The 1,090,000-nt window shown below is 42.5% G+C and overlaps 38 protein-coding genes across 78 annotated transcripts in view; 18 read left to right on the top strand and 20 right to left on the bottom strand.

The window, feature by feature from the left end:
- Positions 1-11,813, top strand: part of tle2a (TLE family member 2, transcriptional corepressor a) — a 41,588-nt gene extending 29,775 nt beyond the window's left edge. For 2 of the 4 annotated variants that reach the window (XM_076726050.1, XM_076726049.1), the window contains exons 7-20: positions 324-537; positions 969-985; positions 2,498-2,593; positions 3,214-3,258; positions 4,436-4,597; positions 5,096-5,219; positions 6,205-6,401; positions 6,746-6,825; positions 7,507-7,756; positions 8,042-8,289; positions 9,673-9,820; positions 9,985-10,135; positions 10,357-10,433; positions 10,630-11,812. In XM_076726050.1, the coding sequence (XP_076582165.1) occupies positions 324-537; positions 969-985; positions 2,498-2,593; positions 3,214-3,258; positions 4,436-4,597; positions 5,096-5,219; positions 6,205-6,401; positions 6,746-6,825; positions 7,507-7,756; positions 8,042-8,289; positions 9,673-9,820; positions 9,985-10,135; positions 10,357-10,433; positions 10,630-10,737 (1,917 nt within the window). In that variant the 3' untranslated portion in view covers positions 10,738-11,812. Of the gene's footprint in view, positions 1-323; positions 538-968; positions 986-2,497; positions 2,594-3,213; positions 3,259-4,435; positions 4,598-5,095; positions 5,220-6,204; positions 6,402-6,745; positions 6,826-7,506; positions 7,757-8,041; positions 8,290-9,672; positions 9,821-9,984; positions 10,136-10,356; positions 10,434-10,629 lie in introns of all 4 variants that reach the window. The other 2 variants (XM_076726051.1, XM_076726052.1) reach the window with 2 other exon arrangements.
- Positions 11,814-13,447: 1,634 nt separating this feature from the next.
- tle2b (TLE family member 2, transcriptional corepressor b) lies at positions 13,448-94,350 on the bottom strand. Of its 2 annotated transcripts, none has more exons than XM_076726053.1 (20): positions 93,406-94,350; positions 80,584-80,681; positions 78,460-78,523; positions 63,101-63,145; positions 42,617-42,679; positions 40,532-40,606; positions 37,656-37,836; positions 36,322-36,338; positions 33,530-33,670; positions 31,728-31,781; positions 26,886-27,053; positions 26,234-26,384; positions 25,469-25,638; positions 24,700-24,776; positions 23,480-23,729; positions 22,941-23,188; positions 22,131-22,278; positions 20,688-20,838; positions 20,367-20,443; positions 13,448-16,973 (listed from the first exon to the last, which is right to left on the bottom strand). In XM_076726053.1, exons 1-20 carry the CDS (start codon positions 93,427-93,429, stop codon positions 16,866-16,868), a joined length of 2,310 nt encoding a protein of 769 aa, XP_076582168.1. In that variant the 5' UTR covers positions 93,430-94,350; the 3' UTR covers positions 13,448-16,865. The 2 variants fall into 2 exon arrangements, with proteins under 2 accessions (XP_076582168.1, XP_076582169.1); XM_076726054.1 differs by having other exon boundaries at positions 37,656-37,833.
- A 29,715-nt stretch (positions 94,351-124,065) lies between these two features.
- tle5 (TLE family member 5, transcriptional modulator) lies at positions 124,066-164,546 on the bottom strand. 2 transcript variants are annotated; one of them, XM_076726040.1, is made up of 7 exons: positions 163,611-164,546; positions 146,762-146,850; positions 142,161-142,224; positions 136,530-136,574; positions 130,301-130,363; positions 129,555-129,629; positions 124,066-127,991 (listed from the first exon to the last, which is right to left on the bottom strand). In XM_076726040.1, exons 1-7 carry the CDS (start codon positions 163,635-163,637, stop codon positions 127,764-127,766), a joined length of 591 nt encoding a protein of 196 aa, XP_076582155.1. In that variant the 5' UTR covers positions 163,638-164,546; the 3' UTR covers positions 124,066-127,763. The 2 variants fall into 2 exon arrangements, with proteins under 2 accessions (XP_076582155.1, XP_076582156.1); XM_076726041.1 differs by having other exon boundaries at positions 124,066-127,988.
- Positions 164,547-165,860: 1,314 nt separating this feature from the next.
- LOC143318080 (guanine nucleotide-binding protein G(q) subunit alpha) lies at positions 165,861-198,453 on the bottom strand. Of its 2 annotated transcripts, none has more exons than XM_076726039.1 (7): positions 197,196-198,453; positions 180,498-180,682; positions 179,632-179,786; positions 178,895-179,023; positions 174,883-175,012; positions 171,363-171,516; positions 165,861-170,820 (listed from the first exon to the last, which is right to left on the bottom strand). In XM_076726039.1, exons 1-7 carry the CDS (start codon positions 197,329-197,331, stop codon positions 170,630-170,632), a joined length of 1,080 nt encoding a protein of 359 aa, XP_076582154.1. In that variant the 5' UTR covers positions 197,332-198,453; the 3' UTR covers positions 165,861-170,629. The 2 variants fall into 2 exon arrangements, with proteins under 2 accessions (XP_076582154.1, XP_076582153.1); XM_076726038.1 differs by lacking the exon at positions 178,895-179,023 and adding an exon at positions 178,241-178,369.
- Positions 198,454-209,308: 10,855 nt separating this feature from the next.
- Positions 209,309-222,436, top strand: LOC143318392 (guanine nucleotide-binding protein subunit alpha-14-like). Of its 2 annotated transcripts, none has more exons than XM_076726678.1 (8): positions 209,309-209,568; positions 209,958-210,125; positions 212,318-212,502; positions 212,864-213,018; positions 214,850-214,978; positions 215,555-215,684; positions 216,568-216,721; positions 219,701-222,436. In XM_076726678.1, the coding sequence occupies exons 2-8, from the start codon at positions 209,975-209,977 to the stop codon at positions 219,904-219,906; spliced, it is 1,110 nt and encodes a 369-aa protein (XP_076582793.1). In that variant the 5' UTR covers positions 209,309-209,568; positions 209,958-209,974; the 3' UTR covers positions 219,907-222,436. The 2 variants fall into 2 exon arrangements, with proteins under 2 accessions (XP_076582793.1, XP_076582794.1); XM_076726679.1 differs by having other exon boundaries at positions 209,947-210,125.
- A 48,665-nt stretch (positions 222,437-271,101) lies between these two features.
- Positions 271,102-273,615, bottom strand: LOC143318643 (C2 calcium-dependent domain-containing protein 4C). Its single transcript, XM_076727086.1, has 2 exons — positions 273,504-273,615; positions 271,102-272,588 (listed from the first exon to the last, which is right to left on the bottom strand). Exon 2 carries the CDS (start codon positions 272,530-272,532, stop codon positions 271,279-271,281), a length of 1,254 nt encoding a protein of 417 aa, XP_076583201.1. The 5' UTR covers positions 272,533-272,588; positions 273,504-273,615; the 3' UTR covers positions 271,102-271,278.
- Positions 273,616-282,297: 8,682 nt separating this feature from the next.
- On the bottom strand, positions 282,298-293,580 carry cdc34a (cell division cycle 34 homolog (S. cerevisiae) a). Its single transcript, XM_076726978.1, has 5 exons — positions 293,109-293,580; positions 285,464-285,550; positions 285,247-285,344; positions 283,852-283,986; positions 282,298-283,704 (listed from the first exon to the last, which is right to left on the bottom strand). Exons 1-5 carry the CDS (start codon positions 293,289-293,291, stop codon positions 283,476-283,478), a joined length of 732 nt encoding a protein of 243 aa, XP_076583093.1. The 5' UTR covers positions 293,292-293,580; the 3' UTR covers positions 282,298-283,475.
- Positions 293,581-294,337: 757 nt separating this feature from the next.
- Positions 294,338-321,657, bottom strand: ap3d1 (adaptor related protein complex 3 subunit delta 1). Of its 6 annotated transcripts, none has more exons than XM_076726031.1 (34): positions 321,332-321,657; positions 318,256-318,351; positions 317,692-317,772; positions 317,261-317,341; positions 317,014-317,121; positions 315,978-316,107; positions 315,335-315,474; positions 315,034-315,107; positions 314,862-314,911; positions 314,324-314,373; positions 313,907-313,955; positions 312,018-312,163; positions 311,418-311,566; positions 311,067-311,297; positions 310,071-310,302; positions 309,788-309,933; positions 309,532-309,673; positions 309,024-309,095; positions 308,150-308,225; positions 307,721-307,920; positions 307,379-307,452; positions 307,023-307,046; positions 304,695-304,863; positions 304,298-304,441; positions 303,818-303,871; positions 301,926-302,036; positions 301,503-301,658; positions 301,026-301,073; positions 299,785-299,974; positions 298,922-299,010; positions 298,460-298,545; positions 297,812-297,933; positions 297,465-297,544; positions 294,338-297,343 (listed from the first exon to the last, which is right to left on the bottom strand). In XM_076726031.1, the coding sequence occupies exons 1-34, from the start codon at positions 321,425-321,427 to the stop codon at positions 297,248-297,250; spliced, it is 3,792 nt and encodes a 1,263-aa protein (XP_076582146.1). In that variant the 5' UTR covers positions 321,428-321,657; the 3' UTR covers positions 294,338-297,247. The 6 variants fall into 6 exon arrangements, with proteins under 6 accessions (XP_076582146.1, XP_076582147.1, XP_076582149.1 ...); XM_076726032.1 differs by having other exon boundaries at positions 301,503-301,655; XM_076726034.1 differs by lacking the exon at positions 303,818-303,871.
- A 300-nt stretch (positions 321,658-321,957) lies between these two features.
- hdgfl2 (HDGF like 2) lies at positions 321,958-328,997 on the bottom strand. The gene is made up of 16 exons (XM_076727077.1): positions 328,749-328,997; positions 328,163-328,239; positions 327,433-327,574; positions 326,781-326,960; positions 326,122-326,244; positions 325,859-325,927; positions 325,547-325,727; positions 325,338-325,422; positions 324,938-325,235; positions 324,673-324,806; positions 324,505-324,572; positions 324,297-324,367; positions 324,111-324,212; positions 323,531-323,684; positions 323,329-323,446; positions 321,958-323,095 (listed from the first exon to the last, which is right to left on the bottom strand). The coding sequence occupies exons 1-16, from the start codon at positions 328,818-328,820 to the stop codon at positions 323,002-323,004; spliced, it is 1,968 nt and encodes a 655-aa protein (XP_076583192.1). The 5' UTR covers positions 328,821-328,997; the 3' UTR covers positions 321,958-323,001.
- An 877-nt stretch (positions 328,998-329,874) lies between these two features.
- fh (fumarate hydratase) lies at positions 329,875-332,001 on the top strand. The gene has a single exon (XM_076726870.1). It carries the CDS (start codon positions 329,938-329,940, stop codon positions 331,435-331,437), a length of 1,500 nt encoding a protein of 499 aa, XP_076582985.1. The 5' UTR covers positions 329,875-329,937; the 3' UTR covers positions 331,438-332,001.
- Positions 332,002-332,117: 116 nt separating this feature from the next.
- fam32a (family with sequence similarity 32 member A) lies at positions 332,118-334,525 on the bottom strand. The gene is made up of 4 exons (XM_076726871.1): positions 334,395-334,525; positions 333,672-333,819; positions 332,511-332,564; positions 332,118-332,365 (listed from the first exon to the last, which is right to left on the bottom strand). Exons 1-4 carry the CDS (start codon positions 334,466-334,468, stop codon positions 332,297-332,299), a joined length of 345 nt encoding a protein of 114 aa, XP_076582986.1. The 5' UTR covers positions 334,469-334,525; the 3' UTR covers positions 332,118-332,296.
- Positions 334,526-334,669: 144 nt separating this feature from the next.
- On the top strand, positions 334,670-336,427 carry mrpl54 (mitochondrial ribosomal protein L54). Its single transcript, XM_076726410.1, has 3 exons — positions 334,670-334,869; positions 335,395-335,551; positions 335,655-336,427. The coding sequence occupies exons 1-3, from the start codon at positions 334,743-334,745 to the stop codon at positions 335,785-335,787; spliced, it is 417 nt and encodes a 138-aa protein (XP_076582525.1). The 5' UTR covers positions 334,670-334,742; the 3' UTR covers positions 335,788-336,427.
- Positions 336,428-336,535: 108 nt separating this feature from the next.
- On the top strand, positions 336,536-343,838 carry malt2 (MALT paracaspase 2). Its single transcript, XM_076726343.1, has 17 exons — positions 336,536-336,736; positions 337,133-337,286; positions 337,501-337,667; positions 338,106-338,236; positions 338,402-338,546; positions 338,634-338,821; positions 339,345-339,441; positions 339,695-339,745; positions 340,078-340,170; positions 340,283-340,486; positions 340,706-340,883; positions 340,992-341,066; positions 341,209-341,336; positions 342,087-342,236; positions 342,377-342,534; positions 342,707-342,844; positions 343,114-343,838. The coding sequence occupies exons 1-17, from the start codon at positions 336,718-336,720 to the stop codon at positions 343,534-343,536; spliced, it is 2,499 nt and encodes an 832-aa protein (XP_076582458.1). The 5' UTR covers positions 336,536-336,717; the 3' UTR covers positions 343,537-343,838.
- Positions 343,839-343,995: 157 nt separating this feature from the next.
- On the top strand, positions 343,996-351,942 carry safb (scaffold attachment factor B). Of its 4 annotated transcripts, none has more exons than XM_076726028.1 (21): positions 343,996-344,293; positions 344,625-344,715; positions 345,065-345,129; positions 345,277-345,477; positions 345,571-345,630; positions 345,728-345,767; positions 346,611-347,004; positions 347,368-347,411; positions 347,497-347,606; positions 347,731-347,880; positions 348,362-348,450; positions 348,743-348,792; positions 348,908-348,987; positions 349,120-349,262; positions 349,414-349,525; positions 349,700-349,896; positions 350,003-350,180; positions 350,429-350,511; positions 350,627-350,685; positions 350,821-350,875; positions 350,969-351,942. In XM_076726028.1, exons 1-21 carry the CDS (start codon positions 344,141-344,143, stop codon positions 351,084-351,086), a joined length of 2,472 nt encoding a protein of 823 aa, XP_076582143.1. In that variant the 5' UTR covers positions 343,996-344,140; the 3' UTR covers positions 351,087-351,942. The 4 variants fall into 4 exon arrangements, with proteins under 4 accessions (XP_076582143.1, XP_076582142.1, XP_076582141.1 ...); XM_076726027.1 differs by having other exon boundaries at positions 350,966-351,942; XM_076726026.1 differs by having other exon boundaries at positions 346,578-347,004.
- Positions 351,943-362,299: 10,357 nt separating this feature from the next.
- lpla (lipoprotein lipase a) lies at positions 362,300-370,141 on the top strand. The gene is made up of 10 exons (XM_076726912.1): positions 362,300-362,547; positions 363,483-363,688; positions 364,266-364,445; positions 365,068-365,179; positions 365,949-366,191; positions 366,848-367,090; positions 367,801-367,921; positions 368,159-368,341; positions 368,436-368,543; positions 368,766-370,141. Exons 1-10 carry the CDS (start codon positions 362,445-362,447, stop codon positions 368,815-368,817), a joined length of 1,551 nt encoding a protein of 516 aa, XP_076583027.1. The 5' UTR covers positions 362,300-362,444; the 3' UTR covers positions 368,818-370,141.
- A 6,652-nt stretch (positions 370,142-376,793) lies between these two features.
- lpl2a (lipoprotein lipase 2 a) lies at positions 376,794-382,923 on the top strand. Its single transcript, XM_076726289.1, has 10 exons — positions 376,794-377,034; positions 377,952-378,148; positions 378,487-378,666; positions 378,905-379,016; positions 379,134-379,367; positions 379,861-380,103; positions 380,657-380,777; positions 381,030-381,248; positions 381,355-381,462; positions 381,550-382,923. The coding sequence occupies exons 1-10, from the start codon at positions 376,935-376,937 to the stop codon at positions 381,569-381,571; spliced, it is 1,536 nt and encodes a 511-aa protein (XP_076582404.1). The 5' UTR covers positions 376,794-376,934; the 3' UTR covers positions 381,572-382,923.
- A 554-nt stretch (positions 382,924-383,477) lies between these two features.
- Positions 383,478-410,664, bottom strand: LOC143318214 (disintegrin and metalloproteinase domain-containing protein 10). Its single transcript, XM_076726288.1, has 15 exons — positions 410,495-410,664; positions 409,233-409,380; positions 408,872-408,990; positions 408,306-408,461; positions 403,107-403,192; positions 402,122-402,244; positions 398,992-399,084; positions 398,694-398,862; positions 392,758-392,921; positions 388,816-388,987; positions 388,511-388,655; positions 388,097-388,280; positions 385,614-385,713; positions 385,083-385,303; positions 383,478-384,036 (listed from the first exon to the last, which is right to left on the bottom strand). Exons 1-15 carry the CDS (start codon positions 410,553-410,555, stop codon positions 383,935-383,937), a joined length of 2,043 nt encoding a protein of 680 aa, XP_076582403.1. The 5' UTR covers positions 410,556-410,664; the 3' UTR covers positions 383,478-383,934.
- A 16,184-nt stretch (positions 410,665-426,848) lies between these two features.
- On the top strand, positions 426,849-448,348 carry tpm4a (tropomyosin 4a). Of its 4 annotated transcripts, none has more exons than XM_076726020.1 (9): positions 426,849-427,076; positions 428,663-428,788; positions 442,791-442,924; positions 443,049-443,166; positions 443,328-443,398; positions 443,486-443,561; positions 444,731-444,793; positions 445,147-445,216; positions 445,996-446,204. In XM_076726020.1, the coding sequence occupies exons 1-9, from the start codon at positions 426,963-426,965 to the stop codon at positions 446,076-446,078; spliced, it is 855 nt and encodes a 284-aa protein (XP_076582135.1). In that variant the 5' UTR covers positions 426,849-426,962; the 3' UTR covers positions 446,079-446,204. The 4 variants fall into 4 exon arrangements, with proteins under 4 accessions (XP_076582135.1, XP_076582134.1, XP_076582137.1 ...); XM_076726019.1 differs by lacking the exon at positions 445,996-446,204 and adding an exon at positions 446,913-448,348 and having other exon boundaries at positions 426,851-427,076; XM_076726022.1 differs by lacking the exons at positions 426,849-427,076; positions 428,663-428,788; positions 445,996-446,204 and adding exons at positions 433,310-433,871; positions 446,913-448,348.
- On the bottom strand, positions 448,203-449,734 carry LOC143318074 (small ribosomal subunit protein eS27-like). The gene is made up of 4 exons (XM_076726024.1): positions 449,605-449,734; positions 449,042-449,147; positions 448,839-448,949; positions 448,203-448,755 (listed from the first exon to the last, which is right to left on the bottom strand). The coding sequence occupies exons 1-4, from the start codon at positions 449,608-449,610 to the stop codon at positions 448,727-448,729; spliced, it is 252 nt and encodes an 83-aa protein (XP_076582139.1). The 5' UTR covers positions 449,611-449,734; the 3' UTR covers positions 448,203-448,726.
- Positions 449,735-450,303: 569 nt separating this feature from the next.
- Positions 450,304-457,937, top strand: LOC143318591 (ras-related protein Rab-8A). The gene is made up of 8 exons (XM_076727014.1): positions 450,304-450,480; positions 450,995-451,055; positions 452,513-452,573; positions 453,046-453,123; positions 453,858-453,947; positions 454,066-454,131; positions 455,352-455,402; positions 455,490-457,937. The coding sequence occupies exons 1-8, from the start codon at positions 450,357-450,359 to the stop codon at positions 455,577-455,579; spliced, it is 621 nt and encodes a 206-aa protein (XP_076583129.1). The 5' UTR covers positions 450,304-450,356; the 3' UTR covers positions 455,580-457,937.
- A 1,829-nt stretch (positions 457,938-459,766) lies between these two features.
- hsh2d (hematopoietic SH2 domain containing) lies at positions 459,767-463,425 on the top strand. Its single transcript, XM_076726962.1, has 6 exons — positions 459,767-459,777; positions 460,333-460,461; positions 461,423-461,512; positions 461,623-461,788; positions 462,092-462,346; positions 462,820-463,425. The coding sequence occupies exons 2-6, from the start codon at positions 460,334-460,336 to the stop codon at positions 463,282-463,284; spliced, it is 1,104 nt and encodes a 367-aa protein (XP_076583077.1). The 5' UTR covers positions 459,767-459,777; position 460,333; the 3' UTR covers positions 463,285-463,425.
- Positions 463,426-465,643: 2,218 nt separating this feature from the next.
- Positions 465,644-472,987, top strand: tax1bp3 (Tax1 (human T-cell leukemia virus type I) binding protein 3). Of its 2 annotated transcripts, XR_013077017.1 has the most exons (5): positions 465,644-465,838; positions 468,677-468,796; positions 470,208-470,285; positions 470,475-472,303; positions 472,559-472,987. XR_013077017.1 is itself a non-coding variant. In XM_076726963.1 (4 exons), the coding sequence occupies exons 1-4, from the start codon at positions 465,800-465,802 to the stop codon at positions 470,619-470,621; spliced, it is 384 nt and encodes a 127-aa protein (XP_076583078.1). In that variant the 5' UTR covers positions 465,653-465,799; the 3' UTR covers positions 470,622-472,987. The 2 variants fall into 2 exon arrangements, 1 of the variants encoding a protein (XP_076583078.1); XM_076726963.1 differs by having other exon boundaries at positions 465,653-465,838; positions 470,475-472,987.
- Positions 472,988-475,629: 2,642 nt separating this feature from the next.
- On the top strand, positions 475,630-487,477 carry slc1a6 (solute carrier family 1 member 6). 2 transcript variants are annotated; one of them, XM_076726956.1, is made up of 12 exons: positions 475,630-475,921; positions 475,992-476,066; positions 481,453-481,719; positions 481,808-481,945; positions 482,119-482,326; positions 483,174-483,216; positions 483,431-483,553; positions 483,657-483,841; positions 484,004-484,237; positions 484,350-484,544; positions 485,361-485,495; positions 485,763-487,477. In XM_076726956.1, exons 3-12 carry the CDS (start codon positions 481,497-481,499, stop codon positions 485,959-485,961), a joined length of 1,683 nt encoding a protein of 560 aa, XP_076583071.1. In that variant the 5' UTR covers positions 475,630-475,921; positions 475,992-476,066; positions 481,453-481,496; the 3' UTR covers positions 485,962-487,477. The 2 variants fall into 2 exon arrangements, with proteins under 2 accessions (XP_076583071.1, XP_076583070.1); XM_076726955.1 differs by lacking the exons at positions 475,630-475,921; positions 475,992-476,066 and adding an exon at positions 477,491-477,679.
- Positions 487,478-488,331: 854 nt separating this feature from the next.
- On the bottom strand, positions 488,332-491,966 carry ccl44 (chemokine (C-C motif) ligand 44). The gene is made up of 5 exons (XM_076721819.1): positions 491,744-491,966; positions 490,502-490,631; positions 489,616-489,763; positions 489,343-489,421; positions 488,332-489,218 (listed from the first exon to the last, which is right to left on the bottom strand). Exons 1-4 carry the CDS (start codon positions 491,805-491,807, stop codon positions 489,383-489,385), a joined length of 381 nt encoding a protein of 126 aa, XP_076577934.1. The 5' UTR covers positions 491,808-491,966; the 3' UTR covers positions 488,332-489,218; positions 489,343-489,382.
- A 7,512-nt stretch (positions 491,967-499,478) lies between these two features.
- On the bottom strand, positions 499,479-501,156 carry pole4 (polymerase (DNA-directed), epsilon 4, accessory subunit). Its single transcript, XM_076726787.1, has 4 exons — positions 500,789-501,156; positions 500,251-500,335; positions 499,920-499,961; positions 499,479-499,752 (listed from the first exon to the last, which is right to left on the bottom strand). The coding sequence occupies exons 1-4, from the start codon at positions 501,035-501,037 to the stop codon at positions 499,739-499,741; spliced, it is 390 nt and encodes a 129-aa protein (XP_076582902.1). The 5' UTR covers positions 501,038-501,156; the 3' UTR covers positions 499,479-499,738.
- Positions 501,157-502,494: 1,338 nt separating this feature from the next.
- LOC143314569 (serine/threonine-protein kinase NIM1) lies at positions 502,495-508,671 on the top strand. Of its 2 annotated transcripts, XM_076721633.1 has the most exons (4): positions 502,495-502,577; positions 504,447-504,749; positions 505,573-505,841; positions 507,112-508,671. In XM_076721633.1, the coding sequence occupies exons 1-4, from the start codon at positions 502,556-502,558 to the stop codon at positions 507,862-507,864; spliced, it is 1,347 nt and encodes a 448-aa protein (XP_076577748.1). In that variant the 5' UTR covers positions 502,495-502,555; the 3' UTR covers positions 507,865-508,671. The 2 variants fall into 2 exon arrangements, with proteins under 2 accessions (XP_076577748.1, XP_076577747.1); XM_076721632.1 differs by lacking the exon at positions 502,495-502,577 and having other exon boundaries at positions 502,753-504,749.
- Positions 508,672-512,743: 4,072 nt separating this feature from the next.
- On the bottom strand, positions 512,744-516,234 carry ccl25b (chemokine (C-C motif) ligand 25b). 3 transcript variants are annotated; one of them, XM_076761790.1, is made up of 5 exons: positions 516,037-516,234; positions 515,527-515,616; positions 513,579-513,696; positions 513,271-513,391; positions 512,744-513,184 (listed from the first exon to the last, which is right to left on the bottom strand). In XM_076761790.1, exons 2-5 carry the CDS (start codon positions 515,588-515,590, stop codon positions 513,176-513,178), a joined length of 312 nt encoding a protein of 103 aa, XP_076617905.1. In that variant the 5' UTR covers positions 515,591-515,616; positions 516,037-516,234; the 3' UTR covers positions 512,744-513,175. The 3 variants fall into 3 exon arrangements, with proteins under 3 accessions (XP_076617905.1, XP_076617913.1, XP_076617921.1); XM_076761798.1 differs by having other exon boundaries at positions 515,527-515,613; positions 516,037-516,183; XM_076761806.1 differs by having other exon boundaries at positions 515,527-515,613; positions 516,045-516,096.
- Positions 516,235-520,204: 3,970 nt separating this feature from the next.
- Positions 520,205-528,157, top strand: gclm (glutamate-cysteine ligase, modifier subunit). Its single transcript, XM_076727189.1, has 7 exons — positions 520,205-520,578; positions 522,512-522,574; positions 524,283-524,367; positions 524,892-524,948; positions 525,050-525,252; positions 525,704-525,818; positions 526,425-528,157. Exons 1-7 carry the CDS (start codon positions 520,441-520,443, stop codon positions 526,592-526,594), a joined length of 831 nt encoding a protein of 276 aa, XP_076583304.1. The 5' UTR covers positions 520,205-520,440; the 3' UTR covers positions 526,595-528,157.
- Positions 528,158-528,822: 665 nt separating this feature from the next.
- On the top strand, positions 528,823-538,279 carry dnttip2 (deoxynucleotidyltransferase, terminal, interacting protein 2). 2 transcript variants are annotated; one of them, XR_013076988.1, is made up of 8 exons: positions 528,823-528,937; positions 529,895-531,996; positions 534,083-534,221; positions 534,443-534,538; positions 534,739-534,903; positions 535,035-535,144; positions 535,836-536,018; positions 538,095-538,279. XR_013076988.1 is itself a non-coding variant. In XM_076725998.1 (7 exons), the coding sequence occupies exons 1-7, from the start codon at positions 528,863-528,865 to the stop codon at positions 535,927-535,929; spliced, it is 2,781 nt and encodes a 926-aa protein (XP_076582113.1). In that variant the 5' UTR covers positions 528,823-528,862; the 3' UTR covers positions 535,930-536,287. The 2 variants fall into 2 exon arrangements, 1 of the variants encoding a protein (XP_076582113.1); XM_076725998.1 differs by lacking the exon at positions 538,095-538,279 and having other exon boundaries at positions 535,836-536,287.
- Positions 536,280-550,891, bottom strand: spata6 (spermatogenesis associated 6). The gene is made up of 11 exons (XM_076726018.1): positions 550,694-550,891; positions 549,636-549,773; positions 549,079-549,127; positions 548,908-548,949; positions 548,642-548,766; positions 547,060-547,140; positions 543,733-544,098; positions 542,353-542,455; positions 541,556-541,596; positions 540,902-541,065; positions 536,280-538,158 (listed from the first exon to the last, which is right to left on the bottom strand). Exons 1-11 carry the CDS (start codon positions 550,775-550,777, stop codon positions 538,047-538,049), a joined length of 1,305 nt encoding a protein of 434 aa, XP_076582133.1. The 5' UTR covers positions 550,778-550,891; the 3' UTR covers positions 536,280-538,046.
- A 22-nt stretch (positions 550,892-550,913) lies between these two features.
- agbl4 (AGBL carboxypeptidase 4) lies at positions 550,914-813,552 on the bottom strand. The gene is made up of 13 exons (XM_076725999.1): positions 813,484-813,552; positions 811,736-811,858; positions 792,842-792,966; positions 711,633-711,727; positions 674,256-674,472; positions 636,991-637,030; positions 580,556-580,648; positions 579,079-579,193; positions 575,956-576,067; positions 563,619-563,771; positions 559,589-559,751; positions 551,808-551,904; positions 550,914-551,643 (listed from the first exon to the last, which is right to left on the bottom strand). The coding sequence occupies exons 1-13, from the start codon at positions 813,527-813,529 to the stop codon at positions 551,538-551,540; spliced, it is 1,485 nt and encodes a 494-aa protein (XP_076582114.1). The 5' UTR covers positions 813,530-813,552; the 3' UTR covers positions 550,914-551,537.
- On the bottom strand, positions 613,328-623,713 carry bend5 (BEN domain containing 5). The gene is made up of 6 exons (XM_076726017.1): positions 623,414-623,713; positions 622,120-622,250; positions 620,685-621,162; positions 618,435-618,583; positions 615,531-615,744; positions 613,328-615,314 (listed from the first exon to the last, which is right to left on the bottom strand). The coding sequence occupies exons 1-6, from the start codon at positions 623,595-623,597 to the stop codon at positions 615,118-615,120; spliced, it is 1,353 nt and encodes a 450-aa protein (XP_076582132.1). The 5' UTR covers positions 623,598-623,713; the 3' UTR covers positions 613,328-615,117.
- Positions 813,553-820,597: 7,045 nt separating the features above from the next.
- elavl4 (ELAV like neuron-specific RNA binding protein 4) lies at positions 820,598-892,979 on the top strand. Of its 15 annotated transcripts, none has more exons than XM_076726001.1 (9): positions 820,767-821,278; positions 821,987-822,127; positions 850,024-850,110; positions 854,132-854,378; positions 866,516-866,619; positions 870,341-870,494; positions 882,505-882,730; positions 888,181-888,219; positions 891,170-892,979. In XM_076726001.1, the coding sequence occupies exons 1-9, from the start codon at positions 821,231-821,233 to the stop codon at positions 891,495-891,497; spliced, it is 1,374 nt and encodes a 457-aa protein (XP_076582116.1). In that variant the 5' UTR covers positions 820,767-821,230; the 3' UTR covers positions 891,498-892,979. The 15 variants fall into 15 exon arrangements, with proteins under 15 accessions (XP_076582126.1, XP_076582120.1, XP_076582116.1 ...); XM_076726000.1 differs by having other exon boundaries at positions 821,101-821,278; positions 870,341-870,495; positions 882,497-882,730; XM_076726005.1 differs by lacking the exon at positions 821,987-822,127 and having other exon boundaries at positions 820,610-821,278.
- A 67,440-nt stretch (positions 892,980-960,419) lies between these two features.
- Positions 960,420-972,185, bottom strand: dmrta2 (DMRT-like family A2). Its single transcript, XM_076722000.1, has 3 exons — positions 972,143-972,185; positions 962,652-963,139; positions 960,420-962,189 (listed from the first exon to the last, which is right to left on the bottom strand). The coding sequence occupies exons 2-3, from the start codon at positions 963,109-963,111 to the stop codon at positions 961,303-961,305; spliced, it is 1,347 nt and encodes a 448-aa protein (XP_076578115.1). The 5' UTR covers positions 963,112-963,139; positions 972,143-972,185; the 3' UTR covers positions 960,420-961,302.
- Positions 972,186-974,954: 2,769 nt separating this feature from the next.
- faf1 (Fas (TNFRSF6) associated factor 1) lies at positions 974,955-1,034,450 on the bottom strand. The gene is made up of 19 exons (XM_076727018.1): positions 1,034,131-1,034,450; positions 1,031,362-1,031,430; positions 1,029,407-1,029,453; positions 1,026,520-1,026,785; positions 1,026,009-1,026,100; positions 1,025,297-1,025,388; positions 1,018,689-1,018,794; positions 1,013,742-1,013,828; positions 1,005,147-1,005,242; positions 1,004,850-1,004,973; positions 1,004,660-1,004,723; positions 1,004,479-1,004,560; positions 997,339-997,493; positions 992,505-992,641; positions 992,291-992,379; positions 987,917-987,997; positions 987,323-987,400; positions 983,204-983,419; positions 974,955-976,122 (listed from the first exon to the last, which is right to left on the bottom strand). Exons 1-19 carry the CDS (start codon positions 1,034,188-1,034,190, stop codon positions 976,039-976,041), a joined length of 2,025 nt encoding a protein of 674 aa, XP_076583133.1. The 5' UTR covers positions 1,034,191-1,034,450; the 3' UTR covers positions 974,955-976,038.
- Positions 1,034,451-1,044,245: 9,795 nt separating this feature from the next.
- cdkn2c (cyclin-dependent kinase inhibitor 2C (p18, inhibits CDK4)) lies at positions 1,044,246-1,053,535 on the top strand. Of its 2 annotated transcripts, XM_076725987.1 has the most exons (5): positions 1,044,246-1,044,415; positions 1,044,676-1,044,753; positions 1,045,997-1,046,129; positions 1,047,321-1,047,678; positions 1,053,411-1,053,535. In XM_076725987.1, exons 3-5 carry the CDS (start codon positions 1,045,998-1,046,000, stop codon positions 1,053,413-1,053,415), a joined length of 495 nt encoding a protein of 164 aa, XP_076582102.1. In that variant the 5' UTR covers positions 1,044,246-1,044,415; positions 1,044,676-1,044,753; position 1,045,997; the 3' UTR covers positions 1,053,416-1,053,535. The 2 variants fall into 2 exon arrangements, with proteins under 2 accessions (XP_076582102.1, XP_076582101.1); XM_076725986.1 differs by lacking the exon at positions 1,044,676-1,044,753.
- A 2,575-nt stretch (positions 1,053,536-1,056,110) lies between these two features.
- rnf11b (ring finger protein 11b) lies at positions 1,056,111-1,073,260 on the bottom strand. The gene is made up of 3 exons (XM_076725988.1): positions 1,072,677-1,073,260; positions 1,060,057-1,060,226; positions 1,056,111-1,058,556 (listed from the first exon to the last, which is right to left on the bottom strand). The coding sequence occupies exons 1-3, from the start codon at positions 1,072,797-1,072,799 to the stop codon at positions 1,058,385-1,058,387; spliced, it is 465 nt and encodes a 154-aa protein (XP_076582103.1). The 5' UTR covers positions 1,072,800-1,073,260; the 3' UTR covers positions 1,056,111-1,058,384.
- A 234-nt stretch (positions 1,073,261-1,073,494) lies between these two features.
- Positions 1,073,495-1,090,000, bottom strand: part of ttc39a (tetratricopeptide repeat domain 39A) — a 23,382-nt gene continuing 6,876 nt past the window's right edge. For both annotated transcript variants that reach the window (XM_076727072.1, XM_076727073.1), the window contains 17 exons: positions 1,087,581-1,087,685; positions 1,082,664-1,082,795; positions 1,081,752-1,081,792; positions 1,081,437-1,081,504; positions 1,081,243-1,081,307; positions 1,080,983-1,081,082; positions 1,080,177-1,080,242; positions 1,079,181-1,079,289; positions 1,079,028-1,079,095; positions 1,078,855-1,078,914; positions 1,078,197-1,078,358; positions 1,077,670-1,077,761; positions 1,077,237-1,077,357; positions 1,076,738-1,076,849; positions 1,076,528-1,076,642; positions 1,076,189-1,076,305; positions 1,073,495-1,075,861 (listed from right to left, as the gene is read on the bottom strand). In XM_076727072.1, coding sequence (XP_076583187.1) covers positions 1,075,747-1,075,861; positions 1,076,189-1,076,305; positions 1,076,528-1,076,642; positions 1,076,738-1,076,849; positions 1,077,237-1,077,357; positions 1,077,670-1,077,761; positions 1,078,197-1,078,358; positions 1,078,855-1,078,914; positions 1,079,028-1,079,095; positions 1,079,181-1,079,289; positions 1,080,177-1,080,242; positions 1,080,983-1,081,082; positions 1,081,243-1,081,307; positions 1,081,437-1,081,504; positions 1,081,752-1,081,792; positions 1,082,664-1,082,795; positions 1,087,581-1,087,685 — 1,648 coding nt within the window. In that variant the 3' untranslated portion in view covers positions 1,073,495-1,075,746. The remainder of the gene's footprint in view (positions 1,075,862-1,076,188; positions 1,076,306-1,076,527; positions 1,076,643-1,076,737; positions 1,076,850-1,077,236; positions 1,077,358-1,077,669; positions 1,077,762-1,078,196; positions 1,078,359-1,078,854; positions 1,078,915-1,079,027; positions 1,079,096-1,079,180; positions 1,079,290-1,080,176; positions 1,080,243-1,080,982; positions 1,081,083-1,081,242; positions 1,081,308-1,081,436; positions 1,081,505-1,081,751; positions 1,081,793-1,082,663; positions 1,082,796-1,087,580; positions 1,087,686-1,090,000) is intronic.

Genomic DNA, 1,090,000 nt, shown 5'->3' with positions numbered 1-1,090,000 from the left:
AGAAATTCAATGATTGGCCCGATCACATGTGCTGTATCATTTTCCAAATATCCCGAAATTCAAATATGATTCAGAGAGAATAAAAAACAGGGTTAAAATAATTCTTAAGTTCGAGTTATTTGTCGCTCCCATCATGCTGACTGGGCTGCAGAGCTTCCCCCCGTAGCTTCTCACGCACATCGCAGCACTTAGTTCCCTTTCTTTCCTTCCTTCTTTCTTCCTCTTGATCACTTCCTGGTGAGCCGCTTCCTCCGGTGCTTGTAAGTCACCCAAATCTTTCTTTCTTCTGTCTCTCCTTCTGTTTCTATTCTGCCTCTCTACAGCAGCAGCTCCAGGCCCAGCACCTCACCCAGCATGCCCAGGGTTTGCCAGTGGGCCCACACCCATCAGGACTGCCCCACCCAGGCCTGGCGCTCGGCGGAGGGTCCAGTCTGCTGGCCCTGTCCGGGGCTCTGGGGGCCCAGCTTGCTGCCAAGGATGAGAGGGCACACCTGGAGGCAGCGGCCGCTGCTGCTGCTGCTGCAGAGCACCACAGAGGTACTGGAACGCTTCAGATGATGCTTGTTTACTTCGTTTTTTCCAAGCTAAAAGTGTAAAACTGTAGATAAGTTTAGGGCCGAGGCGAGAGCTGGATTGCATTCTTAGAGATGAAAACAAACTGAGGTGGGAGTAGAGTAAACACCGAAGCTTGGCTCATTTGGATCCTGGTGATTGGCTTTGCTTTGGAGTTTTGGCAGGGCACAGGAGTGTTGCTGATAACGCTCCTCAGGGAGAGTTTTCCACTGAGTCATCAGCTGTAGATTGATGTGAAGTGATGGCAGATAATTCTGCATTGATGTGTGTGTGTGTGTGTGTGTGTGTGTGTGTGTGTGTGTGTGTGTGTGTGTGTGTGTGTGTGTCCGTGTCCATATCTGTGTTTGCTGGCCCGGTACCTGGATGTGTTGGATGCTTCCACCTGGCCTGAGCAGACCGTGAAGCAGGACCAGTGAGTACAAATTACTACACACTCATCACCTCTGTCAAGCACACTCACACTCGTCCACTCGTTTGTTGAGCAGTCTTTGATATTGTGAGCAAACTCAGTGTTTTACATGGATCTACTAAACCCTTTAAATATAATTATCGTTTCGTTTTGGGTTCTGAGGCTGTAAAAACTATAGAAAAGTCCAAAAAAAAGTTATAGATATGGATATAAGACAAACCTTTGGATAGCTCTATATTTTATATCTTTTGATATTGCATTTAACACTAAAAAGTAGAAAAAAATAAAAATAAAAACGGAAGTTACTCAAAATCATGGACCCGTCAAGTCAGACCTGTCATCCTGAGGTTCTCCCATATTTTATTTTTCTCTTCTGATGTCCTTTGGTTTAAATGTTTCCCTGTGAATATCCCATATTTTTAACTTATTTCTAAAATAATGATAATAATTCCAAACTACAAGAAAAAAAGGTTGGCTGTAATGTTGACGGGAAGCATAACCGCCTGTTTAATGTGTTTGCTAAATTCCCCTCCGCTACAACAGGTGGCAGTGTGTAGAAGATTAGTTTGAGATTAGTTTGTTTAAGTTTCTCAGTAAATAATAGGAGGCTTCCTCGTACTTAATGAAGAGGAACATCGTTCAAATTCATGCTTTTTGTAAAATATGCCACACAGATTTTAGTGTTTCACACAGAGGGAAAATGGATGTGAGGTCACTAAATCTGACAGACATAAGCACCGCCAAGAGGTGCAGAAAGATGCTCCACCAACGACTGCATTTAGAGGAAAAATTCAAGGAAAAATTCGCTTATTTTCAAATCTTAATGTTAACAGGTATGTGTAAAATACAGCCGTAATCTGTTTTTTCTGTTTACAGACTCTACTGAACAAGGTTTAATCAGCAATAGGTGAACACGCTTCCCCCTGCCGCTGCACTTACTTCAGTAAACAAAACTGACATGTAATTATTATATATAATGACACATAATTGTAGAAGTGCTGTTAGCTGCGGTCAGTTGCATGTGTGCTGGTTTTGGCAGCTTTTGATTGTTTTCTCTGAAATTAGCACAAAAACAACATCTTAATGACTTTTACACAGCGGGATCGACAGATGCTGGACCCTGTGCAACACTGAGGATCTCAGCACTGTATCGCTACCACTATAAACCTGTGACAACGTTGGTTAAAATAAAAAAAAAAAAAACTGCTCCAGTGCCAAACACTCCGGCTGCTCCACAGTCTTTTCTGCTGCCTTAAAGAAAACTTGAAGCATTCTCTTTCTTCCTCTCACTCCCACAGCGAGCCGGCCGATCGATGCCGGCTGATATTCTTTCACATTCATCTCTGCAGCTTATGAGCCTGACATGATTTATGCAGTCCCTCTCACCTCATTATCACCCTCTTCCGTCCTCTCTGCTCTCCCTCGCTTTTCTTCACTCCTCTCTCCTTCCTCCCTCCCCCGTGCACACGTCCCCTCCTCACCCCTCTGCTCTCCCTCTCTCTCCCCACTCCGCAGAGCTCTCTGTCTAATGGGGATAAGGGTCGCCCAACAGACTACCTCAGCAACGGCAAGAAGAGGAAAGCTGATGAGAAGGAGTTCATGACAGACTATGTGAGGCTCTTTCGTAACTCTGTTAAATGTTTAAGCAGCTGAAGGAAAGTTTCACCCAGCTCCACCAGTCCTCCTCAGATACACCAGTGACGTCTGTCCACTGGACTGCAGAGACCTGCCCCCTTTTTTACTTGTAATTAGAATATTGACACTCCCTGCTGTCGTCACTGCATTATTGTGGAAAAGCAGATACATTTAAGAACTGCAAGAGATTATTTTTACAGTGAGATAAATTCATCGTGGCTAGTTCAGCATTATCGCTTTGTTCGAGAAGACCTGCAATATTGAAAACAGCGGCGCCTCGGAGGATTTCACCTCTCCAAGTTAAACATCTAAAATTAATTACATTTGTACTGTCCATTGAATTCACTTCCAGCTATCTCATCTCAGGCAATAAAATGTCAAGATAAGATATTTCATTTTCCTCTATTTGCTTTGTAACAAATTACAGCTCTTGAGAGAGTGTGCAATGTTTTTTTTTTTCTAAAACTTTTTCAAGCACACCTCTATGTGTGTGTGTGTGTGTGTGCGTGCGTGCTGTATATTATTATATGTAATCTGCATACATCAGACAGCAGAGCAGGAATATCTAATCTCGCCTTCTCTCTGTTCCCTCACAGGGCAGCGATGCGGATAAGAGCGATGATAATTTGGTGGTGGATGAGGTTAGTAGGCAGCCGCCGGCCTCCGTTGGCCTCTCTTCACCGCTTTCATCTGCATACATCATGTAAACACACCCAGCAGGACCATCTGAATAATGATAATAACAATAATAACCCCCCTAATCCACCTCTGCATGCCCTTATTTCACAGCATACGCCGTAAAGTACACACACTTGCTCTCCACTTTTCTCTGCAGCTCTATAGGTGTGACTGTTGTATCGGTGAGTGAATGCTGGGAAAATACAAAATAAGGTTGTAAGATGCTGGAAAATAAAGTTTGTTTATCATGTTGATTAATAAAAGTTAAAGAGAACAAACTAATCAGAGCAATATTTATTTTTTATTATCTTTTCCATCTAAATGAATGCACATGTGTCCCAGTAACTGTGGCTGTACCCAGTTCCCGAAAGCTTTTACGTTGGGTGTGTTTCTGTTCGGAAAACTTCTCCGGTGCCAGGAAGTAATTAATTTTATGTGTTCATTGCAGTTAGTTTGGAATCAATAACAGAAGAACAATAGATGGCACGAGCAGTTCTTCAAGTGTGTTTGTAGCGCAGCCGTCAGGTGCCCGTCGGACCTCTGAAGCAGGTTTCACTCGCTGTGATCTTTCCTCGTACCGTGGCCGTTAATGTGCTCTCAGTGGACGTGATGCAGGATAAAACCCACACGATCCCTGTTCTGTGCAAAAATGTACAGAAAGCTAAAATGAGGCTTTGGCAAAGTCAGTATTTTTAGAATGAAACGACTTCTTTGTCCTTCCCCACATGGGTTGTAACATCAATCAGGAATTTCTTCCTAAAAACTCTTGGAAAACTCACAGTTGCTTTGATGAACTTAGAGTGCTGCAGCCTCACATTAAGTTCAGATAAACAGTTCTGCCTGTGCATTCTTTCTATTGGAAGCTCATTAAAAAAGTGGCTTCTTACTGGTGAGTATAAACAGGAGGGTGTCACGACATTCGTGCGGGCTGACTTGAAAAATTGTGGAACTGTCCTTTTAAAGTCGGCGCGGTTGAACAAACAAAGTAGTTAATCAACATGAGACACTGACAGATTTCCAGGTGATCCCTGTGGCCTTCAGCACTAACGCGCTGGATGAATAAATCAGACTGAATGAATAAATCACCATTACTTCTTATTACTGTCTTCTTTAATAAGGTTTTCTGTGTTTGGGATTCAGGACCCGTCGTCCCCCCGCAGCGTGCAGTCCTACTCATCCAGGGAGAACGGCCTGGACAAGATGCCCCCGTCCCGTAAGGATGGCCCCCCGCAGGCCAGCCCCACATCCTTGGCCTCCTCCAGCAGCGCCGCCTCCCCGTCTCGTGGCAAAGAGCCCCCGCAGGTACATGAGTCCATGTGCATGAGTGGACCACACAAAGACATAAAAAGACAGATATTTGGATGGTTTTCGCAGACTTCTATGCCGAACACACTTGGTGTATTTCAGTGTAGGACATCAGTGTTTCCGTGCTGTCAGCACACACTGTATTCTGCCGTTTTGTTTGGGTCAAAAGTTCATCTTGGAGTTATTATGCTGTATATTCAACATCCCACACATTCAGTCAGAGCTGCTGACATTCCTCAGCGCTCCTCAGGTCCCATCTGCCCTCCGTCATGCTTACTGTCACTCTCCTTTTGTTTGTGTGCTTTTCCTTCTTCTTCTTCTTCTTCTTCTTCTTCTTCTTCTTCTTCATCTTCTTCCCCCCTGCCTCCGTCCTTCACTATTAAATTGTTTTCCCCCCATTTATCTACGTTTAAAGGCAGCATGTTTATGTCACTTTTCATTCTCGGTCTATTTTCTTTTCCATCTTTATTTTCTAACTCTTCTCTGCTCTTCCAGAGGGAGAAGTCCAGCACTCCAGGTATGAAGCCAGGGACCCCCATGTCTCAAGAGTCCAACACTCCGGGGCCGAGCGGTCCTCCACAGTTCAGACCTGTCCCTGGCAAGCCAGGCGTCGACCTCGGTAAGAACATCCCATGTGCTTGCGTTTATTCCCTGAAGAACACATTGTCTGTTCCTCATTGTTAAGAGAGAGCAGTGGCCGTCAGAAAGCCTGATGTTGTTGTGAAGTGAAAACAATGGCATCTTGCTCAGGAGACCAAAAGACAAATGTCTCCGTCCTCCTCCTCTCAGGGACTCAAACCTCCTCTGCACACAGGATCAAGTAACAGTGTGATTCTGCCTTTGCAGAGGTGTGTTTTCAGCCTCTGCTCGCTTTGTTATAGGTATGATTCTATCAACATCAGGCCGCAGTAGTTGGTATGGGTGTCAGCCAGCCCCCCACCACCCACCACCATCTGGACTTAATAAGCAGCTGTGGGCAAAAATATTCAGCGCCCCTCACTTTTTAAATGGAAAGATTAGGAGAGGTGATGGACTGTGACTGTGAGCTGCTTCATAATGAGCCTCCATCTATTCCAGTGTATCTCTTTCTCTTTTTTTCCTTCACATCACCTGTTATTCCCCGCTCTGCGCACGCACACACACACACACACACACACACACACACACACACACACACACACACACACAGCATTATGCATGCATACGCTCTTAGATGCAGCTACATGCATAGAAAGTGGATGTAGAGGATGTGTATGTGAACACACACACACACACACACACACACACACACACGTACTGTCTCACTGCAGGGAGGAATGGTGGCCAGCAGGGGTCAGTAGTGGTCCAGTGCTGCAGTTAGCGATGTCCTGCCTTTTGCATGGCAGGCGGCAGCTTGTTCACAGCCTGTCAGTCACAACTGTCTCACACCCTGGGAGGCTCTGCAGAGGGAGTCACCTTAATAAAAGGTGGAGCTGAGTCTGGTCGGTGCTAAAACGAAGGATGCACCTGAGTGACTGACACATACTGCCTCGATCAATAATGTGTTTTCACTTAAATCACAACAAATGAACTCTCCCTTGTCTTTTCCTCCCTCCTCCCTCCAGCTCTGGGTCTGAGAAACCCCCTGGCGGTGCAGGGAGCATACCCCCCAGGGGCTTTCGGCCTGCCCCCTCCAGGGGTGAACGGGGACTTGCCCGGGGCGGCGGGCTACGGCGCCGGACTCCACTTGGTCTCCCCCCAGATGAACGGAGCTGCAGCTGCAGCGGCGGCAGCTGCCGCGGGCTACGGACGATCCCCTGTGGTGAGCCAGACGCTCGGCAGATAATCAGTCTTCCCGGTGTCACTGTCATGTGTAACAGCTCAGCATATAACCCCGTCAGAGGGCAGAAAGAGGGAAATATATATACGGAAAAGATGGGAGTGTTTTAGAGGGCGAGCAGCTGCATTGTCATTAATCGTGAAGAATCTATGACCTTGGCTTTGAAAAGTCTTTTATATGATCTCGTTTTATTCTGATCTTTTGTCTGATCCTGTCTCTGCATCACCTGTTTCTGGGAGTGAACTCTCTCCTCTGCTCCACATGAACACAGGGTGTTTTTTTTTTTTTTTTTTTTTCTTATATTAGGGTATCTCTTTCTCTTCCAGGTGGGCTATGAGTCTCCACACCCACATATGAGGGTCCCCGGGCTGCCTGCCAGCCTGCAGTCAGCGGCGTCCGGAAAGCCGTGAGTTTGCTCTTTCCTGCCTGCTATCACTCACATCTTCACCTGTTCACTATTAGCTGCACTCAGGTCCTCCTCAAATTTCAATTACAACGTCAGAAGAAAAGACGAACAATGGAAGATGTTGAAAGAAGAACTTTGCACCAAGGCACCGCTGTTGAAATCGACAATCTGTGTTGATGCATCAAAAACTTTTACCTGTAAAATGTTTTGAAAACAGTCGCTGGCTCCCATTCCCGGCTCCGCTTTGGGGTATTTCTCTAACATCTGCAGATGAATCGCTGATGTAGAGGACGTGAGCAGCTTCAACACACTCAAGCGGTTAAACGCAGGATTTTTCTGTTACGCAGACATCTTTAATAAATGTCAGGTTTCAGTCCTTCAGTCCGTCTGTCAAAAGCATTTTTTTTGGAAATGCAGAAATCACAAGTTAAAAAATGGAAGAGATGCTCTGCAACTTTTTAGCAGTCTTAAATGGAGCTCATCAAAGTTACACACTTATGTTTTTATTCCTCTTCGTTGAATAGTTCAACAGAGTCCTCTTTCAGAAACAAAGACCGAATAATGAAATGTTTGCCCTCTCCTCTCCCGCTCCGTGCTGCGTCTGACTGACTGTTTTTGCTGCAGCCTTTCATCTCAGTTATTCATCACTTCCTGTTCTCTTCCCTCCATCTTCCCCTCCAGCGCCTACTCCTTCCACGTGAGCGCAGACGGCCAGATGCAGCCGGTGCCCTTTCCCCCCGACGCCCTGCTGGGCCCGGGGATCCCACGCCACGCCCGTCAGATTCACACCCTGAACCACGGAGAGGTGGTGTGCGCCGTCACCATCAGCACCTCGACGCGCCACGTCTACACCGGAGGAAAGGGCTGCGTCAAGGTGTGGGACATCAGCCAGCCGGGAAGCAAGAGCCCCATGGCCCAGCTGGACTGTCTGGTGAGGCACGAGGGAGACACTTAGATGGATGTTTGGAGACTTTAAAGTTTGTCGTCCGTCTAATGATGCTGCTTTACCACCAAAAGTGATGCTCTTGTTTTTCCACACGTAAAGAATCACTTTGGATGATGAATCACCTTTGTGTTGTTGTCCTAAAGCCAAATCCTCCAGAGTCTTTGTTTATTGCTGTGATAGTGATGCAGCTGCATGTTTAACTCACAGAGCAATAGGACATATATTACAGCATCAAATGTTTCTATCTGTCGTTTTATTGTGTCCAATCAGAACAGGGATAACTACATCCGCTCCTGCAAGCTGCTCTCCGACGGGCGGACCTTGATCGTCGGCGGGGAGGCCAGCACGCTGTCCATCTGGGATTTGGCCACGCCCACCCCTCGCATCAAGGCGGAGCTGACGTCGTCTGCCCCCGCCTGCTACGCTCTGGCCATCTCCCCCGACAACAAGGTCTGCTTCTCCTGCTGCAGCGACGGCAACATCGTCGTGTGGGACCTTCACAACCAGACTCTGGTCAGGTAAGAGGACAGAGGAGAGCCGTCCTGACTGGTTTTAGGAGATGGATTCGGGTGAAATGGACAGATTCTCTTCAAGGAGCGAGAAAGGAGGAGAGAGTGATGAGAAAGGAGAAGTTAAGGGCTGGAAAGAAGAGAGGGACAGAGGGAGAAGTGCAGTTTCTGAAATCTCTACACAGTCAGTCAGAAAGCAAAGAGAGAGAAGCAAACATTGTCGATGGGCAACCAAAGCACGGAGGATGAACACGGCGTCGAGGAGGAGGACTTAAGCGTTCGAGCACAACCTGTCTGTGTGTTTTCTGACGGGGAGGAAGATGCAGCTTTTATTCTAGCAAGACGTTTGTTTCTGCCCGTCTCCCTTTAAAGCACCACATCAGTGGTTCCTTCATTCTTTCAAATGGAAATGTTCAGATGTTCGACTCACAGAGAGAGCACGACTCCTCAGCAGGGACCAGGTTAGAGTCCAACCCATGACCACCCCCCCACCCCCCCCACTTGCCTGTCATTCTCTAAGCTCAGGAAATAAAGCTGCAGCCAGCTCATACACAAATCTGTGTATGATATGTCAGGATGGGTGCTGCAATCTAAATGCCTTCAGTTTGGAGTCAGCTGGTGTGGGAGGCTAAGCGATGTACTGCTGTGGACGGGGCGGCAGCAACACGTATTTTAGCCACCCAAAAAAAAAAATCAATATCCGTTAAAGTGTGTGCCACATTCAGAATATTTTCCCCATTTTATCTTGCCGTCAGATGGCCCCTTCTCAGGAACTGAAGCCGTTATATTGCTGCTGTTTTTGTCAAAGGTGTGTGGTGGCATTGAAGAAAGCGCACACTTAAACTGATATTGATTCTTTTTTTTTTTGTGGCTAAAACACATATTGCTGCTGCCCCGTCCACCGCAGTGCATCGCTTAGCTTCATGTCATGTGTGCCTCTGCTGTAGATACGACACCGACTTATGGATGAGTGCATTAAACAGCTCAATGAACCCTTTAAATGTGTGTACGATGTAAGTTTAAAAAGCAGCTCAAGGTCACTTTTTTAGTTCTTTTTTTTGTCTTTAGCTTGATGTCTTTTATTTTGAAGCATTTTGTGTCGTCTCCTCTTGAAAGGTATAAATAAACTTTGTAGCTTACTGCTTATGAATGCTAAATAAGGGGACTTCAGGGAAAGTGTCGCCAAATAAAGATAAAAAAAAATAAATCTGCATTCATAAATCACCGTAATTTAGACTTTTTTCATAATGTCCTGGGACTGTTTTGTGGTGGAGACCTGCATACCTTGGATGTTTCAACACAAACGGCGATGCAGTAACTCCAGTCCGTCACGTATTCCGGACAGCGGAGATCAGAGAGGAGGCTGAGCTCTTGTGCGTCTCCTCCCTGCAGGCAGTTCCAGGGCCACACGGACGGAGCGAGCTGCATCGACATCTCCAACGACGGCACCAAACTGTGGACGGGAGGCCTGGACAACACGGTGCGCTGCTGGGACCTCCGGGAGGGACGCCAGCTCCAGCAGCACGACTTCACCTCGCAGGTAAAAAAACACACACATACACACACACACACATTTATGTGAGACTCTGCACTCCAGACTAACATGCATTCATGTGCTAACAGGCTGCTGATGATCGGTTCCCTTTTCCTGCTCTCGTCTCATTTCTTTCTCTCCTTCCTTTCACTCCTTTCTTCCGTCTCCAGATCTTCTCTCTGGGCTACTGTCCGACAGGCGAGTGGCTGGCTGTGGGAATGGAGAGCAGTAACGTTGAAGTCCTGCACGTCTCCAAACCTGACAAGTACCAGCTGCACCTTCACGAGAGCTGCGTCCTCTCCCTCAAGTTCGCCTACTGCGGTATGGACACACACACACACACACACACGCACACACACACGTACACGCAGACTCGGGAAGCAGAACCGGTCTCCTGCTCCTGCCTCTCATTATTCAGGAGCAGTTTCTTCCTTTTCACCTCTCCAGATATTTACAAAAGCGGCGCCTCCTCTCAGGCTTCTCCATATCGCACCTCCCCAGAGGCGTTATCTGTTGATGGCTGTGTGTGTTTCGTCCTGTAGGTAAATGGTTCGTGAGCACAGGCAAAGATAACCTCCTGAACGCATGGCGGACACCTTATGGATCCAGCATATTCCAGGTAGGCCAGAAAACACCTGAACTTTAAGCACACCTTTCTTTTTGGAGAGTTTTTGTTGAGAAAATAACAATGAAAAATGGGGACATGACGAGCATCTTGCATAAATATTAGAGTTATTCTGGGACATAAATACTTAAGTTTTGACTTGAGTAACATGTGATCATGTCTCTGTCTTCCTCACCGTCTCTCTGTCCAGTCTAAGGAGTCTTCATCCGTTCTCAGCTGTGATATCTCCCCTGATGACCAGTTCATCGTCACCGGCTCCGGGGACAAGAAGGCTACAGTCTATGAAGTCATCTACTGAACTCTGATTGGCTGAAAAAAATACCCTAATAATCAGGGGGCGGGGCCATGGCTCCCTCCTGCACCAATGACTGTACAGAGCGTCGGTGGCATGGAAAAACAAGAGACACTCAACTCCTACTTTGTTGTTTCGTTTACGTTTGTGAAAGAAATGAGAGAAAGAGAAGCAAGGGGGCACAAAGTCACATCTCTGGAAAAAAGACAAACTCTGAACTGTTTTTAATGCTCTGAGAACGCTGGTTAGTCTATAGCTGCGCAATTGTGGATTCCTCCAAAGAACTTTTGTTTTTGTTCCTTTTTTTCCCTTTTTTTAACAAAATAAAACCTCCGTAGTGAACAAGAAATTAGCCAAAAAAAATATTTTTTTAGCCTTTGAATTTTTCGCAAACAGTTGGACTGCATCGAGTGGAAACGACAGCGTGGGACTGAGGAAGTGTGGGAAGGGTTTGGGGTGGGTGGGTGGGCGGGGGGGCAGGGGGCGGGGGGACTGGAGGCTCTCCATGGAAAAATCCGGTCCATATTCTGTGCTGTGTTTAAAAGTCCCAGCCTGGGTCAGCTTGGCCCGGTTTGGCCCGGTCCGGTCCAGCTCAGTCGCAGCACGTGGCTGCTCCTCGGGGCAGCAGATGCGTGGCAGATGGCAGGATGGCGTGCTGTGAAGTTCCAGCTTTTTTTCTTTCTCCTGGTTAAGTTTCAGCAGCAACATGATTGTATCATCTCCAGCACATACATGACAGAACAGGGCTCGGTGTTCTCTAAAGTGTCTTTATTCCTTTTTGTTTGATTTTTTTTTCCTTCTAAAAGAACAGAGACAGACTTATTGTGGAGATGTTTTTGGGGAAACCAGCCTGGAACACAAAACCACAAACCAGAGGACAGAAAACTTCAAACAGCTCGCAACAGGTACTCGGCCTCTGGTGGCCTCTGCTACATCACCATCATCCCAAACACTCAACGTTAAATGTTTCTTTTCTATTGTATTTGTTAGGGCACATATAGGCAGACAGGTATTTTCACAACTGCATCATCAACCTTGCTATATATGGACATGTAAATAAAGTTCTCTAAAGGCAAACGAGGATGTTCTCTGTGACTTGGATTTACTTTGAGAAGACTGATGAGTGTCTGTGATCTGCAGTGTATTAGCTGTGTTTTTTTTTGTCTTTCATGAGCATCTTCTCTCCCAGGAAAACAGATTGAAACCACTCCTTACGTATCGACACAGGTGTGAAGAAAGGAGGCGGATTTGGTGTGTGTGTGTGTGTGTGTGTGTTGCCACATTTCTGGCTGTCAAAAAGTGTTTTAGAATCAGAACCAAATCAGGGTCTTGCCAGTTTTAACTTGGATGTTTTTAAAATTCAGGGAGGCGAGGGAATCAAAAGAAGCATTTGTTGAATATTTGTTTAAACCATAACAGCCAGAATAGCGTGTGCTCACTGCGAGCTGCCAGGAAGCATCTTAGAAATATTTTTGATTTAAAAAAAAAAAAAAAAGGAGGATGTGAGCAGCGCCCACAGCGTGGAGGAAGTCAGGATGCACAGCTCCTCTGTGACTGGAGCCCTCGGTGAATAACGCGGCCGTACAGTTGTTTTTGTGCTGCGCTGGCTCGAAGTGTGGCGAGACAAAGGTGATCTGCAGCACAGTAGGCTGAGGGATGGATTATTACAGCCATAATACCCAAGAGGGAGTTCTTTGCCGATTATGTGCGTAGCAGTGACTGTCCTGCCAAGACAAAACTGAGAGAAGTAAACATGAGGGGGAAAAATGAAAGTATTTATCTCCTGTCCAGAGTGAAGGATTATGGCGTGCAGGTGGATAATAAATCATTTAGTTTCTTTTGGTGCAAGATTGAAACTGTGGTTTTGACCTTTTTAAAATGCACAACACTGCTGTTAATACCTGTGATCACGCCACAGAACAGCCTCAAGGCTATTATCTCTTTTATACAGTGTCCAACTAGTGTGAGCAGCGGACTAAAGAATGAAGAAACAGAAAACAGCCCGCTTGGTGCTTTGGTCATATCGCTGCAGGATGAAGTCATTTTAGGCCCTGATTAAAGCAAACTAATCTTTTCTTACCGGCGTTATAGCACCATTGCCTCATTGGGACTTATTTATCACGCGAGATAGTCCAAAAACTTCGGAGCAGGTTTCAAAATATGCAAAGAATGATCTCAGCTGCCAATTAAACAACACAGCCTTTGAAGATATTTGGCATGCCTGTTTTCTGTATTTTAAATTTAGGCCCACCATGTCAGCATCTTTTTAAAATTCTACACATATGGAAATGTATGAAAATGAGCTCCACTATTTCTGCTTTACTTGATGTGTGCAACTTCTCTAAAGAGACGAGAGGAGGCCTCCAGCGCCGGTCACACTCCAGGAATCACAATGCAGTCGCTCAGCTGTGACCCGGTGATTTTTGCTGTTTATTGTCAGGAAAGAAAAATCAATCCCTAATTTGCTTTTTCTGTTCCTGTGATGGGATGGACAATGTCCTCCGTGTGTCAAAATTACTGTGAAAGAGAGCTCTTGTAAATTCAGTTTTTGCAGGTTAGTGAAAAGTTTGACATTTTTCTCACTGGATGAAATGTGTGTGATTTTCAACAGGACAAAACGTGGAGAGAATAATGGTCATTAGGCTTTTTCCTTCAGCATTTAGAATCTCGAGGGGGGGGGGGGGGGGGGTGCGAAGAGATGGACACGGCAGACACCTGAAAGGATGAACACAAGTTTGGTTTATTTTTCACACATAGTATTTTCTTGTACAGCACATGGGAAACGCATCAGGAGGGAAGAAGACACGGTGCATTTTAAAAAAAAAAGGTCCTTGGCTTTTTAAAAGAGAAACCAAACATGGGCTTGTAAAACTGAAATAAAAAGGGTTTACAGTGTTGGAACAGAGAAAGCACAGGCAGGAGGGGAGAGACGTTACTGACGGTTAAAGAAGAGTATCAAATACAATGTCCCAAATATTCACGGTATACCATCAAATGCATAGCCATTATACAGCGTCGTTCTGAGTAGTATACAAGCTTGTGTATGAGAATATCATTTAGGTCTGCTTGTGGCTGACAGGCAGAAAGGGAAAGAGGCAGGCAAAGGCATTAAACTGTACAGATGATCTCTGACTCCTCGCTGGTACAGTGGCCACTGCAGAAGTCCCTCATAAGTCTATCCTGCACTAGCGCTGCAGCGAGAAACACGGACAAATCTGGCTAAAAGTTTATACAATTGGAACTAAATTGCATACTGTAATGTAAAATTCATCCTTCTGTAAAACTGTGGCTGCGCCTCCTGAATCACATCAGCTTCGTCCCGTTCGATCAGCAGAAGTGGAGCTTTAGTGCAACAAGCATGCAGTAAAAAGTGGGACCTCTTCGATGGCTAAATCTGTATCGTCATGTCGCAGCCGACGCCTGCTGTACACTGACCACAGACTCAACAGAAACATAGTTTAGTTGCACAATAAGGACTGAAAACAGACTATAGCACATTTACTACCACTGTTGAAAAAAGGGGGAATAAAACAAAAACAGCAAACGTAAGACAGAGGGTCTTTTTTTTTTTTTTTTCTTGACACGGGACTGCTGATGCTGTACGCCCTCTGCCTGTCACCACCACCAAGGATAAAAAATACACTGATTAAAAAACAAAAAAGAAAAGAACAAACGTGTTTTCCCCGGCTGTGTTCCACTTGGTTTTGTATGTCTCCATGTGTGAGTGCGTCCCTTTCTGTTTGCTCCCCCGAAGCCCAAACGCAGTCACAGGCAAACCCCCATACATGAACATATCATTACATAAGACGAGCAATCACTAGTCATAAAAAATACTGAAATAAATGAGTAATAAAAGAAAAGCTTGAAATGTGCCTGTTTAGTCTACATGTTTGTGACGTATGTTCTATAGAAGCAGAGAGCTCTGATATACAGTTTGCCTGCCGGTTTGGAATATGATACAAGGAGGCCTGAAAAGTAAGAACCGGGCTTAAAGGAACAGTTTGAAATTTGGGGAAATGTGCTTCTCTCCTGTTGAGACATAAGCTGGATTTCCATCCGAATGTATCACAGAATTTCAAGAAAATCAAAAGAATTAGCAAATGAATGCTTGTTTTCATCCACTATGCGACTGTTTATGAGACATTATGTTACATGTTTGCTGTCTTTCCATCTCCATTAAGCAAAAAAAAACACCCAAATTTTTTGCGAGGAACTTTTGAGGAAGTGTTTCCATCAACCTTTTCTAATGTGACACTTAAAAATGTGCATCAAAACACTTTGATTGAAACAGCTTTAAAGATGAGAAGGTCGATGCTACTCTCACACCAGCTGTCGGTTAGCATAGCTTAGCATAATGACTGGAAACAAGGAGAAACAGCTAACCAGGCTCTGTCCAAAGGTTGCGAAATCCACCCACCAGCACCTCTTAAATGTGAACCATAACTGAAGTGTAAAAACCAGGAAACCAACAGGAAACCTGATTCAGACCAAGAAATAGTCGAGCACTTAACACTGGTTGTCGTGTGGATTAAACAAAGAAGCTGTCACATGTTAACTGGTGATCCTCAAAGGTGCTTGTAGCTGGATTTTGTTCCCGCTCTCCGTTTTCAGTCTTAAACTAGGTTAGCAGGCTGCTAACAGTAGCTTCATACTTAGCCCACAGAAGAGAGAGCAGTATCAATCATCTGAATCTCTGCAAGAAAACGAATAAGCACGTTTCCCAAAATACCAAACTTTCCCTTTCAGGTGTTAAGCGTCTCAGTTAAAAGCAATCAATAGCTTACCGAACAAGATTGAGCCAGAGCACTTTGAACACTAGCACATCAGCAGGCGGGCGCAGATGGAGATAATGACTCTGATAAAACACATAATCTCATCTGGTTTGCAAATGAAAACAGCAACTAGTTGCATAAAATTTGAAAGGATTCGGATTAGTCGCCGCTTAGTTGGCTGCTGATGATAGCGTAATCGGGTGGTGTTAATTTGCCCTCTTGTCTGCCTTACAGTGAAGTTGGCGTGCTGCTACTTCATCTAGCTGACAGTGCCTTTAATGAGAGTGAGTGCAGCGCCCGGTGTCAGGAGAACAATCCAGAGGAATTAAGGGGGAACAGCTCGGCTGATGTTCTCTGTTTGTGTCTGCCGGCCCTGGGAGAATCCCATTGACTCCGCTGCTCATTAGACGCTGCCTTTGTCAGACCAAAATAAAATAGATATTAAGCAGTGAGACGGGGAGCGCTGCGATGAATGTTTAATTGGGTGCTCTGTGTGTTGTGTGTGTGTGTGTGTGTGTGTTTGTGTCTTCCAACGATTACCTCAAGGGGGTGTATCCGAGTGTGAGTGTGCCTGTGTGTGTATTCTTGCCCGATGATGTGTGTCTTGTGTGTGTGTGTGAGTGTGTGTGTGTGTGTTTGTGAGCAGGTCTATGTTTCATGTTAGTGTATGTGGATATCTGAGGCGGCCCCCTCCATCTCGGAGCGTCATCATTCCCCAGCTCCTGACACCTCTCGCTGGGGAGAGCGAGCTGCGGCGTCAGCCTCATTAAGGCTTCCACTGTCTGGCTAATGAATCGATTGTGTGGTATCAGTGCTCCTGGCTGGCGCTCCCACAGTGCCGCTCCGCGCCTCCTCTGGGGGCCTCCCTTCCACTGAGCTCTTAATCAGGAAACAGCCCTAATTACCCTGCCTCCCTCCTCCTCCTCCTCTTCCTCCCTGTCATTTCTCTTCCTTCTCGCTTTCTCTCCTCCTTCTTGTCTTTCGCTCTTTTGCTTCCCGACTTTATCTTTATGCTCCACCACCCTTTTCCTTTGTCCTTCTTATCTTGCTGCTTCCCTTTCTGCCTCTCTCTCTGCTATCATGCCTCATCCTTGGGCTAAAAGTGGAAGGGGGGAGGAGGGAGGGGGCATTTGGGAGCTTCCACAGTAGCTTATATCACAGCAAAAAGGGGGGAGAGGGGTGATGTATTAGGGATGGGGGTCAGGAGGACTGAGATGGGGGTGCTGCTGTTGCTGAAGTAATGAGGATCAGGAGCAGTTGGCAGGGCAACTGGTTGCTCTTCCTCATCCTCCTTAAAAGAAAAAAAAAAAAACAAAACACCCCAAAATCTCCGCCCTGTCTCTTCCCATCTCGTCCCGGCCCTCAGTACACCACCTCGTACACCGTGGCCTTCTTGTCCCCGGAGCCCGTCACTATGTACTTGTCGTCCGGGGAAACGTCGCAGCTCAGCACAGACGAGGACTCCTTGGACTGCGAGCGGGCGAGAGACACAAACCCAGGAGCGAAAGAGAGAGAGAGAGAGAGAGATGATAGATGGATGAGACAGATGGAGAGACACAAACACAAAGAGAAAGATGTTAGAAAAGATATGACTCATCACTTAATACTCAATCAGACAAGACATATTTGCATTTCAAAACAGTCGGCAATTATTTCCAAACAGACAACTGCACAGCTCCAGGATGCTGACTCATTCGTCTGCTTCCATGTGAGACACGCGGCTCTCTTTCTCTGGAGAGATGAAGCCTCATTAACTGCAGGTTTAAACGTCACTAGCAGCACAAGTCCGACGGTGTGCACGAACTGGCAAAATGCACAATCCTCCCCCCTTCTCTCCTCCGTGTCTGAAAGCCAGACCTGGGCACCTGGCTTCAGATGATCTAAAGCTCCCTCTGCTCCCCCCCTCCTCCTCTCCCTCCCACTGCTCCATCATCATTTATCTTCCTTCCTTTCTTCCCAGGCTCTCTTCCTCCTTCTCCTCCCCCTCCTCCTCCTCCTCTTCCCCCTCCATCCTCTTAGGCTCCTCTTTCACTCTGTCTCCCACTGTTATGTTGACCCCTCCTCCTCTTCAAACTCCTCTCCCCTCTCCTCCCCTCCCCGCTACAGGCACAGCAGGACTGTCAATCATCAAGCCACCAGCGAGAGGCCATTTCACACAGGATCCCTCATACTGTACCAAGATAGCAGGTGGGGCTGGGGGTGTAATGACAAGCCAAAAAATGAGTTTGGAGGAGCCGATCCCTCAATCTGTTGCATTTTCATAAATGTATTAGAATGATTTCATGAAACCAAACCAAGTTAAAACACCAAGAACCATCAGAAAAGCATCAAATTAGCACACCTGTACCTGACCTGTCTATCAATAGGAGAATCTTGACAGATTTAGTGAAGATGCGACCGGATACCAAGAGAAGACAGGCTGTAATCTACGAGCAAAGCATCTTCTTCACCAAATAAGTGACTTAAGAAAACAATATTTACATGATACATTTTGGAAGAAATGATCAAAAAAGCATATTTGGGTTATATCGCACGAGCAAAGGGAAACCCTCTTCGTTCTGCTTTGGTCTAATGTTTTCTGTTAATCTACATACAGCATGTCTTTAGGATTAATTATTAAGACTACAACGATTGTTTTCATCATCATTTTCACATTATTTCTTCATCAACTAATCGGTCTTTGAAATGTCCACTATCACTTTGGACAAAAACAGGCAGAAAATGAAACTGAAGACAATTCAGCACGCTTGGTTGAACAATTCCAATCGATTGATTGATTATCAAAACAGTTGCAGATACCTTCCTGTTGACGGACAACAGGACTGATCCTCCAGCATTTCAAACACCAAGAACCACACAGACAACATCAAATTAGCACAAAATGTCCAGGCAGCTTATGGATGACCTTTTGGAGAGAAATAACCAAAATACCACACAAGCTCATTTGTTATTTGGCCCTTAAACACACAGCAGATGAACAGCTGAAGAAAACCTTGATGAAGAGAAGTCTGGTGGCTTCAGTGAGAGTGATTTAGCAGCTGAATCTCACTCTTAAAAGAAGGTCTTTTTCTCTAAGGTTTCGTTTCTATAATGTCACACAATTTGAATAACAATCTGAGCCTGTCAGTGGTTAAAACAAACACTTCTAGTAGACCTGGAGGGATTACATTACAGCCTAGTGCAATGTTCTCCATCAATACTCGAAAAATGTAAAAAATTGTTGTCCACGTTAGACACAAAAACAGGTGAAAATGAGGTCCACAAACAGGTAACATTTGGCCTTCATGTCTCCTATTTTGTCTGGGACATTGAAATCTTCCAGGACATGATTGACTGGCAGATGCAGTCCAGCTCAAAATGTTACCAGCTAATGGCCGTCTGCAAAATTAACCCAAACTGACATCCCTAAGGCCGATGCAGACAAACAAGTCTGTGTTCCCACTTTACGCAGAAAGCTTAGATATTCTTACACACAGACAGCATCACATGACCATAAACCTGCGTCATACAAGCTGCCTGTCACCAGCAAAGAGAAAACCTTTGCTCTGCTGTGCTCTTGTAATCCATCTCTGGTATTTATACCGTTTATATTTAATTGCATTCTGTAAGCAAGCAAAGACACAGACAGAGGGAGAGAAAGGACCAGTCAAAGGGCAGAAGAGACCGTGAATAAAGAAATGTGAAGGGGAGAGCAAGGAAAAAGGACTAAAAAATATGGAAGGGAAGGTGGAGAGGACAGTGATAAACCAAGAGACAAGGACGGACAAAGAACGTGAGGGTAGACATACAGATAGATTAGGAGAAAAAGATAAAAATGAGTAAGCACAGAGGGGGAGAAAGGACAACAATAAACAGACAGACAAGGAGAGAAAGAGGAAAAATGGGTGTAGAGGCAGGAGAGGAGCAGGGGGGCTTAAAGAATAGCAAGGAGACAGAAACTGGAGAGGACAGTGATAAACAGAGAGGAGGAAGAGGAGAGAGAGAGAGAGAGAGCGAGAGAGAGAGAGAGAGAGAGAGAGAGCGAGAGAGAGAGAGAGAGCAGCTCTGTGTAACGTGGTGACAGGAGGGAGCCGTTTGGCAGGAGAATCGTTTGGCATTTGGATAACAAAGCAGATAGCCAGCATTCTCCTTTCAGTCCACAGGGAGAGACAGGAGCCGCCAACCCTGCTGCCCACTGTAGCTTACAGAAATATGACAGCCACACACACACACGCGCACACACGCACACACAAAACACTCGCCTTAAATGTACATTCATCTCCCCTGGCTAGTTTCATTCACATCCAGATGAACTGGCTCAGCTAAAAATATTGCACCTTTGCATATCGACGGAGCAACTGAACATGACAGAATTACTACATTTGTTGTTGTCTGTGTTTTGTGTGTGCGTGTGCGTGTGTGTGTGTGTGTGTGTGTGTATGTGTGTTTGGCAATCTGCACTCTCTGATAAACCTCCACAAGTCACCACGGATCAACAAACCTGGAATTTAAAAAAATGTTTATCGTTTTCTCCCTCTGAACCCTCTTTTTTGCCTCTAGGGCTCTGTGTGTGTGTGTGTGTGTGTGTGTGTGTGTGGGTGTGTGTGTGTGTGTGTGTGTGTGTGTGTGTCCATGTATGGTAATGGTTATGATGAGGGGAAGTCACCAGGAAATAGATGTGAGTCTATATAATGTCCCCAAAAGTGACGTCAACATGACGTGTGTGCGTATGTGTGTGTGTGAGTGTGTGTTACAGGGACAGGAAGCAGATATAGTTTCAACAAGACTATCCACACCGGCTAACAGATGACTCTGCAGCCCCAAATACAGACAGACATACACACAGAGCATAAACATCCTCAGAGCAGTGCACTTGTCCCTCACCTGGAAAATACTAGCTCCATATGGTGTCCTCCATGCATTCAACAGATTGTCTTTTCCTGTGCTCACGAACCACTTGCCTGAAATAACACAGAGAGACACACAGACAGACACACACACACAGAGGTTGCTACAGGTTAAACAAAAGCAGAGGAGCGATGAAGGCACAATAATACTGCACATTAATAACACAGGGAGGAATGATAAATGTTTGTCAGTGGCTGCAAATATACTAGAAACATTTAGGAACCAATCCAAGTTATTGTGTGTGTGTGTGTGTGTGTGTGTGTGTGTGTGTGTGTGTGTGTGTGTGTGTGTCCATACCGCAGTAGGCGAACTTGAGGGAGAGGACGCAGCTCTCGTGAAGGTGCAGCTGGTACTTGTCAGGTTTGGAGACGTGCAGGACTTCCACGTTACTGCTCTCCATTCCCACAGCCAGCCACTCGCCTGTCGGACAGTAGCCCAGAGAGAAGATCTGGAGACGGAAAAGAAAGGCGTGAAAGGAAGGAGAGAAAGTGAAATGGAGAGAGAAAAACATGGAGGGATCGGAGGGGTGCGGGACAAAAGATAAAGGGACGGGAAGCAAGGGTGCAGAAATGAAAACAAAAACGGGGAATGGGGGAGAAGATGTTAGGAAATGGGGGATGAGGGAGGAAAGAAGATAAGGTTGATGAAAGACAGAGTACAAATGGAGGGAAGCAGGGAGGACAGATGAAGGAATTAAGCAGGAATGAGGGAATGAAGGATATCGAGAGAAAGATGATGAGTGAGAATAGAAAGGAGGAAAGATGGTGGAAATGTAAAAAAAAAGGAAAGAGAGGAACGACAAAATAAAGGTAAATATCGAGTGAATTAATACATTGGAGAAGAAAGAGAGAGAGGGAAAGTGGTAGACGGAGAGAGAGACGCAAGCGGGAGAGAAAGTCATTACACGGTGGATCGAAACTCATCTGACAACAGTGGTCAACTCTATAGCTCTGCTGTGACAGTGAAGAGCGAATGAGAGAGGCAGTGTGTGTACGAAGGCACCTGTGAGGTGAAGTCACGTTGGTGTTTGTCAATGTGTTAACTTGTGAGGTGAACTCTGTGTAGATGCAATGCGATGTGCTGTGATGACCTGGTAATGTACTGCACGTACCTGTAAAGTCAAAAAATCATGTGCACATATGTCTGCTGATGCTTATTTCTTCAAACGCGTGTGTGCGTGTGTGTGTGTGTGTGTGCGTGTGTACCTGCGAGGTGAATTTGTGCTGCTGTGTATACGTTTATGACCACGTGAGACGTGTGTGCACACACCAGTGTGTGAAGTATCTGGTATGAGGTGTCAAACGCCTCACTAGCGCCTACTTAAGACGTCTAAGATCTGACCAGACCTCTGGACACGCGCCAGCAATTTGCACAGACTCACAATGGAGACACGGGCGTAGACGGCTTTGGACCGTTGAACGCACACTACACCTGATTTAGTGCAACATATGCAACACCTACCTGTCCATGTAATCTCATATGCACGCATATGCCACATCAACACACTACACCTCACAGTTTGATAGCTCATCGCTGAGTTAACACGTGCCCCACTTCAAATGAGTACCTACACGCACGCCTAGACACCTTCAGCTCAGGTGCTGAGGTGGCGTTTGCTGCAGCTCGCCAAAGTATACACATATACAAGTACATACGGGTGAATGGTTTGATGCCTCATGTCTGAAAGTGTGTGCGAGTTTCTAAGTGTGTGTGTGCGTGTGTGTGTGTGTGTGTTTTTACCTGCGAGGTGAAGTCGTGCTGCTGGAGCTGGCGTCCCTCCCGGAGGTCCCAGCAGCGCACCGTGTTGTCCAGGCCTCCCGTCCACAGTTTGGTGCCGTCGTTGGAGATGTCGATGCAGCTCGCTCCGTCCGTGTGGCCCTGGAACTGCCTGCAGGGAGGAGACGCATCAAACACTCTACAGGACTCTGCATCCTGTGTGTTTCTCTGCTTTTTTTCTTCTTTCCTTGGAGGTGTCAGACCAGATATATCTGAATCCTTCCCTCCCCGTAGCACCCACCGTCCTCACCCCACCCATACCTGACTCTCCTCTCTCTCCTGTACTCCCCTTTCTTTTTCCTTACCACAGTAATTTCCTCCCCATCTCCCTCAATTCCTCTTTCTCCTACCCTGCCAGAATCTGTTTCATCCCACCCACATCCCCTATGGCTAATTCACCCCCCCCCCCCCCCCACACACACACACACACCACACACACACCACACACACACACACACACACACACACACACACACACACACACACACACACACACACACACACACACACACACACCTGACCATAGGGTTAGTTGAGGAAACCCCAGACTGCAACGATTTTTCCTCCCTCCTTTTTTCTTCTTCCATATTTTATCTCCTTTTCCTCGTCTCTCCTCAAGAAGCTCCTGAAATATTTCCACATCCTCCAGCCTTTCTCTCCCTCACCTTCCTCCCTCTCCCCGCTGTGCTCTCCCCTGGCTACAATCTATTTGTGGAGGTTTTTGTAATGTGCTTTGTCTCCTTCCACTGTCCTCTCCTCCCTCTCTCCTCTTACCTGACCAGAGTCTGGTTGTGAAGGTCCCACACGACGATGTTGCCGTCGCTGCAGCAGGAGAAGCAGACCTTGTTGTCGGGGGAGATGGCCAGAGCGTAGCAGGCGGGGGCAGACGACGTCAGCTCCGCCTTGATGCGAGGGGTGGGCGTGGCCAAATCCCAGATGGACAGCGTGCTGGCCTCCCCGCCAACAATCAAGGTTCGCCCATCAGGGAGGATTTTACAGGAGCGGATGTAATTATCCCTGTTCTGATTGAGAAAAAAAAAGTTAGCTTATGCCTGCTGTGGATCAAGGATAAAAAGAGTTTGCGGGACAGATGGTAACATGATTGGGCACATTCTGGAAACGAACGTGGGCATTTTGATGTCAGTTATCAAAATTGAAGAGGAAAGATGACAGAGGCAATAAACCAGCTCGGTGAATATACTGTGCATACATGTTTGTTTGGATGGCCCGATATGTGAACGTTTGTCAATGTGCCAATTTCTGCTTTTAACACTTGTGTGTGCAACTGTTTCACTTCCTCCCTCATGCCTCACCAGACAGTCCAGCTGGGCCATGGGGCTCTTGCTTCCCGGCTGGCTGATGTCCCACACCTTGACGCAGCCCTTTCCTCCGGTGTAGACGTGGCGCGTCGAGGTGCTGATGGTGACGGCGCACACCACCTCTCCGTGGTTCAGGCTGTGAATCTGACGGGCGTGGCGTGGGATCCCCGGGCCCAGCAGGGCGTCGGGTGGAAAGGGCACCGGCTGCATCTGGCCGTCTGCGCTCACGTGGAAGGAGTAGGCGCTGGAGAGAAGATGGAGGGAAGAGAACAGAGATAATTGAATACATCACAATTGCGGAGCTATAGCTAAAAATAAACCGACTTTCTGCTATTAGGTACTGCAAAGGAAATTGAAGCACTGAAGGAATGGGCCAAAGACAGGACAGACAAGACAGAATCAATCAATCAATGAGCAAGTGAAAGCAGAGGAGCTACAGGTAAATATACATATTGCAACCACGCGCGAGTCTGCGTGCAAGTTGTGAAATCTGACGACACCATAATGGCCTTGGGACTCGAGCCGCATTTGCCGAATTCTGGCAATTACTTGTCCCACTGAAGCTGTGAGTGGGAATGCATAATGGCAGATTGTGTTACGGGGCAGAGTCAGTGTGGCATTGCTAATGGCCGATCAATACTGTAGCAGTTGGAAGCCAAGGTGTTTTATGATTTCAAATTAGCGCCACAAGAATGAATTGCTACTCTGCAACAAATGACAAAAACAACAAATCTCCTCCGTCAGCAGAGCCAAACGGACGGAGCGCGAGTGTGCTGGAGAAGGTGGACACTTGAAATCTACAGTATTCAGGGCTTGCAGGTGTTAGACAGGGTTAATGTGCAGCCCTGAGTATGAAGACAGACACAAAGTGAGCAGCTTAGAGGAAGCATTACTCGTCTGTATCTATTTCCTTAGCCTGACATGATTATCGTGCTCAGCTTTCACATATTTCGTTTTTCCATTTCTATTAATAGGAAAGAAAATTAAATGTTTAACTGCACTGTTTAACTGGGGAGTATACAGCAAGTATCCGCGCTATGTACGCACTAATGGTAGTAAAAGGCTTTAAGTATGTGTCTACAAAAGATAACCTCCAATTTTCATTCCAAAATTTAATATCCACAGAGCGACTTTTACAAAATGACAAAGCATCAGATGTATTGAGATTCTCTACTCTGCGTGTATGTTCATGTGTTACAGAAATGCAAACTCACGGCTTGCCACCAGAGGAACCAGGCAGAGAAGAGGACAGACCTGGGGCCCTCAGGTGAGACCGAGAGTCATAGGCCACCTGGTGGGGACACAACAGCAGACAAACAATTAACAGCTTGACAAGGACTAACTTGAAAAATGCACCAACTGATTTCTGGACAACATTCATTAAAACGTGTGGCAAGTACAGACAACATGTGTGCAAATGGATCTATTTTTTAATAGATAAAGGTACAATTTAACAGTTGTAAGAAAACAAAGGCTTCTTACAACAGAAAATAGCAAAAAGTCTGCACTCTGAAAACTGTGTGAAGTGTTTGAGCGTGCTGACAGTAATATGTGATGTTGTGAGCATACTGCCGCTCCCCAGACTGATGACAGGGTGGTGAACAGGGCACCGCGGTGAACATCCTGCCTTAAGCCGGAGTTAGGCTGAAGTCTTGTGGGAGCTATGTGACGAGGCTACATACCAGTGGCTACATTACACGACGGTCCCGCGACAGCTGACTCGCACATCGACCAAAATGTAACTACACGTCGAAGCTATGTGGCCACAGGAGACTGTAAAAACTGAGATTGGCCTGTTTGGGCTGCTTTGTGTTTACATATGTTTCTGATGCTGGACAGAACATAATGAATGTACAGCAAAACCTGATAACACAGAGCACATTCATCTAATTTTTAACAGTGCTATGACAGTCAGGGGGTTAGATCAGATGCTGAACTATAAATCAAACCTTGACACAGAAGAATAATTTGGCCTTTGCTCACCATGGGGCTTCGGGAGTAGGCGTTGGCTGCTGCGCTGATTTGTGGGGAGAGAGTCAGAGCGCCACCGAAACCTCCTGGGCTGGCCAGCTCCCCATTCAGTCCTGCGTGGGACACCACGCCAAAATGAGCCGGGTATGAACCGGGGGGCACAGACATGGGACTGCGGAGAGCTGGGGAGGGAGGGAGAAGAGGAAGGAGGGGTTGAAGGATGGAAATAAAGAAGGGGAACAATACATAGCACACAAGCACAGTCACAGAGGGGCTGAGCAGAATGGAAATCCTTTTCCTTTATTAGACTTTATTAGTTTATGTTCCGCCAAAGTTTCAGACCAGGGATGTGTTAAGTATGACATAAGTCTTCACTGACGGCCACAGAGGAGCAGACAGCACTTAAGAGCCTTGCTCAAGAACACAGTGGTAATCGCTGAAGTCAGGGAGATCTCAGTGTTGTCTTATGGTTTTGAAATGTCAGTCCGATAAGCATTTGTTTTGTTTTACTGGGATCAAATTAAGAGATTTGGCACAAATTACAAGGCAACAGTCATTGCATAAACAAATGAGGAAATGGAAAAAAACGGAGGGGGCAAGAGGGCATGAAGGGCGGAGGTAGACTGGGCGCAAATCCCATCCAGCTCGTGACAGTCTGATTCAAGGAGCGACGGTCTTTGGTCTAACTGGTTCGGTTTGTTTTTAAACATATTTTATCTCTAGTCAAGCAAGTCAAACTTTTACTTTCTCAAAACCACTTTTTCATTTCAGTCTCACCCAGGGGGTCCGCACTGGATGCTGCTTTGCTGACCAGACGAAGGCAGGAGGTGCTGGGACCAGGGGCTCCTGGGGCTCCTGGGGTAAGGGCCTCACGGTGGGACGGGGATGGGGTGCCAGACTTGGACAATGGAGACTGGGACTTATCCATCTGTAGAGACATCAGACAAGAAATGTAACAAATAAAACAAATAGCTGATCCGTCATGGACCTACAATGCCGATCATGCTTCAGCCCTCCTTTATTACACTAACCTCAAGAATGACTTTTCAACTAATCTCAATGAAAAGAGAAGAATTGGCCTCGGTTGTACTGGCACAGCTATTGTAACTGTACTAGATATCCATGTAGCTTCTCAATAGAGTTTAATAGGACAAGGATTAGTTACTGTACAATAGTTATGGGTTGTACGAGTTTTAAGTGCTTTTATTCCCAAAGCAAAACACCATAAATGATGGCATAACATGTAACAGGAATGGACAACCTAAGGGTATTAAGTGAAAAAGAATATCATTTTATTACAAAAAAAAAAAAGCTGAATATCTTCAGTCTCATTAAACATGTTGAAAATTACAGTAATATATTAACATAAAGCAGACAGAACCCTCCCAGTCAGCAGAGTGCAGCAACTCTGAGAATCTGTCTGTCTCACCTGTGCAGGGTCCTTGGCTTTCCCTGGGGTGGGGCTGCGGGGGTTTGGGGTAGAGGGCGCCTCTCCGGTACTTGAGGAGCCCGGGAGCTCTTTCCTTAGGGTAGGAGCCCGGTCTAACCCATTCCCGTGGGGGGAGTGAGGGGGGCTGCCTGCAGGAGAGTTAGGCTCCTGCATGACAAAGAGAGATGAAAAACATTATCTGTAGTGTAACCTGGTGCTTATTTCTATCTTCACAGTTTCAGAGGGCCACACAGCGTGTCAACCATTTTGATGTTCAGTCTTGCCCCCAAGTCCATTTTACAGCATTTCATCACTGTGACATTTCCTCTTTAAAGACCTTAAGGTAGCATTCTGCTACTCTTTGATGAGAAGCAGTTCTACTACAGTGTTTTTGCACAGCGCTTCCTATACTTTACCACCTACAGAAATAAGTATATGTGTGTACGTAGTACCGTTGATATAAACACTGGCCCTGCTTGAATGTGATATCATCCAGCAGGGCACTGTGTCAGCCAATCAAATGTGTGCAACCACACGTTCCTGGTAGATTTCTTTTTTTACGCAAGCGCTGCTGCCTCACAGTCGATGCAAAGAAAGGTGAAATGATTGGCACCATGATAACTTTCCTCTGTATAATCCTTCCCGGTAATATTATAAACTGCTGTGCAGTGTTTCTGACTGATAAAGCTTCAAAGTTACCGCTCTATTACTCCACCGGGAATTCCTGGATCATATTTCGTTGTTTCACCAGAAACAACGTGCTCCCACTAACGCAGCCCTTTGCATTTTTTATGCAAAGCTGTTTCAGTCTGAACACCCCCTTATTGTCTTTCTCTTTAGAATATTTTGCTGTATTGTGTTTTTAGTCACCATGGGTACCATCCCTGTTCATAATAGCTGGCCTCTTCGTGCTTTACTTTGTCTTTCATCTTATATGTAAGACAACAAAAGCTGCTGTGTCTCCTGCAAAACACAAGCACATCTCTTCTCTGAGCCAGCAGTTGGTTAAAGAACCTCAAAACACATTACTTTAAGCAAAATACTGCAGATTCTCACATAATGGGTTCAACATGCCCTTTAGTGTCACAGTCTGCATTGTGATTTGTAAAGCAGCTCAGAGCTCAGGAACATTACATGAAACAGTGCAGATTGTCACCGTTGCCGGTACAGTAGTGTGTGGACTTGGAGATAATGTTGCTGTTACAGCTGCTTTCATCACTGGAGCCACTGTTGAGGCAACGCTGCCTCCCCCAGAACAGAGTGCTGGAGTAAGCACTTCTCACTGGGTCACAGTGATCAGCACAGACATTTTAGCGCGTATGCACACACAAGCACGCACGCACACAGACATTTACATGGTGTGTACACACTCAAGAGCAAATAGAGTTGCACACATACGCACAGGCTCGCACGTATGTTCAAACACATGCATGTACATTCTCTCAAAGAGACACGCACACACGCACACACGCACACAATTCACCAGAGAATTTCCCTCCCTTTTTCTGCCATTACCCACATTTGTCACATTTTTTTTCCTGTCTGCTTTTGTACCAATTTCCAAATCACACAAGAGACCGGTCCCACTTTTGTGTGCAATATCAAAATACATAGAGCTTAGATAAAACATATTTTGGTACACTGCGTGAAGTATTTAAAGAACTAAAATATTCCAGGGGCATAAACGGCTTTGCATATATTACATGAACCAGACTGCAGTTATCTAATGAGAGAAGGGAGGAGAAAATGGGGGAGGTGGAGGAGGGTGTGAGGAGAGGGAAGGAAGGAGTGAAAAGAATAGAGACAGTGGAAAGAGGGAAGAACAGACGCTTCAAAAGGTTGGAGGGAGAACAGTAACATACACAGAAGAGATAGATGAGAAGAGAAAGGTAGACCAAGTATTTGCGAACGTGTGTGTGTGTGTGTGTGTGTGTGTGTGTGTGTGTGTGTGTGGATAGACACAGTTCACAACACAAGCAGCGGCAGCTGATAATGAGCTTACATAGGAGCTCTTCCTATTTACAAGGAAACTGCAGCGGAAAGCTGAACTAGCTACATACCTGCTGAGTCGTTCCGCATTTCACAGATCCAAACGCAATACACACACAAGGCAAGGTTACTATCTGGGATTGGCATTAAAACAAGCATTCCTGCATGCAAAACAAAAAACTAAAAGACAGAGCCGTGTGTTTGTGTTCATTAGTGGAGAGCTGAAGCGATTTCTTGGTTTGTTGATCATCAGAAAATGACACTATTCTGCAGGTACTTTGATAATCGATTCATTTCAGATGTTTTTCAAGTAAAATGCCAAAATTGAGAATTTCCAGCTTCAAATGTAGATAATGTGCTGCTTCTCCTTGTCTTCAAAATGGGCTCTGGATGTTTTTTTGTCCAATAAAACAACTATTTTCTGACATTTACAGACCAAAGGATTCATCTATTGATCTGAAAAATAATTGGTAGATTATTCAATAATGGGAGTAATTATTAGCTTCAGCCCTGTTGGTGTGTGACATTTGGAGCGTATGAACTAAAATAACAGTCACTGCCTGCAAACGAACTAAAACAAATAATCAGAAATCAAATTATGATATTAAGTCTATTAAGTCTTTTAGTACAGACTATGCTTATTCTTCAGGCAATTACCGAAACGTGTCACTGTGGCTCTAAAACACAGTGAACATGAATAGTCAGGGTTACACTCCTTTTCCTCATCCAAGACTGTCGAAATACTCTAATTTATCCTCCAACTAAATGAGGCAAAAATAAAACTGAACAACTCTAAAAAAGAAAGAAAGAAATGAACACAACAGAGAAAATCTTGCTCAAAAAATATCAAAACAAAACAATGAATTTTTCAGGTAAAATCAAAATACAGTGAATTACAAACTGACCTCCCACACACACGGACACACACACAGGCACACACACACACACACGCACACAACCAGATAAGTGTGTTAAATTGACCTATCGACAGCCAGACAGACAGGGTTACACAGAGGACAGAGGGTGGTTCCAAGCTGTGACAAGTACATCTATAGTTATTCCCGCGAGCGACACTGGTTTCCCGACGTTGGATTCATGCCTTATTCATGTGTGGGCTGCCACACAGTGTCAGAAAGCTTCTGCTGGATAAAGAAAGCTTGTAACTTGTGGCTTTGTGAGGAAATCAAAGATATTTTCTGGAACAGGGATGTACAGCGCTTGCACAAGGACGTAGCTGTGAGGAGGATGCGGGAGAAAAAGTGAAGCCTGAGTTCTTTGAGTGAGTCAAACCTTTTCCATTGTGGAAATGGAAAACTGAGCAAACATTGGTGGTGAAGGTGGAATATTAATTTAAAGAGGTCAGAAGAAACTATTAACCACAAGTATTTTGCGATGGGGAAATTTCTTTCTGTGAGAAGTGTTGGCTGCGTTTTACTTTAAACTAGGTAACGATTAGTCGACTAATCAATTAAACGTCGCTTCCCTTGCTAGTCACCCTGGTTCTCTGATGTCCACCTTCTCTCTCACTCCTGCCCCCGAGTCGATGAGTTGAGGGTTTATTTTCACCAATCCAGAGTTGACAGTGATTGTTGGAACAGTGGCAAGACCAACCAAGAAGGTTTTGATGAGTTTTATGTCGCATTAGAATGACAGTGTGTTTTACTATGATAAAATTACTGTTTCTGTAAATGGAGTCTGGTGGCTTTGGCGAGAGCGATATTGCAGCTGTCTCGGCTTTTACAACAAGGATGTCCCCCTTTAACAAAAAGGGATCCTTTTCACAACACTTAGAATGACAACCTTAACCTGTCAGTAGCAAAAACAAACGCTTTTAGTGGACGTACACTGACTATGCGCAAACGCCCTGAGGGATTACATTGGCACCCATTTTTGCGGCAGCAGACCACAGCACTCTCATTCAATAATGGACCAATTTAAAAAACTGGTGTCCCAATTAGTCACTTAGATACAAAAACATGGGAAAATAGGGTCTATAAACACAGATAACATTTTCTCCCATTAGTCCAGGACATTGAAATCTTCCAGGACACGAATGACCAGTGCCACAAATTTCAGCTGCATTTAAAATTTGGCTATTGAAAAACGTGGTTAACGGTTTAATATGGGTCTTGTAATAAACACAATATTTTTTCAGACTTTTAATTTAACAGAATTAATATATTGACTGTTTTCTGAAACCTTTCTTACTTTTATAATAGTCAACTAGGCTAAGTTTGAATTAGTCATTAAGAGCATCCCTACTTTAAACCTGCAGTAACTGAGTATTTGGCTTCTTGGGCAGAGTGTCAACAGAACAGCGACATTTCATCACCTTTGAAACTGATGTGGCACACATTGAACAGATACTAAGCAACACTAGAGTTCAATTTAAGTCCAATATTTATTGTCCTTTTAGTTCTGCTTTGGTCTCCTGTGGAAAATATCTGGCTCTTTAGCTGCTAAATGATGCACCAAACTCACCAGCTAGTTGCTAACTCTGTCTGCCATTAGGTGCTGAGCAAGTACTGTGCGGTGGGTTTGTAAGATTTTTTTATTTTTTCATTTTTTTTTTTTTTACTGAAAACTTCTGCTTCTGGCAGCTGAACATGAGGTTGATGAGGGCAGCGAGAGAGAACCAAAGCAGTAAAGGTGTGGGATGTAAAAACACAAAGGAATGAGCTGAAAGTCTGTAGAGCTGAGGGGAAGAGCAGAGTCAGGAGATAATTCTCTGTGGGCTCATCACTGCAAGCCAGCAATTTCACAGTGATCCATTTTCAATATGAAAAATATTGATTATAGCCACTTTCAGTGTGAGGATGGCAAAAATCTTTTAAATACGGATCGGCCGCTTACCTCATTGGAGACGTCCACCACGAGATTGTCTTCACTCTTGTCTCCATCACTGTCCTGAGGAGCAAAGATAAGACGGCTGTTTTATTGGCTGGACTCTCTCTCCATCGCCCACAAAGACACACACTGTACTGTACGTGTATATGTACAGAACTTTAATAATAAAGATGGAAACACACACAAGTCCTCCCACGGATCGATATATCAATATCTCTGGCTGCTCTTTGCTTCCTTTGACTGGTTGTCCACCATGCAACATTTAACACAGAGATACTATATATTCTCACCCAACTTCTCCTTCACACAAATAACATTTCCATCTCTCTCATTCACACACACAGACACACAGACACACACAGACACACAGACACACAGACACACACACACACACACACACACACACACACACACACACACACACACACACACTGTTGCTCTTTCTCCATCCTTAGCACATTTTCACTCTTGGTCTAGCCATCTCTCTCTATTTCTCTCTCTACCCTTCTGGGGTGAGAACGATGGCACTTAGTCACCATAGCAACAGCGCTTTGATGTGATCATGGCCTGATATTCCTATTGACATCAGTGTGGAGTGACATCAGTAACTAATTATACAGAGCCGAAACAGGGCTATGTCTAGAGTCTATTCCGAGAACAAAAATACAGAAACAGACAGAGAGAGAGTGAGAGAGAGAGAGAGAGAGAGAGAGAGAGAGAGAGAGAGAGAGAGAGAGGAAATAATAAAAGAAGGAAGATGGAGAACACTTGAAAATTGAAAAGAAAACAGGAAGAAGACAGAGTGAGAAGAGGGAACAGTGGAGAAATTGAGAGACAGTGTTAAAGAGACAGAGAGAGATACAGAACAGCAAAAGGAAAGACAAACAGAGAGAAATAGGAGCCGTAATGCGGCTCGACAGACAGAAAAGAGAAGAAAAACATTCAGAAAGTGGAAACTAACTGTGCCTGTTCACGCTCTGAACTAATGGGAAGATTTGGACTGTTGTTGTTTTGGATGCCAAACTGATTTAGCTGGAGGCCATCTTGCACAGACTCCCAGTGTCAATCAATCCTCCAGACTGCAAACACACAGCCATCTAATTCATTACAGCTATCTGCCTTGGCTGTCCCTTTGCTGGCATTACATTGCCTATAGCTCCTTGCTCTTGCCCAGCGGACCAATCCAAACAAAACATGACTCTAATTGGCCACTGGCCTCCGACCTCTGTGTGACTGACGATATAAAGTCATACACACACATACACACACACACACACACACACACACACGGCCACACATGCACTTTGTGATGTCTTTGGTGTGTTTTGTCAAAATTATGCACACATGCACATCAATATCACACTAATAACATTTAATTTGAATTGTTCACTGCATGTTTATGTTGCTATTGTTCATTTTCATGTCATTTCTTGCTGTAGTCTATGTGAGCTGCTACAAACTTGTCAGTTTCCTCCCTGGCATCATTTAAAGGCAGAATGAGTGATTTGCCAGTTGTGGTTTGTAAAAACAACAAAGTTAGGCTAACTTTGTTGTGTTACTCCCGGGTTCAACGACACCAGAAGCACCCGGCCCCTCACTGCTTTTGCCAGAGCACACCTCAGTGAATCACCCACTGTTCAGAAACATGCCAAACATCGCAAATTAAGCTAACAAAGGCAAAGGTCAGGGTCACAGACATAGGTAATGACTGAGAGTCTATACAGTGTTTCTTAGGAAAGCCCTCATCATTCTGCCTTTAAAACTTAACTTATGCAATCTTGTACGGACAAGGACACACACAAACATACATAGGAGTGTGGCGCAAGGGGCTCTTTGTCGTCACAGCGCCTCCTCTTTGCCTCAGCTCCGCCCTGCGAGGAGGAGTAACCTCCTGATGGGCCCTGGCGTTCCTCAGTGGGCTGGCTGTCTGTTGATGACACTGACTTACTCTGGAGAAAGACAAGGACACAAATGAAAGTACTATGAACACACAAACGCTTAATACTGCCACAGACAGGTGACGAAAGCTTGGGTGAAGCCATCGAGAGAGACACCTGACACAGAAATGCAAAAACTGATAATTAAACGCGTCTTTTTACAAAGCCAGCACTGAACAAACACATAAAACATCCGCCAATGTACAGGTCGTGATGTGAAGGAACAGGCAATGCACACAATCACTTACCTGAGCTTCTATCTGCAATAGAAGCTCAGGTAAGACACAGAGGGCAGCAACACAAACATTAACAGAAACCATAAAAACACACATGATAACATCACACACACACACACACACACACACACACACACACGCAGAGCGAGAACAGCAGACGTAAGCGCAGGTTAAGACGTAGCCATAGAAGCACACAGACAGCCTATACAGCTAATTAGTGCTCTCCCCTCGACACTCCAGTCCTCATGTAAAATATGACTCTCATTATTGGGCAATAAAGCTGTGCAGGCATATTTACAGTAGAGCCCGGCCTGGTGCTCAGCACTCAGAAAAGCCGATCAAAGCATTGTGTTGTTTTTGCACCGGGGCAGGGGCCAGAGGTTCGGTGAGGGCCACTTGTCATTCTCTGTCCCCCCTGTGGGGAGGACAAGAACAGTGAGGGTTTAACACTCCAATGAGTCACACAGGAAGGAGCCCACAGGGCCGACAGGAAGGAGCGCTGGACAGAGGACTGGAGAAAACCACACAATGGACCTCAGTGTGGCTCAACAAACTTCCCTCTCTTCTTTCTTTCTTCTCCTCCTCCTCCTCCGCCTTCTTCCCTCTTCTCCTGACTTCCTCTCGCTGTCCCTTTTTTTTCCCCCTCAATTTAAAATTCCAACATGTTTTACTGGTGTGGTGCTCTCTGACAAACGACAATTGATATGCATCTCTCCCTCCCCAACGCCGTAATGCTTGGGTAAGTTCAGCACAAACCTCAACTCATAAGAGAAATATTTTCCTGGTGCTTAACAATCAGCATTGTGTTTAGCAATTAAATTATGCTAAGGGTTTCATTGCGGATAGAGAGAGAGCGGGAGGGAAAGTTAAGTCAGTAGCGCTCTTAAATCATTTTCATTTCGCAATAAAAGCCAGAACAAAGACTTGCTGGTATTTTTTAACAACCTCTCTCTCCCTATTTTTCTCCTATTCTCTCTCTTTTTCCTTTTCCAATTTCACTCTCCATCTCCCTCTAACCCCCCACTCCCCCTCTCTCTCTGTGTTATCAACAGTTACACTGATGAAGCCCAGCTGTCCATTGCAGCCAGTACAGTAAGGGAGTGTTCACACGGCTTCCATAAAGCAGCCAGAGAGAATAGAACAAACCATAGACGTCCACTGAATTTCAATCAGGCCATTTGCGCTGCATTAATTCTCCAGGCGATTAACAGGGACTTCTAACTACAGTGACATAAAATACTGTATGTGCAAAAACCTGCGAGGCGAGATGAACACTCATATACACTTCATGTTTCACTGCTTGTGGCATTTGCTCGGTTTTTCTAAGGACGGATTTTGCTTGTTTTTTGTGTTTTTTACCATCAATTATGACTGAGTCACAATCCTGTCACACGTCACCTTCATGCTTAATTAAAGGACGGCTGAACGTGGACTTCAAACAGCCCTGCGTGTATTATTGAACAACTTAATCTCTTCTGTGTACTTGCCTCTAATCTGAGAAGTCACTTTAATGTATAAATCTGTACAACAGCAACATGCAATCATGTTAGAGGAAAAATAACAAAAGAAAAACTGTAATATCATCACTGCTTATGTGTTTACTGCACCTACCGATGCACAGAACCAGGATTCATTAGGAAACAGCTGTACATAAGCAGTGTAAGAGGTCAGGGTACATGTTTCTGTCTTTGAAGTGACAGCGCTAGAACAAAACGCTTTGGATTGTTCTTCCATTCATCTTCAACAACATTTTTGTTTTTCTGGTGCAGTGGTTTCACCGGCTAAAAGAATGCACATAAACGACTCATTTAAATAGGCTTCTTCTCCGCCCCTCCGTGGTCCTCACCTCTCCTATCGTGGTGGCAGTCTATACCAAATATTAACAATACAACAGAGCCGGTTCTGTTGGGAAACACCTTTTCAAATGGATCTCTGTAGTTTCATCTTTAAAGAAATATTTGATGGTTCTTTGACATGGATAGCACACACTCAATTAAACATGTTCAAACAAGGGGCTTGCTCGTTTCCACGCTAACTGGTGCATTTTGGGCAGTCTGGGTTTTAATCCTTTCACTTGTTCTGTAAGTCTCGTAGATTACCAGAACATTTGCGGTGCTGATAAACAAGCAGTTGCTTGTTCATCCATTCACTCAATTTGTACTTTCTTCCAGATAACAGCGAAATGCTGTGAGCTCAGATGTTAGTGTGATGTAGAAAACCTTGAGAAGCTCAAGGTTGATAGCGCTGAGTGGCTATTGTGCTGGTTTTGAGCTGTGCTACTCCTGGCTGAGCTCCAGCAGCACGCAGCCTTTTTTAGAGGCCACTTTACAGTGTGTCTCCATTTCCCTCAGTTTATCACTGTCACACGCACACACATGCACGCGCACACGCACACAGAGCGCACACGCACAGTACATGACTACTCACCCTGCTGGGTGCTCCCTCTGGGATGGGGTGGAGAAAGGTAAGGAAAGGGAGCAGAGCAGAGAAAAAAAGAGGGAGTGAGAGAGAGGGGTAAAGGGGAAAAGAGAGAAAGTTTGACGTCAGTCCTGATAATAATAACAACAGTCCTCCAGTCAGCCAAGGTTAGGCTGAACTACGGCGGCTCCTCTCTAATAAAGATACAGACCTGCTATTGTGCCTGATTCCAGTCTCCACTCTATCTTTCCCTCTCTCTGTTCCCCAACCAGACAAAGCTTGCTGTCTTCCTCTGCTGCCTCTTTCAACGCTCACTATCTTTTCACTCATTCTTCCTCTTGTATGTAAGAACAGAAACACACACAGCTGAGGATATGCACAAGCTCTACCACAGATGCTTAACACACATATATGAACACATTGATCTCTCTATCTCTCTCCCTTTCTGCTCGCATTCATTCCTTCTCTTTTCTTTTTCTTTCGAGCTCTCGCTTTATTCATGAGAAAGTCTCTCTTGGCTCGGTGCCTGAAACAGAGCGCAAAGATAAGATATTCTATCGGGGTGAATGAGAGTTCGTTGGGAGAAAGCGTTTCTCCTGCATTTACTCAAGCGCCATGAATGCTTCTGTCCATATTATGACAGCAATCTAAACAAGGAAGTTCAAATTCAGTCCAAAAGGTGACTTGGCGTACAAATTATGCAAACGCCTGCCACAAATGATGCATTGTATTGCTTTACATTTTATCTGGTCTAAAATGATAAAATGATCTATTTCTTACTCTTTGGCTGTTGTCAGAGCTGCTGCCTTGTGGCCATTTGAGTATGAGACAACTAAAACTGAAATAACTTTACAAATGGACACATGTACATGAGGAAATACAAACATTTCATGAAGAAAACAGTCATTCTTGAACATGTGATATCTGATTGTTTCATACTGGATGATTTCCCAGAGTCTGTTACTCTACCTCTCTTGTATGAACTATGAAGGTTAACACCTTCTCTAAATGCTTAATAGTGTAACTGACTTTCATAATGAAGCCTTATGTAAACACTGGCCTGAAACAAAAGCAAGTACTCTGACTTTAACCGCAACTATGACATATTTGAGAGCTACACAGACAAAACTTTGTGTTTCTCCAATATCAATCAGAGCAATCTTACTTTAGGGCTAACTTTGGGTCTTAAAACTTAGACCTAGCTTATTTTCAGAGGCACAGTCTTTCATTGCATCAATGTATCTGATTTCATCAATTGGCTCCAACGTGTAAACGTCCCGTTGCTCCTGCTGAATTTGACTCTTGAAGACCAACAAACAGACGAAATTCAAAAAGGTCTCTACCTCTGAGATGTTCAGGGTCAAGGTGGTTTCGCTCATCTTTGGAGGCAAGGTGGGCTGACACCCCGAGGGCCCCGGTCAGCGCAAGAAGCCCTGAGCCCCCCGCGCCCAGGGACAGGCCTGATGGATGTGGCGTCAGGGGGATGCCAGGGGCGTGGTGAGACAGGTGTTGGAGCTGCTGCTGCTGTGGCCACAGGGAAAGATGGGAACGGGGAGGGAGGGGTGGGGGAGGGACGGTGTCATATAAGGGGGTGGGTGGTTAGAAAAAATGGGGAAAAGAGGAAATGGATAGAAAATAAGCAGGAGAAAGTGACAAAAAAAAGGAGAAGGAAAAAGTTAGAGGAAGTGGAGGTTGTGATTGGAATAGGGAAGGTGAGACAGGAGAAAGGGAGGAAGTTAAATGAAATCCAATCCACATGGCGAGGTCAACAGTGAGGAAGGAAAATAAGACGAGGGAAGACAGGATGTTAAAAAGATTAGTGGATTAAGAGGTGAGAAAGATGGACAGCAAGGACAAGAGAGAGGAAAAAGAAGGAAGGGGAAGAAGGATATTAAATGATGACAGTACGCAGGGAGAGGAAAGTAAGTAGAGATGGAAACCAGGAAGCGAAAACAAGACAGAGACAGAGAAAAGAATGAGGCAATGAATGGGATTTATTATGAAGGAAAGACCGGAGGAGGAAGGAGAAAGAGGCCAAGGGAAAACACAGAGCGGGTAAAGGAGAGGGAGGAAAATGTTTGAGTCAGAGAGTAAATGATGGGGAGGAACAGGGGGAAATCATGGAGGAAGCAGTGAAAAGTGAAGGAGAATGAGATGAGCAGGAGGGAGCAGATAGGTAGAGAGGGTAAATGAGCACAGGAAGAGGGAGGGAAAGTGTGCAGCAGAGAGAGTAAAAGATAAGACATATCAAAAAAAAAAAAAAAAAAAAAAGACAATAGGAGAGGAGAAATGAAGACAGGGCCATAGCAAAAGGAAGAGAATGATAAAAGATTACAAAAGGAGCAATGATTCTGGGTGAAATCCAGAAGGAAAATGAACAGAAAGACAAAGAGGAAAAAAAAGAGGATGATGGGGGACACAGAGAGTAGAGAGCAAAGGAGCAGCTACAGATAAAGGAAGGCTATTATCCTGAAGGAGGCATTATGATGTGCTTTTGTGTGTTGTTTTGTCGAGCTGGTGTGTTCGACACACATACACTTACACGAGCACACACCTTAGAGACAGCGGTGGATGTAGTGCTGGGAGGAACAAAGGGCTTTAAGTAGACGGTAATGTGATCAGTGCTCAGACAAGCTCTGGAAAGCCCCGACTACTAGGGCACTCAGGAGCATCACTGTGTCTGTGTGTACATACAAAGACATATATGTGCAGACAAGCATGTGCATGTCGCTGTTGGTCACGTGATCATACGCTATTAAATCCAAGGGTAGGTGTATTTGTGTAAAAAGACAGTCTGTATGTTAGTTTGAGTGCAATTCAAAGATGAAATGTCTGCTGCACACAGAGCGTTGATGAACTTAAGTGTCGCACGCAGGAACCTTGAAGCTGAGCTGTAATTACTGCAGTGTACAGCTTACAGTTGTTGCACAGTAAGTAGACAGTAATGTGATCAGGCTGCTGACAAGAATGGATGATATTAGAAATGAATTGATCTGTTTGCAATCACTGCTTTCTTTCTTTCTTTTCTTAATCATTTCTGAGAAGAGAGCTCCCATCTATCTACACACCAAAACATTAATATAAATCTCTACACTAATAGTTACTCATTTAAACTCCTCTATAAATCGCTGCTCACCGAGCATTTCGCTGGGAGCAGCGATTCATCACATCTCGGTATATTCAGTTGTATCTTGCACAAAATTCCAGTAAAACGGACTAAAACAGGACGCAACATCGCGGTTGTCGCTTATTTGTCGAGTTTATACAACAGGCAGCGGTGGGTAGAGTTCTGAAAATCTATAATCAAGTAAAAGTACAATTACTCCCATAAAAAGGACTCAAGGAAAAGTAAAAACAGTGCCTGGTTAATAAATTACTCAAAGTAAAAGCTACTTTCCATCTGAATGTTTTCAGTGTGTGTGTGGGCTGTAACATTTGGGTAAGTGCTTTCTAAAGCACGCAACTTAAAAGCCCAACAGACCTCAAGTTACAAGTTAAGTTAACGTCATTCTCTCAACACCAGAGATAATTAGACATGAAAAATTAACATGGCTAACTTTAGCTAGCTAACTGCATTTCACCTACAGTATGTGCAACTTACTTCAATGTGCTTGTGAGGATAGAAGAGGAGTTTTAATAAGGAGATCTCAGCGTTTTTCAGCAAGCACTTCATCGTGAAACTGTTGTATTTTTTAGATTTTGGGATAAAAAAATGCGCCCAAATGTGGCCGAGAATCATCTCCGGAAGCGGCCTCATGTTTTGGGTTTGCTGGTCAAAGACAGGTGTTTTTTCTTTATTCTGGACAGACAGAATCCTTAAAACATGGATACATAAACACAACAATTCTTCAAAGGCCCATTTCCATATAAAAACAACCCTTCGCCACATTAATTCATAGCATGCTATTAAAGCACTCGCTAGTAAATTAATACCTGCCTGACTAAATCAAGATTTAGCACAATCAACACCACCATCTGGGGCACCAACAGCAAACATGAACACCTTGAGTGATGTTTACATTAACGCCTCACCTATTTCATGAGAAATTCTTCTGATGTACATATTTATAGATCAGTGACGGAAGAAGTCAAACAGCTGACTCTCATCAGTGCCACCGTGTCAGATCGGTTGGAACACCCTGACTTAATGTGTGTATGTGTGGGTGTGTGTGTGTGAGTGTGTGTGTTTGTATTGTCATGAGGAATGGAGGTGACTCACCCCGATAATGGCGTTGAGTTCAGCCATGGTGACCTGCTTGGCCCTCTCCACTGCTTGGACCACCTGTTGCTGGTGCTACACACACACACACACAGGCACATACACACACAGTATATAAACAGACACATACACATTCAATAGCACACAGAGAAAGTGAGTGGAAAGGCAGGTTGCCTTGCGTTAGCATCCATGCTGTATGTTCCAGTTTATAGTGTCAAGTAAACATAATGTATATTGGAGGAACACAGCAGGAACCACGACAGGAACTGAACTCGAGAAAAGGTGTTACAATAACGACGCTCTGCTTGAACACGGTGTATAAATACGAATGGAACGGCCGACCATGCATTTGCACACGACTCAAGCACAGAAACACACATACTGTACATACAGCCAGACACGTAAACACACACACACACACACACACACACACACACACACACACACACACACACAATCGTGTTTCCATCATTTTTGTTGATATTACTAAGACTTACATTCAACCCAAGTCTTCACCCTAAAATTTCATGATTTATATTATGGGGACTTGCATTTTGTCCCCATAAGGAAGGTGAGTCCCCACAATATGAGTAATACACACACACACACACACACACACACACACACACACACACACACACGTGCTCAAAGTCACACTAACTAAAATCTCAGTTCTGTTTACACAAAATCCCTATGTAATCAGCCACACAAACGCAAATATGCATGTGTGCAACAGTGCTCTCTCTCTCTTTGTCTCACACACACACACACACACACACACACACACACACACAGTGTCAATATTGATCAAACTGACAGAGCTGTGACCATCCCGTCTCCAGGGAGCTCACTCATCAGCGCACACTCACATGACAGACAAAAAGAAATGTGTGTACAGCACACACCTGGGAACAGTGCACTCACACACATGCACATATACACACATGCACAATTGAATACTATTAATTTCAATAATCCTGCAATAATAATCCTATAAATTAAAATATAACTTTAAGAAGCAATTAGTGGAGGCCAAGCACACACGAGGAAATGGTGATAATGTTGCTAAATGATAAGAGGGCCCAAAGCAAATTTTTAAGGGTAGCTGTATTTAATTTAAAGATAATGGGATCTAAATGTTTTGGGAACAATAGAATTGAATATTACTCTTGAAGTGGGAGAACCTTCTTTACGCCTTTATGCTGCAGTTGGCTCTAATGCCATGACAAGCAGCTCTGTGTCCTTTCCAGTGACACTGATATCTGTGGGAATTCGTTTAACATCAGTACCTTTTGACCTTGTACACCTCATTTGGTACAAAACCACAGGACCGCATATGAGGATGTGCAGCTCACGGCACGTGTTTACACAATGAGACATCAGCTGATCATCAGCTGACACAACGAAAGCTGCTTCGATCTTAATGCAGAACTGAAAACTGTATCCACCACACGACTGAACTACAGTGTCAATGTTCTGATTAAAATATATACTGTACTGTTTTTGGCACAAGACACAAATAAGTCTCTCATTCAGATACCTTTGTGTCCTAGTTTTTATTGTGAGCCCTGCTTTCATTGTGTAACAAACAGAACTGAGCTTATTCAGCGAGTTTCAGACTAGTTTCACCCATGTGCAATCATTAACTGAATTTACATGTTTACTTTGATTTCTTCTGTTTCATGATGAGCCAGATGTTGTGTTTAATGAAGATGTATTTCATAAAATTGGGGTTAATGGGCTGTGTTGACATTAATGTGAAAAATGTTTAATAAGTGTTAATTGACACAACGTTATTCGTGTCAATTAACATTTCTACTCTATAAGAACTATTATATATAGCTCAAACAGTAATGTAATCTACTGTAACAGCACAAGCCTCACAGTGGTGGAAGAAATACTCAGATCTATGAAGTAAAAGTAACAGTATGTGTTTTTGTACACTTTATCCAACTTGAGCATCCGATTTATTTATTATTCTGACTGCAAAGGAAATATGATATAGGGCCGAGGTGTGAATAACGTCTCCTGATCATGTGTGTGCATATTTTGTGTGTCTGTGTGTCTGGTGTTTGTGACACTTACCTCTTGAGAGAGGAAAGGGATGATCTGAGCGCAGATGGCACTGAGACGCTTGACAATCTCCGCCTGTGATAGAGAGAGAGAGAAATGACAGAGAGGGGGAGAAGCAGGGAGAAATGTATATATGCCTGTGTTACATACCATATGAGAATTACACAATGAACATAAAATATGATACACCTTCATAGCACATTAAGCCTCTGCTGCGTTAAAACACCTTTCTAATGAGCAAGGCGTTCTCTCAGTGACAACTCCATTAGACTGAGGGCTTTTTCACACCTATAGTTCATTTTGCTATGGTCCGAATCAGTTGATGAGTTGAAAACTTGGAGTGTTTTCCCCTTTGTTCGCTTTCTTTTCACACCCACACAAAAATGAATTAAAAAATTAATCCAAGAGAACCAAAATGTATCTCTACACCCCACATGAGAACGTTGACTACGCCAATTGATGAGATGTGTTTGGAAGGGGGAAGCGAGAAAGCAAATACAGGAAGAGGGTCCTGTTGGAGGAAACGTCATGCAAACAATATACAGCTTCACGCTTTGCAAAGAAGACTGCTGCCTTCAGACAACTGAGCAGAACGAGGAAGCTAAGACTGAGCATGTACAACCAGACGTTTAGCTCAAACCTGTGGACTACCTGGTAACAGGGTCGGATCGAGGTCAGGTCACGTTCTCACCACAAATGAAGCGCTCCTGAGACCACCTCCTGTCGTGGGTCTCAGTGTGGTTGCTTTAGTTCACACCCCAGTGTGATTACTGTGTTCACACTTGCCCAAACGAATTGCACCATGCAGGAAAACGAACCAGAGGTCGGTTTAACTCGACTAAAAAGCACAGGTGAGAAAACACCCCCGAGAGAAGGACAATGTGGGGGAATGTCGGGGTGAGCAGCAGAGGTGGAAGGATGGAGGCAGCACTCCAGTCATCATCTGGTCTTTTAGCGCCATCACACTCTCATTTGGCTCGGCCTCACACACTCTTACCCACTTCAGTCTTCCTCTCTCACGCACACACGCACGCAAAAATATGAGCGGACAAACACACACTCACAAAAAAGCAGAACACCTCTAAGAATTCCTCTCTGAAGCTCTCCTCCTGCCACAGTGCACTATTCAGCGCCATTACGTTTGTCCATTTCCTAAAACTTGTAAAAACCATAAAAATGCTCTTTCTTGCCTCAACACACACAGAAACACACACACACACACACAAGCACACGCGGCAAACCTAGTAACCATCCACAGAATACAGCTGCCTGCACACACAAACACATAATAACATAAGCACGCACTCTCTGTGTCACACACATTCACGTGCACAAACACACTCTCACACATGTACACACTGAACCTCTGCGGTGTGTCTAATTCTATCTGTCTGAGTGCCCTCAGCCTCATTTTGTTCTCTTCTTCACTCAGCCGTTCTCTCTTTTTCTACAACAGCTCTCACACTGAGCCATTATTACCCTATTCATCCTCTTCCTCCCATCCCTCCCCCCCTCATCTCTCCCTTGCTCGCTTTGTCTCATTTTCTCCCATCTTTCTATTTTTCTATATTATTACTCTCTCTATTCTAATTTATCCTCCTTCCTTTCTCTCAGCTGCCCTTTTTCTTCCTCTTACATCAGTCGCTCTCTTGTGTGTTTTTCCTTCGTTACTTTGCTGTCACACATTACCGCGACCGTACGACATGCATACATTTCTCAGTTTTCCTCCGTCTACCAATTCTGCTTTCTCTGGCTCTCTATCCTCACTAACACATGTTTCTGGCACTTGAAGATACTGAAGTAGAAGAGAGAAAGACAGCAAAGGGGTGAGGGAGGGCAGTGCAATGACTGACAGGGCTGTATACACCATCATGAAAAGGCTTGCATGCGCACGCACGCACACACACTGACACATGTATGATGTGATAAGACTGTCTGTCCTTGGAACAGAGCTATGTGTAGGCCAGTTTATGAAGTCATGATGAGACTGTAACTGACAGGCTGGCTGATTGTGATAGTGTGTGTGTGTGTGTGCGTGAGTGTGTAGGTGGGTGGTTGTGCCAAAGCTCCTCAGTGTGTTTTGAATGATATGCATGTACAGTATGTGTGTCCTGACCACAGAGAGGAAAGTGACAGCCAGAGAAAGGAACAGAGATAACAGAAGAGAATGAATTCTTACAATGGGAAATTGCATCATTTCTTATTGCTGTATATTCTACTGATTTCATTCCTTTTCGAACCTTCTGTATGTTTGTCTGCTTGACTCGACTTAATCCCCTTGTTTCCTCTCTGTTTTCTCTACCTTTTCTGCTATATTACAGCTGGAAACGAAACGCAGTTCATACGCTCATTCTTACTACTGAACGATCCTGACAGAGCCTACTAATGGCTGCACGAGCTGGCCATGTTGGCTTTATCAACAGCTAACCTCAACAGGCTCTTTTCACAAATATATCTGTTTCCCTGTTCTCTCTGAATTGCAGCAACTTGTGAAATGGTTCAACATGGGGAACAAAACGATGGTTCACTAACCTACGGTGCAAAATATTCCATTCATGGACAAATGGTTAAACGCTGTACATGAAGGTCATACATTACACACATTCCCTTTAATTCACTTAAATAGACTGTATTATCTATTGTGCATCAACTGTCCTCCCGTCAGTTATATCTCTGAAACCACTGCCGCCTACTGAACCGCAGATTGTCCTCTGGCCAGGAATCTATTCAGACGACCTGGCTCAGTTTTGGCCAGATAAAAGACAATCTGACAGGACAGAATCGGACAGAACTGACCTGAACATGGTCGGTCTATGAAGCTGCTTTCACTGTATATTTCTAAAGAGGCCACGAGTTTGACTGAAAGCTACAACGATAGATGGAGCTGAAAAGAACCAGAAAAGAGAAGCTTGTCTTTCAGTGCAGTTAATCAGCAGTCAATATGGAATATATTTGTTACAAGAGAAGAAAAATCAGCCAGTTTGCATGGTCTTGACAGCTAAAATGTTATCCATAGACAAAGACATTACCCCAACAAGCTCTGCAGTGATTAGTTAATGGATTAATGGATCTCTGAGTGACCACTGATGATACTGATTAACGATTTTAGCCACATAGTGTGTCAAGCAAAGCATCAGAAATGTCAGGATTAGCTTCTACATCTGTGTTTCATACTTCATAAATATTTTGAGCTTTTGGCTGCCCATTTCACCAGGAAGGGAGGCACCATGGAAACCTGGGATGGGCATCATCATCGAACTGCAAACTTAAAGCTACCTAAAGCTGCATGAAGCTGCAACATGATCATTTACTATTGAAAACAATAAGAAGACAATAGAATTTGTACACATTTATATGTATGTTTTAAACAAGTTGGGACAGGAGCAACAAAAGACTGGGAAAGTTGGGAAAGCAAATAATTCTTAATGTTTTACAGACTGTCCCAACTTCTTTGGAAATTAAGGTTGTATGTACTACCCAAGTGCAATGTTGATGATCAACTTCTGCAACACGGCAGCATCCCACCAACTCCACATTCTGGCTGAGAGGCGGTGGAGGTGTTATGAGTGCAAGACGCCAAACAGCCGATGGGTTAACAACAGAGGGAAAGTGAGCCGGGCTGAAGCAGTCTGAGCTGGGCCAGGTGTCAGAAACAACACGGCACAGTCTCGTTCCACAGCCCTGCCAAAGCACAGCCACCAGGGAGCACTGGCAAGCAAAGACTGGCCGAATGGAGGGATGAACGGATGGAGGGATGAATGGATGGGTAGATACAAAGGAAGAGAGGGGGCTGGTCAATAAACACCTGAGGGCAGATAAGCTGCCAACTGGCATTGGGACAGAGAGAGACAGAAAAAGGAGAGGCTTGAAGTGAAACAGAGATAAAAACGTCAGTAAGAGAAAGGACACAACAGCTATTCATTTAGAAGAGCAAAAATGTCTTAAATTATTCTCTAAAACAGACAGAGATGAAGGTACGCAAATTGGAAGTAAGGTTAAAGGAAAGTAAACAGAAGCAGAGACAAAAAAAGGAGAAATGTACTGCAGGACAAGGACAGCCTGTTCCAGGGGCTGTGGTGCATATTAGCCTGTCGGAGCCTGAGGGACACACACACACACACACACGCACACACATACACACGCATGCACACGTACATATGCACGTTTGCACGCACGCACAAACAAACTGGCAGCGTGCTCAGACTTGTCATCTCGTCAGATCATTGACAGGATGATATTAACAGCCAGCAAAACGTTTATATGATCACAGTGCCTCGCTGCTGCATAATGATACAACCTGAAATGTGTGAAAAGGCAACACACACACACACACACACACACACACACACACACACACACGCACACGTCTAAAATACCAATACCTATACTAATACCATGTGCACATATTTTCTATGCTGACTGAGTATCCTGGGCGGTCGCATCGACTGAAGCATACCTACCAATTAAATGATTTAAAAAACAAAGTAATACTAAAAGCTTGCAAGTCACCACATGTTCACACAGCACTTAAAAATGAAGACTAAGCAAACTGCATTGATCCATTTCAAATGAAACAACAAAAAGCACAGTCACGGCCACTTAAGAGATCAGAGTCGAGCAACATTCTGCAAATAAGCAAATAAGTGATTGTTAAAGCCTATTGAAGGACAGGTGTGTCTCCATCTGTTTCTGTCAAATGACAAAGGCAAGAAAAGTTGACTGTAGCTCCACAGTCTATTAATAACAAAATCCTAAGAAAAAACAATACAGCATGGAGGGCAACAATCCCTGTCAGGTTTCATGAGTATATAATGAATGAATATGGACAATAATACTTCATATAACAATAAATAAAGCATCTGATGTGCACAGAATTGTCTGAGCTCGCTGCTGTTGGATGTTTTTTGACTCTGATGCGACATCGTGTTGAGAAACGTCGAACAATTCACCGCCGTGAAAAGTTAAAGACACAAAGTAAAGGTCGTATTTGGTGTGAATCTGCATTCAACTGTCAATCAGGAAGAAATCCATCAGAGCACGAGAAGCAGCGGAACCAATTTCTACAACAACACTCAGCTCAGCAGACCAGAATGCAATGCAGAGGCAAGAGCTGAGCTTTGCACAAGAGGCGTAATTCTCAATTTTTCTTGACTAGAAAAACTCATTCTCCTTCACTTACTTTGCAATTGGTATCGCTGTTGCTAGTGCTCTCTCTCCACCCACATGTTTAACCCACAACACAAATGCAAAACGCTCCTGCCTGTTCTGTGAGGGCTGTCAAAAGGCATTCTAGGAAATGTAGTAGATGACTAACTGAAGTAGAAATAGACGAGACAGGTGGGTAGATAAGGCGGTGGGCACACTAGAAAAGCAAATAATAACACTCACTCACAAAACAAGCCATCACAGACTGATGGTGTAACGGTGTGTCTGCACGTGGAATCTTCTTTGAATAATGAGCCGGCGCCTGACTGCTCTGACAAAGACTAAACTTGTCTTAGAGGGAGGGGGCCTATTGGAGTAAGATTTGCCCCCTAGCTATTTTTTTTTTTTCAAATGCTTGGAATGACAACACGTCTGGCGCTGTGTGACTGTAGCATATCGTGGCTCTTGGAAGAGGTACAAAGTGATATATGGAGGTTCATATGCGACACCCTCTCACCAAGACCAGAAATGCAGACAAGGATGAACCCACAGAAAACAAGCTCGTGTTTTTTTCCGTGTACACTTTTCACTCATGACACCAAAGTGAACTTGAACTGGATCGACGGGGAAGCCACTTCCCTGTGAAAGATCAGCATTGTATTTGTTCTCCCAGCATGACGGCAAGCAACAGTGACCGCGTTCATCTTGCCAATAAAGCTTGGTGAATTTGAATGTGATGAGCGTGGGTTGAGGTTGGCACGGGAGGAGAGAGATGGTGCCCAGTGTGCTCGGGCACTGCCAGCTGTGCCAGCCTCTGAGTCCCACTACGGCTGAGCGAGCCAGGTTTTGGGGGGGGGCGGGCGTATGTATGTGACTGATACCCCACTCCTCTATTCACTCTAATTGCTCTCAACAAAAATCTCTGCCCACCTCTCTTAGCTCCTGTTTTATTTCTATTCCTGGCACCTCTCTGGCTTGTTACCCAAATAGTTGCTGGTTTGAACCCTAAGAAGTACTTGAACAAACATCTTAACCTCCAACTGCAGAGGACTCCGGCTGTAACTGCCAACTTCAAAAGCGAATGTGTGCCACAGGGAGAACGTGATGCATGATGCTGATGGAAAAACTGATGCAGGCCCAGTCAACTTTATGATAGAAAGAAGGTTATACAAAATGGTTTATTAGTGACAGGCAGAGTGCTGAGGCTCTGACCTTTATACTTCCTGTGATTGGTTGTTCATAATATTGGTGTTGCAGAGATTAAGGCTTATTCCACTGATGCGCTGGTTAAATAAACGCCTAAAAATGGATTCAATGTGTGTGACAGTTTGGATGTAAATAGTGTGTATTCACTACGGTACAGCAATCAGGAGCTGCATCCAAAATTATTCCCTCATTCACTCACCATTTCCCACATAATAAACACAAAACAAGAGCTGAAAAAAGTGGTCGGTTAATTGGTTAGTCAATCAACATAAAATTAATGCTAACTATTTAGATAATCAATTGTTTATATCACTTTGCATGCAGACATTATGTACTTCCAGCTTCTCAACTGTGAGGTTATATGATATTAATCTGATTTTTTTAAAATATTTTATTCATTATTTATAATAATTTTATATTCATTTATGACACTTAATAAGCAAATGGAAGAAATGCACATAAGTAGTTAATGAAAACAATCCTTAGCTGCAGCCATACACTCAACAGCTCATTCTATACCGAGTAGTAAATAGAGGTTTTGGATGCAATCATCATCATCGAAGCATCGGATTGTAGGACTTTTTACTAAGAGAAGTGTACATGCTATGGACTGATTTTGGGGATATTGCATGTCACTCTGACTCACGGTCGGTGCACTGCATGTGCATGGCTGCAGAATACCCTCATTTATTTTCAGGAGTCAGAGGGTGTGTACATATCAAACACACACACAATCACAATCCTGGAGCTTATCTCTGTTCCCTGCTTTCTAATTGGACTGCTCTACCCTCTGTGAACAGTTTAAGGTAAATATTTGTAGCCAATGACATACTAATCACCACTGATTGGGGTTGCAGGCACAGAGCTGTTCAATGAAAACAGCCATTCCTGCTTCCTCTCTTTCAACCCCCCACCTCCTCCTCTCTTTCCTCTTTTACTCCATGCAATCAGCCTTTTTCTTTCTCCTTTCTGCTGGCTCATTTTTCTACTTCCACAGTATCTCTCTCTCTCTCTCTCTCTCTCTCTCTCTCTCTCTCTCTCTCTCTCTCTCTGTGTCCTCATGCTCCGTTTTCCCTCAGTGCACTTGGCCGTGCTCTTTTGCTCTCTCTCCCTGCCCTCCATCTCATTCTCTTTCATTTCGTTCTCCTTCTTGCTCTATCTCTCTGCCCTGCTTCTCTCCCAGAATCTCCCTCCGCCCTCCCTCTCTTTTCTTTTCTTGCTCAGTCTTGTTTTCTTCTCTCCGCCCTCCCTCTCTCTTTCTCTCTTTCTCTCTCTCTCTCTCTCTCTCTCTCTCTCTCCTCTGGGCAGCGTGCCAGCTCCTCTTCCCTGGCGCTAAGCCAAGTCCTCTCCTCCTCTTCGCCTCCTCCTCCTCCCCTCCCTCCCTTCCTCTATCCCTCTTGCCTCTGATTGATGGCCCCTCTATTCTGGAAGGAGAGGAAGGGAAACAGAGAGAGAGGCAGAGGAAGGGGAGCAGCAAAGCACACACGAACAACAAAACACACACACACGCTCACACAAAAAAACACTAAAATGCACACACGTGCACACATGCACTCTCAGGATTGTGCACACAAATACAACTACACACAAACAAAAGTCACCACAAACAGTCGTGTGCACGCTTGCACACACGCACACAAAAGCAACACAGCCACACAGAAAACCAATCCAAACAGAGCAGAGGAGAGCACACATACAAAGAGCTGTGTGCAGAGCAAGCAGAGCCTCCCAGCATGAGACCAACAAGCACGCACATGTGCATGCATGCGCGCGCACGCACACATACACACACACTTCCTCAGACACATACACACACATAAAAACACAGATTCAACCTTCAGTGCAGTAACAATACAAGATAGGCAGCGGACCAGGCAGCAGAAACATTTAGAATGAAAAATACAGACAGACATCTCACTTCTACCCCTCCAACACACACACACACACACACACACACACACACACACACACACACACACACACTTTTGAGTATAATCAGCACAGTTACCAACATGCACTATCAATTACTTCACACAAATGCTGCCGTGTATGGACACAAATGTATGGTCCACACACGTCTCCACAATATACAAATGCACATTCAGTTAAAAAAAAGAAATACACATACTGTACACACGCACACACATCTTTCTAGGGCATGTGACTTTGAGACACAAAATCTGTAGCTCAGTCGGGGTTGTAGTTTTACAACCAACTAGAACCATCTCTCTCTCTCTCTCTCTCTCTCTCGCTATATTATGCACTAGCTATTAGTCATATTCACACTGTGCCAGCTCACCAGCTTGCATTGACAGACTGCATACGGCTTCAAACTCATGTCGGCCGCAATGCAATCAGACACAAAGTAGCCAGAGTAGCTGGCTGCACAGTATACATGCATGCTAAGGCATGCAAAAATGTGCACATCACTCACAAACATCCGCATACACACAAGCTGGTGAATCTTGCTGTGACTACACATCTCTCTGGTGCAGAACAAAACAACCGGGCTGGTACACACTGAGCACTGGAACATCAGATTTTTGGTGCTCACACCTCTAATGGTATACATCTAAATATCCTTGTTTGAAATTGATCTTGAAAGACTGATGAAATTCTGTAAACAAAAAAGAGATCCTCACTATATTCAGCAAAGCTGCTGCTGTGACTTCCTCTGTTGCGAACCTCAGCTGCTCACTGCAGTGCAAATCACACCGAGGATACAGTTGGTACTATCCGTGATAACACTGAGCCTTCTCTCTTCATGCTCACCCACTATATTTCAAAATGACATTTCATTTGCCTTCACTGTTGGAGACATGACCCACATAGAGTCGTCTTGCCTACAGTGACAGTCGTTATTATGATAACTACCCCCAAGACCAACTGATAACATATTTTCAACTAAATTAAACTAAAACATCACAAGATGTGCAACTATAGTAACGCTAGCTGCTCTGTAAGGTTGCACAGAAATGCCTTACGGCAAATGGTAGCATCAGCATGCAAACATGCTCATGATGACAATGCTAGCATGCTGATCTTTAGCAGGTATATTTACCATGTTTATCATTTTAGATTGGTGTGTTAGCATGCTAAATTAGCAGTAAAGCAATTGACAATAACACAAAGTATTTGACAAATTAAAGAAATTTGTGCTGATGATGGTGCCAGAGAAAAGTTAAGGGATAACAGATTCATCTTGTTCATTCATGAATGTTTGAACCAAATTTTGTGACAATCCATCCAGTACTCTGGTAACTTCAGGGGCTTGCTCATGGTGAGAACTGTCGGATCTCTGAAAACAATATCATAAAGAGTGTGGCCTTGAGCCCTCTACATGAAAAACTCTGACCTGTGGATAGTGCTAGTGTAAATGTGAGCGGATCACCAAAGTCAGTAGGGTTCATCCTCTGGGGACCATGAATATCTGTGCAAAATAGCATGGCAATCCATCCATTAGTTGTTGAGACATTTCAGTCTGGACCTTTCATCTTAACAGCCATTTAACTATCTTGGCTAAATAGCTTGAATATTTTAATCATATATGTTCATTAACTTTGTACTATCAATGAAATTCACTACATCCACTGCATTGAAAAATCTTTTTTAAAAGAAATAACCACTTGAGCAGATGTTCCTTAGGAAGTTATTCATGATTTTATACACAAACAGATTTTACATGGGATGTGTAGCAGTCATACCTAGATAAAAAGCCACATGCTGTGCAGCTGCTCCTTCAAGGCACTGGCACCTTATTTTTTTCCAATTCAAGCACTGGTCACAGAACATGGTGACACATGCAGCTGGTATCACATACATGCATAAACACACACACACACACACACACACACACTCAGATAAGCCAATGCAGTCTGTGTAGCTACTCAGAGCCCTTCTGCTGGAGTGACAAAGCCATTACGCTAAAAGGCTAGCTCCCTGGGAATTTAATCACTCGTTTTCTCTCTCATCTCATCTTTCTCTCTTTTCTTTTTCCTTTTCTCGACTTTTTTTCTATCATTCCTAAAGGGTTATATCACACTCTGTCCCGCTCTCTATGCCTCATTATTCACAAATGAGCTCTATTACACATGTATGCACAGGCATTCACACACGGTATGAGAGGGAATGAGAGGGAGAGACATCAAAGCTGCACACATACAGAGCACAGATGCTACAACATGTGCAAAGAGGGACTGCATACACCAATGATCAGAGAGAGTGCAAACACATAGCATAAACACACACACACACACACACACACACACACACACACACAAAGTCATTTGACCTCTCCAAAGGCTGTTCTAGTTGACCCACATATGCAGGCTCGTCCTAATCCAGCCCTTTAAATAAAATCAGTTAGAAAAAAAGAAGAAAAACTCAAGCCACGACCGCAGGATTATCGACTGACTGGGTGGTGGGAATGACAGGGGGAAAAAAGAGGAGGCAGAAGGGATGGACGGAGTGAGATTGAGAAAGAAAAAGGGAAAAGAGAGAGGAGCCCAATCCTATTACGAACCAAAGCGGTAAGTTGAAAATGAAGGCATCTCTCGCTTGCACTCTTTCCCTCACTTTCTTTCTCATTCTCGTTCACTCTCTCCCAGATGAAATGAGGATTCAGGTCACAACTTCAGCCAAATATACCACCGTGTGCACGCTCACACACACACACACACACACACACACACACACACACACACACACGTGCACAAACACATGCATAAAAAGGCTAGACAGCTCGGGCTAATTAGGCGAGAGGATAAGCGTATGCACACACACACTTTTTTATACAACACAAACAGATAAACATTCTCTCATGTGATCTCCCTCTCTTGCTTGTTTGTACTCTGTCTTAATCTTCCTCAGCCCCTGTTCCTGTTTTATTCATTTTTCTCAGTTTATTTCTTCACTCTGTTCACAGTCTTTCCGTCTTTTTTCTCTCTCAGATTTCTCCCTCTCATTCAGCTCGATTCACAGATGTTTTTTGTTTTTGTTTTTTTTTTAAATTGCACTGCTGCTAAAATTGCCAATAATGCCAACACTGTTTGCCTCTATATACCATAAACTATCACATAACAGAGTGCAAAAGAACGACTGGGCTACTCACTGTTTTCTGTCACACAAAGACACAAATGTGCACACGCACACACACACACACACACACACACTCTCCCACACCCTCAGCCTCATATGTGTGGTGGTGAAATGAAAGGAAGGAGCAGGAAGGAAGGACAGCCAGCTGCTTCATCTGTCCTCAGGAGTCCACAGGGGAAACAGTCTGGCTGCCGAGCATCCTGACTATCAAACACAGCTTCCTATAATATCCTGCCTGGTGTGTGAGCCACGCTGTCCCTCTCTCTAGCATTCTGATACAGTACGTTAAGTCTATATATATATATATGTATATATATATGCTAACACTGATTCTTACGATATCCTGTCCACAGTGTGTGAACCTGGCAGTGTTTTTATTGTACTATAAAGAAAAAAGCTAACTTCAGTGATATCCTGATTAGTATTAATTACAGTGACTCATTGTGGAGGTCAGGACCCAAGGTTGCAAAGAGCTGCTGGAAGTCTGTCGACTAAGCAGTCTGTCGTATAATGTCCATTACTTCAATAGTGGGTTGGCGTTTGATGTTTGGCTTGCTCAGTTCCTAGCTGGTCATTTTTAGGCTTTTAACTCATGCTGCTATTATCTTAAATGGCTTAAAATTAGTAACCAGCTAGAGGTTCACCATCACTTCAAGGACACACTGACACCTTTCATGAACTGGATGCTCACTCTCATTTGGCCTGTTAAATTGTTATGGTGGATATTTTAAAAGTATTTAACATTTAAAGGCATTACAGCTCTCATTTTTTTCATCTTCTTCGTGATCAAACTATTTCAGGTGTCAATGTTGGACTCTCAGATGTCTCAGGTTGAATATTTGGTTCAAGGTAAAAATGTGTGAAAGAGCAACAGGAGAACTTTTGTTCTTTTGTACGTCTCACTTGTAATGTGAGTGCAGAGTATTTGAAACACTGCAAAACATGAAGTAATGTGGGCAAAAACATGGGAATAACACTTGTTAAATGATATTATCAAAGATTGCTTTTAAGCGTTCAGATATTTGCATCCTAAAAACATTTCTTACTTAATTTTTTTAAGGTTGGGCACCTTTATTTAAATACTGTGCAGTTGAAGTTCGGGCCCTTTAATATTTAGCATCTGTCTTCATGTTCGTTTTTATTTGCTGTTTTCTCCCGTTCCTTTGATCTGTTACTCCCCCATAACACTTGTGATAGGACTGTGAGCACTTCTATATCTGCTATTATGATTTTTATGACACCTTTAGCAAGCAGTGTACATTTTAATATTTGTGAATAAGATGTTGGGTTTTCATGACCTCTGTGAATTCTATCTTTGTGAGTTAAACTGAAAAGTAAAAGTATTTGATAAATAAGCACTCTGTTTTCATCCTCCAGTAACATGAACACTTTGTTTCTATCCTAGAAGGCTAGCATAGCGCAGCAAGAACTATTATAAAAATTCAATTGTGACCCAGCTTTCAACTACACAGGCCCCTCCAGGTTCCTGCCGTCTAATCTCTCATTAAGCACCCTCGATGCCCAGGAGCCTTGTTGCCTTGCATCCTGCTGAATTAGGCTACTAAAATGCAAACAAATATGCAACAAAACCAGCTTCCTAACATTAACAATTTCTCCTGCAAATCTAAACTGGCGTCACAGCATAATGCAGAACCTTATGTAGAAAGCACAACTTTGAAAGATCTCAAAGTTGAGCAGATAGTATTTCAATCAGCAGCAACGCAGGCTTTACTCAGACAGGCTGCTGCTTGGCTCCTTGGGATATCGATTTCTAAATAAATCAGGAAGACATTTATACACACCTAAAAGTGGTAATGATTGTACATGCATAATCATAATGGATTAACAACACTGAGTCATCCAAATTGGAGGATTTTCCTGTTTCCAGTGATATGATTGTGCAGTGACGGCTGAGGAGGAGAAAATATGAATGATGCAACATTAGCTAAGGCCATGTGTTTTTCATGCACTGCTGTTCCCTTTCCAGGTAGACTTAAGATGCTAAAACGTGGCGGTTATTTCTGGAAGGAAGTGGATATGGTGCACCTACAGTAGCAGTGTAAGGATGAACCCTTACAGTCATCTTTTTTGGGATGCATTGTCAGGTCCCAACACAGTCGTTCAGAAACACTTACCTAGGCTGTTATTGAAATGCTGCCACAGTAGCTTCCCCGCTGGCCCCCTGGTGCCTACTGGGGGACACTTACCCAGTCAAGAAATAATGGAACCTACTGCTAAAATCACCCATTACCATACTGAAACTGTGAAGATGCACAGTATAGGAGCACATGTCAAAACAGACATTTCACTGCAACACCGAAAACAAAGATGTAAAATGGTGTGTATCATACCTGGACATACAAACTGCTGGCTGTTTTCTGCCTAAAATCACTCCCTGTAAAAGATGCAGGCCTTTCCCTGCCATCAAAATACCTCTCTGTCAAGTTTAATGGCATTGAGTAAACAAAAACTCCATGTCTTTATGGACCAGTAAGATTAATAATAGGGTAGAGGTTGTTCTGCCCCAACAGGTGGAATAAAACTAACTGGAGAGTGAAGGGAAATGTCAGTCTGTGGGTGTGTAGAGGTTTTAATTGCAGAGCCTACAAATAGGAATTTTATCTCATCTAGAAAGCCCACTGAACTTGAAAACAGTCAAAATGTCTAAACTGCAATACAAATCCTCATTCGGAAAAGTCACAAAACAAATCAGGTTTCAACAACTACGGTATAATCACAGTATTTAGCAAGTTAATCGAGAACTTATCTTTATCAATAGACTCTTACAATTAGAGGTCTTCATGAGGAACAGAGACCTGACCCAGGACTTGAGTCGGGCCGGCAGGTCCAAGTTGCATTTCGTCTAATCTGATCTGGGTACAGTCCTGTTTTAATGCTGCAAGACCAGTGAGTTAATATGTGTTTTTCTTTGTTTAATGGCCCTTTGAAGTTAGCTGCTGATGGAAGGAAAGACATATTTCATTCACTTCCTGCCTTCTCTATTTTCATACTTTCCCAGGCTGCACTATGGACACAAGCTCTTGTGGGACCCAAGTCTAACAAAGCATCTATTCTTCTTCTCCTCCCGCCATCATCCTGTTGTCCTGCTGCTAGAATCAGCTGTCAATACAAAACCTGCTTCAATCCGTTCACCACACACCTTACAACAATACATACAGCACAGCATCATATCTGTAAGCTGCCCTGTGCCGACCGCTGTGAGTCCACAGTATGACTGAATTACAAAGTCACTGAATATACATGTTGTGCATCTGCACGTAGTGGGGGATACAGGCAATAACTATCCAGACCCCAGAAGTGCAATATCAATGAATATAGAACAACCACAGAGAGCAGTGTAAAGTCCTTATAGCCTCCCTCGCTCCTCCGGGGATACAGCTAGTATATATATGATATGATATGACATGATAATGGAAGTGAACCAAGTGAGATAATGTGAGAGCATGTGCGTGCATGTGCATGTGATTCAATGCATCCATACAGCTTAGATGAGGAGGAGTAGGAGGAGAAGGAGGAGGGGGCAGATGTTATCTTTTCTGTGCCTTCATATAGTTCAGATACAATCATCTGAGAAAGAGAGAGGCAAAGAGAGGACGAAGAGAGGAAGGAAGAGAAACAGAAAGGAAACGAGGGGAGATCAAGATAGTGACAGAGAGGGGAGGGAGGGGGTGAAGATGAAGAGTGAGAAATTTAAAGAGCGAAAGAGAGAGGGGGATGGAGAAGAAAGAAGAAGCAGAGGAGGCTAAAAGGAAAAGGTAGGAAGGCGCAGGAGGACTGTTACAGCTCAATTAATGCCGGGACATGCGATGGCCCTGCCACTGATAATGACAGAGCGTGTGCTAGAGAGAGAGACGGAGAGGGGAGGAAGGCAGGAGCAGTGATCTCGACAGGATGTTAGGAGGAAGCTGGAGGGGGGTGAAAGAGGAGGAGGAGGAGGAGGAGAGGAAATAAGAGCAGATACTGTTAAATCTATTCATGATTCATTATTTCTCACTGCAGCTCAAAGCTCCCCTCCCTCCCTTGATGTCTCTCTCTCCCCCTATCTCCGTCTTTCTCCTGACTGCCCTCCCCCTTTCTTTCCTTCTCCCTCCGTTGCTTTTCTTTTCTTGGCTCTAATTTTCATCTCCATCTCTTTTCTCCCCCTCATCTGTTCTCTGAGGTCTTTATCTGTCTCTTCTAAGGCTCCATCCTTCCTGTTTACCCTCTCCTCTTTCATCCGTTCAATTAATCTCTATCCCCTCTTTTCCTCTCATCCCCGCTCTCGCACTTTTTCCAACATTAGCTCTCCCCGCCATCTCTCGCTCTTTTTTCCCAGTTTCTCTATCTCCTTTGCTCTTTTTTTTCTGTGCTCTGCTCTCTCCTCTTCTTGCAGTCTCTCATATCTTCAAAGTCCTCATTTTTCTAAATTATCTTACTCTTACTTTTTTCATGCTATCCCACTCACTTTTCCATCCCCTCTCCCTTTGTAACACCCTCTACTCTACAACCCCTGCTTTTGTGTTTTATCCTCATCCCCTCTCTCTTTTTCTCTCAGATTCTTCATGCTATCTCTTTTTTCTATCAATGTCTCTTTCTGATATCTCTTTTCATACACGCTACTTCATTTTATACGCGCTCACTCTCTCCCATCCTTCTTATTTCTATTCTATTTCTGTCAATTTCCACTTCAGTTTCTTTTTCAATCTGTGACACTGTAAGGCCTCTTTTACTATCTGGCTCATATTTCTCTCTCACTGGCTCTCCTTCCACCTCCCTTGTTAAACCGTTTTACCAGCTCTCTTGTTTTTCCCTCCAAACCACTTTCTTTTCCTCCCCGTTGCTCAAACATATACTTTTTTCTACCTTTCCTCTCACTCGTATTCCCCCCGCTCGTTCACCGGTTCCTGATACATGGAACACCTTCTTCCTCTTCATTTATTCCTCTCTTTTTTACTCTCACTCTTGACTGTCTTTGGTCTCCTTCTGTCATCCCTACCCCTTCTCCCTCTCTCTCTCCTCCCGCTCTTCCTATTTGCAACACTCTCCCTCCTTGGCCTCCCTCTGTCATCTTCCCCACCTATCCCCCTCGTCCCTCCTCCTCCTCCTCCTCCTCTGTCCATCTCTCAGAGGTGCAGCCAGCACCCCAGTGCATTTCTTCTTTTTGGCGACAAGCGCTGACAGTCCAGTTCTGCCTGGCTTTGTTGCCAGCCAACTCTCCCTCTCTCCCTGCGCCTCCTTTTATCTCTCTTTATCTCTGTTCCTTTCCTGTGTCTTCACTGTTGGGTAACAGTGTCTCTTCTTGTAATTAAAGCACGACTTTTTCTGCATTTCGCTTGGTGGTTTAGCCCAGCAAAATATAAAAGTGGACAGTTCTTTGATAGCATATTAGAATTTTGGTCATTTGATCAAAATGGTTCAACTGAAACTCCTAATTAACAGAATTCATGCGTCATTTGTTTTAAGTATCATTATTGAAATCTTAAATTTCCCTATTTGAGAACAATAAAGTGCTACTTTATGTTAATTGTTAACTGATATTATGAACAGTGAAGATACATTACGACAGATAGACCTAATAACTATATTTCTTTTTTAAAATACAAAAGCTCTTTTCAGCTTCTTTCACTACGAAATAACTGGTAGCTTGTAAAACTATACTTCTGAAGTACTTTTCTAACACTCTGCCCTTTTTGGTCTCCTTACTCTCTTGTCTCTCTCTGATTTTGTCCGTCTGTCTCTCTCCCCCTCTTCCTGATTACTGCTCTGTCAATAGCTGTGTTTGCCGTGGGGGTTAGGAATCAATCCATCCCATCCATCCGTCACTTGTGTTGTTCACGTGTCCCTTTTTCTTTCTTTCTTCCTTTTTTTTTTTTTTTTTTTAACAGCAAAACAACTCAAACATAACGTCCTGCTGAGGTTTCCTGCTTTTGAATGTGGCTCACGTCTTTGGTCCATGAGACCGGGGCTCAGTTTGGATCTTGGAAGAATGTAGAATAAAACATGAGGAGCAGAGGGGACGATTTCAAACAACTCAAACACAACATCTTTGAGGCGAAGAAAGCTTTGCTGACACACTCCATATCTCGTTCTCATTTATATTAAATATTACCTGAGATCAAGGTGCGACAAGCTACAATATTTTCATGCAAAGTTTGATATGAAGATGATTTTAAGGATTTTAAGCTGATTGTAAGATTTTAAGTCCTGAATATTTGTATGACAGCAATGACCCATCTTTTTCTTATAGCCCTGACAGCTGACTCGAAACTGGGATGCAAGGTGATTTATACAGTAGCTGTGGAATCCCAAATAGGTGATCTATAGTGTCCCATGGTGTTTTGTGTAGTTTCCATGTGTTTGTCTGGAGCTATTTGGACAGAAACACTTTTGAAACACAGCTTCCAACCAATAGCAGCACTTTCAGCTGCGTTTCCACCAAACACTTTCAGTATAGTACCTGTGGAATCCATATAACACCCATACAAAAATGGACCTAAACCCGAGATCTGTTTTGTGTTTCCACCGCAGACAGTGTTCTTAAAGGTGGGCGGGGTTGTTACCGGGCCTTCAGGGCTAACACCCTTAATTTTTTCCAGCAGGTAGGAAACAACAGATGAGACTTTTCTTGGTCTTGAGCTGCAGAGTTTCTTAACTGACTATACATTTATGGCCAAATTGACAACTTACTGCTAACCTTTTCTTCTGCTCTGCTCTCATTTCACCGTCACTTTTCTGCTGCTCACTCTGTCTCGCTAACTCAACCACACGCTTGCTATGCACACACATTTCGTGTTCTTTCTCCTCGGTATGTGGTTGTTTATTACAACAAGGAGACAAGCTTTGTTTGAGAAAAGGCTGCGGGCAGCAAAACAAAAGGCTGCTGGAAAAAAAGAGTTCGGGAAATCCTCCATCAGAGCACAGACGACAAGACGACTCTGGTTGCTCTGATCCTCTCTGACCAATCAACGGACTGCTGTGTTCCTAGCTCCACATTAAGTGCTGGATCAGTGTGCTGGGGACCTCAACAGAGGGGTTACGAAGAACATGACTGAATGGAGAGGTCCTATTGGTACCATCCACAGCTTTTGACACTGGAAACGCAGAAATAATCCTTCTAATTCGTACTGAACTGAACCAGACTGCTTGGTGGAAGCACAGCTTTAGAGGGAAAGCACACCTGCAGCATTATACTATAAAACAGGAAAGAGAGGTTTGGTGTCATGTGGAAAATGCTGTCTGCCATATATTTCTTCATGCTGCTGAGAACAATGTGAATTAATTCAACAGGTTCCCGTGTTTTAACTGGATTTGTGTTTAATAAAGCCAGTGCCAATCAACTAAAATGTACCCAAATCGGCTCTTGAACTCATCATGCATCATCCCTAACTTCAACCGTTGGACATAACACCAGCCAGTACTGGAGACTGGAGTTAAGTATGTACACTGCACTGCACGTATTTGGACAGAAACCCACTGTTTGATGTCTCTGTGCTATAATTACCTTTGCTCATGAAAAGACGCAATGATTATGAGGTTAAAGCACAGAGGCTTTCATTTGAAGGAGTTTTTAGAGATTGTTTCAAACAATGAGCTGCTTTCTAAATGCATATGCCGGGTATGCTGGGAAAATGTGGGAAAAAAAAAAAAAAAAAATCCCCTCTTGTCTTATGACAGTGCCTGACTCCACTGCAGAGAGCAAGTTAGCATGACAGATAGATTAAGAGAGAGGGGGAGACACAGGCACCTTAAAGGAAGATATCATTCAACTGATGATTCTGTCTATCTGCATGCAGGTCTGTCAACACAGAAGAACACATCTCGCGTCTCCTATCTGTCTGTCTGCTTTTTCGTCTGTCTTCCTTTCCTGCAGTGTGACCCAGACAGCAAATTAGCAGCCAATGTGAGGGCTGACAAACCGTCACCGGCTCCTGAGAGCACACACTGCTCATCAGTCACATGTCTTCATTCGAGAATACCAGATCTCAGTGAGGATAAAACAAAATGATACACAATTTACCCTTTTTTTTTTTTTTTTAAATCACTTTCTACCTCAGATTTGGGCTTTGCATCATTCAAAAGACCCGGTGGGTGATTTCATACATCAGTCCTCACTATCCTATGCTGTAGATAACAGCTAAGCCTTGTCAGCATCTAGTGTCTGTCAACCTCAGTCTGTCACCACCAGTTCTGGAAAACATACATTTGCCATAGCTGTGGTACCATCTGCAGCAGCCAGACTAATAGTATTATTAATCTCACTTCAGTAATTGTTTCTTCTCTCACCTACAGCAGCCATCACTTGTTTTTCTTGACAGTAACCCAAGAAGAGACGGTCCACAAATAAACACAAGTCAACAGGGATGTCAATCATAATTGATGCTGGGATTTTACTTTATATTCCATAAGCAGGCCCAGAGAGGGAAACTACAGCGCTGTGCAGTGACCCTTATTAAAACTAATGAAATGTGTTGAAGCCACTTGTTGATTTAGCTGACTCCTTATTCATTTACCAAATAAAAGAAAGGGGAAAAAATTGCTATTGATTCCATTGCCCTGCTTTTGGTCCAATTTTTTTCTAAAGTGAGTCACCTCTTTTTTCCCTGTTCATCAGGTTTACACAGAAATTTAAGCTGGAACTGATTCTGTTATGTCCTGCCAACACATTATACACAAAGTGACCAGAAAAACAGAAACACGTGTACAATGTGATAAGTCTCAACGCTGCGGTGCTGTTTGAAGATATACTTTGTAGTGGTCTTGTACTGGGCAGCATTTAATAAAAGGTGCTTCTAATAATTTGTTTACCTTATTTGCATGTATGGAGGTTACATAGCGTAAATACAAAATGGAACAGGAGTGAGAAAATATAGTACAAAACCCACCCACACAAAATGTCACAATGGCATACAATGTTTGTGTGTGTAAAATAACACATTCACCTCTTCACGCCTACTCAATAAGTGCGACTTCCACTAAGAAAGCTTTGGGCAGAGACTGAAAAAAAAAAAAAAAAAAAAAAAAAAAAATACTGAGAACAGTCTTTCTTACCTGTTTGTGCATCTCAATGTTCAGACCGTAGGACATTTCATAGTACTGCGGAGACAAACACGAATGACAGCTTCGTTAGCATTTTACACACAGCACACATTAACATTCAGTCTTACACAATATCTCCCATTGAACATCTGTTGCTCGGTGTAGCTGCATATGCTGCTGTTTGTCAGTCTGGCTTTAATGAAAGCAGGAGATGAGAGAGAGAGAAGATGGGAAAGAGAGAGAGTGAGTGTGTGACTGCATGGTACAAGTTTGTGTGTATCTGTGTGTAGATAATGAGGTATTTATTTCTCTGAGCAAGTTATGTGCAATCACTGTCTCAGCATGTGCGCGTTTGTGTGTGTGAGGGAAGTTTACAGTTTCATTATTTGTCTCAATGCACGGCCGCCAAATGAGCACGACTTTGTGTGTGTGTGTGTGTGTGTGTGTGTGTGTGTGAGTGTGTGCCTCATGTTGTGTTCCTGCCTCTGCGATTGTGTGTATGCATGTAAGGCCTATGCACGGTGACCATTGGTGTGACTGTATCTGAACGCGTGCGTGTGTTTGCGAAGTGTGTGAAACTGGGCTGTGAAAACCTACTTTTGAGCCTTATCTTAAAGCAAAAATGGCAAAATCTCACTGGTTTCAGCTTCTCAAATATGACTAATCACCCTTTTTCTTATGACGAGTAACTTCGGATCAAGTACAAACCCACCATGATGTCACCCATTGGTTTGTGGGGAACTGTTCTGAAGCCTCCAGTGTGGCCATCAACATCTTGTTTTTTGAGGGCCAGAAGTGACCAAACTTGGACGAAAGGGTAGCGCTGGGGAGGATACACATTGCTAAGTCTCTGACCTGATTGGATGTGACTGAGAGGCCGAGGACATGGTGTGGGAGCAACTTGTCAATCACAAGGCAGCAATGCTGTAAAGCATTACCTGCTTCACTGTTTATTTCACTCTAAATGGTCATTTTAATTCCACTTTACAAATCATACTGTATTGAAGAAGAAGATGACTTGAAACCAGCGATTGAGACCATAAACTTGTTAAGAAACTTTTTACCGAGTTACTAAATCAAGTGAGAAGTAGGTTCATTTTCTCATAGGTTTACATACAAACTTACTGCAGCCAGTGGAGTTGCCCCCTGCTGGCTGTTGGAAAGAATGCAGGTTTAAGGCATCACCGCACTGGCTTCATTTTTCAGACCCTTTAGCTCCGTCCACTGTTTGGACAGTTTATGAATAAGTCAACGTGAGCAGACAAATCAAGAATGAGAATGAACATTATTTGCAGCCTTAATCCCGTATCAAGATCACATGATCAGTAACACAACACACCCTGCTTCTAACTGAACATCTGTGTGTGTACGTACGTGTGTGCACTCTGTGTGTCTTTGTATATTTGACACCAGCACGTATGCAAGTGTTTGCTAAATGTGTTGTCCTCCCTCCTGTGTTTCCCTGTGTGTGTGTGTGTGTGTGTGTGTGTGTACACCACAGTAATGTGCTGTAATGGTGTTGGTGGCGAGCGGCACACAGACAGCGAGGATCCGTCATGGTGACAAAGGCAGCCTCTGCCGCCGGATGAGCAACGCTCTGACTGATGAGAGCGAGACACTGCTCTCTCTCTTCCTCTCTGTATTCTCCTTCTCATTTTCGCTCTGTCGCTCTTTTCCCTCTCTCTCCATTTATTCCCCACCTCATTCAGTCTCTCCCTCTCACGCCTATCTCTATCTTTCAGAGGCTGTCAGTCCTTCTTTTCCATCTCCCCTCCTTCTCTCGCTAGTTATTCCCCTCCTTCTTTTTCTTGCTGTCAGATGTCCTTTCGCTCTCCGTTTCAGTCTATCTCTCTATTTCCTGTCTCATTTTACTCCTGTGCTGTCGTTGTCCATTTCAACCCATGTTTGTACCTCTCTATCTAAATTCAAATTTGCTTTATTGGCATGGACATAATTAAGTCCAGCACTGCCAGGTCACGTTGTACAAGGTTTACACTGCAGATGTAATAATTCAGAATTAAAAAAGAGAACAAATGGTTTTCACATTACTAGACTACATATACTACACAACACTATGTACATACTCTATGCTACTCACTATACAATTACTATACGTCATAGGATACTATAATGACACGAGTGCAGACTACTCATTAAAAAGACGAAGAAACATGGGATGAAGACAAACTGTTTCACAACTGAATTGTGGTGAGACAACCCACAAAAAAATTAAAAATCAAAAAGCAGATTTTGGAGAAGTTCAGTGCAGTTTCATGTGCGGTTTCACTGATTCTCTCTGAGGCTGCGACATGCTTTGACATATTTTGCCGCTTGAGTGGTAACGTCAGTATTTTCCTCAAGCATACGTTACATTCGAGAGCCTCAGCCTTCGAGAGAGCCTCATTCACATGTTGTTTCAAACACATTATTTTATATAACAATGATTCCAAAGAGCTCCACTTAGAAATAAACTGATTTTTAACTTAAATAAGAAGACTGGTACTGGATCGGTGCTCCATATCAGCAGATAACCTGCATCAAGGTAGCAGAATTAGTCTCAGGAAAGCAAAAGTCAGATTGGTGTGTTGCTGCCCAGGACTGTGTGAATTACTCCTGGTGTTTGTCAGGAGCAACGGCGGGCACAGAGTGACATCGTTATGGTAAAACATTTCAGAGGGGCTGAACATGTAGGCATGTCACTGACTGACAAAAGTAGCTTCAGGTCAGATGATGTTCATATGGGTTGTTATGAATATCTATATCTACCTATCTACAGTATATATGTACTGTATGTGTGTAAGTTTTACTCTGTTCCTCTGCTGTCACCTTCCTCCTCTCATGTGTTCTCTCTCACTCTCCTGTCAACACCTTTTCTGTGCCTCTTGCCAATTATCCTTCCTCTCTTTTTTACCCTCTTTCCCTCTCTCCTCTCAAACTTAGCGTCCCTCTTTTATCTCCCGTTGTTTTTATCCATCTGCTGTATCATTTTCTCCCATCTCTGTCCTTTACACCGTCTCTTTTCTACTCTCTCATTCTTTCTCCTTTAAGCCATTTCTATCAATCATATTTCTCCTTTATCTTCTCTCTATTTCATGCTCTCTCTCTCTCTCCATTGCCATTTTCTGCTCGGCTCGCTCTCTTTCTATATTTTCTCTCTTTCATTCTTGTCGAGTACTACACAGTATCTATATTTTCTCCTTGCTCCCCCCGTCGAGCTCACCTCCGCCGTGTATTTCGCTCCTCTTTCTTTCACATTTCTCTCATGGCCAAACTGACGCGTGTCTTCGTGCACACAGAAACATACACAATTGTTGCATGGAATCTCTTTCACATGTAAAAATGCGCTTCACACACCTGAAAGCACACACAGACATATTTTAAAGCGCACGCATGCACACACACAAATGTATTTCAGCTAGCTCTTTGTGTTTCCATGTCTGCCTCTCCTCCAGCCCTCTCAACATGAAAGATATGTGACATCTCTCTTTGTTCTCCCTCTCTCTCCCTCCATCTCTCATCAGCCTCTCTCGTCACCTCTCCATCATTACACCTCACCTCAGCCCTCCCCATCTTTTTAACTCAATTCCTGTCTTTCTCTCCTTATTAATTCTCCCTCCATCTCTCCCGTCGCCCTCTCAACCTCTCTGTCATTACTCTCTGTTTCTCTTTTTCACTCGCTCCCCTTTCATCCTCTCCTCTCTAACATCCTCTTTTCATTTAGTATCTCACTTTTTTCCCACTACACTAACAGCTGAGTGCAACAACCAGGGCCCTAGTATTTGAATACAACCTTGCAAGCAACAACACAGCTCTCTTCAGCAGCCGGCCTTAGCAGGAGCGCTGTGGTCTGGGCTAAAATGTAGCAGCAGAGTCTATATGTAAAAACAGCACAAGATTATGGGAAGGATTGGAATAAAGGTATGATGCTGCTAAAAGTTAAGGAGCCTTTGATGCTGCTGTCCATTCTTGAGAGTCTGTGGACTCAGTGGAAATGGTTTCAGGTCGCTTCTGTCAAGTTTCATAAAGACAGTTTAATTAAAAAGGCGATTCATGTGGATGCATTCCACATGAATCCACATGAAGAAGTTTTTCTTCAGCTATGTGTCGAGACAATCGAAGGCGAAAGGCTTAAGAAAAGTTACATAATCAATGATATCTTAAATCCGTAAGATATGACACACAAATCTTTTACACAGTAAACACAATGCCCAGCTGGCAGTGGTGGAATCTAAGTAAGTTTACTTTTGTAGTACTGCTTTGTGCAACTCTACTACATTTCAAAGGGAAATATTACACTTTTCACTCGACTACATCTACTAGACAGGTACAGTGACTAGTTATTTTACAGATTAAAACATAGGGAATGTATGAAATGCACACATCGTTTGAGATTAAACAACCCAACAGTATGTAAAGTAAACTAAACTTCACTTCCACTAATAAAATGCTTTTTACACATTAACACAAAAGCAATAAAATCACTCTGCATAAAGAGTGCTTTTGCTTTTGATACCATAAAGTACACTTTGTTTAACAAGACTTTTTCCACCACTGCCAGCCCTGCAGGATTAGACATGAACACAGACTGTATGAATTACCGTCCAACGTTTTAGGCAATGTACAAGTGAAAGCAAAACAAGCAAAGAAAGTCATCCTTCAGGGAGCAGGAGGTTATTCACCGCGTTACGCACTAATGCCTGTCATTGTATTCCACTAGAGAGCTGCACCGCTATCACTGATAACAATATTAAACTGTGATAGTTTATTTGTCTCTGCAGGATCATTTCCTCTCTGCTCGCTTCCTTTCGCTGAGGTCAGATAGAGAACAGTGTCACCTTCAGGACAGCTCTAAACAGTTTAGCATGCCGTTCATTTGCCAGGACTTCAACCTGACTCATTCAGTCTAGAGACAACAAAGCGGCGATTATCAGGCAGAAAGCAGCTCTAAAATCTCAGTACTTTAAGCATCAACAGGTGACAAAGAACCATGAGCCCGGAGCCACAAGCTGCTTGGTCCGTCACAACATCGCTCAGTTACAGTGATGGAAAAGTTGCTTAAGCGAGAGGTGTGTTCTTTTAACTGTACAACCAATTCAGTTCCACAATGAAGTGGTCCAGTCAGGGTTTCCTTTGGAGAGGCAGAAAGGAGAAGACTAAGTGACTGAAATGTGGTAGCAGTTGTCTGTGGGTGTAGGCTAGACAGCAGTGAATTGACTATTGTACTATTCGTGCAGCCTGCACAGCATTCTAGTGTCAACGCTCTATGGGAGTCTAGTCTGGACTGTAGTGTGGTAACAACTGTGCTTTGTACTCTGTGAATGTGTAAGTAACAACTCGTGACTGACAAATTGCATTTATTATTACAGTGTATGTATTAATTACAGTACGACTACCACTCCAAGCTTGTTCGAGTATAGTCTGCAAACCTAAGGAAGAAAAACTCTCTAACATTGTAGTGTGCATCATTGAGACTTGTGTACAGTACAGGTTCACTGTGTCTGTGGTCTGGAGTGCAGCACAGTGATAACCAGACTGTGTGTGCCATTGAAGCTGCAGTGGCACAGTATGTGTTATGGTGTTATAGTCAGCTTTTTAATAGGTTCATCCTCTCTTAACTGCCTGCCCCCCAACCACCAATTACACCCCCCACCCCCCAATGCCCGCCGTTCTGCTTTATATAATCCCTCTGTTGTGTCACTGCGTTCTCATTCAGCACTCTGTGTAAGATCTCTTGTCTACGTGGGTTGTGTGTATGTGTGTGTAGCAGATTGCAAGGCGCATGTGGTGAATGTGGATGTGTGTGGATGTGTGTGTGTGTGCGCGCGAGTGCGTGTTAAGCCCGGCAGAGGGGCACTAAGCCAACTGGCTGACGTCGCTTACCAAGAACACCCAGCACTGCCCACCCAGAGAGCAGGCAGCGTGTGTGTGTGTGTGTGTGTGTGTGTGTGTGTGTGTGTGTGTGTGTGTGTGTGTCTATTTGTATTCTATATTAGATGACTTTTTCAACTGAAATGTGAAGAATGCAACGTAAATGTCAAATAAAAATATGTTCTTACCATGAGACATATGACCATACATACACATACATGTGCATGTATGTGAGCAGTAAATATTACAAGTAGACCACCAGACAACAGAATAAATCAGCGATAGTGATAAAGTATATATTAGTATATATATAGCGTATATATTCCATATTTGTTACTGTAGATTAATATGAGTATCAGTACATCCTGTATTTACAAAGTAATCTACAATGCTTGTAGATTAGAATAAATCCATGTATGCTACCTTAAATGACATTTGCTGAGTGCACCTAATGAAAATGCCTGGCTATGTCATGACGTGGACATTGTTGTGACTGGCTGACAGCTGTTGAAAATGTCAGCGTCTATCTGCTACATGACACAAAATAACACAACTGAAATCAGAAATACAGCAAAGAAAATGGAGAACCAGGGGCAGGTTTGGTTTGTGAGGCTTTGTCACCTTGATAATGTTGGCATGCAGTGAAAAACAACCAGCCAGGTCATGTGGACACAGGCTGGGTGATTATTCAATGACTGGAGAGCATTATCCATTAGCATCAAGAATTTGAACCATACTGCCAAGTCTACAGGATGGCAATCATAACTTCTGTGCATAAGAAGTATTCATTCAAAAGTTTATGGTGAGGAGGTAATTCTGCTCTTTAAATATTGCTCTTTAAGAAATTACCATATATTTACTATGGTAAATGAGAATTGAGTTCCTGTTATCATGAGAGTTCTGACTTTTCTTCCAGAAAAAAAGACACCTATAAAATCGTGTCTGCAAGCTTCAGCATATAACGTTCTTAAAAACAGAAAATCACGCGTTAAACTGTTTACTGCAAACCCAGCAAGGCTTTGTGTACTTTTGAAAACTCTGTTTCCAAGAGAAGCTCATATGTAATTGAGGGGAGTTTCAAATTGTTTTCAATTTGCGGTGTAAACTTAACGTACAATGGAAGAAACTACATGCATACGTATCGTGAGACGTGCAGCAGAGTCTCCATCTCACTCACCGCCACTATCATGGCTCCATTTTTTTGCCTGCTTTTTGGCTCGTTATGTCCGTTCAGCAGGCGGGTTACTTTAGATAAATGAGGTTGCGTTGTAATTCTTGTTTATCTGATCGCACCGTATCGTTCCACTCTTCTGAACATCGTATCTAACGTCTGTCCGCCACTAATAACATACACGCTGCACTGTCATCATCTGGGCAAGACAGACAAAAAGCATTCCTGTATTTCTCTCAATGAGCTGCTCTCTCCCTCGCTTTCCGATTCTTCCCTTCTCCACTCTCGTGTTTCCCTCCCCTTTCCACTCTTCCATTCTTCGGGGAGTGTTTGCTCTTTCGTTACCCCCTCCCTCCCTCCACCCCCATGGTGTTGAGAGAGTGTCAGGCGATGGTGCCAGACTCTCTCTCTATCTCTTCTATGCATTCTGCAAAGAACGCTGGCAGACTTTAAAAATGAGCTTTAGGAAGTGGGTCTAATCCAAGGTGATTTATCTAAATGGGACATTTGTGTGTGTGCGTGTGTGTGCGTGTAAATCTACACGCGTCCATGCCTGGCTTTACAGCATGCTTGCAGTCATACATTATGTGTGTGTGTGCTACTTAAATGTGTGTGCAAGCAGCTTGTGTTTACTCCTGCATGTATTATTTGTGTGTATGTGTGGGGGTGTGGATGTGTGTAAAAACCTTAACAAAAGCATTGTTCATCGGTGTCTCTCGGGTGAGCTTGTCTCTTTCATCTGCCCGCCCACACACACACTCAGAGACACACACATACCAACGATGTTAAAACATTTATTAGCATGCTGCGCTAACCCACATCAGAGGTTAGGTTAGCAGGCTCTGACTTCTCCATTGTGTCCTGTCAGCGGGTGACGACTAAATCAGTCACGGCAGACATTCAGCATCACTGCAGCTTCTCTTGCAGCTAGTTTCATCAGAGGGAGAGCCAGAACAACTGGATAGCACTGACCTTGAATTGGAGGGGGTTTATAATCTATAAACACATGTGTACAGTATGTACCACGAGGGAGACCCAGTCCATCTTCATGAACCCTCCTGTCCTGTTTGCTTCTCCTGCTCCAGACAGTTCAGACAGGTTTAAGACTCTTAAAACAGACTCAATCCTTCCCTACATCTGGCCCCGCTTAAATCCCCTAGCCAACTCCCACTATCGGATGGCAGAGCGACGTTTAGCTCAGAGAGGAGCAATCTCTATTCAGATTCTGCCCTCTTCCTTCCTGCTATCTTACATCAATCTCATTTCTCCTTCTCTTTCTGCCATTCTTGGCTTTTCTCTTCATCTCCCCTGTCTATTCAACCCCTCCTCCATCTCCTTTCCTTTCTCTCTCATACTCTTACACACTCATGTCTTTGATGTGTTTCTTCTCCCTTTCTTTTCTCACTCTCTTTGCCAATGTCCTTGTTCTGTGTTTTCTTTTTTTTTACTTTTTCTGCTCTCTCTCTGCCAATGCCCTTGTGCCCTCTCTTCCTCATATTTCTCTTTCATGTCTGTTTTGCTCACCTTTTCTCTCTCTCTCACTGTCCCCATCTCTCTCTTCACTTCCCTTATTACTTCCATTCTCCCCCCTCTTCATTTCTTTCTCCCTTCTTCCCTTTTTCTGACCCCTCCCTCCTCCCTCCCCCCTTTCTCAAGCAGTCTGTAATGTTGCTGAAGAGAACACAGTGTGTCAGCCTGAATCAGACAGATGAGCTGGGAGGGGAGTAAGAGGCTGAGAGCACCGCATTAATCCACACACACACACACACACACACACACACAAACACACGCATACGTGTACACATACACACACACACACACATACACACACACACACACTTCATCTCTGCCTGAGGGGCTGTTGAGAACGGACAACGCACACAGATACACACACACGCACACACACGCTCACAATGTTCCAACAAATGACCGCATGGCAGGCATGAGACAAAACACTGAGGCCATGATACAACCCTGATACAGGCTCCGAGATGAAATATTTAGATGCAGGGGTTTAAAAAAAAAAAAAAATTATGGAATTTATGATGTAATAACAAAATCATGGCAAGCATTAAACAAAATATTTGAGAATATGTGTTGAATTAATTTGCTTATGAAAGTGATCCTGTTTAAACAAAAGAAATGACAGAACTAAGACGTATTTTGTAATAACTAATCTAACCAATTGAAATGTATGTGATGTGCCTAAATTGCAACAACTTCTGCAGGAGGCTTACGAGTAAAAGTCTTCCAACAAAGAGAACTAATTAAGACAATTATCACGAAGCAACAGCGGGAAGTTTAACGTTACAGTCACTCGCGACAGCTTAGCTTAGGTTATTTTTCAGCCAGTTTTTGGAGGAGTTTTACACATCAGACATGCAGGTACTTTTTACTCATGTTGGAATTTGAATGTTTGCAAAAACCTGCAGTAAGGGTAGGCCATCATTTTACTGTGGCGATGCTGTCCACTAGAGCTGTAACTTTTAAAAAATCCAGTCGAAAAAAGAAAAGAAAAATAACACATCATTCTTTTAATCCTAAACTACACTGAAGAACTGACAATCTGTGAATTTGTGCTGCCTTTGTTGCTATGACACACTGACAAGTTAGCCTGGTTCAAGACCCAGGAATCAAGGCAAACGTCTTATTCAGGGATTTGAAATTAAATGAAACAAAAAGGCAATTCATCACTTTTCTTTCCCCGATTGTTTTAAAAGCAGTTTGAATCTCCCTGCTCAACAACACACACACACTTAACAGCAATGAAAATATGGTCATCTGCAATTTATCACTCGTTTCATCTTGTCATTATTTTCCATCACGACATTTGAAGCAACAATATTTTGTCTTTTGCCAGCAGCATGGCCTTTCATTAACACCAGACCCCTGCAGCGCCTCTGTACCTCACTCCGACACACACACAGCAATGGAGAGGCCACCTAATTTGATTCCCGACTGTGAGCTGTCACCCTCAAGTAGACATGTCTTTTTTATACTTCATATTAAAGGGTCTGGGCAGTCCACTCTCCCATAAGAGCTTTGTCTTGTGTTTGACAGTAGGAAATGAGAGGAAGGCTGCAGAATAGTCAAGACTCTGGGGGAATAAAAGGGTTTCTGAGAACATTTTAATCCTAAATAGAAAAAAAAAATTGAGAAAACCAGCGCAGCGGCTGAACATGTTTTTGACTGTAAAAACTTTCAGTCCATCATCAAGGTTTTCCCACTTTAGGCAGCAAGTCTTAAACAGTCCACTACATTAAGATGTGGGCTTTTGGGGTTTTATGATGCAAGACCTTGTCTCTCTTCTTTCACATTCCACTGAGCCTGATGCTTGTGCGTCTGCTCTTTGCAAGATTCAACCTCAGGCCAGCAGGGGTGAACACGGCCCTGCAGGCGGGAGACTTGCTCGCACTATGTGTAAGCATGTGACCGGCACGTCTACGCCCCCTGATTAGCCGGGGCTACAATGCAACCTTATTTAAAAATACACAGTGGAATTCCAGGAGAGCAGTGAAATCTGAGAGCCATGAATTATAAATACAACAGGAGGAGAAGAAGCAAGACGCCCACAGACACTCTCAATGTGTGTGACTTGATGTTTGTGAGTTTGCAGCGACCACTAAAGTTACACACTGCCGGTGTCTCTCGACACATACAAAGACACGAGGCAGTCTAGCCGAGCAGCCAACATTACACTCCATCCAAAAAGACACAGGGAGCGGGTCTGCCAAACATACAAACACACTATATCCGAACCTGGCTCTGCCGTTTCACTGCAGCAACACTCCACGGACAGAAGCAATTCGAGAGGGTTATGGCATCATCTCTCCGAGCGTGAAACGTGTAAAACGTACCCATTGCCAGCTATAGAATTTAAGCAGCAAATGTGAGGAAAAAACAAATTCCCTGACTTTGAAAAGTTGCATGCCATAAGGAGATATCTAGCAGCACAGTAAGTCTAAAACCTTCTGTTAAAACATGATGGCTGGCGGAAAAGCGCAGCTCTTCAGCAAATACAATAGTGCCACACTGTTATTGGCTTATTTCAGCCTGTCCCTTTTTTTCTCTGTGACCGTCACATCCTCTCACATAGTTAGATGCAGAGGGGACGTTTTCAGTCTCTTAGTCTATTTCAGTATTATTACCTCATTAATCTACAGACCGCTGATATGTAAAACCTGTGTTTCTCACACGCACAGTGATGATCAGACAGAATGAGACAGTACAACCATCCAAAATCTGTTTCAATTAGCTGTTTAAAAAAGCAAAGAAAATCATTTATGGTTGCCTCATTATATTTCTGAAAACCACCTGTTCCGTCACCATCTTGAAATTTTAATGAGATTATTGATCTATAAAAAAAACTTATATACTCAGGCCGTCCTGGGAGCTCAGTTCTACTTCAAGATCAGGTTGGATCCCGAATGATGAGATCTGGAGCACACGGTTAAAGCAAGTGTTTTTAATAAGCTAATATGTCAACATAAAGCACGTCTTCATCAGATTTTTAGGTATTTGCCTCAGAGGAGAATCTACTCCTACAGCAGACGTCGTTTACTTGTGATGTATACAAGAATACTGTGTTAGTAAGCAAGCTGTGGTAAAAATGGCTGCTGATCCGACAGCACAGACGCAGTAACTCCACAAAACTCAAACTTTCTCTGAAGAAAATGCAGATACAGACCAAATGCGACAGGACTTCACAATAAAATGTCAAAATACATAATTTGTAACTGCCATCCAGCAGGACATATGGAAGCATTTTCTGCTCTGACAGGACATTTTTTTCTGATATGACACCACTGTAGTTGAGGTTTGGCTCAGATTAGGCCCAAAAATGGCTTGGGTAGCGTTGGGGAAGGATGGCGATATGGGTTAAAATAACTTCTTGGTTATGGTTAGGAAACAATCGTGGTCACGGTTAAAAGAAACCAACGCTGACTGTCAAAACTGAACCACCCAGACGTCTCATCCCTGCAGACTTTGCGGCCATATGACAACTTAACACTTCTTCCTCCTTTAGCCCCGACAGCCACGAGAGGTCATTGTCATTTCAAAGTAAACATGATGTTTTTAAGCATTTATCCTGCTGTTTTTCTTAAGAGGACAATCAAATAAAAAATTCAAAAGGCTGCCACCTTTCAGAGCAGAAATGCATGTTTTCTTAATCGTCACATTTCTTGGGCGTTACAGCGTTAAAGTTCACGAAGCACTCCACATGCATCAGCCCTGTATCACCCTGTATAACCAGCTCCCTACTTTCCAACCCCTCACCCTAGTATTTAAAGAGCTTAAAACTGATGAATAGTAAAGGCAGGAGCAGTGCAGCGTGGTGAGCACAGCCCCAGCCTGTGGAAACAGGCCTCAGTGTGGATGACAGGCCTAACGAGCTAAATATAGCCTTCTGGGTTATCTCCTCTGTGGGCGCAGCGAGTCCGTTGTTGCTTCACATTATTTACGTGTCTGTGCGTGCACCCTCTCGCTCTTTCCCTCTCTATCTCTCTTTCTTTCATTTCACGCCCCCCCACACAAACACATCACTATCTCTTTCTCTTGCACTCTATGTTGCATACTCTCTTTTTTCTCTCTCCCTCTCTCTCTCCATTTCATCCCTTCACGGCATCTTTTTTTTTCACCCTCCATCTCTCTCTCTCTCTCTGCAATTCTGTCCCCTGGTGTCTCTCTTTCCTCATTTCGTCTCTCTCTCTCTCTCGTTCATTTTCGGCATTTTTCACTCTCTCTCTCTTTCCCTCTGTATCTCTCTCCTGCCTCTACCACTCTCTCCCTCTCCTCTTTTATTCTCTTTATCTCTGCCTCCTTTTGGATCCTTCCCTCCCTCCCTCAGCAGCTCCCTGTTTTTTTTCTGTCTGACACTCTCTGAGCCTTTTTTCTCTCAAGCTATCTTTCCCTTTGAGCCTCTCTTTCACCTCCCTCTCATTTCTGAGCCATGCCTATGAAGAAGCATAGCACTGTGTTAGCCATCCACTACACTACAGTAAGCTCCAGTTCAGATAATATAGCCTAGAGTGCTAACCATCTGCCATGCTAACCTATATGGATATGACATCTGCATCTGCAGTCCCCTGACCTCCTGCCATGGGGAACCACTAAAGCCTTGTGTTGAACTTAAACACACAGCAGAAGACACTCTATTTCTCTCCCTCCTTAGTTTACCAATGCGGCAGTGGTCACAAAGGCCGTGACATTTAATATGCACAAAGTTCGATCAAATGTCATCCGTTGCCCCCGTCTAAGGAGAGACAGGGAACTGCATCCATGCTGGCATGCCACCCTTCCTATTGTATAAGATCGGGTGGCGAGGATTTCAAGGTGGATGTTTGTCTGGGCTGTTTGTTCCACACAGTAATTGTGTGAAACCACAGCTAAAATGGGGAGTGCCTGAGATTAGGGAAGTGGGTGTTTTTGAGAAGTGTGTGGTTTGCAGAGGTTTTTCTTTGTGTGTGTTCTGTACTGTATCATATTTATGTGCACGTTTCGTCTTGTGTTTTTTTACCACTTTGAAAAGCATAGCGAGGATATTTTTATGAAATGAGGTCAGTTTGAAAAATCCTTCTGTTTTTAAGGGACCAGTTGAGGGTTGGGGTTTGGGCAGTTTAAGATCCTAAACAAAACCTCAACAAGTTTTTGGCTTTGCAGTTGAATGGATATGTTATTATACAGTGCTTGATTTATTCAAAGTTGTATGGTGTTTGTGGAATATGCCAGAAAAAAACAATAACTTCAAATTGTAAAAAAATCAATTTATTGGGTTGAGGATGTAACGAGGAGATTATGTTGAAACTTAAGAGTACAGACTGACTAAATGAGCTTATGTAATGTTGCTGAACAGCTGTCACTTTGGTCCCAAGTATCAACTGAAGGACATTAAATTTCCCTTCACTGCTTAAGCTTGGCTTGAGACAGTTGCATTATAGACACCATAATAAGGCGACCAGACGAGCCAGAAACAGCACACAGGTCTCCTGGAGAGGTTTACTGTGCACTGTAGTGTAGTGAGAAGCAATTTTAGACAGTATTATCATTATGTAATCAGTAATAAAAACTTTAAAAACGCCTTGTGTAATGTAGCAACATGCTGGACCATCTTCCAGCAATTTATTTCATTATCGGGTAAATAGTTTGGAGGTATTTGGAGAAATATTGACAGGTTCTGACACTGTTAGGCACTTATTACATTGTCAGTTATTATAAGAATTATAATTAGGATTAGTCAGGGCCTCCTTAATGTAATGTCCTCATAACGACAGAAGAACAAAACGTGTGTAAGTGTAGAATGAATGAATGTGTGTGTGCTGTCTCCTCTGAGTGTTTGTGTGTTTATCTGTTTATCATCTGTCTGTCTGTGTGCTTCTCTATCCATTTGTCCGATTCCCTGTCTGCCTGCTCGCTTTCCTCTCTCACTCTCACTCTATCTGTCTGTCTGCTTCTTTCTCTCTCTCTCTCTCTCTCTCTCTCTCTTTCTGTCTATCCATCTGTGTGTCTATCTAGCTTACGGCCCTGATCCTGCCTGCTCTCCCAGGTTTATGAAATGCGAGCAGCTTAGCAGATGGTGCATATCGTATTCTGGTCGGCTCTGTGTGGGTTTTGTACCACAGACGAAGGCTTACGATACATGTGAGCCTTTAGTCGCACAGACACACCGACACAGTGGGAGCTCAGGCTGTTAGCGCACGAGAGAAAACAGAGAGAGGAAGAAGAGACAGAGGAACAGACTGAGGAAGATAGAGGGTCTGAGGGAGGAAAAAAGATGGGGAGATGCATGGGAAAGGACGTTTTAGAGAGAGGTGAGAAGTGAGCAAGATAAATGGCATGTAAGAAACACAGAGAGAAGATCATATAATGCTGGTTTAGTGATGGTTTGTGCAATTTATGGAAATTTTAAACTGTATTCCACTATTACATTTTTTCAAGATTATGTACGACTGCGAGTGATATATTTTTCAAAGTAAAAACTGACATTTAAAGATATCAACGATCACAAACTGACTGATGTTATTTTTGTTATATAAACAGCCTATTCATGTAAAAGAATGGGGACATAGGTGAAAACAAAGAGGTGACACGGAGACAAAAATGAAGGGAACATTTCAGGAAGAACAGCAGAGAAGCGGAGAGACAAGCAAAGCTTTTACTCCTGAATGACATAAACACTAAACAACGTCAAGCCAACTAATCAACAGCTAAGATACAACTCCCCTGATTGCAATTCCTATATAAGAACCCATCAGACTCTTGTCAGAGTTTCCGATTGACCCAGTCAGACTAACAAATCACCGTACAGCTCCGGTAAAGACCTGATTGGACTCACCATGATGTAGTGCCTCTGCATCTCAGTCTTCTCACTGGCCAGCTTCTCACACTCCAGCTTCAGGCTGCACAAGGACGAAAAAGGACATACACACACACACGCATACACACACACGGATTAAATGGTGCATTTGCATCCACTGAAATAAATTGTAATTTCCACAGGACTTAGATACTGCAGAGGTCAAACATGGTTTAAGGCCGTGAAAGGATACCAAAAATGATTCTTAGTCACACGGTCGGGCTACCTATTACTGCTGAAAGTGACACTGAAAAATATCGCCTTCGTGGTAACAACTGCCAGCAGGGTGTGTTTTATTCACCACTGCAGTTCATCACACCTCCATGTCTGTGGGAGCGTGTCGAGTTATGTACGTCACATGTACGCTGCCGTGTTTATATTAGAGTCCCACCGGTCCTGACAAAGTATCCTGGGTGTGATCCTGTCAGGTTTGTGCCTTTTGGCTGTGCTCTGCTTCAGTCTAGCATCAAGTCCAGGTCTGGTTATTTCCAAAGTACTTTCAAATGTGTTTCAAATACATTGCATTGGTCAACAATGAAGGAAGTTTGCAAATGTAAGCTTCTCAAAACCCCCTGGAAAGGCTTTAACATGGGTGCATTATGAACAAATATCTATTCTGGTGTGTTTAAATCATCACACTGAGGTGGGAAAGAGTGTATGAGTTTATCTGCTACTTTACCAGACCAGAATTCAGAAAAGGCGAAACAGATCTCAATATTGACTGACTATTATTTTGAAAAGCTACAGCAGCAAGCTGGTAATTGGCTGCCATTTGTGCAGCATTGCCAATAATCATGTAAACAGTTATAGTGCATATGGATAGATGTTTGTAGCCATTTGCAACTTCGTATGAGTGTGTGTGTGTGTGTGTTTCTGACTTAACCTACTCTCGAGGACACATTTCAGACTAAAGAGCAGTTAACTGGGAATGGCCAATACAAAAGACGGTCCCCAATTTGGAAAAAGATGAGTCGTTAATGTTAAGGTTAGAGTTAGGGTAAGTATCCAGGAAATGAGTATACATGTATTATTAATGCTGTGGGGACAAAAGACAAGTCCCAAGAACATAAATCATTAAATTTTAAGGTGGTTAAAGTTAGAGTGAGGGTGAGTTTCCTCAAAATGTATGCAAGTCGATGTAATGTCCTGTAATGCCCAATGTTAATGAAGTGATGGAAACACAACTGAGTGTGCGTGTATATGTCACTGAGATCCACCAGTCCAATGCCGAGCAGTATAGTCTGGCTGTATCGCAGCGGGGTGGTCCGCCTGCCCACTGAGGTGTGAGCAAGAGGCTGTGTGTTTTAACCTGCGATGGTTTATCTCTCTTGGCCAAGGTCACTTCTGGTCAGCCATATGTTGACATGACCATCAGTGACCTTCAGCTGTAGAAAATAAAAAAAAAAGCTAAATTGACCTAAATTGCATTAGAATTTGAATGAGACGCTGGAAATCTCAGTTATTCACAAAATTACATAAAGTTTCATTAATATCAGGAAAAATGGGAATCTCAACAATCACATTAAAGATGCTGAATGTAAAAAGGACATTTGAGGAACACAGAAAAAGTGAATTTAGGCAAAAGCTATGATCCCTCATTTATTTCCCAAATTAAATGTATACCTACTACAAAGAAGACAATGTACAGGTTTACATTTAAGATGATGAGTTAGAGCAGTGTGTCAAGCTTTCAGATGGTTGACACTGGATTCAGTATGAAGGGCTGTAACTCACTCAGTCTCCAGTATTTTGTACATTCAGTGTAGTAATAAAGATTAAAGGACAGCACAAGGCACGCTGTCATATTGTCTTTACTCGTTTATATATTCAAGAATTCATCACCACTTTGACTGAACTGAATTACAATGTGTTGTTTTTATAATTACTTCATTAAGTGCAGAGATTATACGATACTAAAAATGCGATTCTGTGATTCTTACCAGAAATCATACCATTCATACCAGACCTTCTGGATTAGAAAGAACTCAATGATAACCATTGACGTTTATGTCTTCATATTCATACATACCATGTGAGCGCGTGCATGCATGCATGTCTGTATAATGTCTTTGTAATGTGTGCAATGTAATATTGTGTGTGTACCTGTGATACTGAGCCTGGAGGAACTGGAATTCCTCCTTGATACGGTCCAGAGTTTCCAGGACTGTGAACTTGAAAGACTGGCCAGGTTGCAAGGGGACCTGCACAGGAAAAAGAGCAACAGAAGAAGAAGAGGAAGACAGGATGAAAAACAGATACTGTGTGTGTGTGTGTGTGTGTGTGTGTGTGTGTGTGTGTGTGTGTGTGTGTGTGTTCGCGTGTGTGTTCCTGCTCAAGAAAAGACATTGTATGCATTGTGCTTGTAATGTATTAGTGTAGGCACAAGTGCACCTGCATGTGCTGAACATTTCAGTGTGTGTGTGTGTGTGTATGAAACTGTGCATGTGTGTGTCAGGGAGCGAGGCATGGGGAGAAAAAAGCCAAGATGAAAGTGAGAGGGAAGGTCACTTCCCCTTCCCACACATCATGAAGCCGTGTCCTCTCTCTCTCTCTCTCTCTCTCTGTTCTCCTCCTCCTCTAATGACTGCCTCCTTCCCTCCACTGCCCCCATCCTTTTTTCCTCTCCCTCTTCCTCTCCCTCGCTTCCACATTAGCATCCTCTCCACTCTGCCAGGTTGCTAATGTATTCCAGCCTACAAAGAGCTGAGAAGGGAGGAAACGTCAAATGAATAACTTATAGGGAATCACGGCACCGTCTCTCACCTGCTAAAAGCTAAAGAAGGCCCAACAAAACAAGCACCTCCCTGGGGTCCACCCCCCACCACAACCACCAGCCCTCCATGTCTGTCTAAAGCGCTTTCGACAGCCGCTCTCCTCCTCCATGGTCTTCATAAACTTTTAGAAACAAGGGCACTGTGGATGTTTGTTGATGCTGTAGCTGTTTCTGTTTCTGTTTTGGGTTGGGGCTTAGTTTGTAGTCAGGCAAATCTTGAGTATATTTTTACATAAAAAGAAACAATTTTTTCCATTCTTCAGCCTTCTTCTCTCAAAAATATATATAATCGGATTGGCTGATTGTCCCTGCACAGGACAACTCCTGCTGTTCGCCTGGGGAGGATTCAGCCTGCCAGGTGTCTCTGCCACTTCTTTTCAGCCACTTCTTTTCACCTGTCAGTGATCAGCCTCAACAGGAGTATTGAGGTTCACACTATACAGCTCAGATGCCGCCTCCCTCTGCACAATCGCTCTAACGCCGCTGATACAGAGACGAGGACACCTCATCACCATCCTAGCCTGCTGCCCAGTGTGTCGATGAGTGCACCCAGCCTAACCTGAAGCACCTCAGCAGGGGACGGAACCCAGATCCCTGCCGTGGTGGACGTGTGATTCTTTCTCTGTGCCATCAGGATGACCTACACCCAACTTTCCAGCATAATTACAGACTGGTGCAGCAGGCAGAGAAAACTAAATTAGTTCAAGTTTACTGATATCGTATTACATGATTATGACTCCTGTTTTCCTCAAAATTAAGTTTCCTTTCACTATGATTTGGCACAAAAGATGCAAAATGCAGCTTTTATATGAGCGAGGATCAAATTTCTCAAATAAGGAAGGACATGTTTTGGTTGAAAAGATGCACTCAACTTTTTTTTATAATACGTCTGATGATGGTGACCTTTAACCCAGCACCTCAGGTCGTACAACAAATGGACTGTGTCTTTTCACTTTGTCATTAAACTATGAATCCATCCATGAACCCATTTGATCATCCGTTCACATATCCATCCATCCATCCAAACTAAGCAGCACAGTGCAGGCGCTACAGTGCAGCTGGGTGGCTATCGGCCTCTAGCTACGGCTAAAAGATTGGCGGTTTCAGTGGCGGGGCTTCATTAGTCTAGACAAGCACAATTCAATTAGATTTCAATTAGTCCGATGGTGGAGGTCAGAGACGCGGTGGGTTCCCCAGTAATTAATCCACGGAGCCGAGCTGAGCTGAGCTAAACTGAGCCGAGGCAGACATAGCAGGGACATCTAGCTGGCTGGATGGGCACCACACGCACACACCCAGAGGGTGTGTGTGTGGGAGGGAGGCGTGGAGGGGGTGGGTGGGATAGATGGGATGGGGGGTGTCTGCCAACAGATCCCCACTGACCTTGATTCACACCACACACACTCAGCAGGGGCAGGGGAGGGGTGGGGGGATAGATAGTGATCTGGCACACGCAGATACATACACACGCGCGCCCACGCCAAGAGCGCATTGAAAAACCCACAAACAAACAAACACACACTACCACACACGCAGATTCACACTTTAGCCACGCACGAGCACACAGACAACACACAAACCCACAGTGGGAGGATGGAGGGATGGACTGACAAGGGGGAGAGGAGGTGGAGGAGAGATAGATATTCATCTGACAGACAGAGGGATGGATGGACTGAGGGATGGAGGGAGTGATAGACCGGTTTGATATCCTTACAGAGGAAAGAAAGAACGAGCAGGGAGACAGATGATGAAAGAGTGGTGTGGCTGCTGAGTGAGAGAGATAGCCAGCCATTCATCCGTCTGACACAGAGAGGATGGGAAGAAGATGGAGAGAGAGAGAGAGAGAGAGAGAGAGAGAGAGAGAGAGAGAGAGAGAGAGAGAGAGAGAGAGAGCCATGCCGTCTTTGCTGTAGTCAACACAGGCCGAGTGGCTCTACCCGGTGCACTGTCCATCGGTCTGTGGTAATACTGCTCCCACCATCTGCTGCCATGAACACATGAACACACAGACACATACTCATGCGGATGCACACAGACAAAGTGCTGCTGGCGGGTTACATCAGCAGCACTGAGTCATATAACAAAGCCCATAGTCACAGATCAGGCTTATACAAGAGATCTGCGAGTGAAAACCACTGGTGTCAACATGGCGTCCTCTGTGGTGTGCTGATGAGAGAGATTTGAATTTCTTTTATCTGTTGGACAAAAAGTCCAAAATGTCTTCCTTTTGATTTGCCAGTTGCACCTTTTTGAATGAGTTTCATGGAGCCTGGAGCTATGAAACTTCTTATGAGCAAAAAGGAAATGAAAAATACACACACACCAAAAAAAAAAAAAAAAAAAAAAAAAAAAAAAGTTAGAAAATGTCCTCAGGCAAAAGGAGAAATATTCCCTGCCTGTGCTGAGTTCTGCCTGTCAGCATAAAGAGACAAGCATGGAAAGCTGGTATCAAATTAGCTCATGCTTATTAGAAATAATAAGAGACTCTGTGTCTTGCTAAAGGACACTTCAGCAGGCAACAGTAAAACTGAGCTATAAGTTATATAAGGGGATAAATGTGCATCCTCCTGCAGTGTTTACAAAGATGGTGGCATCATCAAGTCTTGCCGTATGTACACCAGAACAAACATTTGTTGTTGGAGTGTGTGTGTGTGTGTGTGTGTGTGTGTGTGTGTGTGTGTTTGGTCTCTCCTGTATTGTGACAGATGGCAGCCCAGACTGTTAGGGGTCCAATAGCGCGTCACGAAGGGCCAAAAAACAGCCTACCGCCTGTGTTTTCATGTGCATATATGTGTGTGTGTGTGTGTGTGTGTGTGTGTGTGTGTGTGTGTGTGTGTGTGTGTGTGAGTGAGAGAGAGAGAGAGCACCGTAGCAGCCAGCATAGGGGATCCTGAAACCCAAAACTGATCCGGTTAATCTAGGAGGTGGAGGTGGAGGAGGGGGTGAGGAAGGGAGGGAAGGGTCACTTGGGCACAAACAAAACACACACACACACACACACACACACACACACACACACACACACACACACGCTTAAGCACATACACATACACACCATGTGGGACAGCAGTCAATCACAATTTGGACGAGCTGGCACGGGCAAGCAGAGAATTAGGAAGGATTATCTATGGTGGGGAGGGAGTGAGGGGAGGGGAGGGGAGGGGAGGCGGGTGAAGCCCACTGCACTGTATCACATAACAGGACGAAGGCGGGACCCACTGGCCGTAACCATCACCTGTCTGTCAGTGCCTGCCTGCCTGTGTGTTCAACTGCCTGTCAGCCTGTCACAAGTTTGATTGTCCGACTCGATAAACCAGCAGTTTAAGTTCCTGCGATAACATGGAAACACGCCGATATGATAAAACGACGAAACGACACCCGGTATCACACGGCCAAAATAAATCAGCCAATGCCATCACTCATGTGGGACTTCTACAAGTGTCAATCAGCAGCTGCATGTAGCCAGTGTCACTGCTCACAACTGAAACCCGACCGATAACTGGATATTTGAAGCATTTGACATTTGAATCTGATAACAATATACTGGCTGGAATTAATTGTCACCATAAACACTTAACACAACTAAAATTATGATGAAGATCCTTTAAATTTGGTTATTAAAGAATCGTGATCGTACTGTACTGAGCGGGGCATTTTACAAGTGAAAAGCAGTCAATGCTTTGTGCAGCTATGTGCTGCAATTACCTGCTAATAATCAACCAACATACACTCAGCCGCCAGTTTAGTGCCAGACGCACCCAGCTAAAACTAATACAACAGTCCTGCAATATTCCTACCTTCATGAAAGCTTTTCAGTGAACATGTTTATATGGTTACTTTGGAGGCTGCAGCGAGGTGCTGCGATCAAGGCTGACTGACAGAAACATCTCTGTGTGATGCAATAAACAGCACCACAAACATCCTCTTGAGCTAGGTGTACCTAATAAACTGGCAACTGAGTGTATAAGCCGATACCAATATATTTCTGATAAGCTAGTATGAGATTTATCAGTGGGGGTCTCTGCCTAGCCCACACATGCGCGAAGATTTTTTAAAACGTAGCTCTTTCTGTGCGTTTTGACCTTCCGTCCACACACAGATGCAGTTTTAGGTCACTGAAAACAGACCTCTTGGAAAACTCCGTCCAGGGTGCAGGTATTCAGAAACTCAGTTTGCAGTGTTGACATGTGGACAGAATGTGCTATGAAGGTCACATAATAAGGCTACATAATCCAACACTCTCACGACACAGACCCCACCACAAACACTGCCAGCTTTGGGTGAGACCTTTTGTCAGGCTTCTGATTGGCCAAGCATGGCTTTAGGGGTCGAGTGTGGCATGCTCTTAACGGCTCTTCAGTTGGGGTTTTCGCATTTTCAAATGGATTTTTTTCTAAAACAGTGCTTTTGTGCACATAATTTTTTTGAGAACAAAGTAGGAAAAACCCAGTTGTACATGTGTACATGTGGACTAGGCATTAGTCACCACCAGTCACCAGGTTTTCTGGTAGATATGAGACACCGGAGAACATCATAAGTGCCTGAACAGTGTCCTGCTTGTTGTCCTAAATTTGTTACACAAATTTCAGTCACCTTTTTCCACCCATTCTGTCTGAATATTAGGTCAGCCTGGTTCTGTCTGTCTCTCTCTCAGTCTCTCCTGTCTGTTCGTCCATCACATGGAAGTCTTCTGTTCAATCAGCTGCCTGTTTTTCCACCACTGGCAGCGGCTACATGAGAGAGACGGCAACTGTGAAACAGATGCAGGTCTGGGAGTGATTGGGAAAGAAATGATTCTATCTGTCTGCTTGTCTTCCCCGTCTATCTGTTTAGCCCCTGGCACAGTTCCTACCAACGCATGAGGATTCACACGGTACAGCATAAGCAGGCATGTCTATGCATGGATGCATTCATTCAAATAAATACACCCACAAACAAAACAGTTTCTCTTTCTCGTGCCTTTTCTCTTGCTGCTCCATCTCATTCCTCCATCCGTTTTCTCTCCTTTCATTCTTTACTTCTCCTTCTTAGTCCCTTTGTTCTTCTTTTTGCCTGTGTGTCTCTGAGACAAGCAGAGACACATTCAGATAGCGCATGAAATAATAATTGGCTGGTGAAATATTTAGGAAAAAGGCACATGAATAGATGAGAAATACCAAGTGTGGCAGAGGAGTGTCAGTGCCCCTTGTGTGTGTGTGTGTGTGTGTGTGTGTGTGTGTGTGTGTGTGTGTGTGTGTGCGTGTGTGTGTGAAGTAAGCAGCAGTGAACATAAGCAACAGCTCATTGGTTTGGACTGTGTGGATGAAAGACTGAAAAAGAGCTGCAGGGAAAAATGGAAATGTAACTTACATGTCAGCCATCTTTTTATGACACCCTCACATTTGCCTCTTTCTTTTTGACAGTGTTGTCTGCATTTCCGCAGACCACTCAAAGGTTTTGATAACTTGGAGAGAGCCACGCTGCCGGTTTCCCAACAAAAGAGGCTCAATTAGAGTTAGTGCCCCTCTCATTGTGCTGCTGTGTGTATCTTTACCACTCACTCATTCTGCCAACTCGCCAGTCAGTCAGTCAGGCTGACAGTCAATTAACAAGAAAACGCTCAGCCAGTCAGCCATACAGCCAACTAACCAGCCAGGAAACCAAAATTCAGACAGTCAATCCACTAGTTAACCTGTCTGCAAGTCACTCAGTCATTCAGACAGCCAGACAGTTAATGCTGCAGCTCACCAGTCAGCCACTAAGCCAGCGGTGGATTACAAATCAGGGAGATTGGAAGCCAGAAGAGTCCCTGGACTCCATCCAAGCCTCGCTCTGATCATTTCTTTTAATGACAAAGAAAAGAACACAGAGCACAGGATTTGAGGACAGAAAATGGCCCTTTAAAAAAAAAAAAAATCAGGGCGCAGACTTAATCTGGATGGCTGATGATGAAGTTGTTGGTTGCTTGTACGACTTTTTGCTTGTTCTCTGGATCGTCTCGCTGCAGCTGTATTGTTGTTACTTGACTTTTTGCCATTTCACGGCCTCTGAAATGCTGTATGAAATTAAATGTAAACAAGATGAGGACAAAGGAAAGGAGGGGAGGATGCCATCTGTGGGAGGTGACAGCAATAAGCTGTGCTGTTTACCGTACATGGCTTTCATTACAGCCACAATTGTTGGGGAAAAAACAAACTGGCTGACACAGCTAGATGCCAAAAAAAGGTCCAGGGTGCACAAAAGCAAACAGCGCACAGTCGCATAGCCAAAATTCTCCGTATACACATTAGCAATAGAGATGGGAATGCGAGAACGGGAACCGCCAAGAACCGGTTCGTAATTGTCTCATGCACCACAATCCTATGCCTCAGAGTTTATCAGTCGCTTTTATCAATGCTGGCATGTTTTTCTGACACCTGAGCATTGCAAAGCAATGACGTCAAACAGTCCAAAGCGTCGGTTCACTTCAGGAAGAAAGATGAGAAGAGTGCTAGCTGTAATGTCTGTGAAATGATCATTTCAAGCAAGGGTGGAAACACCAGCATTACGTTAAAACATCTTTCAATGCAACACGGGCTTAAATTCCAGGAAGGACATGTATTTGACACTCTGTGCACAAGTGACGCTGCATCCCAACCCAAACAGCACGTCTGTTACTGAGGAGAAATACCCTATGGTTAAAATAACATCAGCAGGTTCAGCAGATTTTTTTTCTTTGACTAAGAAAGCCTCTGTGAAAATGAATGCAACACAAATATTCTCTCATTTCATCCATTTTTACTGCAGACGATGACAGACAAACTATTGCTATAGCTAGCTCTCACGCCACAGCCAGCTCCACTACAATTGATCGGGAATCGATGAGGGAATCGCTGAAGAATCGGGCAGAAAAGCAGAACTGATAATGGCACTGGTATCAGTGAAATCCCATCAATTTCCATCCCTAAGTGGCGAGCACTTACAGAATCAACATGCAGTAATGAGTAGTTAAGCATGTCCTACCAGTGCAACTACAAAGTTGACTCACAAATTCAATCTCATGCACATTGAAATGCAACCTTATCTAACACCCTTACCGTGGCTCTGCCCTCATTAATAGACCATATGTGATTTCTGTGGCAGTATATCTGGCACTGGTTTGTTTACATGGCCATAAAAATAAAGTGTTACCCTGCCCATGGCCAAAAGAGAAGGAAGCCCTGCTCTTACACACACACACACACACACACACACACACACACACACACACACACACACACACACAGATGATTATACATTTTGGCTGCATCAATTTTCCATCAGTTACTTAGATTGTACCACACACACTGGCACACTTGTGCTCCAATTTCGTCTTCAACATTTCTCTCTCTCTCAAACACACACACACACACACACACACACACACACACATACAGAGAGAGAGAGAGAGAGAGGGAGTGAGAAAGAGAGGGAGAGAGAGAGAGAGAGAGTCATGTTTCCATCACTTTTGGGGACATTAAACAGACTCACACTCATTTCCTGGAGACTTAACCTAACCATAACCATAACCACTGCTTGCTGACCGTAACCTTAACCCAAAACTTCACCCTAAAATTTAATGACTTACGTTATGGGGACTTGCGTTCTGTCCTCTTATGGAAGGCAAGTCCCCACAATGTGACTGCATAAACAGATTTATGTCCCCACAACATGAGTAATACACGTCCACGTCTGCACACGCATGCGTACACACACACATGCAGGATAATAATTCAACTGGTGCTTTATTTCACAAGCAGAAAGTGACTGAATTATGTTCGCGCATGATGCAATAATAACTATCAGAGCAGATCTGATTCGATATAGCACTGTTGCAACTGAGGGAAAACAGTCGACACCTTCAGCATCAAAACTGGAGCCAAGTCCAACTTTCCCTCTCTTTCTCTTTCATAGGCTTGCTAAATAAACTCTGTCTGATCTTAATCCTCTAGACAGCCATCAAAACTCCTAGCTCTGAGAAAAATTTGGTAGTGTACGCACATACACACAAACACACAGAGCGACAGCTGTAGGTGTACAAAAACACAACGGCCAAAGCTGCCCAGACTCTGGATTTTGAAGTGAACGTGCTGAGCGTACAACAGAAACCTGCATGTTTGAGAGGAGGTGAGTCTGTTTATACCTCCATGAATATATGTGTACAATGATGTAAAATATGAATGTGTGTTCACAGAATGTGTGCGTTACCTCTGATCGGTCTGAGCAGTTATGGATATCTTTCTTAACCATGAAAACACACAGTAAATCCTCTCTCTCGCTCTCTCTCCCTGGGGTGTGGCAGCCAATCAAGGGCTTGTACATTCACAGCAACAGTCGAGGTCGGACTGGAACATTATTTATTGTTATTGTTGTTGGCACACAGTGCACACATGCGCACACACACACACACACACACACACACACACACACACACACACACACAAAGCACTATCACTCTCCTTTCCCCTTCTCCCAGATTCGAACACAAACTCAAATACACACTTTAAGAGCTGAACACACACACACACACACACACACACACACACACACACACACACAAGCACTTTTACAGGAACAAGGACAAACACAAACACACGCGGTAAACACACAACAACGCATACATTTACTTACACACAAAGACACTTAAAACTTAAGAGCAAAGGCACACATAAAACAAAACTGAACCTCACACAGGAGATGCACACACACCGACACACACACATTTAAGTCAACGAACAAGGCAACACACGCACTGTTAATACAAAAACGCAGAGACCCACAAAGCACTTATGAGACACGGACAAATAAAAAGAAATCCCACACACGACAAATACACACATTAAACAAAAAAACAACACACACACACACACACACACACACACACATTAACACACCTCACACATATCCACGCGCACACGAACACATCACACAGTTCTGATAACACTTGCCACAAAAATCCAGTGGAACCAATTACAGCTCTGCTCGCCTGGCAAATCAGCCCGCGGTTTTAACCTTTTCCTGCCAGAGAGCGAGAAGAACAAAGTCGGACTTCTCATATAAAAAAAAACAACACCGCTCGAGCCTTGGCTATACGTTTTATCCATGTATACTGAAGACACCTTCGTTATCGTTTCAAAAAAGGGACACACAGAGGGGTTGAGAGGAGCGGCGTGTCCTGTCTGACAGGAAGTGGACCATGATGACTGACACCAGCAAGGGTGCATCAAGCCTATATATGTTATATCACTGCTGACCGTCTTCACACAAATGCTGCCATTTTTAAGCTAAGGGATGAGAATCAAGAACTGGAGACGTTAAGAACTGATACAAAATTGTCTGATCTGTCTGTTCCTTTACTCGATGCCGGGATGTTTTTCTGACAGTTGCACATTGCAAAGCAATGACGTCAAACTCCTGCATCTATGCTGCTGGAAACTTGCAAGGAGTCACGGTGGAGATGAAGAAACAGTCCCAAGTCAGGGTTCATTTCACAAAGAAAGATGAGAAGAGAGCCAGCTGCGATGTCTGTAAAATGATCGTTTCAAGTAAGGGTGGAAACACCAGCAATGTGCTGAAACATCTTTCAATGCAACAAGGGCTTGAATTCCAGGACGGACGCACAAGTGCCGCCTATATGAAACAATAGCAATACAAATCTTGTCTCATTTCATCTCTGAGGCCACAGGCAGCACGATTAAGATTGATCGGGAATCAATGAGGGAACTGATAAAGAATCAGACCAATAAGCAGAGTCGATAACGGCATTGGCATCGACAAAATCATATTTATTCTCATTTCCATCCCTAGAAGAAACACTGTTTGCTTCAAATTAACACTCTAAAACAGCGAACAATTCATCACACTCACTCTTATGCCAAAGTTGTCATCTTGCGGCGGAGCAGCAGCAAGAGGAGACTATTTCGAAAACTGTCACTGTTGGTGCAATTAAGAACGAGCTGACACCTGAAGTTTTCAAGTCAACCGCTGAAAAGCTCATATTGGCCTGTTCGTATCGTCCAAGCGTGCTTATGGTTGGGCTTCTGATTTTGTTTACTGGCAAGATAAATCAGCTCTTCGATGCGAGCGGCCAGCTTTGATTTTTGAAACACTGGATCTTCCTTGAATGCACCAGCAAGCAGAGTTTCAACAGCGGTTCTAGTCCAGCTGTGCTTGTGAGAAAAACAGGGTGAGCTACTTGACACGTAACCCTATTCTGAATTTATGAGGAGAAACACACACATGTACACAAGTCTATGTAAATGTACACAGTCTGTAACCACACACACACACACACACACACACACTGTTCTTTTCACCCTCACACCTCTCCACAGATCACATTTCATAGCAGCACCAGAAATAAAGTTCCACTGGCAAAGGAGGGCTGAAGAGGAGGAAGGACAGAGAAAAAAGACAGAGAGGGAGAAAAACAGAGGAGAGACAGAAGGAGAGAGCTAGAGGCTATCGATCGGTTGGAGTTGGCTCAATCTTGAATTGAACTTTATCACAAACGCAGAGCATCGCAGCAGGAAGCTCTCTGATACGCCTCTAAAGGAGAGAACAGAGGAATGCTCACACTCGATTCTTCCTTTGCATCTCTCATTCATTTTCATTTCTCTTTCCACCCCCGGCCGTGCCTTTTTAAAGAATTCTTTCTCACTCTTTTTTTCCCTTTCTTGGCTCTTACATCTTTCATTTTCTCCCTTTGTTTTTCACTTCTCTCTTGTTTCTCTCAGCATCTCTCTCTCCCTTCTATTCCAGCGGCTGGCTTATTAGCATTCTCTCTGTACATATAATTGATTCCTCATGCCTTCCTCTTGTGAAAATGTCATTCATAATTCTGTGTGATAGCTAGCTGGCTGGCTGGCTGGCTGGCTGGCTGGCTGGCTGGCTGGCTGGCGGACTGAGTGGTTGGCTGGCTGTCTGGCTGGATGGCTGGCTGGCTGGCTGGCTGGCTGTGAGGCAAAGTGGCCACTGACCCATTTGTACCAGATACAAAGAGACTGACAACCAAATCTGATTATAGCAACCGGACCAGGGCCCCGGTGAAACGAATGGCCTAAGCCCGACTGAGCCTAAGCTGTCATTCATCCTCCTGTGCTTTTTACTTTACATATTTAACCTTTATTTTAACCTGGTAGGTAAATTAACAGCACATTCTCAGTGCTGATGAAGGGCGAAACTGAAGGAGGGACTTTAGGAAGGTATTAAAGGGGAAGTGCTTGTGCACTCATGACCTTTCTTAGTAGTAATGGAAATGAATTAAGTGGAATTTAAGTATCAATTTAATGGTCTCTGTGTGCATGTGTGTGTGTGTGTGTGTGTGTGTGTGTGTGCGTGTGCGCGTGTGTGTGTGCGTGTGTGTGTGTGTGTGTGTGTGTGTGTGTGCGCGCGTGCACAAGTGTTTGCTTAGCAACAGAAATGAGCAAGTGGACAGCTGACAGATTTACTGAACAATTTACACACATGTACACACACACATAGACACATTAATACAGACAGATCTATTGTCACACACATGTCGCCACATATACACACACCTACAGACAACTTAACACTAATGGACATACGTACATGTGCACACGCAAATGTACACACACGAGCTGACAAGTGCAGATTCAGTTATATGCCACCTACACAGCCAACGATCCACGAGATCTCAAAGGCACCTGGTTGCAGCTGACAGAGAGGGAGGTGGTGTGTGTGTGTGTGTGTGTGTGTGTGTGTGTGTGTGTGTGTGTGTGTGTCTGTGTACACATAACAGGGAATCTCTTAGCCCAGACACCCCCCTCCCCTCATGTCTCGCTCCTCATGTTACAGTACAGTCCCTATAACTAAACAAGAGAGAGGGACAAGAGAGACCAGCTTAAAAAGGACAGAAAGACAAAGATGAGAAAAGACTCGAGGACAGACCAAGGAGCAGAGACACATAGGGAGAGACCAAGAGGAGGGAAAAGGAGGAAAGACACAGCAGAGGAGAAGCAGAGAGGCATGTGGAGAGAGAGAGAGAGCAATAAGGGACAGAGGGACACAGAGGTGACAAGGCGAATCTGAGACATAAATAAGCAGCAGAGAGATTGGAGTTGAGAGACAGACAAGGAGAGACAGAGAGGGAGTCAGACAGACAGGAGAAAGAGACATGGGGAGGTACTTACCGGATGCCTGCCCTGAGGGTACATGATCCCAGGAGAGGAGAGGCTGCCAGTCCGTTTGATGGCCAGGTTAGTCCCCTGGCCCTCCACTCCTCTGCCCTCCACCGGTTACACACACACACACACACACACACACACTCACAAACACACACGCACACACACGCACACACACACACTCTCTCTCACACACTCAGTAAGTCCAGTCCCTGCTCCTTAGCTGGTTTGAACACAGCAGTCTTTACTCTTCCTGAGTCTCTCCTTCTTTTCTTCCTGGCTCTCCCTCTCTCTGTTTTTAAGTCGAATTCCTGTTGACACACAACTGAAGAGCGCTCAGTCCGTCCGTTCGTTTATCCAACAATGTCATGATAAAACAGGAGCACCACACTTTACCTCCTTCTCCTCCTCCTTCCTCTTCTTTTCCCAGTGAAACCAAAGTCTCAGTTTCTCCTTGTGTGTCTCTCTCTCCACCTCCTCGTCCTCGTCTCGGTGTCTCTCTCCCTTTCCTTCAACCTGTGATCAGTCAAGGTCCACACGTAGTGACATGACACTGAGAATTTCATGCAGGCAGGCTCCCCTCTTCTCCTCCTCCTCCTCCTCTTCTCCTCGTGCCCCTTCACCCGGCCGTCCAATGGCGAAACATACAAACATAAACACACACTCAGCTCCGTCCAAACAGTCTTCTTCTCTGCTTTTTCCTCCTCTTCACCCTTTCTCTGACACACTGAAGCCTCTGCTTTGACTGCTGCCGCAGAAAAGAAGAGGGATAAGAAGGAGGAGAAGAAGGAGGAGGGAGGGGGGGAAAAGAGAGAGAGAGAGAGAGTGAGAGCTTTGTTTTTAATCTAAATGTGGAAAAAACGCGAGAGGAAAGCAGGAAAGAACAGCAGGTCAGTGGAGGATCCAGCGGGCTTTTCAGCAGCAAGCCCTAGACTGTAATATATTGTGCCTGTTGGCTTCAACACAAACACGACAGGCTGCTAAAGCTCCTCTTAAGGTGGAACTGAGTAGACAGAGACACCCAGTCACACATAGAGAGGGAGAGAGAGAGAGAGAGAGAGAGAGGCAGAGGGAGGGAGGCGAGAGCGGCAATGAGAGAGATGGATCCCTTTTCAGTTGTGGTCAGACAGACAAAGCAATCAGTCATGCACAAAGACTTCAGCTCAAACTGATATGAATCGAGATTCACACACACAAACGCTCCGACACTCATACACTAAGTCATGACAGTTCCTGTATGTGGACACACTTGTTACGCAGCACAAGCACAAGCACACACACACTTGCACATACACGCTTAACAGTTACTCGGAGTGATAAGTTTATTAGTCAGTTTACACGCTGCATTAAAATGCTTCTTGGATGATTGGACGGCGAGCCAGTCAAGCTTAATCGCGTATAAATCCAGGTGTAAACACACCGATGATTGCCACTGATCCGACTGCTCAGACCTCCTCAGGAAGTGGTCTGAGACGCACTGCATCCAGATGTTTGTCGAGTGTAAATACATCACCATGTTAAACCACTCCAAAGCTGGAGAAACTTCATCCAACGAGCAACAACCAAGTAACATCACGCCCAGTTAATCCGGTTGATGTCCGGTCCAAGCCGACAGCAAATGACACATCAGCAGCGCAAGACAGGAGAAAGAAAACGGAGGCGTTTAAATTGTCTGTGAGTTTGTTTGCATGGGTTTTATCAAGATTATTTTATTTTTAAAACACACCACGAAGCCGTTTGTGTATTGAAAAAGAACAATGAGACACCGATAGCACAGTCATTAGAAACATTAGTCACGTGTGCCAGAAGTACAGATTTATAAGGTGTTTTATCCAACACTTTGGCTGCTGATGAGAATCACAATTTACACACATGACAGTACTCTTCACCACCTTTACACATACTCCAAACATTCAACATACTTCCCAGTATGCTGAAGCAAGCTGTATCAAAATGCAGTACACTTATTCATGATACGGATAATTAAATATAAACGTCTTTATTGCTGCTGTATTGCTACATGATGTGATAGCAGATTGATATATCTCATACCATGTTCAGCTTTTACATTTGCTATTCTAACCAGCCATTGGTCGGTGGGCTTTTCGGGAAAAACCAGAGTAAGTGGTTCATTTCTCTTCGCAGCAACAGCGAAACAAAGAGAAGAACTGGGCAGTTCCTCCAAAAAATTAAATGATGAACAGCCACTAAGGCTGCCAATGAATATGTGATGGATTGAAAATGACACAGGGGTATGGGTTGTTATGTTACTTGTTTATTTTGCAATGTGGAGTCATGAAGATCTTTTAAAAGATTTGTTTATGTTGAAATAAGCAGTATGTCTCTCGTTGTGTTGGTTCTCCCTCTTAAGTTGATGTGCCAAAATACATATTCAAATAGATCGGACCTATGTGTCCTTCCTAGATGGAATAATCTAACATCACGTTTGGTCAGTTCTGACGGCCCTAACAGCCATCATGAAAGTGCTGTCTACAATAGAACATCTGAGGTAATGACTTTCAAAGCAAGGGCCACACTAGAGTAGTGAAATCTGGCAAAAGCTCAGTTCAGAAACACCACAGCAACGTCCACTTACCGCCAAAGATGTCATCAAAATCAATAAGTCGAGTATCTTGAGGATTACCACTGTAACACCCCACAAATATCCCCGCTACAGCGAGATAAAAATGTCTGCCTGCCTACTTTTGACTGCTGGCTCCAGTGCACATGTTATTTACAGGACTGCCACGAATGGACCTGGACCAACTAAGACCTGGTATTTAAAGCCTTTCCATGTACAGTGCACAGTCTGGCCTGGCCGTCTTTTGGCGCTGTTTATAATGAGTTTATCCAGGGCAGCTCTGCCTTTGAACTTGATCAAACAGCCATTAATCCGACACTGTAAAATCGGACACAGTCAGTCTTGGCATCCGTGGAGGGTTTCCAGTAAGACAGAAACTGCATTTGATAACAAGCGGGTTAGCCAGAGGGCAGCCCCAAAGCCTCAATTAAGGTCACATACAGACATCCTATTATCCAATGCAGTCTATTACCAAACACTATAGATCCTTTTGGGGAAACCTAATGCTGCCTTATGTTAACCTCACAAAGTGTGCTTGAATTTGCACTGTGACTGATTTAGCATTTTTCCATTGATCTGATGGTAAGAAACCATTGTGCTATTTTGAGTAAGGAACTGTGTTTGTAAAAATGCATCTGGGTATTAGAGGAGAAGGGCGAGGATGAGTATTTTTGGTTCATCTGGTGAACACAAGGGCAGGTCTTAGTGGACATTAGTGGACATTTAGAGGAAAAGAAAGTATTTATCCAGTACTGGATCACCTCAAGGTTGCGATGACAACAGTGATGAAGGTCTTGTACAAACAGCACGAGATCACTGATGTAAGCATACCCAGCAAGCAGGGTTTAAGAGTCAGTTTCCATAAAACTACACATTCATTTGTGGGAGGAGGCGCGTGTTGATTTCTCCAATGGTTTAGTATAACCTGTTAATTCGTTAACAGATTAAAAAACATTTGTATGGTAATTAATATTAAATGAGGAGAAATGAAACAGGTAATAAAAAAAAATCATATTGGTCAATTAATAGTTCTACTTCATCATTCAGACTTCAAATAATGAACAAATTAATGTTTTTTTTTTTAAATTAATTTGCAAAATGGCTACATTTGACTTGTTATTTACATTCACTATGGTGTCTTTCTGTCATATTCCATCTCACAGTTCATTTGTTTTGTGTTTTACTGTACTTAGACTCTATTTAATATGCTCTGTAACTAAAAATAAGCCTCTGATTAATTTAAAGCTAGACTACTATGACTACATTTAAAAGAACTAATGGCACATTCATCCTCTTACAAATGAAAATTTGCATTTATAACTAATGAAACACAACCGTATTCAATTAAATACACTCAGAGCTTTTGCCTTAATTGGTTTGGTATGACCTATAGCTTACAGCGGTTAATGTTAGCTCATGTTAGCAAACTTTTAAAATATACTTATTTACTTGTGCTAATGTCACGCTAAACTTTAGCCTGTCACAGATAAATATTTCAGTGAGTCAGTCACCAAAGCAAAACAAAAAGGTAAGACATTGTGCCTCACCAGGAGACATGTTGCTGCTTGTGATGCCGTTCCACTCGCTCTTACTCGTGTCAACTTACGATGACGTCTACAAAGCAACTAACGCAGTGGAATCCTTCAAAACGAAGGAAAATTCAATGTACCATTATCCTGCAATTTCCAGTCATGGCCACGTAGTGTTCACTTTTTAGCAAAAGTTTCTAAGACAGATTTGAAAGACAAACAAACAATAGTACAGCTCTCATTGGCCATCATTATTCTCAGTGTCTGAACCTCTGTCGTCTCCCTCTGTGAATCCTACATAACATCAGCCTTGCAGCATCAACAGGGTTGATGACATGATGGAAATCATGTGTGGAGTCAGAAGCCAACAGCTGGCAAAAACTTTGCAAAAACAGCACCACTGTTGGCCTATAAATTTCCACTTGTAAACATCGATCCATCCAAATTACTCACATCCAAAGCATTTGTCCTGTTCAGGGTCACACGGGGCTGCAGCCTACCCCAGCACACACTGAGGGAGCCCCTTTACAGGTCACCTTCACACCTGCAGTACAAGCAATTTCACCTGACCCACATGTCTTCAGACTATGCAAGGACATCCTTACAGACAAGGAGTGAACATGCTAACTTCACAAAGAAAGTCACAAGCTGTCTGAGATTGAAACCCAAGGACTTCAAGCTGTGAGGCAACAGTCATGTGCTCAAAAGAAGCATTGCAGTTCAACGGGTGGATTACCATGAAATTTAGAGAGGAACTTTGTGCTTCCTACAGGATGACTCCTTTCCGTTCTGGACACTCGAAAAGCTTTCTGCACATACTTTTGTCTCCCTTTCTTCCTCTTTCCTGCTCTTTTTACAATCTGCTTTCATTAAAAAAAATCTCTTTCAGCTGTCTCTTTCACACAAACACAGACATACTGTACTATTGGATGGAGGCCTCATAACCAACGGCACCCTTGCCCATGTAGCCTGTTGTACTAATCAGTATTATCTAATTGTCTAGAATGGATTATGCTGGTAATTATTCCCCCGACTCCTCACACTGGGTTTCAGAGAGACAGATGACAGGCATACAAACATGCAGATACACTCGAACATCAACACAGGCCAGAAGTTCAAAGCTTGCCATTGTATTTACCATCAAGACTTCATAATATTGCATGACTCTATAGCATCTTTCCACAGCGACACAGTATGTCGCGGGCCAGTTTGTCAGGTCGCATGTGTCCATGTTGCCAATGTGAATAGCTATCGGTAGAGTTTGAAGGTGCAGAACGACACAGATTTCAGGGGTAAATTTTAAAGTGTACATAAGACATCTGGATTTTGGGGTGGACAAATTATAACAGAGAGGAAGACATGAGTGGCAAGAGCAAAACAGCAACACACAGTCAGCTTTCGGCCCCTTCCACTTATTAAAAAAGATTTTCACTGCAAATGTTTTCTAGACCACCACAAGCTGGAAAAACAAAGGGAAAAAAATGATGTGCTTGTTTAGACTTAATTTTCCCAAGAGAAGCAGGAAAATGAACCAATACTCAAAAATCTGAAGGAGAGCTTTTTACTGACCTCTGCCTTTGCAATGCATGAGGAAGTTCAGGGTTAAAGACTGAGGGGATCCACAGCGGAGAGTCAGCACCTTCAGAGTGATGGTCAGCATCTAAACACAGGGAAACAGAGTCAGCTGCTGGCACAGGTACAGTAAAGACAGTATCATCTCAGCTCTGCAAGCCCGAAATAGCAGCACCAGATGATACCAGCTGACTACTAAAAAAATAATAAATAACAGCTAATAGCAGTAGTAAACATTTCTGGCAGAATAATAGCACTCAGGTTGCACCTACCCTAACCTCAAACGGTCTTCGTCAGGTTATTGTCTATAAACAACAAGAGCCATATTGTATATCAAGCTCACACTGACTGAGACAGTGGTTACCAAACGGAGGAATGAGGCCTACAGGCTCAAACTACCCTGGGCAGTTTTATTAGGCTAAAATTGATAAATTTGATATAGGAGGAGACATAAAAATGGCTGAAGTTATTATTATACTAAGGCCTTCAGTTCCTCCAGGCTAATGCAAATAAACCTTTACCAAATGGGACGCTTAGACTCGTGTTTCTCCTTAGCTGTAAACTGGTAATCCCTGTTTTCCAGAGTCGCCATGATGATTTTGTATATTTTGTTGTCGTAAACAAAATACCAAAACTCTGCTACAAAAACAGTTACCTACCGTTAGCTTCCTAAAGTTAGCCTAGCTAGTTTACAGAGTTAAGGACGTCTTTTAAACTAGTAGACAAACGAAAGAATATAATTCAAAACACAATCAGAGCAGCACTTTGTTCTTTTTTTCTTTTTTTTCATGAATTTAAACCTCGAAACCGGTAAATAATGGTGGTTGGAGACGATGTAACTTACATTCAAACCAGGTCACCTGTCAGTTAGGTAACTGTGCTTGCCTTGAACTTTTTCTTACATCAACAACAGCCTCTAAAGGCGAGGAAACTCAAGTTTAATGTGTTCACGTCTCAATTTAGACCGTAGAAATGGATACCTGCAACTCTTCGGTTCCACCTTAAAACCACTTCCTTGTCTGAGGGCTGCCTCTGTTGTCTGATTGGCCGAAGGGATGCTTTGCTCTAACCAATCGTTCTATGGGTACCCCACGTTGGGTCCTGATGTCATGGGACAATCAGACCAATCGCAAGCTGACCCGGCCGTTGAATGGGTGTAGGCGGCGGCGGGGGGCGGAGGGGAGTTGAGGAGTCTGTGGGGATTGTGGGCATTGAAGTCCCAATTATTCTACACATATACACACACATACACACAAGCACGCGCGCGCCCACGCACGCTGTCAGTCACGCTACATAAATGCTCAGTAAATTCCGCCGTTAATTTCAATCCCGCTATTTCTACAGAGCACACACACACACACACACACACACACACACACACACACACACACACACACACACACGGGGTGGGTAAACACCTCACTTGTCAGTGAAGTCCGGTTCGAAATTAAAGATCTTTTTTTCTTAACAATTTTCTTTTTTCCACTTCAAACACTGAAATCAAAATGAGTAAATGTGTGGCCTTCACATACCCAAATTAAAATAATGAGGCTTATGGAACAACATAAATCAGAACCTACAGGGATAGAAGAAGTCAGCCCGGGCATACAACCTGCAGTGTCTGTGTTTCTGCTTTGAAACACTGCAGTCACTTTACACTTTTACCTTTTCTTTCTTCCTTTCTTCCTTTCTTTGTTGATATCAGGAAAAGTAGCTCCGTGTTTCCAAATACACAAATACAAATTGCACAAGCACACACAGTCAGAGACACACAAGCAGTCGACCGTTCTGAAGTCCTCTACCTTATTGCTATCTATATCCTACTCTTTCTCTGTTATATGTTACACATATACAAACAACACTCCAGCTCGTTGCCTGTTCCATGCATCTCATTTCAGGGTGATATTGTGATATTCGGTGTGTCTCAACACGCCTCGCCCTGATAGCTCCCTTCACGAACCACATTTTATATCACCGCTGCTGCAGAATAAAAATAAAAACCTGCTGACTCCCATTTTACTCACTGTCTTTTCTTGTGTGGAAGGCTGATGTAAAGCTTTAAAGACAGTGTACATGCGTTTTTTTTTTCTCTCAAAGAGGATGCTGTCATATTCATGAATGTATGGCTGTGGAATGCAATATGCATGATGGGGAAAAGAGGTCCTGGCTGCATCTACTTATCAAAGGAAACATCCGTGCTGGGGCCCGGTGAGATCATCGGAGACTGCGATGTTCAGGGCATGAATACATAATTGTCATTTTCTGAATACCTGCTCCTCCTCAACCTGCCTCACCCACAGTGCATCTTACTCAGTTCGTGACTGTGGGTGCTCCTTGATGGTGGTGATAGTAAGCCAGAGTGTCTTTGACCTGATCTGAAGTGAGTCTTTCAGTGTGCTTAAACCACGTGTGTTGCTGCATTGCCTGCATGGTCTGCTGAAGCTGCCGTTAATGGGAAAACTGGCATCTCTGCTTCTTCTGCCGTCAGCTTATCCCTGATTTTGTCTGGAAACGATCAATTGCTGTTTGAATGTGAAAGCCTGGGACCAAAACCTGACATTTAGATTATATGACGTTTTAGATGATTAGAATTGAGGCGCATGTGACATGGAGCTGCTTCGTAGCTTTGCCTGCCATCAAAGTTTTTGCTCCGTTTGAAGTGTCTCATTTAAAGAGTGATGTCTGCACATCAAACCAAATCTGATTTTCAGTTGTATCATGCGCTATTTAACTTCTCCTGTACTTTACGTTACAATGAATTCTCTTGAATTGAGTTTTATTTTCTCTCGCCTTGTTCTGTTTCATTCTATTCAATTGACTGTGAAAGTACAGTCTTGATTTTGGAAATAATAGTTTGACAAAATAAAAAACCTCAAGGTCAATTTACAAGCTTTATCCAGACCTTCAAGCCACATCTCGCCATCATCAGCAGCAGATGGAGTTCGCCTGGTCGTCATCAGTGATGAACTGCTAAAGCTCAAAGAAAACGATCAATGAGGCCAAGAACAGCTGCTGACAAAGACTATGAGATGCGTTGGAAAGCTGTGGCAAAAAGCTAGTATGTGGTCCTTGAGTTCAGATTTGTTCATCAAAATCTCTGCTCTATTGTTGTCCTCTCCTTCTAAAGGATATTAAATACATCGTCAACTGACTACCTCACACACACACAGTTGTCACCCAGTGGTCGGTCAGTGAAATGGTCTGCAGATCTGCACAGACTGATCCAGGCAGTAATGGGAAAAGGCAGAGAGGGAAATTCTATCCCTGTGATGTGGGACTCTGGATAAATTCTGGTCTGGTCTGATGGTGGATAAATAGACACCTATTCACACACTGGCAAACACGCACGCACAACCACACACACACATACAGGCAAACACACACACAGGGCGAATAAAACTGCCATGTGTGTGTACCTGCAGTTTGTTACAAGTCCCTGAGCGCCTGCAAACACATGTGATCTCCTGACCTTGCAGTGCAAACATTTGGCTATTCTGTGTATGGATATATGTGCCCGTGTGTGTGTGTGTGTGTGTGTGTGTACGTGTGTTTTCTTTTGTGTGTCTGCTTGTGCGTGCCTTCACGTGTCTGGGTGTGATTGTGTATGTTTTTGCAAGATCAGTGTGACTTCCTGGCTGCGTGCGTAGCGAGTCCGTATGTGTGGGACATGTGCAGTAACACTCTGTGCCATAATTAGCTTCATCCAACTTATTTCCTGCTCCTGGCTGCAGGAAAGAACTGTGTCACTCTTGTGCGTGTGTGTGTGGACTGAAACATGTTCTGTTGTTCCAGCTCGGTCTTCGGGCACATTGCATATGAGTGTTATATTAGTGTGTAATATTTTTATACATTTTTAATACTATAGTGCAGCAGTTTTACGATAATGCAGCAGGGCAACAACCCTGAACAGGAAGCTAAAGCAGCCAGTGAGCTCTTCATGGACAAACCCTGTTCCAGATTGACTGAGGCAGTCAGAGGACCTCAGGCCAACTGATTATGTGTTGCACTGAACCCATTTCACCACACACAAACGTTGATACTGGATGATTCAGCAGAAACTCCCAAAACGTCTAATTGTTGTGCTCTATTAAAACACAAAACCTGCCAAAATGTAATTTAACATAACAATTTAAGTCCACTGCCAGCATAAAAACACTTAGTTTCTCCAATGTCTGCACATGGAAACTGTAGTATTGTTTAAATAAAGATTGTTGTCACGGCAGATAAGATAAGGCAGGGCTTGGGCAGCTAAAACAGCTGGTTGAGCTGAGGGAAAGACCAGGGTCACAGTTATTAGAAAAATTGCTGTTGAAACATAGAAGTGCAACATGGCGGACTCCATGGAGGAGGACTCAGTCCTGCTCCTACGATTTCTGGAACTGAAGCGCAACTGCAAATTATCTCGCTTTTGCTGTGAACTAGCGATGCAACAGACCAAACAACACATTTTCTTTAGACAGTATCGAGGTTGGAGTTACCCTTCAAGTTATTGTTCATTTGTCCAGTTCAGTTTGAGACCTTAAAATCTGCAGAATATCCACAAAAGGGCTCTAATTCCTTGATAAATTAAAGCTAAAAGAAAACGTTTTAACCTCATAGTCAGAATGATTTCAAGTGTGTCATAGTAAAAAGCCAAACAGCAGGAAATGTGCCCCCACCCTGCTTTTGATGACATGCCACACACACACACACACACACACACACACACACACACATACAGGTAAGGGTGTGAACATGTATTAAAAGCTGTACAGGTTGTTATGTGCAGTTGATGAGCTGTAATGTGTGTTTGCTTGTGTACACAGCGTTTTTGCATAAATGAGTGTGTGCGTGAGTATGTGAGGTTATGGTGTGTGTAAGCATGTGTGTTATGAATAAGTGTGGGTGAAGTACATTAGTATTGTGTGAGGGTGTGTGAATCATACATGTGCATGTGCCATATGTGGAGGGTCTGGGCATGAGTCTTTTTCTTTATGTGTGTGTGTGTGTGTGTGTGTGTGTATACAACATATGCTTGTTTGAGTCGGATGGTGTGTGTCTGAAAGTATGAGTTATTCTCAGAGCAGCTACGTATGTAAGCGTGTGTATGTGTGGTACAGCATGTATGTGTGTGTGTGCATTTTCATGTGTATAATTTAAGTAAGTGTGTGCGTGCGTGTGTGTGTGTGTGTGTGTGTGTGTGTGTGCCCCTCCAGGCTGTAGTCGACTGTGGTGTGATCAGCCTGCTTGGCACAAGACAATTGTGTGACTAATAGGGACTGAGGCAGACTGCAGTGAATAAAATACCTCCTCCTCCTCCTCCTCAGTAATCACCATCATCACCTCTCTCTGTCCCTGCTTGTATCCCTGCACAGAGCAGAAGATTTAATTCTTACGTTTGTGTCACACAAGCTCAAATGTACACATTCATGAAACACACAGAGATGCGTTACTATTTCTTTTCATTTGCTAAAAATGCTGCTTTCAAAGTGAACAGCATAAAACACAACCCCACTGAGCCCCCGCTGTCAGGGGGACAACATTGTTTCCTGCATGTGGGAGACCTCGTGTGTTATTTCATTTGCGCCTCTGCATTTTTTATTTTCGCCATCATTTCCACTGGCACCTGGTAAATAAATCCACGCAGCTCTTTACTGTGTGATAGCTGGCCATTTATCCAGCGGCAGCAGCACAGCACACAGTTGCTGTGTTTTGCTTAACATCTCTGCACGTTGATCTATACATCCTGCATACCAAAACGCTTTCCCTCGATTTTTCACACTCACACTTTTCATCTGACTCTCAGGTCTTTGTGCAATTCAATATGCCTCATTGGACTTGAAAAATGGCTTTATCAATATTGCTAATCAAACAGAAATATCAATATCTTTCTCTACCTGCACGCCTGACTTTGTTCTTTCCGTTTCCCTCTCACTTTTCCTCCTCCTCTCTCCACCTGTCTCCCTTTTGAAACATTTTGACAGTAGAATGCATTATGTAAGCGTAAAATGTACTGGCAGGGGTTCTTGTGACCAGATGCAGAGTGTTCAAAAACACACAGAGAGGAAGAGAGAGAGAGGTGAGACAGACTGAAAGAGAGCAGATGCATTTATGCGTGTGAGGAATGCTGGATCGGTGTGTGTGTGTGTGTGTGTGTGTGTGTGTGTGTGTGTGTGTGTGTGTGTGTGTGTGTGTGTGTGTGTTAGCCAAGGTGCAGATGGCGGATGTCAGTGTTGAAAAATTCATGATGCCATGTTTGGAGATTCCTGGGGGATATCTTCTTGTTCAACTGGCCTTACAGAGCAGGCATGCATTATACACACACACACACACACACACACACACACACACACACACACACACACACACACACGCACGCACACTGGACCTGTGAATCCTCTGTGTGTGTGTGTGTGTGTGTGTGTGTTAAGATAGGGAATCAAACAAAGAGTTAGATGTTAGAGAGATATGGAGGAACAGCGATACAGACACGGAGAAATGAAACATCTTTTTGTTATTTAGATTTTTTTTCTGGTTTTTTTTTCTTTTTTTTTCTTTTTTGGAGGTGTTTTTGTCAGCCTCTGGGGAATTTCTTTGTCTCACAAAGTTACCAGATATCACATTTCTCAGAGAATAATACGTTAGTTGTGTACATTTCCGACAAATATCACAAATATGTCGACTTCTTTAACTTCAAACTAAATCTATCGCCACAAAAGATAAGAAGGAAAAAAATCAATAGTAGTCAGGAGTTCTTCAGTGATATTCAGCAGTTTGTTGGTTCGATTTCATCCAGTACATGGAGGTGATAGTAGGCAGACATGTTTCATATTTTATGGCAACATTTCTCAAAGTCCAAAGCCCCTTTCACAGCAAGACTACACCACTGGAACAATTGGAGATGTACAATGTATATGCTCTATAAGAAGAATTATTAATCAGCAAAATCAGTCGTTAAGCTAATCCATGTTAGTTTCCATTCAAATATTATTATATTATTAAACACATCAATCAATCCTGATTAATCATAATCAATAGATTTGATAGGACAATAAAGAACGCTCTGCTCTGTGAGGCTGCACCAGCACATGCTGATGTTTAGCAGGTGTGATGCTGACTGTGTTCACCATCTTAGTTTAGCATGTTAGCGTGCTAACATTCGCTAATCAGCACTCAACACAGAGTACAGCTGAGGCTGACGGGAATGTCATTAATTTGAAAAGTACGATATTTTGGTCAGAAACAAAAGTATTGGGTGAAATTTTGAGCTGATGATGGTCAGATGAAAAAGTCAGAGGATCGCCAAAGTTAACAGAATTCATCCTGAGGGGAACATGAGTGTCTGTACCAAAGCTCACGGCAATCAATCCAACTGTCGTCAAGACATTTACTGAAAAGCCCAAAACTGAACATTTCCAGTTGTGCTACAGGAAAACTCATCCACCAAAATGAGAAGAATTCATCATCTAGACCCCATGAATGTCTGTCCAAAGTTTCCTTGCAATCCATCCATTAGTTGTTGAGATGTTTCAGCCGGGGCCAATGTGGTGGACCGTTCAGCAGACCCTGCAGCCAGACTGCTAGCGTGGCTGAAAAGCTGCAAACAAACAAAGAAGGTACAGAGGAAGAGACAGAAATAGAGCGGCGGAAAAAGGAAGACAGAGATGCTTTTCTTGCATAATGTAAAAGCTCCACAACTTTGAGCAATTTCTCATGGCATTTCAATGTTAGCACTTTTTTTTCCCCTGGTGTGATGTTTGTATTTATATACATGTGAAAGACGGATTCAGTGAGACACAGTGAGGGAAGCTGAGAGAAAACTATACATGCTTTCCTTGCATATGGGCAAAGTGATCCAAACTCCCCATTACACACATTACTCCATGGCTGCTCCCTTAACACAGTGTTTGTTGAGTGAGGTGTACTACACATTAGCGTGCCAAGACCATTTGAGCAAACAGAGCACTCCAAGCCCAAGTGGAGGGGGTTCGGACTCTGCACTAGGTAATGGAAACTGGCAGCGACTGGCGTGACAAACCCAGAGCCTCACACAGAGCTGAATATGAGCCAGAGTTCACATTATAGCCTTATTTTCTACTCTATTTCTACTTTTTTAAGTCACCCTCTGCAGCTTTGTGTGTACAGACAGAGTTGTTTACAACACATTGGCTCAACAGGATCATACAGAAGTCAGTGTAACGCTGCTTGCTTTGAATCTATTTGCGGGTCTTCTTGACTTCTTCATCTTGCCTCTCAGTACACAGATCATGACAGATTATATTTTACTATTGTTTTACTGGCTGTGACTTTTGTTGGCTGTGTCTTTCAAAACAGATATCGGAGGTTCAGCAGGATGTTTTGCTCCAGTAATGAATGTACTATTCGGCATATTTATGATAATGCTTTGTCTTGGAAAGTAAAGGTTAGAATACTTTTCTTCGTTGACAGTGTGGAAGACAGTAACTTCTCACAGTCAGCACAGCAGATTTTTGTTTCTAGATGTGGCGCCTTGATATACCCTGTCATCAGCAGGTGATTTTAGGGTGGAGAAGGGGGTTGAGGATTGGATGATGTCATCTCTTTTCTTAAGCTGCCATCCCTCCTCTCCATCCACTCATAGCAGAGACAGTGCAGGAGGAGTTTAGTTGAATGTTACTCTCGTCTGGCTGATTGATGCTTTATCTGATGAGGTTTGTCCAAGTAAGAATCTAAGGTTGCGACCACGGCTCTGAAATATCAGCAGGCTAACGATAAATCCATGGAGCTGTCCATGGTGCTGCAGGAGCAGACAGATTTGTAATTGTGCCTGTTTCCTCTCAGTCCTGCCCACCATCAGTTTCATCTTGGGTTTATATTATTCTCTAAACTATACACTAGAAATACTCAATTCTATACTACACTAGACATGTAGTAATGTGTAGTCACGGAAAAGCAAGAGGATCATAGAGACACAGTGCCGCTTGTAGTGTTCTTATATATGATATTTCTATGAAAATTCAGTAGCGTCTGTGATGCTGAAACCACCCAGATAAATCCACCTCTGTAACAAAACAGGGCAGGCATATAGATATGGTTTTTATTATAGGGTTGGACTTAGCATTGAGTTAGGTTAGAGTTTGGGCAACTCCACCTATTAAAAATTAACAAATCACAGACCGCCTGTTATGTGCACACACAGAGGCACACAAACTCTTACACATACGTATGAATGAGCTTACTTGCACACACACCAATAGATATATATATAAAATTTATATATACGACTAGAGGCACAAACATGTATACACACACATGGGTACATACAGACATGAACACATGTGTTTGTCATTGCAGGCAAATGTGCACACATATCAAAACAGGTGCACACTTCATTACACACATGAACACACACACACACACACACACACACACACACACTTGGCACATTGCCTGGGCCATGTCACGCCAATTAAGTTCAGAAACTAAAAGCCTTACACCTGGGATTTCCACCCCAACCCACATTATTAACCCCTGTCCTGAACTGGGACCAAACACACACACACACACACACACACACACACACACACACACACACACACACACACACATAGACAGTTTACCCCGCCAACAGAATGACCTTGGTAACACTAACCATCTGACAGACAGATCCACGCCATGCAAACCAGCCATCAGACTCACACAACTTACCTCCTCAAACATTAACCTAGTTTCCTCTCACTACGCCGCCTCACTGGCCTCAAACACACCTTCACTCCGACATTCCTGTTTTCGGTGGCAACCGTATCTGTAACAGGATAAAATGAAAGGAGGAAGTGGCATCAACATGAGCTTACAGTTATGAACTGAAAAGAACGTGAACATAGAGGAGGGAGAGGTAGGAGGAGGTGAGAGGGGAGTGCAGGAGCTGTAAGGAAACGTTGAACTTTCAGTTTTCAGCTGCTGGTTTGGTTTGTGGATTTTCCAGAGTAACTGGGAATTTCATGTATTTTCAAACATACATTTTCCATAGCTTTGAGGACAACATCTTTTTTATAATTTGGGTGAACTGACCCTTTAAACAACTTGTTAGGATTGACATTTTTGTAGGCAAGTGGAGCAGAGTAACCTTGTCTGGCCAAATGACACCATCTGGCAGGAAGCTGGGACAACATGGTCGGCCAGGGAATGTGTGTGTGCGTGTCTGTGCGTGCGTGTCTGTGTGTGTCTGCATTATAGGAATAGTGAGAGAAAGGTATACATATATACAAGTGTGCCTGCAAGAGAAGAAATAAGGTTAAGAAAGAGAGAAAGGGGAATTTTTTTATGTAAACATACATGTGTTTTTCTGTGTGTGTGTGACAGAAAGCGTTGCTGTGTGTCTGGCCGGATGAGTTTCTGGCAGCAGACATGCGACATCCAGCTAAAAATGGTTGTGCAATATGTTCCACATCCATCACTATGAAAAGGGAAACTATTAACAGATCTTAAAAGAGACATAAACTTTGGATTTTACTTTCAAACGGACTGGAAATCGTTAGATTCAGCCCACAAGTGACACATAAAAACATATAATATACCTCCTTGTACTGTATTGTATAATTGTGTTTGCGTTCACTGCAGAGAAAACTTGTAAAAATTTGCCTCCATTTTATGACACATCGTCCTCAGTGACAGCAGCGTTCCCTGGGAGAGTAAATGTCAAAGTGACATTGAGCGAGCATCAAGCCAGTCTGGGCTCTGTGTGTGTGTGTGTGTGTGTGTGTGTGTGTGTGTGTATGACCTAGTCTGAGCGTCCCCTGGGACTAGAGCTGGCTGGCTGACTGTTCCCAAGCTGTCACCAGACATTGACTCAGAACGCTATACACTCACCATCGACACACTGACTCACCGCGCTCCATCCATCCATCCATCAAAAAAACACAAACACACTCAGAGGAAGTTTGAATCCCACGCTCAACTGAATTAACTTGGTTTCCCTCAGCTGAAATGTTTGAAAGCAATATTTTCAAATCTCTCGCTTGTTACGCCTGGAATTGGATTTGTTTTCAGGAAATATTTGCTTATTGAACTCCCTACCAAGAAGCATTTGGTCCTATTAAGGCTTCAATGACTTCACTGGCAACACTGTGCACCCAAGCCACAAGCGACCACGGCTGCGCTGCTGTTCTCTCTGCCTGCATCTGCTGAAACACTGCCTGCTGTGGAGTTTCAGGGTAGAAGGGATATTGCATAACGCGTAGATATCGACCGGCTGCTAACTGTGCTGCGAACGCTCATCAAAAACAGCTAATATGTTTCAGATTCTGCTTTTTTCAGCCTCCTGCTCTGCATCTTGTTTTTGGGCCTAAGGATGCTTCAAACTAGTGCTTGTTAGATTTCTTAAAGGGTTCAGTATGCTTGAACCGAGCTAGCTTGTGCAATGTGTCATTCAAAGATGTCAATAAAGCAAAAAGCCGACCATCATAGCTTCCTCGTGGCCTTCCTGATCCCTCCCGGAGTTCAGGAAAATGGGGATAGGAGTGCACACAGAACGTTTTTCTCAGAAGCGTTCATGGTAGCTGTTCCCCTCTGCACACACTGCACAGTTTCAGAAAGTCTGAAAAATCCTCAGCTGCCCAACTCCAAAGTCAGAAAGGTGTTGTTGGAACGTGTGTCAGACACTGTTAGGGCCACTTTGCTTCAGACAAAGTGCTTGTTGGACTGTCTAACAGCATACAATGAACCACTTTGAGGAGACACCATTTTGTACACGCGACATGTATTGCATGTCTGTCCCTGATTTGTGATATTGGCCTATAAAAATAAATTGACTTGATTTGACTGTCTGACAGCATGCACCATTTGAACCATTCCCTGTGCCAAGACGTTAAAGACATGCAAAAGACGCAGAGCACAGGGAGAGAGATCAACCAGGAGGAGGCCATGATGGCAGGTTTGCCACCCCGCCATCAGCTGTGGCTGTTCTGGGCAGCAGTGTCCACTTTGTGCCTTTTAGACGATGACACAGACAAACTAGTTTATTCCGTTTGAAGCATTCTGAGGCCCTCACAGTCACTCACATAATTGGTTCCTGAAAACAGAAGGTGGAACAGCTGCTAAAAACAGTCTTAGTCAAAAGGAGAAGGGTTTACAGTCAGACCAGGTACTGCCGCTGCACGATGAGCTCATCAAGGCAAGTTCTACTCACGAAGCTCAAGTGAAGTCAAACAAAGCCAGAGGGCTGAGACAGACAGGCAGGTTTCTTGACGCAGCCACATGTCACAACCGCAGGTGCACGAGGGCACTGCAGAATAAATGACTAATTATGAACTGCCCATTATAAAAGCTGTGTGATGTGAACAAAATGTACTTTTACAAAAATTAACTAAAATTTCCAACAACTGGGGAGTGTTTCCTGTTGGTCAAACTGTCCTCCCCTGCAAGCGAACAGAAGATTCAGATGTGATCTTTTTTTCTGGCAGGATCAGCTCAAAACAAAGCAAAGCAGCCTGGACTGGACCGACAGCAACAAAACATGACCCACGAACACACACACCTGTCAAACAATGTTGTCCTTTGACTTTTGAATGTACAGGCTGGGAGGAGGCCTGTGAATTTATAGCAAATGTAAGCATGAGAGTTCAGTGCAAACACTGAATACATATGTCAATTTATATTTAATACTTACTCAACAGGGATGGATGGATGCTTTACATCCAGTCATATTTCATTTCTCAATGCAACCACAGACATCCAAATCATCTGTTGCTCCAGAGCTCAACGCCAAGAGCCAGAGACGAACCTTTCCTGTTCAAGCTCTGGCACATTCAGATGCATATTGATGATATTTTGTGCACTCTAATGTGTTTTATTGTATTTATACAGCGACTTTATTGTATGCTCTCTCTAATGTCGTCTTCTCCATCCTGCTGCACTATGAGCTCACCAAGGAAAGGAATAAAGTTAAGTGCTAGAAGACATTCTTGATGTTTACCCATCGCTCTTACTTTCTATGGTTATAAGAGTAGCACATTGTATTTCAAACTAATGGGCTATTCGTGCATCACTTTGTGTAAATTTCACTGCTCTGTGACCAAACACAAAGCTGCCAGACTCTTATTTTTAGCGCTGCTTCAAAATCTTATTTCTCCAGTTTGCGATAATGCCATTTATCTCTTCTTACTACATAGTGTATGTTGAGGTGTCAGCACCGAGCACAGGAGCAAACCAGGGACACGTGGATTAATTTGGCATCAGTGGCAATGGATAAACCGTAAAACTGACAAACAGAGCTAATCTCCCCAAAACCTAGGTGTATCCTTTTTAAAAGTGCTTTTCAGAGCCTAATCCCAGGCCTCCCGTTCTCCCGGAGATCTGTGTCGATGTTGTTAAAACTCAGCAGACAGCACTGTACAAATATAGCTGAGTAACTAGGCCTACTGCAAATAGAACAGAACTGAATTTAATCAAATCAACACAGCATGCTCTATGTTCCAACATTCACCCTCTGGCAGCACCCCTCCTCCTGCTTCCTCTCTGCCTCTCTGTCTGCTCGCTGTCTGACTGTTTCTCTTTCTTGCCTCCTTGCAGACGGTGAAACACACTTATACAAACACACATTTAAGCACAAAACATCACCTTATGACTGCACGTCCCCCCCCCCCACCCCGCCTTACCCAAAAACACTAACTTTATTTCTGTCTGGATATACAGTACATGCTTCATTCCTTTTCTGTTCATCTCCTTTGCTTTTGTTCATTAACCGCTTCATCGTATTCGGATCTACGGGACCTTTCTGATAGCTACATGCAGCTAAACACACACTCTTCCAGACACAGACTGCGCCTTCAGCCTCTCACAAATATATCATGGTTCCCATCAGCAGGACTAACACATAAAGTCCCATGAGTCATCACGTTAATCATTCTCAGCTTTATCACTGACCAGCTTTCTGCAGGTGGCAATTATTGGATGATGAACAGTGTTTGGTGGTATTGTCAGAGTATTTAGACAACAGGGAGCATTAAGCTGAGAACTGAGCAGCAACGGGACACTGATGGCTGGCCTGTGTCTCCAGTGACACACAAGGAAAGTTTATGGCAGGCTTGTGGTGGCGGTAGTGTGCATATGTCTGTGTGCATGTGTGTGTGCAAGCTTTGCGCTACCGCCTCAATTACGCAGCAGTCAGTCAGTCATCCATCCAGCCGGCCAGTCAGGCAGCCAGTCGGGTCCAGACAGGGTGAAGTAGCAGGCTGGTAAGCAAAATGAACCACAGTGGCAGTGCAAACAGACCGCAGCTAGACCACATCACAACCACACAGCACCCTGCCATTTGCAGCGCTGCATATGGCTGTCTGCAGGGAGGGAGGGAAGGCAGAGGGAGAGGGAAAGAAAGGAAGGAAGAGATCGCTTGATGGAAGGGAGGGAGAGCTGATGGGAAGTTTAAAGGAGGAGGAGTGAAAAAGGGAAGGACACAAGGGAGGAAGGACAAAGTTAAGGAGGAAGGACAGGAGGAGAATTGGCCAGAGGGATGAAGTGCTGTTACGAAGGTACGAACAGGCTGTCGAGGGAGAAAAAAAAAGGAGGAACGACAAGCAGAAACGCAAAGACGAAGGAGCTCGACATTTACACAGACCAAGGACCCAATTTAAGTATTTTCAAAAAATGCAGCTCTCCGTCTGCTTCATCTGTCTGAGGCCTGCTTTATTTACGACTGACAACTGAGTAATTCAGCCGACGGAGGATTCACTGTGGAGAAACGATTTATTTTAATAGCCACCTACATGTAATCCTGAGTGTTAGACTGCACAGGTAACCAGAGATAGCTAGCTACACGGGCACGCTACCAGTACATACATTTAAGGTTTCTGTTTCAGTCACACAGTGAAACAGTGGTTTTTAAAAGGCATGAGAGGCTGACAAAAATGCCAAATAAGTGGGTTAGATTTGGTTTGTCATGGATTTTAAAATATGTGCTGCAGGGTTATGTTCATACCTCAGCATCATTTCAAGTTGGCTTTATCATTCTTGCCTTCTTTCTGCCTTTACTGCCTTCTTTTCTTCGTGAATGTGGAACTTGTTTTGTTTTTAATAATGAAAATGACTAGAATGTCAGCCTTAGATCGTAATCTTTCGCAATTGCATGTCATTTTAGTTCAGGGTATGAAATTAAAATAAATAAATAAATAAATAATCCAAGTTAAGTAATCCATGCCCTTATTGAATGTTTTTGGTGGATTTTAACAAACACTAAACTGAAAAGCAAACTAACTAAACTTTAACCAAAAATTTATAAAGATGGGATGTGCTGGTGAACATAATGGATGATGGAAAGGTCAGGAAGTTAGGGTGATATATTTTATGTGCTGCTAAACAAGTTTGTCTAATGTTGTCAAAAATATTTTCAAAAAGATATCAAAGAAACCTTTAATCACAAATTGCACTAAATCACAGAAGCTTGTGTAGCAGCTGTTGCAGAGGTGATGGTGGTGACATTGGCTCTCGACTTCTTCCTTTTTTACAAGTTACTTTCTAACAAGAAGCTGCAGCTATGCTAGTGGCGGTATTTGAGTTAATGCTAACATCAGCATGCTAAATGCTTACAGTGACAATGCGAACATGCTGGTGTTCCAAAGGTATAGCGCTAATGTTAACTCTCTCAGTTTAGGGTGTGAGCATGCTAATATTTGCTAATTAGCACTAAACACAAAGCATGCTGAGGCTGATGAGGGCACCATTACTTTTGCAGGTATGTGCTCACAAAAAAGATGGTGACGGCCATAATGCCAAACTCGAGGCTTCAAAACAGTAGTCCACAAAGCAACTGGTTACGTCACAGCGGGTTTACACTTGGGTATGACAAGCCAGAAAAATGTCATTGCCTCAGCCGATAGATCACTGGGGCGCCCAAACAGTAAAATTAAAAAAAAAAAATGGATCTGATGATTGCGCTTAATGAAAACTCAGTGGGTCCAAAGTTGTACAATCCATCTTGAGTATGACATGAACACATGTACCAAATTTAAGGCAGACACACAGATAATGACATGCACATGTGGATTAAAACCCAGTGTGGACAGACTCAAACGGAGTCCTAAATGTTGGGACGTCGGCTGGCAAGCCAACACTGGGCAGCATATCTCAGACGACGGCTGAAAACACTTGTATCAGAGAGGAATCAGCATTCCAGTAATTGAGCAAACCTAACATTTACAGCCTCACAACCATGTATTTATGAAGTCATATAAAAGACTTTGAATGCTTTCCACAGACCATAACTGGCAAAAAAAAATAAAATAAAAAAAACAAAAAAAATTATCCTGATGTGAAAAAGTCTAAAAATCCAAACACGACTAAATGCCTTCCACTGCAATGAGCAGCAGTTCAGACTGTTTGTAACCTTGATCCCTGTGCAACAGTGCTGCAGAACAGTCATATAAATTTTTAATGCGAACAACAAAGGACAAAATACAACAAACAAAATTAGAATTCTGAAATACACGTTGGCAGGAATATATTTGTGATGCACACAGAAGGGCTGAGAGGATCTAACATTAGCATTACTGTGTTTAGGAGAGTAACTACAAACAGACCATTATCTTGTCATTGGCACTCATGGTAATGCTTGCTTTTAGGGGGGAGCTCGGATAAATGTAGCAAGAAGAGAAAAGCAGAGAGAGGGGAAAAGAAAGAAGCAAAAGATGTGCATATACAGAGAACGTAAGAGGCAGCAACAAAAGAGGGAGACGGAGACGGAGAGGCAGATTATTATTTTTTTTTGCAGGTATATCAGAGGAAAAGAAGCAGAGTGGGTTTCATGGCATGAGGAGGAAGTCAGGCCACTATTGTAGTGAGTTAGCCTGAGGTGTTTTCATACTTGAGCTAGCGCTGATGGATGGAGGTCGTAAGCGGATGAATTAGTGATGAGGATTGGGATGAAAGTGCTTTCCAGAAACTACAGGGCCGTCCAGACAGAGCCAGGACACATGGGATAGGTAGGCATGCCCGGGGTGTGAGGCTGGAGTGATAGACGGGACAAACCCGGCCGCGAACTCATGAGCTGTCAACACATATCATACATGGCAACAACACTTCAGTGCAATCTGTAGACCTGTCAGTGTCAATGTGAGCTCATTTTTGTACAATCTGTATTTCAGCTGCAGCTTTCCCTTTCTTACACCACCATATTCTTCAATTTAAGTATTTTGCTTCAAAGTTTTCAGCTTCACGCCGGCAGTTTGGTGCTTTTAACAGCGGAGAAAACAAGCTAATAAATTAACAAAGCTCTAATGAATCGGTTGTGGTAGCGGCCGTGGTTGCGCTGCGGATTCAAAGCACGTTCTGAGGATTAAAAACAAGATTGACAACAGAAGAAAAGAAGGCAAGGAATATAGAGGCAATGCAGGAAAGCCATAAGGGTGGGTAAGATTTAAATATACGGGTGGAAAAAGTGAGAGTTGCAGAAGTGATTAAAAAGTCAACAGTTTTTCTGACCTGAGCTCCTTGAGCAGTCTAAAGAGCCCTGATAGTGGCCTCTGGGTTTTAATCTTAACTCGGGTGCCTGACCTGACCGCAGACCAGAGAGTCCTCTCATCCCAGCAGGACTCCAAGAAAATAAACCCCACTATGAACTGAAGAAGACTTTTAAAATGTAACATGAAACTTTGAGGCAAACATCCTCTCTAATCCTTAGCTATCGCCAGATAGTGTGTGATATTCTAACAGTACCAGTTTGAGACTTTCAGACGATTCCAGGAGTTATTTTGGGAAGAACGTCTTGGTGTAGTACTCGGTTAGCGCTTGCCATGTTTCACAGAATAACTTTCAGCAGCACTCAGAGAGCAGGTGAGAAGGTTCCTGCTGGCTCGTTCGTCTTGCAGTGGGGCCTTTTTGATGCACGTGACTCTATTGTGTTCTGGTATTCTGAGGCTACTGTCAGTGACAGCGTCTTTGTATGACTGTTAAATATTGTCATCAACTGATGAGCTTTGACCTCGCTCATTGATTAAACTCAGCTGATGTCTGAGGTTTAGTGTTGACAGTTGAGGCAGCTGAAAAGAAATTTGCTGTCAAACTTTATAGTTGAAAGTGTTTAAAGGGCGAAGTGTTGTTGTCTGCACTCGGGCAGATGCCTGCAAACACGTCTTTTTTATGTTTGGCTATTGCAGGAAGACATAACAGGTCACCACAAAGACTAAAAGCATATTTAAAACCGTAGGTGGAAATAAATGAATGAATGAAAATGAGCAAGCACACACCAGAAAACATCAAGGACGGAATAAACACATAAATCAAGAATCCCAGCATCATTAAATACATCATCTGTAGCTGTAAAGCACCTTTAAAAACAACACACGCTGATCAAAGTGCATGACAATGTTGAGGGGAAGGTTACCAATCAGCAGGAGGAACAACAGCACAGATACAGAACACACACTGGGACAAAACATGTAGTTATGCAGGTCCACAGGCCAGAGAAGGAAATGGCTTTCATTGGAGGGGGCAACTGCTAATATTAAGAGGGAGGGGGCCACAGCAGCAAAGGCTTGAACCCCCTTTGAGTTTGTGTTTCAGAGCAGCCAACAGCCTCAGAGGACCTCAGAGTCCTGAATGAAACACGATGCAAGGAAACAATCAATCAAAACAATCTTCACTCAAGGTCTACTTACAAGCTTTTTGTGGAGCTTTCAACCATATCTCAGTTGGAGTTTGCTCAGATGAAAAATACACAGCCTCCGTGACAGGTGAGCAAACTCCATCTGTTGAGGGCAGCCATGAAACACAGCGGACAGCCTCAGAATTTGTTAGTAAGTGAACCTTGAGGTTTTTTTTACAAGAACGAACCTTCACACCCCGTTCAGACTTGTTTCATATAACTGTGAAAAGAGTGAAAAATGAAGATAAAAGACAGAGTGCAAGATAAAAATCAAGGCTCAAGGTTATCTTTATTGTGCCACTAGGGGAAATTTGTTGTGCAGTGAGGGTTCACATAATGACAGACAACAAAATGACATCGACAGCAACATCAACACCAAATCACTCGTCCAGGAAATGAAAATTCATAGCAAGCACAAATATGTAAGAGTGCAAATGTGCAGGATGTGACCAGCGTAGTGCAATGTGAAAAAAAATGAGTCTGAGAAAAAAGATGAGAAAAACAGAAGATAGAAGAAGAGGGAAAGAAGACCTGGTTTCTCCTCTGGCAGCCAAGAGATGAAGAGGAGGAGGAGGAGGAGGAGGAGGAGGAGGAGCAGTGTGGCAGGCTGTAAATAGAGCTGGAGGGAGAGAGAGAGAGAGAGAGAGAGAGAGAGAGAGAGAGAGAGAGAGAGAGAGGGCACTTGCTAAATGAATTTGGCTTTCAGCGATAGGGAGTCTACTTCACTGCTGTGCCCGGTAATGTGTGTGTGTGTGTGTGTGTGTGTGTGTGTGTGTGTGTGTGTGCAGGCATATGTGATTGCATGTTCATATCCTCATATATACACATGTATGACTGCCAGTATTTGCTGAAGTGTTGCCTCAGAGTGTGTGTGTGTGTGTGTGTCTGTGTCTGTGTGTATCTCCCTGCATGTGTGCATCCGCAGCTGAATGTGTGTCTCTGTGTGTCTGTGTTTGTGTGTGCACTTGTGTGTGTATCTTAATACGCAAATGGCTGTGCAAGTATGTGTGTGAAAAACATTAGTGTGCGTGTTTATGCATATCTTTTGGACAGGCGACTGCATAATGTTCCTAAACGATGGTGTGTCAGAAAAAGACAAGGTGTGTGTGTGTGTGTGTGTGTGTGTGTGTGTGTGTGTGTGTGTGTGTGTGTGTTTTAGGCACACTGTCACCAGGATTGGAAGTGACAGGCAGGAAGTATCAGAGGCAGCTGGGTAACAGCCCACTAACCACACAAGGGAGGGCTCTACACTGAACAACATTACCAGTGGGGGTCGAGAGACTATAGAAAGCATGAGAGAGAGGGAGAGGCTATGGAGGAGGGGTATTAAAAAAAACAAGAAAATAAAACAGAAAAAAAAGAGGATACAGGAGTAAAAAGGAAAGTTGTTATAGAACGAAGAGACTTCAGAGCATCTTTACATGCTTGCTTCCTTGCTTTCCTGCTTGGAGTTACATGAAAAGATTGACACCACCCTCAAGTCTGTGAGGTAGATATGAGCTAACGCCATCAGGCGGTTAGCTTAGCTTTACATAAAGTCTGGAAACAGGAAGAAACAGCCAGTCTGGCTCCATCCAACAGTGACAAAATCCACTGACCTGCACCTTTAAAACTTTCAAGTGAGATATTGCATGTTAGTGAGCTGTATAGGTAGATTAGCCAGGCTAACTGTTTCCCCTTGTTTCCAGTCTTTATGCTAAGCTAAACATCTGCTGGCTGCACTTTCATATTTAATGGACATGAGAGTGGTATTAATCTATGTACCACTCGGACAAAAGAAATTTGAGCGTGTTTCCTAAATTTATTTTGGAGCAGGAGTAAGGATGCATTTATCCTAGCTTAGCATACATTCGTTAAACTTGTACATAAATAGAAATGCACATGCTGGAACTATTTCTAGGCGAACACCAGGTGATGTAGTGACTCAACACTGCACTCAACAGAGATAGATGGTGATTAAAAGAGAAAAGGCAAGAGCCATTATGAGTCAAACACGAAGACAGGACGAGAGAGGAAAAGACAAAACTAAAGAGGAGGAGGAGGAGGAGGGAAAAGGGGGTGAGATGATGAAGAGAATAAATAATGAGAGAGGAGGAGAGAGAACAGAGGAGGAGAGACAGAAGGTTATGGTGAGTTTAAAAAAAAGATGAAAATATCAGAGGAGGGGAAGAGGGAGAAAGAGAGAACGACGAAGAGGAGGAAGGTCAGCGAAGGAGAGGACAGACAGAGCGGGTGAGGAAGGGAGAGAGAGGTTGTTTGTATCTCATATGACTCCATTAAAGTTTGAATAGTTCTCATCTCTCTTTCTGTTTCCTGCTGCTGGAGAAAACCAGCTGCTGCACACACACACACACACACACACACACACATTCAGATACAGTATGCACACAAGTTTTCACACACATGTGCACACAGCAAACATACATAAACTCATGCACACACACACACACACACACACACGCTTGCATATGCCTCACAAACACATAAACAAACACACGCTGAGAATGACGTGTGTGTGTGTGTGTGTGTGTGTGTGTGTGTGCAATGGGGAACTGCACAGAGAGAAGACAAGATTAGAAAAGCAGGCCAAGAGACGGTTTCCCATGGTGCATTTCTGGAAGCATCTGTATTAGACCGGGTTGTGTCAACAGTGACTGCTCCTCCAGCTGAGACTGAGAGAGAGAGAGAGAGAGAGAGAGAGAGAGAGAGAGAGAGAGAAGTAAAAATTTGTATGTTTGCTTTTGTTTCATCTCTGTGAGTGTGCCTGACAGACACACAGGGAACGACAGATCACTCCAAACACAGAGGAGGGGAAAAAAAGGGGGACGAAGATAAATAGAGCAAGCCTTTGAAGAGAGAAAGAGAGAAAATTTATATATAAAAGAGTCTCAAAGTGGCAGGAATGAATGAGACAGCGAGCAAAAACGAGGAAGGAGAGTGAAAAAGAGTGACAGTGATGGATGGGAGAGATAGGTGGATGGATGGAGGGATGGATGAAGGGACGAGCGGAGGGTTAGAGGATGGAGAGGCGGCAGACGGAGATTGACAGCCTCCTTTCCCGGGGACGGATGAATAAACCGGCGCGGGAAGAGGGGGCGGGGGTGGGGGGGGGGCGGATCGAGAGAGATGGAGAAAAGGAGTGAGGGATGGAGGAGGGGAGGTAATGAGAGATAGAGTACGTCTCCGTAATCAAGGCATAAAGGAGAGCAGGAGCGAGGGAGCGAGGGGGAAAAGACGAGTGGGCTCTGAATGAGTCAATCATGATTAATCAAGACGCTTCTCGGTCTCTCTCTCCCTCCCTCCCTCTCTCTCTCTCTCTCTCTCTCTTTTTGCTCAGACTCATCATCATCCTCATCATCCTCATCACCACTCAGACACAGAAAACCTTGTTTTCCAGTGCAGCCCCCCTCGTGCATACCTATCAGGACCTACTCACAGCACACGCGTTGCTCTATTTTCACGCCTTTAAAGCACGGGTTTGCTGGCTTGTGGTCCTTTAAAAGTGTTCAATCAGCCATCTCACATTGAAAGGCTTATCGTAATATAATAGCAGCGTATGTGCACCGCTGATATTTGGTGTCTAGGCTGCGACCTCAGCACTCCCCGTGAGGGAAGCAGCAGGCTCAGCACAGCGGGGAGTGGGGAGTGACAATAATACTCAGCCTACAGGTGGCTGGATGGATGCTGGGAGCGTCGACAAGAAGTGGCAGCACTGGTTGAAGGTGAGCGGTGTGAAGTGCATGATGGGAAAAGAGTGTTTGAGTAGAGCGCCGTTATTAAGAGGATGCATTGGATAAATGTTGCAGTGAGAAGAAGAAGCTGTGTGCTGCCTGAATCACATGAAAGGTTTCATGACTTGTGACCCTTCATCAAAGGTCGTGTCCTCGGTGTCGACATGCAAGCAACTTCAGAGTGATCTTCCCTCTTGGATGATGTCATTGGAAAGGTCTTCCGAGGTGAAAATGTGTAGTGTTTCATAGAAAAGCCAAAATTATGGAAAAGTGAAGAGGTTTAATCATCATTACCTTAAAGGAGAGGGATGGCAGTACTGTATTTTTATCATTAAGATTCAAAGTTCAAGGTTTAACTGCTCCAAAAACATAACATGAAACCATCGACAAAACCACATATTATTGCTGCGTTGACAATTTTGTTATTATCAACAAATCCCACGAAAAGACCCAAACCGACGAGGCGTCTCTCGAATATAATCTCACTGAGGGCGGAAATTTTTAAAAATGAGTCACATTTGGAAAAAAGAAGGCAAATAGTTTCCTGAAACAGATGGCAGACACTGTAGTTTTCAGCAAGCCTTACTCAAACAGGAGTAAATAGTACGCTGGGGACTATTTTCAGATGTGGATGAATACACGTTTGGTGCTTTCGTGATGACAGCAGCAGGCTGGTGGGAGTGGGGTTGACTCAACGACTTTCAATAAACTACAGTGCCCACGTTGATCGTAATGAAAGAACATGTCACCCAGTGTAACAGCGCGGCTCGCTGACGTGTTTTTAATAGTTTTACGGAAAAGAGTGGATGTCAGTGGCACAGAAGAACGTCATGCAGTCATTATTAGTTGGATAAACTCATTGTCTTTCCTCTTTTCATGGGATTTGTTGACAGTAAGAAAAATACATAATATCATCAGCTTTATCCTTTAAGTGCCACTAATTAAACAATTTGAGTGTGATTGTGGCACTTTTATCTTTTTTCCACAGGCTCTCGTGTGCTCTGTAGAAAAAGACCGGATGAGAGAAAACCTCCCCTCTGCTGCCTCTGCGTCGCTGCCTGTGAGGAGTGTGTGAATCCTCAGACAGAAAGAGAAAAAATAGGGCACTTTCATATTTATTCAAGTGTCAGATCCAGAGCTGTCTATAGGGAGAGAGAAAGAGAGAGGAAGGGAGGAAGAGAGGAAGGAGGGCTGCAACCACAGGAACTCTGAGGTTTCACAAGCCTTCCTCTTTCTCTTTTCTATTTGTGAACACACACACACACACAGTCAGGCATACACACTCATCTGCCTGCATGGACACACGGGGAAAGGCAAACAGAGGGAGGGAGGGAAGAAGAAGAAAGTTAGGAGATAGAGGAGGAAGTGCCATTCACACGCAAAAGAACAAAAAAAAAAAAACAACCTGCCATCCACTGCATGCGCATCAATCAGCGTGCATGTGTGTGAATGAGCTGCGAATGCAACAAACCACATCTCAGGACTTAATAGACAGAACATCTAAATGAGGATTATGTGCAGGTGCCAAACAGGCTGTGATCCACCGTCTCTGAGATGTCACATCAATTCGGGGTACATGCGGCGCTGAATAGATAAACCTTCATCAGCGCAGCCAAAAGAACAGGAAGCTCCCCGTCAGATGTGACACACAAACACTGAAGCGTATGCGAGAATACCTCAGAGCAATTACCTGCTGTCACCTTCGCTGGTAAACGTAAATCAACACTTCCTCCTGGTGGAGCTGCTGTGAACTACAGGAGCCCTCGGGCAGTCAGAGGGCAGCAGATCCTCTTTCACTTCCTTCCTGTGTCTGTTTCACAGAATCAGTGAAATCATGGATCTGTGAATTCACACCTTGATGGCGGCTCTAAAGGTGGACTAAGAGACGTGGGACGGGGAGAGTGGAGTCAGCATAAATCCAAGAATGATTGTTTGTTTGTTCTCATGGTGAGTTTAAGCCTCACAGTCACACAACATCATGCCAGCTCATGCTTATGCTCTCAGATTTAAGCTGACCAGGTTCTGTTTTTACTGCGCCGATCACCCGAGTGTCTGTACTGGGATGCTTGGATGTTGAGATTTGCTGTCTCTTTAAACTCCTGCAACTCCTTTTTTTAAAAATCACTCTTTCTGAAAAGTGACAGAATAACACTTCACTGCCACGTGAAGAGTGGTTTTAACACCGTCTCAGTGGCTTTGCACGTTTTACTCCATTCATTACAAACGCTATTGGCATTTTCCAAATCATTCTTTGAGATAAAAGTTAATTCTTTGAAGTTCAAACAAAACGTGCATGAGACGTCCTTCAAGTGCTCAGAAGAACTGACATTTCAACATCTACAATCCCATAACTCCATCTGCAGAGGAAGACTGTGTGATGATCAAAAGCTCCACAGTAGCCACTAAATGAGTCCTGTGATGAGTTTGTTTTTCATACTTTTAAGTATTTAGTTTCCTATATTCTTTGTTTGTTTTTTTTTTTTGTTAAAACTGAGATGCCCGCCCCCCCCTTCCCCCTTCCCCTGTTACAGAAATCAGCTGTGATTCAATATTCAGTCTGAGTAAAGGCTTTCTAACCATCCACCCCAATCAGGAGACAATCTGCACTTTGTCAAATTACAGATTTCCACACACTGAAAACGAGTCACAGAAGAGTGAAAAAAGTTTATGATTTGATTGACTTTATTTGTAAGGCACCAGAAGTCCTTCCTTACTGCAGAACATTTCATATTATTTATAGTAAATGTTTGTTGTACTTTTTATAGTTTTTTTTTTGTTTCAATGAAGCTATGATTTCAGACACAAAACATTTTTTTTTTTTTTTTGCCAAAGTACACACTTTCAGGTTTTACATTATGCACAAAATAAGTATTTAAAAAAAGACCTTTACAAAGCTCAAAACGCTTACAATGCTTCACGCTATGGGGGCAAAAAGTTGGGAATGTAGGACGTGGCATGGGAGTAAAGGGGGCTAGGGGGGTTAGAGAAAGGGATCAAAGGGCAAAAGGTCAATTTACTGCAGTTTCCCCCCTGGTGTCACATCAGTTTTGTAACACAACAGCACAAGAATCATCCAGGACAGACAAGAAAAGATGCAGCTATATACACATAAAGCTTTCTATGTATAACTGTATACAGAGGCGAGCGCCTCCAACTACTTTAACAAATACATAGAATTTCATTTGTATGTTTATAACGTCAGCTTTGTAATTCTCGTTCTAGTTCATATCGATTAATATTTCAAAACAAAGAAGAGGGAAAAAAACAAGTGCATTGATCACAGATAGTTTGAACCAAACATTCTTTTAAAAAAATGTCTCCACTAGAAAGAAATCAATCTCTGTTCCCCTGCAGACATGCACTGGTGTGTGTGTGTGTGTGTGTGTGTGTGTGTGTGTGTGTCTCGCTTTGTCTACACGCTCTGCATATCACTACAAGTACAGTATGTAGCTTGATACATACAGTATGTGGCTAGATGGGAGAACGATGTGCTGCAAGCTTATTTCACAAGCAGAGTAGCATGTTAGCTTCAGCTGTTCTACAGACAGGAATGAATTTCACCTCTGTGGTTCATCATCAACGACCAAACGCATCTGTACTGTACACGCCTTGTTTATGTATTCACATACATACACAGCAATGGGCATCACCCCATCGACAGTGCGCCATCTCAACCTTTAGACGCGTGAAGCGTTTTGTTCTGCTATTTGTATCCTTTTGCTTTCTGAATGACTAAAATGTGCTTTATCACCATCGTGCCAAAGATCATCCGGAGCCGTGTTTTTCCGAAAGAAAAGGATCCTTTGTATTAGGAAGAAACTCTTCTTCGTATCTCTTCGTTCTCACAGTGTAGCCATCAAACCAGAGGGAGGGTGTGTGTGTGTGTGTTTCTGTGTCTGTCTATGTGTGTGTGGGGGTTTGTATAAAACTACTTCATCCACAAATCAACGCTCAGACAAACACGGACCGCCACCGTCGACTCGGAGTCCATCAAACAATCTTTGTGCCAAGGTCAGGGGTTCCATATCGACTGAGGCTGCTTCTGCATGAATTATTTGTGTTTGTAAGTAAAACATCCTAAAAATGGAAAGTTCATCTCTGCTTGTAGAAAGAAGACGATTAATGGGGCCATTTTGGCCACTACTGACCCCGTTAAAGCCCCCCAAAACCCACAGTCCACCCACACCAGTGTTTTCACTTATGTTGCCTGATTAGACCTCTTTTTGGGACTGTGTGGGTGTTTGACTGACACCTCCCTCACTCTTCCAGTGGTAATTAGGACTGGGAAACTCTGATATTTATGAAACCTCTGATATATCTGACTTGGCCCTTAATTATACAGAAGTGCCTGAAAGCCAAATGAGCACGGATGCCTCACGTCAGCCAAAATTCATCGTTAAGTAATTAAACCCAAGTAATTAAATGGGGCATTAGCCTGTAACAAAGGTCTCCTGCTGGAATCAAACTGGGGACGCTGCCATGATTTGGTCGCTGTTTTAACCACTGGGCCATCAGGATGCCCCGAATGTGAGAATTTGGGGAGAGATTTTGAACACAGAGAGTTTAGTGAATTATTCCCAACATAGTTTCACCCAACTTGCACTTGACTGGAGGCCTAATCGGACAAGGTAATTGAAAACAGCGGAGCAGGTGTGCAGGGCCTGTGAGGTTGAGGGGGAGTTTGGGTTTTTTACTCATCAGAGCCGCTGTGGAGGACGCTTGTGCTTCATCTGTGTGATCTGCACTGATTTAATTTTGCTGGGTCATGGAGATTTCCCACTCAGTGTTGTATGGAGGTGTCCGATCATCTGTATAATGCAGTGTTAGTCTGATACGGGACAGACCTGAATATGTACAGTGAGTCAAAATATACAGTATTTAAATCTGAATTTACAGCACGGGTCCAGCTGTGTTTCTGGTTCACGCCGAGAGGTTCCTCAAAATAAACCAAAGACTACTTCTCGAGAACTGGATCATGACAGGCACCGGGACTGACAGCATGCAGAGATTAACGTCACCAGTCGAGTCTCTGTATATCAAGTCTGTACACACCGAGTGGATAAATAAGCCATTCCCCTTTGTGACACAGCCTGTGCTCTGTCATTGTCCTGTCCTTGTTCTGCTCAGGCCTGAACCCAGCGAGGAGGATTCCTCAAAGACACACACTGCCCTCTGCTGTCAAACACACAACATGCACACTCTCTCACCCCTGTGCCTGCTCTAATACTAGCGCACGTCTAAGATGAAAAAGGTGGTGGGAGGGTGCAGGAGTCAAGTGGTGTCTCTGTTCATTGAACTACTGATGAAAATGTTGCCTTTCAGTTAAGGTGCTGGGTGGATTTATCTGATGTAGTACCTCACTTGGTCAGGCAGGGATCGTTAAGTGGGGGGGGGGATTACTGACTAAGGTGGGTTTGTTATCTAGTCTGACAGCTCTCAGCATGAAGTTTGCTTTAAGAGGGTGCTTTTCCTTTCTGTGTTTGAATTTAGGATTATACACAACATCTCTAGTTTGTCCACTGGAGACGCCTTCTCATTACATTCTGCTCTAAACGGAGCAGTTTTTGGTCGGGGCGTGTGTGTGTAGCTTTAGGCATGTTTCTCTCTTTACCCGGGGCATGAGGGCTCTGTTTAAACACCGGATCTGATCCACAACAATCCACCGCTTCAAACTCAAAGCCAACGGTTAGCTTGGGATGAATGCATCCAATCTGAAGTGGCAAAAAATATCAACACTGCTGATCTTTCTTAGGAAAATGAAGTTTGTAGGAATCCTGCGTTGTGTCTGACAAGTTTTACAGCTTGCCAAAGAATCCCTGTGTTTAACGTTTAACCTGTTTTAACACCTACGGTACGGTGCGTTCAGTCTCACAGATCAGTCCTGCATAACAGGGACCCGCTTAGAACAGAGGAAAGAGATGGGGGCGAGTGGGAGGAAGGGAGGCATGGAGGACAAAAAGACAGAAAGTAAACAGGAATCAGAACTGAGAGGCAGAACGGCAGAGAGGAAGGAACAGAAATAGAAAGTAGTCCTGATGAAAAATAAACACAAAAACTGAAGCTTAATCACATACAAGAGAGAGACCTGAAGAAAAGACAGAGGGAGGGAAGATAAAGAAACAACCCAAGTACGGTAAATATGAAGAGATCGGGACTAGTCTGACATGAGGAGCAGGTGCCAAAGCTCTTCCAGTAATGGGAGTTGGTTATGGGTCTCTAGCTGGAGCTGTGGTGATGGGTTCAAAGCCCATGTTAGCTAAGGTCAGAGAGAGGGAAACCAGGGGAGAGGCTGTAGGCCAAAGGGGGCTCAGATCTGGGGATTCAGGTCTCTGGATAAAAGCAGAGCTGAATGGGGACACCATCTAATCAGACTTGTCTCCGTCCTCCTCGCGGTGGCTGTCAACTCCTTCACGTGATGCTTTCTCCTCCTTGGCCAGCTGGGCTTGGGAGGCCAGCAGAGAGGAGAGGGAGAAGAGCCCGGAGGAGGTGGTAACGGCAGGGAGGGTTGGCTGGCTCAGGCCCAGCGGCAGAGGGGTCATGGGCAGGGCCAGACCCTGGAGCTGAGACAGCTGGTGAGCCTGGAGCTGCTGCTGCACGGAAGACAACCAGACACAACTTAGGATAGATCCAGCACACAAATCACCGCAAAACACTGAGGGGAATGCAAAAATCTGCACTGCACAGACCCATTACACATCACAAATTATATTTAATACTGTATATAACCCCTGAGGCACAGTTTTAATAGCTCAGGCACAATAGGATAGATGAAAGGCGCATATCATGGCTAAAATACATGCTCAGCGGGAGACGGAAAATCTGCAGGACACATAACTTATTTATTAGAGATGCAATTTTCAGTATATAAAAACCCGAGAAAACAAGTAAGAGGGGAGAACACAGTGCAAAAATTAAAAAACGGTCTTGCAGAGGACAGAGATGAACCAAAGTAAAAAGTAGCATTTGCTTCATTTTAATGTATAGGATGAAAAAATGTTCCCGTCAAGCCTGTGTATTTTCATCACTCCCTGCACACACACTCCACATGACGACACATCAGTGGCTTGATTTGATGGCAATCTGGACTGACTTCTCATAAACAGTAACAGTTTGCACAGGCAACACCTACAAAGTCAACCGCTCTGCTTTACATTCAGAACTAGAGCTCAAATGCTCTGTGTCCTTTCAGTACATACGACGTATAAGTATGATATTAGCGTCTGATACACAGGCCTGTGCAGACCAGTGTCCTCTGTACCCCAAGCAGTAGACACAAAGACAAAGGCAAAGTGTCTCTTTGAATCATGAATCATAGTGATGGAGTGGCTAAGCTAGCTAGTACACAGCTTATGATGATAAAGTGTAAATGCTAACCATGCGCTAACATTAAAGCCAAAAAGATGAAGGATTGTGGTCAGCTGGCTAAAGCCCCGTCCACACTAATCTAACTAATCTTATACGATTGTAATTATTAAAATTGTGCCCATGTGGTATCATCCCTTGTATCCTGTAGATGGGAGTAACTACTGTGTTGACATTCAAGAAAAAGTAACATAATTTTAAAAAACTGTGAAACTGAAACTGTGAACTGTGAAAACAGTTCTATAGTGTCTTCTTTGGATCCGAAGCAGCTTCCTAAATATTAGGAATGACCCAGATGACGTCATTGTGATACTAAATCAGTGGAGTATGTCTTTAAATTTTCCATTGAGCTAATATAGATCAACAAACCCTTCTTACCAATTTTCTTTCACAAATCTGGTATTTATGCTAGCACTGTTGTATTAGACCGCATTTGTTCATTCATGCTAGTAACTTAATGTACTGTATATTTTAACGATTTCTCAGAATGTTGGGCCATATTAACATTTTTCAATCAATACTAATAACAGCTTCTATTTTAGCTTTTTGTTCTATCTTACATTGTTTATTTAAAAAAAACCTTTTATTAACCACTAAATAATGATTCTAGCCAAAGAAGCAGGGTAAACTTAATTAGCCCGGCCAATTTCAAAACATATACTTTAAATATTTTACAAACAATAAGCCAACAAAGAAAGGTAATTAAAGAAAACTACAGAATTACTTAGAATGATCAATAATTGTACTTTCTAGCCATCAAAAGACTTTACAGCAGGGCTGGAACATCATACCCTTATGATGGAGTTCATCTCTGGGGGGGTGACCTGCTTGGCCCTCTCTATGGCTGCCAGGACCTGCTGCTGGTGCTGGAAATGATGGGTGAGGGGTGAGGGGTGAGGGTGGGGAGTGAAGACAAGGGAAGGAAAGTGAGAGAGACAATAAAAGCGAGACAGAAACAAGGGGAGGAGAGTTTGGGTGGGGGAAAGGTGGAGAGGTTAGATCAATATCAATAGTCCCAGCAGAGAACTGACAACCCTCTCTGGTGATGCATCCCCCCCTCCAGCCATTCAGCTATTCATCTGATCTCACACACACACACACACACACACACACACACACACACAAGCCTTGTGTTACACCAGTGAATGGATGGTTGGCTGGTGTGCCGTAATGGGTGGAGGTCAACGGCCCTGGTGGGCAGATAAGAGCATGGCTTATCTGAATCACACAACCATTTATTACGCTGACACCCACAAACACACACACATGTATAAAGGAAAAGAGGAGTGGGATGGAGGTGGTGGTGGGGGAGGAGGGAGGAAGAAAGGGAAAGCGGGGTGGAGAGGGACACAGGAAGCGAGTGATGATGAATGATGGGAGACGGGGAGAGAAGAGGAAGGAGGGATGCTGAGTGAGGGGTCACGGAGGTGGAGAAGTAATGAGGCGGGAATGAGGGTGATCTCATTCCAGGATGTAAAGAATAGGGCTGAGGGTCAGAGGGTTAGTGACGTCTTTGTGTCAGCGTGTCTGCGCTTACCTCCTGAGACAGGTAGGGGAGGACTTGTGCGCAGATCCCGTTCAATCTCTTCACTATCTCAGCCTGCGGAGGGAGAGTTTTTTTTAGTTCAAGGATAATACTGGTGTTACTCTGATGTTTTGTTAATGTCACCAAATACCATGAAAAGACCAAAACCAACAGTGTGTTCATCAGTGTCAGTACTTCCAAACATCTGAGTGGCACTCAGCCCCAACCCCATTCATTCCTGCTGAGGATGTTACACATATAAACAGCTCAAATATAATTTTATTTCTAAAAAAAAAAAGTCAAAGTAATCTCCTTAATAAACAGGGCACTGCAGTTTTAAGAAAATGTTACTCAAACAGGAGTAAATAGGGTGTTTCTTGGGGACTATTTTCAGATGCGGATGAATACACATTTGGTGCATATGTGGGACTGACTCAAAATAAACACCCAGTGCAACACTGCAGCTCACCAATGTGTTTCTAAAGCATCTACACACCTTCAGTGGACCCACACCGTTGTTTTCACTTATGCTGCCTGATAGGACCTCGTGTCAACACTATGGGAGTGTGTACAGACCAAATGAACGCTTGCTATGTAGCAGCAAGGGTGGGGAAACCAAGACTGTGCAATTTAGGTCTTGAAGCGCAACCTTAGGCCTTTGTCAAGGAAGATGTTTTGACATGTCACAGTGGCATGGAGGTGGAAAAAAAATGAATTTAGCTGCTTGACTTTGAGGTTTGTGGTATTGAGCATGCTACCTCGCTGTCACACCGTCACGTCTCACTGGGACGCTTGAATAGACCAGAGCCATTGTTACTGTTATTGGTTACACCTGTTCTTTCCTATTATTACCAGTCAAATGGTTGCCTATTGATTACAATATCTAGCGACATCACGCTAGTCCTAGCATAGCAGCGTCCAACTCCAACCCGATTAAAGGTCCTATCAGTCAGAGTGTGTGAAAACAGCTGTGTGGGTGTGTCGAAGTCTGAAGCACCGAGGAGAGAATTATATCGTGGTTTGGCTTTACAGAGAAAACTTGTTAGTGGTTTTACTGTTGACTGTGCTCTTTTCATGGGATTTGTTGACAAGCAGAAAAAAATTATAAAATATCACCAGACTTCTCCCTTAAACACATGTATGGGAAACATCTGCTGTGACCTTCCCAAACTGGGGCACACACATCCTGCACCACACACCCACACATCAGACATATCAGACTCCCTTTATTCACCTCATTAATTAAGTTGCTTGTACTTAATACTCTCTCTCAAAACTCTTGCACGCATTCACACACACACACACACACACACACACACACACACACACACACACACACACACACACACACACGGTAACAATCACCCACGCAAGTACACATGCACACACGCATGCACACGCACCACACACACTTTGGTCCTCCTCCTCATGCACATTTCCTATCTTTCTCACATACAGGTCTATTATCATATTTGGTTGGTAATCATCCAATCCGTCTGAGATATGCAAAGCAGCAGTAATTGTGTTAGAGCGTAATTCGTGGCGCGATGAGGAGAGAGGGGCCCTCCTAACAGTCATTAGGCATGCAGAGCACAGCTCCCCATCAAGCGCTTCACTCCTATCCGCTCATCATTACACATACACACTCCCTGACATATCTAAAATGTCTCTCTAAAATGTCTCTGCGGGACTCGCTCCATGCTAACTATGGCTCTTCCTCTTTTTCAGTGCCCTTTATGCCACCTCTCCCTCTTTTTTTCTCAACCCAGCTTCTGTCTCTTCTTTTATCTGTGCTCTCTACTATCGTCCTCTGTGTCTCAGCTTTTTTTTTTTTTTATCCCAACGCTTCTTTCTCTCCTTTGTCCTCTCTTTACATTTTACTCCGCGTCTTTCTAGCTTTCCTCAAGTGCAACTGGAGCACACATTCACTGACAGGAGCATTGTATGTGTGGAAATAAAACGTACAGAATATAAAACTGGGCCCCGGCACTGGACAAATACATCAAGGATCTGCTGCAGACTGAATTCATTGCTGTTGGAGATGTCTTTGCTGCTTTTTGCCAATTTAAATACGCTTTATCTTTTGTCATTTGAAAATGTAGACGCAAAAGGGAAAGCAAACACAGAGACAAAAATGTGTTCTAGTTGATTTAAAACGTGTTTCAAGGAAGCATGGAAGGAAGCCTAAACAAACCTAACATTTCACAGACTTCCTCAGCGTGTCCTGCTTTTGTCCCTGAATGAGCTTCATATTTGAACTGAGCTTATTTCTGAATTTTTCTTGGTATAACTTTGACAATTAACTGTTTAAACACACCTGAACTGACAGATATCCCCCACTACCTCCAACCATGGTAACGTTCAGACTGTATACAATATATGAGTATTTGCTTTTCATGCTAGTTTATACTTCCCATACTACATTTCAGAGGGAAATATTGCACTTCTTACTGCACTACATTTATGCGACACTAACATGACTATTACTTTGAAAATCAAGATTTTACATAGAAAACATATGATGGTCGTAAAAAATATGATGCATTATTCTAGATGAAACCATCCAACTGTATTTAAAGTCATTCAAACAAGCTCCAACTCAACCAGCTACAACATTAAATTGCTGCTTCACATCAGTTATATGCTCCAATATCATAATATATGATACTATAACACTTTAATATGATCCATTCTGCATTATTTTACTAATACGTCTGCACTTTCACTCAAGCAAAATTCTGAATGCAGGACTTCACTTGTAATAAGTCTGCTGATTAACTGTCTGGTCTGTAAAATGTCAGAAAATAAAAGAGAGAAAATCCAGATTTGCTATAGTCCAAGATATCATCTTAAAATGTCTTGTTTTGTCTGACTTGAGAGTCCAGAGCCAACAGATATTCCATTTAATTGTCTGTCCATTGATTACTGGAATTATTACTATCACTTTTAGTCAAATCAAGATCAAGGCACTGCGTCCACCATGTCTAAGAAGAGCAACTTGCTCAGGGTTCCTCTACAGTTCAACTTATGGGCATAAGTCCCCTGAGCACGGATGAACGCATTGGGAATTTGCTATCCTGTACAGCACGTGTGATGAGAACTGCTTAACAAGACAATGTACATTATTTAAACACCCAATGAAAACTCCTATTACATACTACATGAACAAAACACAGACGCAAGAGTTATGTTGCGAGGCAGGACATGCAATTCAAGATTAAATGCAGAGGAAGAAAAACATGGTGAGAAATAAAAACAATAGAAAGACAAAGAGAACCAACAACGCAGAGCAGATTCATTCAACATATTCCCGGTTCAATCCACAACTCAACCTTGCTTCTCCTCAACAAGACAAAACAGAGAGAAAACAGACAAGGGAAGGGAGAGGGCGAGAGAGTGAGCACACAGAGTGGAGAGGCATTTTTTGAATTGAGTAGGACAGAGTGATCAAGAGGGAGCAATTGAATGTGTGAGAGTGCGAGAGAGAAAGAAAGAGGGAAATAGAGATGGAGGTGGAGAGGGGGAGGAGGAGGAGGAGCAGAAGAGGAGGAGGGGGAGGGACTGGCTGTGCACAATAGGCCTAGACATGAATGCTCCTCGACATTCGTTTCCACACATCCCCTTCAATTTCAACTCTCTAATAGAACTAGCGACTCTCCGCACCCACTCACACTGTGCACAAAGAAAGCACGTGCGCGCGCACACACACACACACACACACACACAGACACACACACAGGATAACAGGAACACACATGAACAGAAACACACACATTTGCTTGCAAACATGCGCGGCTAACACACACATAAATACAAGAGCATATGCACAAACAGAGGGGGCCACATGCACACACACACACACACACACACAAATGCTCGTGCAGGCAGTCTCAACCCCCACACACACATAAAAAAAAAAATTGCAGACAGCCAATAGGAAAGAATGTGAGCAAATGTACAATATCACTCTCTCTCTCACACACACACACACACACACACACACACACATTTGAAACAACACACACGCAAACACACAACCACATTCGTGACAGTGAATTTCATCCCTCTCAGATAAAGAAAAAGGGTGTGTTGAGCTGCCCACACACACCTCAGTGTTTGTGTGTGCTTGCTTGCTGACAACAGTGTATTTGTGTGTGTGTGTGTGTGTGTGTGTGTGTGTGAGCGAGCGTGTGTTTCTCCTGCATGCATCACAGTGCCTGTCTTGTGCTTCCTACCTCAGAGTTTGTGTGGGTGCATATATGTGACGGTCTTTAAATCATGGAAGCGGCTACTTCTGTGTAATTGTGTGTGTGTGTGTGTGTGTGTGTGTGTGTGTCCATTTGTCAAAGCATACTCGGTTTTCCCAATATGGCTGTCAGTGTGCGCCGTCAATCATGAGACTGCGTGTGTGTGTGTGCGTTTGTGTGGACGGGCAGCGCCAGACGAGGTCACCGATAAGGGCTGGCCCTTCGGAGGCTCATCGCTCTCTCCCTCCTACAGGCTGAGCATAAATTACTCCCCCAGCTTCAGCCACACAAACTGATGTATGGATATCGGCCTCTCACCCCTCCCCTGCCTGAATGAGGGCTTCCTTTTCTTTTCATTTTCAAAATGGCCAACTGATTGCTGATAAATGATGGAGCTGTTGCATAGGATACCACTATTAGAATTTAGGAGTTGTTGCCACATCAATATCCACATTGTGTGCAGTTAAAACTTAGTTTTAGACTTAATAAAAGTCTAAAATTCACATCCTTATACACAATCCCATCCTCACCATCACCACGGAGCACAGTGTGTAGAGTGAACTAAAACTGATTTGGCAACAGCAGAACAGCCAACCCCTCGGCGCCTGCATTTTACACACAGCCTCAGGTGACATCATTCAAATGTCTCTCAACACTCCCAAAGTGATGGGAGATTATCTCTGCAATTCACACCTGCCAATCAGTGAGCTGCAGGTGCACAGTGGGGGAATGGGGTTGGGAATGCACAGCTGTGTCTGTATCAACAGAATAACAAAGCGTGAGGAGTTATTTTGGACGTTCAAGGTTCAGGAATTAAAAAGTCTCCCTTTTCTTTATTTTTTTGACGTTCGCTGACTGGCAGCTGGAACATTTCCAAGGTTTTGGTAGCCATGAAACTCTCCCCAGTTGAATCATCAGTACGAACAACAACTGCAATGGTGGACTGTGATGAAGGGCTGGTAGACCTTGAGACTTTGTCCGATCACCAAGTTTAAAATGATGCTGTTTGCACCACTAATGGTGGGCAGAATGAGAAAAAAAATCCATTGTGTTCTAGATAAATGTCAGATGAATTCAACAAATTTGATGTGGTGAGTTTTTTTCCTGATTGCGTCAACAAATTGCTCTGAAATTTCTGCAGCTCGTATTTGTGGCTCTTGCTGGTTTCTCCATAGCTCATCAAAGAGAATATTTTCTGAAGCACGCCTGGTAGACAGGTGCACAAGAGAATGAAGTTATGCAAAGAAAAGTAGTAATTCCTGCTCTCTGCACCGCAGTGTTTCCCTCTTTGGCATCTTTCTAGCCAACAGCATCATAGGGACTGTAGTATTTACTGCCATTGTAAAAAGTTTTCTCTGAAACAAAGTTGAAATATTTTTGATGTCCATCACCGGAGTGTGTAGTTAAATGATCCAGGAGGTTCTCGTGTTCTGTTGAAAACAGTCACATAGGAATTAAGTATCACCTGCTCTGATTATTTGCTTATTTATTTACTATTTTCGTTAACTGGAAATCTGTGAACTGGTGCCTTCCAGATTCATCTAGTGAATCGTTTGCTTACTGGCTCTTTCAGCTTCAATACTTAACATGATGCATACAAAATGCATACAGAAATTACTCTCAGGCATACTGGTGCAGAGAAATATGGAAAATTTACCGTTTCCAATTTAATTTCATGGAACATCTCAAAGTCTACACTGGCACACAGTACAAGGAGGACAACAGACCAACAGCCATTATCAACTGCGGCAACATAAACACCTTTAAGACAAAAACGCCAGAAGACCGTAATGCTAATTTTTCTGGCATAGCTGCATAAACATGCAGCCCACCTCAGTTTGAATCCAGCCTGTGCCACAAGCAAAACAATGCATCCTTCAGCGTTCCAATAATTTTTGCACCAGCAATTTGCTGTTCATGGACAAACAGTTTTATATGTTATGTGATGGGAACAGAAGATTTTTTTCCCCTTAAAAGATAAAATGCAGACTCACCTGTTTGTGCATCTCAATATTGAGCCCATAGGACATCTCATAGTACTGGAAAGGGAGAGAGTGGAAGACAGAAAGAAGGAGTTATAACACAGGCATCAAATACATGTAACACTAACACCATTTACTCTGTGTGTGATGTGCATTTGCATAACACTGTGATGGGAAATCTGACTTTTTCAGCCGGCATTAGTAACTAAACTTAGTAATTGCTAAATTATTAAAAGACAACAAAACTGTGTCATAAAAAATCTATATAAAAAACACAATATGATTACAATCAAAGACGATGAAAAATAGTGACTTTTCCGAGGCCTTCCATGACTGCGAGCTCCAACCATAATCACATGGCATAATTTGCAAGATTTTCAGCCATGAATCTAAAATTGAGGTAATAAAAGTCCAGGCTGAGAATAAACAAAATTATCCTAACACACACAGTCAAACCAAAATGACACATCGCAGACTCCAACGACTCCTAAGGTCCCAGTGTTTGATTCTGCAAACCTATTCAAACCACAAATACGCCTGCACGTACTCGCTCAAAGAGAGGATGCACGGCTACTAATAGGAAAAGGAACTGAGAAAGAAAAGGAGACAGCAGAGAAAGAGCCTCTGTGTGAGCGATCGTGTGTGTGTGTGTGTGTGTGTGTGTGTGTGTGTTCAGTGTTAATGAGAGGGCCACCCTCTAGGCGTCAACCCTGTTAATCACCCACTCTGTCTGCAGGGGGACTGGCTCTGTCACTGGAAAACAAACACACAGATCCCTCACACATAAATGTGCACACAAACACCCACAAACGCACACGCATGCACGCACGTGCACACACACATTTCTGTCTCTGGCTTGGTCTCACTCATACAGCATTGTTGTTTTCTGTTCGATCTCACACTGACAATACCTTGTATGTGAATGCACGTGCACGCATGCTGCGCACACACACACACACAGATACACACAGTCCTTTTTTCTGTAGCTGCTTGGGCCCACGCTGAAGCTCCCTAAAGTAATTACAGCGCTGGGGAAATGGAGGTGCTGCCGCTGGCCGGGGGAGTGGGGCAACCTGATACGCTATTAGAGGAGTGTGTGTGTGAGGGGTGGGAGGGTCGTTGTGGGGATACAAGGCCGGGCCTGCCACTGATGGAGTGGAAGTGCGATTGAAAGCATACGCGTGTGCATGTATGTGCATTGTGTGTGTGTGTGTGTGTGTGTGTGTGTGTGTGTGTGTGTGTGTGTGTGTGTGCGTGTGTCTGTGTGTGTGTGCGTGAGTGAGTGGAGGAGGGAATGATAAGCCGTATTGCATTCATGGTTCAATTTTATCGCAACATTTTGAGCTGAATCTGAAGATGGTTTTGACTGACTATCCCCCATAAACTGTCTGACTGCCACCATAATTGTCTGCCACAACTGATTTCACATGCACACACAATCTGCACTATGCCACCAAATAAGCTGTACAGTTACACAGGGGTCCGCTCTCCTTCATTCTGTGTTACTGTCTGAACATACACTGACAGTGGCTGTAATTAATACCTCAGTTTTCAGGGATTCATACTTTCATCCACATTGCGTTTTTATGAAGACTCTACATTCCTGTACTATGCTGGTTCTGTTGTTTGCTGATTTACTGCTGCCGAACACTTTATTTTAGTTTATAATGTTCATTACTTACTTGACTGTATTGCTATTTCATCTTACTTACAGTTTTGTTTTTATTTTATCTATTGTTTTTATAGCATTGAGTTCAGAAACTGCAAACTTAATCTCATATTTGTGCAGTGACAATAAAGATCTTCTACTCTACTTGGAGAAAAACATCTTTGTATTTCAGAGGAAAACATACATAGCATTGCAAATCACAGATTTGATCACCCAATCTAATTACAATTAGATTAAAACCTGTGTTATAGTGCTGCATCAAAGTATCACAATCCCAGTTAGGGCTCTAAATCTTGGAAGGCTATCAGCCACACTGACAGGTAAATGTTTGTACCGAGACAGTCATGTAATAAATGACGCTGAGAGGCTCTACTGTGTTTTGGTGACATTTATGGGTGCTCTGTTTCTGGCTGCTGTCTGTGTCAGAGTTTGACACAGGGACAGGGACTTCATGGAGCATTCAGGTGCACCTCATAAACTCTGAAATCTTCATCGCATTGTATGGGAAAGTGTGTGGGCACCGACAGGGACGTCATTGCATTTAATTGTCCCTCGTAACCTCAGAAATCTATACTCGAACGGCCACAACGGTTGTTTCAAATTTCTATTTTTTTCTATTTTCCTTTGTTGAATTATATAGGCTGACATGCTGTCTTCACTTAGAGACTATTTTTGCAGTGGAGTACAGAGGACTGATAGGGAGCTTCATTGCATTGTGAAACGACAATCACCTGAAGCTCAGTGACAGCAAAACCAATGAGCTTGTGGTGACTACAATGCTTCAAATATGAATGCTGCTGCAAAGAAGCCACATATTCTAAAACATGGACGCTTCACACTCCTTCAACCCGGCAGATCTATACAATCACCATTCAGGGAGGGTGCTCTAGATTAGTGTCCAAGTTAGTAGTGACCAATTCAGTATTTGACCAAATGTGAATATGGTCACAATCTCTTCTTCTGATCCTGAGTTATGGCGCTGAATAATGGACTTTTGACCACCAAACTCTGATCCTCTCATCCTTGAGCCCAAGTGGATGGCATCCCTGAGACATTGCATTCACGAGAATGGGACGGACAGATTGGCAACCCAAGAACAAACTGCCTCTGGCTACAGCTGTCACCAGCATGGAAGCATAAAAATCTTATCAGGTCCACAAGTACCTCTGTTATAATATTCAAGTTGTTTCACTGCAGCCTTTTTTAATAATTAAAGGCTGAAGTCACACTCAAGATGTGCACATTTTGGCTGGTAAAAAAGGTGCATGTTCGAAATAATTTGCTTCATGTCTTGGGTATAGGCTATTCAGTGTTTGGGGTCTATTTTAGCAGTGCACCTAGGAACTGTATAGCTAATATGCACAGTTTAAAAATGTGTTTACTGCAAGTCATATCTTCATTGCAATATTGAACAATGTTATCACAGATTTTCCTCATATCAGGCAGACGCAGTTCTCAGGTGGTTTGATACAATGATTACCCATTTAGCATAGCTCACTTGCTTCTTCCATTTTATGTTAATCAAGAACAATATGCCAGTTTACTGATACAGCAACAGGGTATGTAATAGATCAGAGTAACAGTGCCATTGATAACCACACCCCGCTAGTGTACACCATAGGTGTGCTTGATGTAGGCAGCTGAAGAACAAGAAATGATCCATTCCATCAGTTTTGATTTTTTCTGTTCCTTATGTGGCTCTCCTCATGTAATGACAGCCACTCAGCAAACTGCATGATTGGTCTGCTTGGACTGCTTTGTATTGTCTCTTTCATGTTGCCCCTGCCAGTAATGTTTGCCGATAAGTAACACATCAAGAAGGAGGCTGATGAAAAGCTATGGCTTGTAATGCATGCATGACAAGGTGTTGCCACAACATTTAAGGGGTCAAATCCTACAGCTGAACTTCTCTTCACACTTTCAAATATTCTTTGCATATTTACAGCTTTGTCTGGTTTCTTTCAGTGTCTTGATTTGGCACATGCATGCATTTGGTCACAGACTGAACTGGAACCAAAGCCATGCATGTTCTTAAAAAGACCAACACAACAAAAACATCTGCAAGCCCTTATTTTTCCTTTCCTCTCTTTGTGATCATATCAGCCTGTAGGCTACCACACTTCCTGCCGGACATTTACCCGACCATCAAAGAAATCATGTAAACTTGGCTAACTGGGGAAGCTTCTAAACACTTAATTTGACTATTACCTTAATCTGGATCATTTACAGTAATTAACATAATAAACGCAAAAGAAAAAAATAATTGTAAATATCAGAGGATACATATTACAACACATCTTAAATGAGACACTTCTGAATTTAAAAATTTGTCATGATTTTTTCATTAGATCTATTTGCATAATCGTGCATTTCTGTCACAATGTGTGTGTTTATGTGTGTGCACAGCTGCTATCAGGCTGACAATGCCCGAGTGTGTGTGTGTGCATGAGCGAAATTGTATGCACTCACGCCTGCCTGAAATAAGCAGAGAGAAGTGTGTATGTGAGTGTGTGCAAAAGTGTGTGCCTGTTGGCTGGCTGATGGTGGAGAGAGCAGTGCGGCGGCACAGATTAGATGAGATTAAAGCCAGTCAGAGGATCAATTAGAGGCAAAACATCAGACGGCTACACAGCCACGGCCAGCAACAATGAGATTAGCCCCGAGGTGGAGCAGAGAGCGGGTGAGCACATGTGTGTGTGTGTATGTGTGTGTGTAGAGAGAGAGAGATAGATGGGGAAAGAGAGGAAATGAATGGGGTTGGGGAGAGAGAAATCACATATATGCAGGTAGTTCCTTCAGACAAATCCAATGTGTGTGTCTTGGGGTGGTGGGTGGGTTGGAGGGTAGATTCATTTAAGATATAAGACTGTGATTCTCATCTGCAACAATCTGCAACGTTCCAAAAATTGGCTCATACTAAGCGTTTATTACATTCTAGTTTCTCTTTGTTATGGTGATGGTACAGAAACCAACCAACCAGTCCTCTTGTGTTCGCCCACACATCTACCCCTGAACTATTCCCTCTGCAGACGTGGTGGCCGTATAATAACATCTCCCGACTGCTTTCTTTGCCCCCGATGGACAACAGTCTTCATCCCTTTGGTCTCTAGATGGCTTTTCACTTCAACATAAACAAAAGTAATTTTAGGGCATTTGTGATAAACTGAGTGCTGCTGTCATTTTTCTTGGCTGGACAGTCAGTGTAACTGTCCTGTGAGACCACAGTGCAGCAGACAGACACTGCAGTCATGTAGAGTTCATCTTCAATTAAGGCAACTGTTCAGGGGCATTACATTTGATTCCATTCCATTACCGCAGTGCAGTGGAGCACTCGTTCATAACACGTAGCTAAACTTCTGTTTCACCAAAAGACATTCCAGACAGAGTTGTGTGCCCTTTTCTGTTTATTTTATCAATACTTAATTTCGAATTGAGAAGCGATTGTGAATTGACTTGGAACACCAAACCTAAAAACGTAATTGTGAGATTCCATCTTGATGTAACTCTTTGTTCAAAACATATATGATTGTCTGACAGCTCGTTTTTCCTGCCCAGTCTGACTTGTGCGTTCCAAGATCTCAGCAATGTTCTTGTGTACAGTACACAGAGTACATAGAACAGATGGTCAAACCCATGAAAATAAGATTCAACTTGTAATAAAGCAGAATTACCTTTTAAGAGAAAAATTTCAATTAGCAACAAGAAAAGAGACATGACAGAGCAACTGCACTGCAAAGAGAAGGCGGTGGAGGAAAGACTATTAATGGGTTCAGACTGTTAATTAACCATGAGGGTGAAATATAAGAGCAACAGTAAGTAATTATTTGCATATACATCAACATCTGAAGCGCTGGATTTGCAACAACTGAAAGAATCAAATGCATTGGTCGAACATAATGTGGAAATGTGACACTTAAGGATAAACAAGTCATTATCTGTGCACAACACACACAAACACACATAGCTTCACTCACCATGATATAATGGCGCTGCATCTCTGACTTCTCACTGGCCAACTTGTCACACTCAAGCTTCAAACTGGGGAGAGAGGGAGACGAGAGTCAGACCTTGTTAGTCAGCTTGACAGTCTTCCTTCCAAAGTGCTGACACCAGGTGACTTCTGCCCCCTTCATCATCATTACCTCCACTTTCACCAATGGCACTGTCATCGCATTCATCATCACTTCAACCCTCATCACTGCCTTCACCTTCATCATCATGTGCACCACATCCATTGTCATCATCTCGGCCACCATTCCTATCTTTATCATCATCACAACCTCCATCATCCTCACCTTGGCTAGTCCGCGGTGGCCGTTTTTGCCGAGTTTGACAAGCTGTCGATCGACAGAGGGAGGTCAAACTCATTCTGAACGCCAGAGAAATGTGTCTGGCTAAAATGTCTGCTTTCTAAATCAGAGAAGAAGCAGTGAAGTACAAAGTCTAAATTTAGTGTTGGAGTATTTCCTGTGACCCAGTCCCTGCGACAGCCATTAGCTGTAATCATGTCAGTGCTGATGTCACGCGAGGCGACAGGACAAAGGAGGACGCGTCAACAAGTCACCCTGATCGTCAAATGAAAAAGACAGAGGGATGAAAAAAAGGGAAAAGAACTCCCCTAGATGCCTTTGATTGAACTAGTTACAACGTGCCAGTCTCAGAAGACATCATGCGATGTGAGGACAGGATAAGAGTCAGATCAAATAGAGATATGCGCCAGCACACGGTGCATGGTTTCAGATTTAGGATAAGTCTGAAACCTGTTTGATGGGGTGTGTATATTTATGCTGGGATGTTCTTCTCAGCTGTCTGCAGGAATGACAGCTCGATTACAGCGAGTACTGGCTGAATCTTCATCACTGTTCGTCTTAACTGGCAGACTGAAGGCAGTGTTACATACGGCCAATGATGTGAACTCGCTCATGCATGCAGTATTGTGCTTCTTCTATAATTATCGCAGCAGCTGCAGTGTTAGCTGGAGTTAGATTCAGTGCTCATTGTTGTTTGACTTGTTTTGCTATTGATGATGCCGTAAAATTGAAACCCAGCTTGAAATCATGATTGTTTTATATACAGTACAGTAGAGGGCAGCTCAAGGTGCATTTTCCTGTCTGAACCTGACCTGAGTACAGGAAAGTAGTATCCGAGCGAGACCAATGTAGCAATGAATTTGTTTTACCCTGTTGTTGTTAGGCAGCCTGCATTCTGCACCCTCTGTCCACACGCTGCTGCAAGGCTGAATTCCCAGTCTTCTTGCTGTCATATCTCATCAGAGCCCCACATGGTCTACATTTTACAGAACCATCTGCTTTGTTATTATCAGCACTGACAACGAAATCGAAATGCCTCCATACTGTCGATTTTCCTGCAGGGTTTTAGTTAGTTAAACTTCACAGATGACAAAATTTGTTTGACGTACTCCACCCTTAACTAGGGAACATGAATAGGCTATTTACCGCCTGAAATAGCCTGTGCTGTATCATGTGAATAACAAATCCCAGTACATAGCCCAACACAGACAGTAGGTCCTTCATTTTTATTTAGTTATACACTATTTTTTGCTAAAGGTGAAAAAACTAAAACGCACCACGTCAAGTAGGCTAGTCCAGCTGATGTAACCGAACCTGACCTGAACCTGTACATCACTTCTAAATTTTTAGTCGAACCTGGGTGGAACCATTGGGTCCCAACAGGTCCCACGGGGCTTAGGTCAGGTATAATCACTTTACAGCACAGGGCCACCATGCCACCCAGTTTAGAGACTACCGCTGTCTCCTCCCATTGTGCCCATTATTCAGTACACTCGGTACATAGAACCTCTTTCCAAATGTTTAAGTTAATAGCCTTATATCAGGTGCTCAGCATCCTCATGTCACTTTGATCAATTACCTTCACAGAGGTCCCAGGGGCTGTTTTTTTAATATACCTTTTCAAATGGATTGAAGACAAGGATAACCTCATGTGCAATTATCCTAAATTGAAATTATCTTTAATTGTGCTACATTAAAGTAAAAAGGTTTTTAACAATCTCAAACCATGCTGTAATCATTCTGCCAAGCAGTAATATAGAAGATACTTTTTTAAAAAGTGGTGATGTCATTGTTTTTAAGGTCTTATTACTGTGATGTTTCTGCACCGCGTTGGCCAGAGATGACTCGTCAATAAGGGAATATGAGTAGTACTGGGACATATTTACATATCATAGTCTACCGTTGATGCTCACAGCCTGTTTCTCTCTGTTTTTAATCAAACTGTTCTTGTTGCTTCTGAAAACATGGACTTCCCTTTGCAGGCATGACATTTCCAAAGAAACACCTAACGCTTCACGTATGAAGAATCTAAAGAAAACAGTATTCCACGGCAAGGATTTCACTGGAACGCAACAACACTAATTAGTTCACCCTGGCTAGCATCTAAAGGCTAACACCTTTTTCAATTGACACTGCATTTCCATCTAGATCTGCAGCCACAACTCAACTAGTTTGATGAAAATGTGCAAGTAACAGAGACTTGACCCTAATGTCCAACACATTATCAAGGTGAGGACATGTTCTGCTGTACGTAAACACAGACAGGCCACTGAACAGGATCATCATGGTTGTTTATGCAACGGCACGCAACAGATATCCAACCTGATCAACGGTCTTGGGGGGTTTCTTTGTCGGGGGTCATGGGCAGGTTTATTTTGCCACCTATTCCTGTGTGTGCAAGAGCAGCCTCCACTTATCCAAAACGCTCCCCTTTCCTCCTACATAAAACCCTTCCTGCTATCCCTGCGTACATGCGTAGGCCGTGTGGTGGGTTGTCATGACGACAGGCCTCCCTGCTGCCAGCCTACCTGGGATTGGCTTTGTGCCTCCTCTGATTGGTGCTCAGCAGCCCCCGGGCCTGCACCGCTGCTCTCAAACGACACTTTGATGGAGTTTTATTGCCGATTCTTCCGTCTCTAAATCGCTCCTGCTGTCATCTTTATTTTGATTTATGTATTCCCTGATCTATTTATGCATGTGAACGAGGGGAGGGGAGGAGAGGTGGGGGGTGGAAATAGGAAGACAGCGACAGCTACAATGCTTGCTACTATACCCAGGGGAACGCCTGCGGTACATTTGCCTTTTAAAGGCTTCAGCAACAGACAAGCACAGCACAGCAGCAGAGCGCTACAAAGCCTCATCTGTGGCTCCCAAGCACCCCACCCCATCTCAGCCCCCCTCCTGAGTCAATAGGCACTGTATGCATGTTCTGTACGCTCAGACAAAAAAGGTATTCTTTCAACTGCGCCCTGGCTCTCTGAAGAGGGTTAAACGGTGTTGTTCGCCGTTGTGGGAATTACAAAAACCAAAGGCAAGGAAAAAGACACGCGGGGTGTTATTGCTGCTTCAGAATCCTCCGCAAACAAGAGCGATCAGGATTTTGCACACAATTTGCCATGCTTTCATCTGCCTTCGCCTGTCTCTGAAACCGGCAAAGGCAAGCCTCTGGAAGGTTCTGGGAGAACAGGTACAGAGGAACAAACCAACCTCCTCAGGAAGGAAGGCGGGCTTCAAAAGACTCCACTCTCACAAAGAGAGGATCTCTCGCTGAGATGCAGACCCCGTGGCGTCCCCTCTCTTTATAACTGCTATCAAACGGATCAGTTGAGGTCGAACCAGGCACTTTGGAAGTGCCTCAGACTTCTGGCACTGTAGCGGTATTTAAGCAGAAAAGGGAGATCAATAGCCTTGGGTAAACGAGATTGATTTAGGTATGAGTCAATAAAGGATGTTTCCTCAGTGTGCAGTGTGGTGGTAGAGTTGAGGAACAGTGAAACAAAGGCAGACATCTTCACTATATCACAGTTGACTACAGAAGTGTCCCCCAAGTTAAAGCCATGTTTCTCTGCACAGCCTTATTTTATAGTTGGCCTAATAATATCCAAATCATTTCTTCGAGTTTTTTTTGGATCAAAAGCAGTTTGGTTTACAAATAGGGGAAATGGGGACTCAACTCTGACTGTTATTTAAGGTATTTAGTTAAACTTCTGATTTCCTTGAAAGATTTATTCATTATTTATTTATTATGAGAAAATGTATTCTTCAAACATGTTGAATTTTGTGCTTGCCTGTAGACAAACTGCACATTTTTGCATGTTCATCTGAGGTGCTGAGCACTCACCAAAAATTACAGTCAGTAGCTTATAATCTAATAGGAATTTCTTAATTAGAAGGGTACTAATTGAACTTTGTCTGTCTAATTAATGTCAAATTATATATTTATTTCCAGAGAACTTTCAAGGAAAGTATTTGAAATCTAAAGACCTCCAAGGGTATGTGACAACTGTATGTGAAATGAAGTTATATGGCAGGTTCTTGCAGCCACACTGCAGCACAATTCTACAGTTTAACATTGTAGCTACTAGCTACTGTTACAAATATGTTCAATAAAGAAAAGCGCTAAGTGAGACATGTATAGCCTGGAGATATACTCCTCATTACAAAGAGCAGCACTTATCAGGCTGGGGTATGTAACTGTTTCCTCTTTGTATTTGTGTGTGTTTGTGCGCCTGTGTGCCTGTGTGCATGTGTTTCTGTGTTTGCACCTGTGATATTGTGCTTGGAGGAACTGGAACTCATCCTTGATCCTGTCACAGGAATCAGAAGTTGTGAATTTCAGCTGCTGCGATGAAGCCTGCCAAAGAGAGAAGCACAAGAGAAGACAAGGTAAGAAAGGAGTGGAAAGAGTAAGAAAGATGAGAAGGGGTGAACGACAGAGAAAGAGCAGAGTGAGAGAAATAATTAAAAACATGAACATGAAATCAAGAAGTTTTCAGTTTGATGCAGTCCGATGGGTACGACATTACTAAGAAATTGGTTGCCAAGTATGTTTCCACACACAAGGGGCCAAATGCATAAAACCCAGTGTAGATTCAAGACTAAAACTGTGTATTCACAAAAGCAGAAATATTCATACCCACTGTTTCTGCCAGATTTCTGAACCCCTGAGTATGCGCTGTTCTGTTTTATATCTCAATCATTGTGAAATTATGCGCCTGCACACAAGCCTAACCCACACACAGCCACAATTAGCCATAAATGGATATTGACACACACCCCTATTTAACCTTCTATAGACATAACCCAGACTGTTTCTGTCCTTGGTCTGGCTCCGGCAGTGTCTTTACAGAGCTGAAGCAACCTTAAGAGTTATTACCCGTGGCCTCTTATGAACAATAGCATATGCCGTGAGCCATAACAGCGTATTGATTGATGACACATGACTGAGTCCAACTTATAATCTAATGTGTATTATTCGGCCCTTATTGTTATTCCAACATTCAATTTGGGTGACAATATGCAAACCTACTTAGTCATGCTGGAATAAATCTTGCAAGTATAAATAATGATGGTAACACACATTTATAAATATTATTATAGGGAACCTGGTTGAGACTATGTCGAGTCATTTAAGGTGTTGAAAAAATTTTGCTCCATTTAAAAAGTCTCTTAAATCCCCGCACTGATGTCATCCTTTTCCATGCCACTTTGAAAAATCACACCCAACTGTTAACTTGACTTCCTGGAACTAAATTTAACACGACCAAACGTGACCAAATTCGAGTTTGAGATATTTCAGGAGTTGCTGGTGGTGTTGCTGATTGAAATTGGACAAGCAGGTGGGTAGGTTAAGTATTTTATAAGCAATCAATAAATCAAATGCTGACAGAAAATAAATACAGAAATAAAAAATACGGTATTTGTAGCTGTTGCAGGTCTTCCACAAGGCTAGGCAGATGCATTGCTACAGCTATAGCAAGCTAGTCATACAGGAACAGTTGAGAAAGTGCAGCCAAAATTTCCCAATACTAACGTGCTAGCTTGATGGCTAGTACTTCAGAGTGAGTTCTAACAATAGCCATATTCGTTGTTTATGTTCATTATGATAATGTTTGGTGTTTTCTTCCATTACACACTGCCTGCGAGCACACAGACTCCCATTCAGCAGCTAGCACACTCACAGCAGTGAGCAGCAACTGCCAGGCTAGTAGCAGACGAATTCAGACCTAACTGCGTGTCCTTCATTTTTCCAGCAGTTGGGAAACAGCACAGGAGCTTTACTTTGTTCTTGAGAAGCTGTGGCCTTTAGTCTTTTATTTATTTAAAAAGGGTAGGCCATTTCGAGCAAGTTCTCTTTTGCAATGATATTATTATTATTATTATTATGATACTGTCGATTATATTATTCACTAACAAACAGTAGCCTATATAGTACATTCAGTGCTAAACAGACAGTGCTTCATTGCTAACCTTTTCCTCTGCACTGCTCGCATTCACCATCACCCTCCGCTGCTCTCTGTCTCACTTCCTCAACCGCACATTCACTATGCACACAGAGGAACTACGCTCCCCTTAAAACAGAGGATATTAAAGGACGGTGTGCGTCACCTTTTAGAATCCACTCAGCTCGCTTATCTGAGAGCAGTGGGTAAAAAAATCTTACAGTTGCTGTTTCTGGTAGCTTGGCTATTTAAAAATGTTGGGTTTGTGCAGCTTGTTCTGTGGTCCTGTGTCACACAAGTGACAATTCCCTCTGACCAATCTGTGGTCTTCAGTGTTTTCACATCACCGACTCAGCTCGCTCGGAACCTCAACTGAGGCCAAAAAAAAAATACCCGCTGCCAGGTGCTATCCACAGTGGAAAAAGACTAAATTAGAGTAAAGTCAAGCTGAGCTGTACCATGTGGTGGAAAAGCCCCATACATGGTCTTACCTGAAAACACTGTCCTGTGTAATCTACCAACAGCCTACCCGGGGTTGGTGTTCATTTCAGAATTTGGCCTGCCATACTATAAATGTTCACTGAAAGGCACTTTGGACAAGACTGCACCAAAAGGCACCTATATGATGGCAAAAAGGCTTTGTTTGGGCGTCATACAGCAAGCCACATCATCACTCTTTCACCTAGCCTGGATGCTGCTATTAGCCCTTATTGTAATTCTGCCCACACTACATTCCCCAGGCAGCGGTGGATGGCCTGGTTGTGTGTTATAGCACAGCAAGCATCAAACCCAAATAGGGACAAAATCTCATTATTTCTCAGCAGGCTGCATAATGGGTCAGGTGGGGGAAGAAAAAAAAAATCGACATTTTCCCACTACGATTGAGCAGGCATAAAAACCATCAGAAATCTGATTGCAGCACTTACGGGAAGCTAGCCCGCCACTGTTGGGAATGACCTGACGCTTTGTAGCCCGCTCCCCATGGCATGTCACTCAGCTTCATTTTTAACTACAAATAGGCTGCTTTGCATTCACAGAACCACGGCCAGAAAATATGCTAAGCAACAGGATTGCTTCAGGTTGTAGGAAGAGGCCTGCTTGCTTCAAAGGCTGAATTATTCTTTGGTTTGTGGCTCAGCAGGCAGTGTTTGGCTCTAACACAGTAAAAGGTTGGAGTTGAATTCTTACTAAAGCCGCCCAGGGTAAAGACAAGTCCACGAATGGTATTCAGTTTGGACATTAAATTAAGCATTTCAGATTATGCGCACACAAAAAACTATTAAACAGACACAAAACAGGAAAATCTAGAAGTTTTACGTTGGAAGGGAAAGACAGACAGTGAGGAGGTCATTCAAAGAAAAAAAAAAAAAAAAGCAGTCCTGCGTAACAGTGAAGAGCACAATAACCCCAGCAATTACACTTTCAAATGTCATGAGAAGTGCTGACATTATCATGCTGTCGCCACACACGGACACCCCCTGTCCACACACACCAAGCCACTGCTTGGAGACAGAGGCTCTGACTCTAAACCAGAATAACCTTTTCCATTATCTCTCCAGCCAGTATGGCATGGACCAAACAAACAGCAGCTTGGCTATATGGGCCTGTGCCACACAGAGCCTGTGTCAACACAAGGCACTTAGCTACAGGCAGCCATGCAACTCACACTGCAATAACTGTTCCCTGCACTGACAGGGTTTCTGAACACTGTGCGTGTGTGTGTGTGTGTGTGTGTGTGTGTGTGTCTGCCTACAGGTTACCCCCTGTGCCTGAGGGTAGAGTTGTTGCCCTAGATCTGATTTCCTCCCTGTGTAGCACAGTATGCAAACGTTTAAAATACCAAAGTTTCACTCAGTCAACAGCCCCAGGTAGGGCATCAAGTTCCACAGGGAATACAGAGGGAGACAGAGAAGACAGAAAATGACAAAGACAAGGGAATAGAAAGCAAGACAAGGAAGGCAAGAACTTTTTGAAAGCCAGAACGTCACAAAACAAACAAACAAAAGCCAAAAGGGACATGTTTTTTATCTCTTAGTGCTATGACTTAATCAGACTAAATTCCCAAACACTGCATAGGTCAAGTTCACCATGTTAGCAATTTCAGATGTGGCGGCAGCTCCGATAGGTACCTTCTTAGGAACCGTGGGTCTTTCATTTAAATGCCAATATCAGCATGCTGACATACTTACAAGGACAATGATATCTGACCATGGAATCTCACTGGCTTTGCAGGTTACAAACTAAAGTATTAGATTTAGCTGATCAAGAAAATTTTATCAAAAGTCAGAAGCATTTGTAAACTTACTGCATTGATGGCTTTGTCTGGTGGCGATCTTTTCACTGATATTATAAAAGTATGAACTCCTTGTTATAGTCAGTTGGCGACAGAGCTCTTAATCGTGGGGATGAGTTGGAGAAACCAGAACATTAAGCAGGACCCAACAAGACAGAAAGGTTCCTATATTTTAATACATAACTGGGATGATGATAGAGAAGTATATGCGTGAACAGTCGGCATAAGATGGATTTCAGTAAAAACAAGTGTCTCAATTTAAGTAACTTAAATTCAGATTTTGTATTTGTGCTAGTAGGGTAAAGCAGAATATTCCACTTCTGCAAGCCTATCCAGATTGTGTCAAATCAGAGCTGGCTTAGAGTTTTGATATGGAGATGCAGTGAACAAACAAAAACTGAAAAGTTGTCTTTGTTTTTGAGAATGGAGTACACTATGTTTTTTCAGGAGCCTGAATTGCTTTATTCACTTTCAGAGACATGATGCCCATTGTGTACCTGCTGCTCATCAGTCCTACTTTGACTCCACACTCTTGATGAGGTTTCTAAATGTTGTTTACTGTGGTTAATCTTATTTGCTATTGATACATCTGTCTCGTGGATTATTAATGCTCATCAGTTGTCATTTGGTCTTTCTCTACCATTCAGTTTTAGTCTACACTTTCGGTTTAGAGTAAATCATAGTGACAGCAACGCTCTCAGGCTGATGATTCTACACTAAGGGCACTGGATACAGGGGATTTTTTAATGTGGGAATGGTTGCCAACAGGGGCGACCAGACTAAAGGAAGTGGTTGGCAGCGGTCTACATCTGGTTGCCTGGGGGCCACAACATAACGGTCACACTTCACCTTCTACTTGAAATGTTTCACAGATTTCTAACTTAGATCAGAACTCAGTGAAAACGCTGTATTTACTGACTCCAGATCAAATGTTGCCACATTTGGCTGCTGGCTGGCAGTAATTTGAAAGTTTGGCTGGAGGCGATGTCAATATACACGCTAGCTTATGACCCTGCTAACAGGACGGGAAGGTAACTGGAACGATTTAGGGCATGGTTTTGTTATTAAAAACCACATCAAACACAGAACCCCTGCACCTGGGAGAAAGGTCCACCACATCAATCCTGCCTAATGGGTAACACACACAACTGGTGGCACAAGTGTTAGAATAGTCTTATGAAATATTTTTTCAGCAAAGAGGTAAAATATGTTACTGAGTACAGTCTAGCCGTAACTCTCAATTAAGGTCATCACAAACAACCAATCCTGGATTTTATCCTGGATAAAACATCCTGAAGTGCAGGAGTTTGAAGGATGTTTCTCACAGTGCTGTCCTGATACCTTTGCCATTGCACCACCAGACTACGTAGACCTCTCCTGGCTCCATGCAATATACACAGCTAACAATGTTTATTATCTCCCTCTCTGTCAGTGACCAAAACAAGGTGCTCTATGGGGGCCTGAGAGCCCACAACAGATGGATGCCCATAATGTTAATGAAATACTGCCGTAATATTGTGACACATGCCATCTGCTGTGACAAAAAAGGTACCTACACGCTGTGAGTGGAAATGTGTTTGTGCAAGAGAGAGGCTAGGCTAAGGTGTGTGTGTGTGTGTGTGTGTGTGTGTGTGTGTGTGTGTGTGTGTGTGTGTGGCGCGTGTGCACGCTTTTGTTTGTGTTATAGAGGAATAGCCTATACTGTGTGAATGTGACGGAGAAAGATACACTGAATAGGTGTGTGTGAGCGACAGATTTTGTGTGTGTGTGCATCTGTGTGTGGGGTGTGATAAGCCTCTATGTATGATGCTTGGCTGCCAGAGGAACAAATATTCACTGCCATGAATCATACACAAGGATACAACAGCCCACACACACACTCTCCCCGACATGCAAAATTTGCATAGTACACACACACACACACACACACACACACACACACACACACACACACACGCACAAACACACACGCGCAGCACCTAAATGTAGGACAATCTCTAATTTGATTCTGCCCTGCTCCTTTGAGACGTAATTAAAGCATTAAAAAGCTTTGTGCGCTGGTGAGGCAATTGAGACAGTCTTCAGCGAATAAATGGGATTCATCGTTTCAGGAAATTGCTGCCCCACCCCCATCCCCCACCCACCAACCCAAAGCCCACTCATCATCACCCCCCCAACACACACCCACCCACCCTTCCTGGCCTCATCATCTGGTCCAATCCATGTGAAATCTACTGTGAACCATAATGTCTATTTTAAATAAGAATCAGGCTCGGGCTGTTTCTGCTCCATAGATCGGTTGACAAAGGCAGTGGGAAGGGATGGAGATTACAGGGGGTGGGCCTCGGCTTCACACACAGACCACACTACAGTGATTAGACACACCAACCATACATGAATACAGTACATATATCCAGTAGAGTATTTAGGCACAGAAGCAGAGCACACACACATATACAATACACACAGACACACACAATAACAGCAGGATACATTGGAAAACATTCTCCTCCTATAAATCCTGCCTAAGGGTAGCGGCAGTCTGGGGATTGTATTTCCTGGAGCATTGCCTGACTGTTTACATCTCAGCTGGAGTGTGTTTGCGTGTGGTATATGCATGTGTATGTGTGCGTGTGTGCGTTGGGGGCAGGGATTGAGCCTTGGCATTGTAATCACTCACTAATGACTGGATGTTATCTCACTCCCACTTTTAAATGAATGCAGAAGATCTACACTGACGAGCAGTTGGCCTATTTCTCAATGCCAGGCTGTCTGTTTGCTCCATAGCAACAGTCCCAAGGATGCCATTTGAGCCCTCCACCTCCGCTGTCCATCACAGACTCCAATTGCCCATCTTGAGTGCGGAGGATAGGAGCAGACGCATTATTATTCAAAGATAACACAATGACGGGAAAGATGGGAAAGTATTCTGTTGAAAGCAAAATAATCATTTGCCTTTTTCAGTTGAGTTTGGTGGTGGGATTAGAAATTGCAGGGGTAAATTAAGGCCTCGATGTGAGTGCAGTGTGTGTGCAGTTTAGAAAAACGCCTTTGTGAAAACTGCTGAGTGCAAGTACACAAAGTGGTGTTTCGATGGGATGCATTATTGTGATACATTACGAGTAATTCAACAAGACTCTCCAAAAATATTCCCATTTTCTTGGCCCACTTCCTCTAAAATAGAAGTTTCTCCACAAAGCATTCACCCTACTGAAGGGGGTAATTATGTCCCACTGTGTGTACTGGTGAATACGACACATGGGGTATGTGTTTAACATGTAGGCAAACCACTCAGCAAAAATCCATCATGACATGAATCACCGAGCCAGACGTTGCAGGCTTAAGCCTTTTGCTAATACACCAGCACCAAACAGGATCACATCCTCCATCTAAGAATAGCTCCAACCAAACAATTCCATCTAAATATCCCAGATTAGTGTTTGGACTAAAGCGTATGTGCCCAGTGATCTGAGAGAGGGACAGGGCTAACTGGCCCGCGTCCAAGCTCACCCCGGCCAACTCTGTCTGGGCCAAGCGAGCCTTGCTAAGTTAGCTGCTGAGTGTTTGTGTGTGTGTGTGTGTGTGTGTGTGTGTGTGTGTGTAGGTGTGTGTGTGAGAGAGAGAGAGAGAGACACAGAGAGAGGCTGAGGAATAGGATTGTGTCTTCAGCCGCTCTGGACAGGGGCTTTAGAGCGCTGGGAGAGCCTAATCCTGTTTGGGCCAGGAATTTGATTTTGATTATTATCTCTCACGAACCAAGCCAAGGCTTACCCCCATTTCTGCAGCGTTATCCCCACAACACACACACACAAACACACACACACCTCCCCCTTGCAGCCCAACAGATTTGACCTCGTTAAGACGCTTTAAAGGGGATTATTCTACTTTTATCACTTCGAGTGAAGTGCCCTTGCTAACATAGGCTTGGCATGGCTCGGCCTCCCTCCCCACTCTCCAGAACTATCTTGACCCCCTGTGCAAGGCCAGCCAAGCGTGCAGTACAAACACACACAAACATGACACTTAAGGCACACTGCCCTGCAATGTGCACAAAAAAAGTGGTAGACTTTATCTGCAAACGCACATACACACGCACACGCACTGGCATGTACACAAGCATAGCAGACACAAGTTGGGGGCAGGCATACTAAAACACACCATACATACACACACACACACACACACACACACACACACACACACACACAGAGAGAGAGAGAGAGAGAGGAAAAATAGTGCAGAGATTGCAAAGCCAAGGGAAATGGGCAATTTGTCAAGAGTGGGGAAAGTGGTGAGGCCGACAGGGCTGTGGGTTTGGAGACCATGGCTGAGATTAAAGCCAGCCTCGCAGAAGGGGGGCTTTAAGATTACACCCAGTACGGTTGTACAGATGATTGATGCCTGCTTGTAAAAACCAAGGTTATTACTTACAACAGCCAGCAAAAGAGGGAAGACAGGGAGGGAGGAAGGGAAGATTAGTCCCAAAGTTCACAACAAATAAGTGGACAATGAAAACAGAAAGCTGGACTGGCGGCATGTGGCTGACACCAGGGAACTTCTGTTTCATCTGCTCGAGCGAGGAGCCGGCACTAAAGTTCTGATGTGTGCACATGTTAAAAGTTTTAATATGCAGAGCTATTTTTTCCCTCCAGACAAATAATTTTATTTTGAGTACCAGCTAATGTGTCCCAATCGAATCTTTATGTCTTAAACCAGGCTCCTCTTCCATTTCAATGACACTGGTGCATTGACAGTGTGCTCACTGTGTGTTAAGGCTTTAATATGCTTCAACCAGTGCATCTCGGATGGTCAACCAGCATCTGACTCCCCTCCCTGTCCAATTTTCCTATGTTGGAAATGGTGCAAATGCCTCTGACACCAATAATCCAACAAGTAAGATCCCTTCACACAGCAACTGGCCAGGATGGTACAGGTGAGACAGTACACAGGCACACACAAACAAGTGCAACACTGGGAATGATATAAAAAAAGTCACAAAGTGTGCACAGTTAGCTCCATATCTAAACAATTAGCACGTTTCGCCCCCCTCTCTGTGATGGCAGGCTTATCAACCCTCCTACCAGTGGCCATTTGGAACAACTATAAATGCTTTTGTCTTCAGACGTGGTTGGACAACGCACTGTAGGAACAAATTTGTTTCAAGCATCCCCAAGCCTTCAGCATGAGACACTTCTGCTGGTGTCAACACCAATGCTGATGGCACGAGCCAGAAAAACACAGGATCATCTGACCAAAAGTTGAACCTGGTTCAAGTTTTAAAACAACGCAATGGCACTCGATCCATCAACACACTGCACTGGCCAAGTAAACGCAGGTACACATTACTGGTAGAACACTTTGTGAGATGAACAGTGTAATTCTACAGTTTCCCTCTCCATCATTCACTGTCTACAAAGTGACTGTCACCATGGTAACTTTCCAGCTGTAAATTGTCTCATGGTATACCGCTGTGCAGTGTTTCGGTGTCTGATAATCAATCTGCTACCAAATCTGGACTTCCTGGATATTTTTTGTTTGTTCACTGGTACCTGTAGAAACACACCCACACTAATACAGACCCCAGTGATTTGTAAACGGTCCTATTTTCAGTCTGAATACCTGCTTACACAGAGAAAACTTCATTAGCCTGTGTGCCACGATTCACAGGGTGTCCTCTGGCAAATATCGAGCATGTTTAATAAGGATGGGACTGGTTGCACTCAGGACTAGTGGGGCGCCGACCTCACAGCAGGATGCCAACATGTATGAATACAATGCGACAGAAACCTGTCCTGTCTCATAGGAGACGGCTCCTGGACAAACAGACTGAGTGAGGGAGGTTTTCATTGCCTTGCTGTGAATCCTTATGGTGTCTGAACAAGACCTTGGTGGAGATGAGGCGACATATTGTTCCAGTCCAGGCCTTGCTGCTCTGAGGCACAAAAATAGAGGAGCTAATTCTCTTGTCTGAACTGATGTAGTGCCTTACATTTTGGCAAATCTTGGGGCCCTGGCCTGGCCGGGCCAATCAGGCAGCCCCCCGTCGCGCCACTTTGTTCCAGCACATCGCACGTTCTGCTCTGAGGAAGGGTTGCCCTGCCCACCACCACCACCACCACCCTCTCTCCCACCTCCCACACACTCCTCATAGGGAGCCACTGCTGAATACTGATGCAGACGCTACAAACCACATACCCCCCACCTTCACTCCCACACAAAAACACATACACGCCACCCCACGAGCTCTGGACGTCTCGTATGTGAACGTGCATGTTAACACACACAAGCACAAACTCATTACCATTTTACTTTTTTCTCTTCATGCACTACTTCATTCAGTGCATGCACAGACACACACACAAATCTGCACATATGCAGATCCTGCACATGCGTCCATAAATCCCACAGAGACACACACACACAAACATATTCACATTGGTGAATTCACATCGCTCCTGCAGGCTTGAGCAAAACCAAAAACATGGCACGACTCAGTTGACATCTGTTTTTATTTACAGTCACGTTCTTTCTGGTGATTTTGCGGCAGTACTTTGTGTAAGGCAAAGCGGCCCAAGCAGACAAAGAGGTACAGATACAATTCAGCTTGTAAATCTTATTTTCGTCAAGGTTTAGAGGGAAACCCTAGCGGGTAAAATTAAATATTTTTATTTAATTTGACAAATCATGGCAAGTTCAAATGCATGACACTGTGTACAATACTGAGGATCCTTGTTTCTGTCCTAAAATATCAATTCATACTAAAATAAATAACAGCTTGGTTATTTTTTGTGGTTTATTTTACACGATTACTATGAAAAACCACGCAATAAGCCGTCTTGTATTATTCTGACTTTGCCTGGCCTGTACCCTGTGAATATGAATATAAAGTCCTGTAACTGATTGGCCCAACAAGGAACTAAATCAGGCTTAAAACTGCATCTACTGTGATTACATAATTTTATTCATATTTCCCATTCCTATTTGGAGCTCTTAACCAGTCCAATAATTCCATGTTATTTCACACGTGAGGACACATATGCAGACAATGAAGTAGAAACAGAAGTGTATTCAGTGTATGTGTCCTTTTTGGACTGTATCTGTCACTCAAACACCAAATGTATTACTTTAACTGTACCGCATGAAAAATAAAACAAAATGCCAAAAAACGTGAGTCAAAATATCGAAAAGTAAAAGAGGTATATAGTCAGTAAGATTGTTTGAATGAATATCTGCATGTATCTTCTCTGCCTACTTGAGTCCAAGTCAGTGTGTGTGTTCGAGAGGAGAGGGGCTGCACCAGTCTACGCCCCTCCCTTTCAACCAACCCCAAAGCATTTTGACAATCGTCCACTGTGGCCCTTCACAAAAATCAACATCACCTGTGACCCATGGCCTCACCTCGGCCACTCAAAAGCAGGGCCTCCTGCAGGGTGGGGGTGTTTGGGGGGGCTGCGGGGCTCTGTTTGTCATGCTAATAAGCTGGCCTAACCTTAACGACCCAGACATCTGCTGCCCTGTATGTGTCAAGCCCCACATTCAATTTGTTCCCCAGATACAAAAAGCAGGTAAGACCCTTGAGGCTGGTAAGAATGTCTGCATGTGTGTGTGTGTGTGTGTGTGTGTGTCCTTGTTGTTGATGTTGTCTGGGTGAAAGGGAAAATCCTTTTATTTCTATGCATGTACTAGAGTAATAATTACCAGCATAGAAGAGAGCTAAAGTGTATGTTCGTGTGTTCTATGCCACACTCGTGCTTTGTGTGTGCATGCGTGCATGCCTGCCTGCACGCACGCACGCACACACACACACACACACACACACACACACGCACATGCACAGAGCCATGCTTGTTGCTCACACAGACAGAAACACACACACGTGTGTGTGCGCGCGTGTGTGTGTGTGTGTGTGTGTGTGCAGTAGAGCGACGGAGCAGGGGTGGGGGGAGTTTGTTTAATGGGCGAGACAGGGGACCATGGGGATTAAGCTCCCCCCAGCTGGAGGCTTTAGAGGAAAGACTGGGGGCTGTCCTGTTAATTCAAGTGGGCTTAATAATGCCTGTGCACCCTCTGCCCCCGACCCTCCCACCACTACATCAGATCTGGGAGGAAACGCATGATAAAGGGAGACAAGCAGGAGGAGGGAGTGTGAGTGTGAGTGTGTGTGTGTGTGTGTGTGTGTGTGTGTGTGTGTGTTTGTGTGTGTGTACAACCTGTGGCCATCTCTGCAGTCGAGCATGGGCTCAGGGGACTTGAGAGATTTCGCCTCCATATTACTTGTGCTACTCTCTGCACTGCTCTGGCACCAGGCCTTTCTGTTGCTCCACTTTCACGCCACAGCCAGCTTTGTTGAAGCTGCATTAGGATTAATCAACACCCAAACAATATGGCAAACGCCATCAACTGGGTCAGGCACTGTGCCACTATCAAATGAGGCTTTTTCCTCTTAAACCAATGAACTGTGCCCATAACCTGTGACACTGGATTAAAATGCATCAACATGAATCCCTGTTAAACCTTGGTCTTCTTTGCTTCTAAATGGTACAACTGAAAAATCTGAAATAAACAAAATCATTGTTCAACGTTTTTGTTCTCCAGATACAATAACAATATTGTTATTTTGCTCTATTCATTGTGAGAAAATAAATCCCGCTAAATGTGAACAGTGGAAGACAGCGGTGAACCTGCAATGAATTTAACTGCAAAGAGAGCAGCATCCATCCAAATGTGGAAACGATGGCCTGGCCCGTGTCAGGAATATCTTTCTCTTGTGTCTACATATGAAACAGCTAAAGTAAGGCTGGCTGATGGAACAATCTTGATAGGGGGATTGCGATAAAAGTTATGTCGATAACGATGATAAGCTTTGCACATTTTTCATCTATATGGATAGATCAAACAGCCTATCACACAGCAGAAATGAATCTGACAACAGCCGGTTAGTCTGCGGTTCTTTGCTTGCACATCAAAGTGCAGGCCCGTTTCGTCCCACACAGCACTGACTGAGCTACTGGTGAAGAAAGTGGGTGAGGATGTGGATGTCCTCTGGCAAGGAGGAAGCATAATGAGTTGGACCGAGAGGCACAAAAGCAACTTTTGCCTCTCTACCTGTGCTCTCTGTGTCGGCACCTGTCTGCACGAGGGCAAGGCTGAGCTCCTCAATACAGCGGAGGGGGTGGCGACAATGCTCATTGTCCATAAGTGTAACAAACGGGACACTGTGTTCAATTTATCAAGCACCTGTGGAACAGGCAGAACACAAACTTGCAGAAATGTCACGTCTTTGGCCACTCTGCCACAAGTAACTTGCAGTTCCCTCTTAACTCACGCCTGGTTTGTTTTAAACAGCTGTACTCACTGTTTAAGTCTTAAAAGTGACCTTGCTTTATCCTCCAAAGCTGGGGAAATTTTTGACAAAGAAAGGGAACACCACGTCAATTATACAAAAGTGGTTTGGATATCTCATAAGTGACAATAATGAGCTAAGACGGTCTGCAAAATTTGCCCTTGGTCTGTGTCAACCAAGGCAGGAAACATAACAAATCTTTACCATGTCCTGAAAAGGTCCCATCCCAGCGACCACACCATTATTTCAGTAAGCTACGAGGCAACCGAACCTAATGTATATGTTTACATGTTATTCAATATATTCTTATCATACAATATATTCTAAACCAAGCCCCGAGCTAAAAGCTGATTATCCTCTGCCATGTCACCATTGTCCACATCCGTAGTGGAAGTGGAAGGCTTTTGTTCTCAGTGTGAGACTTTACACTAATGTTACACCAGAGTGAACAAAAAAAAATAAAAGGAAAGCAGATTCAGTGGTGAGCGAGTCAGAGAGATCCATCATCTGTCATTATGAGGCAGTGCTGTTACTCTCTCATCCTCCAGCCCCTTATCTTTGACACTCATATCTATATGGGTGTCACAGATTCTCTCCATCCTCGGGCCCCTGTGACAGCAGCAGCTGAGGAGAAAGAGGATTTGAAGATGGAGGACGTGTGTGTGTGTGTGTGTGTGTGTGTGTGTGTGTGTGTGTGTGTACAGTACATGTATGCTTAAAGGCACAGCAGAGGGTGGGGGGTCAGTAGGCAGGTGTATTTGTGGGGGGCTTGGAAATGGCTTGTTGTAGCAGGTTAAGATGGAAGCAGCTGCAGCAGTGGTGAAGAGACACACTAAATTCCCAAACCCCAGTTTTAATCCTGTGTGTTGGGTTTTAATAGTCCAATCAAGTAGCATAAGGGCACTCAAGTGGATTAGAAAAATAACCTCCTATCAGACAGGCAGGCAGGAGTGGATTGGCCCAGCTGCTCTCACCTTGGAAAAGGTGAGTGAGTTCTCACCCCATCAGGAGGTGACTGCTCTGCCACTTCACCCAGAGGAAGGAGGGTGGTTTGAAAGCATGGCTCTAACGTGACACCCTGTCCCAGTAATTCCCTGAAAATTCTTAATGGCCATTTAGAAAGCATTTGAACATCAAACTAAATAAGTCTGTACTGCAAAAATTGCAGTCACACAGCCAGTTTCCTCCAGTGAAGACCCGCTGGGAGCGCACAAATTGCACGACTTCTCCGCCACCACTTCTCGCTTATTAGTGTGGGTGTGTCAACGCTGACAAGCTTACCAGTAGCTTGCTCGTTAGACAGCATTGTATAAATAAGCAACCTATGGCTCTCTCCAGTAATTTACATAACACTGTGTCAACCAGCACTTCATTTCTGTTTGCGTCTGTAATCAAAAGAGAAATCCACCATGCTACAATAATGTAGCAGACATTTATTGAGACTAAACTTCCTTTTCCAACGTTGCATCACTTTTTTCTGCAGGACATTGTAAAGCCTCCACGTGGATTTTGTCCAGCTGTTCACCTGCTATCCCATTTACTGAGCTATGCTCTGTCGTTTATTGACGTCTTGCTGTTAATTTACTGTGTGTTGTATTACGAAACGTACTGACATTTTATTTCTGGTGCGTTGTTGATTACTGTATGATCTTATCTTACATGATGTTAAGGTGACCTTCAGCAAAAAAATGTATTTTATCTTTACTATTAAAAATTTGCGATTATGCAAAGAGGTGAACCTGACTAGCACTGCATTCAGCCGGTAAATAAATACTGAAACGCTACAGTCAAAACATTTCAGCGCCCTGGTAGCTAGAGCATGCACCAAGGTGCCTCACAGGGACCCAGGTTTGATTCAAGCCTTTGCTGTATGTCATCCTCTCTCCTGTCTATCTTCAGCGGTCACTCTACAACAAAGGTAAAAAAAAAAAAACTGTGACATGGACCCAGACATGTAGATACGTCGGACAGAATCTACTGGTCACGTTGTCAGAATTTAAAGTAAATTGCTAATATGAACTGGTAACTGCTGAGTTGTTGAGAAGTATTAAAGTATTTGAAGTCCTTTTGTACCCAAATGACATTTGGAGAGTGACAGATATTTGACCGAGGATACGTCTACAGAGAACACAGCCAGTTAGCAGGTTTTTTGATTTGCAGCTGGACCTGTTGTAAAAAATTACACATCCTTTTTAGATCACCAGTTTCACAACACTTACACTGAACTCGGTGGGACAAACCACTTAGACAGGATTTCAGTCATCTGACAAGCCAAGCTGCGACCGGAGCTTCCCAAATGCTCACATCCTACTCGCTCGTCTGAGAACACACATCAGCAGCAGCAGCAGCACCACAGCGCAGCACAATCAGGCTGCCACACAGACTGACTGCCAAAGGGCAAACCATTCATGTCACAAAAGACATTCAGGTTCTAGCTTCAGCAAACAACTCCTTGCCTTTCAGCAGTAAAAGAACCACTGGTGGTGACAAGACGTTGCCAGGGAGAAGCAGAGGGCACAGTCTCTGGCAGCATAACAGTCCTGTTGCTGTTGTGTTTACCGCCGCCGCACTTACACAAGTGTCTTTTTGTTGGATTTGCCCTTGCAAGGGCAGGGTGAAACGGCAACCAAAGCTAGGAGGAGAAAATACAGGCAGGCCACCAAATCTGGGTTTCAGGCAGGTTTCTTAGGTCACTGTAAGACGCCGACTGTGATGGCCTCTATTTTCCTGAATCTGGGTCCCTGCCAGAGACACAGCTGTTTAATGCCTGAAAGAATCACAGCTCCAAAGCAGTACTGACACAACTGAATATTTCTGCAGTGAGACAAGTAAGACAATTCAGCCATCCCTTAACATACATGTTTGACCAATGGGCTGAGAGCCCTCATCACTGATGAATGCATGCCCTGGACTGAGTTTCTGTTACCATGGAAACTTGAGATTTAGGGGAACAGACGAGATGTTTGCTATTTCCAGTCATGAATACACCCACCTGCACAAAATACTGCACGGTGAGCTGTGATGGTTCAGTGGACACACGATGACAGAACAGACAACACGTCCACGTCAGTTTTAACGGGACTACACATGATAAATGTTCGGTTTTGGCAGGCTGGAGAAGGCAGGCAATGGGCACTGAACTGACACGAGGGTGTGAGAAATCAAATGGTTGTGATGTGTGACAGCATTCATTAAGACTTGTTTGATTTGGAGGATGACTTCAGTGTCATCATATGGAAAAAGTTTCCAGTCTAAGAGGCTTTCTCTCTGTTCTTCATACTTTTCTCTGAACGTCTCCAGAACCACACATCTTCTGCAGAACTTACCGGAACTTAACACCAGATATGTGTGACTACCGTCCAAAATCCCCCCAGTTTCTTATAACATCTCCATTTCAATTAAAACATGCTGCTAAAAAAACAAGTTGCACGCACAATTTACCCTCCTAACTAACCTGCCTGCGTAAATCACTTGGCGCTTACTGTGGAGCAAGTGCCTAATTTCTGAACAAATGTCAAATAAAAAAAAGCACTTACTGAGTGTCTTGATTGTGGAAACATCATGTCAATTCCTTGTTTGTTGCTGTCCTTCCCAAACGCGAACAACTGAGTGCCCTGTGTTTATGTTTTTCCTTGCGTTGGTCCTTTGTCCAAAGCTAGCCCAGCCTTAAACAGGAGCTGTCCAGCGTTAGCAGGATGACTAGCTAACGGCAACTTAGCTAGCGACCCCCCCTAAAAAAATTAAGCTGAATATGAGGAATGCACTTTTCTGTCGTCAGCGAGGTAAAAGAGTCGGCGTCTTGTCTGGGTGATGCAAGACCATTCAGCTGTACCTGTCCCGACCCCGTATTTACTGTGTCCGTGGACAGGAAACCACCATCAGCGCTGGTTCCTCACTGGCTAAGCTAGCTAATTCTTCAAAAGCTGTCAGTCAAAATGATCCATCGCTGTTGCAAGCTTTCCGCCTTAACGCACACGCGGCAGCGGCAGCGATGCGAGCTCGACGCATGTAAATTAATAACGTCGTGCACACAGCGCTGTTTGGATGTAGCTAGCGAGCGGCGGGTAATGGTCTCTGGCTTTGCCTTGTGGTGGTCCGTCTACGCTTCCAGTTCGCTCCCTTCAGCCAGCTGCGGCTACACTGGTGAAAAAAGTAAGAGGGGAAAAAACGGTGTGATACTCAGAAATAACAAAATGTCTGCGGGTTCGTTTAAGTTGAATCTCGTTTCGTCCAACGGCTACAAATAAGTCTCGCGAGTGAAAATTAAAATCACCAATTCTGCGTTGTCGTTTGGACGGAAAATCAACTTCTAATTAAAAATAAAGACGAGATTGAGTTGAACTCTTAACGTTTGTCCCTTGTACCGACGAGCGGTGGAGAAACAGTGGATTAGTCAGTGGTGGTGAAGCTGGAAAGTCAGTCCATTCCTGAAGCTGGCGGATAGACGCGGCGCTGCTGACTGTACGCCCCACAAAGAAACACAGCGGCTAGACGAGCGGTGAGCGCCGCGGTGCCGCGCAGATCTACACACCGCAGATCTACCTCAACAGCCGGCTGATGTCTGAGCAACGAGCGCCTCACGTGGACAGGTCCCGGCACAGGCTCACAGGGGTGCTGGTGGGGGTTCAGTGCGCTGTTTGCAGGGCAGGGATGGTCGTAGCTTCACCCCAGCCTCTCATCCAACAACGAACAGGATCCCAACTGCAGCATCTGCAGTAATACACACAACCCGTGGTTCTTTTCACAGTTTATGGTTGAAAAATAAATGTTATACATCAGATCACCTTTTACAAAAATGATGTGGAGAACCCACAACATGCTATTCTAGAAAAGTTAACATTTAAGTGAGCAAATAATTGCAGACTCTGTGTGTGTGACACAGTTTGCTAGTTAGCAGTATTAATAAACATATATATGTGAGTCAAAAACCATCTACTACATCTTTTGAGTATCTTAAAAAATCAGAGCATTGCATATTTTATAATTGATGTGTACCTGTTATTGTTGTTGTTCATGTTGTTACTACCTGCCATTATGGTTCATGTTTCCAAGTCTCTTTGCTGCTGAAACTGTGGTAAATAATACTAAATCCCCTTTTTGTTTAGATGTATTTTCGTCGCTTTAACATATTTAGCATGAAAAGGTATCAGGTAGTTTGTCTGTTCCTCTCGACATTACAGTCTGCACATTTCTGTATGTTGCAACTGCACTTTGCACACAGATGAACCTGCAAATGTACCTTTGCAGTAATAATTAAGAGTTTTTTTTTCTGATTCAAGTTGCTTCAGATGTATCTATGTCAGCGTAATTGGAGTTCACTTTCATTTACAGGCAGGTAGACTTCAGTGTCTCCTTCAAGGGCTACAGACATAACAACATGAGCTGCTACAGGGAACTGAACTGCTGGCCTCTCGTCATCCCTGCATCTATCCTGAAGGATCATACCAGTATTTGTGTCCATTTCATACAAACTGCACCTGTTCAGTGTTTATTACAGCTGCCGTTTTTCAAAGCATGCTGCTGTTTGTCAGATGCTTTTTCTTGTAGATCGTAAAATACGACCTTTCAAGAGGCAATTGATTTCAATGTCACAGAGGTCTGTCTGCTGTTGGTGTTATCTTAAGATTGTACTGAAATGAATGGAAACCAGCAGCCGAAGGCAGGTGGTCAGTAATCTAAAGCATACACAGCTGGTCATAGTGGACATAAAAGGGGACAGTCCTTTAATCACAATATGCAAGAAAACAATTCTGAAATATGGACAAAAATGTACAAGGATGCAGTAAGAGAGTATAGGAACATATTTTATTCCAATTTAAAACATTTAAAGGAGAAGGCTATGAAAATCATTTTCATGTTTGAATGAGGTTCAGGCAACAGTGGTTGAAATGAAACATACAAAAGAGAAATATGGCTAAAATACTGTAAATCAATAACCATTAGGACCCTTTTCATGAGGGCTTTGCATGAATACAGTATCTCACCCACCCACTCCCTCCCCAACCTGACAAACACATGCAATTAAAATGACATTTATCTTAAAAACAGCAGTTCATCATTAATCTTAAATATAGAATAAAATTGTCCTTTTTGTAATTAATTAATCACATACTTAAGTGTTTATTTGTTTTAAAAACTGGACCATGAAATTCACAGGCCCTCTGATTTTTCACAACATTGGCACTTGTTAAGAATCTGGCTTTACAAAGAAAGGGGATTGGCACACTCATTGTACATAATTTACATTTGGTATACTTAAAAAAAAAAAGAAGAAAAAAAAAAATCAAACAAAAATACATTACTTTCAATTTGTACACCACTACACAAAGTTTATTTGAACTCTTTTAAAAAAGTCTGTCATCTTAAGTGGTCCTAAATACACGTGTTAAGGTGTGTCAACCTTACAAAAGAAACAAAAAAAAAAAAAAAAAAAAGATGCAAAGATAGCTTTTAATATCACTGTATATCCATCCCTCTAATCAGAATGGATCTCAAGCATTAGCAATAGCCATCAAAAGTGTACACATACATACATACACACACACACACACACACACACACACACACACACACACACACACACACACACACACACACCTCAGAGTACCAACAAGAGCGCTCGAACGGACGTCTAAGTTGCATGAATGCAGGCCCATTGCAGTGGTGCAGCTTCAGTGCCTTCGACCCAGGGAAAGATACACAGTCCAGTCAAATGGGGGGGGGGGGGGGGGGGGTGCAGAGAGAGGAGAATGGCGTACATGTAAACACAGCATACTCGTTCGCTCACTTGCTGTTATAACCACCAACATATCAGAATGGCCGTTTCAGTACCTTCACTTTGCAGGTCTCTCAATAAATACGTTAATACTGAGGCTTGACACACAAGCTTCATTTGGGGGGGAAAAAAAGAAGAAACCATCATGTAAAAGTGGATTAAACATTTTAACACAGAGATCTGGGTCGGGTTTCTACAAATGATACATTTTTGATATCTTTTCAGTGGCTGATCGATGTTGTTTGGCACGGCGTTTTGTACTGGATTGTCATACAAAACCTTCTCTTAAATGCATTCTATGCAGAATCAATGGAAAGGACTTCAGGTAACGGCCCCAGCTCTGTTGTTGGCTCCGATCACTGGTAGTGTTGCCATGTGACTTCTCCTGTGTTCTGCAGCCGTGACCTGCTAACCAGACAAGGCATGAGGTCCAGCATGAGGAAAACTGACACAACAGTGTTTTTAAAGAGCTCGCCATCGTGTCAACACTGGTCCCTGGTCACCTTCATTTACTTCATCGTCCTCACTGCAGCCCATTCAAGTGCATCTGCTGTGCAACATCTCACCTACACGAGCATGAAGTGTGAGAGACCACCCGCCTGACCCTCGGATGGAAGCCTCAGTTCAGGGAGGTCAGTGTGTCTGCTGAAAGCTAAGCTGACCATTTAAAAACACACACAGGCCCATTTATCCCTGCAGTGAAGCAGGACACAATCTTTCTTTCCAACTACACTCAGGTAAAGTCTTAATTTATTCATCCACATATTAAAATGCACAAGTTCTTAATTTCCAAATTAAAAATGAGCTAAATTGTGGCGCCCACAATGTTAACTTGTTAGCGAGCGAGTGTGAAAAGCATCGCGCTGCAGAAGGGACAAACTGGTCGAGAAAAGGCCTTTAAATATTGGCTGAAGCACCAAAGATGAACCCATTACCACTACATGCTGGAAAAACAAGATCACAGCCAAAAGAACTTGACTTGTTTCAACTCCAGAAAAAAGTGTGGCACTTAGCATAAAATTACACGTCCCTTCTTCATGAAGTGTCATAAAAGGCTTAATCAACACAAGGTACACATCTGCACCAGAGGTGTGAAGACTACTCCCACTGGATGCATGTGGTGAAAATCAAGGCTCGGTAATACACAGGATGAGTAAAATCCCCTACAACTCACAGATCATGCTGCTTTTCTGTAGAAAATCTAAAGAAAATTTGACTTCTAAAGCTTTTGCCAAACAATTTCTGATAAACACAGGGAGTACGAAGGGATCTGTGCTTTCTTTGATGTTTAATCTGACCCTTCCAGCTCTTTCAAAGTGCACAAAAAGGTCAAAGTGTCCCAAGCACTCCCTTTTTTTTTTTCCTGACTCCAACATCGCCAAAGTCAAACATGGAAACACTACCAATGAGAAGATAAGCCACATATGCACAAGCACATAGTAAAAAAGCCAAGAGGATCAGCACATAATTCATAAGAGGATGGTTTGGAGCAACAGTCAGGACACTTAAAAAAAAAAGAAAGAAAGAAAGAAAGAAAGAAAGAAAAAAGAGCAACTGCTCCTTGGGACACCCCACTTCGTTTGACGTTAGCCATTCTCCTCCTCTAAAGGCAAAAAGATAGCAAACAAAGAGCCAGTCAGTGGACTTCCCTCAGGAATGTCATGTAGGCATCTGTGGACTGCTGCATTCCTCCCTCACTGAACCTGCAGCCATCACCCTCAACAGGATGTCAACACTCTCCATTCATAGCCCCCCTCGTTAATTAATTGCACCTTTTGCTCCATGCCGACCACAGAGTCCTTTCATTTCTATCAAAGCTGCTAGTAGTAGCCCTTGTGATGAGAGAGTTATGAAAACTTACCTGAATTACATTGTGAAGACAAAAAATAGCCATCTATCAACTTTCAGCTTAATGGAATATTTAAACAACTATCAGGCAAGAGACACGATATGGGATTGGTACCAACAGCCAACACATATCCTCAAAAATTACAAAAAAAAAAAAAATGCAAGCATCCTTGAACAGTAAATATTCAACCACTAAGTTTTTTGTCTGTTTTCGTTTTCCTATTTGCATAAAGCACAAACCTGACACGGAAACAGTGTTGTCCATTGTCAAGCATTTCAAAACAGAACTGCAACAACTAAATATATGAAGTATCATTAGAAAGATAGAACACTTGTCCATAAAATAGTTTTGATATTTTACAGCAGTATAAAATCTCCTCCTGTCTCCTCGGTTGGAAAAACGTTTGAGCTGAAACTAGGGAGGAAGTCTCATTTACTGTATCAACAATACGCAGATCTGATTGATAAATTAGACGTACAAAAAAAGAAGTATTTACCCTCTTGCTGTGACAGTTTATCAGATGTTGGCCGAATATTATGGCAAAACAAAGTTGATTAGAGAGAGAAGCCACAGGGACGATGGAGACCAACTTGTGACTTAAGTTAACTGGCAGCGCAACAGCTTTACTCATCTACAACTGACTATTGCACTGTACTAATCTGGTATCATCTCTCGCACATTGTGCACAGGAGGATTATTCTCACCATCAAAGGAAACAAAGAAAATAAATCACAGTACTAATACAAGTGTGATTCAGACAAAGGCCGACATGAAAAAAATGCCACACAGAGTGAGTTGTTATGCCATCGACATCTGAACGATCCATCAGAATCAGAGAAAACTTGATTTTGGTAATACCACTTTCCAAATATGTTAGTATCTGAACCACTGAAGAGATGAACAGGATACTGGCAACGTAAATATATTTACAGGAAAAAGCAGGTGGCTTTAATTTGGCAATGCGATACAGAATTACAGGGAGTTGATATACAGTATGTAAAAACCTGTAGTGTTGTTTCTTATTGGTCATGAAGTACGGTGACGCGTTAAAATGAGGGGCAGTGTAAAAGGAACACGTCGTGATTCTTTCTGGTGCGTTCCTTTGAGTAGTCATCTTCAACTCTAATTGGAGAACAATAGCAGTAATAATAGAACCAAGAGAAGAACATGAAAATACTTTAAAGTCTACAGAGAACATGTCGTCGTCTCTGTCAAGCCCTCACTCTGGGTGAGCAGCGTGAAAACTTTATTTACATTCAACAGAGCGTCTGTGCTCTGATTTTGGGGGGGGGGGGGGGTTTACAGGGGAACCAAGTACCTCACTGCACCCCAGCACTGCCTGATAATATATTCCCATCATCATAATTAGTTACCCTTCGGAGATGAGCAGAGTCCAGAGTCTGCAGCCTGGCCTCATGCACTCATGCTGTAGTGTATCGCATGCATGGGTTCAATAAGAAGGGGAGAGAGCCCTGTGTCCAAAAGCTTACCCAGAGAAGACCCTCTGCCCACCTCAAACACACAAACACTGGTCATAATGTAGTGTAAAGAAAGAAAAACACGTGAGCCAGGGCCACAGGAGGGCCAAGAGGGGCCCCGGAGCAGACCAAACCCCCCAGAGAGGCGGACAAATGGAGGGAGTGTTATATTTGTGTGTTTCATGTGTGTTCATACAAGAGGAGCAAATATTAGAACCACAAAACAGATAACCATTCTTTAAAAAAAAAAAAAAACCCAATAACAACCAAGGAGCTAAGCGGACAGCAGGGACAGAACGTGGATAGTGTTGGTCTGGTAAAGTATGAGGCAATGCTTAACTCTTTGAGCAGCCGTATGTTTCATGCACGTGTGTGTGTGTGTGTGTGTGTGTGTTTCTAGAAGTGGACTCTGCAGGTCTCTGTCTCGCTCTCTCTCTCTCTCTCTCTCTCTCTTCACACCAGGTTGTACTCTTTGAGGTTGAGCTGCAGAATGGTGTCTTTGACGGCTGCAAAGACGAAGCGGATGTTCTCCGTGTCGGTGGCGCATGTGAAATGGGAGTAGATGATCTTGTCACTGTCTGGGTTCAAGTCCACGAACATCTTCAAGATGAACTCCCGACCCGCTTGGGCGTCCCGCTGGGGACCTGGGAGCAGAACAGACCATTAGCCTCTTCTGAGCATTGTATGAGCACCCTCGAACCTTTCTTCCTTTTTTTTTTTTTAACCATTTTATTACTAATTAATTTCAGCATTTCTCAGTAATATTGAAACATGAGCATTTCTATTACACAAACAAAAAGTAACTGGTTTAACTGGTTTAAACATGTTCAGTCATGTACTTGTTTGCCCTGTAGTACAGCATCATAACCACTGGGTGTCAGTGTACAATAAAAAGTAAAAGTGTTTGCCTTGATAAAGTTGGAGAATGAAAAAATAAAAAACAAAATCAGCCTGCTAAGATAAAAAGCAGCTAGTTTGATATTTGTAACGGTGAAGGGCCTTTAAGAGCTTGACCTACGGCTCAACCTCTCACCTGTGTAGCGTATATGTGATAAAGTTACTTAAAGAAATCCTGGAACTGAATTCACTTCTGAGGCCTAGCTAACAAAATCGACAGGCAGACTGTGTCCCATTCACATTCTGGTTGAGATGTCTGATAAAGCAGAAGGCCAAGGATGAAAATCACCGTCAAACTCTGGGAAGTAATCAACCAGGTGAGAATACATGATCTTCTCCTCCAGCAGGTCCTTCTTGTTGAGGAAGAGGATGACGGAGGAGTTTTGGAACCAAGGATATGTGATGATGGTCCTGAACAGAGCTTTACTCTCCTCCATACGATTCTAAGAAGAGCCAGGGAGGACAGAGACAGAGAGAGACGGCATCGGACAACAAACACAAGGTTAGGACATAGACCTCTCCAAGTCTGCTGGACTCACTCTTCACTGTGAACGCAATTATTAAACAGGTTTTTCAGGCCCCTGCTGTGTAAACCGTAAATGAAACACAACGTGATAATTTGCTAAAGTTTGGGTCGGGGAACCGTGAAGGCCACGGCAAAACCTTCAGCTTGTGCCTCTTCAGGTAGTCCACTGTGGAATTTGAGGTGTGTTTTGAATCATTATCTTGTTGTAAAAGCCGTCCTCTTTTCAGTTTAAGCTTTTTAACAGAGTGTGATGTTTGCTTCCAGAATTTGTTGGTATTTCATTGAATCCGTTCTTCCTCCACCAGTGAAATGTTCCCTGTGCCACTGGCTGCAACACAAGCCCAAAGCATGATCAATCCACCCCCGTGCTTAACAGTTGGAGAGGTGTTCTTTTCATGAAATTCTGAACCTTTTTTGCCAAACATACCTTTGCTCATTGCTGCCAAAAAGCTCTATTTTAACTTCATTAGTACACAGGACTGGTTTTCAAAATGCATCAGGCTTGTTTAAATGTTCCTTTGCACACTGAAGGTCATATTTGTGACCTTCACTGTCACCTGAAAACGGTTTTCTTACAGGCTTCTCCTGCTTTGTGGGTACCAATTACTTTATTTTTCAGAGTGCTCGGCAGCTGCTTACAGTCTGCTGACTGTTGGGACAAGGTTTGAGGAGACAGAGTATTGTTAAAGCTTTGACATTTGCATCACTTGACCTTTCCTAACAATGACTGTGATCAAGTCATAACCAAAACGAGCTAACTACGGTCTGAGACCTTGGTAAACTTTTGTATGGTGCTACTTCTTCGGAATCAAGGTTTTATCGGGGCCTATGCACACATGCTACTCTTAATGTCAATCTTACAAAGTACACATTTAAGTTTCAGGATTATCTCTCAAAGTTTTTGGGCCAACATTCAGTCAGATGCCTGTTACTAAGTGTATATTTACCTGAAACTACAATAACATTACTTTCTCTTATTACATGGTTGCAAACATCGCTAGCATAGCTTAGCTGTGATCAACAGGCGGTTAGCAAAGCCAGTGCACTCACTGTTTCATCTGACCCGTCATGAATGTTCAAAGAAGTCACTGTTAGGTTACATTTGGACACTGTGTGTTTAGATTTGAGAAGTGCTTTTTCTGAGACAAAACATCAGTTTGCTAATAGAGTTGAACTGAAGCTGGATGTCATCATGGAGCAGCAGCTGGAAAGCAGCTTTTACGGTGAATAAAGGGTACTGTAGTAACGGATGAGAAACAGCCAGGGAACACTCAAGGTTGTCAAAACAACCGAAAAAAATGACATGAGATTTTCCCTGTTATGTTAACTGACCCAGGCACTGCCCAGCAAACGTGAACAGTGGAGGTAGTGGAGTTGGAAACGTACTCGTGTAAACTAGCAAAAGCTAAGAGCTACTGTCAAACATGACTCTTATTCCTCTTTCTGATCTAAATTTCTTGCCAGCATCACTCCCACAGTTTAGTCTTGGCAAGTCATAACATGATCCTGGCCAGACTTGACCCGATGAAATCAAAGATGTTTGAAAACAATCTCGTCAGGCTCTGACGGGTCTGAAGGGTCAAAGTCTCCATCTCGGGCCTGTCAACACAACAGGATAATCTCTGCAGACCGTGGTGGCTAAGCGCTGGCCTGCCTCGTCGCAGCCGTCGACCGTTTAGGAACAGAGCTCAATAATAGCACCAAAATTGTCTAGTGTGGCGTATTACCTGTGGCCATGTACACATTACAAGCAGGAAAAGCAAATAAAGAGCAACCTGCTGATGAAAACATATTCCTGTCTGTGTGTTCAATAAGGCCCCACACCCGAACAGGCCCAGTGAAGACACAGTACAGAATATGTGCGCAGTTAACAGACTGGTGTCAAAGTGGACAAACATCGACCCCAGTAAACTGTTGGCCATGAAGCTGTGGCGATGTACAGCAGATATAGTGAGTCAAGATGGCAGCTGTTTCTGGTTTATGAAACCCAGCTGTCATATGATCAGGTCAGAGAAAGGCTTTATTGTCAGCAGCGGAGCAGAGGGCATGCAGTGGCTGATCACATTAGCTTTATTAGCAATAATTCTATCTGAGCCAAGGAGAGTCAGAGCCGACGACACGGACAATCAAAATACTGTATCTGTGGAGTAAAGAGATAGAAGGTCTCTTCTCTGTCTGCTGTGAGAGATTTATCAATGATCATGAGTTTGTGCGTGTGTGTGTCAAGCGGCAAACTGTGGGACTGAAGAACGAATGTCAACGTGGAAGTGCCAAACCCTACAGTTCTAAGTGACACCTCTCACATTACAGATTTGATTCATTGTCAAAACAAATGTATCGACGAGTGAAACTTAACCGGCCAGATTTCAAACAATGCAGAGAATTCACATTGGTGGGAAATCAACCATCTCACAGAGTGCTACACAGAGAACAAGCGACTGCTTAACATCAATACAACAAAGGCGCTGATTGCTGATTTCAGAAAAAAAAGGAGGCAAAGACACACACCCCTGTCTACATCAGTAAAGCTGAGGTGGAGCAGGTGAACAGATTTAAGATCAGCATCACAAAGAAGCTGGTCGTCTCACATTTCAACCCTGGTAAAGAAAGCTGTATTTCAGGAAACTTAAGAAGCCAAAATTCCTGTGCCAAGTTCTGGTTAACGTTTACTGAGGAGCAAAAAGCATCCTGACCAGAAATGCATGTGCACGGCCAGCACAGGGGGGCTCTGAAGCGGGTGATGAAAACCACCCAGAACATCATTGGTACCCATCTACAGAGCATCAGTGATATTGGAGAGGTGAGGTACCTGAGCAGAGCCCAAAGGAAACTCGAAGACAACATCCTGTTCACCCTAACGCCTTCTGGCAAGCTATACAAAAGTATCTGCTTCCGCACCACCAGACTACAGAGCAGCTCCTTCCCTCAGGCTGTGAGACTCCTCAACTCATCCTCCGCACTCCGCCACAAAAAATTGTTTATTTTCATGATTTTTTTATTCATCCATTTATAGAATTTGTGCTTTGTGAGTAGCATAAATGGACTACAACTAGCATTTTGACAAACAGCTCTGTGTTTTAGAACGATAAATAAGGAAACCAAATAGCTTTAGTTTTAACATCCCTTTCAAGATGTGGGATATTCAACAGGCTGTTTAACAAGCTAAATTCAGGCTGTGGAAGCAAAATAAATTCTACTAAAAATAACAATACTTGAAGCACAATTATGAATATAGTATGACAAAATGATGTGTGTGTTAATATAAATCATTCCTGTGTCTCACCTCGTTGTCGGACTCCACCAGGACCTGGTCGTACTCGCTGAGCGCCACCAGAAACATGATGGAGGTGACGTTCTCAAAGCAGTGGATCCACTTCCTCCTCTCTGACCTCTGGCCCCCTACATCCACCATCCTGATTGGACCATGATGGAGTGAGATGAAGGGCCACCAAACAGTGGGCAGAAAGAATTGCATAAAAGAGAGGAAATCGCAATTAGCTCTGAATCTATCGCTCGTCTGATCCTCATCGTTTAGTTGCTCAACCTTACAATTTGTGGTTCATAGGGAAGCATGCATTTCAATCACGATCTCAAAGATTAAACTTTTGTCAAATCTTTGGAACTACCACGGGTGTCAATCAAATAAAACTTGAACCACAGAAAATTATATTGCACATGTCCAGAAAATAATAGTGTATTATATTTAATTTAAATGATTTTGGAACAGAGGCCCCAGAGGAAACCCTGAAGTGACTCAGCTGAGTACAAGCCACCAGCCACAGATCTGAAGAATATGATTTTCAAGTAGAGAATTTATCAGTGCAAAGAGTCATTCAGCTTTTTAACTGTGGCCTAATTACTCACTTTGATTTCCACTAAGCTTTGTATCCAGTATCCAATCAGTGTGGACAGCCTGACCATTACTATTTCTTCAACTCAATATATAATAAGTCTAGTGTAGTTCAAGCTCGACACCCCTTTGGCACTGACAATATAAACAGAGGAAACGTGAACTGAGACTCTGCAGCGTGAGGAGTGGACAGAGCAAGCCTTCCCTATGGTGAACCAAAATAACTACAAGGAAGTGTATGTGTGTACAAACAATGACATCCTTGTCTCCCTTCTCTGCAAAGGAGATGCAGGAGAGTCCATGCAGGAGAGGGAAAGTAGTACACAATATTTCCTTGTTTAGAAGTGTCCATAAAAGGTGCTAGAGTGCATGTAAGGGAGAGGAGAAACAGGTAGAGGGAGTGGTTGAAGGAAAAGAGAGGAGGGAAAAAGAATATTGGGAAATCAAGGAAGAAATACTGAAGATGAGAAATCTGAAAGATGGGCTTGTACGGCATTATATTGTGATTCTGGGGTATGAAACATGGATCGACTCTTGGATAAACTGTTTTTTGTTTCTGCCATAGCAAATCTGAGTCCAGGGAAGTGAATTAAACAAGACTGAGCAAATGCTGCCACATGAAAACGGAAGAGGGGCAGGAAGGACAAACACTGGTTTATGTCCATTTAAACTGCTGTTCAGACGAACTCCAACTGTACTCATCAGTTACGTCAGCTGAAGTCTCCAATCCAAGTGTAAAACAATACCCAATATCCAAAAGCTGGACCGTGAAATTTTGATCACACATCACAAAGGTGAGTTCAGTCAGTGCGTCTGCCAGAAAGAGGGACGGCATTGATAAATGAAGTCCTCCAGAAGAGCCAGCCTAAAATAAAACTCCTTCGTATCAGACGACCTCCTTTTTTTCCTTTAGCAAGTATGAGTGACCTACTTAGTACGATAAGCTCTCCTATGTTGGATAAGCCAAGTAAAATGACATTTTCTGTGACTTCAAAAGCCAATTAAAAGAGATGGAAGCAAGCCTAATGGAGACGTTTGTCTATGAAAGGCTTCCTTGTTGCAACTGCAAGCTGAGGCAGTGTAATCCCACATGTGCTTATTACTATACATGAGTTTCAGGCTGTGGAACTCATCCTGCATCAAGTATCCTCCATGTTTAATCACAGGAATATAACAAGACATTCTCATAAATCCCTAAATTCAGGAACCTCAACAATCACGCTCTCCTTCCAATGAAACCTGACACCTCACATTTATTCCCACTTCATATTTGTATTTTCGGTCTGTTAACAAAAAACTGATGTCATTGAGAGCATGCGGTGATTCACCATCAGCAGCCTATCTGCTAGCTGCAGCAGGGCTGCTGGGAACCTCTTCAGCACAACCTCATTGCAAGCTGAGTTATTTCTAGCCTTGCCAAGCGTAGGAGGGGGCTGACATGATGGCTTCCTATCGATTTGCACTCTTCTGTAATCGCTCTTGTTCCCTGGGTCCATCTCTATCTCCTCATCTTCTCTCTTTTTTTTTTTTTTGCAAAAGGAGGAAGGGAAGCTGCTCTACGTATTGGTGGCGGGTCCTAAGACTCTCTTTGTGCCAAGTCCTGGAGGCTCCATGTGCTCTGCAGAATAACTAGGAAGGACTATTATGTAAAAACACTGCCTTTTTGAGTCTTTCAGTTCCTGAACATGGAAAACATCTTAGTGTACAGAAGCATTACTAATTACACAACTTAATCTTACAACTACTCTTTCATCTGGGTCTGTTTTTATCGTGCCAAATTACAGACTGCAGAGACAGGTTTCTACCTGTATCTTCTACAATTACTTTCATTATCAATTATTCTGCTGATTAACTATTGGTATAGTAAAAAACACAATATCCCCAAGACAATGTCATCAAATTGCTTGTTCCAACAATGCAAAACCAACCCAAAGATAGCCAGTTTATTATCAAATGACACAAAAACAACTAAATTCCGGTCCCAGAGAAACACCTTGGAATTTAGGTGCTACTTCTGCTTGAAAAATTGCTCAAAGTTTTAACCCTGAAGACTTTCATGAAATCTGAAACCCCATCTTTGATACTATTTGCACTTTTCTGCAACAGCCATTCATTGCGTTTACATTCACCAACTGCCTCTTTATTTGGTAGTTTCTTAATAGTGGCCATTCCCGCCCTGACTGCCTCTGTGCATGTAATCTAGCACAATCTTATCTCGTTGATAGCAGCGTCACAGTTTACTGTTCACTCTCTTTACAGTGTCCAAGCTATATTAAGTTTATGCAAACGCAATACAAGCTAAACCTCTAACTGGTTAAAAAGTGAGTAAATGGGAGGTTGATGGCCAATGAAATGGCACTGAATAAATATATTTCTCTTCATACTGGATTTGACGACAGTGTTTTGAGTTCTTGTCCCCTGTGTTTAATATCATTGAAGGGTTGACATCACCAAGAGCTGCCGAATGCTTAATTGCTGGTGGTAACGTGTTACCTGATATCGTGATGAAATGAAAACAACATTGGTTTATTAGTTCTTAATGAAAACAGTTGTTTTTCGTTTGTTTGGTTGCACCATAAACAGACACAACATTTGGTCTTCTTTCATATTTCTGGCAAGGTAGTCGCTCAAGGAGTGTTTGCTTTAGTATTAAACCGAACATATTTGGACAAAATGCGGACGTAAAGCATGTTGCAGGTGACTTAAGGTGGCCTTTTAGATTTTAAATGAAAACAGACCAATATGAGGGGGGAAAGTGGGGTTAGTAAATGTAATGTAGTTCTTCTTCTACCTGAAAATGATGCTTTGCAAGTCGAAAGGGTATTCTATGATCCCAGTGGTTGGGATTCGAACCCTAAGCACGTCCTGTTGGGTTGGCAGATAGGACGATTCAGCAATACGATCCAGATCACTTAGATAGCTAGAGACAGGAAGGACAACAAAAGACAGAGAGAGGGCGGAAAGAGAAAGTGAAGCATAACAGCAGATACAGCACACCCCCTCCAAAAGCAAGTGGATCAGTAACCACAGAAAACCATTCCCAAGAGTTATGAGGGGATTAGGCGACGTTTTGTACCTCTACCCCCATATTTTCTCTTAGAAATTTAGCTTCATCCTTGTTGGCAGCTCCCAAAGACAAAATATTCCTCAATTTCATACTCTGCTTCCCCTCCAAGTTCTCGCTGTGAAGGTTTAAGAAAAGCAGGAACTTGACTCGCAAAAGATGGTTTAGCACACAAGAGGCCAACTTTGACTGCCTGGGTGAAAGTAAAAATGACTGCCTTTCCAGCGAGTCTTGACAGGAGGTTTGGAGCCTCTTGTTGAGGCCAGTCTTTGAGAGTGTGCCATCAGGGATGATTTAAAGTGCCGAGCCCCGCTGTGCAGCACAGGGTAGATGAAGATAGCGGCATCGGCGGTTTCCATCGGCAGCACTTGACACCAGTACCTGAAGATAATATTCTCCAGGTCAAATGGGTACTCAATGATGCCGGTGGTGGGCACTCGAACCCGCAGCACATCCTGCTGAGTGGGCACATACCCCGGTGATCCTATTCGTTCTAAATCATTAAGGTAACTGCAGAAGGGGAGGGAACATATGACAGAGATGCACATGTAGACAAACCACCAGTCTCAACAGTAGGAGACCACACGCACATGTATACACAAAGAACACAGGCAAACTGCTTTCTGTCAACAACACATACAGTTACAAAGCATTCAAACAATTATGCTTAAAGCCAGCAGTAGCTCATAAAAAAATCTACTAAGTATACTCAAATACATCTTTGCAAATGCGTTCATTTTTTGCCAATCCTCAACTTTTTAAAGGAGTCACATTAGTCTGAAATGGATTAATGCAGGTTGGAATTAGCCCTGATATTATTAGCAGTCGTTTATAAACCTGCCAACGTTTCTTCCTTTTACCCGACTCTCCCCATCTGTCTCAACCCTCCTCCATTCCTCCAGTGAAGTGCATGTTAACACAGGTAGAAAACTGCTGAAAAGGGTCTATTAACATTATTAACATCATCTACAAGTTCATTCAGTCAATGCTGTGCAAACTTATTTACTACTTTCATCACAATGCATTATATTTCAGAGCTGCGCAGTGATGCTAATTATCCACTTGTATGCTTAAAGTAAATAATCAGTCGTAAGTAGATTTACAGATCACAGACGTACTATTTGGTCGAGTCAGAGAGTTGGTACTCTCTCCTGCGATCATAGGCCTCCTGGATGCCAGGGTCAGCCCACAGCATCTTTATGGCGGAGATGTACGGCTGATCGAATGATGAAATCTTCTCCACATCCACCTCGCGCACCAGCTGGGCATTATTCTTTGGGAACAAAAAAAACAAAAGCCACATTTTTAACATCAACATGTCAATCTAGTAACCAAGGATTTTATGCAAAATTCAATTTCAAAGTGAAATTCAGATGACCTCCAACTTTCAAGGGTGGTGACAGGTTGGTTCTTGGTAAATTATGACTTTTTCAATTTTGGGTAATATCACATCCATCTGCATTGGCCATGTTCACCACCTCTGTAGTGTTATATTCCTGAAAGAATACATTCCACAAACATGTCCCCACTTTTAAACTACACCTTTCTAGAATGTGGCCTGGATTCAGTTATAGTGATAAGTTGTTAGAGCGACAGTTCACTTTGGAAGAGCAGTTTATTTTACTTTACATCTCACCCTACTGGCAGATTTATGATCTACTTGAATGTGCATGGGATTAACTGCACATGAGCATTGGACTGAGCAATCAAGCACACGGATTACTGGCCATGGGGACAACAGTGGCCAGACATTTCATTAGGAGATTGAATGAGAACTCACAGAAAATGATGCGTTTGTGTAGGATCCCATTATTCATAGAGAGATGATTCAGCAACGCTTTCAGAGTCTTAAACCATTTCAGTAATTCAGTTTAGGAATTCGTAAAGAGTCATGTTTCATTATCTCAGTAGATGCTCAGCAAAGTATGTCCCAACAAACGAGCAAGTGTAACTAAATCATTATCATGTTCATCCTTGTACACACCTTGTTCTGTTCATACTTGAACGGGATTTTGAGGGTCTCAGTTGCACGGATCATGGCCTGCATTGAGGTGAAGATGTTCTGGTAGACCAGTTTGGTGAAGCCTTTCTTATCCTCATCTGTGTAGCCTGACCCATGGATTATTCTCATCTGCTTGATGAAGGTGCTCTTGCCGCTCTCTCCAGTACCTTTAAGGAAGACAAGACACAGGAGGTTAGCCAGCACCTGAAACAGCATCATAAATGGAGACGTGAAAGTGCTGAAACTGTGAAAAAACCCAGATGACAAACAGAAAGTTAGAGTCTCCTACAACAACTGGAAAGAAAAGAAAAATGAGGCATGGCCATGATTCTTGTGCGCAGATAAATGGAGAAAAATTAGGAGTTTCTAATGTGAAAAGCTGTTTAATGAGGCAAACAATGCTAGAAATGAACAGTAGTACAAGTATAACAGTAATGAATTCAAACATTTGTTTGAAAAATGGGTCAATACCGCAATACCAAAAGACAAGCCATAATCCATCCACCCTTGTCTAACAAATCAATTAGTAATACAATTGCCGGAATAATGTAGTAGCTCTTCCACATTAATGTAGTCAGCAAATGTATTTCTGTTGCTCTGAGAGCAAACTAAACCATAAAATAAAAAAAAGACCTGTGGGTGCTAAGCTGTTCTTAACAGAGTCAACAAAGCACAACTCTTAGTTGGTCAAATTCGAGCCTTTTTATATAACTCATATTTCTGTGGTAATAAACCGGCCAATCTTTTTGACAGTCTGACCTTGTCTGTCCACCTACACCCTGGTGCTGATACACATGGCTGTGAAGGAATAAGCACCATCATGCCCCCCAGGCTGTGGTCAGGACCTCGATGCCAACTCAGTCCCTGTGTTTTACCAATAAAAGCTTCTTAGCCGAACTGATCATTCCTCCACATGGTTCACTTATTGTTAACATGACCTTTGTATTCCAGTAAAACCTCCCATCTTTTGTATGTGTATTCAAACACATGACAGTTACATACTTCTTTCTAAGTGACTCTAGATGAGAATTTAAACAAAGTCTAAAATATATATGTTGGCAAGTGCCTAATTGTGGCCTTGCCATTTTCTCGTGTCATCTTGGTTGTAGTGTCCTGAGATGTGAAATGTAACAATGCAATGTAATCATTGTTTTGGCTGACTCCACTGACAGTCTGGGTATGTGGAGCAGCCCAGTGTAACCACATGAGGGCTACATGGTTCGCCTCAGCTCAACAAAGAGCCGGGTGAAATGAGTTCACTCCTCCAATTTTGTATCACAGTGACCATGCATACGTACATGTGCATAAACACACAGAAAGATCTAGTCATAGAGAAGGAAACTTGCTTGCACATGCAGAGAAATACACATAACCCCACAGTTCCCTTTCACACACATCAACGCCTCCACAAGAGCTTCTACAGCAGGTTCTGCATCTTTATATGGACATAATCAGTGACAAAACTACCACTCTAGTCTTAGGAGACACCAGGATGAGAGCATCAGTTTTGTTCGCTGTGGTCTTCAATCAAAGAGGAACAAAAGAAAGGCAGGTAGCGGTCAAACCCAAAGTCAACCTCTCGTTTCACTATGCAGCTCTCTCTCCGGAGCAATCCTCCTCTCTTCCACCCCCATTCCACCACCTATTTTCTTCCTCTACAAGCCTGCTAGAGCTCTCCACCACTCATCTCTCCATCTCACTTCTCCCAGCACCCAAGTCTGAGTCACTGCAGTTTCAGCTGCATGTATACTCTCTGGTCTCTACCTTTCACTTCTGCCTTTGTTCTACTGATCTCAACTACTACAGCAAAGGACAATTATTTTCATTGTGGATTAAGCTATAGAATAACTTTCAAATTGCTGACAGTATGTCGTTGAACAGTCAAAAAAAAAAACAATTTACATATGAGGAAATAAAAATGCCTTATGTCATGATTATGCATAGAAGACCCACTTCCCAGAAAGAACAAGCTGAGCATCAATAGATTTCTCCCAGAGGCCAAAAGACTGCAGCCTGAAAACATATCTGAAATTCTGAACATATTTCATGCAAATGATGAGTTAATTTTCACCAAAGTATTACACACTCCACATCATGGAGTCATGGTGTTAATTTTGTCTTACGCCTTGTCTACAAAGGATGCGTTCAGGCACAGTATCGGGTTGTAGGCCATCATTTTGGCAGCGCTCAGAGCCCAACACACAACCACTTCAGTTACGAGTGTAAAACGGAGAAAAGCATAAAAATGCATTCCAAGTTACACTGAAGTGTGTACAGCATCGTTATGCAGCCTGTGCAGAGAGCTGGATTGATTAGAATAGAAATACATCTGTTCTGTCAGATGTGCATGAGACGGACAACTGAGGAAGTACTGCTGAAACGCCTCCTGCAGAAACACCATATAATACACATCTGTGAAGGTCTGCATGGACTGTTGACGTCCAGCCACAGACTCTATGTGGAAACAATGTGCCGACAAATGTGTGAACACATCCATGCATGCAGACAGCTAATGTGGCACACACAGAACTTCGAAGTCTGTCAGCAAAATGACAGTAAGTGTCCCCCAAGCAGCAGGCGATGTTTACGCACAGTATCTCTGAGTAGTTGTGTTATTTGTCTGAGTATGTTTAGCAGGTATAACGTAAACCATGTTGACCATCTTAGTTTAGCATGTTAGCATGCTAACACTTATTAATTAGTATCAAACACAAAATACAGCTGAGGCTCATGGGAAGTATTCAGTCACAGAGTAAAGTACTGGGCAAATAAAAATGTTGGCTGTCCATCGACAGTTGTTGAGACATTTCACTGAAAACCACAAATACAAATCTCATGCTGGCACTAGAGGAAAAGTCAAAAAGGTCAAAAAGATTCATGGCAATCCATCCAATAACTGAGTTATCTTTGGGCCGAAGCAGTGGACAGATGTGACACTCGGGAATTAGAAATACTAACCACCAGTGACACTGACTCAGCAACATTGTCTAAGCCGAACTGTAATGGCTGATCAGATAATGGAATGTGCCTTGTGTCATTAAGTATGGCTGGTATTCCCACGGCAAAAGCTGAAATGTCTTTCAAGGATGATGAGAGTCAAGTTTGACTGTCGTCGACTGAAGAGCACAGTTGAGCGTACAGTGAAGGAGTGCCCCGAGTGCCGCCCGCCCTCCAACCAGACAGGATCTTTCACTGTGGAAAGCAGGTCAGGCGACATTGGAGTTTCCCGTTCAGACAGAGTATGTCTTTGAGAGAGGGACATAAATAGCAATTGTCAAGACACAGCTCTAGAGTTCACTTTCTCATTGACTAAAGAGCCGAACAGAAGGGAGGGGGGTGTTACTGAGACGTGAAGGGGTAAGAAAAGGAAAACACTGGTGACATTTTCTCTACTTTCCTTTTCCTGTTACTGAGCACATAGAGGCAAGTTTAAAACTGACGAGCAGAGGAATGAAGGGAGTGGACATGGGATAGACGCATCAATGAAGCTGATACGTCTATCCCATCCCATATCCCAATTCAGTGTGTGTGTATATTCATGTGTATCTAAAATATTCAAAGACACACAACCAGAGGAGAGGGGTATGTCTTGCAGGCATGATCAGCTTAATTCAACAGATCCCACTGTTCTCCTGCCGAACTGGAAAACCCAGCAGAAGCATTTCTCACGGACAAGCTACTGTACATTCACTGGAGCTACTCCTGAGGGGTAAGGCTTGTTCCCATGGCAACTCTTGTGCTGGACTCATAAATACATGGCAGAAAACACCAGCTGATAGGCCCAGCTGATAGGCTTCAGTACGTCTCCACAGAGCCCAGTCGCACAGGCAACTTTAGCATGCATTTCTTAATCCCACAGCGTCCTCAGCCAGTTCTCTACGCTCACCTTATGGGAATTAAAGAAGTGATGGACACACAGATTTGAATACTGTCAGCATCTTATTCTCCTCCACAAAAATTACACATCCAATAGTGATTCAGTTTCACAGTTAAGTACTTAGTTGCTTATTAGATTTGTAACTTTGTTGCTAAAAAACAAAAAAAAGGCATTTTTTTCCTTGCAACCAATTAAAAAAAAACTGTTCAGGGGAAGCAATTGCATCAGGGCGGCCATGGCCTGATGCATCTGCAACTGTTTTCATATTCAATTAATCCTTCCACCTTTTTTCAAAACGTTAAGAAAATTAGGAGCTTCACAGCATCAGCGTGCAGAGACTCATTCAAGTTTACCGGACACTTTGAGCACCTTCCGAACACAGCAAAGCCAGTGGGTAGCAGGGTGAGGACAAGCCCGCTGATCACACAGTGGTGACTGTTAACCGAGGCAGAACCATGCCACACTGGCCGCATCATGCACTGACCAGGGTATTAGTCATTCTCTTAAATAACCATTAACTACAAAGAACAGGAAAAAAATAGCTGAAACAGATCCATTTCATGGGGTCAGGCCAGCTGGAGGCCACGGCAGACATTTCAGCTATGGTTTACATGAAGAGTAATAACGTGAACCAGAGTCTGGCATCCACGTTGAAAGAGAAAGACCAACAGAAGAAAAAAAAAAAAGGAGACAAGAGGTAAAGGAAGGAGATGCGAAGTGTGACAGAGTGGAGGGGAACGGCTCTCTAAGTAAATGATTCCTTAAAACTTCCCCAGGCACATCAAACAGGAAGCTATGTCCTCTTCAGCTCAGCGTCGGGAAAGGTTTGCTGAAGGCCTGTCTGGCTGTACAGGAACTGAATGACTGAATGACTGTCTAGTGGCCCGAAGGAGCTTCTCCAGGAACACTTTTAGGAACAAAACCTGCAGTTTGAACGAAGGAACAGAATTCTGGGTTTAGGTCCTGCATCCCAAAAGGTCCCTGCTCCCTACCCGGTTCTGCTGGACCAGGAGCTATTGGGCTTAACTCTGTCACACTGGGCATCACTTAACAAACATGCTTCACAACTGTTACAACTTGTTTATAGCATTTATTCAAACACCAAACACTAACTGTATCCATAATAGGCAGTAGTGGAAAGTAACAAAATACATTTACTTAAGTGCATCTTTCAGGTACTTGTACGTGACTTGAGCATCTGTTTTTTGTTACTTCCTAGTTCTAACCCACAACAGTTAAAGGGAACATTGCGTACTTTTCATTCCACTGCATTTCTATGATGACTACACTTACTTTGCAGGATAACATCTTACAAACTAAACCGACAATGAGCCAATAAAATGAATGTGTACGATGCACTGTCAGAGATTATATAGTAGTCTAAAATAGTTCAAATTAGCTCCACCTTAACCAGCTGCAACACTTAGTGTGTCTTATGCTGCAATGAAACTGTAATAATAATCAAATATTATAAAACCCTGGCAGGGGTAATTCTGCTTAATAATGAGCATTTTTTAGTTTATTTGCTACTCTGATTACATTTGGCTGTCTATACTTCTTCACTTATATTTGCTTTTTTGAATGCATGAGAGAGAGTCAGTGCCAGAAGGGAAACTTAAACATACAAAATGGTGCCAAATTAAACAAAGTGTCTGAGTATCGTGTTGGACCACTGCGTGTTGAACTATAAACAGCCTCAATGCGACGACTCTCCAAATCTCCTGAAACTCTATTGAACGCCATTTTCCCAAAAAGAAATTCCCTCATTTGGTGTTTTGTTGGCACTTTCTTAACAGATGCGTTCAGCGCTCAACTGGGTTGAGGTCTGGTGACTGCAAAGGCCCTAAAGTGATTCATATCACTTTCATACTCGAACCATTGATTGCTCATGTCTTGTATGGAAGTATCTGCATTTGCTATGTTGCTCTGACTCATTTCTTCAGACTTTTCCTTTAACTTGTCAGCTGTCTGCATGTTAAATTCAATGCAATTAGCTAAGTCATTACAAGAGAAAAACACAGTGCAATAAAAAATTCAGCAGATTCTTGCTCAAGTGTGAACAGGTGTTTTGTCTTCGTGGCATTTTCAAGAATCCTTTCTGCTTCTACTGGTCTCCTTAATTTGAACATCAAACTTGTGCAACAGTGACTCACAAAACACATATAAATGCCCTTTGAACGAAGCCATCGCTAATCCATGGTCTCATTTGCCTAATCTTTGTGGTTCTTCAGATGTTGTAGAAACACAAATGTACTTAAGGAACTTTTAGATCCCCAGGCTACTTTGTTCCTGAAAATTCATCGGAAGGCTGACTAACTATTTGCCAAACTTTAATACATGGACTGGCAGTGTCACTATAAAACTTGGACTGCCATATTGGCATCTACAGTGTACAGCTGCTATGGATACAGTAACTCCTGCTTGCTTGAGAAGAGGATGTGTGTGTGTGTGTGTGTGTGAGAGATAAAAATTGTTTCATATTCATTTCCCATGTCACCGTTCCCTGTCATGAGATGGAACCACTGCACCCCCCCACCCCCATTCTCCTCCCACTGGTTATATGTATAGCTACAAGACAGCAGAGACAAGACCACAAGGGACATATAAAAGGAAAGGAAATTAGTAATAGGTGGAAAGCATCAACTTTCATCAGAAAGGAGAGGGAAAAAAGACTGTGGAGAGCATTTTATAACATCATCCTTACAACATACTACTTACAAATATAATGTCCTTTAAATTATGGCTGCAAATGCTGCTTATTTTCTCAATGAACCTTTCTGTCATTTAGTCTATAGAAAGTGAGAAATGTGGTGATGAGTGGTCATCAGTGGGCTTGTGTTTGGTCCAAAATCCAAAAACATTCAGTTTACCATGAGAGAAAATGGAGGAAACCACCAAAGATTCACATTTGAGAAGTCAGAACCACTGAACTGGAAAAAAAAAAAAAAAGACAAAATAAATAAATTAGTTATCTGTTGATCAGCTAATCGATTGCTTCAGCTCTACTTGGAAGAAAATTCATGCTCAATGTTTCATTTTTGAACAGGATGACATTTTAGCATCATGGTGATTCGTCCTGTTGTATTAAATTGTACCATATTGTCAGGAGTTCCTGGATTGCGTTACACTGTACGGTGCTCTTGGAATATACATAACAAAAACAAAACAAGTGTCATTATAAATGCCTTCACAAGCAGGTATTTATTGCACAGCTCTTGTATTATCTAGCAGGCTTCTCATTTTTATCTGAGAAACGGGTTGTTTGTTTACAATAATTTACAGGATGTAAGTTGCAGGAGCAAAATAACAAACCTTAGAAAATGCTGGTATGAGTCTGGTGAAAAATGATAAATCTATTTTTGGAAAATATTCTGCCTCTGATTGGCACATATCTTGAGCTCATATCTCCTTTTGAAAAGAAAAAAACATATGAATTGGCCTTAAAATAAAGACACATCCATCTCATAGTTCATAAGGCAGCACATGGAGCAGTGGGCACCTGGCACAGACTAGACAGCTAGCAGCCCAGGCCATCCCTCCAACTAACTGTCCGGGTCACGGCATTTACAGCTACATCTTAATCTGCTCACATCAAAGACAGCCTGAATGACCAGAGACTCTGCTGTGCTGCATGTGGATGTTTAAAGCATGTCTGTGTGAAGTGAGGAGAAGAGAAAGCACAGGTTCCTGTTACAGTTTTGAGAAAATTCCTTGCATATTTCTCCTTCTAAAAAGGCCTTCAATTTAAGATTTTTTCCTATTTTGGTTCCCATTTAATCCAGATGCTAGTTGTACTGGAGCAGCAGCATTTCCCACTGGACAGAGGTTTTGCAGTTTACAATCCCTCGACTGACTGTGATCCATCTTCAACTTCACTTCCTCCTTCCTAGTCCAAGACTGATTTGGGAACTTCCCACCCCTTGTTGCTGTGTAAACATACAAGGGCTTTTTGTCATTTTAGGTATCCAGACATGTTTGATTTTCATATGTACGTGCACGCACATGCGCTCACACACACCTGATAAAGCAAAAGTAACAACAGATATGTCATTCATATACTATAAAGGTCAGGTGGTCACATGAGAGTAAAACACAGGTTGCAGTGGTTGCAGGTGAACTACACAGTTCAATCTTTTCATAGTGTCTCAACCCTCAGACATAAATCAAGACATCAAGCGATACGAGAAGGATTGGGATCATATGAACCGGTGTTAACAGGCCAGACACGAGAGGCACTGGACAATCTTTCACAGACCCGACTGCCACATAACTGCCGAAACTCTGGGCGTGTCAAACATCAGTTTGCTCAAACAACAGAGCTGCCAGACAAACAGTGCAGAACCACGAACAGCAACCTTTCTTGCCTTCACACCACACTGTGAAACTCAATTTCGCATCTACAGGCACCGCATACGTATGCCTCTGGGGAAAAAAATAAAAAAAGTTGGACTAGATGATCCAGTACAGGTATACTTTCACCGCACATACGCAAAGTGGACTAACAAGTCCTTCTCATACGTCGGTCGTCAGAGCACTGATGGATCATCATTCTGGCTGGCTATGACATGAGGTGACAGTGACAACTAACACAAATGAGGTTTAGTTCAAAAACATTTTAAATTATATAAAGTAAATGAATACAGCCCTTCCATGTCTATTAGGTCTTCGCATATGCATCTGCATTACTTTTCACAACATGATATAATCACTGATATAAAAGAGGTAGACAAAAAATGTAAATGAAATCAAAATGCAATGGAATTCAACAGCAACACACAACACATAATGCTCTAAAACAACTTTAAAAACTGAAGATTATAGCCTCCCTGAAGCTAATAAACTGATCAGAGAGTGTGCCTTCAATATCATGCTGTGATTGGAACAATAAATATATAAATACAATCCACATATCCAAAATATCATAATATTGTTATGTAAGAACGTTTTCCACAGAACAGGTGAAGCAGAGAAGCTTACTCAATATATTTGTGACTTAATCATCTCTGATTTTGCAGCAGTGATTACATTGTTTTGCCAGGTAGATGCAAATCTTGCACAAGCATTGCCTAAAGTATAAAGAGCAGTAATGACAAACTGTAACAAAGTCGACACATTAAGACGACATGAGTGAAAACTACAACCTTAGCCAGAAAACTAAACTTGGCTTTATGCTGGATTCCCTGCATTTAAGAGGGCTGCAGCATTACCATAAACTACTGTCTCATACTCTCAAAGTGTGAATTAAAGGCACTTCCGCAAGGATGGACCTAAATTAAGCTCAACTATTTTCATAATCTATTGATCATTTCAGTCATTTCTCAAGCAAAAATGCCAAATATCATATTATATTATTATAATTCATACCTGTTTTCAGCTTCTCAGATGTGTGGATTAGCCTTTTTTTGTCATATATGACAGTAAATATAAATGACTTATTATCACAAGGATCACTGATCAATTTTCTTTGACTAACTATTCACAAACTCACTGAGGAAAAAAGGTGCACAAACAAGTCATATAGGGTCAAGAAACAAACAGATGTCCTGGGTGTAATTTAATGAGCAGTGTGATGAAAATCTATTCAGTATGCCACTGACAGCTGTGACGTGCAGCCAGGACAACTAGTTGAATGGGTTTGATCTGTTCAGACACAACTTAGTGCCGAGTGGAACGAACTGGAAGTGCATGTGACTTTCATGGTGGATAAAAAACATCTCAATACGAAACCAAAATGCATTTGGCCAAACTAACAGACAGTCAGTTGGCACGGTCACACTGAAGTGCCAGGTCAGGCCCATATGAGCACAGCAATTTGAGATTTCTGGGAAATAAGCTCACGTGGGTGATGATTAGCATTATCAACCTTGGCTGAGAGTCAGTCAGTGCTGTTAGACATACAGTTGTGGGAGTAAGGATACAGGAAGGCATCTGCCAACTCTGCCTTTAGCAGTGCTATTGTGCCTGAAAGGACAGCTGGGATATCACAGGGCAGCCCTACGATGGCAGACGATGCTACTCTACGCACACTCGGAAGTCTCTTTTGGGTCATTTTATCCTCTCTGTGTGGTCGCTGTTCATCTGCACTGTCTACAATTGTTATTTCTACAAAACCATGCCATGCCCGTTGTTACCTTGGCAGCAGCTAACAGGGATCCAAATAAATATGGCTAACACAGGGCTTATCTGCTTGGCTTATTGTAAGACTTACTAAGAGAAACCATAATAGGCGTAGGTAGGCTCCATGCATGAGACATCCTTGGGTGTTGCCAAAAAACAAACACTCATTAACCCAGATACTACCAACCTGTTTGAGCGGTGTGCACATTGACAGATGAAGTGTGTGCTCAGAGTGTGTGTGTGTGTATACAGTATCCTGACTCCCATTTCAATTATGAGTTCAGGTAAATATCTTGTGCTGCCTTGGGCCTTCACTCATGCAGGTGTACAGAACGTCCTTCTGATACTGTGCATTTCAATCTGGCTCTTTCTCCGCCGCCCGCTTCATAGAAAGCTTTCACATGACAAGCGCTGTGTTTAAAACCCAGACAGGCAGCGACGGCATGTGAGATGAACAGAAAGCACGGAAACCTGTGTGAAAAAGTGAATGAAGAAACTAGATCAAAGTTCAAACTATTTCAGCTCTGAGCTTAACGTTTTTCCAGGAAATAACGTCAAACTAATTCTTACGAGATTCTGTACACATTTTGAGTTTATTATTGCTATATTAAAGGAGCAATCTACATTTTTATATTAACAATGGACCACCTGATTACTTGCACGTAACAGGGATCACTCATAATGAAGAACTCTCAGGTAACGATCACCTGAGGTCTACGGAGATTTGTAGCGTCTTTCAATTCGTTGTTTGGTTTTATGGCTAACAATTTTACTGTTTTGGTTCAGTGTCACCGCTCTCATAGTGCTGTTTTTGGCCTCAGCAGGCAGCTGTTTTCAGTGGAAAAAGCTCTAAAAACCAATTGTACATTCTCTGCTCAGTGTCAAACAGCAGGCAGACAGTTAGCAACTAGCTGGCGCACATAATGGAGCATTTAGCAGCTAATGAGACAGGTATTTCGAGACAGAAGACTCCTGAATGCTAATATTGTTCTGATGTTGTGGATGTGTAAATAGGGAACTGTTTGCAAAGTTTATCATTTGAAATTTTAAAAGTAACAGGAAAAAGCTGTTTGTCTGATTACTTTGTTAAGCCTTACAAAAACCCTTCAACATCTGACAAGTCATCTGTAAGCTGTCGATCTGTCAATCAATAAGATAAATATTAGGCTATGTGGGATGTGTTAATATTAATTCAAACACTGTTTAACAGTAAATAATTCACACAAACCTGTTTTAAAGGTGACAGCCGGAGCGTGCATGCTCACACAGCAAATAAGAGAAATGGATGTGTTGTTTCATCCAAGCACTTTCAGTATTGTTTTCACACACACACACACACACACACACACACACACACACTATACAGTATGTCAAAAATATTGATAATGGAGTCATACACTCCCATGATTGTGATGGAACCATTTGTCAATACTTTTATGGTGCCAATTTGCCAAAATGTAAACAAATACAGGCTAAAACTAAAACTCACCTCACGGTTGTTTGCCTCTGTCAACCAGACAAGGTGCAGTTTACATCCATGTCTGTCCAGACTCATATGTGAAGACTTTGAAGGAATTTAAGAAAAGGTATTAACTGTACTTTTTGTCAAACTGTCAAGAAGAGGGGCAAAAAGTTGCTCTCGTAACATGTAAAATTTGATAAAACATCTAAAGAACCAATACAGCTCAGAGTTCAAGGAGTTTGCTAATGCTAATAGCAGCAGGAAACAGTAATAACTGCTTCCCAGCAGGAAATGTTGGAGAAGCAAGAGAAAATGTCCAGACACAATGGGCAAAAATGTCATCAAGAGTAACAATAATTAACACTATTTGTATCGCACCTTTCATACAGGAATTGGAGCTCAAACTGCTTGACAAGAAAGAAATCACATGCACCAAGTGAGCGCTTTACACAGAGAAGACAGAATGAACATAAAAACAGATAAAAATGAATGTAAAATAAGATGGAGAAGTATCCTCTAGGAATATCTGGTCCCTGACAATCTCACCGCTCGCCAAAGCACACTTCTGGACAAGACTACTATCTATTCTGGTTCTTTTTGAGCATTTAACCCAAAAAGCGCCTCTGATGCTTTGACATTCAGATTCGGTTCCACTTATCGGTTCCTAAATGTGTTAAAGGTCCAGAGTGTAGGGTTTAGGGGGATCTATTGGCAGAAGTGCAAATATAATATACTTGAATTTGGTCTGGAAAAAAGTGGCATCAGTGTGTCCCTATTTCCCATTGGCTTGACCTGTGACCACCAAAATCTAATCAGTTCATCCTTGAGTTCAGGTGGACGTTTGTGCCAAAATAAATGAGATTCCCTCGTGGGAGAGACAGACAGATGGACAGACAGACAATCTGAAAACATGGTGCCTGCAGCTACAGCTGTTGACCAAAGGCATTAAGAACAGCGCTCAAGTTGTAGCTCAGAGGATAACTCACTGAAACCATGGCAATTTTACACTTCCTTCCCTGAGGTTGCTGCTTGTCCACACTCCAGTTATATCAAGACTTTTTGTAGCAACTGATCAAATTCAGATGAAGGGGAAACAAACAGACCTATTGCTGATAACTGTCAGCTTCTCCACTGCACAGAAACCACACTTATCATCAGATCCCCTGTATACTGAAGCGTGCATCTGAAAATTTCAGTGAGTGAAGATACCAACGTTAATCAGCAGTCTCACACAGCTGCACTAACAAACAAATTCACTTCAACATTTTGAAAAAAGATCCTATTTACTGAAGAAAGCTCACAAACTGGTTCTGTTGCTGCAGCTCCCTGGGCTTCGGCTGTACACACTTAATTACTTGTGACTTTCATTAGCTACAGAGCAGGCGGCAGAGCACTCCTCTGACCCTGGCTCTTCCTCAGCCTGCATGTCTACCACACACTAACTAACCACACCACTGAGGAAAGCCAGCCTGTTGCTGATAAACAGCTGGAATAATTGGCTCCGCTTAAGACATCAGACAAAACCACCAACGCGCCTCATAGGCCGCAGATAAGTTTTTCACATTGCACCAAAACAAACTTCGACCATATAAATGAAAGGTTTTTGAGCTACATGTGCGGTCTACAACAACGTAATCAACAGCGAGTCAGAGCAATACCGCGCTTGAATATTTTGAGGTGAAAACTGAATTATTTGGTTACAGCTGCAATGTTTCTGCTCTACCAGCAACATAAGTAGGCAACTCACCAAAACATTGATAAAGATATTTCTCTCGAATCAGTGACAAAAATAAGAAATCATACAGTGAATTTAAGAAGTCACAAACCACTGTAGACATAATATATATGCAGCAAAAAACATAATAAAAGCGGCACCGTGTGTGAAGGTCTATAAAAGGATGAAAGAGGCCCATAATAGGTTCCAAATGAAGTGAGACAACCAGAGCGCACTTTAAATCACATTGTAGCTAGACAGTGCTCAGATCCTTTTCACACAAGCTGAAATAATATGACAGCACACTCCCACCACAAGCTGAGACAAAAAATGGCTCCTGCAATTTGTACTTTTCATTTTCATCGAAATTTTGGTTGCAAGGACGGAAGAGGGATCTCTTCCAGATCAATCTCTTTCAATGAGTCACCGTCCCAGCATCTCATCTGTGAGCAGGAAGAGCAGGACAATAACAATACGTTTCTCCGCCAACAACACTTTTATATATTTCTAATCAATGCTTGGCAATATGTTGACCAACTGAACCAACAGATGCCTTTTGTGTGCTGCCAACCATGAACTCGCAAGCAAGGCCATTTTACAAGCAGGGAAGTGCAATGATATCACTAAGCATTCAGTCACAAAGACATTATATTGTACCAAAATATCAACAGATTCCAGTGGTTTGATATCTCTTTGTTATATTAGCTACACAGCCTTGTGTAGATATGTCAGGTTTATTATACAATGACTGAGGTCTTGGTGACACTGGAACTGGTGGTTATCAGCATTCATAAGACACTCTGTCTTATTCACCATGTTTAGCGGTATCTCGAGCCGAGTAATAAATCGGTATCTGATTGTTTGTTTTCTCAAATATCAATATTGGTATCAGCCTCAAAATTTCAGTGAAAGTCAGGCTGTAGCGGTATCTAACAAAGGCCCGATTTACACTTTACACTTGAGGTTTGATACACCTTTTTTTCCCACTTAACCCCACATACATATGAGTCCCTGTTGACAAGATCACAAATCTGGCTGCATCTGTCTTGGTTTTGCCAACTACCTGCAAATCATGGTTGGTCCTACTCCAGTCCAGAGACTGGTGGTAATGCACATGAAGCTGTGTGGTATTTTTAATATATGTAAAGACTTAAAAAAAACCTACACATCTCACACTCCCAGTAACAGTTTGCTAAACATTTAGCAACTAATCATAAACTAAGACACACACATAGATGAACAGCATTTCTGAATAAAGTTTTGCTCCTCCCTCGCCCATACAGTTCAGTGCTCTCTCACCCACACAGCTCATACAGCACTGATCAGTAATCAGATAAACACTACAACAGCTCGTTGTACATTCCGTATGACCATATGTTCGGCTTTCTTCCTGACGCCTTAATGAGAGAATTTCAGTGTATTTCATCTCAGCTTCCACACACGGCTTACTGATGCAGTTAAAGATGAAAGGAGTAAAGATTATGTATGAGTCTTGAATAGACAGATGGATTAACACCTTTTCAGCATCTGGCTACATTGCTCAAACCACCTCCTGAGCTATCCAATCCACATGAAGAGGCCAAGTGTAAATTGGGTTAAAGGCCAGTTATGGAGATATTGTCCTGTCCTGTCCCACCTCCAGACTAGTTGCTATTCTACCGGCATCCATTTAAAAATGTTTTTGTGTAAAGAGGGTTTCTTAATGGATTTTTCTGAAAAGCTATTATGGTTATGGTCTCCTTATGTTAACAAAGCCATAACCAATGATTATTTTTTAAACAAGTACAGCTCCCCTGATGCTCTGACAGCAATACAGCATATCATAAACAAGAACTGTTTGAAAACAGAAACAAGTAAACAGTTTTTTCTTATAAGCTGATATTCCTTTCAGTGTTGGAAGTTGTTCCAAGTGTGAGTGAGTGCATCTTTAAAACCAGGGAGTGTGAACTCAGTCACATGTGACAACAAACCACGGAGTTACTGAAGTGTCCTTAATGCACGATACTGAATCCCTGCTAGTTCCAGCGATGCTGTTCTGCACCAAAACCTAAACTCTAACTGTAGCATGGAATAAACAAAAGAGCAGCTTTCTCCATCAACATAACATTACATCAAAATGTACAATGGCTTTGCTACACTTCTTTAAACATGGAAATTAGTCTGTGGATGGCACGGCCTATTCTCTGGAGAACGTTATTTCCCAGGGAGTGCCACCTCAGCGAAGGCCTTTTCTAGACCAGACACCAGGAGAGTGCTGTCTCCCTTGCAGCAGACTTAATTAAAACCAACTCTCTTTCATTATTTAAGCCATGTTTTACAGGCTGATAAAACTACAGTAATGTGGAAGATGGCTGCAGGAAGGGTATTAATAACAGGGTACTGTTGACAGCTGGTTGTGAAAAGCTTTACTTGGCCAAACTCATACTTGGTAATCTGTGTGATTCAGAATAAATCCTAGTTTTGACTGTCTACATACAAATACATATCACTTTTAGAGAATAACAGTGCAGATTAAAGATAAGAGTTGATTAGCATACTAATGTTATAATCCACTTCTAATGCAACTGTGTGTCTTGTCCATACAAAAACAATTTGTATTTGCGTTTGTTGGTTGTGACAAAGGCACACCACAGCTGAAAAAAAGCGTGAAAGCAACTACATGCCAGTAAAGAAGAGCGATCATGTAGTGAGGACAACCTCCTGCCTCCTGTGAGTGGTTGGTTAACTTGTCTCGTTTATAAGCTTGTCATCAACCTGACAGTCAGTGTCAAAGGGTTTTTACATGAGCCTTGGAGATTAAAAAAAAAAAAAAAAAAAAAGAGAAGAAGAAGCAGCAGCAAGAGGACATCCAACGCAGTGACACAAGCTGTGACCTAATCACTAGTTGAGGAGCTGCTTCCCATCCTTTTCCTGTGAATGTCTGTGACCCCAAAAAAGACAGGAAAATAAATAAACAAAATTTTTGTGATTAAATAAAAAAAGAAAAAAAAAAATCAGACACACAATTTTACATATGCATAGATACATACAAACATGTATATATCAGGCGTATGATATTGCTCATGACAAAATCAGTCTAATTTTTGATACGTTAAAAAAATCGCATCGTGGTCATGACAAGATTCCAACTTGTTGACACTATGACATCATACCGTAACGCACAGCAGCAACAAGCATGGCTGAAAGCAAAACTAATACGACTACACACACACACACACACACACACACACGGACGCGCGTTCTTGGCTCTCACAGCACAGCTGTGAACCACAGATGAATTTTGATTTGCATATCACCTCACAGGTAAATCTTGCGGTGACCAGGTTCATGTGGCCTGTGTGGTTGTGGGTGCAGTGTTTTGCATGCCGAACCTTTACAATAGCGTCAAATCAATCATCTTACGCACCATCTGGTTTGTGTGCCTATCAGAGGTAGAGACGAAGAAGCGCAAGTGTTCAGCCACGCCAACGTGAGCCAGTCTGTGACACCTCCTCAATGATGGAGACTTACCCAGCAGAAGAAGCTTCAGCTCCCTCCTCGCATCTCTCTTGTCTCGCCGGAGCTGTTTCTCGATCTCAGCGTTGATCCGTTTGGACTCCTTCGCCTCCTCACTCAGGCAACAAGCCATCATGGAGTCTAAAGTCATCACCGCATGAGCTGAAAAGCCCGTCTGACAAGGGGCGCCGGGCTACACCTCACCGAAAGTATCAAATAAATGAAACCCCCTCTGAGCAACAGCCCGTTTCCAAAGACTTCGATCCGGACGAGCTTGGGATGCTCGCTGCAGATTCCGGCCTTCCTTATGGATGGGAAAATTGCTGTCAAGTGTCAAATACTTGACAGCTTAGTCAAAGTCTTGTGCAAATCCTCGGGCTACAGGGACTGACAGCTGATCACAGAAAATTTGCAAAGCAACAAGTCCGCAAACATTTTAGATGACTACCGACGGTGCATTTAACCATTTTATTTGATAGACTTTCCAAAAGAGCTGCAACTAGTTTGGGTAACGTTCACTCGCCGATTAGCTTGCGAGCTAAATGCTGCTAACGTTATAACCAAGCTAACGTGACAAGGTAATGGGTTTTAAGTGTGCCCACACTTTCTGATCCCGTTCCCGCGTAGCTGCTTAGCCCGGGAGCCTAGCACTCATCAAAATCCGGTTTCTATATCAAACTACCAACTTCGGTCCCAGAGACAGCGGGACACTACTGGCTGCCACTGCCACATTTGTACAATCCCTCTGCTGGTTGCCCGGCCGAGTACAAGCCTAGCCGCCCCGAAACCAACACTGTACGCCCGCGCAGTGACAATGAGCGCCCGTCAAACTGTCCATTTACTGAACCAACAGATAGGCTGGCCCACTGTCTCAACCACTCGACGAACAATAACCCATGTAACAATCCAAATTAAACTAAGGTTACCGCCTTACGATTGCGCTCAGAGTAGTTATCCTCTCGCAGACCGAGGCACCCACTGACCAGTATTGCTAAATGGGCAGGCTAATTGTTAGCTAGCTAGGTTAGCTCAGCTAGCCATCCCTGGAATTGCAGCCAACTGGCTAAAAACCAGAAAGCTCGGCCTGACAGAGGACCGTCATTGTAGTCAGCTCCAAAAAACCTCACCAGGACCAAACCCTCAAAATGCGAAAACGTCTAACTGACAGTCAAATGGACCCTTGCAGTCCGTGCATTTTATCGCTCCTGGTATTTTTTTTTTCCCTGGTGGTGGCGATTGCTCTTCGTCACCCACTCCTCAGCCCCGGTGTGGTGCTGCTGCTGACGTAGCTTGGGATATAATTGAGTGACAGAGGCAGAACGAATGAAAACAGCGCTTGTGGGCGTTCGAGGCGGGATTTCACGGGATGTTAACTTCCCAAGTTTGCTTGAGCGGAAGTCTTCCTTTCGGAGGCGTGTCAGCGAAAGCAACTGACATTTGGCAGGACGGGCAACGCCCATCTTCTGTCAAAGATCAGCACATCCATACACTGTCAAACCAAGTCAAATTTGATTTATATTGGCCAAAATCACAATTTATTTCAGGGGGCTTTACAATCTGTCCAGTGTAGGACTGTTCTGAGACCCTCCACCCACTGTGTACTCAACCAGAGTGTTACAGCTGTTTGTTTCTGCTGATCTTTCCAGTTTCACAAGTTCACCTCTAGAAATATTCCAACATCTGTCAAGCAGCAGTGCGAAGACACTAAGTACATTTACTCAAGTGCTTTACTTAAGTAGCTTACCATTTTGAGGCATTTCACACCCAAATTAACATCAACATTAGCAAAAACTACCGCAGAAACGTCATAAAGTATATACTTCTACCTCAGTATCAGGTCTGGCTTTCTCCCAAAATGAACACGTTGTCATAAAAAAAGAAAACAGGTATTTCATCACAGATACTGTCAATATCTGAAGCGACTTTGCTTCCTTTTGTTACAGATGATAAGATAAGTAAAACGTCATGTTTTCCAGCAAACCTGGTATTACAAACAGACTGGCTCACATTTAGTTTGTACTGTCAAAGAAACAGTACATCAGTTACAGATGAACAGAACTATTTCAGTTGTTTTTATTTTCACAGATGTCATGAACCTGGGTTGCCTGATGGTTTTGATTGTACTGTATGTCTTTATATTTGTCTCTTTATTATATATATATTGTATCAAAGGAGTATTATCAGTGTTTCATTAACATGTAAACAGGTCAGTCTATTGCAATAAATCATATTTTGAAAGCTCACCATATATTTTGATTGTAAAATCTTAACCTGCTCAGTACTGAAACTGTCACATAAATGTACAGTAATAGACCCAAAAAAAATACAGGCTTTACCTCTAAAATGTGGAGTAGAAGTACATTATTACTTCAGTAAATGTGGTGAGTAGTAATTTGGAGAATTTTTAAAGCAGTTCATGGAGCACACCATCTGTCAAATCTGTGAAAATATGATCATCCATGGTTTAGTCCACATACAGTAGAGCTTCTTCTGGTGGAAGAAGTATTCTCTACTTAAGTAAAAGTACAAATACCACAGGTTGACTTAAGCAAAAGTACATAACAGTAAGTGTATTTTAACAATTAACAAGTAATTATACTCATTGTGCAGAATGGACGCTTTCAGAGTATTACATCATGATATATATTGTAGTATTGGTGTAGTCTGATCCAACAGGTTGACCGGGGGGGGCAAGATGCAGTGAAATAATTGTGTTCCATCTGCACACGAATCTAAATTGGCTGTCACACGACTCTCAGCCTTCTCCACAGTGGGAATTCTTCTTATGAACTACTTTGCTCATCCTGCTAATTTTTTTTGCATGTCCCCTGATCCAAAGGGACAGTTCTGATGTAAATCAGTTCAGGGAAAGGCTCTGCAGACACTACAGAAAAGAGAGGTGATGTGACACATTACATTTTCTGCTCATTGTTCCTTTCAAAAGGCTGAGCTCCGACAGTGCACAACCGCTGACTCTCACCACAGCTGCAGCCGCTCTGCCTGGCTGTGGTGGTTGAAGCTGTGGTTGTGGATGTGGTAGTCAAGAAAGCATCGTGAAGCCACACAGGGTTTGATTTGGGTGTTTATGGTACATATCATGCATGTGTTACTGATGCACCACAGGAATATTGTAGCGTCAATACAGCGCTCAGAGACCACAACCACTTCAATTCAATGCACACACACACACACACACACACACACACACACACACACACACACAGTACAACCCTCTGTGTAGTTAGCGTTACACCTCTTAAAAGCTAATGTATCACAGCCATAATCATAACAACCAAAGCACAGCCATGGTTACCACCACAATCAGAGTGACAGCACCAGTCACAGCTTGCATGGCTGTAGTCATCATAATCGTAGCCACAGCCGGTCTGAAAAAGCCTCTGCAGCAGCCAGTAAGAGAGCTGGGTTATCTATCAAACTGCAATGATACAGACCTGTGCCTGAGCCAGCCACAGCTGAGGGTGTGCCCACGCAGTCTACTACATAATGCATACTATGTCATAATACAGCTCATTTTATCTCTATGGGAATGCACAACATATTGTGAGGCAACACAGAAGAATTTCAGAACAAAACTGTGACCTTTGAGGGACTCTGTACAGCCCCGCTGTGGCCGCCCTGCTTTAAAAAAAAACTCGAGCTGCCACTGATTATTGGATTAGCATGATGCATCAACATAAAGCAGCATTTTAATGGTTAAGGTGGCAGAAGTGAAGCTAATCTTAACTACTTTACATACCGTTGGGACATTTAATCTGGAACATTGCATCATATTTTGTGCATAAAACCTTAATCTTCACAGTCAGTAATAACTGCAGCTGTCAGATAAATGTAGAGGAGTGAAAAGTATTTCACTCCCAGATGTAGCGAAGAAAAGTGTAAAGTGACAGAAAAGTTGCTCAAAATTGCACCAAAGTACATGAGTACATGTAGTTAGTTACTTTCCACCCCTGCAGCAGAGAGTTGTTAACTGTGAAAGCAGACGTGAAAATGTTAGCAGCTGTACTCTCATTGATAAATTCGGCCAAGCCTGATTGTGGCGATGGTGATGAAGACAAAGGTGAAGTATTTGTCATCATTATCCCAGCTGGAACCATCTGCATGCATCAGTGTGAATGAGCTGGCAGGGAATCTTGTTGGGCCAAGTGACATCTTGTGGACATGAGACGCAGTCGCAACGGTGTAAAAAAGTTGAGAGGTTTCAATGCCTTGCATGAAAATAAGTACTCTGAGTTTGATCTGTATCAGAACCTCCTCCTGTCATTTTTCAAAGCAAGACATTTCTAACCAAAACATCTGGAATCTGTCTCTAGGAGAAGGAACAGGCAAAAGTCACATTCAAACCTTCAAACCTTTGTGAATTTCCCTTGGGGATGAATAAAGTATCTATCTATCTATCTATCTATCTATCTATCGTGGTATTATTGTATGTTGATTCATAGTATGGTTTATTGCTATGGGAGTTCTTGAGTCATGTCACCATGTGGGGGCACTGTGGCGTCAGGCTGTATTGTATCATCTAGGGTGACTGCCAAGCAAGAAAAAAAATAAAAACAGAGTTCTGCACAGTTGGTCTGACGAGCTACTTTCTTTTTTAATACTGCTTTAAGAACACGACATGGTGTCAGAAGTGCCGTGAAACTGTAACCCGAACGGGAAAAGGTCCATCTGGAAGGAAAAAGAGGAGTTTTGGTGAGCAAGTCAAATGAGTGACAGAGAAGACAAGCACAGTGGGGAAGGAGTGAGCAGGATGGCTAACACACCCAGCACTACGTTTAGCATTCAGCCACCGGAGCCCTTCGACTTTTCCAAGCCGCACGAGTGGACAAAATGGATAAGAAGATTTGAAAGATTTCGTCAAGCAAGCAACTTATCTGCAAGCTCTGAAGAAAACCAGGTGAATAATGTAATTTACTGTATGGGAGACGAAGCAGATGATGTTTTGAGAGGCTTGAAGCTTAGTGATGCAGACCAGTGCCAGTACACTAAAGTAAGAGATGGCCTCCAGTCGTTCTTCATAGTGAAAAAGAACATTGTTTATGAACGTGCACGCTTTAATATGTGCAAACAGGAACCAAATGAGACTGTCGATGCATTCGTCACTGCTCTGTATACATTAGCAGAGCACTGCAATTATGGATATTGCAGGATAGTGGTTGGACTGACACATGACTCTCAGAACACATGCAGATGGAAAAAGACTTAAACTTGGAAAAAGCCATTAATATTGCAAGGCAATCAAAAGGAATATCAAGGAAGGAGGAAATCAAAAAGCAGCAAAACACACTGAGGAACGAAGCCAGTGGTGTAAAACAGATGGATGTATGCTCTGTGGATAGAGTATTTAAAGGCAAACAGCAAAAGGAAAAGCCAAAATTCAACAAGTTCAAAAGTAATGGAGAAAAGCCACGCAGCAGTCAGAGCAAAAACCAAAAAGGCTTCCAGTGCTACAAATGTGGTGGCACACCTCACCCAAAACATGAGTGCCCTGCCAATGATGCCAAGTGCCATTCCTGTGGGAAAAAGGGTCACTACCAGCGTGTGTGCTGTGCAGGAAAAGCTGTGCATGGTGTAGAGGAAGAGGAGGAAATTTTCTTTCTGGGCTCTGTGACATCAGATGTCAATATGTGGACTGCTGACATAGACATAATGGACAAAAATATTACCTCCAAACTCGACACTGGAGCAGATGTCACCGCTGTGTCACAGACGGAGTTTAACAACATCTTTTCCAACACACAGCAGCCTGTTCTCCAAAGGCCAGAAAAACCTTTGTTTGGCCCAGGATGGATTCCTCTGGAGGTGTCGGGGTTCGCCAGACTGATGCTAAGGAAACGGACCAAGCAGACCATGGAGAAGATCTATGTGGTCAAAAACCTGAGCACACCTTTGCTTGGGTTGCCAGCCATTAAAGCCCTTGGCTTGCTCATCCGTGTCGACAGCATAGACACAGAGACCCTCAAGGCAAGTTATCCTAAGCTGTGCAGCGGGCTAGGCATGCTACAGCAACTTTACACCATCAAGCTCAAGCCAGGTGCTGTGCTGTATTCTGTAAAAGCAAAAGTGTTCAGCAAGTTGGGTGCCAACATGGGGTTCTGGCAGATTCCAATAACAGAGGAATCAGCCAAATACACTACATTCATAACACCCTTCGGGCGGTTCCACTTTAACCATCTTCCATTTGGCATCGCCTCTGTGCCCGAACATTTCCAGTGCAGGATGGCGGAGATCACAGAAGGGCTCGAAGGTGTGGTCTGCCAAATCGATGATCTGTTGGTGTGGGGGCGGGATCAGGAAGAGCATGATGCTCAACTTCATGCCGTGCTACAAAGACTGGAAAAAGCAGGCATCACACTGAATGTGGACAAGTGTGAACTCTCTAAGAGCGAGGTAGCCTTCCTGGGCCATATCATCACAACTGCAGGCATCCGCCCTGACCCAGGAAAGACAGAGGCCATCACAGACATGACAGAGCCCACAAATGTGAGTGAGTTAAGGAGTTTTCTTGGTATGGTCAACCAGCTGGGAAAGTTTGTTCCCCAGCTAGCGGGAAAAAGATAAACCGCTCTGTGACCGTCTCTCAAAGAAAAACTGCTGGGTCTGGGATATTGACCAGGCAGCAGCGTTTGCAGTGCTAAAGAAAGCTCTATCCTCTCCTCCTGTGCTCGCCATGTACGACCCAGGCAGAGACACCAAAGTATCTGCTGATGCATCATCATATGGCTTGGGGGGCGTTCTTCTCCAGAGGTGGGAGGAAGAATGGAAGCCTGTGGCTTATGCTTCTCGGTCGCTCACTCCAACCGAGCAACGATACGCACAGGTAGAGAAAAAGGCCCTGGGCCTCACATGGGCCTGCGAACAGTTCCGGGATTTCCTCATAGGAAAGCATTTTTGCCTGGAGACCGACCATAAACCCCTTCTCAGCCTGCTTGGAGCTCAATTATTGGATCTTTTGCCACCGAGAATACAGCGCTTCAGGATGAGGCTGATGCGCTACTCATACTCCATCAAGCATGTACCAGGAAAGTCACTGTGGACACACTGTCATGCTCACCTGTGAAGTCATGCATGTCCACTGATGAGCAGGAGCTGATGGAGAGCACCAACATTTACGTGGACTGTCATTGAAAGTCTACCTGTCAGCTCATCATACATGGAAAATCTGAAAGAGCAGCTGAAAGCCGACAGTGTCTGCTCACGCATCATGACACTGTGCACAGAAGGATGGCCAGCCCATGCAAAACAGGAACCAGTGCTGAAAAACTACTGGCCAGAGCGAGCTACACTCACAGTGAAAGACAGCTTACTGCTGAGAGACACAGTGCTCGTAATACCTTCAGCAATGCGGAATGATGATCTTGCTAAACTACATGAAGGACACCTTGGTGTAGTGAAGTGCAAAGCATGTGCACGTCAGTCTGTGTGGTGGCCGGGACTCAGCCAACAAGTGAACGAAATGGTGCTCAACTGCAGGACATGCATACAGGAGCGGCACAATCCCAAAGAGCCACTTGTGCCATCAGAGTGCCCTGAAAGACCATGGCAAAAGTTGGGGACAGACCTGTTTGTCCTGGGGAGTAAAACATATTTGCTTGTTGTCGATTACTTCTCCAGGTATTTTGAGATTGCACACTTATCTCACACCAGGTCCACTGACATCATTGTTCATTTGAAGTCAATCTTTGCTCACCATGGCATCCCAGAGGTCCTGATGTCGGACAATGGGCCACAGTTTTCTGGACAAGTCTTCATTTCCTTTGCAACTATATATGGGTTCAGGCACATCACAAGAAGCCCGGGATTTCCGCAGAGTAATGGTGAAGCAGAACGGGCGGTCCAGACTGAAAAACCTCCTGAAAAAGTCAGCAGACCCCTACCTGGCTCTACTCTCCTATAGGGCCACACCTCTCCAGATTGGCTACAGTCCAGCTCAGCTCCTCATGTCGATGTCTTCGCACTACGGTACCGACTCTTCCCTCTCAGCTGGACCCTGCACTGCCTGACAGTGTCACGTTCACCAGGAAAGAAAAGGGGAAGGAGTTGGCAGATGCTGGGAACTACAACAGGCGTCACCGTGCCCAAGCTCTCAGCGACTTGTCACCAGGACAGCAGGTACGGGAAACCAACGCAAAGGTATCTGGAACTGTACTCCAGCACCACACCACACCGAGGTCATAATTGGTGGGTTTACCTCAGGGGGTGGTGAGACGAAACCGTCAGCACCTAATACCTCTACACACACCTGCACAAAACAGAGGTTCACCACTGCCGCAGCATACGCCAGAGCCATCTCCAACACAGGCATCCTGGTCACCTGCTGTGGTACCCCAAGTCTCACCTGCAGAGACTCCTGCTCCCAGAACCAGGTCTGGGAGAGCCATCGTTAAACCTATTAGGCTTAACTTCTAAACTGACATGCACCAAAAAGGACAATATGAAACCTGAAATACGGAAATATTGAGGAAAAAGAAAGAAACTATTTTATGTTATGGACATTTTATGTTACTGCTATTTGGGGTAGTTTTGAGCACTTTTAAGTTAATACTTGACAATTTAAGAAACGGTAATTGTTTGATTACATTAGATTGAATAACCACTAAAGAGTCTATGTTTACAGTGTTCTTCTATTCAGGATTTAGACAGGAACAGATCTTTCTCCAGAGGAGGCAGAATAATCCTCTAAGGTCTGATGAGACAAAGGTAGTCTACCCTTTGTTCTCTAGAAAGGGGAGATATGGTATTATTGTATGTTGATTCATAGTATGGTTTATTGCTATGGGAGTTCTTGAGTCATGTTACCATGTGGGGGCGCTGTGGTGTCAGGCTGTATTGTATTGTCTAGGGTAACTGCCGAGCAAGAAAAAAAATAAAAACAGAGTTGCGTACTGCATTGTTGGTCTGACGAGCTTATTACTTTTTTAATACTGCTTTAAGAACACGACATCTATCTATCTGTCTATCTATCATTTAAATAGGTAGAATCCACAAGTCATTAAAAGCAGATACAGACTGAAGTCGGCTCAGGTGACTTTGTGCACGTCTGAACTCCTGAGGCTCAAAAACTCATAATGTAGCCTCATAGAATGAAGCATCAGATAATGACAAACTGGCGCTCGGTATGTTCGGTATGATCAGCAAAATCTTCAGCCGTGACTCATGAGAGGACACCCTGACCTGTTCACGTCTCAGGGGCACCGGACTCCGCCTGTGGCTCTCGCCACAAGCCCACAGAGATGACTGTCAGCTTTGTTCAGTCACTTCCGCCAAAAGAAAACTTACTTTTTATATGTTTTGTAAGACGTCTCGTGGGATTGTTTTGGTTCATGTGTCTGTTTGTCTTTACAAGTTTGACTTTTAAAAAGACCTTTCTGGAGAACATTCTCACGTTATGTTTAAGCCACCAATAGGACACAAGATAAATCTGAGGGGTGGCATGATAATTGATGGGAAAGAGGAAAAATATCCCAGTGCTGCACACAGTTATGGTCCTTTTTTTCCCACTTTCTTCCTCCATACTTGGTGTGTTTGTTGTGATGTGTTTCCTCACACTTCATATGTAGACATATGTAACCCAAGGCATGACTGCATTTTTCAAAGAGATCACAAGACAAACAGGTTGTGCATTTTCTCCCGGTGGAGCTGAAAAGTGTAGGAGGTGCAGAGACATCAGCGTGGGGATTCTTAATCTCATGAGTAAATCAAATGACTTCTTCTTGTGTTCTTTCCTCAAAACAATAAAGCTTTAAAATCTTGTTTTAACAACTGTGTTTCGGTGATTACAATAGTTTGCAGAAGTTAATCTTTTGTCAGAAGTGAACATGAAAGGAAACAGACTGCGGTGTTCCACCAGTGTGTGATAGCGTCTGATGGCAGCTGATGTCTGATCAGTTATTGATCATCCAAAGTCTCCTCACACTCGTCTTCACACCAGACCACAGAGCTGCTGAAGCCGCCTGAAGCTGCCTGAGCTGAGCTGAGTCGCTCATGGGGCTTCAGGTTCACTGGTGCCGTCAGGTGAAGGCTTCAGGGATCTCACTTCCTGTAACTGGAAGGATGAGGCAGGTACTTTCCTGGTACCGTCAGTCCACGCCCACTTGTTGTGCAGGACTGACTGACTGGCTTCCTTCCTTTCTTCTTTGCTTCCTTTCATCCCTCCCTTTCATTCGTTCTTTCCTTCCTTTCTTTCATTATTTCTCTCCTTGCTTTCTTCTTTGCTTCCCTTCCTTTCATTATTTGCCTCCTTCCTTCTCTTCCTTCCTCATTCTTTCTTTCTTCTTTGCTTCCTTCCCTGCCATCCTTCCTGTCCTTCCTTCCTTCCCTCCATTTCATTTTCTTCTTTGCTTCCCTCTCTCCCTTCCTTTCCTTTACTCCTTTCTTCCTTACTACCTTCCTTCCTTCTTTCCTTTGCTTCCTTCCACTCTTCCTTTCCTCTTTCTTTCCTTTGCTTTCTTTTTTCCTGCTCTCTTTCTTTCATTCTCTCTCCCACCCTCTGTCTTTATTTCTTAGCATCAGTTTCATCTTTGACTTTGGAGCACGTAGAAGGTGAAATCACATACAATGGAAAAACAAAAAACATTTTTTTTTTTACTGTTACTGAACAAACTACCAACTTTAATGCTATAATTTGTTTTCATCCAATAAACTTAAAAAAACTTCGTTTTTCTGTGTATCCTTTCTGAACGTTACTTATTTCATACACATACTTTCATTCAGACAAACTGACTTTCCAAGAACCACATGCAAACGTAAAATAAAGTCCATCATATGCAGCGCGATATACATAATAGTGTTGTATTAAACCCTTATGCACTTACAATATTAACGCTAACAAGACTCCTCCACACACACCTCTATTGGTTTTTTCACCTCACCTTGTTCCCATGGAAATGCAGAGCTCAGGTGATCTCAATATCTGAGCCCATGAAAGCCTGGACCAACCGGTTCTGCTGGCTGAGACAAAAGATTGACATCCTAACAGCAGCCGAGGAGGAGTGAAAAAATACCTGTTTTACACTTCATCTCCACTCGGAAAACACTTGCAGAGTGATTCATAACCTGCTGCTCTTTGATATTCCTTCCTACAGGCATTTATGTGTTTGTCGTCCTCAGTAATGAGTTTGTAACGACTCTGTTGTATTTACTTGTAGGCTGTGTGTTTTTATATCGTATCACATGTAACGAGCGTACAAATTCAGCTGTTTGTATTGTTAATATGTTTCATAACCGGCAGAAAGTTGAAGACTTTAAGATCAACTTAAGTATCATAATGTGTACGAAGGACAAAAAAAAACAATATGAGCGAATGTAAAATTGAAACTTTCAGCATTTAATAAATAATAATTCAGTAAAACATTTGTGTGTCCGTGATTTCACTCCAGCTCAGCTGAAACATGAAGCGGCGGAGCCTCTGCAGCAGCCGAAACTTTATCCGCCGCGCAGCGCGCTCATTCATACTGCTGTCAAACCACACCGAAAGAAAGAACTCCTACTTCCGACATGAACTTTTCAAAATAATGCCATTCACTGATCAGCCTAATACTAAACAGCAGTCTCTCAATTCAAGAGGTTATCTCTATGTTAAACAAATATATATATATGAAAAGATTGTTGGAGTACTGCTTGCCTTGCAACTGAGTTTAATTTTCTTTATTCATCTTTACTTATTGCTGTCTCGATGATATGTGGACAGCATTTTAATGCTGTAGCTTGTGTTTTATGTAATACAAGGTTGTTTATTGCATAAAATTATATATATATAGTTTATATGTAAAATCTGTTATCAATAGCTGTATCGCTGGAGTAAAAGGACATTATTTCTATTTGAAATAACACGTACATATTATAAACAGTATGTATATAATATACATAATTAATAATAAGACCATTTCAGATTTTTATTTACAATTATCAAAATCCAACGGCATATGTAAAGCCTACTTTGTCATGTAAATATTTCTGTTCTGTACATAAGTCCAATAACATTGACAAATAGCAACACGCTCTTATTTTGCAGGCACAGCCGTCCAACTTCCGGCGCAGTTACGGTCGTTTGCCGCTCTCTTGCCGCAGCGCGCCGCCCAGAGCGCATTCCTTGTACAGAGTGTTTTCAGCGGACCACAGAGACTTCACATTCCAATGTAGGCGCGGTGGACTTTCCAAGAGCTGCAGGTTGTTTCGTGTTGGCCGAAAAACGTAGCGTTTTAACTCCGTATCGGCGAACTAATGACGCGGATTGTGCGCTCGAGCGACAGTGACTGCTAGCTGTCAGTCGCAGGTGGAGTGGACCGAGGGACACGGTGGGAAATGGGATACAAACAGCAATCAGAGTCTGTACCTTCTCGTTTCCAAAGAGTTTGACGGACTTTGTGAGGTGAGGAGCTGCGTTATTTTCTGTTTGTAACTTCCAAAGTCCTCTTGAACAAACGCGTATTGACTCAGCAGCCGGAATTGACTGAAAAATTACTCAACCAGAAGATTTCAATCTTCAAGTGCAGATACTGGAGGCAAATGCTGATAACAGAGCTCCTGCTACACTGTAAGAGTGTGAAACACAATTTAAAGGTAACCTCTTACCTACTGTGATTTCAAAGTAAGACTTCCGCGGGATCAAGGGTGTGTTAGAATAAACCCTTAAAGGTCCAATGAATAGGAAGTAAAAACTAATGGATACCTAAAGGACGATGGGCAACCTGATAATGTGTTTACTGTTAGTCGTTAAATCTCATTAAAGCTGATTATTCATTAACAGTTTCATTTCAGTGGGGTTTTTTTGGGCCATGGCGGGCTGCTGGCAGTGGTGCCGGCGCTCCTGTGTGTGCTGCCTGTCCGAGGAGGAGAAGAGGACGATCGCTGTGGACAAAGAGATCAAGAGGATCCTCAAGCAGCAGAAGAAGAAGGAGAGAAGGGAAATTAAAATCCTCCTGCTGGGTCAGTGACTGCACACAGAGCACTGCACACACACAGCTGTTTGTCCACCTGTCGCGTTAATGATGGCTGCACAATGATGCCAAATACGTTTATGAATCAAATAAGGTGAATTAAACCAAGGCTGGAATCTGAGAAGACACCGTGAGGAACACCCTACACACAAATTAAATACTGCCTGGCCTGTTTGGTAGCCTGCAGCCAAGACAGAAAACTATGTGAAGCATGTGTCACCATGTGATTATGTAAAGAATGGTCCACATTGGGATTGGTTGGAGATGCGCAGACCTACAGGCCGTTTTCACAGCTGGTTTGATGAGTTTGCACCTGACTGGAAGCAGCCATGCTTTTAATTTGATGCTCCAATGGAGGCAGGTATACCACAGCTGGCAGGCAGAGGAGGTTCATGGGTGGTGAGGTTGGATTAAAGGGACACAATGCTGAAATCAGAGCTGAAACTACAGCTGGTTAATCTGCAATTAGTTTGATAACTGATTAGTTTAAAGCCAGGCACCTTGTTTCATCCTCTTAATTGTAGGGATTTCACTCTTCTTTGCCTTATGTGGTATTAACTGAATGTCGGTGGTTTTTGGACTGTTGGTCAGACAAAACAAGCAACGTGAAGACATCACTTTGGTCTTTAGGAAACTGACGGCCATTTTTGTTACTATTTCATGACGTCCTACAGGGCAAGAAATTACACTCTGCCAAATGTGAACCTGCAATTTCATTTTTTTCAGTTTTAAGTTATTAATACAGGAGGAACAGGAACTTTTTTGGCTGATATTGTAATAGAACTTTTTCCGTATCGTCTCATTTTAGGGCAACATGGACAAATCTGATGTCGTAATAATTATCAGTGCAGTTCCTTGATGAAAAGTATTAAAATTCAGGGGTTAAAAAGTTGAACTTGCGAAGTAGGCCTGCAAGTTAAGATTGTTTTAACTATTGATTTATCTTGTTTATTATTATTAATTTTTCTGATCAGTTGTTTTTGGTAGAGCAGAAGTCCAAAAGCTAAAAATATTGAATTTACTATGAAAAAAAATTAGCTAACTCTCACATTTCAAACGCTGAATCCAGTGAATATGTAACTTTTTACTGATTATCAAAAGTACTGATTCGTTTTCTTTGGATTAATTGACCTTTATTCCCCCAACAGTCACGCAAACACAACATCTCAATATTCAGTTCAGTTTTATTGGTGCTGGGCCATCTGCCTCGACCACTGTTTCACACGTGCCTCAAATTTACTTTACTTCTGAGTCTATCATCAGCAAACTAAATGGACAATGTCACAGTTTCCTGGGGGAAATCCTGCAACAATGTGGAGAAACAGCAAATAATAATGCTGAATCTCTCATTTCCTCTATCACTGTGGGGAATGTCAGAAAAGTGGAAATGTTTGTTGAAGCTTTTCAGATACTTCCAGTTTAAGTTTCCTCTTACGACTTAATGATTGACATCAGGGCAGCACTGACCCGAGCCCAGCTCAATCACGACCTGGTCTGAAGTGCAGCAGGCATAAAATCAAGGAAGCTGCACATTTTGTGTCATGTATTGGCACATTGGAATGCAGCTGCTGTCGGCTTTTGGTGCAGGTAACACAGTGACGCTTTCCGAGCTTTTCACTGCAAACAGCTGGAAACAACACTGATGAGAGCCGTGAGACTCAACCTAAACAAGAAACCCAAAACAATGAGCTGAACGACGTTAAAGCGCTGAGGAAAACTGCAGAGTCAGGGTTATGTAAGGTCAGGCAATTGGCTGATTTCTCAACTGAAACTACAGGCTGCTGAGCTCAATCTCGTTATCATAATTGTAACCTAAACTGAGGTTAACTGTTCCTCTCACCGTTCCTCATTCCAGACATTTCCCACCAGAAGCTTGTTCATGAGACTTCTGACAAATTTTTTAAATCATCCTCATCCATTTCATAAACCATTTATCCAGTTCAGGGTTTTAGGACAGACACATTCACATCTACAGGTACCTGACCTGCATGTGTTTGGACTGTGGCAGGTAACTGGAGTAAAGCCATAAAGACAAGGGCAGAACATGAATAAACAAAGACCAGACCAACACGCTGGCAGGTTCACACTGAGGGACTTAATGCACCTCTGAGCCGCCATCTTCATTGAATCCGGCTGTCTCTAATAATATTTTATTATTATTACTCCCACCTGCTGCTTCAGGCACTGGGGAGAGCGGGAAAACCACCTTCATCCGGCAGATGAGGATCATCCACGGACGAGGCTTCTCAGAGGAGGAGAGGAGGGCCTTCGCCAAATGCATCTTCCAGAACATCTTCACAGCCATGAAGGCCATGACGGGAGCCATGACGACACTCAGAATCCCCTACTCCAACCCGGAGAACGAGGTAGACTCGCACATCCGTGGAGCGAAGCCAGCACAAACACACCCAGTTACACATGAACACACGCACTCACAAACAAACACAGACGTCGACACAGGTGTGCGGGCATCAGGGCAAGCTTAACTGAAGTCGAGGGATTATGTCCACATTATACAAGAGGCATCAAACACTCCGGGACAGAAGCACACACACAGCATGTTGTGGTCTATAAATAGAAGCTGGCAGTATGGCCATGAACATACACAATCGTTGAGGCAGATGTTGGAGGATCACGCACACACAAATATGGAACAGGGCGTCTAATAAACCTACAATTCTCACAGTTTTACAGTTATAATGTGCCGCTCGTCTCGCTGTCTTTCAGATCTACGCCAAGTGGCTGCAGGACGTGAACACAGTGCAGATCACCCAGCTGGAGCGGGGCTACGTTGACGCGATCCGCCGCCTCTGGACGGACATGGGTATCCGGGTCTGTTACAGCCGGCGCTGCGAGTATCAGCTGCTGGACTCCACAGAGTAGTGAGTAGCTGGGAGTCAAAGCTCTCCACACTGTGCCACACCCTGACCTGTCAGTCTGGGAATCAAAGGGTATCACATGATACGACGCTGTCACAGCAAGATGGCAGCCATGATATCACAAAACAGGAATCTATGATAAGCCATCAACGTATTTTATGCACATTTAGTTAGTATCGCAGTAGAAAAGGTTCATGCTACAAAGCACAACAGTCCCACAAGTTAAAGGAATATGACCCGACCACAGCTACCAGAACACACACAGCCCAGTGCACCACCTGCAGCACCACACACCTGCAGAATACAGCGACTCAGGAGCCCCTGTACCTGTCTGTCTGTCTGTCTTACAAATATTTTATGAGTTAATGTGTTTAGTGTGTGTTAATGGCACACAACAAACAGCTATGCTAATAGCTGATAGCTGATAGTTTAGCAGTCTTCAGTCTAGCTCGCTGACAGGTGTAGCAGTACACAATAATTACATGTCATCATAATAATGTAAGTACGACGTTACAGACATCAGGCGATGAGCCACAAGCAACGTCAGCTAACTGTGTTTGAGTCCAGACAGGAGGCTTTAGCATAGCTTCCCGAGCTTCAGCATCAGGCGACACTGATTACAGTGTCGGCCTGCTGGCTACCTTTGTATAAAGCCTCAACCTCACCTTCACGCTGTTATCGACCGGGGGCTGCACACCCACCGCCCAAAGGCTGTGGCACAGAAACGACTTGACCACAGAAAAATAAGAATACACAGGCAGCAGCTCATGTGTGACAGAAAACATACAGCGACACATTGTTTTACTGTTTGTTTATGCCACAACTGACCTTTGTACCAAACCTCACAAGTGGACACACGGCAAAATATAGCCGTCTGGTTGTTTCAAGCTTCTCTTAAAGTACCTTGATATGGTCCCATTGGTTTTGTACCTGAAGTGAATCTGCGCATATTTACACAATGTTCCCTGACTTTTAACAGCACGACTGTTCAGACGGTGTTTAAACACTGCAGAATGGATGTGCTCAGTGCCTTTGTTTATGAAGGTTATGGCCCCGGGGGAAGAAGGATTGAAGGTGACGAGCAGCTCTGATTTCAGCCCTCCTTCAGATTTTCAGACCAATCCCATTATTAACGTGTTTGATTTTTACCTTTGCTTCAGCCCCGCGTCCTCATTAGTCACTGCAGAATAAGTTTAACTCTTTGTATTTAGCTCTGAGACCACTGGAGGGGGCTAGTTCTTCACAGACTCTTCTGTATCCAGACTTTTTCTCAGCCATTGTTGAAACCACCGGTTGATCAAGGAGAAACACCCAGCTGTCTAAACTAAACTAAAACCTCCACAGCTCATCGCACAGATCACCAGAGTCACCCTCGGACGTGTCTCTTCACTCACCGTGAACACATTAAACATACAGTAGGTGCGAGCCTCACGCTCCAAGTATCTGATGTGTCACAGAACAAAGGCTCGACTCAGCCTGCCTCTGTTTTCTCTCTTTTCTATTGCTGTTCTGTTCTGTGTTTACCCAGCGGCTCAATCATCATGGTGTGTGCATGATAAGAGACAGGCAGTCAACATTAGCTAATGACAGCTTGTATCAACACCGGCCATAAAGCTGTCGTCTGTACGCTGGCTGATATGGACTCACCCCGGTCCCTCCTTTTATTTTTAATCAGTTATTTATTTTATTTTTTTTTTTTACCATCACTAGTTCATCGTATATCTTGTGTCCCCTCGGTTTGTTTTACAAGTTCGAGGCTGGATGTGACGTAAACCGAGGCAATATGTTCATACTTTTTAACACTGTGGGAAAACTTTCTTCTTCTCTCTTTGAGCTACATGAGTAACCTGGACCGCATCTCCGCCCCAGACTACATCCCCACAGAGCAGGACGTGCTGCGAGTTCGATTCCCCACCACGGGCATCCACGACTACTCCTTCACCATCAAGACCATCACGCTAAGGTGACCAGTCAGGCATTCGTCAGGGGCAGATCTAATACTGACACGACTCTGTGCATTGTGGGAAACAATCATGTGTTCACAGAGTGGCGAACCTCACCCAGTCGGTCTCGTCATGAGCATGCTGGCACTTTTCTTCCTCACTGTGAGCTTTGCTGGTGTGAAAGCACATCAGAAGGGTGCCATGCTGAAAGTGTTTGGTTCAGTCTACTTCACCGACAGGCAGCCTTGGTTTATTAGCAGCTGTGTGAGAGCGACGTGTAGCTGTGAGAGCAGCCTGTGAGTGTTTTCTTGTCTTGGTTCTCTACTCCAGCAGATTAGATCTGACGAATGAATGGAGGAGGAGGTTTTAGGTTTAGGTTTTAGAAATGTTCAAGCTTTATTTCAAATCTAAATACAGAACCAAAACAACAGAAAACCTGTCAGTGTGAGTACTCTGTGGCTGCTCTGTGCAGAGTTTATCTATGTTCATTTAAATATTAGCAGGTACTGATTGGTTGCCAGTTTGCTTGCCCTTTGAACTCTTCCTTCCTTCCTTCCTTCCTTCCTTCCTTCCTCCCTCCCTCTGCTCCCTGGCAGGATTGTGGACGTGGGCGGTCAGAAGTCGGAGCGTCGGAAGTGGATTCACTGCTTTGAAAACGTCACCTCCCTCATCTTCCTGGCCTCCCTCAGCGAATACGACCAAGTCCTGGAGGAGAGAGAAACCATTGTAAGAACACTGTGTCCTTGTGTCCTTGTGTCACCTCTCACTCAGTTGGTGGACAAAACAATAGAAACGACCTCATGAAAACAGATTTTCTGTGCTTTTCCTGGTCGGATAAAAACAGGTCATTTAAACACCTTGGGATGGACGTGTTTCACAGTTTTCTGAGATTTTACAGACACATTATTTGAAGTGACAAACCCGTCCATAATTAAAATAATCTTTAATTGTAGAACTATATTATTGGATTATTATTACTACTGCATTGAGTCATAAACAGCCTTTTACCTCTGCAATTGGTTGAGATGGAGCTAACTGTAATTGCTTTATACACTGTTTGGTAATTACATCTTTATTAAATTATAACACAAGTTTAAAGTATCATCAAGTAGAAATGCAGAAGTAAAGTACTGTGTATTCATCCATCTTGTTTGGTGTCTCTCATCCTAACCTTTTGTCAGTGTCGCTCTCGCTGTGGTCATTTCATCTGTCCACCAGCAGGTTTCACTCTTGCACAAGAAAACCTCCCCCCCACCCACCCTCATCCTCTCCGGCCCCCTGTCGCCTTCTGTCCATGCCTCCCTCCCATCCTGTCACTAAGCCGTTTATCTCTCACAGCCACTTTTTAGTCTGCCAGCACATTCATTAACCTCCACTGTGGCCCATGTGCTCCAGACCCCCCATAAACTCCCCCCCTCCTCCCTTCAAAAGACTGCTCCCTCTCTGCCTCGTCCTCAGACATCCAAATCCGTCTTGCCATCCCCGAAAACTCATACGTTTCTCATCTGAAAACTCTTTGGTGTAAACCTTTTATCTCCAACACAATCACGCCTCACATATTGAGCTGACGGGCTGCAGCCTCCAGCATGATATCTGTCTCTCTCCTCAGAACCGGATGCATGAGAGTCTGGCTCTGTTCTATACCACCATCCATTCTCCATGGTTCCTCAACACTTCCATCATCCTCTTCCTCAACAAGACCGACATCCTGGCCGACAAAATCCAGACGTCTGACCTGCAGAAATACTTCCCCAGCTTTACAGGTAAGCTCTGGATGCATGTGTGTGTGTGTGTGTGTGTGTGTGTGCTTGTAGTGATCCTCTGCTCTTTCCTCTAGCGCCACCATGAGGTTGATGTTTTTTTTGTTAAATGTCTCAATAACACATTCAGACCCCCCTCATGATGAACTGTCATAACTTTGGTGATAACTTTTCTTTTAGCTTCAAAAGCAGGTCCAGTTTTCAGTGTGTCCAATCACTGGGTTCACGGCCAAAATACCCGCAAAGCAACAATCCATCAGCCTCAACTATACTTTGTGTTTAGTGCGATTAGCTAAGATGGTGAAAATTACAAATGTTAAACCTGCTACACATTAACATGTTAGCGTTGTGATTGTGGGTGCGTTGCCATGCTAGCATTAGCATTTAGCCTAAAAGTTCAGTCTCACAGTGCTGCACTGTAGACTCTGCAAATCAAACAAGCGTCCAATCAGCATTCTTGCTGAAACCCTGTAACGACCCCCCAACCCAAACCTTCTTTTGGTTTGATGTCAAGAAACTATTCATCCTTCACTTTGCTGTTCTAGGACAAAAAAAAATTCTACACTCTTGTTTGGCATTTTAGAAGCTGGACGATTTGTTTCCACACTTTACAAGATGAACTACAAACTTTTAGTAAAACTGATCAAAAAAGTTACATGTTCTAGTGTTCATGAGTGCGTCTGTCTGTGAGTTGTAGTTTTTTGACCGGGGACAATTATGGCGGGAACATGGACGCAAAAAAACAGTTCTGAAATTTCCCAAATCAAAGCCAGCGCTTTGTTGAAGCTAGTTATCTGTAGGTGTGTATCCTCGTCACAGTGTGGACCGAATCGAGACCACGACAAACAAAAAAAAGGGGGTTGTGATGTTGTTTTCCTCCGGCCAATTTCCTTCAGGTGTGCAGCTATCTCATCTCGTCCTGCTGCATCGGGTGGAAATAATGTATCATTTCAAAAGAAATCATTTGCAAAGTGATTTCAGCCCCAGTGCAGCCTTGACTCTGAACTGGAAAGGTTGTCCCTCCATCGCTGTCCTGGCATCAGCAAAGCCAGCAATCATTATAGCTTTTTTTAGCAAGTGCTTTTTCTCTCTCTCTCTCTCTCCACACACACACACACACACACACACACACACACACACACACACACACATAGCTTTGTTCCCATCACTTCAGAGGACATTACATTGACTTACATTCATTTCCTGGAGACTAACCACTACTTGCCTAAACCTAACCTAATTCAAGTCTTTACCCTAAAATTTAATGATTTACATTATGAGGACTTGTGTTTTGTCCCCATAAGGCTGGCAAGTCCCGGCAATGTCACATGTGAACACATACATGTCCCCACATTAGCAACACAAGTCCACACACACACTCAGAGTTGCAAATGAGTCACTTCCAGGTACTTGGTCTGCTTAATGATGTGGCTGCAGCTCGTTGCTCTGCTGGTGTGAAAGGCTGTAGAGCGTTACCCTAACAGCCCCCCCCCCCCCCCCCCCCCCCCCCACACACACACACACACACACCACCATCTCTCCCTCTGTTACCCTTGACAACCACAGACAGATACTGTGCTTCCCGCAAGCCCTGCACCCCCCGCAAACCTCTGGATGTACATCTGTGAGGTGTGTGTGTGTGCAGGGCGGGAATTAGGTGCAATCAATTACTTGTGTGTCTTGAGTGCAGCTGCAGTGCGCCCACTGTGTTTCACCATCAGCATTAGCAGCGTAAAATAATGACTCATACGGGGTCAAGCTCCTTGATGTCAATTTAACCTTCGACAACTCTGAGCGGCTCCCACCGCTGGCTGCTGTTTGCTGCCCATGCTGCCGTGGTCCTGTGTGGAGACTGTGTGGCCCTTTTCGCTGCTGCCGTAAATACATTTGACGGCTTCTGTCGCTCACTGTTGTGCTGCTGTTGAACTGATGGTGGAACAAAAGAGCTGAATTGAAGATGTCGCTGTGGGCCCCGTGAACATTTGATGGCCATTCTGCACAGATTTTTTATATTTCATAGATAAAAATTATGGATTTAATCAATAATGTAGATAATTAACAGTTGCAGCCCTAATAACAAATTTCTCTGGTGTGGGATCAATAAAGTCTTATCTTATAGACTGGAGCCTCTGTTCTTGCTCCTGTTGCCTTTAATGATGTGGCTCCACCGTTTTTATCATGCAAATCACACAGGCTACTTTTCAGCTTTTGCTTTAACGACATCACGACATCCTGATGACATGTAGTTGGTAGTTACCAAATCATAAACAGGGTAGTGTTTACTGAAATAATAAAGAGGGAAACTCAACAGTCGATTTTGATTCCTGTGGTCCTTCAAATAAGATACGAGATGGGAAATTATAGAGCAAAACTTCTTCTCAGATGACAAGATTGAGAGTTATTATAGTGACAAGGGACCATGTTTCCTTATTCCAGCCTCGCTCATGATTTTTGATAACACTGTTGCATTACAACAAAATCTTGTCTTGGACTTAATACTTTGCTTCATGTGAAAATCATGCAGGATCACTGAAGAAAGAGATGCACAAATGTTGAATGTTGACTGTACTTTAATTGTGTTTTTGTACACATTGCCTCACTGAAAATGTGCTCGTTACTCTAACCTTATCTAATCTATGACTGGTCCACACGTACATTACATTTAAAAAGAATCCCATCCACACAAGCACTGTTTTTAAAAACCATCTCTGTCCATGTGAAAAGGCAAGACACAAATGGAGCGCTGTACAGAGGATGCCAAGCCAACAGGCGGCGATATAACACTAACCCTTAAGCCATGTTGGCCAAACACAAGCCTGAAAAAGCTATTATCGTTGGGTATTTTTGCTCGAAAATTTACAACAAATCAATTATCATAATATTTGCAGATTCCTTTTCTGTCACTGGACTAACCGATTATTTGACCAGCTTTTAGCAGCTCTCGTCACATTCAACCTCATCTCCTTCTCACCCCTTGGACAGGGAAGAAACGAGACCCAGAGGACGCCAAGAACTACATCTGCAAGCTGTACGAGCAGCAGGCCATCAACCACGACAAGCGAGAGGAGCGAAAGACTCTCTATCCACACTTCACCTGCGCCACAGACACCAACAACATCCGCAGGGTCTTCAGCGATGTGAAGGACACGGTGCTGCTCAAGTCTCTCCGGGACTACGGGGTCATCTGAACTTTCCCGTGGTGGTGAAAAACAGGAGGAGAATGCTGGCTCTCGTCTCTGTCTGGACCGTTTACTTCTATGAGTGAAGAACCCGACGAAGGCCAAGATGTCGTTTCTTTTTCCACGTTAAAAAAAAAAAAAGCTGGCTTCTTTCTAAAACCAAGTCTGTGCTCCTCTCTCACCTTCGCCACCATCTCTAGCCCACTCACTCCTCCTCTTCCTCTCGAGGTGAAAAGGTTGAAGACATTCAGGGATGTTGGGGATCATCTGACTTCTGATCATGGAGTGAGAATAAGTGATCGCCCCCCCCCCATTTTGATGTTTTTTCTGTTTAAAAAAATGAAGTGTTTGGGTCATGCAGTGACTGAATTGATCCATAATTGAAGAAGAAGCAGAGATGCTATGAAGTGCTGTGCTGCCATCAGTGGAGTAATGACTTCTACAAGTGGAGATGGGGTCATGCTAGCGTGCACCACCCTGTCACACACATTCTAAGTGCTTTATTTGATTCCACCAGGTACGTTCAGGTGTATTAGATGCACACACTGTAAACACACAAACATTTTCCATTATGCACCGTGAATGGCAATACTCAAATTACTATCTGCTGCACCTTTTCTTATTAGACGTCCTGTATCAGGGGATTTTCTCTGTGATTAATGTCACCACCGAGTCTTTGGTTGTTATCAACACCGCGCTCCTGTCAGAGTGCCAAAATCCCTATTGATTACAGTTATCTCACACTGGCAATATTTCTTACACATTATCTTATTCGACACATCTGCTCAGCGCTGTCTCTATCAATTATCAAGCGCAGAAAGACTGTAAACTGTCTCCTATTTAGCCCTTTGTCACGACGCCACAGCGGCAGTATGTGACGACATCGCTCCATGACCCTCCAGTGTGCTTTAACTGTGCTGCACAGCCGGTAGAATCACAACGGCTGTGATGTGGATGAAAAAAGTTTGCATATAGTTTTAAAATGTTGCTGACATCAGTTTTGCTAAAGTGTGCTGACACCGAGGCCTGACCTGCTCCACTGATGATTTTATGTTTTAACACAAGTTTTAAGAAAAACTGTGATTGATGCACATTAAACGACATCAGATCATTTAATAGTATATGATGGCTTATTGGTAGGGAAAGATAAGCACACGACAAAGGAGATTTGGATGGTTTAGGTCCAAAAAAACGGGGGGAAAAGGTTCTTTAAAGTGGCTATAATCAATATTGATAGATTAACAATGGATCACATGACTACTTGTATGCATCAAGAGGGACGGCTCATTTTTCTTTTCTGTCCCAAAACTTAGTTTCCGTTCACCCTCACCGCTCTCGTAGTGTTGCTTCCGGGCACAACAGGCAGCTGTTCTGAACAAAATAAGTTCTATTAAAACCACTTGATGCTACCCGCACAGCATGAAACACCAGACCGATAAAGTTTGGGAAAAGCTGGTGAACGCAGCGAACGCTTATCAGCTAAAGAGCCAGGTATTTCCCTCAGGTCACAACTGAATGAATGCTAATAGATTCTGCTTACAGTTCACCATGTAAAATTAAAAGGACACCGTTGTGCATAGAGCTTGTTTCTGCTGCTCCCAAGTGCCTAAAAAAAAATCAGTTACAGCTGGTTCAAGTGCTTAAATGTTTATTTTTCAGTGTTTGTGAAATGTGCAGTTTCATACTTACAGCAATGAAGCCAACAGCAGCTTTCAAACAGCATGACATGAAGTGTTCACATAGCCAAGTCTTTGTGTGGTTTAGAGGATTCTGCTATTTTCAGCCATCTCCGTTCAATTTACCTGTCAGCTCGATGCAATTAATAGACTTCATTAAAATCAATACAGTAAATATGAGCACAAATCATCGCTGGGGGCTGGCAAGTTTTAAAAGGTCACAAAGGAAGGAACTGAGAGTTCTTGGACCTGTGTGAGAAAACAGCTCGATGCACACTGACGAGCTGAAATCAGCCGCGGTGAAAAGGATCCAACAGGCGATCTGCTGGATAAAGGGTAAAGAATACTAATACGAGGTGGCACTGCGAAGTCTCTGTGCGTCCTATTTATATCAGTGTGTGGAGAGGGGAATTTTATAATATTGACTGGAAGCGTGAGTTCTACCCCCGTGTGCGTCATTGAGTGTTGAGTGTGTGTTGAGTGGAAAATGACATTGAAATTCATTAAATTAACTGACCTTGATGGGAAGCTAACATTAGCACACAGTGTGTCTGTTATGTGGTTTCAGCTGTTGTTTTGCTAATTGTACATGAAGTGCTGCGATCCTCACACACTGCTACACCTTACCGATGCCTTCAAACACAAATGTATAGTTTTCCTCTGCATTTACTGATGACTGCTGTACCTTTGATTGATTTTTAACTGCTGTGTTTTTAATTATTGTTTACCAACAGCACATAAACTGTGACCAGAGAACTACTTTTCGTGCACTGGGTGACGGAAAAGTAGTTCACACGTTGTGTAGACTCAGGTGGAGGAAGCGGGCAAATACTTTTTTTCTAGTTAATATTAAAAACAAACTATTGAACAGGGCCGCTCTGCTTGCTCGTGTTTGTCTTCCCTGGCAGATTTGGCCAGAGAGAGTCTCCTCGTCTGTCTGTGTGATGTGTTTTCTCTTCACCGCGCTGTGAGGCTCCGTCACCAAGACAAACATGGTCTCACAGGCTGCAATCACATGTTCGCTGTGACTCACGGTTTGCAGAAGAAAACACGTCAGGATTTGCACGGGATTGACGCATGGGATACATCTGTTGAGAAAACTTTGCCGTGTTCAGAGTCTGAAAACGTAAATTTGGCAGTTCAGGCTTTACGCAGTCAGATGATAGTTGTTAAGCCGTCTTATTCTTCATCCCACTGGCAGAAGCAAAGTAATTCCTCATTAGTGAGTGACAAATCGCTTCTCCAAACAAAATTCGGTTTTCTTAGAGCGGAAATCACAGCGCTGATCGACTGACAACAAAAGTACACGCTGCATGACACAGGTTGACATGCAACACATATTACACAGAGAGACAGATGGTGAAGAATGTCCCCGAGTTATTTCATCGTAATACACACAAATGAACGTGCACACACACACACACACACACACACACATTGACTGTGGCTGGTAGTGGCTGTCAGAGGAGCACACCACAGGAGGGTGAGAATGTGATCCTGTGGCCCTGGTGACTGTCAGCCTCATCCACACGACTTGACAAGTGTGTGCGTGCATGTGTGTGTGTGTGTGTGTGTATGTGAGACACAGAGAAAAAGTGATGAGGTTGTGTCGTGCTTGTGCACTTGTGCGTACAGGAACGTGTGTGTCAGTATGTCAGCAGCTGTGTGTACATCTGTGCCTGCCTGTGTGTGTGTGTGTGTGTGTGTGTGTGTGAACCCACCAGACAGTGACAGGGCCAAGGCAGTCTCTCCTGTTTCAGTCTCACAGCTCTGTCTGCCATGAAGGTGCCTCGTTACCGTGGTCTCATCACTCCAACTCCCGGAGCCCCTTCCACCTGCAGCCACCATCACTGCAGTCACTTCACCATGAAAATGCATTCGAAAAAACACGGACTGAAACAAAAGACTGCTACTTACCTCTGACATCTAAAAAATAAACTAGGAAGAGATTGAGGACGCTGTTAAAATGACTCAAGTGAATACCCATCCTCCATCCTGCAGAGGACACTAATGCTGCATTCACACGTTGGCAGAAAACAGGGAAAGCTCCTGTTGTTGTGACTATAGTGTTCACACATTATTCTACTATTATTAGCTTTGCCGGCACACCTGATAAATATGCTAAATTGGTTCGTTTTGCTGCATATGACTAGCCATTTGTTAGTGTGCGGTATCATTTTAATTGATTGTATTAGTGTTAATGATGGATTTTATTTAGACATAACGGCAAGTGATGGAGGCTTTACAGCCAATTAGCCAAATGGGAAATACCCTGAGAAGGTTGACGTGACTAAAGCAGCTCTTTGGAAACCAGTAAAATGACTTCAGAGGTGAATCTGCATGCAGCACCCGCTCCTGCATTTACACAACTTTATTATTACATGCTACATGTTGGACATCTGTTGGCTCGAGCTAGCTAACAGCTAGCTAATGACACAGCTACTAGCAGTGATAATGCTAACACAGATTATACTAAGTTAGCTTTTGCAGGAAGTGAGACATGAACGACACCAAAGCACTGATCACTGAGCCTGACTTTTTATCAAACAGCTATAAACACAGTCAGCTGTCATGTGTTTCTTTCTCACCTGTTTCTGTGCAAAACTATCCACCACTTTATTAAAGTCCAGGGCTCTAGATGCTAACATATGCGCTCAGTTTATTGCAGTTTAAAGGACAATCAAGCTCTTTAACTTCCTGGTTTTTGCACACGATGTCATTCAATCTGCAATATTGAGAAGAACTCTGTGGAAGCTGTGGAGTGAGCAGTGAAAGGTGGACCTCAAAGCCAGGTTTTCTGTTTTTTTTTTGTCTCTTTTGTTGTGTGCAGATTACTGTTGTAAGTCTAAGCTTATTAAGTTTGAAATAAGATCAGTTTTGTTTCTACCCAGAAGAAATCCCCAACGACTGATTCTGCAGAAGCTCACAGAACGGGCTCCATTTTGAGACAGAGCCAGTTTTGCATGTCTGACATTTAAAATGATTGATTCCGCCGGGACCGTGTGAGCGAGGCTCCGAAAAGTTGGCTGTGCAGAAGAAGATGAGGGGATTTGACAACAGGTGGGAAGCCGTTCCTTGGTGGCCTTTACTGATGATGAGGGATGTGTTTATGGAAATCTCTAACGACATACCCACATACAGCTACCCCATCAGATAGCTGCTGTTCTGATCAACCCCCCCCCCCACCTGGATCTTGGCAAAACCCGAGCTCAGGATTGCACAGGGTGCTGAGCGAGGAGGTGAGAAGTCCAGCAGCTTCTGTGATCTCCTGCGAAGAAGCAGAGCTGAGATGCGTCACGCAGGTTAGCCCCTGGGCTTTTTGAAACCTATTTTGCTGCCTGGTTTGTTGCTATGGACTGCCTGTTGCTGATAAGAGCCAGTCAAAGCTTTTTCCATTTCCAGTGTTCCTCAAAGCAGATACACACCTGCTGTGCACTTATCAAACACGCGCTCCACATGTACACATGGATGGACGCATGGATTCTACGGCAGCTGCAATTACAACAAAGACCTGTCAAGATTAGTGTGTAAAAATAGCTGCAATAATGTAAACACCTGTAGAACACAATGAAACCCAATACAAAGCGCTGCTACAAAGTGAGGCTGATGTTCAGAAAGGTGCAGGTTTAACTGCACAGTGATGGCTGTCGCTATAGTTTGGGATGGGATTGCATCGCTATATATTGTAAGATGGTGCTGTTATTGTGCACCCACCCTGTGTATTTTCAGCATGGCAAGGGAGACATGTTTTTCAACCGGGTCATTTCAAAGCCGTTGCAGCATATGGGCACAAAGAAAAAAAGGCGCTTATCAGTCCAAGAAATGAATCAATTTGCCAGCATGAATCACCATTCAGTTTCCCAAAACAGCTCCAGCATTTGCAGTTGCACCTGGCCCTTTGTGGCCCGAATCTCGCTCGCTGCGTGCTGTCTCACAATTCAGAGGGGGCAAGAGTGGGTCAGAATATTGTGCATCAATAAATTCTACAAGATCTGGTCTCTAGCAAGCAGGCTCTGAGTGTTGATCAGGATTGAAATCTAATTTAAAAACCACCACAACAGGAGATTATTACTCAGTAATAAAAAACAGTAATGTTGCTGTTCATGTTCTATCACTGTTATGTTTATGGGATTATCGCTTGTTGTTGCTGTAGAGACGATCACAGCTAATAATTCAGCGGCAGAAAAGGATACGGTGAGCGGGAAAATGATGGCAACGGTGATGACGAGGGTGAAAAAGGACAAATAGATGACAAACGAGATGAGGAAGAAAAGCGTCTTTTCTGATGTGTTCTCTGCTCGGCAGCACCTGGCTCAGACTGCATCTTGTGTATTAATGAGTTTTTGAGAAACTGCTGTAGGGCATTGGTTTATTAATGTGGAGGAGGGAGCAACACAAAATGTTCCCAATTAAAATGAAGATGAATTGCAGCAGCGAGTTCCCTATTGTGGCTCTACTTCTCTAAATCTCTGCCATACAGACAGGTCATTAAGCATTAAAGACTGCTCCGGTCCCATGGCATCGAAGCCTGAACACATCACATCCCTTCCTCAGAGCACTGTGTACTGTACGCCAGAACCACAAAGCTGTGCGGGGCCGAGGACGAGGCTCAGATGGACTGAGCTCAGATGGACTTAACTCACCAGGATGATTTGGTGTGGTCAAATTAATTAACATGCATAATTCAAGTCATAGCGCCTTCAAGATGTGCTGCACTGTGACATCCCAAAGTTTTCAGGAAACTGCGTCATTTCCATTTAGATTTGCATGAAACCAAAGGAGAAAATTTTTCTTTTCAATTTGCCAAAGATAATTTTTCTGAGGTTTGGATTGTTGCTTAATTTCCAGGAAAAACCCACGTAATTTGGTACGCATGAAAAAAGAAGACTGTTCATCTGGTACACTTCTGCTTAAAATGGAGGTTGGTGTCAGGGTGGAGGGGGGAGTAGAAAAAAACATTAGGAGGAAAAGTGGGAGTTTATTCATTTAATCTATAATGGAGACATGAAAACAAATACACGGTACAAGCCGGACTGGCTCAATAATCAGCCTTCATTTTCCTCTGAGCTTGTAGCCGGTGGCAGACAAAATTGCCTAGAGAAAGCAGAACCAGTCTAAATGCAGATGGTGTCATTAGTCTATAGCCATGACATTATGCAATCAACGTTTACTTCATAATGATACCTTAAGGCAAAAAACTTGTCTATTACCAGTTCCCTTTTTTTCCAAGTAATTGCCAAAGCGAGAGTCTTTTAGCAGCCAGCAGGTCATCTGAGCGTCTACAATCAAGTATGCAATTCAACATATACTGAGTTTCTGATAATTAATGAACACAGATTGAATAATTACAATATTGACTTATAATAATACTAATAATCAAATTGCAAAGTACCTTCCACAAATCAGGTTGACTGTGTGTGGTATTATGATACACAGAGGTTGCTCATCGTAAAAAGAAAAGTCATTTGGAAGAATGGTTCTTGCTTTGCTTTGTATTTCTTTCTTTAGTCCGATCCCGTTACTTGTCTTGTGACCCCTCAGACTGATCTTTACTCACACCACAGTACATTTTGGGTGTGAAGCGATCTGATCGATGTCATTCAGCCATCAGCCCAACAGCTGAAACAAGTCTGATGCATGTTCGTATGTTCTGCTCTGCTGCCGTGATGCCTTTGTGCTTCAAAAGAGCCTTTTGTGGCCTTTTCTCCCTCTTTTCTTTGTCACTCTGCGGGGTGCCACTCTGTTCGCTTCATCTAATGGAGCGCAAAGCAAAAGGAAGAGAGCGATCGCAGATCATCCACTCTCATCTCTCCCTCGGGGCTTCATGTACAGCATGACACACCCAGACACACTGATACTCACACACAGAGATGTATCTAAGTTCTCCCTCACATCTTCCTCCTCCCACGCAAATACTTAATGACAAAGTTTTTTTTAAAAAGTAGATTTTTCCAGCTGGGCAGACACTCGGTGAGGGATACGCTATTTACCCCATTATTATCCCTGACCGCTGACACTAAATCAAATGGAAAAGTACACACACAGATATCTGTAGCCGGGGGAGATGCTGGTGAGATATGAGATCCACATTAGGTCAGCTGCTTGGCGCTTCTAACTGGAGAGGTCCTGTCTCTGTGGCCCACTCCTCTCCCTGAGGGAAATCACTGTCTGGTCTGGTCTGGTTGAGAGCAGCAGTTTGTCTGTGAAGCACTTTAAAAGCTCCCTGTTATACTAATCTGCAGGGAGTAACCCAGTTTGGTGGAATGATTGACGTACGGGGAGTGTGTAGATGTGTAAATAAGAGGGTATTTCTTCTTAATTCTTCACAGAATTAAAGCTAATTTAAATGCACTACAATTTCTGGATCATATGAAAACAAAGGCTTTGTAGCTCAAATGTCTCTAATGCCGGGATGAGACTACGAATAGTTTTGTCTTTGACGATGGTCACCATGTCAGATTTAACGATCACAGTGCCATAAACTCTCGCCTCATCTTGGTCGGGTGAGTGGCAAGACTACACGTATGACCCCAGCTAATCTCATTCCACGATCACGCACGAGCTCAGGTGTCATCGGGGAGATGGGTAAAGCAACTGTCAATCAAACTGACATAAGCGTTGTGTGTGATACTGGCGGTCTTGTGTACTGGAAAAAAATGGAAAAGAAAAAAAAAAACCTGTGGATGCGCTATGACATTAAACACAAATGCAAGGGGTGGAGTAAACTGCAGCCAATTCACTTATTGTTTATACATCTACTGGGTAGCATCCGGATAGCAACTAGGACAGAAACAAAGAGTTTCACATATAGTCGCTTTATTTCCAGAGTTATTTATTCTATGAGGAGCAGGTTTGCATCAGGCTGCTTTAACGTTTGATCTGGAATTAGTAATGATAAGCACATTCCTGCAGTTAGGTCTGGCTTTTTTTTTTTTTTTTTTTGGACTCGGTCATTGTGTTCCCTCGAGGAAACATCAAATAGTCAAGGGTACTGTTGATTTTATCAGCTATAGCTTGCTATCTAATTAAGCTGACACTATCTGAATGAGTCAGTTGTAGTCACCACCTCCTGCTGTCTCGTTTTAAAATGGGAACCTTGAAAAAGGTCTGAAAAAGTCTCAAATATGCACTTGATGACTACAAACATGGTATTGAGTTAAAACACTGAGGCCAAAAAGACGCAGGCAAACAGATGTCTCACCAGCTGACGATCCATGACGTGGACATAAAGAAAAAGCTTTGTTTTGGTATTGCAGTGTGGAGCTACTTAGTGCTGGTATTATGTATAATCAGGAAAAAATGAAAGTATAGACTTACTGAATTTTAACATAACCCTGTTTGGCTACTTATCCTTGTCAGTATTTCATAACAGGAACATTATATTTCTCTTTTGATGCTACAAAGAAAGTTGAGGGCTATCAGTCTGTTTGATGATCATATAGTAACACTGTCGTCATAATGAGGTAAAGAGTGTGGAGATACACAGCGGATGTGCTCGGCATGAACGAGTCTTTTGTTATGTAACCTGTGAACCGAGAAAATAATGTAGTTCCATGTACTGCAGCTTACATCAGTGTCACAGATGGGAGACTTTTACTGACTGACTGGATGAATGAATAAACTGAAAGAGGATTTCTATGGAGCCTTACAAGTACTGCTTGATCCCGACTGCTGTGCCATCTGTGATAACCTCTGAGTTCAACACTCTCAACACAGCTGATGGGAAGAATATAGAGACAAACAAATCTAAGTGATTGGATATTTATATCCCGCTTGTCGGGGCACTTAAAGTTGTTCTTCTGTTTTTCATTCATCCCTAGCTGGAGCAGCTCCATTCCCGAGGAGCCTGCCATGACAGGACAGGACGCCTGACACTTCTACCTGCTCCATGGTCAATAAGGCATGCCCACCCACATCACCTGTGTTCATCTCCACTTCACAGCCAGCCTGACCCCGCCGGCAGTGGAAAGAATCTCAGTGCGAATAACGGACCTAATCCCTACCTCAACAGGACTGCACAGGGTCCTGAATCACTTCAGAAAATGTGAACTCTTCCCTTTCTTTTATTCATTCTGTCTCCAGTGGTTAATAATGATCCAAGTATTCTGAGGCAGATTAATCTACCTCTTATATGACATTGGGGGGCTGACCTTCCCAGGAGTAGTGTCCATGTTATTGTGGTGTGATCTTTTATTAAAGTGGATGTATTCAGAAAGACATATGTAGTGCAGTGATGAATGACGTGTGCAAGAATTCCTTTGTGGATCTGAGTGTATGAGTCAGTCGCATGTTTTCCTTTGCGTGGTGTTCATATAAAGAGAACTCTGACAGAAAGGAATAATTGCTGTGGTTACTGGGGGAAAGAGAACTAGGATGTTGAAGAGGTATCTGTGACATTAGCGCAAACAAACACTTTAATTTGTAAAGTATTAGCTTTTGTGTTTTTTGTGTCTACATGCCAACTCTTACTACAGCTCCCTGGACACGACTCCCTGATGTGGGAAAATCCAAAGATTAACAGACCTGCTGTGTCTAGTTATGGTCGCTAAGTTATCGTTGTGCAACTGCTGTTCTGACGAAGGGGTCTAATGCCAAATGATGATGTAATAACATCATTGTTTGTGAGGAAATTTCAACAAACAGTAACGGAAACTGCAGTTCCTCGTATGGCCACGTGAGGCTGGCTCCAAAAGCGAGTCAATCCCCATAGACTTCCACATTAAAACGTCCAATTTTACAGCAGAAATAACATCCGGTCATGATGCTGTAAAATAAAAATGTGTATGCGTTTGTTCTTGTTCAGTATATGTGTACTTTCACCTGTGTGACGTGCACGTGTGACTGGCTGGAGGGGAAGTGAAGCCTCTCCACGTGTGAGTGCTGCACAGGCTCCTGAAATGTGATCGAAGTAATTATGGCATTCAGCGGTGCATGCAGAAAGTGCAGATAACACAGGGTGTCTGAGAGAACTCTTCAACAGTGGCTTTGCCTGTCTGTCCTGCACAATTACAGGCTGAGGAGAATGTGTCGCTTCTTCGGCGAACCACTTTAATGTAAGTAACTACTTCTGGCTCTTCAAAGACCCATATTGTTCCTCTGTACTCATATTACATTCACATAAAAGAACAGATGGTAAATTCTGAAGGGGAACATGCTCAAAATTTCTCGTAGCCTGTAACAAGACTCTAATGTTTTACTTTGAATATTTTCATAACCTAATTACTCCTCAAACCTTTATAAGCCTGTAATTACCCATAATTTTGCACTCACAGAAATTTTGCATCCTCCTTTGTAGATTATATGGCATCATATTAATTTGTAGTGATTAGTACAATTAAGCCATTGCCATTAGGCTTTTAGTTGATGTCCTTGCTCAATAGATCATCAGGCTTAAATTCTCAAAAGCACCCAAAGTACTCAAATTTTATGTTTTTATGCTTTCGGAGTCTAGTCCTGCATGCACAGGATTCCTGATTAGAAAAGACCTTCATTTTGTATTAGCAGTAAATACCTTTGTGTGGTGCATAAGCAGTGGGTAATTTTACACCGTCCAGAGTAGGAAGATAGACCATTTGGAAATCCAGGTTTTGTTATTTTTACTATCATCTGTAAAGCTAGTTCTAAACATCGAGCCTGGGTACGTTACGCCATCAAGAGCGACTGCAACTAAACTCACTGAAAAACACACTGAGGATAAGAAGGATGATGAAGTAAAAGTCAAACTGGCCAGGGCAAACAAGCTAGCTCTGACCACCTACTGCTGGTCAGCTTACACAAATTCCTTTTTTTTTAATCAGGAAAATCTTTATGTCTCTCTGTTCATAATGTCTGACGAGAATAAGGTGTTCCTTTAACTAAAAAGTAGTTAGAATAAAAATCTGATCTTGTCAGTGGGAAAAACAAACACTTTAAGTGGACATACTTTGACGGTGAGCAAACACCCACAGGGACTACACTGTGGCCTGTTTCATGGCTGCCGACTGAAACCTTCTCTTTCAACACTGGATCAATTTCAAAAGCTGTTGTTTCCATTAGTCACTTGGACACAAAAACATGGGAAAACAGGGTCCATAAACACAGAAACACATCTGACTGGAAGTCCTCCCATTTGTCTGGGACATTGAAACCTTCCAGGAGTAGGAAATGAAGTCCAGTGTGCTCCTCCGCTCAAAATTAACCGGTTAGCTAGCGGTTAATGAAAGCAAAATTAACCAAAACTGACACCCCTAGTAGAAACCCAATGAATTAGTCAGTAAGCCAGTTACTCATCCTGTATGTTTTATTCCTGCAACTCAGCCGCAGTGTGTGACTGCTTATTTAGCCTCAAAGCTGCAGGGAGTTTGGAGGCGTTTACAGGAGTTGTGTTTCCTTCCAGAGGGGAGTAATGAGAATTACAGAGACAGATGGTGTGTACGCGGTGGCCGATGTTCTAGCAGCACATTGTACCACCTGGGAGGCAGAAAGAGCATGAGTGCTATAAACTTTGGATCCCCGGGTAACAATTTTCCTGAGCATCACATTATTGCACTGTGCCAAAACACAGAAGTGGGCTCCTCATGCAGCAGAAATTAAAGAAGATGATTCAAGTCACAAAAATGGACTCCAAAAGGATAACGTATGCAGCGTTAAAACATGTGCAGGTTTAATGAGAATCAGCTGTCCAGTGTTTAACATCTTGTTATACTTTCTAGCTTGGCTCTTTCCTCTTTCCTGTTTTTGTCTCGCCAAATTCAAGTTCATTTTGTCATTCCAAACATTATAGATACTGTTGAACTAGCTTTTCTGTCTTCATTGTAAACTTCAGTGATGAGGTTTGTGTGTATTTGTATGAATGAGTGTATGTGTGTGCTAGTACTGTACTTTCTGAAACCAATAGTCTTTATTTTGCAATAGCTTCCCTCTAGCTTCCTGTTCAAACTGGTTCATCTGGTGGTTTGACTGGTCATCTAATCAGTAATTTACATGTTTCCCTTACATATCAATATCATACCTACATATCATATATAAACTGTTGTATAACTGTATACTAAAATAAATACTTTTTTATTGTTTCTCATAACTAACACATCAATCACATTAGCTCTTTAAATCCAACTCTGTAACACTGACACACTGTTTTCTGTGCACCTTCATCACTGGCTCGGCCTAGCGCAGACTTGAGTTGAAACCAGCTGTACTAGAAATCTGATTTCCTTTTTCTTGTTGGATTGTTTAAATTCAAGGATTTTAGAGGCTTGATGAGGTGAAAGTGTCCAGTATTTTGTAAGCAAAAAGGAAAACTGGGAAAAAAAAATCAAACAATGTTATTTTCTGCCTTCTTTCTTGTTCTTTTAAAAATCTTGGGAACCTTCCGGGCTCATCTGATTAAATAATACCTCATAGACAGAGGTGAACAGCAACGTTAGCTCTGACCTTATACCTGAGACACAAATCTAAAAAAATCTCGTCTATGGTGCTTTCTTTTTAGTTTTTTAGGATACCTCCATAACACTTAAGGAAGTAAGTAAGTAACGTTCTATTTTATGTCATTTTGGCATGCACAGTTCGTTTGTCCTCATGACAATATAAAATAAACGGTAAAGCTCTCCCTACAAACACGGTAGTACAGGAAAGCAGCAATGACATGATCAGCAGGATGTCACCTGGTCTCTGCAGCCCTGAGGGAGGGCTCCTACTGTTAGCTGCACGTCCTCAGAACAAGTTTCACCCACGCACAGCCTTTGTTCTTGTCCTCTGTCTGGGTCAACAGCTGAGGGAGGAAGTGGAAAGGCTTTATGGAATGATGGAGCTCTGGACTGGTGCGACTTCACCAGTCGGAGCAGGAGTACAGCACGCTAAATGATGCGTCATTACAGTGATTCCATAATGGCGCTCTAATTGGGCCCAGGCGGCCCGGCAGGAGCATTTCATGTCAATCATTTCTTTTTCTGGCGCTCTTTCTCTGGCTGTCATTCTATCTCCACCGGCTTTCCTTTCGGTCTATCTGCTGTCTATCTGTCTAGCGTTTTCATGTCTGTTTTCATCTGTTGTCCTCAGTTTCTGTCTTTTATCTTGTCTGTCTCCTCCACTTTCTCAGTCTTCCTGTTTTCATGAATGAGGAAGAGATACGTGAGAGACAGACGAAGAAGAACAACATGTTTCTCAGCGCAGGACACTCAGGTGAACCATTGTGCTTGTAGTAACAGAATCTATACTGCTCGTCGCCCCTGGCAATGTAGGGAAAGGGTTAGCAGAATGGCTGGAATATGTGAACAATGGCAATTACAAAGCTTCATTCATACTGGTCACCTACACAGTGTGATGCATACACACTCACAGAGGAGAGTCAAAGGCTAGACAGCAGCGCCAGGTTACACAAAAGGCTCTCTGCTCCACTGAGCAGCTTTTTTCCACTGTTTGTCAGTGAAGAGAAGCATCACCCGCAACAAAACCATGAATTGAGCTGAAACTATTACACACAGTAGTGCACCACATGAGGCATTTAAATGAAATTAAATGGAACCTATTACTAAATAATATGAATTAACAGAAATTGGGATCAAGAAGCCACTACTGGGAGGGAGAGTGGGGGGAAAGGTGGCGTGTGCATTCATACGAATAATACTGGCTGATTTACATAAAAATGCGAATCAATTAAATCAGTTCAAAAAATAGCTGGCAACAAATTTCATCATTAGCTGGGTCTATGTTATGATGCACGGCGTGTGCTGTAGCAACATCTCCTGTAATGGGGGCAGCAAGTAAGGCATGCGCAGCGCATGTGATGAATTACAGGAAATGACGTCTTCTCCTTTGTCTTTGGAGTAAGCATCTGAAAAATGGCAGAAGCAGAGACTAACAATACAGTGGCGGAAAGTGCAGAATCAGAGGCTAATGTTGCAACAGTGGAGAAAGGTGCGAAGACAGAGGCAGAGAAAAATGTATGACCAAAATCATCAAACCTCTGGCAGCACTTTACATTAAAGCCTTCAAAGACGAGCGTAAGCTGCAAAGTGTGCTACACTGATCTCACATGGCACAGCAACACCATATCACTAAATGAGCACCTGAGAAAGAAGCATGTTGGAGCCACAGGTGAGGTGGATTCACGGTAAGCACACCAGTAACTTTACAAAAGCCTCAGCCTGGCTGCATTGATCCATCATGTCTGTCCAAAGAGAACAGAGCTGATGATGTGTCCATCTCCAGCAGACTTGTGTCCATTTTGATAGACAAACACATGATTACACATTCACTAAATAAATAAATAAATAACAGAAATGCTTTCAAACTGTTTTCTCCCTGTTTTCTGAAAGCTATAAAATAGCTTTATCCAGGGAGTTAGCTTAATTAAGTGTTCGCTTGATAACAATAAATAACCCCAGTGCACCCGACACAAGAGCCCCGAGATTCAGATCAACAAGAAAAACAAAACACTGGATTCACAGGGTAAAATCTGCCTGGAGTAAAATCAGCATACAAGCAAAAATAATTCTTATTTCTTTGTTATTTTACTTTAACCAATTATGTTGTTATGAGTAGCTCCTCTAAACCTTTGGTTCAGGTGAAGGCATGCCAGGATATTTTAGTATAAAACTATGAGTTTGTCCTTTAAATTGACCATATTTTTCATACCTGAACAACAACAGTGTCATGTGTCCCAGTGTCATGAACAGAAACTGGTAAAATATTTAAATTTCTATTCTGTTTAACTCTGGTCAGCGGATGGCGGCTGCAGGCGACACTTCCCACGCTAATGCCTGCACACTCTTCGCTCAAGGACCCATTTCACCAAACTGATAAAGAGGAAGTACAAGGAGAAATTCCGGGGAGCGAAGAGTGCCACAGAAGCCACCAAGAGCAAAACTGTTCGCACCACTGATTTATGGACGTGTAGCCACTCAAGCCTACCTTGGCATTACATGCCATTACATTGGAAGCCAGTGGAGCATGAAATCAATCTGCTGTACCCCCATGCCACTGGAGAACAGACATATGTCAACCGACATCGCAGGGTGGTTGCAGCAGGTACCAGCCAGGTATGAAATTCCTCCCAGCAAACTTATGGCCATTGTGCATGACATTGGTGACAATATCTTGAACTGAGGCAAAACACTGGAGGAGAAGCATTGGTGGTCCTCTATTCGCTGCAATGGCCACACTTCGCAAGCCGTGATCAATCCTGCTTTGAAACAATCAAGCACTGAAAAAAGCACTGGAGCTGGAAGATGTCTCCTGGAACATTTTTTAAAAAGCGAGCTAGAGCGCAACAAGCTGAGACAAAAACAGCAACGAATGGGCACACCTGAGCGCAAGGTCGTTCAGGATGTAAGCACAAGTTGGAACAGCACGTTCTACATGATTAGCCGACTGTTTGAGCAAAAGTGGACTGTAACCGCACCGCTGTCCAACTCAACTGTCAATCAGAGGGCCAAAAGATACCTCGACTTAAAAGGCGACCAGTGGAGCCTGCCTGAAGAGCATTCAAAAGCCCTTGAACCCTTTGAATGTACCACCATGTTTGTGAGTGGGGAGAAATATATTACAGTCTCTACAGTACCCACCTGTGAAGGGGCTAATGAAGATCAGCCACAGTTCTCCCTTTGAGTGCAGGTTTTCAAGTCACTGCTTCAGAGCAGCTTCAACAGAGGCAGAAGAAGGAGACTGCTTTCTCAGACACGGCACCGAACACAGTGATCCTGTCCTCTGCCCCGGACCTGAGGTTCAGAAAACTGAACTTTCTGACACCTTAGCAAGTCTTTATTGTGCAAGCCAGAGTGCAAACACAGGCACTCAGAGTGAGAGGGCAGGTGGATCATCCACAGCAGAGTGACAGCGTGTGACTCACTCTGACAAAGACAACATTTTATGTTGAAATGTTTGTTGCTGCGACTCATTAAAAGGCTCTGACTGTGAGCTTTCAAGCCTCACCAGCCCTGATCCTTTCTTAATCATCCTGTCTGTTGGGGTATTTACTCATCCTTAAATCAAGATGAATCAGATCGAGTTCATTTATATTGCCAAATACTGAGTTCAGTATCTGAAAATGGCCTGACAGAAAAACTTCTCAATAACTCATCCATCCATTTTCTACAATCGCAGCAACATCATCTTGACTTTCAGATCCTTGTATGGATCAAGCTCAAAAAACAGAGTATGATATTTCCCCTAATGCAACCACTAACATCTTTCATTCGGCCACCCCTACTGGTAAACAAACACGTCTTTCTTACACAACCCCGTTGACACCAGCACTAGTTATTTTGTTCAGATTTAGTAAAGCTCCTCCAGTGAATCACAGGCTGAGTAGGACTTGTGCCCCTTTAAAGTCCCCACTTAACCTGACCTGCATGTCTTTGAACTTCAATTAAAAGCTACAGAACTCCATTTTGTTGTCCAGTATCAGTTTTTAACACAGTTTTATGTAGTTTCCCCTGTCACTATTTAAGTGTCTCACAGCAACCAAGATAATAAACAATAAATGAAGCCATCACACTACAGGAGGAAGATTTTCATTTTTAACAGACAGAGCCTCATCTGCATCAAGTCTTGTGTCCTTTTGTATTTCTGCGAGCATCTTGACAACATAACATGGATGCTCACTGTAATTTTGCCAGACCTAGTGGCTTTGCTCCAAAATGCGCTTTCCTCCCTGAGAGCTCACAGCAATTAAACTGGATTTTCTGCCAGTTTGCTTTTCTAAAAGTATACACCAGCCTTTTCTTTGTCTGTTCAGTCATGGCAGTTGTCACTGTTTATGTTAATTACCCAGTTCTTCGTTTAGTTTCTAACTTTACAGTCTGTTGCATGCTTTGAAAAAGCAAAACCAAATTCAGTTTATGTCAGGAGACTTCTCCCGGGAATAAATCTGGCTTGGCCTTAAATCTGTACAAAACATGGATGCAGCGTCAGTGACATCACCCATAGGTTTCTGAAGAGCCTTTGTGGAGCTCAGTGTTGGTGGCTCCAGCTGTTGTCATCTTGGCAGTGCCTGACTCCATCAAACTCCCCACTAATCAAAAATGGCTGAGGTGGGTGGAATGATGCCTGGTTGCTGAAACCTAGCAGCTATCTGTCACTCAACGTCGCCACGCCCATAATTATTTAAGCCTGAGTATAATTAAAATGAGTCAGATATATAAAAATTCACCCCACATACAGTTGTCATGAACTGGGAAATCAGCATAAAAGACCAAAACCATTTTTGTACCAGGCTGTAAACATGCTTATTTCTATTGTAAAGTTGTCCATTTTAATATGGGGGTCTATGGGGACTGACATGCTTTTTCAGCCTCCTAAAGAGGCCATACGAGGAACTGCAGTTTTTGGCATTTCCACGTTGGAATCTGTGCTACATTTCTGTGTATTACAGCATTTTATCCTTTTTAAGGTGTTCATTAGGAAAGACAACAAGGTAAAAGAGATTCACTCTTTGACTGACAAGCTCACTGCAGTCTTTTCTCATTAATGCCTTCATTTCAAGCATACTGTGATGACACATGCTGAGACATGATGTGACAGGGATGTCATGTTGGTTTGAGGAGCTCAGAGAGAAACAAATGTAAGAACGGTTACAGCTGCAAGCAGTAGCAACAAGGCTCAGTGAAGCAATTCATTCAAGAAGACAGCAAAGATCATCTAAAAGTTTTTTAAGAATTCATCATAAGAGCAGGCTGAAAAGCAGTGTTTCACTGCCCTCTCTGGCTGAAAGTTGGATGAAACTTTTTGGGACTTCTGAGAGATCTGTACATGACCTTAGTTATGAAGGGAAATGTCGACAGTAGCACTGACATTCAAACGTTATGTTGAATGTTTGGACTGATTAATTAGAAGTTTGGCATGAACAAGTTCATGTGCAATTGAAGTAGAAGCAGTGAAGTTATATTCTTTCTTGCTCCCCATAAAAGGAAAGACATTCATGACCCCTGCTCCACAGGGGAACTGAAAATATCTGATTCACTGATTCAGCGGCTCTCTGCTCTGTGGTACAATGCAGGGTGTCTGCTCAGGGTATGATTACAGAGACAGATGAATATGAGGGTGTAATTACCTCTAGAGAAGGTTCATTGCAACCAAGCCCCCAAAAGTGTGTGTATATGTGGCTGAATTAAGGGGTTGTGACAGAGGGGCTATAACCTGTGTACATCAGTGTGGATGCAGAGCTAGGTGGCCCATTTACATATTGTACACTAATGGATGTTTGATTAGACACGGTGGATGAGCCTGACCTTTCCTTTTTGTATGGGAGCTGTGATGAGGACGCTGACATACTGTGGAGAGGGTGTGACACATGACGACATGCAGAAATTTTCAGGTAAAGTAACAGTGTGCACCTAAAGCTCCATAAATTATATGTTGCAGCTCCCTTGTTAAAGGTGGAGTTGTAAAAATGTCAGTTTGTGGTTTTACTTGAAGCTACATGCTGTGCAAACTGAGGCGAACACATCAGTCAGCACTTGAAAATGAAGTGAGAGTGGAGAGAGAACTAAAAGTAACAAAAAATGACATTTCTATGAAGTTTTGAGTCTGAGCTGTCACACAAGCACACGCACAGGGTGTACACTGACTAGCTGGCTAACGTACATACAGTTAGAACATTGGCTGTTAAAGTAAATTTGACAAGAATAGCATGCACTAAAAATTTGCGTCATAGTCTGAGCATCACATTCGTCTGTGAATTTTTTAACTGTGAACAGAGCCACCTGTTTCTTCCTGTCGCCAGTCTTTACACTAAGGCAAGCTAAGATGAACACTCCTGGCTCCACACTTAAAAGACAAAGAGCGGTATCAATCTTTTCATCAAATTCCCAAAAAGAACTATTCCTTTAAGCACTGTAAACCAATTACAGCAAACCCAACTCTGATACTGTAAAATCAGAGAAGTGACAAGTGCTTCTCTACTTGATGGGCATGCTAATCCCAGCTAAAACAGCAAGAAAGAGGCATTAAAAGGAAGTCAGACTATTAAGACTGGCAGACCTTAATACGCTGTAATTACCCTCTTCTACTAAAATGTGTGGGAAACACATGAAATATTTGAATAACTTCAACAACCCTGAACCTTTAATACATATTCTTACATACAGATGTCACCATTACTTTACTTGTGCAAGGCACCCTGAGTCAGTGACATAAACTGGTTGCACTCGAGAGGTGGGCTAATGACACTACTGTAACCTGTGGCTACTATCAAAATACAATGCAACACTGTGCTGCTTTTGAAGAAGTGATGCAAGCCTTCACAACTTTCCTGCCGAAACAAAGAAGAGTAAGGAGTCGAAAAGTGGTTATGGATGGGTACAAATTCCTAAAGACCCGTGGCCGTGTTCTTGCAACATCTGTCCTGATGCATTTAGTCGACCACAACTGCCGAAAGAGCTAACAGGTGCTGCTGGTTATTGGTGAAGACTAAAACCAAATGCCGTGCATACAATTTTCTCCCACACAGAGTCTACACGCCCTCGGATAGCAAGTGAAATCTGTTCTAAGAAAAGTAAAAGATGGGAGATGCAGGATGGTCACCTGCTAGGATGTAAACAAGCAGCTCTTGCAGCTGCATCCTCTGAAGGCAAACCACCGGACATGTCCCTGATCATGGAGGAACCTAACAGTCCACCATGTTAGTCTGTTCAGCAATCCATAAGTGTGCAGTGTTCTCCAAGCTTGACTAGTGAAGCAACTCAGATGAATGTATACATGTCGGATGCAGCGGTACAGTGGACAGCAGATGTGCACTATTCCGTAACTGCAGACCATATTTACGCAGGTAAACATGAAATTTGGTTGAGTAAACAAGTCCCATGATCTGTGCCTCTCAGATGATGAATTTAGTGAGGAGAAGCAGCCACCATACAGACAATCTTAACCGGATTACAGCTGAAATTTATGCAAGACCTCTCAAAGTACCAAGGAATCAAAAGCTTCAACAGGCACTTCATAAAGAAGATAAGCTTCTTCTAGTTTTCACGGAACATTTAAAACAGTTGCTTCAGCATTGTTCTAAGTATGGTTCCTGGATTGTTGAGGACAATAATGAAGGATCAGAGTTAACCCTAGAGCTCTCAGCCTACTCTGAATGGACAGAGCACCGAGTACAGTGTTAACTTCCATGAAATCATGTACACTTTTGCAGACGTTCAGAGTCAAAAGGTTGTGGACTTTGAGGTAATAATGCACTGAAGTTTTGAGCTCTAATACAACCAAAACTAAAGGTTTTAAGGAAGTTCTTAAAGCCATAAAAGAAAATGGAGTGAATGAGACTCTGCAATGCAGAAAAATACCATGAATTTGAAGCCTGGCATGTGGCAAAGGGAGTGTAAAAGACACTGCAGCTAAGAGATGGGAATATGAAGGCCTGGGAGAGTTGATTCCACCCATTATAAATCATTTGTGGTGGAATGCACAAACTTGTGAGGGTGACAGAGAGGTGCTGAAAGAGAAATGGGTATCAGCAAAACATCACTGTCACTGAACACTCATCAGCCCCTTGATGAGACGAGCCACAGACGTAAGCTTTGGGGAAGGCTTGGATGTGAAACCCACTAAGTACTTGTGATGACTGTCACAGACAAGCTGCTTTTGAAGAACTGGACCATTTGACGAAGTGCACCTACACCAGAGGTACTGTATGTTCAAATATATTAGTTTTACAAAAGGTTTCACCTTAAAATAACGTGGCAGTATCTTTGTGAAAGGCCGTCACATATTTTAATTTATTCTTTTTTTTCATTTCAAATGTAAATTTGTTTCAGGTGTACCACTCCATGTCCGTGCTTCTGTGCTTGCTTGCTGCTGTGAGCTGCGAACAGGTGGGTGAACTATCGCCATTCCTCTCCTTTTTAAGCACTATGTGTCACTAGATGTCATACATCAAACTTTTCCGGATATTTTTATCTCTTTTAAATTATTTTTCATATTTCTGTTTTTGAACAGGCTGTTTTTCAAGCTGAGAAGAGCGTTGGTGAACCCACATTCAGAGCAAGACCAGTGGCTGTTCAGAGGGATTATGGCTACATGGTGGCAGATTCAAGCTGGGGCACGGACATGACAGTGAACCAAACACACATCATGGCTCCACAAGAAAGACCATCCAGATCCTGAATCACTTTTCAAACACAGCAGTTTCCATGTTTCAAGTAGTTGCATCATTACAGAAATGTGATGTACACACCAGCATTGCTCACAACCACATTAACTTAAAATTTAAATTCTCTGCAAGAGGTCTGCGTTTTCAAGGAGACTTAATACTTCATAAATGGCGTGAAATATACATCTACATATTTTCTCATATCAGGGTGCATTTTATAAAAATATTTAGATTAAACTATGGTTCATAATAAACTTCCAAAATCAATAATTTCAGAGATTAGCTTTTAGGCTTTTTTATTTTGTAAAGCACTTTATAACACTGTTAAGAAAACTGCAACAGAAATATCATTATTATTATTATTATTATTATTCATAATAATGGAATATCCTATGTGTTCATAGTCGGGGTCCTTTAAAGAGAATTGCAGATAAAGACAGACAGAGATGGAGAAAAGATAGTGATGTAGGCAGGAACACTGAGATTTCAGATGAGCGGGGCAGGGGTGGGGGGGCATTTAAATGCACTCTCAACCTTTCACAGCAAGACATTATGGAGCACTTACCCATGCCAAACAACACTGTAATAACATTTTCCAGGCGGCTCTGGGTGACCTGCAGGGATGTGTCCATTGTCTTGCCGTGTACTAGTGTTATCTATGTGTGTGAACTTGGGCATAAGGCGTAACAGACACTCATGGATTATACCACATGTCTACAACAGCCTGCTAGCAATGTTTTGTCATAAAACAAATTATACAGGCGTGTTTTAAATCATCATTATCTTGAAAACAGCATGTTTTATTCATAAACGAACGTGCAATTATACATGCACCTGAAATGTACCTGCACATTAAGTCACATATTACATTGCTCCCCTCATTAAAACAACTGTCTCTATTTTCTCACTCTCCTCTTATGCCTCCTCTGTACCGCGAAGTCCAAAATAACAATGGCACATTTTAATTAAGGACAGAGGGTAAACCAAGCCCTTGGTTGACAAATCATGACACGGTGGATCCTCTTTATTTCACAAACGCTGAATAATGAGCTTCAGGTCATGTTTTCACTGCCACTGAATATCACTTTTTTTAGGGGTTACAGCTGTCATCTCGCCTGCAGTACTGAATCCGGCAAAGAAGGCAAAGAGAGAGCTCCCAGCCTGCAGTGCTGTGCACATAAACCTGGGTATATAGAGGCAGACCTGGAGAACAAAAGGTAGCCTGAAAGCTCAAGTGCAGAGACACTTCAGGGTGCAATGAAATCCCTAAAAATCCATGAGCAGCCACAGAGGTACCTCTCTGACCTTTCATCAATCAAGACATCATTCTCCCTCTAACTTTTCCAGAGGCAGAGGACTTGCTGTGTTTACCTAGCAGAAGCTCAATGGATGGATGGGCTCCTCCTTTAGCACTCCTGCTCTGCATCAGCACTATAACAAACCTCTGTGGGCCAATTAAAGCAGCTAACATGACTGTGATTGGATCACTGGGCTTTATTGTGACAAGAAAAGCACATCAATGTCAATACTGTATTACTGTACCAGATTTATATAATAAGTCATGCATCACAAACCATTACTATTTGTTCGAAACTGTTTTGTTTAATTTAAACTGGGACTACTTGGATGCCAAACTCCTTGGATCACATTTTGTTCTGAAGTGCTGTTCTCTTTTAAAAACAATTACCTCTCTGTCCTGGGGGGAAGGAGAAGATAACAGGGAATTTGCAATTTGAACAGAACAGCTGATTCCATCACTTGATGAGCTTTTCGTCTACAAAAACACTGCAATTGCTACTGCTGTCGGGGTCTGAAAAGTTGTGGATTAATCAAACCAACAGCGACGAGTTTCCCAACAGAAGGAGGCTTTCACTATTCATCTCAAAGTTTGCCTCAGCTTACACTATGTGGCCTGTTTTAGTGATCACTTGTGGGTCATTCAGTCACTTCTATTGGTAATGGCTAAATGGATATAATGAGGAAAGTGGTACTGACTTAATTCCTAACCCATATCTGAGTTTTTCTATTCAGCAATGTCAGCCATGCTAATCGATCATTTCCCTGGTTGTATTGAGAAGTGAGCCAATCATAGTTTTGTAGGCAGGATTCAAAATGGAAACCTCCCTATGCTAGAGCCAGAAAAAGGGCTCAATCCATGAAAAACAGCAATAAGAAAAAACTGCGATAAAACTGGAGAAAAGAGTAGATGAGATCATTGTAGATGAGATCATTGCAGCTGTACAGGTTGTTGTAAGCTAACTCAGAATCTTAAAAAGACATGTTTCTCTAAAGATGCTGAAAAATCTTTAAGCACTTCCGTGCAAACCGCTCCTACTGCTTCTGTGACACCTGAAAATGGTGATACAGCTACTGTTTCTGGTAAACAAAAAGGTCTTTCTCTGTGGGCATCCATAATGTTGTCAGACACCGACTAACAATGTGAGCCTGTCACGGTGCACCAACGCCCGGAGGGATTACAACGCAGCCCGTTTTGCAGCTGCAGTGCCGTTGCTTAATACAGGACCAATTTCAAAAATTGTTGTCTCCATTAGTGACTTGGGCACAAAATCATGGGAAAATATGGTCTGATAATAATTGACCTGAATTTCTACCATTTGTCCAGGACATTAAAATCTTCCAGGACATGTGGACGGGGGCCTTTTTTTTTTTTTTTTTTACACTGGACACACAGGCTGGGAGATGCAGTCCAGTCCTCAGTTCAAAATGAACCGTTTAAAGCAGTAGTTTGAGATTTTGGGAAATAAGCTAACAAGTTTTTTGTTTTGTTTTGTTTTTTTTTTTGATGACAAGACTCCAGAAAGACACCGTGTTCTGCTCTTAAATAATCTAGTACAGAAGTTAATTGGCTGCTGACATCATATTTAACTTGCATACAATGATCTTCTCATCTTACCGTTCACAGGAAAGCTAATATGCATATTTCCCAAAAGGCCAAACTGTTGCTTTAAGCTGCAGCTTTCAATTTCATATGCGTATATCAGCTTTCTAATTAGGGCGAGGCAATATCACAAACTTTTGATCTGGTAAAAATTACCACCTAGGCTTGTGTCACCAATATCAACACATATCAAAACCAGTTGTCCTTTAAAGTGGCTAACGCATGCACCATGTATGTGAGAGCAATGTCTAGTTCACAGTATGGGGTGAACACATCATTATATGCCATGAAATGATACATAATGCATGTTCTTGTCTGAATTAATGAGCTGATTGCTGTGTGGATGCACACAACGGCAGCATCTTTACTATTGACTCTAGTATCAATACTCAAATCATGACTGAGTATTGTGAGTATCAATACCCCAGATTTTGATTTAAAAAATGGAAACCTAAAAATATGTGGCCTTTCAGCTGGAAAAACACTGCCTTTCACCATCATGGGTCAGGTTCTAATGGTCGCTACAACGGTACAGCATTCTCCCTGAAAACTGACACTTTCCTGTTCTGATCCTCATAGTCTGGTGGTGCTGCTCCAAACCAGAATGACATTAGGCTTTTAGAGATAACAAGATTACCCCTGCTCTCCTTCATCATAGGAGGTGTAATTAGACAGGTAATGGAGAGGAGAGCAGCTCCGGGCCCATCCTTCTTAATCAAAAGAGTCATAACAATGCAAATACTGACCCTTTGTTGACTCAGATGCCTTACAGACTGATAATATTTTATCTTTTAAAGCAAGAGAAAGACAACAGAGCCCAGCAGAGCCAGTGAATTCAGATAATGATATGCACTTCTTAATTCATGGAAGGAGGAAAGTTATGAGTCACCTGGGATGAATAAAATAGGTAATAAAAGCGGGAATGAGGGAGTGATGAGTCTTTTGGGCTCCCTGCCCTCCACCGCTGCCCACCTCCTTCAAAGCCCATCCACCCACTCCTCCTCCTGCCTCACACGAAATGGCACTGACTGTCTGCCTGTCTCTGTCTAGACCAGTGTCTCTGCTGCTCCCCGTCTTGCTCTTCCATTTTCCTTTACCCCGTCTCTCCTTCTTGCCTCATCTCTTTCTACCTTTCTGCTCCGCCCATCCCCCACCTGGGTCTGTCAGTCTCACTCTTTCTCCCTCTTATCAGACAGGCAGTGAAGCATGGGAAAGGTGTACGCAGTGAAGACAACAGCAGGGGAGCACAGGGCCGTGAAATGCAGGGAACAGAGACTTAAGAGACTACAGGGCCGAGGCTGAGTGACTGAATCAAGGGCTTTAGACTGTAATAAAAGAGAATATTTAGACTTAAGGTCGAGGGATGAGCATTACAAGCTGAGTGCGAGCTGAGACGACTATAACCGTAAAGCTCCCCTTTTCCATACTGAGGCTAAAACTCAGTTTCAAAATCTTTTATTACAAAGCTAGTGCGAAAGAATAAATGAAGTCAGCTGCAAGATATCCACGTCGTCATAATCGTGATATTATATGACAGCTGGACCTAATTTGCCCAGAGACTACAGGTTGGTGGATGAAAATGGTCCAGAGTCTGAGCATTGAGCATAATTAAACAACATGTTCATGTGCAAGAAGACGTTTAAAAGACATTAATTAAACCTTTACAATCAGTGCAAATGAACAGTCAACGCAGTCCATAAAGTGTGGCAATTTGGGGCTATCCATTTGAAGGACAGGCTGTTTTTAAGGCATATTTTGACTTTTACAAGTGATCATGGCAAACTTGCACCAGTAATTTAAGTGAGTTCTCATGATTCACAACCTCAGGAGTACATTTAATTTTATTTAGAGAGTCAGATGAAAGAGATGCTGAAGGAAAGATTGCAGAGTTAGTAGCCCAGAGGTGACGTAGGCGGCTCTTTATAGCGTTTCCTCCTTGTTTTCAAATACAAGTGTAGTGGTGGAAGTGAAGAGTTATTTTGGGTATCCAAGATTATGGGAGTAAAAGGTTTATTTTCTGCAGAGTCTATGTTAGATGACTGGCACACGGAGCACTTCTAACACTTGAGTGGGCATGAAGAGAAAAAGTTGAATCGTATGTTTCTACAGACCGTATATCATGAGTCATATGCACAAGACATGTCAGTCTTTGCAAAATTTATTTCAGCAGCATCACTGCGAAAAAGTTTTTTTCTTTTTCTATCATGCTAGTGCTGTAAGAATAATAAATAACATAGAAATTATAAATATGTACACTGTATGCGCTGGCAGGTAATGTCGCCTCCTAGTGCTGGCTAAAACACATCAGGAATTTTGAGTTTGAGTTTTGATCCCTTGGGTTTGCTGTAGCTGGTCAGCAAATAGTTTGTTTGCACACAGCATAGGAGATACATGAAATATGTATATCAGTATGAGTAATGTAAGTAAAATGGATTGTTAAGCTGATATTATTGTGATGCTAATTTCTGTTAGCATGTTAATGGTAATTATGTGTACATAAAATCTTCTACTATGACTCCTAATTTTTGTAAGAAACATCCAATCAAAGAGCTTAAATTCTCTCTGCTGAGCTTTGCAGAAACCTTTCACCATATTCAACAACTTAAATCACGTCACTTTAAGATTCTGGGTAAATTCTGGATACATTCAGCAAATATGGTGCAACGGTTTGTTCAAAGCTGCTGCAGCTCTGATTGGCGTCTGACTGCTGACTGATGTACATGGCTATTGTAATACTCAGAGACACTGGCTACAGTCATCCTATACTACTGAAAATTATCCAGTAGACTCCGACGTTTCTGTATCACTGAACACCGGTTAAAATAACACTTTGACAAGGGAATTAAAGAAACTAACTCCTAATACGTTGCAATATTTTTTACCTGTAAATTATTGAAGCAGACACAGGATGGTCTATGTTATCCTCAGTGGACTTTGGACTTTTTATTGAGAATAATTACAAACCACAATACTAATACAGCAACTCATTACAAGAGCTAAGTTGTTTCAACGTGAGCAGCAGGTAGCCACATTGTCCACATGTGGGTTCTTTATTTTTTTGTATAATCCTCATATTTTATTAATCAATTGTGGCTCTGGCTAATTGTGCTGTTATTATGTTAAGCTAAAATCTTAACAAAGTGTTACCAAAGCAACGGGCAACAGTGAGCAAATGAGAGTATGATGTCATTTCCACACAATACAGATACCCTACAGCCATGACGCAGTGAGGAGATAGGAGATATCTGTGAATGTGTGCTGGCAGACGAGTTGAATTTAAAGAGGGGACTGGGAGAAGATGGAGCAAAAAAGGAAGGATAAGGTTGAGAAAGCAGAGAGATTATACTCCCTGTGGGGGAAAGAGGCAGGCGGGAGAGGACGAGTGAGAGAATCTGAGTGGGGGCCTGAAGAGAGACGAGTATTAGATTCTAATGAAAAATCTGCCTGCAGGTATTCATCATACAGTATCTGCAGGCAAATCAATTCAGAGGAACACTGATGTATTCAGGCGTTTGTTTTTAACACATAAGCTACCTCCTACTGCTTGATTTTCAGAAATTCCACTATGTTTCAACCTGGGTTTTATTCTCATACCATTCTGGCTATGTTGCCTTTGCGGTCGCCTCATGACAGACTTGGAAAATCGAGACACATCCCAAAAAAGAGAGTGATCCCATCTGTGTTGCTACAACAGGTTTAGGGCCCTATGATTTTTGCGATGCAGAAAACATGGATGGAATCTGGGAATTTGATGCTAAAACTGAAACTGTAAAATGCAGAATATCATGGGGAAACGCAGATGCAAGTCCCGAGTTTGTTGATTGCATGAATGTATGCGGGGAGTCACAGTCAAGCATTTTAAGCAAGGAGGAGCATTACCCAAACATGAGAGTAACCTCCATCAGACCCATTTACCCAGTCTGTCCTGCAGATCTCTGAAAACTGAATCTGGAAGAAATTAAAACTGATTTCACAGGGTGCTACAAGTTTGTGACTCTGATCCTCTACATAACCATTTTGATTGGAAGATAAGGGCAGCCAAATGACATCAGCTTTCTATGTGGTAAGAAACAGAGATCACAATCCCTACAAAGCAATCTAAGCCTGTCGGGGCATTTTTGTTCTATCTGTTTGCCTCTGGTGAAACCAGCTAGCTAAGTATGTGTGTGTTTGTGCTGTGTGAAAAAAGTAGGAAAGGGTGCTTGGCCCACAGTACTGTTTTGAATTACTTCTCCCTCATTTCCAAAATGGTTTTGCAGAGGTTTGGTTTGGGAGTGTAACACCTCCTGACCACAGAGTTGGGTCCCATTGTTTAAGAGAATGGAAGCTCCCTGGTAAATCACTGAGATCATGCCTTGGTTCACTCCCAGTTAATGTCTACATGGACTGTCATCAAATCCACTGAAAAGAAAGCGCAGGCTGGATTTCACCCTGCGGTCACAGGGGATAACACAACTGATCCCCCCAATCCAACCACAAAAGCTGACACACCCTGAAATGAAGAGCCAAACCCAACGACACACTCTCCTGAGAAGAGGTCAGAAGGTCAGATTAGGTAACCATCCAAGAAACCATCTGACCAGAAAGTTTCCTGTGACTTCGTGACATGCTGACAAAATCATTCACTAAAAGTTCAGGCTCAAAATGCGAAGGAGCAGGACAGATAAATGATTCTTCGCTGATACTTTGTGTTCTGCATGTACGCTCACACAGGTCTATTACGTGTCCTTTGCCCTGAGAGTTTTTGCTTTGGTGCTCCAGCAGTAGTTGTTACGTCAAACATGCCATGGAGGTCACAAATATATTGAGCAGGACACCACAGTGCCTCTCACGGACAATAAACAAAGCCTTTAGTACACTGTCTCCCATCTTTTACTATCATTTACTCTGCATATCTATAACTGAGAGCAGGACGGTTTGATGAAGACTAATCTGCAGTTCTCTGTATACAAATGAGTGTGGAATTACAATATCAGATAGATACCTGCAAAAATGAGAAAGAACATCTTGATCGAGATGAATTCATTTTCTAACACCTTTTTCATGAAGATGGTTGTCTTCATGTGGGTCTTGTCTGAAATGTAATGGACTATGTTCAACCTTAAAATTATGCTGACGGAAGTAAAAATCCGATTAACTAAGAAAGGATCGATTAAGAAATTTTATTTTGAAACGTCTGGCGAGAGCTGTGATGACACAAAAGCAGGATGTAGAGGCAGAGCATGTTAAAGCGGGTTAGTTATGGTCTTCATTCATTCAGTCAGGCAGCAATATCAAACAAATCCAAAAAGGACAATTATATTAAATTTGATTTTTAAGATTATATCGAATTGCAAGAAATTAAAAAACACATTCAATTACATGCTCTTTAATTTAAATGAAAAATAAACTACAACTTAAGTAAGAGTAAGACTTTCAAAATTAAAAAAATATATATCACATACAAAATTAAGTTATGAATTAAATTGAATAAAAATGGTTACTGTACACAAGGAAAATACATCTGAACAGCTGTTTCCACAAAAAGAAAGTCTTGTTGGCTCATCTCTATCAATGGTGCTTAGAATTATTGAAGGTATTGCAAATTCCTAGCTTGTACTTGCATTCAGGGATGCATTTTAACAGTGGATTGAAAATCTTCTGCAGTGTTAAGTAAAGCACAGTGTGGGTGCTAAAGCAGAGTGACAGATTTATTAAGCCAGGTTGCAAAGGAAATCTATACTCCCTTGTCTGTCTGCTTTTTAGCAACACATGGCCCTCAGCTCTGCAGAGAAAAAGCAAACCAAATCTAAAGCTAATCCCCTCATCGCTCTCCTAAATCTACAGCCGCAGACCATGTGACCAGATGAGGCTGGAGGAGAGATGGAGGAAGACGAGGAAAAAAGAAAAAGGTGGAGGTGATTGAATAAGAACAGACACAACAAAAGACAGAACAGCAGCATTTTCCATAAGTGCCAAATGCTGGCTGAACCATGACCTGGGCATTGACTAGAACAGAGCACATCTTCTCATGCTGTTACTATCATTACTATCACATACTATTGTGGATGATTCCCTGAAGTTATACGTCCGGCATCTCTAACACTTTACAATCCAAAAGCAGATGTAGTAATCTCACGATTGGGGGATCCGCCCTAATAATGATACAGTGTGAACAACAGCTAGCTAACGGCTAGCAGGGATTAACACATGGCACGACTAAGATTTTCTGTTCAAGGGGACATGAAACTAGGAGAAGTACTTTGAGTTTGGTGTCAACATTACTGACACTTGACATCAGTGTTTACATTTCACCAAACTTCTGTCAGAGATGAAAGCAACCAGATACATTTACATTTACATTTACTGACGTGCACTGCTGAGGTACTTCTACATGACTGTTGACTAGACTGTTAACAATCTCCTCCATCATATTCTGAGGAAACAGATAAGCCTAAAATATGCAGCCATTTATCTCGGTGTGCGTTCAGGATTTTAGCAGACACTAGCATGCTGTGCGGTCTTATTGTAGTTTAACAACCAACCAAGTCTTACGCATCTCCTCATCTCTCCCTGCTCTCGTTCTCCTTCAGGTTGATTTAATGCTGCCTGGTGAGAAGAGATCATGAGGGGTCATGACGGACTAACTGTAAAAACGAGACCATCTCAGAATAAGCAGTGACGAATGGAATAAATATGCAGACCCTCAACAGAAGCACTGATTAATTCTTGCCTTAACTTGTGGCACAGAAGGCAGGAGGACACCTTGGACAGATCTCCAGCCCTTCACAGACAGAGAAACAGTGTATCAAAATACATGAAATGCGGTGTCGGGCTATTGTAATCAAATAATCAAGAAAGGGAAATTAGAAACGGCAAGCTGAGACCATCACTACTATCACAGTCACACACCCCCCAAACGCAACTGGAGGTCTTATTCCTATCTGCACCTCTCACGGCTCTGTGACCAATCAATACGTTTAAGCCCCTCTGCCCTCTGCTCAGAGCCAATGAATGAATATACTGAGAACAAGAAGACTGCTCGTTTTCCTCCTGAAAGTCATGAAATTGGCCCAGGTGGAAGTAGACAGGGTTGAGATGTCTGTAAGTCTGGACTTATAGCACTCCATGGAGTCTCTGAATTTGGACTAAAGCTATTAGTTGACCACTCAATAAACTACTAGCTTTAGCCCAAACTCAGAGACAAATGGCTTACAGATTGACAAAATGTAAAATCTTAAACAAACTCAGATTCTAAGCTTTTATTTGTCCTCTTTGAGACAGTGGAACAAGCTCTAAATGTGGCATTGACATGTATAATATCACCATATAAAGTTGTTCTGGTGAACATGTTTGCAAACAGTTGCTTATTTTCACATTCACAAAGCAAAATTAATGCTCATATAGATCTGTGGACTCTTGTATCTGTCCACCAGACAATTGTGATTCCAGTATTCACTCTCTTTTTAGGCCTATTACTGTCCACCAGCTCTTAGGGGAGATATCTGGCTATTAAGCAACTAAATGCTCCTTTATGCGCACCAGCTGGCCGCCAACTTTGTCTGTGTGATGTTTGCTGTTAGGCAGGTAGTGAAAACAACTGCCTACTGCAGCTTGAAATGAGGTTGATGAGAATGCTGATGACACTGAGCCAAACAGTGAAGTTGTAGGCCGTGAAAAAACAGCTAAAGCGAGCTGAGAGGAACTGAAGAGGTGCGTGACAATTTCCTTTAGGTACTATATCGCAACCAGCATCCTCTTCTCACATTACATGGAGACATCTGGTTCGTTGTTAATATAAAAATATTGATTAGTGCAGCAATATATATTATTATATTATATAGCACTTAAAAATTCTATGCCTTCACTGCTCCAGCTTCTCAAATATGAGCATATGCTGCTTTTTCTGTTTCATTTTCAATTGATCTTTGGGTTTTGGACAGTTGGTTATACATTGCAAACACTATGAAGACAGAACCTTGGGCTCTGGGAAATTGTGCAGTTTTTCTGAGAGTGTATAATATAAATGAACAAACTGAATAAATGCAGCACTTGAAGCAGTTCAGCATGTTTGATGTAGCTGATGTACTTTCATGACTTGCAGTTTTTGGGTTGCATCCTCATGGTTAAATACGCTTATTGTAAATTGTGTTGGATTATGGGTAATTGCGTCATCGAAATAAATGTATCGTAATAAATCATTAAAATGACTGAACTTACAGGTGAGTAAAAAAATGTTTCTGCCTTACTCTGAGCTAATGGTATGAGCAACATTTGAACTGCCAGCCTGGTTGAGTCGGCACTGACGACAGACAGCAACACACAGGCGAAACAGACATGGAGAGAGAGTGTTCTCTGCTCTATAACCCTCAAAGCATAGATGGATCAATGAAGTGCAGTCCACCCTAATCTGTGCACTCAGTCATTATTTGCAGTTATAATAGGTTCTAGCTGTGATGCTGTGATGCGGGAAAAAGAAAAAAACTCCTTCAATTCCTGTGAAGTTACCACGACATGTACACTTTAGGAACATCCACATTGTACTGAAATTGAGTCCTACTGACTGAAACCACAGGGAATATGGAGGCTTTTCTTCATCCCATTGACAGGTACCCTTTGTGCAACATGACAGGAGCTCATGTTTAGCCCCTTCAGAAACCTACAGGTGATGTCACAGCCATTACATCCATGTTCTCTGCTTTTCTGCTTCACAAGCAAGAGGGCGTAGCTCTCGCACCCAAAAGTAGGTACATTTACACCATGCATGTGCAGTGCAAGATATGTTCTTCTTTAGTGCCTGTTGGGCTGATGTGACACTACACACCCTCAATGGATTTGTTGAAATGTCCTCCATGTTTTATTTTACTGTTGTGCGACATCCCTTGTACTGCATCTGGCTCATCTGATTACTGTAACCAAAAACAGCCAAGCACACTGCCAAAAGTCCACCAAAAACATCTAAGCACACTGCAAAAAGCCCACCAAAAACACCCAAGCACACTGCAAAAAGTCCACTAAATAAGTGATGTGTTCTTAGACAACAAGAAGGAACTACTATTTGTACTGAGCAAGGGAGGGATGTCAAGCATGTTGACTGATGACAGTCACTACTGTAAAGTATACAGTGGAGGTGCCGTAAAGTGAGGTAATGAAGTAACCCATTGTGTGGGGAGTAACTTGGACAATGAAGTTGGTGTTTGTCAAAGACTGAACACTCACTTGTTATTCTCATGCAAGCAGATCTGTCGTCCCCTTGTCGCACTAGGCGAGACAAACAAATGCAAACAATCATCACTACCAAACACTTTGTTTCTGGCTGCGTAGACGTTATTTATAACAACATCTCTGTCTGACGTATGCTCATGTCTGTTGGCATGAATACGTCGTACATCGTGTGTCAACTGCAGATAATGGAGGTATAGCAGACTCTCTGAAGGATCTATTCACCATTGCTCCCTCAATTAGAGTCTTTGTTGTGGTAATCACGCTCCCAGCATCTGGGCTTCGTATTATCATCACTAACCCCCATTTAGCTACAACACCTCATCATTTTCTCATGGCTGTCTTCAGCTCGGCCCCGACAGTACAAGCAGACATGAACACTGAGGCGGAAGGTGCTGCCTTTATAAACATCACTGTCAAATGTTATACAAATCAGGCAAATGTGGTACGCTGCAATTTCTCTGTCAGTCATAGTTTATCTCAAAATAGAGACTGCATTTTGTTTTATTAACCTCAAGATGACATTTGGCAGATTTTTTTCATCTGCCCTTCCGTAGATCAGCCATATGGTAGCTGTAGCTAGTTTTATGGTGGAAAATAGCACATATTTATCTGCTTTTGTGTCACACACGATATGCTTTTGCACCATTAAGCAGTTAATTAAATGACATTGGAAATCAGAGGCAGTGGTTAGTGGTTAATGTAAAGAGGGTTGATGCTCGTGTCCATGTGAATAAAATCTTGAAAAGTCTTGAAAGGAAAAAAAAAAGCAAAGAAAGTACAAAGAAGTATCCTTACTTTTGACTTAGTTGGTCTGTTTCAGTCAGATTTACCACTTGAAATGGGCCTTTTGTTTTTGAGACAGTATATAATATAAGTACCGCTCCTACAGCCCCATGCACACCACTTCCAACAACATTTTTTGTATGAAAAGAGATCCAAAGGTGGATAGACATGGCTGTGCCCGCCTGACACTTAATGTCAAGGAATGGGTTTAGAACGGGCAATCAAAAATAAACACTATAAATTAAGATATATATAAGAATATTTTTTACATTTAAATGGGATGATGGTCTGTTGATATTAACATGTTAACAGGGTTTTGGAACCTTCTGAGACCTCTCCCATTTGTCCGGGAAACCCTGAATGTTGCATGTAGCACAATATGTCTCAATATGTCTCTCAGTTTGTCTTTCATTCTGCAGCAGATCCCTCTTGTCCGCAGTGGTTAGCTTTCTTTGTCAATATTGTACAAACTTTGCAAACATCACAAACCTGCACCGCCACACCCAGCCGAACAGAACAATGAGAGCACACACAGTAAGTCAACAGCTAACAACACGTTTTCCAGAAATGTATGTGGACAGTGTAGCCGACTGTAGAATGGGAAAACAGGCTACACCCAAAGAATGAATATCTTTGTGCATCTTTGCAGCTGACATAAAACTACAAGTTGCATTCAGAAAGAGTCTGACGACATTTTCTTTGGAAGAGCGTGCTATTCCCTGTAGATGAAACTTGGAAACAAACACTGTTTGTGAAAGCATTGTCGCTATCGGGCATAGCAGCGAAAACAAATCAGATGCTGAAGAGTCTACCACAACAGATGTCTGCATATTGTGTTTGCCTCTTGTAATGAGGATAAAGCTCTCTTGTATTGACTGTCCACTTGGAGTCTACATCATCAATGTAAGGCATTAATCTGTGAGATAACGCAAGGATCTCTCTACATACAGTCAAGTAGAGGTACAGTATATCTGATCACAAACATTCAGATAAACCCACAAAAAAAAATTAATGTTGGGTATTTTAGGTGCACAAATTATAGACCTACTTATCCCTGCTCTCTGCCAGTGTAAGATATGATTATAATAAATACGTCCATCTATTATCCATCCATTATCTGTAATCGCTTGTCATTTGCAGGGTCGTGGGGGGCTGGAGCTGACCCCAGCTGACGCCGAGTGAGAGGCGGGGTACACCCTGGAAAGGTCGCCAGTTCATCACAGGGCTGATGCACAGAGACAAACAACCATTCACACTCACATTCTCATCTACTGGAAATTTAGCCACCAATTAACCTGCATGTCTCTGGACACAGCAAACGCACAGAACCGAGAACCTTCTTGCTGTGAGTGCCAATGCTAATCGCAGTGCTAATCACTGAACCGGTGTGTGCAACACAAACACGTTGTACTCAAAATGTTTGTATACCATATAGTGCCATAACACATTACAGATTTTTTGATGCATCTTCACTATGATGCAGTAACATCAAGATGCTAATCAAACATAACAGCAGTCGCACAAAGAAACCTTTCAGTCATGTGAAACATCAATCGCACATAATGTAGTGCTGGAAAAATGACTAGCATATCTAGAAAAGCACTTCAGCTTTTAAAACTTCCACATTTACATACATTTAAAAAGTCCATCTCTTCATTTTTTCACCACCTAGTAATACGAGATAAAGCATTATAGTCACACACAAAAAATATTCAATCCTTTAAAGGATTTAAATATTACAAAAAAACGTTTGTGAAAAACAGCTCCTGTCTGGAACACTGTCTTAGCAGTGTCTTAATAAGCACCCTCCAGAGTTTCCATGAAAACCTCAGCAGGAGCTTTAATGTCAATTTAAAAACCCTGCGTTACTTGCTCATTAAAAGAGGTGACATCCAGGATGAAGGGCACCAATCTGACATTTCCTGCTATACCACACATGTAATTAATAAGGCAATAATGGGAAAATATGACAATTAATCGCTTGCTCGTATATTAATCTAGCGGTTCGCTTCCTTCTCTCTGCCTTTAACTCGTCAACAGAAGCTAGAAGAACTTTAACTAAACTCATAACTCGTGACCACTGCAAAACATCCAGTCACCTGTTGTCCCTATGCACCTCAGTTCAACTAAAACGGGATGTTAGGTCATGCTCGAAATTGCACAAAATGGCACTGACGAATAACTCATCAGCAGGGATGAAACGGATTTCACCTGAATGAGATGGATATAAAGGAGACATTTTCAGGGTTTTAACAACCTCTCACTCGCCTCTTCTGTTGAACAAGCCGAGTTTCTCAAGTCAAGGAAATAAGGCGTTATTCAAAATCATCTGCATCTGAGATGAGGCCAGACCAGGATCAGGTGAGACAGGAGAGAGAACACAACCGCCTGTGTTTCAATGTGCGTCCGTCCGAGCTGTTACAGCACAGGTGGCAAGTGTTGAAACAGTCATTAACATTCTGACATGAAAATGATACGACACAGTTTTTCTGTCGCTTTTTATGATGCCGTGATGTGATTTTGGGTTTTGTTCTTTCTGTGTGAAAAGTTTGGCACAACACCTCGACCCAAGCATCTGAACGCTGTGTAGCACTGGTGAGCCAGACACAACAAATGAAAATTTCTTCAGAAGTAGCTGCGAGAGCACAGAGGTGCTAATGGTGCCAGTGGCGTCATCTGTCCTCACCAGCAGATGTGGATCAGCCCAAAATGAGCAGACATCAAAACAGAAAAATCCTGCCTGGAAGGCAGCCAGGACCCCCATTTTACAAGCTCTTCACCTCTCAGTCTGCATAAAATGTCCCGAGGACCAGGTTACATTCACTCATTCTCTCCATCCCTCTCTTTATCCCTCTCTCTCAGTGTCTCTATATGACACCTGTTCATTTGAAAGCTAATTCTCTTTGATTTTATGGATGCAGCGTGTTGATAAAGGGCCGGGATAACGCAGCGAATCGAGCGGCCGTCCTACTCCTTCCCTGCGTCTCTAATTAAGATCCTGGTGCTGCAGCGCTAATGTTAATTCACAGGTGTCTGCTGCCTGCCAGTCACCATGGCAACCTCAAGGTATGCCATCTAATCTGTAACAGACGCACACTTTTTTTTTTTCTTCTTCTCCCCTTATCAGGACTGATTAATCTGGACAACAAACAACGCTCGCTGTGGCGGGGGCAACCTGCTGCCGATCTCTGCTCAACAGGAAATTGAGGCTGCCTGGTAAAAGTCAGATCTTAAAGTGCATTCTGGATTGTAAACAAACCGTAAAAGCTTGTTCATGAGAGAGCAGTAAAGCCCCGTAGCTGCCCGACTTTCCAGGATGTTTGCTCAGGCCGTGCACAGCGGATCATAAATGTTCCGTTTTAGGTCGGGCAGCTATGTGCTGCTCATCAACCTGTTCTCATCAGATCGACGGGTTGGCTATGTTGGGAGTTGAAGGTTGATTTATTAAACGTCTACAGTTCATTTCAGTGCACCATCCATCTCTTTCAGCACTCAGTAGCCTGCAGGTGTTTATTAATCTATGTAATTCCAGCTCTCTCTCTGTGTACATTTCCAGCGATCAATACTGTGTGATAATCAAACGTATGATTACAAGGGAACATTTTCTTTGTAATGTTCATAGAGATTACATCTAATGCAAAAGTGTGTTGCAGGCTATTTAGTAGTGATTGTTTCATGTGGCGTGATGATGCTGCCCAACACTTGCCTGCTTTGTCACATGACATTACATCGGAAGCTTGATCAAATCCAGAACATTTCACTTCCAGGCTTAAATAAATTTGTCCAAGACGTGTGCTGACATTTCAGAACAAATTCAGGGTTTTCCTAATGTGCCATGTAATACTATCAAATGCTAATGTTAGCTAGGAAGTGGTTGAATGCTAGTATTAGCTGTTGTCTAATGGTAGCTAATGGGTGATCAAATACGCTGTTTTAACTTGAAATATCTTCCAGATTTTCACTATCCATTAGTCATTTATGTGATTCACTGAGAACTACTACTTGACAATGCCCACTGCTGTAGACTAATTGTTCTCCAGCGGTTTTCGCATGGTGCAGTAATAAACCAGTAGCAATGCTTCTACAGCACATATGTAGCTGAAGGCACTGTGTGCATTTGTTGAACAATCACAGATGTCATGTCTGACTTGCGGTGCGGTGAGGAGTCTGAACATGAGAGTAGCCTCTGTCAGACCCACGATGTTCGAGCTGCACATAGAGGCTGTCCTGCAGAGGGTCCATTTGAACCTAAAACTGCTGAAATTGGCTTTCATTATTTTTAGACTTTTTCGATTTCATTCAAAAAAGAATATGCAGGTTTGTGAATCTGCTTGAATCAGATTTTTCTGACCTCATTCATTCATTTTACAGAGTACTTCTGGCATTGCCAGCATCTGGGAACTCGTCCCCTAAGAGCTGACGTCAACCGTCTCTAGCTCACTCTATTAGATGCGATACCATTTAAAAAAATATGCTTGATGTTGATTGCACAGTTTGGTCTGTACAGCAGCTTTTGTGCTTGAACACGTTGTGCAATCAAACAGGCACATACAGCCTCTTCCATCAAAGCTCGTGGGGAAAATACACACAGGTGTCAAGACTCAAAGTGTCAATCACGAAGCCGTATGTGATATTGCTTTTATCTGTGAAGCTGGGAGAGATGGAGGTTTAAAGAGAGACGTGCAGGCTGAGGGTAAGAACAAGAGTTTCAGAGATGAAAATGTGTCACGTGCATTTGTTGATAAGGACAGCGTGGCAGGATGTTGTCGCTCTGTAGGAAGAGATGGATGAACTGCCGCTTTGTGAGAGAACAAACAGTACAGCACTTTCCTCAATATCATTTTAATATGACAAGAGACCGGGGAGGAAAACAGCCCTCGCCCTTGTCTACACAGTGTTGATGACTAGTTAATGAAACTGCTTTCATTTCCTTTCATTCAGTTTATTGTTATTGTTGGAAAGTGGAAGTTGGGGCAATTCTATTTCCATAATAAAAATCAATATGGGTGTCATAGAAGTGGGCCTTTTCCTGTCGCTTATTTCCCAGTGAGAAATCAGGGAAGACAAATGCATGTAACGTTGTCCATTATTGCACCTCCTCCATCACTGCACTGATGTTTTGGTAAATAAAAAAGGTATTTAAACTGCAATGCATATTGATTGTTTCTGTTCTAAAATGCTGCAGCCCAGTGCTTAATCGTTATCCGTCAATGATTATGTTCCATAATGACACCGTTAAATGAGAAAACATCTCAACATAAATCATGACATCAATAATCTTCTCTCTTGAGCTTCATACTCATTCCATCAGTTATGTTGTGAGAGTAGACAGCAACATTTCTGAACCGTAAATCTGTTTTTGAAATAATTTATAAAGCTGCGATATTGGCTGATTAATCAAATAGTAGATAAACAGAAAATGCATCTGCAACTATATTCAATAATCATTTAACATTTTGAGGGAAATTCATTGCTGGGCTGTAACTAAGGATTGTTTTCAATGTCGATTAATCTGTCGAGTATTTTCTTGGTTAATTGATTAGTTGCTTGGTCTATAAAAATGCCAGAAAATGTTGCAAAATGCTGATCAGTGTTTCCCAAAGCCCAAGGTGATGTCCTCAAATGTTTTGTTTTGTCTACAACCCAAAGATATTCAGTTTACTGTCATAAAGGAGTGAAAAATTAGAAAATATTCAGAGAAACCTCTTCCTACATCTGCTGACCTCTAGGGGCCAATTACCCTCCCTACATGCTCCAAATGCATAGCAAATGACTTCTCTGCAACACTGAGCACCTGATGTTCTGACCCCCCATGATCACAATGGTTGAGCAGTGTTAGCTGCTGAGGTTTGCCGACTGGTTTGAGTGACTGGGAGCTGACGTTGACAGGGTCACTGGAGTCCAGGTCAACAAAGGAGCAGCCGCTGATCATTAATGGTGTTGGCTGCCAGGCGATAAATACAGCAAGGAATGCTCCTCATGGGTAGCCTGTTTGTGTCAGGACTCCACACAGGTGTAACATGCCTTTCAGTGCATTTATTCCTTAGACTGTATTGAACTCCACAGTTAATGATAGTTAGCCTTTTAGACACTTAGTACAGAGAAACAAAGCAAATGTAAGCTAAAGCCTGGTTCAGACTGTACGATTCAAGCCCGATTTTTGAGATGATTTTGTTGTAGCCGACGAGTTACCAGTGTGACGTGCTAAACGACCTGTTGTACGCCGTCTGGGATACCCCACGACAAAAAGACTAGCATGTCAGATAGTGTGACATCTACCACGACATGTTCTTGAGTGCTGACCAATCAGGTGCTCTCTCCAGAGCCAGGTAACCATGGAGAGGAGGAGGAGGGATGCCGAGGTTGCTGCTGTCAAGTGGGACAATGAAAGCGAGGAGAAGATCGTCGAGCTGTGGCAACAGTACCGCTGACTATTATTATACCGCTGACTACTATTTGACGTTTCCTCAGGGGAATTCAATATCTGAATCAAAAAAGACGGTCATGACATTATCCCCAGACCTAACTGCAGGAATATGCTTATTATTAGTAATTCCAGATCAAATGTTAAAGTAGCCTGTTTGATGCAGCCACACCTGCTCGAATACATAATTAAGGAAATAAAATGACTGTGAAACTCTTTGTACCTGTCCAAAGTGTTGTATATATGTATAATGTATAAATAATGACCGAATGGGCCGAAGTTTACGCCGCCTCTTGCGTTTTCTTTTATGTTATAGCACATCCACAGAAGGTTTTTCTCTTTTCTTTTTTATTCGGTACACAAGACTGGAAGCATCACACAACCATCTCCCCAATGACATCTGAGCTTGTGCGTGATCATGATCATGTCTTGCCACTCACCGGACCGAGACACGAGGAGAGTTTCTGGCGCTGTGATCGTTACATCTGACACGGTGGAAGTTTTGAGGAAAAGCAGACATGGTTTCGAAACATGTCTCTACTTTAAAAAAGACCCTTTTCAGAGTAGATGTTTTGATGTGAATGTAGGAAATGACCTTAATGATGGCTCTGTTCCATTAAGTGTCCCAGTAAGCCGTGCCACTTAGCCACCATGAACAAATCAAGGGCCCTGCAATTGCACACCTAAAGTTATTAAGTATGCCTGTGCTTCCTCTGTTTTCACATATCAAAATGTCTGAAAAATGCTCTTAAAGGCAACTTCTAATGAAGAGTAAGACAGAGCCATTACCTTAAACTCTGCTACAGCAGCATCCAGATCTGCCTCCCACACATCCCAGTGGATGTGCTGGTCTGACAACTTCAGCTCAACCTTTGGATTTGACTTATTACTCCTTTGTCTGGCAGCTTTAGTAACAGTAGTGGTGGGTGATATGGCCAAAATCTTCAAGCATGGTATATGTAATTTTACATATATAGTAACGGTATACAGCCCGGTATTGTAATCTTTCTATGAATTTAATTAAGACATTGTTTAAAATAACCATACCGTCCCAAACTTCATCACATTTGATTATTGTCTTCTTTTATTTGGAACCGCTCAAATGTAACTACTGACATTAACAATGGATTTGTTCTGTTTGTCAGCAGCACAGTGTGTGACAAGTCAAAATGCTCACAGTACAACGGGTTCATCGGACTGCTGACACACAAAGTGCTCTTTTACAATTTAACAAACGCCGCTGCATTAATGGGGTTTCAGGTGTTTTTAAAACATCTGTGCGTCAGTTCCTCTGACAGCTGGCGAACACACCAAAATGTAAATAAATAAATAAATAAATAAGCATTTGAGACTGGGCACACATTCAAACATCGTGAGGGCCACTAATTAAACATCTTCTCATCAACATAATCTTTTGTTTGAGGGTTAATGCTGAACGGAAAAACACTGTGCTATAATTACACTGGATGGCAATTTAAACTGCAATACTCAACCCCCCACTAGACACACACACACACACACACACACACACACACACACACACACACTTGTCTCATTCCTTCACTCACTGAACACTCTACTCTCTGGTTGCCATAGTAATCGCAAGGCCAATAACAGCCCTAAACCTTTCCTCCCTGATGTCGAGGAAGCAGGGGATGAAAATTGCCCCAATCAAATTTGCTCTACAGAGTATAGGTTTTCATTGTCGCCGCCACGTCACACCCAGAACCTGCACCCATTCCCAGACACCCAGCCTGCATTGTGTTTCCCTCATCTTCCACCCAACCCTGGAGAAGAGAGCATTATAAATCAATTTCCAAGCTGTGAGAGGCATCCGGCAGAGGATGGAAATCGACGATGGCAGATGAAGGATATTGGAAAACATTTTCTTGCCACCACAGTGAGCGAGTGCAGGCAATGGCATCATCTCATGTGCAGCTGGCACAGAAAAACTAATAGCATTTTTGCGTGTGCAGGTGATGCATTAGGGGTGAGGAAAGAGGGAGAGGATCTGAATGGTGCAAGTCAGGGATAATAAATAGTGGAAATGTTCAGTCATACCAGGCAAAGTTGTTTCAGGTAACTCAGCTGCTGAATGATGTGAAGGTCGAGGGGACAAAAAGGTGCTCACACTTCTCATAAGCCATCAGTCAGATCCAAAGAAGCCATCATGAGTGTGTATGTGTGTTCTCTAGGGATTTGTGAACCTATCGAGTTGACTGATTTGGATATCACACCTCATCTGACCGCCTGAAATTCACAAGCTGGATGTATTCACCAGTGAAGTCAGACTGAGGGGTTTGTGTCTATCTCACAGCATCATGACTGAGTTTCACAACAGGGCTTGAAGTTCATATTTAGAGCAGTGAGAATTCTTTCTGAGCCATGCAGCGATATGTCAGTCAATCCAGCTCTATGGTCCAGACTTCTGCCTAAAATGACACCAGAACACGGCCCGACTCCACGCATTTCCTCCAACCCGCCAGGGACCCGAAGCCGGACCCAGACAGAGACTATATTTTTGCCATTTCTTCTTCAAAGACAATGCTATATGCTTGTTTTGAGAAAGGCTTTTTCACAAATAGCGTTGAATATTCTGAAAACGAATATTAATAGTATGGCACGGTGGCTGCACCAGCATAAAAGGCGTAGCTAACATATAATCCAATGCTCGGGATAACTCAGTTTAGTTGCAATTAACTCCACACAATTCAGCCAATGACCACCATGTAGCATCTCATAAAAGAAAATTATCTGTCTTACCGGTTAGTAGATCAGTAATGCCCTTCCCCAAACACTGACCAGATGGACATGGCTGGTAAATTTCTTCTCCAGATGAACTTGGCAACAGTCCAAAATAATGCCGAATAGGCGTCATGGTGGAGACGTGAAGGACGGTTGGAGTTTTGTATATCTTCTCACAACAAGTTTATAATGTTTCAACAAAGCGAGGGCCTTCCACTTATCACTGGGGATTTTTAGAAACTCACCTAATGCAAATTTCTTTGCCTTATTTCATCCAAAACTGGCCGTTAGCTTACCTAGCTAACATCACCTATCCGCTCGCTACTACTCTTCTCGCTTCCCAGCGACTATTGCGTAACTGCTTGCGTCACGTGATACAAGTCCAGGCAGATGATTGGCAGAGAGTCAGCGACAAAAAAAGAGGAAGAGTATTTTCTTATTAAAACCTATTTCTTATTTGAAATAAGCGGTCAGGTTGCTGAACACTACTCAAGTAAAAACCTCTTAACTACGGGTGATCTGGCTATGTTGATCCCCTGACTTTCCCTCTAGCGCCCCCATGAGGCTGCCGTTTGTGACGTCAGGAGAGCTTTTAGGTGGACTGCCATGAAATCTGGTACCATCCTTTGTGTCCCTCTCACAACAAATTTTAATTTAAAAAAAATTGAATTTGCTCAGTCCATTAGTTTATGACTTAATGCCAGGAAAACCAGTGACATTCCCATCAGCCTCAGCTGTGGAACATTAAATATGGTAAACATTACCCCTGCTTAATGCTGGCTTTGTCTTTGTAAGTGAGCATGCAGAACATCTGGCTTAAAGCAGTGCTGGTTCACTCCCCTTATAGCTCTGCTTTGGTCTCCACCAAACATCTGTCTCTTTAGCTGCTAAATGCATCACTCAGATTCATTTACATTGTCCTAAATCACAATTACAATACCCGCTGTCCTTAGAACGCCAATATGGGTAAGGAAGAACTCTCCCCACCACAGGTGATCTGTCTCAGGTATTACGGTCAGGATATAGTGACAGTTTTAGCATAAATGGCGAAAAGTTTTTTTTTTTTTTTTTTATAAAAGTTGCCTACTGAACCTTTAAATTTGTTGTTTAAAAAGACAAAAAAAGCATGCAGTGCCATAGAAATGTGACACTGGCAGCAGTTATTACTGGGTTTCCCCTGGTGTGTAACTGCTCCTGTCTCCTCCAGCCTCCCACGCACCTCCTCACCAAATAGGCAGCTCCAAGACTGACTCCTCCCTGAGGCTAATGGTGATGGTGCAGTATTCCTACCCTGCCAATTAAAGACAGCGTGGAAGAGAGCTGATTAGTATCTCTGTTTGTGTAAGCTGTTAAAGCTAATTCAGGGTAGAAGAGGGACAGTGGTTGTGAAGGACTGGGGGCCTGACAACCCTGCTGGATATGGGATATTAAGTGGGAGGCTTTCATTAACAACACTTTGTGTTAGTCTGGGGGAGCATGAGTGTCACATAACTGTGGTAAAATCAAGTAATTAGAAAGACAGGACAGATGCAGAACAGGCAGACATGAGGGAAAGAGGGAGAACAAGGTGGTGATGCTTTCCTGAAAATGCTGGAAATTTACTTGAAGTCAGAGGAGAGCCTTGAGGAGTGTTTTCATCTTCTCTTTTTCATGATGTGCAAGTAAAATGTCTGTATAGTTGCCTGGGTAAAAACACAGAGATGCCAGCCTGCTGTGCATAACAGGGTGGAATCAAAGCGTTTCGGGGTCCACGCTCCTGAAACCCTGTTGTATTTGTTAGGGTGATTCTTCATTTTGTACCCTTAAAAGTGTCTGGGTCTCAGCTGGTTCTCAAACTTGGCAGATTGGTTGGCAATACCCCCCACTACTCAGCCCGAAAATAAATAAATAAATAAAAAGGCCAGTTGGTGGTGCTATATCAACAAACTTTGTGTCTTCAAAAGGAAATTTCCTGTTCCTAACAGCTTCAGAAAATTCATACCTGTACTTTTAGATTGGATGTGCACAGTATGGAGCCCAATAGATAAACCAGAACTGACATTCTTAACCACTGTTGATGCATCATGTATTGATACAATGTATATGTTGGCAGATAATATGTGTACAAAAAATTACTTCTGCAGTAAATTCTAGCAATAAACACTACTTTCAGCAACTAACATTTATTGTTTTTGTCCAGTTAAGTGTGCTGATTTATTTTGAGTAAAGTTTCCTGTCATGTTATCTTGTATTTGCTGTTATGTATGTGTTTTGTCCTACTGGAAAATATTCTGCCTCAGACATGATCCAAATTTTACAAATCCTTATTAAAAATGTTAATGTAGCATGTGTCTGAAAAATGTTTCATGAGCTAATAAAGGCACTCTTGTTTTTATCTTTTTGGCACTGCATTGTTTCAAATAGTCCAAAGGGTTTTTAAATGGTTTATGTAACATAAGAAGTGGGAAGATTTCTGAAACCCATAATAAAACATCTAATCCTTTGGTTTATCTGGGGGGAAAATAAGTTTATTTCTACTGGATAGCAGCATTAAGGGAAGAAAAAAACATTATTGACCAATATATCAGATTTAATTTTGGCCTCAAAATCCCTGAATCAGTCAGTCTGTACTAGCGAGCAGCTCAGAGCTTCAGTTCTGACCCCCTCAGTCTGTATACACCACCAGTGGACATGCAGTACTAATGCTTGGTAATTCCACTCATTACATCTAAAATAAGTGCAATGATGAACTGTAAATCAGTAACGACATAAGCAGATATGATGTGGAACTTTTCCTTTAATTAAAGTATTTCACACCCATTAACACAGTAAAGCCAGAGAACAGCTGTCAGTGGTTGTAGCATCACAATAAAAAAGTATCTACCTGCACAGGCCAGACACACAACAAGAACAGCAACAGCACATGGAAACCAGCTTCCACTGTTTATCTAAGTCGGAAAGAAATTAAACATTTCAGTGTCAAGTAATGGACTGGCAGTTTTCAGTTTCATTTTTCAGAGAGAGCCTGTCAAGACAGGAAGACTTGAGAGACACTTCAGCATATATACAGTATATTAAAAAAGCAGAATTAAAAGTGACTATCAATGAAATACAACATCCAACTGACCACCACCACTCTAGGTCTCTCTCTCTCTCTCTCTCTCTCTCTCTCTCTCTCTCTCACACACACACACACACACACACACACACACACACACACACACACACTGATGCTTTCCTCAATTCTCATTTTAAATGCTATTATTCAAGCCTTGTACCTAATTAAACGCCAATCGAGTGCAGGGATATAAGGACAGATTTCCACCACAACAACAACAACAACAGGCTGGATAATAGGAAAGTTAATTCTGGTAATACCTCTGTGGATCAGATAAAGGTTTGCATTTAAAATGACAAACCTTGTTTTTAACCACACAGTCGGGTTGTTTGTTGGTTCACCATTTTGGTCCAAGTGTCTTGACAACAATTGAATGAGCTGTCATAACATTTGGTACATGCATTCATGGTCCTCACTAACTTTTCAGTGAGCCAGGACAGCTGTTTCTTCCCGTTTTCCATCTTTGTGCTAGGCTAAGTGAATCACCTCACAGCTCTAGCTCAATATTTAGATCACGCAAGCGCTAGTATTTATCATCTCTCTTGACAAGAAAGCCAAAAAGCACATTTCTCAAAATGTCAAACCATTTCCTGAAAAACGAACACCGATTAATGCTAACATAACCTGCTATCATGCTAACGGTAGCAGGAGACTGGATATAAATAGCCTAGCGTAGACTGATGAAAATAGAGCCGAAGCTGAGTCTGAAATATTGACTTTGCAGAAGGCAGATATTTTTTCCATGAATTCCGTAGCGACAACATGTTCCTTTCACTGGCAAACCATATTTTATCTCCCATCTTAATCAATCCAACAATTTTGAGACCATTAATTTGCTTGCAAGGCTACTAACTGGTTAAACAGGGAAGAACGATTCATTTTACAAAAACAATAAAATACTTTGGGACCGTAAACAAACTTTTTACAGGGATTATTGAGGATGTTTGGCTTTTTAGAAAGTTTAACACTGCCACAGGGGAAAAAGGCAGGGGGGCTTGAAGGTGGGTTTATCAGGACACTGTGTAATGTATTTAATCTTCTCTGAAACCATCTGGAGACAGGAAGTCAAACAAAAAATGGTTTTTTATCATATATTTTTCTGTAGATTTTGGTCAGCTTGTAGAAAAGAAAGTCAAAGAAACACACAAAAAAGTAACAGTGATTTTACCTCCCATCAAATTAAGACAACTTTGAGCACCTCTTACAGCTACAATACAGTATTTCTTCAGATATGTCTACTGATAAGGTTGTTCTATTCAGACACGTGGACAAGCTTTCCACAATTTGCAGAGTATGAATCTGTGACCAGGCCACAGTTGTTGACAGCACAGCCCGGCCAGACAGAAGTCGTCAGATACAGGAACTGTTTATTTTCTCCCTGCATTTCAATTCTATTAAATAAAGCCACATTAAAACAGTCAAAGCATTTAGTTATAAAAAATCGGTCTCAGTTAGACGATTTGCAGAACACATCACCCATATTCGTGTCAGCAGCAAATCCTCAATTAGAGCCCGAGGCGACCCACCACTAGACAATAAGAATCCACTTTAATTTAGTATTGACGATACTGAAGTATGTTAGTCATGCTAGAAGAAAACTCAGAGAGGGTTTGGTAACAACAGGGTTGAGTACAATTCAGGAAGTCTGAGAAGAAAATACAATAACTCTACGAGCAGGCACTGTATGTTTGCAACAGCAATTACAACAGATCACTGACTTTCACACCATAACAACCATCAGTGTCACTGCATATGAAGTATATAGAAAGCATATCAATAGCAGTGCTACAGGTGAGCTACAAACACCAGGTGAGAGTAATCCTCACAGAATTAAGCTGAAGCTTTGGGCCAGTGTGTGAGAACCCTCAGTAATTTGCATCGCTCTGATGTCTATGACGTCTCTGACTTCTTTTCCGGCTGTAGTCGCTCTCCTCACCCGAGCACTCGAGGCTGCAATCACATGCAATTTCTTCTAATTCTTCAGATGGACAGCTGAGTGCACAGAGAGAGAAGAGGGCTGCTTGTTCATGTCAAAACACATGACATCGTTTTCCTACTTGTTTTTCCTGTTTCTTTCATGACATTTCGTCTCCTTCCCCGGGGCTTCATTAACGTTGAAAGAGACATAATTAAAATGCCTCTCATCAGAACTTCTCAGTTGCTGGTGCATAATTGGCATTTCGCTGACAATCGTAGAAACAAGTACATATGTAGTTATGTGCAATACAAATCCAACACACGTTTAGAGTCATTTCAAACCGTTCAAAAGCATTTTACAAAATACTACATAGAAAGTCAACAGTTTTGGACAAAATATCATGCTAATCAAAACACACTCTCTTTCTCTCCCACACACACATACAGAGTAAGGCTTTAGGGCTTCATAAAACTTTGAGCATGTCATGCAAACACCAGTGTGTCAGTGACATATTCGTGCCATGCAACTGGTCCTCTGCACTGTGACATCAGTGCTCTTCTCATATAAGACATTAAATACATTAACATGCACACAAGTTACTGTATTTGTCCACTGCCGATACTGTGACTGAGGCAACAGACAGGTTGCATAAATCGTCAACTGTTTTATCCTGTTTTTACATAATGGACAATTTGACTTTTAATCACTTTTTTTTTTGTCCCACTGCTATAAAAATTAACCACAAAGCAGTTAAATTAAGCACTTTGCTACTGCCACTTGTATTAAAATGATTTGTATAATGATATCCATTAAGTGCTACTTCAGAAAAAAACATTGGGAGAGACGGATTTGACGTGTATGACATCCTTGTGACTGGACATTTTTGGAAAGTGGAAAGAAATTTTAAATGACCGTGTGACTGACTCAGAAACTCGAAGCTAATCATCTCTGCTGCTGTGTTCGTGGTGTCTGTGCATGCATAACACAGAGGTATCGCCAAGCCCTCTCAATGCAGAGTGAAGATGTTGGTTTCGATGTAGGTGTATTTGGCAAGCGCCTGTTGCCTAGTTGCAGAAGATTTAATCATGGTGCCCACAGTAGGTGAGGCTGCAGCTGTAAGGTTCACACAGGTTCTTCAACCGCACAGAAATAAAGTACATATCAAATAATATGAAGTAATATCCTTGTCATATATCCAGCACATATTTCTTCCGTGTACAGTGAGTTGTGTTTCATGCAGTTGAAGTCATAACTGGTGGCTATTAAAGATATTAAAATCCAGGTATCCCACACTGCATAAATATCTGCCTATAATTTTTAAACCAAATTTTTAAAAAAGCAAGATAATAAAATCATTGAGTACAAACAAATCCCACAGAAAATTTCACGATTTTTCATTTCTTACTTGAAATAAACTGACAACACAAGAACCAGGTTCCAAAGCACTGTTCGGGTCCCGATTTTGTTTGTGTACTTTGTATGTGTGCTGCAATTCACGGCCTGCTGCTGGTTTCACGCTATTCTGCTGACTGACAGTGGCGGCTGCTATGAGCTAACAAAAGTAGGAATTAAAATATATTTAAGAAGCTATGAGGAAGAAAATGCATTCGATATGTTTGTTAGACCTCAAGTATTCATACAGTGCGTTTTGGTAAATAGGACTAAATGTAAACACAACCTTTGTTTACCAGAAAACTCCACAGGGCACCTTTGACTTTAACTTTACTACATTACGGACAAAACTCTGTTTGCAGCACGGACACACTACTGAGGTTTTCCTCTCTGTTAATAATATAATTACATGATCAGATTATGCTTGCTTACTTACTTGCTTAACTAATCATTTTAGAATTTCATTTTTGATGTGCATGTAAATGTATCTATTGTGGCTGCTCTGTTTGTCCCTCGCCCTCCCCTGTAGGAGGCGGGATATGGCACCTTGGATCAAAGGGTCATTTGCACATCAGGATGTAGTGCCACTTCAAAGCCTGCGCTGAGTCACAAAAGCATCTTTGTGCCGGACATGAGAACGGTGTAGCTAATGTAGAATCACATCCCATGGATTTATGTCACATTACAATGATAAAACCACGCCACACATGACGAGCACAGGGCAGGCAAGGACACCAGGACAGGTGGACGCACAGGTGCTGACAAACCTTTGAACCAGACCTGGCTGAGGAAGTTGGCTGGGAGATATGTCCAGAAAAAAAACCCTTTCATCTGTCCAATTCATCTGCTGCTATTGAGCCCAGCTTGGTTTAATGAGCATTCATTTCTGGGAGAAGGACCCAGGCAGGTCTCAACCACCATAAATCCTTCATCCATCCACGTAGATCAAGAGATTTATTTTCTTCTGTTTTTTTTTTTGTTTTTGTTTTTTTCATTATTTTGGTCAGATCTTAGAAGAAAGCTTTTCTTTAACTCTTCTTTTGCTCTCCTTTCATTGTAATGCTCACTGTTTTCATCTGTTGGAGCCGTTTGTATAGAAACCAGTGCAAACACCTAATTTAAGTTTCAATCCATACCCTTGTTTTTTTTGCCCCCTTTGACCTCCAGGTCCTGTGGCTTTAAAGCCCTGAGAGCAGCTTTGTCAGAGGCACCTCTCGCTCTCCCAGCAGTGTGTCCCTCTTGAGGCTGGTGCCTTTGTTCACCACCTTGAACTTCACCGACAGGTTCTTCGCCTGAACCGAGCTAATCGAGTCAAAGAAGAAGTCCTCGTTGAAGACTGGGTTGCGGCTGTTCTTGATGATGTTGCTCCGTTGCTTCTGCATCTTGCCCGGGTTCAGGTAGACGGACACGCAGCAGTTGATGCTCTTGATGTCAAAGTGCTTGTCGTAAAGACTCTCAGTTGCCAGGATGCGGATGAGCAGGCGGGAGGTGCTGGAGTCGTAGTTGGCACTGATCCTCACCGAACCGCCTTTGTGCAGATTGATGGTGTGCTCCCGTTGGAGCCCATGCTCTGTTGCTCCAGCCCCGCTGTGGAAGGAGGGCAAGTGGAGCCGTCGCTGGATGTTGGGGCTGGGCTCGGCTGAGCTGCACTCATCGGTGGAGAGGGAGCTGTGGCGGGCGAACGTCCGCTTGGCTTTCACGACTTTGGCCTGCGTCTCGTGGGTGAAGATCTTGAGCAGGGAGGCAGAGCGGGACAGCAGAGGAGAGCTGAAGGGAGAGGACTCAGCAGAGGAGCAGGTGTCACTTTCCCCGCCGCTGAAGTATCGATAAGGATTCATGTGAGAGGTGTTGAAGTCAGCTGGATTCAGATGGTTTCCACCTTCGCTGCTCTTCCCCTTCCTCTGGGTGTTTGGGGAGGTGTTAGGGCTGGCATGCTCGCAATGGAACAGTGACTCTTTGCGGCGAGTGTGGGGGCTTTCCTTCAGGGTTGCAAAGCCATAAGGTGTTTGAGTCTTGGGAACATAAGGTAGGGACATTGCTGTTTGGGACTGGGGGTCCGCATTGGTGTCTCCAGCCACAACGTCATCAGCACTCTCTATCTGTATGATGTGACGATTCGCTGCTCGCAGCAAGTTCTTGGTGTCTCCTGCGATCTTGGCGACCAGGCGTGGACTTCTTGGGCTGCTGATCTTCTTCCCACTGCTGATGGTTTGCTCTGAAGTTGAGGGTTGCAATCCTTCTTTGGGCTTCACATTGGGAATCTCAGGTTCTGGAGGGCTGCTGACAAGCTTCGGAGGAATGAAAAAGTCTGGGATCTTGTCGGGGGTGAGCACATTGCTGTAGGACGAGGTGACGCCTTTCTTGTCTCCGTTCTCCCCCTGTCGCAGCACGCCAGTCTCCACCGACCCTCGGATCTTATCCAGAACCCACATGGTCCCACCAGCCAGTGGGATGTGTGGGTGTGAGGAGTTGATGCAGTCAGGTGTGTCTGCAATTAATAACACACGGGAGGTGGGGTGGGATGTAAATGATCAGAGGATGGTTACTCCACAGGGAACAGAGATAAAAATAACACCGAGGTGTTGAAGCACCGATGAGCAGTCTATCTCGAAACTGTAAGTACGTAAAGGTTTAAGACTGTATAAACACAACATATTGAAGCTTTTCTCTGCTTGTTACATTTTAAGAGACAGGAACTAATGGCCATCATGTCTCAGTAGGCAGTAATGTCTGAAGGTCTCTGAACTGACAAATGACACAAAATCAACCAAAATTCAACTCGATTGTAATATTTACCACAAACAAAACAGTTATTGTTTTAGCCTGGCTTCATTGATTGGTTGTAATAAATATTTCTAAATGTAAATAAGCTGCAAAAGTCAGTCTGGGAAGATATTTATAACAAGAAAGAGGCTGCTTTACTGTTTTCTTTTGAATCTTTAAATTTAAAATTATTTTATTTTACTATTAATTGACGTTGTGTTAACATGAAAGATCGTTGCTCCCTCTTTTCCTGCTATAACTGAGAACCGTTTATGTGTATTTTATCCTTCTTCTATCCTTGACCATCTCAGAAAATTCAGATTTGATTTTGGTTTTCAGACTTACCCAAAAAACAAAACGTCAGATTGATTTTTGCCTAAATGAGTAATATTGAAGATTATCTAACAACAGATTATCTTTCTGCTCCTTTTGATCATTTGGATTTATGAGTTTTAAGAACAAGAAGTTGAAGGAAAACATTAGCAAAAGTACCAAACGATTCTTCAATTCAACAGGTGCCGGAAAGCTTCCTCCTATTGCGCACCACTCGGTTTTCTAAAACCTCTAACGTCCAAGTGTCTTCAGGTTTAAGGGTTCACACGCTGCTCCTGCCTCCAGAAATGTTTAAAAACACACTTACAGCACTGCAGAAAAGGACACGCTCCTCCTTGTCCGCTTGCTCCGTCAGTAACAGGTGTTTTCTCCTCGGTAAAGCGTGTGCGCTCCGCGGCGCTGCTCTGCGCCCTCAGACGATCTCCGCTCCGGAGCGCCGGTCATGCGCTTTATACGCGGCACAGGACCGCGGCTGACCAATAAGATCAAACTGTGCGTTTCCCAGCAGGGCCAACTAGAAAACACACTGGTTACATGTCGCAGGCAGAGGGATCTTACAGGTGGGTTTAACATGTTTAGCCAGCGCGCACTGACCAAAGAAATCATGCTTTATGGGAATATCAGTGCTGGTGTTACAATAACGACAAGTGCACTTTGCCACCTTGTTTTCGTTCCCCAGGAATCAAAACGGGTCTTTTAATTGTTTTCACTCTTGAGCAGACATGAGGCATTTTTTTTTTTATTTTCACCAGCACAGACAGCACAGAGCTATGGTGCGTCAGTAAGTCATTGTATGTGATAAGATCATTTGAGCAGGAAGAGCACATGCAGCTGGGAAAGACAATGCTGTGTGGAGGACATGCACCTGTGAGGTTCAATTCGTTCTCGCAGTCTTCTTCTTCTTCTTTTCTTTCTTTCTTTCTTTCTTTCCTTTTTTTTTTTTTTCTTTTTTGTTTGGTCTGTCTTTGGGTTTAAACCGACTGATCAGTTTCCCTGGAAACTTTGCTATGGCAACAAATTCATTTGTCTGTCTAAAATAAGAAGGGCCCCACTGACTTCATTGATCTGCAGCACAAAAAGCACTTTATTTGTTCAGATTGCTTGGTTTTGAGTCAAGTGGCATGTAGCCTAAGCTGTGGACGGAGAGGGGCCACGGCCGCTGCTTTATCAGAGATCAGTTGCGTTGAGTCAATAAGAGCACTGCATTGACTTGAGAGGAAGGACTTTAAAATTGTACAGATGTCAGCTGCTGTGAGTGTTAATATCTCATGATAGGGAGGAAGGTGGCTATTAAAGCTTTACAAACAGTAGATTAACAGACATTTAATGTGAGTAACCCTGGAAAAGATGTCAGCTCTGCCTGTCTCTGCCTCACTCAGATGGAAAATGAGATGAGCTTGATTGCTCTGGATGGAGGTGCCCTTTTTGTCACATGCTAATTGGGAGCTCGCAGACTAAAACAAGCAGAGCTGTACAGTAAATGAGCTGTTCGGCTGGACAACCATTTAAAGCCCATTAAATCTTTTTACTATCAAAGTTTTTCCCTGCTTGTCACTATGCAAGCAACAATAACAGTTAAAGTTTGGAAAACCGAGGAGTCTGCAGCCATGCTAACAGCAGCAGGCATAGCGCGGCTATGAGCTATATGCTAACGTCAGCCTGCTAACGTGAAAATACCAACGCTAACAAGTTGGTGTTTTTTGAATACATTGTCAAAAACAGTAAATTAGTTTGCTGTGGTTCCTTTCTTGTCCCTATGAAGATATCAACATATTTCAGTCTGGACCAAAGTGAAGGACCGACCCTCTGACAGATGTTGCCACCCTTGGAGCCACGATGCTAGCATGTCTAAAACTCAGCTATGCTAATCTGCTTCATCAGGACTGAGTGGGTGTGTATTGATCAGATTTGGTTGACAGTGACCTGGAAACATAAGCAAACAACCACACAGCCGTCATCATGTTTTGATTCAAATATTGCTAAATCTTGATTGACGCATAGAAACGTGACATTGTGTGTTTTCAGCTGAGCCTCGCCCACTGCTAACCAGTGAGAGCAAAAGCCCAAATGCAGACATCTGTCATACAAACTGTTCCAATGTTGGTAGAAAAGTTCATGTAAATGTCATACAGTAAGAAGATGACTGAAGAGATATGTTTTCACGGACTTTAAGTCGGGATAGCTCACTCAAAGTTCACTGAAAGGTCAACGGACGCCTAAATGTATGGATATGTTCTCAGACGCATGATGCATAATGTAAAACTGATGACATTTGCATATGCATATCACATTTACCAACCCGCATGTGTGCTCATGCAGCTGTGCAGATATGCATATACACACAAATCTGGATCCAGAGAGGAGGATAAACCTGCAGCATAACATTCCTCACCAGGTTGTGAAAGTGAACCGTGGATGTCACGGTTCAACCTATAGCGACAAAGGCACACATCAGGCCAGGCTCAGTCTGGCATGTAAACCATATTAGCTTTTCGAGGTCTGAGTGGAGATAATTGCACATCTTGTCTTGCCAGGTCTCTTCAGAGGTCATTGTCTGATGTAATCAACCTGTGAGAAGAGCCTCTTACCATATAGATTGCAGGGACACATTTGAACCCTCACCCACTGCTGTCTGTCATCTGAAGCCAGCAGAGAGACAGGCAGCGTGCAATCAGCGCCCAACAGACACTCGACCGGTTACACTTGTCAAGCAGAACACGTTTGAAAAGGTTTCAGTGCTGAAGAAATCTCAATCATCTGTAGTTATGCAATTCAAACTGCCCCAAGACTTGTCAGTTTATTATGGGCCTGAGTGTTTTTGTGTTTAAAAGTAATTGTTTGGTCAAAAATACCATAAAATGCTCATGCTCCAAGACCCCAAGGTGACATCTTCAAATAGGTTGATACAAAACAAAACAAACATTATCTCTATCAGCATTTTAAAATCTCCATATCATGCAACTTTGTCCACAACACTACGTGTAAATATTATATAAATAAAGATGCATGTTGTAAACTGCGAATGTTTGAGCTTTCTTGCTTGAAAAATACCTTAAACGATTAATTGAATTTTTGGAGATTAGCATTCAGTCCATTGATTTATCAGCTACAGTTTACTACAGCACCTGAAGTGTTACTACAGGATAAATCCACTTTAATATGTAATAACATAAATGGGAGAAAAAAAAGAGAGTTTATTAAAATGGAAACAACATCTGCTGAGAAATACTTGAATGTCACACTACACCATACCCACAGTTAACAGCTTCCTTTGTGAAATAACGAGATGGGTACATAAACGTCTGAGGATCTTCAGCGCTGAGACGAGGACAGACTACAGCCTGAGAAAAGGTTAATGTGTCTGTTCTGCTCTCATTAGAAGGCCGGATCCTACATCTCTGTCTGTCCAACACTGAAGCTATTACAACCCCAAAAGTGCAGAAGTGCACTTTTTCAGTGGGTGATACAGAAGTGCTTCGGTGTGCTGCTTTTCCTCTCCCTGGATAGACAGATGTACCAACACATAGGCAGAGATGAGTGCAATTATACATGCAGGAAAAAAAAAATCAGTGGATGGAGTCAATCCGCAGACACCTTCCCTGCTGACTTCCTGGAAGGATAGGGAAGAGGACTTGTGGAGGTGTACGGAGAAAAGAAGCTGGAAGACTTAACAGGAGCCGCACAATAGCTCTGCAGGAGGTGCACCTCCAGGTTTGCTTCCTTTGAGCGGTGTGTGCGTCTGTCTGCATTGACTCTTAGCACATATGGTCACTCATTATGGTCGACGCGTCATCGGGTCCATTTTTACCCCCACTCTCTTTTATTGTTGCCATCCATTTTTCTCCTTCCTGCCAACCCCCTTCCACACAACTTCTGTTGCCTTGGAGACATCTGATGTCCTGACATATGAATCAACCCCCGCCACAACCTCCCTCACTAACCAACTCTATTCTCCTCCTCTTATCTCACATGTCTTCACCTCTCCGGTCTGTTACAGTTCACCCGGTTCGTCCATTCCTCGGGACGTCCAGCCGTCCACAGGTCACCGGGGGCTCTGACTCAGTCCACTCATCGGGAGCGTGTAGATGCCAAACTGCCTGCTGGAGCAACACATGTGACTCATGGTCACAGTGTGGGCAGTAACATCAGGCTCTGATCCAGGAGTCGGGTTAATACCTTGCAGTTTAAGCAGAGTGTTATCCTTTCTAGACGAAAGACACTGCAAAGTATGAAAGACACCGCAGAATGAGAAAAGCAATCCTGCAAATGCCAGGACCATTTGAGAGTCTTGCTCGTTCTGGTCCGCTGAGTTGGCATTTGGATTGGACACACGCAGGGCAAAAGGTCAGACCTGTCGCCACAGGAAACAAATTTGATGAACTCTAAGCAGCAAAGATAGCATATCTCCCTTGGGGGAGACTGATGTAATGACCTAGGAGCTTCGGGGAGTGTTGGTAAAAGGATGCAAAATGAAAAATTTTGATGGCAGAAAGTAAAGATGGCACACAGAGCAGACCTGAAACACCAGCAAACAGTATATTGATGTACATTTTTGTCAGGTGAAACTTCAGTTTATGGCATTTCACAGATTGATGATTTTCATTTTGAAGCGCTGGATTGCAGCCATAGGTGGGTCAATTTCGCCAGGAGGGAATAAAAAAGTGGAGATAATAAACCTTATAACTCATGTGAAGGAGCAGCATGTAAGAGCACAGCATGTGAGTTATACTGACAGGCAGAGTCACAGACTGCGCGATGAGCAACGTGGAAATGACCAGAGGATACCTTGGCACTTTGATATGAGAGGGTGAAACATACGGCCCACGTCATTCTCTGTTGTTTTGACTCTTGTTTCTGTATATTTAAGAGAATGGCAGCGCCCCCGACTGGAGAACAAAGACTGGGAAACATTGAGGGCTTCACCTCGTGGCATTGATTGCAGAATCACAAAAGTTTGAGCTGAGAATACAAAAGAAAAACACTTTAATATTAATCAAAGCTATTTTGGAAAAATCAAACAACTAAATTATCATCATGTCAGATTTTGACTCTTAAATCTTTGAGGTCTTTGGCCGTTTTTTTACACACCACAAACAAGCAACCCAGTGTAACAAGAAACAAGCTGTTGCTGCCCCCTAGAGGAACAAAGCAGTAACAAAATTAATTCTTTAAAAAGAAAGCATGTTTGGTGGAAGTGGTCAGAGTCAGGAAGTCTCCACCACCCTGATCACGAGGGCGACTGCAGGGCACAGATCTCATCATACGCACTCCTCACACAGTTCAACATGCACCAAACAGAGAGCTGCAATTCCCACTGAAATAAGAGCTTTCATCAGTCAGAGCTGAAGGAAAACTTCAGTGTAGAGACGCTGTCTTCCCTCAGCTTTCTTCATTCAGCTTCTGAAAGAAAAGACACGACAGGAACCTTTATTACTTTCTTGAAGCATCCCTTTCTGTCTGCAGTGAAGCTGCACAGGCTGGAAATATTTCAGACTGAAGGCTTGTGCCTTTAGTGTCAACAGCAAGTCTTTATATGTGACTTGTTTCTGATTAGTTTCTCCACAGGAAAAAAAAAAAAAAAACAGCGCAAACCCTTGCATGCAAGAATTAAACAGATGCAACACCTCAGATGCCAATAGAGTGGAGCATTTTTATGTTTTATTTATTGTTGAAGCATTTGCATCTATAGGTGTCGTGTTGGACCGTCCACAGCCATCAGGTAAATGTGCTCACTGTGTACTCTTTAATTCTTCTTTTCCAGGAGGGTGGAGCCCCCATATGGTTGGAAAGATCCACCTCATATAATCTACTGACAGTCTTACTGAGGGCAAGCAGATATGAGGCAATTACATGAGGAAAGGTGTAAGAAGCGTGGGAACCCTGCAGCGGCATTAGACATGAGAGGATGAGATTGCTCGTGTGATTGAATTTATTTTAATTGCTATTTTTTCCTTATTGCACAGCCAGACTGTTCTGGGCTCATTGCAGCTACTTTGAGGTAACTGCTATAGGGTTACTTGGACTCTGTTCCATAATGAGATCAATCAATAACATGAAAACCTAATTGTTGGACTCCTCCAATTCAGGAACAAATCAAGTTACCTTTATCAGAATGTGATCACTTTTCAGATGCTTTTTGACATATATTCAATTGAAAACAGTACAAAGACTCGGGCTCATTGGTAACAGGTGATAGTATCATGATTGGGTATGAAAGGGGCATCCTGGAAAGGCTCAGTCGTTCACAAGCAAGGATGGAGTGAGGTTCACCACTTTGTGAACACATGAATATATAAAGGATATTAGTACACGAGCTCAGGAACACTTTGTTAAACTGTTGTCAGTAAACACAGTTTGTTTGCAAATGATTACATTGTTGTTTTTTTTTTCATCTTTTACGCTGTGTCCCAACTTTGTTTGTAATTGGGGATTCGACAAAGCCATACGAGCAGCTCTGTGAGGCTATCACTAAATGCTAACATGTTAATATTCAGCAAGTATAATGCTTAGCATGTTCACCATTTAGCGTGTTAGCATGATGATGCTTGTTAATTAGCACTAAACACAAAGTACAGCAGAGGCTGATGGGGACTTTGTCATAAACCAAAATGTTGACCTGATGATGGCACTCGATAAGAAGCCTGCAGGGTTTGTCCTCTGGGGACCATGAACGACAGTAGTTGAGATATTTCAATCTGGACCAAAGTGGAAGAACACCTGACATTTCCATCCATACGGCCACGCTGCCAGCATAGCTATTCAGAAAACAGTGTGCTCAGAGGGTAAATCATGGGATATAAAGCATGTCCAAAAGGCCAAACTTCAGGCACTCACATGTAGAAGAGCAGGTGGAGTTTTTATGATGTCATAAAACCTGAAGGTCTGCAGAGGCTGAAACCACTCGTCGCTTTGTTTCATAAGCCGTGTAGCTAATAAAGGCTTTTTGTCAAAACGCCTCTTTGCATGAGGTTTGCCCTTTTGCACGTTTGATTCTTGATCTTTTTCACCAGTCAGAGAAGAAATGGCACAGAGAGATGATTTGATTTCATGCAAAGAGAGACTAAATTAACCAGCTAAGCAGGGAGCAATGGACAAATCTCACAAAACACACAGAACTATCTTACCGTCCAAAGCTTCATATTTCCTAGAGTGAAGAAGGGAACAGAAAACAGGAAAAGAAACCATGTCCATTTAGAAAAGTCATTTCCTAAATTCCAACTTGTAAAGGATGAAAACATGGAAAGCATCAGGAAATCCTTTAAAGTCTCCACCACCCTCTGAGTGCAGTAGGGTGACTACTGGGTACACGTCTCATCATATGCATTCCTCTCACTGCAGTTCCACTAAAAGGTTTAAAAAAAAAATAACATTAAGTGAAACAGGAAGGACGCGTCTTACCTCTCAGAGCGAGCCCTGAGTTTCACTTCAATTTCATTCACTCTCGCCTTTTCAGTGTCTATAAGAGAGCACAGAGAAGAGAGAAACCAAGGAGACTTTAAAACTCCCAACCTTTACCTCACATTTCAATTAAAAAAAAAAAAAAAATCAGTCAATATCTAATAAAGATCTTTATTTCAGATTTTAAATAGATTTACAAACCATAAGAAAAAAAAGAAAATATAAACAAGAAAAAAAAAAAAAAAACATCAAGTGATCGTCAAATATCCACATGTGCATATCAAGGTAGAGATTGTAAACAGTCCTTTGAAGCCAAAGTGAGACTCCCCGGGGTCAGGCTCACTCAGTTGGAAAAGGATGTTTGTTTGGTGGTTGGTAATTTTTCTTTTTTTCTTTTTTCTTTTTCCTGAGGTTCTTGTAGTTTTCTGTAATTAACTGCTGGGTTTTCCCCTCAGTGATGCTGCCACCAATCAGAGCTCAGAGAACTGGGGGACGAGTGGGGAGGACAGACCGGAGAAATGACAGTAGTTTGACAGAAATGAAATCCCATTCACCCTAAAACATCAGAACGGAGCGGGAGGATCATTCATAGGCTGCGACCGAGAATTCAAAACTCATGTCCGAGCGTTCAGGGCTCGAGAAAAGGCCAGAATGATAACTGTACGGAGTGCTGAGTCAATCTGCTTCTGCTGAACGTTTGCACGATTTCATATTTGTGTATAATAAGTTGGTACATTTGTTTATTCGTCTATGAACAATCCTGTTTTTTCTTTAAACAATCAGGTCGATATTCGTAGCACTTAATACAAATAAGATAAAAAACATTGCAGCTCACAACACAATTTGGAAATAAAAGAGTACATCAAAACGAAAAAAAAAACAAAAAAACCCTCAGCCCGTTCACAATGCAACAGTTTTAGATAAAATTGAGTAGAGGACCTTTGTCCCTGGACACAATCCCGACCTTTATAGCAGATCTAAAACCACAAACACATCATAACAGCATGCTAGTGAAGAACCACATTCTCCTGTTCGTGCTCAAAGGTCAACCCCATCCCTATATATGCTTCCCATTTCTGTGCCTCTTCTCCACATTTCTCTGCACATCTTCGAAACGGATCAGCGAATGTTCACACACAAAGGAAATATGCTTACAGCCATGTCGAGAATTTCATTGGAAATACTGCTGGGTGGTTGTAATGTGTCTCGAGTGTGAAGCAGAGCGCTCCTGGCAGTGAGAAGAAACCACAGGGCCTCTCGACAGCGCAGACTGAAGACAAAACCCTGCCAGTCTACAGAATCAGGCCATTTTCATCCTTCTGAATCACTCTGCTGCCTCGACTACTCTGAGGTTCATTGATTCAGGTGAGTCAAGATGGCTCCAGCCCAGTCCAGCACTTCAGAGGGTGGGGGGGGAGGGGAAAAAAAAAAAAAAGCCTGTACACACATCCACCACTAGGGGGTGAGCTCTGATGAAGATACAATCTCACCCTTGTTTCTTCTGCTCTGGAACCACTTTGAACAACAACCCACTGACAAACACAAAGACGTCCGTCTCCGAGCGAGGACGCGGTCAGTCCGAAGCCCTCGCAGCTTTGAGGTGGAACTCACGTCAGATCGGTGAAGGTTCAGCTTTACTGCCACGTTTAAAGCACTGCATATTAAGTACACTGACTGCATAGGTTTTTTTTTTTTTCTTTAAATACAGTACATTGGATTTCATGAGCAGCGGCAGGCTCGGCGAGCTGTTTCTCGGTGCATCCAGGCCGCTGGTAGCACGTGCTTGTGATGAAGGCTGCGTGGCAGTCAGTCGAGGACGTTTGCAGGATTCTGATCTACATTCCATTCTTCCTTCAGCTGTTGGGACCTTACCTTTCTCACTCACACCCCCCGGACAAATCTGACAGGTGCTGCTATAAATAAGATGAGACTTGTTCCATCAGGGGGGTCGCTGTTTGTGTCCCCACCTGAGACCTTGTGAGCCCCGAACATGTCCCCCGCTGCCGCCTTTGTTCGAGCGGCTGGCAGGGGTTTGCTTCGACCTGCTGTGTGTGCACGGCCGGTCCCACAAGTCGTTCAGATCTGTGTTATCAGGGAGTGAGGGAAGGCACGAGGGAGTGTCAACGGCATTTTTTTTTTTTTTTTTTAAATGGATAACTTCACTGTTCGGAGCAGCAAAAGCCCTGGGCTCAACGGGTCAGAGGTGAAGCGTGGCAGGGCTTCAAACAGCCTGCTAACCCAGAGGTCACACACACACACACACACACACAAACACACACACACATGGCTCAGAGATGGAAGTGACTCAGCTTTTCAAAACACACATACTGTACGCCAGTCCTGCCTGTTTTCCTCCGATCTGATGTGACCTGATGTTACATTCCGCCTGGCTGTTGAAGTCGAGAGAAGGCGTGACCATTCCTCAGCCTGATTTTCTCAAGAAACCTGCCCCTCAGATAGGCTTTGTTCCACTTCAAGCCAGAGGAGGAAGTAGTTCCTGGAGCTAAAACGCTTTTGAGGAAACCAGTTCTCAGTACTGTTCCTGTAAGTTGTGCTGTTCTGCGTGTATCGCGTGCGTCACCTCTACTCACACAACAAAATGAGAAAAAAAAAAGAAAAAAAGAAAGAAACATGTAAGAAACAGAAAAAAAAACAACTCTGTAGCTTTCTTTTCTTCGATGCATCAGGTTTTAGTGTGCATACTGTGACTGCACATGTGACAGAAGGTGGACAGGGGGGCCTGTGCTAAGTGAGGATGATGAGGGCTTTGGTGGGGAGTTAAAGTTCAGTCTGTGACAAAAGGGGGGTGTGTGTGGGGGGTGGTGGTGAGGGCAAGGACTGGTCGGGGGCGAAGGAGGGCGACATGATGGGGGGGGCGAGGTCAGGAGTCCTCGGTGCCTGAGTCGTCCTCGTCATAGCAACAGTCCTCGTTGTCGTCCTCATCGTCGTCGTCGTCCTCCAGTTCTTCGTCGTCGTAGTAGTCATCGTATAAGAGGTTGGAGCCGTCGTCTGTGGGCGGGACTTGGGTGCGGACGCAGTACTCGTCTAACGTGACGGGGACTTTGACGCCGTCCCGCTCTGCGTCAGCTTTGGTAGCCAGCACCTGCTTCCTGTGAGGTGAAGACAGAGGAGGAAGAAAAGCAAAGCAGTCAGATGAGGCCGCACGGAGCGTCAGCGCCGGTACGCCGTGTACCTGCTGCACCGACAAGCTCCCATGTGAAGCGTGAGGAGCGCTGAGCGGGCTTCTCTCTTGGTACCTGATGATCTCGATGTACTCTCTGTCCTTGCCCTTGCTGTCCCTCCACTTGCGGTACATGACGGATGCGTCCACGTTGGCCGGGGAGAAGGTGTTGGGCTCGTTCAGCAGAGAGATCACACTGAGCAGGATGGTTCTGAGAGAGAGACAGAGAGAGAGAGACGTCAACAGGAGCGGAGACAGATTAAAATACAGGACGACAATACAAGGGGAAGGACACGGAAACAGAGGAACGTGGGGGGCAGGGAAGGGAGGATGGAAGTAAGACGAGACAAGAGACATTGAGAGAGCAGGACAAAGAGGTGCACAGTGATGGAAAGAAAGAGGGAGTGTTAGGGTCGGACGACCAGCCTGCTGAACCTCAGAGCATCCATTTGTCTCTGCTGTCAACTGTTCAATTTAGCTCTTACTTCCAAGAGACGCTCATTAGAAACACTAAAAGACAACAGCGTTCTACATTATTGATACTTCACTTTGACTAAGGTGAATCAACCAGTTGGACTGACTTTAAAACTGCTCTTTTAGACATGTGAGACTGTTTTTGTTGCTGTGACCATCAGAAAGAGAGAGAGAGGGAAAGCAGCAGGGATTGATTAAATACACTAGATCAGTGTTACGTCAATATATGACGAAGAGGTATGAATTACACATCATGTTTGGACGTTTGCTGCATTTACACAGCAGAGACTTGGTTGACAGTTGAGAGACAATCTCCCTTTTAGTTTCAAATGATGTCAATGAACAGGAGAGCCAAAAACATGTCAGCTAATAATCACTCAAATCTATAACAGTAGCACAGCTGCCTCGAGATACTACGTCATCTGAGACACATAACACACAAGGTGAAAAACTCGGGATTGGACATGTGTGACAGGAAGGTCTGTCATCAGCCATGATCTGGACGATATCTGTCTTCAAAAGCTTTGACTTCACTGTTGCTGTCTGGAATTAGTCACTGTAGACATTTACAAGAAAGACATTTCAAAACAGCTCACACCATCAGCTCCATGAGCACACAGTAATGCGTCTGAGGAATCAGAGAGGAAGAAAATGCGTCAGTCTAAATCCTGATGGGCAGAAAGGAAATCAATCTAAAAACCTGTCTTCGGGTTTGGCAAATGCAGACTTGGTTCCAGCCATTTGTAAGAAATGGGCTACAAGCTGCATAAACACTTGCACGTTGTGTGAAGTCTTTCGCCTGTATTGATTGGTGGACGACGAGGCAGTGTTGGACGTGGACGGTAGAAGAAGGGTGGAAAACTGCTGGAAATTAGCATCATTCAAGAGAAACGTCTGCACATTTCGATCTGAAACAGCAGAAACAGACACACAGCGGAAACTGCTGGAGCCTTTTTTGTGTGTTCTTGGATGGACTTGAGAACATTCCGTTGCGTACCTGACGTTCTGTGTTGGGTTCCACCTCTCTGAAGGCAGCTCTCCGCTCTGTGGGTCGTCCACTGGTGGGTGCAGGATAGAGATGCAAACATCTCCGTTCTAGGGACACGAGGGAATACAACACTTTCATTACTACCATTTAGAGTTAAAGGACTTGCAGCTCATCGAAGGACATGAACACGAGGGGCTGCTGGCGGTTTTGTCCTGGTGAGAGTTACCTCATAAATGTTGGGGTGCCACATTTTGGTGAGGAAGCGGAAAGCTGGCGGAGAGTACGGGTAGTCGACTGGGAACTTGATTCGAGCCTGAGGGCGAGAGGAGACACATATTAGCAAAGTGAGAGGCAGGCAGTTTATTGACACTTCGCACTTGCCAACAGACAAGTCGTGACTACTTCCCTCTAAACTTTGACTGCTTGGAAAAACCGTTTTCACCCACTGGGCCAGAAGAGCCTGTCTCACTCAGACAGTAAAGGCCCGATTCCTTCAGCCTTAGTTAGGTCGCTGCATATAATTGCAGTGGTGTTGTTTGCTTATAGAAAACCTACCCACACATAGTTTTGCTAAAAACTACTCTGCTGGTGGACACAGTCTCCCAGGGGTAACTGAATCCAAAATGCAAGTCTGTACAATGCCACAGAAGCAACACACACACACAGACACACATAGAAAAAGACAGTGGGGAGAGACAGGGCGTCATTCTGTGTGTAATTCATCTCAAACAACTACAGTATGTTTGCAGCACTGGTGTCAACAAGCGGCTGCTGAATGAAGATTTGCAACAATCATGCTGATCTGCTTCAATAGCGATTGAGAGAAACCTATAAATAGTAGCTGTGGAGTCATAGCAAGCCCGACTGAGGTGGCTGAGCACGGAGGAGCTAATGACAGTGTAATGTAATATGATGCGGAGGGGGTGGGAGGGCGGCTCGCGGTGCGTTCAGCTGCCGAGTGTGTGGAGCTTAGAGAAACACTGGTTTGTGGGGGGGGGGGCTGGAGCTAGAAAGACATTGTGGGGGTTTGTCCTCTCCAGCTGTCACTGCAACCCAAGACAATCCAGCACTCACACCCGTGTTTTGCGATTCTACGTCCTCGCACGGAAAAACCACACCCACACGCAGACAATGTATAAATCCTGCTATGTGTATCGGACCCCTCCTCTCATTCAGCAAGGCGTGCCAAAGGAGGGACGGGGGGGGGGGGGACACCGGCTACACTGATTACACACACGCACGTCACTCACAGCATGAAACCTTCTGCTGACCCCCCCGTCATCCACACACACACACACACACACACTTGCTGATTCGGCATGGTCAGCTGGTCCTCGCCACAGTGAACCGACGAGCGGGAGGCAGGGGGATCGGCTGCATGGGAGCAGGGAGGTGGTAGTGGGAGGAGGCAGCGGGGGATTTCACTTGGAATAAAAGGGGGTTGTGCTCTATATAATACTATTGCTCAACATTAAGGTCTTATCCTGCTTTGCGTGTAATGTAGTGTTTAAACCAGGCTGTATGACCAAAAACGCTGAAAGTGTGATCTGTTAAGTCAACGAATCTGCTGCGGTCCACCAACCACGTCCGTTAGAGCTGCAGTTCAGCATCTGTTGTCTTTAAAGTGCGTGTCAGTGTGTCCTGAACTACCGTAAAAGAGCAACATTTGTTCGATGAGGTGTCTGCAGTGATCCTGATCCTGCAACAAACAGAAGAAACCCGCTCGCGCCACATAAAACAAGACCGGAGAGGAAACACTGACACAGTCCTGAGAGAATGACGCTTGTCGGAAAAAACAAAATCCCAGGGTCTGACTGACCCTGCCAGAAAGCTGGCAGCTCTTCAGAGTGCAGGGTTCAAGCCAACATTGTACACATTACAGGCTGGCAACAGTGCAACACACAGCAGCCAGCCAGGGGGGGCGGAGGGGGGCAGGCAGCGACAGTAAGAGCTTGGTTTGTCTTCCAAAACAATATAAGCACCGAGATCATATCGGTCCACTGGCTGAGAACTGGGAAAAGAAAATTTTATCTTGTACAATTGGGGAAAATTCGCCCTCCCCGCCTCCGCATCATGGCCAACTGACTGTCAAATATGTGTTTTACAACGCTTTGTCTGTTATTTGTTGACCTCGATAAGATGAGCAGACAGCCACGGCTTTAAATAAAACCACTGTGGCCCTCAGCAGCCGTCATTCAGGGTGGAAATGGTGTAAAAGGAAGCTCCAGGGCTGAATGTAAGGCCTTGATATCTTAGAAGCAAAAAGACAATCGGACAGAAGAAAACAAACTGTGTCCAACTCAGGAAAGCACGGCTGCTTTCGTCACATAGGGTCCTGTTGCTGGGAGACCTCCGTACTGTATGCATCAACACTTCCCATAAAATGGCTCCATTCATCACAATCGTGCAAGTATGAATGCAACCCACAAGTAAAGCAGGAGGGTGGGGATATGCATTAAGGATAAGCACGAGCATTGATCCCTGTAAGAAGGTAAGTGCATGATTTCACAATGCAGCTTACCGGGAGGTTTTAAAACATGTTCTTTACAACACAATGTCACAAACTGTAGGCAAACACAAGTCATGCATACAGTTACCATTTAGAGCTCTGAGATACAATCAAGATAAAACTGACAGTTAGGAGGCTAATGAGTAAGAGAAAGATGCATGTTGCTTGTGGTTTAAGCAGCATCAACTAGAGTCATATACAGTGAAATAGCCAATATAACCACTGGATTGGATGCAGAGCAATTTGTCCTGGAGGTCTATCCAGGCAATGTGTACTGGAGACCATAAAACTTCAGGCCTTGATCACACATTTACTGATGTTCTGCAACATTTTCCCTGCAACTGGGCCTCTTGTTCACATGCAAAACCACGTGTCAGATCACTGGCTGAAGTGTAGATTTGAGTGAGTTAAATAAAAATTTGTGAGTTAAATAAAAATTTGTTTTCTGTTTTTTGTAAAAGGCTGTTAATTTCTGCTGTAAAGGTGGTCATTTTAATATGGGGGTTAATGGGGATTGGCTTGCTTTTATTTTGTAGACCTCACTGACCAGAAGATGTGAAGTCACTCTGGCAGCAGAGGGGACTGATCTGCCCAGCCAGGAGTCACCCCACCCTAGACTGCTGGAGGGAGGGATGGGGCTGAGGCCTGAACAGACGGGATGCTCGGTTTGCTCATTTGCTGTGCAGCAGCGAGCAGCTCGTCTCACCAGCACCGAACAAACAGAAGGGGAGAAAAAAGAGAGGATGATATAGGAGGGTCTTCGAAGCCAATATCAGCTTTCTATTTCGACTTTTCAATCTCATGTCAAGGTGTTTCTGTATGACTTCACTGCACTCCCCTCTCACTCTGACTACTGGAAGGGGTTTTGTGTTTCCGAAGCAGCATCTCAAACTCACTCCAGCTGCTGCTACATGCTGCCCCTGACTTCCATGTCAGGCCTCATAACAGCTCACAATTAACAGCATCCGCGGTCAAAAGGTGATTCACTCTGAACAGCTCATTCGAGCGACAGACATGAAGTGCAGCCAATTTCCCGTCAAGCACCGAGAATGCAGAACACAAGGTCAGTTTCCCCTTTTTATGAACGCCGTTCTTGGATTGTGAGCTAGAAAGCCGCCTTGAAGAGAGAACAGAAATGAGAGTGAACACGCCCACCGTGTGGAAAATGACAGCAAGGCAAAGTAAACCAGGTCAATGCAAAGACCCTGAACAGAACAAATCATTCTGTTCTCCCTGTGCACCTCTTTACCTTCTCTACAGACCTTATCCTCTCTCGCACACACACACATCCTTCACCCACACTCACACTCAAAAGGTCCTTCAGTAGAGCGAATTCCACACCCTGAGACACACAAACAGGTTCCACAGATTATCATGTTCATACCCAACAGGCCCCTGCCTCATTAACTGAACTCAGGAGGGGGGGTGCTGAGGAAAAGGATCAAAAGCTGAAGTTACGTCACAAACTGATTCCTAGGTGATCGCAACAGCTTGAACAGCTCGGTTTTAGAAGTATGACTGCCACACCGGTGGCCCGTACAGGAAGCGAGAACGAACACATGGTCAGGGCTTCAGGGGACGGTTATAACTGTCTACTGGGGCCTCACGCTCACCTTTACTAACAGCAGGCTCTCCTTTCAAGAGGGGCACCACCGCAAGGAAGGGCCCTGCCTGCTCTTGATCTGGCTCCTTCCCTGTTCCCTGTTCTTTCCTCTCGCCTGCTCTCGTTTCTCTGTGACACAGCCAGAGGGGGAAACATGACTCCGGCGGCTCAGCCCAGCCAAGCCCTCTGTGGCCGGGTTGGGTCCTCTTGCCTGTACCCTCCCCTCCGCTGCTCCTGCAAGCGAACATGGAGCAAATTATGGAGCACGCATCCCGAGGAGGAAGGAAGGGAAAAGGGAAGGCACTAACAGAGTCAGCTGCTCGACAGATCTGGGTGTCGGTCGACTGAGTGTCAGAAGAGACAATCAGACAGAAAGCAAAGGGCAACACCCCTCTTTTCCATGTTTCCTGTGAAGAAGTGGTCTGCCTGTGTTTAGTCAGCCGCTCGAGAAAACCGCCTGACTGAGATATGAAAGATGTTCTGCTTCACACTATATTTTGAGCTGCAGAGACCCCGTTCACATCATAATTACATGCAAAACTAAATGACAATTAAAGCTGCCAGGTGCTGACACAGCAGCACTTCAAACATCTCTCATCACAGATCCCACGCTCTTCCACAGCAGGGCAGCTCCGTCATGACACACGCAGCACAGTACAGCACCGTGACAGACTTCTGTGAAACACGACCAGACCGCCTCATGGTTATGGATATAAAGCATAAAGTATAAAGAGTACCTTTTTCTGCTGTTCTGGTGCCCATTGGTTTAGCCCTTGGAAAGTGAAGCAATCACCTTTGGCTTGTTGAGGAGGGAGTTCATTGAACGCAGATCAAAATAATGGTTATGGATTAGGTCATTACAAAGAAAAGTGCTGGGCTTTACTACATTTTCAACTGCTCTTCCATCTTGATGCTCTAATGCAGATATATTGTATCGGACAAAGCTGAAAGCAATCACAGCCTGTGAAACTGCAATCCCCCGAGGACACTGATTGGGGATCCAAATCAAAACCAAGTAGCTGCTCAGCAAATAATAAATGTTTGATGAGACTCAAACACCTCAACAAACAATCACTGTAGCAAGGGACAGTGCTTAGCATATTTCTCCATATGAAATGCTGAATACTGGCAAACGAATCATTGTTGAGTGTCACTGTATTACAGAAGTCTCACTTCTTGATTTTTACAGGACTTCCTTAAGATCAAGAAAATCTGAGCAGAGAAGACAGATGTTACAGAGAGAGAATCTGTCATGGACCAGCGATCTACTAGAAAATACACCGAGACAAGCACTGATTAAGTGTTTTGCTCGTGATTACAGGACATCAACATACAGTTTAAGCAGGCCATAAACTCAACTGTCTTTCCATTCATTTCAACTGCACAGTTGCATTTAATCTCTAAAGATTTCAAGATTTAAGATTCAGATTAACACCGTATGGGACTAAAGAAAACATAGGTTCTGTATTGTCTGGACATTCAAACTGGATGTGTACAATAACAACACACACACACACACACAGTGGGTCACTGCTTTAAGTCTGCAATCTGAGGGTTGGCAGCCCTCTGCTTCATACACGTCCCAGGATCACTGCTGGCTGGGACTGACTGGCCCTCTGCCAGGAATCATCAGACACTGGAGCCTGGAGGGATACTTCACATGACAAAGCAGAAGGCGCGCACGCACGCACGCACGCACGCACGCACGCACGCACGCACGCACGCACGCACACACACACACAAGGGACCTCAAGCTTAGAAATGTCAGCATCGGGGTCCATCATGAGACCTACAGGCCAATGCTCAGTTCATAATGATAAGGCACTGCTTGATTTTGTGTTCTGGATCCAGGACAGATATCTAATCCCGTTTGAATGACGTTTCAATTCACCCACTTGCGTCTGCAGTCATAACATGTTCGTCATGATATGACTCTGAGAGCAACACCCATGTGAAATGAATACCTGACTCAGCCAGGTTTCATGTGACGTCACCGCCTGCCCTGTTTGGGATGAACATGCAGCTGCAGCGTGTCATAGCCGCTTGTTTGTTTGGGCAATCTGTTCAGAACAGGGCGGCTTTTTTTTTTTTTTTTTTTTTTTTTCTCTTTTTTGTAAGAATATGGCAAACAGGTTGGATGGAAACCCAGCACAGAACAATGAGTCACAACCATGCGGTGGATTTCACAGCCAGGCTGTGCATTCCTGGCCCGACAAAGGAATCCTGTGCACAGCACCCACACAGATGCACTGAACACCGGCTACAGCAGCCGGGACCGGGGCCCTCCGCCTGTGTTCACAGGCTTGAAAAAAGACCAGAGGCAAAAACGAACAAGCGTCTCAAAAAACTGAACTGAAGCACAGTGCAGCTGAAGTGACAACAGAGAGTCGTTTCAAAATGCGGGACCTGAACGCAGCGGGAGCCCTCGCCGACACATTACAGTTTAATGTAACGTGGGAACAACTATGGATGATGTGAGACTTAATCTAAAGCGCGACGACAAAAAGAGATCACGTAGGATTTGATTGTGCGTTGTTATTTTGGTTTGCTATTCCAACACTCATTTAAATATTCTGTCAGGGGCCATGACCTATAAAATTATTCTTCCTCAGACAGACAGGACCATTATCCCACCTTAACAAAAGCTCATTATTTTTGTTTAATGTCCAATGAAATAACTATCTAGGGCAGGTTTGAAGCAGCACTAACACGGGTTTATTTGCTTGACAGTTAAGTGGGTGAGTAACAATCCTTTTTTTTGCCAAAGTAAACTGTGAGATGAATCATATTCTTCACAACTGAAGTGTGTCGCTTAGGGTGGGACTGAAGGTGAGTCTTAAAATCAGGTGCTGTATGTCCAACCGTGAGGACAAAACAGTGCTAACAACCAGTACATAACAGGCCAAGGGTCACAGCCACGGTGCCATGAAAGCAAATGTGTCCTGTCTCTCTTAAAAAGATCTTACAATTGAGCATTAAGTACGAGAGAATATATGTTTTTAAGCACCATGATTGAGTAGCTCATAAGTAAGTGGAGGTTTTTGCACTGGTGATCCTCTTGGCTCAAAAAAACAGGAACAACACATCTGTGTAACCAAAACATCTTCACTCTCAAGGGAGGAAGTGTGCTGGAAAACAAATTAAAGTTAAAACAAAATTAAGTTAAGACTGGGCCTGTCTACATTTCAAAAGCAAGGTCGCCATGCATTATGGATCGGTCCCTTTGAGTTAATCTGAATATCCAAACAAAAAGCCTATTGAACCTCGGGGCTGTCCGTTTGTGAAGGTAAACACAAAGGAAATGATTGAATTAACAAGTCAGATGATGAGTTTGGCTAATCAGAGCGGTGTTAAAGCTCGGGGCGCTTATGCTAACAAGCTTTTGTTTCGTGTTAACGCAAAAGTCTGTCAAACCTGATCATGTGCTGACTGTCACCACCGAGGGACCTCAATTCATTTTAAAAGCAGAAATAAGACATGAGAGGAAAAAGTGTCGCTGTCTACACTCAAATGCCACAATCCTGATTTAGAGGTTTAAAGTTGAACAAAGAAGGCGACAGTTTTATCACAGTAACGCTGAACGGGGAACAACTAAGCTAACTTAATGTTATTAAGTGTTACCTGCTGTTGTTGAAGACGGTAACTTGGAGGATAAGGTGAAGTGTTGGACTGTCCTCTAAGAATAAATTACACGAATGTGAGCTAAATCTACCAGCTAAAGAACAATAGACCGACTGCTAGCTAACATTAGCTACTCACCTTAAAATAACCACCCTCGTAGTGTGTGTTTGGGGGTCCGAATATCGCTACTTCCCAGTTGTACATGTCCGACTCGTCCACCAAAGTTATTTTGAACCCTTCGACGGGCTCGTCTTGGAGACTTTTCATCTCCAGCATTAGTGCTTTTTGGGAACTGGCTACATGATGTCCATGCTGAGCCATATTCCACAACGATTTGATATAAATATATCAGCAACCCACCACAGCTGCGACTACGAAGAAGGACAAAGCTAGCTCGGTACAAACAATGGCTATCAGTGGAGAAACGGAGCCTGTTCGCACAGGAACGCGTTGACGTTGGTTTCCGTTAGTGTGGTTCCAAAACAGGATCTAAAAACCGCGACTGGGCTTTATTTGGTCAGAGCTGGTGCAGCTTCCTCTGTTATTGTGAACAATCCCGGGGAGCCCCAGGTATTAACGACCATCGAAACCTACTGCGACCAAGTCAGACACATTAGCTGCTCCATTTCCGGTTACAGCTTTCGAAATAGTCTCCTTTTTATATTCATGAAGAGACTTTTTTTGTTCTAATTGAACAGCTCGTGTCTTCATCATGTATTTATTTCTAATTTTACTGTTGTTAAAAAAAATAAATAAAAGGTAACACTGTCGAGGTATGCTTCTCTTTCAGTCCCCATCGGGTTTCATCTGAAGCAAGCCCTTAAACAAGATACTTAACTAAATAAGTTACACTTAAAAATATGATATAGCTAAACGTCTGCCCATTAAGACAGATCTGCAGACACACATGTAGCATTTGGAGAATATAGTTATCGCTTCAAGTTGGGCTTTACTTTGAAAGTGAGCACAGGAAACACAATCCGGTTGGTGAGCTTTACAGTGGTGCTAACGAAAGCTAGCCTGTCTCGTCTTTCGGGTGTGTTGCTATCACACGGAAATGGGATCGGCTGAGCGTCCTTTGCCTTCATAGAAACTAGTTCTGCTCTAAACAATACGACTAAAACGCGCAGCTTTGTCAGCTGAACTTTACTCAACTCAGCTGCTCGCTGTCAGTCACCAAAGAGGTGTCGATTACCTCTGCTGTCAATGCAAAGCTTTCTGGGAATTGAAGTTCTAGTTATCCACGTTTGTTTATTGATCAAACTTTCACTCTTAATGTCTGTAAAAGATAATCATACCACAACACAAACACATTATTCTGTTACCCATGCATCGTCTCCTCATACACAGACAAAACAATAAACATTTTGGCATATGTGGGTGTTTATTGGTTTACTGTAACACAAAAAAAGACTACAGCAGCTTCTTACAGCCTTTATTTTTGATTTGGGTGGACTTTCTTTAAAGGGAATGTAGATAATTTATGTTGTCCCCTTTAAAACATTTTACATTGTACAGCTTGATAATTGAATATGGAGAAATAAAAAGACAGGACCTTCAGAAATCAGAGCCATATGAGAGTATATTTCAATGTCACAAGCCAAACTTGGTAAAGTAACTCACTACAACTGAACCAATAGAGAATTAAGACAGTGGGTTGCTTCTCAGTACACTGCTTCATGTATCCTGTTCTACTCAACTTATCCGGAGCACCATGCCCTAAGTGTCATGACACCAAACAGAACCCCCTTCCTTCCCCTGTGTTTAATAATTTAAAACATTCAACGATATCACTTTTTTTTTTTTTTAAATTGTCTTACCTTAGAATAGATAAAAACACAATACCATCAAAAATAGAGAAGTAAACTTCATAAAAAAAAACTATAAAGAAAAAAAGGACAAAATGGAATGACGTGTTTTTGTTTGTGTAAGCATGTCCATGGAGAAGAAAATAAAGTCAAATAAAAAGTGTACATTCCTATTCATGCAATATACAAATTTTAATCAAATATTATGCACAGGAAAAATGATCAGAATCAGGACAATGTAGAATTAGGTGGGTTTGTTTTTTTCAGTTTCACTTTTATCAGTCATTTGCAGGAACAGGGAATACATACAGACTTATTTTCTATTGACATTCCTGAAATACAGCTGATCATCTCTGTATTCAGACTCTACCACTGGACAGAAGATCTCATGGAATGGCTGACCTGATCTTCAGGTCACAGACATCATTATCATAGTCGTTATCTACAATAGCAGACAGATGTGAAGAGGGCCTTACCAGTAAATATGATCAGAGACGCTACCGAGTCAGTTTTTATCTTGCTACTACAAGGTTAAGTCGTGCTGGACCGGGTAGTGACCTCAGACATGAATGACACAAACTAAAACATCAACGACCTCTGAGAGGGTTCTAAGAGGAAGCCATTTCTTTAAAGGAAAAAAAAATGGCCATTCATGTTCATCATAACATGTCAATGAACACAAAAGTGGCAAGGCAGTTTCTGAAGAGAAAAGGAACATGGGGGTTTATCCGGGTACTCGCCAGCTGAGTGTCAGCCAGACCAGGTGCAGCTACTGTGATGCAAACGTCAAAGTGGCACAGGCGTAAAGGTTTCACATGATTTCACATGAAGACAGACAAAACCGCTTTCTGCTATTGACAGGAGTGGATGCTTCCTTACAGTGGAAGCCACGTCGCCTAATACTGATTGAAAGAGAACCTAAGACCACTCCACAGTCTCTGCTGGCAGAGAGAGCAACTTCAGCAACCTGATATGCAGCTGGTTTTAAAAATAAAGACAGGTCGATAGTGAAACTTTGTCGTCCCTTCGCCAGTCGTAATGTGACTTTTTCAGAGAAAGGAGGCAGGACAGTGATGTGACGTGGGCAGCTCTCTTTATGCCAGATTACTGTCACTGACTTGAGCATGTGGTGACACAAATGAGGGCCCTCAGCACCATAGTGGTTTCATAGAAATAACATTATTGTTCAGTGTATTACAATAATATAACATCTTCCATACAACCAGCCAAACCATCTGGGAGTTGAAGAGGAGGCTCATAAAAGGTAGGAAACTCGCCTGTTTCTACTCTGCTGGCAGAGCTTCATCCAATCATCTTCACACTCTCCTGTTTTTAGATTCTTCTTTGACTTGTGAAAGGAATGATATGTTGGGAGTTCCTTGGGGGTCAAACTACAGCTTAGCGCAGTTGATCAGGGAGGGAGGTGGGGGCTCTATGAAACTCATGATGTGCAGGATTAGATCAGATTGCATAGCCAAGGCACAGAGCAAAGCCACTGATCTACAAATCACCCGTAGTGCCACACAAGGATTCTGTTGGACCAACACTAGCAGATCTGCTCTGAGCCTTGCCAAAAGGCAAGTAGGGCAGCAGCTCTGAAAGAAGTTTAAACCCCATGCCTTACACGTAGCTTTGGTTTCATCTCTGCACTATTCTCACTGGAGCTGCTCAGTGTCTGGTGTTCTGCAGGTACCAGGGTCAGTGGTGGGTGAGCAGGTTAGGGTCCCCATTTGTCCAGCTAGGACCAGTTTCAGAAAGAGTCAATCACGTGGTCTTTCCGGGCCTACATAGATGAGCAGGACGCACACTCATGTTTAGTGAGTAGAAAGAAAGGGAGTGAGACAAAGGCGCAGACAGGCTTCAGACAAAAAAGAAAAAAGAGACAGAACAACAAACAAAAAACAAACCAAAAGACAAAAAAAAAAGAACTTCAACACGGTAAAAACACAATTCAACCATCAACAGCAAAAGTCCAGTTGTCAACATTAAATTACACGACTGTCACAGACTGAATTGCCGACAGAGTGGAGGGCGGAGAGGTACACGGGAAAGAGCAGAGAACGCAGAGCATCCAGAAACAGGAGCTCAGTGTAGAGTCAGAGAGGAACAGGGTGAGCTGCTGGGCTTCAGAAACCAGGAGGTAAAACTGAAAATGCAGCGCGGAGAAGAATGAGCATGTACACGGCGCGTCTGTAAAACAACATCAAGTGTCAGGGAGTGACCACAGAGCTCAGAGTGCAGAGGAACAACAGAGTGTGGGACACTGACGAAGAAGAAGAAGAAGAAGAAGAGGAAGAAGAAGGAAGTAAGGGGAAAGAAATCTTGCGAATCTGAGGACTAATAAATAGGGCGGTACTGGAAGTGCCAGCCGAGCCGCAGTGTTTCGTAACATGATTATGTTGTGTTTCAGCGAGGGAGGGAGGTGGCATGGAGGGGTTGGGGGGGGCACCCTGGGGCTGTCGGACACAATCAGCACTGAGAGAAGGTCTGCTTGATCTCATCCAGCACATTCCCAAGCAGCGTCGGCTCGTCACATTTAGCGTCAATGGACACTGTCTGACCAGACTGGGAGGAAGAGGAGAGAAAATCGAGGTCACAATCCAAAATTCTACCTTGTAATAACATAATAATAATTGTTTATGAAAATCTCAACTGCAGATGACGACGGGGGAATTGGTTCACTCACAGTTTTGACCAGCAGACAAACATGGTGACCCTGGATAGACCTGCTGTACATGGAGGCACAGGAGTCGATCCTCTCCACAACTGATCCAAAAAGACAAAAAGAGTGTCAGCAACACTCAGAACAATTCCATCACATGACAATTATTCGGATTATTCTTAGCTCTCCCTGTAATCTACATGGTTTACCGCATGGGTGGGGCTTACTAGATCAGCACAATCTCACTTCACCAGTATAGAAACATATTAAATGGACTTTAAAATAGTCTCCTGTGATGGTCCTGACAAACACCGCAGTGCTGAATTCTGTCACTTGATGCAAACAGTAAATGACTTGGTGTATATTTGTACCTGAGAAATGGTGGTGGAAGCAGATCCTGGCCAGTAGGTGGTGGAAGGGCATGTTGACTCCCTCCAGTCTGACAGAGCTGCCCTTCAAGTCGCCCGACTCCAGCAGCTTCGCAAATGCATCACTGGCCAAACAAAACAACAGAAACAGCTTTCAACGACTCCCCGGCCAAAACACGACAAGGAGCTAAGACAACTCAGAGACGAACGGCCACATGTTTATTGAATTTATTGCAGATATTCATGGTCTGAAGGTTTGTGATGACCCACTGATTTTTCCTCTCGTGCCACCATCAATCATAAATTTCCAATTCTACACAGACAATATAAAAATCCAATGTGCAGATTGGCGTGTAACTTACTGAAACTATTACTGCTGCCCAGGGGACGGCACATTTACATTTTGGTCATTTGTTCAAGTTATTTTTTGAGCACCGTCCTGACCAAACTGTCAGTGCTTTACTTAGTACAGACTGTAACGGACACATTGCCATAAAATGCTCTCAGCTCATTCGTGGTCCCAAGAGGAACATCATTTGGATTTTAAGGACCATCCTGAAGAGGCCCTGAGGAGTATAAAAATGTACCTATATAGATGTGGATTGTAATGTGGTGTGGAAGGTATTACAGACAGAAACTTAATACACCAACCTGTAGCAAGGAGTAGTGATTAGGTAGGAGGTGCAGGTAAAGTGCAGTTTGAAGTCCAATTTCTCATGAGTGGAGGAGTCCTCGTTCTGTGGGAACACAACAACAAATGCAGTTAATCAATGACAGTAACTTGGCTCTTGATTGAATCTCTTCTGGCCTGGAGGGAGATCCGGGAAAAGGGTCAGTGACGAAAATGAAAGCTGGGGCTGGTAAGGACTCCACGTCTGGCTGAAACACACAGTTTTTATCAAATCTGATTTTTGTTCAACATATCAGGGACTGGTAGCAGCAAAATAAACAATATTTAAAAAGTGGAGGATATTACAGCATTTAGAAAATGAACAGCTCAACAGCACATTCTGGAAGCTTTGACTGGTTTCAAATATGATACTCAAACAACAGAAAACAAAAAACTGCCAATTATGTTTGTTTTGGTGTGTGGATGTTTGTTTTCCTACTGACCTTTACTATGAAGGTGAGGGTTCCCTTCAGTTTCTGTGGCATTACGATGCTCTGCACAGTGAAGACAAATCGCGCCTCATTGGACACCCCTGACACACAAGAGAAAAGTTCACATTTGACTAATAAGACTTGACAAAACTTCCCAAAGTGAAATTAGAGGTAGGTCCAAAAGAGCATTTAATGCAAAGAGCTTGGTGCTGATGTCTGTTTCCAATTTTTGAAATGACTGATAACTTCAGAATAAATGAACACGGGAAGAGTGAGTTTTATTTTGTGTGTGTCGAGTTATGTTTTACTTTGATAAAAATACTCTTTCTGTAAATGGAGTCTGGTGGCTTTGGCAAGAGCAATATAGCGGCTGCTTCTGTTTAAAAGGATGTTATGCTTTAACAAAAGGGCCTTTCTCTGTAGGGATCATTTCCTAATCTTGTCACACACTTAGAATAACAATGTGAGCCTGTCAGTGGCACAAACAAACACTTTTGGTGGACGTACTTTGACAGTGCGCAAATGCCCGGCGGGATCATCCGCCGGCGGCAGCGCTCTCACTCTATACTGGACCAATTTCAAAAACGGTTGTCCCCATTAGTCACTTAGACATAAAAAACATGTGAAAATGGGGTCCGTAAACACAGATAATATTTGACTGGGATTTCTCCCATTTGTATGGGACTTGAAATCTTCCAAGACACTTGGACCAGCAGCAATTCTCTGTTCTTCTTTGTTGATGATTGGGATAATATTGTGAATCGTAACTTTTTATTATGACATGGAATTTTCATTTTTAATGAGGTTGTTTAGGTGTAATGTTTAGCAAATCAACTCTTTTATTAAAGACCTGCATTTGGCAGAAAATCACTGACCTGGTGGAAGTTGGAAGGGGACAGTGAGGCCATCGTGTGGACCCGACCCCTCTGGCCTCTGCAGCTTGGAGTTGAGAGAGTCCAGGACGTTGAACTCCATGGATTTGAGGAAGCTGTCACACTTGTTTTCAAATATAACAGACACCACTACCTGACTGCCATCCTGCAGGTTTCCCTGGATGTCATACACCTGAACATGAGGGGAAAAAATTACAATTATTTTTTAGAATTAAAGACGATTTTTTTCTCCCGAACTTCCCTCCTTGTACTTCAAAAACTGAGTGATAGAGAAGGCAAACAGTAAACACAGCAAATCTGATTCATAAACCCAACATCAAAGCAAACATCACTGTTTCCAAGGAACCAGCCTGAGCACACTGAGAAAATCCCAAGGACAGAGTCATTGTCAGAAACTGATACAGCACTGCATTAACGTAGTCTGTCTAAGAGGCCAGACTGTGAAGAACAGCGAGAACAGCAAGAAACACATCTAGACACCAGATTTAATAACGTTCTGTCACCGGCAGAACTTTAACCAGTACCTCATCAGCATCCTCCATCATCTTTAAAGAGAGGGAGAGAAAAGGACAGATCTGCATACATCATTCTTCTTTTACTCCTATTGCTCTCGTAGATTTCACATTAATAATAACGTGAACGTCAGCATTTGCTGTGATTGTTTCCACAGTTGTGTACACAGGGGACCGGTGTAAAGGTTAGAATTTGCTCACTGTTAAAGGAAAACAACCTGGGTCTTATTATTGGTTAAAACATTTTACTCATTACTGCAGAGATATGGGCGTGCTGTGACACTGCAACACAACAACCGAGTCGACTAAGGACAAACGACACGTGGTCAATCAGATGATTAAATAGTTTGTCATTCTCAGTAACCAGACAAAAGTGTGCGTTGTTATCTAGCAAACAAACACATCAAGTGTGAACTCTTTCATCATCCCTCTAAATAATAAAGTGAATGAAAGAGTTTTAACATGATTAAATCGTGCAGAAAAAGATTTCCAAACAGAATCTGTTAACATCGGACATATTCGTGTGGTGCTTTGTCATTTATGGCCAGAGCAGCCCTGTTTGCCAAGCATGAACTCTGCTTAGGATAAACGAAAAATTAAATGCTATTATGACCAGAAAAACAATGCTATTAAAAATAATGAGTAAAAAAATCCCTGAATTTTCAGAGCCTATAGGTAAAAAGCAGCAGCATTTCAATCGCCATCACTCACCATCTTGATGTAGGAGTTCTCAGCCAACAGGCAGTAATTGGACATGGGCTGAAAGGGGAGAAGAGCTCAGGTCAGATGAGGCATTCCCTGTCACTCAGTATGCTAACTAGGCAACAGGAGCTGGTTCTAGTTGATGCATAACAAGCAAGGCAACAGTGTGTGTGTGTGTGTGTGTGTGTGTGTGTGTGTGTGTGTGTCTCAGTCTGCAGCAGTCAGGGGGTTTAAACAGTGGAGCTTGAAGGCACAGATCAGAATGATGATATACTGCTGCCTAGTTGCAGCATTAAGCTATTTGTGGCTTTGACGTCAGTCATTTGTGCCCCCCCCCCCCAAAAAAAAACCCAGCAATTTTAAATCATGAGGAAAGTACAGAATGACGCAAGGACGCCACTTTATCAACGCATAAAATAAAAACATGCATAAGCTTTGCTCAGAGCGAGCCGAGTGTTTTCATTCACACTGATGACAAACACTGACCGGCAGAGGCTCTTCCTCCTCCACTGTGCCATTCTGCACAGACTCCTCTCCACCTCCATCACTGTGGTGATGATGATGATGATGCTTCTTCTTCTTTTTCTTCTCCTTCTCTTCCTTCTCCTTTTTCTGCTTCTTCTTCTTGTGCTTGGAGGACTTCTTACCATTGGAAACCCACAAGCAAGATGGAGACAATTACTAGAAATTCAAGGAGGCTGAAAGCAGAATTGGTAATGAAACATGGCTGCTGGTAGAAATGTTCCTCCAGAGACCACATAAGAACTGGCGGGTCTCTGGTACATCATTTACACAAACTTGTGAGATTAAGAGCTGCCAATGGGCTGCATGCTGCCAGGTCACTGTGAACTCTAGCACAGCAGCCAAACTTTCTACTTCGTAATTATCGCATCATCCGTGGTGACTCACAGTCTCCTCCATCTCGGTGTCTTTGGGCTCATCAGGCTCGGAGTCTGGCGCCATGCCAGAGGCTGCCTCAGGCACGGGGGCTGCTTCTGCTGCTGCTACTGGTGCTGTTTCCTGTTCACACGCACACATCATCACAAAAACACACGAAGGTATTAGCAGTGAGCAACCATAGCATGTAACATACACAGCAGTGTTTGCCTTTTCTGTGCCGGTAGAGGTAAGTGAAGTTAGTGTGTCCACTCAGTCATTCATAACATCATTCAGGATCAGCTGCAACCTACTAAGCTCTGATACCACAAACACAAACCTATTAAATCAAGAGAATTATATGCAAGACTACTAACCAGCCAGATGCACTAAATCATAAATGAACCTGCCTGAGAAACCAAAAAGTACATTATGTGTGTAGGGATCAGTTCATGAGCAGTGGTTCTGTTTTGGGACTGCTGGATTGACTGTACTAACCAGGGAAGCCAGCTGCTACTAACAGATTACAACTTAAAAGATCCTAGTGTATGCTAATATACGCTCCATAGAATTCAAATGCTGATCTGTTATCCTAGTGTGACAGCCAGCACAAAAAACAAGTACTCCACACAGACATGGTGAGGCATGTCTTTAAAGGGTCATATTACAAGGTCAGAAGTGCTTAAACTTCGGGGCTGACAGCTCACATGTTTAAAAACAGAATTCCTTCAAACCAAAGTAAAAATGTCTGACAGGCATGTTTTTACTGAAAACATCCAATACCTACAGGTGAGAAGCAACGGAAGGTGCACGACAAAGGCTGTGATGTCTGTGTTAAATGTCAAAATCTATATTGTGTGGTTAATCATGTGGCATTCTGGGAGACATGATATATTCGGTTTATTGCTGATAAATCAGATCAGAAGATCAATATCACACTCTGTCCATTCAGTATGAAGCTGGAGCTAGCAGTCTGTTAGCTTAGCTTAGCATAAAGACTGGAAATGGAGAAACAGCTAGCCTGGCTCTGTCCAAAATGAACAAATTCTTGATCTCAATCAGACTGAATTTAAATTTTTACGACATTTAACTGCAAACGTTGTTCATAAGAATGTCCTTTTGTGTCGTTATTAGCATTTTTCTTCTTCTTCACTGCTCTTGTTAGTGCATTGCTACATGTTGATTAGTCGAATAGTTTGAATAACTGAATGAGGGTATCGTGCTGCCCATTTTACATCCACGTGTGTACAAACAAAACATGGATTCAGTCGTAAAAACATTGTTCAGGGTACCTTAAACTCAACCCTGCTTCTAGGACTTGTTTTGGAATCGATCTAAAAGATGCTATCTGTACAGTCGTGGCACTCAAAAGTCAAACAGAAACAAAGACAAGCATGACCCCACGTGATCATGGAGGAAGCAGTCAGAGGACACATGTGGCGACAATGGGAACAAAAGGAACTGACTCCAAGTCAGATTCCAGGGAACCTCAGACAACCTCAGCTCACTTGTCACCACCACCAACACAACAACAACATCTACTTCGACCTCAAGACCGGCACAACACCCAGCGAGCAAAACAAAAGCTGAGGAAGAGAACCACTGGCATTGTGAGACAAATACACACATACTATGTACACAGACACACCATACATACAAACATGCCAGAAAACATAGGAAGACTGGAGAATGAAGAGGAAAGTGTTGTGTGTCCTGTGAAAGAAGTTGAGTGTGTCAAAAAGGTGAGGAAGATGCGAAAAAAACTAAATCAAGAGGCAGTAGAGGGAGAAATGGCATGGCAAAAACCAACTGACTATATGAAGTAGAACAATAAAACATGGTGGTTGTGAAAGAGAATGCATTAACTGTAGAGATGAGGGGAGGAAAGAGAGAGAGAGAGAGGAGATATGGGGGGGCGACTCAACCTGGGTGTTAGAGGGCACTGGAGCGTTTGAGAGCCAGAAATCCAGATCCGAAACCTAGAAGAGGGAGGGAGGGAGAGGAGTGCGAGGATGTGAGAGGGGTGAGGGCCAAACAGGTTCTGTATCTTTCTACTATTCATGAAAATGGATACAGAGATTACACTGTTCTATTTCATGAATAAATCAAGTATTTGGCAAGAGACTGCACAGTCAGCTACGGGGAAACTGACACTTGATCACTAAAGCTGATTGAAAGACAGGCTGGGAAGAAGCAATGGGAGCGCCGAGTCAATGAAAATGATCAAAGATAAACCTTGAAGCACAAACTGGAGACTAAATATAATAATGATACTCATGAGCCATTTTTCATCGAGGATTTCACTTCAGATTATTCAATTTGCTCAAAATTCTGGGTCAAATCAGACCTAAAATTCTGTTGCTAGGTAGGAAATAGCCTCACTCCACCCTTTTATAAGGACATACCTCAGCACTGGTGGAAGTGGGTGGTGCAGCCACCTCATTGGTTTCTTCTGATTGGACCACTGGCTCGTCTGCCTGACCCCCGAGAAGATCCTCCCCCTTTTCTTCACGTTTGTGTTTCTTCTTCTTCTTCTCTTCTTTGCTCTTCTGCAAAAGAAAAAAAAAGGGAATAAATTCAGTTGTGTGTCACAACAAGGTTGAGAACCACAACCACTGACTCATCATGTCATAATGGTTGACAGCTCTCCTTGTTGTTTTCCCCTCGCTCGAACCGCCCCATGAATCTGATTTACTGGTTTTAAAAAGCAGCTTCACCAGCCCGACAGCATGAGGCGAGTTTGTTTTCCAGAGAGGAAGAAGCATAAACCTACCGGAGAAAGAAAAGCCATTTTAACCTCACCTTCCTGTCCCTGTCTTTGTCCTTCTTCTTCTCTCTCTTTTCTTTGCTGCTCTTCTTCTTGGGCTCCTGTGAGGCTGCGCTCTCTGCGTCTCCATCTTCCACTGGGCTTTTTGGAGCCTCTGCTGCACGGTGTGACCTGACTGGTAGCTTCTCACTGTCCGCAAGTGGTCTGGACAAACAAACATGCACAGACACACATTTTGCCTTTGTTTAGCTGAGGATTTATGAGGTGGTTATGATACACCCGGAGTCAGTGTCATCTATAAAATATTTTAGAGCTTCTGTATTATACATAGTTAGCATTAATCTGTTAGAAAAGGTGAACAAGGGTTGTAGGGTGCAGCAATCCGCCAGACTCAGGCACATATTGTACACTGTGCAGCAGCCAGGTCTCACTCAAAGCACTGGGGGAAGCCATTCCTCTGGCAGAGCTGGAAGCATTGGGAATTATAAGACAGCTAAAAACTACACCAGTAAGTTCCTCCATATTGAGGTGATGTGAGCTGTCAAGTTTATTTCCCAAGCCTGACCCTTGAAAGAAACAATGACATGCACTGCAGCCCCCTGCTGGTTATTCTTTGTAAAGACACACAAGCCTGTTTACAGGTCTCCAGTCTGGGCTTTGTTTTGTTGTCTGGTCTGTCCCTCATTGTACTGCATTTTTACCTGAGTTGTTTATTAATTTTTATATTTTTGTGTGTATGGCACTTTGCAACTGTGTGTTTTAGAAAGTGCTATATAAATAGAGGTTTACTTAATTTCTTACCTCCAACCTGGATAATAATGCTTGTACAGTCGTATCTGCCTTTATTTCCAGTTTAGCTTTACTTAGCTTGAAAGATGCATTGAGCTTTTTATTTCCAACTTTGTAGAAATAACCAGTCTTTGGTTTAGTGCCTTTGAAAGATAGCACTTGAGTTCAAATTAAAATCTTTCTTTGAAAATGCATTATTTATACCTTGTACTTATGAACTATGGAAAACAAAACAAACATTTTCTCGTGCGTGCACCTGTCTGTATACATAAAAATGTCTCATACATGCAACCGTTTCTGGGATTGTTCTATGTTTGAATCTTGACAATTAAAGAGTCGTCAGGCAAACCCTGAGACTGACAGTAATGCTAACAAAATAAAAGCTTTCAGGCATCTAACTGACAAACAACATTAAAATAAATGACAGTCATTGCCATTGAGCACACTTTTCAGTAAAAAACAAAACAAAAAAAACTATAGCATATAAATGTGTCTCCCACATAAAGTTTCCTCCATTTTTTTAAATAACTCCTGCATTAATTTTAAATTATGTCAATCAAAGCATTGGTCTACAGGCACATGCGCTTGTTATTTCCACCAAGGGCAAGCAAGGAGCGTCCACTTAAAAACAGCTGTTGGCATAGCGAGTGTACCAAAATTAACTGAGGCAGATCTGGCAAATGTGAGTAAAAGAATTACACTACATAACCCCTGGGACAAGTTTCCTGAAAGTACACTGATGCTGATTATCTTTTCCATCAGAAAATGCTTTTAGGAGCCTATTCCAGGAGGACAGGTGGTCAAAGATTAATCCACAGATTCCACCAGACACGGCTGTGTGCTGTTCCGACTGTGACACGGCGATGGATAAGGCTGAGACCATGCCTGTGATTCCACCAGAAGTGCTGCAACATGTCCCACAAGCAGCTCTCTGCTCCACTCCACTGAAAATACGCTCCTAGTCTATTTTTGATGGAGTTCACACAGAGCACCTACTTACCCATGGTAGAGGCACAAACATGAAGGTAAAAGCACCAAATCAACAAAATCTGAGCAAGTCTACAAAATCAGGTAAGCAAACCGCTGCGCCTCTGAAAGGCTCTCGCTTGGCTATGAAGCCGTGCGGAAGACAGAACAAAAACTGTGTCGCAGCTAGAACACAATGCAGCCATGCCCGGTGGAATCAAGCCGTAAGTCCTGAGAATATCAGCAGCAGCCAGTTATCTTTTTCTCTGAAACTGTGTAACTTATCAAAGCTACATCTTCTTTTCTCCTTTTAAAAAGGACAGAAACAAGAGTGATAGGCTGCTGATATTGCCAAGCTTATAGAAGCAGAGAAAAGGGATACTGGATATTATGCAAGGCTGCAATGAGCAGTAGATATTGAAAATACAGGGAAAGAAGAGCAAAAAGAGGAAGCACGCACAGCAAACTCCAAACGAGGAGAGAAAGGACAGTTATGTTAGTGGAAGTAGCAAGACAGCTATTTAGAGAGAGAGAGAGAGAGAAAGAAAGAGAGAGAGGCAATCCATGTACACTCAGAGCCCAGGTCCTGTGGCTGGGGTGCTACTCACCTGCGCCCAGCCGTTTCCACCAGGCTGCCCACACAAAGAGGCAGTGAATGGGTGTGTGTATGCATAGGAAAGAGGAAGCAGAAAGCAGAACGCCATGAGAAGGAGTGAGAGGGAGGAAAGGGCTGAGTCACATCAGCTGTGACACGATGGCCAGGAAGGTCAGGATTAAATGCTGAAAGTATTCGGATTATAAACAAAATCATACAAGATTCAAGTGAAGCGTCCCTCTGCTCTAAATCTGGTTCATTAGCTCAGTCACATGTATAAATGACAGGTTTTAGCAGCTTTAACATTATGTGCTTAAACCAAGAGCTGAATTTACAGCAGGGTCTGAGCACTGCACAGTGTGGACTCACTTGTCCAGGTCGATGTCCAGGGCTTTATGAGGGTCATTGGGGTCTTTGTCATCATCATCACTGGGTAAGGCATTCTGAAGTAATGAGAAGGTGAAATCAATAAAACAGAGTTAATAGCTTAGTAAATAAATCTATAGCAACAACACACAAAATGTGCAGAGATTTTTTTGAGACATTGACTTCCAGTCTTAGTCGTCTCAGAGCTTAAAACCCAATAAACTAAGCACACAAGAAGGGTATTCAATTTTAACTGAAATACACTCATACAGTTTCTCAATTATTGTGCTCTGGTCATAAATAAGGTCAGAGTGACGTGTGAAAGTTAACGCAGCTCCAGCGTACCTCTGGCATTTCCTCGGTAACAATGTCGACCATGTGCGCAGGCGTGATGTCCTCCTCGCTCTCTGGGCCTGAATCGTGTTTCTTCCCTCGTCCGCTGCGCTTTTCTTTCCTCTTCTTCTTCTCCTTCTTCTTCTTCTCTGCTCTCTCTTTCTGCCGACGCTCCTCCTCCAGTTTCACATACTGGTCAGACATGGGCAGACCTGTGGGCCGGAAGAAAGCAATGTGTATTGTGTCTTATCTTAGTAATTAGTCAAATAAGGGATGAGTTGTTTCAGAGAAACAAGAAAAATGGCATTATTTTGACAATTAACCATTACTTAATCATATTACAAGACAACTTTAAGTACAACAGCAGCAAAGCCTTTTTGATTTTGTTGTAAAATGAGTCAAATGAGTGTTTTGTGGCAGAGTTGAAACAGTGCGTCTCACCTGGGACTTTGAGAGGCACACTGAGGTCAATCTGCACAACAGGGATGTGCTCCACTCCAGGGGCTTCCTGGTAAACCTACACAGAGCAAACATTCATTCAAAACATGACTTGTGCTTAACACAAGCGGTCTGTTATCCTATACATTTCATACACAAGTCCAGCTACGTTTATTTGAGTATTACTCAAAAAGACATGTTTTAACCAGACTGGATTGAAGACCCCCTCCGATGAAAATCAAGCTTTTAACCTTGTTAACATGCCCCTACGGTATATTTCATATAATACAGGGCGTAACACGAGTAAAATAAGCGGTCAATGCCATGGTTCCGCATTTCGACCTTGGAACTGCAGTGAACCAGTAACATAACAAAATACCTCAGGAACCAATCCCGACAACTTGGCAGGTGGTGCTGTGTTGAAATGAGGGCTATCAGAGGAGAAACCAGGTGTAGCTACGTATCAGTATTTTGCAAGCTAAGTTTCACTATTTTCAAATGATAGCAGAGACTTTAACTGTTTTCGGTGAAAAGATGCAAAAAGAGAAATGGCGAGCCTTCATGTGTTACCAAAGCATCTGAGAATCCCAGAGCCAAATTTAGAGAGAAAACACGGCTTTGCAGTAGTCACTGAACACTGTTTTGAAAACTTCACACAACTGCTGTTATTCTTGTTCAGAATCTGTTTGCAGTTGTGTGGTTGAATTACTCCTACATAGCTATTAAAAGGCATGAGAGGATTGTTTTCACTTCTAAATATGGAGTTTTGATGAACAGATGAGAGATGAGTTTCTAGGGGGTTAATCAGGGAGAGGAACAGATCGAAGCTCTCTGTGCAGTGAAGAAATGCAGCCTTGTAATGAATGGGTAAGCACACCTTCTGAGAGGACGGGGAGGCCTTGATGTAGAACGGGTTGTTGGCTTGCTCCTGCTTTCTGGCTTCTCTCCTCTGGGAGTTGGGGAGAAAAAAAACACTTGCATGAATTAATCAATGAAGGCACAGCCTACCTCAGTTCAAACATGAAAGGGGAACCACACGGGAAGCCAGATTTACTGTGGAACTCAGAAAAAGTCAATACTGTTTTGATGAAGACTGCATGATTACGTCAGATTGAAAACACCTCTGTGTCCAATTTTGCATATTATATGAATGTCTTGACTATTTCCAGTTACAAGTACAGAAATAAAAATACAAACATACAATTGCACATAAAAATGTATTTATATTTCATTAAGAAAACAACAATCTAAAGATTTCAGATCAAAAAGAATTCAAACAATAAAAGAGTGCTAAATGTTTTATACACACAACTGTAATTCTATGCTATTCATAAAACATTACTGGATAGACAATTCAGTAACGCCAGAATTATCGACCAGCTTACCCTTGCCAGCTCCTTCTCATCCACCTCTGTGTGACGGGGGCGGGAGTGTTTCGGCTCCTCCTTGGCAAAAATAGCCTTGGGCTGCTCATCCTCAGACTCGCTCTCAGATGGAGGCTCGTTGATCCAGGCATCCAAGTCCAGACTGCACAAATTAACTCAAGTTACACTTCAGCAGTAGGAGTGTGCTATGGATTTACAGTTATGTGGAACTATGTAATTGTGTAGCTTTAATGACTGTTTTGATGGGTCAACTCACCCTTCAGGAACAGGCACTTTCTTCTGTGCCTTGGGGGCTACAGGGTTCAGCTCTCCAGCAAACAGAGCGTTGACCTCCTCTGCTACTTCTACGTCCTTCTGCTGCAGTTTCTGAATGTACTTGACCAGCTGCAGGATGCAAGACGCCTGAGGACATGACAGAAGGTGAGGCGGACGCGGAGATTATCAGAGTCATTTATCAGATTTGTATGTAGTGTGTAACCTTGTGAGGTATATAATTCTGAACGGTAAAAAGAAAACTTCAGTGCATCTCTCTATCTTACCCTCTCCTGCACCTCCAGGTTGGCGCTCTGGACAAACAGCGGCAGCCTGTCTATCATCAGCTGGCTGGTTTCCTGTGCTGCCGTGCTGTCCGTGTTCCCCTCCTGGTTCTTCAGCACAGTGGCAAACAGCTTGGCTGCGTTCTGCACATACACTGCCTGGATGTGGCCTGGCAGGGTGGCAACCTTTGGTCGCAGCATGGCCTCTAGCGTCTGCATCGGGTTCTCCAAGTGTCTAAGAAGAGGAAGAGGAATTAGAGGAAGATTGACTGCAAACTACACTGAATCCCAACACTGATGCAATTTCCAGCACAGCACTGATGTAATATTTCATGATTATTTCACAAACAGAAGATAAAGAAATTCAGTGATTCCTTCTAAGGTTACTTGGAAAGGTTCCTCGCAAAGAAGCAAGTGTGTCAAGAGGTCTGCAAATGCCTCCACCGACTGAAACAACCTACAGCTCTGAATATATGATATTACACACGTTATTACCAATAAAATCTATTACTTGTTTAAACTTTCAACAGATAAAAAGACAATACAAATGCCACTGAATGAAATTTAGAGACAGATTAGCATTGCTGTGTGTGTAAAGAAAATGATAGTGTCAACTGTCAGTCAGATTAGGTCGCCAAGGCTGTGCTAGTTTGTGCTTGGAGGACAAAAGAAGAAGGAAACACAGAGGTGCAGAGCACAGTGTCTGAAGCAAGCTGTCAGTCATTTCCCTATGGATTCATTGTTACAGGCAACTGGTGTCATGTGATATCTTATTATTGTCATAATGCAGTCATGATTTTTTTATGCAGAGCTGCTGAATTACTTTACATTTACCTTCCCTATTGTGAGCAAAATGACAGAAAAACAAAACAAAACAATCACAAAAACTGTGTTGAAGAGTGTTTTAACTCCCTTCTTATGCTCATGCCTTCTTTTACGTTACTGTCAGCTTATATCAGTGTGTATGAGTGTGCATCCCAATGAGCGAAATCAACGTACTCAGAGAATTCACCGCAGATCCAGGCTGCAGCGTACAGCACTTCACAGATGCCCATTCGCTGCATGTTGCCTGTCAATAGGTGAGCATTGTCCAGTAGAGTGGCCATCTGGGCAACAGCAAAGCCCCGGATGGCTTTGACCCGAATAGCCACATCCAGCATCTGAGAGGCAATGAGGTGGCCATGCCGTGTGCCCTCTAATCGGGTCAGCTCCACCAGGATACTGATGTACCTGTCAGGCAGATACAAAGAGGCGCGGGTGAAAATCATGCCATAGAGCGGAAAATAACATCCAAGTTTAAAAATATGGAGTGAAACATCAGACAATGCTGCAGCGGAGTAACTGGATTACCATTCGAAGTTGGTGATGTACTGGTAGTTGCTCTGGCTGCAGATGTCGATGATCTTGGTGAGCAGTTCATCTCTGTAGGTGGTTCCTTCTGCTTTGTCCACGTGCAGCATCAGCTTCTTTACGATCTCCATCAAGTTCTTTTTGGACACCTAGAAGAGCAGACAGCAGTTCAGCAACGGTCAAATTATATGCATGAATGTAAAAAAGATTCATTTGTTCTTCTGTGGAAGGACGAGAGAGAAGGTCCTCAAAACAGCTTTAAAACTAAGACACCACAATTGACTATGTAACACTGTGTGCAGTGTGTAAATCACAGAATTTGTCCATATGACCGAATATCACACAACCACTGAACTGAAGTGAAACCACTTTGAAGTTTCTACACCCTCTATTAGCTGCTTTGGCCAGCCACTGTGCCATTCCCTGACAAACCTACAGTAACCGATAAAACAAATCAAGTCTTGTGAGCGAGTGCAGTGGCAGGTGAACTCTGCATCTACCAATAGCTATGCCAGCTGCTAAGAATTGAAGTCATTTTCTGAAATAAAAACTGACTGTGAAACTGAGAATTAAGTGAAAAACAAAAGCTTCGGGTCATACCATGCCATAGAGCAGGTCCAGGGCTCTCAGGCGGATGGACTCATCCTTGTCATCCAGACACTGGAGGATGAGGTCCTTATGAGACTGCACTGACTTGGGATGGGTCTTCAGGATCTTTGACATGGCCAGCAGGCCAAGGTACTTCACTACGGAGAAATAGAAACACACGGCCTCAGTGTATTTACAAACAGACATGCATGTATCCTTCACTCTCTGAACCCTATCAAGAAAATGTATATTGATATCTCTCCTATCCTCCTATCCTATCTTCCTATCATAACTAAACATGACACTGTGTCTTCAGTTTATATTACACTACATCTAATCACTCTCTAAGGCTTAACTGGCTGTATACAGAAAGAATTCATATATAAATACAATATGAACAAATTACAGGTGCATTATCTTTAATGGAATAATCTATAAACATCATATGGAAATGCCACAAACTAAATATCAAAAAGGAAAGGAACACAAAACATACAGAACAATGGAAAGGACACACAAACACAAAGACACGGTACAACACACACACGCTGGACACAGTAGTTTTGTTTTGCTTTATCCTCCGTCGTATCCGCGGCAGCTTTCCTTACTCACCGCACAGATTTTCAAAGTTTCAAAAAATCTGCTGAATCACGACCTTCTGTCGATCATGTAATCTGGCAGAGACAAATGCGTCTCAGGTTCTTGGATCGATAAGTGTGTGTGTGCGCGTGTGTGGTAGTGACCTTGGGCTGAGGTGAGGCTGGTCACTGCAGTGAATACATTGCAGAAATGACTGGAGATATCGCCTTAGTGCGGCTGGGCAGCCTGTTCACAGCCTGTGAAGCTTCCCCTGCTATGGAAAACTGACAGCGGCAGTTCAAAAGCAACTTCAACGGCATAATTCAGCGATGAAATGTGAGATGGACAAAGCCGATATTTCAAAGATTGTTTACTACTGCTGCTTTCAATCGATGCCATTCAAGGGTTATTCCTGTTCATTACAAACGTTTTTGAAATTCCGTAGATAATCGACGCAAGACTGGAATAAATCTAGTGCACTGGGCATTTGCATCAACACACAATGCATCTTAAAACGAGGACTTAATGGTAATTGATTTTCCCATTTAGTACACTGCAATACATCTAATGCATAAAGAATGATACTGCAGGTTCAACTGAGTTTCATTCATTCATTCATCTTAATTAAACTTGTGTTATGTACAGTATTTTGCTTGCATGACGTGTGTGACTTCCAACATGGCCTGTATCTTCTTAACTCAAGGCTTTTAACTGGGCTCTGACAGCCTCATGTTTGTTACTTTACATGAGCAATTTCATTAGCAAAGCATCTTTACAATCCGGGAAGGTGTGATCTTTCACTTACTTTACTGTAGGTACTTTATGTGTTGGAAAAGTGATATACCGATGACTATGAGAACCAACAAGACGCGAGGTGAAGGGATAAACAAAACCTAAAACCACAGGTTCACAGTCTGCTCTACAGTCTGCTCTACACACATAACTATCTACATATGGGTGTCCAGATAACTCGAATGGCTGGATGCAGTACGCTTAGCTCCAACTGAGAGTGTGCTTATAGAGCCAAGCCCTATGTTTGTGAAGTGTAAACTGGCAGCTTTTACCCCTTTAGATTGGAGCAACAACCCTAGAAGTTGTTCACTTCCTGTGTGATACACAGGATTTGTGTGTGAAAGGGGTAGATGAGACTTAAGTGAAATGGTATTCTAAGCAGGCCACCTAATTGAGAGTAGGAAGGTAATAATGTTCGAGTTATCCAGAGTCAAAGGGTCTACGTTGTTTTCCTCTACAGGGGTGGACTGTTCCAGAAACACGCAGACAATGAGAAAATGACACACTGCAGGCATTGACAGAGGGCTCACAGTTCTGGTCCGAGTCTTCTATTAGGATTCGCAGTTTCTGCACACAGAGCTGAAAGAGAGAGAAAGACAGAGAGAGAGACATAGAGAGAAGCGGGGGAACCGTTAACATCGCTGTAGATCTTTTCAACGCTAGTTTCAGTCTTGTGACAAACAAAAGTGGGGTAAATGGGGGTCTATATTCAATAGTGCAATTTTCATGCATTACTGACAGCCACAGGGACTGAAAGAAACAAAAAAAAACAAAACAGACAAACAAACAAACAAACAAAAAAAAACACAGCATTATGAGACTTGCTGGTCAGTCTGGTAGTTGCTGTGTCTCTGGTGAAAGCATGCATAGTGGTTCAACTGGAGTGGAAAGGGTTATGATCAACATGTAACCACGTGCAGATGGAGGAGTGGACATCAGAGGCTTACCTGGATACTAGCACTGTGGTTGGGCATCCCAGAGGACAAGGAAATCAACACTGCAATGCAGGAAAAAACAGAGGCTGTTAGAGCTGACTGTGAATGAAACATTCTGTGTGAATAAAATAAAAAGTTTCAAGATGTGGACTGATTTCTAATTTGTAAACAAGACAAATTCACATTCAAAATACAATGCTAACTATAACCCTGTTTACACCTTGCATCAAAATGCATTTTGGCAGACACACTGAGGATGGATTGTGATCCGACTGGCCACACCACCTCAAGAGGCGGTCAGGGATGCACTGTGATCACACTGAGTGCAAGTACACATGCAATTTTCAAACCACATACAACAACAAGGTGGGTGGAAATAAAACCTCCTGCTAGGTAACAAATGGTCTTTAGACACATATTAATACCAAATGTAAATGTAATCAGGTTAAATTCTATCTATTTTAATGCAAGGTGTAAAGGGGTGTACTATATCAAACAAGCCTTAAGTTGAATGAGAGCACTAGATTGCACACAGAATCCCAGTACTGACCTGCAATCACAGTGTTGACACATTCATACAGCAGAGACATGGCAGAGGTACTGTGAGAGAGGAGGAAGAAACAGACAGAGAGTACGAGTGCACATTATTATTGATCCAGCCGTCAGATCAAACTGCTTTTAACATCTGTGTAAAAGTTCAGAATTGAGGGATTTCATCTCACCTGTGGATTAGGTTTGTCAGAGGTTCGATCAGCTTCTTCCCCAGCCGTGGCTCCAGTGGTGTGAGAGCACCAAACTGTAAAACGAGAACAAAGACTATCAGCATCACAGTTTATCATGACGCACAGTTGAGTATCTCTCACATCAGAAACTGTACTTCTTGAAAATTAAAACTACTTGTGATACTATGGTACATACATGGTAAAAAGAGCAGAGTAGATATAACAAAATGAAAGCACAGATAAAATGTCGACACCAGCCCAGAAAATCTTAAAGGCAGTTCCCTGGATCCTCCTGTCTTACCAGCTTGATGATCTTAATGAGAACCCAGTTATTAGTGGAGGAGGTCATGAGTTTGAAGAAGAGCGGGGCCAGAGACAGGTAGTTCTTGGGATTTCTCCGAGCCAGCTCACAGATAACGTTTACTGCTGCAGACTGGACACCTACAGAGGAGAAAGTACGTTAGACAGGAACAAGGAAATATGAAAAACAACAACAAAACCCTCATTTATTCATCATAAAAAGAATTCAAAAACTGATTGTGTTTATTTGGTTAGGGTGAATGACATATGGCAAAAAAAATAATTGTGTGCAATGACATAGCACTGGAGTCAAAAAATTGACAAAATATTTTCATTTGATGCATTTGTTTTATTAAAAAGGCCCTTTCAGAATCTCAGACCAGTAAATACTGGCTCACTTACATGCAGTAAATACGTGTGACACCACTGGCAAGACAAATGTCCGGTGAGATGCTTTTATGTGTGCAACAGAAATAGTGCTGTGAGCTGTTGGATATTCTCTGACAAGCCCTGGCAGTATTACAAATGAGACTTCCTTAATCTCATATTCTGAGTTGCTGAATAATTCACAGGGTTCAGGTGACAGAGAACGCCTGTCTCCGGGTGTACCAGCTGAGTCTACCATGCAGTGTCTTTCCTGATACCTGGGTCTGGGTCCTCCAGTTTCTCCTTGAGCCTGGGGAAAGCGGGGCGCAGGGACTCTGGGTACTTCAGAAACACCTTGTACATGATCAACACTGCTTTCTTTCTGATGTAGGGTTTAGTGTGGGACATCTAGGGGGAGAATTAAGGAAAGACAGTAGAGACAGTTGTGTTAAAACAGTTTAAAAAACAGGAATGATACTTATTTTTGACTGCAAGGGTCTGAGGTAGACAGAGATGCACGAGGAGTGGGGGGGGGGGGGCTGTGGCAAGAAAAAAAAAAACACTACAGAGCAGTCCTTGTTGGGAAGGGACTCCCTGAAAACTTGGTTTTAAAGGATGTAGCAGTATATGCTTCAATGAGCTCAGTGACTGCCTCAGCTCATGCAGCTAATTTATACGCTAACCTGCATGCACCTTTGTAAGCATGCAGAAAATCCTGCATAATTTTGTTTGATGAAAGTATGATGAGGGGTCGGACTGAGTGGCTCAGTGTGGGCTAGTTTTAGTTCTACGGCTTGGAAAATTAGGCAAACCAGACTGAATAATTCACACATATGAGATCAGTTTATTTGTTGAATATGGAGTACGAAGGTATACAAACTATACTAGATATTATAGACCAGAATAATATAATGTTTCTGCTGGGCAGCACACAATGTGTACAGTTAGGAATCGTGAGTGTGTCTGTGTGTGAGAGAGAGTATGTGAGTGAGTGTGTCTGTAAACACAATTGTTATACGGTTATATGCTGGAGTGTGTGTGCTTTATGCAGAGGGATGCTGACATGAAACTATAGCAGGGCAAGTATGTACTGTATGGGAAATGCTGATGTTTCAGCTAGATTTCATTTATCTAAAGTTTATTTATCTTGCGAGCTTGCTAGCTAAAAGCCTTCACTCATAAACAACTGTCAGTTTACTCTTGGGATTAGGGCAAAGATTTGGTCAATAAACGACTTTTAAAAATACTTTTAATAAACAAGATTTCAGGGAATTCCTCCTTGGTAAATCTCTTCACTTATCCTCCAGGACTTACCAGCGTCATGATGTCATTGGCTAGATCCCGAGCCAGGTCTGGGGTCACAAAACAGGAGAGGCCAGTGAGGGCAACACCTGTGTCATACTGGTTGGGACTGCTGAGATCCTGGAAAGAAACAGGTAAAATTAAAAAAAAAAAAAAAAAAAGAAGAAAGAAAAAAAGACAAGGCATTGTCCATAAGACAGAAAAGGTCAGCTGAAGGATGAAACAATCCCAGAGGGCACAGACTGAGAAAACAACTGACCTTTCGGATCTGATTGGTTGTCAGCATGATGACATCAGTGCTCTCGTGAAAGCACTGCGAGGCCGCCAGGTAGCCAATTCGCTGTAGGAAGAGAGGCAAGCAGAAAGAATTATGATCTGTGTAACTACATACTGGATATTTCAGTAGAATACCTTTATTACAAACATTCATCAACCTGCAGCAGTTCAATGGAGATTTACCTATGCAGCACACAAGATCTGCTGGGACTATTCCTAGTGCTATTTTGGGTGAGTATCTACATGAAGAAATTCACTTTAATAATACACAAAAGGACAGTTTGTGAGACTGTAACTACGCTAAATCTACACATTGGCACACACCACGGTCATAACCCATTAATCCAGAAAGCGACCAGGTAGAATGTTCTGAGATCTACATTTCCAAGACGGCTCATTATATTCCAGTCATACCTTGTATGTGAATTTGGAGGAGCTCATGACTTCAACGATGTTGAAAGCGGCCCAGCTGACATCATAGCCCAGCATCTGAAGCTGTAACACAGAAAAAAAGACAGAGAGGGGTGTGGGTGAATAAAAGTAGGAGAGGGGCTGTGAGCGGTCCCCGTGGTGCACAGAGAGGCTAAATGATTTGAGCTGAAAGCTCTCAAAGTGATCATGGATGCCAATTGCATCAAGGCATCTAAACCCAAATGTGGGCCTCGGATATAAATAGAAAGAGTGCTTTCATTTAAACAGAAATTATACTCTGTTCTCAATAAGTGCCGGCTGCTGGCTGTTAGTTGTGCAGCGACTAATCTACAGCTATAAATGAATTCATATACATGCAGCCTTGTACCTGTTTTGTAAAAATGTATTAAGTGGTTTCTAACTGGACACTTCTATTTGCCTCTGATGAAGCCTTGAGCTGAAACAATGTGCGCTATTTTGCCAGAGTGCCATTTGAACAGTGTATATCAGTGCCTATGTATCAGGTAGAAGTGACAGACAGACAGACCCAGTGTTGACAGATCTTACGTAGGTGAGCTTGCACACAGCATTGGCTTTGACAGCGATGTTGTCCTGCTTGAGCTCCTGTTTGATCTCGTCGATGCATGTGGAGATGTACTTGGCCTGAGGGCAGACAAAGGACAGGACAAACAACAGACACCAGATTAGGTGGAGTGATATCCGGAGGGGGAGCCTGCTACCAGGAATAAGCGGGAAAATCCTGGTCGGTCTATTGTTGCTATCCAAGAAGACACCAGCCAGCAGAAGAGGTGCTGAATGGTTGTTTTGAAAGTCCTAAGTCAAATCAGGTACCTGAACTTTATTCTAGAAATTATAAAGTCATAATGCAAGCTTCAGGCTTTAAATCACAGGCAGTAAAACCCCAGGTCACAAATCATTTGCGTTGGATTCATGATTTCAAGTCAAAAGTCATCAAATTGTGTTGGGGGACGCTCCCCAGCTTTGCTAACCATTTTGACTGCTAAAGCACATAACTCTGGAGACACGTTCCAAGCTGCAGTTGAACTATGGCATACAGGCTTTGGATTGTAGACCGAGAACTCCCTCACTGATGATCATAGCTGATACACATTAAATGGTACCAGTTGCCCAGGAGATTGTCATCATGCATAAGCCTGATGGCTTGAACATGTTAAAAATGCTATAGAAGAATTCAGTTCCAAAAACAAACTGCCCACACTTACAGAGCAAAACATATTGAACATGAGCAAAAGATTAAACAGTATCACTCCAATTACACAGCTGTGAAACATGGGGTGTTTTAGGCAAGTCACAAGGAAATGGATAACTCAACAGTTCTCCAATCCTCTACAGAATTTTAACAAATGAATGTTTCCAGGAGCCTCGCGCTGAATGAATGAGTGGAAAAAAAAAATCGCTGCTCTTGTGACCCCTGCTATATTACACTAGATTTCCTGCAATGCCGAGAGCAGAAGGTGGTGTGCATTTCATCCAACAGTGGAGCACAAGCTCAGCCAGACCTCTACGAAGAGCAAGAGAAGCAACCTTGCAAAACAAGCACATACACATACAGCTTTGTCGAGTGTGAGTGTGTGCTGGTCATGTGTGTGCAGTCATGAGACAGCACAGTGACAGGAGGAGGGGGGGGGGGGGGGGGGGGGGGGGGCTCTAGTGCTGTGCTCTAGTGCTGTTCCTGTGGCTGGGAGAACTGGAGGGATTCAACACACACATGCACAGCGTCTCCATCACACTTGTTTTGAATGATCAATTCACAACCCAACCCAAATGACTGAAATACTTGTCAAAGGGCCAAAAAAGCCAATCTTTCAGCCACTGATGCAAAGTGAGCAGGAGATAAACTCCAAGGCCTGTACTTTCCAAACAGAAAATGAGTAAGCTGAAGCTAACTGGTGCAACACCAAACAGACGCCGATTACAGAAAGGCCTCAAATTCTTAGTGGTGAGCTCACAGATTTAGACTTAGGACCTCTTCACACCTTTCTTCAATATGCCTGCTGTTCCAAAGGCGTGGGAGGGAGAGTGGATGAATGAATCGAACAAAGACTCAACAGACACATGAAAAATAGAGTGAATGCGAAACTGTGGGCTGGCCAGGAAAAAGTCAACATACACTCAGGCAGGCATGCATGCACGCGCGCACGCGCGCACACACACACACACACACACACACACACACACACACACTGAGCATGTTAATATTTCAGCAAACTCTCCACTGTTGACTGGGAAACCACCACCTTATCTAGGCTGCTCAGGTTGGGTTACCACTGGCATACAGCTTAGCCCATACACTAAATCAAGAGATCAAGAATTGATAGCCTCGAACAACAAAGCTGATCCGAGTGCTTGATTTCATTTTCCAAAAACATTAACACACAAATCCAGACGACATTATGGCGAAGCAAAAAGTGTTTATGGCTGATTAGATCTATTGGTTTAGTCCCTACTTGGAAACTGGTTTTCTGATGAGACGGTTAAGCAGGACAAATCTGCCACGTTGAGAAAGAAATCAAATCCAAGAGTTGCCCTCAGGTTAGACACGCTACCTCAACATTTCACACCTGATCGACAGCTTGACACAGGTGTGCACAGCACCGCAGCTCCGTGCAACAACAGCCTGGGGGTCCTGCCGTATCCCACCCCATCTAACGACCTGACATAGCATTTTGACAGCAGGAGGAAGGTTAAGACACAGCCAGCACAGAGCTTAAGAGAAGCGGCGAGAGATGGAAACGTGGCTGCCCCCAAACAGTGCCCTCTAACGGCCCATCCCACCCCCCCTCCCACTTCAGGTCTGCTGCTGTGATGATCCTGTCATCACTACAGACCTGTGACAGGGATGACATCACCTTCAATCACTGATGGGATGTTCAAAACGAGCTACTGGCTGACTCATTTCACACGATTTCTAAGTTCAGAAAAAAGGGAATCCAGATGGTCAGCTGTCCATTTTTTTTCAACTCAGAGTGAATCAAGTGGCTTGTTAGGCCTCTTCCGCACACTGACCATGTCATCTGAGCATCACACCATCCACTCAGCTGCCCTCAACTCAAACTACTGACAAATATCACCGAAGAGCTCTGGATACTTGTCCTCAAATGAATGAGTCACTAAAGGCCAATTTAATGAAATCATCACGAATATCCACATGAGCAGTAACCTGTGGTGCATTCTCTGTTATGCCGAAGAGTAATCTGGTAAATAGTGAAACGTTAATCTATAGCGCTGCTTCCTCTAACTGGGCAGTTAGCTAGGTTAGCTAGTTGTCACTACCAACTCTTCGTTAAGCCTCCTTTATTAAAACCGTTACCACAAAGTTTGCAATTGCGTGCGTCCCCTAGCCTGTTTTTATTGTTATTTAGCAAACATTAAACTATCATTCTGTCGGATGCACTATCGGCCGAAAACGACTGTTTGGACCAAGTGTTAGCTAGCGGGTGAAATGACCTACCAGTCTACCTAACGTTAATTTACCGAGCGTTAGCTTTAAACGTTAGCTAGCTAGTCAACGGTAACGGCGGTCCGTGTTGACTTAAAAACATCAATGAATGTGAGGTTTAAAATGTTCCGGGTGACAGCAGTTGCTTGTCGGTCGTTTTACCTCATCTTCCTTGTGATTCCTGATGCCACGTACTAAATCCTGAAGATTTTTATCGAACATCCGATCGATGCTCCCTTTGACTATCTTCAAAGCCATGTCTGTCTGTGACTTGTACCGCTTCTGTCCCGCGGGGCCAAGCGCCTTCCAGAGGTCTAGTGGGTGCCGACCGACCCTCTAGACTGTCTCTCATCCACCCGGGACCGTGTGTGCAGGATTGACTGCTGTTTACCAAGCCCGGGCAGATGAAGCTGAGGCCAGACGGGGCGTCCTGTGCTGTGCAGAGACGCTGGCAATGGATCAGTGTAGGAAATGGCTGACAAAATGGCGTCTAAAGTCAGCTGACTTGAGTATTATGCGAGATTCTCATATGGGATTCAGCGGAATTAAAGGTCCAGTCCCTCGTTCAGAGTACTGATCTGTTTTAGGATACTAGCAATTTGAAAACAACAAACTACATCAAATTAAAATAATTCATCGTTTCACCCAGCCATTCACAAGCAACAGTAGGTGGAGTATGTAAGAGCAGGTTGCTAAACTGACCATCAGTTTGGTACCAGAAGCAATTATACGGTGATGCACTTTTACACAAAAAGTTCTGCACAGCAAGAAATGACATGGAGACAAAACCATGCTGAGATTTTTATTCAAGTCTCAACTTAATGATAGAAATGCTTTACCAATTTACATAGCACTAAAAACACCTGTTGTATGCATATGACAGGAAAATGGCAAAATAGGCTGCAACTACATGAGATCTCAATAGCTTTTAAGGGCAGTTTTCAATCTGTACAGCTATCCCATTAATTATGCAAGTTACTGAAAGCGGACACTATGGGGAGACAAGAGTGCAAGGTGTTTTAACTCCACAGCAATTATTATTTTAGACAAAACTGCAGATATTTGCAAACAAGGCCATAAAAAAGTAGGTGGACCTCAGCTGGAAAACAGTTTTAAGTGACTCAATTAATGGCTTTACATTTCAGACTGGATTAACTGGATCGAGACCAGATAATTAAAAAATATCTAACATAAAAGACTCACAAATAGTACTTTATCACCCTCACAATGCCATACACACAGACAAGAGGCCCTTGTGATGTTTTGTAGGCTTTATAAAAAAAGTAAGCCAACGGATGTGAGCAAGGGTTGCACAAAATTAGCGAAAATTTAACGTCATGGCTCCATTTCCCCACAAGAATCATCAGTTTACATCTCATACTAACCCAGCCTAAACTCCGGTCAGAAGTGCTGAAAAATGTACTCATTCAACATACATATAATATGAAAGAACAAAGGAAGAGTTCATGTGGTAGAAAGAACAAAGCAGCCAGGAGCAGGGGTGCGGGGCGAGGGTCCAGGACGGGCCGTGTGTCGTATAAAAGGAAAAGTACATTTCAGAAAACAAAAGAGTGTCGCCACAAACTATCACACTAATAAGCTTTCCTTTTTACTGTGATAAATAATGGACCGAACAGTTTGAGCATCGGGGCCTTCTGGTTTGATATCGTCAAAGTACAAAGTGTCCAAAACATCAACATCGACGTAACAGATACTGTAGGAAATGCTGGGTGTGTGTTGCAACGTTGTTGGGCCAGGAGCACTGTGTGACATCAAACAAAGAGGCCACCGTCTTTAGCACTTGGTCCACTGCAGTGGTGGTTCACGGTCTTTCAGCTTTCAACAGCAGGCGGTTCCGTCTCCGCGGAGAAGGAGTTCTCTGCTTCTTCATACGTGTGTTGCTCAGCAGGGCTGTCGGGGCTCCGTCTAAAGAGAAAGTACGTCATCAGTCACAACCGCTGCTGCGCCGAAAGCGCGGCGTATCAAACAGGGAGGATACGCTTAGTCATGGTTAGCAAATGGGTCCCACTTTTCCACAAATGGTTCTGCTTAAACCCACAGTAAATATGGCACTTTTCTGAGGAGGTTCCTGCTCACTTGCCCATGCTAATTGCAAACAGAGCAACAATACTGCATATTGCTTCACATGGGACGTTCACCTGTTTGGACTTGAAGCGGTCTCCTCATTATTCTCCTCTTGGGCAGGCGATTTTGGTTTTTCTTCTACCTCCATATCATTCTTTTTCTGTTCCGAGTCCCCATTCACTGGAGCGGAGTCTAGAAAATGCAAATTTAAGTACAAGATGAGAAAATATACAAAAATGGACGACCCCAGACGGTGGCGAACTCAGAGGTTTTTACCTGTGTTTTGTGTCTCCTCGTTATCTGCTGGGTCCTTGTGCTCTGTTTTAGGTTTAGCTGCCACTTCCGGTTTGCCCACAAAGCGAAGTTTTAGCTTGTTGTAGACATCACTAGCTTTTTCCATGACTGCAGTGCTGGCTTTGTACCGCCGAATCTATAGTCCGAACGAGTAAAAAGGAAGAAGTTGAGAATGGAGAAAGTCATTTAAGGAGAATAATACAGTGCAGTGCTGACAACCCCCCCTCCAATTTGCAACACTTTTTTCTTAAAGAAGCAATGTGAACAGAAAAAGTGAGGCTGATATACCATATTTATCATCTTGTAAACACACATTGTGGAGTGGATATGGCACTCTATAGTGTCCTGGCATTGAGCAGAGGATTATTGTATCATCCAACCAATCAACACTCAGCAAAGCAGCCTTTATCATACAGTCAGGTGTAATTAAAATACACAGTTTTAATTGGGACATTATGTTCTGTATGTTTAAAATATGTTAATTATGTGGGTTATACTGTCTTCTTGCGAGATAAGTTTGCACACACACAAAAAAAAGGAAATCAGTAGAGAGAAAATGCACCTTTTTCAGTGTGGCAATAACTTCAGCGTTCTTATGGAGGATCTGGCTGGTGACAGGCACGGCCTCGAGTTCTTTCAGGGCTTGTAGACACCGCTCAATGTCCTAAAAACACACACATACATTAACAACAACTAAAATCTAAATCAAGTGAAAAGTGCATTAGCTACAGTCATAGATGTCACTTACTGGGTTGTCCACTTTGAGTGCAAACTTTATATCTGAGTGGAGTTTCTGTAGCTTTTCTTCCGGCGACGGTTCTGCACATGGACACACAAAGTGACCGTCAATACGCTGCACTGACTTAACACCATTAACACCATTGATCTCTGTGTGAATGTGTCCACCTGCTGCTGCTGTGCTTGTGAAAGTGAGTGCGACTATATGAGAGACTGACCCTTTTTCTTTTCCACTTTCTTCTCCGGCGGCCTCTCTGGTTTGCGTTTGGGTTTTTCAGCCTTAGACCTGAGAGAGGAGGAACTCGGTGATCTGTGCACATTAAATCTTAATGAAGTTCTTCTAATGAGGTTTGCATACCGTAGTCTGTTCCCCATTGTGCACTCACCTCGCTCTCGACTTCTCTTCTGACCGTCTGGCTTTCTTCTCTTTTAGCTCCTTCTCCTTTCTTTCTTTTCGCTCCTTCTCCTTCTTTATTCTTGCCTTCTTCTGGTTGTCGGGCTTCTTGGATGATTTCTTTACCTTTAGATGGGAAAATGCATACGTGTCAAAAGCACCAACCATCACCTGCAGTACTATAAAATACTTTAAATAAATCAAAATGCAACAGATGATTTTCCATTCAGAGGATTTTTGTTGGTAGGCGACGGTACCTCAGACGGCGGTGGAGAATCCGAGTCTGAGGGCGCAGGGATCGGGGGTGGAGGGGGTTTCTTGGACTTCTTCAGCGGGTGATCATCTACACCTTCGTCTGAGCTACTGCTGCTGTCACTGTCGCTCCCTTTTTTACCCTTTTCTTTGTCTTTTTTCTTTTTCTCCTCTTCCTCCTTCTCTCTCTCGCGTAGCCTGCGGAGCTCCTCGGCCTCCTCCTTTTTCCGGCGCTCCTCCAGCTCTCGCCTGCGTTCCTCGTCTCGTTTCTTCCATTCGCTGATGCAGTCGGGTTCACTGTCACTGTGAAAAAAACACAGCTTCCTTTTAGAACAAGCTGAACTCACATTATGGTATTTAATGAGTGGTGCACAAACAGGGAAAACATCCTCAGAGCAGCTCCACCTGTCGCTGTCGGAGGACGATGAAGGAGCTCGTTTTGCTGGGGCGGGTTTGGGTTTTCGTGCACGAGGCTTTGGTGCAGGCTTCTCTGTGGATGGGAAGAAATAAGCACAGAGCACATTGAAATCTTTCCTTTCATTCCAAACAACACTCATCCCTACAATTGTGGATAAAGCTGAAGCCGATAAATCTTAAACAAACTGAAGCCACACCTTTCTTGCGTGCCTGTGGTCCCTTCCGGGGAGGCGGATCTGAGTCTGATTCAGACTTTGAGCCGGACTGGGATTCAGAGCCGGACAGAGCTGGTCGAGGCTTCTCGTCCTCTGAGTCGCTGTCCACTACTTTCTTCTCTGACGCTGATCCTGAGTCTGAGTCGGAGTCAGACGAAGCCTTCTGCAGCATCACAGAGGAAAGAGATTTGGAGTCGGAGAGAAAGAAGGAAATCACAAACTGCCATGAGTAAAAAAAAAACAAAACAAAAAAACCTCAAATCCTTTTAATGTGCAACAAGACTGATGGTTCACCTTTTTCTTCCCTCTGCCTCCTGCTTTCTTCCCACCTCTTCCACCAGATTTCTTCTCTGGAGTAAAATCCTGTTGGAAGAAAACAAATGTTTAACATCTTTGTAATGTAATGTAGAGGATTTAACACTTTGAAATGAAGAGGGTTGAAAGTCAGTCACGTCTGACAAAACAGCAGCGTCTGAAAGCTCATTTCGATCTTCAACTCAGAATTGAAATCGTGACATCCCTACACAACAGTCGCACCATGTTATGTGTGCACTTACTTGGTCACTGTTCTTCCCAGAGTCGGACTCTGAAGGGGTGGGCTCTGATTCAGAGGGGGATCCGCTCTCCTCTACATCTCGGTCACTGGACGAACCTCGAGCCTTTTTTGGAGGGGGAGGCCGCTAAAACAGAAAAGTGAACTTAATCAACTTTGTATTTGCAGTCAGTTGTTTTCAGACACCTGACAAGCTTGCATTAATCACAGCTCAATGTTGCATTCGTCATTGCTACGAAGACGAAAACAGGAAGCTACTAGTAATTAGTGATCTGTTTTGTTACCTCCTGATTTCATTCTTATCTAAGCAGACAAACTTGCAGTTAATATACAAACACTGCTAACAGTTATGGTAACACTGGTGCTGCTGATGCTGCTTGCGGTCAGAATCATAATACTTTATTGATCCTCGAGGGGAAAGTGGGTTAGTTGCAGTTTCTCCCATTGTACACCAGTTATAAAATACAAAAGGAATATGAAATATCTTAGAGAATATAACTGTATAATAGTATTGAGACAAAGAATGCGATTTTCTATCAAGTTCAAAAACATAGTTACGGTGTGATCTAACGAGTTAATGATTTATTAATCAAATCACCGAACAGCCTGTTTAGTTTAATCAGTAATTTATTTCTGCTGACAGTGAAATAAAATGACAATTACCTTTGCAGGCGGTGGCTTTCTCTTCACTCCTCCTCCCCTTCCTTGGTCGTCGCTCCCAGAATCTGAGTCGACCTCACTTCCTGAGTCTGCTTTCTGAGGCACAGTGGCTTCTTCCTCATCCTCATCTTCATCACTTCCTCCTCCGGCGTTGTTACCCTCGCTGTCAGATGAGCTGGCTGGCTGCAGACGAACCATGATAAGGAGGTTAATGCAAATTCTCTCAAACACACTGCAGTCTGCAGAGCCCATGCTCCATTCCAGCCTCTCACATGGAACCGCAGCATTTCTAAAGAGTATTTTATGGCATTTTGTCTTTCCTTGACTTAGTGAACAGAAACATGGGGACAGAAATGCAGAAAAGCTTCCTGGTCAAAATTCAACAGTAGATGTTGCAGTGAGCATCACATGTTAAACCAGTGGCCACCAGGATGTCTTAGTCTGAGGCATTTGTTTAGCACATTTCAACAAATTCAATTAAATTCAAAATGCTTCAGGGTCCAGCACAGACCCGCATGAGAGTCCTACAGCAATGGACACACAAATCAGGGAAAGTTACCTTCTAAGTGTACATTTATAGTATCTTTTAGAGTATGAGATGAGATGGGTTGCGGATGTTTCAGGATTTAGCATCTCTGATATCAAGGAAACTTACCACAGGCGGGCCACTGTAGGAAGCATGTGGATTGTTCTGAATCTCCCATAAACCTTCATTGAATCCCTTCCTTTTGTTGGGCTTTCCATAGCGCTCGCTGTACTTTTCATAGGCAAAAAGGTCCTTTGCTGCAAGGAATGCTCTGTGAAAGAGAAAAACAAAGAAAATGTGACCAGGTTAACGACTAAACACAAATCACTCAAATGTTATCATGAAACAGGACATTAAGGATGCTTTACACTGACTTCAGAACAGCAGCATGTGCCACCTAGTGATGGATTCATGTACTGCAGTTGCCATCTTGTCAAACAGATGGTGTCTGATGCCAGATCAGACATATCAACACAACCCTCAAAAACATACTGCTCACTCAACGTGACACCAGTCAGTGTTTAACAGTGAACCTCCAGAAAAGAATAAAGCTCAAGGAAGGAGGCTGACAAGCAACGGTGAGAGGTAAAATAAGTGATTTTTGTGTCTGTCTCACACCAGTGCTCTCAAGAGGAGATCAGGCAGAGAAACAGATGAGTCAAAGGCCTAAAATTAAAACTTGCACAACCAATTCAATCATGCGTGACTGCACTACTACAATGAATTTCAGCCAGTTTTGGAATCAAATTTCGTCCTCTGCAATAGATTAAACAAGCAAAATGCTGTTGCAGCCATTCAAATTTTAACAGGTCTATGCATACCCATAATTACTTTAATCAACAACTGATATAGTACTCACGTTTCATGTGTGCCAAAGAAGAAAATTGGGATTTTATTAGGAGGTGGTTTCACAGCCCCATCAGCCACATCTTCAATCTGTAAACAAACAAGACTTTCAGGTAAAAACCAAAGGGCACACACAACATGACACAAGTTTCTGAGATTCAAACATGATGATGGCAGCATGTGCTGATGTTAGTTATCTCTGGAAAAACAAAACATTATAGGTTTATTTTCAACTGATCACAGTTGTATGGATATATGGTGCACAATAGACTTTACACGACGAAGATGGCTTCTTATCCAGACAGACATTGAGTTATCTCAAACGTCATTTAAAAAAATAACAGCGTTAGCTTCGGAGCTATCGTCTCCATTCAGATTAACGTTAGGCCAACAGCATTTCATGCAAATTAAGGTGCTCGTACACTGCCTGTGGGCCTGAAACGCAGCCTGTCAGCCCCCCCAAAATTAAGTTATGTATGTGTGTGATGGGTATCCATGTTAGACAGTGCCGAGGATACACAGAGAACCTTCTCCAGCGTCCCATGCACAGCAGCTCATCCCCTCCGCCCCTCCGGCTGCTGCTAACGATACTTGCTTACCCTGGCTGGCCAGTGGGGGTACCCCTTCATTTTAGCGAAGACCAGGTCTCCGGGCTGGAAGTTGTGTGGCATTGTCCCACTCGTCTATGCAGCCTGGATTTAAAACGTACTCAGGTGCGTAGCTTTTCCGTGTCTCTCTTCGTTTGCTTTTTTTCAGGTCGACACGAAACCTGGAAACGGCAGGGTTAGCTAGCAAGCTAACAGTATACTAACGTTACCGCGAGAAGAGACCGCGAAGTGAAGTCACTCAGAAGACACAAAACATTTCCTGTGATTTATCAGTTTTAGTCTTCAAAATAAAGGACTTCCTACTCGGATAACGAAACGTTGTCATGAAATAAAAATTATCCTTGCGATTAAATGTCAGTGCAGTAATTGGCTGTATGAAATAAAAATGTGTATACCGTCACAAAAAAGTCCAATCCAGTTATACATATTTGGACCCTATACAACATCACTACAACAATGTTCTGAAACTAGTAACAATATTTTCACTTCTTATCTATCTTATCTATCTGAAGTCATTTCTCTCTCTGGCCTGACAGACAACAAAAACAAACTACTACAGAAATAGAAATCAACCTCAATCATAATAATAATAATCATAAACTAGATAAAACGAAAATTATTTTGAGCAAGACCTGAATCACATCATTGTTAAACGGATCAACTTTCATATGTTCCAGTGTCATTACACACGTAACACAAACATTGTGCCCTATGCAGTAAATTCATAAAGTAGAAATGCTTTCAGGTGTTACTGACTTATTTTTATTATGATATCCTCCAAACAACATTATGGCCATAAATGTTTCTGTACCAATATCACAAAATCCATATGAGTGGCAAATGTCATGTCTATATTTCTTTAAATGTTGGTCTGTTAAGCAACTTACATGTATATTTTTATAATTACTTCATTATGTAAAGTTAATGACTTTTATTTGATAAAGTAAATTATCGTTGGTTGTGAAACCGGAAATTAAATAGTGCCCTGTTGTGAAAAGCTTCACTGATCCGGATGAGGCAGCCTGATCATTTCCACGCGATACGACAACCCCAGCGGAAGTCCCGCCTCTCTTGCCTCGTCATTGGCTGGCGTGCGATCAGTATTCTATTCACCCAATGACAGATTATAATGTGGAAGGCTGCATTGACCTCCCCCCGGATTCACCTCTACTGAGAAGCCATGTTTCGCTCTCTGAGAAGCGTCCAGCAGTTTAACTGCAACCTCCTGACTTTACAAAGACTCAGCGTCAACTCGAAACTCCTCATCTGCACGTCCAGAATGGCCAGTTCGGAGTACAGGCTGGAGCGGGACACGTTTGGTGAGCTCAAGGTCCCAGCTGACAAGTACTACGGCGCCCAGACTGTCAGATCCACCATGAACTTCAAAATCGGTGGACCAAGTGAGAGAATGCCCATCCAAGTGATCAAGGCCTTCGGTATCCTGAAGAGAGCGGCTGCTGAGGTTAACAAGGACTACGGCCTCGACCCGAAGATAGCAGATGCAATCATCCAGGCTGCCGAGGAGGTTTCATCTGGTAAACTGGATGATCATTTCCCTCTGGTGGTGTGGCAGACTGGCTCTGGGACTCAAAGCAACATGAACGTCAATGAGGTGATCAGCAACAGAGCTATTGAGATCCTAGGAGGAAAACTGGGCTCCAAGGATCCAGTTCACCCTAATGATCATGTCAACAAAAGTCAGAGCTCCAATGACACCTTCCCCACTGCCATGCACATTGCTGCCGCCACAGAGGTCCACCACGTCCTGCTGCCTGGTCTGCAAACTCTGCATGACGCTCTGGCGGCCAAGGCTGAAGATTTCAAAGACATCATCAAGATTGGACGCACACATACTCAGGATGCTGTACCCCTCTCGCTGGGACAGGAGTTCAGCGGTTATGTGCAGCAGGTAAAGTACAGCATCGAGAGAGTGAAGGCCGCCATGCCCAGGGTGTATGAGCTGGCGGCAGGAGGCACAGCAGTAGGAACAGGACTCAACACCCGCATTGGCTTCGCTGAGAAAGTAGCTTCCACTGTGGCCTCTCTCACAGGTCTGCCATTTGTGACAGCTCCAAATAAGTTTGAAGCTCTGGCAGCCCACGATGCTCTGGTAGAGCTGAGTGGAGCGCTGAACACAGTGGCTGTCAGCATGATGAAGATCGCCAACGATATCCGCTTCTTGGGGTCAGGACCCCGCTCCGGCCTGGGAGAGCTCATCTTACCAGAGAACGAACCAGGAAGCAGCATCATGCCTGGCAAGGTGAACCCCACCCAGTGTGAGGCCATGACCATGGTCGCAGCCCAGGTAATGGGAAACCACGTCGCAGTCACCATCGGAGGCAGCAACGGACACTTTGAACTCAACGTCTTCAAACCCATGATGGTCAAGAATGTGCTGAACTCGGCCCGGCTGCTGGGCGACGCGTCCGTGTCCTTCACCAACAACTGCGTGCTGGGCATCCAGGCCAACAGGGAGAGGATCGACAAGCTCATGAATGAGTCTCTCATGCTGGTCACTGCGCTCAACCCACACATCGGTTATGACAAAGCAGCCACCATCGCCAAGACGGCTCACAAGAAAGGCTCCACGCTGAAGGCCGTGGCGGTGGAGCTGGGCTATCTGACCGAGGAGCAGTTTGACCAGTGGGTGAAGCCGAGTGAGATGCTGGGGCCAAAGTGAACTCTGACAACTCAAGAAACACTACAAAGCAAAGAACAAAAAATACATTTTCTACTGTGAGAAAAGTGTATTTTCAGTTACATCAAAGCGGTTAAACTGCATGGACAAAACTTTCTCTCAAACCTGAACATCTCTTGTCTCTTAATAAACATTTTGAGAATCCTGTGCTGTTGTATGACACTGTTTCTTACTGTTTTGCATACCAGTACTGTTGAAATTACACTGAAACTAAACAGTAAATCAGATTCAACAATTCAAATATTCAATATACTTGACCCATGTATGTCACTCTCTCTCACCTGTGGAGTTACTCAACATCACAAGTATGCTCTGCAACAGTAAGATGTGTGTATGTGTATACCAACTTGTTCCTTTTGGGATTTGAAGTCTTAAATACTTTTTGACTATTAGTTGGTTCCTTCAGGGGAGTTTATGTGGTCACACTGTGCCATGCCAGTTGATTCAACATGCACTGCTGTACCTTGTGTGTTCTGGTTTATGTGCCATTTGTGCAGCGTTCCAGTTCAATTTAATATGTATTCATTAAAAAGCAAGTATATTCTAGTTTCTGACATTTATTTTTCTTCATAATTTATGATGTACACACATTTTAAATAGGCAGTATCAGCTGATGTGCTTTGTAATCAAGTCAAGGATGAATGTAATGCAAGACACAGAAGTTGTGTGTTCACTCAAATCCTTTATTATATACACCAAAACTTACAACAAATGAATAATTGAATGCCAATTGAACAAATTTTAATTGTAAATATGTAAAACTAGTAAATAAAATGTGACATGCAAGAGTTTTCTAGAGGCAGTAAAAACAAAACAACAACAAAAACCATTTGCTCCTCTTCTATTTGGTCCAGCTGACCTTGGGAATATCGTAATGTTCTGTCAGGTTGTCCAGGTGGCGATTGAAATCCTGCGAACAAACAGAGAAGATTTTTGCTGACACTGTTCATGAATCTGAAATAATTTCAACTTTACTTAAAGTGTAAATGTGCTGTTTTACAAGTCTGAATGAACAAGTTAGACCATGCTGATATGCCAGGTCTGACGTAACTTACCTCCACTCTGTGTTTGTGTGTCTTTGATGCTTTGTTCAAAATCCTCTCCATTTGCTTCAGGGGGAAAAAAAAAACATTTACTACAAAAGAACCCTCAAAAATATGCATTATCACTGTCAGTTACACACACTGGAAACACTTCCAGATACACATTACAATCATTATACTACTAAAGAATGACAATATTCAAACACGGCAAACTCAAGAAAATTCATGTCATATATGTCATGTATATTTGTGAGCGTCAGTGACAGCAGCTGAGGTTTTTGAAAGTTTCAGCTGTTAGCAATAAATCACATGATAAAACTGCCTAGATGCTAGCCACTGCCTGCTGAAGCTGAAAATATTCAAACACATAATGACTATGTGTTATTTTTCAACAACATCCCATGTTTGTGGCGAGTAGACATGTTGATGAGCTGACCCCTAAAGAGAGGACACTATGTTCATGTTATGGTACTCTGTGTACATTATGTTGCAATATTCACAGTTTCAAGTAATGAACTTTGTCCTCTGAGTGAGCATGGACTGATAAACATTGCCATTATATGATGTGAAGAATAAGTAACAGACAATGAAACGTATTTAACTGCACCACAGAGTTAATGAAGTCTATTTTCCAATCATCTCAGGCTGGGATTGCTCTTCTCTTCTAAGATTTGATTTGAACAATGTTGGTCGTATCTCTCAGAGGTACAATATCCCATATAATCAGCATTTTGGTTAAACAGTAAAGTTTAAACAGCTGATAGGTTCATATCTATAACTCACATGTGTTAGGTGTTTATTTGTTTTGTGAAGCAAACCTTCATTTGTCATGCTGTATGCCTGGACAGATTCCTCTTCAAAAGGTCTTTTGGAATTTGGTTTATTATTATTGTTATTGTTATTATTATTATTGTTATCTTAATTTAGTGTTGTTTGTTCTTATACCAACCCCTCTGTGTGTTCCTAACGACTGGTGCAAAAAGGTTGCTGGATGGTATCAAAGCACTGACCCTCATACAGATGTGGCATGATGGCTGATAATATTGTAATGCTGTCAGGCTAGTTTATCAACAGTTCACTTCTGCTGCATCTTACTTCTGCAGCTTACTAAAACCTGTATAAGCCACGACTCAAATCCTTGCAGCGCGTTAATGCTGAGGAACTATAACTTACCCTCTTCTCTTGCATCTTGTCAAAAGCAATTTGTGCCGGCGTCCTTTTGTCAACATACGCTTTCTTGGTTTTCACCTCCTCCTCGTCGTTTTGACTGGTCACGACCTGCTCCAAGCGATGCTTACTCTCTTTATCCTTCTTCTTCTTCCTTAAAAATAAGATACGTAATGGCCAGTTAGTGGATCAGTGACTTGTCCAAGACTTTCGAGCTACACTTTGTCCTATTGATCATCTGCGCTAGTATCTATAAGTATGTACTCAAGTTTTTGAGGCGTCTATATTGTACAATGAACGATGTAAAGAATAAGTATTTGGAATTGTTTACATCACGAATTTCTGAATTAATTCGATAAGTTTGATGTGTATGCAGTTGTATTTGTTTTAGTGTAGCTAACACTGAGCTATCTAGCTAATGTGTTTTAGCCACATCTTAGCACTCCATAACGCCACCATGTTAACTACAGCGTTGAAATCACAGATGGGCTCAGTGGTTTTCCACGATATACCTTTACACAATTTACCCAAATATTATTTTACTGTATTCACATAATCTCAGTAAACGTCATTAATAGACTGCTTTCTTCTATTAGCAAACAAGCTAACGTTAGCACTAGCCTCCCAGAATACGAGGCGTCTTTTTATCAGTTGCTGCTGTCTATTTAGGTATTTCAGTCTATTAAAACGCGTCGTCTGTTAAATATTAACAAATACCAGAAGACTTACTTTTTCCCAGCTGAAATATCCCCTGTACCTTTTAATTTGAGGACACCCCTCTGGGCCGTCGCGTACTCTGACATTTTCGAGAAGTTAAAGTCTCATGTCTTCTTCTGGTTTGTTGTTATCACCGCTGGCGCAGCCACAGCAGTGCTGCCACCTGTCGGATTGAAGTGAAACGACCCAGAATCCCGCCGCATGTGTTAGTCGTGTTGTCTCAGTGCGGCCTCCCGCCCAGAGAGGGCAGTAGACGATATTCACAAAGCCAAAGATAAAGCAGAAAACGGAAGTCGAAGAAACTATGAATGTCAAACTGTAGCATGGTGGACTCCGTTTTTAAGTAACCTACAGTACAAAATGTCAGGATACGGTTTATTTAGAATAGTCACATTAACAAGGTGCATCTCAAGCAACGCGTCAACGTCGCTATGCAGGACGAACATATTAAACAGAACACAGACATGTGGATATGCTAAGAAAGTTGGTGAGTAAAGAAAGCATCTACCGTCTCAGCTCAGCAGCTTAGACTTCAATATATTCCGTTTGTAAATTAGCTGTGATGAAACATATGTTTCCCAACCGGGCGAGGCAGATGGTCGCCCACCTAGCGCCTGGTTCTACTTGAGGTTTCTGCCTGTTAAGAGGAAGTTTTTCCAAGAGGTCGCTCATGGGGGAATTGTAGGGTCTCTGTAGATAAAGAACATGGTCCGTACCAGCTCTGTATTGAATGTGTGCTGGTTTACTGATTGTTAGTGATTGAGAATGACTAATAAATGTGGGATAATTGCTGTTGTGGTGTAGCAATACACCACAAAAACAATGCTGCTTTGATATTACGCATGTATCATTCACATTTCGTCCACCCACCTTTGCCTGCACACGTCATTAAATTATTAACAAAAGATTAGTGGCTCATTTTCAATTTCCAATCAACTCATGACCCCAATCACAATCAACATGTCACCACTGTGATATAGATATTGCAAATACCTCTTCTTGCTTTTTTCAGCGGCCAAAGGAAAAGCCAAAGGCATGGTGAAAGAAGAGCTGAAAGGTCCAGAGGTGTGTAAAGACCCCGTCAGACTTACTACCTATGCAGTAGGGGTCAATATCTTCAAGCAAGGAGAAGACCCCCAGCTGAAGCCTCCTGAGCAATATCCAGCGTGGTGAGTGCACGTGTTTTTCATATAAATACATACTTTGCCAATAAAGCTGATTGTGATGTGTCTTTGCTGATCCGATTGCCCTCTCCGTTTATCATTCTCGCAGGTTGTTCGAGTTGAACCTGGGAAAGCCCCAAAAGCTGCAGGAGCTGGACTCTGACACCTGGCACTACTGGAAGCGTCTGAGGAAGGAAAACATTTGGCGTTTCAACAAATTGCAAAAAGGAAAGAAGTTTTAGGCCTTCACTGGACTGACAGAGGGCGTCTTCCTGTACAGCGGGTTGCTTCAGACTCTGTGGACTGAATTACTTGACACGGTTCAGAGCCAGAGTTCACTTTCCTGAATGAAACACCATTAGACCCACTCTATTATTTGTAATCATGTACCTTATTATTTTCAGTGGTCATCTGGTGACAAGACTTGGTTATTTTAAAAAAGGGGGGGAAATACCCAACACTAGTCCAACTCTAAAGTCTCAACAAAAACGGAACATCATGAGCTTCAGAAAGGCGAACTGAACGGTCATGCCAGCTCTTGGGAAAGGAAGTTGTTCAAGAGATTTCAATGGCATCACACCATCTTCAGCACATGGCATATGACTAGTTGTCATAAAATTGGAGATGTTCAAATATATATAAAAAAAAAACATACAGTTTAACAGTGTTTCTTCCAGAGAAACTGCTTTGCATTGAACTAATTTATATTTGCTTTCATGTTTTGGGTTTTTTGTCCGTACCTGAAGAAGAATGGTCCACAAATCACTTTTTCACTGTTATTTTTCATTAGAAATAAATGTGAATACATAAACATTCTGCAGATTTTTGCCTTTTATTCTTGAGCAATGCCTCATAGCTTTAATAAACATCATATTATCAGTGTGGCATGACTTTCTAATGAGGCAACGAGAAGTGGTGTTGCTATGACAGCGCTTCATGCAAATGATCGGGGCTACCGGAGATGGCAGAAATGAGGAACCGAAATGAAAAGCATGTCATCTGGGGAACAAAATCACGCAGGAATGGAAGATTGATGGGTATAAAATGACGAGGGGTCTGTTTTTTCTGTAAAAGACGCTCGGTCCTCTTTCTCTCCAGCTGGATTTGATCAGCGGTCTGTACTCAACGTTAAGTCCAAACTTTTCTTCACGACTTCATGCCACAGTCTGTCAATGGCGGAAGCGGCAACTGGTGAGTTATCGCGTTTGGAGTTTTTAATCGACGTCGCGGTGTTCGTCGGTTCATTTTCCGTACCGGCGTTACCTGTTTTATTTCCTCTATAAGGTCAGTTTCCTCCGTAGTCGTGTTGTGTACACTAACAGGCGGCGTTTCCTCCTAACGTTAACAACGGGAAAACCCGGGTTTATGTTTCAAACCTGCAGTTTTGTGGCGTACCAGCAGTGTAGGCGAACAAGTGGGAGATTTAATCCTAGAATCAAACCCCTTGCTGTGGGTCAACACTGCCGGTCACATCCTCAGGGAGTCATCGTGCATTCACTGCTGCGTGGTGCAGTTGCTGATTAAATGTGACTTTCGGGGACGGATCGAAGCGCGTGAAGTTTAAGCTTAGTGTCCCTTTTTTGTCAGTGGTGACACATAAGAGGGTGGAGGAGTGGAAAATGAGCGTTGGCACTCTGAGTGAAGACGTCCTGAGTAAGCTGTCGAAGATGCTGGATAACACGACCTGCGGATGGAGGCAGCTGGCCTGCGCCGTGTCTGAGCAACCGAAATTCCGCTGCAGGTGAGAGACCCTGAAGGCAGCGCATGAATATAACCATATTCAAGCACCCTTTTCATGACCAGCACACCTCATTTGAACATTACCCTTCATATTGTATCACAGGGATTGACGTGTCTGACAAACTAACACTGTACTTTCCTTCAACCCTCTCTGCCTGACCTCTGTCTGACCTCTGTCTGACGCCCCTCCATTGAACTCCCCCCCCCCCCCCCAGTGAGGGTGAGCTGACCAGCTTCTCACTCCAGGTGATGGACGCTGCAGGCAGCCCAGGACGCACCCTCCTGGCTCGGCTAGCTGATCGTTCCTGCTCGCTGGACTTCCTGCTCCACTGCCTGAGGAAGATGGACCACCAGGAAGCTGTGCAGTACCTCACCACCGCAGGTAAGGCAGAAGTGACATATGCAAATGCCTGGAAGTGTTTTTAAGGAAATAGCTCTTTATCTATAAGTATCCAGCTGAGATAAACTTGGGTTTTTGTCCGAGCAGGGCTTTACCTTATACTTTACTTCACACCTGTCGCATTGCTATGATTTATTAGAGATATCTGCTTACCTGAAGATGCATGTATTGGTATTTGTCTGTAGAAATTTGGTGCTAGTACCAAATGTTTTCTTATAATCCCACATTAAACACAGGGTGCATATGAAAGTGTCATAGATCACATATTATGCAAATGCCCAGGTTCTTTCATTTCGAAACTCTGTCTGTAGATATAACAACGTTCACAAGTTCGTGTCTGTTAAAGAAATTCGAAGCATTAATTATGTTGTGTGCCTGTATGTGTGTGTGTGTGTGTGTGTGGGTGGGGGTGGGTGGTAGTGGCAGAGCTGATCCGGATCACAGTGCAGCCACAGTCCCAGCAGGCCACAGCGGGGGACATGGTGCTACTGACCTGCAGAGCCTCTGGTCCTCCTGGACTGAGCTACCAGTGGTTCAGAGGCAAAGAGGAGGTCAGTCCAACATCTTAGGAATATGTAACTATAAAGGCGAGAAAAGTGTTACCTCTTCATCTTAATGTTAATGTTGTGATGGTCATGAGACCTACAATTTGCTCCATAGATAGTTATTATCAAATGTCAGTTACAAATTGTTTATTGTTTGATTATTTCTTTAAGGTTTTTAATGAGACAGGCAGTACGCCAGAGCTGGTTCTGTGTCCTTTAGCGCCAGTCCACCAGGGTCACTACATCTGCAGGGTCAACCATGGAGAAAACTGCGTCTTCTCCCAGTGGGCTCATGTTCGCTTCGTCCACTCTGCAGGTACCTAATGCCCTTCTCTCCCCTTTGTTTGTTTTCTTTCATCTCATGGCATGTAATGTAATGTCTGAGTAAATCTTGTCATGTCAGGCAGCGGCAGCAGTCAGTTTGCAGGCTCAGTGAGTGGGCTGCTTGTCACCCATCAGCCTCAGTCCCGCACAGTGTCTGAGGGCAACATCCTGATCCTGGAGTGCAACGCAGAGGCCAACCCTCCTGCCCAGTACGAGTGGTACCACAACATGGTGCCCATGAGACAACACAAGACACGTTCGCTCGAGGTAAGCGTATTCAGTGCTTACCTGCTGTTTTCAACAGGTAACTTAGAATAAGGTTTTGAACCAGTGCAACAAATATAAAACTACCATGCTCTCATCATAAACAAACATTGAAGTTTGCCACATAAAACCAAGTCTGTTTTACATTTAAAAGGGGATTTGTTTAGCTTGAGCTCTTCTGAGACAGGCCCTATCTGTCACTTGACAGACAGACAGACAGACAGATTAAATCCTAATAAAACAGTTTTGAAATGTGGGTGAGTGTAAAGATGAAGGGTAGGGTAGCAAAATGCTGCAGTCAGAACCCATAATTTGGTTTGCGGGTCATCAGATGAAGAGTTTGACAAGGATTCAAATTCTCCAAATGTTACAATGAAGTGTTTGTACTGTACATTGTCATATGAAAGGAGATGTGTAAGGCAATGTCAAGACTCTCAATCATAATACAGCTAACAGCTAATCTTAACCCATTTGCTCTCCATGTCAGTATGCAGTGTGTAGTTGTGTATTCTTGTGTTCCCTGTAGATCCCATGTGTGACCACAGCACACAGAGGACAGTACAGATGCAAGGTGTTCAATTTGTACCACGAGGCGTGGACTGACACAGCAACAGTCACTATTGGTGAGACCCAGGCACATTCCTTATTTCTATACACAGAATGTAAAATTATAGATGAGAAAGATCAACATAGGTCTTTACAAGTTAAAATGCTCATGATAATTCAGTGAATATTATGACTTTCCTGTTTTATTTCCAATATTATGACCAGCATTAATTCTTACATTGCGCATTTGCTGTATAGGCTTAGTATAACACTTGAGCTAAAGTGCCGTACCGTGCGGTGAATAGCTTCCTGTTTTGTGCTTTTATACAGGCCCCAGTTCCATCACTGACGCCTCCTGGGTAGAAGTTGATCGTGGTCCAGGTATTCTTTGTATTCTGATAGAATATTCAGGAGGGAATAGAGGAACTAGAGTAGAACTTTAGTTCCTTTGTCCCTTTCTGCATCATTACATCTCACCTTATTTCCTGTTTTTTGTATGTACATCATTGAGAGCACGTCATGTAAAGTAAAGCCAACTTTTGAAAGCAGCTAAATCTGCTGCTGCTGTTGGGAGGTTGTGTGTGTTGAAATCTCCAAACTGTGCACTAACAGAAAGCAATGTGTACAATATGTGTGAAAATGAGGTGTTAAACAAACTGTCTGCGCACAGGATTATTAATTTTGTTTTCATCTTTTCATATTGCTGTTGACAGATTCACAGGAAGTCCACAGGTCAACGTGCGGACCAGGAAGACATCCGCTACAACAGATGGCCAATCCGCCCTCCTCAGCCAAGCACTTCTATGGTGAGTTTTCCCCAAACAAATACTGCAGACACAGTACAGCCCAGCAGATCATAATAAACACTGTAATGTTCGGTCAGTGGTTCTTTCATGGTGCCTTATCTTCCCTCCTCAGCAATAGACAAAGTGGCTCTCCTGATTGGCAACATGAACTACCTCCATCACACTCAGCTCTCTGCTCCCATTGCCGACGTCCACGAGCTGACCAACCTCCTCAGACAAATGGACTTCAAGGTGGTTTCCCTGCTCGACCTCAACTGGCAGGAGATGCACAGCGCCGTCACAGAGTTCCTGTTGCTGCTTGATAAGGGAGTCTATGGTTGGTCTATGGACAATATGTTCAAAACTTTTTTCATTCTATGGACTGCTCTGCTACATTCAAAAGGATTTTTCGACAAGAAACTTTTTTTTTTTTTCTTTTTTAGCAAAATAAGATATTAGGGCTGACCGAGCATCTGTGGCCACTTCAGTGTTTGACAGTTTTTATGTGCTTTTGATACCATGCTAATGGACCCCTTCTTTGCGCTTCCTTCCACAGGCTTGCTGTACTTTGCTGGCCATGGTTATGAGAATTATGGCAACAGTTTCATGGTTCCCATCGATGCGCCAGCCTCCTACACATCAGAGCACTGTTTGTGTGTGCAGAATATCCTGACCAGGATGCAGGAGAAAGAGACTGGACTTAACGTGTTCCTGCTGGATATGTGTCGTAAAAGGTGCAAATGCTTTTGAAATGATAAATAGCTGCACCGACGTTTTTATGTCACGTCCAGGTTGGATCATCTGCTGTACATATTCGTGCTTCTAATGATTTCTGTTTTTAGAAACCCAAATGATGATGTCATTGTACAACCAGGACTGCTCAAAGTGACAGCAAATATAGTGTTTGGATATGCCACGTAAGTTTCAGGTTCTCCCACGCCTCACTTTCAAACTGTGCTGCCTTAATTCATCGGCTCTTCATCCACTCTCGGAGACGACAGAATATACATCTGAAGTAAGCTGCCTCAGTGTCACTCACGTGTAGCTTGTTGTGTTTAGATGCGTAGACGCAGAGGCGTATGAAGTGAAGAGAGAGGACGTGTCAAATGGCATCTTCATAAGCTTCCTCAAACGGCGAGTTTGTGAAGATGAGAAGGTCACAGTCATGCTAGACAGAGTGGCAGAAGGTATGTAGAGCACACATGTGAAGTACGAGATCTCTGATTTATGCTTACAATAGACTTTTACCAAAGGGACATGCAGTAAGCAGCAAGCTAAGCTGCATGGAAGGCATGGTTTCACCTGACGTTTTCATGTTTGTGATGTTCCCGTGTAACTGAAGTAGCTCCTGTATGTGAACTTTCCTCCAGCCCTTTATGTTGCATGCATGCTTGCTTGATTGTATTCAGATTATTGCACGTGTGTCTGATAACTTCTGCATCTGCTGCAGTATCTGTTAATGATCTGCTTAAAACTTTTTCGACAACCAAACACTGTGGTGTTTTTCTTTGTTTGAAATGTTTCACTCTTGAAGTTGCAGGGCTCTGGTGCTGTGCATGTTGGCTCATTGAGTCGGATTACTGACACACCTGGAATGGAACATCATTACTGCTATTAGTTCCACCTGTGCTTTTCCTGCTGTGACGTCTGCTGTGGTAAATGTCTGTAATGGTACTGGTTGCTGCTGTGTCCATCTTTTTTCTGAATGCTCTGGAGACACTTTCTTCTTTAACACTCTTTCTTTAACCAGAGAAATGCTTCAAACCATTGTAAAAATGTTTTCAGTCTGAATGTACTCCTGATGTCACTGTGTTTGAACATGTTGAGACTCTCAGTCGTGTTACAGCGTTAACAGGCGATGGAACATACCTCTATGGGTCCTAGCCAGATGTTTAACCCTGATTAATGCATACTGTATGTTTAAATCTATTTACCAGACATGGGTCGTTGTGAGATCACACGAGGGCGGCAGGCTCTGGAGCTGCGCAGTAATCTGTCTGAACGACGTTCCCTCACCGATCAGATACAGACCTCTGACTGTTCTGCGTCCCACTCAGCCCGGAACCTGCAGTGGGCTGTTGCTCATGGTATTCTTTTCACAAACATTAGCTTCAATAGTTCAATACTGCAAGTTTTGTGTTGCATATATGTGGATTACTTTATTTGACTTTGAAATCAAAACATTTTTGCCTTAATGTGGACTTAATTCAAATGTCTTTCTTCACAGTTTTACCAACAAGCCTTTGCCTGCAGTTTGACTGTGGAGTGAAGGTTCAGCTTGGCTTTGCGGCAGAGTTCTCCAACATCATGGTCATCTACACTCGGATACTTGAGAAGCCCACAGAAATTGTCTCCTGCTGTGCTCAGCTCACTGACTTCCCAGAGGTTTGTTAGCTGATATTATGTATGAAGATTTGAAACATTCATTCTGGCCCGTGATGACTCATTGTGCTTGTGATCTGGAATCCTTTAGTGTTTCACAATGTGCTATATTTTAAGTGGTAATTAATTTATTATAGTGGATACTTCTACATTGTATTCTGTGTTCCTTTGGCAGGATGTGGATATTGATCTGAAGAAGAGTAACCAGGAGACTCTGCTGGAAGCTGGTGGTTTATTATTGATCGAAGAAAATCTTCCTTCACCGGACGTCCCCAGTCTCTACACGCGCATCCAAGGCCTGCAGAGACTCAGGGTCAGACACTTGTCATTGTTTTTATAATCAGCTGTCCTATTTCTATCCTTGGACTGTCATGTTAATGTGCCCTCTGGAGACAAATTACTAGCATTTTGCACAGTCAAGAATAAGCGTACTCGACCATTTTAAGTATTTTAGTCAAGATTTATGTTGAAGAAGATGTAATTAAGTCCGCAATAAGAGAGGTCATAACTCAGAGCAGAGAAACCTCATAACATTTTTCTCTAAAGCTAAAAAGCACATTTTGCTCTTCACTGTCCTTACAGAGGGAGCTCACCTTCACCGCCTGCCTTCATTACACCTATTCCAACATGGATGAAGAAGTACAGGAACGGCAAACAGTGACAGTTGGTAAACCACTGGTCTCCAAACTCAACCTGCATGAACCACGACCGTCTCACGCCTGCTCTGCCTCCACATCCTTCAGCCTGGACTCTTCCCTTGCTGAGACCTTTGCCTCTGTTGGTTCAGCCTCAAGCGAATGGTCATATTATGCACAAACTGGCAGAGAAACATCCATCACCGACTCTCTTACCTCATCCAGAACTCCCAATATACCAGAGGAGACTATCAGTCCTGAGTTATGTGAGCCCCCTCGGCATCTTGTTGCCAGCAAAAGCTTGCCCCACAGTCAAGTAAATGACACAAACTACAAATTTAGTGACATGTACAATTTTCATTCATTCTAAGCATTATGAAGCCTGTGATTTGACCATTACACATTGATGAAATACATGTAAACAAAAAGTGGGGACTGTAACTTGCAGTTTCAGTAAATCTGGGGCAGGACTCATTTCATTGTGTGTGGTTCATCGAGCTATTATCTTCGTCTTAACTATGTATTAAGTTCTTGTAATGTTTTAGATACGTTTTTATAAGAATATGATTCATTATAATGCATGGGAAAGGTTATCACAGTGCAGATCGAGTTCGATATGTGTGAACTGTGTGAAGAAATAAACAGCCTCTTAAGATGAATGGTACAACTGTTGAATGCCTTCAGGTTTTTATAGATTTTTGGAAACACGTCCATGTTTCTTGCTTTGCTTGTGTTAACACTGCATATACTTTTTTAAATACATTTGATTAATGTTTACAAATGAGCGCGACTTCTTCGCTCGTCCCTGCACTACAACTCCACTGCGCATGCGCCTGACGTCAGCCGGGCTCACCGCGGCCTCCATTTTGCACTATTGCTGCTAGCCAGCTGCATACATTCGTGGTATAGCTTTGGTAAATAAAGTGCACGAAAGGATTGTTTCAAGCTGAAGGGATACTTTCACAGACAAAACGATGGCTAACCCATCAGCAGACGTGGAGCTCCCGGAGGGCGCGGAGGTCCGTAAATTGTCGGAGCTGAGAGTTATCGATCTGAAGGCCGAGCTGAAGAAACGCAACCTGGACACCACAGGCGTGAAGAGCGTGCTGTCGGAGCGTCTGAAAAAGGTATTTTTAACTGCGCACTTGTTAAGCAACTAGGCTTTTAATTAGGTTAATGCCAGGACTAGCAACAGGGGCCTGTATTTTCTTTGCTTTGTGAGTGCACTCTACAATGCCGACAGGCTAAAATGTTAATGCTATGTTAGCTTACGAGGCCCATTGACCTGAACGGTATGCTAGCGTTAGCCTGATGGACGTTTGCGTCAAACAGCTAACGTTAGCGTTAAGCGCTGTCATTTTCGTGGCTTTTCACACCATTGACGTTAATTTAGTTTTAATCTCCTGATGTACAGTCTAGTAAAGCGTTTGTGTTTTTTGTCAAATCTTCCCAAAACAGGCAATCGAGGAAGAGGGTGGGAATCCTGATGAGATTATTGTCACTCCAGAATCGGCCCCAAAGAAATCTACACCTAAACGGACTGCAAGAGGTAAAGTTTGAGTGATCTTACTCCAGAAGTGATTGTACGGACACACGGGCTGCACCAGTCGTTTCTGGAAACACAAAAAAAATAAAATGTGTTTCACTGCTGTTATATTAGACTTAGGCAGCTTGGTGGATACCCACTTCATGCATGTGTAACCTAAATATGGCCAAAAGGTCTATTTTGATGTGCCAGCAGAAGTGTTGAAAAGCACCTCTGTGACAGTCACAGAATTTCTTTTGGGTTGCATTTAGATTGTCCACCTCTTGTAAAATCTGGCATGCAACAGTTTTCTTTGAGATCTGTGAGACACCCAAATGAGGAGATTTTCTAACCTGATGTAAATTGTCTCCAGATACAAGGCAAGAGAATGATGAACCGGAGGACAACACTGTCGAGGAGGATTCCCACGATGGCCCTGTGAGTCTGCTGAACTTCTTTTCACACATTTAAGCACTGCTGGAGCATGATGCGTTTGTGGAAGAAGCCCTCCTTAACGACTGAGAAGTTGTTAGTCTCTGGACATTGCTCTTGAATTTTAGCTAAATTTGTCTGTTTATTTATCAGGAGGAGATTCAGGATGAGCACGAGAACATGCAAGAGATGGACATCCTCGACATGAACATTCTGGATGAGACGGAGAATGACAATGGAATACCAGCTGAGGATTATGAGGAAGAAGCAGAGAATTTTCACTCTGATGAAGACGCATTGCTGAATGAAGATCATGACGACAGGGCTTCAGAAGATGAAGGAAGAGATCCAGAGGTGAGAGACTACACTGTGAACTTGTCTACTAATTTTGATCTTGTGTTTCTAATAGGCACTTTTCAATGACTGCATTTGTTTCCATTTTAACAGATGGATGAGTCTGAGATGTCAGAGAGGGATGAATATATGACATGCTCATCGATCAATATGGTATGTTCTCTCACAGATATTTTTCATGTGTATAAAGCTTGTGACACTTCCCATCACAAACAGTCACATTCACTGAGATGTCATTCTTTTCTTTTAGGCTCAGGATCCAAACGCAGATGACGTGAAAGAAGAAACAGGTACTGTAGCAAATGGTCTATAAAAAGGTGGAGGCATCTTTTTACAGTGTTGAGCTTGGAATGCAAACACTTGTTTAGCTTCAACCAGGAAGAGAGACTGGAAGCCCAAAGGGAATTGCTGGCTTCGTGTTGAAATTTGGTTAACCATAATTCATAATTTCAGTGGTAAATATTGACTGAGCAGCAAGTTACATTCTTGCATCAGTAAGCCAGCAGTGGTTAACAATTTGATGCACACTGACAGCAATTAAATGTCAAGGTGAGGGAGGTGTGAGCTGTTGCTGGTGATTGCAGTGTTTTTAGGTCGCCACGTGAAGATCAAGACAAAGAAGATTCATCAAGACTCATCAACTGTTGCGAATTTTTAAGGACACTGACTCCGATATCAGCTGGACATGAAATTGCTGGACTTGAGCTGAAGTTCTGGTATATCACGAACGGACACTGGCAAAGTCAAAGGCTGAAAGAAGATGGGACTGCAGCGAGAATCTGCTGCTGCACTGCTGATCTTGTGGCTCTCTTCAACAATGAACTCTTTGTCTGCCTTGGATCAGGTGAACAGATTGAAGTGGTTCAGCTTGAGAAATGAGCCAAAGTGTTAGTCGCACTAGTTGTTTGGTTGCCCTCCAGCCTTTGGGTTCTTTTCCAGTCTCTCGTTAGGGTCTACTTCATCGTTTAATACGTAGTTCTAAGGTCACAGGCCAGTGGTCATGACGTTCCTAATCCAGGCCTTGCCAGTTCCTCGTTAACCATTGCTGTGTTTCAGAAGTGATTAAACTCTGTGCCATTCTATTCCTGTTAAATCCGTAGAAAATGACAAAGTAGCCGGGTCTTGTTTATCAGAGCCACTTATTGAAGATCAACACCAGGGCCACGAGACGAACCCTGAAGAAGAGCAAGCCGCCACCGCCGGAGGGGAAGAAAATGTGTCCGACACTGGTGCCAAGCCCAACCAGGCCGCCTCTGGAGATGTGGACAGCGACAGGGATGTTGTGGAGACTGACACCAAAGAGGTTGGGGACACACAGAATGTCCCAGAAGAGACATTGGACGCTGAAAACAAAAGCTCGCAGGATGTTAGTGTAAGCGAACAGGGCGCTGTGGGTGAAACTGTTGATTCAGAAATGGGGTCTAAGAAGGGTGAGGATGATGAGAAGACAGAAGAGAACGCTGCTGCGGATTCCGCCTCCACAGCGAAAGAGTCCTCTTCTGTAGAGGGCGATGATCAGAACAAGAGGTTTGTTGCTTTCTGTCTACTAGAAACCAAAATGGCTATCTCTGTTGCATTGGCTCCTTTGTGCTAGCAAAATTTGGATGCTCTTTTGGAGGTAAAATCGTTCTGTGCATTTGTCCGTTTTCATTTGTCATGCCTTACACTCACGTATCCACTTTACGACCCATTAACAAGTAATGTTATGGGATTGGCATCGGGTATAGTTCCATTTATTCACTGTTTAATCACTGCACAATGGTACATGATGGGCTGATCACTGTCGGTTATGTATTCTACCATAAAACACATAAATGTGTACATCTGTGTGAGGAGAGACCCAGGTGTCCACATTGCTGTGTATTTATGGCTTGTTTTCTTTGTCTCTAGCTCTGAGGAAAAAGATGGCAAGACCGAGGCAAAAGATGAAAAGGGTGAGAGAATGAAGTTTTTTCCCGCTTCTGATCCTTCATATTCAGTGGATACATGCTCATTGATTTATCGTGTATTCGTGTTTAGCTGCCGGAAGCGGTGCTGCAGCAGGCAATAGCAGGAACCTGTGGGTCAGTGGCCTCTCCTCTACAACCAGAGCGACTGATCTGAAGACTCTCTTCAGCAAATATGGCAAGGTTAGTCTGAGCAAACCAGCCCTACAGTCTGCACATCGTTTCTATTTGATGTTAAAGTGAGGATCGTAGATAATCTCTACCTCTCTGTCCTGCTTCCCCTTCTGTATCTGTCCATTTCCTGCAGGTTGTTGGCGCTAAAGTTGTAACCAACGCCAAGAGCCCCGGCGCCCGCTGCTATGGTTTTGTCACCATGTCTTCCTCAGAGGAGGCCACCAAGTGCATCAGCCACCTTCACAGGACCGAGCTGCATGGCAGGATGATCTCTGTGGAGCGGGTGAGTGCCAGAGGTTCTCCAACGATCAGGGTCCCACTCGGGTAGAGATCTAATGGATCTGAGTGAATGTTAGCGTTTGAATTTTAAGGTTTTGCTAACCTGATGGACACGATTCTAATTAAACTTGACATGCAAACCTAAATATAGACCCACAAGTCTATTCATAATCTTTATGAAAGCTCACGTGTTTCCGTAAGGCAGAACAGACACCAAGACATTAAGATAAGACTGCATGAAGCACCAAGCAAAGCTTTTACAGAACATGTCGGTGCTGGTAAATTTCACGCTTCAAGTCTAATGTGAAGTCCGTACTTACGAGGAGAGAAGATAATATTTTGTTAAAGATTAGAATGTCTTTTGGGCCAGAAATAACTTCTGTTGAGTGTTCGTGTGTATTTTCATTGTATGGTATGATCAATGTGGAATTTAATCTTTTGAGTCAGCTTTTGTGAATAAATAAATTCCTGTTTAATTACTGCAGGCTAAAAATGAGCCTACGGGGAAGAAGCCAGCAGACAAGAATGACGCCAAGAAGTCTGGCGGTGACAGGAGACACTCATCCGACTCAAAGTAAGACCACTTACAAGCTGTCGCATGTTTGAGTAAATCCTCTTACTAAGCTCCCCTCCGGCTTCGTGTTTTGGTCCAGTGTGCTTTTAAATATCCCGGGTGCATACTTTTCTAGTATGCCATGCTCCAGTTGTAAACTATAACCACAGCAGCTGGAGCTCCTGACCTGTGTTGCTCAAGAGCAGATAAGCTATCAGCTGAATCGGAGAAAAGTAAAGCAGTTGTTGAACTGTTGTTAAAATGATGGTGGACATGGTTCTGATAGAGCTCACATTGTTGTTTTTTCCTGTAGATCTGATGGAAAGGATGAGAAGTCTGAGGGAGAAGGAAAAGATGGCAAAGGTGAGACATGTGGGATGATTTCCGCTTTGTATGAATCAAGTAAACGCTGATAAAACGCCACTTCTCTAAACGTGTTCTTACTTTCTTGACTATATCATTCGTGTTTGTTTGATAGGGCGAAATGAGAGGACTGTAGTTATGGACAAGTCCAAAGGAGAGCCTGTCATCAGCGTCAAAACCAAAAGCAAGGAACGAGTAAGCAAACATTTGCCCTGTAACAACATGAGCAATTACCACTACCTGCTATCTTTCCTATTACTGTGTAATTTACATACAATACAATACACTTACCTAACTTTTCTTCTACTATTTTGTTCCTGTCTTTAGAGCTCAAAGAGTCGGGACCGCAAGTCACCCAGTAAGGAGAAGAAAGACATCCTGTCGTTTGACCAGATCAAAGAGCAGAGAGAGCGGGAGAGGCAGAGACAAAGAGAGAGGGAGATCAGAGAGGTGGAGAGACGCAGATACACGTAAGGATCACAAACAGCAGTCTGAACGCTTTGACAAGGCTGTGTATGAATACAGATCTGTGTTGATCGATGTTATTAAGCTGTGTTTACACTTGTCCTTTAGAACAGAGCATGTAGTGCTGAGAGATTGATCTGTGCCATCTTCTTGCAGTGACCGGGACCGCGATCGTGACAACCGTCCGGACCGTGAGCGCGAGCGAATCCGTCTGTTCCGGGAGAGAGAGGAGAGGAAACACTTGATCCGGAAGAGACACTGGCTGGAGGTACTGTCACATGACTTATTTCTAACAAGGGGTTTCTCGCTGTCTCAGTGCATTTCTGTCACTGTTCCTGCATTTTATTTTCTCTGTTGCATATCTCAGTTCGCCATCAGTCAGCCTCAATCCAATCAAGAGTTCATAACCTTACTAAAAACCCATGAACGGCATGATTCGCAGGCTGAGAAGCAGCGCCTCGATGCAGACCGTATGGAGCGTCAGTTCTTGGAGCGGGAAAGGCTACGTATTGAGTATGAGAGGCGGCGCGAGCAGGAACGGATCCTCAGGGAGCGCGAGGAGCTGCGGCGGCAGCAGGAGCAGTTGCGTTTTGAACAGGAGCGACGCCCCGTTAAGAGGCCTTATGACATGGATGGCAGGTAAAGAATGACAGATATAATGTGGTGATGCTGACCAGAACACACAGTATGACAGTATTCGGTGGACGAGCTCCATTCCTCATGTTGTTGCCTGTTCCTTCATTAGGAAAGAAGACTGGCCCGATAAACGCATGGCCATGGATGACCGTTACGGGCGTTCAGACTTTTCTCGCCAGGAACGTTATCAAGACTTTGACCACAGGGACCGGGGCCGGTACCAGGACGACATGATGATGGACAGGCGTGACAACACTCGTGGCATCGGTGCAGACAGAGACGGTCAGGTAAGGGGCCACAACAGTTGATGTGTTTTAATCTCCGCTGCTACAGCTGCTGTTACATTACAGCGATTCAGAATCCTGGATCTCACTACAGTCGAGATGTATCACATGCACTTTTTAACAAGCGCCTCACCTTTAACGAGTCTTTAAGTTAAAATATACCTTTTATGGTACGGCAACGGTGAAACATCCATGTGTTTTACTGCACCTTGTTGTGAGAGACTTTAACTGTCTTGTGTCTCTCCTCGCAGCACTTTTCAGACAGGCAGGACAGACACGGCAGAGACGGCCGAGACTCCTGGAGCGGAGGCTATGACAAGCGCATCAACCCCAGGTGTGCACCAACCTGAGCTTAAGTTCAAGCCATATGAAAACCTAAACAGAGTCCAGTGCTGACGTTTTCACTGAAGGAAAAGCCTGTAAAAAAAATGTTTTGTTTGTCTTTTTAGGGAAGGGAATCGAGACTGGGACTCCAACCGGAAGATGGATGGAGACAGAACTTGGCAAAGTAGGCATACCCATCCTTTAATGTGTGGTTGCATTCCTACTTAATGGCAGTATGGAGCTTTTTTTTAATACAGAGCTTTAACAACTGTCGTCTTGGTCTGTGTGTCTAATATTTAGCTTTTTTTTTTTGCTCCAGGTAGAGACGGTGCCATCCCGGGCCAGAGCCACATGGCACGTGGAGGAATGGCAGGGTGAGTATCGGAGTGAACGTCAGACAGATTAAAGGTTGTTTTTGAGCAACCAGAGCAGTTATTGATGTGTGTTTGTGTGTGTTTCATCAGCAGCCGTGGAGGCTACATGAACACAGGAACGTCTCAGTCCCTCTCTGGAGCTCTCAACAGACAGAACCAGCTGATGCAGGGCAGCGGGCTGCAGGGTGGAGCCTTTGGTCGACGCTACTGACATCTGTCTGTCTGAGGACAATAGTGGGACCGTTTCAGGACGTCATATCATGAAGGATGTGACCACCTTGGTTTTGTACATGTTTTTAGATCGGGAATCCTTTTTTGACACAATTCCAATCCATTTTTGATGTAGATCTTTATTTTTCTGTTGGCTTCCTAATTATTTTTATTTTCCCGCTGAGTGTGTGTGATGGTAGTGATCCACTGCCTCCTACTTTGTTTCTATAACACAACTGTCTGCTTGCAAGAACACGTTGGCCTGTGGTGGAGAGTCACATTAGAGCTCCGTGTTGTAAATTCACATGTTTTATAGCCACCTTGGGCGGATGGACCTAACCTCACCAGTCTTCTCTCTGTACCCCAGTTTGTGTCTGAAGCCTTTTCTGAGTTTTCCATTCTCATTAAATGAGCCTTCATTGCAGTTAATGTGCTCCCGAGGCTCCTGTTTGACATTATTCTTTTTATAAGACAGGTGGTTGGTGAAGTTATGCTGCTGATGAAACGGTTTTTAAACTACATGTCGCACACCATACTATACATGTTTTTTTTAAATATTTCAGTCTGTGCTTTTTTTTTTTTATATAGTATTTGATTTGTGTGATTGTTGGATAATGCTAAAAGAAGCCCTTGAAGTGTGTATGTGTTCATGATAAAATCTAAAATTTAATGTAAATGTAATGTTTCAGCATACGTTTCATGTAAATCAGATTTGTTTGTGTTTTTTTTTGCATGAATGTCATATTTTGTTTTCCTGTCCTTCTGCTGACGGGGTTGTTCAGTCACCATGCTCAGTTCAGTGGCAGTGTAAAATTCACAGGGTGAAATTGCCTCCAATAAAATATTTTTCATCTTTTTGCAGTGTTGATATGGAAACACACTCCCTGTCTCCATTTAAATGGCCTATTACAAATTTTTTGCATCACATTGGGGACATAAAAACAAGTATACAGCCTGACTCACACACTGAAGCAGCTATTCCTTGAGAGCTTCCTGCTGTAATACAGTTCTATAAATGCAGCATATAAGTTCTACACTGAATATTCTGGGTTCATGCACAGTCTGGCCCTTTTGACTCAGGATTGGTGGTTCAGTGAGTCATAACACTTGTCAGCTCAACAGTTTGTACTGTGCAAACTTGTTCAGGTATTCAAAAACTCCAAACAAGGCAGTCAAAACCAGTATGGAATCAAGACATTGAGCAGGCTCTCACCGGCCCGCTTCGATTCTGACACCTTTTCCTGTGACTCACACAGGGGGTGCTTGCACTCAAACTGCCGTTCTGGTGCCCTGAAACATTCCCAAATAGCAGAGGGACTGTTACTCAATTTGAAGTCCAGTGAGGATGGGTATATTTCACATCGCTTTTAGACCTCCAGTGAAGAAATGAGGTGAGAAGCGAATGGATTCATCAGCAAACCCAGTGGGTGGCCTAGGAGAGCTGACTGGAGTAAAGGTGACCCCGGTCAGAGTCAGTGTTGCGTACATCATTGTCACTGCAGAACAGCACATTGTCCAGGTTGAATTTTGACCTCTGTACTTCACACTCATAAGTCATAAGTACACCGAATGTCAGTATTGTCTTAGATGTCATTTCTAGATATAGCTCCTTCTTCACTCGGACTTCCTTTACACTCATCTATTGCCAACCACAAGTTCCTCTTCTACAAATGAAGCTCCTCTGTTTCGACAGATACTTTCCTCCTTGAACACACTGCAGCTCATGTGTCATGAAGTGCAAATGAATGATGACTCAGTGTATGTATATTACTGTGAAAGTACTCAGCATCACGCTTGGATGGTAGTTTGAGTTTCATATTAAATGTAAGTTTTACTGAACTGAACTTTCAACAGGTATAAACCTGAAAAATGAGTCCAAATCCCCTCAAAAACTCTGAAGCTGGATGTTACTGCTGTCGTCTCAAAGTCAAACTGTGAGGTTTGCTTGGTATTAATGACATGGAAACTTATTTACTTGCTGTTCAACTTGATTTCTGTGCTAAGATGAACAAAGCTATAATACATATATATAATTATTAAATTATACAATAATGATTTAGAGTTAAAAGTTCCCATTAAATTAAAAATGTACTCACCTTGTTGTTATGTTGTGTTCCTGGGTGCACTTGTCCCTGTTTTCACAAAATGTTTGATAAATACAAATTTTCTATAATTACTTATAACCCTGATTCCAAAAAAAGTGGTGATGCTGAGCTTAAAACTGATTGTGATCATTTGCTAATCTCTTTTGACATACACTCAACTCTAAACACTACAAAGACAACATGTTTTAACTCATCACCTTCATTGATTTTTGTAAATATCTGCTTATTCTGAAATTGATGTCAGCATCATGTTTCAAACAATTTGGGACAGGAGCAACAAAAGACTTAGAAAGTTGCTCCAATGCTCCAAAAACACCTGTTTGGATCATTCCACAGGTAATCAGGTTCATTGGTAACAGGTGATAGCATCATGATTGTGTCTGAAAGGGGCATCCGGGAAAGGCTCAGTCGATCACAAGCAAGGATGGAGTGAGGTTCACCACTTTGTGAACACATGATTGGATAAAAGATGTTACTACAGGAGCTCAGGAACACTTTGTAAATTATTACAGATTTTGTGCCAATACAGGTGACCCCTATGATCATAGCAAATCTGCAGGTCTTGTAACATTGCCAGCATCACCGGCACCCCCCCCCCCCACCCATCTGTCTACCCCATCTTTCATGTGCAAACACAGAAACCACACAAGGCAATTAATTATATTGTAATTATAATAAAGAATTAATGAATCTTAGTTTGAGTACATGAAAACCTTGAGTCCATCTCTGTTCTATTTCCTCTGTTGTTTTATTGTTGTCCACTAGGGGGTGCCATAGAACCATAAATAGAAGCCATAGCTCCTCATTTGTCTATTGCTTTGGGAGAAGAGGTTGTTGCAGATCAATGGACAGTTAGTGCAACTATAGAATCAGCTGATATACAACATTTACATTGGCAACAACCATGTGTGAGGATTTAAGTCACTACATTCATGCACTGCAACTGACAAAAACTCCATGTGGACGTGGATGACCGCAGTGCTACAGAACAGAAGTGAAAAAAAAATGAGGGCAGAAGATCGGGGGCCTTAAGGACATGACTTGTGGGTGAGAGGGTGCTGGGGATGAAGTCAGGAGTGCTCCACCACCACAAATCCACCACATATAGTCCACCAGATGTAGAGCGAACAGCTTAAATCAACAGGACTGCAGCTGCTGGGGAGAGGAGAACTCAGAGTCTGAGCTAGAGAAGGTCTCAGATACTTCACCTGGACACACACTCACACTTGAAGGCAGAGAGACTACATACACTGAGGTGAATGGGGAAGAAATGCACACACACACACACACACACACACACACACACACACACACACACACACACACACACACACACACACACACACCCCACTGATCCTCAGGTCACCGCCGTGCTGTGCAGCTTCATTTACCCAGATTCCTGACCTTTGTACGTTCACTGTGTTTATTTTCTCTGATGTCTGTCCTGATGGGTCGTCTAACTGAAGGGTCCTCCATGTTTCCATGCTGCGTCTCTCCTCTTTCCTTCCTCCTCTCTATATTTACATTTGAGTTTATGACCTTTTCAGTGGCTGTCATTCATACGATGGAGTTGATATAGGTCTGCATGTAGGTTTTACAAACTGTAATACATTTTGCTGTATCCTGCATTTTCCTATTTCACAAAGGTTTCTCTCTTCCTTAGTGGTGGTATGTGGAGGTTTAGCAGGTAATGTGATGACTGCAGCAGGTGCCACATCCCTACCCCATCCTGCAAGTCAGAAACAGACAATTCACATCATGTCACGCAGCAGGTTTTCAGTAAGACCGTCATCGCTTCTGTTGATTCTCGTCTCAGAATCAGTGGCAGTGCATGTGAACGTGAGACGTTACAGAGAGCGAGCTGCAGGCAGGGTCCTAATGTTTGTGTTACGTGTTTGCATTTCATGGTATGCTCATGTGCATAAGCTCCTCTGTATGTTAGTCTGCAAGGCACCAGACTTAAGACCACCAGAGGTGGATCCATCAGGAGCCTTCTTGAACAGCTGAAGGAAAACAAAGCTGAGACAACATTCTTAGTATGTTTCCACAGAACTGAAGCTCAGAGCAACAGCTTGAGCACCACACACTTCTATCAAAACTCCTAGACATCTATGGAGAAGGTGAAACTGTTAATATGAAATTTCAAGGGTTTTGAGTAGTTTTTTGGAAAACTTTAAAGAAATTTCTGTTCAGGATTTTTGAGGGATTTGGGTAAAACCACAGACGGATATTAGATAACAAGCAACAACAGGACGACATGAGGGCAAATCCTTCATCTGGTGGAGGTCGGCTGCCAGAACGCTGATCCTGAGCTTCTCACAGTCATTCATGCAGGACACCCAGAGCAGGAATGATGCAAACTCTCTTTTCTGCCTGCCAAAGACATCGTGCTCAGACGGCAGGCAGACTGATGAAAAGAGAGCGAAGGCCAAAGCTGAGGCAAGCTGGGTCAGCACAGTCCAAGACCTCATCAAAGAGGGAGGCAAGAGGACAGTCAGACACAAGGCTTGAAGATGTTAAACTTTGTGAGCACAGACTGTCACCAAATGTTCATGCCTGAGTGGTTTCTGAACTAAAAATAACCTTTGATGGTCTTCTAGGCCTTTAATTTGAGGGGTTTTTTATGTCTGGTTGCACAAGACAGAAAACTCATCACTTTATTAAAGACTTCATCAACCAATTAACTTGTCGTCTTTAACATCACACTTACAGTACATTACTCACTACCCAGTATTTGATCTAAAATGATAAATTATGTGTTTATTTTACAGTTTCTGTTTCTCAGATACAATTAGGTAGCTGCAGGTCAGACGCTGGCATCTTGTGGAATAGCCGACACCAAATAGTTATGAAATGTCTTCTTTCTCCTGACTTGGGACATCACTCGAGAGTTGAGAAAGTCCAGTCTGACCAGACTGGTGCCGACCGCTGCATGCACAGCGACCCGAGTCTCCCTTGTATCTGACTTAACACTTGCTTGACCGGCTGCCTTTGTGGGCTGAACATAGGACTCATTCAGACTTCTGGTCTGCTGCATTCCTCTCATGACATTCAGATAAAACCACCAACACACGTGTTTAAAAGCACTTATGTAATATACAGGCAGGAAACTCTGATGGAAAAACTGGAGAAAACTGAGCAGACAGAGCTACTGGTGTGTGATTGTGTCTGTCACATGTGTGCACTCACAGCCTGCACACACATCCACATAGTATGCATGCTTGCTTATTGCATGCATATCACTGTCAGGGCTCTTTGTCGGGACCTGCCTGCATCTGCGACACATGTGTGGACGCTGCATGTAAAGTTGACAATTGATGCTCTGTGTGACCTGATTTACAGAGGACATGCAGCAACAGATGCGTGCATGTACTGTGCATACATTGCACACACACACACACACACACACACACACACACACACACACACACACACACACACATTCTAAGGGTGTATTGACATACCTTATCTAACTGGCAGACAAAAATGACCTCATGTAACAGCGCAGTTTTGAGGCTCAGCATCCTTAAATGCACTTGAGTTTCATATATATTTTTATTTATGTCAGATATTATATAAGGAAAAGACTGACGGTTCTGACTTCCAACCAATCTCACGAGGTCACCCTACCATACATCCGCTGTAGTTTCCTCACCGAGAGCAATAGGAAAAAATGGCTTTATTTTTAGACGTAATCTCAGTCGATTATCTTTAAAGAGTACTCCATCGAGTTAGTGCTGCCCTCTGTTTACATTGTCAGGTTCTTGACAGACAGTTGCAAAAAAGATAAAATTGTTGCAGCAGAGCCAGAGGCATCCTCTCCTTTTATTCCAAGCATTCTTCTTCCTTGACAAAAGCTGACGCCTTCATCACCCACGTGCCTCATCAAAGGAGCAGACAAAAATGTCCTCATGTTGTGGTTTGACATCCGTGCAGACACTTAGGTTTCATATAAATCTAAATATCAGATCACAATCAACATCTCTTAGACAGAATGGCTCACAGCGAGACCACAGAGGGGATTATATCAGCTTTTTCACTTAATAAATAAAAACAATGCTTATGTGGATGTTTTGGTAGATGTGGCATCCATCAGATAATCTGCAAACATAGCCTACGCACAGTTCTACACTTTGACACATCTTGTTCTCCTCAGTGGAGCATTGTAGGTTATTTTCCTCGTGTGAAACTCGGTGCTCGGTGTCTTGCTGGTTCACTCACTAGAAAGTGAGGACTAAAAGGTTCATAAAAGTGGCGCACAGAGTTTACAGTGAACCGTGGATGCAAACAGGAGACACGCTCAGTGTATGTTAGATATAAACACCCCAACGTCCTGTGCACGTTCACACACACACTCAAACACACACACACACAATTCATGCATCAATTAGTTTCCTCGTTAAACTGCCGCCACGAGGGTCGAACACAACCTCTTCACGTCACCCTTGAATAGAGGAATAAAATACTGCCTTCCTCACACACACTCGCCTCCTCCTCGAGTCTTTCTGCAGCTCTTTTATGACCTTACTGTGTCTTTAGCAGGAGGCTCATAAAAGACTGAACTCCCGCTGAGGAGCCAATTCTTTTTCCTCATCTAATGGATTTCTGAATGGGGAATTAAAGTTAAAATCCACTCTCGTGTTGGCTAATTAGAGCTTTCTTTTAGCATTCGTACCACTAATTGAAATGGGATATAAACCTTACGATCGGTGAAACCATGATTCACAAGTTGCTGTTTGTTTTCTTTGACATTATTTACTTTCAACTGGCTCCAAGGTCTCCGCAGAAATTTCTGAAGGTGCTTTCATCTCCTGATGTGTCTGGACAGTGATGGCAATGAGAGCCAGTGGAAACATTCAGATAAAAAAGAGAACACAGTGTGATGAGTGTCGGTGAAGTCATGAAAAACAATAAGGTGATGGCCTTGCACGGGCAGCAATGTGCAAGGAATACAGTCCGAGGGACGGAGGAGGAGAAGAGGGCAGTTAGTGCGGAAGCCACATACTGTACACACATGGTGCAACCTCTCTGAAACACAGGGGGGGGCAGCAAATTTGCTTGGCAATAATATTTATGCTGCATCGTCCTGTGAAACCGATCCCTGTTTTCCCAGAATCAGCCTTCTCAGCTAGTCGACAGAGTGGACATTTATGTTGAGGATTTCACCATTCGGAGTTTGTGTGTGTTTGCACGGCTGCTTCAACACATGTTTAAGAGGTTCATGCCTCACTTTCAGAGATCCAGCGTGAGCATGACTGACTGTATGTTGTGATTATTTGGGATTTAAGTCACACCTGTGATTACACCTGTTGACGACTCCACTTGCGAACACACGCAAATGCTAGAAGCGTGAAAGGAGATGTGTGAGGAAACAGATGGAGTGTATTTATGACTAATTCAAATATTTGCAATCAGCAGATACGCTAAGTCGTCTGCTTGGCTCAACACTGCTCTGCAGGCTACAGACGACATCATCTCTCAGCAGTGGAGGAATGTGAAGCCAATGTGCAGCCTTTTAGGTTCGCTCAAGAAAAAGCAACAACAGGAAAGTGAATGCATTCCTCCTCAGCAGGAAATCGACGTTCTCTCTGCAGTGATCTTTTAATTTCCTCAGCAGGTCTCAGGGTCAAAGCCAAACTAATTGGAGATCAAGTGGACTGAATGACATTAACTCATCAGATCTGTACACAGAGAAAAGCACCCAAGCGGTTTGTCATTCGTCCTCTCTCTGCATCTTTAGCTCTTGAACAAACAAAAACTCCTCACTAACTGCTCTTCCTCTAAACAGTTTCGCTGACGGTGCCAGGGTGTGTCTCATACAGGATATGACATTGTTGTTTATCACTGCAGGTCTCCCCTGGGGTCAAGTACAGTAACGGCAGTGAATTCAGAGATCAAGGCTGAGATCATGGGCTCAGGGATAGGCGTCGCTCTTCTCTCTAATCACTGGGTTGGGCCTCTTGGTCTGGCCATAAGCATCACCTTCCCAACAAAAGCTGGCACACGCATTCATACAAACACACCTCAACATACATAGGCATGTTTGAACATAAAAGACACAGCAGACTATATTTAGAGAAGGCAAATATAGAGCAGCAGCTGATTACTGGGGACGGTTCAATCATGCAGAAAGTGTTGGTCTTTCATGAAGGAAAGTGAGTTTTTTCACAATTGAACCATTAACCCTAATGTTCTGCTTGGAGTCCTGGAGACCCTCTTTAACAGCTCAAAAAACATACTTGATGTTGTTTTATCGCCTCACAGATTTCACGACTTTCCCTAATTTTATGGGAAGTGCTTGTAAACAGGAGGAAGGGCTGTCAGGCACTCCAGCTGTAAAACACAGTTAAAAACAATGGATTTCTATATCTGTGATTGGTGTGAACTGCACTTTTACACATCAGATGTAACTGAGCCGGCAAACAAGATGAGCACACATTTTCTCATGTATTGTTCATATAATGTATAAAACACGAAGAATAAACGAAAAATAAAGATTTTACTCTTTGGTGTAATCAAATCAAATGTAGAGGCTCTGTTTGTGGCAAAGGGAACCCGGGGAAAAAACACTTAAACTGTACTTTTTGCAGAATGTAGTACACTTTGTCAGGTTCAAGCATACTTAAATGTATTCAAGTAGTCCTTCAGTACCACTTGAGTAATACTTGAGTGTACTTGAAGTGCAAATAGTTGTTAAATTGTCATGGTCACAGAGTATCCAAAACACAGTTACAGTACAACTGTATTATATCACCACTGCGTTGGAAATAAACTTAAATATACTTAAAATTAAGTGAAATTAATGTACACTTTAATTAAGCATGCTAACAGTGTATTACAAAGGACTTGAAAATAAGTCTACTTTAGTACACTTTATAACTATTGTAGTTATAAAAGTACACTTAAGTAAAATATATAATACACTTACAATAAAGTACACATTTTGGGTTCTTTGAATACCACTTTAAGTACTGCAGAATTAGTCAGTTGTTTTTAATACATATAAGTAGAACTTAATGATACACTAAAGGGTTTTCTTTGGGACTCGAAGACATGAAGCACAAGTGTTACGTTTCTCCACTGTTGGAGCTGCAGCACCTGTGTGTGTACCGATCTCTTCAGAGGGGAAACCTTTCTCAGACACGAAGAAGTAACCTCAGTGTGTCTGTGGCTCATTTCTTTCAAGACAACACAGGAAACAACACGGCCTTGCCCCTGAGTCACACTCTGCATGTGATATCTTAATCCAAATCTCATTTAGTTTAGTTTCTCTACGGGTATTTGAAGAATTAAATTTGTGTAAATTAAGCAAAGCAGTGGGGGGCATCTCACGCGGCACCAATTCTCTGACCAGTGTGTATCATGTTTGAGAAACATTATCCCTCACCATTAAACATTATGTGGTATTATGACGCTGACACGAGAGAACATACTGTACAATAATATCACGACGAAAAAATATCTAGGCTATAGGTCAGCCTGTTTTTATTGCCCTCAGTTTGGAGAGACAACAGACGTGTAAAATGTTCTCATGCAGGTGTTTTGGCATCGAAATCATCATTAAACTCAGACACATGTCTCTCATGCCCGTTCTCATCCTACATGTGTCTTTCATTTCGGAGCTTTCGGAGCTTCTTCTGTGCCCCTAAGAGCCGCAAAAGGGCTTTAAATGCCACCATAAAGTATGCGCCGAATGTCTTAACATCCTGTTTTCATTTTACATGACAGGAATGTACTTTTCTGTACGTCTTTGTGTTTTTGAACATTTCAAGCTTCCTTTTTGCATGCAGAGGGCACAGAACAATACATTGTGGTATAATTTGTATTCCAGTTGTGCTTTGTCATTTTTTTTAGTTGCAGGCTCAACAGAGGTCCACCAATGGGAGAAGTTTTTTTTTTTTTTTTTTTTTTTTTTTTTAACACACCCACATTGACAGAGATCTGGCAAGAGATGGTCACATCTGACCTGAATGGGAGAGGCATCAGCGGGGCTTTCCATGTGACACGAATCAGCACAATTAACTCATTTATTATGAAATTTGAATCTGATATAATAAACACCGATGACGTGCGAGCAATTATGTTAATTTACATATAAACAAGACATGTAAAAATATAAAAATGAGAAACTGAAGTTATTCTGACCCTCTGAGCGGAGAGATATCTGGAGCTGGAAGAATATTCAGGCTTGAAAAAAGGTTTATTATTCATTAGCTTTAACCTTCATTAGCTATAACACAGTCATTCTGTTTTGACTGTGTTTTAGTTGTTTTATCGTTTCATTGGTTATTGTGTTTCATACAGTATATGTACCCAGAACTCTCGGGAGAGCAGCCCTGATACGAGGTGGATTATTCGGTTAAATAAAGTAAACTGACATTGAATTGAAAGCAACAGAAAAATAAATCCACTGGATACAATGTTACACATTATCAGAGGAGGAATGGAACTCAGTATGAAGTATTGTACTTAAGTACTTGTACTTTATTTCAACTTAGACCCACTTTTGTCTTCTTCTTACAGTTCAGAGTGAAATATTTGACGTTTTATTGCATCTATTTGTCAGCTATAGTTCGTGGTTACTTTAAAAATGAAGACTTTGCATAGAAAACATATGATAATCTTATGAAACATTTTGCTTTGTTACAGATTGAAGTACAGAACAGAATATGAAATAAAAACTGCAAAAGTAAAATCTCACCCACAATTCATTAGTAATACAAACTAATGATATAACACGTAATATATATCACGAAAATCACTAACACTGTTCTTTAACTTTTAGATACTCTAGATACATTTAGTTAATAAACTTGCATGCTTTCACTAGATTAATATTTGTAATGCAGTACTTTTGGAAGTCTGAGGCACCTTTCCTGCAATTTCTTAACAATCTAACAACGTCATTGATTATTGATTGATACCGTTTTAGGCTTCACGCAGAGTCCAGAGCGCTGCAAGGGTCAGCTCGTTCCGTGAGGAAGCTTGTGAATGACTGACGCGGACCAAGGGCCAGGCGCAAGCCCCGCCCCTCTGACGTCAACCAATCAGGTCTGAATATGCTAATGAGCCACCCATAAAGATGACTTGGAGCGGCATCTGTGACAGACCATTATGAAACTTTACTCCTAAACCGCAACTCCATACCACTTTCTGACTTAAAATACGCGATTGGATATTTATACATTTGGTCGACCAACATCCAGAGAACCTTTTATTCAGGACACTTTAAGGAAAGAAAACTGCTCAATAATATGGGAAAAGAAAATATCATTTTTTTGACATTTTGGATAATTCTGGGAAACATCTTTGCAACTTTTTCTTCTGGCACTGAACCCCCCACCAGCACTGTGTTTGGTAAGACCGAGTGTGTTCGTCTCGTGATTGCTCGTCTGTCAGCATATTATTTTCATGAATGACTCGCAGCTCTGCTGAAACACACTTGTGTGGGAAGCAGGTTAATTAATGAGTGCAGCTCCGTGTTGACCGGGAGTAACCCCCGCGAAACGCTTTCCACAGCTCAGGTCTGCAGGTCTGCATCCCATTTCGTACCATTCACGTCCATGTGTGCATGAAGAAAAGCTGCAGCTACAGGCCTTTTGTCCGCAGAGAAGAAAACTTTGAGAGTGAAAAACTGAATTCGACTTAGATCGAAATCCTTTTGAGGTTAAAATTGAAATATGCTAGTGTTTATTGTGTAATTAGAAAGACATCATCTCCTTGTTAATGACATATGTCCATTTAAAGCCATGCCTCATTTGATAAAAAAAAACTCCACTGCTGTTTATCTTACAGAACTGGACTTAGTGAAAGAATTAGCTAAGAGGTCATTTTAAGATTTAATTAATGTAGCTGAATTTAAACTCGTTTGGAAATCCAGACTCTTAACAATATTTTGAGGTTTAATTCAACTTATGCTGGCAGAAATGCAGTGGAGACAAAAGAGGGCGACACTGCCATGCTTTATACCCCTGCTGGCTGAGTCAGACGAATGAGATCAGTGGTCTTTTCATGTAATAGAGAAGCGCACCAAAGTTAAAAATTTTGCATGAAAAAAGTTGCTCTTTCTTAATTTTAGTGTGTTTAGTTTGTCTTCTGCAAAAAAACATTTGATAGAACAATGTTTCAAATTGCTGTCTGGATGCACAGAGCTGGAAGGTGTGATAATAATGTTATAAATGTGCTTTTTCCTGCTCAGAACCCCCGACTGCGCAGGCGCTCCCATTTCTGTCGTTATAATCTAATAATATACTGCATACTGTTTGTTTGTGTGTGTTTGTGTGTTGTAACAGTAAACACCACCGTCACTGCCACTCCCCTGCCGACCACAGCTGAATGGATCACAGATTACACTGACATTGTGTCCAAGTTCTCCCTGCGCACAGTGGACATCCCAGATGATGACATGTGCTACATCGTGCCGGGCAGGATAGAGACCCTCAACGAGTGTGAATTCAACACTGAAACACAGACCTTCATCGTGATCCATGGCTGGACGGTACGTCAGACTGAATGTATATCATATAAAGTTGTCATGAGCATGATTTACTCTAGAAAATCATATTCAGATCATAGCAGCCTCTGTCTTATTTGTGCCTCATTTGTCAGTTAAGTTTTTGCTCTGAGGTGCTGATGTAGTGAAGTTACACCAGTTGAAATAATGCTATAAAACGTTATGTTGCATGAACATAAAATAGGCAAAGTTTGAGTCTAACCAATGCAACAAACTCTCAACAAACTGATCATTAATGTGAAGCCATGTCCTATCTATTTGTTACATCACATTATTGTATACACATCTCAGAGCAGACAGGCTGAGAGCAGTGAGTTAGCTCACAAACAGTCCACGCATCCCCTCCGTTAATGTGATTTAGAGCCAGTCATGCAACAAAATCTGAACCTGATGACGCCTTGGCTTCCCTCCAGGCCACAAAATGAGGGTCATGGCAGGAATAAATCATGCCATCCTGCAGCTGACCACAGAAATGTGTGTGAAAAAGCAAAAAGGAAAACAAGTGTGTGTGTGTGTGTGTGTGTGTGTGTGTGTGTGTGTGTGTGTGTGTGTGTGTCTGTAGGTAACAGGGATGTTCGAGAGCTGGGTGCCCAAGCTGGTGTCTGCCCTCTACGAGCGCGAGCCCACTGCCAACGTGATCGTGGTGGACTGGTTGAGCCGCGCCAGCCAGCACTACCCGACATCTGCAGCCTACACCAAACTAGTGGGCCGCGACGTCGCCAAGTTTGTGACCTGGATGCAAGTGAGTGTTTTATTGAACAATATCCAAGCTGGTTGACAGCTGGCTAGCAGCTGGATTGGACCTTCCACATCCACTTTTTTTAACAAGTGCATTTGACCAGTGTCCAGCCAGTGAAGAAATCAGAGCAGCTGGTGAACCTGTGGCATATTTGTAGCTTATGATGTAATATTTTTGTACCCAGCGTTGCTACTGCGGATATGTTGTCCTACTGGTTATGATTTTAAATGCCCTATAAAGGCATTTTATGGCCGCGTTTGTGGTTGACGACAGCCTCGCATTACAAGGCTCAATATTCAGTGGAGCGCTGCCTTTGTCTGATGGACTTCACGGCAAGAACGGATGCTGGCATGAATAACACTTTCATTTATGTCCTATGTTTACATGACTTACAAGTTTAAAGCTTGCAAAGTTTTGGCAAAGCATAAAATTGCACAAATTAATTCTCGTCTTGGATTAGGTCCTAGGCTCAGTTAAGACATGAACAGAGCGCAGCAGGGCTTTGCCAGGTGCAGCCTGCTATTAGTTTTAATCCCTCTAGCAAGTCTGCAGGATTCACTTGAAACTGTTTTAAGGCATGTCAACATGTTCTTCTGCTGTATCTCATCCATCTCCTCCCTTTCAGAACGTGCTGCAGTTGCCTTGGGAGAGGATTCATCTGCTGGGTTACAGTCTGGGAGCACATGTGGCTGGAATCGCCGGAGACCTCACTGACCATAAAATCAGCAGGATCACAGGTGAGAACATGAACTTAACCAACAGTCATCTGCTTATGACAGTGTGAGCATAGATATGTTTGATTGGAAAAATGGGTCCTCAGTTCTAAGTGGTTGATCTTTTTGTATAACAATACATGATTTAAGCATGAATTTATGAACCAAACATACATGATCGTGTGCAGATTCTTTAATTATGATTATTATGTTATGACAGAAGATTCATACCTCCTCTTTACAAAGGTTTCAAACCAATTATGACCATGAGGAATGCTTTTAGCTGTAAGCATTTTAGCTTATTTGGCACTTTTGATGCCTAAATTTAGTGCCTGAGCCAATGAATTCCTGCATGCAAACACACTATGCAGTAATGCAATACGTAGGCACTATTCTCCCGAGCTCTGCTCCTAAAAACAACACAGCACACCAATGAAATATGATCCGATGGCCATTACATTCCAGGCCTGTATTGTATATGTGCATGCAACCAGTGGGTGCCAGTTAGAGGGTCCAGTCCTGCTATTTGTCAGTATGAAGTTTATCTAGCTTTGAAATCTCACTGACCTGCTCAGAATAACAGTATGCAATCCGAGGAAGGAGCCCATTAAGAACCCACAGAGTTGCACTTGGAGAAAACACACATTTAAAAGTTTTAACACATGAGTTTGTGTTGACACTTGTTTTTGTTTTCATGTGTGTCTTTATCTGCACAAACTTTCTTTATGGGGAACTGTGCACAACCAATTCTTCAAAAAGTGAAATCTGAAGCACCTCATTCTCCTTTTTCTAGGTCTGGATCCTGCGGGTCCCACCTTTGAGCATGCAGACAACCAGAACACCCTGTCTCGAGACGATGCCCAGTTTGTGGACGTCCTGCACACCAACACCAGGGGCTCCCCGGACCGCAGCATCGGCATCCAGAGACCTGTGGGCCACATCGACATTTACCCCAATGGAGGCACTTTCCAGCCAGGCTGCGACATCCAGAATACACTGCTGGGGATCGCATTAGAAGGCATCAAGGGCCTCCAGAGTATGTACTTCACTGCACTTCTGCTTGAGATGGTGCTTTGTGTTAAGTTTTCATTTATGTACTGTAAATGTTGTAGTACTTTGTAAATACTCACTCACTTTAGCAGTAAGGTAATACAGCCAGTGTAGAGTCTGCATTTCAACTAGATGACCTAGATACATACCTGCATGTTAGCATGCATACGCCCTTATTATTAGACTCCAGCGGTCAGTAAGGGGCTCCAGTTGCTCGGACCTGGTGGTACCGATCTTCCCCACCTCGTCTGTGTGACACACTGCATCATAAATACACATCTCTGCCCACATTAAAGTGAAACATTTGCAACAACCGTGCTGTAAATCATCAAAGATGGGCTTGAATAAGTTTACATGGTGTCAACAGACACTTTGACTCCATTAAAGCTTTCCAGGCTACAATTAAAATATGTTTGCCTCCAGTCATAACAGCCACAGCCACAGATTGAGTTTACCACAGTCATGCTCTGTTTTTGTGTGGAGATGTTTTGATGGCGAGAAATGCCCCCGGGTCAGTGTTTTAGTCAACTCTGACATGTCAAGAGCTATAAAAGCCACACATGAGGAAGACATTTTCTCTGTTGCACGATGCCTTCTGAGAACAGACGGTTTTTCACAGCTTCTGTACTCTCTGTGCTGCAGATATGGACCAGCTTGTCAAATGTTCCCACGAGCGCTCCATCCACCTGTTCATCGACTCTCTGCTGAACACCGAGCAGCAGAGCTTGGCCTACCGCTGCAACTCCAAAGAGACCTTCAATAAGGGGATGTGCCTCAGCTGCAGAAAGAACCGCTGCAACAAGCTCGGCTACAACATCAACAAGGTCCGCATGACCCGCAGCGCCAAGATGTACCTCAAGACCCGTGAAATGATGCCTTACAAAGGTAAACATCAGGAAAAAAGGAGCCATTTGTGGGTTTAGAGAAGAAGTGCATTGAACAACTGCTGAAAAATCCCACTGGCTTTATGTACTTATCCGAGGATTAGCGAGAGTTGAGTTAATTCACGCACATTCCTTAATTGGAGTAATCCTCAGTGTGTGAGCTACTGTTGTCTAACCTACTTAGTGTGGCTGCTTGGAGCTGAATATTAATACAGTTAGTGCTGGTACTAAAAGACTATACACACTTTTAAGGGAAACTCTAACACTTACCAGACATGTACAACAAGTAGCAGGTATTGAAGAGGTTACATGAAGAAGAGGTCATGGGTATTTTAGTTGCCCGGGTGTGCTATGGTAATGCAACACCGCTGTGTGTGACACACTAGCAATGGAAGTTTAAGAATTGCAGTTTGGCACAGGTCAGCAGAATTTTTGTTGGACGCTTTGTGAAGGATGTTCAAAGGTGTGTTGAAGTATCAGCACGTTTAATGAATAGTTATATGCTGTGGTAATGAATGTACACGAGGGTGTGTAAATGAAATCAAGCAGGATTTCACACAAATCTCTCAGTGTTTAAATGCAGCATGGTGAAAGTCACATGAAGACAGAAAGAGATCAAGGTTACATAAGGGCTTTTCTGGTGTGTAACTTTAAGCTGTGGTATGAGAGACACGGGAGCCCCCAGTAAACTCTCTTTTTCTTCTATCCCAGTTTTCCACTACCAAGTGAAGGTGCATTTCTTCAGCAAGGATCGACTGAGCTTCACCGAGCAGCCCATGAAGATTTCTCTGCATGGGACCCACGGAGAGAAGGAGGACATTCCCTTCGTCCTGTATGCACATTAAACAGTACAATTTTTTAACATCCATCATGTGAAATCCAAAAATACACAGACATGCACATGGAAATCAGCAATAGGGTTTCCAACTACCCCTGATTCTAAATAAGGGCACTTATGCTGCATACGTCACACATGCATCCACACACATACCACGGATGTCTTTACTGGCTCCATGGACAAGACAGTCCAGCCGACCTTTGAACGTTTGCTCTTCCTTCGACCCTGCAGGCCTGTCCTGAATGGTAACACCACTTTGTCCTTCCTCATCACCACCGATGTGGACATCGGTGACCTGATGATCGTGAAGCTGCGCTGGGAGAAGGACACGCTCATCAGCTGGTCAGACTGGTGGGGCAGCAGCAAGTTTTACATCCGCAAACTGCGCATCAAGTCTGGGGAGACCCAGTCCAAGTAAGCTCTTCATCACCACCACAAAGATATGATTGTCAAAACGTTTGTGTACGTCAGACAGGTGATTTTTCATTTTTTCCTTGTGTGATTCCAGGGTGATCTTCAGCGCGAAGGACGGAGAGTTCGTCGACCTTGTCAGGGGAGGAGAAAATGGAGTCTTTGTCAAGTCAAAAGAAGACAACATGAGCCGTAAAGAGAAATTGTAAGTTGAGGAGAAGCTTCCTGCAAATGGAGCACACATTGTACACGTTTTATTGGTTATTCATTGTCAGTTACTCATTGATGTATTTGAGAATCATCTACAAAATGGCTAATTTACATTTGAATATAATATGCTATTTTAAAATAAGTTTTTGGACAAAAACAAAGTGCGTTATCAGAGTCACGAGCTCTCCTGTTCACTGTTGTCTCTTCTTCTTTCCAGGATGCACAAGCTGAAAATGCAGGGCAGTCTTTTTGGACAGAATGACGCTTGAAGTTGCACTTGAATGCAAACCCCGACTGATCGTGCACATCATCCATCTATACACACATAACCAAAGATAGACAGCACACAGTGCAACACTGGTAAAGCCTTTTCGAGTAACTGGAGACATACTGAATGCTGCGTTTTTCTCGTTTTCTTCCTGTTGTGCCTCATGACTTCAACTCCCAGTGCAACCAGCACAGCCTCACCCACAGTGCTGGAAATCAGTCGATTCATGAGCTCTCTCTTGTCTTTCCACAAATTCTGCTGCTGAAAAATGTTATAGGTTTCTTTGTGATGATGTGCTCACGTTTGTCAAATGTACACTTTCAGTAGCTTTTGCTGCATATCTTTGTAATCATTTGTTTATGCTTTTGTAGCCTGTATGTACTGTTTATACTGATTTTAATGTACTTTGAACTGGTGTGTTTGCCTTTGTGAACTTGGATCATTATAAAAGTATAAATGATTTGGAGTGATAGGCATAATTTGGGCACATGTTTTTTGTTTTTTCTATATGTGAAAAATGATCATTTGGCCCTAATGTTTGTCTTTACCTAACTACTAATTGCCAACAATCAACAGGGACCAAAGAAGTATTTACTATCTACTGAACAGAGAATCACAGCGCTCTTTGTAAATACCTTTTTTAATTGATATTATTATTTTTTTTTGAATATGAGTCGTGTTAATATCTGATCTCTTGAAACCTTTCTTGTTCTTTGATTGCGTTTTGGTTATTGTGTCACTGGTCACTTTAAAAGGCCCCCTGCAGTCATTTAGATGTTAAGGTCACTGAGATTACAGTCCAACAGGGATATGCATTTTTTAGTGTTGGTCATTTTTTCATGAAATTGAACTGAGGTCACTTTTTTAAATTTCCAGTAATGGCTAGGTGCTCCTCAATCAAGTGTCAACAGTGTCTAACCTGCAACAGTTTACCTCGCTGACAAAGCTCAGTCTACAACATGCCCTTATTTTGAAAGGTCAAACATTGCAAAATTGCTGAAAATAAACATGCAAGCCTTGGTAATTTGTGATGGACTGGCCTACACGATAGCCATAATACATCTCAAGAATACTTCATATTGTATTTATTGAATGTACATTTATATATTTGTATATTAAGCTGTAATATATTTTGGCAGGCCTCCATTGTCTGTATTTTTCTAAATGAAGCATTTTGTGATTTTATGCATGAGGCTTTGGAAAGATCGATCAAATTGGTCACCATGCCAGCTGTTCAGTGCAGTTACTTTTCTAAACTGAAATGCAGTGCACTGTAAAAATAAAGAGCCCAGGATGGTTTAATAAAGAGACAAATCACATATTTCAATATTCCTGACTGCTCATGTTGCTTTTAGATAATAATTAAACAGTTAAATCATCAAAAGATTGCAGACCTGAATCCCACGTGAAAAGTTGTCACTCACCGTTTCATGGCCAAGAAACGCTGCCTGAACATGTATGAACGTGGCCAAGAGCTTCCACATATCTGTCTGAAGTTAGCGTAATCAGATATGAAACATCTGCCTGCTCATTGATTTTAAAAGCAGGTGAAATTATGTCTAAATGTCAGAGATGACAGTTGATGCCTCTGAGGGAGCCAACAAAGCACCTGGAAGCTGGTGGCTCCCTGATTCAGGCTAACAAAGGAGAATTGTTTACCAAAGGGAAACATGAAGAAATGAAAAACATTAACGCTGAAAATGTGGAAATATTAAGCTACACTCTGTTTGATGCCAATTTTCGTAATCAAAAATGATATTGTATGTTCACTGATGCAGAAAGTCACTCAATCAGTGTCCATACACACACCATGGCTTCTGCTTATGTCTTGAACTAATCACAGTATAAATACTGCATACTGTATTTAGATTTGGTACTCTGCCTCAAGTACCATTGTAGGTGAAAGTCTCCACAAGTTAAACTGAACAGAATGAATTTCTTAGATAGAAAAGATGAGCCTGAGAGTTTTATGAAGTTTTAAACAAGTCCTGGTCTGAAATGGGATCTGCAGCATTTCAAACAAACACCACATATAAAATCACATCTAATGAAAACCACACTGAGCCGCCGGACATCAAAATCTAGAGCTTAAGGTACCCTGTGGAATTTTTATTGTTAGCACTCACATTTTTATTTGGACCAAGTGTTTCTCACTAGAACACAATGTACAGTACAGTATGTATATATAAGTCCTGAGAAACATGTTGAATGCGTTTCTTTCCTCACACATTTCCAGAGCTTGTTTGGTGAATGCGCGGTTAACAGTTCATTCTTGCATTCGTTTGACATCTTTTCTGCATTCTTTTTAGAATATGGACCTTATTTCACAGATGTTTTGGTGCGAGGGCTGGCAATTTAAGTTGGTTCCAGTGTGGAAGACCTTGACAACCTCTGGATGACCTGCTATTAAATTTCGTAATGATACTGTGTTGGTGGCAGGTTTCTCAAAACTGATGAGCAGTTCTTAGCAGCTTCAGCTATAGCTGGAGATTATGCAACCATAGTATGCTAACATGCTAACAATAGCAGGAGTCCAAGGACAAACTAACTGAACTGAGCCTGACAAGCTCAGTTTGAAGTCCAATTATACTTTCTGCATCTGTGTGAATATGAACATTTATGACTGCTGGGACCATATGTGATAACGCCCTGAATATATTTTTCTTTATGTGCTGTGTCTCTGCATGCAGCAGATGGTGATGTCATGCAGACCCTCACCACCAATGGAATGTGAGTATATATGGTCTTAAAAATGATTACTCTTCACTGCCTTTTGAAGGACGCCACTGTCAGGACAAACGATACATTTCTTCCCCACAAGCGGCAAGGATAAAATATTAAAGACCCATCAAAGTTTCCTCTTTTTTTCCATTCAGCGAGTACCAACAAGATCCAGTCCCATTTGAGAATACAAATTTAAAATGTGTTTAAAAGGCATTATGTTTCAATTATGCACAGTGTAAACAAAGCAGGTGGTACAAGAGGACAGAGCTAACTGTGGTACAAGCACTAAATGTGACTGCAGGTACTTCAGCCATGTTTTTCAGGATTTGTGTAAAATGGGCCTGCTGGAAAATACCTTTTTATTATCATCAGTCAAGCTGTTTACACAGGCTCGGTAACGTGCATCGCTGCAACCCAAGTCTGCACCTAAACGCATCCTGTTAAGACACTATCTGTGTTTAACTGTGACACACTGCGGCTGTTGTCCTGCTGATGTGCTGCTTTCTCTCTACAGCCCCTGTGGACACGGTGTACTATGCCAACAATACAGGGAAGCTGCTCGTCAGTGCTTTGCGGTACTACTAGTGGTAAAAAGCCCCACAGTGTCTCTTTAAGTAGGTTGTTATTGATGTTATATGGCTGAACTTCCTCTCCCTCATGGCTTACAAATGTGTGCTAACAGTTATTCTTGTCAAACACAAAGGTCACTGTTGATCAGCCAACATCTGAAGACACTTAAGGCCCACATCCAACATGTTTTAATAGCACAGGATTATAGTTGGCTGTCACTAAGCCAGCTTTGCTTAAAATTCAAAACATATTACGTAACACTGAAACAGCAGAATGACTGAGAAAAAAAGTTGTATCTCTGATTGCCTCAGCATTTCATTAAGCATTTAAGTCCCCCTCAATACAAAAATATCTTTTTTCTTATCGTTCCTACTGTTGAACGTTTGAGCTTCACTGTGCAGAAGAATGTTTGACAGCAGAAGGCTGTTTTCACCTTCATCGCCTGAAGGAGAAAAGTGTCTCTCTGCTCACATGAAAAGCCAATTACAAGCATGATTTATGATATCACACATAGTTTGGAAGCAAATCCTGGTCCAGTATTCAACTTACACAAGTGTGATGTGGAAACGTGAAGCCTCCAATGCACAAACACTGAGAATGGACTTAGAATAAGACACCTCACCTGTGAAGTAGTTGAACTTGAAATGACACACATTTGCATAATCATAGATTCTTAGTTTTTTAATGAGGATGAAGGGGGAGGATGTAATTTCATTTTAACAAGATCACACCAGAAACACATTTTAAGTCAATGTACAGTTTTTCTATACATATTAAAACATGTCTGCAGGGGATCTTTAAACATCAACATGATCATGCAAACCTTCTCATTGACTTCTGTCCACTGGCTTTCTCCAGTATTCAGAGATTCACAGCTACCTTTGAGGATTGGTTGTTTCCAAAAAGTGTTAAACTTAGCATCTGAACTATTCAGGAAGTCTCACTGACATAACAGTTATTACAAAAGCAGGAAAGTGTTTTCACTTAAAAATCTACTGCTGACCACTGGAACATAGACACATTTCTCCACCAACACCCACTAATAATGAAAGCAAACATCACCACCACACTGCCCTGAGAACAACTGTGACATGAGCGTTAAACACAAGCTGGATTAACTGGTCGCAGCTTCCACAGCATTACAGAGGAGATACGTATGTGAACATCCACATTTTCACTGGTGGTCATTGTGGAAACACTCCCTCATGACTTTGTGTTGTCATTGACGGGTGCTGTTGAGGCCACAGAGATGACTTTTAAAACCTGTTCAGTCGCCTACACAGACCTGCCTGCCTCTGACCTTCAGCCTGACTCTAATGCCTCACAAAAGCTTCTCAGCTCATCAGTGAATAAAACAAGAGGAAATCTGTGCAGCGGTGTGTTCAAGGAAATCGAAAGACCGTAGAAATTCTGCATATTTCGCTTCTTTTCCAATGAATGTTTTCTTTGGATCCAAATCAGCCTTTTAACATGAAACAGCTGTATAAAATACACAAAAATGTTTACTTACACACAATATTCTGTTCACAGACTCATTTTTTTTGGTGGGGGGGATCAGCTACACCATTGGGAATTCTCAGACTAATCCGGACATGAGCAACATGTGATCATGTGCCATTCCTAGAAATAAGCTTAGGAAACAAGTCTTGGAATTACAGAAAATTCAAGACATTTTCTTGTCTCCAAACCTTGTGGTGGAGTTTCCCTCTCAGCTGGCACCAACAGAGCTCTGCTGTGGAGGTCTGGCGTCTGATTCACTCTTCATCACCTCCTCTTCACCGCCGCTGAGTCTTTTCCCCTTGCAAAGATGAGGACAGCGAGCGAGCTGCTGTGGCAGTAGTGGGGAAAACAAATGCGGTCACTGCGTTTCGAGGAAACTGCTATCATGTTCATAGAATAGCAGCAGTTCATGAAGACAGCTGCTCTGCAGTGGGAGCAGAGTTTTGTGTGTTTGTATGTGTGTTTAAGAGGAAGAAAAAGAGCTTCCACAGCACTATGTGGACTGGACCTCTGTAAGCAAAGCAACACTGAATGAAATATCCTGTATTATGCAGGTGTCATGTTTACCATGTTTCCAATCTTAGTTTACTGTATTAGTATGCTAACACTTGCTAATTAGCAGTAGGGCTAGAGGTAAAGTCAGGGGAGTGTGATTCATCCTCTGGGGAACACGAATGCATACATTTCAAATGTAAAAGTTGCTGAGATTTTTCAGTCTGGACCAAAGTGGTGGATAAACTGAGTTTTATGGTCCATCAATGAAAATGACTGCATTTTTACCCATAGTGCTCTTTTCCAAAGCAATGCAAAAACTGATTTAGATTTCAGATGATGATGTGTTCAGGGTTTTGGTGAAGCCTTTGTCTACATTCGGTACACAAGTTTAAAAAAATCACGTTGTTCCAGTCATTAAACTGATTTCGCTCTGGTCACACCGTTAACTGATAATTGGTCAGTGTAAGTGGGTTGTTGTAAAGTGTTACCATGTCTGTGAATTTTAACTGTTCAATTGACCCTCACAACAACAAGCTTGTAACTTTTCAACCATCACCTCATGGGCCTCCTGCCCAGTTTAACTTGGCATCTCGTGCCACAGTTTTGGGCAATAAATCACCCGCCTTGAAGCCAGCTACTCTTGTCTGACTGTTAGCACATCCCAGCTGGCATGTAATAACATTTTTACCCTGTGAGTGAGTGAAATGATCTATGCAATGGGTCAACATTTTGAAGTAATGGAAAGTAAGAAAACTCTGTGAGTGCAGGTCTCATTGCAGGCCAGCCAAGAGTTTTACTCATTGCAAACTGTGATACACACTGTCCAAATGCTGCATCTTAGTCACATCTGCCAAGAGGTGTCTGTGCCAGGAGTCTGAGAACTGGAACCTGATCTGTAGGTAGGTTTTCCATAGACAATAATACACTATTTATTACTAATATGTAATAAGAGATATCATTTACCAATATGAGATGTTTGATTAAAACACTCAAAGTTAATATCAGAAAAATAACTTTTTAAACTTAATACCAGAATAAAAGTTTCTTGAAAGTGCAAAATATCATTAATTAAACTTAAAGAGGTCTTAAAGGGGACATGCAACAATTTTGTACATCAAAGTCTGTGTCTAGGTTGTGAGAAGTAGCACTGCATATAAAAAAAACCTGTTTTGTTGCTCTGTCAGATTTATCTGTTGCCTTTTTGTTTTGATTCTGTTGCGCCATATTCACGTTTTGGCTCTTGTCACCACGACAGTTAATGACGCAGTATTAGCTGCGTCAGTTAATTCATTAGCTGCCTGAAGCCCCATGAATTGACTCACGTGACATCATTTGAGTCAGCATCGGTTGGGGCTGAAGATTACAAGTTTGAAGAAGAAACAGCATCTGGAGGTGTGGAGTTTGAGAGAAGTGAGGTTACCAGACCTCTGAGCCTGCTCTTTATATCTGCTGGAGGTTAGCGTCGCCAGGCTACATTAGCCACCACTTGCATAACACAGAGAAACCTCTGACTGGACTGTCGGTGGCTGAGTTGCATTGGGGGAAATGTAGGCAGCTGGTTTTGACAGATGGTTTCTCTAGTTCTTCTGCATCGATTTTGAGCCTTTAGTCTTCTTACTGTCCACCATGAGTCTGATAAACATACAGGAGGGCAATGCTGAATTGGTTGAATACTCTTTTAATGACCTATAATTCATAGTTACTTCTTATTTTAGAATGATAGAAAGAGATAGAATCTGATACCTGCAACCTTCCAGCAGACTAAAAATAATACTGCTTTACGCAGGTTTGAGTTTATACTTCCTCTGATCTGCTCTCAGGACAACACCAGTGAAAAGGAGTCCCAGAATGTCCTTCAGAGGCCCCTCATGAGGGACAGCCATGTAGGTTAACTGTTGACACTGTCCTCTCCTGAAACTCTTCAGTCTGCATCACACAAGCTAGCACACAAGACTCATCCAGAGGTCGCGAAGTTCATCAGTGATTATGGCCTAAATATACTCAACTTTATCTAATCCAGTAAAAGGAAAAACAACTTAAAGCTATTTTTTTTCAAACTTACTTTTACCTAAAAACTTAAGATTTATTTTGATCTTTTACTAATCTCTTTATTTTTTATGCGTTTTCATTTCTGCTTTGTTTTTAATGTTTCTAATTCTTGCACCTGTCTCTTTTTTTTTTGGGAGGATTTCTCATCTTCTGTGAAGTGCAATGACTCTCTTTGAATGGAATTTGTTCTAGACATTAACTTTTCTTTGGAAGGCACAGAGTTTTGGAGATAACACGCAGACCCGTGTGCTGTGTGATTACAGACGTAAACATCCTCATTTCGCTAGTTTAAAAATGCCATAACTTCCAAATCAAATTGACTCATCAATCACCTTCAGCAATCAGCCGATGGAGTAATCACTCGGTCAATACATCAATCAAACATGTACTAATACTTTAATTCGTTCCTCGTGTTGAGCCTGTTATGCGGTGAAAACACACATTTAATAAAGACAGAAACAGTAATAGTACATTCTGCTGCTTTTAATGAGAAGCCAGCCGGCCAAACCGTGTTGTTAACTCTTCTCATAAAGCAGTCTAATGATTTACTTTACACATATTTTTCCATTCCCCGCCCGGGAGTTAGCAGCCAATGGCTTGTCAGAGGTGCTATTTAAGACGCTGACAGTTCAAGGTGGCTCAGATATCAGCGCTCTGAGCGCAACAGGACGCACTGAGCAGAGACTGAGAGGGAATATATACGCTCTTCGGCTGCGACACCCGATTGATTGAATCCATCGTTGAAGACATTTTCTCTAACAGGAAAAAGCTGCAAAAGAAATGAAAGCGTGGCAAGTTCGGTTTCTGTACTTTCTGATATTGAACGCAGCCGTGCAGAATGTGACGTCCTTGGAGGAAGAGCTCACAAATTCTATTTTAGGTGAGTTTCCAGTTTAAACGTCATCCACGTTTACTCTCACACACACGAAGAAACTTTAGGGCAGAACTGGAGGCTTTGAACAAACCCTCCGGTGCAGTTACTCGCAGTGAAAACGTCTCCTATGTTGTAAATGTGTCTCATTTACGCGCAGTGTTTGTGTTTGAGCCTGGTGTGCGCAGTTTGGACTCTGGCACTAATCCGCGGTCTCTATCTGATGCCATGAATCACGTGTCTACGACTAAACCTGTCTTTGTGCTTTTTTGGCGATTACCCAACTTCTTATAACTACAATTGTCTGTGAGATACAAGATGGTTGCTTTTCACTGTCGAGGGGAATACAGTGGTGAGAAAATCCAGCCTGCTAAATGTTCTCAACATGAAGTGACTTCTCAAAGTGCAATCATAATCATTTTTGTTTACAATATGGCTCCTAAACTGCTTCAACCCTTTGGCAGTGTAAGCCTTGTAGATGTCTGTGTGTTTCCTGCATCCACCTCCCCACCCCCCACTCTGAAAACCAGCACAACCCCCCAGTTGAGTTGAGTCAGCTGACTGTGTCAGGACCACTGAAACTTGGGCAGATTATAGTCGGTGAGGTGGCAGGAACAAAGCTGGGAAAAACGCTCAGTGGTTTCTATGGAGCTCAGTCTGACCAAGTGAACCCCTGTAACCCCTGAGGACTGATCTTGTCTAAGGTGGAAGCTCATTTACTGAGGGGCCCAGAGGGGCCAGTGCTTATTGGAACCAGTCACTCAGTTAGTTAGTCAGGCGTCTCGGACCGCCCAGCCAGAGCATTAGATCAGATTTACACAACGACAAAAACACCAGCTGCACAGAGGGACATCTCCCCTCTCTTCTAGCATATTTGTTCTGAAGAAAAAACACACAGCTAATGTGTTCAGTCTTGTCTCTCTCAGGTAACTTCCTTGACCCCCTGAAGGATTTGTTTGACCTCAACGATGACAGCAATCAAACTGTTGCCAAATTCTCCCTCCGGAAACCATCCCATCCTGATGATGACCTGTGCTACATTGTTCCTGGCAAACCTGACTCCCTGGCAGCCTGCGCCTTCAACATCACCTCCAAAACCTTCCTAGTAATCCACGGATGGACGGTGAGCTGAGATGTTTCAGCCTGTTGTGACCTGCTCCCACCCTTTAAACACCCACCGCCTTTGTTCACTTGACACTGCTTTGGTTTATAGGAAACACCTGTGACTGGTGGTGTGCCAATATTACACCACATTTTGGTGCCATTAAGTCTGGCCAAATTCACATAACCAACTTTCTTGACAAGAACCAACATGTTGCAGAACATGCTGTGGAGATGAACTGGACTGGCTCTGATTTTACAACGTGGCCCTTAATCTAATTCAGCTTGAACTTCTTAGAATTTTAATAACCACCCGTTTTATTTTATGTGAATGACCTCGTTGCGATCTCATTTCAACAGCTGAGTGGTATGTTCGAAAGCTGGGTGGCTAAACTGGTGTCGGCGCTGTACGAGAGAGAGCAGACGGCCAACGTCATCGTGGTGGACTGGCTCAGCTCGGCTCAGAACCACTATGTGGTGGCAGCTCAGAACACCAAAGCAGTGGGACAGGAAATCGCCCGCTTCATCGACTGGGTGGAGGTCAGTGAGATCAACATTCCACAGGTTTCATAAGACGATGTCACACCCGTCACTGTCCATTATGAGGACTCTTTATTAAAGGGGAAACTTTTGAACGACCTCTGACTCAAGAACATTTTATGCGTTCACTTCTCAACAGGATGTGTCACTGAAAAAAAAAAAGTTTTTTCTGCAGGTTTAGTTGATCATTGAAAAGGAGTATTTGTCTAAATCATATTTTCATTGATGCACTTTAAAGGAAACCACCAACATGCCTCTTGAGAACATCCACCTGATTGGCTACAGCCTCGGGGCTCATGTGGCAGGATTTGCTGGAAACCATGCAGCCAATAAAGTCGGAAGAATAACTGGTAAATAAAACAGAAGAGATCTGATTTCACGATCCTGCAGCTTAATTTGGTGAAAGGTGGGTTAACTGTGATTTGATTACTTAATTCATTGCCACCACTTCCTGTCCTCGTCTGCAGGTCTGGACCCAGCTGGTCCTGACTTTGAGGGGATGCACGCCCACGGACGTCTCTCCCCTGACGACGCTCACTTTGTGGACGTCCTCCACACCTTCACACGGGGCTCTCTGGGTCTCAGCATCGGGATCCAGCAGCCAATCGGCCACGTTGACATTTACCCCAACGGAGGCAGCTTCCAGCCAGGCTGCAACCTCAGGGGGGCCCTGGAGAAGATCGCCAACTTTGGCATATTTGGTGAGAACAACCGTAAAGTGCGAACGCTTTAACTTAAACGTTTACATCAGTCTTTTTGTATATTTGGCACTCTGATTTAAGGTTTTCTTAAAAACAGAAAATAATGAACAGTTTGTTGCCCAAGTTAACACTTAGTTAACGCTGTCTTTTATATAAAGCACCCATTTGGTGCATGTGATTCCTTTCTTGAAAAGCACTTTGAGCTGCAACTCCTGTACAAAAGGTGCTACACAGATAAAGGTTATTATTATTATTACTAATCTCTTATAGCAGTGCACATTGTTACTGTCAGTTCACACAATGATCCCATTCACAGCGCTCTGAAAATACATAGAGGAGCCCAAACATGGCCGAGGAAAGGCCAGATACAATATCAGTATGGCTGAATGGGTTGATAGGTAAAGTAAATGTAACCAGGGTGTGGGCAGTACAGGTATGGAAATGTAACAGTGACGTGATTCCGTGTTTCATTTGATATCATCTTCCTCTCCAGCAATCACCGATGCAGTCAAGTGTGAACACGAGCGCTCGGTCCACCTGTTCATCGACTCCCTGCTCAATGAACAGGAAGCAGCCAAGGCCTACAGATGCAGCAGCAGTGACATGTTTAACCGCGGCATGTGCCTGAGCTGCCGCAAAAGCCGCTGCAACACGGTGGGCTACGACATCAGCAAGGTCCGCAAGGCTCGCAACGTTCAGATGTACACCAAGACACGAGCCTCCATGCCTTTCAGAGGTCAGTAGACTTCTGTCAGTAGAGAATAAGAGGCCCCTCTTTAAACTGAGATTGTGCAATGCTGCCCTAAAGAAGACCTGTCATTGTGCCAGGTTTGCTTTTTTACACAGACTCAGAAATAGTGCCGGCATATTGTGGCCCCAGTGTGTGATTCTAGATAGCAAGCCAGAAGCAAAAAAAGGCGTGGTGTGTAACGCATCACTCTGTTACTACCTCCACTGACAGCTTAATGGCTGTGCTCATATGTTTGAACATTCCCACCGTGGACTGGCTGTAAAAGGGGCTGTTGTTTACTTACATTTTTTCATTTCTGCAATATCCTTCTACTTACCCAGAGTTAGACAAACTAATAACATTGCAAAACAAGGTGCAATGGCTAAATCTAATCCTATAAAAAATGTTTGATGAGATGATTTAAAAGGAATTAAAGACTTCCTAAATTTCTTGTGGCTTTGAATGCAGCCCTCTGATCAGGCTGAGCCAACTAAATCTAAGTTGGAACAGTTTCATGACATGCATGTTTCAAGGTTTCCTTTGTCGCCTCCTGTTGCAGTGTACCACTATCAGCTGAAGATCCACTTCTCCAGTAAAGTGAACCGCTCAGAGATGGAGCCGTCACTCACCGTCTCGCTGTATGGAACGAAAGGAGAGGCTGAAAACCTGGAGCTTAAGCTGTAAGTGGGTAATTTCGACTCCTTCATAAAGGAGAAGTACATACGAGTTGTTTTGTAACAGTCGCACAGTAATCAGTGGAAACAGCATGAAGTAGAAACTATAAACAGCGGTGTAACCACAGACATGGCAAAGTTTTGCTGTGTGTGGTTACATCATGGCTTATGGTGCAGAGTTTATGAGGCGAAGCTACATAAAATCTTCCTACTGGCTTTGAGTGGAACACTAACATTTCTCTCCGTTTCATCTGGCAGAAAGGAGAAAATTGCGACAAATAAGACACATTCATTCCTGCTGGTGACGGAGAAGGATATCGGCGACCTCTTGATGTTGAAGTTCAAATGGGAGGAGACAAACGGTTGGTCGTCCTCCAACATGTTGAAGATGGTTTCTTCTTGGTGGTCCGGTGACTCAGACAGCGCTAACATGGAGGTTCACAAAATCCGCATCCGAGCCGGCGAGACCCAACAAAAGTAGGTTTCGCTGTATTAGGAAAAAAACTGAAAATACTGAGATGTGACAAGTTATTTCTAGTGGATGAAGTGCTCATACAGATCGATTGTGTTCTTTCTTTTTCAGGATGGTGTTCTGTGTGAAAGACCCCGAAGTTCAGAACTTAACACAAGAGGTCACGTTTGTTAAATGTAAGGATGCGTGGAGGAGGAACTGGAAACGAACTCCCAAAAGGTAAATTAGCCTCTGCAGGTTCCCCCAGTTACTCTAAAAATTACTGTTAATGCTGATTCATAACAACAAGCTTGTCTTTGTCTGTAGAGTAACTCTGGAGAGCCACTGACCCTGAAGATAAGACGTCGCTCTTGAGCGCCTCTCTGTCCATTTCAGCACTTAGTAAATAATTTATACATCTGTAACTTATTTCTCAAAATTATACAAAACTCTCATCACCTTGTATATATCCACACAAGTATGTTTGTTATTTAAAACAGTGTGTATGTGAATATTGTAAAATATTTTGTAAAGAGCTGCTTTTATGACACATAACTTCATTGTTGTATAAAAAGTGAATGCTGACGTCTCTGGTGCATCTTTTGTGATGAAAGAGATGTTTGCAAAGTGACGTCAGAGCCTCACACGCTGAAAGGTTTGACTGACTGGATTCACCTTAATAGTTCTGGAGGTACTGTGTAAAATACCTCAAGTTAAATTTCATTTTTATAGCAACCACTGTGACGAGTAATGTCCTCTAGGAGGTCTGTTGACTGTTAGCAGAAAAAATGATTTTTCTTAATAATAAGGCAATTTTCTTAAGGTGTTTTAACCAATAGGGTACACTTTATTTACCTTTATGTATGATCTAACTAATGCATAGCCTAACAGAGCATTCACCACTGTGGCTCTCAGCACTGTATGTGACTGTGGGACCCGTATCAGTGTGCCTTACTGTAAATGGTCGCCAGAAGTAAGCTGTTGCTATTTGGCTCAACTTAGCCCTTTGTTGCTTGATTTTGCTTTATTGTTGTTGTTCTGTGAACCTCGTGGCTTTTACTGAAACATCTGCACATGCAAAAGTTGCTGTTTTGAGCTCCTTTGCATTATTTCCACTGCTACACCTCTGCAAGATGTTACTTTGAAGCTGTTACCTTAAAGAAGTACCAAGTGACATTTTGCCTGCTATAGTTTGATTCAAGTGGCTGAATTTAATGAGGTACGCTCAGCATGAGGTAGAAAGCACAGTCAATGTCAATGTTGTCATTTGTTGGGCTGCCTGTAATGAGTCTCCCTTGACGGTAATATCTTCTGTGCATTTGGCTTTTTAAGTCTTGACTAACGCTCTTTTATTCGTAATTACATTTCCAGTTCTGTGAGCAATGTCCGTCTAAACCTTGGCTCTTTAGAGATCGGTACTGTAATCATTGTGACTTCATTTCCACCTACTTTAAAAATGTGGAAATGTTTTACTTTTGCACTGAAAACAGGGGAAGAGATTGCTAAACCAAGTTACTTGTACAGTTATGTAAATACCATAATACAGATGATAGATTTTGTAGTATGGAACACTGTTAGTTGTATATTTTTACCTCTGGATGAATTTAATCTGTAAAATGTGCATTTCTATAATCTTTTGTACATATTTGTAAATATTCATTGTACTGTATAAATTCTTTAATAAACCAAAACTGCAAACTGAGAGGTCGTCTGAGCCTGGTGTGTATTTTAGAGATGTGACAGTGAAAAAAGATAATAAACTTTATTCTCACCTTCCTCAATCATAAAGATGTTCCATGTTTATCACTCACATTTACCAGCTCAAGGTTGTTTAATCCTTTTTTTAATCCATTATCAGTGAAAACTTTTAACTATTTAAACTTTCACATCTGTTTTTGATATAAAAGTGCTTGGATTTGTTAAATTGCACAAAATAAGCTCTGTGATTTCTTCATGTCCTTGTAGTTGTGACGCCATTGTGTTTGGCTGACCGTGTCAAGGTGACCCAACAGATAGATTTGAGATCCATCTCCAGTTTTAGTTATGACATGCAGATCATTAGCGGTGGTGCACAGATCCTTTACTTAAGTAAAAGTACTAATACAACAATTTAAGAATAAGAGTCAAGTCACCTCTAAAGGGTCATGTTTACTACCACTTTATTAACTTAAACATCAGTGTCTTTTTTCTTTGTCAGCACACAACAAAGCCAAAGGTCCACTTGATAAAGTCTCACTGTGCATGAAAGCTGGATTGTCAACAGGCTGAAATTAGCACTCAAGTTCAAATGGAACAGCAAGGACACTGCAGGAGAGTCCCATCGGTCTTTGCAGGGACAGATGGCTTTAAATCGCTGTAGGTGTTTGATGCTATGTGGCCTCTCAAGGGGTTGACTGACCTCACAGTTGGCAGCAACAGCGACGTTTTCCACAGCACATGCATCGCAGGAGACTCTTGCCACTTGTTGAAATGTGACCAGAAAAGTCACATGAGGAAAAGAAATGGCAGATGCGCAATGACGCGCAAAGGCATCCACGGACAGTGTGAGACGGGTCGAGCAGGCGTGGACGTGGAACAAATCCGACTGAAAGAATCTCATCAATGTGACCCTGACACTTAAAAATCCTACATAAATGCATCCTATTTAATTTGTGCGTCATCATGATGCCACTTGTACACCCAGAGGTGACAGGGATCAAAAGTCAGAGGTCGCTACAAGTCACCGGTGTCCAGCGTGCGGCCGCAGAGGCAGACGGTGCAGCCCATCACTCCAGACAGAGTCAGGATAGCCAGCAGGATGACCCACCAATGAGCCTGCAGAGGACGGATAAAAACATTACATGAACGAGAGTGTGATCTCTAAGAAGCAGAGAATTTTAATCATTCTTACAAATTAATCTTCCAACTAATTGACTAATTGTTGCAGCCCTATTTCAAAATGTCAAGACTAAACCATTGTTTTCATGCACAATCCTTCATTTGAACTAACAAGGTTCACTCACACACAGCATGTGATGTAATCTGAGAGCAGCAAACACAAGAAAGTCTGCAACAAGTTTAGTTTTGGCTCATTTCAACCCCCAGTGGCAGTGTGAACAGATTGATGTTACGTATTTGGCGTCATATTCTTGGTTTTGTTGGCTGATTCTTACGAGTCTTTAGGCTTCAACCAGAACAAGCTACGACTCTGCGGCTCCGCACATTAGACGATGAGTCAGCAGCGTGGGTGCGGTAAAACAACACAGTGATTCCTGAACTGAGGGGGTCATTTCTGTCTCCAGTGAAACGAATAGTTGATCCATGAGGTGCTCTTCGACCCAAATGGGAATTCCTGATTCTCCATGCTGTCAGGAGGAACTAAATCTCCAAAGCAGCTACGACTGAAACATTGAAGACAGCTGAACATCAAGGCAGGAAGTTTACCAAACACACTGAGCTGAGCTGAGCTGAGCTGAGCTGAGCTGAGCTGAGCTGATCTGAGGACGAGACCTCGGGCAAACATCTGCCACATCTCCTTTCATCTCTGCACATTTTTGAAGCATATTAATAAAACCTAAAGCACAAATTTTTTGCTCAAGTTCAGACATTTTCATCTCAAACTGACTTGGTGCCAGTTTGTGTTGCCCCAAGATAAGTTTGTATCTTTGTATGCAATCACGCTGCCAAATTAAGTGTCTTAAAGGTTTGCTACTGGTTGAATTTAGCTGCATTAACTAACTAACTGCACTGATTTAAGCAGTTTCTTTTAGTTTCACTCATGTTATGACATCAACATTAGTTGTTCTTCACCTTCACCTTTACTGTAACATCCTCCATCATTTCACGTGTGTGTTGTCAAACTAGTGACAGGGAACCTTCACCTTCATCCACTCTGCTATGTCACTGAAGTCATCCAAATTGAGAACGGAGTTCTTCAGTCGTGCGATGGGACCGTCTGCATCCAGCAGGCGACACACGTGGAATTTGTCACAGTATCCCTGGTTCCCTGAACACGGAGCCCCGCTGACCAAAGGCAACGCCTTTCTTTGGAAGTGACGGGACAGCACGGAGGAGGTGGTGCTGGCACACGTCTCAGGCTTATCTGCCATTGACACAGAGAAAATCTAAATTAAACATACCATAATACATATCAGTCAGCTCCTTAAAGCCACTGTATATACAGCTGACTGTAACTCAAAAGGTGATGTTCAAAGCTCCTTAAAAAAACACGTTATTCATTGTACACAGATCATCGTGTCAGACAGTGTCTCTTGTGGTAGTCTTGAGGTTGTCTCATGGAAAACAATGATGTACGAGGGTAACCTCAGTACAAATTGACACAAGCTGACGTGCTAAGACACAAAGTGTAAACACATTCCTCAGTAGTAAAGGACACATGGGCCCATGGTTACCGGGCTGCTGGCAGCACATGTGGCACTTCTCCTTCATGGAGCTTCCTGGACAGTCGCACTGCTGCAGGCTGTGCTTCATGCACACAGACTCAGTACAGACCTGCACAGAGAACCACAACCACATTAAGAAGACATTACATGAAATAGCAGTGCTGGCAGCTAAATTAGTTGGAAGTAAGATTCACCTGTTTGAATCGCAACCAATAAACTGTTAGACATCCCTGGTTCTGAATAAGGCTGAGGAAGTTCTGTTTAGGCCCATAAAAACCGTAAAAAACAGCTGAAGGTGTCGCTAAGGTTGGATAAAGATAGTACACATTAAAAGTATCCTGTCTACTGTTCCAGGCATCCACTCGTTTCCATTCATTTCTGGATGATATGAAAATCTGTGAGCTCTTGAAACTTCTCGGTTTTGATGTACACAACAGCTCTTAAACTATGTTATCATGCAACAATAATACAGAAATGGCACATAAGAGAGCAGAACTCATGATCCCTCACAACTGGATCCTGCTAAATGATTTTCCTAATGTCTGAAAATGAATGAAAACCAATGGATGTCTTAAATGGTGGTAAAAAAAACAAAAAAAACAAAAAAAAAAAAAACTACATATACATCTGTAGTTAAGGAACACCTGAGCACCAGCTGAAAGTCTTGTTAACGCCTCACCTCCAGGGTCTGATGAAGAAATGTATTTCAGGATGTGTCAGCACACCGTGACATCACTGCTGGGTGGTTACAGGTTCAACAAAGCAACAAAACACTGCCCTTCAGCCTGGAGCTACGTCGCTCTTTGAGACATCAAACAGATGAAAATGCTCATGCTTTCTTTCAGATGTTTCCTGATATTGCATCTGTGTTTGTTTATTTTGTATTTTACTGACACATTTGTCATAGATCTGTGGTTTACGGAGCTAAAGTTAGACAAATTGGATAAATAATTTACTATTTACCCAGAAGATATGCTGGGAACACATGCTGGTACAAATTATATTTTTCTCCCAAAGCATTTTGAAGAACTGAACCAAAACTTGTTTTCAACTTTGGACAGATGACTTAGTTTTCCTGTTTTCTCTTCATTTGATTCTGAGAAGGATTTAAACGTTCAGTGAAGGAAACAATGGCGTCATCTGAAATGATTTGTGGCTAACTTGAACACTATAATTAAAACTCCACCTTCATTTTTGGATCCCTTTTCTTGAATTAGCACATTTCCTCATCCCCCCCCAAAACATATTTTCCAGTTATATGCTCCACGCTCCTGGATCAGGTCGTCAAAGGTTAGTACTCTTAACACCTCTGGAGAGTAATATATCCACAGAATACTTCATGATGAAGCAACATTCGCAGCTGGAATAGATTCCTCGCCTCTCCTGCTCAGAGGACATCAACAGATGAAAGTTTTATGGCGTCACGTGTGCTTGTCTAGTTGTTTAGATCAGGTCTTTTTCTAAGTAATTCTGAGTTGTAATGCTGCATTTGCTTACAAATAAAGTGGGTCGTGAGCACACTTGCAGGACAGTGATTGAATCTAGAAGATTCTCAGCGTCACGACAGCTGGTATGTAAACAGGAAACACTCGATGTGGCACTGAGTCAGTTTAGTTGAATAACAAATCATATAAACAACCTAAAAGTTATTTTTAATCTCTTATGCAAAATTGCTTTTTGAAGCAAAGAGGATGACAATAAACCAACCCCGGTAGGGTTAATGCTACAGTCACGCTCGGGATTTAAAGAACCACGCAGGTGTGTTTGCAGCTTGTTTTATCATTAAAAACGAACTAAAACCAGGCTGAAAAGCAGTGCGTCATTACTTATTGGTTGAAAGTTTCATCATCACCTCTGACCACATGCTGACACAGTGATGGGTGCGCTTGGTTTGGTCTGAAGTGTTGCATCTGTAATCACACCTGGCAGTGACATCACAGTGTACTGACACTCCCTGTAGTATACGTCTATGTCAGTGCAGCAGGGTGAAAAGTTAAACAAAATAAGATATTCCGCTGTTGTTAAGTTGCTCTTTAACTGCAAGTCGTGTTTACTTTACACCCTTGAATGCAGGCTGTACAGGCTGGAGTTTAAATAGGCTTTCTGCTACTACAACCCCGACTCCAAAAAAAGTTGTGGTGCTGTGTAAAACGTAAATAAAAACAGAATGCAATCATTTGAGATGGTTTTTCGAAGTGTTTCTGAGCCCATGTAGTAACACCCTTTAACTCCTGCTCACTTTGCTGTAGCTACTAGCTGCTCTTAGTGAGTTAGCTAAATTAGCTGTGGTTGGCTCTGGACCAAACACATCCTCTGATGTATATACGTCAGCTGAAACTAGGATGGGGCCACACTATAATCTTTATATATACTTTATATATATATATATATATATATATATAATCTTTTGTTCAGGTCCAGCTTTGCACCAGTGCTGTTGTGTCCCAGTGTTGTGTTGAGTCACAGTGGCGTGGTGGATGTGGCTGCCTCACCCCGTTCAGGCAGACACGCGTGCCCTGACTGCACACTGTGAGGTTTTCCTTGGCGTTTGGCTCGGGGCAGACCGAGGAGAGGCCTGAACACACTCTCTCTCTCTGACAGTCCGTCTCCTCATCACAGATCCGACCTGCTGGCTTAAACTCACAGTCCTGACCACAGCACAGGCCCTGACTCGGACTGATGGATGACAACATCATACACATAGAGTCAGGATGATATAAAAAACATGAAAGCCACACAGAAACAAAACAGACAGACCTAGAAAACAGAACATCAACAAAGTGGTTCAGAACAGTGTGCTGCTTCAATTAACAATGATGAAAGCGAGAAATAGCTTCAACCCAAAAGTCAACAACAAGTCTGCATGCAGCATCGTATCTTCCTCTGTGTACATTTCTGTGTCGTACCTGCAGACTTTGCCAGGCTTGAGGCGACACTGGACTCCCACAGGCTGTTTAGCACTGAAGCAGCACAGGTCCGTGTCGTTGTGACCGACATCGCACTCCTCATCCTCCTCCACAATCTGGTTTCCACAGATGGGCTGATCACTGACTTGACATGCAGATAAACACGCACAAGTAAATAAACACACAAAACATGAAAGTCAATGCAGATTATAATCATTTACAGAGACTAATGCAAAATGTCAGCATTTGGCCTCGGCTCAGCGGTCAACATGCAGGTGGACACCGTCTGGTCTTTCCTTTCTCACCCACAAAGCAGTCGTCCTTCTTCAGCTTCAGGGTCTTGCTGATGTGTTGGATGCTGCAGGGCGAGAACTTGTCGTTGTTCTCGCGCACCTCGTCTGTGGCGTGAGGGTACATCAGGTACCTCCCTTTACCGCCGGTGGAGCCGAGGTTCCCACAGTTTGAGCCCTCGTCGTGCTGGGAGACAGGCAAAATAACAGATGTTAACCTTTAAATTACATCTTTTTCTGGGTAAGTTAGTGAGCAAATGGAGTAAGATGTTGTTTGGACATTTTCAGGCTGTAAACAGAAACAAATGATCAAACCAAGCTGAAACCACTTATTTCCATCCAGGTCACAGATGGGAGGTCGGCAGCATCTTTATTGCTGATCTCAGCAGCTTGTTATAGGTCATCGCATGTTTTCAGTGAAGGACAGTGGGAGATGGTGCCTGTGACATCAGTTACATATATCACAGACCCCTTATGAATTGACAAAAACCACTTTCTCTGTGACTTTATCTTTGTTATATTTCTGAATAAAAAAACATCCTTTATGCAGTCAAAAGATTCTCGTGATATCTGATGGCCCTGAAACGGCAGAGGAATGTTGTGTTCCACATGTGGGACACTGAGGACAGAACGGAGCGCTGTATTTTTTAAACATGATCTCTAACTTCTCTGTTCTCTGGATGTCAAAACTGATGGTGAATTAATAAACCCAGGTGTGGATTTGAAATGAACATGGACACGTGCAGAGGGAACATGTTTCAGTCGCTCTTTCCGCATCTGTCCTTCGTTAGTTTGATGGACATAATGAGTGCTAATTTTATAGTCTTCTCTATATCTGTCAATATGTGCATCTCTGGGGTTAGCAGCACCGCATGCCACGGCAGATGTTGCTGCAGCTTCTGAACAATAGGTCATTTATTTTTATTGTTAGTAACATGTCATGAGCAGCATCTTATGAAGCCAACTTAGTGTTGAATTATGTTTCCTCCTTTTTCTTTTGTATTTTGTTTCCCTTCCCCTTCCCTTCTGTCTCTCCCTTGTCTGTCAGTGTGTGTGTGTGCAAACTCTGCTTGCTCCGCCTCCTCCTCTCCCGAACACACCTGCTGCTAATCATGCAATCAAGACCCACCTGCTGCCACAGTATTTAAGCACCAGCTCTGCATTGCATCCAACATTTGTCGAATCATTTTTTAATCCTTTTGGTGACAAGTGAGACTCCTGTTCTGCTTTTTTGTGTTTTTACTTCTATGTTTTTTGTTTGTTTGCTTGTTTACCGTTTGCCTCCTTTCTTGACTCCCGTCTTTTTATGTGCCTCAGGTTCATAACTTCTGTCTGCTCTAGTTCTGTGCTGCAAGTTTGTCTGTTTTATTTGCCTGTTTGCTCTCCGTCCATCCACTTGCAATAGTGCAGGATCATCTGGACTCCCGTCTCTGTCTCAGCTCGGCATTTGAGTCCAGTTTCTCTCGAGCACATTGTAACAAATTCCTGAGATTTTATTGCCAAAAATACAGAATAATTTATTCAAAGATAATTGTTAGCTGCCGCCATAATATTAAGATATGTGCACAAAATGTAGCAACTCAAAACAAGAACCACATGAGCAGCAAACTGATTCACACACAGAGATCTGAAAGCCACTGTGTGCACGTATGGTTGCAAGAGAAGTAAACCAAAGGCCAAGCGGCTCTTTTCCTAGAATTCAGTCTGCATTCACCTTTCCTCCCACAAATCTCAGGTGAAACCTGTGTACAGATGTCTTTATGTGCTTCTGCCAGCCTGTATGGAAACAATGAGACATGCCTGTCCAAGCCAGAACACCAGGCCGGAGCAACAGAACTAACGGTAGTTTAATTTATAGAAAGCCAGCAGGGTCTGACATAGCAGAACTAATCTGCTCAGGAACGCCTGGAAGGACTCTTTGGTCAGTGGAAGTGTGAATAACAGAGGGCAGGGTGAAAAGAGACTGAGGAGGGCTGCTGGCATTTTGGGCAGTGGGCGAAAGGTCGCAGGTGTTCGCAGCCATCACACATGCAGAGATGTGCATGCGTTTGTGTGTATACATAAGCTGTGTGTTGTTATGCAGGGGCTGGATCACACTGGCAGAAGTACTCAGATCCTTTAGTATTTAAAGTACTAACGCCTCAATGGAAAAATACATCCATCACAAATACGAGTCCTGCATTTAAAATTTAAAAAGTACAGATGTATTATGAGTGAAATATACTTAAGGTACTTACTGCAGAACCAGTGCTTAAAGTACTGTTTCTGCAGTAAAGTGTCACCTGCATATGGATTATATTTTTGTAGATGACATTATTACATTAACACTGATGCATCAATGTGTAAGCAGCATTAACTAGTTTAACTACTTTATGCACAGTATACAGTTAGTTTAGTCCATTGTTTCCAAAAGTAGGGGTCAGGCCCCTCTAAAGGGTCACAAGATAAATCTGATACAGAAATTTGCTTTAAATTTTTTAGGATATTCTCAGTTTTTCCTGTAAAATATTTAATTTTACCTTTTACAGCCCTGAACAATTATTTTAAAGAAACCATTTGAAAAGTGTAGAGGGGAATTCACGCTTTGGTTCACTCAACACCCCTTTTTTTTGTAAGGGATCACAAGCCAAAAATGCTGGGAACCCCTGGTAATGTGTTTTATTAGCTCATCATATGTTGTCAATGTAAATTGTTTTGGTAAAGAAAGTAGTAAATGAAGTTTGCAGTGCCTAAAAACTGCAGTTAAGTTGACTTAAGTGCTTAGATAAACAGAATAAGAGTGAGGAAAAAGCGAGCGAAAGCAGAGATCCTCTCTCTCTCTCTAATTCAGATTATCCAGTGAGGCTGAGCCAAGAATCTCTGAAAAACCACCCAGTCAATAAAGACAAAGGTCTCTAATGCCTACATAAGTGAATCATTCACAGACAATTTGTTCTGGTGCACTGCAAACAGCCATGTATGCTTAGTGAGAATATGTTAAGTAAGTCTAAATTTTGATTCACAGAGATTCGTCATGTTGAATCATCATTCAGCACCACACTGACTACAAAGTGCTTGTGACTGGGGAACCAAAAGGGGTTCAACGTAAAACTGAAATACTACACTGATCTGTATTATGAACTGTGTTTTGTGAGGAGTTATTTTATCAAACTTGCACTGAATAGACCTTTCACTCAGCAGACATTTTGCCATGTTATGGAAGAAAATCACAGGTGTAACTAATAACACTGACAATGGCTCCATTCAATTTGAGAGCCGAGGAAAAAAAAAAAAAAAAGCTTTCACAATACCAGGATCCTGCAAGGCAGCCATAGATAATGTTATTAATCATGCCTGTGAATATCCTGCTATGGACATTGGACATGTGTGCTGATGAAAGCTTATGCATCCATAGGCCTGCATTAGCACCTAAAACATGCACAAAAGGGCAACAAGATTGCCTTTTTTTGCATATGCCATTAAATTAGTAGCGACGTTTAATCTAAAGAGAAAATCCACCATAAAATGGAGTCTCCACTGTGCAATTTTATTAAATTTGGACATCTATGAGTCTGCAACTGTCTATGTTGGAGTTGATGTACTGCTTGAAATATTACATCCCTCATTAAATGGATGTAAGGCACAAAAAAGTGGCCATATACTGTTGTTACTGAAGTGTCCCAGAGTACAGTTTGTTTTATTCAAGTCTAAACTGAGCTCTACAAAACCGGAGAACTATAATAAGTATATTTAGGATGCAGAGAGTTGAATACAGGCTTTAGTATTCATCAATGCAATTTAACATGTGATATCACTGCGAGTATCCTTAAAATTGACATTATCAGAGGAAGGACATGGAATAAATCCTGTTCTACATTCTCTGTAATTGTGTTTGGTTTGATGGAGGCACTTTGATAAAGACCCGCTTTTCATTAAGCATCAGACAGATCTTGTGGGTGTTTTTTAATGGCGACTAACCGGAGATCCCAGGCTGTGGCCGAGTTCATGGGCGAGGGTCAGCTGGACGTGTCGAGGAGGCAGGAACTGTCCGTAGTTCTGAACTGTGACCAGGCCTGTGTTCAGGGTGGAGGTCTGGCCGTTCCGCAGGGTGGTCTGCTGTGAACACACGCCTCCCCAGTTACCTGAGGTACAGATAGACGAGGGGATAAAAATGGAGATTGTGGGTCTGGTTTCCACTGTAGGTCATACAGAATAAATTACATTTAATACTATGTAAGAAATAGTCATATGATGATGTCTTCTAAACAATATGTGGTTTATGTATTTTACCGCTTAGTCAACAGTAGGTATTGCATGACAAGAAAGTGGTAGAAATACAGGTTTTTGGTAAAGTTGACAACTCATGAACGCATCATAGTTCCAACTGCAATTTCTGTCGATACTGCAGATTCAACAGGCTGCAGACCCCCCGAAAACATACCTGCCTGTCACTCTGCACTACAGTATGGTTGCATAACCGACCTTGTGTTACTGGAAATACCTTAAACCAACAATGTTTTGCTACTGAAGCGTTATCGACCTCTGAGGCCCCCCCTGTTAGGGAGGCACAGACAGACAGACCAACAGACATGCTGAGCTCCTCTAGTTTCACATCAAAGCCTGCAGAGCCATTTTGCATCCAACAGTCTCCAGTTTCCCTGGGTTTACATAATGCCCCCGAAAGCCATCCCAACAATTACAAACAGCTGGCAGCATTCACATGGATGGATGGCTGGGTTGTGACATCATCTTTCAGCTGGCCAGCCAGAGGACTAGTTTTGCAGAAACCAATCCGATTGGTCAACCTGAGAACCTATGCTATGGTTCTTTAGAGAGATTGCTCATGGAGTCGAGCAAAGCAGGCTTCAGGTAGTTCAACGAGACAATTTCCTGACATTTCATGCCACATTAAACAAGGTCCTTCTTATCACACAACACATACAGGCTGATAATTTATTAAATAGTGCACCTTGGAAGATGCTAACCACCTGTGACTCTTATCTAAGCCCAAGAAGTTTATCACTTAACCAACAGTGTACATCCATGTCTATTCATGCTCTTTCTCATCCATCACCATTTTCTCTGCGCAGCCACCGCCAAGTCTTTCAATCAGCTACTGTGGGAGTAATTTCCATATTTCCATGTGTCCATCCTCTCTCTTCATTGGCTCTCTCCAATGCACATGTGTGGTTCGGGGTGGAGGTCTCAGCACTTTCCGTGCAGGCACGTGAATTTTATATAACACCTGTTACACAATGTGGTCAGCAGTACCGTTTTCAGGGGTATGGCTTCTGAGGCGCACGTCTGTTAAAGATATGCCGTTTCAGAGAAATCCGAGGTCACAAGGTGTCATTGATGACTGTGGGAACCAGTCGCAGGCATCTGGATGTTTTTCTTTCACAGTGGGCGTAAGTGTGACGTCCAGGAATGGTGAGAGACAGTTAGAAGTCAAAAAACAAAAACAGAAGCGTCCCCTGTCTCTGCTGTTGTAGAAACAGTGAGGGCACTGCAGTGGTTAGATGGATACATTGCCATCAAATGTCAGGTGAAAGAGGGCGTAGAGGCTAAAAGCAAAAAGAGTGCAGTTCCATGTCCACAAACTGCCAGACAAAACTCCCCCAGCCATATTCATCAAGAATTCTGGATGCATTTCTCCAGCATTCCCTGCTTTTGACCTAAAATGGCCCCCCTGATGGGCTATTCAAGGAGCTGGGTTTCCTAGAAAGAGCTTACTTTAGAGGCCTGCACTGTGGTTTTTGGCAACGCGAGCAGAGAGGGGCTGCGATTTCGTCCCCTCCTCCTTCTCGTCTTCGCCACAGAAAGGAGCCGTAATGAAAGACTCCTATTATTAGCCCACCGGACAAACACAGTCAGGAGAAACAAACAGACCTTGCACATAATGCACACACTCCCCATCAAGAGGAAACCAGCACACACACTGAGACACACATGAGCAGGAACGAGGAAGATGGTATCACCCACTGCAAGAAACATTTGATCATGTACAGTATCAATTAACATCACAGACAAACATGCAGGTGCACACACACACTTTCACACGGTTTGATAGGAGCAAACAAACAATAGTAAAGGGGAAGTCTTTCCTTGGATAAACATGCAGGGGGAGTCTGAGTGTCCCATAACACCTTTAACAACAAAAACAGACACAGGGAGCGATTCTGAGAATGACGACCAAAGTTCTCAGAAAGCTACAGTCGCTCTACTGGAAGTCAACCAAAGGTAACGTAACTGCATCCAGTGACTTTCCATCACTGCTCTCTTTGTCTCCAGAGTTCAATGACCCCCACGTTGCAAATTTAAATGGGATTTATTCACCGTATTGTGAGACGAAGTTGGCCTTTTTTCACTTGTGAAAACAAAAGTCTGTCTGGAACACATCATTATTCAGCCTTGTTTTTGGTGTTTTTGCTCTCATTGATATCAGTTGTGATTCTCACTGACAGCAACTTCATAAGCAACAAGAGTGTAAGTTGATTGGAGAGGCAAAAAAAAAGAGGATGTGACTATGAAGCAATAAAATATCACATTATCATCGTATTGGTCTGAAGCTCAGGCTGAGAAGCAGTGTGTGTCAGTGTTTTCATGTTTTCATGTTCTGGTCTGTAGTTTTTAATACATCCAGGAAACAGATGGTTACACAGACACTTTACTTTTACACATAATCCTCATCTTCTATCTGAATTTCTTTTTATTTAAATGTTCTTCTTTATCTTATGAAAGTGCTCTCACTGCTGAGCTGACCTATTTTCTCATCCAACACATTTGATAGTACAGTTGACCCTGTGTTAACCTACATATTACCAATAAAACTGAGACTAACTGACTAATACTAGAAGGCAGATACAGTGGCTCAAACTGCTGAGTTTGCTGAGCTTTGTTATAATTGTGTTGGTTCAGTCAGAAGATCTGAACCTTGTAAACTTGCACCCTACAATAATGTCTGCTGTCAGTGGGGACCTGCCCTTTGTGACCTAAAAGGGGAACTCCACTGATCTTACACAGTCTGTCTACGGGTCCTGAGGGGTGCTGTTGCATATGTGAAAAATGTTAAATAAAGTCTGTGGTGGCTCCGGAGGGAGCAGCGTAAGGTTGAGAAATTGCCTGAAGGGATGTCAAAAAAATGATGTAAAAAAAGTCAACAACTCTGGTTCTGCTACATTAATTTTGATCCTTTAAAAAAAACAAAAAACAAAAAACTGTCCATTGTGAATCAGACACTGTGACAGGAGTACAAAGCCAAATTGGACACATTAAGTTTTTCAAGATGTTGCATACTCTGCTTTCTACATTTTTGGTCACACTGTTATTTTATTCTCCCAAAAGGCCAACGGCTCTATCGCACACATCACAGCCAGCACACTATTTAAAAAACCCTAAAGGACACCAAACATGTAGTGTGGAAAACTACTATCTGTTCCTCAGTTCGCTTCCAGAGAAGAAGGAATTTCACTGGTGAGAAAAGATCATGTGGCACAAGACGTTTAGGCCCCAACCCCCCACCCTCCACCCGCATTTGAACACAGCTTCAAGAGGTTAGAGGAGGGGTTCCAAGTGATTGATGGGGGCTGTGCGTGATCATGTGTGTATGTGTGTTTCTACCATAGCTGTAGGGGCATCAGGGTCTTTGGGTTCATAGTTTAAGGCCTATTACCCAAGACCACTAATAAACTGGTGGAAGCGGGTCATGGAGATACTCAGCTTGAGCGTATCAGTTTCTGGAGGTCAAACATTATCCACATTTAATACTCTGTTCATTCTTTAGGGTCACATGAGACTGAAAAGTCACAACAATGTCACTGAACAATGTGTGTGTGTGTGTTTGTGTGTGTGTTTGTGTGTGTGTTCATCACGTGAGATGTCACCATGGCGATCATGCTGTGGAATGCAGTCACCAATCCTCACTAGGACGTCTGGGAGTGAGTGTGTGTGTGTCTGTGTGTGTCTGTGTGTGTGTGTGTGTGTGTGTGTGTGTTTGTGTGAAAGGTTCATTGCTCCCTAATTGCATGTCGTTGTGGTGGTCTGCTCTCACGCCCCTCAGTTTAGCCAATCAAAAGCTGCGTATGAGACAATGTCATAGACACATGCAGGAAGAACCTCCTACCACAACAATTCCATACATGTCCAGCTTCCTCCGACACAACAATAATGCTACACACAGAGTCTGTCACCGGACCTGAGCGACGTAGCTGACGTCAGGGAGTAGTACGCTTGTGTATATAGGTCACTGAGCAAACTTAATGCAAGTTGACTGAGAGTTTGTGACTTTTGTGTTTACAAAGTTCTTCTTCAGCATTTCAAATCTTATCATCAATGAGTTTCAGTGGCATTTTGTAGAAATGTGGGTTACTGAGCTATAATTCAGGTACGTGACAGACAAAGTGTGAAGCGAGTTCATAAGAGCATAATGTAAATGATTACTTTAAGTGAGAGCAAAAAGAAAGGTTGCTTAATTTTTAGCAGCAGGGTGTGATTCATTTTCTTATTTGGTAATTTATTTGGAATTGTGAGCAATTTTATTTTTGTATGTAAAGAGTGAAATTAAAATTAACAAAACGAAGTGGAACATGCCCATAATTAACAGACTAGTTAGTGACATTTCCTGATGATTTCAGCAGAGAGTAAGCAGCTTTGAATGCAAATCAGCACTGATTGCTAATTGAGGAGTGTGCTCACGTTTTGTTTTTGGTCTCTCAAACCAAAACACTGCTTGAATAACAGGCCTGAAATTGGAGCTGTATAATTCCTGCAACTCTGTGGCCCAAGCCATTATTTTACTCCAAGAAGACCAAAGGAGGCTTACAAGCATTTTGCCTGCAGTTTGGACTTCCTTTGCAACTTAATTAACCCTGATACTGAAGTAAACAGCTCATATGTATTTGCACCAGTTTACACCTGCTTTATGCTCAACATCTGCTTTTCTGCTTCTTTTACTCTGAAATTATGTTTTTTATCATCTGTGTCAGTACAGTTAAATTCAAGCTGATTCTGCACCATCCAACACCCTTGGTTCTCCTCCTTCATGGGTCAAATAATTCACACTGATCTGGAAACTGTGAGTGTTGAACGTGGCCTCTGGCAAGGTTGTGTCATGTGAAGGCCAGGGAGTCCTGGGAGCCAGAGGCGGAGCGGCACTTTGGTAGATCAACAGAGATTCACGCCGAGATTCACACGGCAGAGCAGGAAAACATTATTTCACTCGCCAAGTCTTATGCTCTTCATATCATCCTACAAAAACTAATGAGCTTATTTTTTTAAACATGCTCCATTTTCATTAAATACCTCTGAAATTTCACCACGCCTTTCTAGTAATGTTTGTAGGGTTTATGGTTAAAATATTTTTATTAAAGATAAGGTAATTTATTTTTCTCAATTGTTGGCGTCAAGTTAAGTGTAGGTTACAGTTTTGATCAGGCTTTAAGGTTGTTGAACTGATCTAATATCTGACCATACCATATATACTCTGTATCAGCTTGTTTCAGCACTTGAAGCTACATGATGTTTACACTGTAAATCACACCTGTTAACATAGGGATTTGAAAATAAGGGAAATTTTCCAGTGCCCTGCCCTGGGCCTTCCCACCACCCTTACCACTGTCCACACACCCCTTACATTTAGACAGGGGTCCACACAGTGAACCCTAAGATCACCACTAGGCAATCACTTTAGCAGAAACCTATGTTTGACCACTTCTGTGTGACTTCTTTTCTTCATCAACATGCAGCTTCATGGCATCATCCCAAAGGCAAAATGAAGTCATATTTTTATCACTCCCTACAGTGCAGCACCTGGAGTCAAAACTGTTGAGGAGACACTTAATTGATTCGAGGATCTCAGTGCAGAAATATGCAAATGACCGAACCGCTGTATGTGTGTCGCAGTGAGTCTGACTCACCGGCCTTGCCTTCCCAGGCGAGCCCCAGCACTCCGCTGTAGTCTCTGTCAGTGAGCAGGTAGGACAGGCAGAAGTTGCCCCAGTTGTTCTCAGAGTACAGACTCAACAGTTTCTCCGGCCCGATGTACAGAGGATACAGAGGGTCATTTTTATCCTCCTCCGTCATCACCTGGAGCGAGACAGACAGAAAATGTCAAGGCCTCGATTGCTGCTTGTCAGGAGTTATCAGAGACCTGCATTTAAAGTGCAACACTGTAAGATTTGGGACAATTGTGTCGTTGTTTGAGCACAGTCTTACTCTGAGGGATTTCACTTTGAAGTTAATCAGCTTGATGCCATCAAAGTCCACCTTGTCGTAGATGTCATTCACAGCTCGTATGTAGGAGCCAACCTGAGAAATACATACAAAATGTGTTACACTTGACTCGCTAAACTTGACCAAGTTTGGGCCATGTGAGGTAATCAGTGAAGTGCGGTTATCCACAGGGTATTTTCAGTGTGGGTGGCACAGCCGATCACACGTTCACAGAAGCACGTGCAAACCAGTCACATGTGAAGGTCTGAGTCTATACAGCAGCAGATGAACATACAGTAGAGCCTGCTGGGAATTTCCATACATGTAAATATTGACACCTTGGTTTCAGGAGATGTTAAAACCAGGTCAGCAATGATTGACAGCAGCATTTTGTCTATTTACAGTTGAAGATCACTTCACGGCATCGCTTACAGTATATTTTCTCACCCGGTGTAACAAAGGTTTGGCCCTGGACCAGGCACAACAACAAGTGTGTGTGTTCAAAGTGGAAAGAATCTGAGAGGATGTGATGAGAGGACAAACAGCAGGTGGACAGCCAGAAAGAATAAGAGTGTTGACGCCAAGAGACAGACTTACTTACTCATTAACTGACCTTGCTTTGACCAGAAGAGATTTAATTAAAAAAAGCTCAGATGTGACAAAGATTTCCCGACGGGGAACACAAAAATGAAGGTGCATCCTGTTCCAACCTGAACCTAAATCAGATGCTGAGATCATGAATTTAAAGCAGTTTGATCAAAATGAACATCTGCGCTCTCATGGTTTCGTAGAAAGTATTGACTGTGATAACGAATACTGTTTATTGGTTTTAATTTAGAGGATGTTACAAAAGTGATTGTGTTCATCTGGATCTCTTATCACTATGTGGCTAAACTCAATATTAGGATAGCATCTCATGTGAACTCTGACCCCATTGAGAAGAGCTTTGTTCAGACAGAGAAACTTCAACACAGACAGACACGTAAATCACTGTTATCTGTCTTATTACTGAAGCAATAAAGGCGTGCCAGCAGCTTTGAACCACAGGTCAGCCAGCACTAAGACCAAGATCAGCTTAAACCAGAAAAGCAACATTTTCTTGCACTTTGGTTTTAAACTTCTGCAAAGTCAGGTTTGGGCTGAAAAAGAATATTCCTCTGAAAAACGAACTAGTAGTTTTCCACCCACCAGGTCTCCCTCGGTGAAGATCTGAGGCTGATGCAGAGGTTTTACTGCTCTAATAAGGTCAAGAGTCAAGAGTGCAGGAGAAGAGGTTGCGTGTTTGACATTTTAAATGTAATAAGTCTCCTCAGAGTTCACAGAGTGAATATAAGGCAAGCGGAAGGTCAAACCAGGTTGTGCTATTGCAGTTGTGTACTTTTAATGGAAAACTTCTGCGTCTATGCTACTACATGTGCAGCTTGTCTGTTGTATGGCACCTGAAGAGTGGTTACTTCATACTGAAGGTACACACTGGAGCTTCTACGTGCTACCATGTGGACTGGTGGGTCTGTGCCAGGTTTAAAAATCCGATCCAAAGCCTTTTTGGCCAGATGTCTGTAATCCATGTGCCACTGTGCTCTCTGAGAACGAGAAGGTTCACAAACCCCTCCCTACTGCTGCCGTGTCTATTGACAGCTGTGTGCGTCTGTGAAGGTCCTGGCATGTGACCCCATATTCGGTTTAACAGCAGCAACCGTTCAGACCATTATTTAATGTTGCTGAATATCTCAGTGTAAATAATATACGACCCCAAAACAAATTGCTTTCCTCTCATTTGCTAGAAATCCTGAAATATGTCACAGAGATATTTAGTAACAAACTCTGAGATCCCCGACTGCTCATATTAGGTCAGTTCAGTTAAAAAAAGGGAAACTCAGCATGAAACAACTGTTAATTCAGTATTTAAGACCCCTTTTATTGTTTCTTTGTAACAAGATATTGCGCATTTTGGAATCTGAAATTACTACTTGCATACAGTTTAATTTGTTTTATTAAGATAAGCTTTCAGGACTGAGAATTACAACAGGTGAACTTTGATTGCAGTGCCATGTACCTTAAATCTAGGACACTGGATGCATGAGCCTGATTGTAAACAAAGTGTGCCCAGCTCAGTCAACAGTTGAAGAACTCTGTTTTCTTTTGATGCCCGTGCTGGATGTTCCATTACACCTCTCTGACGTACACTGTATTCCCTGAGGTCTGAAACATCGGGCAGCTCAGGTATCAACAGCATCTAAGTGCATCACTCTGAAGAGGGGGACACTCAGGCTTGGGCTTTTGCTTTGTGTTGCTAAAAATAAACCAAAGAATCAGACCTTTGAAGGTACAGCATGTAAGAATAGGCCACCTGTTGAATTCACACACCAAACATACAGGGCAAGCATATCATCAGAGTAACCCCTAACTGCGGCTAAATGTAGCTCCCCTTAGCTTAGCTCAGTTAGCCATGCTGCTACCAGTCTGGTTTACCTAGCTGACTTTGGGTGTTGGTGGTGTTTCCACTGTTAGCACAGGAGCTTTGGAACTGGTATGAGGAGGTTTTCTGGCCTGGGTTGGGGTGAACTGAGTACCTCTGAGACTGATGAAGGTCTGTCTCAGTTTGTTTGATGACAGGGGGTACAGTATGGAGGTGATTTACGGCCAGGAATCTGAGTCCAGGCACGATGATAACACGGCAGGTTCAGACGGGGACAGGAGAGGTGGGAAGCAGGAGAGGATCTAGAGGGAATTCTGGCATCAGTCAGCACCCAGCCACCCACCTCTGACCTAAACTATCAGATTATTGTCTCTTATAAAGTGGTATTGCAAGACAGGACGGGATAGCTGGTTAGCATGCTTACTTCAGTCTATATTTCTGCAACACAAAGACATTTTTGACTGTAAAAATTTCAGTTAGGACAACATTCAAATCTTTGAATGTTGTCCTAACTGAAATTTTTGCTTATTGCATCTTTAATCTTCAGTGAGCTCTACTTTTAGCTAAAAGAGGAAAAAATATTTACATTTTGGGTGTCTAAACCCTTTTGACTGCTGCCAAAAGCTTGAAATCATGAAATCATGGTTATGTTTTCACATATGAAATATCATCTCCTCTTAAGTGAAACCAAAATAAAAGATTTCAACTGGTCACCTGAGCCACAACAGCTTCAATAGACTTGAACCTCTTGTAGTAGAGGTGGTCAGCATGGAAGTGAAGCAGGCACGACGTCTTGGACTCATCCACTGTTCGCTTCAACCGGCTCACTGGTGCCTCCTGTGGATGAAATTGCAGGGACATGAAGAAAAAGCAAGAATCACACAAGATCAGATCCTGAAGTGGAGACAGTCTGGGAGGCAGATCTGAAGTCTGCCTGTTAAGTTACTTAACAGTTTGTCCTCATCAGCCCTCGTGATATGTGCATCATGATCAAAACATGACAGTTTAACCTGGAATGTGTCGCATGTCCCAGTTGGAAAGGAGATATGTAGCCACAGGAACACAACGTGGCTCCACTGGGAACATCTGTTCAGATCATTTCATGATCAAACAGTGGAAATGATCTTCACCTGCTGGCATGTCGTTAAAAATGGATCTGCATCAATGTCCCGACATCTATTGTTGAGAATACTCATTGGGACCACCACCCAGTTGGTCAAAAGTTAACAATAAATAGTGTACCCAAGAGGGAGATTAGCTAAATAGATATAGCAGATGTTTATTCCTTTATACCTGGTTTTATAATCACTTTAAAACACAGAAAAGGTCATGTTTGTTTTGATCTGCAGCAGCCCCTGTAAATATAGGCCCCTAAAGAAGCAGTTTTCAGCTTTCTGAGTCACCATGATGTGTTTTCTGTATCTTACACAGTTTCTGTTACTGTCACAGCTTCCTGCTCAAAGTTTATCCTGTTATTTGTTCTTGGTGACTCAACAGGCTAAATAAAAGTGACCGAATTAATGAATGTGCTCGTAAATAAGGTCAGTTATACCAGATGAATCAGACAGACTGGTTTCTAAACTGGTTTGGAATTAATTGGCTATAAATGGTTTTGTAGAGGAGGTGTTTTAGGGTGAGGGCAGAGAAAGACAGAAAGGCAGAGTGATTATTCACTGAGGTGATGTCTGGACTGTCCTACCTCATTGGGTCTGAGGCTTTGGGCGAGGAGGTTTAGATGTTCTGTACTGCAGAATCCATCAGGGCCGGTTCTCATAGAAGGCAGCACTACACAAAAACAAACAGAGACGCTTTGATACACGCACAGTATAAAAGCTGAGATGTGTTGATGTACATGTGCAGTCCAACTCTTCTGTCTCTCCTTCAGCCAAACACACACACCGAGATGTGGGATAAACACAGACACACAAGCACACACCTCACCACTAATTTTGCTCTCGAACATGTTGATTCAGTTGGTGAACTTTCTGTTTCCCATCAGTGACTTATTTTAACGTGGGTGTACAGTGTTCCAAATAAAACAGTTTTCTTCAATCATAATGAAAAATGGAACACTTGTTGGCGCAGACAGGACATTGTGAAAGATAACCTCACAAATAAACACACCAGTGATGTGGTCAAAACACAGTCTGATATTGGGAAAATTATTTGTTTGCACTGAAATGATTATTGTAAATGTGTTGTGTGAATGCTGAGTGATTCAAGAGCTCCAAAGCTGGACAGAAGTCCTGAAATAGATTTCAAGGTCTTGTAAATCATAGTATCATGGGAAAACATACTAGGTCATGTGATTCTCTGCTTTATTCAACAAATGCATGCAGTTATTGCTTTAGAACCCCTGTCATAGAAAAGATGACCGGTTTGTTTCCTGGAGTAAGTTTAGCAAACTAATGACCCAAGTAAATAAACTAATGGTACATATGTATTTGTGGTATTACAGCTGTCAAGCCTAAAACTTGAGTCAAAGAACTCATATTTTCTTCAACATGCCCTGTGGTCTCCCATTTAAACCATGCATTTCCTTTAAACTGTTTCCTATACCGAACAATTCGAAACAATAACTGCAGATGTCCACACTGACCATTACGTCAAACAGCTAACATGGGCAGAAGCACCCTCGCATTCGCAAACGCTATAAATAGAGAACCCACATTTGGAAATCGGCGCTGGGGTCTTGAGTGGGAGCCATGGGGCTGCCTGTGGAAAACGATGTGATAGGTGCTGGTTTGATTTCATTAAAACAACATAATCGTCTGCAATTTGCAGCACCTCTGGGACAACTGCCTCTTTAAGATTGATGCAATAATGATGGGATTGCAGTCCAGGGAGGCATCGCATTTGCATAAATTGGCTCATAACTGCACAGCACTGGCAAAAACACAGAATTCCAGGAAAATGCAAGGAACCAGAAAGACTTCATTGCGACAGAGTGTAGTAGGTTTATGGTCAGAGACTGTGCGTAATTTGCATACGAAAATGGAGGAAAGAATGTGATGTAAACTGCTGCAAAATGTTTAAAATTAATGTCAAATAATCAAAACAGTAAGTGTCACAGGAATGTACAGGCTAAGATTAATGTATAGAGAGCAAAATTTAATGCAGACAAAACGGATTTGAGGTCCACACGTTACAGTAGAGTCACATGGCACATTAATCACGCTCACATGCTGCTGGCAGGAGTGAGAGTGACTCAGTTAAATAGTGACCCCTAAGAACCTCAAAGGGGTAATGCAAAGCGTGTGCGTGTGCATGTATGTGCGTGTGAACACTCCCAGTACAACAGACATGGGCCTACAGTGAGGGATGGGCAACACATGATTGGATCACACCATCCTATGAAAGACCTCCAGCCAATCACAAACCTGTGATTCGTTCTATACATGGTATGAGTGGGGGTGGGCCGTGGGGGTGGAGGTGGATGTGGAGGTCTAAATGTCGGGCGTCGACCCACTGACGGAATTATTTCCAGACCTTTTTGCTTGCCCATATTCTGTTTCTCTTTCTCACTGTCTTTCGGTCTCTCTCTCATGTGTTTCTCTATCATACTACAGGAGATAAATATTTCTGACCTGTGTTTCCAACGTTGCCAAGAAAAAGCAAAGAAAATGTTTGAGTGGTTCTGGGAAGAGTTCCCCATTAGAAACTGTCAAATGACCAGTGCAAGATTTACAGTTTGGACTTGCAAAACTGGAAAAAAAAAAGAGAAAATAAAACATCTGAATCACACTTCAGTCAAGACTCATAGTGAACCTCCCAGTTCTGGAAAACATGTAAAAAACATAAAACACATATATGTATATAAATACTGTATATATATTGGAATGCGACATTTCCATTTTTGCTCCAGCGTCACTGCTCAAGTGCCCCACCAATGATACTTGATCAGGACAAGTGTCATCCAAGTGTCCCTCTAGTTGGCCCAGGTACCAGTATGGCCAGTGCACGTGCCCCTTTGGTTAGCTCAAGTGCAAAATGACCCTGAAACCTAAATATAACAATCCACTCAACTCTATCTGTCTGTTTCCTCCCCTGCCCGTAACAGAGAGTATTCACACCACTGCTCAAGTACAAATGGCCACTGCTTGGATGAAACCTCTGATGTGTCATTTAATCCATGGTCTTTCAAACCACAAAGCCCAACAGTTCTAATAGCATGATTCACAAGCTTGGTGAGAGATTTTCTGCCTGGTCCACAGTTTATGCCTCATGTAGTCCAGGTATCCTGGATCAGCCCTCATCGTTCCCCACTGATCAGACCTCTATAAAGATGAAGCTGTGTTCAACATCGTATAATTCAGTTTGACTGTCTGTTAATAATCGTGCTCTGTAGCAAATATATTTCAATACACAGTTTTCCTCATGTGACAGTTCTTTTTATCACAATGGTTTATCACAATGCCAATGCCACAGTACCTGTAGCAGCTGTTTCTATAGCACTAATGCCACAGAGTGATAACCTTAAGATGCTGATGCAACACAGAATGTTCAGCCAGTGTTCTGGAGATATTTCACAAGTCCTCCATGCTTGTATAATATAATTTGGCAATGAATACCATGAGGAAATAGATGTGTGATGACTGGATTATTAAACTGAAGATATGGCGGTTTTATATGTGTGTAGAACCTTAAAGAACCCTATAGTGAGTGTAAAAATATTAAAGGACAATGCAAGAGATGACACATAACTTCACTTTCAGTGACACAACTATTAATTGACCAGGAGTTAAATATCAACGGATTTTCAGTGATATTTAAAATACGTGTATTACTCTTGATTTAGCTCAAGGAAGTATGAGGTCAATACGTGTCCATCGTTCATACTGAAACTTCAAAGGGAAAGTCCCATAAAGCAGTGCAGAAGTACACTGCAGCTGCAAGAACATGACAAATAGAGATTTTTTTAAAAAAGAGTTGGGTCAGTTGAAAATAGATGAACATGGGTACAGAGTGCAAAACATCTGGGTTGACACGATCATATTAAACTGACTTGATTGACCGACACAACAAACAGAGAAAATAGATGTGCATTAATGTCACCACACAATGGAAAGTTAATAATGTTCTAAAATATAGAAAACAACTTACGTAACAAACCTGTTTTGGCACACCTCAAAGAAAACAAACACAGATTGTCGGGATAAACACGGCAAAGGTTACAGTACACCAAATGAACGTAATATTCCCAAAGGTAGGAACAAAAAATAATTTCACCTTTTACTTTATTGTCGTTGTTTGTTACATGGACAGGCTGTATTTCAGTTAGCATCAGCACAGACGTCTGGCATCTACCTGGTTGTTATCTACAGACACTCATGCACTGCTTGACAATGTGTTGATGGCTTATGATTTAATTGATTTGTTCTTTACTTCAATGGAGATTGGAGGTAACTTTATACTAATACTTGCAATATGTACTTGCCATTGTGCCATCACTTGTGTCAATCTACTGTGTCCACATTGTCGGTAAACCCTTCATACCATAAATGTATATTGTTTATTATTCAAGATATAGAACGATGTCCTTAATTTTAAGAAGTCTTTGAGCTTGAAGCAGAACAAGCAGGTGGGCCCCGCTCTGGGCTGTGCTCTGTGTCCCAGATTTGAGAGACCTCGTGTCATCCCAGGAGACAGAAAGTTCCTCAAATAACCTGTGTTTCCCCCAGACGACATCATGGGAAGTGGAAATACACACAGGAATAGACACATTACGTTCATGTCCTAATTTACCACTTGTATGGAAGCATTGATTGTTTATTGAAATATCATGAGCCAAATCTTTCACAGTTTCCTGCAGATATGCAGGCCTGTGAATGAAAGAACAGGATGTTGTCAGCTGCAATGCTATCTAATGTAAATGTTGCTACGGTCTCAAAAGGGATTGGAGAAATGGCAGGAGGCGTAGGGAGAAAGGCAGCCAGGGAGTCTGTGTAGACTTAAGAGGAAAGCGGGTTGGGGGCGGAGTGGGTGGGTGAGTGGGGGGGGGGGGTTTGGCACAATCTGTATGTTTCTAGTGAAAAGCTTTCTCGGAAATAATCTTCTACTGATGCAAATGCGCACGTGCACACTGGGAAACGCACACAGATAGAACCACACATACACACTGACACGCAAAACATCTTGACGGCTCAGCGATGACTGCCATCTGGCCGACATAACGGTAAACCAACTAAGAGTTTGTTTTCATCTCCAGGGTCTTCAAATGCTCTGAGACGCTCTACATGCTCCTATTCTATTTTCTTCTCTCCTTTCCCTTTAGAGGCTCATATCCTTCTCCTGCCATTGTACTGTGCCCCTTCCTCCTCTTTCACCCTCATACCTTCCTTCGTACTTTAGCCCCCATCTCCCCACCTCCTCCTGCAAAAATCCCACCATCTTAAGTTTGTCTTTTCTTTGGCCTGTGCCCGGGAAAGGTTCCAACACCCCCTCACAGCCTTAAATAGGTTCTGGTGTTAAATTATAGCTTCACTCTTACCATGAGTTAAGAGTACATATGGTTCACTGACCCCTTCATTTGTATAGAGCTCAAGGCTGCAGATACTGTACAGATACAGTATGAGAAAAGAGCAATGAGGATTAGTCATGGGGGGAAGATAGATTTCACTGTAGTTGTTTATATTTCTGTGAGACCGCCAAGAGGGCCATGAATCAAACTGTTGGGGGAGATCTACTGTAGTGAGGAATGTATTTTTGTGCTCTTGCCATCATCAGCAAATGGCCAGGAAATGCAGCTGAGGTTATGAGGTGTCATTTGGACAATTTCAGTCTGCAGATACAAAAGGCTTAATTTCGTTTTACACCCTGGAGACTTGGGGCAATTAGAGGGTACTGCAGAGCCAATATATATATTTTTCTTAAAGTGGAAAATGGAAGGTAGTCTTACCCATGTCATCCTCATGATAGATTATAGAGTGGTGATCTGTTTCGCTGCTGTTGTATCTGTGTACTGGCTCTACGTGATAAGTCCCGTTGTCTGTATGGATCGTTCCCTCGAACTGACCCTGCAACACAGAGCCATGGCAGGCCGAACCATGTTCACCTGCAAGATCGGGTCAAAAGATATAACATGCCAGGGTCAGAGAGGCGTAGATGAAAAACAGATAACTGAGGAATAGAGACAGAAAGAAAAAAAAAAAAAAGATACAATACCGAGAGAAACTTAAAGCATTCAGACATCAGAGCGTGAGATATGAGTCAAGAGAGAGAAAGCAATGAATGACTCTCATTCAAGCTGCACAGTTCATTAAGTTTTACTTTGTGTTTTATCAGGAATGTTTTATCACAGATGTTTTATCCAAATATTTCATCCAGATGGTTTATTCAAACTGTAAAGACTACAAATGACTGTTGATATAAGGCGATTAAAAGCTTTGATGCCGGTAAATCCACTCAGATTTGAATAACACGTAAGTTGTTCCCAGCCATACTAGATATCCCTGCCATACCCACCTTCTAGTGTTCCTGAATATATGTGGGAGAGGTCAGCTGATGTGGAACCATTTTCACTGACTACCATGAAATTTTCTGAAAATGCTGCTGCGTTGTGTTGCAAAAGCAGACGGAAAGTTCTGAAGGAAACAAAAACATAAACAGCTCACAGATGTGGTCAAAGCTTTGTAGTGCAGTGGAGGGTATACAGATCTATCAACAGCTGGCCAATATGGGCAATTAATGCCAGACATGTGTTGTTGGTTGCTGGTCCTCTTAGGAACAGGAATAAAAAATGTGTTCAAACAGAAGCAAACTGTATATTTAGCCAGTGTAAGAGTGGAGGAAACATTTGTCATAGTTAGAGAAATTGTGAAGTTACCTGTGGAAAGCAGTAAAGTCTAGCTGCAGTGTGTATTCATGAGGCTTTGTGGCTCTCCTGGCTCTCAGGTGCTTCCTATGAAGAGCCTCCCTGTCGTATGACAAGCCCTCATAATGCTTTATATGTGGACTGATGCCACTCACAGCTCCTGGCACAGAGGAAGACATTCCAGTCATTTCACAGAGCTTCACGCTTCACAGGGAAACAAGACAAGGAAATCTCACCTTCCATGTTTATAATCTTCAGCAAATTAATTACTGTGGCCCCTTACATCGTAAAATCAGCCATTATGCAGATGACATATTGTTGTACTTGTAAGATTCATGAAGAAACATGAAGGCACATGAGCGCTCCTCCTTTCAGTTATTAGGCAAATAAAAACACAGGTTTGATAAAGGTTGAGGAGAAAGTTGATCTTGTTATGCTATTCACTACATTGAAAATTTGCAGGATATTGAAAAATTATGAAATCTGATCTGTGTTAATACAAAAACATGAAAACAAATCAATAACACAAAATATACAGATTGCAGTTCATGCTGCAGTCATGCTAATTTCCCATATTTACTGCCAACAAGCTTTTGCTGTTGCTTCTGCAAACTTAAAACACACACATGGTGTTAATGTTTGATATGTGTAGGAAATGTCAAAGCTCTATTGAACTTGATATTAAATTTGGTGACCACATTCATGCTTCCCAGTGGCAACCAGTAAACCCAACAATCTCGTGTGATTTTACCTTCTTGCCAGTGTCAGAAGTTTTGACTACCATTGCACTCAACGACTAATCACAGTGGTGACTGTGAAAGTGCCGGCCAACTGGAGGAAGCCAGTCGAGAGCCTGTACGAGGTTACCGACCTACTGTTGCCCCTCCTGGGTCACACTTACCTAAACCCGTAACGTGTTATACACAATGGAGAAACTTTATGTCTGCACCACTGGCAGGTTTTACATGAGGACTCCTGTTTGCAGCATTCCTGAGAGGACAGGTTGAGACATGTCTGAGCCCAGAGGAGGCCAGTCCACCACAGCCAAAGACTGGCTGTTCTCTCACACATACACATACACATATACACACACACACACACACACACACACACAGCTATACAACCATGAACAACCCCACATACTCATTCAAGGTGCACTCTGAATAAATGCCTCTCATTCAAATACACCCCCCCCCCCCCCCCCCCCCCCCCCACACACACACACACACACACACACATACACACTAATCTGCACATTCCAACCACCACATTACCTGTAAGCTGTTGACAGCAGTTGAACAACAGCAGCAGCAGCCAGTAGTGTTGAGCCCTCATGGTCTTCTTATTGGTGTTTTTGTTTTCCTTTCCTTTCACAGTTTTTTCTTTCTCCCCCTTCACTCACGCCCGTCTCTCTTTTTCATCCTTTCTGACTTCACCTCTCTCTTCACCAGTCTCGTACCTGTGGTCTTCCTACACTGGAATGTGACTGGCTGGGAAGTTCAAGCCAGATCTCAGCATGTAGATACAATGAACACTGAGAGGCATATTCAGACTTGTTTGCAAGCATGTTATGAGTTATCTGCTCAATTAAAGGAGGGATTTGAAATAGAGTTGTAGGAAGATCACTTACTGAAACAGTAAGAGTGGTGTGGTAAAGATGAAAAGTGATATGAACATTTGCAATTGTAGCTGTAACTCAAAGCTGAGTGTAACATTGAATCAGACATTGCTCAGAAACAACATCACAATATATTTGTGTCAGGCACAAAGCAAACAGGACATTTCTGAAAAACCTGTTGTTTATGAATAAAAGATAGTGAAGATTTCTACAGCCATGCTAGGAACCCTGTAAGCTGTGCACAGCTGGGTCTTGAGCTCAATGCTAATGCCAGCATGCTACAGGTACAATGTTCGCCCTGTGCACCATCGTAGCTTAGCATGTCAGCAGAATAACTTTTGCTAATTAGCACTAAACACAAAATGCAAGGGCTGATGGGAATTTCATTGTTTTTGCAGGTCATAAATCAAAGTTTTGATCTGATGGTGGGACTAGACGAAAGGTGAGGGCAGAATCAAGGTTAATTACAATTAATACTGATAACTGATAGCAAATTTTATAGCATTGATCAAATACATTTTGAGACTCACACCCACAAATGTCAACCTTGTGGTGGTGCTACAAGAAAAGTCAGAGCATCACCAGTCAGTGGGAGTTTTACCACTTTTGAGGCTAAAATGAGCTTTCCTTAGCCATTGATAATAAATGCCAAATTTTGAACTTTGATTAATTTCCTGACAAAGGAACATTCCTCCCACAGGTCTTATTATAGGTCCTTGTATAATAGAGAAAGTGCTAAAATGGCTCCAAATATGAGAAGGAACCAATCATCTGCATGACGCACCCTGTGTCAGAGATAGTTTGTGGCCGTTTTGGGTAATTTTGAGGAACAATAATGTCTGAAGAGGAAATGAAACACCATTTGACCTGAAAATGAGGTAAATTGAGGCAAAGGTTTTGCTGCTTAAAATAAGAGTCACCTGTTTGGTGTATGTACTTCCGCATGGAAAAATAGCAACAAGTGTGCAACAGTTTGCTGAACGTGAAATTATTCACAGAATTCCTCTTGATCTATAAGCAAGTTTCCATTTCAGTGTTTAATAATCTCTGCTGTGTGCATAAGAAATGGACAACAGCTGAGACATGTATATATTTCCAGCACAGGAACATGGGGTAATGTGTTGCAGCAGTTCAATGGCCTCAATACATGTTTTTCAGGTCGCTACGGTCAAGATACAGCAGAGAGAAAGCTGAAGCTCTGCCATCAGTATCACCACAACAAATTGTTGCTCCCCTAGAACCCAATTACTCGCTGAACTGCACAAAATTGCTGCAGCTTCTCTCGTAAAATTATCAAAATCATAAATAACTCATGCGGTTGTCTCAGATGAATAGCCTTATAAACTTTTATCCTGCTGTCCCTGCCAAGATAAAAGGCTTTACAGAGATCTTTACAGAGTAAAGATCAGGACATTAACAAGCATCAAACCAGCACCAAATGTCTTTCACTTGTAAATGCTTCCTGAAATCATTAAAGCCTCCATGCTATATGGACACCAGTGAGGGCTGATGGACGATGCGCTGCAAGTAAAACATGAAATTAGATACCAGCAAGCCATACTGAATGCATATACGCAGATTAAAACAAAACCTATAGCCTAAGATGGTATTTTATGATGAATAACTATGAATGTGATTGAATTTGAAGCCCTGAAAACTTCTTTTTGATTTCTTAAGAAGTCTCTTGATCTTCCCTCCGACGTATGTCTGTATGCTCTGATCTTTTAAGCAGGTTTGAGGGGATCCAGACCCTGATCTTGATGCATATGACCTGACTGTTGTTAAGACAATGACACAACATCCTCATCTAATTCAAGTCTTCTCATGTCTTGGATGCTTCATGTCGAGCTACATCAGCCTAATAGATGTCACACTTGGGCAGCTGCAGACAGGTTTCTGGCCTGAGACACTACTACAGACAACATACTACACCACGAACCTACTCCCACAGGTCAATGTTTTACAGACTGGTTTAGAGCTTAACCTCCCCCATCCTTTAATCATCCAGTGACTGCCTCCCCCAGAAAACTCCTGCTTCACACCGATTGGACGGCAGGGGATCACCCGTATCCGTGCAATGACATCACAGAATTTACACACCCACAACTATTGGCTGACACAAATGTGCACACAAACACACACTCACATGCACACATATGGAGGTTGTCTACTTGCAGTAAAAGGAAGTGTAACTGAACACCTTCATGCGTCCCTCAGCTTGTCTGAGTGAGCCCCAGTGTTCATGATTTAAGCATATTTAAAGAGATTATACTATTTTAAGAGATTTTGCAAGTGAACCTGTCAAAAAAAATACACATAAATGAAATGTAGATGTCAAATTAGCAACTGTACTTTGAACAGCTGCACTCCTCCTTGTGTAACCTTTACTTCTCCTGTAATCACCTTTATTGTGAACTAAGAGAGGTTACTCCAGGATGGTGACTTTAGATGGCAAGGTGACTGAAATACAAACTTTTCCTCGTGAAATGTCATTTGATTTGAGCATTTCATTTCAGGCTGTAGGCTGCTCTGCCTCACTTGCACTCATTTTAAAGAGCCCCACCGCCAGAAACCTGACAGGGGAAACATGTGGAATTAAAATTTATGATCGTTTCCCAAATGCTTGGCTCTCAGTTCTTGCTACATGTATGCTCGCAAAGAAAATGAAAAATGTAATTATTTTCATCCCGCTCTGCTCTAACTGATCCCGACAGCTCTGGGAAATCATCCACGTACAGATTTTTTGCTCCGCATCCAAGGGTTCATGTTCACTTCTCCTTTTGGGTTTTGCAGGGTGTGAAGTTCTCATGAGGTTTGCTCACTGCTTGACAGAAATGTTTTCAAGGGACTTTCTGGTTGCCTTTGAGGCTAATTCAAACCAACACTACACATGACATCCAATATGACCCTACAAATGTCTGGTATTTAGTGCCAGACAAAGGATCATGGGATAATTGGAACAACTGCAGGCCCTTAACAACTCTTTGGTTCTCTGAGGGTTCGTAGGCTATGGGAATTATCAAATCACATCATTCTGCTGACATAGCCAACTGTTAAACCCTTCACAGGCTTGACCCACTTCACAAAGGGCCGCGGCCTTCCCTTTCTTCATGCCCAGGCACCACACAATATCCAGTCTGTGTCACACTCCATAATGAGTGCATTGTATTCAAGACGTTGACATAAATCTTAGATGAGCCGATAGGCAGCAGCCATCCATCTCTGTCTGTTTATTGATGCATCTGATGCATTTGCTGTATTTCAACATGGTACCACATGGTAAAAGTAAAATAAATGTTTTTTTTAACCAAAATGTTTGTGAAAAATATTGTTAAATGTAGTCATGTGTCATACATCTATGCAATTCATGGCTTAATATGTCAAGTTATGTTATTATAAGTAAGAGGCATATTTGTGCTTTACATGAAGCACATGGCTTGTTGCAGAGATCTGGAGGTCCTTTGAAGGCAGGTTCATCAGATTTGTTACAGTAAACCTCACACAGGTGCAAATTCTCAGTTCAGGGGAAGACAGGAGGCCAGCTGAGGTGTCAGAGTTTCACTGCAGAAGTCACTCCACTTACAATGCAATGCTTCCCCCTAGAGAGAGCTTTAAAAAATGAAATAGAGCCCACAGAGCTGCATGGATTATTTATCAATATGCAGTTTTATTTCCTTTTTCATTGCGGTTTGTGTGCACAAGTGATCGAAGTCAGAACGAATTGGGAAACACTGACATTCAGTGATGAACTGAACTGAACTGGTACACTTGTAACACTGAGTGCAAATATTTGCCTGTAGTAATGTTTATTTATATCATAACACCCTTCGAGTGCTGCATGCAGCACTACCTCAAATCTCCCACTATTGCACTAGATTGAGAGGACTCACAGAGAATTTAGATGGCCTAGCTCTCACCCCATCTTGTATAAATCTTGCTCTTTGCCATCTTGGGCTCAAGGTCATGACGTGAACAGCTACCCACAACAACAGACGAGGTCTTTCGGATACAAGATTACCGAAACAACTGCAGGGACTATCAGCAGGGACAGGAACAGCCTGTGCCCTTTTTATTAAACACAGGATAAAGTGTATTTGGTATGGCTCAGAAAAGGTTATTCAGTGTCAATTATACTTTGATCAGCAAACTGATGCAACAGTCAAGGGAGCAGTGTGAACCAAAGCTTGACTGTGCTGATTATAACTGGAATGTTTTATTTTTATCCAAACTATTTACACCATCAGAAGAATTTCAAGGACATCGTGATCACATTTAAAAAATCACCACGCAGTGGTTTTAACCCATTTTTTTTTCCTTTGACTGAATCAGCCGTTGTCTTTACATATAAATGGGTAATTGAATGAATGCCGGTAGACGGAGAGCTGAAACAGACAAAATATCTGCAGTAATAGGTGCTATTTTGAAACTGGTGTAGTAAAATCTTCTATATGTAGAAAAAACTGGATTTGATTAAAAAGATGGATGTTAATAGGCAGCATGAACACAAACACAGGTTTAACATTTGTTTGTTCTACAGCAACATTTCAGTCCAATTTGGCTAAATTTCCCAATGACATACCAAGAAAGGAACATTATCTTCAGCTGTATGATCGGCCTTTTTCACACCAGACTTTTTGACTTGTCAGTGTAGGAAAAGCACAGGTTATTCAAGTGCCCCAGTAAGTCATGACAGTGAGCATAAAGGCACAATACCAGGACCATGAAACAGAGCAGGAATGTGAAAATGTCTTTCATGAAAAAGTCCTGTGAAGTGTAACTCATGCTCTCTAATTGGCATGAGTATGATCAGCAGCACATCTAATTTGTGTCTTCCTCTGCTTTTTATTACAGATGTTAGTTTTTAACCCTAATAGGTGAGCTGAAAACTGCAAAACTTTAAATGAGTGTTTTTCATATCATTTCTGATTGTGATTGTGATTCTGTCAGACCTTTAAATGACAGACATGCTTCAGATAAATCAGACTTTGTGGGGACCCTGTCATAGTTTCTTACTCGACTCATTTTGAATGCAAGAAAAAGAGGCAAAGAAAGAACAATCAGAGCCTGTTTGGCGCTCCATCTCTAGACAGTCGTGATTGTCTGCAAGCCCAGAAGAGGGAGCTGCTCACACACTTTTCTAAAAGTGACTACATTTTGTGAGCAAGCAGTGAGGAAAGGAGGGGGGGGGGAGAGGGACACCCCTCCGAATGGAAACCAGCAATATCCTCTAGCAGGGACAGAGGGGGAAAGGGTGCAACTCAGCAAATATACAAAGGTACACTGACACAGAATGAAACGTTAAAGCTGATTTAGAAACAGTTTAATGGGAAAAAAGAGAATATATTGTAACAGAGATCAGATCTGTGTGTGTGTGTGTGTGTGTGTGTGCCCTCATTTGTTTATACTGCTGATGACAAATGACCCCCTTCCATTAGTCTGTAAATGAAGCCATATGTTTAACAGCATGTGGGCGAGACGCAAAGACACAGACCTGTTCCCACACACACACACACACACACACACACACACACACACACACACACATACACTCTACGGTCAGCAGCACCACCCAACATATTGTTCATAGGCCGGCGTGATGTCATTTCATGAGCTATAGTGTTTATTTAAAACATTGGTATTTAGATAATGCTCATGTGTAGTTTAACTGCTCCCAGCTCAACAGATCACAGCAACCAGATATTTCTAGAACTTTGATATGTGACACAAAGGTGCTACATGAGTGAAAAATGACCACATAAGCTTGGTAATCAGCTGAGGAAGAAGAGGTGGGAATGGCTACAAAAGAAGTTAGAGAGTGACTCTTGTGTCCTGATGTGGGAGGGAAGTTCAGGCCCACGTTGGGAACCAGGAGGGAAAATGTTTCAGGCCAGGCTGGTGACACTGGAAGAGCCAGCAGTCATAAATCAAACCCATGCAGTTCGGGTCCGCTGCGTGATTGGAGGAGTTCCTTCAGTATCAGAATTTTAGATTTTAATGTGAGCAGCCAGTGGAGGGAGCACGGGAGGGGGGTGAGAAGAGAGAGTTTTGGGGAGGTTAAAGTCGAGGCAGGCAGCACTGTTTCTGGATAAGGTGCAGCGGTTGGAGAGAGTGAAGTTCAGCCAAGAGGGAGTCACAGTGAGCCTACAATCTGAAGAAGGAGCTTGAGTCAAAATGCAAATGTGAAGCAGCTGTTTGATTTGATCCATTTCATGTGAGATTCGGCAGCACTGTTCAGCAGAAACGATTCTCACGGCCTTCTTGTGCTCTGCTCGCCACTTCGTCTCCTTTTTGTTTCATTTCTAATCCAGGAAGGGTGTTGATAACTCATGCAGCGACCTTTGACCTCTAATGACTATGTTGGCAGCGGCAGCACCTCCAGTAATGGTTCACTTAGCCGGGGTATGTTGGCAGCTATCAGCAGAATGGCTGAGGGATAACATCATACATTCTTCCTGCATGGGCTCTTAAGTGTGGTACCTAGATAACCTCTGCAATACGGCTTTGTTAAAAAGGTTGGATACTCAACCTTTAGAAAGACACGAGGTCTGCTTTAATACTGTGTACATAAATGTGTACATACAAAGAAGGCAAGTACATTCTCAAAAACATATTTTCACATGCACGATTTTATGCTGTTTGCAGCATGTAATTTACTTTTAAAGCTGCACTTTAACAAGTCGCAAGTTTTATATGCAGTGACAGTGAGTCCAGTGACGACTGTATGTGTGACATGAGCTCTACACAGTTTTATAGGCTGTTTTACGTAATTGTTTTAATTTTACAGCCCGCAACCTTACTGTTTGGTTCACTCTCTGCGCTGCCATGAACTGTGTTTTCCAGCATCAGCAGGCAGTTGCTTTCAGCACAAAATGCTCCATCAAACAGGAAATGAACAAGCTGGGGAAGAAAGCCGAGTACAGAAACATATTTCCACCAGGAGTTGGTGGAGACCAAACCAGAGCTAAAAGGAGGTGAGGTGAATATTGGGACTTACTTTCATCAGATCATAAGAAACAAACTCTAGATGAATGCTGATATTGGTCTGCAATCTGCTGGACATGTAAACAGGCATTAGTTTGCAAAAAAAATGCCATATTAACTTCACAAGGCCACATTATGTTGATTGTGGATGATTTTTAGCGGCAACACAGAGCAAGTTTTTTGCTGTTCTGCTGATCAAATGAAGACAAGATAACACTTTATTAATCCCCCACAGGGCAAATTTGGCTGTTACAGGCAGCAGCAGCAGTAGTATCAGAAGTATAAGTACAGTGTTTGATACAATGATACAGTATAATCTGCATTAATTCATGTGATGAATCTCCATGACTTAAGTACTGGTAATGGTAAAGCCTTAGTATAAAATGTTACCGAAACACAAATTACTGACTGCAGCCAAAGTGAGCAGAAGTGATGCTGCAGAGAAGTGTACATGTTTGCAAATATCTATGTGCTGAGTTATAATGAGACCTACCTTTTTTTTTTTTTTTTTTTCCACAATTTCTCTCCTCCCCACCACCAGAAAAGCTTTCCCCTCCTCTCCTTCCTCTCTCCCTGTCAGCCCTTCTCTCATGAATGAGTGTGATGAGCTGATAAAAACTGAATAACTGGTGCAAGACAAGCTCTCATTACAGCCATTCAGCCACAGGGATCTTTATTTACACAACTTCTGTGAGCAATGTCAAAGAGGCAAATGTTAGGCCAGATAACAGAGGGCAAGACGAGGGAGCGCCAAAGGAGACACACACACGTACACACGCACCATTTTAATCCACTGGTTACAAGTATATGAGATTCAAATATTTACAGAGGTTACAAATGTTTATCAGTACTTGCAGTTCTTAATGTCAACCTGCCAATCGTAACCTGCTAGCAAACAGTTTTTGAAAGGCTTTCAAACATCAGAATCACTAATCTACATTGATATCCTAACTCTGGGACTGGCATTTATCAGTTTATCAGTGAAGGCTTCATCCATATACGGTTTAACAAAGTGATTCAGTCCAAAACCAGCCCTGTGTTCAAACAATGCAACAAGCTGGTGGGGATGTACTGCTTCAGGCGCCATCAGATGAGACATGACATTCGATCCAGGAAGTCCAGTTTGATGAACAGATCCATAAACTTGAAGGCTTCTAAAATGCCAAAACACTGCACAGATGTTCATGGTACTCTGACACAGGATTTTACAACTCTGGAAAAGTGTCACAGTGGCATTTATTTTCTCTTTCGTCCCGACAATCACGAGGCTAACACAGTGCCAACAGCACATCGGGTTGCAGCAAAAGTTGAGCCTAGTTGAGCCCCTGCTTTGGCACACCAACATTCAAACTTCATGCAGGACTACTTTGGGCCTGAGTGTGGCCTGTGAATCAACTGCTGTGCTAGCATCTTTGTGGGACTCTACTTAAAGACTATGGTTGAGCTAAATGCTAAGCATGCTAACATGCTCATAATGGCAATACTAATATCCCAATCAACAGATAATGTTTAACATGTTCACCACTTCAGTTTTCATCCTGAGGGGAACATGAATGTCTGCACCAAATGTCAGTGCAATCCATCCAATGGATCAAACTCATGGTGGCACCAAAGGAAACCTCAGGGAATCATCTAAGTGTGTAAGATTCATCCTCTGGGAATCCTGAATCTCTTCATTAAATTTTCACGGCAATCCATCAAACAAATGTTGAGATTTTTCAGTCTGGACCACAGAAGACAATCACTAGAGATAGAGATATTAAACCATCCTGGCATCACACGTGAGTGTTTGCACATAATTACATCTCTTTGTGGCACGTTTCCGACAGCAGGGGCGAATAAATCAACAGTTCAACACAAACTCATATGTGCACACACAAACCGAATACTGCTGATGTCAAGTGAAAATCTTTGGTTGTAATGAACCAAAAGAGATAATAACCTACAGTTAGAAACTTGTGCAATTCTCTTGATATACAACAATTTCCCATAATGGCTTAATTTGTGGATGCATGTTTTGTTTACAGTGGCTTTAAATTGCACATCATTTTCCCATGTGGAAGAAATGCATGGGGTCTACTTCCCACACTCCCTTCCACTCAACATGACTCAGACATGAATGTTTTCCATCTCTGTGGAGCAGGTCACCGACTTTGCCATAAAGATACAGCCATGATCAGAGCTAATGTGTGCCCTCAGCCATACTGGCTGTGATAGTTAAATGTTATGAAAATGCGAGTTATAAATGGCAACAGCACATGAAAGAGGCTGTACTCTTAATGCATAATTCATTTACAAAGAGAGGCGAATGCTCAGGGAGACTTTCCTCCTTCCAAGTTCTGTGTCTGATTAAAAGTTTTCTTCTGTTTAACTTTTCATAAAGTCTTTCCACACTCACAGGCTTCCACCCTGCTTTTTCCTGCTCTCTCTGTAGCTTTAAATGTGACTATATCTTAGCTGTATTCCCTAGTGAGAAGAGTTTTGGGGAGTTTTTTACCTTAAAAGGCCATGTGGAGTGGAGCGCTGGTTTCCTGTGGGAGGGCTTTCCTCTCTCTGACTCTGGAGCTGGAGGCCGGGCCGTCCTCATCCTCTCTCACCCTGACTGCTGCAGTCCCTCCCACTTACACACACACACACACACTCATAAAGTGGTAAAATCCAGCTACAGCCAGATGTGAGTGCATGGGTGTGTGTTTACGTGTGTTTGTGTGCGATCCACACTGACCTCCTTACTCAACAGGAGGTGAACACACGGTCACACAGGAAAACAAGGTAATGAGAGGAAGAAAAAGCAAGGACAGGGAAAGGGTGTCAGGAATAAAATCATTGGAGGAGCCAGGAAGACAATGAGAGAGGCGTTATGGACAGGGAAGAAGTGTGGAGTGGTGATAATGAACGCGACTTTATGAGACTGCAGATCTCTGAACGCCCCAGCCCCCCCCCCCCCCATCCTCTCTCTCAACTCTGGGCTTGTCAGTTAACTTGTCCGTCAGTCAGATAATAAATGAATAAGAGGGATGTTGTCCTTATAAGGTCAGTGCCGAAGACCAGGCTGCACTGGTGAACTGGAGGCTTCAGCAGCTGGTGTGTCACCACCATGTCAGGATGATGTCATATCTATCACATAGTGTACCCAGTCTGACTTTCTCTATCTCTTTCCTTTTCTTTGTGACTATAAACTCAGCTTCCTTAAGCTCATAGGTGTTGATGGCGTGCTATCATTATGTATATATTTCTGTCTTCTCTCAGTTAATTTTAGGGCCGTACCACTGCAGACACTAAGGTCCTGTGCTCAGTAATATTTCTGGGAATTTGAAAGTTTAGATGATATGAAGAGGAGTTAACATCATACGGTTACACATATTATTAAAGAACAGTTGGAAAGTTTGAATATAATAAGGTAGAATTTTAAAAAAAATGTAGCTGAAATTAATCATATGAAGTCTGCTTCATCAGCAGAGACTGAGCGATATGGTCAGAAGCTCCTGAGTTTGAGCTTAGCAGTTATGGGAAACAGTAATGGACAGAGCAAGTTTTCAACCACACCACACCATGTTTATCAACACATTGAATCCTGCTGAATTGAATCAATCTGCTGTATACCGTCAAAAGCTCCACAACAAGGGAGTAAGTGGACCTTGAGCTGAGTTTTTTTGTCCACGGCTGTTTCTAAGATGAAGAATGAACTGTCCGGCTCTACAAGAGAATAAATTCATCATCAGGGTTTGAAATTGAAACTGAAATCTTGATACCAGTAAACCTGATTGACCGACTCTGCAGACTGTTACTATACATGTTGATTGTTTTATTGTTTATTACAGTAGACGTGGAAACCTTGCTGGGCTTCCTGGACACCGATTTTGACACTCATATGAGTATACTACTGAAAGAATACAGACAATGAAGCATATGCTTTCAAGTATTTTTCCGGCAGAAAGTAATTTGATGATTAATGTGTATTATGAGCAACAAATTACGAATCCAAATTACAAACTAATTTCCTAAGTTCTGTGTCATCTGTGTCTGTCTCTGTTCTGAGGAGGTATTTCATGTGTCATTCTTGAATGCATCTGGAATGTTGACACTTGTTTGAGATAGAGGAAGTCATTGCATAATCAGAAATTCACAGATAGTGGGGTCATAGCCCGTTGTGTAAAAACACTATCATTAATCAAAATGATTGGGAAACTGTTACAAGACTAGACTAGATCATATATTTCACAAACCCCAATGTCCTGAACTAAAGTTCAGGTTTATTAAAACAATGATTCGATGTTGTTCCGACCCGATTGAGATGATGGTGCATTTGTCAGAGTCTGAGAAAGCAAGTTAGATGTATGGCGTGACACAAAATACATGACACTCCCTGATTTAATCACTTTAATCACAGATTCCTGTTCTTGCAGAAACCTGAGCTGCAGGTTTTTGTCTCCAGGTGGCAAGCAACAATTCTTCATCAACACACTGACTTACTGTGCATTGATTGTCAACTTATTGAGCTGTAAACGTATTGTATAGAGATGGCACAAATACCTGCGATCATTGTTCATTACATTCAAACTGTGCACAACAATACATCAGGTCATTTGGTTCATTGCAAATGCACATATGCACATTTTCTGATGGCATGATATTGAGAACAGTCAAATGTGCATCGGTAACCACCAACTGCACCAACTAATACACCAACTGCAACACAACAAATCCCTCGTATGTGTAAAATCATACTTGGCAATAAAGCTTTTTCTGATTTCTGATTTCTGATTCTGAGTAAAATGACATTATGCAACTGTGTGTGCATGTTTGTAATTTCGCCTTCAACAGTTTGCCAGAATCTATTAACAATGACGTGCTGCACTTGCCCCACAGCAAAGGGAAGTTCAGACATGCAACTACACTTCTGATTGGTTAACTATGATCCAAACATCTGGGAAATGCCTGGAGAGGAGTGTGCGTGTGTGTGTGTGTGTGTGTGTGTGTGTGCGTGCACATGTGATTAGGTGAGTAAGCAGGTGGTCATGACGTCATTGCAGGCAGCACAGAAGCTCATACAGGAAACATGTGCTTCTGCCTGTACAGACAGAATGTTATAGAGAAGATACACCTCACTGTCTTTGTGTGTGTGTGTGTGTGTGTGTGTGCGTGTCACCAGAGTCCAGGTGGTGTCCTATCTGGGTGAGTCATGAGGTATGTTTCCACCCCAAGGCCAGAGGAGTTCACACATACACGCACACAGGAGAGGCCTCTCTGTTTAGCTTTGCATTCTAGGACACCAGTCCAGTTCTCTCCGATATGCCCTGTTCTCCATCATAAATCCAAAACATACAATCTCATTGGCTACTCAGCTTGCATTTGCAAAATATCTTCATGTTTAGTCTGGGCCTGTGTGCAGCATTTCTGTGGCTGAGCAGCAGTAAGAGAAAGCATACTTGGGACATTGGGAGAGAAAATTGAAAACACTAAATTACACTCTTGAATTACTCACTGAGGCTGGGTGGAACATGGCGACATTCATACAGCCTCACAAATAAGACCAGAAGACCGCAGCTAGTGCTGTGCAGAGGAGACAGAGGGGATAATTTTAGTGTCAGCAGATTCAAGACATTTAATAGATCCCTAATGGAAAATTTAGAAACAGGATCCCTTTGTATTACTGACAAACCCACTATTTAACATCCATCCATCACTTGTGTTCATGTTATAATGCCACTATCCCTTTAAGATGAAGAATTTAAAAAGTTGCCCAATGTTAAACCCAACTAAATCTTTAGCTAGCATGGCTCTCAGGATGACAATGTAGGTCTGCGTGTCCACCACTTTGGTCCAGACTGAAGTCTCTGAGCAACTATTCGATAAATGACTTTGCTGATTCCTAAATTGTCGATGGAGCACCATCATCAGGAAGACAAATGTCATTCCCATCAGCCTCAGCTGTCCTTTGTGTATAGTGCTTTGGCAAATCTTAGTATGTTGACATGTTAAACTCAGATGATGAAGCTGGTAAGTGCCACTTGCTAAAAATCAGCATGTTAGCATTGTCACTGTAAGCATGTTAGCATGCTAACACTAGCATTTAGCTTAAATCACTGCCGTGCTTAAGTGCAGCCTTACAAAGCCTCTAGCATGGCTTTCAATTGATAGTCTTCCATCCAAACTAACAGTTTAAACCACATTTCAAAAGATATTAAACAGGCAGCAAAGAGTCTGACAAGAAGCTGCTTCAGCTGGTTTGACCCAAGCCCATAAATCTGATTTATTATTTGTCCTGCAACCTAACTCAGTGTTAAGAAGAGCACAAATTACTACTTTAAAACCAGTGGTGGAAGTAAAAGTACTAATACAGCACTGTGAAAAAGTCTGTCCTGCATTCAAAACCTTACTTAAGTAGAAGTACAGTTTTAACAACAAAATACGGTATCAAAATTATTCAATATTCACTGTTTGTGTTTTATTATTATCTTTGATGTTTTCGGATTAATAAGTCTCCTGTAGATGTTTAAGGTTGAGCTAATTTTAAGTATTTTACACTTTAGTATTGGGTAGTTAAATCCACATCAATGCATTATACTCTTTACCATGATTGTGGATCATATCACCTTGAAGCCGTTAATCCTGTTTGCGTCGCAAAACACAATGAAGCCACCACAGCCTCCAACAGTCAAGCAACAACAATACAAAGCCCTTCCTTCTCACTTTGCATTGTTGTTCAAGCTGCAGTCACCTTGAAATGCTGCCAGACAGCAAGCAGCAGCTTGATTATGGACCAAACTCTTCCTCACAGATCACATCTCTTACCAGAAAAGTGGACGATTATGTGATGTTTTTCCTCCTCACCCATTTTTTCCCCCTTGGCCGTCACTCCTGCTCCACAGAAGGAGGGACAGTTTGGTTGTGGATCAGTTTTGCAATTCGTCCACATAAACACCACAGACAGCTGCTGCTCACATCAGAGGGTGAAAACAGCAGAAGTGCAGAGTTTCAGCACGGCCTTTCTTTGCACTGTCAACACATTTTCTCCCAATAAAACACGATTGAGAGATTTCTTCAGGATCTTGGCCGTTAACTTCATTCTGGGTTTTGTTTCTGAGTGCTTTGAAGGCAAAGGGAGCAGATGCTTTGAATCAAAGTTTTATGATGGATCAAACCAGGGAGGTGGAGTGGTCAAAAGGTCTGCATTCCACCACTCATAACTGATCTTTGTAAATAATGCTATGTTATGTAATATGGTCATAATACCTGTAATCTCCTTTGTCATAGAATTCAAACAACATGGATTTATTGTAGGTATTTGATAATACAATATACTGTCGTTTGGAAACCCCATAGTGCATTCCTGACTGCAGTTATAGTCCACTGTTAATGTAACAGGTAGAAGCTGCGGCTGAATTTGAAGAGGTGCACTGAATGTATGGCCTGCATTCATAATTATGAAAGCAAAAGGAACAAAGAGAAAACTGAATAATTGGTTGCCATGAGTGAGCAGAGCAACAAATAGACTGACTGGTCAGGTGTAATTAGAGCTGATGTTAGAAAGTGTCCCCTGGCTGAAAATACCTGTTGCATGCATCAGCAGCATTTGTGAGCTAAAGCTGCTGTGTGTCGTTACATTTCTGTAAAATTCAATATGCAGACTTTTGGTTGTTCTCTATAAAGTGACTTTATGTTGGTTTTGATTGCAACTGATTTACACATGACTAAAGGCCTTACTCATTTATTTAGAAAACACCTTGAAACTACTTAGCTTAGTATGGACTTCACACACAAATTTAGTGATGAGTCTACGAGCTAGCTCCAAGCTAGAAGTACGTGTGTGTGTGTGTGTGTGTGTGTGTTTGTCCTTCTGTGCACACATTCATATCCATGGATCCCCTCCTTTAGGGGCCTTCCATCTTTCTGCATATCCCTCTCTCCATGAGCTGTGGACAGTGGTCTCCATTGTTCACACAAACTCGGATTCTCAGTCTGGTTTCACCAAACTCAAATATCAGCTGCACAGAACTCAGAGCTCAAATTTCAGACAGTGTTTCGTAACTTCTCACAACTTATGACACACATTTATGCTCCCTCTGATAACCATACAGGAGCTGTCCGAATTACATCACATAGCCATAAAACCAAAGCAGCAGTGATAGAGAGACCACGATAGAGGCACACATTTACAGAATGCGAAGGTCGCAGCTTCACACTACCGTGCAGAGTGTTACAGCTGTGTGATACCAACCTGAAAAAATATTACGCTGTTCAGTTAATGGGTAATTATCTCTGTTTGCATCCATTGTCCTTGTCAGTTTTGTGTTCATCTCTCAGAGCACATCATAGCCCCTGTTTCACTATATGTCTCCTTGATATAACTCTGGACTTGGGCAGGGCAGTGCCTTCTGTTTTAATGTCCAAATATTATGACAGTGTGATTACAACATGGGAGCTTTCTCTCTCTTTCTCTATCCGTCTTTATCTCTCAAATGCTCCCTCGCTGTTACTTTACGTTTCACTCTCATCCTCTCATATACACAGTCTCTAAGGCCCTGAGTGTGAGATGTTGTGTGCCAGCGGGGCTCTTTGTCCATTGACGGGAGGTTAAATGTGGAAACAGGACCTGCGCTTCTCTCTCTCCTGTCTGATCTCTCTGAAAACACAACAACCCAAATAAGGAGATCAGCCACGTTTGAAGAGTGAGTGAACGGGGTGGAGAAGCCAGACCTTGGATGGGTGGTTTGATAGGGTGGAGTATGTGTCTGACAGAGTGATAGTCTGGGAGTCAGGATGGAGTGGACGCAGAGTGGTGAGTGAAGGAGCAATGGATGGAGAGGATGGAGTGACAGGATGAAAAGAAGGAGGGAGGGGTGAGAACATGGGAGGACGAGGAGGGGGTGATCACAGACTGGAGGCAGGTTCTGTTGCTGTTTAAATAACTACCCATATAGGGCTCAACTCTCCATCCCTGTTCACAACTCTTTCTGTCTCCTTCCTCCTTTCTCTCCCTTTCTCTCTCCCCCTCTCTTTCTCCATTTCTCTGCAGCTTTGTTGGACTCCAGCTCTCTGCAGCAGTGCAAGACCGAATCTCCTACATCTCAACACAACGGGAAACTTTTGAAGCTGCATTTTCACATCTCAGAGAGCGGAAATCAAACCAAACAGCCACCATGGAGGCCATCAAGAAGAAGATGCAGATGCTGAAACTGGACAAGGAGAACGCCATCGACCGGGCAGAGCAGGCAGAGACGGACAAGAAGGCAGCGGAGGACAAATGCAAACAGGTGGGACTGAAAGAGGCAGAAGGAGATGGTGATGATGATGCTGTTTTTGATCAGATATATCAGATAGTTGGTACCTGGAGGAAATTGTATTATTTGGTTAACAAGTTGCATAAGTTTAAAATAGTGCTGCAGGAAGAAATCCAGACCCAGCATAAGGCACACTTAAGATTTTTCTTTAAGGCTTTTCTCTTTATCCAGCTCTTAAGCTAATCACAACATTGATACATACCAGACATACTTTTAAGGAATCAGTCTGTAAACACTTTCCACATTTATTTATACAACATCCCTCACAGATAATTTACTGGTTCACTTTGCCGTATCACAGCTTGAAAATATTCTGAGGGATTTTCTTTTTCTTTTTCTTTTTTTTTTAATTGCCATCGTTCAGAGACTTAAATCCAACAAATGTTTGTAACGGGACATGAAGCACAAACACCCACGGCTCCTTAAAAGGCCAGGCAGCGCTCTCAGGATAAGCCCTTGAAACTATAGTCTCAGTTTTGTGTTAAGTAATCGTGCAGTTACTTTCAATTCCAGCTAAAATTCACCACCAGAAAGGAAGAACAAATCCAGGCATCTTGAAATGTAAACGTCATGACTGATTGCATCCCCCACCTATAAACACCACAGAGGACACACACTGAAGGGAACAGCAGGAACTGAATGTAATAAGAATCAGTCAGTCTTAATGCTGTTTACAGTGAGGCTCAAAGACAGAGAACTCATCAAACCCCCCCTCGAGGTGGTTTTAGCCACTTCAGGTGATGAGACCACACAGGATCAAGATTTGATCTTTAGGGAGGAAAAAGTGCTGACGTCCCTCCCTCCAGGACCAGTTTGAAAAGGGTTAATGGTTAATGGGTATCTATCTGTTATAAGACTATTTGACAGGTGTAGCCAACACACACACACACACACACACACTCACACACACACACACACAATAAGTATGCAAATAGATACATATGCACAAATGGGAGATTAAACACACACATACATTAGGTCCATGGTCCCAGGCGTCTGCGTGTTGTCACTGATAACAGCTGTATTTATAGACGCCAGGAGAGAATGACTGTGTGGAATTCAGAAGGATTATCAGGAGTGCTTCATGGGCTCAGAGGGGACGCTGATTAGGGGGAACATTTAGCTGTGTGTGTGTGTGTGTGTGTGTGTGTGTGTGTGTGAGAGAGAGAGAGAGAGAGAGAGAGAGAGAGAGAGAGAGAGAGAGAAGATTAGGCTTTGAATACCAGGGCTCATATCATGAGAGACCCAAGCATCATAAACACAATTAGACTCCCAAATCAGCCACTGCTGCTTTATCACTCATCTGAATACGAACACATTGGTTTAACGATGTCCCATCAGACTGAACCTTTATTTAAGTGCAATCCATCCACACTAAAAATAACGGATGTCGTCTATCACTTTGCTTGGACCTACAGGGTTTTTAAAGTTGTTGAAAGTTTTGGGGCTAAAAGTAATCAGAACAAAACAGCAGTGACAGGGGTGGCACTGAATTTGTATGAGAGGATGCTGACCAGAGGCAGTGTGGTGAGCTGAACTAACGGTCTCTCCTGTTGTAGCTGGAGGAGGAGCTGGTGGACCTCCAGAAGAAGATGAAACAGACGGAGGATGAACTGGACAAATTCTCTGAGGGCCTGAAAGATGCTCAGGAGAAACTGGAACTGTCTGAGAAGAAAGCTGCAGACGTGAGTGAAAGGTCACACACACACACACACACGGGGGGGTCGGGGTCAACTTAGTTCACTTCACCTGTCTGAAAATGTGCCATGAAGCTGTCATTGTTATACAGTAATAATAATGCAGCCCTGTTTCCACTTTATCCTTTGCAAGGCTCTGAATATTGACAAGAGGCTCCTGTTCTTGCCGTTAATTACTCGCCTTTTCTTCCGCCTCTCACACACACTCACGTTACCATGGCACTGCTGAAAATTCAAGCCCATTATTCCACAGCTGGATTGTTTCTAAGCCAGCACCAGCTGTGGGCTTACTTTGATCCACAGTGAATGGTTTGGAGCACTTCAGAGACTGTTACATTCCTGTGCAGCCACTCCTGAAAGATGAACACACAGATAAACTGTAACCCCCAACCCACACCCACACACACACACACACACACACACACACTTTTCAAGTCAAATACTGTAGTTTTTCATACAGTTTGGAAGTACTTGTGCTTTACTTGAGTGTTCTCACGGTTGCTCCCCAATATGTCTCAGAAAGAGACTTTTTCCTCCACTCCATGTATCTGAAAGTTGTAATTAGTTAGTCATTTACCTCGTAAAAGGTTTTTTTTTTATACAAAATGTGATCAGCTTGTAAAATATGATGCATTGTTATAGATTAATGGTACATAACGTAGCTAAATTAGCTACAACTCCATTCATTACAACAGCAAATGCTACTTATGAGTTAATCCACCAATAACATACATAATGATTTAATGATCACATGTGCAATACTTATGTCTAACTATTACATTTACTGTTGATGCTTTCAGTATATTTATGTCAGAATTCATTTTTACTTTGACTTAAAAGAGTACGCCCATTTAGCACATCACTCCTGTTATATTATTGGATTCAGGATGGGCAGTTTTTAAAAAGGGTTAAAATCTCTGAAATAGGAACAGCATTAAACCTGGTAAAACATTACCCACAATGCACTAAACAGTCACAGATTCAGGTGTTATGCTAGTGAGCTGCTCGCCTCCAGAGGTCTAATAATCTTACTTCTGTCTAATTCCACACCCATGGATTATTTTAATTTTCAAATTTGCAGTTTTCTGCCTCAAGTGACATCACTTGAGGCAATTTATCAGATTTTGTGCCACTCCCTCTGGAGACACCAATGTCTTAAAACAGTAGAGGACAGACCTTCCCAAGACCGATAAACATTCAATGTGTAAAATCAGTCAAGTTCCCTTTTAAGTAAACTTTTTAATGCAGGACTTTTACTTGTAATGGCGTACTTTTACACTGTAGTATTGCTAATTTGCTTAAATGAAAGCTCTGACTACTTCCTCCATCACTGAGGATTGTCATCTTATAGGAGGATCACTGTGTCCTCTACACCAGACCCAAATTAACTCAAGTTTGTGGGAATATTTTTGTATACACAAATAATTGATTTAAGTAAATGTAGCAGAACATTGGAAAAGTCAGTTGTTCTGTGGCTAATCAGCTGCAATCTGGGAAAAAAGATCATATTCAAGGTTGTTGGCAACACCACAAACCACAGCGCTGTATATCTGTCAGTGGTGGTTTCTCCAAGCATTTTAGTGCATGTGTGCACAGCCGTGTGTTTTTACTGTTGTGTGTGTGTGTGTGTGTGTGTGTGTGTGTGTGTACATGAGAGAGAGAAAGAGAGAGAAACTCAAATCTAAGCAAAGTCCATATTAGGGAGTCAATTATGTTCACGATAAAGCTAAAATACTGATCATACCAGTTTAATTACAACAGCCAAAAAGCCACTAAGTCATTCCAATACCATTACTGAGCAAACCGTGCAGCGAGAAGCGTCATGAAAACAAAAGCTCTCCCAGCTTCCACCAAGATGTGGTATTGTTTGAGCCTTGTGGAGGATATCCCAAGGAAATACAGTGTTATACTACACACAAAGAGAAGGGAAGTGTCTGACAAACAGACACAGAGACCGAGGCTGAGACGCGCTGGATTATCCTCACGCAGTGATTAAATAAACTCTGAACAGTTCTGAGAAGCCTCACATGTAAAGTGGGTCAAGTGGGCCCCTGGAAAAAGTAGTGGCTGAAGTTGTGGTTTGAGCATGAGGCTTCCATTCCTGGGTGTATGTGGAAGGAGAATTCAAGCAATGCGAGTTTTCTTAAAAATAACTGTAACATATCTACAGTTTAATCATATGAACTGACACCAAAGTTTCCAGCCAGCGAAGCTCCATAAATCCCCCCCCCCACATGCCACTTATTAGAAGCAGCAGTCAAGTCATTACACCTATGAATTCACACACAGAGTGGGACCAGATTGGGAACACGGAGGGGGCTGGGAAAAGCTGAACAGTGAGCCTAAGACCCCAACAGGCGAGCAGTTGTGATTCATAAAAAATATGAGTGGAAGTGCTGATATTTAGGTCATTACAGTTCACTGTTAGCTCAAGCAACCAGACGGAGAGTCTGATGCAGAGATCTAAAGGTGGTCTAACAGGGTGGCAGCATGGGGTCTTAATGCAGGTATTGATAACACTGTTCACAGCAGTAACAGTTACTGTTTTAGGGGAAAGCTTGACTGTGGGGGCGGCCGGGCAGAGAAAGCAGAGAGCAGGCAGGGGGGCTCTGGTATGTCAGGAATGCAGCTAAGGCAAACAGAAAGCCCCACACTCCTGTGTCTAATGAAATCAATGCTTCCAGCTTTTCCGGTGCAAGGGGCAAATCAGACAGGGAGGCTCAATGAACAGATGAGATTGATTGTGAGAGGTTTTTCTCCTTCGCACTGAGTTCGAGCCGAACTTGAACTGAGCTGCGATCTGCCGGTCGACTCGCTCGACCGGCCGTTTGCTCACAGGCCGAGCGCGTGAATGGGAAACTGGGAGGGTAAACACAGGCAGGGCTGGCAGAGAAACATGAAAGATGCAGCGTAAATCTGACTCACAGCCACACAATGAACATCATATGAGCAGGCAGGTGGTGGCTGATGTTTGTTTGCTTACTCCTTGAAGACAAATGCTCACACAGTTCCACAAAATGGAAAGATTTATGACGCATATTTGATGCTCTTGTTAGAGGGTCACAAAACAGATTTCCTGAGAACTAAGAGGTCCGCAAACAGTAGAACAACAAAAGAATGTAAAGCATGAAGGCCAGGATCAATACTCTGAGCCCTGGATGTGATACTGTCATCTGAGGATCTGTTTCTCATATATGAATTTATAGGTAATTATCTGTGTTTCTTCTACTAATGTTGGAGATACGACACAGAAAAACTTTAGAACTTTATTTGGAAATATAGTCAAGATCACAAAGTTCTCAATGATGCCTAATACTGAACTTTACTGTGAACTGTAATATGATGCACAGGACATCTAGTATAATGTAACTGCAGCCATAAACTTTGGTTTTAATATTTCACTGAATGTCAGCCTCACATGACATTATACTACATCATATCATCAGATGATCATATAATGATGCTGGATTTGTGCCATTGGTACCAATATTGATGTTTTTGAAATTTAAAAAGTAATCCTAATATATCAGCAAGCATTGCATTTATATATATAAACTTATAACAAGCAATTTCTATAAGGATTCTTTAAACTTAATTATTAAACTACAAGGATTTCTATACATCAGCTAGTAATTAACCAACATGTACGCTGTTACCGATATACCTATTATAATTTCATGTATTGGCTCTAATTGGTAATAATCTTGTCACTGAATCTGATTCTTTATGCTCTTTATGCTCAGAGCGATGCTAACTTGTGACCCCTTGTCACAGGTTGTGTTTATCTGTCAGCAGTTTGACGATGAAGTGATGCTCCCATCTGTTTCACTGTATGGCTTTTTGACTCTGTGGTCTAGTATACGCCTCATGTATGGATCCAACTTCTCTCCAAATACTGATTCTGATAATAATTCAGGGTATTTGCTGATATTCTACTGATTATTAGTTAAATCATTACTAGTTAAATCAGTTTATGTAAGGTCTGCGGTCCACCATGAATGAATGAATAGAACTATAAGAGGAAACACTACTTGCTTCATAAGGTCAGTATCGGGCCTGTTATTGATCCGGTGTATTGGTACCACTGCCAGAGCCTCACTGAAAGTTATTTCAACATACAAGCACACATCGTATGTTATCACGCAGGATGGAGACTTCAGACTTTAAACTAACTCTGAATTTCACTGTAAAATCGAGTTTGAAGTGGTTGTGTGTGTGTGTGTGTGTGTGTGTGTGTGTGTGTGTGTGTCTGTGTCTGTGTCTGTGTGTGCGTGACTTCTTAAACTACCGCGTCTTTACAACAACTGAAAGTAATCCATCCTGCCTCTTCCTCTTTCTTCTGAAAAGTCTCGTAGCAGTGATCACATCGGTCACACGGGATCGCACACACACACACACACACACACACACACACACACACACACACATGCACGCACACGCACGCACGCACGCACACGCCCCGCCCGCTCTGACCTCATCGTCCCCATCATCTCTCTCCTCCTACGGCACAGTCTGCCGCTCTCAGCTCTCCTCACCGCGCAGCTCTTCTAATCCTCCTCCGCAAACCCGAAGCGTCCGGACCAACACTGCTACATTCCTGAGGACAACTTTCTACACAGCCCATGAACTTCTCATTCCTCCAGACCAGAAGAAACACTCGGGGATCACCTGGACTCTGTGACTTCCTGGTTATATAACTTTTGTTGCACTTGAACGACTCCTTTACATTCCAAAGACTTTGGCCCCGGACGGACGTTGGTTAATTTCCCTTTGAATCCACGATCAAAGTCGTTTTTCTTATTGTAATTTTATTCTGAATAGACCAAACAAGCAGGAGGCACTAGCCTACTTTTTTTTTTTAGTTTTTTTTGCACAACCCAGAAATAGTCTTAACTGTTTCTTTTTTCTAGTCTTAAATTAAGTAACTAAACACTCAGCAATGGCAGGTATTAACTCTCTGGATGCTGTGAAGAGGAAGATTCAGTGTTTGCAGCAGCAGGCCGACGACGCGGAGGATCGGGCTCAGATCCTGCAGAGAGAGCTGGACAGTGAACGGGAGCTCCGAGAGAAAGTGAGACAATCGAATCCTCTCTTTTCTCTCTCTTCTCTCTGTTTTAAACTCCCTCTTTTAGCGCAGCGCTTCTGCTTTCACACCGTCAGACTGTTGGAATGGTGTTAACTCTGTTCAGCCCCAGGCTTTAAAATTAGTTCATGTCATTGATTCATTCGCGGGCGTGATGGTGCCACAATGCAAGGCGTTGGTCCTCAGTGAAAAAAGTTCGGATTCCTGCAGGTTTGTGCGCATGCGCAGTGCGCTCCTGACTTACAGGCCGCTGTGAAACTACTGTGAATAATGTGGACCACGTAGACAGCTGTGAAGCTTTTGTGCAAAAGTGAATGTATCTATTAGACAAACCAGATGACTTCTTAGGAATACAAATTCATTTAAATAATCATTTTGATTATTATCGTCACTCTGCGTTAATTAGGCGGTAGCAGCTTTCAGAGCTGCCAGCATTTAGATGATGGGGTTGGTTTTGTGACTCTCCAGGGAAATTCACTTTTCACACTCGTAATGATTTGCTCAGTGACACTTCAGCAGGGTGGATGTGTGCCAGCAGCAGCTGTCTGGATGAGTGCCTAACCACCATTCCACCCTGCCTCCACTGATGAGAGGAAAATAAAGGGCATTCCCTTCAAAGTATGCCTACTCTGTTATTAAGGGATTTGAAGGAATAGTCGGAAAGATGTGCCATTTTCAGCTGGAGTTGAAGCCATTACTCACTTAATTGATTAGTCGATCAGCATTAAGTGAATCAGCAACCATTTTGATAATTCATTCATCTTTAGATTCACTGGTGCTCTGGTTTTCTTCATCTTCCATGATAGTAAACTGAATATCTTTGGGTTTTGGACTGTTAATCTGACAAAATAAGCTCTCTGAAGATGCCTCTTTGAGCTCAGGGAACTTGCGATGGCCATTTTTCACAGGTTGCTGACATTCTATAGACCAAGCCATTAATTGGTTTCGGTTTCATCAATAATGAGAAAAATTATTAGTTGAAGCCCTATGTTCAACACTTTCACATGTTTACATTTCAACATACAGTGCCAACAGCAGTTGCACAACTTGAGCTGTAATTAGCACAAGTCATCGTTGAAGTTACACAAATGCGGTATTTCTCAAACTAGATGTGTGGATGTGTTGAAAACCACTCATCTGAGTTCGCTCAGCTCTGTCACCTGCCTGTCTCTTGACTCTGCCTGCACAGTGTTGTAACTTCACGCAGAGCAGGTAGGGATTGGTGAAAAAAAATGCTTCGCAGTGCAGTTAGGTAACAGTCTTGACTCGTTTCACGTGATGCTTTATGGCACACGGTGCCATATCTTTTGCATAGGAGCTGGTTAATGACAGGACAAGTAGACAGACTGAAGGAGAGTGGGAGGGGAAGGTGTGGCTGTAAAGATATGGGAGCTGAGATGATGAAAGGAGCTGGCCTGCTGTAGGACTTACCCCTTTGTTACAGACTGCCTATTAGGTAACAGTGCACCTTTTTAATTTGACAATTGGGTGTTTGCTCAGCTTGCGGATAATGATTCTGATATGGACTACACTGCATGTTGTCATCAGTGACGTTAGTAATCATGATTTTAAACTAATTCATCTTGTCGCTACATGACTGAGACATACAAAGTACCTTGATGTCACCAGTTAGTATTGCAGTGTTGTGATTGTTGTTGTGGATGCCTTCTGCTCTTTGCTCATGTAATGGCCCATAAATGTCTGTTTTATTCAGTGAACTCTTAATGTCCAACCTGCAGGCATACACTACATCCAGAACATTGAAGTGGGTATAAAAAGTGGATGGATGAATCATGTCATATTTTTGGTGCTGCTTTTTCATTTTCTGTGACACACCTCTTATTAATTTCGGAACTAGGCTGCTGAGCGTTTCCTGTCACATGTAAGGGGAAGGGCATGAGTACAGTAACTGCCTCAGAGCCACAAGTTGTGACACAGAGTTTGCAGTCAAACATTAACTTTTTGAAGGATAACAAGCATGATCTGAACTTGGTTCATGCGTTGAAATGGTCACACTGTACTTCAGTCCCCCTATTATCCATTTATGAGCTGTACATAAACAGTAACAAATATATATAACACATGATAATGTAGTTATAAGCAGATATAAGAACATGTTAAGTTTTGGGCAGTGCTTTAAAAATGAATGCATAGGTAGAGCTGTGTTGTCATTCATTATATGCATCAAATGAACAATAAACACTTAAAAAAGACCCTATATCTACTTAGAACTACGTTATAATATATGTAAACATGTATCTTATGAATGCTAAGCAGGGCTTCTTCCGTTTCATCCCTATCAGCCTTGATCAGACAGAGCAGCGCATTTGTGTGGCGTTGGAGTTGGTGTGGTCCCATATGTGAATAATTAGGGCAACCTGGAGTTATTCCTCGGCACAAAAACCCTTTCATCGAAGCACGGGGAGATCAAAACAGGAACCTTGCTGAGTGTGTTAGGGTAATGAATCACCGTTTGAAAATGTGGAGGCATCAGAAAAGATGCTTGGCTCCGTCTCTCATTAAAAAAAATGAAAGTAATTGCTTTGTGTTATTTCTAGTGTGGTTTCGATGCCTCTGGAGACGTTACTCAACCGCTCAATAATGCTTTAAGGCTCTGTTAGATTACAGAGACATGACATAGTCTTGAAGCACTCGTTTGACTTCCTCAGATGTGTTTAATGTACGGCTATTATTCTCAATGAGCTGCTGATGCTTCATAGTTTTCATAGCAGTCACACTTGCTGGTTGAAGGTTCCCAGTTGAGAGTCAGTCCAAAAATGTGAGCAATGCAGATGAACCAGATTGCAAGTTTTTTTTCCCTCTGGAGAGAAATATTTCATTCTTTTTAGTATTTTTATCAGTATCAGTCAAATTATAAAAATGACAAAAAGACATCAAAGCATCAGTTTAAAAGCTTTAAAGTATCTGTTCCCTTTTTTGAAACTTAAGCACTGTGGTGTTACAGAGATGCTCTGGCCTACAAATCATATTCTCTAGATGTAAGGGAGCGTGCATGTTTGTTAAGACCCCAGCAAAAAATCACATCATCACCAAAGTAGGACTCAAACCTCCACTGAGTTATCCGTGTTGGGAAGCAGGTCGTCCTCCCACCCGCACCCCCCTCAGCTGCCCCTCCCAGGATGTCTTCTGCCGACTCTGGTGCAGCACTTCCTGTGCTTCTACTCCCAACACTTCCTGTCCCTGAGCTCCAGCCCTGATCAACAGGAAGATTAGTGTGTGTGCTGGACTGGCTCTACAGGACTTAATGTGGATTCCAGTCACTGGGATACAACTTCAGTGAAAGTTTAATGCTTAAAAACATCTTACATGTCAGGCCTTGTCAGTTCACGTGAAGTTAGTTTCTTGTGGCGATGGGGGTCAGCTATTGATTTCAAACTAACTTTGTCTCAGCATAGAATTGCCCGTATCTGCTGTTCCGTAATGACATTAACATTGGATTTGGGAGACACATTAAAGTTATTTCGAACATACATGACATCCATGCTCATTTTACCCCACTCACATCTCAGCTAATTCCAGGAAGTCATTTAGAAATAATGCTTATTAACTTCCCTCAGCTTATCAGTTAGTCACAATGAACCAGAGGTATCATCTGTTTGCTGCTTGGCGTGGTCAGTGGGTTTGAAGGTTTGCTGCCCAGCCCCTTGCCGTCTCCAGTAGATTCTGTGGAAAGAATTACTTCCTGATTTTACTGTTTTCATTGGACTTTCTCCCTGGGAATAGCTCAACTTTCCAAATATAACTGCCACATGTTGATAGCTTTTGGCAGGGTTGGCATTCTGGGGAAAACTCCCATGTTAGTGGTTTGCGGCTGAGCTGATTATGTAGGCCAAGGTTGCGGGTTCTAGTCCAAGCATGGAGTAGAATATATTTGTACAGTCTGAGCTAGCAAAGCTAAATTTGCTATAATGTCATTAAGTAGCATTTAGAGAGAGGAAATGATAGTTTATTATGAGTCATTTATAGCATAAAGTACTGTTTGAATCAGTTCAAATCCACATTGAGGCAGTCTTTTCATTTATGGACACAGGCAAGGTTCAGTGAGGTTTGGAAGGTTTTGTCAAAGCAGGATCTCTGCATCTATTCCTGTGTCAGTGCTATTGGTAGTCCACAGTGGACAGGGTATTCATATAAACAGCTTTATTGCTCGAGCAAACTGCTGCTGGGATCGTTAGTAGTTAAATCACCTGCCCTCTGTTCAGAGACCACGCAATTAAAAGAGCTATTCTGTTTTCCAAAAGTGTCAGTTAGATTTATGTCAATTCCAACAAAACCAAGAAAAACTGTCTGAATCCTGTAAAGTCCCTTAAATAGTTTGCTTCCCAGTATACTTCATGGATTCCTGAGGGGCCTTTTTGCAAATGGCTTGCAATTAACCTCTTGTTTAGATCGGACATCAGTATTATGCGGCAGAGCCTGAACAACTCAAACCAGCTCAAGGTCTGTGTGAAAGCCTGAACACATACTGCAGAAAAATGCTGGAGAGAGCTCATTGTAATGCTTGTCTGGACGTTTAATGACTGCCTTTTACATATCATACCGGACAGGCTGGGTTATTCTGTATGCAGCTGTCTTTGCATGCCAGATCTTTATGGGAAAAGATTACACACTCACAAGCTCACATTCACATGGAGAGTAGCGAGCAGTAGAGTCAGGAATAACTTCCCCTGAAACCCAGCAGCATTGTGCAGCTCATTAGCCCACTGCCCTGGAATCAGCCAATAATTAGATTCCTCTTTCACTTGTCCTTGATCCTGGCTCTAATACATAATACACTCAGGTATTTCTTAAGTCACTCCCAGTAGAACTGTGCTTTATCTTCAGCTCAGGCTGAAGCCTGTTTACCAAGTAGGGGCCAATGGACAATACAGTCAACCGGTGACAGAGAGGTGAATGGAAAAGCACCTAAGAGTCCTGTAGTTCTGCAGACTGTGGTGTGTGTCACTGATGCTGCTGAGAGCAGCCAGGCAACACTGACAGCTGCATGAACAGTTTGACATTAGTACACAAACTTGCTGAGCTTTAGATGAGACAATTGATACCACTCTCACGTCTATACACTAAATATGAACCTACAGCCTGCAGCTTGTTAGCTTAGCATAAAGACTGAAAACAGGGGAAAACAGCTAGCCTAGCCCTTTCCAAAGGTATCCAAATCTACTAGCACCTCTAAAGCTCACTAATTAACATGTTATATCTCCCTTGTTTGATCCAAACAAAGATGGGAGTCTAAGAACGACACAGTGTGGTTTTATGGACTCTTGTCGTCACTTTGCAGTTGACTCTAGGAGGTCAGTGCACCCGGCCAAGAAGGAGTTCAGCACATAAACCCCTTTAAAACCACAGTGTGTCGTTTTTCCAGCCCGGTTTTTATAGGGATTGAAAACTGATATAACAGGTTCATTAGTGAACTTTAGAGGTGCCGGTAGGTGGACTAACTTTAGACAGAGCCAGGCTAGCTGTTTCCCCTCATTTTTGTGCTAAGCTAATTGGCTTATGAGTGTAGAGTGGTATTGATCTTCTCATCTAACTCTCTGCAAAGTGTCTAACTGAGGCTGAATGCCCTTTAGCAAGGTCCTAACTGGTCCAGGGAAGCTGTTAAGTAGCCTGCAGTTACTGAAATACCAGTCGCCTCTTAGAAAGCACTGGTGTCACATGTTGAGCTATGTCGATGACAGAGCAGTTACTTGTCATCTAGTATCTTAAACATATGTGTGTGCGTGTGTGCTCGCTACCACAATCTTCCTGATACTCCACCACAAACATTCCCCATAGTTTGTTTTACCATATAAGGCGGTGTGCGTCCCTGCCAGCCAAAGAATGCAAAGTGGGTGCTAAAGGAAGGGGCATGGCCAGAGACAGAGAGAGCAGCAGCCCTGAAAGAAAGAACAATCAAAGGGAGGAAATGACAGGATGGTGGGCAGCTGACTTCCTGTCACTTTTGTGAAGATTCTCATCTGTAAAGTGACGTTAGTATCTATTCTCATAGTAAAAGTTTGTGGTTCTACATCTCAGTTCTTGCAACCTTTATCAGGACATTGCAGTCACATATGGTTATTTTGTGCAAAGAGCTTGTGTTGCTGTCCTTAAAGCTTCGGTTAAATGACCTTCTTCAGCAGTACCTTCAGGATTTACAGTAAAAGCTCGGCTCTGCTCAGGTCATGGCTGAGTGAAGTGGAGGCATGAGAGTATGTGCTGTACACACATAACACGTTTTACGTGACACAAGGCTGTCTGTGTCTATAAGGGGATTCCCCGCCTCCGTGATTGTGAAAATCTGATGATACGATAAGACACCAGGTTGCACACATTCGATCGTGAGTGTAGATACCCCCCCCCTCCCCACAGTGTGTAGCATAGCTAAGAGTCTGGTTTTTGTGTTTGTGTGTTGCTTGACAACAAACATTTAAACGCACAGGAAACTAGCCGGTTGCTAGCTGGTGATTAAGTTTGCTTGAGAGAGGCAGAAATTGGCAGAATGAGAATGACTGCATGTTTGCACAGCGTGTGTTTGTGTGTGTGTGTGTGTGTGTGTGTGTGTGTGTGTGTGTGTGTGTGTCTGGAAGTGCATTACAGCATCTGATGTGCCAGTGTAGCTGACCTAAAGCTCATGAATAGCATGTTTGTTTGTGTGCAGATGGTATTCTTCACAGCACATTGCTTCACTCAGGATGGAGGAAGTCACAATATCTGTTATTTCAGGCTCCAGTTTAATTCTGTTAAACGTTTCTCACTGGTGTCGACAGATGCAGACCTGCATAAAGGACGTTACTGATGAGATTTCAAGGTGCTCCGACCGATTTATGACTTTTCATTCATTCTGCGTTGGGTTAGGTTTTCCCCTATCACGTACTGGCTGTTTTAAGACATGTCAACGCTGGTTCTGCAGACATTTCCTGTCTCATATCAGCGGCCTCCCCTGGCAGCTCTGGGTGCAGTAGGGCAGGACCTGGGAGAGGACAAGAGAGAGAGAGAGACAGAGAGAGAGAGGTGGAAAGACTGACTGGCTAGTCAGCAGTCTAAGATGACATGGAGACGAGAGGGAAGAAAATCTTAAGAATTAGAAAAGAGGCTCGTGCCAGCCGCCAGCAAGCAGGAAACCATGCTTTCATTTCCTGAAATATTGAGTCTATGACAGAATGGAAGAATACACTGGATGGAGGTCTATTTATTCTCCGCACAAACAGACTTAATAACTCTTTTCCACTGAGCGCTCTGAGCTCGCTCTTCTTCTTCTCTGCAGTGTAACCGTTCCTCCTCATTGCCAATCCTTTCTCTTTGTCTCTCTTAATGACTGTCTAACCAAATTCACAGCACAGTGAGTCACCTCACCTGTAAACTGAAGTGCAGACACTTTGACTGTTGATCTGACTGGCAGACTGACTTCTGGCCTGAATGACGAGCTAATGAGTCACTGACCTACTAACTGCTGCCCTGCGCCCGAGCACAGAGTAACGTCTGTTTGTCTAAGAAATCCGCAGCTGCTTCGTTTTAGGACCAGGGAGTAAACTTGTGTGAGTTCTCTGGGTTTGAATGAACAGCTCAGCATCGAAGCAGTTCAAACGGGCAGTTGTGCAAATGCTGTTTGGCCTGACTGGTTGTAAACTTAGATTTTAACAGTGGGCACTCTCTTTGTGGTGGCGTTTGTATGAAAACTGGCTGGTTTTCAGTTTGAAAGCGTCTCCCCAGGAGGTGGCGGTTGGATAAACTCCCTGGCCAACAGAGAGGAAATGCCTGCATGGTTGTCTGTTTGCTCTCTTTTTCCTCTCTCTGCCTTTGTTTACCAAGGGCAGATGAGAAGCAGCCCATTTGTCCACCCTATGTGGCCCAGATTTGCATTCACAGTCACCGGAAATTGAGTTTTTGTAAAGGTTTCACTCAAAACTTAAGTCCCGTGATCTTCACGTATTACAAAGGATTACGCTTTCCATCCAGACTCAGCAGTTAGTAGATGACTGGTCATTACAGGTATGCCTCCTACACAAGATACTCCAAGGACCTCCAGCTGTCTCCATTTCACTTACTATTCATCAGTTTGACTCAGCTATTGATTTGTGAAAGACCAGTGGCCCCAGAGAGCATGAAGACCAGATTACAGTGTGTCATTCACTCACAGTACAGATGTTCACTTGCAGTCACACTTCTTCATGTGGATTCGGGAGCTAAAAGAGAGCACAGACCACAGACATAGCAGTGAGTGATAAGGCAGAAGATCTCCCTGTAGTCATGGTCCCATGGTTGTATTCAGTTGATGGTGTGTGCACTTATGTATGAGTGGTATTTTCAGAATAAGAGTCTCATCGAGGCATTGCAGCCGATGTCTGTAGCAGCCTCTGGATCAGCATGGCTGCCTTTATCTACTGGTAACAGCTTTTGAAAGAAGACTCACAGCCTCTTTACAAACAATGCAATATGCATTAGCTTTGCAAAGTGGCCAGATACCTCAGTGTAGAAGACACTTAGAAAAGCCAAGAATGTGTGCCGAGATACTCCGTTCATGCTGTTTTGATGAGATGAGGAACCTGCTCTGAACTCCTGTGAGACGCTCATGAATAAAAGGCCTGGTTTTAAACCTCCTCCTCTGGCTGTGGTCACTGAGATGGGAGAGAAAACAGGACTACATTCCTGATTCCTATATACTAAACTTTGATCCTCGTCTTATTTTTCCCTTGTTCCATTTTCAACATGGTCTTACGAAGAGCTCTACAGCTATAAAATAATAACATATTAAATCTGAAAAGCAGTTGGGCTGTGGGCTTTTCTGTCCTCTCAGTGCCCTCTTTGTGCCTCATGAGAAGAGGGGGGAGGGGAGACCAACTTGGATGATTTAAAGTTGAATGAATGAATGACTAAATATCGCTCTTCTCCCTGTTTTTTGCCTCTCAGGCGGAGGGTGATGTAGCAGCTCTGAACCGTAGGATCCAGCTGGTGGAGGAGGAGTTGGACCGAGCCCAGGAGAGGCTGGCCACGGCACTGCAGAAACTGGAGGAGGCTGAGAAGGCCGCAGATGAGAGCGAGAGGTCAGATTAAATCATATGAAACCAGATTCAGCCTTGATATTCTTTAGGTGAAATTGCCTGTGTGTGAGTGTGTTTTGAATCATTGATCGCTGTCCTCCTCATGCACTGTGCCGCGTCCAATCAGAGGGATGAAGGTGATCGAGAACCGAGCGATGAAGGATGAGGAGAAGATGGAGATTCAGGAGATGCAGCTGAAGGAGGCCAAACACATCGCAGAGGAGGCCGACCGTAAATACGAGGAGGTGAGACTTCGACAGTCGGAGCTAGTTTGGAGCAAGGCTCCACTTCTCTCCACTGTTCAGTCATTTTTAGCCTTTAATGTAACCTACTCTTGTCTTTCGGATCTTATTGTGCTTCAAGTTCAAACATTTTCCCCCTAAAGTTTTAATGTTTTCAATCCCAGGTGGCCCGTAAGCTGGTGATTCTGGAGGGAGAGCTGGAGAGAGCTGAGGAGAGGGCCGAGCTCTCAGAATGGTAAAACCAGTGAACAGACAAACACGCACACGCCCTCACCCGTCGCTCTGTCATTAACACCAAGCATGCGTGGGTCTCTCTCCACAGTAAAGCCAGTGACCTGGAGGAGGAGCTGAAAAATGTGACCAACAACCTGAAGTCCTTAGAAGCCCAGTCTGAGAAGGTGAGACCATCATGTGGCGTTTGAGTGATGTGCGTGGAAATGACTCGACCCTGCAGCAGAAGTACAGTTACACATTTATATGAATAATGTGTCTTTTTTTGGCCTCCTGAGGTGTAGATCAGTGGAGGTTTTCCACACAGGAAAAAATGCAGCAGACTGTAGCAAACCTCCAGAAACGTTCAAAATAAGCATTATGTGTAAGGCTAGCCACAAAGTGTGAGTAAACACGACTTGTTTGCCCAACTGGGATGCATTCAATCACTTGGACAATGTTTTGGCCTGCTGAAGGCGAACATATCTATTCAGAATACATAAGTGGTAAAACATAATTCTGTAACCATATTGGCATATATTATAGCAAAGCTGACTGACTGTTTATGAAGTTGCTTCCGTTGTCTTTCACAAATACACAGTCTAAATATATACAACAGTATACACTGAGCACCAGGTCTGGCACACAGCACATACTCATCTCCACTTCCCTGTATCCTATCATTTGGGCTGCTCTCATGGCTCAGTGGCCAGTAATTTGAGTGAGTAGGGAGGGATACCACACCACCAAAGTATTGTTTCATACTAGCTCCATTATAATTGTGTATCACCCGACCTTACTTACAACACAACCATTTATTTTACCCCTCGGGTTGTTTAGATGAAAACCTGAACGTATCAACAGCACAAGACCTGAGCTCCTTTGTTATTTATCTGTTTACATGTATGTTTGCACAATAACATGTCCACCACATGACAAATTAGCCACTGAAGCAGTTTTTTGCATATGCAGGACGAATGGTGTCTGAGTCCATGTGAACAGCAGCCAGTAGAGACCTGCAGTACATTCTTCCTGTTTGTTACATTACATTCCTCCCCAGGCACAGACAGGCAGGATGACAGCAAGCCAGCCATTACCACATGACCCCTCGACTTCAGCAACACATGCCTTTGCTTTGTTCAGTCAGGCCTGCAATGGTTGGCATCGCAGCGAAACCTGTTCCCAGGCCAACGCATCGGCTCTTTTGTGCCACTACCTCCCCATTTACGCATCACTTTTCAGAGGGAGTGGCGCAGCGATAATCCTTGGATGATAGAGATTGTTTGTGTGTTCACATCGTGTGTGTCTCAAGGTGAGGGTGTATGGTGATGTTATTTCTCTGCGTCTCTGTCAACAGTACTCAGAAAAAGAAGACAAGTACGAGGAGGAGATCAAAGTTCTGACTGACAAACTGAAGGAGGTGAGATCCTGAGTCTAGTGATCCTGCCGCAAAGTCATTTTTTACAGTGAAATGAATCACCTTAGTGATACTGAAAAAACACTGGGATGGCCAAATTGATAATTGGGTCATAGACTACAACAGACAAAATGTAATGGCAGGCGTTTCTGGGTTGATTCAGGCTGAGACCTTTGTTGGATGTCACTCCTTGTAGGTCTCTCCCAGGATTTTCATCACACAGTTGATTGGCTACTGAACTGAGGATTTTAGCCGGCTGTCAGCTTAAAACTTGCAGGCACTGAAAACTTAAATGCAAAACATGTCTTTTATCATAGCTTTGTTCTTACCTTGTTTCTTACTGTGTGTGTATAAAGGCTGAAACCCGTGCAGAGTTTGCAGAGAGGACTGTGGCCAAACTGGAAAAGTCCATTGATGACCTGGAAGGTATGAGATCAGCACCACTCACATGTTTGCACCAAAATAAACCTTCTTCGAAACACAACACACAGGCAAAGGCAGTTAAATCAGTCACTAGCATGACTGTCTTTAAAAGAAAAACCAGTCTTTTGGATCTGAGGATGCAGGAAAGATGTTTGGTGATGAACCACAGGCAGATAGTTGAGCGGAGTTTCCTGTAGGTCGGGACCTAGTTCTGATCCTAATCCATCTTAATGCACACATGCACAAATACATTCAGTTTGACATAGATCCCAGAAGGAGCGTCCTATTTCGGCAAACACTGGCAGTATTTTCTGTGGAAAAGGAAGAGTTCCCCTGCCAAATGCATGGAAACTCCTTACCTAAGACAAGCTAATGAAAGACCCTTGTTTCTGAAGGACAGCTTCTCCATGTCAGCCTCGCTGCACTGAGGACAGAATGTGCTCAGATGTTTTTAGGTCAGCATTATTTAGCTGTCAAACCGCAGGCAGCTGAGTTTATAGAGTTATTGGTGCAGTTTTATGAGGCATTCAGAGCAGCCTTAAATGCTCAAAGCTCACCCAACTAAAGAGCTGGAAGCATAATTAGCCATGCATCATTCTTTCTTCCAAGCATTTCTGCATCTTTAAAAAGCCTGACCTATTTTTTTTTTTTTGTCTTCTCCTTCCTCTTTCTGCTCTCCGCCTCCATCTGTCTCTCATTCTTATCCTGCTTTTGGCTTGTTTGTGTGTGTCGCCGCTGTCCTTGGCACCTGCCTGCGCTTCCTGTTGACCTCTGACCTCCAGATGAATTGTATGCTCAGAAGCTGAAGTACAAGGCCATTAGTGAGGAGCTGGACCATGCCCTCAATGACATGACCTCTTTGTAGATGCCCTGTCTCTCTTTCTCTGCCTCTCACTTCCCCTTTTCTCTCTTGTGTTTTGAATTTTCTGACTCTCCGGCTTCTATCTCTGGATCATAAGTGCCTTCCACCCATCTTACTGTGCAGAAAATAATTAAAAATATTTTCTTTCCTACTTCACAGCTTTTTGTCTCTTGATTATTCATACATGCTATATGTAGTTGTAAAACTATATAGAAGTTGATGCATAACATCAGCTGTGTGGTGTACGTTGCCCTGTACTCTCTGATTTTGGTGGCCAGCAGTTTGCTTTTGAAAAATGTGTTGTTAATATACATTATATGTTTAATTATCAGCAAGCTTAAGTCAGACAAGGTGAGAGATTTACTCCGGTTTTGATGTGAATGAATGTAGTTCCCCTTTGACGCTTTAAAACACTCTTTTGGTTGTTATTCTAACTTATTTTTGATGGTGTCTAATATTAGATATTCATGTGTGTCATTGAAGTGTGTACACATATGAATGCTGTTTACACAAGGTAGCATCTAATACAATGAGTGACCCTACACTGTTGCACGCTAGTCCTCTAAAAAGTCCCTACTGGAATCTACTAATAGTCTTCAAACAGAGAATAACAGTCAGCAGTTTCTGCTTGAAAGGCACAGTGCGGTTGATTTTTTTGCATGATGCACACTTAACCAAAATAGTTATATGCAAAACATCTGTTCAGTGAAACAGTGCAGTGCTGTTTTGCAAGGGGTGCTGTTTGACAAACCTATAAAGGAGAATATGTCAGCATGACACGAGCAGTATTATTTGCTGATTGAAGCTTCACCATGTCACTTCTCTTCTTCTCTCCAGAGAAATTATCACATGCCAAAGAGGAGAATCTGGGCATGCATCAAGTCCTGGACCAGACCCTGCTGGAACTGAACAGCTTATAAACACGCAGAGAGGAAACTGGAGAGGATGAGATCGTCATGTAACATTCCTTCAATGTTCGACTCCATTCCACATTTCGAGCTGTTAAATCTTTATTCCCCCTGTGAAGGGGGATTAACTTAATGCTTGTCCCTTGATGTTTTTTTTTTTTTTTTTTTTTTTTTTTTTGCTAAGGCACAAATTGGTTTCTTTTATTTTTTTAAGATGCAAAGTCATTTTGACCACATCGTTTTTTTGTTAATCTCCAGCTGTGATCGCAGAAATTCTCCCCAGAAATGATTTTTGACCACTTATTTAGAAAGAACTGGCAATTACTACACCCAAAGAAACCTCAGATTTGGTAACTGAACCACTTAAACTGGCTCAATTTTACATTTTATGTGCACATACATTAAGTCTCTGTCTCATTTATTTTAATGCATATGCTACAGATGGTTAGGTTTGCTCAGTCTATGTTTCAAGTGGCTCTGAAGTGCCACCCAGTGGTGATATGAAGTTCGTTTTGTTTCTCAGTTCATGCTGTACCACCTTAAGAGGCTGCCCTTCAACAGACATTCGACTTACTGTATGTGTGCCTGTCTTTGCAGTACCCTCCTAAATCAGCTTGTGTTTAAACAGTGTGATGGTCCAATGGACAGGTGACCTTATGGAAAACTTTCATTGATAAATAAACAGGTCAAAGCACATGCTGCTCAGTCACTGAAGGCTTCTTATTTTCATTCAAAAGTAACACCTCTTCTGCCAATCCCCAACTACCTTAAGGCCTACATGTCTAAGATGCGCAGAATATTTATGTGCATCAGACTTTTTCTACTCTTTTTGGTGTGGGAATCTGTGCAGAAGCTGGGAGTTGTGCATGTACAGTATCTGGCACTTGCGTGCATACCTTAGCTGTACCACCTTCCCCTAAGCTTGACCTGATCATCAACGTATTCTGCATCATTGCCAACAATATGCCATAATGTAGCCAATATTAACTAGATTTACAATATATTGTATTACATGAGCGAGCTAAACCCCAAACCACTGGAAGCTCAGTCAAGTTTTATCAACCATGGATACTTATTGTATATAGTAGAATAATGTTAGGTATGTGAGAAATTGTATTGCTTTGATTTTTTTTCCGTTTTGTTTCATTTACACCACTTCTTTTCGCCAGGGGAACTCTCAAAACCAAAGAACACACATGACAGACAAGAAATTCTTCAATTGTTTTATTTTTGTTTGTGACGGTCATCATGGTTTCATCTCATGCCGGGGCTACAGAAAGCAGCTCACACGTGTTCGAGACCATTTTGAAAGATTTCATTCACCACCACCCCCCTCTATGTCAATCTAATAAATGTTTTACAGAAGTTATGACTCATTGGACTTTTTGTGCATTTTGATAATTACAAAACATGTTTTACTTACTCAAAAGAGTAGTCAAAGCTTATCAACATTAAGTGCTTCATCATACCAATCAGATATACATCAAATTCTATCTCAATGTGTGGAATTGTCCGCATATACATGATTTTCGTTCATCTTGGGCTTGCATTGCACCTCTCCTGCTCTGTCCTGTGAAACCTCAAAGGGGAGATGAAATTTCACTCCACGTTATCAAGATTCTGGGCAGATAGAGATTTCTCCATGAGGGATTTGCCACATTTAAAATCACAGAGAGTGAGGCTCAGACATGTTTCCATGGTCCACTCTGCTGCCTGTTACAGGTTGTTCAGGCAGATTTCTGCTCAGGAATATTTTTTTCTGAAGGCACAACCTAGATGGACGAGAAAATTCAAAATTTGAATATGTTATCACAGGCAAAACAGCAAGAAGGATACAAGTGAAAAGTTTTCTCACCTTCAGTTAGTCTGCATTTGCCCCCTCGTGGTTGGCAGAGGACCACAGCGCAGCCTGCACAGGGTACCACTGTCTGGGCATGGCTGAAGATTGTGGTGATCCTGTAGCAGCCTGGGGGAGAATTTAAAGATAAATGAAGTACATAATTAATCCAAAATCTATATTAAACATCAGTTAGGAAAATGTGTGTGTGCAGTCCTTACCCGCGCATTTAACATCCATGAAGTAGGAGTTGGGACTCTGCACCAGCCTCTTCTTCTTGTGTCTTGTCCTCTCCCTTGTAAAACTGGGGTACATCAGATCCTTAGCCTGTTGCAATAGAGATCAGAGCATGTCATTTGAAAGATCTAAAGTAACAGTTTGTGTTTTTATTATTATTTTTTTTAATAGCACTTATTCATTGAATAACAAGGCGATGGCCGTTTCATGTTTTGGCTCTACTGCCCCCTACAGTCTGATGAATGAACTGCACCTGCGGCAAAATGAACAGACATGTCCAGACAAGCCCAGACATCACTCCTGACCGCTGAAACTATTATACCTTTACACTGACTACAGATAATGATTTATTAACATATTTACTCATATTCACGCTGCATGGATTAACTGATAAATTCATTTTTCTCATTATCTTTCCGTATAATGTTATGTTTATCAATTGATGACAGGATATTGGAAAAGCTTCCTGTCAATCAGAGCTGCTCTAAATGTTTCTAACCAGAAAAAAATATATATTTATATCGCAATAAAAAATATTTTTACTTACAGACATTTTTGCTCAAATCGTTCAGGTTTCTCGTCCTGTCCAAAAAAGATGTAAAGTGATGTTAAGATCAAGTGCACCTCTCCAAAGAAACAGCTGTGCGTTCTCGGATGCTGTATCTATGAACGTCTGTAACTGAGCAGGGACGGAGCAGGCGGGGTCGTGCTCTGAAGGGGAGGCGCAACAGATAGTCTTACTGGCTGAACTGGTTCATGTTGGGTACATAATTATGTTATTCTACTTTTACAACCTGTACAAAACAAGAATAAGAACAACACCGAGTACTAATTAACTGCTCAAACTATTGTACAGCAGTGTTTCAACTTGACTATGTGGTCTGAAATGACTTTTATATTTTTAGTGACGCAATACCGTTGATCAATAAGTTCCCCCTAACTTCAGTCTGCTAATCAATGACAGAGCCTAAGTTACAACTCACATATATACGATATAATTCTTTAAGTTACATATTTTGTCTCATATCTCATATTTTGCAACACAACACAGTGAATATCCATTTCCACACACCGTATTTATGACGGAAATATTTTGGTATATCAAACTACCAGCACCAGTCTTAGTACGGGTGACCGTGTACATCAAAACGAGCCAACCCAGCCGGATAACAACGGACTTCCGGAGCCACGACGACAGAGAAGAGTGACAGTTAATTTGACCAAAAGGCAGCGCAGGAGCAGTGACGTCTCTGTCTGTACACCGGGCGGGATATCCGCAGTAGTAAGCTAACTAATAACATGGCGAAGACTTACGATTACTTGTTTAAACTACTTTTAATCGGCGATTCAGGCGTCGGAAAGACCTGCGTGCTATTCAGATTTTCAGAGGACGCCTTCAACTCAACGTTTATCTCTACTATAGGTGGGTAAAAGTCGTGCTATCACTATTGTCTTTGCCGAAAAGTGGCAAAGGAGCAGCCCATCCCGTCATGCTAATTTGTTGCTAACTTTTTTTGGCTAGCATTCATCTTGTAGTGGCTAGTCAGGAAGCAGCCCAGCCGGCTTGTAAGAGGGGCTTTTACAGAAGCAACAATGATATTTTAACCAGTTGTCTTTTTCAGAAAGCCCCTGTTTAAGTGCGCTGAAGGTGGGCACCACACTGGAGCTGTTACAGCAGACATATATTAACTATGGCAAGCTGAGCTAACAAGCAACAAAGCTGTCAGCTAGTTGGCAGTATCATTTTTCAAATGATCAGCTGCTTGTACTTCGCACTCTGGTAGCCAACGTTACGGATAGTAATAATGAACTCGGCAACTACTCTGTGCTCTAAAATCAGACATTAATGTTATTATAAATAAGATGCTGAGTCAGTTTCGATGCCAGGTGATAGATGTGGTTAAATTGGCTGAACTATGGCTTTTGTTTTTCTTCAGGTATTGACTTCAAGATCAGAACAATAGAATTAGATGGAAAGAAGATCAAGCTACAGATATGGTAAGACAGACATAAAACACAAATGGTTTCACATCACAGCTTGACTAACGTGGGATAAGGACAGAGATGGATGGCAAGGACACCCTGTTTCTAGTTAATTAATTAACTTAAATCTAATTAAAAAGTAATGCAAGACAATAGCCCTCCAGTGAATGAGGGGTTATTTGAGACTCAACAGTGAACAGACAGCTGCGTTTCTATTATTGTATGATTACATGTAGTAAATATAAGGTATTTGAGATAAATAACTACAAACCAGGATTATATCTGGTCAAAATGTATAATCAGTAAAGCTGCAACTCACAATGTTTTTCTTAATTAATTAGCGGACTAGTTGTTTGGTCTATAAAATGTCAGAAAATTGTGAAAAATGTTGATCATAAGCCCAAGGTGACGTCCTTAAATGTCTTGTCTTATCCACACCCCAAATAGGTTCAGTTTGATGTCAAAGAGGAGTAAAGAAACCAGAAAATATCCACATTAAAGAGGCTGAAATTTGAGAATTTGTACTTTTTTCTTTATTATTCAAACTGATTAAAAGATTCCTAAAATATTTAGTGGCTAATTTCATGGTTGACAACTAATCAGTCAGTTAATCCTTGCAGCTCTAATGGTAATTGATATTATAATCTCTATCTTTTTTGTGTCCTCCCTTGACAACAGTGCCTACTTTTCCTTGTATTTCATATAGAATAAATACCACACCATGGAAAATGCTGAAACCTACATTGTTATATCAGCTGAGCACTGATGTGACAACTTTTGTACTATTATGCAATCAGTAAAAACCGATAGAGTAAAGGAATATTTTGGGGAATCTCCTTAGTTGTTCTCTTACCAAAGCATTAATTGAGAAGATCAACATCTGCTTTATGTCTGCACTTAAAATACAGAGGTAACATGATATTTTCAGTCCTGCTCCAGTATTGGAATCAGGGGGAAAACATTTAGGCTAAGGCTGTCAAAAGTGTAATTTGGCACTCTAAACCTGACATATCTATGCTCTGTGTGTGTTTTTAACACTTGTAAAAGGAAAAAATGAGACTATGTGATTTAAAGAGCAGCTAGCTTAGCTGTTAGTGACCAACAACAGTTGTGGCCTGTGGCTGCATGGAGCAGCTCACAAGTGCTGTCCTTATTGTCCTACTGAAAGTTGTTTCTTTTCCTGTTTTCAGTAAAACCCAGCTGACTCGTGGATATAGTGATGACTAGTTTGCAAATAATTATATATACATTTTTGTCACTTTTGACAGTTTCCTTCCCCCACAGGGATGAAATTGATATTGATCCTCTTAAAATTTGCTTTTTGTAAGACATTTCAATAGGTTTTACTAAATTCCCCCAAATATGTTCCATGAAATCTTGAAAAACAATGGTGCTTTGGGGAGAATGGTGTCAGTCACTTCGACTGTGCTCTACTAGGAAAAGTAAAAAAACAAAATGTGTTTTCTCTGTAGGGATACAGCAGGACAGGAGAGATTCAGGACCATCACGACAGCCTACTACAGAGGAGCCATGGTAAGTTTCATCGTCAGCCTTACAACTCAGCAGCAGTATAGATTATTGTTGGGACTTGAGTGGGTGAAGTGGTGGTCACCTCAGGTGCAGCATAAACCTTTAACAGAACCACACCTAGCGTTGTCATCCTTAAGTTTGTTCACACCTGGGAAATGAGACGTGTGCATAATTGTGGTATCTTTGTTAGCCCCTCCTTTAGTTCAGGTTTTACTGGATGCCTGCGTTTGCATATTTTATTTCAGGAACCCAATTGATCCTTGTTGTCTTGGGTATTCAGATGTCATGCTTTCACTTCAGGCTACAAAATCACGTGGTTCATCACTCAGAAAGATTGTCATGGATGCCGGAAAAATCACATTAGACACTTCATTTTCAAGTCTATCTCCATGGACTAATGAGAATTTGTAAGGAATGGCTTCACTTTTTGACTGTCTACTCCATTTTCTTGTCTTTTCCTCTGTGAACGCTGCAGGGCATCATGTTAGTGTATGACATTACCAATGAGAAGTCCTTTGACAACATCAAGAACTGGATACGGAATATAGAAGAGGTAAACTATGTTTATTCCAAGTGTCTGTTTGTGTGTTTTCTTAGTACTGCCTGTACAACTCGTGATATCCACCAGCCCTGTCTCATAGAGATTATTTTTATTTACAACTGATTAGCGACAGCAAATGCATTTTGAAGGAGTCGTAATGCCAACCAAATTATGTTTTGTATCAACGTAATGGGGACATTTTTTTAAATTAATGTACGTGGGAAGTTGCAGAATGTGGATATTGAGCATATGTTCACTGACTGTGTTTCATTTTAGCACTATCCACTCATAGTGACTACAGGATTATTCAACTTTTTTATGGTTTTATTTTGGCACTGACAGCACTTGGTTAATGTCAGGGAAAGATCATGATCTATTTTAATACAGAAAAAGTCAGCTGCAATATGATCTTTCCCAAAGCTTAACCAACGTGCTTTTGTTGCCTAAACCTAACCGCAGTCTGGATGCAGATCTTGAATTCTGGAACCACAGTACTGCACTTTGTATGTCTGCCAACCACCCCCTAGCCACACCATAAAATGTGGTGTTTCACTCAGTCATACAAAATTGGCTCTGAACATAATCCAGGCAGCGATTAAGTTTGTCAGCACAACATAATTCGGAACACAAATTAGTTGTATACAAACATAATTTCTGGATACAGGTTTGGTTATAGAGTAACTCTAAACACACATTATTGCTGATTAATTTCCTGTGTGTTCATGTCGCCAACCTTCCTTCTGTAGCATGCTTCAGCAGATGTGGAAAGGATGGTCCTTGGGAACAAATGTGATGTCAATGACAAGCGGCAGGTGTCCAAAGACAGAGGAGAGAAGGTGATAAATGTGACGACGCATGTCGTGAGACCTTGATTAGAATAGTGGGGAGAATATTTATTACCTGAGTTCATCATACCTGAGTACTGACACTGATTCTGTCTCTTCCTGCTGTCAGCTGGCACTGGAGTATGGTATCAAATTCATGGAGACCAGTGCAAAGGCAAATATCAACGTGGAGAATGTAAGTTCCCACTTTTTCCAATATTATTTGTTCATAGTTGAAGTATTATTGCATTATACCACTTTCATATCTAGTGTTACTTTTGACGCTGGTAGCCGTCATCCACTTGGCTTAGCTTAGCGTAGCGACTGGGAGCAAAGTGAACACCCGCCTTTGTCCAAAAGTAACAAAATTCACCTACCAGCACCTCTAAATCTTGTTAATTAATGCTTTATGTCTCATTTGTTTAGTCCATACAATAATCAAGGTGTAAAAGACAAGCTTTAATTTCACTGAGGGGGTTATGTGTGTGACTGTTCCTTTGAGCAACACAGGAGCCTCATTGAATCTCTGCTTGGGATAACTGAGCTGTTGTGAACCTTTCCACTCAGTAAGAATAGGTGGTACGTAGACTTGTTTTTTACTGAAATAGTGGGGAATCTTTTTTTTTGTTGGGACTTTTGTGCCAGTGACAGTCACGTCTGGAGAAATTAAGTGTCTTTGAAGCTGTGGTTATTTTATAGATGTTCTGTGCTGCTGGGTTGAAGATGTGTGTGCGGCATCTGTGTTTTGGAAATTGTAGCTTCTCTCCAGCAACATCCATATTTGAATCATTGTAGTCACCACAAGCTCATTAGTTCTGCTGATATTGAGCTTCAGGTGATTGTTGTTGCCCCATGTGATGAAGCTCTGTATCAGTCCTCTGTACTCCTCTGGAAAAAAAAATCTGTAAGTGAAGACAGCACGTGTCTCACTGGAAATGATTCACTGGAGTCATACATGTCAATATAGGGATACTGTCCATTTCAGCATAAAATACATGTAATACCTTTTATTAAATTCCTTCAAAGTCTTCACTACATATATTGTGTGAGTCTGGACAGACATGGATGTTAACTGCAACTGTTTGGCAGAGGCAAACAACCACAAGACAATAATTGTAGTGTTTTTTATGAAAAGGAAGGATCCTCAGCTTTGCCTCTTAGTCTTCCTCAGGGTCCAACTCATAAAACATAACTAAATTAAACATTAAGTGATTCAATGCTCTCATCACTAGTTGTATATGTACTGCATACTGTGAGACTGTGACACCTTTAGTTTTATGGTCTTCAACCACTATTATTAGTCCTTTTTTTTCCTGGGGTTGCTGATGTTAACCAACCACACAATCATCCTTGTCCAAAACTGTTAGTCCCAGCCAGAGTACCATTAATGTGCTGGCTCCCTGTTTTTGTCTGCAGGCCTTCTTAACCCTCGCCAGAGACATCAAAGCAAAAATGGACAAGAAGCTGGTAAGAGCATAGAAGAGTGGAACTTAATTGCTGTGACATGTGCTGGTGGTTTTGCTGTTCTCATCCTCATCTCTGTGTGTTTTTTAGGAGGGCAACAACCCACAGGGTAGCAGTCAAGGAGTAAAGATTACAGAACAGCCCAAGAAGAGCAGTTTCTTCCGCTGCACACTCCTGTAAAGAGACGGGAGCGTCGGCATCCACCGTCGCCTTAACTGTGTCCCCCACTGGACAGAACTGGACAGAGCACACTCTGATCTCTCTTTTATCTTCCTTCACTTGTCTGCTTCTGTCTCTCTCTCTGACTGTCCTGTGCTTATCAAGTAGGAAAAACAGAAGTTTATCGCTCCCTTGGTTTACCCATCTTCTCTTGACACCTGTGAAACTAACTGCTGTGGCCTGTGTTACACGATCAGTCTGATTTTCTCTTTGCACAGTCGCTCATTAGATTGACTGTTTCACCCTGATTCCTTAGTTTTTATAGACTTTTAAAGACTGCCTCTGGAAACGATCAAAACTTTACGACTATTGATGCCTAGCCAGTTCCTTTTACCTGCTGTCAGTGTCTTATGTACTCAGTCCTTACCACCAGAAGCAAATTGTACTTCCAAATAGGTTTACTGGTCCAATGGACTTCCTAATTTCAAAAATACTCCCACCTGTCGAATAATGCGATCTGTGTTGTCAACGTGATGAGAGTACAGCAGATTACTGTTTTTTGAAATGATTATGCGACATTTGTGTACAGACTGGGTGGCCTAGACTTACATATAGACTTTTATACATCCAACGCAACATGTAAATATCCATCATTGATACGCTTCCACATATGAAACAGTAGAGCCAGCGCTTTCTACTCATTATATCAACATTCGGGTTTACAGGTCTTCTTTTCACCTTTCCTGCCAGTGTCTTTCTGTTGATTTCTTAGGCTGAAACATTCCATTCCTCCTGTGAACAGTTCAATGAAATGTGTATGCGGGGCCCAGGTTTTTGTCTATCCTAAGTATTCACATGGTTGCAGTAAGACTGGGTTCTTGACAAAGTATGCATGTTTTAAGGGCACACCGATTCCTTTTGTAGTTGTTTACCTCATCATTTTAGGTGTTGCCGTTTCTGAGGATGAGCTCTGATTTGTGTGAGGTAGACAGTTATTTGATGCACTTCAACTGGTGGACTAGCAATACCTAACTCTGACACCCGGTGGCGATGCAGTTACACATCAGCGGCACAGAAGGAATCACAGATGAAGTCATTGTTTTATTCGTTCATACTTCTTCCAGTTGTCGGTTCCAATGGGGGAACATGCACACAACTGTTTTTCTGGGCCTTGGATAGGGGCTGTGCTGTAGCAGTATTTATGGAGTGAAACAAAAACATAGCACCAAAATGACAAAGTGCCCTTTAATGTTCTTATCGATAATGCACTTTTCTTTTGTTCTTTCTGAAAAAAAAAAAAGAAAAAATCTTAGCATTTGTTGACTGTATTTGTTGCAAGTCTTAACTGAAAGCAAAGAATATTCATGCACAAGTTTTCCATGTACCCTGTCTGGGCTTCCTAAAGACATCTGAGCACTGAAACCTCGTCTTTTTAGGCATGTGATGAAAATATACAGGATCCTTGTGATTGAGAGATGTCTTTCATTCTTGTTCCCAGCATTCCCATTAATTGTCACCTTTTCTAGCTTTTTATACATTTGCATCCCCATTGATGCTTTTGGGAACCCCAGATGCACCCACCCCCACACCCGCCTCGTCTCTTACTCCTCCCCTCTCCCTCCTCTCCAGACATCCCCACGCCTTGTTTTGGCCCCATATCATGGCCATCTGAACTATGCATTCTGGGTGCGTAGCAAACCTCAAAAAGCTTTGCACATTTGACTTGACGAGCTTTATTTGAGATTAGAAACATGTAAAGGATCCTTGCTGTTTTATTCTCTGCTGTCACTCCAAATTCTATTGTATTTGCTCTGTTGAGCTGTTCAGACTTAAGAATAGGAAATTAACTGAAAGCTGATGAAATTTATCTTGGCTGTTTTACAGAGAGAGCACATCGTTTCTTGCGATGCTGAAGGAATTTGGATGTTAACCTGTGGATTTAAATCATCCTCGTTAACGTGGTTGGACAGTTTTGATTTAATTGGCTCTCACAGATTAAACCAATTCCTGTATTGTTAAAAGGATTTTTGGAATTGACTTTGGCTCAAATTTGGTCTGTAAAATGAACCCTGTTCCTCTTTTGATTGAAGTTATTTGTAATTCTCTCCAGCTGTAAATTTTCCAGTTCTTTCTTAACATATCTTCAGCATTCCCAAACTAAATTTGGAATTTGTCACTGAATTCATGGGAAATAGATAATTCAGCAACTGTAAATAAGATCTACAATGATTGTACTTCATAAATCTTATTGATCTACACCTTTTGTAGATATGTGTACTTTTGATGATTTATTAAAAATGAAATTCTTAAAAAGATGTCAGCTTATCATATTTGTACCTTTTTTATTTTTGGAGATTCATGTGAACTATTAAATATATTAAACAATATCAAGGTATTTACTTTTTTTTAAGGATTGTATAATTTTGTCTTCACCAAACCAAACCATAAGCAGAACCAAACCCGTATTTGGTCCTTACAGAGTAGAGAAGTCACTAAAAACCTGTCTAATATAAAAACACTTCAGGGTCACGTTAAACTGAGAGGCCCAATGAGATCCATTGGCTGCAGCTTTGTGTTGCAAGTGAATCTGCTATTCTGTGCGGTGAGACACCCTTATTTCTGCTCTGTAACATGCAAATGTGCAGCGTTTGGCTGAGAAGCAGTGCAAAAGGTGGTTGAGCACTGCCGGGAATGCCTGACAGGCTGCCACATGTCTGTATCTGAGAGAAGTGGGTGATTCTGGGGCAGTGGACATGCTGATAAGCTGATTGTCTAACTTTGCAAAATCTCCTCACACGCTGCCTCTCCGGCCTTACAGCCGGAGTAAAGGTGTGCTCACAGTCTGAGCTGCTTACTGTTGCAATCACCAGACCACAGCCAGACAACCAGCTTCAGCACAGTGTCAATATGGCCATTTTTCCAGGATTTCCTGTACCTGCAGTTGGATGTATCTGCCCTCTAGATCTGTGGTGCCAGTACGACCCAGAGCTCCGACGGCGGGGATGCTCAGGTGCAGCTGTCACCAGCAGCCGACACTGTGATGTAGAAAAATATTTCACACTAACCAGTGTGTCAGATATTACACATCTTAACATATGAGAATAAAAAGTTGAGGCCACCTTCAGTAAAAATGTCGAACAGTATTTCTACTGTCTCTAGTGCCTTTGGGCTTTCTGTCTCACTCAGTATGATCAACAAATGAAGTGAAAGTCTACATGGTGTGCTTGAAGGAAGAGAAAAAGGGAAGAGATGAAACTGAGCAAAAGTTGACCCGTGAAACTGCACCAGTTGAAAATGTATTCATGTGACTGGGAACATTTGCACTGGACATCATCACTTCTGCTTCATACACCACCGAGACAGTGAGACTTTGACCTTTCTTTAGGTGTTTTTCATTCAGATAATCAGTGTGTGGGAGGGAAACTTCCCACATTGGTTCTTTACTTTCCCTTTAGAGGCTCTAGAGCATTACTGGGTATTTTCATTGAGTCGCTGGACTAAAAGGTTAATATGTCACCAACAACAGTAACACCAAAGACCGTGAAGTTCACTATCAAGACTGTTCCTGTCTGTGAGAGGTTCCTCTCTCACCACAACAGCAGATATTTGTTACAAGGCTATTAGATTTCAATTGTACAGATGTCCATAGTATATATCTTTTTGACAACTAAAAGTGTATTTGCAGCTCAGAGGTTGAGGTAACCTCATTTCTCTTTATAGAAGTTTAGTACAGACCTGGAATGAACCTGCACAGCTGGTAAACATTGATAAAATTGACTGATGCCTTTGAATTCTAACCTCTTACCATATGTGGCCTCACGCCTCAGTAATATGAACTGACAACTGAACAAATGTAACGTTATACAACAGCTGAAGAGGGAAGGGCTGAGGCCTCTCATTTCACCTGAGTGACAGATCCAAAGTTTGCCTTTGGCCAAATATTTATTCCATCATGGTTACACATGTGTGGATACACCTGTGGCTTTATAATACATTCATCTAGGCTGCGTTCCTGTAGAATCCAGATGTACTGTCATTTGTTACATACCGTGTGAAAATGTTCTGTCTCATTTGAGTATCTTAGGTAATGTTCTTTCTATGTGCGCATGACTGATAAACAGCTGCTCACAAGGATGTGAGCTTTGCCCCCGCCCCCACGCAGGTGTTGTCAGGTGAGCTTGCTCTACTGTGTCATTTTATCACCGAGCTGCCGGACAAGGTGAGTACACTTAGCTGTGAGGTGTTAAGTTTAGAAATCTCTGAGGCTCTATGAGTGAGTTTCATTGACAAAACCAGAATCATTTTAATTGTGTGAGTGTTACAGTGGTAAACTGTCCTGTTTAGGTGAATATTTTATTGTAAAATGCCTTTATTTAATGTATTATGTAGTTTCTGTTTATGTGAAACTGAGGAGCAATGATCACAGTACATCATACCATAGACTTCACCTGACAGTAATTCATACACAATGTGTGTATTGAAAGAGGAACAATGAGCATAGAAAGATGAAGAAGCAGATTGATGCAGTACTGTTGTGAGATATTAAATAATGGCCATTTGGGTGTATATTCTGCTAGTTATCCAGGACACATCAGCCTAAATACAGGAATTTGTTTGCTGACAGCTCATAGGTCTGTATGTGGTTTGTAGTGTATGTACAGTGTGTACTTCCTTATGCATGGACTCAGTCAGCTGTAAATGATATATTACAGGTCTCTCTTCTCAGTGAATTTCCCATCAGACACAATAGAGGATTAAATGAGCTGTTTCCCAGGATGATGGAGTGGAGTCAGTCGTTACAAGGACAGCATGATGCTTTCGTCTGGTTCACGGAGTCCCAGCTCCGCTCTGTGATCAGGAACGGTGTGGTCCCAGAATGGTTTCATGGGATCATTTCCAGGAAGTAAGTTCACAAAGTCTATCACTGTCCGCCATCTGAAGCAGTGAGACAGGGAGGAATGTGGAGAGCCATGTTTATAAATGTTGTGTCCCAGCATGCAGTGATTGTTCTAGAGTTTGAGTGAATTGCTCTCGGATGGTCATTGTGGTTTAGGATGCATCATGTTTTTTTTTATTCTGCTGTATGTATAACATTAATGTCAGGTTATAAAAAGTAAAGTGAAAATGTAAAAGCAGCTTCTTGCTAGAGCAGACAGTACAAAGTGCTGCACAACAACAAAAGAAAGACATAAATGAAGCCATAATGATGGGGGAAAAAAACCTAAACAACACCTAAAAAGGGGCAAATCTGAATCTCCAAAATGTCAAATATTCAGGCAGTGATACAAACCTTTCAGGAAGTTCACTCCTTTAAGTGATGGTAAAACATTAACCCACCAAATCTTAACAGAGATAGCCTGTATTTCCTCCATTTTTACACAACACACAAAACAAACAATCAACACTAGACCACTGCATCATTTACAGGTTTATCTCATTGAACACAGATGATACACATTAATCACAGTGTGTCAGTGAAGTGGCCTCTTCAGTGGTGGACTGTGCCCTTGTAATACTTTCAACAGAGTTCCTACTTATAATGAATTTTGCTTCCTCCACACCCAGTGTACACATTCAATACCTTGTATAATGGATGATGTATGTGGATTATTACCAGGAATGGCGTGCTTAATTCAGTTTGCCATCAACACCATAATGCACAGTATTCATCAGACCACTCTATGTAACTGAGCTCATGCACGACAAGAACATTTTGTTATGATCTTAAGATGGCAAATTCCCACAGTGACTTCACTGCAGTTCACATGCAGCGCTGCTCTGTCAATGTGCAGCATCATTTACAGATTGAAGTGCATGTGTGAAAGGTTTTCGTTAATTATACTGCCTGTTCATTATTTGTGCAGAACGGCGGAGGAACTGCTGATGTCCAAACCTCCTGGCTACTTCCTCATCAGAGTCAGCGAGAGCAGGATTGGTTACACTCTCTCATACCGGTGAGTGTTTGCAGGGTTGAAAGGTGCTTTATTTTACCGTTTACACTCAGTCCGACAGCTTAAAGTCCAGCCCTGTTCACTCTTTTTCATGTATCCTCTTTGATCCTCAGTACTGAGGACCGCTGCAGACATTTCATGATTGATGCACTGGAGGATGGCCAATACATTATAGTAGGGGAAAACAGGCGTCACCGGTGTCTGCAGGACCTGGTGGACTTTCATCGAAGAACTCCCATCATGCCTTTCAATGAGGTGCTGACTGTCGCTTGTGGACAGGTGAGGAAATGTTCTATTATCCTACAGTTATTCCATACGTCATTAACGTGTGGTTTGTAGCTTAATGTATTTATTGTGCTCACTTTTCTTTCTGCGGTTAGGTGTATGATGTGAAATGAACTTGGCAAGGCTACATTTTTTGCTTTCAGGCATTACAATGCATGCTTTTGAGTTAAAACTGTGTCACCATCACCATTCAAAACCACAGTATTTGCTTGTTTGCTTGCCACCTGTGCACCATGCAAAAAGAGAACAAATCCCAAATTGTTCCATTTTTTCTCTCTTTGTCTGATCCTACATAAGACCTCGAATGACAAGACCGACTATGCAGAACTACTGTTCCCACAAAGATATCCGCACAATAACACAAGTTTGCTGCCAAACAACCTGCTGCTTCCCTGCGAAAGCCAACCAGTGTCACAAGAAGATATCCCACCTGCCCTTCCATATCGACCAAACAACTTGAGGAACTCTGCAATCCTGTCCCCGAGCAGACTCTACCCCAGTCTGGAGGAAGAATACCCGCATGTCACCTCCCCTCTCCCAGCCACAGCAATGGTGATCTTGTTGTTTTCCTGTCTAGTCTTAAAACTGTTAAACAATGTTTTAATTCCTTAAGTCCTTAAGATAAAATACATCTAAATGTTGTCTGACCAAAAAGATTCTCAAAGGTTTCTATTGGAATCAGCTTCCTGTTGGTAAGCAACAGGATGCTGGTGAGGGGCTTCCATTTCAACACATCGTTTTCTCCAAAACTTTTAACAGGTTTGGTTGTTTCACATGAGAGGTTTTAGTGTTCCTTTTTTTCATTGGTTTGAAGAGGACAGGAGAACCTTAAGAAATACCTAAACATTTGCCCCCAAACTTTAACTTTCAGTGTTGCTTATTCATTCATGATTACTTAATGCCGCAGAGTTATACCAAAAGATTTGTATAGTGCAGCTTTCAGTGGTTTTAACATTAAAATGTAAGGATTATTTTTCATTTCTAACAAATGTCCATGCTGTATGTTTCACATTCATGATCTCCAGCCTGTGCCAATGACCAGAAACAAATACATGGCTGACAACCCTCCATCTAACCGGCCTCCTGAAGTCCCAGCCCGGACCTCTGTTCCTCCACTGAAGCTGAACCAGGCCTGTATCAGAACAGTCTCTGCGCCTGAGAGTCCCTCCACACCCACAGCCACTGAACACTCACCTGGGGTCACCATCCAGTCTGTAAAGAACCAGGAAGCCAAGCTGTCAGTCGTCACCAACCTAAAGAACCTCAAGAAGAAATTCCACAAGAAGAGAAGCACGTCGCAGGAGCTTATGTACACAGAGATTAATGTGGAGGCGACCGTCAGGAGTGAAAATACTGACAATGAGTACCAGGAGATCACAGGGGAGCAAGCCAGTCCACAATTTTCCTACACCAGCACTGTAGCCAGGCCGACTGATGGAGGATTACCTCAGGAGTACCTCCCACCTCCACCTTTTGCCCCAGGCTACTGATACACAACTGTTCCCTTCAAAAATAATGTAGATGACTGAATTGAGACAAAGAGGTGGAGAGTCTGACCACAAGTGGGTGCAGGTGCAGCACAAAAGTAGCATACAAAGGAAAAGGAGCCACAGTCCACACACTGACTACTGAAACCTTACAAGAGTTTAATAATGTAGCATTTCAACCTTTAAGATATGTGAATATTCTTTCATGTGAATATTGCCTGACAAAAAGCTGTACCACTGACATTGTTGGGCCTTTATTTGCTTTCTTTTTGCTAAATATAAGGCTACGTCCAGCAGCCAATTAGCTTATCCTAACACAAAGACTGGAAATGGGGAAAACAGCACATGAAACAAAATCTGTCTACCAGAACTTGTACTGCTTAATAATGACCACATGATTACTCGATTGTTTAATCCATCCAAAAACCAAAGCATAGAAATACTTCACAGTTTTATGAGAGTAAATGTGCTGTACTATATCATGGCAAGGAGCAGTGAAGTAACCCTCACTCTGCAGCAAATCAGTGTATTTCCCAAATGTTAAACTATTCCTTTATAATTTTGGGAGCTTGCAATATACTCCTTTACATAAGTGAATCAAAGCTCCAGATGCTTACTTTGTTTAGGACTCAACTTCCTGGAAGTTAAAGCAGTTGCTCTGCAGGTGTTAAGAGCATAAAATAGAGTAAACTGCTCTCTTCATGTGAGTGTAACTAGTGCCAGTGCCTGGTGGAAGCTTTATTTATTTATTTTTATTTATCTGTTAGTTTATTCAACAAAGACAACACAGATCAACATCGCTACTCAAGAAGAGGTAATCTACACAGGCATTTCCCCTGAAGCTAATCCTCCCCTGGCTCAGCTTTTAAAGGTTAAATGTTTTATATGACTCTTTGGTAATCTGACAAAGCATAAAAAGGCAACAGGAGGAAGTATTATGCAGCACATGTAAATCAGAAATGAAACAGCCAATGTCAGCTGCTTTGAATACATGACATGTCCTGTAGCATCACATGCTGATCTGTTATCAGCCAGAGGATTAGGGAAGCTGGAAGAAGCAGAAGCAAGTATTGGTCAAACTTGTTTCACCGGTCAAAACATACAAGTGAGAAAAATTCACCTTTTCACACTTTGTGGACGCGGAAGTGTTTTCCCAAACACGTCATTTCATTTTTACTGTAAATGACTTGGTCAGGTTTTTGTTTTGTGGTCATAACAGCTAGAGATAAGGATTATAAAGCATGTGAGCTCAATATTTCACATTTATGTGCATGAAAAGATAATTATTTTAAAGCATTAAATCTTGTTACATGGCTGAGCTGATAAATCACATTTCTTGTTCAGTCTGTATTGGTTTCCAGTTATATGTGTTCTAATAAATATTACTCTAGCATCTGTGATTTTGACTATGACAAATCAGGGACACCCTAGCTTATTCACCCATACTGTACATTTACATAGTTTCTGTGTCTGCCCTGTGAAGCTCCTCCCATCCCCTCTCCTCCTCTTCCTCCTTTCTTTGGTTTCTCCCGTCGCTTCTGTGACATCCTCTTCACCCGGTATTGGGGTGAATGCTGTGGTGGTGTAAAGAACTTGGATTTTAATTTGACCAGGAACCTGTACTTGTCGTAATATACAAAATAACTTGAAGCTGTAGATGTTAAAAATTAAAGTGGAGTGAAAACTTCAACATTTGCCACTGAAATGTAGTAAAGTATAAATACACAGTAGCCTACAATGACTCAAGTAAATAAGGTGAAGTAGACTACGATACAGTAAATTCCCTTAGTTATTTTCCACCACGGGTACTCATTCAGAATCACCTCTGACATTTTACTTAAATAGAAATGCAAATAGGCTGATTATGGAGCCCCATTGCTGACAGAAAAAAAAAAAAAAATACGCTTACACTTTCCATGATTATAGAAATAAAAAAAATAAAAATAAAAATACAGAAAGCACACGCATAGAAAGATGATCAAAAGTACTTTATGTGAAAAAGAAGGACAATTACTTACCTTCTCACTGCGCCTGGTCGACTGTTTTCCCTTCATAACATATAGAGGGACCTGAAGACTTCGCACGTGAGGCGGTCCCTCCGATATTCGGTTAAGTAGGTGGGATGGACTGTCTGCGGGATCACAATGGAGGTCACTCTTTGCCAGCTCCTTTTAAGGAAAACACCCAGCCGTGTGCCGGAACAAACAGAGGACCAACAATCCCTCGGAGAGTTCGATTTGTAACGCTTGTCTTCACAGAGTCGGTGGGGCGACGACTAGCTGTTAAACACCGCCCTCCCTGGCTACCCCGTGCGAAAAAACACGCAGATCTGATAATCGAGGAGGCGAAGTGACGTCATCTGGAAAGCCTTTGGTTTCCATCCAGGGATCATCCTGCTGGTACTTATGTAGTCATCTCGGAAGTTGTCCTGTTGTCGAGACCTGTTTTTTTTCTGACTTTTACCACAACAGTCGTCGCAAGTTTCCACGTTTTCGAGCCTAAACTTTCTAGCGACACCATGTCTTTCGTCCCAGGCCAGCCGGTGACTGCTGTCGTGGTAAGTTTGGGAGCAGAGCTGTTTCCATTCAACGGGACTCTATTGTTCAGTTTCTGGTCCGACGTTAGCGTAAAACCGTATCAGCACTTAACTGACTGAACTATTGTGAGTTAGCCATGGTGCTCTCACTAACGTTAGCTAGCCGTATGAACTGAAACATTACTTTCTTTGTTTAGCTGAAGTGTAGACCGTGAAAGCAACCTGCCCCGCCAGGAGCCATTTACTAGCATTTTCAACGTTGAAAAAAAAAAACCGTCCTTGGTGGTTAATTTTAGCGAATAACTCGTCAAACCGCAGTAACAGCAACCGGGCCGTCGAAATATGATAGAAAATACATGTTGTTGTTTACTCTTAATTAAAAGAGGTGAATATCTTGACATTTATTCACTCGTACAGATGGGCGTCACCACCGTCGCTGTGATTCAGTCTTCCTGGTGGACTTTACACAAAGTCACAGAATATAAAGTACAGTTGGACTGTTTTATTTTTTTGCGCTGCATTCATATGCTGCAGGAATTCTCGCAGTTGCAAATAGATCATTATGATTTAGCCAAAGAAAGCGATAGATATGACTGAGATGGTTTGGATTTAGCCCAGCCAGAGTTGCCAAAATGTCACATGTGAGGTGGGGTGGGGTGGGGTGGGGGGAATTAAGTGTTAAGGAAGTATGGAGGTTAACGTTTTAAATAAAATTTAAAAAATAAATAAAAAACACTCAAACACTACCAGCTAGAAACGCTTGACTGTCACAAGTGAAGTTTATTATATCTTATCTAATGTCGTGTTTCTTAGGCGGATACTGAAATGGATATGTTGAGTTCTATCAGCCAGTATGTTACAATTTGTCAGCCAATATTATTTGTTTCTTTGTTTTCTACATAAACACATCACAAAGTTTTTCAATAAGGATCACTTCAGTTTAGTTAGAAAGGAGTTCTGACAAAGACATCGACTGAGTGGGACAATTAACAGTTGAAGAGCTCCCTGGTTGTGAAATACTCTCTAAATGACGTCAAATACATTTTTTGGCATGTCTGTACTGCAGTTTTTTGTTATTTCTCAGTCCACATATAGAAATGAGGCTGTTTTATATACAAGTAGTCTCCCATTTAAAGTTTAACTAGTTCTTTTTTTTAACCCATCAGGCCTGTAAATCTCTCTTTTACTAGGAGAGAAAAATGTGTTATCATGCCTGCAATTCCTGACTGACTGACAGACACTTAATCAGTATTATCAAAGTTCCAGACATCCTTAGACTTCATTGTAAACACGCAGTGAATGTCTGGTTATTCATCACCACACACACAGGCAGTCTTTGTGTTGTGAGGAGTCCTACTGTCAGAGTCATCCATCCGTCTGGTCAGTGAGCCTGCAGCTGCTTGTCAGTGTCAAGGGCAGGGCTGTGCTCATAAAAAGTCTCTGTTCCACGATGGACTTCAATTACTTGGCAACTGCCTTTGAAATCCATCATGTGTCATGCTGTGAAAGTTGTCTGCAGCGGATAAATCAGGGCCGTATATACTGTCATTTACCTGCCTTTGAATTGATGACACGCTGAATGTGACTGAGAGTTGATATCAAACCTTTTGTTTTGCTGTTGCTGTGTTTTCAATACTGTTCATGTTGCAATTATGGATAATGACAGTTACCACAAAAAAACCCCAGGGTGCCCTGTTTCATTTACAAAATTTGAGCCAAATAAACAATTTCGGGAACTGCTGAGGAGTGTTTTGGGAGTGAGGATTTTTAGTTGGACTATTACATCTAAAAAAAAAAAACAAAAAACAAAAACAGTTGTTCCTCAAACAGAACTGGAGTCTCTTTAATCAACAAGAACAGTAATGACAGGGACTTGTGTCCACTTGTGACACTGCTGTAGAGACACTATTGTCCCAGCACTGAGTGACAAGTGGTTCAGACCTCTGAGAAATGAGATTACTGCTACTATTCTATGTCCACTGCTTTCCTGATCAGAGAATTGTCAGTATGTAACAGTAGTTATAAACAAAGTGTGTCATGGGTTTTGTATTGGCAGTGTAATGGTGACAGCCATGGCTGAAGGCATTATGTTTTCGGGTTGTCCATCCATCCATCTGTCCATACTTCTGTACATAGAGTACTTCTGTCTGTCCCATTCTCGTGAAAGCGATATCTCCAGAATGTCTTGAAGGAATTTCTTCAAGTTTGGCACAAAAATTTCAACTCAAGGATGAACTCATTAGATTTTGGTGGTCAAAGGTCACTGTGTCCTGACAAAACCTATTTTTGATCATAGCACATAAATAGATTCATAGCAAAATTTCACACAATTGTCTCATAGGATAAAATGATGAAGTGATGATATTTTATACCCAGGAGGTCAAAGGTCAGCTTCACTGTGACATCATAGCGTTCTGCAAAAACACTTTTCTGCCCAATATTCAATACCATAAAGGGCAGGTTGTGACCATATTTCACAGTCGGTCAGATGCTGAATTGGTGACACTAATCTTGGGTGTCCACCTTGAAACTGTGCTGATTGTATAGATCTTCTGTGCTGTGAGGTGTGTGAAGCATCCATGTTTTACAATTTGTAGCTTATTTGCAGCAACATTCACATTTGAAGCATTGTAGTTCACCGCAAGCTCATTGGTGTTGCTGTTGAGTGATTGTCGGTACACCATGTGATGAAGCTCTCTATTAGTCCTCCTCTGTAAGAATAGTCTCTAAGTGAAGACAGCATGCGTCTCACTGGAAGTGATTCACTAGACTCATACATGTCACGGCTGGCGGAGGCATACAGCTGCAAGGTGGTAATCCTAGTTTTTGTTTTGTTTTTTTTTGTTTTTTGTCCAACAGCAACGAATTGAGATCAACAAATTGCGGCAGGGAGATAATCTGATCCTGGGCTTCAGTATTGGAGGAGGGATAGACCAGGACCCCGGACAGAACCCCTTCTCTGAGGACAAGACTGACAAAGTACGTCTGTGTGTGTGTGTGTGTGTGTGTGTGTGTGTGTGTGTGTGTGTGTGTGTGTGTGTGTGTGTGTGTCCATCAGCTCTTTGTAATTAGAAACATGTTACAGCCAGGGGTAAGTCATCGACACAAAGTCACTATGTCTGTATTTATTAAGACGTTATCGATATCTGAGAATTTTGAGCTCAATTATTCAAAATCAAATAACAGAAAGTTCAACTTAAGTTAATCTCTTTAAATCAAATACATTAAAACTATTTAAGCAAAACAAAAATCCTATAATTCTCATTGAATTTGAGTTGGTTATCCATAGTTGGGTGTTCAAAACTACACCAGGACAATTCAAAACACAATACGATAAAACAACAGAGACAGTCCATAAAAGCAGTCGAGAAGATGATGAATGGTAATAGTGAGACGTTGTCATACGTACAACATGAAGTACAGAAAAGACAGCAGTGAGGGTGAGCTATCAATTGAACTATAATGTGGTATAACATGCCGCCTGACTTTTCCTCTGTTCCTGATCACACCCCTGTCCTGCTGCAGTACTCTGGTGAGCTATGAATGAGGGGCAGGCCTGAACACATCACCTGCAGCCTCAGGTGGGAACAAACCACACTCAGCTCACTGATGTCATAGGAAGGAAAACTGTGGGTTTACACAAAGTCGTGTCTTACCTGCTGAATGTGTACATGCACTGTACCTTTCTTCAGGATTTGACCTTTCAGGCTATCCTTTAGATATTCTTGACACATTTATGAGCATTACTGGAGCTTTCCCGCAGAGCTGTTCAGGTGTTCTTATCTCATCGATACTCGCAAACATTTATTCTGAAAAGAACAACGGGCCTCTGTCTTGTTTGAGGTATCTGTTGGGCGTGGTGCTGAGACACCAGTCAGCCAATCAACTCAATCAGCAGAAAACTATTTTTAAAATCAGTTGATCATTCATGAAGCAACCATGTCAAAAATGTGTCCAGCTTCTCAAATGTGAGGATTTTCTGCTTTGCTCTGTTTTACTTCTCTGTTAACTGACTTGACTTTTGGTTGTCGATTGAACAAAACAAGCAATGTGTGATGGGCATTATTCACATTTTTTAGACAAAATGATCAGACAATTAATCAAAAAAATGGTTCGTTGTAGTCTTAGTTCTATCTTGGATAATATACTGGATATTAGACGCCACTTGTTTACTGCAATTGTGAATATTAGTCAGTATTGGGCCTTATTCAAGGGCTGAGTTTTCCCTCATTAATGCTATGAATCTAAACATGCTTTAATGATTACAGTCAAACCAGAGACTGTATTATATTACAGTATTTGTGTTGTGTGTTTCAGGTGCCATATGTTAACTTGTTTTAGGTGTTTAGATTGTCTATATTGTTTAATAATGTGTTTATGTTGTCCAAAGGGCATCTACGTGACCAGGACAACACCAGGAGGACCGGCAGACGAGGCAGGCTTGAGGACGGGCGACAAAATAATGCAGGTGTGTAGTCAAACAGAGCTTTGGTCTAGATCCACAAGATGGCACCATGTGTACACTAAAGAGTCAGACAGGAGCTGTGCATCAAGAGCAGTCCTCACCTTACTCCTCCCGTCAATCAACGCAGTGTTAACGTAAATTTGAGAGAATGACGACACCTTTTCTCAGACAAAGTTCTGCTCTTCCTCCCAGGTGAACGGCTGGGACATGACCATGGTGACCCACGACAAGGCTCGTAAAAGACTAACAAAGAAGAATGAGTGCGTGGTGCGGCTACTGGTAACCAGAAAGTCGTTGGAGGACGCTGTCAAACACTCTATGGGTGGTTGCCCCAGATAGGAACATAGTGCCGCTACTTATACCCACAAAGGAAATACAATAACTAAGGACTGAACACTCTCATACACTGAGACTCCCACGAATTCAGATGATGGTGGCCTTTATAACTATGTCAATGTAAAAATATTACGCAAACCACATCAGATTGTTTAATATGTAGGTGACATAACCAGATGCCTGAGTCTGCTCAGGTCAATTCTTAGTCATTCTGATCAGTCATTGGACAACGAGACGGTGCTCTTTCAGATCTACAGCACTCAAATACATTTAATCTGAATCGGCTCTCGAACTGAGGGAAGAATTCACTCTGAGAACACGATAAACATTTCAGTAATGAGTCTTTCGAGTCCACTTTTTGCCTCCAGCTGCTATCGACCTTTTCACATAAAGAGAAGTGTTCCAGAACTCACACCATCCCTTTTGACTCATTTTGATTAAAATCAACAGTTTTGCCCATTTAAAAATGTTGTTTCGGATTATAAAAGGCAAATAATTTATGCAGATATTCAGAGTGATTGCGGTGGTTTTGATTTTTGAACAACAGCAGGCTGAAATTAGTTTTTGGAAGAGCTTTCATAGTGCTTGCTCTCCATCATTTGAGTCATTCCCACTGAGGAGACACAGTATTTGCCAAATATCCATGCTTGATAAGAGTTCTTTGGGAGTAATCGTAGTCCGGCTTCATGCAACTGACCAAAGCTGGTCTTGATGGTTTTGATACATCAAGAATGTCTGTTGCTGTTGTACCATCAATGATCGGCATTTCATCTCATTTCAATAAAAATAAAACAATGTTCTGCTGTTGTTCTTGTCAAGACTACAGCATCAAATGCCAAAGTAAAAGCAGAGGTGCTGAAAAGTGATCAAAATATGTAAAGTGTTTGTAATCTTTCTTTTTGTTATGTACAACAAACCATTGACCTGTAGGCTCAGTCTTTTAATGCATACTAATGTCCTTTCACTAATTATCCTTTAACTGATGCATCTCTCCGTTCTCTCTTTTTGTTAATGTCTATTACATGTGTGGGGCAGTAACATCTCTCTTTCTGAGTCTATGTAACAAAATGCACATTTTCTTCCAAGTTACACTAATTATGTCCCATACAAACAGACCTACCATCATTTCATCTTCAGTACATTCACCCTCAAGTATTACCTTGACCAGGTTCTGCTATTTTGCCGTTTAGATGCAAACAAAGCCAGTAGTTTCACACTGGAATCAGCTACGTTCAGATTGTCTCAGCCTGTAAAATGTTTTCAAACTGTTTATTGTCACTGACCAAAAATCCAAGTTGACACTGAGTGAATGTTGTTTGATATCTGGGAATGTGCACAGTAACCTTAAATGAACACTTAATACCACTAAGTTTAATGATTTGTTTCTGCTTCTCATTTTACCATTCCACTGTGGTTTCTGCAGCACAGCAGTGATTCGCTGCCTCTGGTAGAATACACTACACAGTATTGTAGAGGAGTGATTTTAGTACTAACCAGAAACCGTACAACCACAAACAAGACTTTGGCTTTGAATTGTTGCAATCCTGAAAATGTTACTACAATAATAATATTTTATCTTTGGTGATCTTATTGCCTCTTTTTTGTTATGCTAGTGGTATATATAATAACATGTTTGTGTTTAATAGAACCATTTGTACAAAATTAACATCTAATCTACAACCCAGGTTCTAAAAAAAAGTTGGGATGCTGATTGAAACGTAAATAAAACGTAATGTGATCATTTGTAAAACATTTTTGACATGGAACAGTAGAAAGGCAGCAACATGTTTCAAAACAAGGTGGGACAGGAGCAACACAAGACAAAGATGTGGAGTGATGGATGTTAGTGTGTGGGCTCAGGAACACTGAGTAAAACAATTGTCTGTGAACACAGTGTGTTTCCAAATGACTGCATTTTGTTTTTATTTATGTTTAAACAGCGTCCCAACTTTTTCAGGGGTTGGGATCGTTATAATCAGATGTGTAAAATTTAAGTTTTCATTCCAAAATGAAATATCCACTGTAAGGAAAACAGGTTTCTGCTTTATCAGCATAAAATAATAATAATAATGCAGCAGGGGGTCAGCATCATGCTGATTTAACAGTAAATCAATGTTAAAGGTACAGCCTGCCTAAAAGAAGTCTCATAAAGACTGAAAGAGTCAAAATACAAAATCAAGTCTTGTTTTGAGTCAGGTTAACACTTTTTCAATTCACCATTTTGGAATGAAACCTTTCCATTTTTTCTGTTTGAATTAAGTCTGTCCAGCTCCACATTTTGTAAACTTTCAGCAGAGCAAAAAAGTTTTGCATTTGTATCCAGTTTACTCTGTGAATGCTTCTCCAATATAAAAAGACTGAAAACGAAACATGCCTCTCCACCATTTATTGATAAAGCACCAATACAGGAAGATCAGAAGTAACTCTATTTTTACCCCTGTCCTCTCCACACTGCAAAGCCTTTTTTATCTTACAGGCCCTTCAAATAGCTTCATGTTGCCCGTTATAAAGTAATCAGCTGACATTTCAAAGCAAAGAATCTATTCCCTGACCTTTCTGTGTTCGCCAAGGCATTTTGATACAGAGAGCTTTCTCGACTTTCATCTCTTAAATATGTGAGCCTGGAACCAATCACTTGCCTTTGAACTGGGGAAAAAAACAGGCCACGATGCAGAAAAACTACTGGCAGAAAGTGACTCGCTATTAAAAAAGCCTGTGAGAGAAGTTTGATTTTGATGTGCAGCAGCGGTTCATTTTGATTCGGGCCTTTAGAAGCACACATTCGTCCAATTTCTGCACTGAGCAACTGCAGTCAGAACTTAAAGATGTAGCAAATTAGATCAATTTCCAGTTCTTTCAGGCTGCACCACCCAATTCATTTTCTTTCTCAACGTATTTCATCATCACTGTTTTCAAAGAGGCAGCTGCAGTTTGAGATTCTTTTCTCAGGCCCAAACTTAGCTGTAATTTCTTTTAAATCTTAAAATAACACCTGGTCACATCATGGGAGAGGGTCGATTTAGGGCAACGCTGAGCTAATATCCCCCCTTTGAGAAATAATTGATGAGTGAACCGTGTGTGTGTGTGTGTGTGTGTGTGTGTGTGCCTGTTATTTTGTTCCAGGGACAGAAGGAAGCATGCTCCATTCCACTTGCCTGAGCATCATAATACTATTATACCACGTTATGACAGAATAAAGTGGATGCACAAACATCTCAGGCAGCGCTCAGACTCTCAATGTGAGTGCGCTCTCGCCAATACGACAACATTAACACACTGCATGTTGCCTGGTAACTAATGGACAGCTGTAAGTGGGAACGATGACCACCCGACTTCATTACAGGAGCTACCGTGTGCCATAATTCAATCAGCATTTACAAATTATGATGACTCTTCATAATTTTGTTGCCATGCTGCCAGACTTGAGTTTCGCAATTTCAATCTATTTTTTAATGTATTAATTTACACACGCTCACAACAAAATCCATCAAACTGAACAGTCGATATGTTCCTTCATGTCTAAAGATAACACAGAAGAGATAAACGTTCCTTCCTGCAGGCGGGTGAATAATTACGCCATCCACCCGTGGATCATACATGATCCTCGCCTCCCACGTTATGGCAGGATAATTGTGTTGCCATGGCGATGCAATCTGCTGCTATCACTTTGGTCCTGCACCAGATTGAAACCAGAGGGAAGTCCACAGCCTCACATTCATCTGCTGCGTGCTAGGTGTAATGAACGGCTGGAGAGTGGCTCTGCGCGTTGTTTTTCAGAAAACGTATGGGCATGCAGAGGTTAACTGTGTGTTCTGTTGATAAACGGCAGAGAAGTGTGAGACTGTTGTTGTTAATTAACATCTCTTTCTGCCGGACCACTTGGTGGGTCCATCTATACAAACACATGCTGTGTGGCAAAACCACAGAGCTTTATTTTAATATCCAAACAGACCAGGTAGAATTTTGGTGCTGCAGCTGTAAAGAGAAATCATACTGGGTTTGAAGTTTTCCCTTCATGTAGGCACCATTGGCAATAAAGTTCATAAGAAAAACATAAGGTTCATTTAATGCCTGTTTTGGAGCTTTCAATATGATCCCACAGTCTTAAGCACATGGAGTTTCCTAGCTGTCAATGAAATGTAGATTAAGAAAATTTCAGTTTTTCCGAGCGTTTCTGAGGACTTCATATCCACCGTGGCTGGCAAGTTCAGCACAGCAGTTTCTTTACAAGTTGAGCAGCAATTCTGGAGCTTTCAGTCTTATCACATGATCTTCATCTCAACAGATGGAATCAAACACATTGTCTTTACAGCCAGTATGGACAAGAAGTCCTTAAAGTGCTCAGAAAACTGAGAGCCAGGGCAACTTCATCTCCTGAGGAAGCTTTTGGGATTCGATGGGAAGCAGTTTGAAGGTTGAACGTTGTGCATGCACAATGTTAAAATGAATTTCATGTTCAAACTTGAAGAAACTCAGGTTTCTTACTTCCAAATGTACATTTTAAAGAGTTTATTTGAAGATGTTAAACTTCTGCAAAGGCTGTAACTGCTTTTATGCTCTCGCTGTTTATTCAAACCCATCAGTGGTTTTACACTTGTGATATAATAAAACTCTCGACATGATAGATAAAACTGCACAAATATGGTGCAGTCTTTTTTTCAGTGTGTGGTAGGCTTCATGCATATCAATGCAACTTTTGTGAACGTGAACACGATGAGTGGGTGAGAGAGGAAAGAGTGCCAAAGGGTTACAAATCCACCAGCTCCCCAGAGAGCTCCAGAGCACTGAGCGGATGCGTGTTGTAGTAGCTGCTGTGTGTTTATGCTGCTGCCTCCTTCAGGACCCAAACTCACTGTTTGACAAGCACCATGCGTGCAGGCATCACCATGTAGATAATCAATCACCTTATCGTGAGGTAGCCCTTGTTATCTAATGGATGAAATCCATTAAGAATATTTCACAGTGGCTTCATTGTTGCGGACGGGCAGCAGGTGGTTCATCTTTATTATTTATTTCTCTCCTGAAGGATCCTTAACCTCTCCTCCTCCCACGCGGACCTCCCAGGCGCTCCTCTCCGCCGGAGGCTCCGTGCATGAAGCGCCAGCCGCTTGGTAGTAAAACGGGAGATAACAGTGAGGATGATGATGAGGGGAGATACAGTGTGTGGGCATCACTAGTTCATTAGCGGCTGGGTGGTGGAGAGAGAGGCATCCACATGACGGTGTGAGGAGCGACTTGGACAGACAGAGGTGTCATTTGTAGTTACACGGTCTCTTTCTTTCCGCTAAAAAGTCACTTTCTGGGTGAGTCTGGCTCCGTCTGAGTGAAACTTGTGTGGAAGGTTGATGAAGTTTTAATCCCCGTTTTTTGCAGAGTCTGCAGGAACGACAGCCATCTGAAGACCTGTCTCCTCATGACGGCTTGACTCAACTACAAGGCAGAAACAGGGTATCTATCTATCTATCTATCTATCTATCTATCTATCTATCTATCTAGTATCAATGGGCTGTTGCAGCAGTTTGGTGGTGCACTCTCATGAAGTTGGGGGTCTTGTGAGATGGAGATTGATTCATTGAGGACTGGTCAGACTCCACGCAGCAGTGTGTGAGATATCTTGACTTACATGTCTCCCTCTTGTCCCCGTGAATGGTGAAGCTCCCAGGCTGTTTAGGTTGGAGTAATTTATGCTGAATTTACATACTCAGATGTGATTGGTTGGTATTTGCTCCTGTTGCTACTACACTGGTACTCCACTATGTAGTTCATTTCCTTAGCCATATGTTTCCATCATTTTTTAAATGTTTTTTTTTACTCAATTTCCAGTAACTTGTTAAAGTCAGATCATAGAGGACTGGGAAGTCAGTGACTGCGGCAAAACTTTAACAGCTTGTTTGAGAAAGAACAACTTTTCCCTTTTCTGTCGCTTCATAATCTAAATGAAAATTCTGTTGTTTTGATCCTCTGCTCCAGGATTTTTTTTATTTCTGTTGTGTTTTCTGATGGTTCTCAATCGGTTTGCAACACGCAAACCGATACCTCCAATCACGAATATAAAATTCTAAACCCCCCCCAAATTTTAACACAGGTGAGTGACACAGAAAATATATTCATGCTTAATAAGCCTAATTAACAGGAGTCCTGCTGTATAATGTGGGTTGGGCATTAGTACTATGGACGCAGTCTCTAACCCAAAGGTTTGTGAAGATGCACTGTGAAGCTCAGTGTCAGTGGCTCATCTTGGCAGCGCAGCCATGCCCATAATTATGATAACTTTAAGCCTTAAAATGATTTAAACAACTGAATTCTATAGAAATTCAGCCCCATGCAGTTGTCATGAATGGGGAAAACCATTTTTTGTACCAGGCTGTAAACATATTCATCTCTGCTGCAACATTGGGCATTTTAATATGGAGGTCTATGGGGACTGACTCACTTTTGGAGCCAGCCTCAAGTGGCCATTTGAGGAACTGCAGTTTTTGGCCCCAGCGTTGGCTTCTTTTTTCAGCCCCAGAGGTTGTTGCTTTTCAGGAACTTGTAGAAGAGAACACAAGGAGCCAACCACAACAACTTCTATTCAGAAGACATTGTGCAGCTGAGTATTAATCTTCATGATAAGTAAACTGTTTTACTTTTAGAAATAAAAAAATCTATATATTAAAATTGCTGTGTTGTGCAAAATGCTTTCACCTGGACAGGTTTCTGTGCCGTGTGTTCAGGGAAGAGGATCTGGTGTGTAAAGACATTGTGTTGAGGGTGCAGGGTCAGATTAGATGGATGGATTTGACTTTGATGGACTTGTCATGGGTTGGCTGTTCTGTGCATGTGTGTGCGTGCGTGCGTGCGTGTGTGTGTGGAGGTGGTGTGAGAAGGTCAGGCCATATGAGAGGCCTTTTCATGTCTGTCTGCTTATGAGAGCAGAGCTGTGAGCCTTGATGCCATTGTGCCGCTCAGCTCTGGACACTCTCACACCATCGTCCTCACCGTCTGTCTACAGCTGAGAAACTGAGAGCTGCTATCTGACTTTGATCGGACTGTTTGACACAGACTCTAAACCATGAGTGGTGAGTAACCAGTGAACAGCTGACTGACATTCGCAAAGCCGAGAAGCTTCTTCTGTCTCTGTATTTTGTGTGGTTATGTGGAGAATGTGGCATATTTGAATTTGCCTGGACAGAAAGAAAACAGATCTATCGAGAAATTTTAGAGACTCTAACACATTTATGGCAGCATATAAGGTGCACCCCCTCTGATTTTGAAGGAACAATACTGTTCTGTGGGATCAGTGGGAAAACGCTCTGTGCATAAAACAAATGAACTTACAAAGAATATCTGAGGTAGTTGTTAAAGTACCACTATTGTGCTGCAGGAGTGAAGATAAAGAAATATATGATAGACTGTAATACAGAATTTAAACTGTGTTTGCAGCAGCTTGAGAGGAGATTCCTGTGTGCTGGTATAATCTAACATGTCAGCCTGAAGTGGTTTTAGTTGAGGTGTGAAATATACTCTGCTTTACAGGCTGCATGCCCTTCACCAACAATACTGATCACACTGAGTTCAATTTTAAAATAGTTGGTAGTGTTTAGCGCTGCAGTGGTTTTGGGTTTCATGGTCAGATATTTTTTGTTATCTGGATGAAAAAATACCTGTTGATCATTTTAGTTACTGACGCTTTCCATTACTGACTCTCATTTCCTTGCTGTCAGCTTGATGTTTGAAAGTTGGTCTGTGTTAATCCATTGCTGGATGTTTAGGTTGTCAGACAGAAGTGCGCTGCCTGCAGCCTGACCAGGACTGATCAGTTTGAGGCAGAGCTGGTGGCTTTAGACTGGAAGTCAGGTCGCTGCTGGGGCACCACACTGGTGACACAGCTGCTCAGATGAAACAGTAAAACAGTGTAGTGCAGGTAAGGGACAGTTAAAAGTGCAGCTGTTCACTCGGGCTGTGAATGATGTAAGAATATGGCGTCCACTGCAGTGTTTGTGTTCATTTCTCATTACACCTGATCAATAGATAGAAGAAAAAAGATTACATTACAACACATGTTTACCCAAGGGTGACGTAATCCTATTGTATGGAGTTGATTTAGGAAAAGTGGTACAAAAAAATTGGCACTGTGTAAAACATAAATAAAATAGAATGTGATCATTTGTAAAGCCTTTTTTGACATACTAAAGTGAAAACAGCACAAAAACAATATATTAAATGTCAAGTTTTTTTTGTAAATATCTGCTTTTTCTTAATATGATGCAGCGACATGTTTCAAACAAATTGGGACAGGAGCAACAAAAGACTGGGAAAGATGTGGAATGCTCCAAAAGCACCTGTTTGAATCATTCCACAGGTAATCAAGCTCATTGGTAACAGGTGATAGTATCATGATTGGGTATGAAAGGGGCATCCTGGAAAGGCTCAGTCATTCACAAGCATGGCTTGAGTGAGGTTCACCACTTTGTCAACACATGATTCTACAAAGAATATTATTACTACATGGGCCCAGAAACACTTTGTGAAACTTGTCAGTAACTCACAGAAAGCGCAGAGCTTTCAGAGCTGGAAACTAACTAAACATGTTAAAATGACATGTAGCTCAGAGTTGTTGGCCTGGCTGCCTCCATTTGGCTCATGCAGCATTAATACATCGCTGAAGTGTGACTGGACCAGTCTGTAGGGGCAACACTAAATTCATTTGAGGTGAACTGAAGACCACAAATACTGCCACAGACATTGTTTTAATCAATTCAGTAGACATGTTTTTTGAACAACTGTATGTTTTTGTTCATTTGTTTGTTTTAATTTGGCAGTAGAGGAATGACAGGAAATGAGATATAAGTCTTATATCTTTAAGCTGACTGTCTGATAATATATAATATAAGCACGGTGATGTCTGGTTCAGCAGCTGATGTTGAGGCTTCATTGTTCTTTCATCATCTTCTCGGTGACATTGATTTGCACTGAACTTGCACAGAGCATGGCATTACATTTTGTAGTCAGAAGTGGTCCATTTCAGTGCAAATACCAAACTGAGGAAGCCGGTAAAGTAGAAGTGATTTAATGCGCCTTTTAATTCACTCTCATCCATTCAGCACTGTGGTGCAACAGGACCGTCAGAGCTCTCTTGAGTCCTCCAGACTTGTTGTAAAACATTGTGACTGCGGTGCAACATCAGAGCTGATATCCATCTGACACCAAGCTACAGTAAATAATGGGCTTGGATTATCGGGGGTCATTCCACACAGCCTGCTCAACAATGGGTCTCATACATTGTGTGTAGGATGAAAAGATAAATATGAGCCTCAGAACAATGGACAAAAGAAAATCAATAGACATGAATGATGCACGCAGAATAGATGAAGTCATATGGTAAGTGTTTATCCCTCAGGGGAGAATCAACATATAAAGGTGTTGGAGTGACTGTATTGGATGGAAAGGACAAACTGATGAAGAGGCTGCCTGTTCACTCTATTGGTCTTTAAGTGCTGGACTTCAAGTGTGTTTGCAGAGGGTGATTCAGAGGAAGTATTGTAGCCTAGATAGATAAGGAACAGCCACGTGCTGCACAGACTGCTTTGTGTAGTTCGACAGAGGCAAACACGGTAAGACTAAACAGACGCTTCATGTTTGTAACTTTTAAGTTGTTGTTCCATCTGTTACTTAAGCTAAATTATCAGAAACACGAGCTGATATTTACTTACTGTACAAAAATGCAGCGTTAGTCGTGTTGTTAAGGAGGAAGAGCACACGTGTAGCTTGCTTCATATTGAAGGTCATGCAGTGTACATTAAAATGAGCATGCTCTCTGTTTCAGTGGTGTTGCTGGTTGGTGAGATCCAACCAGAGGGCTCATAAATTATGTGTATTGTGTTTTAATACATACTCATAAAAGGATTTTCCACTGTGCATTGTCTTTACAAAATAAGAGCAAGTTTTATTCAGAATCTTAACATCTCAAAATGACATCGGTACTGTACAACATGAGGTCTAGAGCAGGTGCTTTTACTTGTGATACTTCACTACATTTAATATCAAGTGCTTTACTTTTATATTTCTATGGCAGGGGAAGGTAGAATTGAGAAATTAGATGTTTTTACTGATGAGCAATTTTCCCTCCTTTTCTGGCTCGTTATGATTGAGGAATGATGTGCTACAACAGACTATCACATGCTGGCTCATGTGATTTCTGACTGGGGTCGAGCTTCAGCTAATTATTTTCGCTGCAGATGAATCTGTTGATTATTTTTTCCAGTTAATCGATTAATTGTTGTGTGCAATGTTTTCACATAGCTTGCTTGAGCAGTCCCTAATCTCAAATATATTTAATATACATTGATATGAAACAGAAAAAAACAACATTTGGGAAACTGTGAATTTTACTGTTTTTGCTAAATAATGACTTATCCAAGTTGTTATTATTAGTTTTTTGTCCATCTAATCATTGTTTTACAACTAGATTGAAGCAGCTTGCATGAAAAGGTAGCATTTGCTCTTTGGGCATTAGAAAGAAATTAAATGTAATTAATTAAATAAAGCTTGTATCTACCACCACGAGTTAAGTACCCTCCAGGGTCACATGGTGCATACCTTCCGTTTCATGGCTTTACAGCCAGGCTTGGTTTTGTTTTACAGTCTTAAGCCTTAAACACACACAGCAGCTCTGGTCCATTTGACGTGACTTTCCCTCCAGTTCACACTTTCCCGTCATCTGTTTTTGGGAGCTCATGCTTTCATGCCTGTTGGTCAATGTCATCAAAATGTCACCCAGCCTGCAGTTCCTGCCAAAAATCACACATGATAAAAACTTAATATGTGACCAAGTACTTCTCCCTGCGGCCAGTTTCCCACGAGACCTGCCTCCTGGACCAGGTGCTGGAGCTGATTATGAACGAGAAGCCCCCAACCAGCGCTAGCCTTTTCCTAAACGAGGACTCGGACAAACCCCCCCTGCCAGAGAGAGGAGACTTGAGGAGGCGCATACGCAGGGCCATGGAGAGGAGAGCCAGCAGCATGAAGGAGAGGATGAGCTCCATCAGTAAGGACACTGTCAAAGGTTTCCTCAAGAGGAACCTGTTCGTTCTGCTCACTGTCGCCGCTGTGGCTCTGGGTGAGTGAGGAGGGGGTGTACCACTATCTTCTATACAGTCAGTTGGCTTTATTAGCCTTTTTGTCATTTTGTGCGCAAATGTGTTCAGGTGTAATCCTGGGCATTGCTTTACGCCCCCACAACCTGTCCCTGAGGGAGATCAAGTACTTCGCCTTTCCTGGGGAGCTACTAATGAGAATGCTACAGATGCTGGTGCTGCCTCTCATCGTCTCCAGTCTGGTTACAGGTTGGCTTTTAACAGACACACGCTCCCAACATGTTTCAGGAGAATACCGGTCTTAAAATATCGACAGCTCCAATCACAGCAAGAAATAATCACACAAGTCAGGGTCAGGAAAACCAAACACTGATAACAAGATCTGAATTTACAGCAAACTGACACATCTTCCTCTCTCTCAGGTATTTCCTCCTTGGACAGCAAAGCGTCAGGTAAGATGGGTGTGCGTGCAGTGGTCTACTACATGGTGACCACCCTGATTGCCGTGTTCATCGGCATTGTCATCGTGATAATCATCCGGCCGGGGAAAGGCAGCAGGGACAGTCCTGTGACCAACAGTGGAAACATAGAACCAGTTCAGGCTGCAGATGCTTTCCTGGATCTCATCAGGTAACCGCTTGGAAACTCTGGAATCACCTGTATTGAATAGGTTTAAGCTGTGATTTATGAGCCCAGTATGTTCATCTGAAATTCTGTTGTCCAGTTCCAACAGTACTAGTCCCATACCAAACTTCTATTTCTGTGCTTAAATATTATGAATAGCTTTGCTAAAGCAATACGCCGGTTAATCCCGGTTTACAACTTAAATGCATGAAAGACCATTCAAAAGTACAGAGTTGTTCTCTCAGCTGTCTTTAAAGCAATAGTCCGACATTGCTGAGAATCAGATGAGAAGTTTGATACCATTCATGTCTACATTTAACATGATGCTACATGATGCTAATAGTCCTGCTCCATTTTTGTACGCATTAAAAGACACAAGGTATAGCAGGTTAAGTCGTGAGCTTTACACATGTAAAAGTGATGGAAGCCTGATTTACCTTTGGATGGAACCAGGCTAGCCTTTTCCTCTTGTTTCCAAGTCTTTATGCTAAGCTAAGCCAAGCCAACTTAGCTAAACTAAGCTAAGCTAAGCTATCTGGCTGCTGGCTGTAGCTTCATAATTAATGGACAGAAATGATAGTGGCGTTTCCCAAAATATCAAACTATCCCTTCAAAGGCTTTTTATACTTATGAGGACATTCAGTCATAAAAACAGATAGAACAGTGATTGTGGAAATGTATGCTGTCATGCACCCATTGTATCTGATGAAACAAATGACTCATTCTTAATATCACTTGGTTATTGTTTAACGTGTTCTAGTATTACAAAATGTACAACTAGCTGTGACTCATGTAGTGTTGTTTTATAGCCACATACAAGTATAAACGTAATAATTTCTCCTTTTTATCACAGGAACATGTTTCCTCCCAATCTGGTGGAGGCTTGTTTCAAGCAGGTGAGGCTGTCTGTTCCAATCAGTCATATAAAATTTAATATTGTTTCCTTTAACATTTTTTATTTTCATTTTTTAGAAACATAAAACACATACATTTCATATTATTACACAACCTCCATCATCCATCTCCAGACTCCAGCCACAAAGAGAATGCATGAATTCCTGATACGATTGCTGGTTGATTTTTTAGATTAATTTTCTTGCTCTCTTACAGTATAAAACTGTGTACAAGAAGACTGTGCACACAAGGAACGTGACAGTGAGCCTGAACCTCACCGACTCTCTTAACATCACAGAGTCTAAGCTGAATGTCAGCAGGGTGCTGCACACCATACAGGTGGGTGACAGTCGTACACATCTCCCCTGGAGAAAACAAGGACATGGTGATGTCAGAGTCTTATTATTTATACAGATTTAAATACACATGTTTTGTTTGACAGGAGACTGTGGAGGAGACTGTCCCTGTGTCCGGCTCCTCTGCCGGCGTGAACGCTCTGGGTTTGGTGGTTTTCTCCATGTGCTTCGGTCTGGTCATTGGCAACATGAAGCAGCAGGGCCAGGCCCTCAGGGACTTCTTTGACTGCCTGAATGAAGCCATCATGAGGCTGGTGTCCATTATCATCTGGTCAGTGAGGACTCTAAGAGTTTGAACAAGCTGGAGATGATACTGGGTGGTTGTGAAGTTGTAAAGCTCGTGTCCTGAAGGCCTGAGTTAGTTATTGAAACTCATTTCAGTTTCTTAACATGTGTGTCTGTCTCTCTATCCTCATCACATCTCACCTGTCAGGTATGCTCCAGTGGGCATCCTCTTCCTGATTGCAGGAAAGATTGTAGAGATGAAGAATCTGGCGGAGGTGGGCGGCCAGCTGGGGATGTACACCGTGTCGGTCATTGTGGGCCTCCTCATCCACGGCCTCTTTGTCCTGCCGCTGCTCTACTTCCTGGTGACCAGGAAGAATCCCTACATCTTCATTGGCGGCCTGCTGCAGGCGCTCATCACTGCTCTGGGAACCTCATCCAGGTAAATCTCATCCTCTGTCCTGCTCAGATACTGTGTTTTAGGTTATTTTATTGTGTGTGTCTGATGGGTTCTAACTCATGATGCTTCGTCTCTTTGTCCCTGCTTACTGCAGCTCTGCTACTCTGCCCATCACCTTCCGCTGTCTGGAGGAGAACAACCGTGTGGATAAACGAGTGACACGTTTCGTCCTCCCTGTGGGTGCCACCATCAACATGGATGGCACTGCCCTCTACGAGGCTGTGGCAGCCATCTTTATCGCTCAAGTCAATGACATGGACCTCAACTTTGGCCAGATTCTCACCATCAGGTAACCCTGCCTTGTTGGCTTTGGTGAGGTTTACACCATATACACAAATACTGCAGATGATGGAGCCATTCAGACACCTTTTTGTTTTGGAATGAGTGAAGTTCAAAAATAGAGTAATGTCCTTCATTATTCTCCCCAAATATTAAGCTGTAGGCTGCATAGAGCTGATGATTTACTGTGGTAATGGTGATGTCAAGTGTGTATTGTTTTCACAGTAAATGACCAAACATCATGCACCACCAAACAAAATACAAAACAGCTATTAACACTCACCGGCACTAGAAGCTGTGTATCGATCAACCAAACTGCCGCAGAGAGGCCTCAGAAATAGTGTCAACAGGCTAACGGGCTAATAGGCTAACAAGCCGTGAGTCTATTATTAGCAACACTTTTCTCAGTTAGCTCTTACTGCACAGTTTGTGCACAGAAATGTTCTTCCACATGAAATCTTTGCTTCATCTTTATTACCACCCATCTCCAGAAGACATTATGTATTTATACTGTGATTCACCTGGTCAGCATTTCATTAACAAATTCCAACGTGTAGATTTCAGCTTCTAAATATTCTTATAGTCACTGTGTTATACTAAAATCGTCTTTGTGACATTGTCCTCTTTGACAGCACGTGCACGACTTTCTGCAGCTTATAGAAAATAAAGCTGTGTGACCAGCTTGCACATAATTTACATCGTTTTATAATTCCTCATGTGCTTTTATCACTCTACTACTCCCACCAGAAGTGCACATGTGCTGTTGTTTGTTTCCCTTTATTAAATGTCTTCACTCTCCTCTCCATCCCTCCCACCGCCCACTCAGTATCACGGCAACTGCTGCCAGCATCGGAGCAGCAGGCATCCCTCAGGCTGGCCTCGTTACCATGGTGATCGTATTGACATCGGTGGGACTGCCCACAGAGGACATAACACTGATCATCGCTGTGGATTGGTTCTTGTGAGTTCTCACTAAATGTCAGCTTGATGGGGATTGGTCTGTGTGCCGTTCTGTGGGTCTGCCAGCCTAAATGTCATTGTAAAGCTTCAGAGAGCCCAGAGGTCCCACCACTACAAAGGTTACTGATGCATAATGCAGAGTGACAGATGAGAAAGCCTGTGTTTAGAGGCACATTTGTGAATTTTGGGCTGGGGATGTCTTTAAATGATACACAAATACTGTCTCTACTGTCTCCTTTTCCATTCTTCGTCCTTCCTGTCTCCCCAGGGACCGCTTGCGTACCACCACCAACGTGCTGGGTGACTCGCTCGGGGCTGGCATCGTGGAGCACCTTTCCCGCGGAGAGCTGCAGAATCAGGACGCCGAGGTGCGCAACTCCGTAATCGAGGAGAACGAGAAGCCCTACCAGCTGATCTGCCAGGAAAACGATACACTCAATCACCGCAACAGCGAGACCACAATGTGAAGACAAGAGCAACACCCTTAAGGGCTTCATCCACCAAAAGCATTTTAGCTAGAAGGTTGGCTTGCAGTGGTGCAGATACAGTTTTAGAAAATAATAGTTCTTGGTCAACTCAGCCAGTGCTGGGGGCTGCACAAAGCCCAGCCCGGGGCTGCTCAGCGACAGGAAATATGTATACATACTGTTTAGGACACATCCTATGCCTCCAATCTGATTCAGTCAGTGCCAGTTTTTTGGGGGCATTTTGCTGTTTGATGACTGTTGAATGACAGCTGAAAGTCATTTTTAAGAAGCCTTCAGCTTCATCATCATTCGTCTTCAAAGATTTGCAGAATTTACGACCCACACAGTGAAAGCATCGTAAACTCCTCACCAGCATCAGTGTAAAAATGCACAGTATTCATTCATCAATTAAGACAGCTGATTCTCCAATCTTGTGAATATGTACATCTGCATAATTTGGCATTTTTCTGTTGCATGACATAACACAGATATTATTTCTTTTGCTTATTTTTGTCAATCTTATTATGACTACCTCTATTAGGACTTAGATATGGATCTTCAGCACTGCACACGAGAATACTCGATCATATCAGTAGGATGTATATTCATCGATCTCTCCATTGAATTGTTTTGGATCCTGTATTTAAGTTTTTCATATATTTTTTAATGTTATTTAAGTTTGCTTACACAGTGTAATTGTACAATTTTGAATGTACTTGACTGTTAAACAGTGGAGGACGGTGTGGAGGAGAGTCTTTGCTACTTATTGTTTTGACGTTGATATATTTCAAGTGACTTGGTAGAATGTTTTTCACTCAGTGCTTTATTCTAAACATTTTTGCGTGTGTTTCCTGTATTTCTTTGGTGCTATTGCTCTTGAACTATTGGCGACAGGACTGTACTGCCACGCAGCAGTTTCACAGGAACACCTGCAGTTATACTCGTTCTGAACTCCTTCTTTCTTTTTTCCTTTGGTAAAAGTTATTTCTGTGGGGGTTTTTCTATTCATTTTCTTTTTTCTTTTTAATTTTCACACCATTACTAATTTAAGATCATTAAAGGACTTTTCTTTGTTGGGAACAGCCTCCTTAACATCAGTACATCATTACACCTGCCTGTTTGTGTTTTCTGCATTATAAGTCCTATTATTGACTAAATATGTTATTTAGTTTTGTTCTATTTTGACTTGAATAATATATTGCAAGCTAATGGTTGATTTCTTTTTGTTTTGTGAAAAGGTACTATGAAGAAGTTTGTGAATGCCTCGAGGAACTGAATGTACAGTTACTTTATGCTTTTTGGTGTTGACTGTTTTAGAGGACAGTGTGGTGTATAAACATGAAGGTGAAAAATTTATATCTCGTTTAATTGAAAGCGCTTCTGACTTTGTGTCACTTTTATGCTCATTAAGAGGTTTGACTTTAGTTTCAATGCTCGATGTTATTTCTGTGAGAAGCTCAACATTTTGATGGACAGCTTTTGAAAAATGTGACAAATAAATGGCTCAGGAATTGAACTATGATTCTCATTATTGTGTTTGTGGCTACCCCTGGTGGAGGATATTCTTCTGCCCAGAAGCTGTTCTCCTTTGAGACAGACGTGGGTCAAACTTAATGTGAGAAAAAAGTGTCACACCATTTGTAATGATAACTGGACGGGTTTTATGTTAGAACAATTCAATTATGTACATAGTTGATCACTAAAAAGACAAAATCTTAACGATGTGCAATATTAAAACTGCCTGTTTTCATTGCAGTGTTTTACATTACAAACCTCTTTGGGGTTTTGAAAATAATCCAGGTCTCGCTCACTGATGAATGCACAAAATTAGCTTTTTGTTTCTTCATTCACATAAATACTATTCAGTGTATTTATACTGTGTATAGTAGTTTACTGCTACTTTACTTTTACCCCTTTGCTTTATGACATGCCAGTTCCAAACAGCGTTAAACAGGAGTCATGCCAGCAGCTCTATGACGCTGTACTCAGGCACAGTGGTGCTTTGAGCTTAATGCTTAAACATGCACAGTGAAAATGCTAGCACAAAATGTATTAGTGTATTATGCATAAAAAGTACAATGTTCATCATCTTAGTTTAGCATCTTAGCATGCTAACATTTGCTAATTGATCACCAAAATCATTACAATTCATCCTCAGGGCAGCATGAATGTTTTTCATGACACTGCATCCAATATTTGTTGAGAAATTCCAGTCTGGACTGAAGTGGTGAACCCCCCACAGACCTAGCATAGCTGAATAAAGTGTACTGTGTAGTAAACAAGACATGCAAACACACACACACACACACACACACACACACACACACACACACACACACACACACACGCCCAAAAAAGAGGCTGTTCCAGTTATTATTTCAGATTAATTTATAAAATTGTTCACTTGAGATACTGTGTTTTAACATACAGTGCATTCTTCTACAATACAATACTTGTGTGCTTCACACACAGTTGAGCCCTCTAAGTTTTAACAGCCTTGCCATGTGGTGAATTGAATCATGAATGCTTTGGCATAGTTTCGTGACGGACTATAGGTGAAAAAGACAAATGTAAACTGCAAATGCGTAGATATTTAAACATCTGGTAGATGCCTGAGGGCCTCTTTTTAAAAGATAGACTTCATACTGAGTTTACAAACAGTTAATATACAGAGTGGACAAGATATCAAGAACATTTGCTCTTAATGTGACACAGGAAGTCGTATCCAGGCGAAATCTTCCCTCTGACCCCATTTTGATTTCACCCGTCTAACAGTCAAATATATCAGGTCAAAGCCTGCACTGTGTGCAGTGTCATTACACATCACGGAAGGTATACAAGTCACAAATAAGCATAGAGTATCTTGCTGATATACAATATTAATATCACTGCTCATTTATCGTTTGTTTAATTACACCTTTTTCACTGATTTGACATCAGCCACGAGTAGTAATGTTGTTGTAGAGGGAGACACTTCCAGGCAGACTCTGGCAAATAACAGTATGAGCCATTAAAAAAAAATCAATTCAACTTATCTTACAAGTAAATACTCCTCTGTTGAGGCTGCCCCAGCCACGTGCTTGAGAATATTTCAAGCACAGTTCATGTTTAAATATCTAAAGCCATTTAAATAGGTATTGCTGCCCAGGTCTGGTCCCAGGGAGACAGATATTGTAGATAGAGAGAGACACAAGACGACTGGAGACTCAGCAAGCGTCGCCGTGTAAAGATGACGAGCTGCTGAAAGTTTACTTGGCCTGTAGAGAAGTGGAATACAAAAATATCTGATAAGACATTATCATTATTATCAGAGAGGTGCTTTGACATATGCACCAGACTCGCATGAGATTCAACATAGTCAAATGGTGAGAACAAACTTACTTATGACTATGAGTTTTCCTCCATATTTGAGGGCGCTCCATCACTCCACATTGAGAACCGCCCAGTTATCTTTCTTGTCCTGATGATCACAAGAGGGAGAAAACTGTAAATGTCTCACAAAACATACAAGTAACAGGAAAATCTCCCTCAGTCTGTCAAATTAACATCCATCGTCCACACTGGCTGAAGAAAAGCTTTTAAATGTACTTTCATTTTTCACATTTGACATATACATTGTGGGAGGTTGTAACAGCCATAAAGCTTGTATCTGACCTCTGACATGACAGGCAGGTAGTCATGAGGAAGGAGCCACATGGTTCGGTGGGCCTTGGTTCTCTGTCTCTGCAGGAGCTTTCTCAGCAACCTCTTCACCTTCCGGTCTCTGGGGTCTGCACATTTCACTGCCTTCTTTGTGTAAAGACTATAAAAAGAACATAGCATTTATTACACAACACAGGATGGCAGTGCAAGTTTCTGGTGGACAAAGAGGGAAAAAGAGAGAAACCTCACATTATAATCTGCTGGAAGCAGAGGACTGGCACAAGCAATGATTCAGCAACAAGGACTAGAAATAGTCTGTCAGGTGTAGCAAAGCCTCTGAGTATTTGAGCCCAAAGGAATTACACAGAAAAGATGATATAAGATGATGGAAATAGAGTCAAATAAGGTAGACAGGAGTCAAACTACACTCAAAAGTGAGGAAAGTTGCAGAAAAGAGGTTGGGAACCACTGAAATAGAGAGGACCAAAAGAAACTATTGTATCTACTGGATGAGAACTCAATGTTTTTGCTAACTGGACCACATGAAAAAGGAAGCTCCTCCTTCCCCAGCTACATCAGATTTCCCTGACCTGCTGGAAACAATAGGTATCACAATGCAGAATGGTTTACTTAACTAAACCCTGCTGTTCTGACTGACTGGCTGCGGCAGGGCTCAGCTGGCTCGGAAGGTATTTTCAGATGGCTTGTTATTCCCACATATTTCTTTTCTTACTTCCCTGGCAATTACAGCTCCAAGCCCTGCCATAACAACATGACCTGGAAAGATGACAATGCCTCTCAGCCCGGCTCTGCCCTCCTCTAACGAGAGGCATATTTTCCATGCCTGCAGATTGCTGTGTGCTCTTTAGCTCCAGGAGTGGATAGTTGAAATACTTGCATGATGGCTTGTATACTGCAGTCGGGCCCCTCCGTCTGCACCTCAAACCGCAACACATCTTTGGTACGCACCTTGCCCTGGGAGTACAACATGCAGCACTGGACATCCCTTTGCATCTGCACGCCTTTACCTGGGAAAAAGAGGGACAAAGACAATGAAACAGGAGTAAGAAAATATGAGAGAGATGGTCTGACACAATCGAACTGACAGAATGGAACTGAAGTTCCTTGGTGTCAAATGCAATTAATTATGCTGGCTTATTGCCTGCTATTTCACACCTTGGATTTTATTTTAGCCTTACTTTACCAGGTCATCTGAAAGTGAAAATCTTTTTCTCAAGTGAGAACAGAACACTGAAGCCACAACACGGTAGCCACAAAAGTGTCAAACAGCATGCATTATTGCACATTATCAGAAATAATATCAACATTACATTACAATACATTTTGCATATATATTTACTGCACCAAATCATGATTTTGAATCACCGTGAAGTCAATATTCTGATATCAGCAAAGACTGAAACACTGTGTTTTTGCAGCTTTTGCAGGCAGCGAAATGTTATCTGTTCTGCAGAATGTGCACATACCCTGTAGTTACATATGCACACACTCACATATGGACACACATATACACACAAGAATGTCAGAGGAATTACAATGGCATCCCATTGTGCTGCAAAACATACTACCATGGCAGGGAAATGAGAGACAGAGAAAGTGAGAGAAAGAGTGTGTGTTTGTGTGGAGGGTGTGCCATGATGCCTTCTCATCCAAAGCAAATGTGTAAACAAATTAAAGTGTGATGGAAGCAGCAGGAGCAATAAGAGCTGTAAAATAGGACAGTGCTGCTTTGTAATGCCACAGATCATTTTCGAATCCATCCTCAGGCACATCACTGCACTTCCAGCGCTGTCACAAAATTTCAAAAAGCAAAACGAGACAACACCATCACACAGACTGAGCCCTGACACAGTTGCTGTCTTTCTGTGTGAGTGTTGTGTGATTTCAGATGCTCGTCCTCCTGCGTTCTGCCCCTCTGTTTACATCCATGCCTCCCTCCCTGCTGCTCCTGCTGCTGCTGCTATCCCTCTTTCCCTCTTCTCTCCTTTTCTGTCTTCGCCATCGCTCCCTTTGCTACACTGTCCACCTGCAGGGTGCATGCAAGCCATGAAACACACACACACACACAAACACACACACACATGCACACACAGAGAGAGTAAGTATGGTTGTGTCCTACCTTCCACAGATGCCAGGAGAATAACAGTCAGAGAGATAACAGTCAACATCTGCAGCATGAACATGATGAGACTGGCAGAGAGGAGGAGAGGAGAGGAGGATAATCTACTCTGTCACCTCTCCCTCTATGGCTGCCTCTCTTATATTACTCCCTCCCTCTCTTTATACCTCCCTGCCCATCTCTCACTCACTCACTTCCACCACCTCTCTTTTTCTGTCTTACCGTCTTTCCCTCCCACCCTCTGTTTATCCATTTTCAGTCATTCTCACGCTCAGCTAAACCCCCCCCCCCCCCATTCTCTTCCTCTTTCACACTCATCTCACCTCTCACTCTTTTCTCCTTTCCTGCCTCTTCACTCAGGATGCCAAGCCTCATTTGTCTCATTTGAGGCTTTAAATACCTCTTTCATTCGGTCTCTTGTCCTCAGTGCAATTTCCCCTCCAGGACTGAAACAGATTTAACGGATGAAATCAACAAAAAAATCACCCTGCAGCTTTCACATTACATGATCAGACCTGATTTGCCATAAATACATACTACAAAAAGAATCCATTTCCGAGTGATATTCAATTAACCCTGTTTTGCAGCTATATAAGGTAGCAGTGGAAACTCTTAGGCCGAACAGTAGGCGTGTCTGACTTGTGCATCTGGATCAGCCTCACAGCAGAGTTATGTTCGCTGAGGGATTCCAGACAAAATGCCAAACACACTTCAAAGCTGTGATAAACTGAATTTATTTGTCATGAACGACAACGTGTGTAAGTGAATGGTTTAAAAGTGCCAGGTGCTGACATGTGACATGAAATGTTAATTATTCCTGTATTATAAAACTGAACACTACCTGTACTTGTGTGTTTGTTTTACTGACTTTGGAAAAGCCTCAGAGAAGCCAAATTGATGCGCATCTTTAAAAAGCTTCTTAGACCCATGTGTTTCCTTTGGTTTAACTCTTGATTTTAGACTTTGTCTTTTGCAGGTTGCACACTTAAACCAGCTTGTTTTTGTTGGATATTTTTGCCTTTGTCTTGTTTATCTCCCAAAAGGTGTTACTTTTTCATACCGTATGAATAAAGTGTGCTTGCTTCTTTAACTGCTCATCTTGAAAGTGGTGTTCTACAAGGTTTGATCCTCGGCCTCTTGCTGTTTTCTGTTTTAATGTTCAGGTTATTGTCAAAACAATGTCTTCTTTCTACGTTGATGACACACTGCTGTATGTTTGATTTTACAATTACAAGCCTCCTGTGATAAAATTCAAAGTGCGTTCTTTTGTTTTGCCTGTCTGATAATGTCTCTAATTTACAGAACAGACCAAGCCCCGGCCATTATTTGACTCCAGCTTTTGTTTTCTTGCTTTGATTTATTTTTTATGGCTTAGCTTATGAAAATGTACCAGAGTCACCAAATAAATGTAATATATTTGGCCAATAAAGTGATTCAGATGTTTGAAAAATATGCCTCTGCAGCCTCACCCTGTCTGCCCATAAATCATAATAAAATTGTTAGTTAGTTTCCATAACTGAACACCACAAGAACAAGCTTGAGGCTCCATCTGAGAGTCAAGCATCTAAATCCATTATAGAGAGGTTTCAGCATCGGGACCTGATTATACGGAGAGAAACCAGAGAAACTGATGGGCCTGCATCTGTTTCAGTGAGATATTCCTTTGAACCAGTGTTGCTGTCGAGAAAAATGACACACGAAGATGCCAAAGTTAGACAATGCCGCCAACAGCAGCAGTGTATAAAATGACTGATCACAGGCCTGATGAGGAATGATAGACTTACTGCCACATCACATTGTTTACACATTAAAATGACATAGTGTTTAATGTTCCTTGCTAATTGATAACTACAATTGAGCTGGAATTCATGATAATAATACATGATTATGTTGCTGTCTCCTCTGAAACACCACCCAGAGCGTTTTCACATTAGTGTTGCTCCATTCACACTTACTGTGGCCAGGAAATATTTAATTGTCTTTGACTGCATTGTGTTTCGCTTGTAGTGCTGCTTATCCCCATGTCTTTAAAGGTTCCCATCACCCACATCTCCCAAACATATGGCTAGCGATTTTTTTTTACTTGATGAGATTTTGAGATATCAGTGAAAATACAATGTCACCCAAGTTTGATGGTAGTGAATGGTCATTTGTGGTGAAGCATCAAAAGCAAGGCTAATAAAACCTTGACCATGTCCTGGGTACTGATAATCCACAGCAGTTCTCAGGATTCTTTTTCACTACATCTCTGATTCCAAAAAAGCTGGGAAGCTGTGTAAAACATAAATAAAATAGAATGCAATCATTTGAAATGAACTGTGTTTACCAACAAGCCCATGTAGTAATATCCTTTATACAGTCATGTCTTCACAAAGTGGTGAACCTCGCTCCATCCTTGCTTGTGAACGACTGAGCCTTTCCAGGATGACCTTTTCATACCCAATCATGATACTATCACCTGTTACCAATGAGCCTGTTTACCTGTGGAATGTTCCAAACAGGTGTTTTTGGAGCGTTCCACATCTTTCCCAGTCTTTAGCTGCTCCTGTCCTGACTTGTTTAAAACATGTTGCTTCATCAAATCAGAATAAGCATCAGAATAAGCATGTATGTACAAAAATCAATGAAGTTGATGAGATAAAATGTACTGTTGTTTAAATTCAGCAGTTGCCAAAAGGGATAAGCAAATGATTAAATCTGTTTTATTTCTGTTTTACACAGTGTCCCAACTTTTGTGGAACTGAGCTGGTACAGCTATGAATTACTGAGTAATTTTAAAATGAAGGATGTAAGTGGGAAAAGTGTGTTTTCTTGTAAATTTGGCTCAACAGACCATTTACTTTAAAGATCAACTAAACACTAGTAGAAAATCTTCTTCTTTTATCTTGTTGCAGTGATGCAGAAGTGTACTCCAGAACCATGCCACCACTGTTTGTGTGGTCACATGTGCAACATTTCTCTTGTGTGGTATTTTAGGGACACATTACCAATTTGTTCAAAACTTATATTTACTGCTTGGTTACAAAGTTGCTCTAAGTTTTCCCAGAATGACAACTAATTAGAAAGCATGGGAGCAGGGATTGTGCAAAACTGTATCCTTGAACGTGGATAAAAATGTAACATGTCTCGTGGCTGCATCTGATTCTGATCTACTGAGGCTGCTGTTGGATGGTGGAAAAACTTGTATCTTCCCTTAAGTTATTCCTGTTGGATTGACACCAATGTCTGACATTTATAGTTGATGGTTTAGATAACTGAAAAGACTTCTGCTATCATTTTCCATTGTAGATATGCTGGAAAACATCTGACATGGAGCCATGCTATTTATGTTGGCCAGTTATCTGCAAGAAGAACCAAGATACATCACCAAATGAAAATGATGCAGGAATGCAACACACTGCTGCATCACTAACAGTTGACTTACAAAATGGTCTCACTAAAACCACTGAGGTGGTTCCATTAAAGAATCTTGCAGAAATTATGAGGAAAAAAAAAACACTATGAAAGTATTCCCAAGGTTAAAAATACATAATTTAAGCTCACAAACTAAAATACTACATCACACTTCATTAGCCTAATACCTTTGGACATACTGTACGCTGGAAAAACAAAAGTAGACAAATGTTAAGTACATTGGCAAGGCAACACTGGAACCATGAGTCACTTCTCATGCAAGGAAATATTGCTTTTGACACTAATCTGGGAAATGTTATGGACACATTTTGTAACGGTATATCAATATGGGCCTGCCGAAGTTCCTGTGGTTAAACACATCTTAAGATTGAACAAATTATCCTTTGGCTCCTGAAACACTTATTGGAAGAACTAAGAAATATTCAGACATTAAGGCAACTGTATGTCTTTTATGGGCATACATGTCCAAACCCTGGACTGTGAAAATATGCAGCCTGTGCACTGAGGTTGGGGTAAAAATGTGTATATACACGCATGCGTGTGTGTGTTTGCATGTTTGTGCACATGTATTACTCACATTGTGGGAACTTTCCTTACTTGTGGGGACAAAATCAGGTCCCCATACTGTAAATCATTAAATTTTAGGGTGAATACAGTCTATGTAACGTCCCCAGAAGTGATGAAAACCTAATGTTTGTATGTGTGTGTGTGCGTGTGTGTATGTGTGTGTGTGTGTGTGTGTGTGTGTGTGTGTGTGTGTGTGTGTTGGGGTGGGGTTAACTGTTCAAGAAATTGACCCAAGAAATCAGGTTGGAATGTCAGCTGCAAAAACATACCTTCCACATGACTACAGGCCGGCTTGTGAGCCAGATACATTTTCTGCATATCTTTGCAGCCATTAAAATATCTGCTGTCAAAGTGTGCGCACTCACAAACATGTGGGCAATCAAAAATAAAAGCAATAGTGGTGAAAAGTGGGGCTGATGGGGTAGTGTGTTCTTCTTTGAGGGGGTGGAGAACCTGAGATGTATGGAGGGGTAGCATGGCCTCCTGGGGATGTCGGAGGGCTCGCTTCAGCGCGCTGAACATGCAGCCTAAGAGATCTCACTGTACCTGGAAGGGATTTGCGAGGGATAAAATGCAGGGGGCAATACTTCAACTAATCTTTGAAATGAGGCAAGTGGGGAGGTGTGTGAAACAGACAAGCTGCACGGAATGACCTTCTGAATGCAGAACAGCATATTTTTTTCATTCTTTTCGGCACTAAAGACGTTGAGATGATCTGGAAATCATTTATGTGATTCTTACACAAATCTGTGTTCCCAGTTAAAGAACTGGTTCCAGCTCGTAACTCCCTGCAGTTTTTCCATGGATTAAACAAACCGACTCTGTGTCAGTTAGTGAGCTTTAGAGGTGCTGCTGGCAGATTGTTCATGTATGCAGTGCTGGTCTGTCAGTCAGTCACTCACCACTTTGAAGCAGACTGACATGAGTCTGTAAGTCAGTACAGATGTCCATGGCGCAGAGACACAGTGTGACCTTTCCTCTGGGGCCATCACGATGTTCACATTTGTTAATTTAAAGTGACATGTTTCAATAACTAATGGATGGATTTGAATCTCAATTTAAATGTAAATTTTCACTGATATAGCGCCAAATCAGAAAAAAAGTTGACACTTTCCATATGGAGCAGGTCTAGACCATACTCTTTAATGTACAGGGACCCAGTAACCCCCCATGAGGAAGTACTTGTGTGGTGGTGAGGAAGAAAAATTTGGTACAAAAATTCAAATCCTCTGTCAAGATAAATTGTAATAAATTTGGTGATCTCTTACCTTTCCATCTAGCACTTTCATCAGGTCAACATTTCAACTTTGACCTTTTTTCAGCCTCACCTGTTCTTTGTGCTTAATATTAATTTGCGCTAACATGCTAAACATGATGTTACCATTATCACTGTGAGCGTGCTGATGTTAGCAGTTAGCTGAAAGCAACGCCGTGCCTCAGCACCGTTTCACAGATCTGCTAGCATTTTGTACAAAGACCTGGAGGTGTTTTATCTAAGGGTAAAATCATTTTACCTTAGTCTGTGATCTGATTATAAATGTCATTCTAATGAGATTATTTGAAATATCTTAACAGTAAAATCAAGGATTGAGACAAATTTTCACAAAGGACCAAAGTTTATTCTCTCAGCATGTCATTTCCCCATCAATGTAAGAGAGGACCAGGGGGTCTACATTTTCTTTTCACATGAGATTTCCTTAATGGAATGTCTTTATTGACTGTGGAAATAAAATGATGTCCAATCCTTCAACATGTGATTACATTTTATTAGAAAAGAGCACTCCATGTTCCTCTGTGCCAGTCAGGCATTCCTCTGCAGGGAGTTGACTGGTGCTCCTCTGGAACCAAACATCTGTGCTTCTCACAGCTCTGTTTCATTACTCCCCGAAACACTAAACCCAGAAAATCAGCTTAAACACACTCAGGCATTTATTTTGAAAATCCCCACTGCAAAAACTCGAGGGGTCTTGACTGTGCCTAGAGTGTGAAACTGAAGACTTTGGATGTGTTTAACAAATGCTGCCAGGAAGAACAACACACATCCCAGGTCCACAGAGATTCAGATACATTCCTAATGCAAACTCGAAGCTCGGTGTGATTTTCTCAGTGTCGTACCACCGTAAACCTGTTGAGCAAGAAATATAACCTTCGCCATTTCACCACTGGCTTGTACTGGACTGTATGTGCGTCAAAAATGTTCTGCTGCGACAGCAAAATGGAGGATTAAACATGATATGATATTAGGTTTTGATCAATTTTCCAAGAGATTAATTGTTAGTAAAAAGAAACCGTCTATCCATCTGTAACCAATAGTTTTCTGTGCTTCAACTGATGCTAACCAGTCCGATATTAGCTTATCACAGATACAGCCTATCAGCATCAGTACATATGTCAGCCAATAATCACCAGGAAACAGCAGTGCAGAAATGCCAAAACTATGCCGCAGTCATTAGCGATGCCATTGGATAGTTTTAAACTCTATTCTACTGGCCAATTGGCCAATTGGCATATCAGGCAGCAAATTCAGATCAGTATGAGTGGATAACAGCAACATATCAGCACTGAGATGACCACGATGAAGAGAGAATACCAGAGTGGGGCCTTCAAATAATAAAGAAAACAAACAAGAAAACAAATACAAAAAGCTAAATTTACTGTCATGTCTCCTACAATGAAATCAGTTTAACTGAGCTAATCCACTCAGCTCAGATTAGATGCCACACTTCTGGAGCAGGAAGCCCTCCTTTAAATGTGTCAACAAGGGCAGCACCCTGGACAGCTCCCACATCCTTGGAGGTCCCGGGATCAGCACCTTGGACAGAGGTCTTGACACTCTTTGGTGCAGCATGTTATGAATGATCCACCTGTGCTGTACAGGAAGACAGGAGAGAGCTATTGGTTGTTGAACAATGTAGTTTCCCAACTGTGAGTGTTGCTTGTATCTCACCTCGGCACAGTCGCTGTCGACCACATGATGCTACGCTATCATCAACCCTTAATGATGGCGCATGTGGAAGCTACTCATCATCAGTCCCATCATGGTGTCTTTCCTGAGGAAGCTTGATTCACTCCATATTTTTCGTGTTTTCTGATAATCTGATAAAAGAAAGTTTATTTGGCTCCCACTTCCACGAAACTCCGGATTATTTATTGGAAGGGTGTGGCTGAGCCGAGGCATTCAACTCAACAGACATGGCAATAGAAAAGGACAGGGCACACTGCCTGAGCTGGGGAGGCGCTGACCACGAGGCAAAAACAGAGACGGGCTGCCAGGCCATCAGGAGCGCTGGGAGAATTCAGGCCAGTGTCAGGCCAGCCCATCATAATATCACAACCACCCCTTCTGTCCAAGTCATTTAAAAAACGAATAATGTAATCAACCATGCTTTGCAGGAAAGTGTCTATAAAATTCACAATACACAACTGTACTGTCTTTCCTCTCATGTGGAAGTGCCTTCAGTTACTCAGATCTACCAGGGATTCGTGATTCATGATTGGCCTGGACGGATGTTTCAGAGTCCAGTCCTGTTTAAGTATTAGATCGTGACTGTGAGTACCATGCATTTCTTTCTAATGTTACAGTACTTATTTGTGTGTTTTTGCAAATGTGGGAAATCCAAAACCACGACAAACTTGTATTCTGACACTCATCACAGACAGAATGACAACACGTAAGACAATGACAGCTGCATATTTACTAGTAATTCAGGGTGTAACAGACTGATGAAGACAGACTGTTTCATTCTCACAGAAACTGGTTGTTCAAAACTTAAATTTATTTCATTGTACAGTAGTATTTCACAAATATTTACAAAACATTTACACATAACCACTGACATCTTGTAAGTATGAAAGATCTTAATGGCACATTGTAGAAAAAGCATTTATAAATATCCAATTTGAGCGTATGACTTAGAAAAGTACCGCAAAGTTTTTCACAACAAATCGTGTCCCTGTAACAAAGTTTCTTGGATGGTTGTGGATGTTCAATGTTCTCCTCTCCTGAAGCCGTGTTTAATCCAGTGTGCCTGCAGAGACAGTAAAGATGAATTAGTACAAACTGTATATTGATGTATTATCTTACACATGTGGGATATTAATTCAACCTGGTACTGGGGAATGTAACTATATTCATAGAAACAGGCCTAAAAAGGCCTTAAAACTGCCATTTTTTTAGCGTCCTGGCAAGGCTTACCTTCAAGAAATGCAAATTCATCAATGGCCTCTATTGCATTATCTGTAGAAGGGAGAGGAGAGATGGGAGATATAAAGGTCAAAACTGGTTAATAGACCCTTTAGGTTTCTATATAGCTGCACTATTAAATATGCCACATGTTCACTTGCATCAGCATACAAAAACAATTTGACTTTCTCTGCAAAAATCAGCACCATATCAACTATTTTCACACCATCTAAGTTGTCTCAGCCTGATCTGAGTCATAAGCTGACCAATTGTAACGTCGTAAAGTCATTTTAAAGCCCACTGACTCTGTATGTATCTGCAAACTGCACTCAGAGTTTCTTACCCAAGTCTTTTCTTTGCAAAGTTTTCCTCTTCCCTTGCTGGGCGTACACCATGGCATCTTTGGCGATCATCTCAACAAACAACTCCTGGAACACAGATATGCACTAACGTTACTAAACAAAACAAATTCAGAAACTAACTTACACTGATATGATTTTCTTTAAAATATGTGTATATTCTCACCAATACCAACATGGACTTTAAGGAAATGGGACCTGACTTCAAGTTTTTGGTAAACTCAAATATGGCACATTTTAAGAAAAACTGACTATGTTGTTAGTAATTATACACACAACATATTAAATAATATGACTGGGTGATACCTGTCCTGGTTACATGTGGTATGAGAGATTTGGGTCCTTTAAAGTGAACTTTACTCGACAAATTGATCATTTATTACTGAGAAGAATCGTATTGAATGAGATCGTAGATAAATATCTCGTTACTGACAAGCTTTCAAGTCGAAATCGCATCATATTAAGAGTAGGGAGTAACGCTACGCATCTTGTCCTGCTGCAGGACTTGCTTCGTGTTTTTACCGTGGCTTTAGCGATGATGAACACAGACTCCTGGCTGGCAAGTGACACGTCTGGGTCGGTCTTCATGAGCGCCTTGATGCGGGCCAACGGGAGTTTGGACAGTCGGCTGTGTGTCACGGCAGCAGCGGGGCCTCCCTGCTGCTGGCTGCTCTCCTCCTCTGCCTCGGCCCCGCGGCTCTCCTCCTCACTCCCACACCGGTCAGGCTCGTGCTCCGGGGGGGAGACAGGTGTGGCCACTGTTGCTGCCATTCTCTTTTTACACAAACGTTATATTTATATAGAAAAAAAGACAGAAATAGCAACCGGTTCGTAGCTACATGTCACATATGACAACAACATCACCGACAGCGCGCCACCAATGTGCTTCCGGTTTTTCGGTGAAGCGAATGCGCTGATTTGTCGGAATGGCAGCGCGACGTCCTGCCTCTTCCTCTCCCGCCAATTAATCGTCGCCGGTGATTGGACAGATTGTGAACAAAGCTCTGGGGATTGGTTAGACTTAAACGCCAATAAAAGCAAGTTTCCTTGAACGGCAGCAAAAGTGAAGGGACGTCAAGATGCTGGTAATGTAGTTACACAGTGGTGAATGACCTGGATAAAAACCAAACTGTACTCACTTTCTTAAACGTTTTTGGCCACGTGAGGGCAGCAGAAACAAGCTGTAAACACTTTACTGCCATGTTACGTCCTCGTGAAGATTGATACAACTGTCAACAAACAGGTACTTATTTACACATTTAACAAATGTGTAACAAAACTAGCATTCATGAAGAGTCGTGTTTCTCACCATCCAAAGAATATCCCTCCAATATTCACTCAGCTATTAGCTCTGTTGTGGTTTTCGCCAACTCCTGAGGAGAAAGCCAAATTTATTTAGCTAATGCTAACGCTAATAAGTTTAGTGTGTTCACCAGCTTTTTGCTGACTTTGTCCATCTGCTGTTTGGTATTGAGCAGTTACAGTGTTTTCGGTGAAAACAGCTGCCTTTTGTGGCTGGAAAATGTGGCTGCGGGGCATAAGACCAAAACAATGTGCTGAAAGATGCTAAAATACAGCACAGAGCTGAATGGAAGTGGAGACAATTCATTCATCACTACGAGCGACTCCTTTCACATACATGCAGTAATGTGATCCTTTGTTAATATAAAAGAATGATTTAAACAAAGTAAGTTAAATGTTTCACTATATTTCCAACCATTTAATTAAACTGCAAAATAAAAAGAAAGCAGGAAAGACCTGAACTGTTTGTAAATCCTATGATCTTATAGATTTTTGAGTGAAATGACCTCTTTACCTCTTATTTTCCATTTGTCCCTATCCTCCATCATCTTAATGTTTTTCTAGTGAATGTAAAGAACTCCCTGAATTCCCCTTATATCTATTTATATGTGTAATATATCAATAATCATTTTTAGACTTTCTTTTCAGTCGAGCTTGGTGTAGCTGTCTGACATAATAATTAATTTACTGGACAAATATTACAGTTTCACAGGCTTGCAACTAATTTACTATAGTCAATAAAACAATATCCAATAGCTTATGTGCATTATTTATCACCAGTTATTCAATATGAAAAGTAATGTGAGGTGTGATTAGTTTATTCTTTAAAAGTGTGTGTGCAGCATTTCCATTGTTTTGGTCAGTGTGAGATAACATAATGAGCGGTCCACTAATACACTCCCTTAATAGGATTGTGAGGAGCGACTTAGTCCTCTGAGGCTCCATTCAATTCAGTTACAGTCAGGTGTTCCAGCCCGAGGGACAGACATGAAGGACCCACAGCTCCCAGGTAAATCTGTCTGCTTTATGTACATTTCTAATATTTCTGTCTCTGCAGATCTGTTTGCAGAAAGTGCTGTATTTTTTAATTGGGTGAAAACTTTCTCATAAGACAGTTCATAAAGAGTTTATAAGCTGTAATTAATCGCTTCAAGTCATGAATAAACCCTTTTGTTGTGTTTGTCCTCCAGCATGACACACGCTTTGTCTCTTCAGCTCTTTAACTCATCTGTAAGATGGATTATTGTAAATCGGCTTTTTAACATCTATAATTGCAGACTTCATGCCTTATTAGAAAGTGAAAAACACATATTAGAATTAATTTATGGTTGAGCAATATTTACTCATTTACAGCCAATTGAAAAGGATGAACATCATCAGAATTTTTTCTTCACGACCTGGCAACCCAAAATTTCTTCCCGTTAATTGCTTGAAAACAATCTGTTAGGTATTAATAGAAAAAAGGCAGCAACAAAGTTGTAGAGAAAACAATCGTGCAGAGGTTATGAATGACTATTAATTAAATCTAAAATCCATTGAGAATTGAATGCAGTCCCACTTCTACCAAAGATAAAGCTGTTATTAAATTAGTTTTATTGGCAAGGTAATTTTACTTACACATTTATCATATTTCCTTGTAGGTAAATTCAAAGTGCTTTACATTCAAATGTGTACAGAAACAAGTAACACATATAGGATGCAATACAGTACAAGAAAATGAAGCAGTACCAAGAGAAAAGAGAAAAAAGTCTCATGCTATCCATTTCACATTGACTAGACCTACTAATACAGTATATAAAAGAAGCAAATAATCCTGGTCAAACTGTCTCGACCCACTAATACTGTGTCTAAAAGGAGCGAGTAATCCTGGCCACTTTCAGAGCTCAGCCTACTGTGGACTAAATTTAACCCACAATGACCGCGAGGAGGTTCAGCGTTATCTGTCATCTTTATTGACCATTGGCTACTTTATTTAAGTCAGTAACCCATTCTTCACATGCCCTGTCATTTGGAGGGGTTATATGTGCTCTGTAAGACACCCACACAGAGCTCAAGCCCTGACGGGTGAATGATTTGACATCTGACCCTGTGCTCACTGCTCTTTGTATAATGCTGAAACCTTAATAAACAGTTTCCTGTGAAAACAAAAGAATGAGGGTGTAAGCCTTACATACAAAAAAGTCAAAATACTTTCCTGTTTGCCAAAAAATGAACGCTATGGCCAGTTTTTAAAATAAATGTCCTGAGAATTGAGAACGGTGTGTACTGTGAATGAGACTCATGTTCCCAGAGAAGAAAAAGAAAAAAAAAAAAAAACAGGAAAGGTCGACACATCCTGCTTTTGTCCATCATTAAAAATGAAAAACATGTTGAAAACGATTCAACACAGTCCAAACATTTATCAGCATTTGCCTAGACCCTTAAAGCTGATAAAATACTAAACATAACGACGGCATATAGCAGCTCCCTGTACATCCTGACAATAGTCTGAACCAAAAAAGGATCCAACATTACCTGATATATTTAACTTAAAACCTGCACGATCAGTTCTTATTTGCCTCCATCTCATAACAGGCCCCCACAGCTTTTCAACTAAAGACAACTAAGATGCAGCTTAAGGTGGTTGTGAAAGAGGCCAGACATTGTACAACATGCAAGACAAAGTCAGTTAGCATGCAGGTCAATCTCATTACCAGTGTTATATACATAGAGCAGTCACACTACTGCTGCACACTGACTTCTGTTAGACTTCAGAGATGCAATGACAGGGTCCACATGCTCCATTTGAACAATGGTGCTGACTTACAAGCCTCCACGAAGAAACCAGCATCTCAAATTCATTCTTTTCCCTTAAAAGTTTCTTATCTTTCTTTTCAAGCCATCAAAACACACCTATGGCCAAAGCAGAAAGTGAGCAAAAAACCTAAGGAAGAGCCTCCAAAGGTTGAAAAGACAGCCAAGCCCCTGGCCTCTGCTGCCATTTGTGCCATCCCACAGCTGACCGAAGCGGAGAGAATGAGGCAGTCACCATTTGAGAGGGTCGTCTACGACATGGCCCACAACGAGAAGATCGTCAACGACCTGATGCTCGGTCGAAGAGTTGGCTTCTACGAACTGCGTGGAGAGATCGGGCAGGGAAATTTCTCTACGGTCAAGTTGGGCATCCACGCCTTGACGAAAGGTCAGGAATCATCAGTTATTTAGGATTTTTGTCCCATTCATTCATTCATTTCTCATGGTTTTCTTTAGTATCCAGTTGAGCCATTTCTCAGCCTTGTCAAACTATGCATTATGCAACTATGCAACAGCAAAAAATATTAAATTCAAAAAATGAAGAAATTGAAATAATACGCACGAAAAAAAAATCCATTTTACCTGCCTGTGCCTCTGTGAATATGACTCAATATCACTTAGTCTTTTTGAAAGTAAAGTCCAAAGAGTTCCCTTTCAGAAGAGACCAGGATCAGGACAGAACCGTTTTATTTTGGGTTTGTCTGCTGGACTTGCTTGGGGTGCTTGTTAATTGATGCTTGAATATTAGAATAATGAATATTTTACCCGAGCACATTCCCTCCTGTCCAGTCTGGGCGGCTGCACAGTTAGACTTTAGCAGACATATTGTCGTTGAATAATATTACGGGTTTGTGAATAATGTAGACTGATCCCCTGAATAAGCCTTTCTGATCACCCCAGATTTTCCCCACCCCCTGCAGTGCATTTATTTTCTGTTGAAAATTACACTTGTGTGTGTGTGTGTGTGCAGGTTGAACTGTTGGAGATTCTTGGTTCTTTGCCACATTTTTGTCATACCTTAAAATAATGCTGCAAGAATCTTCCAATTAAGTTAGATGCCAAAAATACATTCCTTCAGCCACAGCAGCCTTGTCCCTGTTCACTCGTGTGTTTAAATCTCTTAAGTATGGCTCGGCCTTTATTCTGACCTCTCACCTGGTTAGACCCTCTCTAAACTGACACCTAAGCCTTCCCCTCCTCTTCTGTCTCAGAGAGAGTGGCTGTCAAAATCATGGACAAACTGCGCCTGGATAAGAAGAGCCAGCCGTTGACTTCCTCAGAGATCAGCTGCATGGAGAAGCTGTGTCACCCCAACATCGTGCGACTTTACGAGGTGTTCGAGACCAGCAGGAAGATGTATCTGGTGATGGAGTACGGCAGTGGTGGAGACCTGTTCTCTCGAATCACCACCAGGGGGAAGCTGAATGACTTGGAAGCTAAGATGGTCTTTGCACAAGTCATCTCTGCTGTGAAACACATGGTGAGCTTCAGTGTCACTCTTAATCCTCACCATCAGTCTGCGCCTCACGGCCATGCCTTTTGAGGTGGTCATGGTTCATGGGATGGAGGTATCCAAAGTAAATAAGAGCTGAATTTGACTTAAAGTTTAATTGTTTTGAAGGCTCGATCTGTAAATGGTTTAACCATATTAATTTAAAGTGGATTTCTTTGCCTTTATTCAGAGCGGCCAGTAGATTTGACAGCAGGAAATGAGGGGAGATGACATGCAACAACAATTTCTCCGTCAGCCTTAAACCGGGGATGTTGTGATTATACGGTCAGCGTCCTAAAGCCCAAGACCCCAGAATGACCCACAACTGAGGGAAAAAAATCAATGTTGCCTGTTTTCCATCTGATTATAAGATTACTGCTGCAAACAAACATTTTACATCACTGAAAAACAAAACCAACTCAGATTTATTTGCCTTTAGGTTAATAATAATAATAGCAATAAGACATGCGGGAATCCTTTACTTAAGTGAAAATGCCAGTAAATTAATTATCTAAAGTAAACGTACTCTTGCTACAGAAAAATGTCCCTTGTGCCTGATATATTAGGGTTATCGTCAGACCACTCCAAAGAGTCACAAGGAAAATATGAGGGGGCAGGGGATGATTAATGGCGAAGGAAAGGAGAAAGTGTTAAGTTCTTTTGTTCTTGACTTTTCTCTACTTTTTGCATTAATTGTGAAATATTGGAAGACTTTCCGTCTTTGAGCCTCGAGCAATTGTTTAGGTGAAACCGTGTGAGAAGTTAAGAGGGGAAATCCCTCTTTCTTTGAACTGCTAACAACCCATAGACATCTGAAACATGTCAAGGGGCCCCAACTATACGCTGTGCTTTTTGTGAGGAGTCACAGGTCAAGAAGGCTGGAAACCACTGGTTTAACCTTTAACAATACATTTTATTTTACAAGCTTACACAATGTTTTCATAGAAAATCTTAATTATAACATTCAGATAAATGTAGTGGAGTTAAAAAGTAAAACATTTCCCTCAGAAATGCAGTAAGGTGGAAGTATAAAGTATTTCAAACTTGCACTTAAATACTTAACATGAGTATTGAGTTGACTCTCCTCCACTGATAATAATGCTAATAACAGTAATTGATTGAGTGCTATTTGTTTATGTGTGTAATATGGAGAAAGCGTTAAAGTCATTACTGTTAACAGTTTCTTTCCCTACAAAAACATAGAAAATGTCAAAGCTGAGCCCCTGCTGAGGATTTCCTATTTTTTGTGATATTTCAGCATGACAACAACATCGTCCACAGAGACCTAAAGGCGGAGAACATCTTCTACACCACCAGCTACTGCATCAAGGTTGGAGATTTCGGCTTCAGCACGCAGAGCAGCCCTAATGAGCTCCTCACTAACTTCTGTGGCTCACCGCCGTACGCCGCTCCTGAACTCTTTAAGGAAAAAGGTTACATCGGACGCTATTCAGACACCTGGGCTTTAGGTATTCTCTTGTACTTCATGGTGACAGGCACTATGCCCTTTTTTGGGGACAACATGGGAAGGCTGAAGCGCTGCATCCTTCAGGGGGCCTACAGCATCCCTCCTTATGTGCCCGATCTGTGTCAGCTGGTCATTAAGGGCATGCTGCGGCCTGTGCCCGCTGACCGCTCCTCTCTCACGCAGATTACTGACAGTGCTTGGATGACGGGGATTGAGTACCCTGCTCCGTACGTCTTGCTCTCCCTGTCCCCGGCCCACTTTGCCCAGGCCGACCTGGCTCTGTGTGAGGAGCAGCAGGAGGTGAAGGACTTGCTGTCAAATCTGGGCATTGAGACGGTGCATTTCCAAAACAATCCCTGCTTAGACTGTAGGAGCCCGCTGACGGGGACCTACCGGATCCTTCTGCATCGGGTCCAGAAGAGGAGGTCAGTGGAGGCTGTAGGTTACTCAGCGCTTTACCCTAATGAGTATGGGAGTCCGAAGAAGTGGGCTGTGGCATCTGTGGGCAAACACAATCCTTCGGCTGTCTGTGCTGTACTGTGAAGAGAAATATGTACACTGGTTTTAGTCATCCCTTACATATGTGCCCTTTTGCTCGCTTGAGGCTCCCTTAATCTGTCGGGTGTTATATTACATGTTGAGAATTTTTTTGTTGTGCAATACTGGACTGAAAAGGAAGACACATGGAAGTTGGACTCAAGGGCTCTTCTGTCCCACAGTGTAAGTCCATTCCCTCTTACAGACGAGGACACTTATCTTAAGTAATTAGTTATGGCTTTCTGTTCTAATTACGTCACCAACCACAAGCTTACTGACGCATAGCATTCATCAGTCACTGTATGACCAGTGGCATCGTCCAATCCCTCTCAGTCAGGGCATAATTCTTTTGAGCTAATCCCAGGTCACAGGTAATCCCAATAAGGGAGACACTGGGAACATGCTTGGTCCAACAGAAATGAAACATGAGACTATGGAGGAAAAAATAACGTCCTGGGAGATAATTAAGCCCACATGAGGCCAGAACAATAGAGAAAATCTAAAATCTGCAGCTGTCTCAAATGCTTTTAATGTGCTTTTTAAACTCGAAAACCGATGATGCCCCAAATGCCTTCATTTAATTTAGACATTTCTTCAAAATGTTTGTAAACTTTATGAGCATTTTGTGATTGTCACAAAAAGTCTGGAGGAGTGTTTTAAGTTTTGCACAATTTTAATCTCATTTTCTTTGTTAAGTGTTAAGTTAATGTGTGCTTATGTTTTAAGGCAATACTTTCATGAATGCTTCATGGATGCTGACCTGAACTTCATGCAACTCAGATTGATCAGAATAAAAGTGTTTTCAAACAGTGATTTCAAACAATTTCCTCTCAAATCTAATTTTTCCCTGCAGCAGGAGGATCCAGCCAAGGTTTTAACTGTTTACTAAGAGATTTCCACTGGGATTTTGAACGATTCCCTGCTTCCTTATAAGCCCTGAAGTTTACCAAAACTGTGACTCTTGAGACAGTTTGAAGGAGCTGATTTTGGAGCCCTCACTTGAACGTTCGGTAAAAGAGCTGATGATGAAATATGATCTGAATTTGTGACCCCTGCAGAATTCTGAAAGCTGTGAATGATTTCGATGAGGTGACACGTCATTCCGTATCAATCTGTGAAATCAAACTTCTCCTCTCAATGTTCCCTCAGTTCCACTTCACCTCTCCCCTGTGAATTACCCTCGAGGGTACAACAGTCTCTGGGAGCCAGACGTCACTCTTCACTTACTAACCGTCACCTTGCAGTTTAACGCCAATTCTTCCAGTATCTGCAGGCACCTACTGTTTTTCTGATCAGTTATTGGCACTATAAGCATTATACCTTCCAATGAAGTGTTGAACCCCTCGCCCGCAGCCTGTTCATACAGACCTGTGTACGCATTGTGCAGGCAGAGCTGACACAGGGAGAGATTATTAAGGTCCCTAAGTGCCAAGGACAAGACTTGACTTGCTGTTTATTTAGGAACCCTGTTCTTGCTCAATACCACTGGTGTGAAAAACCTTGCTATCATTTGCACCTGAGGACTGTTTCAACCACGTTCTCATCCTTTAAACTGAGCAGGGATGTAGTGAGTGATGTTCACTGCGACAGTGAAAAGAAAATTAAGCGACCAGCAGCGTCTGGCTGCAGGTCCTGTTTCAAAACCGCTTTCAGACGGGAGCTGATGCATCGAAGGAAAAAAAAAAAGTTCTTATAATTTGACTGGATAAAAGTATTGTGTCTAATGATTGTTTTCATGAGATTGATTTCAATAACTGCTGCGGCATTCATGCTGACAGACAACGAACATCCAATTTTAAACAGATTAAAAAGTGAGTCTTCACCATTAAACAAAAACCTCTGAGCGACATTAAAATCAATGCAGTCTGATCTGAATTAAGGATTTTAAAATCCTGTTTTGGTTTCAGGCTTAAAGTATTTGGCCAACAGCAAGCTTCTGTCAATGATTGATAAATCTGATTGACATGTCATGTTTAGTCACCTTTGACCACTTCAAAGCAAATTATTTACTCTGGTTTAAAACTGAAAAGTGATAAGAAAATTAGGTTCTTAGGTTAGATTAAATTAGGATAGAGAAAAACAGTTTCTCCTCGGCTTTGTTTTCATATTTCTATGAACTAACTTCTCTCTTTATCTTAACCTTTCCTTATCCTCTGGGATTATCATGAGGAGCTCAGGCATCAACCATAAAAGCAAGTCAGCATTTATTTCGAAAAGTATTTGGCAGCAAAAGAGAAGCCTTGAGCTCTGGATGTCAAATCTCTTCAACTCATAAAACACGGTTGAGATGGTTGCGAAAGAGTAGCCAGTCCCTTATATAGACAATTTCCTTTTCAACTGAATGAGAGCACAGAAAGACTGGGAGGCCATTTTAAAGAAAACTGCAAATATGAAAAGGGATTAGAGGTTTCTTAGAATATCTTAAATTAAAAAGGACGTGCTTGTATCACATGTTCCCCAATCCTTGAATCAGAACACACACAGATAAAAGATGCTGCAAATAGTTTCACTTTTACCCAAAACCATCTAGTAGAGTAAGATGAATGTGTCGATTTCAGTTTGATACCAGCAGGAGCTGAACTTCTAACTTTGGTCCATTATTTACATCAGTTGATGCGTGACCAGTCGCTTTATTCGAAATCATTTGCAGTCAGTAGCCGGTGATAATAAAACTGTTTGTGTAATGTTTCAGCGACGGGCAAGAAACGAAGCATTAATGTCTTCAAGCTGAACGTTGCTGGAGCGAGATCGAACACGCCTCAGTCATTAGCGCACACGTAGCAAACTGTAAACCTGCATCAGTTTTCAGGCATGCAGCAGAGCAAATGCAGGTGAAGCCCTGTTTCAACAAAGTCGTGTCAAAAACTTTCACCAACGGAGCCAGAGATGAGAGGGAGAGAAGCTGCTCAGGGCCTCAGTCAACGGCTGTAGTTTAGCATCTTTTCCACATTAACTGGGTTGTTGTTTTCACACCACTGACCTGAATCAAAAAGAGGGTCAGCTGCGAGAGTCTAGCCATTGATTAGTGCTTTGTTCATGCTTCATGGTGTGATAAACAAGGGCAACTGCAGCTCCGCTCTGTCAACACCTGCACTTTATGTTTTCTATCATGGTCTGGCGTCTTCTTCTGGACCATGTCTACTGTGTGAGAGACCTGAACTTGGCCCAGCTTTGCTGTTGATTACTTTAACACTAAAGCATGTAGTAACCGGACCCCCTGATTTAAGGGAGGAATGCAGCAGAACTGACTCATTTCACGCTGCCAGACAAAATAACGTCTTACCTGCAGCCAGCAACAGTTAAACTTCTAAAAATATGGGGACAAACATCAAATTTTAAAGTGTTGGGAAGGAAATTAGTCACGTCTACTCGGTCTCCAGATGTGCACAGTCTGGAGACATTGCATGAAATGAAACTGGAATGGAGACCATCATGTAAGGGGACACTGGTCAGCATGTTGATGTCCAACCCATGAATGCTCAATTATCATTCCTACATTATTTCAAGGTGAATACAATGTCTTCCACGCCGTCGGAACTGGTAACCAGATCCGAGGTCACAATTTCTAAATCCTAAATATAGGTCCAAATTGTGATTGTGTATTTTGGGTAATAAGCTTACCTGGCAAATTGACAGTGTTGTCTGTGTCCTAAATCCATCCTACATACTCATTCTGAGCAGCGTTTGAGTGTGTTCACACTGGAAAAGTGAAAAAATAAAGTGCACTCAAAAATTAAACATGCATGCTAAAAAGCCTCTTGACTTTTAAATGTGTTGTTGATGTACACCATGGTCCCACAATGCCATGCACAAAGGAAACAGAGGAGCTGTTTGCAGCTGGAGGAAATTAAAACTGACTGCGTATGATGGCGAATTAACTCCAGAAATACATCACAACACATATGAAAAGTCTTTGGAAACACATTTTGTGATCTGCTCATGAAGCTTAAATGGCAGTAGCTTCAAAGTTGCAGGTTGATTGTTGATGTGGTCTTGCATCATTTTCCAGAATGGTAAGCATGTTGATTTTGTTGTTTATTAACTGCAAAAACAATATTTTGAGAATATGTAGTTGTATATATAGTTGAGAGACAAACAGGAAATAGAGAGATGAGTGGATGATGAGTATCAAAGCTCCCCACCTGGACTGGAATCACTGTGGTTTAGACAGTACACGTTTGCCACGTGATGCATTTTTCTCAACAAAGTTGTGTCATCGTATTGCTGCAAACTAACTGATATGCAGGTTTTCCAGAATAGGAATGCTGGTTGGTTTCTTGGGGCTGCCACTGACAGCATGCTGTGTCTGATGTTCTTGATAGGGCCTGAGAGCCAACAGGAGTCCAACAGCAAATTGTTGCCCAAATTAGTTAAATTTTTTACAAGCATGTTTGAAAACAGACACTGAAACTTTTGAATATATTTTTGCCAAGAATGAGGACTGAGGATTTTTTGCTTAAATAATAAGCGCATTGTGAAGGGAACACTTCACAGCCAGTCTGAACAGGACGAATGATTACAGCAAACAAAACGTGTCTCAATGAGGCCACCTGACAGGTAAGACGGACTTGTAAAGTTATGAATTTATCCCTTAATCTAGCCTTGTTAAACTGGATGCCTGAGAACCTCAACAGATCGTTTACCATAAACATTATCATCGAGCTAATGAAAACCAACTCTGCAGACCAACTTTCCCAAGAGCCAATTTTTAAAGTGTTGACGGATGGCTCATGTTGTCAATTACTGGATCAAGTCGATGCCAGTTTAAGACTTTAAGAGTGGGAGATTATTGGACTAAAGAATGCCTGGTTTGTTTCATGGATATCCAGTGAAAGTGAGGAATGATGCAACCTCCCTCCTTCAAAATCAGCCATGGGATCATGAGTTTGGGTTGTACTGCTTCTTTATTTGATACACGAAGAAACAAAGCACAGTTACAATGTTGATATAAAAATATGGAAATCTGTCATATAGAAAAGCTTATCCCCAAAGTGGCTTGTACATATACATCACACACTCTGCAAGTACATTTCAAAGCTGCCAATTAGTGGCTCATTCCTAGCAGGTGCTACATATCACAGAACAGTGAACAGTATAATAGCAATGGCTTTTATAAATGAATGTTACTAGAATGGCTATAACATCGAGGGTATGGTTTGTTTCTTTATAGTGAAATGTGTACATTTACATTCTCTGTCAGCAACAGGAAATGCCAACCCTTCCATAACATAATCCATCTGGTGACAGGTGATATATGAAGCATGACACGGAGATGAACCACCTTTCCTCTCTCCCATTCCTCTCTTGTTTTTCTCCTTTAGGTCGTCTACAAAGAGAAGTGTTTTACACACTGAGTGTCTCTGTAAGGCATTAAAGTGCACTGCTGTGAGAGTATGCTGCGTAACTTTTTACCTGATTCTTCTTTGCCGTTCTCATGTTCACAGTCTCAACCAGAAGCTGGACCCAGTGGTCTTCTGGATTGGCGCAGACAGTCCGCTGTTTTGCTTTTGAAGGCCTCTTCTTCATCAGAAACCTATGCACATCAACGTTATCAAGATTACTGTACAATTTTTAGGAGTAATCAATGACACCAGGGTGTACATTTCTCAGCTTGAACCGATTACTTTCTTAGTAAGCAGTTTGTTTCCCATTAGTCATTGCTAATCTATTGTAGCGGGAAGTTTCAACAATGTAGGACCACAGAATGGGCCAACACTCACACAACGGCTCTGATGTTGCAATCACCATCTGTTTCCTGCATCCTGTAGCTTTGAACGTTTCTCTTTATATTTTCTCTCATCTCTCTGATATAGCCAAGGCAGCAGTTACCATACGAGCCTGAAGAGAGAGAGAGAGGGAGGGAGGGAGAGATACGTTGACTGTGGGTTAGAGACAGAGAGGGAAACTGCTCCACTTGAAAACGTCTCCCTTGCGGAGAAATTAAGCAATCACTCAATTTGTACTCTTGTGTTCGTGAGAGAACAATATAACTCAATTTTAACATTTGGCAGAGGCTGTCTCTTTATTGGGCTTTTTGTACGTGTGTGTCTTTGTTTATTGTCAATTAACTATAAAGGTTATGAACTAAATGGGCCAAAGTGATCTCTATCTACTCCTGATGTTATCAAGTAAAACATAAATAACCATGGTCTCATTAATCACTATTAATTAAATTGCATGTCGAGAAGTTATTATTTTGGTGATTTCTATGATTGTGAACAAGATAAGTTCACATAAATATGAAGAGCTCATATTGATTGACGCATAATGAATGCTTTGGTTATATTTATTGTCAGCAGTCGAATCTGAAAGATGAACTGTAATGTTTGGCAGAGGTGTTTATCGCAGCATATCCTGCCACACATTTCACAGTATAACTTGCCCATAACCTGCCATTGTCAGAAGGTTATCTTATCGTCAGGGCCCCAGCTACTGTGTGACTGAGGAAGCTCAGGTCATGTCCTTGGTGGGGTTTTTTTTCCGGGAATTTGAGGGGGTGGTTAACGCAACATGGGGATTTGTTTACAGCCTATTGACGCTTTTTCAAAAAACAGTACATGGTGGGTATTTTACAGGCAGATCTCACTTATATTTGATCACTTGTAGGCTAATGGACGAAGGATTCAGTTTTATTCCATCAGACTTTAGTTCCTCTGAAACAGCATTTAGACTAATTATTAACTGAGCAAATACATCATGAAATCTCTAAACAACTTTACTTTCTGATGTTTTGTCAGAAACATGCAGTACTTCCTAAATAGTTTATTTTGCATATTTCTTCCTGAGCTTTTCTTTTCTTTTTGAAAATGTAAAGAGTTAAGTTTTTCATACTGTGCCCTCTCCTTCAACATAACGTCTCATCATCGAACTCTAAACTCCTCGCAGGAAATCTGCATGTGACCCCTTCCCTTTGATGCACTTCATTAAGTTACCTCTTCTACATTATGATGCTGCTTTTCGAAGAATGAAAAATATTTGGCACTGCTGAGAAGCTCGTGAGCTATAAGGTGAGTGAGGTGTGGTAAGGCAGCAATGACCGAAAAAGTAGAAATCAGCTGCTATATGAGGGTGTTGTAAACGGCAGCTTAAGACTCTTCTTCTTTCACAAATTCAACTGATGTATCAGCATCTCAGAAACAGGATATTGATGTAAGAAACTGGCAGTTTTACTCCAAAGTCATCAATCTCAAATTTCCCACTTGTTCTGTTTTTTGCTGACGAGGACATTTTTATGAAATCAGCTATTTTGCTAAACTTAATTGAACCTGTCACATGATTACCACATCAAAGTGGACTATAATAGCAAGCCTAGACAGATTAGACTTTGGTATGAAGTGTTGTGGTGAATGTTTTTCAGCTAAATAATTCCCCTCGTTGAAAGAGAAGATTTAGAAACAATATAATAGGAATGCAGATTATGAAATACAGCTGCAGCCACAGTTCTACCAAACTTGGTCAAAGCGAGACTCCATATATCCCCCACAGTCTAGGTTTCACCTTTAGGTTCATGTGTAGGCTTTAGCTTGCAAAGTAAAATGCTAAAACAGTTACCTGTGCAATACTGAGCTACTGCTTTAAAAAAAAATAAAACACTGTTAAATCTGTGTGCAATTTGATTACAGATTGCAATATCGTAGTTCTGGTGTTGAGCAAATCCGCTCCACTTACCCTGTGCCAGACTCAGGTACATGCAGGTGAGGAAGAGGAGGAAGAAAAGAGCTTGGAACTTCATGGCTGTTGTTCTCGTTGTGTGGCCTGCTGCACAGAAACAGATTAAATCAAAGAGCAGAGCAACACAGAAAACTGGAGGCAGAGTCTCCCACTCCCCCCCTGCCTTGTAAAATTTGGATGTTGATGTAATATTTTCCATCACAAACGCCTCCATCTGAGCTCTTGTGAAAGAAAAAGGTTGTGTGTTTGACCCCTGATTAAAAATGTTTAAATCCTTGTCTGGCTTCCAGCTGAGTGCAGCTGTTTCATCTCTGAGTTCTGAGTGATTTTTTTTGTTGTTTTTTCCAGAAACCAGCTGAGTTTGTGGTAAATAATGGCTGGACTCCCTCTCTGATATCTCATTAAGCTTTACTTGGAAGACACGATGATATTTTTGCAAAATCAGGATTATAAAAGCACCAGAACAACACGAGGGGATTGTTCCATAAGCATGCAGAGAAAACGTACCTGCTCACATTCAGTATTTCACAAGACGTCCTGGGAGAAAAGCCTTTTGTCCTGTGCAGCTCGTGGTGGCTTTCTGCTCTTAAAGCGCACACATGAAATCTGCCCTCCCCTGACATAAATCCTGTCCTTTACCGCTCCTCCTCCGACATGTCAACACTCAGTTTTACATCTGCACCGTACAAGTGAAATTTGATCACTGAATTCCTCAGGCAAAGTCACACACACACACACACACACACACACACACACGCACACGCACACACACACAAACACACACACATGCATATGCACGCACACACACACCTACACACACACCCACACAAACACACACACATACATACATCAACACCTCTGCTGCTCCGTAGAAGGCTGATTTCACATTTTTGGTTGTCTTCCAGAACATCAGACACTAATTACAAACATTTCAATATTCTTCAACTCTTAATCTCTGTTAGGTAAGTGTTTTATCTGTCTCATATATATACACCATGATGCCTTTAGGGATGATATGGTGCCAAGCCAGCACTTAACCCAATAAAAACAGAAGGTGATAACAGAAAACCTGCCTATAGACACAATGTCTGAAAGGAAACATATTAAAATGGGTTTTTTCATCGCTTTGATCACACATTCAGACACAAAGAGTATTAATGGTAGCAAAGGATTTACATTGTGGTTAGGAAATGGACATGGTCATGTCTGGCTGAGACAACATGGAGTGAAATGATCATACAACACTGCAATGATGTCATTTAAAAGTTCCATTCTTGAATTCTATCACATTTCCTCACTTCAAATTCCTCACACAACGCAGATCTAATCTGGCGGCACTAAACCTTTTCAGATGTATGACAACAAGGTCGGTTCACTGTGTGTCTGTTAAGTATCATTTACACCTAATGAACAGGATCAGTGCAGGATTGTTTATCTCTCTACAGCTGCAACCATTTCACAGCCCTGCGCTGCTTCAAATTATTTTCCTGAAGAACGCTGAATCTATCATGATATGTACTTCATGGTTCATGTTGTGCCTTTTATTGACACTGTTCCATATGCAGTCTGTGTCTATGGGAAATTCTAGGTCGCTCATTTTCCTCCACCACTGCAACCAAAGTCAAACCTGCACATTTGATTCCTGTGGAGCTGAATTGATTTCATGAATAATGAACATTCAATATGTGATAATGAGTTGATATAAGAGAGAAAGTGTATGCGGGGGCGTCAGTAGGCCCACATATGTGTGAGGAATGTTAATGTCATTCAACACCATATGTGACTGATTGTGCGTTGTGCAACGTGTGTGCAAACATCTAAGTATATTTGTGTTATAGTGGCTGAACTGGCAGCAGAAGGGGATGCTGGGAGCAAACTTAATCCCAGTCATGGGAATTCATGTAAAAGATACTTCAGACCAGCCCCAAGCAGAGACAGAGTGGTAAATATAAAACGGAGAAACTCAATATTCTGCTCTTTAAAAGGTTTAGTGGATGCACAACTCTTCCTAGTGCCTTCCAAATACAGCATGTTTCCAGGGGTGGAATGCAACTAAGTGCATTTTTAAAGTACTTGTACTGTACATGAGTATTTGCACTTTATGCAACAAAACTTTGTACTTCTATTCCAGTACATCTCAATGACAAATATTGTACTTCTTACTTAATGTCATTTGTCTAATGGCTTTAGTTACTAGTTACAATTTTCCGTACCCTTCCTGTCCAGTGAAAACCATGACTGTCCAAATTTGGTGATCTTGAATGTCTCTGGTAAAACTGACAGATTAAGTGTTCCTTTACGGGAAATGAGGAAATCCCCCTGTTTCTTAAGATGCATTAACTATTTAAAAATCCTCACGGATTAGGCTGAAAATACATTCTTGCAATGATGAAAACCGGGCTGTTTTTCTGAGCTCATGAAAAGCTGACATGTTAGAGATACGTGGTCCACACAGGACAGCGATGCTATAGACAAGTGAATCAAATAAAGATGATTGTTCATTCTAAGATGATATGTGATGATAGAGTCGTATCAGGAAGTCTTTGGAAATTTGCCCCTACGAGGAGATTTTGTAATCTAAGACATCTGCCTTGATCAACAGCCAGACAATTCCCACCCGTGGAGTCCAGACACTGGTGGTGGTGGTGGCTGATGACTCTGCTGAGACTGATGCGCTGATTAAGCTGATTAATATGTGATGAATGAGCAGTGATGGAGAGGTGGAAGAGCGAGCATAACAGCAGCATGAACATACTAAGGCAGAGAGAATCATCTTTAAAAAGAAAGCAAGAGCTCACAAAGAAAGTGTGTCGCTGTGTCGGTGGAGACATGACACCATGTTATCTGACAGCCCAAGACAATGACAGCAAGTCATGACATAGAGAGTGTGCATGCGTGGGAAGAGTGAATGCAGGAAGGCATGAGACATAAACTACAGGCCTCGGCATGCAAAAAGAATAATACAGACTGAACTTTCACTAGAGCTTCATTAGTTAAAATTAGCTCAGTCTTAAACATCTGCAGCAGTGAAATGCAACATGCAAATTAATGCAGCAGAAACATCAGATATAAAAGTAACACGCTGACAGGGAGCATTTCTCCACATGAGTACTTTTACTTTTGATACTTAAAATACATTTTGTTACTTATATAGAAACTTACTTATATCAGAAAAGGATCTGAAATCGTTGTCCATCACTCTCTCTCTCTCTCTCTCTCTCTGTGTGTGTGTGTGTGTGGGGGGGGGGGGTTACTGACAAGTGGTAACATAGTGGTGCTTATAATGAAAGTGAAAGCATTTTTAAGAAAAAAAATCACAAAAATACTGCGTTCTCCTCACTTTCCTTACAATTTGACTAAAAACAAAACAAAACAGTAACGTGCATTATATCAGATGACAACAGTATATAGACTGGCCTCTTGTACATAAGATAAGATTAAATTAAACTTTATTGATCCCACACAGGGGAAATTAAGTTGTTACAGCCAGCATGTATTAAAAAGCATATAAGGTAAATAAGGTAAAGCCATAACGAGGTCACAGCAAGTTGACAACAAAAAAACTGTCCAAATAATCTCACTGTGTCCTGTGCCAATGGATTTCCATTCACCACAGTTATCCCTAGACCTGGGGGTGGGGGGTCACGAGGGGGGCAAGATATGTGGATGTTTTATAGGCTCCAGCATTAAACACATGATTATCAAAGATCTCACTCTTCGACCATGGACATTAATGTTCTGCTCAGCCTCCAATCTTCCAGGGTAACTTTCTAGAAGAGTTTGGAACGTGGCGGTAGAGATTTCCTGCCATTAGTGTGGTCCAGCAGTAAGGCCCCCGTTCCAGTTCCTCCCAAAAGTGTTGACCTGGCTTTGTTCAAGGGGGAGTAGTCATGCTGAAAAAGGAAAGAGCCTTTCCTACAAGAAAAGAAAAGAAAGAAAAGAAAAGAAAAGAAAAGAAAAGAAAAGAAAAGAAAAGAAAAGAAAAGACAAGACAAGAAAAGAAAAGAATAGAAACGACATTGCACATCATCGAGTTAGTTAGTTAGTTAACTGACAATCTACATAATCTACTAATTACACAATACCCACACAAACGTGCATGTAGACAAAAAAAGGATTCACATCCTTTACTTAAGTAAATGTATTAGTACCAAAGTGCAAAAATACTCCCTTACAAGTACAAACAAAACTACAAGAAAATGAGAGGCAGCAACTTTTACTTAAAAGTAAAAGTACTCATCATGCAGAATGGCCCCTCTCAGTGTCATATCATTTTATGTTAGAAAACTAGATTATAACCAAAGATGACATTAGCAGCAATTTAATTTTAATCTGCAAAGTAGTAACTACAGCCTTGAAATAAATGTCGTGCAATAAAAGGTTGAATGTTGTTCCCAGTATAAAGTAGCAGAAAATGTCAATATTCAAGTAAAGTACAAGTGCCCCCAAATTGTACATAAGCATAGTACCTGAGTAAAGACATTCAATCATAATTATACGCAGGGTCATCGTTACTTGAGAAAATAATTAGAAACACTACACCACCATCTAGCGGCCAGAACTGGAACTGTTCCCGATTCAAATCCAAATCCATTCCATGGATCCAGTTGCGTGTTGCGGATCAATCCGGTTTCCTCCTTGTAATCCTGACCACGTTTTACGGACAGTCACAGACACCTCTGTGTGGGCGTGACCGACCGGCTTCCTCCATAACAGCCACTAAGCAACTACCAAGGCAGCAGTCAACACTGAGTGCAAGTCATCCTGACAACATAATTTACATTTGCGTGGGCTGTACTATTGTTTGCTCGCTAGCTCTTAGCCAGCAGTCACAGCAGTAGCAGTGAACAGTTGCTCGCTATCACGATTCGTCACTGGTTAGCAACTTGTTAGCTCGCTAGCGAAATCCACATGGATCCTCAAAACAGCAACATGAGCACTGAGGCGAAGACGTTGCTGAACCACGCTAAGACTCTCCGGCTCTACAGCGGGAATTTAGTCAACCGAAGTCGCATGAAAAAGAAGTGTCCGTGCTGCCCCAGTGAAGAGGTAAGACAACGCAAAACCTGCCTAATTTAAAACGGCGTCAGTATTCTTTACCACCTCAGTTGGTTGTGTGCTGCGTGTGTGACAGTGTAGCTCGTTAGCTTAGCTTGTAACCTAACGTTCGGCTAACGTTACCTGGCTAAATATTTAACTAGCTAACAATACCAGTGTCAGTTAACGGACAATAAGGCGTGTGTAACGTTATATTAGCAGTCATTAAAGAGAGAAATAAGACGGGGGATATGTTTTTTAAAAAATGTAAAAGTGCCACAGAACTGTATTTGAGCTTAACTGCACTAACGTTAACTAGCTTAAACTTTAAGTCTATTAACGTTATGTCTGGTTTGTGCAATGGAGGCATGCAATAACTAACTTTATGATCCAGCCTAAGGTGAGCAGTTGATGAATGAACGTTGCTCTCACAAAACAACACACTATAAATGTTATCCTTAAACAGATCAAGATATTAACAGGTGATGTACACCTGCCGCAGGTGCAACACTGAAACAGTGTTTGTTTTTCATTTTAACACTTAGAAGGTAGTTGTGACAATACCAGCGAGCCTGAACTCAAAATGTAGACAACATGTAGACTGATAGATTGATATTTCTCAGAGTAATCGAGTTGTTGTTTAGTCTATGAAATGTCAGGAAGTGGTTTTTAAAATGTCAAACACAAGCCTAAAATTGATGTCCTCAAATCGCTGTCAATAATCTAAAACCCAAGGATAGTCAGTTTAAAATGATGTAACACAGGAGACAGCGACAAGTCATCACAATAACGAAGATGTAACTAGTAAATGTTGCAGTTTACTCAATAAATGGCTTAGGCAGTAAATCAATGGAAGACAATTAATTCTCTGTCATTTGACCAATTATTAATGCACCACATGTGCGCAGCTATTAAAAGGTGTGGCAGTCATTGAGGGTTTGTTCAAACTTGTTTTTGTATTATGTGCTTTACACACTGTTGTCAATCATTGTTTCCCCATTAGGCAGAGTTTGAACTTAGAGTGGTGTATGTTGTGCCTGTCATACCTTAGTTGATCTTATAATTGCTGTGATTAAAGCCAAATGTCACCACAGTTATGAATAACATTTAGATACAGGATATGTATGACTTCAGCTTGACTGAGCTATCTGAGATTTTTGGCTTATCACACACATGTCTGTGTTGGCACATAGTGAATCCTATTCTATATACACAGCTGACATATCACAGAGCTAATCTCTTTCAGGAGTCTGCAGTCACTTTTCATATTTGTCATATAGGAGTTACATAACTTCAGTATAATAAAATGGGTTCACAGCAACATTTAAGTTGTAATTATGACTTGGCATTTAATAGTACTGAAAAGAAAACAAATATGGATGCGTCACATTGACTCTGTAGTTCAAGGTATCTGAACCTGATTTTAATGAACATTACGCTCTACCATCCATACCATATGGCAGCAGCAGGGTGGAGCCTCAGGAGCCTCATGCGATCTCTCTACTTGTCTGTCCCTCTCTCTGCACGGCTCCACATCTCCAGGTTTTGGCTTGTTTGATGTTTTCTGCTGCCTTCAACACTCAGATTTCTCACTCATCCATAAACGTCTTCCATTGATGCAGCTGGCCTCCACGCCCCATGCTTATCCCTTTGAATATAGTTATGTTTTAAAATAAGGCTTTCATCAGAAGTTAAATTTGACTTGCCTCCTCTCTGTGTCCCACGCTTTGAGCCGGTTTTGAAATTTGTCCTGATTTCATTGTTTCTAACACACTTTGACCCGTGAGTTGGCGGAGCAGCATATCACAGCTGTCCAGATGTTGATGTTGAGTCTGCTGAAAATAATAAACTGTTCAGCTTCAGCTGAGCTTCAGCAATTTTTGCTAAAATATGTATGTTTCACAGATGTAAATTTAACTTTATGGTCTTGTATTTGATTTTTCAGCTTCGAGAGTGCATTCAGGCCACACTGAGCGACTGGTTCTCCACCACACAACCGCCATCCAAGGTGGGGAGACATTTACAGTTTTCTATATACTGTTTTCATGTGCTGTTGGGTTCTGTCAATGTGAGAGTATAGTAGTTCACCTAATTCAGGCTCTCCTATACTAGTTTTGCATGTTTTGATAACACTGAGAAATGAGTGTATAGTATATGGATTCATTGTCAGTTCTGGTCAGACCTGCAGTATGTGAATGAGTTGCACCATAATGTGCTACTATAGTGTCAGGCAGCAGGATTCCAGTGTTTGGGAAAATGAAATAATAAAAGGAAACATCAAAGGATGCATCCAGGCATACTGAAAAGAAGCTGTCATGATGAATGTTCATGCAGTGCTGGCTGCCAAAGGCGCCATTCCAAATGTGCATCTGTCTGTTGGGATGGGGGGGAGGATGGGGGCAGCGGGCCCGGAAAGTTTTCTCTTGAGGTTTTGTTCATTAACTGTGACAGTATTTCTAAAAAGTAGTAGTAATTGTAAAATCTGTTTTGGTCAAAATAACATGTCAGACTGAAATGGAACTTTGAAAGGCTGTAGGATCCAACATAGTCGGCCAACATTGCTGCTGAACACACCCTTGCTCTGGCTGTTTTGCAGGGCTCAGCTAATCTGCTTCAGCTCTTATCGCCACACCCACTGGACTCAAATGGGGATGGGGGAGGTTTGACAGAGTTCAACTAAGGGTTCTTAAATATTTGAAAAACGCAAAGCACATTAGAAACATCCCCTGCAGGGAAATGTCAAGGATGGGATGATTGAGTCATGGGTTTTAGTTCTCTTCTGAGGTTGTGCTTGGTGTGCATTTGCTGCCAGAAAAACAAGTTTTTTTTAATTCTGTGTAACGTGTTCATGCCCTTCACCTCATTAAGCACAATGTGGTACATTTGTCATTTATTATCAAATCTTATTCACAAAGAAAATAAATTCAGTTTAATTAACCACCAAACACAGTGAATGAGTCAGTTTTGAGGAGATTCCCCTCATGACAGATCAGTCTGAAAATATTTTTTCCCCTCTCTGTGCAGGGAAAAGAAAAGATATTAATAACCTCGTACAACCACAAAAATAATCAGACCAGCACTTACTCTTTATATTTTCATTTGCGTTTTGCCTGAATGAAATGGTGAAAATGCAGCAAACCACTTTATATACAGCATTTGAGCAAATCAAACTTTATTAAGGCCCAACTTACGATCTCGTCATTTTACACTTATGTGCTCTCTGACATTATAAATTCAGAATTCTAGTCGTGGTGATGCAGTAAGCATTTCTACCAATAGCATTACACTGTTTTGCTTATCAGTTGCCTTTAATGTGCCAAGATACGCAGCAAGGGCTGGCAAAATCAGGGAAGAAGACTCCATGTTTACCTGGTCATAAATTCACATTTGTTGGACCTCTAGGATACATACAGTGCTTTTTGGTGAGTAACACTGAATGTAAACATAACTTTTGTTTGTTTACAAGAAACCTCCAAAGGGAAACTTTAATTAAGGCTTCAACTGCAAAATCCATCAGTGATGCAGCCTGTGAGAAAAAAAAAACTCTCTTCTCCCTTCGTATCGTACCTTAAACTCTAAGCTGTACGTCCTGTCATGACTGTAATGACCAGAAGCCATCATTTTACCAGACCGATGAAGCCAGCAATTTTTAATATTTCAATTCTGAAAAGTACAAGTTGCCATAGTCTCTAAATAATACTTTTCTTCTCATGCAGGACTTTCCAGACACACTGGACTGCTTTGTTTCCCAGGAAACAGACGCTATCACACCTGAAGAGAGGGAGGAGCTGAAAGTCTCGGGTCAGTACTGCAAGAAGAACGTTGAATCTGTAGAGTACCACGTTCATTAACTTTCCATTGACTTTGTTCTGGGTTTGTGGATTTAAGCAGTAATCCCGTTCCTTAAGGTTTGTGTAAACACACACACAAAAAAGTTTCCTTAATCAGGTGGAAGCATAAGAGAAATTTGATAAACGCAGAGGGAGACACTTTTTTTTAATGTGGGAAAACCTTGTTTGTTTATGTTAATGCACAATACGCATTAAAAAAAATGATTTATCAACCTTAGTGTCACAGTGGAATGTGACTGGTGATCAGCTGCATGTCAGCACAGGAGCTGCTTCTTAGCAGCCGTTCTCTTGTTTACAGTGCAATGTGGTGCCTTATTGTACATTTTGTGCAAGCATGCCAGCACACACATTCTAGTCCAAGCATGTCAGGTCAGCCATGTTAAGGACAACGATCAAGTTATTTGTAAAGAAAATCCCTGACATGATGGCTGACCCAAGTGGGACGACGTGTTCATAGTTACCTTGTTTTCACAGTCAAGCTGTTCCTGTGCGAGTCGGGGCCGTCGTCCATCAGGGATGCAGTGGAGATGGGTGAGCTTTAAATCTCCTCAGCAACATTTTCACGTACAGTACAAATTACACACAATAGATATGAATCTTTCTAATCTGCCTTGTTTGTCTATCATGCCCAGCCTGCCAGACGCTGGCAGTGTCCCAGCTTGATTCTGTTATCATAGCGCCACCTGGGCCCCTGGAGGGTGACGGTCAAACACTGGCTCACCTTCAACCAGCCTGGGAGGAGCTGGAGGCTCTGGTCAGGAGCCAGCAGATTGCTGCCATTGGCACTTCTGACCTGGACAAAGACCTCCTGGAGCAGCTCTACAACTGGGCTCAGGTGAGTGGGAATCTTGTGTTTGTTGTATGCTTGTGTCGTCTTTAAACTGGGCAGACACTGTGCATTTTTCTCATACTACACATGTTCAGTTTTATTCATTGACAATTCAGTTACAGTTTATTCAAACAGACAGCTGCATCCTTAACAGTGTTGACTAAACGAGAGAATGGCAGCGTTACTTTTTGAAAAGTAACTGAAACGATTGGTCAAAGTAGTTTGCGATTTGTTTTCTTTGGATCGACTGATAATTAAACGACTAATCGCTGCAGCTCTGCTCCTCTCAGTGTTTGCCCAGGTTTGGAGGCAGCAGAGATGTTGACTTTTGATAATAACTGCAAGCAGGAATGTGTTTTTCTGTCATGATCTTTGGCCTGCATACCGCTGACAGACCTGGCAGCTCTCTGTGTGCCATATCCTGCCATCATTGATCACGTACCCTCTCTTGTACCAGGTGAAGCCCAGCAGTAACCAGGTCAACCTGGCCTCCTGCTGTGTGATGCCTCCTGATCTCACAGCCTTCGCTAAGGAGTTTGACATCCAGCTGCTCACACACAACGATCCCAAAGGTGAAATGAATTTAATAATGAATTAAAAAGGAATGCAGGTGTCCCGAATCAAGTGTTCTCAGTGCTGAGTCAAGTATTGAACAAACGCCACGAAAAGACCAAAACGAAAAATTTATCAACTAATTACTATCTCAGCTTCCTCTGTGTTACAGACCTCCACAGCAGTGAGGTGTACTGGGTGACATGTTTCTTCATTATGAGCAATGTGTTTGTTTTGAGTCAGTCGCCCATATGCCATGCAACTCCATGCTAATGCACTGTTTTCTCCTGTTTGAGTAACGTTTGCTCCAAACCAGAGTGTCCAGATGTTTTAGGAGTTTTTTTTTTTTTTTTAATTAAACCATGTATTTGTGATAGTTTTTAATGGATGGGCTTGAGACTGAGGAAAGTATTGAGAGACAGACTGACCTGCTGTTGAGTTTTGGTCTTTTTGTGTAATTTATTGATAATAAGATAATGATAGACAAATGCCAGAACAGCCTATTCATTATCAGTCAATTGACGAATTGTATTTGCGTGGTAAGCTGCTCAGTCCACTCGTACCTGGTGATTTTCATTCCTGAGTTGTAAACACTTCCTGTCTTGGCCTCATGTTTCCATCCACAGAGCTGATGTCAACAGCCACCTTCCAGGAGGCGATGCAGGAGGGAATGCAGGACCTGAACACCGCTGACTGGAGGCTGGAGTGGGTCCTGCGCTACTCCATCATTGTCAAGAGCAGGGGCATCATCAAGGCCAAGGGCTACCTTGTCAGTGCGAGGAAGGCGAGCCCCTAGCATGCAACACTACAGAAGAAGACACATGGATGAAGCCATTTTCCTCCTTTTTCACTTGCTCTCTCTCTCTCTCTCTCTCTCTCTCTCTCTCTCTCTCTCTCTCTCTCTCTCTCTCTCTCTCTCTCACACACACACACACTCAAATACACACACTACATGCAAAGTAACAGCTCTGAATAATGGATGCTGCCAATCACCATGAGTCTTGAGGTCATTGTTTTATCTCACAGATAAAGTTGCATCATGATCATTTTTGATTTCTTCAGTTTAACAGATGCAGGTATCCATTACCATCATCTCAGTGAGATCAAAAGCAGGAGATGAACATGCAAGATCAGTTTCAGTGTCAGTTTGGAGACAATAGACTGTGAAAGTGAAAGTTTCACAGATAGTGGCTCTCACTGTGACCCGTGCATTGACAGATCAGCCTTTATCTACACAGTAGAGGCTGCTTTAATGGTGGAAAATGTAATTACCTAAACTTTGATCCAAGGTGAAAGTTCCTTAACTTTGTTCTGAATTGAAGTGCCTCTCATCTTTAGCTCCTATCCTCATTCCTGCTCTGTCTCCAGTGTCTCCGTGTGAATCGAGCTTTAAATATATCAGTCTGAATGAAAAGATTATGAGTGGGTAAAGCAAAAGAAAAAGAGAACTATTGGTTTTTTAGTGCAGAATGATAACATTTTAAAGGGTAAATGGGGGGAAAAAACTAAAGCAAGTCTGACCATGTAATTAGATTTTTTCCCGATGTATATAATACCAGTTGCATTCCTCAGCTGAGTTAAAAAAAATGCACAAATTCAAATCCAGCTACGTACAAGATGTGTATTTTATGATGCTCACTAAATTTGACTTTAACTGGTAATGCAGATAAGTACTGTATGCGAGTATTAAATAACTTTGTTTTATCATGTATCTTTTCTAACCATGCGCTATTTTCGACCAGTCATTGAAATGTTTGCCCGCCCTATGCCACGAGATTCATTCAAGGATTGAGAGTGCAGCATTTTGAGATATTATGACATGCATAGAAGACTTATGTCCTCTCTGTGCATTGTTGTTGTAGCACTGTAGCAAGATGTGAAGATTTGTTAAGGTGGAGTGAGTCATTCTGGAGAAAGGTTGTTGATACTACCACCCTCTGTCTTCACAGTGGGATCGCGCGTTAGCGTGCCAGATTTACCGTCTCCCTTCCCCTTGTCCTTGTCCTGTGCAGGAGCATGGACACCACCTGTTGCGGATTGGCAGGAATAGTGTCGTGTGTCTCAGTCCGGGCCACTTAGTGTCCCATTTCCAGAGCCAGGGTCGTGGACAAAAACTTTTTTTTTTCAGTGCACACACAGAATGGATAACTGGTGCACCGTGAGGAGGTATTCACTGAAATCAACTATCTCCAGACAGACTCTCTCCACCTTATTCAAGAATCATGCCTGTTTTTCCTGACAGGATCCAGTAGATCTCATGAAGACAAATTATCCGTTGTACTGTAAACATATTTAATGTCATATTTCTGTATATCAAGGATTGGCTTTATTAAAATTAAGAAAAATGTTTGTACCGTCATCAATGGTGTGAGATATTTAAAAGATGGGATAAACTATAAACTTGGGTTAGTGTACATGTTTAATAATGCAATCAAGATTTTAATGACAAAAAAAAAAAAAAAAAAGTCATACGGGAAAGAAGGACAAAGGACATTTCACCCGACTCTTGCATTTGATGTTTAGCAAAATTTGACGTGATTATCCAAAGCTCCATAGATTTCACTCCACTAGATTTATTTGACAGCTATTGTTACTTGTTATTTTACCAATGATTATGTTATATAAAGCATTTGATCACCTTGTACAAGATGGTGCAGTGACATAGATTAAAGGTACTATAAGTGAGGAATGCTCCACTGCATGCAGCTGGGGCTCTTTTTTGTCTTTCTTGCCTCTGCCCCTCAGAAAACCTGAGACTACCACTCATTAAAATGTTACTTGCACAGTAAGAATTCAGCATTAATAGTCTTAGAAAACAATGTATAGTGTTCCAACTTTTACTTTTGATACTTTACGTAAGTAAATGAAATAAATAAATGACCTGGAAATTCTTCCACCATTGACCCCTTTGCTGAAAAAAGTATAAGAAGTAAACAGGGAGAAGAAACTAACAAACGCGGGTCACGGCTCTGCGATCGTCTGCTCGGCCTGTATCTTATTTCCGTCTATCGATTAGTCGAGTCTAGCCTTCACACCGGAAGCGAGAGAGAAGCTAGCGTGCAAGATGGTGGCTACCAGGAGAGGAGTACGCGTGTACTCCCCAAGTAAAACAAACCCGGACCAGTCCTCAGATGTCCCGGTACGTATGAAACAGAGACGTTCTTTAAACTTGGCCATGTTTAGAGACCATGCAAAGGTTTTGTGCGAGGTGAAAGAAGCCGTCACGTGTCAGTTAGCCGGTGATGCGTCAGCAGCTGCTCAAACTTCACGTGGACACTGTCGGTGTACTCATAGTTTGTAAACGTTTCGGTGCTGTGGACAAGTGGCCTACGGGAAAACAGAAAACATTGAGTAAAAAAGATAACGAACACTTTACGGCAGTAGCTTGTATTTACTCAGCTTGGATTTTAAAGACGCTGAATGCACCACGCATGCTCTCATGCTTGGATCACTGTCATGACCTTTTACCCAGCACAAATCCGAAACTAATTCAAAAACTAAATTGTATAGAATGCAACAGCTAAACTCTTAACAGCGGGAGGACATTTTACCTTCAATGCCCTAACACTGGCTACTAGAGTGGTCTAAAATTGATCGTAAAATCCTTCTCATGGGGCTGCTGTTAAAGCCCTGAATGTTATGGTCTCAGATGATGAGTAAGATCAATATTCTGGATGTTATTATTGTCATCAGATTCTGTAAGAAACAACCATGAAATTATCCTACTAACAAGTATTGTCTGTGCAGCCAAAGCCTGACATAGCTTACAGTCCATAAACTCTTAAAACACGTGGGTGACATTTCCCTTCATCACCACAACCAGTGACTGTATTTTGAGTCAGTCATGCTCACAAGAGCACCAAACGTATTTTAATCTGCAACTGAAAACAGTCCTCAAGAAATGCACTACCATTTGTTTGTGTCCTACTTTAAATGTCTTGGGTAGAAATAAAGGGCCTGGGTCTGAGGGCCACAGACACGCTGGGAAGTGAGAAGGACTTGAGAGACGGACGAACACATCATTGGTTTTGCTCATTTGATGGGAGCTAGCTGTAGAACCAGCAGTGTTATTAACTGTATTATTTCTGTCACACAGGCCACCCCGTCTACAGGTCGAAGAACCAGGAGCACTGTGAAACAAGCAGAGAGCCCTACCCATCATGTCCTGGTGGAGACCAGCAGCCAGCTTGACAAAACTGAGGGGGGACATCAGGCATCCCCACCTTCCTCCTTCATGAAAAGATGTACCAGAGCATCCAGACTCCACAGTCCAGAGCAGCCATGCACACCTGTGGGCTCCAGCCACGAAGCGGACATATCAGATGCGGAGTCCTGTTGCTCTGTGGTGTCCAACAGCATACCACCAATGACAGGCACCAGGAGTAGGAGGAGACAGCCCCGCACAGCAAGTAAGGAAGATGAAGAGATATCTGAGGTGGAATCGTGCTCTTCTGCAGTATCTGCATCCAAAGCTGGCCGAAGTAGCCGCCGGAGCGCAAGGAGGAAGACGGCTCCTGAAAGCTCAGACCCAGCTCGTGTTGAGGCGGAAGACGTCAAGGCCGATCTGGTGCTGGAGGATGAGTCCTGCAGCTCTGTGGTGTCCGAATCCCAGAGAGTCACCAGAAGTCAGAGGAAAAGTGCTCGCACCAGATCATCTGCCAAACAACAAACTGAGGACTCAGAGCTCTCAGACGCTGACAGCTGCATGTCCAGTGTCTCAGGAGCTGCAGCTTCGAAGTCCACCACCCGCAGAGGAATGAGATCCAGAAGGCAAACGGGTCCCATCCCCATCCACCTCGACGAAGCCTCAGAAACCTCTCTCTCCCCCGCCCCAGCAACTCGAAGGAGCCGGGCAGCAAAAGGAAAGGCAGCAGCTGCTGTAGATGTCAGCGAGCCGCAGTCTTGTGACTCTGAAGGGTTTGAGTCCGGGCCCACTTACAGTATGATGACTCGTAGACGCGGTAGGACACAATCCACAGGTCCCAAAGCCGTGGACTCGGACTCTGAGCTGACCGACGTGCATTCCCCGATGGGCAGCCCGTGCTCGACCCGCAGCAGAGGGACTCCCTGCAGCAGTCGCACAGGGTCAGGGAACAGCAACCGAGGTGCTCCGGCCTCCAGGCGCTCACTCAAGGATCTTAGTGTTGTTGTAGAAAAGGCCGTGGAGGCGGCTGAGGAGGACACTTCATTAAATGATTCTAGGTTAGAAAGTACAGTGATCGCCGAGGACGCTGACTGCACACTGCTGGAGGAAGACGAGAACCAAACACTGGAAGAAAAAGAGAACAAAAGCATGAGCAGTGCTGGTCTCCCATCAAATGAGGCAGATGTAATAAGGGTGGAAAAGGGTGTAATTGTCATTTCAGAAGAAGACTCCCATGTGTCCGGTTGTGCTGATGAGGCTGTTAGTGAACCTGCAGTGACGGTCAGACACCAGCAGGAGGAGCCGTGTGATGAAAATAAGGACGGGGGCTCCTCAGAGATGGAAATGATGCAGGAAACAGCCTTCTCATCAGAGCCGTTAAAGCCTTACCAATCAGTTCCAGTAACATTATGTGAGAGGACTAATGAAATCACAGAGGAGGCTGAAGAGAAGCACGAAGCCATGGAAGAAGCTCATGTGGACGCCCACTCATCACAGGGAGATGAGGATGCTGCTGTGGAAAGCCGGCCTAGCAAGGAGGAGAAAATGGAAGTCAGCACATTGAATGGAGACGCTCAGCAGGTGGCTGACTCCAGTGAGGTCCAAGGTGAGTCCATACAGGTAACATCCAGCCAGCAGCACAATATCACAGTGGACTGTGGCATTGAACAGCAACCCAAAGACATCATCGTTCAGAAGACAAAAATAATTAGCCTGCTGGAGAGCAGCGAGGATGAAGATGAAGATGAAGATGAAGAAGAGGAGGAGGAGGAGGAGAGGGAAGTTTCTGAAGAGGAGGATTTGGAGCACGTGGCAGAGGAGAGAGGAGGACCCTCCAGTAAGTCTGCAGCAGCAGGTTCATCAGTTGATGGACTGTTTATGATCGACACACGACCCGGACAGGAGGTGGACGAAGACTACTACAGGAGGCCAGCACAGGAGGAGAAGGCCACAGAGGAAGAGCAGGAGGACCAAGATGAGGAGTTTGTGGATGAGGAGGGGGATGATGAAGATGAAGATGCAAATATCCTCTTCTCCAGTAGAAATCCTCACTTGTAAGTATGATCAGTGGCAGCCTCTGATTGGTTCGTCCTCTCAGGAATACACATGTGCATCAAAACAAGCGTAAATGTTTAGTTTGACGGTTTAAAAGATAAAACTTTCACAATGTTTTTCTTAATGAGAGCAAATCCCATTTAAGGAATAGTTTGACAATCAGAGAAATGCACTTTTTCGCTTCCTTGCGGAGAGGTAGATGAGAAAATTAATCTCACTCTGATGTTTGTTTGCCGCACGTGAAGCCGCAGCCAGCAGCTGAGCACCTTAGCTTAGCCTCAGAGCAGAAACAGGCTCTGCCCAGATGTAGCATCACCCACAGCAGCACCGCTAAGCGCAGTAACGTCATATCACAGTGACTTCCTGGCTGTCCACCTGTTGCCTGGCAACGATGATGATGATGACGAAATGTTTTCAGTTGCAGCTCAGCACTAAATGTTATTTAACAGCAGTAAATTGTGCATTTGTTGAGTTTCAGATGTGGATTGATAAACATTTTTCTAGTGCTCCAGTTTTCAGACTTTTTCAAGTTTTCCATATTTTATGATGTTTCAAACTCATTTTAAAATGAATTCAGTTCATTTTTTCTTTTTACTCCACAATGACAAAGCAAAAAACTGTCTTTGGACTGAAATATCTTGAACTGCAACGGCTGTCAACCAGTGATTGACAGCTATTGTGATGATCAATTAATTGGTTTGAATCATTTTTTAAGAAAAAAAGTCAAACTTCTCTGATTCCAGCTTCTTAAATTCAAGTATTTTCTGGGTCTTTCTCTTCAGGGACTGCAAACTGAATATCTTTGGTCTGTGAGCGTCATCTTAGGCTTTGGGAAACACCGATAAACATTTTATAGACCAAACTACTAATTGATTAATCAAGAAAATAATCGACAGTGATCATTACTTGCAGCCCTAGAAATATCCCATTTCCAGAAGTATTCAGAGTCTTCACTTACTACTTGGTTAAAGCATCTTTGGCAGCAGTGACGGCCTCAAGTCTTCATGGAAATGATCCTACAAGCTTGGCTCACCTTTGTTTTGGAAGTTCCTTCTGTTATTCTTGGCAGAAGCATTCGAGCTCATTCAGGTGGGATGAGATGCGTCAGCGTCCGACCATTTTCAGATCTCTGTTGTCCTTCTGTAAAAGGTTCCCCCGTCTCCTCAGAGGAACTCTGGACCTCATTCATAGTGACCATTGGCTTCTTGGTTACCTGTTTGACGGAGGCCCTTCGTCTTTGTTAGCTCAGTTTGTCCGGGTGGCCAAATCCAGGAAGACTGTTAACGTCTTCTTCTGCTGTTTCTGTTTGATAACGATGGAGTCTGATCTGTGCCTTGACACAATCCTGTCACACAGGTGGACGGACATTTCTGTTGATCTCATGGCTTTCTTGTCACTCTGACAACCTCCATCGGCTGTAAGACTTTATAAAGCCAGGCGTGTGCTTTCCTATTCACTCTCTCCAATGAATTCAGTTATACAGTCAAGATGTAGAAGCATCTCAAGGACCATAAATGAGTAGGATCCACCAGAGCTCAGTTGGTAGTGTCAAAAGGGTTTGAATACTTATGTAAATGGGATTTTTCAGTCTCTCCAAAAGCCGTTTTTACCTTGTCATTGTGCAGTATTGTGTGCAGATTGATGAGGAGAAAAATGAATCCAATCCAATTTAATGTGAGTCTGAAACACAACAAAATGTGTAAAACCTGAACGGGCCTGAAACTGTCTGTATGCACCGTATGTGGGATTGATTGAAAATTCTACAGCGTCCATGTTGATCTTAATGAAGGAACGTTTCAACCAGAGCAACAGCGTGTTTCTAATAGTAACTTTAAGGAGGAATAAGATAAATCAGGCTTTGGCTGCTCAGATAATACTTGTTAGAAGGATCAATTCATTGTTGGCTCTGGTATTTGTATAAAATAAAGACTTACAAAATGAGACTTTAGGAGCTGAGCGCATATACAGTAGAGCCACACTCATTACTGTTATTATTATATATTATCATTGGAGCTGTGTGCAGAGGTGAGAAATGAGACATGACGACTCTTCCTGAGGAATTTTCTCTTTGCCAATTTGTTTCAGGAAAGAGATGTCCAGCCGTATTGACCCTGGCATCAGAGTGAAGGAGCTCGGGGGTTTATACATCAATTTTGATGGCAGCAAATCAAAACTCGTCTCCAGTTCGCTGCAAAAACTAAAGGAAAAGAAGATCCAAGATGAGGTAAATACGTGATTGATTTTCCCTTTTTGAAAGCGATCTGTGGTGCAGAAAGAATAATGAACTTTATAGCAATGCAAGGACAAGTAAATCCAATAACACATGAGATGGTGTTATTTATGGTTTCTCTCTGATGCTTTGGCCTTTTTAACTCTGAGTAGTGAGGTGTCGATGGAGTTTGGTGCTTTGCAGTGTTGCAGTTTTTGTTTTGTTGTTGTCCTCAGGTGATGAAGAAGAGTGTAATTGGACCAGACTTTGAAAAGAAGGACGCAGTGCCTCCATACAGTGAATCCAAACAAGCCGTGAAGTTGAAACACAGAGTAAGTTTTCCAAAGTAATGCTTTGGTTGAAGTTTGATCACTCGGATCATGTGACATTTGTTGAATCGGTTATCATGACATTTACTGCCCCAAATCATAAAAGCATGTGATCGCTGTAAATACTGTAGTTTTTATTCAAATTCTGTGCTTCATAGGCGTCGATTATGCTTTTTAAAATTTGAAATCGCTGTTTTTCACAGGTGGAGAGGGAGAAATCCACAGGAGATGCTTGGTTTAATATGAAAGCCCCTGAGATCTCCCAGGAGCTGAAAGGAGACCTCCAAGTCCTGAAGATGAGGGGCTCGATGGATCCCAAGAGGTTCTACAAGAAGAACGACAGAGACGGCTTTCCCAAATATTTTCAGGTCGGTAAAAACACGAGTCACCAACAAACAGGTGTTCATATATCTTTCTCTAGAAACCTGCTCGTGACTTTATTGTGTCGTCACACTGTCGACTGTACGTGAGTGTGACTCCTTCGGTGTCTGTGATACAGGTCGGTACAGTGGTGGACAACCCCGCCGACTTCTATCACTCCCGCATTCCCAAGAAGGACAGGAAGAGAACCATGGTGGAGGAGCTGCTGGCTGATGCTGAGTTCAGGCAGTGAGTTCAAACGAGAACGCTTATTGTGCCCCGCGTCCACTAAAGAAAATCCACTCCCACAGACGGCTTACCAACAGCTGCTGTTTTTATACCAACGGGAGGGATTTAGCATTTTCATTGCGTAAAAACCAGTGGAGTGGAGAAAAGAGCATCATGCATCTGGTCCACGTGAACACTTTGGTAATTGGCTTCAGCGGTAAAATGCAATCACATTGATCTCTATGTGGAAGATTCCTTGAATATTATTCATAGCTGGAATCACTGAGCCGTCAGATCCTGTGACACTGGTGATTAAACTATGAAGTAGACTGATAGTTTGACCAAAGATTGACCGTGTACAGACAAATCTATACCTGACAGCAGTGTCTGCTGTCACATTTGTAGTCCTATCTATAGTGATTGGGTAAAAGCTATCAAAATACAGAATGAAACATGGTAAACCTTTGCTGTGACAGCTGAACAGTAGCTTTCGCTAACCCTGCACCGTATTGTGTTTGATGGGTAAATGAACATGAAACATGCTCTGGTTCTGTACATGATGTGTGTATCATCAGGTGTGTATGATTTCAGAGACAGGACAGAGTAAGCCTTTGTATAACGAGTCACACCTTTCCAAAATCTATATGCATCAAGTTTGAAAAACAAACAAAAATGCAGACATTTAAAATATACTTCCCTCTTCTCTTACCAGCAACAACAAAAAGAAGTACCAGCAAATCCTGGCAGAGAAAGCAGCACAAGGAGCCGGCAAGAGGAACAAGAAGAAGAAATTCCATAAGAAGTAAATGTGAAGACTTGACAAACGCTGGCTGAGCGGCTTTTCATAGAGACTGATATCAGCTCCACTTCAGCAGCACACATCATATGGTGGGACGTAAGTAAATCCCGCTCATTCAAGACCTTTCATCTCTAAAGATGTGTTGAGTTTACGCGTCTTTACACGAAGAAACGACTGCGTACAGAAGACGATACAAGTCAAGTGGATTCAGTAATCAAGTCATTACTTTGTACAGTTCAACAACTGAAACGTTTATTTTTATCAAATGGATCTGTATTTTCCAAACATTTTGCTGCACAGTAATCACAGTCATTCTAAGAATACATGCATGATGTGAACATTAAAGTACCGTCTTTTGACTGGCACCAGCGTCTGTAAAGGTTCTCTTAAACTCACATTCTGGAAATATGGCTTGTCGTGTGGATGAAATCACCCTAATTACTGTCACTTGTGACAAAAACAGAAACATTTTTATTGCATGTCGCATACAGTCAAATGTTGAGGTTACATACATATATTTACATGTAGCTCGCCCATTGTTTTTGGTTATTCTGAAAAAAGACCTTTTGGTAAAGAAGAGCACAAACCCAACCAAAAGAAAAACACTCAAATTTTCAGTCACATCAATGTTTGATGATACCTCTAATATTAACATTAAAAGGTAAACGAGCCATGATTTCCAATGTAATACTGTCATTTAAAATGGAACAGATATTTTGTTTTTCGATCCGGAAAAAGCACACTGGACCTGTGGAAGTTAATTATGTTGTGTTTTCAGAACATTTAAAGTGAAAATGAAATGCAGTCGCTGGTAATCAAGCCGTTGAAAGCAGATGCAGTGAGCAAGTTTATTAAAAATATTACCTGCTGTGAAGGAGGGCGCGTGTAGAGCGGGGAATTCAATCCCCAGGCAGATTCAAGACTGACTGAAAAACAGACATACAAACTGTGAGAAGCTGACGTACACGCCTGTCGGGTAGATTTTGACTTTCTGTGAGGAACCAACCACTGTAGCTTTTAAGTGAGCATGACAATTTGACATTTTCCCTCTGGCTCTGAGTAGAGACGGACACATGGTCAATATGAGTCAAAGAGAGGATTTAGTTTTCCCATCAATTAGATCCTGGCTGCACATTTAGTTAGTGCTCGACTGCATCAAAGAAAAGCAGAAACTGATTATCCTGTAAAAGAGAATACATTTTCTATCATTCAGAGTTAAATAAATTCATCTGTAAGTACAGCTGTGAAGAGTGCGCGACACAGCTGCATTTTCATTAGCACTGATAAAAGATGTCATTCAGCTCCGATGGCTGAATGAAGTCCCATAGATGAAGCGTTCATTACACAGAGAACATAACCTCCGATGAGCACATGCAAACACTGAATACTCCTTCAGTGTTCAAGACATTTCAGTGCAGCGCTCTGGATCTGAATGACCGTCTTAATTTATGTTAAGGCTACATTTCTTTGTGTCTCCTGTGCTTTCATTCAGGATTACTTTTGTTCCTCCTCTCTCTTAAATCTCTTGTAGCTGCTGGCTCCCAACGGTGGCTCTTGGCTACCTTCTTGTGTCTCTTTTGTGTTGCGAGAGATGAGCCCTTAACAGCTGCAGCTTACATCCACCGTGTCTCCTTCCCATACACACACAAAATGTTGCCTCTCTATACCCGAGCCAATTTCACACACGGCTTTAGAGAATTTAGACGACGTCTCTGTTTGGTTTCACCATCGGGGCGTTTAAAAAAAAAAAAACAGCCCAGCTGATGGGTGGGAGGGAAGCGGTGCTGCTATGCTTCTGATCATAACCCCTGCAAATTTCCTGCCTTTTCAAAGAGCAGCGGCGGCTCAGCAGGTGCTTGGGATGGTTTGAAATTTAAATGAACATCAAAAGAAGATAAATGATGATACATGTGTGATGGTTCGACTCACTGAATGATTAAATCCTGAGGTTAAGAAGGAACCTTAGTGCGTGCATCCACTCCTACAGACACGCAGCAGGTTAAACTCAACATCTGCTTTCAACTCACAACTGAAGGGATGCATAATAAGAGTGACTGGTTTAACACGAAGGGTTTTCATACAGTGACCTCAGCGCTTTGGTCACCATGTTGGCAGATCAGGAAGTCAAAGGTCAAAGGTCACTTGGGCCCTGGTGGTTTTGTGTGTCTGCAGAATCCTCTGGACTCGGCTGTGGATCTGCTCCCAGTAGGATGGACTGGGCTGGCTGGTCTGGAGCCTGAGGAAAACAAACACAGAGAAGCAGCACGTCAGATCATCAGCTGAGTTTGTATAAAGCTGGGCTGATGTAAAGCTTTGTATCGACAGGGAAAAATGGTGATGGTATCAGGGACGCATCTAAAAAAAAAAAAAAAAGCGATTAATCTAGCAATTCCCAACCTGAGCGTCAAGACACCTGCCAGACATCAAAAGATAAGTCTGAGAGGTTGCAAAACAAATAATAGGACAGGAAAGTAAAATGTGTGTGTGTGTGTGTGTGTGTGTGTGTGTGTGTGTGTATATATATATATATATATGTACTTGTACTGCTACACAATGTTGTGGTTGTTATTTTTTTATTTTTTTAAACTTGCTGAATCGGCACACTGGAGAAGCTGGAATGTTTGCCATTTTTGCTTGAAATATGACCTCAATAATTTATTGATTATTGAAGTCACTTCAATCATATAATTACAAACAATGTCTTGTCTTTTTTCAAGGTGCTCTGGCAGGTACGCCCTTTGGCCACTAGTCTGTGCTGTAACATAACATAAGAAGTGAGAGTTGAAGCACAGCTGAAAGTACCAGTCCCCTGACTTGACACACTTTAGGTGTACTCTGTTCAACAACAGACTTTTAAAGTACTCTGAAATAAATGGCAGTGTTTCCTCCATCTAAACATTCATTTTTGGTTCCTCTACATTCAAGCTTCTGTACAAAAACAAAACAAAAAGCAATTTCACAATTGACAGAACCAACCATGCAGTTGAGCTGGAGGCATAAATGCGTTTCATCAATACAATATAAACGCGTCTGCAAGTTAGTAGCCACAGGCAGTTATGAAATAAAAGCTGGCACTGACAGACAGATGGAAGTGAACAGTAATAAATTCCAGTATTGCCTCTCATCCACGTCTATTTGTTGGAAGCGGAGGGCTGATGACTGTCTGACTGACTGGCCGACGTCTTGGCCTGGCCAGCAGTGAGGGAATGGAAGCTTTTCATCTGTAATCAGATAAACTTGCTACCTGCTTCAAAAAAGTCATCAAGGACAAATCGTCCAGAGACATGAATAGACTGAGACTTCGGGGCTTAGGGAGCAAACCTCGCCGCTGGCATCTGTCATTTTCTTTATAGATCAAAGATTGGTGGTAAGACGTGCCCCTCTCCCTGTCGGAGGGAATCTACAAAGGCCTGCTCTAATCTCCCACCCTGCAACTCCTGTCGCGTTTTCAATTGAGAGAAAAGTATCATTCATTTCCTACAATTTACTTTGCAGTTTAAGATTGTTTATTGATTTTAATGTTTACTTATGGACTGAGCTGAACGGAAGGGGAAAGGAGAGTCCAAACAAACAAACAAACAAACAAAACAGAACATCGGTCCCATCGGTGTGTTTAACTCACAGCTGCCATGATCGATGACAAGGTCTCTCTGAATGTATTAAAGCGTGCATCGGGTCAAATGCATCAGACTCGAGCTGAAACACAAATCAATACCATTTTCCTCTTTGTTTTCCCTTCTCTCAGCCTCCTTTCTCCGTAATGAACGAACATGACAAGACATCAGCTTCTGTAATTTAAGAGGTGGAGGGAAATTCATCCTGTCTGTCGAGTGCGATCAGAATTAAAGACTGGATGTGTATGAGTTGACGCACATTTACGCACACACACAAAGCAGCTGCAGCGTATGACCATCTCAGGGGATTGTCATATATTTGCCGTATACTGTAATTGGAAACTCATACAGGTGCCTCTTTTGCTGTTAAGATCTTTTGAGCAAACACCAATTATTTACACAGATGGATCAGGATAAATTCAGGGCAAACACCTGAAAAAAAAAATAGGATTATGTTTTCTCCAACATTGATGTGAGCTGAAGAAAATCAGCTGCTTTTGAGGCCAGAAAACAGAGCAATCCTGAGAGCAATCCTAACATACGTCCGACGAAACACCACGACACAAAGTTATAAACACTCATACTAATTACCCACATCAACAGCAGGGTTGCATTGTCTAGATACTGGGTTCATGCAGCTTTTTAAGAGTCAAATTCAAGCACTTTCTAGGCACCTAAACCAAAGACTTACAGACTCTACTTATCATCACATCTAAATTGTTACTATAAATGCAATTCCAAAAAATAAAGTTCACACAATTCCATCATACCCACAGCAATCAGCGTACATTACCACTTTGTTTATTTAACCAGCTGATATAGACTACCTTTGATTGTATGTTTTGATCATGCTTATTTAATGCTTGCTAATTTCCTGAGTGAGGGATCAATGCAGGACTTTTCTCACTATATATTTTCATTAGCCAGCCAGCTGTCATTTTAATGACTTGTTGCTAAAGCGATGACAAAATCCACCTGCTCTCTACAACTGATGAGCAGGTACAATAGTTACCTTGCTAACTTCGATGTGCATGCACGGACGTCAAAGGTAAGAGGACGCGCACACACTCTGAGACCAGATGGTTGCCCTTATGACGCCAAGCGGAATGGAAAAAAAAAACGCTCTTTCCATTTCATCACCCGTGTCAGCCAATCTATCTCCGGTGTGACACAAGAAATATGACGACGGACTTTATTTAAAATATTAAAAGACTTTTGGTTTATGCGAGTGATTGTGTTGATGTAAATCAGATTTCAAGGAGAATATTCTAATTCAAACACAGTCCTAACCTTAAAAACATTATGGTTAAAACGAAGCATTTTCCAGACTTACTAGACTTTGTACGGATCCTGTAGGGATCTTACCTTTCTCTGAGGGAATGGTTGAGGATTAGAGGACTTTCCTCTAAGTTTGACATGGTCAGGGTGGACTGAGCCGACGCAGCGCCTCTCACCGGGCTCTTAGTCTGGGCTTCAAGTGTGGACCGTGTCCCTGGAGACGACTGGACCCTCGCTGAACCTGACTTCACCTGGAAGAAGTGAACGGACAACAGGGTTTGACTTATGTGACAGTTTTAAGCAGTGCATGCACGTATAGTTGGCTGGATGTTTTGTCTTTGAGTCTGATTTGGAGTATGTGCATACAGTGACAATGTGTCATGGCCACAAGGCAACTTACAACCCTGATTCCAAAAAAGTTGGGACACTTCACCTCATCATCATCATGGATTTTTAGAAATATCTGCTTATTCTGAGTTTGATGTAGCAACATGTTTCAAACAAGTTGGGACAGGAGCAACTAAAGACTGGGAAAGAGGTGGAATGCTCCGAAAACACCTGTTTGGATCATTCCACAGGTAAACAGGTTGATTGGTAACAGGTGACAGTACCATGATTGGGTATGAAAGGGGCATCCTGACTTAAAACTGTTTGTTTGCAAATCATCAAGTTGTACACAATATCTGAACACTAAACTCCATGCTTGTGTTTGCTGGTTTGAAATGTTATAATGAGACTTACTCTGGCTGTTCTGGGTCTGTAACTCCCCAGGAGAGAAGAATCTACAATGACAAAGACAAGTGTTTGATGAAAACAGACATCTCAACTTTTGATTTCAGAACATTTACAGTACTTCCTTTAAAGGTCCAATATTGTTGAAAGTGAGACTTCCGTATCTTTTTGATCATAAAGCCGGATTATGTCCTATTTAAATACTCTTTAAGAATCAAAATACTCGATCCCCTGAGAAATGCACACAGCCCGCAATCACAAACTGAGCCTTTAAACGAGCAGTCAGGTCTGCTGTGAGAGTGTTTAGACAGAGGGAGAATCAAGGTGCTGCATCAATGTTCAGTATAAGAAAAATGTTTTTTGAACATTAAGGCATGTAAACATCTTCTAGTAGACACCCAAAATGAAAGTATGAACCTGAAATGAGTATAATATGAGACCTTTAAGTAAGAAATAAGGTTTATTGCTTAAACATAAGTGAGACTTGCCCTACATAGAGGCAGCTGTATAGACCTACATGTATCTAGATTTAGATGTATTTATATATATTTAACTACAACAAATCAGTCACTATTGATATCCTCAGTTTGCTCATCAACACAAAGATATAAATGCAGTCCATTATTCATTTTGAAAGATGTCACCATGTTATCATGAAGATGTAAACAAAGGCATCAAACCAGAATTTTCACAACACTACAAATCTTAATATATTAGACCAACTGCAAAAATTATCTGTGCAGCATGTATAGCCTCAGGTGTGTAACAGTACATGCATTAGCCTTTGCATGAGTGCGAAGTTCTACCTGTGTGATGAGCTTTGACGCTGACAGAGTGTCGGTGCATGCTACCACTGTGTGGAGAGGAGGAGGGAGTCTCCATCCCAGAGACACTGCTGCAAATGGAGACCTGGCAGAAAACATGACCGAAAAATAATCAGCCATCAAAACTTAACAGTGTCATAGTTTGAATTATTTCATCGACAAGAAAAACACATGAACTGTGAGGTTGTTTTGGCTCTCAGCGGGGACGGTTTTCTTCCTTCATTTAGACACCATCCTGATACATTAATCAATGACACAGTCAGCCAACTCCAAATAACAAACGCCAGAACAGAAATGGACAAACGCTTTCTCTGCAGAACACATTGATCACATTCAGTCTTTTCTCTAATTTGTGCAAAGTAAAGGAAAAGCTGCCAAAAAAGTTTGTCTGACTGTTACTCCACGAGTCGGCCAATCATTTCACCAACAGCACGTCACAGTAAGTCAGAAAGAAAACAAAGAACGTAGGTTGTGTTTTCTGTGGGAATGTGCGTCCTTCTTCACAAACAAACAGGGAGTCGAAGCTCTGAAACATGCACTGATAATGCATTCACCATGGGGCTAAGCTACTTCATTAGGTATCTATTTGTTAATTGCAGCTTGACTCTCAATTACTAGGGTTAATTGTCGACAGAAGATTCCCCCAGGAACACCGAGCAGGAAAAACATGCTCCTCTCTTTAATAAAACGCCTGTTGTATTCTAGTAAATTCCATTCAGGTGTGTGACAAAAACAAACAACTGTGTACCTAATCATTTATATTAATAACAGCATGCTAGTGGATTTTGATATTCATACCTCAGGATTAGATTTGATGTAAATGAAGAAGCAGGAATACAATGGGGAGCGGGGGGGTGGGGGGGGCACAGAGCTAGAGGCTGTGTTGTTCTTGTCCATCAACTGTATATTCCCCAAGGCTGTATGATCATAAAATCACTCCCTTTTATATGCAAATCTCTCATAGTAGTGATACGGTCATAATTAAAGCTGTGTTAATAAATAACTGTGTACCAGCCTAAATCCAGGACGTGCTATTAAAGCACACTCAAGCCCCTCAGTGAGGATAATAGGCCATATTACACGCGCACACAGTGAAACATTTTCATGACGTCAAAATCCATTAACGGCTCAGGTAAAAAGATTAACACTGCTCTCTTTTTATGCCCTCCTCTTAATCTGCCCACTAGATTATGTTAAATTTTGGGAAGCTCCCACTGTGGTTTGAACTACATCAATTCAGGATCCCATTAATTTTATAACCCCCGTCCACTGAACACGTGTATTATTGGCATTAAACAAACCATCATATCAGATTTTTGTCAACTGCCTTCAGTTTGGAGGAGTATATCTGATGTTACCGACCACGAAGGGCGGCTGGCTCTCAGTCTCCTTCCTGAAGTGGTGAGGCCCCAGCTGGAGATGACTAAGCCTCTGCCGGGCGTCCTCTGAAAGCTGGCACATCTTGCGGTGGGTGTAAGGGGACAAGGCTCGTGTCCTTGAGGAAACTGTGGGCTGCTGGTAGCCAGAGTCGACAGAAACTCTGGGAGAAGCGCGCTTTCCTTTCTTCTTGTTCTTCTGGGGAATCCGGCCAGATGGCGATGGAGAAGGGGATGGTCTAGATGTTGAGGACTGTGCAGAGTTCGTAATTCTTGCCTCAACATTTAGCTTTTTTGCTGAGCTCTGTCTGGGTGGGGTTAAAGATGGCCTCACTGGAGAAAGACAGCAAGTCTGGGGGTAAAGGGACAGAAAGAAAGAGAGAGAGAGAGAGAGAGAGAGAGAGAGAGAGAGAGAGAGAGAGAGAAATGTTGATATGTTGTTCTGACATGTCAAGCTACCCTCACAGGTCTCAATTTTGAGGTGACACGTAGCATTTGTCTCAGCAGTTTAGATTTCTCTGCAGACCACAATGTTGCTCCTTTACACAAGCGTCAGCCATTTTAGCCATTAAGGCAGCTGCTCTCACTCTCGACACAGACTTGCTCTCCCTGGACAAAACCATTAAACCATTAGCTAAATCATTCAGCTTAAGTGTTACAACAACAACGGCTCTCACAGTCAGCACTGCCATGGAGACAACCTCTGCAGAATTACTTCAATAACTCTAATGGCCACTAACATCATTCTCCGATGCAATATCCCACTTCCTGCGGGTAATGCCAACCGGGGATAAATACGTTAAGATAAAATGTTAATTGCATTTGATGGCCATCTCCAGTCTAATATGATAAAAAGGCATTACCTGGCTGTAAAACAAAGATAATCTAAATGCTAATAAGGGAAATCACACAACATGAAAACTATTTTTAAGAGAAACTAAATGATGAATAAATCCTCATTGAGGTTGCCATTTGAGATTGGTCTGATCTAATGTTATTAAGCCAAGCATGCTCTCCTCCCCACGTCTACCACCATGCCTGACTTCTTTCAGCTCTTCTGTCTGTTCCTCACTGGGCAGCCAGTTTTAATGGCACCAACTGAGTGATGAAGGCTTGTCTGATATGATGTGCTGCTATTTCCACTGTTGGGATTGTATGACAAAGAAGCTTGGGATGTTGATAAATAGTAAGACCAAAAGTATGAGGCCATGCGTGAGGCTGCATCACAGCGCTTTGAGCCAAATGCTCACTGCAGCATGCTAACACATCCAAAATGCCGACATGCTCAAAGTGGCAATGCTGACATTTGCTGATCAGGTGTAATTCTTATCATGATCACTAATTTAATTTTGTATTTTTGCATGGTAACATTTGCCAACTGGCACTAAACATAAGTAAATATAGATATTAAGTATCTAAAAAACATTTCACAAAAATCCCAAATGTCAACCTTATGGTGGAGCTAGAGGGCACCATCGATGTCTGTATCACATATTGTACCAATCCATCCAGTAGCTGTTAAGATATTTGGAAGGGAAAGGTCAAAGATTTGACCTGATGGAGGCACTAAAGGAAAAGTCAGGGGATTGCCAAAGTCATTAAGACTCATCCTCTGAGGACCCTGAATGTCTCATGGTTTCATGGTCATCTATCGACAATTGTTGAGATATTTCACTCTGGACTAAAGTGGTGGGCTGAGCAAGTCACCTACACTACCACCCCTTAATGGCTTGGATTAAAAACAGCATCTAAATGAAAATTATGTCAATCAATAAAAGATAAAAGCACCAAAGAAATCTGCAAAGATAGACAGTACAAAATTCTGTGCATATCTTCATCACTGCAGTTTTAGAGGTTTTGTTGCCATCACTCTAAATCTCTATTAAAACAGGACATGGTTTGTCAGCTGGGCGGGCAGGCAGTCAGGAAAATGCCTATGCTGAGGAACCATTAGGACAGAGAAAATGGAGAAATTCTACTGTCTGACAGCCACAGCGGTGCTCTGATCCAGACATCCCCCTGAGGGACCGGGAGAACACTCTGACAATCTGCTTCGCTGTCAATGACATCCCATTTAAACAAATAGCTTAGCTTAGGTTACTGCACCTGGGAGATGCATGGCAGTGTTTTTGCCACAACATGCCAACCGCTGTGTGATGGATCATATGTTACAAACAGGACTGTTTGTGAAAGATTTTCATCCGCACTGCTTTTTCTTTAAAGAACAGTCTTTCTCAGTCTGGAACTGGCGCATTATTCCACCCTCCCAGTACCTCTCACGTATTAGTCACAAAAGGTCATCAAGGAGTAGATTAAGATTCAAACTAAGGATCATCTTCATTATCAATTAATCTACCATTTATCATCTGAGAAGCTGAAACCAGACAATGTTTGCCTGAAAACAGAAACACAATTATTAATTCATTTCTTTTTGCATCGATTGTCTCATTGATTAATCAGTGTACTCATTGAGCGCTACACTGAAAACCTCAACAGTGGATGGGAACATGTGAAAACTTGGGAGTGCCCATAAAAGGAAAGGAAGAGAGAATCAGATTCTTCAAAAAGTAAAATGTGATTTTATGCAGCTGAGCACAAACACCCTTTAAAATCCACAAGGACACAGTGGCTGAGATACAGGTGACCCTCATCTTGGGTCGTTACTGTAAAAAAAATGAGTAACTGACTGACTGACTGGGTCTGTGACAAAAATCGTGTAAACTCCCAGCTAGACTGAGATGTGAGAGAAGCCTCGCTATCTGCATCACAGATCTGCCTCCATGTAATTACATTCACAAGGAGAGAACAGATACCCTTGAAACACTGCCAGTATGGATAGATAGATAGATGCAGTAGCCATGGCAACAATAGAAGGTGGGTATGTATGGTGGAAACAGACAAATCTGATGGTGAGCGATACCACATTATCATTATCATTAGAGCTTTAGAGATGAACTGTTCACTGTTTGAGCTTTGGTCAACACTTACGCTGAGTACGTAGCTGTGATGTGTCCAAATTCAGACATTTGGAACAATCACACAGGATGATAAGCCCACTGTTTGCTTGACTTATGAGCGGCACTTGATGGATCTGAACAGTTTCAAAGCTGTTACAAAAGGCCATGAACAGATTACAAAAAGCCATCTATGAAGGGCAGACTTCTCCTAAGGTGTTCTACACATTAACTACAGACATAAAGCATATAAATCAAAAGCAAAAAAAAAAAAAAAAAAAAAAAAAAGGTAGAACAAATGTGATGAAGTGGATGTATGGTGTACGTGGTTATGCACAGACCGATGAGGAGACACTTACAGGTGAGGCAGGCCAGCTGTCTCTCCCATCACTCTCCTCGATGACTGATGTCGTGCCAAACTCCACTTTGGGGGAGATTCCCTAGAGGGAGAGGGACAATAGGAACAAACGCAACACCTTTCACAGGGAGATGAAGACAAAAGGACAGATAACAGCACTGCTTGGAACACCAATTTACAACCACAAATCTTCAATCTATGCCTGGCTTGAGAAAAACAAATTGAAGAAAAGAAAAAGGCTCCAGTGATGTTTAAATAATATGGCATTTGGAGAGAGACATCTAAATTGCTATGTAGGCATCAAACACATAAAAGCAACGGTGAGGGGAATGGTGTTTAAAGACATTTCAATATGCCAGTTAGTGCCTCAGAGGACAAGGGGTGGATAGAAAAGGAACCCGCAGCCACGGAGAGATGAAGGGATGATATAAGAAGAGGAGGAGGAAAAAGCAAAAAGACGAAAAGAGAGCAAGTTCTTCGTTTTTTACGTCTGTGGCAAAGGCAGTCGACAGCTCTACAAGGCAAAATGCTATCTTTTCTGAAGAAATTACTTTTTCTGAGACGAGACTGTGTTTTTGAATTGTTATCTTGGTAGTGTACCTGCCTGTCATGTGCGCAGACACATGAGCCACAGAGATTAGGAGACTCACTTAGAGAAAGCACCAATCTTCTCCAGTCTATGAATGACACGTGTAATACCGGTGCCAATCCAGCCGGATCACATGACGAGCACAATGTGGGGTCGCTGTGACATGTGAACAATGTTTAAACGCATCAACTGACATCCTTCCTTTAATGAATTCAACAGTGTGCAGCAGCCAAGGTTACCTTTGCTAGCACGAAATACAACCCCGATTCCAGAAAAGTTGGGACGCTGTGTAAAACTCCGATAAAAACAGAATGCAGCCATTTGCAAACAAACTCTGTTCACTGACAACTGACCTAATAAAAGTAAAATCTTGGACTTGAAATGACAGAGAAGAGTAAAAATCCTTCACTTCAAAAGTTAGTCATGCGATTTCTTACAACTTGAAAATCAGAGTAGATGACCACAGTACAGAGGCGAGCACACTCCTGGTTTCTGTGTGAATGTACAAAATATCATTTGTCATTACAAATAATATGTTAGCCGAAGCAGTATAATTAAGGATAGAGCAGTTTTAGCCTATTGTTTGCATTCAATCTGAAACTTTGATGGGATGTTACAACACTTTTTTTGCATTTATCAGGGGTGTAAACAACAAGAATAAATCTGCCCTTGATTTTGTTTCTAATCACTTCCATGCATCCTTATTGTTGACACACACAGCTAAATGTCTTGCAGCAGAGTTTTGTTGGTTATTCCTTCTCTGAGCATTCATGCAATCAGTCATGTGAACACTTGAGAGCCGCTCTTAAAAGTTACTTTTCCACTTTGCTGTGAATTGGAGTAGGTCACTTGATAAATGTGTCTTTTTGCTCAGCAAAATGGCTGACTCTGGAGCATTCTGAGGTGTAATTCTTGGACGTTTGATGAATACCAGCACAGGTGTTGGAGGGGGGATTAAGAAATAAAAATAAGAAGAGATGGAAAAACAGCCTACAGGAAAGGTGGAGGATCTCTTCAACAGTATCTCTCTCTCTGCAGCTCCTTCTCTGGTGCGCAATCTGGGACCAGGGTACAGGAAATCTCTGCTGCTTTCCACCATCGCGGCAAGGATCTCACCCTCTTAAAACCATACACAGACAGGCAGTAAACATGAACACGCACAATCATACAATCCAAGTTAGAGATCATGTTTTCTGCAGTGCAATGACTAGATAAGAGTGAGGAATTAACATGCCCATATGGCATCATCAGAAAGCATACCTGGAGGCACCAACTGAATCAGCTCAAAAGATGTTGTGTCAGCTATGAGGAAGGAAAGCACAAATAGACTGTGAGGTAATGATCAGTATCACAACTAATAGCCTATAAGCTTGCATAGCAGAGGATTCGGGACTAAAAGATGAGGAAGCAAAATCCCAGACGGCCGTTTACCTTCAAGGAGGTCAGCTACATCAGCAGGGTCAACAACACCAGGGAAAGTCTGGTAAAACAGACAGAGTACAGACAAAGCAAATCAATACTTATAACAAGACGAGACAGACAGCCCGATATCTAACGCTGCCATTCTCCTCAGGGAAAAGAAGGCCAGTTCTATCAGCAGTTGGGGGCAGCAATTTTCAAATTGGAGGGTTTCTATTTAAATCATCAGACTTATAAAATAAGCCAGTAACAGTCTGTAGTGTATATGGTATGCAAGTCATAGGAATTCAAATAGAAACAAATAAAGAGAAAACAACTGCTGGGGTGGCGATCTCTTGACCTTCAATCTTTTGTAGATAAAAGTACAACGAATAGGTATCTGCAGGAGCCAACATAAGCTCTGAGATGTGAGATGCACCCTTTATTGATATTGGAAAACACGCCACTAGTCCTCCCACCACCTCTCTCAGTACATCTAAAAAAATACCAGACAGACAAGTAATTCTACATCTTGTACCTTAGTGATGGAGGCAGCTCTTCGTCCTGTAATGCACAGTTATTATTCTCACCTTGACAAATATCATTTTGTGGTGGAAGAGTAAAGGGAACACAGGTGGCACGCAGGGAGTCTTCCTGTACTGGCCCATGATACACACACTGAGGTAGATATGGTTCTTTTTAGACAGGAACACTCCTGGACATGTGACCTGCACACAAACAGTGCAAGTAGGTGACTACAGTGTCAGGTCAGGCACTGCTGTTTCTGTATGTGTCCTTTACAGACAGATTTCTTTCTGTCTAATGAGAAAAACAGCCTTCCCTTGACAAAAAACCCTCAGCTATACAGGTGTACAATCCTCTGAGGAACCATCCACATCAGTAGGACCTTTTCATGCAAAATTACCCAAGCTGAATTACTTTGATATACAAAGAAGAAATTAGATCAGCTTACAACTGATCCACAGACACAGCACATTAAAGTAAACACATCGTTTAAAAATCAGTAAGCTCAAAGTGGCTGTAATCCAACTGTGCTTTACAGACATTTTCGCCTTTTGGCTCAATATTAACAGCATAAGTTCAGGCTAGTTAATGTCTGGAGTAAGGGGCGAAAAAATCAATTGTTTTGGGAAAATTTGAAGTGAATCACTTAAATGTGTCTGTAAAATGCAGAAACAAAAATACGAAGTTACCACAAACAATAAAAAAGTAGACTCCTTCAAGTTTATTTATCCCCGTATTTAAAACCCCTTAATGCCAGACATGGGAAAGCCTGGAACGTGTTTAATTCAGCTAGCTAACATAGCTACGAATTTAGTCTAAATGTCGGTTTATGTGGATTAAACTGGAGCCAACCAGTAAAACACATGAGCTTTGCCATTAGTTGGAGAGTTACGGCAAATTCGACAGTATTCCTAATGTTCAGGAGGATTTAGGGACAAAATGTAAACGCATTAATCACGATAACCGAATCCAACTCAAATGTTAAGTTACAGCCGTTCGTTAGCATCAAGCTAACATGAAGGAAATGTTTGTCAGCTCGCTAACTAGCTTACGTTAACCACGCTACAGTAACAGGTCCGTTTCTGAGATTTGTCGCACTGGAGCAACATTATGACTCACTTACTTTCTGAACGTCCAAGTATACGGTACATTTTAAAGACTTTTGAACCATTTTAGAGGAGGAAAGCTGCTTCTTCAGCGATGCCATTCATCCAACTTTCAAAGTTCGTTGTCATAGCTGCCAAACAGCAACAGTCACAGAGCGGATGTTTAGTCATGTGACCAAGAACTGACAAATCACAAGCTGCACACGCAAACACACTCACGCCCACAATCACTACATCCGCAACTACGATTTAAACATTTAATTTCATGCAAAATTTGTGTTAAGTGCCCTGAAATCTGCAGTTAAATAATACAACAGCGCATGCTTAGTCAACATCATAAACAGAACTGAATCTATACTACCAAGGCTACCTATACTGTAGGTCTCATTTATATAAAAGCATTCATTAATGTTCTCAGAACATGTACAAAATCATGATTAAGCGATTAAGTGTTTAATTAATAATTAGAATACCAACAAAGCCAATACTACCATCTAAACAAGTAATAAAATAAGTCAGCAACAGAGGGGAAGCATGCATTTATTTACAACTAAACGAAAAAGGAGGTGCTGAATGAAGGCCTCAGATGGAATTTAGGTGCATAACCAGTCTATCTTCCCTCGGCATTCAATAGTTCACATTTTATAGTCACACACATTTTATAGTCAAATAACCCAGGAGGAAACTGTTCTGATTTTAGTCCTGCAAGTACCAGTCATCCCACTGTTACAAATCTGTGAAAATAAGTCTTTAAAGCCAGGGAGATGTGGAGCTTCTAAAGGCAATGAAGTGTGAAGGATCCTCCTGCTACGGTGCTCCGCATTTTATACATGCTCAGTCTGCGTCCATCTGTCCGTCTGTCTAGTGCCTGACACCCTGGCTCTTCTCCCTCTCTCTGTCTGCTGCGTCTCTGCCAACACCATTGCCCTTTCCGTTACCGTCGCCTGTGTGGGACTTCATCTCAGAACTGGAGATAAAAACATATGAATATGAATGACTGAGGTGGTGCAATAACATTCAGGAAATACCAAAAAAACCATGACTTTGCTCGAGTATGAACAACATGTAAAATGGTAATTGATTTAATTTCACATTTCATATGTATTTATTCATGATGCCATACTGCTTTACCTTTGAATGTGAGTTGGTGAGCTGCTGCCCTTGATGAGGTTGTTGAGTTTGTAGTAATCCAGGAAGGTTCGAGCCACATTCCTGCCCAGTTTCATGTCTGACGACAGGGAGTTAAGGCTAATTGTGCTTGGATGAGTCCCAAGTACCATTCAAAACATTTCCTACATCAGTGGCTCCCAAACTGGATGGTGGCCCCTTAGGGAAGGCACAGAGCCATTGCATGGCATTGTGGAATGAAACGTAAAGCTGCACAAAGACTTATCACCAGACTCTGCAGGGTTTCTCCATCCAACAGAGCATTTTAGCATCTTTCAGCTAACTGTTTTAGTTTTGCAGCATAAAATGTTTTCTTCAGTGACAGATAAGGTTCAAGGCCTACAGCAAAGTTTCCACCAATCGATGTAACACATTCATAACTTTTAATATCTGTGATGGATATTTGCATGACACATTCAAGCAGTCCTTTAGATTCTGGACATGTTTAATATAAAGCCATGAAAAAACCCTACAACATCCCCTCTGTCATGACCAATACCCCCAAGTGAGGTACAGTAAATAACTAGGGACTAATAGCGGCCAGAGAAATGAGCAGTGCAAATCCTCTGGGTACAACACAGTGCGTTCTGAATTAAGTGAGGCTAAATCAACTGCATTTCACTCACGTCAGCCAAATGCATGATGCTGGTATGAATCACACAAAAGCAATTACTTATACACTGAGGCCTTATTTAAATTCAGAGGTGAGCGTACACATCATCATCCTGCCCAACGGTCCCTCACTACATTAGGGACAATATCAATAACTTCACTGCTTTTATAAAACAGCTGAGTGTCTATGAGTGCTGTTGCTAAGCCTGTGATCATTAGGCTAGCAGAGCAAGTAATGATGACAATCAGGTTCAGATAATGAAGAAGCAGGGAACCACAGAATGCCAACAATGTTTCCAATCACCAAAAGTGAGGATGTGGTAAATGCAGATGAATAACAACAGTGTCGCTAACAGATGTAAATTTCATCTTGTCACTGAGGCAAGTGGACTGAAACCATCATCAATACCAGCTGTCAATCTATCTATTTACCTTTTAATATGCATGTCCGTCATCCTCAATCTATACAGAATGCACATACATTCTGTTCCCAACTCAAAACAAACAAAAACATAACGGTTTTTCTCTATCTTGAGGCACTGATGTTTAGTTACCTCCATTCTTCACAGGCTGGAACATGATGGAGCAACACAGAGACATAATCTGTCACTTTCCCCTGTCATTACCTTGTTGATACTCAGATACGGCCTGTCATCTGCTGGACCATCTATTTGTCACAACTGTGTGATTGAAACAACTGGCATACAGAAAAATATTTTTTTAAAAAGATGGAGATTCTGTCATTTTTATTTTCCAATTCCTCGCAATGATCAAAACATGACCCGTGCTACATAAATCCTGGTTGCTACGTAGGTGGAAATCTATTGTCTAAAAGCTGTTAACTTGTAAACCATCAATCCTCAGTCTGAACGGGCCGTCTGGGCATGCACTTCAGGCTTTGCAGTTTGTCATACTTCAAGCAACACACACACACACACACACATACACAAGGGTATACCTGGTAAGTTAAACCTGGAAATATGCAAGCAAGCCCCTCTGTAGTGAGTCTGTCACCTTGGCCTTTGAGGGTGTGTTGTTGCGTATGTTTGAGAGTCGGCACAGGACTTCATTCTTCACTCTGCAGGCTGATGGCAACGCTCTCCACACGACTCCAGAGTCTATGTTTACACCCCATCTGGTTGTTTGTCTGTGAGTCCTGCATCAGGCCAGACTTGCTGTGAGAGTGTGTGTGTGTGTATGGGCCCCACAGTCTGTCTCATTACAGCTAGCTGATGATACTGATTAGGTCGAGATAAAACTACAGATGAACAAACTAAGGTTACGTCCTTCTGAATCTTCCTTTTATGGTAATTTTAATGCATAATAGTTCTAAACAAGACTGAGAGTCTGGAGCCACTCTAGCGGCACTGCTTTGAGCTAACGGCTAACATCAGCATGCTGTCTCACAGAGACAGTGCTAACATGCTGACATTTAGCAGATGTAACATGTTACCATGCCAGTGTTTGTTAATTAGCAATAAACACAAAGTATAGCTTTGGCTGACGTTATTACATTTAGCTTTGCAAGGATGCAGACAAAACATTGGACAAATAAAAAGTCTGATCTGATGATGGCGCAGGATGGAAAGCTGCTTGTGAGTTAAGTGATTACAAGAGTTATTAAAGTTCATCCTGAAGGGGACATGAATGTGTGATGGCAATTCACTGAGTAGATATTCTAATATTTCTATGTATACATATTTGGGGACACTTTGACCTGTTGGTGGCACTAGAGGATAAATCAGGGGATCGTTAAAATCATGAGAATCCATCCTCATGACCATGACCATGAAACAAAACATAGGATTTTAATGTAGGTATACTGTAATGTACTACTGGTTGTGAAGAGGTGATACACGAATAAACACTCAAAAGAACATGAACACAGACTCTGTATATGCATATATAAACAAACACACTCCCCTTGTATCCTTGACATCTTCATTCTGACCTCAGGAAAGTTTTTGGTGTTTTCCTCCGTTCTCTTTCATCAGCAGAGCTCGGTGCCAGTCCTGAGCTCTTTGGCCAGGCACGCTCAGCGACAAAAATATCTCCCGGACCCCACCGTGCGCAGATGGCCTCTCAGCTTGGCTTGTCACGACTCACCGTCTATTACAGGAGGTCTTGTGATGGACGGTCAGATTCTGAAGGAGATCTTCATCCATGGGGCGAATGGTCGGAGACACAGAGGATGCCCTGACTGCTGTCTGGCCTGTTGCCGGGGGAAACCGTAGGGTCTGGAACGAGGCTGCAGCAGGAAGTGATGCGTGCGAGAGCCAGGAAACAGTTGGTGGGCTGTAGCTTGAATGGCAGAGGTGGGTGGTAGTGGAAATATTCAGAAAGATTTCAGCTGCTTTAGTCCACATCGAGGCAGCCTCTTTTGAATTAACACATACTGACAGTATTATTAATACTGTATGATCAACTTAAGTGAATCTCAAAGCATTATCATTATCACTGTGTAATCATTATCCAGCTCCAGAGAGGTCAGAGAGGTGTATGTGCCAGCATCACACAGCACTTCAGAGGATGCAGCCTGTCAGCATCTCGCCTGCCTGTCACTGAGGCGTGTGAGGTGTATTCTTTAACATCTCGGTACACTTAACGGTCTTGTCTAATCAATAGCAGGTCATGGCTCAAGGGCACACCAGCTTAAGCGCTGATGAGATACAGGAGACACGAGACAAGGGGGACGGGGACGTCATTACTTGTTTACTGCAGCTGTTTACTGTCAGCCCGGCATTTAGCGGCTTTCACCGTCACGTCCCTCGTGCCTGGTCCTGGCAGACAGACAGACAAGGTGACGATCAGACAACAAGGCCCCCAGTGGTAAAATGGACAAGACACGCGGAGAATGCTGTTCAGATTGGACGGGAGTTAACAAGGAGACAAGCAAGGGGACATTCAAGCCATCAATATGGGCCACTGACAGGTCCTGTCACTACACTGACACACTGAGAACTAATTATCAATGCTAATTAAGAGGCTAGTCAACAACAGCAATACAGAAAGGGACATTTTTGTCCCCAGTAGTGATTCACCAGACTCAAAGACCTCACGTCCTGTTGCCCAGAGGGACAAACAAGGGCTGATTTAAATCCCTGACAGGAAGAACTGTCACTGCCAAGGAGACAAGCTCTGACACTTGAGTAGTAAACTGAAATGAGTGCAGCGCAGGCTTCTGTTTGCTTACAGTGTGAACCAGCAGCAGCAAGACTCCTCTGATCCACGCTGCTCCGAAAACAGATGATGGATGCTATTTTTATATTCCAATTATTATGTCTTTGGAAGAATTCTACTAATTTGTTTTTACAAAAGTCATTAATTTTGACAGTGGTCTTTTTTTCATACTGTACATGTGATGACAGCAGAGGTGATAAATAAACTGAAATGAAAACAATCATAACGAGTAAAGATTCTAAAGTTCGGCACCCTTCAGTTTAATTTGAAAACTTTACAGCTGCGTTCATCTCTTACTCATCAACCTACAGTCCAACTGCTTTCAGTGGTTCTTACATTTCCACTGCCTTAAACCCTCGTCCTCAATTGTCATTTCAACCACTTTCAACATATTCACTTCAACTGCTTTCAGCGCTTATATGTCACCACACAATTCCTCTGCTTTCATCTCTTATTGTTTGACTGGAGAGTTCATCTTTCAGCGTTTGAACTTGATGATTTCAGTTCATCTAAGTGTTTGAACTTAAACTGAAACTAATGAGAAGTTCCTCTTCAATTTTAACTGCCACTTCAACTTCATTCAATATTGTAATGGTAAATGATTCAACTGCTAATTTTCAGCTGTGAGCACAATTTCACTCTTTCTAAACTTTAGTCTTGAGTCTCCATGAACATCAACTTTATCATGATACACAAAAACTACCACAACAGCACTGGAGGTGTGCATGTGTGTACCTGCGTCTCTGTGAGTGTTCAGGTGAGGACACCTGTTTATTTGAGAATAGCAACAATATTTGGGCAATCAACTGTGTGCATACATGTTTGTGCCTGTGTGTGCGCTTGCTTGCGTGTGTGAGCACCTATCCATTTGTGCATGTCTGTGTGATATGATGTGTATGATGTGAAGTAGTGAAGCATATTTGCCTCCGAGCTATATCATTTGCATACTTCTCACAGCCTGTCCACTGGGTGTCAGGATCACTGATGCACACTGTGTTCCACTGGCAGCTCTGGCATTCATGGAGTCCCACTGTTATGGCGAGGTGCTCGTCTGGTTTGGCAGAGAGACATCACACACATTTAGAAAATGAGAGCTTTAAGTGTGTAATGGTGTGAGTGTCACACATACGTCTTCAGGACTAGTCAAAGCCAGTTGCACTACTTGTCAATCCATGATGCATCGAGTTAGCCAGCACCACAAAATCCTAACATTAATGCGCATGACAATAGATGTGGATTATTTGAGTGTATGTCTTTGATAAGACGACCAGTGTTACGGAAATATGAAAATCTGCACATTTGTACTACGACAGAAAAAGGCAACCGCTCAGCTCAGCACAGGAGAGACAAGAGCAAAATCTTTCAAGGGAAGAGTTAGAGCCTGAATGGCTTTTAAAGTTATTGAATAATTCTTCAAAGTTACAGAGAACACTGTCTCTCCACAACATAAAAAAAGCACACACACACGCACACACCTACTAGATAAGTAGGCTCCCAAAGCTCACATAAGTACACGCACTGAACACACACACAATGGAAAGCGTCAAGCTGAGTTTTGAATGAGGTCCCAGATTCTCTCAACCTTGATCCATTCCACTTTCCAGTTTAAACTTCAGAGTCTGAACCCGAAGGTCCATCACAAAATGCAGTTGGACTATGAAAATAGAAAAACCTGGAGGAAAATAACAGGCCGAAATGTTTCAATATAGTTCTGGGAGATGGGTGTACAGTATGTAAGCATAAAAAAGAGATATATATGTAAGAGCAGGTACATGCACGCTTTGACGCACACACACATACACATGCAGGTGTTAGAGGACGAAGAGACGACAGACAGACACACGATAGAGGTTGTCCCTGCTGTTTCAGAGAAGAGGATTCTCAGCTTGACTAAATGATATAATGAGCTGCTATGTTCTGGGTGACGAGATGAGAGGAAAGGACAGAATAGAGGACGGAGGAGGACATGAGACGAGAAGGAGAGGAGAGATCAGAAAACAAATACAGGCGCACACACACGCTGCATTACACCTTTCTCTGAGCACCGTCAAACTGTGACAAAAGTCTCAGCGGTGAGAAAGGTTAAGATTTCAATTTTGGTGGCTACAAGTCACAGCAGTGGAGAAGGAGAGTCAGGAGAGATGAAAGGGGAAGGTCGGCACGTTTGGAAGGTGGTAAGAGTTGGGGGCTCGGGTTATTATTCATTTGTCATGTATTAGTTTAGAGTGCGTGCAGGCCTGTGTGTGTGTGTGTGTGTGTGTGTGTGTGTGTGTGTGTGTGTGCATCAGGTGAGAAAGGTGGAGGGGGGGTGTTGAGATGCTAAAGGTCTCTGTTGATGATTTGCACGCTCCATCGAGCTGACTGCTGGGGCGTATAAAACGACATGGTCGGTTCCTTCAACCTGCCTGACCCCAATCTCCACTCTACACCAGGTCCCTGTACTGCCTGCCCACCCTGTGGAGCCCCTCCTCCTTGTACACATCCATTTCTCACAAACAAGCGCGCGCATACACACACACACACACACACACACACACACACACACACACACTCCTGGAAAACAAAAAAGATCAAGGAAGTCCTCCCGCAAGGGTTGAGTTTTTGACCTTGAGGAGAAACGTCCCCTCTGCACACACACTGAGGCAGAAACCTGTCTCCCCATTTCTTGTCTTGCTCTGAACTCAGGGCCACCAGCTCAAATGAAAACACGCAGTGGAATTTGTTATGTGCTGTTTGTTCATCATAACAGCCAGACTCCTCAATGTAAGGCTATTTGTTTGTGGCTGTGGTGGTGCCCTGTATTTCCATTGGGGCATCAAAACTCTAATGCAAAGACTGGAGATGTTTCCATGAGAAGTGTTAAAGCGATGAGACGGTGTAGAAAACACACACATCACATCATAATATACATGAGTTTTTTTGAGTGACTCCTTGCAAGGAAAAATACCAGATATTTCGGACTTCTCCAAAAAGCCGCTTTGTCACAGGATATATGTTCATGTCACCTCTTCTACAAAGGTCCAGTTATCAACGTGCAGAACTGACCTGAATGTTACTAACTTTTCATGTGTGGGGATTGGAAATAACCACATCAATGGTGAGTCAGATTCTGCCAGCTCTTAGCACTAGAGGGCACTAGGGCTACGTCGATATCCACCCTCTCCTCCACCTGCAGAGTGCGTGTTGGGGAGCACATACTTTTCATGTGTAGGGTCCTTATCGCTCTCTCTAAATCTCTCTTTCTCCCTCTTCTCACTCACTCTATCGGTAAGATCAGACCGCCATCGGCCAGCTCTCAGGAGTTCTTCAGCCCTGAGAAGGTCAGCTGAAGGAAAACTTCCTCCCATCTGGCTCCATTAAGGCACCTGTGACCTTCGGTTCCCGAGACGAATATATGTGTGGGCTTGTGTGTGTGTGTGTGTGAGTGTGCGTGTGCACGATTGTAGTCGACAGGAATCATGTTTGTTCCATTGTTCTATTGTTTATCGCAATCAAAGCCTCAACTGTGCACACATACAGCACTACATATGCCAACACAAGCCCCTTTCTCCTCTCTCCTTTGTAAATGAAATCAATAGACGCAGCTATCACATCCCTATTCTGTCACAGCACATCTGTCGCAACAACAGGCAACAAAAGAGCAACATGGTTTTCTGGTGAGTACACATGACACACAGGCGCGCGCATACACTAACACACACTCACAAGCAGGAACACACATATTAAAATAATGACTTCAATGATGGCTCGATTTCAGTGGGAGATTGTTACTGCAGGAACAGAGTGTGTGTGTGTGTGTGTGTGTGTGAGTGAGTGTGTGTGTAACAAGGACAGAGGAGAAATTAAGAGAGACACAATTTAACATAACTGCTGCTCTCTACACTCTGAACCATATCTTTTCCTTCCATGGAGATACACACACACATACTGTAGATCACTATGTTGAAGGATACATGTCTCCTCGGTGTAGGGCACAGGAGCGGTGCTGCCGGCTGTCATGTAGCTGTAGAAGGACACCTCTAGAGTGTAGCAGTAGGACGTGTCATCAAGGAGACCACCGAGGAACCGTCTACCCGTACCGGCCTTCACCACGTCTCGGTTGAAGGACGTGTTGGACTAGAGGAATACGCAAAAGGACAACTACATCTGAGACACTGTGCTAGTGGTTAGAGAGATGACACTTCAGTAAGAGGATCTGGGTTCAAGTCTGTGTGTCAGCAAACATCCATCCTGTTAAAGCATCTTTGAGGATGACTCCAGAGTCTGGGGGATTTCCCAAAGGAGATAATTAATGGCAACTATGACATACTACCTTAAAAACCCCTGTAGATCATGAATACCTCTGTGGAAACTGTTAGGAGTTTAGTTTCAAAACGTACACCTGAATAAAAGATTACAACTTTGTGTTGCTGTATAAAACATAAATAAAACTGAATGTGACAATTCGCTAAACCCTTTGACATACAGTCATTTGAAAAGAGCACAGACAACATATTTAATGTTTTGCCTCATCAACTTCATCGATTTTTGCAAGTATATCCTCATTCTGAATTTGATGCCAGCAACACGTTTCAAACACGCTGGAACAGGAGCAACAAAAGAAACACCTGTTTCCATTCCACAGGTAAACAGGTTCGCTGGTAACAGGTGATAGTATCATGATTGAGTATGAAGGGAGCATCCTTGAAAGGCTCAGCTGTTCAAGCAAGAATGAGACCAGGTTTCTCAATGCACAATTGCAAGAATTCAAGGATTTCACCATCTGCAATGCATATTATCATCAAAGGATACAGAGAATCCAGAGGAATCTCTTCACCTAAAGGCCAAGGCCGAAAACCAGCACTGAATGCCTGTGACATTCAATTCCTCAGGTGGCACTGCAGTAAAAACCAGCATGACTGTGTGAAGGATACTGTCACTGCATCCACAGATGCAAGTTAAGACTCTTCTCTGGGCCTGAGCTCATCTGAGATGGACTTGGACCATCCATATTGTTACGAGTGCAAAGCTCAGAAGTCAGCATCTGTGATGGTATGGGGGTGTGGGGCACCATTAATGCTGAACGGTACATGCAGGTTCTGGAGCAACATATACATCTTTTCAGCAAGCATTTCAGCAAGACGATGCCAAGCTACATTCTCCACACGTTACAAAAGTGTGACTTCATATTAAAAGAGTACAGGTACTGCTTTAGTGCAGACCTGCCTCCCATTGAAAAGGTTTGCCTCATTATGAAGCACAAAATACAACGAGGACCTCTGTAGAGCAGCTGAAATTGTACATCAAGCAAGAATTGTAAAGAATTTCACAAAACTTCAACAATTTGTGTTCTCAGTTCACAAACACTTACTGAGTGTTGTCGAGAGAAAAAGGTGATGCAACACGGTGGTAAACACACACCTGTACCACATTTCTTAGAATGTGTTGCAGGCATCAAATGCAGAATGAGTATATATTTACAAAAGGCAACATAGTTAATCAGCTTGAACATTAAATATCTTGTCTTTGTACTGTATTCACTTGAATATAGCTGAAGAATGATTTGAAAACCTTTGTATTCTGGTTTTATTTACGTTTTGCACACAGTCCCAACATTTTTGGAATCAGGTACTTCCTTCAAGAGTTGTTGGAAACCAAAAACTGAGCTAAAAAGAGAGTGAATATAATGTTTCCCTGTGGCTGCTGGATGTGTAAAATAGTAACTGTTTTCTAACGGGTGATAATAGGTCCATGCAGTGAACACAATATGTTTCCACTGGCCAAAAATCAATTACAGAGGATTTAATGATTTCTAAATGCACAGTATGGTTTAAAGTTCAGTTGGGGGAAGGTCCTGATCTTAAAGCAAGTTATCACAATTTCTATTGACTTCTGTGGGATTTCTTTAGGTCACGGTAAACAGATTATATGTGTCAGGGCTCATCCTGTTATCAGAGCTAATTTTGTTTAAATACGTCACAGATCATATGGAACATGGAACAATCATTTAGCATGAGTATAATATTGTTAGTCCAATTCAGTGTTTCTAAAGCACATGACTATAAGCCATTTGCATCATAAATATCTGACTCACTTCAATTTTACTGTATTTCCTTGCTGATAAATGAAAAACAAAACAGGGACTATGTCAATATCAGCTGACATGTCTCATCAGACAAAATGCACGAACACCCGCTGATTTGTTTCTCATTAACTTGCGGTGATAAGCCTCTCGAGCATCCTGGACAAATTATGAAGGTTACAATGGCTTATTTGAAGAGATTCACTTCCTACAATGTCATTACAAAGATTGGCTATAAACGGCTATAGCAGAAAAAAACAACATCCAGTCTATTTTGGGTTTCAGTGCGTCAGCTGTACTACACAAACATGACGCTGCCTTGGGAAGAGTGTGGAAAAAGTTTCCATTCACTGTCACTCCACTCTGCTGCAGTGAGAGTTGCCTTGCTGAAATGCAGACTTGGCGGCCACCAGTGGGACTTCGCCATGATTGTGTTGTGCTGCTGCTGCTGCTGCTGCTGCTGCATTGGGCTTTAGGTAGTGCTGAATGGGCAGAGGGACAAAAGCACAGTGAGGGAGATGACCCCTGGGCCAGCTGTCACAAGCAATACAGACGGAGAGCGAGAGAGGGAGAGAGATAAATTCTCCTGAAATAGCGTTTTACTCGTCCTCTGTAACACTGCACACCATATAGACACTGACAATCAGTGACATTTCCATACATGTGTGGGTGAACATCCGTCTGTCTGGCTTGTCCCTGTATTGAGGTTGGCATTGAGTGTCAATGGGCAATAAAGGTTATTCTTTATGATGTGTGTAAGTGGCTCTGCTATGAAATGTCACCGTCAGTGTGAAAACGAAGGTCAGTGGAAGTGACACAGGGCTGAGAGGAAAAGGTTTGGTGGATAATGTACCTGTATGAAAAGGTGTCATAAGGTTATGCACGTGTGGCTGGGTGGAGGAGCGTCACAGTCATTCAATGGATGCTTTCTCCCACGTGTGCTTTGCTTCTGGCTGCCATTCATTTTCAATACTCACATTTCTTTGCTTGGTTTTCCCCTCCTCTTCCCTCAAACTACACAGTCCGAATAAACCCAGTTTCAGTCACAAAAGACGGCACTTTAGCAGAACACCTGCACCACTCACACAAAATATCCTGGCCTACTTTTACAGTCCTGTGCTTCATCATGACCTGTACGATGTTTTCTATTTCTTTTCTGCACATTCATGCAGCATAAATGATCATATACATGGTCTGGCTACCACAAGTAAAGTGCCTGTTATGTCACACACTTGGGGCGGGGTTTGTGGCTTCTCAAACATAATTTCAATGAATATTTTTGCTCTTCAAGGACTTGTGCTAATCATACGTTTAAAATACATCCTAGTATTTTAATAATTTTGTATCCATCTATTAATTAACTGATCTCAATTATCGTGGTTTCTAAAGCTTGACCCTCTCATCTTTTACACCCCCCATACTGTCCTGCCCCTCCTCTCTTTTGTGGTCAAGGTGAGAATCTTTGTGCACAGCTGGAACGTGCCGCTTTCTTCTGCACACAAATAATTCAACACCTCCTGTGTGTGTGTGTGTGTGTGTGTGTGTGTGTGTGTGTGTGTGTGTGTGCATGAGTGGTTATATTCATGAGTAAGCTGGGTGCACAGTGTATTGCTAATTAATACATACATGCATTCTGTGTATATTTTCCCTCACCTTAAACCACCTAAGCAGGTGTTTTTCTTCAATCAACACCTCACCTCAAATCCATGCAGTTACACACATTTACACCTGGGAGGTGCCCGGTGCAATCAAGGTCTTCAACTGTGTGCCACTAAGAGTGCAGCAGGCAGCAATTAAGTGCCTCGCTGAACACCACCTCACCACTAGTGGTTGAGATAGAACTATTTCACGAAATTCAGCTCCTGAGCCCGCCTCTCTGGTGTGTGTGTGCCTGTGTGTTTGTGTGTGTTTGTGTGACTTACAAAGGAGAAGTCTGGTGCATTTTGGCAAAGCAGTCTGGGGAAGACAGCCTGTCTCTGGACGCGCTCCTCGTCCTCGAACACATTGCCGTACATGAAGCCATTCAGCATGGTGGAGTGGGCATGGACATCAATGTAGAACTCCAAAGTGACTCTCTGATGGAGGAAGAGACGGAGGGAGGCAGTGAAAGAGAACAGAGGGACAGACAAACAGAGAGACACACAGACAGAAGATAGAAAAAATGGCAGGTTAGTGGGGAGGATGGGACGTTTTTCTGCCAGTGTGAGCAACAGTCCACACCAGTTTACCCACTGGGATTAAGCGCAGGCCTGCCTTTGCTCCGGCGAGACCGTGCTGGGGTGAGGCTGTCACCCATGGGACGACAACAAACCCTCCAGACACCGTGGACCGAGAATAGGTTTACTACCTGAAAGGAGCCAACCGACCACACATAACTTCAATCAGGCTGTCCTTCTGAAGGGCACACCTACAGCACGTAGATGGATAGTGAGCAGAGATGACTCACGGGTGAAGACACACACAAGCTCTCTAATGTGGACATCACAGATTCATCACATAGTCCATACGTATCTATCAGGTTAATATTGATGTTGAGTGTGTAATGTCTTTTCTCTCCAGTATAAACTGTGTAAAAATGGACTTGATAAGATCTGCTCCTCTTGCTCGACTCCGTTATCACTCAATCTAAACACAAACACACACACACACACACACACACACACACACACACACACACTAATACACAGACGTTCATCTTGTCATGCAAATAGGGAGCTTCCACTGACTTGACTTATTTTCTAACTATATCCCTCAATATGACACGGCTAGATGCAGGACTATCACAGTCCTGGATGACTGAAGCAACCATTTCAGGTATTAAATACTCATAAAGGCTTGCAGTTTGAGAGATTTGACATTAACGTGCACATGCAAAGTAACAAAAACGAAACTCACACTGTGGAGTGGGCTTGAATTCCATTAAACTCAACAGAGCCAAGACAGCTCTGTGCAACCAAGGATGGCTGGAAGCTGCACATATTGTAACGATTCCATACTACATACAAAATGACGTGTTCAGTACAGTCGGTGTGCATTGAGAGTCTTTGAGCGTGCTGTGAATGGACATTGTTACTGCTCAATGCAAAACACAAAAGAAACAGTGGAGCTGCTCACAGCTAGAAATAATTAAAACAGATGGAAGATGGTAGAGAAACCGCACAAGGAAGAGCTCGGAAAATGAAAAAAAAAAAACACAACAGGCATTATAGCACAACATTTACTTTACAGTGTTATCCATGTTATCACATCGTGTGTTGTGTGTAGATATGGGCTCTATTAATGAACTTCACCCAAACTCTATCAGTGTAAATCATGTTCTAGTTACTTTAAATACACCATTATATGACAATGACATTAAATGATATTTAACATATTCTTAAGCATCGCTCCATAATGAATGTCTCCAAATCAATATGAAAAGTCATACATTTTAGTTCAACAATACACCTTTTCAGGCTGTTGAATAACTTTCTAAGTATATGATGACAAGAAACTGCCCATTTAAGATGGGTGTAATTTAAGATGAATTTAACCACCTAACCACAGAGATGCTAGATGTTTTTCTCTCACACGGTTTTGCACATGAATTGATGTATGATCTTGCTGTATATGCCCCCCCCCCAAAAAAAAGAAAGATGCTGTATATCTTAAACCTTAAGCCTAAACCAGACAGGATGTGAAGACCTGCAGAAATGACCTCACTTGGCAAAATCCTCCTCACTTCAATGGTCTTAAACTGGTTCTGACAAGGGCAGGAACACAAGGCCCCCTCACATCCACCCACCCTCCTTCTAACCCTTAACTCAGGAGCAGCATCCCTCCTCTCTGCCTCCTCGCTCCATCTTATAACTCCATTCTCCTTCTCCTGATTTTATCCTTCCCCTTTTCTTCCTCCTCCTCTTTATCTCCCTCCCTCTGTCTCTGCTCATTACACATTCAACACCACACCTTGTTCCCCGTGGGTCGTAAAGAGGAGGAGAGGAAGGGAAGAATGAGAGGATGGAAAAGGAGAGGGAGAGATAGTGGGAGCTGAAGAGGAAGGGGGGGAGAGAGCAGAGAGAGGGAATAACAAAGACGGACAAGAGACAAAGAGAGAAAACGATGCATATGGGTTTGTGATTGTGTGTGTGTGCATGTGAGGAGACGGAGGGGCAGGGAAGAGCAAACAGAAAAACATAGAGAGATGGGGGTGAAAAGAGAGGAAATAAGTACATAAAGACAAACACAGAGAGAGAGAAAAAGAGAGAGACAGAGCGAGATAGGGAGGGACATAGAGATGTGTGTAGGGAAGTGCGGAGAGATTGACAGGGGAGAGAGAGAAAGAGAGAGAGAGAGGAAAGCGGTGCTTGGGCGGCCCGGGCGACGCAGTGTGCCTGTGTTTGAAATTCCGCTCACAGCCAAAGCAATTTCCTGGCAGTGGCTGTGCTGTCAGCTGCTTGGCTGGCTGGCGGTGAAATATGGTGGCTGGGAGTCAGCCGCTAGCAGCCCCCGACAACCTGATGGATGGAGCCCCAGAGGAGAGGAGCAGCAGCAGGAGAAGGTGGTGGAGGAGGAGGAGGAGGAGGAGGGGGGTAGAAGAGGACAGTGGGAGGGAGGAGGGAAGGAGGGAGAAACAACAGAAAAACAAAACACACACACACACAAAAAAAAAACAGAGCAAGAGGGGGAAAAAAGTTAAATGCAGCCAAGTGAGCAGTGGTGGTGATGGGACGTAGGCAGAGGGAGAGATATATAGGGAGACATAAAGATAGAGTTACATAGGGGATGAAAAGAAGGAGGGGAAGGGTAGACGGAGAAACAGAGAAGAGAGAGGGAGGTGGGGGAGTTAAGAAAGAGAGGGAGGTAGTGAGAAAGGTGGATCCAGCTCCATTAGGCAGAGGAAGGAGGGTGGAAGGATCTCTAACAAACCAGCCAGGGTCTAGATGAAGCAAACCAGGCTAATAATCACCTGGGTCTCTCCCCTCTGGAGGAGGTGGAGGCTGGGAGGAGGGAGAGGAATAAAAGAAGGAGGAGATATATGGATGCACTGGAGGAGGCTGATCAAAAGTGGCAGATATCAGAGCAAAACAGAGGGGTTCACTGGCTGCTACATGGTTTAACAGAATCCCTCAGCGGACCTTTTTAATCTAAATTTTACTTTATTAACTCAGTTTTTAACCAATTACTAGAATCTCAAGATCACAAGGAGCTAGATCCATGGACAAAAGTATGTGGACAACAATTACACTGCTGCTGTGATAGTTTCCACTCCTCTGGGGAAGCTTTACGTGAGATTTTGGAACTCGGCTGCAGGGATTTGCAGGGTCACAGACTGAAAATTACATGTACAGCTATTCTTTGATGAACTGTTTAAGTAATTCTTTGACGTGTCAGACGCTGAAGCAATGAATAGTGTAGTATCTGAAGCAATTATGAAAACTGACAAGAAGTCTTAGAAAACTTTCCGAAAATTGGGGTCACATAGTCACACGTAGCTACAGTTTGTTTCAAAGGACTCTGAATAGATTTTGTGGCTCATTAGCATCATACAAGCTTAAGACTTAAAGCTTAAGACTAAAAACAAACACATAAAGCTGAAACTATTGGTCAGTGAATCTATTACTCATCTGCCCAGAAAAATAATAACCTGCAGCAATTAATAATTACATTTTTAAGATCAGAAATTCTACTTTGACAAATGTGAAAGTTGCATTCAACTTAATGTCTTTGGGTTTTGGACTGTTGTTCAGACAAAAGAAGACATTTTAAGAAGTCACATGGGGGTGTGATGGGGATTTTCATAGTATTTTATACAGACTAAGAGTTTAATTGATCAATCAACAGGCTACAAAAATAATGGTAAGTTGCAGCCCTGTTTGGAAATTTCTATGGACCTTGATTTGTGCAAGGGGACACTGCCATGTTGAAACAGGAAAAGGGTGGTCCTCAAACTGTGGCCAAAATATTGGAAGAACACTAAATACTGATCTAAAATTCACTCAGCTGGACCTAAGGTGCCTAGCCTAAGTACTGGCAACAGCAGGTATTCACAGTACGTGGCCAAAAATGTTAAAATATTATTTATGGCAAGGGTGTCCACATATGAATGAAGTGCATCATGTTTGGCCGTATGCGTATTGGAAAAACTGTGTCCCATTCCAAAGAGGGGCAAACACAGAGTCAGTCACATTCATAGTAAGTGTAGCAAAACCACCTGATGTACATATTTATACTCATGAAGTGAAAGCGAAGTAGATTATCTGGAAGAAACCCACACAAATGCAGAGAGAACATGTAAAGAAAGAAAAAAAGCCACATGCTGTTTGTAGTGGGTTAAGACATAAACCAAATTCAGTTCAGTTTAATCTGCCCCTCTTCTGTTTCTAACACAGAAGGTTTCTCCTTCACAGCATCACATGAAGGACAGTAGAAGAACAGCACTGGCTGTAGTAACAGCCATGGAGCCCACACAATGTCATGTCCAGGCTTACTACAATACTGAGTTAATGCCCTGTCAATCAAACTGAGACGGTTCTGAAGGCCCCACCACTGTGATTGATGCTTCAATTAACAACCCGCTCTGACCTCCAGAATTGTTCATTTGAAATTGTAATTAAGCAATTAGGGGCAATTAAGAAACAGAGACTGCCGAATGAAAGTCAGAAGACAATTTGAGAGAGTGAGAGAGAGAAACAGAGGGGGAGAGCGAGCTGTCCAAATTAAACCTCTCAGAGAGAAACAAAAGCCCCATCTCGCTGCAGAAACTCCAGGGAACTCTCAACTTGTGGTGAACTTGCAGCGGCCGCAAACAGTTTAGTGTAAAACCTAGAAGGTCAAACGAATGAATTTTGTCAGACAAGTACTTATCTCCTGCATATTAATTAGAGCAGGGTGTGGGGGGGTGCTGTGAGGGCCGTAAATGCCGGGCTTATCTTTACACGGAAAGGAAAAAGAGCTGATTGAAGCAGGATTACAAGCTCCTGAATAAAGCTCTTGGCATCAGCAGTATACCTTTTGAGGAGAAGGGAAACTGCTGCTCGCTCAAGAGAAGAAAGTTGAACTTACTCACCATGTAATGCATATTATCCAACATTTAAGTAGTGCCTACAATACCTGTGGGAGGACTGAGATAGCTTTGTCCATGTGCAAGATCCAACTGGGCCTTGAAATGGGCAGCAATATGCTTGAGGTTGGAAAAGCAGGCCCGTGACTGGAGGGACGCCAACAGACTGTTCATGAAGCTCATTGTTTGCATTTTCAAATAATGATGTTTCACTTATTGTTGAAAGCGAAAAGGCTTTAGGGGAGAATAACCAATCGCCAACCTGTGACCACACAAAATAATGTAGCATGAATGCCACTGGCCTTAAGTAATACTGGGATCAGGTACTGACATTACTGTAGGAGGTAAGCTTGTGAGGTGGACATGCTAACAAACAGTGTTTAATCAATTTCTTATACTTTTGCTCTTGCATTTTTGGTTTTTGGAGAGGGTCGACAAAAGAAACCTCCATCCCAACTTTTCATATATTGATAGAATATAAGCTTGACAGTCCTACCACGCCTGTTTATGGATGCTAAACTATGATTGGACAACTGGAATTTAGCGAAAGGTCAATTCCAAGGTAAATTCTAAAAGTCTATTCCAGCGGAGCAACGTCGGTGTGAACGTGTGAGCATCACATATGCATTCAGAGTCAAACTTTCCCACACAAAAAAGAGGAAAAGAAAAACCGTCCTATCACTTATCACTGTAAAACTCTAACAAACATTTCATTAGTTAGAGAAGCCAATTCAGATCACGGGGGCTCATGGCCAGTGACCCTCTAATGATGTAGCAATGACAGAACATGGCAGATGGCATGACCTGCTTCATGGACAAGAGTAAGTGACACAGAACTCTCCCTCCGTCTGTCTCCGTCTCTCTCCTTTTCTCCCCCCCTCCCTCCGCCTGTCCCTCTCAGTCTGTACTGCGCTCTCAAATTGATGGCAGTATTTGTCTGTTTATGAACACAGAGGTGACTTGTAATCAGCCTGAACGGGCGCAGGCAGCCCTCTGCTTCGGGCCTGTTAGTGCCACAGAAGCTGCCACATCTGTCGGGAGGGCCTGCCAGGAGGACGAGAGAAGGAGGGTGATAGGTACAGACAAGAAGAGGTGATAAGAAAAGACAGCAAATAGGATGAAGAGGGGAGGTATTGAAAAAATAATCTACTATTATGTAAAAAATTAAGATAAGGTAAAAGCCTGGGAACTATGAAATTGCCAGAGTGTGAGAGCTTCATCTGTATCTTCCTGTGAAAAGTCGACAATTCAGCTTCAAACTGCGGGAGAATAAAGAGAGGGATGATGGAGGGATTGAAATGACGCAGGAATGATGGGGTAAAATTGGCCGTAAATCTCAGGAATGGATCAGAAATGGTTGGCTGACACCAGAGGACAACGCACACACAGAGAGGAGAGGGGAGGCAGAAAAAAAGACACAAACACACACACACACACACACACACACACACACACACACACACACACACACACACACAGACACTCACAGATCCTCGGCTTCACACACGAAGCAGATCTGACTGTTGAACAAAGACACAGAGACAGAAAGCGACTGCAGCGTGGTGGCTGTAGGAGTCACAGAAGGAGGGCATCAGGGAAGATTTCAAGGAGCAAAATTCATCTAGGTGCTGTGACAGGACCTAATACATTTGTTTCACATTGAAAATTAATTTTCTAATATTAAAAAGGTCAAAAAGAAGCCAAGGCAACAATGACCTCTTTGTCATCCTTAACAAATTATCCAAAATGGCAGTGTCAAATTGGTGGGGATATGTCGGCCGGTGATGAATGCTTCTGGTAATCAGCCAATCAAAAAGAATTCCTCTTCTGCTTTTGATAAATGAGCTGGAAAAGCAACGCTTTAAGAGGGAGATGGGTCCATTTGTTTCTTTGGTCGCTTTTCCTTTTTTTTGTTCTCACTCCCCATTTCTTTCTTTTCAAAACAAACAACAGGGTAGCTTGGGAACAGATTATAGCTCCTTGCATCACTGCCTCTTTCAGCCATTTTCCCTGCTGACCAATGTTTAGCTGCAGATGGTAAATGATGGAATTTTATGAAACAGCTTGAGCAAGGGTGCCTTCAGATTGATGTAGAAGAAGTTCAGAGCCAGATTATGAGCAAATACTTCATCACGCAATGGCCGAACTTGATCACACTTCTATTCTAATTTTAGCATTGTGTTTATACGTTTTATATGAATAATATTCACAAGATTCCTTTAAAGCTGCATTAAGCATTTTGGACCACTGGAGGCAGAAAAACAAACTCACGGACAGATCTCTGATTTACTATCAGCTCCTCATCTGTTCCTGTGGTCCTAAAATACCTGGATCTCTTAGGCTGCTTGAAGAATGAGGTTGGTCTAACATTTTTCATGTCATTATACGCAACACCCCTGACAAGACTAAAAACATCCTTTATCCTATTAGCACATATTGTGTAAACAGCCTGATTCAGCTGATGCCTCTTACCATAGACCTGTTAAATATACAACAAAGAGCCATACTGTTAAATTACAGTTTATACATCAACGAGGTGTAAACAGAGCTTGTTCCTGAACATGGTGTCTGATTGACTTACAGCAGTGGACGCTTGGCGTAGTGATCGCAAGATAAATTTATTGTTGGCGTCGAGCAGCGCTCATTTTGTTAATGAAAACTATGAATAAATATGTTCCTCAATGACCTTTCTTCCTTGACAAAAACGAGACAATGAGGATACATCAAAAACATCATGGAGCGCAGTGACAGCTCGTCCTCACCGGAAAAACAGTGGTACATGTTGACTTTGCAGGTAGGTTATTATGACGCATGTGACAGGAGCAAAGGAGGAAGTCAAGTGACGTAGTGAAAAGAGCAAGAACGTTCGTATATGGAGGAAGGTGGGGTGGATGGATGGGTCGAATGAATACAGAAGACTGCAGCCAGTGTCCCCTACGTAAAAGTCAATGGTGTCCTATTTTAACTTAGATAATGTACCTAAAGTTACGTCACATGCATCACATCAACAGTAACACACTTACTTTAAGCCATGATACTTTCCTACTCCTATCCAAGTACTTCTGTTGTCTAAAACTAACCAAGTAGTTTTCCATCCTAAACCACTTCGTTTAAACTTCCACCAGTAGCTGCCTTGTTCGCCTTGTTTCTTTCTCCAAAGCCATGTCATTGTCACTCTGAACTTTACATCAGACCACTGCACCAGACACTTTCTGCAAAGCTGCATTCTTTTCAACCTTTTTCATCACATAATGAAACTGAAACTAGTTTTATATACTGTGATGACTAAAGAAGACTAAAACGTTAACAGTTTTCATTGACTAAAACTAAAATAGTTGTGGCTTTCTTTCTTTTCTAAAAGCTAATAAGGACACAGGACTAAGGGTAAATAAAACTAACTTCACTGTGATTTTGAGGCAACGGCTTGTGAGAGCTAAAGCCTGTGGTCATAGATCAGGAGGTTGGTGAGAGTTGTTGGGATTCAGCCATGCAGGCTGAATACACTTTTTCTGATAGACAACATTTGTTGGGGACTATTTTTAGCTGCGGAGTAATACACGTTCAGTGTTCTCCTCTTCCACTCCATGATCCACCTGTAGGCTTTGATTTCATTTCCTCTGAATGGGGAACATTTGTTATCATCATTTCCCAACTCTCTTTATGCAAAGCGTATGTTGTGAGGAGTGACAAATTCATAGCCTCCATGCCAAACTGTAACTGCACATCTTTTGTATTCATATATTAATATAACCGTTCCAAGCCAGCTGGCTGATGGGACTTTAAGTTACTGATTTTAAAACATCATTTGTTGTTCAGGACAGTATTTGCATAAACACAAGTGAATTCAAATGTTCCCAGCTCTCTTGAACCTATATACAAATATTTGTCAAATAAAAGTTTTCAGTCATCAATACCAATGCAGCGTAGATTGCTCCCGCTACAAGCTTTGATTTAAATGGCACTTGTCTGAGAAGTTATTGCCCTGAACAGAACAAGGAAGCTATTTTCCCAGCAGAAAGAGAGCGCTGCTGAATTCACAATGATGGAGAATCGCTTTGGAGTGACGAGGGTGTCTGTCACAAGAATGGTTGATGGGGTTTCAAACTGAATGGGCTCCTTTGTGCAACGGAGGGCAATGTGACTTTGAATTATGATGCCTTACCCATAGAACTGTGGGTATCTAAAGTAGTAAAGAAGTCATAGTGACTGACAAAAAGCCAGGGTCAGATTTATGTACATGAAGGCCCAAAGCAAATTTGCACCGCACCTTGAATTGAATTAGCTCTCACAATCTGCATTTGATTTACTTAAGATGGGAACAGAACTTAACCCGGCCGAAACTTCCAAAGACTAAACAGCCCACATATGACGACTTATTGGCAAGTGCATACACAGAAGTTTTGGTCTTGACACAGAGAGAGAAGCACATATCAAATGCCTCAGTAAATACAGTGGACAGCACACCGAATGACTGTTATTAGAGTTGTATTACGAGACAATCACCCAAATCATGGGACGGCATGAATTCTCATGTGTACCTAGAGATGCAAATCTATCAAAAGCACAACCTGGTGTCCTGGTTTGTACTAAAACCATGATTTTCTGTCAAGCTCTGTGATCATCTACAGGGGAAGCCAACTTCAATTACAATGCATTTTATATTCTGAAGTAAGGGTCATGGTTGGGAATTTACTTCAATCAGATTATAGCATTCTAGTTTGTGGCTATGGAAAATACATTTCTGTGTTATAAATCTTGAATTCAGCAGGCATATAAATTCAAACTATAAGTACTGAAATATTATGATAGTCTCATGCCTAACACCATACTTAAAAGTTAAAGCTGTGACAACGAGGCAACGATGACCTCTGTGGTATTTTTTGAACGTTTTGTCGTTTGGTCCCAGAAAAGAATTAGTACAATATGTTGTGAATGGAGAAACACTGAGAATTTAACTCTGCTTTTACAAATTTAACTGTGCTTATCGGGAACAGTCCATTGCAATTTATTGTAGCCTACAGACACCATAAACATTTGCAGGATTTGTCCTTTTACGCAGTTAACAGCAAACAACAACAACATTAAAATGACAAAACAGGGCTGCTATTAAAGCTATATTAGCTAGCTTGTGGCCCCAGCCACCTGTCAACCACCCACGTGAATGACTCACTCAGGGAACTGTTCTCCACACTTTGGAGCAGATACCTGAATACGATTTCAGACACATGAACATCATAACGCGTACGCTAATGTCCTTCTCCGTCAAGTGATTACAACGTTAGCGTATCTATGTTTGATTCAGACTTTACAGCGTGCAAAGGTTTTCCAGAGTTACAGTTTCACTGACAAAATTACTATAATGTATGAACAGAAAGCATGTGTTGCTGATCAGTCCCAGTGTCTCATCTGTTAGCTCCCTGGCTGTTACACTTAATCTGCATTGTGTGGTTTTGTCATGAACTCCCAGCTCCTCTGAACTTCTCACCCCTTACATGCAAACTCTGATTTACAAGCACAATCATAGTGTACAGTTTGAAAAATTGCCTGAAAATTGATAATGACCTCCCAGTCCAGCATCTGCTCAATCTCCTAGTTTTTAAATAAATGACCACACTGAGTTAGCAGCGAGTGAATGGGCAACATACTACATGCTGGCTTAGCCCCTGTTCTGCAGTAGCTGCTGCTGATCTCCTGTTAATGGAGTTCTCCAGTGGAGCCCTCCAACCCTGGTAGCCTCATTAGACTCTATGCCCGCTGTGTGAGATGAGCATGAATGGAGGGCAGCAACACAGGGCCTCCTGGCTGTAGAGTTGGCATTGAAACTGGCATCTGGGAGCCCCAGACATGAGTAGTGTGTCTGATGGGATTAACTGGCTGTGGCAAGAGAGAGAGACAGAAGAGGAGAGGTTGCCCAAGCCTCCAAATTAACTCTGCAAGACTGAAGGCAATCATCAGGGAGAAGGGGGGCTACAGGAGGAGAAGTGCTGGTGTGATGGCGATCAGCAGAGAAGGAGAGGGAATGGGGGGCATCTGACCAGCAGATGTGGACTTAAGAAACATATGGCCAAGTACTGTGGTGACTGGGGACTTCATTTACCCAGCCAGAGAACCTAAAGTCACTGTAGTGGCAGGCAATTAAGTAGTTTTATTTGGCGATATAGGCAAACTCTGGCATAAATTCAATACGAGACTGAATATATGTTAATATGCTGGCAAAAAACTGAAGCTACTTGTCAACTCTACTAAAAACTGTACAGTATTATGCAAGAAAAGTCTGAAAAATAAACCTAATTGAGTGTAGAAAAATCTTTTCTTTTTTTTGCTACACCAGCAATCATCCTGTGACCTTTAAGATTCAAGCCCTGACCTCTTGAGAGGGGCGCAACCCCATGGTTTGGAACCACTGCTCTATATAATGTTGTGACGGTTACAATGTATTTGTAAAAGTAGACATCTGAGAGAGAAAAAAAACACGCCGACAAAGGAAACTCATGCATTTGAGAGCACCAGTTTGTCTGTGCTTTGCAGTATTCTAGTTGCAGTTGTGCGATGAAGTGTTAGTATGTGTATGTGTCTGGTTGCTCAGGGTTAGTATGAGCATGTGTGTGTTTGGGTGCGTGTGTGAATGACAGGCATGAGTGGATCACCCTGCCATGACAGAGTCTATCGATCAGAGTGTCAGCGCCGGGGGAAAAGGTTAATCTGCCCAATGCCAGCCCCGTGCCTCACCCCATCTCTGGCCTGCCCTGCATCCCGCCCCAGCCCGCTCCCTCTCTTATCAGGATTAGAGGAGTGTACAAAAGGGCAGAGTATTCCCAGGACACACACTGACCTTCAATAATCCCACCAACCTGCCGCTCTGCTTATAATTAACATCGGGAACAAAGAGAAAAATCCCTGGCCTGCCTGTGAAGCATTCCTCTGACTGGGCGACTAAAACTGGAAAAGGAAAAAGTTACAGTAGAGTTAGAGACTGAAAGCTTAGAGACTTGCTTCAGTAATATGTTTTGAATGGCCAGGAGAGCCTAGCTGACATTCTAGAGGTGCTGACTAGCCTATCCATGCTCCCCAGTGCGCACACCCAAAACACAGATTGGAAGAACATGCTGAACCAAGCAGGGAGGCAGAAAACTGTACTTGGGACCAGTACACATTACTGTGGTGAAGGAACGTGGAGCACAGTATGGGTGGGTGGGTCGGTGTGCATGCTCGCTCACCGGGTCTTGGTTCATCTGCACTATGAGTTGTTTGACAGCGTGCAGCGTGGGGTGAGCCCATGGAGAGGGATCCTGCCAGTGGCGATTCAGGTCGAAGCCCATCAGAGAACACCTGTGCAAACACACGCAGCGAGGGGAGTTTTAATGGAAAATGATACCTTACAAAAATGATTAGAGGGACCCCCTCTGGAGTTTTCGACCACTAGGAGCACTATGGAGCACTATTTCTACGACTGGGTTCCCGTTTTGTTTGCACGCATGCATATTAAGTTTCACACCTATTCACTGAATGACAGTTGGTAGCTGTAACAAGCCCTCATTCACTCACTCACTGCTCTGTAGATAATATTTTGCACCTATAAAAAAAAAATCTATAAAATGTGACACATTATATTGTGGCATTGTTAGCAGAAAGTGGTGCAGATGGCATGGACACTACTCCCTTGTTCCATTGTGGGGATTTTTGAGGGCATTATAGCGTACTCATAATTCGGACTCTCACATAAAGTGGCGGACATTAAATAGAGCACACTGTATAGGAAAAACTCTTCCAAAAAATACCTCTGCAAGTGGAAGAATGAGGAAGGAAATGCATTCAGCACATTCATTAGGCCTCAGGGATACACAATGCATTTTTATTTTGTTTGTTGACAAAAAACTCCACATGGTACCATTAAGTAAATATATACAACAGATAGACAGATAAGTTAGGAAGCTCCCAAAAGACCATGGTGTGAATTTCGTTTCTGAAATACCCTCACAATAAGTTTTGTATTTTTGGCATAGGAGCAGTTAGTGTGTTGGTCCAGTCCGGTTATAATATTCTGCCAGTTTAGAGAAACACAGAGATGAGGTGACACTTTACATTTTCTTCTCATTATTCATTTCAAAAGAGCAAGCTCCAACAGAACACATCTACCGGCTCTTTACCACAGCTGCAGCTGCTCTGCCAGGCTGTGGTGTTTGAAGCTGTGGTTGTGGTTGTGGTTGTGGATGTGGTTAGTGCTCGGCTATGGCTGCATTTGTGGTTGAATCTATGATGCCATAGATGTGGCAGCTGCACTGTTGGTACTCTTTAACATTAGTCAAGAAAGCATTGTTAAGGCACACAGAATTTCAGTCCATGGTGCTTCTATCCGATGGCATATGCGTTACAAATACACCACAAGAGTTCAGGAATGCTTCAGCTTCAAAACAACATTCAGCACTCAGCCAGCACTACCATGTCAATTCACTGCACACATACAACCTCACATAATGTGATGTGAAGGGACATGAAAGTATTTCAGAAAAAACTGGGACCTTCTGTTATCTGTGACTGTGATCTTCTGATTACAAGGATCCTTACAGTGAGACATTTAATCGCTCCGTTGTCAAACTACTGTGGTTTTATTTACAAAAAGGTGAAGTAAAAACACTGTTAGTGCTGAAGAAATGTGAAGAGAATTGAATCAAAATCAGGCGGTCTGCATGGAGGCATGAAACACTGAAAATATCAAGACTATTGCCAACTCTTCAAGTGCAGCTGGCTCCAATTGATAACAGTGACACGCAGCATATCTGCATAGAGAGTTTTGAGTATTTTCTGGCCGACATGATTGTCATTGGCAACATTTTGAATACTCCGTTCAACAGGTTTCAGAGGGAAAAGTTGTCCATTGGAGAATTTAAAGATGAACTCATTGTGGCCTTTGGACAGCTCACACTTTTCCTTGATGGCGATGGACACAGGACACACACTGTTTCCAACGCTGATGCTGACAGGGACAAGACAAATTTATTCAGCGGTTTAATTGAAATGTGTGAAATCAGATATGACTCTTTCAAGTCATGTGGTCATTTTTTAGATTTAGAACCTTCAGCTTCAGGAAATGCAAGACCTCCACCATTTTGGCAGCAAAACATCCTTCAGAAATATGATACCACCTTGCAACTTTACAGAGACTCTGTGAGAATGGATGCATTTAAAGCAGGCAGGACAACACTTGGCACCGTCCTCTGAGTATGACTTGGTCCAAGTAGTAAGTACAAGCGATCCAGATTGTTACTCAAACATCAATAAGGTAGTTGACTTGTCTCGTGTGAGAGGGGATTCTCATCTCAGATGGATGGAGACAGCTAATTGGAGGCTAAACTAGGGACTGGGAGGTGCATTTTCATCATCTAGCATGCAGGAAGCTGACAGTGAGGGAGACATCGAGGAAAACAGCGAGGAAGATTGTTTTTATTACGTCCTTGTTTTTTGACATGTGTATCTTTAACATTTACTGAAGCCCTTGGTGATGATACAGGAGTTACTGATTCTGTAGCCATGAATACTAAACACTCATCCCAGGTAAAGTGACGTTGATTATTTCCTCTGCATGTATCCATTTCAGTCTGCTCTGCACTGTATCTTGCCAGATAGCTGTGAGTGAGTGTGTGTGTGTGTGTGTGTGTGTGTGTGTGTGTGTGTGTGTGTGTGTGTGTTTGTGTGTGTGAGAGAGAGAGAGACTGGGTGAAAGTGCATGCATGTGTAGAAACGAGCATGTGTGGTTGGTGAGGTGAGGACTATCACCACACACCTTCTGTCAATATGTTGCTCATCAGCACTCTGTCTGAAAGCATGCTAATGAAAACAGCCTTGAAGCAGTCACCAATCACAGACAAGAATATTTCAGAGATTGTCACTGCTGGGGACAGCAGCTGAGATTCCCTGGAAGTATTTTCGGAGGCAGTAATGAGGCACCACCACTAGATGGCACTCACAGACACACTGGGGGCACGCTGCCGATGCTTATCTCAGTGTGCATTAGTATTCCTGGGGCTGAGCCTATTAAGTAAAAGGCAATTATGAAGAAGGGAAAGAGAATAGAGGAGAGGAGGATGCCCACAGAGCTGCAGCAATAGTGTTAAAGACAGAGAGGAGGAGAGGCTGGACAGAGAGACTGGCAGAGAGAACTGCCCTACAGCCAAATACTATCTTCTAACAAATGCACTGCTGTGAGCTATATGAATTCATTAAGCTCCCTAAAGGTGGAGTTAAGAGGGTATAATCCCACGTAGCAGGATATAAAACCATGTAATATGTGAATTCTATGTGATGTAGCGATGCATTCAAATTAACAATCTGTGCGTGCATACCTGTAGTTGCCCAGGTAGACTCCATCAGGATTTAGCATGGGGACGATCTTGAAGATCACATGATCTCTTAGGATCTGAGCCACGGGATGCTGGCTCACCAGGAAGTCAATCACACCTATCAAACGCGCGCACACACACACACACACACACACACACACACACACACACACACACACACAGATGTACACGACAGGGAAATAGGCTTGAAAGAAAACCAAAGACGGGCTGGCAGTTAATTGAGTTTTGAGAAACAAAAGGAGAAGGAAGGACAGCGAGGGGCATCGTCAGAATCAGGGGAGGAATAGGAGACGTCAAGCCTAAATCAATACAAATGGAATGGAGCTGACGGCGCTGGAAAAACAGACAGCACACCGCGGGCGAGAAGCCAACTCATCTGATTCATGATGATGCACACACACACATTGAAACACACACACACACACGCGCTGATAATGTAGGTAGATTAGATAGACAAACAAGTATACAGATAGATAGATAGATATGACAAAGACATTCTTTTACCCCTCTACCTTTCCCACCTCTTTGCATCAGTCCCTTCCTCACAAACACCATGTCTACACTTCGTTAGCGTTAATGGACTTTCCTCACACTGAGTCAAAGTAGTGGACAGGGACCACCACTAAAGGTAAGGCCGTGCCCTCCGTCCCTTCATCGCTCCAGCCCTCCCCTCCTCAGACCATCTTCCGATAAACAAGGAAGTGGAACCCAGAAGGAGCAAACCTGCCCACTCACTGCTGGAGGGAGTGAAGGGCACAAAAAGTCATTCAATCCTGCTATCCAGTTTTTTAGATTGTTGTACTGCACAAGGAGACAATTTCCCAAAGGTTCCCCAGTTTGTCAAGCTTTTTTATTAGTTTTGAGTTAGTAGAGTGAAGACTGTGCAACCCTATGATATCTTCAGATTGTGTTTCCAGAGATATTGGAAACACAGGTTCTTGTACCTATTCTTTCAGCTTTCAGACAGCTCAGGTTTGAATGCTGAGCGTACTGTATGTCCACAGAATGAATGACCGGGAGAGCTTAAACAGCATGAGAGTCATATGAAATCTGATATCAACACGGGTATATCAGTTGTTTTCAGTTGTTGGGGACTTCAAATTTATAACTGAAAGCCTGTATTGACTGCATTTTTGGCCCTTGACCCAAACTAAAAATCTGGATATCTGCTGGATTGTTCAGCTGTTTTTTTCCCCCAACTGCGTGGAAGCGTAATGTCTCTGTAATATGTCAGTATCTTTGTTTTTTCAGTTAGAAAGGTAAACAAAATAGGAAATGAAATGCCCTTTGTCTTATATTGGCTTTTATACCATGAGTTGAGTCAGAAGTTATTTAACAGAATTTAAAAATATTGATTAGGGATTAGTAGGTGGGCACTACAAAACAACATACAGACCGGCGGTGCTGCATCCGAATCAAATCAATGAGACAGGGCACCGACCTAACATTAAAACTTTACCTTGACAGATAAAGGAGGCAGGAGACTCTCCAGGGTGAACACGAGCTGTAAGAAAGACCAGCTTCTTCTCCCTCTCTGGACTCCGGTGATGGTCTGAAGGGGAGAGAAAGGGAGGGAGGGGGGAGAAAGGTGTAAAGAAAGGTAAATACAGAGCGTCAAAGGGAGAAAGTTGTGGGGTCATTAAGTCCTGGTCGACTTGTAGATAGCAATTCTAAAAGCTCTCAGTCTTACATAGATGTTATTATCTTAAGCTGGTGTCAGAGTTAAATATTAAGGCGACCTGTTACAGCCCAGTGTGAGAGGCTGGGTCAAAACACACACTGACCTGGCCGTCCATTTTCAGCCAGACACACATGAATCAAACATCAAACCAACACATGGCACAGAATATTCAACAGGAGAGGTGAATTATACATCTACAGAGGTCAGGATCAGCCAGCATCAGGTGTGACCTGATAGAGGTCTTCTTTGAATCCAGTCTTCAGGTGTGGTTGAAGACTTCTCTCTGGCTAGACACTTCTGTGCTCTCTGCTCTGACTCTGGAGGGGATGCTGGAGAGACAGGCTGTACCATGGAGACTTTTCTTGAGCATTTTCAGTCAATTTACCGGTGGATTTTTGTATAAATAAGGGTTTTTAACCCTTTCAACATACTTAATAAAATGTTGAAATGGAGACATTTTCTGCAAAAAAGTAAGAGGTCTAGGAATGGATGCTTTTTCTCTATATTCTGGAGATATGACTGACTGCAGCTGAAACTTTTAATTACATGAGAATGATGAGAATGTGTTCAAATGTCTTCTTTGAAACCTGCTGTGAAAGGTTTGAGGCTAAATTCCAGAGATAGTCTATCGTGTTTTTGAAGCTAGGATCAAAAAGACAGAACTGCTCTTCTCTAAAAGTCAAATTAACATCCAGTTGTAGGAGGTTATGTTGACCACTTGTACTACCGCAAACATTTTGAGGATCATTCCTCAAATACTGTACAATGGACAGAGTGAATAACAAAAACAGTTCCCATTCACAGAGGTCAAAATTTTGCTGTTGTTTCTCCTCTAATCTGCTGTTGCTAATGGATGAAAGTGATTGCGTGCCTCATCGTTATACACAAACTTAATATCTTATCGATTCTTCCACCCACTTCTGCTGAGCAGAGAAAATGCTAATTAGCAACAGGCTATGCACCTTTCCTTCTCCTTAATTCCAATTTAGCCTCAGAGCAGTGTGTGTATATGCTTCTCTGTGTGTGTGAGTGTGTTTGTGTGTCTGTTTGAGTGGTTAGGGGTCGTAAACAAAAAAGTGTTGTTCCATTTAAGTACTCTGCCTCTGATTTTATTTCGCTTTTCTCTCCCTCTGCCCTTCACAGAGACAAATGGCTTTGCCATTCAGGAGTCTCCGTGGAGCGGGGCGGGCCGTTTGTTGTAAATGTGAGTGCTTGCGGTTTGGCCGGCCGCTGGGTGCTCGGTGGCTGTGAAATTCCATCACTTAGAAATTTTACTTTGGCCTCGACCCCAGGCCACCGCACAGGCTCTTTGTACAAGAATACAGCCAACACACACGCACACATACAGACAGAGAGAGCAAGAGAGTCATGTTTCCATCCCTTTTAGGGACATTACATTGACTTCCATTCATTTCCTGATGTCCCTAACAGTAGTCATAACTATTACTTTCCTAAACCTAGCCCTTACCCTAGCCTTAACCCTAAAATCTTATCATTTACATTATGGGGACTTGCATTTTGTCCCCATAAGGAAGGCGAGTCCCCACAATGTGACTGTGTGAACAGATTTACGTCCCTAAAATGTGAGTAATACATGTGCAGACACACACAAACACACGCGCACACACGGTACAGTACAAAGCTGCAATCAGGAAAGAAAAAAACGGTATAGGCAGATATACACACACTGCCTTTCTCCCTAAAGTAACACCAAGAACCCAGATAGTTGTGAGCCAAACAAGAGACAGCTGCCAAGGTCCCGACTGTCGGGGAATTCAACCATCGTGGCCATGCTACATTTAGTCTCAGTGCTAGTGTACCCTTGCTGCTTCATCAAAACAATCTCTTACAGCAGGCTCCTGGAGCTTACAATGGATCCACTGTTTATCCCTCATCGTTTTGTGTGTGTGTGTGTGTGTGTGTGTGTGTGTGTGTGTGTGTGTATGTGTGTGTGTGTGTGTGTGTGTGTGTACATGTATTACTCAAGTTGTGGGGACATAAATCTGTTTACACAGTCACATTGTGGGGACTCGCCTTCCTTATGGGGACAAAACAAGCCCCCCATATACCATTAAATTTTAGGGTGCAGCTGGCGGTAAAGGGCAGGGTAAGGTTAGGGTTTGCAAAGCTGTGATAAGAGGTTAGGGTTAGGATAAATCTCAAGGAAGTGAATGTAAGTGAATATAATGTCCTCTGAAGTGATGAAAACACAACTGTGTGCGTGTGTGTGTGTGTGTGTGTGTGTGTGCGTGTGTGTCACTGTGACTCCTCAGGGCTCTCACAAATGCTCCCCAAGTAGTTGTTGTGTTTATGTGTCTGTATCTCTGCATTGCTCTGTATCTGGCTGTGCCCAGCCAAGCGATGTAGCACAAAATTAAGTCCCACTATTCCATAGGCAACCCAACACCCAGAGGGAAGCTGGGGGAACCAAGTACCAGAGCAAGGCTGTATGTAAAGGAAAATCAAATTTTTGGCTTAGTTATGGGTGACATATAACATGAAGGTTAGGGTCAAGTTATGGATGAGTCTCAAGAGCACAGCACTGCAGCTGCATCTCCTGACCTCAAGGTGTCAGTAGAGATCAGCAGGCAGGGGGCTGTCATAGAGGGAGACAGATAAAGAGACGGGACCAAAGACGGACGAGAAAGAGAAAGAGAAAGAGAAGACAAGGGATCAGAGTGAGAGGTATCTTTCTAAGGCAAAACAAAGGACCTATCTCTCTTTCCTAGAACTCTTTTTCTTTTTTTGGAGACCATTTTTAGAGATTACAGTAAGAGGGAAGAACAGGCCAGAACAGCAGTGTATCAAACATGAACGTCTTCCATGTGGCGTGCTGAGCTGAAAGTCAAAGCAACACGACTGCCGCTTCATTCGACTAGAAAAAATACTTCAAAATTCATCGTTCATTTATCTTTACTGTTGATATGTGCTACATTTTCCTCTTTCAGTGTTAGTGATTGAGTTTACATTATATTGTATGTGTGTACATTAGGACCACAGCTAACGATCATTTTAATTATTGATTAGTTGATTAATTATTTAGTGCATGAAATGATCAAAAATAGTAAAACATGGCCAGCACGATATCACAGAGCCCACAGTATCATCCTAAAATTAAAAATGTTTTACACTTTTGCGTTTGACTGTGTACGATTAATCAATTAATAGTTTCTGAACAATTCTCTGTCCATTGACGAATCACTTTAACACTGGCATCCATTAATTATGGCTGAGAAAAAAAACTTAACTTGTCCCTTGTGTGTGGATTTGTTTGCTCAAATGGAAGAGGTAATACACTGTGACAGTCCTGACCAATCATGGCTGGATGAGGAAAGTGCCGTGAAACCTATGAGGACATTTAGCAGTGCTGGGTGAGCATTTGCCTGCCCATAATATTTTTAAGTGCCTTTAAGTAGATGTTGCACAAACCATTGAAATTAAAGGTCAAGAATGTTGACAACACACTACATGTATGTCTTCTCTGCCCTTCTGTGTCCATGTTACTCTTTGGCCTCTTTCACACATAGTTCCCAGTATACATTCCTTTTCACGCCTTTTCAAACACGCCATGGCAATGCCGGAATAGACGGGGAAAGGTACGTCCAGCAGGTGTGTGAATGCAACACCTGCTGGTGCCGGCTGCCATAAGACTCAAAAGAAGAAGATGAAGATGAGCCAATGAGTAACTTACGTGAAAGACGACTTATTATTTTGAGAATTGTTTTCTGAATTGTCCAATTTCCAGCCATTCTTGAAAAGCTTTACTCTTTAATGACCTGTGACAGCGTTGGCCATGCAGCTGTAAACAAGTGGCGGATTGAAATACATCATCAGCAGTCTTGTAAGTCTCTCGGACATGTCCCTGCAATGTTGCAGCTTTCATTCACAACACATTTTCTTCGAAATGTTACTGTGTCTTGAGGTGGAAAATTGGCAGTAAAGTATATCCTTGATGATGATCCCTGCTCTCATTCACACATGACTCTGTTCAGCAACTGCCCCCGAAAATTTCAGCCCCTGTGATTTTGAAAGAAAATACATGCAATTTGGCCACACGGACACATTTTGTTTTTGTGACTTTAATTCTTCGCCGTGGACAACTCGACCCACTGCTGAGAGGTCACCGAATGATGCAGACAAATGATTAACTTCACATCATCACAGCGCTCTGAGGGTCTGTCACAGAGCGTGGCTGAATAAAATATAAAAGCACGAGAATTAGGAAGAACAGGAGACAGAGCGAAAGAAAGTGAGACGGGGCTACAGTAAGAGGTTGGAGGCTAAGCAGGGGAGGGGGGAGGCTGTGTGTGACAATGAGTGAGTGAAAGCAGCAGAGGCAAAATTTATGCCCACACTTCCAAATCAAAATGCTCCCTCAGCATATTTCTCACCTGCCAAAGTCACGCGCTGCACAGTACGGCACATTACTGCTCATTCTCTTGCAGCTCGCCGAGAGGGGAAAAAAAAAAATTAAAGAATGTCAAACTACGATCAGCTCTGATAAATATGTAAATTACCGGAGAGAAGAAAAGTGCCTGTGAAAAACAACATAAATCTAATGGACTCTGAAGGTCAGCCCTGATTGTGCTGGTCAGCTCTTTCTGAGACAGCAGTCCAGGGAACTTTGGGTTCAATCTCATGAGTTGTGACATGATGTAATTAACTGAGATCGTCTTCATCATTCTTCTTCAGCAGGTACAAAGGAAGCCCTGTCAAGACCTTCTTGAAGCATGATGGCATATATTTAAATACATTTACCCACTTAAGAAGTAAATTTGATTCAAGAAGATAGAGGCAGATTTTTGCTTACTTTTTTAATATCATCAGTGTCCAAACTTTCTGACATGGAAGGATGACGGATGATTTTCAGTCTGGCACTACACTGCACGACTACAGTTATCTTATTGGACACTAAATAGAGTCCTTGGTTTTACATTAAATCAGATGAAATATGGAATATCTAAACTCTTTGAGACAGAATGGGAAGGGAAACTGTGCTGCAGTATATATCGTAACCCTGCTCCACAGTACACAGTGGTACAATAAAAAAAACAATGTCACACTGGCCACAGCTTTATACCACATTATACCACAAGTCTCAACCCAAGGCCTCTCTATATCTCTGCCCCCGCCTCCTGCTCTGTGGGTTTTACACTGTAATAAATTAGCTTCACTTTGGTGAGATGGCAACAAGACACGCTTGGCGCCCTGCTCAGTGTGTCATATCGAGGATGGGCGCGAGCTGTAAATTGTCACTGGCGTTGAATTTATACAGAGCCTTGGGACGAGATGCAGCACCGTGTACTGCCCAGCTGAGTGAGCCCCAACAAGCATCAAAGCTCTGCACCTCTTCACACCCCCCCCCCGCTCCACCCGCCGACACCACCCTCTGCCACCTCAAGGACAAACAGAGAGGGAGAGGAAGAAAGACAGAAGAAAGGGAGAGACAGAGAGGGACGGGGATATGCACTGAAGTGCGGAGGGCTCTAAAGTGATAAGAGTTTTATGATGCTGTTTTCTTCTCCAGGAACTGACCATGTCTCTGACTTCAATGTTCGTGTGTGTGTGTGTGTGTGTGTGTGTGTGTGTCTAGGTGCTGGAGAGCCTGTAGCATGCCTCAGATTTACTCAGCTCATCTTATTGTGGGGAGGAAGGGGCACTGCCAAGGCCTCCTCATACATTCATAAAGCACCCTCTGTCACTTGACACATTACACAGCTAAACCCTAAGCGAGATGGGGGTGGGGGGTGGGGGTGCAGTAGGAGAGAAAAATTGATTCCCTGCATAAACATCGCTAATTGCCGTAAAATGGGGCAGCTCAGTTCTAGACGGAAAACAATGTTTTCTCTGGACTGATGAAGAGAGAGCTACAAAGGAGAGGATATTTACACAGACAGGTGGATGCACAGAGACACAGACGATGATTGATGAAAAGACAGAGGACAGCGAGGGGGAGACAGGAAGACAGACACTGAGACAGAGGTGAAGAGGGAACAAAGACAAGCAGGAAATCAGCAGAGCAGCACATGAAACTTTGCTAAGCTTCCTCAAAATCTGCCTCCTGGTTTTCATTTTTTTTTTTCTACTTACTTGTTCTCATCACAACCATTATCATGATATTTTCAATGATTTGTTTGCAACATATCTTAATGTACACGGCTTTAGCTAGTATTTTACAAGCTACCCCACCTACCAAAACAGTCTATATTAAAATTTAGATTTTTTTCATATTTTATTTATTCTGCTGTAAATTGTTTTTTCCAAAATGAAGGTGTAACTGCTGTTTTTTATGCCTAAAAATATGCCAAAAACTAAAGTTACTGAGTTAAAAATTACTCCAATCTGCCTTTAAAATATTCACTATTTGCTAGTTGGTTTTCGTTGATCTTTTTCATTTGCAGAAGATAAACTCCTCCCTGGAAATTTGGATACTAAAGCCCAAAAATTCCAGAGAAAATACAGAGGACATTCCTGATACAAGCTACAGCCCTACAGCTGCATAGCATAGTGTAGTACAGTATAGTAGGTGTATGCTTAAACCACTTCTCAATTGTTAATTCTAAATTATAGTCATGCTGATTAAGCAATCCTGAATCTGACAGACAGACAGAAGAGAAAGAGACAGATGTACATGGGACAGAAGTAATACCTTTGTCCCATCATCTACTCGTCTCTATACTCCCTTTCTCTCTGTGCTCGCCTCCATCCTTCACTCCTTCACTTCCTCTCGTCCCCTTGGTCATCACTGAGATCTAGGATGTGTGTGTAGCTGAAGAGAGCAATCAAAAGCAGAGATGAGGTGGTCAGAGGTGTGTGTGTGTGTGTGTGTGTGTGTGTGTGTGTGTGTGTGTGTGTGTGTGTGTGTGTGAGAGAGAGAGAGAGAGCGAGAGCGACGGAAAGCATGAGAGAGGAGGCCTAGGTAGGGATAACCAATGGCCATGTCGAGACACTCCGATTGGCATTACATCCAGACAGAAAGGGGAGGGACAGAGAAGGACAGGAAGGAAAATTGGGAGAATCATAAAGGGAATGAAGGGTACAGAGAGACAAAGAGAGAAATAAAGAGAGAGACCTACAAAAAGAGGGAGAGGGAGAGACAGGGAGAAGGCAGGAGCAGAGGAAACCCCTGAGATGACAGCATGTAAATACGCCAACGGCAGGCCTCTAAAGTGGAGATGAAGAGGCGGCAGGATAAAAAGCTCTGAGCGCTGTGTGATTATGGATCAATTTGCTGCAATCAAGCCCCCTTATGGCTGGTCCCTGTGAAATGGAGAGATTTCTGCTCCTCAAGGGCAGCCGTGATGACAGTGGAGGTCACAGACAATGGGAGTGACAGAGTGACAGGGGGGAACACACTGACGGAGGGAGAGGAGCATCGGAGGGACAGGAAGAAGGGGAGACGATCTGTCCTAAACATCAGCATTCGAGCCTGAGCTCACGGGCTTTCTAATTATGTTAATAGTGAGAGGTGGTGCTGAGATGCGGGCCTTTGGCCATCAATGACCAAAGAGCAGAGCGCTACCGCTGTGAGCTCTGGTCATGTCAGGGTCGCAAATGAGTTCTCAAGCGGCTACACTATGATATTATGATAATATTATCATGTTGTAATATGATAATAATGATCCGAATGATGACTATCCTATTTTATAAGTACTGAAAATCAAGACATGGTATTGAATTAAAGGAGTTATGTTGTACTGGTATAAATAAAGTACAGCTTAACTTAACGGAGGCTGAAAAGCAGTGTTTCACTTGCCAACAGTGATGTCACAGTGTACTGAAACACCCTGGAGTACAGGCCTACATCACGGCTACAAGATAAGACGTTAAAGCACTGGAGGTCAGCAAAAACATGATTTTCAGAGGCTGTTCAATTTCTTAACATAACAGGTTGAATATTTTAAGGCACAGAAAAAATCTCGTACTGTATGTTTATCAATGTGCGACTGAAGGTGAACCATATCAAGACGTAAATGTTTAATTACCACCAGGGAGCTTCGCTGCCATTCACTGAATCAAAAGTTGGAGGAATCAAGGTTGAATGAGCCATTATATTCTTCAGTTTGTCAGTTTGGCAAGCTGACCTCGTCAGACGAGTCACCGGGGGTTTTTGAGAGAAATATTTGTGTTTAATATATCTTCATATATGTATTTGAAAAATAAATTTCACGTGTCTGACACACATGTCGAGCTACATCCTGGCTCTCAAACACAGAATGACACATCCATTATAATATGACAACCATTATTCTAAATGCTGAGGTCCAAAAAATGTGGTTACAGGGCAGAAAAGGTTGAGAAATTCAGCCTTATGATCACGGTCTATTGTGCGAACCTTTATTCTTTGTCTAGTCTTCAGGGCCGACTTCAAGCTTTTCTTCATGCCTTTCAGAAGCAGCCCGTATCTCTTACAGTCACACACTGTTTTATGGAGCCCTGTAAGTGTTGAGAAGGAGTGTGATAGACAGTTGGCATAGAGGGCGAGACAGAGATTCACTGAGAGAGAGACAAAAAGGGAGCTCTGTCAAGTATCAAAAGCAATACGCCCTTTTAGCGATACGATACGGACGTCTGGCGCAAAGTCAGAGGCGGGGACTGCTTAGGGTTTTAAGGCATTGGTCACAGGCCTTTCTGAAACCCTGACTTCTCCTCTCTTGCCTTCAGAAAATGATGACAGGAGGAGAGGAACATAAAAAGGAGGGATGGCTGGTCTGTGCGCGGCATGATACAGAATCAGAGGCAGCCAGTAATAGCCTTTTTTGAAGGATGCGCCACTGAACTTTAAGGGCCGTCTTGCTTGAAAGGACAAGTTACAAATAGGAAGAAAGGAGAGGGAGAAATGATTTCCCAGGGATATACCCCCTACTGAGCTGCCCTATCGCCGCACCACAGTGTAGGAGTGTGTTTGCGCGCGTGTGTGTACTGTACATGATTGTGTGTTTGGAGAACGCATCATACTCCAGGAAAAATGACGCCATGTGCAAACAGACATACAGTACATGAACACATCCACCTGCACCGGAGCACTACATGGACAAAGAGGACGCGGTTTGGTCTTAAATGTCATTCGGACTGGTGTTGCTTTTCAGACAGAAGCTGTTACTGAAGCCCGTCTGACAAGCAGAGCAGTCAGCCAGTCGGACGTACAGACAGAGCTGATGTGCAGTTCTTTATTACTCCCTCTCTTCCCACCTATCAATAATTTCTGAGGCACAACAATACAGCCGGGCTGAGGTAAACAACCATAGTGCATCCCAGCTTTAATAACTACAGTCACACCTCCCAGCTATGTCTTTCAGTCAATTTTTCTTCCTTTCTATTCTGTTCGATCCCACCTGTTTTCTTGTCTCTCATCTCGTTTTTTTTCTCCTCACATCTACGAACTTACTGTAGATCACTTTCTGCAAATCTGCTCACCAGTCGACACACATATACATAGTATATAAAGCGCTTGCGTTCGTTTATGTTTTTGTGTATGGAAGAACTATATGTGTGTGTGTGCGCGCGTGTGGTCATGTGTGCATCGCGGGCATCGGCTCGGCTCGGCGGCAGCGACAATGTCATTCAGCAGTTTAGTAACAGGCCATTACCTTGGTAATACCAGCCTAATGGGCAGTCTGCTATTTTAAAACCACGGTCATGTTTGTGCCATTAACAACCACTTAGTGCTCCGCTCAAATCAACAGGCCACTGGGACACACCAAAAACAATAACAGAATAGCAAAGACAGTGTGATAAAATGCCCCGTCTCTTCATTAACACCAGAATCAGAGAGAGCCAACCACACTTTACTTTAGCTCTCTTCCCAGTTTTGACGCAGGAGACTGTTTCCAGATGTGAAGGGACTGAGCAAAAAGAATTATTTTAAGCTTTTACTCTTGATGTTCAAGCTCTTTTGGATTTTCTGTGTCACCCAAAACCTGCCATTTGTTTTCTGTATGCAGCCAAGATCCTATCAGCTGTTTTATTTTGCCTCCGTCAGCTGTAACAGCTCCAGAACAGCTGTGGATGGAGACATTGTGTTTTAGGGTTTTCTGTCCATCCATACGTCCCGTTCTCTTGGACACAGTATCTCAGGAAGACCTGAAGAAAACATATTCAAATTTGGCACTAACATTGACTTGGATTAAAGGAAAAATTATTAGGTTCTGGTGGTCAAAGGTCAAAGGTCATGGTCACTGTGTGGGCGCAAAACAGGTTTTTGGTCATAACTCAATCATTCATATGCTAATTATGACAAAATTCCACACAAATGTCTCATAAGATAAAACGATAAAGTGATGACATTTTCTATCTAAAAGGTCAAAAGTCACTGTCACACCGTAAAACTCTGCAAAACACTTTTCTGGCCATCATTCAACACCATAACAGAAGAGGAGATTGTGACCATATTTCACATTTGGTCTGATACTGGATTGGTGACACTGATCTTGGGTGTCCACCTTGAAACTGTGGGTCTGCTGATATTGAGCTTCAGGTGATTGTTGTTGTACCATGTGATGAAGCTCTCTGTCAGTCCTCTGTACTCGTCTGTAAAAGCAGTCTCTAAGTGAAGACAGCTTGTTTCTCACTGGAAGTTATGCACTGGAATCAGACATGTGGATATAATGATAATGTCTTTTTTGCCAAAAAATACACATAATACCTTTTATCAAATTCCTTCTAAGACTTCACTCCATATGTTACATGAGTCTGGACACACATGGATACAAGCTGCAACTTGACTGGTTGGCAGAGACTTACAATAACAACGTGGTAACTCTAGTTTTGTATCATAAACAGTATTTATTGCGTTTGCTGCTTTTAGTGATGGCTGCAAAACCCTGAGACAATCAGCTGTAGAGACCAGATGTTCAAATGTTAATACTTAAGCGTGTTAATGCTGGAATGGTTGTGAGCGTGCTTTGCTGTCTGCTACAGCAGCTTTCTTGATGCCTCCACTGGAGTCAGAAACATTTCACATTAAACTCTTCTTGTTTGCTTTGTTCACCATGTTCAATGTTAGTTCACCATTTGGGCAAATAGGCTTATTTGCTTTATTTACATGCTGTATCTATTAACTGTGAAGCTTATCTTTCCCCACCCAGTACATATGTGCAGCATCTCTGCTGGTTGCCTGGCAACTTCACAGTGATGACGAGACTTAGGAAGTCACTAAAATGGTTTCAGCGTTTAGTTCCATGTAAAACCACAAACTGGCATTTTTTTGATTTCTAATTGTGTACAAATAAGATACAACATGTTCATTTGTAAACTTTAGGGATGATGGTCGGTGGGTTTTTGAACTTTGGACAGGGCCAGACTATCTGTTTCCCCCTGTTTCCTTAAGAGATTTCCCCAAATGTTTCCTTGAAAGCCGCTTGTCACACACACGCACACACAGGCCAATTGAGAAAAGTAAATAGGGCTCTGTTGCTTCTGCTCGCTCCCAACAGCAACTTTATCATCTCCACTATTACAATTGCTGGTATTTTTTATCCCTGACAGTCATGTGTTCCACTTTAACAGCTGCTCTCTGTTCTCCTTTGCTAGCTGGACAGCTCTTACATCAGAAAAAAAACTGTGTGACACGCAGTCAGCAGTGCTGTTTCAAACAGCGAGCTGTCCAGAGTAAAAGTCTGTTGTCAGAGCTACAGGTACTGAAGAATCACCAAGCTGGGTTATCTGGTGCTTCCAGCTCATTGATAAACCAGAGCAGAGGTGGAGGAGAGCAGTTTACTCAGCATTAGTGAGCAAAGTGTGAGGAAGAACGTAAGTAAGAAAGGGAGGAGGAAAATAATTTTACTTGGAAAAACAACACCTGTGTTTGGATAAGAACTAAAGATAAGATAAAAAAGTAAAATGAGACATGGCAGATATCAAGTGATTAAATACAAATGCATTAAAGTATATCAATAAAAATCTTATAATCACATTTTTCAATTGAGTTATTTAAATAAATACAGCAAACCTGACAAACTAGCCTGCAGGTCTTTCTAATTCAATTTTACCATTTCAAAGAGAATCAGCTTTCTATCAGAATCAGTAGCTTCTCTCTGAAGTCTGAGAGGAAGCGCTGGGCGAGAAGTCCTGCAACGGAGGCACAGTCCATTTCAGCGCATCAATCGTTTACACAGACTTTGAACTCGACTGTGGGCATGTTCAGCTCTTTAGTGATTTCCAAAGCTTTCAGTAGAAAATCAGCTCCAGTAATAGGCATTTCTTTATTCCATTTTTCAGTCAGATAGTCACACACTCCCCTGTCAAGCGTCTTAAAGCGGCCTGCTTTGGCACGCTGGCAAGATTTGAGATTTTGATTTGAGTCTTTTTGAGTCTTAGCATTTTTAAGACTGTCCTCTACTGACTCACAGTCTTGATGTCTTCTATGTCACTGATCACAATTAAACTTGCACCATAATTCCTTCAAGTCTTGATTAACTTGAGCTACTTTTGCGAGCATTTTTCTCAGAAATGCTGGAATGTACTCTAACACAGAGGCTAATATGTTAACATGCAAAGAAGTCCTTGTACATAAAAAACAAAACAAGTAATCTGTCATTGCATTCCAGACCCCTACGCAAACTTTGTTCAGTTTGGTCAGACACAGACACACACGCCCAACTCCTTTTCTCCAGGTTTAGTCACTCAAAAACTAGTTTCTTTGCTCTTCAGTGATTGAATATCTGTGTGTTGAGGACAAACCAAGACAACTGAAGGCATCATCTTGGGCTTTGGGAAACACTGATTAATGTTTTCACCATTCTCTGACTTTCTTTTCTGATGGGGCGAAAGCCGGATCAGCAGAGAGTTTGTACTTTATTGGTTGCTCGATACAGATCCTGCAGTTAGTGGTGGTCAATGCTACAGATCGTTTCCCCTCATCAAGGTGTTAATAGGCCAGAGAAAGATGACAAAGAGGAGAGCTGCTGCTGTTTTACATAGACTTTGTCAGTACGCACACACACACACACACACACACACACACACACACACACACACACAATGAGCAGTACTCAGATCAGCAGCAACTCTGACACTGAAGAGTGTTGACAGACATGATCATTAATGCTACCATTACAGACAAGGCAGAAAAATGTCATTCATTCATTCATTCATTCATTAAATTGCAAAAGAAAATGCTTCATGAACATAAGAATCCAGGCTACAGATAAACAGTTCACTATAGAATAATCAAAACACATTTTTCCCAAACTTATTATTACCACACTTCATCGATTCTATTGGTGAATCCCACATTGTAGCTGATACTGTATCTTCAAATAATAGAAAAAAAAAATATTCTACCCACAGGGTAAATCAGCAGTTCTTTTTTATTTTTGCTTTTGATTCTGTGATTAAAAAAAAAGAGCAAAAAATTCCAGGACTTATCCATCTCCCGCATCTCTCTGTAAGTTAACTTGAAAGGATTTAAACGCAGGGTAACACCTGCTGTTAATACGACTCCCTGATAAAGCCGACATCAAATGTCTCAGATAACATCACTGCTTATCTCCGGAAATTAAATGACTTCTGCAATATCAAAAAAAAAAAAAAAAGAAGAATTTTTGGATTGTTGTATAACTGCTAAAAGAAAAAAAAAAAACAGATGTGGGGAAGCTGGAGAGTGGAAGAAGACAGCCTGTGAATTTAAATGAAACCAGGAAACCCTTTCACCAACATAAAGAGCCTGAATGAATGCTGACATTCACACTTCAGCGTAGCTACATTATAGTGTTCATCAGCAGACGCTGTGTGTCTGCACTGAAAACAAACTTGAGCATTTGAAATTAAGCGAGCACTGAAATGGTAATTGAGCTCATGACTCCTGTTTGTCTCCGTCTCTTCTCACTCCTGATTGGCTCGCCCCGATGCAACCATTGCACGCTGGTTGGTTTGGGATTAATGTGGTTGCCATGACAACATGTCGGCCGTAGAGCTGTGTTGGAATGGATGCGTATGTGTGTATCTGTATATGCGCGCGCGCGTGTGTGCGTGTGTGTGTGTGTGTGTATACTTTGTTTGAAGTGGCAGGCCTTTTCAACAGCTTTGATCAGGGAAATGTTTGTAGTGGGGGCAAACCTGGAGAACAAACAGGACTTCAGAGAGATTAGCGATCTGTGGAACACACACACACACACACACACACATACATGCACGCGCGCGCACACACTTACAGACAGGCTGTCTCGAAGTCAGCTTTCTGAATAAAATGAGCCACACATAGACTGACAACTCCTCGGCCGAAAATTAAACTTTTCCTATCTTTCTTATGTGATGAAGCAAAGATGAGGAGGTGGAGGGTGGGATATAGGGAGTAGCCATATCCGCTGGGTGATATTCCTCTATTCTTTCCCTCTCCTTCACACCCTCCAGGCTGATGTTTTTGAAGGAACAGACCAAGAACAAGCGATCTAGAGTACAATCTGTGTATGTGTGTGCATGTGTGTGCTTATGCTACCCCTGCAGGGCCGATGTAAATCCATCAGTGCTGAGGAGAGGCCAGGTGAGTGCTTTAGCAGCCAAGGAGTGACACATGGCCCCCACGCTCCTCCATCATGCTATACTAAGCAGCAGCGTGTGTGTCTGTATGTCAGTGGACTCTATGTGTGTGTATGTATGAGAGGAAGAGTCAAATGAGCGAGCCAGGAGCTGTGATTCAGACAAATACGCTGCACTGCCCGGGCGCCTCCCGACCCCAACCCAGATGGACAGCACTGTAGCTATTCTCAGAGCCACAGGCACATCACTCAGTCCCCAAGGTAGGAGGATAAGTCATCCACTAAGGTCGCAGGAGGTGTTATGTCTCTGACTGCAAGTAGTTCAGCGTTTGAAGAATGGAGGTACATGGCCCAAACAAATGGCAATGTGCTCCTCATCTCAGTTGTAGCAACTGGACAGAGTGGTAAGTCATGTTCCCAACTCCCAAACTAACGCAGGGCGTCAGAATGATAAAAGGTGTCAACATCGTGAAGAGATCTATAAAATAATCTCTCTCTGATCCGTGTGTCCTAAGACTCACATGCCAGAAAGAGATGGATACTGTGTTATGTTTCACTTGCAGTACGAACTCCGTGGCTCTGGACACAGTGTGTTTAATTTAGAGAAGAATTACTGGAACACAATTATCAACGTTTTGAAAATGTTCCCTGAGTGATGACAGGATCATTTCTTTTCAGATGGCTCCAGTAAGTTTGATGGATCTTTATCAACCCGACTGTTAGAATGTAAAGTAAGTAAATAATCATAAATTTAATCAAATAAAAGGCATTCTGGCTTCTCCCTGAGGCTGTACTTAAGCAAAGAGGTGTTTTATGCTCTTCTTTTGCATGTTTAATTTGCATGCTAACCTCACGCTCACAATGCTAACAAACTGATGATCATCATCATGTAAAGTATAAGCATGCTAACACTTCATATTTAGCCCTCAACACAAAGTGCAGCTGAGGCTGATGGGAATGTCATTCATAAAGTGAAGAACTGAACTGAAGTTGAATTACAATTCATCTTGAGGGTGGTATGAATGTGTGTACCAAATTTCATGGCCACCCACTCAATCCCCATTCAAAACCACAAATCTCAACCTCATGGTGGCACTAGAGGAAAAGTCAGGGGATCACGAGATTCATCCTCTGAGGACCATGAATATTAGAACAAAGCATCACAGCAACATATGGGAAAATAGTTGTTGATACAGTTAAATGTGGATCAAAGTGGGAGACCAACTAACTGTCACTGCCACCCATAGAGTCAGTCAGCTCGAGCTACCCTGCACCCTAAAATAGAAGGAAATGATCCAAACTCACTGCACAAAACATAATGATGAAGTTATTCTGAGGCCCTTCACAGCCAAGCCAATAATCTTAATTTATTGAGTGATGCTTGGTCACTCTTTGCTTTGAAGGAGTTTAATTTATTTTCATTTAAAACCTAGAACATTTCTTGATTATGCAGGAAGAAACTCTCAAAAGATAAGAAATCACAAACTGAGATGAATTCCGACAACACCAAAGAGCCACATGTCCTGTAATCTTTTTTTTTTTATTTGAGGGTCCTCTCCTTGTTATGGAAGGAGGCTGGGGCAGGTTGAGATGCAGGAAAGTGAGGTGGCCTGATCACACCCTGAGAAGTAGGGCCTGAGGGAGCAGATTAGAAAATGATGATGCAATATTAATTGGTGATGGTGCGTGCCAGAGAGTGCAGGGTTGTCCGGGGTTTGTCTCTCAAAGGAAAGGCTGTCAGGAGCTGAGCAAGACAGGCGGGATGAGTCCCTGACCTTGTCTGTCAGCTGGTGGAAGAGACGAGGGCTGGGAAAGTAGACCCCCAGTCCCACTGACACTCAGATCAACACTCTGCCAGTCTACGGCAAACCTGCTGGGACACATCCCGACAACCAGACAGACAGAGTGACACAGTGAGAGAGACATACAGCATGAATGCCATCGCCAAGCTCGAACACAGGAACAATAATAACAAAGATTTTGAATATGCTTCACTTTATATGCTAAATTGCACAGAGGGGCCAGTAGTTATGATACACCACTGTGCTGTCGGGAGAAGTTATGCAATTTCACAAACTATTAACATTTCAGCCCCAACAGTGAGAGCTGAGCGGGGAAGTGCAAAGACAATGCACCAAATAAAAATGAGCAAAGACAATCTGTAAATGAAAATCAGGTGGAGAAAACAAGCCTGTTTTTATGTCACCTTTTGTGTTAAGTTACTGTGCGCTAATTACAGAGAAAGAAAAGGAAAGTCTATAAAAGTGATTTTTAAGACGTGATCTGAAGGAGGACTTCAGATGGGCTAGCATGGCGTGTTTGTTCTTAGATCATAATAAAAACCATCTAAGTGTGTTTTTGACAGGTTGACTTCTTACAATAAATGATGTTTTTTTTTTATCGTCATTTCACATAAAAATGTAACTCGTGACATCTAAGAAACATAAAGTGAATATTTAGCAAAATATTTCAGCAAAAAGGAGCAAGACTAAAGCTTTGTTCGCACTTCAAATATGGACATGCACACCAGAAAAAAAGGTGTCGACCACACAGCAGCAAGGAAAAGAGCTCCTTTGTGTGTTGGATTTGGCAGAACAACAAGAAAAACTCAAAAACAAGAAAAAGATGCATGACTGCTTAACAGGACCAAGGATGTGGAACACAGTACATCGAGTACAACAAACCAAAACAAAGACAAGCAAGTGTCTTGTTTGCTTTTGTAGCGTATGTGCGGTTGGCGCAGTGTGGCGTGTTAGCCTGCTATCAGGGGGTCTTTTCAAAAGTTTGGGGGCCTGAACAGCAAAGTCCAGTCCCGTTTGTGTTTAATATGGAACCTGGCACAAGCAGAGGGCCTTCGGCCAAGGGCCAAATCGTTATGTAATAGGAAGGAGCGGTGCGGTGATGGATGACAGTGACCTGCCAAAGGTAAGTACAAGAGCCAGTCAACAGATTTGTAAGGTGGTCAATGAGGAGAAGCAGCGTGATCAGAAATCAAGGAGGACTCATCTTGAATTGATCAGAGCGGTTTGATGTTTCCTCTCAAGCTCTCTTTTTGATGCGTTACACAAATATTTCTGTCACTTTGTCTTTTTACAAATGAGTGCAACACTATGAAGACCTGCACTACTTTCTACATAACTGTGGGTGTTCTAGGCTAGATATTTTACTTGCTTTTCCTGCTCGGTTGGCAGATAATTTTGCTTATTTTAAGTAACATTTCCTCCAATTTTTCCCTTGTTTTTGAGAGCTGATTTTTTGCAGTGTGTGTACATGTCAAAACATGGAGCTGAAGTGACCATATGCCTTTACAGACGTACAGATACATCCACATACAGTCCGATGCAGATGGGTTTCTTTATAGTTATTTTATGGTCTGGAGGATGGGATGGATGGGTTTAGGGATATTATGTATATGTTAAAACAGTAATAAAAAGAGTGATAAAAAAGACGTCAGTGAACAATAATACCACTGGCACCGCTCGCTGATGGTGTGTGTGGCGCGTACACGCCGCGAAATAAGAGAGCAACATCAGTGACAAAGACCCTGAAGCACCGAAAAAAATAACAGACACAGCAATTCATAATGATTCTGGATGGTGTGACCATGTTTTTCATGGTGTGAAAACTGCATATCAGATAGTGGTGGCGGCTGGTGAGCGGGAGCGAACAAGGCAACACGAGCATATGGGCGAGAGCTTCGTGTCATCTGGGGACATACAAACACTGGACACATGTCAGCTTCAATTAACCCTCTCCCATCTGTCTGTCTCTTTCTCTCTCACTCCTCCTTCCGCTAGCAGGATCTCAACTGGGTCATGAAGAGCAGTAAATCCCTACATACAGGGTGCCACATAAAAAACACTGGACCTGCACGAAAACAAGAAACTTTATTTCCCCCACTTATGTCACACCTAATGCAAAGTCTCATTTCTTTTTCTATCCACTTAAACCATCCCCTGTCAAAACATGTCTACTGTATTAAATTATCAATGCTATGGACTTCAATAATTCAGGCTGCCCAGCAGTGTGTTATGCTGACAGTGTCATGGACTTCCCTGACATACTGTTGAGTGTCCCTCCAGAGAGCTCATCTGAGTTTCGCTGCTCTGCAGTCAGCGGCAAACTCGCCACTGTTGCCAAAAGGTTAAAACGGCCAATGAATGTAGAGCAGGAAAACTTATGATGGTATTTGCAGGAGCGCATTATCTTCTGAGTGCACAGCATACGTGCAGTCCAATAGGAAGTCAGGTGAGATGCAGATAGACAAAAAGACAGGTGACACAGATGGAACAGAAGATAAGCAGTAAAGCATTTTCCCTGTCTTACAGCCCCCCCCCCCCTTTTTTTTTTGTCTTCTGAACCCTGAAATTCAGCAGCGGGTCACAGTAGCATCAGCGGCACAGTCGCTCTCATCCGGATGCAGAGGGTTGTTGATGTGTGTGCCAGAGACGAAGTGAAACGTCACGCTGTAACGCTATTTCCTTGAGTCTGACAAATGAGGCTCTGGCTGCGCTCTGGTGTTGGCAGTTACCTATGAAAGAATGCATCACTCCATTTGGCTCTCCTGTCCCGCCTGTCACACAGCTGCACATTTTCCTTCCACTTGTGGCATGCACACACTCACACACACACACACACACACACACACACACACACACACACACACACACACACATACATACATACAAAAAAAATACCAACAGGAATTACATGTCACAGAGCTCTGGTCTTTTTTCAACCAGCCCCAACACCTCGTGCTGCATCCCTTCCTCTCCTTCTCCCTCTGCCAGCCGTCCCCTCTTCCTTCCACTCTTCACCCACCCCCCCCACCCCCCCACCCTGTCTGAGATCAACACCTAGATGTGTGCAGGTGCAAGGCTGCTGGCAAACTGTCAGCTTGAGTCTCCGTTACTTAAACACACACACACAGACACACACAGACACACACTCACAGCTTGGCTCCAGCACAGGCACTTCCCACTCTGTGAATTGGTCTCCACACAGCGAGCTAGATCACACTCTCACTGTCAACACATAAAGGAAGACTAACAGCGAATGTGCTAAAGGTTGGGAAAACACTGGCTGGGGACACAGAAGGAAAATAACACGGGAGGAAAAAAAAAAGTAAAAATGGACAAAAGCTCTCTTTGGGCAAAACATGAAAAAGCGTTTATTGAATGATAGTTAAAATGAGCATTTTAACCGCCTCATGTGCTTTAGCCACAGATACCGTCATGTGTGAGCTGTGACGCAGCCTGAAGGACTGAGTGAGCTGCTGCCTGCAGATGTCACATCCCCATCAACATGAATAACTTTCACATTTTCTTATGGATTGCGCTCAAATTAGAGAACTGTGCCAATCATAAGACCCACAAATTGGACCACACAACTTCAGATTTATGTTTTAATTTTAAGTATTTTACTGTGTTTGATTATTGGTAAACAGCAACACTTTTCTGTGCTGTTCATTGAGGAATCCTGATGGATTAACTTTATTTTTCTTCTGCTGTTGTTAAAAACATTCTTTAAATTTATTAAATCAGATCAGATTAGATGCTATTAGAAAAATGTAGAAATCTAAAATGGCCAAAATGGGAAATATTACAGAAAAACTGTAAATAATGATATATGGGAACTTTTGTGGGCGGGTGTTTTGTTCACTGTCTTGTTGTATGTGGAAAGCTGTTTGTGTGTACACATTTTTATATTTACAAATGAAAACAGAGGAGAAGACTACACTGTGAAACACTCGTGTTCTTTTTCTCTGAATTCATCTTTTTTCTCTCGGTGTGTGTCCTTTATTATCCTGTCTCTTCTCAGAGTATTTATACCACGCTGGATGGCTCCAGGCACCCACAGATCACTCACAGACGCACAATAAGAATGACCTGTTTCTGTGACGGCGAGGATAGACTACACAGATAAGATTCATATCAACTTTACTGATTGAAAATTAAACTACTAAAGATTAAAGATATGCTGATATAGTGTTAATGTACTGGCTGGAGACGTAATTAGGTGTAATAAATGATTCTGTCTGTGGCATGGACACACACAAACCCACACGCACACACACATACAGAGACCGTGTGGTGACCTCTGGAGCTGTGAACATGGAGCTGGTGTCAGTCTGCATGGCCCAGGGTCATCTGACAGCTCTAAACAAGACTCTCATTAACACCAGGCCGCTAAAAGTGCCTGCTGGCATGGTGTGTGTGCGCGCGTCTCTTAGTCCTGGACCAGGCGTCCAGGTTGACAGTGAAGTGGACAGACAAGTGTCAATTTGGTCTTAAGCCATGAATCTCATCAGATATCAGAACTGAATAAAGTGACGCAGTTAGAGGTTGATGAGGAGTTCCTTATAAGAAATACACATCACACGTTTTTCTTTAAATTAGTTAGGTGACAGGGATGGTGGTGGTTGTTTAATCTGTGTTCTTAATATCAGCAAAGGCGGACATTTAGGCTTCTCAGGCACTGTATCATATTGAGTATTTCCATTTTGTGCTTCTCTACATTTCTGAAGCAAATATTGTATTATTTACTCTGTTTATTTATTTACTACATTTTACAATTCAGATTAATAATGACAATAAATCAATTAATAAATGATGATATATCAATACAGATCAAGCTGTCTGTAAGTTAATTAAAATGAACATGTCTGCCTTCACCAGCTGTAACATTAAGGTGATGTAAACAGTAATGAATCACAAATAATAATGTCTGAATTTGACAATTCTTCATAAAGAGCACCGTTACTTTTAGTACTTTAAGTACGTTTTTAATGCTAATACATTTGGGTATTGCAGTTAATATTGTAGTATTGCAGTTAGTGGCAGTATTGTGACTTTTGCTGAAGTAAAAGATGTGAATACTTGCATTCTGAGTATCACTGTGCACTGCAGCAAACACTGTGAAACACTGTTTACCTACTGGATAGAACAACTTCGCTGCACATCATTTAAGCTAATTCTCACTGCAGATACAAATAAATTCAGGGAAAACTTTCTTTCATTACACTGATAAAAAAAAAGCCTCTCTGCCATCGAGGTGGTGTCGTCCTTTTCAAGTGTGCAGTTACTGAGGAGGTGAAGAGAGAATCGCAGAGAATAAAGATTTTGTTGAAGCTGAAGAAAATAAGATAAGTCCTTGACTGAATTTAAATGACCACTTTTGCTTGAAAGAGCGGTTATCACGCGCAGGCTGTGTTTACCTGAGAAAAAGCAGCAACAGCACCTCCACCACTGACGCTCCCAGAGTCACAGTTATGGCACAGTTATGTTTGTGGGGAAACAAGAGACCAAAACAAAAACCAATTAAGCATTTCTCATTCGCTCTGTTGATCCATGTTTTACTTTGATTAAGCACTCCAAGTTGGTATTCTAAAATTACATGGTGTAGAGTAGTCATCATTTTTCCATTAAATTGTAAAAAAAAATGTTGTTTTTTGTAGAAAATTACTCAGCTCATCCTCTTCTTGAAAAGAATCTTCTTATCCCATATTGTTGCTTCAGATTGTATTTAATGCTTTTTATCCTCTCTCTGTCTTATCCTTTATTTGCAGTCTGATGTGTTTTATGGGGACCGTAGGATTTTTGCCTTTGCTTTTATTATAGTCTTGTGCACACAGTGTGCTCATGCAGAAGAGAGTGAACTGCTCCCACTGGCCCGCCCCTTAAAAATAAAGGTTGAGTGAAGAAATTCCATCCTTTTCGTGATGATATAGAATTATAGAATAGAACAGCTTGCTAATGTATTTTGTTAGCATGGGAAAATTTGACATGAAGATGCCAAAAAACAACTAATCTTGAAAGAAAACCTTTTGTTTTTACTAATGTTTCACACTACTTTCCTTGTTCTCTTGCTGTTTCTAGTAAAATGAATGTATTTCTTGCTATTAAAGCATGTGGATCTTAGTGCTGAAAGAGCTAGAAAACATTGCATTTCACCTTTAATGGTGCTCAATCAGCACATTACAGTTAATGCGAAAACTTTCTTAACAAATAATAACCTGCTGGATTTGTGAGATTGCAAAGCGACAGTTAATCCATTTGTTTTCATATTTATCTGTAGTTTCTGCAACACAACAAACGCAGAGGCAGGACTGAGAGTCTGCAAAGTGCTAATGTTCATCAAATGGGAATACACGGATGTGCAGCCATATCAGTGTGTGTGTGTGGAGAGTGCACATGTATTTGAGTGCGTGTGTGTGTGTGTGTTAGAGAGTGCATGTATCAGTGCTGCCAGGGTTTGCTAGAAATGGTATAATTTATCACACCTAATTAATTATACTCCAACACAGAGAAGAGTTATCCTTGTCGCTCAATCAGCTCCCTGCTCTGCCTCCCTCTGTCAGACGACAGGAGGAGAGACCCAGATAAACTCCCAGAGCCTGAAACACCACATCTTTTTTGAAGCCTGGCTCTCTTCTCAGGCTGATTCGCCATGCCTGTTTAGCCAGCTTCACATTACCATTTAAATAAAGAGGCCAGTTAAATGACCACTGGTAGAACATAAAAAGAGAAATTAAATTGTTTTTCTGTCTCACGGCACTTTATTCTTTTCTCTTTCTAGCTCAAGCTCCTCGTCATTTTTAATGTGTTTAGTCGGGGGGAGTGGTTGATAAAAATGTGCAGGAGAATCCAAATGCGAAATGAACTATTCATCTTTGATTACAAGGCAAATCTAATCTCTTTAATGGGAAACAATGACTCACAAAGCTAAGCAGACTTGAAACAACTCAGGTAAGTTCATTTCTTGAGGAGAATTGATTATGACAAAAAGAAACAAACAAGAAAACAGCATGAAAAACCACTGGGCAGTAAGCTGGTTTCAAAACACACCACATGATTAAAAGGGATAATGTTAAACTATAGAGCTGTTCTGAAAAAGCACACCAGGAAAATAAAAAGGCCTCTGGGGCCATACTGTATGGAGAAGTTATCTTGAGCTGCACGCACTGTTTCTAGTGCCAGATATGCTGGCTTTACAGAAAGTGTGCAGATAGCACTTCAGTGAATTCAGAGCGGGAGACGTGATCCGCAGTGTGCGTCAAAATTTGTTCTTCTCTTCCGAGTTATAACTCAATCAATGCAGACATGATACAGTTAGATTCAGTGAGACTTGACTTCCCAGGGATATCATTAACTCTGATGTCTATCATCAATAAACGTCCTTAAATTCACAGCGTCAGACTTTGAAAACCTCCAGTCTAAAAACATATTGCATGAATAGTAATTTGGAAATGCGGGACGAATGTGTACAGCAATGAGGTTTTCCCACTTAGTTCTGCTTATGTTTGTGGATATATAGATGCTGACATGAATGTAGTTGAATCTGTACCGTGCATGAGCGAAAACACGCTGCCGACATCCCGCTCCCGTCATCAAGGAGGTGAGCAGATTGTATCGGACACAGATTGATTGTCCTTGAAATCCAACAAAATTGCTTAGCTTGTAACAAGCTTTATTTGCTACATTAAATTATCATTAAAATGCTATTAGCGCAATTAGTTGATTTCCATTTTAAACAACACATCTATGGTGAGAGAGGAGCACTGAGGGGGAGAGACCGTGAGAAGGAGAAAGGGGACACAGGACGGTGGAGAAGGGACAGAGGTTAAAGTTGCAAGAGGAAAGGAACAAGAAGCAAGATGAGAAGAGGGAGGAGAAAAGAAGAGAGGATATGTGAGGAGAGGAGAGGTGAGTCAGGAAGGAGAGAGGCGACGAGAGAGCGGTGGGAGTTGAATATTAAGCGGCTGTAGTGATTAGGGTGGTGGTGCAGCGTGGCACTGTGACAGTGACATTGGCTGCCATTGGCAGCCCCTGCCATGGTGATTCACTGGAACCTGCTTCATTTGGGCCATAATTAGCTTAAATGTTCAGAGAATGAAAAATTCATCATCGCTTTGAATCTTGTTAATTGGGAGAGCCATCTGCATTAATAGAGGCCATTTGGAAGCTCTGTGCTTAAGTATGCGCATATGTGTGTGCGCATACACAGTTATGTATGTGTGCATGTGTGTGTGTGTGTGTATTTCGGGTGAGTTCAGTTTTGCATCCACTTACTGGGTGGGCTGATGGATTCCAAACTTTACCAGCTTTTATCATTGAACCAGCCAAATAAGCTTCTTAACAATGATAAGGACATCTGAATAACGCTGGCAGCGGAGAGAAATTTAACAGCTGCAGTCAAGACTTACCAGCGCATCTTATCATACATACAGTTAACTGACAATGCAGGGACATGCAGCTGGATGGGTATGGGTGGATGAAAATATGTAAGGAGCATGGGAAGAAGAGCCAGAGTGAGTTTGATTGGTAGCTCATTCACTTGTTTTCATGGATTTGGAGACCAAAAGCAGAATTCATCAGTATCAACTTATTGTCTGTTAACCCTGCAGTCACTTTTCAGATAAAGATAGCAGCATAGATGGGAATATGGGAAGAGATAATGTATGATTCATTACTGGCAATGGAGACAATGTGATGAACGCACTTCTTGCATATTTTGCATACAGATGTGTGCTCCGTGCTGTAAATGAATGCTGTGTAGATTATGTGGAACTGCTTAAAATGGAAAACAAATCTCTAAAGAAATTAGACAGTTAAGTGCTCCACATACAATCAGACTAACAGCATGAATGAGATTCATTTAAAAGAATATAAGCTCGAGTCTTTTATTACTTTCTAATTATTTACAGTAATGAAAAAGCTTTCCGTGCCTTTTAGGGAGAAATACTGCAGGATGAGCAAAAGTCTGCGTGGCTCAAATGGAGACAAAGTCACTGTATTGTATCAGTCAGTGATGAACAAACTAGACAAAACATTCCCCAAGAGCACAGACAGAATGATGAACAACCCTGTGAACGTTGTTTAACCCATTCATGCTTTTCCATTTAGTGCTGAGTATCTTGCAGAGAAATGAAATTCCTGACTGACACAAGTGTGTTACACTCCACGAACAAATAACCTAAATCAGCGATTTGCAGTGCGACACAGAGTGTGCTCCTCGTGCCTCTCAGGACACCAGAGGTGAACAGCAGCAGTGAAGGTGGCCAGTTGCTGCTGCAAGCAGTAAGAAATTAAGACTAATGTCCACTTATTTCCCTGCAGTGAGGCTGGACTCAGATCATTGTCACAGTGTAGAGCAGCAAGAGGCTGAAAAGCCTGCAATCAAGAGTTGAGTGGTGAGTTCAGACTTTTAGTTGGTGGCCAGTGTGCCGTTTAGTTTAGTTCAGCCTGGGTGGCTGTGTTATATGGAGTGTGGTTCATATTCAGTAATAAAACATGACACTGTGTGTCCTTCCTCTAAACCCTGCGTGTGTATGTGTGTGTATATGTTCCTGGAATCATCAGACCTTGTCACGCTGCGGTAACACATGCACCCATTGCACCCTCTCTGAACTTCCCCTTCCAGGAGGAAACAAAAGTTGCTACATTTTCACATTCAAAACAGTAACAATGTCATAAACAGAATGCATTACTGCCAGCTATTATGCGGTGCTGCTGTGTGCGCCGTGTCTGCATGAAAAGCAAAAGGTGGACAAGATGAATCAATATTCCAAGAAGCTCCGTAAAAGCACTGAAATGACCCTATTCATTTGGTTGTGTGTGTGTGTGTGTGACATAAATACTATATGTCTCAGTCTATACTGCAGTGTGTGAGGAGGACACAGTGTTTATGCGACAGACAGCGAGGCTGCAGAGCTCAGCCCAGTCTGGACCAGCTCAGCCCAGCCCAGCTCGACCCAGCCGGCACTAATCCATCATCACCACCACTGAATCATTGCGCTGCCAATAAAGCCAGGCGGCAATACATTACAGGCATGTGGCAGGCTTTAGCGATAATGACATTGAGAAGTCCCCTTGGGCTGTAGGAAAAGCCTGGGCGCATGACACACTTGCTTACAGAGGCAGTAATATATGGAAATGCATCAGTGTGCCAGACAGAGGAGAGGATGAGGGAGTGAGTAGAGCTCAGTCAATTCATAAGAGGGAGGAAATGGCCTTCACAGTGACCACTTCACTATCAGTTTCAAATGTGGACTCAACCAAATCCAGCATTCAATGATGGGGCTCATTTTAGATTCAAGCCTCTCCAAACAAGCCATCTTAAAAGCAATCTGATATGTCAACACCCCATTTCTGTCTTATCTTGCTCTCACGCAGCTGAGTTGATACTGCAATATGGCTTGGACATGGGACACGCGAGATACGGCATTGCCAATCATTGGCGTGTTGTGTTGCACAGCAGCAGGCCAGCAGCATGGCGACTGAATGAACAAAGACTGTACAGTTCACTGCTGGTTTCTGCAATCCTGTTTTCTTGTGGCTGACATTGAGAACAATCTGCCGGTTAATCCCGCACCCTCTCTGCAGATGCACACACACGCACAAAACACACCAAAGTTGAAACACAAATTTACAGTCAGTGCATCAGGGATGTGCAGGAGAGGCAGACTGATCTTTATGGTGACAGACGTTGACTACAGAGGCTATGAAATGATGGAAAGCTGGAGTCAGATGTGGCGTGAAAAGGCGCTAAGAGCTCAGACAGCCACACACAGAATGAGTTGTCAGAGCTCATCTTCCTGTGTCTGTCTGGAAATCTGTCTGTCTTCACGGTGTCAGACTCCTGGTTGGGACATTTTAAAAGTAAATTGGAACCATTGTGTGGCAATCTCAAACTCTAATTTTAATCTTTGCATTTAAATTAAAAGTTTACAGAGTCACTGTGCGCTGAGAAATTTGCATTAGCTGAGAGGCCATTAAGGTTTTCTGAAATCCATTCAGCACACATGGCCGTCAATTTGAAAATAAAAACTCTTTTGACATTAGTTAAATGGTATTCCAGTTTAAAAATAACACTTTAGAAGGATTGAGGCAGGTTTGCGCCCAAAGCTGTTGACCAGATTGAACCCCGATTTTGTGGTTTTAAAATATACAGATTGAGGTGAAAACGCTGTGTGTGGAAATGAAGTCACTCAGAGCCCCCTGTAACTTTAGAAAATTTGTCTTAACAGCTAACAATAGACGATTTGTCATTGATTTGTCAATGTAGTGCAGAAAACTTGATTGAAACTCTCTCGGTTTGTACTGGAATTCCTTTGATGCAGGTGGTGCAATTAAAGCAATAGTTGGACAGTTTGGGAAATACCCTTACACACTTTCTTTCGGTCACTTAGATGAGAAGGTTGGTATCTCCCTCAAATTTGTAGCTCTGTAGCCCAGTAGCCAATTAGCTTAGCTTAGCAAAAAGATTGGGAAAAACAAGGGGTCATATTTAGCATTAGCATCATATTTACTGAACAAATGCAAGTACTGATCTTCCTCTCTAGGCAAGAAAATTAATTAGCTTATTTAGCTAAATATATGAAAAAAGACTTTCATGTGATTCAGATGAAAGTACATCCAATGGGTCGAGTTTAACTTCTCTGACACACGACACAAATACTGCACGGCGGAGGCAGAGGCATCATCGGCATTGTACAACAAAACAGTATCACACCGTTTTTATCTTGACTTTCACTTTCCAACATGAGACTTATCTTGTAATTTGTTTCTTTGACACAAGGACAGGAAGCAGGAGAGACAAAAAAAAGGACACCAAGAGTTTTGTGCTGATAGAATAAAAGTCTGGATTTATTTCTGTTTATCTATACATTAAACAGGTGTTCCTGAATGCAGCAAGAGAAAACACAGAACAGGATGCTAAGCGTCAAAGAGTTGCTCGCATAGCAGAGGTGTGGCCGGTTTAGCTAAGACATTTACACTCTCTATCGCATATACTTAACATCTTCTGTAAATGTAGGGTTGCCTCTGATAGGCTGAAGTAGGGTGAGGGAGTGTTTACTGCAAAAGTCTTGAAATTCTTTTCACATTATCTTACCAACTGGAAATACTCCACACAGTAATAACCCTGTCTTTCCCTAATGATCATTGCAATGCAGTTACAACTATTACAGACAGGTACACACCCAAGCAGCCCTGTATAGCTCATTTGAATAGTTATGTACGGATTTGTCATGTCGCCATTGTCCCCTTTGACTCTATCTCAAGGCTTTGCAGACACATTCAAAGGTTTGAACTCTTTCCAGTCATCTCCCCCTGGTTGGCCCTCCACCCAACAGTGATGTGGTACCAGGTGATTACAACTCCACACCTGCATAGGAATTCAATTACACACAAAACTCTCCGGGTCAATTCCCTGGACCCGAGCAAAGCTTAAAATTGAACCATTATGAAACAGTCCAACGAATGGCTTAAGTGCTTGCATGAAACCAACCGCTGTGTATTTGAACACACACTGCTCACAGTAGAGAGGAGCTCCCCAGCACATTTCATGTTCAGACATGGTCAGAGTAAAAAGCAAAAACAGACATATACACACTGACAGGTAGAGCAAACCACCTCAAAGAAACTCAACATACTTCAAACACTTTGGCAGAGGAAAGATTCCATTGGTGTCACTGCACAGGGTAAAAGAAAACAGAATGCCCTTTTTGTATATTTAAGCCCAGTCCAGACACTGATTGCTGCTGTACACGACTTAAGCTCACAGTAAGTCAATCATGAACAAACTGCTACACTGAATTCAGATTTTTAACACTAAAAATAACACTTGAATTGTTCAAACAACAGTAAGGAACAAAGAGATAAAACAGGGAATCACAGTTTGAAGCAGCGATGAGATAAAATCAATCATTCCAACACCGACAGGCCGAGACTCCCCAAAGCAGTGTCCATGAATGTACCACCAAGACTCAGCCATCTCCACACTACGGACGGGGCTCTAGCTTGTACATTCCCATAATCACTTCTAATTGATATTTCCCACTATAAACACAACTACCAATGGAATCCCGCTTCTCGATACAAACTGGACTTAACTTTGAGTCAAACAGAACATGGTTTTGCTGAGGACCTCTTCTACCGTGACACACACTGCCCAGTCCAACTGAGATTTCCTTTATGACAATCTGGCATGCAACCAGTGAACAGTGGTATCCTTTAAAATGTATTGGTCATCTGAGTGTGATCTGATAATCATGTACTATACATAGTGAAACCTGATCTAACCAGTAAAAATGCATATTTCTGAAAATACACTGCAACAATGTAATATTGGTAGACAACAGGTGCTAGAAGCAGATGCATCCATTGAAAATCAGCAAGTTCTGAGGTACTTCTGAAACTCACAGCTGAGGATATAATCACTATCTACAATATTTGGATGGATAGCATATAAGTCGATACAGTAATAGCAGGGTTATCGTTTTGTGAAATATTTTGGCTTACAATTTGATTAGCTGAGGGGATAGTGGCGGTGGACACACCTGAATAAAACATAGCTGTATGAGGATAAAAACATAGAAAAACAGCACCATTTGAGGTCCGATAGACAGATCAGTTTTTGAACTGTTTGCTGGTAGCACCGTCAACCAGTAAAAATCTCAGAATGCAATACAGAGACAGAACACAACCACTGATCAACTGCACGACATAGCAAAGAGCGAAGATAATGTATATATTCAGAGACGACCCCTCACGCAGACACCCCTTTAAAGCAGCATCTTTAAGCAGGTAATAAAACTGATTTCTCCTAAGAATGATATTGTGTACTGAGGTGTTTTACAAGTTTTATATGCTGTACATGTTGAGAGTAACCAGGTATACCTTTCCTATAGATTTTTTTTTTTAATATACACACATAGTTTACAGTCACTGACAAACAAACACCAGAGTAACAATGAGGTAGGACGGTGAAGTTAGATGAAGTAGAACCGGTTTGTGGATAGTATACAAAGTTACTGATACCTTAAGAAAAATATAGGCCTAACAATGTGTTCCTCCTGTTTTTTTCTCATTTGAAGTAAGTTTGACATTGTATCTGAGGCTCAAACAGTAATGTGTTTTGTGTACACTTAGTTGTGAAAACTGCTTGATGGAGCCATTTATCTTGTTCCACTCAGTGAAGCTGGGACTGATCTCTTTTTCCCCAATCAAACTGTCAAAAAAGCAACATAAAGCTCCTGCACTTCTGAAACCTTGACAGGTGTTCACGACATAAGCCAAAACACCAAGCCAGGAGGACAAGATTTGCTACTATCTTGATACATTTGCATTCTTAAATCCAGCCCATAGAAATGTCAGGAGAGTAAGGAACTAGAGGTGGCACAGGAAGAGGATCACAGAGTCAGCGAGGTTACATTTCGTCCCTATCGCTACTTGAGTGTGACAGTGAAGAGTACTGGAACGTCTGGTGTCGTGTTACAAAGCCAAAACTAGCCTATATCACCCATTGATGACTCTGCCAGGCTATAAATTGGTGCATCTTCCTAATATGCAGCTAAAACCCAAACTGCTCTTCTGCAAGTGACTTGGTCCATTTGACAGAGATTGGCCTTGCCGTCACAGATTAAGCACAATCTGGGTTGAAAACATACAGTACTTCCATACAGCTTTCATCCACTAAAGATGGTTTTAGTTAAAGGATTAGGCTTAATCGCGCTCCAGGAAACCAGCCTTTGAAAACAAGTTGACATTTCAGATGATGTAATAGCTCTAGTAATGCTCCATCTTAAAGCATCATTTTAACCACACCCCCTTTTGGCATCAAACAACAGAGAAACAAACACAACACACGACAACGTGTCAGAATTTCGGCATGGTAGCTTCGCACAGCAGAAATCTTTTCTTTCTTTTCAGCCGCGTGTATTTTAAATACACGCCAGCGCACGTGAACCTCACATGTTGCTTTGTACAGGGAGAACAAAAAAGCTAAAGGACACTGAAAAAGGGAAAAAAAAAAAATCAATAACATGTCACCATTTTGGTGGCTTAAGATTCACTAAGCTCTATTACCTTGGCATGGGCCATTCTCTTTTTGTGCAAACCCTGCTGATTCCTCAGTCAGCACCCCCCTTCTTTAGCTTGATCTAGGCCTTCAATACTTTGGCTTTCAATTACCACTCACCTGTAAAAATACACAATTATCTCAATATAAGTCATATCTATACATAACCAGCATCCTCACACATTAACTTAAAGCACATATTCCAGTCAGCTTGCACATTTATAGGTAAATACCTTTTGATTGGTGAACTACGTTTTGGGCTTGACAGCCAAGAGGAGTTGCTGACTTTTGCTTGTCAATTTGCCAAGTAAGCCAGTTATTGTTCAGGAGGCCATGATGGAGTTAAAGAATCCAGTTTCAACATAGTGTGACTTGTGAAAATCTGGTTTTCTAAAGACCCCGAATAAATCTTTTAAGATTTACGGATTTGGAAGTAGCTGTATTAATACTACTTCCAAGGAGCTGAAAGTATTGAATCTATCAAGCTTGTTTTGGAGCATTGGCATGTCAGGGGCATATCTGACAGATAAGATAAAATCATATCCCATAACTCATTCTTGCCATAAAAAAAACAACGAATCAAAATGTTCTAAGGTGCTTCATGACAATACAATGATTGTTAGGCCTTAATCTATATAGACATTTTAAAAAAGGACGAATACCACAAATACATTTCTTTAAGATTGAAGAAATTGCCCAGAAGTTTAAAGTGCTTTCAATGTAAATGATTTGTGTCAATCTAACTACTGCATCTCGGTTTCTAAGAGTATAACAGTTTAACGATACAGATTCTAATCTTGCTGTGGCAGATCAATAGCAGGTAGATTCTAAGTGAGGTTTCTTAAATATCACATGTTGTGAGTGTGGTATAATGTATGGGCTCTGTCAAAATCTGGTGTTAAGGGAAGCCTCGTCTCTCCTTCCATAGAAGATCATTTGGCTCAGAGAGGGAGATGATTTTTTCATTTGTGAGTAGATTCTGCTGATCTACATTCGGATACAACATCAAGCTTAAAGCCAACAATTCATATGGAAAAAAAAAATGAAAAGTGTATAAAGAAACAACAAGAAATCGTCAGGTAACGTGGAATTACAACATCAATTAGATAAACCGAAACTTGACCAGAACCTTTAAAACTGTAACATGTAACATGACTAGAAACTGAAATATCTGTTTGGTGGAAAAAAAAAATAAAAAGATGGTTTTTTTTTTATGTACACAAAGAATCTCCAAAACATAAGGTAGCTTAACAAAAGGCTGATCTGAACTTTTGAAAAAAAAAAAAAAAAAAGACAGACAAAATGATAGAGAGAAAAAATAAACCGACTGACAAACAAAACTCTAGAGTGTGAAGAGAGGAGAGGCTTGATGGGCAGCTCTGCAGCAGATTCACAGTTAGCCACAGCTAGGTCACAGTTGAGATTTCAATCTGCAGCATTTAGTTCCAGTCTGCAGAAAGCCACACAAACCATTTTGGATCAAAACAATAAAACACCCAGAGAGAAAAAAAACATTTAAAAAAAAAAAAAAAATCATACAAGAAAAAGAGGACATTTTCAAAGTTCTGATGGCATAGCTCAGAGGAAACTGTCACTGGAGCAACCTTACTTTGGTCCCCAGTGGCGTGGCTTAAAAAAAGAGGGGGTTATTATGGGGTTCAGCAGGCCCAGACAACTTCAACAGTAGGATAGTGTTTCAGACAGCTTTACCCACAGCTAATACTGCTTCCACAAGAAGATGACCTGAACCGTGCAGAGCCGTGCCCTGATTTTCTTCCCCACGTCGTCCCGTGCAGCGCAGCATGTTTTAAATACAGGAGGGGGGGTAGCAAGACGCCCGGCTCAGTTCACCTTAATGGCGTGAATCACACAGAAAATAGTACCTGTTACCACCTCTTACATTCTCACAGCAAAGTGCAGGCGAAGCTTCATCACTTCAGCTTACTATACATTTACAATCACAGCCTACTAGAAAACCCAGGGCCATACCAGTCCCTGGTGATTGCCAAATCCATTTAAGGCCTTTCTCGGCATCAACGTGCCCGTACCACTAGAACTCATTAAACAGTCAAATTGTCTGAAAGTGACATGTTTGATTAAGAGTAACACAGGAATATCTCACCCGAACCTTTCCTTGTGCTCTCGCATCGATGGCAAACGCTCAGAACTTAAAGGTCAGCGCAAAAAAACAAAACAGATATAGCGCTCTACAGACTCTACATTAGAGTCAGGCTTCACATTTTAACTCCGTAAGCTCTCTTTTTAACAAAGAGATGTGCTGTGATTGGCCTACAGTTCAGGTGGAGAATTAATCTCTTCGAGCAACAGAATCTCTGAATCTCCACTGCAAAATGCAATATGGCTGTTACCAATTAAGACTTCTGAATCTGAGACCCTGATGTCCCACTCTATGCAGTAAGTACCGACAGCAAACACTCAGCAGTTATCGGGTAGTCACCAAAATATCCAACCATTCACACGACTAAGATCTACCGCAAGCTAGCATCATCATCTTTATAGCATCAGAAGACGTTATCTAGGGAAATCACCTCTCACTTTTTAAAAGTTTAAGGACTCAAAATTATGTTCTGACACAGAACAATAAATCAATTTAACAAAAACCTCACGTCTCCCTTTGACATAAATGCACACACATCAATAAACCGTGTCTCTGTACCAATCCCCATGTTTAAAGCTTATAAAAACACTCATACCAGCTCATGCCAAACTAGTTCACATGTGTTCAGCCTCTCATTAGTGGGTAAAGCTGTCTGTCAGCCAATGAGGAAACTGGGCACTGAGGACGGTGATGGTTGCTCTGTAAGGAGCTGGGAAGGGGTCTATCTGTTTTAACGTTTCACATAATAACCAATCCAATGTGTCAAAGGAAAACAACTGCTCCTGAAACTGTGACAAACATCCCCCAACCACCCATATCACGTCCCCTCACTATCCTGTGGACCACGGTGGGGCAGAAGGCGCTGGCGTGACGACAGCTGATCACTACATGCCATCGTAGGTGAAGTTCTCCATCTTGACTGTCTGTCTGATGAGCAGCTTGGACTCTCGCCGCTCCTCGTTCTTGATGGACTTGTTGATGTCCATTATCTTTTCACAAATGTATTTGTTCACTTTGGACAATCTCTGCGTAATCTCTGCACTGTCGGCTGTCTCTTGAGACACTCTGTCGTAGAGACACTCTGGGGAAGGAGCAAGCGTGAGCAGTCAGACTACATCCAATTAAAAAATAGTTGATCTTATCTTTCTCTGGTGTCTAATGGATATAATTCAATGACTGAAAGCCTGCATGAAAAGAGAAAGTCATTTTTATGTACCTGATGCAGAAGGCCCATCAGAGAAGGGATTCATCTCTTTCACTGCCTCGATTTTATAGATTTAAATCTGAAGTTTCTTACCTCTGACGATTTTCAGTTTGCTGGGCGAAAGAGGAGGTTTGGGCAGAGCGTCTTTCTTCTTTTTGGTGGCCACTCCAGTGACACTACGGTTTTTGAGGGTTTCGGTACCCCAGATCATTACAGCCAGGTTCTTTGTGAACTTGGAGTCTCCCTGGGTCCGCTGCAGCTGGTGCCACTTCTCTTCCTCCACCCAGATTCCTCCACCAAGGTGTACCTGCAGAGAAGACGAGCGTAAACTGTGAACTGTCTGCAGTCTGTGGTAGATAAATAAAAGTTGTGAGTGTTGTCATCTGCACAGTGCCAGAGAGAACAAAAAGTGAAATGCATCGTGGTTTTGATCAGAACCAGCACGGACACTTCAAAGCACACGATGCTCCACTCTGCATGGGACAGTCGCGTCTACTCTGCACTTGCTTGCTCACGCAGGACTTCCAAACAGTGCTACCCATCGATCTGTCTGTCCCATCTACTGAAAAAATAAATACTTCCATTGTGACTCAGTGCCATTACAGTCTCCCAACTGTTTCATAAACCACCTGCACTTATCTGATACTGATATCAAATATCAGTCTCATACTGAGTCAAATAGCTGGATCAGGTATCAGTGATAATGGGGCCGATCTATTCAATTCAATTCTATGAATGCAGGATGTCTTCGTGCGCCTGTGACATCATGCCTCAGCAGCACGTTGGTAATATTTTGTCAAAATACAGCTCGGGTCAAAAAATGTAAGCGAGACCTCGTTCATGGTTAAAGACTGGAGGACTCAGAGACTAGAATAGCAGGCTCAGCGTCATTACAGACTGCCAGCTTCTCCATAAATACCAGTATACCAGTCAAAGCAATAAAGAAATATCCCAACTCCTAATCCTCATATAAAACTGAGCCTGAAAGAGAAGCATAAAGCGTTCAGGCTGGTCTCAAGACAGCAAAATGCAACATCAAGAAACAAGTCTCTTCAAGCAAAACTGAAATTTCAGGATAAACTGGAGCATGAACACGAACAGTTTTCCAGATGGTGAAAACTCTGACTGGATGTGAACCCAAACACAGTCCATCAACATCAACGGACAGAGAACTTTTCACCTCTAAAGTTCAGATTCAGCCTCAAGTAACCTGGAACAAAATGCAGACAACAACAACAACAACAACAATAATAATATTCAAGAACAAAAGAGCTCTGTTATCACTATCAGTATCAGCATCTGTAGATTAAAAATTCAGGTATCATAATCAGTGGATTGGTACATCTGTAACTGTGAGCAAAAAAAAAATGCTTCAATAAAGGTCTTAAGAAACAAACATAAACAAACAAACTTTAAGAAGATTACGCTTGATTATGCTGGCCACCCACTTGCCTGGGCCATTTTTAAGAGCTGTGGGATCCCAATCCAGTTTCACTGACCTACAACGCTCCATGTGGGTGTAAAAGCCTCTGAATCTAAACAGACAAGGCAGGTCATAGCTTGTTATGGTCGAACACATCTTAACCAGCTCCTGCTCTAGACCACTTTACAAATCCCAAGCAGCACCACTTTCACCAACAAGGATGCATAAATAAGCTCAGGCCACTTGCTGCTTGTAGCCTGGATTACCTCCACTATGAATTTAGCCTGTAGCTCTCTACACACTTGCACTGCACGTTGCATAAGCCTGCACCAAACACTCCCAAGCCGATTGCCAGCCTAGGCCGACTGGCCCAGTCTTCTAGGTGTGCTAATGCAGCAGGGGGCATATGGGACTCTCTTTGCCTTCTCTCCTTTCTTATCACTGTAAAGTCTTTAGGCTAGCATCCAAAAGGCTTTTCCCCGTGCAGCTAATGTGCTTCAGGCGCCCGGCCAGCCGACAAGCTTTTTACTGCCCTCAAGTTAGACAAGATTGTTTTCATCCTCCCTCCTCGTTGCTCTCGTTTATCTCTCTCTCTCCATCTCTCCTCCTTCTTTTCTACCCCCCGACACTCTCACTAGGGCTAACCTGTCAGTCACTTTAAATTCCTCTCGTGCAAATAATTAATATGGGGTCCCTGATGTAGGAGAGTTCTAATTTGCAAGTGTTCTTCACGCTTGAAGTGGCTGCAGGCCCCAGAGCTTGTAGTACCAATTCCCCCCCTGTCATCAGAGACAGGACGCTGGTTGAGTTACAGCGGTGGGGGGAGTAAAGAACCCTAACAGGCCAATAAACACTGATGATGCTGGCTGGGCTTGCAGGAACAATAATAATCTTCTCAACCTTGTTTACCTGCTAGGGTAGGGCAGCCAGGGGGAAAGGACTGATCAACTATGACGGCATGTTCCCAGGTTCATGGGTGTTAAGAGGAAATACAGCATTTCCTACGAAATCTGGCTACTTCTCACGGTCACCCCCAGGCAGAGAGCCAGGGATACAGAAGAGGGAAGTGAAGGATTCAGGACTCTCAAAGGGCCAGAGGGTCTACTGGGATAGTCTTTAAGTGTAGACTGAAAGTCCAAATGTGCAGTGTAACATTTGATCATATAAATGACATGTGCTGTGTATTCAAATATATAACTGAAGAGGTGGATATATGAATAAAACATGAGCATTTTATGCGCTTCTAAACAGATCATTATTGCAAACACAGGCTTGTTTTACTGCGAACTTCCTGAAAATTACTAACAAGCCTCTAATAGCACCATTGGAATATATTAAAAGCTTGTCAGTCAGATGTTGAGTGACGGCATCTTTCAGTCCTGTGTTTTGAATTCTCAGTGCTGGAGGGTAATGTTTTGTTTACATTTGGATGAGTGATTTTGCCTTGAAGAATAAATGTCAAAATAAAGAAAAGCAAGATGAAGGAGATGAAAGGAAACAGCTGAAATGGTGCTCTTCACGGGCCTGGTGGAAGGAATGAGGAAAAGCTGATGAAACAATCCAGTGAGACTTACCTTCCCATCGTTGCAGGTGTATACTGTTCTGGGTGAGGGTGAGTAACTGGAACTGGTGTTGGCTTCTTCTCTGCACGTCTCCTGGGCTTCAACAATAGGTTCAACCACTTCAGCCTTGATTGTCTGAGTGCCATTGTCATGCATAGGCTCTGGAGATATGAGGGAGACATTTAGCATTAGAGTGACAGAAGCAACAAATCTACTTCTGTCAGCACCTGAAGTTGAGGTGGGGTCAAAGGTTATTCATCATTGCTAGTCAACTTTACAAAGCCAGAGAGGATGACAGCAAAACAGAACAGGGTTCAATAGCACTTGACAACATGCTAGTTGCACTTGAATCCCTATAGTATCTGGTAGCATGTGACTGTTTTCAGGTCTTCACCACTGGAACAGTGCCCAGCTGCTTGTCTGCTTGCTTCCCACCTTGGGTCTTGGCCTCCCTGCACCTCGAGTCAGGCGGTTATTTTAGCCCAGCACCTAAGCTGGCTTGGTGGCCGGCCATGCTAAGCTCCAATGTAGCTGATGAGTTTTAATATCGGTCAGGGCACTCCATCCCCTGCCTGACAGCACCCCAGGGTGCTCTAATCTTTAGCCTGTCCATTAGATGGTCTCGCCAGTAGCCAGGCGCCTCTGTCCAGATCTACAGGGGGCCTGAGGTTAACACCAGCATCTGGCAAAGCTTGAGTTTGGACACTGCTGCACGCTGCGATGACACCACTTTTAATCACACAACTACAGTGCTTTTTATTCAACTTCCTGTCTTGTATATACTACTTTAGCAATGGACCTATTGAACTCATATTGCTGGATTATATAATCAGTGTTATATGCATGTCTATTTACTATTACACCTCTCTGTTAATTTCTTTTATAACTGACACTTTGCCCCCCACTGCTTATATTGCACCCCCAGCTGTATTAGGCAGGAGGTCTGTCTTTAAATGTCCTGACCTAAGCTTTCTTCTTTTTTTCCTTATTTCCTGAGTCTTCTTGGAGAGCTTGGGCTAGACAAGGAACTGTTGTTGTTGTGGGAATATTGACACAGTTTATGTGAAACTGGGTTTTTAAATAAACATAACATAACTTCAGAGTTACTGCAATGAATTTACAAAACTGATCTACTGAAATCAAGATATAATTATTATGGTTACAACAGATATCATTACTTCACATTTGAAGCTTCTATTAAGGCTTTTGAATGAAGCTTCAAATGTCTGCTGTCATGTTTTATGACGTCATCACCAAAATAAAAAGTCCTCCGAAAAGTTCCTCAATTTGAATGTTATTCATTGGCTTAAATAAGTCTGTTTTTTTTTATTAAATCAACTTTCTTTAATGAATATAACTTGTCGGTTTCATCAACATAAATACATGCAGGCAGCAGTCGAGTTCAATATGTCCTTTTTCTGGTAATGACTTAAGTAATTTTGTTTACTAGTGTAAAAGCTGAAATAGATTTTTTTGTTATATGGTTATAGAAATGTATGGTGCCGTTGGCTTGCAGCTTGACTGACCCATTAATACAGGTGGATTCTACAAATAATACTAATATTAGTAAAGCCTGATCTTTATGTGCAAGGTCCAAAAGTAATAAAATTGCAGACCAGTGAATAGGTTTACCTTTATAAATGGAAACCCATCATAGTCATAATATTTGTTTAACACAGTGGTAAACTTTTAAAATGTCTTGGCAACTTATTTGGAGCAATTTACAATGGGTGAGCAGGTGGGGGACTACTTTCTTTCTAAATCAGGTCTTTGACAGATCATATGAGAGGCCTGAACCCACAATATTTTCTTCTGTTTCACGACAGTCGCTCTCATCGCTCGTCCACACAGCCGACCGAAGACCCAAGCCAAACTACAGACTGAGCCTTAGTGTTAGTGGAAAGACGCTGATTTTAAATGACAGCCCTGAACACACATGTACGTACATCTAGATTAAAAAGACAAGGTCTATTCAAAGGCCTTTAACAGTTTTCACCATGTCGTGATATTCCAGTTGCATCTTTCGGTGTATTTTTCCTGCCTTCTTAAAATGAGGCATATATCCTTTTAGGGTCAGACTGGGGTACAAGGAGTGTGTTATGTAGACATACAGTATAATCTGTCCACACATTAGCCTCCCACAGATGTTACTGGCCAAGACTGACTTTCTAAGAGTATTATTAAGGTTAAAGGTTACTAATAAACTTTGAGGTGCAGGCAGCTGTGGTTTGTGTGTTGGTGTACATGCTCCTGGTCCCTCACCGCTGCCCAGTCTCATGAGAAGGACGTCTTGCAGCCTCCTGTTGAAGTCCCTCAGTTCTTTGACCTCTGTCAGCAAGCTGCCATACTCCTTCAGCTTCTTGGCCTGCTGCACCAGCTGCCTGCGGGTTCTCTCCAGCTCCTGCTGCAGCCTCCTCATCTCCTCCTCCTGTTGCCTGTAGCTATGAACCAGCTCCTCGTACAGGACTCTAGGAACCACAGCTGCAGCTACCCCAGATACACAATCCGTGTCCACTTCCAAATGCTGTTGTTGCTGCTGGTGATGATGTTGCTGATGCTCTGCCTCCATATCTTCATCTTCGTCGTCTGCATCCTCTCCCTCCTCAGCCAACCGGTCCTCATCCAGGTCCTCTTCGCCCTCCACACAGGAACTAGCTGCATTTCTCTCCAGGCGAGCCACTACTGCTGCCAGGCTCTTGGAGGAGTTGGAAAGGGGGCGTCCATGGTCCTGAGACAGGGCCTGATGAAAATAACAACAGTGAATTTAGGGAACTAAAAGGCCAATGAAATGAAGCTTGAATTGGAATAACTCAAATATGAACAGAATAAAAACATGCCATGTGTTTGGCTTGATAAAACATTTTACAGAATATGACAAATCTCTTTGTTGCATCAGTAACAAAGCGCACTCGGTACAAAACGTAAGAAGGCAGAACAGATACAAAAAAACGCACATCAATCGAAATATGACACGACAGACAGACTGCAAACAGTTTGTTTTGACTGTGTGGATCTCGACACAACAACACACATCAATCTAAAATGACATGACAGACTGCAAACAGTTTGTTTTGACTGTGTGGATCTCAACAGGAACTGGGAGGAGAAGAGTCACTGAGTTCTTTGATGAGCCGCTCAGAGGATTTGTCTGTGAAAGGGCAGCTGTCCAGAGTGCTGAATTTGTGTTAATCCAGCATATGGTAAAAATAGCGTGGGGGATTTTGGGTGTCAGCCAAGTTTATGAAAATGTGACATTGTATCATCAATAGATATATTTGTAATGTAAGACTCCTGCTGTGTATACATCAGCATGACACATACGCCTACACTTACACAGTGTTGATATAAACTTCAATTGGGAAAATGATTCAGGGGCCCTCTGTGGCAAAGCACAAGATTGTAAAAATACACAATTTAAGTGGGACACTTGTTGCTGTTGTTGTACTTACGGGTACAAACGTGGCTGATTTAAACTCGCTATAAAAATCAGACTTTTGTCTTAATGGCACTATCAGTACGTAAGTATCATTTGAACACAATCACAGGGCAAAGTGACTGCATGTCATGATTCTGGTGTCACTGTCAGGATAAGCACAATATGGTGATGAAGGGTCCATTAAATCCCAGTGCTCTCCATTGAAATGCACAAACTTGTTTACAAAATAACACAACTTCTGTGTATTTTAGGCGAGCCTACCTTTTTATGCCTGAGTGGCATTCTCTCCTCTCCAAAATTGTTCTCAATAGAGTTTCCTGAATTCTTGATGGACATCTTGGGAATTTTCATCTTCTTTTGCATTATACTGTCTTCAAATTCCTCTACTGTATCTGTGAAGTGCAGAAATAGAAGCAGGAAGAAGCTAATAAAGTTTCCAAAAAAGTTACAGCAATTTTCAGAAAACGTCAGAGTACCTACAGAATTCTTTCATCCATTTGTCAAACTCGGGCTGAGGACGCTTTGTGTCTCCATTCTGCTAGATCAAACTAACAGTTAACTTCAACACAATAAACCTACAGCTAAATTTGAAGCTTAGCAGCGGACTGCATACAGATCGCCCTGGCTATACAGCGCTTTAACATGACTGCCTTGCTGAAAGTGTTGGTTAGATCTGAGCGCTCTTGCAGCCCAGACAGCTCACATTCGGGGATTAGTGATGTAGCTGAAGATCGAGCGCAGAAAACGACCGTGAACAAACATTACTGCAACTAACTGGAGCTAACGTTAAGCAAATCATTTCACTTGCACACTTCAGCACATTAAAACGATGCGCTGCTATGCAACAGCCATGACGTTTCCATGTTAGTGACGGAGGCTGCTTGAGGTTGTCTGCATTAATGTTAAAGACACGGCGATGACTGCAGCACCGCATCCCCTCTGTGGCATAACCCAACAGATAAGCCAGCTAACAAGCTAACCGCAACCCACCAAAGCTCTCGGGCTAGCGTCGCGATCACATGTAAAAACCGCTGCAAAAATGCTAGCAAGTCAATGGCAGGTTGTCACATGTGTTTATAATGTAGTGACAGCTCTGCGTCTGCACGCAGTTAACTAGCGCTCATGTGCTAACATGCTAACGCGGAACGAGTACACACGAAGCTAGTAAGCGTTAGCTACATGTTGTAAACAACCGAATGGCTAACGTTGCATGCCACGTATTTAACGAAACAAGCAGCACTACTCTGTCGAAAAAAGAGAGCTAACTCTTGGAACACGACACTCGTCATGTAAAAATCTGTAAAGCATTGACGACAAGGTATGGCTACCTACCAAACTTGTCTTAGCATATCTCACTAGCATATCTAGCTAGCCACAGCCGAGGACGTTGTTGTGGCTATCAGTGTCAGATTCCAGCTGATCACGTCTTGACAGATCGGACAAAAGGACTTGCTTTGACACATTCCCGAGTTTCGCGCACATCAACGTTACTTGGTCAGACAGAGAAAAGCAGCCTTAAAAATAGAAATGCCGATGTGTTAAGAGGGCAACTTACCTGCAAGGGCAAGGATCTGTGCTTCGCACGGCTGGCCTGCGCTGCCATTCTGTTCAGTTCTGTGAACCAGATACACCTTCTGATTATCAAAATCTGTTTTGTGCAGTGGTCTGAAATCTTCGACATTTGAAACGGGTAACGCGTAGCACATATCGTCTTCAAAGAATCTAACAAAAGCATACATTATTTACTTCTCTTTGGTCCTGCACTTTGGATATGGTTGACAGTTTTTCCTCACAAAGTATTTAAAAAAATATACACATAGGGGGGTTGGGGATGGTGTCTGCGCTCGGCTACTCTTGCCTGGTCCACATCACCAGGGTAGATCATCAAGGCATAAGTAATAGACATGACATAAAGTTTTCCGTTCAGAGATGTTCAGCTACATAGGTATTACATCTTTTTGTGTCAGAAACATATGAAACACAACTTTATTTTGCACCTGTAGTGTAAATCAAACATTCTTAAGTTTTGTCATATCTGTCAAATCTTAAACATCTGTAAACCACAAGATTTACAAAAATATCAATACTAACATCAACATATTCAAATCTATATTGATATGGAAAATATTTGTTTTTGTATTTTAAGCATTGCTTCGAGTGATGAGGCAGGACATTTCAGCCGTCCTGCCTCATCACCTTACCAGTTTAGATACCCATCACGTCTCACTGTCTTCTCAAGGACTTGTTTCAGAGAACTACAGTGAGAAAAGCCACCAAGATGATACCCTGCCTGGTCAGATTTCACTGGGCTCTGTGTGCTTTCATGTGTTTCCTGGTGCATACTTCTCATCTGTTCCTTGTATCACAGCAGAGAGACTTAAGGCCAGCTGACAGAAATGAACTCTTTGTTATTGTTAGACAGCCAGGTGGTTATACAACAGGATGGATTTCTCTCCGTTGTTACTCTAATGGAGAGCACCACAGTCGATAAATGACACTAACAATTTCGTTCTGCTTCGGCTGCTGTAATTGAAAAGTAACTGATGCAGAACTATATGGAGCATTTTTCTTCTCTGATATTTCGTTTCATAGTTTCAGGCATTTAGTTAGTTATGATTAAGCCTGTTTCAAATGCCAGCTTCCCCTTGATGTTTGTTCACTGTGCTGTGTGATCGGTCTCAGAGTCTGTTCGATGTATACAAGAGAATTTGAAAACAAACAAACAAAGCGGTGACAATAACTCTCAGAACGGAATGGCAGTCATTTTATTTCAGTTATTGGAGCAGGATTTTCGGCTGTTTTCAATACAAGTGAGTGGTAAGATCTCCCAGCTATGCCATTGATTGGCTTCGCTTCACTTTTCTGTAAAGAAGCACTAAGTTGAACTGTCAAAATGTAACATTCATATACTTCTACAGAAGTTAAATTCTGCAACGTTTTTCAATAAATGGCATTTTAGAGGTTAGGAATAACAAGAGTTCTTCTTTTCCAGGCTGAGCCATGGTGATTTCATATATATCTATGCACTGATAGTTTGGCAGAGCGCCACAAACTATAACAGGAGTGAGAGTGATAGACAAGAGATTTGAGCAGCTTCTCAACAAGTCGACCGGAGGATTACTGCTAATCTAAGCTGCTGTTCAATGGCTCTCCTGTCCTCGAGGCTGGGCTTGTCAACATAAGGCTGCTCAGTTTCTGGAGCCTTCTGTTTTTGAAGTGGCCAGTGTTTTAAGTGGGACACCACTCCATTTTAACAACTTCCTCCCCAATCTAGAATTTAAAGAGGAGCTCCAAAGATGCACGTCTTGTATTGTCATTATTCTTGATAGCACAATTTAGAGAACTGTGATCGTTAACACCTTGTCATATGGTAGAATTAGTCTTTCTGCTCTACCGTACTACATGCCAACCTCTGTGAGAACTATTTTCATGCACTGAAAGTCTCTAAACTAAACCCATGTACTCCCTTTTTCTTCATTGTAATTATTTCATGGTACACTGCTCCACTGCACTGCTGAACTCTCTTGTTCAGCTTCAACCAGGCCACAGTGCTTGAATGAACACACTGTTTTATGCACATGTAATTTTCTATATGACCTATGGCAGTGATGACGTACAACACGATGTTGTATTTTATGAATAATCTCAAAAGTGTCAGTAAAATCAGCAGTCAGTAGTTTTCTGCATACCCATGGTCCACAGGTGTTTTGACTAATTAGTCCACTTTGGGTGTGTAAAGACAGCTTGATTGACATGTCTCTGACCCTCAGTGGGTCCCAAGCCTTAGTCACAGAAGACATTTTGACATGTCACAGTAGGGTCTCTCTCTCTCTCACTCTCACACACACAGTTATAGAGATCTATATGCAAGCAATTACAGATGGGATGATGCCACTTTCAGTGAAGTCTAAAATGACCTTTCCATACCCAAACAGCATTCAGTGATAACACTGTAAACATCAGTCAAATGCTGTGTGACCATTGTTGCGTGTTGACTTTTCACCATTAGGAGAATTAAAAGCACAGCTGCTGTTTATTTAATAAATCCAATCAGCTCTTTTTAAAAATACTTTCTCAAGCATACAGAATCCACTCTGAGTTGATTATCGGCATGCTAATTAGCTGAAGATACAGTGATTCATTAAAGCTGAAGAAATACCTTGAGATAATATTTTAGCTCTGTTTTTATCTCTGAGGGCCGTTGATCGGGTAAAGACTCAAGTCAGGACAGAAGCCAGACATCATGTCCTGCCTATTAGCTCCACACTGCCAGGCTCATCTATCTTTATTGGTCATCCATTAGCCTGCATTAAAGGGAGACACAGGATAATAGCAGTAATGATGCTGATGATGGAATTAGACTGCGGGTACACACGTCATCATTGCCGCGTTGCGCCAGGAATCATAAAGAGTTCCCACTGACTCACAGACAAACAGATAAAATAAACGACCCCTTCATGCTGCTAAGTGGATGTGTGTAAATGTGTGTGACATGTGACAGACATAGAGAGAAAAAGAGAACAAGGGGGTCTTGCAATTAAGGTGAAAAACGTCTACGAGGTGTGTGCAGTAACATCACGGCACGTCGACACCCAATCTAAAGGCAGCACCTGTGCCAATCTGCAGGATGGACAGATGCTCGTACAGGTGTGTGCGTGATGATGGCTGGCAGGGGCAGGAGCAGCAGCACACAGACAACAGACCCAGCAAAATGACGATGCCAGGCATGGCAGGGTGGAAAAGATGTTCTAAGATCAGGAAAGCGCAGAGCAAAGTGAAGATATGGGCGTCTGGGTCCAAGATGACACATTCAGAGAAGCGTAAACGTCTTTTATGGGCAACACGCTACCACGATCAATCACAACTGTTTACAGTCCGGGGTAAAAACCGGTTTCCTATTTTGGTTGGAGGCATCTCACCAGTGTTTCTCTTATTATGCCTCTTAATTAGCTCCGCATGAATTACTAATCAACCATGAAGAAGGCATTCACCAATTTAAAAAGTGATAGCCCATGAAATGAACAGCACAGCCTCATAGAAGCACATCAGTTACTAATGCCGCAGGGCCTGAAAACAGACCTTTGACTGAAAGAGAAAGACGAGGAAAAGACAGACATGGAGCACACACACACTCACGGAGGCAAAACTTATTTAAATCCTTCATTAAGTATTTAGAGTGGTATCAGCGCTGGCCCTGCCATCATGCTGTGTATACTCAGTGATCCACCCAGGAGACATTGATCTTCTTCATAAGGAACATAATGACCACCAGAGAAATACTGATCATATTTCAGCACCAGTCAATTCAGTTCATTAGGGCCGCTCCACCTCCTACTGCGGCCCTGTATTGATCCTGCCAGTGTCACCAGACTGTTATTCTCCACTAACTAGATAGGGAACTCACAAAACTGTAATTCATACAGTGGCAACAGCAAGTCGAACAATAGACTACAGGGAACAAATAAGCAAAAATACATAAAAGCACGAAGACTGCCCCATCTGTGTGAGAGCAGCGTGGACCGTCTCTCTCTGTGCCCTTTCTGCATCAGCATCAAATGTCAGACACGACACAAGAAATCCTAAAAGTATCAAGGCTGTCCCCAGGTTTCAGAGAGAATTTTTCTGATGCCTCTAATACCTTTTCCACCGTCTCCTCTCCTCTAATCTCCACTTATCTGGCAGCCAGGTGAGCTGCAGCACATGGCTGGTGGGCAGGCTTTGGTCTGTGGGAATACAGCTCATCTTAATGGTATTTCTCCCCCCTTTTCCTTCTTTTCCCTTTGCTTCTCTTACCCTTTCCTCCAGGGCGGCTGTCAGACAGAGACGGAGGCAGCCAGAGAACTTCTTATTGCTGCTGTGGCTGACAGCAGGGAGCCACTGGGATTGGACGAGCGACCGCAGTCGGCCGTCATGCAGAGGGGCAGCCAGGCTCACAGGTGCGCAGCATCTGACACATAATAGCAGCTACAACCCAGGCCAACCAGCAGCTCGCTCCTCGCTACGGGTTGGGGGAACCCGTGCTGGTGGGGTGGTGGATCAGATGGGAGGGGCAGGGGCATGTTGAGGGGCAAAGTGCTTTGACAACTAGCAGCTTTTACTTAACCACCAACCAGCCAGACACAGACCCCCACCCACGCACACAAACACACAAGTCAAGGATAGTCAAGGTCACAGATCTGAGATCCACAGAATCATTCCTGCAGATTACTGTACACTCGGAGGAGGTTAAGATTGATTCAGAGCTTAACACGGGGTTGGTGCAGCTGCTGCGTCTGAAAAAGCACAAGACCCAGCAGTCGTCTTGTTAGTTGCTTTTTTTTCTGCCATCACTTGCTGCTCTTTTATTACTCTTGTTTTAATTTCTGTTGAAAGAGCTGCGACTCTCCAAAGTACAATAAAACATGGTTATGCCAGACAAGCTTTTCCCTTGTATCCTCATTCTATTTCATGTTTTTATTCATATATCCAAATCTGCCGTTCATCTTAGCGAGCAAATCTAAACTCCAGTCAACAAAATGTAAACACATTTTCATCTGTTTAAACTGAAATAATGTTGACCCAAACCGATTCAAATCCGTGGTAAAACAGTCTAATTTCACATCGACCTGCCAGGAATCTGGCCGCACACATAGCTACACTCCACATGGAAAAGTCGCAGCATCTTGCAACCCATCTTCTGCCATGACAGTGAAAAAGTCAGTCACATATCACGCATCTCCTCTGCAATCCAGATGCAGGAAGCACAATCTGTCACTGCTGAGGCACATTTAGGTCTACGCTGGAGAAAACAGTCAAGACGAATCTGGCAATCGGTTGCTGCACGGCCTGAGACACAAACCCTGACAACAGTCCACCTCTGTTCTCACTGAGCTGAGAGACGGCCACAGAGGATGTTTCGGTTCATGACGTGCAATTTTTACTGTCCCATAAATTAAGGGACCACACGTGCAGAGGTTTGACAGTGTCGTGGATTGATACCCATGAATCTATACTTATCCTCAAGGGGTAATATTTCTCGAAAACTCACTTCCTGACCGTCCTTACTGTTGGATGCTCTAACTGGCTTGTTGACTGTGATTGGCCTGTCAAAATCAGTATCATTCCTTGGTCTCCAATAGAGGTCGGTGCAAAGTCACACACGCTCACACACAGGACAGCAGGGTGGTGTAATGAGTGAGGCCTCGGGTTCAAGCGTGCTGCTGTGTTGAAGTTTCCTGGAGAAAAGGCCGACGCTGCCCTTCTGTAAGTGAACCTGATGACGGAAAGCAGGGCAATTAAAAGGGAAATTTCCCTATGGAAATCAATAATTTATACATTTTTTTTAAAATTCATACATACATTTCTCTACATACACACCCACTGGGCATACATGCTCCACACGTAGATCTGACAGAGGGACTGAGAAAAGGCTGATAATGACCTTGACCAGTGGCAGTGAGTATCTCCTGGCAACGTACGTATACCTGCACAGAATATTAGTGGCAGGTTATCATATTAACAATTAATCTTAGCGGTAAAGCCTTACTGTTAGGAACACGTATGCATACTGTTAGCAGATCCCCCACATGTTCCTACATGCTCTAAAGCAAAGAGGATGCAATAGGTTGTCAATAACAGTGATATAGTGGTTGTTTAGAGAGACAATGTCCTGGCTCCACACACCCACACACACACACATCCACACACACACACACACAGACACACACACAGTCCAAAAACTCAATCCACCAGCCATAACACAGGGACAGAGTGGCATCAACCTCTATTATCTAGTCCCTATGCTGCTAACACAAAAGGCTCCCTGGAACAAAAATCCAATCAGTCCTCTCTAGGAGGATTTGCTCCACAGCAGTGCTCAGCAACACTGGTGGCTCTGCTGGTGACAAAGAAATAATCTCAGAGCCCACAGCCTGTTTACTGCCTTCGTCACATCGCCCTTTTAGAAAGAGGACAGACAGAGTCTACGCTTCTCTGTTGTCATTTACTGTCCTCTGAGTTTAGCACTCTCTCTCCCTATCTCTCTCTCTCCTTTTCTGCATGCAAAAACATGAAACACATGGCTGGCTGTGTGTACAGTGCGTGAAATTACCGTATTTGTGACACAGGGAATATTTACTCTAAGCATTAGCAATATAGGCTTGACAAAAACGAGCCTTCAGGCATATAGGCTCGAGACAGGTTTTAAATAATTGTTTGATGACAAATATTTTCCAAATATTTTCAATATTGTGCTGCCCTTTCCTCCCCCGTCCTCCTGGTTCCTATCTCTCACAGCCCTCCATTCTTTGTCTGGTAAATTATCACACTCATTCTCCATTCATTAGCATGCTGCTGCTTATTTAGCTACGCTGCTGAGAAGCCTTCAACAAAATCAACTGGAAAATACTCAATATGAGGCGGCCAGCGTGCCCCTCTCCCTTCCTCCCTCCTATCCTTCATCTCCTTCTTTGTTTGTTTTATGTGTTTTTTTAAGCACATCAAAATGGAAGCATAGTCCCCCATAATGAAGAGGAGGGAGATAAAATATGCAAATTCACAGAGAAAGGATATAATTAGGGCAATAATAGGAAGTGTTGTTTTCACAGCTGCTCATTTACACAAAAGCCTGATAGTATTTTTTTTTTTTTTTTTTTTTTTTACAAATAATGTTCTTCTCTGTTTTCTTTCTTCCCTCCCTCTCTCCCTCAAGGTGCAAAGTCTTGTGCTCCACTAAAAACAAATCTCTGCAGCTCTCCAGCATGAAAGCCAGTCAAGCACGCAGTGATCGAGCCACCCAGAGATTTCTATCAGCTCAGGTATGCACCACAGGCCTGGATATTAAGCAGGAGGTTGTATACAGGTTGTCTCAGGCCTGTCTTTCCACCTTCCCTGGATCAACTCAGGCTGGGGAGAAACACTGTCTTCGAAAACACTGGGGTAGGAAGAATGTGCAAGAGTAGCTTGCACTTGCTCAAAGTATCAAGGACAGCACAGCAAGAGCTCCAAAAGCGAAGCCTTCTTGACTTCCAAACTTCATGGTTTCTGTTTGCTGTACATAGATAAACTGCTGCCACAGGCTATTCTATTTTCAACAATTAAAGGAGGACTGGCGCAGTGTTACAAATCGGAGGAAAAAAAAGCAGTTTAAACACTTTTGTCTATTTTAAAAGGAGTGACAAGGTCATAATTAGCATTTCAGAGAAATCCTGTGAGCGTGGCTAAAAGGTGCTAAAGACTGGTGCACACAGAACTGCAGCTTATTGGTTGGTTAGATGTTTGTTGGTTAGCTCTAAGATGTGGTTTTATAGAAAGATGGGAGTAGATGAGGATGAAATGACAGCACAATGAATGAATGTAGGTTTCTTATATTTCAGCTTTACTCAAAGGAGGATTGGTCTCGCAGATAAAAATCAGCTGATGAAAGTCTGTACTGATGAACAAAAAGGAAACTGGCATGCACGAGGGGTTAGACTTCCATTTATCTGCAAGAATAAAGAAAGAAAGATTAATGTTCTGACACAAACACGAGTTCTTCAAAGTCAAACAGTAATGGTACCACCACAAAGAGTTTAAATATTCTACCTGAGCTTCATGAAGCAAGCATTTCATCGGACTTAGAGGCGGGAGTGAGACTCTTACTACGCCAATATGACAGAACTCCATGAGTGCAATTTGCAAGAAGACCAAGAAAAATACATCATAGTCAGGACAATAGCACCACCACAACAAAGACATAAATAGATGATATATCGCTATATTGTTTGGATGGCTGCCCAGAGACTTTCATCTGAAGAAATGGAAGCTATTAAATGGCTGAGAGAAGTCCAGGCTGGTGCATTGTGTAAATTAGAGAAAACTCTGTTGACCCCACGTTCACGGTGCAGACAATTTAGTTAGAAGTAATTCCCATTTTCTGACACGTGTTATGCATATGGTAAGGCACTGTTAATGCTGGTACTTCTTGGGAGAGAAAGCGAGGCTCATGGGAGTGTAAGACTTAATTCTCCCTCCTTGTAAACCACAATGAGAACTGAAATAACCACTTCCTTTCAGTTTTCAGAGCATTTGTTTTTTCTTTACAAAGTTTTCCTTTTATTTCAGTTTACGAGGCTGCTGCTTGTTTTGTTTTAGTTGACCGGTTTAAGTTTGGTAGGCAGACAACAAACCTGTTGCCGATAGCTGAGCTTTCTGTAATAACTGGCAATGAGCAGCCAAACCAATTTCCACGGCTCCTTATTTTCCTAATGGTGTGTTTGTTTTATTAACTGTTGCTCCTCCTGGCAATATGAGCAACTGCAAGTGCCATCCCAGTAGGAAACCTCATTTTCGTGTCTACTGTACTGATCAAAGCGTTAAATAGATCAGAAATCTTTATTGCACTATTTCATTCATCAGTTGTAGCCTATATTAGAAAGATGAAGTAACAGCCTGACCTCCAAATCACGGCTGTTTGTCTGTATTTGCAGGTCATTTTGAAGCCGGTAAACACATTTGCTGCCCAGTGAGCGATTACTCCAGCACATTCCTTCAAATTAATTATATTTATTTCATCACTGACTACCAGAAATGGGTGTATAGGTGACTGTAATATTAACTTGCCTTTTCAGTTTTGCTGGCTGTGTGCTTTAATGCAAACTGGGAGGAAAGAACAGTGGGGAGCTAATTTAGAAAGTTAAATTTAGCTGTGCTTGAACTGTTCGTGCACTATGTAAGTATCTCCTGAATACCCCATCCTCAAAATATACATTGAAATTTTAATATTTAATGACTTCATGTGAGGAATATACCCTGACCAGGTTGTTTCCATGGAAACAATAAGGCTAAAATAATTATGGGTGCAGCCATCAGCTCCATGCTTAATAACTTGTTCATGCCTCTCACATGCTAAACTTACAAACTTCATTTTCCACACTGTAACTATGCAGAATGAAAGATGGAGACGGCGTTTGAATAGAGGAGGAGCTGGCTGCGCCAAACGTGACCTCTGACCTCAGAGATATGTATTGTCAGTGGTATTGTCTGGAGGGAGCAAAGCAGGAAACACAAAGAATATCTGGAGAAAGAGAGGCTCTAATGAAGAACATTTCTATTCTGTCCTGACAGAAACAGCAGGGAAATGGAGATACAAAGAGAGAAGTGATAGAGTGAAAAAGAAGAAAGTGTGAGGGGAGATCTGAGAACTGCCTATTATCTCCACGCTGCTTCACTGCTTTAGACACACGCACACACACACATGCTGCACGCACGCATCTGTGCGCAAACCAAAAAGCGTGCGCACCAGTACACACACACACACACTACACACACACACACACAACCATCCCCTCAAATCTGCCCAGATCTCATGAATATGATTGACCTTTTTTCCACTGTAATGCTGAGAGCGCATAAAGGGGAAAGAAGAAACTAAACAGAGGCAAGCAGAGTTAATTTAGAACAACACATTATTGGGTGCTGACTGCAGATATGGAAAAGGACAATCTAATCGATAAGCTAAAAGAATGACAATGGCCTCTCAAATCAATGTCTGCACCCCATTTTCTCACTGTGAAAAGACAAAGCCTTCAATGCAGGTGTTTTTGTTGTTCTGTTTTGTGCTGTTTGCACCTGTGTGTGTGTGTGTGTGTGTGTGTGTCTGTGTGGTATCTGTACATGCTTGTGTGCATGTGTGCGCACCTGGCTGCTGGTGTGGTGGAACAGTTGCCAGGACTAATCATTATTTAGTTGTGGCGGGGCTGGAAAGGTCAGCAGTCTGAAATGTCAGGCTGTGTTCAACAGGAGCCAGATGCAGCCGTGCGCTGCTCAAGTGTCCAATTAAAGAGGGCCGAGTGAGGTTTGAGTGGGTCTGTGTGTGGGAGTGAGAGCGCCTGTGTGTGTGAAAACAGAGTAAAGAGACACTGCGTGTTTGTGGTTGTTTTTTTTCTCCACTGTGTGCATATCTCTGTACCGTATGTAAAGTATAGATGCACTCCATTATATGTGTGACTCATTCTTCACAGAAGCTAATGAACGCCATTAAAGACAGAGGCCAACAGAGCAGCAGGGGTAGAATCCTTATCAAATCTCTTTCTCCCTCACACACAGCGCGTTATGAAGCCATTTGAGCCTATTAGTTTGTTCCCACCCAGCGATTCCTCCTGCTGTCCATGCTATGAAGACGAGACAAAGAGAGGTGAACGAAGGATGGAGGAAGGAGGGAATGATGCAACACAAAAAGGGCAGAAAGAAGGCGACAAAGGCAAAGTGATAAAACAAGATCCCTAATAAATAACGGCAGATAACGAGAGATGCTAAGTCAAACGAGCAGAGGAAGAGGTGCCGACAGCAGGCACGTGAGAGGGTGACAAGGAGAATGGGAGCGAAGGAGCGGAAACTCCTTTAATCTGCAGAGAGAAGGAGAGGATGTCCTGCTTGTGTTTCCCTATCAGAGTCATTCATCTGAAAGCCTCACCTGCTCTTCATACAGCCATCATAATAACCTTCACCGTGTTCAGCGCGCGTGTGCGTGTGTGTGTGTGTCCGCTCACCTACTGTGAATAGTAATAAGCAGCAGGGCAGGATAAAATATGTCTGCCAAGTTAAGAATATAATGGACTTCCCTTCAAGGCCACACATAACAACAGCCTGAATAATGACCTGCAATAATTTACACAGCACACTGAGCTTCACTGGTCAGAGAAAGAAACCTTTCAGTGAGAATAATCCACAGCTGTTTAAGTCGAGGGCCCAGGCCTTCCTATCGAGGGCCCCTCCACGAGTGTAGACTGGAGAAGGCTCGTTCTACCGTGTCCACTAGTGATTGTGCTGAAGTTTGGCTTACCAACAAAAAAGACATTGACAAAACATTGTTGGCTTGCAGCACTCAGATCCCTTGGCTTTTCACAATTTTTTGTCGTAGTGATTCAGTAGAAATTTGTCTGTTTTTGTTATCATTTTAGACAGGATAACCTATTATACGCCCTCATTCTGTTTTTATTCACGATTTACACGTGTCCCAGCTCTTTTGTAATCGAGGTTATAAAAGAGGTTTGCCACTGATCAGGCCTGAATGACTAGACGAGTCAGTTATGATTTCAACAGATCTGACATCAAACCTGGACTTTACCAAACGCAAACCATTGGGAAAAATAGCCTCTGTTACAATGAGACAAAAAAACAGGTAAACCGCCTTCAAAGGCCTCACACATGAAACATGGTGATGCCACATTGATGATGATCAGGGCGATGGGAGACACGTCAGGACTGAGGGAATGATGGGTCTGAAAGTCCACCTGTAACCAAGAAAACAGAGCAAACCGAACAGCCACGGACAACACACGAGTGCCTTCAGCAGACTTTATTTAGTGTCTTAAGCCTGGACATAATCCTGCTGGAAAGACATTAAGAACCAGAATTCACCAGTGTGCCCCAACCAATCTGTCTGAGCTTCAGAGGAAAAAAGAAACTTCACCAAACCAGCCATGCAAAACCGGTGTGGGGTTTGCAAAGAACACTTGGCATTTAGTTGTTGTATACATACATACATGTTATCACATATCCCTTCCTCTTTGGTCTTCCTCACTTGACTCATATAAAGTTGCTCTAAAGTCTGTCTCACATTCTCGCCCTTCTTCCCGGCCCTGTCTCTCTCTCTCTCTCTCTGGCTGCCCTCTGTCAAACTGTGAAAGCCAGGGGCCTGAGCTGAACAGCTGCAACGTAAACCTGCTAAATTAACCCGGTCTCCATGAGCCTCACATATGCATTATTCTAATCAAAGCATATTAGATCATCCAGATACTTTAGACATATGGGTCTCTGCATCCTCCTTGCCGTCCCCATCTGTTTCTCCTCCCCCGTTTTTCGAGTTTCTCCTTGCTTTCCATCTCAGTGGGTCCCTCGTTCTCACAGCTGCCTCTCGACAGTAAGAGACCGGCGTAGATGTCTAACAGTGCAACTACTTTGTGACATGTTTCCACATCCAGTCAAACTTGGAGCAGCATGTGTGTCTGACTGTTTCATGTTACAAGTTTATTCAAACTACTTTGCTCAAGCTGCAAACATATTTTGCCTTTCATGCAGACTGAAAGAAAAATGAAACAGTACAGTCATACGACATGCTCACAGACATTCACTGAAAACACTCCATTCATGGTCTTTATTAAAACGAATGGTTTGCTAGCACATGAGTGCTTCATGTAAGCTGCATGTATAACAGCGTCTCAGTGGTGCATAGGAAGCAGATGTAGCTGTGTTTTGATATTATTTATGAATTGATTGTAAAATGACTGCAGATTCATTTTCATTCAAATGACGAATATATTGACTGACTAATTGTTGCAGCTCTGAATACTGTGCTATATTATAAAAGAGTATATAAAGGCATAAGTGTGTGAGTGTTTCTGGAGTGTGTGCCTGTATGAGCACAAAGCAGTTCAGCTGTTTATGAAAGACTTTTAGACGTGTACACTGCAGGGTCTCAGGAACACACGTGAACGCATCTTGTAAACACATACCAAGTAAAATGTGTTAACATGCACAGTTAAGGTGACATTACATCCCACTTGGGATCCCACAATTACTGTAGGACAGTTATCTGACCTGCTGGTTAATCATTCAACAATCCCAGACTGAGGACAAAGTCTCTCATATGCTCTACAAAACCAACTCTTACAACACACGCAAACACACAAAGAGGGATGTAAGCACATGTACTTGGCATACCCTTGGGGGCACATGTTTGCCCAAATGACTTGCTTGACTACAACTGAAATTCACCAGTTCCATCTTATCCCATTATAAAAGCTTCAAGGCGATAGTTCTTTGACATTTAATACATCACATCCTAACACACAAAATGTTCAAGTGACTGACCAGCAGCCATCAAATCAGCAGTGCTCCGGGGTTTTCCACAACACAAGCACCATGTGATCTGCACCCACTACCCAACAGTTCGGTGTTTGGGTAAAGCAGCATTAAGAAAACAGCTTGTGAGCCTTTTAGCATCCAGAAGTGTGTTAGGGGAAAATACACTGGGTGCCTTACTGGCACGTTTCTGTCAGATCAATACTAAATTAAAAACATGGAAAGTACATTCATGACCAGTGGTAGAGTGGTGTTGAGGTAGAGAGGCAAAGAGTGAAGAGCGAGTGAGGTCATGGGAAGTCAGGGACTTACCAGAGTTGGTGATGGTTAACAGGTCGAGACGCCGTTGTTGCTGCAAGAGAGAGAGAAGAGAGTTAGACAAATGGCATGCAGTTAGTATCAATTATCTTGTTGCAGCCTTGTAGAAAGTCTTATTAATTGAGCTCACATTCATTCAATTCACACCTGGACTTTTTGGTCATTTTACGATGTGCTGGAACTGTAATGTATGAGACATGCTGACAGCTGTAAACACAGCGATGACTGGTATCATTTTGCAAATTTACACCATATAAGAGATGCAGTGTCATTATTTTTACAAAATCGTTTAGGATGCTTCCTCCATGTGAAAACTGTACCTCTGTTAAGGCACGTCGTGTGTAGTTTAGTATCTACTATGAAGAATCTGCAAGCCTGTATAACTATAAGTAGTTTCCAAACACTTGTGTGTGTTTGTATCTGTGTGTGTGTGTGTGTGTGTGTGACCTCATGGGTTTTGATGTGAGTGTGTTTCACAGAGTGTGCAATTTTACACTTGATGTCTCCAGCAGCTAAGAAGGAGTCTAGAGTAGGTGCGAGCTGGCTACCCTTCTCTTTAACCTCCTGCCTTTCTACACACATACATGCACGCACGCACGCACACACATACTTGACTGTTGAGCACTGCAGTAATCAACACCTCAGCCCTCCTCATCTATCAGTCCCTCAGGAAAGAAGATCTTCACATCCTCGGAAAGGATGAAGGGTCTGTGTGTATGTGTGTGTGAGACACAGTATAGCTAGGTCACAGTCAAAGCCAGCTTTTAGGACCAGACTGCATTAATATTCAAGCACCATACTAACCAGTTGCTGAGAGGGATAAGCAAAGAGACTCTCAGCATGCTCCTTCTCTCCTCACATACAGTGCTGCCTGGAGTGGAGCTCTCTGATAGGCTACCAAACACTTATTTTAGTATTTAGCAGATGCTCTTATTCAGAATGACTTATAATATACAATATGAGTGGAAAGGGGCCCACTGGGTGCAACGATGGAATAACAAACACAAGTTCACCAACACCGTAGTAACAGCAAAGACTGCAATGTTAAGAGTAACAGCGCTCTGACAAAAAAAACGTCTTATGAGAGACAAGTGCTCAGGATGGAGATCAAGGTAAGAAGGAAAATATCTTCACAGGTTACGTTAGAGTGTTGTGTTTTGTCTGCCGAGGATAATGTTAAAGGAGTGCTCCAGTGATGTACTGTGACATTACGACCTACCTGTGAGAGACACATCTAAGAAATGAATGGTCAAAGGCAACCAAGGTCAAGATGTTTTTTAAATTACCTAAGTGTGTATGTATTGTATATATTGTAAATTACCATAGGGTATATATCACGTGCCATATTTTTTTGTCTTCTTGTCCTCTGACTTCTTGCACTCTGTCTTGTTGCTGCTGTAACATGTGAATTTCCCCCATTGTGGGATAAATAAAGTCTATCTTATCTTGTCTTATCTTATGTCCTGATGTTTAGCCTCTAGTTTGGGTCAAGCTCCAAAAACACTGGATCTTCGGCCCAAGTAAGATGACTTTGACATGTAAAATTGGTGGTTTGCCTATTCAACACTGTTTAATATTGTGTTGGAAAAAAGAAAATTATAATTATGCACAATTTAACAGCACTTTCATGTATGTACAATGATTTTGTCTGTTTATTTAATGTAAATTTAAACATAATGTATGTGCCATGCAAAGAGCTTGAAATGAACGGACAGACAGACAGAATGCATTTTTCACATTACATTATTGCAAACTGATGAGAAAGATGTGGCGATACTACTCAACGCAGGACGGGTGGTGTGTGGGCTTTGTGGAGAGTTTCAGTTATGTACTAAAAAGGGCGTGTTTTGCTTGCGCTCTGACTGAGGGAGAAAAAAACAAGACGCATCCCTAATAGGAACATGTTCCAGTAACATGTTAGAATTTGGGAGGCTGAAGCTGAGGTATTAGATAGGTAGGTCCATTTGCTTATTTAGCTTTGAGTAAAAATCAGTATACCAGCACAGTATGGTGGGCTGCAGGTTACCAGTTAAGATATGGCTCTGGTGCACTGTGTGCGGTGGAGGAGGTATGGATGCTGGGGTGGGTGACCATGTAAGCAGTAGAGGTCACTGTGACAACATGAGACAGAGCAAGCTGAGATCATAAAGGTCCACCACTACACATACACTCACTCACAACCACATTTACGCACACATAGTCTCCACCCCCCACCTCCAACTCACATCCACGCACGCTCTGCTTCTCCAACCTGTGGAGACCGCTGACTCTCTGCAGTCAGTCAGACATGGAGCCGCCGCAGGAAACAGTAACCTCATACAAACATTTACACCCATTGTTCTGCTGCCGCCCAGGTGATTAAGCCTCCATCACAAGCCTTAACTACCCCAGAAAATACTATATCGCTATGTCTCTATGTAGAAGAAACACTAAATGTGCAGTAGTGTAAATGTAGATTTCTTTAGCAAAACCTACTCGGTCTGTACAGCTGCAGTAACTCACTACTCCCTAACACAGTACCCTTCTTTTTAGACATGTTTTTACTGATTATTTATTATTATTTATTCACTGTCATTATTTGGTTTAAATGTCTCCTATTCATCTCCTTTTTCAGATTTATTTTTCATGTCTTTTTCTGTCTAATTTCCTTGTCTTGTGAATGATACTGTGTGCTACACAAATAAAGTGTGTGGTACTGCTGAATTATAATAAATAGTAGGTAATAAAAACAAATGCAGATTTGTCCAAACTTTATGGAACATGAAAGCCTGTATTAGCAGAGAGGTTGATTCAATAATCACTTGGATTGTGTAGCACCCTCTACTGGCTCTCTAGTTCTCTGCAAGTGAAAACTATGGGAGACTGACTACTAAAGCATAATTTGAAATTATTTCTCATTTAAGATTATTGCATGAATATGAATGACAGCAGATGTGTGGACTCAGGAAAACACACATAAGTGCACAGAACATAGCAAGGACCAAGGCAGTTCTAAACCTGATGACAGTTTAAAATCTATTCTCAATATCCCTATTGTTTTACACACACACACACACACACACACACACACACACACACACACACACACACACACTGCTTATACACAGGTAATGAATCTGTGGTAGAGAATTACAACACACTGCCACTGCTCTGACTTCCTGCTGCTTTTGTTGTCATTAACATGTATAAGGTGCTTAGTGTTCCTTAAGAGGGAAAGACAGACAGCCAGACAGACAAACAGACAGACACACACACACCACACACATACACACACACATACACACACAAAGAGAGAGAGCGGGGAATCTGACACAGAGAGAATTACATTAGCAAAAGCATTTCAGGGCAGAAAATAGGATTGAATTAATCTTTATCAAACACAGCCAAGAGCGGAGAGATCACACCCTGGTTGAAGCCAGCCTCAGAGTGGCTGCCCACTGCCCACTCTCTACCATGATGACACAAAACCCACTGCAACAGATGTAACTTTAAACTGCACTGAGTATTTATAATTGACTAAATGATTGATTGATTTCGTTCCTGTACACCAGAATGGTGGGGTCACCTCACGGGGGCATAAAATGATTGTCAATATCTTTTGGTATTAGAACGCCTCAAAAATACTTTTTTACGGAAGACAGCAAAACAGGCACTAATTGGACCGACCTGATGCAGCAGGCTACACTTGTATAGAAATCCAAGAAGGTTAAATCATTATTTGCAAAAACCTTTCTGGCTCAGGTACACAGATGTTTACCACAGGTGAATGTAGACCGGACCTGCCAGTTAAAGTGTTATTAGGTCAGAAAACAAGGAAGCAGTTGGGAGCCAGAGGTGACGGCCACTCCAGCTGTCACAGTAGCCGAGCCAGCCTACGTGGACTCTGGGGCTCAGCGGACAGCAGCACAGTAAACAATACTGATAGGGACCAAGGGACCGGAGTCCTGAATCATCTGAAAATAGCTACAGTGTTATATGAGAACATAATTAAGTTTTATTTTTCTGGGTATTAAGCTGACCAATAGGCCAGCATCAGTGCTTCTATTCTGCAATGTTTTATGAGAGCAGGTCCTGAGAAAGTTCGATATTTACCTCCGTAAGTGGAAAGATGCAATTTTGCAAAGTCTTCAAACCATTGTAGAATTGATATTCTGACTAAAAGACAAACTGCTCAGTTTCACTTTCAGCTCTCTAAATGTCTTTATCAGATTCCCTTGTTATTAGTTTCTATTAGTCTCTCTTGGATATTACTAGAAAAAAAACCTTCTCTTATTTAATAAATAGACTTCTAATACGAGTCTGACAACCCCCATCCTCCTACAGAAATCTATAATATTGTAATCAGTATGAATATGGTCATTAACAGAACCAATCAGCAGACCAGACAGCAGACTGTGCCACCATCCTAATCTGGGGGGGTCAAATGGAGTGACAGCAGTGGAAAAGCCATTAATGTACTAAACCCCTACTTTATGACTAAATTAAATATTCATGCACAATCTACCCAAAACTCATTTGCCAACATTTCCTCCAGAATTTACTTTTCATATTTGCTGATTGTTATCACAGAGAGAGAGAGAAAAAAGAGAGTGAGGAAGTAGGAGGAAGGATGAGGCAGAGGAGCCATGGGGGTGGGGGGTGGGGGGTGGGGAGGGGGGGGTAACTAAAATCCTAGCCATCATTTTGTAGCTCATTTCAAATTAATTTAAAGCCAATATGGCTAAATTACACTGCCACAGCCACCATCCAACTATGATGTGCACAGTTTTTAGTTTTTGATGTAGCTGTGGGATGAGAATACTATAAAATATAAGCTCCATAGGCAGTGAAATATATTGCGTGGGAAGGTTTATTTACAGACAACAATACCCTATTATTATTATTATTATTATTATTATTATTATTATTATTATTATTATTACAGTAGTAGTAGTAGTAGTAGTGGCATTAGTAGTACTATGAATAGTAGTAATAAGTTATTCTACATTAATCACGTTGACTGAGATCACCATGAATTGGACAAACCTTGGAAGCAGAAACAAGCTGTAAACACTGACATACACCTTCAAATGACTGCTTGGCAAACAGTTACACAGCCGGATAAGGCACATTAGCCACATTAGCATTCATTTGTGTCTGGCCACAAGGTTCAATATTTGTCCTCTTTTCAGCTCTGTTTTGATCTCCACCAACTTCTGAGGGAAATATGTGGCCCTTTAGCTGCTAAATGCTCCACTGTGTTCACCAGCTAGTTGCTTACTGTGTTTGCTGGGCAGGTAGTGTGAGTGGACCCAAACTGCCAAAAACCAAAACAATGAGCTGAAAGACACTGACACACTCATGATGGACTGAAGAGTTGAGGGGAACTGCAGAGTCCGGTGATGATTCTCTGTGTTTTAGTCACTACTAGCAACCCCTGTCACATACAAGTTGTCATGTGATCCATTATAAATGATGACTACAGCTGCTTTATGGAATGGACACTGCTTAATATGAGCATGTTTTGTCTAAAGGCAATGCTGACATTATGGCTTGGTAAGTGCATTAGTTATTGCTGTGTGCTGTGATCCAGGATTTACCCTTCTGTTCTGTTGATGAGGTCACAAACAGGAAACAAGCATCTGGATCCAGTCCCACTGCTGTCCCTTGTGAACCATAAACACACTTAGACACACAAACATCCCCTGATCATATATCCAGGGTCAGGGCAAGGGTCGCTGGTTGATGGGGTTGTGAGTGAGAGAATCGCTGTCAACAGCCTGACTCATCCTCCATCTTCCTCTGGTCCTCTCATCTCATCTCCGCTGTCTACCTCATCTGGCATCTCATCTGAGTCACTATTTCCACTCACAAAGCTAAAAACCCGCCACACACACACACACACACACACACACACACACACACACACACACACACACACACACACACACACACACACACGCGCGCACACACACAAGCACGCGCACTCTCACACACGCACATACAATGCCTGGACTCTGGCACCCCAGTCTGCGTGTCTGACTGCATCTTAGTCATCGTCCCTTGGTAACAAAGAGGGGAGGTGAGGTAAGAATGAGCTAATGGGATGGGCTTTTTATGTTATGGGTGTGGCTGTCTCGCCAACTAAGATCAAGTACATCATAATGTCAGAGGAATACAGGTGATCAGGATGGAAGGCTTCCTAAAACCACAAAATGTAATAGATCAAGATTAACACATTTTCATATGAATACAATCATGTCTTTAATTAATATTCCTAAAAATTTATCACAGCAAATATTAGACCTATAGATACGAATATTCGTTGGACTTGCCAGAAGAATGATAATCCAGTGAAAGTAGGAAAAAAATCCCTATTTGTTTCTTTGGGAAAATGGCCATGCGCCAGTAGAAGTGTGATCGTGTCTCCACTTGCATGACAGTGTAAGGGAACGTGTGCTGTGGATCTCAGCAGAGGAGGGAGAGGATGGCAGCAGAGGGGATGGAGAGCAAGCCTTTGTTGCGTGACCAGGAGCCCTCGGTTAAAAATACAACAAACCAAATAAAAGATTTATTCCTTCTGAGAGCGGAGAGCAGCTTCCTCTTGAGCAGAGGGAGAGGACAGCCACGGCCACCTGCACAGGGCACACAGTCCTCCCTGCTGCTGCCTTCACTGCACTCCCTCTAACACTGTGAACTGCAGTAATCTGATAATGTGCGCAACAGCAGGCGTGTACAGATGATGCACGTGGCTGATGCTGACACATGAATATGCAAGCATGCAGTCAAACACACACATACTGTATGCATATGGCACACAAACACGCACCATGTCATTTCATGCCATGCCACTGCCTTTTCTCAGAGACGTTAAAAACATGATTCAATTCCATCTTGATTTCATTAAATATTGATGAAGACCAATTAAAAGAGCAGCTAGGCTGGCTGTGAGGACCCTTTCCTCCATCTTTCTTTCATAGGCAGTCTGTCAGGTTGCCTGCTTTTTGAACAAGGACCCCATGGGTCTAGGCTGTGTGACCATGGCACCCCACTTGTCTCACTTGTCTCTTTTCCAATATTCAAAGTTCCACTTTGAAGGGAATAACTTGACGCAGCTGGCCAAAAACGGTCCAGCAAGTTTTGTCAACTAGATGATAACAAAATACCCCCTCACACATCCTCTGAGGCTAAGGTGGCCTCACTAATGTCAGTATGTTATTAATGTTCAACTGACAGTGGACAAGTTTGTCAAGTGCATTACTGTCTGTGACAGCCAACAGGATAACAAATCTCTTCCCCTTTATTTAGAGAAGCTCTGTGTTGGTTAAGAAAATGCAATAAATGTAATCTCCTGGCTGTATAAGGTCTTCTTAGGCAGAGAACCACTGACTGGGAAGTCTCTGTGGAGCACATGCAAGGACTGATGGCTTTACACATTAAAACACAGTTACTGTACATAATATTTTGTGTTGAAAACAACTGTGCTTTCCAACAACAAGTCCAAGGTTGCCCCAGATCTTAAGTCCTGCTTTATGATTAAAGGCTTTCATGTCAGGAGGAAATTAAGAACTACAGAAATACAAAAAGGAATTGAGGGGGAAGGCAGAAGCAGAAAAATGTGAGTGAGGTTTGGGGGGCATGAAAGGTCTCTCTGGATACAAGGCACCGCAACGACAGGCAGTCACCGATGGTTATAAACTGGGCCAGAGTGCAGAATTTGTTCTTCAACAGATGTGAAGAACAGTTCACAAAACATTTCCTGTTCAAGTCTTTGCCTCCCTCTTCTCACCAATCTGTGGGTCCACAATCAGGTAAGAAGGCAGCTGAATAGGGTCACTGTGAAGAAGGCTGCTGGCCTATGCGGCATGAAGTCCAGAGTAGTCAGGGCCTGTGCAAGTTGGCTTTGTGTGATGATCCGGTACAAAGAAAAAGGAGTAAGAACAGGTGGACCACCAACTACTGACTCATAGTAGGAACTATCTCAAAAACAGACTACAATATGTGATGCTACAGGCCTGCATGTCTGACATGGTGGTTTTTAGAACAATACCTTCACACTATTGGGACGGCTTTGCTCCATCTCTTTACATCTAATAGTTACCAGTACCTATGTGGAGTCAGGATGTTCCCGGGCCAAATTGTCCCTCTCTTTAGCCTGATGGTGACCAGATGAATGAGTGCCTAAACAATACCGCTGTTCATTGACTTGGCGAGGTGAGGTATTATAATAACCTAGTGCTCTTATGAAATATCTTATCCTCAGAGTGGGTCCAGTTTCCAGACACTACCAGTTCCCCACCATGAGTTTATACGACGAGCAGGTGATCAGAACGTCTCAGTGCCTTCCCCTACGCATGCTGTAACATGCAGTCACATTGAGGTGACCTTTTCATTCCCTGGACAAACGCCATCATAATGAGGATCTCCACAGCATCTGGTGTCCTGTGCCTCTCACCCTGAACAACTCCAGAAAAGGAGACTGGACAATCCCAATGCCCAGAACTAGCCTAACTGTTCAGTACAAGAAGGCCTCTGTCTTTGTCTGCTGGTCTATGGACATGCTGGTTTTTGAGGCTGAGCCTGCTGGGCCTCTGTGGACCATGTGGCCATGAGGTAGTTGCCCATCAGCTGCAGGCTGGCTCTAGAAGAGGGCCAGTGTCTGTCTTGTCAACAATCTGGACATGACTGGTTCCTCTATAAGAACAAGAGCAGTTGTGCAACCACACTAGTCCAAGTATCACCTAATATCAGTTATTGTAGGTGTGTGGATTTGGCGTAAAACTGCAGCCAATAAAATTAACCGCAATTGTCCAACTGTTGTCCAACATACTGTAGAGTTTTAGTTTTGCAATCTTACTTTGTAAGCTGTCATGTCTCCTTTTCATCATATCTATCAGGCGTTACTGTGCATATTAAATGTTAAACATTGTGTGTGTGCCTCTGCATGACTGTGCATGTCTCCGTCTATGTGTGTGCATGCATGCACAAATGGGTAACCTAAGAGCTCCTGCTGAGCCAAGAGTTTCCTCTGTGACCTGGCAAAGAATCAATGACAGCATCTTGACACTGGGGACCATTCAATGACTTGAAGACACTGATAGCATACTTGATATCTCAACACCTGACTGCACTTATATACAGAGAGAGAGAGAGAGAGAGAGAGAGAGAGAGAGAGAGAGAGAGAGAGAGAGAGAGACTAAGTCCTATCATCATTTCCCCATTGGGCTGTGATTGACCCCTGCCCGATGGAGTGCAGGTGTAGTGACCTGGTGTTTACCTGCGAGCACTGAATCAATGCCCTCACAGTAGCAGTCACAGTCAGGACAACCCTGCTGCACGACTGAGCAGAGATCAAGGCCGGGCTCTTCCAACATTACTGGGTCGAACTGTTGGGCAAGAATGTTACTCATTTAAATCATATCACACTTGACGTGTGTTTTCTGGACCAGATTACTTTTAAAAAGTTAATAAAACGTTGCTAGCTTCTGTAGGATTGTTCTTTGCTCCTAACATGTCTACTAAAGTTCATGTAGAATAAAATAATTTGTGTGACATTATGTCTCTTTGATCACTATATTGCCAGTGGAACAATGAAATGAACACTGGCCTACTACTGGTCTTGGATCAAATGGTGTCCTGAATCAAGAAGTTTAATAGGACAGCCTTTCCATTATATTACAGTCTGCAGTCTCTTCTTCTCTGTGTTAAAATGTTTTATCTTTAGAAAACACTCCAGTGATCAGCAGTATAGTGGAAAATCCACCTTGGTTTTACAGTCTTATATTTCCATTATTTTTTTGTCTTCAGTCTTCAATCACCTGTGAGAATGGGACGGAAAATGGAAGTGAGATTCTTCCATATGGGACTCGGAGCTCCTTTCAGAGAAGTCAACAAACTTTTAAAGTTGTGCGACTGAGACTGAAACTTAAGCTCCTGCACAACAGTGAACTTGAATATTGACTTGCCGATCCCCCTGTCTTCACAACAACCCTATTGGAGTATCAATAGACAAGACGTAAGGTTGAAAAGTTCACCCATCTCTCCTCGGGGCCTAATTGGAGCTGAAGGTCAGGAGACGTGTATGTTCCTATTGGTTTATTGCCTTTATGGATCCAACAGGAGTGGTGAATGTGTATGTGTGCGAGCCATGGAACAATTCTCCTCCAGTGTCTTGCTGCCTTTTTCCATTTCAAAACTTGCTATTTTTATTTTTTATGATATCCCCAAAACAAATTCAAATGTCTGTTATCTTCAAGTAACCAGACAGTGAGAGACATATTAGAAAAGAAATGAAACAAAATGTTGTGTGACTAAAGCGTTTTCTCCAGCACAACTTTTCCATTTAGCCGAGTTCAATCAGGTATCGGAATAGAGTGCTGAACAGTTCTTTAAAGCTGAAGCAGGCTGGACCGCTGTGCTACTGGTAATTAAGCGGGACAATAATTAGCTGGTAGCAGAGGAGAGAAGGGGGTGGGGGGGTTGAGGGAGACGCACTGAAACACAAATACAGCAAACAGAAACAACACACACACACAATTAATCTGCAAGATGTGAGGGATGTGTGTGTCTCTTCCCCCATGTCAAAGCAGCCAACACCCTCTCCAGATGTTGACATGCAGACCAGATGGATGCACTGTTTGGTGTCTGGTAACTTTTAATCACAGCTTAGAACGAGAGCGAAACTGAGAAAAAACAGGGAGGGTGATAAGCAGGGACACATAGTGGGGTATGAAATGACAAAATGAAAAGAAGTTGGAGCGGGACGATCATCAGAGGACCCTCATTTGAAGGGGACAAACTCACAAGAGCAAACTGTGCTCACACAGCAGCACTGAGTGTTTCAGTGAAGGAGTGAGAGAAAGTTATGCTGTATGTCTCCTTCCCTCTCTCTGTCAGGAGAGGGTCAGCTGGCTGCCAATGCCTTGTGACTTGGAACCTAAAAATCAATTTAACACCGGAGCTAAACAAAGCTGCATTGACCATCACAGGTACCTGGCTTATGGCCAGTTCCATTAGTGTGTGAGTATGTGTGTGTGTGTGCCTGTGAACTGGGCTGGTCAAGAGGTTGAGTAGTGCTGTTGTGGAGCACGTCTGGTCTACTCCTGTATAACCTGTGTGTGTCGAAGCACAGTGAGACAGGGATAGCAGCCAGAATGAGATCTAATACGCGGCATTGCCTTTCTGCTGATTGCTGGGAATCTTGAAGCCTGTGTGTTTCCCAAGGCGGCCAAACAACCGAGCTATCAGCTTCATTCAGACAAGAAAAGCAGGCGGGCAGACAGAATGAAGACAGGTAGACGGCACACGGAGAAGATACAGCGCACACATAATAAAAGCAGCACCTTGAAACGTTGGGAATGTAATAACACACTGCTGGATAAAGATCTATCGAATTAACTAAGATTATCACTTTTTGAGGGGTATCATGTGATAAATACACGGAGCATAATAACATAATAGCTGACATTTTAAGATCATTATAGAGTATTGTTACAGTCTTGGGTCCACTTGTTGAGAAAAGTGCTCATCCATCCAAATCATAGTGGCAGATATCTAAATGGAGAAATCCTTCCCAACAGCCTCATCATCTAGCTCCTTCTTTGGATCCTGAAGCATTCATTCAGGTAAGTTAACCTTTCCATAAACTGTGCCTGCCCTGGGGTCTCATCCCAGTTGGATATACCTCAATGACCTTCAAGGGAGGCTTCAGAGCAGTATCCTGATCAGCCACCTGAACCATCTCAAATTGCTCATTTCAATGCAAAGCTCCCTCCGACTACGTCTCACCCTGTCCCAACATGTTCAAGAGTTAAGCAAACTAACTTCTGCTGCTTTCTCCTTTGGTCACATTTGAAGACTTACGACTATAGATGAAGGTCGGAAAGTTAAGTGACTGGTTGATCAGGACTTCACCTTCAGGCTCAGATCCCTTTTCATTATGACAGCCTGGTAGATTGTCTGTATTACTACACAGACACTTTGCCTGCTGGGTAGCAACCCACACTAAACCCAAGGGGAGATATTAAGTGTTTTCTTGAAGAGAACCATGTACTCAGGCTTGGATTATGCTGGCCACCATTCCAACTGCTTCACAATCAGCTTCCCAAGTACAATACACACTGGAAATCACACTTAATGAAGCCAGCAGGACAACTGTGGAGCTACCGATCATCAGCAAAGAGCAGACATGCAATCTTTTGGCCAATAAACTCCCTCAACTCCTCAGCTGCACATTGAGAGTGTTTCACTGAAAATTACATCGTTGATGGCATGGCAAAACATTGACAGAGCAACATTGACCACTTTTTTCTGACCAGTAGTCAAATGCATTTTATCAGATTTATAAAGCACTGTGTAATAATGGTTCTGTTTCATAAATCAGTCATTGTGGCAATGAACAACTGCACCAGATTCCCACTCCCACAGCTCGCCCTAAGTAGATGTAGAAATGCCGCTTATCATCCGTTTGCATGTGAATACTTCTGCCAGTTCCACCACTAGAGGGACCTGTTAATGAAAGAAGGGCAAAGAGTGTTTCACCAGTTGTGTCGCATTGGTGAGGTTCCAACAATGCCAGGAGCAGACGTCATCACAGGCGATCATTACACACAGTGGCTACTCATAGCACTGATATTGTTAATTCATCATCATGTACCTGTAGACCAACACTGGCAGTGATACTTCAATCATTGTTGTTAAACGTCAGAAAAATGATCAATGATTAAAGAATGCTCATATTGAAACAAACCTTGCAAAACACTTCACAAATGAGGATGAAATGAAAAAGGGAAACAACTTCTCGACTGTAAAGAAAAATGTAAAAATGCTGCGCTCATAAGTAATTTATTAAAGTGAAGTTTACAAAAGTGCCTTCTGAATATTTTGTGGACTGCAAAAAATAGTAATTGAATCAGTGAAACTGGAAAAGAACCTAAAGAAACAATCTTTTATTATAAAGTTATGTCTCTCACCTTCTTCTCCATCTTATCACTTAAACTCCAGCTTTGGAGCTCGTTTGAAGTATGTATGAGGTTCACAGATTCTCACTGCACATTCCTCTTTTATATATACCAGTTTATGTGTGGGATATCTAAGGTTTAGGTGCATATGCATCGTTTATACATCTGCCCCCAGGATGGAGTCCACACTGCTCTTCCAAGAAGAAAGACAAGAAGGAAGCCATGAGTCACCTCAGGCTGAAGCTCATCCACCTGAAACTCTGCCACCGTGGACCTTTTTAACTACCTCAGTTGCCTTATTTGACAAATGAACACCCAACTCTGGGAAAAATCTCGCCCTCCTCCTGTGAGTTGACAAGGCCCTTCAGATTGGGAGGTGGGCACCTGCCTGGGGCTTACTACCCAGGAGGAAGGATTAAGGGTTGAGGTGTTGCTAACCTGATAGTGGGTGTTTTAAGTAATCAATCAATTTCATCTTATAAAATAATGTATTGTAGCATTATCCCAAACTGTTATATGAGCATGTTTAAACTCTATCTGTAAAAGAAAAGTGTGTCTGTTTTGTCTGTGAGGATTGTCAGTCATCCAGGTCATGGTTATTGAAGGAGGGTGGAATCAAAGGCAACTGGACTTGGTTGCAGATGAAAGGACAGCTTTGTAGGTGGGGGTATAAGTGGTGTCGTAGACCTCCTCTTCTGTTGACGAAAGGTTTCTCTCTTTTAATGTTTTGCCTCTCAACCAAGGGGCTTTTTCATTTCGGACCAACTGGTGGGGAGCCCCAGGTATTTAATTTTTGTGGGCTTGTTATCACCTGAGCCAAGTGTATCAATTTCCTTTGGATTTTGAACAATATATGGAAAAGCCTCAAATATGCCTGAACTGTATGTATGTAAAGTACAAGGTGTTACCTACTGTGACAGAATCCTTATTGTTAATGGGTAGTGTATTGTTAAAGGGGGAGCCAATGCCAGCCTTGCTCTAGCCATTCCCCACCTCCATCTTGCCAGGCCAGGTTCCCCCCTCCCTTGCAGTTCTAGATCTAACACTGCTGGCACCTCAAGGTCTCCCCTCCTCTCAGGAGTCTCTTTTCCTCTCTTGAGATAAAACAAACAAGAAAACAGTCATTTGACGAATCTGTAATCACCTTAGCTATATCCACTGGAACTGAGGGCTTTTAATTTGCCGTGCTTTTAATTTGTTTTCACAGCAGTTTCAAGCAAATTGAATTTGTTAATTAAAGCAGCAAAATGAAATGCTGAGCATTATTGACGAGATGCTAATTGGGTTAGTGTGGAAATTGGAAGTGGGGGTGAAGTGGGGTGGGCGCAGGCTAACGAGAGGGTTGAGGGGGGAGAGCAGGGCGTTTTGGGGTATCAATAGTCAGGACAAATCACATTACAGAACAGTGCAAGAAAAGGCTACATGCCAAGTGGCCCCATGGCGGCTGCATTATGGTCTGTGGGTGTTTGTGTGCGCGCACAATACATCTCCCCAGGCTTTTTTTTTGGCAGTCATACACAAACACAGATAGACAGCTGTACTTCCTCCTGATTTCTATCCAACACAAACAAACACAACTGTATGTATCCACACAGGCATACGCGCGCGCACGCACGCACACACACACACACACACACACACACACACACACACACACACACACACACACACACACACACACAGAGAGGAACAAACAGGCAGACACACTCACAGAGTGTCACAATTGTCTTATTCCATTAACAGAGCCTAAGAAAATCATAGTAATTTATGGTATATTTTACATTTGATACCACATGTGAAATTGGTTTTAACACAGTGAGGCAAATATAACACAGTTCTCACGGCAGGCTAAGGGCCAGACTATGATTGGGCATTTTATTTTGAATTTTTTTTAGATGGGAATAATTGCCAAAATGATTATTGTTGTCATAAATACTAGCAATTTAGTAATGCAATAAATCAGTCAAACAAGGCCAGAACTATGTGGGAACAGACAACATTATTAGGCTCTATTCTTCTCAATATAGCGGCAAGTGAAGCCCAATACGACGGGCGCACACAGAAAAATGCCGCTCTGTGTGGCATCTCAAAAAGGGGCCAGGACAGCAACAATATATCTGTAGTTAATTGAAAAAATATCTTATTATCAGGTGTATTTGGGCAGGCTTCAACCACGGAAAATCAAATCAGCCCCTCTCTCTTTTAAAAGCAGCGCACTCACAGACATGATGTACATAATGGGTTGGAAGCAGAGTCCAGTCTGGCTTATCCAGAGAGGAGGCTGATGGATTTGTCTGGGAGACAGTACACATACTCTATAGCACTACAAGTACAATATAAATGTAAGGCAATCAAAACAGGCTTTCAAGGCCAGACGACGTTCCTTTTTGCTCTGAATTTATGTACATTTCAGGATACATTAAAATCCTGGCCGCTGTGCTATAACCAGAGATGCTGTCTAATGCCACAGTGCAGAAGAAAATGTTGTCTGTGCATTCAGGCAACAAAATACTTAAGAACAACAAATAATGTAAGAATAACTGAAAAAAAAAACTTAAGCATTTATTCATTTTGGATACTGTGAGTAACGTGTTGTCCCCCTTTTTATAGTCTAGTCTGCAGCTGGTCTTGCTATAAGCCTTCCTGTCAGACAATGACATCCTCGTCCTTGGAATACTGTACGCCTGGTTCATTTTTTTTAACAGAAGGACTTTCCCGTTAGTTTTTAGCATGTCTGCTATTTGGTAATGTGGTTAGTCTGCCCTGCCTAGCAGTACAGTTTGTTATTTTTACTCCGTGGAGTGCTTGTTTGGCTGTGCCACTATTATAAATACTGAAAAAGCATTCCATGCCCCATCTGGTTTTTGCACTTCAGCACGCCTCAAGCATTGTGACTCTACTGCAAATTTAAAAATGCTTCAGAAAAGCTTTAAAAAGAAGGAAGCACAGAGTTATAATGGATATGGCATTATGGTCTTTTTATACAAAGATACTGAGTGAGGACTGTTGGGATGTGCAGCCCTGAAGAAGTTCTGTGAAGTGGAGTGGTTAGAGAAAATGTAAAAGTGCTCTCTTTTGGTTTTAATGACTCTGTTAAGGACTTAATTTACCCTGTTAAGAATTTCAGAACTTTGTTTGCAAAAGTGCAACTGAAATAAAGTCATTAATATCATTGAATGTGTGTGTTTGTGTGTATGTGCACACATTCCCTTCTGCCCATACATATGTACTAAATCACCTTTGCATAAATGAAGGAAACTATAAACCTCCCGCCCCCCCCCGCCTGACAGTCTAGTATCAAACATCACTCCTTAACTAGCTCATTGACCCCTCAGAGCTCTGCTGAGCTGTTCACTGCTAAGATCGCTCGGTCTCCCTCCGGGCACGTTGGCCCAATGCACTACTAATGAGAAGAATTCACTCATTTGGCTCCGGATCCACACTGGTGAAGGACAGGGGTGTTGGGTTTGGGAAAAAGAAAGAGATGGAGGGAGAAAGGGATTAAACAAAGGGAGAAATGGCAAAAACAAGTAAGATTAAGAAAGAGATGGAGGCGGTGTGAGTGTTTGTTTGGAAACAAAGTGTGAGAGGCAGGGAAAAGAAGGGAGGGGGGGAGTGGGAGAGGAGCAGCGAGCTGGGTGAGACGCTGAGCAGTGGTTGAATTAGGGAGGTGATTATAGCACTAATTACAGGCTGAGCTGCTTCATTGATAAGGTCCCAGCCTACACCTGACAACACTTACTAGCCTATTCTCTGTAATGTTGGAAATACTCAAATGTACACACATACAAATAGGATGGGATCTGGGATCAGGGCATCTATAAAAGGTATTGTAGTAACAGGATTATACACACTGCTCTTGTGCCTACTATGTGCCTTCAATCAACATACAGCTCCAGATCCCAGCTATAAACACTTATCACAGAGTTTACGCACAAAACAAAGTATACGCAATGCTATAATCTCCCTCGTGCCTCAGACTTCCTGCTGAAATCACGCGTGTTCACTCATTTCTCATTCCACTACTGTTAACACATTTGCAGAGGGTAGGATACGCATTCTGATTATGAGGTGTGAATGAAATCTGGAGATTGTCTGGACAGAAAATGCAATCCAGACGGTTTTTCAGACAACAACACTGTCTCATTCTCCACTATGTTTTAAAATAGCCATTAACACAGTTAAGCATTTTTGAGGCTATGTTTGTGCTGATATTTGTCATTTGTCATTATTTAACCGGTTGATTTCCTCAACTGCAGCCCGGCCTATCCTAAGGTTACGGCTCTGTCCTTGACCACCCTGACAAACAGATTCAATACACTGTACAGCATTTCTACAAGGTCTCTATTTCTACCAGTTCTATCACATAATACCCCATTTGGAGATGGCAAATTTGAATGCTATTCATGGTCCCTATTACAAAATGTTCTCATCTAAGAGAGTGCACTCAGCAATACGAATCAAACTGAAAGGGATTGAATTGTTGGGCACCACTGTATTTTATGCTGCCACTAAATATATCTATCTTGTTCATAACAATTTGCGGCTCTGTGTTTTGTAATCATAAAAAGGATAAGTTTGGGGGAGATATGAGAGCCGTTCTTTTGAGAGTGCTGATTACAGAAGGCACCATCTGCGTGGAGCACACAGCTGCCTGCCTCATCAGAATACCTAATATTCCAATGGAGGGGCTCTAAGTACCTGGCAAACCCAAGTAGATAGATAACAAAGAGCCTATTAAATAACGGACAAAGTGGCCTGTGAAGGTAGGGGTGGGGGATGTGGGAGTGTGTGGTGGGAATTAGTCTTTTAGCTCCACACACACTCTGAGATGAGATAGCCCCGAGTTCTAATTAAAATTCTCATTCCCATCTAAGGTGGTAATTTTGATCTGAGGAAGAGTGGAAAGTTTGATGTCTTGCAGACAGCCTTCTCCTGTTCCTTCCCTCTCTCTCTCTCTCTCCCTCTCCCTCTCTCTCCCTCTCTCTCTCTCTCTCTCTCTCTCTCTCTCTCGTCAGTCTTGATCAAAATCAATGTTATCTGTCCAACCTGGCAACTCTTTCTTGCCCTTGCTCGACCTTAAAGTCATGTTGGAGCCATCTGCTACAGAGTTATATAGATTAAAAAAACATGTGAAATGTGAAAGCATACTCTATGTTCACACACACACGCACACACACATGCACACACACACACACATATATATATATATTGCCATAATGTCCTGCGCCTTCCCAGTCAGATAAGGATTTTCCTCCAAGCTCACTCGTCCTTTTCTCCTCTGGGTATCTAAGGGAGATCGTGACTGCAGACCTACCATTAGTCAAAACAAGAAATCAACACTAAACTGCAAATGGGTGAACTTGAGCAGGTTACTTAAGATATTATGTGGCAATGCACATGCAGTATGCTAATTCTCAACTGATATATGTGATGACTGACATTAACTGGATAAAAAACAGGGTGCAGGATGATTACAAAATTTGAGTATACCTGACTGACATATGGAAACTGAACAGATCCAAATCATCACGTTTCTGCTGCCAGTTATTCACAACAACATGTTGTTTCCAGACACTGCAGCTATGCAGTGCAAAGCTACATGAGAGTAAACTGAACATCTTTGGGTTTTGGTCAAACAAAAGAAGACACTGGAGGACTTGGACCTTAGAAAATGGGGATAGGCATTTTTCATGGTTTCCTGTCATTTTGTAAACAAAAGTATTAAGAAAATAATCAACAGATGAATCAATAATGAGAGTAATTGCTAGTTGCAGCTGAGGTACGGTAATTATTTGGCCAGTGTCTATGTACAACGTGCACAGGGATGCCCACCAACACACTTTCAGGTTATTATTACTATTATTGTTTGTACAGTAACAGTGTTTAGAGCTGAAACAAGTGCTGATCAAGAGAAAATCGATCAAGTATTCTGATAACTGACTTATTGATGGAGTAGTTTATCAAAGGAAAATGCCAACGTCTCCTCCAGTGTCTCAGATCTCCTGCTCTCCTCTGTTTTATATTAATACGATAAAAATAAAATCAAGACAATAAGTGGCAGAATAATTGATAATGGAAATGACTGTTTGTTGCAACTCCAGTTAACACAGACCACACCTGACCACGCCTCGCTGTGGTTCAACAGACTTAAACCTTTCGGCCCATAAAGGCCAGTGCAGCAACTGGTGGGAAATTTGTCGTTAATGCTGTTTATACTGGACGTACATGTTGCAAGAGGAAGTGACACCTAAACTGTCAGGGGTCATTGTGCACAATGAGGATGTATTTTAATATCATATGTAAATCAGTGACATTACATGTTCACACAATCCTGATATGAGATGTGTGTTAATTGCAGACTTAAAGGGGTCCGCACGGACAGTCAGAGGTGCTGGAAGGAGGGAGGCCATAATTACATGCAGGCTTCCAAATTGCAGCTTGTTTTGTCAGTCATGTTTACTGTAGTGCGTCAAATTTTGCTTCTCTCCATCTAATAGTCGCTCTCCAACCTCTCTCTCTCTCTCTCTCGCTTTTCGCCTTTTCTCTGTCCTTTTTTCCAGCTCATTACTCCTAAACAATTATATTTTGGTAGAAAGCCTCTCAGTCGCAGCCTGCTGCTGGCTAAAATGAAAACAGGCAGTGCGGAGGCAAGACGATGGATCACAGTGTCAACGCCAAAGTTATCATCACCTTGCTTGATTTATATTTCTTCAGTGCTTTTTTCAGTGAACTTTGCAAAAACACACCTACACAGACAGATTTACACACACACACACACAAAGTTTTCTCAGATGAGCAGGCTGCCTGGGGTGGTGTTAGGGGGGTAACTGAATGGCCATCATTCTGATAGAGCACCTTCATTGAGGCTGTAAAATTAAACAGCCAATTTCACCTGGTAATTGGATAGTGAAATATTCGTGGTCAAACTCCCTGCCATGAGACAGTAGCATAATGCAGTGAACAGAGTGAAAACATAGGGCAGATCATCACATTTAACTGTCACAATGGTGTAAAACCACCAACTTTCTATGTCGCCATATTAAGTCTATATCCACTTGCCGATCGACTTTCAAACTACATTGCCTCTTAGCTGTTAAGTGTGAAAACAGCAGAGCCGAGGGCCACCTGAAACTGTTGTTTAAAATATGATTTAAACTGAGGATAGCTTTGGTATTCACAGTAGCATGTGTTAAATGATTCATATCTCAGGGTCAGACATTAAGAATTCTTTCAGTTAGTCTCTCCCAGGCCGCTTTAATTGCCATAAATATGCTCTAATTAACAGGCTGGAGTTCCTGTGATGTTTTTTACCCTGCCCACACATTAGTGCAAAAATAGCATTTACAGTACGTTGTAGTATTTGTTAATTACCAGCGTTTCAGAGAGGCAATAAGGGGGCTTCACACCAACAGATGGCAATACCTCAGGGGTTGAGCTTCCACTTTCTCATCATATTATGTTTTCCAATAGAAGCTACGGAGACGCCACCCTTGAGTGGTATGAACTCTGCGTCGAGGAGTGAGCGCCTTTGCGAGGATCAAACACTCAAATGAGCCGTGATGATGGGCCTGGTAATACGCTCTGCTGTCTCCAAGGCCCGGCCACGGAGGGCTTTTCCTGCTTCAACCCGCTCCTCTCTCTCTTTACTTTCCTCGCCTTCAACCTCAGGCTCTACCATTTGAACTTCACTTCAGAGAACCTTTACATTTTTTAATGAAAATGTTCTGTGGACCACATGCTGGTTAATCTATACTTTTCATCATTTACCAATGTGGAGGAGTGTATTGTAACAACTGGTAGGTATAACTGAGACCTCTCGAGAAACAAGAGGTCAGGCTTAAATGTCTGAAACAACTTACCAACAACACATTCTCTTCTGGCTGTGTGAACTATGAGTGTTGTCTCCGAAAAGCATAGATGGGACTAGTACTGTTAGTGCCGCAAAGCCTTGTAAAGAAAGGGTTGGGGGTGATGGGTCAACAGAGAGTGTGACTCTGATGTGGAACATCATGGTTTGTCTTCCATTTCCCACCATCAGTAATCATAAGTGCAATCAACCAAGAAGTTATTTTAACCCAAACCACAATATCCTAACCTTACACACATATTTTTCTTCCCAAACCCAACCAAACCTTAACCATAGCTGTGGCAAATCGTAAAACATAAGAAATCGCATGAATCATCTTTGTAACAGTCGTCGTTTTGTAAGCCATTGATGAACAATGTGTATTAGTAGCACCAGATCAGAAAATGCTTGTATGGGCCCCATAGAGTCCTTTCCATGGAGCATACAGCAGCTTTAGTTCAGGCTGAGCACTGAAGTCCTGCAATAACTGATCAGCTGCTTCATTCATGCTTCACTGGGTGCTGCCTGTTGACTGGTAACATTGAATCATATTCATACTGGTGCCCATTATAATCTTACACTTCTGTTACGCTGCTGCTGTCACAGCTCCAATTGCCATCCCAACTATCTTCTTATGTGCTAAGTTTTTTCATTGGTATTAATTAATTTAACTAAGATCTGTTCATGATCTAAGGAAGGATCAGCACTCTTGGCAGAATCCCTGTTCCTCATTGTATAATCACTTGTTTAAATGCTCAATTCCTTGATGTAAGTGCCTGCCTGAATTATGACACTGCATTAAGAAATGCTTGCTGTACAATCAAAATAACAGTATTAGCATCAAAGCTATTTTGACAAGCAAAGTTGGACATGTGCATGTGGGTTTACTGTGAGAGAGAGAAAGACATTTCTTTGGGTATTGCAGACCTTGTTTGGCACTGTGAAACATGCATGCAGTAAACACTAAGCACTATGAGAAAAACACCAGCCAATAACAATTCAGGCTGTTTAACTTGTGCATCAACAGTCTAGTCAGTCAGCCAGCCAAGCAGTCAGTGTCAGGGATGAGACAAGGCCATAATCCAATTCTGGTTTTTACACGGCGTCATGCCTTTACCTTTGACAGCGTGATTGATGTGTATGTAAATGTGTTTTGAGGAGGGCTGTGAGCAGCTAGTTAAAGCAGACATTTAGGGCTGGCCTGTCAAAGATGAATGGGGGGGAAGGAGAGAGAGGAGGAGGAGGAAGGAGAAGGAATCCAAAATAAAGACGACTATTGATCCATGAATGAAGATGGACACTGGAGGAGTCCTAGACAAGGCGTTATGTACCTCTCGAGCGTCACTCTGAATTCATAGAGAGGCAGTTTGACAGCTCCACAATGGCATACCATAGGGAGTGTCTATCGGACACACACCCAGCAGGAAAAGGTTACTGCCTTTTCAAGTGCCCCCTCTATTGTCCTCTCTCATCCCTGGTCCTCCTTTTCCCTTTACCATTCCTTAAGTCAATAGAGAAAAAGCACTGAACATTGAGGTCAAGACACTAAATAGATCGCAGATTTCTCTCAAGACAGTGTCACAGTGTTTCTGTGTGTGTGTCATGTGTGAGAGTGCAGGTCTTGATGTACACGTGTGTACATGTGCTTGCATGTGCGCTTTCCCTTTCCATGCTCTCACACATTCCCCTGAGACTGTCATGTGGGCACTAAAGTTTAACAACTTCAGGGGAACAATAGGTGACAGGGATCTCAAATCTACCCGCCCGTTTCCACAGCAACCAAGGAAGGAGGAGGAAAAAGGAGGGAGGAAGGGAGGAAGGTGGTGAGAAGTCTCGTCTCCATCAGTCATGCACATATCCACCGCTATTTGAAGCCATCAGTCACTGGAGTCAAGTCTTTCCCTTGGAACTTAGCATGCAGGCGCTAGCGTGTGTAAATGGCGCCAGTAATCTGTCTGGATAGTGTCGATCTATTATCCTAAGCAGTGGGGTGAATGCACTCATTTTCTATGCCTCATGATGGATAATTGGGCTGAAGTAAACTTCAAATGGTCAGACAGAAATAATAGATTACTTTGAGTTGTCTGAAAAAAGTGTGATTCCTGCCACTGCTTTTGCCACTTTTGAAGTAGAAAGACATTGGGAACTTTGACTCTGATTTAATTAGATTACATTCCATTAAACTGATGTGAATAGATAAAACTGAAACTGGGCCATAGCATCAGCAGACAGTAACAGGAGTTACAGGAAAGGAAGATGTGAGAATGTACTTAAACTGACAAAAATGCCAATATATGAATGAAAAAGGTGCAAAAAGCAGTATGTGCAGAATACACTCAGCCTCAGAAAACACCACTGGGACCTGGTATTAAAGGGATTTAGTCAATGCCTTTAGCATTATTAGCATTTCAGCTTCATCAATATTAATTCAAAGATCTGTTTTTCTGTATTGGAATGAGCTTTATTTTCTCAGGTATTCTTTCACTAGAATAGCTGCATATTTACGTGTCAGCCTGCCACTCCACTGACACAACAGGCTGAAAGTATACTGTATGTATAAGTGTTGCTAACTCATTAAAGAGCACACAGAGGAATTTTTTCATTAGAGAGATGGGTCCTTTCAAATTCTGTCTTCCCCAAAAGAAATGAAGGGGCAAACTTGAAAAGAGAAGGCACACGTATATGACATGTCTCAACAGTATGAGGCAAACAAATGGAAAATGAAGACATTTTTCTTTGAGACTGCTGTTGATTTTCTTTCTCCCTTGCTATCAATAGGAACTCCTGCATGGAAATGGAGAAATGGATTGACGGAAACAGAATACTCATTTCCTGCAAACTGTTTCCACAGCCATCAGATGGCATCAAACAATGACACGCAAAAATATGGAGAGAGAGAGAGTACAAGGGGTTGAAATTGTGAGAGAGAATGTGCAACCGAAAAAGAGACCCCACAAACTACCTCCTTCATGCCCCCTTGTGCCCTATGGACCCTGCACCCTCCTCTGCTGTGACTCTGATGAAAAGCAGGCCACAATCCCTTTCAATTTGGCCAGTGTGCCCCAGTCCTGTTAAAGGCAATCGACTGGCTGAACAGAGGCACTATATCACAATATGCAGGTGCAGACGAGCCCGGCAGAGGAGAGAGGAGAGACATGGCGCCTGAGGAGAGAGAAAGGGACTCTGGCATCCATCTCTCTCACACTTAGGCTGACGTTCAACCATAGGGGAGAAGCACACACACACACACACACACACACACACACACACAGGCTGGGGCCGGGCAGCAGTGGGAGAGCAAGAAAACGAGAGGTGAGAGAGAATAGAAAAGTGGAGGAAAAATGGGACCCGTCACTTCCTTCTTTTTTTTTTTCTTCTCACTTCAGGTAAAAAAAGAAGATAGAATAAAAGAAGAAAGAAAATGTATTTTGTGCAACTGGGGAGTGAAGAAAAAAAACCTGTCTGGGATGAGAGCAAGGTGTTTGTTTTTGTGGTGGGTAAATGCCTGCGTAGGTGCGGGGGAGGCCATTGGCTTGGCTAGAGCTGTTTGTTATCGGGAGTCTCCAGGCCCCCCAGGTGTGCCGAGCTGCTGGCCCGAGTCGGAGGGGCTGAGCCTGGGGTAGGGTGAAGAGTCAGAGCCCTTGCCCAAGGATGGGTGAGAGGCCAACAGACTGGAGAGAGCAGCAAAGGCCTGAAGAGGACTGAAAATACCACATGAAAGATCTGATTTATCCCACAAATGTTCTGTTTACTGACATTCCCTTCCATTTCCTGCCCAGACTGTAATTAAGCAACTCGTGCCAAAGTGCTCCAAGTAAGCAATGTAGCCACTATAATATATTAGACCGTGTACAAGTCTCTACACTTCAAAGCACCATAGAGGACATCAGTGAGTGCTGTGCATTGAGATTGAGGACCTCTGATGCACACTTGGCATGTGAGAGCATAAAGCGTTCATACCTTCTCAACCTCTTGAGGCGAGCACTGAGGAAATGGAAGCTGAGAGCTCATAGTACAGGCTCAGGTCAAGGATTTGATGCCATGTGACGTCTGATCTGCTTCATCCTATCACACGCAGTTGTTGAGTGGTGAGGTCTATAACTGTAGGCGAGGATAAAACTGCAGCAAGTCTGCAATCACACTGTCTGACCATGACCTGTCAGTCATCCTTGGCTTTCGGCTACAGCTTATCACTAGACATACTGGGTTGGATCAATCCTCTGTATCTAGAATTCAAAAGTAATCTATCCCTGCAGAAATACCAACTAATATACATGCAACATACAAATTAACTTGCAGCCACATACTGTTGCGTGCACAGACTGTCTTGCATGATACAGCATACATGCATACACTTCAAAAGCAACTTGAGGTTGAAATCTTTCTTTAAAATTCTCTCTCTCACTTGCAGTCAACCTAATGTGGAGCTGCATCCTGCAATCTAAGATACAACTGACCTAGTAGGACAAGCCTAGGGTTAGGGTTAGGGTTACTGCCTGATGTGAAAGGAAACTTGAAACACTGTGAAGTGAAACAACACAGTGTGACATCATAAGTCAATGTCTCACCGCTGTCCGTTATAACTCATCATCCTTGTCCTGTATCCAGTCCTCTGTTTCTGGACTCGTATTAGGATCATACTTGCATATACGCAGTGAACGGTCATGTATTTTCAATCTCAGTGTCAAAACTAGCATCAAGATCCATGTTCATGGCAGGTCCAGTTTCTCAGTTCTGAGGTGGATGTGAAAACATCTGAACCCAACAATGAGTCCAGATGTTACTGTAGTATGAAGATCAGTGTGTGAAATACCCAGCAGTGATCAGGGATCCCGCTTACCGAGTGCCCCAGTATTACGCTGAACTCAACACAAACTCAATATGCAGCACACAAGACTTCATCAATGCAAGCCAAGGCAATCAACTCAGCTAAAAATACTTTGCGCACACATCATAAGGCTAATATCATTAACTATGAGGCCAATCACATGACTACACAACCACGCAACAACTTTGCCTTGCAACAGAATCCACACAGCGCATCTGCCTCTCTCTCCAACCCAACACACATACACACACGCTCAAACCCGACAAACGCACACTTGTTTGTTGTGTAACTGTTGTGTAACTATGCACAGCAGGTCGATCACAATTCAGTCACGGAAACAAAGGTGAGAGATTGAGACCTTACCTTTCCAAACAATGGACCACAGAGGCTTTGGCTCAGCTTCTTCTTGCTATCCAGGAAAAGGAAACACAACATCCAGGTTCTCCTGAATGGCACCAGATCAAATTTGTTCAAAAGGTTTAACTTTCTTCGCTCTCTTCATGTAACCTGTTGCAGCTCTGGCTAGCTGTGTCATTTACAGCAGACAATCATGCCTTGCACTCGACATGGGGAGGTTAAGTGTGACTTGCTATGCATAGGCTTTCCAGGGTTTCGCCCTGTGGTGTGCCCTGCAGTTTCCAGACTCTGAACTGCTCCACAGCCTCCTTGGCTGGTTCCCCAAGCGATTTAGCTAGGCTGTGTACTTCTTGTTCGCCATACAAAGAAAAGGCCTCCTGCTCTCCCGGCCAATAGCATTTATCAAGAGTCTTGAGCTTCTGGACCAAGTGTGATAAGTGCTCGGTTAGACTGCCAACCACCTATTCATAAAAGCAAGGCTTGTTTGTTTTCCTCCTGCCCTCTTTCAGCTGCAGCTTTAAAAGGGCCTGATGAGACACACTGTTCTTCATTGATTTCCCACCAGAAGTCTTCATGACTGTCAAAACATTGATGGTTTGTTGGATGTAGAGGCTTGAATCCACAAGTGTCATTTCTCTTCTCTGCTGCTCGAGAGACAGACTCTGAAGTTCTTGCAGGATGTCTTTCATGACAGCCAAATCTTCCACAAATCCGGGGTTGGTTAGGTGCCTGGGAAGCCCTTTGTATTTTTGTCTGTCAACATCAGTGCATGATGTGTCCTCACTGAATGCTTTAAAATGGAGTGTTGGTGCTTCATCTGATGGTGAAAACTTGGCCAATTTCCAATATTTGGATATTGAGCTCAGCCACTGCTTCCTGGAGCAGCTCCTGGAGATAGAGTGAGTATAACTTTGAAATGAAGAACTCGATTTCTGACAGTGATTACAGACAGCCACTAAATAAGAGCATCTTTGATTCCCAGTTCTCCTGTTACATTGATTTAGGAGAAACTGGAAGGAAAATTTATAGGCTGATGTGTTTACAGTTCATATTTATAGTAATGCAGTAAGCTATTACTTGTCCTTTGTGATCTCGGGGCAGTCGAGCAAGCAGAGCCAGTTTTCTGACTTCTTCCTCTCAGGAACGATTGTTGTTTGAATTTGTTTCAGTAATTTGATAATTTTGGAAATGGACAGTTGTTCTTAGTCCTTGTTTTTTTCCCTCAAAACAATAATCTCATTTCCATATGCACATTTAAAGTGTTATTGGCCTCTGTAACTGTTTATTGTATGAAATCCCTTCTTAAAGCAATTTTAGTCTAAGTGACGGCAGACAGTCCTTGTTGAGTCCAAATGAAGAACAATTTTCAAATGAATATCCAGGAAAGGAAAAGGCAAATGAATGTATGTTGCATCCATCCAGTATCACTAGGGTAACAGTAAGAATTGGTTCATTGAGGTAAACAGCTGGTGGCGCTAATTCTCCAGTTGGGGTTCATTAGACGTAGAAAACATGATGGAAACGTTGCTTTTGTTTCGTGTATTAATTGAGGAAGGCTCATCGGCTCCCACAGCTGTGATGCTTTAATCTGCTGCTATTTTTAGTCTCTCCTGTGGAAGCTCTGGTGGACGTTTAAGTCACATGCTCCATGTACGTCATGGCTTATTTGCTAGGTCTGTTTCCATCAACGCACCAACTTTTCCACCTCAACAAGGCTGCAATTTTTGAGTTTTTTTTATTTATTTCTGGCATTCCACTTTTTTATGTACATTGAATTTGCTCTTAAATTGAAATGCAAATATTGACTATTTCCAATGTATTTTTGCACTAAACAAGATTAGTTATCGTCTCCTGTCACTTAGATTGGCATCACTTAAGGATCTCTTCACAGCCAGTATGGACAGCAGGCACAACTCTGCCTATGTACATATGGTCATGACAATATTTTAGAAAAAAAAAAGACTCTAAATGTCAACCTGTCCTTTAATGCCAGCTGAGGGACACACAAAACCATACGCACATGTACACATGCATGCACTCACATACACACCCATACAAACATATGCAAACACCTGAAGTGAACAGGCCAAACTTTATTCCTCACAAGTAACTTTTGACGAGTTCTCCTCCACATCCTGGAGTTGTATTCAGACGTGCTAGAAGGGAGTGCTGGAGAGCAGTCATGTAGAAAGAGAATGCTGTTACTGGAGTTATTAACAGGCTCCTGTGTTTCCCTCCTCTCAGCTGAGCTATTCAGAGCATAGCGTCCTCATCTGCCACAAACACATGCCGACAGACAGACGCAGCAGACGGACACACCGTGCAGCTCCTCTACGCGCTGCGCAGTAATATGTTTTTTGCCCATTTACAACAAATTAAGTTTCCCTCAAAGTGAATTTCAAGCTTGGCTGCCTTTGGAGGGCGAGCAACTCTCTTTTCATTAATTTTCATTCTTTTCCTCCAAACAAATGATCTACTGTACAGCCCGCTCTGCATTGCTCTCCTCTCCTTGTCTTTTACTTTCTCTTGTTTTCTCCTGTCTTTGCCTTCTTTTTCCTGCTTGCTGGTGCATTTGGGCCAGGCAATGGAAAGCAATTACACTGTCAGAAAGGTGTATTCTGATTTATTAAAAGCCTTGAATGCTATCTGTTTTGCTCCCTCTTTGTGTCCTCCTGGGGAACTGAGTCCTGACACCCAAATGAGACAGAGTGAGTGCTCCCTGCTCAGTGCTTCATCCTGAACGTCATCTAGGAAGCCGGCAGTGTAAATATCCATTGGCAGAGGAGGGCAGATAGACGGCTGTAACACAGCTGCGAGGATTGGCAATAGATTTGCCTCTGAAGAGGTGGGGGACACGGAAAGACGAAGAGGAAGAAAGAGAGAGAGATGTGTCTGCAGACTGCTGCACAGGCTCCGTTTGAAATGACATTCACTTTCCTTCTTAATTTCATATACAAGGCTCTCAACTATCCACCATCCACAGATCACACCACTGTAGGCCCACAGACATGAGCCATTTCAAAGAACTTTCATTCACTTAATTCCTATTCACTGAAACACAGGACAGACAAGAGAAGGAGAGACAGAGGAGAAAAGAGACAGAGCACCAAGCCATTAAGGTGTGAATAAGTTCCAATTTCCAAAATAAATATTATCTCTGTCTGAGTAACCCAAAATCTGTGTGCTTTTGTGCCAACATTATAATAAGGATCAACAAGGGGTCAGCACTGCGTGAACATCACACCATCAAATTCAGAGAGCTTCACCTGTGATACTTTAATCTATTTATCTCCCATATTTTGTCTAAACAAAGTTGACCTGCACTGTGTAAAACAGTAAAGTTAAACACACCACCGGCACGAACAGCCAATCTGCGATGCGGCTACGCATTCACAGCCATGCCTAACGCACTCGCCCACCACCTCTCCCTCCCTTGATGGCCAGAGAGATGGGAGCGATGCAGGGGTGTGGATGCGTAATAAAGCATCTAGTATCCTTGGGGAAGCATTGGTTGGAGATAAGAGGCCATACAGCACTATAATGTAAGGACATAGATCATAAACCTGCTTATCTTCTGCTCCCTCTGGAGCAGCCTTTTTAGTCAACTGTCTGAGGCCAAAGAATAGTCACAGCTCAACCTTTCTCTCAGATTCCTGTGCTAGACAACAGATAATGCCATGTTGGTAAGAAGCGTGGAATAAGGGTCACTCACTAATGAAGCGGTAAAGAAAGCGTCATAAAAACAAGAATTGTTGCCAAGAAACCTGCAATGATACAATGATGACCTTTCCATCTTTGAGGAATTTCCTCTTTCATTCTGACACCAAGGTGCTGGAGGCAGTGATTAACATATTATTAGATGATTAAGAGTCTAGATCTTTTATCCAGATGCCTGTAAGCTGCTGCCAAGGAAAATATAAAACTTCCTGAGGCCAGGAGAGAACAATTTATGACAAATGCAAAAACAGGGGAACAAAATGGCAAACAGGCAATGCAAGGACCCATAAAGTTAACAACAAACAGACGGCAAACACAAAAGAAAAACTTCATCAGAACTTAGTTGGGGAATGAAAATATAAGGAGTGAAAATTTAATTTCCACCCGCTGATATAGCTATATTCCTTAAGTTGCTTTGTCTTTTTCTTTTGCATTTTCCTTTTTAAAATGAGATTTTTCTTCCCTGTTTGATGTTTAGGCCACAGCTAATGCATTCATGAACAGTCTGCCACTGAAGGAAAAAAACCTCTGTTATCTTGAGCTGTTTACCTTCCAGCTTGGGGAAAAAGTAGTTTACTTACTTGAGTGCTGCCAGCTTGCTTGACTGGTGAAGTGCTTGTGTCTGTCTTGAATATATGCTAACAAAGCTATAAAACTATCCATGTTTGGGGAAATATATAGCTAACATTTCTGATCATCTGCCCGGACCCATCTGTCTCATTTGTATGTGGTGCAGTAATGAAAAAGATTGACAATGTGGAGAATATGCTATTTTCTGCTTCCATATAAACCATATGAGTGAATCTGTTTAAGTCTTAAACGCGAACACACCAAACCAGTACAGACTTTCTGTTCACTGCTATAATACAAAGCGCATGTTCACATCTCTCATGTGGTTTCACTTTGCAGTATCACCTCATCCACACGATAAAGTGCTGATTGGCTATTCAGGTGTCGGCCTTTGAAAGAGGCAGTCAGTGGTTGAGGGCTCTCTTCATTACAAACCAATCACACAGCCATTCACAGAATAGCTCCAGTGTCAAGAACTGGGCTCTCAGAGTCCGCTTTCAGGCAAAGTTAGCATTAATTAGTTACTGTAATTAAAACTAGCACTTCGTCACAATGGATGCTGTTACATTACTTGATGACTGTGTATGATTTGAAAAACCTTTGCTGAGGAGATATGAATGGTGTCAATCACTCAGTTCCACACAAAAGGGAAAATTCACTGCGACAGGACTGTGCTGTACTATATGTTTATCTTATTATTTTAAGTTAGGTTACAGCGTCACTCTACAGGATTGCGATGCACAGTCAGCACTGATTAAACACAAAATGTGATCATGCCCATGTCACTCATTCTGTTTTCTCATCCAGGAGTCCAGGACTGTGATTGTGATTTGACTGTTCAAGGACTTGCAATACTGCAAAACACTCCCTTTAAAGTGTCCTCTGATATCTTATTACTAAAACATCTCATTGCATTAGAAAAGGCACAAGTTTCAAGCGTAAATTGGCTCTTAACAAATTATCTGTACCTGATGTAATAAAATACACATTTTCAAGGGAGCGTTTTATAGAGTCTGGAGTCATTTGGAGGCAGAAATCATAAGAATCTCTCATTACCAGGAGAGAGGAAATGTGCCTTGCCTGTGGTGTGTTTCCTATGTTCTCCCATCAGTTTGCCTGGCCCAGCTCCTCCAGTGTGGCTGCTGACCTTCTCCTCTCTCCACGGCTGGAGTGGCTATTGATTGGATCTTGGCACACAGTGTACAAACACAGAGATAAGGGGAGAGAGAGAGGCAGCCAGGCAGATATAGCTGCAGTGCCCACTCCACTCCCCTCCTCTTGCTCCAGACACGAAAAAAAAAAAAAAAAAAAACCCTGTTCTTCGAGACTCCACTCCCACTGAGCAGACACCCAGACATGGTACCTGAACACTGATAGCAGACAGGATTAGGTCTAAAATTCAATCACAACAGTCTAAGTAATGTTAAGTCACTGCAGCTGACAGTGACCGCTGCCTCTCTTCAACACAGTACAAGTGATCTATCATAATCTTGCTTTGATTTGTGAGATTTCACAAGAAAAAAAATAAAACTGAGTGGATGTGACATCCCTGCACTGTGATTCTGAGATCAATAGTTTTACTTGATGTGGATGTGTGAGCAGAATCATAGTGTAATAGTTGCATGGATTCAGGCTTGTCAAGTTGCATGCAGGCCAGGCCAACCTTAAGGCTGGTCCGTGGCCTGTCCACTCTACCATCCTGAGGTCACTCATTTAAACTTTCCTTCCATGTGGTCTACAGGCAGAGGCTGTGCTGTGTCAGAGGTGACTAATAGTGTCATAGCCCTGCCCTCCCCAGCAGGAGTGGCAGAAGGAAAACTCAAACTGCTGCCTCTGCAACTCCTGGGCAGACACAGCCTACCGGTGAGACCAAAGAAAAACACTTTGTCAACAGGGACGGTGGGCAAATAAGGTGCTTTCAAATCCAGATGGCCGCGGGACACCTGAACACCACACAGGAATGAGGAAACAGTTTGAAAGAGGAAGCAGTAGGCATCTTCTCAAAGAGGCCTGTAGCAGGTCAAACGTATGTTGTCTCTTTCTCGGTGTCTCTGTGGATGTGGGTGCCTCAGGGGGAGAGAGAGAGAGAGGGCTTAACTCAGATACTGTCAGGATGGTCTACAAAAGGAAATGTTCAGACAGACAGGGACCAGAGGAATTGACGCAGGGCCATGAACTCAGCAGAGCAGGAATCAAAATTCCTTTCCTCTGGGGAAGAGAAATTCTCCTGGTGTTTGTCTTTGTGTGTGTGTGTGTGTGTGTGTGTGTGTGTCTCAAGGACCTGTGTGTTTTAGGCACTCTGGGTGATTGCCACCAACTAATAACCAAATAGTCAATTCACCCACAGAAACATACATGTTACATATGTATTACATACTTACACATACTAATCTACATACACATAAACACACATGACAACAAATTACCCAAAATAAAGAAGGTTATAAAAATACGTTTGCTAAAAATATAAATGTCTGTTAATTATGAAGCTACAGACAGCAGCCATTCAGATTAGCTTAGCACAAATACCACCTACCTCTAAAGCTCACATATCTACTTCTTACAGTATATCTCCTTTGTTAAATCTACAAAAAATGAAGCAGGGAATGACAATTTCCCATTTACTGTACCATTTTATGTACCCGACTATATCTTACTGCTGGGACAAGAAACTTCCTGGAGTCTGCTCCCAGCCAAGAGTCCAGCACATAACTGCCGTCATAAACAGTTGTTTTTTTACACTTTGGCTTCGTGCAGATTAAACAAACAAGACATAACATGTTAATTAGAGAGTGTAGAAGTGCTGGTTGGTTGATATTGTAACAAGTGGGCAGATCCAGTCTAGCTTCCCCCTGTTTCCAGTCCAGCTTCTTATATTTAACAGACAGATATGAGATTCCGGTCTGGCTCTTAGAAAGCAAATAAGTATACTCCCCAAAATGTCAAACTATTCCTTTAGGAAGTGAATTTAAAGAGGATTCTAATTTTGCAAATCTGAATTCGTCAGGCAGGTTGTTGCAGAGTTGAGATGCCCTAACAGCAAAAGCTTGGTCCTCTTTAGTCATCTAGACATGGGACCAGACAGGTTGTTGCCTGAGGACCTGACATGACGTGCAGGTTGATAAGGGCACAGTAACTCAGAGATACAGAGTGGGTCCAGGCGATAATCTACCATAAAGGTAATGAGTAAATCCTGACAATCTGTAACAAACTAGTTGCCCATTTAAAGACGTTAAAAGTGGAGTCATATTTCTTCATTTCTTGGTTTCTGGAGTCTGATTTATGCCAGTTAGGAGACCAATACCATAAGTTAAACATGAGGAAATGAAAGCATGTACAACAGATTTGGTGTCTCTGACGCTTAGAAATGAACAGATCTTGTCAGTATTCCTCAGATGATAAAAACAAGATTGGACGACCTTGCTAATATGCATTTCAGAATGCAGAATCAAACAGCACACCCAGTTTTCTGACAGAAAGTTTGGTGTTGTTGGGAAAAAGGACCATCTGAGGAGAGAAACTGTTTATGCAGACTGTCAGAGTGAATGATAATCTCTTTCCTCAGAATTTAGACAACTTGTGCCGTTTTCAGGCTTTACTGTGACCAATATCTGTGCATCCTCATCACCGAACAGCAGCTGATCTCTCCATGACTCATCATCGTTCCTGTTTCTCTTTCCTGGAGAGATACCACCTACTGTGATGTGCAGAAATGAAAGTTAATTTCCTGAACAGGTGAATTCCACTCTAATTGTTAAGCCTCAAATGGCACTTTGAGTATGAGTGAAAGTGAAAGATTTGAGAATTGAGAGGCTGATCTGAAAATTAATTTCAGATCCTCCTGGCTTGCCCTTTTCATCCATCCCAGATCTGTTAGATCTCTCTCTCTCCTTCTGTTCCTCTGTCTTCCTGTCTCAATTAAAGTGACTTTTTAAAATGCAACTCAGCTGAAGTGAACTCAATCCGGTTCAATGTAATTTACACATCAAATTCAATTCACTTTGCTTTGGTGAATCTGGGCTTGAGTAAGATAATAAAAAATACCTGCCTTCTAAATCAGTAAACACTACCTCATTCATAAAGATGAAGACAGCTGGAGGTAAAAATTAAAAAGAGCCGACCTTTTTTTTTTTTACAGTATCTGAGTCCACCAGTGCAGGCTGGATGGCAGAGATTTTGTTCAGAGGAATACATTACAGAAAACAAATTAGTCAGCATGATAGCAGAATGCCAGTGCAAATGGCCCTGGCTCTTATTTCCATCCTTATGAGATAACTGTACCCATTAGAAGGTTAAAGCTATTGTGGTGTACCTGCAAAGACTCTGCTTCGGAAACGGCAGCAATCCGTCTTTAAACTTTGATGCAGCCAGAAAGCTCTCCTCATCCCTTCTCATCCCTTCCCCTCTGACCTGTGTGTATGTGTGTGTGTGGAGTTGCATATGTGCATGAGATGGAGAGGGGGTAGAGGGTAACAGCAAGAGAGGGAGCAGACAGAGAAAGAGATATGAGAGGGTGGGGCTGGGCTGTCTGCCACCCAGGCCCAGAGAACATAAAGAGAAAAATACGGCCATAAAACCTCTCAATGACTATGAATACTAATACTGACTCTGTGAGCCAACCCAACCGAGGCTGTCCTCTCTCTGTTCCCCTCTGTCTCGCTCAGACAAATGATGTGGCTTAAAAATAAAGCAAAAACAGTGCGCTGCACTGGCAGAGTTGTAAAGCTTAGTATTTACACTTTGCTATATACAACACAGTTGTAGTACAGATGGAAAGGGAAGATTAGTGAGACACACAACACCTAACTTCCTGGTCTTCGAACCAAAGGTCCATTATATATGTTAGTGTTCTGGGATGTTTTCCGTGCTGAATTTTATTTATTTGGCTGTGACTACAGGCTGTACAGCTGTAATAATTAACAACAGAAGTGGGAAACAGACTGTTAGCTCTGAGAGTAAACGCATTATGCCCGGTGTATAACCGCTGTGACCTCACCCACTGGTTTTATAGACTGCCTTTCTGAAGCCTTGAGTTTGTTATCACGGCTGTCACAATCATGGTTGTTTGGAGCCAGAAGTGACCATATTTGGATGTGAGCGTGACGGTGGGGCAGTGTGCATTGCTACACCTCTATCCTGATTGGATCTGACTGAGAACCCAAGGACACGCTGTGATTCAGTCTTGTCAATCACAAGGTAGCCACGCCCTAAAGCATACCCTGCTTTCTTGTCTATTTTATTCCAAATTGGACCATAACTTACAAAATTGCCATCAAGAAGAATTGAAGAAGACTACAAAATTAGCGACTGAGATGATGAACTCACTGGGACACTGTTCACTGAGGTCATCAATCAAGTGAGAAGTACGGCCATTTTCTCATAAGCTTACATATAATCACACTTCTTTTTGCAGCCAGCCCCCTACTGGCCATTAGAAAGAATGCAGGTTAAAGGCATTTAGTCATTGGCTTCACTTTGCAGACCTAGAAGCTCCATCCACTGTTTACCATGGTCCATACACCAAACTGTGTACTTTTGTGGTTAGATTTCTCACCACACTGACAGTAGACACACAGATAAACTGAACTAAAATACAAACACAACAGCGCCTGGTAGATTTCGGACATGGTTAAGTCTGGCAGATGTTGTACATTAAGACATTAGAAAGAAAAAAAAAAGTAAGAAATAAATACTTAAAAGAGTACAAAAAATAAGAAAAAAATGAAACAGAAGTTATACAAGAGAAATTAGACCCAAATAAACTACAAGAGCAATTTGATACTGTAAGTACAACATAGGACCGTGTGTCACCAATTTCATCCTATTTTATCTCGATTCCCATTTTATATATTTATAGTCAGCATTTCTTCCAGCACAAGCCATTCAATGTATTTACATTTAGTAATCACCTCTCTTTTGAGCAGGTGTCATTGTTAGTGGTGATGTTCCAAACACGATTCTAACAACTTACATATGTAAGCACGAGGGATCCACAGGACACAATGCATGAATGTGCTTCAGAATTACTGCACGTAATTACATCTATTTGACAGAGGTCTTTACTGATCAGTCTCTGAGCTGTATCAAGTTACTACTAATGCAAATCGAGCCTTTCCTGCGTGTCTCAAATTAAAAGCGCTTGTTGGCTTTTCATCCTCTCAGCATGTATTTCTGACAGAGTAGCTGCTCGAGGCATGTTTGCAGCCCGTGCAGCCATGTCTTTTCCAGCAGAGTTTTGGGGAGCTCTAGTAAATCTTATTTTGTTATTATTACTGTAGGTGACCAGATCTTTGATTTACAGAGACACTACTTTTAAAAAAAAAAATTTGAATTTAATTGTACCATCAGTTTTTTGATGCCATGGTTTCTAAAGTTCCTGTATTTATGGTCAGGTGCTCCTTACAAATACCTGTACTTTCATGGTGCCCCCCTTGCAGCAAGCTTTTCTCTGACAAATGTTGGAGGACAGAAGAAAAAGTCGTAATCTCTCAACCATTTCTAATGAGTTTTTCTCCTACAATTATTTGATAAGAGCAGACAAGACTGGAGGCAGCGTGTATGATACACTAGCTCCTACTGCTGAGGTGAGAGCTCTGCTGATTACACACAGTCATTTACACACACACAGACAAACACGCACGCACACACACGCACACACACACCCAGAGGCTTACAGTCCGTCATCTCAGAGTGCAACAATCCTAATAATAACATGAGAGGCTGAAGTTATGACCAGCAGGCACACCTAAGTTACCAATCTGGGTCTGCTTATTCTGAACACATGCGCACACACACACACACACACACATACACTCTATCTCTCTCTGACACACGCACGCACACACACACACACACACACACACACACACACACACAGTACAACTTACAACCCTTCCACTCTTAATCTTCACCACCATTTAACTTCTCTGCTCTCACTACCACCCACCTCACACACTTTCCTCTCCACCTGCTCACAGCTCTTTCCACCCCCCCAACTCACCACACTGAGTCCCAGTTGCTCCCTCTGCAGGTAGGGCAGGTTCCTGCGCTCCAGGCTGGCCAGGTAGTGCTGCAGTCTGGAGTAGGTGTAGGGGTAGCAGTAGGCAAACTGGTATACATCGTCCTCTCGGTCAAAACAGAAGGCAAAGGACATGACGTAGTTGCGCCGGTGGTCAGGGCAACGGTAGTAGTAGACGTTTTTGGCTGGAAGCCTCTGCCTGCAACAGCAAAAGACACATTATCGAGAAATTAGAGAAGTCATTTACAGGACAGGTCTTTGAATTTAGGGATTTGACTTCTTGAAGGGTTAAAACTGTTTCAGGTGATGATATGAGGAACAATGAGAGCAAAGCAATTGTGCAAGAGAAGGAAAAAAGTGCAGAAAGTGTGAAGATAGATAAGGAAATGGTGAGTAATGAGTTATACACAGAGAGAGCTGAGAAATCATAACGCAGAAGTTGCATCAACTTGTCAGTTTGTCGTCTTCCACAGAGTTCAGCTGGCAAAGGAGTACAAGGACTGAGGGAAGTCAGGAGGATTCACCTGGTACTCAAGCTGCTTGAGAAGTTTGGGAAGTATTCTGAGAGGTTCATTACTTATGAGGGGCGAACGTTAAAACAAACCAACACATAAAATTGATGATTCTTTTTGTTGATTTACAACAAACAAATACTTCTGATCATTAATCACCATTTCGTGATTCATCATTTGTCATACAAACACCACAACCGTTATTTATTCTTTAAGGCAAACCCAGGAAGCACAAACATGATAAAATATAACTGATGGATTTAGACTGAAAATGAATGTGTTCAGCAAAACAATGAAATTAAATTACAAAGAGTGATGAATTGTCAGCTAACTTGATGAATTAAAGGCAAATTGACTCAATTACTTGAGATTTCAAGTATCACTATCTTTCAGAAATGCAGGGCATCCTCAAGGTTGTTTAGCATTTTAGACTTTTTTTCAGGCAAATATGAGAACCTGAGAGGCACAACTACTACAAACAAGCAACAACAACGGACAAGAGATAATACAAATGTGATAGCAGTCAAGAATGAAAGAAAACATGACTGATTTTCCTTCATCACAGCTGATCAAAACGACTTGTACGTCATTCAGTGCTCTCCTTGATCACACTGATCTCCAAAAACAGGAGCGCTCAGATTTTGACCTCTGCTAACACATCAGGCAGCCGGAGAACCTGGCATTGAGGTTTGTGTGTGTGTGTATGAAATGTGGCTGGCTGGCGCAGCGATTTTCCAAGTGAACACAAGAGATTGGAAGTATGACAACTATGACACCGTTGCACGATCTGTGGCGCTTTGCATGATGTGTAATTTAGAACTGCAGTCTGAGTGAAAAGCATAAAATGTGTTTGCTTTTTCGCTGAAGTTGTTGTGAGCAATTTAGAAAAATGACATAGAGCGAGGAACGGGTAAGCTTCTAATCTGCGTATCAGTATGTCATATTTCTTGTTGTGCTGAGTGTTGTGTCTTCACTGTGTGCTATGATTGTGCACTTTGCTGAATTGCGTGTTGCATGTTGCATGCTGGGCCCAGGACGAAATAAAGCTGACTGATCCAGGCACCTCATGGACGATCGATGGGGTGCAGGACAGTACTGCTGCGGTCTACACGACTTCTCTGCTTACTCCACCTTTTCTTTCCACACTCTTCACCAGTCTATCTTTGTCTTCCTCTCTTCCCTCGTGCAGCCCTCACCACTGAGACGCACACTGAGGCTGTTGTGTTCATGCGAGTGACTGTATTTGTCTCCTTTCTCCCCTTCCTCTTTCTCCACCTTTCCTTTTTCCAGTTTCCAGTTTGTCCTGTCACTCAATGACTCCGCCTTGACAGTTTATGTGAAGAAGACCAAGCACGGGGAAGAACAGCGCTGCAATAGGAGCTCTGGCAGGCGCTCTGAGAGAGGAGGATGAAAGGAGGAAGAAGACGAGGACGACGAGTGACTGGTGGGTTTGGGGTGTTGGGAGCGGTGAGAAAGGTGGAATAAGGAGATAAGGAGAAGATGAGAGAGCAGGGCAATGGCAGATCTGGGTCTGATACGGAGATATATGGGAATGGGTGGCGGCTAGCAGCACAGCGACTGTGTGATGGCGGGGCTGGCTACTGAACTAGCATCTCTGGCAACAGATCAGATGAAGATGCTATCGGGGCTGTGATAGGAACAGGACCTGATAATCAACAAACAGGACAGACTGCTCTGCGCTAACTCTGACAGAGTGAACTTCTCTCTCTGGCTCACCTCTGAAGAGGGACAGGAAGGAGACATATGAGAGTTTTATGTGTTTGCTCAGACACCTAATACATCTGGTTTGGCGACAGACTTGCATATAAATGCATAGCGAACACTCTTGCATGCATTTTCAAGCACTTGAAGATGTCCCTGCAGGTACCTAGTAAAACAAAAAGCTAAATCACGCGGCCTCTCTCAGACAGAGGGGAAGAAGGGAGAGGAAGGCAGGGCTGATTATTCCTTCAGAGGAAGGAGAAAGGGGAATGTATCTGCATGTGGTTATCTCAGCAGAATACTAATGCAGCCAGTGGCTAGCTATACCACACCCAGCCTTCCCACTGGAGCCAGCTTACCAGCCTTGTCTTAAAGCCTGTAGAAGCTGGACAAAGAAGAAGAAGAAGACAAAAAACAAAAAAAAATCTGAAAAACTGAGAGCACAGCCCGCCAATATCGCAGGAATATTATTCCTATGACAGCACAGATTTGAAGTAGAGCATACTGTGAATAAAAGTGACCGGCAAGGACAAAACAAACCTCCATGTGACACACTCATAGACGCATTTGCACACAACCAAACCCACAGACACACACTAGTGCATTACTGTGGTGCCAGCCCTCCGAGGTGCAGGTTAATTAAAATAAGATGACACCTCACCTCTTCACATATTTCCCTATTTGGCTCTGCCCATCCATGCAATCCCACTTCTGTCTGTTTCTCCTCCTCTTTCTCTCAGCTGGGCAGCGTGTGACCTTTCCGGAGACTGGAAAAGTCCTGGCTATTGATTTTAATTACTGCTGCTTGTCCCATTGCAGCATTATAGTTATAGGCCAGGAGAAAATAGGCCTGTGACTGCTTATGGAAAGAGACCGCCTGGAAGGCCTGAACAACAGGCTAAGGAAGGAGCTGTATCTGCTTTAGGTGCAACAGTCACACACACACACACACACACACACGAATATAAAAAGGCACAAAATCTTCAGCACATGCACACTAATGCACACAGTCCCTTTGGTTTTTTTTCTAATCTGTGGCTGCTCCTGCTCGGCAGCTGGCAATTTGTTTTATCTAAATGGTACCTCCCTGTGCCTCTCCCCTGCCCATCTCTTGACGTGGTACAGTGCCGTCATTCCCAAACAGAATTATCACTGCATGGGATAAGGGAAAAAAAATGGAGAAGCTTTCCCCAGATGATAACACACTCGCACATGGTTTTACAATTCAGTGATTACAGAGACACAGAAACACACACGCAAACAGGAATATGCAAAGACACTGAAACGAAGCAGCGAACTCGAATCGTATGCGAGCTACATCAAGGTCATTCATTTGACAGCGAGCTGTGGGACAAGTTAACTGCCAGAGCGTCACATCACAGCCTCGCAGAATAAAGGGAAAGACACAGAGCAAAGAGAAATAGAGGGACTGAAATACTAGACAAAGGCTGACAAATAGAGAAAGAGACAAGTAAAGAGACAAAGTCAGAGAGAAAGTGACAAAAAAAAAAAAGAGACAAGGGGAGAATGAAAAGGGAGAGGGTTTCATAGAGCTACCAGGCAGCCTTTAGCGAGGTGTCACTTTGCTTGCTGGGGCTTTTCTACTTCTGAACCATTGGTAGCTACAAACTCCCGCTCTGATTTTGATGGCACCGGCGTCTCTCTGAAGTTTCGAGATGAAGGCTTATAAATTGGTAGCTTTCATACGGGCGACATCTTGTCTATATTTTCAAATCAATCAAGCGTAGAGGACACGCCAATCACTGCTGCACTGAGCACTCTCGCAGACAAAGGCAAAAACATACAGGACGAAACTCACAAGGCCCGGCCGTGCACGTGCACACGCGCACACACACACACACACACACACACACACACACACACACACACACACACACACTCGTGCTTATCCACCCTCTTTTATTTTCTATCTCACTATTGACTCTTTCAGCTTGTCAAACGTTCATCCTGTCAACTGTTAGGAAGGTTAAATGTCTTCCAATATGCCCGTACAGCTGTCAAGCTCCACAGAACCACACCAGCTCATTCAAGACAAATAGTTAGTCCGTTTGGCAAACATCTCACATTTCCTTACTCCCTGTGTTACTACGCCAATAATTGAAGAGGCAATATTTCTTGGCGCTCTAAAATGATGCCAGATGTTAGATAGGCTCTTTGTTTTTAAAACACGGCCCCGTGTTCTTCTTCTGCATACCAAGTCAACCGAAAAAACTGCCTCCGAATCATCTGAGGAGCGTCACACGCGTGGCTATATATATTCACGTGTGGAGTAAATGAGTTTGTGGACGTGTGTGTAAACATGATGGGATATATACTGTATTCTTGAGGCATCCATCTATCTTTTTTGGATGCAAATCAAGTTGCAACAAAGCTTTCTGGAGACTCTGTTACTAGGCAACCTGTGCTTGCTTTGTAATTTGGTTGGCCTGCTGTATATTGTGTGTGGTACAGTATATTTATTAGACTGAAGCTTTATGAGAATGTGTCCTTCGACTGGGACTAACTTACACGACCAGTGAGGAAGGGGCATCAGATGCGCAGGAGGAAGTCACAGATTTTGATTTGGCCTCAGCAGTGCTGAGGAGAGACTTCATCTTTAGAGGTTAATCATAACTTTCCGCCGTAGTGTGTGTGGCTCAGCATAAAGTCAAGAAGATGCACATTACGATCAAGGCTGATGATGTGAAACAGCCAGGATTAATGCTACTATTGGGCTCTTCTGGCTAGCTGGAGTAAGGTGTTGGGGGAAGCAATAACACTTGTGAATTACAGACTTTCCGATAACGAGAGCTGAGAGTCACACACCTGTGGAGACAACAGGCAGTTAGCAGCCTCTGGTGGGTCAGAAACAGCCCTCCGATGGGGCTGAAACATGACAGAAGAAGACACTATCACCTGACGGCTGTACCAAACACCCAGGAGGGGAACTCTCATCAGGTGGCCTTTACACCACTTTCTGTTGGAGGCACTGGAAAAGCTCAACTCATAGATATGCTAGTTACTAATCAGTTAATTTGTTTGTTCCTCGAATGCAACGTTTGGCAGCTTTCAGTCCTGGATGAAATTCAAGGTGAGTTAGCCGCATCAAGTCGGTCAACATCAGATCACACCCACAGCGCTTCACCTGAGCTCAGATTATGCAGCGGGCATAAAACGTGCTGTTATTTCCATAAAATTGTGAAAGCAGTCATAAATCTTGGAGTCTCATCTAAATAAAACACATTTGCTGTTTATAGGAATAACCCGGTTTGCTGTGCTGATATGTTTAATACAGAGGGAGTGGTTGTGTGTGGCAGTTCGTTTTTATCAGTGTATGTCTGTTGGTCTGTGTGTTTGTCCTTGTGTGTAAAAATATGTCATGTCACCATCTCACCATATCGTCCTCTACCCCAGTCTAATCTAATCTGTACAATCGCGATCCCAAAAAAGTTGGGAAAGGCTCAGTCGCTCATGAGTAAGGATGGAGCGAGGTTCACCACTCAGTAAAACACGTGACTGTATAGACGATATTACTACATGGGCACTTCACCTGTATACACAGTTCATTTGCAAATGATTGCATTCAGTATTTATTTATGTTTTACACAATGTCCCAACTTTTTTGGAATCAGGGTTATAGGTGAAAAGACACCTTCTACCTCATGCGTCTGATTTAAACTGTGTTTCTTTGAACAGATGTTTAATTATCAGTACTCTCAGGACTCTCTGCACCGTCACTTCTCTTTGTCACGTTGCTGAAGTGGAAACGCACCGGACCGTCACACCACAGTCATCAGGATGAGAGCAGAAACCAAAGTCTTATCATGTAAATGTCTGCAATGTAAATATGGTCTAGCCATCGCCTCTTATCTCAAACTCCTAATCTGTTCCGCTCTAAATCTGATAGAAATGCGAGAGATGCACGGCACTCATACATTTACAAGGGATACTTTTATCACCCCCGAGGTGTCACCCGGAGATGAAAACACTGGAGGATTTACAATTGCTGCTTTAACTCATGGACCGTGAGATAGTGGCAATGAAGGAGACATGTAAAGAATATTTTTTCATTCTTTCTTTTCTAGAATTTTGCCACCAAGTTTCACTCATTTAGAATTTCTTACATATGTGCAGATAAACTGAACTTAAAATTAAATCTTCTTCTCGAAGGGAAATATATAACTTCACGACTGAGCAGTGTGACAGTGCCTGGATGGACCAGTAGAGGGCCACACCTTTGAGTGAGAGGTGAACTGTTTAGAGGTGAGAGAGAGAGAGAGAGAGAGAGAGAGAGAGAGAGAGAGAGAGAGAGAGAGAAAGCGCATTTTTAAGATTACCTCAAACGGTCCAGCTCACAACAGGTACATAAGTAAGAGAAAAGCCACCTGCTGAATGATGCAGCTTGGTTGTAGGAGAAGAAAAGCATTTAAGCCTGCACATTTATCTGATGATCAAAGGACATATGACTTCTCTAACTACAGATTTAGATGGACAAAATACATCACTTGATTGTACAGACCACTTGAAAAAAGAGACCAAGACACACTGGCAGTAGTTAGTTCTGAGTCATCTCTCAGACACTGTTTCATGGACACAAAAACACTGTAATGGACTGTGCTGGAAGCTTTTTCCAAATCAATCCTCAATCGCACTAAAAAAAGTGGCCCCATATATATTCCAGAGGGATCTCGGCTAGATTGAGCACGCAGCACCTGCTGGCAGCCAGCTCCCCTGCGTCTTGTGGGGCAGCAGGGCAATTAGCAGAAAGCAGATGATCACTGCGCCCTCGCCACTGTGGCGCCACTGGTCCCCTATGGGGCAACAGGGCAGGTGCACGTTTGTCTGGAATAATGGGGGGTATGGAGAAAATACACACAAGCAACCATAATGAAAAATCAAACACACACACACACACACACACAAAAAAAAATAAAAATTGATGATGTCAGCGTTAAGCCCCTGTCGAGCAGGGGTGGTGTAAGCGAGTTGGAGGAGTGGGCCTGAGTGTGTGTGTGTGTGTGTGTGTGTGTGTGTGTGTGAGTGAGTTTAAGAGGAGAGCAAAGAGACTGTCCGTCTGTAATTGTGTGATGCAGCATTTCCCAGAGTGCAACATTATACTCCCATCACATTATCTATGTGTGTATACGAGTGAGTGTGTGTGTGCGTGTGTCTATGAGTGTGGACCGAATAGACAGACTGGCGCCAGACTAAGTCATAATAATAATGTTTCAAGAGACCAGACACTTGCACAGACAAAGACAACAGATATATACACGCACACACACGCACACACACGTAGACACATGCACACACATGCACACACACACCAAGGTATATGATGAGAATGTTTGGCACAGTGGGGTAGTGATCATACAGTAGATGTAACTCTATTTGTCCAGTCCATTAGTCCATTAGTGATGTTCTCTATGCCACAGCACAGGGAATGACCCGGCCTGGACAAGCCCAGACTCTTCTTTCTTCCATTTTCTTTTTCTTGCGTTAATCGTTTTGTTTCTTTCATTTTTTGCTCTTTCCCTTTTACTTTCTATCTTTATTTCTTTCATTTTCTTTCAGTCCTTTTCTAAGCCTCTGAATGACGTGTTTCAGCCTGAAACACAACATAAACTATAACCACTGTGGATACTGGCCGTGCTGTCTTAGTTATACAAGTACATGATTTGTTTGAAGTCATCACGGTATATATCTCTGAAAAATGCATCATCGATGAAAGAATACACTCTGATCTCACTGTGTCTGACTCGCACACCGCTAACACTGGGACAAGTGATCTAAGATCAAGCATCAGCATTACCGCTTCTCTATTCCCTGTCTGTGTGTGTGTGTGTGTGTGTGTGTGTGTGTGTGTGTGTGTGTGGTATGTGTAAGGAATAAGGTCACACAGAGTGATGAGATCATTCTCTCTGGAAATTTACTCAGTGGAAGGCAATGCAATGCACACATGACACATTCTGAAATCACTTTTTATTAAATTCCACACAGAGATGAGCTCACCTCCTCGAGTCCATTACACTGATCAGAAGGACCCGCTGTTGTGGAAAAATAACCACCATCTTGAATAATGCAATGACGAGCGAAATAAATTATAAATCATCCTTGAGTCACAATCAGTGTTGCTGATTTTCCAATAATGGTTTAGAGGCACCTCCTTGGGCTTGTTACAAAAAGCAGTCGCTTCACGTATCACGAGCACGACAGCACCTGTCATGTTATTGTGATAAAGTATATTTTCATTTTCATTTCATTGTTTTTGTATTTTTAACTTCTTAGTGACAATATACAAAAAACATCTGCTTCAAGTTGTGTAGATGCACAACAAAAGGCCTGTTTATAACAGCAGGTAGAGAAAAGAAAACAGGTTATAGTCTAAAAGTGACCACCTGGGGAATATAGACAGTGGATGTTGTCCCAACCTTTTTGCAATAGAGGACGTGAATGGATTGTCGAGAACTCTCTATAATACAGACATGCGTTAGGTGGAAGGAGAGCTATGACATGCAAAGTGGGCAGATGGTGAGAAACAAAGGAAGAATAGAAACTTGAAGGCTTTAGAATCCCTCAGTCATTCACAGGTGATGGGAAGCAGTATTATCAGAGGTTTTATCTTTTTCTTCTCCAAAAAAAAAAACCAAAACCAAAACTGCCTCTGACTTTTTTTTTTCTTTTTTTTTGCATTTCTCCTGGCCGTGTGTGGATCACTTTTCATTGCAATCACAAAGTGCATTCAGTGACCAATTCTTTCAAATTTCCTGAATTGTCTTCTCACTCAAATTCAACCACCACCAAAACAAAAAATGTATTTACACTCAATTTTGCACATGACATTACTGTTATCTAATTATGATCTAACTCTAAACGTCTAACTGGTACACTGAGCATCTATTTTCATTTCTTAGTGGTCTCTATGAAAAGCTTTCAGGGTTCTCTTCCAGCCACAGAGTGAACGACAGCCCAACCGTAACGCGTGACAAAGTGTTACTGTTGACAGACAAATGCTGTCAGTGTTTAGTCTGAGATCTTTGCATTTTCAATGTGAGATGAACTGCTGTGCTGAACTGCATCTCGAAATAAATGAACTTATACAGAATTGTGAGTTAGCAATTGTCAAAAACCATCTGGTGAAACAGCGGGCAGCGCGGTGTGTCCTGGTGGTCCTAGTATGGATCTCATAGAGCAGAGATGTGAGAGGGAGAGCCGACAAGTAAAAGCTGGTGAGAGAGGTTATTATTGTGTGTTTATGTGATGTTATAATGTAAGTTTTTGTACCTACAAAACACTTCTTCTGTGTTGAAAACAATCCTATCGTGCATTCAGTGCTGGGTCACAGACATAACATCAAAGCCTTGTTTTTAAGACACATACATTCAACTGCAACACCCTCATTTTGATTCTGGACTGAGACCAATGTTGCACGTCGTACCCCTCGTTCTCTCCCCATGTTTCCTGTCTCTATCTCCACTGTCAATATCAAACAACGGCAAAATGCCAAAAAAAAAAAAAAAAAATGCATTAATTATATTCAGATATGATAAATTTGCATTAGACTGTGAAAAGTCCTCCTGCTGTGCTACTACTAATATCACTAGTATTATGAACACTAGTACGTTTCCGTTGCGATGCAAGCTGGTGCAGGTCTTGACCCACATGTATCTCCTACGGTCTCATACTCGTCTGCATTCACTGCATTTAACAGCAAATTTCCCAACTTACACAAGATATTCAATCCTACACAGATGACCTCTGATGTTCCCAGAGCTACAGTCTTCAGTGTTATATCGAATGACTTCATTATTAAGTGATCATTTATTAGTTTAAAAAATATCAGAAATTATGACAAATGTAAACAGCAGGTTTTTTTCTTGAATATTACACAGTTATCAAATCGTGAGTCGACGGCCTGACACACATGAGGTAACTCTGAGGCCACAGTACTGATGCCACGCCACATGTCGTCTGTAGCGCGATCAGCACGCAAACCCCAAGTTGTGTCTGTCACAAGATCAGTAGAATTGTACTCATCTAAAATCTCTATCTGTCCCTCTGCCCCCTCCCTCCTCCCTCCTCCTTGCATCCTGCCTCTGTGTCCCCCCCCCTCCCCCCTCCATCCTCCCTGAGGGCCCTGCTGGCCTTGGCACAAAGATGCCAGCCTGTCTGCCTGCATTTTCCCTTGGCACGATGGTGGCAGCTGGGGGCCTGGCTGCCCTGTCTGCCTCCATACTCCCCGGTATATCACACACACACACACACACACACACACACACACACACACTCCACGTTCACAGCTTGCAGCCAGACTGGTGTCACCATGTGTGTGCCAGGGGTAGCAGCACCCACAGGAGGGGAGGGCTGGAGGGAAGGGGGGAGGAGAAGGACCAGGGTGGGGTGGAAGGGGGGTTGGGCGCTTGGGCTCTCAGAGAGCCAGATGCTACCAATTAACTTCTCCGGCCGCCACAGGGCTGGAGGGGGAGAGTCTGGCACCTGTACCATCCAACTCCCACCCAAACACGCGCACACACACATGCACACGTTTGTGGCTGATGGTAGCAGTGGCTTGTGTGAGAGATGAGGACCACATGTTGCCTCAGAGCTGAGAAGACAAACACATACACCTGCTGAACTCTCCTGACCTTTGCCTAAATAATCCTCTCTTCTCACCTTCAGTCTCTACAACTGTGCAGAGGCACGGGTCAGTGTAAAGTGCGCACTGACACACGTGTCTGCAAACAGAGGGACAGCGGTGCAGGAGTGACCGCGACCTCCTCCATGTGAATATGACCCTTGGATAAAAGCCTTTCTCCTCTCACTCTCTTTCATTCACTCACTGTATAGGTGAGTGTGTTTGTCTGGGGGTGCGTGCTGTCAGGCTGTGTTGGTGATTATACTAGACAGAAGGAATTACAGGCTATTACAGAAGAGAGCCTGTGGCTGTAGCACCTCGAGCTGCACTGCCCTTAAAGGCTTATGGCTCTCAAAAAGCCAGCCTATTATTCCCACCACAGCACACAGCTGCCTGCTGAACGTCAAAGATATAAATAGAGAAAACGAGCATGAATCTACAGTGTCATACAGCACTTGTATTTTATAGTTTCATTTAAAAACAGAGTGTTACGGATTCAGAAGGAAAAATAAGCAAACCAGGCGTGGCATTCGCTTGCAGGACAGCAGACTGCCATTCATGCTGGACAAATTATTATTTGGTTTTTTTATAAGCTCCATGGAGAGAAAAAAACATGAACACCTTGACAAGGCTGGTCATTTTCTATATTGTCATTACTGTCAACAACAAATTACACGAAAAGACCGAAACCAACATGCTGAAGCCAGCTTACTCCTCTGTGCCACAGAGATTCAATGTCCCAAAACTATTAAAAGGACATCAATGAACTGCATCACCGCACTGTGACATGTTCCTTCATAACAATGAAGATGAGATGGACACTGTAGTTTATCTTAAGACGATCCCACACCCACATGTCTTAAATACTCACTGGAGCACCAAATGTGCGTTATCTACATCTGTAGAAACAGTCCCCAACAAACACACTATTTACTCCAACTCTGTCATGATAAACTGCAGCCCTGCTGTTTTATTCAATTATTTAGTTTTTATTTTTATTTATTTATTTATTTATTTTTAGAAATATAAGTGTAAGTTCATGACTTGCTTTAAAATATCTGTTTTCCTCAGTTGACAAGGTAAGGGAGGTCAGAAAGCATTGAGAGACACAGTAACATACTGCTAGTTTTAGACCTTTCATTGGCTTTGTTAACAATAACAAAAATACCTTGTTGCCACTGAACAGTTTGCCAAACATGAAATTGCCCTTTGGGTAGGAAAGCTGCTTTAAACTAACCTATTATGCCAAACTCAAATGTATTTGTGGATCAAAATAGTAAACTATGATGAAAATTTTTACAGATAGTATCAAAATAGATATTTTCCTCTGTGGCAGCAGCATCACTTAAGAGTGAATTTCAGTCAATGTGCACTCGAGAACAGGCAACTTCTGCTTGTTTGCTTTGATCTGAATGAAGACATGATGAGTACTCACAGTCATCACATCTGTGCAGAACGTGTCAGATAGCTCTGCAATGTTCTATCTATCCATCTATTTAATCTTAAGAGAACAGGAGAAGAAAAGTAATGTCGGTCTAACTCATGTGACTCCACAGTCTGCACACTCACAAAATCATTTTCTTTCCCAAAGTTTATTCTATAAAATTCAATATCTGGCATGGCTTAACAAATAAAAACAACTCTAGAGACGCAAAAGTGAGAAACAAAGAGCCGGACTGCTCTCGGAAAGAGGATGGATGGGTTGCACAGTGCGAGATATGTCAATTCCTTGTCGATATGGGGTTCACAATCTGACAGGAAATAAATATTCTGTTCATGAAAGTATTTCTGCAAGCTCCTAAAAGTAGTCGATCTCATGCATACTGCAACTTTGCGTTTGCACTAAGGTGATCACTGGTTTAGCTAGGTATAAGTTAATAATGTCACCAATCAACAGATTAACATCAGTGCCCTCATCATTCACAGTATACTCACGCACACACACATACACATGCGCACACTGGGCCCTGTCCATCAGAAGAGCCTGTTCCCTCGCTGTTCTGAGTGACAGATGACTTGTCACAGAGCTAAACGGGAGAATATTTTACTGCAGATTGAAAGAGGAGGAAAATGAGAGATGGGGAATAGAGAAAAAAAAAGAAAGAAATTGCTCCATTACACCAGAGAGGTAAATCATTCGATGTGCAGGAGATCACAGAATGACATTTACATTTACACACATGGTCACACGGGCACATGTATGAACATGATTCCCTCTGTCTCTGTCTGCGTGGCTGCACTTGCTCTCTCTGTTTCACACATATGTTAACGTACTTCCATACATACGCTCCTATGCGCACATGTACACACACACACACACACACCCAGAGATCTTCAGAATCCAGGCATGAGAAAAGCTGAGAGGCTGGATCAATGTTGGGCTCCGGTGATTAGCTTTAATTGAGGAAAAAGAGCTATGGGAACAAAGAAACATTATGACCTTTTCTCTGTCTGCACACGCTGCGCGCTAATAAGACACATTCACATAATATCATACTGACCAGAATCGTCTAACTACATCAAAAGCACTTTCTCATAGCAACAGTATGCAAATGGATGGCACAGAGAGAAAAACAAACCGGCGGATAATTGACTATCCTTGCCATGTTTTTGTGCGTGAATGGCAATTTTCACTCTCCTGTCGAGTGCATGCTGATTATTCTATCAGACAAAAAGATTGGCAGTGTTTCACATCCTGGTGCTGTGGAATGGCCTGTCTCGCTTTCTGCCTCTCACCGCTCTCTTATTTCTCTCTCTTCATACGTCCTCTCTGTCTCTCTCCCGCCGCGTGTCAGTTTCTGACTGAGTCAAATACCACTTGTCAGGAGAGTGCTGTTTGGGCTGACATGAGATAAGAACAGACCAACTAGACAGTTATATGTTATTCGTCACTGCTGCTGGACGCGGGAGTAAGACTGTGATGTATGACTGATGTATGTGAGTAAGTAATGCACGGACCAGTGGCAGTGATAATACAGAGGCCCAAACTGGAGAATGACAGAACTACTACAGGCACCGAACGCATGGATAATTAAATACATTTTAGGTATACAAATTATGTATAAAGCTATGTACAATATGTCACAGAAAGTACACTTCATGAGAAAGTACATCAATCTTCCTCACATCGTTCAGGTTGTGGCCAGGGGCGGACTGGTATAATAACTCAGGCTGGGGATGTAACGTCAGTCCAGGCCAATCTCCAAACTGACTCACTTCACAACAGGCCATATATATTACATTTTGTTGAAATATCTTTTCTGTCTACTATGCCAGTAACATATATTTTACCTATAGTTGAAGAAAAAATATCAAAAGTAGTTAAAAACTACCAAGTGCCTTCAGATTCAAGAGTTAGTCAATTGCCCTTACATAATTAAGGCAACAAGAATCAATATTTATCCATATCATTGTGCACTTTTGGAGTGTTTGTTTTGTACTCAGCGCTCTGACTGGACTTTTATTATCATGAAGCTCTAGTAGCTCTGAGTAACTGGAGATACAACCACCTGACGGAAAAGAGCAGCTATTTTCCAGATTATTTCCACGCATACACATCTCCTGCTTTCCTTCATAGCATGATGACGTTTTTTAAACACGAGTCAACTCGGGAAGCTAGTTGTGATATGACGTGATGAGGGCTGCCCTGCTCGTGTGTTTTTTCTTTTTTAAACATCAATCATGTCTCATGTGTGAAGATATCTGTAATTACACAGCATTTAGTGCTACTTTCCTCCCAGGCTTCTCTCCTTTTAATGGGCTCCCTCTCAGCTCCCTTTCTCCTGTGGTGTCCATTTTTTCGATCATCATCACTGTCCGAGGCTGGCTTAGGATGGTATTAGTCCCCGGGTTGTGCCCAGTGACAGCTCGCTGCTCCCCAGACACAGGTTAAAGGTCCAGCGTGTAGGATTTAGTGGCATCTAGCTGTGAGGTTGAAGACTGCAACCAGCTGAATACCCCCAGCCTCACCCCTCCCTTTCCAAGCATGTAGGAGAACATACGGTGGCTGTGAATCTGGTGAAAGGCACTCTCGAGAGCCACTGTTTGGTTTGTCCATTCTGGGCTACTGTAGAAAAATGGCGGTGCAACATGGCGGACTCTGTGGAGGAGGACCTGCTGCTTCTGTAGATATAAAGAGCTCATTCTACGGTAATGGAAACAGAATGATTCTTATTTTCAGGTGATTATACACTAATGAAAACATATTGATATCATACTCAATTTCTACCATATTCTGCGCATAGATTTGAAGTTGGGTGAAGCTAACTGGAGCTGTGTTTGCTGATGTGACCAAAACTCCATGCACTTAAAGAGTGACTACACCAAGGTTAATAATCCTGTTTGTACTGCATGTTTTCTCAATGCAATGCTGAGCTTGACAACTCACTGAAGCATAATTCTACATCACAGTGCGGGTTTGGTCAGAGGTGTTACACATTAGAACCTGTCAACCCATTGAGGTGAGTGCAGCAATGTTTTTCATTCGTACAGAATTAATGTGGAGTTGCCCTTTAAAAGAACCACAGAGCTGTAAGTTGCTCCTCAGCTAAAAGGGAGGTGCCCATCGAGCCCACATAGCCCTGTGAAGAGCTCTATTTGTGTTCAGATAATGGTGGAGCAGCTGGAACAGGCCGCTCTTCAAAAGACAATGCACCTTTTTTTGGCAGCTTGGAGAAATTTGAGAGGTTTATCTTTGTAATTCCAAAGGTTTGCAGTGAGCACAATGGAGGTGGGTGTCTTCATGTCCAGACATTCACCAAGCTGCAGAGCTGACCCCCCTAATCTCCCCAATCTGTGGAAATGCCCACAGGGGGAGAGTTTTGAGTTAACTTTGCTTGAGCCCCGCTGGATTTGTATTAGTGTCCTCACTCACAAAAAGTGTCAAGTGAACACTTGCCAGACAAGGACAGGGACTCTTCACCCCTGATGGAAATTATGGCTTGTCAAGATAACTAAGCAACAGCAATGGGCGAAGACAATAAAATTGACTCTTTTGATCACTTTAGCTAAAAAATCAAGTCAAGCAAGAAACTAAAAACACTCCTCTTTGCTCCTCACACACACACACACACACACACACACACACACACACACACACACACACACACACACACACACACACACACACCACTGAAGCATCTTTTCTCTCCCCTTGATTTGACCTGAAGAGAAGATGCAACCCGACCAACCACAACATTAAAGTTTATTCCTTAGGAAATCACACTTCCATACACTTTCTTTTAGCCCAGTATGACTGAAGGTAAATCAGTTGTCTAATTAACCAGTAATATTAATCAACAACTGTTTTCTGACATTTAATCCAACTCCTATGTCCGTACAATGTAAAATGTAAGTTAAGATATGAAGTTATAGTTTTAATACTTGGTTTTTATGAATCCAGCTACTTTGCTACAGCTAAAGTATTTAATTCCTTCTTACGAGATTGATCAATGCATTGTTTAACTTAATTTGTTTGTTTTCCCTGCATGGGGGGGCAACTAGAGTTAGAGACATGACAGATTTTCACATCCTTAATACAATAACAAGTAAAGAAACCATGTGGAGGACATTGGGCTGCTCTGCTCTGTTGAATAGCAGTGACCCCAAACACAAAATCAAAAGGCCCAAAGATAAACGCAAAGTGGAAAGTGCAAATAGACATGCATCACAGCAAACACTGAGGTTGTGCAACAATGCTGACTTTACAAAACGGCAATTTAAGTGACGTCTATGACATTAATGCCTGGTGTATGAGCACCCTCTACTTCTTCTCAATCATTGTAATTTTAATCAATGCAGCTGTCTGCGGCTGTGTAATGGCTCATGCTAAGTTAAATCTCATCACACAGCAGTGATCCAGTGGAGACACGTATGGAGGACTACAGCTGTGGTGTTGTGCAGCTGACTTTCAACACGCAGCCAGTCTAGACAAAGAGTTCTGCAGTGCTCTTCACTCACTATATGTGCGTAAAGTAACAGAGGAGTTTAAGAGAGAAGACAGGGAGAAATAGTTGTGGACTCTCTGCCTTTCATTTCCTTTAAAGGGCAAAAGAGCAAAAATCCATCAAAACAACAACTGCAAAAGCAAAAGTATTGTGTCTTCTGTTTGAAACATCCAAAAGACCATAACATATCATGATGTGGCCAAGCTGTTGAAAAAGACATGGCTAAAAAAGAAAAAAAAAAAGTTTAAATTAAATGTCATATTCTGTGCAAGGCTAGAAGACTGCCAATTCTTATTATGTACTAATTCCATGAGGACGGGGACTTAGAAAAAGACTTTAGACCACTAAAATTTAATCAGTTCTTCTTTCAGTCCAAGTGAATATTTGTGCCAAATTTGATCATATATACAGACAACTCGAAAACATTCTGTCTGTGGCCATGGCCGTAGGTATAGAAATGTTTCAGGCGACCACAGACCTCAGAAGCTGGCCCTCAACATCTGGAGGGAACTCAAACTAGAGGTGGACAGACAAACACACAAACACAATATGTGACTGACTACTTCAACTCGGTGTGAGGGCTTTCCTCATGAGAACAGAAACACACCATCAAACCCTTTCCACCAACACAGCCAGCGCCGTGCACAGAAAACTCCCACACCAACTGGTGTTTAACCACAACATTAGTTCAAGGCTCATTTCAGTACAGAACCTATTGAAGGTGGTGGCTTATTAAAAAAACGCACAAGGGCAGAGGCTGAATTGATACTCTTTGAAGATGAGATTCCCAAGAAATTGGTTCCTGCTTTAATGAAATGGGTGCCTCCCTTACACACACACACACACACACACACACACACACACACGCACACACACACACACACACACACCGAGCTAAAACTTGCGTTTGTTACGTCTGTTCCCTAGTTTTCATTTTACTCTCTCACACACAGACACACACTGAAACACACAAATGCGAGCGCACGCACATGCACACGCACACACACACACGCACACACGCACACACACACGCACATGCACACGCGCACACACACACACGCGCACACACACACACACACACACACACACACACACACACACACACAAAGCGATTATCACCAAAGGTACGTACGCCTGCTTGTAGCTGTTCCCACAGGGAAACTAGCTGTACAGCTTCTCCACTCTCATTTTTCATTGTCTGCTTATGATGCCCCATGTGTGCACACTGACTTTCATTTAACCCCTCACAACACACACAAAAACACACACTCACAATCATGTATGATGCCGACCCCTCCTTTCTGTCTCCATCTCTCTCACACTTAACCACACACACACACACACACACACACACACACACACACACACACACACACACACACACACACACACACACACACACGCAAACAGCTTCTCCTGCACTTCTCTGTTTCATTGCACTGGCAAAAAGGAAGCTGCACAGGCGTGTCCCCCACATGCTGCAGTCACACAGTGAGGCTTTTTACAAACACTGTTCTTTCCCTCGTCAGACATACAAGACTCTGAGGTTGCTTTGAATTCAGCTAAGATGGTATATTCAAACAATATATCAAATCGATATGATAGAGCATTTAATTCTTTTTGGGGGCAAAAAGGTCCCAAGGTGAAAGAAACACCTGACAACAGAAGGGTTAAGCTTTCCAGCTGAAGCTGCCCTGATGCTGCACATCCATGTATATCATAAAGACTGGGCATGTTTGTGCTGCAAATGATAAATTTCAGTTTAAAACTCCAACATGTCTCTTTCTGCTTTGAGATGTCTGCTATTCGTAGCCTCATCCATCCTCTCAACAGTGGGTGGAGAATGGGTGGGACAAGTTCTTGCCCTAAAACTTCCATGTTTTTGGACAGCCCTGTTCTAATTTAATTAGTGTTCCTCATTGCTTTGATTGTGGTTGTTGTTGTTCTGAACTTTCTGTGCCACACTAGTTAACAATCAATTACTTTTTGTTTGGTTAGCCAAAGAGATACAGTAACACCGAGTGGCAGCATTACAAAACCTTCATGCTGGAAATGACGTTTATGCAGAAGTTCTCCTCAACAAAAAATAATACACAGAGAATATGTTGTTCCCATCAGCGGATTAGTTGGGGGTTTTAGCAATGCTAGCAGCATGGTTCTAGAGACTGCAACGTCAGCCTGTTCAGCACATTGGTCCAGACAAGGGGGCCAATGTGTTTGGTCACCGTCACATGTGTCACGTTTAGCCATGACATTGATTTTTCATTACTGTGGCAAACATTTTAGCATACTGAAAATAATGTGTTGTACTGTAGCTGCAATAACATGCAGTTGGAGGGCTAAGCACATGCTCACATAACTGAAGTTACATCTAGTAACTACTGTTTTCCTTGCTATACCACCGACTCTGGTAACACGAAGATATGGGAGGTAACATTATGGATAAAGAATGCCGATTTTTTTGTTGTTGGCTGCAAAAAAAACAAAAGTCTTCATCTACTCCCACCATCCGAGGAATTAGATTAACTTGATGGAAATGTCCCAACAACAACTGCAAAACTCCGAGGCTATATGTGTGCGCTAATCATTTTACTTCTGACTGCTTTGAGGGCCAATACAAACAAACACATACATTTTGAGACTGCTCAAGGATGGATCAATACCGACTTCAAACCCAGAACCTGGGACTTTTTCCTTTTTATGTTGCTTTACTGTTTATTTTGCTGGTTAGCATTTTTAATTTGGTGTTACCACGTTCTGAGACTAATGTGGGTAGTAGCAGCAATTGTAGATCCACACATTGGAGCACGTTGGAGTACTTGTATTGATGGACAGTCGAGAAATTGTGTGAATATTAAACTTCATTTGAAGCCAATTAAATGACCAGAGTAGTATCTTGGATGCGGGAAACTGTTTTCACATTGCTTTTTGTGTTGTCTCTAATAGCCAGACAGAACGTTAGTAGCAAGTCAGTAAAACTGGGTTTAGTTAAAAACAACTTTTACTCAGTTTGAAGGAAGGTTCCTCCACTTCCACAGCACTTAACTCTTGTGTATCCAGTTTCTAAACAACTGTTTTGACTACATCAAAAAAGAAACAACACATTCAATAATGGGCTTTCTCCTGTGCAAGAGCTGTGGTGAAACATCTATCCAATAGTCCTGTTCATTGGTAGCTATACTCAGTAATATGCTGTCAACTTAAAAACAGGTTCACTGAAAAGCCTTTCAGGGACAAAGGAACGAATTAAGATACTAATTACAGGGTTAAAGACAGACTAATGATATACAAGTTATTTAATAATTGCAAGCTTAATAATGAAAAGTTACACATTAATTGTTCACAATCTGGGTTGAGATGATCAAGAGAGGTGGGGAAGTGTAAAAGGTGATTTATGAATCTGTAAAAAGTCGATTGTTAACTTGGAATTTTCTAACAATACAGTGGATCTCCGTGGCAAATGCAATTTTTCATGAAGTTTCATGAATATTTGAAGCCCCAGGACCTCCTCCAATAATTAATAAAGTAAAAACTTTAAATAAAATCCTATATCTGAGTTAAAGTTCAGTGTTTTGTGCCAGCGGCAAAGTTTGCACTGACTACACTACACCTGGTCTGCTGCCCTTTTTCTGTCATCATAATGTGAATGTGTTAACACGTACTGGTGTGTTTGCAGTATATGTGAGAGTGCTTGCGTGTGTGTGTGTGTGTGAGTGTGTGTCTGCGTGTGTGTATTGATTGATGCCTTCCAGGGCAGAAGCGTGATTGAAACACCTCCTCACCATAAAGCTGTCGTGCATGTGATGGAGTCGCAGGGTCATTTTATGCATCACACCTGTCCCCCTTCCTCCCCACACTGGTGACACGCAATCAAATAGGAAAATGGGCATATATGTTTTCCTGGCCTTGAGAGGGCTTGTGTGGAGAGTTGTATTTGTGTGTGCGTGTGTGTGCGCGTGCGCATGTGTGTGTGTGTGTGTGTGTGTGTGTGTGTGTGTGGGTGGGTGGCGTGCGAGGGTTGGGGGAGCCCTGCGCAGCCTGTCTCTTATAAATTACATTTATATGCAACTAATTTGCAACAGCAAATATGTTTTGAGAGAAACCTAACGCCGACCAAATTCCGTTTTCTATTAACATAATGAGAAAATGTTTTAATTAACATACCTGGCAACTCGCAAAAATGCTGAAACTGAATATATCAGTAAAATGTTCACTGACAATGCATTTCATTTACTTTCACAAAAGTAGGCAGTCTTGCTCTACTTTAATACAGAAAAAGTCAGCAATCATTTTTATTAACATTTAACCAAAATCACAATCTTTCCTGAACCAAAGTGCTTTTGTCGCCTAAACCTAACCACAAACAGGAGTGTGGACACGAGCTTTAGATTCAGTTCTGCACATTTTATGCTCACCATCCACCCCAACCACCACCCTGTGACTCCAGTGCGCTACATAAATGTAGAGTTTCATTCACTCAAAGAAACGCTGTCTCTGAACAGAATCCACACAGCAATTACATTGTCACCACAACTTAATTATGAAAACAATTTATTGCAAAAATGTAAAATAAAAGTTCTAGGAGACAGGGGTGTCACGCGTGAATAGAAGAGAGGAAAAAAAGAAGGACAGGGAAACACACAGAAAACCAGAACAAGAGAGACGTGTCGTGGGATAGCAGACGATGACGATACATTTCAGGGGGAAATACTGCATTTTTTTCCACAGCAGAGGCTACTATTTACTTTCCTTTCAAAAGGATATTCTTCACTTTACCAACTGGTACATCAGTTTACGGAAAATGATGCATTTTTGTAGATTAAACTACCCAAAAGTCACTACATCATTAAAATGCTGTTAACATGTTGATGCATTAACAATAATGACCAAAATTTGAGTAGTTTGTTGCAGATGCACTTCTGTACTTTACTTATATAATTCATTTTTTACAGTATTTTAGATTGCAGTGCTGCCACTTCTAATGGCTTGAAGATGAAGATATGTTTTCCACTACTGCAAACACATCGATTTATTACAACAATCAACAAAAGCTTGATAAGCAGAAGATAAAGTCTCCATCTAAATCTGTGAAGGCAGTGCCACCACTGGAGCCCATATATGTTGCAGTGATTTATTTTTTACCAATCACGTCTAGAATTTAAAACCAGACCAGAGTTTAGAGAGAATTTTGTGATTTGTGGATTAATCTTCGATTGGATTAACTCCCATGCACTTCTAAAACAACTTCTGGATCACAGTGAATTTCTATGAATAAAATCTGTGCACTGACAATATTATGGATTTGAGTTGAAACCATTCGGAGGATAAAGATCAAGATAAAATAAAAAATAAAGAAATGAATAAAGTGTGCTTTTGGGATGCTGGTGGAGAAACCTTAATTCTCATATTTCTATCCTCCTCACAGTCTGACTGCTATCTTATAATATTCCACCGTGATACAGACTCGCTGTGAAAAAAGAGCAAACCTGTGTGCTGAGAAACATTTGGCAAACCAGCCCCAGTTCTAAAAATAGCCCAGAAGGGCCCCTAAAATAATGACCCTGGCTGGCTGCCGTAGTGTCTAAGGCTGGCAAGACAAACGACATCCATTCCCGCTCGGTGCCTTTAATCAGCTTGTGATAATTAACGCCACACTCCATTGGCCAAACAAATATCTTTGTCAAGGTGCTCGTTGCTGTACAAGTTCTTCTCCTGTTCTCATAGACAAGATAACAAGCAGTCTTTAATTGCCTTAAATTTTGTGTAGTAGTGGTATTATAGACTTTACCCTGTGCTGTTAGCGGCTCTGGTAGTCACCCTCTGTTTCCCTCCCTTGTTCCTCCCTCTTTCCCTCCTTCCCAACAAGTACATAAAATATTTCATCATGCTGGTGGGCAGTGGTAGTGGCATCAGACTTTAATAAAGTGAACGACCTTGTGGGATTGCAGAGGGGATAGATTAAGTTTGCCTTCCCTACTGGCAGAAGCAGCCACCTCTGTGGGGTTTCTTATCTGGAGCTTTACTTAATTACCTGCTTTAATTCTAACATTCTCTAAAATGACCCCTCGCCTCCATGAGACAAGCTGTTTTAATTAAACAAATGAATACGTCGCTTATCGGGCGGGATCACAGCTCTCGTTTGTCACAGTAACAGTTAAGGATGCCGCTGATGATCACGTTATCTGGGACTTGGCCTGGGTTTCACCACACACAGAGGAAGGAGCAGTCGATGCTATCTGGTTACTGTATGTGGTACTGTAGCGATATGGAAGATTACAAACAGGCCCATTAGATATAGCAGACATGTCCACTTAGTCACATAGTAATCTGATGAGATTCATGATGTCGCTATGCATCCCTTATCATGGTGGTAAAAGGGTTTATAGCCGAAGGCAGCAAAGTCAGAGAGGAGAGGAGAAAATGTCGTAAGAAATAAACAGAAGGAAAAAAAGGAAAAGTACAACAAACCAAAAGAAAACCAAAAATAGTCTGCCAGCTATTCCCAAAGTCACTGACACCGGCCAGCCTGTTTATGGTAGTTATATAACAATATTTTAGAGTGTGCAGAGGGTTCCTGCGCAGTGCTGCCTGACCAAATTTAATGGGAGAAGTGTCAGAGAAGCCATTATACCAGCAGGGGCACGCACAGCCCTATTACATATGGCTGCTGGCTGCTAATGTGTATTAGCAGGAGACAGAGGAAGCAAGGTGAAGATAAGTGATTTTGCAGTAGCTGGCTAAGTAGGACAAAGGAGGGAGGGAGCGTGTTAAGAGAGGGTGAGACAGAGAAACGAGATCAGGAATGGTCACCAGGACCAGGGTGACAACAATTTTGGAGTTACTTATTTGCTGTGTCGAGGTGCGAAGAAGTGCATGACTAAAGCTCAGTGCGAAGTGTTCAAGGCCCCGCTGGAAAACTCTAAGGTCAAAAGTGGAGTCTCCAGGCTATCTGTAATATCACAGTGTTCTCGACCAAGACATTAAGGGGGTGTTCCTTTTGGCTCCAAAGATAGAAAGCCTTTAACAACCAGAATGCATTGCGACGCACTGGACCACGATGCCCCCGCTGGTGGGTGACGTATGACTGGTCGGGCGGTGCTTGGTTTTGGCTCTTTCAGTTTCAAGCACACTAGGTCACAAACTGTCTTCTATTACAGCTGCCTAATTTGACCGCCTGATAGGAGATTCGTGACATGAGGCTCTCTCTCTTGATCTGACGTCTATGCTCTTTGTGGCTGTTGAGGCGGGCGTACAAAAATGACAAGGTACAATCTGTAGTGCAACCAACAGCCCTACAGCCTGTAGAAGTCTGCTGGAAGATGCAAAAGTTTTGGGGTGCAGGCAGCATTGTTTATTTGCATACACTACCCATGTTACGATGATACAACGCTGGTTTTCCTTTAACCTCTGCTGTAACTGCTTGTTCAATATAGAAGTTCAGGAGAAAAAAAAGCAATCCAAATCTTCTAAATCAAAACGAGACTGCTGGAGCATCTCAAAACACCAACCATTAAAACAAGGTGACAGCCAGTATTTTCTGCTGCTTAATAATTTAGTGGAGGATTGAAGGCTGCTCTTGGCAAGAAAGTGTGAGTTTGCAGTGTTTGTGTCTGTCAGCAGTAAAATTCCAAACACTGTGTTTTTCGTCTAGAAGGGGGCACCTTGCCCAGCCAAGGAATCCCAAATGCACTGAAAAATGTAGAGCTGCGTGCCTTCCTGCCAAGCACATTAGCTCTCCTTCTTTATTTAAGCCTTTGTCAAACTATCTGCGGTACTTCACTCACACAGCCACTCTTTTCAAGGGCTAACTGGCCAAGTTTGGCCACTCGACACCAGTGGTGTAAGAGTGCGCCGGTATTAAAGGAGTGAGGAGGCTCCTCAGCTTGGTCTTTGACAGCCCCCTTGAACTCTGTGGGCCCGGTGATAAAGTGGCTTGATGAGTGGGCAATCTCTGTCTGCCAGCTGCTGGTCTGGCCAGGGGAGCTGGGATGGTGCCAGACTGAGTGAAGACCCACTCCACACAAACAAAAACACACACGTGCACAGTGAAATGTGAATGCACGCTCATGTTATTTGGACAACCACAAGTATTGTGTACCGGTCTGCAATGACAACAATGTCAACATATGAACAGAGCTGAGATACAGATATTCAAAGTGCTGATCAGATGCAGATGACCTCAGCTTTAACACCAGCCTCCGGCCCATTATGAGACCAGAGGGAGACCTGGGCATGTGACATCATGTGTCCTTAAGGAGAGACAGAAACGAGACGGGGGTCTTCAGTGCTAATTCTCTAAAGAGCACTCACTGAGTGTGTGTGGGCTCACGTGTATGTGCATTTCAATATTTAAATCCCAGTCACACATCAAAAAATCATAACAAATTCTAACTCCGACCTGCCCGCTGAATGCATCAAAAAACATTTCTATTTATATATTCATTCATTTTTACAGCCGGCTGAACAGAATGCATCACTGGGTCCCTATGCCTTCACTCTATAGACTCTCAATCTCTGTCTCCATCTCTTTCTCTACTACGAGTCTACGAGTGCCCAGCACCCACAGCCCAGAGATTACTGCCACATGGAAATATTCAAGTCGTGTTTAGAAGATGTTTCCACGAAGCATTTCACAGAACACCGTCGCAAAAAAGTTAGAAGAAATTGAATTATTGAAAATTATATTCTCGCATCAATATTTCACACCTTTTATTGTTTCAGCCATGCTAACGGTATGGCTCAAGGCAATCTCCACCACTTTGAGACTGAAATATCTCAACAGCTATTTGACGGACTTGCAAGAAATGAACAGAACGGATGTTCACGAATCCAATTAATCTTTTTAACTTCGACGATCCCCTGACCACTGTGAGACTGACATCTGATTTGGGATTTTGAGTGAAAAACCGAAACAACTATTGGATACATTGCCATAAATTAGCCATTTTGGCCTGTGCTCCCCTCGGGACGATCGTTTCATTTGTCCATCTCTCTATGACCAAATACCTACAAAACTGATGACACTCCCATCAGCCTAGCAACTGTTAGCATGCTAACAGGCTACATTAAGATGATGAACATGGTAAACATAAAGATCAGCATCTTAGCACTGTCATTGTGGGCATGTTGCCAAAATAACTAGTTCAAAGTAGAGCTTCACAGAACCGTTAGCTTGGCAAGAGACTCGATAACCTAGTAATTTAATTTGAGAAATTTTGTTAACTTCACAATGCTGTTTTTTAATCCTGGGCTACATCGGCAGTCTGAACCGGTGCTGTCGCAGAAACATTTTTCTGTGGCACCTATATCAGTCACTTTATAGAACAGATATGCTTTAATTTTACCCAGTGTCACTGCCCTGAAACACTTCAGGTGTCTTTATTCCGCTTGAGAGCATACATACTCGAATTTAAGGCCAGGGACAAGACATACCAATGCTTTTTACTTCAAACACATAGCAAACAAACTCTATATTTAGATCTTCATTAAGTAAAAAATACACACAACCCAATTGCATTATACAGGATACTGTTTCCACAAATAAATTTCAATCTCGGTGCTCTCTGACAGGCTGATCTGATGACCAGGGGGTGAGATCTGAGAGACAACAGCAACATGAATGCTACCCTTTGCTCCATGCATATTCAGGTGTCATCAACATGTGGATCTTGAACAGATTAGAGGTTTGTGTGTTGACACTCCCGGCTTTCAAAGCGAGCAAGGAGCTTTCTGGCTGATTGCGCCGACATGTCAGCTGATAATTCAGGAAGTAGAATACACATGAGTAGATTGGACGGGATTGTTCGCTAAATGACAAGATCTGTCTTCCTATCCGCCTCCTTAATTATCTTCCACGGTTATAATTACACGTGTGAAGGTCCAGAGGACAATCACTGTTGTGCTGTACTGTCTGCTAACTGAAGTTAGATGAGATCGGGAGGAGATACTGCAGAGACTGACACTGGCTGTTAATGAAGGTTACTGTCTGCTGTTTCAAAATCACAACCATTCATTATGAGAATAGCACAAAATCTACACAAATGATTACATTTGATATATTATATGGTAAAATGCCACAGCTTAGTAGTAGAATACGACAATGTTACAATAAAATGGTTTAAATGCTGCTAAGTTGTCCTTTACATCCCAGTAGTTCCTCAAAATCCACAATATTACCGCCCATAAACAGCTGACGGTTAAGGACACAATGAAGGCTTTCATTAAGAACAGTGATGACTGAGAACAGTGAGTGACCTGGGGGTCCTTAAGCAGCCTTGTAATTCTCTCTTAATGAAGCCGATGAATAAATGATTTGAGGCGCTGTGCATGAGGAGTCTGATCCCCCGTCAGCATGTCTCCGCGGGGTTAGCGGGCACCTCAGGGGAGTCCTCTGCTCGTTCCTCTTCCCCTCCACCAACTCCTCCCCTATCCTTTAATCCCCACTTTTTTTGCAGCTGTCCCCTCTCGTCCATTCGACTTCCTCACCTACAGCACAACCCTTCTCCCACCCCCTTACTCTGCCTCCTCTCTCTGCGTCCCTCTCCCCCCCCTTACTCTGCCCCCCCTCCCACTGTCTGTGATCCTAATCTCCTCTAAAACATCTTTTCCTGAACTGTGGGAGTTGGCAGATAGTGAAGGCCACCATCAGACTCTGACTGACTCATCCCGTCATAAACAACTGGTGGGTGTCGGCATGCTGGCGGCCCTCCAGTTTCAGACACGCTCATTTTGACAGGTCATTTTTTTGTGATGCTGATTGTTATTTTCGCTGTTATTGTTTTTCTTCCCCGTGACTTGAGATGGGGGGTAAAAGTGCAACTCTCTGAGATCAGGCAATCTTACTCTCTGGGACAGAAAACAAAGATGACAGTAATAAAAAGGAGAACCAATTGCTTTTTCATTTCATTTCCACTGGGAAATCAGGCTGAGGGAGGAATAAAGGAGCTATAATAATAAAGTTTAAGAAGAAGGGCCTATGGCTTTCCATTCCCTAAGCAAACCACAAGCAGTAGCCACCGTGGACAGTACAGTTGCTCTGGGTCATTCACATTATTGGAGGGAAGGCAAGAGGATGTGAAGCAAGCCGTGGGAGCAGGTGTGGAAAAATGCACTTCGAGTCAGGGTATACAGGAAGGCACTAGGCCTTCCTGTATACCCTGACTCGAAGTGCCAAGAAACACATATGGATAAAAGCAACAGTGTGTTCTCAGTGCATCAAACCTTTTCCTTCATTTCATTTTTTAAGAAGATGAAAATCTTTCTCCTCCATTGTCTTCGATTTACTTGTTGGCCAGGCACAAAATTCAGGTAAAATATTAGGGTCTGAAACTGCTCTCAAAAGCTGATGCTGGTAGTTAACATAACTCTACTTAACCAGAGTGTTTTTTAACAGTGCATCATTCTATGCTGTGGCATCGTTATATTGCTCATTACAGTGGCACATAGTGCAGCTATCTCCACATGAACATCCAAGTTAATGGGCCACAATAAAGACACCACTGTCTTCATTTTATGGCTCAGTTTTCTAATGGCCTACTTGGCTTTCTTGCCTGTTCCCTCAAAGGAGCCATCTAGGTCTCTTTAAGACCTCTGATATTCTCAGCACACTCTTTCCTCCTGGCCAATGTCTCCTTCCATCCATTCCTCCACTCTTCCTCATTCCTATCTCCCTCCCTCCATCCCTGACAGCTATAGGCAGCGTGCGGTAGCCCAGGGCCTTTTCCTGTGCCTTTAGTTTCATTAGCGGGCCCCAGATGCTTCGCTGCTTACAAAATTATGAAGGGCCAAAGCCAACCGCCTCCAGATGGGACCCATCTATATTCAGATGAGCTGTTTCCTCACATTCAGAGCAATCCCACCCTGATGTCCTACAGTGTCGTCAACAAACATGCTGACAAACACAAACACGAGCGAGTACAAACAGATGCACACATTCACAGAGGAAACCGTGTGCACATGCTGTGCACACTCCCAGGGCCACCCAGGCAAAAACACACACGAATGCACGCACACACACACACCGCCTGGCTGGGTGGCATCGCTCTCTCTCTAGTGGAAAACAATAGCTTAGCCGACGCACTGTGGTTTGTGCTGTCAGCTTAAGCTTTTATCCTGTATTGTGTGGTGGACAGTGATGCTGAGGGATTTTTTTTTTTTTTTTTTTTAAATGGCCATTTTACGAATGGACAGCGAGACTGACAATTCAACTGTGGGCCCTCTCGGATGATTTGAAATGTTGGGGAAATAACTGGAAACATCATCACAACAAGACACTCTAACAACACAAAGCTAACTAGTTTGATGCTGAACTATAACATGCTTATAATGTCATAAGTGTTAATTTCATTCATGAAAACTGTGAAGTATCAGGACTAGCAGCACGGTAGTCCTGATACCAATGCTTAACTCTGTGTCCCTGATGTTGAGGTAGGATGCATATTTTGTGGACAGTCCATGAGGCTAGCATGGTAATCAACTTGTCATCTTTCTACCTTTTTCTTTCTCTTTCTTCTCTTCATCCTTTCCCATTGTAACTTTAACTCTGCTCCAGTAATTAAATCACGGGCGTGGGTTTTTGAGACAATCAAACCCCCCAAACTTCACACTCCATTTCACCGCTCACGTCTCTGACACCCAGACGCATTTGAGCGGCACAGAGAGGAGACCCATTTCAATGCAATCATACAACCAACACATCCATGAAAGTGTCTTGACACCAAAAGAAGAAAAAAACAAAAACACGGTGGAAGCACAGATGTAGATGTGTGGACAAAGTAACAGACAAGGATGCTCACATGACAGTTACTGAAGACAAAGTACTGTTGAGAGCTAATGGAGGTTGTGCGTCTGTGTGACTGTGTGACTCATGCTGACGCGTATCTACACAGAGAGAGTTTATGTATCAATGAGAGCAGAACAAAAAAGTCCCAGAGGAGAGGCAAATGCAATTAGGGGACAAGAAGGATTTCTTCAAGGATCCGTTTTCAAAAGAGGGAGGAGAACAGTTTTGCGGGCCTGCCAGTTACAGATACTGGTTGTGCTGGAGCATCTGCAGAGTGGGAACCTGCATAACACCACTGTTGACTTAGCTGAGCCATCTGAATTCATTACAGTGTCTCTACACACACACACACACACACACACACACACACACTCCTGCCTTGGACAGAATGCAGATATCAACCACTCCTACAGAGTGTCCTAATATGTCCCGTAAACACCTGACAGCATGGCTTTGTGGAATTGCTGAGATACCCATAATCCTTTAGTTGGAGTCAGGGGGTCAACTCGCCATCGTGCTGAGCACACCCAATAAGCTTCAAACAGCCTATAGCCAAGCATCAACACGCAAATCCCGCACAGTATTCTGCACAGCAGGCAGACACGGCTGCTATATGTGCAATGCAAATCCAGCATGAGGTGAGGAGCCCGAGTGTATAAAAACACTTTAGGACGAGCCGCTGAAGAATCTGCCTTTGTATCACACTGGGCTCACAACGACAAAACATTTTGCAACGTTCATGAGATCAGGCTGCCTGAACAAAGAGGGGTGAAGGTGAGGTCTTCTGCCTACAATACTAAAAGCAGCCGCTGACTTACAGTACAGTAATCAGGGGACTGCTGGCTGCAGAAAAACTGCAACGCCTCACCTAGTTCATTATAAGATGACACAACCAATTTGTACCTCTGCCTGCTGCAATCTACCAAATCTCCCCTGACAAAAGCATTTAGATTAGAGCGCTTTCAGGGAGGGCTGCGCTGACATGCGTACCCAGCCTGTAAAAGGGGAAATGAAGTGCCTTTTTAATTCTCCTCCAGGCAAACATAAAACTGTCCAGGTAAGTCATTTGTGGGTTGAATGGAGAGCCAGAAGCAAGTTGCCTCTCTGTTGCAAAACCCCTCATTCCTCCTTTTTTTTTTTTTTTTTACCCCTTTTCTCTGCAGGAAACTGTGCACAAACACGTGCTATTGTGCACACATGCAGCACACAGACACACTCACACACATCCTTATCCTCATCTAGAAGATTATTAATCTATTTGTTACATTTTGTCCCATTATTTCTCCCACATAATCCTCTTTCACTTCCTTTGGCAGCATGCTAATGAGTTTCTGTGAACAAGGAAGCTGCACGTGCTGTTGATTGTTCTGATTGGCGCATTTCTCTCTCTCTCATTCTCTCTTCCTCTCTGACTCTCCCTCCAGTTTGTCCTGCCCTGAAGAATAAAGACTCCCAGAAGGAAAAGGAAAGTGGAAACAGGGAGAGGTGCCATTTCATCTAATAAAACACAGTTTTGTGATCACTTTCCTCTTTCAAGTCTTTAAAGACAACTGGAGTGAGGTAGAAAGGGAAAGTAATTGCCCCAGATGATGAACACCACTCCAGATTTTGACTAGAGTTACCAAATCACTTCCACAGCAATAGTACATCAGGTATTCTCTTTTTCTTCCTCCACACATTCACTCAGTTTCATACATCACTCCATTTCCTCTCGACGGTCGAACTGGTGACAGATAATTAGGTGCGTGTGTGTGTGTGTGCGCGCCTCTGACTTTCTCCTGCGCTTGGTTTTTATTAAAAGATTTTGTCCGTCTCCCTTATCACACAGACAATGTTGACAGAAAGAGAACATCATATATAACACTTCTTTTTTTAATCTAAGAATCTTATATGAAACCCATAGACTGTCGGATGATTGCTACGGTTCCCACTCCAAAATGGGCTTGAGAGCAAGGAAACAGCACAGAACATAGTAGCTGTTATGAATTAAACACGCACGCAACCACGCAGAGATACAGGCCGCGGGCACAGTATGGATGTAATAAAAATTATGTGAGAGTAAAACGTCATGAGATTGAGAAACATGGATGTGAAAAGGCAGTAAAGCGACTGCGATCTCTCGGGGAAGAATGTAACAATCCATTCCTTTCCTTTAGCCTCGAGTCTAACAAGTATGACCACAGGGAGATGAGCAAAGAGGGAAATAGGTGAACCACTCTAGCACTAAATATCAACGTGAACTGGTTGCAATATAAGTCAACAACTACACAGGGAATTTATTCATTTCAATACACCATGTTTTAATACTAAACAAGCAACTCAGACATTGTATCATACCACTGAGACTCTTTTTGTAGCAAATAATCTTTGTTATTACATTCTGGAGCCACTATAGATGTGATTTGTCTTGTCTTATGTAGGAAGCCGGGACATTACCGTTCACATTTCCTCTGTGTGTACTTACATGTGTGTGACAGTGTGCATGTGAGTCTGTGTTCGCGATCCAGGTCAGCAGATATGGCGGTAGCAGTAAAAGCTGGGATGGGGGCTCCAAACCGGGGGTCGCTTGATGTTTTTATGAAGCGAGTCTGTTTGGAAATTAATCGTTAGTCCCGGTTTTATTGCTCAAATTACCCGAGCCGGTCCTTGTCCTGTTTGCCCTTAATTAACAAGCGTTCAATTCCCCTAATAATTGGCACAAGCTATTAGCTATTTTACATCACTCTTCATTTGTCGACAATTAAAAGGCCTATTATTAAAAGGCATGCCACATGGTTAATTGGACAAAGTGGCTCAGCGGCGGGGAGAGCGAGGGAAGAGGAGAGCGCGGACTCGCTGAACGTATAGGGAGGAGTCAGAGAGGTCTGCAGTAGTTCTCACACAACCTTTACAGCCTGTCTGTCTTCAGTTTGCTGCCTGACACTCTGTACTCAAGAGAGAGACCGTCTCCCTCGCTACCGTCACACACTAACTGCATTTAGACCCAGACGGCCAGCTCAGCGGTACGGCGGTTAGAGGACGGGAGGTGTGTGTGGTGCTAGAAGAGAGGTGTCTTCAGAAGTGCAGTTTCCTTCATAGTGTGGGGCTTCAATTAATTGATTAGTTGTTCAGTCTACAAAATGATGCAAAATGGTGAAAAATGTCAAGCAGTGTTTCTCCAAAGCCCAAGATGACGTTGTCAAATGTCTTGTTTTGTTTACAACACAAAGACATCCAGCTTACTGTCATAGAGAAAAACAGAAAATATTCATCTTGAAGTAGATAGAATGAGAGAGTTTTAACTTTTTTTTAATAACTCAAACCAATTAATCGATTATCAAAACAGTCGGTGATTTATTTAATAGCTGACAACTAGTCGACTAATTGATGCAGCTCTAAAATACACCAAATACAAAAAGGTTTGTGTCAGTGAACTGGGAGCCTGAGACTTGGTGATGTGTTTTTATAAATGCTTTTCATACTAAGTAAGAGCAATACACTTAACTGGAGCTGAAGGTGAAGCCACATCATGAAGGGATAACACTGATTACATGGACAAAGAGGAAATAACCGAGCAGAATGCATAGAAAGGAGCATACAGAGAAAGATATCCATAAAAAACTTGTATAATAAGTAAAAAGGTGAGAGGACAAACAGACAGGAAGTGAGTTTTCAGAAGAAAACACAATAAAGACAGACAAAGGTGAGCAAGGAGAGACACACAGAGCGGCGCAGGTATCCTTTCTCTTTCCCTCACCCTGCCTCGCCGCTCCTCACCCCTCGCCCTCTGCCAGGGCTTAACAAGTGGCAGGGGAAGCAGGCAGGCCAGAGCTGTGCTGATTGACAGAACAATTACTGCTAACACGCACCCCGATGGAGAGGCAGACGTCTCCAAATAGAATTTCACTATGCTGTTGCATCACACGCTTACAGGAAGGATTTTGGTAGAAAAGCAAAATTGCCCTGACTGACTGACTGATTGACTGTCTGTTTGTCTGTCTGACTGACTGACTGACTTGGAGCTGAGCACTGCTTGAAAAGTACTCCTCTGTTTTTTTTGTTGCCTCCTATAAAAAAAGGGAGGAAAAAGCATTTACCCTTGATCAAGGTTGGCTGGTTCTAACTTTAGAAGCAATGTTTGGCAACCCATTTCCTCCAAGTCTGACTGTTCATCTGTTAGCTCAGTTAGAGGTGGAGCTATTTTTATCCACACACCTACCGACTGACTGACGAAGTCATGGAAAAGTGGTTAATTAAAAGCAACGCATTTCCAACAAACTATACATCACAGGTCTAATGAGCTGGAAATGATGTATTTCAGACTGTGAGGTCAGAGTAACAATCATGTCACAGCTACATGCGAATTGTGTTTGAATCTTCTACCTACCTTATACCTAACTGTATTCTGGTCTTCATGTTGCACAGACAGGAAGGTTTGCTATGATGGATTTCAAGTCAGAAGTGCAGGGGAGCTAAAACGATGAGTCGATAAATCAATTAGTTGATCAACAGAAGCTGAATCTGCAAATATCTGAATGATCAATTCATTATTTCAGTCACTTTTCAAGCAAAAACACAGACCATTCTTTACTTTCAGTGTTATAAATGTGAGAATATGCTGCTTTTTTAAGGTCATTGTAAACCGAGTATCTTTGAGTTTTGGGCTGCTGGTCTCATCTGAAGACGTCACCTTGGGCTCTGTGAACTTGATATTTTCCTCACTGTCTTTCAGCATGAAACAGCCTGAACAACCGACTGCTTCAGAAAAACGATCTTCACATTAATTGATAATGAAACAACTGTTAGTTCTGCCCTAATGTGCAGTGTTAGAAACTATCTTCTGCTGTCGTACTGTACCCTCTCCTTGCTCTGCTCCACACGGGACTCCGTATGAAGCATCTGTTGGTTGATGCAATCAGTCTCATGCAGCCATCCTGGCCATTACCCCACCCCACGGCATTCCGGCCTCCAACAGCTGCATTACACCACGCTCTCTGACTTTCTAATTAGCTTATCTCGGAAAATAAGGATGCTGGGCAATTCTTTGCTCTAGCAGTCTAACATCTAGCAGGCCGCAGGGAGTGCGGTTGGCACCTAGTGGCACCAAGGGGGCTGTTGTCTTCGACAGACAAGTACAAGAAAATATGGTTTACTCTCCGTCTTCTGTCTCAAAGACACTCTCGCTCTTTTTCTCACTTCCTTGGCATTTTTTCACTTTGAACTTTAAGTCAATTACCAATCACAAGAGCCAATTTAACTTGGAAGATTTAATTTTTTTGGAATTCATGGTGAGTAATGAACATGATGCCAACGTTTGCAAGGTGAAAGCGGTTTGCTTTCATTCAGCAGCCTCTGAACGACACAGACGTGGCTCCATAAGGGTGTTAATAAGGACATAAAATACTAAATTCTTATTTTTTGTTCCTTTAATGATGTTCTCTCTCTCACACACACACACACACACACACACACAATATAATATGAAGCTCCACATACTGTTCATAGTACACAGTAACATTCATGTTTTCTTCTCACCTCGTGTTTGTTTAACTTTTTGGAGTCTCTGCGTTTACAGAATAACATCCATTGTTCATCTGTCACACACTTCAAAAGCAATGCAGTCCTTTTTAATTAGTTTATCCATCATTCATTACTTATCCAACTTGTAACCTGTAGCTGTGTTTAAATACCAGATGAAAGCGAATGCGGGCCTCTGATGTCTCGTGTCTGGAAGAGTCATGGAGTGAGGGAAGGAAGGAAAAAGGGATGGAGGAAGGGATAGAGGACAGATCCTTCCACCTGTAGCGGTGAATGTCCTGCAGGACTGTAATCTGCCAGTTGTCTCTCACTGAGACACCCAGCTTAGCTGAGGCCAGCCAAGCCCCGCAGCCTCCAGCACCAAACGATGCTGGGGCCCCAGGACATAAGGCACCTGCACGGGGAGATAAAGGCTTCAACTCCTGGGCTAATACTGACGATTCTTTTGATAAATACAGGCGTGGGGTGGTGGGTGGTGGAGGAGCAATCTTTTCCTGCTCACTCTCTCTCGTTCTCTCCTCCCTGTCTACCTGTCTCAGTAATCTCTCTTTCTTGTACTTTGTGTTTTTCCTCCTACACCCTCTTTCTGTCTGTTTCTCTGCACCCCCCCCTTCCTCCCATTTTCTATCTCTCCCTCTCTCTGTACCTTCTTTATCCTGTCCTGTGTGAGTTTGGATCAGACAGGCGAAGCTCTCCACGCTCTGCCTTTTTATTTATTCCATATCTGTAACTGTCAAAAAGAAGATTGCTACTTTAGGAGCTGTCTGTGCTTTGTTGTGCTCATGGAAAGTCAAATAGAGGAGGTTGTGTTAAAAGCATCTTGACCACTTTGTGGGGACACAAACAATGTCAGCTGCGGCCTTGGAAGCCCCAGACAGTTGAAAATGGCTCTACAAGTGCATGAAACATGATGCCTCTTAGATGGCACAGTGCTGAGAGGAGCGGTTAAAACAGTATTAGCCCAGGGAGGTAATTGGAGTCAGGCCTCAGCAACGTTACCTCCTGCTGTGCGTGTCACTTAAATACCTATTTATGAAAGCTTATTGAAACATAAACATGGCCAGGGTTGCATGATTAGCGTATTAAGAAAAGCTTTGGGACCTAAATGACTCAACAAGGCTGCTGCTCAGATTAACACCTCAGACACTCATGATTCTGTCAAATGAGGAGTCAAGATCATTGAGGAAGTGGCATTTTCTTAACCTGGGACAATAATTAGCTGGCACAAAACGTCAGTTAAATTACCAGCGCATGTACTTAACTGACGGTGTTACTGTACTCACCTCAGAAATAACCGCCATTTTAAAGCAAGCACATGCCAGATTCACTGTAAATAAATGCTTGGCAGAATGAGACAATAGTAGTGGCTGGAACTGTGAAAAAGCCGTATCTTCACAAGCACGACAGAGGAAGTCTGTGCGCAAAGTTGTGACTGCACCACCGAGTCAAAACAGAGAGAGCGAGGCAGCCAAGCTGAGCTGCATCGTGTTACACAGTGCTGTATCGTCGACAGCAGTTCATCTTTCCTGTCTACGGTGTCGTGCCCATTGTCTCTTCCCATTATCCTGCGACCGCGGTACTATGGTATGGTCGGTGCGGGTGCTAGGCTAGCAGACGCAGGCAGCTCGAGGTGGCAGATGCCTGGCTTTTCTGCGGATGCCCTCCATCAGCTGATGACAGATGTCAGGGCTCCTCTTGGACGGCAACACTCCATCACGCTACCCTGTTCTCCCTCCTCGCCCCACTGGATACACCAGCCTGCTTGGCAGACGCAATGCCCAACCCCACTGCACCAGCCCCCATTCCCTCCTGCCACACCTATTCATTCACACACACACACACACACACACACACATATCTCTGCATCCATCAGTCAAGCGTTATTACATCAGACAGCCGTCATACTGGCAACCAATGGATCACATGCTAATGCGCCCAGACGCATCCACTCTGGAAATCTAAAGTATCACTCTTTAGGGTGCGTGTGTGTGTGTGAGTGAGTGAGTGTGTGTGCGTGTGTGTGTGTGTGTGTGTGTGGAATGGGAATGGTGTCTACTGCCAGGCAGAGAAGAAAAGTTTGTCAAAGTTGCAGAAAGACTCTAAAATACTCTGTCAGCATTCTACTGACCACAATGCGGACTGAAAGGTTATAGATTAAATTACATTACTGCACAGCACACACTGTGAAGTACCGAGCGTTTACCTTTAAGATAATGCTTGTAAAATCGGTGCTAATTGCACACTTACCATTTTGGCCTGCTGGTAGACTTCACCACAGGAGACATGCCATCTCTGTACAGGCTCTTGGTCTTGGAGAAGTTGACCACATTGAAAATGACTCTCTGAAAGACAGTGAAAGACATCGAAGCCGCATTAAAGCCATGAAAAATGAAAAGCCAGCAGTTTTTGAATGGTAGTAGCACTATGGAGAAATGTTTTATGAGTGGGTCGGTTCACCGCTATCACTTTAACCAACAGTTAGTTTTGGTAGTGTGCAAAGAAATGCACTGTTTGAGGCACTGGAGCAAAAGGCTGTGAGCCAGCAAACATGCATGTAAACAATGAACGTTTTAAAATGTTCGAAAATTTTGCTTTCCATTTTTTTTATAAGGGCGGAAAAAGGAATTAAATACACATTACAGGTCACCAGGATACAAAGAATGTTTAGGTGAGTAACACTGAATGTAAATAGAACTCTGTTAGTTTACAAGAAAACCCCAGAGGGCACCTTTAATATTGATCATAATAGTTAAAATTCAGCTACATGTGAATTTGAAATGTGAAGCAATAAAAAACACATCATTTGGGAATGAATCTGAGAAGATGAATCCTTCTCATGTGACTTGGGAGTGGCTTTGAAATGCAAACCCCTAAACTGCAGAAGAAGCTTAGAGAGAGGTAAAAGTTGCCACTGCCACCGCGGATGACACCGACAACACACAAAAATTACAACACATTAACATTACAGTGAGGAGATAAGGCAGCTTTAATGTCCTGCAGATGATCCCATGTCGCAGTAACAAAGTTCCCGATAAAAGGCAGCAGCTCCGAGGAGTGCCAGCCTCTAATCTGAGGGGACATTACGGTTCTCCCCAGAGGGATCCCGCCTGGCCCAAAACATTAAGCTTTGCCTGGAGCGCAGAGGATAGCCGTGGTGTCTGGCTTCGCACCTCCTCTGGACCAAGGACTTTCTTTATTAGCTAAAATATTGCGGAACAGCCCCTCCTTCCTCTCACCTCCAGGATGCATGATTAGGATCAGGGAGGAGTGGAGGAATGTGGAGAGAGAAATGAATAAATATATTTTTTAAAAAGTCAAATGAATGGCGATGGTAATACCGCGGTGAGGTAAATGAATCCTATTGATGGGGCATATCAAATTACCAACTAAGTCCAGGTGGTGGAAGTTAACTGGGTGCTGCTGAAATCCTATTACAGACTCCCCACCCTCCTTTTCTTTCTCCTTTCCCTCCCCCTCATCTATTTCTCCCTTTTTCTCCTGCCTAGCATCAGAGGAATGGGGATTGCGGATTGTGGCAAGCTGATTCAGACTTAGGTAAAATGACATCTAACTGATGTTGAGACTGGCAGCAGGCTCCTGTAGCAGGGAGATAAGACCATTGCTGCTGGCATTTCAATTACACTTTACTGCCCCGCACATCTGTTGCGAGAGCTACTTTTCAGCCTTTTCCCCTCAGGCAAATACAGCCTTACTCTGACTCCACTGGCTTTCTTTGACTGCACAGCCTCCTTCCTCATTCTTTATCCACAACAAATTCAGATTGTCTTCCTCCTTAGCTTCACTCTACCCACTGTTTGTAATCTATTTGTTCGGCCTGTTTAACTCAGAGGGAGCTGAGGCTGGACAGATGACAGAGACACAGGCGTGTCAGAGAAAAAGACGCAGGCGGAGAGATGCACAATACAAGGGTGGGAGACAGTCAAGTAGAGAAAAAGGAGACATACAGCAGGGACGGACACAAAGAGACAGAGGATGATTACACAAAACTGATAAATATGGGTGGGAGATGGAAAGTTGCTGAGGAAAATAAACTGGCCTAAGTGGACAGATGTAGAGGACACAGACAGGTGGGCTGGTGGGTAGGGAGGAAGGCACATGTACACGTCTCCCCCTGTGGCTCTCTGATTTCATTGAAGCTAAACAGATCAAAAGAATCTTGTCATCCTGTGACTAAACATCGGATCACAAAGTTAGTCTTTAACCGACAAGACAAGAGGAACTTTGAGAAGCTTAAAAGCAACGTAGGAAAACCCTGGACGATTCACTAACAAGCACAGACCAGCATGGGAAGACGTGCAAACCACTTTCAAGATACGAGAGAGTTGTAGTATTCCTTTAGAGTAGTATCTGCTCCCTGGTGTAGTAACAGTTTGTAGTGTTAGGTGCTTCTCATCCTGAAACCTGACAACTGCAGCTTCCTACATTTACAGAATATTTGTTCAAATACACACAGCATCTACGCACCATACAGTCTGTTTAAAGCTCACATGCACATTTCTGAACGTCTACCTTATCCGTGATATTATGAAAATCAGTGTTTCACAGATTCTATGCAGATGTCAGGTGGGAGGCCATGTTTCCTCCACCTCTGTAGGTTCTTTGCCCCACATAAATCCAGCTGCACCATGGCAGTTGGAGTGAGTGGCTGAAGTTGTGTTTACACAGAATGGGAGCTGTGTCATTTTGGTATTCATTTTTGCATGAAATTGTGTCTGCGTTTCCATCTGCTAAGACCAACTCTTATCACAAATGCAAGCACAAAGATCAATTTTTGTGGCTTTGGTTGACAGAAGCTTCTCCAAAATCACCAAAACCCTTTCGCGTATGTTGAGCTTTGATTTACTTTTCTTTCATCTAGTCCAGATTGAAAGAAAAAAAAAAAAAAAACTTAAAATGAGGTTACAATGTAGTTTATTCTGAGTTTGAATACGTGGTCAAATTTTACCAAAATGTCACCTACAGCTGTTTGGAGGATGTGTGAAGTTTAGATTAAATACCTGTGGCCTTCACAAGCAACAGGATTGACAGGAGCTTTCTGTCAGTCGTCTCTAATGTGAAGAATGTTGCGCGTGCAGATGACACACTGTGCACAGATCTTAGGACAGCTGTAAGCTGACAGACACGTACACGTCACAGGGAGTTGTACGATTTCTGGTAATATGTGAAACAAAATGAAAGAAGAACGTAGCTGCTCTTCTGCATCTGTGTCTCGATTAGCGCCGCATGCGCAAACATTGTGACAACAGAAGTTAAAGTCGTGATCAATACGCTTGATTCTGATCTGTCCCTATTTCATTCACACACACACACACACACACACACACACACACACACACACAAATTTAATAATTTAATGGACTTGCATTTGGTCCCCATAAGGAAGGCAAGCCCTGACAATGTGACTGTGTAAACAGATTTATGTCCTCACAACAAGAGTAATACATGTCCACACACACACACACACACACACACACACACACACACACACACACACACACACACACACATTTCAGAGAATTAGAATCAAACAAACTGCTATGGGGCCAATTCTCCAGATCGTTAAAACTTACCACAACCACGACCAATTTAGAATGTGTGTGTGTGTGTGTGTGTGAGCGTGTGTGTGTGTGTTCATGTATCTGCACATGTGTGTTGCCCTGGAAGATTTAATTAGGCTGGGAGCAGTTAGAAGAGATTAACATCCATGCTGTCTGAGCTGTCATGTCGACGGAGCGTGTCAAAGCCCTCCGCCGTTCCCATCACTGCTGAATTACAGACTGGAACAGGTGTCTCTGCGGTGTCACAACACACACATGCGCACACGCATGCACCACGCGGACGACACAGACGTCCTCAGATATCGCATCCAAGAAGAAATAAAACCATTACGTTTCCGAAAACGATAACTCCAAAGGAGATGTTGTCATAAGCAGAAAGTTGCATGAGAGAAGTTTGTGCACATTACAACAGTCGAACATCTTCTGGCTGACAGAATCGTACAACATGCGAAACTCAAATGAGCCTTAATGGTGCAATAAGTAAGATTTTTACTCTCTCACAGCAGCAAATAATTATAATTTATCTGCAGGGACTTAATGAGGTAGTTGATCAAAACCAATGACTCAAGAAATACTTCCTTGCACAACCAAAAAAATCTGAATCCACGAATGAAAGTTTGCTTTTGAAACATATTGTGCTATCAAGCAGGGTCACGTGGATGTTCACTGTGAGGCTGAGACGTACGTCAGGGTTAAAGGAAGCACAGCCAACTCATTCACCATATTTTAGGTGACAGTCCAAATGACACATTTCGAACTCTATCCACTTTGTTTCCCTTAAAGCAGACTAGCCAGGCAGCCAGGCAGCCACAGGGGCTCGGCACCAAAATAGCCTCGCTGGTGCCGCTTCAGGATAGGATTGCATTTAGGAGCAAACACTGTCTTTTGATCTCCATCGATCCAGCGTGTGGCCAGATAGCGTTGCTTCCTGGAAGAAGCCTGGATAAATTATTAAAGAAAACATTCTAAATGTGCAGTCCAAGACCTTTACAGAGAGAATGAGCACTTCATCCTTTTGATGGTGATGGCTGAGCAGACTTCATCATGAATGATCTGAGAAAATAATAATGTCTCTAGTATGTGAAAGCTGATACTGTGAGAATATGAAGTTCTGGAGCCACACCAATTAAACACACGTAGGGTTGGTTAACTAAAATTACTGATGCGCTTGAATGTCAAAAAAATGATCTTTCGACTACATTAATGGCAAATTAGATCTTATTATAGATTTAAGAATAAAAATTGTGCTTTTATTCAGTGAAAATGGAAATCACGGTCCAGTCTCACTGCTGTTTACTGACATAATTATGTAAACAAACCTTTAGTATCATAACAAGTATGTGACCTTTGAATTGTTAACAACGGCTGCTGAAATGCTGTTATGTCACAAGTAAAGAGTAAAGCTCTGTATAGAAAACAACACTGAAATAACCTGTTGTACAATTACATTATTTACACGATATTACACACAATCTGCATCATCACTGAGATGTAAGTGCCCATCATAATGTAAAAGTTGTGTGTGTGGTTAGTGTTGGTTGTTCTATCACAGTTTTGGCAGGAATCCTTCGTGCTGATGGGTCTGTGTGCACGAAACTAAAAACTGCTCCAGGGACTGATCCCCGGCTCGGACTGGAGCGAAACTGAGACTTTTTACTTTAAAATCAGTTCATCACGGAAACATTATTAGTCCCACAACACAGCACTTGAAATGTTGCCAAGTCTTCTAAATACAAGGACAACAGCGGAGCTGAGACAAATCACCCCATCAGGTATCATTGAGGTTACCTGTACTCACCAAACTGTGGCTCACTGAATCACCTTGGCTACACCGTGATTCCCTCACAGCATAACACAAGCGAGCAGAGCAGATCTGTGAGCCCTGTCCATAGCCATCAGAGACAGGCAGGCTGATAGCTGCTGGCAGCTCTGCCTGTTCCTCTCTTGTTGTCTTTGATCAGTCTGATCACTGACGCACAGCGTGCCAACTACCCACAGTACTGGGGACTACCTGACACCGCCAGGAGCACACACACACACACACACACACACACACACACACACACACACACACACACACAGAGTCCAATACATGCACATCTGTGCAGCAGTGGTGTAATGTAACCAAATACATTTATTCAAGTACAGTGCTTATGTAAAAATGAGAGGTACTTGCACTTTACTTGAGTCTTCTTTTCATTTCACTTTCTATGTCTACGCTGCTGCATGAGAGAGGAAAGTACTGTACTTTCACTTGAGTAAGTACATTATTAGTACCTTTTTCTGACTGCCTTATGAGTTACTTTAGTAGTTACTCCAGTTTTCATTTAGAAGCGTTTCATGGTTCCAGCTTCACATTTGCTGCTGATTGCTGATTTTCTTTCTAAGAATTTTTTTTATTTATTTCCAATAACTTTGAAATATGTACGATTGGTTGGACAAGACAAGTACTGTGAGGCTTTACTTTGTTCTCTGGATAATTGTGCTGGCATTTCTCACTATTGTCAGGCTTTTTACAAACCAAACACTCAATCACTTAATGAAGAGGATAATTAGCAGATGAATCCATAATGAAAATAATCATTAGTTGCAGTCCTTAACAAAATAGTTAAACATTTCCTCAACCTGCAACCAACTACAACATTAAAATCCTGCTTTTTCTACACTGAGTACTTTTACTTTTAATACTTTAAGTAGATTTTCGTTTTTCTACACTTTCACTTGAGTAACATTATAAATGCAGAACTTTTACTTGCAACAGATTATTTCTATAGCGCGGTATCAGTGTTTTTTCTTTTTTTCAATGAATATTGAACACTTCACCTTGCACTGATGTGCCAACAGCTGCTGTTGTGCTTTTATAATAAAATATACAGTAAAATGGTCATAACCAACCAATCACCAATTCTCATATACTATTCAATGGGCATTTAATCTACATTACACGTAAATGAGAAAGTGAGAAGCGGACTTGGTATTTACAGCATACAGATTAATGTGAAATAATGTCGGAATTACGTGTCGGTGAAGTGATGAGTAATTATGTAGTATCACCTGGGCAATGTTGTTAAAGTAATGAGACATGTTTGCGAACGCATGTTGAACTGACGTGTCTGTCTAATAAATACCTGAAGTCGAGCCAACTGCAGTATTCCACCAATTATTTTGAACACTTAATTTAGAGATTGGATGTGAATACATTTAAATATATATTTTTTTACAGAGCATGATTGATTAAGAGGGGAAGGGAGAAAAGCAATAAACGGCAACCAACAGCATTTAAAGAATGTGGTTTAAAGCAACATTTGTACCTTAAAAATAAGAGTTTCTATCCCCACTCTGTGCTGAGAACAAAACTGATGTGTCACTGGCAGATACTGATCCTTTCAGCCAGCTGTCACCTTTGTGGTATCTAAGCTAATGCGGTAGCCACAGCTTCACACTCGTTGGAAAACTGTGGCTTATTACAACTTGGGTTTTATTCTGATAGCTCAGGTCATTGGCAAACGGTGAGTTATAACCACACTGTGAACTGTGAACATCCATCCCAGCTTACAGACTGACTTACACTTGTTATGGCGCGCTCATGACTTCCTGTGCAATCAATTGAACATTATAGGTCTACTAACTTTTGGTGTTATCATCAAATAAAGTGGTTTCGATCATCAGGCAAAACTATCATCTTGTTAGCAACTTGTATGATTGACAGCTTGCGTCTGTTGCTCTCAGTGGATCTATTTTATTTGCTACTTTTGTGCATTGTGAGATCTCAGCACTACTACTAATGTTATCATAACCAGTATAACTAATGGATGGAGGTACCCAAGGCTAGCAAGGCCCTGGGACTACTGGAAAAACAAGGGTGCACAGAACAAACGTCAAATCACATGGGATTCAACCGTCAAAACAGCTTGTCTAATTTAAATAAAATGCTACCAGTTGTTTATTTTAGCATTCACTTAAAAGCAGGAAGCCTTTTCAGTGGGTTTGGGGTGACTCCCTTGGGTGGCACTGTGGTGAAGGCGTGCTCAAACAGGGCAGCTCAGCACTGGCTAAGCTCCTGCAAAGCCAGGGGGCAGTGAGGAAGGTCACAAGGCAGCAATAGGTGGGATAACAGTATGACAGGGGAACACTGAGGGACAGCCTGAGCCCCTATAGGAGAGGACAAAGGTCACGGTCTCATGTGTGTAGGGTGGGACACGTGTGTTTGTGTGTGTGTGCGTGTCTGTCTTTGTATGTCAGGGTGATCAGCGTAGAGGCACGACTCCTGCGGGAGCACACGCGTGACCTTGAGTTAAGTCTGCTATACATAAACTGACTGTTCACAAAGTCGCATGCTGACAATGTCATCCAGCACAAGCAAATGTCAACAATGTCACAAACACAAGTACGCCCCGGACACACGCACGTACGCATGCACGCACACGCGTACTTTCTATTCCTGCTATTTTTTTACCTTCCCACCTTCTCTTTCTTCCTTCGGTGTGATGTTGTTGCTGACAGTTTAGGTCCCCAATGACCAATGTCAACTCAAGGTGCTGACACAAGGAAGAGGAGGATGGGACCCTTTAAACACATTACAGGTACACAAACACAAACACACAGACAGACAGACAGACAGACAGACAGACACAATGCCCCGGCCCCCCTCTGCTACTCGCCCAATTCACACACACCTGGAGGAAAGCTGAAAAAACAACACAGTAATATTCCTACAGTAGTTTTGGTTTGTTTGTACTTAGTCTGAGATGCCCCGTGGAAAAGTGAGCTAATATGCGGGGGAAGTTGTGAGATACCTAGCTATTGATCCTGGGGGCCACGAGTCCCAGCAGCAGCCTTTTAAATGTCAGCTTTTAATTTCCTTCTCCCTCCTTCAGTGAAAAAGATTTATTCAAAGCAGTGCTGTTCCAGGAGATATCAGATAGCACGGTGACAGTCTTTTAAAGAGCCTTTGTTTGGTTTCAGCATTCATGGCTTTTTGTATCAGACTCTTTTATTCAACCAGAGGAGGAGGAAGTTTCTGCATTGGGCACTGAGTTGAAAGGCAATCTCTCCCTTCCATTGTAAGGCGATGTACAACTGGAACTTCTTTAATTAGGGCTTCTCTCGCACTGAGTGACAGCAACGGCCAATACCCTCCAGACACTGATGGAGGTCAAACAGACACACACATATACAGACATACACACACACACACACACACACACACACACACAAACACCGGAATTGTAAAACATTAACCTTTTGTATTCTCACAGCTCACACAGCACAGGTGAACATTAGTTCATGGGGGTTCTATTTAATTACCAGGCCACACACTGCACATGCTACAGAAAGGTGGTGGCACTGTAATAAGATCACACAGTCATGTTGTGATTTGATGAGGACTGTGTTTGTGTGTGTTTTTGTCTGCAGTGTGTGTTCTTTTTGTGGTCAGCCAGCTGCAAATTGTCAGATGTATAGGGACTCTAGCATGTCCATTTAATTGTCAGGGTGTTTGGACAGCTTCCTGGCAATAAGACCCTATGTTCTTTGAACATGCAGTTCGCCTTTTATTACCATCCTGCCACGCCGCCCTTCTCACCCATGGACACACAAATATGGATGAGTACGAAACTTACGCCATATGTCCATATCTCCTATATCCCAGTTGACACAAAATAGCACAGAATGCATTTTGCACCCTCCTTCACTCTTTTATTGTGCTACTTTGTCTCAATAAAGTCTGTTTTTTGGCTGATCCTGTTCCAAGTCCTTCAATATTGGGTATCTTCTGCTACCGAGCCAGATCCAATACTTGTATTTACCTAAACGTTGATCAAATATGTATCTGACACGTTGAAATAACAACTGCAGCCTACTAAATCTGATGCACCTTATTTTTCACAAGCTACTTGATCCAAATACTGAAGCTCCTGATTCAAAACAATGAAACTGATAAGCTTCAAATTTGATACGAATAAAAGTCTAACTGAGAGAGAAGACGAGATCATTAACAAGTGTCCGTGAGTGCCTTAACATGACCATTATAGTATATTATTAGAGTAGATTTTGCAAGGAAAACAAACGACATAAACTGTCAGTGGATCTTTTACAAATACATTTGTGCAATAAGTTAATAAATACACAATCCAGGCAGCATTGTGTTTCCAGCAAAATTAATTTGCTGTTGCTAATTAGAGGGAGATGAAAGTAATTTTTAGGGTCGTACAAACAAGTTATACAAACTGCAGATCTTAAGATAGCATGGATCGACTGTATACATGATCATGGTCTGCCGTGGCTTTTAAGCAGGAATTTAAGCATGTGATTCAGTGTACATACAGATGAAGCACAAGAAGAAAGAAAAACGTCTCTATCATCTATGGTCGAAAAAAAGAGGACCTACAGAAGTTTTCCATTTCTTAGATGAGGAGCCACATATTCTTCCTCTACGCTGCGACGGGGACAGAGCTAGTTCCAGCCAGTCCACCTCCTCTCCCTCAGCAGCAGCACTGCCGCCGCCACAGGCACTCAGTGAGGGATGAACAGAGCGGCAGTAACAGCCAACTGCCGCACTTCTCCTCTTCCCTCCTTCCCTTTCCCTCCACACATTTGTCTTCTCACCTTCTTTTTCCCCTTCGCCTTCTGCTTTAAACATGGAAGAGTTAATTTGCTCATTCTGCAGGCAGCATCTCTTTCTATTTATCTTCCTTCTTGTTTTTTCCCACTCTCTCTCTCTCTCGCTCCCTCTCTCAGGCAGGGCTGTGCTGTCAGGCCCTTCCAGAGCACTGGGGTTGTCAGGAGTGATGGATGACTATCAACCTTCTGCTGTCTTCCACTATGCTCCTGGGAGATTTACAGGCTCGCTGACTACCAGGCATGAAAACCAATCTCTCTTTCTCATTCTTCCCTCCCTTCCTCCATCCATGCCTGCCTCGTTCCTTCCATCACACTCCCTCTATTTCAACATCTCCTCCGTTACCAAAAAAAGCTTTCATAATGGAGAGATGGGTGCAAAACAACATTGAAATTCGTGTGTGGACAGAGGGAAGCAATTGCTCCTCTTGAGGGTTATTGTGGATGTGTCAGAGGGGAACAGCGTCCTGAGAGTGACACGCGTGGTGATAACTTACCCATCTTCAGCTTCTCCATTGCTTCCAGCTTCTTCGCAGGTTTATAACACATGAACATCCATCCACGCTGCTCTTGCTGGTGGTAATTATGGCATCAAAGAAAGGTGGTGGGCTAATTGCTGTCTCAAAATAGTAATTGCTTTATTATCGCAACCATTTTTGGTAATGATCGTTCAAAGGCATTATGTTAATGCAATTAAACAGTTTCATTATTATTCTCACTTGCGCTAATTGATGGGTATTTTCCGAGGCTGGACCCCTAAATAAAGTTGTACTGAAAAACTCCTCTTTAATGAGCATACCACAGGAGAAGTCATGCACATATAGAGTACAATTCTGTCACCTACTTACAAGGCTCTGTTGTCAGCATTATCAACCAATCTGCCACAAAACACTGGTGCCATGAATATGATGTTCAGATACGTTCAAGACAATTGAAAAATACCACAAATGCCATGACACCCGACCAAGATTGAAGAATAAACATCCAGCCCAGTGATATCTTTGACCAAAGAAACATGTCAACTTAGACATCACATCCATGAATTATCAAATATTGTGTCTCCAAATTTCATAACCGCTTCCTATAACCACTACCTTTCAAAAACTGTCAGGGGAGGAAACCCATATTTGCATTCATTTGCAAATCGGGAAAGGAACCATGCTGGCTAGTGGAATAAGCATGAGCTTTAATATGCACACAGTGCTGACACCACTCTTCAAAAAGAAGGTAATAGACATAAATGACATGTAAATGTTATTTAGATTGCCTTCTAATATCATGCAAAGCAGCAGTGTGTCTCGCCTTATCAAATATTTGAATTAGAAGATGTGGCCCCACCTCGATTTTGGGCCGCATATAGTAATGATACCTGTGCGTGTGCATATATGAGTGTGCATGCATGCATGCATGTGATCCCAAATCTGTAATGATCTCTGGTCCTCTCTGTCAGCACACTACATATTTTATACAGTGAAATAGGTACATCCATGTGCAATGCTTTCATTGACATTTGGTTGGCTCATTAAAATCAGATCACATCTCAGTAGGACAGCTTGAGGGGAATTCTTGTTTTCCTCCCCGTGCTTCGACTTAACTTTTGCTTATATGGGCCTTGTTAGCTTTGTACCTATCAGGTCTATACTCCTGCTGAGTGACAAGGCTGGATTGGCGTCAGACCCGGAGAGGCAGAGTACACAGCTTCAGGTGAATTACAGCCACTGGCTTCAGATGCCAGTCTGATCCTATGCTCGCCTGCCTGAGAACATTATGCATACTTGTGTTTTTGGATTTACGTCTGTTGTAAAACTTGATATAACATGAAAAACAACACAAATAGAAAGCATCTGTTAAAGAGCGAGGATAGCTTCGCTGATGTGTCCACTCAAAACAAGGCACGGTTGTGAGTGTGCAGGGTTGTCAGAGGTCAAAGGCTAGATTTTGCCACCAGCGCTGTTTCACGCCTGCACTCCAGTAATATCAGGAGTCAGAGTAAATATGTTATTTTTGTTTTCTTGCACAATCTGCATTAATTAGAAAAAGCACCCCCCTTGGTCAGGCGCAGCACTACTGCCAGGAGCCACAGGGTGAAAAATGAGTCATTTTGAAATGAATAATGGATTTGTGTCTGCAGGGAGCAAAGAGGATTCACGGAATTCTGTGTGTGTGTGTGTGTGTGTGTGTGTGTGTGTGTGTGTGTGTGTGTGTGTGTGTGTGTGTGTGTGTGTGCATATGTATGGACTGTATGGAGTGTGTGAACCCTGCACTGAGTCTATACATGCGTCCTTGCTGGTCATCTCACTTGGCTCGCCCAGCCCCATGCTCTTCCAAATGCTCTCTCTCTCTAGCTCTTCCTCCATCATTTCACAACCAGACGTGAATATGCAGATGTGTGAGCGGGACGGTGCAGAGAGAGGGGTGGAGCAATAAAATCATAAATAAACAGGAGCTTTGGGGGTTTTCCTGCCACAGTAACTGCTGCCATTTGACCTCAGGCGGTCTGTGGAGGGCAGGGATGATAGATCTGCCCTTCTCCGTCCTACAGCTGTTCACACATCAACAGCAGAAGTTCCAATTAAAATGTTGAAGTGGCGGCATCTTTATCGCTACTGACACTCCAGAGGCCCATGTGTCACTTCAGGCCTGGATGAGCTGATGAAGGAGACTTGGTGAAGAGAGAGGAGGTAGGGAGGTTAATGAGAGTCCAGTACTACTGGCAGCCCGTATTCTCAGTCTCTTCTCTCTGCACTGCTGCCACAGGCCTTCACTCTGACACAGTCTGATGTACCACATTTAGACTAATTGAAGTCTTACTGAAAATAGAGAACAAAACATGAGGTCGAAAGGGGATGAAGGCTGTGTGTGCGTTTGTGCGTTTGTGTCTGTTTTCACAGCGGCTACATGACTGGGAGAGGATGGAGGTTGAAGGACACCGTGGCTCATCTCTGACAGTAGTGCTGTGTCAGCAGGAAGTGATGTCATGGGTCAGTGTTGAGAATGTGGAGGTGGGTCTACGGGGGCGCTAACCCCGCAGTCCTGCCGGATAAGCACAGAGTGCTGAGAAACTAAATTCGGTATGAATGTTGTGAATGGCAGATTCCCCGGTAGAATATCAATCATTTCCTGCACTCCACAGCACACTCCTCTGCTCTCTTCCTCTCTTTCTTCTAACGTTTTAAAAAGACAGACGTGAGTACAGTGCACAAGTTGCCAATGTTACATGCAGTCTGTTTTAAGTGGAGATGACGCACCTCGTGAAACTGGATAGTTACTCACTCACAAACACATTCATGTTTAGGAGGCTTCAGACTGTCCAAAAGGGAGAGCTGCCAATATCAGACTAGTTCTACACCTGCTCATCTGTGTGGCATCACCTTAGACCTGAAGACATACACATTTCAATGTCACCTTCTACAGAAAAAGAGCAATAATAACAGCTGCTTTTAACATGAACACCACCTACAGGCAATGTGTGCTACAGCTGGCTACACCTGCTGTTGTTGCTGTTGTAGCTGCCTTTCGAGTGTCACAGCAAGGCTCAACAGTTGGCCACAATGGGCAACTAAATTTTAGCTTAAAAAGTGTGTTTTTGTTTGTTTTCCCCAAAATGACAGAGGTATCTAAGGAGTGAGCCACTTTGCTTCCTTCTCATCTCTGTTGAGAGCTGCACATGCACAGTACTGATTGGGCGCTGGCGAGAAAATAGTGGTGGGTTAAGACATTTATGTAAGCTGAAGCTTAAGTGAACTTTTCCATTATGCAGAGAACAGGAGTATAGCTGGGTGGCATCAGATGAAGTCTAAATTATGAGACTACTTGAGAGCAAGATGGATAAAACTGGTAGTTTTTTAAAGGCACATCAAGTTTCCGAAAAATGGAGTTCCACAATGAGAGCTGACAGCACCTCGCTTGCATGGCAGCTCAGACAGCTGCCAACAGTCCCGCCTCTGGGGCCTGGCTGGTGCTTGTACAAAACATGAATGCTGAGATAAGTCAGGTAATCGCAAAAATTACAACGGCTTTCCATGTTCCATGCAGCCATTCACTCCAGTGGGACCGCTATTCAACAGAGCACTGCAGCAGAAGTATAAAGATTGAACATGACAATTAACTTTAGTCTCTGTTGATATGTCATAACCTACAATAAATAAAACAATTTGTGTCAGGGCAAGTAAAAATTGACTTTGGGCAAGTAGACTTCTGATCCTCTTGCCTAAACGGGCAAGTGAAAGAAAAAACATAAACGCTGAACCCTGCAGAGTTTGTCATTTGTCAAACTGCCAAGATTCAAGAGGGCAGACTTAAGGGGCAGACACCGGGGGAGACAGGGGAATACAGATATGGATGCATGAGAGCAGTGTGCTGCAGGTGACTGCAAAGATCATGTTTTTGTTCAGTCTGTGACGGACAATGAATGAAAACTGTCATCCCTGAAGTATTTTGGTTTAGTTTCTGTCTGCGTCGATTTGTTAACCTTATTGAACAGTTGTTAACACAAGGAGAGGACGGGAGCGGACCTGACGGAGCAACACTACAGGGAAGTAGAGTGACAGAGGGAAGTTCATCAAGTTCAATGCTGAGCCCTTTACTTGTTGATTAGTAACCGAGGGCATTTAGCATATGTGACGGCCTGGTAGTAGCTTGTACAGCCATCAGGCTTACTGGAAACTAAATCCCCTATATTTAACAACAGCATCATTTTACCAATACCATTCAGCTGGGAGCTGTTGTCACAAACCAGTAGAGATTCTATCCATGAATGTGAATGTTGAACTGTCACATTTTAACTTTGGTTTTTGGACCAATAAAAGGAACAAGACATAACGTGTTAATTAGTGAGCCTTAGAGATGCTGGAAGATGGCTTTCGTTACCTTTGGACAGAGCCAGGCTAGCTGTTTCACCATGTCTTCAGTATGTCAAACAAATGAACTGCACTTAAACTCCACATTCTTTCCAATATCCACTAGAAAATACAGTCCAGTTAACAAAACTATTCAAAATGTAAATATGTATAAAACCTTACAAACACATACACAACAGTGATGATGAAAAATCTCCACCAGGGGCGACATCGTCAAATCTACATCTGCAGGTCTGAAGTCCTGCTGCAACTCTGCAACTGGATTATATTGGCTGTGCCTGGCTTCACATGCTTCACACCAGTGACACTGTGTGTCCTTGTTCCTGTTAGTCTCATGAGCTTATTTATACCTGGACATTTTTACAACTTGTTGTCAGCAGAAGAGAACAAATCAAAAACCTGCCATGACCATCATCACGACATGGGAACACAGAGCTCGCTGAATCTGGATGAACCGAACAGATGCAGTTTTAAAAACTCAGAGACAGGAATTAGTGTGTGTCTAGGAGCACTGTTTTGTTCCACACAACACACCTCTTCTCTGGCTCCATATTAAACTCGAGCACGTTTGTTAAAGACTTAATTAGATAATTAGACTAAAATATTTCTGGCCTTCTTCAACTACTGGCTGCATGACTGCCCAATGGCCAATGACTGAAACTCCCAGAAATGGTCCACCATGTCTTCTGTGTGTACCTTTTAGTTGGCTCTTTGTGATTGAGAGGCTGTAAAAAACCAATCTTCTCTACCTCCAGCTCATCAACATGCACGGGTGCGCACACATACACACAAGCACACATACTTGCGTGCCTCCCTCCAAGAGAGACCGTTAAAACGTGGCACAGCATTTTATTTTAGCTGCTGTGCTTTCTGTCTGACTGGAAACAGCCCCCATTCTGTTTCTGTGTCTGCAAATGATGAAAAAGGATCAAAATGGACAACACTGCTGCATCTGCTGCTTCACTACACCACGGACGAGCACAAGGAGAAGATAAGGAAAGGAGAAGTAACAGGATGATGGCTCAGAGTCACAGGATGAACAATGGCTTGAGCCTCCTAATGGTTCAGGGGAACAGCACTGTGGCTATTTCTACAAGGAAATGCATCATCACTCCAGGACATGGAGAGGAGAGAAAAGAAAGAGAAAGACAAAAAAATGTGTCCAGTATCTATTGAATGCATGATGGATTTAATGCGTGGAGTAACCTTTGGAACATCATGCGTAACAAAAAGTGATAGTTTTCCTTCAGTTGACTGATTACAGTCTGATAAGCATGGAAAGCACCACACCCATCATCGATTGGCAGCAAAACAGATCAATAAAGCACCACCAGCACACATGCCAGATAGACTAACAGAAATAATAAAGCACACAGCATACTTTAAAACTAACAAATACTTTAAACATTAGGTGCAGCCTGGTTAACAGGAGAAGCTTCATACAGTCAAGTGACTGAATTCAGGATCGCTCTACTGACTCTGCATCTGCTGAGGAATTTTACAAACAGGATCAAATATTTAATGCAGAAACGGAGAGGTCAGGGATGGACAGAGGGAAATGGCAGCTTTTCTCATTTCCCCCCCAAATCACTTGTTGAAAGGCAGACTTAGAGGAAGAAGAAGAGTTTAACAAAGTTTGTTTGATGTGCACCTTGGACGTCTCAAGACAAGCAAAGAACTTATGTTGCTGTGTGCAACGAGACAAAGACTGACTGACAAGTTGCTTCTTGTCTTCTGTTTAAGCTTTACTTGAAAACACTCCCACCAATAAACGAACGGCATCGGCCAGCTGACAACCAACATGCCTACGTATGTTCTGCGACTGTGTGAGAGGTAATAACCACTGAGCAGTCTGTGATCCTAAACCAAGAATTATCACAGTAAGACCATTTTTCCAAACTATTTTTCACTGTGAACCTGATGCTGGGAATACATACTGTCACAGTGCATTCAGTCTTTTACCTGCTGTCATCTGTTTGCCATCTGCTCACCTGCTCACCCAGTACTTTTGCACTCTCACTCCCCTTGCCAGCCACGCCCACCTGCCCACTCACCTGATTCTCATTACCAATCAGCCCAGTATTTAAACTGCTCTGCCACACTCACTCTTTGCCAGATTGTTGTTCGTATCCACAACACTCTCCAGCATTTACCTTTGGGCTGATCTCTCGTTGCCGTACCTGCCTGCTTTTGACGTTCTCCTCTTCCCTGGTAAAAACCTTAGCCGTCTGTCTCTGACCACGAGTCTTGTGCTGCGTTTCTTGGATCTTTGTTTGCCTGTGATTGTTTGGTGTTGGCTTCACCAAACAATCCAAGAGACTCTGAATCCACCTCAAAGAACTGAACCGTGTGAACTTCCCCCGCTCACTTGATGCTTTGCAGCCACTAATATTCTTCGAGACTCTTACCAAGCTGAACTTTGAACTGTGTGGCTATAGATATAGATTAATCAAACATGTCTGGTTTACAAAATATGACATATATTTTCAATTACACAACTCCAGAAAGTAACACTTGCAATTTACCAATTACAAATTACATATGATGAAGGTAGTTGCTACTTCATAAGGAAACTCTGCAAGCAAGGAACTGAAACTCCACACTCAAACATTATGGTGACTCATACACCCCACTGCAGGCCTACTGGTGCTGTGCAAGGCAAGTGACGATTTTGTGGAAATAGTTTAGGCTTTGTGTGGGACCTTCCTAAACAGAGACCACAGACCCGAGGACCTGCTTTCTGTTTTTCTTTTGTATCACAGCGTGTTTGTGAACGATATCTCTGATACAGACCAGTGCCACACTGATACATGGAGTGTCACTGTGGCAAACACTCAGAATGCCTTGAAAACATTCGGCACACAAATGTGTCTTGCTGAGGATTATGAAACTAGGGAAGCAAACAAAGTTAATTGAATTTAAGATACATTTATGAACACTCTTGTTCCATGACATAGTGAGAATGATAATACTATTAGCAAAAAACAATTTCACAGTGCTTTAAACACATAATTTAGTAGGCATGTGTGCCTTATTTGAAATTCGGGTAAACAAATATTTAATTTCTGAATTCAAAAATTAATGATTTGACAGAAAAACTGGATTCCAGTCTCAGGAAGGTAAAATCTTGCATATATTCTACAAAAACACTTCATTTTCATTAATACCTCTTTCCGGCTTCTCATTTTGAATATCTTATAATATTTCTGGATGTGGAAAACGGAGAACGGTGATTTGTTCTTTCTTTGAAAGTTGAAGAGGGAAACCCTGAAGCCCCTCAGTGGTGAACCTCACCTTCCACACGATGCTGATGTTTCCTGAATTTGATTCACTCCTAAAAACCAATATGCACTAAGGTTCCAGTCTGGTCTCATTGATGTTCAAAGCATATAGCTACAATTGTATACAGTGCAACCATGTGATGGTGTGAGATGCCTGATCCATTAAATATTAATACTTTTTACAGGCACAATTTAGTTGTGATGAAAGCGGTGTAAAAAAAAAAAAAAGACATGTCAAAATGCCTGTGAAAGAGGCCTATTGTGTAAGAATAAACACAATTTTCTAATTATACTGTGGTAATAAAAAAAAAGACTGCAGGTTTGAAACAAAACAAAAAATCATCTCAACTCAATCATATCCTGGTCCGACAATAATAGTTGACTGATTATGACATCATAAACAACACAGCTTCACCTGATAACCTGAATCATCTTTGTCCCCTTCTCTGAGACATCAATATAAACCTTTCCTACAGCTGATCTAATAAATGCACCACTCACTGAGCTGTCACTGGCTTTTCTTTCAAAATTCTAATTTGAAGAAACAAAAAACAAAACCCCAGCTGCTCTGGAAACCCAGATTCCTACTACATTATCCGTCAAAATTGACTTTTTAATAATACAAAACAGAAAATGGGCCATTCGTTTACCAAGTCAGGAATGTCAAGCCATCATCTAAATAGTTTGCTCAACAGTGTGACTACCAGCTGCTCGACTCCATTCTCCGTGGCTATTTTCCAGACTAAAATCTTGAAGTGACAACTCACTTTGGGGGGCTAAATAAATGATTAGTAACACTCGCCTAAGCAATCATTAATTGTTGCCAAAATGGACATTGTCTAAAGGGCAAACTATGTAATGGTGACACTGTTTTGAAAAGCCTCAAACATACAACATGTCTGCAAATTTTGTTACTTATAAGGTGACACGGATGTGCTATGAACATATCTGTGAAAAGCTAAATTTGGCCCCTAATATCGCACCCATTTCTCATTCTATTAAAACTTAAAACACTGATTGATAAAACCACCCTCTACTAAGACAGACTGTCTGGTTTTTGTGTTTACAGAAGGGTTGTTCTTTCATTTTTGCTTAGTTTTGCAGTTGCTTAATTTCAACATTTGAATAAATGATTTAATGGTGTACAAACAGTATTTTTGTCAGTTTCTGGAAAATATGTTACATGAATCCCACTCACTAAATCACAGGAGGCTGACTGGACGCCGCTCAGTTGATGAAAGAAAGTTGTCCAAACTAGCAACAGTATCTTAGGGTTTCTAAGGTATCTAAGAGTTTAAGACTGGCCAATTGAAAGACCTTGATTGGGCTTTGCTTTGCGGACAATGATGTCAATATCTATCAATCAACATAGACCTTGAGTGCATCATAGTGCTGGTGTAGGACTGTATCTGCTCGGGTCAGGGGCAAGAATTTCAAGCAAGTATTTCAGGTGAGGCAACGAGGCTATACGGGACACTCAGTCAAGCTCTAAATCCCTGGGAATTGGTGTAAGTCACCCAGTCCACCTCTAAAGCTTTGGTAGGAATGGGATTCGGAGGGCCGAGGCCACGGGCTTCACCCCTGAGCCCCAGGAAGAAAAGGTGGTCTGAAAAGAGCGGCGGCAAAATGGACCTCGGCTTGATTAAATGGTCACTGAGTCGGAAAGCAGCTCTGATGTGATCTGTGACCTCGTACTGCCCTGAAAAAAAAAATCTTTTTTAAAGAAATGATTAAATGAAAGCACCTTCAAAAGGAGCCTGGAGGGACCGCAGTGAAGCGGATTGGCTGGTGGGAGGGTGCAAGGTCCCCACTTAGCACAAACACTGTAAGGAGGGGGAAATGGGTTTGAGAGAGGGGTGGGAGTAAGCTCAGACCTCATAACCACCTCCTCGAACTAAGAGAAAGAGAGAAGAAAGAACATGAGAGAGACACAAAGAGTGTGACAGGGGGGTCCTTCAGCTGGTAGCCCAGAGCAGGACGATACACCTGAGAAAGAGGAAGGGGTGGGCAACATCTCAAGCATTTTTGACTCCTTACACACTTTTCTCCCCCTCCTCTCAAAACATTTTGAGGGGGTTCAGAGGGCCTCTCAGGGGAAGCAACACATCTGAAATTGAATTAAAGGGAACAGACCTTTGAGAGCTACTGGGAAATCCTCAGAGAGAAGCAGGACCCTCTTCTAAGAGGCAAACTCAGTCAGCTTGTGCAGAGCCAGATTGGACGGCAGCAGCAAGCTCAGCCAATGACTGTGGTAGCTACTTATAGTGAATATGGATAGAGGCAAGAGAAGAGATACATATGTAAACTACAGAATGAATAATAATGAATGGCTACAGTGGCGCACGGAGCGTACTGGACTCTCAAACTCAGTCCAAATATTTGGTTTCTTTTTAGAGGGACTGTCACCACTGCAGGGTTTGCCTCCACATAAAGTGATCCTTTTCTGTTGCACACTGTGCATCCAAAGCAGCATCCACACATCCAACATCCACACATTTTTGTAAACGCCTTTGGGTTTTTCATTATAAAGAACAGTAATGAAAAATCTGTGAGGGGTTTACAGTGTAACAGTACAGTGCAAATAGAAAAGCAGTCAAAATGCAGCAGCACCTTTTCAATTGCTTGACAAAACTCATAACAATGCAGGCTTTTATTAGAGATGCATTTTGTGCTGTGTAATTGGTGCACACATTGGCACCACAAGGTCAGTGTTGCACCTTCAACCAATCACATTACTCAGCTTTTCACAGACAGCAGCTGGCTATCTTCGCAAAGTACAAAATTCTCACAGAAAACAAACTAAGTTCAGAACATGTGAAATGTGAAAATGCCCTTCAACTGGAGTTAAACTATAGTACACTATGCATTTAAGGATTAAGGAAAGTTTAAGGATTAGCCAGAGATTTACTGTAGGGCTTCAACTGGTTTTTAAATCACAATGTCCTCAAAGTAAGTTACACCACAATTCATTTTTCAATCTGTAATTACCCTGAAATAAAGCAGAAACTAACTCTTTCTCCGAACTCTTTCTAGTTCAGTTCTAGTTTTGCATTTATGTGCTAAAACTGACAAAAACCTGTTTTTTTTTTTTACAATTGCAATAATTTGTCACAGTTTTATACAGTGTGTGACTCTTATGAAAACCAATTATGACATAAATATTTTATTCAATTGTCATATTTTGCTGAGCTCTGCCCATGTGAGTAGACCTGCTCCCGTTCCTTACCTCAGTTTATCACCAACAGAGAGAGAAGTGTAGGGGAGGCTTTCTCATTACTACAGCAACATTTATTTAATAATCTCACAGCGGCAAAAATCTCATTCCACAAATGTTGTTACGGAGCTTAACGCAGTTCATATTTATATTTTAGCAGAGAAAAATGCAGAATTCAGCGAACAGAAATACAGAGACGGTCCATAAAAGTACAATTATACAGTATAAAAGAATTGGTAGTTCACATAATGTATGCCACACAGACCCTCTCTCTGTGTTTGTGCATAGACATGACATCAGCACCCACAGCAGCAGTACAACATTAACTATACACTATGGACGAATCTGTTTTGGGAAGTTACATACAAGATATCAAAATGATTTAACATTTGGACAAACAAATTATTCAGCAATGATTCGTGAATAAATGTTTTCCCAGTCATCTAATACTTTAATTTCTTACTCTCCCCACCATTCGCAGTTTGTTTAGTGCAGTGCCCGTTCAAAACATGCCTGTTCGTAACGAGCCGATAGCTTGGCCTTCAAATGTTATGTATAAGAGAGACGGTTTAGTCACTTTAAACGTTACAGTTTGGGTACCCCTGGTCAAAATGTGTTACTTTGAATAGTTAAGTGGGTGGACTGTAGACTGTTCTCCAAAAGGCATAACGTTAAAGATGAAACATTGTTTGTGCATAATTTTTGTTTTGTACAATTTTAGAGTGACAAAAAGGAGAGGAGCACCATTAAAAAGTTTAGGCACCCCAGGAGATTTGAGCTCTCAGAACTTTTACCAAGGTCTCAGGCTTGTTTAGATGTTTAGAAACATCTAAACAAGCCTGATGCATTTTGGAAACAAGTCCTGTGGATTGATGTAGCTAAAGTAGAGTTTTTTGGCTGCAATGAGCAAAGGCATGTTTGGAAAAAGGGTGCAGAGTTTCATGAAAGGAACACCTCTCCAACTGTTTAGCACAGGGGTGGATTGATCATGCTTTTGGGCTTGTGTTGCACGGGGAACATTTCACTGGTGGAGGAAGAACGGATTCAATTAAATACCAACAAATTCACATCACACTGTAAAAAAGCTTAAAATGAAAAGAGGATGGCTTCTGCAACAAGATAATGATCCTAAACACACCTCAAGATTCACAATGGACTACCTCAAGGTCCGCAAACTGAAGGTTTTGCTGTGGCCTTCACAGTCCCCAACTTAAACATCATCCAAAATCTGCATAGACCTCAAAAGAGCAGTACATGCAAGACAACCCAAGAATCTCACAGAACTAGAAGCGTTCTGAATGGAAGAATGGGTTAAAATCCCCCAAACGAGAACTGAAAGACTCTTGGCTGGCTACAAAAAGCCTTTATAAGCAGTGATACTCACCAAAGGAGGTGATACTCAGTACTGACCATGTACGGCGCCAAAAAAAGATAGATGTAAAAGATACAAATAATCATAAATAATGTGTCATCCTGTGAAATGTGTCTTCTTTAACTTTATGCTGTTTGGAAATCAGGCTTTTTCTCGCTTAGCTACTCAAAGTAACAGAGGTTTGACCCGGGTTACCCAAACTGCCACTGTACGTACTTAAAACCCAACTAGTATTAGTGTGTAGTATGGAAATGGGACAAGGCTTCGTTTTGTTCCTCTAACTCCCTATCTCTCTCTCTCTCTCGCACACACACACACACACACACACACACACACACACAATATCAACTTGATTGTTTCCTCTTGGGAACAGTACAAGTAACAGGAATGGCCAGTGATAACGCTTGTTTAAAGCCAAGTAAATTGTCCCGTTGCATTGTTCAGCGGAGACTGACACTTTTACAGAGCCACAGCATCCCAATCAGAGCTTGTGTAATCACACAGACGTTTTTACAGCAATCAGACAGAGCAGAGGAGGGGGCTGGGACTTCAGACAGAGAGCTTAGACACTGCTGCCTCTGAACCAAAGATACTCAAATCATGTCTCTATAAAGCCTTGATTAAAACAAATTTAGAAAGTCAAACAGCCGTGCCACGGCAAACCATAGCACTTTGAGGGTAGTAAAAGGAAAAAAACAAGCCGAGATGTCAGAGTGTTTTGTCTGTGAAGGATTATCCTGAGGAATTCTCGGCTCTCACGATAATCCATCCTTATCACTTGTCACGTTCAAAGAGGTAGAAATTGGAATGGACTTTTGGACGGAGTTGGGTAAATGGGGAGCTTTATGACCAAGGAGAGGCGTGCAGGAGACAAAGTGAAACAAAGTGAGCTTCGAGTGTCTCTCTCCCTGGCTGAGCGAGCTGTATTTACTGCGCTTGTACCTCCGAGGATATTTGTGCTGCTTTGTTGCAAATTAGACTTCCTCTTTTGAGCTTTTATTCAGGGAAAAATATCAAAGTAATCACTAGAGTAATGATGATTATTCCATGTTGGAAAATGTGAGACAAATAACACGACTTTGTTTACAGTTTAATCTATTTGAGGCCCGCCGTACACTAGAGGATGGAACGTGTCTGTGCTAGAGGAGTTTTCAAGATCACCACCTTAGCAAGATTAATAAAGAGCCACATGAGCCCCCACCCCACCCCACCCCACCCCGCTGAGGACTGGAGCGTCCACATTAGATTACTGTTCAGATCTCCTGACCACATCTGGAATATCTTCATCATTATCAACAATGTTTTTCTGGCATATGTTTTGTCTTCTTCTGTCACTACAGGAGTCAGATAATAAGACTGATACAACACTCATATCTGAGTGTCAAGTATATGGTTAGAGACAGCTTATCTTCGCATAAAAACTGGAAGCAAGGAGAACAGCTAGCATGTCTCACTCAAAAGTTCAGAAAATATGCATCAACATCTCAAAAGCTCACTAATTAACTTTTGGATGTTTTATTTAAATCTGTACACACAGACATGTAAAAACAGCAAATTTGTGGGTTTACAGGGAGTTTGTGCTGTTTTACTTAAAGCTGAACTAAAGTAATCGTCTCGTAGCTCCAACTTCATGCTCAAGTGGTATTGATCTTCTCATCTAACTCTTGGCAAGAAAACGAATAGGTGCATTTCCCAAAATATTGAACTGTCACACTTGTATGCTTATAAGGGTGTATGAAAATACACAAAAGGCTTGTCTACATAGGAGGCTTTTTATTCAACTGCATCACAGAACGGATCTGCTTCTATTTCAATCCATACAGCTGTCCACACAGGCCACCTAACAGCTTGTATTTTTACACTTTAAGTCTAATTTGTTCCATCTCATGTATGTAACTGCAGTGATGCTACCACAATGCAAGTGACCTCCACTAAATACTGTGCCTGAAGCTGACAGAGGACTGGAGCTGCTGCTGCTCTGCTAACGTGCTGCTTTCGCTACGCACTCTATCCAAATGTATAGATATTGTGTAATGCACAGATATGGAGAAACAGGTGTACAGTTTGACAAACAAAAACCATCCAGCCTGATCCTTCAGGAGGAGCTAGAGAGCATGTAGAGGGATATGATGTTCCTATGGGGGAGGAAGGGAGTGCAAGTAGTGGAGAAGAAGTATGGGTGCAAGGAAAGAGGGAAGGTGACTTTCATGGCACAGCGGAGGGCTGACACAAGCAGTCCGTGGCTTAGGAAGGCCACAGAAGTCTCATGCTAACAGCATCCACGTACAACTCCTTTAGCAGCACTTTCTGTCTGTCTCCCTCCCTGTTGGTCTGTCTGGAGCCTGTTCTGGGCCAGCTAGCAGCCAGATATCATTATCTCCTTGACTCAGGGCAGAGTAATCTCTCTGCCTGCTCCTGCTTTATTGAGTTGGATAAATATAATATGTGACTCACAGCCATTATCTACTACAGAACAGCCCTATTTATCCAGCAGGCAGAAGCCTTGGCGCATTCGAACTGGCCTCTCTCGCTTTGATGGAACTACACTCAAGTGATGGAAGCCTTTGAACAACCATTCATGGGATTTGAACCAGTGGAGAAATTAACAACATGAATTCAATCTTTCATGTAGACAAACTGTGAAACTAAAAATTTAAAACAGCGTCGTTAATGCTATTTAAAAAGTAATGATAGGTCAGAAAAAACACTGGGGAAAGTACAGCACGCAGAGAGGCATTGCAACATTGCGTTGTAGTAATATCATTACACATTAATTTATTTATCACATATTGTATACTACATTGGTCAGAAAAAAAAAAAAACCTGACAGAAACTCATGTCTCACTCACTGCACTTAAAAGTTAGCTGTTTTTGCAGGCATATCTTTGCTAAAGACAGCAGTTTGCCTCCTGTCATAACATTCAGTGCTGAGGAGCTCGAGGATGCAGGAAAGAGAGAGACAGAAGAGAGGGAGAGACACAGAGAGAGAGAGAGGTGAGGGAAAGGCTACCCTCTCTTGTCTCAGTCTCTCTGAGGGGTTGACAGGTAGAGAAATAGATCACTGGTCCATGACAGCTCAGTATGACCCCACGCTATCATGCAGTGTGCTGTCTGTGGAATGAGCTCCCTGATGCAAGTCATAGCCAGCCCATTCACGGCCCAGCTACTTAATTGCAAATCCTCTGTTCTCTCCTGATAGATTCACATACGTTTTACCCCTGACGTCCATGCACCGTCCTTGACTGCTGTTAATGTTAATGAGAGGATATTACATGAAGAGTAATTCCAGCGGCTTAATCACAGGACGAGCGCAGCATTTGTGCAAAAGATGTTTGTTGGCCATGTGAAGGACTGGCCCGCCTTCTGCCCAATTTATGTTGGGACAGGCTCCAATCCAACTACCCCTGTGTCCCTGAACTGGAATAAGCAGGTCAAGACAACGAATGAATGGAATGAATAATTGTTTTAGATGAAGATTGAGAGTATGGGGAGGAGACTGGAGGCCTGGGTTTGGCAGTGTGCTGGTCTCAGCAGCCATGCAACTGCCAAATCAGTAAAACAGGGATTAACCACAGGCCACAAACTCTCTCTTCTCCTCTCCTGTCTCCATTGTCCTTTATTCTTCCCTACGCTCATCTCATATATTCTCTCAGATTTTATGTCCTTGTCTTTCCTCACTTCTCCTCTGGTGTCTCCTCTCATCTTTTCTCCTCTGTAATGCTCTTCACCGTCCTCCACTGTTCCCCATCTCCTCTTATCCATCCTCTCCTCTCACAGTGTGACCTACAGTAGCCACCACCTGAGACAAGCTATCGTATGTTGCCACTGAATTTTGTTCAAGTAGACAAAAAGGCACAAAATGTTTAGTGAATTTTACATTCTAATGGATTAATTCATTGTTTTAACAAATACAGCAGGCTCGGCATGCACAGTGAAGGTGAGTCTATAGTGTCTTTCACCCACAAAATAAGCTCCACAGAGACAAAAGCTAGTTGACTAGTATCATCTACTATTGTGCATTTGCAATTCTTAAGTTTCACTCAATCGCTGGAGGTAGAAGTCAAATGAAAGAGAGAGAGTGGAGGAGAATGTGGAAGAAAGACAGTGTCTCCTTTTTAAGTGTCCCCGCTGCCAATGCAATGCATTACAGGGATACAAAGCAAGCCATTACTGCTTAGCATTTGTTGAATCTTCGAGTGCCCAAATAGTGACAGGTCTATTTCTCTACCGTTAGTGAGAGAGGCAGGCAGAGCAGAGGACACCTAATTACCCAGTATTGTGAGGCACAATAAAACTCTTGATAAGGCTGGCGACAGAACAAGCTGTGTGTGTGTCTGTGTGTGTGTGTGTGTGCGCGCGTGTGCATTTGGGTGTTAGCTGTGCGTGTCTGTGTATGTTTATGTGTGCCTCACATGTCTGCTGTTTCACTTTGTTCGTGTGTGATACAGCACCAGAGTCTCAGTCTGTCCAGTGATGGCCTGTCTCTGTGTCTCAGAGTCTGTATCTACAGAGCTGCAGCACAGACAGACAGCAGCAAGAGTCAACTTAATGACTAATGTGTTCACTGAAGAAAAATTAATGATTTTTCTGGCTGGGGTTAATGGACATGTTAACACACAGAAATGATTTGTTTAAGAGGAAATGACCGCAATCTATATTTGGTCATCTCTGTAGCTCTGTTCAGAATCCAATCGCAAATGAAAAGACACACACACACACAGATGCCCACATAGCTCATCTTCACACACTTGACTTAGACACGGTCATTTTGTATCAGCTACCGTCCATGAAAGATGTGCTGCTGAAAATCTGTGCAGTTTCATTGCAGTAATTTTATTCATTTATGCATTTAGTTCATTTAATCCATAGATAACCTTCTTTTGGGCTCAAACAAAACCATAAATAAACCACATCATCTAAGTGTGCAGGCACAAATACACACACAGAAGGAGAAGTCATTTGGAGAAGTCTCTGTGTGAAATAAAAGGACTTAGTAGTAATCAGAGTGGCAGCTGAGGGAGGATGGGTGACGGGGGACGGACAAGGGAGGACACCAAGAACGAAGCAGAAGATAGACTAATAAATTCTGCCCCTGGTGAAGTTAGCCATAAAACACCTCACAGTTTTATGCATTTGAGGGCATAGATGTCTGTCTGAAAATAATGCAGAATTAATTAGTGGAGCGGTGGAAAAAGAAGCTCACGACAGTCACCCAACCAGGCTCATAAATCAAACAGTCTGGGGGAAAAGCACAAAGCTCATGTCTGACAGTTAGTTACCACACACTCCCGAAGAAGAAGCCAAGCTGTAATTATCAGCACTGAGCCCAGATGAGTCAGTGTCATTTCTATCAGTCAAAAATGGTAAAGATAGACACTGTTACTGTAAATCTGATTGCTAAGCCTACGCTGTTCATCAGTTAAGAGATGAATATTCTGCTGCTCACACTGTACTTCAGCTCCAAGCATGGAGGACAGATTCCAACAGCAGCAGCTTTCAAGTTGCCACAGGGGGAGCTATTGATGTTTCAATACTTATTCTACACGACTGTACTAATGTGTGTCTGTGAGTGAGCGTGTGCATGAGCAAGCGCGTGTGTGTGTGTCTGAGTGTATGTGTGCGTTTTGGTCTTCAGCCAGGGATGTTAGCCAGAGGTTATTTGGCAAAAACAGTAATGTGCACTTTGTTTTTTATTGTTTAACGGGAGCATGCCACCCAGTCTAGTCATATCAAATGAAAGATCTTCAACACACTCACACAGAAAATGATACAGTGCATTTAAAGTTTCTGTGCAGGATGTGAACTATATCAGCATAATGACAGCTAAAAAGGCAGTTCAGATAGATGGGTTGAACACCAGCCATCAATTAGCAAGTTAGATGCAAAATATAGTTCATGAAAGAGGAGGTCAGGAGGTGAATTTGGCAGTGGCTGGTGGCTTTCAGAGGCTTTTTAAACATGTCCAGATCAACTTCCTAAACCACTTATTTGGACATGGAAATCCTTACATATAGGTCATAATCGTCCATGAGACACTTAATATAGGAGGGTAAGTACAACAGGTCAGACAGACATTCACAGTAGACAGTCTTGGGTTTAATTGTAGGTGGAAACTGGGGGGGGGGAGTGTCAAGTGGGTTGGTACACATGGTAACCCGCAAAACTGCCTTGACAGTGAGCAATAGTAGGACTACTGTAGTAAGTTTACTGCTTGGCGATTCAGAGACTGGGCTGCCTCAGACTAATATAACACAGACAAAGATTAATATTAGGATATGTTAATTTGATGTTAGGAGAACCCAAAGGAGGGGATAAGAACTATATTGGGGAAATATGGATGTATAAAACATTTACAACTAAATGCACATCCACTTGGAGGCTAAACATCAACACACTTGAGCTGTGTCATGTTATTTGACCTCCACTGCACACACCAGACACACAGTACAGACAGAAGAAGTACTCAAGATATGGTAGCTGAGACTCTTGAGGAAATACAAAGGGATGTGCATAACTGAGGCCCTGGAGACTGCTATACAAAGGTGCACATTGCTGGCAGCCAGGCTAATGAGACACACCACAGAAGCAGGGGCCAAATGATAAATGCCATGTCCCCCAAAGAACCAAGGTGTACTCCCAACTGCAGCGCAGTAACATACCAAGAGTCGAAAATGAACAGAACTGGGAGAGCAACAGGGAGGCAGAGGCACCGCACCAGCGCTCCATGGCTAATCGCACCGAAGGCAGACCACCACAGTTTCCCACAGCAGGACCCCGGCATCATCAAAGCAGCAGGCCCACCAAAACTGGGTCAAAAACACGAGGGGCCACACAGACGAATCAGCTACTGACAAACGCCTGGACAATATTCCTACCTTGTACAGAGAATATGATGACTTTTACAGGAAAAGCATCATTCAACTACCACAAAGTAGCTGCCCTGCAAGAAAAGAAATTCCTCCGGCTTCTCTTCCCTTCTCAAAGTGGGACTAATGGGACACAGCCCGATGAAAAATTGTGTCCGAGATATATCATATAATTGGTCTATATGGGTAACCTTGACATGTAAAGTATACTAGCCTCTCATCAAAACAATAATAACGAAGCAATTAATTTCCACGCTCCAGACCATGTATAGTGTTGGTAATTCGAAGATACTGCTATGTTATATAAGAACAGTTGTGTGCACAGAGGATTTGCACAGTCATTCACACACCACTTTGAAACAAATAAGGCTGAACACCAGCTCTTTGCACCTTCGTTTTCTTGTGAGTTTGTCTTGTCCTCTGTCTTTGAGTCCATCAAAATCCTCCTCCGTTCACACCCCTACACTGACTTATTGCCTGCTGTAATAAAGGTGCTAGCTACTGATGTTGACTGACAGACGGCTAACACAACCAGCTCTGTGCATGTGTATGTGTATATATGTGCTTGTGTGTGCGATACCCGAGGGCACAAACAACAACCTAAGGTGCAGGTTGTGCTAGCCAGACATCTGTTGTTAGTGGTGGAAGGTAAGTGAGTTTGACAGAGCTGAGATTGAACAGGAGGCATTCTGCCAGCCAGGTGAAGACAGAAGCTTCACTCCCACCAAAGACACAAACAAACAAACACACACACCCACTTGCATACACACACCATCCTACATAATCATTATATACTTGTACAGTAGTGCGTAGACAGGGCACACTTAAGACAAGGCATGCCCCCATGTGGCAGGAGCCCTGAGCTAGAAAACTAAGCTGTCTGTCACTCTATCCACTTTAATTTTCATCAGCGCAGACATACAGGACTGTATGATTGAGTGTGTGTCCAGTGGGACACGAGACAAAATGGGTGTCTGCATATTTCTTAGTCACTCACTCAAACCACTGTACCTTCTGTCTTTATCCAGCCTCCTGGTTTAACTAACAGTTTTACATAGAGACATTTCAGCAAAACACAGGTCAGTAAACTTAAAGGAATCAGGTGATGAAAAAACAAAAGGTCGTCTTTACTTTCATAGTGTCAGCAGCATTTAAAGTGTTGTCACACTTCCTGTCACCTCCTATAATGTCAGAGCAACTGAAGCTGCAATATGTACAATGTGAGTAGACTTTAACAGGCATATTTCTACGGCAACTAAAATCTACAAACGTAAGCTGAAGTTTAGTCATAAGTCACCGAAGGGAAGCACGATGAAACTCCTGAGAAGATAAAGTACAACTGGCTAATTTAATATTTTTCTTAATCTGAAAATTGCTGCCGTGTTGAGCTCTTGGATGAGCTGGCCAGGGGTCACCTTTCCTTAGCATTCAGCGAGCTGCAGAGCCTAACTGCAAACCACCTAGACGCTGTCACCTTCATTGCCCTGAACAGTGAAATTTAATCATTGAGCAGAGCCCTAATTTCAGCTGCAGCATTTTAGGGACATCTGAAAAAAAAAAAAACCAAAACGTACACATGCAGTCATTTTCAAGGACTTTTTATTTTTCTACAAGCTCTATTACAGGATTCCAGGTTTCCCGTATTTCCTAGCATGCTTGGAAACCCTCTGCGTGTGTTTGTGTGCCCTTTTGGCCTGTGCTTCAGGCAGGTCCGCTGAGACCATCCTCAACATTTCACTGGCCGATAACATCAGTCACAGCATCACACACCATAAATCGGCTCTGCACACATACAGCAGCAGAAAGAGAGGATTGCATAAGAAAATCAATTCACAGAATGCTGTATAGTACCATCTTTATAGAAAACATGGGGCAAATACAATTTCTTGAGCTCCAACGAGAATTTTTCACTGATGCCATTATTGTTTTCACCAGCTCTGATTATCATTTGTCACTGCTGTAGAAACCTGGTGTGCTGCTGCCATATTGGTAAAGTCTCGCCTGTGTAGCTACATGAAAAGATTTCACTTGCCGAAACCTGCAGCTTATGATCTCAAATGACAAATTGATCTGGTAGTAAATCAGTTTTTCTCAGTATTTCATGCAGTCGAGAACAACGAGAGACTGCTGGCTGTCTAGCAGAAAGCTGGTTGTGTTGAGCAGCCAGTGATGTGTTCCCTGTGTGGTGGCCACCGCTGCTATCTGCTGTGTGCCCGCAGCTACAGTGTGTTCCCTGTTTTATCACTCTCATCTAAATGAACCACACTCACAGCTGGAGAAAGGTGACCTGACTGCTAATCAACCACCAGAGCCACAGTGCACCGTGTGTGTGTGTGTGTGTGTGTGTGTGTGTGTGTGTGTGTGTGTGCATTTGTAGTAGGGGACAGTTATCCACTCATGCTCATATGCAGGTCCTTACAATCCGTCTCTGAACTGATCTCAAAAATCCACTCTAAAAGGAAGGAAAATTCCACTGCTCACTTTTCTGCCAGTCCTCTATTCCTTTTTTCCCTGCCTCTCTCCAGCTGAGTATTAAATTCAGCAACTGAGAAGGTGACCTGCATGCTCTGCCATAAAGAGCAGGGGAGCGGAGGAGAGAGAGGGGGGAGAGGAGGGAGGGGGAGCGGAGCGGAAGCTGCTGGATCAGCAGAATCTGAGCGTTTAGAGACACACAGATGTGTATGTGTGTGCACCCCCTTTCTCAGTCTCTCTTACACACACACACACACACACACACACACACACACACAACGGTGAAGCGTCTGGGGAGCCCAAGGGCGAGCGTTCGGCTGTCACCCTCCCCCACCTCCTCCTCCTCCTCCCATACCTCCCTCCAACCCTCGTGTGAGCCGCACCCCAGAGCCACCACACAGCACGACGCAGACCTGCTGCCAGCTATCACTGCCACACTATAGCACACACATACACATGGATGCAGGCACATGAACACACAAAGACACACTCTCAAACACACACACACTAACACACCAACTCCCAATTTCACACAAAGCACTTTGATTCTAACACATAAATGTGCAAAAGCCCTCAGTCTCTCTCTCTCTCTCTCTCTGCCTCCACTCTGTCAAATCTCTGCCTTCACACTAAACAGCTCCGTGGGGATTGGCAGGCAGGCGGGCAGAAAGGAAATAAATATGTTTCCTGACGACAGCACAGTTTTCTGACAGTACTCTGGCACTGGGCTGGGCTGCTGAGCTCAGATGGAGGCAGAGGGGAGCGTGAGCTGTAAGTGGATGTTTGTTCTAACAATCTTCTGCTCAGGCTACTCACTGACTATCCAAGCTGGGACTTAAATGTCGGCGCATCTATAATACCTTTTTTTTTTTTTTTTTTTTTTTACCACTAGAGGAGAGTCCTCTGGCTGTGGAACCACTGATGAACTGATTCATTACCATTATAAACATCTCCAGGCAGTACAGACAACTATGGAAGCGGTGCATATATTAAGATTTAGATCTTTAAGATACAGCAGACCTTACAGAAAATTCATCATATTCAAAAACCATGAAGCTCGTAAAACATGCAAATGAATGACGAGTACCCACCATTAGCGTTTTCTAAACAATATGCAAGGATTCTAGTTAAATCCATCATGTAAGCAGGGGTGCCCTTTTGACCCTGGGGTCAAGGCACCAACCATGAGCACTAATGTCTCCAGTTTGCATTTGGCCAGAGGCCTTTGATGTCATTCTTCATCTCTCTCACCCGTAACTCAACTAATGTATGCGGTGAACTGTTTTGGCCCAAAAGCTAACAAATATTTTCCTCCCAAAGCCCTGACACAGTCTGAAACAGGCATAAATATAGTAGTATAGCATGCATTTCTTTTTACTGCTACTACTGCGCATGTGGTTGTGTCCTCACAGAATACAGGCATACAGTCTACTGCCACGCAACCCACTGTGATTAAGCTAGTAAACCAACAAAAAATATAACAGTGGTAATGTTATAGCTCTAACAATACACAGAGAAAAAACCTTGAAACCTCAGTTCCATTGACAAAGCAGGCGGCAAAAACAAATTAATGTTAATCCAGTAAGCAGCTGACTAATGCTATGACACAAAAACTGACATACCAGTTTGCCAATATGACAAAAAACTAGTTTACAACAATGCCCCCAGTTTTTGCTGAAAGAGCTCACTCCTAAAAGAACAGATATTCAAAATTCTGGCCGACCAGCAAAATCAATATAGATCGCCACAACGTACAAACTGGTAACCGCCTACATTACAGACAAAAAAGTCAGCCACCAAAAAGTCAGACGTTCAGATGGGTTATGTTAGTCATGGGGAACAAAGGTCTGGTTCTTGTGACGTCACTTGAGGCAGACTGAGATTTCACACAGCTCCCTCTGGAGCTGCAGAAGACGCATTCGCAAACGCAGCAGTCGTCCCAAGACCTGTAAACAGACTTTGATGTGTACAGTTGGTGGAGTTCCCCCTTAATACAGATCTCAGATTCTCAATAAACAAGTTCAGTTTGGGGCTAACCTTACCAGTCAGTGATCACCTTAAGGCAATCATGTTTATGGGTTTATTACTAGATAATGTGATGCATAGTGCGAGCTTACCACATTAACATTTATGCCATCGCAAATACGTGGCTTTACACTCCACCACATCAATGTGCTGCACAAGAAGATAATCTCTTAATGTTTACTTCGTCCTGGCACAGAAGTCTGTTCTTGTTGCTGCGGGGTAGTAGACAAGCAGTTTGACTGAGTCTGCTAATATCTCCAACCACAATGACTCACTGAGGCTGCGATGGGCTGAAAGATGGACGTACAGAGAGCGAGAGAGAGGAGTGGAGATGGCAGATGGGTCACAGAACATTCGGGACAAGACGGCCATATCAAGGTTGGTGTGTGTGCATGTGTCTGTGTGTGCGTGTGTGTGTGGGTGTCATACAGGAAGGAAGCCCAAACCAGCCGGTGCAGTTTGCCCATCTAATCAGATCACTGAGAGAGAGAGGGAGAGAGAGAGAGAGAGAGAGAAAGTGGAAGAGACAAAGAGAGAGAGAGAGAGAGAGCCCTCTGAGGAACAGATGTAATTTCAGAGTACCAAAAAAACAGCTTAAAATGCTCCTGATCACATTAGCTGGCCATCACAAAATAGGATTTCTGCACTGCCACAGTGAATGCCCATTACAAATTACTTAGGCACTGCAGACCCGTAACTCAATAGGCAGGGAAGGGCGGGGAGGGCGAGGAGGGCAAACAGAGGGGCAGAGATGGGGGATCGATACTTATCAGTAATAATTATATCCTTCCTCCCACTTCTCCATCCCTCCCTCTGCTCCTCACCCTCCACCCTTAGTAAAGCACATATCTTACATTAATCATTGGGAGATTTCTGTGCTCGATAAGATAATTAACATTATGGGGGGTGTAGGAAGTCGTGATGATGTGAGGCAGTGGTCCAGCACTAAGGCTGCCAGGAATGTCCCAGGCTGGAAAGTGCTGAAGGCAGCACACACAGGTATAAAGTCGGCTGAATGGCTATGAGTTACAGCTGCAGCTAACTGAATTAAAAGGCCACAGTTTGAGGAAAAGGGAAAAAACATGGAAAAAGAAGAGTAAGGAAAATAAAACAAAAAAAAAAAATGTTTCTTTCTCTGTTGTATGCTATCTATCAAAGGCAAATAAAAGCCCTGAGAAATTCATCATAGCAGTCTATTTGGACCGTAGAAATCAACATTATGTAAAACGGCTGAGAGCGCAGCGGGTAGACGGATGGAATGGAAAACAAATAAATCAAAAGGGAGGAAAACAACATTGTTTGTCCCTTATCTGTACCTTTGTACCCTCTACCTTGTTCCTGATATTTTTATTGTTACTGTAGTTGTTTGTGACTCGCTTCGGGTTGTGAGCTCACTCAATCAGCCCATTGAGCTTGGGACTGCGCAAATAATTAGATTTCAAGATATTAAAAGAGTATTGTAAGCCAAGACCAAGAAATAGCTGCCTCAGGACTGAGGCACGAGCAGACCACAAAGTGTACTGAAAGGTACACCGGGGTACAACAGGTACAGCAGTTTCTGCCCTGCTTTTCAATGTGATGCCATTAGCCACACAATATTTGGTGGTATTTTAGGAAGTAGTTATACCACTTGGTATGAATATTACTTAAAGGACAGGGCAGTGAATATGCATTGATGATCACTGTGAATTTATGGTAACAACACTTCATCTGTGGTATCTCTTAACGTATAACAAGTGAGAAATGTCGCTTCATTAAGGACTTTATTAATATGACGTATAATTAATGTCCATTAATTTGGGTTTTGCAAATAAATAAATAAATAAATAAAAATAAAATCCCTGACATTATGTACCCACAAATGTAAAACTGGTTGCCAGTGAACAGTAAATGGGTCCTTTTGTGATGAGCGCAGTGATTTCCAGTAATACAGTAGATGTCACAAAAGAGAAAAGTGGGGAAAAAATGAAAATAATAAAAGTAATAATAAAAAAGTAGTTTTACCACAAAAAGGTATGATTGAATGTTTGCACTGCAAATTATATTTCTGAAATTTAATTTTGATATGTATTTTTGTACTTAATGACTTGATTACACTTTTTCTAAATTACTCATGTGGTTGTATTATTCAATCCACGGTGGCAAAAAACAAAGCAAAAACTACTTTTTCAGTTGATTCTGAGTGAATTATGTCACATTTTTTATTGTTGTTGTGGAGTTGCCAGACAACAGAAACACAAAAAAATGTCTCCTGGTAATACATGACACATTAAGTGAAAGTCAACAGGGAAAGGAAAAGTTTTCATTTCTACATTACATTTAGGGAGAATGAAACAAATATTTTTAGGAATGCTGAGGTAGTGACAACAAGGACAAAACTACCTACTACTACAACCATCACGCCTGTGTGTATGTGTGTGTGTATGTGTGTGTGTGTGAGAGAGAGTGCTTGTGTGAGGACATGCCTGTGTGTTCTGCTTGTATTTGCTCGTTCATTTGCTGAGACAACCTTAAGAGGCACTTTATAGCCTGAGCTGACAAAAGATTGAGGGAATATTCACCTGAAGTCAGACAAACAGCCGAAGATCCAACCATTTATCAGTGAGAGAGGTAAATGGCAGGAGGTGGGGTTGGCAGTGAGCGAGCAGTTCGGGAAGGATAGGGAAAGTGAAAAAGATAGATACAGAGAGGAGGAAAGAGCAGTACAAGGAGAGAGAACGAATCAAGCTCCAAACTGCATTTCAGCCTGACAGAAGCCTCTTTTTTTTTTCCCCCCTTCACTTGCACACGCACCACACACACAGACCAACTCCTTTGCCCACACAACCGCAAAAAGTGAGCATCTCTGCAACATTAACACTGGACTTATTTGAGGTTAATTAGGAGAAGTGGTTTGGAACTAACTTCCTGGTGTTAAGCACTCTGGAGCACTGAGTGTCTGCTGAATGGCCCTGAGGTTGGAATTTAAATCTTACTGAAGCCAAAACTGCCCCTCAGAGTTTTTTCAGAATTGCTTTTAATGACATGCGCATGCACGGCTCAGGACGTGATACTGGAAGGTCACTGGTTCAAACGCTGCGACTGGCTGGGAAAAGCTAGCTGAGAGAGGGAATAAAAAAAACACTGTACTCTCCTCTAACAACTGCTGTCAAGGTGCCCTTGAGCAAGGCTTTGTCTGAGCTGTGTGAATGTGTGAAGGGATAATCTCAATATGAGGAGAGGAGGGCAGAAACGGGAGGGAAAATGGGAGAAGGAAGAGGTAAATGTAGAAGAGAAAAATGGACTGAAGAAGAGGATATGAAACACGAAGAGAGTGAGATAGTGTGAGGAACTTAATGTGGGAACGTGAAGGTAAGGTGGATTTATAGTATGTGAAAGACAAAAGGCAGAGTAAGGTCATATTTTGGAAGGAGGAGGAGTTCTCAGGGCTCCCTGGGTGGTTTAACGCCTCTCTTCTTAACAACCCCCTAATGGCCAAGTGGTCAGATAAGCAGCAAGTCGCTCCGTGGGGCACAGGCAGGCCAAGAAGGCCACCGTTTTGACTGACAGCACACAGACTGAGTCCACCATTGATCTTCAAGTCAGATGTGGAACTTGGGCTCTCAAGGCTAAAAGGTAGCGACAGGGAAGCCATCCATTATATATGATCAGTCCCTGTGGAGGATTAGTGTTCACATAGTTCTGAAGATAAAAGGGAACATTGGCTAGAAGCACTTCTAATTGTTCTGTTTGATGTAGACCATAACAGACAATGGAAAGAAGAACACTGCCAATAAAGCAGCACTGTAGAGGCCATGACCGGTGGTTGGTAGGAACAATAAATAATGACAAGGTAATGATAAATGAGCCCTTCAAACATACTGCCTACTGCCTACTGCACCCACTCATATGCTTGGACATTTACACACACACACACACACACACACATACACAGAGGGACTCGGCAGAGAAGCAGTATCCAATAGGTTCATTAGTCAGTGTGTTGTGTGGTAATAGTGTGGGACAGGTGATGGAGCAGGGTGTGATGATGCATCAACAACATCAGCCCTGGGTGGCGCCACCTGCAGAGGTAGCAGATGGCACACATGACTGGAGAGGAGCCATACACTCTCACAAACACAACCTCACACACACACACACACACACACACACACACACACACACACACATATTCAAAGACACAAATTTGCACAGATTACACCCACAAAAGTGGTATTTATAGTGAATACACTGTGAACATAAATTAAAACACACTCCTGTGCTCTCAACCATACAAACACCCACAGACCACAGTAAATGCCCTGTTTAATATACTCTACATATACGCACCCACAGACCATAAAAAGTTAACTTTCTTCCAGAATCTACAATAAAATTGTTTTGTTTGGATTCATTTTCAGGAGATGCATTTGTCCTTGTAGAGACGTAGGTGGTAATGGTCACCCTCCCACCGCCCCCCCAACCTTTCCCACCACATGCACCACAGTACTTCTTTGGATCTTTTTAATAGCGTTCTGTGCTGCCATGTAGCAGATTGTCTTGCACTCAATTCTGGTTCACACAAAGAATCTCATGAGGTCTCAGAGTTAAAGTTTAAATAGGCTCCCATATCATTTCATACACACCATTAATGTCACCATAAAATTGCTATTACATAAGTTATCAATAGTCTTGTTCAAATGCAGCACCATACCTAGAGAGAGACACGATAGCAAAATCCAATATGGTCTATGTTTTGCACAAAGAATGAAGCGTAATTGCTGAAAATCTCAATCAATTCTCCCAGCCTGCCTCTCTTTCAGTCCTGCTGGCTAAATGCTATCTTCAGCCATTCTTCCTCAGAACTAGTAATTTCATGTAATCACAGAAGTGATCAGAAGAAGGTATGCCAGCGCTCAGTCAAATATCAGCTATCTCAATCACAGCAGCCACGTTGCCTTTGGGAGAGCAGGAAAGGTGTGATGGGGGCTGGACGTGACATTTGGTTGGCTGAAATTAGCATAATCACTCTGATGGGGAGCCAATCACTACAATTGCTGCAACAATGCGACTGATTAATGCTGGGGGAAAAACCTCCGCGTTTTAATCAAGTTTCTGAAAGCTACTGTACTTGATGACACACACACAGCCACTTCTCTCTGTGCAGTCCTATGCACTGTGGTGGTCTGCACTAATCATGTGTTGCACTGCCATATTACTGTACGCCTACCAAACGCAGACCACGCTATTAATCCAGGTCACATTTACATATGTATTGATGACAGTAGTTATTGATAGCAGAAGACATTCTAAGGGCATTTGGAGAATGGAGCCCCGCACTAAGGCCAACAGTCCACTCTTAAATGCAGATTTGCGAGTGCAAGGTTCTCTCTTGGCCCATGCTACATCCTTCCACCAAGTTTCATGAAAATCAGCCCAGTAGTTTTTCCATAATCCTGCTGACAAACAGACAACAAACAAACAAACCAAACCCAAAACAGGAACTCCTTGGCAGGAGTCCTTGGAGGTAAAAAAATCTGTTGATCCACAGCTGAGAACCTTTTTTGAGAACCTTGATTTTCACATTGTTTTTTTGCCTGAATTAAACATGTAACAGAAAAATGCTGATGAATGATTAATTTAAGTAGGTTACCTCTTCCTGTTAAAAACTGTGTCCCTGAATAAAAAAACACAACCGAATAATAAGAATAATATTTGTGCACCGAAAATATCATATTAACATGGATTACAAAAAAAAAAGAAAGCAAACCTAGACTGGACTTGCCAAACCTACGCAAGTAACGAGAAGACATGACCTTTGAACCACAGTCATAACGTTATAATGACCTTCACTTTCCTGAGTGCCACATCAAAGCCATGAGTAGCTCATCAGAAATGTATAGCCTACTGCAGCAACTGAAGCTTAACCATCCACAGCGGAGGAGAGAGCGAAAAGGCAGTCAGCACTCGTGCAGAGCAGACTGCTTCATTTCTCCAGCACCTTCCCTTTGTTGTAAATAAAACATTATTTCAGATGTTCAATTAAGATAAGTACCCTTAATTTAAGACCTCAGTCAATGTGCCATCATTATTCAGAGCGCCTGGGCCTCGGCTCCAGCTCTGGTCTAGCACACAATCACTCAGGGGCCTCGGTAAGCAGGGGAAATCGCAGTCAATTTCTGGAGCACTCATTTGCTTAACAAGGGGGGAAATCGGATGAAGCTGAGGCGGAGAGGAGAGGGGAGGAGTGGCTCTATATTTAAAGTAGAAAATGTGTTTTAAGTTCTGCATGCAGATACGCTCAAAGTTACTTTTGAGAGTGGAAGCAACTAGCGTGAGCACACGCTGCAATTGCCAAAATCCAACACCGTAAACAACTTCCAGGGCAGATATATCAAGTCCTTGACAGTGTAAAAAGCTTCTGAGCTCTCATCTGATTGTGAGAGGACTTTGTTTGTACTTCGTTACAGCGCTGATACAAGATTAGATAAACAATGTGCTATCTGTACCCTGCATCTGTTTGACTCTGCAAAGTGCACTTTCCAATTCCACTGATGACCTTCACCGAAGGCTGGTTGGCAGACACTGAACTCAGAGGGAAGTGAAGTCAAAGACAAACCTGTAGGAGGGTGCATGCATTCGCACACGGTTATAAACACACACTTGCATATATTGTTCTGCTAGACATTATCACCTAATGCCTTAAAGACCTCAGACCCTGCATAGAGAATTCTATACATAAAAATAGCCGGGCAAGAGGAAACTCACCTCTTCAAGTAAAGGGGCGGGAGAGAATAAAAAAGGTTAAACGGGCAGAATTATTCAACAGGGCTCTGCAGTAAACAGAAAATATATAATTAATGACTGCAAAACTAAATAAGCAAAACCAGGCCGCCAAAATAGAAGTATTCAGAATCCCACTGCTCTGTTCCTGTGTTTCATTAAATAAATGTAAGACTAAGAGTGTCTGTTTCTCATTGAAATGCAGTATCCATCAGTTTAATACCTCCCTGAAGGGTAACAGTGAGCTCTTGTACCTCCGGAGGCTGAACAAAAGTGAATGCTCTGAGGGACTGTAGTGGATCTAAGAGCCATGGTCACCGGAACCAAAGTGTCCTAAATATAGCTCTGCCTCACTCTGCATGGCTCTGCTCCATCACATTAGTCTACCATCAGAGATATAAGGGCTGGCGGTCTCCTATACTTCTGCCCAGATAGACGACCTTGAGCTGCAAGAACCGCAGCGGAACAAGGAGTTGGGTTGCTGTTATTTTAGTTTGATTCTAAATGTGTATGTGGCTATATAACGTGCTCATTTTGTCTTTAAGTTGTTAAGTGTGTTTCAGCCTCCACCATCAGCACAAATTAAAACGGATAACAACCACAGCAAGCTTGCACATGAGAGCGCAGTGTAGCACCGCAAAATACTTGCAAGACCTCACACATCTATTCCAAGCAGAGCTTCTCACCTTCTCTACTCCAGCTAGTGTTAATTAGCAACTTCATTAGCAAGAAGTCATGTGAATGCACTTTGTGCCATTATCTTCCACTAGTTCTCATTTTGTTTGAGGAGGGAGATGAACAGAGGGAAATAACTGAAAACAATCGCCTGAATGTTTAAAAAAGGAAAACGGGTGCTTGTGCTTGTACTTATGGGATCCATTACAGGTGTCCATGCAGCACTGACTGTTTTTATTGAAGGTGGAATGAAATGTGGATGGAACCTGTGCGAGGTACCTCAACCACATCAGATATCAAACACCGCCTCTGTTCACATCGTGTACGAAGGGACTCCTTCAGGTTTTTGAAACAAAACAACAAGGGAGGATGTTTAGTGTGAGAGTAAAATGTGAAGGAGGAAGAGACAAACATGTGAGAGAAAGACAGACAGAGAGAGAGAGAGAGAGAGAGAGAGAGAGAGTGAGGGCACTGACAGTGATAGAAACTGCCCTGGCCTCTCCCCTGGTCTCCTGAGTGGCAGGGTCTGTGCCAGCCTGTCAGCCTGTCTGTCATCACTGTTGCTTAGTATTCTCCTTAAGACCATCTGCCTGCTCATTATACACAAGCTCTTGTTCTGGACTGACATGTTTTCTTTACATCGATATTTTCATTGCAGCTCAAACGTCCCCTTTTCCCCTGGAGAACGGGAGGGCAGTAAGCCTGCCCATGAGGCATGCTTTGAGACGGAATAATATTTCATAGGAAACTTTCTTTATCCTGGGTGATGCCGTGACATAGAAAACAAATGACCACAATGTGTTTTATCATGGTGACAGAAGAAAGGCTGATACAGTAAGAGCTCTACCTGCTAGCCCCGGCCATTCTTCTCATATCTCAATTGCTTTCACAACCAACTTTAATTTCCTCTAAAAGACGACATTATCAGAAGCCAAGGTTAAAGGAACGAGCCAATTTAATAACGATCTTAGCTGTGCTATCTTACCGGCTAGAGGATAAAGCAGCCAGCCAAAACAAGATCAAGAAAAAGTGCTATTAGTACTGCAGTGTCACTGTGTCTTTGGTGAGGTATGGGAACTTAGAAAGATGCATGGCCAATAAAAAACACCACAAATAACAACAAGCCATTACAGGGGAAGACATTAAATTATAATTGAAGAAAAAACTCAAGTGGCTTTTTATTTCTGGTCCAGGGAAAAGTCTCTCCTGAATGACAGCAAAATGCTAGAAGTACGCAGTTCTGTCAAGACCATCCAATAGAATTTCAGCATTCACACAAAGGGTCACCAACCCGAGGCGGATGTAATATTTTGAAGGCGTCTGTATCTACCTGTATTGTCCACCCCCCACTATACAAAACCTCACTCTCAATAAAGAAGCCTGAGCAGAAATTCCACTCCTGTAATTGGGTGTGAACGTTGTTTTCTGTAATAATGCACTGTTGGGTGGGAATATTCCCACAGAGCATGTGCTTTCATGTATCCTATTCCATGTTATCTGTCAACTTTTCAAAGGGAGGAGGGCTGTCAGTGGTGCGAAAGACCCCCATGCTCACTGTGTCACTCTCATTATAAGCCTAAAAAACAAGACAGATATTCAATTTAGATAAGTCCCCAGACCATGCTTGCCTCGCCTTCATGAGACAATGCTCTATTTCTCTCGACCATGCTCCACAGAACATGGATGCCACATTGTCCCTCACTCCGACGGGGCTAAGCAGAGGAAATTTCCAATTACGGATCGAAAAGGACAGTGAGGAGAAAAACGACAGACAGAGAGCGAAAAAAAGACCACAGAGGTACTATTACAATGAGTCGCTCCTTTTGTTGGGTCGCCATGTAGTTTTATATTTATCTAAACTCTGACAGAAAAGTTGATTTCCTTAGAGTGTTGGGCTACTCACAGCAGCAAAGCAGAAAAGTGTGGAGAGAGATGGAGAGACAAGCGAGTCAGACAGACAGAAAAAGTGACACAACGAAAGATATCGACAGCCAGAAATAGAGAGCAATGCATCTCAGAGAGTCCTCAACGTGTTCTCCCTGCCTCCTGCGGAGAAGGAAAATAATTAGGCATGAGGAGAAACCCTGCTTGTGCACAAAAAAAAAAAAAAAAGAAATCAGCGATAGGCCAGCTACTGGCATCCAAGCTAATAAAGACACAATCACTATTCATTTCTTTTCATGTGCTGAATCCTTATCTTATGAGAACATTATGGTGACAGCATTTGAATTGAATTCAAAAGAAGATAAAGTGTCAAATAATATTCATCATCTTCCAGTGTAATCAAAAACAGCTATTATGTCTGTACGACCTGTGTTTGTCATTGTGTTTGGGCCTGTTTTAGTTGATCTCTATAGAAGGTAGCATTTATGATATAATATGTATGCTTCTTGGCTTCGTTATACAATAAATTTGAAGCTTGATTACACCTCTGCATATTATCAGGACATGCGCTGCTGTAGCCGCATCTTTCTGGTTTATACACCTTTGTAAAACCATAGATCATCTATCTGAATTTGCCTCCTGTGATAACAGCCTGTTCTCCAATCCTACAAACCAACACACACACAAAACATATCCTTCGCCCCCACCCCCCCACCCCCACAAAAAAAAGCTGTTCGGCTTGCAGTAATGAAAAGGGAGTCAACTGCCTTCAGGTGCGGCTGTGCTGATGTGTGTTGGCAGGCGCTGCCTTCGCCAGTGTAGAAAAACACAGAGAAATCTGCTCTGCTGTCCTGCCTCTCTCAACCATGGAGGACAGCAGAGGCTGACTGACAGGATTTGGAGCAGCGTCTGAGATCCACAGCCAAGACCCAGACCACAGCAGCCTGTGTGTCTCTCTGAGAGAGAGGTGGCTCTTCACACTCCACCAGGCCCAGATGAGCCACTGGATCTGTCAGCACCAGATGCAATGTTTGTGTAAATGTGTGTGTGCACATATGTGTACATGTCCTTCTGAAGAGCTATTTTTGGTCTAGTCTTGTTCTGCCACTATAAAACTGATGGCATATTCCCCATGCTTATTTGATATAGATTTAGGTTACACAGCACAGAGTGACACTCTAATCTTGCCACATAAATAGAGGAGCCATGGACAGGTGTTAGGAGCAGATCATATTACTCAGTGACTCTTTGGGGTGCCTCAGAGCACTGGAACAGCCATGAATATTTCCTCAAGCAAATGGAGGTGCCAGCATTAATATTCACTGAGTATGCTGTGATTTACAATAGGAAAGACCATCAAAATATTCATCAGGGGGAGCACACTGTTCCCCTGATAGACAACCTAGGGCCTGCATTTCAGCACCTTGGACTGTTCAAAGGGCACGCTCAGGCCAGGACCGGACCTGAATATTAAAACTACCTAATCTACTGTACAGAGACAGCATGCATTAAGTGGCTTTTCCCACCTGCTGTCATAAACCTCATGAATAGACCCTCGTTATACAAGGTTCATGTAACCCGCTGACACAGGGGGGAGTTTTGAATTTAGGGCACCAAACCAATGTGAAGATTTCAGAGGCTCATGAGGGACCACTCATCAATATTCATGAAGGATTCCTGGGCTTCCCTCCTGTATGGCAAAGCCTGTGTTAATATTCATAAGGTTAGGATTGTGATGTCGCGTGGGTGTGGAGAGAAACACAGGGAAGCCCATCTTATTAAGCAACGGCAGAGAGGGAGATGCTCTCTCTTGCTTCCTGCAAGTTTCAGGACCACGGACAGGTCTGTGTGGTTCACTGTGTTATTATGGGACACCCTAAAAGCATGGTATTTCACCTGGCAGTGGTGCTTTACATCCTGCGTCACTCACAGTGTTGAAGGCCTGACGTGCACTCGTCACTTGCATTGGGTCATCTTGACACCTTCTGGGTAAGTGAGGTGGCAGGTTATCAGTTTCCACATACATAGGTATGAGACCAAATATATATAGCACAGGAAAACAACATGCGCTCAGATGGTCATGGAGCTCTGCAAAGCGTTCACTGCTACAGCCAAAGATTTTAGGGAGATCCGTGTCATTATAGGTCTAAAAGGAATACAAACCATAGGATGTGTATAAATTGGATGACATGAATGCTTTAGGCAGCTGAAGCTAACACATTTTTACTGCACTCCTGCAGCTGGTCATGGTACAACTTTCACAACTGGCACTTCAAACTACATGCTCATTACGGTTTCAATGTGCTCATTGTCAGTTTAAATACGTACCCTCACTGAAATCATTTCCTATTTCTATCTTAAGGTAATTTTAAGCAATTTAATTTAATTCTAAAGCTGCCTAAAGCTGACAATTCTTGTGCTGCGCAAAAGACACTTCAGTTAATATCTAACAACTGACTCCTCTTTGGCAGTTTTGAAGTGAAGCTACGGCTTGTACTGTAATAAACTGTTCAAACAAATAAAGGGAAATTCTTTACAGCACTTGTGATAACTCCTGCTATTTATGGCGGCATTCACACAGAGATGTGTTGCTTTGGAGGGACACTCCATGTATTTCAATGAAGAGATGCAGCTTGTAGCATCCAGACAGGAAAAGGCGACACTCACTGAAGTGTGACATGGAAAAAAAAAGTTGAAAATAGCAAAATATTTGAGAACAAGTTACATAGCACCAGACTGGAATGGACTATGTAGTTTTTTGCCTTTCTTTTTTTACTGTAGCATTACATCCTTTTCCTTAAAAAAAACAACGTGTCCAGGAGGATACAACTGATCTGCAAGATGGCAATATAGCATATCAAACCAAGTAAATCTACCTTGAGATAATGGTACTTGAAGATTTGAAATTGTAAGTAAATCAGCAGTCACAAACCAGAGAAAGGTGTGTGGGACCATGGGAGGGAAGTGATATTTATCTTTACTGACAGACAAAAACCAAATTATACTCAAAATGTACTGAGATCAACTGTTTTAAAGATGACACAGAGAGGGACTCTGGAAATAAAAACTACCAGATCTAACATGGGTGTGTAAAAAGGTTAGTCAAACAGTCAGACAGTCAACAAACTAGAGCGCTGTTCTTTCAGAAAGGTGTGGTGGTATTCAGAGTAAACAGCAAAGGAGAGAGAGAGAGAGTAGCACTGCTGATTGCTCGTTTTCTATGAAATGTACTGAGTCATGCTTGATGCAAACTTGAAAATGCCCTCTGAGGTTTACTGTTATTTTTTCTTTTTTTACCAAATTGAGCTTAAACGGACGCTTGCATTAAGTCAGTGATATTACATTAAATAACTTACCAAAATGAAACATTTTAGTAAGTAATCAAAGCAAAAGCAATTTGAAAAAGCAGAACTAAAATAAGTTTCAGACTGATGCAACTATAATAATCACAGCAGGTCCCAAACCAGCACATATGTTAACATTCAGAAACACTTTTTTTTTTTCTCTTGGTGAATGCAGCAGTGTCAAAGGCTGTAAAATAAAAGCAGTTAAAGTGCAGCAGCAGCAGCAGCAGCAGCAGCAACACAGGCTCAGCAGAGGGCAGATGTCCCAGCACATTGCAGAGCACAGATAGCTTTATCAGGACATTAACAGAGCAGCATATAGCACACAAGCCAACACTATCAAGTCAGCTAACAAGTGGGCCAACTGGCCAACAAGCCAACCAGAAAAGCAGAGACACAAACTGTAGAGGGAGCCAATCAAGCCTGAAGCCTGGAGCTGCATCTTTGTGTAAACACTGTGTGACCTTACAACTTGACCAGGACCAATTGTATCAAGCATCATAGAGATAAAAAAAAAAAAAAAAAAGCAGATATGCAGCAGTTAGAAATTACTGATTGCTCTGAATGGTGGAAAAAAACTGTTGCTTTGACTTAAGAGTAAACCTTGGCACAGCTGACGGCTCTGTGTTCTAATCTGAACTCAGCTGGTTCAGTTATTTTGCTCCAAGAAACTATTCAGGCCTGGTGCTCTGCCCCCTCCTGCCCCTCCTGCTAACACACACACACACACACACACACACACACACACGCACACACGCACACACGCCGTACATGCCAACCACCCTGCTGTCCCACCTCCTCACATACACACATTCATATGTAAACACCCAGAGACAGGCTGTTCCCCTCTGAGTGAGTGCAGCAGAGCGCAAGCTGCTTAATAACTGGCAATGATGGGCTGCTCGGTCCCAGTCGGAGACCAACCTGAAGCGCTCTGCCCGGGATGTCAACTCTACTCACATCAATTACCACTGACTGCTAGCCTGCCTGCACCACAGCACTGACTGACAACTAGATAGCACTCTCACTACTGTGGGCTATGGTGACTTTGGATTTAGGTTTGCGGTCGTCACAATGTCAAACACCTGCTCCCGCAAGTGTCAAGTAGCCACTCAGCTTCACAGGCGACTCTCCAGAGCATGTTTACTGTGGGTAAGGTGTTCAGGGGAAATAGGCTCTGAGGTTACAGAGGGAGGCTGAACTTAGACAGGTGGTGGTTTAATCAAGAAAAGAGAATGAGGAGAGGAGACGAAGTGTGTAGTGGATGATTCGGATAAATACTTTATTTCTGGTTTCTGTCACTGATACACTCATTGATAGGCCAGTGGTGAGTGTTGTCACGAGTATTCCTAGGCTAGTAAATTCACATGCCTGGCTTAGCAACCCACTGCTTACTGCCAAGTCAATTATCAATCCAGTGGGTTGCTGCGCTTGGCATCAGCCAACATTAAAAATATTCTTTTGCTTAGAACACCTGAATTTCTGGTAAACCAGAAGCAAGCCTCACAAAAATGACAGCCACAATATATGGTGAATATGCCACAAAAAAATCACTGTACAAATCAGCACTTATATTTTCAGTCATGTGGCAACCAATAGCATGAGAGCATTGCAGTGCATGCACCAAAGGGCTTATCAATTCAAAATGACAACCTAAAGAATTATGAGCTCTGTCAACTACATGTAATAATTCACAAGTAATTGCAAAGCAAATAACGACACATAGGTGGATAAGCTGGAGCTGGAGCCAAGAGCAAATTGGCAGCCAATCCATGAGGCACCATGACTAATGCGTCGCCCACAAGAAGATCTGTCAGACCGCAGTAAACACCCCACTCCAAACCCCAAAAAGAAGATCCTGCTTGTAACAAACTGTACCCAACTGTTGTCAAACCAGAAAGAGGTGCGAGCAGAGCACACGCTGAAAGAACTGCAGGGACATCCAGGTGACGACCTTGCGTGTATATACAGTATATATGCATAGATGTATATATGTCTATGTAGTGTATGTGCATATTTGTTTTATCACCTTGTTTCACCACTTTACCATTTAACTATTTGTAATTTTCCCTCTGCTCTGTTTTATTAGTCACTTTATTACTTTTATTTTTCATTTATCCTGCTTTTATTGCCTTGTGAAGCACTTCTTTCCATTTGTTTTGAAAAGTGCTATATATATAAAATGCATTATCATTATTATTATTATCAGGAAATTAAATACAAAATGAAACTTAATAAGAACACAAAAGCATCACAGTAAGTTTAACATTAATTTGTTGCTGAAAAAAAATCTATTTTTTTTTATCACTGTGGTTTTTGGAATTGCTCTAAATACTGAATAAGACATCTACCAACAGCTGTGGCTATCACAGGTGCTGAGTTGATGTAAAACTGATCTGTTCAAAGTACTCATGCAGCTCAAGTTAGCAGCATGTGGCAATAAAAAGCTTGGTGACTGGATAATTTCACTGTCTTGTTCTTCAGTAAAAGACCTTTTAAATAATGTAACTGCACATTTTTATCAAAACAGTTTAACCTGAAGATTTTGATGTCTGTTTGAGCCTTGGAAATCCTCCCACTGACAGTCACCTCACATTGTCTGAGCCAAAAACAAACACACACAAAAAGGAATGGGACTTTTGCTTTCCAAATGCTGGCCTCCTAAAATAACTCTGTAACCCAGGATGGGTTACTGAGATTTGTGGCTGTGAAGTAACTTGTCCTGTCAGTCAAATTAACATCAGTTCAAGCAGCGAGAGTGGACAGCTGTCAACTTTCTAAATTAGGGCATGTCGGATATCATTAACCTTAACAATGTCAGACGTGACTTACCTGGCTTAATAATTCAATAATATTTAAGGATAGTTTGAGTGTTATTTATTCTAATACAGCTCATACTGTAAACCTTGAGCCAAAATAGTGTTGGGAGATTTTAAGCATCCCATCATTAAACTGAACATGATCAGTGCAGCTTATTTTGATATAAAATTGCTCATGTTTGTACGGTGAACCTGTGTCGGGCAGGTGTCACTGCACGTGATCACAGATCAGCTCCGTGTTTACATGCTTTGCTGGTCTGACGAACTGAGAGCGATACGGCGTTATGTTTTCTAGATAGCAATGCTGTATGTCATTGCACCTGTTCAAAGCAATGCTGAGGTTTGGATGAAACCGGTTCTTCTATTGAGAAGCTTATGAAAGGGAAAACAGCGACAGAGACCCCAGGCCTTGGTCTGCAAGTTCTGCTGCTATTGTTTTCACAGCCCCTCAATAAGACAGTTCAGTTCAGTAGGGATTTCCACAAGGTCCATGTTGATCACATCTGGCCCTGCTCTGGCACGGGCCCTCTATGATAGAGAGCAAGAGGGTCTCTCATCTCTCCAGACTCTAATATACAAGACCTGCTCCTTTTGAAATTGACTGTAACCTCTGCCACACTTGCAATGGACTAGTGCTCTCCACTGTATGGGATTTCTGATCTCTCTCTGCTGTTTTCTCTGCTCTCTTATCAGCCATGTTCTATTTTTCTGCTGGGATATTAAAGCGTGCACAGTGACACTGGCACACTCATGAACACCCGCTGCTTACACAGACGCACACGCACGCACTTAGAACATAGACACTCATACTGATGCCAGCAGACACACTAGATTATGATGCACACATGCTGTGCTCAGACATAAAGTTGTAGAAAATGAGACAAGCTTCCTTGCGGAATGTCACAATTTAATAACTTCCTTATTTCTATTCTGTTTGTTTTCCTCATCAGCAAAATATTTTAATCTGCGACAGAGCTCTACTGCCATAAAGCGTGCGAGTATATCATGCAGCGCTTTCAGACAGCAGATCCACACATGGCAGCTTAGGTTGTTTGGCTAGCAAAAAAAAAAAAAAAAAAAAGATAATCTCAAGTCGATCGTAAACTGAAGTTCACTCACACATGAATACACACATTCAGATTGTGATTAATTATAGTGCACACACAAATGCCCACATGTGACAGCTCACATGCATTGTACACTCATTGGTGTCATATTCTGTTTCAGGAGTTGGTGTTTTTGTACGTTTTCCTAAATGCCAGACATTGTGTGTGTACATGCGTGTGTATTTAACTTGTCAATATCTTTGTTGCTATAGGTGTGGTTATGAGTATGAGTGTGTTTGTCAGTGAGTGTGTGTGGTAAGGGGGTAATAAATCATGATCTGAATGTGGACATGGCTGGGTATGAAACCTCACGCTCTCGCTGCCACCTCAGGCAACTGCTGCCCTATACCAGCCAACCACCGTCACATTTCACATGCGCTCTAATCAACAGGGGAAAGTGCAAATGGATTAATACAGTTAGACTGCTAATGCCACAGATTACGGTGCACAGCAGCCTAATATGAAATGTATGTGTTGCTCCGGGAACAAGATTGGAAAAGCTGTTGATAGATAGAATGTTCTATTAAAAAGTCGGCAATGCTATCAGGGTTTACAGGCCGACACTGGCCTAAAATATGACTACACCAGACTTGGGCAAGGGAGCAGGTCTTTCTTTAACTGCGCATATACTGTGTACAAATGTCAAACAGCGGTTATTTCCAATTCAACTCTGTCAAAGTTCTCTATGGCTTGTGATTAAGGCTGCTTTCATTCCTGCCCTGTGCATATTCGCTTGAAATGCAACAAGCAAACAAAGGGAAGAGCACTGTGTACCTGTTCTGCCTCTAGGAGACATGCAGATGCTTTGTGTAAAGAGCTGAGCAGATTAGCACTTCATTACCGTGGTAGATTGTTTAACGAAGACACTCAGGGAACTGAGAGGCAGCTGGATTATGACCAAGCCATGTTTTCCATTTAGACCGGATTATTACTTCAGACTGCACACCTCGCATTGGGAATATGACTTAAAACTGAGGAAAACACCAATCAGCCAATCATCTTATGTTACCCTGACTCCCTTGTCGTATGAGGCCTGACCTGACGGAGGGCTTTGGCATCTGCCTACAACACCAAAGTTAAACAGCCCTTCAGTACATACAGACAATTAGACAACGAGTTGAATGGTATGTGTGTTTGCTTTCTACTTTTTCTGAGGGCCAACATATTTGCCTCATGTCACTATCAAGAAGACTGAATTGCACATAGCTTGTATTGAGCATCAGATTTGTTGTTATTTCATTCAAAAGAAAAGTATCTCACAGGAAATACTGTCTTTAAAAACAGACTGACTTTAAAAAGAAGACTTTCTGTGTTGACTTTTTCGTCATGATTTTTTTTGCTTTTTTGTTTTTTAATGGAGAACATGCAAACATTTAACTCAAGTCAAAAAAAATAATGCAACCCAGCAAACAAAAATGTACTACGTTATACTGTGCATATTTATAAAGTCTTAATATAGTTGTACATTTGCACATTTGAGTCGTAAAAAGCTACTTAAAGACAAACCACAAAAGCAAACTGAGTTGACACCGCACACATTTTCTCTGCTTACATGCATTCTGGTCCTCGTCCAGAGTGCGCACATGCTTCTCCTACTTACAGTAGATATGCAATTTACCAACAGCTCCAAACAATCTGTACATTTCGCTGCCTTCTTGAAGGCTGGATGAGTGCCACCCTCTGAGAAGACCCCGTGAGCAAAAATACATTAAGTAACAACCTGCCCATCTCTGGATGCACCGTAAAGTGGCATTATTGTATCCCGAGCAAAGGGAGGAAATGAAAATAGAGCCGCGGTCCAAAGGCAGTGACAGGAAATTAGTTCTGTTTGTCCTCTGTGGCACCAGGTACTTCATCAAACCTGTGTATGTGAGAGATATACTGTATACGTTACAGGGCCTCTGAGCCCTCAGGATGCGTGTGCATAACTATGAGGAGACAACCCGACATGACAGCAAAAGGCACGTAATTATCCTCTTCCTCAGTGGGGCCCCACCGCAGACACAATAGATCAGACACATCCAGACAGATGTATACACATGTGAACAGAGGCATGCATATAAATGTCCAAATAAATATGCATACATTTATGCGCTCCGACACTCTATTCAGACAATCAAATATACAAGCGTACATAATTACGTCAGTTATGCTGCTGTAACCACACTTCTAAATATCGTAACCTTCCATGATTTTCTCACCTCATCAATGGTTTTTAAAACACCCAACACCTGCTCACACTGATGTTTTTCAGCAAATCCACGAGGCCCCTTGCATTTCTTCCTATTTTTTCAACGTGTGTGCCCGCGTACGTGTCCGTGTGTGGTACAGTATGTTTTTACTCTCCTTTCCGTTCTCGTTTCATCGTCTGTGTCTCAGAGGACAGAAAAGGGAGAGGGAGACTGCAGTGTTTAAAGTGGGCCGTCAGTCAGTCTCCCTGGAGTTTCCCATCCTGTAGGAATCTCATTATCAACAACCGCTGGCACATCAGAGACAAGGGATGCAAGTGTGTTTTGGTTGCGTTCACACAAAAAGAGTGTGTGGTATAGTTTGTTGACGTGTATAACATAGAAAGAGACAAAAAGAAGGCAAGGGAGGAAGAGGGGAAGAGTATGTGCACACAAGAGGCCATCATTTTGTAGAATCTCAAATACTAACATGTCTGCAAGGAGCCATTTTACTCATAATGAACTCTGTTTCGTCTCAAAGCTCCTTCTGGAGCATATAGCTTTATGTGTAGCCGACCCACTGTGCTGCTCAAAAGCAGGCCAGAACATAGCAGGCAGTGCACTGTACTGCTTGTTAGACTCAACATCCTGACACATACTGCTCTGTACAACCAGTTTTAAAAAATACACTCCTCATCAAACCATCAATCCATAATACCCTACAATGAGAACTTGGAAAGTGTCCTTTGGTCACATGCAATATCTCATTGATGACGATCTTCTGTTGATCAAAGTTTGATGAAACTGCAACTGATGCAGACAAGATATAAGCACCAGATTATTTCAAACGGTTATTGAACGTCAAATGGTACTATTCTGAGGAGACGGTCTTTTACTGATGATGAAGCATTCAGTATTCAGTGACCCATGCAATGTACTTTGAATGTTGAATAGCTGTATACTATATTTCAAGTTCAACACATCAAATCACAATTATTATTTACCAATATGTGTTGAACAACATAAAAATCAAAGAGAACAGTTCAAGACATTACGAAAACAAGTTTGCCATGGAGTAAAATACCTATTCATTTGAATGTAACAATATAATAATATGAAACATGTTCATCATCTCAGTCTGGGTGATATGACTTATATGTATGACTTCAATCTTTAGTGGTTAAAGCTGGATTGACATATCTAATAATTGAGCTAATTTGCGGTGGCTAGCAGCTGGACTTTTACTTTGTGCCTGCTTTAAGTATAACTCATGAACTCGGTTGAACAGGCACCGTCTCCAAAAAATCTTTATGATTGCAGCACTTATTTGGCTTGAGTCAACTGAATCAGCCTCCCTTTTGTGTCTCTTGTAAGTTAACAGTGAATTTGTCATCTGAAGTCTTCTGATAAAGAAAAACAATGCGTTCAGTCGAGATTACTTTTATTTCGCATCTTGGAAATCATGATCTCTTCCTTGTCATTTTCCTATATCAAGACTCCTTATCCTGTTTCGCCAGTTATTTCACCAGCAAATTGTCTTTGTATGAATAGCATGTAAAAGTAATATTGACTGTTCAGTCATGATAAGTGCACACAAGCTAACCCAGCCACAGAAAAAGTCATAAGAACAGCTGGATAGGTCAGTCAATAACTTCTGTCAATTAGCATCAGTTATATATCACTTAATACTGCTCCTCTTTCTCTTATTACTCTTCTTTTTCTTAATCACATTATCAGACACTGGCTGTGTCTCTTATAGTCATCTAGATCTGACCCAGCTGCTTCCGCAGGCAGCTAGCATCGCCCCACCCTGGAAAGCTAGGCAGCTGGTTAGGTCCCCCCATGCTGCAGCAGCATTCCATGTAATGTTTCCTCTCTACCATAAAGGGATTATTGGACTTCCAGTCAATAGTAAGCAGATTAGACTGAGCTACGTGTGTTACCAGACACCACACGAATAGACCAGCAGCTCTAATCCCACTAAATACACACTCTCCCTGCCACATGACAGAAATATAAAAAGAAGACTTTTGATTGAAGGCACAGTGCTCAAGACATATTTTGTAGATTAACCAAAAATATACAGCATATTGTATTATATTTGGATGGTAACTGGTAAGGTGAATATGTATCCTGCACAGAAAGGAAAATGTTTCATTTAATATTGAAGTGCTAATTTGAAAAGAAAAAAAAAAAAAAAAGGAAAAGAAAAAGAAAAAAGAAAAGCCTTTGGATGCAAAGGTATATATCTTCCTCTCTTTATCTATTGTGTCTGAACATAATTCAGCCACACTGGTTTACCTAATTCACAACTGTGGAGAATAAATGGCTGCTCAGGGAAAATAATTCTGTGCCAGCAAGGTTTATTACTGCCTTTTCTAAGACTTGAAATCTGTACAGTCAGTGGATTTAAGTCTGGGTACATTTTTTCTGAGGTGTCATTGTGTTTCCAAATTGTGCTGCTTCGCTTATATTCCAAGCAACACAGGTAATTTCTCAGCAAATTACCCCAGATAGTTTCTACAGTGGGTGAAGCGCATAACTGTAATGCAATCGAAAAAATATCACAACAGCAATGATTGTGGTTGTGGTCTAGATTAATATGAATGCTGCCATAATTGGCAAATTTATTAAAATGACCCACACACCAACACCATTAAGTATGCCAGCTTACTGCTACCTGTCATATGCAAGCATGCATACACGTGTACCCACAGACAAGCCAACCACCAAAGGAGGTGCTTATGAGCGATGTTAATTGAAAGGTTAAAAGTAGCTGCAGGTTTAATATGTAAGTTAATGGTTGAAAAACTCTGGTGTTAAAATTAAAATGACCTTTTTGAGCCAATTCAGGAAAGACGAAATGGCCACCAGTGCTAGACAGGCTGGTGAAACCACCTCAATGCCTCCCTACCCCGATTCCAACTTTTTAGCCCCTGTTGCAATTCCCGATATTAGTCTGAAAGGTAAAGACAGCAGGCGTTTTCTTCCCCTGTATCATAAACCCATTAGCTTGCTATCATGCTTGGAGCAGACATGTGAGCACATGATATATAAATACATTTTCTCCTCTGAGGTACAGGTCTGCACAGATGGGAGAGCATTTTGACGGAAGTCAGCTTATCAGGCCTGCCTTATCTCCCTCAGACAGTTTGTAAAGAGCAAAGAAGCAAAAGAGAGAGAGAGAGAGAGAGAGAGAGAGAGAGAGGCACAGAGAAACAGGGAGAGAGTAAGGAACAGCCACAGGTCAAAAAGCCACAGGACTGTTGGTTGTGTCAGATTCACAGCCCTGCAAGGGTCATGCTGTCACAAAGCACACAGCTGGAGGACTCACCTTGATCAGGAGAACCGAAGTTGACTTAAATTTTCTGCTTCCTCTTTCATCTGACCTCAAACTACATGCTCAGTGTTGTCCTCTGCAAATGTATGTGTTAGCTACTTTTTGTGTGTTTTACATATCGCAACCATTTGTAAATACAGTGGAAATGTACCGTTTTCAAGCCAAACATAAAGACTGAGGAGTTCTAACTGCATTAATATTCTTGTAGGTTTGTGACCATCATGGAAGTCATCTTTGTTTATCTGTTGCGACTGATTTTTTTCAAAACTATAAGCTTTCACATGCTCATTACCCTATCACACCATAATAAAATTGCAGTATCTGTGTTAGCATCTGTGTCACTTTGTGGTGAAAAGTCAAAATTATAAAAACAAATGACCCCGATAGTAAGAATGACTTCTAAAATTGCTGACTCTTGCTACAGTATTATATCACAGCCATATTTGGTTCATTAAGCTGGGAAGGTGAGAGCTGGAGTTCAGGACTGGCACACCGATCTCAATGAGCAAGCTGCCAAAGGTCACTCTCATAAAGCCGCCATGGGAGCTCATCCAGTGCTACTGTGCTACTGAAAGCAAAATGTCTTGCCACTATTATTAAGCATAAACATGGAGCCCTTAGAAACTTGCAAAGAGAATCACAAAGCGAGCCTTTATCAGTCAAAAGCAGCATTGCTGTGCTCCTACTGCAGTGACAAAAATATGCTACAGAATATGAAAAAGAATGTGTGTGAAATGTTACGACAGACAAGCAGATATTAATCACATGCGATATAAATATATATTTTGGATGGCAGTCTGGGTATCTTGTGGTTATCCAATGAATACCCGGCAAGTCTGCTACATGTAATGAAAATGGAGTGTGAAGAACTGTAGATTGGTAGGAAGCAATATGACCATGGATATCCATCGTTATAAGGAAAGTAGAAGGGCACAGAGTGCTGTGTGAGGGGTCTAGGTTGGATATCAACTAGCCACAACTAATCATCATCACCTGTGACTCGAGACAAGGTTAGGGACTCAGTTCGGCAGGTAACTAGTCACCTAAGGGCTGATTTATTTTCCAGAGGGCTGATTTATTTTGTGCTTATATCTGTAAAGAACCTTCCATCTGGCAGAGCACAAAACCATCAACACTGTAATTAAAATGCAATTACCACCTCTCTCCTCTTCCAGTTACACAGTAATCCCTGAGAAGTCTTTCCATCTGTGCCATACATACACACTCTGAGACACGTGCGCACACACTAAAGCGCACATACCCCTGCGCGCGCACACACACACACACACATAAATACACACACGGTCAGGCACGTTTCTATTTCCTCAATCCTCTGCGCACTTTCAGCTCGCCGCCCCTGTCAGCACTCCACGACAACACAACACTGTATTACAGCTTCCAAATCTGCTCTTCAACTCAGCTTACAGTGCAAAGCCTATCTGTTTCTGCACAAATCACCTTCTCATCCTTTTGCACAGTCTCCTCCTTCTCACCACGGTTCCTTCAATCCTACGTATCTTATTCAAAAACCCCCATTGTGCTAAAAAAAAAGGGGGGGTGGCGGGGGAAGTGTCACTTGTGATACTGGATTGTGAATTCTGTTGCTCAGCTATAGTTAGAGGCTATAACTCATAACATAATAAATATGTCTGGGTATCGAATGCTTACTGCGTGCCAACCAAATTTTGTTCATAACACAGAGTATTGAGTGCCAAGTACTGCAAGTTGGCAACAAATGGATGTTCACATTCAAAGTCTTGTTTACTTGTGTTTTTTATCTAATATTGCATAACTGAAATCATTATTTTGTTAATAAACATTTTTGTCATTGCCTCTGTGTTCTAGCCATATTAAACACTGATGGATTCCAAAAGCTGTTTTTAGTTTGTGAAATTAAAAAACATTTTTATACGCAGCAAAGTCACTCATCAAAGAAACTGTTTTGGCATCGGTATTAAAACCCGCACCAAAAGAATTTCAAACGACACAGAGTCCTTGTGATACATTTTTGAAGCATCATTTAAATCTTTGGTCGTAAAGTAATATGTAATTATGTGCATTTCAAACTTTGTCACACTGTAAACTTTTTGAGTAAAGAGACGAATGTCACAGAAAGCAAAGGGAAAAAGACATGGAAAAGCACGTGTGTTCTGTATGTGTGTCAGTGTGTGCGTGGGTGTCTGTGCACGTATGCGTGTGTGTGTGTGTGTTGGGGATGGGTTTTGAGCTGTCCCACTAGATATAAAACCTTAATTACTTCTGACTAAAACTGTAATTAAAATATATCACAGCTGTAGCCTTACCTGTGTGTGTTTCATATGTCTGTGTGCATTGCATGAGTGTACCGTATGTGTGTGTGTGTGTGTGTGTGCCACTGCATTGGGACCTCAGTGAGTGCCACAGATAAATCACCTCCACACGCAGCTCGCCAGCACAGGGACATGGGGAGTGGGGGTGGAAGAGAGATTAGAGAGGGGTGCAGGGGAAAAGAGAGATGTGGTAAAAGGAATAAAAGAAAGAAATGTGGAGGGACAGACAGATAACAGGACTTGCATTTCCATTCATGCCATAATAAGAGGAAAACCAGTACAGTTGGCAGAAATTTAGTTAGTATAGAAAAGGTAAAAGCTGATTCTCCATGTTACAGAACCTCCTCACTCTGAACTTAACAAAAATTCATCCTTTTATATGAGGCTTTTTCTCTGCTTCAAACCTCATTGAGGCCAAATCAAATGCTTTAAACACTGTAAAACTGGATCCAGGGGTTACACTGTACCAAAGAGCAGGCGGTTCCACCATTTCCGTGTTGTTTCCTCAAACACGAGCGACAGTATGAGTCAGGCCATGTGTGCACCGTGCAGTCATGAACCATACTTCCATTGCTATTGCCTGCGTATGTGAAGGCATGGAGGGGGGGCGAGGGAGGAAGAGGTGGGATGACAAATAGTGGGCAGCTGAAGCCATCGGGGTTAAACACAATTGTTGTTGCAGAAAGAGGACATTATTGGAAATGGCTTTGCCACCGTGGGCGCCCCTGTTGAATAGCTTTTTCCCTTCTCCCAGGCTAGCAATGATTTCCCTCTGCTTCCCCTCCGCACACATGCATACACACACACATACACACTTAAGTGGACAGGGATCTGCAATAACCCATGAGAATTAAGTAGGTGTCAACACAGACAGAGCTCAGTGAATCAGGGTGCAGCAGGCGATTTAGCTATAGGATGAGATGCTGGTCACAAGGCTGATGCAGTACAATGAGTATGCATAACTATAATGGCTGATCATCGCAGGCAAGTCTGTTAAAAGACACCCTAGTAATCACCCTTCAGCATGCCCCAGCCCAGGCTTATCAGTGCATCCCCAATAACAAGACAGGAAGAGCTATTTGTTTCCTGAGTCCATTCAACACCTGGCTCCGGGGACATGCTCCCCTCCGTTGCTGGTGAATGAGATAGCCTTTCAGTGGGCTGTATAACCTTTACGAGCTTCCCTCACAGACAACACAATGAACACAATCAAATCTGACCCACTCAAATAAAAGACACTTCCAAATTGAAAGAATGTTCCAGTGTTGCACAGGCCAGATGTGTTTATGGGATCGAGTCCAGACAGTGCAGCTGAATTTCACGCATTAAAAGACAATAATGAGACATTATGCACCTATGTGACACCTGCTTTGATTTTACACAACGCACAAAGCTTTAATCTAAGTGAACTGTGCGTGTGCTGTGTGGAGGAGGAAAAGAGGCTTTGATTTTGGGAGGGGGCAGACATATTGATTTTCTTGACATTGGGCTCTCCTTGGCATTAGAGGTGCTCTTTCCTCTCGGCTCTGATTACCTATGTGCAGTGTAAGCTGGGCTTTTTAATCTTATCTGTAAAGATAAAATAATGGTAAGAAACCATCTGCTCCTATAATAGGAGAGCACCTCTAGCTAGTTATCAAGTTCTTATCAGGGTCCAGGGAGAGTGCTGTAGAACGTATTGGAATGTCAAGCAGTCAATAGAACAACACAATACGCAGGCTATTTTCCCTTAAACAAAGACAGCTGAATGGCAGGCTTTCTCTCTCACTAGATCTCTATCCCTAACAGGTTAATATCAGCTATTGGCGTTTTTCAAAGAAGAAAAATGCAGAGAGGAGGCCAGAGACCTTATAAATAACAATACCGGCATTTAAAAACAGGAAGAATAACACCTTTAGAGTAGAAAATAAAAGTCAGGGAGTTAAGAGATAAATGGCTCATGATTCCAGAGTTATCAGCCAATCAAACAATTACATTTTCACACAGCACCTGCCTACGCAACTCCACCGTGAGCTCCAGCTTTTCGGGCCTCATCCATCAGAGTGAACCGCTGTGGTGGTTGCTGCAGTTGCGACATTAACCATCTCTCTTCAGGCTACTACCGCCATCAGGGTGGAGCTATCACTGGTGGGCTGCACCCATGAGGATGAGAATCTCTATATACTCCACCGTAGAACCATTTGTCAACCCAGCTGAGGGTGTATGGAAGAGCTGTTTGTCAAATGCAGTGATGTAGTGTGTAGTGCTCATCAGAGAGCTGTCTAAGCAGGCTTTATTATTCACAAGTTTGTCACATAGAACTACGACTACATTCAACACTCTGTTTATCTCTGTCTTGATAATAGTGATAGGTAACTGTATGTGTATGTGGGGTTGTGCAGTTGGTGTAAAGCTTGTATGTGGGTTTACACTGTTAGTCTACATGTTTTTCATGCAACCAGATGGGAAAAAAATCAAGCTGCAGCTACTTTCCTCAGAGCAATACGCTCCCCTCAGCAGGACTCCTGCCCGGCAGTCTAAATCAAGACAGAGCTGTTGTCAACCATGTGGAGGGGACAGGGAGCGTGTTAGCTCCACCAGATTGAATTAAGCTGAATCCCCCAAAGATCCACATTCAGGCAGGATTCAGGTCAACGTTGAGATGACGAGCAGTGCTGTATTGATTTCTCCCAGTTCCCAATCATATTACTCTTCTTCTGCCGGCTAATTCAATTCCCTTACAGACAGTTCACAATTCAGTTCATAATTATGGTGATACCAAATTACAATGTATCTTGCCAAAGAAATTGGATTAGGGGCTTCAAACTGTGCTGTTTGATTACATCAAATACCTATTGTTGGGTGGGTCGTGACAAATTCGGGAGTGTCTGCTCACAGAGGCATAATGTGTCGAACCAACCCAGCTGGAGCAGCAATGTAACTACAACTGTTCTCACAAATTAGATTGATGTCATGAGTAAATTAAGTGTCGCTCTCGCAGAGGGACAGGTTTTGCATTAAGATTCCTGCATAAGTTTCCAAACTCGATAACTTAATGAAACCTGGCTCATAACAAACTTTAATTTCCCTTTCTACATGCCTCTTGGAGGCAGTATCATGTGTCATGTAGGTCCATTTCTGGCCTTCACCTGAAAGTCATGGTAAAGGGCATATGGCTCTGTACTGACAAGGAGCTCAGCCTGCAGCATTGATTTGTTTACTAATAGCTGATGGAAACCCTAGAGCGCCTCTCCTCTTTACCACCAGCCATGGGGAGATGAATAATTAATGGCTTTTTAGCTCTTTTTTTAGCTATAAAGGGATTACTGAAAGTCCATTCAGTAATGTAATACAACACTTCTTAAAAAGCCTCTTCATGCCTTGCTACAGCACCAGTTCTGGAAATCAGCCTCTCCTTCTTCTCTCTAAGGCCCAGTGGAAAGCTGTGTAGACTTTAGGGTTGTGGTTGTGATAAAGTGGCACATGCGGAAGCTGGCAATGACATTGGTACGTTACTGTAAATATGGCATACGAACATGTTCATTTCTTGCTTTGTGGTTCACTGAAATCTGTCCTTTTCCAAGATGTTTTGCATTTGATGTTAAATGATAGAACACTACTAGAATCTACAGCATGTTGGTTGAGCAAATGGTACGTTTTGAAAATAATTAAAATTAGTTTTAAGTCTCTCAGCATTGCTTTGAGTTTAATAATAGTAACTGCACTTAATGTCTGCCAAACATCACTTTGCTTACACACACTAAGAGGCAGACAACGGATGAGAGATAATTTAATCTTCAGATAAACCCAAAAAGCAAAGACAAAGATCTTGCACAGAAAACAGAACACTTTAATCTTTCTTCCCCCAAGGCTAGAGAGAAGGAGAGACAGACAGCGAGATAGAGGCACGGGGAGAGAGAGACTGAGAACAGACAGACTGATAGAGACATTGATCTAATTGAATGTGACTTATTCCCAGCACCCACCCAGCCCTATGTCCATCTGTAGGCAGCCCTGGACCCACCACAAGCACCCACAACAACAGCCAAACTCTCTCCCCTCCTCTCCCTTCCTGCACAAACACACACACACACACACAAAGAGAACATCTGGAGTGTGCACCAGTGGACCTAGCCTTGTGCCAACCTGCCTAATAGCCTATGGAGTCAATTATAAGAGGGGAGAAATGTTCTGGCTTAAACGCTAATGGTGCCATCTGGATAATGGCAGATTTCAGAGAGGAACTTTTGCTACTTCCTCTTACCTGGTCATCTGGGGATGTCTCATCTGATCATTGGCCTGTTTTTCGAGCAATGGAGTAGAACCAAAAAGACCAAACAGTTTTTCATATTTTAATAGAGTTCCTTTTTTCAGAGCCCAACTCGCTCGCTACAGTAGTGTGGGACTCTTTTGTGTGTATTTAAAGGCACCATTTTATCTCCACTTCTATATAAAACAGCTCCCGGTGGGGAGCAGGGGGACTGTGTGAATTAAGTGTGTCACTTTATTTAATGGAATTTTAACAAATATTATCTTCCTGTTTGTTTTTGTCTCTGTGTCTGTTGCATAATTAACTGTCTGACCCAACATTTCGTTACAGCTTTTCAACAAGAAAAGTACTGGCAGCTGTTCTTTTTTCAAAAAAAAAAAATGTTGACAGAAAGAACAACTGAGTTGTTTTTCTTTTTTTGTTGAAATTCTGAACTTTCCTACAACTGTCTGTGTTGTGGCATTTTAACTCAACACAAACCTCTATTGCCCAGAGCACAATGCAGCAGTATCAATTTCCCCTCTACAGCGAGTGATATTTTAACAAATGTGCTCCAGCAACAGCCAGTAGAGCTGAGGGCCAGAGAGGTGCAGGGTTATTTATCGAGACCTGGGGTGAATGATGGCAGGGGCAATGGGCAGCCAGGTAGGAAGGCATGCAGGAAGGCAAGAGATGAGAAGACGCAGAGATTGTCCTAAAAACACAGGGGACTGGAGGGAGTCCAGAGGCAGAGAGAGACGGACGAGAGTGGGATGGTTGGGGAGCAGATAGATTGAAAAACACATTTACTTAGCGTCTGGCATAGCACAGCTCACAAATCCAGCTTGGCATGAAGGACAATTTGGAACCAAAACAGGCGGCTCTCTAAATGAAGGACATCGAAGGGAATGAAATAGAGAGTGAAAGAGAATTAACTAGCTGTGGAGGTGTAACTACAGTTCACAATATTATCATTTCTCATTTAATATTTTGAATAAATGTAACACATTGCTACTGTAGCCTCCTGCCTGTACTCTCAATAGCACCGGTATTTCAGGTAGAACAGCCCGACAATAACTCCTATGTTTTTTTAAAACAAGTCATGTTAAATTTTGTCAGTGAGCTGTTGTTTATTGTGCTAATTAATGCTAATCTAATAACAAAAAGGGTATACTTGGTGCAGGTATATTAAACTACTTTATATTAAGAAGTGTTTTTCATACAGTACGAACTGTAAATGAAGGTGGAATAAAATGACACCGTCGAAAAAATGTATGTGTGTGTAAACATCAGACTACCTGCAGAACATGAAGACGAAATTCACTTGAAAATACTCATTTCTGTATTGTGTATTTCTGTGGGTCTGATGCTACCACAAGTCAAAGAGAGTCATGCTACTTTCACATTTAAAACAGCACAGCACCATGATTAAGGACCATCAAGTGCTTAATGGCATGTAGTCAAGACTCCTTAACATCAGAGTTGTTTTGGGTTTTTTTTCTCTTAAAACAGCCATATATGTGGAGGCGGTTCTCATGGAAATTGGAAACCTAATGTGGCCAGATGGAGGCAGCACACAAGCTTACATATGTTATGATGACTGTGGTGATTTAGTATGGGGAAATGACTGAACAAGCATGTTCACAAGAAGGGGGGCTTAAACACGGCACATTGCCTTGTATCATGCTGTCTTTTTTTTTTCATGGCTCACACACCGCAAACAAGAAGGCACAAAGTTAAAAGTGAAACATAATTAGGCTTCAGAAAACAACACGAAAACAAAGCACCACAAAATGACAGAACAAAAAGTCAGCCGGAAAAACCCCATGCAACATGTTCTGCACCCAACTCAACCAACACATAACACATGCCACCGCCTTAATTGAAAGCCTGACGCTGGCAGGAGAGCTGTGACTGTGAGGTAAAACAAATGTACATTTGATTTGTTATTATTTGTAAGAGAAGGGGTTAAAGAAATAAGTGTGGGGGCTAACGGCACTCTGACAAATGGAGAACAGGGTATATGAACCATGAAATGAACACTCTGGCAATTGGAAGGCAGGAGGCTTTCAGCACCATGGTCAGCAACAAAGTGCCTGCAACAGCTCACTGCTTGAGCGATGGTATTCACAAGGCTAAAGAGAGCTGGGGAGAACAAAAGAGGACGACAGAAAAGGCAGAGGATTGTGGGAAAGAGGGGAAACAAACCAGGTGAAAAACATGAGGATAGGATGGTGTTTTGGAGAAAAAGAAAGACGCTTTGTCAGGAGACTTTCACGTTTTTCATTGACAAGTTTGACAAAACAACATGGAGGAATACACAGTGAGCAAGATCAGTGACTTAAGAACAAAAAAGAATAGAAAGATTTTGTTGAAAATAAGGTCAATCCAAGGTACGTACTTTATTTCTGCCAGAGTGTGTAAAAGTAGCTGTCCTCGCAGCTGTCAGCCTGTCTGTCTCCAGGTAAGGTGTGCAGGAGTTTATCAGGGTAGAGCAGAAGGCAGAGCTCAGATAAAGTTAGAAGGAGAAAATAACCTCCACCACCTGGCTCCCCCACTGCTTGTGAATGTGGCTTTTTCTCATTAATTGTTGTTGTGGTGCGGTATACAGCCATTAAACAGTAAATAAGTCATTAACTATGCTGGCTGCCAGGATGCCCTGGGCCAGGACCTGTATTTGTTGCAGAGAAATGGAAGCGGTGGGCCCTGCAGGCACAGAGGCCGAGGTTAATGCAGTTGGGTTGATGACGGACAGCCGGGGCTCTACTGCACCAGAAAAGCACCCCCACCTAAACCCATACACACACACACACACACACACACACACACACACACACACACACACACACACACACACACACATACTTGCATGATTTGTGTACCACAGTTATGGAAAAATGAGACTTTCTGACCATATTTTGAATGCATACATTTCTATATTATTAAATTTGCGAGCACACGTGTTACAAGCCTACCCTCAGTGGTTAATTCCTAGACAGCAGTATAGTCTGAGCACCAGGGAAAGTATATCCTAAGACAAAATCTAACCCAAATATGGGCTCAGAGGTTCAAAAATAAAAATAAAAAAGCCATTCTTCTGTTCCAGTTAAAAAAAAAATGTCCATCCTCTTTGTCCTCCTTCACCTCCTCCATGGTGAATCACAGCGATCGTTGTTAGTGTTTATTTTTCATTATTTTTTGTGTCCACTTTCAAGATTTGAATTGTCCTGTGTGACTTTTCCATGTGGAAGCACATCTGACTGTGAGGGAAAGTTCTAGTTTCAAGGTCACTGGACCTTAATTAACTGTTATTCACAACATTAACATTTTAAAAGTGAAAGATGAAACTGATCCTACCAGATTATAGCACATAAAGTTTATCATACTCATACAACTATCAATGTTTTCCTGACATAAAGGTAAATGTAACAATGATGAAATCAACTTTTAATTCCACAACGACCTTGTCAGAGAACCACAGGTTCTAAAGAATAGAAATTAGCATTATTATTGGCAAAAGTCAAAAGATTGAATGAAAAGATGATGAAATAAACTGTAAGTGCTGAGAAACTTACAGTTCTGTAGGATTTTATTTCACATTTTCTTTACAGAGCATTTTATATCGCGGCCAAAAGAGCCCAACACACACAAAGAGACATGCTAATATGCAAACAGCAGAAGTGAGGTACAACACAACAGAGCTATTGTTAAGGATATCAGTGGCTCAACACACCAGTTTCATCTGGGGGGCAGTTGGACCAGTCAACGGTGGGAAGTCATTTCATTTCATTGAGAACCATATTGGTGCTCAGCTCTAACTGTGTGGTTATCATAAAACCGAAATCTGAGAATTCCAATTTTATTTTGATTTATTGCTGTAGTTGAACCATTTGTTATTATTTTACTTACACTGAGGGCCTCGGCATTATCAGAATCTCATTGTGTTTTCTCTCCATTTTTCTCTTCATTTCTACTAATAATAAGCTTTTGTAAGCTGTCCTCTGCGATAGGCCCTCGTTTATAGCAGGAAACATTTGAATGTATGGCGACACACAACCCAAATGAATACAATTGCAAACCTATCCATATTTTTCAGTGGAAATTTAAAAAAAAAAATAAAAAAAATAGGCAAAAACAGTGAGCCTTAAGGGTATTATTTTGGCACATACTGCTTCCCAATTCTTGAAATCAGAAGAAATGCCAACTGAACCTTGCCAGACCACAGTGAGTAAAACTCAATTTGTAGGCAAGCTTTCCAAAGCTAGTGATCAACCATCTCTGCTGTTGCTGATAAAATGAGGAGTCAAAATAAATATCTTGTGTGGGCTGAAAAAAACAATCTTTAAAAAAAATATGGTGTCAAATCTAAGAGACAAAAAAAAAACGGCTAGACGCCAAAATGAAAACATCCCATCCTATCACTCAGTATCAGTGAGCGATGGGGGCTGGTGTTATTCTAATAGGACTGTAATTAAAGCCTCCATCTCATCTCACTCTCATACTCGTACACACTCTGTCTCTCTAAACATACAGACACACACACACACACACACACACTCACTCACTCACATATGTAGGGAAGCACAAAAATGCTTTGTTCCTCCCACCCACCTCTAGTCCATCAAGGCATGTGTGTGTACGTGTGTGTACGTGTGTGTGTGTGTGTGTGTGGGGGGGGGGGGGGGGGGGGGGTTATAAAATCATTCTTAATTACACATTTGTCACATGAAAAGCATTCTGCCTACTTTGTATGAGCTCTAGCAGTCTGATTAATTCAGCAATCCTCACATTCCAACTGCTCATTATACACAAAACTTCCACTCCTCTCTGTCTTTTTTATCTATGTCTTCCCCCATTTCATTTTCTTCCCTCATTCCTTTGGTCCTCGACAGTTCAGGCTTTTCATTTGAGTGTACTGATGTATGCTTGCCAGATCCAGTAGCCACAGAGGCGAGCGTCTCCTTGGGGATTTGGGGTTTGACAGCACATACAGGCTGTCGGTGTTCTATGTTGGCTAACAATGATAGGACAATTAAAGTGGAGCGGAGCACACTGTTTCTTCTGTCTTATGCACCTCTCCAGCTATCATCTATACAGGTGTCCCCATTGTATCAGAAAGAGTAATCAAATTAATCATATGGGGTTTACCCTCAAACAATATATTTGCTATTCATTATAGTCCATTAATACCTGAGCCAGTTTAACAATCAGGGCATAATGGCTGTTATCAAAATGTTAAATGAATTATTTGTTTATCTTATAGTAATTTCAGGGGCTTTTGAAGTGACTCATGCAATTTAATGTCCAATTTGTAGTCCTTAAATTGGATTTCCCAAAATGTCAGTAAGCTAAAGAAAAAATCAAAAGGGCAAATTTAAAAAGGCTTAATTTGAAAATCTGAAAAACTATGTAACCAGAGCACATGCTGTATGAAAATGATATGTCTACGTCCCACTCAAGAGGAGAGACCATCCTTTCAAACATATGTATTTTATTTCAACGAGAGGCACAACCACAAGGCCATATTGTCCGTGAGCACAGCGGTGAGAAAAACCCGAGTCTCACTTTTGTTGTGAAACAGTGTTCATCTGTTTGAGCTATTTCCATCTCTGATTCCTTTGTGAGCTTACAGGAAAGCACAGGTCCGATACATCCCTGGAGACGGTAAATCTCGACATCAGAAAGACAAACAACATCTGTTTACTCTCAAAAACTCTCTAGCAGAGCTGCTGCCATGGTGGAGATATCACACATGCAGGCTGAACAAAGCAGTAAGGTGTCCCTATCACACTGCGATCCCCAATCTGAAACGTGTTTTGAGAGGATCCCTATAAAGTTTGCTTCACTTGAATTGTCTGGGCATCTTTGAGAGGGACAGTCCTTTGCAAGAGTCGAGCACTTTCAGAGCATTTTCAAATGTAAAATGTCAACATATAGGGCCCCGTTTTCAAACATGTGCAAAATGGTACTTCATCTTTTGTTAGGCAAAAGACGAGTTTGTTCCAACTTACTTAATAATATTTAGGCTCACCATAAAAATGCTTTTAGGGCTTTCCACAGAGAGAAGTGTCAATACAAATGTTATGGTGTCAAAAATAACTGCTCAACCAAGTCTGAACAGGTTCTAGAGCAGCCCCGGGTATTCCCCATCTTCCTAACCAACATAAGCCAACCAACCTTAAATGTAGATTATACCTGCCTTTTGGATTTTCTAATCCATGCACAAATTGACTTGGATATGACAAATTTAAGACACATGCCAATAACACAACAATCATGCACTCGCTATTTGACAAATTATTTTTCAGACCAGACTGTCTGAACTAAGGTTTTGGTTTGCCATATTGGTGCAGTTATTTAAATGCAGAGCAAATGCTGCTACAAACCGTAATGGTTAATTGCAGTTGAATGAATAAAATGCATTTGTACTGACAAAAATAATAATTCTGAGGATAAACAATGTCAAAGTAAATGGAATTCTAAATTCATCTCTAATGGTGGACATTTTTCACTTTACAGAACACTGATGCTGTTGTTTGTGTGTGTGTGTGTGTGTGTGTGTGTGTGTGTGAGTGTGTGTGTCAGAGCCCCTGGGGGATCCAACTTCCTGTTCTGTGATTCCTTGGTCACATCTGCTATGAATGTTTCATGTCTCACTGGTGGTAACCCGCTATGGGTGGGCACACACACACACACACACACACACACACACACACACACACACACACACACACACACAAACACACACATGCACATACACTTGAGCCAACCAGCCTGAATAATCGCTGTTTTGTTTTATTGAAATTCAACTTCTGAATATCTACCTGCAGGCACCAAAGATGGACAGAACACACACACACACACACACACACACACACACACATATGAGACCACAGTCTTGATTTATGGTGATGCACAGTGCTGACACCACCTACCCCAGGTGCTGTCAGGAGATAGAGCTCTGCATGAACCACAACCTATCACACATACGTACACTCACATGCACACACACACATACTGTACTCTAGCTCCAAGGCCAACACTATATCATACTATGTGAGTGTATTAGTGACTGAGCATGTACGCACTTGCTGCTCGAGAGGCTATAAATGTCTCTCCTCACAGCATGCTCTTTGGGCCGGCATGCCACCAGCAGCTAGCCCCCTACCCAGTGTCACTGACAGCGCATAGAGTAAATTAGCCCAACTGGCTTGACCTAACCACATGGGGTGTGAGCACAGTCTGAAAGTGTCTCCCTCCAAAAAACCGCAACATCAAATCAGCAGTGAAGCATCCCTCAGCAGCTAACACTTCACCACTCCCTGCTTCTTGGCTTCCGGCCTCACACATTCAAAAACAATAACCACAGCAACAGCAACACCAGTGGCATCTCACACCATTATTAGCTCACATTTCTAATATATTTGAAACAGAAATGGTGAATATTGACTTAAGAAAGAGCCATTTCTATATAATTGACAGATTTTCTTCCCCCTAGAATCAAAGGGAGTTTTATATTTTAGTTTTTGGTTCAGTAAAGCAACATGTACCATCATGAAATGTCAAGCAACAATAAACTGGCAAAAGCTTGAAATGCGGTGCCAAAGAGCAAAACAAGTACACAGATCATAGTCTGCAGTAAAGGAAGGATAAACATACAGTAAATATGTCTACAGACTTAAATCTCTGCATGGCTCTGATACAGAACTAAAGAATTACAACAAAACAAATTAAATCTATCCATATCAACTCAGCAGCCACGATATTCCAGCAGCTAAAAGCGCAACTCAGTAAATTATATTATAGTTGCTGAGCTGAAGAAAAACACATTACGTGACATTACCCCTCCTGGGCCTATCTGTGGCAGCAGGTTCTGGGATGTACATTACGCTACAGTCGCCATTCTCAACCATTGGGCCTCAGAGCGCCAGCTAGTGGGCTGCAGAGGCAGCGATTCTGACAAATTTTACTTGAAATTCACAAAGCTATTTTTTTTCTACATATCTTAATGTGCTCAAGGATTCACGGCAAAAAAAAACAAGCAAGCTAACAGTTCCTCGGATGCAGTCACATAAAGTGAAACGAAAAAGTTATGTGGGAGAAATCCCTGCTTCAGTAAAAGCTCTAAAGCGTGTGGTGAGGAAATACCTCACCCTGAGTACATTAAATTTGGATTCATATTAGCAGGCAGTGATGCTGAGCCAAAAGCACACTGTGTTGAACGTGGTGAAATCCTGTCACAGCTCAGTTTACTCTCTTCTTTCTTTTTTGTCACGTTATGTTCTTTTCTCATTCATCTTGGGAAGGTGGTCCTCAGAAATTTAGCAGCACGTGCTGCAAAATGGTTGTAGGTCTTGATTACCTTAGCCAATATATGCACATTTCTGTGGTTGGGTAAGCCTGCAGAGCTGTTTGAGCCCGTACTACAGTTACAATCCATGTAGCCCCAGTGGATAGCCACAGCTCATACCTCTCCACTATGGCTTTCAGACACGTGCACAATTCATTTCTGACAAGGATGTATTCATCCCTTGTCGTGCGTGAAACATTATACAGTAGAGTTGTACATACTAATCTAGTCTGTCTGTTGATTTGATTACATGAACACTAATTAGAGCCAGCAGCATTGAAATCTAATCAGTTACACAGTTTGGCTTAGCTCTAGATGGGGATGAAATCTTCAAGACTGTGGCAGAACGGTCAGTTGTTATTGCTGACTAAAGACAGCAACAGGGACTTTGAATGAGCCATGTTGTAGGATTTGAGACCAAGCATCAATTTCCAGGGCTGAAAAATGAAGCCAACACAGAAGTGCCAAAAACTACAATGCCACTTGAAGCTGGAAAAAAAAAAAGTTTTGGTCTCTACAGCTACTTTCCTTCATGACAATTGCAGAGGGGGTGAATTTTTATATAACTCACTTGGTTAAATGATATTAAGGCTGAAATTTATGCATAATTATGGGCATGGCTGCATTGAGTGACAGCTAGCCACTAGGTTTCAACAAGCAGGCCGCCTCAGCTCCACCCACACTCCACCTCTTTCAATTCTCAATTTTGGATTAACCAGGAGTTTGGCGGAGTCAGGCTGTGTCAAGATGGCGAGGGCGGGACCACTGTCGCTGAGCTTCGTATTGGCTCTTCAGAAACCTGTGGGTGACGTCACAGAGACTATGTTCATGTTTTATATAGTCAAGATTGTGACATAAAAAAGAAGCTCTGACAGAAGCTCAGCCTGCAGTGAGACAAAGATCACAGACATAACGATGTGGTTTTTCAGGTTTAAATCCAACTACCCTATGATCCCATATGTATATCATGTCTTATCAAAATTGTATTAGCAACCAAAAGGGGTGTTATAGCAGTGCCCTGTGAACACTAAATGAAAGCTACAGCTTTTCTTTGATGTGGTGTCAGTCACCATGCAGTATGGAATGGATCTTAAAGCCTCTAGCCTGAAGGGCACAGTAGGCACTGTGATGCTACAGTAGTGATGCCACAAACACTGCCAGCCTGCCAACAAACAGAAAAGGTAGACTGAATTCTCTCTTTACTGAAGAAATGTCTCAACCACAAGCTATGGCAAATACAGCTGATAAAACATTCTGTGAAGATTTACAGTAGAAACAATGTCATCGACAGCAATGAGAGAATTCCACTCGTTTGATGGGTGCTTCTTTCTCGGGACCACAGTGTATTTGTGTGATAATAATATTTGCTACCACTCATCTTATCCGAATACACTGCTGGTAAACTTTGACACTCCTCTTTAAATAGTGCACTCATATTTTTTAAACTTACGCAATAAGTTCTTTCTCTTAGCAATCACACACACTTTTAAAATGCTATTATTTCATTCATCATTTATAACTTGCTGACTTTTTATGCCTGTGAGTTTACTTTATCTTATTTATTATCTTTCTTCTACACGGGGGTTGCAATGCAAATTTCGTTGACATGTCCATGCTCAATGACAATAAAAGCAATCTTGGTCTTGATCTCTTGATCTTGATTATGTAGTAATAATACTTAAACGATGGACGGATGGACGGATGGACGGATGAACAGATAGATAGATAGATAGATAGATAGATAGATAGATAGATAGATAGATAGATAGATAGATAGATAGATCATGGAAAAGAAGGACAATGTACTACAACATTGCAGGCATTCTCATCAGATGGTGCATATTAGAATAGTAGCTCGTCAGCAGCCTCCCAAAACAATAAAACAGCAGTCGACAGACAGCTTAGCCCATCAGCACACTGTTAAATTACAACCATCAGCACCCCCTCCCCCCCTCTGGATCTAAACTCTCATCTCTAGCACCAGGAGAACAATCTGCAGAGTAATTAGCCTCCACCAACAGACAGTTACAGAGAGAAGGAGGACGTTTGGCTTGATTAAATTATTAAACCACACAAACAAAAAACAAAAGCAGCATCAAAGAGGCACTGCGGCTCTCCTTCAAAGCTCCTCGCTGTTCCCTAAATACAGAATACAGAGAACGTGTTCTCCCAAGCCACTAGTTGGCATAATTAGCTAAATGTGTGCATTTGAGTGTGTGTTTGTGTGTGTGTGTTTGCTGTGATTGGACCCATTCCTCCGACTGCTATCTAAAATAACCAAGTGGTTAACGACAACATGATGCCAGGGAGCCCCCCACCCCCACCCCAACTTACACACACATCACACGCGTCTCCACACATACACATTAAACAATAGTCTAATTACAACATTTATAACTCCCCCATGCCTCCTGCGTCTCTCCAACCCCCAACCCACAAATCTGTGAATCTGGAATTGAATTTAGCCCAAGTTGAGGGCTGCGCTGGCATGAAAAGACTATTTGATTAGAACGGCAGTTGTTTCATTTGTGGTGCAGCAGATTGCAGAGCCTCTCTATCCGGTGTGCAATCTGTATTCATTACTCGGTGTAAAAGGATGATCCATGTCCTGACACCAGGCTCATCATTTCATGCAGATGCACAGCAGCTCCACAAGGCCCTTTCCGAGCCACCATACCATGCCTCCCCCTGAAACCACAGCAATACTCTACTTCTTTCCCCCTGCTCACCACTTTCTCCCTCTTTTCCTGTTGTCTTTTGCTGTTTCCTCAATCCTCAATGCTAGAATCTTATCCTTGTCTCTTGCGAGGACTTTTTCGCCTGATTTGAGAAAAGCTGTGACAATAGCTGTCAGGTTAGATATTCATACAAAAAACAAAAAAATAAGTCAAAGCAAATACATGGCAGCATGTTACACATTCCCACATCGCTGACATAAATCAGCAATATTCAATCAATGAACAAAATATTTGGAACACAATCCATATACTGCACCAGTATTAAAGCTAAAAGAAATACTAACACCCTCTCCACCCTTTCTCTCTTTCCCTCTGTCTTCCTCCTTTCTTTTCTGGCTGCATTCACTACCCCAACCCTTTGCTTTTATTCCATGCTCTGGCTTGCAACCCTGCTCCGTCTATTCGGGGACTGCAAAGGCCTGCTGGCCTCCTGCCACCACCAGCCTCCAATTCAAAACTATCAAAAGACACACAGGCACAAACTGCAAGGCATTTGGGCCCTTTATATCCATGTATAAATTAGTTCCATGTAGGATTTTCAGATGTAGCATTTCCACTTGTGTGTGTGTGTGTGTGTGTGTGTGTGTGTGTGTGTGTGTGTGTGTACAAGTGGAGGTTAATTTATTAGTTGCCTTTAAGTGTATGTTGATGCATTAATCTAATCTAACCAGGTGCTGTGATTGGGACTAAAGGCAGGGACAGACAGCTCCATTTTCATTCAGGCACATTGTGTAAGGTGCAGATTTATACCAGCAGACTATTCTCCCAAAGTGTAGCGTCTTTCTTTTCTTCTCTTCCCCTTCAGTATTTTGGTGACTGACTGTGAACTGTAGCGAGCAAAGCGACGGAGTAAGGGGAGTGTCACTGTCAATCTTGTGGTGGACTGTAGTTTCACAACAGACTGATTTTAAAATTGACTGAATGCTGCTGCAACTTTACTAATCATGAAACAAGAAAAATAAAACAGTCTGCACACAACATTCTACTAATTCGTTTCCTTATCTGCACAAAAAAACGGCAAAAGTTCGGCAACACTCTCTCTGCGCACTTGACTGCTCTTTGCACTCTGTGTCTTGATTCGCGAAATTAGTGCCTAGAGTCCAATTTAGCAGCATCTCAATCTGCCATACTGCTGGGCTCCGAATGGATGGACCACTGATTACTGGCCTGATGGGCACACACACCAACCCATCTACAGATGTTCCCATGCCAAACATGTCACAAACTACAAGCTGTTTCATGACATTGCACACAAAAACAAAAAGAGGTCCCAAACTTTCATATGCTAATTCAACTACAGGTGTTTTTACTTTTGTATTTTGTCTAAAGACTGCTCTAAGAGACAACTGTGACAGATCAAGAGGAAAAACTGTAGGCGTATGTATTGTATTTTTAACCCTACAAGTCCCTGGAAACTGAGCTAAGAGTCTCTGCTGTTTGAATAAAGTGAATCCAAATGCGTAGTAAAAAGTGTGTCTGCTTTATTTCAAAACATGCCCTTAAGCTCTGTGCCTCCTTTTTAAAGTGAATCAAGCTAAAAATAAGGCAATGAATTTTGATAAGGAACCTTGCGTCAGCAGAGATAACCCAGGGAAAACTCATTTTGCTATCAGGGAGATGATTTGAAAATTCATTCTGTGCTGTTGCCATATCCTTTTGTCCATGTCATTATGAAGTGATCTGGGGAGCATCAGCTTTGACAATAAGGAAGGATGCCTTAGTTCGCCTTAACAGAACAAGGTCACTCACGATACCCTATGCTCCCTGACACAACTGTCTGATGTCTTGTATGTCTTTCAAAACCAGTCTTTCCACAACTTCTTCCCGGGGTTTGAAACTTGGATCCTAAACTTTCTGGGCCTATGTGGTGTGTTTGAAGTGAAATAATCCCTTTGGCAGAGTCACACAGAAGCCAATGTCTCTCCTTTGGAGGGTGTAGAGAGGGGAAGCTTAAAAAATGAACTTTCAAAGAAGAAGAAGACCACAAGCAAAGGATACATGCCTATCTACCTTGTGCCATATGCTGCAGAGGCAGAGGGGAAAGAAAAGGCAATGCAAAGAACTAAAAATGACATGGCCAGCCTGTGTGTGGAGTCTTTTAGACAGACAGGGCAGGGAGACAAGCAGACCTGTTCAAAAGCATGTAAGTGAGTTTGTGTGTGTGAGTTTGACAGTGTGTGTCTTTGTGAGTCTGCATGAGCACTTGCCTGTGTTTGTTGTTGACAGTATGGGTAGAACTGATAAAAGAGCCTATGGACGAGTGGGAGTCTAATCCTAGAGCTATATATCCAGCAAGCCCTCCCATATGCACACCCAGTGTGGTCCTGCCACGAGAAACTGCCACCAACCAGCTGTCTGCAGTTCACAGTCACGGCCACGCTACGCCAGCAATGATTAGCCCACGTTCATCCAATGGTGCCCGCTAGAGACCCGCCTGTCGTCTCCTCCCTCTGTCACTGCTGAAGGACATCACAACACAGACATGACGGTGGAGAGATGCAAGGAGTACAGAAAGAAGGAAGGATGAGACAGAGACACAGACAAGGGCAGAGTGGAGTGTCCCAAGACACTTCTGCAAACCTGAGAAGACCAAGAGGAGCAGGGGTGAAGTTCAATGTGCTGATCCACACAGACATGGCCGGGACAGGCTCTCTCTTCACCAGAACATTGTCCAGAGCTGATGAAGCAGTGAGCTCAGATAAGAACCTCTATTATACAGGCTGGCATTGATGTCACACACCACAACCCGCTGCAGACTTCCCAGAACTGCCGCCAACATGCTCTATTTAGGATGGGAGGGAAATGTATTGCTTACATGAACTAGTCATTTATCGTAAATACACCACTGCCCTTCCTCCTCCTCCTAAACCCTCTCTTCCTGCCTCTGTGTCTTGTGGATGGAAAAAATAAATCAATGTGCATCACATCCATTACCCTGCTCTTGCACTGCTCTCTCCCCATCTCTGTCTCTCACTCATTCTCCTTGACTTACTTCTTTTTTCTCTGCTTTAGTATAAGACATCAGAATATTAACAATGTATCGTTCAAAGCAATACAGTAAATTACGCATTTAGAAAATTACACATTGTATGGGATGTTTGAAGGCCTTTTAAACCCAATTAGGCATTATGACATGCGATATCTGAGAATTAATATTGTGCTCATTTATAGAGCCTGTTCTAGCCCAATCATATTCTGTGAAAAACAGAAAAGCCGCATAAAAGTAGGACTGGTTGATTAGCGTCACCAAGACATGGTCCATAATGGTACCATGATGGTGTTAACATCCTATTTAATGTTTAACTTAATGTGCCATCCAATTTATCCCCCACGACAAATTGCATAACATCACTTCTGATGAATTTAAATAGGTGAGCATTGTCTGAAAGAGTAAAGTGATGATGGCTCTTCAGGGATTCTAGGTAACACATGGCCTATTCTGCTTCAGTTCGTCCTCTTTCCAGATTATGGAGAGTAACCGCCCTGCACTGTGCTTTCCCTGGACAAGTGAGGCTTACAAATCACCCCTGCTGCAGTTGGAGGAGTTGAAGGCGCTCGGCACAAGGTTTTACTGCCTGTCTTCTATGAATGGCTCCCTGAAGGCTCCTATGATAATAGCTCACAGCCGTGCCCTTCACGGAGCCTGACATCAAGCACACCCCTACAGCAGAATGGAATGGCATATCAACTTACCCAATGGAGTGTCATATCAACTCATCCACTGGTTCTGGTCATAACATAGGCAGAAGATGAAATGAAATAGTGCTGGCTTGAAAATCACTCAGTTTGGACATTGGACAGAAAACTTTTTTTTAAAGGTCCCATGTTAAGAAATTTTTGAATGAATGATGACTAATTCCACAATGGCTAAACTTCAACATGCCTGTAGAATTCATATTTCTTCACAGCAAACCAATACTTGGAGGGTCACCAAGAAAGATTGACCAGATTATGCATTTATATTTCCAAAGGCAAGATTAGCAGCTAAAACTATGAAAAAAGTGCATCCACAAATGTGATTGAACCTTATTGTATGAGTCCATATGCAGCCACTGTAAACAAACAAGTCATTTTCTTCTTTCCTCCTCTTTACCTATTTCACCTTCCTCTATACTGATAAATGAAGTGGAAACTACTGATAAAAAACCTTGTCATCAATGCCAGTTTTCTGACATCTTAGATGTATTTGGGTAAACGTCCCACAGTCAATCCAAGCTTTGTGCCAAAGAAGCTCTAGAATCACAGCCCTCCCTCCATAGACCTGGGAAACACTAATGCACAACATTTGTTGGGTAATGCTAAAAATGATTTAACACTTAATTCATTAGTCAATGACAGTTGCTACAACCAATTGTCATTAATCAAGTACCAAGACTACAGCCACACCAACAGCTCTGTGTAGCTGCACTGCACAGTGCTGTTTTTAGCTAAAAGCTAATGTTAGCATGCTAACATGCATACCATATTCACTATTTAACTGAGCGTTTTAGCAGGATAGCATGTGCTAATTGCCGCTTACACAAAGTACAGCTGGGGCTGACAGGATTGCCATTGATTTTGCAGGCATTCAGTCAAACAGTAAAATTAAGCTGTGACTTTTTGTTGTTATTGTATCATCAGTAAAACTGAGCAAAACACAGACCTGGTCACATACAAACTTAGCATTCAAAACACAGACATGGTGGCTGGGTCCACTTTCATGCCAAAACAGACACCAAAATTGCACTGAGCCACCAGATGTTTGTCTCCCTGTGGCCCAGTAGAGATTAAGACCAATTATTCTGCATAAGTATTTTTTGCCAGACATTTCCTGAAGAAAATATGCAAAACCAAGCAAAACTTCAAATAATGTCACACGGTCCCGGTCATTGCAACCAACATAACCAGAATTGGTGTGGGCTTTTTGAGGTAAGTGCGTGGTTCGAAAAACACAAAAAAGAAAGGACATACAAAAAAGAGACATTCATCCATCCAGCCATCCATCATAACCGGTGCTACGGTGAAGCCAATTTCCACAAAGCTGCTAAGCTGATTGAGGCAGACCAAATCTGTTTCACCAGCTTACATTCCTTCAAAATGGCCATCTCACTTCCAATATCACGGGCTTTTACTGTTCCCCATTCCCCTGGCTCAGGCTGAGAGTTAGCAAGGCTTAGCTGGATGAAACACTCCAACAGCCCAGTTCTCCCCTGGAACCCACTGATATCTCTATAGCACAGCCTCTCCCCACATAGCTACACTTAGTTGGTTTATTTACTCATACTATTATTCTTTGTTTAATGTCTGTTTTTTTTTTTTCTTAATTCAAATCCTAACAATATTACAGCCATTAGGATGTAAACAAAAGATTTATGCGAATTCTGACCAAGCCAGGCACACAATCTAATCACAGCACAGACACACACACAACCACACACACCTTGGCAAAATGCACAGGCAGCACTTAACCACAACACCTTCTACTGGAGTAGATTAAATTCACACAAGGCCTCTTTGAAGAAGGAAATTGGACAGATAAGAAACAGATTTCTATGAAAGAAGCTTGTGAAGGGGCCTATGGAGAGAAAGCGTGGAAGTGTGCACTTGAAATGGTCGTTCACCTGTTTTTGTCACTTGTAAGCTCGCATTTGCAACTGTACATATTGTGCTCATATTCATGATATTTATCAATCTTTTGCCATTTATTGTGTCATACTCCCCTCCCCGGTCACTTTCTCTCTGTCTCTCGCTCACACTTTCTCTGTCATTTTGCCACAACAGCAAATATCCTGTTGGCCCAGGCTGCAGGCTGCTGGTGCTGGTCTATCTGGCCCTGGGATCGATCCGGCTCCAAGCCGAGGCCTCCCATTCATCTCAGAGCCATAAAATGTGATTAGTGCTGACTACAGCACTGCAGGGAGATGGGCTGATAGGCCTGATAGCCTCAGATAGGCTGGGCTGGACACTCTACAGGAAGACAAGAGCAACAGCATGCTGTGGATTCATCCTCACCCTTTTCTGCCTTTTTTTCCTCATGTCTTTTTTCTCTATCGCTGTCTATTTGCTTTTTTCTCACTCTCATCTTTGTCAATCTCTTTCTCCCTCCCTCTCTCTTTCTATCTTAGCTCCTTCTGTATTTATATGTCACTGTCTTCAGACTATCTTTCTCTAAAGTTTATCTCTCATTTTTTGTTTGCTTCATATCTAAGCATGACAAGCCTGTATGCACACAAATTACATAGCAGCACTCAAACTTAAATGCCAATATTGTCAGTTTTGCCTTTTTCTTACCCCACAAAGTTATATTTAAATGGCAGAACTAGCCTCCATCCCCCTGAAACCACACTCACTGTACCCACATACAGTGTATCTCTGTGGCATGTGACCACCTTTGTCAGCCAATCACGGAGCTTAGAGCGTGCTAGTGGCAGAATCAAGCTCAGAGGCTGTGACAAGAATTGAGGTAGGAAATAAAAGACTGCCTCAGTTCTGAGGAGAAACAACTTGCCGTTATGGGCACACATCTCTAATGCACTGAAGCATGTTAGAGGACATTCGTGGAGGTATCGCGACAGTTTGTATGCACTGTGACTACAGACATCATGAAACCGTATTACACCTTAACATAACAAGCAAGTGACATCTTCAGCTCACCATAGCATTGTTGATATGCAGCAGCTTGCAAAAAAACTGCTCCTAAACAATAACATTCAGCGGGAAACATGAAATCTTGTGACATCAAAAAAAATAATAATTTTCTTTAAATTGGCTCAATTTCTAGTATGTACATTGTTTCTGAGGTGGTTGATAAATAATAAATGTATTTTTTGTGGACAAGAGGTAAGGATTAAGCATGAATTTCATTAGAAATAGTTATATTTATAATTCTGTGACATCAGCATCTCATGATACATCCATAGGACTGACTTAAATGCAAGGTCAACAGGACATGTCGAATATCTTTATCAAACTTGATTTGACTAAATATTGTCTCTTTATCTGAAATAGCAGACATATGATGTGATACAAGTCATTTAATTTTTTATATATATAAGTATCAGTATGGCATTTGTGCAAAGACTGTGATTTTCATTTCCTTGTGCAGTACTGTGCCACCTGAAGTGTGCTTCTTATCCAGAGATGCATTGGAGACGATTCATGTATCAGTTGAATTTGTGTGTTTGGGGCTTTTAATACATTTGCTAAACTTGCACACCACCAGTTTTACTCATAACATGCCCTTATAAGGAAGGTTACACCCATGGCAGAAGGAAAGGGCTTGTGACTCCTGGCACTAACAGGACATTCTGCAGCCCTGGTGTGAGGATTCACTGCACTTGGTAGTTATTGTTTCATTGCACCAATTTAGCACAGTAGAAGTCAGTATGTGTCATGAACGCACGAAATTGGAAGATCACTATGTCAATATGTTCAATAATAACACTATATGAGACCAAAACATGCTGACCTGTGTCTCACGGACGTTCTCCACTGTGAAGTTGAACCACACTCTGAAGCGAGGGTTGCAGGTGTCAGGCCGGATGAAGAGGTCAAACTCAAACTCACTGATGTAGTCAACACGGCCAAGGTTCCCTGCAGAGACAGTGAAACAGCTTACATTGGCATTAAGTAGAAGTGAGCAGTGGATCATTTCTGTATTATTTAAAGATCACAATCAGTGGACTCAAACCATTACAAACAGACACACAATCACAAGACAAAATGATGCTTTAACATGACACAGCCTCACTTCAAATTGAGGCTTTCAAAGACTGAAGTGTTAAATCAATAGGTCAAAGTCAAGTATCTCTTAATAGTGCTTCATAGTTGTCTCCTGTCTGGTTTATCACTCTGTATCTGCACATTTTACTACATTGATACGTCTCTCAGACCAAAACAATGTCCACAGAGAGCAGTAAGTACGAGGAGAAGAAAGACCAACAGACTGGGATGTTCCAGCCATCCATATCTGACACACAGTATACTATCCACAGCGAAAAGATCCAGATGATCAGTGGAAGTATAATTAATCCAATGGGAACCAATTCCCCGCTTCCAATTCTCATAGCTGTCTATAAGATGACTGGGTAGTAGATGATTACATGACAGCATTCTAAATATAGGCCTTGTCTGTATCTTGTGATTCATATGTCGGCACACATGTAGTGAAGACTCTTGTGGAGTGAGCACAAATTAATGACGTTCAGAGCAAAAAGATGGGGAAAAGAGTGAGAAGAGAGTGTGTTAGTCTTCTTCTTGGAGCTGCGCAGAAAAATGACAAATTGACAGCTTATTTTAACCGAATGCTGTGCTTAACCCAATACACAAGACCAGTCAATTCTGTCATTTTAAATGATGAACTGAGATGCTGTATAAATTAGCAGCTGTTCAAGACTTAAGTTCGCTGGCAAACTAGGCAGACCACAAGGTTCAATGTCCCCCACAACTCTACATTGGGGTACTGTTGACCACCTGTTGGCAAGTAGCACCATAGCAGCAGCATGTACACACAGACACAGCTGATTATAGACAGATGGGCTAACTACCACACTGTCAAAGTATATCCCTCTCCTTCTGCCATCGGACAGAGCTAATCCACTAGTCAGCTTGCAACACACTCACACACACGCGCACATACACATAAAAAGAGTTTGCTCTCCTCCACTACTCACAGAAGTCCAATCATTAGTTTACATAGGGCTGCAGAAAACTACAAGGTGCTCTGAAACGTAAACAAGACCAGCATTTCAGTTTAAACTTTTAGATTCAAAGAGGTATTTTCAACATTTACAACACAGCATGCCACAGGAACACACAAGCAGTGGGAAAGAAATTGCAAGAGGTTATTGTGTAACAATAAGCTGATGACTGATCCGTATTTACATTTGAATCCCATTCACCAACAGCCTCAGCAGCTACCGGACTAATGGTGAGTGGCGTCTCATTCCAGCACACTGGTGCCTGGAAAAAACCCTCCCTGCAGACCGCTACCCTGACTGATTTGGAAGTGGTTGAGCTATGCTGAAATATATAACTGTTGTACTCCATCTAGCCATTCATCTAAATTCTGCTAATTCTACATTCAAGAAGCATATGCAAGATAAGTAAGGATAGACTGACAGAAAGCAAGGCAGTCCGTATGTTGATGAATGACCTTTCTCACGTCTTCATTACATGTGCTGAGGAAGAGTTAATCACGTCTGTCTTTCTGTCTGTACACATGTTCCTGCATGTCAGAAAATGCATGTGAGAATAGGCTCACTTCTGTCAGTTCTGGAGCCAACATCGTGAAAATAATACCACAATAAAAGTGTGAAATGAACTACGTGACCTCCCCATTTAGCAAGCACATTTCAATGAGCAACTCTCAGTGTGGAGATCTACATGTGCAAAACCTAAAAAAACAATGCTACAGATTTATCTCTTAAATTATAATCGCTTAATTTATATAGAATACAAGCGTGGAGAATGTCTTACTGTTGTGCTTACAGGAAAAACATAACGTCCAAAACATACAATTTCTCAAGCATTTATGATTTATGATGATCAATTTCAAGTCATCATTCATTTAGCTGTGACAGCCGTGAACCACAACATCTTGATATAAGAACTTTGTTGTGATATCATGACAAAGAGAGACGTGACTGAGTTGAAGACTGAGTTACTGTCCTGCCCTGGTTTGTTTTGCACAGTGGCTGGCTAGTAATGGCAGGCAGGCAGGCAGGGACTAGCTCTTTGGCTGGTTGGCAATGCAATCCCAAGCCACTGAAAGCAGACAAAGCCAAGAGCAGGAGGAGGGTTGAACCAAACCCAGCTGCAGCTAGCAAGCACTGACAAAGAGAGGGGATAGACAGGAGAGCAGCACCTGTTCCAGACAGAAGTGTCATCGAATCGATCATCTCTCATACCAACACACAGCTATTCACAGAGCTGACACTGCCAAATGCAGCCTATTAGACCAACTTGATAATGGCCTCCAAAGGTCATCCCTCCAATCAGAGTCTTAATAATGCTATTCAATGACGACAACACAATCAAGTCTCTCAGGGCACTTTCAGTATTTATATGGGGGTATTTTTTTTAAGACTTAAAGACAGCAAATGTTTTTAAACCATTATCAGAAATCAATACATTGATTTGTGAATCTCTACTGTGAAAATCGTTGTAGAACTTCACTACACAGTCAACTGCAAATACACTGTAAATGATGCTAATCAATCTTCCTCTCCTGCAGTCACACTATGAGTGAAACTACTTTGTGATGTTAAACCAGAGGAAGGTTTGACAGGTTGCTACAAATGCTGTCAGAGATGATACAGAAACAAAATCTGTGACTGCAATTCACTTTGCTTTCAGTGCATTTTCATAAATCAAGGGATTTGCTGTCATTACTTAGAATGAAAGATTTTACAAAACATCATAGTAATTAAAAAGGAAATCAGAAAAAAATATGCAACGGCTGCTATAGCTGAGTGCACAGAGCAACCGTGTATTATTCATGCAATTAAGAATGAATTGGGTGCAAATGAAGCCAATACACTGTGTTTGTCTTTGTCACCTCACAAGAATTCATCCACAACAGAATGCTTTAAAGTGTGACAAAAGATGACTAGAGGCTCTGTGTGAGGCCCTCTGGCTGCCTGCGGCTGCACTCACTGAGACAGTGAATGCCGACATGCACAACCATCAGCAAAGAAACTGCTTGTGCTTGTGCAAGGTGGAGCTACATATTTGAATTCACAGTAAACAAATGATATTCAATTTCTTTGGAGTGAGACAAAATAAAGACATTTTTAAAAAATTATTGTCATACTTTGATATGAGTGGTTTCTTTGGTGTTTCATCTAAAACTGAGAGAAAGGACATAAGAACAGCTACATGGGGGTCCCTCCATCACACAGATGTGTAGGCAGGTTAGCAAAGCTAAGCAACAATAGCAAAAGACCCACTCAAACCCTCCTCACATGGAAAAGGCAGGTACCAATGTTACTGGCCAAACATGTGGCACAAGAGGAGCCGTAAGATAGAAACCAAACTAATACACGTCTGCTTCTGCTTGTGAATAGTATAGCATGGGCAGCAGTAGACAGCAGCCATGGGCGAGTGGGTTATTGAGCCTGATGCTTGAAGGCCTGATGTGAGAGATGGCTGCAGCCTCAGTGTTAGAATTACATGTTCAGCCCGCGAAGCAGCAGGGATATGACACGCCATTGATCCCCGTTTTAATTTTATGGTGGCTACCTCCAGATTCAAACGCGTTGGTGGGCTGGTAGCCTGACCCTTTTAATCAATCCCATATCATTAAGTATTTAACTTACATAAATGGCCAAGTGATTTTTCTGAAATGCCCTCTGAAAGTATTAAAGATGAACGAGATAAAGCAAAGATAAGTTATGTTGACTCTCTATAATGTTGAAAAGCAATGCAGGGTACACCAGATTTGTCGAGAATGATTTTTGGTTCTTTACGGAGCAGACAGACTGTATTAGAGTAAGTGAAGCTAATGAACTACAGACTGAGAGAAGATGAGAAAGAGGAAAAAAGACACAATTTCTAGTCCTTGAGATCTCTTGCATAATTCCTCTTGAGTATCATCGCTCTCCATATTCTTCTTCAGTGGTGTCTTGGCATGTTATGTTGAATATCAATCTTTGTCCTTGAGGGAAAACTAGCGCAGCGTTTAGACATTAACAAATTGGTTTTCAACGAACAGCTTAGCCCTGCTGGTGCAGCCCAACAAAACACAATTGCTGGTTCTGAACAAGATTTTACACATGGCAGCCTCTCCTTGAGGAAAACCCTGAACAAAACCCTCTGCCTCTTTCTGTCTTTGTCTGTCTTTCTTTGAGTCTCCCGCTCCTTCTGTCTCTCTGTCTCTAACTCTCTCACGCTCCCATGAAAACAAATGAGAAAAAAATAGCAAAAGGCAAAAACATTTTTCAAGAAAAGTGGAAATCACACAACACTATGTGTTTCTGCTGAAAACAAGTGTCTGTCTAAAATAGGGATGAAACCTGCATCATTACACAGGGCCATAGGCAAGTAAACAGGGTGCAAACATGAGGTGGCCAAGTGGACAGTCAGTCATTCACACACGGGCTCACAGGCTATGTGTTTGTATGTGCGTGTGTGTGTGTGTGTGTGTGTCTATGAGAGAGAGAAAGAGAGAGCTGGAGAGGGAGCAGAAGAACCTGGCTAATGTAATCCCATTATGGAGGTACAAGAGGGAGCAGTCACAGTGCTCAGCCCACACAAAGGGGCCGGCCTGCAGCCTGTAGCTATCCACTGGATGGATGGTTTCTGCCATGCAGATGGATCATCGTACAGCAGCAGCAGGCCTGCCTGCCTCAGGCCTGAGGTGGAACTCACTCACACAACCAGCCATTAGAATGGTAATAGGCAGTTGTTTCAAAATGAAATAGACTGTGTGGTTACAGTGCTTCCTGCTTAGCAGACGTGTGGGCTGTCATGTCCTAAATCTTACATCTTTTCACACACAAGTTTAATCACTTAAATTCTCTGCGATATACGGCACAATTATTGGTGTAAGAATTAATGTTGCTTACAGCAATTAGTTTTGCTATAGCAAAATTAACAAGCCTCAGTGGAGATGCCTGCTGTGTAGTCAGTGCAGTCCAAAACACTCTCTGGGTATTACAAGTCTGAATTTACACAAGTAAATACCAACATTTATAAATGACCCCCTCCCCCGAAACCAACTCCCCCTGTCCACACATTCACACGCACCCACATGCCTGATAATACATTCAATTTCTTTTGGCTGGCATAGGCAAGGCCACAACTGTGTTTAAGCACCTGACTAGAGATTAAAAGAGTGCTGTACTGCTGAGGGAGACCAGCCAGGCACCTTTTTAAACTTATTTTTTGCTGTGTTCCATTTCATTATTGGAAAACACATCAGTTTTCCCCCCGGCTGCTCTGCGGTGTGAGGAGGATTCCTGGACACAGAAGAGGGGGACTGATAAAGATAGAATTGATTCCAGCCAGCAGCAGCAGCAGCAGCAGCCGCAGCAGCAGCAATAGTGAAGGGGTCTCAGTTTAGACCTGCAGCTAAATGTCTGGTTTTTCCTCTGTCTCTCTCTCACTGTCTCTCTCCCCCTCATCTAAAGGCAAGTTGTCACCGAGGCAACATCAATCTCCTGCCTCATGACTTCTTAAAGCCTGCCTTCTCCCCTGATGCCTTATCACTTCATCTGCAGGCAAGATTAAAGAGGTCACCTCCAAGTTTCCACAATCTAACTACCTAACAGGTATACTAAACTGCAGTCTATCTTTTAAAACAGTTGAAAGGATGAGTTCAGCTTTTTTTCAAGTCAGTCTTAAAGTAACAGTTCGGACATGTTGAAAAATACGCTCATTGCAGAGACTTAGATGAGACGATTTATAGCATTCTTACATCTGTGCAGTAAATATGAAGCTACAGCCAGCAGGGTGGCTAAGCATAGCATCAAGACTGGACATGGGACGACACAGCTAGTCTGGATCTGCCAAAAGAGAGCAAAATCCATCTATTAGTGCCTCTAAAGCTCACTAATTAACACGTTTTATCGTGTTTCTTTAATTTGTACAGAAACCAAGGTGGAAAATCAACAAGTTGTGGTTTTACTTGGTGAGTTATTTCATGGCAGGGCGCAATGATTTCCTGGAGTCTCTGCTGGTCGCTTGGCAAGCTCAAGGTGATGGTAAGACACCTTTAGCACAATAACCACATGCCATATGTAAGCTGAAAGAGTTATGGATCATTGCAGTTCTGTCTTGTTGACATATGTGGTGTAAAGATATTCCTTTGTAGCAGAATTACGTTGTGAAAAATAGTAGACATTCAAAAGTTCAAATGAAGCTAATATGAGGCTTCGGCAGTCTTCGAGTAGGTGGCTTCAGTCTGGCAGTCGCATTTAGGTTTACTGATGGTGATTTGTCCCAGTAACAAACCCACATGCGACTGCTGGGACGTATCACTCCATCATGGCTCATCGAGGAAACACAGTCCACGGAAACACAAAGAGGGAATTTAGTACTTAAAAGGGCACAGCTCAGGGAAACACTAGAGCCGGGCAATATAAACAATGGAAGTGAATGACACAGTCCGAAACTGGGCTTGGCTGACATTAATTTAAGGTCAACATGAAAAGATAGGTGACATTCAGTAACATGTCAAAAAGACACCACAAACATCACCAAAGATAAAGTACGTAAAGCACACGCCCTTATACTGCTGCCAGCAATTAGACCCATCCCCTGGAAGAACAAGTTGTGAGGAGAGAATACCTCAGCAACAAACCCTTATATTACTGTGTTATGAAGTTTTGAATCCTTGCACTTCACTAAGAACATGTTCTGTTTAAAAACCACAGTCCTGACTGGATGTTCTGCTGTCTGAATACAGAGACGCATTTTCATTTAAATCCAATACTTGAAATAATCTTGTCTGATGTCTTATGTAGCCACACGCACACACGCACGTACGCACGCACACACACACACACACACACAATAAGTGCTTGTGTATTTGTAAACATTATGTGGAAATTGTTGTGAAAATAATCTTAATATACAACAAAACCAGGATAAGAGCAGACAATAAGAGGGGACAATAAGGGAAAAAATCATATTGTTATGAAACCATCTATGCTCCAGTGAGCTCCTCGTTTCAATATAGATGAAGAAAGCTGGGCCCGGGGACAGCAGTGAGATATGCAGGCAGCCCACACATATCTGATGATGTACAGGCCTGCCTGCACATTCTAAAGAGAACACATTTTCTGGCTAGCCTTTTATAATTGTATTTTTTTCCGTCCAAAAGGCCCTAGAGCTAGTCTGGTATATGCTCCATCTGAAGCAGTTGGTGTAGTAATGGGTCATAGTGATGCATTCATACAGGGACTGGCTTAATTGTATTATCAATCTCATCCAGACAGTGCCTCAGCTCCACTGCTCTGGACATGCTACTGTCAGACACTCTGCATTAGTACTGGGGACTGAACCATGAGGAATTGCAATCTTCACTTTCATCTGTTTCTCAAGCCTAAAACGGTGGCTTGGATGGTCGGATGATGTTTTTATCAGAATTTGGGCACTGCCGTCCCTCAGTTCTCACCCCCTCTCTGTCACTTTCTTTCTGTCTATCCGTCTGTGTCACTCAGCCCCTCTTTCTCTTTATCTATTGCTTTTGGTGTGTCCTGTGTGTTGGTGGCCACTGAGTAAATACAAGTCTGTTCCAATTTCATGCTATCTTTTAACAAGTTAATTATGTCGAGCCCTACAAAGACTGAGGACAGACAAAGGAGGTGGCGGCACTGGCAAAGGGACAACTGCCCAGGTCGGCTCTTTGTTGTTATATCTTGTTTTGTGTCTTCTTCTCCGAGCGCTCTCCGTCATCTCTTTTCTCCCCTCCTCTATATTCTCTTGGTGTAACTCCCTCCTTCCTTTCCTCTCTTGCTCAGTAGTAATCTTTCCAGCGGCTCCAGTGGTGGAGGAGAGTTTGGAGATAAAAGCATAGGGAGCTGAGGAGTCCTTGGCAAGCCTAAGGCAAGGAGAAGGTCAACAGGCCTGCTAAGAAGGGCTGTTATCATCTTGGTAACATGTTATCGGAGAGCCTGCAGTAGTGTTTATTTACAGTTATTGCTCCCTCTGGGTGCACACTTCAACGCCTGGGGCTGATTGCTCTGTAATGAGTTCAGGAACACAGGGAGCCGATGCAAGAAAAGAAGAGAAACAAGGGAGGCAAGAAATCACTGGCCAATAACCAATAGGTCAGCAAGAAAAAAAATCAAGGAAGAACAGAAAATGCTGGTGACTGAAAATGCAGGAGAACCAGACAAAAAACAAGTGTATTCTTCAGACCAAGCTATTCTTCCAGTAGCTATATCCTGACATTCAAGAGCTAACAAATCACCCCAAATTGGACAGCATTTTCTCGAGTGAGGTACGGCCCAGTTAATCCAGTATAGCAGTAAATGGCTCTTGACCTGCAGTCGGCAGTTCTTGTTCTAAGGAGGAACCACTGCTCAGACTTAAAACACTTGATTTCCATCTCTAATGTCCAGAGTCCCATTTGTAATTTACTTTGTCAGTGGTGCTTTTTCTATATTTATTTGCTTGACCAGGCCAGAATTGTGTGTGCTAATCAGATTGGGCCATATTTAATGGGCTGACAGGTGAAGTGACAAGAGTGAAAAAAGTGAAGTTGGGCAAATCAGGAGAGAGGATGTCTGTAAATCCCAGGGTGGGTTTTTCAACAGTTAGGAGCACTGCAGAGGAAATCTCTCGTTGTGGAACAGCTTTTCAATCTAGGGAATTACCCTAAGTGCTGCTACTGTCAATGCAATGCCAGCTTTTCAGAAAGGAAAAAAAAAAATGAAAAAGCAGGAAAAGGCAGTATTGAATGCCATTGGAAAGGCTTGGCAGAAGATCAAGCAGTTTTTCAGCAATCATTTTGCCAGGCACTGCACCCAACCATCGTGCAATTAAGAGAAATTAAGACATGGAGCAATAAATATATATATGACAAAGTCACAAAGTACAAATATAAATTCTGTTTTTTTTTTTTTCTAAAATATACCATAAAAGCAAATCCATCCCATGACAAGCTAATCCCTTTTATACCATCGGATATGGGAGATTAAGAAACATAATTTGGTAATTCAATTTAGACATAATTCATCAGAGAAAGAGAGCACAAGGAGCTTTTTGGGATGAAGTTTCTCCATCGCAGCAGGAGCTTCCAGCTGATGCCAGGATGCAGAGACGATAACTGGAATGACTTCATTTAGAAATAAAGCGCTCCAAACGTCTTTGCATCTTAACATCTCGACATTACATTGTGGTTAAAGTCATAGTAAAAACAGGATGGGACAGTGTCCTCAGGAACTGAGCCAATGGGAGACAATCTCAGTAATCAACAGCTAGGCAATCAGTGGAGTGGAGCTGTGAAAGCCAAACATATTTACAGTTTTTATTGTCACAAGCATCATGCTGTGCCACAGCAAGGACTGCTAGGCAAATCTTTAGTTTGTCATTTTAGTTACTGACCTTTTTTCTCTGAATGACTTGCTTGACTTTAAGAGGATAAATACTGTTTGTTATAGGAGAATGTTCCCATGCTGCTAACTTGCAGGAGAGCACATCCTTCTCTTACAGATCACTATACTGTGCCAAAGTTGCTGAATTAATCGAAACTTAATCAGCACCTAAGCTGTAATTCATAGCACTAATTGTATCCAACAAATTCTTACAAGACAGAAAACACACAAACAAAAAAAAACACCAGCAGGGATAACAGAATAACAGAACTGTAGTTCTTTACTCAAACAGCTTTCATCCACATCATTTCCAGACATAGGCAGCTGTTTTCAGGTGGGGGGGGGGGACTAAACTAAAATCTACTGTCCAGCAATGTACAACAGACAAAGTTAGCAACTAGCTGGTGAACATAGTGGAGCATTCAGCAGTCTAACTGGCCACAAACTGTCAAACAATACAAGACACCTGCTTGGGTCATTCCACAGGAAAACACATTAACTGGAAACAGACTCTTGCGAGTGCCTCTTCATTATATTCTAATGTTGTTCACAGTGTGATTACGAGTGCAGTTAAACTCTCCTTTTGCAAAAATCACAAAGCTATGCACACATTCGTGCCAGTGAATCTTTCTAATTGAAATTTTGGATTCAGAATCACAACAAGTGAATGCTACAGCTTTTTAAAGAAAATTACAGTCCAGACATATATATCGAAAAATTAGTCTGAACAACATCTGAGAGCCTCTTGAAAGTAGAACAAACACTATTTTAGTCTCTCTCACGAACTTGAGCACATTCCAACATGTTCCCTATTAAGACTTGTTTGAAACGTCCACAGGAAAAAAACTCCTGATAACAGCATTTGCCCCCGAGGAGTGAATTTCAATACTGTTTACTTTGAGCAGGAGACCTACAAGATAGCTGCCTGGATTCAAACCAAAATGTATTCTATCAAAATTCTGCTCCTGTCAGTATTTCACCCTTCACTGTATAAGCATATTCTGTACATGAATTTGTGTTATCAAACAAACCCTGGCACATCAATGAAGCTCATCTCACTGAGAGGTTTTTTAAATAAATCAGCAGAATAAACACAGGCAGCTTGAAAAACATGAACTGGTAAAGCATTACAAATCCTCGCCATTTTCCCAACCCGTACAGTCTTGCCTGGGATGAAAAATGAGACGTCTGTTCTGAAACTGTGTTTATGGCGTCGGGAATTGCTTGAAAAGGAATTACTGAATGAATCACTGGAGCCTTGTGCGATAGCACCACTTGTGCAATGCAGGAATCTAGTTGCAGTAGTTTTCACTTTGGACACACTTGTATCACAGATTTATTTATTTGTTTACTTTGACAGGGACGGTGAGCAGCTTCTTAGCCTTACAGGATTAGCTATAAGCTAATTTACATCTGTAGTCTCTGGGCAGGACACAGACGTTAATATCTCTGTTCAGAAAATGAACCTAAAAACACAATTACAAGAGAGTACATATTCACTAAACTACAACAACAACAACAACAACAACCGCATACAATATGAACACAATATGAAGACAATCAGCTGTTTGATTATGCTTGATGGGTTCAGGATTGGGTTGATTTTAGTCATGGTTTCATCTTGAACAATGCTAGGGGCAGGCCCTGAACTAACAAACAGTGATGTTCCAAAGTTCACTGAGAACACGAAATAGCCTAAAGCTGGAATTTAAAAACACCAACAAAGTTAAACCTGTTTGAGTCACAGCACATCCTTCAGCACGGATGAAATAACAACAATGCCAATCTTTATGTTACAAACAGGCTGTTTCTTCCAGTATCTGAATATTCCTCCCCTCAACCTTTCCAAATCTCACAGCCGCACTGTGCATACAGTTGATAATCAAATCCTTTCATTACTCAAAATTTACAAAACAGCTTGCTGCTGCTAGCATTTGGTGACATTTTGAGAAGATGAGGTGCAGGCTGGGTCTCCTATGTATAGCTCATATCAGATCCATCAACAATTAACTTACAAAACACTGAGGTTGATTGTACTACTTCCTGGCAGAGGAGGCATCTCCGACCAGCACGACTGAGCCAATGTGTTCACTCAGTGATTAGACTTGACCATATGCAACAGGCCCGAATGTCAGACAGGATTATCGCTCTGTTTCATTTGCTCAGCATTTCACGCAATCCTACTGATATTACTTCTCACCACCCACGGACAAACACTCTGTCAAGCCCCCACAAAGCCATGTGATAAAGGCAGATAGTTGTTGTTGTCTGTTGTTATTATGACTCTCAGGTTGACCACTTTTGGAGTGTTTGTCCTGCTCAGACAAGCTAGAGAAGAAATAACAAACCAGAAATAGCTGTACAGCAATTCATCAAGGCTGCAACAACTGATATTTTGGCCACTGGGGCGCAGGAAAAGCGAGCTGTAAGCACTGACACTGACTTTTTAGGTTAATATGATGACGCAAGCCGTTAACGGAGTAACGCAGGATTCATTTGCAGTCTTTCTGTCTCTGTCTGATGGTAAATCCAGTATTCACTCTGCTTTAGCTCTGTTTCGCTCCCTAACAACGGAGCACACAACTAAGCTAGTCACTAACTTTGTATGTCTGCCGTTCTTTTTGATGAGCAGGTAGCATAATGTGAATTTTTTTGTGAAAAACAGCTGCCTGCTGGCTTGGAAGATCAAAACAATGAACTGTTAGATGTTCTAAGCCCTCTTTAGAGCTTAGGGGAACAACAGACTGATAATTTTGCACCAGTATGAGCAATTGCCATCACGTACAAGAAGTCATGTGATCCATTTTTAAAATAAAAATATATGGTTGCTTTAAAGACACTGCACCTGAATTTTTGTGCTTGGCGACGCCCCTATTGGGAAGCTCCCCTCAGGGTCAAGCCGATATAACACATCCCAACTCACATGGCGTGATATGGCACAAAATGGGAAATAAAACTGACAAAATATGCCCGAAGAAAGCCAGAGATAGGACATGACGGTAATAAAAAAACACAATAATAATAAAGAGTAATCTCTTATGGATACAAATGGCCAATAAATAGCATAAATCAAAAGCAATGGTCTTGCCAACAGTCCCTAGACAACTCAAATTTATCTCCATACTCTACTCCTGACTTAAAAGAAAGAGAGAGGAGAGAAAACTGCTAAAAGGGAAACTGGAGAGGCCATTTAGTGATTTGAGCAGTGAAGCTTCTCCGCTGCCAAGGACATGTAAGAGAGACAGAGAGACTGGGAGTGCCTCTCAATACATCAGATGTCAGGAGTGCTCCCTCCCACTCAGACGAATGGATCTTCTTTTGGAAAACCCATAAGAGTTAGAGCAATCTAAGGCTGGTGAGCCACACAAAAAAATACAGTAAAAGTCAAAAATCGAATGATCCAAAGGCCATTTGACTACGCCATGCTAAAGACTGAGTAACATCTTCATGTGTGGGGAGATGAGTGTCAAAAGAATTTCTAAATCATGCTGAAAAAATGCATTTCCATCCTTGGGCTGCGTCTCCTTCTGGGTGGTTTCATCAGAGAGGGAGGTGAGGCAGAGCTGTATACTGCGGCAAGCTCAGGCCTCTCCAAGCCACTCACTCTGAGCATCTAGCCTGATTGTAAAAACGTTTCCCTCTTCTTTAATCAATGGAAACTCAACTATCCTGAGTCATGGGGCACTCTGGAGTATATAAATATCTTCTGACAAGCTTGACTGCATTCTCCCCCCACCAGCACCAGAACACCAGCCCCCCCCCCCCCCCCCCCCTTCTTTTCTTCGGTACTTGCTTATTTCTTGTCCTCTTCCACACCATCTCTCTCTCTCTCTCTCTCTCTCTCTTTCTCTCTCTCTCTCTCTCTCTCTCTCTCTCTCTCTCTCTCTCTCTCTCACTCTGTACATTTTGCTTTAGCTATGACTCCAATCAGTCACTCTTTAAAAGAACTGTGCAACTGCAACATGACAATTTCTGGGAGAAGATAAGGCCGGACAGATTAAATACACTGTTCCGTGTTGGAAGAAATGAAAAAAAGAAATTATAGGAAAAAAGCAAAAAGGGTAAAAAAAAACAAAAAAACAATGAAAGCTTCATCATCAGTGAACAGTGGAAATACTTTCTTTAACATTTATCCTCATTACTTATCTCCTGCCAGCCTCTTCTTTTGTTTTGTTTTGTTCTTTATCTCGACAAAGGAGAAAATATTTCTTCATCAGTTATCATTACTGAGGGGTGATTCAAAATCTGCAGAGCAAATCCATGAAGTGCTTGAGAGATTCCATAAGTTCCATAATGTTTGAGGTGGAAAGAGTAATTTTGAGAAAGTGTTGTCATGAAGTGTACACGCAGGCACTGCCCTACTTTTGACTTATCGCTGATGATCATCTGGCCATTGGCGAGCATTCACTCCACTAACTTATGAGTTCACAGTGTCAGATATCACCCGTGGTCACACTAACAATACTGACTTAATCTCTCAACAGAATTATTTCTAAACAGAAAACTTGATGATGTTATTGAGTATTGAATAAGAAACAGCGAAATAGGAGATAGACAAGTGCAATACAAAACTATTTAAATGACTTAGGACATCTGAGGAAGTGTGAGACAGGATTGCCTGCAGCTTTGTTGACATGAGTAGGTTAGATAAGACATTCATAAGCTGTGCATTTATGAATATTGTTCACCCAGATCTCTTATCATACTGTACAATCGCAGTTTTTCCATGCTTATTTAATGCCTGATTTTCTTAGTTTAACAAGGCGGTGACAAGATACGCACGTCAGGTTAGCAGCTCGGAGAAAACAAAAAAGTTGGTCTCAAAGTCTCAGAAGGCTTCGACTGTTTGGGACCTGAGAGAAATACCAGTACGTGCATATCTGTCCTCCAGTGTGCCATATAATTTGGATTGTATTGAGTGAATTGATTGTAAAGCCAGATGAGTCTATAAGTTGTGCTTATCAATGGACCCCATTAAACACTTGTCACCCCTGGGGAATTTCTTTGACCATGCAAGTCATTGTCAGCAGACAGCAGTCTGACTAATCAATGAGTGCTTAATTACATCTGGTGCACGGTCCAAAGGTGCAGTAAAACAATATGCCCGCACTGTCAGTGTCATCCTTTGTAGAGACAGATGGTACTTTAGTCAGCGACATTGTGAGGATGCACTCACAAAAGGAAATTTGGGACTAAGCTCAAAATGTCAACAGTTGGAGTGTGTGACAAAACAAATGTGACAAGACAAGATAAGAATGTCATTTGGATTTCACTCTAAAAAACAATTAGGCCTCTCTTATCACTTTCGTGAATCTCTGCCTCCTGACACAATGCACAACAATAGGGCAAGACTTCATGTTTACAGATTAACAAAATCTTCTATTCTCTACCATGATTTTGCATTGTCCCAAGTAGCATAGAACGATGATCTCAACAAGTAAAAATCTATTTGCATATGGGGTTTAATGAAAATTTGCATATTGCTCTTTACACAGTCAACCAAAGCAATCAGTAACATTTGCAATGATGTCTTAAGAAAATACTCATAATGTTGAAGTTATACTGTACAAAACACCACATAGTCTGGGTCATCATCATACCGTAGGCTTTGTTATCTTTAAGCAGAAACAGAAAAAGGCTTTTAGTGGTTTAGAAGAACTCGTTGTCAGAGGACCTGTTGGCTGAGACACCTACTGTATGTAAATCTGTAGGCCATCACTGTCTTGATCAGCACAGGGCTGACAACAAAGTGAATTAAGCCTCATCTAAATGTAAATGAGGTTTTATACCTTTGGCAAACAGCTTACATAACCAGTGTCTATTTTAATAAACCAATTAGATTTTATTCTGTGCTCTACTAACGCAACAAAATAAAAATCTGTGCTTTATGAAAATGTACATGGGATGCAGATGACTGTCGACCAAAGGAAGCAAAAAAGGCGCACAAAACCTCGCTGAGTTATAAATTTCAGATTAAAACATCTGCTTGAAATAACATGTTTCGGCCATCCGGCTTGGCTTGATAGGAGAAAAAGAGACATAGGCTGTCATGAAAGACCATTTCAACAGCTTTGAGAAATATACATGTCTCTCCAACATTCAATACATGTGGCAGGAGCTTACTCACCAGTCTCCAATTTCCTTACTGTCATCGGTATCAAGTATATCAGACCGAATGTATGACAAACAGCACCTCATTTAATAAGCCCCACTGATACTTCAGGTATGCACACTGCCTTATCAAGTATGAATATGGGCACTGAATCTACTATATAAACAATACGGCATGCACCTGGTTTAGATGAATTCTTGTGTTTTTTTTCAACTTCAACCTACAGTAAGACTTAATGATGAGTGAACAGCATATCCTGTTAATATCCTGAACAAAAGATTTTATAGTACTGTTACCTTAAAGAATAACGTTGCCATACAAGTAGTGTATTTAATCATACTATGGTCAAATGATGACACTAAATGAACATATGAATGTTCTACTGGTTCCTCTTTTTCTTGCTTGCCACCACCGGAAGACAAAACTTCCAGTGGGTGTCAAAGTTTACAAAAGTATAACTTCAGTGAACAGGTCTGCAATAATCAGAAAACTACCACAGGATATTAACTGCTCAGGACAAGCTAAGGAGGCACATACACAGAGTATGCTGTGAAAGAATTATTAGAATGTAATATCAAGGCTCACTTTAAAGTAAGCTGGACAAAATCGGTGCTGCTTAAATGAAACAGCAACAGGGCATTAATTTGACATTAGCTGGCAAACATCAATTTATCCCCCATTCTAACTTTAGTAATGCATTTACTGGAAAGAGATTAATATCAATTCCATAAATCATTCAGGAGATACATCCGGAGCCAGAGACACTGGTATGTTAGCTGATCTCAGTGTGGGAGCTCAGCGCCCATTAATCAATGTCTGAGCTCCTCTGGCCATGTCATCTGGGAAAAAAGGCAAATTTATAAAAAGGGGTAATCACTGCACTGATATCTCAGCACAATCCTCCTAATGTGTTTTCTTTAGATCTTTACGCACCAGTACTATATACTGCTATATGCTCTCACCTTCACATGCCTCTTGTGTACAGTGTACAAAACTGTGGATTAGGTTTCCTGTTATCTCACTTATTCCTACATATGCCCAAACACAAATGTTCCTCTTATGAATAATTTCTAATATGCCTCGGACATTTGACACTATAATAAAGCTCACGTGTAATTGGCTGACCTCTAACTCTTTGAAAATCAAGTGTATCACAGACACAAAGTAAAAATCACCTTTGGAGAACAACACTGACAAAGACACCGAGGCCGGACATGAGAAAATAAACAGAGAGACGTTAAAGCTCATCTCAGTCTGCAGGAAAAAAAATGGGCTTGTCTGTGGAAATATGAAATCTGAGCACCATCTGAACCTAATCTCCACACAGAGATTCAGTCCCAGACAGACCCACTGATTCTCTGATTTACTCTGCCTACTTGTGTGCTTGACTGCGTGCCTGTGTGTGGGTAACCAACTGACCTTGTCAGTGGCGAGAAAGTACTTTATTTTCACTGTCGTGCCATTCAGCTGTCAGAAAAAGGGGCAAACAAAGGCCATTAACAAATAACACTGGAGCTTATTAACTTCATCTTACTGTATGCTTTCTTTCAACAGAAGAGATGGACAAGGTGACAGGTCAATGACCCTTTCAAGTATACTTAACATATTTCTGCTTTTAGCCACACTGTCTCTAGACATGGCAAAACTGACTGGCTGATCGGTAATTACTACAGCAATAATGCACATATATGTAAAAAGCGGTTCTGCTAAAAGAAAATAGAAAGAAAAACGATAAAATTAGCCATATAATAACAACAAAAAGTCAATGTGGATATTATATGTGTAATAGCATGTACAGTATACTGCACAATGCACAGAGTATATCTTAATATATATTCAATCACGGACAATGAGTAAATGAACACCATTACTATAACCTGCACATTCCACAAGTAGGAAGCCACTGCAAACGAACCTGCTCCATGCATCAAGTAACAGGCTATGTGACATGTGACTTGTCTGAAAAACTGCTGGTTCTATTTGCGAGAAATTTCGTGTCCTTGCTCCACCTCTAGCTTATTTTCCTTGGTCGGCACTGATGTCCTTGATATTTCCGTTAGCCCTCCAGTCAGCAGTCAATAAGGACAATTTCAACTGTTCACCTGTAATTGTTGTTTTCTTTTAATATAAGCGCACTTTAATTTGAATTTGTTCTTTTCTAGCTAAAACAGCAAACACTGTAAGTAAAGCTATTATTAGTAGCAGTAGCGGCCATCGTGTTGTCTTGATGCAAAAATGCTAATGTAGTTTGCAGTCCTGATGGCTAGAGAAAGTGCAAAAGCACGTCAAGGATAGAAAGCCTGGTATGAAAAAGCTCTACTTCCACCTGATTTCTTGTTTATTCTCAGACTATATAAATACACCACACCTAATGAGCAGAGACTGTGGACTGGAACATACAGTCTGATGAGGTTGGATAAATAAGGTGGTGCTAATCCATGCAAAGATTTAAAATTAGAAAAAAAGGACCCTGATGTCAGCTCTAGTTTGAATAGGCAGTCAACGCAATTTGTGTACTGCAGTCAAATTTATTTGATCTACATGTAATGAGAATTCTAGCGGTGGTATTTGGAACAGAGTGGAGCTGTTTGGTGAAAACTTCAGGGTTTAAAATAATGCAGTTTTGCTGAAACAAGGGAGTGTTTGTCAGAATTTCTGTATGAGGTACTGGTAGGAAGGGATGGGTTCTAGATATGAGAGCCGATTTCTTCAAAACACAGAGAAAACGGACACTGCAAAGTTGAATAGCAATCACAGCTAAGGGTGATGTGTGAGAGCAACTGTCTGACTGAAGGAATAGTTACAGTATCAGTCTTCCATGGTAACAGGATAATTTAATGATTTTCAGGACATTTTAGCCAATATTGTCAGTTTCAGGCTTGTTGTTCAAAGCTTTCAAGCATGCACAGGAACATCTGTAGTTGGGTTAAAGGGTGTGTTGATCTGATTTTGTGACTGCTGGCAAGGCTGAGCCAGTCTGTAAAATATCCACCACTTCAATGTGTGTGTGTGTGTGTGTGTGTGTGTGTGTATGAGCTCTTGCACTGGAGCCTGTGATTATTTGCATCACCACTGACCAGAACAGTGACACTCAACACCAAATAAGGATGTCACCAACATTAAAGAATATAAGAAAAACTGTCATGAATCACAACTTTAACTCCCACCTTATTTTGCTGATATGGCGTTTTTAAAGTTTACTACTCACCACTCTCAAAGCAAGCATCAAAAACCAGATGTCCTTTTCGCGGAGCTCCTGTGTAACCTGGTGGGCTCACAATCAGTTTGTTCACATTCCCCACCAACGCGTCTTCTCCTCCAGTTTCACTGCCTGAAGAACAAGTGCAATATGGAAGAACGAGTTGAGTGTCATTTCATTCAAAGGTGTTGTGTTAAAGCAGCTTGCCCTAACCTAATGAGAAAAGATGCTAGACCTTAGCCTGTAGAAAACCCATAAATGAGTCTCTCATACAGAATAACACAGTCCTAGATCATTGACTTTTAAGTAAAAATATATGTGGCTAATTGTTTCAAAGTTGACACTCCTTAGAAACAACACATTTTTCGACTGGTGACTATTAACAAAACAGCTGATCTGCAGTATAAAATGAATACAACAAATAAATAACAAAGCACATGAAGGTTGAAAGAATCTTTCTGCTTGTTGCACTAATTTACACTGTGCTGCTCAATGGGGAGCTTTTGTATAAATAAAGTAAAAGCTGCACCATTTATTTTGTAATTATTTTTTTTGTATCTGTTATTTGTTAAAAGCTTTTATTGAACAGATGAATTCATTTCAACAGGATTTCAAATTATTTCTCTTCATTTTAACCCTTTGTGACTTTGCCTTGAACTCGTGAATGTTTGTTATCTTTATATTTTTATGCATTTGCATTCATTTGTTTGTGCAACAGTAACTGATTGTTATTTCTAAAACGAAAGTCAATAAATACTTTGATTTAAAAACAAAAGATTTCAAATGAAAATCTTTTATCTTATTTGTTAACTTTGCAATCTGTCTATTAGATCCTAAAATCCACACAGTAATTCTGTGGCACTGGCAGAAACAGTGCAGTGCCAACTACAAAAAATATCTTCAAACTGAATGAAAAACAAGAGTACTTGCAACTTAATCACTTGTATCTGCAAGTATATACACATTAGAGACCCAATTACTAATTTGGATGTCATTAGAGGCATACCCATAGTAGTATTAGTAGAGTTTGAGTTATAGTGAATATCGGATGAAGAAAGATGTCATGTGTGATCCTACACATGTAAGCATCCGCAGTGTACACAAGCATCAGACTTGTAAATAAATCTTCTGCAGCAACAGAAAATACACATTTAGAGTCTGTCCTGTGTTAATCCTTCTATGTGAGCATCTGTCCATACATTTTAGTTCAAATCTGCCGAGCATCCATCACTACAATGGCGCGGTAGGTATTTGTTCGCGGATTATGGCTTTAATTTGGGAGAGAAACGGACAAAGACCAAGTACTTCAGGTATCGACAGCGAGCTAATTAGCTACACAGCAGTTCACTGGAGGGGCTGCCCCTCACTAATCTAGGTAACACAGCTAGCTAGCAGACGTTCATAGCCGATACACCTGCACTGCTGCTCGTCTTTAAGGCGAAGTGGTAAACGTTAACATGCCGGCTTTTTCCTGGAGTCCCTCCGTGTGAGGACCATTGCCCGTGTGCAGTTAGTTACATGTTTGGCTAACGACTGTAGGAGCAAAGCTAGCTCACAACAAGCTGGTGACATGACTCTTGTTTACATCCCTGTACCTGCTAGCTCGGAGGTTAGCACACTGTACGTTAGCGTCAATATAAAGACACGCAGCGAGGCCGAAACATGCAGCTATTGTTTGGCAGACAACTGGGCATCATCCGCCTCCTTCGCTTCTATAACAATGAAGGGGAAACCAGGTAAGCCTCATATTTACACACCAGTCTCGACGTCTCTAACAGTGTTCTCCTCCATCTTCCTTTCCATCCTGTTACAGAGTAGCCGACGCTCTCTGTGTGTTGCCACGGCAACGCAGCAGGAGGAAGCGTGACAGGCGCTGACGGACAACACAGCGGCTTCCGTACAGTGTGCTGTGCATACAGGTAAGCAGGGCCAAGTTTAGTTGTTGAATAATATGCACTAAACTACCGGAATAACAACAGACGCTGATATTAATTTGATATTGATTTGTGTACTTCGATTTAAGTGCACAAATCAGTGAATACATCAAACAATCCGCCAAAACATGATGATCAAGATCATTTTCTGTACCGTTAATTCATAGTCTCAGGCTGTCCATGTAGCTCAGGAAAACCATGCATCTTAAAGGCATAGCTCTGATTTTGACTCTGCCTGAAAACCAAATTTTACAAACATTTCCAAAATGTGCTGAATTGATAGTAATAATAGCGTCTCTAGTAAGAGGATTAGGAGACGTTCACTAGTTTTGGTAGCACTTTATTAGTGGGCAGTACACAGGCTACTGTAGGCCATGAGGAATGCCAAAAAACCCAAACCTGTCTGCTTTGCTGTGTGCTCTCTCCACTAGCTTCTTGCTTGGGCTCCCTCCCAAACTAGGAGGAACAACAACAGACATCCCCCCCTAACTGTCTGCCAATCACAATCTCACACAAATAACTGTCACAGGTAGCTGAAATGACTGACAGGCTTCACAGGTTTTAAGCATGTAACATATTCACTGACATCCAAGAAATCTCAGCAACTGCAACAATCCTTTTTACCTTAACTGAACTCCTATTGCTTAACACAGTGACAGTCATAACATTAACATGTTAAACACTAATATGACATCCAGTCCATTACACTACAACCTATTTCCAAGTCCCCTGCCCCTGAGGTGGTAGATAAAGTCTCTGACATGACCGGGCAGTCTGAGGTTTCTCAAAGTCCGTGGGGACAGGGCTGGAGCAGGGACTTGGGGCAGTGCAACTGTTGCAGCAGTGGCAATACTCTTGCACATCCTGGCTTTGCTGGCCCCAGTAGAATCCCTGATGGATGCAGTGGAGTATTTTGGCAACCCCAAAGTGACCAGATCCTGGAAGTCCATGAACTGCCTGGAGCACCAACTTCCACAGGCCCCTTGACACAACCACCTGCCACTGTGTCTATCCCATAGCTGGTTATTTCCACCCCTCTGCAGCACCCCATCACAAGCACGGGGCTTCAAACACTGACCGGTCCCTTTGTTGCTCGAGAAAACCTCCTCCCATGAGGGTCAGCGTTGTGTTGCCACCCGGGGAAACACTAGTATGATGTCTACATCTTGCCCCTGTTTGTGCCCCTACTCTGTGGTATTCACAGCTGCTAGTCCATGGCTGGCTGATGCCTCCCCTGGGCCCACTGGTGTACATTTTACCTCTGGTTGCAGCCACTCTCTCACCTGTGCCACTGCCTCGTTTTTCTCATAGTAGGGCAGCAATCAGTGCTTCAGGAGCTGCAGTAAAGTACGTCAGAGTTTTCATGTTGTGTACCTGGTCTGTGGACCACAGTGCCTATAGCTCCTCAATCCAGTGTGCCAACTGGCCTCCCAGCTCTCTGAAAGACATGAGCCACTGCTAGCTGAGTAGTCAGTCCTGACTGTGAAGTAGAGGCCACCCCAAGGTAATATTTGAAGTGCCGGCTGGCACTGACCACAGCAAGCAATTCCTATAACTGACAGTACTGGCGTGGTGTGGTCAGAACCAGGGAAAGAACTGGGCCCTCCCTTCTTTGCAGTATAGAGTATGCTGCATGGTCCTCCTCTGTCCACAAGACCGCTTCCCCTTTTTGTACACAGCTGTGCAGGAAAACCTCCTCACAAACCTTCTGAGGTAGGAGGACAGGTCCAGGAGGCTCCTTGGGTCCTGCACAGAGCTGGGGGTGTGCCAGTTTTTCACAGCTTGCATGCTCTTGTCCATGGTGCTGACACTGCCACCTGCAAGCCTGTCGCCCTGGAACATGACCTCACATCTCATTAGGCAACATTTCTGGGGGTGCAATTTTAGTCCTGGTGCCGCCACCCATTCCAGCACACACCTGAAGAACTCACCCTAACGATGGTGCTGCTGGTGATTAAAGCAGTTTTTAGTCTGTCCTCAGGAGTGAGGCAGACCCTGCCACTGTGTTATGGGGCTCATCAATGCACAGGCAGGGGTGGTCCTTTTTGGTCACTTTGTTGATTGGTCTGAAGACAGTTTCTGTTGCATTGAACTCGGTCCACTTGCATCTCTCACCTTCAGTAATTTGTCAAACCAGAGGGCCAAATCTCTCTCTATGGCTAGCCCCAAAACCTTCTGGAGAACAAGTAGTGTCTAGATACACATGTCAGCTGGTTGTGGGTGAGGAGGAAATGGTCTCAGGCTAATTTGCTCTGGATGGCTGGGGCATGTGAGCATAGGAACATAGCCTTTAAAGATCATTGGCAAGATCCCTCAGTGAGCCACTTACCCGCCTGGGCAAACAGTTCAAATTGTGTATGAAATGCTTCACACTTAGCTTTGCCATCGTATCTGGGAGTTTTCATTGAGGGTGAAGAGCTTCTCTACGCAGTTCAATATTTTTGGACATGTCCGTAATTCTGGCTGCAACTGTTTTGTCATGGGTGGCATGTTCATTGACAGAGCAGCCAGAGCAGCCCAACCAAGCCTCTGCAGCAAATTTCATAGTCATTTTTCTCGCATGTTCTCTGTGCTCCGCCACCCTCAAAGCGGCAACAGCGATTTGACTCCCTGTTTGTCAGTTCCCTTCTCCTGCTTGATCGTGGAACAATTCCCCAGCAGCATCTTTCTCACTGTGGAACAATCACAGAAGTCCCCTGCTAGCACACTGTGGAGTTCACTAGTGGCACAGGAAAACCCTATAGATGACACCAAATGTTGTGTCCTTCATCAAGAAGGCCACAAGAGGTTAATTTGTTTCACTCGTAATTTAACAGATAGTGCATAGGCTATGGAAGGCCATAACCAACACCAAAACAACAAAACCTGACTGCTTTACTGTGTCTTTTCTGCAATAGGATCTTGCTTGGGCTCCCACTTATGGTCTAGTTCTTACTCCCCAAACTAGCAGGAACAACAATTGACATCCCCCCTAACTGTCTGCCAATCACAGGTACACTGTCTCACACAAATCACTGTCATAGGTAGTTGAAATGACTGACAGGCTTCACAGTTTTGACGCATATAACATGTTCACTGACATCCTGGAAATCTCAATAACTGCAGTAAACAGTCCTTTTTACCTTAGCTGAACTCCTGTCTCTTAACACAGTGATAGTCATTAACACGTTAAACACTAATATGACATCCAGTCCATTACACTACACCCCATTTTCAAGTCCCCTGCCCCTGAGGTGGTACATAAAGTCTCTGAGATGACCAGGCGGTCTGAGGTTTCTCAACATGTCACCTCATCTGTTACAATAATGCTGTTAGTATAATAAGGATAAAACATATATATCCGTATGACTCATAGTATATTTTTACATTCACATTCTGCAGGCAACACTAAACTAGAAATGACTCACATTACACCGCCTGTAAACTGTAATCAGTATATTGAACACGCCTCAGTTTTAGTGCAGCCATACCTGCATTTTTAGTAGTATTTTCAGAGAAAAAGCCAATCATTGCAGGCAGCAGCCAGAGATTCTGAATTATCCTGTAGATTGATTAAAGCTGGAGGTTTTCTAGACAATTGGAGCATAGATGTCATCAAGGCCAATCAAGCCTGGCCCTATTCCTTTCCCATTACAAAGGCTGCACCTGATTAAGTACATCAAATGAGCAGCCGCACAACTCCTGGAGCAAGAGGCATACAGGCTGCTGCTAATTTTCAGGTTATAAGCTGTGCATAACAGGACCAAATGAATAAGACCAGGGAGAGGGCAATGATTTTTCTCTCTGTGTGTGATCTGTATTTGATGGCAAGCATCAACAGGCCGCTGAGTAGATAGGTCGGACTGATTATTTCTCAGATGACAGGAAGAGAATACAGAGCTGCTGTGTAATATTTCGTTAAAATTGAAAATTGAATAGCTGTCCTCCATGCTATGTCATTCCTTTAACACTATGCCAATTAAAGAGCTCTATGGTGGTACAATCATTCATTTTCAAGAGGGAGATTGAAATTGAATTATGGAGCATGAGAAGAATGAATTAGATACGCTACATGTTTCCCTTGTTTCTCAGCTCTTATCAAATAGAGAGACTGCATAGGAGTAGTTGAATTTACCACAAAGTCCTGGCTTGTCTCTATCAGAGTTGCACTTGAGATACTGTTTGTAACCTGATATATTGGCTGAAAAACACACTTGGAGTTTGGCTTGTGAAAGAAATTGAGTAAAAACAATATTTGCAATATTATTACAGTTACATGTATAACTATAAATACGTAACAATTAGATGTTATATACGACTTGCACTGTGCGAAATAATGCATGATGTCCTGTATTGGAGGCAAAATTTGAGGCAAAATGCCAGATTTCATATGTCTAGAATCTGTGGTGCCTTAATGACGTTAAAGTGTACAGGCGATCTTGATGGCTTTCCTTTTCTTTTAAAGCTTCACATTCTATATCGATGTGTCCCCCTTTAAAACGTGTTTGAAGAAGGAGAAAAAATAGCAACACTTTGAACAATAACCCCTCTTCTTTCTGCCCAAGCACGACTCTACATGCCTGCAGAATGCTTCTTGTCATGATGTTTGCAAAGTGCAGCAATGATTTAATGAACACATCCATCACTGGAAAACAGAATAACATGAAAGAGAAATACAGTACATAGTGTGGTCTCTCAAATTTTAATTATCTCTCAGGAGAGTGTATTTTTACCTGCTCATCAAAACATTCTTGACCTGTGATGATTTCTGAACATATGAATGTGCCTCACATGTAGACATCCCTGTCATGGTTTAATACAGAATCTACAGTCACATTAAGGAATTGTGGCTATTTTGAGCCTGGGTGGCTAGTAAAGGGAGGACACATCGCACCATCACAACCCCATGCAGAACATATCAGAAACCCCTTGAGGAAACAGTAGCTTTGGCACAGCAAAGGTATTTTTCAAGCCTTGCTTAGCACTCTCTCTTAAAGACACTCTCTCTTCTAAACTGTAAAATGATCAAATAACTCAGTGCTTGTAAGTTGGTGCTTGCTTTCCACAACTGAAAAAAGAAAGAAAAAGACGTGTTTATGTTTCCAGCCTGAAGCATGAGTGTGTGTGTGTCTGTGTGTGTGTGTGTGTGTGTGCTGAGGGAGAAAATCTATGTTTTTGTATTTGTTTTCCAGCAAGTACAGGGAAACCCTTTTTACTCAAGCCAGCTAAGGACTTCCACACATGAAGTCGATCATCAATGAAGGAGGAAGTCATGCAAAAATCAAAACACAAGTGGCAGCGAGTTGGCGACGGGTGGTAGTGAGAGGCAGGGTGAGGGTTTCGGGAGGAGGTGGGAATGGGGGGGGGGGGTTGCAGAGACCAGCCGGCAGTACACAGAGAATCACTATGGTGACAGCAATCAGGGGGCTCAGGGGAGTGAGGCTTGGTCAGAGAGGAAGGCTTGAGAGGCAGCTGACTGAGGAATCAGCCCTCACTCTGGATGATTCAACTGACAGCTCCCCCCCTGGGCTCTGCCGGACCAGCCATCCCCAGAGAGCGCAGGCTTTACAGAACAGGGATGTGGCTAGCAGCCCTTTTCCGAGGAAAAAAAAAAATTGGCATTGAAGCCAAGACAGTACAACAGTGCCGTAACACTGCGATGCCGTTAAGGATACTTCCGCATATCCTGCTACTGATAATAACATAAAATGTGCTAATTTAAAACATGTAAACAATATGATATGCCACATCCAAGTGTGAGTCTCTCTACATATTCCTTGTTTGTTAACACTTCCTCTCTTTGTACCTTGCTGTTACCCCTTCTCTCGTCCATTAATCGTCACCCTCTCCTCTCTCTTTTTCTGTCACTTCCTCTGCCTCTCCGTCCCTTTCTCCCTCCCTGTCTGCTATGCTGGACGGCGTCCACCTAAACAGATGGTCCAGTGTCAATAGGCTGCTATTAACTGGCCGCTCTCCCCACTCTGATCCAAGACAGCAAAAAGCACATTCAAAGCACTGGGAATAAATCCTTTGCCACGCTGATGGAGCCACGAATAAGGCACCACTAAGATTAGCATTAGTGAAGATGATGGTGACACCTATCGCACTGTCAGCATCATTTTCATTGAATATTTAGTTTTATGTTATTTTCTCCAAAACCTTAGCCTTCAATTTCATCAACATTTTGCCTTTTTGCATACTCTAGATGCAGCTAGAGTCCACTGTGAGTCATACTCTGAAGTCTCTCAGGTGTTATCAACTGAAACCAAGAATGTAGTGAGTAATATCCTTGGCACAAGTCTCTATAATCTTTTTTTCCCTTGTTTATTTGTTCCGTAGTTGGGATCTCCTGCCATGCCTGTGACTAGCTGCTTCGTCATCTTTGTGCCACACCCTGCTGAGGAAAAGGACAACCACCTGACCTTGATGCTCACATGAGCCCAACCCTCACTTTTCCACTCTGCTGCCTATTACCAAGAGGTACCATTCATTTCCAGAGGTCTCTTGATGGTGTACAGCTTTTATTACATTCCATTACTTTAAGTGTTACAAAAACAAAAGTGCTGAATTATTTCCTCCCCAAAAGTCTTTGATTGTCCTTTTCCACACTTGAATCCACAACCTGTCTTTCTAAGAGACGCAATTAGACGAGAGGACCAAACAAAATCAGCCCTCACACCTCAACCCATCCATTTATCCCTGGTTGTATGTTTGATCTGGACGGGGAGTGAGAGGCACTGTGAGTGCAAATGCTCCGTCACCATCTATAGCTGTGTGTTATAGACACACGAAAAGAGGAGAAGAGAGGAAAATGTAAAAAATAGGAGTGGCACAGAGAGGAAGGGATGTGGCAGTGATGGTGTCGCTGTTGCTAGAACAGTCTTCCCACCTTGTGGTAGCACAGCGAACTGTAGCTGCATCAATGCGTGAGCAATGGGGGGAGAGAGAGAGGGAGAGAGAGAGAGGGAGAGTGATGCAGAGAGAGATGGAGTGAAAGAGATAGAGCGAGAGAGGGAGGGAGAGCAAAGGAGAGAGCCAGAGGGAGTGATACAGAGAGAGAGAGAAAGGAGAGAGAGAGAGCAAAAGGGAGGGGAGTTTAAACTAAGTGCTATGTTGTGGGACAGGCTAATCTGCTAGCGAGCAGTGTGAGGATCGGAGCGTATTGTGTGAGCCAGTGTGCGGGGGACAGATAAGGGAGCCAGCCAGCCCGCCAGCCCGACCCACCGACCCACCGACTGCCTGACTGCCTGTTTTAATGTGCTGACTCTGGGGAGATTTAAAAAAAACAGCATATTGACTCCTTAGACGTGTGCGGAGACCCTGGGCACAAACGCCACCACTACAGCCACAGCCAGCAGAGGTGCATCAACAAGACAAAACAGAGCGCTGAAAAATCACAACTCCAAAATCAGAAAATTAAAGAGGATTTTTTTATCCCCCTCTTTTTTCAATTGATTTCATTTTTTCTTTCTTTCTTTTTTGTGTTTCCGGGACTGACTCCCAACCGTAGACAAGAAAAAAGGGAGCAAAGAACTGAAGACAATCTGAAAATAAAAGGACAGAACGAAAAAAAAAAGCACCGAATCTGAACATGTTCGAAATAAGCCGAACACTCAACGCCGCTTTGTTGAGCAATGAGGTAAAGAGATTTGGATTTGCTTCTTTCTCCACACCTCACCTGTGTATGTCTGCTGCCAACCATTCTGTCATGTGTGTGTTATTGTATGTCCGTGCATGTGCGTGTCTGTACACTTCTGTATGCTCATAGCCAGTCGACAGAGGGGATGATTGATAACAGCAGCTATTATATTTCACGGGTTTGATAGTCGGTATGGAGAAAAAGGCACTGCTATGCTTCTCACACTCAACCTGGCTTGTAATAATAAATGGTGAGCTAGTGCCTAGACTTTATATCCCCCTATTGTAACAAAACCAAGGTAGCTATCAAACCCATCCAACATAGGCTTGCTTGTGAAATTGCCCACCTGGGGCTAAAATTGTATGTGTGCCTTCATGTGCACGTACAGTATGTCTGTAAGTGCGAGTGTGTATGCCTGTGTGTGTGTGTGTGTGTGTGTGTGTGTGTTCACACATGCATTTGTGTGAGAGCAAAGTGTTCTGTAATCCCCCTCTACCTCCTCTTTCTTCATGTGTACCCCCCCACCCCCCACGCCTCCTCACCCCCCACTCCCTCTTCTGTCCTTTACCATTCTCGCCGTCCTTCCTACCTGCTGTTTTCTGTTCTCCTTCCCTTCTCTCACACCCCTTCCCTCTCTCTTTTTTCCTCTCTCTCTCTCCTCCCCTTTCCTCCTGTGTCTGTGTATGAGTGTGTGTGTTCTGTGAGCAGCATCTCAAGATGATGGCGAGGTACGGGCAGCTCTCGGGACTAGCAGCCAGTGGCGTGGGCTCCGTCCCCGAGACGCGCTCGCCGCTATTTCCCAGGGATCTCCCGTCATCGCCAGCCCAGATGGGCTACAGGTCACCCCTGGTAAGAGGATAGACAGACCAATGTATCTCCATCTCTTTAATGAACACAGGCAAGCATAATGGCAAGAAAAGAAACAGGGAAAAAAGAGAGTGGTAGTTAGTATGTGTGAATGTGTGTGTATGTATGTGTGAGGAAAAGAGCAAAAGGGCAGAAAGAGAGCAAATCAATTGTGGGATTCTGCCTGTATCCCCAATGGAGAGTATTAGTAAATATTTACATTGTTATGTTTGTTCAATTACGGACGCCTACTCTGTCTTTAGCCTCTGCCAGTCAGGCTGTTATCAAGGGAATTTGAGGTGTTTGTGTGTGTGTGCATGTGTGTGTGAGTGTGTGTAATATATTTTACCGTTTGTTGTATTTTGTGAATTCTGTGCGCATATGCAGTATTTGCATTTAACGTTTGTATTCGCGCCTCGATGATGAATTAACTTTCACAGAGAATGAATAAACAGGCATCAGCAGTGCAAACACACTTCGACCATTTTGAACTTCACATAACATCCCTGAAAAGGAAAGCTTATTTTCTCTGCAGCCTCAGGAGGTGCACTGGACAGTTATGTAAGATGACAGATTTCAAATGACATCTGATCAGAACTATCAATCTAATTCAATTCCAGCAAACATCTGACAATTCACATTAACAGAGGAAGCAGGGATGCTGTAGATAGATGGGATATTTTGCACTGGAGACAACATTATTCTGCCATTTACATAGAAAAGATTACTTCAAGGGGAAGTGAATGAGAGAGGAAAAAGGGGCATGAGAAAACCCTGAGCGTTTAGGCAAAAGCGTTGTAAGAAAATCCCTGACTCGCCGCATTAAAGCGACATGAAGCTGTGGGTGTCTAATCCGCTGTGGGCTCTTCATTGGTTCGGCTCCCCTTCAAACTGGCTCAGATCCACACCCCAGAGCCTCCCGGAAGCCTTCATAACCCACTGTCATGCTGCTGACTGTACCCGGGGGTTTCCGTCAACTGTATGCAAATGCATGGCGAGGATAAGCGGTGCAGTACGTCCGTTAGGACCTGGGCTTCAAAAATGTTTTTCAGTTTTTGCTTCGAATTCTTACACGAGTTCAAAGACGCCTGTCCAGGGTTTTGTTGTTATTATACAGCACCCAGAATTGCTGTGTTTCCTACTGCCCATTCAGAAACACAACAGTGTTATCTTCTGTTTGCATAAAGCTGCTGGACCATAAATTATTTGTTGAAACTAGTGGAACTAATTAGCTGAATTTATTATATAAATATGATTGACGTGTTAACATATTTTAATGCATCTTATCGGCATGCTATTAGATGGAATAACAGAATTTGAAGTAATTACTTAACCAGCCAGATGACTAGTTGGAAATTACCTTTAAGAAAAGAAAATGTATGTGGATAAAAGGAATTTAAAGCACTGCTATGAATGTGACTGTGAGGTCCTCATCATACACAGTCACACCTCAGCTCAAATTGTTTGGTAAATGTTTATTTTCAGGATTTTTGCACTCATCATCAGTGTGTTGCTGGTGATGAGGCGTATTCCTTTGTATTTGTGGGCGAGTGAACGTGGTGTGAGCGCACACGCGTGTGTACGTGTCTGAAAATGTGCTTGTGTGTGTGTATATGTGTGCATGCGCATGATTACCCTGGTTAAAAAAGACCATCGTTATAGTGATTAATGGCACCTTCATTGAGAACAGCACGATCATTTGCATACATTAGATAAATGTGCTGGAAGATTCTGGTGGCTTTGGTGTTTAAAGCTTCAAAAGCAGCATCGCATTTTTCACTTACGGCGATATCAAAGGAAAATACAATTCTATACCGGCAGCAAAACATCGATCTGCGTATAGAAAATGAAAATTCATTGTTTTATAAAACATACAGTTAGTTTCTCTATTAATCACTCTGTTTTAGAATATTACCATCCAATAGTAAGACACCACAGTGTATTTCCATTTAATGCTCCACTGCATTAAATGAGTGCTCTGATAAAAGAATGAGTGGCTAAATGTTTTTTTTTTTCTTCCAACACACAACACGCCTGCAGCAAAGTTTACCATTAGTTCCCCTGCTAGTGCTATGTGTTCAGTTTGTTTAGAACATTTGTACGTGAGTTTGTGTGATATGCGTCTCCATGTGTGTGTTTGAGCGTGAGCACGTTCTCAGTCATGCCTCTTTAAAGCAGTGGACAGGGCGTTAAAAGAGCGTTTAAAGAATTAAATTCTGAGCACATCAGAAATCAGGCCTCTTTGGGGAGAGATTCAGCATGCTATTAGTGAAAATTAGACCGCTACTTCTCTGTTCAACATGACCATCCGTAATATCAGTTTACAGCATGGGGTGACCATGTAATCTCCGCCATGTCACCTTCCACAAAGCGGAGCGAAAAATTAAAAATAAAAATCACGTGAGCAAAAACTGAATTGCAAATTATTTCAGTCACTGAGATCTGATTTTCAAAAGCCCACATGTAAAAACCTGCAGTGCGCCATGCTTCAGAGCTGAATGCTGTTAATTTGTAGAAAGCTACACTGATTACCCACTGCAGGCAGCTGCCGTTCTCTATGTGACACTAGGCTTTGTTTGACAACTCCAATCTTTTCTGTTTCAACATTTAAAGAAAAAAAAAAAAAAAAAAAAGCGGCTTGCATTTCAGACCTGCCTGAAGTGGCTCATCATGACCACAACAACAAACACGCAGAGGAGGAAGAAGGAGAGAGGGGATGCATGGCACAGAAGCTGGCAAACGTGTGTAGCTACGGTACATTAGCAGCCAGGAGATAGTTAGAGGTCATCTCTATTTCATAACAATGATTAGCTCCTTCCATCTGCTGCTTGCTGCACTTCCCCTTTCCTTGATTGCAGTGTTCTCTATATCCAGGAAATTAGTTCATTTATGCTCCACAACCCTGCCGAACGACGCCACAGAGGGGAAAAGACGCTCATAGTCAGAGAGGCAGAGAGATGGAGATATGTAAAAAAACCAGCATCAATGAATACAATCATGCTTGATGGCTGATTAATGCAGGACTTGCAAAAACAAATGTAGTTGTCGCATTATATTTTACTAACATGAAGCTTTAAGCGATCTGCCAAATAGATTAAAAAAAAAAACAAAAAAAATCAAAACAAGAAAAGGCCAAAATATATCCTTTGTATCATTTAATCCTTTTTCCTTTTCAACTCTGATTACAGCAGCTCATATTATGGAGGTTTGATGTAGTGCTGTGTTCAGTAAAGCTGTTTAGCTATAGGGTAGTATTAAAAAAGACATGCCAGTCAGCCATACCGCCCCATAGCATGAAATCAGACTGGAGCGGGTTATGACCACACCGTGTCATAGAATTTACATGCAACATCATATGAACACAGACTGTGCAGCTTTGCGCACGTGTGTGTGTGTGTGTGTCTGTGTGTGTGTGCGCATCGTGTCATGTTTGCACTTGATATGAGCACATGTGGTGTGTCAGTTACGGGAACACAGAGAGGCTGAGAGACACTGCAAGGGAGGCCTGAAGGTTTCGGATTTGTTAGAGGAGCTTTTTGTGTGTACGTGTGTGAAAGTGTGTGTGTGTGGGGGGGGGGTGTGGGTGTGTGCTGGCCACCAGTGCTGCAGGGAGGGCCTAGAGATCAGCAGCTGAGCCTGTGTCCCGCTGGGAGCCATCACTGCAGAATGGAGCAGGTGTCTGCAGGCTCATGGACAGACACACACACACACACACGCACACACGCACACACACTGTAAAGCTAAGTGAACTCTCTCTTTCTCCTCACTGTTTCTGTCTCCATCTCTGTGTGAGGTTGTTTTTTTTTCATGCACACCCAACCCGGTAATTTAGCGTGTCCGCAGGGTGCCTTTTAGTGTGCATTTCGCCACAAATTACCACGTTTTTGATCATTAACTATTTTTCATACTCACCGACTCTATACAGGAGACATGAAAAAGGCTGGAGATGTGCATGTGATCAATAAACAATAGTCTAACAATAGACTGGGCTGCCGCGGCAACACGAACGCCTACGCCCAAGCAAAGGTCACCTTTCTGTGTTCAGGTACTTTGGCCTGGAAGTAATGACCTGTAATTTCACCAATATAATGGCAGTGGCAGGGCCCAGGGTTTGTGAGCAGAGTCTGGCGCACTGCTGAATGTGTCTAGTAACAACTGATCATGTCACTTCAACAAACAAACACTGAGTAATTACTATAGAGGTGGGTGAAGAGCACAACCCGTAATCCAAATGTAAACAAAAGGGTCGCCCCCACCATCAAAAACCAAAGCAGAAGATTTGAACCTGCTATTATTCCCACGCTGATTGACAGGTCTTTTAATGCTCGGATTAACATAACTAAATCTAAGCCGTTCAAGTTTTCCGATAACGATAATGGCGGTAAACACAACAATAAAACAGGCGAATGTTTTCAATTCTAATCTGTTAACAGATACACAGAATGCAGGTTTCTTTAAATTCACAGTATCCAGAGATGGATGATGATGGAAAAAAGAACAAGAATATTTACGTGCTAAAAGATACAGGCGAGGGTCTTGAGGTAATAAAAAAGGAAAAATACAAAACACGACCGTATAAACATCAGCCATAACGCAAAGGCACGCATGCACACATAATAATCACAGTTTATATAGTAGTGGATTATATGTCCGTGGTGGGTCTGTAAATTCTTCTGGGGATTTACCTCAAGTCAGTTTCTACATTTGTGTAGTTCAATAGGTTGAATAAACAAAATAATCTCACTTTCTGCTGTTCATTTTTCTTCTTTAATTCAAAAAAAAAAAAAAAAAAAAATCCCAGGGCTGCTCTGGTGGAGGAAAGCATTTAATTTCAGAGGCAAATTTGTTGCCTCTGTTGGACAATGTTTTTGCATCCAGTTGCAGTTATTTCATTCGGCTTAAAAGGATAAATAGAGAGAGAATAATGAAACAGACAAGGCTGGAGAGAAAGTGGTATTGTGTTTACAGATTTGGTGAGTTCTTCATATTTTGTTATTTGCAAACAAACTTTAATGATTACTATGGAAAGAGAGAAAAATGCCTCAGCCTCGGTCTGACAGCGAAGTCAAATTCAGAGGTTTTCGGCTAAATCCAATGTCATTTTGGGTCGACATAGCGGCTCCCTTTAAAGAGCAGCCTGAGGTGTGTATTGGATCATGCAGATTTACTGCATTAATTAAAAAACTGACAGTGATATCGAATTGTGCTGTAGATATGTCAGACTTCTAAACTTTGACAAAAGAGGTATTAGCCGGTGCGAGCCCTGTACTGACCTGTCTGTGTCTGTGATAATCTCACTCAGGTGGCTTCAGCTCAGTCATCTCCTCCACAATAGACGCAAATGCATAATGCAAACAAAATCCCCTGATGAAAAGAACATTAAATCATCTCTTTTAAAGGATGACGTTTGCAGATTTTGCCCTTTGTGGACCCCAATTTGAGATATTAGATGGAACAGACACCCATTTCGCAGGTGAGGACTCCTGACCAGACAATATCTGGCAGTCATTTTAAGAGCAGTGATGTGAGGAAATGTGCTTTATTGTTGACAGCTCAGCGCCTGTTGATGCTGAGCTGACAAATGCTGCCAATACTTGAGTGATTGTCTGCGTCTGGGATCCTGGCATGTTGATGAACAACACCATTTTTTTTTTTTTTTTTTTTTTGTCCTCTCAGAAGAGATAGTTTCAAAGCCAGTGCTTTTTTATTGATTTGCTAATTGCTGGGGATGAGGCAAAGTATCTGCTGTCACCATGAATAAATGATGTATGGCTGACCTGTGCATTAGTGCCAAGGAGGAGCGACCATTCAAGTTACAGTACCTAGCCAGTAGCTAAATGTATTCTAAGGGCAACCTTCAGTTTGAAATGCTTTCCATGGAGTCTGTCGCGAGCTGTACATTAGTGGCTGTAAAGTGCGCTCGTTTCCACGATTTCAGACGTCTGTAGAGAACTTCTGCAGGAGAAATAATGTCATTTATGTCCTTGCATGATCTGTCTTGTTATTTTCATAGCGGGAAATTATTTCTTGAGTTGTTTCTGAAGAATTTCCTATTTTCTGCAATCGGCTAAATGTTTCAACAGCACAAAATAATTGAAACATGTCTCTAAGCATGTAGGCATTTAAACTGAAACCCGGTGGAGTTTTTTCTTTGTTGTGCATTGCCCACTCGCTTTTCTTCAAGCATAAGAAAGGGCGGTTAAGCATGAAGTGACATTTGGAGAGCTGGATTTGTGCAGCTTGGGCATGTTTTGGTCCACAGTACTGTAGGCCAGCCCTGTGAAAGACTCTAGATGCGTCTCATTTCTAAAAGGTTAGTCCTCATCAAAAGCCGGCAGAGCAGCCATTTCTAGAGATCGGATGGTGTGGGGTTTTTGATGAGGTTTTAAACGTGATTACAGATGGCAGGTGGTGTTTCAGCAACTCACATTTTCCTGTCTGAGGTCTGAGTAGGAGATTCTATAAAAGAGGAAAGCAGGACTCATGTCTGCAGGGAGATACGTGGCTGCAGAAACGACACAAATAAATAAATAAATTTAAGGGTTTGAAAGTGAGCAACGGTCTAAAGAATCTCAAGTGGGGAGCTTTTTTATTACTGTAATGCTTGTGTGTGTGTGTGTGTGTGTGCGTGTGTAAGTTGCGGGGGTGGGGGGGGGGTGGGGGGTTGTGATTAAAGCCTCCACCAGATGGACCACAGCAGTCGCCCTGTGAGCATGGATGTACCCCGACTAGGATCAAACGCAAAAAGGCTTGCCGTCGTCACAGCCCCAAAGCCCACCACTATACCCCATGATCCACTGACCCACCGCACTGCCGAACGGCCACCGCTTCATCTCACACACACACACACACAGGCCGGTTTGGACTAGAAGACGGGAGAGCAACAGAAAATAAAACAGGTTTCGCTAGTTATCATGCCCATCTTTGAGACTCAGGAAACTCCAAATATAACAATTAAATGACATTCACCGTACATCAGTGACGATTAACAGCGAGGCTAAACTTAATGATCAGTATGTGAGCTGCTGGCCTGCTGAAGTTGAATGTCACCCCAAGCTGAGGACCACTCTGTTGTCCAAATGGACACTAATCCACCAGAGTCCTGTTGAGAATACACTCTCAGTGCCAGAACACATGCCAGACTCAACAGCCAATGCATAGCTAAGCCTCTCTGGGCACCTCCACAAACCTCTCATTTGTGTTAGGCTACAGCCTCAAAGCCCCACCATTATCTCTTCTATTTAAAAAAAAGAAAAAAAAACCCCCAATGTGTTTGCTTAGCCGAAATAAGAAAACGTGTTCTGGTGCACACCTTAAATTTCTTCACTGATTTCAGTTGTTTCCTTTAGATGAAACGCTACTCAGTCAAAACACAGAAGAGGCAGTTATTTAAGTATTATTTTGAATTAAATCTACAAAAGGAGGAGTGCGTTCCAGCAGAGTTTACATAGCAATTGAAGAAGCCGTTCACTCCCTTTTGCACAGATAAAGACAGAGCATTCAGCCTGAGCTTCCAAGCAGCCCCCTGTCACATCTCTGCAGTCTGCAAAGCTCCAGCCATACCAAACAGCTTTGAGTTAAAGTGGAAGAAAGTGGCTGTGACAAATGCAGCACAGCCTTGTTCCGGGATCAGCATGAAGAATTCATTTCTGATCTGAGGAGTTTCTACCAGGGAGAGTGACACAGGCAGGGGTTAAGCTGGCTGTGTATCATGCCCACTGACACGGAGGGAAGAGGATGTTGAAGGAAAGCTTCGACTAGATTAGTTAAATTTGACCAAAATACGTGTTTTTAATATAGTGTATTTTTAAGGAACATGTGCCGTTTAGGGGATCTGCTTTCCCTCCGTGAATCCAAACGTTTGTAGACTGGCAGGGCCGACTTGGATTTAGTTTTTCCAAGAAAGATTTTCTAAAGCAATGTGTCAGTATTTTATTCAGTCAACACCAGGAACACTGAACCCAAAGCGCTGAGCTGGAACTCAGTAATTACTCAGGAACGTTATCTGTCATGATCTCAATATGTTTTCACCCCTTTTAGCTAGCTTGTCAGCGGGATGTCTCCAAAATGTGACTGAATGGCTTTGAAATAACGAGCAAACTGCTAGATTTTGTTGCCTTCTTTTAGGATTTAATAGTTTGCGTCTTTAACTACAACTATGAAAACAGTGCAGCGAGAGATTTCATAGAAATCCAAAGGACGTATTTTCAGGGTCAGGATATGAGCTGCTGTTGAAACGGTAGAGATATGCTTGATGTTTTTGTTTGTTACAACAAGTTGGAGACTTTTCTCAGTGCAGCCGATGGTTTGTGCTCTCTAAATGCCTGCTACGGCTCTATGTTGGCAAGTCTTTGGTAAATTGGGATTTTCTCTCAGTTTACACAGACTTCTCTTCTCATCTGCAATCATTTAGTATTTCTAAGTGACTGGATGTGAACTTGACTGTCCTCCCAAGATAACTTAACATTTGCTCTCAGGGGTTTAAATAAGGTGCCGCTGTGGTGATTCCGCTCCTCTCGCTTAAGGACATCAGTCTTGTCTTCGGAGCAGACTCCCAAATGCTCCCCTATATTACTAAATTGTCAGAGCACTGTGGCACAGATCGCCCTGCTTTTCAAGACAAAGAATAGCAGTGATTTGATTGAGCTTACAACAGCAATGCAGGTGCAGTGTGTACCTCTGACCATGAAATGAACGAAAATTACTATTGACGCCGTGTGCGCCATTGATTTATGAAAATAAAGCCCCTGGTCTTAACACTGAGCGCAAACAACAGAAGTCAACTGAATCCAAACTGCCCATTGTTGCCCGGATGCAGCCACATTGTGTTAATAGCTGTCTGGTGTCTGGTGATGCTGAGTTTGTTGCAGGGCAGGGAGGACGGGCAAGTTGAAGGCTGTGATTCTCATTTGTTGATTGTTACGGGCAGAGGGTGGACACCTGCCAGGAAAGAGGCGATCATCAGTCTGAGTAGCACAGCAAGATGCTACTACTGCCAGAACTTCAATAGAGCAACTAAATCTATCCTTCAAGGGCAAATCAAAAAGAGCCTTAGTAAGCCGCAACATACCGAGGAGTGTGTTCTGGGCTATTAAATGTATTAGGCTGTTTTACGGCGTAGACTGCTGTGATATTTTGAATTGAAATCAAGTGGGCCTGACAAGATGTTCCCGCTGTCGTTTTCATCGTCACGTACAATCTTGTTGTGTTTGGTGTGTTTTCTGTCTTCGGTCCTTGGTTGTCTTAATTTGCTCTGAACCTGACTGGCAATAGTGAGGATCAGTTTTGCTGGAAAACACAAGTTTTGCTCCTCTTGTTAATAATCAAGGTATTTTCTTCCAGCACTTTGAGGTAACACCTCTGCTGGCATCTTCACTTCTCCTCCTTTAAATAGAAGTCTTATTATGCAGAGTGAAACATAAGACAGGTGTAGAAACACCGCGTCTGACAGTTAACAAGACTCAAGCCGAGAGCACCCACAATTATCACTGTCTGCACGCTGCATATTCAAAACCCGCTATACCGCATACGCTATTCTTTGCCCGCTCTTTCACACTTGTTGTCAGAATACTACATGTTGGCTGCCACCAGAGTTTACTGTGTATATACTGTACTGTGACACCAGTATATCCAAACCAGGAGACTCAGCCAGAAACAAACAGTTTTTCATCCTTCAGGACGTGGCAGAAAGCCTCATGAGCTCATGTAAGAGAACCAGAATAAGGAGGAGAGAGTAAGAGGGACAACACCAGCCCGCAGTTAATCCATTAAGGTCTGTGACTAGGAGGGGTTTGGGGTGGAGAAGCAGGGCAGAATGGAGGGCAGGAGGAGTTCATGACAATTAGCCGGCTCTCTGCTTTCCAAATTAGCAGGCGGGAAGCACAGGCTGAAGCACACTTCTGGGGTCCAGCAGTTCCAGAGGAGTCACGGTGTCAGACCGTGGCGCATTTCACGAATCAAAATACTGCGTGTTTTTACCTGTGCATGTACGCCTGTGCACGGAAGTGCTGGTGTGTGTGGGTGGGGATTCGGTTTGCGCAGGAGCGTGTGTGTTTATGGATGTGAGCCAGAGCCAATCAGTGAGATGGGGTTTCACATTGCTGACAGTACGGCTGGTCCTCCTGGGCTGAAGCCACAAAAGCTTTTTAACTTTCAAAACTTTACGAGAGGAAAGAAATATCATTTAGCTCCTCAAAAACTATTTAGCATCAGTCATCATCTAAAAGGCCAAATAATGCATCCAATCAACGCGAGGCACTTTTTTCTGCAAAGTCTGACAAACTGGGAATGTTATTAAGAAAGATTAGTCTTTTTTATTCATTACCCTTAATTACCTCTTTGAGATTTTTACATATATTCAGTGCTGTATTGCATTTTATTCCCGGACAGACATAAACTCTAAGCGGGGAGGGGCCAAATCCACAAGATAACAAGCCACACTGCAGTATCTCTAAACTCCAGACCGCAATGTATCTCATCATGGATGCCCTTGCTAAAATATCTCAACCACTCCCTCCATCTGTCCATACACAATATTACAATGCACAGTGTGTACCCTTAACTAGGACATGGCAGCAACATGGTTCCATCTTTGGTACGTGTCTGTATATCATAACTCCACACACACAGACACACACACTCCATAACGCAACACACCGCAAAGAGCAGATTGTGTTTATAGCTAATTTACTGTGTAGTGGCAGCCACTTTCATTGCTTTATAAAACCGTGGTCCTGTAGAGCAATTTAGTGAAATGACACACCGAGCAAGTCAACTGTGAGAGACTGTTTTCACTTTCAAATCATATTCTCATTTAGAGAAAAGGTTATTTGGATCATATTACAGAGGGAGAAAACAACCTCAAAACGCTGTCCTTTATGAAATAAGAAAATCATCACCCTCTATTTCCTCATTTCCCCTCACGCGACTGCCTCTGCACATTAACAGTTAAAAGTGGACGGCATACAAAGACAAAAAAAAAAAAAAAACGGATGTCATTTGTGATTCAGTCATTGCTATGGATCTGACTTTCCAGTCTTTACAGCAGGGAATTAAAAAGCAACAATAAAAACATGGTTGAGAGGAAAATATTAGAGGCACTGAGGTGGAGAACAGTTTTTCCCAGGTTCAACTCAAAGCCTTTATTAAATTCAGAGCAGGAGGATAAAAGATGGACAGGAAACTGTGGGTTTGTTGCCTGCACTATTCAGCTGCAAATTTTGCCTTTTTCTGCTCTTTGGTGGAAAAGATACGGAGGCACATAAAGGATAAGAGACAAAGATGCTCTTCTATTTTAATCCGTTTTCTTTGTGTTTCATTCTACATTACTCTCCCTCTGTTGTGTTATATAAAGTATGATCGGTACAAATCTCCAGACTGCAAGTGCCAGCATATTCTATTTTATCTGAAACAATAGCATGCTTGTTCAGCCCATCTTCCCCTGTGTGTGTGTGTGTGTGTGTGTGTGTGTGTGTGTGTGTGTGTGTGTGTGTGTGCGCACATGTACCGTTCAGGCTTAATTGAAGGCGTGGTGAGGATTCTCATTAGTATGTCGGGCACATGGTTCCGCTAGGCTAGCTAGCTAGCGGTAGTTGACCAGACAGGTGGAGAGGTCGGGGGTGAAGTGGAGAGACTGGGGAGCTACAGTTCACTGCTCTCTTTTAGTCTGCCAGAACAGGCTTCATCATTCCTAACACTTTGTCTTCATCATGTTTATCCTGTTTTCAGCGCATTCATTTGGGAGCTCATTTGCGTGGCTACTTGAGTGTGTGGTTGAAATTCACATATGTATGAATACGCAGGGTAAATGTAAGTGTAGCGTACGTATGTAGCACATGGTGAATATATCAAACACTGTTCACTGTGTGGGTTTCCAGTGGATTATTGCTTTAAGTGGCTTTAAGTGACAGCGCTCAGACCTTAACATTTCATACTGGACTGTATTTGCAATAGATGGTTTACTCGAGACCTGAGTATCATTTGCTGCTATGCTCAACTGCTTTGATGTGACAAAAAGTACTATAACCGCTGCAGCTAATGATTTATTTCATTATGGATTAATCTATTTTTTTTCCATTATTATTTAGTCTATGAAATGCCAAAAAATGGTGCTTGTCGCAGTTCCCCAGAGCCCCAGGTGACACCTTTAAATTGTTTTTCTGGCCAGCAATCCAAAACCCAAAGAGAAGCAGCAAATCTTCACATTTCAGAAGCTGGAACAAGAGCACGGCTGGCATTTTTGCTTCATAGTTAACTTAAACAACGAATCAATGATCAGAATTGTTGCAGATTCATTTTCTGTTGACCAACTGCTCACTTCATCGACGACTTGTTGTCATGTAACTAACCATCAGTCCATTTTGAATAAAAGAGGCGATCCAAATATGTAGCTTTCAACAGGAATTTCATATCGATGGTCTTCCACCTTATTATAAACATGGTGTAAAACCTTTTAGTGACACATTCTAATCACTTGCCAACGGGCTATCTAAATAATGTGTGATCCTGTATCAGGGCAGGTCTTAAGGTGGTTAGAGCAGAGAGATCTCTTTGATTTGCTTAATGGATGTCCGCTAGTTACATTAGCTCTGCCAGGCCTCACACAGCTGAATGCTAATTGAAACAAACCAGCATGTGAATAAGAGTTGACTTGCTGACTGCCTGTTATTGTGTTGAGCATAAAGGAAACTGTATGACTGTGGGATACTGGTGCACTCATGCCTGGCAACATGAAGATATTACCAGTCTGAGAGCATTTGTTAAATGTTTGTATGAAAGCATAAGGTGCCTGAGTGGACGGCATGTGCATAGGTGTATATTTTGTGTGTGGATGTGTGTACGTGCACGGGAATGTGCTTACCAAGTACGGTGTGGGCCAACCCACATTTCAATATGTGCATTTTGAATGGACTGTATGCGTGTGTGTGTGTGTAAACGTATAGGTGCAGCCAAGTGCTCCTGCCTGCCAGGTAAATGTGTTAAAGGAAGCAAGAGCTCCCTCTTCTTGTCTGCCAGAGATAGAGGCCAGCTGGACAAAATCTACCTGAGGCAGGTTTGCTGCTGGGCATAGTGAATTTGCTTTTTATAAATATTTATCATTTCTAAACTATGGTGGCAATTATAATATGCTGTAATATGGAATATGTAAATCCTAATTACATAGTAGCATTTGATTCAATTGTCTGTGATTGCGCCTCAAAAGAATAGACCATTTTGTGACTTTATGGTGCATATGACAGTTGACAAAATAATAAAAGGAGCAACTACATTAAAAAACGGTGTGAGATTAGCCCCCCTGCGAAGCAAAGACCCTGTATTGTAGGGTGTTTGTTGAGAAAACAGGATAACTGCTGCTGCTGTTTTTCAGCAGAGGAGAGATCCACACATGGCTTAACAACAGGGAGTATAAACACTGCAGCAACAATGCAGATAACGTGCTTTCTATACGCGCTTAAGGACAAAAGAAGGCGCGTATATGAAGGCGGTGACACACGACAAGCCTGCGTGCACGCGTTAACGCGGACACTGACTGAATGCAGAATTATTAACAGTCAGGCGGCGGATAATTATGCGCAGTCACGGAGGTAAAGTCACCTTAACTGCTTTAGCATCTCCCTCTCCGCATGATGCTTCCCTGCTCCGCGCGTCGTGGACCGCACGAGCTTGCCTCCTCCACTCGCATCCGCGTGCGCACCGCCCCGTCGGCACCTTCCCAGCCAATGGGAGACCGCGCGCGAGGTGACTGGATGGCTTTTTTGGGCGAAAGGTAGAGGGGTGTTTTCTACGACTCTTTACATTTGAGTGGATTCTCTTTTCTCGCCGCGTTGTTTTGTCTTAGTTTTTTTTAAACCGAGCGAGAGTGTGTTCCCCCCTCTCTCTCTGTCTCTCTCTCTCGTGCGGGACGGGGCTGCGGGTCTTCCACACCCACGGGTTCGCTCTGTTTAGTTTTTGGCTCCGCTGGACTCACTACACCACCGCGTCGGTTCATTCATCCTCTGCCGCGCGCCGCCACTACTCCATCCGCTTCTCCTCTCCTCCTCCACCGGCTTTTACAGTTTGTCCGCCGTTACCGTCCGTTAACACCAACAGCCTGACACGAGAATGGTCATGGTGAGTAGATGTGATAGAGCACAGGTTTATCGCACCTGTTCGTCATAGTGCCCACATTCTGCAACCAGCAGGACTTTATTTTCACGGAGACTAACCGTGTAGCGCTCCGCAGCAGGCGGACAGGTAGCGCCGCACTGCTTTGTTTTGCTTCTGTCATACATATTGACAGCCGCTTTTTGTACTGCACATTGCCTTTTCCTTTCTTTTGTTTTTCTTTCTTTGCATTTTTTTTTTAACTACAGATACACAATTAAAAACAGTTCACTGTGTCGGCTACACCTGTATGGACAGGTGTGTGCGGACTGCCCAAGCGTTTGTGTGCGTGCATCCGCTCTGACCAGCGCTGCTGACGTTTTTTTTTTTTTCCGCCAAATTATTTTAAAAATAAGTTGTAGTATTTGTTGCGTTGATGAAACAAGGAAACATCTGATTTGCAATTCCTCAAAGACTCCAATGATTATTATTTTGTAAGACAAAAAGCTGTAATTAGTCTTTCGTGTGTGTGTGTGTGTGTGTGTGTGAAAGTGTGCGTGTTTTGCGTGGAAGAGACGGGGACTAAGTGAGAATGAGTTGGTCTGTATACACAGTCATGTAAATGTACAGGGGATTTTAACATGCACTCAGTAATAGCTAATTTATATACACAGCGCTGCACAGGCATCCTATTACCATAGTGCCTGAGGCTGCAATCACTCTCCTAGAGCTCTGCTCTGCGCTGCTCTGCCCGCCTCACTCAAGCACAGACCTCAGCAGCGATTGATTGCTTTGCTGGGATTCAGAGAGCCTTTTCTCTGCCAAACCAGGCTGAGGCTGGCGTGTGCCGATGAAGGCTCAGAGCCAGCCAGAGAGCGAAGGTGTTAACACTGAGGGAGGGGGAGGTGAGGCCAAGGGCTGACAGGCAACCAAGAAGCCAATCACAAACTCTAAGATAGAGGTGGGGAGGGGGGAGTGGGCGGGCTCTGACCTTCCAGCTGAGCAGGCGACTGGGCGGGTGGCGGTGGGAAGGAGGGAGGGCGGTGGGAGGGAGGGAGGCTTGCTGCAGCCCAGCACTCTCTCATCCAGGCTCACCATTCTCCTCTCAGCATCTGTGGAAGAAGGCGATGCTTGCTCCGTACGCTTCTAGTATGCTGCTCTCTGCTCGCCGCTAAGACTCGGGCAGAAACAGGAAGAGTGAGAAGGAGAGAGAGAAACGAGGAGACAGTGTCAGAGGAGACTAAGGCAGGAAGAGAGTAAGAGAGAGTAGGGGATTTTCTTTGCTGAGGCTTGGCTGTAGCTGTTGTGTGAGGAGAGAGAGAGCGTGAGACAACGGCCGGCGTCTCCCAAATGGAGTGGAATGGGTTTAAGATGGTAAGGAAGAAGGCTAGAGGCAGCCTGCCACTACACTCCACTGTACATTGTCGGCATTGTTTCATTTTGGGCAGCCTACAGTGGCTACAGCAGGTTGTAGTTGTAGATATACTATCACCCACCTTCAGCATGTATGTTACTCTTTGAGCTCAGGCAATACAGTGATACTATTGAACTATTTGTTGTGCAGAATGTGAAGTTCCTCCATACAGGAAAGAAGGATGCAGCAGGGGGTTAGACTGGCGAGGTTTGTGGGTAGGATGAGAAACTGAGGAAGACAGATGGAGGGACGGAGCCAGATATCATGCTAATAGGAGAGGTGTGGAGGCAGGAGTAGAGGTAAGGAAAGATGGGGAGAGCAACGGAGGGAGAGAAGGGTTAAATCGGGGAACAGCACCCATTTTATATTGAAGACATGGCTTTAGGTGTCCCCCCCCTTTTCCTGCCTTTGCACCACTCTGAAATATTTACCTGCGTATAGTACTGCAGCAGAGATGGAATGCACACCGCTGATGCTAAACGTACTGTAAGATGGTCGGGAAACTGGACCTTTGTGTGTTTTATATTCATGTATGCAAAGTAGTCCTTGTTAATTATGGGAGCAGACATGTTATCCGTCTCACCGCTTGTGTACACAGTGCGAGTTTGCGTTGTCCATGTGTTGTGTCAGAGCTGGAGAAAGATGGAGTAGGTGTATTGGAGTTACACGCATGCCCGCACTACAGTTGATTGTAATGCTATGCTTTCTCTAAGTTTTAAGATCGTTGCTCATGTGAGTGTTTGTGAATGAGCTTGTGTTTTCTTAATTATGTCTGGCTGTGTGAATGGGTGTCGGCGTGAGAGAAATTACAATAAGCTATCTAAGTAATCTGCTTTGCCTTACACTCACGCTAGCTTGGCATCCATTTATCCATTCATCCATCACGTGCAAGCGACAGAGCGAGAGGTTGACTATCAAAACTAGCGGCCATATTTTTTCCCACTGTCGTTTTCACCTGTCACATAAGACGCAGTTTTATTTCATTGCCGATACTGCGTCACCATTGTGACAACAGAGTTCATACCATTATTTTGCATTCTCACTGCTTCCATCTGTTCTCTTCTTCTCAAAATGGTTCTCTGACCATCCACAAAGTGGACTGACTCACTTTTGTATTTGCATGAAGAACAGTGGAAGCATTATTCATTTGTCGGCAAGTAAATGTTTGATTGTTTGCGCGCTGGCTTCTTTCCATTGGATGCAATCAAAATGCTAATTGAAACGAAGGCGACTCCCCTGTTTGGTGACTAGGCTAGTGACGCTAGCTGGTATGCTGTCTCCCTGGACGCTCACCGCTAGCGGCTTAGTGTATATGCATAGATTGAGGGGCCTCACACGACTGATGGTGTGAGAAGACGAGTGTTAATGCCGAGGAAGAGTGTTTTTGTTGTATTTAGAGATAGGACTAGTATGTACAGATAGGGGCGTGAAAGGAGAATGAAAAGGACCAGTAAGAGAAGGGGTGAAAAAGTCGACTGTTCATCAGCATTGGAGGTATTAGATATGAGTGTGCACCATGACGCCTCCTGATGGGAACCAGTAGGGGACCTGGGCTGGAGACAGGCCATCATTTGACGCACATACACACACACACTCACTCACTCACTCACAGATACACACAAACACACACTGTGGCTCTATTACCCTCAGGCAGAACACCATGAGCTCCAAGGTTACACATCAATGCTAATAGGGCGGGGTGTGTGAGGAATTTATTAGCTACAGTGCACCGGCCAAGTGTGTGCTTAGTGATTTTTATGTAACTGAAGACCAGAGAAACATAAGATAAGGATGGCTGCTCGGATATGTAGTCCTGGGGTGATTACAGGTCTGAGGAACAATGAAGGTGATTCACAGGCAAAGAGTAAGAAATGAGGGATGATGAGCTAACAAGTGACAACCAAAGTAAAAATAACAGGACAAAAACACTTCATCAATCAAATTACATGATCGCCCGTGCTGTGCTTTTTGTGTCTGCGGTGTCGGCCCTGTGTGTGAGCGGTGTGTGAGCGGTGTGTGTATATCAGATATATATCAGCCTGACGTGTGTCCAGATGCAGAGTGACATGTTTAACTAGAGCCTGATTAAACATCAAGCAAATAGAGTGAGCGAGGGAGAGAGACGGAGAAGTGGTTAAGACACAGGAACAAATGCGTCTTCATTTTCTTTCCTGCGTTCCTGTGCTCAAACAGGAGCTCTCCAGGATTTACTGTCCGGTGTGTCACATCATATATTATATGATAGATAAAGACACCTTGAATTGTTTTGCATGGTGCCAGTAGAAATATCAGTCTCAGCTTTAGCATTATAGAGGAATTTAAACCTACCCAGACACCAAGTGCACAGATATGTTTTATTCCTGATAATCCGTCATGAATATCAAAAACTAAAAACACAATTAGTACACAAACTGTTCCTAATTTCTTCTAATTTCTAATTTGCTCTAATTCTTTATGACGTTTAACTGCTGTGAAATAAATTGCTCAAAAAGCATTTCTTCACCATGTGAGACCTCTTGTGATAAGCTAACAGCTAACAAACTGAGGCAGACCACCCAGACCAGTGCTCTGTTGAGATATTCATCACAGAATAACAGAATCCAAGCATCCTGTTTTTACTTCCTTTAAGCTGCTCTCCTGGGCCCAGCCTGCTTATTTGCTTGTAGAAAGAGTTTTCAAAATGGCGTATGGCTAATTTGATAGTTTGTGAATAGTGCATGTTGTGGGTTCGACTGGTTGGTTGCGTCTGGTGGTACTTTGTTTCTCAACATGCAGTACAAGAAGGTTTCATATTGACTTTCAGGAAATAGACTTTGTAGAGGCAGAATGGGTAAATACTAAGTCTAAGTTAATCTAAGTGCAGGACCTTTAGCATTCTTACGCTTTGTGTTTTGTGTGCGTAGTCATAGTTGTGCTGCTGTTCTTCACACCTGCAGTAATTAGCTACAGAATGGTTTAAAGTCAAACAGTCAAATTGAGCGTTGGTGTTCATGTATTCGTAGTATAGTTCATGTGTGTACTTGTTAATTAATACGCATGTGCGTACAGTAAATGGTGTGTGTGTGTCAGTTGTGTATCTTACCATGCATGTTCCCTCTTGAGCTTTAGGTAAATGGCCAGGCCCAGTCAGGCGTGTGTAGAAGAAGAGCTGAGACACATACACACTATGAGTTAGCTGTAATTATGTGTTTAGTGTATTAACTTTGACCCCGGATCATAATGAGGTTTAGAGTGGGCTTCTTTAGATCGAGGTAACAGTGATGTGTAAACCACAGATAGGAGCGGAAGGCATTCAGCTGGAACTCCTGCACGACTCTACACAACATTTTTTTCCCTTTGCTCAACAGTGTGATACTTGTTAAGTTAACCCGCAAAAATGTAAATTTCCCTTGAAGAAGATCAGGAAACTCCATCTGTAATTAAAGAGATGAGGTTGATTGATGGTTTGAAAGTAAAACAGCTATTACAAAGTAAAGATTTGATTTGGGTGTGGCATGACGCTACTCAGACACAAAGCTAAAGAAAAAGTCATTTTTCATTTTGTCCTTGAGGTAAGAGGTTTTGCCACTGCTCAGACATATTTTGTGCGAGTACGTTATGCAGTCCATCATTATTTTGGCGGTACAGTGTCTGTACAAATATCGCAAAATATTTTATTGTCTGTAAATGTCTTTTCCACTTTCCTTTAAACAAAAGCTGGATGGAAGCAGTTAATGAGCCAAAAGCCTGTTTGAATAAGAAGCTGCTGTAACAATCTCTGTCCCAATTAGCACGCTTTGGTTTTTAAATATTCCTTTTGTGCGAAGCCTAAACACACATGAAGACTCACAAAACGGTCACGTTGAAAATTTAATAGGCTTCCACAGCGATTTCCTTCATTTATTTAAAATGTTTTTTTTTTTCCCTCTCTTTTTAAAAAGCTAGAAATCTGAGAGGCATGGCAAGGCATTCTGCTGTGAGGGGAGCAGCATTCACAAATACTAGACCTAATTCCTTTGGCAGCAGCTCAAACTGCTACAGACAGACACATAATCAGCTGGGGAGTGTTAGCGCCTCAGCCCACTAGCAAACACAGGACCGAGCCCTTGTTGTGCATCGCTGCTTTTCAGAATAAATATCCCGATGGAAAATACAGTGGGAGGAAAGAGGTATTCATGTGTATATAGCTCTTCTTTGTTCAGTCAAAGATACAGAAGGAGAGAGGAACACTGGCTTTCTGAGCTACTTTACTGCTCATTCTTTCTCGATCCTCTCTCTCTCTCTCTCTCTCTCTCCCTCCCTCGTTTTCTCCCGCTCTCTCTCCCCCTTCCTTCCTCCCTCTCTTTCTCTCATCCTCCACTGTACCCTGTGTGTTTTGGTATTCACACAGATGTTTGGATTTGAGTGGCAGTTTCTCCTGAGACTGTGCACAAGCGGCTGACTCGTCTCATCTGCATTTTGCATCCCAGGAAAAAAAGGGAACAGAAAGCAGCGGAAAGCATCAGCAGGCAGACAGGCTGTGTGTGTGTGTGTGTGTGTGTGAGAGAGAGAGAGAGTGTGTGTGTGTGTGTGTGTGTGTGTGTGTGTGTGAGCACATTGCCTGTTGTTTGGCTTTGGCAGCTTAACTGGCCCCAGCGCTGTTGCTGTGTGTTGTTTAAAGGACATTTCAAGGTCATGCTTTCGACAGGCCTCACCGCCTCTGACATATTAAACATTTATATGTTTCTGTAGCCAGATGAATTATAGATTGAACATGCAACTGAACATGCTACAAAATAGCACCATTGTGGTTGGTAATAGACACATTAGGGCCTACAAACACAGCATCCCACACGACAGCCTCCAGCCTGCCTTATCTCAGCTATAGCAACACCAACACAGGGACAACAAAGGCTGATCTTGCTCTATGCAATATACCAAGACACTGGAAACTCCCACAGCACAAAGAGAGGGATATGGAAGGTCCATCTACAAGTCAGTTGTGGTCCGTGACTCATAAAGATCAGGGCCACTGTACATAAAGATCATAACGCTGGAGCTGACAGACTTTATCTAAAAGGAAACACTATCTCCTCATGAATTATTAGAGAAATGCGGGGAAGGAGGTAGATAATACCTGACTATTTTCTCTTGTTGGTCAGAGGTACGGTTTCCCCCGCGTGAGACCACAGATAACCAACCAGCTCGACTCGGTGCCAGTTATCAGGCCACAGTTTGAGATAGCAAATGTGATAATGGAGGCGTTTGTCCCAACAGGAATACAAATTCTCACAGTCAGTGCACGTCCCCTCCCAGTCGTCGGGAATGCTGTCCTTCCTACGCAGCGTAACCAGTTGGAAATGGAGGGAATATGATATCCGATGCTTATCGTGACTGATAAACGCCAGCAGCAGGCATGAACCGCACCTGTCAAGTTGATATTGTGAGGTAGGAAGAGAAAAAGTCAGAAAGAGAAAAGACAGGCAGAGAGATAATGGGAACAGTAGAGAGATGAATGTGTGCTATCTCAAGGCTGCAAGGCTCTCCAGCACACGCTGTCAGACTAAAACGCCGTAGCAGAATTTTCTATGGCAATCAGCCACTGCCTTCTATATGTTGCCTCGCTGGCACATGCACACAGTATAGGAGCAAAGATAGTCTCTTGTGGGCATTTTCAATTACTCTGCACTGTACAGCAGTAGGGGGGATTAATCTGCTCGTTTGAATGCACACCACACTTAATGGTTTAGCTGGTGTGCCGCGGGCCTCGTCTGTTAGCTGTGCTGGTATACATTTAGGCTTTTGTGTCTCGCTCTCCTCTCTCTTCCTGCAGCAGCAGAAACCATTTCTAAATTGCACCACTCTCCACATCAAGTTACACTGAGATTAGATTTTCACAGAAGATGGGCTCACCATAAATTCCCAAGTCAAACTCCAAATTGATTGTGTAATGACTTGTACAAAGCAACTTTATAGCATTTAGAAAGTGGCTGAAATAGTTTGGCTGCTGCGATGACAGCATATTCAAAAGGTGATGATACGTAGCTGAATATTCAACTGACAGCAGGCGGAGAACTTCACGAGGCCCGAAGAGTGCGGGATACCTGTTGTCTGAAAATACGAATGAAATCATTTGATATTTCATGATGTCACTCAGCATAGGAAGAAGGCTGCCACGAGATTAGCCAGAGGATACATTTCAGCTTGTCTGTTTATCAGCGATGTAGTAACCTCCTCTACATCTACATGTAGTTCCGAGTTATTCATTGCCTCCATCAAACTGTTTACTCATCAAGACAGATGACGGACGGCTGTCCTTTTCCCTTGCAGCTATTTGATTATATGAGCTCCGGTTCAGAGCCGAATCAATAACCAGATTAGCTAGGCACACGCAGACACACACGCACACACCCACACTCCAACATAAACTCAGCCACACCCTCACACAGTACCCAAGGCTGTGGAATGAATTCTCGAGTACAACGGTCGGTTGGTGTCTATGTGATTTAGCTCTATGCATTTGCTGCAAGGCAGACACGCAACACACTCTCACTCTTGCTCTCTCTCTCTCACACACACACACACACACACACACACACACACACACACACACACGCACACACACACACACAAAAGCAGGCTGTGTCTGAGATGCAGCTGATGGGGGAAACAGTGATTAGATTAGGAGGAGCTCTGCCTCTGCTTCTTCTCTCTCCCTTGTTCTCGGTGTAAGTGCTGTGCTGTAGGTTTTGTTCTTATCCTATACCTCCAGGCTGTTTGAAGCTTTTTAAATACCTGTTCAACAAAGCCAATATTACCACTTCCAGCCTCAAACCAGTTTTAATTAGAACTCCTTCTGTGAATTATACAGAAAATTAAGTTCACTCAGAGGAGTTTACGAGCTCCTTACTCTGTTGCTCAGGGAAAATATTCCTGGAGACCCCGTTTGGGAAAGTTGCTGTAGCCAGCTGTCTTGTTCTTCAAGGCCTTTTTTTATACATACGACAGGCATTACTATAGACATGAGCAAGCGAGGAATGAACAGTTTCTAGTTGGCTGCACTCGCATGACACTGCTGAATTGCTTATTTCTGACCTGATACATGCAGGTGGGCCCAGTCGTGCTGTACAGTTGGGAAGTTGAGTGAATCTGTGTGCATGTATGCATGTTTGTTTATGTATGCGCTGGTGTATTTTAGTGTATTTCGCTAAACATAGGAGACAGCCTCGCTAAAATGGCTGGCTGCCTGCACAGGTGCGTGGCCGCATTCACCTGCCAGCTACTTGTGGAGGTGGTGTCCTCGCTCATGACACATGGTGCTGACTCAGATGGATCAGCCTGCCTGCTCTCCCTGCCTCACTGTCTGTTCCTGCGTCCTCTATCCTCTGTCCCAGCCCAGCTAAAAGCAACTTTAGCTCAACACATAAATGAGCGTCGCATGGAAACACGAGCTACTCCCATAAATGCAGTCCAGAGTGGTGCAGGTTTTTGTCATCGCAGTGCTGTGGACTCTGTTGCAGTGTCACTCCTGTTTATTCAGAGAACAGTCACAGTGTGTAAAAGTAACCAGGTTAGATCTTAACATGGTCATGGTAAATGTGATTTCTGTGTTATGAAAAAGGAAAAGGGAGAGAGAAAAAGGGCCGGGCCCCTGGGGAAGGATCAACCTTATATGTCATGTTAATGACAGGCGTGATGAAGACCTACTGTAGGCTGACAGCATTCTTCCTGTGTCTCCTGCGTTGTTTTTACCCCTTTTCTCATACTCAGAATGTCTTTGTGCTTTCCGTTAATACTTACTGAATAAGCCATACATGTTCGATAGATATCACCACGACTAAAACCTTTAACCACATTAATGACATTTAATTAAGGATAAAATCCCATGTAGCGGATGAGACGATGATTTAGCCTCTCTAATCCACCAAAATGTCCTAGCTGAGGGCCTCGACAGTGATCACTCCCATCCGTCACACCCAGGGATTACAGCAGGACAGACAGCGATGCACAGCAGAGACATCTTGCTGATTTGACTGAGCTGAGAGCAGAGATGCTGGCTGCAGCAGCCAGAGCTGGAACAAAGGCTGGCAAGCTGTTGATGGGGATTTGATGCTGTTCAAGGGAAGACTGCTTTTGGGATGATGGTGCTGCGCTGACTTGCAGCTGAGGATTGGATAGAGAAATAGGGGTCAGGGGCATCAGGCGAGGGACTGTTCCTGGCACAGGAGTGAAACTAGGGGAGCTGTGATGAGGACCTGAGAGGCCAGGCTAGGGCTAGGGCTTAGGGACAGGGACTTGAGCAGACAGGCAAAGCCAGGCCTTCAATTCCAAGGCCCAGTCCCCGTGCTCCAGGCTTCAGCCAAACAGCTAGGCAGGTGTCCAGCTGATCTCACACCCCCACAAGGGAGGAACTGCAGAGCACCAGTCACTGGAGCTGCACAAATTGAAGTGTCATCTCCAGAGTCAAGATGCTCACCAATTTTCTGCATGCGTTGGTGCAGAGTTGGGATTCAGCCAGTGGACAAATGGCTCCAGTTCCGCCTACAGTTTGGCTCAGCAAAGGAGACTGTGATGTGTTTGTGTGTGCGTGTGTGTTTTGTCTGTGTGTGAGAGAAAGAGAGAGACTACATACTGTATGTATGGAGCACTGCAGGTCCTCAGTCGTTGTCCTTGAAAGATGTTCTGCCGTCTTTTGATTGCCCACAATGCAGCATCAGGCAGTTTTGGAAAAACGTTTTTGAGACAAGAAAAAAAACCTGAGTAATAACAATCACCAGGTAAATCTGAATAGAGCAGAACAAGTTACATCGCTTCGATTATGAATATTTACATGCTGAATGTGGCCAAACTTTTGTTGTGCCAGACTCTTTACCCTTCAGACACAATCGAAACCGAACAATACATCAGATATTTAACATCTGAAAACAAAGAGTCTTTGCTGTGAAATACTCATCTTGAGATTATTATGTACGTAGATTCTGTCTCTCATATTCCTTGCTAGTAGACCCTATCCTGTCATCTCCTGACCTCTGACCTTACGCAAGCAGGTGCCAATTACGCATGGGCTGTGAGGGGGTGTGTGGGAAGGCTGCATCGATCTCACTGAAAGACTGAAACATCACAAAAGAGAAAGAAGGGGGGGGGAGTCACGCCAAAGTTAAATGAAAAATTGCTTACGTAGACATCTTGTGCGCGGTCTGGAACATTTATTATTCTGAGTCACACAGAGAGGAAAGAGGTGGAGGAGGATAGAAGAAGAGAAGAATCCATTTGGTAAAGTAGATGCAGATCGATGAGAGTGGAGGCAGGCAGGCCAGAGTGCAACAGAGGAGGGGTGTGTGTCGCTGAGTATCTGTAATGTGCCTGTGTGTGTGTGTGCACACGCGTGTGTGTGTGTGTGTGTGTCTGCTTGCGTGCATGAGGCGTCCCAGATTACTTTCCCTGATTGATCCGGCCCAGCATCCGTCTGACCTGCAGGACATTTCAGAGCTCGGCAGATGCTGGTGGAGGTGGAGAGATGGCGAGAGAGAGACGGCCAGGAAGAAAGGGAGAGGAGAGAGAAAAATAACAATCAATAGCGCAGAGAGCATCACAGGGAGCTTGACTGGCCGAGAAGCGGAGATAGTAAAGTCGTATTAATCTCTTTGTGTCTCAGTCAGTTTGATAGGAACTCCAATTCAGGGACTGGGAGGGAGTTTCAGTCTGAGCTTTGCAATATCAGGTGTGGCCACTTTACAGTCGCATATCAGTATCAGTATATTTGGTACTATTCATATGCCTTAAAGTGTCTGCGTCTGATCAATAACATTATTTTCTGTTGTCCGATTTTCTTATTTTAACAAGCCTAATAATGTCAAAAATGAGATGCATAAGGAAATACCAATAATATCTGAAGCAAGATGGTGAGGCGAAGTCTAACAAGTCAGATGGTTGCACGCTGGCTCCATTTTGTAGCTGCCAGGCAGTGTGTCTATCAGCGGAGAGATCCTGCAGCATACTGTCTACTCCGCAGTCTCTACAGCCTCCATCTATCCTGGCCAAGTCAGGGTAAATTGATTGTCTAAGCTCTGTAAGGGAAGGGGGAGGGAAGCCTGCACCAGGCCAGCAATATAAAGTGGTGGTTTTATGATGTAAAAGCAGCAGAGGAGTGACGAAGGTGAAAAGGACAGGAATGGAAGAAAAACTTCCTGAACATCTGGATTTCAGCGTGTATCATCAGAACAAAGTGTGAAAGAAAGACTTCAGATTGATTCATATACAGTAAATCTAAAAGAAAGCTGCGTGTGCCTTCGGTGTTTTCGACTGTTTGAGGAAAACAAATGTTTACTCCCCTTCCTTGCTGTTGGCGGATGAGGCTCGTCCTATTTGACTGCAGTACCCAGACACCATTGGCCGGGAGCCCAAGGAGACAGGAAGCACTTTTGTGGCATCAAATATTAATGGCGTTATAGAGTGTATTGATTATATAATAAGTTTTCCCAGCATCTGAGCACAGACTGAAATGTATTCCCTGAATAATTGAAAATGTATCCATGAGCGGTTTTTCATCTCAATGGTTGGTGAATGTAATTGCATTGCACCCTTATTCCAGTGTTATTTGAGATTTTATCAGAAGACGCACATGTGTGTGTTCATGTGATAAACGCAAGGACAGCGAGAATATGAAGAAAGATGAAACTGTGTGCCGTGTGTGTGTGTGTGTGTGTGTGTGTGTTATGCCTGAGACTGTGTTTGTTTTATCGAATGGTTGAGCACTGAACACTGAGCACTGAGCAGTGTTTTTGAAAATGGGATGCAGAGACTTACACGCACTTCTGAGAAATGTGATATTCGTTTTTGCCAACTTTATGCTCTCTAGCACTATACGTTGGCTGTTGAAATGGAGACTCATGTACATCTGCTTGCTGCTTCTTACATTTTTATCACCACATTTGTACATGCTACAGTAACACTGCGCTGTCTGCTTGCTGCAACACACCATCCCCTTCCGCGCTGACATAGTATGTACGCTGACGGCTTTGCAGAATGGGTGAAAAATGCTCTTGATGTTTCACCTCTGCCTAACATTTTCTTTTTTCAGGGTAGCTTTTCAACTTTGCATTTCACAGCAATGTTAGTCCACTACACTTTATGTGGTGGCTGCAAACTGTAGCTAGCGTGGGCACCCTAGCCCCAGGGGTGTAGCTATCCCTGGCACTGTCCGCTCTTTCAGATGGCTATAGATACACCTCACTGGCTTCGGCACAGTTGCATGAGGTTGATCTAACACAGCTAAAATCTTGAAAATGTTAACACATAGTGGAATTGAAATTTAAATAAAAACCTAATGTTTCAAACTAATAGAAAGTGGTTTTTCCTATTTTATACAGCAACCCTTTAGCCCTCACCAGACTAAAACAAAGGTGGCTCAATGTGATATTTCTATACGATCATCCCCCAAATATCTCAATATTCACCATTACCTGTCAGACAGTAGTAACACTATTCCTTGTCGTCTTCTCTACCCTGACCTCTCTGCCCCTCTGTATCCTCTTTTTGCCTTTCAAGCTGACAGTTCACTCTCATTTAGACCTCCATTATGCATTCCTGCCTAAGTTTACAAGACACATTGACAACAGAACATGTACAGACTCCCTCTCTCTCTCCTCCCCCACCTCTGTCTCTCCCTTTCTTTGAAGTATTGGAAGTGTCTTCCCCATTACTCAGCCCTCGCCTTTTCTTCCTCCTCCCATCTGATCCCTCGCTCCCTCTCCTCATCTCTCTGAAGGAGTAAATGAAGGCAGAGGTCATACCTCCTCTCTTCCTCCTCTCCTGCTAAATTGGCTGCTCGCAGCATCCGTGGATAGCTGCAGGCATTTAAGCCCCCTGTTCTGGAGAGCTAGTGAACAGACTTCCTGCTCATTTGTGGCATTTCTGTCTCTTCAACCACCGGCTTGTTTACCCACAGAGAGCAAGAGGGAAACCCTCATTATAAACTCTGCCAAGGTCATTGCAGTCACCACACCAATCTGCCGGCTTCAACACACACATGCAGTTTTATTCAATCCACTCAAATGATGAAAACAACTGAAGAAATAATATCTTTAATCCCCCATTTCTATCTCAGCAATTCCATTTTCAGCATGAGGCAATATTTCAACAATTTGAGTCATACGGTTTTCCAAATCTCAATCATCACCCCAATTTATTTTTCCCCACTGACAAATCACTCATCTCAGCCAGCCATACCAACCAAAAACAAAAATCCTGAGCCACCTGTCTTTTAGTTTCACTGGTGGAATGACTGTAAAAGGTGTAACTGTATTTTTCCAGTGAGCCGCCATTTTTCCCCATCACCCCCCACCCCCTACTCCCCAAATCCCACTCCAACCCTAACCTTGCAAAGTGAGTGTATGATGCTGACGGTGGGCTGTGCGTCCCTCCCTCCCTGTGCTCCGCTCCATAGGGGTCGACAGAGACACAGTGGCGTCAGGCAGAGCTCCCACAGCTCCAGGGCTGGGCAGAGAAGGGATTGCTGACACAGCCAAAGATGGTAAGGAGACGACTGCTGCCAAATGGATGGCCCAGCCATTTTACACACCCATGAAGTAATATGATATGATATTGTACTGTGTTTACATAAATACGCTGTGGTTGGTGATGCTGCTGACTGGGACGGTTGGAACTAGAGCAGAGACTGATGGATGGGACCAGAGGGCAGGAGGGAGGACCTGGGGTTGCAAGGGCAGAGGAAGGTGTGCAGAGATGAGCTGCCTATGTGTTCATCCATTGTATACGTTTGAGGAAGCCAGTAAATTATGTTGCGAATGCTTCAATTTCTATGGATGTCTTGATGTTTTTGTATCTATACTACATCCATTACAAAATCAATTGTTGTTTATCCTCCATTTACACATGCAAAGCTGCACCATTGGCCATTTCTGATGGACCTCTACTTCCCTGCAGACACACATCGACACTCACTCAAGTTTCTCGCTACAGTAATTTGTCTTCTTCTCGCCCTTTCCTCTGTATTGAACACTCCCATGCACAAACAGTAGCTTCAGCATTGTTTGAGTCAAGCCAAATCGATTTCTATTTCTTAAGATGCCTGTTTTAAGAATGACCATCAGGTTATCTTTTAACTTCGAAGGGGAAAAATGTATTCTAAATTCTATCCAACACGATCTCACACATTTATGTTTCCAACAACTGCACGCTGTCCACATGTATTACTTTTCAGCTAGAAGCCCAGCGCTGGCTCTGCCTCTGCCTCCTACATGAGTAGAATTATAACTCGCAAGTAAAAGAAGCTGCATCTTGAGGCTGAGAGCTTGAGAGGGCTGCGTGTTGTACCAAGTCAACAGGACATACAGTGAGTTCTGTCCACAGCACTAGGCTCCACAGTGGGAGAGCAGGGGCAGCCAGAGTGCTCACAACCAACATGAAGTGGACTGCTGAGCAGCACAAATGCTGGTGGGCAGGGACAAGGAGAGGAATATAATTGGCCACTGGGACTCGGCAGGTCCCTGTTAATTAGAGGCAGCCATTTTGGTGTAAAAACTCCTCGGAAAGCGTCCCATGGAGTTGAAAGTCTCTCTGACAGAATGGAGCCCAGCAGGGAATGTAAACAGATTTAATAAGGCCCTCTCCAATCAACTCTGTTATGGCTAGATACTATTCTCTCCTTCCTCTCCGCGCTCCCTCTCCCCCTCTGTCTTTCTCGGTCTGTCTCTATATCTCTGTTGTGGTAGAGTGGTGAGTGAGTAGGAAAGGATACTGTCAAAAGAACAATTTGCATGCAGCTCTCATCTTGAGAGCTTTTAGACATCTCCCTGTCTGTTTGTTTTCTGCTGTGGGCTCGGGCCATTGTTCTCTCTCTCTGTATGTGTGTGTTCGTGTGTCTGTTCGAGTAAGTGCTCTTCCACTCACTGCGGAGTGTGAATGCATAGAAGTGTGTGCATGCATATGAGTGTGTGTATGTGTGTGTGTGTGTGTGTGGAAAACGAGAGGATGGAAGCAGATGCAAAAAAAAGCTGCCATTTTTCTGGTGCTGCTCCTAAATGCTCAGAGGAAAAGAAGAACACAAAATAATCTGAAATATAGCCTTTTTTTTTTTTTTTTTAAGGTCTTCCTAAAGCCAGAGAAAAGATGGATGTTTGAACCCATGTAAGCCCCCGTATGTTATCCCAGTACATTGCTCGTGTAGTTATTTAGAGATCGAGATATTCCCAGTTTTAAGTACTTGGATAAAGACCACAGACTTTTCTAGCTGTTCTGCACTTCTTATTAAAATCAGCTGCACACTGTTTGACTTTTCTTAGTTGTCCCTTTGATGGTGAACCAGCAAACTATTTTGAACCCTTTTAAATTCACTTACCAAATCAGTCATGTACATCTTCTTCTTCAACAGAAAATAATAAGAGTTACTCTTCAGTATGTCAATGGTATAACTGAAGAGTTATCATTTGGCTGCTGTTACATTTATCACCGTCTCTGCTTACTACTGCACAGATGCAGAGAGATGAAAGTACAGTGATTAAAGTACTCACACTGCAAACGTCTAAAATGGTTTTGAGAACTATTTCTGGACAAACTGGGAAATTTTTAAGTTCTGCTTTGAGCTATATTATTAGAACACAGGTCCGGTCTTTTGAAAATCCAGAAATAGAGTGAAATACGACTTGTGTGCCGTTCCTCCCTTGCTAAAACCAGCCCTGCTTCCAAGTGCAGCCTGTCTGCGTGTACTTAAGAATAGTTAAAAATAGACCGCGAGCTGAATGGCTGAACAGGGAAAAGGGAGAGATCTGAGTGATGACTTTAAAAATTTGATTGAGTCAGATTAAAGAATATTTGCATCTTAATTTGGGTTTCAGCATGTTAGGTCATTACGGTGCGTGTGCAGCAGGATGATGGAAGCTTGTGAGTTTGTGCTAAAATGGGCATGGACAGGCCTTTTTGTAGGGATTTGCTGGAGTTTATTGTCCTTTATGCAGAATTAGAATCACAGTAGGAAGAACCACACACATACTGTATGTTAACAAGGACCACAAGATATATTATCAGTGCAGAGGAACACTGCAGGACGCTCAAAAGATTAGAAATAAACATGATAATCAAATATTCTATCAGCAGTCACTTTTCAAGCATGAGTAAAGGCAGAATGATGCTCTCCGTACCTTTGGAATAGTGCATCCATCTTTTTGTCTGTTTTATCTTCCCACTATTTAGTAATTAGATTTAGTTGTCTCTACTCTTTCCGTTTGCGATGCTCTGACACCCCCCTCGCATGCACACTCACACATATATGCAACAAAAGCCATTAATTTGATCGAAGAAATGTTTTTTATGCAAATGTATGAATAATTTCTCTTCACACGTTGCTTTTGTAGGAGAATAATGTTCGTTCACGATGAGCATTTATGTTAAATATGTATCAGAGTGCTCCGGTAGAAAAGAAAAGTGCAACCTGCTTCCCTCCTCCTCCGACTTTTGACTCTCACTCCTTCTCAGCATTTTTTTTTGCTCTTGTTCCTCATACTTACAGCAAGCTCATGGATCCCTTTACAACACTTTGATCGTTAGATGCTCTGCAAAACCAGATATGAAAACACAAACTTCTCTGTCACAGCAGCAGCATCAGCAGTCACACAGCAAGCTGAAGGGCTGCCCCTGTTGTTGCCCCCTCTGACAGCTGTCAGAGAACCCTTCATAGACGCCCCTTACTGTCTTATTTAGCTGTGTAGCCTGTCTGCGTCCAGTGTTTGTTGTTGTATTTCTCAATGTTTAGAGATGTGTGCTCACTATATGTTTAGTTAGGGTTTAGCAGTGTTTTGATTGAATGTTGATGATGCATCGTAATACACACGCCGTGAGATGAGAGGCAATTTGTTTTTCACCAAGTTGATAATTGGATGACAACGTGACTGCTCATAAATATTAGCCTCCTTTCACTGAAAACTGTCATCCATAAAGGCAACTTTGCAGCTATTTATTCACTCTGCCTTGTAATACGAAAATCAGAAATGATTAAACACCTGAAAAATCAAGGTGTTTCATCACATCGATGCAAAATCCTGAAAAACAATATGATACAAAGCAGACCCATTCATGGACTTGCAACATTGCTCTCAATAATCAACCCAAATCTGGCAAGAAGCTCTCATAGTTCACTAATTTCTGTCATCTCATTGTATGTTGCTAAATGAACCCAAACATGCATCATGTAAGACGATTCCACTCTGTGAGGAACATTGTGAAATTCCATTGTTCAAACAGTGATATACTGTGTGCACAAAGCCTGTTTGGGATCTTTTAAATGTGTTTTTCACGATCTGGAAACAGGCCTTTAAAAGCCGTTTTCACCCAGACTGTTGATTTGACTTAATGCAACGAGAGTCATGCTTTTTAGAAAATTAGTTTGAAAATAGGCTCTTTGCATGCCGTCCTACATATTCAGTGTTCCATACTGCTACAGAAGCCTCTGCTAATGAATGCCATCTCTCTTCTTCCTCCCTTTCTTTGGTTCCTCCCCTCACCCCCCCCCCCACCTCCTCACCACTACCCTGCTCCAGATCATCAGTAACATGGAGGCTCCAGTGACAAATGGCCCCAGCGGAGGAGGCACCACAGCCAATGGGCCGACCACCAACAGCCGCGGCTGCCCCTCGCCCATGCAGACTGGCCCAACAAATGACGACAGCAAGACCAACCTCATTGTCAACTACCTGCCCCAGAACATGACCCAGGAAGAGTTCCGCAGCCTGTTTGGTAGCATCGGCGAGATCGAGTCCTGCAAGCTGGTTCGCGACAAGATCACAGGTACAAATTGGAGCGTGCTTATGCTGTGCTGGGATGTTGCTGCTCGTGTGTCCCAAAATATCAACTTTCCATGAGACAATATAATCTGCTTAGCCCTCGTATCATTTGAGGCGTACCCAATAGGTTTTGAAAAGATATGAGAAGCTGAAAGTTTGTAGGATTTCACAGCCGCTACTTGAATGAAGTAAAAACATGAAAATCACCTAAAGTGAAGTCAAAGTAGGCTGACACACTCGCAAGCAGAAGTAGGGATAAATTAGGAGATAATGTAGTATAATGTGTGATGATTTGGTGGTCCCCAAAGGCAGTTCCTTCAGAGGATAAAGAAAAGAGAAAAGCACAAGGTGAGCTGCTATACTGAGCTTCCCTAAAGCAGGAGGGGATTTAGATGCTTGCTTTCTATTCTGGCAGTTTTTGCCGGTCTGATCCTGGGACTTTAAGACTGGACTTCCTATTCACTACAGCATCCAGCTTTTGAAGTATAATACTATAGCCTCAGTTCTAAATTCTCAACAAACCACGATCTAAATTTTCTTCGTCTGTCACAATCTTCTTTTTCATACAGTATTTGCATTGAAGCAGACAGCTTAGGTGCTGAAGTGACTGTTGGTAGAATGCTAAAAGATCAAAATGGTGGTGTACATAGACGGTCTGGCTGAGCGCTGTGTTGCATGTGGACACACCTGTAAAGAATTAAATCATTTGTACACAAGCATCACACAAACATCATTCCAGACAGCTCAAGTGCTTTAGAGTATCCTCTGCATGCGATGTCTGCCACAACAAGAAATCCATCTCCGTGTGTTCAAGCGCTGTGACTCAGCAGTGCAGCAAAGTGCCACATGTTCTCCAGAGGTGTTTAAATTAAGCAGCACTTCGCGGTGCTAATCATGGCCGTAATCTGGGCGTAGTGGCTGTGTGGGTGGTCATACAGCAGATGGATCGGGTGGGGGAGGGTTGGGGTGGTGCGGCTCTGTGATAATGCTCCATAATGGCTTTCATTTTAGATCCTACTTACTGACACTCTTCTCCTGATAATCTCATTAAAGAGCACCAGGCAGGCAGGCAGTCTAGATCACGAAGGCATTCTCAGAGAGCAGGCACGGCGAGGAGAGTCAACACACACGTACACAGACATATACGCCAACATACTCACCGAATTAGATTTCCCGTAATAGATTAAGTACAACCGAAAGGCCAATGGGGATGACAATTTTGACTGCAAACCGGAGATGGCCACTAGCCCAGCCATCCCTGCCTCCTTCTGTTCTCTCCTCCTTTGAAGCATATTCTGCAGCTCGACAATGCCTCTTTAGGACCACCTTCCTCTTCCTCTTCCTCTGTAATGGGCCACAAAATGGAGCCTGAGAGTCTGATACACCAGGATAATGGAGGATGGTGTGAACAAAAATAACACTGGGATACCACATGCTATCATCATCACCATCACCATGTTCTCTCTCCACCCGATTTTCCCCTCAAGTGTGATTTGCCAAGCAGCAGCAAGGAACCAAGCTAACAGCAGATATTTGGAGAGAGTTTAAAAGAACGAACAGAATTGCTGTAAACCTGCTCGGGCCCTAAATGGGGGAATGTGAGAGAGGTAGAAATGTTTGTTCGCTCACTTCTAAACCATTTAGGGTACTTCTCTGCTCTGCACTACAAGGTCTCTCTGATGACTTAGCATCAACGCGAAAAAGTTATAAATAAATCCTGCCCTCCCTCCATCTCCTCCCTGTGGTGCATGCCTGTTTTATTCTCCCATGGGTGCAATTTCCTCGTGCAAACTTTTAGGCTAACAAAGCACAGATCCCCTCTTGTAGCAGGGAATGCCAAGAGGCTTTATACTCTCTAACAGTCATCCGAATCATTAACAGACTAAGCCAGGTTTGCAGGAGGGTGGGGTAAAGGCAATGCTGCTGGGTAGTAAAGAGAACCCCATTTTTGGAGGCTGATGCGTATATACACCTGTACTCTGTCTCATCTGTCATAAACACCTGCACGTTGGTTTCAGATGGATAGGTGCTTTTATCCAGATTTCAGAGTAAGTCAGGAGGATTTTTTACATTGTTGAATTTTCAGTATGAAACTTCTTGAGGATAGTTAGAGTGTGCTGTAGCTATATATTATTCATATTGATGGGAGCGTTAAGGCCTTCATATTCTATTATGCAGTGTGAAGGAGTATGATGAGTATAGAACAAAGTTTAAGAATTTGAATAAATTCACTGACTGAAAATTTTAAAACATGTACTCGGATAATAGTTTCAATATTTTAGCGTTACAAGACTGAAGGATTGCGCCAGTGAATTTTCTGATTCAAGCAGTCTTTTGCTGTATGTACAACGAGTGAGGGTGCTTACATTTTGTGTTGTACTTTTCTGTCAGCCTTACTATTTCAAATGCACTCACAAGCAAACATTAGTCAGTATTGGCTTGCTTGCACCTCACGATATATGTTTCCCGTCGGTGTTTGCGGCTTGACCAACCTGTGAGTGTTTGCTGACAAGGTGTGAACCTCTCAAAGGTAGGAGAGACAGACAGGTCCTCAGCGTCCTCTCAGCTTCCTGTGGACTTGCTCTTGTCAGCTCCAATGATGCCAGCGTGGCGTGAGGCTCGGGCGGGTGTGGGAAGGCGTAGACACTCCAGCTCCGTCTGTCACCCTGACTGACTTCAGCTGGTAGAAAAGCCACCTCTGGGTGTCTTTCTTGCTCCCCACACGCCTGCCTGCTTGCCTGCTTGCCTACCTTCCTGCCTGCCTGCTTGCACAACTACCTCTGCCTGGTGCTCTCATAACACGTCAGGGACATGCAGGTTAATCTTTTATTTAAGGCTAGCTTACACGCACCTAGCTGCAGCCCACACACGCTTGCACATAAGCCCCAGGCCTCCACCTGTGAATTTCCTGGCTGCCTGTGTACTCTTAAAGAGAAGATATTTTAAGTGTGTCGTTTGAATTATATACTGTAGTAGCTTTCATATTTGTATTCCAGGCAGAGATAACGCGAACATATACAAATGCTTATGACAAGGGCATCATGGCTTTGACTCACTGCACAATAGATGGTTCCGCTTACTCACTGTCCATTCTTTCTTTCTTTTAAGGGAGCAAAACATATATTTAAGTTGAAAATTGCCAGTCTGAAAGCTCACAAAAGCTCCTTACCGACATGTGCACCTTACGGAGAGCTAGAAAAAATTCACATGGACTTTGCAGCATACTGAATCAGCACTCATGGATCTACACATGCATGCACGCACGCACGCACGCACGCACGCACGCACGCACGCACGCACGCACGCAGGCAGGCAGGCAGGCAGGCAGGCAGGCAGGCAGGCAGGCAGGCAGGCAGGCACGCACGCACGCACGCACGCACGCACGCACGCACGCACGCACGCACGCGTGGAATTGACCGGTCCTTGTCAGTAAGTTCAGAATAATTTTTCTGCATCAGCTGCATTTCTGCTTGAGAAATGAATGCATTTGTTTTCATTATGACATGGAGGAGAAGAAAATGGCTTTTCATGCTGGAACAAGAATTGATTGCATTGGGGGGGGAGTTGAGTGGATTTTATATTGTTATGGACAACCATTTTTGTGGATTCTCATGTTCCACCAATAACACAGTGAAGTTACAGTAGCCAATAGCTCTTAAATTGTAGAGACAGATAGGATATTTGCACATGAGTAAACAGTTCACCATGTTTACCAGCTGCAATGTGTCCGCCCTGCTCTGGCTGTCTGCGTTTCCTTTGTCCTCAGGTAGACTCAGCATTTGCTTATCGTCAGCTTTCAGCAGTAAGCTGTACTCAACTTTTATTGATGGAAACAGCATATTTTTTTCTGTGCAGATGAATTAATTCTTATCTCTACATCAAACCCTGTAAAGACATCATCCCAAAGCACACTGACTGAAGCTTTTTGTGCACACTACTCTTGTCACCTTCCATGTGTTGGTTTTATACATGGAATCTGGGGAGCTGATGCAAATCATAGTGACAATGTAGCAAGCCAAGCAGATGTTGGCTATGAAAAATAGATGGACTGTGATGTCAGCTGTGGAGTAGTTCAAGCCAGAGCACCTCTGACAGACAGCAGCCTCTCTACCATGTGAGAGCCTGCTGCGAACCCAATTCTTACGTAAGGACAGGTAGGCCTTATTCATACTGTAGGTGCAAAAAACATCTCAGGTTTGCTGAATTTGGCATGCTTTGCACGCACATGCCGGCGGTCCGAGCAGCGCACTTCCATTAGTTTCATTGTCGTTCTATTTCTGTTATGGAACATCAAGTGCACCCACAAATATCGCAAACATAAAATATGCATCTGACCCTGATCTGCAAGGACAGACGGGTGGAGCTTAGCTCCTGCACACGGTGTGTCAGTCTAACAGGGAGCAGATCAAATATTCACCATATAAACCTCAGTTTACCCACAGCTCTTTGTTGCTACTGAAATATACATTGACAACACGCTCAGGAGCAAAGCTGATTCTCTTTGTACTTCAGATTGCAAGCCGAGCTGTTTTTCACATCATTACTGGAGTGACGGGAACAAAACTCGCTATTATCTCTCTGTTTGATTGTATGATGAGACCCATTTACTTCTTCCAAAACACCTAAACAACACAAATGCAATATTGTTCTGTGTGGTGACAAAGCATACGCACTTTTTAAATCCTTACTGAAATCATGCCGAGGGAGATCTATTGCAGAGTTTATATCTCACATACAGGCTGCATTTATCTTAACCTGAAATGGACTGAAGGCTGAAGATAGCGTGAACAAAGCTGACAGGGAATGAGATGAAAAAAGGATTTGACATCTCCAAAGCCAGGTATTAAGAGAGCTGCCAGCCTCCGAAGTGCAGACACAAGGAGCCAGACACACATTAAAGTTTCAGAGTCCCAGGTCCAGAGAGTGTCCTGCCCCCCGCCCCCCCTCTATCCCCTCCTCCTCTGCTTAGGACCCAGAATTGGACGCCCTTAGAGCTTGCTTGGCTGCACTGCTCCTCCTGTGACCCTCATTTCAGACTGTCTCTGTCCCCTCTCATCTCATTCCACTCTGAGTGCCCTTTACATGGAACACAGAGGTTGTGACTGTGTCCCCTGTGTCAGCCTCAGATCCAGAGGCCGAATGCGCCTCAGGGCTGGTTCCTCGACCTCTGACCCTCCACTTGAGTGCGCTGTACCTGGGCAGGACAGAGCCAGACGGTCCCTTTGTCCCCAACATGTGTGCTGCAGGACTGGGGGTGGACAGCTGAGGACTTGTGGGCCCGTTCCCTCTGTGCTGGGGTCCAAGCAGGTGCAGCGGAGTAGGCTTCCGCGATCCTGACATAACAGGGTTATCCAAGACTTAAAGGGGCTTCTCTGTCTGTCAGCTTGCCTCCTCTTTCTCAGATGCACAGCCAGCCCACACACTGCAGGCTGCAGTCCACTGGCCCCACGGCTCAGGGAGCCACCACAAGGGGGTGGTTTACATGCATGTGTGTGTTTGTCCCTGAGCCTCTACGTGGGCAAGTGTGTGTCTATGCGTGTGTGTTGGTGGAAGCAGGGCCTTGGGAACTGAGAGTGGGAGCCTCCTGACTGCAACAGTGGCTGCTACCTTGGCAACCCAGGAGGGAAAGATGTGTTGAATGAGTGAGTGGGAGAGGGATCTACAGTAGATGCATGTGTGCGGGGGACGTGGCTCTGTTTATGAATTTAGTTATTTAAATGGGCTGAATACATGCCACATGATATGCTCTAACTGTACTGCTAGCATTTGAGGCACTGTAGCCTTTTGTCTTTGCATTTATCATTTTTGCAAACTCACTCAACTCCCTCTCCACGATGGAGTTGACCCTCTTTAAGGTAAGTGAAGTGTCTTTTGACATGAAGCTGGTGACAGGGCACCTTTTGAAATGTTGGGGAGCGCCGGCCATCAAAAATAGCACTACCTCAAGTTGCTGCAGCAGCAAGGGGCAAAACGTCAGAGGGTGAGAGAGGATGGAAGCAGTGGATGTGACACATTTATTTTGACAATGTGAAATGTTTTTTTCTCCCCTTTGCCTCGTCTTAAAATGTCGCTAAATTCAAGACTGACTGAACGGATTTGCCTGTCTCTGGGAAGAAGGCGCTGGACCTCTCAAGGTGTGTTAGCATCACTGGCTCATAGCTCTGATGATCCCTGCAAGCTGCAACTCCTCCCTCACCCCTTTTTGATGCTTCTGTCCACCCATGACTTCTGAATGACAGGCAGACTCGCCTGCTGACAGGGTGAGGGAAGAACCAGACGTGTTTTATAGAAAAAGGTCCTTTAAAAGGTCCCTTCACATAGATTCTTTTTTTTTTTTTTAAATCAGATTTTTCATTTTAAGAGATTGCTAAAAATTCATGCAGAGCTTTTTCCATTTATTGGGCATGATGCACTACACAAAGTTCTTACTTTATGGCAATGAATAATAATGAAATTATAAAACTATGCACGAACAGAGGACGAACAAGTGAATAATTTCAAATAGAATTTGAACAAGTTGGCAGTTCACCACTACAGAATGCCTCTACAAACCGTATAATGTCTGTTTTGACAACACACAGTCAGCGGTTCAAATTAACTTTTTGAGACTGTGACCGTAACACTACTCAGACAACAGTATTAAGAATAATAAATTGCAGGGAGGCTCAGTAAAGTACAGGGTTCTTGGAGCTATGTGTTTCATTCGGTAGCTACCACTCTAGATCAAAGAGTCTATAGTGCGTTTCCTGATGATAGCAAGAGATGAAGATGCTTTCATGTCTGCAGTACAGGGCTCTTAGTCACATAATACAACAAAAAGGCACAAAATAATGACAGGCAATATGCAACTGGAGTTTCTCACTATGTGTACCTTACGATGTGCTTCACAGTGTCATATATGGATATGTTTAACTTGATTATATGCCTGTAAATGTGCTGTAGCTATGCATACATCTATTTTGCTTTTGTTTGCAGTTATTTATGCACCTATATGTCATTTTGCATAGGTATGTTGTGCCAATTTTCATTGTCTGGTGTGTGAGGTTGTGTATGTGTGTGTACACACTGAAGGGGGAAAGGAAAGGAAAAATTACTGTGTGGGGCCAGCAGGCAGGACACTCGTTCGAAGTACACTCATTTTCTCATCTCACACATTGGGCAACCTGCTGCTCCTCAGGAAACGAATAATGGCTTAGTCATAACACCTCGCTAACACACCAAAGAGCTTCTCACTAGAAATAGCAGTGATTTTACCACGGAAAAACATGCCCACCTCCCTATACAATTTATGTCAGATTGTACAAATAGTCTGCCAAGAGTGGGGGTGAGTCCAAATTAGCCCCCACCTCCTCACTCCCACAGCCAGTGTGGTTAGTCCTTTAGTGAAACTGGACATGGCACTATATGATAAAGCACTGAAGTGTTACCTAAACCTGAACGTAATGTGCGATGACATATTTTGGCAAATGCATGAGTGCATACACATACTGTACCCATACAGTACAATATCATTAAGAAACCCTAGATTCTTACATTTATATACTTCACATGGATCCCATTTGAGGACATTCTTTATTACAGGACCTCTACCATATTAAATTTACATTCTTCTTATTAAGAAGCCCCCTTTCATTGCCACTGAGCATTTTCTTGAGTCGTTACAACTGTTGTAGAATTTGCACAACTGGCATTGTAAGCAGCTTACGAATCAAAGGCAAATGAATATCAAACCTCATTAAAAGGCCATTATGAAGAGCAATGCATCATTTGGGTTCTTGGTTTTAATTGACAATTAAAATATATAAGTTAATGTATCCATTAAGGTAATTGATCAGCACAAGGCTGATTTTTCTGTTAGCTACAACCCCATTAGAGGCTATTTATCATGCATTTTTAATAGCTTCTCTATATTGCCTTAGATAGAGCGCTTCCTCAAGTTATTTTTTTCTGTAATTATGAAATACCAGAAGAAAGTCTTTGTCTATAAACTCTATCAGTGTCTTTTTTTTTCCTAATTCTGTTCCACAGCATTTCTATAACCTTATGTTAATTTTTGATTCAGCAGCAGTGAAGCAAGTTTCGTAGATGACATGACTAGTGGCTGACTGACATGGGTTTGTCAATGGCCAGAGCTGATATTTAGACAGCAGGGCGGCTTATGGCTGATATATAATGCTGATAACATGTTGTTGTTGTCTCTGATTGCTTAAGCAGATCTGCACTTGGTCAGCACACAGTGGCACTCAGCAGCATCTCTTTGTGTGGCCCAAATGAACATCTGTTTTAACACTAATGTATTATTCCCTTGAACATAATTTTGCATTGTCATGTCCGCAGACAGCTATGAGTGCAGGCATCATCCAATGCTGATTACTTCAGAATGCCAGATACGGGTCTACCACCAGCCATGACGTTGAACATTCCTTACTTTACAAACAGCTTTAGAAATACCATGATTTGCTTCGTCTTTACGTCACGGTAATGGCTTTTGTCCGGCGTTCTAATAATGTGAAGCAGCATGGGCTGGCCTCTTCCTTGCTTTCCAATAAGACGTCGTGGTAGGTTAAATGATGCTGAGTCTTTCTAAACTGCATCTAAATTGTGCTTCACCGCGGTGTGTTGAGCCGGCACAGAGCGTGGCACTGTCATGGTGTGATCCAAATGCAGGCAGCATGCAGGGCTGATCCTGCTGGGGAGTGCTGAGGTGAACAGGGCAGGTGTTGTGACAGGCTGAAGCCAACTATACCTCCTGCCTCCTCTTTCTGCATGCATATTGTAGGTTACAGATGGAAAAGAGCTTACCGTAGTAGCCTCACCTATATGATTGCACAAGCACAAATAAGAAGGATGGAAATCTACAGTGCTCAACTTTTCAGTGTTAACATTCACTTGACGATTTAGGAACTAAAATACTCCCCTCTACACAAACATGTGCAATCATGCATTCACTGGTTAGCTGCCAGCCATCCCACTCCTCACTGTCCTGCTGCGAGGACATACTTTACTGCTTGTGTTTGTTTCTGTGTGCCTCTGTGATTGAGTGATTACGCGTTTACTTGCATGTGTGTGCACATGTGTGTACATCTGTGTGGTGCGTTGGCGTTGCGTCTCCCACCCATCCGTGCAGACTCCGAGCAGCCAGGCAGTCTGCCGGTGGCTCCCTGCTGTTTGCTGCTCAGTAGCAGGCTGGAAATGGTTGGTGGAATCCCCTCCTGGAGCTTTCCTGATGCTGCAGGCATATGTCTCCCTCTGTCTCCCCTTCATCTCCCCACTCACCTGGGGACTGATGCCAGCCAGCAAACCTCGCTCCCACCCTCTTCCCTCCAGCCCTGGAGGCCCTCTGCCTTGCCAAAGAGGGAGTGAAGAAGAGAGCGGGGGTGGGCACATATGCCAATACCGGCCTAAGCTCCCCATGCATACAACGTACACACTCAATGCAAACTTACATAAACGCATCATTTACATCATTGTAGCCAAAAACCACATTCATCAGACCTGTAATCAAAGCAAATACATCATTATGTTTGTTGCAAGACTACAATTCATTGCTGACTCATGCGCATGCCCAGACTTGCATACTAAGTTGTGCATATTCCAATACACACACACACACACACACACAAACACATAGGCGCTGAACCTACAGTGAGGCTGCACACAGCAGTAGCGTCCATGGCTGCCAGTTTGCCCCCATTTGGCTGCCTGACTACTCCATGAGTGCTAAGAGTCTTGGTACCATTAAGCACCAGTCAGCCCATTTCGATTGCCCTGCATGAGTGCTCTTCGCCAGCACACTTCATTTTCAGCTAACCCTCTGGTAGCTGCGCTTGTCGAACCTCACATTTCTTGTTGAAGATGAGGGAGAGAGGTGCGGGAGGTGATGGGTAAGTGGGAGGCGAGGGTGGGAGAGATGGCAAACACCAGAGAGGAGCGTCACAAGCAGGAGGCTCTCAGCTGTTGCACCCATCTGGAATTTAAAGTGTCAGTGTAAATTGAATAAATGCACGTATGACCAGTTACAGTTTGAAATTTTTGTTATTTACCATATTTATCTGGGGGAAATACTTCAAATATACCACTTATGGCCCATGTCAAACTAAAGCTACATGCATGTTTATCTCAACTCATTCACTGAATTGCTTCTGCCACATGTCCCCTTCTCTTGATTATTTGTGGTCTCTTTTGTGTGCACGCTATTTAATGAAGGAGCAAAGCCACAAAGAATGATTTCGTGAGTTATATTTAAACTGACAAACTTAACACCTGATGTCAGCTAAGAGTCAGAGAGGAGGAGGAGAAGGGGGTTAGTTATAAATAGCAGTAGTCTCTTCAGGATGGCAGGTTTTTAATTAACAATAGAGAGAGTCTGATAATCCACAGTTAATCCAGAGGAGAAGAGGGAGGAGAGGAGAGAAGAAGAGAAAATCATCAGCTGTTTGATGTTAGGACTACAAGTCCCTCCTGGCCCTTCCACTGCTCACTGCTGAGCTGTTCTGCGCTGTGATATCCATAGCCCAAATGTATTTATTTTGTGAAACAGCCATGCTCCATATTTTGTGATTCACTTTGTCTCTGACTAACCGCTGTCTGTTCCCATTAGCGTGAATATGTGCATGCCGCTCCTCTTAAACTGACTGGGATTCTTTGTGCTTGTGTGTGGTGTTAGTGGATAGGGGCTGTTTGTTGAAAACTAGCCGACTGAAGGCCCTGATGGCTGGAGGCGTCCTCTTAAAGTCCTACGCCTGTTGAAAGGCTTGATCTGTCGGGGAAACACTGGGAGATGTCAGGCCTGCTTCACACTCAAAGGGAGTCTGCTATCTAAGACACTTTGAGCTTAGAGCGAAATGGGGGTGGTATTTTTTTTCTCTCTCTTTTTGCACAGCTGAAAGACAGTAACAAATATGTTGGTTGTACTTACTGTGATATTTGCAGGGGCATTTCAGGGAATATCTGAGTTTAATTTATGGCATGTTCTATGCATTCAGGCGTTGATGCCTCTATCTTGAACAAATTAAAGAAAATGCAGCAGTCGAAAACATTTTCTCAAGCTCAGAGATCACCAATATAATGAGCAAGCAACAATGAGGACTGCAAGGATCAGAGTCTTCATCTACAACACATTTCCTAGTCAATAAGATTATTGTCATGACATATTGGGTAATGATGTCATTTTTTTTTTCTTTTTTTTTTTTTTATACCTGTTAACAGGTAATTCCAAAATTTTTAAACCTGAGACTGTAATAGGTACAAAAATTTCTGAAATTGGTCCAGTGGATCACCTCAGGTGGCAGCCTTGAAATGGGGTGACATTTTAAAGGGGTTTGGTCTGATCCAAACTATTGTATAGTCACTTAGACTCCAAAATAATATAAAATACAGCCCAACTTTAAAAATACCAGAATCACCCTTTAAACTGTACCTTTTTCTACTGTTATTTGACCAGTATTATCTCTTGAATGATCTTATGCTGATCTTTTTAAGTATTAAATTTTTATTAAATGTAGTAGTGAATATATTTCAGTTCGGGGTAAAAGGACCTATAAAGCAGCTGTCTCCTCCATCACATGTTGTGGAGCACAAATCTGCAGGGTTGTGGCAACAGAGCAGGCTTCACATGACACACAGTTGACAAAAGTCATACCGAGACTCTTTGTGCTCCGAGGCAGGAGTCACTGTGATCTTGTCAGCGGTGATGAAGAGATGTTGCAAAGGATTTCCCAGGAAAAGATGCATGATGTCCAAGAGGGTGTCTGTGGATGGGAGCAAGGGCTGAGTATCAGTTTCAGCTTCAGGAGGGATCAAACTCTGGTCAACGAATCGCACGGCCATACGACTGAGGAGTCTAAACTTAAACCTCTCCCCTTATTATCAGCAAAAAACAGCATGCAAGATTCAATGCATTCGAAGAGAGTATAATTATGAATCAGTAGGGAATATGGTACCATATGTCAAATTTAAACCTACAAATTGTTTATCCTTCTATTCTATAATAATGAGGGTCTCTCTATCTCCCCTCAAAGCATGGATGATGAGTATAAATTAAGATGTTTCCTTGTTGTCAGTGAGCAAATTGAAGCAACAGAATTATTGAATCGAGATAACATTTTAAAAGCTTTTCTTTCCCTCCTTCTGGCATTTCAGGACAGAGCCTGGGCTACGGCTTTGTCAACTACATCGATCCAAAGGACGCAGAGAAAGCCATCAACACGTTAAATGGACTCAGACTTCAGACCAAAACGATCAAGGTAACTGACACTGTGTCCGGCTAAACAAGTCTAATTATAACAGAGCATAATTGTCTCCATGACACATACGCAGCTAAATATTTGAAAAGCATTACTGCAAAGTACAAAAACGAATTGCTTCATGATAATTAATCAAATCAAAACAATTTTAGAAAGTTGTGGGGGTCATGGTAAACCTAAAGTTTAAGGCTGCTTTCATCTCTCTTAAAGCCCTTTTAGGTAGTGATGCTGTTTGTGAATGAGTTGGAGGGCAAGATGGGATTAACATGCATGAGCCTCCGAAATAAAAAGACCATCTAAATCAAAGAGACACATTAAAACGCTTGTGACTATGGCTGATATGCTAATTACTTTCTAAATGTCAACATGTAAAGGTGAAATTAAATATATATGTATACACACATCTAAGTGAAAGGGAAGAAACATGTCAATCATCGCATGTTTTCCAAAATAATTGAGGGCTCCGTTATTGCATTTTAATGGCATGACTAATGTGCAGGCTTGTTGGTGGCTGTCAAAAAGGTAAGACAGATAAATCAGTGCCAGCACTGTGCTGTCCCTCCTCCAAACATGTTTGAAAACTGTCTAAAAATCAAACCTCACGAGCAGTTGTTTCTGCATATGTTAGCATCAACATATCAGCCTTTCCCCTGGTCTTGTTTTCTCCTCTCTCACATCCTCTACTACCATCCCCTCTGCTCCGTGCCTGCTGATATACTGCTGCTTTTAAAATGGACAGTAATCTGTTGCTCTGTGGTAATCCCTGGATTCTCGCTTTCTGTCATCTGATCTAATCTGATCTACTGTAATGTAATCTAATCTAATAGGATGGGATTAGCCCGTAGTTGTGAATGGGGAATCCCTGCCCGACCTGACCTTGGCTCAGCACAGCATCCTGTCTCTTGTCTAACTCCCACAGAAAAAAAGAGAGTAACATGTGATTTGTGTAATGTGTTTTCTGCACGTGTTGTATGTGTGTACATTTTGGTGGCTTGAGGTGGGATCTGTGGTGCTTTGACATGTTTATGGATCATGTCTGTATTTGCGCGTGTTGCCCATATGTCTGATTCGGTCATTGCGACCTACAGTTTGAGCAAATCAGGGCTCTCTCTGAGCAACAATTACAAGTGTTTGGAAAAGATAAAGACTGGGTGTGAATTACCAGAGCACTGCTCTTAACACATAAGAGCAATACAATACAAAGCAGGTCAGCCAACATGGAGGCTTCAGCGTAAATAGGCATTTCCAACATAAAGCGTGGAAAGAGTTGAAGGTTATTTATGAAGCGTGAAATTCATGAGGTCTTCATTGAGTGTAGCAGCAGAGTTCACAGATTTTCACACTCACACTCTCATGACACAAGAGGTTGCCTCAAGTTGTTCGTGAGATAAAGGCGGTCTCCGTAATGACAGAAGACACCCCTGCATCTCTGTCTGGCGCTATCGCTCTTTCACACTTCATTTCCTCCCTCCCACTACCCTCTTTCCTTGCTTTCTCTCTCCACAACAGACTGAAATACCCTAAAGGTAACAAGGTAAATTAAAAGGCAATACGGTAATTCTAAAATTAAGTTTGGCGCTCTTTCATGTCACACCCTTCCCACACTCTGCCACTACACTTGTGAGGAAACGCTTGGCCCAGAGATTCACATGCTCTCGGGCGATGTGTCTCTCTGGAGTGTGTTTGAGTTGGTTTCGCTGCTGCGGTTTCCTCCACCATGACACCTCAGATTTTGTCAGTGATGCTTCTTTCTTATTGAGGCGTGAGGGGAAGCAGCATGCCAAAGGTGAGAGGAGCTCACAGTGACATGCATGCACATAATCTCACACACTTTTTCCAACTTTCCTGCACACGCACGCACACGCGCACACGCGCACACACACACACACACACACACACACACACACACACACACACACACACACACACACACACACACACACACAGAGCTTCACACGTGCACCACACCACACTTGTACACAATACCGCTCACAGCTTGAGGAGGTGTTGATGGATTAGACATCTGGAGTTGGCTGACAAGGAGAGAAAATGAAGGAGAGCTGCACAGAGAAGAAAAGAGGAGCAAAAAGAGGCAGAATCTGGAAGAGAGAAAAAGGTTTAGTGAGGCAGCATGCAGGAAGGAAGCAGAAGGAAAAGACCCAGGCAGCAAAAAGGAGAGAGATGCAGAGAGGAAGAGGAAGACAGAGGAGCTGAGCAGAGAGGCCAGAGAGGAAGATGTGTGAAAGGAAAGTGAGACATGGGGAAAGCCAGCTGTTCCCAATCCCGTTCTCCCACCGTTAAGAGTTCAGCAAGATATCCATGCTGTTGCTCAAGGATATGATTGCATATCCGCCATATTTGCCTGACTTTAACCTTATTTGATGGCTTATGTCTCCACATGTCAGAGGTAATGAAAGTACAGCAAGGGAAAGCTGCTCCAGTCAGCAGCAGTAGTAATGGGATTTACGCAACTTTTGCTGGAGCAAAATCAGGTCTACATATGAGGATGTTGGGGACAACGTTTGACAAGTGAAGGTTCACTGTTCAGAGCTTCAGCTGGGAGCTGCACTGCACAGTCGAGCCAGTTACTCAGGTCTCACCATTTGCACCATTACAGATGAAATTCATACATGGTATATCTTCGAGGTAGGAGAATGTGAATGACTGGAAAATAGCTATGAAAGCTATGCGTGTGTGCGTGCGTGTGTGTGTGTGTGTGTGTGTGTGTGTGTGTATGTTAATAGATATGCGCTTGTGCATAAGTGTTAATGTATGTGTGGTGGAGGTGAAGTTGTGTGGGTGAGTGATAACATGAGGAAGTCTTTTTATTCCCTCTGTGAGATTGCAGACCATGGGAGTGTTGTAAGGGCAAGACTGTAATGAATTTATGTGCTTGTCCATGTGTGTGTGAGTATATATATGCATGTGCTTTAAAAAGTGGACTATATGTATGAAAAATCAGAGCAGATGCAGCAGCAAACAACTTAACTCCCAACGCTAATCTTTGAAGAAGGCAGGACAGGTGCAGATGCTCTGCAGTGGAGTATGTTAAAGGTTTTACACGTACTGTATACCTGCTGAATAAAGCTCAGTGAAATCCGCTCTTCATGGTTTGCAAGGCTAAATGGCACTTGTTGAAAAGGCTTTTGGTTACTTGCTTATTGCTAATGTGTTCATTAAAAAGCCGACTGAAAAAAGACATCGGCAAACACGGCGTGTTAACTCTTACATTTTTCATTCTTGAACATTTCACTCAGAATAGTGCTTGAAATCAACACGGTGAATGAAGAGCTTTTTTGGTCAAAGTCCTAATACTATTAATCCTGTTCCCCTGGCTACCTGAGCTGTCCTTTCAAAGTAAAACACCTGTGGTTTCTACTCAAGGGAACAAAGTTTCCTCTGCCTCTCACAGCAAACGACTCAAGTGTTATCTCTCCAGTGTTCTAAGCAGCTAAATCTTTTCCTGACAACGATAATCCCCACGGCAAGGTGTACCAAGAAAATAAAGTCACATTTTCCTCCCTGTGGATCCAATGGCCCGCACCCCTGCTGATCCAAAACACACACACACACACCCCAACGCGCACACACACACAAAATCCTGTTCCTCTCACACTTTAATCTTGTTTAGATTTAAATCTCCCCAGGATGTTAATGAGTAATAAAGTACTGGAGCCTCAATTTATTTATACAAGCCCTGAGACTGTGTCTGTTCCCACAGGTGTCATATGCGCGACCCAGCTCAGCCTCCATCCGTGACGCCAACCTGTATGTGAGCGGCCTGCCCAAGACTATGACCCAGAAGGAGCTTGAGCAGCTCTTCTCCCAGTACGGACGCATCATCACCTCCCGCATCCTCGTCGACCAGGTCACAGGTATCCATGGGGCAGCGCCTCCTCTTTCTTCACACTTTCACACATGAGCAGCAAGACACAGAGCGCACCTGAGCACAGTGTACGTGTACAATGACACACTGTGACTGCTGTGTGATTGTATGGTTTGTTAAATGCCTGCCTTTTGCCTGTGCTGTGTGGCCACGTGAATATTTGATGTTTGGACACATCTGTAATATGAGGCCCACTTTTAAATTTGAGATTTTTGCTTTAATAATTACATTTGATTGACAGATCGGAGTAACTGCTTCTCAGAGGGATAAATAAAATTCACACGCTGCAGTTTTGAAAGTATTTCCAGAATCCTTAAATACTCTCACGTCCATCTGGACCAGTAAATATTCTATGTGCTGCACAATACAGGAGGTTTTTTTACCCGCTGCTCAAGTAGCAACACATTTTTTCAGCCAAACAAAGATGGCAGCTGCAAGTGACACATTTCTGTGCACTTGTGTCTGCTGAAACTGTAAAATAGTAAACTCAAGTGTAGCCAGTTACACGCTGTAGGTCTCCAGTCTATTTTAGCACCATGTGTCAGTCATATTCACACTAAATGTGTTGATTCTACAGAGCGCTGGACCGTACCTTCCGTCATTTACCTTAGCATAAATATAGTGTAAATAAATGACTAAATGAGCAAGAAAAGCATTGAAGTCACTGCCAAAAAATGACGTGACAGCACTTGCTCTATGTGTTCATACATCGTGATACAGTGAAGAAAAGCAGAAGTATTTGGACAAAAGAAGATCCCATAGCTGTTTGTAGTGAAAGAATCATGGTAAACCACAATAAACCAAAATAAAAACACTGACGTAAGAAACTGTAGTGACAGGAAGAATCCTTTCCTACTATGATCACGTGTTGTTTTACAACAATTCAAAATGGTTCACGAGTTACTGAAATTGTTTCATGAGAGCGAACATGTTTGTCTGATGGATACACACCAGTGGAACACTCATTCCATTAAACCTCAATTGGATATATTACAACCCTGATTCCAAAAAAACTGGGACGCTGTTTAAAGCATAAAATGTGATCATTTGCAAATCCTTTTTGACATATACTCAATTGAAAACAACACAGTGACAGTATATTCTATGTTTGACCTCATCAGCTTCATTGATTTTTGTAAATATCTGCTTATTCTGAATTTGATGTATGTTTCAAAGTTAGGTCAGGAGCAACTAAAGACTGGGAAAGGTGTGGAATGTTCCACAGGTGAACAGGCTCATTGGTAACAGGTGATAGTATCATGATTGGGTATGAAAGGGACATCCTGGAAAGGCTCAGTCATTCACATGCAAAGATGGAGTGAGGTTCACCACTTTGTGAACACATGATTGGATAAAGGATGTTACTACATAAAACTGTTGTTGGCAAACGCAGTTCGTTTGCAAATGACTACATTCTGTTTTTATTTATGTTTCACACAGCATAACAACTTTTTTTTTTTTTTTTTTAGAGTCAGGGTCGTAGGATTAGATATTAGAATTGATTTTATATGCATTCACCATCTTTTCATATATACCAGTATCAGAAAAAATGGCTTATTAAATGTCGGCATACATTGATTTCAACCATATTTCTCATTCTTATCATCCACCGAGCATTGCTTAGGGAGTGAGTGAGTGACCTCAAGATGCAATTTTTCTGACCACAGCCCCAGCTGAGGGCGCCGCGGTAAAAACAATGATTACATGAGAGGCACAAGCTGTGTAATATACATGCTCAATTACACATTCCACTACATCCAAAACACAGGCATGAATCACATCAGCCCATTGTGTTGCAGAAGAACCCCTCCAGCGTGTCTCTTAGATCCATTTCAGGGGTTGTGTGTGTGCCTACAGGCTGCAACCTGCTCCAGTGTTATGTGCAATGTGTACTGATGAAGCAGAAAGGGAGCAGCATGCTGTAAGCCACACTCATTTGCCTAAGCAGAATAAATCACTGCTGGCGGTGAAGTGCACGCCTGTCTGTACACACTGAGCAGATGAGGAGCGAGAGGGCGAGAGGAGAGGGGAGAGCAGAGGAAAGGGAAACAAAAAGAGAGGGGAAAAGGAGACAGAGCGGAGCGCAGACGAGGGGGGAGGAGGCAGAAAGTAACAGAGAGCGTGGACGAACAGAGACGTGGGAAGGAGAGGAAATGAGAAGAGGGAGGAAGCAAAGGGAGAGCGAGGGAGGAGGGCAGTGGTAGGGAGAGGTGGAAAAAAAGAGAGGGCCATTTCTACACTCAGCAACACAAATTCAGACGAAGTGGACACATCTCTTGCCAATCCAATTTACTAACAGACCTGTCGTACCACCACGCTTCTCCCGACAGAGCAACGTAGTCACTCAACACACAGCAAGACCACAGAAAACGTATCTGTTCAACCACAGCCACATGCCAGCCATAAAACAGATCTCAACACAGGTACTGGTTTTGATGCGTTCACCATGTGTTCATTCTGGACTGGCATGTGGTGGAGCGTTCTCACGAGCATATCTGGATAAAGAGCTGCGGCGGCTCGTTTCCACCATGGGAAATAATATAAACACCCAGATCAAAGGGAAAAGCTCAGCTGAGAAAATAATTTCACATAATCGTTCCATTCACATCCTGTCATTTAAAGCTGACACTCAAAGGTTTAATGTTCACACATTTCTCTCTTAAATAGCATTAGATCCACTAAATTTTGATGTCCCTCTCCAGCCAAAACGCTCTTAACAACACGCAGTGTATTTGTTATATAAGTAACAGCTGACGGTTCCATGTTCAAGTGGTGATACGTGGGTGTGACAACATGTGCATTTCTTTGCCTTACTTTTGTCTGTTGGTTTACCTACCAACAAAAGCAACACAACAAGAGGACAATCATTCAATTTAATCAACTAACAATAGGGTACAACAGTTGCTGACGTCTCTTTTGAACCACAGCTATCACACAGTTTTTCCCCTGTGGCGTGTAGATGGTGGATTTATCAGGGGTCAGAACAGAGTCGGAGGTGTTTAAGCACTGTGAGCCTGCTGACACCCTGCACTACATTAATTGCTGTCCTGACTACCACCATACCTACGAACTACATACCTGCTTTAAAAATGAAATATACGAAGATTCACACATATATGCACACACACACAGACACAAATGATAATAATGTTAGAGATGTTCTGCAAGGTGTCCCCAGAGGGATAAGGATCAGCAGGAGAAATGTTAATGATCAATTAGATGTTAGAGTTGTTGGTGATTAAAAACATGGAGGACTTTAGAAGGGCCCTGAGAGTCGTATGCTGGCAACATTGACTCATCTTTTTCTTCTTTCAGTTACTGTACAGGCATGCGCACACACACACACACACACACACACACACACACACACACACACACACACACACACACACACACACACACACACTTGCTGCCATTAAGAGAGAAATGGGCTGCAAATTAAAACTCTCCTGTGACTGCCAAAAATTTAAGTATAGAACAAGAAAGGAGAGGCAGAGAAGAGAAAGACCGACAGATTTGTGGTGTGTGTCAGAGTGGTTTATGGTCCAAAAAGAGGTGTTCATATAGTCCACCTCAGGACGTCTTAATGCCAATATTGTTGCGCTGAAAAATTCCCTTGAGCAGAAGAGGAAGTCATTATTGTTACAGTGCACTTTATTGTTATGTCTTTTAAAACTTAAGTCTCACTGTATGGTGTTGACAGGACATCCTTATCATGGTGCCTGGAAGTCGTGACACAGGTCATCAGTGTCCCCATTTGATTAAATTAGGGACCTAATCAGTGCCTGAAATCTAATTCATTCAGTGAGTCACTGTTTCTACTTGTGACACACCTAAACATTGTCTACACAACGAAGCAGGCTGTAGAGAAGAGCGATGCACAGACTGAAATACAGAGAAACAGCAATGGTACATAAAGTTGTTGAAGGAGCGGATGTTCTCCAGTGACCACTGGCAGATGGGCTGATGATCCCCAGCTCCTGCTCTTCTAAATTGGGAACATGAAGTCTGTTCTCTAAATGACCTCATCAACAAGATGCACCCTGCAGTCACTCTTCTGTTCATAAAGACAGGAAGAAACTTTAAAAACATCACTGTTAGCATCATTCACAGTCAGAGGCAGCTCAAACAAAATCCACTAAAACTGGCAAATTGCCCCAGAGACTCAGAGAGCGAACGCAACATCAACTTGACAAGGATATCTCTCCATCTCTTCCTCTGTCCCCTCGCCCTACTCTCTCTCTTCCTCTGCCCATCGATTCCTTCTGAATGGATAAGCATATTTAGTCTCTTTAGTGGTGCAAATAGTGCAGGACGGATTCCCCCTCCTTTCTTTCTTTCTAACCTTCAGGGAAGACAGCCAGGCCGTGATCTTGTGCTCTGGCGGCTGGTTTAGACTCGCCTCAATTTGAAACAGATATTATATCAGAGACAGCTTCGGATCAATAGTTGGCTATTCCTAGTTCTCCATCCCGGACCTGCGAGCAGAGGTCAATGCTTACCTGATCAATGACTGCAAATACAATCGATCCACATACTCGGCTTCTACAAACGCTGGCTCTGATGTGAAACTAAATTGCTGCTCAGTGTGTGTGTAAGGATTGGCTGTAAAAAGACTGATGCCGACTTCCCTTCATGTGGGATGGAAGGTAGCGATGGGAAAGATTCCCATGGTAACAAGTTGCAGGTATTCAAGGTATCATACGCCTCAAGAAGGTGATTGCCGGTATTACTACTAACAGGTTTGTTTTGCCCACTGAATGAATAGTTAGCTGGCATTGAGCTATAGTTGTTTGATAGGGAAGTTGTTCCTGATCAAAATAGCATTACATGAAGGATGAGTTGCCTTGAGCTCTTGCTGATGTGAGGCATCCATGTTTGAAAGATTTTCAGACGCTCTGGTATTATTTACTGCCAAGCTGGATTCTGTATATTGGAACTTTCACAAAAAAATCTGTCTCCTGCTCCTCCAAGACAAAAAAAAAAACATTACATTGTCTGAGAAGTTCAATGCACAAAACGTGCTGCCTCAAAGACATGCTGCCAGAAGGACATGATGTGCCTTTTAAAGTTGAATTTTTCTTCATGAAGGTATTGACAGTCCAGTCATGTCGTGTTTGGTACGCGCTGTACGTTTTCATTTGCACTCACACCCGGGCCACATCGCCTACCTGAGCATCACATGTGCTCGGTGGAAGCTCTTGCTTTTCATTTCGGCGTCCGTGTTAACGGGTTAGAGCAGGCACACAGCCCACGTATGCAGTGCGGCTCAGGTGTGGCTGCAGCAGGGCTTCATCTACAGATTCGGCATGTTGTCTGTTTTTACTGCGTGAAGCACTCTGTTCCCAGGAAGCACAGACGAAGTGAAAATGATCTGTTGATAGTCAGACTGACATCATACCAGCAACGTAACACCTTTCACTACAGTTTCAACGTCTGCATCTGTAGAATGTAACAGACATTAAAAAAAACTCAACACTTCCTGTATCCATTTTAACTTTAAAAGCCCTCTGGCATTTCGACGGCCAGAATCCCTCCATTAAGTCTTCATTATTGATGACCATTAAAACAAGCACACTCAGCATAAAAAGGTATGACTGGCAGTAGCAGCAGTGTTGTCTGTGAGCTGCAGCAGTTCAGCGAGGTATCTGGCACGCACAGGTAGGCGGTGTGGCATCAGTTATAAACACAGAAACTGTTGTGTGCAGTTACTGACTCTCTTGGAGGCTATAAAATTTTGATTATGTTTACATGCAACAATAATGGCGCCGCTGCCAAAATTGTCTGAAGATTACTTGCTTCGTGACTCAACTCCATAAAATGTAACCAAAGCTATTTTAGTTATAACTGAAGCAGGCCTTTTGCCAACTTACTTGGAAAGAAAGCCAGGCAGCACACAGCTATTGCCCCTTGTAATTTGGTATTTTTAGATGAGGAGAGCAGGAGAGACACGAACAGATTGGAGAGAGTCAAAAGTGTCTCCAGGAAGTCATAACTAACCAGTTTCATGTGCTTATGATGTGTAGACAATTGTGACAGTATTCTGCCGCCTGGTGTTGGTTGCGTATGATTTATTCAAGATACACAGCATGCATTATCGTACATAATAAGACTGCACTGGGTGGGGCTTTTTTGAAGTTAGAAGCAGCAGATTGGACATCCGTATTTCACTCTAAAAGCAATGTTGGTAACTGATAGTGGTAAAGGTCATCCAGCAATCGGCAGTACAGACTGCTTTAGTGGCATTCTCTCTATGGTCACATTGAATTTGTATTTTTGTGTTGATTTACAAGTGACTTTTAGTTGCAATATGTTTAATCAAAAGAGTTTACTTGGGTTATTCAGTCTTACTCTATAGCTGCACAGTACTGTGAAACACTGTTTGCTCTTAGCCGTGAAATCACCAAAGTTGGCAACTCAAAAATCATGTTTGTGATGTGACCCACACTTACTCTCAGGGCACGTTAAAAGCAAGTATTCACCAAAATACCAACATCTCGCTGTGCTGCCTCATCTGCATGGACCTCCTGTCTCTTTCTGCCTCTCCTTCCACCTTTGTGCCATACCTGCTGTGCTGGGTACAAAAATACCAAAACAACACGCATTTCAAGGTCAGCAAAATGCCACTACGTAGTCTTTCCAATATCAAGAAAATGGAGCCGGAGAAGTCTCCTCACAAACTGAGATGGCTCTACAGATTGGTCTTTGGTTTCTTGCATTCAGACCACTCATGTTTGCACTATTTTCTCTCAAAGGAATTGCCCTTCCTCCATACAGTTGGTACATTCTCCCCTCTCTTCACTTGAATAATGGATGTTCCCCTTCAGACTGACACCACACTGAATCCCTGTTCTCCGCCTGTTCAGTAGCAGAGAACAGAACGGTCAAGGTAATACGAGCAGAGAGGTGCACCCTCTAGGTGGCATGACTGCACCCTTGACTCGTACTATCATCTCCCATCTCTTGTCCTCCTGTTTTTTCTCCCCCCTCTAATCTTTAGAGTGCGTGCTGTGTCTGCACTAGCCGACACACATGCACACACGGGCACATACAGATATGCACATCGATACATGCACGCACACACATCAGACAGATGGTTGAAGCTCTCCTCTGACAAAGGCTAAAACGCAGGGCACCTCCTCTCTTCAAAGTCTCTTCATCTCTCCTCTCGCTGCTTTTTCAAACGCCATCTGCACTCAGGCACACTAATGTTACTTAAAACAAGGACATTGCAGTTTTTTCTCCCCGTAATTAGAAGACAGCAGGAAGAGGGTTTACTTCTGCCTCAGCCATGTTACAAAGCTTTTGGAAAGGCAAGTCGAATCAGTTGATACAGTTGGCACAATATAGCTCCTCAAAAGATGAAAGAATGGGAGATGGAGCGGCGGAGTACCTGGAAACATTTTAAGATTTTACTTATGCATGCGTGCATCGGTGCAAGTGTCTATCTCGGTGAGTGTATGGGCCTGCTTGCAAGAATACAATGCACGAGATGGATGAAACTGAAAATAAAGTGCGTCTCTTTCATTACCCAGCAGCCAGGTTTCTCACCACTCTCCTCTGGCCCCTCAGAGAAGCAGTCATTTCGCTCTGTCAGTCAGTCAGTGTTTGGGGAAATGATAGTGGGTTTTAGAGAAAGAGCGGCTTTGTTTGGGCAGGAGCAAGCAAGAATAGCACTGTTTCCTTTCATCATCATCCTTTTACTGTCACCTCTAACATTCTCCTCCGTCACCTTCTCTCCTTTTGTCCTTTCCTTCTTCACTCCTCGTTCTCACTCTTTCCCTCTCTCCCTTTCATTCCTGCCTCTCCCGGCCCCTCCCCCAGCACTCGCTCCTCATTCCCCAACCTCTCTCCCTCTGTTTCCCCCCTCCCCAGATTGAGGTAGCATGTTATTAGTAAGGCAGCCAATGTGCCTGTCGGTGTGTGTTAGAGAGAGATAAGCACAGGTAGAGAGTTACATAAGCCTCTGTTGATTACTGTGGAGGAGAAGGAGAGCAGAAAAAGAGAGTGAGAAAAAGAGAGAAAGAGAGAGAGAGAGAGAGACAGATTGCTGTACCTTAGTAAGTACATTGTGCTCTAATGTTGCCTGTATGGCTGGCTGGCTGTTGATAAGTAGCCTAGGCTTCTGGGGCTGGTTGAAAGGACAGTCATTAGGTTGGACTCCCTAGACTGGCAGCTTGCTTCATAGATTGCAAGTTAGGTTTTGTTATAACGTTTGATGGGAGAAAAATAAACTCTTCTCAAGGTTTAACACATTCATATGGCACAACAGTAGTAAAAAAAAATAACGTAGTATGTTGTAGTGTGGATTTAAAACAAGTTCATTCATTTGTTCTGAAAGTAGTTTTTCCAGCTGGTGATATTCTACACTGTTATTATTAATTAAAACCAAAAAATTAAATCACCCTGTTAACAAGTGTTACCCATATTACCAAAGCCTGGCATAGCTTGTTCCTCTGTTTTTAATGGAGAGGTTTATGACCTCCATTGTTGTCCCTCCATTAAAAACACAACAATGAGCCACACTGTTACACTGGGTGCCATTTTCACTTCTTTACAACAAACATGCATACTGTAGTTTATTTTGAGATACACACCCACATATATCATCCTGCTGTTGTAAAAATTACAAAACATGTATCAGTCCACAACTGAAAATAGTCCCCAAGTCTCAAACCCATAGTGTTTGAGTAATGTTTGGTTAAAACTACAGTACCCAGCTGTTTAAGGAAGCTGCTTAACCTTTCAAATTTCATTTTTAAAGATATACACTGTGTCATTAGTAGGAACACATAGGCTTAAGGCTTTGGGTAGGTAGGAAAGTCAGGCAGTATTAAGAGTCTTATTAACATATTGGTTTTGGTCTTTAGAATTAGATGGTACCAACCTTATCCTTCCACAAAGTAGTGCTGGAAAACAGCAAGGAGATTGTGAAGACACAATCCTGCTCTGCCTCCTGAAGCAACAACTTCAGACCACATTAAACACGAATAGTTATGGAGAATTTACGCAAAGCAAAGCACAAAACAAGGAACAAGAAAACAATGGATGGTCAGATCAGATCAGCAGGAAAATCAATGCTGTCTGCTTGTACAGTGTCACAAACCTTGTTCACCAACATCCTCTTCTCTAGCCAAACTGAACGGAGCAAAGGAGTGCTTCTCAGCACAACCTTCAACTGTGACAGAGGGCCTACTCCACTCTTCTGCATCTGAGCCGAAGAGCATCCGTTCTATTTCACAACCTGAACTTGACGGCTTGCTGTTATTCCAAACTTGAATTGTTAGTGAATTGTGTTCCCAGACCGCTGTAATCTGCACTGGATACATGTTAACGCACACACACATACACGTATTGTTAGGTAAAATTATGGGCGATGGGGTCAACTGCCACCTCATCTCTCTCACCTCCTTACAATGCTATTGTATAAACTCAAGGACAAGAGTAGCCGGTGCACACTTAAAGAAAAGTACACACACCGACACATTCAATCTCACATAGACACACACACACACATGAATACACACTCTGAAATTGGTTACAGACGATGGTAAATGATCATGGGCAAATCTACTCCTCTTTTCACACTTCATTCTCAGTAGCACCTCTTCAAGTTATCACTTAAGTATGTGCGTGTGTGAGAGTGTTTGTGCCATGCCTTCATCAGTATGCCATGCGTTTGTCTGAGAGCCCTCCAGCCAGAACCAGCATAGGAGCAGCTCAAGGCCAAACAAGTGTGAGGATTAAAGGACAAATACAGTCCTCTCTTCTCCTCTCTCGTCTCAGTGGAGGAAGTGAATAAGCATTGTTCTCCTCTTCCTTAACTACCACTGAGGTGCCCTTAAGCAAGGCTCTTCGCTTGCCTTACAGCAGTAGACTGTTGTGAAAATGGGCAGACTCCAGTTATCAAGGTAAAGCATTGTGTTTTAATAAAAAGTATTAATGCTTAGTAAATTTGCAAATCTTAAAAACTACAAATGTCCATTAAGAATCACAGCTACTGACTACAGCTCCGAAACAGCTCTCCCCAAAGACACAACGGTGACCCCTGTTTTACCTCACATCCAGCACATGCATGACAATTACAGTAATAAATGAAGAAAACCGCAGGAACAGCAATGGCTGTTGTTTGCCGTGTGTAGATCCCATTAGAATTGTTGTTTTTCTGCTTCTGACAAGCTAATTAAAACGTACAGGTACAGAGTTGGCACAAGAGGAAGTAAGTAAGGGGAAATGGTGAAAGCCTGTCAGGGGAGAGCACGCCAGAAACGTAAAAAATGAGAATAAAACAGAATAATTTACACTCAATAGGAGTTAATGAGATCATCCAAGAGGCGGAAGGGAAATGCTGTAATTCAGGTCTGTGCACAGCAAAGTGTGTGGTCAGTTCAGACCGTAACGCAAGGTTGTTCCTTTGTGTCCGAGAATTCAGAACCCTGTTGGTGACACACCTGACAAAAATTATAGCAATGGTCATAACTTTCAGTTTTAGCAATTTTTGCTGAAATATTACATTTTATAAAAAGACCGATTTAAGCAATTTTCACGCGGCTTTTATGTCCCTCTAAGTAAGTGTAAGAGGTACATTTACAGTGTTTGCACTGGAAATTCAATTTCAAAAATCTGACAGATTTTTGTGTTGTATAGATTTATGTATTCTGTCATTTTTAAATCCATTTTTTTGGAACTAGTATTTTTTAAGTAATACCAATAACACAAACACATGTAAATTCCCACATTTTATATCATTTGACCTGAAATTCTCGTAATTTCATGTCCAATACGAGACTTATAATGAGACAAAAGACATTTCTCATCATTGACTGGCTGTCAAAGAGCAGCTTTTTGTTTTTCAGCTTGGCTGGAAGGTAAATAACCTTGTGCCGCCTGTGTGAGAGAAAAAGAGAACAAAAGGGGGAGTGGTCAAACGGCCAAGGTGCTTCTTGGAATAAGAATTCAGGGGGAGCGAGCACCGTGAGACAAGCCAACAGGAAGTATAAAAAAAAGATGGGGAGAGGGATGGCATGTACAAAAATGTGGAATAACAATAAGGAGGGTTTTTATGTGTGAGAAAGAGACTGCACACAATGATGCTCAAACACAAAATTCCCCTCTTTCTCACTGCCTCTCTTTTATTCAGTCTCAGTCACACAGACATGCCTGTGTGCACACACAGTATTATGTAAATAGTCTCTTCGGCAGAGTGCTGCTGTCACTGAGCGAGCATCCTCTGGGCCATCTAGGCAGCCTCATTAAAACAAGGCACAGCATCCATTAATAGATACCAGTGCACGCATGCACACACACACACACACACACACACACACATATATACAGTTAGTAACGCATACAGAGCATTCACAGACACCAATAAAGGACCTCCTAGGAAGCACATCTCTAAATGTTCCTCTCAGGTGGCAGTCAAAAAATATCTCCAAGGAAACGGCTCAAATGTCACTGAGAACAATACATGAAGAGTGTGTGTATGGTTGACTGTGACTGGAGCCAGCATGAAGGAAGAATGGGCTGTTTTAAATGGACACGGGGCTGATGCTACATTCAGCTCTACATAGTCTATGGCTGGTGTGTGTGTGTGTGTGTACATGTTACTATTACACTACTCATCTCTGTCTGGTGTTCTCCAAACCAGCTGTACATCCTTGTGTTAAATGCAGCACATCTTTATTGCTTCACCTTTTTATGTTTAGTTAGTGTCTTTTTAGCGTTGTAAAACCTACTGTCACTTTAAATTCCTGTACATTAAAATATAGACATTTGTAAATTTTCATGTTTTTTCAAGAGTTGATTTATAGCCAAAGCAGTGTCTGATTTTCCTTCCACGAGCAAAAATATAAAGACTACTTGTTTAATGACGTCGGAGTGGGAAAACACAAACCTTAGCCAAACACATAGTACAGATACATTGATTGAAGCTGTTGTGTCTAAACCTTGTAAAGTAAAAGGGGCCTGTGTTTGTTTGTGATCTGCTGGCCCCGCAGGTGGTTCCCGAGGTGTGGGCTTCATCCGCTTTGATAAGAGGATAGAGGCTGAGGAGGCCATCAAGGGCCTGAATGGACAGAAGCCATCAGGTGCCGCCGAGCCCATCACGGTCAAGTTCGCCAACAACCCCAGCCAGAAGACCAGCCAAGCCCTTCTGTCACAACTCTACCAGTCCCCCAACCGCCGATACCCAGGCCCCCTCCACCACCAGGCTCAGAGGTTCAGGTGAGTGCTGGGGCAGGGCATAGAGACGAAGTGTGGCAAAGAGACAGGATTGGGTGGGAAAGGGTTCAGGTAGTGTTGCCACAGCACGGACTGATACTGAGTACGTGATTTTAAAGTTAATGCAGCATTTCCCAACCTTGGGAGCTGACCCAGTCTAAGGTCCTCTCACGTTAATTTGGTGACCCCAGCAACATTCCTAAATAAAGTGACTGTTCGACAACCAATAAGAGCAGCTTAAAATTTGTCACAGAGATGCAAAGTTGGAGGAGTTACCGGAAGTAAAACTCTCACTGATTTTCTCCATCTTCCTGGAATTGCATAAAAACGTAAGACGAGAGGTAATTATGACTCCTGAGGTGCAGTTTGGTAAGAAACATTCACAGAGCTTAAAATGTGTTCTGTGTGTGTCAGTAAAAACAAATGGTGGCTAAAGATTGAGCTGTTGATGGTACAATCTGCAGTTTAAGTGCCTTTTGAAATCTTGGTACATTTTTGGATGAGTTGTAATTATTTGTCAGCTGTGACACCGTCTTGTTCACAACTCCATACCAACGGTGGCAGAAACTCATGGGCACTGTACAGTTTGTACAGCCATAAGCCAAGTGACAAAAAAGAATGATTTCTCAGAATCAAAGTTAAAACACTTAAAACTGATGGCCATGACATTGTGACATTACCCGGGAGCCTTTTAATGAGAATTCAGAGTGGGATTTATACTTCCCAGACCCAGCGGCTCCTCCTGCTTCCCAGCTCCATTCCAGAGACATTATGATGTAACAAAATGAAACACAAAGTGCCCTAGACATAAAAAAGTTAAATAAGAATGGGGTCACTGTGGCCATCTGCTCAAAAGGTTGGGAATATCCAGGTTAATGTGCTCAAGTTAAGAATCATGGAAAGCAAGTTATATGTATTTATGAGCACACTGCACGAACAGCCGAAGTTTGCACACCGTATCATGAATTCTGAGACCTGTCGTCTGATGTGGTACGATTGCTAGTGTGATTAACATTTGAAAAATGAAAAACGTCTGCACTACCAGTGCGTTTGGTATCATAAAATGACAAACAGGATTGCTATTTCACATGTGGATATGAGAGATTTAATGTCATCAGTCTCAAACTCGATAGCAATTATTCTTGGTTTATGTAACCATAAATGCATTTAATCAAGGAAGCACGTCTGTTCTAAACAACAGGCCTGATTTGGAAAACACTTGCACCAAATGCAATTTACACTGTTCGAACAGGGGATGTAACACCTACTCAATGAGAAAATGAGTCATAGCCACGTCTGTGTATCAACAATGATGCAACTTTTCTCCTCTGAACATTTATTCCAGCGAATACGTCCCCCTTTTGAACAACAGATGTGAGCTCTGCACCTGGTGCAGGTGTCAATAAAACAGGCCCTGTGAGTGCTCTGTGTGGGTCCACCCAGATCAGAGAGGAACTGTTCATAAGAGACTGTGGGGTTCTGTCGTTCACAACTACGTATTTCCCCTCATTTCATCATGCTGCCATCGAGCCAATACTCCCAGAATATTCCCTGTGAGGCCTGGGCAAAAACATGCATTTGGATATAAATATTATAAATGCTTATCAAACAAAAGAGATGCTCTTCATTGTCTTTCTGACTCTAAAGTCCCAGTTCTGCACTACATGCTCATATTGATGCAATGAACCATAATATTGTGGTATATTTTTGTAGTTTGACTCACTTTAAAAACATTACCAATATACAATAATTCATTTTCTGGACTTCTAAGACATTAAATACTGTATAAATCCCTGCATTAGAAACTAAAATTAATTCAAGGATTTGGTTTTAACCTTATTTCAGCTTAATTAAATTGATTTGAAGCATTTCACACTGTCTTGAGCCATCTCAAAAAAAAAAAAAAAGTTTTTGCCCAGGTCAGTAATCTACACAGTAAGTGGAGATTACTGACATCTAACATCATATACAGTACATGGCTGACATACTGTATATATGGCATCCTTCCTGCTCATTTCTTGTCACTCACTAATGACACAAACAATCCTGTTCCAAGTTAAATGTTATATACGACACCTACAGATGGTTAGGCCTTACTCCTCGAGCTGACCTCAAATACAAAAAACAAGACAGAAACATTTGATCGCGTGATATTACGCTCCATCATCCGATCCAACAAGAACATTTCAGAATTGGAGACAGAATATGTGCTTATACAATTTCCCCTCTCTTTCAATAACACTAAGCCGGTCTTGCTGTTTACTCTCCATCAAAGTCAGAGCTTGGAAGGTATTTTTCTTCTGGAGCGGCTTCCCTGGTGTGACACCTGAGCGATGTAGCGTGGCTGTGTGTCTGTGATACGCCAAGCCAATTTACAGGCTCCGCAGGAGCGCTGTCGCTTCTCATCACAACTCACAACCACAGGACACTTCCTCACTGTGTCCCCGTGCTCCTGCTCCCTGCTCCCGAGCCCTCCACTAAAACCTCAACACTGTGGAAGTTAGAAATGTGCTCGATGTGCACAGTTTCCCCCCCTTTTTTTTAACTCACTCTTTAAAGGACAAGAGTGCAAACAGCCATTTTTTTCCTGATACAACACAGTACTCAAACCTGATCTATTGTGTGTCCTTGTACTGCAATTCTCTCTTTAAATTTAAAGTTAAGACGCGAAATATTAGTGTGTCGCAAAGTTTAAAATGTATTTGATGAACTGAAAATAATTAAGCAAATGTACAACATCTGGAACAAAATGAATTAGAGTTGAAAATCAAATCCGTTCTTGTAAAATCGATATTCCTGCTTGTTTTAAATACTTATCAAGTTTGTGCTGCTTCTTATAGGTAAGACCCAAGTAAAAAAAAAAAAAAAAACAGCAGAGCAGAATACATGACAATCCTACTGCAGTTATAATTACATCTATCCTGTGTGACCAAATCACATGGGCCTGCTGTAACAGAAGTTAATGTATAATGTGCTTGTATGGTCCCTCTCCAAGACAGCAAGCATAATCGACTCAAGCACAATGCACCGAGCCCGAGATCCCGGCTCGTTTCCGATCCTCTGTCATTAACTAATGGTACTAATTAGCAAATTAGCCTTATTATATCCAGGGCAGGAGCCAATTTTAATTGAAAAGATTTTTTGTTTCAGAAAAGACAATAACGCCCATTCCTCCATTAACATGCATTGAGAGAAAGCACAAAAGCCCTATTGTTTACATCGAGCTTGGAGAGGCAGTGTGAAAAGCTGACAGAGTGTTTGCGTGGTGAGCATGCATCAGTGTGCATTCGTACATGTGTGAGAGACAGAGGTACTGAAAGAGAGAGAGAAAGAGTGTTAGCAGCAGGTTGTTTTGTTGTGGCCCAACGGCCCGACGGCCAGCAGATGTCTTCGTGCTCCCGGGCCTGGAGCGCCTCTCCTCTGAGCATCCTCTCCAATTGACTCATTTACCTACAAAGCAGCCTGCTTGTTCCCTTCCCACATAATGGGCCAATTACTGCTTTAATGATTCCTTATATCCTTTTTCCCACTTTTTTCCTTTGTTTTAGGGCTGCTTTTGTACTTCTTGGTAACGTTAAGAGAGAAAAGTGCTACAATCCAGACATGCTTTGAACCCAGATAATAAGTAGACCTACAATTACTCAAGAAATTTCTGTTATGTAAAATTAACTCAACTGACTTAAACTTGTGGTTTCAATGGGAGCACTTATGACAATATGGCTTCATTTGCATGTTTTAAACATTTGAATGCATCTTAAACATTTGAAAACATTAATGTGAGTGACTTGTTAGCCAGCATTAAAACGATGTTTAAAAACACCAGTTATCACAGTGCACTTCCGTCCTGATCCTCAGGACCCACAGTTCTGCAGGATTTATAAGGTACTTAACGACAATTACCTGGCATCCCGGTGTTAAATTGTCCCTGATTAGAAGACTGCTGATCTGTAATCTCTAACATGCAATGTAAATTAAATTAAAAATGATCAATAGAAATTGTATTATGATTATTATTGTTATACAAGTTATTTATTACAAGCCTTCAAAACCTAATTGCTTTCTTAATTGCAATCAAATACAGTGAAGTTGTGTATATATCAAGTCAGAAACTAATGCTGCTTTTAAACGGTGTAACTGTACAATGGTCGTATTGCAAAAAAGCAAATGCTTGTTGACTGAAAGGGACAAGGAGAAACAACCCTGACAGTCGAGTCAAAGTCAGAGAGTTTGTAGTGTTTTCAAGAGGAACGAGGCGTCGCTGGCCAGCTGTTGCTCAATAAGCCGTGGCCCCTGTCCATTAGGCCAGAGGAGTTAATAAGACATGAGACAGGCCAGACCCAAGTGAGGAATGAAGGTCATTGAGTCACCAAGCAGACTGCATCTATCCAAGAGGGCCAACATTTCATACGGCCCACAGGTTTCTGAAGCCTGGTGCACACACATACACACACACACAAAGCCTTACTGGGTTCTTAAACCACACACACTCGTCCACACAAACTGTAGTTTACCCTGGCTGACTGCAATGGCTGTAGCTCACAGGGCTGAACTTATTATGAATCCAGAACATTTCCCAAAAACTAACCCTTTTAGACAGAGGACACCCTCTGACTAAACACTCAGCCATTCCACCTGACCTGTTAGCACTTAACAGGTTGACCCCGACCACAAAGACAGACATTCACAATTTCATGGCTAGTTTAATGTTGAGTTGTGTTCTTTTTGTTGGTCCACCTCATAGAAAATATACTAATCATCATCACCTCTCTCGCTCACCATTTTTCAAATGCCAAACCATTACACTGACAGAACTCTGGATCATTTTTCCTGTCATCTCAGGTGTTCTCTCAATTGAGTTAACACAAACTAAAGAGCAAAGTTTTGAAAAGAAACTTAGATTATTAACCTCCATCTTCTGATGAACCATCAATATGGCGGCATGAATTGTATGGATACCCACATGCAATTTCCTGCACGTAAAATAAGCCGATGATTTGCCATTGCGTAGCACTGTGGCTAGCCTAGCATCCTAGTATAGCCGAGTGCCAAGCTATGCTCCCACCTTGCCACCATTACTGCTCTGTATGCAACTGTAATACTGAACTGTGACCTGGAGTCTTGTCTAACAATGAAACGGCCGCACCTTCAGTAATGTCAATGAGCCTGCAACGCTCTGCTCAGGCATCAGTTAGTGCAGGGCTGCGCTGAAGATGATCAAGTAGCGCAGTGGCCGACCGGGCAAGTGCCGACCATACTGATGGTACTGTAGCTTCATTAACTGATGATAGCATCTTCTGGTGGGGCTCCTCAGTGTAATGGGCCAACTATAGATGGGTTTGTTTGTTCTTGAGTGAGGAGGACCATGCAGTTCCTACAGGGACTTAACATTAGTTCCATTGAGTGAGTCGACCATCTGCCCACCATTAACCCCAGAACCCTCCTTCTCTTTACAGGCTGGACAATTTGCTTAATATGGCCTATGGCGTAAAGAGGTAATTAAAAACTTCACCCAATGCCAGATGTCCATGTTGACTCAATGATTTTTCAATATCCTTTTTTCTGTTTTTTTTTTTTTTTTTTTAGTTTATGTTTCCTTGTATTTTTGCAGTCACTTTGCGTTTGACAATTCGTTCAAGGTCAGCTGCATTTTTTGTTCTTTGATTTGTTTGTTTGTTTTTCCTCGTAAGCTTGAGTTGGTTTTAAAACCCTACCAACCAGTTAAGGTGTTGAAAAAAAAAAGAAAACAATCAATCAGTCTTTGTTTTCAGTGGTGATGAATTTGCTTTGTTTTGAGTATGACAAGTGCTAGTGTTGTTTGGATTGCTTTGGGTTGTTTCTGTGTACTGAATGGATTTTGTTCTCTGGTGTAAACTCTAATTTCTAGGTGTGTTTTTTTCTACCGGATTCAGGTTCTCCTGCCTTGTCATTCTACAGCTGTAACTTGGGAACAATCTCTCTTTGGGAGCAATTTTCGAATCTGTCACTCTGATTTGTTAACTACAATATTAGAATTAAACCTCTCCACACCCACAATCAAGCACATACACAATCTTTTATGGGATAAAATACTGTATATATTGCCTTAATTTCTTGGCAGTTATAGCTAAGATTAGGTGGTGTTCAGCACGGATGAGGCTGGAAGAACCTGGATCCCTGCTGGAAACAGGAGATGCTGTTTCACTGCAGACAGCTCCAACTTTGCTCGGCACTGCTCTGCTCGAATTCCTTCCTTTCGCCTCCATGTTTCATTTTGCTTTCTTGCTACCATAGGTGTTACATAACCCAGAGCAGCAGCCACTGTGGTAATAGATGTTCTATTTGCTGACGGTGGCATCTTGCATGTTGCAAGCACAGGGGACACCATCTGAAGTCAGCTTAGCAACTCAAACAGAGATGAAGTTTTAGGTGGAGAGAAATGTTCCCTTAGAAAGTTCCCTCTCATGCCAAATAAGCACTGTGCCCTCATTCTGAGCCTGTACATAATTTTCTGAAGGTGAAAATAGTGTCTGATTCAGCCGTCCTGATTACCTAGCATGTCATAAAGTATCAAGTTAGAAGTGCTTTTCAGTGATCTGAGGTTATTATTTGAAAGGAAACAGGAGAAAGGTGTTGAGAGCCGGAGATGGTTGCCTTTAGAAAGGACAGAATAGATATCTGGTCAGCTACACTGTTGCTATGCAACCCCTGGTCTTGTCCGTAACATTGGTTAGTGTTTGGTCCCGCTATGATGGGTACGCTCGCATGCACGTTTACACACACGCACATACAGGCACACTCGTCTCCACATCCTCGCTGTGGCAATGTTAGCTAGCCTCCAAAACGGTCACACTCTCACAAACCTCCACACACACTTCTTTTGCATACAAATCACCATCAATTTTTTCTTCCCCAAGCCTAGCAGGAGAGGCCTGAAGGCAGCCCAGCATGTCAGGCATGGGCTCGACGTGATGAGGCCCGTTAAGATTCCACCTGCTTGATGCTGAAGAAAATATTATCGCCTTAACAAGACATTGAAACCATGTAGAGATATGAGACAAAGGATTTGGAGCCTATTATAATACAGTTTGCTGCTGCAGGAACCCCGTGGTGACTATGAAAATTCCCTCCAATCTCAGTCATATAGATTTATAACACTATAATTTCAGTGTATTGTCTTAATCGTGTGTGTATCTTATACTACTACAGCACGTTGAATCAAAAAATGTCTAATCAGTGCAGAGAGCCCTCGCCATCAAAGAGTAACCCCCCTGGGCTGTTGTATTAGCGTTCACAGCAACCACAATGGCCAGAAGCAAACTCTGCATGACCAAAGTCATGCAGGAAGGTCGTAGTGATTGCCGGCCATATATAGTCGCCAGAGAGAGAGGGGAGGGGGCTCCGAGCAGCAAGCAGCGCTATCGATCAGTGCCACAAGCTCTGGAATAGAACAGAACATAACACCCTGCAGACTGCGGGAGGAGTGGGAGGAATACACTTTGTACCTTAATGCCACTGGGCTGTAAAGTGCTTCCATTTTCCATTTAGTTTGCTCCCTCTTCCCTCCCTCCCTTTCCTTAAGAAAGCAGCCCTCTCTGAGACAGCTGCAGCAAAGCGGAAATCTCAATTAAAGCACACCCAATAATGCCTATAGTCGTTTCTTGGAGAGAGGTGGCATAAGAAATGAACCTTTTTATCTCATTTACCTTTTATTTAAAAGTGGGGATTTTTTTCTCCTTTCCCTTTCCTTTGAGCGGAAAGGCAATTAAGTGAAGTCAACTGAGGATTCAAATCTCTTGCATCGCAAGAAAAAGGGGAAGATTATGAGGCGAATGAGAACAGATTTAGCAGGCTGGTGCATGATCTTTGATGGATTTCTAGCAATGGTTTAATTCAACAACTTCCTGCAATTTAGCTCCTAAAGGAGCCACTCAAGGACACAAAGAGAGAACCTTCGCCTGCATCTCCTTCAGCAGAATATAGCCCAGCATGCAGCACTGTCGTCATTCCTCAAGGGAGGCCTTTCAAAATCGAGGAGCTCAGGGAGAATGTAGTAGTAGCTATGCTGCCACGCATTACAAAATCATGCATTTAGACATAAACATACATGGAACATACAATAAACATCCATATCATCGTAATTCATCTGAATTTGTGTATTTGGCTAGGGGATCAGATTAGTTTTTATGCTTTTTACTTAATATTGCCGCAGACAGTAGCGTATCGAGCAGGTGAGCGTCACGGCGAGCTTTTAGATTTGGACGGAGGATTCTATTTCAAAATTTGGCTCTCAAGAGACAAGATGGAGATAGGTTTTTCACCGGTTTCTGGCATTTTCATGTACAGTAGATGCAGACAGTGAGTCTCCCTGTATGCCTAGACCTGCTGATCTAAAACTTGCTCTTCTCTCTCTCTCCTTCTTTCTGCTCTCCCTCCATTTTTTCCCCGCTGTGCCTCTCCTCTCAGGTTCTCCCCCATCACCATTGACAGCATGACCAGCCTGGTCGGCATGAACATCCCTGGGCACACAGGCACTGGCTGGTGCATCTTCGTGTACAACCTGTCCCCAGATTCGGATGAGAGTGTGCTCTGGCAGCTGTTCGGGCCCTTTGGTGCAGTCAACAATGTGAAGGTGATCCGTGACTTCAACACCAACAAGTGCAAAGGCTTCGGCTTCGTCACCATGACGAATTACGACGAGGCGGCCATGGCCATCGCCAGTCTCAACGGCTACAGGTTGGGCGACCGCGTCTTGCAAGTCTCCTTCAAGACTAACAAGACACACAAGTCCTGAACTTTAACAGATAGAAGCAGTTGCCCCGCGACTTTGTCTGCTCCAAAATTGCCCCCAACCCCCCCTTTCCACCTCCACCCGTCCCTTAGCCCCTTCAGTCACTACCACTACCACCCTACTACAGCCATCCAACGCAGCAAACTCAAACTCCAACTGGAACACAAAGCAACCGATAAACCATCAAACAAATTGAACTAGAAATGGCTTATATTATAACTTTGGACCTATAAGCCAATGTTGCCTAAGTATTACAAAAATGAAATGATGAAAATGTTCATGAGTTTTCGGAAGCTCCTGTGATAACGCAGGCTTCTCTTTGTTGTATATTCTTTCGGTTTGTTGTGGTTGTTAAAATGATTTTTCTCTTCTGTGTAAACAGTAGCAAATCCCTGTATCCCCTTATTTCAGAGAAGAGAATGTCCTTTTTAGATTGAAACCTTTTCTCTGTCTTGATTCAGGATTTGTTTTTCTTTTGTAAATCCGGATCCACTGTCGTTAGTATTATATACCTCCCTGTCGGTGAAAGGGAGGGGGCTCTTTTTTAAATTGGTGAACCATTCATTCATTTTTAGTGTGTATTAAAAACTTCCCCTTATCGATTATAGATGGGATTCCACGATCCCAGTAACTCTGATGTAGAAAAAAAAAAAAAGAATTTCTAACATTGTTTTTGTTTTGTATCGCAAACAAAACATAATGTCTTTCCTCACAGGGGTTCAGGGAGATGGGGCGAGGGAGGGGATGGGTTAGCTTTCCTGATGACACGTTCAGTAATTTAAGAAAAAAAAAAAATAACACTGTTGCCAAAGAGAAGATCTCTTTGCTTGGAAAAAAATGCGTTTAGAAAAAGATAAAAATAAAGAGAAAGAAGATCTATTTTTATAAATGATAATTAAAATAATAATTATTGAAGAATTTTTACAAGAATCTGGATTTGAAAAAAGAGAAAAATATTTTGACTGGCTAATTAGGGGGGGCCGGGGCGGGAGGGAGGGGGCACCACCTTGTCTTGTCGTTCTGCCGTGGTACTTTATAGGATCAAAGGTTGTTTGTTTTTTGGGGAATCCAAGTTGGCAGTGATTTTGTAGATGGAAGGTTTTGTGAAAAGGGATGCAAACTGAGGCAGGTGATTTTGGTAATTTTTCACATATGTACTAGTGCGTAATTATTCAACAGCGATACCCAAAAGGGAAGGGAGAGGGGTCTTTCCAAGGCCTAACCATCCTTATAGTCCAGAGCCCAAAGCAAGAAGACCCTTTGTCCACTTGTTTTCCTGTTTTCGTCATCAGTCAATATGGGATATCAGTAAATAGATATATACACATCTATCCATTTAGAGAACATACTATACATTATCTATATCATTTTCTTCGCTCTGCGTTTGTGAACTTACATTTGAAAAGAATTTCCTTTTAGCGATCAACAGTAGGTGCTATACTACATTATTCACATATCTTAAATATCCAAGTTTGTTGTTCTGTGTTGTTTAAAGAAAAAAAAAAATACTTCGATGTTGGCATTGACTTGAGCTGCTGTTCTTTGTTTAATATTTGTTTATTGTTGGCCCAAAAAATCTGGTGAGACTATTTCTTTGCTGAATAACCAGATAAACGAATTTGGGCCTTGTAAGAATCACTGAACAAATTTTCATTTTGTATTTTCTTTTATGTTATTTTATTTTTCGTTTGGCTTGCTGACTTTTAGGTTACTTGCTGAGCGTGAAACGTTTGTCAAAACTAAATGATGATTAGCTAGTTCCGTTAGTCTAGATATTTGTTTCCTTAAAAAGGATCTATGACAACTGTGTCTTTATTTGCTGTGTACAAATAGATGATATATATATACATATATAGTCTACATTTGTTTTACAATATCTACTGTACTATATGAGTTGTCACTGTTCTTTTGTTTGAGCTTGTCTTTTTCATATGACAACTTATTATGAAGTGGTGGTTCAGTTACTTAGAAAAACTTGTGAGGAAACTGTTCAATTGTTGTCATGTTGCTTGTGGAGAAAAAAAAAAGATTTGGATTAACTTTCAGTTAGCTACCGCGGCAAAAGAAACCGAACAAAAGCTTAGAATATAACTGTATTTGTTTAGCAGTTTATTTACTTATCTATTTTTTAAACTATTTATTTTTCTATTTATTTCTATTTATTATATATTTATTAATTGATTAATTTATCTGTGTATTTATGTATTTATTTGTTTCATTGTCTGTGTATTTGCGTGATTCTGGTACAGGGAGGGGGCGTTTCTGAGCAAAAGGGAACAAAGCGACTAGTGGAGAGGCTCTTCCAGTAGTCCACTGCACTGAGAGAACTTTTAGTACGTTTGTGCTTTGTACCAATATATCAAAATTACAATATAAAAAAATCTAAAAGTCAAGAAAACTGAAAAAAATGTCTGGAGGGTTGGGGGACGCTCTTCCCTTATTACTAGAAACAGTTACTCGCTATGCATAACCTAGTTAATAGTTAAATTTGCTATTGCTTTTTTCTTGTCTTGTTAAAATGAAATCTTTAGATCTTTTTCAATAAAGTTTAGTCTTAATAGAATGTTATAAACAGTCGTTCTGGTTCAATATAACCTGTGATAAGTTTGTGTAGTTCTAAAAAGCCACTCCGTCCACACCCTCCCTCCACTTACTACCGCTTTGTGATGAAACCTTATGCAAAAATGTGGGTCTGAAAGCATAGTTTTCAGTTTTCAGTAAAACATTTTATATAACATTCAGCTCTTGGAGGCTTGGGCAGACAAATTTTAAAAGGAGCAAATGCCCATTGTTGTTTGAGGGTCATTCATTGCACTGGACTAAATCGGTCGAAATCACTTAAGAGTCAAAACTTATTTTTAAAAATATTCATCATGTTTTCAAATGACATACCAACAAATCTTTAAAAATGAGAAATTGTTACCATTGCACACCAACTGTTATTTACAGCAGTTGTTGCTATACTTAAGAAGTACTCTGGAGGTATGAAAAGGGATTGTACCGATTCTATATTTTATATACTCTAATATGATATATATTATATATTTTGAAAGGTGAAAGGTAAGGGAATGGTTCCAGAAGTATAAATATACGGAATTGGATTTTTTTTTGTTTGTTGTTAAGACTTGAAAACATGAAGGAGGTGTGTGGAGAGCATTTTAAACACTCAGACGCATGCTCGCTTAAGTACATCCTTCTCTCTCACACCTCAGTCATCTGACAGGCCGGGTCATCTTATATCATCCTTATTATCCAGTCATCATCTGCGCCATCCAGTCACATAGTTTTCTAACATCATATCAGCAACAAACCAACCAACCAACCAACCCATCCACCAACGAACCAGACCCCTTCATGCTCCCCGCCGCCGTCGGGAGCTTGAATTATGCAACGACCCCAGTAGAATGTTGTTCTGATGTGTGAACTAATTTCCTACACTGTATGACTTTTGAACTCTTACAATGCGTGCCTGTGTTCCGCCTAGACCCTGTGTGCACATGTGTGCGTGCGTGTGTGTATGAGTGCGCGCATGTGTGCATGTTCGTATGCATGTTCCTTTATGTAATCGTGTGCGTGTTGTCCTCATGTTTGTTAGCGTGGAGTACATCCAAACGTGCGTATGTACAGTATATACACATGTCAAGTGTTTGTGGTTATGTGCGTGTGTGATTGTGCATTTGGGTCTGTTCAGTGCACATATATACAAGCGTATATGTGTGTCTCCCTGAGTGCATGTGCGCGCGCGTGTGACAGAGACAGCGCGTGTGGTTGTTCAAAATGTGCGTGTGTGACAGTGTGTGTGAAAGTGTGTGTGCGTGTCAGGGTGTTTGAAACATGGGGCTGCGTCACCTCGCTCTATGCCCAAACCCTATGGCTCACACCATCCCCTGTAGCGCCTTATAGTGGCAGCCTGCCAGTAGGAACAACGCAGCCAGTAGTGGAGGAGGGAAGGTGAACAGAGGAACTAGGCTCTTCTTGTCAGTTTTCATTTTCCTCCTGAGACGTGTTTGTTTACTATCTGAAAAATCTATAAACGAAATCTTTAAAGACAAAAAAGACGAAAAAATGTTCACAGGGCCCCATGACCGCGGCTCTCTCTACTCTCTCCTGCTTATGTTATTACTTAACAGTTATCAATGATGATTATTCTGATTATTATTGCTATTATTCTTAGTATTCTTATTCTTATTATTAATCCAATTACTGCGATGAATGACTTCATGTTATCCTTGCTAGTTTAGGTCATTTCTGAAACTGGAAACAAAATAAAAATCTTGCTGTAAATGTTTGTTTTTTCTTTTTCATAAAACTGTTGTGTTTGAATTATTTGTACTTTTGAATGTTGGGACAATAAAATGAGGTGTTAAGAGCTTGGATGTTTCTTGTCATGATGGATGAAGGTGTCCAGTATGTCACACTCTTTAGATGGAACATCTTCCTGGTAGGTTTAAAAATCATTTTTCTCTAAATTGTTCACCTCTCTTTATCTACCTCTTACTTGTTGGTTAGATTTAATAAAAGGAAATCAGTCAGGTCTAATGGACAATTCATCTCATGTAGATTTTAATCAATCGGTTCACTCCGACAGAAAAGTTACAGCAGTTTTAATAATAAATTCAGTGTTTGAGCTATTTGTCAGGGAGAAAATGGCTCCAGTGCCTCAAATGGGTGCATTTGTTGATTTCTGAAGAATTTTTTCTCACTGAAAATTGAGCAAGCAGTTTTAACAAGTTGTCCGGGGCTCAGAGAAATCGTGATGGCACTTCCTACAACCACGATTGCAAAAAATTTGGGACACTGTAAAACATAAAACAGAATGTGATTCTTTGCTAATCTTTTATGACATACACTCAATTGAAAACCGTACAAAGACAATATAATTAATGTTTTACTTCATCCGTTTCATTGATTTTTGTATATATATACTTAATATGATGCAGCGACATGTTTCAAAAAAGTTGGGTCAGGAGCAACTTAAGACTGGGAAAGTTGTGGAATGCTCCGAAAACACCTGTTTGGATCATTCCACAGGTAAACAGGCTGATTGGTAACAAGTGATAGTATCATGATTGGGTATGAAAGGGGCATCCTGAAGGGCTCAGTCGTTCACAAGCAAGGATGGAGCGAGGTTCACCACTTTGTGAACACATGATTGTATAAAAGGAGGTTACTACACGGGCTCAGAACACTTTGTAAAACTGTTGTCAGTAAACAGTTCGTTTGCAAATGATTACATTCTGTTTTTATTTATTTTTCACACAGTGTCTCAACTTTTTAGAAGTTGTCGTAACTTTCTGACATTTTACAAAGTGCAAAAACTGATCAACAGATTAATCAAAGAGATAACCAGTACATCAATAACAGCTGCAGTCATACTACATTGCTCCTATATCTGTTTCTTGACACTGAGGCAAGATCTCAAGTTAGTAATTCAACACAATATAGCAAACTGCAGCAGTAAATCACAGTTTTAAAATGCGTTCACTGTGACCTTTTGGCTACTGAGGCACAGCCACGACTATGAGGCAGTAACACTGCAGACATAAAACGCAGCGCTGATCTCAGTCAGCCTTTTCAGGGGCCCCTATAGGACAGCAGAGACGAATGAGGTGTAGCTACATGAGTGAGATAACACTGCCCCCTGTATCCTTACCAGAGTATCTGAGACCTTTGTGGCACGATGCTGCCTCTTGCTGAGTAGGAATATCTGTGGTTGATGTGTGCTTTCCATCTCTGATTTTTCTGCCTCACAATGCAAACTTCCTCAGTCAGCCCAGAAAATACCTGAAGCACAGGGACTAAGAATAATCCCTTGGAGGACAGAGAAATGCTCACGGTTGCTGACCACATTTGTTCATCACTAACCATGTTCTCAGTGTACTCAGTAATGTCCAGTGATGTGAGCCCAGCTTTACGCCTTTATAATCAAAATCACACCGGAGAGCATTACAGCGGTTGTGGAGGAGATGATGGTTGTTAGACGTGATGTGTCCAGCCACTCTTGTCTTTCCTCTCCCGTTGTTAACAACTTAATGATCCTCCACTCTCATCAAGGACAAAGTAGATGGGGAGGACATGAGTCAGCGTGTGCTCTCAAGTCTCCTTTGAACCAGCTCCTTGGGAGTTGAAAGGCATAGCTAGTTCAATAAACAACTGCTGATGATTTCAACTTTAAAGTGATGGTGTTTTCTGTTTTACTCTGCTGTGACTCACATGTGGATAAAACAAAATGTGGCATGAAAATCACTAAAAATATCGAAAGCAAACACGATGTTTCAATTCCAAAGGAAGTGAAAGTGCTCTTGTTAACAGAGAGTTGTTGGGTTTAATATGGCTCAGTTCTCACGACAGTCTGTCACCAGGTGCAACCATATGATACTGCCTCTCAGTTTCTATATAAACCACTTTTCATCTGCCTGGGTGAGAGCTGATCACACTCGCTCCATGGTGTGAATGTCAGCATCCTGCTGCGCTGTGATGTAGAAGGCAGTTCTGCCAAATGACAAGCATGAGCCTCACAGTCGGAAGCATATTATTTCATAAGGAGCTACTTGTCTTTGACAAATCTTCCGTAGTCAAATCTGTGCAATGGGGGAGCCGTTGTTGCCCTCTATCTCTCCTTGGTACACACTCTGACATTAATGGGATACCTCTCCTCACCCCTTTGTCCACTTTAGAGATTTCACACTGCCTAATCAAAAGACTCTCAGCTTCACTGCATGTTATTTATTAACTGAGCTGCACTCAGATGAGTGTGCAGTCCACTTCATTTTCTCTTTTTGCATTAACACACTGATCAGACTGATTGGACTGTCAGTTTAATTATTAAGTTTATGTGTTATGTTGCCGTGTATAATGTGCACTGTTTATTAGAGTTAGTCTTTGATACCAGCTCCTGTTGTTGCAAAGAGCATCGTGTCTTCCACTGATTACGGCACCATTTAGACATCAAGATTACAGCAGCCTTTTTCCTCCTAAAGTTTTCTTTCACTTCCTAATTGTAACAATTGTAGCTGTGATGAAGCCTAGTTTCGGCGTTGCTGTCAGCAAAACATATTTTTCAGCTCTAGCTTCAGCACCCATGTTATGTAGCATCTTTCATTTGAAGAATGAGGTCTGTCACATGGTGGGATCCTGGCTGTAATCAGCAGTGATAAACTAACAGGCCGCATACAGTGAAATCTGTGATAGCTTTCACAGATACCCTTGATTACTCATAATGTCTTTTCTCTAATTCCCTAAAACTGATTCAGTTTGAAAATAAATCATATGATTTCTGTGTACTGCAGCATCTTTGCCCGTTTGTGGCATATCTGATCTGCAGTCAGGGCAACACCTCAAACGCTCTTGCACTCAGTAAAAAGCTGGTCACAGACACATACGACATGCTGTAAGACATTATTTTCATTTTTCTGTCAATTTCATATGGTTTTGAATGAATCAGCCGTAAGATGAACAAAAACTAATCTGAAACAAAAACTGATATATAGATTTCACCCAACTGACAACTATACATATTGAATGAATTAATGTTATTGTTTTCCCAGGAAACTGTGTGGCAGAGGTGACAAGCCACCCAGATACTGACACATCTTGACTTATGATCAATTTACTGAGAAGATGAGTGCCGAAACAATAAGCAAACACATTAAAATTACAGCATTTCCTGCGTCAGTTATTGAATGGTGCTGGGTGTAGGTCTATTTCCATGAAAGTGCTCATGGTTGATCAGTCCATGAGAAAAAGAATGACTTTTAGGGCTCATGAAGTCACATTTAAACTGTCAGATGTCAGAAAGCTCTTTTTGTTTGTTTACTGTGACAGTGGAGTATCATTTTCATGAACTGATAATTACAATCTGACATTTCGCAGCAATTCATGTCTGTCAGGTTGGAGTTTTCTTTAATAAACCTGTATAGATTCTGTTAAATGTAACTCAATACTCACTCACTCACTCACAACCGAAACTGGAAACCTTTTTCCCTCTTCCTTATATCCAAACCTCCTCTCCTTATTCTAAACTAAGCTGTTAACACTTTTGATTGGCACTCTTAATATTTTCATCCACAACTGACAAGTTAGAATGGAAAACATTCAACTAAAACCCACTTAAATACAAAAAAAAGAGTGAAATGTTGAACAGTGACAAAGACAGCGCGCTAACTAAAACTTATGTCAAAGTGATTTGCTAGAATCATCAGATTCCCGCTGCGGTAGACTTTGCCAAGTCTGATCTACATTGTTTTCTGTGTTTATGATTTAAGAACATGTGGAAAGAAGGTTTTCCCAGGATAATCTTTCTAACTAGCTTGATTTTTTTTTCTTCATCTGTGGAACTAGTTGAAAAAAGTTTTGTCAGTTGAAAACAAGTGCACCACATGTACAGGGCCTTCTGTAAGAAAAGCCTTTCAGGTGATGCAAAGAATGACGCTTTGACATGTGGGGAGGAGGTTGTGGTAAATGAATGGGTCAAACACCCACTTCATCACCGAGGTGACTGAGGTTTGTGTGTCATGTGAAACTAAACCTCAACGCTGACTTATCTTTAGATTAAGGTGAAACAATTCAGAATTAAATAATTTTCTGTTTTCAGTTGCAGTTTAGTTGAGGCAACAGAACTACATGGTAAGGTTTACCAAAAGATCAGGATTTGGATTAAAATACACCTTTTCACAATGTTAGCCAGGTGTTAGACAGACTTTCTGCCAGAAAGACTTCTGCCAGAAAGCCTTTCTAACGCATGAACACCTAAAGGCAAACAAAATGTGACCTGCCACATTCTTTTCTTTTTTTTTTCTCTTTTCACAGGTGAAAACCCTTTAGGGGCACTCAGAGAGATTATCCTGGCAAAACCTATTCACTGACTAGTTTAAGCAATGAACACAGGAGAGAAAGTGATTGACTAATCTTAGAAAATGGATCACCAGAATTTTTTTCCTCACTTGCCTCTCAGAGCTTCCATACTTTTTCCGCATGAGTTGTGTGAACAGTGATGGTTCTGTCAGTGCTGGTATTTCCCAGGAGAACAAGTGACGCTGACGAGGGCCTAATAAAGCACTGGATCCCACTCAGGAAGTTTCAGTCCCTGAGGCCTCTGCTTGCAATCTGCTCCCCTGTGAAGTCTCTTCATTTCAATGCAACATTTCCAGCACTGCGGGAGCACACTGTTCTTGCTCAGGGGCAACATTTTCTTGAACACACAATCTGTCGCCATGTTGTGACGTATATATGTCATGGCATAACAGCAATGCACTACTTGCCAATATGATGCTAAATTGAGATGCTTGGCCATGACTGACCAGAGTGGGAACCACACGTAGAATTAACTGGAGCAAACCAATTTGAGAACAGAGTTGGGACTAAAAGCTTCCCATCAATGCCCTGTATGTAATGACGACCACCTTAAGAGATTTTCACATCTACATTTTACTCTATGCAGGCTTCTGCTGTACATACCTGATAAAAGCAACTCATTCCCAGCGATGCTCTCGACTCAAGTGCCCTGGAGGAGCTGCAGCAGGGGGCATGCTAAACTTAAAACCGGGTAAGAGTGTGTGTGTTTATCAGTGCAGAGAAAGCATTCATGCTGTGGTCTATCCTGCTGTAAAACATCATAAAAAGGTGAGGCAAAGTTCATGAGTTATTAAAAAGTGTTCAGTAATCCTCTTTGACTTTAAATCATTCCAATATGTTGTGATGTTTGGGTATGAGGGATTTATGAAAAGTGGCTTGCAGAAGCGCCCATCCAGACCAAAATAAATTCAATTCTCAACGAGTTTTTAGTTATCATTATGCAGCAGATTAATGTATTATTGTATTATCATAAGGTTATACTGTATGAACCTTCGTCCTTACTTATGAGTCAATTAGTGCTGTTATGTGGTCAATGTGTAGTAACTGAATTGTTGACTGTGTTAGCTAAGGTGAACATACGTAGTTTTTTACTGACTTGCATTGTTGGCGTGGCGGTGCCCTTTAAAGATAAGTAGCTGACAGAGCTCAAGAAGACAGCCAAAGGAAAAGCTTCTCTCTAAAGCAGCAAGCATCCAAGAGCGGCATCATAATGAATAAAATATCCACACGCGATATATCCAATAAATATTTTCGTCTCCACACCTTCTTGTGACGTTGAAAGCAAGCCTGATATAAGTTGAAGTTCATCCAGACACACACTTTAAGAAAGCAGTTACAGCATGTGTGTGCAGAATGATTTTGCTACAGTCAAAATGAGCTGCATGTGTAAGATGAAAGACGAGATTATGAATATGCATTGTGATCATATCATTAGAATATAAAATATCACGTTACAGAATGTATGCCCATTAAAGATTTAAATACTGACCTAAGAGTTGAATACCAATGTTACAAACCTAGACCAGCCTTCCTGACCCTCCTCATTTGCATGCACAAAACGTCAAATTAACTAAGCTGTTTTGTACATTATGCAGCAGAGACAAACAGGATAGGACTTCATCCGCTGATGACTGGACCAGCAGATGGTGTGTAAATAATGTACGTTGTCTCGTGGGAACATCTCTGTCTGCATCAGTTTGGTATGATGCACCAACCCTTCTCCCTTATACAAAGTGACCCTTTTAATGTATTAAGACTAAACCATGGTGTTCATTTCATCCAAGGACTGAGGTAAAACAGTTCCAATGCTGATGCTGATTTATACAATAGCACCATTTCCAAAGCAAACATTCAGGACATGGTAAACATTCTCTGCTCAATGTTAGCATTTACCCTGCACACATACATACAAAATTAGAGAAATTTCACATCTCGTGTTATTTATCTTGGTTTAATTTGCATGCAGGTAAAAGTTTTATTCGGTTTGTTTTTTTTATTCCAAGTTTCCATTGTTTTTGTTGTTTTATTTACACGATAACACCTGGTAGAGAAACTCTCTTTTCACTCTGTTCCAAAGGAAAGTCAGGGAACAGACTCAGTTGCAGAACAGCACTCCTGCTGCCTAAAGCTGGTGGGGATTCAATGTCTTTCTCAAGGGCATTTCATCTGGGTAGATTCTTGTCATCAGGATGGCATTCTCCAGTCACAGTATGGTTTCCCAATAAAGAAAACTGCCAGGACAGATAACAGTAGTAATGACATCCTCATCTCAATGTTCTCTCTACACTAGATGCTACCAGTTCAGAGACTGTGAGTGAGAGGATGGGCTCTCGCCTTTCATTGCATGTTTTGTCCATGGGAAAAGCTCATGTGGATGTGAAGACCGTGACGTTGCCATTCTCAGTATCCTTTTAACAGCTTCAGCAGTGACAATGACGTGCAGCTTTCACAGCTTAGATGTCTGTGACTGTTCTGGAAAAAAATTACAACAGATTCCAGATCATTAATGATGATTGCCGTCACTGGCAGTGTGCAAATACAAAGGTATTGTTTTGTGGGGACTTGTTGATTGTTCTGGCAAATGCACTGTTGTTTTTTCCGAACGACGATGGCTGTGATAATGGTGGTGATGGCAGTGGCTGCGAAGATTAGATGATGACACATTGGCCACTTCACTGAGCAAAGAGGAGCCATATTGTCTTCAGCAGAGATGGCGATTGGCAAACAAGCAAAGTTAGACTTGGTAACAGGCTGACTGACTGTAAAGCAGACAGAGGAGCATAAACAGGAACAACAGGGTACAAGTGATATTTTCATCTATGTATATCCAAGTGAAATCAGGGGTGTGCAGACAAATGGTGATTATAGTGGCTCAAGCCACTGCTTCTTAGCCCTTTTTGGCTTATGTGTGTCACTAGACCAAATAAGTCACAGTGCCATCGAGGGTGCGCATAACTGGAACGTTTACAAGACAAAAATCAGAAATGCAACGTCAATGTTTCAAGATGCACCTTTGAGTACCAGGCAACAACCGTCAGTGGTCATCAATACTCATTTCTCATCTACCCACACTTCTCGTCAGCGCAGCTACTTTGGTGTTCTGCCACCTACAAAGAAACATCAAACAACAATCAAGCAGAAGAAAAGATTTCTGGGAAAGGTGGCACAAGCTATTTCTAATGCCGGGTGTCTGGCAAGACTACACGTATGACCCTAACTAATCAGAGCAAGTCTTATTCCACGAACACGCACAAGTTCAGTTGTCATTGGGGAGAAGAATGGAGCAACTGTCAATCAAACTGAGAGAAGCGTTGTGTGTGTTGCTGGCGGTCTTGTGAAAAAAAAAAAAAATGAAAAGAAAGAAAAAAACGCTGTGGATACGCTACAACATTAACAACAAATGTAGGTAAACGTCAGGCCATTTGGTCATTATTTATACGTCTACTGGGTAGTATCCAGACAACAATTAGGACAGGTACAACGAGTTTCCCATATAGTCATTTTATTTCCAGAGTTATTTATTCTACAAGGAGCAGGTATGGTGGCATCAAACAGGTTACTTTAACGTTAGATCTGGAACTAGCAGCTAGCTAACCATATGGTACTGGCATAATGATAAGCATATTCCCGCAATTAGGTCCAGAGATAATGTTATGAATTTGGAGAAGCGTTAAGTCAACGCCAACTCGAAAACAAACAGAAGGTGTTTATTTTTTCAATATGTAACCAAAACCACAGTCTCTCTAAACTTAACCAAAATGTTTTAGTAGCCTACACCTAACCACATACAGAATGCAGGACGTGAGGCCACACATCTGGTGTCCTGCGTTTTGCACGCCCACATCATCCACCTCCTGACAATATCTATGTGGTGCAAGAGCATAACACTTCGTAGACTACAAAAAAAAAAATCCAGTTAACATAATTGTGTTAACAATAACATCTTTCAAAAAAAAGAAAAAAAATGACAAAACAATTGAGCAGAATTTAAACAGAATTTGTGTAAGGCAGGGTTGCATAACAGGTATAGCAGGAATTGGATACTGGGCTCTTTGCACTGACACAACCTCCAGGATTGCTCTGTTTTAAAATAAGCCTTTCAAAATGTCTGTGCATGTCACAGCCCCAGATCATAAGTACATACATATGCGTTGCCACTCATGAGCAGACATGCCTGTGGTTGCTCTCTCTCTGACTGTTTCACCAGCCCTGCCTGGATGTTTGATTTTTGGCACTGGTAACGGTGCACACTTCTATGGCAAGCACAGTGGTGTTATTTATTGCTACGACGCTGATGGCTGTGATGATGGTGGCGGTGACAGTGAGAGCAGTATTGGCTAGCAGAAGCAGCAGGCACCAGATCCCCTCCTGTTTGTTCAGAGAGACACGCAGCAAAGCTGTACTGTGTTCAACCCAAGGCTGCAAACCCCGAGTAAAACCAAAACACTGGCACTGGTTAGAGCACATATTGTTTTCATGCCATTTTCCAAATTCATGCCCGTCTGCCTGAGTGTTTGTCTGTGCATCTGTCTTACTGTCAGGCTGTGTGTCTATTTATTTGCTTGTCTGTTTGAGTGTCATTATTCTGTGCTTATGTATTTGAAGGCTTTTGTGAGTACACAGTGGTTCTGATTGCCTTTTCTGTTTATTAACAAAGATACACATATATATATAAAAATACACATATAGACAAACTCTCCTGGTACATGGTTTCACATGCACACATGTATGTCAGTGCATGTGTGGACGTTTTGTATGCTTTCCTGAGTGTGTGTGTGTACATGCAAGGTTGTGCAAGCCCACATATGTGTGAGTGGGTGATTTCGGCTGCGCAAGCCCAGCACCCAACCATCTGTCACAAAGGGGCCACCATGTTCTGAAGCCAATCATCTCCTTCCAACAGCTTCTAGGATCCTCGCTCTGCTTTCCAACAATGGTCCGGCACGCCAAACACACATTCACACGCGAAGAATGACAACGTCTGCCACATGCTCCTATCAGCAGGCACACACATTCACACACAAAACTTAACAATCACACAGACGCTTGCCTTGAAAACTGTTAAGGCCCTTTCTCCCATTGGAGAAAATCTGGCTTTCATCACAATTCCAAGAAGTCGCCTGTTTGGTAGTTCAGAGTCACTGTGATCAGAGCTGCCATTAGCTGAATAGTTGTACAGTAGTGCCAACACAGATGATAAGCATTTCATGTTAAATATTTCATATAATTATCTATTTCTATGTGTGCACCAGGCAACACTTTGGGAAATATGCCTGCCCTTGCTGTCCTCCAGAAAGTTAGATGAGAAGACTGATACCACTCCATGCTTGTGTGTTAAATATGAAGCTATGGCTACAGCCGGTTCACTTAGCTTAGAAAAGACTGAAAACTAGAGGGAACAGCTAGTCTGGCCCTGTCCAGAAGTAAGAGAAGCTTTATATTTAATGGACAGATATGGGAGCGGTTTCACCCTGCAAGGAAGCAAATAAGTGCCCAGAATGTCAAACTATGCCTTTTAAGTCAAACTACCGTGTCTTACAACTTGGGTTGTATTTTTGGAGTTCCAGCTACTATCCATTATGGTTCCCGTTAAGGTTTTTTTTGGAAGGAGTTCATCCTTTCCTGAATCGAGGGTCTAAGGATAGATGGGGTGTGCTGGACAGATTGTAAAGCAAACAGTAACGCAGCCCCTCATACTCCAGAACCATTTACACTCTTATTATCTGTCTATCGATATCTTTGGATTATTGCTTGCGCCTCTCATTTAGTTGTGAGTTTAACTTCAGTTCCTGTTGAATCTATAACCCACAAGGATCAAAGACATGTTTCATTTTTCCTTACGGTTCACTTGTCGGGAACATTCAGAGTTCAAGTGTGAAATGACAGGAACTTCAAAATATACGGTGAGTGAAAACACACAGCCACAGAACAGAACAACAACAGTGTGCGATACGGATAGAGTTGACCACAAATGGCAGCAGCTGTCAAAAACTGCTGGAGGAAAGGAAGCAAAACCACCTACAACCTTCGATGAAATAAAATGTCGACAGTGCCTCTCGTGTATACATAAAGAACATTCACAGTACAAAAACTCACTCTGCTACCCATTCAAGTAAAAATCAAGTGCCTGCAGATCCAACATCATGGATTTTATATTGAACACTTTCTCTGTCCAGCTATTTTTATATTCAAGCATGTGATGCTCAAAGACAAAATTGTGCGGGTGGTACATTATTTTGTCAACATCCTCACTGATATCTCATTAGGGAAAATTATGTGTTGGTGCGTTTGAAATAATTTGTGAAAGCTTTCTCAATTGTTATCATCACTTGGGGAATGATTGGCACTGTCCTGAAATAATCTGTTTCCACAGGGTTATTTGTCTTGGACAGCAGGAAGAACAGTCTCAACAGCGTGTTAAAAATATTTGTATGTTTGAATAACTGACCGAGACCCAACAATGACCTCTCAAAGCTCATTACAGTCATCCCATTCAGAAAAAATAATATAGCCATTTGCAGCATCGAAGCTGGTCAGACTTGCAAGAACTTGGCTTTAGCTCACAGGTGCTGCATGAGCTTCTCGAGCCTACAACTTTCCCTTTCATTCCTCACTGCATACACACATACTTTTACTTTCTCTCATAGTAACCACGGCACCCCCATGAATAATGTATCCCTTTCACCTCAGAGCATTAAGTTGTTTAGAAAATGTGGCCTGACAGAAAGATGCATATCTTACATGCTGTGTCTCTGAGGTCCTGAACACCATAATTTGATTTATAAAAGATAGACCTGTCCATGCTGTCAAAACATCCCCTCACAGTCTTCATCTAGGCGGTGAAGAAACATAGAGCTGTATGTGTCCACAAGTGATTTCATGAAATACTGAAACACATTTTTGAGATGGGGAAAACCTCAAATCAAGTCCAAATGATTTTATTCAGTATTCAAAAAATACTGCCAAAACAAAAAGGATAAAGGATAATGTTTAGGAGTCTTCTCTTGCTTCAGCTGATCACATCCAAGGGGAATGGATCCACAAAAGAGAAAACTAATACTTGGAAAGCACCAAGTTTCCCACAGTGAATCACTTTGGCCCACAGATGAGCAACGAAAGCGTACAAAAATTCCTCTGCCTGCAGTGCTTTCTTTCAGGAGAAGGAAGCAGTCTTTTACAGTGTGCATGTTTCTTTTAAAGGAGAACTGCCTGTCCGCTCTCCTCTCCCCTTGGTGATTTTTTTCCAAGGAGAGCAGGGGACACTGAGTAGTCGGGGATGGGATACAGAATAGAGGAGACATGACAGCGTGACCCAGGTAACGCTCACAGATCTTAAATTTGATCTCTACAGTATAGTAGCTGATGTGTCCTTTCATAACGTCCTTAAGCATGAAACCTAAAACTTAGCTCTCAAAATTGGAATGGAAATTATAGGTAAAATGTACTCAAAGTAAGTGTGTGCACACTGGTGTGTCTACACAGACATAAGCATAAGAAGGCTCAGTGATCATTAGAAAATTTGACTGATATATCCCAAAGTCAAACCCCAGCTATGATAAATGTAAAGGTGCTCATGTTTCATAGATCCATATTCATTGGCTGTGTCCCAGCTTTGAAAAGCTCTGGAGATGGATTTCAGACTCTTAACTGTGGAACTGAACACAAGCCCGTAGCAGCCGAGGATGAGGATGCACTTTTGAATGCAACAAAATGCTACGCTATGGTTTTTAGCCCTCTTCTAGCTAGACTAAGCAGTATTGTTGAGATGGAAGGAAGCTGCCTCACCGATGCTTTCTCAGTGGTTTGAGAGCATAATGTCTCGCCTGAAGATTGAGAAAATTCGCAACGCTGTACGTGGATCTGATAAGAAATTTTACAAGGTTTGGAGGTCCTTTCTGGCATAATTTCAGAGCTCTCATGTGGTACGAATATGTGGTGTTGTTACTGACCTCTTACACTTGACTCATCAACATTTTATTCACCTACTATCATTAGTTTTATCATCATGATCATTAATTTACTTACCTATGCATTCATTTATTCTATTTTTTCCTCATCTCATTTATTGCTTATTGCGTAATTGCTATATTTGCTCATGTACTCACATCTGTAAGCACATTCATTCAATCAGTTAGTTATTGTATGCAAAGACACTGAGGTTTGTTGAATGATCAGTTGAGGTGGGAGCTTAAGTTCAAGGTTTGTTCCTGATTTATGCTGAGCGTTACCTGCCATAGTGAGAACAGTTTTACTGTATGAGATTTTTGAAAAGGAAATATGCTTGACTAAGGCTCAAATTACAGACCATTGTGACTCTGACAGACAGCTGACTGAGTTATGGTGACACAAACTGCTGAAACTGATCATAAATAACAGAAGTCAAACTCAAGCTTTTTGTTAACAAATGGCTGCGAAGACCAGGGTATCAGGGTATTTATGGTAGGGCATGCAATGTTTTGCACACATTTTTAGAGATTTAAAGAATCTCCTTCCAGAAGACATTATCTAATAGTGAGGGGGGTGACCCTGCTGCGTATGGCTAACGCAAGGACTTCATTTAATTTTTGGCCATGGGTTAGGGTTAGCACTCTGCATGCCTCCTCCAGATTGAAATAACGGAGATACCAGGGAAGATAAAACACACACTTCTGGAAAAAAGCATGACTTGTTGCTTGAACACATTTGCGTTTCTTGTAGACTTATTAAATATAACTTCAGATTTGTATTTTTGCATTTTTGAAATTGTTTGCGGAGGAGTAACTGAATGCAGATAATCTAACCGTTTACAAGTGTGAAGTCCTTTCAGATGTCTAAATGTATCGGCATTGCTTGAAAACAACAAATAATTGAAAATGGATGATGAAAAGGAGCAATGGCATTGATCTCAAAAGGAAACTAATCATACTGCATTTGTATGTGCAAGTGAGTGAAAGAACGGCAGTGATGTGCAGCTCCTGTTGAAAGATAACGTGTGTGATGTGCTGTTATTTCCTAATCTTGTTCTGTGTTTGTGATTTGAGAGCAGATAATGTGAATTTTTTTCCTTGTGTGTGAGTGTGCGTGTGTGTGTGCGTGTGTGTGTGTGTGTGTGTGTGTGCGTGTGTGTGTGTGTGTGTGTGTGTGAGTGAGTGACCCAACCCAATTTCATAGTCCTTCAAAATGTAATGAGAGCCCAATCTTATCTGCCTGCTTTGACAACTACCAGTGTTTGTAAAGACTTTTTAACTTGGGTAAAATGTTGTCATAAGATGAAATGATGAGCAAACACATGGAAATCGCACATAAGCTGTAAAAAGCCATAAACTCCCTTTATAAACTTTAATGTTCTTTTGCAAGTGAAGAGGTCCAACATCGCCAGACACTGGCCTTCTGCAAAGTGAGGGAAAAACTTCTATGGTCATCCTTCACTCTGTTCTCAACAAGCAGAAAATTGGGGTAGGGTGCATTTTCTTCGCATGGTTTAGGCCCACTGCTCTGCTTAAAGGGCAAAAAAGATGTGACTAAATACAAAACCAATTGGAGTGGTCACAGTGCTCCAATCTGCAGGGCACGAGTGCTCACTGAATAGTTTGATGAGCATCAACATCCCAAGAGATTTAAAGGTCCAGACACTTTGTAATCTGCAGGGGAACACTGAAGCTGATCAAGTGAACTCTGGTGGAAGGTCAGTTTACCCAAATAACAAAAAAGGGCCCAAGAGAGATAGTTTTGATTTAATGTGCTAAGGTTTAGAGATTCCTGCTGCCAGAGAATTTTGTTTGTGGTGCTCAGAGGAACGGTGAAAAATGGTTGAGTTATCTTTTTGACTGATGTATCAAATCTTACTTTAAACTTTATAAGGTAGAGTTCAACAGCAGAGGAAGTTCTTACATGCTATAAAGTATAATTGACAGTTGCGTAGGATCAAAAACTTTCAACTGCACCCTTTGACCCACTGTCCTTCATAAAGACACTACAACAGTAAAACGTTTGTGAAGATTCTCATTCATCCAGGTCATGGTACTTCTAAGTGCTTCCAAGACAGTAAACGTACAAGTATGACAAAAGTTTTTCTCTAAGGGCATCTTTGTAGTAATAATTATCTCTGCATTTCATTCACTAGATGGTTGTCCATAAGCCACTGTCATTGGTCAACATTATGTACATGTTTTGCATTAGTTTCATGTGTCACTGTAATCCCAGCAAGCACATTTTACATCATCTGATCTCATTTCCATTTTAATCAAATGTATGTGTTAATGAATGATTAGGATATATATGAGTTAAGATGACCATAGATGTAATACGGTTTCCCCACTGGCAGATCTGATTATTAGTGGTTATAACTTTACACTGGCAGGGGTCTAGCCTGTCCACTCCTTTTACAGCAGGTCAATTAGAATCTGACTGGTAGTGCACTTCACTAATAGAGCACACTAAAATCTTTGACCCTCCTGATTGCACTGTGTGTCCACTAACAGTATAATGGGCTAAGAGTGCTGAACTACTCATCTACTGTAAGTGTCGGCCATTAAAAGTTAGAGGGACCATATCTAAGTCAATATGATCTATGAGAGACTTAATAGCCACTCAAAATTTAGATTCATTCACAGCATGGCTCTTGGGTAGATGTAGTGGTAATTGATTTTTACAAATTGTAGTGCAGCAAAAATGTGCAGGATTTACTGTAGACATCCTTTTGCTTTGATATTGCAATCTATCAAACTTGAGCTGTTCATCAGTTTTTCATGAAAGCTGTAAGCATCTTACGAGATCAGCAAAATGTTGCAAACATTACTACACATACTGTAGATGTATAGAAACACAGATGGTATGCAGGTGTAATTTGTTTTATGAAATAACTGGGAAAACAGCAGACTTAAAAAAAACAGCTCATCCTCTGTTTTGCTAATACATATCCACTCAGCAACAAAGTTTCTCCTCCCTCACAGATGAAATGGACGTGCTGCCATTTTCAGGAGTCAGCTCTTCTGTCTGCTCTCAGCATGGTCAAATTCCTTAAACACATTCGCAAAGACAAGGCTTCCTCAGCAATCCTCTTGGATAGCAGACCAGCTCAGCTCCTGCCCTCTGAGTTGTGCTGCTATATTGAACCGGTATCTGATTCACTGACCTCCTCGCTACCTCATGCCTTGCTAATGTAATCTAGTGCAGCTGCTGCTGCCGCTGCTGCTGGCTCATGTCTCTCTGCCTGCTGCTCTCTCTCTCTCCCTGTTTTTTCTACTCATGCTTCTCTCTCAGTCTCTCTCACACACGCAAATGTTCAGGTGGTCTCAGACTGTGTATGTGTATCAGCCTTTTTGGTTTGTTGCTTTAATCTCTCGCCCATTAGGACCGATTATCATTGGAAATGTTTTATATTTGTGCAAATATGATACTTGAGTTTTGGTACAAATACCAAAAGAATGCTATTTTAATACCATACTATATAAACATGTTTTCTACAAAAACCCTTTCTTCATTGAAGCAAAATTCCATACATATAGGGATCTTGTAATTTGCATATAAGCACAATGACCTGGTCTGCTTTTATTCTGTTTTACCTGCTTAGTTTCTTCTCTTCTATTTCTCTGTTTCTTAATGATAAACAAAAGATTTACAGAAAGATCTTCAATGTTTGAGCAAATCCTGCTTTAAATAAGACATCCCATCTGCTTTAAATGTAAGTCTGTGTCCAGCTGGTTTGCGGTTGTGATACTGAATCTCTCACTCCCCTGCTCTCTCTCATTCCTGATTCACTGTGCTATCCAGGGAATACGTATCACCGTTTTGCCTCAAGCAATCCAGCAGTCCAATCTATAACTCAGACTAAGGTACAAACTCAGTCCCAAAGAGCACAGATCCAAACCATGGAGGCCAGAGATCATTTGCCACTGCCCAGCCACAAAGCACCAAGCCTAGCCTCTCAGCTGCTCTGGCCGGCTTCCCAGGAGAGCCATGCTGGATGTGGACACCGGAGGAACGAGGGAAGAGAGTGAGCAAAGTCGAAATAACAGGAAAAGGGGAGAAAGTAGGGTGTCAAGGTTTCAGCGCAAAAGGGGTAAGAAGACGACAATCAAGGAAAAAAGGGCATTTTTGATTGGGCAAATACGGCCAGTTTTCTCTCAAACAACTAAAACATCCAAAAGGTCCACAAGGTGCACACACAGACACATGTGCATTTGCAGTACTGGACAGATGCATACAGAATATACGTATAGGCGTGTGTGTGTGCGCGCACACACACACACACACACACACACACACACACACACACACACACACCTAAAAAGGTGGAATTTTGCATGCATGGCTGCGCTTCCCTTAGCTGTGGCCACGGTTGCTAGGCTACGGATGATTCCAGTCTTTGGAGGGGACCTGACATTAGGGAGAGCAAATTGACCACAGGAGGCTTTAATCTGCCGTGAAACAGCAGCTGGAGATCACACACACACGTGCCAGTAGTACTGTGTTTCAACATTTACCTCTAGCTATGATAAACACAACATATACATACATATTAAATATGACCCTCTATGTTTATCACCTCCACTCTCTCTCTTTCCCTCTCACACACGCTGACACACACTCTTAGCTAGCAACTACCGTCGTCTTTGGACCAGCAGCCTGACCATCATGGAATCCACTATTTTCCCCAGGCCCAAACGTGAAGAGTTGCTTGGGGCAACAGAGTTTAGCCTTTCTCATGTCTGTGAAGGTAAACATGGATCTGTGATGTGTGTACCTGCCAGTATGCATGAAATGGATACCAAACAAATTCAGTAAAACGTTTGAAATTAAAATCTGCATGTTGAACACTTCCTCTGACACAGACGTATTAGAAATTTAATTTCTCTTTTTGTCAAACAGCAATGAACTGATACAAGAAATTGCATGTGTAACCCAAACATCTTTTTCCACGAAGCAATAGACCAGAATTGTCCAAAAACTATAAAAACACATCAGTGAGTCACACAGCTGAGGATGGATGACGTGTTCCCTCATTACAGTTAACACAGTCACTGTTTATTTTGAGTCAAGCCCACATACACCGTCCTGCTGCTGTAAATACCCACTAGAGCATCAAATGTGTATTAATCCTCAACTGAAAATAGTCCCTAACAAATGCAATATTCATTCTTGTATGACTCATGTTTTCTTAAGAAATGACTTAACCCCCTTTCAAAAGTGAAAGTATATATTTGTGGCCTGTTCTTAAATATGAACACAAGGCTTAGGCTGGGAGCCACAGACATGGAAGGGAAGTCGGTTTTGGTCTTTTCATGGGATTTGTAAGCAAAAAGAGTAACACTCACTTTAGCCTTTCAAGCTACTACTACTGGAATTTTCATTTTGTGTTGACTCTGGCGGCCCCTGTGTCCAAAAATGGTGGTGCTTCCTGGAATGAGCACCGCCTCATGTCTAAAAGATCTTGAACTGGCTATCGCGAGCATTTGAATAAATAAAACCATGTCTCATAATGCATTTCATAAATAAAATAGACATATTACATCTTTGTCTCACAGGAAGAGGGCCAGTTCATGACTGGTTTTGAATGATTTCAGATCCCACAGTTCTATCCATCTGTTGAATGACTGACCAAGATTGACTCATGTTTTCACCTGTGCTGTATCATTCTCCCTTTTAGCTTTTTTTTCTGTTCTTCAGTCAATTTTTTTTTCTCTTTGCTGATGCTGCCACAGCTAACACACTGCTCACTGACACATTTTTCTCAGGGAAAATGCAAAGAAAGGCTCTTCCAGTCACAGTCTGTGTGCCGTATATTGTTTCTTCTGAATTCACAGGTAAGCTGATCCAGTGACAGGCATCAAGAATAACTATAAATAAAAAGCCAATCTTCTCATTGATGGTCTCATTGCTGATGTACAGGTGATCATATAGCGGCCTCATTATTAAATTGACACTGTTCCATAACAAGTTACATTCCCGATTCCAAAAAAGTTGGGACGCTGTGTAAAATGTGAACAAAAATAGAATGCAATCACTTACAAACAAACTTATTCTGACAACGATTTCCTGATCCCATGTAATATCTTTTAAGTCATGTGCTTCAGTGGTGAACCTCGCTCTGTCCTTGCTTGTGACTGAGCCTTTCCAGGATGCCCCTTTCATACCCAATCATGATACTATCACCTGTTACCAATGAACCTGTTTACCTGTGGAATGATCCAAACAGGTGTTTTTCGAACATCCCACAACTTTCCCAGTCTTTTGTTATTCCTGTCCCAAATTGTTTGTAATATGTTGCTGGCATTAAATTCAGCATGAGCATATATTTAGAAAACCAATGAATTTGATGAGGTAAGACAGTAAATATATTGTCATTGTACTGTTTTCAATTGAGTGTATATGAGAAAGGATTAACAAGTGACACATTCTGTTGTGTTTATGTCTTGCCTCCTGACTTTTTTGGGATCAGGGTTGTAAAAACTCCTGGTAGCTGCTTTCATTGCACAGCATACAGTTTGACAAATGTTTCTGGTGTTGTGTAAAGCATTTTGGACAGGGTCACTCTCCTCGCTCATCTCAAAGTCAATCTAATGAAAATGGATGAAATGTCATAATAGTTGCAGGGCTCTAATTCCACTCCTGCTCCAGACACAGACACCACTTGATAATCTCTTTAACGTATTCTTGCTCAAACTCTTAAATTTGTTGCAATTACCGTGTATTTGACCATTTTCTCGATGCCTGCATTATCTAGAAGTCTTTTAAATGAACCTGTAATGCTATCTGATTAAATTGCGAGTGCAGATGATTCTGCTTTATGAGCAATAACCCATTCACCCCAGGGGTATATCAATCCTAATGCATCTATTAAAGTCTGCCTATGACATTATTATGATTAGCCACTTTGTTGTCCCTGGGCTGGAACAGTACAAAATCTGAATATGAATAAAGAAATATTGACATGATTATCTACTGTCACCGCACATTAATCACTACTAATCTCCATGACTGTGATATTAAATGTATTCATGTGTCCTTTTTGGATGTTGTCACCTTGTTTTTGAGAAACAGATGGTATCAAGCACCGTTAAATAATTATTCCTGTGAGGATGTCACTGTTGTTTCTTTGATGCAAAAGCCTAATATACATGAACTGATGTCATTTGGCTTTCATGTCTGGGGATTTGCTCCAACAAAACAATTCAGCAGGGAAAGTCAGTGTGTTGGCTGTGGCCCACCACTGGTAACATTAAGTTTCACATTTGCGCTTTAATAGCAGCTTAGTCTCTTTAACTACAAACATTTTATATCCACAAGCTAGACGACTACTATGTGGTAGCTGCATCCAAAAACCCTATATTGCCCTTTCACCTGCCAGAGAATAGCTGGACTTACAACCCCACCAAGTGGTCAGGTGTGTCACATCCATATCCACACACTGGTTCATTTCTCATTTACTCTCCAAATAAATCAGCAACAATTCATATTTATGAGTGATTAATAATCTGGATAAACCCCAGGGAACTGGATATAGAGTGAAGCAGAATATTTTAATCCAGCAGCCTATAGCAGGTGTTGATGGATAGCTAACCAGCAGAAAGTGTCGGTACCAAAGCAGACATTTTGTTTACAGTTTTATCATCTTATCTCAACAATTTACTCTTGTTAATGTTTTTTATTGTCACACTGAAAATGTACACTGTACACAATGGCAGAGAGAGAAACTCTAAAACTTGTTTCACACCCCACAGATCTCTTCTAAAGTTTGTGAACTAGCCTCAAGGTATTAAAACTACAATATGTATGACAGAGACACCACATTTCTCGTCCTTAGGGAAAGGAAGAACATTTTCACCAGTATCACATTCCCATTTTAATCTCTCACATCTTCTCCTACAAAGAGTAATAGAGTTTGATGTGTTCTCATGAATTATTCATTCAGATGGTTATTCTGTTCACTTATATTTTGTCATTTACTTTAGATGCTCATCTGACAAGGATTCTACACTCCCAGCAGACTGAAGCACTACCTTATTCTCTGTGGAAGCATGCAGGTGATTTACCATCACAAAACTGAAGGATCTGTCTGTGCCATCATGAAGACACAAGCATCACATGCTTGCTGTTTGGCCTTCATCATTGAATATTTAAGGGAATTACGCACACATATGGAGATGAATGCATCCATAGGTGGACAGGAAAACTGTGTAAATTGGTGGCACTGATCATCACATTTTCCAGAATTTGCATTGGAGAAGGTGCTTTAAACATGAAATTTAAGAGGTTCAAACCAGAAGTTAGTCAGAGGTTTTGCAGGTCAGTAAAGGAAATCGTGTTTTGGTCTACAACAAAATCGTTGAGGCCTCAAAAAATTAAAATCAAATGAGAAAATTAAACGCATGAAACCATGCAGTTGCTGTCCTGTGATTTCAATGGAAGATTTACCAGAAGCATCTTCAAGACTCCCTCAGGCACCTTATAACAGTTTATGAGCTGGCACACAGGTGCTCTTAAAAGTAATATCGCACTTCCATAAAGTTAGGGCACTCACAAGAGACATATTAAAATGGAATGGTCAAAATCTATGGAGCAGAGGCCCAGATATTCTGACTTTTAATCCCTAGTATGGGTCAAGCTCCAAAAACACTGGATCCTACATTTCCAACGATGCAACCAACCACACGTTTTAATTAGACTCTCCCTGCCTGGTCCTGTAAATGTCCACAACTTTCAAACGCCACACCTCCACTCCATTTGTTACAAGTTTGTTTTTTACAAGCTCAAATGCAATGTAATTCTTACATAATTAGGAGGGGTTTTTTTTGTTTTGTTTTTCCCCAAAATCCTGCCCCCAAGCAACAAGAGAATTAGAGATCCCATTTAACAAGTGTACCCTATTACAATATGTATGCTTTTCTTTAGGAGTAATATCATCTCAGGCTGCTTTCAGAGGACGTTCACAGTGTTTTAGCTGTTTTCTCATGAAGAAATTGTTAGAATGTTGGAAATGCTCATCAGAGCAGCACGCACAAATATGGCCATCAGCCACCATCTCACCTCGCTCTCTCTCTTAAGAGTCTTGACAGGGCAAAATGGTCAGTCCATTATTACCCGTTATATGGAATGAAAATCAAAAAAGTGCAAGAGCCTTTGGCAAAGGTTGTTTCATTTTTGTAAAATTTAATAGTTATTTTAATAGATACCCACTGGCCTGGATTCATACGGTTCGGTACTCAGTATAGTTTGACTGACAGATGCCCTCCTCCCCTATAGGCCAAATACACAAACATGCACACAAATGAACAATATTTTAATTTTTAAAAAGGATAAATAAATAAAAGGTCTACAGTGAGTCATGGCATCATGTACCGCAGTATGCCATACTTCAAGCTGATTTAATACATTTACTTTGTGCAGGTTTGCAGTACGTGGTGATAAAATAGGTTTTTCTCCCTTTATGCCACAGATTTACTGAATATAGAGTATACAAAATGACATTTTACTTCATACAGTAGACTTATGGGTGTATTAGCTAAGTGCAATTGTTTACACGCCACAGATTTACAGTAAGTCCATGTTAAATGCCACTGTCTACTCCCACTGCACACACAGACATAAGGCATTGTTTTTCAAATGATAGCGTCAAACCATGGCCAGTGTTGTGGCTAATGAGAAACTGGTGCAGACGGAGTATAAGCTCTGCTATCTACAGCAGGCCACCACCTTAAACAGTGCTTCTCGACTCAGCATCTCCACACACATAACAGACTGTAAGAGAGTAATCAAACCAACCACTGAGTGCCAGAACACAACAAGATGATGCAACAGTGAAAACTGCAGTTTATGAAAAGAGCGTCATGCAGAAGAGATGAAAGCATAAATGGGATAATGTTCAGGTTTTACGCATTTCTCCACTGACCATTTGTGTGCAAACAGCTCCATCAAAGTCCATCAATCTCATCAGGTGGGACTGCAGGAGCCAACAGTAACAAAGCAGAGATATTTTGGGTCATGACAGTCCTTCAGGATGACATTACACTGTATAGTGATGACAGCAATATGCAAGCAAAGTCGCAGATTTTGAGGAAATACATCTGTAATGTCTGTATAACATAAATTGCTACAGTGTGATTGTTAAGGAGGCAACAGATCCATGGTAAGAGAACTCTGTCAGACCTTGGTCTGACAGATTTGTCTGTCCTATTCTGAAATACTGCAGGGCCATGATGAAACATTGCGGCCCTGACTTTCTCAAACAGTTCTCCATGGTTTCGTATCTGTAGAAACTTTGGAATCCCGCCCTTAAAGACTTGGTTGAAGCTGATCACCTTTTTCTTTGCAACTTCACTTTGCCATCTCATGAGCACAGAGCTGCTAGTGGCCAAGTCCAACTTGGAATGTACTGTGTGAACACACTACATACTTAAAAGGATAGCTTGGATTATTTGAAGTGGGCTTGCATGAGGTACTAATCAATTGTTAGTGTTTTACCTACAGTCGCCAGGAATCAGCATACCTCCACTTTGGAGAAGCAGCAGAAGTACTGGTGTAGGAAGCTGAGGAATATACTACTGTTAACCAGGGGCAGCAGCAAAATGTATATTAGCCACCAAAAATAGGTACACCTAAAAAAAAAAATCTGCATTTAATAATTCAAGTGGCTGCTGTATTTATAGTAGTTTCACTGCTCTACCTTGCCGCCAGACAACTCTTTCTGACGAGAACCGATGCCGTTAATATGCTCTCTCCAAAGCTACAGTCCAAACCTTAAAATATTAATTTTGCGTAGATCATGGGAGTTGTTGGTCTAATGCTGCCTCCATCAGTTAGTTTTGTGTTATTGTGTGACTTCGGTGTTTTAAAGTGTTAGTCAGGATTCAGGGAATGCTTAGCTTCTTACACTGGTACTCCTGCTGCTTCTCCAAAGTGGGGGCGTGCCGACCGCCATCTGCTGTAGATAATACACTGAATACACTTCAAATAATCCCTATCCCTTTAACTATCCCTTTAAGACCTGCTCAGAATTAAGGTGTTGCAGGGATTTGGGACACAGCTGTAGTTTCTTTGCTGAACAAGTAATAATATGCTAATTTTGTTCCTCACCATTTACAGTCTATGCTGACACCAAGTGAACACCAAAGCAGCAAAGTTTTCTTGATGCAAATAGAAGTGCATTACCTCCATAGGCAGCTACATTTTAGTTTGTTACTGTCTATGAAAATACCACAGATTATTAGCTGAAGTAGATATCACCAGGAACATGTCATAACCATCAGGTGATCACGTATTGATTAGCACCATATTCCACATCTCTCTGTGATATAACTCACATGCAGGGTGCTGTGGACACAAGGTGCTGCAGGTTATTGACCTGCCTCCTTGTGAGTTCAGTCCACATCCTCTGGCACATTCTCTTCTGCTGATTTCTCCATCTGAATGAGATCAGCATCTTCATGACCTTATTACAGGCAGAGTGGAGGAACAGTTTGTGTTTGTTTTGTGACCATATGGCCCCATTAGTAGGGTAACAACCCCACAGTCCCTCCAGGACACACACACTCATTTCTGAATGTCTGTGTGTGTGTGCGCGTGTGTAATGACCTTGGAGACCCTCCAGGACACTTAACACTGCCCCCAGTGGCCACTTACACAGACGAAGCTTCTCCACGCGCCATTTGGCTCGCGACCACTGCTTGGATTGTGAAGCTCTCTCTCTCCACACACACACACACACACACACACACACACACACACACACACACAGAATTCTACACAGAGCTTCATGCTGGTCGTTTTGTCCATGCTTTCTTGAAAAGCATACTTGCACAAGAAAAATGCACATACAAAAATAACTGAAGTCTAACAAAGGGCAAACAGGCGGGGGTCAGAGGAAAAGAGATCCTTCCAGCATGCTAAAAAACCTGTGGGGCTAGGTCAGCAGAAAACAGAGACCATGAGTTGTGGAGATGCTTGTCAGACGAGTCATTCTGTGCTGTAAACACAGAAGCAGAGGTCAAGCTGACGCTAACACCTCATGCTGTTGTTACTGATGAGTCAAGCGCATGTTAAAAAACTTTATTTGCCCTTCTCAGTGAGGTCTGTGATTGTCTTTGATGCTGTATGTACCTCTCTTGTCAAAGAAATCTTGATCACAATGAGACTACATGGTTAAATAAAGGGTTTATGTACAGTAACATTTGCTTTACATGCCTCTATGTGTATAGTGTACAGCAGACATCAGCAGAACCTGCTTGTTTATTCCTCTATAATGCAATTGCTGTTGACCATTCAGAAGAATTTTGAATACTAATGTAAATTCAAATTGTAAGCCTATCACAGGTCCAACATCTGCAGAATTTATTTCAACGGTAAAGGGTTTCTTTTAAAGTTCCCTCTTGACCTTGGACACAGTCATTTAAAAAAAAAAGAAAGAAAGAAAGAAAAAGGTCTTTCTGGAGCCATTTCTTTTATTTATTTCCAGCTCTGGAAAAACATGGGCCTTGAGTTATGATTATTTTTGTCACCTCTAAGATAAATGGATATCCATTATGTATTACTGCATAAGATGTGAGCACATCAATCTTTCTGCATTGATAAAATATTTGTCTTTTAGCAGGCAACAATATATCACATGAATCTGAATAGTCTAGACTCAACAGTTCAGTCCACGTTCATAGCTACTTCATCAGTATTGTTGCAAGACAGCTCCCATCATCAGTGAGAGAGATGTCACTGAGCAGTTAGCTATCCAGTTGCTGAGCAATAAGTAATTATGAGCCATCTTGGACTGTACTTGTATTGAGTTTAATGGAATTCACCTGCACACCATCAGAAGAAGTTTAGGTGTAGGTACTTTTTCAAAGGTTGATATAAACATGAATTTTCTTGAACTATGTCTTAAAGTTCACCTGCCCCCTGGGGGGAAGTGTAACTTATTTTGTCAGTGCAAACACTGGCACAGGAACAACCACTGAAGACTGACTGCAGTACTGCAACTGAAGTACGATAACTTTTTGGTTATTAATTGCAAGAACGGTTTGCTATGGCAGTATAGTATAGTATAATATAGTATAGTACATACTGTAGTACATTCTTTTGAGGTCTATCTACAAATTTTCGATGATATTTAGGATGGGGAACTGTGACGACCATGGCAAAACCTTCAGCTTGGACCTCTTGAAGTAGTCCATTGTGGAATTTGAGGTGTGTTTCGAATCACTATCCTGTTGTAGAAGCCATCCTCTTTTCATGTTGAGCTTTTCTTTTTTCTTTTTAACAGACTGTGTGATGCGTGCTTCCTCTTTGTTGTATTTAATTGAATCCATTCTTCTTCTACCAGTGAAATGTTCCCTGTGCCACTGGCTGGAACACAAGTCCAAAGCATGATCAATCCACCCTCATGGTTGACAGTTGGAGAGGTGTTCTTTTCATGAAATTCTGCACTATTTTCTCCAAACATACCTTTGTTAATTGTGGTAAAAAGTTCTATTTTAACTTCATCAGTCCACAGGACGTGTTTCCAACCAGCATCAGGCTTGTTTAGGTGTTCCTTTGCAAACCTCTGAAGTTGAATTTTGTGGCGAGGATGCAGAAAAGATTTTCTTCTACTCTTCCATGAAGGCCATATTTGTGCAGGTGTTGCTACAGAGAAGAAGAGTTGCACCATGCCATCATAGTCTGCTGAATCTTCCTGAAGGTCTTTTGCAGTCAGATGGGGTATCTAGCAATCCAACAAGCAATTTGTGATCTTCCAGACCTCAACTTGACATTCACTGCTCATGTTAAATGCTATTTCTTAATTACATTATGAACTGGGGAAACAACTACATGAAAATGTTTTGCTGCTCTCTTATAGCCTTCTCCTGCTTTGTGGGCATCAATTATTTTAATTTTCAGAGTGTCAGGCAGCTGCTTAGGGGAACCCATGGCTGCTGATTGTTGGGACGAGGTTGGAGGAGTCACACACCTTTACTAATAATGACTGTGATCAAGCCATAGTCGAACCAAGCAGATAAAAGTCTGAGAGCTTGGTAAAAGTTATGACAGCTCAAATTCCTTGGGGTACCCAAACTTCTGTATGTTGCCCCTTTCCTTTTGTTTCTCTTTTTAAATTGTTCAAAATAAAAATAATACACTAAGAATGTTTCGCCTTTAACTTTATGCCTTTTGGAGGTCAGTCCCTCTTCCACTCACTTAACTATTCACAATAACATTAATTTTGACCTGGGGTGCGCAAACTTTTTCATACAACTGTATATAAAATGATGCAAAACCACAGAAAAGTTAACTTGCAATTAAACCTAGCAGTACTAACAAAGTGCATATACTGGTGCTAACACAAATAAACCGGTAGTCTGCCGTTGTCATTTGAATCTGCATGTGTATGATAGGCCTCCTGAATATGGAGTATGGAACTGGGACACCGCTTACTTTTACAGTCACTTCGGGAGTCCCTGGGTTGTTGTCATGCTGACATGTATAGCGGTAGAAGAGGTTTCAGGTTATAGTTAAGTGTATCCCAGTTATAACAAAAAAAAAAAAGTTCACATGTTGTTAAGTTGTTGTGTGGTTAGGTAGGTGGGTATTATATAGCAAACGGCTGCAGGTTCACAGACAACCCTATCACGTTGGTCTTTAAGGTAAGGTTATGTAGGGGTCTGTGATGACTGCCATGTGCAGCTACTTTCGATGGAAAAATCCTCTGCCACACGCAAACTGGTGCATTTGTCTCTAGCAGCAGCAGGACTGGCTTGTTAGTTGAAATGGCTAGTTAGCTTGAGCAGTAAAAGCCATCGTACAGAGGCACAGAAAACACCGGACCCTACTGAAACACAAGGGGAAAAAAGCAGCTAACAAGTGCTTTCACAGGAACACATTACACGAACACCACAGCAGCATCCAATTTTCACCAAGGATGTCACAAAATTAAATTAACAATGAATTTGCAAGTTATTGCTTTGAAGAAGACACTCACAAAAGAAGTTCGACAGAACAACAGACAGATATCCTATGATGCTGTGGCAGCTGTCTTCAACAAAAAGGCTTCTGTTGTTGGTGTTGTCTTAATATCTCAGGGGCACAAACTGATACTTCACAGAGAAATTCTCCTGTTTGCTTACTTAATTAATTTCATTTTATCCATTTTTTCATTCAATAAAATTCTACATTAAATGTGAATTCGTTCCTTCAGTGTTTTAGAGGTAAATAGTTGACCAGCTGGTCTGCGTTTTTTGATGTTCATTCCCTCTTTCATACCAATCTCTCTATTTCTCTCCCGCTATCTCTCACTCTCACTCTCTCTCCATCAAACCCTTCTGGGTACCAATTAGGGCTCAAAGCTGCTGCAGTGTGTGCGCATAGGTGTGTGTTTTTGCGTGTGTCTTGCTGCGTGTGTGATAACGCCAGCTCAAACAACAAGCTATAGGCTACCTGTCAACAGGCACTTCAATGCTCACCATCTGCTCACACTGCAAAATGGTCTTCATTTACCCACCACTCACAAACCAACACTATCATGCATGGGGAAAGAAGGGAGGAGTAGCTTGCTGCTGATAAACAAAAAAATTGAATAATTGCCTGGCGATACTCAGTGCAGTCAAGAAGAATCTTTTTTAAGACCATAATCACCATACTGTGTGTGTGTGAGGCAGTATGCGTCTGTTTGAATGTCTAAACAATAGTTTTTCATATACCAGCCTCTGAAATGTTCTGATATCCTGTGCTAATAAGTAATTTATTTATTTATTGGTGACAGTGCACATTAATAAACACTGACATTTTGAAAACACCTCTGTAAATGCACCAAGGTGAGCTCAGCAGCTAATCTGCGCCTGTAGTCCCAGATATCGCTGTTGTAATCGATAATCAGAAGTCCTTCAAAGGACAAGTGTATAGGATTTACGGGGATCTTTTGGCAGGAGGGGAAAATAATATGATGTAAAATGAGAATCGTGTTCCTGTTACCTCAGATTGAGCTCTTTATATATACAGAGGGAGCAGGTCTTCTTCCATGGAGTCCACCATGTTGCGCTGCCATGTTTCTACAGTAGCCCTACAAGGACAGACCAAATACTGGCTCTAAAGAGGAACTTTCACATTTTTCACCACTTTAGCAGCCACCATAGGGAAGGTGAGGTGAGGGATGTTCAGTTGGTTTCAATCTCCCACCGCACTGCTTGATGCCACGAAATCCTACATGCTGGACCTTTAAAGGAAACTTTGATTCTACCTCAATGTGAGGTTTTTAAGTAGAAAATGCTCAAGCTAACTAAAACAAGTCAGTCACTCTTCCTGGAGTATTACTGTAGAAAGGTCAGGTGTGTACATTATGCCTTTTTTGTGCATCAACTCAATTTATAATACTTTTGGATGGGAAATGAAGTACAAAGCAAACTGTAACAAAATGTACACCACAGAACCTGGACTACAATGTTCCACTTGAGCTAAAATGGTAAAACACTGAAAATGTTTGCCCTCCATCCCCTCATTGTTCCTTTCTCTCTTACACACACATTTTCCTCCCTTGTTCTCTTTCTGTATAATGTCACACAGACATACATTGCCGCCAGCCTTCAGGCCATGGGGATTGAATACAGCCTATATTTATAGAGGGGGCGATCTGTTCAAACATATGTTCCCCTTAACAAAGTCATCAATGTCAAACCCTGCTCTCTAGGGCTCCACTAATGCTACATTTAGCTTTGCATGCATAACATTAAAGGCAGCTGGACAGAAAGTCTTGGAGTTGGAGTGAAAGCTAATAAGCTATGCTGTTGACCTTCCAGGGTCCCAATAATTACTTCAATTATAGGTGAAGTAGACTTTGGAGAACATGTGTTTGTGTTGAGCTGGGACATAATGTAGCCCAAAGACTGAAACAACTATTAGCCTGGACAAAATATTATTACCCAAGTGAGCACTAGATGTTTTCATTTTAATGTTGATATGCTGAGAGTATACACTGAGGTGTGCGTTCTTTTGAAAAATTAAATACCTCCATACAGTACAGATGTTGGGTAATACAACATTTTCTAAAATATTACTCAAAAATCTCCTTGAGAAGGTCCAAAAGGACCCGCAGACTGCCAGGCTGAAGGTTTGGGTGGTCAAAATGTGCCTTTCCAGGAAAAACACGAGATCTGACAGTCGTAGTACACCTCAATAGAAACATGACTCATCACAATGGCAGCTTTGACTTGCTGATGCAAATGCAGCATTTCAACACTTGCACGGATGCTTCAATTTGTAATTCACCAACCAAAATTAGTTGTAAGCTGGAACACTACCTGATGCTCTGCTCAAAGATGCTCTAACATCTATTTTTTAATGAAGCTAAATGCATGCCGTTTACTGTATGGGCTATACAAAACAGGAATGACGTGGGAGGAGGGAAATCTTTTACTGATCTGAGAGAAGAGCCTTGAGGTGAAGGTTCTACTCAAGGCAGAGGAATTGGAAAAAACTCTTAATCCTCTTGGAAAAACTGGAAAACTCTCTTAAGCCCCAAAAGGTGCAGTGGAAATGGCTACGAAGAAGGGCAGATTGCCGAAAAGAGCAGGATCAAGTCTGCCCTGAGCCAAACAGAAAAACAGATGAGCAGAAAGACCTTCCACAGCACTACGAGGAGAGGCCTTCTCTCCTTAGGGCCTTAACTGACACATAGGGTGCTGTTTCTGGGCTGCCAACACCTCTAGCAGGTCAAACTTGGCAACAGAGAGGCAAGAGAGAAGTGTGAAACTCTGCTGAGCCAGGGGACAGAGGAGTCATTGGATAACCTACAGAGCCAGATAAACTGTTACCCAGAGAAGGGGAAGGCTAAGGTGAAGGACAAAGAGAAAGAATAGCAGAACAAAACATGTAGGTCCAGATTTACTGAAGCAGAAATGGAAATAAGACATATTTCAGAGGTGCCAATAAACCGGTGTCACACAGAGACAGATAAACAGATGGAAACAGACATACTGAGTGATTAAAATAGACAGACTAGAACCTACATTTTAGGAAACACCTGAAAGTGTCATCTTTTTTCAGATATTTCTTATTGGACATGTCGGGAAGCCAAACATGCTGCGCAGAATCATTCTAACGAGGATGGAGGATGGGGAAAAAGAAGGTGAGAGTAATGTAGAGATGATACAAAAGAAAGGGTTGGTATCCAAGTCCAACTACAGTCCAACAGTTTCCTGAATGTCTAGTAGCAAAGAACCTGAGCATGTTAACACTTCCACTGCCTGGAAACCACCATCCGAGTGGTTCATCTCCAGCACGCAATTTTTAAATATCTTTTTAAATGAATAGTAAGTGACACTACAGGACTCGCAGGACCATAGTTGTTACTTCAGGTTCTACAATAGTGACTTTAATGTGCATCAGCTATACGACTGAATTCTGAATAGGAAAATTTCATTTTCTAAAGTCGTGTTTGTACTGTCCATTTTCAATAACAGATGGCTTTTCGTATCATTAAATGACAGGTGAAGCTGGAGAAAATCCTTGCTTAGGTGCACAGTTTTTGCCTGCATGCATCTATTCCCTGCTAATAGCACTCTCACTCACTCTCGTCTCTTTTGGTTCAAGCACTTAAGTGAAACTATTTACATATTCCCACAGGAGGACTGCTCAGTTAGAGCGGATGCTTTCATTCTGTTGATCCATCTCTCCTTTTTCGTCCATTGCTCCATTTTCCTCGCATTAATAAGGCTACCCTCGATATCATATGAAAGAAAGTACGAAGTCAATTTTTCCTGCACACTTTGCAGCAAGCGCCTGCTGCTTCTGCTACAGAGTACAGCTGCGGAGACGACACGAACAGCGGTTGGCTCTTCCTGAGCAATCAGCTGAAAAAAAGCAGATTTTGAAGAAGGGTTTTGCAGTGGAGTTCCTTTTACATTTATCTTTCTCCAAGGCCACACAGAACTTTGAAATGTCCGTATATCAACATAACATCCACAGCCCACAGGCCTTCCTCAAACTTAGCATCCCAACACTTGATGACCAGATTCTCTCCAAGGACTCTCACTCAATCTCTCACTCTCTTTTCTCTGAGCTTCAGTTCAGCTATCCAGGCAAGATCACGCTGAGCAGGGGCCACTTTCTGCCTCGAGTGCCCCATGGCAACGCCATGCATTATGTACGCATCTCTCTGTGAATAATGTGCTCAAAAAATGCCCCCTGCCTGCCCTTGTTATTGGAAACCCTCTCACGATGAATAATGACAGACATCAGGGTGCCAAATGTCCCGTGCAGGACACCGTAGGCATTTCTCTGCTAACAGGAGGGGAACAACATCTGTTTGGCTGCTGAATGCTACGCTGATTCATCAGTCTCACAAACACACCTCGTCTTAAAGTCACAGTCAGCTGTTTCAGAAATGCACTGAGGGGTGAGTTAAATACAATGTCAATCAAACACCATAAACACTGGATTTAATGGCTAATCTGATCACAAATAACAGCAAAGGTATGATGGTAAATGACAGAGGAAAGAGATCTTGTTGCTCTCATGCAGCTCGATTGATGACTGTACCTTTAATCATGGCTTGGCTCTGAAGCAGGCCGCTGGTCTATGACTACTCTGAAGGACACTCAGCCTGATGCAAATTCCCCCATGAGGGGAGAAAATTGCAGACATTTCATTTTAATGCCTCAACACTCATCAAACTTAGAACTTGCTCAAAGTTTGCAGTGATGCTGAGAGTAGAGGTGGAGAGGTGGTTCATGTGACCCATAATAGAGGAATGTAAGAGACATGGGGGAGCTGGTGCTATTTTAATGGCTTCACCACCAGCCTCTTTTTGTCATCTTGAAGAGGCCTTGAGGATTAATATTGGTCTCTTTAGTCTGTAACCTCCTTTGCCCCCTTCATTTTGTTTACCCCGCTGCCTGACAGGCCAGGTCATATCACATGTGATAGGGAGAGGGGCTAAGTCGAGTGTACAGTCTGCATGTTAACAGACTTCCTGCCCTGACACCTCCTCAGTGGAAGTCGTTTTCACAAGCCTCATTTTGAATGAAGGCGTTTAATACAAGTCAAAAGTGCGAGAGGATTTCATTTCGTATTCCTGAATAAATCTGCAGGGGGAAGGATTGTGGAGGGAGGAAGTGACATATGAATGGAGAGGAGAAAATGTATGCCTCGAGGAAGAGAGGAGAGAGAGCATGGAGAGAGAGAAAGAGACAGAGGAGTAGGGGTGGGGGGAATATGGGGGTGGAAATAAGCATAAGTCATTTGGAGTAGCCTTCCCTGTTTCAAAGGAACAAGCTCTTCCATCTGACAGGTAATGATAGCTTCCTCTCACCAGAAACACCCCACGTCTTTTCTGTGTCTAACGAAGGTTCACGTCAGTGGAAACCTATAGCGCTTTGTGCGCAGTCAAACAACTAATAGCTAATAAAAAAGACAGAGAACAGGAAATTTTAGTAATCTTACTAACAACGTTGGCAGGCAGTGAACTAACTGTTCTCAAAATATAAATGAATGACAATAAGCTTTACCAAACTTGTCTCCCGGAAATTAGTAGCTCATTTTAACAAAGGTGCTTTTGCTGCAAACTGCACCGAACACGTAACAAACCTAACACAATCAGCAATAAATAAATGTTGCCATAGCATGTTTCTTTACAGCTGTGGTTAAGGTCTGGTTAGGCTTAGGCACAAAAAATAGTTTGCTGGGATTGGGAAAATATCATGTTTTGGTTTAAAATACCCAGTTTAGTCACCACAAACACAGCTCGAACAGTGGCCTGCTGCTTGGAGGTCATCTCACTACCACCATCCTCTTGTCCAGTGTTGCTAGACTGGCCGGTTTTCCGTCTTTGGCTTCCCTCTATTTGATTTGGTGGATAAAAATTGTTTTGGACAGCTTGTGATGATTTGGGGTACTTTTTGTACCACTTGTGCGCTTTCCTTTGATTAAAAAAAGTATGGGTACTTTCGAGTGAGCCTTCTCTCCTTTGAGTAGTGTGATTGAGACTGACTGAGTTCAGTAGGCTTGGCTCAACAAGGAACAACCGGTAACAAATGATCAACAAAAACATGACATTTCAGTTTATTACAACAAAGTGTATACCTTTCTTTTCTTTTCACGTTATAGTTCAGGTATAGCTTGGCTTGTAAGTGAATATTTTAATGTTTAATCACTATGCAACAGATTTGGTTGAGTTCCTTTTTCAATAATGTATTCTTGTTTTGTATGGTTTGGAGTTTGCCTTAATGTACAAATAAAACTGGAGGATGGAGGAACATCCGGCTCATTCCCAGCACCATTGTTATATGTGGAAATTAAAAATTGGGCTACATTTATGATGATTATGATGACTGTGTCCTGACTGTCCAATCAACCTACAGGCTTTTTCCACTGTGGCCACATGTACAATGTTTTACTTGTCAGACAAAGTACTTTTCACATCCATGTGCTGGTAAAGACACACAATAAAATCCTTCATAAACTGTAGCCGCACACGTTGTCTACATGCTGAAACATCCCATGCAGCCTGGTTTATGTTGGACAAACTAAAACAGCTTTAAAGATTCACGTTTGAACACAAAACTGCTTGGTGCACACAAAACACGGATTATGCTATTCCTTGGCATTATGCAAAAGCTAACAATGGCTCTGCAGCGTCATTAAAACTCAGGGAAATAGATGAAAATTTCACCCATAATCAACTCACTGCTCATCAGAGAGGTATATTGGATTCACACACAAACTGAGGCCTGGTGCATCTGTTTGGTGAATACGCAGCATCAGTCTAGGGCAGAATGTGTCAAACTAGGGCCTTAAAACAATATCAAAAGGAATATCCCCACGGTAAAGATATCTTGATAGCTCATTGGAGTGATAACATCTCAACAATGCTGGCTGCAGTGAAAACTATTTATCAGAACTCTGAGAAAGACAGAAATTTAGGGAAGGGCAGCTGGGGACAGCTAAGTAGGGCAGGTAGGCTTACAAGTGTAAATAAAAGGAACTAATGAGCCTCTACTTTGGCTAATAAACTGCAATGATCCCATGTTTGCCAGCTTAACATTATAATTTAATGATGTGTACATTTTCAAGGCTTTGACTGGATCTATGATATGTCACATCACTGGGAGTTACAGTAAGTAAGTGAAAAGAAACCAGCCTTGAAATCTGGCTGGCAATAAGTCAGCACCTACTTTAACTGCCTCGCCTGAACCTTACTCATCCGTAATCTTCAGGATACAGTCTGTAGTTACTTGGTCTAAACTGATTCTTTAGCTTCAACCGGCTCAACTAATGAGTTTATCTCAGCCTCAAGAGGTAGCTCTACTTCTGAGAAATGTTTCTATGAAAGGCTACCCCTGCCTCCTCTTGCTCATTTAATCCCAGCAAACACTTTCACGATGGATAGATCGGGAGAAGATGGTCTGCACTAAATTGGAAATCTTGTCCAACTACATTGTCTTTTCCCCCCCGATCGCTCTGTTTGTTTCTCTCTTTCAATCAGAAAGCAATGATGCTGCGTCTCTCCTCTCTTTGTCTCACTCCATCTCTGTTTCCGTCTGTCTCCCCCCTCAGGCCAAGATGCCTCTGTCCAGGGAACAGGCTGTTTATGAGCATCCCCACTGGAAACCCACTGATAAATGTCACTGTCTGCAGTGAAATTAAACATTTAGTGAGAGTCCTTGGAAAGGGCTCAGGGAGAACAGTAAACTAGAATATCCTCGGGTTCTCTGCTTTTTTGTTGTCTTTTCATGTTTTTTAATTAAGACAGGGTTTAACAGAACATCAGCGTCACCAGTGCTGGCTTGCATTTCCTCGTCCTCCTCCTGAGTTTTGCCGTGCTCAAGGAGAGAGCACAGAGGAGACCGGCTGGAGAGGGACTGTACACCAACTGCTTCCTACTTTTGAACAAAACTCATTAACGATGCTGTGTTAGTTATTTCAGTTTCCCCCTTTTTCCATTCATCCTGGAAATGGCTTTTGTTCAGTATCTCTCACCCACGCCCTTTCATTTACCGCATTTGCATCACAAAGAATAAAACACATTTTCATAGGCGGCTCTTTTCCTGTTGTCTACAGATCTGAGTGTTCGACTAATGGTCTAGGAATGATTCCTTGCTCTGAGCTGCAGATGCATCCCAGCACCCACAGCAGCCATTTAATGGCTCAGTCTGCGCCTGGCTTTTATGGCCACGAATCTTAAAGAGGCCCTTTTCCAGAATTACTGCACATTGAGGTGTGGCAGAGGCAGGATGAGAGCTCTCGGGCGTTTTAGGGGACAGGTGTTTTATGCTCTGTGTGCGCATGTGCACGCGCACAACTTTGTCAGGGAGTGTGTATGTGTGTCTGCCTGTTTGTGTGTGTTTGCGTGCTTCTTGCGTGGTCTGTTGAAGGCCTGACAGAGGTAATCACTCAGTGAGATGGAGGGACGAAGCAGCTTTAAACGCCGACTCTGTTTTAGGCTTCACTGCATAACCAAATAACACTCTGTGTGTCGCAGAGGCTAATAAGGCGTATTCCTTTTCCGAGCAGCTCAAGAGGAAAATAGCCTTCCTTCTTTGAAAAAAAAAAAAAAAAAACGACTTTTACGAGATACAGACTTCTTTCTCTTTTTTTCTTCTAAGCTGACAAATAAATTGCATGCAATTTTAATGGTTTTTCTTCCTTTCCGTGCTGTCGGGAGTGGAAACGACACATTTCACTGCCCCTGCAATGTCTTCATATGGGTATTTATCAGCCCCAGTGACTCCTGGCTGTGTTAATAATCCCATAGCGCTGGTGTAATGGATTCAGCCAAACCCCTGCTTTATCCCAGGTATCCTCCCTTTCTCCCACTAAATCCACAGATTATTACAGAAAATACTTTTTCTCTCTTATACTTGTTCTGTCAAATTAGCTCTTTTAGCATCCCGGCCCTTTGGAGGAATTACAGGACTTATTTGGTTTTTGCTGAATGCAGGATAATCACCGGTTCACTGTGGGGTTTTAGACTTGGGATTTTAGAAATGAAGCTCAATCTATCTCCCTCCTTTTCTTTCTCCGTCTATCTCACTGAGCTTAAACTCTTGCATTTTTACAGATGGATCCTATGACTATGGGCTAGAAGAGATACAGTTACATTGTTCAACTTCATATGGGTGAGAAGTCCATCTGTACTGCTTTTATCATTCTTATTTTTTATTTTGTAAGTCATTTATTGAGATATTTTGCATATATAGCATGGTATCATGTCGTACAATATGTTGCATGTGCTTTACAGAAATATGTACTGTCTGGAACAGATGAAAATTTTTAAGTCTAAAAATTTTTTTTCCATATGAAACAATTCAAATTAGACTTCAATAGCTCTTTGCATATCTGGCATATTAAATCTAACTGACAAAAGCTAACTGTAAACCTTGCTAAAACAATTATATGAACTTGTGTGTATAACTCTAAAACCTAACCCATCTGTCATTGTCTTTTTCTGTTATATTTATATTAATATCTTCTGAGTAAAACTTTAGAAACTTTTGTTTACATCCTCATATTATTATTTTCATTTACTTTTCATGAGATTCTCACAGCACACCCAATTGGTGTAAATAGGGTAATCTGTCTGTCTGCCGTTTGTCTGTTCATATATCTTTCCACTCACTTTCACATATACTTGCTCATTCTTTTTCAGTCCCTTTCTATCTTTTCCTCCCCTATCTATCCATCAATGCATTCATTTATCTCTGTATAGCAGTTTCTGATGACTAGCATCCAGCACAATGCCTTGCTCAGGCAGGCAAGGTCTACGGATGCGTGATGGAGTGCTCCGCTCAGCAACCTGGCAGCGACGTGAACAAATTGATTTTCTGACAGATTAAAAAAGATTAAACCAGCCATAAAAACAAGCAGGAAAGTACTTAATGGACCATATGTGCACAATAAGCTTTCATATGTATTCTTTCCCAGTTTCTCCCCAGGCCATCCATCTTATTTACACTGACAGGTCACAGGCCATGCTAACGTGACTGTCATGACGACTGCACTGTGTCCTTCATGGTATTTTGTAAACTTCGGGCATATCCTCGCATACATACAGTGCGCACATTTTTTCCTGCATCCTGTGAGTTCAGTTGTATCCATACAGCAGGTTTAAATGAAACACCCTGACCGACCATAACACGTTTCAGTCTTGTTGGTCCGATAAAGTTCTTGTTATTTACAGTATGCATGTAGGTGTTCAGTATGGACAAACATATAATCCTCAAACTGAACTGACTATGCTGAATTATCATCATCATTGACAGAATCTGTAGTTTTAGAAGTGGAGCTCCCCTCATTGGTGACTGAGAGCACCATTGTCAGCTCACTATGAGACAATCTAAATTGTTTTCTTATAAAACCCCTCATTAAAAGACTCAGAAACATTCACAATGTGATTACTGTCACATGGAAGTGGCTGCCGAGCCACTGACCAGTATAAGAATGCTTGTACGGGCCTAGTTTTGTAGTAAGCCAAAGAAAAACCAGCCAAAGACTGTACACACTAGATTCAATAACAAAATGAGCCCTGAATGTGTGAATCCTCTCATAGTTTCACATCACACAAAATGTCCTTAACAATGTTTTCCTAACAAATCTCGAAGCCCCATTCAATTAAACATCCAGTAAGCACAACTGTGTGTAGACTGTCACTATAGGTATGCTTGCAAGTTTATACACAGAAACAAAAACAGTGAAAATATTTATAACCCCTTTCTTCAGTAGAACAGCAGCAACAGATATTGTCCTTGTGGGATTAAATAACAGCCAGTTCCATTAATGGTCTCTTTAAAGCCTTCTAGCAACTCAGTGCTAGCCAGTTAATTCATCTACAACAGAGCAACAAAGTCAATGGTAAGCCATGTTGGCTTCCATTCCTTTACAGAAAAAGCAACAGTACACAATCTTATCAATAGCCTACACCTCAATATAAATTTGAACCAACAAAAAATATTTTAATGCCCAATATGGGTCTATGATCACTAACGACTGGTTCTTGTTTTGCCAGTGCTCCATGCAGTGCACCAAAACCATTTCCAAATCTAAATTTTGCTATGTCGTTATCACAATTAGTATTCGTTGCTACCTTCAGTGACAAAAGCAGCAGTTCCTGTCAAGTTTATTCAGAATAAAAGTCTCTGAGTTGGTATGATGTGCTTTTTTCCCTGTTAAAGGGTTTTCTTTGAGGGTGTTCTCGTTATCTAAATTGAGGGTCTAAGGATATGCTGTACAGACTGTAAAGCCTGTGAAGCAAATTTGTGATTTACGATATTGAGCTACATAAATTAAATTGACTTGACATACGAAGCAGATGCAGGAGGCGCTCAGATTAACAGTAAGATCTGAGGATACTTTACGATGTAAAAAGCACCATCTCAAACACACAAGATCATACCCATGACCATATAGCACCAACTCCAAGACAGCTCAACTCAAGCTCTTTTGATGAAGTCCAGAAAAATAACCAAAGTCTGGGTTCAGTTTCTGTCTGCAAAGATGAGCTAATGTTAATATTTGGCTGAGGCTCTGACTATGACCTGTGTCTGAGGATGTAATTAACCAGCAATTAGCCGAGCCTAGAGACAGAAACCCTCATGATTGAGTTCACAGTGAGTTTACACAAGTCAAAGGGACTCTGGAGTTCAGCCTGACTATGTTCACTTTTGGGGTCAGAGGAGAAATGAAAGAATATGTATCCTTTTCAAACAGATGTCTTTAATTTCCCCAGTTTCACTGACACTACTGGTCAAGTGCATTAGACTCAAAGACAGCACATGGATTATACCAAAGCTTTCCTCCTGAATGAAAATTTAGGCTTCGTATGCTGTGATCTCAACCTCTGAGCTGATTTGGAGTTAAGACAGAATGGACACAAATATCAGCAGGAACCACCACTAAAAACTGTTAAACCTCACAATTCAGCCACTATTATGCGTGGCTGTTTAATCACTGGCTTTACTCTGAAAATGCATTAGATAAACAGCTCTCTTGGCCATTTTCTGTAATTGGACCATGAAATATCAGCACCGCAACAACACAGCAGAAACATAAAGCAAAGTTTCTTTGACGAAGCAAGCAGCGCATCACAATGTGAGACTGTTAAGGCACTCATGGGTGCTTTGTAAGAAAATTTCTCCTCCTTTGTTGTTCATCAAGTGTTTGAGGATAAACCGCATGAGGAACATAAGTTGTTTTATCAAATGATCATGATCTCAACATCTGTATCAACAAACACACTGCTGCTCCATGCTAACACTTTAGCTTAGAATATGCAGAGTGTCAGTCAGTGAGCATCTCTACAGTGCAAAACCTGAAAATATCTAATACCTCCCTAAACTTTAAAAATGTTTCTTGCATATTATAATTAGCCCATGTGACACCAACTACATGCACCATAAAAGAAACCACTACTTGAAATGTTTAGTTATTTCAAGCAACCTTGTCTTAACAACAATGAAATGATGAGCACATGTAATGCAAATTACTTCACAAGATGACATATACATTCTGTTACAGACTGACTGTTCTTTGAGTTGAGATGTGCATATCTTTCATGCTTGTTACATTAGCAAGAGAGAAAGTATAGAGAGACAGTTAAATAAAATGTGGACCCGAAAGCAGAGTCTAAGACAGAAATGTAAAGTTAAAGATAGTTTATGACTGTGTCAGGAAAAAAATGCCTCACAGTTCATCAGTAGGCCATCTATCAGAACAGGTAAACAAATGCAAGAAGTGCAAACGCAGGTAAAGGCAAGGAAACAGATTAGGTATTATGGACTGCTATAGCAGTGAAGCAAGACAGACACTCTCATACCTAAGCAAAAGAAACTGGGGCTTTATATGGCGTGAGTTAATGACCAGTCAAGACCAGGGTGCAGGCAGGTGGCTAATCAGGTGACAGCAGAGGAGATGAAACTGTGAGGGCAACTAGTGGAGAGGTGACGCAGGGAGGGAGGGAGAGAGAGCGCGTTTCTTCGTCTCTTTGGATGTGTTAAAATAACTGAAAGGAGTAATCAGTGGAATGAAGAAATGCCTGGACATCACTGTGAGGTATCTCTGCCTGCAAAAATAATGAAATCTTCTGCTCCAGAAAAACATTGATCTATTCAGGTGGTGAGTAGATGTTTCAAATAAGGGTTCTGCTAACTGAATGCACAGGTGTGACAACATGTATTTTTATTGTAGAACTGGGGCTCTGTGGCAATGTCAGTCACAACAGTAACAATGACAATGGCAATAACACACATAAACACCCACTAGACTAGCAGTCATGCGGCACACACGCACATGCCATTCCGATGGCAAGTGGGAGGGTCAAGGAATTGAGAACGCTTCTCTTGAATCGAATGATCCAAACCACTTCAAGATAAAAACGTAACAGAAGGTACAATAAATGCCAACAACAGACAGCCATTTTTAAAATTGATGCAACATTAAGGCAACTTACAATTACGTCTCTCAGTGGTCCAAAGATCAATAACACCAGACTAATGGTCTGACAACATCGGTAAAGGTCCATATAATCCACTGCTGTAAAAATATTTAGTCCAAGACAGAAACGTATACAGTTACTCTGTGGAGTCATTTGACCAATAACAGTCTGGAATGTGAAGCCTAACAACCAGGAAGCAATTAACAGAGTAGAACCGAAACTTCAAGAGGAAGATTAAGCCAATCGCAACAGAGTTTGCAGATGTCTGATGCTTCGAATAGCCAATGAAATCTTGAACACGCCAATGTCCCACTTCAGTGGCCCGTCTACAGCTCCAGAAACTTCAAATCAAGGATTTCAGTGCTAATATGGATTTTACACACAATATGAACAGCTATCAATTTACTTTGGGTATGCCTTGGATAGGTGTTTTAGGCTCATTTTCACTGAACTGGTATAGAGTTAACATTACTGCCGTAGCATCTAAGATTCTAAGCAGCTGCCACTAGGCCACCCACAACTATGGCTCTATTACTTCTTCAGCTAAGATAAGATTTGTGTTTTTAAGACATGACAGTGAGGACCGTGTTATAACTTCAACTCCAGTTTATTTATACATCAACGAAGGAGCCTCTATGCACACGTTATAGATTCAATAAAAACATCCGGCACTAACATATGGGTACTCACACGCACAAACACACAGAGACAGAATTCCTTTTAGGAAATCTAATCATCAATACAGTAATAACAAAAGTATACCTTGAATGTTTACCCAGTCAGTGGAATCATGGGGGAACAAAACCATGGAGAAACCTGCTCCCACACTCACAGAGTATATTTCAGAGCAGTGGAGCTTGGTTAGGAAAGGCTATACCCCTATATGTCTTCAATGTAGGAAGAGTAAAATGACCAACATCAACAGAGTGTAAATTACATAAAGGATTATTCAAAATAAGAAATCATTTCAAGCTTCAAAGGTCTAAGGAAACATTTAGGGAATATTTTTAAATTCATATCAGTATAATATGACTGAAGCCTCTACATCTCATGAGGACTGTAGGTGCTGCATTTTGAACCAGATGAAGACCCCGCTGGAGCTTTTATGGTTTGGCCAAATATTTTGGCATTTGCAATTGATGAAAGTGGGTAATAATGTTCTACATAGCTTTGTGTATGCTCGAAACCAATCAGGTTTCATTTGCCTTTGCTCAGCTCCAATCAGATTCCACATTTGTATCTTCTAGCAAAAAAATAGCTGCAAGCAGGAAGATTAACTTGAGGCTTCAAATCATTCTCTCAAACATTGATCGGTGATGTAATGATTTACGGAAAATTAGTACATAAATTAAAACGTGCGCACAATGTAGGCTTTAAAACACCACCAACTGTGTCTTTACTCCACCCAGCCTCCAGTGGAAGGATGCTCTGTTGAAATGAGCCATGGATTACATCCCATCTACAATAGGTTACACAAAGAACGAGACAGGCATATATCCACCTATTCATATCCTACCATGCCAGCTTAGAGCAGCACTACTGACTAGAGAGGAGGCAAGAAAGATTAGAAGACCTCAATCTAGCAAACATTAACGCTACAGACTGGGCCTGCAGTCACAGGATGATCTTACAGCCAGTCTTCTCTCCCTCCTTCTCCCCATTACTCCCACTACTCTGGGACCTTCCTCCTCACACAAGTCCAGCTTGCTTCTCGATTCAGTGGCATCTCCACAGATGCCTCCCTGGAACACTGCAAACGGCTATTACATAAAAGCTGAGTGACTTACAGGCAAATCCTCTATTCCCCTAAACTGCCAGAGCATACAGCCAAACCAGAGAGACAGAGAAAGACAGAGAGAGAGACAGACAGAGAGAGGGAGGGAGACAGAGAGAGAGAGAGAGAGAGAGAGAGAGAGAGAGAGAGAGAGAGAGAATATTTTTGAGCGCTGAGAATGTCAGCATTTAATCCCTCCCCAGCTCCCCATTTTTTCATTTTACTTCTTTCTTTTTCACTCTTCAGTCCTCAGCCCCTTCCCCACCCACAGAAACTCCCTTTACACAGACACACAGAGACACACACACGTATCCTCATGCAACATAAACAAACATCGTGGTTCAGTCTTTACACAATGCTGGAAAAAGCAGCTTGTCAGAAGTGCTTCGTCCCTTCACTCAAAGTGAAGATGTAAACATGTTCAAGGTGTGTGTGTGTGTGTGTGTGCGCGCGTGTGTGTGCATGCGTATGTGTGTGCGTGTGTGTGTGTGAAGTGGCGACTGGCCTGCTTTGAAATCTGGCTTCCCAACAGACACCAAATCTGTGTTTGTTACTCGGGCTTCTGTGTTTCTCTGGATCTCCCTCCAATTCTCACCAGTTCTGGGCAAACAACTAAAAGTGCCGCATTTAAGTACAAAGTTGTGTTTGAGCCGCATTAGATGTGTGTGTTTGTGTGCGTTTTCTGTGGAGTTATGCTGGGAAAAACAACACACAAATTCACTGAGATGAAAATATTAATGACAACACATGCATTCGCTAACACACAGAAAAATACATGCAGTACAAGGCCAGTGAAGTACACACACATGCACACTGTATATGCACAACACATACACAAATGCATATTCACACAAATTCATGCAGACACACACTTCACTGTCACACATACTGCCACACTCCTTTTGCATAAATACACACCCTCTATACTTGTAAGAACACACACAAACATAAACATTCTGTGTCAGAGTGTATGTGTGTGTGCGTGTCAGTGATCCCACAACATCCCTGGCTGGGCTACAGTGTCATCACAGTGTGTGAGTGCCACACTGTCACTCTGCCTAGCTGGCAACCAGCCTATCAAAACGCAGCAGCCCACACTTCCTGGTGTGATGGAATTGAGCCTGTTCCTCTTTTTTCTTCTTTTTTTTTTAAACTTCCTAAGGATGCAGCAGTTGTTGTCAGAAATAGTTGTGTCAGGAATTTTTTTTTTCTGACAGAAGATGGTAATATTCCTAAACACCTCGGTTGCTATTGACTCAGATGGATTAAAAGCCATTAGAACATGTGGGCTTTTGTGTGTTGAGCTCATTTCTGGCAGGCACACATCAAAACAATGTAATAGGATTTCCTGACAGTGAAATGCAAATTTTAAATCTTTTCCCTTTGAAGTGTTAATTAGTATAGGTAAATAGAATCCATATCACCTGCAGTACATGAAGCTATAACAGTTATAAACATTCAGCCATGCTCCATCATTCAGTCTTGCATTTCAACACCGGCATCCACTGAGCATTTGAGAGAAAATTCCTAATATTTGTGCATTCAAATCAAACTTGTAGTTGATAATATGGACCCTAAATCAGTCATCTGGTGCCTAAATCTCCTTCAGCAGGTCATTTGCATGCCCCCCGACAGTAAGGCACTCTAGATAATAACATCAGCTGCAGTGCCTTAAAAAGTAACATACAATTTGTCTCTGATGATTTCATTAATTTCTCAGCGCAAGACATTAAATTGAATTAAGTTCCTGGACTCCAAAACAGGTGCTGGTTTTACTGTAAGTGGTCCCAGAAGATAACAATGCCATTACCAGCTGATTCTTTTGGGACAAAATACTGTTTACCTTCATCCTGACTTGGCCCACAAGACCAAAAAAAATGAAGGAACAAAGATTTCTGTGTCCTTGACTCTTAAATTTTATCATTCCCTTGCGCTTCCAGCTTGGCTCTGCGCTCCATCTCAGACAATTAGCAGAGTAGGTGTGAAGGCACTGAGGGATCATTTTCTTGTCACTGCACTAGTGACCCCTACTGGTAGATTGGGGCACATGTGCAGAGGGAGACAGGATCTGGGCGCCCTCACACTTACGTGTATCAGGTGAGACACTTGGTTGTTTACATTTCAAGTGATCAATGAGCATGAGCAGTGACAAGGAGTCCAGTCCAGTCCAGAGTCCAGTTTACAACCATTTTTAATAGCACTTTTCTACAATAAATGTGTAACTCCAGTATAATTGTGAGGAAAAGACTGGTTATGTCAAATATACCATGCTTAAGGTATAGTTAAAACACTAAAGTTTAAGGTTTAGAAAAGTTAGCTGTTACATTTGCAGGTCAGACACGAGATGCTTATAAGCTATGTGCATTATAAGCCATGCACCAACCTGACCTCCATGCCCTTACTTCCTGGCTTGCTGAGGTGCCTATAGACTGTGCAATAATAATAAATAAATAAATCTTACAAGTTCATTCAGTGTCACACAGTGTAATATAGCTCTAATTGTCCTGTTCAAGATCTGTGTCAGACTGAGACTGTATGATATGAATTTTGAGGCATTCTGATGGTGCAACAAATGTCTGGTGAACCATGGCATTAAGATTTAATACAGCCCCCCCCCCAAAAAAAAGAAAAGCCCAAACTTTGGCCATATGATTGCCACTTCACTTCACAAAATGAAGGGTGTTGATTCCACCTTATCAATAAAATAAAATAAATTAAGATAATCCATTATCAATCCCACAGCAGGGATATTTGCAGTGTTACAGCAGCAAAGGGGATAGTGCAATAATAATGTAACACTGTTCTGGTCTACAGGCCTCATGAGCAGCACCCAGATTTGTTTACTTAGACTCAAGTGGGTGAAATTACTGTATTGTATGCTTCTAATGTGAATTGAGTGTGTGTCTGTCGACTGTATTAAAGGAGACTCAGACTGTGTGTAGACTGACTATGGACAGAATTAATCTCACTATGGACAACATTAAATTCACTGAGCACTTCTAAACTCAGGAGGCAGGAGCACTTACTATTGTTATTAAATCCAAAATAGTGCTAAATGTGAAATTAAAACAAGAATTTATCAGGAAAATCCCTGATAAACATATTGACCTATTGTATTGTTTCACTTCTGCGTTTGTACTCGTAATTATTAGTAAGTAAGTAAGTAGTAAGTAGTATTAGTAAGTAGGCTACCACAACACGCATTTACAGTGCTTTACACACTTGAAATATCAACCACCTTAACATTACTCACTGATCAAAATGTGCATGAAAGGCACTTTAAACCGCAACTAAACTCAAATCATTGTGCATTAAAAGCACATCACCAAATCCAACAGTCAACCAAAACAAAACATATACAAAATTTGTGGGCCCACACTCTAATAAACAAACTAACAATACTTTCAATCAACCCGTTTCAGGTCTGATAGTTAATAGTGGGCGCTTAGCCACCTATGTCTGCCGCCGAATATGGCCGTGAAGTGGGTTACTCACCCTCTGGGCTTAAGACTCCGGGCAGCGGCTCCTCGTGCGTTCAACAGCAGTACTGGCTCTCCTGAAGAAAACGGCTCCTCGCCAACATGAAGTCAGTCTCTCATCCCTCATGGCCAGAAGTGCAAATTAGCCTCATCTGGTCACCCAGTGCGGCATCTGATTTCCTCATGTCTGGTCGGTGATTTCCTCTCCATCGCTGGCTAACGGCTAGCACTTCAGTTAATACAGTTCTCAGTAAGCGCTTACTGCAAGCTGGCGGCTAATGGCGTCCATGGCTGCCTCGTGCTAGCTCGATGTTAGCTCGACTGTTAGCTCGACGTTAGCTGAATGCTCAAACTAACTCTCACAGTCTTAATACACTTTATTCAACTCACAAAAGAAGTGAAAGTGACTTTCTGTGCATAATCATTTCATTGTAATTCCTATTAAAGTTTAGAGACCGTATACTGACGAGCTGAATATCAGAGCATTATCCTCCCTCACCCTAAGGTCGCGACAGACCAACGCACCGCCTGCTCTCACTCACCCTTGCCCTCACTCTGACGCCATTATCCCGCCCTAACCAATCAGAAACCAAAGAACTTGACGTTCCCTCTTGACTGACTAATTAGAAGTAGACTCAAACAAACAGAGCGTACGATGTAAACTAGCAAGTTAGGTTTTAACACCCCTCCACGTTGCAAACGTTAAAAAACGCATTATGGTGCATTCATTGTCAGTAGTAAATCACCACACTATTAAGAAAATAGACATTTAACCACATTTTATTCATTATCTGGCTACACAGATAAACCAAGGAAAAAGCCTAGGGTTTTGTGAACAAAATAACCCAAGGGGTTACATCCTCCCCCTTCTAAAAGTCTAGATGCGCTCATCAGACCAACTTTACAGCCTGTCAATGTGAAGTGTTTGAAAACTGATCAGCAAGCAAAGTCATTGTTCTTGGCACCACTTTATTCTTCCCTGTGAAGCCTGTGGCTCGGATGACCACAGTAACGTAAAGTCTCTTATTTCTGTCGTGTGACTTGTCAGCTGCTTCCACTGCCAATTTGTAAGCCCTTCTCAAGTCTCCTTTCAGGTTGTTGACTTGCTGCAAGTAGTTCACATAGTCTTTTCCATCAGGTGATGTCCCAATGCACAAGTCGACGGGCAGACGGGCTTTGTGCCCAATCATCAAACTGTAGGGAGAGTAGCCTGTTGCGTCGTTGCGTGTGCAATGGTAGGCTTGAACGAGTTGACTGACATGCTCCCAGTACTTGTGTTTTTGTTTGGGGTTGAGAGTTCCCAGCATGAACAAGATAGTGTGGTTAAACCACTCTGGCTGTGGGTACCTTGGGGGTGATAGGGGGTCGTCCTGGATTTTTTGATGCCCAGGAGTTTCCTAGTTGATGCTCTCTGATCTTTGGTTGGATAGGCCTGGGCATATAAAGTGGTCTGTAACCACAAGGACGTTGGCCACTTCTTTTGAATCTGGCTCAATTGACAGGAAGTCAATACGTACTAGGTGCTGGTGATATGTTGCAGAGGTGATGCTCTGTGAGGCAAGATCTTGCAGGCACTACACCTGTCACAGTTTATGATGTATTCAGAGAAGTCAGCCACCATCCTTGGCCAATAACATCTGTCTTTTGCCAGCCTAATGGTGTGACTTTTGCCAATCCAACATCCCACTCTGACAAGGAGAAAATTCCAGGGTGATCAGCTAGCTTTTGTGGCAGTCTGTTCTTCACCAAAACTGAAAGCAGCAGGATCAAGTCTTTTGTAGTTGGAGTCAGGCTGTTGCAGCTGGGGCACTATGTCTAATTTATGAACATGGGCGATGATAGTACCCTTGGGAATGGCTTTAGTCTTGGCAGATTCACTCTTTAAGAGCACCGAGAATTGGTTGGGATCCATCTCTCTGCAGAGCAGAACAGAGGATGGCATTAGCACCCCAGCTGGGAGGGCTCCTCACTCTCATGGTCTGGGCCAACGTATGGCTGCCATTGACCTTGTGGGGTTGGGTCTGATGGCTGAAAGTTCAGGAATTTGTATCAATAATAACTGGTCTGGCCCACTGGCTTCTGGACAGACAAGGGCTAGCACTAACTTAGGCTCACACTGGTCATCGTCAGGAAACTGTATCTCAGCTGCAATGAAACCCTTATATGGGTAGCTAGTCTGGCTCAAGCCCCACAGGTTCAACGCTGAAAGTGGGTGAAGAGGTAGGTGGGAGAGGTGCTGCTTTTACCAATCCTCAAAGACTATGGAGACCCACTGTCCATTAAGGCGTCACGTGGTTTTCCTTCTAAGCCCACTGAGGGTTCTCCTGTCAAGCCTTGAGGAGCCACTGCCTGGAGACTTAAGCCCAGAGGTAAAACGGACGTCAGAGGGTGAGTAACCCACTTTACGGCCATATTCAGCGGTAGACATCAGTGGCTAGGCACGCATCATAAGCTGTCAGGCCTGTTGCAGGCCTTATGGATTAAAACTATTTTTGCCTGCATTTTTAGTTTCTTTATTTAAGTGTTATTATTAAATTCATAACAAAATACTTCCCATACCATTGTAACAAAACAGTCCTCCAAAGCCTCATCAGCCTCGTTGGACCATCTTTTCACTGTGTGAATGCCAGCTGGCTGCATGCCTGTGTACGTGAGGTTTGTACACAGGCAGGAGGTGCACCAGGTTGTGATCAGGGGAGGGATAGGTGGAAAGTTATAAGCCTCTTTGGTGCTGGCATAAAATGAATCCAGGTTTTATTGTCTATGATGTAGCAATAAACATCCATAAACAGCATAATGCTACACTCCTGGTTTCCCCGTGGTGCTAAGTCAGCATAGCTAGGTTGTCCATCTTATTGAAGAGAGATATCGCATTCTCCATGATGAACAAGGCAAGGACTGGTTTGTAACTTCACATTACGAATACATTTGTAAGTGGTTTGGATCGCCCCCTGGGTAGCACCAGGTTAGCACCAGGTGTTACGGAGTGCTATCAGTTGATCCCTGGCGTAAACAATGGAGCCATGGCTGTGGTCTGGACTCCCAGTTCCCTGGCGATTGTAAACAATGCAAAATCTATAAGAAAGACCAGAGCAAAGTCAACTAGTTCACCTTATCCATAATGCATGGACAAGTTAATATAAAAGTTACTGCACATTTAAAGTACTAAAAGTGCAAGAAACTACAAGAAAAGGTTCAAAGGTAAATGGGAACTGCTGTAAACAGGCTGCCATTCGAGCAGCATCATCATGACAAAAAAAAAAAAAAAAAAAATTCCAATTGTCCTGACAATTCTATTAAACATAATAAAGAAATTGGTATCCTGTTTCATTGTGGGATCATGGAGTGTCAATGATGCAGGAAAACATGTTCCCCATAAATGCGTATCAATATAATTCTGTCGCCTTGGATGTGAGTTTGATTTTATTTATTTATTTTTTTAATATTTACCAATGACAATGGGATGTTATATAATTAAAAAATTTTCATTGCATAATCACGTCCTTACATTTCCGGATATTGTAAGACAAATTAAATGAATACTGGTAATGAACATAATCTGGGATTTTGCATAGCTGACTTGGAATTTTCCATCCCAAATTGCCGTAAAAAACAGAACTAATGAGGAAAAAAATGTCATTAAGTAACTCTGTGAAAATGTGTGAGCAGTCAAAAGCGGGGTCCACACACAGAGAAGCTGACAGCACGAACATTTCTAAACAATAAACTTATACTGTATACTGTATACATAGGCACAAACTCAGATGCATTTATTGACACAAGTGCGCACACATAGACATACACACACAGTTTCAGGCATACATTCCCAAACACACACACACACCAGGCGTTCAGCAGTCATGCCTTTCTCTAGGATTCTCCTCTGGGTGCTGCGTCCAAGGTGAGTGCGCTGGCTGGCAGCTCCTGAGGAGTTGGTAGGAAGAGATAGCTGAGCGAAGCTATTAAAATACGGGCAGGAATTTCCCTTATCTCTCCCACCGAGGCAGCTCGCGCCGCTTTGTGCTATTATGGAGATAAAATGCACAGAGGCTTGGAATGAGGGAGGGAAGGAGGGAGGATGAGGAGGGGAGGGCGAGGTTGGGGAGGGAAGGCGTAAGAACGTCAGATTTATGGTGCTAGGGAAGCTTAAGGTTATTAAATCGGAAGATTACTCGACTGCGAAATTGTTGAAGTTTTTACGAGAAGTTGAGGGATTTAGGCCGGTATTAAACAGCAAAGCATTAGGAGGCCGGCAATATACATTATTCACAATTTATTTTTACCCCTTTTCTTCTATTCTGTTCACTCTTTTCTTTATTCCTTCAGTCTTTCTTCTCCTTCCTTTCATCCAGCTCACAGTCAATATCGAGCCCTTCCTAAATTCTTATTCAGAGGAGCATTTGTGCCTCCCATTTCTCCCTCCATAGCAGCAGCGTGTAGACAGGGGAAAAAGAAAGAGGAAAAAGAGCAAGAGTCAAAGAGACAGAAAGAGATCCAGCAAAAAGACGGAACGGGGGAGACAAAGATGCTCCGACTACGAGGATAGGCTTGTCATCCCGTGTTTCAGCACTGACACCTCTCACTGTGTGAGGCAATGCATGCTTCTATCAAGGACATTCATCACTGTCAACTTTTTAGAGTGGAGGAGTAGGAGTTTGAGGGGGAGGTGACTGTAAAAGCAGGGGAAGGAAAAAAAAAACTCTGATATTGTACATTAGGATTTGAATAGTGTAAGCTGAACTTCACCTACACCTACGTAAGGCTAAGCAGTCTCTAACACACCGTGCAACACAGGCAAATTGCTTTCATGGTGATGTGAGCATTAACTCGTGTGGCATTGGGTGTATCTTTAGGGCAGATGAATAGCAACACTTCCACAATTTGCTGCAATTGCTGTAAACAGAAGTAACAGAAAGGTTTTATTCAATGTCAAATGTTCATCACAGATTGACAAAAGGGACACCTACTCACAAATATGTTCCAACACCTACTTTCATAACATAATACGTCTTAATACATCCTGCTGTCTTTGTTGTTTACTGTGGACACTTACAAATGATAGAGTCCTTGGTTTACAAAACAAAATCACTTTTACTGAAGGGATCATCTAGATGTTTGATGAACTGCAGGGCGAGACTTTTTTTTTTTTTTTTTTTTCCAAAATGGATGCCCTGACTTTTGCATTAAGACTCTACACTTGTACAGAATTCATTTGTGAATTTGTAACCCTAACAGCATGTACATGATGTGTTTGTGAGGGTCCCCACCGCCTCCACTTTGAGAACTTTTCCTTAAAAGAGAGAAGCGTTCGTCTTTATCAAAGGTGCTGTTGCAACACACACAACAAACACACACATCACAAACCTACAACTTACACTCCCCACGCCCTGCAAGGAGTTAAAGGGATGTGTCACTTCAGATCCAAACAACAGTTTTCCACACACGCACATCTCCTGGCCGGTGAAGTCCCACACACAGACCTGCACCCACAGTTCTTCCATGTTGTCTATCATTATGTGCTTGGCTTCAAATGTTTACCACACCTCTCTCTCTCTCCCTCTCTCTCTCTCTGCTGGTCTCATTCAGGTCAGGCACGTTGTCTCTCAGTAAACAGAAAAAAAAACAAAAAAAAAAAAACGGTTTTCCGGAAAGGAACATCAGGAGGGGAAAAGTGAATAAAACATTTCTTTCACACTTCTTATGTACTCACCACACACTTACACACACACACACACACACGCACACACACACACACACGCACACACATAAACCACCCTGGAAGAGCGTCCTTCCTCTTCCAGTGTCTCTCCACATATTCCTCAATTTCTTGCCATGGAAATTATTCAATCTCCACACACATTTTAAGCAACGGAAATTCTATCCATTTTAAAAGAAAGACGGCAGAGAGATTTCCCCAGTGATTATCAAAGGGTTTTGCATGTGTGTGCGTGTGTGTGTGTGTGTGTGTGTGTGTGTGTGTGTGTGTGTGTGTGTGCGTGCGTGTGTGTGTAGTTGATTGTGGTAAGCTGGTAAACACACAGCTGGCCGTGCTCTTTGATACACCAGGAGGCCTTGAGGATATTTCACACTTCTTTTATGCTTGTATTCTGCAGCACACTTTCTCATCCTCTTCTTCTCTTCACCTAATTTGCACAATTTCCCTCCATCCTTCATTGACTGCAGTGACTCTGGGAGAATCTACGCACCCCCAACTGTGATCTGAGGGATGGGGAACTTTTTTATCAGCCGGCCAGCAAAGCTATTTGTATGCATTTATGAGTGTGTTTGAGCATATTTGTTGGTCGGTATCCATATCCTGGTGAAACTGTTCCACGGATGTTTATGTATGAATGTGTTTGCACACAAATTCGTTCTCATTTTCCGCACTCATTTGCCTGTGTGGTGGGACTGATTACAGTGATTTTCACCAAATACTAGTGAGACAGCGGCATAATGCAGCTAAATATGGCCAGCTAGTATGTCTTGTCATTTATGGAGGACTCCCCCACTGTTTGTTGACACTCAGAAAGAGGGCCAGCCATCTCGCGCTTCACTAGATAATTCTCCTCTGTGGCATAGCAGAGAGAAACTTCATTAACCCCACTGCCACACAGCCAATCCTGGAGATGTGCATGTGTAATGTGGCTGAAAGCAGCCTTTTAACGCTGTAAACACTAACTTGCTAAACGTCAGGATGTATTACACACTCCAGCTAAATCGTAAAGAGCTGGTCTACCAGCTTGTGTTTCATGGGCTGTGGATAAGTGCAAAAATTATGTAATAAATATTATATGAATGCTGATATGTAGTTTCAGAAACAATGCACTCACATTACATAGCCCCATGCAACATTTGTATGTTGACTTTATGTTGATATGACACCTTGCACCAGTGACACAAACCTGCATCCCGCACCAAAGTAAAAGTTAAGACAGCTAAGACAATATCCAAAATTATCATTTGGTAAACATGGGTCTGTCTTTCTCTTGTCAGCTGAAATGTGTGTCTAATCCTGCTTTAATGGATTTCCCTGGTCCCTTGGGGATAGTAGAAACAATCACTTTTTAAGTATATGGTGAAACTTGTGAGTGCTTCTTTATACAGCAGCAGACACAGAGCAGCATCAGCATTCATTTGGAGTCATTTTTCTGGCCACCTAATGAATGAAAGTCCAATATTCACTCATTTTTCAGCTCTGTTCCTCTCTCCACCAACTCCTGAGGGTAATATCTGGCTCTTTAGCAGCTAAATACTCCATTATGTGACCAGCTAGTCACTAACTGTGTCTGTCTGCTGTTTGTAGCATACAGTGGGTTCTTACAGCATTTTTGCTGGAAACAGCTGCCGGCTGTGGGCGAAAATAATGCTATGGTAGCACTGAGCATGAACAGTAACAGTAAATTTGTCGGCCATGAAATCAAAACAATGAACTGAAAGATCCTGAAGTGCTCCATTCAGTGTTAGGTGATAATTCTCTGTGAGTTCATCACTCTGATTAACCCCTTTCAAATTACACATTTGACCTCTCGTCAGTGAAAAATAAGGAAAATAGCAGCTTTAAGGGAACGTTATGACATCATACTGCAAAAATCGGTGCCTGTTTGGGCTCACACACAAAATAAAATGCTCCCTGCGGACACTCTATGTGTTGTAATCAAAAATTCTGCAACAAAAATAGACGTGTACATATGCAATTCCTGATTTAGCAATTTGCCTCCAGGCTGTTAGTGGCTAAATAAAGCCTCCAGGGGCAAACTGAGCCACCCAGAACTCCATCCTGCAGCCATCCGGTTCTCCCACCTCATGAAGCCCACAAAGATGCTTCCTCCTGGGACATTACTCCCACTCAGCCTGGGGGCTGAAGTACATATGGATGTGTTGGAACCACCTTGAAAAGCAAGAGAGAAGAAGAAGAAAAAAGAAGAAGATAGAGAAGAACACAGTTAAAATCGGGGTTTGTATATACAAAATGATGCATTTCTCTGGTGTTTGTGTGCGCTTAAAATTGTTGAAAGATGAATATAATCGCTTTAAGTTAAATAATGACTTTGGGAGGACACACAGTCAGGAATTGCCATCAGTGATGGCACCCAGTGTAAACTCTGAGCTGGGCAGCTGCCTGCATGTCGTTTATTTCCTCCAGTATCTGCCTCCAGCACACTCACGCATACCAGCCAACAGGCTCCTTCTGTTCCTTTATCACGCACACAGATATTCACACATACTGTAGGAGTGCAAAGGGAGTAAATGAGCACACACACATGCACACAGAGAAGATGAAAGGTACAGTGACTGAGGGAAAAAATAAGAGAGAGACAGTGAAGATTGCAGCTTAACCTCTTGGCTCTGCTGTAAAGCAGCACTCACTCACTGGAGCCTTGCTGATAGCCATCTGTCTGGCAAGGGGAGACAGCCTCACCTTCCCAACACATCAGTGCACTCACAAACACTCATCCCACAAACACAAGGGCAGCCACTCGCACACAACCAGCACACACTAAAGGGAGATAAGTAGACAATGTAAAAAAGATACTTTGAGTGTGACTTTGGTGTTGTATAGTTTTCATTCATCCAGCAGAAATGAAAGTTTGGCTGCAAAATGAATCCTGTGACCCTTTAAATTCAACTCGCATGCCCCCAAGCCTCAACATAAAGTTATTTTTCTTCATTCATGAAAAGTTTGCTTTTTAGATATGCAGCATGTGCAACCACAGTGATGATTAACATCAATTTAAAGTGAGCGTGGGAAATTCATTGACAAAGAATGAGCTATAACTTGGAAATCCTGAACAGAATCCAAAACACTTTAGATTTTGGCTATAAATCTGCAGCTTAGTCAATAGCTCCCTCTCAAGGTGATGGCTGAGCTAAAGAAAACCTTTGCCGTACCCACATCCCTACCCCCCGCCTCCCCTCTCAACTCTTCCTCCTCTTTTCATCCAGCCATCTTTTAGCCCCACTCTTAAAACATAAATTCCTTGAAATCCTCCCACTTCTCCACCTCCGTCGCTCCTCCGCAGCCCTCTCCTCGCCGCTCGGTGTCCTCTCCACCCCTCGATCCATCTCTGTCCTCCTGATCAATAATCAATCTGCAGGGGCCGAGGCCAGGGGCCCCACGCCATCTGTCTCCATCGGCAAACCTGAGAGAGAGAGAAAGAGAGAGAGCGTGAGAGAATGAGAGGGGAGAGAGAGGAGATGGAGCTCAATCTGTCTCCATCTATCTCCATCCGTGGTCAGGTCCACTCTGCCGGTATAGATCATAATTTGGAGAGGTGTAATTGCTGGTCAGAGACTGGGGGTAGACGCAAGAGGGGGGAGGAGGAGGAGGGAGGAGGGGGTGTCAATAATGTTTCTACAGTCCAGTCCTCCCCTCTACCCCGCCTCCCCACTCTCCTGCCTGACCCAGTTTCCCTCTTCTTCTCCTCTTCATCTCTTCCTCTCTGTCTTCTTCTCACTTCTCCTGCTCTTTTCACTTTTTTTCTCAATTCAATTTACAAAGATCCACAGACCAAAACAACATAATTTATCACTCCTCGTCTTCTACTTCACTTTGGTGTGTGTGCATGAAGTTCGTTTGTCTGCTCTCATCCTGGAGGACCAGCACCATCAACACCTACCCTGACTGTCTGTGCTGAGCTTGACATCCGTTTGAGTGTCTGTCTGTCAGAGGAGGATGTCACTGCTTTGTTAATGATCTAAAGTGTAAAACCTGCCTTGGAAACTTTTGGCTCGACAAATGAATTCTCAAACACACTCGAGAATGATGCGCGGAGCTTGCCAAGACCCAGTGGAGGTTTTTCCTATGCCCTAATTTGATCACACTATTACCTCAGTACCTCATGTACCTCAAGTACATGCCATGTGATCGTAGCTCTGAAAGAAGCCTATCCAGCAGTGTAGTCATTCTGCTCATTTAAACCCAGAGTAAAACGGTCTCTCTTTTCCTTGATGTCTGGGGAAATTATGAAAACAGATCCATACATTTTGTTTCATTTTTGCCAATTTGGCAGAAAACAAGTTACCTCATTTGTAGCTCGAGGATATTTCCACTCAGTCAGAGGCACGTCCTCTCTGATAAATGCTGTCATGATTCTCATGCATTAAGAGTCTACAGCCACGCTCGCAGCTCTGCGAGGTTATACTTGCTGATGTTAAGCAGGTATAATGTTTGGCATGTTCACCTTCTAGCTTAGCCTGTTAGCATGCTAAATACAATGGGAATGTCATTAGTTTCGCAGATATTTGATCAGAAACCAAAGTAATTTGGACCTTTGTGGCATTTTGTTTCAGGCTTTTCATTAAAAAACACAGCTATTAACCTCATGGTGGTGCTGAAGGAATAGTCAAGGGATCATGAAAGTCATTAGGACATCATCATCATGGCATCTGCAATATTTAGTGGATAATGAGATATTTCACAGGATAACTGAAAACTTGGTGACACAAAAAGGAAAGTTGAGAGGATTGCCAAAGTCATTAAGATTCAACTGACAAACTTAATGAAAATCACACATCATCTGGAGATCATGGACGTCTATACAAGAATTTGATGGCAATCTGTTGTTGAGATGATTTGTAGGGACCAACGTGGTGGACTGACCAACTGACAATTCCATCTGTTGCTAACATGGGCGTTAATCTAGACGAACCATTCAGGGTGTATTTCACGTGTCTATTTGCCCTGAAGAGCACCTTCATGTGTCTAAGACCTTGATCTCTATTGTAAACCCATGCAAATCACTGGTGCAGTCTTCAAGGTTCAGTCAGAGCCTACGGGTCTGACACTGACTGGGTGTTGCGGGTAAAAAGTAGTGTATGCTATCAATTCTTGGTCCTCTGAGCTGTGCAACACCAATTGTTTCACTCGGTGGAGAACAAAACCCTTCTGCTGCTCCAGCAGACTACCTGAGAGACAACATTTCTGTTCTTTTTCACAGCTGAGCTGAGAAGGGTGTGTCATAAGAGGCAAACACATATTCTCCACCCCAACACACACACACACACACACACACACAGAAGCGTGGGCACTGACTGAGCTCCTGTGAGTGAGAGTACCTGGTCTGTGAAGGATAACCCAAAGGGGAAACAAAGAGCCAATGAAACTTTAATGAGCTGGTCACGTATCAGCTGAAGCCTGCTGCAGCTGCACCTCTGCACCGCTCTCTGTCTCTGCTCTGCTCTCAAACCACAAAACTTCTCTCCCCAATCAAACCGATAAGGAAACTCCAAACCTCTCAAAATCACACGAAGGAACTACAGAAGATCTGAAGATGTGGATATATTTAGCTTCTCCGTTTCAGGTTCTGCACTTGTCTTCCCTAACTGCTCTCAAGAGATCTAGCATTTGTTGTGCAAAACCAAGGACAACTGAATGACAATATAGACTTTAGAAAATATCTACATTGCAAACAGGCCAGTGTACTCGTACACAGAAATAGACACAGTAGTTTGGAAATGCTTTTTATGGTTTACATGAACCTACTTGGTTCATAGATCGGTGTAGTTTAGTGGCAAATCAGCACCAGAAAGTGTCAACAGCGTGAAATTCAATGTGCATTTAATCCATGTATGTCTGTTTATTATACTGTCTGTTGTATGGGTTTCATGCAGATTAAAAAAAGCTAAACATCTGCAAATATTTGACCTGCAGGTTTTACTATACAGTCAATCTAACCAGTAAAAAGGCACTGTTGCCATTCCTCCCCATCCCATCCATATGTAATATAAATACAGTGTACTATATGTGATATGCTAACAAATTCTGAACACACGTTAAAATGATGCTGGCCTCTCCCAAAGCCCCCGTTCTCAATGTTCCTCATCAATGCTTTCTGCTGAAATGTACGATTTGCAATATGCAGTTAATGAGTTGTTGAAGGCTGAGAATGAATCCCATTCTAGCCGTAATTGTGTAAGGTTTCCCGAGGGGGGAGAGAGCGTGTGTGTGTGCGTGCATGAAGGTTTTTGCATGTGTACTTCAGCATGTATGTGTGTCTCTCTGTGTGTGCCTGGTGCCTGACTCTGTGTGTGTGTGTGTGTGTGTGTGTGTGTGTGTGTGTGTGTGTGTGTGTGCTTGTCAGTGGAAACAGAAGCATCTTTAATCTTCATTTGATGACTCTCACTCAGAGCAGGGAGGCTGAAAACACTGTAAATAAAAAAAAAGAAAGTCAGAATTGCAGAGGGATAAATGGATGGAAACAGAGTAATGGAAAAAGAACAGTAGATAACACGCTGCAAAGGGCAGAGTGAGGAAGGAGGGAGAGGAAGAGGAGTGGAGAAAAAAAAAACTCTCCGTGATTGTGAGGAAGATGTTGAGGAGGAGATCTCACCAGGAGAAGAGCCAGAGAGGGAAGAGCTGTTTCCTCACAGACCTACTTCTGTCAGTCAGTCGAATGTTGCTGAAAATGTAGCGAGAGGCTGCTGAGACACACACACACACACACACACACACACACACACACACACACACACACACACACACGCTCCACTAATACTTGGCAGACAACAACAAATATAAGAAGAAAGAAAAACATTCAAATTGTGCGCTTTGTGTGTAGGAGTGGGGATCAAACAATTCCTGGAGAAAGTGTCTAAATTTAGCATTTTACACTTTAACAATGATGACAGTTTATGTGTGTGTGTGTGTGTGTGTGTGTGTGTGTGTTTTGGTTTACTATGACAGTGAAAGGTTGGGAGCTCATCATGCTTGACAAGACAGACATGCCACATCTCCTGTAGGATTTTATGCACACATACACACACACACACACACACACACACACACACACACACACAGCAAAACATATGCACACACCACACACAGGCAGAAATCAGAAGCAACCCAATGCAAACACACACATACACACATTCCAGCATACCTTATCTGCCCCGGCAGTGTTGACTGACACTCTCCACTTGAGGAGATTAAGTGTGCTCATGCTGTGTCGGCACAGCTTGACGTCCATTTATCCTCAAAACTCATATGAAGCGTCTCCGTGAGCTCCGTGCCAACCACGTGCACACACCGCCCACCACATGCACCTTCCCCAATTTCACTGTACACACCTGCTACTTTATTATCGCTGCTGTCATTGGAGAAAATAAAACTGGTGGCTGCAATATTGCTTCTCTCCGCACTTGAGTCAGATGTTTAAATGGTCATTTGTGTGCTGACTTGATTCCGCTGGGACTGTGAAAATGGGGGGAAAATCCTCCACTGTAGGTTTTCAGAAAATGAGGATTCTTTTCTTTGCTCTTTAAAACATTTTGTTGGTAAGTGTTTTTCATCCAACATCAGCTGTGTGCTGTTTAATTGCCACACAGAAAGAAGGAGCCTGTGGCGTTTGTGGATCCAACAGCAGCAGATTTAACCAACACACTATAAATACACACAGGCCATCTGGATACTTGCAGGGTACAGATAACTCACTGGCAACTGCTGCTCGTCTTTATGCCTGTTAACATTAGTATATTATTAATTTTTGCCATTTTACAGTCTGCTAAGTTAATAATGGGGCCAAGATGGGCGACAAGAGGAGTCCTCATGGGACAAACTGAGATAGTTACAGGTTAACAACCTTTTTTCTTCTATTTGGTTTGTGGTTTTAATAGTGAAAATCCAGGTAGGCAGCCAAATCGAGCTGATGGCAGCTGTGTGTTGCTGTCTTGGATGTGTCCTGGCATTGTAGATCAAATGTGAGATGGTTCTGGCAAAGGTTGGATGGCCAAGCAGGCACAGAGGACATCTGTCCCAGGTTCACTTTGTGTCGTTCTGCTTCTGCTCATTTGCTTGAGAATTTCCGTCTTCTAAATTACAATATTATATATTTTGGAACCTTTAAACAATTCTGATTTTTGTTTATGTTGTGTTCAAATGGTGCAAAATCCTTGTTAATGTTATGTTTAATCAAATTACTCCAGACTAGCTGACATTCAGGCAGCCTGAGGCTTGGTGGTATTTCAGTGTAGGAACAATCGTTGGTTTCTGTGTTTCTGGGCAAAATATGATGAAGCTGCCATCGATAGTGTGCTGTGTACACTGTAAATGATGGAAACCTGGAGGCTAAAAGAGGCCCAACAACACCTTTGCCTCAGGGCCTCCAAACAGGTTTATCCAACCACAGTTTGAGCCCATCTATGGCTGCCTGATCTGGCCAGGATTTAGAGTTGCTGACTAAGAATCAGCTCCATTTAGCTGCGGCGAGGACCTGTGTTAACCCTCGTTTTTGCCGATTCTGGGGTGTAAATCATCGCACTAGGCATGCCAGGTTCAGGCCACTGCCGAGCTGAGCATATTAACCTACCTGTAATTCCTTCACAGTCACCAAATGCATCCTTGTGGGCTTGAACACTGTGGACAGGTTTCATTCCTCTGCTGCCTTTCTGACACAAAACACAATGTAGAGGACCATCTAATGGAGCACGTTCCAGACTCTGAGGACAAAACACAAGCATGTCTGTAATAAAAATATAAAGTTAACATACTTTTTTCTTTTTTTTTTTTACAATAAAATCAAATAAAGGACTAGTTATGATAAAGTATTTGCTCTGTAGATGTGTGCCAAATACCCCTTTTCATCAACATTTTTCCTTTGAAACCAAACTGACAATTCTTAAACCAGCACACAACCCAGATCATGAGCGATGCTGTGTGTCCAGGTCAGAAAACCCGTGTTGATCCATTCACACTGCAGGAAAATGCAGGTTTTTCCCAAGTTGTTGCATTGATGTGAAAAGGATGTCATATATGATAGAGAGATGGTTTGAGAGAAAGAAAGAGAGGGGCCAATGGGTGGAGGGGTGACGGCGGTGAAGGCCGCCTCTGGGGCAGAATGATGAAGAGACCCTTCGAAGGACAGATGGGAATGAGATTCCCCAATCAATACCATCCAAGGGTGTGTTGTTATTAACGCATACAGCGAGGAGCCCACGTTCGATACTCCTCACCTGACTGCTCTCTCTCACTCGCACGCACACACACACACACACACACACACACACACACACACACACACACACACACCCTTTGCCTGTGCTTTCATCTCCCCTTTTCCCTCAGCCACACTTCTTCACACTGTGTGACATTTTATTTGATGGTGGGAAGCACCACAGTGCAAAGTGGGAAACTGCCAGGCCCCCAGACCCCAAGGGTCCCAAAGGACTCAACATTTGTCACTTTTGTTGTTGTTAACTTAATAACAAGAAATTTTGCACCATTTAATCACAATAGCAGCCATCTTTTAAGTTGAAACGGTGGCTGTTAGTGCAGATGAGTCCTGCTTACAGTGACACTCTGCAGTGGTTTTAACACTTGTAGCTTTATTATTGAGACAACACCGCTGTTGGGCCAGCAAAGCTGTAAAATGTCTGAGTGCATACTGCAGCCCAGCAAGACAGTATTTTGTTTGTTTGTTTATTTATTTTATTCTTAATTTTACTGTGAGTGTACTGGGCTGTAAGAGTCAAGACTCTAAAATCAGCGCAGAACGTGCACAATTGTTTTTGACTCAATGTTGGTTTGTTTTGCCGTTATCTATTTGTTATTCTGACAGTAAGCAAAACAGCGGCTCTGAAAATGAAAATGGGTTTTATGTATGGAGTAATAACCTAAATGGATTTCTCTCTCTCTGTCTTTCTCTCTGCGCCGCTCAGGGAGCCTGTGGCCATTTATCTGCCAGTGTCTAATTATTCATTAGTGAACACAGAGAAAGAAGCATGGAAAACATAGTTGTGCATTCACGGCAGCAGACCAGCATTACTCTCCAAACTGATGCTCCTGCCTCCTCCTCCCCTTCTTTCTCACACTCTATTACTTCAGCTTTATTTTCATACGCTGGGACCACAGGGGTCAATGATCCAACAATACGAATACTGTGATGAGTGTCACTGAATGTGAAGGTTAGAGCATGTGTAATGTTAAGCAGGGTGTTTACCTTCAGGCGTCTGCTGCTGGAAACCCATTTCCAACCACACATCAATGTAAGTCACCAGTAACTGAGCGGAAAGGACAACCACCGTTGAATTTGCTTAATTAGGCTATCAAGGCGAATCCTGTTCAAGTTTGGCAGAAGGGCTGCAGTGCTCTTCCTCAGTGCAGTGCATACAAGTGGCCAGCAGAGGTCAGTGTCTGAGCAGCATCACGCAAAGCAAAAACCAAGCCAGCACCTGAAGTCTGTCTTACACACATGCAAAAATAAAATGTGGTCCTGTTTATCAAGCTTTTCTTGAGTTCATTGAACAGAAACACAAATGAAGTTCATGAAAACGGTGGACATATTTTAGACAAAATATATGACCTGAACACAGATGATGGTTCACATTGGGAATTTAAATTGTGTTTCATATTGTAAACTTTGTAGCAGTTACCCACTAACACATGCAGCTACAGGCTTCCACAGAAAGCTACACACTGCGTCTTACAGGTTTCTGTCATATACAATATTTTAATAGCGATACTGCAGATGCTTATTTGTTAGACAAGACTGTCATCTAGTGGTGCCATTTGTGCTACACACAACTATGTGAACACAAAGTGAGTCCACATCATTAATGTGTGCAGCATTATTTTGGGCTGTGATCGTTTGAGATGCTGAGAGTTCTGTTGGATGTCGACAGTTTCTGCACAGCCTGCAGGACCCAGAACTTTACATCCCTGACTCCATTTGTAGGGAGGGAGGGAAACACGTGGTTTTAAAGGATGTGATGTTTAAAGATGGGCCTCCAAACTCCAACGTCTTACAGCAATAATGTTGCAGGGGCCACTCCCAACACAGTGGCTGCACTACAAAAAAGTAAAGTGAGGAAAACTGTTGAATCCATGACTGTGCTTACACAGATCTACTGTATGTATATTAAACAGAGATTGACAGGATGGCATTCATTATAAAAAAAAATAATAATAATATTTTGCAAGCTTTTATTAAGCTCCTGTGTGTGGTGGGTTTGTGTTTCCAAACCCAATCCTCTGCTTTACTCTGATTTATTCCTACTGTCGCTCAGCTGATTCTGTTCAGGGCTACAAGCCTGCAGCATTGCATCAGGCATACCTGTTCCTACAGCTCAGCCAATCAGCGTTAAACATGGAATAGGATGCAACAGCTGCTGGGAAAAACTGCCTGGTACTGACGTTGAATGGCCTACAGGTGGCGCCACTGCTCTATGGAAATATCAGCCGTCTGAGGATTGATGGAGAACGTGGAGGCAGAGGCGCAGGTTGATCTGCATCCCGAACAATCAGCCGCAAAACTGCATGACGGACAGCAGCATTTCCAGAATGATGTTATTTTAGGGTTTAATGGGGAGGATTCATACAGGATTTATTTAATATTTAGACAATGGTGTAGATCGGTTTCTTAACCCTGATCTGAATATTTTCTTGTGATTCACAGTTATTCAGATTTTCCTATTTCAGACTTGGTTATGTGAACATAAATAAAGCATGACTACCACCACAAACAAGACTGATTTTGATTTTCTACACTACATCTTTACATTTTTTACCTGTACGTTTTTTGTTTTTTTCTTTTTTTTCCTTGCATGATGTCGATACGCTTCTGGTCGCTATTGTATTTAATTTGTATAACCAACTACTTTATAAGTGGGGTAGTTCATCTAATCCAATAATTTATCTCATAATTGGATTGATTGAATCAAACAAAATGAATGACCGACATCTGAAAATGACCCGCTGGCTGCTTATTTAAGTGCATAAGCTCCTGATAAAAAGTAAATATTTTATTACTCCTTTATGTCAAAGCGGACATTTGCAACCGCTGCATGCTGCGATATCAAACATGTTAAGGAAGAAGAAGAAGAAGAAAAAGAAGACATACTGTCCCCCTCTGTCTGTCTGTCCAACATTAAAAAGACATTTTTAGAAAGTCCATTCCGGAGTCAAATCCCACGTGGACAGTTCTTTTATGAGTTTTAGGGCCGAAAACAAACACACTTTATGAAATGTGTGTAATGTGGAGCTTCTCTCGGGTTCAAGTCATCTGTGTGCTGTTGACAATGTGTTAGAAAAACCTCGAAATATATCAGTAAGTGTGTAGATTGTGTAGAATCTAGATTCTGTTTTATTTAGAACAGACAAGCTACAGCTGCAGTCAGTGAATCAGTGTCCGTGCAGCTGATGTTAAAATGATCCATTTCTCTGTCCATCTCTCCTTATTTTAGTCTAGAAATCATTTTTATTATCTGACACACAGGCTGCCATTCCTTCATGATTTATCAGCAAACGCCTGGCAGCAGCAGCCTTTGTGGGTTGGGTTTATTAAAGAGATTCCAGCGTTTTGCTCAGAAAGTGTTCGAGGGCACAAACATGAGTTTTGGGTGGCAGAAGTCTGAATATCTGAACCATTTGGCAGGATTTCAGTTCACGCATCGCCTTGAGTTTTGACGCGTCCTCTTTAAATGAAAATAAACGTGGATTCTTACACCAGACTCAACACTAAATAATTGCACTTTCTTTAAAATAACATTTATTTCCAGCATATTCATACAATGTGACAGCACAGCTTGTAACATTTGAAGAGAAACTGACTTGATCCAGCACTTTGTCACAAAATAGTTGAGCTGACTAACGGATAAATGAAAAGTCGAATATAGCATATTACCAATGCGATATATAATACAGGCAGGTGGAAAGGAACTAAAACAAAGAAAAAGGTGAGATGAGTGAAATAATACGAGGAAAGAAAAGGATGGCATTTACACATCATTAGTTCAACTTTTACATCAGGAAATAGTGTTAACATCCGAAAGCTACATGTTATAATGACTTCATTTTGCCTCCTTTGAAATTCCGTGTGTGTGAGAGAGAAATGCATATTTAAAGTCTGAATTTGAAAAAGATATGCACTTCAGTTTCACCAACCAGCTGATAAAATTGGTGGGCTTCAAAAAGTCAAAACTCGCTGATAAATCATTTTTTTATTTTAAATCCTGCACAACTGACATAAAGCTCAGTCATAAAAGCACGTATCTGTCTGCAGCTTCAGCCTTCTGTGCAGCTGGGTTTAATTTTTACTTTCCCAGTTTGATCGTGATTTATGTTTGAAATCTATAAATATCTCTTGAGCTTCATGTATTTTTATTGGTGGAATAACCAGGTTCATACGGGGGAATGTCATCCAAACGTTTGTACTCAAACATAAAATTATTTTGGAAAATTACACATAAGTGAGTTTAGTTTTTTCCTCTCAGACCATTTGACTACAAGCCAGATAATCCTATTATGTACAGTACACTGTAGCCAAAACACATCACAGATTTTCGCCAGAATATTCAACACTTGTGGCTACAAATACAATGGAATGTGTCTCTATGGTCAGTCCACCAGCCTCACTGTTTCTCCGGCGTGTTGTTGACCAAAGGCCCGTACAGGCCGCTGGCGTAGCCTTGCTCCTTGTGCAACATTGTCCTGTCCCTTATCAGGTCGCTAAAGGCATAGTCCATCGGGGGTCTGAAGCCCAGGGTGGGCATCAACCCGGTGGTGGAGTAGGGCGTCATGAAAGCCAGTCCCCGGCTGTGCGCAGAGTAGGCCAGCCGCAGCGGGTTCAGTCCCAGGTGGGTGCCCAGAGGATAGGTGCTGGGGTCGGCGCCGAAGTGCGGGGCGTTGGGCTGGAGAGGAGAAAACGCAGAGCGGTTACTGAGCGTCATGGCACCGGGTAGCATGGGCCTCGTCGGGGCGGTTGCGGATGCGGAGGACGGCGGAGGCTGCTGCGTGTTTTGCAGCATCCTTTCGGCCGTCCACGTCTCATCTGGGACCGTCTTGCTGGAGCTCTGCGCGCCGCTGTTGTTGAGGATCTGCTCGATGGCCTGCACCACGTCCTTACCGCAGCCTTGCAGGACGAGCTCCAGGACGCTCCTCTTGTGGCTGGGGAACACTCGGGTCAGGATGTCGATGGCGTTCATGTGCCGGGAGGCCGCTGAGGACGGGGAGGGCTCCTGCTCGTCTTTGTCGGTCTCGGAACCGGAATCAGAGCCGATGGAGCTGACAGAGCCGGGAGTTTCCCCTCCGTCTTTTAAGGGCTTTGACACCGGCGAGCTGATGAAAGATTCGCTGTCTCCGTTCTCTGAACCCGAGCCTGCATGCCGGCCGTCTGGGGACGAGATGCCCGGGGCCGAATCACTTTCGTTGGACGCCGGTTTCCCCACAGTCTGCTGAGGGGTGGCGGATCCTGACAGCTGGCCCTTTGGAAACAGCTCATACTTCTGGATACTTGAATCTGTTGACACAATCAGAACATCACAGTGTGTAAGATGGGGGACAAAATATGCACCTAATGTGACAGTGAGCTTGACAGAGGAGCAAATTAACCAGCAGCAGGAAGCTAAATCAGAGGCAGCAGTTTGTCTAATAAACTAACTGCAATATGAACAACTGTCACTGGGCCAGACTCAACGTAAAGCACCCGATAAAGGCATCAAATTGTAATTCTAATATTCCAACCAAAAATCACTATTCTGAGCAGCACAGACGGTCTGTGGTGTCGCTTTGAAGCCACAATTCAAGCTCACTGGAATAGGCTTGCAGCAGCTTAATAGAAATGCATGCAAATGATTCATAATATCCATTTTAACTTTCTTTGACTATTACTGCTGCCTAGAAATAAAACCTCCACCTTCTCTACTTTAACATTAACTGAGAACTGCGCGTTTGCATGAAAGCGTCCAGCTGCTCCACTCACCTGAGTTGCTCTCGCTGCTCACAGAGCCGAACACCTCGTAGTTGGGCCGCGGCGGGATGATGCCGTTGGCGGCGGCAAGGGCGAGTCCCTCCGCGGTGCCGTAGAGCAGCTGCAGCTCTCGGGCCTCGTTCTCCTCCTGCGCCTGCTGCCGCCGCAGCGCCACTTGCGCCGCCATCACTCGCTGCCTCTCGGCGATCAAGGTGCACTTGGCGCACATACAGTCCTTCCAGCGGCAGTAGCGCTTGTGGCCCTTGAGCGCGGACACCACGCCGTGGTTCCTGCAGCGGGCACACTTCGGGGTACGCGGGTACTTGTCCGCGGCGCGCAGGAGGAGCGGGGGGCCGCGCAGCAGGTTGCCGGCCATGGACACCGGGATGGAGGCTGCTGCGGCCGCCGCTGCCGCTCCCGGGTGGGCTTGCGAGGCAGAGGAGACTGTGGGGAGCTCCGGTCTCAGATCCATGCCCGCGTTCCTCACTGATGTAACTAAACTAGAAACAAGAAAATTTGTGTTCTGAACTATCTGTTTGAGCTAAACCAGCAACGAGCCGTTCACATCTGCTCAGCGGTTCTCAACATCTCTGGGCAACAGGTGAAGTCAACGATGTCTGCCTGCTGACGGGGTTATCATGCAAAAAAAAAAAAAAAATCTATGATCAAAATTCTAATAGAAAGTGTACACGGGGTCTGGCGAAGAAGCAAAAAAAAAATCTGAAGATACAGTCGACTTTAAATCCGAGAAGAGCAGGAGCCGAGAGGAGCGATCATTCCTCCCCGACAGAAAGTCAAAAGTGTCCAGGAGGAGCCGAGGTTGTTACTCGCCGCAGCCTGAGACACTAACTTCCTCCTGAGATTGTCAGTGGATACAGATCCCTCTCTCCCCTCTCTATTGTTGCTCCTACGTTTTCATTAGACAAATTTGACAACAATGTGGCGTCTGTCATTGGCCAAAGGGGGAAGGAGCAATCTGATTGGCTCGCCTCTTTTTTCAACTGTGTCCACCTGAGCTCTTATTCCAAATATCAAGTGTTAAGAATCTGAAGGGAGTTCCCGGAAAGCTAAAATCGATGCTGTGTATTTCCAAAAAAAGAAATTTATAGGTTTAAAACAATAGCCTGTGTTATTCCATTCATCCAGCTGCATCACAGGGCGACGTGCGGCCAAACAGGACACCAAATGTTCAACAACAGCCCTAAAATGAAGGAACCTTTTCACGCCTTCTAAAAACTTCCTGTATATTTCTGGAGAAATATTCTGTATCATCTGGCGACATGATCGTTAGAACATGAAGTCCAGGTGTGTTGATGTTGCTCATGATAGAATAGTTCAGATTCATATTTCCTCAAAATACAGATGGTGCGTGACTGTAATCTCCTCAGCCTGGAAGGTAAGTATCATTTATTTTACCGATTCAAGACGAGAGAAGAACATTTGACCGAGTCTGTGAGGGACAAGTATCTGAAGTGTGTGTTTGCGGAGGGTCACTGACTGCAGGAAGTGAAGCTGTCGATGATGCTAAATGGTTAATTTGAACTCGGCTGCAGGACAAGTGCGGAGAGTTTAACCCTGTCCAAATGACAACGGCGCCTCGTGGTCGCTACACATGAAATCTGTGTGAAATGTTCATTATGGAGCAGTTTCAGCATTTGTTTCGTTAGGTTTGATAAAGAAGAAACAATTCGAACCAGCCACACACTTTACGCTGCGTTTGTACTGTGAAGGTGTGTTAAAAAAAATGATTTTGTTATCATTTTGAAATCAGTTTCCTTGACTGGAGTCATGGATTAAATGAGCGTGCCAGAGGTTTTCAGTGTCTTCGTTTTGTTCTCAAACACAATGTGACTGCATCTCAGAACAAACTGATCTGTGAGAAAAGATTTTCACGAACGTTTTCAAAAACATAGTTGCTGTTTTTTTTTTTTTTTTTTTTGTTTTGGTTCATTTTTCGATTTTCCTCTGATCAGTTTGACACGCGGCGCCGCGCGAGGACACCGGTGTTCAACGAGTTTGTCCGCTGCGCTTTTGTGCATTTAATGATTCCGTTATTAACAGAAACAAAACATTTCGCATTTTAATTTTAATTGTTTAGAACTGTGCAAAACATTTTTTAAAATGTACACGGAGATTTCTGGACATTATTGTTACTGTTAGACTTAATAATGGATTTTTTTTTTTCAGCTAAACAGGATATAATTCAAATAAAAACAGGAATCTACCATTACATTATTATTATTATTATTATTATATTATTATTATTATTATTATTATTATTATTATTATTATTATTATTATTATTATTAATATTATTATTATTATTTTTATTATTATTGCTATTCTTATTCTTATTCTTATTCTTATTCTTCTTCTTCTTATTATTATTATTATTATTATCAACAACAACTTCTACTATGACCTATTCGGCCATAATAAGAAACATAGCAGTTAATCTGCTTCAGTGTTGGAAAGGTTTGCTGTGTGCGTCTGAAGATGAAAAATAAGAAAAGGTTTCTGTCCGGTTCTGCTCCAGTGTCTCATTTTTCTCCCCTTTTTCCTCATTAACTTCTAACTTTAAGGAGGAATAACAGGATTTACAAATCATTTCCTATGTCTTATCATTAAACTCTACTACATTAGCGTGTTGCAGTGGGAGGTGCGCGGTCCTCCCATCGCCTCCTATTAACTAACGACAATATTGCAACGCTTCCGGAGACTTAAGGAGTCCAGGACGCGCGGAGAGACGAAAGGGCACCTCAACGCAAACCACCTGCTTCCTCACCTGTTCACTCAGGAGATAATTCATGCAGCTATTTGAATTCAGATTAAAAAGTTATAGATGTTTTTACTTTTTTAATCAACAATTGTCAGTCCCTTGGAGGATGATAACAACACTCTCAGTGAAGAACAACAACTTGGAGCTGCAGAAGAAAGAAATGGCTGCTGGGTGTGCAGTGTGTGCAGCCCTGCCTCTCTCTCCCCCTCCCAGGCTCATTGTTTACTTTCTGAATCACTGTAAGCAAATGCCATCTGTTTCCCTCGCCGCTGTCATCTGCACCTTAATTACCTAGCCAACAGGCTAATAGAGACGATATTAAAACTACATCTTTTTGACATTCAAAGTAATTATCTGCACGGGCGACGCTCTCACTCGGATGAAAATCGCACGTCCTGCATGGTAAAGTGATAGTTGCAAACTGCAGAGAAGGCTCACTGGAGAGATTAAAGGCGTATACTTTCAGCTCAGGATGAATGATTTAAGAAATGAAAATAAAACGGCCTTCATTAAAGTCTGGCTGCTCGGCGTGTTGCACAGGCCGACGGAAAACAAAAGCAAAAAGGGAACAATTTGACTGAAAGTTCCCAACCTGATCATTTTAAGCGACAATTACTGGGACTTGAGAAGTGTTTGTTGAGCTATATTTGTCCACAGAGGACTAACACGGCTGTGTTTAATATCATCACAAGTGAATTCCTTCTGAAAGGTGTCCACTGAAATGAACTCTGCTTAAACCATCACTGATTTCAATCTTTTCTCACTTTAGTTTGGCTGAGTCTAACGGAAAGTTCGCTCTCTTTTTTTTTAATATGCATTATGATAGGGATTACGTTGGCTATTATTCCTCCTGGACCAATTAAAAATGCCCCCCGCGCAATTAAAAGTGACTGTGAGCACTTAGAAAATCCAACATTCTTTTAACCACTTCATTAGGCCTATGCATCAAAAAAACTATGCGATGCTTTCATTTCTTTCAGGAAGGCTACAGACGAGTGGGTTTTTAACACCCTTTTAAGATCACAACAAAGGCCATGCTTGACCCAACATATGTAGCAGCATGTTTCCGCTGCCCCTGCACCCCGGTGCGGCTTTCGAGCGGCCTCTCCCACTGCCGCTGCCCCGCCTGCAGCCCGGCTGGGCCCGGATCCCCTCCCGCGCTCTCCCGCTGCAGCAGCCGGCTCCGTCACACAGAGGCAGAGGTTAGAGTAGCAGTTAGACAAGAGGCCCGGAGAAAAGAAACGCACGGGGTTTTTCACAGAGGTATTTACACGCTTGACGGGCACACCGAGTAGGCCCGGGCTTATAGACAAGAGGCTGTTAACCTGCCACTTTACACCAGCTCCAATGCGCCGGGGAAGCGGATCAAGCTAAATGCATTCCTTTAAGGGCAGAGCCAGGGGAGCAGAGGAGGCTGGAGGCACAGAAAACACACTGCTGGAGAAGTTTTAGAGCCTGCTTTTTTTTTTTTTCATGCTGACATACAACAGTGGAATAAAGCTTTGCAAAAAAGAATTGATTTTTAACACAACTGGGCATGCGTGGGCCGTAGCGCACATACTATGATCAAATAATTACGCGTGAGCTCTGTGATTAATCATGATCATCAGCTACACTAAGTGCATGTGAGTAAGTGATGGAAGATGCATTCAGGATCCGCTAAGTAATACCAGGAAAAAACCCCCCCAGAAAGGTCAAATCAAAATTCAAGTAAAAAAACGAAAAGTGTTCAGCAAAATCCACTTAAATATCAAAGTAACAGGTGACTGTGATCCTGTGAGAGTTTGTCATATTACTGGACTGTGAAAACCACAAAGCAGCAATGAGTATGTATGATTTTAAGTGACTACACCTGTCGAGTAAAAAGGAAGCAAAGAAAGAAAGAAAAGAAGTCAAGGAGGTAGCTCAGACCTACACTTGAGTAAATGTTCTTAGTTACATCCCACCACTGGAGGACAAACTCAGAAGTCACTGTGCTGATTGGCCAGCCTGCAGCCCGCAGTCCAGCCCTGCAGAAGTCACAAAGACAAGCAGCCAGATATGCCAAATTTCAGCAGGATTGGCTGCCGGCTGAGGCCATGTGCTGCAGACGCTTGAGATGAAGAGGCGGCAGAGAGGTCTCTCAAGCATCACTCTTCACCCGCTAGAATAACACTTATTTGTAAATGGGGGCTAACCCTGCCACGGCGTATGAATATTTCAAAGATCTGAAGGGGCCCTCTGTGCCAAAGCTGTTGGCCAGCACTCAGCCAATCCCCCCCCCCCCCCCCCCCCTCTCTCTCACACACACACACACACACACACACACACACACACACACACACACTCTCTCTCACTCTCTCTCTCTCTCTCTCTCACTCTCTCTCACACACACACACACACACACACACACACACACACACACACAGAAAAATACCGTTTTTGTGCCCCCGAGGTAGGCTGGCAGGGATTATCTTTGTTTAATGAATGGGCTACAAGTGTTCATCAACACGGCGAGATTATTGGGCTCTCTCACTCTCCCTTCTGCAAGCCCTATAGTGGCATATAACTCCCGTGTGTGTGTGTGTGTGTGTGTGCGATAGAGAGGAAAAAAGGACAGAGACAGACCTACACACTGCAGCCAATTAAAATGCACTCTCCCCTGCTCCATCCATCCACATCTGCCTCCTTTTCTCCACCACCGAATGGCGCAGAAAAGAAGGAAGCTCATGAATAGGCGCTCATTGAGATCACAGATGGAGTATGGCTTTCTTTTTGCTAGAAATTTGAGAAACACCATTGTCCCCAATCAAAACTCAATGTGTTCGCCTACAATGGTGCCGGCTTTGAGCTCCGCCGCTTCAATTGGCCTTGTTTTTGAAACTTGAAGTGTTCAGCACAAAGACTTGGCCCTCCTAGATGTCACCACCGCTTCGCTTCAGTGTGTATGCGTGTGTGTGTGTTTGTGTGTGTGTGTGTGTGTGTGCGCGCGCTCAGAAGGAGGAAAAAAAAACACAATTAATATGAAGCTGTAATTACTCCCCTTCACGCCACTGCACCCATTCAGGACCCCACTGGCCCATTTATTGCTTTATCCCATGCGGCTGATAATCCGAATGCCGCAGGTTTTTCTAAGGCCTCGGATCTGTGTGAGGAGCAGGACTACAGCTGAACTGAGCAGCGAGCCGACACAGGCTGAGGGCTGCACGGACAACACGTTTCTTTCTTTCTTTATTTTAATCAGTTATTCATAGTTCCGGTATTTATCGGCGCATTGATATTCAGCAAACAGGTCACAGATGTTTTCACTGTCATTTTCATAAGCCTTTATTTATATATTCATTTATATTAAACTATAGCAATATATTTTAAAAAAAACGTATTTTTTCACATGAAAATTAAAAATTGTGAAAACAATAAATAATGGATAATATAATTAACTGTTTTGTTTTATGACATTTCACATTTGCCTTGTAAAATATTTTAAAATGAGTTTATATTTTATTTTTTGGATTTTTCATCTGAAACTTTATTTTTCTTCAGCTTCACCGCTGAAACAGCTGCCGGAGGCAAAACGTAAGCATCACTCTGACTAATGAGAGCAGGGGCCACAGCGCAGACGCGGAGTCCCTCCACAGCGCCCCCTGGTACAGTCAGCGTCACTGCAGGCAGCAGCGGGCGTCACGGTAAAAGAAAGGAGCTTCTCTTTTTCTAATTTTGGATTTACTGTAAGTCCAAATAAAGGAATATATTCATGGACTGAATATCATCAATAAGATTTTCTTTCTAGGGAATATCTCCTTCAGCATCACAGGAGCAATGCTGATCGATTCCCACACGGTTTTTAATATAACATCGATCACTGAAAGGCACAATTATTCGATGCTGTCAGCGCGGCCGCAGCACCCTCAAAGGCGGCAGCTAAAACTAGTCTCAGGTTATTATTTTTTTCCACATTAATCACATTTTTACTCAAATTTTTACTTAAAAAATATATATCATTTGTTCTGTTGTAGGCACGAAAAGCAGGAGACTTACTGAGCTCACTTAGGGCTGTTCTTCACACTAAAAACCGTACCAAACTTAAACATGAGAATTCAAGATATACCTTACACACACACACACACACACACACACACACACACGGCATATATATTCATATGAATTTGCTGCACAATATAAATTCTCTGGGAGATAATTTTATATATGAAAACACCAAATTAATCCCTGATGTATTTGATTTGATTTATTTATTAATCGCCGCTTTGTTTCAAACGGGCGCGGTGAGGCTGACAGCAGGAGGGCCAATCCACAGGTCTGCTGCAGAGCTTCAGTACAGGCTGCACATGTCTCTTATTAAAAGATATTAACCCAGTAAAAGTGTGCTGACCTCAGGGTCCATGTCAGACCGCGCAGAGACACGAGCTGCTCAAACCGGCACACAAGAAACTTTTCCAGCATAATGAGGAATTAAGCAAAGGTATAACTGAACCCACTGATGCTTTTGAGGACTTGTTGAACGCATTTTCCTTTCCTTTTTTTTTTTTTTTTTTTTGTTGTTTCTTTGATCGAATTAGGTCTGTATATATTTTCTCACCAAACAGACTGACCAGCAGCCTGGAGTACAAGGAATTTAATTTGGTCTCTCTTAAAATAACATGTTAAATCCCCGAAGAAGGATCCTTCACGTTTTAAGCCTTTTAAGAATTTAGACCCATTTCAAAGCCAAGTTTTTTTTAATCAGATTGGTTACATGGCTGCTAGGAAAACGTGTTGTTTTTTTCCCCCAAAGATAAAAACCAAAGTCTTTCCACGTCTATTGTGTCATTAACAAACAGCACTGTGAACGGAGGGAGACAGAGAGGGAAGAGATGACCCCCCTTTTGTGCCCACCCAACAGTTTAAGCTGCATAGATTCTGTTTCTTTGGGCAGGGCCTGCGTCTCTGAGAAAGTAAACTCGGGGTGACCCTCCAGGTTAGGCCAGTCTGGGATAGGAGAGGAGATCCTGTGATTCGGGGAGCCGCCGTGCTCTGAGATCTCTGCGGGTCCCACTTCAAAAGGAGGGAGGAGAGATCACTTGTGTCAGGAATTTTGTCCCCTCGCCAGTGGGCTGCATTCTTGACCCCGGCGGAGCTGGTTAAACATCATGGACCGCTCTCCTCTTTTGTCGTCAGAGAATCAAGACAGCAACCTGATGTTGCCACCACTGAATCTGTGGCAGGGAAGCCGGCAGAGTAAGCTCATTACCACACAGTCACTTTCTCATCCGCCTGTGTCAGAGTGACGGGCTGCTGCTGATGAGGAGGAGGAGGAGGAGGAGGCTCTGATTAAGACATCCAGCCAAAGCTTGACTGATATGTCAAAAAAAAAAGGGGGGGACACAGTCCAAATACTGGGGCCTTCTCCTTTTTAAAAGAAAATTAAACTGACTGCAAACCAAAGTAAAACAATGTGAACCAATGTCTGAATTTTCATTGGATTTTAAAAGAAGAAAAGAAGTTCACTCCTTTTTGTTTTTAAAGAAATCTGTTAATAAAATAGTGCCAGTCGTACCATCCTGGTGTGACTGAGATTGATTTTAAGAGATGTTTCATGTGCTTCAGCTCCTTTAAAAAAGGAGAAATTAAATTAGTTTCACTCTCATTAACACACCAAATGTGTCAAAAAAAAGGTTGTTTTTAATGAATTAAAATAGTGCTTCACTACTTCCTGATGAGACGAGGCCCAGAACTGATTCCACCATCTCTGCACTGTGAAAGGAAATTACAACTATTTAATATGTTTGTTAATAATTCTGTATTCACAATCTTTGAATACCAAAAAGTATTCATTTATCTAACATGTTAACAAAACCGTGTTACACAGCTGTCACTCCTCTTCCCCTCACACAGTTAAAAACCTGATGACTTTTTCCCAGCGAAACAACAACTGATGACAAGTTTGGTCTGGTATAAGAGGAATATCATTATGTCTCACTGGCATTTCCGAGCCCATCACCATCACCATCATCAGCTGCAGCGGTACAAGGGAACATGCCTGTGCGCATTAAATTCAAAAAGCTGCGTGATAGAAACTGTAATCTCACACTTGAGAGGAGCTGCACTATGTGCAGTGTTCCCTGGAGGAGGACGCACAGACGAGCACTGATGCACCTGTCCTGTCTCTTGCATAAATGCACCCGGCTTCACGCTCACTGAGCTCCTTGCCCTGCTCTGACCTCGCCCTCGCTCCGAGCTACACGTGTCTGGACGGCAAACGCACACACACATATGTACACACACAGGCACACACACAACTCTACAGCCAACTCAATGATCTGTCTGTACCCCACATCCAAGTCCCCCAAAGACCTATACTCTTAGAGCATTTCCCTTGAACTAAACTGGGCTCCAGCTCTCACTGGTCAAATTCAAGGACTCTCCAGTGTCTTTCAAGGCCTTTTCTGGCCTAATTCAGGACTTAGATGAGGCCCTGATCAAAAACAGTCTTCAACATCACTTTTCAAGTGAAACTGCTCAGCTATAACACACATTTCCATCACAGAGTTTCCTCTGGATGGATGTAGACTTGGTGCACGACGTACACAGCACTGACATGACCAGTCATATGAAGCATTTAGCATAAGCTCTGGCAGGAAAATGGGTGTAATTTCCTCCTGAAATCAGGAATGAATTACTGGGTTAGCCACTGTTTGCAGTGCTGTCAGTCAGTGGTCAGATCACTGAGGGAGATTTGGACTCTTACCTGTTGTGCCTTCTGGCTGCTTTTGCACCAAAGCTGCTGCATCCCCTCCATCATTCCCACAGCCAGCCAGAGTCAAGGCCACGTCTACAGCTCACAGGGGGGGTGGGGGTGGGGGGGGGGTTCTCCAAAATTGCTGCAAATTTGCCACATTACAAGCATGGATTTCATGGACTGAGTCAACACCAAAGATCCTTTAAATTGTTAAATAAAAATCAGCATTTTTCTTACTTGTGGTGTGTTCCTTGATGGAAGTATTTTCAACTTTCAAGGCTTTGTTTTCAAGTTTTTAGGTCTTTTCGAGGCTCACAGAAAACCTAAATATCGGCAATAAATAATAAAGTTTTAGGTTTAAACAGCCAAATGTTTTTCTCCACCTTTAATAGAAAACTAAAAATTCCTCTGATACCAAAATTTGAGAATGAGGGTATTTCTGTCACAGATTCTTGTCGTACCTTGTTCCACAGCAATGGTTAAAATGAGAGAATTTTCCCTGCAGTGCTTCTCCCTCCCTCTCCGTGCCCGTCGGAGCCTTGAGCAACATCTCTTGTCTGGTCAAACCTGGGGAAGTGTGGCTGGCTGAGCACATTAGATCGACTCATTCCTCGCGTGAGAAACAGCCGGTCACAGAGAAACTGACAAACAGCGCTCACGCTCAGGGATGCTTGTGTGATATACTCACCACGTGCATCATACAAGTAGTCCCAGTTTTTTTTCTTGAAGTATAACTTGAATTACCAGAGACAACCATGGTTGAGAAGAACCTTACAAAAACACTGTTAGACTCTTATTTTCCAACAGTGTGCAGCTCAGGGTTTCAGGGCAGCGCTCAGAGAGAGATCCAGGGGATAATTGTCTGTTTCACCCACAGGGATTAAGCTGAAGCTCACAGAACTCCCATTTGAAACTAGACTAACTCAAAACACCTTAAGCAGAATTGGTTTCCTCCACGTTTTATTGAGATTAGTCTGAACCAGCTCATGAGGATTTAAATTACTCTGGGACGAAACAGGGTCTCACATTCTTCCTCTAGAAACAGAGCTCAGTTTAATGGTCAGGTTAAGTGTTCTTTGCACTAATGGAAGTCAGGATCTGGAGTCTTTACCTGTGTAGAGATCATTATTATTATTATGATTATTATTATTATTAAGAGAAAATTTCTAAATTTCAGCCATCTTCATTAAACAAACTCAAATAATTCACACTAAGTTACATAAATCTAAACTTTAAAGCCTAGAAAACACCTTAACTGAATGTACTGATCACTGATGTTTCCAAGATACAACAAATGTCCTATAGTTAAAAAAAAAAGGTGAAATCAGTTTTCATTCGTGTGTTAAAAGACAAATACTGTATCTGTCTTCAGTTAAAACTGTTCATACATCCTGTCTGTACCTCTCTCTCTGAGTCCCCCCACGTGTCCTGTTTCTGTCCACTGTCCTCATCTAATCTATGAAATGTGGTGCATCTCACTGAACCCTGACAGCTCTCGTCCCGCCTCAGTAGCATGTTTTTCCTGAAGCAGTTTGTTTGTGACGCTCACAAACAAACTGGGGTTCTCAAACTTTGCCTTTAGCTGACAGAGGAGCTCTGCTACAGATGGAGGGCTAAGCCTGTGTGATCTCTCCTCACTGAAGGCAGGAAATTAGCTGCGGTGTGGCTGCTATTACCAGGTGGTGTGTGAGAGAGAATATTAAAACATTTGTTAAGAGAGGGATTCAAAACGGAGGTGTGAAGACGCATATCTAAACTTTGGTATCTGTAAAAACTGAAGCTGGGGAATCTGGGCCAGGCCGGCACCGTGTTCAGGTTATCTTGGCTGTAATCAAACTGGGACTTCTGTGATGTGTGAATTTGTCGCTCACAGCTCAGATATTAATAAGAGGTCGAACATCAGCAGGAACACTGTGATCTCGAGCAGCCAGCGTCACAGAAGTGCCTTTGAGACGCAGACTTTGGTTTCTGGTGTCTCACCGCTTTAAAACAACTCTGAGTGTGTGTGTGGAGACAGATTTCATAGCTAATCAAGAAACGCCGGATTTGTTAACGCTGCAATGTCGATATAAAACTGACGAACAAAAACATCACATATCTGTTGTGCTTTTATCCCCCAGAGGAACGTCATGATGTAGAAAGCGATAATGAGGTTAAAGTTGACATAAAGCTGATTCCAAAAAAGTCTGAATGCTGTTTGAGACATAAATAAAAACAGAATGCAATCATTTGCAAATGAACTGCTTCCTGACAACAGTTTAACAAAGTGTTCCTGAGCTCATGTAGTAACATCCTTTATCCAATCATGTGTTCACAAAGTGATGAACCCCGCTCCATCCTTGCTTGTGAACGACTGAGCCTTTCCAGGATGCCCCTTTCATACCCAATCATGATACTATCACTTGTTACCAATCAACCTGTTTACCTGTGGAATGATCCAAACAGGTGTTTTTGGAGCATTCCATTACTTTTCCAGTCGTTAGCTGCTCCTGTCCCAACTTGTTTGAAATGTGTTGCTGTCATCAAAGTCAGAGTAAGCAGATATTTACAAAAATCAATGAAGCTGATGAGGTCAAACATTACATATATTGTCTTTGTGCTGTTTTTAACTGAGTATATGTCAAAAAGATTTAGCAAATTATCATATTCTCCATTATCTATGTCTCAAACAGCATCTCCACTCTTTTGGAATCAGGGTTGTAAAATCTTCCGTCTGCTTTGAAATAAATATTCACATCATATCAAACCTGCGTGTGTGTGTGTGTGTGTGTGTGTGTGTCATGATGTGTTTCAACAGATTTCCGGGCGAGACGAATTGATGTTCATATTCATATATTTTATATAATGTATATCAAACTAAAACTAATACAGCATCAAACTTAAAAAGGATCAAGAGAAAAAAAAAAGAAAAAAAAAAAAAAGAACTGAAAACTGAGCAATCTGTTGGCTTGTGGAGCAGTGGATGTTAAAACCAGGGGGCACGCAGACCGAAGGGGCACTGCAGATGCTGCAAGTGTCCCGTCACGACTCATCCCCGCGGCAGATGGCGGACGGAGGGGTGCAGGGGGTGGGAGGGGCAGGGAAGGGGTGGAGAGTGGAGCCTGGGAAGGTTCAGGGGGTAAATACAGGTGGAGATGAGACAGCCCGGGCCTCTGGCCGGCACCATCTCCTCTTGCTGTTTATTCTTTATTTTATTTTTTTTTTTCATTTTTTAGCATTTTTTTTGATTTCAAACACAAAAACCCATGTCTTAAAAAAGCAGCCTCGGTGTGTTGAATGTGGGAACGAGGGGAACGAGTCCATGTTTTTTTTTTTTTGTTTCTTTTTATTCTCCTGTGACAAAGATTTGTCCACTCAGTCTCTCAACGCTGTTTTCGTACGGTGTTGTGTTTGTGTTGTGAGAGAAAACCATGACACAGCAGTTGGGAACGTGATGTTGTGAAGTGCATGAGGGGGAGAGAAGAAGGGGGGGGGAGAGAGAGAGGGAGAGGGAGAGAGGGAGAGAGAGAGGGGGAGAGAGAGAGAGAGAGAGAGAGAGAAAGAGAGAGAGAGAGAGAGAGAGAGAGAGAGAGAGAGAGAGAGAGAGAGAGGTTTGGGGGAGGTCAATGTTTGGCTGTGTGCTTGTGATACTGTCTTTGCTCCTCTGTGCAACACGTGTACACTTGGCATTCATGTGCCACGACCAGGCCGAGGGCAGAGAAGCTTACTTGCACTTGTGTGTCACTGGATGTGCATGCCAGTGTGTTCATGTACGTCTGAGAGGATGGTGTGTGTGTGCGTGTGTGTGTGTGTGTGTGTACTGTAGGCCCAGCTGGTGGGGGCCCATGCTCGGTGACTAGTGTGTGTCCAGCCAGTTCATCAGTCAGTCAGTCAGTCGGTCCTCTCAGCTATCAGAGGGCCAGTTCCTATTCTTTAGCCTCCAGGAAGAGCGTCTCCTGTGGGAACAGCTTGGCCTCCAGCAGAGTTGACCCTGGATCCAACTGGGTGATCTGAGAAGAGACAAGGTCGGGGAAAACAGGGGGAATATGTCAGACAAATGACCAGCTGGTTCAAAGACAGGCCTGCAATTAATGATTACTGATTAATCTGGAGTGTGTTTATTCAATTAAATGATAAATCACTCAGTGAATAAAGGGTCACAAAATAGTGAACACCTGATTGCTTGCTTCAATCAACATCCCACAGAGATAATACATTTACAATGGAGACAAGTGGCAAATCCTCACATTTGAGGAGATGGAACCAGCAAATCTGGAACGAGCAAGTGTTTGGGAAAAAAAAAAAAAAAAAAATTGTTGGCATACAATTTTCTGCCAATGGACTAATCCATCAATTGACAAACTGTTTCAGCACTCCTGTTTTGGCCTTCCACCCACACTGGGCTGCCATTTCCCAAAACCGTAAGCGAGCTTAACCAAAGTGCTCAGCAAAGTGGAGAGAAAACACCAGTATTAGCAACAAAACTGCTAGACAAAACTTTAATGATGAGGCGTAAGGCTACACCAGAAACGATGTTTTAAAACCTCCAGTTTAACCATAATATCTGTTCAATGGCATTTTCAGATTTATCCACATTAGCGTGGACAAGGCCTCAGTCATTCTGCACCGCTGAAACCTCCTGGTGATTGTCTCACCGTACATGCCCTGCGATCCAGACTGGAGAACAGTGTAGCTTTAGTGTAGTTCACTGAATGTGTGTGTGTGTGTGTGTGTGTGTGTGTGTGTGTTTGTGGAAGAGTGTGTAAGGTGTGTATTATTCTAACATGTTTTAGAAAAAAAAATCTAGGCAGTAATCTGAGCAGCTCGAGGTTTGTTTCCCTAAGAGGACCATCAGGTTTGTTTTCTTAAAAAGGCTCCAATCCAGAACAAACTGATGAAGGTTACAGGACAGGAGAGAGAGGGAGTGTGTGTTTTGTAAAAGCTCTTCGGTGTGTGTGTGTGTGTGTGTGTGTGTGTGTGTGTGTGTGTGTGTGTGTGTGCACGGCTGGGATTGACAGGAGAACTTTGTGTGTTTTTGATGGCTAATAATGACTAATTTCAGCGATAAAGGTCGAGCAGGAACGTAGCTGATGGAGGAGAGAGAAACATTTATCTGTGCACAACAGCCATTGTCTAAAAGCTGAGGAATAATGCAGTGCCACCCACAACGGAGCTGATCGAGTTAGCTGACGTGAAGGGGGCCTGACCTATGTTTTTTAAAACAGGACAATCTGACTCTCTCTCTGACACCCACCACGACCGCGAGCCTCTTAGCTTATGTGAGCTAATCACCGGAGGGGTTGTGTTACATCGGGCCAATCTAACACCTGGGCTGGAGGGGCGAGGTGGTGTGACACCGAGATGTGTCCAGGGCTTATCTGATGACTGCTGCGTCAGCCCCTCTGATTAGGGCTCCTATTCTAACCTCACAGTGGGATAATTAACCAGCTCCCTGTACCTGCTGTAGAAGGTCGGAGGGCGAGCAAGCGCTGGTAAAGGTCGGCCTCACAACAGGCAGGAGTGACGGGGCCGACACAGGCTGTTGTATAATGAATGAAACGTGAACTCTGACCATGAACTGAAGCACAACTTCAATCAAGTCTTTTAAAAAGTGCAAATCCTAATAAACGGAAGTATCTCTGTAATCAAAGAAGGACCTCTAACTTTTTTATTTTCGAACTTCTAAAGAACAATTAAAGAAATCCACTCTCGTCTTTACTTTGAACAATCTCAGAAGTTCGTGGTAATAAACGCTGAGCCTGTGTTAGCTCCTGAAAAACTGTTGAGATGGAATGCATTGATATGAGTAAACACTCAAAATAATTAAAACAATCGACGCATTTTGTTCACTAAGAAAATCTGTAAAACTAGAGGGTGTTCAAGGACTCGGAAAACAGGAAAAAGAAGAAGAAGAGGCAGCGAATGAGGGGAAGGCGAGGAGGACACATCCGCATCAGACAACCTCTCCATCTCCCATGGGTGTTTGGAAATGTCACACCATGTGCACATCGGCAGTCTTTGACTCCACGTCTTTCATCTCCTTGTCCTCATTTCAACGTGTCATTTAGACTCTTGACTTGTCAGCGGGGTCCCGGGGAGCCCGGTGCGGGCAGGGAGGGGCTGCCACATCAACCTCCTGGCCCTCACCTAGTCAGCTGCCTCATAGCACAGCAGGGAGCGAGATGCCACGAAGAGAGGTAAAACAGTGTGTGTCTTTATGAGTGTGTGTGTGTGTGTTTGCTGCAAACATATTTCATCCCAACGGTGGAGAAAAGGACCGACAGGGCTGCTGCGTTCCTTTTCCCACCTCAGGAGCAGCGCGTCGCAAATGGCTGCCATGCTAATGAACCCGACAGGCTGTTATGACACCACAGCGTCAGGTAGGAGTAAATGAGGCTTTGAGGTGGAGCAGGTGTGTGTGTGTGTGTGTGTGTGTGTGTGTGTGTGTGTATAGACGTGTGTCTGCAGACTAGATACAAGTGTGTGTGTGTGTGGATGCGTGCGCTCGTAGTGAATGCGGGATGAGAGCTGGTGCTCGTGGTGCACCAGGGAGAGATGAAAGGGGGAGAGCAGCATCTGACTCTGAAAAAGAAAGTAGGGAAACAAGATGCCACACTGACACAGGAGACGGGCGCCATCGGTGATTGTTTACATTGTTATCCAATTAACAGACCATAAGCATGGAGGCATCTGTCAACAAACAAAGCTGTTGTTTTTCCTCTGCTCTGCCTAAGCCATATTCTCTCCTTCTGTGCCGACACAGCCATGCATACATACATACATACATACATACATAGATAAGACAGACAAAACCTAGCTCTCTGCTTTGCAGTTTGTTTTTAACCTTGAGTCAATATAATTTTCATGGACCAATATAGATCAAATCAATCAGCCGAAGTAGGGAACTGTCTGACTGCTTTAAAAGATGAAATTAGTTTCAAAAGATTTTCGTATGACTAAATTCCTTTTGTGGGGGGAAAAAGGGCTTTTCTGGCTGTTAATTAAAAACACACAAATTAACAGAATAAAAACTGAGTTGAACTCTGCCTGCCTGAAGCAAAATCTAAAGATCTGGAAGCTCGGCATTAAAACGCCTAATTTTAAAACTGGAACCAATTAAAAAGACAGATGGTGCTTCTCGGCAATCTTTGATATTTTGTCTTTATTTTGCTATGAAAAAAATTGTGTGACATAAAATAATCAGCTAATATCAACCCCCGTGTATTTGGCATTATCAAACAGCAGATTTTAACGGTTAAAACCACCTAATTAGCACTTAATGTGAAGTTTAAAATAAATACCACAATGTAAATGACTTGATTCAAATGAATAAAACACACTGATAACAGAGGAGGCGACACTAAGCAACGCTCAGCCGTGAAAGAAAAGAAAGGGAAAATAAACACAGGCCCTCAAGATGTCCGCTTCCAACATAATCAAACGTGCAGCTGAAATAACGCATTTTTAATGAAGCCATTACAGGCCCTACTATGTTAATTAAAACCAAATAACTTGTCTGTTTTAAACTAGTGTTGTCAAGTGTTTATTTGGCCAATTACAAAAGCAGTGGGAGATCATTATCTGCTGCCAGGAGCGTTGACAGCACGTAGCGCTGGGGCGTGAACAGAAAAGAACAGACCAGAATACGGCACTTCAAAGGGAGAAAAGCGCCGCACAGGCTGAACGGGGGGTAGGACTGAGGGGGAAAACAGAAAAAAAAAAAAACAGGGAAGGGGAGAAAAGGAGAGAGCCAGCAAAGTGAGAGAAAATAAAGACAGGCTAGTTTATGCTTAAAAACTACATTTAAAGGGGTACTTTTTTTTTTTTTTTAAGGCAAAAAAGAATTCGATTTTGGGGGGAAAGAAGTGAGAAGTCACACGGAGAAGGATACAAAGGCTGGAGAGCAAAACAAAAGTATCACTGCAAGAGACCGGGACTGTGTGAGCAGGGAGGCAGAGAGGCAGGAGGACAAGGAAAGAGGAGGGAAAAGGGAGACGGAGGGAGGGAAAGCTGGGAGGAAGAGGAGAAGGACAGGGCTGAAGGTGAGGAGGGGGCTGAGGTCCTGAGAGTAAAACACACTCCCTGAAGACATGACATAAGACGTGTAAAAATACCCTGCTTTGAATGATCATCTGTGACAGAAATGTTCAATTACCTGGTTAAAATATACTCCTTCACCCTCCATGAAGAATCTAGAATCTACAAATTAGCAAATATTGTTCATGCTGTGATAAAAAAAGGAGTTTAAAAGTACGTGTAGAGGAGGTTTCCTGTTCCCACATCACATTTGTCCAGGTTGGATACTGAACCGTGTGTGTGCGTGAGGTCGTAAAATCAGCCTGTCCATTTGCGCGTTGGAGATTTAAGACAAACTTCCCCCTTCAGCAGATGAACGTGGAAACAAGCGTCCAGTGTCAAACTCTGAAGAGCGAAGCTTAAAAAAACGTCAGAGTTAAGTAACGCTGAATGTAACCGCGTGCGCGCGTTCAGCTCCGTGAAGCGCTGGCTTCGAGTTATGTGGAGATTATAAGAACGGTCCCGAGGAAGCAACTTGGAGTGAAACTTCTTTTAAAACAAACCGCCGCAGTTCTTCCTGTGAACCGTTCAGATAGCAGCTCAAGAAAAACAAAACACAGCAGCATAACAGATGTAAAATCTATTTCAGCACAACGCACGGCTTCTTCTGTGCCGCTGTTTATTTTCTCTGCATCTCCGGTTTTGTCTAAGAATTATTCGGCCCAATTCACCGACGGAGCTGGAAGAAGGATTAGGAGAAGGTGAAATAGAGTACAGTATCACAGTCAGAAAAGTAATACGGCGGTTTGATAGTGTTTGGGTGTCTACGAGCAGCTGGGCAGGAAGAGCCGACGGCCGACTGTTATACCGGCAGTCTAAACATGTCCACCGTGAGCTGAAGGAAGAAGACCTCAGGCCTCTCAGCTGTGGTCTGCGCTCAACAAGTATCAAAGAGAAAGGAGGAAATTCTTGAATGAAAAGCTGAAAACTGAAACACTAAAAGTCTCCCCCTCCTTCCTCAAACTCGCTGACAGTCATAGAAACGGAGACAGGGTTAGTTCCCTGAGCACGGCTAAGCCTAGTACAAATGATGCCAGTGTAAGGCCTGCTGTAGTGCTGAAGAGATAAGCCACTGATACCAAATGTTGAGGAAGAGACTCGGTCCAAAAATTGAAGACTAATAGACACTTACCCGCGAAGCTCCAGGAAGGTGGAAAAAAATCAGGAATCAAAGGCATCTGAGCCGACTGATGCTTTAGCTCAAACTGTCAAAGCTTGATTTACAAATGGGAATAAATGATTGATTCACACTGCAGCCGCCTTTACTGGTCAATAATGGTGCGGTTTTAGCCAAAAATGTTCGACACTTAAGTTTCTCAGGTTGGATTGAGTAGATCCACTCATTTGTGTTGCAGCCAAATTGAATGGAAGTGAAATAAAGGAGGCTGACGAGGAGGGAAACAGCAAAAGAAAGAGTGACACTGCACAAAGCTGCTGAAAACTAGAAAAGGGAAAGAAGGTTTCAACAGTTGTGCAGTATTACAAATGCAATAGTGGTCTATCCTCTATCCTCTGATCCTGGCAGAGCAACAGTGAGAGCGTCTGGACGGGATGGAGGCTTTCTATGCTCCCTCTCATTTAATTACAACACAGAGCTGCAGGATTAGACAGGGGCCTGTGTTCACAGCCTCATACTGGCACTACCACTGAGCCGCTTCCCTCCTCTCTTTCCCCAAATCTCTCGCCTTTCTGTTTTCTGGAATTATCTCCCATCTTCTTCTTTTTAATATCTTCTCCACTTGTCTTGTCTATCCTTCTCTCTTTCAGACTGTTTCTCTGATTAAATCTTTTCTTTGTTTAGGCTTTTGTCTTCTCTGTTCTCTTTTCCACTAGTTCTGCAGTCACCATCCTCTTCTCGCTTCTCTACCCCTCTAATCCTCCCATCCTGTTTTTGCCTGAATTTCATCTGCGATGCAGACACATCTTTATCTCTGTCTCAAACACATGTTTACTCTTGATTATAAAGAGACAACTGTGAATCCTTTAAGTGACAAAGTTGTGAGCGGGGCATGTGTTTGCTTGAAAATATTTGTGCATGTGTTGAAGTGTGTGATTGTGACGAAATGAAGAGTGTGAGCTACGTGTTAATGTGTGTGTTAGTTTGAGGTGTTTGTGCCCCAGCGGTCTCTACAGACTACGGTGGCACACTGCCTGGGCAAGCCTACACACACACATGCACGTACGCACACGCGCGCACACACACACACATACACACACACCTCTATACAACCACCACCCACCCCTCCACATGCACCCCGCTCTTGATTAATGGAAATCCCATTTTTGTTTCCAGCAGCACGGCTAATTAAACTGGTAGTTAAAACAGTGCTCATTAGCTCGCTACCACAGAGCGCGGCGACCAAGCCCTCTAATGACTGGTTGTAGCTGACTGAGTGCTGCCGGGCGTCAGCAGAAGAGCCATAGAGAATACCACTGTTAGTGCTGACAACTGTATCCTAACACACTCACAGTGTACTGTATTCATGACAGACTGATACTAATTAATATTCACTGAATAATATATGCACGCAGGTGGATGGATAAACAGTTGGCTTAACTTGCCCCATCACAGGTATGAGTAAACAAAAGCAGTGATACACCAGAGCTGCCGCAGCACAGACGATGAAAACAAGAATGATGAAAAGCAAGAAAACACTAAATCATCAATCGTCCACGGCAGACTGTCTTAACTATTGTCCTGTCTGCTGTGTGCTGACAGCCTGAGGTTCAGCCCGGGCCCGAATGGAAAAGCTAATTACAGCTGTGGATCTCTCCAGCAGAGATGTGAGCTGTGGCCGAGTACCCTTCATAACCTGCTGCTACTCTTCTGCAGTAGAGACAAATTTAGCACTTGTTTGTGTGGGCAGAGAACTGTTATGAAAAGACAGCTCGAAATGAGATTGGACCATTCAAAAGTCTTTCCCACTTCAACAGCTTAGATGTGTTGGTCTTTGAAGACTTTCACTGGACAAACATAAACAGAAAGGGTTAATTACAGTGAGATACAACACTCACATTTCTACGAGGGAAGGTGGTGAGGAGCTTGAACTCTTCAAAGGGGTATCCCTTCGAGGCCACAAAGTTGAAGAGGACCTGGAGCTTACAGCTGCCCAGGAAACGCCTTTCCAGAAACTCGCCACTCGGTGTGCGGATTCGCAGTTTGCTGATTTGCTCTCCTGAATCCTCGTCGGGCTCTGGCGGTAGGGCCTGCTCCAATGACAAGCGGATTGCCTGCGAAGAGAAGAGGAGAAAATGCAGTATTTTGGTCAGTGCAGCTCACTGATAAGTGCAGACACATCTCTTAATCACTTGGGACATGACAAGATTTCTATTATCTCACTGTTTAAAGGTGGATTTCCTTGTTTGTAGAGGACAGAAGTAACATAAGAATCATGACTGTTTTGGGATCATGCTGCACAGCTTTTCCTCACCTCACAAATTGATGCATACTCGCTTTATACACACTTTATATTAAGGTACACATATTGGCTCTTTATTAGTCATTATAAGCACTTATTAATTGGGGGTTAGGGCTATTAAGATTGTTACACATGCAAAACAACGTCCTTACTTACTACCAATACGGAGTAATTAGGAGGTTATTGAGGGGAAACTCTTGGCTGAGTAGTTGTAGAATATGGTCATGCAGAATAAGGTATTAATAAGCCAATATGCTACTAATGTGCATGCTAATAAGCGCCTCGTGAACAATGAATATGTGTACCTTAACATGAAGTGTTATCACATGCTCTTTTCTGAGCATACATGACAATGAAAGAAGGAAAATTTAAGGAATGAAGGACTAAAGGTGAACATAAACAATTTTTCTAGATATCTTAGGGATTCACAGTGTTGTGTGAAGGCAGAGAGGTTTACATACAGGTGCTCGTGGGATGCACCTGTCATTACTGGAGCCTATTAGCATTACAAAGTCTCTTTATGTTTCACTCATTTTACAGTCTGTTGACAGTAGAGTGAGCAAGAGTAATACTGTGACAGGTAGCCAAAATACAAAAGTTATTAGATTAATTCGGTGATGATCTAAAAACTGTGGGAAACTTTTATTACCTGCTTATAGTAAATTCAAAGCAGAGATTCAACAGTACCACTGGCAGTGAGGAAGACGACACACTATCCAAACAAGTATGAAAGACAAGCCAAGAAGTTGATTGCAGTGCTGTTGCCTGACATTAATTAAATGGTCTTCTTGTCCTGAGAACGTTATTAAATTAGTTGCCCTGTGTCTCACCCTGTTCCCTAAAGCATGGTGGAGCTCAGAAGGTTGCCAAGTAGCATTTCAGTAGGTGAAAAACAGCTAACTGGATTCCTGGTGCTTCATGCTTTCTTGCTGGTGCTCAGACTGTTATCTGATATTGTACCTGTTGAAAACCTCAGTGTCCACCACAGATCGTTTAAAGTCTTGTTTCATCAGAGCTGAGAGCTTATTTCATAGACTCTAAATCTGGTTAGACAACAGAAAGACAACCATCGAAATAAGCATCATCTTCCACAGCAAAGCTAATCAGGTCTCCTGCTCTCCAAAAACTGCACTTCAGCCGCTCCCTGGAGCCTTCCTCGTCTTTCTGCTCCTGCCCCCTCACCTCCTCCTCCCCCGGCTTGTTGTTCCTGTTTGGCCAGCCGGGGAGCATATGCTGTGACAACACGCCCCGGCTTTATTTACACACCATAATGCAATTATATTTCATAAGAGTGTACAACAGTAGCTCATTAGCAGCTTCTGGTGTTGGGTGGGCAGGGTAGCACGCGTGCCGCTCCACCATCAGCTCCCTCAGGTAAAAGAGCTGATGCTGACTGAGTTAAAGGGGCCCCCGGGGACTAACTTCCACATACACAAATAACAGAAAGGCGTGCATGTGTGTGTGTGTGTGTGGTGGTGGACATACAGACAGTCAACCACAGACACAAGCATAAACACCCACACAAGTGAGAGGCAGCGTCCCTAAAGAAACCACAGGACACACGTCTAGTCGAGCCTCGGGCCCGGGCAGCTCCACACAAATAATCTGAAGCATCTATCCGTCCATTTATCTGCCTCTCAGCTCCGCTCGGCTAACCGCAGAAAGCAAACAGATGACAGGTGCCGCACAACTGTATGCTAAGACCCCCTGAGAGGTAAATAGTAATGTCAGCCTACACATGCACATGAAACACATCCGCACTGCAACCCCCCACCACTCCAATTCACCAACTCTTCTGTGCACAAAGGCACAAAATCACAGAGAATGCATTCCCTCTAGCATTGTTCGCTCTCTGGTGGCAAATGCTGTTTTGGTTGTGTCTGCAGTTTCTGTCACACACAGTGGCACCTCATAAGACTCAACTGAAAACTGCATGCAACAAAAACAAAAAAAGATTAAAAACAGCTGACATGGCACTTCACCCTCTCAGGTCGAGGAGTTAAAGTGCAACAACACTGCAGTTTTATGATAGCAAAATATTCATTTATGGAAGAGTAAAACAACAAAATCTTGCCTCCCCAATGTAGAAACTGGGCTGGCCCAATATCACTTTATCTATTATTATTAAACCTTTATTTAACCAGGTGAGTGCCGCTGAGATCTGAAATCTTGTTTTCAAAGGATAGCAGCATTACAGCGATTCAAACCACATGCACAAAAAACATTAAAAACGCGAAACAAAGCATACTGTAGCAGCTCACAGAATCATGTGCCTAAGAAGACAGACAGGAGGAAGAGGACTGAGCAGCATCCACGCAAAATCCAATGTTAACTTGTCTAGTTGAATAGAATAACGTTAACCAAGACTGAAATATGAATTTCTCTTCAATTATCTTTTGTAGAAAATGTAGAAATGTGTCTGATTCAAGCTGCTACGAGAAGCTAGTGAATTACTCTACACTAACATTTTCAGTTATTCTTCTTACGTTACTGGTATTTAAACGAACATATGTTTTTTTTCCCATAAAACATGCTTGTATTATTTTTACATGCAAAAACTCATCACTCAATAACAGAATCAATAGGCAGAATAACTGATGAAATTAAGAATTTGGAAAATTCTCCAGTGTGAATTCCTGATTTTCATTCCGCCTGTTTGTCAGTGCATCTGAGGAAAATGCGGTGTCTTGTCACGATAAAAGAAAAGGGCACCCATTTCCAATTTTAGATCCACTTTGGGTCGTGCTTCACAGTTTTAGAAACTTCCACAGTCCGGCTCCAGCAGCTGCTGTTCTCTCATATTTATGAATGTCTTCAGTGGAGTACAACAGCAGTATGTTAGCACAGGAGACGCCACGGAAACCTCTGAGCACGGCCCGAGAAAACCGACATAAGTAGGAAACACAAGGCCATAGTGGCCATTGTTGTTTAAAACACACAAGCGTGCACACACAGTTTGGTTAGTGGACTACAGTGATATAATTAAGAAGGCCAGGCCTGGGACTCTTTTGTTGTTGTCTGTTTGACTTAAGTGACAAATCACCTGAGCGAGCCGGGTCACCCAATACCGCTCAGTGCCTCCAGGCTCTCTGCTGTTGAGTAAACAACAATCAGCAGGGACTACACTGTATTACTATAGACTGTATTACAACATTGGTGCCATCCTCAAAGACAATTATTGTTTTCCTGCATGCGTGACAGCCTGTGTGTGTGTGTGTGTGTGTGTGTCTGGCCCCTCTTCACATACAATAATTGTTTTCAAATGAATGTGTGTGTTTGCTTAGGTTGTGTGTGTGTTTGTGCACAAGCCTGTGTACATGAATTGCCTCAGTCTTTTGTTCACCTGCGTTTCAATATGAAGCTGTGTGCTATACCCACGTAAAGGAGTTAAAAAGAACAATAACTGTGTGTATGTAAGGTGACATTGGCAGGGATGGGCCTCGCTGTAATTAGGATATTTCGCTCTTCTGAAATGGCCGTATGCCTGTTCACCCACACAGCACACGCTTCACTGACTGGCAGGCTTCACCAAAACCGCAATCTAATTGACTCATTATTGTGAAGTGAGAGCGAGACGGATAAAAATCGTCAGCACAATCACTGTATGCTGGCAAAACATATCACTGCTCAGCCTCGCACTGATGAAGTTGGAATATTAATTTAGGTCATTTGCATAATGTGAGTGTGGCGTGTGTGTATGGCTGTTTATTCTCACCTCCTTCTCCTCCTCCTGCTCCTTTCTCATCTGTTCCAGGCGAACCTGCTCGGCCTCTTCTCTCTCTTGGGCTTCTCTCTGGAAAGGAAAGAAAAGCAACAGCAGAAACAAAATCAAAATGCCACATGAGGTGCAAGGCTGAGGACTGTTACTGTGTTTCCAAGCAGCTTTTAGACGCTCAAGTCTGTAAATCAAATACAAGATAATGACATGACACAAACTCTGAGAAAAGCAGCAACTCCTCATATCTGAAAGGAAAAGGAGTGATTGTTTTTTACTTGATGAAAAACTTAAATTAATCAATTATCAAGACAAATGCAGAACAATCTTCTGTCAATTGACTAATTAATTAATGAGTAATTGCTTCTGCCCTTGGGTCACTGTTTGTCATTAAAATGCACTCAATAGCATTAAATCCTACAACGACAGCAGCTACTGTAGTGAAAAGTACTGTTTAATGAGCAACTCAAGTTAGCTCAAGAAACTGGAGGTGACAGAAAATCATAGCAAAACCCAAAAATCACATGTGCTGACGAGTGAACGAACTCAGAGCGCACTAATTCAAGCAGACAACTTGATTTATTTTGAAAATACCTTTTTACGGTCAGCCTCTAAAGACAGACGGTAAGCCTCGTCCTGTTCTCTCTTCACTGTCTCTCTTGCCTCGCGCTCGTCCTGGGGAGAGAGTGGGAGAAAGAAAGTGGGGCCCATTAACTAACGACATAATAAGGGACACACAAGGACAAAACATCTAAGCTGAGGTGCCGGGTGCGGGAGCCAGAGAGAACCAAGGAAAAGAAAATGCAGCATGTCAAGTGTGGTTACGTACAAACACCAGGTATGAAAGAGTTGCACCAGAGGGGAATTCATTGTGACCGGGCTGTCATTTACTAGACCCCGAGCCTCTTTTATGTTTCCTCATCTCAGTTTCACCGTCCCTTTCTCTTTCATTCACGTCGCCTCTCTCTTCCTGTTTGTACAGAGGGAAGGGGACGAGCGGGCCTTCTCTTTCTACCTGCTGTGGCTACAAAGTGTTTTATAAAGACTGGGACTAAATACGAGAGTCCATTGTGTTAACAGTGCACAGCCATTAGTTTTCTATTTTCTGAAGGCCCACGCTGTGTGCCAGGCCGGATATGGCAAAGTAAGCTTATTGTGATGATCAGAGGGCTACTGCGCAGCTAAGCAGTGGCAAAGCAAAAGCACAGTGTGTATTGTTGTATTCAATCAGAAAATGCAAAGGATACATTTGTGCTTTTGGCCCACATAATAGATGAACATTGAAAGGAAACTGTAAAAGAATGGCAGAGTGGGACAAAAGCATCAAAAGTGGCTACCTTCAATAGACTGGCCCTGAGTCACGCAAACAAGTCGCACATTAGCTCGTGTTTGATACCCATCTTGTACTGCGGTAATATGCTTTCAAATGCATCATCTGCTTTGAATGACCTCATGTGCACGAGAGGCACCAAACGCTAATCTTTCGCGTATCTGCTCGAACGCAGTGTGATTTTAAAGACCTCATCTTTGAAGGGAAGGAGAAACAGATTTTCCACAGCTATATCTTGGCTACTCATCAAGTTGGCTGGATGTGCTGTCTTATAGTGGCGCTAATAAACTTGAAGTCAGAAATGCAGGCTGTCACACATTTCATGTTTGCTCACATAGCAAATAAGGCAAAGTGTTACAAAGAGCTATTTTTTTTTATTTACCATTTCATTTTGGATCCAAGTGGCTTAAAGCTACTTTAATTGCGACAAATTTTACATTTAATCACTTGTTTTTTGGCAGCAGTGTGGCTCACTGTCACATCACAGCAACAAGGTCCAGGACTAAACCTCGCCTCTGGTCCTGCCTGTGGACCTCTCACGCTTCCCTGATGGTGGGCTATGTTTCCCCAGGCTGCTTCAGTTTGCTCCACTACCAAAATATGTGCATGTTTGATGAGTGAAACTTTGGTTAGTTTTGGCTGCTCTTCACATGAAGTGCATTTGGAATAACCTGACCTGAAAATGGGCCGCGACGCAGACCACAAAGCCTCGCGCTGAGTTGTCAGTCGGTTACTAACGACTAAGCTAAAACACAGACAACCATAGGAATGACTGGCGAGTCAGCAGGGTTGGTTGAAGGCGCGATGTGGATGTTCAGCTGCTCCGTTTCCAGACAGACACGAAAGTGACTGACAGAGAGGAATGTCTGGATTGAGTGGATGTCTGCGCTTGTGTCTGAGTTTGTCTTTGGAAAGGTGAGGTGGGAAAGAGAAGAAAAAATGGAAAGAAAGAGGGAAGGAAGAGAGAGAGAGAGAGAGAGAGAGAGAGAAGCCTCGGAGCTGCTACAGTGAAGATGGGATTAGTCTCGTGTCAAGCTTGACTTCACCTTGGAGATGGGATAGATCCTGTCAGATACAGGATATACTAAAACCCTGTGGTTATTAGTACTGATCATGAATAATCACACTGGAACATTACGCTTTCAACATCACTTATACTCTCTATGCTGTCTTCTTGTGACTTTTTCACAAGCTATTTCCTCCTGGCAGGCCGCGTTTCAGTAATTATCACACTTTAATATCGTTTGAGAACGGCTTTACTGCACTCTTATGCTGTGGCAAATCTGATTTCTTATTTCTCACACAGATCTCAAGCCAGTTGCTGCAATGATTATAAAAGAAGTGATAATAACGCAGCAATAAAACACAATAATTGTGCAGATGGCATGAAAAAGACAAAGAAAAAAATGCTCTGATGCTCTCCAAGAAGAAAAACCAAATCAGTCTCTAAGAAACGAAACATGTACAATCGTTTTCAAAACAAAACTATTTTATGCAGCAGTGAGCCAACTACTGAGCACTAAATGTAATGTTTCCTGTAAAGATGGTGACATAAGAAGCATGTGTGCTGCTATATTAAAATCACAAAATATAGCTTTGAACATTTTTAAATATTATATAATATGATCACAACACAACACAAGTGTGTGTAGTCAACCAGTTCAGCGCTTTAGAGTGAATAGTGCCGGGCTGTGAATGGGAATACTTTTCTTTTGGTACCAAGTAGTCATTCTGTAACCAACTCGGTCCTTATTCAAATGTATGGCAGCTAGTGTTCAGATGACATTTAATATTGGAGGACTTTGTTGAATGGAGACTGGGTTTTGTAGAAAAACATGCTTATATCTATGAAACTGACATTGTACTGAGTATTAACAAAAGTATCCTTTTGTCATCTGTACTTACTTTGACAGTAACGCTGAAAGAATTCAAATGACGCCCAGCCTTGTGTGAACTTAACAGTAAGATTCACAGTCTGATCCGACACAAGCACATACTCTGAATACCTGTTGTTGCTTCTTGTCATTAATGATTATTTGATGTCTGACAAGAGAGACAAACCAAACTGAAGACAGGGCATTGTAGCAATAATTACAACACAAAGGGAACAGCTGTCACTCAAAACTCAGTGACCCCCATGAGGAAGTCTAACCCTCAGGGTGTGTGTGCGTGTGTGTGTGTGTGTGTGTGTGTGTGTGTGACAAGATTCATTCCTTAACCACGGTTCCCACAACTGGAAATGCTGTGACTATCCACATTAGCATTGTTAGAGAAGCTGTTTGCTTGACTGACTGTTTAACGGTGAAATATGATGTGACATCTGTCATTTATAGATACAGTAGTCAAAAAGGAGGCACGACAATGTAGGAGAGAAAAATGTGGAAATAAATGAGACTCCAACAAAGGATTTCCCAGCTGACTCACAGGCCGAAACACCTGTGCGTGTGAGATACATGGGAACGAGAACAGGGTCTTATTCTACAGGAATGTTTATATTATTACATTAACAAGTGACTTTAGTTGCTAATTCCCAAACCTCTGACAATAATCACAACAATGAAAAAGAAAAAGAAAACTTGGGAGGATTACTGCTGCCTGAAAACCTGTCTGGGCAAAAACACAGTGTGTCCTTCACTCTCCTGTTTGATGTCACTGAGTAAACATGTCAGTAAGTGGTTAAGAGGGTCAGGTGAAAGTCTTTGACTCCCTGTCGTACTGTCCCAGACTCCTGTCCATGACATCAAAGGCTACCAGCACTGTTCCCTCACTGTCTTGTATCCCTCAATGGTGTTTGTCCACTTTCTATTGGGCTCAAAGAGGTAGTCGACAGACAGAGAGCAGCACAGTGGTACCTACACACTGCACTGAATGGGAGACGAGTCTGAGCCCTGTGCCTATTTAAATGCCTGTAGTAGGCACATTAAACTAGAACTAAAGGGGAATGAGGTGAAATGGTTAAGCATTCTCTGCTTGTCATTACAAGTATGCCACAGTGTAACAATGCCGTCTCATCTGTCCCAGCATGTTTCCATTTACCTCTTAAGCAGGACGTTAAAGCATTGCTCAACTGTCCCACTAGGGCCTTTGAATGTGGCAAGAACCATAGGCTACAACCAGGAAATTAAGGTTAAGATGGTCTGAAATGTTTCTCGGGGTCCTAAAAGGTCCAAAACAAAGCCAACCTGGGGTTAGTTGGGCCAATCTGACATAGACCCCCGGATAAAATTAAAGTGTGGTTAACAGACCCAAATACAGAGAGGACACCAACCCTGACAGCAGCATGGCCACAGGCGATAAAAGGAGCAGCACATGTTATTTTATCATTATGAAATTCTGCAACTGCAACCCTTTAAAGTGATATCGACACTGGTGACAGAGTGTTTGGTTGGGATATTAAGAGGGATGAGCAGTGTTTCCTGTGTGGATGTCATACTGTCTTACATGAAAACATGTCAACGTTACCTCTCCCTACCACTGATGTCACCAATATGCAAAAAAGCAGATTCTTTCATTAAAAAGGAAAGACGCTCCATCGAGATAAGCCATAAGGAGATATTTTTCTAAATGCTCCAAAGTATTTTCTTCGTGTTTAAGAATCAGCGGTTGATAGCTGCCTCCTGATAATACTCAAACCTTACCTCATCTTTGATGTCCTCTTGTTGTTGTGCTGTAAAGATCTCCATTGCTCCCATTAACCTCATCATCAGCTCATCCACTGTTGTATTGCCTGAAGATTAAAAAACAAACAAACAGACAAAAATGTAAGAAAAATCCTGATCTACAGCGTGTAATTTAATCTGTTTTTACATGACAGATACATACTTATCATACTATCAATAATGGCGTAATTACCTTGAATAACATTTAGGACCTCATTGGATGTGCGTTTGCCCATGACTATAAGCAGCAGGGGGAACTGGTCTGTCTTGTATGTCCGTATAGTCTGTGTCACCACGCTGCCAAAGTGCCTCGTACACATGGTGAGTAGTCTGGAAGACAAAGAAATGGCCCCAACTGATTATTTTTCTTGAAACTGAACGCATACCATGAGCCTGTAATTACAAAAACAATACATAGACCATAAAGCAATCACACACTTGCGCACGCATGTACATAAGTACACACAAAAACATCTTTACACAATATGGAAATTGAGGCGTATATTGCAGCTTTTCCACTGCTGCAGAAAAGAGAAATACACACAACTCGTGGCATTAAGGACTTTAAAACCAATTCTGCATTTTCTTATTCCATCAGAGCGACATGCTATCTCAATTGGAACCACATATGAATTAGTATTCCTCACCAGACACCCAGAATTGATAGGGCAAGAGAGGATTTCTTATTCCATTACAAAGACAGAACTTTTTAAATTAACATTTCAGAGAGGGAAAAGGGTAGCAGGCAGCTGGGGCCCCGCCAAGCTCCCTGTAAATGTCATAATATTAATGAATTGCTATAGACTGAATGCAAATATAGATTAGCTTTTCTCCCGCCTTTTAATAAGATCTACTTTAATAACTGGCTGGTAAAATAGAGAAGTAATGGAATGGATGGAGGGACAGCGGGTCAGAGGAAGAAGCTAGATGGAAGGTATGCTGTCTGAGAGGAGGTGTAACTCATTAAAACATGAGGCCAAAGCTGAGGGAGCTACTTGCAGAATTCTCAAACTGTGCAACTGAGTACTTGAGCTCACTGTGGTACTTTTTAAAGTAATACTCGTACCAGTACATGCTGAAAATACGAATGCCGCACTGAAAGACCAGTGAGAATTTAGAAAGGTACAGCACCTGAGCGCAAAGCAGGACTGAAATTTAAGATGTGTCAGGAATATGACTCACCTAAACTTTTCAAAATGTTAAACTTTGAGTGACCCGCATCTCACAACGAATAACGTGGGCACCCTAAATCCTACCGATCATTTTGTCCTGACATTTGTCCCCGTTCAGACCTCGACCTACGCAGACCATAACAATAGCCCACAGGGAAACTCTAACCTGTAATGAAAGGCCAGGGAACAATGGACACTAACTTGAAGGGTAACCCGATCTTAAATCTCCCATCAAACACAAGCCAACCTGCTTTGGTTTCTATCTGAAAACTAAGGGAGTCAGTCCACCACAGCAAAAATCATCACAACACAAAAACAGCTCGTGCTGGAAACACAGCCCAAACCTACTATGTATCCACTCTGTATAAAACAATGACAGACACTGTGTGTTGTAACCAAGATATGAAGCACTTATGAATCCACCTATAGAACAAGTATGGACACAACACTGAGTGCAGGAGGAAGTCAAGCTATTGCAAAAACAAGGGTGAACAGTTCAGCACGGTCTCATCCACCCATAATATAACATGGTAAAGTATGTAGCCTCGTCTGTACCAGACATGTGGCCTTTGAAATCCTTCAGGGGTAACTAAATGTAGAGGAAACACCTGCACGGAACTCGCAGCTAACATGAGATTAAGCCTCAGCTCCGGTGGTTAATGTGACTGACAGCTTCTAATTTGTCACCCATCCCATTGCCATCGCTCACTGCACATCCCGACAGCTAAAATAGTTAATGTTTCCCTGGTCTGTCACATCACATATCTTCACATCAAAGTGGTGCATTTAGATGCGAGCAGACTGGTTGGACCTGACATTTGCTCCACCGAGCAGCTGATGAGTCAGGCTTGTACAGTAGCACTGCAGGGAATGTTTTTGCCAGCCACCTGTATGGGAGCTCGTATGGGAACCGGATGCTCACTGTGTCACACACACTTTGTTTCAGAGCAAACACGGACATGTTTTGATTTGAAAATGACATTTTGTTCACCCTCTAAACCGGTTATGTTTTCAGGTTGGAAAACGTCAAGAGGAGAAGTCAAGTGTTCAGAACAGGTCTGCACATTGGTGGATCTCTGCTCTTGGCCGTTAAGACTCAAAAGTCATTAACAATCACATGAACACCTGTATTGCTGGGTCATCGTACTGGACTGCATTACATTGTACAGGTATTCAGACTACTGTGTCAGGCCCATGTATACTGTTGAAGGTCCAAATCTCTACAAAAGGCATTAGCAAGAAAATAAAGTCACTCTAGTTGACTTTTTAGAAGTGCTTGTGCAGATATGTTAGCATGAAATAAAATGTGTAATAGATTTGAGGAAGAATAACACACACTGATAAACTGATCTACTTTCAGTGCGTTTATCTACTGATAGTTTAAATATTTGCCATGTGCGATGATAATACAGCACCTGTACAATATATCAGATTCATTTCCCATGGGTGACAATTACACTGGCATCCAATCAGCGGAACTGCATTTATGCATAATTAATCATTTAACTGGGAGGCCTGTGAGAATACAGAGCAAAGCAACAGGCACATTCCAATATCAGCAGGTTCAACACACACAAATGCACGCACACAGACGCTCGCGCACGCACAACCACACACAATATCAGGATACCTTTCTAACAGCCTGCGTGATTGGTGCCAATCACCAGTCACTTTGGATCAACCAGAGAGCGTGAGAATGCGGAGACGCAGTGTGTTTGTGAGTGAGCGAGTGTGCACATGTGCATGCATGCGTTAGCAGCAAAGCTGTGACTAGCTGTGTGTGATGAAAAGCTCCAGATGTTGCCTGCTTTTTAATGTGCAATAAAAAGGCTCAGCTGGGGCAAAAAGCAAAGGAGGCCAATGGGAGAGAAAGGAGCGTGGAATGAAGGAAGGAGGGAATTTCCTTAAAAGAAATAATGGAGGGGTGAGGTCAGGGTGCGAGTCTTTCTTAAATGGCTGCTACCAGAGGGCAGGCTTAACTCTGGAGGTTCTGGGGAGAGGGAGAGAGTTGAGGTAGTGGGATAAAGAGGTGGGAAATAAAGAAAGATGGAAGGATCAGGAAGGAGAGAGAGGAGAAGGAAAAGATGTAGCAGAAAGATGAGGGGAAGCAGGGGGGTAATGAGGCTTGCCCTGTGCACAATGGTAATGAGCAAACCCTATCAAACCCTCAGCGGGTCCACCTTTACCTCCACCCTCTCCACAGCACAACACTTGAACGTGCAGGGGATCTGATCGTCTATCACACACTGTAGACTAGACTTACCTTCAAATTGTTTTTCAATATTTTTCTACAAAAGTTACGATCCAAATATAAATATCCATCCTAGCATCAGAAGCTGTGCAATAAACAGGTGTCGCACAGACCTGCCAGTTGCCAACACAGACTGCTGGAGCTGCACCAGCATTTTGAGCATAAATGGAGAGATAGAGATGTTTGGACTCCAAGGGAGTCCTTCGTCTCCCACTGACCCTCTATTCAGACAGCTTAGTCAAGATTGCCCAATCAGGGGCCTCACCATGCAAACACAACGCCTTTTGTTAGCATGCAACCTCAGAGCTTCAAAAAGAGAATGAAGTAGAAGAGAGAATGAGAAGACAGAGATACAGGGTGTGAGCAATGGAGTGAGAACTGAATGCCAGCAATTAAGGACACATCCACACTGACGCCCATAGATTTGAACACGTTGTTTATGTCTCAAATGAGGTTCCATCCACACTAACGTTTTGGGTGATTTCCTAAAAGCTCACTGTACACATAGAAATGTAATCATTTTAATATGAGTACAGTGGAAAAAGACAGCAACAGCTTCATTAACAGGGTATCCTGGCAGTTTGCAGTGTCCTCAGCACACAGTCAAGCTGCTCTCCTCCTGAAATACATTCATATCCTCTTTATTAGACACAACCACTATGCAAACAGTCCACTCCCTGAGACAGTAAGTCACACATAAATAAAACATAAGAAGTGAGCATGCAGTCAGGGCTTCGAGGTTCAGTTATTGCTCTGCTTAACTTAACAGTTGGCAAAATGCAACACTTAACATGATATGATTCTGACAGGTGTCAGCACTTCAGAGAGGCCCAGGGAACTCATTTAGTGCTTAACGGGCAATTAAATTTTTTTTAAACATTCTGGGTTTCATAGCTTTTGGCCGCCATGTGTAGCTTCACTTTGACCCTCAAAGGCCAGGAAATACCACTGGACTCAGCAACATAATCCATGTGTTACTGCAGTTTCAGATATGACTCATCATTAACATGTTCACCTTTGTTTTTAAATGTAAATATTTGATAACTTGAATTACACTGAACATCACTCAAGCAGCAATGTTTCGTGGACCGAGGCTTAAAACTGTATCTAATGTTTGGATTTGTTGGTGCTTAAAACGACTTGATATTGGGGGCTGACAAAACAATAAAACTCTATACTACAATGTAATCCAAATGCAGAGCTCCATGAATTACAACTGTGAAACATTACTTAAGTTGAATTCATTTCTGTCTGACACAGTATCAACAAAATTTAGACCTTAGAAGTGTCGCAAAAGTAGTATTTCAAGGCAAGTTGATTGTATTTAGGCTTTTCTATTATTGTGTCCACCACGTACCGGTGTACCAAATAAAATGGGGTGGGTTTAGGTTCAAAAGTTATTAATTTTCAAAAGTCATATCATACAATCAGTAAACAAAAGAACGCATTGAACAAAGTTGTCTTTACTCATACCACAAGTGCAATTTTGAGTAAAGGCAGCAAGGCGCACAGAGATCAGGGAACAAAATACAACATGACATAGCTGATAAATCCTGCAGCTCTATGGACTAGCAAGCCACTTGAAAATAATCAAAATTTGATACCTGGCTTTGTTTGCTTCTTTAGTGACATCCCAGGCCCATGTTATGAAGTTCTGGCTCAGATAGGAGACAATGGAGTCAGCACACATCATTTGGGAGCAGAAGACGTTGCTGAGAACACTGTCATCGTTGTGGAGGTAGATGGCCAGCAGCTTTCTCTGTGCAGAGGAGGAGAAAAGAAGGAGGAAAAGCAAGTTAAGCCCCTTCCACACATGCAATATATCCCTGCAATGTATGAGAACACTTCCTGCATGGGCACATGTGTGAATGGGAGCAATGGGATCAATATTCAGGGAAATCTGTACTGACAATTTCCCAACTCAAGACCGAGTAACAGTTCAGGGAAACTGCCGGGACGGCTGTGTTGTGAATGAAAGGCGAAACACTGCAGGGATAAGTATGTAAAGGGATGACCAAAGACGCTTTCATGAGGAGCGAGTGAACCAATCACAAGACTCTGCTGATGATTGATTTCAATCAGCGAGTTGTTCATGGTTAGTAAATCATGAAAAATCATGTCTGAAATTCCTGAAAATAATCAGAGACGTCTTCCGCTGCGCCCCCGTACAGCCTCGCCCAGCTTCTTCTTCTTCTGTTGAGCTTTGAGCCGTTTGGCATCCATAAGTGTTGCATTACTGCCATCTGCTGGACTGACCCTTGCCCCACCTATTCGGAATTGCCACGGTATGTGTGAAAAGGTGCGAGGCAGAAATGTTCCTGAATGTGGCTGCACGTGTGAAGAGTGAGAATCACCAGCAGCGCCTGAAAGGTTATCCCAGTAATTTACTGGGAACTTTGTGTGAAAGAGGCTTTAGAGGTTAGAGAAAGAAAAGCTGTGAATAAAATGCACCACTGATTCCCTCTGGACGTTTGTCTCGAAGTGGAAAGGCCAAATGACTTCAGTTTTTTCATTGGGAGTTGATTCAGTGGTCGAGGAAACAAAACAAAGAGTATAGCTGGCTGTTAATACATGGATGCAGGAGTCTGAGGAAAAGAGAGCGAACTGGTTACAAGTTTGACGACTAACTTTAACACAAACATCTCAGAAAACAATGAACCCACAAGTCTGTAAAATGATAAAAACGAAAAAAATCGCAGATCTGTGCTGAGATCTCTCAGCCACGTGTGAGTGTCTCATCACTGGAGAGACATTTCCACATTACATGACTATAAAGTGACACGAGAGACCGCTGGGTGCAGAGCCAGCATGACTTCTGCAGACCACAGCAAGGCCACAACTGGCAAAAAAAGCAAATACCACGCAAAATCAAATGGAGAGGGGTGTAAATAAAACTTCTCTTGGAGGCGACGAAGATATGGAGAAAACAAAACAGACAAATCACTCTATTTATTTTACACCAAATGCCAGCAGCCTGTTCAGGTTAGTAGCGGCAGGGCCAGACAATATTGACGAAGCTCCAAATCCAAGGATATTGACACCATCATATAAGCCTGGCAGATTCTCCCTACTGACAATCTAATTAAAAAACAAACACACCCACAAACATAAAAGGTTCCAGGGGACAATGTTGGAAATAATGCTCTCTAAATTACATGTCACTTCTCTTGCTATAAAAGAACAAATAAGAAAAACTCTCTCGGTCTCCGCTTAGTGCATTTTTAACCATGGCTGTGAAGGGGGAGTCAAGAGGTCTGTTTCTCAGGAGCAGTAATCTAGGCTACGCACGCCAAAAAGCAAAAAATCTACACAGGGCGTAAAACGTGAGGGGAAGTGAAAGAAGAAGTTGTGCTATACTGTGGCCTGTGATGAATGGGAATGGGAGAGCACTGCTGTGTTTGCTCAACGATTAGTGCTTTAGAATAATCTCCAGGGCTCCTAGAGAGAAGGAGCCGCGGACTCATTCACTGGGCCGATTCAACGGCTTGAAAAGATTAAACACTCATGCTGAGAAGACAAGCAAATTCAGTCTGGAGAGAGGAATGAGTGTGAGGGGAGGGAGAGTTTTACAACGTGGAAAAAAAAAAATTAAATAAATCAAGCTGATACACGCTCAAACACTGACGTCCCGACACACATGCGCAGATGCACAAACTTAACCGCAAGTGAAGGACTCACACACACATGCATGCTCAATTAGAGCAAGTGTAAAGACTAATCAAAGCGGGCATTTTGGCACACTGAACTCCTTCATCTTAGTTAAACTGTCCATACCCCTCTGTTCCCTCTCTGCTTTCAAGTCAGATCTTTTGTATTGCCTGTCTTAGCAGGGAGGAGCAAATCCTTCAGTTCAGCTAAATTACTAGGTCCAACCTGAGCGAGATAGTGACCCCATAGCCCCGTCCACACACCTGTTCACCTAAATCTAAGCTTGCTTTGTGTGTGAGTGTGTGTGTGTGTGTGTGTGTGTGTGTGTGTGTGTGTGTGTGTGTGTGTGTGTGTGTTTGCATTGAGTCAGCACCGACTGTATGTTCCTCTTTCCCTGAACGTAGGTCAATGTAGAGTTCTGATCATAATTTTTAATCCACATGTACAATGACAATATTTTTCTAGTGAAACAATACCTCGCTGGCTTGACCTGAATATTTTGTATTGTGTTGTGGTGTCCCTCTAAATGAGACCTCTGGAAAGTTGAATATCTGTGATCAATAAAACAGATTTTTTTATTCACTGCATTGTAGCTACAATGCTAGGTTTTGGCCTTACCTCCCCATAAATCAGACACCACAGTGAAGCCAAGCTGAACTGGACAGAGCCAACCATAAAGTATTATTAGGCCTTATAGTAGCTATTAGTCTGTGTAAAAAGTTTAATAATTTGGCCCCAAACATACCAAACAAATTACCTGAGTAAGATTTCCTCCTGAAACAGCACAGTTCTCACACACTAGCATCATCAACAGAGAAAGCGTTGCAATGTTTTAAGGGATAATCCATGATCTGCCTTAAAACATGCAGGCCACACTTTTAACTGCACTGTTCAGAGCGAATTATCCCACTAACACCATTGGCACTTGCTAGACATCACTGCAGAAGTAGCAGTACTTTGTGAAAATGTACTCTTTAAATGGAGGCTTTGTCGATTGTTAACCAGTACTGGAAACTATTTCTACAAAAATTAGGGGACGGCACAGCCTTTTTCAGAGCTAAAACGGGCCCTCAAGCTTTGAGTATTAACTTTTAATTGTGATGGCACTACCCTCCAACCAATCATGATCATCTCCAAGGCCATGGAGGAACCTTTGTGTGCACTGTTTAAATGAAAGAAAAAGTAGTCTGAAGTACTGTACTTATTTTCACCATTTCATTTGAGCATCTAGATTAAAGTTATTATAAAAAAATCTTTCATAATTTGATGGAAAATACAGTGTCCTGCCCACAGCAAGAACAATATTTCTTCCTAAAAATTCTGCAGTGCCTCCAAACTAATCCCACATCACAAGCTCTTAACTGTTAAGTGTTACTCTGCACGACGTCACACTCACAGCTGGGGAGCGTGCTCTGCATTTAAGGGACAGCTAATATTAGTATCACCAAAATCCCAGGTGATATCTTGTCTCATGTCGCCGTATACATCTGTACTGTATAACTGATGCTTTCGGGTCCTGTGTTACATCTTCTAAGAGTCACATCGTTCATCTTTCCTGCCACTCTCACCCAATCGAAATCAAAGCATCGGCACAAACAGACGAACAATATATACAAGGCAATGTGCTGTTTGTACAACAGCTTATGCTACATTTGCAGTAGTTTTTAACTATTCTTAACAGTTTTAACTTTGCACTGTCTCTGTAATCATTTTTGCAGCTCTTGTGATTTTGCACAATCTTGCACTGCTTTATACATGGTTGCAAATATGCACTTTATGCAATCCTGTGTACTCTCCTGTTTTGTTCTATGTAGCACCACAGTCCTGGAGGAACAATGCTTTGTTTTCACTGTGTTCTAGCTGTATATGGTTGAATTTATCCTATTCATCTAGTCTATGTGACGCTATCATAGAGTCTGGAGTATTTTTTTTTTTTAATTTGAAGCCTCATTGGGGGATTTTGAAGGGGGACTCTGGGGCACAAGCCGTATATTTTTCTTACAGACACTATAGACTAATGGATTAATCAAGGGCCCATTTTCTGGTTGGGTGATACTTGTATCACATTAACACAAGGCTTTTAATCACAGGCGCGGCATGTTTAACAGAGCCAGAGGTAAGTGGTGAACGAGATACAGACGTGCACAGAAAGGTACAGAGGGAGGCAGGGACAGAGAAGTCCAGATAGTGATTCCTCTACAGATGTCAGGCTCAGTCTGGAAAAGCAAACACTTCAAAATGAAGAGCTCAAATGACTGATCTAATGACCATGAACACACAGTGGGAAAACACATTCAGATCGATGACCAACCACACAGGAAGCTCTCCACACCCTGTTGAAAGTACTTTAGTTCTTTATAACAGACACAGCATCAAGTTCTGAACTCTTTCCCAAGTGTGATTAAACTAATCAAATTACTTATCGGCTTTGAATTAGATGCTTAAAGCTAAGCAGGCATCTTTAGACTATGGGAGACTCTTGGAGTACAGTACATAACATATGTCAAATATATTCACATAAGAGGATATTAATGCCTTAGTTTGCTGCAGTTTTACTGAGACTACATTGATTTAACTTTTAATCAATCTATTTATGATTGAGGGGAATCAATTCAGTGTTGCTTCTGTTTTTCAGCCCTTGCTCGGACCTAATATACATATATCCATATGCCATTCTGATTCACCAGTGCTCTATCCCCTTGACTCTGCAAGGCTATTGCTGGGTTTTAAAGCAGATACTTGGCGGTGATAAATCCCTGAACTCCCCTCTCCAGCAAGGCTATGAATTTTGATGTGTCCTTGTGTGTGGCAGACAGGAGAGAGGAGCGGAGAGAGGAGGAGAGTGGGGTTAGAGTGATTAACCACTGCGTTGATGGGGATTTAGTGAGGATCGTGGTTAGTGATGGGTGGCCTATCTCTCTGTACGCTCTGACTAACCACTGATCCCCACGAGGGTTCAGCTCAGCTCAGCTCAGCTCTGCAGCCCAAAGCATTTTCATTAAGGATGGATTGAGTCTATCTCAACAGTCCCCCAACACACACCTTCAGAAACACTTCATCAAATGTAGTGTTTTGCTTAGTGATTAGCCTCTCCCAGGCTTTGAGAGAGTGAGACTGATTCCTCTGTTTATAAACCCACTGAGTAGTGCCCCTTCAGTCAAATCTGCCCTATTCCAATATCCCCTTAATGAAGTCGGCTTTTTCCACGATGGGGACACAAAAACGAGATTCCTTTTCAGATGGAGGCAAAGAGCAAAGCACAGGATGGTTGCAGGGATGGGATGGGAGAAGGGACGATGTAATCGTGCACATATGCTACTGTGTAATGAAACCATCAAATGCAGCATGTTTTGGCCTGTCGTCTAGGACGCTTGTGACAAAACAAGGACAAACACGGAACAGATCAAATAGCTTCTGTTTTCATGCAAAATTCTTCGCACATACGCAGCTTCCCTAAAGCTATTCTAACCACGGCACAGTTGGCAGACTAAATCAAGCTCACCCAGAATAAAACATAATACAGTGAAAATGAATACTATTTCGCCCCTGCGCTTTGTAGAGCACAGTGGTACAGTACAGAGTGTGCGAACACCAGGGAGACATCGGCCATATTGCGCTGGCTTAGGAGAGGAGATCAGCTGGGAAGCAGGCGAGAAGCCAAGCGTCTCTTCAGGTTTTTTCCATCTCTGTGTATTTCACACTCTCTCCATCCCTAAAACATATCCTGCGACCTCTCGTGCTTTTATTCCTCTCTTTCTTCTCACTCAGTCTCTTCCTCTGACTCTGACTTTTTAAACCCTCCTCTCCTTTCAGACCATGTTCTCTGTGTTGCAGCCCAACCATCCTGTATTCCGCCCTCCCTCCCTCTCTGTGTGCCTGGTGATCTGAACCCCCCTAACATCTTGCTGTGTCCTCACAGTCTAATAAGGCTATAATCCACACAAGCTGTCAGTTGATACAAGCATCCTTAAAAGGACAAAAGCCAAAAAACAAGGGGGGAAAGTGGACAGCTATAAATAAAGCCTCAGCTGTCAGGGTGAAAATTTGAAGGGGGTTTTGATGAAATGATATTAATGTGGCTATGAAGCCTTCATCACACAGCACGACACAGGGGGCTGACAAATAAAGTTAAACACTGTATGGCTAAATTTTGTTCTCTTCGTCAGTTCAAATTGCCTGCGTTTGGCATATGCTGTTTAGACCGTGAAAACAAATACTGCTAACTGGCATTCAGCTCAACATGTCCTGCATTTTTGGCAGTGTTCATAATCATTATGAGTTACAGTAATCATATTCATCATTACTTCAGAGTTAAAGTAAGTTCTTTTCCTCTTGGTGTTTATATTGTTTGTCTAGTCCCTGTATATAGGTATAGGTATGGGTCTCTATGTATCTCTGGCTTTGCCACATAAGGCTGCATTTAAATTAACACACGTCTCGTTGTGGAGAGTTCCAGAAAAAAAAAAAAAAAAGTTGAACTTGACTGAACATTTTCTGAAATTCAATATAAATGTAAACAAAGATAATTTGATTTGATAAGTACTAAAATCCTTGTCCTATTATTATTTTCCATCTTTACATTGTGTATATGTTTACATGGAGCTTTTGCTAAAGTAACAAAATGAACTCTGTCTCACAGGTCCTCAAAAAGGTAAGACCCATTCTACGATTTACTGCAGCTCTGAAAAGAGTAGACTAAGCATATGCTGATTATAATATTGACCGTTGTGTGCTAAATTCCCACCAGCTCAGTGATGAAGGAGAAGACACGAGAAACACAGTATCTCCCTTGACAGATAGAGAATGAATAATATCCTGCTCAGTCTGTGTCCCTCTTCTGTGTTGTCTTAAGCAAAGAAAACTACTCAAAAAAAGAAGAAGAGGAGGAGGAGGAAGAAGAAGGAGAGGCTGGATTACACCAAGCAGGAATGACTTCAGTGCTAAAGGATAAGCTAACATCAGTATCTCATCTTACACACAGTCAAAATTAAAAGTAGAAAATTAAAAGAAATATAGGATTTTGTTACCCGTTACAGTTTCTCAATAAATTAAAAAACCTTCCTCTGAGGCCTCAAGCAGTCAATCAGCTTACTCACATCTCTGGCTTTGCCATAGAAGGCTTCTTGAGACGCTGCCTCCAAAGACCCGATGTAGAACATTGGGTGGGTCTCCCCATACCTACAGGACATACAGAACACACAAACAGTACATGAGCACTTTGATACATGCATGCCAGTCCTCTGAATCAACATGAGAAGCACCTGATGCTTTGCTCACCTTGAAGAAAATTCGGCAGTAAAGTGCAGTAAGGCATCAGCTTCATTTTCACTATTCTCTGGCACTGTAAGGGGACAAAAGTCATTTTATGGTCAAGCTTTGGATGCGTGTCACCGGTATTTAATACAGTACATGAAGCAACAATTAAGAACCCTACTCTAACATTATGAAGCTGCTCCAATGTACGTACTCATAGGTGATTTCCGACAGGTAGAGGAGCCCATTCCAAACATCTCTGAATCGTCCACACCAAACTCTGACGCATCCTCAAAATCATCCCCCTCGCTGTCGCTGACCATATGGACATCCGCACACTGTAAACATAAATGAGCCATTAATTACCAGACTCATATCAGCAGAAGTCATTAACAGAAGTATTTCGTTACCAGGTTTTATGAGTTAGCATGTATACACAGCGCCCAGGGAGAAATTAATCCACAGCACTGATCCTTAGAGAAAGTGTGTGTGAGTGTGTGTGTGTGTGTACCTCTTCTGTGGGCTCCTGGGAATTGGCTGGTGAAGACCTTCGACAAACACTGAGGTGATGGCAAGGATAGCTGATCCCAGAGACAGCTAGCGTCATCTATAAACAGAAAAATAATGAAACTGATTAAGTCTAATCTAATAAGCAAGGGCAACTAGTTGTGTGCAGTCTTAGACCATATGTGATTACTGGCCCAATCTTAGTGCACACAAAGTTAGCATCAAGTGAAACAGAGTCCTATGTGTTCATCAGGGGTAGAGAGGGGTGGTAAATGTTACTCACTACTACTCCTTAGACTGAACTCTGAACGGAACAAAACAAACATCACAGCTGACTCACATCACAGTGCCTTCTCAAACACTCTATTTAGGACTCGATTTCCCCAGGCTGTCGAGGCACGGCCAATATCATGACATACTTTATCAAACACGGCTCTGCTCATCTCGCTAATCAGGGAGGAGTCATGATGAGGTTTTGGTACACCTGCAGTAGCTGTTAGAGTGATAATGGTTTGTAGTACGAGAACACCTGACTAATGAGCTGCAAAATCCAAAGGCAGAACTGAAAATGTCAGCGTTCAGCAGGGACTCATTACAGGTGGTGTCTCCTGGCTTAGACCCCAAGGGACATCGACAACACAGGAAAGGCGGTTGCAGGAAGTGTGAAACTAAAGACGCCTCGCTTTTAAAAAGCGGTGTGCAATCATACAATCACATCATGACTTGCAGCTTGAAGGCACTGACACTCTTGTCACAATAATGCAACACTATATTACCTGATGTACTAATTGTTAAGAGCTAAGTGAAAAATCCAGACGCAAAAAGTTTTCTGGGAGAGTGAACCTCTAAACAACATGGCTGAGGGCAGGGCAGGCAGGCTGGGTGTGATAAGAGGCAGAGAAGCTGCTCGTCCCCTGCAGAGGTCCTGTGATCTGCTCCATTGTCAGGTGCTGAGACACACAAAGAGCAGCTGGACGTGGTTGAATCAGGAGACGATTACATGCAACGCCAATTGAGTCTGAAAAGGGCTACACAGACCGCAGGGAGTTTCTCTCTCTCTCCCTCTGTCTCTTTTAAAATAGAGGTTCCTCACGGTGGCCTCAGCTTCTATAGCGGGACTGAACAGTGTAACCACTAGACCTTGTCAGCAACATGGACTTGCGAGTGAGTACTGCTGTGTACTTAGCACTGATAAGAACTGAAATATCTGGTGTCTATTCTTTTCCGTCTTTTCACTCCACCTTATCGTTTTCAGTGTCAGAAAGTAAGTTCGCTGCAACCAGAAGACCAAAATATTTGAACAAAAAACATTTTGACAGTTATGGTTGAACTACATGCAAGACTAGGTGCAGCGACTGTTGGGGGTATGATGATATATACCATAAAGATGATATGCTGTTGGGTCTATTAGATCATTTTGGGTGAGCAGGACTGCTTTAAGGTAATATTGAAAATTTACATGATTTTTGCATCTATGTGATGAAGCACCTTGACTTCTCTGGTGTTTAATTCACTGGATTAACCAACAGCAGACATCTGGGGCTGCTTTTTGGATCCATGAACAACTTCCTCGTTGATTTTTCAGAAAACACTGTACACTGTGTATACTGGGTGCAACCATATTCTTTGTCCCTTAGAAATAATTCATGTGTGAAATTATATTAATTGTTTACATACAGATCTCACTGGTCCCGAGGAGAGAAACAACAATTTTACAATTTATTGCAGCCTGAAAAAGAAAAGTTGATTAGGGATATACTGATTATAATATTGACCACTGTGTCTTACATTCCCACCAGCTCAGAAACTAAAGAGAAGACATGAGAAACGCAGTATCTCCCCTGACAGTTTGAGAATGAATAATATCCTGATGAGTATTCCTCCTCCATGTTGTCTTAAGCAAAGAAAACCGCTCAAAAAAAAGCAGTGGCTAGACTGCCATGCTATGTTGAAACTAAACAAACCAAGAATGACATCACCGCTAAAGGAACAAGCCAAAAGTGAAACATACAACAAATACATATATGAAAAATATGACTTTTGATTCCCTGTGAGTTAAAACGAGGCCTCAAACAGTCAGTCACCCCAGACACAGTAACAGAAGACTACACACAGATAATAGATGAAACAGATTGTATTTCTTGTGTATAACCAATTAGTAGCGAGTGTACTCTTAACAATGACGTGTGTAAATGTCACAGCGACTAGAGAGAGAGTATCCCTGGAACACCTACGAAGAACACTTAACTGAATTGCCTCGTCTTTGCTCATGTAACTTAACTCCGCCTAATTTAGTACTCCTGTTTATTAGATCATTCTGTTCTTCATATTATTCCAGACATTACAAAGTAATGGAACAAAAACATCATTCCCCCAACAGTAAAAGTAAAGGAAGTTAGTGATACGTCTTGTTAAAGGAAAGAAAAAACAACAACAACAGTGACTTAAGGGAAAGTTATGTCCATTTGAGACATGATGGGTGCCAGGCCGGAGAGTTGAATTAGCATTGAGAGAGAGTTGTAGGTACTGAGTCAGACAAAGACATACAGGGTCTGAGCTTTAAGGATGTGAAGGCATGGCCCCAAGTCTATTCTGCCTGTTCCCCAATCGAGTGGCAATCAAACGTGAGAATCTTAACAGCGGCTGTCGAGAGGATCCCCATAAACCCTTTACCCCCACTACTCACAATGAGAGGCTTTCGTCTGAGGGCCTAATAAGTGTATAAATAAAGTTGATCACTTCCCCTGTCAAAGACGGCCTGGAGGGTTTGGGCTGACATGGATGCTAGGAGGGGAGGTGAAAAGGGAAAAAAATGAGTTGAGTGCCTCTCAATCCTTTTCCTTGCTTTGACCCGATGGCTTCTCCTGATGTTGAGGTACACAAGTGCAGCTTGGCGGCTCAGTGGTAAAACGTGGAAACAAGGCTGAAGCGCCGCAGGGCACGGGGGGTGGGGGGGTGAGGTTAACCCCCCCAAATGACCCTCTCCCACATCTCCACACAAAGGAACTGGCTCCTCTTTTTTGGATTCTTTTAATTAACACTTGCATTGAGGGTCTAAGCATTCAGGGGCCGATACAGGGAAAGAATTTTCTCTCTCTCTTACCCCCTCCCTCCTTTCCCTCCCCTCTTCAACCCTTTCTTCCTTTCTCTACCCTTTTTTCTCTTCCTTTCTCTCCCTTCATTCTTTCTGTGTTTCATTTTTTCTTTTCTAGTGTAGGCAGTGTTTGGATTAGGTGTCTGGCTGTGAGTGTGAGATAATTACTACTGACAGCTGCACTGACAGCAACCACAGTTCCACCTTACACCACTTTCTCTTTGGTGGAGCAAGGAAAGAACAGCGACAGAAGTGGGGGAGAACAGACAGTGAAGAGACAGGAGATAGACAGAGGAACACGTCCGGGTGAGAAATAGTGTAAACATGAGAAAAATTATCACTTCATCGAGAGAAGGAAGACAGGCCAAGTCTACCATACCCTTAAAGTCTTATAGATCAAATGGAGTATTTAGCTGCCATATCGGGGCGTAACAGGAGATGACACAACATGGAATTTGATTTGATGTGTCACAACAAACATGGAGCATCACAGCTGTTCAGAAGTGGATGCTAGCCTCCATTCAATCACAGAGGACTACTCGCCTCCATCAACACCTTCATCACCGTCCTTCCCAAACAGGCAGATGTACCGGTCGAACTGCAGGAGGTGGAGCGTCAGGGAGAGAGAGAGGAAGCCCATCGGTTGCTACATGCAGTTGCAGAATCAGTTCAATGCAAATTGCCTTGTGCAAAATCTGGAGCTGTCACAGATACCACTTTCCTCAGAGTGGAGAAAGTCTAGCCAGCAGACCGGTAACCACGCCACTAAAATTTGAAGACTACTTTTTAATTTCATCTAAACTTCAACACCTGTTGGTCTCCTGGCTCCTTTGAGCCTTGCTGAAGATATATCTCTTCTGATTAATACCTGAACAGAGTGTGTGCAATGTACAGACACACACCTATTTTAGGCACCACAAAAATGACTGTCAGCTCAGTGGGATGCTTAACAGTGGGTGTTAAGGTGATGTCTCTTGCATCCAGCAAGGTGTTGCACCTCTATGCTCATATGCTGCCAAAGGGTCCAAAAGGGGACCGAGCTAATGAGGAGGAACATCCTCCTCCTCAAATAAAGACGCAACCATGTCTGTGAAATGTGAGCACCAAAGAACACATAAAAGCAGTTAGAAGAGCTAGAAAATGAGACGGACAGACTAACTTGGTGCTGAATGTCACCTGGAGGCAGCCAATCTCACAAGGGAGGGGGGCTCTGCTGGGCTTACTGCTGAGCCCTGTTGCTATGGAAACCACCAGACCGACCCCCCACCCCCCTCCCAAAATACACCCTCGATTTCATAGGTCCCTATCAGGTAGAGGAGGATTCCATTAATGCCAGCTGGGAAATGGAGGGAGGTGCTGGCCTACAAAGCAAGGCACCTCTGAGGCTCTACAGCATTAATACATTAGCAAACACCATGAAACACTGCATAAATGTCAGCAATGGCTAGAAGGAAGGAAGGGTGGGTGGTGGTGGGGGTTGAAGAGATGAGAGGATGTAATAAGGATGTCCCACTGGCTGTCAATCACTCCAACAGGTGTGGAGGAAAGACTGCCAATCAAAACAGCTCCAATGAGATGACGCCTGTCTGCAAACTCTCCATGCTGTATTGTTCGCGGGAAGGAAAAGACGACGTGAAGGAGACGGAGGAAGCAGGGGAAGAGGCTCAATCTGCATATTTCAAACAGCAAAGGAAGTTAATGTCCTGCTGGCTTCTTAAATCTGCTGTTGCCAAGGCCTCTGTCATCATCTTCAGCACTGTTCAGTACGGCTTTGTCAAAGCCACGGGAATCAGGAGGAATTTGTAGCCAGAACAAGATCATGGTATTTGAAAAATAATGCCGGATAACTTGTTTTAATCTATTTTTAATCTATTATATTGAGTACACTGAATTCCATAAAGTTTTGAATATACCAAGTATTTTTTTGACTGACAATTGAAAGAAATGCTAAAACAAAACACACAAAAAAGACTGACTGTGTGCTTTCCACACATGATCCTCTACCCGGCTAGCCTGACAAATACTACAAAATGTGTTCAAATAAATCTTTGAGCAACAATGAAAAGCCTAAAAGCCTCTTCTGTGCTCCAGAAATACTCTGAGACACTCAAACCAGCACCTATCAATGCAGGTCAACACAATCTGCGAGCTAGAAATGAGCATCACCTCTCGCTGCTCATGCCCGCTTCAACTACACTTTGTGCCCCCTCCTTTCATACTCACCTTCCTTAGTCTAACACCACATACAATAACACAGTGCAACGAATTAACTGACCTACTGTGCTACATGAGCATTATCCATTCTTATCCAATTTCAACTCCCCGTAAGGCCTTGAATAATTCAGAGCACAATAAACAATGAAACACGTTGAGTGGACAGTGTCCGGGAGGGTGACGTAACACATGCTGGTAAGTACTAGTTTCCCTGAAAGGTGAGAATTTCTTTCGAACAAAGTAATTTCCTGCACTCCAACAATACAGAAACAAACAATGCAACCACTCAAATGTCCTTCTCAGAACGCAAGAACAACAGACCGTTGAAACAGACACCCAGAACAAGTCGATCAATTAGATGAACTATAATTAAAAAAAGTGCTTCTTGTCAAAAGAAGCACTTTTTTTTCCCTTGTGACTGCAAAAAAAACCAATTCAGCTCTCATGGTAGAGGCAACATCACCAAGACTGTCAGTCTTGGGTTTTGTTTCATACCATTTAAATAATGTAGTTTCTGTATCTATACCAAAATTACACTTTACTCTGAAATACACATTTTCTGCAAAATTTGTTTAAACATCAGCTGCATCTGTGTTTAAGTTGTGAATTGCACTTCAATAAAATACAGTATCATATTAAAAACTATTTAAAAATCAGGAAACATATCATCTAAAAAAAAAGTAAACAAGACTAACAGTTTGACCAAGCATTCAATGGGTATTTCCAATGCAACGTTTTCAAAATTTGGTGCTACAGACACAGCTCAGTTGGTACTCAAAAAGAATTAAAGTTCAATACCCAGCCCTAGACACAGTGTGTACAATAAGCCAGGCACATTTGCAAACACACAAATGCAAATATGCACACACAACACACACAACCGCGAATGCAAGCAGGCAAACACAGTTATATCACACACTTAAAGGCAAAGCAGAGTTAAGTAGAAATCGATTCCAATGCAAGCGGGCTAGTGTGCAGAGCTAAACGTAATCTGGGGCCTCTGGCTGCCATGTTTATTGGCCCAAACCCCGGGAGATGAGACTAGGCTAATGAGCTATACACTAACACTGGCTCCCTACCCGCCTGCAAGGCCAGCCAAGCCCTGGGCTTTCTCTGTTAATACCTTCAGACGTTTCAATAAGAGGACTGCGGCTAGAGCAGAGGCCATTATTACACTTCTGTCTCTGTGCTTTTTAATATCTCCTCATCCAGGAAACAGACGCTGCAGATGTGTGTTAGCCAGGTGCCAACCGGGCCTGTGATGCCACAATGAGCTGCAATCTATTCATGATCCCTGGCCTTCATATCCACAGCTACCTAGGGGTTAGCTGAGCCGAGGTTCACTCATAATCAGAACAGAGGTCACAAAAATATAAAGGTAAAAAAAAAAAAAAGGAATTATTTTATTTATATCTTCATATCACATGGAGAGTGGTAGGACTTGATTGGTGATAAAATTCACAAACTAGCATACTTCTCTGGTTTTTAGAGCTTTAATTTTTTTTTTAATTTTTCTTTAATATAATTTCTGCACAAAATGTGTAAAAACTAGTTATTTTTTCATGGACAAAATATACAGCACATTTTTTAAATGACTGATCCCCATATTCACAGTACGTGAAATTATTTATATGACAGATTTTTTAAATATTTATTCCTGGCAGTTGCAAATGAATTTACATTATAATGGAAACCAAATTTGAAGCTTGATGAATTATCAAATTTTTTAAGTCTTTGTGGTATAATGATGTTTTCATTTATCAGTGTCCTTACAAAATTTTCCAAAAAGTCAGAAGATATTCAGGCAGGGGAAAACACATTCTATTATTATATTATTATTTCCAATAAATTGTTCCCATTCCTATTTTCACAGAATCATGACAGATTCCTAGTTAAGTCTGCTGCAGGTGGACACACCATCATCCTGAACACAGTGTTAAAAGGTGTCTGTGGTTAGCTCTCTTCCTCCTGAACAGTCATAAAGTCATGAAGCACAAGGTGCTTGTTACAGTTGCAATCTGGAAAAGTAACTGATTTGGTGCCATAATACAAGACAATACTGAGGTCAGTCATTGCGCAACCTGCTCACAATGTGCGCTCAGATTAGAACTAAGATTTGAATTTCTGTTGCAGTCCAAGGCCATTCACTGATCACATAACTGGATGTCTCCAAAGATAATGCAAACAATGACAAATCTGCATCATAGCAGTATGGTTTGTTTGGTGGTTACCGGCTTTACAATTGCCTGCTCTGAGCCGTAATGAAACAAAATAAAGCAAACAATTTTCTGGAGTGAAAGGATGCATCACCTTTTGTCCTTTTCCCTTTTAGGCACATTAATGGTGCAATGCGTTTGATTTCACTGTTCATCTTAAAAGGTTTACTTTGAGTCATAAAAACAGGTGCAGTCGTTGCTCATTCTCTCGGAGTTTTTTTGAGAACAATGGCTGACATACAGAATAGACTGTATCCACCAAACACTGTGTATAGAAAACAGGTTATCCTTACCAATCAAAAATGTGAAAGAAAAAAAAAATAGAAAATCTGCAGTCTAGTTACTACAGCAGAGTCCGTTCTGGCATCAGGACACATATGAGAACTCTTGGAAAAGAAGTGAAACAAAGTCAATACCAATACTCCAAGCCAAACAACAACCAAATAGATCTAAAACGTTAGCTAGGGGTTAACGCAAGAATGTGTGCACATCAGCTCCTCAATGTAGCATGATAAACCATCCCATACAATTAGCATGGGAACACATATGCTGTCAAAGAAGGGGTGAGACAAAAGGGGTCAGAGGTTCCTCAAGGTTCTGTAGGAGGTTTGCCTCTGATCAGCTTGACTGTGTGCAGGGTGAATGGATGGGAAGAGCGACCCTGGGACGGGAGAGGTCAGCGGGACTCAATGATGTGAGATTTAATGTCCACAGATTGAGGACGCAGGATGGGAACAGTCTTTGACATCTTAATTAGCTTCAACATCTTACTCTCATGCTTCTGACAGATGGTTTTGGGGTGGATTACAGAGCGTGGCACAGTTTCCACTGCACTTTGCAAGTGGTGAGATAATGTAAATCAATAATCTGTGAAGCATGGGTTTAGTTTGCGCTTGACTTTTAATTATCTTTAAGAAGGTTGCCTTGGATCCAAGAATCAAGGGCAGCATAGACTTCTACAGTGTAGAGAAAAGTGAAGATCGATGTTGAAATCTTTCTTCTAGAACCGTTACAGTAAATCTGTCTAACAAGTGTTACATTTTTGATCGTGTGTTTGTGTGCCAGTGCTTCTTACAGAGTCATCAGATGCTGACACGGGCCATCCCTCCCACTGTTGATGCCGGACTGGGATGTTGGTCAAGTCTGAAATGTTCCTCTTCACCTGCAAACGTAAAGGGAAGATAGGACTATTAAGTGTCTATTCAAAGTACAAACACTGGACCTGTACAACACTACTGACACAAAGAAGCAAAAAAACCATTACAAACAGTCAATTATAAATCTCCACTAAGAATATTTTTAGATTTCTTTAATCATCCTGTTTTATTAAATAATAGTAAAACTAGCAGGGGAAAATATTTCCACGATTAATGTTGACAGTATATACAATGAAATGAATTATAGCACGCGCTAAATCAAAGTATCCTCTATGAGGACAAAGTAGGATGGAGGCAGAGAACGAAGGAGATGAGTCAAGAGGAGGAGAAAAAAAATAAAAAAAGACAGCCAGTGTTATCAGCATTCTTCAGATGCCACAGCTAATGCCCAGCAACAACAGCCCCACGCTCTGAAATGAACAGTATTTCTCTTTTCCCATTCATGCGCGGACGCTGTATCTGCATCACTTAATAACATTCCGTGCTTTTAAACAGTTAGCAGCCAGCAGCGCCTGTCCCACCGAGCGCCGTGTTACACCGTCCAGTGGGTTGTTGGTTTAAAGCCCTAACGCCAGCCTGATGTGCGCCAGTCGAAGCTGATCAAAGCCCCGTCGGCGTCTGAGCACTGGCGGCCGTGGATTCTAGTGCATTTGTTTAGCAGAATCCTGCCCTTCAGGCCCGCAGGGCTGGACACTGATGCTGAGAAAACTGTCAATTGTGGAGCAAAGATCCCTCCACGCACGGGTCAAATCCTGTCTTTGTAAAAAGCACTGAGGGAGAGATGGATCCTTGGGCACATGCAGGGCTGCTGGTCATGGAGGTGGAAACTTAAAGAACGCTACAAACACAAAGTCAAAGCCAATGTCGGGCAAGGCAGGAAAGCAGCTGCAAAACACTGGACTATGAGGACTGGAGGGGCAAACTCTGCCTGGTCGCTTTCACCTTAATACTCCAATATTACAACACTTTGCATCTGTACATGTATTTGTATGGGTGTCTGAGAGCACAAACATGAAGGGCTTGCAGAAATTATTATATTTAAATCAACAGTAAATATTCTAAGTTATCAATCTCTCAAAGAAATTATAGTTTGTTTGTGCTGGGCCTGGCACAGCAAAGCAATTCACAGTACAAACAAGCTGAGAAAAAAAAATAAAAGAACAATAATAAATGAGTGGCACAGTCCATCCTTTGTCTTTCTATCGTAAATCCCACACCACACTGTTCGGCGCCTATCCTTATGAAGAGAAGCTATGGCCAGGATACCAGGCTGGGGTCAGAGCGGGTGGCCAGTGTTATTACAGAGTGTAATATCTATGTTTGACCAGCCGGACTACAGGGATTTGACTGACCGGCTGGCCAGCCGATGAATAGGGGGAAAAGGGAGGAAAGGAGAGGCATAAACACTAGTAATGAAGAGGCTGCAGTCAGAGGTTAAAGCAGCATCAGAGAAACAACAAACTAACGCCCACCACAGAGAGAATGAAGGTGAGAGGTGGCAGAGGAGGAGAGTGGAGACAGACATTGAAAGGCACCTGGCAAAGGACAACCTGATCTCACCGCAGAGAGAAAACACAGCTACACACTCGGCCTGAAACCACACCACCAGAATCTGTAAGCACTCATTCACACTGGCTTTCTCTGACCATATGAAAAGTATGGTGAAAATACGAAAATCAGATGCAACCACATGAAGGAAAAACAAAGCACGTTTGAAAATATAACAACCGAACAACGGGGCTGCCCTGTCTCTCCGTGTAGTCAAAGTTTTTGCTGCAGCCCTCAGTTGCAAGGCATTGCATGTGTTGGCCACAGCAGCCTTCACACAGGGAGCAATACTGTCTAATGCTGCCCCCTGTCTGCCACAACAGCCATCTCATGAGTAGACTGCAACAAATTAAAACAATTATATTTAACTCGTGCCTCTGAGTAAGTCATTTTAAGTAACAAATTTCACTTACAATTACCAACTACAACTTGTATGACCAACAACAATGGAGTATTGATGGAATTATATGACATTATATGACACCGGGCTGTACATCTTTGTAAGAACAACATGGCACCAACGGTGAAAGACTCCAACGGCTCATGAAAAGTATCCATCAAGCTCACTTGTACACACACGAGCAAAAATGTAAAGGGAATGCCTTTAACAGAGCAGAACGGGATTTGAATAAAAGTTAACAATAAATATAACGCTGCTGATTTATGTGCTTGCTGTTCATATTGAGATGCCACAGAGGTGTATGAGCCAGTTCATAAACAACATTAGCTAGACTGGCTGTGGTGCTGAGCTGCTGGGTAATACGGCAAAATTAATGATCCAATCATTGTAAATGCCAATTGCCTGTAATCCCTGGCTGGAAGCAAATCAGAAGGAAAGGTTTCCGTTAAACAGTCACAAGCTCTCTCTCTCTCTCGCTCTCTTTCTTCATCTCCCCTAGGCACCAGATGCCTTTCTTTCATTCCTTTTTCGATCCAACCTTCCTTTTCTCAGCTCTGTAGCCCCGTCTGCATTTGGTTCCTATATGTCTCCCAGCTGCGGAGTAGGGATGGGGCCCAGGCCCAGCCCCGGGGGGCAGTAGAGGAGGGAAATCCCCAGGACAACTGGTCTGGTCACGGACACCCCAGAACCAGCAGCCATCCCTATTCTACCCTCTACGTCCCTGGCAAACATTTGCTCTCCAGCTTAGCTCAGAAGCTAGCCAGCAACTTACCCCCACACTCTTGTCTGGTAATGCCAATCAGGGTCTACACAGCCCTATGCTCTAGAGATGGAGAAGAAAGAAGGTAGAGAAGGGACACTGGGAGAGAGAGATGGAGAATGAAGGAATAGAAAGGGAGGGGCAAGGGCAGCTCCCTGAGAGCCACAAGGCAAAGCCAGAGCCTTTGGCAAAGACAAACACAAGACAGGACTCTATCCCTATTGATATGCACAAGCAGGGACCATCGGCTAGTCTTCAGCTAAGACAAAAGGGAGAGTGGGGAGAGAAAGGTGCTCTGTAGTGGAGTCCATATGTGGCTGTGAGTGGACACAGTATGAGCAGAAAGGGGAGTCAGGCTGGCTGAATATGGTGTAACTTCTTTGTTGCATTCTCAATTCTTCTTACGATGACAGAAATACACTTGTTTGTGTCTTTTATCGCTTTAAATCCAAAAGTTTCACAACCTAACTCTTTGTCTTTATTACATGTCTCATGAATTACTCCGAAGCAACTTCCCTGAGCTCATCCATGGCTACTATTAGACTGCTTCTGCTGACTGTACCGTACTTGCACCTGTAGCTCTCCAAACTGGCTACTGAACCTTTTGAATCACGCCCTGCCCAGTGTGCACGCATGGTTTAATGACATATTATTTCCTGATAGATTACAGTGCTAAAAACAGAAAGACGCCTGTTCTCTAGCTAAAGAGTAAATATCTAAAGAGCACGGTCAACATGGGGCAAACAGAGTCCAGATCTATGCAGGTTAAAGTTCTGGGCCTCATTTTCACTGCAGGGGGCCTTGAGATGCCTAAAGACAAGCATGCGTAAGGAAAAGACCGCAGCATGGAGGCCTGTTTAAGCCCACATTGTCCCTTCTCTATCCCCTATGGCCTCTTACAGCACCCCCACCAAGCCAACAGTCCTTTGCCTCCTTTCTGTGTCCATGGTTCCCTCCTCCCACACCACAGGGACCCCTCCCCAGTGTTTGTAATCCCAGCAGAAACACTTAAGGTTCACAGTGGGTGCTCATCAAAACCATCTGCCTGAGAAGAGGGTGAGAGAGAAAGATGACGGAGGGAGGAGAAAAAAGGAACAAGCGAGGGAGGAGAGGGAGAAAACCAGGGAGGCGAGCTGCCTCCTCCACTTCAGATGTTGGTTGTCCTAATCTGTTCAATTAGCACCATTACAAGCGCTGCTAGTAGCCTGATTATTATTAGTGTAATCTTCACCCTCACCGAGGAGCCAAATCTGAGCTGCAGTGAGAAAAAAACGTACACATGGAGGCCATAAAGCGAAAGTAAACTGAAAAACTGGAAATCAAAATCATGTAAAGCTGCCAAAGGAACGAAAACAACTAAACGCTGATATTTCCATCCCACATATTCAGCCCAAATAATAATAATAAACTTCTATCTGACCAGATCAGTGTTTTACGAGCTTATTTCCCCTCACCTGTGACAGCAGCCTATCAACTGTGAAACAAATGACACCTGCTCAGGTCTCCCTCTGCATGGGGGTTAGAGCAGGCCGTGCATGGGGCTGGGCCAAACATTGATACACAAACACACACTCATCTACATGGGCAAGCAAGCGCACACACTTACAGTATATTTTCACACTCTTCAAGCCCTAATCCATTTGCAGCTGTGATGGTATTAACTGATGGACAGAGCGGTGTACTGCCTTCACTCTGGGTCCAGTATGAGTTACTATAAATATTTCAGAGGCTGACAAATCTACTGTTTAGTTTCAGATGAAGAAAATGAATGGATTCTGTCTCTTTCCATTGCTCCCCCATGCCTAGATCAAACAATGTTCAGTATTTAAACGGCCTCCTAGACTGTTGAGAGAGAGAGCGAGAAGGAGAGAGAAAGATGCAGAGAAGGGGGAGTTGGAGAAAAAGAGGGGGTTGTACCAGACCGCAGCTGCGAGAGTAATTATGTGCTCGGAAATGTGATCATTTGTGATGAATAATGAATCGATGGCTGAGATAGACTAGCAATGTTTGGCCAATGGAATGAAAGCTGTGTTATGGGAAACTAGAATCAGGTACAATAATATTATGTATGTGAGAGTCTGTGGGTGAGTGAAAGCTTTTGTGTGTGTCTGGGAATATAAATGTCCTGCAGGGTCTGTGTGCATGCTGGTGTCATACCTCCTGTATGGTTCTGGAGCCAGGGAAGTTGAGACTGTAGTCCCTCTGAGCCTCGCGGTGGCTGATGACCAGCAGGAAGTTCTGGTTTAACGACTCTTGGAGAGCACTAAATGAGGAGGGAAAGATATTGAAAAATGAAATTAAAAAAACAGAAATTGATGCAGGAAAGGAGCATGTAAAAGAGGCATTACAACGACTCAAGAGGAATAAAAGAAGGGGTCACAGGAAAACAAACATTATCACTAAGAGCAACTCAGTCGAGTAAGGGGCAAGCTGAAACTTGCCAACTAGTGGCAGCCTGCTGGCCCACGGGGAGGTGGGTGTCTCCTGTGGGGGCTAGTCGCCCACTTCACTGGTTGTGTCTTAACAAGCCTGGCCAGAGCTGCGCTCAGCACAGCAGGCTACCACAGCAATGACCACCTGCACACAGGAACAGCATGGAGCCCATCAATCTGCCTTATTGCTAACAAACCTGCCGATTATGATGTAAACCCCGGAGAGCCTTTAGCACTTTCCAAACTACAAACCCTAAACAAGCCTTCAAAGCAAGATTTTACTGTGACATTCAATAGCACAAACTGACCACTCCTTCAGGGTTCGGTAAGGTTGTTGATCACCACCAACAACTCAACAATTGCTGCCCCAGGTACAGTGTGGACAATGCTGCAACTACTATCATTCTCAAGCCAAAAAAAGCTGATGATAAAAGAGCCATTAATGTGCATCACAACATACTGCCTCTTCAGCAGATGCTGCTGGATTACTACTGTATTTGACTACTTCCCTGTCTCTGCCTATCATCTGAAACACGACTGTATAGTTATTATAGGCATATCAATTGAAATTCATATTAATTACAGAGTACTATAAGCTGTGCCAGAGACATGAAGATGATTCGATGACTGATGACTAAATATGTAGTGAGTGAAATGCTGCTAAACTATACCATCCATCTCTATACCATCTCTATCTGCGTCAGTTTCAACATGGTGACACATTCTTCTAGTTTAATGAAATTCATATTATTACAATATGTACAATATCACAGTATCGGAGGGGAAAAAGACAGATAGAAGCCACCACTGACCACTGAAATGTCCACGCTCTGACAGTGAGCAGAGACCAGGCAGTGAAGACACAACCTGTCCGAGAGGCCCTGAAGGGTCAAACTTTCCTGGACTGGCACAGTTAGCTCACTCCTTAGCTTACAGCGGTGACAGAGACACTGTGAACGACGCAAACGCAGACACTGTGTGCTTCACGTAGAGAGGAGGAGGTGGGGGAAATCAACTTTTGGAAGCTTCATTTACAATAAGCTGTGAGGTTAAGTAGCGTTTTGAGCAAACGCTGGGTCTGTGCGGTTGAATATCAATGGGAGGCTTAAGGGCCGAAGCAGGCACTTAATCAGGGCTCAGAACCCAAGGAGAGGAGGAAGAGTTGAGAGAAAGACAGGGATGGGGGAATTAATATGTAGCGCACACATTAATTATGCAATCACACCCTTAATCTGCGCAGATCTGGACGAGCTTATGTTAACAGAAGCTCAAATTTACTGTAATGACAGCATATTTACATTGACTAAAACTACGAAATCAATATGTAAATGTAATGTTTGTTGTAGCTAACTGGGGAAGATTGGAAATGTGTGGAGTGGGAAGGATGGATGCATACGTAATAGGGCTGAGCAGAAGGATGTGTGTGCTTGTGTGTGTGAGAGAGTGAGACTGAGTGAGACAGACAGCAAGAGAGAGAGAGAGAGAGGAGAAATGGAAGGGGTAGGGACACATAAATAAGGATCTAGCTAATATCATGATTATGTTTGGACACAGTCCCGAGCTACTGCTGGCAGGCAGCTAGACTCCTAAATAGACAGAGATAGAGGGTAAACTGAGTGGAAGTGTTACTCTGTCCTTCCAAGCAAAGAAGGAACATCTTATCAGTCATTTATGGCAGACCGACGAGCCATTTGGTGAGTGTGTGGGTGGAATTCTGTTCAAGATTTACTTTGAAAAATCGGATCACTCATCATGCTCTATAGTACAAATATAGCTACTCAAAATATCAAATGCTTTCAGAGGGGGAAAAAAAACTGCCATTCATAATGAGTAATTTCCTTGTCATTTCCCATCTGTCTGAAGAGGCCTGCTGGTTCATATATAAACAAAACACCCATGTTTCAAGTCTAATATCCCTTTGGCTCGACTGCTTTCACCACTGACGTTTTCAAAGCAGCTGTCTTCTCATAGAAGCAGGCCCCTCAAGCGGTACGGGGTTGAAATGTGGATGTCTCAGTGTTTGCTTCTGCCTTCAGAGGTCTCTTTCTCACTCAACACACACACACTCGTGACATCCAGGTCGGCCTGCAACATCTCTGGAGGTACTTGACATGGCAGAAGGGTGCCGGGAGGAAAATGTCATTTAACTTTATGGACAGAGAAAATGGAGCGTTTTGCAGGGGAGAAGAGCAGGCTAAACAGATTGGTTTCATTCTGAGGTAAGCCCATCGCCTAAGCTGTGAGTCCCTGCGGCACAGAGCAGACTCTAGACCTTATTAAACTAGCACTGCCAGACACACACACACACACACACACACACACACACACACACACACACAATGTGACATGTGCCTGCAAAACACAAATACCCATACACACACACACACACACACACACACACACACACACACACACACACACACACACACTCTCTACCATCACGCGTGTGTTTCGACTGCTTAGAGACACACAAACACAGAACACACTGAGCGGGAGAGTACACGCCAACTGACCATGTTGCCTCTAATACGTACAGAAGAGGTCATGAGGTCCACACAAGGTCTTCTTACCTCCTCCACATTTTGCATCCGCAACAAAGCAGAAGGATGCGAAACCGTTCAGGCTCTGCTCTGTTTTGGTCTGCCATCTTGTCCCAAAGTTAATCAGCATGCTAACTATCATACACTTCCAATAAGGGCTGCTTTAGCTAACCGGCTAGCTGTCCTCCTGAAGCATCTGTGAATCTGCTACTGGATAGCTGATCCCCAGAGGGAGAGAGGTGGGGGGCAGGAAGCCGCGATAAAAACACACAAAATCTAATGAATCATTTTTGCAATTTAAAATTTCTTTGAGGGTTCAAATTAAAATAACCTTTCCTTGGCAAACATGCTTCCTGAGAGCTGAGCGGAGAATCAACGAGAAAGGAAACAGGCTCCATTGAAATATTCATCAGGCCTTCATCATTTATGCAAGAGATTAGCTCCTCCTCAACACCCTCTTGTATTCACAGGCAGTCATCAACATGGCCACAGAGAAAAACCTTCTTCAGCCCTGGCTTTAATGCTGCAGTACTAGCTGCACATCACATCGCTAACTAAATAACTACCTGCGATGGATTGGCACTCATCGGAAAATCTCCCAAAGCCTCAAGATTTATTTCTAATCAAACAAGACAACTAAGAGGAGTTTATTCAGCAGGATCATAATGACACTGCTGCACTATTTAATCAGTCAGTTTGGTTTAGGTGTGTGTGTGTGCTGTATGAGCCAAGCTCTACAAAGTAATTGCCAGGGATATTAGCATTTATTCGACATTTGCATTTTTACTCAGCAACAATTTGAAGCAAATAAACATTGTGAAATTAAATTTGGGTGGATAACTATCTTTTTAGAGTACAACTACAAAGGGAGGAGGTAGTTTCATTAAGCTCATTCAAAACACAATTAAAGATGACCGTTTTTAACTGAGAATAATGGTCAACTTCTTGGATAATAGTAATCATGAGAGCAATAACAATGAATACATATTTTATTACGCCTTTGATTTTTATGTGGGTTTCATAACGTAACACAGACTTACCTACAGAGGCCTTTTACTACTAGATACTAAACCACAGTATGCAAATCTGTCAGTCATCTACTTTATGTCTCTCTGAGTTATAATCACATCACGCTGTGTATTACAGTCTTTTTTGATTCACAAATGATAACAACCAAAACAAACCTGGTATAAAGCCTTTGTAAAAATCATTTACTCTTTTTACTTATTTCTTTTAAAGCTACGGAGCTTCCTGGTGGTGAGTGAATTTCATTTTCCATGCAGGATGGTTGCATCTTAGTGCCTCGTGTGCCACCTTCCTGAAAATTAAATGAGAGCCCAAATGTAATTATGGGAACCTCTGTTGCAGCTAGGTTGGTTTCTCCTCTGTGGTGTCATGAAATTCAAAAAAAGGAGCTGCCACCATGTTGGGAAAAGAAAATATGGTCAATGTGATATTAAGCCCAACAATTTTGTTTCTCAAAATTGTTGTGCAATTGAACACATTAGTAGCTTGAGTTGGTATGGCGCTGATGTTGTGTGCTAAACCACCTGCAAACATTATGTTCAGGTCTTTACTGGCACCGAGCTCTGTTGACTGCAACAAATTTGCACACACTGCACACAAATTGTACGTACTGTGGATTTACGGTGCGACCACACTTTATTTTTACTGCAAGATAACAGCTTGTCTGGTCCCGCTACGGGGGACTGCTCCCCCCACTACTCTGTGATCTGTCACCTATCCTCTCCCAGTATGACAGCAGGGTCACTATACACACACGCATTTATACACAAATGCATGTGCATACACACAGAAGGCCACCCACTCCATTCAGCCCCAACTGTCCTCCGCCAAAATAGCTGACACAGAATAATGAGCTCCTGACACCCAAAATGATATCGATAACACTTGGAGAAATGGCAACGGTGCTGCTAAAAAGACACAGCAGTTGGTGAGGGAGTGAGAAGATGGGGAGAGGCAGAGAGGAGAGAGCGAGGGAGGGAAGACTGGGGAGATGAGGGCCATTAGCTGCCAACACAATATAGCTACCACTTAGCCTAACTAGCAGGCAATGCGGCAAACTGCCAAATGACTTCTTTTACAAGTGTTCTGGTGACATGTGGATGCTTGCTTGGCTGCTAACATGAGGAAGTGTGGGGAGAGTTACAGTACAATTTTAATAATTTTGAATCCGCTGTCAACAAAAAAAACGAGGGCCGGAATATGCAAGGGTATAAAAAAACTCTGAATAATACAGGCAATGGATCTAAGAGGAGTGCTGCTGAATATTGCTAAACGATCTGTTATTATGATCCCTTTTCATTTTTGATAAGAGTGATTTAAGTTAACGATTCAGAGAGATACCATAAAACTGGCCTTCACAGAATGTCATACCGAAAGGTGTCCCAGGGTGTCCTCACTCACCTCCACAACTCTCAGAAACGGGAGTAAATGTATTTTAATTCAGGCTTTAAATTAACAGCTGTCTTTTTAATAAACACCATGTTAATAAAAACAGAGTGGTAATGTCGTAAAGGGGACCACGGAGATGCTTTCAAAGCAGTTCCCCCTGAAATTTTAAAGGTGGGTGTTAATGTTAATACTCTGCTTGAAAAATAGGCCCGTGGCAAACAAAATCTCTCAAAATTCTCATGAAACATTAACTCAGATCATTAATCCCTCACTTGGATCATTAATCAGAGTGACACTGATTAATGATGAGCAACGCAGGCTTCTAAAAAAAAAAAAAAAAAGAAAATCTAAAAATATGTGCCATCCTTTTAATAATCACAGGAGCAGCAGGGCACTTCCTCATCTCCGTCATTTGGCTGAGAAATGTCTGCAGTCCACACATACAACACCTCAAGCAAACGCACACACAGATGCACGACAAAATGAATCAGTCCAACCATGTATATGCTGAAAAAAAAAGATGTCCTCACACACCCGACAATTACGCACAGACAAGTTTGTCCCTTCACATATATCTATTTTTTACCTGTCCGATGCTCTTACCCTCAAATTAAAAATAAAAAAAGGTCACGGTCACCCTCCAATATGCAGGTGACATTAAGAGGAAAAATATGACTTCTATGGACAATGTTTACCTGATACTGATGAAAGGACAGTCCCACGTTCAGCTGCCACCTGTGATTGTATTACCGCTCTGACTTTACACTGAGCAGCCTGACATTTCAGAAGGAAAGGTTGCTAATACTGCCAAGGATTCACTGAAATTAGCAGAACGCTCTGCTAAACACTCGCTTAATGAAGCTTTCTGAACACATCTCTACTGTCGCTGGGTACTATCACTATTGTGACTGGTGTGTTCTGGGAAAAAAAAGGAATAAATAATAGATATGAAGTGTGGATATCATGCACGCCGTCTATGCGGAGTAATATGCAGAACAACCTTCAGCAAGCAACAATGTCAGGCTTAAAATAAAGATGGGAGAGAAAATTATTATTTACACAACACACAGAGATTGCGGCGGGAGATGTTCCTCTCAAAATGTCACAATGGATGCGAGAAAATGAGTGTGCACCGGTAGGTCAAATGTCTCTTAATACACCAATGAAAATGGAATTTGCTGCCTGGATCCTGGATCCAACCTCTCCATAACTAGACACAGGCCGCCACCTGGTGTTCACTCTTAAGTACTACACTCACACCACTACCAGTAGTGTCATAGTGTATGTATGCCAGGATGGGAAGGAGTATGGGGTGGATTTCTGATGAGATTTCACATAGAGAGAGGAGTGAGAGCGTGCTGAGTGCTGAGCAGAATACCTGTTTTTGCTGGTGCTTGCAGTAGGAGCAATGTCTGGGGTCAGGACATACAGGCTGTTGTTCTTGGGCAGGTGTAAACTTCTCAGCACCGTCTGATAAAACATAAACACACACACACACACACAAAACAGCTCCACTCACTAGAAAGGATTTATAGGCATAGAGATAATGATTTGTTCAGGAAACACATTTGTGCTTACTGCATCTGCGTCTGTTACTTTGCACTACATGGTTAGAACTGGAAATATATCCTTTAAGAACATCAAAGTTTTACTAATTGTCGGGTAGGCAACAGGCCTGTTTGCAAGAGTGATGTTGGAAACGTGGTGTGGTTTCCACTTGGCAACAGATGCTGAATACACTCGTTGCACACGGTTTCATAGGAAGTCTTGGAGAATGGTGCTAAAACAAAGTCATGTATGCAAAATCCTCATGCTACAAAGATGTTCTGTATTTGTCGGAGTGGAAATAAACTGTATAACATGGCACCGTGACTGTACACAGGCAGAAAATCAACATACACCGTATGATGTAAATGTTAAGCACCTGCGCTAAAATCTGACATTTAATATCACATTTATTTAAATAACACATAGGAAAACTGCAAAAACAAAAGAAAGGCAATATAAAAGACTACAGGTTTAGCTGGTTTTCTTGATGCTCCATTGTGTTTTTTTCACTTTCATGATTGCGATGAAGTCTATTAACTCACGCTGTCAGACACATCTCCACTCTTCCATCCCTTCAGCTGCATTTTGGACACTGGAACCCCAAGCTCTGTCTCGAGGATTTGTTTGATTTCTCCTGTAAATTAGATTCATGCAGACCAATGCAGAGAATGTATATTATGCACAAAAACGCAGTGTGATATGCTGACGATGCTTAAGGTTGGACATTTAATATGGCCAGAGGCAATACCCAAATCACAGGAGCTGCAATTTTTTAATAATAAGGTAAAATGTGTAACAACATACGATAATAAATGAGGCATCGTGGTGCAACCGAGATGTCTCCAGACATAAGGGAACATGTTTGGACCTCAGCAAAAAATCACATCATCATCATTTTTATTTTTATTATTTTTTTTGTGTGTGAAAATGAAATGCAAAAATTACCATTAGCACTTAAACTGTGGCTGATATCGTAATATCTGTCCAAATAATCCCAATCTGGGTTTTTTGGGGGGGTTTTTGTATATAAGTATCAGTGTGCTGGGTGCTCACCGACTGTGCTTCCTTCCTCCAGTACCAGCTCTACAGTGCGCTGCCGGTACTCCACCCTGAAGTTGAGCATCCGGGGCTGACGCTCTATAATGTGTCGGGAGGAGGGGGTGCTGGGGCAAAAAGCTGAAGTCGAGGACGATGGAGGAGAGGAGGACGAAGACGAAGAGGAGGTGGGAGGAACTGCACCTCCCGCTGCTGCATCGGCTGCTTCTGATTGGCTTGGAGGTCCGTACATGCTGGCCTGGTTAGCCTCACTGGAAAAGTTACTGGACAGAGAAAACAAGGTTACTGATGATGGGGAAGAGAGGGAAGACTGCTGAGTCTGCACACAGTATCTTAAACATGTCAGGGAGTTTCTCTGTGACTCATAACACATAACAGATGCTATCAAATATTCGTGGATAATTGTGGCTAGGCCTATATTTGTGGCCACATCAGACTTATCTTCCTAATTTTTAGCCTGTAACCTCATTGTCAAGAACCAACAGAACAGAAAATGATACCAAAAACAAATGACTCCCTGATGAAACTCTGACCTCCTTTCCGATATATGTCTACTCTCCCCTTCTCTGTTTCTCTTTGCTGCTTGCTCAGTGTGTGACCCATGTTTCACACAACACAGTAAATAATGGCTTTTTTCTCCTGACCCCGAACAAAGTGTGCCCTTTGTTCCCTTAAGTGTAAGCAGCAACTGTCTTGCAACAGAGTGCCAGACTCAGGCTTTTTCACAAAGGCTGTATTTTATTTGGCCAACATTAGAGAGGCCACTGTCCTGAGGCGTAGGTTGGCAGTCAACAGCCATAAAACCTCCACAAACAGGCTGGACCAATAGGGTGGGAAATTAACCCAACATGAAGGCAGCACATTATAACTGTCTCCTCCACCAGCCACTTCACTTACAAACCAAATCTCGCAAGAACACAATTATTTCAAGATCCAAATTTTTCCCAACATTAGAATTGGCCACGTACAGTATTTACTGAGACTAGAGGGAAAAGGTCAGCCTGTGTTTAATAATTACATACTGAAATCATTAAATATTGACCTGTTCTGTGGTCAGTTCACAAAAAATAGAAAACAAACATAGTGTGTTTCAAGAGAGGATGGATCACAGAGACATTAAGTTACCTGATTTAAAACCGGCTGAGCTCATGGACATGAAAAGACAAGCTAATCTCTCTTTGTGACAAGAAAATATCTGACACCCACTTGCATGCCTGAAATGTCACGGATGGCAAAATACAGGTTGTGAAAAAGGAAGGAAGTCATACCATGAGTACAAACATGGAACACTTAATGGACATCACAGTATCTGCTGAGGGCTACTAAGACAGTATTCAGCACAAAAAATAACTGCCACTAAGATGAACTGGACTGATAACGGCTATCATCTCACAAATAGGGTAGATGGGGTAAAATGGGTAGACAGGAAGATACAAATGACACAGATGAAATAGCAAGACTCCAAAAGAGAGAAGGAAAAACAAAAGAGATCTTGCCAAGAGGATTCTTACAAACTTTGAAAGCATCTGAGAAAAAAAAACACTAGTTTATAGCGTCAGCTCTCACCACAAGTGAAAAAGATCCTGAATACACTTTGACCTAAAACTGGCACAGCAGCACCGAAGGCCGTTAAATTGTCCGTTGTTGCTGTCTGGGTGTAGTTAAGCGCTGCCCTACATCTAGATGGCACTGTTTGCCTGTGCAGTCAAAGAGGTGCCCCAAAAAAGACAGAACTGATGAGCCCCTCACCCACAGACAAAAAACTGTCAGATCAGCTACAAAGTGCAACAGAGGAGTCGGTAATTTAATCAAGTTTTGCACAGGGAAAAAAAAAAGGGGCCCTGATTATCTGAGGAATTGTGGTTACTCATCAACAAGGCAAGAATCTTAAAATTCCCAATCTGCTTACTAAAGAGGACACAAGGGAAATGCATTTTAGACAGGAATACTGGTGTAGCCTCCAACTGGCTCTGGATCAGGTCACGTCATCAGAGTCTGTTTACTGGGCAACGCCAGCCTACTCATACCAGTGCCAGCCACTTAGTAAATGTGTTGGCTGCTGGTCACACTGCCAGCCAGCCTCCATTCAGAGCAATGTGTGCCCTTGAGAAAGACCAGTAATATTCTCATGGCCCAAGGGCCTGAACCACACTAAAGTGCATGCATGCGCACACATGCACGCAAGTGTGTACACAAAATACACACACACGCACGCGCACGCGCGCACACACACACACACACACACACACAAGAAAAAAAAAAAAAACGGTTCAACAGAACGTCTCCAGTTTGAGTGGGTTCAGATCAGCTCAGTGCATTCATGAGTGTAAACTAACCGTTGAAGGAAAGTGAAGGGCTCAAAGCCTCTTAAAGAAACCTTTTCTATTCAGAAACTGTGTACAACTCCACTCTTGGCAGAAAGTTTCTTTGCAGTTGCAGTGTCTTTTATATTATTCCTCCATTAAACAGCAGAAAAGAAACCATAGCAGGAGCAATAACCTCCAACTCAGTAGCATCTATGCTAGCATTATTAGCTGGATATGTGAGTATATGGATACAATATCACTAATACAGTATAAACCTAAAATGCTTCATTTAAGATTTAACATCAAAAAGTGATTTTGACACAGAAAATGTATCCTGCTCAGTTCTGTACTATTCAAATGGTATACATTGGAGATGCACACTAGTGTCACAGGCACATTTCCTTGGCATTGACATTTTTTAATGTGATATTTCCAGTGTAAGAGCATAAAGAACAACTTTGACAAGCACTTTGAAAAGTCATAAATGATATGCATAATCTCTCATTTATTTGGTGTTGTAAGGGCAACTGATATGCTTTCTGTGATTTTAAGTAAATCTGTGCCAAGACTGTTATTACCTTTGTAAGATCCCATTCTCCTGTGGTATCACTCCATTGATGGCTGCCTGTAATAAAAGTGGAAGCACATTTTACAAGACAATATAATGGCATTTTCTTGCTTTAATTGCTCTACTGTATCAACTATTCCACCAACTCTTTGCTGCTGAGAATAGATAACTGTCCTCTAAGACCCATAAAGCTCATGCTAAAGTTCAGTAATGACAAACCATGGAATGAGTCAACACATGAGAGGCATGTCTGAAAGAGACTGGCAGATGTTGCAGCACAAACTTCTACAAAAGGCATTAGCAAACCACAATTCATTTCCAAACTTTCAATAAGTCTGGTCATGTAAAGCATGGACAGCTCTGTAAGGGTTATCTCTTAACATGAACAAAAAGCGGCTCTGCCTCAGGAGGTGGAGTGGATCATCTACTGATCACAGGGTTGGTGGTTCAATCCCCATTGCTGCAGTATCCTTGGGCAGGACACTTCTAACTGCCAGTCTCACACCCGGATAAATGGGGAGGTTAAGTCCAGAGAGGCATCCGGTGTATGAGTCTATGCCAGGTCAAATATGCAGATCATAAAATCAGATTTCCATGGTGGGTTGGGCAGCGAGATTGAAACAAGATGATCCACTGTGGTAGAGTTCTTTAAAATGGACACCAGTCATTCACAACATCCTATGAACAAGACCAGGAGCATTTTATGCTTTAAAATTGCTACACACTTTGTCAAAAAGAATGGTGCTCTATTATATCAGGTGCTTTTTCACCACAATCATAAAACAATCTAAAATCCACAAATGATCATTTCAAAAATGAATTTTGCTAAATCAACATTCTGGCACTACAATGTCTTAATGTCCTGATATCTCCTTTATCCGGTCCAGTTGGCATTGTATTACTATCCCAAAATAAAACTGCCACTTTCAGGCATGTTTTTTTTTGTAGTAGTAGTAAAAGGGACCTACACTATGGATGATTACCTGCAAAGGTGACTGCTTGAACCAACACGCCAGTCCACATGTAACCAGGCAAAATCTACTGGTTACTTTTTGGTCTATTCTGTAACATGTTTACGTAAGAGTGTGTGATATTTGCTGGTTGAAAGGTTGGAGACTAAACCTACAGCAATGTGACAGAGAATGATGGAATATTCAAATAGGGTGGCGCATCAGAACAAAACGAGCTGAGAGGACAAACATGACCGTAACCAGTGTCGGCTTTGCACCGAGCTTTTGTTTGAACGGACAATTGATAGGATTTCTCTCGAACACTCACTATTCTTCACTGCAAAACAAGCAAAATAAAGTTATTTGTCATGTGCTGGTATAATCATATTCCCTATTCTTTTTGTATAAATGTAAGGAACGTGTAATGGGGGAAAAAAATGTAAGGGACCTACATGAGCACTGAAAAACAAACTGTCTGTCTGGTGGTCTACCCACCCACATGCATACAAGATTTGTTGTTGTCTATGTTTACACAAACTACCAGCTACTGCCGAGGAACTGCAAGTCATCAGATTTGCAGGCGCAGTGAGTCCAGGCCCCACTGTCTGTCCTCGACTGCTGCTGCTGCCTGCTTTGAACTCCTGCCAGCATCAGTCTAAATATATACTGACCCCTTCCAATACGCACTGCACGGTAGAGGGCTCCTTGTTTTTCACACTCATCATGAGTTAAAACAAACTTGGCACAACACATCCTTTCTCACAGTGTCTCTCAATTCAACATTCACTGTACCACACCTCTCAGGACTCTCTCACGGCCACTGCATTGAGGGTGGCAGCATTGCCATCTGGTTCATAAAACATACTGGGCAAAATGAAAAAATGATTTAGCCATAACAAAATTAACACAGAGTGTGTGTTATTGGATGGTAACTGCCCTCTTGAACTTGCACTCTAGATGCACTAAGCCTGCCTGTCAAAGAGCAAAGCCCAAAGCCTGCAGATAATGAACTTACCACTAAATCCCAGTTATTAAGCTCTAACAGAGTGATTGCCTCTGCAATGTTGTCAATTCCAGTGCAAGCCTGTGAGAGGAAAAAACAAAGAAAAGGGAATTACAAGAAATGTACTATATGAGAATCTGCAGCAGTTTGTTTCATGCAACATTCCAATCTGGCCGCACATAAAAAACACATTTTACAACAAGACAGAGAAAAGAGAATGAAATGAATAGAAACATTTTAATTACTATGGTATAACCCAAAAGAGCAGCCTTTAAAGTGGTGCCAGTCTTCACAAGAACGACAGGGAATCTCAATCAAAAGAAAGCCACTGACTTCCTCTGATTCCTGCCTGATAGCTTGGACTCCTGAGCCTTGTGCAGTAGGATAAACAAAATATGTTCTTTATAGTATAAAATGATAACAATATTGCAACACTGGTCAGGACAGACCAACGCCAATAACTGCTTTAAGTGTAAACTAATGCAGACAATCTCATGGCAGAGGCAGTGTTTCCTTACATTTCTGTTGGTGTAACTAACAGCAGGCAGGTCAGTAGCTGATGATGCAACTGTCACTTACGCTTACTAAAGACATCATAAAGCATGTTTGGCTTTAATTTTTGGAATTCTTACTGGTTGCCAAAACTATATAAATAATTTCAATCTTCTTATCTGTAGACCTGTAAAGGATGGCTTTATTAACTCATGTGACAACCATTACTTAAATCTAAACACCAGTAAAACCAAGGATATGATCAATGTAATTAGGTAGATGTGTTATATTACCCTTCTGCCAACCACAATTAAAGGTCAAACACAGTGGACAATTTCAAGTGCTTAAGCACCACTGATGGTAACAAACTGAGAAATGAGTGCCAACACTGGGTAAATCTGTAAAATAGTCAACACAGACTTTGTATCATGGAAAGACTAGATGTCAATGAAATCCTGTTTTACAAGTGCTTTACTGAACTGGTGCTGTGTAAAACAGAAAGAAAAAAAAAATGTGATCATTTGTTAGTCTTTTTCCTTTTTGACAGCCTTTTCTGACAAGACTCCATCATCACAAGCAAGGATGGGGTGAGTTTCACCACTCTGACCACGTGACTGTGTAGAGGATATTACTACACTTGCTCAGAAACACTTTGTAAAACCGTTATCGGTAAACGCAGTTCATTTACAAATAACTGCGTTCTGTTCTTATTCACGTTTTTAATTTTTTTGAAATCAGGGTTGTAGAAGAGAGCAGTAAAATACAAGCCAAACAATGGTGCATGCATGCTAACACAGGCTGCACAAAACCAGGAGCATTAAGATAAGATGAAATCATTCTCTACAGAAAGAACTTCAGTTTTTACTTTCAAAGCGATGCCATCTTATGCTCCCAACAAAAACAAACACAAAGAAGTCTTTGCACCTCCCGCTATCATGTTTTCAAACACAGTGATACATGCCCCTTCTGCTACAGATATATTTTATGTCTCTCTCTCTATATATATTTCTTAATCACAATGTATGTATTGTGTTTATAGTTGTTAATCGGTAGTCCTAAATCTCTATTGTATGTCTTTGGCTTATTTGTTTTTGGTGTCTATTGGATTTTATGTATTTGATAAACTGACATAAGTGTTTAATGCTATCTTTTATTCAGTTTTTCGAATGTGGACATCATTTGCCTCATGCAGCATAACTCTTACATAATGCTTAATCCCATTCTCCAGTAATCACATAACACTTTAGGACACCTTGCCCTCACTTTTGGATCATAAATCTGATCTCATGCGTCTCAAAAGCAATCTCATGAAGTTGCAACACTCATGGCAGAGGTAGAGAGAATGATTAGCTCAAACATTAGGAAGTTACATGTATTACCTCGATATCTGAGCATAGTCCTAATGGTTACAGGACAAAACTTTAAAGTGTGGGGTCTCCTTTAGAAACTTCACAGAAACAGATCCAAAATAACAATACATCTATGTTGGTCTGAGTTAATCTGAATGAATGACATGTCCACTCCAACATCCAAAGGAAATTAGTTAAGAGTGGAAAACTACTTTTGCATTGCTTAGCCATGTAGGCAAATGTTATTCAAGTGAACTTGTTGATTCAGAACACAAGCTTACAAAAACAAAGCCATGAGAGACACCACCAAAGAGAAGGATGACACTTGATTTGTGTAGATTTTAGAGGAAGGATGTGTATTATTTTAGTATTGATGTCTTTAAGTATTGTAACCATTCAAAGAGGATGCTAACTTACTGCCAGTGTGTAAAAGCATAATTTGGTAGCCTGTCTTTTCTCACCATCGAAATAAACTACACTACCTGAAAACTGGGCTAAAAATCTGATATCCTCAAGTGACACACGGTTTCTGACGAGGATTTAGAAACCTGACAGGACAGCAGGCAATGTGTAAACAAGCTGACAGTTTACGCCGTAGCTCTCTTTTAGCTAACTAGATCATCGTTATCTGTCAAGCAACACACACTTGAAACCGGTGCAAAACACAAATTATTCTACTGTTTAGACTGGCAGCTTTGGACAACCGTCATTTAGTTGGCGAGCTTACAGCGAATAACTACCTTCGGAATCAGATAGCAAGCTGTCAGTTTGTTAGCTTAGTGTGCTAGCCACAGACACCAAAGCTCAGCTCAGGTCTGCTGTTTACGACGCCAGTCAGGTCGTGTGTGCTGTTGTTGACAGTAGTCCGAGGAAATTCAACAGCGGCAAACAGATGACTAACTACAGGATAAAACATCTAGGACATACAAAAGAGACACACCTGAAAGTCGGCCAGAATCATTTCTCTATCCATGTTGCTATCGCCGCTCTCGGAGGCCATGGCAATGACTGGCTAAAAGCAATTCTTCTTCCACTGGCTCTCGTCGCTGTCTCGCCTCACAGAGGGACACAGAGTATTAATAAAATACTTTACTTAGACCTGGCGACGACTGAGCGGTTGGCAAATTGGAAATATCAAACTTTGTCGGGATTTAACAGCTCCAGATAGACAAAATTCTGTATAGTAACGTTACAGTGATCAGTTATCTCATATCATTATTGTCACCTAGTCCATTGCTTTCCGGCAGTCGTAAAGTGGCTGCAGATGTTGTAAAACCTGGAGTCGATGACGTGATACTTGGAGTTGACTTTCCTGTTGCTATATAAATATGATCGCCACAGAAAAGACGCTGTTTTCTTTTTCCATATTACTCTGCTTAGAGACGTCGTTTCACTGTATATGGACTGTATAGTAGCTGAAGACTGTATGTTACAATACATACTTTTACTTTGTAAGCTGAGGTTTTCCACATACTTTCACGCTTTTACAGGCCTAACTTGTAAATGTAGCTCTGGGCAGTCAGAGTAGTCCTTGTCACCCAACTTTTGAGAACCACTGAGCCAATACTGCAAACACACAACCAGACAAGAGGACAGCCTGGGTGGCACAAATGCATAAAACTCAAGTGTGTGTGTTCCCAAAAGCAGGCTGCAGCAGTCCAAAAGTAAGTCTGTTGCCTTGTTCATAAACTCCTGAGCCTTGCCTCAGCTATCAGTTGTTGCAAAATAAATAAATAAATAAACATACAATGCACACAGAAAGTTTTCAGATCCCTGTTTAACTCATTTTGCTGTATTCAGACTCACCTTAAAATAGATTAAATGTTTCCTTATCAGTCTTCACATAATATTCCATGACAAAGCAAAAACATGACTCATAATTGAGCACTAGTGCATCTTACTTCCATCATTGGTCCTTAATATGCTTCTACAACTTGACTGGAGTCCACCTGCGCTTAAGTGAATTCACTGGACATAATTAAGAAAGGCACACATAAGGTCTCTGTACATCTGGCATTAATAAGCATCTTGGGTGATCCAATCACAAACAACCACCAAGACACATTGTGATCTAACCAGTCAAACCACTTGTCGTGGTGTTCTGGGACACATGTGACCACATATCTTTTGTAGTGTAAACACTAATGCATGAACTATGTGCCCACAATTCCCAGCTGCATGTGTGGAGGAAACAAGACAGTAGGCATCACCATATTAATGCCATCTTTATAGTCAAACATGGTGGTGGCAGCATCATGCTGTAGGCATGGTTCTTCTGTGACAGGGACTGATCGAGGGAAAGATGGACAAAGAAAAATATAAAGCAATCCTAAGTGAAAAACTTTTCCAGGCTCATGATCTCAGGCTGGGCCCTATTTCCCTGTTATTGTGTTTATGTGACTAATGGGGACACCAACCGCGAAATGGGTTGCAATGTAATCCATCGAGGCGTTTGCACATCATTAATGTACATCCGCTAAAAGTGCTTGTTTTTGCTCAGATTGTTATTCTTAGTGTCTGATAACATTATGGAAATGATCCCTTTTTTGTTAAACTGTAAGATTCTTTTTGTTTAACCAGAAACAGCCACTATATCTCTCTTGACAAAGCAACCAAACTCCATTTATAGAAACGGTAGTTTTGTCATCGCAAAACACACTTCATTCAAACTTAACATAAACAAAATAAAACTCATCAAAACCTTCTTGTTGTCCACTGTTCCAACTAGAATCATCACCTCACTGTTGTATGCCTCTGCCAGTTGCAGTTTACATTCATGTCTGTCCAGACTCATACAATATATTTAGTGAAGACTTTGACAGAATTTAATAAAAAGGATTCAGTTTTTGTTTTTTTTTTGTTTTTTTTTTTGGTGAAATGGAAATTATTACTACACTGACATGTAAGATTCCAGTGAATCATTTCCAATGAAAAACATGCAGTCTTCACTTAGAGGCTATTTACAGACTAGTACAGAGGACTGATAGAGAGCTTCATCACATGCTGTAATGACAATCACCTGAAGCACAAAATCAGGAAAACTAATGCGCTTTTCATGAAATACAATGCCTCAAATATCGATGTTGCTACAAAAAAGCTACAAATTCTAAAACGTGGATGCTTCACACACATCTTCAACTCGACAACACAGAAGATCTATACAATTGCCACAGTTTCAAGATTAGTGTCACCAATGCAGTATCTGACCAAATATGAAATATGGTCACAATTTCCCCTTCTGTTCCTGAGTTACGGTGTTGAGTAATGAGGAAGAAAAGTGTTTTTGCAGAACATTATGATGTCACAGTGAAGTTGACCTTTGAACGTTTGCACATAAACTGTCATCACTTCATCATTTTATCCTCTGAGACAATTATGTTACCATATGAATTCTGGAGTTATGACCAAAAATGAGTTCTGCGTGGTCACAGTGACTTTGACCACCAGCATCATTCATATTTGAGTCCTACTGAGCATTTGTCCCAGATTTGAAGAAATTCCTTCAAGGCCTTCCTGAGATATTTTGTTCATGAGAATGGGACATTTGGACAGATGGACAGGCATACAGGCGGACACATGGACAAACGGACGGATGGGCAACCCAAAGACATAATGCCTTAGGCCTGGGCTATCACCAGTGTGGAGGCATAACAATCACCACCACCTCTGGTTAGCAAGTCCTTCTCCTTCTCCCTACAACTGAGAACAAGTTGCTGGCTAATCAGCTGCCAGTCCTCTTATCTCGCACCTTTCTTCAAATCTGGTCAACCATGACATCAAACAGAAGAATTCCACTCTCATCAAACAGAGGATGTACCAAATCCCTGTAAGGTTGACTCCTGTGCTAATGGACGAGGTTTAGGTCCTCTACAAATGAATGGAGTAATCCATGGTTCTTGTAGTAAAGAAAGATACCAGCATTCAGTTCTGCATCAACTTCCACAAAGTAAATATCAGTCAGTCTTTGCTGATCAAATGGCCAGAATTGAGGACCTCACTGAGAGAGTGGGCCAAGCAAAATACATCAGCTCTCTTGATTTGTGTAAAAGCCACTGGAAGGTGCCACTCACTGAAGCTGCAAAACCTCTTAGAGCTTTCAGAACTCCTCAATGCCTCCATGAATTCACAAAGATGCCTCTGTCCTGCAGGGGGCACCCATAATCTTCCAGCAGCTTATGGACAAGGTCTTGGTGGGCACGGACTCCTTCACCACTGCTTATCTAGATGACAATAAAATCTAAACCAACTTCTGGTCTGAGCATCGCATTCATCTGAATGAGGTTTTGCAGAGGATCCAAGAGGTCGGTCTTACCATCAATCCCAAAAAGCGTACTTAGCCCAAAGGGAAACAAGCTACGTGAACAACATTATTGAAGGTAGTGTCATTAGCCCACAGAAACACAAGTAGGAGGTCATTCAAGCCTGTGAGAGACCAACCACCAAAACTCAGCTCAAGTCATTCCTGGGCTTGGTGAGCTGGTACAGTTCATTGAAGGTTCTTCAGCATGAACTGCCTGCTTGACTGACCTACTACTGTCTACTACACTACTGTCCCACTGCAAGGGCGGGGAGAAGACCAAAGGCCTGTGAACGACATCAAAAGTTCTTTTCTGAGGGAGATTTGCTGTTCTGCTGTGGAGCTGGAATGCCTTCCAGCAAAGTGAGCAGTTGAGTGTTTAGGACTATTTGCTGGAAGAGAATTCAGCCTAAAGACAGACCACAGGGCTCTCAAGTGGTTTGAGTCAATGAAGGACACAAACTTTCAAATCAACCACTGGGTCATGCCACTGCTGACTATGCTCACTATGCTATGAAACTGCTATTGGATAGGGAGGCAAAATGCAGTGGCAGGCTACATGTCTCACTAACTGCAAGCAGGGGGGAAGAAATGTGAAGGAGCTTCACCAGTCAGGTGAAAAGCTCTGTTATTTACTGGTATGGTTTGATATGTGGTTTTGGTTTATGTGACGTGTTTATAAGCTAAACTTAAGACCCACTTCAGCTGATGAATACCTTTGCTTCATTTAGTATTTTTTTCATTTAAGAGTTTATTTTATTGTTTTCTTGTTTGCTTTGATTTGATCATAATTTCTCTGAGGTCCATTTCCTTGCTGAGGATGGTGCTCTCATGACCGTGCACATGAATGCTTCTTGGTCCACCCAGTGCTAGCAATGTGGACTGTACCAATTGGGACTTTGGGATGGGGGAGGAAACAATGGGTTTTCTTTTGTGTATTGTTTTCTACCACTCTTAGTAAAATTAACTCCCAAATAACATGTTGTAGAGTCCATGTACATCTTCAGGCCTCAATGCAAAGACTTACGTTACGAACATTCTTATTGCTATAACTGTTTGTTTAATGCTACCCTTGCTACTAGCACTTTAGTTTGATCCAGAAGTATTTTCAAGCCATTGTTTGTCTGTGGTCTGTGGGACTCCCCTTTGTGTCAGTGAGTTTCCGTTGCTCTTATATCGATGGCATTTATTTTATGCATATTGACATGAAGGAAAAAAAAGCAGACCTCTGAGGATCGTGGACTCCTTTTGGCTCTCCAGACTGCTGGCTCACATCTTGATAATAGAGTTTTCAATCTTTATCCTAACACTCTTATCCTGTGATTTTTGCCATATTTTTAGGATTCTGGTTTTGACTTTAGAATACATTTCCAGTGTACCATAAGTGATATTTCAGTATTTTCCTTAAGAGTTTTTTTTTTTTTTTCAATTTAATCTGTTACCTCATTCCCCTCACACATAAATCCCACACTGCATTTAACTTTGTTTATTCTGTACACTGACATCATTATTTCTGCAAACACATCTGGCCTGGCCATAGACCTTCCATGATTTATTGCCACTAATGCTGCAAGAGAAACAAGACAAACTACCGTCCACTTTGGCTTACTCTTCTATCTACCAAAGGGCCTATAGGATTGTCAGACGCTCTGCCGTGTATGCTGAAAGCTAATCAGAAAGTCTCCACCTTTGCCTCATTTAATGATCCAAAATATATACCTCAAATGCTGCTTTCCCAGTGGAAAGCAGCATTTGACCATCACTGTAAATTTGTGGGCAGGAGCCCCACGCAGGCCCCACTTTAATGTTCCTTATTCCTACTTCCTCTGCACTTTGTTCTATGGAATTACCAAAGTTGATCTATCTTCTTTTTAGTCTTTCCAGAAAATTTGCCATTGCTGCTAAAGAAGACATTTTGTTGGAAAATCTGATTCATATGTTTGGATTTTAACCCGGTAGCGGAAAGCTAACTTAATCCTTCTCAACTCCAGCAGAGTGTGACCCAATTCTACGAACAGAGCTGAAACTAGTGAATTGGGGAATGCTCTGCTATATACTCTCAGAGCCATAGCTTACAACATAATCAGTTTAGCCAGTACAGTTGGTGCTGCAGAACCATAAGCCAAACAACCATAGTGAAGTACTGAGCCTATCATAGCCCTGTAAATCATCATCATAGTTACTACTTCAACACCCCAATTAGAGCCTGCCAGACATCATAACACATTACTTTCTCACACTTATTCAGAATTTTCTCCACATGGGTTTGCCAGGTCATTTTTTCATCAAACCATACACCGAAGAATTCAAAAGCCCCAACCCTCTCAATACAGGTACCAAGGAATGACAACATTTGCCTTGAATTTTTCCTTTTGAAATCAAATATTACATATTTAGTTTCACCAGTAGATATTTTAAACCCCCGTTCATTTGCCCAGACAATCACATCTTAGTCTTTACTTTTACTTTCTCCTTGGTCAGGTTCCCATCATCCCAAACCATATTTATTTGTCAAGCAACTCTTAACATCAAGTCTCCAAAGTGGTTAAGCAATGGATAACTCAAACCATCTCTTCTTGGTGTTGTGTGAAGACTAGATTTAACTGCCCTCTTTAACTTGTGCATAGTGAAAAATACATGAATTTCATCTGTGCTGTTATAGCAGTATCACAGCTTGTCTTGCTCTCTATTGTTTGTCTCATTTGTTGTTTTCAGCACCTACACTCTGAGCTATGAATTTGCAAAATGTCTTTCCAAGCATATTTGTTTATCATTATTTTACACAGCCACAATTTCATTGTACTGAAGAACCAGAATATTTGCCACCTTCAATGCTGCTGTAAAGTGATGAATTAAGCTCCAGACCTGATCAACCAATGTCTGCGGCCCTAATTCACTGAAAAGTCTTGCCAACTACTCCTCTTTGTTTCATTTATAACCCTCAATCTTTTGTATTCAATAACATATGGTTCAATTGGATGATGCCTGAGGTTTCTGTATACTTTGCTGTGAGGGCAGACCAGTGAACAGCAGGCTTCATTCCACCAAGGGACTGTTGGCTTTCCGCTTGCTGCTTTTTTCATTGGAACTATCTCAGATGCCATTGAACTTATCATCTCACATACTGAGTTATACTCATCTTTCCTAAAATTCTTTCCACCTTGCCCTCCTATGAATTAGGATTTTAGGATTTAACATGTGACTCCTTAACTAAAGTTCTGCTGAATCTACTGTACCTGTCCATCATACCCCACTCATCCACCTGAGCTAAAAGAGCTGAGGCTTGCGTGATATCGATGAAGGACGGTGCATTCTGATTGGTTCTGAACCACGTTGATCTTCCATCATTCAGCACTACCAAATCATTCTTATCCATGAAGTTTTTCAACACCTGCCCATTCCCATCTGCAGCACTATTTCCCCAGAGTGCATTGTGTGCACTGAAATCCCCCACCCACAACACTGGCGAACTGATGTTTCCAATTATTTCTTCCAGCAGCTCCACCTCAAACATTTGGGAGGATTAACAACTGAAACTTTCCCCTCAGAAATTCATACTTCAATGGCACTTTCTATTTTTGCTTTTAGAAATTTCCTTTGATACTGCATTCTTCATGTGATAAATGTTGTACATTCCTGTCTACACTGCTCTTTGGCTTACATATAGGGTAGGTTTTAGCTGTGTTTCTTGCATATGTACTCAGGTATCTCTTTAAATGCCTCTGTGAATCTTTTAAGCTCTTGTCCATTAGCTGTTAGGTCTTTAGCATTCCACTGCAAAATATAAAACATTAACACTAATAGCTTAATAATCATTAAAGTCCTCTTCACCTGTCATTTCACCTTCAACCACAACACCAGTCAGGCTTTGGCTTCCATTTGTTGGCTGTGAACTTGCTTCAGAGTAACAAGAATAATTTATTGCTTATAGGTCTTGAGGGGTTATTCCTGAGATTCCCATCAGTCTCCCAGCTGCAGAGACAACCTCATGTGCCGTGTCTGACTTCTTTTTTGCCGCTATTTCAATCTTGCACATTGCCTCTGCCACATAAGCTATTCAGGCCTTCTTGCTAACTACAACTGAGTCCTCCGGATTTGCAGACTCAGTCCCAGGGGTCCCCAGTTATCTGCTATAACCAGAACTCCGGGATCTGTGGAGCTCCTTGATCCTTCCATCATCCTTGCTGCCTCTGCATGAGATATTTTATTTTCCTGTCTTATTTTCTAGACTGTTTTTACAAAATCTGAGCACTTTCAGAAAGATGACAGGTGATCCCCTCCACAATTAGAGCACTTCACAGGCTTATTACATTACTACACGCTGGCCTCTGCATACAGCAGCCACATGGTCATATTTTTGGTATTTGTTACAAAGCAAAGGGGCCTCTTGCATATGTACCCAAGCGACACCGTCTCTGGCAGCACTGCAGTGCTACTCCTCACATTTGGGGTATTTACCGTCTATGTCACACTTTAGATGTTTCACCCATACGTTATTTAACATCTCATGATCTGATAACTCAACTGAGACGTTTAATATCACTCCCTAAATTTCAGTATTATCCTTTGATGCAAACCCCTTTACCCCCATTCCAAGTAAAGTGAAAGTAAAGCTTCAGAGCTTTAGCTTGCTCACCAGCCAATTTACAGTTTATCATGAGCATTCCATCAGTCTTACTTGCATGTATTACATCTCCTGATTCTTTTTGAAGTGCCTTTTACAGTTATAGGGGCTAACTGATGTGACGCATGAGTCCTCTTCTTTCAGTTTAAAGAAAGCCTTGAAACCCTTCCTTTCTTCTCCTCCATCTTTCTTGCCTTGACTTTTTGGCTACGTGAACCACATCCTCTCCTGCCTCTCTCCTCTCCATGTTCCTGTTCATGACAGTTTGCCATTCTCCCTCATCTCACTCCCTGTCCCCTTGCCGGGTATGACTCCACCTGTGGGCATGGGCCAGCCCTTGTGTTTCCTCATGTTTCTTGATATTCTATGATTACATTGTCCAAATATCAGCAATCCTGAAGGAACAAAAGCTGATCCACACCTTGTCCGCATCGTCGGTCAGCTCTCGTCCCGTGTGTCCTGGGAAAAAGCAGGTCTACAGCTGAGATGTCTTGTTCAACACGTGCAAACGTTGACCGGTGCAGCAGTCAAGAAGAAGTGGCGTTAAGAGTATATTGTTTTACCGGACCTATAGGCCGCAGGCCGATATTCCTATCCACCGGTTACCAGCACACTGTCCGTAATCCATTGTCAAAGTCGATTAATCAGTTGAAATTGATTCAAACCGCTGCAACAATATTCAGCAAACACATCCAAATCTCCTCAGTCCAAAAACTCCTGCCTCTGAGTTAAAGTGGCAGCAGATGTTGTAAAAACTGGAGGCCAAGGCGTGAGATTATTACTGATAGTGGACTTCTCTGCTGCTGAATAAATATGACCGTCCGTTTTTTTGTTTGTTTGTTTGTTTTTTCATGTAGCCGCAGAAAAGACACTAAACTTCATTTCCTTTTTCCATATTAATATACTTAGGGGTGTAGTATGCCCTCATAGACGGAATCGTAGCTTTAGACTATAGTCTACAAAACATATTCAAAATTCTGTAAGACAGGGATTTACACATACATTCATGCTTTTAAAGGCCTAACTGTCGTACATGCAGCTGTGGGGGTCCCTGTTGTCCTTCAAACCCCCAGAACCGCTGACCCAGCGCTGCAGCAGACAGATGACGCAAATACATAAAACCGGAGTGCCAAAAGCAATACACTCATGTGCCCCATGACTCATGTGTGCCTTAGTTATCAGTAGTTGCAAAAAAGATAAATAAATAAGTAAAAAATAAAAATAAATTGGAAGACAAGGGTCAAGCCCGTGATGGTGGGCATGACAGTGGAGGGCGAGATCCTTCTATTTGGACCAAGAGTCAATGCCCTCATTATATCTTTTGGATGTGGATTTAAATTGTTTAGAGTATTCAATATCTCCAGATAGATAATAATAGTTGAGGTTTGACAAAGTTAGATCTCCCATTTGCACAGATAAGAAACGCCACTAATGCGCTCAGCTGTCCGTCAATAGCGCATATGGAAACACAAGCGCATCCAGTCTGTGTTTTTACGCACAGCCACTAAACGTGTGTACCATAACAGCCTATTTACAGATTACATCTGAGAGCACTAGTCATATGACCCGATTTTACCTTATCTTCCTTTTTGCTGTAACACACTAAAAATAGTCTAAATCTCTAATAAAAACCTGTGAGCGCTTCATGTGAAACCTTGTCAAAGTGCGCATATCCTCATGATCGCTCTATTACTTTCTGTGCGAAAAGCGACGTATGAATCATGAGTACACTGTAAATCACCACTCATCTGACCAGCGGTGCACCAAACCAAACCAAACCAAGCTTTCAGGCTATACGAAGAGCCATCACTAGAGGGCGGCATGATGAAAGGAATGTGAAAGATGTCGCTGGTGGCACCATAACAGACCTCTTTCACTTTCATTGGAAATTATTATTAAGCATGAAGTAGGGCACCGTTATTGCATCAATGTGCTACAATGCGACTGCTTATCTCGGGAATAAAATTTCTATATCGCAGCAATGAATGCTGGCACCTTCATCAGCGCTGCGTTGTCACAGCATCACGGTTTTTGCTCCACGAGAGCGGCCCGCCTATCACTCTTCTGTCCAATCACACAATCCCATCGTTTTTGGTTAGAATTTCAAAAATGATTTGCTCCGATGAACTTTAAGGGCGACATCTTGCCTCCTACAGCTCGATTTACACTTCAGATGAACCATATGTGATGTCAGTGAGGATATTTCATCAGGAGCTCTGCTGCGTTTGGACATTTAGCCTGTGCCAAAGTTTGAAAGAGATCCCATAAGACACCGCTGTGGCACTGGTTCATGGAGGATGCTAGGTAGGTTTACTTTAGCGAATGAAATGGACCTCGTCTGGATTGTGCGTTCTCCGCGCAGATCGGCTCGCTTCTCGGTCGCTCGACCTGCGCACGAGGATTTCAGCACATGATTGCAGAAACGCACTTTTTACATTGTGGCAAAATCATTTGAAAATGAGCGGGAAGTGACCGTGAATGACATCACATCTTTTGGTAATATGCGTAGATGAATCCATGTTTTCCGTTTTGTATTGTTGTTATTTTTTGTGTTGATTTTTCAGCGCGCGACTCTGTGGGATGGCACTGAATGACCAGTTACACGAAGGAAGGCTCGAGTTATGGTTTTAATCATATTTAAAGTAAGAGTTGTTGTTGTTGTTTTTTAATTCTCAAATATCAGTCCTGTAAACTGAAGCTTCGATTACTTAAGTTTTATTTACGGGTAGCTTAGATTATATCCTGTGTTTTCAAAATGTTTAAGCCGATTGTGCATACGTCTGTGTGTCTCCTATAGACAGGCGTCTAAGTAAACAAAGAAACATAAATAGTTATCATAGTCAGTGCATTCGATGAAATTCGGCATCTGCCCGAGATCATTTTCTGAACGTCGGATCACGAGACAGCAAGGGGCTATAGTGCTCTAACAGAACGTGGAAAAGTAGGCTAATTACTGTTTATACATTGTTCCCATATAATTATGATCCACAATGCCAAGATAGAATAAAAATGCCAGCTGACTCAAAGGTAGAATATGCTTTGCAGCTGAGCTATATAGCATTATAGGCTCACGTTGAAAATCTTAAAGTGATAGTAATAGTAAAGTAATAATAATGGTAATAATCATTTTGAATTTGGAGATAAAATTGTACAGATAGAGCTCGAGGGATTTATTGCCAGTCTGGGTACTGACTGAGCACTAAAGTATTTATGCCATCAATAAAATATAAGCTGTGACAGTTAAGTGTCATAGGTCGCCTGGCACTGTATAAAATGCACATACGCATCTTGTTGGACAAAAATTGGTAAAAGTAGAGTGAAAGTGATCCATAAGAACCTCATATATCATTGTTTACTTAGTCTGTGAGCATTAATTGTAACAAAGGTTATAGGTTATGAGTTATTCATGTGTGTGTGTGTGTGTGTGTGTGTGTGTATATATATATATATATATATATTTAATGAAATGAAACATTACAATAATTAAAATCGATTTACATGTAAAATAAAACAACAACAATCACTTCAGTTTGGAATCTAAACATCCATATTGCAAGAGAAAATCAAAGGAAGCATGTTTTTCTTGTTTATTTTGCAGGTATGTCTTCAGGGACCTCTTCTTTAACCCTTTTGTGGTGGATTCTTAAGACATAAATGTAAAACAGCAAACTGTTGTAGTGAGATATGGTTTTGCATATAACACTGTTGTTTTGTTCTTACCTTTGGTGGGTTTCCTTTGTCAAGCCCATGTGTGATGTAAGGGATAGGTGGGTGGTGCCATAGGAAAGGCAGGCCACTTGGTCTCCACTGCCTCGTGCATTGTAACATTTTTTCCACACAGCAGGTCAAAAACCTTGGCTTCTATCTCTTTATATTTTTTGCAAGAATGGCTGAGAAGTCAGTAGCTGACAAGCTCTGCGATGCCTCTGCCAGGGGAAACCTTCCTGAAGTGTTGTTTTTGCTGCAAAATGGAGCAGATGTTAATGGATTTAATAAATACAACAGAACTGCATTGCAGGTTGGTACAAATCACTTCCAAACAAGTTTGTGTCAAAGTGAACTTGGAAAAATGTTTTTGTTCGTGGTGATTTTCTTTTTTTTTTTTTTTTTTTTTTTGCTGCAGCATGCTTGACTTCCTTATCTTGTTGTGCTGTTGTAGAGAAGGCCTGATCCTCTCCTGTCTTCAAAAATCTACTCGACTTTGTTCATTATAGTGATGAACAAAGTCGACTGGACACTTGATAAATATCAACCGAAATGGTATAAATAGATATAAATAGTTTTCAAATGAATCTGTGTGTGAATCTGTGGAGTTAGCATGGTGAGCTAGCTGATCTGAATACTGAGTGAAAAAAAGCTACACAGCTAACCAAAATCATTCTGAAATTCATAGTTTTGCCGTTAATTATTTCATATCAGATTACCATAAGTGTGTGTGTGTGTGTGTGTGTGTGTGTGTGTGTGTGTGTTTAATAGAACAATAAGATGTTATTTTAGCACTGTAGGTTTAGCACTGTAGAAAGAAGTTATTGAGATATACAAAAGAATGAGCCCATTTTAGTATTATTGTAATAAAAGCGAGGCAGGGGACAAAGCAAAATTCAGTTTGAGATGGTGGAGTGTAAGTAAGGAGTGACAAAATGGTGGTGATGAGGAAGGACACCTTGAATGAGAGCTTCTCTTACACTACATGTGCCTGCTTGCATTTTTTACAGGTCTAGACAATTTTTAAAACAGTTTGAAGTCAGGTTCAGGCAAAGTCAATATCAGTAACACTAACATTATTACTATTAGTGGTAGTAACAATTTTATTGATGGTAATAATAAAAAGGATATCTTAAGATGATCACTGCAGTCATTTTAGTCTACTCATATTAATAATATCTAAGCACATTTCATATGTTGCTCTAACGTTTTTGGTGTTTTTTTTGTTGTTGTTTGTTTTAATGTTGAAAAAAGCTGCATGGTCTCTTTTTCTTATCAGCAAAATTGTTAATAGGCCGTTATAACTAAAGAACCAGTCTAGCAATGTTAATTGTCTGTTGTGTAGTGATGCATAAAAAAGCTAATTAGACTTTATTCATTCCAATTTGGGAAATTCTCTTATGTGCGTTATGCTGTAGCAGTCACACCCAAATTCTTCCACACACGTGCTGAGTCAGTCCTTCTCATTCAGCATCCAGTTCATCCTCCGTCTGTCTTTGCTCAGGTGGTGAAACTGGGGAATTCCGCCGTGGTTAAGGCACTTCTCGAAGCTGGGGCATACCCGAACTTACGCGATCCGGTCTGCGGCCTCACGGTGATGCACGACGCGGCGCGCGAGGGATTCGCAGATTCTGTTCGCGTGCTGGTGGACCACGGGGCAGACACGAATGTGGTCGATGACAAAGGTCACCTGCCGCTGCACCTGGCCGCCAGGGAGGGCCATCTGCAGGTGATCCGGCTGCTGATGGGACGCACCGCGAACCCCCAAAAGGCCAACGGACAGGGATACACCGCCCGGCAGCTCGCGCTCCGGTATGGAAGGATGGACATTGTCCAATACATGGACGAGTATCTGAGCTCACGTGAGTGGTTCACCTTTTAAGATTGTCTCTGAATAAAAATCCAAGCCATACTCTAACTTTAGAGATGTTTTTTTTTTTTTTTTTTTTTTTTTTTTTAACTTATATTTTATCTTAAAAAGGAGCTAAACCTCTGTGCAGCAGACGGTTACATACTGACCGAGTATTCAGTATGAAGTTGTGGACTTTTGTGTAGACATAAAGAATACTCCTGTTACGCAACCAAAACAAAACAAAACAAAACAAAACAAAACAAAACAAAACAAAACAAAACAAACAAACAAAGCTGGATAAAACTGAAAACAACCGATCTATAGTTAATAAACCAGTGTGATAAGGGTGGAAGGTATGCATGGAGAAGGAAGAGAATATGCGATTGCTATATTTGTATTGGGTTGTGTAGCGCATCTCTATGACCCGGCCTTCTATTAGCCTCATTCAGGGCAACGTGAATTTAAATCAGCAGTCTAATGAAGGAAACAGGTCAACATCAGCACGTGACAGAGAACAACGGCTTGTGAATTTAACGCAATAATAACCCTATTAGACCTTTATGCTTCTTGCCTGAAACGGCGGCAAATATAATGTGTGCGCATATTTGAGGCATTAAACGGATCCGAATAAGAATCAGGAAAACTTTATTGCGCCTCGCAAAGCGATGAAAGTTTACCTTTGACGTGTCTCAAGGAGGTAGACAGAAAAAAAGAAAATACATGGAGCAGAAATATATACAAAGCCTTTTAATCCCAGCAGGGTAATTGTTTCATTGCAGTACAAGTTGTTCAATACAGAGATAGAAAGAGGGATAAAATACTTAAAAAGGCATATAATGATAATAATGATGATAATAAAATGTGCCGGTGTGAATGAGCCAGAGTCTACCTTTCATATATATCATCATGTATTCACACATAGATGTACAAGCAGTTTGGCTGTAAAGTGCAAGTGTGTGCAAGAGTTAGAGTACTCACTCCATCAGAGGCTTTTTCTAATGTTAATGGAGGTGATTTTTGAATATGTTTGTCCTGCAGACATATATATTCAAATCCTGCAGAGGGATTTTATGACGGCAGCCTGATGGGAAAAGTTGGAATAAGTGTGTGTGTCCTGTGTCCTGTGTAATGAAGGTTGCTTTGTGCCTGCAGAGAGACGACGGTGAGGACTGTGAGGTGCTTGTTATTTTATTTGTTTTGTTTTTAACAGAAACGAAGTAGTTGGTCATTTCTGTACGAAGGCTGTGTCATTATATGTGGATTATACTCCAGCAAACTTAAAATGTTATAATGGCAAAATAAACGCGAGTTTATTTCATTTTGTTTTATTTTAAGCTCATCAGTGAGCTCTTTGTAGAGTCTGTCCTCCTCTGCCAGGCGTTGAACTCTCATCTTTACACTTCATTCTTGTTGACAGCCCCTGTGGTCGTGGTCTCATGATGAAGGGGTGTCATTAATGACGCGAGTCATTTCGCTACAACCAGTTTCAAAGTGTGGCAGTACTTTCATGTTTGATGTTTCATTTGACATTGGTGAGCGATCTAATTACTCTATATAGTAAACAGTCACAACAGGGCGAGGCCTGCTTCACTTGAAAGCAGAACCTGATGTACGGGGAGCAACAAGCCAAAAGAAACGAAACGAAAGTAAAAATCCTGACACTGCTTCTCAGCTCACTCTGAGCCCCGTGTTAGTGTGTTAGTGTGTTGTTTTTTATGGGAACATGAAGTTCACCCTGATTAAAGGTTTAGGTTATGGGGAGAGTTCAGTACTGTGATTATGAATATGAGTATTATGAATAAGGCTAATGAATATGTGCCCTGTCAGTGTTGCAAAATCACGTTTTATTGTATTGTTTGTTGTGTATTGCAGAGAGTGAGCATGCAAACAGTACAACATATCACTGCTCGAAACACTGTTATTTGTGTGTGTGTGTGTGTGTGTGTGTGTGTGTGTGTGTGTGTGTGTGTACGCAACCATATAGTAACAACCTGATCATTTTTTATCTAAATCGTTGTAGTTCGTCTAAAAATAATTTCAATGATACCATCGTTTTACTTGTCCGTTTAAATCTAATAGTATTTGACAAGTGCTGATAAATTGATGTTCGGATGAGTTAAATCCTTTTATGAAGCTATTTCATTAACAAAAGCTTCAAAATGTTGAGTTATTTTTTCAGCCACTCTGCGCAGCTGTAGGCCTACCGCATCCTGACCCCAGAGCTGCTGCAGGCCTCACATTTTAGCTCTATTTAAACTCAGATGACCTCAAGGTGGTCACATTTTTTAAGTAGAACCTCTTTTTTTTACTTCTTGCACAAATGACATGTTTTGGAAAAGAGAGGACTGACAGAGGCGTCCTAAGAATAATCTTTCTTTCATTGTGTTGTGTGGGATCCTCAGTCCTCTCTCTGAACGTGTCTGTCGCGCCATTTAGAGGAAAGAGGGATAAAATACTTAAAAAGGTATGTAATGATGATGATAATAAAATGTGCAGATGTGAATGAGCCAGAGTCTACCTTTCATATATATCATCATGTATTCACACATAGATGTACAAGCAGTTTGGCTGTAAAGTGCAAGTGTGTGCAGAGGTTAGAGGCTTTTTCTAATGTTTGTGGAGGTGATTTTTGAATATGTTTGTCCTGCAGACATATATATTCAAATCCTGCAGAGGGATTTTATGACGGCAGCCTGATGGGAAAAGTTGGAATAAGTGTGTGTGTCCTGTGTCCTGTGTAATGAAGGTTGCTTTGTGCCTGCAGAGAGACGACGGTGAGGACTGTGAGGTGCTTGTTATTTTACTTGTTTTGTTTTTAACAGAAACGAAGTAGTTGGTCATTTCTGTACGAAGGCTGTGTCATTATATGTGGATTATACTCCAGCAAACTTAAAACGTTATAATAGCAAAATAAACGCGAGTTTATTTCATTTTGTTTTATTTTAAGCTCATCAGTGAGCTCTTTGTAGAGTCTATCCTCCTCTGCCAGGCGTTGAACTCTCATCTTTACACTTCATTCTTGTTGACAGCCCCCGTGGTCGTGGTCTCATGATGAAGGGGTGTCATTAATGACGCGAGTCATTTCGCTACAACCAGTTTCAAAGTGTGGCAGTATGGAAGCCCTAAAAAGCCATGGATCAACATAATTTTTTCGCTCCGTTTTACTGTGATAAGGACATAATATTCCACTGTTTTATCGTTATAACGAGTTAATTTTCCGGTGAGGTAGGACGTCAAACCAACCCGCCAAACCAGAAGGTGCTCTGCTGCCCTGCACACCACCGACTGAAGCCAGGCCTGGACAGGCTTAACTTACCGAGTGTGCAGCTGCAGGAGAGCACGTCGTTATCACGATAAAACGGTGGAATATTATCTCCTTATAACAATAAAACGGTGGAATATTATGTGTTATCACGATAAAACAGTGGAATACTATCTCGTTATAACAATAAAATGGTGGAATATTATCTTGTTATCACGGTAAAACGGAGCGAAAAAAATATGTTGATCTATGGCCTTTTAGGGCTTCCTTATTTTAGGGCTTCCGTATGGCAGTGCTTTCATGTTTGATGTTTCATTTGACATAGGTGAGGATCTAATTACTCTATATAGTAAACAGTCACAACAGGGCGAGGCCTGCTTCACTTGAAAGCAGAACCTGATGTACGGGGAGCAACAAGCCAAAAGAAACGAAACGAAAGTAAAAATCCTGACACTGCTTCTCAGCTCACTCTGAGCCCCGTGTTAGTGTGTTTGTGTGTTGTTATTTATGGGAACATGAAGTTCAACCTGATTAAAGGTTTAGGTTATGGGGAGAGCTCAGTACTGTGATTATGAATATGAGTATTATGAATAAGGCTAATGAATATGTGCCCTGTCAGTGTTGCAAAATCACGTTTTATTGTATTGTTTGTTGTGTATTGCAGAGAGTGAGCATGCAAACAGTACAACATATTACTGCTCGAAACACTGTTATGTGTGTGTGTGTGTGTGTGTGTGTGTGTGTGTGTGTGTGTGTGTGTGTGTGTGTACGCAACCATATAGTAACAACCTGATTATTTTTTTTTATCTAAATGGTTGTAGTTCGTCTAAAAATAATTTCAATGACACCATCGTTTTACTTGTCCGTTTAAATCTAATAGTATTCGACAAATGCTGATAAATTGATGTTCGGATGAGTTAAATCCTTTTATGAAGCTATTTCATTAACAAAAGCTTCAAAATGTTGAGTTATTTTTTCAGCCACTCTGCGCAGCTGTAGGCCTACCGCATCCTGACCCCAGAGCTGCTGCAGGCCTCACATTTTAGCTCTATTTAAACTCAGATGACATCAGGGTGGTCACATTTAAGAAGTAGAACCTCTTTTATTTCTTGCACAAATGACATGTTTTGGAAAAGAGAGGACTGACAGAGGCGTCCTAAGAATAATCTTTCTTTCATTGTGCTGTGTGGGATCCTCAGTCCTCTCTCTGAACGTGTCTGTCGCGCCATTTAACTGCAACAGAACTGTTACCGCACTCATATTCATGCACAATGTCAGCGCACAGAGTGATTTTAGTACCGTTTCCAGGCCGCGATTTCATTTCCTTTTTTTTCCCTCAAACGTTTCCACAAAGTCCTCGACATTTTTGCTCGGATTGGATTAATTTTGATGTTGCTGTCTGAATGCGGAAGAAAAATAAAGCGCTAAGTGACGATAAGTTATAATGTCCAAGCTCACATTTCTCCTGGAGGTCCCATTCACCCATAATGCTCCACTATTCGACCAGCAGAGACCCTCCCAGCTGTGCGCAAGTGTGTCCGAGCCACCTGAGACCGTTTCGTTACATTTAACAGTTACGTTTAAAATAGTTTAAAGATCCTTGTGTGCAGGAACGGAGAACGGATGGGCAGGTTATTATTTCTTCTTTCTTCAATTAGCACGAAAAAAAGAAAAAGAAGAAGGAGGAGTCCGCCGTATATGGACTTCAATCCGGCAGTAATTTGACGACGATTGGACTGTACAGAGTCTGGATTGGCTGCGCTGTGTGAGAAAGAGGCCGATCCACAGCAAGACCTGACGCGACGAGCAACGACATCTGTGTTCAAACGAGTCAAACCTGTATCAGACATAAAAATTGGCAGTAAGGACTCTTTCAGTGATCTCTGCGTAGGTAGGATTTAATGTGGCCTATTAGGATACAATAGAAGAAGCCCTTATTGATCCCACAGATGGAAAATTCGGGCGTTACAGCAGCGCAAGGACAGAAAAAGAAAAGCACATTTACACAGAGAAACTTAAAGAGAATAAATCATTGAATATGTGTGAAATACGAATGAAATAGAAACTTGAGCAGTTAGACACAAAACGCAACATGAAAGGCACTACCATGCAGAACCCACAACTAAACGACTCAAGCAAAGGGACGTTAAGTAGCAGCAAAGTCTTTTTTTCTAACAGTAATGTGGCAGCTGTAACTCCTACAGCCAGTGTGTGCGGTTTATTTTGGGCAAAACTGACTGTCTTTCCTTTTTAAAATCACATTTTGGTCATGACTTGTGATTAAACACCGCTTCAGGTTTATGTCGTCTCTTACTTCCATGTGTGCCGTGGTAAAATACACACACTATGACGATGTTTATTTCTCATGTTGTGTGCCTTTATTATTATTGCACTTATTTGCTGTGGCATGGTTAGTGTTTATGCTTGCACGAGGATACATTTGTGCATAAACTCATTCATTTTTTCCCTCTCTCACACAGACTAAAAGAGGAGGAGGAGGATGAAGATGAAACCCTCTAATGCTTCTGCTTTTCTGCTCATGTCTTTTACCGATATGTTAACCTTTGTTTCTGAAATGGCTTAATAAATCAGCTGCAATGAGAAACAGCGTGTGATATTTGCACATTTATGCATAGGCCTATTTGCGCATGCTGTGTGGAGAGACAGGGGAGGTCAAGCTCATGTATTTGAGTACAAATGTATAGTTTGGGATATCACGATAAAAAAAAGTCTAAAAACATTGATTAATATACGACTCATGATAATGTTTGGGTAGAATAGTTTTTTGGATTGTTGTTTGTGACCAGTGCAGAGCAGATGACTTCATCTCGAAAGTAGATTTTGATTGAGATATTTAGGAAGTTTCACTCCAAGTGTTACTGAAACATAACATCAGAAGTCAGACAGAGGTGGAAACTGTCAGCTGAGTGTCAAAATGAATCAGATCATGTAAAGACTTCAGAGGAGGCCTGAATTGTGAAATTGTTCTATTTATCTACAATAAGGCAAAAGATGCACTAACACTAAGAATGACTGTCTACCAAAATAATAATGCCTAATATCCACTGAGTTACTAGTTACTAGCTGCACCCCCATTGATGACTGATGTGGATGTAAAAACTGAAAATAAAATGTAATTTTGCCAAAGCATCAGGGCTCTTATATAAGTAATGTGACATATGTCTGCCAAAATAAAAGGCAGCAATAAAGATCCCTGCTTGCTCACATTTGTATCTCTGTGTGGGTGTGTGGGTGTGTGTGTGCCAGTGTGCGTGTGCGTGTGCGTGTGCGTGTGTGTCAGACCAAGGTCACCTCACAATCGTGCGCGTTTGTGAGCCTCTTCACAGCTTCCTTTTTTCTTAACTTCTGAGTAAAACTAAGCTTATTGTGCGCAAAATGTCCAATTTTATGTTCTTTGTAACGGTTTTAGACTGAGGGGACTCCTATTTGTTAGTCTTCTGTTTGAATATCGAACTATTAAAAGCATTTTTATCGCCAAATATTTCGGCTACAGCGGCCCTTTGCAGCGGCGAAGTTAGTTCTGTGTTGGATAAGCAGCGCCTTCTTCCTCAGTGTCTCGCGGCTGGCTGCAGGAGGACGGTTAACTCTTCTTCCTGCCCTCCGCTTCACCACTGGGGGTTGAGTTAGGGACCATCAATATATTTGCAACACTGTTTAATACAATACCGATGTTTTTTTCAGTACTCGCCTATTAAAAAAATATCATTATTATTAAAAAAACAAAAACAAAGACGTCCATGCGTATTTCCTCTAAATCAATACCAAAATGTGTCACTACACAGGCCACACAGGACACACCTCCTTATTATGGATTTTAGTGCATCTTCTAGTTTTAATTCTTGTATAGTCACACATTTTGGTATTTATTTGTCATTGAGTCCCATGGAAGCTACTGAAATATATATACCCAGTGACGCCGAGTGATATTTATGTGAAATAGATGAATTACACATTAGTAATCAAAATAAGTGTGTGACATGAGAACAATTTACTATCATTTCTAAATAAAACAAATGACTAACAGTGGCATAGTGGCACAATCATCATAAAGGTATATAAAAAAAAACATTGTCATTGTGTCAGTGGAAATTAAAAAATGACACGGTTTGTGTGACCCAGTGAAAGGACGGAACAGGACACACCTCTTCACAATACGTTTTGATCTTGACTGGGAGTAACTGGGTCACATTGGCGTGGAAGCTACTGAAACAAGTAATACGTTTTACATAATTTGGTTTTTAGTTCTGAAGTCAGTTTCAAGACACATCCATTTCCGGAAGTAAATGCATTCTTCCCTTTCTAGTTTGCACACAGGAAAAAAATCACACCCACTGGCAGTTATGTTCTGTTGCAATGTCTATTTATTATTTGCCTGTAGTACATAGCATATGCATATTTATGCTTACAAACAAGGTCTAACAAGCATCCATACACAAACATACAACACACAGAACCCATTCACATATGAGCAAACCTTAATGTTCAGTCCTGTCCTTAAAGCAGAAAGTCCACCCAAAGCAGCATTCACTTTTCACTCCTGTGAGATTGAACATTCGAAATAAGTCTCAGCCAAGATCCAAAGACAGAGCCAAGGCTCTGTCTGGCCTGTGATTAAGCAAGGTTTTGTGCAGCTGTTTCATTGTTAGTGAATGTCAGACCCTCAGTGTTGACATCCATGAGTCATTTTCCTGGGATATGAGCACATTTTCTAACTCAGAGCTGTTAGCACATTACGGGAAATCTACTCGGAAATCTACTCGGGAACAGTTCAGAGTTCAAACGGCTCAAAAGTTAGCTTCTCACAAAGTGCCACATTGATCGGTGTGCATACAGCTTTGGGAGAGTAGTCATCACATGGATCAGGACATGTATGTGGATTCTATTTTTAATTAAACCGATTCTTCTGAGGCAGATGCACATGCACACAGTGACATGGTTTAATGGTGTTGATCCCACCGCCCCATGCGCTGCCGGTCCCACGCAGCGTTGACTGGCTCCAGACTGAAATGAAAACTCTGCAAAAAAGGTCTTTGTATAAAACCGGCATCCGCTGTTCCGCAGGACTGTCGCAAGGAACAAAAGATGAAAGGCGGAGGGAACTGGTTGTGCAAACCTACAACCAGGTGATGTGAGAGAAATCCAATCGAAACACCACAAGACACTGACAATTTATTTATTAGTTTTGTGACAATGTAGTTGACAATTTTCTTGACACACCTTTTGTATTCATGACAATGACATGTACAATGACAGCTCTGCAGCAGCATTTACGGTCTAGGCTGTCTGCGAGTCACCCCCCTTCGTCTTGTTTCTTGAAGTTAACTGGATCTGCTCCACATTTTAGCAGCTGATGATGAACCCTCACTCATGTGTAACCTAAGGCCATGAGGCTCCACCTTACTGATGGAGGACAATGTACAACATAAAGAGTTACGTAGATTAAAGCACTGTGCAAAGACTAAGGTGCTGACAACCCCCCCACCCCCTCCCCATCAGTTTTTTTCTCAAACACACACACAAAGGCCAATAAAGCCCAGTACAAACATACACACAAGCAGGTACGCACACACATACACAGATCACTAAAGGCATGTTTTCATATTGTGTTGGATCTGTATCATGCCCTCTGTACAGGAGGGGGGGGGGGGGGGCTCAAATGATTTATCAGTTCCTGCTTAATTCAAAGTCTTACAGACCCACCTGTAGGCCAGAGTTAGCATAGGGAAGGAAAATATAACTGAACAATTGTATTTCTTTGTGCTTTAATAGTAAAGTGGGCGATTTTAGTGGGCGTGGTGAGGAGATCGTTTGGATTGAGGCCTCAACCTGATGTGAGGAAAATGAAAAAATGGAACCTTTCTAAAGCAAGCATGCTTCTGACCACATCGGACAGGTAAGTGTGATTCTCCATCACCAGTTTCATAATGGTATCACCTGCCAGCATTAGGTGTTTCCCTTGTAATGTTTGCTTTAGATCTGGTTTGACCACAAAACAGGATTGAATGAGCTCACCCTTGGGCATGTTCTTATTTCTCTCCTTAACTGAATCATGTTTGTACTCCTGGGGGGTGTATTACACGGCGAGATCGACACGGCTCAAAATGTCTCGCTAACTCACTGATCTCTCTTCGTAGTCCACCCCTCAGGTCTATCATCACAGATCACTGCAATGGTAATGAGAATGTAGGTAACACAAATCATAAGCTTTAATAAGACATAATTACTGGATGCATACGGTCAACTCGTGTCACAAGTCTGATTAATAAGTGCAAATATCTGATTCGTATCAATGGTTTGTCAAGTGGTCTACTTGTGCTTCAGCCAATAATCTGAGGTCTCGTTGTCATGAGAAGTCATTAGCTTGACAGCAGCAGTCTACCAGCTATCCATCCCATTAGTGACTAAAGCGCATACTGTATTACCTTTTGCCATGTCTGTGTTGTTGGTAAACACTGGTTCAACTGAGCCCTTATGCTGACTGACAAAACACACACAGAACAGATTTCACAAAGCCACAGGACAATCGATTCGACCGACCAAACTTATTTTTCTCCTAAGAAGATCTAGATGACTCGAGGCCAAGTGGAGGCCTGTGGTATGTCTGCGCAATATATCTGATGTTCGCAGTCTGAAGTCTGATGTTCACCTTTAGCAGTTTTTATATCACATGTCTGCATGTGTAACAGTTCTTGCAGTCGATATGACTCTGCAACAGGCATCTGTCCGGAGACACATCAAAGCATCTGGCAGACCTTCTGAAGGGCGTCTCTTTCCCTTTGTCTTGCAGTGCCACACTGAAGTAATTAGGCTTCAGCAGTCCAACAAACACAGTCTGCAGCCTGATGATGGTGGTCACATGTCCATCCTCCAGCATTCTGTCGCTCTTCATTTCAATGTTAGGGATTAAATAAAGGAAGTGTGTGTGTTTGCGTAAAAAGCGGATCTTGGAAAGGTTTCTTAATCATACCAGTTAACCGTCATATCCATTCCCCTCGACTGCCCTTTATCCTCTCATCTGTATCCTCCTTTCCTCAATCCAGCTCCTTCCTGCTCGTCGTTGAACCCAGCACTCGTTCCTCCAATCCTGTCCAGCAGGCCAAGTGAGGAACTTGTGCAGCACACACACACACGCACGCACACGCATGCTTGCTTGCAAACACACACACACACACACACACACACACACACACACACACACACACGCGCACGCACACGCACGCACGCACACGCACGCACATGCGCACACACACACACAAAGTTCATCCTTAATCTTTTACATGGTCACTGCTTTATATCACCACTTTACTAATCCAGGATACGGGTTAGCAAGATGAAAGTTGTGTGTATGTTCATTTGTGTGCATATTGTATGTGTGTGCGTGTTCAGTCTGGTCCACAGGTGTCTGTGGGCATATGTGTGCGCATGTGCGTGTGTCAGTTGGTCTCGTAGGAGGAGAGCAGCGCGGCGTCCACAGGCTCCATGCAGGAGGGGCAGGTGAAGGATCTCATCAGCCAGTCGTCTATACAGTCCATGTGGTAGATGTGCATGCAGGGCAGGAACCGGATGGGGTCTCCATACACAAAGTCCATCATACAGATGACACACCTGTGAGGGGGAACACAGACACTCGCTATTTCCCATCAACTACAAACTACACTTTTTGGGGATTGGATATGGTCAGCTCGAAGAAGGCAGAAAAAACTGGATGTTAAATTGAAAGTACAAACTTTATTTTGTAGTGTAATTTGATGCTACGCAGACTTAAATGACTTGCAGCACATTACTTTAAAATGTAAAAAAAATGTAAAGGAGGAAAGTGAAAGTGTTTGCAAAATGCAAACAGTGCATCCGTGGGTGTTTTGTCCTCATAGACTTTTAAATATATGCAATTATATGCAAATAGCCCCACCTGAAATTGCTCCCTGCAGTGTAACAGTAACAGGTAACATAAGCCTTTATCCTGACTACGTTAGCACACAGCTCATCATGTGTTGATGTTAGATAAAGCTTGGTCCTGAGCACCACCTCTGACAAGTTACCTTCCTTGTAAAGATAAACATCTGGATGTGTTGTTAAGAATAAAGGCTTGGAATAAAGGCTTTGAACGCTACAGACAGTCTCTGGAGAAAAGCATCTAGTCCATTACTGATATTGTATCATAGCAACGTTACCGCTCCTGATTGGTGTTTGTGTGCTCACTTGAGCAGAAATACCACATGCATAGCATTGTTTTTAGGGTTAGTCAAGTTATACATAGTATTGTATCTTTGGTCTCTGATGTGGCTAAATGTCCACATCATTGCTATTTCTGTATTTTGTGCTGTGGGTTGAAAGGAGACATTTTGAAACTTACTTTGCAAAAGAACAACACGTACCCACACCTGGCTTCTCCTGTGATAGCCTTCATTTTGCTGTAGCATTATGCTAACAATATGGAAAGTCCCACACCACAAGCTGATGGGATTGGTTGCTTAGATACGTGACAGATTAAACCCTGCCTATCTGTATCTGTAGTTCTGACACTGCAGTTTCAAAGTGGAAACACTCAGCCATAGAGCTAACTGCTTTTTTTTTTTTGCTGCTGTTATGCTGTTTTGTAGCATTAAAAACACCAAATGGCCATGTTAACAAAGCTTTGAACTTGCAATAAATGCATTAAATTATGTGTTATAGATTCTATAATACATGGACTGCTTTTACAGACTTTACTGTAAAATGTCACAATATGTGATAACAATATTAGGAAATATTGAGTTTGCATAACCATTCATGTCGGTATGACAGCAGTGCATACACACTAATAATGACAAAGTAAGCTCTCATGATTTTGAATTCATTTACAAGTGTCAACAGGAAGCTGTAAATTGTTCAACGGTGGTTTTGTGGTTGTACTTTCCAACTCCTAATAAAAGATCAGACACTTTTTGAATGAAATGTTTTCAGAAACTCTGTCTGAGATTATTTTTTAAATCCTGTTTTCAGACCAGGAATTTAGCTCATTCTATTTAAAGCGTTTTTAAAGACCAACAAACATCCTGCTTAAACATAGATTGGGGCTCTGAAAGAAGGCCACTCTGTGTCTGACCACCCAGGGTTTCTACTCACTCTCTGATCTTCTTCTCGGAGCCATCCCGCCCTGGGTCGTACACGCCCTTCGGGAGGTGCTGGATGAGTCCGATTCTCTGGGCGATGCGGACCTGCTCCTCCTCTGTCAGCTGAGTGGCCAGACGGGCTTGGCTGGGTGTCGGGTGGTAGACAGGCACATGGATCTGCTCCTGCACAAAGAGAGAGAGACCACAAAAAAAGAAAAAGTCAGAAGAAATAACCATCTAGCGAATCTTGTCTGCTATAAAAAAAATATTATCCTTTGGTTGTGGCCATAATGTTCAGTTTTGGTCTCATCACCCCAAATGACTTCCAGAGGCTTTGAGGCTTGTTACAGTTGCTCTTTAGCATACTGTAAGTGAGCTGCTTTGTGGCGTGAGCGACAAAACTTGACCGTGCAGCCATTTTTCTTGATATCTACATTTCAACTTCCGTATCTCACAGGTCCACTGACAGTTTCCACTCTGCTCACTACTTTCCAGGAAACAGCAAATTTTACAAATTCTAGCAGGGCATGTAAGAGCACAACTTGAAAATAGCACTGGGCGTTATGATTTCCAGAGAAATACACAGAACTGATTCTCAGGGTTGGTTGACAGAATGGTTTGTGGCAGGAAATATGTCAAATATGACTTCAAAGATACACTGCACACTAATTTTCTTGTTGCATAATTATCAAAGCCCCCTCTCCACTCTCAATTCTACCATTGTGAGAGGTTATTTTAACAAAAGCAGAAGTTGTGGTTCTTGATATCTCTTTTGGTGAAAGTCAAGCCAGGTCTGGCAGATGAAGCACAAACATGGGAAATGTTCTTTTGACTGTGGCACAAACATGTCCTATGAACTGGGACATGTTTATTTTAACTCTGCGCGGTGGAATAATGTCACTACCTGCCAATACAATACTGGTAAGCATTAGAATGTAAATCCCCTACCTTGAAGGGTGGATTTCACTTTGGCTCACTACACAAAGTACTGACTGTCAGAGTTGACTGAAACGCTCACACTAACTACTGTCAATAGCTGATGTAATCAATGATTCATTTCAAGCAAACAATATTTCTGGCCATGTGGTGGGATTATGATTGCAGGCAGTAGGTGGTACTGTTTCCCCATGCCTTCTCCAAACAGCTGCCTCAGCAGAGAGCTGCTGTAGATTCAGATGGACCTGTTTTTTGAAACAGGATTAAGAAAAGTTTCACTGGACTCTGATTTAAGTGCAAGTCTACACTTTGAAGAGTAATGAATTAGGAACTCCGGCGAAGCTCTCTCTGAACGTTTCTCCTGGGAGTCAACCATCAACTGCTGCAACCGTCGCCGCTGACTGTTCATACCAGGAAACATCTCGCTAATCTTTCAACTTTTCTGTTCACGTCCTCAAAACAATTCATTGTATACGGTCCAGCCTAAATTTTCTACTCTTGAAACTGGAAAGTCGATGACCTGCACCAAACTTCAAAACAGCCAAAACCTCACTGACCCTCTCCACTGTGGTCGACAAGAACCTGCTTTGGCCTGAACTAAGTGAGACTGTGAAAAGTGACACGTCGAGGGTCTTTCATTATGTCTGTCAGTAACATTTTACATACTGAAACACAAAACCACATAAGTCAAAGTCTAAAGTGTAATGAAAGTCAAATCGCATCAACAGTGTTTCCGTATCAGATCGTAATGAGTCAAACAAACAGAAAAAGCCATATTAGCACACCCCAAACCTGTACAACGTAATAAAAAAATCTAAGCATTTTTACTAAAAGATGACTCTTTTTAAAAACTTTAATATTCTTAAACAAAAAAAGAAAAGCTGAAATACAACAAACACAACATCATACTTGTGACAAAGAAAACTGAAATAATGAAAATAGAGCTGAAACATAAATTCAGGGGAGAATAAGTATGCATTTTGTTTGTCTGTACTGTGAACTAACAGCGTCTGCACACGTCTTTCTCCTCTCCGAACGACTTTCTATTCACTCAAATCTCTCAGTTTGTGGTCTATGACTGTGCATCTTCCTTTCCTTCCTCCACTCTGATGCAGTCTTATATACTCAGAGTACTAGTTCCTCCTCTCCCTCGCAGAGCACACACTCTTCAGCCCACCGACTCGCTGCTTCTCCTCCTAAAGCACGCCAATCCCTCACGTCAGGCAACTGAAGGGATCCAACAGCCAGGTCAGGGATTAGGCTAAGTCCACTCTAATGCCATTAAGTGAGCTCCTTCATTAACCACCTGTATAACCACACTGCAGAGATGACCTTTTGACACAAAGCACCACACACTTGAATCAAAATGTGGCTGAGAATCAGAAACTCACATGCTGATAAAAAATCAAAGTGGCTGCTAGACTCCGGGCACTAAATGATGACTGGGTTTTTCATTATTCTGTCAGTGGCTGGTAGATATTCACATTTTGAAAAGTTAACTTCCCACCCTGCTCCTGGCTTTTTTTTTTTTTTAAACACTATTATTATTAGAAATTGCTGGCATGCCTGTCTGAGGCTGCATTCAGACTGAGAGTAACCCTGCATGAAAAAACAGAGCCATCTCATTTGTTTGACTTGAGACAGTCTGGGTCATGTGGCAAAAAAGTTGAACCTGGTACAACGTCTGCTGCATAACCCCCAACCTGACCTGCAATCAAATGCATGCAAGTGCACATTCCTGGTGGATTACTTTGTAATTCTATTGTTTACTTTACGGTCATAAAAGATATGATAGTTGCATCTGCAAATTACAATGGAAAACCACAACTTCACACAGTTGGCGTGAGTTCGGTTGGAAAAACATTATCAGATTCTTTATTAGCCCTGCCCAGAGGAGACATCAAGGTGGTGGAACAAACTGTTGGAGGATGTGTGGCTCAGATTTAGCTAATCATTATCATGTATTTTGGGATTGTCCGAAACTTTTGTCCTACTGGTCTGATATTCATGATTGTCTGGAATACATGTTTCAAATTACTGTTCCATTGGATATCCGCTCAATGTATTTTGGTATCATGGCATTGCATACCCGATCAATAGCAGACAATTATTTAATGAAGATATTATTGATTGGAGGGAAGAAAGCTGTGACAAGAAAGTGGCTACAACCCAACACACCAACACTGGAAGACTGGCAAAGAACTGTTCATGAAATCTATATTATGGAGAGACTGACATTCGCTTTAAAACTACAATCGGAGAAATTTAAGAAATGGTGGTCGAAATGGATTAGATATATAAGACCAAGGAGACCTGAACTACTTTGAGAATGTTTGTTACAAGGTTTCAAGTACCAGACTGCTAAATATTGGGATGACTGAAAATCGCTGTGAGTAGATCTTCATGACAGAATGAGGAAGTGTGACATCCGTTGTTCAGATATTTTTTTTGCACATTGTAAAATGAAAGGGAGAGAAATACATGGGAGAATGTATTTTGGTGTAGTTGTACAAGTGGTGTGCGTGCCACATGTTATTGTACATGTTTTTTTGTGTGTAAATATACTGAAAGGGTTTTGTATGTTCCTCCCTGATAAAAATAACATTAAAAAAAAAAAAAAAAAAAAGATATGATTACTATTGTTGTGTGATGTTTGGGTGTCTGATGAGCCTTTAAACACATTACACTGTTACTCAAACTGTTTTTGGTGCAAGGTTACCCTAAGTGAAGCATGTATGTAGGCTATTAAATCAAAGCTGCAATCCTGAAACATGACACAGCATCTTTTGCCTCCTTTCTGGGGTCACTTTGTTGTGATTGTGCAGTCAAAATGTCATCAAATGACAGAATAATGTGAATTTAGCTATATTATCTCCCTAAATGGTGAAATTAGAAGCGATAACATTCATGATCAAGCAGACAAAAACCCGATCGACATCTGTCAACACTGAAGGTAGAAGAGCCTTCATTGATGAGACCCTCACAGATACAATAATGATGCATTAATTTAGCTTTAGCAAGCATCATGGGCACTAGTCAACATTAATTCTTGAAAGGCTTTTTTTTTCCAGTTAAGGATTTTCATGGAAAACATTCATAAAAAAGATGTCCTGGCTAGGTAGCAAACGCAGCATTTTAAGCCATGAGTCAGCATAACTTTCCTTGATGAGGCTGTCTGCTGCTCCTCTGACAGCCACTCAAAAAGAGACGGCAGCCAGGCAGCAGGAATAAAAGCTATAGACAGGGCCTCAGAGAGGGGCAGCAGCTGTGCTCTGTGTGAGGGTCCGGCTGTTTAGCTGTGCAGTGGTCAGCAGTGTAATTGTTGTCATATGCCTTTCCCTTCCTTCATACATGGCGTGTCAGCTGGGCTGTGACAACTGTTCATTATGTGGCCTCAGGTTGACCAGAAGGACAACAGAGGTGGAGAGTGAGACAGAGGGAGTAGGCGAGGGTGAAAGTGGGACTAAGGGGAGGGGAGCCAAAGTGCAGACCCTGGCTTCCTCTGCCAAGCACGCTGTAGGCTGCCGAAACTGTCAGCCTGCCAGGCCCAGACTACAAATGGAGAGCGGGAGGAAGGTGAAGACTGTATGGGAGCAGATGCACAGAGTTAAAGCAAAAGAAAGCAAGCTAGAGAGGAGAGGTGTTTATCCTGGCTCCTCCATCATCCATCACTAATTGAAAGACATTCAGAAAAAAAGGAGAGAGAGAGAGAGAGAGAGAGAGAGAGAGAGGCACTCTCAGGCCACAAGTTCAATAACAGACAACAGCCTTTATATTCAAGAGCACACAAACACAGAGCCCAGATTTCCCCCATCGTCGTACGCCTGTGTGTGTGTGTGTGTGTGTGTGTGTGTGTGTGTGTGTGTGTGTGTGTGCGTCCATGCAGGGGATGTGAAAATGGGTTAGAACCGTACAAGCCCGTTTTCGCTTGCAACATCACTGGCTTCCTCGCTGATTTTAACTCTTATTTTACAGTGAAATGACCAACCTGGGAAAGAAACTCTACAGAAAGTTTGTAGTTTTATAATTCTCTGAAATGTTGTGTGTTCAGCATCTAGCAGGTTTCACAACAGGGAGGAAATATCAAACTCTCCATTGTAACTTCTCGTACCACTCAAACAGCAGAACACACTTCATGTCGCTGACCCAAATCATGCTAACCACAGCCTCTGTTCTCTGTGAATGAGGAAACTACTAACAGTTAACAGCTCCTCAGGCCAACAGCGGGTTAGCAGTTGATGCTAAAGGGGATAAATGTATGTTTGCACAGGGCTTTGTACAAACAGTTTGCCTCTTGCGCTTTAGGCTCACCTCGATGGCTAAATAAAACTGCAATAAAAACTGCAAAAACTTAACCTGTTGCATGCTGTAGTATTCTGGGAATATTACTGCTTTATTCCCACCCAAGCCATGATGTAACGTTTGCAAAATCGGCACCGAGCTGGCAGACTGCCACCGTAGGAAAACAATTTCAAACCGTAGCTCCTGGCTGTGCCCACATGATGCTGGCATACCAGAGCAGCCTGAGCATTTAAGGGCTAATGTCCATGTGGGAAAGGGGCTGCAGACAGGCAGCATGATGACTGGGCAAAATTCCTGTTTTAACACATGCTGCAAGAACAGCTTAGTCATAAGGCTTCACAAATAGAAAAAAATGCATCCATAATGTCTTGGCGTTTTTTTAATGTCCATTTTGCCTGCAAATGTTCCAAAAATCAATCATATCCAGCACAGGAAATATCTACTTGCAAAAGGTGTCTTTTGTGAAACTGAAGCAGAGTCAATATGCACTTAAGAGTGAAAAAAAATCAGCAGAAACATGAAGCGTTCTCAGGCTCTGAAATCTTAGCCCTCTGTCCAGGGACTGGAGTAACCAAACCTTTGAACAAGACCTGCAGACACCTGCACACAATACAGGCAAGTATGTAATCAGTTCATCACTCAAACACGCACATGCAACAATGACAACAATGGGAAAGGATGGACATTAGTATCACAGGATGTGTTTGTTGATGTGATAACAGGACAGGCGGACGGCACCATGATAACAGTTTCTGTGTATCGCATCACTTCATCAGCCTGGAAGAGCAGGAAGTTGGAGATGTTGACGTAGGCTAAGAGTCTTTGCCCCAGTGTTTACACATAACACATGACGAAGCTCATACAAAGGCTTTACTGTAGCCTTAGAACAACTGTAGATTATGCACATAATGAACACATCGTGGTGGAAAAAGGAAAAGTGTATTTAGGGGAAATGAAGTTAAGTGAAAAGTAATAATACACTTTCATTTATTTTTACAATTTTAACAATAGCCATAACTTAATCATGCTGGAACAGCATCAGCCAGTGAAAACAAATATCAGGGGAGTTATGACAGCCTGCCCCACATTATATAAGCGCTTCATGGCCTTTCACTTATAAACCACTGTAATATAATGACCAAACCACCCTGACCCCATTGGTCATATGAGCCAGGGCTGCCAAATATCTCTCTGAGAAGAGTCGTGGAGAGACAAAAGAGTTACTGGGAGTCCTGGTGCTTGTGGTGAGTACTCAGGAACAGCCACCTCCATGTGGCTATGTCAGCCAAAGCCCACAGACTATGTCACTGACCTACAGTACAATGGCTTGTTTGTCAGCACTGCCTCCTCCACCCCTGAAATGTTTCTGTTACCATATTAGGTCAAGATGGTTGGTCCCAAAGGGCTGCCTTACAAGACTAAAAATCTGGTTTAAGTGACTCAGTCACACCTGTGATGAAGTCAGAAGCACTTTGGATGAACTCATCTGAGCGACACAACAGCGTTACCTGAACACAGTAAGGAAGTCACAGTCTTTTCCTTTCTTCTCTGACTGCAGTCTACAAGAGTAGAAGGAAGAACCTGCAGACCACAGCAGAAAAACTATCAAAGTGTTTTTTTATAGCACATCTACAAGTGTAGGTTGTGCTTTTTTAACTATGACTCAGGCGTACTACATCACATGCAGCAGAGTTACTGCTTGACAACACATTCGATATCGACTGATGTCGGGCCTGTTTCAGACAGTGGCTAACACATTAATGAAATAAAAGATGAATACCAGGTGTCAGGCAGTCTTACAATCAGGTTAATTTTTAGTAGCTGCTACATGTCACATTATACGAAGTGTTGGGGAGTAACTAGTTACACATAACTGAAAATCAATGTGTCCGTTCCAGCTTCTGAGATAACATACGTAATTAAATTACAGTTACTAATCTGAATGTTGCTGATTACAAAGGGGTTACATCCGAATCTAACATTCATTCTGTTGCTTTTCATCTTTCCACCATGCAGGAATTCCTGCTTTTGGCATATTTCCAGTCGACGTAGGTCAACAAAGCCATGGGGACAAATTTGAGGGTAGGATGGCTTACAAGGAGCTGTATCTGGACTCCGTTCACTGGGCAGAATGAGCTCAAATTTGGAGCATTGTTTCTGATTGGTTCTCTTGTTTGAATTTCCACTGCCTCTCATCTGCCAATCAAATCAATGCACATCGCTCTAGGCAACCTGAGGCCGTCATGCCTGCGACCAGCCGACCACGTCAAGGCAGGTGGCCGTGTCATCGGACAAGAACGCCATTCGGGGCTGGAAATTCAACGTTTTCCTGGTGGAATCAGCAAATCTCTACCAATACTGCACAGTGCAAAGTGTCAAATTCCCAGCTTTATTGCCCAGTTTAAACATTTGTTAAAAAAAGGAAATCAAGAAATAATCAAAAGTAATAAGTTGCGTTACTTTGATGAAGTAACTGAAATATTAACTAGTACTCTGTAACCTATTGCAATTGAAAAGCTTCCCCTCCAACAGTGACTATATATTAGACATACATGTTTTATATATTCAACAGCAGCTGAACTTCTGAATTCCTCCTTGGAAGCAGACCGAGAGCCTCCTTCTCAAGTGGTTCCCTCTATCTCCTCTCCCTCGTCTCCACTCCAGGTTTGACAGCTAATTACAAACCACCTCTCCAGTAACCTTTCCCCCCCCTCCACATTTCTTCTTCTGACCAAGCTGGCTGAGCCCAAAACCGAACTGCTGACTGCAAGGCCTCTCGTCTTGTCTGGTTGGTTGACAGACTGTGCTCCTCAGCTGTGTGTGTGTTATCTACTGCAGTCAGTGGTGTGCATCCCCTGGCCTCCTTAACCACCTGAAAGGACATTTGGCCTTGTCTTTGACTTTAGCAGGAGGCGCCTATTTGATGTATTTAGATCCTTTTTTATCCTCTAGGCCTCATGTTCACAAAAAAAGTGAGAAAAAGAAAATGCTACAAACTGAAGTGTATTCAGAAAATCAGCTTCATGAAAACACACACAAGCACAGTGAATCTTTCTTAAAGTCTGCAAGGTGTTCAGCCAAAAAGGTTGGGCCGTAAAGCTAGCTGACAGCAGCATAAAGGCCTTTGTGCAAAACTGAAAGTGATCAATGAAAACTCCTGTCACTGCTCCCATCTCTGAGGCTTATGAGGAAGACAGGGACACTGCAAGCCATACCAGGGGTCCAAATGCACACACACGCACACATAAGCGCGCACACACAAACTCTCTCCCTCTCAAAAGCAAACACGCAGGGGCGCCCTATCTCTCACAGCCCAGTCCCACAGCAATGAGTCAGCACTCGTCTCACCAGCTGCTTTCCAAATCACCACACTCAAGACACAGCGTGTTGGGTGCAGCACACAAACGCATAAAACTACAGCCTTCACAATATTATTAGGAGCACGCAGAGAACTGCACCTCCCCCTGCTTTTTAGCCTCTTCAATTGACACGAAACAAATATGAGTACAACTCTCACACACACACTCGCCCACTTTGAAATCATTTTGACAAGACATTAAATGGCCCACGAGCCTAAGTGGTGGGCTCAGAGGGATGATCTCATCCACTTAGCTTTCAACAGCCATCCATCCATCCGTCCGTCCATCCATCCGTCTGTCCGCCCGTCCGTCCGTCCATTCATCCATCCATCTGATGTCAATACAGCCTGTCTGATCAACTATTGAGCTAGAATCCATAAAAACCAAAAACCTTTCCATCAGTGGTTTTTCTTTGGTGATTGTTGGAACAGTGGAAAGACTAACAAAGACGGTTTTGGAGATTTTTATTCGGTTTTTGTCGAGTCCGAGTTAACAAGCCAATTAAGCTAGTCTTAGTTCAGTAAAAGCCAGATGGTGTACGGTTGGATTTTTTAGTTCAATAATGACAACAGGTGTAAGAATATTTCCTTTCTTGGCTTTCTGAGAGCTAAATTTGGTTATGCATTAGACAAAAAAGGTTTTTGTGAGCAGTGTCCACATACGGCCCTTTCTTTCTTCAACCTATGACTTAAGTTGGCCTTGAACCTTGCAGATGCCCGTCTGTGCATAGCCTCTCTTCAGCCAGGAAATTATTCAACGGCACCAAAGCAGCCTCTGGCCGGGCAGAGGACAGACTCAGCTCCAGATGCTGGAATTCACTCTCCTCTGATTCACTGCTGACTGTGGATTCTCAGGAAACACGGTCTGATTGGTGTCATTGTGACAGATGAAGTCAAACTGCAGCAGACCGTGTACTGTTCTACATGCGCTGTTCTTGTGCACGCAGAATAAGGCAACAATGTGTGCAAACCTCCAGTCACAACTTGACATTTTCATACAGCGTCATTCGCCGCTCCCCTATGTCTCCCAGTCTACCTGTCGTTTAGCAAAATGCGTCCGGGAAATTTGGGAAGAAATCCTCTGTGCTGGCTCCCTGAATGCCCAGGGATCTACCTTTCTGTTGTGTATTTCAGTCAACAGCTTCAACTGGAATCACAGATAATACTATATGTTTGGGCCTGAATCATGACCCATATACAGAAAACAGAGGATGCCAGAATTCAGCATTTGAGACACAAATCTTAATAAATCAAATAAATGATATCTAGTTTATCATTCTATGGTTTAATTGTATTTCAAATGGAGTCAGTGGATGGGAGATTCTTACTGAAAAACTCCCTTTCATTCCTTTTTGTTACAAGACAAAACTTAATAATCTATCCCACTGCCCTTTCTGCTGTAAAACAATACTGGGTTCATCCATCAATGTCCTTCTTCTGTACTCATTTTCCTGTAACCTAAGCCCAGCCAAAGCTCGTGTTGTTTTTGTTTGGGATTTCAGTGTTGGGATTTCCAGCATTATGTTTTTCACCATGACTAACAAACCTCACCCTCAGACCTCCAGAAACCAGGCCCGGAGTTGACAGCTTTTAAGAAAACGGCAAATTCAATTTCAAATTGAGTATAGCAGAGCCTTTAGTGCCCCTTCTATCACACACAGCACTTCCAAAGAGTGTGAAGCTGAACTGCAAGCACACAAAAATGTGTGCTGTGTTCTCAGGCAGGGTTCAGATGGTGAAGGTGCTGATTACTGTGGTCACCAGAGAGAAAAGCGCTGGCAGGTCTGAAAGAGCCCTTTATAAGTAGGGTTTAACTAGTTAGTTAACCCTCTTGTGAAACTGCCGGTACAAACAAACTGCACAGATTTGTGAGAGAGTTCTCAACACAACTGAAAGCTTAGTCAGAGCTCTTTCAAAGATATTAAGCTGTGTTTGAGATGTTTATCACACATAACTCCTCGATGACACCAGAGCTGGCTGCTTTGGCCTAATTACACGCTGCTGTATGCCAGATGTGACATACTGCACACAACAAGAACTCCTGGCCCTGTTCAGGTGGTATCTCTGAGTCACTCGGATGAATGTCCTCTATGGGTGACATGACACTGATAAAAACGACAAATATTATGAACAGCAACTTGTAACTGTCTCTTCTCTGTTTGCATGAACTGACCTAAGGCCCAGTTTGAGCCTCTCGTGTATGAGCAAACGTCTGGCTTGAAAATATTTCTTATCAAATAGTGGGTGGAATATTTTTCCATCCAGACGGTTAGAAGAGGATTGTCAGAATAGCAGAACTTGTTTTAAAGCAAACTTAAAACTCTTGTCAAACATCGCTGGATAATTATCTTTTAGAGAAACGACTGGTTATCTCTGTGACTCTGTGATGCTTGCTAATACATGAGAGGCACAAACTGGGGCTGGAACGGACCGTTCACTGAGGGCCCAACCTGCAAGTTTTCAACCGGTAGGAAAGCAACCTAATATGTGAGGCCCAGGTAGACCATAAATATAAAACATTAAAAAAAGACCATACATTAAAGGCTGGAAATAGACAAGGCTTTTACTCCACTCTGAGCATGTGCTGTGACATCTGTCCAACACATAACTACTGTCCAAAGATCATTAAAATGCTTTCAATATTATTAGTCTATGCACATTACTTGGGAGGGAATATGTCACCCAATGCAACAACACACCTCAGTTATACATATATGTTCAGCATTTTTTAGAACTGTTAGTTGTGCATATTCACTGTTTGCTTGACCTCACCCAGTAGTGGTGACAGAGTGAAGTCCATAAAGAACCAAAGAATACCATCCTCATGAGCGGTGAGGCATGGTTGATATCCTGGTCATATACTATATTTGTGGTGAAAGTTACTTATATCTGCAAAGAGGAAACCAATATCAACTGTGTTCATGACATTTCAAAAACCTATTTTTACATCTATTTATCTTCATCTCTATCTAATAAGATCTAGCACCATACAATCAAGTTAAATGACTATGAACGTCAAATTTTGCTTTTCAAATGACAGAAAACAATAGACTGAGACACTGAGGGGCAAATTTTCTGCTTTACAGCACATTTTGAGCTCTGTTGTAAATCCTTTACGAGAGGGGTTTGCACTTGGCTACACCACACTGAATCTAAAATACAAAATTAAGAAGCTTTCTACATGCGGTACTGACCTGAGCTCACCTTCAGTTTCCCATGCTTTTAAAACACTTATCTTAAATCTACAGATAAGGCTTAGCTTAACCTAGTAACAGGCAATCTCTGTGCCAAGGCCTTACATAACGCATACCAGCCGCCTCTTAACATAGAAAAACACACAAGAGAAGGGTTAACGCCATGAATCATATTTACAGCTACAGCATGACCTGGTCTGTTTGGAGATAATCTAATTCAGGAAATAAGGACAGCAGACAAACAAAGTTTCTGCCCTGGAGGAGATCAGGGAACGAAGCAGCTCACAAACTTATGAGAGTCAATGTTTAAAGGAGATCTGGGGTTTGTTTCAAGTCCCTGAAATTACAGTTTATGCTGTTCAAGTGAACAACAGGCCATAATAGATGTCTGTGTGTCTTATTTCATCCCCACTTAACATGAGTCAAAACTACATGGTTTAGTGTGTTTGAATGAGGACTGGAGCAAGTGATGATATCATCCTGCTATATCAGTGAAGGATGAATCATAATATGACTTCAGGGAAATGGCAGACAGAGACAGGAGATAAAACAAAGAGGATTAGAGTCAAAGCCATGAAGGGACGGGGTCAGTGGATGGGTTGAGAGCCAGTGCTGATGTTGAGGATCTGTAACCAGCTGACCGAGCCTCACATATTGGATGTCTAACACCAGTTTCTTGGGGTCTTCTTCTTTTCTATTGGCCACTCAGCGGCATGACATTGATAAACTGGACCAGACATAACACACGACATCATCTAAACTTCAGGTATTTAATTAATTTGCTTAACCTTCTCACAAAAACACGAGGGATAATTGGTTTTAGTCCAAGCAGCTGGTGGTTACCTGATAGGGGGGCGGTGGCTCCTGGTCGGGGTCAGCACCGTCTCCGTAGCTGGCCCGGTCCGACTGAGATTCATGTAGCAAAGAAATGTCGTCCGAGGTCGGAGATTTCAGGCAGTTTCCCATCTCCTTCCACTTCGGTCAAACTCTCTCCTCTCTCGGTGTCGCTTGACTATCGTTAAATAGTGGGATTTCACGGGCCACTCGCACGGATAATGTCAGTTGGCGAGAAGGCGTCGAGAAGGCGTTTTTTCCATACACAGCTGATGAATCTCCTCTCCCAGACGACGGGAGGGCTGCTCAGTTCAACAACAACAAAACATCCCTCAGCTAGCAGCTAGCCACACAAAGAGCTAGCCTGCTAACACCAGCTAGCACTCGCAGGGGAGCATCTACTCGGTTGGCTAAAAAATCACGAATGAAACAACCTCACAGAATTTTAAATCTGCAGACACGGCGAAGCGAAGGAAACATCAATTCCCCTCATTTAAATGGACAAACCAAGGCGCGGTTTTCCTGACTGAAACCTCCGTGGCTGTCAGGGACTTTCCAGTTTGCAGCTGATTAACGACAAAGGGTGGTGATGTAGCGACCGAAGCACCGCCCTGCAAGAAAAAGGGCCAATGAGCCTTCATCTTACATCCAGGAAGCTTAGCCACAGCCAATCAGAATTGTGATCACGTTGCCCTTCGCTGAAAACGTAAACACAGGGCTAAAATCGAGAAATTAAGTCTTTATTATTGCAATTTTAAGGTAGTTTTGCTATGACCAGTACCATCTTGAAAATATTACATCATCGCCCACAATAATACGGTTCTGTCACTGGTCAATTTAAGTCCCTTTTGTGTATTTTCAATTGAAAATAATGTGTATACAATTTCAACACCCCTTGTCTTCTTATCCGTGGCTGCCATTGCCTTGCATATCAAGATGAGACGACTACTGTACTGTATCTAGTAGATTAGATCATCCATATGTGAACAGCGGATGCAACGATCCGTATGTAAGCGTTGACTCCTTGTTGACTCCTGTAAATAATACCACTTTGTGCTGTGCATACTGTGTATTTTGAATCTGTGTGTGGTGCACAAGTGTCATAAAAGACAAGACAACGTGGGATGTGTTTTTTAGTTGCGCATCATCATTTCGTCTTAAATTACAATAAAAACATTCAATATGTACAGGAATGTCATTTGGCTGAGTGGTAGCTGTGCCTAGTAAAATATGCTGATTGTAAACATCACAATGCCACTAAATTTTGTTAGAGTTTCTGTCAGATATATCTGAAAAACCAAAGGGGAAAAAAGGAAAAATAAGCTTAATTAATTATTTGAAAATAAAACATGATTTGTTATTGGAATATTCCAGAGTGTGACTGCTGTTAAAGCAATATGGAAAGTAGCCTACATTTCCTCCACCAATATAAAAGATTGAAACTGATTCCTAGTCTTCATCTTGAGTCCCAGACCTTACTCCAATCATGAATAAATCAGCAGTGCTCTATTTCCAACACTTGAGACACCATCTGAGTTTCTAGGTTTCGGACACTCTGTTGCTGGGACACAGCCTTTCACATAACCTCACCAACCACACAATTAGAGGTGACCCTTTTCCAACTCATCAGCTCAATCATTTCATTACAAGCATTTGTTCATATACAGATTATTATTTGACACAGGATCGTGGTTATGATGTTCAAGTCCTTCTATAGGTGGTTTTAGTAAAGCATTGCTGATACAAGAGTACAGGGGATGTTCACAAAGCAGGAAGGCTGTGGTGGTTCCCGCTCCGAGCTTCCTCACTCGCGAAAGATGCAACAGGCCGGCAAGCACGCAGTCCTTCGCTGCTCGGTGTGAATGGCCTGTTTGTTTAAGCTCAAGTACTGTTGGAGCTTGTCCCACACACCAGGAGGAGAAAAGAAGGGAGTCTGCCTTTCTAAAAGACACATTCATCTGTCCTCTTAAAACAGGACAATTTGTGTAAAAGGTGCCATTTACAGTATATAAATGTAAAGAACAACTCTCACTGCAGCTCTGATTTTTCTGAGAGTTTGCATGGCTGGCTGATTTAAGGAGCTCTGTGTGACAGCCATTATATGTAACTGTAGATACAACAGGACTGCAAATTTGTTCATTTCATCAGACACTGAGGAAAAAAAAAAAAAATCCACATGAATAAATTTGCTGTTTTCCATGTTTCAATCGGTTTCAAGGAAAGGAAATAAATGTCAAGTAAACAAAACGTTCACTCTGAGAAACACAATGAACCATAGATTACAGTACACAGTGTAAAAGTGAATCCAACATAGACATGATTTATATCTAATTAGGTCAGAATGGTTTTGATCAAAAATCATAGCTAAAATCTGTCAACCAAAATGTATCAAATGACACAGTACAAAACAGTCTCACAGTCCTCATGGACTATGTGGTGAGTTATATGAGAGGGTATATACCTGATGTCAAACTATGTCAACACATGCTTATGTGTCATTCCCCCATCTACTCAAGTCATTTTATCAATAATCTCTCATTTAAATTAAATCCAAAGAAGGGGACAGTTTTGTATTAACCAGGTCAAATGGTGCTGCTGGACAGGTGCAGTGAGTGTCATTTTTATCCTGGTTAGTAGTGGAGGTACTCTGCAGGATATGCTGCACAAATGTACCTTGTTTGTTACCCTAGTGCACCTCTTATGGGTGGCCACACTGCTACACAATAAGCCTGCTAGAAGCGATGTTTCGTAAATATAGGCACATTTCTCAACTTGTCTCTATCTCAAATCACACGAGGAGGTGAGGTTGATCATAATATTACTCTGGAAGAGGGCGTAGCAAACCTGTCTAAGACAGTCAGGGCTGCATAGAGCTGCAGTTGCCAGTGAGGGCGGCACACACACAAAAAAAAACAAGCATCCATCTTCCCCATACCCTCCTGATAAAAAAAAAAAAAAAAAAAAAAAAAAAACGCCAAATCATCCGCTGGAATGGGCGGGCTGGCCTGTGCTGAGTGTTGCATTGTGGGATAGCAGAAACAGATAGCTGTCTCAGCTCTAGTGTGCCCTCCTCTGTCTGTTATGGGCTGGAGGGAACATGGGTGCCATTCTCCCCTGTGCCCTTGGCCTTGTGCAGAGCAGCCTGAATACGGAAGTGTGTCCGTGATTCCATCGAGTAGTTTTTGTAATTTTGCCTGAAACAGAGCAATTTATATTTACATCAGGGGTAAATCTCAATGTAAATTCTTATTTCACGCATTGTAATAAACCCACAAATCACAACAATGGCTTACAATCAAGTCAAAGCAATTAATTTCATTTATTCTAACGCTCACTGTAAGATTAAATGAAAGCCCCAAAGATGAATGGGTGTATTATATTTAATTTAAAAAATATGTCAAGAGTGATGACTTGCAGTTATAAATTCAAAAAAAAATCATTAAAGCACTACAAGGAAGTGAAGAATTTGATTTTCTGGGTACAGACAATTTGAATGTATTTTTGCTGGCTGACAGACTTACTTTGCTGCTTCTAGGAGTTTGACGGCTTCATCTTTTCTGCCCTGCTCCAGACACAGCAGGCCGTGCTCCAGCAGGGCATTAGGAACCAGGTAGTGGTCGTACTTAATCTGAGTCTCACTGCAGATAATGTCAGAACACAGTGGTTACAGTACGTGTGGAGGTGAAGTCAGTATGAACAAATATTCCCTTCAACTGCTGAGCTGTTTCTGTTTCAAATCAGAAAGGATGTACAATGAATATGATCAGGCTAATTGGTGATGACACGCCGAAAGAAACTGAAACTTTCTTTGTTTTTCTAGCTTGGTTAAATATGCATACATATCACTGAGTGAGGCTTACTTGCAGAGGACGAGGGTGAAGTAGTGTTCGGCCTCCTCTTGATGCCCCAGGTGTTTGAGACACAGTCCTTTCAAGAGGCTCAGCAGACACTGATCGTCTATGGAGAACTCAGTCCCTGACAAACGCACAACAGGACAGTCAGGACCAAACAAAACAGGCACAGTAATTAATGAAATGATCCTCTTGGCTCTGGTAAATGACTTTACATACTTGGGCTGTTCTCGAGTTTGGCCTGTGCCTCATCCAGTGTTTTCAGCATTCCTTCAGTCAGGTCTTTGTGTTTGCCAATGACTGTATAGCCGTTCCAGATGTACATCATCTCCTGGACAACACACAATTACACACACAGTGTAGAAAACCAAAAATCAGAGAATTTTCATTGATGCAGGTGAATATAACATTTTGTTTGTGACTGACTTGAGCTCTCTTGATGGATTAGACTTAAACAAAGGTTATTCTTGTAACACTAGTTCCATGAGCATGGATAGAGCTCTCCAAAAAGCTCCTGAAAGTGTAGGCTGTATAAATATCTATGGTGCCTTAACAGAGCCTGTTAAAGGCAAAGCCAGTGTGAAACAAAACTACTAACTTCCCTGATATTTTTAATCCAGTTACTTCAAAGAATGTAATGCACTGTAGTAATGATGCAAAAATCCTGTCATGCAAGTAAAGCAGTGCAGCATGGCAGACAGCTTCACCCAGTACTGACCAGTGGTGGAGCAGGAAGAGGAATGGGGTTTTCTGCAAGGTAGCGACGGGCTTTCCTGATAGCAAACTTCTCTGTTGGTAAAGATTTTCCTGCGATTTTCTGCTTCAGCCCTGGGACCTGCCTGAAATAAAGCACACACATAAATATCAATAGTACGGAGAAGATATGAAACACATTGTCTCGAGTAATTACATATCTCACAGACTGTGTACCATGCTGTGAAACATCAACAAAACACCTGTATAGCCCAAAAACAATGCAATGTGACATACGCCAATCCAGCTCCAGCTATATCATCTCTCTGATAGAAATTACGTCTCATAGTTGTTCACATTCCCTCTCTTCACAGAAGAGATCATGATATCATAGATACATTAACTGTCATAGTGAATCATCTGTTTCACTGTGAGTAGTCTGAGCTCATAGTTCATACCTGAACAGAGTGAACGCAGTTTCCCCGAAGGTTAGGCAATCATCCGAAGTCAGCATGCTGAGGTAGGCTGCTTTCATATACGCATAGGTAGCCTGAGGGGAGGAAAAAAGTGGTTACTACTGCAATCCTATCTTTCCTTTTTGAACGAGATGAGGAGAGATAAACCACACCTGCAAAATTCAAGCCCAGTCTTGGGTCTTCAGTTTGGTTTTAAGACGCGTTCTATTCAGCCACTACAAGCTGCTGACCAGGCTTTCTGTCTCTCTAAATAGCACAAAATAACAATTTTCTTTTTCACTATCACTTTCAAACATCTAATGGATTTTGTCTTCTGTAGTGTTGCTTCCTTACAAAACAAAGGTGCCTCACTGGAACTGAACTGGAGAGCAATCTGCTGTCGTAACCAGCAGCCCACCGAGACACACATAGTGGTGGTTATTTTTATTTTGGATGGATTACATGTTTCCCTATGAGCTGAAAGATAGATTAAAAACACTTGTCAAACTAAAAATAATATGCTGGCCCACCTTGGACCAGGAGTTCTCCTTGCTGAGCAGGTCAGCGTAGAAGTAGGCCATCTTCCAGTGCCTCTTGTATGTGAAGCACCACATCAGCTCCCAGTAACACATGTGGTGGAACTGCTTCCACTGCTGCTGAGCCTCGCAGCACTCCTCAAAACGTGTGATAGCCTGGAAACATACAAACCACAGAGGGTGTCACCTTCTTCAACATATTCAGTGTGAATGTTAACATGCATCTCAACACAAATCATGTTTGAATGGAGCAATGATTCATGCATCCTTAAGACACAATTTAGAATTTTTGATATACATGTCCAATCTCACAGAAAAGTTGTAGCAGATTAAACTGCCTGAAATACTCTGCACTGCTTCGCTTTGCAAGATAAACTGAAATGTACCTTTCAGCAAGCATTTGTGAATTATGTGTGAACAAATAACACAACCACCAAAGATACATCAGTATAAATAAAGAGGGGTTTGCTGTAGCATAGTCTGACATAGAGGCAGATTCACACGTTCACAGATGTACACATAAGACACTCTCAGACATCAAAATCTATAATGGCATGACACATAAAAGTAAAAGTTTTTCACATGAAAAGTGCGGAGGTGAATGTTTTTGTTTTGTTTCCAGATGTACAGTATAAAAATGACGAGCACTCACAGCATCCAAGTTGCCTTTGATCTCCTCTATTCGACCAGCGAAGAACAAGAAGATGGATCCCTGAGAGAAACACAACCCACGGTATGTTTGGGAGCATGGCACTTCTAATTATGTGGAAGATTGTTGAAAAAAAAAACAAAAAAAACAGAAACCTCTCTTTAATTCTGGCTCACCTTAGGATATTTTTTGAGATATGGCTGCAGCAGTTTCTCTGCATCTTCAACGTCTCCTTCTCCAGTGCCTGCGAGAGACAAACAGGTAACTTGGTCTGTTTCTGTGGTTGGCTGCAGCTGCATATGTGCATGCATGCATGCATCCTTGCTCACCTAATATGAAACTCATGAAGGTGTGATAACAGAGCAGCAGCATGTTACATAGGAAGGACCTGAATGTGCTTTCTGCGGAGCCCTCCTGAAGCTGCTGAAGGCCAAACTCCTGCATCAACACACAATCACAGACATGCACACATGAGCTCAGAACACACAAAAGCATTTTGGAGAAATTTCCTGTGCAGGAATATCACAGAGGCAAGAGCTGTTTTCTTAAAATTCAATTTGTGCTGAAGGAACAGTGTCTGTTTGTCCACTATTAGGCATCCAAACTGAACAGATATAGGTCACAGATATGCTTGTGTGCAAAATATGCAAGTACATAGTTCAAGATATACAGGATATGCAAGTTTGCGGTGTCAAGATCATGTCTGCATTACTCTTGGGACTGTAGATGTTTGATTAGATGTGGGATTTTTTTTTTTTGCAATCAGAAGATAAATCAATCAAACTACACATATGAATAATACCCCAAGCATGATGTCATATCAGGACCTAAACTCTGATTAAAATCCCTTTTTCTGATTATTTTGTATAGTGGTTGCACAAACCAAACCAATAGTGAGTCAAAATATCACAATAAGCATTTTACCCAACAAATAACAGGATGTCATGACACATAGACACAATACAGTCATTATGATCAAAGCAATCATTTAAATCATTCACCCATCGAGTTGTACAGTTTCGCCTTATGCTTTCACTAAATGTGTCACCTCTCTAGTAAGCAAATGAGTTTCACCACAAATCACAGGCACTGTTTACAGCGAATCAATGAACCAGTGAAATTGCACTTACAGACACAATTCACGAGTTATTCACATGTACTTTTCACTGTTAACAGCAGAGACCCACTTCACACACACAGCTAAGAACCATCCATCCATCCCCTGTCAAACACCCCTAACTCGACCCCCTATTACACCCTCAGTCCTGTCAACAGCTGCTCTGTCTGTCAGCCACAACTGGCTCTCACTTGCCAGCAGAACTTACCTTATTACCAGAGAAACCGACAAACTCGAGCAGCTTCAGCGTCCGCGTGGGCAACATGGAAATCATCTGCAGGAAGTAGACAAGAGGTGAACTGAAAGGCAAGCAGTGGGATTACAGCAGGATTTCTTGCTTTATAATTACAGTACCAGTGGTTTCCAAGGAAATGATCTTGAATTTCATAAACATGGTTTCAAGGGCCAAGGTTGGACAGGAATTACAGATATTTTCCGACCAACAAAGTTTACACTGCAAATAAATGAAACAGGCAAACAATAACAGGAACATGTGCAAATGTCGAGTAGCTCCAGATCACTTCTGTGACTCACTTCTTTAATAGAGTATATGCTTCTCCTGCTGACTACTTGCAGTGTTTGGAGTACTTAAAAATCACCAGCAACATTTTTAATCTTTTGCTACAATTATATTGAAAACCAAGAGTGAACAGGAGCGGACTGTCTGTGCATGCAAAGTCTTTGCTGATGCTCCAGAGGCTCTTAAATTAAAACATGCACAAAAGAGCTGAGGAGCAACATGTGATTGGTTAAAATTTAACCTGGATTAATCATTGCTGCATGAGGAGCACCAACCTCAAAACACACTGCTTGTTGCTTTGCATGTTGGATTAGAGCTACTCTCACTGTATGTTTTGCTCTTTGTGTGCTTCTGTTTAATTATCTTTGGTGTCATAAAAAATGAAAGGCAAGCAAACACTTTGGTCCAGACTTGTGGAAGTCCTGTGTCCCACAATTCATGATGTGAAAAACCCATGTATGATTACAAATGCAAACATTCAGCCTTCTACTTACTAGATTAAAAGCTCCTACTCCCAGTTTAACGCCACCCTCAAAATGGCCATGGTTGTCACCATGAGTGTATCCAGAGGACTGGAGGACTGTGTGAAGCTCTCTGTGAGACAATGATGAAGAAAGCAGATTAACAGGCTTTTACAAGCTAAAGAGGAAGATAGAAAAAGTAAAAAAAAAAAAAAAAAGGCCAACAGGAAAGTGGTAATAACACATGCATGATGAGATAAGAACAGGGATATTCTGAGCTTTAAGGTTCTCACTTGTATGTCTGGTAGCTGTTTCTCACTTTGATTCCCCCTTTAATGAAACTGATCATGTTTTCATCCTGAGCAGAGAGGAAACAAGAGAGCGGGAGATGTAAGAGAAGGAAAAGAAGCGGACAATGACTTCAAGCAGACATAAAATTATCAGTGGTGGTAGAATCAGCAGATTCTGGGAAAGCCTCGTTCCTGACCTGAAGGAAGGTGAGCGCTGCCCTCTGCAGGAGACACTCGGCGTAGCAAACCTCCGCGTGGAGTTCATCTGAGGTGAAAATCACACGGCACGGTTATGTTCAGTTGGAGAGCCTGAAAGCTGCAGCATCATGGCAAACACGCATACACATATATACATACACTCACACTCAAATACATACGCATTTGTGTACACAGGCTCACATACATAAACATACAAGCACTAACACATGCAACTGAAACTGTTTCCTTAATACTGACGCCTGTTATTGTGGTGACACATATTACTCATGCTGTCCATACAGGACTTTACTGACCTTCTGTGAAGCTTTTGGAGAAACTTGACTTCTTGCGGTGCCTGATTGAGAAAGCACACCACACAAAACCTTCAGTCAATTCACAGGTGCGATCGTTCCACTGAACATCATCCGGATTGTTTTTCAGCAGCTCTGCACTGTCCTGCATTTCTTTGCTTATCTTCTTTCTATGCAAATCAGTGACTCAGCCTCTTTCCAGGAAAGACAGGATGCTGAGCTGGTTATTACAAGGTGCTGGCTGTGCATTAACAGTCACAACATTGCAAAGAAAAACTGCAGCTCTGACCTCAGATCAGTGCTGGTCTGAAGAAGAGTGTGTGTGTATATATATCAGTGTGGGCTGATGAGATCTGCTGTTAGTCCAGACATGACAGACTCTCACAGTGGCTCCAGGACTAGTTTTCACAGACATATGTGACATTCCTAGACATGCTCTCTGGTCTTGGTGTGATACTGCTGATATGAACCAGTGTTCAAAAGATAGTGTCGTGTGTCTGAATGTACGACTGTCGCCTGACTGGCTTTTCAAGGTCCAGTGTGTAGGATTTAGCGGCATCTAGCGGTGAGTTTGCAGTTTTGTAACCAACTGAATACCCCTTCCTCCACCTTCCTGTATGGTGGCTCTCTAAAGTCAGTGTTTGGTTTGTCCATTCTGGGCTACTGTAGACAGTGCCACATGGCAGACCACGTGTCCCTCTGTAGATATAAAAGGCTCATTCTAACAAAATAAAGACATGATTCTTATAATCAGGTGATTAAACACTAATGTAAACATAATTAGGAATATTATATTTAATTTCTGTGAATAGATTCTTATAAATCCTTCACACTATACCTTTCAAGAGCACAACTCACTTCTGCAGCTGACTAGAGAGGAACTGAAAAAACCCTGCTGTTGTACGAAAGGCTTACCGCTGACAGATAGCCTGGGCCTCCTTCATAGTGTTTCCTGCCGCCAGAATGTGTTGAGGGTCAAAGGTCATCATGGCCTGCATCTCCAGGATGGTGGCGTAAGTCAGAGCGTGGTACATGCTGTCTTTGGTTCTGTAAAAGAAAAAAAAAAAAAGACAACACTCACTATCTGTTTTGAGTTATATGACACTGACCTTAAAAATGAAAGAGGAAGTTGCAGATATTAGACGACATGTTGATTGACCATGTGCTGCTTCCGATGTGCTGACGGATGATGGTGAAGGGGGTGACAAAAAGCTTTTGTTTGAATAAGAGAAGATTCATACTGCAGCCAGTTAATCATTAAATACAAACGAGAGATGGAACAATGTGGCACAGATTCTGAAAAACTGTCGTCAGACAATCAGTTCCTGCTTACAAGAGAGAGCTGGGATTGAATAATACTAAAACAAGCAACACGAGGAAAAAATCTATTTATACCTGCAGCTGATGACGTGTCATGTCACACCCTGTGGTTCACAGGGGTTCCTGCAGGTGTATGCTGTCCTACTGCAGTCGCATTCGATGGTTTAAATAGCTTTATGTAATCTGTATTTACATGTGCATTGTATGTTAACATAAAGGCAGAGGTGTGTGGAGGAGGAATGCTGTCAGCCTGCATAACTAACATTTCACTGCTCACCACAGACTGACTCATGTGACCACTCTCTGTGTTCAGCTCCAACCACTCCACTGCCATGGACACTGGGAGCTAAATTTGTATCAGCAGATTTTTTGAACCCATGCAAATAAAGCACAAAGACGGCAATACTTTAATTAGGAAAGGAAAGGTTTATAGATACATTAGAAAGAAGGAGAAGCAGACAGAGATGAAAGTGGCATCATTTCTGTGTCAGGGGCATGAAATTGAGGAAATAAATAAGGATTCTAGTCGAAGACAGAGACGGTTTGCTGAGCTTGAAGTCTTCACGGAAATAATATTATTATTTCAAATCCAGTAAACAAGAACTAACTCAGTTACAATCAGGGGGAAACAGCAGAGAGTCAGAGAGGGCGGAGGCTCAGAAGCAGAGAGGTTTACCTGCCTTACATTTCCATTGCATCAGGCTTATGTAAATTGACAGCCCAAACTCAAGCTGAGAAACCTTTTAAGACGGAGCTGTGAGGTAAATTGAAATGCCTGTAGCTGTGCTGGAAGTGGCTGAGAATTCCACATATTTCACAGGAGCGCTCAGATATTTTTCAATCAGCAGCACCTGAGGGCTCTGAGATGCTAAGGTCTAAGTCCTCCAGACAGCACAGAAGCCGGGTCTCCCACATATTTTCACCACAATGTTCCATGAGGGAAGAGTTGTGTTATGCTTTCTCAAGAATGCATTGTGTGCGTGCACGCCTTGTATTCAGTTCTGCATGTGTTAGTAACAATCAGGAAGCACAGAAACGGAGCGTCCCCGCATGCAAAAGAGTTTATTTCTATGAAGGTGTATCCTTGCTTTCATTGTGAAAGCAGCAGAAATCTGCAGCAAAGTTTCAAAATTAGATATGAAGCTTTAACAAACAGTGACGCCCTTCCTGGAAAAAGGAGTTATGAAACGTTGACACTCATCAAAAGAAACCAGCACAGTATATCAGGACGTCACAGCTTCTCACAGAGAAGCACCTCCGTCAGTACGTCATGTACGTCATACTTGTGTATCAGTGCACTTCCTGCACCCACTCCCTGCTACAGCTGTGAGGAATGGGGCAGGACAGCAGGACGGGAAAATCAGATAGCACCGTTTTGGCTGTACTTGGTCTCGTGGCATGTCTGAACAGAGCTGGGAAATAAGACTCAGCCTGCTGTGGATACCTCTAGGATTCGAAGGTTGATCAAAAGAGAAAAAAAAACTGGTTATTTAGCAGGCATGTTTCTACAATGTTGGAGATGAGTCTGCGGTGGCTCCCTGAGTACAAGAAACACCTCACCTGGGCCTCAAATATCTGAATCCTATAAGAGAGAGGCTATCTAAAGAGAATGGCTTACAAAGCGTGAAGTCGTGATGCATGGACAGCGGCTCAGACCACACAGCCTCAGAAATACCAAAGCAAGGTGAAGCTGAAATTAACCACAGCAGATGGGGACAGCTGAAACCGCATGGCACTCAAAAACATGCCAAAAAAGACAATACATTTTGATTCTGTTCAACTGTTTTGCCTGTTCAATAGTTCAGTGACACAGAACACTTGGAGCAGTGTGTCGTCCAGTGAATCAGTGTCTTGCTCAAGGACACTTCTGCATGTATTTAATTACCAACTGCGCCATAAATGGAAGACACAGTCTGCCAACTGAGGCGTCTCTCACTAACTCTTTAACTCTAACTCTTTACGACCAAGGCCATCCAAAAGATTTAACATCTCTCAATACTCTAAAATGTCTAATTCACAGTTTTCATGGCGCTAAATGTTCCATAAGAACATTTAATTTCCAGTCTCACATCCTCCCATGAGAAGTACGTGTCGCGGTTTCCTTCTACAGTCACACTCACAATCGTGCCCATCGATATGAGTATGAGTGCATTAACATAGTAATGGTTAATCCTGTTTTCCTCCCAATGCATGCTGGGATGAGCTTGATCTGCTGTTGGCCATAAACGGGAGTGTAGAGGTAAAAGTAAATGATTGATTAAAAGTGCATCCAGATAAAGAACACTCTCTCTGAAAGACTCTCTCCAGTATTTTAGTGTGTGTGTGTGTGTGTGTGTGTGTGTGTGTGTGTGTGTGTGTGTGTGTGCTGCCCTTGTCCCATCTGACTGCGTCAGAACACAGCTGGAAAGGAGGGGAAAGGAGACACAGATGGAAGACGGAGAGAAGTGGAAAGCACAGGTGGAACAAAGCAGAGGACGGACAGACACTGAGGACGATGAGGGCTGCACAAGCCTTTCAGAGTATCTTTCTCACAATGCAGCAGATGTCATCACACCCTACATAATATTACATAAGTCTTACGCCACAAGCCATCGGCTTCCTCACGAAATCCTTTTCGGAGCAGCAAACAGGAAAAATGCGAGGAGGCTGATGGTGTTATTGGGTTTTGTACAAACCAAACAAAATAAATCTCTATTTCAATTTGATTTATGTGTTGCATTAAAATGTAAAACAACACTTTACTCTGACTACACCCTTACTGGCACGGGAGTGGCTGTTCAGCAACTAATTTAACTTAAAAAAAGAGGAAGATTTCAATGTATTGTACCTGTGAAGGACATTTAGTAAGTCAAGACCACAATAATACCTGGCCAGATCACCATGGAGCCCCTGATTTTCATAGTACAGACCTGTCTTACCTCTTAAGCTTCAATCTGCACTCATACTGTCCTACTGCATGTGTCAAATCCACCCATCTGGGCTCAAAGCAGCTACAAACATGCACATATTTGCAAGAACTGTTCATTCAGGTGCACTTTAGTGACGGGAAGCGGCAGAGATGGCACACGCGGAGCTATGGGAGGAATATCGAGACAGAAATGAGGACACCTGCTGAGCTGACAGATAGTCCAGACTCAGGTGGCAGCAGCTAGAGGTGCTGGATTTAGACTCCAGGTTGGAGTATTTCACAAATCCAGATTTAAATGCTGAAGCGCATTATGATTATGACAACACGGCAGTCACTTGGCAACAGATTATTTATGCAATGTTGCAATGAAAGTCTCCATTATTGGGCTGGAGCTAAGAAAATCAAACAAATTACATCGCTCTTTCAACATGTACAGAGCTAAACACACCAGAATGGCTCCTAAAAACACACCGAGCTGACAATGGCTGTCAATCTAGCTGTAGTCCAAAACTACAAAAAACAAAGTGCAAACTGACAGGAAGCTGTTCTTCTGTCTCAGTGTGAGCTGGGACTGAAAAGAAGAAACTGGGGCTAAGGAGTGGCCCACAGCCCCTGAGAGGAAAGAGGGGGTGGAAGATAATACCAACAGCGTGATGTAGGTTCTGATAATAGAGAGAATGAGCAGCGAATAATGGCGTAACTTGATGACACAGCATTAGAAATATAACTAGAGGCAGGGTGTGACCCAGAGAGGGAGCTTATGTTTGTGATTGTGATTCAAAGCTGCACCAGTCATGTAAACCGTTCGGCCATTAAATCATGTAATCAGTTCCATTAGGCCTCCCTGATGGAGACAATAGTATCTCTGTTTATCACCTCTCACTGTGCCAAGGACTGCCGATTGAAACTTAAATCACTCTTACTAGTTTTGGAAAAAATGTTCTGAAAATCTTTGTAATACTCATTCATTGAGCATATAAATCGATCTATTATGAAGGCAAACTCGGCAAATAACTGAATGGAACTCTCATGTTTCAAATCATGAATAACAAGGGTCATTCAGTGATGGGTTTTGCTGACTCATCAATCACTTTTGGGCTGAGATGACCATATCAGCAAAATTAAGACAAGACGAAGAGTACACAGACATGCTAGCAGCTCCGTGAGGCTGCACGCACAGGCACAGAGGTGCACTGAGCCAATTCCTAACATCAGCATGCTAACATGCTTAGCGGGTTTAATGCTTATTATGTTCACCATCTTAATTAAATGTGTTAGCATGCTAACATTTACAAATTAGCCACTGACCAAAAAAAACTACATCCACAGGCCTTTTCTGCTGTTTTTCTACTGTTACATGTCAAAAGGCCTTCTGAGAAAAAGGCTCATTTCATGTAAACGGAGCTTCCCGCTTGAAATCTTCCCCCTCTAACAGCCGAGAGTACAAAAACACCTACAAATGCGGCCGCTTGCACGAGTAACATCAGCTGTTTGTCTCTAATTCATTATATTCGTGCATGAAAGCACAAAGCCAGGTGGGTCAGAGCTCAGCCGGAGCTGAAAACAGCAGCCATATTAGTATGTGGTTCAGGCTGTTCTCCTACCTGCATCTGAGCCGGGCTTGCGCCTCCTCAAAGTGGTTTCTGAGGAACAGATCCAGGGCGGCCATGCAGTCCTCCAGAGCCAGCGACAGGTCTGACCGCGAGCACCTGCAGAACCACAACAAACACAGAATCTGCATGAGAAAAGAAAGAGCTCTGAAAATATATGATCATCTTATAAATAAGGCAAGCTGCAGGGTTTGAGGAGTTCCGATCTCTTGAAATCGGTTTTATTGAAAAGTTACCTTCCGCTGCCCCCTCCCATGTCTAACTGTCTCTCTCACCACTGCAGTGACCCTGTTCTCAGCAACAAAAGGCAGTCTCCAAACGTGACCTACAACAGAGTGGGATCTGTTGTCATCTACTACTTTACATGAGAAACACAGGCAGGATGAGCCAGACTAGCAAACAAGAACTCGAGAGAGTGCTTTGCTGTTAGTGTTATTGCTGTTTGAGCAATTACACTGCACATTACGGAGGGAATCACATTAAATCACAGCACTTTTCCGTCATCCACATTTATAAAAACGCCATCTCAAGGGCCAGTTCTGAATATGGTCATTCTTGTAAATACAACTCGCTGTTGCAAGCTGTCTTCACGAAGGTGAGCTACTCTTAATGATCGCTGATAATGTTGCTGGGTTGCAATTCAGAGTTCATTACACAGTGCACATGACCTTCGTGTGACGAGTGCATGGCGTGGCCACATCAGGCACAAGTCATGACTGAGAATCCTCCCCCCTTCAGCACAAGGCTCCCTCCCTCCCTTCCTCTTTGATTCACTCACTGTGCTGATAATGGATCTGCTTAAATGTGTGTTTTATTTCTTCACTTCAGGGTGAGAACACATTAACATTGGGGACAATGAGCCGAACGAATGAAGTCGATGGTAAATCTGAAACACTGATGTGACTCAACATTAAGCTGATTAACCTCCGTCATTTGGATTATGACTTGTTTGTTCTGAATTATACTTTTGACACATTCTAGATTCAGTTATTTGTTATTTATGTTAATTTGCATCATGAAATGCTTGAAAAGTGGCATATTTTCTGAGTTGCTCATTTGTTTGCCATGTCATTGATGTGCTTTCTGTGAAAATGGAACTCGATTTCTGTTTTGCTTCCTCTTAAAATGCAGTTTGATGTTGTGCTTTGAACTTCCAGACCACTGTATTGATCACAAGAGCATAACACTTGACCAGTCAGTCAGTCAGTCAGTCAGTCAGTCAGTCAGTGTTACCTCTTTAACTGAGCGTTCAGATGCCAGCTGCAAACATTAGACAGATGCAGGAGAACGGAAAAGCAGAAACTGAGCAAACACAACTACAACAAATGTGTATTACAGCAGTGACTAATAGACAGCATTCACTTTACATTCCTGCCCATTAGAAACACAGAGGAACTCTTCACACTGTGTATCACAAACACCGCACACACATACACTGCACACACACACACTGGTGCAGCTCTGGCTAATGACATGCGGGTGACTGCTGTGTTCACCAAATGACCAGCAGCAAGCTGAGCTGAGCAATAACAGCGGGAGGCTCACAATGACGATTGCTGTAACAGAAACATGTATGTTTGGTCTTTCAGCGGACACACAGCTTACATTGTCCTTCACGTGTTTGGACAAAACTAAAAACAAAACAAAAAAAATCCACTCAAATATGTGAAATTCTTCTGCATTCAAAGGTTGTGTGGGAGTATTGTGTAGAGCACTCCTACAATACACATTACTACAATAATATTAACAATGAGAACAATTAACATGTTAAAATTGAGTGCCTATTAAGAATAAAACAATGAGACATAAAGAGATCAATAACACAAACACTAATAATGCCAGGAGGATATGAAAACACGACAGCATACCGTATATGTGTTTATGTCATTGATTTAAAGGATAATGCTGCAGAGTCACATGTCTTCTCATACCGGCCACTGACTCGCTCCAACCAATCCAACCAGAGCTTTCTCTGCTGTGTCGTAACACTTTTCTCTCTGTATGAACAGAGGTGCAATGGCTGCCTGCTGTCACCTTTACTTAAAAACAAACCAGAAGCAGTCAGACGAATGGCCGTCCCCGTCGGCCATGTGTTTCAACACGCCCTTCAGCTCCGGTTTGTCTTCGGATACTCACCTTTGGATACCTTAACCTTAGCTATCAAAAAGCCGTGCCTGATCTCGACTGTAAATTCTCTAAATTTGATCCAATTTGACCAAGTCTTAACCTCACACATACAATCCACATTCCTCATTCTTCTTTAAAATGTATAACCCAGCTGGAGTCCTGTTTAATTCAGAGCAGATAAATAAAAGTATATAATTGATAATGGTATTTCTGAAAGCTTTTTGACTTATCTGACAAAACAGACTCTGAAACCAGCATGTACATTTGACACAATGGCTCTCATCAAC

The sequence above is a fragment of the Chaetodon auriga genome, chromosome 3 (assembly GCF_051107435.1).
Source record: "Chaetodon auriga isolate fChaAug3 chromosome 3, fChaAug3.hap1, whole genome shotgun sequence".
NCBI lineage: Eukaryota > Metazoa > Chordata > Actinopteri > Chaetodontiformes > Chaetodontidae > Chaetodon > Chaetodon auriga.
The sequence above is the reverse complement of the archived record's forward strand: the minus strand, read 5'-3'. Positions and strand labels throughout refer to the sequence as shown.

Bases quoted from the DNA above. Each gene is read 5' to 3' on its own strand.
- tle2b (XM_076726053.1), bottom strand. From the start codon at position 93,429: ATGTACCCTCAGGGCAGGCATCCG. The intron at 25,639-26,233 runs GTGAGACTGAAA...CTCCCTCCCCAG, and splicing joins ATCCAGTGCGGACCCCCTGG to CTCTCCGCAGTCCCATGTCT. The intron at 22,279-22,940 runs GTAAGAGGAGAG...TCCTCCCTGCAG, and splicing joins CACAACCAGACTCTGGTCAG to GCAGTTCCAGGGCCACACGG.
- tle5 (XM_076726040.1), bottom strand. From the start codon at position 163,637: ATGATGTTTCCACAATCAAGACACTCA. The intron at 142,225-146,761 runs GTGCAAACACAG...CTCTCTCCCCAG, and splicing joins CTCCAAGCACAATATCACAG to TTTGAAGCTTGAGTGTGACA. The intron at 130,364-136,529 runs GTGAGTCTGCAT...CTCCCTCCGCAG, and splicing joins ATATTGAGATGCACAAACAG to GCTGAGATAGTGAAGAGATT.
- LOC143318080 (XM_076726039.1), bottom strand. From the start codon at position 197,331: ATGACTTTAGACTCCATGATGGCTTGTTGCCTGAGTGAGGAGGCGAAG. The intron at 180,683-197,195 runs GTAAGTCTCCAT...TCTTCCTTAAAG, and splicing joins GCTGAAGCTTCTTCTGCTGG to GTACTGGAGAGAGCGGCAAG. The intron at 175,013-178,894 runs GTACTGGTGTCA...TGGTCCAATCAG, and splicing joins CTGGAGAATATTATCTTCAG to GATGGTGGATGTAGGGGGCC.
- LOC143318392 (XM_076726678.1), top strand. From the start codon at position 209,975: ATGGCGGGCTGCTGGCAGTGGTGCCGGCGCTCCTGTGTGTGCTGCCTG. The intron at 212,503-212,863 runs GTAGACTCGCAC...GCTGTCTTTCAG, and splicing joins ACTCCAACCCGGAGAACGAG to ATCTACGCCAAGTGGCTGCA. The intron at 216,722-219,700 runs GTAAGCTCTGGA...CCCCTTGGACAG, and splicing joins ATACTTCCCCAGCTTTACAG to GGAAGAAACGAGACCCAGAG.
- LOC143318643 (XM_076727086.1), bottom strand. From the start codon at position 272,532: ATGTGGGTTCTGGATAAGATCCGAGGGTCGGTGGAGACTGGCGTGCTG.
- cdc34a (XM_076726978.1), bottom strand. From the start codon at position 293,291: ATGGCTCAGCATGGACATCATGTAGCCAGTTCCCAAAAAGCACTAATG. The intron at 285,345-285,463 runs GTAACTCTCACC...TCGTGTCCCTAG, and splicing joins GGCACCCCAACATTTATGAG to AACGGAGATGTTTGCATCTC. The intron at 283,987-285,246 runs GTACGCAACGGA...TCTCTCTCTCAG, and splicing joins AACCCAACACAGAACGTCAG to AACCATCCTGCTCAGTGTGA.
- ap3d1 (XM_076726031.1), bottom strand. From the start codon at position 321,427: ATGGCTTTGAAGATAGTCAAAGGGAGCATCGATCGGATGTTCGATAAA. The intron at 311,298-311,417 runs GTAATCCAGTTA...TCTGCCTGACAG, and splicing joins TACATCACCAACTTCGAATG to GTACATCAGTATCCTGGTGG. The intron at 301,074-301,502 runs GTCAGTGTTTGT...CTCCCCTTTCAG, and splicing joins AGGAGGAAGAGCCTCTGCCG to CCCATGTCCAATTACTGCCT.
- hdgfl2 (XM_076727077.1), bottom strand. From the start codon at position 328,820: ATGCCACACAACTTCCAGCCCGGAGACCTGGTCTTCGCTAAAATGAAG. The intron at 325,928-326,121 runs GTAAGTGCACAC...TTCTTCCAACAG, and splicing joins CTGGGAAGAACAGTGACCAA to GATTTTACTCCAGAGAAGAA. The intron at 324,573-324,672 runs GTGAGTGCACAA...CTCCTCTCTCAG, and splicing joins GAAGAGAAGTCGAGAGCGAG to GTCTAAGGCTGAAAAACCCA.
- fh (XM_076726870.1), top strand. From the start codon at position 329,938: ATGTTTCGCTCTCTGAGAAGCGTCCAGCAGTTTAACTGCAACCTCCTG.
- fam32a (XM_076726871.1), bottom strand. From the start codon at position 334,468: ATGTCAGAGTACGCGACGGCCCAGAGGGGTGTCCTCAAATTAAAAGGT. The intron at 333,820-334,394 runs GTAAGTCTTCTG...CTTATTTTTAAG, and splicing joins GATATTTCAGCTGGGAAAAA to GAAGAAGAAGAAGGATAAAG. The intron at 332,366-332,510 runs GTAAGTTACGTC...GTTTGTTCGCAG, and splicing joins CACACAAACACAGAGTGGAG to GATTTCAATCGCCACCTGGA.
- mrpl54 (XM_076726410.1), top strand. From the start codon at position 334,743: ATGTCAGGATACGGTTTATTTAGAATAGTCACATTAACAAGGTGCATC. The intron at 334,870-335,394 runs GTGAGTAAAGAA...TGCTTTTTTCAG, and splicing joins TGGATATGCTAAGAAAGTTG to CGGCCAAAGGAAAAGCCAAA. The intron at 335,552-335,654 runs GTGAGTGCACGT...TCATTCTCGCAG, and splicing joins CCTGAGCAATATCCAGCGTG to GTTGTTCGAGTTGAACCTGG.
- malt2 (XM_076726343.1), top strand. The intron at 340,171-340,282 runs GTGAGTTTTCCC...TTCCCTCCTCAG, and splicing joins CTCAGCCAAGCACTTCTATG to CAATAGACAAAGTGGCTCTC. The intron at 341,337-342,086 runs GTATGTAGAGCA...TCTATTTACCAG, and splicing joins GCTAGACAGAGTGGCAGAAG to ACATGGGTCGTTGTGAGATC.
- safb (XM_076726025.1), top strand. From the start codon at position 344,141: ATGGCTAACCCATCAGCAGACGTGGAGCTCCCGGAGGGCGCGGAGGTC. The intron at 347,412-347,496 runs GTGAGAGAATGA...ATTCGTGTTTAG, and splicing joins CGAGGCAAAAGATGAAAAGG to CTGCCGGAAGCGGTGCTGCA. The intron at 350,686-350,820 runs GTAGGCATACCC...TTTTTGCTCCAG, and splicing joins TGGAGACAGAACTTGGCAAA to GTAGAGACGGTGCCATCCCG.
- lpla (XM_076726912.1), top strand. From the start codon at position 362,445: ATGGGAAAAGAAAATATCATTTTTTTGACATTTTGGATAATTCTGGGA. The intron at 367,091-367,800 runs GTAAACATCAGG...CTTCTATCCCAG, and splicing joins TGAAATGATGCCTTACAAAG to TTTTCCACTACCAAGTGAAG. The intron at 368,342-368,435 runs GTAAGCTCTTCA...GTGTGATTCCAG, and splicing joins TCTGGGGAGACCCAGTCCAA to GGTGATCTTCAGCGCGAAGG.
- lpl2a (XM_076726289.1), top strand. From the start codon at position 376,935: ATGAAAGCGTGGCAAGTTCGGTTTCTGTACTTTCTGATATTGAACGCA. The intron at 379,368-379,860 runs GTGAGAACAACC...CTTCCTCTCCAG, and splicing joins CGCCAACTTTGGCATATTTG to CAATCACCGATGCAGTCAAG. The intron at 381,249-381,354 runs GTAGGTTTCGCT...TTTCTTTTTCAG, and splicing joins GCCGGCGAGACCCAACAAAA to GATGGTGTTCTGTGTGAAAG.
- LOC143318214 (XM_076726288.1), bottom strand. From the start codon at position 410,555: ATGAGGGCTCAACACTACTGGCTGCTGCTGCTGTTGTTCAACTGCTGT. The intron at 403,193-408,305 runs GTAAGACTACCT...GTTTTTGTGTAG, and splicing joins CTATCATGAGGATGACATGG to TGCTGCCTTCTATGAGAACC. The intron at 399,085-402,121 runs GTGACCAGTTGA...TGTATTTCTCAG, and splicing joins TTGAAGCTGTTGTGGCTCAG to GTTGGCTCCTACATACGAGC.
- tpm4a (XM_076726019.1), top strand. From the start codon at position 426,963: ATGGAGGCCATCAAGAAGAAGATGCAGATGCTGAAACTGGACAAGGAG. The intron at 427,077-428,662 runs GTGGGACTGAAA...CTCCTGTTGTAG, and splicing joins CGGAGGACAAATGCAAACAG to CTGGAGGAGGAGCTGGTGGA. The intron at 443,167-443,327 runs GTGAGACTTCGA...TTTCAATCCCAG, and splicing joins CCGACCGTAAATACGAGGAG to GTGGCCCGTAAGCTGGTGAT.
- LOC143318074 (XM_076726024.1), bottom strand. The intron at 448,950-449,041 runs GTAAGGACTGCA...ATTCTCCCCCAG, and splicing joins CATGGATGTTAAATGCGCGG to GCTGCTACAGGATCACCACA. The intron at 448,756-448,838 runs GTGAGAAAACTT...TCGTCCATCTAG, and splicing joins CAAATGCAGACTAACTGAAG to GTTGTGCCTTCAGAAAAAAA.
- LOC143318591 (XM_076727014.1), top strand. From the start codon at position 450,357: ATGGCGAAGACTTACGATTACTTGTTTAAACTACTTTTAATCGGCGAT. The intron at 453,124-453,857 runs GTAAACTATGTT...TTCCTTCTGTAG, and splicing joins GGATACGGAATATAGAAGAG to CATGCTTCAGCAGATGTGGA. The intron at 453,948-454,065 runs GTGATAAATGTG...TCCTGCTGTCAG, and splicing joins CCAAAGACAGAGGAGAGAAG to CTGGCACTGGAGTATGGTAT.
- hsh2d (XM_076726962.1), top strand. From the start codon at position 460,334: ATGATGGAGTGGAGTCAGTCGTTACAAGGACAGCATGATGCTTTCGTC. The intron at 460,462-461,422 runs GTAAGTTCACAA...TTATTTGTGCAG, and splicing joins CATGGGATCATTTCCAGGAA to AACGGCGGAGGAACTGCTGA. The intron at 461,513-461,622 runs GTGAGTGTTTGC...TTTGATCCTCAG, and splicing joins GGTTACACTCTCTCATACCG to TACTGAGGACCGCTGCAGAC.
- tax1bp3 (XM_076726963.1), top strand. From the start codon at position 465,800: ATGTCTTTCGTCCCAGGCCAGCCGGTGACTGCTGTCGTG. The intron at 465,839-468,676 runs GTAAGTTTGGGA...TTTGTCCAACAG, and splicing joins AGCCGGTGACTGCTGTCGTG to CAACGAATTGAGATCAACAA. The intron at 470,286-470,474 runs GTGTGTAGTCAA...TCTTCCTCCCAG, and splicing joins CGGGCGACAAAATAATGCAG to GTGAACGGCTGGGACATGAC.
- slc1a6 (XM_076726955.1), top strand. The intron at 483,217-483,430 runs GTGAGGCTGTCT...GCTCTCTTACAG, and splicing joins TGGAGGCTTGTTTCAAGCAG to TATAAAACTGTGTACAAGAA. The intron at 484,238-484,349 runs GTAAATCTCATC...TGCTTACTGCAG, and splicing joins GCTCTGGGAACCTCATCCAG to CTCTGCTACTCTGCCCATCA.
- ccl44 (XM_076721819.1), bottom strand. From the start codon at position 491,807: ATGTTCATGCTGCAGATGTTGACTGTTATCTCTCTGACTGTTATTCTC. The intron at 490,632-491,743 runs GTAGGACACAAC...TCTTTTTCCCAG, and splicing joins TCTCCTGGCATCTGTGGAAG to GTAAAGGCGTGCAGATGCAA. The intron at 489,764-490,501 runs GCAAGTATTTCA...TTCTTTTTATAG, and splicing joins TGCAGTATACAAGCCATCAT to TCTTTACACAAAGAAGGCAG.
- pole4 (XM_076726787.1), bottom strand. From the start codon at position 501,037: ATGGCAGCAACAGTGGCCACACCTGTCTCCCCCCCGGAGCACGAGCCT. The intron at 500,336-500,788 runs GTAAAAACACGA...TCTGTGTTCCAG, and splicing joins TCATCATCGCTAAAGCCACG to GAGTTGTTTGTTGAGATGAT. The intron at 499,962-500,250 runs GTAAGAAACTCT...TCCCTTCTACAG, and splicing joins TTTGCAAAGAAAAGACTTGG to ATAATGCAATAGAGGCCATT.
- LOC143314569 (XM_076721632.1), top strand. From the start codon at position 504,176: ATGCAGCTTAAGGTGGTTGTGAAAGAGGCCAGACATTGTACAACATGC. The intron at 504,750-505,572 runs GTCAGGAATCAT...CTTCTGTCTCAG, and splicing joins CATCCACGCCTTGACGAAAG to AGAGAGTGGCTGTCAAAATC. The intron at 505,842-507,111 runs GTGAGCTTCAGT...GTGATATTTCAG, and splicing joins TCTCTGCTGTGAAACACATG to CATGACAACAACATCGTCCA.
- ccl25b (XM_076761790.1), bottom strand. From the start codon at position 515,590: ATGAAGTTCCAAGCTCTTTTCTTCCTCCTCTTCCTCACCTGCATGTAC. The intron at 513,697-515,526 runs GTAAGTGGAGCG...CTCTCTCTTCAG, and splicing joins GTACCTGAGTCTGGCACAGG to GCTCGTATGGTAACTGCTGC. The intron at 513,392-513,578 runs GTGAGTGTTGGC...TGATGTGCATAG, and splicing joins TGCAACATCAGAGCCGTTGT to GTTTCTGATGAAGAAGAGGC.
- gclm (XM_076727189.1), top strand. From the start codon at position 520,441: ATGGATCCTCAAAACAGCAACATGAGCACTGAGGCGAAGACGTTGCTG. The intron at 520,579-522,511 runs GTAAGACAACGC...TTGATTTTTCAG, and splicing joins CGTGCTGCCCCAGTGAAGAG to CTTCGAGAGTGCATTCAGGC. The intron at 524,949-525,049 runs GTGAGCTTTAAA...TATCATGCCCAG, and splicing joins CAGGGATGCAGTGGAGATGG to CCTGCCAGACGCTGGCAGTG.
- dnttip2 (XM_076725998.1), top strand. From the start codon at position 528,863: ATGGTGGCTACCAGGAGAGGAGTACGCGTGTACTCCCCAAGTAAAACA. The intron at 528,938-529,894 runs GTACGTATGAAA...TCTGTCACACAG, and splicing joins ACCAGTCCTCAGATGTCCCG to GCCACCCCGTCTACAGGTCG. The intron at 535,145-535,835 runs GTGAGTTCAAAC...TTCTCTTACCAG, and splicing joins GCTGATGCTGAGTTCAGGCA to CAACAACAAAAAGAAGTACC.
- spata6 (XM_076726018.1), bottom strand. From the start codon at position 550,777: ATGGCATCGCTGAAGAAGCAGCTTTCCTCCTCTAAAATGGTTCAAAAG. The intron at 549,774-550,693 runs GTAAGTGAGTCA...GTTTGTGTGCAG, and splicing joins TATACTTGGACGTTCAGAAA to GTCACATGTCCAGGAGTGTT. The intron at 538,159-540,901 runs GTAAGATCCCTA...TGTTTTCCTCAG, and splicing joins AACCATTCCCTCAGAGAAAG to GCTCCAGACCAGCCAGCCCA.
- bend5 (XM_076726017.1), bottom strand. From the start codon at position 623,597: ATGTATGCTTTTGTTAGATTCTTTGAAGACGATATGTGCTACGCGTTA. The intron at 615,745-618,434 runs GTAAGTCTCACT...TCTTCTCTGCAG, and splicing joins ACACCTGCAACGATGGGAAG to GTACACCTTGGTGGAGGAAT. The intron at 615,315-615,530 runs GTAAGAAACTTC...CTCCTTCCCCAG, and splicing joins CAAACTGAAAATCGTCAGAG to AGTGTCTCTACGACAGAGTG.
- agbl4 (XM_076725999.1), bottom strand. From the start codon at position 813,529: ATGGAAAGGAAGATGGAGGAGAACACTGTTAGAGACGTCGAGACTG. The intron at 637,031-674,255 runs GTGAGTTGGGGG...TCTCTCTTGCAG, and splicing joins AGCAACTGGGACTCAGTGTG to CAACAACGGCGTCTCGACCT. The intron at 580,649-636,990 runs GTAAGTCCCTGA...TCTCCCCTTCAG, and splicing joins GTTAACCATCACCAACTCTG to ACCATCACCGGAGTCCAGAG.
- elavl4 (XM_076726000.1), top strand. From the start codon at position 821,231: ATGTTCGAAATAAGCCGAACACTCAACGCCGCTTTGTTGAGCAATGAG. The intron at 850,111-854,131 runs GTAAGGAGACGA...ACCCTGCTCCAG, and splicing joins TGCTGACACAGCCAAAGATG to ATCATCAGTAACATGGAGGC. The intron at 866,620-870,340 runs GTAACTGACACT...CTGTTCCCACAG, and splicing joins TTCAGACCAAAACGATCAAG to GTGTCATATGCGCGACCCAG.
- dmrta2 (XM_076722000.1), bottom strand. From the start codon at position 963,111: ATGGATCTGAGACCGGAGCTCCCCACAGTCTCCTCTGCCTCGCAAGCC. The intron at 962,190-962,651 runs GTGAGTGGAGCA...TTGTGTCAACAG, and splicing joins GAGCAGCGAGAGCAACTCAG to ATTCAAGTATCCAGAAGTAT.
- faf1 (XM_076727018.1), bottom strand. From the start codon at position 1,034,190: ATGGCCTCCGAGAGCGGCGATAGCAACATGGATAGAGAAATGATTCTG. The intron at 1,029,454-1,031,361 runs GTAAGTTCATTA...CTTTTATTACAG, and splicing joins TTAATAACTGGGATTTAGTG to GCAGCCATCAATGGAGTGAT. The intron at 1,018,795-1,025,296 runs GTATTCTGCTCA...CTCCTCATTTAG, and splicing joins GCAAGCACCAGCAAAAACAG to TGCTCTCCAAGAGTCGTTAA.
- cdkn2c (XM_076725986.1), top strand. The intron at 1,046,130-1,047,320 runs GTTGGTACAAAT...GTCTTTGCTCAG, and splicing joins ACAACAGAACTGCATTGCAG to GTGGTGAAACTGGGGAATTC.
- rnf11b (XM_076725988.1), bottom strand. From the start codon at position 1,072,799: ATGGGAAACTGCCTGAAATCTCCGACCTCGGACGACATTTCTTTGCTA. The intron at 1,060,227-1,072,676 runs GTAACCACCAGC...CTCTTTGTGCAG, and splicing joins AGCCACCGCCCCCCTATCAG to GAGCAGATCCATGTGCCTGT. The intron at 1,058,557-1,060,056 runs GTGAGTAGAAAC...TCCCCCTCACAG, and splicing joins TCCGAGAAGAAGATCAGAGA to GTGTGTCATCTGTATGATGG.